We start from the raw sequence: 1,153,433 nt of genomic DNA, 5'->3' as shown, positions 1-1,153,433 counted from the left end.
TGCTTCTGCTACCACCCCTGGCAGCATGTTCACCGACCATAGCAACACGTATGCTGCCCGACCTGCTGAGTTCCTCCAGCTTGTTGTACATGTTGCTTTGACCCCAGCATCTGCAGTGTACTTTGTGTTTATGTTCACCTACCACTGTGTAACAAAAACTTGCCCATAGGATCATAAGACCATAAGATATAGCAGCAGAATTACGCTATTTGGCTATCGAGTCTGCTCCGCCCACCATTTCATCTTAGCTGATCCAAATTTACTCTCAGCCCCAATCTCCTGCTTTTTCCTCGTATCCCTGACCAATCAAGAATCTATCAACCTCTGTCTTAAATATACATGAAGACTTGGCCTCCACAGCTGCCTGTGGCAAAGAAGTCCACAGATTCACCACCCTCTGGTTAAAGAAATTCCTCCTCACCTCCATTCTAAAAAGACACCCTTCTATTCTACAGGTTGTATCCTCTAGTCTTAGACTCTCCCTCCATAGAAAACATGCTCTCCACATCCACATCTTTGTTCTAAAAGAACGTCCTTCTATTCTGAGGCTGTACCATCTGGTCCTGGACTCACCACTATAGGAAACATCCTCTTCACATCCATTCTGTCTGCCCTTTTATATATTTGATAGGTTTTCAATGAGAGTCCCAGATCCATCTAAAGCTCCTCATATCTTAACCTTTTCATTCTTGGAATAATTCTTGTGAAACTCCTCTGGACCCTTTCCAATCCCAGCACATCTTTTCTAGGCAAGGTGCTCAAAACTGTTCACAGTATTCTAAGTGTGGTCTGACCAATGCCTTATAAATCCTCAGTATCCCATCTATATATCCCATGTATATTCTAGTCCTCTCATTGCTACCATTACTTTTGCTTTCCTTACCATTGACTCAACCTGCTATTTAACCTTTAGGGGATCCTTCATAAGGACTCCCAAGTCTCTTTGCACCTCTGATTTTTGAATTTTCTCCCCACTTAGAAAATATTAGAAAATTTTATTCCTTATACTAAAATGCATGACCATATATTTCTCTACCCTATATTCCATCTGTCACCTCTTTGTCCATTCACCACATCTGTCCAAGTCTTTCTGCAGACTCCCTGCTACCTGCCACTCCACTTATCTTTGTATCGTTGACAAACTTAGCCACAAAGCCATCAATTCCATCATCCAAACATTGATATATAATGTCAAAAGATGCAGTCCCAATACCGAACCTAGCTGTGCAACACTTGTCCCCAATAGCCAACCAGATTAGGCTTTGTTCCAAATCTGCCACCTGCTAGTCAGCCAATCTTCTATCCATGTAATATCTGTCTTGCAATATCATGGGTTCTTATCTTGTTAAGCAGCCTCAGGTATGAAATCTTGTCAAAAGTCTTCTGAAAATCCAAGCAAGCAACATCCACTGACTCTCCTTTGTCTATCCTGCCTGTTGTTTCCTCAAAGAATTCCAACAGATTAGTCAAGCAAGATTTCCTCTTAAGGAAACAGTGCTGACCTTGCCCAACTTTATCAAGCACCTCCAAGTATCTATAAACCTCATCCTTATTAATGGACTCCTATGCCTTTCCAACAAGTGAAGTCAGGCTAACTGGCCTAAAATGTTCTTTCTTCTGCCTCCCTCTCTTCTTAAAGACTGGAGTGATATTTTCAATTTTCCAGTCCTCTGGCACCATTCCAGAATCTAGTGATTCTTGAAAGATCATTACTAATGCCTCCATAATCACTTCAACTACCTCTTTCAGAACCCTGGGGTCTAGACCATCTAGTCCAGGTGACTTATCTATCTTCAGACCTTTCAGCTTTCCAAGCACCTTCTCCTGAGTAATTGCAATAATGCTCACTTCTGCCCCACAACAGTCTTGAATTTCTGGCATACTTCTAGTGTCTTCCATAGTGAAGACTGACACAAAATACTTCTTAAGCTTATCTGCCATTTCTTTGTCCCTCATCACTACTTCTTCAGCATCATTTTTCAGCAAGCTAATAACTACTCTTACCTTTCCCTTACTCTTTATATATCTGAAAAATACTTTTGGTATCCTCTTTGATATTTTTGGCCAGCTTGCTTTCATATTTCATTTTTTCTCTGCTTTGTTTGTTTCCACATTGGTAATGCCCTCACTCTTATGCTATCTTGAACTTCCCCTGTGAGCCACGTTTGCCTCATCCTCCCTTTAGAATACTTAATCATCTTTGGGATGTATCTATCCCGTGACTTTCGTATTTCACCCAGAAAATCCAGCCGTTACTATTCTGTCATCATCCCTGCTATTGTCCCCTTTTAATGAACTTTGGCCAGCTCCTCTCCCATGCCTCTGTAATTCCCTTTATTCCACTGTAATACTGATACATCTGATTTTATCTTCTCCCTTCTCAAACTACAGGGTGAATTCTATCATATTAAGATGACTGCCTCCTTGGGGTTCCTTTATCTTCGGCTCTCCAATTAAATCTAGATCATGGCATAACACCCAATCCAGAATAGCCTTTCCCCCAGTGGGCTCAATCAGAAGCTGCTCTAAAAAGCCATCTTATAGGCATTTTACAAGCTCCCTCTCTTGGGATCCAGCACAAACCTAATTTTCCCAATCTTCTTGAATATTGAAATTCCCCATGGCTATCATAATATTGGCAGTGCTTTAAGCTAATATGGCAGGGGGAGGGGTACGAGTATGAAAGAGCTGAGGATGAGCCAGCAGGTTTACAAGTAGATGGTGGGTGTAACATGAACGTAAGGAAAGACAAGCCAATGATTAGGTACAAATGCAGACAGCAAAGATTTAGTTGTACAACAGAGGCAAAATTCAAAAAGGATGGAGAATGCAGGACTAAAGGTGCTGTATTTAAATGTGCATAGAATTCAGAATAAGGTGGACTGACTCATGGCGCATATAGGGATTGGTTGATATGACGTTGTGGGCATCACTGAGTCGTGGTTGAAAGAAGGCCACAATTTGGAGCTTAACATCAAAGGCATTTTCTATGCATTGAAAGGACAGACAGGAAGGCATAAGCGGGGGGGGGGGGGGTGGAGGGGTGACTGTTGTTAAGAGATGGAATTACATCTTTAGAAAGAGGTGACATAGGGTCAGAGAATGTTGACTCTTTGTGGGTAAGTTAAGAAACTGCAAGGTTAAAAAAAATTATGAGAATCATATATAGTCTTCCAAATCATAGCCAAGATGTGGGGTTGAGATTGCAAAGGGAGCTGGAAAAGGCATGTGATAAGGGTAATGACACAGTTGTAATGGGGACTTCAATATGCAAGTGGATTGGGGAAAATCAGGCTGATGTCAGATCCCAAGAGAGGGAATTTGTTCAATGTCTATGAGGTGGCTTTTTAGAGCAACTTGTGCTTGAGCCTACTTGGGGAGAGATTATTTTAGATTGGGTGTTGTGTAATCACAAAGATCTTATTAAGGATCTTAATGTAAAGTAACACTCAGGAAGCAGTGATCATAATAAGATTAAATCCATATTGCAATTTGCAAGGGAGAAGCATAAGTCACATGTATCAGTATCGCAATGGAATAAAGGGAATTACAGAGGTATGAGGGAGGAGCTTCCCAGGTGGATTGGAGGAGGATACTGGCAGGGATGACGGCAGAGCAGAGATGGTTGAAGCTTCTGGGAAAAGTTCACAAGGTGCAGGATAGATATGTCCCACAGAAGATGAATTTCTCAAATGCATGAGTAAGCAACCGCAGCTGACAAGGGAACTTAAGGATTCCATAAAAGCTAAGGAAAATGTATATAATGTAGCAAAAGTGAGTGGGAAGTTGGATGATTGGGAAGTTTGTAAAATCCAACAAAAGACAACTAAAAAAGCTATTAGAAAGGAAAAGAATAAATATGAGGGCAAACTAGCAAATGATATAAAGCAGGATACGAAAACATTTTCAGTTATATAAAGAATAAAAGGAAAGTGAGAGTTGATATTGGACCACTGGAAAATGATGCCAGTGAGGTAGTAATGGGGGACAAAGAAATATCAGATGAACTTAGTGAACATCTGCCCTCACTGTGGAAGACACTAGCAGTGTGCCAGAGGTCTGTGAGTGTCAGGGAGCAGGAGTGCCATTGCTATTACAAAGGAAAAATACAAGGCAAGCTGAAAGGTCTTCAGGTGGATAAGTCACCTGGACCTGAAGGACTACATCCCAGAGTCCTGAGAGAGGTTGCTGAAGAGATATCAGATGCATTGTTTATGATCTTTCAAGAATCACTTGATCCTGGCATGGTCCCGGAGGACTGGAAGATTGCAAATGTCACTCCACTCTTTAAGAAGGAAGAAAGGAAATTATAGGCCAGTTAGTCTAACCTCAGTGGTTTGGAAAGTGTTGGAGTCTATTATTAAGGATGAGGTTTCGGGGTACTTGGAGACCAATGAATAAAATAATTTAAAGTCAGCATGGTTTCTGTCTTGACTGGCAAATCTGCTAGAGTTCTTCGAGGAAGTCACAAGCAATGGAGAGACAAAGGAGAGTCAGTGGATGTCATTTATTTGGATTTTCAGAAGGCATTTGATAAGGTGCTACACATGAGGCTGTTTAACAAGATAAAATCCTATGGCATTCCAGGAAAGATACTGGCATAGATAGCGGAATGGTTGACAGGCAGGAGGCAGCAAGTGGGAATAAAGGGGGCTTTTTCTGTTTGGCTGTCAGTGACTAGTGGTGTTCCTCAGGCGTCAGTATTGGTCCCTCTACTTTTCACATTGCTCGTCAATGATTTGGATAATGGAATTGATGGCTTTGTGGCAAATTTTGCAGATGGTACGAATATAATTGAAGGGATAGGTACTGCAACTACAGCAGAACTCAGAAAAATTGGAAGAATGGATAAAGAAGTGGCAGATGGAATCCAGTGTTGGGAAACATATGATAATGCATTTTGCTAAAAGGACCAAAAGTGCGGACTGTTATTTAAATGGGGAGAAGGTTCAAACATCAGAAGTGCAGAGGGACTTAGGAGTCCTCGTGCAAGACTCCCAGAAGGGTGATTTACAGGTTGAGTCTGTGGTAAAGAAGACAAATGCAATGTTAGCATTTATTTCAAGGGGAATAGAATATAAAAGCAAGGAGATAATGCTGATGTTATGGTCGGATCCGAAGTCCGTATTTCGGTTCTTAACCGGCCCTCGTTTCACCTTGAACTCAAATAGTCACACCTGAGGATCATCTTAGCTAGGTTGGGTTCAAGGAGGCGCACCTGATGCCTATCGGTTGGCCGTGAATATAAGGGGCTCTGGGATTGAACATAGTTGGGTGTTGTGGTTGCTCTGTAGCCTGCCTGAGTCTTCTGGCTGCAGTGAGTTTTGAAGTCTCCCTGGACTGAGCTCCCTTCCTATCCCTTGCCTTTGTTAGGTAAGCCTGGCTGGATTGCCATTGCCCGGTGGAGATCTCTGCCCCTTCCTATCCCTTGCTTCCATCGGGTAAACCAGGCCAGATTGCTGTTGCCCAGCTGGGGATTCTGCCGCTTCCTATCCCTTGCCTCTGTCGGGTAAGCCAGGCCAGGTTGTTGTTGTCCGGTGGAGGGCTCTGCCCCTTCATATCCCTTACCTCCGTTGGGTAGCCAGGCCCGACTGCTGTTGCCCAGCTGGGGACTCTGCCGCTTCCTATCCCTCGCCTCTGATGGGTTGTGCCCTGTGACCTGCCCAGGCCCCTGTGTCCTGCCTGGGAGGTCTGGGCCTTGCCCAGGAGTTCTGCGGCCTGCCCAGAGGACTCTGCCCCTTCCTATCCCTTGCCTCCGATGGGTTGTGCCCCGCAACCTGCCCAGTCCCCTGTGTTCTGCCTGGGAGGTCCAGGCACTGCCCAGGAGTTCTGCGGCCTGCCGGGGAGCTATCCTCCCAGCATTGCTAGTCCCAAGAACCCATCCTCAGGCCAAGCTTCGAGATCCCTTGGATCTCTGAGCTCCAAGATCCTCTCTGAACGCCATGGTCTCCACACCTTGTCCTATCCTTTAGCTTGTCCCGTCCTGCCCCCAGTACCTCAGTGCCTGCGTCCTGCACTTGAGTCCAGTCTTGCGTCCCCTTATGACAGCTGAGCCTTTATAAGACACTAGTCAGGCTGCACTTGGAGTATTATCAACAGTTTTGGGCCCCATATCTCAGAAACAATGTGTTGTCATTAGAGAGAGTCCAGAGGAGGTTCACAAGGATGATTCCAGGAATGAAGGGGTTAGTATATGAGGAGCAATTGTCAGCATTGAGCCTGTATGCACCGGAATTTAGAAGAATGCATGGGGATCTCATTGAAACCTGCTGAATGTTGAAAGGACTAGATAGGGTGGAAATGGAGAGGATGTTTTCTGTGATGAGGGTGTCCCGAACTAGAAGGCTCAGTCTCAAATTTGAGGAGTGACATTTTAGAATGGAGGTAAGGAGGAATTTTTTTAGCCAGAGTAGTGAATCTGTGAAATGCTCTGCCACAGACTCAGTGGAGGCCAAGTCCGTGCGTATATTTGTTTCCTGATCAGTCAGGGCATCAAAGGATATGGTGAGGAGGCAGGTGTGTGGGGTTGAGTGGGATCTGGGATCAGCCATGATGGAATGGTGTACCAGACTTGATGGGCTGAATGGCCTAATTCTTCTCCTATGTCTTATGGTCTGACATTGCTATTATTATGTGCCTTTTCTATTTCCCACTGAAATTTCTATCTAACATTCCATCTAACTTTTGTTACTGCTGCATGGACCAACTATTGCTCTGAGCAGGAATTTTTTACACTGTCTGAAAATTGCACAACACTTTATATTAACATTACATATAAATTCTAGCAGCATGACAACAGAGGGTATGTTCATGGGAGCATTTCAGTTACTTCAGAGCCACGCACCTGCTCAGCTTTGAGGGAACAGTGTTTACATATATCCCACAGCCTGGCTAATGATTGGTGATGTATATAACTATCATCATGATCTTTTTACCTTTGCAGTTTCTTAAATCTACCCATGAGGATTCTACATCTTCTATGTCATTTCTTTTGAAGGATGTGATTTTATTTTTTACCAACAGAGCCACTCCACCACAACTGCCTCCTCCTCTCCTTTTAATAAAGGTGTATCCTTGGATGTTAAACTCCCAACTATGATCTTTTATCAGCCACCTCTCCATGATGTCCAATACATCATACCTGCCTATCACTAATTGTGATACAAGATCATCTACCTTATTCCATATACTGTATTTTCAAATATAACACCCTTTCAATTTGCTTGTGCAACTTTCCTGACCTCACCTTAAAACTATGCCCTCCAGTATTGACATTTCTACCCTTGAAGTAAGATTCTGAATGTCAACAATATCAATGCCTCTCATAATTTGATAAACTATCAGATAAAGCTTTTGCTGTGTAATTGCATAAGGCAGGTTCTATAGTGTGCTTTTCATATTGTAGAAGCAGAGACAGGCCCTTGAGAAAAACATTCAATAGACTTGCACTCACAGATGGTTTATTGAGTACTTTCCAGATTTCAAAGAATTTTTGGTTCAAAAACTTTAGGAATCACTAGCACTGTTTTTAGAAACTCTTGGTGGGAACGAAGACTCAGCTGAATTGTGTTTTGAGACCGAATATGGAGCCCTGAAATGCCTTACAGCTACAGCAGCTGTGCTTAATAGCTTTCCAACCAATGAATGAAAATGCAGAAGGATCCAGTATGATATAAAACCTGCTCAAGAGTCTTCAAAAATTTTCATTTATTAACATTTTCCATAATCATTTCATTGATAATTTTTAATTGTCAATTTTTGGCTTCTTAATTTGGTGTTATTTCCCTAAATAAAAACCTTGGGTTTAGTGCGCTTGTCATTCTTCATGTTGTATAGTTTTCCATGAATTTGCTGTCCCACAAGACTGAAATAAACTGGCAGAGGCCAACACTTTCAAGGAGAATTTTCAATCTGTGGTTTGTTTGCAGGTAATTATACCCTGCACTTAAGTAGCCCTAATTTAAATTTGGGATGGGCTGACTGATACATGCCAGCCCATCTATCACTTCACTCCTTTCCTGAATGGGAACTCCAGAGGAAAAATTCTATATACTGGGTTCAGGGAATCAGTCTCTGTGATTCTATATGGCATTGGATCAGAGTACCTAGTAAGCTGAATGGGTGGTACTGACAGAAAGAGTATCTGACAGAAAGAAACATCCAAGTTGTTATTTACGTTTAACATATAAATTTATTTTAGTGTTCTAATTGTTTTCCACTGGTGTAATCTATTTTATTGTGACAAATAAAACAGGTTACAAGGGGCCCTGGCAGATATATTTAAAATGTCAGTATCTATGGGTGAGGTGCTGGAGGATTGGAGGATAGCTCATGTTGTTCCATTGTTTTAAAAAGGCTCTAAAAGTAATCTGGGAAATTATAGACCAGTAAGTTTGATGTCGGTAATAGGTAAGTTATTGGAAGGAATACTAAGAGATAGGATCTACAAGTATTTAGATAGACAGGGACTTATTAGGGAGAGTCAACACGGCTTTGTGCGTGTTAAGTCATGCTTAACAAATCTATTAGAGTTTTTCAAGGAGGTTACCAGGAAAGTGGATGAAGGGGAGGCAGAGGATGTTGTCTACGTGGACTTCAGTAAGGCCTTTGACAAGGTCCTGCATGGGATGTTAGTTAGGAAGATTCAGTCGTTAGGTACACATGGTGAGGTGGTAAATTGGATTAGACATTGGCTCAATGGGAGAAGTCAGGGAGTGGTAGTGAAGGATTGCTTCTCTGAGTGGAGGCCTGTGACTAGTGGTGTGCCACAGGGATCAGTGCTGGGTCCATTGTTATTTGTCATCTATATCAATGATATGGATAATAATGTGGTAAACTGGATCAGCAAATTTGCTGATGATACAAATGTTGGAGGTGTAGTGGACAGTGAGGAAGGTTTTCAAAGCTTGCAGAGGGAGCTGGACCAGCTGGAAAAATGGGCTGACAAATGGTAGATGCAGTTTAATACAGACAAGTGTGAGGTATTGCACTTTGGAATGAAAAACCAAGGTAGAACATACAAGGTAAATGGTAGGGCACTGAGGAGTGCAGTAGAACAGAGGGATCTGGGGATACAGACGCAAAATTCCCTAAAAGTGGCGTCGCAGGTAGATAGGGGTGTGAAGAGAGCTTTTGCTATATTGGCCATTATAAATCAAAGTATTGAGTATAAGAGTTGGAATGTTATGGTGAGGCTGTATAAGGCATTGGTGAGACTGAATTTGGAGTATTGTGTGCAGTTTTAGTCACTGAATTACAGGAAGGATATTAATAAGGTTGAAAGAGTGCAGAAAAGCTTTACAAAGATGTTGCCGGGACTTGAGATACTAAGTTACAGAGAAAGGTTGAATAGGTTAGGACTTTATACCCTGGAGCGTAGAAGAATGAGGGGAGATTTGATAGAGATTTATAAAATTATGATGAGTATAGATAGAGTGAATGCAAGCAAACTTTTTCCACTGAGGCTAGGGGAGAGAAAAACCGGAGGACATGGGTTAAGGGTGAAGGGGGAAAAGTTTAAAGGGAACATTGGTGGGGGGGCTTCTTCACACAGAGTGGTGGGAGTGTGGAATTAGCTGCCAGATGAAGTGGTAAATGCCGGCTCACTTTTAACATTTAAGAAAAACTTGGACAGGTACATGGATGAGAGGTGTATGGAGGGATATGGGCCAGGTGCAGGTCAGTGGGACTAGGCAGAAAAATGGTTTGATACAGCCAGGAAGGGCCGAAGGGCCTGTTTTTGTGCTGTAATATTCTATGGTTTCTATTGAATAAGTTCTTCTTGGGCTTCCAGCCGGGTACAGGTATCAATGTTAACTGACATTTCGATGACACTCTGTTCATCGCTGATGAAGATGGCAGAGTTTGTCATCGAAACATTGGTTGTAATCAATACCTGCACCCAGCTGGAAGCCCGAGAAGTTTATTTGTCATATACACCGGGAAAGAACTAGATCCTTTTTCAATTTTATTATGCTTTAACTTGCTCCTTTTTTTAAAAAAATAAAAACCTTTTTAACTATGTAAAGCTATTTTGTTTGTTTTACTTTTTCAGTGCATCAGTGGTAATTAAGAACTCGTTCAAGTCAGCATGGACCATGGTAGGAAGCAAGGCTTCATTTAAGCCTTCAATTCCTGACATACTGGACAGGGTTTTAGTGGTATCTTACATCTGGCCTAAGCAGTGCTGAGGCCTTGCTGTCCAACTCCTGAACTGGAAAGCCAAGGATGATTGGATTTAAACAGCCATGCTGAGCTAGTACAGATTTACAGACTGGGCACAGTGTGGGAAGCAATTCAAGTGTCAAACTGCATTAAGCATGTTTCTGTAACATCTACTGATGAGGAAATTGAGCACAGTTATACTATTTGAGATATGATGGATGATGATAATGAGTTTTTGTGCCAAGGAAAGGTAGTGGCTGGTTGTGACTTTGAACCATTGCATTCTTTGCAATGACTGTGTTTCAACATAGTAGTTATTGTCAAGAATTGCAAAATAGTAAGGAACTTTGCATGATGGCCCTGCCAATACGTTTAAGATGAAATAATGCATAATGTGTAAATTATGCAAGCTTATAACAAATGCAGTACAGTTTTAATGTGGAATTTTAATCAAAAGGATTGAGGTAGGCAAATCTAGCATGTAGTCAATTTCAGCTATGTGTTAGTGATAGTTTTCTGCAACAACATATCCTGGAAGGGAAAAAGAAGAAGCACATTCAAAGGTTCAAAGTAAATTTATTATCAAAGTACATATATATCACCATATATACCCTGAAATTCATTTTCTTGCTGGCATTCACAGTAGAACAAAAAATGCAATAGAATTGCCAATATACAAAGGGGAGCCATGCTAGCATAGTGGTTAATGCAACACTATTACAGCTTGAGGTGTTTAATTCTGCTGCTGTACGTGCTCTATATGGAATGAGTAGGTTTTCTCCGAGTGCTCTGGTTTTCTGTCACAGTCCAAAGACAAACTGGATAGGTTAATTGGTTATTGTAAATTGTCCCAAGATTAGGTTAGGGTTTATCCGGGTTATGGGTTTGCTGGGGCAGTGTGGCTCAAATGGTTGGGAGGGCCTATCATGCATTACTGAATCAATCAATCAATTGATCAATGCAAAACTACACACAAAGACTAGCAAATAACCAATGTGCAAAAGACCACAAATTATGCAAATAAAAAATAAATAGTAAGTAAATAATATTGAGAACCTGAGTTGTAGAGTCCTTGAAAGTGAGTCCATAGGTCGTGGAATCAGTTCAGTGGTGAAGTGAGTGTAATTATCCATACTGGATCAGGAGCGTGATGGTTGAGGGTTCCTGAACCTGGTGATGTGGGACTTGAGGCTCCTGTACCTCCTTTCCAATGGCAGTAGCTAGAAAAACGCATAGCCTGGATAGCAAAGGCCCTTGATGATGGAAGATGCTCTCTGCTGACAGCGTTCATTCTAGATGTGCTCAATCATGGGGAGGGCTTTTCCTGTGATGGACTGGGCTGTATCCACTACTTTTTGTAGGATTTTCCATTCTTGGGCATTGATGTTTCCATACTAAGGAAGATTTTCCCCAAAAGAAAAAAAACAAGCATGTTTTAGAGAAAGACAGCATTGAACATTTTACTTTGGGGGTGGCACAGTGGGAAGGTTTTGGTTACTTGTTTGAGCTTGAATGATTCTTTACATTATAAATGTTCTTTCCTAGAGTTTGGTACTAAAATTTTAATTTGACTCCATTACTATTTTGGACCACAGTTAAATATTTCAAAGGAAGTGTAAGATGATAGCCAAAAGAAAATTGAATATTAAGTACAAGTGCATACTATTCCCATGTCTTTACACTTGATTCAGATATTTTAGCCATGTATCTAGCCAATGGCACAGTAAAAATGGTTTTGGCTTTATCAACATTCAAGATTGTTTATTGTCATTCTTGAGTTGATGAGTGTAAAGGAGAACAAAATGATTGTTATTCTGGATCTGCCACAGCATGAAAAAGCACAATAAGCATAAAAAAGCACAACATATATAAATATAAAAATAATCCTATAAAACACAATGTACAAGTAACTGCTGACTGAGGCTGTATATACATAAGATTAGCTTATATACATAGAAACATTGTATGTACATAAAATGACATAAGATGCCAGAGTATCTGAACATAGGTGACTGACAGGAAATGATAAAATACCTGATACAGATGTAATGGTGGTAGGAGGTGATGAGCTGGGTGGAGGTGTTGATCAATCTGATGGCTTGGGGTAGGCAACTGTTTTTGAGTGTAATGGTCCTGGCGTGGATGCTGCATAGCCTCCTTCCTGATGAGAGTGGGACAAACAGTCCATAAGTAGGGTGGATGGTTTTTTTTGGCCTTTTTTCCAGTACCTTTCTGTGCATATGTCCTTAATAGTGGGTAGGCTGGTGCCGGTGATGTGTTGGGCAGTTTGAAATACCTGTAGAAGAGCCCTTCCCTCTGCTGCAGTGAAGGTTCCATGCTATACAAGGATGCGTCATGTTAGGATGCTGTCAACTACAGAAGCTCATGAGTATTGATGTGCAAGGTCCAGCTCTTCAGCCTCCTCTGAAAGTAAAGGCATTGCTAAACTTTCTTGATTGTGGAGAATGTGTTCTGGGTTGACGATGATAGAGGGAGGATTGGTTGTGTATCCTGACTGTCTGAGGTCTGTTGGTTAGGAAGTCCAACACCCAGTTGCACAGTGATATATTTAGACTGAGGAGTAGGAGTTTATTCACCAAGGTCTGTGGGACAGTAGTGTTGAATGCTGAACTGAAATCCAGAAGCAGCTTTCTGACAGAAGTGGCCCTTATTTTCTAGGTGTGTCAGGGCCAGGGGCATGATAAGCACTATGGCACCTATCATATTGTGGTTCTGTCATTAAGTATATTGGTGAGTGTCCAATGTGGCCAGAATGGAGTTTTTGATATGTGCCATTATCAGCCATTATCACTTCATGTCAGTGTTACTCTGGGGTAGTCATTTAGTTATTTCACAAGAATAATGGTGGGTGATTTGAAACTGATTATAAACCATCTTTCACAACCTTGATATTTTGCTAAGGAACTCATTGTCAATAAAAGATTTCTAAATAGTCTAATCACTGTTGTTATCTCAGTATATGCTAAAGTTCTTATGCACGCAAGATCTTCTAAATGGTTATTGCTGAAAGGACTAGATAGGGATTAGAAATGGTTTACAGTAAAAGCATTGAGCTGAATGAATCAATGCTCTTATCTTCCACAAAAATCAATGGAAAAAAAACTGGCCATATGTAAAACAGATGCATCTGCTTTCACCATTGACAATCTACTTTGACTGAATTTTAAAAGTGGGGCAGACCATGGGGAGAAATCCTCAGGTATTCATTAGAAGTTGTAATAGAAATTATTATTTAAAAGACTAGAGAGGACTACAGCTCAGGGAAACTGTCATTCAAAATATAATGGCCTGGAAAGTCTATGGTACCCCAATGTATTGCAATGTACTTTATGAATAGGAGTTTTGTTGTATTGAAATCACTTTATTCAAACTTTCCAAAAACTTCACTTATACTGTAATGGAGAGGAACTCTGCTATACCACATTTGTGTAAATTAGTGATTTTTAGGGTTATTAATTAACATCAGTCAGTAATCCATGTGGACCAAATCTTTAAAATAAAGATCCATATGTAAATTACATTTTCCACATAATTTCCTATCATGTGGGATGGGTGTTGCAGCAAAACACCTATGTTGATTTTGGTTGCAATGTTTGTGTGTTTCAGTGTGTAGAGGGATGTACTGTGTCCTTGTGCAATCTCTTATGGGATGTGAATCAAGGACTCCCAGCATATTCAATGCCTGCGCCAAGAATGTGTGAGATGGACATAATGCAGGAACCTTATTTTTCTATGCATGATAAAAGGTGAATTAAAATAAAAAAATAAAGCTCTATTACTTTTCCTATTGTGATTTTATTGCACTGGGTCAGTTATATCTTAGGCTACATCCACACTGCAACAGATAATTTCAAAAACGCCGGTTTCGCGTAAAAACGATAGGCGTCCACATTATGCATTTTAAAAAAATATCTCTGCCCACATTGAAACGGATATTTTGGTGAATCTCCTCCTACTGTGCATGCGCAGGACACATCTATCGAAAACAAGTGACATGTTTGGTGTCGACTCTCACTGTGAAAGACGGTGCGTGTTTGTTCAGTTACAGACTAGAAAAACTTAAACGACAGACAGCTGTTGGCTCTCGCGCAGGAGGAGGTAAAAAAACACAAATACTGAAGCATATGGAGGCAGCTGACAAGAAGTTCATGGGCACTAATGACCCATCTGATGACGAACATTGAAAAACTGACTAACTCTGTTGTATTAATAAAGCACCTTGTTAAATGTGTAAAACATGTCTGCATCAGTGTTATCTCATATTTCCATACAATGTTACATTAGGCTGTTACACATCTATTGTCAGAGAAGTACTTGCATAAATAGGTAAACTACCTTCATACAAGCAAGGACAGAAAACAGGGCAGTAAGTTATGGGTCAAAGTATTTGGTGAGTACATTTCTAACTCTTCTGTCTTCAGTCTCTTTGCCGTCTGTTCTGAAATGGTTAGGTTGCATTCAACATAACAATGAAATAGCATGCTGCCGTCTGACAGCGTTTTCAGATATCTCCGGTTACCCTGTCCACACTGACCTGCCCGAGCAGCGTTTTCAAAATGACACACCCTGGAAAGCGTTTCTGAAAAGGTCTGGTTTCAAGGGACGGAAACGCCGTTTCAGTGTGGACAGGGGGTAAAAACAAAGAGAAAAAGCTTTGGTTACGGATTTATCCGCTGTAGTGTGGACGTAGCCTTAAAGTGTAAATTTACACATTTTCATTGGGGTGTGAAGGATTGTGGCTCAACTGCAGTTTGAAATTCTGATCATCTATGATGACCCAGCAATTAAGAACTGCAGGAGGGGGTTAGAAGTACTTCTGGGTCTGAAACTCTGGCTGATGCTATCGGGCAGAACTGGCTTTGTGATAAATAGCTCCCACATCACAACAAAAAAGCCCATATACCCAAAGTCCAAGAAATCTTGGTTCTCCCAGCAAATGATGGTTTCTATTAATTTTTTTAGTTTATCAAGACTGTATGCAGTCAAGCAAGTGGATGGTTGATGAGAAGACACATTCCAATGACCACTGCTTTTCAGTCAATTAAGTAAGATTAAATCCCTAAAGAGTCTTAATTGTCCACAACATTTGTGGACTTAATTACCCTGGTTTATATTAAGTTTGAAGAGTCTTCTTTGAGATATTTCTGAAACATTGAAAATACTTGAAGTGATAAATTTGAAGATATTTCACTAAATAATGCTTTAAAATACCTGATGGGTATTTTAAGAGAAATGCAGGTGAAGTGCTGGCATCACTCAACACCAAACTATCAGTAAAGAGCATGAGATGCTTCACAGTGATGATAAACATAATTTAGATAATAGCCTTTTGGTCAAAGTTCACTTTTTTATGGTAATGAGATATGTTAATAACACAATATATAGTATTGGTTGGAGTGAATATGTTCTTATTCTTCCAAATGATTATTGTGCACAAATAATAATACAGTGTGCATTTATAATCCTTGCTTACCATTATCAGTGCCTCATATGTTTGCACAACATGTTAGGCACTACAAAAATTATAACATTATTAAAGTAAGGATGTGTGTTGAACTACCTTCTACCGTGGCAAACAACATTGTAATACCACTAACAGTCCTTAATCAAGAATATAGAAGTGCCATAATCAATATTTATGGATAGTCCTGTTGTTTGCTTTGAAATTCAAAAGCATTGCAAGCAACTAATATGAGGCTATAACAGCAATTCACCAAGTTGGGAGATGGTTATTTACAAAGAACCACAGTAGTCACAGTCAATCTGACTACTGCAACAGTCAATCTGATCAGTGAATACACTTGTCGGTGATGAGAAATGAGTTGTCAGAACTGTAGCATCCCTCCCATTGTTGTGTTGAGTAAGGGTAGTACAGGATTTGCAGATATGCAATAAGTACCTTGATTTCCAATGCCCTCTTCCAAAATAAAATAAAATAAAATAAATATTAATTAAACCTGCTTATGTTAACCAAATGTACAAAATGCATTCCCAGGAATCAACTTATTTCTTTCAGAATCAGGTTTATAATCACTGTCTTATACAAACTGTTAAATTTGTTGTTTACAGCGGCAGTACCGTACAAAGACAAAACATTGTTGTAAGTTACAAAATGAATAAATAGTGTAAAAAAAGTAATAGGAAAGTAGTGTTCATTGACCATCCAGAAATCTGATGTCAGAGGGAAAGAAGTGTTTCTGAATAGTTGAGTGTGAGTCTTTAGGCTCTCTACACCTGTCAGTGTTTTGTGTTCTTTATGGATATGCTGTACCCAATATTCTATGAAATAAGGCAAGCAAATGTCCACTAGCTTTGAGTCAAGGCAATCACTTCAAGTGATTAGCGGTGAAATTTTGATATGGATAAAATGTGATAGGGATGTGTTGCTGTATTTTTGGCATATAATGTTGAGAGCAGTGGATGGTAAGAACTAAGCATTATGTGACTTTAAGCCTGCTAAACATGACTTCTATGCCCAAGGGAAGGTCAATTTGTCTTTGAGGCAGTTGGTAATTAGACGTTTGCAGCTCATTTTGTCTCATCCACTTTTACCCTATTATACAAAATGAAAATTACTTCTGGGGCCTCAGCACTCACCCATTGAGATCTGTCCCCTTTGCAACTTGTACAAGATGGATGAAAGCAAGTGCTGCCATATTAGGAGTATTGAGATTGGAAAGAGATACATTCTGGTCACAAGATGATACTTCTCCTTTGAGTCAATAATTTCAAAACCAGAGTGATATTAGTTTACTAGTCTAATGCTCTTGAGAATAGATTGCTTACCACTCAAACTGATGGAATTCATATTAAAAAAATTATGTTGATGGTGGAAACCTGAAACAAAAATAAAGTGGTGGAATACTCAGCAGTACAGGCAGTATATGTGGAGGGAGAAAATATAAGGCATGTGACTTTTTAATAGAACACTTCTTCTGATTTCTCTCATAAAATGTTAAAGCTGAAATATTATCTCCTTTTATCTCAACAAATGCTGCCTGTCCCACTGCATATTTCCAGGTAGAATTGGTGTTACATTTTGCCACAAGAGCTACTCTCACTCTTAGATGTTAAGAAACACCAATGTTAAGAAAATCCATTCCAATCTGGGTAGTTGTAATGAGACCATCAGAAGAAATAAAGGTAATGTGGGAATGTTTAATATCACACCTGTAATTTATTGGTTGTGGTGGAAGATTAATTGAAACATGATTTCTGTTATTGTGATGAACATCTCAGATTGTTAAAAAATGACAGGTAATGAATGAGTGATGTCTATAATCCAAACTCAATGCTTCTAATAACATAAGTAAATTCTCAAATTTGCAAAGCAATGCATTATAAGATCTGTTCACATTAACATCTAGGACTGAAATTATGAGATAGAAACAACCACAGAATATGTCTAAAAGTTATTTGGTAAAACTTAATTCATCTTAACTGAAAATACCTGACTGTTTTCCTTAAAAGCAATGTTTTAATTATCAACACAATGAGTATCTAAGAAGATCTGGAGAGTTTAATTAAAAAATTCAATCTTTCTCAACTTTCAGTGAAGCAGTCTCCATTCCTAATCTATATTTATGAGGTCATTTAAATAGGAGAACATTGTCTCTTAATTGTGAGTTTTATCTGACGCTTTCTCTCGGCGGCCTCAAACCAGTGACATGTGCACTCTCCAAATGGGACTCAACAGGAACTTGATCTCAGTGTGCAAAAGCAGTTCATTAAATATTAATGAAGAACAGTGAAATATGTAGATACTTCAACTAAGAAGCTTTCCAGCAATGTTAGGCTCTAATTGGATTTAAGCTACTTTCTTAAATGATGAGATTGAAGTTTGTTGTAAGACAATAAGACATTAGTAACATATACAGGCAAGAGTTTTGCTTCATAATATTGGAATATTTTTATATTTTTGTTTCCTAACAATAGTTGAAAGGCAATTTTAAAATAAATTAATGATGAGTATGGTGAGTTTCCTATAAATTATACTGAATACACAGAAATGTTGTCAGCATTTGCTGTTGACCCATATATAAACATCAAAACTTCACTTTCTTACTTCTCAGATGAAATTAAAAGTGTATTATTTTCCACAATCTTCCACTTCCCCTCCGCCAAGCTGATAACTCATTCTACTTCATTAAAGAATTTATACATTGGACATTCCAAGCACATTTTGATTGTGGACTAAATGCCTTGAATTAAACTATGTTGACTATATTGAGAAAGGAAAGGCTGGGTGTGTGGGTGGTGGGGGGAGCAAAGCCACACAAGTTTAGACTATGTAATTCCAGAATATAAGGAATTATTTGGCCCAGTCACTGGTAATTTTACACATTCAATAAATTACTTATCATTATTCGGTTGTGAAGAGGCATGGACTGCATGTGTATGTGCATCTTCAGGAAAGCAGAGAGAACAATTTTCAACTTAATATGTCCATTTATTCCCAGAAGTATAGACATTTTGGTGGTTGAAAATTGAGGTGAGAGAGATAATTTTTTCACCCCTGTGATGGCCAAAACCAACCTAGTGCATTGCCTGATATATCTGTAAATAGGCAAGCAGGTAAGACTTATGGTTAGAGGTCATTTCGGTTTGGAAGCCTATATAAATTTGAAGTCCAGTTTACTTTGTACCCATTCTGCCCCTTTGTATCAGGTGATTTGGGCAATTATTCAGTGTTAAAGACACTATTATGGATCGTTGGATCAGAACTGAAAAGAATACTTCTGAAGAATGTTTGTGAGACCAGAAGGTAGTGAAAGTGCTCCTCCTACATTCACACAATCACATTGCTGACTCTTCCCAGCTCTATGATCCTGACATAAATCTGTCAAAATGCCTGCTTATCACCAGGAGTTATATGAGCTTTCTAGTCCTTCACCAGATCCTGTATCCAATGTGGCTGTAAAACATCAGATATTCCTAACGCTGAGGTACCAGAACCTACGTCTCCCAGGCTGCAAAAAACTGATCAAGGTCAGTTAGAAAATTGACAAATTTGAATTAAATTGAATTGAGAAATCAGAGCCTGCAAACTGGCAGTGCTGTGAATCATTCAATCAGAGCTGATGATGCTGAGTAGCATGTAACCCTGTGAGTCATTTTACACAACAGACAAGTTTGAGTGATAAACACCATTGGGCCTTATAATGGAAGATTAGTGAATGATAGACAGTTCTGGTATGTCTTGTCTAAAGAAAGTGATTTTGATGGCAGATGTTATTGGCATTTATTCAACTTGCAAGATTAAATGCTTTTTGCCTGCAAGAATGAGATGTAATTTCAATATTTTACCATAACGCAAGGTTAGCTGCTATTGTGTTTGCTGTTCTAAAGGCAACAAATTATTACAGTTGTATGACCAGTGTTCCATGAATTCTCTTGAAGGTGTCTTTGAAAGCAGCAGAGAAAAATCTCCAAGAAGTCTTTAGGTTTGAAAGCAGACCTCACAGCTTTTGACAATCCAAACTAACTAATTCAAACTATCAGGTTTTTATCAGTAGATAATTTAGCCATTAAAATTAGCTAAACTAAAGACTGTAAAGAAGTTCAGCCACAACAACCTCCTCTCGGTCATCATCAGCAAAACCAAAGAAATGATGATAGACTACAGGAGGTAGAAGCCGGAAGTCCAGGAGCCAGTCCCCCTGAGAATAAAGCTGGAGAAAATCAATAGCTTTAAATTTCTTGGCGTTAACATATCAGAGGATATCAAGTGTCATTGCAAAGAAGGAATGACAGTGCCTCTTCTTACTTAAAAGTTGCATAAATTTGGCATGTTACCAAAATCTTTGACAAACTTCTATAGATTCTATAAATATAGAGAGTATTCTAACTGGTTGTATTTTGCGCTGGTATGAAATACCAGTGCCCAAGAATGACAGAGGCTACAGAAGGTAATGCATACACCCCACTATATCACAGACAAATCTCTCCCCTCTGAGTACATTCACATGGGACACTTCCACAAGAAAGCAGCATCCAACATCAAAGACCGCCACCAATCTGGGCCATGCTCTCTTCTCACTACTACCATTAGGCAGGAAGTACAGACGCCTTAGGTCCAACACTAGCAGGTTCAAGAACAGGAATTACCCTACAGTTATCAGACTCCTAAATCAGTGTGGTTGAATCACTGCAACTCTGAACTGACTGTAGAATTAGAATCAGAATCAGATTTATCATCATTGGTGTATGTTGTGAAATCTGTTGTTTTGCAGCAGTGCATAAAAAATTGCTATAAGTTAGTACAAGAAATATAAAAAATTAAGTCATGCAAAAAGAGAGCAAAAAGTGAGGTAGTGTTTGTGGATTCATTGTCCAGTCAGAAATCTGATGGCAGAGGGGAAGAAGTTGTTCCTAAAATTTTAAGTGTGTACCTCCTCCCTGATGATAGTAATGAGAAAGGGCATATCCTGGTTGCTGAGAGTCCTTAATAATGGATGCTCCCTTCTTGTTGCATCACCTGTTGAAGATCTCCTTGATGGTGGCGAGGCTAGTGCCCACGATGGAAATGCCTGATTTTTCAACTCTCTGCAGATTTTTATGATCCTGCGCATAGGCTCCTCCATACCAGACATTGATGCAGCGAGTCAGAGTGCTCTCCACTGTAGAAATTTGCGAGAGTCTTTGGTGGCATAGCAAGCTCCTTGAACTCCTAATGAGATATAGCTGCTAGAGTTCCCTCTTGGTAATTGCATCAGTATCTATGACCTACAGACTCATGTACAAGTATGCTTTACAATTCATGTTCTCAGTATTAATTTTATTTGCAAAGTTCGTCTTCCTTTTGGCTGTTTGTCAGTTTGCTTGTTAATGTTTTTTTTTGGTAAAACTCTTATTTTATTTCCTTTTTACTTGTAAATGCCTGCAAGAAGATGAATCTCAAGGTAGTATATGGCAACATACAGTATATGTGCAGTACTCTGGTAATAAATTTACTTGGACTTTTTGAGCTTTGAAAAGTTAAAGTCATAATAATCCTAAGTAATGATCCCAGACAAGATTAGGTATATTGCTCTGCAGTAAAACAATTCGTATTATGGATTGTCTTGCTCTTTGACAAACTGTATATATGGATATCTTAAACAATATCACAATGCTGTTGCAATGCAATTGGGTGGATTGTGAATTTGTACTTTAATGTAAACTGATGGTAGAAATTCTTCAGGCTATTTTTGTTCCTGTTGACTTCAGAGAAAATTAAAAAAATACAGTAAATTAAGAAGAGAAATGGATGGCCAACTACATTTCGAATGGGAATGGGGGTAGTCAATCCATGGTCTCCTCTTCTACCACAATGAAGCCACTCAGATTGGAGGAACAACACCTCATTTTCCATCTAAATGGCCTCCAACCTGATGGCATGAACATTGATTTCTCTAACCTGGTGATTTTTCCTGCTCCTCTTCCCTTTTCTGGTCTCTTAACTCTTCTTATTTGCACTCCCCCTGGTGCCCCTCCTCCTTCCCCTTCTCCACTCTCCTCTGCTATCAGATTCCTTTTTCAGCCATTTACCTTTTCCACCTGTCACCTCCCAGCTTCTTACTTCAACCCCTCCCCCACACATCAGGCTTCACCTATCACCTTCCGGCTTGCCTTCCTTCCCTTCCTTCACCTTCTTATTCTGGCATCTACCCCCTTCCTTTCCAGTCCTGATGAAGGGTTTTGCCTGAAGCATTGACTGTTCATTAATTTCCATAGATGCTGCCTGACCTGCTGAGCTACTCCAGCATTTTGTGTGTGTTGCTCTAGGTTTCCAGTATCTGCAGAATCTCTTGTGCTTATGAAGTCTTGAAGAAGGATTTCTGTTAGAGTATCTGGACTTTGAGGGTCACCCAAATGCCAATCAAAGAGGATTGGCATTTCAGAATTGGTGGCCAGGATTCCATGGGAAGAGGGGCTATGGCTGATAAGCCAACAGTTGTTACTGCTGGTGTATCTGACATCTAACAGATGAATTGTCAGTAAGGACAGAAATCGGTGGCGAAAGAGGGTTTTGTCAGACAATTAACTCAGATTCAGGGAAAGGAGCATTTTTGATTTGGTATTCTTGGAGAGATAATCATTGGATTAGTCATAGGGTGTAGAGGATTGGGGACAATCAATTTATTTAGTTGTTAGGTGGCAACTTCTTGGAGGTATGATTTACAAATCAGTAGACAGTTAGAAATTGGAGCCAGAGATAGAGTGAAGAGTGCACAATGGAAGGTTTCGTAATGGTTAATTTGTTCATTGTGAGGAACTTATCTGAGGCAAGTTCCCAACTTTGGACCATAGGTTGAGGTCAGCTCAGGAAATCGCCAATCAAAGGTTTCTCAAGAAAGTTGCTTCTCCATCAGTTAAATTCCGTGGTTGAGCATTGTATACTATTCTGCTTTTTTTCAGGCATCTCTCTGCAATTCTGTCGTTGAGCATTGCATTCTATTCTGTTTGTCCAGGAATCTCCATGGACACCTGGAGTACCCCAAAGAAAGAAAATTGAGGACTTTATGCAACTTGAAGTAAATCCACAATTTAACATTATGAATGAGTTTTAATTGATAGTGCATGAGTACTGGTCACTCAAGTTTAAGAACAATATAAAAATCCTAGAAAATGTGCAGTAAATAGACACCAGAATAATTACGAGATGATAGAGGACTAGAGGAGCTGGCAGCATTATCTTTACAACAAGGAAAAGTAAGACGAGATTTGATTGAAGTGGACAAGATCATAAGTGGGTGGAATGCAGCAGACAGAACAAACCTTAGTATACAGCTCCTGGACCAGTTGGGAACAATATAAAAAGTTGGGCAAAGGGTAAAATTGACATATGAGAAATCAGGAATGCATTGTGTTCATGGGTTGTAAAAACAGAATTAATTGATGCTTTCCGAAGGTGGTTGTATTGACAGATGAGAGAGAATAAATTGTAGCACAATGGGCAAAGAGGAGGAGAATGTGCCAGCATTGCATTGATGGGCCAAATGGCATTCTTTACTGTAAGAATTCTACAAGAATTCAAAGGCTGCACTAAATTTTGCAACTGTGTGGCTTTCTATGCACTGCTGGTGGAGGCATTGAGGACTAAGATCCACTCCACACATCACTCTGATGGCCAACTGATAGGCTTCTTCAGTGTTTCCAAGTGTTTCTGTTGATCACTTTGCCATTTAAATGAAGGTGGCTAAGAGGCCCTTGTAAAATAGACTACTTATAATGATGATTAGTGAGGCACAGAGAGATCTATATTTACGGACAAGTACCTTTATTGTTTAAACTAACAAGTACGTGTATTCATATACTAAATACCTTGTGTGCACAGCCACTAAGTATCCCTGACTCTCCTGAATAGTCAAAGAATAGCAAAGGTATTACCTGGGCAAAGGAGTTTACATTGGCCAGGCGTTCCTCGTTGTCCCGATTCACTCACCCTGTGTTTCACACAGGGTTGCTCACGCTTGTATCTACAATGGTCATTCTTCAAATTTACCGCTACCAGCACACATGAAGCATCCACTTTTATATCCATTCCTTATCAATTCAAGTATCGCACTCCAGTGTCATTGGCCACAGGTCATGTGTTTGTCCTTTAACACCTTGTTATTGGCTCTGCTCCAAGCCAACATCCATTTATTACCCCCTTCCCATCAAGTGACAGTCGATAATTTATGACTCTTTGTTCTCAATCAGCAATGAGCTCAAATCATTCCTGGCAAGCACCAACCCCAACATTCACAAACCTGCATATTATATCCAACTAAAGAACATCTCACAAATAACTTCTTATTTGGAAATGATCTCCAGTCCAGCAGATCACCTGAAGAATCATTGTGTCTTCTTTAAAGCATCGATCAAGCCCAGCATTTCAAGCTCACAATATGGAGAATAGAGTGTCTTCACAAAATAGCAACCTCCATTCCCAAGCATGTGGCAAGAACAAAGACAATTATTCTGTCTGCATCCACTGTCCTTGATTCATTTGAATTCACTGACTGTCATTCTTTCTGGCCAACACCCTAGGCTCAGTACTGAGAGGTATAAAGTGCACATAACATTTGTGGGGTGTTGACACTAAAATCTGAAGCTTGTCTATACAAGCATACAAGTGATGCTGAGTGCACCAGCTAAAGAAAATTGTTATGTTCCAGTGACTTAGACATTGACAGAGCAGTTTGAGAAAATGATCAGAATCAAACAGCATCTGAAGCAGATGATTCAGACTGAAGAAAGAAACATAACTGTTCTCAGACGATATTTCATTTTGGGAAATGAACGGGGCATTTAAGGTTACCTGACCTTCAGAGACAACGGGGTAATTGCCTGTAAGCTATAAATTGATTATATAGTCAAACATAGTAACTCGTCACAGCTGGCAGAGAACAGACGCCTCTGCAGGTCTGCTGCACCAGCTGACCAGCTTTGACCTGCAGGATCAAGGGCCATGTGCAGAAGTATGACACTGCCAGTTGTTTGAGAAGGAACCAAGAAGGTGAAGGACTTTCAAACTACTTAAGTCACAGTCTACCCCATGGCAGATGCTGTGTCCGATCTGGATGGAAATATGCATTTGCTGACTGGATTATTTTTTTGGGAGATGACTGGGAGATTGGCTATTTAAAGAAGACTCATTCATCCTTGGTCATTCACAAGCTCAAAGGAGAGCTCTCCAGATGGCATACCTGCATTTCTGATCACAAATAATGGTCCACATTCACAGCAGAGGTTCTCGGAGGATGGGCAGTTCAAACATCACACATCAATTCACTTTCCACAGAATAATGGAAAGGTTGGGAATGTTGTGAAGATGGAGTTGTTAGGCAAACTTGATCATCAAAGTCAGACCTCTTATTTGAATATCCTAGCCTTCAGGTAAAGCTCAAACAAGGTAAAATGAGTGGTACCGTGCAGAGGTTTATGAACCAGAATTTTAATTGCAACAATAGAAAAGCTGTTGGGACCTAAAATGCAGACAATTTAGCAATAATTCTATAAAAAGACAGGTTTACTAATTCGTCACAGGTATCTAAGATCTGTCATGTTTGGAGTTGGAGACACTGTGACAGTGAAGCCTATCAGGCTGAAATCAGAAAGTATGTGGCATCCCATGAAGTGTCATTGTGTGCCATTGCAGGAAGATTGCTGAAAGGATACAAACAGATATGGAGATAGGAGAGGATACACTGTTAACCCTGCAGAGTGAGGTCACCACAGCTTACCAACAGGCCTTAGTACAACGGTAAATATTAGCACTAGTTCACTGATCAAAGGAGAAATTTGTATCAAAATAAAGATACAGAGACTCAACAGTTGTTTTGGATCTTTGTTTCCTCATTACCTTTTCATTATTCAAAGAGACAGACATTTGAGTCATGTATTATTGGTTTGTACCACTTTAAGAATCTAACTTCTTTTTGTGTCATTACATTATTTCATGTGGAGCTTGCTAACGAGCAGCTCTCCTTCATTATCTTATGAAAACTCAATCTGGAATTGATGCTCAGGTCCTGAATAATGTTTGCACTACAATGTCTTGACCTAGGGGTGAAAGTTCTATTGATGAGCTGCTTGATGCTAATGTAAGATGAAATTTAATTGTTAGGTTGAATTACCATTTTCCGATGCCTTAAGGAGAGAAAGAGAGAGGTAATGAAACATTAGTTTCTGGACTATCATGCCTTAAATGTTTCACGACACAGTACCTGAAGAGCAGTCATTATTTGTTATCTATGGAAACACATCTGGTTATCTGTGTACACCAAGGCTATCATAATAACAATGAAATAAATGATCAAATGCATGTTCCTGTTTATGATGGCCAGGTCGGGGGGGGGGGGGTGGGGTATAGTTCATATTCTTTGAATAGTGATGTATATTACCACTGAACAATCTGAAGCTTTGACAAAGGGCATTCCTTAAGAATAAAAACTCAATCTGGATTGGGTAATCAAGTCTTTGTAGTAGTCTTTATACCATGTTCTGACCAAGAGTGAGTGTTCTACTGAGGAGCTTCCTGATTCAAAAGAAGACAGAAAGAAATCATGGAAGTATTCTTTAAAACAAGATTGTACTTACAGAGAATTCTACTAAGATTGTGATTTGTAATCAAACAATTACACCCAGTCTCTATAAAAAAGAGGTACCACCTAGCAGAGTGGTCATTGTGGGAGTGGCTGTTGTCAGCGTAGTCAGAGTCAAGGTAGTAAGGCTTTGGCTTAACAGGTCTTCAGTGAGAACAGGAGAAGGAAAAGTAAGTAGATAAGTTCATTCCTTATTTTGTATTTCTTTTTTTTCTGAATTCACTGAGAATAGGAGCCATTGTTCTGTTCTGGGTGTCAGATGTGGGATGTCCAGGAGACTTCCAGCCTCCCCGATGGCCACATCTGCACCAGGTGCATCGAACTGCAGCTCCTTAGAGACCGTGTTAGGGAACTGAAGCTGCAGCTCGATGACTTTCAGCTTGTTAGGGAAAGTGAAAACGTGATAGACAGGAGCTACAGGGAGGTAGTCATCCCAAGGCTACAGGAGGCAGATAAAGAAGTGACTGTCAGTAGAGGGAAGGGCGAATGTCAGATATTTGAGAGCACCCCCTACCCCATTAGAGTACGGTTGGGGGGGGGGGGGGGTCCTACCTGGGGGAAGCAACAGTGACCATGCCTCTAGCACTGAGTCAGGCGCTGTGGCTCAGAAGGGTAGGGAACTGAAGTGGATGGCAGTAGTATTAGGGGACTCTATAGTTAGGGGGACAGATAGGCGATTCTGTAGACATGAAAAAGAAACACCGATGGTAGTTTGTCTTCCAGTTGCCAGGGTTGTGATGTTACTGAACGTGTCCACAATATCCTGAAAAGGGCAGTGAGCAGCCAGAAGTTGTGGTATATATTAGTTCCAATGACATAGGTAGTAAAAAAGAGGAGGTGCTGAAAACAGACAGCAGGGAGCTGAGAAGCAGGACCTCAAGTGTAGTAATCTCAGGATTAACTGCCTGTGCTACGCGACAGTGAATATAGGAATAGAATATGGTGGCAAATAAATGAATAGCTGATGAATTGGAGCAGGGGCAGGGATTCAGATTTCTGAATAATTGGGACCTCTTCTGGGGCAGGTGGGACCTGTAGAAAAAGGACAGGATGCACTTGAATCTGAGGGGGACCAATATTCTTATGGCAGGTTTACTAGAGCTTTTGGGAGTGGTTTAAACTAATACGTCAGGGGGATGGAAGTCAGTATGATGGAGCTGAGGATGAGGCAGCAGGTTTACAAGTAGATGATGGGTGTAATATGAATGTAAGGAAGGACAAGCCAATTCTGCTCCTATGTTTTATGGTCTTGCGGTCTTATCATTTGAACAGAATAGTGAAACAATAGACAAGCCAATTAAGATAACTTAAACGGAATTGTAAATTTATTATCAAAGCACATATATGTCACCATATATAATGCTAAGATTCATTTTCTTGTGGGCATGCTCAATAAATCCAAAAACCATAATAGAATCAAAGAAACACCTTACCAACTGAGCATACAGCCAGTGTGCAAAAGACAACAAACTGTTCAAATACAAAAAGAACAAAATAATACTATAATAATAATAATATTACAGTTAAGGCAATCCATAATAACCATCCCATATATAATATTACAGGATAAGCAATCAAGAACCTTACTTAATAGATATAGCCATTCCAAATGCATATAACATAAATAAATCAATAAGTGAAAAATGTCAGAAATATGCTAAACTAAAAGAGAAAATTGAAAGTCTCCAAAACATGAACAGGGTATGCACTGTTCCGATAGTAATGCCTACAACTGGTGTCATTCCAAAGTCACTACAGAATTGTATTAAACAATTAGGGCTACACACCAATATCTACAATTGTTTGTATGTAAATCTTCGGAAATCCACAATCCTAAACATCATGGAATAGTCTGAAAGTTCCGAGCAATTGAGAAATGAGTGTGCTTGGCTATGCACACACCTCAGGCTTTACCAGCTTGAGCTGAGAAAAAATAAACAATAATAATAAGAACTGACATGACAAATTTCAGAAAACATTATGTGCATTCAAATACACTTAGATTAACACTACCTTGGACACAATGGGGGAAGAGGAATAACAGACATTAGAAATCTACACAACAGCCAGATAACATTTCTGAGGATATGCTTTCATCAGCAAAAATAGGATTCAGCACTCCATACGAGTGTATACAAGTCTGATAAGAAGTATACACCACTAAACGTAAATGACAGTACAACCCAGAAAACTGAAGAAATTATCACTATTGATGAAAAAGTTAAACCAAAGGAAGATTATGACCCTCCATGGAAGGACGCACCCATGATCTAAGCAGACAAGATGTTGATAAGGAAGCTTCAAATCCAACTCATTACAGGATCCTGCGTCAGTTCAGCACAATCTGATTATTTCCTCAAGCACAAATCAAGTGGAAAACATCATTCACCAAAATCTTGCTTTAAAATACAGAGTCATATCAAACTATAAAAACAAGCCTAATCCAGTTTTAGAGTCAGAGTCCCACAAATTATATTATGACCGATCTGTTATTACAGAATGGAGAATCCATAATAATCATCCAAATATAATAATACAGGATAAGTAAACCAAGAACAACTTACTTAACAGATGTAGCCATTCCAAATACACATAACATACAGAAATCAATAAGTGAATAATTCCAGAAATATGTTAAATTACTGTATAAGAGGAAATTGAAAGACTATGGAACATGAACAGGGTTTACATTGTCCCAATAGTAACATCTACAACTGGTGTAGTTCCAAAGTCACTACACAATAGCATTAAACAATTCGCCCTACACAGTAATATCTATGTAAATCTTCAGAAAGCCACAAAACTGAACACCACTAATAGTTGAAAAGTTCCTAGCAATTGGGAAATGAGTGTGCTTGGCTATGCCCATACCTCAGGTTTTACCAGCTTGAGCTGAGAAAAAAAATAATAATAATAATATTTCTCAGACTGGCTGAAAAAATCTATAATAATAATAAGTAAGCAATAAGGATTGATATCATGAGAAGAAGTGAGTTAAAGTGAGTTCAGATGTTGTGGAAACATTTCAGTGATGGGGCAAACGGTTGAGTGAAGTTATCCCCTTTGGTTCAAGAGCCTCTTGGTTTTGAGGGTAATAACTGTTCCTTAAATTTGTGGTGTGTATCCCAAGGCTCCTGTACCTTCTTCCTGATGGCAGCAGAGAGAAGAGAGCATGGCCAGGGTAGTATGTGTTCGCTGCTGATGGATGTTGCTTTTCTGTGACAATGCTCCATATAGATGAGCTCAATAGTGTGGAGGACTTTACCCATGATGGACTAGGTCATATCCACTATGTTTTGTAGGATATTCTGTTCAAGGGCATTGGTGTTTCTATACCAGGTTGTGATGGGTCCTCTATGTTTTGATTGTCAAAGTGAGCATAAAAGGCATTAAGCTAATCTCAAAGCGAAGCCCTGTTGTCGCCTATGTTGCTTGATATACTCAATATACTCTCCATCACACACCTATAGAAATTTTGCAAAGTCCTAGATGTCATGCCAAATTTTCACAAACTCTTAAGGAAGTAGAAGCGCTGCCATGCTTTTTTCGTAATTGCAGTGATAACACAGAGGAATTTAAAGTGCTGTCCCTCTCCACCTCTGATACCCCAATGAGGACTGGCTCATGGACCTCTGGTTTACTCCTCCTGAAGTCAACAATCATCTACTTGGTCTTACTGAAATTGAGTAAGAGGTTGTTGTTGCAGCACCATTCTGCCAGATTTTCAATCTCCCTCTATATGCTGATTCGTTACCACCTTTGATTCATCCAACAGCAGAGGTGAGCATCAGCAAATTTAAATATGGCATTGGATCTGTGCTTAGCCTCGCAGTCATAACTGTAAAGTAAATGGAACAGGAGGCTAAGCACACAAACTTGTGGTGCACCTGTTCTGATGGAGATTGTGGAGGAAATGTTGTTGTCAATCTGAACTGACTGATCTGCAATTGAGGAAATTGGGAATCCAATTCACAAGGAGGTATTGAGACCAGGGTCTTTAAGTTTATTGATTAGTTTTGAGAGGACGATAGTATCGAATGCTGAGCTATAGTCAATGATCAGCATCATGATGTATGCATCTTTGTTGAATTTTTGATAGCACTCACATCTACAGTGATGAAATGCTTTGAGAGTTTGGCTGTGGCTAGAATCATCTTCTGAATCAGGAAGAACCTGGACCCATTGCAATTTGCCTGTTGCCACAATAGGTCTAAGGCAAGCACAATCTCAATGGCTCTTCACAGGGCCTTGGACCATCTGGACAATACAAACACCTATGTCCAGATGCTGTTCATTGACTATAGCCCAGTGTTTAACATCATCATTCCTACAGACCTGATTGATAAGCTAGAGAACCTGGGCCTCCGTACCTCCATCTGCAATTGAATCCTTGACCTCCAAACCAAAAGAGCACAATCTGTGTAGATTGGTAATAATATCTCCTCCTCACTGACAATCAACACTGAGGCACCTCAGGGGTGTGTGCTTAGCCCACTGCTCTACTCTCTATATACCCATGATTGTGTGGCTAGGCATACAGTAAGTCAAATGCCATCTATAAAGTTGCTAATGGTACAGCCATTGTTGGCAGAATCTCAGATGGAGACGAGAGGGCATACAGGAGCGAGATATACCAGCTGGCTGAGTAGTATAGGAGCAACAACCTTGCAGTGAATATCAGTAAGACAAATGTGCTGATTGTGGACTTCAGGAAGAGTAACACGATGGAACATGAACCAATCCTCATAGAGCACTGAGTAGTGGAGAGGGTGAGCAGTTTTAAGTTCCTGGGTGTCAAGATCTCTGAGGATCTAACCTGGTCCCAACATATTAATGCAGCTATAAAGAAGGCAAGACAGCAGCTACGTTTCATTAGGAGCTTGAAGAGATTTAGTTTGTCACCTAAAACACTCAAAAACTTCTACAGATGTACCATGGAGAGCATTCTGACAGGCTGCATCACTGTCTGGGGTTGGGGGGGGGGGTGGTGTCTACTGCACAGCTTCAAGGGGAGCTACAGAATGTTGTGAAATTAGTCAGTTCCATCCTGAGTATTAGCCTCTGTAGTATCCAAGATATCTTCAAGGAGCGATGTCTCAGAAAGGCGGCATCCATCTTTAAGGACCCCCAGCAACCACAGCATGCCCTCTTCTCATTGTTACTGTCAGAAAGGAAGTAGAGAAGCCTAAAGGCATGCTCTCAGTGATTCAGGAACAGCTTCTACCACTCTGCCATTCAATTCCTAAATGGGCATTGAAGCCATGGACACTATCTCACTTTTATTATTTCTGGTTTTGCACTATTTTAAATGTACATATATACTTACTGTAACTGGTTTTCTTTTTTTTCTCTATATTATCATTCATTGTATTGTACTACTGCCACTAAGTTAACAAATTTCAGGACATATGCCAGTGATATTAAACCTGAATCTGATTCTGAAATTACCATGGCATATGAGAGAAATTTTCACCACCCCTAATCTAATGTAAGGTATTGTGTGTATGTGTGAGACAAGTGAAATCCTGCTGGTTTCCTTGGCTGTGTAAATCTAAGGAATACACACTCTGGCCCCACCAAACCCATGAGATTGACACGGTTCTCCCACCCCAAACCCTGCTTTGTGTGGGTGCCGTGAAATGCCATGAACACTACCTCACTTTTAAAATACGGTATATATTATTTCTGTTTTGGCACAATTTTTAATCTATTGAATATACGTGTAATTTATTTATTTATTATTTTATTATTTTCTTCTTCTTCTAGATTATGTATTGCATTAAACAGCTGCTGCTAAGTTAACAAATTTCACGACACATGCCAGTGATAATAAACCTGATTCTCATTCTGATTTGCTGCTGTTGCAACTCAGTGCCAAGAAATAACAGACGGCATGCTGCATACAACTAAAGGAATTATATTTATAAATCTTAATTAAACTAAAGGGTTAGTAAAGAAAAAAGAAAAAAAAGGGCCCATTATAATTATATAGTCAAATGTGCACATTGGAGCTTAACTCCTCCAAAAGTAATATTCACCAATCCTCAGTTGACTGAGGCACCTTGCTTCATCGAATCACGGTCCTCCACTGGGTTGAATCCTATACCGGTTCTCTCCAGCATCTTCCCTCTTCATCTCCTGCTGAACAAAGGACCCAGCTCACATTCCAAAGCACCTGTTATCTCTAACCACAACCCAAACACTACTTCTACAGAAAGACTATTACGTTGGCAGTGAAACCTTTCCCAGGGTGTTACCCCAGGGTCTCTATTTCCTGAGGAGACTGAGGTCCTTTAACATCTGCCGGAAGATGCTGAGGATGTTCTACGAGGCTGTGGTGACCAGTGCTATCATGTTTGCTGTTGTGTGCTGGGGCAGCAGGCTGAGGGTCCAGACATCAACAGAATCAACAAACTCACTTGTAAGGCCAGTGATGTTGTGGGGGTGGAACTGGACTCTCTGATGGTGGTGTCTGAAAAGAGGATGCTGTCCAAGTTGCATGCCATCTTGGACAATGACTCCCATCCACTCCATAATGTACTGATTAGGCACAGGAGTACATTCAGCCAGAGACTCATTCCACTGAGATGTAACACTGAGCATCATAGGAAGTCATTCCTACCAGTGGCCATCAAACTTTACAACTCCTCCCTCGGAGTGTCAGACACCCTGAACCAATAGGCTGGTCCTGGACTTATTTCCACTTGGCATGATTAACTTATTATTATTTAATTATTTATGGTTTTATATTGCTATATTTCTTCACTATTCTTGGTTGGTGTGGCTGCAATGAAACCCAATTTCCCCTCGGGATCAATAAAGTATGTCTGCCTGTCTGTCTGTACACATGATTAATTCTTAATACCAATTTTGGCCACCATATTTTGTTTTCACAATTTGTATTGTTGTGAAGATGTGCTCTAGTGACATGGAAGGACATTAAATTAGTACTACGGACTTGTAAGCCAAAGTTGAGTTTATTGTCATATGCATATGCACATGTATTCACAGGCGCAATTAAAACTTGCAGCAGCATCACAGGCACGTAGAACTAACCAAGCAAATCCAATGCAGTATGTTGCTGTAAGTCGTTCATTATGCCTGACTGCTTTGCTGATGCTGGCTGGAGATTTGTTGGAAGAAATGATGATCAGAAATTCCTGTAGTGCGAGACAGATGTCGCACTGCGACACTTATAAGATTGGGGATGCATTGAGGGGTAGAGAAACAAGTATTGGTGGACAGCAGAGATGAGTGATTTTGCTGGGTTACGTGCATGTATTGTTTTGAGGGTAAGGAGAGGCATCAGGAGCTTGTGCAGATGGATGGATTTCAGTGGACTGAGGTTAACGTGAAAGAAAGATGATGGGCAAAAGTTGCATCATAGCCCAATGATGATGAGGGAATGAAAAACATTGGAGGCCAAATAGGATGGTTGTTGTGGGTGAAGAAAGGGCCAGGAGGTACTGGAGAATGCTGAAATTGTTGTGAAGGAGAAGTGTCATCAAGGACTGTAAAGTGACAATTGAGTGGGAGTTAGGGGGACAGAACCCAGTACTGGTTGGAGATAAGGTGACACAAAAAGCCATGAGAGGTTAATGGTGATGAAATCATGATGAAAGGCATGTTGAAAGACAGGAGAAACAACAGAATCTGGTAGTGAATTATATTGATGGATGAGCAAGATATTGGGGGCCTGTGATGAATGGTAATTGTTCCTGGGTCTCAGGGATTCAAAAGAAATGTTATTTAGATGAATGAAGAATAATCTGATTGCAGTTGGAAGTGTTAGGCAAAGATCAATGGAGCTGCACTAATGTCAGTTTTTCAATGATGATCACTCCCAGATTTGCATGGTGTTTTATAGCATCCTCTGCGGAAATTCTGGCAATGCGTTATGAAGGGATATGTGCCCAGAAGCACTTGCTTTAATTTTAGGACAGATAGGGAAAAAAACTAGAAAAAATGATTATTGTTTCAAGTGGAGAGAAAAAAAATCAATTTTCAATTACATAACACTGAAAAAAAGAAACATTCTGTGATTGATTTTTGAGGCAAGCTTTTAGTAAAGTTGTCTCTTGCAGATCCTTCCAAGCTTCTAGCAGAGACAATTAACTGAATTTCTGCATGTGGGAAACTCTAACTGTAGGACTTCATCACAATTTATGAATTGTTTGGAAATTAATTTACTCAGATTTAATTTCTTCTATGAGACATTAAGGAAGATCTACGCTTCTGAGATTTTGACAATTCATTTTGAAGGCTAATGTGTAGGTTAGGTAACCCAATGAAGAACCTACTGTATTTAATTTTGCCTTTGACAAATTCAAGTAGCAGGTTTGCAAGGAAGTTCCCATTGAAAGGTAAAATAATGTATTGGATCTTATACAACATTTATAGTCAATTTGAAGTATAGACACCACTGTATATGTAGAGAACAAGGCAATCAATTTGAACTCAGCAGGTGCTCTAAATGGCAATGTGATAATAACCGTATATTTAGTGTTAGTGACAGCAGCTGAGGGACAAATATTGGCCAGGTTCTCCTTATAAAATATTCTGTGTCTTTTGAAATCCACCTTTAAGGTTAACTGAGATCTTAATTGAAGATTTTATTTGAATGATGACATCTCCAACAGTGCAGGATAAGAATCTCAGCCTGGATTAGTCTCTGGAGTAGGACTGTGAATCACACCTCTGTTCTGAAGGTGAAACTACTAGCTTTAAACTAAGGTAGATGTTCATGAATATCATGAAAATTTCTTTGAAATATATGCCCTCTTAGTTCCCTTAGAATAGTATTATTTCTTAGAGTGAGTAATAGCAGGTTTTGGTTCTTTCCAGAGAGCTGATTCGATTTCCTGATAGAAACATAGAAACATAGAAAACCTACAGCACAATACAGGCCCTTTGGCCCACAAAGCTGTGCCAAACATGTCCCTACCTTAGAAATTACTAGACTTACCTATAGCCCTCTATTTTACTAAGCTCTATATACCTATCTAAAAGCTTCTTAAAAGACCGTATTGTATCCGGCTCCACCACTGTTGTCGGCAGTCCATTCCATGCACTCACCACTCTCTGAGTAAAAAACTTACCCCTGACATCTCCTCTGTACCTACTCCCCAGCACCTTAAACCTGTGTCCTCTTGTGGCAACCATTTCAGCCCTGGGAAAAAGCCTTTGACTATCTATACAATCAATGCCTCTCATCATCTTGTACACCTCTATCAGGTCACCTCTCATCCTCCTTCACTCTGAGGAGAAAAGGCCGAGTTCATTCAACCTATTCTCATAAGGTATGCTATCCAATCCAGGCAACATCCTTGTAAATCTCCTCTGCACCCTTTCTATGGCTTCCACATCCTTCCTGTAGTGAGGCGACCAGAACTGAGTAAAGTACTCCAAGTGGGGTCTGACCAGGGTCCTATACTGCTGCAACATTACCTCTCAGCTCCTAAATTCAATTCCATGATTGATGAAGGCCAATACACCATATGCCTTCTTAACCACAGAGTCAACTTGCACAGCTGCTTTGAGCATCCTATGGACTTGGACCCCAAGATCCCTTTGATGCTCCACACTGCCAACTCCACTAATCTTGGTATCATCCGCAAACTTACTAACTCACCCATCTACATTTTCATCCAGGTCATTTATATACATCACAAACAGCAAAGGTCACAGCAGATCCCAACAGGATACCACTAATTATAGACCTCTAGGTTGAATAAGTCCCATTTCTATTTTCTCACTACTATAAGACACAGTTTGGGATAATTCTATTTGATTGAATTTACTTCCGCATAAAACCACTTTCAGGGAAACACTGCACCATCTCATCCATCCATCAAGCAATAAAGAAAAGGCTCTCTGTCATTCACTATGTAGTTGGATGAGATACCAAACAGAATTGTTCAATGCTTTCTAAAGAACCAGACAGTTGTTGACATTTGATGAATTGTTAAGGTAATTAGAAGCCGAATGTCATATAGCAATAAAGCTTAGAGCTCTAGACTGCAGTGATGATGTCAAATTATAATACAGTACTACCCTCTACACACTACAGCTGCAGCTTGTGATGCAGCTCAGTAAATAAGCTTAAATTTCTCCTGAGAGATGCTTGCTTAACTTGTATTCTTAAAAAAAATTATGCTTATTATTCATTCACATGGAAAAGGTGAATTCACTCTTTTCTTGCATTCCATCTGCTGACTGCAGATGAAGTTATCAGCTTAGTAAAGTGCTCCCTCAAGTGTTGCTTCTGAATCAGTGTGTAAAAAGTATTAAACACTCAGAGAAAACATCTTATAACTATGTTGATATTTGTGGATCTGACCTTGCAATGCATATAATCCAGGTAACAGCCATCTCAGAGCTATAGAATTGTAACCAGTAAGTAAAGAACTATAAATAAATTATTATGGATGCATTTGATGACCAGCCATCCAAAAAGGACAGCACACCTTTGTCTTCCACTGCAACTAATACAATGTCCTTCCTGTTTATGTTTATGTTCCTCCTCTCTTCTTCCCTAATGACATGACATGCAACATCCCACTGTTTAAAGACAACCTCATTCCTAATACAACCAGATTACAGACCATTATTCCCTGCCAATCAATCCCCATCCTGTGCAAGGATAGTGTGTTTTACTTCTGTGAATGTGTTTTTGCTTTTTCATTGCTTTAACTTATTTGGCAAGAAATGGGGTTTGGTGGTGTCTTTTTTGGGTGCAGGTTGACTCATTGGGGATCCAAAATGACTTCCACAGTATGACTGCTGTTAACATCAAGTCAGAGGTAATCAGACAATTCAAGTAATCAGTCAATCAGCATGAAGTACTGATTGGATTGCAATTACAGTATGTCAATAGGTGCTCTACTTTAACCTCATGCAGGTAAGCAGCAAGAGGGACCCCATTCCTTCACCAAAAAAAACACACCTCTGACCTCTCGCACTCTCATTAATTACAGAGATCATCAACATATTACGGGTTGGTTTCAGGATAAGTTTATTGGGCTATTTCAGAAATTGTATGGGTCTTTATACTTCCCACAGTTTATTCAATTTTCTATAGTGTGCTAAAGAAATGGTGTGGCAGGTGTTCAAGTATTTAGTGTTAATGTTAACTGTTTACTGTTAGGGAACTTGTTTCCAGTCATAGGTGAACTAGATGAGTGTAATCCTGGAAATAAGTGGGACTGTCAGGATGGGCAATAGCCATGAGGAGAGTGATAAGCTGTTAGGAGGCAGGGGAGATAGGAGGTGGATGCTTAAGTGCAGTGAGTGAAAGGTTATATCCTTTCAGGAAATGCTGGAGGAACTCAACAAGCCAGGCAGCATCTATGGAAGGGAATAAGCAGTCAACGTTTCAGGTGAGGGGTCTAGGCCCAAAATGAGAACTGTTTATTTCCCTCCACAGATGCTGTCTGGCTTGCTCAGTTCCTCCAGAATCTTGTGTGTGTGTTAACTCAGGATTTCTAGCATCTACAGAATCTCTTGTGTTTCTCCTCATTCAGAGTGTGCAAGGAGCTTTTAACTAGCTTGAACTCAGTATGTGACAATATCTTAAATGTCATCACTTAATTCTGCAATCTGTTGCAGCCGTAACTCCATAAACGATAAAGATCAAGAATCACAATGTTTGTGGCCATAAAGGGGACTGTGACTAATGTGTATTTTTATATCTGGCTCCTTTCTTGGCTGATCATGAATATTATTACCACAGCACTATCTGTCACTCATTGTTGCATAAAGGACATCACTGAGGCTCTTAATTCAGTGGGATAATTCTCTTCTCAGAGACAGGTTAATGAAATAAGTTCAAGATGTGGAAGACACCTGGTCTGGCTATGGTGTAAGATGCCAACAGCAGATGCAAGATGCAGTTACAGTACATTGTTTTGTGTACTGTTGTGAATGGAATCAAAAGTGATTTATTCCTAATACGTCTGCTGCATCAGAAATCTGTAACAACTGAAGAAACATCGAAGATGGTGTGATAGATGTTTTTTGTTAGAGGGGGTTGGGAGGGAATGGTGGGTGATGGTCAGTGGATGAGTGTCCTTAGAGCCTAGAAATGCTTGAGGAGAAGAGGCACTGGGGGACCTGGAAATATAAAGCACAGAAACAGGCTATTTGACCAAGTCAGTCCAAACCAACATTTATGCTCCATTTGAGCTACTGTCCCCTTTCCTCATTTGTGTGTTATGTGATCTAATTTTTATTGTGTAATATGAAATGCTACCAAAAACTGGGGGTATCAAGCAAGTTATAGAATCTACTGGCTAGCATATAATAGGGAGTTTTACGTGGGATGCCTATTGGTCTTTTCTGCAGAAACAAGTTTCCAGAGCACTAGTAAAGACAGGTTCTATCTGAGCAGGTTCAGGACTGAGGTAGGAAGTTTGGAATATTCTCTGATCATAACTTTTTGCAGTATACCTTCAACCTACCCCAGTCTCTTTCCTTCATTGTGGCAGCCCCAGTGCTACTTTCTGCCTATTCCCCTACCAGACTACCCCTCCCTCATCATATGGCTCTCTGAATCTGACCCAATTAATTTTATCTCCACTGTCACCAACACCCACTGATACCACTCTACTGATTATTGTTCTCCTGATTATGCAACCCCCTTCCCCAGTAGATGATCACAGTTGCAGCCCACAAAATCCTTTGATTTTCTTGTTAATGCTTGAAGAGCTCACAAAGAAAATACAAACAACATGTAGGAAGTTCTCAGCAGGTCAGGCAGCATCCCTGGAAAGAGAAACAGAGTTGTTATTTCAAGTTGCAGACCCTTCAGAACATTTCAATGAAAGATTTCCAACCCTGAATCGTTGGCTCCATTACACTTACCACACATGCTGCATGTTTTCAGCATTTTGTTTTTTTATCTGAAATTTTCAGCATTTTCTTTTTTTATACAAAGGAAAAGCCTTGGGTCTTGTGAATTTCCAGCTTTTAGGTGCACAAACACACCATTTGGTGGTCCACATTTCTATAAATGTTTAACATATTTTTTATGCAGATTCCATACCCCAATAAAGATATTGCAGAATGGAGGAAATAATTAATTTGACTGTCTTTGTGCTTTTGCAAACACTCTGTTGATGCACTGAAGAAAGAACAAATAAACTACTTACAACCAGCATAAACATTGGATTTTCAATTTCAGGTAACATACATCCCTATATTCCTTTTCCAATCCCACCAGTCCAGGCAGGTGCTTGCTCTCTGTTCACCTTTCTATCCTTCACCTAGGTTTCAAAACACCTAGGTTTCTTCTTTCTTCTCTCTTGGTTCACCGTTCCTATCCCCTCTCCTACCTGGCTCCATCTACTTATCATTCGTTAAACTGCAAACTCCCCCCCCCCCCCATCTGTTCCACCTATCACCTTCTAGCCTCTGTCTCAGTCCTCTGTTTCACTTATATATAATGAACATCTTCCCTTTATGCTCTCAGTCCTGATGCAGAGTCAAAAATCCAAAACATTGATCATCTTTTTGTCTCCACAGATGCTGCTTGACCTGCTATGCTCTTCAGAAAGTTTTTATCCCAGATTCCAGCACCTGCCGTCCTTTGTGTCTCGAATAAAATACTTCCCCTTTGTCAAGATAGTCGCTAGGCTTGATATGAAGTGGTCATTTTATTTGCTGCTTGTCTTAATTCTTCCCAATGTTTTTTTCCTCACTGATGCAAACTCTCAGTGATCCCTGATGTCAGGACAACCCAGACTGAGACAGTTTCACACAGACTTTAAACTACTGTTATCTATACAGACAGCCAGAAATCTGCAAAGATAGTAATAACCATCCCATGGTCATCATTAGAGATTCTTTAATTTCTAACCCATAGTTCAGGAAACAAACCAAAGTGGGGAAAGACTGGTTATTTTGCAAATAATGGACCTTCTAATTATTTGATCAAAGGAAGGGTAAAATATTAATTTCTATTTAGAAGGGTTGGAAGATTGAATTAAAAGAGAATCAAAGGAACTATATGCACAGGATGAAAATGTCATTAGTACTTAATAGGTACTTGAAAAATCAAAGAATGTTTTCAGTACTCAACGGGTAAGGCAGCATCTGTGGAAAGAGAAGCAGCGTTTCTCTTTCCACAGATTGATGACCTTTCATCAGACCTTTATTAACTCATCAAACTTAAGCATTCATTCTCACTCTCATTCCTACAGATGGTGCCTAAGCTGCTGACTATTTCCTTTGTTTTTGGTTTCTCATTCGAAATCAGGCAGAAATGGATCCCTATCATAACAAAAAGTTGAAATAGAAAATAAAAGAGAAAAAGCCTTACTCAGAATCTTACTCAGAATTTGAGAAGGGAATGTATGGAATCAGAATGGAAAAAATTTACTATTTACTATTTACAGCACAATACAGGCCCTTCAGCCCACAAAGACAGCTTCAGCACCAAGGTGTTTCATGGAGATTACATGGCTGTTGCATTGCAATGAAATACAGCAAAATAGCTTTTAGCATGGTAGTAGTATGATCACTCGAGTCGTGTATATGTTCTCCAAAGGGACTGTCAGTTGGTGGGTTCTTAGCTGGCTGTAGAGGCTGATCTGGGATCTGCATAATCGGGATGTTAAGTTGGATTCCCTTAATGGAGAATGCCTGTGCATGACTTTTTGAAGGTGGGGAGGCTGATGCATGGGCAGCTATGGCACAATCCTTGACAGGGCACAAAGTCCAGTGGAATGGAATGGAAGATGACTGGAGATCCTTCACTGCCGCAACCTTCTTCCATCTACACTGCCATTACGATGTGACATTACCTTCCACCATTTGGCTTGGTTGGCTTGTTCTTTGTCTGGAAACTCCTTAGCCAGTAGCTAAGAGCCAGATGACTAAACTCCAGACCACATTACTCTTGGGAACTCAGGACCTTACAAGCCTCTCCGCTGCAACAATGTGATGATACTTGGAGAAGCATGGTATATGAAGTTCTGAGATTGTTTTTGATAATCAAGAGAACAGCATCTAGGTAGGTGGGAATAAGCAGACTTCCAAGGTGTGGGCTGAAGGCAACTGAAGAGGTCTGCCACTGTACTTAAAGCAAAATATAGCAGGAAAGCAGAAATGGTCAATATCAAGTTCTTTGAAGCTGTGTCTAGATATATATCTTAGACCTTCCCTGAATGCATTTCTGAAAAGCAGGTTTGGAAGAGTTGATTAGTGTTTTCAGTCAGACACTTCCAATGCCCAATTCATTTTGAATTTTGTTGTTCTTCATAACCCAGCAGTGATTTCCAGCAAACACTTCTACTTTAGTGATCATTCCAGTTCAATTCATAGCTCACATCTACAGGCAATTGTTAATTTGTAGTGAATATTAGCAAGTCCCAACAGGAGCCCATTTTCCAGTCCATACTGCAGGAATTAGATTTACACAATGTATGCTAAAAGTACACTCTCAAATTAAACATGACAGACTGCAGGTTACCTGGAGATTAGCAAAAGGCTTTCAAACTGTATCTCGACATAAGAGGTGGTTTATTTTAGTAATGGTGTTTCCATGTACTCTGCATTTAATTATAATTCAGATTTATTCATTTACAGAAGCAATGTTAGCCAAACTCAAAGTAAACACAACCAAAAGATAAAGTTAATTTGCTGGTTTATTCCAACAAATTAAGAGGGATCCGGTGGTCAAATTTACTCCTTAGCATTTTTGACAGTTTTAAATTGTGAGATACCTTTAATTTGTTCTGTATATGGCAATGCCTGCAAGTTTTGTACCAAGTAATCAAATCTAGTTAAACAGAAAAATGCATCCTTAAATAGCTGTTGTTTTTAAGATGGTGCTCCTATGAAGCTGTCATATAAGATATTTCAGACTGTGAGCTCAGTACTGATGAAAGAATTGCAATGAACTTTAAAGTCGAACTGGATATGTCAAGGGGGAGCTCCTGGATTTTAGTATTTCCAATGCGATTATAGGTCTGTATTTCAGTGGTAGAGGAAGGTGTAGTGTAGTGAGTTGCTGTAGTACATTCTGCAGAAAATTAACTGCAATCAAAGTATTCTAATAAAAGATGGACAATATGGGAACAATGTTTATGCTACTGCACAGGATTAAAAGAAGCTACAGATTGACTAGTTGTAAAATTAGCTTCATCTTGGTAGTATCCAAGACATCTTCTAGGAGTAGTGCCTCAGAAAGGTGGCATCCATTATTAAGGACTCCCTTCACCCAGGACATGCCCTCTTCTCATTGCTACCATCAGGAAATGGGTACAGAAGCCTAAAGGCACACACTCAGCAATTCTGGTTCAGCTTCTTCTCCTCTGCCATCTGATTTTTAAATAGACATTGAACCCATAAAAACGACCTCACTTTTTAGATTATTTCTGTTTTGCAATATTTTAGTCTAATATGTATACTTACTGTAATTGATTTATTTATTTATTTTTTTCTTCTATACTATGATGTATTGCATTGTACCGCTGCTGCTAAGTTAACAAGTTTTACAACACATGCCAGTGATAATTCCTGGGGTAGCTGGAGAACTTGAATTGAATTCAATAAATCAGAAATAAAAATCTAGTACCTGTAATAATGCCCATGAAACTTCCAGATTGTTGCAACAAGCCACATGGTTCATTGATGTTCCTTGGAAAAGAAAGTCTGCTGTCTGTTCATGACAGAAAGCACTATTAGGGCCTATACTTTGAGTTCTACTGGAAATTGGAGCTTGGTGTTCTAGGCTGATTGATTGAGGTTGTGCTGCTGAGATCTTTAAGAATCTTTGGACCAGCTTGTTGTAGTAAAAATAAATAATTTGTTGAGGGACTATAGGGCAACCTCTGTAGCAGAACTCTTATGAAGTGAGGAGAAATGTGCAAATTTGTAATTATGGCGTACATCGTCCAGCAACAGTTGTGGGTAAACCTGCATGCCTAAAAGTGGATTGTGCTTGTATATCAATGCAGAGGATACAATGCCAGTAGTGAATTTGCCTCATTACTGTAGATTGTTGTCAATTATGGCAACAAGATTAAATAGATAGAATGTTAGACGAGGATCTAATGTGAGGCTAGGATAAGACAATGGCTGGATGGGGGTGGAGGGGAGGATGGCTGATTGGAGATGTAGGTTGGGATGACTAGAATTGTCCAGGAATGAGGCTGGTTAGGGATCTGCAGATTTAACATGGAGTCAGGAAGAGGGCACCTGTTTCTGCTGGATTTCCATTTTTTTAAACATATCCATTCTTTGTTAATCTGTATTGGTCTGCTTTAAGGATTGCTTGTAATCTCAGTTGTTTGTCTGACAATCCTAAATATAGCAAACTCAAAATATATTGCATGCAGGGCAAATCTATTTTCTGTCTCGAACTTAAAGCACTTGTCAGATCTTTTTTAGTATATGGTAGTGGCCGAATGCATGACATGTTTTCATTGGGACTGTCTAGCTAACACCAGGTTGAAGCCTTATTGTTGAGAAGGAAGGTCATCACTATGAGGCCCTTCTTGCAGACACTTTGAACATCAGTGTTACTGAAAGCTACCGATAAAGCTGTGGTGTGAATGAGACCATTATTCATGTCCTTTTTGTGAAAGTGGTAAACAGAAGCATATTGCTGTCTTCCTGGTCTAATCTCAACATCTCCTTAATCTGGATCTCTATGCTCTGAAGGTTATTTACTGGGATGCTCATCTAGGCTGGCATTAATTATTGCTGGGAAATGACTGGTTTACCTGTGTTGCCTGTTCAAACCCTATTGGTTTTCCAGTGCCAGGAACTATTCACAAATGAGTTTTTCCAATGAACACACTCCAACAGAAGGTCATTTTTGCAGAAGTACTCAAACAGGTTTGACCTTTACAGAGAACCTGCTGAAGGAAGCTACTGTGTCACACCACCCTCTCCAAACCTCTTTTGCAGACAATTTACCAGAGATCAGGTTGTTTGCTTTTGAAAATGGAGAATGTAGTAGTGGAATTTAAAATACTAACAATGGATCTTCGTGTTAGCTGTGTGTCCATACTAACTTCTTGTGGATTTTTATATGAAATAATTTATTTAAACTTGCAAAAAGATATATATTAAAAAGGCCTAATGCCACTTGTTAGTGATGCTTGGTTTATTTTCACATTGTCCTAATCAATAAAGACCCTGTTGGTACTTTTGACCTACTTTCAGCATGGAGAGTACTTGCAATGTCATCCATTCGCAGCCCATAGAACCTTTCATGGAGATGGAATAAATAGATACTCAGAACTTCTCTCATAATCTCCATCATCCCTATAATCTTCCAACTCAAGCTCTCAAGCTGCCTTTGTTCTTCTCACTCCAATTGTTCCTCAGTCCTTTTTGCTTGATATAACGTACAGGCAGCAGGCCATGAAAAAAAAATTGTTTTCTGTTTCATGTTTTTTTTGCTGCAAAATATTCCAGAGCAAGTAAAAGAGAGTAAAAAATCATGGAGTTGACACTTCAGTGAAAAATAAGCTGCAGATCATGTTCAAGAATTGCATAATCTGCAGTTGAAGTGTGGTTGGAACAGAATATTCTCTCAAAGAGTACTGACACTTTAATTATATTTACTTCATATTCATCCTTTCCTTCTTGGTTAAGGCATTAGTTTGAAGCCATGCTCTCTATGCAGTGAATTGGATTTAATGATATTTGAGGCAGCAGCTGAATCTGCCAAAACCTCTTGCAAGTAATTGACATTTACATTAATGAGTCATATGCAAGCAAAGCTGGAGAGGATCTTCTTCAGTTGATGTCTAAAAATCAGGATAAATTTGGATTTGAAGTTCAGTTTCAGAATCCTTTTCAATCTGACAGCTGTATTTGGTTTATTTTCCAATCATTTTTAGTTGATATGCTTTTAACCAGCTGATAACCAGCACATAATCTCTGAGCCTTGGTGTAGTGGTATAACATAATGACCAGGAAAAGGCATTTGCATGAGTGCTTTGCTCAGTCATGAGTGTGTTAATAAAGAAACTTTAAATGGCCTGCAGATGACAGGCATCAGCACACCATGATCCCACCAAGTGACAAGGGTTAGAGGCAGCTTCAGACTCACAAATTTTGTACAGCTAGGCACAAATAAAAATCTAAATTCAGGCGAAAATGACCTTTCAGTTAATCTCTTCGAATATGACAGAGCTGTCTTTTTATTTATGAGTTCTTTGTGTTGGCGAACACCCCAAAGCTTCCCTTGACAGCAATCTTTCATCCAGATTAAATGCTGCAGTGAATGATTGAAGAGTCAACCATTAAAAGAAGGAATTTATATAGCATATTATCTACTGTTTTCAAAGAGCCTCGGGATGCCCCAGAACACTTTGCAGCCAATAAAATACACCTGAAATTTAGTCACTCTTTTATCAAGAAAACTTGGCAGTCAATATTCAACTGCCACTAATGTGATAATCAACAGCTAATTTGTTTTTATGATTTTTGGGAGTGAAATATTGTTCATAAAATCTACAAGATGTCCTGGAAAATATCTCTCCACTGATATCAATCTTCTTTGTAGTGTTTTCACGGCATTTATGCAGTATATCCAGTTGAAAGTGCAGTCGAGGGCATGACATTTTGTCTCACCCAAGCAATGGAACCTCTTGACGAGCAGAACTCCCTCAATATTGTGTTGGAGTGGGACCTAGTTTCTAAGATGATGTTTCTGACATGACATATGAACCTACTGATACAGAAATGAGATTGCAACCTTCTGAGCAATAAATCCCTCAGAGAGTATCAGGAACTAGGTATTTTTGTGGCTTTATTATATTGATCCACCTGTAGAAAAGAAAATTGACAGTATCAACCACAATAAACTTTTTAAGTTATTATATCAATTGTTTGAAAAGAGCAAGGTTAGCAAATTTTTAAGTTGTATATGTAATTATAAAATAAGTCATCCTAATAAGAGCTCTTGTCCACCGCAACATCAGCCTCAATATTCTCTCATGAACAAGTGTGCGTGCGCACGCACGCACGCACGCACACACACACACACACACACACACACCATGTCATTCTTCACACCCACCTTTATGGTGTGTCTTCAGTATTACTGAATTATTACTGTATGTTTCTCTGTTATGTGGTGCATTAATATAACCATATAACTAAAGCTTATGATTTCTAATTTGTCAAAGTACTTTGACTTTTGAAGAGTGTGTACTTTAGGGCTGTACATACACTGTCAGGTACTTAAAACATTAGTGAAGGGACAATTGTTAGTCCCCTGACAGCAATTCCACTCATATTGTTTACAGAGTTCTCATTTCTTTAGGGGTATGAACTCAGGTTAAAAAAATTAGGGGATAGTGCAAATATGAGGACATAATGCTATCTAATAGCTAATTTTCAGAACCGTTGTATTTCTGAACAGAAACACTGATTAGTCTCTTTAATAATACCTTGGGGGACTTCAACCCATTTAGTTGCACAACATTCTTAAGCAACACTTGAAATAACAAATTGGTTTAGATCGGCATAATTTTGTTTAAAAGAGTTTTCTGGTTGTTCTAGGGTAATTGACACCACCTTGATTTGAAACTAATAGATTAAAATAGAATCATTATCATCATCCTTAAGCTTGGGTTTTGATCAGACCATTTATCTGCATACGTACATTACATTACATTGTTCATCAGTCACTGAAGGTGAATGAGCAATTGCAGCAGGCAGTGAAGAAGGCTAATGGAATGTTGTCCTTTATTACAAAGGGAATTGAGTACAAGAGCAAGGAAATCCTCTTGCATTTGTACAGGGCCCTGGTGAGACCACACCTGGAGTATTGTGTACAGTTTTGGTCTCCAGGGTTAAGGAAGGACATCCTGGCTGTAGAGGAAATGCAGCATAGATTCACAAGGTTAATTCCTGGGATGTCTAGATTGTCTTATGCAGAGAGGTTAGAGAGACTGGGCTGGTACACGCTGGAATTAAGGGGATTGAGAGGGGATCTGATTGCAACATATAAGATTATTAAGAGATAGGACAAGATAAGGACAGAGGCAGGAAATATGTTCCAGATGCTGGGAGAGTCCAGTACTAGAGGGCATGGTTTGAGAATAAGGGGTAGGTCATTTAGGACAGAGTTAAGGAAAAACTTCTTCTCCCAGAGAGTTGTGGGGGTCTGGAATGCACTGCCTCGGAAGGCAGTGGAGGCCAATTCTCTGGATGCTTTCAAGAAGGAGCTAGATAGGTATCTTATGGATAGGGGAATCAAGGAATATGGAGACAAGGCAGGAACCGGGTATTGATAGTAGATGATCAGCCATGATCTCAAAATGGCGGTGCAGGCTCGAAGGGCCAAATGGTCTACTTCTGCAGCTATTGTCTATTGTCTATTACTAACATCATTATTGCAAAATACTTTATCCCTGAACTCCACAGTACAATAAATCTCTCCATTACACAAGCCTGATAATGCATTTGCTGTTAATAACTGCCATTTCTCTACAATATGCTTATTATTTCCAAGGTCATTGTAAGAGGAGCCCATCATCAGCTCTTCTTTTGGCTACCCAATGATCCCCTTTGATCAGAGACCAAATTTTGATTTGTGCTTTTAATTCTTTTTTAGAACTTATTTACCTAGCAGGCATTCATCATAAACCTTTCTTCTGTTTCAGATCTTCTTTTAACTCTGCAATTTCATCTGCTACTTATGCACAATTAGTATATTTGTGTTAGTAAGGCAATTGCCTTGATTTAAATTCAAGACAGACATGTATTTTTAAAAATATATGTTTATATGGATTGGACATTGCTGACAAGAATAGTGCTTATTGCCACTGCCTTACTGGTGCTGAGAATGAACCAACGAGCTGCTTTCTTGAAGCACGGTAATAATTCTGGTAAATGTGATCCCACACTGTTATTAGGTAGGGGGTTCTAAGATTTTGACACAGCAAGGATAAATGAATGATGGTATATTTCTGAGTCAGGATTGTGTGAAACTTGGAGAAGATCTTGTAAGTGATGGTGTTCTCAGATTCAGATTCAGATTCAGTTTATTGTCATTTATAAACCACAAATACAATGCAGTTAAAAAATGAGACAACGCTCTCCGGAATGATATCACAAAAAAACACAAAACAAACCATAGAAGAAAAACCACATAGCGTTTGGTAATCCCCAATCCAGAGTCCAGAGAGGCTGCCGCGTATCGATATCGCGCTACCGTCTTAGCACGTTCCCCGGAAAGGAAATACAAACCCATCAGACAAACCTAAAGCTACAAGACCTACACAAAACCACATAATTACATATAGTTATAGTTAACATATAGTTTCAACAGTGCTGACAATACCATAATTGATAAAAGACTAACTGACAAAGACCACATAATTATAACACATAGTTTCAACAATGCAAAGCAATACCGTAATCTGATAAAGAGCAGTCCATGGCACGGTTTAAAAGAAAGTCTCAAAGTCCCGACTGCCCATCATCTCACACAGACGGTAGAAGGAAGAAAAACTCTTCCTGCCATGAACCTCCAGCGCCGCATAGCACTTTGCTGATACAGCATCCTGGGAACCGCGACCACAGCCAACTCAGAGTCCGTCCGAAAACTTCGAGCCTCCGATCAGCCCTCCAACACTGAGCACTGAGCCCAACTCTGCCGAGCGCTTCGACCCTGGCACCGGGGTCGATACTTGGAGTACTGAGATACTTGGAGTATTCCCCATGCCCTTCTCAGTGTTGGAAATTTGGGAAGCACTGTGCACTCCATGCAAGTGGAGTGTATTCCATTACAATCTTAACTTTCAAACCTCTTGAAAGATGGAAAAGAATAATGGTGTCAAGAGGTGAAGCACTCACTTCAAGAAACCCACATTTGACCTGGTGTTGTACCACAGTATATACAAAAGTGGTACATGTAGGCCTCAGTGATGATAATACAATTGAAGATCAAGGACAGTTGGTTGCACTCTTTCTTATAGGAGATAGTCATTATCTTCCCCAGCATGTATTTTACTTGCTACTTATTAGCTCATGACAGAATATTGTTCAGATTTTGCTGAATGCAGGCTATTCACTCCTGAATGTACACTATGTGCTATTGCTTTTGAATAGGGTGCACCCAAAAATGCTGATGGTGGGATATAGGATTTTGGCTGAGTGGTACAACAGTAACAGGCTGCTGTTTGACTAGTTCTGCAACTTCACTAATTTTTGATATAGATTCCCGGTTAGTACTGAAGAGAACTCTGTAGGCTTGTGAAAATGAAAGTAGAATGGAAATTAGCAGCATAACAAATGAAGATGTTTGTAATCATAAGAATGCAGAAAGCATCACTGGTAGAGTCATTAGTATAAGGTTGATCGAGATGATCTGAATAGGACTAAAACACAGAAATCCAATGTATCTAACAGTGAGAAGGGCACAGCATGGGCCCATGTGAGTTCCCACGATTATTGGAGCATTTGAATCTAGACTCGCTGGAATGACAATCCAAGCTGTGTTGCATTAGAATCTGACACATACCCTCGAGATGTTATACTTAACAGTCAAGTTCCAAAATAAAGTCATGAGATGACTGTGACATCTTCCAATATTTCTTTCAGGTGGAAGATTCTTGATAAATAATGTTATAGCTCCCTTTATCTGAGTTGTTTTCTCCGCTTCAAGCATCCATCAGTTTCCTGCTAGATAGTTACTCAGCTTGCAATTTCCTCCTAAGCATATTCTTCTTCATTACATATCCTAAATACTTCTTTAATTTCCTGTTCCAAAATATTGACTTTCTACAGAAGCATACTTTATCATCGCCAGCTTGTACTCCTTCCCCTCCCCCACCTTTTTATGCTGGTTCTCCCCCCTTCCTTTCCAGTGCTGATGAAACTGTTCCATAGATGCTATCTGACTTGTTGATTTTCTCCAGCATTTTGTGTGTATTGTAACCACTAAAAGGGCATACTTTGAAAAAAAGACAATTTCAGAATTTATTGAGTGAAATGAATTCTGTATACCTGTACACAGCACTGTGTATGTACAACAATTTCATTGGCTTAGAAGCTTTGTCCTTAACTAGATTATTGAGTGTTTGGATGAAATTCGACTGTTTTTGACGAATGAAAGATTTTCTTGTCAAGAATTATATGACATTGTAAGGATTTGTAGATTGATTTTTTTTTTCAGATTTCTCCTCTCATTTAAAAGATTTGAACACTAAATTACTGGAATCTGGCAGAACCCTTGATGTTATATTTGTTAGTAAAAAGCCTTTGAAATCAAACTGGAAGTATTAAAGCAACACAACAAAATGCTGGAGGATCTCAGCAGGTCAGGAAGTATATATGGAAATGAACAGTTGACGTTTCAGACCGAGCTGACCTGCTGAGTTCCTTCAGCATTTTGTGCATCTTACATTGGATTTCCAGCATCTGCAGAATTTCTTTTGTTTAGTATTTGTTTAACCGTGGTGTTTAAAATATTTTCCAAACCTAAAAAAGCACATGGCAGATATTGAAATTCCAGAAAAGACTGTCATTCAGTCTTCCAATGTACCCTCTGAGCATTATTGAGTCAACCACTGAACAATTGTCTTTATGATTCACTAAGTTCAAGTAATTTGAAGAAACTTCAAAATTCATAAAGTATGCAGGCAGGGTCGCATTAGACAAAACTGAATTTGGAAATGTTGCAGTAGATTGATTTGGATAATTTTGAAATGTAATGGTTTGATTTACAATGCAGCTCAACTGGGAAGCAAAAATTCATTGATCAAAGATTTTCTTAAGGAAAGGACAATTCAAGTAAGAATAGGCGGAACAAGCTCCAAGTCAGTTAAAATAGATAATGGTACCCCTCAAGGAAGCGCCATTAGTCCAGTTCTTTTTAATGTCATGATATACGATATCTTTGAGCAGATAGGGATGGGATTTGGCAAATCGTTGTTTGCAGATGATGGTGCAATCTGAAAAAGAGGAAGAAACATCAAGTATATATTAAAGCAGGTACAAAAGGCTTGAAGATCAGTTGAAAACCGGGCAAATAAATGGGGTTTCAGGATTTCTGCTTCTAAGTCCAAATATATGATTTTTGGCTTTAGAAGAAAGATTCCTGATTGTGAATTGTGTCTATATGATTCTCCATTAGAGTCAAGGTATTCAAGTTTTTAGGTGTCTGATTTGATGAAAGACTTACTTGGAGGGTTCATATGGATAAAACAATTGGGAAGTGTGAGAAAGTTTTAAATGTTATGAGAAGTATTGCTGGATGTGACTTGGGAGCAGGGCAGGAAACTGTACTTAATATATCTAGCTATGATTAGATCATTAATTGATTATGGTTGTATTGCTTATGGTTCCGCTGCCACGGCAGTGCTTGGAAAATTCGACACTGTGCAGTCCAAAGCACTTAGACTCTGCTGTGGAGCTTTCAGAACAACACCAGTCTCTGCATTATGTGTGGAGATGGGAGAAGCACCTCTACATTTAAGATGAGTTAAGTTGGGCCTGCAGTATTGGGTAAAACAAAATGGCTTCAATCACAGCTGTCCATCAAAATGTCTTTTCCAGGAGACGTCGGAGCACCATTTTTAGATTTGGTTAATATCTGGGCTGTGAAATTGAAACTGATTGAGGAAGACATAACTGACCAAATTTGCTTGCCACCCGTTAATTTTTGGCATTTGCCAGAACCAGAAGTAGACCTATTCCTCCTTTTTCAGCTTCAAGGAAGCACAGCAATTTCAACAGCATTGATTGTAAATGAATATTTAAATAATAAATGGGGATCTTATCTGAAGATTTTCACTGATGGCTCAGTGGACTCAGAGAGCAGTACGGCAGGATTTGAGATGTACGTGTCTCAACTTGGAGTTGAGATTGGTCACTGGGTTTCAGATGGTGTTTCTGTCTTTGCAACAGAATGATTAGCAATCCTCTGGGCCTTATGGTGAATAGGAGACTGTCGACCATGCAGGGTTATCATCTGTTCGGATTCTGCTGCTGCCTTAGAGGCTATAAAAGGGAATAAATCAAAAGCTCGTCCTGACATAGTTATTGAGATTCTCTTAGTTTTGTTTAGAGTAGGGAAGATGGGTTGTGAAGTCAGATTTACATGGATATCTGGGCAAGCTGGGGTGGAGGGAAATGAAATTGTGGATGGCATTGCAAAGTCTTCCTTACAGAGCTGACAAGTAGGAATTAGAATACCCCTATGCAGAGCAGAATTGAGAAGTAGGATAAAAAAAGGCATAGAGAAGAACTGGCAAGAGGATTTGGAAAATGAATTAAAGGGAAGGCATTTCTTTTCTAGTCACCCTCTAGTTAAAAAGGTCTCAGACTGTTAATCTTTAAATCATAGAGATATGGTGAAATTAACAAGACTTAGGCTGAGGCATTGTGGGCTAAACTATTACTTAAAGATAATAGGAAAACATCCAACTGGATTACGTGACTGTGGTAATCCAGAGACAGTTTTGTTGAGTTTTGCTGAGTTGTAATCAATATAAAATTGAAAGAAGAATATTGTTCAAGAGGCTGTCTGACTTAAATGTACAAAGTTTGTATGTTGTTTTTCTATTAAATCTTTGTTTTCCATCATCTGATTGAAAAGTTTATTATTCTGTTTCTACGTGCGACTAGTTTATATTTGAGAATTTGAGTTTCTTGAAATTCTGTAATTAATTGTACATCCTGCGGAGAGCAGTAATACGCTTAGATGTGTCTAAACTGCCGGAAATAGAAGCAGAACAAGAAGACCTATCAGCTGAACTAGAAAATATTGATGGAGATCAATTTGTGACTGGATGAAAGCACATAAATCCATACAATGAAGTTCAGAAACTCTAGAATTCCAGTCCTGAAGCTTTAGCTGTCTGAAAAATTTTATAATAGGACCATAAGACCTAGGAGCAAAATTAGGCCATTTGGCCCATTGAGTCTGTGCCGCCATTTCCTCATGGCTGATTTATTATCCCTCTCAACCTCATTTTCCTGTCTTCTCTCCGCAAAAACCTATTAACCTCCACTTTAACTATACCCAATGACTTGGCCCGCACACCAGTCTGTGACAAAGAATTTCACAGATGCACCACCCTCTGGCCAAAGAAATGTTTCCTCATCTCTGTGCGAAATGGACATCTCTCAATTCTGAGGCTGTGGCCTCTAGTTGTAGACTACCCCACTATAGAAAACATCTTCTGCACATCCACTCTATTTAGGCTGTCTCACTTCTTCTTAGTGAGTTTCAACCATTTATACCTGGAAGACATATTATATCCCAGAAACCACAAGTAACTAGAAGAACACATTAATTTTAACTTGTGAATTGAAGCCATGAAATCACACCCTACATTCTCTCCTCAAAGTGCCTCAAGTGACCCCTCAGGTTCAAGTTCAAGACTGTGAACAGGAACCTGAGCCTTGAGAGAAAATTAATCAGCATGGACCTGTCATAGTGGGGGTATCCCAAAGGCGTTTTGGAATATATTAACAAAGCCGCTCACTAGTAAAGTTTTTGACCTGGTCTTAACATTAAGGGATTTGCAGATATTATCCCTTATAATGCTTACAGTATAAAAATAATTCTTTTGACTTGAATGGCATTTATTTTAATCACTGTTTAGTGGAGGGATTGAGAGGTGAATATCATGATCAGTAAGAGCAGGCTAGAACAAGGTAGTGGAACAAGTGGGATGGGCTTATTGAAGAGTGTGTATTTTAATGCTTGGAGTACTATGGATCAGGTGATGAACTTAGATCATGGATCAGAATATGAAGGCTTCATAGACGGGATTTTTAATGAAGTGGTCAAACCAAAGTTGCAGGCTGCACATAGTTGGGTGACCACCAGGAAGCATATGAGAAGACCTATTAGGGCACAGAAGCAGCCAGGTTAGTGGTGCTGTGACCAGCTTTGAGGCTCAACGGGGAAGGGTAAAGTCAGGCTTGATAGTTAAGTGGACAGACAGGAGATTCTGTGGTTGTTAAAGAGACACCAAGATGGTGTGTGCCTCCCAGGTACTAGGGCCGAGGATGTCTCAGAGTGGCTTTATTGGAGACAAGCCAATATCCTGACTGGAAGGTTTGCTAATGGGAGGATTTAAACTAGTTTGGCTTTGGCAGTGGGATGGGAACAAGAGCACCAGGTCAGAGAGTAGAGGGATTGAGAGGAAATTAGATGCCATGACCAGCAAGAACAGGCAGATGCAAGGTAATAGGCACAATGGAATAGATGGGTGGAAGTGTGTGTGTTTTAATGCTAGGAGTATACTTTGCATCATTATTTACCAAGGAGAAGGATATGGAGGATAGGGAGTTCAGTGTAAAGCATATTAATGTTGTGACCCGGGGAAAAGTACACACTCAGGACAACAACTACTTTTTCGGGTTTTAATTCCTTTATCTGTTTTAGATGATTAAGTGCCAGAAGAAGGTCTTAAAACAAAATGAACAACTTTACAATCAGGTCCTGCTGTTACATCTCCATTTAACTTTCGATCCACGCACTTGTGTCTCGACCAATTGCGTATGCAGTATAAAAATACAAAGAAAACCGCACAAAACTGATACAGATTCTGAAGAAACACAATACATAGCAGTTGAGAACATTAGAATCCCCCCAACCCTGTATCTTATATATCGCTGCAAAAAATGTAAGCAAATACATCTCATCTAAGACGTCTACTACTCTATAGTACACACATGCTGAACCCCCGAACAGAGACTAAACATTCACATTACGCTGTTACATGCACAATCAGTCATGATACAATAAAGTTAGACAAAAGGTACACTTTGGCACAACTTTCACACGATATTGCCTGGTAGTTAAATTACAGGAAGACTGACCTACTTGGTTGGTGAGGAACTTTGCAAGCCACGCAAATTCACATGGATATTGTAAATTAATGCTCACCTTTCCTCACCATGTCTGACATCCCTGGGAGGAATTCAATCCCAAAGCCCCACCAGCTCCGGCAAAAGAAAACAAAATGGTCTCCCCACTATCCCACGTGTGCGTAATGATGTCACCATCTCCACTTAAAGGTACAGACAACTATTCTAACATTACCCAGATGAATGCCTGAGCACACTTTTAATGATACTGAATAGCATTCGATGGTCACCCGGTTACATTAATTTTCTAGGTCATTTCATGATAAACAAGGAGGTAGTATTAGGTCTCTTAAAGAGCATTAAGGTGGATAAGTCCCTAGGGCCTGATATGATATACCCCAGATTATTGAGAGCGGCAATAGAGGAGGTTGCTGGGTCTTTGACCAATATCTTTGTGTCTTCTCTTGGCAGAAGCAAGGTCCCAGAGACCTGATGAGTAGATAATATTGTTCTGTTTTTCAAGAAGGAAAATAAATATGGATAATGCTGGAAACTACTGAAGTGAGTCTCACTTCAGTGGTACAGAAATTACTGAAGAGGATTCTTAGGGATAGGATTTATGAGCATTTAGAAATTATGGACAGTCAGCAAGGCTTTGGGTGGGGCAAGTCATTCCTTACTCTCAAGTTTTTTGAGGAGGTGATAAAGGCAATTAATGAAGATAGAGCCATGCATTTTGTCTATATGGATTTTTGTAAAGTATTTGACAAGGTTCATCATGGGAGGTTCATTCAGAAAATTAAGATGTATAGGATCCATGGTCCATTGGCTATTTGGATTCAGAACTGGCTTGCCCATAGAAGGCAGAGGGTTCTGCTCGATGGGAATTATTCTGGATGAAGTTCTGTTACTAGTGGTGTTCTGAAGGGATCCATACTGGAACCTTTCCTGTTTGTGTCATATATATTTAAGATGAGAGGGGTTAAGTTCAAAGGGGATGGGGTGGATGCCTGGAATGCACTGCCTAGTGTGGTGATGAGGGCAAATACAATACAGGCATTCAAGAGATAGGTATATGAATGTGCAGGAAAAGGAAGGATATGGACATTGTGTAGGCTTAAGAAATCAGTTTGTGAGGGAATAGTTTGGTTTGCCGATTGCAAAGTTCCAAACTCAAATAAAGACTTTAAGCCCTATTAGATATAAATAGTCTTCAGCACTCCCAATAAACAAATTATGCTGCAATTATCCAATCTTCAAAGACTAGTTCACTTACCTGTTTATCCTCCATAGTGAGTTTAGCTGCCAATACCCACTATTTGAGTGGTGGGTCCCACTCCCTACCAAGGAGGAGATACTTACTGCTAACAAAGTAGTTTAAACACAGTTCATTTATTTTCCTCTAGACATGTTTCTCCAAACAACACACAATCCAAACAACACTCTCAAAACACATTTAAAACTCATAGAGGATTTCTACCTTAAGCATTTCCAAATTACAAACCATTTCTAAAGCATAAAGCACAAAGCATTCAGGATTTCCAAAACACAGATACAATTCCTATAAACTAAAAAGACGTACCCTTGAGTTGCTGACAAACATGTCGTCTGTCATAGAAACTGAAGTCTTGTTCATCCTGTGGTTCTTTCATATTTCTTCTTGATATTCTTTACCCCATTCCTAATATGCCTGAACTGCTCTCTACATTTATACCCTCTTTTTCCACTTGGGTGACTTCACATACACACCATTTCCTCAGATATCCTTTTAGCACAAATGGTCTAAAAACATTTTTGGAGACATGGGCCTCAGCTTGATATTCACAGTTCACAATTAATGCTGTAAAGTTAACTTCCTTGAAAACATAAAACCTTATTATCCATCTGTTCTGCAAGCTTCTTTGAACTAAGCAAGTTAAGAGTCAGCTTGTCTGCTTGAATCCAAATTAAACAACACCTTCTTCTATACTTGAGCAATAATAAAGCAGGTTCAGTGACTCTTTAAAGACAGAGCATCTTCAAAACACAAAGTTTATTTGCAAAGCTGTGTTGTTTTTTACTTGAACTGATTACTGCTTTCTATTTACATTTTAAGAACTGAAGACTGACTTCCCTTTATGACCAGAAACCAAACAAGTCATTTGTTAGAAATTTACTTACATCTGTATTTGATCTTAGAAGTGGCAACTGCTATTTAGACAGCCAGCTTAGCAAACATGAGAAACAAGCCAATATCCAGAATATCTATCACAAGTTTAGTTGGGCATTTGATTACTAATTTAATTAATTTAACACAATATTGTGGGCCGAAGGGGCTGTTCCTGTGCTGCACTGTTCTATGTTTTGTATTTGTTGTTAAAGACAGGAATTCATCCTTAGCGTTTTCAGTTTTGTGCTAGCTATGCTGAGTTTCAGACTGAACTGATGAGCAATGTTTGTAACTGAAAAACACTATCAAGCAAATCAAATCCAAGTGACTTATTAACTAGATAGATACAACTTTGCAAAATTAATTAAACTTCACAGCCATCATGTTTCTGAATGAAGTCTTAAATTGTGGGATAAATCAAAGTTAGCATCTTGTGTATCTTGCCTGCAGCTAAGAACATAGACAACAGAATGTACAGTTAGATTCCTGCTTCATTCAGTTCACAAGCCTATATTCTGAGCCTTGGCAAATGTCTTGATAATATGTCAGGTCCTAGCAGCTGGTATGGTAACATTCCAGGTCCTAACAGCTGCTATTGAAGAGGTAAATTTATGGCCACTAATAATACCACGTGCAGCTGTTGTACAATATGTCTTTTCAGCTGAAATACTACTAAATATGCTTGTGAAACAAACTTGGATATGTATAGTTTTTACAACAACTTGTACACAAACTGTATGCAGAAAGCTGTGTTTGTGTACTGTTATCACGCAGAATTGCGAAAACAGGTCCCCCATCCATGGAGTCAACCATATTAATCTGTTAACTTATTCAATAACTGAACATTCACAATGTTCAGTATTTAACAGTAATGGCCATGTTTGAGCAATCCTCTCAGCTCCTAATGCAGCAGTCAGATGTTGGAGCCCTGTGTCTGTGTTGCAATGAATGCAGAGATATTGGCCACCAGATAATGCATGATTGTTAATTCAATAGTGTGATGGTATTGGCTTTGCTAACTACAATGTTCTCAACTCAAGTGAAGACCTTAAGCCTATTGCATATAAATAGCCAGAAGTACTCTCACTGAAAAGAGACAATACAGCAACTACCCAATCTTCAAAGATGAGTTCACTTCTCTTTTTTTACTCCATAGTGGGTTTTAGCTGCCAATACCCACTATTTGAGCGGTGGGTTCCCTCTCCCTACCAATGAGAAGACACTTCTAGCTAACAGTTTTTAACATAGTTCACTTATTTTCAGCGATACACGTTTAAATCCAAACAACATTCTTAAACACATTTAAATCTCACAGAGGATTTCTATCTTATAAAACATTTCTGAATCACACACTATTGCTAGAAAAAAAGCATTTCCAAAACATAGGTACAATTCTTATGAACTAAAAACACATACCAATAATACAGACAAATGAATCGTCTGCCAGAGAAACTGAAGCCAAAGGATTGGGATCACATCAACCCATATTCTTATCATTCATTTTGATGTTCTTCAACCATTCCTAATAAGCCTGAACTGCTGTCTATGCTTATACCCTTGTTCTACCGCTTGGGTTGTTTCACATTTATGTGATATTTCCTCAGATATCCTTTCAACACAAATGGTCTAAAACCATTTTGGAGACATAGATCTCAGCTTAATTTTCACAGTGCACAATTAATGCTGTAAAGCTAACTTCCTTGAGTACATAAACCTTTCAACAATAAAGACATCTGTTATTTAATATATACCGAGAGTGCAGGGTTTTGTGCTTAACTGAGACCCGGTTACACAGGCATTGGACCATTGTGCTACTATACCTGGCTTCAAGACTTTCGGAGCAGACAAATGTTACACTGAGCGGAAAGAAGGGAGGAGGGATTGCAGTGTTTGTGAATGAAAGGTGGTGTAATCACGGACATGTCACTGTAAAGGAATGTTTATGTAGCCTGGGCATCGAGTTCTTAGCCATTGGGACACAACCATATTATTTGGCTCAGGAATTCTCAACTGCCGTTTTAATTGTTGCGTACATTCAACTATCGGCTGATGTGAATGTTGTGTGTGATGCTATTCATTTGACCATCGCTAGAATACAAACTCAATATCCCGATGCTTTTGTGGCTATTACTGGGGATTTTAAACATGTTTCTCTCGAGGTAACAATGCCAACTTTTTATCAATATGTCAGCTGCCCTATGATAGAACACTGGGCCTTCTGTATGCAAATGTAAAGGAAGCAAACTATGTCTCTGCTCTTCCCCACTTGGCAGATCTGATCACAGCCCATCCTGCTAACACCCAGGTACAGTACGTGCCTCTTGTCCAGTGGCAGCCTGTGTTAACATGGACTGTGAGGAGGTGGACTCAGAGATTAATGAGGCTCTGCAGGAATGCTTTGAGAGGTTGGACTGGGATGTGTTAGGTGAACCACACAGGGAGGACATGAACAAACTGACTGATTGTATCACCAACTTTATCAAATTCTGTGAGAAGATCATCATACCAGCCAGGATTGTATGCTGTTTCCCCAACAAGCCCTGGATCACCAGTGAAATGGAAGAACTTCTGAATATGGAGAAGAAAGCCTTCAGGTCTGGAGTAAGGAAAGTACTGAGGTGAGTACAGAGTGAACTGAGGGTAAGGCTGAGGGAGTGCAAAGAACCCTACAAGACGAAACTCCAGCAGACTAGCATAAGGGACATGTGGTTGGGCATGAAGCAGATCACTGGCTTCAAGGTTAAGGAAGAAGATCGAGGGCTGCCTGGATAGGGCCAATGAATTGAATTTGTTTTTCAACAGGTTCGGCATGAAATCTCCTGCTGTTCCCTCCCCCACTTGCCAAAACCACACACCCTCCTTGCCCTGAAGCCCTCTCCCTCCACCCCTCCCTCCTCCCTCCCCTCTGGTTAGTGTTTGCGTTCCAACCCCACCCCCCCACCGACTTTATAGTATCTGGCCTTGATGGGGATGACCACCCTCCCCCACCTGACTGTGCCTGAAGATCAGGTTGGAGACAGCTGGAGAGACTACATCAAGGCAAGGCTGCTGGACCGGGTGGTATCAGCCCCAGGGTACTGAAGGCCTGTGTGAGCCAGCTGTCTGGTATTTTGCAGCACCTTTACAACCTGAGTCTGAGTCAGGAAAAGATTCCGGTGCTGGGGAAGACTTCCTGCTTGGTTCCTGTACCCAGGAAGGCGACTCCATCTGAACTTAATGACTGCAGACCAATTGCCCTCACATCTCATGTGATGGGAGAGGCTGGTCCTGACCACAGGCGAGACCTTCATTGGACCCTCTACAGTTTGCTACTGACCTCATGCAGGAGTGGATGATGCCATCGTCTACCCGTTGCAGAGAGCTCTCTCCCACCGGGATGATGCTGGTGGCATTGTGAGAATCACATTTTTTGATGTCTATAGTGTCTTCAATACAATCCAGCCACTTCTGAGTGAGAAGCTGCAAAGGATGGGTGTAGACAAATCCACCATCTCCTGGATCACTGACAGACAGACCCCAGTTTGTACAGCTGGGTAGTTCTCTGTCTGAGATGGTGGAGAGTGGCAGTGGAGTGCCATGAGGGACTGTCCTGTCTCCGTTTCTGTTCACTCTGTACACCTCAGCCTTTCAGTACAAATCTGAGACTGGTGGACAAGTTTGTGAAGTGGTGCAGGAGGCATCACCTGCTCCTGAGTGTGGCCAAAACCAGGGAGGTGGTGATTGATTTTAGGAGGAAGAGGACTGTGATGAGTCCCGTATACATTCCCGGAGAAGACGTTGTGGCAGTGGAGGAGTACAAATACTTGGGTGTTCACCTCGACAACGGACTTGACTGGAAAACCCACACCAAGGCTGTTTACAAGAAGGGGATGAGCAGACTCTGTTTTCCAAAGAAGCTGAGATCCTTCAATGTGTGCAACAGGATATTGGAGATCTTTTACCGGTCTGTCATAGCGAGTGCAGTCTTCTTTGCTGCTCTATGTTGGGGGAGCAGCACCGGTGCTGGTGATGCAAAAAGTCTAAATAAACTCATCAAAAAGGATGGATCCGTCCTTGGCTCCAACCCGTTCTCGTTTGATTTATTGGTGGAGAAGAGGTCACTAAACAAACTATTAGCCATTATGGACAATCAGACAATCCTCTCCATGACCTACCAAATAAGCAGCAGAGCCCCGTTTTGAACAGACTCATTCATCTCCGCTGTCACAAGGACAATTACAGAAAATCTTCCCCACCAAATGTAATAACCATATACAACAGTTCATCTCTGTGCAAGAGGAGAACACACATTATAGTATAATAGTCACAGTTTTATTATTTTGTGCATTATTCTTGCACATTGGTGAATTATTATTGTGTATATTATTATTCTGTACTTCATTATTAGTTAAGTCTGCACACTGCTAAGTGTATTTTTAAATGTTGTGTTGCAATGAGCGGTGACTGGAAGCAGATCCAAGTGCAGGACACAGACATGTAAGTAGCATTAACAGAAGTGTATTTATTAATAGTTCCCAGGAAAACCAGGGAGTGAGGATAGATGCTTATGCGGATGTGAATGTAGGGCTTCAGACACAGAAACTGGACTTGGACTTGACTGGAACACAAAGAGACAGAATACCCAACTCTGAGTAGCAGCAAATAGCCGGACCTACTCAGCTGGAAACGAGATGACAAAACCACACAACGGCAGATAATACGTATCTTGACATGGAGAAGCTCATGAAGATGGTCCTTTGTTCTTGGCAGCTCGGAAGATGCATTACCGCACCAACTACAGTGACGGACCAGCCCTGAGTAGTTGTAAGCCAGAGTTTTTATCCTGCCGGTTCGGATGAAGATCAGGTGTCCTAATCAAGGAGCCCAGTGGAACACAGGGAAAAGGAAATTAACAGAAATAAGGAGTCAACAATAAGGACCATGATATGTTGCTGCTGTAATGAAAGAATTTCCCCTCAGGATCAAGAACCTATTTATTATTATTATTATTATTATTATTATTATTATTATTATTATTATTATTATTATTATTATTATTATTATATGATATTATGCATCTGATTCTGCAAACTTCCTTGAACTAAATAACTTAGAGTCAGCTTGTCTGTTTGAAACAAACCAAATAAAACAATGTATTGTCTTATGCTGCATCTCAAGCAGCAATAAACCAGCTGTAGTGAGCTAAATCTTAGTTCTCATAGCCAAAACACCTACTATCTACAAAATCAAAAAACACAGGCCTTTGGGTGGTGAGCACTTGCTCAAGACAGCCTTGATGTTGGGAGTGGCACAGGGTTAACACGCAGCGGTTTTCAAGTAGGCACCCTCCGTCCTCAATGTTTCATCTCCTGAGGGCTCAACAATGACTCCTGGCATACCAGAGTCACCCCTCATAGTGTCCTCCCACTCTCTTGATGTTATCTTGGAGCCCAGGAGAGGTTTTCTTGCTCGATCCAAAGCCTCTTTCTGCTACCTCTGATGGTGTCTGATGGTTTATTGTATAGTCTGACCATGGATCCCTAGCTCCTTCAGCAAGTTGATGGTGAGTGTGGCTATAAATCCCCTACAACCCACTTCCATAAGACAAACTTTGGTCCTCCAGTGCCACTGCTGAGCTTCAGCTGCTAGATCTGCATAACATAGCCTCTTGTGCTGATTGCTTCAGTCATTGAATCCTCCTATGGGACTGTGGGTTCCACAAAGTAGACGTTCTGTAATGAATTGGATCAGAGAACAAGCCTGGCCTGAGGTTGGTGGTAGCAATTTCTGGTGGAAAGGTGAGTTGTTTATTGACATCCACCAGCATTTTCCAGTCACGGGCCATGTTCATCTGTCCTGTTTCTGGCTTCAGAGGGATTGGTTGGTCTTTTCCTTCCCTCCCAAGTGAATGTTGCTGATGTCAGATCGCTAGTCATTCTAGGGGGCAAGGAGTTGATTGCTAACCTCTTGGTCTGCCAGAGCTGCTTTGCAAAGCTGTTCTATAGACAGTACTTGTTTTAATTTCAAGCTAATTATAGCTTGCAATTTACATGTAAGAACAGAAGACTGACTTTCATTTATGACCAGAAATCAAGCAGCTTTTGGATGGAAGCTTACTTACAATATTTTGTAACCTTACACATGGCAGCTTTTGTGTTTAGAAAGCAAGACTAGCAAACAACCCTGAGGCCTACTGGCCAGGAGTGAATGTCCATCACAGTAGGTGCTGGAATAGAGCTGGTCACCATATCCATTTTGGAAAGGATATTCGCCTGACTCTATGAAGGTCTTGTGCAAGTTTGGAACTGATACCCTATTTGTCCCTTGAGTTTCTAACAGGCCACTCAATGCCCTATGTATCATTATGTATGTACAGCAGCTGCCTTCATTATTCAACCCGCATCATTGTTGTCTCCTCAGTCTTCTGTTCAGAGCCAGTGTGCACCATCTGGGACTCTGGCACCAATGCCACGTCACATATGTATTGCGTTTGCTGTTGTTTCTGAGATTTGAATATTTTAATATTTGGATTACACAAAGAAGATTATTTAAAAGTGATTTCTTCTATTCAATCAATTTTCTTCTTTTTTCAGTATGTTCCTACACTGCCATCTTCTGTACAATTGTTTTATTGATGAGTCTTGTCAATAATAACATTCTGTTATCAGGATAAAAGGATGCCAGCATAATATTCATGTTATTTTGCATTGTCTTCCTGTCTTCTTTCTTTACTTTCTCCCCTCTCTGATTCGAATTGGACTTGGAATGGACAGCTCTGAGACTGCCTTTTTCAGTCACAACTAATCAGAAAACTGATGCTACTCATGTAACATGGTCATGATCATGTGCTGTGGAATTTGAACAAAATTATATGTCTATTTGTGTATACGTCTTAATCCCTTAACCTTGCTGTCACCTTTACAAATATACCTAAAACCAATCAATTCACTTTGATTGATGCAGTGCCTGCATATTTCATGGCCTAGGGCAGGGGTCGGCAACGTTTACCACTGAAAGAGCCAATATGGACCCATTTCCCACAGAAAAGAAAACACTGGGAGCCACAAAACCCGTTTGACATTTAAAATGAAATAACACTGCATACAACGGTTTTTTTTGCCTTTATGCTATGTATAAACAAACTATAATGTGTTGCATTTATGAAATTGATGAACTCCTGCAGAGAAAACGAAATTACATTTCTGCATGCAACAAAAACATTTTGAACTCCGAAAAAAAGACGTTGGGTTGGGTTGAAGGTTACTCCATAGTTAGCCTACCTTGGATCGAAGTATTAAAAGAAAGCGCGCACTGGCGGGTGTCAGGCATTGGCAGTGGTGACGTATATTAATAGCGATAAAAAACACGTTGTAGCTTTGTGCTACACGCAGCGCTAAAATAAAGACACTGCAGTCAAAGGTAACTTTATTCGAACTAAACAGCCTTGCTTTAAAGCCTCCCTCAACCCGTCCCCATGGGCGCGAATGCTCTAAAAGACACGTACTCACAAACCCCCTGTAGGCTATCTCCCTTAGCCGGAACGGTGGCTATTTGTGAGCCGGTTCGGATGTGCCAGGAAATGGGGTCTCCACCAAGTTTTTAGATTGTACAAGATCACCATAATCTTCAAATTTCGAATTACATTTCAAAAGCTAACAAACCACGGGGAGCCGCATCACAGAGATGAAAGAGCCGCATGTGGCTCCAGAGCCGTAGGTTGCCGACCTCTGGCCTAGGGTCATGCAAGTATATTAGTTCATTGTTATATGGAGCCTAATGTCATGCAAATAGTCGATAATTTGTATTTTTGTGATCTGCACAATACTATTCAGATTCAGATAGGTTTCTGCTTAACATATAAGATAAAATAAAACCTTGAGTATGTCCCTTGGCTAAATGGCACCTGTGATTTTTGATTTACCATAATAATTCTCCCATAAACAAATTGTATTTAATTACTTTTTTTAATTGTAACAACACCTTTTTCCTATATATATATGTATATCTATAGCACAATGCATTAAGTGTGTTATCTCTAATTTCTTCTTACAGAATGTGTTTGTTTTGTTAATTAGTATCTGCTAATTAAATAATCATGACCCTTCTACAGACTCCTTTAAGCTTTTACGTATTTAAGGGAATGCTGGCCTATTCTTGTGTTACTTTTTAACTTCATTATCTTATTTTATGGTGGAGATAAAACTTCAGAAATGATAGCATAGATCCAAGCCCTCTATATCTTCTTGAAGTACTTGGATCAAGCAACATCTCTGGAGAGAGAAAGAGAGTTAATGGCCTTGAACCATGAGACAGACAATGATTCTGTGATCAGCCAGCCGTTGGGTGGTAGAAGTGAGAGCCAGACTTGTGTATCTGCACAATGTAAGTTGCTGGCTCAAATGCTTAGTACACTGGGTGCTTTCTAACCTCTTAAATTTATCCAACATAACTAATGCCGCTCTATTCATTTGAAAGACATTACTAACCTTCAATTAAGAGGCACACAGTTTCTTTCTTCTTTATTTCATTGTGCATTTATGTTTTCAAACTAATGTCTCCTTTATTTAATTATTCTGATGCTTCTCAAAGTCATTGCTCATCAGTGAAAAGGCCAAAAGTCTATCATAATGGGATCGACTTGCATTATTTCTATATGAATTCCAAAGGGATTCCAATGGTGGTCAGAGGACCAGTCTGTAAAGAGCATAGGCTTTTTAAGAATGAAATCAAGATGCAAATCTATATAAATGATCTAGAGTGCATTATTGTTTGGAATCTACACACTCTAGGTTCAGTTCACTTTATTTTTTTTACTTAGAGACATAGCACAATAACAGGCCCTTCTGAATCAATGAACCCAATTACACCCATGTAACTAATTAACCTACTAACCAATACGTCTTTGGACTGTGGGAGGAAACTGCAGCACTCAAAGGAAACCTATGCAGTCACAGGAGAACATGCAAACTCCTTACACACCGTGGCAGAATTGAACCCAGGTCGCTTGTGCTGTAATAGCGTTCTGCTAACTGTTACACTACCATTCAGCCCAATAATGTAGCTTAGGAAGCAATGATATCAAAGAGAATTGCCAAAGGTAAATCTTGAACACCTTTGTAAGGGTACTCCGCTGCCACTCTGGGATATGCATTCTTCATAACATGATACCTCCTCAAGTTGCTTTTAGACCCCAACTTGACAAGCTGCATTGATTTTTTGTTACTGCCAAGTCTAAAAGGGCTGGGACCACTGTATATTTTGGGCCACTTTGCTACAAGAATGAGCCCAGGGATCGATCTTATCCACTGATAGGTAATTAAGAATTTCTGACTACATCAATACAAATTATAATCTTAGTTAATTATTTATTTTATAATATACGAAAAACACAGGCAAAATTGAATTATTGCACTGTTTATTACTTTTATTACTGTGCCAGGCATTGGGACCTTGCTGACATTAAATGAATGACAGCCCACTTAGTTCAAAGGAACATCTTGGCTTGGAACATCATTCACCTATTTCACAAGGTCACCTGTAGACTCAGATAACAATGGTCTTTCATGACCAAAATGATATTATGGATTTATGTCATGAGGTCATATGTTGTGGAATATGTAAACAACAACAGGTAGGCATGAGTGAAAAATGCAGCAGTGAAACATTACAAGGAAGATTCTGTGTGTACATTTCTTCAAATTCGTTTGATGGTTTACATTACTTCAAGAGGATTTGGTATTCATTAGGCTTTTGATCCTGTTATGAACGATCAGCATTTTGGCATTCTCCTGTTATTTAGATTTTATATCAGATAGTTTAATCCCTGTAACAGTGTTTAATTTCATTCTTAATATGATGGTACTCTGTGAAGGACTGGGCTTATAACCCTGCATTTATAGAAAATATCAACATACATTTATATAACACATATATATAATCTGTGGAGATTCTAAGTCATTGGTCATTGAATTACTAAGAAGCTTGTGCATACAGAAATGCGAAAATGATCAAAAAATATATTAATAGTATAACATTGATGCAGTGATAGGTATTAGCCAAAGTAATCCCTAACAAGAGAAAATCTGCAGATGCTGGAAATCCGAGCAACACACACACGAAATGCTGGAGGAGCTCAGCTGGCCAGGAAGCATCAATGGAAAAGAGTACAGTCAACGTTACGGGCCAAAACCCTTCAGCAGGACTGGAGAAAGAAAGATGAGGAGAAAATGGGAGGAGAGGGGAGGAAGAACCACAAGTTGATAGTGAAACCAGGAGGGGGGAAGTGGTGAGAGGGAAATGGGAATGGGGAATGGTGAAGTGGGGGCATTACCAGAAGTTTGAGAAATCAATGTTCATGCCATCAGGTTGGAGGCTACCCAGATGGAATATAAGCTATTGTTCCTCCAGCCTGAGTGTGGTCTCATCACAACAGTGGACGAGGCCATGGCTGGACATATCAGAATAGGAATGGGAAGTGGAATTAAAATGGGTGGCCACTGGGAGATCCCACTTTTCCTGGTAGACAGTGCATAGATGCTCGGCAAAGCAGTCTCCCAATCTGTGTCAGGTCTCAACGATATACAGGAGGCCATATTGGGAGCACCGGACACAGTGTATGACCCCAACAGATTCACAGGTGAAGTGTCACCTCACCTGAAAGGACCATTTGTGGCACTGAATGGTAGTGAGGGAGAAGGTGTAGGGGCAGGTGTAGCACTTTTTCTGCTTGAAAGGATAAGTGCCAGGAGGGAGATCAGTGGGGAGGATTGCATGGACAAGGGGGTTGTTTAGGGAGCGATCCCTGCGGAAAGCAGAATGTGGAGGGAGGGAAAGATGTGCTTTGTGATGGGATTCCTTTAGACATGGCGGAAGTTACAGAGAATTATGCGTTAGATGCGGGGGCTGGTGAGGTGGTAGGTGAGTACAAGAGGAACCATTTTCTGGTGGGGTGGCAAAATGGAAGAATTGCATTCCCTCACCCCACGTCTCCTGTTTTTACCTCCTACCCAAGATCCATAAACCTGCTTGTCCAGGTAAACCCATTGTTTCAGCTTGTTCCTGCCCCTCTGAGCTTATATCTGCATACTTCAACTCTGTTTTATCCCCCCTAATTCAGCCCCTTCCTACCTACATCCTATACAGACACTTCACACACTCTGGATCTTTTCAATGATTTCAGGTTCCCTGGCCCCCATCTTATTTTCACTATGGATGTCCAGTCCCTGTACACCTCATCCCCCATCAGGAAGGCCTCAAAGTTCTCCATTTCTTTCTGGACACCAGACCTAACCAGTTCCCCTCCACCACCACTCTCCGCCTAGCAGAACTTGTCCTCTCTCTAAATAATTTCTCCTTCGGGTCCTCCCACTCCCTTCAAACAAAAGGGGTAGCGATAGACACTCGCATGCGTCCCAGGTACGTCTGCCTATTTGTCGGTCACGTGGAACAGTCTATGTTCCAAGCCTAACTGGTGTCTGTCCCCCACTTTTCCTATGTTACATTGACGACTGCATTGGTGCTGCTTCTTGCACCCATGCAGAGCTAATCAACTTCATCAATTTTGCCTCAAACTTGCAGCCTGCCCTCAGGTTTACCAGGTCCATTTCCGACACCTCCCACCCCTTTCTCGATCTCTCTGACTCTATCTCTGGAGACAGCTTACTGACTGATGTCTATTATAAACCCATGGTCTCTCACAGCTCCCTGCTCCCCTCCTCTTCCCACCCAGTTACTTGTAGAAACACCATCCCCTTCTCTCAATTCCTCCATCTCTGCCACATTTGCTTTCAGGGTGAGGCTTTTCATTCCAGAACAAAGGAGATATCTTCCTTCTTCAAAGAAAGGGGCTTCCCTTCCTCCACCATCAATGCTGCCCTCAACTGCATCTCTTACATTTCGCACATGTCTGCTCTTACCCCATCCTCCCACCACCCTGCCATGGATAGGGTTCCTCTTGGCCTCACCTACCACCCCACCAACCTCCATGTCCTATCCCTCTGCACCATTCCCCATTCCATTTTCCCTCTCTAACCTTATCTTCTTGCCTGCCCATCACCTCCCTCTGGTGCTCCTCCCACCTTTCCTTGCTTCCATGGTCTTCTGCTTTCTCCTATCAGATTCCCCCTTCTCCAGCCCTGTATCTTTCACCAATTAACTTCTTTACTTAACCCCCATACTCCCAGTTTCACCCATCTCCTGGTGGTTCATCCTTCCTTCCCCTCACTTTCTTACTCTGACTTCTTATCTTTTTGTTCCAGTTCTGATGAAGGGTCTCGGCCTGAAACATCAATTGTACTCTTTTCCATAGATGCTACCTGGCTTGCTGAGTAACTGCAGCTTTTTGTGTGTGTTGCATGGAGGAAAACACTGATATTTCACCAAAAGCAAGAAGCGCAGTTACTGGAAATTTGAAATAAAATACAAAATGGTAGACATGTTAGCAGGTTAGTCTCCTATGGACAGAGTTATTGCTTCAGGTCACTGGTATTGAAACGTATGAGAAATGAATCATTTTTAACTTGTAGAAAAGGGGAGGAGGTGAGACAATAAAAAAGAGTGTTTGCAATATGGTAGAGCCCAAGAAAGTGAATTACACAAGCTGGAGAGTGGTGCAGATTATTCACAAATGATCAATCTCAGGGAGATGTAAACAGAAGGATATTAATGGAACAAGAGATAAACAAAATAGTTTGGTTGCTGGTGATTGTAGTGAAGACTTGCATCAGACTGAAAAGCTTGAGCATGTAGATATTAAGAAAGAGGATGTGCTAGTGCTTTTGGAAAGCATCAAGTTGGATAAGTCGCCGGGACTGGATGAGATGTACCCCAGGCTACTGTGGGAGGCAAAGGAGGACATTGCTGAGCCTCTGGCGATGATCTTTGCATCATCAATGGGGATGGGAGAGGTTCCAGAGGATTGGAGTGATGCAGCTGTTGTTCCTTTATTCAAGAAAGGGAGTAGAGATAGCCCAGGAAACTATAGACCAGTGAGTCTTACCTCAGTGGTTGGTAAGTGGATGGAGAGGATCCTGAGAGGCAGGATTTATGAACATTTTGGAGAGGTATAATATGATTAGGAATAGTCAGCATGGCTTTGTCAAGGGCAGGTCCTGCCTTACGAGCCTGATTGAATTTTTTGAGGATGTGAATAAACACATTGATGAAGGAAGAGCAGTAGATGTAGTGTATATGGATTATACACTACATTAGTGTATATAGTGCAAGGCATTTGATAAGGTACCCCATGCAAGGCTTATTGAGAAAGTAAAGAGGCATAGGATCCAGGGGACATTACTTTGTGGATCCAGAACTGGCTTACCCACAGAAGGCAAAGAATGGTTGTAGACGGGTTATATTCTGCATGGAGGTCAGTCACCAGTGGAGTGCCTCAGGGATCTGTTCTGGGACCCTTACTCTTCGTGATTTTTATAAATAACCTGGATGAGGAAATGGAGAGATAGTTTAGTAAGTTTGTTGATGACACAAAGGTTGGAGGTGTTGTGGGTAGTGTGGAGGGTTGTCAGAATGGAAACTGGGCTGAGAAGTGGCAGATGAAGTTAAACCCAGTAAAGTGTGAAGTGGTTCATTTTGGTAGGTCACATATGATGGCAGAATATAGTATTAATAGTAAGACTCTTGGCAGTGTGGAGGATCAGAGAGATCTTGGAGTCCGAGTCCATAGGACACTCAAAGCTGCTGCACAGGTTGACCCTGTGGTTAAGAAGGCGCACGGTGTATTGGCCTTCATCAATTGTGGAATTGAATTTAGGAGCCGAGAGGTAATGTTGCAGCTATATAGGATCCTGGTCAGACTCCACTTGGAGTACTGTGCTCAGTTTTGGTCACCTCACTACAGGAAGAATGTGGAAACCATAGAAAGGGTGCAGAGGAAATTTACAAGGATTTTGCCTGCACTGGGGAGCATGCTTTATGAGAGTAGGTTGAATGAACTTGGTCTTTTCTCCTTGGAGTGACAGAGGATGAGAGGTGACCTGATAGAGGTGTATAAGATGATGAGAGGCATTGATTGTGTGGATAGTCAGAGGCTTTTTCCCAGGGCTGAAATGGTTGCCACAGGAGGACACAGGTTTAAGGTGCAGGGGAGTAGGTACTGAGATTTCAGGGTAAGTTTTTTATGCAGGAAGTGATGTGTGTGTAGAATGGGCTGCCAGCAACGATGGTGGAGGTGGATACAATAGGGTCTTTTAAAAGACTTTTGGATAGGTACATGGAGTTTAGTAAAATAGAGGGCTATGGGTAACCCTAGTAATTTCTAAGGTAGCGACATGTTTGGCACAACTTTGTGAGCCAAAGGGCCTGTATTGTGCTGTAGGTTTTCTATGTTTCTGAATTAAAAATTAAAAATGCTGGAAATAGTAGGTCTGGCACATTTGTGTGAGAGAGAACAGAGTTAGTATTTCAGATTTATAACCTATTATTTGAACTGACCAGTTAAACTCTGAGGGAGCTAATGTGCCACAGTAGATGGTAAAATCTTGTTCTTGGATGCTTAATGTTGTTACTTTAAACTGTATCAGAAGCCAAAAACAGAGAGGCCATGAGATAGAGAATTAAAGTAACAGGCAACTAGAACCATAGGGTGGTGTGCTGTGAAGCACGGGCCACACTTTGAGCACTAAGTATAGTGTGGTCATTTTGAAGTGTAACTTGGAAGGTGTGTTTGGTTCCTTGGATGGTGGAAAAAGAAGAGGTCAAAGTGTACAGTAAATTACGGTTAAACAGTGCTTTTGCACTGGTTTAAGATTCTCTACACCTGGATGAGTCTCCTTTCACAAAAATAATTCAGGATCCTTATCAATCTTTTGTTATTCCATTAATTTGCCTTGGTTCAAGAGGATTCTTCAAACTCTGCATTGCACATTTTAAATAACCATTCATATGGTTAAAGTATTTAATTTACTAACTAGCTGGCTGGTCACTATAATGAAAGTAGTAAATGATTAATTGTAAATTTTTAAAGCTATTTTCAGTGATTTCAAATAAGGCACTTGACAGGAGGAGGTCCAAATAAAATAAAATTCTTATTTTTTTACTGAAAAGCGTATCTTCAACTCTGTTATTAAAACTGCACAGATCTCCCACCCTTAAATAAATCAAGAATAACTTTTTTAATGCAAAGAGAAACATTTCTATTAAGTTTTATGATTTTGCAGGTTCACAGCTCTTTTTAATTTTTATGATTATGGAACTCAAATTAACAGAATCATTGAAATGTAACCAAAACACTTTTAAGCACAAGTTAACAATAATTTCCTGATTCTTTATTTATTCAAGGGATGCGGGCTTTGCAGGCTGAGACAGAATTTAATTGCCCACTCCTAATAGCCATTGAGAAGATGGTGATGAGCTGCCTTCTTGAATCATTGTAATCCTTGGGGTGTTGGTGTACTCTCAATGATACTAGAGAAGGAATTCTTGGAATTCTTGGAGGGTAAAGAAACAGTAACATATTTCTAAGTCAGTATGTTATGTGCCTTGGACACCAACTTGGTGGTAGTGTTCCAATGCTTTTGCTGCCCTTGTCCTTGCTAATAGAGGTTGTGTGTCTTGGTGAGTTACTGCAGCGCCCCCCCCCCCCCCCCCGGAGGATATTGATAGTTCATTCAGTGATGGCGGTGACATTAGATGTCAAGGGATGATAGCTGGATTTTCTCTTGTTCAGTATCATCCTATGCAAAGTGTAAATCTAGTAACTTTACTCATGTAATAAAAAGTTCATTCCTGACCTCAGCAGAATGAGATGCCCTTTTTTGACAAAAGGCTGCCTCTGCTCTTTGACAGCAGTAGAAGTTACATGTTACTGAAAAAGCTGGTTAAAGGAGCACCGTGAAGGGACCTGCACTGCTTTTCATGCCTCTTGGCAGTGAAATTCCTTTTTAAAGTTGTAGAGGTAGTGAAGAAAATTATTTGGGATACAAACAATGATTACAGGTCTTGCGGAGATAGCGTGAAGTTTGAGGAGGTAGAGGTGTTGGAGGAAATGTAGTAAGAGGATCAGGCTGCACTAGAATTAGAGACATGTCTCACTAAGAAAAGCGTTCAGAGGCTGGGATCAAATTCAGGCTTTGACATGGGCTTTCAAATTCATTTCAGTCTTGAGTTTGCAATTTATTTGTGGATGTTGAGCCGGGCCCAAGGATAGAAGGGAACACTGCTCAGAGCTGGTCAGGAGGTCTTGAGGATACCCTGCAGGCATCAACTCAAATGTTGTAGAAGGGCTAGAAAACATTTTCTAAAAATTTAATATGGTACCAATTCCATATTAATTCCACATTTGATAGCTCTTTGGACCTCCTTGCATTTGAAAAGATGTTGTTGGGTCCACTATAGTGTTCTATGAAGATGTTTTTTAGTGTGAGTGGCCCATGAGCTCCACAATAATTTTGCACAATTTGTCAAGTTGTGAGTTACACATTATTTGATATCACTAAGTTGACTTGACTGTCTTGGAAAAAATGTGTTACCTGCACAGTAAGTCTTCTCAGGCTTTTGATAAAAATCTAATCATATATCACACTGTTACATGTTGGAAATACCATTTACATTCCTTTACTTTTGACTAAGTTAATACAATTATTGCTAGGAGCGGCATGTCAAAGTGCACACAGTGAAGAAAATAACATTTAATGATAGTAATAAAGTAACTTCTTAATATGATGAATTAGCAAAAAGACATTTTATTTTGCTGGGAAGTCCGATATAATCTTTATAAAAATACTGATCCTGGAGAGATCAGCTGAGAAGCATATTATAACAGTTAAAATTGAGCAAAGCCAATATTTCAAAAGGTACATTTAATATCAGAGAAATGTATACACTATACAACCTGAAATTCTTTTACTTTACAAACATCCACAAAAACAGAGGAGTGCCCCAAAGAATGAATGACAGTTAAATGTTAGAATCCCAAAGCTCTTCCACAGAAAGGCAGTATCTGTGGAGAGAGAAGCAAAATTAATATTTCATATTGATAGGCAGGATTGCATAATCATAATCATAATCATAATATTGTGGCCATCACCAACACCAGTCTCTTGGCTAAACTAAACTAGTTCTTGGTGTCACTGCTGTGGCCTTTCTGTGTGATGTAGTGGGATCCAAGGTGGGGGATTTGGGTGGCATGGAGGGTGAGTGAAGCAACAGATCCAATCTTGGTTTGGTGGCTAGAAGTAAAGGATAATAGTTTATAGGCACTTTTGAAAGGCTGGAATAGGAATACTGCTACCAATTTAGTTCCACATGGTTCAATACTCATATAAAAGTGTGAAGTGACAAAGAACCCTGGAGTCCGCAGGTGAATAAGACGATCGAGAAGGGATGTGAATGCTTTGCTCTACTAATTGAGGTATAGAATATAAGTGCAAAAAGCAAAACTTGTATTCCATGTTTTGTGAAGTCACAGTTTGAATGGTATGTACAGTACATGTTCCAGGCAATTTGAGTAGATGCAAGAGAGATTTACAAGGATGTGTCAGAATAGAAAACCTAAGCTCTGGAAAAGGAGAGGAGTTACATTGCTTTCTTGGAGATTGAAAAGCTGAAGGATAAAATTATGAGCAGCCTAGATAGAGTACAAAGGAAGGATCTAACTAGTTCAGAGCTTAAAAGCCTGAGGTCATAGATTCAATGAATCTATGAATCAAATACTCCAGGTAGGTTGAGCTTTGGTGTTGGCACCATGGGTCAAATGGCTATCTTCTGTATTATACATTTTATGATTCTAATGAGCTGAAGAACAATACACATTGTGTCTTTTTTCACAAAGCACGCATGCGTTTTTCATCATGAGGCAGACAATGCTGTCAGAGTCAGCTATCTGTAAAACCTCAGGAGGGCTCACGCCACATTGAAGAGACATGTGAGTGTGTAGGGACACTTCTCTTATCTCTGCCCCCTTAGGAAAGTGATCTTCTCACAAGTAGCATCTCTGTATTCACAGAGAGCATCAGGCTTTATCCTGGTGAAATTTGCTCTTCATTTAGGCTTTCAAGCTGCTCTTATGTGGCAGATAGCAGATATGAGACTGAGCAGAAATTTTGTGGCCTCTATCTTCACCTCCACAGCAGCTGTTACTTGGACCAGTAGGTGCAACATGTCTTTTCCTTGAGGGTCCCCTGAAGAGGGAGCCTATCCTAATAATCAGCAGCCCCTGCTTCTTTATAAATCTCCCATAGGAGGATGGAGGTGGATTCCCTCCAGTTTGTAGAAATTTATGCTGGCTTCTTATCGATGCAAACAGCTTCCATCCCATTTCTATATACTAGACTGATGGGAGAGATTAAAGTCATTGAATAAGCTTTTGCTTATCCTGTCGTTGGAAGCTTGACCCCTGTGTCAGATTGGAATAGGTAGAATACCAATGGGGGATGAGGGTAAAAGTGTAGTAAAAAAGGGTGTGTCAGTGTGTGGGAGGTATGGTTCTGTGTGTGTGTAGATATATCTGTATAAGACAGCAGTATTTGTAATGTGCACAGTTCACCCCTACACATATTTTGCAAGATCCTTTGGCCTTCCGCCTCATCCTCCCTTATCCCCAGCCCTCTATTCTTTTGCTGAATTTAGCATTTGCAGCAAGCACAACTAATTATTAGCATATCAGTAAGGTCCAATCCAATTTCTAGTCAATTGTCTGTGACCAGAGAAAATCTTTGACCATGACCTTTTATTGTTTCTTCCCTGTAGACAATTATGTTAGTGTGGAGTTTAAAAGGATATAATAAAATTATCCTCTGACATTCTAGGGCTATTACTAATGAGAAAAGTAAATGTTAGGAGCCACAGAGACAATTTGAGGCTGTGTGAGCATTGTAAGTTATTTACCTTGATTACCCATTACAGAACTAATTGCTTTAGAATTTATTGGCATCCACGCTCATCTCTGACCTGCAGTGAGCACAATCTTACCTTTTGCTGATACAGTATGTTCAGTTGTAGTCCCAAATCCTTAACGTTGAGGCTTTTCTGCTTTGTGATGCGAGGAGAGCAGATCATTCCTCAGCCTTGAAACATATGAGAATGTTGACAGGCAGTTAAGCTTAGCCAGCTGCCAAACCTATCATAAACAACATTTCTAAATTTAAAAATAATTAAACTATAAAGTTAATTAACCCTAAAACTCATAAAATACAAAATATTTTTATTTCATCCCATGTTACTTCACTCTTTTAATGTGAGTCCTAAGCAGATCTCCCCTGATACAAGTTCAGAAGGTGGACTCCACTTTAGATTTACTGTGGATATGCTGCAATTTATGCTCTGCTGCTGCTGAACTCTATGAGGTGTGTTCAATGCTGAAGCACAGTCAGGAAATTAACAGCCGAGAACAGGAAGCTTGTGCACTTATGTAAAAATCCCAACTCAGGTACATTATTCAACAAAGAAAACTGACCTTGTCTGCAAGGTCCAATCAATAATGTTTTCCCTGTAGTGTGGGGTTGAGAAAGATTCACAATTAGGTTGCTTATTTACTGCTAATGAAAAAAGATATTTATGAGAGATTGATGGTTTGTGTAGTTATAAGGTATGACTTCACAGATTTTACCAGCAGTGGTGCATTAATCCTTTATATTTGAGCAATTGCGATATTCTTGGTTATTAAATGTAAGAGTTTACCAACTGTTTTAAACATTTATTACTTTTACTTAAAATCTGATCATTCTGTGACCTATTTCTAAAAGCCATGAGACTCCATCGGTTCATTTTCAATAGCCATTTTATCTGCATCATCGTTCATAGTTCATAGTTCCCAGCTTAAAAGTTTTTAGTGAGGAAGGGTACTAAAAGCTCTGACATAGAAATGAAAGTATACCTCTTTCCTTTAGCCTGTGGCTATTTTGACTTTTCTCTTTTATTGTGGACTACCCCCAACACATCCTTGTTAGGCAAATGATGCATTTCACTGTATGTTTCAATCAGAAAATTATATTGAGAGATTGGTCAAAAAATAGGCAACTTCATTTCCAACAATAAGAAACTTTTGAAGATAAAATTAAGATAAAAGATAAGACACTACTTTCTCACTCAAACATTTATGACCATGTCCCTGTCACAGAAGTTATTTTCCAATTATGATACTGGCCAATTCCAAAATTATAAATGCAAACTTCTGAATATAACAATGAATGCTCCCCTATGATACCATTTATTGGATTTGAGAACAGCAGGAAGTAGACTTTTGCTAGAAATCACATTGATTAGCCAATAATGTCAGAGGGACGTCTCCTACTAATGTTCAGGAAGCTACAATTGAGTAATTAAATGAATGCTGGTAAAATGTCACTGTCAGTCATTTTCAGTTGTAAGGAGTGATGATGGAAATGGGAACATTTGACATGTGGGAAGTCCAGAATGTGATGCATTCACATTATTATGAAATGCCTCCTGATCTCATGTATATTATTACATTTTAACTTGCATAGGTTCATAATGCTCCTGAATAAAAAATTTAAAGAAAGATACTGCAGATGTTGGAAAACTGAAATATTATGAAAAAATCCTGGAAATACTTTTAAGGCCAGACAGTGTCTGTGGAAAGAGAATCAGAAGAGTCTTAGACCTGAGACATGAATTCTGTTTCTTTTTTCACTGACGCTGGATGATCTGCTCAGTATCTCCAGCATTTTCACTTCTGATTTGATGATGCCCATCATAATGTCCCGGGGAAAATGGCAGCAGAACCGCAACTGGTTTTTAAATCCACTCATGGTAATAATGGTAATAAACAAATAATTGTTATTTCTCTCATTATAAGAGGTTTAAGCCATGCCTCAGTGAATATTTAGGTGATTCAGTAAACCAATTAGAGGGGTACATTTCATTGTAAGGATGACAATTGAAGTTCCTCTTCTAAGATTAGACTTTTTGTGATGAATATAGCTGTTCCCTGATTTATATAGTGTTTTAATGTGTTTTTATCCATGTGTTCATTATGTCAACATTTAATTTATTGTAATTTGAGTTCATACTCTCTTAACTATTCCTCTGGCTAATGACACTTTGTTTCTGCATTGAATAAAGTGGCCTGTTTTCGAGTAAACTGTTGGGTAAAACAGCATGTCCAAGCTTGGATAAATCGTATCAATGCTAATACAACTTGTTTCAGAAAGAACAAATACATTGGTTTTACGATTGTCCCTGTGAAATTAGTAGATTTTGAAGAAAGTGATGAAAATTGGGTGGTTTAATTATCTAAGGAACTGCTGAATGCCTGGGATTTTCACACACAACAGTCATTAGAGTTCACGAAGAATTGTACAATAATCAAAACAAAAATCCAGTGGGCACCAGTTCTATGGGAAAATGAAAGAGGTACAATTCATAGAAGCTAAAAAGACACACCCACAAGCCACAGATGAACCAATCACCCATTGCAGGAATTAAAGACAGAGGAATGGATTCTAATACATTAATGTCAAAGAAATAGTAAAAATACAGAAAGTAGTTCAGGCTTTTTAGTCCTGGAACAGCAAGAAGAATGACAGAAAAAGCCTGAACTACTTTCTGTATTTTTAATATTTCTTTGACATTGGAGGACTTCATACACATGTGGTATTTTTTTCTCTGGAGAGAGATCCCAGGTACCCATAATTAATACTTTGAAGCTGACTCTTTTGAGCATATTGGATGCATTACAGATATTTACTATATCTGTAAAGAATATTGGATGTAATTTTAATTTACTTAAAAACAACACTTTGATCTTTAGGAGTGTCAGCTGCTTGTGCTTAGGAAGCTGAACTTGGCTGTAAAAAGAAACAAGAAGAGCCCTGGACACAGCATCTCAAGCTGACAAAAGGGAGAAGGCACTGTAGTTGGAGTGCTGCAATTTATGCAGCTTTGATGCTGCTTTGGGAATGCTTGGTAGGGAAATAATAACCCAGTGGGTCATAACAGTGTGTGATTTGGAGGCAATGGTGTTTTCAGCTGCTGTCCTTATTGGTATGCAGTCACCATTGATGTAATTTTGATTTGTAGCAACATGGCAACTTACAGATTGCACACATCTCACCTCAATATCTCATTTATGATGGGTTTACATATAGGGAAACTCATCACAGACAAATCCATCGTCGACAAACTCTATTCTGAATTATACTAAGTGCTCCTGTTGCTGCACTCAGCTAGGCTGGTGGTAAGTATTTCTTTATTCTTCTGACTTGAATAATATGAGGTCATTGTATTATTGGTCTTAGTGATTTTCCTGAATGGTAGGTGTTGTGCTTGGGGGTGGTGAGGGGCCAGTATTTCATGATGCTAGCAAGGCACACAGATTAGAGACTGTGCCTTCTCCCTTTTGTCAGCTTGAGATGCTGTGTCCAGGGCTCTTCTTGTTTCTTTTTACAGCCAAGTTCAGCTTCCTAAGCACAAGCAGCTGACACTCCTAAAGATCAAAGTGTTGATTTTAAGTAAATTAAAATTACATCCAATATTCTTTATAATATCTGTAATGCATCCAATATGCTCAAAAGAGTCCTAGTGCAACCAGTTCTATCTACTGATTCATATGTATATGTACAAATACATCCAAGAAAGCATTCTCCTTTTTTTCCCAATAATTTTGAAACCTGTACAGATATAAGTATCTGTTTTACTCCTTTGACAACATTAAAATGATTACCAATAAATGGAACAATCTGCAAAATACAATTATATGCTGATATTTACATAAAGCAATTTTAATATCCATGTGTTTTTACTCCAACATGTTGTTTTGTATATACAGTATATCTGTATTCAAAGACAACACGAGTGAATCTGCAGATGCTGGAAATAAATAAAAACACAAAATGCTGGCAGAACTCAGCAGGCCAGACAGCATCTATGGGAGGAGGTAGTGACGACGTTTCGGGCCAAAACCATTCATCAGGAGTGAAGTAACATGGGATGGTGGAATCTCCCCACTTCTCATCCCCTCTCCACCATCCCATGTTACTTCACTCCTGATGAAGGGTTTCGGCCCGAAACATCGTCTCTACCTCCTCCCATAGATGCTGTCTGGCCTGCTGAGTTCTGCCAGCATTTTATGTTTTTATCTGCTACTATTCATGCTAGTGACTCACGACTGCACTGCCAAATCTAGCTCAAACCATATCAAGTTCACTGATGGTACTACAGTAGTTAGCCCCATTAGCAGCAATGAAAGTCAGCATACAGAGAGGAGGTAGAGAGGCTTGTCAACTGGTGTGAGGGCAACAACCTGAGTCTCAATGTGGACAAGACAGAAGAGACGATTGTGGACTTCAGGAAGGCACAAGTCAACCCCTCTACATTGCTCATCAATGGCTCTGCTGTGGAGAGAGTGAAGAGCACAAAGTTCCTTGGTGTGCACATAACGAATGGTCTAACCTGGACCCACAACATCACCTCATCAGTAGTCAAGAAGGCACAGCAGCGTCTAGTCTACACTGTCTGAGGAGATTGAGGTGTGCAAGGCTCCCCGCCCCCATTCTCACAGCTCTCTACAGGAGCACCATCGAGAGTGTCCTCTCTGTCTGCAACATTGTGTGGTACGAAATCTGCAAGGCAATGGGCAGCAAGTCCCTACAGAGGATAATGAAAACCACCAAGAGGATCCCCAGAGTCCCCCCCCCACCCCATTTGTAACATTTGCCTGGAGCATTGTATACAAAGGACCCAAAGTGTTGTCGAGGATCGCTAACATTCATCCCACAATCTCTCTGACCTAGTACTGTCAGGAAGGAGATATGGAAGCATCAGGAATAGGACTGCCAGGCTGGGTAACAGCTTCTTCCCTCAGGCTGTGAGACTAATGAATACCCTGCCACCACCGAGTTCTCATCACTAGGACACCGAACTGCTGCTATTTACCTGTGCTGCGCTTTACTAAATGCATTCTGAATTATATTTTACTGTCTTTTTTATTGTGACATTTAATGTATGTGCTGTGTATGATATATGTTTTATAGGTGCACCATTGTTTCATTTGGTTGTATATATGCACAGTCAGATGATAATAAACTTGAGCTTGAACTTGAATATGACCATAAGATATAGGAGCAGAATTAGGGCATTTCCCATTGAGTATGCTCTATCATTTCATCATGACTGATTCGCTTTCCCTCTCAACCCCTTTTTCCTACCTTATCCATGTAACCTTTCACTTTCTGACTAATTAAGAACCTAGCAACCTCCGCCTTAAATACACTCAATGACTTGGCCTCCAAAGCTGCCTGTAGCAATGAATTCCACAGATTCACCGCCCTCTGGCTAAAGAAATTCCTCCTCATCTACATTCCAAATAGACATCCCTATATTCTGAATCTGTGCCTTCTGGTCCTAGAATCCTCCACGATAGGAAACATCCTTTCCACCTTCACTCTATCTAGGGCTTTCAACATTCATTAGAATTTAATGAGATTCCCCCTTATTCTTCTAAATTCCAGCAAGTACAGGCCCAGAGCCATCAAACGCTCCTCGTAAGATAAACCTTTTGATCCCAGAATTATATTCAGTGAATAAATCAAATATTACAAAAAAGTTATTAAAACATAATTCAAAATGCATTTAGTAAAGCACAATGCAGGTAAATAATAATAGTTCACTGTTCTAATAATGAGACCTTGGTGGTGACAGTGTGTTCATTAGTCTCACAGCCTAATGTTACGGGAAGAAGCTGTTACCCAGTTTGGTAGTCCTAGTCCTGATGCTTCTGTAGTGGATCAGAGAGATAGTAGGGATAGTGGTAGGGATAGTGGTAGGGATCCTCAACAACTCCTTTGAACCAACGTTAGAACATCCTTTTTTAAATAAGGGGCCAGAAATTGAGGCTTCATCAGTGCCTTATAAAGCCTTAGCATTACATCCTTGCTTTTATATTCTAGACCTCTTAAAATGAATGCTAACATTGCATTTGCCTTCCTCACCACTGACTCAACCTGCAAGTCAACCTTTAGGGAATCCTACACGAGGACTCCTAATTTTCTGCCTGTTTAAAAAGTATATTTGACCAAGTAAGAGCACAGTAATAAAAAACACAAAATGCTGGCAGAACTCAGGAGGCCAGACAGCATCTATGGGAGGAGGTAGATACAACGTTTCAGGCCGAAACCCTTCATCAGGAGTGAAGTAACATGGGATGGTCGAGGGGGGATAAGAAGTGGGGGGAGGGATGAAGTAGAGAGCTGGGAAGTGATAGGCTGGAGGGAAATGTCTAGGGGGAAGGTGGAGAATTATGGGAAATAAAAGAGAAAAAAAGGTAGGGCTAGGGGGAGATTATAGTGAGGGGGGAAAAGGAGAGAGAAAGAGAACCAGACTAAAATTATAGATAGGGATGGGGTAAGTGGGGGAGGGCAGGGGTATCAACGGAGGTCTGTGAGCAGAATGTTCATGCCAGCAGGTAGGAGGCTACCTAGGTGGGAGATAAGGTATTGCTCCATCGACCTGCGTGTGGCCTCATCTGCTGTCTGGCCATCTGGCCGTCACCTTTCTACTTCATCTCTCTAATTCATCCCTCCCCCCACTTCTTATCCTCCCTCGACCATCCCATGTTACTTCACTCCTGATGAAGGGTTTCGGCCCGAAACATCGTCTCTACCTCCTCCCATAGATGCTGTCTGGCCTGCTGAGTTCTGCCAGCATTTTATGTTTTTATCTGCTACTATTCATGCTAGTGACTCACGACTGCACTGCCAAATCTAGCTCAAACCATATCAAGTTCACTGATGGTACTACAGTAGTTAGCCCCATTAGCAGCAATGAAAGTCAGCATACAGAGAGGAGGTAGAGAGGCTTGTCAACTGGTGTGAGGGCAACAACCTGAGTCTCAATGTGGACAAGACAGAAGAGACGATTGTGGACTTCAGGAAGGCACAAGTCAACCCCTCTACATTGCTCATCAATGGCTCTGCTGTGGAGAGAGTGAAGAGCACAAAGTTCCTTGGTGTGCACATAACGAATGGTCTAACCTGGACCCACAACATCACCTCATCAGTAGTCAAGAAGGCACAGCAGCGTCTAGTCTACACTGTCTGAGGAGATTGAGGTGTGCAAGGCTCCCCGCCCCCATTCTCACAGCTCTCTACAGGAGCACCATCGAGAGTGTCCTCTCTGTCTGCAACATTGTGTGGTACGAAATCTGCAAGGCAATGGGCAGCAAGTCCCTACAGAGGATAATGAAAACCACCAAGAGGATCCCCAGAGTCCCCCCCCCACCCCATTTGTAACATTTGCCTGGAGCATTGTATACAAAGGACCCAAAGTGTTGTCGAGGATCGCTAACATTCATCCCACAATCTCTCTGACCTAGTACTGTCAGGAAGGAGATATGGAAGCATCAGGAATAGGACTGCCAGGCTGGGTAACAGCTTCTTCCCTCAGGCTGTGAGACTAATGAATACCCTGCCACCACCGAGTTCTCATCACTAGGACACCGAACTGCTGCTATTTACCTGTGCTGCGCTTTACTAAATGCATTCTGAATTATATTTTACTGTCTTTTTTATTGTGACATTTAATGTATGTGCTGTGTATGATATATGTTTTATAGGTGCACCATTGTTTCATTTGGTTGTATATATGCACAGTCAGATGATAATAAACTTGAGCTTGAACTTGAATATGACCATAAGATATAGGAGCAGAATTAGGGCATTTCCCATTGAGTATGCTCTATCATTTCATCATGACTGATTCGCTTTCCCTCTCAACCCCTTTTTCCTACCTTATCCATGTAACCTTTCACTTTCTGACTAATTAAGAACCTAGCAACCTCCGCCTTAAATACACTCAATGACTTGGCCTCCAAAGCTGCCTGTAGCAATGAATTCCACAGATTCACCGCCCTCTGGCTAAAGAAATTCCTCCTCATCTACATTCCAAATAGACATCCCTATATTCTGAATCTGTGCCTTCTGGTCCTAGAATCCTCCACGATAGGAAACATCCTTTCCACCTTCACTCTATCTAGGGCTTTCAACATTCATTAGAATTTAATGAGATTCCCCCTTATTCTTCTAAATTCCAGCAAGTACAGGCCCAGAGCCATCAAACGCTCCTCGTAAGATAAACCTTTTGATCCCAGAATTATATTCAGTGAATAAATCAAATATTACAAAAAAGTTATTAAAACATAATTCAAAATGCATTTAGTAAAGCACAATGCAGGTAAATAATAATAGTTCACTGTTCTAATAATGAGACCTTGGTGGTGACAGTGTGTTCATTAGTCTCACAGCCTAATGTTACGGGAAGAAGCTGTTACCCAGTTTGGTAGTCCTAGTCCTGATGCTTCTGTAGTGGATCAGAGAGATAGTAGGGATAGTGGTAGGGATAGTGGTAGGGATCCTCAACAACTCCTTTGAACCAACGTTAGAACATCCTTTTTTAAATAAGGGGCCAGAAATTGAGGCTTCATCAGTGCCTTATAAAGCCTTAGCATTACATCCTTGCTTTTATATTCTAGACCTCTTAAAATGAATGCTAACATTGCATTTGCCTTCCTCACCACTGACTCAACCTGCAAGTCAACCTTTAGGGAATCCTACACGAGGACTCCTAATTTTCTGCCTGTTTAAAAAGTATATTTGACCAAGTAAGAGCACAGTAATAAAAAACACAAAATGCTGGCAGAACTCAGGAGGCCAGACAGCATCTATGGGAGGAGGTAGATACAACGTTTCAGGCCGAAACCCTTCATCAGGAGTGAAGTAACATGGGATGGTCGAGGGGGGATAAGAAGTGGGGGGAGGGATGAAGTAGAGAGCTGGGAAGTGATAGGCTGGAGGGAAATGTCTAGGGGGAAGGTGGAGAATTATGGGAAATAAAAGAGAAAAAAAGGTAGGGCTAGGGGGAGATTATAGTGAGGGGGGAAAAGGAGAGAGAAAGAGAACCAGACTAAAATTATAGATAGGGATGGGGTAAGTGGGGGAGGGCAGGGGTATCAACGGAGGTCTGTGAGCTGAATGTTCATGCCAGCAGGTAGGAGGCTACCTAGGTGGGAGATAAGGTATTGCTCCATCGACCTGCGTGTGGCCTCATCTGCTGTCTGGCCATCTGGCCGTCACCTTTCTACTTCATCTCTCTAATTCATCCCTCCCCCCACTTCTTATCCCCCCTCGACCATCCCATGTTACTTCACTCCTGATGAAGGGTTTCGGCCCGAAACATCGTCTCTACCTCCTCCCATAGATGCTGTCTGGTCTGCTGAGTTCTGCCAGCATTTTGTGTTTTATCTATCTGTATTATTTATTTTTACATTACTTAAGATATTCATTATTTGTTTTGACCATAAGATGTAGGAGCAATCTCTGCTTTAAATATAACCAATGCCTTGGCCTCCATGGCTATCTCTGGCAATGAATTTCATAGATTCACTACCCTCTGGCTAAAGAAATTATAGACAATAGACAATAGACAATAGGTGCAGAAGTAGACCATTCGGCCCCTCGAGTCTGCACCACCATTCTGAGATCATGGCTGATCATTCACTATCAATACCCAGTCCCTGCCTTTTCCCCATATCCCTTGATTCCCCTATCCATCAGATATCTATCCAGCTCCTTCTTGAAAGCATCCAGAGAATTGGCCTCCACCATCTTCCGAGGCAGTGCATTCCACACCTTCACAACTCTCTGGGAGAAGAAGTTTTTCCTCAACTCTGTTTTAAATAACTGACCTCTTATTCTCAATCCTTGCCCTCTTGTACTGGACTCTCCCAACATCTGGAACATATTTCCTGCCTCAATCCTATCAAATCCTTTAATTATCTTAAACGTTTCAATCAGATCCCCCCTCAATCTCCTCAATTCCAGCGTGTACAAGCCCAATCTCTCCAATCTCTCTGCGTAAGACAGCCCTGCCATCCCAGGAATCAACCTAGTGAATCTACGCTGCACTTCCTCAATTGCCAGAATGTCCTTCCTTAAACCTGGAGACCAAAACTGTACACAATATTCCAGGTGTGGTCTCACCAGGGCCCTGTACAAATGCAAAAGGACATCCTTGCTCTTGTACTCAATTCCCCTTGTAATAAAGGCCAACATTCCATTTGCCCTCTTCACTGCCTGTTGCACTTGCTCATTTACCTTCATTGACTGATGAACTAGGACTCCTAGGTCTCTTTGCATTTCTCCCTTACCTAACTCTACACCGTTCAGACAATACTCTGTCCTCTTGTTCCTGCTTCCAAAGTGGATAACTTCACATTTATTCACATTGAATGACATCTGCCAAGTATCTTCCCACTCACCCAGCCTACCCAAGTCTCCCTGTATTCTCCTAACGTCCTCTTCGCATGTCACACTGCCACCCAGTTTAGTATCGTCAGCAAACTTGCTGATCTAGTTTTCAATGCCCTCATCTAAATCGTTGACATAAATCGTAAAGAGCTGTGGTCCCAATACAGAGCCCTGTGGTACCCCACTAGTCACCTCCAGCCAGTCCGAGAAACACCCATTCACTGCTACCCTTTGCTTTCTATCTGCCAACCAGTTTTCTATCCATGTTGAAACCCTGCCCCCAATGCCATGAGCTCTGATTTTACTCACCAATCTCCTATGTGGCACCTTATCGAATGCCTTCTGAAAATCTAGGTACACTACATCCACTGGCTTACCCTCGTCTAACATCCTTGTTACACCCTCAAAAAACTCCAACAGATTAGTCAAGCATGATTTGCCCTTGGTAAATCCATGCTGGCTCGGCCTAATCCTATTACTGCCATCAAGATATGCCACTATTTCGTCCTTAATAATGGACTCAAGCATCTTCCCCACGACTGACGTTAGGCTAACAGGGCGATAGTTCTCCGTTTTCTCCTTCCCTCCCTTCTTGAAAAGTGGGATAACATTAGCCACTCTCCAATCTTCAGGAACTGATCCTGAATCTAAGGAACATTGGAAAATGATTACCAATGCATCTGCAATTTCCTGAGCCACCTCTTTTAGAACCCTCGGATGCAGACCATCTGGACCCAGAGATTTATTAGCCTTCAGTCCTATCAGTCTACTCATCACAGTTTCTTTCCTAATGTCAATCTGTTTCAATTCCTCTGATATCTTATGACCCTGGCCCATCCATACATCTGGGAGATTGCTTGTGTCCTCCCTGGTGAAGACAGATCTAAAGTATGCATTAAATTCTGTTGCCATTTCCCTGTTTCCCATAACAATTTCTCCCAATTCATTCTTCAAGGGGCCAACATTGTTCTTAACTATCTTCTTTCTCTTCACATAGCTAAAAAAGCTTTTGCTATCCCCTTTTATATTCCAAAAAACTCCAACAGATTAGTCAAAATTCTTCCTCATCTATGTCCTAAATGGACATTTCTCTGTTCTGAGGCTGTGCCCTCTGGTCTTAGACTCCCCCACTATAGGAAACTTCTTCTCCACATCCACTCTATCTCGCTCTTTCAATATTTGATAGATTTCTATGAAATTCCCCCTCACTTTCCAAACTCCAACAGTAAAGGTCCAAAGCCTTCATATGGTAACCCTTTCCTTCCTGGAGTCATTCTCCTGAACCTCATCTGGTCCCTCTCCAATGTCAGCCCATCTTTTCTTACATAAGGGGCCCAAAGCTGTTCACAGTACTCTAAGTATGAACAAACCAATATATTATAAAGCCTCAGCATCAAATCTTTGCTTTTATATTCTAGTCCTCTCGAAATGAACACTAACATTGCATTTGCTTTCCTTACCACCAACTCAGCCTGCAAGCTATCCTTTAGGGAACACTGCACAAAAATGTCCAGGTCCCTTTGCATCTCTGATAAACATTTTTCTCCCTGCTTAGAAATTATTCTACATCTTTATTCATTCTACCAATGTGCGTTACCATACACTTCCCTACACTACAGCTCATCACTTCTTTGCCAAAACTGTCTAAGCCCTACTGCAAACTCCCTGCTTCCTCAACACAACCCGCCCCTCCACCTATCTTCATATCGTTTGCAAATTTTGCCACATAGGCATTAATTCTGTCATCCAATTCATTAGCATATAACGTGAAAAGAAGTGATCCCAATACTGACCCTGTGGACCACCACAAATCACTGGCAGCTGATCAGAAAAGGCCCCCTTTATTCCCACTCTCTTCCCCTTCCAGTCAGCCATGTTCTGTCCATGTTCATATCTTTCCTGTAATACCATGGGCTCTTATCTTGTTAGCAGCCTCACATGCAGCACCTTTTCAAAAGCCTTGTGTTCCCCAGTATTCAAAGCTATTCTTTATTCTCCATTTGGTTCTCTCCTTACCTTTCCATTCATACTTGCCATACTAGAGACTGAGATAAATTCACCTGTTTTCAATGGCATCCTCCTATAGAATTGCGTTTTCATGCATGTAATGCTCTGCTTCTTGAATGTACACATCACAGAAGCATACATAGCACGGAAGAATGTTTCTGCTTTTATTTTAGAATACAGTCCCTATAGTCCCAATCCCTCATTTTTTCCTCATAAGAACTGATTTGTTCGTCTTTCATCCAATTGTTTTTTTTGAAAGCTATGATTGATATTGAATTAAGTAACGTCTCAGATACCCTATCCAAAGATTAACAACTCGATAAATTAAAAAATATCTTGACGTTATTTGGTTCCTTTGCCAAAATCAATACATCTGTTTGCTTTGTTACGAAACCCCGTAACTGGGTCACTTACCAGCAAAGATAGAGAGGTCCGTTGAAGTCTGATGGTACTATTTTTAAAAGTATTTATTGATAAAGGGGCACAAAAATAAGATTAATGCAAACATACAGATAATATACGTCGTCAATACTAAATCTAAAGTGCGGGTATAATAATAACCAATAAGAAATAGCTCTATCGTTGTCTAGGGGATAATGTATTGTCCGATGGAAATATAACAGTCACTGTTAGTTCGTCCACGCTGCAGCATTTTGGGTTTAAGAGAGAGGTGGTTTAAACTTGCCCAGGTCTTTTATGATGCCAATTCATTGAGCCAGGGGAGTGGGTTTCCCTGTTGTTAGCTAAAAGCTGTTTTCTGTGGTTCCAGCCACCAGTTCCAGCAATGGAACTGAATGCACGTGGCCTCCTTCAGATGACTTCCTGCTGTTACGTGGTCGCTTAACGTTTCTTCTGGTGTGTCTGAGGTGCTGTTCCTACAGACCCTCTTTTATTCTGACTCGCAGGGTCATAGATTTCAATCAAGTTGGGGGTGATACAATCTCTCCCTCACCCAGCCGACTTTGCCTGAGGGCATTCACGTAGCATAGTATCTCAATCCACAAATTTGTCTCCAAGAGACAATGGCCATGTCCCGTAGCTTTACATCACCGGGGAAATGAGACATTCTGCACTTCTCTTCTCTCATTTCCTGGGCCCCTTGACCCCACCCAACAATGATCTTGCGATTCTCACAAAGGAGGGGGCTACGAACATAACAGCTTTAATTGATTAATAGAAATAGTTTCTATTTATTTGTTCTACCTAAATACTTTGGTTGGGGAATTATGGAAGAAATGTTGACAAAGAGTTAGGCTAAGGATTTTAAAGGCTTAGTACCAATAAGGTGTTAAGTGATGTGGCAGGAAAATAACTTAAATGTCATAATTCTATTCAGCTAACAATAACCACCCCCCACCCCCCATCCTTGAAATCATTCCAGTTAACCTTTTCCAAAAGACTTGATAAAGAAAAACTATTTTTTTTTCTGGATGTTTTTAACTTCCTACTTTTAGTCAGTCTAACTGATGTTTAGAACCCTTCTCAGGGACTGGTTGATGAAATCCGGCAGTTGTTGTAGTGTCTTATTTGTTGTTCTCCAGGTTTCAGAACCATATAGGAGCATTGTTTTAACATTTGAGTTGAAGGTTCTGATTTTGGTTTTCCTTGATATTTCTATGGATGTCCACATTTTCTTCAAGATATTGAAAACTACACTGTCCTTGGTGATCCTGGCTTTGACATCCTCATCCATTCCACCATGTATGCTCACAAAGTTTCCAAGATAGACAAAGGAAGTCACTTCTTCTAGGGTTGTATCTCTCATCACTGTGGGTATGGTGTAGTTTATCTTCATCACTTTAGTTTCATTCACATTTGGTCTTAGACCCAGCATGGTGGAGTTAGCAGTCAGGAGTGTTGATTTCTTTAGCATCTTTTGGTTAGAGTTAGACAGTAGGGTGATGCCATCTGGAAACTCTAGGTCATCAATTTACCACCACATAGTCTGCTGGAATCCATTTCATTTTTCACTTGTTGTCTGTTTCATAATCCAGTCTATTGTCAACAGGAGCAGGGAAAGAGCCATCAAACATATCTGCTTCACCCTAGTGTTGACATTGAAGCTTTCTGACAGTTTTCCCACACATATGTCTTTGCAAGACACATTGCTGTAGGAGTTCCTGATAATATTGCTAAGTTTCTGTGGAAATGGGGAATACCATCATAAGTTTCCATGGGGTCTTTCTGTCTAAGCTATCAAAGGTTTTCTCATAATTGATGAAGTTGATGTAGAGAGAAGTATTCCATTTGATTTGACTGTTCTGTAATTATTCTTAAGCTAGCTATCTGGTCTGTGCAGGACCAATCTTTCCTAAAGCCTTTTTGCTGATCCCTTAAAGTTGTGTCAACAGTTTGTTGAAGGTGTTGCACAATAATTCTTTTCAGCACCTTTCTGACCACAGGCATTAAGGATGTACAGTACCTCTGTAGTTTTTATATCGTCCCATACATCACCTTTCATTGGAAGCTTGATTATGTGACTTTCCTTCTACTCTTGTGGCATACCTTCTTTGTCCCAGAAGGTGCAGAACAAAATGTAGAGGATAACTGCTGGAAGTTTAGGGTCTGCCTTCAACACCTCTGGTGGTACGCTGTCCTGACGTTACCCTATTGATTGCCTGGGATGTTTTCCTTTTTTGATAGCTTGGCACAGTTGACATCCAAATCTGATGATGCTTCTGGAATTAAAGGGGATTCTGAAGGAAGTGGTCTGTTCAGAAGCTCATTGAAGTACTGTATCCAACATTGGAGCTGTTTGTCTTTCTTAGGTAGGACATTTCCATCTTTATATTTCACATGGGTGCTGATCTGGTTGAATTGCTACCTAGTTTTTTGGTAATATTGTATAGTTCATTCATATTCACATTGTTGAGGCTTCTTCTGTTTGGGACACAACAGCGTTGATGTACTCTTTCCTGTCCCTCTTAATGTTTCTCCTTACTTCCTTGTGTACTCTCATATTCCCACTGTGCCTTCCCTTTCTCATTTCTAGTTCTGCTTCTATTGCACTTTTCTGTTAGTGTTCTCTTGTTAATTGTTTCCAGCATTCCTTGTCTAATCTATTCCTTACGTTTAAATGTCCTTTTTCCCAGCACTTCCTCAAAAGTTTCATTTATTGTCTCTTAATCAGCTGTCCATTTGTCTTCGATATCAAGGATCGCAGGCCTCTGGGAATCTGTTGGAAAGTGTGAGGGCAAATCTCTAAACTGTTACTTTATCTTTCAGGGAACTCACATTGTACTTCAGACGCTGATCTGGAGATGTGTAGCTTCTTTTTAGCTTCATCTATACTTCGGTGATCAGAAGATGGTGGTCTGATCCTGCATCTGCACCATGTTTCACGCTTCAAAACATCTCTGAGATGGTTGATCTGGTTCTCTGTTACCTTGTTTGTTAACATCCGTGCTGCTCTGTGTATTTGCTTGTGTGGGAATAAGCTTCCTCCAATAACTAGCTTGAAGCTAACACAAGTTTCAACAAGTTGTTCCCCATTTTTGTTCATTTCTCCTAGACCATGTTTCCCCACCTCCTGTTCATATCCTGCATTATCCCTGCCTATTTTGGCATTAAAGTCTCCCATAACAACAGTCAGGCCTTTTCCCTTCCTTCTGCTGATGACCCCACTGAGTACAATGTAGAACTCATCTTTGTCTTCTTCATTAGTGTCAATTGTTAGTTTGTAACATTTGATAATTCGAGCTGTAATTTTCTTGTGCTTGGTTTTAAAGCTAGAAGTGATGGTTTCCCATGCAATCATGGTTCTACATGTTTCTGGTGCCAACATGAAGGTTACACCCTCTGTATGTGGTGCATCATTACACTGATGGCCAAAGTAGATATACTTATCCCATCTGTTGGTTGAATCTCTCCAGATAATGTCCATCTTGTCTCACTCAGTTCAAGAATGGACAGCTTGTACCTTTTCATCTCATTTGTTATGATGGTGGATTTTCCTGCCTGGTACATGGTTCTTATATTCTGGGTATCTAAGGTAGATATGGACTTTGGTGACAAAAGAATTGTTGGCTGTTCAGGATCCTGATGTCTTTCCCTGTACTATGTCATGTGGTCACTTGATGATGAGCCTTTTCTCACAAATACGATGGTATGGTTAGATTTCATCAATGTTTCTGAAATCCATAGTACCCACTGTGCAGACGATTGGCCTATACAGCTTCACCAGCACCTCTGTTAGCTGGTCTTACCCTTCCACCTCACACAACGGGTATGTAGGGTTAAACTTTGAGAGGCGGATAAGTCATACCAGTCCACAAAAACTTATTGGATTTATTTAGGGAAACATTTGCCATCATTGAACCTATGTATGTAATTTGGCTTTCTGGTTTCCACTATCAAGTTTGGCTATCTTACCCCTGGTTCACAGTTTTTCACTTTTCCAGCACAGAGCAAAACAAGAAGTGTCTTGTTGTGTGTGTGTGTGTGTGTGTGTGTGTATTAGTACATGAAATGTTATTTCTACTGAAGATAGTCATGTTATTGTCATATTGTATTGGCTAATGTCACTGGACAACAAATTTTTTCAAAAGTGTTGCTTCCTCAGATTGCTTTTGTTTATGATAGACCACTTGAAATTGAATGCAAATGTAATTTCAGATTACTTGTATCATGTAGGAATTTGGAGAATCAAGAAATTAACTTTTATTGAATATAATGTATTTAATTGCATAACAATATTGATGCTTTGCAATAGTAAAACTAAGCTAAAATGCTTTATTGATGATTTTCATTTGTACTCACAGTCTGAGGCAGGGATAAAGCCTACCTGAAATGCAGAAAATAAATCTTTAGTAATGTGTTGCACTTTTTGGTTTCGTAAGCTTGAAGCATGTTATCAACAAGCTGCACATAGTTTGCTGCTCTGTAGTTGCCAAGAAAATTTTCAACAACAGCCTCGAATGGCTTCCATGCAATTTTTTTCTGCTCCTATTAGAAATTCTTTGAATTCTTTGAATTACCTGTATGATTTGTGGACCAACAAAAGTGCCTTCCTTAATCTTGGCAACAATGTGTCTGACTTGAATTATGAATTGAAATAACAAACATAGGCAATTTCAGGAAAATAATGTGCGATTGGGAAATTGCATTGTGATTTTCATGATCAGCAACCCAAGATCCATAAGGTAAACCCAAAAGCATCCAGGAAGCGCAATCTTTGTTGTCCTGTTTATTTGGAGCTAGACATTCTGTGATTTATGATTTTTTAAAAAGTTGTATTTGAGTTGATATTTCAACTTAGATTATCCTTGTTGTTGATGTTTAATGGTGAGACCATTTATCTTTATAATGTTTTAACACAAGGTTTAGGACCAGTAGGTGGTAGGTAGACTGAGGAGGGGTGAGGAAAGATGGGCAGGTAGGGCAGGAGAAAGTTAGATTTGAGAGACAGAAGCTAAGGGCAATAGGTGGAAGCAGACCATTTAACCATCTTGCTGTGAGACTGTGGTTTCATTTGACCAAGCCCCTGATAAAGGTGGTAGGTTTACTTAATTGAAAGACACTTTGCTGCTGTCATGTAGTAGTCAATTCAATCATCCATCAAATAGTGAAATATAGCAATCAACAATCTTGAGAGAGTAAAATTTGTATGTATTAATATGGCACTGGCACTGTGGATGTTACTGAACTAGCAATACAGGAACATGAATTAATGATCCACAGATCTAAGTTCAAACTCCTCTACTGTATCTGTAGAATTAAAATTCTGTTAATAATCTGAAACTTTTTCAAAAGTAGCAAAATTTAGTAATCACTATATTGCTGGATAAGCCCATTTGGTTCACAATTGTCCTTCAGTAATGCCTAAATGTGATTATTAAATATCTCCTGAAATGGACCAGTGAGCACCATATTCAGGGAGAATTAAGGGATGGCAATAAATGCTGGTCTTATCCTCATCATGAAAAATGAGTAAATAAACAAAGAAGATCTATGTAAAAAGTCAGGTTCATTGTTTGAAATATTATTTGCCACATTGCTATCCCTTTCATATCATGAACACCAATGGGCTGTACAGGGAGCCATCTGCTGGATGTAATTGTAATCCAGTCTTTTCCAAGATAAACGTATTTTGTGTGAAACATGTTTACTGGGTCATTTCACTGTAGTCCAAAAACTCAAGTCCCCTATTAAAAAAATGTGGAATTTCATCAGGGGACTGCAAAAATCATTTTTGATGTTCTTGCAGAGCTTTGAACATAAGATGTGTTTATTATTGGACAACGTAGCACATCCTGGGGGCCCAGATAAAAGATAGATGATTAAATTCAAATGTGGTGAGAGGGGTTGAAAGTTAAGAGACTAACTTCTCTGGTTTTAGAATTAGAGCAAAGGGCATAGTTACTGTAAAAGCACATGGCTATGTTGAAGTGAGATGAGGATGAATTTCTTTCCTCCAAGGGCTGCAAGTCTTCAGATTTCTTTACCCCACAGGGCTCTGAATGATCTGTGTTCAGGAAAAAATCCATAATAGGGTAGTCAATAAGTGTGTTATAACATCAGCCAAGATCTTATTAAATTGTGATGCAGATTCAATGTGTCTCTGGTCTCACTCCTGGTTCTATTTCTTATGTTCTTAGTTATTTAGTACAATTGTGTGGTGAGGATATAGCAATGTATTTCATATACACTGATTTTTTAAAATTCCAATATTAATCTCACAGTATTTTTGGGACAATGACTGCTCCTTAAGTACGGTGGAAATTATATTCATGCACATGCACATTTGAGTTGCTTACATCAAAAGAAACTGCCTCCATCAAGAATTATATGTTGGAAGAAATACTTCAAAATGAAAATTTGTTGTCTGTTACTGTATATTGTAGGGAGAAGGACTAGGAACCAAATCTCTTTGTATTATGACAATAGACTTTTTAAATATAAAGAGGATGTCTTTGAATTACTAAGAAAAGATGCTTAATGTGACATCTGCCTTGTGTAATGTTTGTGTGAGCAAATACTGTAAATGATGGTAATTATAAAAGCTGTGAATTATTAAATGCTGTTCCAGAGCCTGAGTTAATTAACATTGCCTGAGATATGATTTTGCTATATAATGGAAATACCTTTTATCATAAAACCTGTTCTTCAAAGAGAGTGAGTAGTTATGTCGGAAATTCTTGTTTATCAGTAGTTGCTTTGGAACTGTAAGTGCTTACAGTAAGAGACTTCAAAGATTTGGGAATTAATATGTCATGAGATCTCTCTACAAGTTGCAACTTTGATGTAGGCAAAATATGATATAAAAACAGAGATTAGATCTTTGGAGCACTTGAAAACTGAACCTCAAAAGCTGCTGTCTGGCCTCATCCTGGGTATCAGTGAACTTGGTATACTAAACAGACTATCATGTATTTGCTTGTAGTCTGTTGTTCTGAACTAGAAATGGAAGGACTTTTGACTATAAACATCTGCCTCGCAGGATTTATTCTGTTGAAATGAATAAGTCTACTTCTACCACTCTTTAGCACATAGACTTAAGATCTCTTGCCTGTACTTTGGAGTGGTTTCCCTGAGTAATCAGCTTGAATTAAACAGCAGGTCTGGAACTCAGACCTATGATTGATAGCTGGAAGAGCCCAGAGACCATACAGTTGTTCAGCCTGAACTTGGATTTCAGTGAAACGTCAACATTGACTTATAGATTACCTGCTGTTAGAATCTACCTTTCTTCCTGTAATCGGGTAAATGTTTTTATAAGGTAAGCGTGAAAAGTAGGCTTAGCATCTTCAACACATATAAATTAGAAGAGCAACACACACAGAATGCTGGAGGAACTCAGCAGGCCAGGCAGCATCTATTGAAAAGAATACAGTCGACGTTTTGGGCCGAAACCCTTCATCAGAACTCAATCAGTTGCATAGTAATATAGGAATACTACTTATCTTGCTTTCTGCAGCATCAGTCTAAGTCTAGCTGTTGACTCTTTGCTATGAATAGAAAATTCACAATGGAATAAAATGCAATCAACAACACTTATTGCATGAGATTGAGCTAGTTAACCCTCTGAAGCTTATATGCTTGAAAACCTTGTAGTTGCATGCTCTTCTCATTCTTTCATGGTTTAACAAATTTCATACCCTACATTCAAATTAGGATCACGCATTGGAGGGAAGCACATTTGTGATTGAATGTATGCCCTTATGTTAGATTGCAGGGATATGTGCATATCATTACCATTAGCAGCCATCTAGCCTGCACTATCTCTTTGAAAAGGCTATATGAATAGATACATCTCCCTGCTTCTTCCTCATTGTTCTGACATTTTCTTTTTCAATCAAAGTCAAAGTAAGTTTATTATCAAAGTACATATATGTCACCATATACAACCCTGAGATTAATTTTCTTGTGGGTGTAATCAAATAAATCCATAATAGAATAATACCCATAACGGAATCATTGTGGTCTTTACCCATTTTTGTTTGGGGAAAACAGGAAGATGATTTGTCAAAATGTATTAATATGGTGACCTCAAAATTTTAGCATAAAATCTGCTCCTTATTGCACTTAATATGAAGTAACCCTTTACTTAATAAGAGAAGAAAATTGGAGATGTGTCAGTACATAGTTATTCCCATATATCAGGGACTCAGTTCAGTGATGCAAGGTGGCTCGAAAGCCATTGGATGGATCAAGAAAGAGTAACAATTTGCTGCCAAAATACTGGTGAGGTTAATGGCAGGTTAATGGTTAATGGCTGACAGGAGTTAACATGTATGGTTTTATTAAAAGAGAGTTTGATTTGAAAGTAACAGATTCTCCATGTCAAGTTTGCTTTGTACCCACTAAACAAGCACAGGGATAAGATCCAGATGGCAGGGTGTCAAACAGAGGAACAGTAGGTTTCCAAGAGCTGTTTGGAGTTCTTAGAGCACCCTATGGATGTGCTAAGTGGATGTAGCATTGGAGTAACAATGAACATTTTGGTCATAGCCCCACTACTACAAAATCAATTTACACTTAAAACAGCCACTCCTCTGTTTGAAAGCCAGTCCAAGCTGGTTGACAATCAAAGCTCAGGGAGAAGACTGAGACACCAGTCAAACAGAAGTGGTGGATGTTAGTTTATGACACCCATAACATTTGAACTGCAATTGTGGTTGTGAATTGTGTTACCTAAAATGATTTGAATGGTGATGAGGGTATAAGTGTGCTCTGACAAAGTTTTGGCGATGGAGTTGAGGAGGGGAATTGATGGAGATTAACTGTACTGTTACTTTGGACTTCAAATTTGAAAATATTGAACTTACCCTATCAAATTTGTGCTTCCTTTTGCTTTAGCGAACATTTTCTTCTCAGACTTTGATTTCAATTTTTAATTTATTCAACAAGTATCTTTCGTTGGGTCACTATTTATTGCTAATCATTAATTGTCCTTGAATCACTTAAAAGGACAGTTAAATACCAACCAACATGGTGAGTCTGAGTCTCTTTTAGGCTAGATGGTGTCAGAATGGTAATTTCCTTTTTATAGGCAAACCCTACATTACTGTGATGGTGTTGGTGGTTGTATTTCTAGAAAATAGTGCACAATGTGACCTTTCATAATGTAAAGCTGTGTTATCTGTTCTTAGAATCAGAAAAGTACAACACGGAAACAAGCCCATTGGACCATCTAGTCCATGCCAAACCATTTAAACTGCCTAGTTCCATTGACTTGTACCCAGACGACAGCCCTCCATACCACTCCCATCCATGTACCTATCTAAACTTTTCTTAAATGTTGAAATCAATATTGCATCCACCACTTGTGCCGCCAGCTCATTCCACAGCCTTTGAGTACAATCCTAGAAAGGATTCAAATCCTACAAAGGGTTCCCGTCATGTTCCCTTTAACCATCGCACTACAGGAAGGATGTGGAAGCCATAGAAAGGGTGCAGAGGAGATTTACAAGGATGTTGCCTGGATTGGGGAGCATGCCTTATGAGAATAGATTGAGTGAACTTGGCCTTTTCTCCTTGGAGTGAAGGAGGATGAGAGGTGACCTGAGAGAGGTGTATAAGATGATGAGGGGCATTGATTGTGTGGATAGTCAGAGGCTTTTTCCCCAGGGCTGAAATGGTTGCCACAAGAAGACATAGGTTTAAGGTGCTGGGGAGTAGGTACAGAGGAGATGTCAGGGGTAAGTTTTTTATTCAGAGAGTGGTGAGTGCGTGGAATGAGCTGCCGGCAACCGTGGTGGAGGTGGATACGATAGGGTCTTTTAAGAGACTTTTAGATAGGTACATGGAGCTTAGTAAAATAGAGGGTTATAGGTAAGCCTAGTAATTTTTAAGGTAAGGGATATGTTTGGCACAACTTTGTGGGCCGAAGGGTCTGTATTGTGCTGCAGGTTTTCTATGTTTCTATGTTTTACCCTTAACCCATGACACTAGTTGTAGTCTCACCCAACCTCAGCAGAAAAAGCCTGCTTGCATTTACCATACCTCTTAATTTTGTATATCTCTACCAAATCTTCCCTCAATCTTCTCCATTCAAGGGAATTATGTTCTGATCTATTCAATCTATCCTTATGGCCCATGTCCTCCAGTCCCAGCAACATCCTTGTAAATTTTCTCTGTACTCTTTCAATCTTATTTATATCTTTCCCGGTGGTAGTTGACCAAGACGGTCCACAATACTCCAAATTAAGCCTTACCACATCTTATACAACTTTATTCTAACATCTCATCTCCTGTACTCACTATTTTAATTTATAAAGGTTAATGTGCCAAAAGCTTTCTTTATGACCCTATCTATGACACCACATATATCAAATTATAGACCTGTATTCCCAGATCCTGCCATTCACTGTGTAAGACCTACACTGGTTTGTCCTCCCAAAGTGCAACACCTCACACTTGTCTGCATTCAATTCCACCTGCCATTTTTCCAGTTGGTCCAGATCCTTGGTGTCATCTACAAATTTGCTGATCCAGTTAACCAGATTATCAGCCAGATTGTTGATATAGATGACAAACAACAACAGAGCCAGAACTGATCCCTGCAGCACTCCACTAGTCACAGGTTTCTAGTCAGAGAGGCAACATTCCACTACCACTCTCTGGCTTTTCCCACAAAGCCAATGTCTAATCCAATTTACTACCTCATTTTGAGAGCCAAGTGACTGAGCCTTCTTGATCAACCTCCCTTTCAGGGCCTTGTCAAAGGCCTTGCTCAAGTCCATGTAGCCAATATCCACTGCCTTGCCTTCATCAACATTTTGGATAACATCTTCGAAAAACACTGTAAGATTGGTTAGACATGACCTACTACACACAAGTCCATGCTGACTATCCCTAATCAGTCCTGTCTACCTAAATACTTATATATCTTGTCTCTTAGAATTCCTTCTAATATCTTTCCCACAACTGATGTCAGAGTCACTGGCCTATAAATTCCTGGTTTATTCTGAGAGCCTTTCTTAAACAACAGGACTGTTATGTTTGTTCTTCAACAAAGATAAACTTGCATGGATAAAAACTCTAGAACTATTTAATTTACAGATTTACAGAATGGATTCAGCTTGACAAAATTTTACTTGAGACCTTCAGCTCATCGAGAGTGCGTGTGACCAGTTCACCAACATCACTTCTAGTTCCAGGTGAACTGCCTGCATTGCACAGTGGGAGCTGAAGTTCTTTATTATGTACAGACATAATAACACAAGAACAACATTAGTTATCCTCCAGTACCTTACCTATCACTAAAGATAATTTAAATACGTCTGCTCGGGCCCCTGCAATTTCTACACTTGCCTCCACAGGGTCTGAGGGAACACCTTGTCAGGCCCTGGGGATTTGTCCACCCTGACTTACCTCAAGGAAGTAAACACCTCCTCCTCTGTGATCTATATAAGGTCCATGACCTCAGTGCTACTTTGCCTTACTTCTGTAGACTTTTTGTCTGTCTCTCAAGTAAATACAGGTGCAAAAAATCAAATCAAGGTCTCCCCTATCTCTTTTGGCTCCATGCTTAGATTACCATTCTGATCTTCCAAAGGACTAATTTTGTCTCTTGCAATCTTTTTGCTCTTATCATATCTGTAGAAGGCCTTGGGGTTCCCCTTTACCTTGTCTGCTTGAGCAAACTCATACCTTATTTTAACCCTCCTGATTTCTTTCTCTTGCATAAGAAGTGCAAGTTCTCCTGCTTTTCTTATACTCCTCAAGTACCTCATATGTTCCTACCTGCCTATACCTGTTATCCACCTCCTATTTTTCTTAACCAGGGCCTCAATCTCTCTCAATGACATACACATGCATCACAAAATATTGTTCATATTTATTCACTTTTTCTTTCACAGAATTTCCACATGAGTGAAATTTATTCTGCATCTCAATTTTTTGGGTACTGATTTGTGAATTCTGTAAAGTCAATTTTCTGTAACCTGAACAGCTGTAACAGAGGTGTATTGGACATTCATGAAGCAGATTGTTTAAGCAACAATTCAGAAATGTAATGCTCAGCATCACTGATATTTCAGATTTGTTTAGCCAACTGAAGTTAGATTCCTTCGCTGCTTCAGTAGAGCTTGAACTCAAGTCTTCAGATTCTTAGTCTATGCTTCTGGAATGTTAGTCCTCTGATTTAACCACTATGCTACCTCAGTTGGTTGAGCAGTTCTGTGCCTGTTCACTTATATCATGATTGCTCACTATGGTTTTATTGCAATGCTATCAGTCTGTCACATAAGTAACATGTCGCACAACAATATAAAACCCAGAATTTGCAGCTACTGGCACAAGTCATTTGGTGCTCTGCTACAGCAATCTTTACCCATTAGGGTAGAAATTCATTCTTTCTATGAATTGCAATATAGTCATTAGAGCCAGATTTCAGAAGTGAATTACAAGGCACTACTGCTGCATTGTTAAAATGTGCACTGTGACGGAGTTAGCGGGATGAAACTCTGTTTGTTTTTGTCATTGTAACTCAATAAGATTAATTTGTGACCAAGGCCAAAGGTTCTCTGCATGTCATCATGCTCAAAAATACACAGCCTATGCCTCCTCTACCAAAGAGCAAAGTCAAGATATTGGCCCCATGGCTGGGCATGAAGGGGCTAGGTCTTCAATCCCGCTGTTCGTCTTTCAATAGTGTGGACTCCATACAACATGGTACTTGTTATCAGGCTGAGGAAATCTCCAATGCAGGAGATTAGGAAATTGAGAATTTACATGTGGATTTGAGGGATCAGACATGCACCTAAGGTTGAGAGAGGATGGAAACAGTGCTTCACATGACCAGGGGAAGTGGATCAGATTATGTATTCTTGGGTATCAGGAGACAGTGGGTAGAGAGGGGGTGTGAGTTGTGGCTGTAGATCAGAGGTCAAGACCTAGAGTGTTAGGGGCTGAGGTGGCCCAAAGTATTCAGTTTACATTTAAGAATTACCAGCTTAGCACTGCAGGATTAAGACAGTTATCCCAAGACTGCTCCACAATGGACATCCCTGGATAAGATTGTCCTTGTTCTTCTACAATGCTGCAAAAGAAGTGTTGCACAGAAAATGATGTCACCCCATGCATCCTTACATAGAGTCATAAGATGAGTCTAAAAGGGGAGTAAGTAATTGACTCAATCTCACAGTTGCTATTGTTCTTGACCTTAAGTGATTGGCAACTTGATTTACTCTGGTTAATTCAATTCTCATTTACATTGTACTGGGAAAAAACTAGTGCTACAGGATGTAATTTCTAATTCTATCTTCTTAATTAAAACCAATGTCAACTGAAGAAATCATTGTGCATAGTATCATACAGACTTAAAAATGCACATGGTTAAAAACATGCCTTTAGATACAATAGAAGCAGTTTGACCAGTTTGATATTTTTGCAACAACAGTGAAGTAATGTAACTCAATTATAAACCTTTGAATAATTTTAATTATGTACCTCTTGCTCTCATGTGGCCTGCTCTTTGAGTTTAAGTAATGCAAGCACTGGTATCCTCACCATGATGTTAATAGGGGCACTTGGCCCAGTGTGCTTGTGTCTCAATGATTAGAAAAAGCTGTAAGACCTGTAGCCTAACAAATTTTTATAGCACTATACATTTCATTTTCAGTTGTATTCAAATAAACATCATTGGTAATTTTATTTCCATATAAGTACTGCAAGAGCCGATCAAAAGGGGAGAAGGTTTCTGACACAGGAATTGGATGTCATCTTCAGTCATCGGAGGAACAACATGGCAACAATGAGTGAGTCAGAATAGTCCACAATCTAGTGCCCTGCAGCCTTTTCTAATTGAAAACCTACCATTATCAGGCATCGGCTATCCACGTTGACTTTGTGTGTGTTTTCTGTCTTCAACCCAGACACACCTTGTGAGAGATGAAATATATTTCTGCACTGCATCATTGCACAGAGACACCTGTTCCTGAAAGTGACAACTGGAGTCTCTTCCTACCTGCTCATTCTGTCTCCTGGCCTGCTTGGCACATTGATCTGGACTTTCTTGAACTTTTAAAATTGAATGAGGCACCAGTGGGGTGCCTCGGGGATCTGTTCTGGGACCCTTACTCTTCGTGATTTTTATAAATGACCTGGATGAGGAAGTGGAGGGATGGGTTAGTAAGTTTGCTGATGACACAAAGGTTGGAGGTGTTGTGGATAGTGTGGAGGGCTGTCAGAGGTTACAGCAGGACATTGATAGGATGCAAAACTGGGCTGAGAAGTGGCAGATGGAGTTCAACCCAGATAAGTGTGAAGTTGTTAATTTTGATAGGTCAAATATGATGACAGAATATAGTATTAATGGTAAGACGCTTGGCAGTGTGGAGGATCAGAGGGATCTTGGGGTCCGAGTCCATAGGACGCTCAAAGCAGCTGTGCAGATTGACTCTGTGGTTAAGAAGGCGCACGGTGTATTAGCCTTCATCAATCGTGGAACTGAATTTAGGAGCCGGGAGGTAATGTTGCAACTATTTAGGACCTTGCTCAGACCCCACTTGGAGTACTGTGCTCAGTTCTGGTCACCTCACGACGGGAAGGATGTGGAAACCATAGAAAGGGTGCAGAGGAGATTTACAAGGATATTGCCTGGATTGGGGAGCAGGCCTTATGAGAATAGATTGAGTGAACTCAGCCTTTTCTCCTTGGAGTGACGGAGGATGAGAGGTGACATGATAGAGGTGTATAAGATGATGAGAGGCATTGATCATGTGGATAGTCAGAGGCTTTTTCCCAGGGCTGAAATGGTTGCCACAAAAGGACACAGGTTTAAGGTGCTGGGGAGTAAGCATAGAGGAGATGTCAGGGTTAATTTTTTTACTCAGAGAGTGGTGAGTGCATGGAATAAGCTGCCAGCAACAGTGGTTGAGGTGGATACGATAGGGTCTTTTAAGAGGCTTTTAGATAGGTACATGAGCTTAGTGAAATAGAGGACTATAGGTAATGCTAGTAATTTCTAAGGTAAGGACATGTTCAGCACAACTTTGTGGGCCGAAGGGCCTGTATTTGCCGTAGATTTTCTATGTTTCTATAAATCAGGGTTCTCTCCATTCTCTGCAGTCACACTCTCTTCCAGGACAGCTAAAGAGTGTGTTGTTGTTTCCTGGCTAACATGAGGAGTGTACCTTTAAGAGCTGGTACCCTTTTGAGATTGCTACATGATGATGTTGCACGCATTTGAGCCTGGCCCTGTTTGGAATCACATTGGTCCTATTTGGTACTTCATTCTGGACACAGACCATTCTAACTTTGATTCAATTTCACAAATGCTTTTGTGCATCAATAGCAGGTGAAATTTAATTCTTTGATTTACTTTTTAAATGTAAATATGAATACTCATGTAAGTATTGCATGTTTAGTAAAATAATAACTTGTTGACCACATTTTTTCAAAAATCATCAATAAGAGCAATATCCTAATGCTGGATAAAATCTGTGCTCTGACGGTTCCACATAGATGGACAGATTGAAAAATGCGAAGGTCATCAAGGCCTTAATAAAACTATGAACAAATGTAAGCATAATTGTTTGGACCAACAGGAACCTGATTCTGTCAATTCTTTTGTATTGTGAGCGTTGATAATGCAACTGAAGTAATGTGATAATTACATCTCTCTTGCCTTCTAAACTACTCCATTGTGTGAAAATGTCAAGCCCATCTCCAAGCAATGAGTTTATCAAATAAAAGTAAGCTGAATGTGTTTGATATCACTGAAACCTTTGTACATTAATACTAAGTTAAGTCCATTAAAACCTTTTAAGAACTTATATGTTATAAGTGGAAGAGAGCAATACAAAACCAAATTTTACCAATCTGTATCCATTCTGGGTACCACACCTTAGATACTACAAAAGTAGATGATTTATTGGAATGTAATTGGCCTAAAGGACTTCAATAATAAAGAGGGAATAGATAAATTTACATTGCTGTCCTTATAGCAAAGTAGATTAAGGAATGATTAAAAAAGAGATGTAAATTACAAAAGGCTTTAATATAAGATAAAGTCTCCCCATGATAGAAGACCAGAATGACAGATAATTGTATAAGGAATTATATGAAGCAATATGAGACAAAATAATTGAATCCTACTGATAGCAATTTTTATTCAGGTTTCTTTGATAAATTCAGTTAGATCATTCTCGAAGTGTGCTTATCAGGAACAAACTTTAATTTTTAACCCTGGCCTACATGAATAAGTGCTCCAGTTTTGTTCTAGACTGCAGAAGGTTGGGAATATGGAAAATGGAATTTCAGTGTTCATTTGTACCTTGTGAGTCTTATCAGCCAGGCAGGGGGTTATTCTTCTGCTATCTAGTGTTAGCTTACATCTAGTTGCCTTTTGTTTACCATCAATGTTAACATTAGGTTTCATCAAGAAACTGTTTTTGTTTTTGCAAGAGCTCCTAAAGTCCACGTGCAGCTTGAGGTCTATAAAAAGAAGCACTCTGGAATTTTGGCTTACACGGGTCTCAACTAAAGAACTTGTGCTCCTCTTCTGCCCTCTATTTTTCATCATTTTCTATGTCATGCCTGGGTACTAACCAATATAACTATGAAAATTCTTTATTTATTCACATTGTAAGATTGCTGGCAAGGTCAATACTTATGGTCCATTCTTCAACTAAATAGCTTTCCAGATCATTGTCAACACATTGATGGCTCTGGAGGTTTGTATGCATATTATCCGGAACAAACTTCAAGTTTTAACCCTGGCCTACATGAATAAGTGCTCCAGTTTTGGACAGAATGCTTTCATTTCATGAAGGACATTAGTGGACCAGATGCACTCTTTAGACAATCCAATAACTTCATTGTGCCTATTTATGATATTAACATGTATTTATATTCTCCAAGTGATATTTGGAAGATTTGAATTTGTGATTCTGGATTGGTATTTTGAGTATTTGTATTTTGGTTTATTAATTTCACATGTAACAAAGTGCAGTCACAAACTTGTCTTGTACACTGTCCATAAAGATCAATTTATTATAATAGTGCAATGAGATAGTACATGATAAAACAATAGCAGAATGCAGAATAAAATGTTACTGTACAGAGAAAGTGTAGGTTGACAATAAGGTGCAAGGTCACAATGAGATTGATTCAAGAGTCCAAGTCCATTTTATCCATAGAACCATAGAACACGACAGCACAGTACAGGCCCTTCAGCCTTCCATGTTGTACCGACCCATATAATCCTTAAAAAAAAACTAAACCCACACTACCCCATAACCCTCCATTTTTCTTTCATCCATGTGCCTGTCCAAGAGGCTCTTAAATACCCCTAATGTTTTAGCCTCCACCACCATCCCTGGCAAGTCATTCCAGGCACTCGCAACCCTGTGTAAAAAACTTACCCCTGATGTCTCCCCTAAACTTCCCTCCCTTAATTTTGTACATATGCCCTCTGGAGTTTGCTATTGGTGCCCTGGGAAACAGGTACTGACTATCCACCCTATCTATGCCTCTCATAATCTTGTAGACCTCTATCAAGTCCCCTCTCATTCTTCTACGCTCCAAAGAGAAAAGTCCCAGTTCTGCTAACCTTGTTTCATATGTAACTTGTTCTCCAAACCAGGCAACATCCTGGTAAATCTCCTCTGCACCCTCTCCATAGCTTCCACATCCTTCCTATAATGAGGTGACCAGAATTGAACACAATACTCTAAGTGTGGTCTCACCAGAGATTTGTAGAGTTGCAACATGACCTCTCTACTCTTGAACTCAATACCCCTGCTAATGAAGCCTAGCATCCCATAAACCTTATTAACTACCCTATCAACCCACGCAGCGACCTTGAGGGATGTATGGATTTGAACCCTGAGGTCCCTTTGTTCATCCACACTCTTAAGTAACTGACCATTAATTCTATACTGTCTTCTGGTTTGTCCTTCCAAAATGTATCACCTCACACTTGTCCAGATTGAACTCCACCTACCATTTTTCTGTCCAACTCTGCAGCCTGTCTACATGCTCTTGTAACCTTCGACAACCTACAGCTCCATCCACAACTCCTCCAATCTTTGTGTCATCCGCAAACTTACTCACCCATCCTTCCACCTCTACATCCAGGTCATTTATAAAAATCACAAATAGCAGAGGTCCCAGGACAGAAGCCTGTGGTACTCCACTAGTCACCAGACCTCCAGACTTCAACAACTACCCTCTGCTTTCTTCCTTTAAGCCAATTTTTTATCGTACAAAGGAAACATGCTTATAACAGTGAAATAGAAGCAGCCATCGAGTCAGGTAGTACATGCTTTCAGGCTTTTGTATCTTCTGCCCAATGAGAGGAAAAAGAAGAAAGAGTGTCTAGGTTGAGTGGGATAATTGATATGCGGGCTACTTTATCAAGGTAGCAAGAAGTGTAGACAGACCCATAGAGGAGATGCTGGTTTCTATGATGAGCTGAGTTAGGTCCACAACCTTCTGCAGTTTCTTTTGGTCTTGGGAAGAGCATTAACCATACCAAGCTGTAATGCATTCAGATACTGTAGAATGTTTTCTATGGTTAATCAATAAAAATTGGTGAAGGGGAAAGGAGCTGAGCCAAATTTCTTCAGCTTCCTGAAGTAGTTGAGCTTTCTTGGCTGTGGCATCAATGTGGTTGGACCAGGTCAGGCGATTACCATTGCTTACTCCTGGAAACTTGAAATTCTCAACTCTCTTGACCTGGCATCATCAATGTAAACAGGAGAACATTTACGAAGCTCTTTTGTTTGCTGACACTGAAGCAAAAGTTGTTGTCATAATAACATGTCATGAGGTTTTCAGAAAATTAACCATTATACCACCATTTTGAAAAGAATTATTATTATTCTGTCATAAATACCTCTATTTATGTCATTATAGGCAAATAAAATTAAACATCTTTAATAGTTCAAAGAATAGTATATTTGCTGAGAAAGATAGATTGCAACTACCATTAAAGCTTTGTACTGGTTTCAAAATTTCATTTTTAGAACCAAAATAATAAGCTTCCAGGCTTTTAATTAAATCAAATCTTTTCAAAGGTGAGTGAGTGAAGATCAGAGGGATTGGTCACAGAAAAAATACATATTTTCAAAGAATTCAACATTGTCACTTGTTTTTAAACCAATCCTTTACAGATCATTATCTTGCTAAAACTCACAACTTTTCTCAAACTTTACTTTATTGGATTATGCATCAGTCGGATTTTTGGAATGTCTTTTGTCTTTCAGAATGTTATCTAATGAGCATTGATGCTACTGAATGTTGTAATACTATTGTGCTTTGGAATTGCCCGAGATTTTCAAGAGTCATACAATCGTTACAGGATGGACAGAGGACATTTGCACTATTAAGCCTGTGCTAGTTCTCAGCAAAAGTAATCCAGATGATTGCATTCCTTAGCCTTTTGAGTACCTGTCAATGTACTTTGGCCTACCACAGAAAGAAATGCAAGTGAACATCACAACGTGTAGCTGAAATCAAAAGGGATCATAATAGTTCAAGAAAAGGCAAAAGAAATGCCTCCAATTCCTTCTGAAAGTAACTTTAGTATTATTGACTAGAGATTTAATTTAAGGCAATTGCCTTTGCTTCATCTAAAATGAATGACTTAACACTATTAATTTTCAATTTCCACCTGGTCATTTCATGGACATATCTATATCCTCCTGCAACCAGCATTAACTGCTTCCCTAGCTGGTATCACTCTTTTAAGTAGTCTGAGTCTCTTGCATCTATTAGTGTTTTTACCACGCAATAGCTCATTTCATATTGCAAAACTCAGGGGTGTGTTGTTTATAACTGGTCAACCCCTATAAGAGATGACCTCCCCCCCCCCATTTTTGCATTTTGCCAAGTCTTTGTTTCTCTCCTCTATTTCTGATGAAGGGTCTCTGACCTGAAGCATTATTTCTGCTTCTGTCTCCAGATGCTGTCTGACCCGCCTACTGAGTTTTTCCAGCATTGGCTATTTTTATTTTAGATTTCTAGTATCTTTAATTTTGCTTTTGATTTTCATGCAATAGTAGGATCCTGTCACCTTGCTATTTGAAAGGACACCCTGCTTAAGCAGCTTCAGAACATGTTACTAGCTGTTCAGTCACTTTCCAAAGTCCACAAAGTGTGCTTGATCTAGCAAAGTCTAACACCTGTGTAGCGCTGGTCTTACCTTGTGTAAATGTTTACAAATTTCTCAACTCTAGGAAGGTTCATCTACAATGTCAAGTCTTGGTCTAAGGTAATAAACCTTACCCTTTTCAGAGTCAATTGGATTTTTTCCTCTTCAACCAACTGCTCATTCTTACTACTCCTGCAAATTGTGTACTTGTGAACAGGGACAGGAGAAAATTGTTCATTGTCTTCAGGAGGAAGAAATCCACAAGGGAGCATAGATCCCTATGTAACTTTTGTATGGACCCAGACTGGTTCTCAGGACATATCTTGTAGACTGGCAGATCACCAGTTTGACTCACCATTACATAGACTGTTTTTTTCCATTCATAGGTGCACATTCCTTACTAGCACTCAATTGCCTACTTTCAACTCTGAAGCTGTTACATTTGTGATATCTGGTCTTGTTTTGGTCTGCCATTTTCTGTGTGCTCCCTATAGCTTGAAGCTTTTTTCAATATGAGATTTCAAATTTTGTACGTACTGAGAGTGTGATTAACCAGGTTTGTCTTTCAAGGGAAGCCTGAAAGCTAAGTCAACTGGAAGCCTGGGTTGTCATCCAAGCATCAATTCATATGGAGTAAAGCCAGTCTTCCCATTCCTAGTACAATTATAAGCATACACCAGTGGTTTCACAAATTCTCGCCAGCGTCTTTTATCTTTTGTCTCCAGGGTTCCCAACATATTTAAGAGGGTCCTGTTAAACTTCTCGACAGGGTTTCCTCTGGGATGATATGGCGTAGTTCTGACTTTTTGAATTCCAGCTATCTCTCACAATTCTTTAATCAAGTGGGATTCAAACCCTGGCCCTCTGTCACTGTGTAGACACATGGGATAACCATAATGTGAGACAAAATGCTCCCGTAGGCACTTCGCAATCAATTTGGCTTTTTGGTTAGATGTTGGAATAGCCATAGCATATTTAGTGAAATGATCAGTTATTACTAACACATCTTTTGTGCTACTTTGGTTCTAATGTAAGAAGGTCCATGCAGATGAGTTGCAAGGGTTGCGTTGTCACAATATTCACTAACGGAGCAGCTTTCTCAGGCAAGGTCTTCCTTCTTGCGCATCGACTGCATGTTTTAATCTTGTGTTCTACATCAGCAGCCATCTTGGGCCAATAGAATCGGCTTCTGACTAAATCCAGGGTACAATCAATACCCATGTGACCAAAGTCAACATGAAGACTTTTAGGTACTTCAGATTGAAACTTCTCAGGTAAAATAAACTGGCATGTTTTTTTTTTTATCTCCAGTTAATCTTTTCCTGTAGAGAATTCCATCTTTTAGCTTCAGACTATCCCATTCTCTGAGAAGGTAGGGTAGTCTGGGAATTACATTTCTCACTGAGTTCCATCTGCTTCATAACTTCCCTAATACAAGGATCTGCCAACTGGGAGACTGTAATCTCAGCATCAGAGAGATGAGAAGTGACTGATAATCCCCCACACTGATCATCTTGTGCATAACTGTCAGGAATAGCACTTGAATGCATCATTAAGGATCGAACATATACAATGGCAACATCTGTGGCAGGTTCTGTTTCTTGGATAAGACCACTCTTACACAACGTCACCTGCATCACCCAAGTTCACCAGATGACTCTCATATGTTCCAACTCTTTCTGGGACTTTGTTTCACCAAGCAAGATCTTGGAACTTTGTCAACATCAGTCCCAGTTTGTCCCACACAGGAACTGCTTCCAGTTTAAAATGAGGCTTAGGAATACCATGACGTGATTCCCACTCACTCACCTCTTTGCAAGCTGTCTTCCAATTTCTGCTACCAATTCTGGGTTGGGTTCATAGCAGCAAGAGCTGGCAGTGTGCCCATCTTTGCCACATTTAAAACAGTACCAAGGTTTCGGTTTGACACTTGGCTGTTTGTTAGTGGTTGTGGACTCTTGTTTATCCTTTGTGACAGCCTTTCCTTTTAGCGGTGTTTCACTTGCTGTCTTAGAGCTTGCTTTTGCCTTCTGCTATTTCGTAGCTTGTAGAGTAGCTAGTTGACTTTGAAGCTCAGCGATTTGTTTAGTCAGTTGAGAAGTAACTGAAATTAGCTGTGGTACATCTGTACAATGTCCTGTGTATGTTACTCAAAATGGCTTCTTTGTTTTGTTAAGAGTAGGAATGCTTCTTTGTATGATAAGTGTTTCTCTCGCAGTTGTTTAGCTTTAGACTTGCTGATGTGAGGATTGTATTCATTTGGTAACCAATGGGGAATGTTATTTTGTCTTGTGAGGCTGGGAGCTTGGGGAGTTTTTGCGGGTTTTCAGGAGAGTCGGGAAGGAGACGCCGAGGAAGGTGGACATGCGCTGCACTGCTCAGTCGACCAACGGAGTGGTCCCAGGTGCGAGGACGTGGAGGTCGAAGGAAAGTGACGAGGGGTCGAATAGTTCGATGGTTGAGCTCCAACGATGTGCACTAAACTGACTGAACTTTGATAAGTTGGCGCCTTTTGCTTTTTTCTTTTCTTTCATACTGTTTTAGTTTAGTAAAATCTTTAAAGTGTATTTCATAACGGTATCTGGTGTAAATTTGATATTGTGTGTGTGCACAAGGCATAAACTTGATTCCCACAGCACCTGCGTGTACAGGAGGTGGGGGTGGTGTGTGTCTGGATCTCCTTCTCCCCGAGACATATACCAGCCTGTTGGGTGAGTGTTACATTTGTGGGGGCTCGTCCCTCTCCTGTTCCCCTGGCTCCTGACATGACAAAGCATCCACATCGACATTCTTGCTTCCTGGGCGGTACCTCAGGCTGAACAAGGTACCTCAGGCTGAACAAGGCCGCCAGCCACCGATGTCCTGTGGTATCCAGCTTAGCCGAAGTCAAAATATAAGTGAGAGGGTTGTTATCCGTTCTCACCTCAAACTTGGCTCCGTACAGGTAATCGCCCAGCTTGTCCACCACAGCCCACTTCAGCACCAGGAACTCCAACTTGTGAGTGGGATAGTTTCTCTCAGAGGGCGACAAGCTACGGCTGACAAATGCTACCGGTCTCAATGCTATGCCATGCTCCTGGTACAGGACAGCCCCTAGACCCTCTCGGCTGGCATCCATGTGCAGCACATACGGCTTCTGGGGATTGGCAAAAGCCAACACCGGGGCCTGGGTCAGTGCCCTCTTCAAAGATCAGAATGCCTCTTCACATCGATCATCCCATCTCGAGCCAAAAGGTTCTGCTGGGTTCCAGTATCCTCCAACATCTTGCCTCCGGTCCCCCTTCCTTTTCTTTCCCAGTGGGGGATATCCACACAACAGCTGAGTCAATGGGTGACACATTCTGGCATATCCTTTCACGAATCGGCGGTAATACCCACAGAACCCCAAAAATGAGCGCAGAGCGCTCACTTTCTGGGGTCTCGGCCAGGTGGTCACGGCCTCTATCTTGGTTGGATCAGTAGCCACTCCCTCTTGCGAAATTGATATGGCCAATGGAGCTAACCGATGACCTGCAGAACTGGTATTTGTCCAGGAAAAGCTTCAGCCCTACTTCATTTAGCCGACTTAACACCTTCAACAGCCCCTCCTCATGTTCCTCCAAAGTTGATCCAAACACTATCAAATCGTCCAGGTACACCAGCACCTCCAACAGATTCATATCCCCCACAGTCCTCTCCATGAGCCTCTGGAAGGTGGCTAGGGCCCCCAATATGCCTTGGGACATTCGTTCGAACTGAAAGAACCCCAGCAGGCAGATAAAGGCAGTCTTCTCTTTATCGCCCTCACTCATCGGGATCTGGTGATACCCACTTCTTAAGTCCAGCACACTGAACCATTTCGCTCCACTCAGGCATACTGCACTGGTACATCTCCCAACTCGCACCAGCTAACAATCTTATCTCTGTCCATCTCCGCTCTGCTGCCTGTGCAATTCCACAGCCCCTGACAATCCAATCCCAGACGAGCTCCCACAAATGCAACACTCACCCAACAGGCTGGTATATGTCTAGGGGGAAAAGGATATCCAGCCGCACACCAACCCCACCTCCCGTACACGCAGGTGCTGTGAGAATCAAGTTTATGCCTCGCGCACATACACAATATCAAACTCACACCAGATACCGTTATGGAATACACTTTAAAGATTTTACTGAATTAAAAGAGTATTAGGCAATACAATATATATGAAAGAAAACAAAAAAGCAAAAGGTGCCAACTTATCAAAGTTCAGTCAGTTTAGTGCACATCGTTGGAGCTCAACCATCGAACCATTCGACCCCTCGTCACTTTCCTCCGACCTCCACGTCCTCGCACCTAGGACCACCCCTGGTGGTCAACCAAGCAGTGCGGCGCACGTCCACCTTCCTCGGTGTCTCCTTCTCGACTCTCCTGAAAACCCACGAAAACCCCCCAAGCTCCCAGCCTCACCAGACAAAATAACATTCCCCATTGGTTAACAAATGAATACAATCCTCACATCAGCAAGTCTAAAGCTAAGCAACTGCGAGAGAAACACTTATCAGACAAAAAAGCATTCCTACTCTTAACAAACCAAAGAAGCCATTTTGAGTAACATACACAGGACAATGTACACACCTTCTTTACAGGCACCTGCGGTCTGAGATTGTATAACGACACGTTTTGTTTTTTCTATTCCAGTTGCGGCTCTAACATTGGGGAGTGGTCCTACCATCCCCAACAAAACTACCTTAAGAGATTCTTGTTAACTTCAGTTTCGACAACTCTGACTTGCTTTACCGTCAGTGTCAACACTATCTGCAGCCACTGTAGGTAGGCAGATGGTTTTTCACCTGTGTTCTGTACCATGTTCATGAGTTTGGCAAATAATTCATCACCATCTATGTAAATAGTGGGTGAAGCTCCAGGGCTTATTGGCTTGATGTCAGAAGCTGGTGGAAGAATACTTTCACATACTTTCCACATTCGATGAAGATCAGACACACTTGGGTGTTGCAAGAGCAGTTCAACACTAGCACGCCAAGTCTCATAATCCACCTCATTAGGTGGACGAGGGGTTCTACCAGAAAAATTTCAGAGATTTGCTGGTGGATTGCAATGAGCCAGCAAGTCATTACCACACACAATGAGCTCCACTATGTCTCTTTGAATATCTGGAGAAATTAAAATCGCTAGGCGAGGGATGGGTTCACTGCAACTCCATCAGTTTGTATTACACGGATTGAGTTATTCTGCATAGTGGCTTGAGCTGTTTCTCGCTGGTTAGTATCTGAATTGAAGAATTCTGGTCTTAATATGTACATCTTCAGCAGTTTCAACAGTGACTGGAGTAAGGGATTCACTGATCCGGATTAACAGCTCTCAGGATTTTATCATAATCTTTCCCACTGCACTTTACTAAGGTTTTCTACTCACCAAAGTAAGCTTGAGTGGTGTCTTTTCCAACTTTCTGAGTGTAAACACTGGCTAAAATAACTACATGGTAGGAAAGATTTTGGCTTGTTGATTGTATGGTAGCAAGGGCTGGAGATCTTTCACTGCAGAGCCTAAATTGTACTCTACTATGAGGGACTTGGGACATTCTGCACTGGGGTCAGTTAGAGAAATAACTCTGGCAACTGAGCCATATTCTTTTAGAAAGTCTAGTATTTCCTCATCTTTCTCTGTTCCTGTTATTACCACTGACTAAAACAACATTTGGGATTTTGATATCTTCTTCCTCCGTGACTTCCATTTTCTTTCACTTAGGTCTTAACTGAACAAGTGAGTTTGAACAATAAGATTCTTTTAGTGCTTTGTATACCAATCAGTGTGTTACTGGTTATCTAATAGATTACCTCCTGGCTGGCTGGCCAAGTTTTATGTGACACCTGTGTAGCATTTGTCTTATCTCATGTTACTGCACTCTTTTTGAGAAAATCAAATTACATTGTACTTCAATATGGCTAGTAGGCCATCAGGAGCACTAGGCATTGGAAGGAGGCAGTAGTCAGAAAACGCACACTTCTGGAGGTAAGTTTTGTTTATTTAAAAAAGCAATATACAAAATATTTACATGAATAAGACCAATTCAAAATTCCAAACAACACACACAAAATGCTGGTGGAACGCAACAGGCCAGGCAGCATCGACAGGGAGAAGCGCTGTCGACGTTTTGGGCCAAGACCCTTAAATTTTCTGTTTAGGTTCCAAATCTCAGATATCAAACAAAAACCAAATTCCTTTTTAGTTAGAATCTGTGAGATTCATTAGAGTAACCTTTATTGCTCCAATTTATCTAACTGATTAACTATTGTTATTCCCTATTTAAAAGTTTACAGACTAGTCTTTCCTTTTTATTTACTTTTTAGTTAGAAAACTAATTGAATTCCTATTCTTAAGTACTATTGTTAACTTCAGTTTCACTTCCAGTCAGAATGTCTACAAATTCAAATTCAATTTCAAAAATTATATATATATACACACAGCTTAAGTGCTTTCACGACAATTCTCCAACATCACAAGTTTTAAACAAAGCAAATCTCATTCTGTAACTTATCAAAGTCTTTGCAAAGATAATCAGTTTTTTCATAAAATCAAATTCAGATTTTTTGAATGAAAATGAACTCGTACATCCAACCATATTAAATCTTTACATCATTAAACATTTCGGTCCCACGCTGGTTCTTCGATCTTGGGTAGCTCACCATCTTGTTTCTTAGTTCACTGGATGAAATAGTTGATCATTTATGGAAAGTCAATTCACAATACTAACTCAAAAAAAACCTGACCTGTTTTCAACAGGAGTACGATCCGTAAGTTTTTATACACATTCTATTTTCTATTTCAAAATAACCAATGTCACATTGTCACTTCCAAACATTTCTCAGTTACAATATTACTGAATTCATTTCACACACAAATTATACACTTGGAACAGTAAAAGTGTTTTAACTCACCAAGTCCCTTGGTGTGATTTAACAGAACTAATTCCCAGTTACACAGAGATCTTGGACACTCATCTCTGCCGATATTGTCTTGTTACAGCTGCTGCTTGTTATAGTTGTAGCTTCAATGGATCTTTTATCGCTATCGTCTATCCTCCAGGGGGCTCACCCTGAGGTTTTCAAGTAAGTAGGGTAGAGATACTCACGACTAATTCCACTTTTAACAGTTTATATAACTAGTTTCTCATAGTTTGCTGTGTTTCTCTCATTTTTCCCACATAGCTTTGCCCCCAATTTCTCTCTTTTTTCTAGATATTCAGTAAACCTCGTCTTCTTCTCTGCACAGGTGGAGCTTTCTAACATTATATCACTGAGTTTAATTAGCCTGGGTTACAAGAGTGTTTTCACTAGCAGTGAATTGTTGAGAAACTCACTTTGAGTGCCACTGTACTGATACTGCTGATAGCACCTTATAACTGTAGGTGTCATTATAGAGTCATAGAGCAATACAGCAGGCCCTTTGACTCAATGAATGGATATGAACCATAGTGCCCACCCAGCAAGTCTCAATTTTCTATCTTCAGCCAATATCACTAAACCCCGCCCCTTCATGTATCTATCCTAGTACTTCTTAAATGATACTGCTATACCTGCTTCAACCACTTCTTCTGGCACTTCATTCTGAACCATGTCAAAGGCCAAGTAGACAACATCCACTACCCTACCCCCATCTATTTTTGTTGTTTACTTCTTCAAAGATCCTTAAAAGGGTTGTCAAGTGTAACTTTCTGCACACAAAGCCATGCTAGCTCCTCCTAATTAGACATTGTTTATCCACTTTGTTAGACTTTATCCCTCAGAATTCCCTCTTGTAATTTCCCCACTTGTGATATCAGGCTGGCAAGTCTGCAGTTCCCTGGCTTGTCCTTCCTATCCATCTTCAACAATGGAAGAACATTTGCCATCTTCCAGTCTTTGGGAACTTCACTAGTGATGAATGATGAAGCAAATATTTTCACAAGGGTCTCCACAATTTCATCTCTAGCCTCCCACAAAATTTGAGGATGCACTCAGTCAGGCCCTAGGGATTTATCCATCTTAATGTGATGTAAGGCTGCAAATACCTCCTTCCTGGTAATATGAATGTCCTCCAAAACATCTCCACTTGTTTCCCTTATCTTCTGAGCAACCAAGTAAACATCAAGAAGAAACAATCATTAAAAATTCCATCCATCTACTATGGCTCAAGATGTTGGCAGCCCTGCTGCTCTCTAAGGGGACTTACTCTCTCCCTCACCAACCTTTTACTCTAATATATCTACAGAACGTCTTGGGATTTTCCTTAACCTTAACTGCCAGATCCATCTTATACACTTTCTTTTTCTTCCTGATTTCCCTCAAGAGTATTCTCCATCCCTTCATAATCTTCAAGGGAACTACTCATCTCCAACTTCCTATGCTTCATTTTATTTCTTAACCAAAGTCTCAATCTCTCTCATCAGTCAAAGTTCCCTAAGCTTGCCAGGTTTACCCTTCACACGAACAGGAACATGTCTCTCCTGGACATGTGCTAACACACTCTTAAAAGCCTCTCACTTCCTATTTATTCCTTTCTTTTCAAACAGGCTCACCCAATCAACCTCTACCAGATCCTGCCTATTTCCCTGAAAACTAGATCTGTTTCACTTTAGGACCCTGAAAATTTGCCCTATCCTTTTCCATCACTATCTTAAAACTAATAGAATTGTGGTCACTAGGGAGGAACTGAACTGCCAATTCAGTTCATTGCCCTATCTTGTCCTTTAAGGGGAGGTCCAATATTGCACCCACCTGAGTAGGCCCTCTATATATTGACTCTGAAAACATCCTTGGACACATTTCACAAATTTCAGCATATAGTCCCTTAAAACTCTGGGTGGTCTAGTCAATACCAGGGAAATTATCATCTCCCACATGTTAAAGCCAGTTATTCTTACAACTATGAGCAATTTGACTTCACATCCATTCCTCAACTTCCCAGTGACTACTTGTGAATCTATATCACAGACCCATGAAAATGATCCTCTACTTCTTGTTTCTAAACCAATGATTTCACTGGATGATCCCCCAAGAATGTCATTTTTAAGTGCTGATAATTTTCCCTTATTGAAAAAGCTACTCTTCCTCCTGCTCACCTACCCGTATCTCTAATAAATGCAGCAACTATACCCGGGGATACCGAGCTGCAGTCTCTCAGCTATGTTCTGTTATTGCTATAAAATCCCAGCCCTCGAGCCAATTCATGATCTGAGTTTGTCTATCTTATCTGTTAAGTCTAGAGCATTGAAATAAATGTAGTTCAACAGAGTACTCCTTTCACTGCCTTTACTGTGCCCCAGTTATCCTGATAACTAGACTTGCTCTCATAGAAACATAGAAAACCTACAGCACAATACAGGCCCTTCGGCCCACAAAGTTGTGCTGAACATGTCTCTAACTTCGAAATTACTAGGCTTACCTGTAGTCCTCTGTTTTTCTAAGCTCCATGTACCTATCTAAAAACCTCTTAAGAGACCCTTCACCTTCACCACTGTTGCCGGCAGCCCGTTCTGCGCACTCACTACTCTCTGCATAAAAAACTTACCCCTGACATCTCCTCTGTACCTACTCCCCAACACCTTAAACCTGTGTCCTCTTGTGGCAATCGTTTCAGCCCTGGGAAAAAACCTCTGACTATCCACATGATCAATGCCTCTCATTGGCTACTGCTGTACCCTATGACTTGCTCCTGCTCAGAGTTCCAGCCTGCTGCTACTCTAGTATGGGTATGGCTGGCCAAAGGAAAGGACATGAGGCAATGATGTATCCTTCAAAAAAGAGCCTAATCCCAGAGGGTCTTCAGAGACACGACTTCATTTGCACACTTAATGTATCTTTAATGTAATTGCACACTTGGTTTTCCAAGGCCATGATCTTGTGCCTGGATTATTCTCACCATGTCAGTCCTGGTCACATTGAATGGCATTTCTTGTCATAGGACCCTTCCCAGTGGCTATGGTAGAACTCTGCCATGATTTGCTGCTCATTGCATCCAGCATGAAAGAATGGTTTCATTTAATTTGTTTTAACTGAGGAATAAATGACATCATGGGCACTGAGATTTGCCAATATGAGTGCAGGCCGCTGATCTTGACCATGAGACTCCTGTTAAATATTCTGAACTTCTCACAAATGTGTCCACTTTATCAATATGCAGCTTTATGTGAATCACAAGAAATGTGTCTTAGACCATAAAACCATAGGAAATAGGAGCAGAGAAAGGCCATTTGGCCCATTGAGTTTGCTCCACCATGGCTGATCCCTTTTTTCTCAGCCCATAAGACAAGGTCTTCACATTGAATATCATGTTTCTGAGAAGCTCACATGACTTCAACTTGAAGGACACTGCACTGTTGGCCATTTTCAGCAGGTAGTATTGGCCCTAAAAAAAGTTCTTGGAAGCTCTCTACTTTCTTGAGCTTTCACTTTTGCCTTTAATGATGTGAAGTGTAGATCCTCAATAGAAAGCCTTTCCTAGCAACACCTTCAAGAGAAGGTACAGACATTGCCAACTCTAAGAAGGAAGCTGCTTCCTGATATCACAGCACTGTTATCATAACAAAACTAGGAAGCTTCTCTGCCTCTTCCACAACATTTTTCTTTTGTGGGATCTTAAAAGACCTATTCCTGCATTCAATAATAAAATTGCCAACCAAGCAAAGCTCTTTCAAAGCTTGGTCAAAACCAAGATAGAGCTTATAGCTGGATGCTAGATACCAAAATATGTCCTTACTACTGATGGTAACAATTACGATCTTTTCCATTTCAAGTACATTGTTATTGACAAAGAAAAGTTGAGCCTTTAACCATTATAAGATGTAAAGATACAAAGATATTTAAAGATTTTTTTAAAAAGCAGCAACAGTGGATATTGGACAGCTGGAAAATTATGCTGGAAAGGTAGAAATGGAGGACAAAGATGGCAGACAAACTTAAGTATTTTGCATCAGTCTTCACTGTGGAAGACACTAGCAGTATGTCAGAAATTGAGTGTAGTTGCCATTACAAAGGAGAGTAACATCTGCAGGGTCTGAAGGTAAATAAATCACCTGGACCAGATGGACTACACCCCAGGGGCCTGAAAGTGGTGGCTGAAGAGATAGTGGAGGCATTAATAATGATCTTTCAAGAATCTATAGATTTCAACGTGGTTCAGGAGGACTGGAAAATTGAAAATGTCACTCCACACTTCAAGAAGAGAGGGAGGCAGAAGGAAGCAAATTATAGGTCAGTTAGCCTGACTTCAGTGCTTGGGAAGATATTGGAGTCCGTTATTAAGGATGAGGTTTCAAGGTTTCAAGATGCATGATAAAGTAGGCCAAAGTCAGCATGGTTTCCTTAAAGGGAAAGCTTGCCCAAGAAATCTTTGAGAAATAACAGACAGGATAAACAAAGGAAAATCAGTGGATGTTATGCACTTGGATTTTCAGAAGGCTGCTGAACAAGTTACGAGCCCATGGTATTACAGGAAAGGTACCATCATGGATAGAAGATTGGCTGACTGGCAGGAGGTAAAGAATGGGAATAAAGGGGCCTGTTCTGGTTGGCTGCCAGTGATTAGTGGTGTTCTGCAGGGTTCAGTATTGGGACTGTTTCTTTTCACGTTATATGTTAACAATTTGTACGACAAAATTGTTGGCTTTGTGGCTATATTTGCAGACGATACAAAGATAGGTGGAGGGGCAGGTAGTGTTGAGGAACCAAGGAGTCTATTGAAGGACTTGGACAGATTGGGAGAATAGGCAAAAAAGTGACAGATGGAATATAGTATAGGAAATTGTATGGCCGTGCACTTTGGTAGAAGGAATAAAGGTGTAGACTATTTTCTAAATGGGGAGAAAATTTTAAAAAATCAGAGATGGAAAGGGACTTGAGAGTCCTTGTACAGGATTCTCTAAAGGTTAACTCGCAGGTTGAGTCAGTAGTAAGGAAGACAAATGCAATGTTGGCATTCATTTTGAGAGGAATAGAAAATATGAGCAAGGATGTATTGCTTGATGGCTCTGTGCCTGCACTCACTAGAGTTTAAAAGAACGCAGAGGGATTTCATGGAATCCTACTGATTATTGAAAGGACTAGATAGCATGGATGTGGAGAGGATGTTTCCTCTTGTGGGTGAGTCTAAGACTAGAGGGCACAGCCTCAGAATAGAGGAGTGCCATTTTGAACAGAGATGAGGAGGAATTTCTTTAGCCAGAGGGTGGTGAATCTGTGGAATTCATTGCCACAGACATCCGTGGAGACCATGTCATTGAGTATGTTTAAAGTGGAGATGGATAGGTTCTTAACTAGTCAGGGCATCAAAAGTTGCAAGGATAATAAATCAGCTATGATAGAATAACTGAGCAGACGCAATGGGCAGAGTGGCCTAATTCCACTTCTATGTCTTATGGTCTAAATAGTAACTTACATTCCATGTGAAAGAGGTATTTATCAAGGACAAACTGAACCAAGTGAAAGCATCCTATAAGCAACTAAACAGACAAAATCCACAGTATTGATCAAATTCTTAGAGATTATCAGTGTTCAAACAAGAGACATTTCAATTTGTATGCAGCAAAATAATAAATAGCACCTGTTGCAGTCCAGTTTCACCCTTAGCACTTAAATTGTCTCATCACATAGTACTCGGTTGCAGCTGCAAGGTAGAGAATAAATTGAATGTTGAAGTGGATGATTTTGTGGATATTATGATTGAAGTGCAGGGAGGTTCACGGAATTCCCCCTATATTATAAAACAAGCTCTTGGAACATAAAGCACCACGGTCTATGGGATACCAAGTTTCTAGATATAAATCTGACACAAAGTAGACTAATTTTAACAGAGGGATACACTAATTTATGCAGTTGCTGGCACCATTTAAAAAGTAAAATAAATATAAGTTTGGATTTGATTTTAAAAAAAGAAAAATGAGATCAAATTGATTAGTAAGAAGAAAGCAAGTAGAAAATTAACATCTAGAAAGGTCTTCAATAGTGCCTTTACATCCTGAAGGAATAAAATGCATGCTTTTAATTATTCACTTTATGGGCAAAAGGAAGATTGATAGGCAGACATGAACAATTTTCACATTGTTAAAGGGGTACTTAAATTGTTAATTTAAGATTTAACATTTTCTGGTTGGTTTAATTGTAATGTGAAAATGTAGTAAGTTGGGTAGATGATGTTTCCACTGAACTGAATGCAGTGCAACTGAAATTGGTCCCCATTTGTGCTTATTTTGTGACTCAAAGTGCTTTCTTTGCCTTACCTCTTACCTGCATGCTATCCAGCCTCCACAAATAGTAGACAATCGTTATTTAGGCAAAAATTTATCTTCAGCAAATTCTGGGCATTTATTTTGCTCACAGTAAAAAGCCAATGCAGGAAACTTTGTTACTTAGTAGAGGTGGAAGTTTCAGGAATTCAATGCTGAGTTTATTGGAACTGGAAAAGATGTTTATATGGATGAAGCAAACTAGACATTGCATCTTTCCCCCATTTCTTTTTCATTATTTTTGAACTATATTAGCATATAGTTTCACAAAAAAGTTATAGTTTTCTGAAATGGGACTAAGTCAGAGCAAACTTATTGCAGTCACAACTGGGGATTCAGTCAGGACGGAATCACAGGAGTCAGGAAAGTATCGCTGTTAGGGATACTGCAAGCAGGACAGGGCCTACAACCAGTGTAACTGAGTCAAGACCGAGGCTACAGTAATAGTCACTGCAGTCAGAAGTGGTGTTACAGTCAGGACAGTGTTACTCCAGACAATCACAGATTTACTGTGTCAGGAAGGGTGACCATGTCATTCACTAGTCATAGGACCTTTCAGCTAGGGACTAGTCAAAGAAGTAAACTGGTGTTGTGTCTCTTTGGATTCATGGTGATGATGAGTATACAGAGTTTAGTGAAAAGTCAAGAGGAAGGGCAAAATAACCTACTGTTAACTGTCATATTAAGACTACTGTAAGCTCTCAACCTCAAGTAAGGGTATATCACTATAGAGTAAGTAGTTCTGGTTTGTTACAATCAAGGTCCTGAGTGAGGACTTCACAGCTGGAGTAATTCGCATTACCGGCCCCTTATAAAGGGAAAGATTTCTTTCCTAGAGCCCTATCAAGTAAAGATGGTAATGTTCTTCTCTGTATTTCATTAGTGAACTGGATGAGCGTTTCTAACGATCCAGATTATTTCAAACATTTGACTTTGAATTCCTCAGCTGCCGTGATAAAATTAAAATTCATTTCTCCTGATCAATAGCCCTAGTCTCAAGATACTAGTAACCTGATTTCCATACATTTAGCTTTTTGAATCCATTCTTGCCATTCAATTAAATTAAAACTGATTTGCCTCTCACTTCCACTTTCCTGTTCCTATTCTGCAATACCTTTGCTTAATGAAGTGGCAACTATTTCAAATTGGAATTTGTTTTAAATTCATTCCTCCTTTTGTGGGAAACTAACTACATCTGCTTTGAGTGTTACGTATTCAGGCAACAATAAATATATGAGTTTCAGCAAGGGTTTTTTATAACAAACAACACGTTTATTAAACACAGAAAACAAACCCCCCAAATGTAAACAAACACCAATGCAACCGGAAACAGCTGCGGTGCGGCAGATCAAACAGTTTTTAAAGCGATTTTGCAAAAACAGTTCTTTAAAGTGGTATTGCCAAAAGTTCGATATGCTCACAGTCCATTTAAAAGGAGAGACTTTATAAGACGATTTAAATTCTCTTTCACGTCGCTTTGCTTCGATCCCCGGCGTCGAACTTCCCACGAAGAATTTACGAAATGAAACGGCTTAAAGGCACTGACCTTTCCTTCCTCACTATCCTCAATCCTTTCTGGTAAACCCAGGGATTAACGCAAAGATAGTCAACGAAATCCTTCCAAATAAGGATCAAACAAAGGTCAAAACCTGTTTCACCGTAGAAAGCGATTCTCCTCGATCTTTAACTCCCGAACTTCAATCTTCACTCTCCACTGATTCCTCGAACTAGCAGAATCGTAAAGAACCTGCTGGCAATGACCTTTTAAACTTTAGGCATTAGATAAAACTTTATCTTTCAACTAAACTGCATCATCACTTAAATCACGCAGTGGCATGAAGTCAACTTGGCAAATCCAGCCACGAACTGCCCCTCCTCACAGGGTGGGGTCTTCCTTTTATAACCTGTAAAAAAAACCTGTCACATGATCTCTACTGGTGGGAAAATGACGTCACTCCATCATCACAAGACCATTACCTCAAGTCCAGTAAAGCTTCAACCCCAGTCACGTGACAAGGGCACCACTGTCATGTGTCACGAGTACGTAACACCTCCCTCCAAAAAAACATTTTTGGTCTGACAAGAACAAAAATTTTTAACAATTGCTTACAGGAAAAACAAAGGTATAAATTTTATAACATACACAATATACAATACCATCATATAACAGCTTATAACTCACACTACAGTAGGAGTGTTACAATTGAAAAAAAACCATTCCATAAAAAAAGTTGCATTGTACTTTCAACATCGAGATAGACAATCAGCAACCACATTATCTTTACCTTTAATATGAGTTATCACAATATTGTACTCTTGTAACATCAAACTCCAATTTAATAATCTTCTGTTTTTGTTTTTCATCTTACTCAGAAAAACTAACGGATTATGATCAGTGTAAACAATAAGTGGTTTTTGAGTTGTACCAACATATACCTCAAAATATTCCAAAGCTAAAACAAGAGATAACAAATCTTTCTCTATTGTCGAATAGTTTCTTTGATGCTTATTAAATTTCTTAGAAAAGTAAGCTACTGGATGATCAACCTCATCACCCTCATTCCTTTGCATTAATACTGCTCCTGCAGCCTCATCACTAGCATCCACAGCCAATGAAAAAGGTTTTTCAAAGTCAGGTGCCTTAAGCATATCATTGTTTTCAATTTTTCAAATGCTTCTTGACAAGGCACTGTCCACACAAACTTCTCATTCTTCTGCAGAAGGTTAGTTAATGGAAGGGCAACATTAGCAAAATTCTTACAAAATTTCCGATAATATCCTACCATTCCCAAAAATCTTCTGAGAGTCTTTTTCCCCGTTGGAGTGGGAATCTCTAAAATTGCCTGAACTTTTGCCTGAACAGGAGCTACCTTACCTTGACCCACAACATAACCAGGGTAAGTCACAGTGGCATGTCCAAATTCACTCTTAGCTAAATTAATAGTTAAGTTAGCTTTTGAAAGCCTTTCAAACAATTTCTCCATCGCAATAATGTGTGCTTCCCAAGTATCATTTCCTGTCACTAAATCATCAATATAAGCATCAGTATCTTTCAATCCCTGAATCACAGAGTTAATCATCCTCTGGAAAGTACCTGGGGCTTTCTTCATCCCAAATGGAAGAACGTTATACTCATATAACCCAGATGGAGTTACAAATGCAGAAATCTCTCTACCTCTGTCCGTTAATGGAACACACCAATACCCTTTCAATAAATCAATCTTTGTAAGGAACTTTGCTTTTCCAACTTTATTTACACAATCATCTACTCTCAGAATTGGATATGCATCTGTTTTCGTTACAGCATTCACCTTCCTATAATCCGTACAAATACTACCATCTGGTTTTGGCACCATAACACATGGCGAACTCCAATTCGAGTTAGAATGTCTAATGATATTATTCTCTAACATATATTCAATTTCTTTCTCAGCAAGTTCACATTTTTCTATGTTCATCCTATATGGATGTTGTTTAATAGGTTTGGCATCCCCAACATCTACATCATGTGAAGCTATAGTAGTCCTTCTCGGAACATCTGGAAACAACTCCTTATATTTAAAAATTAACTCCTTCATCTGTTGTTTCTGCTCTAGTGGTAAATGTGCTAATTTCTCATCAATATTTTCCAGAATGGTTGAATTTGGTAACCTAACAGAAAGAATGTTGGATTTAGAATGAAAGTCAGATGAATCATCTATCATGTTCCTAGTTAAATCAAACTCATTCTCACTAACCACAACCGTCACAGTATCAGATTGTTTCTCAAAATATGGTTTTATCATATTTATATGGCAAAGTTGTGTTGACCTTCTTCGATCTGGAGTTTTTATCACGTAATCCACATCATTGATTTTAGACACAATTTCATAAGGACCATGAAACTTAGCTTGTAAAGGATTTGTCTGCACTGGGAAAAGAACCAACACCTTATCTCCAGGCTTAAACATCCTCATCCTAGCTTCTTTATCATACCAAGTCTTCATTTTCTCCTGAGCCAACTTTAAATTTTCCTTAGCTAAGCTACAAGCTTTATGTAACCTGTCCTTAAATTTCAAAACATAGTCCAACAAATTAGTGTGTACTTCCTTACTAATCCACTGTTCTTTCAATAAAGCTAAAGGTCCTCTAACTCTATGCCCAAACACAAGTTCAAATGGACTAAAACCTAAAGATTCCTGTACCGATTCCCTTACTGCAAATAAAAGTAAGTTTATACCCTCATTCCAGTCACTTACATTTTCCACACAAAATGTCCTAATCATATTCTTGAGGGTAGAATGAAACCTCTCCAAGGCACCCTGCGATTCTGGATGGTATGCAGAAGAAGTGATTTGCTTAGCTCCCAATTTATAAACTATCTATTGAAACAATCCAGACATAAAATTACTGCCTTGATCAGTTTGTATCTCCTTAGGTAATCCAAAATAAGTAAAAAATTTTATAAGGGCCTTTGTCACAGTTTTAGCTTTTATATTCCTAAGTGGTACTGCCTCTGGAAACCTAGACAAAGTACACATGATAGTCAACAAATACTGATAACCAGTTTTTGTCTTTGGTAATGGACCAACACAATCTACAATAATTTTAGAAAATGGTTCACCAAATGCTGGGACAGGTTGTAATGGAGCTACTGGTGTAACCTAATTTGGTTTACCCACAATTTGACAAGTATGGCACGTTTCACAAAACATCGGCACATCTTTTCTTAGACCAGGCCAGTAAAAATGTTTTAAAATCTTGTCCACAGTTTTCTTTATCCCTTGATGTCCACCTAAAGGCACACTATGAGCTAAAGTCAAAATCTCATTTCGATAAACTTTCGGGACAACTACCTGGTAAACAACATTCCAATCCTTACTTGCAGGAATCGTAGGCGATCTCCACTTCCTCATCAACACTCCTTTTTCCAAGTAATATCCTACTGGCACCTTCTTAATTTCACTATCTAGTAAAGCCTGCTCTCTTAATTTTATAATCTCAGAGTCTCTATTTTGCTCTGCTATCATCTCCTTCCGAGACAGAGATAAATCTTCATAGTCAGTCTTACTCCAAGAACCTTGTTCAAACAACGAAGATAAGAAAGTTTCTGACACATCCTCAAAACTCGAATCCTGAGTTGAACAGTCCTGAGTAACAACCTCATTCTGTGCATCAATCTTTTTAGCCATATCTCTAGTCACAACACAGGAAGAATCTGTGTTAGAATTCAACTCTGGTTCCTCTGACTCCATTGTCAAATGCACTTCAGGAAAAACTTGTCCACCTGCCAAGTCATTACCTAACAATAAAGAAATACTCTTCACAGGTAAGCTATGCTGTAATCCTACTTTAACAAATCCAGTAACTAACCCTGACTTTAAATTTACTTTATGTAAATGTACAGGCATAAAATCACTCCCAACACCTCTTATGTAATTTACCTCACCAGTATCAGACTCTTCATTAAACTTCAACACACTGTCTAACATCAGTGATTGAGAAGCACCAGTATCCCTAAGGATTCTTATTGGCACCAGAGTAGATCCTTCTTTCAAGGATACAAACCCTTCAGTTATAAAATGATCATATCCCTTTCTAACTTGGTCAGACTCTAACAAAGCCTCATTTGTGTTTATCAAATGCTGTAACTTTACAGGTGCTTCAGTATGTTGCACACAAGCATCTGGAACTGCTTCCTTCTCTTTCTTTTTCAATCTGAAACAGTTAGCTATTACATGGCCAGGCTTCCTACAATAGTTACAAATAAGACCAAACTGTCTTTCCTTCACAGACTTTCCTTTCTCATTAACCTCTGATTTAATTTCTGATTTACCTCGAGTCTCCATGTTATTTTTCCTCTTAAAATTTCTGCCCTGAGGATATTTATTCTTATGGATTAAAACATACTCATCAGCTAATCTAGCACAGTCCTGCAATTTATTAGTATCCCTCTCATTTAAGTAGGTCCTTTCTTCAACAGGAATGCTTCTTTTAAATTCCTCCATTAAAATCAGCTCTCTCAATGTATCATAGTCCCCATTTACATTTTTAGAAGAAATCCATCTCTCAAAACACATAGCTTTATCATCGGCAAATTCCACATAAGTTTTTTCCACGGACTTTTTCCAACTTCTGAATCTTTCCCTATAAGCTTCTGGGACTAATTTGTATGTGTTTAAGATATGCATCTTCACAATATCATAATCAAGTGCTTGCGCAGCTGTTAAAGCTGTGTAAACTTGTCATGCTTTACCTTTAATTACACTCTGTAACAACACTGACCATTTATCTGACATCCGAGCAATAGTTTCAAAATGTTGAAAATATCTTTCCACTTCTGTTTCACTAAATGGAGGGACCAATTTAATTTCTTGACTAGCAACAAACGGTTTTCTTGAACCAGAAGACTGATCTCCAGACCTTAATTCCTCCATTGCATAGTCAAATTCTCTCTTCTTTTGATCCGCCTCCTATTTACACCTCTCCAAATCAGTTTTACTTTGCTCCAATCTTATTTGTTCGATTTGCAACTGCATCTCTAGATTACTTATTGGAAACGACTCTAAAACCGAATCATCAAAAACACCCGAATCCACATAGTGTGACGTAGTTTTTCTCTGTATAACAGCCTTAGATGTGGTCTGGAAAATACCTTTAAGTTGCAATCTACTAGCTATCTCAGACACCTCAGTTTTTTTTGACTTCGCTAATAACTCCGCATCTGGCGAAGCCAGAAACTCATCAATATTCATTGTTGCCGAATACCACTCACAAGCCAATCAAACAAAAGAATCGAGTATTCCCCTTTTCCAAAACACCAATTTAAAAGTAAGCAAGCATTTAAACTCAAACGATCCAATCCCGGACGAGCCCCCATATTTATGTTACGTATTCAGGCAACAATAAATATATGAGTTTCGGCAAGGGTTTTTTATAACAAACAACACGTTTATTAAACACAGAAAACAAACCCCCCAAATGTAAACAAACACCAACGCAACCGGAAACAATTGCGGTGCGGCAGATCAAACAGTTCTTAAAGCGATATTGCAAAAACAGTTCTTTAAAGTGGCATTGCCAAAAGTTCGATATGCTCACAGTCCATTTAAAAGGAGAGACTTTAGAAGACGATTTAAATTCTCTTTCACGTCGCTTTGCTTCGATCCCCGGCGTCGAACTTCCCACGAAGAATTTACGAAACAAAACGGCTTAAAGGCACTGACCTTTCCTTCCTCTCTATCCTCAATCATTTCTGGTAAACCCAGGGATTAACACGAAGATAGTCAATGAAATCCTTCCAAATAAGGATCAAACAAAGGTCGAAACCCGTTTCACCGTAGAAAGCGAATCTCCTCAATCTTTAACTCCTGAACTTCAATCTTCACTCTCCACTGATTCCTCGAACTAGCAGAATCGTAAAAAACCCACTGGCAATGACCTTTTAAACTTTAGGCATTAGATAAAACTTCATCTTTTAACTAAACTGCGTCATCACTTAAATCACGCAGTGGCATGAAGTCAACTTGGCAAATCCAGCCATGAACTGCCCCTCCTCACAGGGTGGGGTCTACCTTTTATAACCTGTAAAAAAAACCTGTCACATGATCTCTACTGGTGGGAAAATGACGTCACTCCACCATCACAAGACCATTACCTCAAGTCCAGTAAAGCTTCAACCCCAGTCACGTGACAAGGGCACCACTGTCATGTGTCACCAGTACATAACATGAGTTATCAGCTAACTTTGCAAAATTGCAGTTGCCTGTTAATTATTGCCATTACTTCACCAATATTCCTTCAGAAAGATTTAAAATTGAGGAGTCCCAGTATGTGACAACCTCTGATTTCAGTTCTATTAATTATACTGAAAGTGACAATCGTTCAACTATGATGTGGTTATTGTATGAATTCAAGAAAATTTGTATTGGAGTTGTTTACTCACGTGTTTCTGTTTTGAATCTTAAATATTTTTAACATTATTCACTCCTATTGGATCAATTCTTAATACAATACTTCTAAACTGTGCTAGTGCACCTTATATTAGAGATGCTGTGGCAAGAAATGGCTGTGATGCAATATCTCATCCTTACTAACTCATCTTTATGCACTTTATCTTTCAACTTTTTTTGTCTATCAACCACTGGATGTGAAATCTGATAACAAGGAAGAAAGGTTATGGAGGCCTGTGAGACTTCAATGAACTTTGGAGCAAACAATGGGAGAAAAATTCATTTTTGAACATCAGCACTGAAAGGTGTGCATGTATTGGTAACAGGCATTATTCACCTTCTACAAAGTTAGTTCCAATAAAGTTAGTGGAATTAAATGAAGGAATTAAACTGGTGGCTGATGCATTCACATGTATTTTCTTACAATTGCTAAAAATTTAGTTCTCTCCCATTGTAGCTCTGGAAATGTTTGTGATTTTAAAGGAATAAGAAAGAGTGAATTCAGGTACAGGGAAAGCAATAGAGTGAGAATAAAAAAAAAGATTAAGAGTCTGAGACAAAAAATACATATATTCAATTTAAATAATAAACGTTGAACTTTTTGAACCAGTCCTTGTGATTGTTGGCATGTTGGAAATCAATGACAATTATTTTTAAGGATTTGTTTGCTACTGAGCATCTCATTTTTATGGAGAATTAAGCATTCAGAGGAGGTCCAGTGCAGTGTGCTATTTGCACAAAGCAGCTTAAAACACCCATCATGAATTTGCTCCTCAAAATGCTGGTCAACGTTCTTATAGACCCGTTTGTGTCATTTCGATGCCATTAGGCTTTTAACAAAATCTGGGCTATTCTCCATCAATAGGTGACATTAACTGGGGTTTCTGGGAGCAATTTGGAAGGCACAGGATAGATACATCCCAAAGAAGTATTCTAAAGGCAGGATGACACAACTGTGGCTGACAAGGGAATTCAAAGCCAACATAAAAGCCAAAGAGAGAGTATATAATAGAGCAAAATTTAGAGGGAAGTTAGAAGATCGGGAATCTTTTAAAAACCAACAGAAGGCAACTAAAACAGAAGGAAAAGATGGATTATGAAGTTAAGCTAGCCAAAACTACTAAGGAGCATACCAAAAGTTTCTTCAGATACATGAAGTGTAAAAGAGAGGCAAGAGTAGATATTGGACTGCCGGAAAATGGGGGAGAAGGCATGTATAATGGCCGGAAAATGGCAGACAAACTGAATAAGTATTTTGCATTAGTCTTCAGTGTGGAAGACAGTAGCAGTATGCTGGAATTTTGAGAGAATTTTGAGAGAAGTAATGGCAACTTCACTCACTTGGGAAAAGGTTCTTGGGAAACTGAAAGATCTGAAGGGAGATAAGTCACCTGAACCAGGTGGTGTACACGCCAGGGTTCTTAAAGAGGTATCTGAAGAGATTGTGGAGGTATTAGTCCTGATCTTTCAAGAATCAATAGATTCGGGCATGGTTCCAGAGGATTGGAAAATTGCAAATGCCATTCCACTCTTCCAGAAGGGAGAGAGAGAGTGAGAGAGAGAGAGAGAGAGAGAGAGAGAGACAGAAGAAAGGAAATTATAGGCTGGTTAGTCTGACCTCATTGCTTGGGAAGATGATGGAATCAAGTGTTAAAGATGTTGTTTTGGGGTACTTGTAGGCACATGATAAAATAGGCTGTCAGTATGGTTTCCTCAATGGAAAATCTTCCCTTGCAAATCTGTTGGCATCCTTTGAAGAAATGGAATTACAGGAAAGACACTAGCATGAATAGAGGATTGGCTGATTGACAGGAGGCAAAGAGAAGGAATAATGGGAGCCTTTTCAAATCGGCTGCTAGTGACTAGTGCTGTTCTTTTTACATTATATGCTAATGATTTGAATGACAGAATTCATGTCTTTGTCATCAAATTTGCAGAGGATACAAAGATAGGAGGAGGGGCAGGTAGTTTAGAGGAAGCAAAGAGACTATAGAAGGACCTATATAGATTAGCAGAATGGGCAAAGAAGTGGCAGATGGAATATAGTGTCAGGAAGTGTATGGTCATGAACTTTGGTAGAAGAAATTAAAGTGTAGACTATTTCCTAAATGGAGAGAAAATTCAAAAATCTGTGAAGCAAAGAGATGGGAGTCCTTGTGCTGGATTCCTTAAAGGTTCATTTGCAGGTTGGGTCGGTGGTGAGGAAGGCAAATGCAATGTTAGCATACATTTTGAGAGGACTAGAATATAAAAACAAGGATGTGATGCTGAGGCTTTACAAGACACTGGTGAGTCTCAGTTGGAGTATTGTGAACAGTTTTGGGCTTCTTATCTAAGAAAGGATGTCCTGATATTGGAGAGGGTTCAAAAGAAGTTCACAAAAATGATACTTGGATTGGAAAGCTTATACGTGTGTTTGATGGTGCTAGATCTGTACTCACTGGAATTCAGAAGAATGAGGGGAATCTCACTGAAAACTATTGCGTGTTGAAAGGCCTCGATAGAGTGGATGTGGAGGTGGTGGTTCCTGTGGTGGGGGTGTCTAAGACCAGAGGACACAGCCTTAGAATAGAGAGATGTCTATTTAGAATAGAGATCGGGAGGAATTTCTTCAGCCAGAGTGTGGTGAATCTGTGGAATTTGTTGCCACAGGTGCCTGTGGAGGCCAAGTAGTTGGATATATTTAAGGCAGAGGTTGATAGACAGAGCATGAAGGGATATGGGGGGAAGATAAGAGGTTGCAGCTGAGAGGGAAATGGACCAGCCATGATGAAATGTTGGTGCAGACTCAATGGGCCAAATGCACTAATTCTGCTCCTATGGCTTATGGTCTAATATGTAGACCAGTACTGATTTTCTATCAATAAAATTTACAGATATTATTTTGTGTTGGTGTGTCAGAGGTCAGCTTCCTACTTCCCTCTGAAATATGCATGTGTTACCAGCTTGGTCCACTAGATGGTAGGTGATGTCAATAAAAACACTGCTTTGCAGAAATAGCTTAGTAACCTCATCAATTTATGACAGATGCTTCTCAGCTTTATGTTTTCCTGTGAGATACCAGGTTAATTTGTTTCTGTTTGTTCTCAATGGGTATCATTAGCTTGGGAACATTAATCGCCCCTCACCTTGCTGCTGAACTGAATGGTTTTGTACACCCTTTCAGAGGGCAGAAATAACTCACAAAGATATTTGTGGATCTGGATCGGACTAGATAAGGATAGCATTTTCCTTCTGTGAAAGGCATTTTTTAAAATTATGAAAATGTGATCATTTTGTGGTTAACAGAAACCGTTTTTTTAAAAAAACTGTCCTGACGAAGGGTCTCGGCCCAAAACGTCGACAGTGGTTCTCCCTATAGATGCTGCCTGGCCTGCTGTGTTCCACCAGCATTTTGTGTGTGTTGCTTTTTTTTTAAACTCTAGTTTTCTTTATTATTTGTGTACCTCAATTTATGTCTCTGAATAAATAATTCTGGCATCTAAACATTGGTCCAGTAACTTCATGACAGTGCTACTTTACCTTAAATGGTTCAGTCCAGAGACTGCTGACTGTAAATGTGTTGAATAGCTATTTGCTTCATAAAAAGCTGAAAATCACAACTTGCTGTATTCAGCCTCTCGCATCATAGACTGGTAGTGCAGTATTATTTAATAGCTTAAAAGTGGAGGAGTTTCTGAGAGTGCAGCAGAACGATATATAATATAAACACAAAGCAGACAGTGAAAGTACTTCAATTCAGCTCAATGACCCTAATTCTAACTTTAATGCAAACAGAGCAGATCAATCATGTATGGAATTAGACTCGGGTGGCAACATTGAACATGGAACAGTACAACACAAGAAAAGGCCCCTCAGCCCACAACATCTGTGCTGAACAAGATGCCAAATTAAACTAAATCCCTTCTGCTTTCATCCCTTATCCATAATCCCTCTATTCTCTGCATATTAATGTGACTATCTATAAACCTCTTAAACACCACTATTGGTGAGCAGCCAGGGACATGCTCCCAGAGCATTAACAGCTAATGCAAGCAGGCATACTTTTAAGATGAAAGGAAGAAAGTATAGGGACTGATTTTCAGAGGTAGGTGTTCTACACAGTAGTGGGTGTGTGGAATGCATTGCTAGGTAGGGGTGGTGGGTAGAAGCAGATACATTAAAGACAACTAAGGGACTCTTTGATAGAAAGATGGATGAAAACAAAATGGGAGGGAGGGAATAGCTAGATTAATAATAGAGTAGGTTAAAATGTTGTTACAACATCATGGGCCAAAGGACCTGTACTGTGCTGTAATGTTCGATGTTCCAATATACCATTCTACAGTATGTAAGCAGATTATCTGAATTTTTATTCACACTTTAGCTTGTGAAAAAAGGCATAATAACAGCCTTGCTCTTTAAAACCCTTTTGCAATGATTTATTGTAAACAATGTGACAAGTGAATCAAAGGGCAGGAAAAATAAGAACTGATGCATCAAGACAGTCTAATTGCATAAACAAACAAATAGTAGGTTGGGTAGGTGTTCATGAAATAAGGGAAAGTGAACATCCTGTCATAGCAGGCATGGTCCATTAAGGAAGAGCAAAGAAAATATCTATACAGTTTCTCTGAAAGTGATGGTGTTGTGTGAATTTTCATTGTGAATGAATAAAGTGTCACAAACAGGTCAAATGACCAGGTTATTTCAATTTTACTTGTGTATTTCAGCAAAGCTCTGACAGATTTTTAATGCTGTCACTTATGTATGGTTTGGTGAAATTATTGTGTAGGATATATAATCATTTGTATCCAACATTAGTGCATTTTTAATCAACGTGAAGCTCTTTTTCAAAATATAACTGGTTTTGTGATGGGTTACAATATGTTAAGAATTCTGTTTTTTTTTATTACTCTCATCAGTCAAAGGTGACAGCTTGATTAAATTACTCCTCTCACACTAACTCAGTGAGTGGAACTCTATTATAATGAAGTGGGAACAGTTCTGAAAGACTTGTAATCATATTCACAAACAGACCCTGAAGGGATGCACTACCATCTAGGATGTAGATCATATAATGCATACAGTCTAATCATTCTGCTCAAAACATGCAAGGTTCTGGGTCTTAATTTTCTTGTTTAATGATCTCAGGGCACATCCTGTTTATTAGGCTTTTCCCCCCATCCGCCATTCAGTTCAAATATTCGCTACCTCACAATAATTTTATTATGTGGCAAAGGAAATTAGGCCACCTGACAGGAATGATTGGTGTACCACCTAAACCAATGAGCTTTAAAGACTGAAAAGTGGAAGGCTGCAAAGGAGGTGAATTGGAACAAAATCAGGTACAGTATGAGAAAGAATGAAATAAAACAGAAAAGTAGAAATTTATTTTAAATTTAGGATCAGAAGCAGAACAGAGTTATTATCACTGACTAATGTGAAATTTGTTAATTTGTGGAAGCAGTACAGTGCAAAGACATAACAATCTATATCTTACAGAAATAAACTTAAAAAGTGCAAATAAAAGAAATAAAGTAGTAACATTATAAACACGAGATTCTGCAGATGCTGCAAATCCTGAACAACACACAAAATACTGGAGGAATTCAGCAAGTCAGGCAGAATCTATGGGTAGCTGGGAGATCCTGCCTTTCTCCTTCGTCTGCCTATCCACTACAAAAGGCAGGATCTCTGGTAGCTACCCATAGATTCTGCCTGACTTACCATTTCTAATGCCCATCTCTGTCCATAGCCTCCTCTACTGCCATGATAAGACTCAGGTTAGAGCAGCAACACCTTATATTCCATCTGCGTAGCTTCCAACCTGATGGCACAGACATCAGTTTCTCTAACATTGGTAAATTCTACTCCTCCCTCTATCTCTTTTTCCTTTCCCATTCTGGTTACCCTCTCAGCCCTTCTCCTCACCTGCCATCACCTTCTGCTGGTTCTCCACCTCCCTCTCATTCTTCCTTGGTCCACTGTCCTCTCCTATTTTATTACTTATTAAGCCCTTTACCACTTGCAACTATTTCCTTTTCCGCTTCTTACTTCATCCACCCTCCCCCCACCTCCCTGATTTCCCCTCACCTGGGGTCACTTGCCAACTTGCACTCCTTCCCCACCTTATTTTTCTGGCTTCTACGTTTCCAGTCCTGATGAAGGATCTTGGCCTGAAACATCAACTGTTTATTCCCCTCCATAGACGCTGCCTAACTTGAGTTTCTCCAGCATTGTGTGTTGAATGAGGTTGTGTTCATGGGTTCATAAACTGTTCAGAAATTTGATGGCAGGGGGGAAGATATTGTTCCTAAGTTGTTGAGTGTGGGTCTTCAGGCTCCTGTACCTTCTCCCTCATGGTTTTAATAATAAGAGGGCATGTCCTGGATGGTTAAGGTCCTAATGATGGATGCTGCCTTCTTGAGGCACCAGCTCTTGATGTCCTTGATGGTAGAGGGACAGCTGACTGAGTCTACAACACTCTGCAGCCTCTCACAATCTTGTGCATTGGAAGCTCCATATCAGCCTGTCAGAATGCTCTCAACAATACATCTGTAGATAATTGTTAAAGTTTTTGATGACATGAGGTATTTAAAATTATGAGGGGAATAGATGGAGTTGATGTTGATAGGCTTTTTCCATTGAGAGTAGGGGACATTCAAACAAGAGGACAGGAGTTGAGAGTTAGGGGGCAAAAGTTTAAGGGTAACACGAGGGGGAACTTCTTTACTCAGAGAGTGGTAGCTGTGTGAAACAAGCTTCCAGTAGAAGTGGTAGAGGCAGGTTCAATATTGTCATTTAAAGTAAAATTGGATCGGTATATGGACAGGAAAGGAATGGAGGGTTATGGGCTGAGTGCAGATAGGTGGGACTAGGTGAGAGCAAGCATTCAGCGCAGACTAGAAGGGCCAGGATGGCCTGTTTCCATGCTGTAATTGTTATATCCCACATTTCCACAAGCTCCTACTGAAGAGCTGCTGGCATGCCTTCTTCATGTTTGAACTAACGTGTTGCACCCAGGATCAATCCTCTGATTTTTCAATGTTCAGGAACCTAAAGCTGTTAATGTCATAAGGTGGTCATTGGCAGCAGGCCCAAATGCAAGACACACACTGAAGTCCTAGGAACTGGACTGGACTAGAGTTAGGGACAGGACATGACACAGACTAGGAACTGGAACAGGAACACAGACTTGGGCTAGGAAAGCAGGACCAGGACAAGGATATGACATAGCTACAGGACTGGGCAAGGCTTGTGTTCTTCCGGTCTCAAGAGAGACCGGAACACAGGGCCCCTCCTTAGGAACAGGACTTGTGGCCAGGGTTCTACGCAGAGTCAGGACCCCTCCTAGGGAGCAGGAAATAGGGCCAGGGCTCATACACAGAACACCGAGAGACAGTTCCCAACACAAGGTAGCAGCAAACAGCCAGACCTACCTAGCAACGGTATGGACACAGCAAGGCTCCAGTCTTGCTCCAACAGTAGAACTTGCCAGCAATACAGACAAGACTTCAGAGGGAAAGAAGGGAACCATCCAGCAAATGAAGTTGAACCCAGGAGCTATTTGTGTAGCCAGCCCAAAATGAGAATCAGGTTCCTCAATTAGAGTACCCAACAGAACAAGGGAAACTGGAAAACCTGAAATAAAGAACAATGGACTGGACCATGAACCGGAATGCAAACAACGACTGGACCATGCCAGTTAATCCTTTCCACCCAGACCCCTCAATGATGACTGGTGTGTGTTCCCCAACTTCCCCATCCTGAAGCCCACAATCAATTCCTTATTCCTTTGTCTTGCTGAGTGTGAGGTTGTTGCTCACCAGCCAATCTATCTCACTCCTTTATGCCTTCTCTTCATTGCCAAATTAGGCCATTTAATTAAAAAAATCCCTTACCAACAAACTTCAAAGGAATAATCATAGAGGCAGACAACATAGCAATTCTGCTAATATGCATGATTTTCACTGCTGGCATGACATTCTGAGAAGTGTGATTTACTGGGATACATTGAGGTACATTGGCTTGAACTGTGTTTTAGATGTGAGTTTTGTGCAGTAGCTGTAGTTGTAAGGTTAAGAATTTGAGGGGTATGTATGGCAGAATGTCCTACAAAGGTGTACAACTTTCCTTACAACTCTTCTGTAAGGTTATCATTCTTAGCTTGACTGTATGACTTAACCTCGTGATATCAAGGCCAATAAGAGGAGGTCAACATTTTAGTGGAGCAAAACACTGCAGATACCAGAGGTCTGAAATAAGAAATCTGTAATGGTTGGTGATTCTGATGAAGGGCCATTGAGTTAAAAAAAAAACACTCTATTGATCTCCACAGAGATGCTCCCTAACTTGCATTTAAACATTTCCACCATTTTTTTCTTATTATTTTAACTTTTGTTAGAGAACTGAGAATAAAGGGATGATGGGTGATGGGGCAGTAAGGGTAGTTATGATCATGATGGAGAGGAAGAAACAAACATGTGTGAAAAAGACTGCAATTATAGTGAAGAGAATTAAGTGAAGGAGTGGGAGTCCTGTGGTGTTTGAAGGGGTTGCTCATGAAGGCTTTGGTGGTCTCTGATGATAAATGGAGAAAACTACAACAATGCTGAATTTCTCACATGTTAAGACAGAAACAGACAACAGCCTCAGAACATTTACATCTGCAACAATCATCTACTTTTAACCCTGATACCCATTTTCTTGTGAATCCCTCACCAGGATAATGGCCACCAGGGGAAATAAGGGATGTTTAGTATGTTTAGTAGCATGAGAGATTAAAGAGTTGTGAAGAGGCTCATATATAAGGTTAATACTGGTTTGCACAATGGCCAGTTTTTATCTCTCACCAGCTCCAACGTATATTTATAACAAATTCTGCCTTTTTTGTTTCCTTCATTTATCCTAATCAAATTAATTTCTGTAGAGTGGCATGTAATAATTCCAGCACAATGCAAAAGCCATGTCAATTGGAGTAATGTAATTTTACAGATACCCAAAGTGGGATCAGGATAAGTGGGTTGATTTCTGGTTGCAAACTGTAACTAGAAGGATATCACAGTGATCCGTGCTGAGCCCTTTCTAATAATGAGGAACTCAATGTACTGTAGTGAAATTTGCTGATGATACAAAAGCAGGTTGGAAAGCAAATTATGAAGGAGTTAACAAAGGGATGAAGATAAGATAAATGTGCAGGCCAAATGTATTAAATGAAGTCTAATTTTTGGAGGTGAGACTCTCCACTTGGGCATGAAGAACAGAAGAGCAGAGTAGCATTTAAACAGAGAGAGATTGCAGAATGCCATGTTGCAGGGTGATCTGGGTTTCATGTTCGGAATTAGAATTGGTTTATTCTTGCCGCACATACTGACATACAGTAAAGCTTTGTTAGCATAGCATCCAGGCAGATCATTCCATGAATGCTATGGACAGACCTGGTTTTAGTTTTTAAGAGCAGCACTTGAATTGAAGGAAGTTCTGGGAAGGTTCAATGGATTGGTTCCTGAGATGAAGGTTTTTGAGGAAAGGCTTGGTAGTTGGGTCAATTCTCATTATGTAGAGGAATGAGAGGAGATCTGAGTGAAGTGTTAGATTCTGACAAGGAGGATGCTGAAAGAATGTTTTTTCTCACGGGAAACCTGAACTAGGGGATGTAGTTTTGGATTGAAAAAATCAATTAGGAAAGAGAGGAGAAGGAATTTCTTCCTTCAGAACCTTTAAAGTCCTCCACCTGCAAGAGATAAAGAATCTGAATTATTGAACACATTCAGCACTGAGATGATATATTCTATTTCTTTTTGAAATTAAGATTTTGCTAAACAGGCAGGAAAGTGAAGTTGGGACCAAGATCAGAGAAGCCATCATCTTAATGCTCAAGGGACAGTATGGCCAACTTTCACTCCTATATTTGTTATTCTTGTGTTTCTATGTTCTTATAAAGACTGGCAATTACAACTTGATTTTGATGCCTTCTGATGCAGTCAAAAGAAGCATTGCTCATTTGTATTCAAGACAGTAGAGATAAATATCAAACATTTTTTCATTCCCCAATTTCAGGGCTTCTTTCACCATCTGCAATCTTTTCTCCATTCCTATGAAACTCAATTATTGAGTTGACACTGGTTAAGTACTTAAAATATGGCAGAACAAACTTCCTAAGGCCATAAACTTTACTGTTTACTGCTGGTAGTTAAAGCCAATTTCAAGCCAATTCCAGCTGCTCATATGAAGTTCTAAACCATTTTATTGATACTGTATTTTTAATTGGATTTGTATTTTTATCATTGAGATAAACTGCATTCATGTCCTTGTTGATCAAACAAAAATGACTCAATTAAAATAACTGCATTTGGATTATACAATCAAGAGAGCAATGATACAACAAATGTACACCATAAATGTGTCAATAAAGCAGTCTCCTTTTACACTGATTTCTAAAATACACCCTGTTTTCTGAGTGAAAATTTGCCAATTTGCTTTTAATCTAGCAAAACAGACCCGGTTATGTTTTTATAGCAATTTGTATAATGTGGATGAACACAATACAATCCCAATTTATACCAGAACTGCACATAAATCCAACAATGTACTATTGTTTAAAAGAGGGTACTTTGTAAAGGAAAGAAAAATTTAATAGACAAACCATTTTCAATAGGCATCTGTACTCACAAAAAGCTCAAATTATTCCCCAACACATATTCTGTTGACCTACAGTATGTGTAGTCTGAATCAGAAATCATAACATCAAAATCACTTTCTCACTGCTATCTTTTGATTCAAGATTCTAGCAGCATTTTGCTACTTTTGCTATTTCTACTTCTTTTTTTATCAGCTGTAGATTTGCCTCCAGTCTATTTAAAAAAATATCCTTCACCAAGGACCCTGAACTTTTCAGATTATTCTGGTAGTCATGAACCTTAATAAATTTCTTTAACAGAGTTTCTCTTTTATAAAAATTATAATGGCCTTGTTGACTCAGTTATAATTTAACAAATGTCTACTGTTCCGTACTCGTGACACATGACAGTGGAGCCCTTGTCATGTGACTGGGGTTGAAGCTGTACTGGACTTGAGGTGATGGTCTTGTGATGGTGGTGACGTCATTTTCCCGCCAGTAGAGATCATGTGACGGTTTTTTTTTTACAGGTTATAAAAGGTAGACCCCACCCTGTGAGGAGGGGCAGTTCGTGGCTGGATTTGCCAGGTTGACTTCATGCCACTGCGTGTTTGAAGTGATGACGCAGTTTAGCTGAAGGATGAAGTTTTTATTTAATGCTGAAGTTTAAAAGGTCATTACCAGCAGGTTCTTTATGATTCTGTTAGTTCGAAATTAGTGGAGAGTGAAGATTGGAAGTTGGAAGTTAAAGATCGAGGAGAATCGCTTTCTACGGTGAAACGGGGGCGACCTTTGTTTGATCCTTATTTGGAAGGATTCCGTTGACTACCTTCGTGTTAATCCCTAGGTTTAACTAGAAGGGATTGAAGGTAGTGGAGAAGGAAAGGTCAGTGCCTTTAAGCCGTTCTGTTTCGTGAATTCTTCGTGGGAAGTTCGACGTCGGGGATCGAAGCAAGCAACGTGAAAGAGAACCTAAATCGTCCTATAAAGTCTCTCCTTTTAAATGGACTGTGAGCATATCGAACTTTTGGCAATACCACTTTTAAGAACTGTTTTTGCAATATCACTTTACGAACTGTTTGGACTGCCGCTCAGCAGCTGTTTCCGGTTACGGTAGTGTTTGTTTACTTTTGGGGGGTTTGTTTTCTGTGTTTAATAAACATGTTGTTTGTTATAAGAAACCCTTGCCGAACTCATATATTTATTGTTGCCTGAATACGTAACATTAATTATGGGGGCTGCGTCTGGATTGAATCATTTGAGTTTAAATGCTTGCTGACTTTTAAATCGGTGTTTTGGAAAGGGGGATTACTTGGTTCTTTTGTTTGGCTTGTTGTGGTATTCGGCAACAATGAATATTGATGAGTTTCTGGCTTCGCCAGCTGCGGAGGTGTTGGCGAAGGCGAAAAAAACTGAGGTGTTTGAGATAGCTAGTAGATTGCAACTTAAAGGTATTTTGCAGACTACTCCTAAGGCTGTAATACAGAGAAAAATCGCATCACACTATGTGGTCTCGGGTGTTTTTGATGAATCGATTTTAGAGTCGTTTCAAATAAGTAATCTGGAGATGCAGTTGCAAATCGAACAAATGAAATTGGAACAAAGTAAAGCTGATTTGGAGAGGTGTAAATTGGAGGCGGAACAAAAGAAGAGAGAATTTGCATATGCAATAGAGGGATTAAGGTCTGGAAATCAGTCTTCTGGTTCTAAAAAAACATTTGTTGCTAGTCAAGAAATTAAATTGGTCCCTCCATTTAGTGAAACAAAAGTGAAAAGGTATTTTCAACATTTTGAAACTATTGCTCGGATGTCAGAGTGGGCGAAAGATAAATGGTCAGTGTTGTTACAGAGTGTAATTAAAGGCAAAGCACAACAAGTTTACACAGCTTTAACAGCTGCGCAAGCACTTGATTATGATATTGTAAAGAGGCATATCTTAAACGCATATGAGTTAGTCCCAGAAGCATATAGGGAAAGATTCAGAAGTTTGAAAAAGTCTGTGGAAAAAACTTATGTGGAATTTGCCTATGATAAAGCTATGTGTTTTGAGAGATGGATTTCTTCTAAAAATGTAAATGGGGACTATGATACATTGAGAGAGCTGATTTTAATGGAGGAATTTAAAAGAAGCATTCCTGTTGAAGTAAGGACCTACTTAAATGAGAAGGATGCTCATAAATTGCAGGACTGTGCTAGATTAGCTGATGAGTATGTTTTGATCCATAAGAATAAATTTCCTCAGGGCAGAAATTTTAAGAGGAAAAATAACATGGAGACTCCAGGTAAATCTGAAATTAAATCAGAGGTTAATGAGAAAGTTGATGAGAAAGGAAAGCCTGTGAAGGAAAGACAGTTTGGTCTTACTTGTAACTATTGTAAGAAGCCTGGCCATGTAATAGCTAACTGTTTCAAATTGAAAAGGAAAGAGAAGGAAGCAGTTCCAGATGCTTGTGTGCAACATATTGAAGCACCTGTAAAGTTACAGGGTTTGATAAACACAAATGAGGCTTTGTTAGAGTCTGACCAAGTTAGAAAGGGATATGATCATTTTATAACTGAAGGGTTTGTATCCTTGAAGGAAGGATCTACTCTGGTGCCAATAAAAATCCTTAGGGATACTGGTGCTTCTCAATCATTGATGTTAGACAGTGTGTTGAAGTTTAATGAAGAGTCTGATACTGGTGAGGTAAATTACATAAGAGGTGTTGGAAGTGATTTTATACCTGTACATTTACATAAAGTAAATTTAAAGTCAGGGTTAGTTACAGGATTTGTTAAAGTAGGATTACAGCATAGCTTACCTGTGAAGGGTATTTCTTTATTGTTAGGTAATGACTTGGCAGGTGGACAAGTTTTTCCTGAAGTGCATTTGACAATGGAGTTAGAGGAACCAGAGATGAATTCTAACACAGATTCTTCCTGTGTTGTGATTAGAGCTATGGCTAAAAAGATTGATGCGCAGAATGAGGTTGTTATTCAGGACTGTTCAACTCAGGATTCGAGTTTTGAGGATGTGTCAGAGACTTTCTTATCTTCGTTGTTTGAACAAGATTCTGGGAGTAAGTCTGACTATAAAGATTTATCTTTGTCTCGGAAGGAGATGATAGCAGAGCAGAATAGAAACTCTGAGATTATAAAATTAAGAGAGCAGGTTTTACTAGATAGTGAAATTGATAAGGTGCCAGTAGGATATTACTTGGAAAAAGGAGTGTTGATGAGGAAGTGGAGATCGCCTACAATTCCTGCAAGTGAGGATTGGAATGTTGTTTACCAGGTAGTTGTTCCAAAAGTTTATCGAAATGAGATTTTGACTTTAGCTCATAGTGTGCCTTTAGGTGGACATCAAGGGGTAAGGAAAACTGTGGACAAGATTTTAAAACATTTTTACTGGCCTGGTTTAAGAAAAGATGTGGCGATGTTTTGTAAAACGTGCCAAACTTGTCAAATTGTGGGTAAACCAAATCAGGTTACACCAGTAGCTCCATTACAACCTATCCCAGCATTTGGTGAACCATTTTCTAAAGTTATTGTAGATTGTGTTGGTCCATTACCAAAGACAAAAACTGGTTATCAGTATTTGTTGACTATCATGTGTACTTCGTCTAGGTTTCCAGAGGCAGTACCACTTAGGAATATAAAAGCTAAGACTGTGACAAAGGCCCTTATAAATTTTTTTACTTATTTTGGATTACCTAAGGAGATACAAACTGATCAAGGCAGTAATTTTATGTCTGGATTGTTTCAACAGATAGTTTATAAATTGGGAGCTAAGCAAATCACTTCGTCTGCATACCATCCAGAATCGCAGGGTGCCTTGGAGAGGTTTCATTCTACCCTCAAGAATATGATTAGGACATTTTGTGTGGAAAATGAAAGTGACTGGAATGAGGGTATAAACTTACTTTTATTTGCAGTAAGGGAAGCGGTACAGGAATCTTTAGGTTTTAGTCCATTTGAACTTGTGTTTGGGCATAGAGTTAGAGGACCTTTAGCTTTATTGAAAGAACAGTGGATTAATAAGGAAGTACACACTAATTTGTTGGACTATGTGTTGAAATTTAAGGACAGGTTACATAAAGCTTGTAGCTTAGCTAAGGAAAATTTAAAGTTGGCTCAGGAGAAAATGAAGACGGTACGATAAAGAAGCTAGGATGAGGATGTTTAAGCCTGGAGATAAGGTGTTGGTTCTTTTCCCAGTGCAGACAAATCCTTTACAAGCTAGATTTCATGGTCCTTATGAAATTGTGTCTAAAATCAATGATGTGGATTACGTGGTAAAAACTCCAGATCGTAGAAGGTCAACACAACTTTGCCATATAAATATGTTGAAACCATATTTTGAGAAACAATCTGATACTGTGACTGTTGTGGTTAGTGAGAATGAGTTTGATTTAACTAGGAACATGATAGATGATTCATCTGACTTTCATTCTAAATCCAACATTGTTTCTGTTAGGTTACCAAATTCAACCATTCTGGAAAATATTGATGAAAAATTAGCACATTTACAGTTAGAGCAGAGACAACAGATGAAGGAGTTGATTTTTAAATATAGGGAGTTGTTTCCAGATGTTCCGAGAAGGACTACTATAGCTTCACATGATGTAGATGTTGGGGATGCCAAACCTATTAAACAACATTCATATAGGATGAACATGGAAAAATGTGAACTTGCTGAGAAAGAAATTGAATATATGCTAGAGAATAATATCATTAGACATTCTAACTCGAATTGGAGTTCGCCATGTGTTATGGTGCCAAAGCCAGATGGTAGTATTAGGTTTTGTACGGATTATAGGAAGGTGAATGCTGTAACGAAAACAGATGCATATCCAATTCTGAGAGTAGATGATTGTGTAGATAAAGTTGGAAAAGCAAAGTTCCTTACAAAGATTGATTTATTGAAAGGGTATTGGTGTGTTCCATTAACGGACAGAGGTAGAGAGATTTCTGCATTTGTAACTCCATCTGGGTTATATGAGTATAATGTTCTTCCATTTGGGATGAAGAATGCCCCAGGTACTTTCCAGAGGATGATTAACTTTGTGATTCAGGGATCGAAAGATACTGATGCTTATATTGATGATTTAGTGACAGGAAATGATACTTGGGAAGCACACATTATTGCGATGGAGAAATTGTTTGAAAGGTTTTCAAAAGCTAACTTAACTATTAATTTAGCTAAGAGTGAATTTGGACATGCCACTGTGACTTACCTTGGTTATGTTGTGGGTCAAGGTAAGGTAGCTCCTGTTCAGGCAAAAGTTCAGGCAATTTTAGAGATTCCCACTCCAACGGGGAAAAAGACTCTCAGAAGGTTTTTGGGAATGGTAGGATATTATCGGAAATTTTGTAAGAATTTTGCTAATGTTGCCCTTCCATTAACTAACCTTCTGTGGAAGAATGAGAAGTTTGTATGGACGGTGCCTTGTCAAGAAGCATTTGAAAAATTGAAAACAATGATATGTCAGCAACCTGTGCTTAAGGCACCTGACTTTGGAAAACCTTTTTCATTGGCTGTGGATGCTAGTGATGAGGCTGCAGGAGCAGTATTAATGCAAAGGAATGAGGGTGATGAGGTTGATCATCCAGTAGCTTACTTTTCTAAGAAATTTAATAAGCATCAAAGAAATTATATGACAATAGAGAAAGAATTGTTATCTCTTGTTTTAGCTTTGGAATATTTTGAGGTATATGTTAGTACAACTCAAAAACCACTTATTGTTTACACTGATCATAATCCATTAGTTTTCCTGAGTAAGATGAAAAACAAAAACAGAAGATTATTAAATTGGAGTTTGATGTTACAAGAGTACAATATTGTGATGACTCATATTAAAGGTAAAGATAATGTGGTTGCTGATTGTCTATCTCAATGTTGAATGTACACTGTAATTTTTTTTATGGAGTGGTTTTTTTTCAATTGTAACACTCCTACTGTATTGTGAGTTATAAGCTGTTATATGATGGTGTTGTGTATTGTATATGTTATAAAATTTATACCTTTGTTTTTCTTGTAAGCAATTGTTAAAAATTTTTGTTCTTGTCTGACCAAAAATGTTTTTTTGGAGGGAGGTGTTATGTACTCGTGACACATGACTGTGGAGCCCTTGTCATGTGACTGTGGTTGAAGCTGTACTGGACTTGAGGTAATGGTCTTGTGATGGTGGTGACGTCATTTTCCCGCCAGTAGAGATCATGTGACAGGTTTTTTTTACAGGTTATAAAAGGTAGACCCCACCCTGTGAGGAGGGGCAGTTCGTGGCTGGATTTGCCAGGTTGACTTCATGCCACTGCATGTTTGAAGTGATGACGCAGTTTAGCTGAAGGATGAAGTTTTTATTTAATGCTGAAGTTTAAAAGGCCATTGCCAGCAGGTTCTTTATGATTCTGTTAGTTCGAAATTAGTGGAGAGTGAAGATTGGAAGTTGGAAGTTAAAGATCGAGGAGAATCGCTTTCTACGGTGAAACGGGGGCGACCTTTGTTTGATCCTTATTTGGAAGGATTCCGTTGACTATCTTCGTGTTAATCCCTAGGTTTAACTAGAAGGGATTGAAGGTAGTGGAGAAGGAAAGGTCAGTGCCTTTAAGCCATTCTGTTTCGTGAATTCTTCGTGGGAAGTTCGACGTCGGGGATCGAAGCAAGCAACGTGAAAGAGAACCTAAATCGTCCTATAAAGTCTCTCCTTTTAAATGGACTGTGAGCATATCGAACTTTTGGCAATACCACTTTTAAGAACTGTTTTTGCAATATCACTTTAAGAACTGTTTGGACTGCCGCTCAGCAGCTGTTTCTGGTTACGGTAGTGTTTGTTTACTTTTGGGGGGTTTGTTTTCTGTGTTTAATAAACGTGTTGTTTGTTATAAGAAACCCTTGCCGAACTCATATATTTATTGTTGCCTGAATACGTAACACTACTGCTACTTCTTTAATAATTAACTCCAACAGAGCAGTAGTGTCCTGCCTTCTGTGGTTATCTTGAATAGCACAATACACTTGCAATCTTTTAGTTCTTTGAAACTTTTCTAGAATATAGAGAATTATTTTAAATGACTGTGTATCTAGGCATAACTCAAATACCATCTATAAATTTGCTGATGATATAACCATTGTTGGCAAAACCTCAGATGAAGACGAGAGGTCATACAGGAATGAGATATACCAGTTAGTTGAGTGGTGTCGCAGCAACAAACTTACACTCAGTGTCAGTAAAATCAAAGAGTTGATTGTGGACTTCAGAAAGGGGAGGACAAGGGAACACGAACCAATCCTCATAGAGGGATCAAAAGAGGAGAGAGTGAGCAATTGCAAGTTCCTGGTTGTCAAGATGTCTGAGGATCTAACCTGGTCCCAACATATCAATGCAGTTATAAAGAAGGCAAGACAGTAGCTATACTTCATTAGGAGTTTGAGGAAATTTGGTTTGTCACTTAAAACACTCAAAAACGTCTTTAGAAGGACCATGGAGAGCATTCCGACAGGCTACAACACCGCCTGGTATTTAGTGCCTCTGCATAGAATCAAAAGAAGCAACTCAGAGTTGTAAAATTTGTCAGCTCCATCTTGGGTATTAGCCTTCGTAGTATCCAAGACATCTTCAAGGAATGGTGCCTTAGGAAAGCAGCTTACATAATCAAGGACATGCCCCTTTCTCACTGTTACCATCAGGTAAGAGATACAGGAGCCTGAAGGCACACCCTCAGCGATTCGGGAACAGCTTCTTCCCCTCTGCCATCTGATTTCTAAAGACATTGAACCCATGAATACTGGATCACTTTTTTATATTATTTTTGTTTTTGCACTATCTTTAATTTAACTATTCAATGTATACATATATACAGTATATACTTACTGTAATTCTGTGCTTTTGTTTAGTTATCATGTATTGCATTGTACTGCTGCCACAAAGTTAAAACATTTCACAACGTATGCTGGTGACATTAAACCTGATTTTGGTACTGATTCTGAGATCACAAATAATGCATCTTCTCTCCCTACAGATTTTTTATTTGAAACTTCAGAAAAGCACAAAAATTGCCTTTGTTCAAAATCTGAAATAACGATGTTGAAAAATTATCAATGTGAAATATTTACTCTATTTCTCGCTTTTCAAATGTGAATTGATTCGCTAAGTAATTCCAGCATTCTCTGCTTTTGTTCTCAAACGTTAAAGCTATCAATTTATCTTTTGCCTTTGCTTAAGTTGAAACTAAAATAACGCAGCTGCTGGAAAGTTTGAAATAAAATGTAGTCATGAAGAAGGGTCTTGGCCCAAAACGTCATATTTTGCGTGTGTTGCTCTGGATTTCCAACATCTGCAGAATCTCTTATGTTTATAAAAATCAGAAATTCTGGACATGCTCAGAAGGTCAGCTTGAATCTGTAGTGAGATAAACAGAGTTCATATTTTAGGTCGATAACCTTTCATGAAAAGTGTCAAATGTTATGTGAGGTTCAAAGTTCAAAAGTTCAAAGTAAATTTATTATCAAAGTACACATATGTCATCATATACTACCCTGACATTCATTTTCTTGCAGGCATTCTGTGTGATAATGTAGATTTATTTATATGAGTGCAAATTAAAATTTTCATCTGAAAAAAAGAACTGTTTCCACCTGATTTCTTCTGAAAGAATAATGGTCCAGAGATCTCCAAGTCAGCAATGCACTAGTGAAAGATGAATGAAGGACATAGTGCTCAGCTAAGCTGAATGAGCACTCTTACCAGTTAGGGAGTTGAGAATTTGTTTGTCTTTCTTCAATTGATTAAGCCCTCTCACTTTCCCACCTACCCAAAATTGACTTTCTGTTCATCAAAACCCACTTTCCATTCATCAAAATCCATTGTTTTTCTTCCTTCAATTCATTAGCTCACACTGGCTAAATCTGATCTAATTAAATACCAGACTTTCCTTATGAGTTTTGTCTTCAGTTTCTTAGCCAGACTGTAAATCTGGCAGGATGCCCGATATAAAATTTGAGATAAAAGTTATAGTGGGGTCCTGCCATGAAATTTTATTCAGACCACATGCCAGGTGCTACATGAGCTGTAGTGTTAATGTTGCCTTGAATATCAGGAATATTTTAAAAGATTTTTTTCATGTGTCCATATCTGAGATTTGCAATTGATACAACTCCTGGCACTTCAAATTATTTTTAATGGGAAGAAATTAATCTAAAGTATGTTCTTTCAGATAAATATTCAAGAAAATAAATAATGAAATTGCTGCTTTAGGATAGAAGTATTCCTTCAATAACTTTGCAATGAGATCAAGGATAAACTCATCTCTCAGAACACCCTGAGAATTGTTTGTTAATTTTATAATCCAATTACCTAAGCAGTCTTAAAGTTGTCAAAATGATTATTAATGGAAATAGGAAGTAAACCATAACAATTGAATGTTTTCATTACATTTTAATAAAACTCCATTAAATGCAATAGCATGATATTTCTATTCACTGCACCTCTGATTGCCAAATTAGGAACACTAATGAGCCAGTTATTATACTGTGTGTAGGTGTCCTGCTGTGAAAAGTTAAGATGGCCCTGATTCAGATCATTGTCAGATCATATATTGTCAGAGTCTAAAGCAATCCATGCTTGCCCCCTAGTTGCACCAACAGAATAAATACTTTATTCATACTGACATCTGTCTTTCTCAATCAACAACTCACTTTCATCTTTTCATTTTCCAAATATGCTCCAACAATCATCTGAGTTTCCTTTTCTTGTACTGTGAAGCTTGCCAAGAATAGTAAAATTTGAACCCTCAGTGAACACTCGGTAGCTGAAACTGGCATATGAATTTTTGTCCCCTTTGAAAACCTCTCTAGATCCCCTTACACTTCACCTTTCTGACAAAATGTTCAGCAGATTTGGAAAAATTAGTCAATGGTGGAATTTGGTCAATGTTACTGAAAACAGAATCATGCTGCTAAAAATTGACTGAGGTGTGAAAACATGGTTGTTGTAATTGAACATCTGCCATATACCTGAAAAATTGATTCTGCAGCTTAAAGTTGGCTAGTACAATTAAATGTTAGCTTGGAGAATAAACAGATAAGTTAGGAGAAATCAAATTGAAATCAAAGTTACGTTTCTTTCAAAGTTTTGGCAAGATCTAGGAATCACCATACAATACAAAGACATTACGGACCTATCTTTGCTATTTTTCTGAAGTTTCCTCCTGTGTCTGATGGGATGACGAGAGAGGATAACACAACTTATATAATCTCATATTTCTTACAATATAGAAGGAAGCCATTCAGCCCATCATGTCTATGTGAGCTCATAGAATAATTTTCTCAATCCATAACCTCATTTGTATCCCTGCAACATACCTCAATGACTATTACCTCCCCTTGTGCTACCCACCTGCATTAAGGGTAGCTTATAGTAGTCAGCTTTGTAATGTGGAAGGAAACCAGAGCACCTGGAAGCAAAATTCGTAAATGGTGGTGACTTGGCCAATATTGCTGAAAAAAAGATTAGCACTGCATTCAGAGAGTGAAGATACCACCTCCATGTAGATAATACTGGAGAACATGCAACCAAGATGCCCTTATAAGGTAGTCCCATTTGCCCATGTTTGAATGATATCTCTCTAAACATTTCTTGACTAACCTGACCTCAATTAAGCAACCTGACCTCAATTTTGAAATGTGAGTGAATGGATTTAGATTTTTCAAGGCTATGTATGTGGATGGTCAATCATATTAGAGAATACATGGTTCAGAAATTAGAGATGGAAAGATGAGTTTTAGTTCACAGGGCCCAGTCACAAGTACTAGAGAAAGAGGGAGTTATTTGTTGAAACGGCTTCACTTGAATTTGGTTGGGGGCACCATCATGGCAAAACAAATAACCAGCGCAGTTGATAGGACTTTAATCTAAGTAATAGATGTTGGTAGGAGGAGGGGGAGGAAGATCTAAATGAGGGGAAATTGAGAAATGACAATAGTGCAAAGGAGTGATATGGATCATGACAGATTATTTAAATGTAGGTGTGCAGCTGCAACTAAGATCAAAGTAAGGGAAATGAAGTAGGAACCAATAACTAAAGACCATCCATCTGAATAAACACAATATACAGATGAATTGATGGCAGAATGGAGATTAGAAGGTATACTTTAGCAGTAATTATAGAGATGCGGTTATGAGAAAGCAAAGTCAGGGGCTAGAATATTGACATGTCATAAAGATAGATAAAATGTGAACTTCAAATAATAAGGGATGAGATTTGTATAGTTGTGAGAACACAACTTGGCTCTGAAGTGGTAATGTAGAATCAATTTGGTGGAGACAAGAAGTGGGAAGGAAACAATGGCACATTGTGCATAGTCACCATGTCCCCCAATAGAACATATACTGTTAGATAAGGTATAACTCAGGAGGTTAATTGGGGCTTTCATGAAAGGGATTCAATAATGATGGATAACTTTAATTTTTAGATTGATTGACATTATATAAACAAAGGTTCATGGACAGTTTTGCAGAATAATACTTTGCTGAACCAATCGGGGACAGGATATTTTAGATCTCATGCAATGAGATGGAGTTAACTAGTGATCTCATTGTAAAGAACCTTCCAGGGAAGAGTGATCAAAACATAATAGAATATCATATCGAGTTTCAGAGTGAAAATCAGGTCCTAAGCTAATGTTTTAAGCTTAGATAAAGGGAGCTGCAAATTATGAAGGTTTAGTTGCCTGAAGTGGATGGGAAAATAGCTTAAAAGACAGGATGGTTGATAAACAGTGGCTGAGATTTAAGAGAATAGTTCATAATTCTTAAGGAAGTTTACTTCCATTGCAGAAGAAACAGTCTAATAAAATTACATATTTGTGGTTAACTAAATAGGTTAAGGATATCACCTCGATGAAATAAAAGGCTTCTAATATTACAAAGATTGGTGGTAAGCTTTATGATTGGCTACAATTTAGAAATATGAAAACAAGATTAAAGAAATGGAAGTGGAAGTAAAATAACCCATCAGAATTCAGTGTCAAACACTTTAAAACAGGCAATAACAACTTTGACATGTATCTGAAAAGGATACGAGTAAAGAATAAGCACTGGTTCCTCAAAGAGTGAGACTGAGGAATTAACAATGGAAAATAGCAGAAATTTCAAGCACAGTTTTTATCTGTGCTAGTGGTAAAATAATAATTGAATGAATAATAATAATAAATAATCAGGAGAACCTAAAGAAAGATGGAATTAAGACAATCACTCTAGCTGGAGAAAAAAATAATAGGCAAATTAATAAGATTAAATGCTAATTTGTCCCCTGAAAATGACGGATGGATCCTGGAGTACTAAAAGATATGGCAATGGAGAAAGTAGATGAATCATTTGTTAACTTCTGTCAGATTTAACAATAGCAAATGAAGTACACTTAACCTAGCATGCAGGGAGAGAGAAAGAAAGCTATGGGCCCAGTGAATCTAATATCTGTCTGGAATCTATTATTACGGAAGCAGTATATTTAGAAATCCAAATGTATTAGAAATCAACAATTGGAAATCAAACAGAGTCAACATATGTTTATGAAAGAGAAATTGTGTTTGTCAAATTTACTTATGGTCCCTTAACTTTGTATTCAACAGTCTGAATAAATCAGAACCTGTACATCTGTTGTATACGGACTTCCAAAACTCATTCAATAAGATACAACATAAGATGTTACTACAAAAGTAAGAGTTTATGATACTGGAGATAATATCCTGGTTTGGACAGAGGATTAACAGAAATTAACAGAAATCAAAAAGATGGATAACTTGTTGGAAATTTGCTGCTCCAATTAGCACAGTATCTTGGTATATCAGTTTGGTTTTTGTTTCTCCTCCATCTCTAACTACTGTTATTCAAAGTAATTGTTACCTCAATAACTCTGCAATGCTTCCTATCACAGAAATCCCTTCTGTTCTCTCTACCTATCCTTACCTGCAACTTAAAATACACATCCTCTTCTCACTTTTCCAGTTCAAATAAGTGCTGCCGACCTGAAACGTAAGTTCCATTTCTTCCCACCACACCCTGCCAAGTAATACTACATGATTTTTAGTCCATTTTTTGTCTTTCTTTTGTTTCAGATTTCCAACATCTACAGTTTTGTCTCCAATACTTATTTTGAAGGCTTCCTATGACAGTCTCTGTACAAAACTACCCTCGGATGCAGTCTTTTGAACTGTTAACTGTTCAACATTGGGACTTGTCCAAGACATCATGTTGTTAGTGTCCATTTAAACTAGCTCAGGGCCTTATATAATTGTGTACATAATAGTTTATTTTATGTGATGTGTTTGTATGCAGGCACAGTATACTAATCCTTTCCAAAGCACATAAACCTACTGATTTACTTTCATTGAGAATGCAAATTCAATAAAGTTGTGGTGGTGTACATCATGCTTCCACTTTCTTCAGTGTCCTGACTCAATGAAGAATAGAAAGACCAATGCGTGCTTTGGGATAGAAGTATAAGGAATGAAATTGAGTGAATTTATTTATATCAGCAGATGTTCTGATATTTCCCCCAATAAAAGTGATTACATTATCTTGAAGATATATTGTATACTTCCCCATATACCGTTATAAACATAACTGATTCTCAATATATATAATTTTCCCAGGTCATTTTATGTTGAAAGGATTTGACTCTGGCTCTATTATTGTCTCAGTGGAAGGTCTGCAAATATTTAGCCAATCACACTGTGTCACCATGCTACGCTTTTTTTGGAAAATGAGACTGAGTTGCAGAGAGGTGACTTGTAGAGTCTCAGAAATGATCTCTGTTCCAGAACTGACATATTCTGATGAATGAGTATCGGAAGGGAGGAAGAAACAAATAATCCAGGAAACGGGGATATGGAACGCAATACTGGATACATGCTTGGATTTGGCACAATACTAAATAAGGCAGGACCACAGGTTGATGTGGCTGTGAATCCTATCTGTACACTGTCCAATTAATAGACTCAACTCAAACCATTGAGATCTTTAGAAATATCTTTGCAGCTTTGTTAAAGTAGATCATATAAATTCTTCATCATATGGAAAGAGGTGTTCGTGTAATTATTCCCCTCCAAATCTATTCATACACTCTACATAATGCATCTGATTTAACTGTCTTCCCTTAGGCAGCCATAGTAGCATTGTGATTTGCATGATGCTATTATAGCTCAGGGCGTGGGAGTTCAAAGTTCATTTTCAGCATCCTCTGTAAGAAAATTTGAATGTTCTTGGATGCACATGGATTTCTTCCTGGTGCTCCAGTTTCCTCCCACAGTGCAAAAAATTGTGATCATGTTGGGTTTGCTGACCGCAAAGTTCTAAACTCAAACAAAGACATTAAGCCCTATCGGATATAAATAGCCACAAGTACTCTCACGAAAGGGAGATTACACTGTAATTATCCAATCTTCAAAGACTAGTTCATCCTATGTTAATTCTCCATGACAAGTTTAGCTACTAATACCTACTAGCAAATTTGACCCGTTTTGACATTTGACAGCAGTAAAAACACCCTAAATGTCATGTTTATAGCCGAAATTTGATGACTTCTCCTAAAGTGACCCAAAATGTGCAAAAATGAAAATATTTAAAAATTTCATACTTTTGTACAGGTGCTACAAACTTTTGTACATTGAGGCTGTTCTGGGTCAAATTTGAGCCGTATCTATTGAAATAGATTTTAGATCTCTAAAACATTAATTAAAGATTAATCACCCATTTATTAATGTCAGATAGGATATATTCTAAATAGATCTGTGGTTCAAAATTTGGTATAGACACTTGTTATGAGAGAATTCTTGGGCCGGGTCAAAATTGACCTGGACCATACTGTGAATGTATATAATATGAACAGGTTGCCTCGGTTAAAACATCATGCTGGTTACTTTTTATTTGTTACTTAGTTACAACCAAACCCGCCTTCCTTACTGTCATAAGGTCCATCTTGACAGCTTGTTTTACTTGTTTATTACCTAGTTTATTATCATAGCTGCTAAGTCTGCAATATGTCCCAGGATGTATAACACCTGTGCTAATGGTCTAGTCAGTAATAATTCATAAATATTCTTCCACGTGGGCAAACGTAGAAGCAGGTTACCTCTGTGTTTTCTCCATCCATTAGTTGGCCAGAAGGGAAGATCTCTTTCTACCACATTCCTAAAATAATTAGAGTCAATACATATCAAGGCTGATTCTGTTGTCTTTACTTGTTTTAGATATAAATCTGGGGCTTTAGGCTCTGCAAATTGAGCTGTACAATCCCCAAAAGGATGTGTTTGCAACTCATGTGATTCAAATTCAGTTTCTGATAAAAATTTGCCTTTAATAATCCCTGCTCATGCCTGTAATTGAGTGGATCCACCTCTCTGGATTTTCATCACTGATCCACCTCAGTACCATAGATGAGGATAGTGGTCTGAAGGATGCTGCACTACATTAGGTTGTAGAGGAGATGGTCCTGCATCTTCCATGACAAGTAAACGATTATAAGTCATAGCTCTCAGACATGTATTCCCACTTTAAGGAGACATCTTGTAAAAGTGTTTGCATTCTGCATATCTAGTTATGGTAGCTCTCTGTTCATTTGTTGGTAATTTCCTATAATTTTTCAAAGCCACAATTTCTGTTTGCATTACTGGTTTGTCCCCTTGCAGTGGTCTTACTGCAGTAAGCTTCTGAAATACCATAATAAGACATCATTCTAAAACAGTAATTTCTGTTCTGTTGGTGTGAAATTATATGAGGCATAGTGTATGGGGGCCTGTGTTTCTTCTCCCTCATTATAGCAGATGGCTAAAAATGATTTTGGAGAAGCTCAAGTTCACAGAACAAGAGATTTTATAATCTCTTGTCCAGAGGTCTAATACTTGCTAAACTGCATTTATGAATTTCTCTAGTGCCTCATAATCTTTTGAGGTAAAAGCAACAGGCTTTCATTTTTACGATTACATCTGTCATATGATTTTAACAAATGAGCGTAGTCAGCTGTGAAAGCTTTAGCATAATTCAATCAGTCTAAGGTTCATTCTAAGGCTTTTATGGTCTTTGGATATCCTACTCGAGTGACTTATTGTTTAAATTCAGGACTTAAACCATGTCCCAGATTGATAATTCTCATGCTGAGGAATGTTTCTTTTGTACAACAGAGCGAAGATTTTTTAATGTTAATTACATAGCCTTTCTGTCACTTTTAAGAAGTGTGTGTGTAACAAGAAGACATTGGCCAGATTGATGCAAGATTAATACATCTTTATGAGTCAATCCTTGCATTTGTTGTACTGTCTGTTGCTGTATCAAAATGGCAGGGTTGAATTTTGTCTAAAATGCAGGTTTTGGTATATGGAAAGGTTAGATTTATCCTATTCATCGGATGGAGCACTTTGATTAGAATTATTGCTGAAATTCTCCTATTATGCTTTTATTACATTAATGTTAGCCTTCCATTTATTTCCATGTTGTTTCCCTGAGCTCCAGGGGAGGGAGTGGACATTTGGGATGGACCCTGTCCCTTTGTATATTTAGAGGGTGAGGGATGAGGCCAGCCTTGTGGTGTGTGCTTAGTTTCATAATCTTCTCCATAATATCAAAGAGGCCTCTGAATGTTCCCTCTGTCCCGGAAGGAGTACCTCGGTCTAAAACTTCCTTCTGCAAAGAAAGAGGGTGCAGCTAAAGGCTGTGCCCTATACTTAATGTCTAGTCATCTAGTTTGTGGGTGAATATCTCTTCCTGAGGCAAGCAGTCTCCAGGGAACTTGTTTGGTTTGTTCATTATGTCTTCCCTGCAGAAAGACTGGTGTCGGCAAAAGCTGCAAATGTGGTCCATCAGAGGGATGAGGCTGGTTTGATGACTGGAGGGAAAAACGGAAGGACCCTGTGCCAGCATCTCATTGCCCTTGTGTGGGGTTGAGCGCTAATCCGGCTACCACCATGTGGGTGTGCAAGTCCTCTTGAACAACCCGAAATTGTCCATGTAACAGGTGCTGGTTATTCTGCACATGGTGTGGGCGTTTTCACTGGGATAAAGGGTAACATGATAGAATGAACTCAGTCCTAGCCTGCCCTTTGTCATTTGTTCTCCGATCTGATAAACCGTTATTAAAGCCCTGGCTTTTGACTATTTTACTCAGTACATTACCAGTTCCTCTGCGTACATCTCCACCATTAACTTGTTTATAAATACACACAAATACCTGAAATGGATTTCCACACTCGGGTGGAGCTGTTACCAAGACTAAGGGAAATAACAGTAATAAGAACCGCTGAGAATGGCTGGCCCAGAAAGCCTGTAACCTCCCAGCATTCTGAAGTAGCCACTTCAGAATTCCTTCAACACCAGCTGGAGGTGAGGCACATAATGCCTGCAAACTCCAAAAAGTCAAAGGTCCAAAAGTATAATGGGAAGCTTCAGCAGCTCCCTGTACAGGAATCTGTCCCTGTATTGTTCTTTTACTGTCTGTGGTCAATCTTTTAAGTAGTTCCAGTGTATATTCCCAAACATCTGTCCCAGGCTTCATTTGTACCTCTAGGGTTGACTGGTGTGGGTGTGCCTTATAGGAATAGCTGAAGATACAATTCAATCAGATCAATATGTGGTCCCCACCCGGGTGCTTGGTTTCTATCTAAAAGGAGCCCAATTTGTTGTCAACACACACCAATTGTTGCTACATTGTTGGGATCTGTTACAAATTGTGATTGTCTGAGTCCAGCAGGTCATACTGCAGGGTTTGGTCTGTCTAATCTGCATCCTACTCTACATTCTATCCCTTCATCATTCCAGTCTCTGGCTTGAAGAATAAATTATTGACTGTGTTCAATTTGAGGAGCAGTAGGAGAATTATTCCATATTTCTGCTATATTATTAAGATATTCATAATATCAACCAGGATGTTGACCATTTTACAGTATTAAGTGGAGTGCCGTAGCACTTGTCGGGAGCTCTCTGAGTTGGACTACCACTAAATAATAACACTATCTAAAATAACGTGACCATATCAACCACCAACAGTGATGATATTGGGTTTGTTGACCATGAAATTCTAAACTCAAATGAAGACTTTATGCCCTGAGTACTCTCACTAAAGAGAGAATATACTGTATATACTGAATCTTGGAAGATTAGTTCACTTCCCTGTTTATTCTCCATTGTGTGTTTAGCTGCCAATACTTTCTATTCAAATGGTGGGTCCCCTCTCCCTACCAAGGAGAAGATACATCCTGCTAACATAGTAGTTTGAAACACAATTCATTTATTTTCAGAGGTACAAGTTTATATCCAAACAACACTCTTAAAACACATTTAAAACTCACAGAAGATTTCTATCTTAAACATTTCCAATTTATAAACCATTTCTAAAACACGAGACACTTCTTAAGCAAAAAGCATTTCTTTAACATAAAGAATAAAGCAGAAATCACTAAGGATTTATTAAATGCTCAGGTTTTCTAAAACACAGGTACAGTTCCTATAAATTGAAAATACATACCAACTAGTTGTGGACAAACAATTTGTTCATCACAGGATCTGAAGCTGGAGGAATGGACTCTCGGTTCCCTCATATCTCTTCCATGATACTTAATGTTCCTTACTCCATTCCTGTAAACTGGTCTTATACACTTACACCTTTTTCCTCCACTTGGGTGACTTCAGATGTATATTAGATTTCCTCAGATATCCTTTTAACACAAATGATTTAAAGTCATTTTGGAGACATGATCTGAGTTTATAATTAATGCTGTAAATGCAATGAAGCTAGCTTTCTTGAGCATATAACACCTTCCAACTATAAACATATCAGTTATTGATATGCTAAATGTTATTACCAATCTCTTCTGCAGGCTTCCTTAAACTTGGCAAATTAAGAGCCAGCAAGTCTGTTTGTATTGAGGAAATATCTGCTTTTCTGCACTTTTGGTAGAGGCCATTGAATCTTCAGGCGGTTTCATGAGCACAGCAAGAGATTTTATAGTTGTATCAGATGTAAATGCTCCCACACAGTCAAGGGCAGGAGGTCCCAATTCTCAGTGCTGATTTCAGTGACATTAAGATGGTTGGGGAAAAAATTGCATTTTTTTATCACTGTTCTCATACCTTTCAGAATGATTCTAAAAAATTTTTGAGTTAATTAATTTGCAGAGTCATTGTAATGGAGAAAACAATGCCCTGGATTTTCCATTTTCTTTATGTTGACATAATGAAAATAACATTGAAATTAGGTTGTTTAACTTGGTTCTGCTCCATGTATTAGAAATTGTGTCAGAAAACATATTTTTGTCCTACAAAAAATTTTATTTAATTGATAAATACTAGTATGGAACAATCTCTGAATAAAACATAATACATATACTGTAATCTTACCACAGTGTATGTTAAGAACATGACTTTTCAGTGTTAAATCATCTCTGTTATTAATGCACATTTAAATTTATATTGATTTCTCTGCTGATACATTGTGGGGAGAGAGATCAAACAAAATAGTATTTAAAGAAATATGGTGTTGTAGCGGTGTGCTACACGCAGCGCTGCAATAACGACATGGAGTCAGTGAGCTGCAGTTGCAAAAGAGATTTATTCAAACTTCGCAGCCTCGCTTTAAAGCCTTCCTGATCCTGCCCTCCCTGAGCGGGAATGCCGTAGGGGGCGTGTATTCACAGTCCCGTCCCGCATGCGGGCTTTTCCCCTTGCTGGTGAAGCAGGCTTGGCGCCCTCTTTGGGATCTGTCTCAATGCCAGTTCGAGTGCACTGGGAAGCAGGTTGCCACGGTGTCACATTTATTTAAAAGATAAAGTTTAGTTTTTTTGTCACATGTACATTGAAAGATTGAAACATACAGTGAAATGCATCATTTGCATCAACAACCATATATTTATTTAGCAACCTTCACACAGCACCTTATAGCCAATGAAATCCATTGGATGTGTCTTTGACATCATTGTAGCATTGAAAGTGTTTAAGCCACTATCCTTGGAGTATATGATGCACCATCAATAACTCACTCTGAGACGTAAAAGCAAGGTATCGGCTTTTATTGACTGGAAGAAGGAACAAGCAGTGATTGATCACTATACTACATCCTGGAGACAGAGAGGCCGGGCTCAGGCTTCCATTACCTTTATACAGGGGTCTGTGGGAGGAGCCACAGGAGCAGTCAGCAGGGGGTGTGTCCAGACAGGTATATGTAGTTCACCACAGTATACAGGGTTGACTTTTTATGGTCTTTGTAAATATGAGAGGACACAATGAATTTACTGAATTTACTTTCAAGATTCAGTTGAATTTACTTGCAGTTTCAGATTTACTTGAGAAAAGCATTGGTGAGTTCATCTTAATTCAGGAGAACATTTGTGATTTAGTTCCCCAAGCAGTAACAAAACAGATGAACTTATGAAGTATTGATTAATAGATAACATTGGTCAGGGTATTGAGAGAACTCTCACTGTTTTTTTTGTATACCTTCACAAAGGGTAGATACAATCTCAATTTAACTTCATTTGGCAGATGACATCTCCAGAAAAGCTTTGGACAATCAGCTTGGTTATAAATGCCACAACATTAATGAGAAATGAGTTGTTGTTAGGTTGAAGATCTGGAAGAGCCATACATTATATTCCTTAACAGCATCACCTATAAGTGGAACAAAACGAACACTTCTTATGGTAATTTGACTTCATACTCTAGGGGGCTCGAAGTATAAAGGAAGTACTGAAGGATACTTTGGAGGAACTTACAAGGAATCCACAGGAAATTATTTGCTACATGTCTACATCAATGTTTCAGCTCTGGACTTTAGATACAGGACTAAAATTGGTAGGCTCTAGACACAGGAGTAAAATTGGTAGACTCTAAGGAGAGCAGAAGGATTAATAAAACACTCTTCTTCCATCATTTAGTTCTCCTGCGAACTCCACTCCTCTTACAAGCTTAATAGGACTTTATCGCTGTGTACTTGGGTTAGCACCAAGTAATCATGGTGCTAACAATTAAAGCTTTACAATTAATCTTGATATTGAAAAATTCCCACAGGGACATCATAGATTGCACTTTGTTGCCTACAAATTCATTCCTAATGGGTAATGTTAAACAGGCTTTATAAAAGTGTTAGGAGAATACTCCAGTAGTTACAACACTGGCAGCTACCCAAAAAAGTGGCACTCCAGGTAATTTCTACTCAATCAGTGTTCTCGCATTCATCAGAAGAATGAAGAAATCCATCATTGATGGCACTTACCCACCAACAGCATATTCACTGATGCCCAATTTGTCACTTTGCAAGGACTACTCGGCTTTAAATCTCATTAAAGCAAAGAGATGATTTTGAAGAGGCAGTTGCAGGCATTCGCACCCTAGTTAAACTATTGACATTGAAGGGACAATAGTCCAGTGGCTGGAGTTATGCCCTGTGCAAAGGACAATCATTATCGCCTTCATAAGTAAATTGTCTTTGCCCCAGGGAATTGCTACAGGAATGTTCAGTGCAGTGTCCCAGACCCAACCGTCTCCAGTTGCATCATCCATTACCTTTCTTCTATGAAAGGTTAAAAGTAGGAGTGTTTGCTGATAATTGAATAATGTTCAGTTCCAAATACAGCTCCTCAGCAAATGAAAGAGCTTATGCCTGCAAGGTGCAACACCTGAAGAATATCCAGGCAAAGGCTTATCGATTGCAATTAACATTAGTGTAAAAATCCTAGGCAAAAATCATGTCCCACAAGACTGCATAATCACCTCCTCAGATATTGAATGACATTCTGTCCTTTCCATCTATATCCTGGGATCCACATTGACAGAAACCTAACTGGATTAGTCATATAAATATTGTGGCTACAAGAACAGGTCAGAAGCCAATAATCCTGGAACAAGTAAAACCCCCTGGACTTCCATCTACAAAGCACAAGTCAGGAACATGATAGAATACTTAGCACCTACCTAGATAAGTGGAATGCTATCAGTACTTCAGGAGCTCACTGCCAACCAGGATAAAGCAAATTGTGTGATTGGTACCCAATCAAACACTCTAAAGCTTAATTCCCAGTACCATTGGCACAGACTGGCTGCAATATCTGACAACACCAAATTGTACTGCAGTTACCTAACAAGGCTACTCAATGGCACATGCAAATTCATGACCTTTACCATCAAGCAGAACAAGGTCTGCAGGTACATGGGGACACCACCACCTACAATTACCCTCCACGTTATACTGTACCAAATTGGAAATTTGTTGCTTGTCCTCATGTTTGCTGGGTCCATATCCTAGAATTCTTTATCGATCAGTATTGTGTGAGTACCTTCACCAGAACAATTGCAATGGTTAAAGAAGGTAACTCAGATTGACCTTTACGAGGACAATTGAGGAAGGGTAATAAACACTGTCATGATCAGTAGTGCCCGAATAATAAATAAACACTGCTTTCAAAATCTATATAATGAATTTTGGAGGCAGATTACACTTATTATTACTGCCTTCAGCAAAGAACAAGCATACTTTGTTAAAACGTACTTTATAAAATCAGTCGTGGATAAGTGTGTCCCCACAAAATCATTCAGAGTCTTCCCCAACCAGCCCTATATGAACCATGAGATCTGCAATCTGCTGAGGGTCAGATCAGAGGCATTCAAGTCAGATACCAGAAGACCAGGTACAATCTCCAGAAAGCCATCTTACTGGGAAAGTGGAAAATCTGGACCAAACTTGAATCAATGAAGGATGCTCGACAGCTGTGGCAGGATCTGAAGTCTATTATTTCTTACATAGTGAAATCAAGCGACACAGGTGACGAGAAGGCTTTGCTTCCAGGTGAACTCAAAACCTTCTATGCTTGCTCCGACTATCAAAACATGGAGGGACCTACACAAACTTCTACAGTCCCTGTTGACCCTGTGATTTCAATTTGCAAATTTCTGCAAATTCTGGAAGTATCTAAATTTATCCAATTCAGACAGTTTTAATCCAGATTCCAGAAATTCAGAATAATATTTGTACATCCCTTTAGATTTGAAACAAAATTAAAATTGGTGCTGCCCCTTTCAGTATTCTGTTAGGTATATAACAAAAACTAGGTGTTTGATAAACTTGTAGTTTCCACACTGCAAGTTCAATATTTCATTTATATTGATTAATTTTGCTCTGGAGAAACATTAATTTTTTTTAGGAAGCAACAAAATATCAACATTATTACTTCCTTTCCCCCTAATAAATTTTAAGGTTATATTTGGAGACTACATTAGCAACGAGGAGTCAGTCTCTTTGCCAAAATTAACTCAGCATCAATTGATTTGCCCTGAAAGAAAAGTCTGTTAATGAAAACTAAAATCAGCTTTAATTAGTCAGTCTAATAAATAAGATTGCATTGATTTCCTGATTAACAAAATAAGATTATGAGAGATTTGCAGAGTGTCTAACGTGGCAGGAATCCAAAAAGGATTTTGTGCACTTAAGTTAGAAGAAGTGTGAGCCTTTTTCAACCTCACCAGCAAAGGCTGTCTTATTTACTGCAAATGCATGGTGTTTAAGACATAAGTAATAGAAAAGGTCCATTTGTTTAACTTGTCAATTGTTTGCAGGTGAAAGGATATTATACTTTAAGATGCTAGTGTCACTGGCAAGGCAAGTGACTATTATCCACCCCTAATTGCCCTGGAGACTGTGGCATTAAGTTCCCTGCTTGATTCTGTTCTGGTGAAGTTATTGCCTGAGTCCTATAATTTGGGGAATTGTAGTCTAGGGAACTCCACTAAATGCTTTCTCCCATTTCATTCCATTTCAACATCAATGTGTTGAATTATGATGGTACTGGGTTTGCTGACCATGAAGTTCTAAACTCAAGCAAAGTCCTTAAGGCCTTATTGGTTATAAATAGTCATGAGTACTCGTAAAAGCAAAAGAGAGGGCATACGTGGAAGCCAAAGCTAGTGGGAGGATAAAGGATTGAGAAGCTTTTAAAAACTTGCAGAAAGAAACTAAGAAGGTCATTGGGAAGGAAAAGATGAATTATGAAAGGAAGCTGGCGACTAATATCAAAGAAGATACTAAAAGCTCTTTTAAGTATATAAAGGGTAAAAGAGAGATTTAGGACCAATAGAAAATGACACTGGAGTATTGTAATGAGAGACGCAGAGATGGCAGAGGAACTGAATGCATACTTTGTATCAATCTTCACAGTGGAAAACATCTGCAGTATATTGGACATTTAAGAGTGTCAGGGAAGTGAAGTATGTGCAGTGAAAATTACGACTGAGAAGGTGTTCAGGAAGCTTAATGGTCTGAGGGTGGACAAATCTCCTGGACATGGTGGAATGCATCCTTGGGTTCTGAAGGAAGTAGCTGGAGAGATTGTGGAGGCATGAACAATGATCTTTCAAGAATCGATAGATTCTGGCATTGTACTGGATGACTGGAAAATTGCGGAGGTTACTCCGCTATTTAAGAAGGGTAGGAGGCAGCAGAAAGGAAACTATAGACCTGTTAGCCTGACATCGGTGGTTGGAAAGTTGTTGGAATAGATTATTAGGGATGAGATTACAGAGTATCTGAAGGCACATGACAAAATAGGCCAAACCTAGCATGGTTTCCTGAAAGGAAAATCCTGCCTGACAAACCTACAGTAATTTTTTGAGGAAATTACAAGCAGGGCAGACAAAGGAGATGCAGTAGATGTTGTGTAGTTGGATTTCCAGAAGGCGTATGACAAGGTGCCGCACATGAGGCTGCTTAGCAAGATAGAGCCCATGGAATTACAGGGGAGTTACTGCCATGGATGGAGCATTGACTGGTTGGCAGAAAACAGAGAGTGGGAATAAAGGGATCCTATTCTGGCTGGTTGCTGGTTACCAGTGGAGTTCCACAGGGTTTGGTGTTGGGACCGCTGCTTTTTATGATGTATGTCAATGATTTGGACTATGGGATTAATGGATTTGTGGCTAAATTTGCCAATGATACAAAGATAGATGGAGAAGCGGGTAGTGTTGAGGAAACAGAGAGCCTGCAGAGAAACTTAAATAGTTTAGGGGAATGGGCAAAGACATGGCAAATGAAATACAATGTTGGAAAGTGTATGGTCATGCACTTTGGAAGAAATAAACGGGCAGACTATTATTTAGATGGGGAGAGTATTCAAAATGCAGAGATACAAAGGAACTTGAGAGTACTTGTGCAGGATACCCTAAAGGCTAACGTCCAGGTTGAGTCAGTGGTGATGAATTTGAATGCAATGCTGGCATTAATTTCTAGAGGTCTGGAGTATAAGAGCAAGGATGTGATGTTGAGGCTCTATAAGGAACTTGTAAGACCACACTTGGGGTATTGTGTGCAGTTTTGAGCCCCTTATTTTAGAAAGGATATACTGACATTGAAGATGGTTCTGAAAAGATTCACGAGAATGATTCCAGGAATGAAAGGGTTACCATATGAAGAACGTCTGGTAGCTCTTGGGCTGTATTCCCTGGAGTTCAGGAGAATGAGGAGGGATCTCATAGAAACATTCCAAATGTTAAAAGGCTGAACAGATTAGATGTGGCAGTGGTCCCCTATCACTGGTCTGCAAAGCATGTGCTACCGGGCCATGAGGAAACAATATGATTTGGCGATATGAAATGATATGAGTCAGCTGCACCTTTCCTCATTCCCTGTCACCCCCACTGTTGAACTTGAACGCACGCGAGGTCATCAGTCGCCTAAACACAGTGATACCCTCGCGCCAAGGATCACTGGTTGGCCTCGGGTAACCGGCTGCCTCGTGCGGCCAGTGGGAAGTGCTGTTACTACTGGCCTGGAGCGCAGACAGATGGGCACCGCCTCTAAACCTGTTTAGCACACCGAATGATGTGGGAAACCCGGTGCTAAGATATTCGCAGATGACCTAATTCGGGCTCAGGGTTTCGTAAGTAGCAGAGCAGCTACCTCGCTGTGATCTACTGAAAGTCATCCCTCGAGCCAAACTTTTGTCGGCCGATAGATCCTACCTACCTACGGGGGGGGGCACGTGCCCTGTCGCACTCCTCGCTCGGTCGGTTGCTCTCTCTGGACTGTGACTGCTGCAGCCCCGGCACGGGGACCTCTGGCCCTTACCTTGTCCTCTCACTGGTGTGTTGCAATGATTTTATATGTTCATATGAGGAAAATATGCACTGTGTGTTTAATATCCAAATGTTACTTAAAATGTTATGATGCTATTGACTTATAAGTGAGTTATAATTGAACTATCACTATGTTCATGCGAGGAAAATATGTGCTGTGTGTTTAATATTAAATTCATTAGATAAACCCTTTTAGAAACGAAATTGAGTGTATTAGTCATTTATAAGTGACTTATAGTTGACTTATCATCTATATTCCGGTCGTGATTAACACACACACTCCCCGTCGACTGGTTTGCAAGAATATTGTCAATATTAAACTGATCCGTGGTGCAAAACAGGTTGTTGACCCCTGAGATATGGCAAAGTTATTTCCCATGGTAGAGAAGTTTAGGACAAGAGGGCATGACTTTAGGATTGAAGGTGTTGCAAAGACAAGGCTGAGGATGAACCCAGGTGCAGGACACAGATGCGGAGGCAGAGTCGTGAGGCATTAGCACTATTGCGAACGGGTAACCGATATCCAGGAGAGTCTTTACACGGAGACAAGGTTTAAGTTGCGTATCCAGGAAATGATGTGGAGCTTAGAACTGACAGTCCTAAGGAAACGGGAAACGAGGTTTACTCACACTGGAGTCGACCAATGAACTGGCAAAGCGTGGCTGTGAAGCCCAAGCTATATCTTATGTTCGCTAATGGGAACTGTAATTAGGTGTAATTAGTGGAACTGGGAATGATTGGAAATCAGACGAAGGGATTAATGCCCAATTAAGGAAGTAACAGCAAGATGGAGAATTGCCAGACAGGACCATGACCGTACCTTCTCGCCTCACTCAACAGGAGCCTCCAGGCAATCCTCCAGTCTTGTCCGGATGGTCCCGATGGAAGTTTTAGATGAGGGAGGGGTCCAGAATTAAGGAGCGAGGAACCCAGGAACGCTCCACTGGGCTGTACCCCTTCCCAGTCCACCAGGTATTGGCGGCCCCTGCCCCAGTGGCGCACATCTAGTAGCTGCCGGACAGTGTCAATGATCTGGGCGGGTGGAAGGGTTTCGGTCGGAGGACACAAGGGGCTGATGGAAAGTGGTTTTAATTGGGAAACAGGAAAAGTAGGTGGATGTGCATAGATCTTGGTAGTTTAAGTCGGACTGTTGTGGGGTTGATGATACTTTTGACTTTGAAAGGTCCCAGGAAGTGAGGGGTGAGTTTCTTAGGCTCGTTTTTGAGAGCAATGTCTTTGGATGAAAGCCACACCATCTTCCCAGGTCGATACTCCGGCGCAGGAATCTGGTGTCGATCGGCAATCCTCCTAGAGCAGGGCCGTGTGTGTGTCCCCCCAAACCTTGCAACACCGATCGCTATGGGCCTGAACAGACGGCAACGCAATCTCCTCTTCTTGCGCAGGGTTTGATACCCAAGGGAGCGCTTGAAGGAAGACCTTCCTATGGCAGTGCTAACCAGAGAGTTGTGGGCCATACTCAACTTATGTGAGGTGGTCACTCCAGGTAGACAGATTGTTATACAATGTAGCTTCGCCTCCAAATCCTGGTTGACCTGTTCCCTTTGCCCGTTCGTCTGGGGGTGGAAGCTGGATGACAGGCTGAACGAGGCACCTAAGGCTTGACAGAAGGCCTTCCATACCTCCGAGATGAATTGGGGACCTCGATCGGAGACAACGTCTGTGGGGATTCTGTGGAGGCGGATGAGAAGGTCTGCGGTTTCCTGAGCAGAAGGGAGTTTAGGGAGGGCTACAAAGTGCACCATCTTGGAGAACCGGTCTACCACGGTGGTGCTTCCGTGTGAAGGGGGTAGACCAGTGATGAAATCTAGGGCGATGTGTGACCAAGGAGGACCAGGGACAGGTCGGGGACGAAGTAATCCTGCAGATGGCCGATGGGAGGCTTTTCCCCGGGCACAGACGGAACTTGCAGAGACATAGGGGTGGGTATCTGCCTCCATGGAAGGCCACCAGTAGTGTCTTTTCAGGAGAGCCAGGGTCCGATCACTCCCGGGGTGGCAGGCAAACCGAGATGTGTGCCCCCACCGGAGAACCTGAGATCTGACGGAATCGGGCACATACAGGAGATGGGCGGGTCCATTGCCAGGGTCAGGGTCATCCCGTTGGGTTTCCTTTACTATAGAGTCAATCTCCCAAGTGAGGGTTGCCACCACACAGGATGATGGGAGGATAGTCTCTGGGCTGGAAGTGTCCTCCTTGGAGTTGTATTGGTGGGAGAGTGCGTCCGGCTTCCCGTTCTTGGACCCTGGACGGTATGTAAGGGAAAACTTGAACCATCCAAAAAATAATGCCCCAACAGGCATGGCGGGAGTTCAAATGTTTGGCGGTCTGAATATATCCCAGGTTCTTATGATCAGTCCACACAACAAATGGGTGATCCGCCCCCTCCAGCCAGTGCCTCCACTCTTCCAATGCTAGTTTAACCGCCAGTAGTTCCCGATTCCCCACCTCGTAATTCCGCTCGGCGGGGGACAGTCAGCGAGAAAAGAAGGCACAGGATTGAAGCTTCTCATCTGAACTTGACAGGTTGGGACAGGAATGCTCCTATCCCAGAGTCGGAGGCATACACCTCGACAATGAATTGATGGGAGGGGTCCAGTTGGACCATGTTGTGAATCACCTCTTCAGGTCAGTGAATGCCGTATCAGCCTCGGAGTCCCAACAAAAAGGTGTTGTTTTTCTCTGCCTTCATAGGTAACTTGTTCTCCCACCGTCTCTGGAAGACTAGACGGACATGGTGAATGTGTTCCTGGGGACTGCTAGAAAATATTAAAATATCACCTAGGTAGACGAACATGAAGTGATTAATAAAGACCCTCAGCACATCATTGATTAGGGCTTGAAAAACGGCAGGGGCATTGGTGAGGCCAAACGGCATGACCAAGTATTCGAAGTGGCCCAAAGGTGTATTAAAGGCCGTCTTACACTCATCTCCCTCCCTCATCCTGACTAGATGGTAGGCGCTACAAAGGTCCAACTTTGAGGAGATGGTGGCTCCATGAAGTGGTTCAAATACCAAGTTAATGATGAGTAATGGGTACTAATTTTTTTATCTCTTATATTGTTTAGGCCACGGTAATCAATGCAGGGATGAAACGACCCATCCTTCTTCTCTACAAAGAAGAAATCGGCAATGTGGCTGTTGCTCAAAGACCAAAGAGCATTGTAATAAGAAGGCCCGGCACTTCCCTAGGTCCCCAGCGTAGAGTTCCGGTTCGGGTAGGTATGGCTCTCAAGGGGATTGTGTTGCCAATCCCTGGGTGTAGCCATCCCAGGCCGTGAGGTTTGGGCAGTCAAGGTTCTTAGAAGGGATGGAGTAATGGAAGCAGTTACATGGTCAACCTGCTCACTGACTTCCCTCACATTCATGGACAGCACATGAAGGTTTTCCGTGACCTCTCTGAGCAGTTGGTCGTGGGCACCCAGTAGGTTGCCCTGGATGACAAGGGCCTGTTGCACAGGGTCCGTGTCCACTGGGTTCATTCTTGGCCAGTTCGCTCTGTTACAAGAACGAGGCTGAGGACGAACCCAAGTGCAGGACACAGGCACAGAGGCAGAGTCGTGAGGCGTTAGCATCATCGCGAATGGGGAACCGGTATCCAGGAGAGTCTTTACACGGAGACAAGGTTTACATTGCGTATCCAGGAAATGATGCGGAGCTTAGAACTGACAGTCCTAAGGAATCAGGAAACGAGGATTACTTACACTAGAGTTGACCAATGAACTGGCAAAGCATGGCTGTGATGCCCAAGTTTTATCCTATGTTCGCTAATGGGAACCAGGTGTGCTGTAATTAGTGGAACTGGGAACAATTGGAAATCAGATGAGGGGATTAAGGCCCAATTAAGGAGGTAATAGCAAGATGGGGAATTGTCAGACTGGACCATGACAGAAGGATGTCCACTTAGAACAGAGATATGGAGAAATTACTTTCGTCAGAGGGTAGTAAATCTGTGGAATTTGTTGCCACGAGCGGCTGTAGAGGCCAAGTTATTGGGTGCATTTAAGGCAGAGATAGATAGGTTCTTGATTAGCCAGGGCATCAAAGGGTATGGGAAGAATGCAGGGGATTAGGGATGACTGGAAGAATTGGATCAGCCCATGATCGAATGGCGGAGCAGACTCGATGGGCTGAATGGCCTACTTCTGCTCCTATATCTTATGGTCTTATATTAATACTCTTCCTACTTGCTAGGTTCCAAGTAAAGCCAATCATATCAAAAATATAGCTAAATGTAAAAGACTAATCCTGAATTAAACCAATGTCTGATGTTCCCTGAATAGATGTTCCTATACCAACTCAAAAAGTTCAGTGCCATGCAGGACATACACAGTTTTTTTGTCAATACCCTTTCACTGGACGATGCACCTCCACTTCCATCTCCTGGGTATTTCGACTGTTGTTTGGCCTTACTACAGAATTCACTGCCAATATTCACTCAGCCTACTTCAGGAAAACCTGAAAGCAGCAGGCAGAATCATTTCCAACAGATGCTATTCCACCTGGAATCATGTCACCATTTCATTATTGCTCACTACCATGGAAGCAAAGGTATAGTGAGCACATAAGACACAGACATCCCTTCATTTGCTCAGGGGAAGACAATAAATATGGTCTTGCCACAGTTGCTCATGAGAGCAAATCCAGTAAATTATGTCTTCCATATCTTGAACTTCCTGCTGTGCGAATCAACTAAGTCAATGTCACTGTGTTGTACAGCTTGAAATTCCTGCTAATGTGTGCACCATGACAACTGTAGCACGTCAAGCAGAGAGTTATTCAGGCTTCTGCTGCAGACTTTAGTGGCAACAAAATACACCCAGTGGCCACTTTATTAGATACACCTGTACATCTGCTCATTAATGCAAATATCTAATCAGCCAATCAAGTGGCAGCAATTCAATGCATAAAAGCATGCAGACATGGTCAAGAGGTTCAGTTGTTGTTCAGACCAAATATCAATATGGGGAAAATGTAATTTAAGGACTTTGACAGTGGAATAATTGTTAGTGCCAGGCATGGTGATTTGGGTATCTCAGAAATCTCCTGATACTTTCTCTAGAATTTACACAGAATGGTGCAAAAAACAAAAAAGACACCCATTAAGTGGCAGATCTGTGATAGAAGTCAGAGGAGAATGTCCAGATTGGTTCAAGCTGACAGGAAGGTGACAGTAACTTAAATAACAATGCATTGCAACAGTGGTATGCATAAGAACACCTCTGAATTTATAACATGTCAGACCTTGAAGCGGATGAGCTGATACCTCTAGTTAAGCAGACGCATTCCTGTTGCAGCACTTGTATCTACTGAATAATGTGCAAAGTTGCTCAGGCAAGTCCTGTTGACAAAAAAAAAGGCAGGATAAATCTCATCTGGCCAATTACAGCACAATCAGTCTCATTCATCATCAAAATGATGGAAGACGACATTGAGTACAAGGCACATAACATCTAATGTCATTCCTTGTGCAGTTCTCCATTTTGAGCTAACGAATCGTAGCTCTCCAATTGTTCGTGGATGCTGATTTTAAGTGTCACAGGACCAGGTACTTCCAGACCTCTTTACAGCCTTAATTCAACCAAAGAGTTGAAATCCAGGAGAATGCTTGCTTCAGGAGTCCCAATAATACTGAAATGAATGGAGATGAAGAAGAAGACACTGTAATGGCGTGAGATGTACGTTGTACAGTCAAAGATGGTTCTGGTTATTAGAGGTCAATGACCTAAGCCCCAGGGCACTAAGCAAATGCCCTTCAGAACAGTGTCTATGGCCCAACCATCTTCAACTTTTTCAACAATGAACTTCTTTCTATCATAAGTTTAGAAATGGAGATGGCTGCAAATTTGCACAATGTTCAACTCTGTTCATAGATCCTGGGTGGTAAAGAATTTCTCAAGTTCAGTTCAAGTTTATTCTCATTCAACTGTATACATACATATTACCAAACAAGATAATGTTCCTCCGGACCAAGGTGCACAGCACAGTAAATTTAACTCGCACACAACACATAAAGTAATATTAACACAAATAAATTAACTAATAATAAAATATATTCCAGAAGATTGACTTTTAGCATAAGGTGCATTTAGGACACAAGTCAAAAAGTAAACAATGTAATGCTACTGGAGCTTCATAAGTTATGAGACCTGGGTGGTGGCAGGGAGTTCAGTAGTCACATGGTCTAGGGGAAGAAGCTGTTTCCCATCCAAACAGTCCTTGTCCTAATGCTATGGTACCTCCTGCCTGATTGTAGAGGGGTCAAAGAGATTGTGGAATAGATAGGAGAGATCCTTGACAATGCTGAGAGCTCTGTTCATAGCAGTCCTGATAAATATCTTTAATGGGTGGAAGAGAAACCCCGATGATCCTCTCAGCAGTCCTCTCAATCCTTTGTAGAGACTTTTGGTCAGATTCCTTGCAATTCCCATACCAGACGGTGATGCAGCTGGTCAGGACACTCTCAGTGGTGCTCCTGTAAAAGTTGGTTAGAATGGGAGGATGGAGCCTCGCTCGCCTCAATCTCCTCAGGAAGTGGAGATACTGCTGTGCTTTCTTGACTGAAGAGGTGGTGCTAAGGGACCAGATGAGATCATCTGTTATGTGCACTCCAGAGGGAGTCTTGTTGCTCATAACTCTCTCCACAGAGGAGCCGTTTATGTTTACTGAGGAGTGGTCTCCCATGCCTTCCAAAAGTCTACAATAATCTCTTTAGTCTTGTTGACATTCAGACTCAAGATGTTGAGCACGCACCATTCTACAAGCTGCTCTTCCTCCTCTCTGTATGTCAACTTGTCATCGTTGTTGATGAGGCCAACCACTATTGTGCCATCAGCAGATCTGATGATCCCGTTTCAGCCGGATCTATCAATACAGTCATGTAGCAGCAATATGAACAGCAGCGGGCTGAGCACACAGCCCTGGAGTGGGTGGCGGGGAGGTGGAGAAAGGTACCAGTGCTCAGCGTGATGGAGATAGAGATGTTAGAGACATTGCTGCTGACACAGACCAACTGTGGTCTTTGTGACAAGAAGTCAATGATCCAGTTATAGAGAGAAATGTTGGGACCCAGTGAGGACAGTTTACCCTGCAGCTAATGGCTCAGCTAATTGCTAATGGTATTCTTAGCTCATGGACTTGAAGAAGTTTCCACAACAATTATACAGCTTTCTTATTAAGTCTTCTATTTTGACTTTGATCGCTTTATATTATTCCCTTTGATTCTGTACTTTGTTCCTCTGGGGGAAACTGTGTGCTGCCTTATATCCTGAAAATCCCTGTTGTTTATTTTAATTGAAAGCAATCTTCATGGCAACCTTTGTTTGATTGTGTTTTTTTAAAAAAGCATACCCAGTTGGAAGATCATTATGAAGATTCAGAAAGTACTTGGGAAAAAAAATTATTTATTGCATCCCTCAGCATGTCATTCTTCTTAATGGCTGATTTGGAGCTATTCATCCCCTGGGCTTTAATTCCACTGCCAGCTGTTGAACTTATTGAAGTTAAATATCAGCATCTTAATTGCCAGCTGTAACCCATGAGGTAGTCCTCTTGCCACTGAGTCACAAGATTGTGAGTCCGTGTTCCAGAACAGAGATTTAAATACAAAACTCTAGTGCAGGGGCAATGCTGCACTGTTTAGTGTGCTGTCTCTCAACTGAACTGTTAAACTAGGGCTTCTGTCCGACACCTCAGGTATATGCCTGTGACCTCTTGTCACTACAGTGACATTTTTGGCCATCCAGAAATTCTACTGGTTCAACATTTTGCTCATCAGGTAAAGTTTGCTGAGTTCCCCACATATTTGCCAGAGCCCCAGTTTAAAACCCCTTCCCCCCACACACCACCCCACTCACTGGGGCCCCAGATACTGTGCAGTCACATCCACTCATCGTTTTCTTTGCTCCCTGCCCACTTGCCTGGAAAATTTATGATTTTACTGTGTTGTTATGAAACAACATCCATCCAATAGTCCAGCCATCTGCCAGAGCACCATTAACACTGTAAGTGGATTAATAAAGTCTTACTATATTTTGAGAAAGAGTAGAGGGTAAAAAGACTCATAATGTTCCGATCAATATTGATCCTTCAACAAGCATCAGTAAAATTAGAAATATGATGGTGTAATTCTGTTTATTTTGATGCTGTTAGACTGGAAATTAACTTTCCATGAGTGAGTTGAAGTAACAACTGTTTCTAGTTTGCTGAAATTTGATCAGTCATACAAATATTGTATCTCTGTGAATATATTTAAATGATTTCTGTGGTAGAAAATTTCACAGGTTCACCATCTTCTGGACAATACTTGTGACCCCAGTTCTAACTGACATACCTTACATCCCATATCACCTTATCATATAGAATGAGGCCTTTTTGGCCTACCTGTGTCAGCACACAGAACAATGTACTTTCCAGTTATTTTTTTATCACCTATCCAGGCCCTGTCACTCACCTACACACTAGAGGCAATTTACATTGATTGATTAACCAGAAGTGAACATATCTTTGGGATATAGAAGGAAATGAGCACTTAAGGAATATGCATATGAACCCAAGGAGAACATGCAAACTCCAGCTAATACCCGTGGTCAGTATTGAATCCAGGTCACTGGGGTTGTGCAGCAGGACTACTTACTGTCCCATCCATATCCATATTCTAAGGCAGAGAGTCTTAGTTCTGGATTATCCAGTAATCAGGAACATCATCTCTGTATCTGGTCTGTGTGGTCCGGTCAAAGTCTCGATGAGATCCCTTTCCATTCGTGAAATGTTCTTAATGAATGTTAGGCCTACTGTCTCAATAAACTTTTGTCATACCCTTCCATAAAAAGAACATTCAATAAGGAGGTGGAACTGTGGTCAGCAAGAAATCTATGCTCCTGTTTTCAAATTTTCTTGCAGTGAAGGCCAGCTTCCACCTGGGAAAACGTCTCATTGCACTTTACCACTTGGTAAAATTTCACCATTCAGGTAATAACCTGTCCTTCATATCATTTTGGAAGAGGACAGATTTGAGATTCATCTGTTAGCCAGTTATCCATGTTATTACTGCACTAACTATCAACTTGTTGCCTCTTAAAGCCTCTTTGCATCCTCCCTACAGCATACATTTCAAGAATCCAGCAATGGCTTTTTGTTGGCTGCAAACTTGGAAACATTCCATTTCATTTCTCTCATTCAAATCCTTGCTACATGCCTTGAATGTCTGTTGCAAGAGCATTGATAGTTTTGGTACCAGACTAGTCCACTGCCCAATTCACAGAAAATGTCATTTTTATTCTTATGCTCTGCTTTCTGTTAGCCAGTTCTCAGTACTTGTCAATATATTACCACCCATGCTACGTGCTTTAATTTTACACAATAGCCTCTTATTTGGGACCATATCAAAGGCTTTCTGAAAGTGTAAGTCCATTATATTTATTTGTTCTCCCTTACCTATTGTACAGTGACACCCCCAAAAGCCCCAATAGATTTGTTAAGCATGACTTTCCTTTCATAAACCCATGCCAATATTGCCCATTCTTGTTAATGCTCAGTTTTAACATTTTTATAATAGACCACAGAACTTCATCACAACTGGTGTTTGGCTAACTGTTCTGCAAATCCCAGATTTTTCCTCTTTTTTAAATAGTGCTGTTATATTTGCCACCTTCCAATCTGTGGGAACTGATTGAGAGTTGTAGAGATTTGGAAGGTGACCACTAATATATTCACTATTTCTGGGATTTTGGGGCTTTGGTGATTTGTAAGTCTTTAGCCCCTTGAATTTACTTCAGTTACTCCCTGTCACTCAACTCGGCTTTCAACCTCAACTGGAAAGTTATTTATTTTCTCTGTTGTGAATGCGGCATCAGAGTATGTGTTTCATTGTATTGCTCGTTCTTTGTTCCTAATTATAATAATCTTTTGCATTTCTTATTGTGGTCTTCACTTATCCTTTTCCCTTCAAAAACTAGTATAATCAGTTTTTCTGTTCCCTGCAAAATTAATCTCATGCTCCATCTTCCCCATCTTAATCTCCAGAATTCCTTTGTTGAATTCTAAACTGCTTCAGGCCTTGTTGCTTTCTTAAAAACTAATATGTGTCTTCCTTGGATCTAATACCATCCAAAATTCCCTCTGTAATCTATGGCTGAACCATTTTTGGACTTATATTTGTGCCAGACAGGAATGAATAACTAATATACTTATTGTAATTCATGGTTTTGTTCCTTAAACTATCCACCAACTATCTACCATTATTGTTCAGATTCAGGATTTGGATTCAACTAATTCACACTCCATCTTGTTGCTAATCTTGATCAGCTTCTTCTGTATGTGCTCTTTCTGGATGGTCCCACTTAAGTTCTGCTTGCCAATCTGATCTGATTCCCATATTAATTGCGCAACAAATTGTTCTTGATATAAGAGTTAGCCCAGTAATACAATAGTTGTAAGTAACAAGCATTTTTGTGTCAAGAGGTACTTTCAAGGTAGAGGATATATTGCAGGCCAAAGCAGCCTTGTAGACCAAGAACCCATTGGGTAATGTAGCAGTGTTAAATTTTAGCACCACATTTTAGATAGGGTAAAACAAACCAACACTTTCTGGACTATATGTCTTCCCACTTGAAATTAGAACCCAGAGAATATGATAAAGAAAAGTTTGAAGAAGAATAGCTACTGAGGACAGCATGATGCAGCATCATATTGGAAAACCCTTTGAGCATGTTCCATAGGGTTGAAGTATGACTTTGCTTGAAACACTGACATACTCCAGAGAATTACTAACAAATCATTACAAAAGAAAGGGACTGATTTGTGATTTTCTGTTTGAAAGGATCATGACAACAGTGTGACCAGATACCACAGTAGCACAGTGGTTAGCATGGCACTATTACAGCTTGGGGCATTGGAGTTCAGAGTTCAATTCTGACATCGTCTGTAAGGAGTCTGTACCTCAACCCTGTGGGATATGTGGGTTTCCTCCGGATGCTCTAGTTTCCTCCCACAGTCCAGAGACATACAGGTTAGTAGGTTAATTAGTCCTTGTAAATTGTCCTGGAATTAGGCTAGGGTTAAATTGGGGGATTGCTGGGCTGCGTGGCTCAAAGGGCAGGAAGGGCAAATTCCACACTGTATCTCAATAAATAAAAACAAATAAATAACTCTATTGAGGAAACATAAGGGAGATGAACAGCTGATTGACTGGAAATGCCAGAATGTGGTTGAATGATTGAAAATATAAATGGATTTAAACTTTGTGGTTCACTAATCATCTGTGAAAATGTGGCTGTTCCAGGAATGACCAATTCCCTGAACAATTTGAAATAGGAAATAGTAAAGATCAAAGAGTGTGTTACATGAAAAATGACATCATTTGATGTGTACATGATACTCAGTTTGTTACTCATTCCAAGTAATAGTGCTCAAATTTGCAGAATTAAGACAAGTGGTCCAGAAAGTGTTGTTTTGTTTTATCTTAATATGTGGTGCTGAAACTTAACAATGCTATATTACCCAATTTCTAGCCCATTGTAATCTCGATTATCCCTAATTTCTACACTTTAATATGTCTCCAGTTTGACTCTTTCTTTGCAAACAAAGAAGAAATTTCCTCTAAAAGCAATCTCAATTTATTTTCGTTATATGATTTACTGTCAAGCTGCAGCATTATTCATATTTAGTTTAATATTTCTCTGCATCACATAAGGAAAAGTAAATGGGACTTACAAAGTGGGGCCAAGTCCTGAAGTAATGTTTATTCAAAATAAGGTCAGTGGTTCTGGGAATGAATAGTGATAGGAGCTCCTTGAAACAGCATGTGGGCTTGCCTTTGCAAGAGATACTATCCTTTTGGCATGATTTTATCTGGAAATGGTTATAATTGCATTACAGTCTGAATATGAGTAATATTCAGTACCACAGGAACCAGCTTTATAGTTTTCCTGTTGTTATGCTCCCATTTCTTGCAAGGGACCAGTACATTTATTTCTGGCCTCTGGCATTTTATATATTGCACAATTCTCAAGTTGCTCAAAATTCTCAAAGCAATTGGAAGGCCAAATAATGAGGAATAATGGAAGGAGGAAAAGAAGAAGCTAACTACTTTTGTTTATTAAGTTGTAGGCCACAGATCGAGGATAGTATTGATGAAGGTTGAGGATTAAATGAGAGAATAAGCAACTTGAAGTTAAGTTAATGAACAGAAAATTGTGAGGATTTTTAATGAATAGAGAGTTTGATACATAGCTTGTTAGCTTAGATCATTTAGCTGAAAGTAAGTTGAATTTGAAAATGACGCTCAGCTACTGTTAAATAGAACAGTTGCATACCTTACTGATAGAGGAATAAATCTAGTGTAGAAGTCTTTTGAATAAAATATTAAATCTTTAGCCCTGTATTTGCAGTGGCACAGAAAGAGTTTGGAATCATTACATGGATTATCTTAGACACCTTACAGCCAGATAAAAACAGCAAATAAATATTCTTTACTGGGTGAAAGGAGTTTAATTTCAATTGAAAATCTAGACCATGCAAACTTTCCAGTCTGTTACCATGATTTCTTTGTTAACATGCAGAGGCTGCTGCTATCACAGCACAATAACTTGTCTGTTTCTTTGTCTTGCTTTAAAATGCACTTACATTTAATTACCCTAATTATATCCATCATTACTACCAACTCAAACTTTTATTTTGCAGTACAAAGGCCTGGTTGACAGGTTAAAGATGTGCCTGCACTGCAAGGAGCGGTAAATACTGTTAGTTTGTTGTACAATTAATTTTCCAACCATTTACTGCCATCAAATAGAATATAGTTCTTGTATTTCTGCTTAAAAAATGGTTTGACAGATGAGATGTTTTTAATCAAAAGATCTTGAAGTTGCAATTATCCTATGTTAAAGTTCCAATTTTACAACTATATTGTTATTGCAACAAGATCACAATATTGAAAAAGCTCAACATGAGACAAAGACTGACAGATATCAATAGTTTTAGTACTGATGTGGTTTGAAGAGGCAGACTCTTTCCTATTCCTTTAGTGAACTAAATCCATTGTTTGTCTTTTTTGGTACAATATTTGAGGCCGAGAATGGAGAATATTATGTAACTTTATTGCAACACCACACTCTGATGACACTAGATTAAAAAAAATAATTTTGTGGAAACCAATAATTGGTTTCTTCAAGACCCTATGAATTTTGTGGTTGTTAAAATTTCCAGAAACATATCGAAGTAGTTCAAAGCAATTAATGAATAAACAACATGGCAAGATAAATTTACATAACTAGAATTTAATATTGATATTTATTACTGACAAGAAGACCTGAAATATTCCAAATGAAAAAACTTTAACATAAAAAAGCCAAGCCACCATACAGGCGAATGCATACTAGATTTATCCGAGAACCTGCATCATGAGGAATTGTGCTCTATATCACTTTTTTTTGTAGAGACCTAAAATGGCATCTGAGATGTATGTTCAGGGGTGAATTATGTTGGGCACCGAAAAGGTGAGGATATTAACATTCTTTCAGTGATTTCTTACAGCCTGATCACAATATCAAGAAATATTCAATGCTGATTTGAAGCCACTGCTGCCATTTTGGAACTCAATGATTTAAACTGACACCATCTGTTAACCTTGCATGGCTCAGCTGACATTCAGCAACAGGGAGAACTCCACATGATATAAGAAAGTCACCAATTACACATAGGCTAGCTATGTATTAATTTCTTAGTTGGTGCATTTCCCCATCTGTTTTGTGATTACTTCTGTTACTTTAAGTATCAAAAGTTAACAGAAGTTAGCAGTTAATACTGTGGCAAGTTCTGAAGAACTTTTTACTTACCATTGTTCTCAGGTCTGTACATTAATTTGGATTTCCCCTTCGATTAGAGCCATTCTGAAAGAATGAGTAGAGTCCACACAAAACAGGGCAAGTTACTCAAAGAAGGAGGAGAAGGTAAGGACTCATAACTGAACTCGACAACAGCCTTTGGTATTGAGAGAAATTTCCTCCTCAACAATACGTGTAGCAGCTGCACTGGAATTTTACACCTCACCACCTGAGCAGTGACTGTCAAAAGTCACAACCTGGAAGCAGGTCCCTCAGCCCAATTCTTTCATGCCAACCATGATACCAATCTAAGTTCGTCCTTACATCTGGCCTATATCCTTCTAAACCTTTCCTGTCCAAATATATTTTAAATGTTGTTATTGTACCTGCCTTAACTGATTTCTTGTTCAGCTCATTCCATGTATGCAATACCCTCTGCATAAAGCAGTTGCCCCTCAAGTCCTTTTAAATCTTGCCCTCTTACCTTAAACCTATGCCCTCTTGTTTGATTCCCTTTCCCTGGGAAAAATACTGTATGTATTTCCCCTATCTATTAGGCATCTGGGTGTAGGTGTATGACCGCGTAGAGGGTGTGTCTCATCTGATGTTTGACAGAGTTGTTCTTTCTTGCTGGCGACTGTTCTTCTTATATCAGGGGGAGCGATACCACCAGGATATATAGGCTGTTGGTGTTCGTTGGTTTTAAATAACCTGTGATAAGTCGGCCAACTTATCTTCATTGGTTATCATATAATATACCATGTTCAAGAAATGCTTCCTTATGACAAAGGACCATTTTGACCCATTTAGGTTTGTACTGCCTCACAGAACATCAGACATCACTAATTTCCCCTAAAACCTATTGTAACCACATTCTGATCAACTCCCCTTAGATTCTACCACTCACGTAACTTTACCTGCAAGAGTAAAAGGATGTTGATGGCAATTATATACAGGCTTGTCAACAGTGGCTGGGAGGTGGACCACAGGTTACAACAGGAAATAAAAAGCGCAAGTCAAAAGGGCAATGTTATGGTAGTCTTGGGAGATTTTAACATGCAGGTCAATTGGGAAAATCAGGTTGATGATGGATCTCAAGAGATTGAGTTTGTTGAATGCTTAAGAGATAGCTTTTTAGAGCAGTTTGTCGTTGAGCCTACTAGGGGATCAGCTATACTGGATTGGGTGTTACATAATGAACTGGAGGTGAATAGGGAGCTTAAGGTAAAAGAACCCTTAGGAACCAATGATCACAGTGTGATTGTGTTCAACTTGAAATTTGATAGATAGAAAGTAGAGACTGATGTAGCAGGAATTCAGTGAAGTAAGGGAAATTACAGGGGTATGAGAGAGGGGTTGGGCAAAGTAAATTGAAAGGAGCTGCTGGCAGGGATGTCAGCAAAGCAGCATTGGTGTGCGTTTCTGGGAAAAATGAGGAAGGTGCAGGACATGTGTATTGTAAAAATGAAGAAATACTCAAATGGTAAAATAGTACAACTGTGGCTGACAAGGGAGGTCAAAGCTATTGTAAAAGCAAAGGAAAGGGCATATAACAAAGCAAAAATTAGTGGGAAGATAGAGGATTGGGAAATTTTTAAAAAACTGACAGAGAGCAACTAAAAAAAATCATTAGAAGGGAAAAGATGAAATATGAGGGCAAATAATATCAAAGTCAATAGTAAAAGTTTTTTCAAGTGTGTTAAAAATGAAAGAGAAATGAGTGTGGATATAGGACCACTAGAAATGAGGGAGGAGAAATAATAGTGAGGGACAAGGAGATGGCTGATCAACTAAATGAGTAATTTGCAGCAGTCTTCACAGTGGAAGACACTAGTAGTATGCCTGATGTTGTAGTGTGAAGGAAGAGAAGTGTGTGCCATTACTATTACAAAAGAGAAGATGCTCGAAAAGCTGAAAGACCTAAAGCTACATAAGTCACCCGAACCAGATGAACTGCACCCTAGGGTTCTGAAAGAGGTAGCGATAGAGATTGTGATAGCATTAGAAATGATCTTTCATATATCATTGGACTCTGGCATGGTGCCGGAGGACTGGATAATTACAAATGTTGCTCCACACTTTAAGGGATGAGAAAGGCAGCAGAAAGGAGGTTATAGACCAGTGGTTAGGAAGATGTTAGAGTCAATTGTTAAGGATGGATGTGATGGAGTACTTGGTGACACAGGACAAGATAGTACAAAGTCAGCTTGGTTTCCTTCAGGAAAATCCTGCCTGTTGGAATCCTTTGAAGAGATTACAAGTAGGATAGATAAAGGGGATGCAGTGAATGTTGTATATTTGGCATTTCTAAAGGCCTTTGACAAGGTGCCACACAGGAGGTTGCTTACCAAGTTAAGAGCCCGTGGTGTTACAGCAAAGTTACTAACATGGTTAGAGCTTTGGCTGATTGGTAGGAGGCAGTGAGTGGGAATAAAAGGATCCTTTTGGTTGGCTTCCAATGATTAGTGGTGTTCTACAGGGGTCAGTATTGTGACTGCTTCTTTTTATGCTGTATATAAATGATTTAGATGATGAAATAGATGGCTTTGTTGTCAAGTTTGCAGATGATATGAAGATTGGTGGAGGTGCAGCTAAATGTTGAGGAAACAGTAGGATGCAGAAGGATTTAGACAGGTTAGGAGAAATGGGCAAGAAAGTGGCAAATGAAATACAATGATGGAAAATGCATGGACATGCACTTTGGTAGAAAAAATAAATGTGCAGACTATTTTCTAAACAGGGAGAAAATCCAGGAATCTGAGATGCAGACGGACTTGAGAGTCCTTGTGCAGAATACCTTGTAAGTTAACTTGCAGGTTGAGTCAGTGGTGAGGAAGAATAATGTAATGTTAGCATTCATTTCAAGGGGTCGAGAAAACAAGAGCAAGGATATGACACTGAGGCTTCACAAGGCACTGGTGAGGCCTCACCTTGAGTATTGTGAACAGTTTTGGGCCCTTTATCTGAGAATAGATGTGCTGGTATTGGAGAGGGTCCAGAGGAGGTTCATAAGGATGATTCCAGGAATGAAGGGGTTATCATGCAAGGAACGTTTGATAGCTCTGTGCCTGTACTCACTAGAATTCAGAAGGATGAGGGGAAATCTCATTAAAACTTTTCGAATGTTGAAAGGCCTACACAGAGTAGATGTGGAAAGGATGTTTCCCATGGTGGGAGAGTCACAGACAAGAGGGCACAGCCTCAGAATAGAGGGGCATACATTCAAAACAGAGATGTGGAGAAATTTCTTTAGCTAAAGGGTGGTGAATTTGTGGAATTTGTTGCCACGTGCTGCTATGGAGGCCTGGCTGTTGGGTGTATTTAAGGCAGAGGTTCTTGATAGGCTCTTGATTGGACATGGCATCAAAGGTTACGGGGAGAAGGCTGGGAACTGGAGTTGAGAAGAAGATTTAAAAAAGAGGATCAGCCATGATTGAATGGCGGAGCAGGGTTGATGGGCCAGATGGCCTAATTCTGCTCTTGTGTCTTATGGTCTAAATACAAGGGGAAACGTACATTGGCTATTAAGTCTATCAAACAGCACTTTTTTTGATTGTGGGGAGAAACTGGAGCATTTGGGGGAAATTCATACAATCACGGGGAGAATATGCAGACTCCACAAATGACAGCACTAAAAATCAGGAGTGAAGCTCAATCACTGAAGCTGTGAGGGAATAACCTCATAACTTACTCCATTGTGCAGATTTGATTTCAAAAAAGAATCATTTGGTTACTTATGACCATAAAGTAGTGACTTCAATCGAAATTTATATATTTTCTGCCTCTTTGATAAAAAAAAAGACCAAGGGACTAAATCAAAGTAAAAATATTTGTGCAGACAAAATAGTAGTCACTGTGGTGCTGTCAATGAGTGCTCGAATTATTTAGTTTATTAATTTCCTAGTAGTTTAATTCAACAAGTACAGTGTTTATTTTTAACAAAGAGGAATATTTTTGTTTTAACTGCTTCTCTGCAGTTGATTGATCTATATGAACATAACGTGAGCTGTACCAGAAAACCCTATATTCATCCTGTCACAACTATCAAGAAAATTTAAGGTGCTGCCTGCCCTTTACAGACACAAAGTCATTCATTATTACTGTGTTGGAGGTCATGCTCAACTACACCCACTTACAGATATTGTCATGTTGTAATTATAATGAGGGGAAAACAGTGAGAGAAATTGATGGACTTTACTTTGCCCCTTACATCTAATTGCTCTTTAGGTGAGACCTCTGTCTGTTCTATGCAGCTTGTAACTTACAACATCAGGAACGTACTCTGGACTCTCACCATCAAAAAGCATGGAAAATGCCAATGGGAAAAAGAGCACAGTAAGTCTTAAGTGAAACACACTGAAATAGTGGAGAAACATCCAGTAGTAAAAAATGTGTAATTGGTCTCCAGAGGAGATAACTACTTTCTGAATGGATGTCACCTCTGTTAGCTATTGAAATTGTAACAAGTTATTACCAATGGCTCCATGCATACTAGTGATGTGGAGTGCATGTTATTTTGGAACTTAATGCAACAATGCAACATTTTCCTGGAACATATTTCAGTGGGCTCTCCTTTATATAACCTACCACGTATGGAATATGTTACTTGCTATTCTTAGCTCTTCCATTCCTTTGTTCCCAATTCATTTTTAAATTTGTGAATGTTTCTAAAACTAAAACTCTTTGTATCAGAAATGAATAATTATCAGAAATGTATGATGTTTTGAAAAGATATAATGGGTGGTACTGAAGGTAGTGTCTAGTATAGTCCTTACAGTGCCAACAGTTTGGGTTCAATTCCCACAGCTGTCTGTAAGGAGTGTGCATGTTCTCCCCGTGACTAACTGGGCTTCCTCTGGTTGCTGTGGTTTCCTTCCACATTCCAAAGACAGTGGATTAGTAAAGCTTAGCAAATTGTGGACATACTACAATGGTTCTGGAAGCATGGTGAGTAGCACATCCTCGTGACAGTGGTGTGTACATTTTTTCTACGCATGTTGTAAGCACATTTGTTTGTAGCTTTCAAAGTTAAATTGAAAGTCCATTTGACAGGGTAAATTGAATCAGTATCTCGATATGGTGTTGATCGAAAAGAAAAAAAAAACAGAATAAGCTTTCCTATTTAACAACACACACAAAATGCTGGAGGAACTAAACAGGCCAGGCAGCATCTATGGAAAAAAAGTGAACAGTCAACGTTTTGGGCCTGCTGAAGGATCTCAGCCTGAAACATTGACTGTACTCTTTTCCTATAGATCCTGCCTGGCCCGTTTAGTTCCTCCAGCAGTTTGTGTGTGTTGCTTGGTATCCAGCATCTGTAGATTTTCTCTTGTTTGTGATAAGCTTTCCTACTTGCCTGTTACTCAATCATCTGCAAAGATAGATTCTGCAGGAACTGTGTCCCCTTCTTCTGCTGATAGACATAAGGAACAATGGTTCTGGGATTACAAGCAGAGGTGGGCATATAATTTTAGGAATAATTCTTTCCTAGTCATTCCAGTTCGTTCCAGAAACCATTACAATATCTCATGATGCCTTTGGCTGCAGGGAAAATTGCAGTCTTTACTCATCTGATGGAATCAGGCTGTGAGCTACCCATGTGTTTCCTATAGTCTCACCTATGGGCAAATTGAAAAAGGTCAATATTTTGATGTTAGTCAATTTCAGAAGCTTCCATTTTCACTCTGGTTAATAAACAAATTGCAGTTTTTAAACCAAAATCAGCCTCCCTGACAATTGGAGCTGTGTGTCTGCAAAGATGGGCTGTCCCTTGGTCATACATGGCCTATTGTATCAAATGCTGCACTTTGAGGAGAAAGCTACAGCAGATGCACTGCCAATTCTGCTATATGAGACTAATTTGGAAAAAGATACTTTTCAACCAGAGGTTGATGATAATTTGCTTGCCAAAGCAGAAGGGACTGGCAGGGCCACCCATATCAATGATATGAGCGCCACAGTAGCATTGCGGTTAGTGCGATGCTATTACAACACAGAGCATTCTGAAGTCTGGAGTTCAATTCCAGCACTGTCCACCACATCCTCCCTGTGGAAAGTGTGGGTTTCCTCTGGGTACCTCAGCTTCCTCCTACAGTCCAAAGACATATTTGGTCATTGTAAATTGTCCCATGATAAGGTTAGGATTAATCGGGTTTGTCAAGGGTTGCTGGGGCTTGAAGGGCTGGTAGAGCCTACTCTGTGCTGTATCACTAACTAACGAGCAAACTAACTAACTAATTAAATAAATAAATAAATAAATAATCCTATCTGAAGGAAGTATATGAAATTACCTTTGTGGGATTTAATGAAACAGAAGTGGAAGGAGTTCAGATCGTTTGGAAAAAGGCAACATGATAGCCTATGAGTCAAGACTGACTGGCGATTACACAGACACTAAATGATGCCCACACTCCACATATGGGAACCACACAAGACTATTTGCTTGGATTCCAGCATCTGCAGATTTTCTCTTGTCTATGATTGTCCTCCCACTTCCTTCAACCAAAAGGTATAGCCATGGATAATCACATTGGTCCTGCTATGCCTGCCTCTTTGTCAGCCACGTGGAACAGTCTATGTTCTAATCCTACACTGGTGTCTGTCCCCCACTTTTCCTATGCTACATTGACAACTGCATTGGTGCTGCTTCCTGCACCCATACAGAGCTCATCGACTTCATCAACTTTGCCCCCAACTTCCACCCCTGCCCTCAAAGTTACTGGGTCTATTTCTGCCTCCACTTGCTCGATCTCACTGTCTATCTCTGGAGACAGCTTATCTACCATTGTCTATTATAAACCAACAGATTCTCACAGCTAACTTGACTATACCTCTTCTCACCCTATTACTTGTATAAATGCTACTTCCTTCTCTCAGTTCCTCTGTCCCTGCCATGTCTGCTCTCAGGGTGAGGCTTTTCATTCCAGAACAAAGGAGATGTCCTCCCTTTTCAATGAGAGGGGCTTCCCTTCCTCCACCATCAATGTTGCCCTCAACCACATCTCTTCCGTTTCACACATATGTGCTCTTACCCCATCTTCCCCCAACCTCTTAAGGATAGAGTTCCTCATGTCCTCACCTACCACCCCACCAAGCTCCATGTCCAGCACATAATTCTACAGAACTTCCGCCACCTCCAATGGGATCCCACCGCCAAGCACATCTTTCCCTCCCCCCCCAACTTTCTGCTTTTTGCAGTTATCGCTCCCTACACGACTCCCTTATCCATTCACCCCTCCCCACTGATCTCCCTCCTGGCACTTATCCTTGCAAGTGGAACAAATGCTACACCTGCCCCTACACCTACTCCCTCACTACCATCCAGGACTCCAAAAGACAGTCCTTCCAGGGGAGGCGACACTTCACCTGTGAGTCAACTGGGCTCATATACTGTGTTCTGTGCTCCATATGTGGCTCCTGTATATCAGTGAGACCTGATGTAGATTGGGAGAGCGCTTCGCTGAGCACCTACGTTCCGTCTGCCAGAACACGCATGATCTCGCAGTGGTCACCCATTTTTATTCTGCTTCCCATTCCCATTCTGATATGTCTATCCATGTCCTCCTCTACTGTCACGATGAGGCCACACTCAGGTTGGAGGAATAACATCTTATATTCTCTGTGTAGCCTCCAAATCGATTTCTCAAACTTCCAGTAATGTCCCCCCTTCACCATTCCCCATCCCATTTTCCCTCTCTCATCTTATCTCCTAGCCCGGTGGCACTTCTCTCCCCTTTTCTTTCTTCTATCCCTTCTGTCCACTCCTATTAGATTCCTCCTTCTCCAGCCTTGTATCTCTTTCACCAATCAACTTTGCAGGTCTTTACCCCCTCCAAGTTTCACCCATCACATTGTGTTTCTCTCTCCCCTCTTCCCAACTTTTAAAAACTCTTCAGCTTTTTTTCTCCAGTCCTGCCAAAGCCCTAAATGTCAACTGTACTTTTTCCCATAGATGCTGCCTGGCCTGCTGAATTCCTCCAACTTTCTGTGTGTGTGTTGCTTGGATTTCCAGCATCTGTAGATTTCCTCTTGTTTGTGATAAGACTATTTCCTCCATCTGTTTGGTAACTATCAATGTGGATGAATGCTTGATAATCAGGCTTGTGTGATTCCAAAAAATGCATCCCAGAGGCTCTGAGGTGAACTTTTGAGGCAATGAAGAAGTTTTTTTTGATAATGCTGCACCGTTGAGGTTGGCATAGATCATTGCATTTCTTTGCTCTGATGGAAATCCAATAATGTTTAATGCCTATAAGCCATTCAATACTTCGTGAGATACCCTATGGCCAGGCATTAAAAGGGTCAGGAAGCATAGGTAGTTCAAAAGCAAGCAAGGGACAGATAGTGGTAAATTTGTGGAATTCATTGCCAAAGACAGCTGTGGAGGCCAAGTCATTGGGTATATTTAAGGTAAAGGATGATTGTTTTGTTAATTAGTCAGGGCATCAAAGGTTAAGGAGAGAAGGCAGGAGAATGGGGTTGAGAAGGATAATAAATTGGTCATGATAGGTTGGCAGAGCAGACTCAATGAGCCGAATGACCTCATTCTCTACCTATATCTTATGGTCTTATAGTCTTAATCCACAGAAGAAGGTGAACTGAAGGTATTCAAAGTCAATGAAAATGGAACCTTTACAAATAAAGAGATTGCAATTATTCAGAAAAAAACAGTACATTGATTTGAATTTATAATTGAGTTAATAGATCTGTATCTGTAAATAATTAGATAATTGACTATGAATGTAAATAATCAACTGTTTATAGACTTTATACATTTATAAGAGGAATCAGAATAGTAAATAATGTTGAATTGTGATGTTTTAATCCAAGGTTCTTCAGAAGTCAGAAAATAGGTACAAAACTTTTTGCTTCACGATCATTTTATTATGCATTAATAGAACAAAGAGAAATAGAAAGCATCTCTATCCCTATAGAGATTTAATTCCATTCAAATTTGCAGATTACAGTCAACCAATGAAAAAGTACTGATTTAAATAATACAGCACCAAGAGAAGCTTCTAGAACAGGGGTTCCCAACCTGTGGTCCACACACCACTTGCCTAATGGTATTGGGCAATGGCATAAAAAAAAAGATGGGAACCCCTGTTCTAGAATCATACATATATGTATGTATGTACTGAGGAACAGTAAGGGCAAAAGGACCCAAATGGGTGTTGTCTACAGGCCACCAAACAGTAGCATGGATATTGGGTGCAAGTTGAATAGGGAGTTAACATTGGCATGTGGCAAAGGTAATGTCACAGTAGTTATGGGGGATTTCAACATGCAGGTGAACTGGGAGAATCAGGTTGGTGCTGGACCCCAGGTTAGGGAGTTTGTGGAGTACCTACAGGATGCATTCTTGGAACAGCTTGTACAAGAGCCGACCAGGGACAAGGCTATTCTGGATTTAGTGTTATGTAATGAACAGGATTTGATAAGCGATCTTGCAGTAAAGGAGCCATTATGAGGTAGTGATCATAATATGTTAAGTTTTTATCTGCAATTTAAAAAGGATAAGTGCAGCTCGGAGGTGTCAGTGTTGCAGTTCAACAGGGGAAACTATGGAGCCATGAGGGAGGAGCTGGCCAAAGTTGACTGGACGAATAGGCTAGCAGAAAAGACAGTGGACCAGCAATGGCAGGTATTCTTGGGATTAATGCACAAGGTGCAAAATCAGTTCATCCCCGAGAAGGAAGGATTCAAAGGGGGGAAAGGGGCCACAGTGGTTGACAAAGGAAGTCAGAGATTGCATAGCATTAAAAAAAAGGAAGTATGACAGAGCTAAGGTGAGTGGGAGGACAGATGATTGGGAAGTTTTTAAGGAACAACAGAACTTAACTAAAAAGGCAATCCGGGGAGAAAAAATGAGGTACGAACGCAAGCTAGCCAGGAATATAAAGGAAGATAGCAAAAGCTTTTTTAGGTATGTGAAGAGAAAGAAGATAGTTAAGAACAATGTTGGGCCCTTGAAAAATTAATTGGGTGAAATTGTTATGGGAAACAGAGAAATGGCAGAAGAATTTAATGAGTACTTTAGATCTGTTTTCACTAAGGAAGACACAAGCAATCTCCCAGATGTATGGATGGGCCAAGGACATAGGGTAACAGAGGAAATGAAACAGAATGACATTAGGAAGGAAACGGTAATGAGAAGACAGATGGGACTGAAGGCTGACAAATCCCCAGGTCCAGATGGTCTGCATCCTAGAGTACTAAAGGAGGTGGCCCTGGAAATTGCTGATGCATTGGTAATCATTTTCCAATGTTCCTTAGATTCAGGATCAGTTCCTGAGGATTGGAGAATGGCTAATGTTATCCCACTTTTTAAGAAAGGAGGGAGGGAGAAAACAGAGAACTATCGACCTGTCAGCCTGACATCAGTGGTGGGGAAAATGCTAGAGTCCATTATTAAGGATGAAATAGTGGCATATCTAGATAGCAGTGATAGGATTGGGCCGAGCCAGAATGGATTTACCAAGGGTAAATCATGCTTGACTAAGCTGTTGGAGTTTTTTGAGGATGTAACCAGGAAGTTAGACGGGGGAGATCCAGTGGATGTTATGTACCTCGATTTTCAGAAGGTATTTGATAAGGTCCCACATAGGAGATTGGTGGGTAAAATCAAAGCTCAGGGCATCAGGGGGAAGACATTGACATGGATAGAAAACTGGTTGGCAGATAGAAAGCAAAGGGTAGCGGTGAATGGGTGTTTCTCGAAATGGCAGGTGGTGACTAGTGGGGTGCCACAGGGCTCGGTATTGGGGCCACAGCTGTTTACAATTTACGTCAACAATTTAGATGAAGGCATTGAGAATAGCATCAGCAAATTTGCTGATGATACTAAGCTGGGTGGCAGTGTGACATGTGATGAAGATGTTAGGAGAATTCAGGGTGACTTGGATAGGCTGGGTGAGTGGGCAGATACTTGGCAGATGACGTTTAATGTGAATAAGTGTGAGGTTATCCACTTTGGGAGTAAGAACAGGAAGGCAGATTATTATCTGAATGGTGTAGAGTTAGGTAAGAGAGAAATACAAAGAGATCTAGGAGTCCTTGTTCATCAGTCACTGAAGGTGAATGAGCAAGTGCAGCAGGCAGTGAAGAAGGCTAATGGAATGTTGGTCTTTATTACAAAGGAAATTGAGTACAAGAGCAAGGAAATCCTCTTGCATTTGTACAGAGCCCTGGTGAGACCACACCTGGAGTATTGTGTCCAGTTTTGGTCTCCAGGGTTAAGAAAGGACATCCTGGCTGTAGAGGAAGTGCAGCGTAGATTCATGAGGTTAATTCCTGGGATGTCTGGACTGTCTTACGCAGAGAGGTTAGAAAGACTGGGCTTGTACACGCTGGAATTAAGGAGATTGAGAGGGGATCTGATTGAAACATATAAGATTATTAGGGGATTGGACAAGATAGAGGCAGGAAATATGTTCCAGATGCTGGGAGAGTCCAGTACCAGAGGGCATGGTTTGGGAGTAAGGGGTAGGTCATTTAGGACAGAGTTAAGGAAAAACTTCTTCTCCCAGAGAGTTGTGGGGGTCTGGAATGCACTGCCTCAGAAGATAGTGGAGGCCAATTCTCTGGATGCTTTCAAGAAGGAGCTAGATAGGTATCTTATGGATAGGGGAATCAAGGGATATGGGGACAAGGCAGGAACCGGGTATTGATAGTAGATGATCAGCCATGATCTCAAAATGGCGGTGCAGGCTCGAAGGGCCAAATGGTCTACTTCTGCACCTATTAAAAAAAATATATCACCACTAGGGGACAGACTGAACAACTGTATATACACTCTGAGACTACTAGAAAGCATACTTGGCAGTTACTGGTATATAAGTAATTATATAAAATACAAGCAGACAATTAATAGTTAAACTGCAAAGAAAGTAGCAAACAGTCAGATCCAACAATAACATAAAGAAGTGTTACTATAATATATAGGAATAACGTAACTTTTAAAATCTGACTGAACCATCAAATATGACTTTTACATATGGTTGCACAATCTATTGCTGTTAGCTTTGAATTGGCAACATCAATATTTTGTTGTGTTTATCTCTGTGATTTGCATTATTAAAGAGCACTACCAAATAGACACCACCACATCAACATTCCATATAACTACAGTAAGACTTATTGTGTAGAAATGTATCATCTGTTACCTGTGTTATTTTACTGTTCTTGAGAAATTTATTTCCACTAAAGTCAATAGTGCAAAATTTAGATGCAGTGCTAGAGCATGTAGATATTTAGTTAAATCAATCAAGGATTGCTTTCTACTCTTCAACTGCTGTAAACTACTTACATCATCTGACTCCTTCCAGGGGGAATACAGGATTGTGGAATTTATCCTTGCATGATGGGTCTAAATGTGAGCTGTTCTAATTTATATGGAAGCAGTTTAAACCCTTGCAAATGAAACTTTAAAAAAAAAGATTTAAAAAGTAAACAACCTTGCCTATTCTAAATGCATGAAGTGGGACAATATCAAGATGATATACTATTCAGTAACATCTAATCTAATGTCAGAGAATGCTGCAGATAGTTCTCTGGAGGTGGTATATCATTACTCAGTCCTTTGAGTCTATTATGGCAACTTGAGTAATAAATAATCTCCAGATTTTTAATTAAAATTTTATATTTATATCATAAAGTTTACCATGTTGTTTGTTCTGACATACTCCATGTTAAATTAATTATGATCTGTGTGCTTCCTCAACAAATAGTTGAGATACTTATTCTCTTTTTCACTATAATCAATGTCAGCTTGTTGCACATGGAACTTAATAGTTTAATTTTTTCCAAACAAGCCCACTGCTTTCATAAGTGAACACAGGAGGTAATTGCTGTTGATGATGAATGTAATGTTGGTGGATATGAATGTGATTTTTGGTGAAATAAGTGAAAAAAAAACAAGACAAAAATCCTCATGGATTTATGTCAAATAGAGGTATTTATTCTTGACCGAGGTAAGTATCACTTGTGACTGGAACCCTCTGAAAGGCTTCTCTGGGAGGGGGATTGTTGCTCACTGCTGCTTACGTGCTGGGGGGGGGGGAGCTGGTGGGGGAGTTACTTTGGGGTTCTAACATTTAGATTCTCCCACTGCAAATCCAAACACAAACAAGAGAAAACCTGCAGATGCTGGAAATCCAAGCAACACACACACAATGCTTGAGGAACTCAGCAGGTCAGGCAGCATCTATGGAAAGGAGTGTAGTCAATGTTTTGGGCCGAGACTTGTCATCAGGATTCAGCCAGGAAAGTGAAAGGAAAGTGGGAGGAGCACCAGTGAAAGGAGATAGGTAGGTAAGGAGATAAGGTGAGAGAGGAAAATAGAAATGGGGAATGGTTAAAGAGAGTGAGCATGACCAGAAGTTCGAGAAATTGATGTTCATGCCATCAGATTGGAGGCTCCCCAAATGGAACGTATAAAGTGTTTCTCCTCCAACTTGAGTGTGTGACAGTAGAGGATCATCGCTAAAGTGGGATCTCCCAATGGCCACCCATTTTAATTCCACTTCGCTTTCCCATTCCAACATGTCAATCCATGGCCTCCTCTACTGTTGCAATGAGACCACACTCAGGTTGGAGGAGCAACATCTTATATTCTGTCAAAACACAAAAATACAACTGCAGATGCTGTGGATCAAAGAATACATACACAACGCTGGAAGAACTCAGCAGGTCAGGCAGCATCCGTGAGAAAAGGGTAGCCAATGTTTCGGGGTGAGACCCTTCATCAGGAATGGGGGGAAAGAGAGGGCCGAAGCCCAGTAATAGAGATAGGGGAGGGGATAGGGCCTAGAGGCGCCAGGTGGAAAACCAATCGGAGGAAAGATAAAGGGTGGAGGGGGAAGGGATAAACATGAAAGAACTTTAGAGATAAAGAAGCAGAAAGTTGAAAGGGGAGAGAGGCAGAGAGGGACCTAGGATAGGGGAAGGGGGAGGGAATTACCGGAAATTGGAGAATTCAATGTTCATACCACCAGGCTGGAGGCTACCCAGACGGTAGATGAGGTGTTGATCCTCCAACCTGAGTTTGGCCTCATCATGGCAGTAGAGGAGGCCATATATGGACATATCTAGATGGGAATGAGAGGCAGAGTTGAAGTGGGTGGCAACCGGGAGGTCCTGTCTATTGTGACGGATGGAGCGTAGGTGCTCGACGAAATGGTTCCCCAATCTGCATTGGGTAATCTGCGTCTCTGCAAGCGCAAATGCTACACCTGTCCCCACACCTCCACCCTTACCACCATTCCGGGCCCCAGACAGTCCTTCCAGGTGAGGCAACACTTCACCTGTGAGTCTGCTGGAGTTGTCTATTGCATCCGGTGCTCTCGGTGCGGCCTCCTCTACATCGTCGAGACACAACGCAGATTGGGGGACCGCTTCGTCGAGCACCTACGCTCCAGATACATGGCCTCCTCTACTGCCATGATGAGGCCAAACTCAGGTTGGAGAAGCAACACCTCATCTACCGTCTGGGTAGCCTCCAGCCTGGTGGTATGAACATTGAATTCTCCAGTTTCCGGTAATTCCCTCCCCCTCCCCCCTCCCCTATCCCAGGTCCCTCTCTGCCTCTCTCCCCTTTCAACTTTTTGCTTCTTTATCTCTAAAGTTCTTTCATGCTTATCCCTTCCCCCTCCCCCTCCCCCCTTTATGTTTCCTCTGATTGGTTTTCCACCTGGCACCTCTAGGCCCTACCCCCTCCCCATCTCTATTACTGGGCTTCGGCCCTCTCTTCCCCCCCCCCCATTCCTGATGAAGGGTCTCGGCCCAAAACGTTGGCTACTCTTTTCTCACGGATGCTGCCTGACCTGCTGAGTTCTTCCAGCGTTGTGTACGTAATCTTATATTCTGTGTAGCCTCCAACCTGATGGCATGAAATATCAATTTTACAAGCTTCCAGCAATGCATCCTCTCTTTCAACTTTCCCCATTCACCTCTCTCACCTTCTCTCCTTACCTGATCATCACCTGCCTCTGATGCTCCTGCCCCCACCCTCTTTCCTTTCTGCAATGGCCTTCTGTCATCTCCTATCAGACTCTCCCTTCTCCAGCTCTGTATTTCTTTCACCAATCAACTTCCCAACTCTTTACTTTTCTCCTCCCCCTCCCAGTTTCACCTATCACCTTGTGGTTTTTCCTCCCCTCCTGCACTTTCTTACTCTGACTCCTCATTTTTTCTCTTCCAGTCCTGATGAAGGGTCTTGGTCCGAAACATTAACTGTACTCTTTTCCATAGATGCTGCACTCCTCCAGCATTTTGATTGTATTGCTTGGATTTCCAGCATCTGTCAGCTTTTCTTCTCTTGTTTAGATCAACTTTATTGTCACTGTGCCGAGTACAGATACAAAGCCAAATGAAATGCAGTTAGCATCTAACCAGAATTGCAAAGAATAGTGTTATTTACAAAATAACTGCAAATAAAAAGTAAATGCTACAGCACACAAATATAAAGGTACTGAGTCAGTACAATATGGGTGCAATACTGCTTAGCGCTGTGATGTGAGGTTCAGCAGGGTCACAGCCTCAGGGAAGAATCTCTTCCTGTGCCTGCTGGTCCAGGAGTGGAGGCTCCTGTAGCGCCTACCGGATGGGAGGAGAGTAAAAAGTCCATGGTTAGGGTGAGATGCATCCTTGATAATGCTTTTCGCCCTACCCAGGCAGTGTTTATGGTAAATATTCTCAATGGTGGGCAAATGGGTGCTGATAATCCGCTGGGCAGTTTTCACCACACGCTGGAGTGCTTTGCTGTCCGATACGTGACAATTGCCATACCACACAGATGCAGTTGGTGAGTACGCTCTCAATAGTACAGCGGTAAAAGTCCGTCAGTATCCTGGGACAGAGGTGAGCTTTCATGATACTCCGCAGGAAATAAAGGCATGTTGCACCTATTTGGTCATGATAGGTCAGGTACCAAGTAAAATCCTCAGAAATGTGGACACCAAGGAATTAGAATTGAGCATTGTCAACATGCATTAGGTAAGCAGTAAAATAAAAGGATGCTGTACAAGGTCAGAGGAGTTCAGGACATTGGTGGAATATTGGTGGCAGTTCCCTGAGAACAGAGGAACTTCAAAGTACTAGTATATGGCAAGAGAATGGAGTCAAGAGGGATAATAAATCAGCCATGATGGAATGGTGGAGCACACTCAATGGGCCGAATGGCCTAATTCTTCTCCGATGTTTGATAGTCTTATGGTTCCATGAAAGTGGATTCACAGGAAGACAGGGTGGTGCATCCTAGGTTCGCAGACAAGCTATATTAGCGCCAGAAGATGTGTCAACAATAGCGGGCTGCACCCCCCAACTTCCTTGAGTGTGTTGGTTTTTAGTGCTAAAAACACATATTTCAAGGTATATGTGATCTACAAACCTGAATCTGGTGACAAAGTCTTTTGGCATGCTGGCCTTCATCAGTCAGGGCATAAAAGTTGGGATGTCATGGGTGTAATTGTACAGGACATTGGCAAGGCCAAACGGAGTATGATGTTCAGTTTTGGTTGTCCTGCTACAGCGAAGATGTTATTATATTTGAGAGAATTCATAGAGTCATAGTAAAGTACAGCACAGAAGCAGGCTCTTCATCCCAACTAACACATTCTGAAACCATTTAAACTGCCTACTCCCATTAACCTGCACCCTCCACACCCCTGCTATTCATTTACCTGTCCAAACTTCTCTTAAACATTGAAGTCGAGCCTGTGTGGACCACTTGCGCTGGCCGCTCATTTCACACTCTCACAATAATCTGAGTGAAGAAGTTTCCCCTCATGTTCCCCTTGAACCTCTTACCTTTCACCCTTAACCCATGACCTCTGGTTGTTGTCCCACCCAACCTCAGTGAAAAAAGCTTGCTTGTATTTACCCTATCTATACCCCTCATATTTTGTATACTTCTATCAAATCTCCCCTCAATCTTCTACTTTTTAAAGAACACAGTCCTAACCTATTCAATCTTTCTTTATAACTGAGGTCCTGCAGACCTGGCAACGTACTTGTAAATTTTCTCTGTACTCTTTCATCCTTGTTTTTATCTTTCCTGTAGGTTGGTGACCAAAACTGCCTACAATACTCCAAATTAGGCTTCACCAACGTCTTATACAACTTCAACATAACATCCCATCTCCTGAACTCAATACTTTGATTTGCAGAAATTATTTGCAAGAATATTGTCAGGACTTTCATGATGGAGATATAATGAGAAGTTGTATTGACAGCACTTTATTTTCTATGGTGTGGGAGACTGGTGATCTTATTAGATTAGATTAGATTCAACTTTATTGTCATTGTGCCGAGTACAGATACAAAGCCAATGAAATGCAGTTAGCATCTAACCAGAAGTGCAAAAGAATAGTGTTATTTACAAAATAACTGCAAATAAAAAGTAAGTGCTACAGCATGCAGATATAAAAGTATTGAGACAGTACAATATGGGTGCAATACTGCTTAGCACTGTGATGTGAGGTTCAGTAGGGTCACAGCCTCAGGGAAGAAGCTCTTCCTGTGCCTGCTGGTGCGGGAGTGGAGGCTCCTGTAGCACCTACTGGATGGGAGGAGAGTAAAAAGTCCATGGATAGGGTGAGATGAATCCTTGATAATGCTTTTCGCCCTACCCAGGCAGTGTTTATGGTAGATGTTCTCAGTGGTGGGCAATTGGGTGCCAATAATCCACCGGGCAGTTTCCACCACACGCTGGAGTGCTTTGCGGTCCAATACGGGACAATTGCCGTACCACACTGAGATGCAGTTGGTGAGTATGCTCTCAATAGTACAGCAGTAAAAGTCAGTCAGTATCCTGGGACAGAGGTGAGCTTTCTTGATGCTCCGCAGGAAATAAAGGTGCTGTTGTGCCTTTTTGATCAGAATGGGGGAGTTCAGGGACCAGGTGAGATCCTCGGAAATGTGGACACCAAGGAATTTGAAGCTTGATACACGCTCCACAGCAGCTCCGTTGATGTAGATGGGGACATGAGTGTGGCTCCTAACATGTCTGAAGTCCTTGGTCTTCTGGGTGTTAAGGGCCAGGTTGTTGTCGGCGCACCATGCGGCCAGGTGCTGGACCTTGTCCCTGTAGGCCGTCTCGTCATCCCCTCTGATCAGGCCAACCGCCGCGGTGTCATCTGAGAACTTGATTATGGAGTTAGAACCACGTACAGGAATGCAGTCACAGGTGAAAAGGGAGTACAGAAGAGGGCTGAGCACACAGCCTTGAGACATGCCAGTGTTCAGGGTGAGAGTGGAGGAGGAGAGGTTGTCTAACTTAACAGATTGGGGTCTGTTAGTCAGAAAGCTGCTTTATTAATTCAACATATTATAGTTATCAAAATATGAACTATAAAAATATCATAGATCTTCTGTGATAGAAAAAGTTTTATGACTATTACTGAAAAATACACAAAACACAGCAAAAACTCCTATAACCATTTTTGGAGAACTCTGATAGCTTATGATACACAGGCTATTATCCAAGAATTGAAGCTAATGATCCTTTGGAACAATTAGGAGGAACAGAACATGGCAGGTTTAAACCAAACAGATTTTGCTATCAAAATTGTTAGTGATAGATAATTTTGAAATAGGAAATTTCAAGTTATCAGTTTATTATAAGCAAAGCCATTAATTTTCTTTCTGAAAAAAAAACAAGAAATGAGTCACCAGTTTCTTGGGGGGGGGTGTGAGTGAGAGAGTGAGAGAGTGAGAGAGTGAGAGAGTGAGAGAGTGAGAGAGTGAGAGAGTGAGAGAGTGAGAGAGTGAGAGAGTGAGAGAGTGAGAGAGTGAGAGAGTGAGAGAGTGAGAGAGTGAGAGAGTGAGAGAGTGAGAGAGTGAGAGAGTGAGAGAGTGACAAATGTCGAGCAAGATTTCAAATGCTCAAGAACTGGGTTGGGTATGAAATCCAAAGGCTAGTGGAATGCAGATTGTGGGATATGGTGGCGTTCCAGAGATTGTAGATGGGTGGTATTTGCAGGGGTCAGTTTAGCTGGGGAAACAATATAAGACCATTAACCATAGGAGCAGAATTAGGCCATCTGGCCCATCAAGCCTGCTCCACCATTCAATCAGGGCTGATCCTTTTTTCTATCTCCTTCTCAACCCCAGTTCCTGGCCTTCTCCCCATACCCTTTGATGCCATGTCCAATCAAGAACTTATCAATCTCTGCCTTAAGTACACCCAATGACCTGGCCTTCATAAATTCACGTGGCAACAAATTCCACAAATACACCACCCTCAGGCTAAAGAAATTTCTCCATAACCCTGATTTAAAAGGGAGCCCATCTATCCTGAGTCTGATGTCATAAGGGGGGCACTGGCAGTGGACCCAAAAGCAAGACAGACACTGAAATACCAGGAACAGGACTAGGTGTGAGAAGGAAGTAGGGGAAGAGAGGAAGAAAGGACACTGGACACAACACAGACCCCAGATGAGACAAGGACTCCGGGCCTGGGTTAGGACTTGACTAGGACAGTGGAACCAGGACATGGAACTGGGAACTAGGAGCCTGGGCTTTGACTCCGAGCCAGAGACTGGACAAGGACCCAGAACATGGGTCTTGACTCCAGCTCGGACTCCAGAACCAGGCAAGGACAAAACATGGCTACAGGACGAGGAGAGGCACAGAACTGGACATGAAACTCCTGGACAGGACAAGGGAACCTCGGCATAGGATGAGGGAATCTCAGCACCAGGCTGGGCAAGGTACTCCTGTGTTGGGTGAGGCACATGGACATGACAGGAACACAGAGCCTTGGTCGAGGAAGGACAGGAACATGGAACACCAAGCCTGGACCCCTCCTTGGGTACAGGACATAAGGCTAGGACTCATTACACAGAACACCAACCACAACAAGACGGTTCCCAACACTAGGTAGCAGCAAAACAACAGGACCTACTTAGCAAAGGCATGGACACAGACAGACAATTCCAAACAGGGCTAGGTTCCAGGCAGAAAGGTGAAAGGAAGGGATACAGACAGGAACAATCCAGCATCCAGAGGCTGAGTCCTGAAGCTATTTATGAAGCCAGCCCAAACGAGAATCAGCTGCCTCAACCGAAACTGGGAAACCCGGAAAACCTGGAATAAGGAACATGGACCGGACCGTGAACCGGAATGCGGATTTCATGGACCAGACCATGACATGTGACCTCTTGTCCTAGACACCCCCACCATGGGAAACATCCTTTCCACATCTACTCGGTCTAGGCCTTTCAACATGTGAAAGGTTTCAATGAGGTCCCCACCTCATCCTTCTGAATTCCAGCAAGTAAAGACCCAGAGCCTTCAAACATTCATTGTATGATAACCCTTTCATTCCTGGATCATCACTGTGAACCTCTCTGGGCCCTCTCCAATGCCAGCACATCTTTTCTAAGACGAGAGGCCCAAAACTGCACACAATACTGAAGGTAAGGCTTCATCAATGCCTTATAAAACCTCAGCATCACATCCTTGCTCTTGTATTCTTGACCTCTTGAAATGAATGCTAACAATGCATTATTCTTCCTCACCACCAACTCAAACTGCAAGTTAACTTACAGGATGCTCTGCACAAGGACTCCCAAGTCACTCTGCATCTCAGATTCCTGGATTTTATTGCTGTTTAGAAAATAGTCCACACATTTACTTCTACTACCAAAGTGCATGACCATGCATTGTATTTCATTTGCCGCTTTCTTGCCCATTCTCCTAATCTGTCTAAGTCCATCTGCATCCTACCTGTTTCCACAACACTACCTGCAGCTCCACCAATCTTCCTATCATCTGCAAACTTGGCAACAAAGCTATCTATTCCATCATCTAAATCATTGATATACAGCATAAAAAGACGTGGTCCCAACACCGAGCCCTGCTGAACTCCATTAATTAATGGCAGCCAACCAGAAAAGGATCCTTTTATTCCCATTCGCTGCCTCCTACCAATCAGCCAATACTCTAGCCATGCCAGTAAATTTCCTGTAATACCATGAGCTCCTAACTTGGTAAGAAGCCTCATGTGTGGCACCTTGTGAAAGGCCTTCTGAAAGTCCAAATATACAACATCCACTACATCCCCTTTATCTATCCTACTTGTAATCTCTTCAAAGAAATCCAACAAGTTCATTAGGCAGGATTTTTCCTGAAGGAAGCTATGCTGACTTTGTACTATCTTGTCCTCCAAGTGCTCCATCACCTCATCCTTAACAAATGACTCCAACATCTTCCCAACCATTGAGGTCAGGCTAACTGGTCTATAATTTCCTTTCTGCTGCCTTCCTCTTTCTTAAAGAGTGGACTGATGTTTGTAATTTTCCAGTCCTCTGGCACCATGCCAGAGTCTAATGATTTTTAAAAGATCATTTCTAATGCTATCACAATCTCTATTGCTACCTCTTTCAGAACCCTAGGGTGCAGTTCATCTGGTTCGGGTGACTTATGTAGCTTTAGGTCTTTCAGCTTTTCGAGCATCTTCTCTTTTGTAATAGTAATGGCACACACTTCTCTTCCTTCACACTACAGCATCAGGCATACTACTAGTGTCTTCCACAGTGAAGACTGCTGCAAATTACTCATTTAATTCACCAGACATCTCCTTATCCCTGTTATTATTTATCCTGCCTCATTTTCTAGTGGTCCTATATCCACCCTCATTTCTCTTTCATTTTTAGCATACTTGAAAAAACTTTCACTATTGACTTTGATATTATTTGTCAACTTGTTTTCATATTTCATCTTTTCCCTTCTAATGATTTCTTTTTAGTTGCTCTCTGTCAGTTTTTAAAAATTTCCCAATCCTCTATCTTCCCACTAAATTTTGCTTTGTTGTATGCCCTTTCCTTTGCTTTTACAATAGCTTTGACCTCCCTTGTCAGCCACAGTTGTACTATTTTACCATTTGAGTATTTCTTCATTTTTGCAATACACATGTCCTGCACCTTCCTCATTTTTCCCAGAAACACACACTATCGCTGCTCTGCTGACATCCCTGCCAGCAGCTCCTTCCAATTTACTTTGCCCAACCCCTCTCTCATACCACTGTAATTTCCCTTACTCCACTGAATTCCTGCTACATCAGTCTTTACTTTCTCTCTATCAAATTTCAAGTTGAACACAATTATATTGTGATCATTGGTTCCTAAGGGTTCTTTTACCTTAAGCTCCCTAATCAGCTCTACTTCATTACATAACACCCAATCCAGTATAGCTGATCCCCTAAAAGGCCCAACGACAAACTGCTCTGAAAAGCCATCTCGTAGGCATCTCACTCTCTTGAGATCCATTATCAACCTGATTTTCTCAATCAACCTGCATATTAAAATCTCTCATGACTACCGTAACATTGCCTTTTTGACTTGCCTTTTCTATTTCCTGTGGTCTAACTCTAGCCTGTATGTAACTGCCATCAGGGTCCTTTTACCTTTGCAGTGTCTTAACTCAGCCCACAAGGATTCAACATCTTCTGATCCTCTGTCACATCTTTGTACTGATTTGATGACATTCTTTATCAGCAGAGCCACACCACCCCCTCCGCCTACCTTCCTATCCCTCTGATATAACGCATAACCTTGGACATTCAGTATCTAGATTACCTGCAGAGCTCCAGATCAGTCCTATAATGATAAAATCTTGTACCTTTTAGACTGTACAACAACCACCATCTCAGGGACAGCATTAGTTGTTATTCAATTTCAGAAATAAACTTTATTCATAAAAATATGTACCACGGATACAAATTCAATGCATGTTTTTTTTTGATAATCATAGTATTGTTCAGTCGATAGAACCATAGTGTTCTGTGTTCTAAAGATTTGTATTGTAAGCATGTTCTGTATAGAGAGCACCATTGCTATTCATGTGGCTTCCTTTGGTTGATACAAAACTTCTAGTGTTGGATTTGCTTTTACACTGGGCTCATCCCCTCACTGTTTAGTGACTGCAGTCCTTTGCCACAAAAACATTGCATTGGTTGAACAAAGCTGGAGTGCATGCCTCAACACATACTTCTGTAACCTAGAATATGCCAGTCGACAGCATTCCCATATGGGTATGTTGTTGCATTGGAAGTCTAGCAAGTGTGCCTTTTACTGAGTAGGTGATCTTCCAGCAGCACTTGATATTTGTCTTGGTATATATTCTTGGGATCAGAGCTACATTGTGCAGTTGCTCAGGATGAACCTCAACAAAGACCCTTGCATTCCTTTGCAAATACACAGTCTATGAAGAGGTTGGTTGTCACTTCATTGTCGTTGTAGCTGAACCAATGGCAGTGTGGTTTGGAAATAAGCTTCCGATCATGCAGGAAAGATCTGACAGGGAGGGCCCCTCTCACTTCCGGCCACCTGAGAACATTGTCCACATCCCTTTGCAGTGCCTGAAAAGAAGCATTGAACAGGGAAATCATATTAAGGTGGCAATGGTTATACACACCAGGAAATTGTAAGTGCCTTAATCTGAAGTATACTTCTTTCTTCGAAAATACTAGCTGACCTGCTGAGTATTCAAGTAATTTCTCTTTTTATTCTACAGCAAGACAATCATACTGATGGATTTACGAACCTAATAATGGCTGAGAAAGTCAAATCATTACTGGGCATACATGGAATAGCTATTCTCTTGGTGAGAAATTCATTTTCAACCTTTTGACCAAATCCATCATCAACATAACCTTCCTTCCTACATAGACAAAACCCGCCATGTTTCTTTTATCCATGTGTCTAAGTGTCTGTTAAATGTCCTGAATGTGTCAGCCACTAACACCAGCCCCAGCAATTTATCAGGAATTTCTCAGAAATTCTGAGACTTCCTTCCAGTTGCCAGACCCTCTGATCTCTAATACAGCTATAACAGTATAACTCTGAATGCATCAGCACACACACAACTTTCCTGATACCTGCTTCTTATTTCCTAGTCAAGTCAAGTCACTTTTTATTGTCACTTCAACCATAACTGCTGGTACAGTACACAGTAAAAACGAGACAACGTTTTTCAGGACCATGGTGTTACATGACACAGTACAAAAACTACACTGAACTATGTAAAAAAACAACACAGAAAAAAAACTACACTAGACTACAGACCTACCCAGGACTGCATAAAGTGCACAAAACAGTGCAGGCATTACAATAAATAATAAACAAGACAATAGGGCAGTAAGGTGTCAGTCCAGGCTCTGGGTATTGAGGAGTCTGATAGCTTGGGGGAAGAAACTGTTACATAGTCTGGTCGTGAGAACCCAAATGCTTCGGAGCCTTTTCCCAGACGGCAGGAGGGAGAAGAGTTTGTATGCGGGATGCATGGGGTCCTTCATAATGCTGTTTGCTTTGCAGATACAGTGTGTAGTGTAAATGTCCGTAATGTCGGGAAGAGAGACCCCGATGATCTTCTCGGCTGACCTCACTATCCGCTGCAGGGTCTTGTGATCCGAATGGTGCAATTTCCAATGCAGCTGCTCAGGATGCTCTCAATACAACCCCTGTAGAATGTAATGAGGATGGGGGGGAGAGGTGGGAGATGGACTTTCCTCAGCCTTCGCAGAAAGTAGAGACACTGCTGGGTTTTCTTTGCAATGGAGCTGGTGTTGAGGGATCAGGTGAGATTCTCCACCAGGTGAAAACCAAGAAATTTGGTGCTCTTTACGATCTCTACCGAGGAGTTGTCAATGTTCAGCGGGGAGTGGTTGTTCCGTGCTCTCCTGAAGTCAACAACCATCTCGTTTGTTTTGTTCACATTAAGAGACAGGTTGTTGGCTCTGCACCAGTCCGTTAGCCACTGCACCTCCTTTCTGTAAGCTGACTCATCGTTCTTGCTGATGAGACCCACCATAGTCGTATCATTGGCGAACTTGATGATGTGGTTCGAGCTGTGTGTTGCAGCACAGTTGTGGGTCAGCAGAGTGAACAGCAATGGACTGAGCACACAGCCCTGGGGAGCCCCCGTGCTCAGTGTGATGGTGTTGGAGATGCTGCTCCTGATCCGGACTGACTGAGGTCTCCCAGTCAGGAAGTCTAGGATCCAGTTGCAGAGGGAGGTGTTCAGGTCCAGTAGGCTCAGCTTTCCAATCAGTTTCTGAGGGATGATTGTGTTGAATGCTGAACTGAAGTCTATGAACAGCATTCAAACGTACGTGTCTTTTTTCCTATCAAGTATTGTCCTATTGACACCTTATTACCCTGCCTACCAGCTCTGTTCTCAAGAGATGCCTCAAAATAAACATTTGATTTGTTTTACTTCATTCATCACTGATGCTTTGATATTGGACCAAGATATTCAGTCTCATTCCATGTTTGTCTGATAATGATTTGAGTTTCTAGGCCACTGAGTTTTATCTACATTTGGAAACTGTTCATTAAACTGACCCCTGACCCCCAGCACTATTCAACCTGCTGGGTTAAGATGTCAGCTTCAGATCTTGTTAAGAGATGATTGATGGAAAAATGGCTATTTTTGTTAAATGATGCCAGCAATGAGAATGACATAACAGATTCTTGATGGGAATATTTTGTGACAGCATGCCTTGAGTATTCAAATTAAATAACTCTGTGGTTTCCAAGGACAAATGTTGAACAATTAAATATTTAGAGACATGAACAGAGAGGTCATGGCTTTATTTCAAAGCCTTTTCTGAATCTTTAATGTGTTCCAGTAACAGCTCAGTTTTAATTAAATATTATTCCACCTGAGACTACAGAAATAGCTTGCAGAATGATTGGCATTGCAAATTAGAAATTTTCATAGATCAACCAGTCCATTCAGCATTTGAATAATAACTTAGAGACAAACATATTCAAAGATTGTTTAAAATAATAATATTTTAATACATTAGTATATCAATATCTCCCACAGGAAAGTTATCTGGTTGATACGTGAATCTTAACAGTAATTCCCAAACCCCCATTATTAATCATATAACTTGAAAACGTTTATACTATTTTCGTCTTGAGTATTTTCTGATGAATTTTCTCGTTTCTGTCATATCTTCTGACTGCCCATTTCTGTTTGTATGCCTTGGTAAAGGGATGCATGATTGTGACTCAAACAGTTCTCAGACACGTGAAAGATGAGGATCAGAAAGACTGATATCAATGGCTTCCTGCAGTAGTTGTTCTTACTACACATTCTGGAGGTTGCTTCTGGTCGTGACAGAGGAAGGAGAGGGTTAGGAACTGTTGTTTCACAATTGGGAAGCTGGTGGGGACAGACATTTAGGTTGCTAATATGATAAAAAGGCAAGGCTTGGGATTGTTTATTTCCTCATCCTTTTCTGCACTTCCCTTAGCTTTTTCTCTTCCCTTAAAATGGCTCCTCTGCTAATTTTTGAGGGCCTTTGGTGAGTAACCAGTTAAAATAGAATTGGGGATTTGATGATATTTGAGATTCTAATTAACTTATAACACTGAGTGTCCCATGATTGAGGTGTCCATAACACAAAAGAGCTCGGTTAAAATTGCAATTACCTGAAATTATAACCAGCATTACTTTAATTTTAACAATGTACTTACCCTATTCCCATCAGATATAGTGAGTTAGGCGTACTTCTTTGTAATGTAAATTTGAGTTTCCTCAGAAGTTGTTGTGAAGCTTTATTTGCTTCAATCCAAGTTTCTTTTTCCTCTACCTCATTGTGGATGTAAGTATATTCAATAATAAGACAATATATATAGATAGATAGATATAGATTAATACAGTATAGAATATATAATTTATAATACACACACACACACATATATATATATATATAATACATACACACTTTTACCCAGATGTTTGACTTAAATATGTTTGTAAGTGCAAAAACTCAGCATGAACTGATCAAAATTTGTCAAATAATTTTCAGAATCTTAGAAAGTTTGGCATTTGTTTCACAACACATATGCATTTGATTGTGGGTTAGTTTTTCAATTCATGTGAATTGACAAAAATAGTGAAGTGAATAGCTGTAAGTCCAATATTACCAAATAGCATGACTCAGTTGTATATTCTAAAAAAACCTTAAAAGTATATGTTTGATTAATGCTGACTGGAATCACATTCTTACTCTTATTAACATTTGTCATGGGTCCCACCCTCCTTTGAGATACGAATGAACAGTGAAAAGTGTCTATTTGCCAGTTCATAAGAGCACTTCATAAATTATGATACTGGTGCAGTTATAAACCTGAATGAGAAAACTCACATTAATAAGCACAGGCTGTCCAATAATCTCTGTATCTATGTTGGAGTCAGATGCTGCAATGGTATGTAAATAAGCAGATTTTGAGGATTTGTATCAATGATAGAGAAAGAACATCTTAGCAGTATAAGATTGCAAAATAGTATATTTATCAATGTATAATAAAGTGCAGAAAAGGTTTAATCAAATAATTAATAAACTAACAAGGCACTAAGAATATTAATAAAGCAATGAGCCTCACTCCCTTCTATCTGTTAGGGACTCCACAGAAATAATTGATGGCTAATTTGGAGAATATGGAAGCACCATTCAAGATCCCAGGTCAAAGGAGAAGTCCAATGTACTCGCAAGCAGGTTATACTTATATATATAAAAGCCTGTGCTTCTGTCCTAATCTAACAAACAATTGGTGGTAATTGTCAAACCAGCCAGCCTCATTAACCAAAGATAGACTTAATTGTCCCATAAAATGGCTAAGCTAGTCCTACTATGTCTTCCAAACTACAGGCTGTGAGGAAGCCCCCATAACGTCTTTACAGCTACAAGGTCCTCATGGGCAACAGGGCCTCGTGATTTACTTGACTTCTAAATAGGCCTGCTTGTACAACCTGGGCACTTTTAGCAGACAAGTCCATTTTGCTTGCAGACATGATTTTACCCTATACACTGCAGTGGTGTACTGGACGTTGGTTTAACCACCCATAACTGAATTCTAGAGAACTAATTTTTGTACAGTATATATCTATTTACATCCTGCCTACACTACACATTTGTGATGCCTTGATTGTGCACCATGCTACCCTCAGTGTGTTCTCATTTGGAGCCAGGTTGTACCAGAAATGCTTTGGCACTCAGAACTGTGCTGTATGAGCAGTTACAATGAGACAACAACACCTTTTCTCAAGGCCTGCAGACACAGAATTCTATGTTGCATTAGCCACAAGATAATATGCTACAAAATCAATTGTACACCATTAGCCCACTAAAAGGCCTTTTGTACAGAATTGCTAGTGTGAAACATGTGCAGGGAACTGGTAAATCATAGGTCACATTAAGGTAGAGTTGATGAGGCTTCAGAGATGGGGAGGGGAGAATCTCGAGTTGAGGTGTTACCAGGTCCTTGACCTGATGCTTTTGGCTGTTGGGAAGGGTCTGGGTCATGATCAAGTTGATGCATAGTCAACCTCATCCAGTATTGTGTGCATGCATGTGTGTCTGTGTGTAGAGTGGTGATTATTATATATTGGTGTGTTGGAATGGAAGCTTAGGCATCACAAGTGTTTTTTTACTTAAACTGGTTTGGCAGCAAGTTAGACTTTCTAAACTGCAAGTCCTCTTGAGCTGAAGATTTCTTGCATTGTGAAGACTTACTTCTGCATCAGTGATTTGTACATTTTGCAGACTGAGCATAAATGCATGAACTTCATGAATATGCCATTCAGGCTTGTGTTGTAAGGCAGATTGAGTTGGTGCGTGGCCAGGTGGTTAAGGCGTTTGTCTAGTGATCTGAAGATTGCTAGTTCGAGCCTTGGCTGAGGCTGCGTGTGTGTCCTTGAGCAAGGCACTTAACCACACATTGCTCTGCGACGACACCAGTGCCAAGCTGTATGGGTCCTAATGCCCTTCCCTTGGGCGACATTGGTGGCATGGAGAGGAGCGACTTGCAGCATAGGTAACTGCCGGTCTTCCATACAACCTTGCTCAGGCTTGCGCCCTGGAAACTTTTGAAGGCGCAAATCAATGGTCTATCGAGACTAGCGGAGGCCTGCACACTACACTGTAAGGCAGCAGGTACTATCAGGTTGGTCTGATGGTTTCTAGTTATTGGTGCATTTGACAAACGTAAGACTTGGAGCTTCAAGGAAAATTTTGTAAAGCGCCAAAGTTGGGTTGCATGGTTCATGCAAATATTGTGCAATGTGATCTCATTTCTGCGTGTGGATCTTAGAAGATGCAGTATGTGCTTGATGGTTGGGATGGTCAATGCAGGTTACTGGGGTGAAGGGCGTGTTTCTGTGCTGTGACTGAAATGTCTAAAAATGTTGCCCAGTGAAAGGAAAGAAGAGGTATGCAGGAGAACAACAGAGTAAATAACTTCAGTTCATAGTGAGTTAGAACAAAAGGAAAGAGTTGATAAAAAATATTTTAAAATTATAGAGTTAATGGAGTGTTAATGTTCTTTGGTATGGAATCTTTCTTTTCTAATTTTATTCTATGTATTAATGACATCATTGTATGATTTTGTACCTAACTTTGCAATGGTAGGTTTGCTTTGTTATTTTAGTATCAATGAAGTTGCTAAAAATTTATTAAGCAACTGTAACAAATTCTTCCACCTGTATTTTTAATCTCCCATGTTGTACTTTAGTTACTGTTGCAATGATGAACTGTTTGTTCTACTGTTTTACAGCTTTCAGGTCTTTGATTCTCTATGACTCAAATGCATCCTCACAAGAAGATCACTAATAGGTCCAATAAGTCATGGACAATGACCAGCTTTTATGTCCAAGTCCTGTCCTTAGTACATTATTTGACATTAATGCATATAAAACCATTCTTGAGTTGCACAGGTACACAAACTCATTGCAGTGGTCATTTTCACAAAGCATTATGGAATTATCTGAGTAAAACAGTTGTGACAATTTCTAGTTATCCGGCTTTTTAACTAAGACTGTAGGTTTCCTAGTTTCAAATGGGAACCACTCAATCCTGTGATTTCTGAATAGTGAAATACATTCAAAGCTGTCAAGAACCCTCTGCAAGTCATTTGTTACAAATGTTGCCCTTCAGCCTAGTGATTCTGTTTGTGTGCTGATGTCTGTGGCTATTCTGCTAAGAATGGTAATGCTGACAGATGAGATAACATCTTCTGAGGTGGAAGCTGACAGCATGAATTTTGCAACTATTAGAGACATGATTTAATGTTGGTTCAATATAATATGATGCTTACTGAGTAAGGGAAAACAGTAGAAAGTGTGGAAAATCTTTGCAATGCATGCAAAGCATCTCTGAAATACCATGACTGAAATTTTAAGTAATACGATCTTATTATTGCTTAGCTCCAATTTCAAAGATTAAAATCAAGCTTGCAGCAAATTCCATTTCAAAAAGAGACCAGTAATCCCAGTTCATCTTCACCCTCTGTAAACTTCCGTTAAGTAGATACCATCAAATTAGTCAAGTGAAAGCTTGCTTACACAGAAGTCTTGACTGAAATGGTGATCAAAGAAATGCTTCTGATTTAAACGGACATTTCAAGTGCAGTTAGTAAAATCTTTCTTAAGAGACTGTTAGCTCCAGTTGAAGTTTGTCAAATTGAAGTAAGATTATTGAAGGTTATTCACAGATCTTATATTAAAAGAATATTGTGCTGTTGAAAATCTTGTAAACCTGGAGTAGAGTATTTTTGTGTACATTTCTGGGTATCTTGTGCCCATTGGTATGATTTTCATTTCCTCCTGCAATTTTTTCAGTTTAGAATTTCCCCAAATAGAAATAATAGCAATGCTCCAGACAAAATCCATTTTCAGCCCCACTAGTCTGTAGAACGTCAGTTCTTATTTATTCACAGGGCAATCAAGTTTCACAAACCTTTTTTTCACTGAAACCATGCTGTTTAAAGGACTAACAATCAAGCTACATTCTCTGTACTTACTGTGATCTCTAATCCCCTAGATTTCAAATAAACCTGTGGAGATCAGGGTCACTAACAACTTCCTCAAGGGCATTTCAAGCGGCTGCTGTTTATCTCTGCAGCTTCTCACAGTTTGTTGTTCAAGTGCCACAGCAGGGAAGTCATCCAAACTCTCGGCTTAAAATGGAGAGAACTCATCTAATTTTTCTTCAGCCTACAAGAGTCAGCAGCATTTGCTCTGGCAATTATTAGTGGTGTGGGCATTCCAAAAATACAGATCTTCATAGATTTAATTCATCTCGTTACATATATCTTTTGGTAAATGCATTCCCTGGAGAATTCTGCACATAAAAACTGATTCATCCAAGCACTTTTCTTCAACAGTAACCAATCCCTGGTAGCACTCTCCTACCCCTTCCAATTTGTTATAGTATCACTTCATTGTATCACTCTTAATCCCTTAAGAACTGACAGCAAAAATTGCATTAGCAGTGCAAAGTGCTGAGAAATGCACAAACTTGCAATGCATCAATAGTCAACAGTGTGCTGATGCCAACAATGACAGTTTATGTACATGGGAAGACACAGCTGCACTGTCCTGTGAACCTTGTTATTGAAATCTTCACCCTATGTGTGATTTTCACAAGCAGCAATATCAAATGAAACACAATGCTGCCTTAACACAACAGTGGAGAATGTTTTACAAAATTCACAGGAGGTGGAATTAGATTAACTGTAATTGGCAGCATGTAACTAAGATCTGTGCTGAGGTTACAACTACTCACTATAATTATTAACAACTTGGATGATGAGATAGTAAAAGACACATCCAAGTTTGACACTGGCACTAAAATAGACAACCATGTATAAGTAGTCTAGATGGAAACATAATAATAGAAGTTTAATAAAAGATGTATTAGTGTTACAAATGCAGTACTTATTACTAAGTTAGAAGAGTGGATGCAACTATAGAATCAAAGAGATTTACTCATTCATTATAATCAAAATAGAGAATAAGAGAGGATAGAATAAATAAACTTCTCTGAAAATGGACATGACGATGACATTAAGAAACCTCTGGATTAATAGCTATACTATGGTAAGTGGATTACAATAAAAGAAAAGGTGAAGCCCCCCACTTTGGACTGAACAAAATGACAGAACATGACTTCTGAAACGCTGAAGTCTCGAACCAGTTGAGATCCAAAACAAAAAAATAATATGAGTTCACACATTTAGTTTGTTAAAATGTCATTGGTGCAAACAGGAAACAATCTGGAAGGCTAACAGAGTTCTATCTTTTAAAGGATAACTTCTGATTCCAGATTATTAATTCCAGATTATTAATCATTTTATTGTTGGATATGGGACAAAAGCAATCACATGGACAGATCACAGATCAGTTTTCATCTAACTGAATCTCCAAACAGTCTTGAGGATTGAGTTCTTGTTCTAATCAAGTTCATTATCATTCAACCATATATGTATACACTGCCAAATGAAACAACATTCCTCTGCACAACACAATTCATATAAATCACACACAACACATAAAGTAATATTACCACAAATAAATTTAACAAAATAAAGTGCATATATGATGCAAATTAAAAAGTAAACAGTATAATGCTACTCGTGCTTCATACATGATGAGAACTGGGTGGTGTCAGGGAGTTCAGTAGTCACATGACCAGTGAAAAGAAGCATTTCCTGTCTTAAGAGTCTTTGTCCTAATGCTACAGTACCTCCTGCCTGATAGTAGAGGGTTCAAAGAGATTGTTGGAGGGATGGGAGGGATCAAAGCTAAGGGCCCTGCATACACAACACTCTTGATAAGTATCTCTGATGGGTGGATGAGAGACCCCAATAATCCTCTCAGCGGTCCTTGCAATCCTTCGTAGGGTCTTGTGGTCAGATGTCTTGCAATTCCTGTACCAGATGGTGATGCAGCTGGTCAGGACACTCTCAATAGTGCTGTGTAGAGGATGCCATGCTTTATTGATGTAAGTGGTGGTGTTGAGGGACCAGCTGAGATTGCTTGTTATGTGCACACCCAGAAACTTGGTGTTCCTAACTCTCACCACGGAGCAGCTGTTTATGAGTGGTCAGGAGTGGTCACTCTGCACATTCCTGAAGTCCACAATCATCCCTTTAGTCTTGTCCATGCTGAGACTCAAGTTGTTGTGCTTGCACCATTCTGTACACCATCTTGTCATTGGTGATGAGTCCAAACACTCTTGTGTCATCAGCAAACCTGATGATTTAGTTTGAGCTGAACGTAATGGTGCAGTCATACATCAGCACCGGGGTGAGCACACATCCCTGTGGGGAGGGAGAGTGCCAGTGCTCTGCGTGATGGAGCTAGAGATGTTGCTGTCAATACAGACTAATTGTGGTCTTTCTGTCAAGAAGTCCAAGATCCAGTTACAAAGAAAGATGCTGAGGCTCAACAAGGACAGTTTACCCACCAATTAACAAAGTTGTTATATTATCTGGCAAAATTGAGACTGAGTCACACTGGAAGACATCACGACAAATACTTACAAGCTTGTTTGAAGAGATAACTTTAGTAACAATTTAAAGGAAGAAAAACATGGAGTGTCATTTATGTGAAATGAACTTTGGATGAACTAAAAACTTGGCAATAAGAAAAGAAACAGAAATTTAACATTTTGGTTACTATTTAAATAATGGCATTTCATTATCAAAATATTTGGTCAGGGGAAGTGAGGAGGTGATAGAGAGGAGCTATACGCAAGCAGTCACACCAGCGTCTTGGAATACAGATATTTGGGTAACAGACGGGAGAGGGAAGGGCAAGAGTCAGATACTAGAGAGTTCCCTTTTGTTGTCCCCCTTAACAAAAAGTGCTCCTGTTTGGGGGGGACAGCCTACCCGGGGGAAGCAACAGTGGCCTTGCCTCTGGCACAGAATCTAGCACTGTGGCTCAGAAGGGTAGCGGAAGGTAGAGGAAGGCAGCAGTGATAGGGGGCTCTATATTAAGGGGGTCAGACAGGCGATTCTGTGGATGCAGGAAAGAAACACGGATGGTAGTTTGCCTCCCAGGTGCCAGGGTCTGGGATGTTTATGATCACGTCCACGATATCCTGAAGTGGGAAGCAGAACAGCCAGAAGTCGTGGTACATATTGGTACCAACAACATAGGTAGGAAAAGGGAGGAGGTCCTGAAAGCAGACTACAGGGAGTTAGGAAGGAAGGAAGCAGGACCTCAAAGGTAGTAATCTTGGGATTACGGCCCGTGCCACACAATAGTGAGTTTAGGAATAGAATGAGGTGCAGGATGAATGTGTGGCTGATGGATTGGAACAGGGGGCAGGGATTCAGATTTCTGGATCATTAGGACCTCTTTTGGGACGGTGTGACCTGTACAAAAAAGACGGGTTGCACAAATCCCAGTGGGAACCAATATCCTGGCAGGGAGGTTTGCTAAGGCTATTGGGGAGAGTTTAAACTAGAATTGCTGGGGGTGGGAACTGAACTGAAGAGACGGAGGAAGGGGTGGTTGGCTCACAAATAGAGAAAGCTTGGAGACAGTGCGAGAGGGAGGATAGGCAGGTGATAGAGAAGGGATACGCTGGTTTGAGATGTGTCTGTTTTAACGCAAGAAGCATCATGAACAAAGCAGTGAGCTTAGAGCGTGGATCAGCACTTGGAGCTATGATGTTGTGGCCATTACAGAGACTTGGATGGCTCAGGGACAGGAATGGTTACTTCAAGTGCCAGGCTTTAGATGTTTCAGAAAGGACAGGGAGAGATGCAAAAGAGGTGGGGGTGTGGCACTGTTGATCAGAGATAGTGTCACAGCTGCAGAAAAGGAGGAAGTCATGGAGGGATTGTCTACGGAGTCTCTGTGGGTGGAAGTTAGGAACAGGAAGGGGTCAATAACTCTACTGGGTGTTTTTATAGACAACCCAATAGAAACAGGGACATCAAGGAGCAGATAGGGAGACAGATCAAGGAAAGGTGTAATAATAACAGGGTTGTCATTGTGGGAGATTTTAATTTTTCAAATATTGATTGGCATCTCCTTAAAATGAGGGGTTTAGATGGGGTGGAGTTTGTTAGGTGTGTTCAGGAAGGTTTGTTGACACAATATACAGATAAGCCTACAAGAGGAGAGGCTGTACTTGATCTGGTATTGGGAAATGAACCTGGTCAGGTGTCAGGTCTTTCAGTGGGAGAGGATCCAAGAGGCATAGGATCCAAGGGGACATTGCTTTGCGGATCCAGAACTGGCTTGCCGACAGAAGGCAAAGAGTGGTTGTTGACGGGTCATATTCTGCATGGAGATCGGTGACCAGTGGTGTGCCTCAGGAATCTGTTCTGGGATCCCTCCTCTTTGTGATTTTTATAAATGACCTGGATGAGGAAGTGGAGGGATGGGTTAGTAAGTTTGCTGATGACACAAAGGTTGGGGGTGTTGTGGATAGTATGGAGGGCTGTCAGAGGTTACAGCGGGACATTGATAGGATGCAAAACCGGGCTGAGAAGTGGCAGATGGAGTTCAACCCAGATAAGTGTGAGGTGGTTCATTTTGGTACGTCACGTATGATGGCAGAATATAGTATTAATGGTAAGATTCTTGGTGGTGGGGAGCATCAGAGGGATCTTGGAATCTGGGTCTATAGGACACTCAAAGCTGCTGCACAGGTTGACTGTGTGGTTAAGAAGGGATATGGTGCATTGGCCTTCATCAACCGTGGGACTGAGTGTAAGAGCCAAGGAGTAATGTTATAGCTATGTAGGACCCTGGTGAGACCCCACTTGGAGTACTGTGCTCAGTTCTGGTCACCTCACTACAGGAAGGATGTGGTAACCATAGAAAGGGTGCAGAGGAGATTTACAAAGATGTTGACTGGACTGGGGAGCATGCTTTAAGAGAATATGTCGAGTGAACTCGGCCTTCTTTTCTTGGAGTGACAGAGGATGAGAGGTGCCCTGATAGAGATGTATAAGATGATGAGAGGCATTGATCATGTGGATAATCAGAGGCTTTTTCCCAGGGCTGAAATGGCTAACATGAGAGGACACAGTTTTAAGGTGCTTGGAAGTAAGTACAGAGGAGATGTCAGGGATAAGTTTTTTACGCAGAGAATGGTGAGTGCATGGAATGGGCTGCTGGCAATGGTGATGGAGGCAGATACAATAGGGTCTTTAAGAGACTCCTGGATAGGTATACGGAGCTTAGAAAAATGGAGGGATATGGGTAACTCTAGTAATTTCTAAAGTAAGGACATGTTCGGCACAGCATTGTGGGCCAGAGGGCCTGTATTGTGCTGTATGTTTTCTGTGTTTCTATATTTTTCCTTTAACTGGATGTCCCAAGAAATGGATGATGCCTCATATTTTGGCTAAGAAATGAAGTGCAGGAGACATAGCCAACCATTTTTGCTACTGTCCCTCAGTCTGTAATGCTGCTACCTCTGGTTCAGTTCATCTTTGCCGGTCTCCAGCTTATCACATATATTCCTTTTCATTTTTTTTTCCACTGGCTGTAATTGAAGCCTCATTGAAAACTTTCTTCTGCAACTTAAAACCCTTTTTATCTGAAACATTTCCCAGTCCTGAATATTTCTCAGATTTGCTCTTTACAGACAAAAGGTATTACATGCAATTTCAGTTTTTATTACAGAATACAGGCAAACTCCGTATTACATGGGGATTGTGTTCCATAGAAAATGGTCATGTTGCAATTTTCCATAATGCAAAACTATGGCATCTAGACCTGTGTCAAGAAATGTAAGTTGAAAAAATATAGTTGATTTATTTACTTCTTTTACTTTTAAGTTATTTGAGAGAATAGTTTATTCCATACCTTGGGTAGTGATTTGTGAATTCTGTATGTGCAGTTTTAGAAACATAGAAAACCTACAGCACAATACAGGCCCTTCAGCCAGACAGCCAGACAGACATACTTTATTGATCCCAAGGGAAATTGGGTTTCATTACAGTCGCACCAACCACAAATAGTGTAGAAATATAGCAATATAAAACCATAAATAATTAAATAATAATAGGTACATTATGCCAAGTGGAAATAAGCCCAGGACCAGCCTATTGGCTCAGGGCTTCTGACACTCCGAGGGAGGAGTTGTAAAGTTTGATGGCCACAAGCAGGAATGACTTCCTATGACTCTCAGTGCCCACAACGCTATGCTGAACATGTCCTTACCTCAGAACTTACCTCGGGTTACCCATAGCCCTCTATTTTTTCTGTTACCTAATCAGCAATAACACAGGGGTCACCTATATTGTGGTTTCTGCTTTTGAAATAAAATAAGTAAAATTCAGTTTCCACAAAAAAACATGATCTTCTTCAAAGATATTTTCTTGACATTTGCCAGAAGTTAACAAAATGCAATAGTCTGAATTTGCATTAATAAACATGGACTTTATTAAAACAGTTCCTAATGTTATTGTACATATCCACATTAAATTGTAATTATTGGAACACGAAAAGTTTGTTTTATGGAAGGTAAAAAGACTTTTAGTTAGAAATAATGGCTTCAAACAAATCACAAGTCATATTCTATTGCATTGCAAAATGCAGAGAAGATTTTTTATGAAACATGAATGTGGTGTTTGCATTGAAATAGTAACATAAACTCTTTATTCTGTTAATGATTTTAAGTCATTTCAATACATTTAAGTAGTAGTGTGCTTTTGCTTAATCTCTGTTTGCATCAAAAGAGAAAAGCCAAGTAAATGCTGCCTTTGTGCTTTTGATAGCTCCTGTCTGTCTCATCTGAATTATGCAGCTTCAGAGACAGCAATATGGAGTTCCTAGTGGGCCAAAGAGTAGGTTATCAGTATTCTGGCTATCCATGACTTTCTCCCCCAACCTGCAGCAATTCTACATGTGTGTTGCAACCATAGTTATTAAATTGCATTGCTCCTCAGCTAACAGTAAATGGCTAGAAGAGTGAAAATCTATGTTTGTGAGTTTAATATTCCATGCTGACTGTCTACAATATTAATGGGCAAACAGTCAACAGGTTAATCTGTATATCTCAAAGTCCAAAAATTGTCAGTCTGAGATGAGTGAGTGTGGACATGGACCTGGAGATTAATAAGTTAGGACATGGATGTAGATTGCTATTCAAAGGTTGTTAACCCAGGTAGCCATAACCACAAATTCTAGTTAGATTGGCTGTCAGCTGGAGTCAATAAATTTGACAGAAATGTATTGTCAAAATTTAATCTATAAGAATGAAAATGGGCCTATAACATCCTTTCATAGTGACCAGTATTGTCAATTTTTTTCAATCTTTCTCAACTTAATGCTGCGCCTCACCTCTAACAAACTTACCATTTGAGTGGAGCTGAGCTAGGATATGGTTGTAAAGATTAGCTCACGCTACATAGTTCACCCTACAAGAGCTACTATTCAGAACCAAGGTCAAACTAATCTCAGTATCTGACCTGCAACATAGGAGCAGAATTAGACCATTCAGCCCATCGACTCAGCTGCACCATTCTATCCTAGTTGATTCTATTCTGGCTGAGCCCTCACAACCCCATTCACCTGCCTTCTCTTCATAACATTTGACACCCTTACTAATAAAAAGGCCTTCAATCTCTGCTTTAAATGTACCCAGTGACTTGGCCTCCAAAACCATCTGTGGCAATGAATTCCACAGATTCACCACCTCTGGCTAAATAACTTTCTCTTCTCTGTTCTAAAGGGACGTCCCTCTATTCTGGGGCTGTGCACTCTGGTCCTAGACTCCCCCACTACAGGAAACATTCACTCCATTTAGACCTTTCAATATCCAGTAGCTTTCAATAAAATCCCCCCTCATGCAGATAACTCTTGCATTTGGACATTTTCAGAAGTCAAGCTCCAAGCTATAGTCAGCTCATTTGCTGAAGGAAGGACCAACATACCTGACGGCAGGTTTGCTAGAGTTGTTGAGGATAGTTTAAAGTAATTTGACAGGGGAATGGGAACCAGAGTGATAGGGCTGAAGATGAGGCAGTTGGTATACAAGTAGATGCAGTGTATAGTGAGACTATTGGGAAAGTCAGGCAGATCATTCACTAGCTTTAGGTTGCATCTGGAATTTCCAGTTGGTGGACTATTTCCCTCCACGCTGCTCTGAAGCATTGGGAAATCATGTATTCGGCAAGTTACAGTAGTGGTTTTTTTTTGCCTTCTGCCGGGCGAGTTTAAAGAGATCACCATCTCTTGCAGTGGATGACCAGGACGTCTACGTGTCTTGTCGTGCTCTTAGCGCTCCACCAACGCCTGCTGGCTTGCCTTCTTGACTGTTGGACCATTAATCGGTCTCCTTCGCTTAATCTGCCATTGCTAGACTGGGATAGGCAAATCCCCTACTTCACTGAGGGTCGAAGGGTTGGCTACCCTCACCTGGTTTGTCCCATCTGCCGAGACAGTTTACCAGGGTGTGGCCACTGTGCATGCTACAGCTACTTGGAACCACAGGTGAGAGCTGAGCACCAGGTGGGGCTCAAAGGTGGACAAGCTGCCCTGAAAAAGGGCATGGCAGGCCCGCCACCAGAGAGTGTGATGAATACGGAGGGGGGTAGGGTGGAGATACATCTCTACCAAAGGAGGTGTAAGAATAAGGTCACGTGAAGCCTTGGGAGCAGGGGATGGATGGTTGTATGAGCAACTGGTGCATATCACAACTCCTGCTTATATGACCACTGACACCAGGCAGCCAATCACTGAAGTGTATTGATAATGACTGGAGTCCCCCGTCTTGTAAAGACACTGCAGAGAAGATGACAATGGCGAGCTACTTTTGTAGAAAAATTTGCCAAGACCAATCATGGTCATAGAAAGACCATATTGCCCATGCAATATTACATGGCACAAAACAAACAAATGATGAATACATCACTGAAGGTGCAATAATTAAAAGTATGCACTATATGGAATAAAGTAGATGATCTTGTAGAGCAGTTGGTGATTAGCAGGTATGACATTACAGGCATCACTGAGTCATGGCTGTAAGAAGATTATAGCTTGGAGGTTAGCGTCCAAGAATACATAGAACCATAGAACCATAGAACATTACAGCACAGAAACAGGCCTTTTGGCCCTTCTTGGCTGTGCTGAACCATTTTTCTGCCTAGTCCCACTGACCTGCACCTGGACCATATTCCTCCATACACCTCTCATCCATGTACCTGTACAAGTTTCTCTTAAATGTTAAAAGTGAGCCCGCATTCACCACTTCATCTGGCAGCTCATTCCACACTCCCACCACTCTCTGTGTGAAGAAGCCCCCCCACTAATGTTCCCATTAAACTTTTCCCCCTTCACCTTAACCCATGCCCTCTGGTTTTTTTCTCCCCTAGTCTCAGTGGAAAAAGCCTGCTTGCATTTACTCTAACTATATGTTTCAACTTGATCATGGCCTTGGTTATAATTTTATATACCTCTATCAAATCTCCCCTCATTCTTCTACACTCCAGGGAATAAAGTCCTAACCTATTCAACCTTTCTCTGTAACTCAGTTTCGCAAGTCCCAGCAACATCTTTGTAAACCTTCTCTGCACTCTTTCATCCTTATTAATATCCTTCCTGTAATACGGTGACCAAAACTGCACACAATACTCCACAGTCAGCCTCACCAATGCATTATATAACATCACCATAACATTTCAACTCTTATACTCAATACTTTGATTTATAAAGGCCAATGTACCAAAAGCTCTCTTTACTACCTATCTACCTGTGATGTCACTTTTAGGAAATTTTGTAACTGTATTTCCAGATCCCTCTATTCTACTGCACTCCTCAGTGCTCTACCATTTACCTTGTATGTTCTACCTTGGTTTGTCCTTCCAAAGTGCAATACCTCACACTTGTCTGTATTAAACTGCATCTACCATTTTTCAGCCCATTTTTCCAGCTGGTCCAAATCCCTCTGCAAGCTTTGAAAACCTTCCTCACTGTCCATTAAAACTCCAATCTTTGTATCATCAGCAAATTTGCTGATCCAGTTTACCACATTATCATCCAGATCATTGATATAGATGACAAATAACAATTGGCCCAGCACTGATCCCTGTGGCACACCACTAGTCACAGGTCTCCACTCAGAGTAGCAATCCTCCACTACCACTCTCTGACTTCACCCATTGAGCCAATGTCTAATCCAATTTACGACCTCACCATGTATACCTAGTGACTGAATCTTCCTGACTAACCTCCCATGCAGGACCTTGTCAAAGGCCTTACTGAAGTCCATGTAGACAACATTTACTGACTTCCATTCATCCACTTTCCTTGTAACTTCCTCGAAAAACTCTAGTAGATTTGTTAAACATGACCTACCATACACAAAGTCATTTTGACTCTCCGTAATAAGTCCCTGTCTATCTAAATACTTGTAGATCCTATCTCTTCATACTCCTTCCAATAATTTACCTACTACCTACGTCAAACGTACCGGCCTATAATTTCCCAGATTACTTTTAGAGCCTTTTTTAAACAACAGACCAATATGAGCTATCCTCCAATCCTCCGGCACCTCACCTGTAGATACTGACATTTTAAATATATCTGCCAGGGCCCCTGCAATTTCAGCACTAGTCTCCTTCAAGGTCCGAGGGAATACCCTGTCAGGTCCTGGGGATTTATCTACTCTGATTTGCCTTCAGATAGCAAGCACCTCCTCCTCTTCAATCTGAATAGGTTCCATGACCTCACTACCTGTTTGCCTTATTTCCATTGACTCCATGCCAGTTTCCTTAGTAAATACAGAAGCAAAAAACCCATTTAAGATCTCCCTCATTTCTTTTGGTTTCATACATAGCCGACAACTCTGATCTTCAAGAGGACCAATTTTATCCCTCACTATCCTTTTGCTCTTAATATACCTGTAGAAGCTGTTAGGGTTATCCTTCACCTTGACTGCCAAAGCAACCTCATGGCTTCTTTTCGCACTCCTGATTTCTTTATTAAGTATTTTCTTGCACTTTTTATACTCCTCAAGCACCTTATTTGCTCCCTGTTGCCTATTTACCTATACATGTTTTTATTTTTTAATCTCTCTCTCTCTCTCTCTCTCTCTCTCTCTCTCTCTCTCTCTCTCTCTCTCTCTCTCTCTTTCCCCCCCCCTCCCCTCTCTCCCCCCCCCCACCCCCAGGTCCTGACTCAGCCTGGTCCTGATTCTACACTCGCTACGGAGATTTTGCCTCCTGATCCTGCTTCCGCATCGGAGTCCTGCACTTGGGTTCGTTTTCCTGCCACGTCCATGTCACAGTATATTGATTTTGAAAACTTTCCTGGGCACATTTTACAAACTCTAACCCCTCTAGACCTTTAACAGTATGGGAGTCCCAATCAATACGTGGAGAATTAAAATCCCCTACTATCACAACTTTATGTCTCCTGCAGTTGTCTTCTATCTCTCTGCAGATTTGCTCCTCCAATTCTCACTGACTATTGGGTGATCTATAATACAACCCCATTAATGTGGTCATACCTTTCCCGTTTCTCAGCTCCACTCATATGGCCTCGGTAGACAAGCCTTCTAATCTGTCCTGCTGAAGCACTGCTGTAACATTTTCCCTGACTAGCAAAGCCACCCCACCCCCCCACCCTTCATCCCTCTGCCTCTATCACGTCTGAAATGTCGGAACCCTGGAACATTGAGCTGCCAGTCCGGCCCCTCCTGTAGCCAAGTTTCAGTAATGGCTACAATGTCATAATTCCACGTGTCAATCCAGGCTCATCTGCCTTTCCCACAATACTCCTCGCATTGAAATAGACACACCTCAGAAGATTATTACCACCACACACAACCTTACTATTTGTGACTTTGCATGAACTACTAACATCATTTATTTTCACCCCCATTCCACTATGTGTTCTGTCACTCTAGTTCCTATCCCCCTGCAAATCTGGTTTAACTCCCCCCCCACCCCAATAGCACTAACAAACCTCCCTGCAGTGAGAGGGAGAACAGCCTGAGGTTGTGGTACATATTGGTACCAATGATATAGGTAGGAAAAGGGAAGAGGTCCTGAAAACAGACCACAGAGAGTTAGGAATAAAGTTGAGAAGCAGGACCTCAAAGGTAGTAATCTCGGGATTACTGCCTGTGACATGTGACAGTGAGAATAGGACTAGAGTGAGGTGGAGGATAAATGCATGGCTGATGGATTGGAGCAGGGGGCAGGGATTCAGATTTCTGGATCACTGGGACCTCTTTTGGGGCAGGTGTGACCTGTACAAAAAGGACGGGTTGCACTTGAACTCCAGGGGTACCAATATCCTGGGAGAGAGGTTTGCTAAGGCTATTGGGGAGAATTTAAGCAAGAATTGTTGGGGAATGGGAACCAAACTGAAGAGACGGAGGAATGGGTGGTTGGCTCACAAATAGAGAAAGCTTGTAGACAGTGTGAGAGGGAGGATAGGCAGGTAATAGAGAAGGGACACGCTCAGACTGATGGTTTGAGATGTGTCTATTTTAATGTAAGAAGCATCTTGAACAAAGCAGATGAGCTTAGAGCGTGGCTCAGTACTTGGAGCTATGATGTTGTGGCCATTACAGAGACTTGGATGGCTCAGGGGCAAGAATGGTTACTTAGAGTTCCAGGCTTTAGATGTTTCAGAAAGGACAGGGAGGGAGGCAAAAGAGGTGGGGGTGTGACACTGCTGATCAGAGATAGTGTCACAGCTGCAGAAATGGAGGAAGTCATGGAGGGATTGTCTACTGAGTCTCTGTGGGTGGAAGTTAGAAACAGGAAGGTGTCAATAACTCTACTGGGTGTTTTTTATCGACCACCCAATAGTAACAGGGACATCGAGGAACAGATAGAGAGACAGATTTTGGAAAGGTTTAATAATAACAGGGTTGTCATGGTGGGAGATTTTAATTTCCCAAATATTGGTTGGCATCTCCCTAGAGCAAGGGGTTTAGATGAGGTGGTGTTTGTTAGGTGTGTTCCAGAAGGCTTCCTGACACAGTATGTAGATAAGCCTACAAGAGGAGAGGCTGTACTTGATCTGGCATTGGGAAATGAACCTGGTCCGTGTCAGATCTCTCAGTGGGAGAGCATTTTGGAGATAGTGATCATAATTCTATACCATAGTATCAGAGAGGGATAGGAACAGACAAGTTAGGAAAGCGTTTAATTGGAGTAAGGGGAAATATGAAGTTAGCAGGCAGGAACTTGGAAGCGTAAATTGGGAACAGATGTTCTCAGGGAAATGTACGGAAGAAATGTGGCAAATGTTCAGGGTATATTTGCGTGGAGTTCTGCATAGGTAAGTTCCAATGAGACAGCAAGGATGGGAGGGTACAGGAAATATGATGTACAAAGGCTGTTGAAAATCTAGTCACGAAGAAAATAAAAGCTCACAAAAGGTTCAAAAAACTAGGTAATGACAGAAATCTAGAAAATTATAAGGCCAGCGGGAAGGAGCTTAAGAATGAAATTAGGGCAGCCAAAAGGCGCCATGAGAAGGCCTTGGCAGGCAGAATTAAGCAAAATCCCAAGGCATTCTACAAGTATATGAAGAACAAGAGGATAACACATGAGAGAATAGGACCAATCAAGTATGACAGTGGAAAAGTGTGTTTGGAACCAGAGGAGATAGTGGAGGTACTTAATGAATACTTTGCTTCGGTATTCACTACGGAAAAGGACCTTGGTGATTGTAGTGATGACTTGCTGTGGACTGAAAAGCTTGAGCATGTAGATATTAAGAAAGAGGATGTGCTGGAGCTTTTGGAAAGCATCAAGTTGGATAAGTCTCCAGAACTGGATGAGATGTACCCCAGGCTACTGTGGGAGGTGAGGGAGGAGATTGCTGAGCCTCTGGCGATGATCTTTGCATTATCAATGGGGATGGGAGAGGTTCTGGAGGATTGGAGGGTTGTGGATGTTGTTCCCTTATTCAAGAAAGTGAGTAGAGATAGACCAAGAAATTATAGATCAGTGAGTCTCACTTCAGTGGTTGGTAAGTTGATGGAAAAGATCCTGAGAGGCAGGATTTATGAACATTTGGAGAGGCATAATATAATTAGGAGTAGTCAGCATGGCTTTGTCAAAGGCAGATCATGCCTTACGAGCCTGATTGAATTTTTTGAGGATGTGACTAAACACATTGATGAAGATAGATCAGTAGATGTGGTGTATATGGAATTCAGCAAGGCATTTGATAAGATACCCCGTGCAGGGCTTATTGAGAAAGTAAGGAGGCATGGGATCCAAGGGGACCTTGCTTTGTGGATCCAGAACTGGCTTGCCCACAGAAGGCAAAGAGTAGTTGTAGATGGGTCATAATCTGCATGGAGGTCAGTCACCAGTGGTGTGCCTCAGGGATCTGTTCCGAGACCCCTTCTCTTCATGATTTTTATAAATGACCTGGATGAGGAAGTGGAGGGATGGGTTAGTAAGTTTGCTGACGACACAAATGTTGGAGGTGTCGTGGATAGTGTGGAGGGCTGTCAATAGGATGCAAAACTGGGCTGAGAAGTGGCAGATGGAGCTCAACACAGATAAGTGTGAGGTGGTTCATTTTGGTAGGTCAAATATGATGGCAGAATATAGTATTAATGGTAAGACTCTTGGCAGTGTAGAGGATCAGAGGGATCTTGGGGTCCGAGTCCATAGGACTCAAATCTGCTGTGCAGGTTGAGTCTGTGGTTAAGAAGGCGTACGGTGTATTGCCCTTCATCAACCGTGGGATTGAGTTCAAGAGCTGAGAGGTACTGTTGCAGCTATATAGGAACCTGGTCTGACCCCACTTGGAGGACTATGCTCAGTTCTGGTCTCCTCACTACAGGAAGGATGTTGAAAATATAGAAAGGGTACAGAGGAGATTTGCAAGGATGTTGCCTGGACTGGGGAGCATGCCTTATGAGAATAGGTTGAGTGAACTCGGCCTTTTCTACTTGGTGCGACGGAGGATGAGAGGTGACCTGATAGAGGTTTATAAGATGATGAGAGGCGTTGATCGTGTGGATAGTCAGAGGTTTTTTTCCCAGGGCTGAAATGGCTAACATGAGAGGGCATAGTTTTAAGGTGCTTGGAAGTAGGTACAGAGGAGATGTCAGGGGTAAGTTTTTTTATGCAGAGAGTGGTGAGTGCATGGAATAGGCTGCTGGCAATGGTGGTGGAGGTGGATACGACAGGGTCATTTAAGACACTCCTGGATAGGTACATGGAGCTTCAAAAAATAGAGGGCTATGGGTAACCCTAGGTAATTTCTGAAGTAAGTACATGTTCAGCATAGCATTGTGGGTCAAAGGGCCTGTATTGTGCTGTAAGTTTTCTATGTTTCTTGGGGAAATTTTAAAGGAGATGTGTGGGACAGGTTTTTTACATAGAGATTAGTAGGTGGTGGAAGCAGAGATGCTGTTTAACACATGAATCTGCAGGGAATGGAGGGATATGGATTATGTATATGCAGAGAAGATATACAGTGGCTATAAAAATATTCACCCTCAGCTCTTGGAAGTATTCAAGTTTTGTTTTACAACATTGAATTACTGTGGATTTAATTTGGTTTTTCTTGAGACTCATCAACAGAAAAAGACTCTTTCATGTCGAAGTGAAACAGATCTCCAGAAAGCATCTAAATTAATAGAACCATAGAACCATAGAACATTACAGCACAGAAACAGGCCTTTTGGCTCTTCTTGGCTGTGCCAAACCGTTTTTCTGCCTAGTCCCACTGACCTGCACCTGGACCATATCCCTCCATACCCCTCTCATCCATGTACCTGTCCAAGTTTTTCTTAAATGTCAAAAGTGAATCCGTATTCACCACTTCATCTGGCAGCTCATTCCACGCTCCCACCACTCTCTGCGTGAAGAAGCCCCCCAATGTTCCCTTTAAACTTTTCCCCCTTCACCCTTAACCCATGACCTCTTTAATCTGTATAAGTTCCATGACCTCCCTACTTGTTTGCCTTGTTTCCATAGACTCCATTCCAGTTTACTTAGTAAATTCAGATGCAAAAAACCCATTTAATACCTCTCCCATTTCTTTTGGTTCCATACATAGCCAACCACTCTGATCTTCAAGAGGACCAATTTTATCCCTTATTATCCTTTTGCTCTTAACAAGAAGCTCTTAGGATTATCTTTCACCCTGATTGCCAAAGCAACCTCATGTCTTCTTTTAGCCCTCCTGATTTCTTTCTTAAGTATTTTCTTACTCTTTTTATACTCCTCAAGCATCTTATTTCCTCTCTGTTGCCTATACATGTTATACATCTCTCTCTTCTTCTTTATCAGAGTTCCAATATCCCTGGAGAACCAAGTTTCCTTATTCTTATTCACTTTTCCTTTAACCCTGACAGGAACATACAAGCTCTGCACTCTCAAAATTTCTCCTTTGAAGGCCTCCCACTTACAATCACATCCTTGGCAGAGAACAACCTGCCCCAATCCACACTTCTTAAATCCTTTTCCATTTCTTCAAATTTGGCCTTTTTCCAGTTTAGAACTTCAACCTGAGGACCAGATCTATCTTTATCCATGATCATATTGAAACTAATGGTCTTGGTAGACAAGCCCTCTAATCTGTCCTACCTGAGCACTGCTGTAACATTTTCCCTGACTAGCAATGCCACCCCGCCACCCTCCCCCCCCACCCCTTCATCCCTCTGCCTCTATCACGTCTGAAACATCGGAACCCTGGAACATTAAGCTGCCAGTCCTGCCCCTCCTGTAGCTAAGTTTCACTAATGGCTATAATGTCATAATTCCACATGTCAATCCATGCCCTCAGCTCATCAGCCTTCCCCACAATACTCCTCACATTGAAATAGACACACCTCAGAAGATTATTACCACCACACACAACCCTTCAACATCATTTATTTTCACCCCCGCTCCACTATCTACTCTGGCACTCATGTTCCTATCCCCCTGCAAATCTAGTTTAAACCTCCCTCCCCCCAATTGCACTAACAAACCTCCCTGCAAGGATACTGGTCCCCCTGTAGTTCGGGTGTAACTCATCTCTTTTGTACAGGTCCCACCTGCCCCTGAAGAGGTCCCAATGATCCTGAAATCTGAAACCCTGCCCAGTACACCAGTTCCTCGGCCACGTGTTCATCCTCCAGAACATCCTATTCTTACCCTCACTGGCACGTGGCATAGGTAGCAATCCTGAGATCACCACCCTTGAGGTCCTGCTTTTTAACTTCCTACCAAGCTCTCTGTACTCACTCTTCAGGACCTCCTGACTCTTTCTTCCTACATCATTGGTACCGATGTGTACCGTGACATCTGGCTGCTCACCCTCCCACCTCAGAATGCTGTGCATGCGATCAGAGACATCCCTGACCCTGGCACCTGGGAGGCAACAAACCATCCGGGAGTCTCTGTCATGACCACAGTACCTCCTATCTGTACATCTAACTATGGAATCCCCTATCACTACCGCTCTCCTCTTCTTCCCCCCTTCCTTCTGCAGGGCAGAACCAGACTCAGTGCCAGAGATCCGGCTTCCGCAGCTTGTCCCAGGTAAGTCATCCCCCCCAACAGTATCCAAATCGGTGTACTTGTTTTGTTGAGGGGAATGGCCACAGGGGAGCCCTGCTCTGCCTGCCCTTTCCCCTTCCCTTGCCTGACGGTAACCCAATTACCTGTGCGCTGCTCCTTTGGTGTAACTACCTCCCTGTAGCTACTATCTATAAACTCCTGTCTGTACCTCAACTATCGAGTCGTCTAACAAGAGCTCTCCTCTTTTTCCTCCCTTCCTTCTGCAGGGCAGAACCAGACTCAGTGCCGGAGATCTGGCTTCCGCAGCTTGTCCCAGGTAAGTCATCCCCCCCAACAGTATCCAAATCGGTATACTTGTTGTTGAGGGGAATGGCCACAGGGGAGCCCTGCTCTGCCTGCCCTTTCCCCCTCCCTTGCCTGACGGTAACCCAATTATCTGTGTGCTGCTCCTTTGGTGTAACTGCCTCCCTGTAGCTACTATCTATAAACTCCTCATTCTCCTGAATGATCCGGAGGTCATCTAGCTCCTGCTCCAGTTCCCTATCATGGTTTGTTAGGAGCTGCAGCTGGTTGCACTTCTTGCAGGTGTCGTTGTCAGGGACACCAGAGGTCTCCCTGACTTCCCACATCCTGCAAGAGGAGCATTCCTACATCCTGCCTGCCATTCTCTCTACTCTAACTAAACAAAACAAAACTTACCGGAACCTACCCTCACCTCTGCCTGTTCACGCTGAAGCCTGTTGAGCCAAAGCTGTCCCACTCTGACTCAGTCCACTCTGATGATGGCCGCTTTGATGATGGCCACTGTATATAGCAATCTTTTTTTAAACCTTTGGCACAATCTAGCCTCTTTTCCCCCATCAGTTAAAAAAAATGGCTTCTCTCCAAGATGTCTTTAGTGCTTCACTCTCTGCCTCTTGCTTCGATTTAAAAGACAGTTGAAAAATTGCTCTCCTTTTTAAAACTTTGGCATGCTACATCATGCACCTGTGCAGTCTAGCCTCTTTTCCCCAATCAGTAAAAAAAATGTATCAAAACGACAGACAGGTAGGCACAGAGGTTGGGGTGGCTCTGTTGGTAAAGAAATGACATCAGATCCTTAGAAAGAGGTGACATCAGATTGGAAAATGTAAAATACTTGTAGAATACAGTTATTAAGAATGAGGTTTTGGGATCTTTGGAGTGACATACTAAAATAGGCCAAAGTCAGCATAGTTTCCTTAAGGAAAAATCGTGCTTGACGAATCTGTTGGAATTAATTGAAGAAATTACAGGTAGGATAGATAAATGAGAGTCAGTGGATTTTGATTACTTGGATTTTAAGAAGGCCTTTGACAAGGTGTCACAAATAATGGTGCTTATCAAGATAAGAGCACATGGTATTACAGGAAAGATATTATTGTGAATAGAAGATTGGCTGACTGCCAAGATGCAAAGAGTAGGAATAAAGAGGGCCTTAACTAGTTGGCTGCAGGTTACTCATGTTGTTCCACAGGGTTCAGTGTTGGGACTGCTTCTTTTCACATTATATAACAGAAATTATGGCTTTATGACTAAGTTTGCCAATGATATGAAGGTAAGTGGAAAGGAAGGCAGTGTTGAGGATGCAGGGAGTCTGTAGAAAGACAGATTAGGAGATTGGGCAAAAAAGTGGATATTGGAATATAGTGTAGGGAACTGTATGGTCATACACTTTTGTAGAAAGGGAGAGATCTTAAAATGAATTTTTTAGACCAAATGTCCATAAGATATGGGAGCAGAATTAGGCCGTTCATCCCATCAAGTCTGCTCTGCCATTCCATCATGGCTAATATATTATTCCTCTTAACCCCATTCTCCTGTCTTCTCCCTGTAACCTTTGAGGCCCTTACTAATTAGGAACCTTTCAACCTTTGTTTTAAGGTTGTAATTTGTGGCAATAAATTCCAAAGATTCACCTCCCTCTGGTGAAGAAAAATTCCTCATCTTTTCTCTAAATGGATGTTCTTCTATTCTGAGGGTGTGTCCTCTGGTGACTCCCCCACTATAGGAAACATGCTCTCCACATCCACTCTAGGCCTTTCAGTATTCAATAAGTTTCAATGAGAACCCCCCTCATTCTCCTAAACTCCAGTGAATACAGGCCCAAAAACAATTGCATGTGTAAGCACAGCTATGAAATCGCAGCAAGAGATGGAGAGGGAAGAGGTAAAAGAAGCTCGGAGAGAAGCTGGGTTTTTTTAACTGATCAGGGTAAAGAGGCTAGACTGCGCAGGCATGTGACGTAGCGCACAAAAGGTTTAAAAGAAAGACTGCCATATACAGCGGCCATCATTGTAGTGGACTGAGGCAGAGTGGGATGGCTTTGGCTCAATCAGGCTTCGGTGAGAACAGGCAGAGGCGAGGCTGAACGGGGCACGACTGCGCAAGCGCGTGAAAGTCAGCCCGTGAGGCAGCAGGAGAATTTAAAAAGCGAGTAGAGACTGAGTACGAGCTTCACTCCAGGAGAGGTATGGCCGGGTAAGTTCCTTTAATTAATCTAATTAGATTAGGAGTAGGTAATGGAGGCAGCAGTTAGGGCAGTTGAGTGCTCCATTTGCAGTATGTGGGAAGTCAGGGTGAGCACTGTTGTCCCTGATGACTACACCTTCAAAAGGTGCATCCAGCTGCAGCTCCTGACAAACCATGTTAGGGAAGTGGAGCTGGAGCTGGATGAACTTTGGATCATTTGGGAGGCAGAGGCAGAAATAGACAGGAATTTCAGGGAGATAGTCACCCCTAGGAGTCAGGAGGCAGGTAGCTGGGTGACTGTCAGGAGAGGGAAGGGGAATAGACAGAATGAGCACTTGTCCCTGTGGCCGTTCCCATCAACAATAAGTATACTGTTTTGGATACTGTTGGTGGGGACGATCTACCAGGGACAAGTTGCAGTGGTTGTGTCTCTGGCACCGAGACTGGACCCTCAGCTCAGACGGGAAGGAGGGAAAAGAGGAGTGCAGTAGTGACAGGGGATTTGATAGTTAGGGGGACAGATAGGAGGTTCTGTGGAAGAGATCGAGAATCTCAGATGGTCTGTTGCTACCCTGATGCCAAGGTCCGTGATATCTCGGATCCAGTTCTCAGTATTCTCAAGAGGGAGGGTGAGCAGCCGGATGTTGTGGTCCATGTAGGGACCAATGACTTGGGTAGGAAGAGTGAGGAGGTCCTGAAAGGTGAGTTTAGGGAGTTAGGTGCCAAGTTAAAGGACAGGACCTCCAGCATAGCAATCTCAGGATTGCTACCAGTGCCATGTGCAGGTGGGTTTAGAAATGGTAAGATAGTGCAGATCAACACGTGGCTGAAGACATGGTGCAGGAGGGAGGGCTTCAGATTTATAGATAATTGGGCAGTTTTCCAGGGAAGGTGGGACCTGTTCCGGCGGGATGGTTTACATCTGAACTGGAGGGGGCAAATATTCTTGCAAGTAGGTTTGCTAGAGAGGTTCCAGTGGATTTAAACTAGATAGGAGGGGGAGGGGAACCAGAGTGTAGGAACAGATGTATGGGAGAAGGAAGAAAAAGAAGACAATAAAGGGGCAGTGTTGGATCTCCTGTTAAGGAATGAAATAGGTCAGGTGACGGAGGTATGTGTTGGGAAGCACTTCGGGTCCAGCGATCACAATGCTATTAGTTTCAATATAATTATGGAGAAGGATAGGACTGGACCCAGGGTTGAGAATATTGATTGGAGAAAGGCTAACTTTGAGGCGATGCGAAAGGATTTAGAAGGAGTGGATTGGGACAATTTGTTTTATGGGAAGGATCTAATAGAGAAATGGCGGTCATTTAAAGGTGAAATTTTGAGGGTACAGAATCTTTATGTTCCTGTTAGGTTGAAAGGAAAGTTTAAAAGTTTGAGAGAGCCATGGTTTTCAAGGGATATTGGAAACTTGGTTAGGAAAAAGAGAGATATCTACAATAAATCTAGGCAGCATGGAGTAAATGAGGTGCTCGAGGAATATAAAGAACATAAGAAGAATCTTAAGAAAGAAATTAGAAAAGCTAAAAGAAGATATGAGGTTGCTTTGGCAAGTGAGGTGAAAATAAATCCAAAGAGTTTCTACAGTTATATTAATAGCAAAAGGATAGTGAGGGATAAAATTGGTCCCTTAGAGAATCAGAGTGGACAGCTATGTGTGGAGCCGAAAGAGATGGGGGAGATTTTGACAATTTCTTTTCTTTGGTGTAAGATAATTGTGTAAGGTAAGGGAAACAAGTAGGGAAGTTATGAAAACTATGACGATTAAAGAGAAGGAAGTGCTGGCTCTTTTAAGGAATATAAAAGTGGATAAATCTCCAGGTCCTGACAAGATATTCCCTAGGACCTTGAGGGAGGTTAGTGTAGAAATAGCAGGGGCTCTGACAGAAATATTTCAAATTTCATTAGAAACAGGGATGGTGCTGGAGGATTGGCGTATTTCTCATGTGGTTCCATTGTTTAAAAATGGTTCTAAGAATAAACCTAGCAATTATAGGCCTGTCAGTTTGACGTCAGTGGTGGGTAAATTAATGGAAAGTATTCTTAGAGATGGTATATATAACTATCTGGATAGACAGGGTCTGATTGGGAACAGTCCACATGGATTTGTGCATGGAAGGTCATGTTTGACAAATCGTATTGAATTTTTTGAAGAGGTTACAAGGAAAGTTGAGGAGGGTAAAGCAGTGGATGTTGTCTATATGGACTTCAGTAAGGCCTTCGACAAGGTTCCACACGGAAGGTTAGTTAGGAAGGTTCAGTCGTTAGGTATTAATATTGAAGTAGTAAAATGGATTCAACAGTGGCTGGATGGGAGATGCCAGAGAGTAATGGTGGATAACTGTTTGTCAGGTTGGAGGCCGGTGACTAGTGGTGGGCCTCAGGAATCTGTACTGGGTCCAATGTTGGTTGTCATATACATTAATGATCTGGATAATGGACAGGTAAATTGGATTAGAAAGTATGCAGATGATACTAAGGTAAGTGGTGTTGTGGATAATGAAGTAGGTTTTCAAAGTTTGCAGAGAGATTTAGGCCAGTTAGAAGAGTGGGCTGAATGATGGCAGATGGAGTTTAATGCTGATAAGTGTGAGGTGCTACATTTTGGTAGGACTAATCAAAACAGGACATACATGGTAATTGGTAGGGCATTGAAGAATGCAATAGAACCGAGTGATCTAGGAATAATGATGCATAGTTCCCTGAAAGTGGAATCTCATATGGATAGGGTGGTGAAGAAAGCTTTTGGTATGCTGGTCTTTATAAATCAGAGCATTGAGTATAGGAGTTGGGATGCAATGTTAAAATTGTACAAGGCATTGGTGAGGCTAAATTTGGAGTACTGTGTACAGTTTTGGTCACCGAATTATAGGAAAGATGTCAACAAAATAGAGAGAGTACAGAGAAGAGTTACTAGAATGTTACCTGGGTTTCAGCACCCAAGTTACAGGGAAAGGTTGAACAAGTTAGGTCTTTATTCTTTGGAATGTAGAAGGCTGAAGGGTCTTGATAGAGGTATTTAAAATTATGAGGGGGATAGATAGAGTTGATGTGGAAAGGCATTTTCCATTGAGAGTAGGGGAGATTCAAACAAGAGGACATGAGTTGAGAGTTAGGGGGCAAAAGTTTAAGGGTAACATGAGGGGGAATTTCTTTACTCAGAGAGTGGTAGCTGTGTGGAATGAGCTTCCAGTAGAAGTGGTAGAGGTAGGTTCGGTATTGTCATTTAAAGCAAAATTGGATAGGTATATGGACAGAAAAGGAATGGAGGGTTATGGGCTGAGTGCGGGTCAGTGGGACTATGCGTTCGGCATGGACTAGAAGGGCCGAGATGTCCTGTTTCTGTGCTGTAATTGTTATATCGTTATATGGTTAAACACAAAGTACACTGCAGATGCTGTGGTCAAATCAACACGTACAAACAAGCTAGATGAACTCAGCAGGTCGGGCAGCATCCGTTGAAATGAGCAGTCAACATTTCGAGCCGAGACCTTTCATCAGGACACATTGCATGTGTATTTTCTCGGGAGAGAAACACTGTAGTACTGAGCCAAAACAGTAGTGAGGTTCTGGACCATACACAGGTTACAAGAGCAAGGACTTGCTGTCTTAAGGCAATTTGGGGTAGATTAATCCCCAGGGCTTGACAAGGTGTCCATTTGGATCTTGTGGGTGAGTAATGCAGAAATTACAGGGGTCCTGGTAGAGATATTTGAAATTTCCTTAACCACTACTGAAGTGTTGGAAGACTGGAGGACAGATAATGTTGCTCCATTGTTCAAGAAAGTCTCTAATAATAAGCTAGGAAATTGTAGGCTGTAAGCCTGATATCAGTTGGAAGGTATTCTAGAATACCTGAAATATAAGTATTTAAATAGCCAGGGTCTGATTGGGGATAGTCAACGTGGCTTTGTGCAGTTTGGTTGATTTTAACCAAACTTTTCATGTATTTTGAGTAAGTTACCAGGAAAGTTGAATAAGATGGACAGTGGAAATTGCCTACATAGACTTTAGTAAGGCTTTTGACAAAGTTCTACATGGGAAGCTAGTCAAGAAGGCTCAGTTGCTTGGTATTTAAGATGAATTGGATTGGTAAATTGGATTCAACATTAGCTTACCAAGAAGAGCCAGAGAGTAGTTGTAGATGGTTGCCTCTCTGACTGGAGGCCTGTGCTGAGTGCTGTGCTGCAGGGATCAGTGCTGGGTCCATTGTTGTTTACCATCTATATCTACAATCTGGATGATAATGTGATTAACCGGATCAGCAAATTTGCGAATGACACCAATATCGGGGGTGTAGTGGAGAGCGAGGAAGACTATTATGGGTTGCAGAGGGATCAGTATCACCTGCAAAAGTTGGCTGATAAAATGCAGATGGAATTTTATGCAGGCAAGTGCGAGATTTTGCACTTTGAGAGTACCAACCAAGGTCAATCTTGCACAGTGAGTGGCAAGGCACCGAGGAGTGCAGTAGAACAGAAGGATCTGGGAATACAGGTCCATAATTCCTTAGAAGTGGTGTCACGGGTAGATAGGGTCCTAAAGAGAGCTTTGGGCATATTAGCCTTCATAAATCAGAGCACTAAGTACAGGAGGTGGGATGGTATGTTGAAATTGTACAAGACATTGGTGAGGCCTGATTTAGAGTATTGAGAGCAGGTCTGGTCATCTACCGACAGGAATGATATCAATAAGATTGAAAAAGTTCAGAGATTTATGAGGACGTTGCCAGGATGTAAGGAACTGAGTTATAACGAAAGATTGAATAGGTTAGGATTTTATTCCCCAGAGCAAAGGAGAATAAGGGGAGATTTGATAGAGGTATACAAAATTATGAGGGGTATAGATTGGGTAAATGCAGGCAGGCGTTTTCCACTGAGGTTGAGTGAGACTAGAACTAGAGGTCATAGGTTAAAGATGAAAGCTGAAATATTTAAGGAGAACTTGAGGGGGGAGCTTTGTCTCTCAGAGGGTGGTGCAAATGTGGAACGAATTTGGGTTCGATGGCAACACTTAAGAGAAGTTTTGATATGGTGTATGGATGGGTGGGGTATACAAGGTATTTTCCAGGAGCAGGTACTTAGGTCTAGGCAGAATTATAGTTTGCTGTGGACTAGATTGGCCAAATGGCCTGTTTCTGTGTTGTAGTGGTCTATGACTCTATGATTCTACTTATAGGAACCAGAAATGATACCACAAAGCTGTCTCTGAAAAGTCGTCTGAATTCAGAGGAAGGGTAAGTAAACCAATGTCAGTATCATTCCCCTGGCCGATGCCCCAACATTGTGATCTTAGTTCTGCTCATTCTGCTTCATTAAACCAATTTACCTGACCATCTAGAGAACAAACATTTAGGATGTTGAGGCCATGCATTTGGAGTGGTCAAAAATCCTGCATAAATGCCAGAAAGTGCACACAATCTCAAACCACCTTACCAGGAACTTCCTGCTCTATTTGTGGAATTGTCTATGGAAGAGTCTGTGGTTCCTACACTGGGCTCATCAATCACCTTAGTCTCCACAGAATTAGATGGAAACAAATTATCTTCAATCTTGAGGGAATGCAGAAGGAGAAGAACATTGCACCTCAGTGGCATAAGTGAGCAATTCATTCTGCATAACACAGACAATATTTGTTATTCCACACAACTGTGAGTGGGCTGTTATTATTTGGACATTCCAGGAAGAGCAGGGTGAGCTGCCTTAACAGCTATCATCCAGTGGCACTCACATCTGCGGTGATGAAGTGCTTTGAGAGGTTGGTTATGGCTAGAATCATCTCCTGCCTAAGCAAGGACCTGGACCCATTGCAATTTGGTTATCGCCACAATAGGTCTACAGCAGATGCGATCTTATGGCTCTTCATGCAACCTTGGATCACCCGGACAATATTAGTATAGTTAATATATATATATATATAAAATATAGTTAATGTATATTAATATATATATATAGTCAGGCTGCTGTTCATTGACTACGGCTCAGCATTTAACACAATCATTCCTACAGTTCTGATTGAAAAACCCCAAAACTTGAGCCTCTGTACCTCTCTGCAACCGGATCCACAACTTTCTCACCAAAAAACCACAAATACAATCTACAGGTTTGCTGGCAACGTAACTATTGTTGGCAGAATTTCAGATGTTGATGAGAAAGCATACCAGGAGTGAAATATATCAACTAGTTACGTGGTGTCACAAGAACAACCTTTCACTTAACATCAGTAAAACCAAAGAATTGATTGTGGACTTCAGAAAGGGTAAGACAAGGGCACACACACCAGTCCATATCAAGGGATCTGTAGTGGAAAGGGTGAGAAATTTAAAGTTCCTGGGGGTCAGCATCTCTGAGGATCCATCCTGGGCCCAGCAATTCGATGTAGTTACAAAGAAGGCATGATAGTGGCTAAATTTCATTGGGAGTTTGAGGAGATTTGGCATATCACCAGGAACACCTGCAAATTTTTATAGATGTATCGTGGAGAGCATTCCAACTGACTGTATCGCCATCAAGTATGGTGGGGGGGGGGGGAATGTCATTACACAGGATTGAAATAAGTTGCAGAAAGTTGTAAACTCAATCTGCTTCATCATGGGCACTAGACTCCCCAGCATCTAGGACATCTTCAAGGAGCAATGCCTCAAAAAGGCAGCATCCATCAGTAAGGACCCCCATCACCTAAACAGGGGTCAGCAACCTTTACCACTGAAAGAGCCACTTGGACCCGTTTCCCACAGAAAAGAAAACACTGGGAGCCGCAAAACCCGTTTGACATTTAAAATGAAATAACACTGCATACAACGTTTTTTTTGCCTTTATGCTATGTATAAACAAACTATAATGTGTTGCATTTATGAAATTGATGAACTCCTGCAGAGAAAACGAAATTACATTTCTGCATGCAACAAAAACATTTTGAACTCCGAAAAAAAGACGTTGGGTTGAAAGTTACTTTTAAGTAAAATATTCAATGTCTATTTGAGTCCTTCTTGTATTTATGAAAAACGCCGAACTTAAATTTTCCGCCAGCAACAAGCCAAAAATAACGTCAGCCAGCTGTCATCCTGAAAAATGAAAGGACTATTTCACTGAACAATGAAAAAATATGAATATGAGTAAAATAATAGGCAATTAAAATATTTATCATACTTGGTTAATGGGATTTCTGCTCCTGGACCTCAGCGCACAGCGTCTGCACATCAGGGCTGTATGATGTCACCTTCATCTTTACACAGGATCGCAAGCTGTCATCTGTGAGGTTTTCAATATCACTCCATTTGTGTTTCTGAGCAAGAACGGCCTTCTGACGGGCAACATCTTCAAGGTCTGCTGTCAAGCGTCTAAACTTGGACACCCATATGTCTTTGTCGGCTATGTCGGCCAGTTCCATCTCAAGATCAGGTTGACTCACACCTGCCAATGCAGTCGTATTCAGTAGGGAAGGATCGATGCTTAAGGGAGTGACCGGGAAGGATAATGTGTTTTTTTCCTCTCTGAACTCACAGAAGCGTTTCCCAAACGATGTTTGCATTGCGATGATTGCAGAATGTAAATACTCCGAAATTATCATGTCGTGACCTTGTTTGAACTCTCTCAAATTGGGGAAGTGAGACAAAGTGCCTTTCTGTAAATCTCTGGCAAGCACTGTCAACTTGCGCTCGAATGCCAAAACATCCTCCAACATGTGCAGGGCTGTACGTCCTTTCCCCTGAAGAGCTGTGTTCAGCGTGTTCAGGTGCACTGTCATGTCTACCATGAAGTGTAGCTTTTCCAGCCACTCTGGCTGTTCCAGCTCAGGAAAGGTGAGCCCTTTGCTGCCCAGGAAAGTTTTCACTTCTTCCAGACACGCGACAAAGCGTTTCAGCACCTTCCGTCTGGACAGCCAGCGATAAAAACACGTTGTAGCGGTGTCAGTAAACTGCAGTCAAAGATAGCTTTATTCGAACTAAACAGCCTTGCTTTTCAGCTTCCCTCAACCCAGCCCCCATGGACGCAGATGCTGCAAAAGACGCGTACTCACAAACCCCCGTAGGCTATCTCCCTTAGCCGGAATGCTGGCTAATTGTGAGCCGTTTTATGATGTGGCAGGAAATGTGTCGCTACACTTAGGTTGTACAAGATCACCATAATTACATTTCAAAAGCTAACAAACTAACATAAAATACATTTTAATTAAATACTGACCAATTATTTCCCAAAGCCACAGGGAGCCGCAGCACAGAGGTGAAAGAGCCACAAATGGCTCGGGAGCCGCAGGTTGCCGACCCCCGACCTAGTACATGCCCTCTGCTCATTGCTACCATCAGGGAGGAGGTACAGGAGCCTGAAGACACACACTCAGTGATTCAGGAACAGCTTCTTCCCATCCAGTTTCTGATTGGATCAGATTTCTGAATGGACATTAAACCCATCAACTCTACCTCTCTATTTTTTTCTAGTTTTGCACTATTTATTTAATTTAAATTAAAAATATATATACACTTACTGTAATTTACATGTTTTTATTATTATGTATTGCAAAGTACTGCTGCCATATAACAACAAATTTCACGATATATGTCAATGATATTAAACCTGATTCTGATTCTGACTCTGGACAAGTCACAAATATTTCTCTTGGATTATATGAATATGGAAGTATATTCCTACAGTGATACTAAAGGGCAATTACAAATTTTGTGAGTAAACAATATTCAATGCCTCTGTTTTCATTTATTATTTAGCTATCTTTATCTACTGTATTGTTATGAACTTCCATCTGATCTCTAGCTTTCTTTGCTTGAGTGAGCAGGAAGATTTTCCAGAGCATTTTCCTTTCATACTGGCCCTAATTTTTTGTGCATTTTTCATCTGTCAAGAGACTACATGAATATGCAGGGAGAATGTACTTGGGAAACATGCAAGAGTGGAAGTGTTTAGTCAGGTAAAGCTCTGATCAATGTAGTGTGCAAAGGCTTGAAAGAGTAACCAATTTTTTTCGGCCAGTTAAATTTATAGGTTTTAATAAACCTAAAGTAATAGGTTTTGTACTGAATTTTGAACAATATTGGTTTTGTTTATATAATTTCCCCCTTTAAATACTATATCAGTTATTTATTGTTCATTTTTCATTTTGGTTAAAGTGCATCATAGGGTTGGTTTCCAGGGAAATGTTAATATTTCAGGAGAAGCACCTGACAGTGCTTAATACATTAAAGGTTTGATATAAATACAAACTGTTTGTATGAGTATATAACATTTTAATCAATAGAATTTGTTTCTGTGATTTTTAATAAAATCTGCTGTCTCTGTATCCAAGCGTGAAATCTGTAAAACATTAAACACACAAAATATGTTTTAGTAAATATTAAAAGCATTGCCTTAATAATGGTTTGGGAGAATGAGGATCTAATTATGCTGAACATTTGTTCTCTGGTGTTTCTCTGCCAATAGAAATCTCAATATACATGTTTAAGTAGCAGTGTTAGAACTGATTTTGAAAGACAGATAAATACAGACCACCAGCACTTTGCAAAGTAAATACATTGTTTTAAATTCTCACCATCATTCTTAATCTTTTCTCAGTTTTGATGCTCCCTATGGCATAACCATCTCCATTGCTACAACATTCAATTATCTTTAACCCTTTCTGTGTTTAAATTTTTACATATTTGTGATTTTTTTCATTACTCACAATTGCCTGAACTCCCTTAGGGAAGAAATTGCCTTCCTAAATCTCTCAACGTTCTACCCTCTGAATTTCTCTTTTGATAACAACTTTGTCATTTGTTCTAATACCTCCTTTTGTGATTCAGTGTCAAATTTATATTTCATTATAATTGAAGGTCATATAAATGCAAATTGTTGTTGCTCAGAGAAATATTCTGCACCTGCTGCAGATGTTCAGCTAATGAATCAAAAGATCAGCATGGGTTCTTTTGCCAGCTCACTTATAGCTGGCAGTCACCATTTCAGTTGAAAACTTTCAGACCTTCCAATACTTCATTGATGCTGAATCTCTAAAATATTTTAAGTATAAAAAAACTTTAATAATTCCATATATTCCAGGTCTTTTAGCTGGTTTGAGCTAATGGAGCACAAAGGATTAATCTTCTACTTGTGAAGCTAATATCTAAGCTTTGTTTGTAGCTAACTCTCATCAATAAATTATACAGACATGCCTCTGGACGCCTTGTCTATATGGATGGCAATTAAGGAATATTCCTGCAGAATTTTCTGATTATGCACTCCTGGTGGCGAAGTTTTCATGCTGGGAGCATAGAAACTGAGATTTTCCATTTAAAATACTTCCTTTTTCAGAGTCTTTTTATTTAAAAAATTCAATCAGTAATATTACGACAAATAATTTTAAGATTTCTCTGAAAAAAATGTAAAGAAACAATTGGAAACTAATCTGAGCTGTCAATGGACATGGCTTCAAAATATAATTGTTAATGTTTCACAGACTTCATGTTAAGAGTGTATTACTATTAAATCAACCATTAAAGCCCTTAAGCATGCACTGCATGTCAATGAATGGATCACTGACATTAAAACCAGCCTAACTAATCTCAGAAATAACCAGCACCTCTGAGAACTTCTCATACAATATAATGTCATGAACTATGTCTTTGTTAAGTCTATCAACCATACTGTAAATCACATTTGACTTCAGGGCAACTGTTTCCATGGTGGTCTCTAAAGACTGAAGTCAGACATTTGAATAGATTCAAATGTACAAAACATGGCTTTTCAATGCTTAGGATTGCAAGGTGGTAGCTCATTTTGAGTGTCAGATTGCAATGAATCAGAGTAGGTTTAATACTTCAATTTTTTATGATCGTAAACAAATTATTCTAGATTTTAAGAAAGACCAACTGTTTGCTTTGAATCTGATTTGATGGTAAAATCATAAATCAGATAATTTCATCCTAATTACAAGCAGAGCTACAAATTCTATAAGCCACTTAATTTTTTCACAAATATAGATTAAAGGTTAGCTTAATCTTAAAGATTTGCTTAGTCACATGGACATGGAAACATCAAAATATGCAGTGAAATTTGTCATTTGCATAGACAACCAACACAGTTCCAGGATTATGCTGCAGGCACCCTGCGAGTGTCACCACACTTCTGGTGGCCAAAGTAGCATGCCCACGACTCACAACCCTAACCCATATGTCTTTGGAACGTGTTTGGGGGGGTGGAGGGAAACTGGAGCACCTGAAGGAAACTCACACTGTTATGGGGAGAATGTAAAAGGTCTTACAGACATTTGCTAGATGTTAGAGGTGGTGTGGATAGTGTGGAGGATTGTCAGAGGTTACAGCAGGACATTGATAGGATGCAAAACTGGACTGAGAAGTGGCAGATGGAGTCCAACCCAGATAAGTGTGAGATGGTTCATTCTGGTAGGTCAAATATGATGGCAGAATATAGTATTAATGGTAAGACTCTTGGCAGTGTGATCAGAGGGATCTTGGGGTCGGAGTCCATAGGACACACAAAGCTGCTGCACAGGTTGACTCTGTGGTTAAGAAGGCATATGGTGTCTTGGTCTTCATCAACCGTGGGATTGAGTTTAAGAGCCAAGAGGTAATGTTGCAGCTATATAGGACCCTAGTCAGACCCCACTTGGAGTACTGTGCTCAATTCTAGTCGCCTCACTACAGGAAGGATGTGGAAGCCATAGAAAGGGTGCAGAGGAGATTTACAAGGATGTTGCCTGGATTATGAGGATAGGTTGAGTGAACTCGGCCTTTTCTCCTTGGAGTGAAAGAAGATGAGAGGTGACCTAATAGAGGTATATAAGATGATGAGAGGCATTGATCGTGTGGATAGTCAGAGGCTTTTTCCCAGGGCTGAAATGGCTAACACAAGAGGGCACGGTTTTTTGGTGCTTGGAAGTAGGTACAGAGGAGATGTCAGAGGTAAGCTTTTTACGCGGAGGGTGGTGAGTGCATGGAATGGGCTGCCAGCGACGGTAGTGGAGGTGGATATGATAGGGTCTTTTAAGAGATACGTGGAGCTTAGAAAAATAGAGGGCTATGGGTAACCCTGGGTACATGCTTGGCAGAGCATTGTGGGCCAAAGGGCCTGTATTGTGCTGTGTAGGAATTGAATCCTGATCTTACAGCTGGCACTATAAATCTTTTTGCTGACATGCTACTATGCCACCCCCACTTAATTTTTACAGTAAAGTCTTGATCAGCTTGGTGAGATAAATAGTTTTATTTATTGGTTGCAATGACCTCTTTACAATATCAAAAGATTTGAATCTTCTTGTTTTCATTGTGAAAGCTTAAAGACTTCAGCTTTCAAGTAGAGATGCTTACATAGGAATCATTTTAAGTTTAAAACTAGAAATGATGCAACAAAGAGATTCTATTCTCCATTCAAAAGTAATTTCCCATCTAATTTATAAATTCCTCAAATTATCATTGTTTATGTAGTCTAATAGAGGTGGAATTAATGTTCAGTTGATGAAATCATATCCTTGATTTTTCTTTAGAAGCCACAGTATTTTGATATTATTTTTGCACGCTTTTTATGTTGGGTTCCAAATCCTGGTATCCAGGAGGGCTGCAGCGTGGAACTGTTTTTTCCAGAGGATAAGTCACCAGCCCTCAACATGAATATTGGATCCTCAGTGGAGACAAAATCTGAGTATGATAGCAAGGACCATCGGCAAGTCAGACCAATATACTTCCAGAGAAACAGTTAATAAACAAAATATGGCTGCCACTAAGAATGTAACCATACAAATCCATAAGCTTGAATCACTGATTTTTATATGTTAATATGTTTTGAATTGCTATTTGACTTACTTCTTTCCTCTTTTCTGTGTTTTTGTTTCCATTTCTTCATTACTTTATTCCTTTTCCTTAATCTTTTCAATGTACAACTTGTCAGTGGACCTGATGCATTTCCTGGAGGTAGTGTCAACATGCCAGTTATGTGAAAACTGTACTGTAAACAAGATAAACCAAAGGCAACAAAAATGGGCTTTCAATCATCTTTTCAAAAATAATCACAATCCATTATATCCCTATCCTTGTTGACTGAGTGTACAGCATCCCTTTGAGCGATTAATTTTCTGTTATGGCAATCAAAATCTTATTTTTTTTCGACTGGAGATTCTTTAGAAGTTGTTTCGGCATTTTTCTCCAACTGCATTGCCATTATTAAATTTTAAAAGCATCAGACAAGTTTATCTTTGGCAAAAAGAATTGCACTTCTCCCTGCTTGTTGAATTTCTTCTCATGTGCAAGTGTTATTGCAGAAGACTCCACGTATTTTAAGATGCATGTGCAGCAGTTTTGAATGTTGTTGTGGGATAAATTAGTTCAGTTAGGGTTGACAATATGCCTTCAACATCTCAGCAATGTGTGCATTTTAATTTCCTAACCTTTTTAAATCTTCTCTCTCTAATTTCCCGAGGATATTAATCAATGCTAGATTACTGATATGCATGGGTTACACTATTTTTATCAAGTGGTCAATCTTCATATGCAACTCAGGAGAGTGGGTGCCACCAGATTAAAAAGTTCCAGGAATAGTTTTTCCTGGGTTCCTCGTTCTTCAATACTTTCTGGAATGCTGCTTGTATCTTCCTCAGTGAAGACTGATGCAAAGTAGCTGTATAACTCATTTGTCATATTATTATTTTCCATTAATAATTTCCTTGACCCTCTTTTGATAGGTTCAATGCTCATTTGGTTAATGTATTTCCAACTTAGTGTTTGTGTATTTCTTGGCTGATCCTGCATTTTAATTTTCCTTCCTTATTTTGTTTTCTGTCATTCTTTACCTTGTTTAATATTCTGTCCAATCTTCTGACCTGTCACTTGGCTTCTTTGTGATTGTATACTTTTTCTTTTAAGTTAAAGGAGGTTGGTTCCTTTAATGGTTTTTTCTCAAAAGAATGTATGCCCTTAAATATCTGCAATGTATCCTGAGCATCTGATCCCTTAACCTAATTTGCCAGTTCACTTTCCGCTTTCATGCAGTCATAATTGCATTTACTTAACTTTAAAATTCTTATCTTAGATTCATTCTTCTCCCCCTCAAAATGAATGTAAGATCCAATCATATTGTGTGGCTACTACTAAGGGCTCTTTAAATTATGAGATCATTAATTAATTCTATCTCATTGCTTAACATTGGTCTAGTTATAGCTGGCTCTCTGATTAGTTGCAGAACATGCTGATTTAAAAAACTTAGCCTGAAATTACTCTGAACCCCATATCTAGGCTTCCTTTGTCCATCTGATTTTCTAGACTGCATGTAGATTAAAATCCTTCAGTGATTATTATTCTACCACTTCTTAGTGCAGTTTGATTTTTAGAATAAATGGCTTAGAAATTTGATGCCATTGCATAATTTATTAGAGGCCAATGTAATTAAAATGCACCTTCGTTGGAGTGAGACAAAGGTAAGAAAGGACATGATATATCAGATAAAATGTGGAAAGATGTGACATCATCCACCTCAGCAGCAAAATAGAAAGGTTGAGTAATGTTTAAAAGGGTGTTTGCATTCATTGTAACGTGGGTGTCTTTATCAAAGTCAACATGTAGTTACAAAAAGCAATTAGGAAGGCAGCAGTATGTTGGCCTTTATTACTAGTGAATTTGAGTGTAAGAAAAGATATCTATTGATGTCCTGGTGAGACCTCTTCAGGAATATTGTGGCTATGTTTATCATAAGAGGTATACAACATGGAAACAAGCTCTTCGGCCCACCAAGAGCAGAGTCGAAGTCATACTATGCTGACTATAAACCACTCCTTTATAGTAATCCTATTTTATTCTCCCCATATTCCCATCAATTCTGCCTCAGATTCAGCCACTCACCTACACACATGGGACAATATACAATTGTCATTTAGTCGACTAATCTTGGTGTCTATTCAATGAAAGAGAAAACTGGAGAACACCTGGAGGACTCAGGGACAAATTTCAAACTCCATGCAGGCAACATTGGCAGTTTGGCTTAAAACCTTCAGGCCAGAATCAAACTCCTGTCACCAGACTTATAAGGCAATATATGTACCACGGAGTACCTCCTGAATCCAAGAGAAAGTCGACTAGATTGATTCATGGTCTAGTGGATTTGTTGCAAGTGGAGTGACAAAGCAGACTGGATCTGAAATAACTTGAGTTTAGAACATGAGGTGATTTGCCGAAGTGTAGAAAATTCTTATAGATACAGAATTGTTTCCCCTGTTTATAGTTTCTAGAACCAAAGGTCACATCTCAGTATAAGGTGTAGATCATTTGGGACAGAGATGAAAACAAATTTCTTCATTCAGAGGTTAGTGAATCTGAAATTCCTTACCCCAGAAGCCCGTGGAGGTTCAGATGTTAAGTATATTTAGGACAGATAGCCAAAGAATTTTTAGATACTTGTAGATATATGATTCACTGAGATGAGACTCTCATTGAGTGGCAGAGCAGAAATGGGAGGCTGCAAATCTTCCTCTTGCTTCTGTTTCTTCTGTCAACAGGCTATCCATTTGGTTAGCTTATTAATTGTCATTGCATTGTGGCAATTAACTGTGCTGAACATCAAACATATGGCACACGGAAGGCAAATATGGATGTTTCAACTGCAGCTCCTTCTCCCAACAATGTTTATTTATGGACAAAAGCCATGTTCACTGATGAAATAGTGGAGGAACTGTAAAGCACAAACTACTATAATATTAATCTGATAATAGTTGTGGAAAGAAACTATATCCATCATTATTTTCATTTTTCATATTGAAAATACTATTAGACCATAAGGCCATAAGACATGGGAGCAGAATTAGGCCATTCAGCCCATAGAGTCTGTTCCGCCATTCCGTCATGGCTGATCCCACTCAACCCCATACACCTGCCTTGTTGCCATATCCTTTGATGTACTGACCAAACAGGAAACTTTCAATTTTCCCTTTAAGTATACCCACGGACTTGGCTTTCACCACGATGGCTGTCCAAATTCAGTGTTGGCAACATACAATATCCTGGGAAATAAAATGGATTGGGGGAATTAGCTGTTAAAGGAACTAAAAGAAGAGATTGTAGAGAATTTGGCCAATCCCCACCACCCATACATAGCTACAGGCATGGTGCCCAATACTTGAAGTATTGGACATAATGGACTACATAGTTACATAGAAATATAGAAAACCTACAGCACAATACAGGTCCTTTGGCTCACAAGGCTGTGCCAAATGTGTCCTTATCTTAGAAATTACCTAGGGTTACCCACAGCCCTCTATTTTTCCTAGCTCCATATATCTGTCCAGGAGTCTCTTAAAAGACCCTATCGTATTCATCTCCATCACTGTCGCCAGAAGCCCATTCCACACACTCACCACTCTCTGCATAAAAAACTTACCCCTGATATCTTCTCTGTACCTGTTTTAAAAGGGAGGAAGAAATAAATAGAGTAAGGATAGGCCATTTCACTTAACTGATGTAGTGGGTAAATTATTGGAATCAATCTGAAGAGCAGTAGTAAATTATTATTTAAATTTTTTGAAAGACACAGGTTAATCAAGGAGAGTCAACAATAGGTTAAGTTAAGGATATGTCTTACTGAATTTTTTGAAGAGTTAATTCGAAGTTCAAAGTTCAAAGTAAAATTTATTATCAGAGTACATACATGTCACCACAAACAACCCTGAGATTCTTTTTCTGTGGGCATACTGAGCAAATCTATAGAACAATAGCAATAAACAAGACCTGTAAACTGTAAGCAAAATGCAAATCAGATAATAAATAAATAGCAATAAATGATGAGCATGAAATACCAAGATAAGAGAGTCCTTAAATGAGTGTAGTTATTTCCTTTTGTTCAGCAGCTTAATAGTTGAGGGGTAGTAAATGTTCTTGCACCTGGAGGTGTGAGTCCTGAGGCACCTGTATCTTCTACCTGATGGCAGCAGTGAGAAAAGAGATGCAGGCAGTGGGTTTGATATAGTGTGGATCTTAGTAATTTTACGAACAAAGCTTCACATGGCAGGCTATTCAGAAAAATAATTCTATGGGATCCAACAACAAGTGACAGATTAGATCCCAGGTGGTTCAGCTGCAGGAACCAAAGGTGATTTTGTGAAGGGAAGGTTGTCTCCTGTGGATTTGACAGGACTCAGCACACAGACACTTGCTGTTTTTTTAAGCATATATTAATGAGTTTGAACTAAATGTAGAGGATATAATAAAGACGTTTATAAGTGATACAGTAATCTCCTGTGTTGATAGTATGCTGATAGTTTTGAGGAAGAAGGGGAGAATGCAACAAGAAATAACAAATAGGAAGCATGGTAATCCAATCACAAATGATGGAGAATCTGCCAATGCTGGAAATCCAAGCAACACACACAAATTGCTGGAGGAACTCAGCAGGGCAGGCAGCATCTATGGAAAAGAGTTCATTCGATGTTTCGGGCCAAGACCCTTCAGCAGGACTGGAGAAAAAAAGTTGAGGAGTGAAAAGGTAGGGGGAGGGGAGAGAGAAAAACACAAGGTGATAGATGAAACTAGGAGGGGGAGGGTGAAGTAAAGAGCTGGGAAGTTGATTGGTGAAAGAGATACAGGGCTGGAGAAAGGGGAATCTAATAGGAAAGGACAGAAGGCCATGGAAGAAAGAAAAAGGGGACAGAAGCACCAGAGGAAAGCAATGGGCAGATTAGGAGAGAATGTGACAGAGGCAAATGAGAATGGGAAGTGGTGAAGGAGAGGGGGCATTAGTCCATGGCATTAAAAACCTGATTAGTAAGATTAGAGAGGAAATGTGGTGGAATGACTACACTTCCATTCTGATATCGTTATTACTGAATTCCATCTGAACCTGTCTGCATGAGATGAGAATGATCAAGATTCACAAAATAGTACAGCTCAAAATTCCTTCAATCATTCATTGGACTTGCATTGCTAAACAAATATGAAGCACATATTCTCTTCAACACAATCTTTCCTTTTATTTTTTAATATACTCACTTATACCTTTCTCTGTAACTGTGGAAGATTTTTGAACACATCCTGCTGATCACTACAGGAACCTTTTCCTGTCTGTACAGATGAACACTCTTGTCTGCATTTACCTTGCTAGTGTTACGTACCCGTGCGTATCTTGTACTTGTCACATGACAGTGGTGTTGAAGCTATACTGGACTTAAGGTAGTGGTCTTGTGATGGTGGAGTGACGTCATTTTCCCACCAGTAGATGTCATGTGACAGGTTTTTTTAACAGGGTATAAAAGGAGGACCCCTCCCTGTGAGGAGGGGCAGTTCATGGCTGGATTTGCCATTTTGACTCCATGCCACTGCGTGGTCCAATATTATGATGCAGTTTGGTTGAAAGGTGGAGTTTTATTCAATGCCTAAAGTTTAAAAGGTCATTGCCGGCAGTTTCTTTATAATACTGCCAGTTAAAAATCAGTGGAGAGTGAAGATCGGAGTTTGGGAGCTAAAAGATCGAGGAAAGTCGATTTCGACGGTGAAACAGGTTTGACCTTGTTTGATCCTCATTCGGAAGGAATTTGTTGGCTGTCCCCGTGGTAATCCCTGCGAATAATAGCAGAAAGAGTTGGGTACAGTTTTGTAAATGAAAAGTCAGTGCCTTTAAGCAATTTCATTTTCATCTTCGTAAATTCTCCGGGAAAAGTATAGTTCGACTGGGAACTGAGAATTTAAATCATCTAAAAAGTCTCTCCTTTAATGGACTGTAAGCATTTTGAACTTTTGCAGTACTACTTTGAAGAACTGTTTTTGCAACATCGCTTTAAGAACTGTTTTCGCTTTATTCCTTTAAGAACTGTTTAAGCTGCCGCACAGCAGCTGATTTCCGGTTACGTTCGTGGTTTGTTTACTTTTGGGGGTTTGCTTTTCAGTGTTTAATAAATGCTTTATTTGTTATAAAAACCCCTGTCTCACTTATATATTTATTGTTGCTGGATCCGTAACACTAGTTACTAAATGTTCCTTCAGCATTCTTTATCGTACAAAAACCGTATCATCATTCTTTGATTGAATCAGTGTTTCTGACTTTAATTGCCTCTTATATATTTGCTGCAAATCTGTGAAACAATTGTGCTACTGAATTAGTCTGTTACACTCTCAGGGGAATGTCACCTTGTTCGAAATGTTTATCATTATCATGCAAAAGTGTTTTGATAGGAAAAGATCTGGGTTACCAGCATTTTGAAAGACAAATGAATGGATTTCATTCATAGTCACAGAGTTAAACAACACAGAAACTGGTTCTTCAGCTTGTCCATCCCAACCAAAGTGCCCAACTAAATTTATTCCATTTACTTGCATTTGGCCCATATCGCTCAAAAATTTTCCTATCCATGTACCTGTCCAAATATCTTTCAAATGTTGTTAATTTACCCACATCAACCACTTTATCGGGCAGCTTATTGCATACTCACAACATCCTCTGTGTGAAGAAGTTGCCCTCAGACCCCTTTTAAAACACTCCCCTCTCATTTTAAACCCATGTCTTCTTATATTTAATTCCCTTTCTTTGTGATCCAAGAGCTTTCGGGGCTGAATACAGAACCAAATTTTTCAGAGAAAGCGGGCTAATAGATCTAAACATAATTTTGTATTGTCTGAATGTGAGTTATTTTTATCTGATCCTGGGATAGTGTGAAGTCCATCTGGTTTGTCTCTGTATAGATAGATCACCCAACATTTACTTCAGCTGAGAGCCTATTTTGTGATGGTATTGGGTTGGCTGCTCACAAAGATTCTAACTGCAAACTAAGATCTTAAACCCTATTGGATATAAATAGCCAGGATTACCCTTACTAAAGAGAGATTATACTGTAAATACCCAGTCTTCAAAGACTAATTTACCTCCCTGTTTATTCTCCATGGCAAGTTTAGCAAAATACCTACAATTTGAATGGTGGGTCCCTCCTCCCTTTCAAGGAGATGATACTTCCAGCTAAAAAATAGCTTCAAACACAGTTCATTACAGTGACACACATTTAAATCATCATGTTCTTAATACACATTTAAAATTCAGAGAATTTCTATCTTAAACATTTATTTCCCAATTACAAACTGTTTCTAAAACACAATGTCAAGTTTCCGAATGAACAGCAGCAGGCATCCAAGTTTTGTCATTCCAATTCCCTGGTGTATGGTTGTTGCCACTGTCCTTTTAAGGCTCAGACTGCCAGTGATTGTCTGTCACTGCCACATTCCTTCATGGAGGGTCTGTTAAAGGCCTCATGCTGAGCACTCAGTGTTCAGTGGTAGCAGTTCCATTTCTAGTACTATTGTTTGTGATTTCTCCTTTGATTTAGCTCTCTCATTACAGCACAACTGAGTCATCATTGGTCTGTTCAAAATCCTGTGACGTGTCAAACCAGTTACCTATCATCTCCACTTGGGTGAAGTCACATGTGTATGATATTTCCTCAGGTGTCCTTTCAACACAAACAGTCTAACAGCATTTTGGAGACATAGTTCTTCAACTACCTGTCATTAATTCTGTAAAGCTGCAAAGCTAACTTCCTTGAGCACATAAAACCTTCTGACCGTAAGCATATCATAGTTATTGATATGCTATTGATACACATTATCCATCTGTTCTGCAAGCTTCCGTGAACTAAGCAGCTTAAGAGTCAGCTTGACTGTTTGAAGCAACCTGAATTAAGCAACCTGTTGTCTTATACTGCATCTTGAGCAGTAATAAAGCAGGTGCAGTGACTTAAACAAAATGTCTACTATACACAAAGCTTATTTGCAATGCTGTTCTTTAGATAATACTTGTTTTAACCTCAAAGTGATTAGTGCAATTTACATTTCAAGAACTGAAGACTGACTTCTCTTTACGGCCAGAAGTTAAACAGCTGTTAGTTGAAAGTTTACTTACAGCTGTTTGTGATCTTACAAGTGGCAGATGCTGTGTTTAGAAAGCAGGATTAGCAAACAACCAAGAAAGAGGAAGAGGCCTACTGGCCAAGAAGTGAACATCCATCACAATTTTCAAAATCCATTCAAAAAGCTCCTTAATTCCTCATGGTAAATTGTATTATCCATTAAATTATATGCATGATGGTCATATGACAACCTTTACAGTATAGACATCTAATTCCTCCAAAGTGGGTTTACTTTAGTTGAATGTGTCCTTGCTCGAGGTCTGGCTATAGAGATGAAGAAAGATCTACTCAGCCAAAGAATGATAGGATTCTGTAAATCACAGCCTAGAATGGCAGTACCTAGATGTGTGGTTGATAACTGTGACTTAGACAATAGACAATAGGTGCAGAAGTAGACCATTCGGCCCCTCGAGTCTGCACCGTCATTCTGAGATCATGGCTGATCATTCACTATCCATACCCAGTCCCTGCCTTGTCCCCATATCCCTTGATTCCCCTATCCATCAGATATCTATCTAGCTCCTTCTTGAAAGCATCCAGAGAATTGGCCTCCACCGTCTTCCGAGGCAGTGCATTCCACACCTCCACAACTCTCTGGGAGAAGAAGTTTTTCCTCAACTCTGTTTTAAATAACTGACCTCTTATTCTTAATCCATGCCTTCTGGTACTGGACTCTCCCAACATCTGGAACATATTTCCTGCCTCAATCCTATCAAATCCTTTAATTATATTAAACGTTTCAACCAGATCCCCTCTCAATCTCCTCAATTCCAGTGTGTACAAGCCCAATCTCTCCAATCTCTCTGCGTAAGACAGCCCTGCCATCCCAGGAATCAACCTAGTGAATCTACGCTGCACTTCCTCAATTGCCAGAATGTCCTTTCTTAAACCTGGAGACCAAAACTGTACACAATATTCCAGGTGTGGTCTCACCAGGGCCCTGTACAAATGCAAAAGGACATCCTTGCTCTTGTACTCAATTCCCCTTGTAATAAAGGCCAACATTCCATTTGACCTCTTCACTGCCTGTTGCACTTGCTCATTCACCTTCATTGACTGATGAACTAGGACTCCTAGGTCTCTTTGCATTTCTCCCTTACCTAACTCTACACCGTTCAGACAATACTCTGCCCTCTTGTTCCTGCTTCCAAAGTGGATAACTTCACATTTATTCACATTGAATGACATCTGCCAAGTATCTGCCCACTCACCCAGCCTACCCAAGTCTCCCTGTATTCTCCTAACGTCCTCTTCGCGTGTTACACTGCCACCCAGTTTAGTATCGTCAGCAAACTTGCTGATATAGTTTTCAATGCCCTCACCTAAATCGTAAAGAGCTGTGGTCCCAATACAGAGCCCTGTGGTACCCCACTAGTCACCTCCAGCCAGTCCGAGAAACACCCATTCACTGCTACCCTTTGCTTTCTATCTGCCAACCAGTTTTCTATCCATGTTGAAACCCTGCCCCCAATGCCATGAGCTCTGATTTTACTCACCAATCTCCTATGTGGCACCTTATCGAATGCCTTCTGAAAATCTAGGTACACTGCATCCACTGGCTTACCCTCGTCTAACATCCTTGTTACACCCTCAAAAAACTCCAACAGATTAGTCAAGCAGGCTTTGCCCTTGGTAAATCCATGCTGGCTCGGCCTAATCCTATTACTGCCATCAAGATATGCCACTATTTTGTCCTTAATAATGGACTCAAGCATCTTCCCCACGACTGACGTTAGGCTAACAGGGCGATAGTTCTCCATTTTCTCCTTCCCTCCCTTCTTGAAAAGTGGGATAACATTAGCCACTCTCCAAACTTCAGGAACTGATCCTGAATCTAAGGAACTTTGGAAAATGATTACCAATGCATCCGCAATTTCCTGAGCCACCTCTTTTAGAGCCCTCGGATGCAGACCATCTGGACCCGGGGATTTATTAGCCTTCAGTCCTATCAGTCTACTCATCACAGTTTCTTTCCTAATGTCAATCTGTTTCAATTCCTCTGATATCTTATGACCCTGGCCCATCCATACATCTGGGAGATTGCTTGTGTCCTCCCTGGTGAAGACAGATCTAAAGTATGCATTAAATTCTGTTGCCATTTCCCTGTTTCCCATAACAATTTCTCCCAATTCATTCTTCAAGGGGCCAACATTGTTCTTAACTATCTTCTTTCTCTTCACATAGCTAAAAAAGCTTTTGCTATCCCCTTTTATATTCCTGGCTAGACTGAGCTCATGCCTGATTTTTTCTCTCCGTATTGCTTTTTTAGTTAAGATCTGCTGTTCCTTAAAACTTTCCCAATCATCTGTATTCCCACTCATCTTAGCCCTGTCATACTTCTTTTTCTTTAATGCTATACAATCTCTAACTGCCTTTGTCAACCACTGTGACCCCTTCCCCCTCTTTGAATCCTTCCTTCTCATTGGAATGAACTGCTTTTGCATCTTTTGTATTATCCCCAAGAATATCTGCCACTGCTGATCCACTGTCTTTCCTGCCAGGGCATCCGCCCATTTAACTTTGGCCAGCTCTTCCCTCATGGCTCCGTAGTCTCCTTTATTTAATTGCAACACTGACACCTCTGATCTGCCCTTATCCCTCTCAAATTGTAGATAAAAACTTATCATGTTATGATCACTACTTCCTAATGGCTCCTTTACTTCAAGATCACTTATCAATTCCTGTTCATTACACATCACCAAGTCCAAAATAGCCTCGTTCCTGGTTGGCTCAAGCACAAGCTGTTCCAAAAATACATCCCTTAGACACTCCACAAACTCCCTATCCTGGGGTCCAGCACCTACCTGATTCTCCCAGTCCACCTGCATGTTGAAATCTCCCATAACGACTGCATTACCTTTAGCACATGCCAATGTTAACTCCCTAATCAACTTGTACCCAATATCCACGCTACTGTTTGGGGGCCTGTACACAACACCCATTATGGTCTTTTTACCCTTACTGTTCCTCAGCTCAATCCACACAGACTCTACTTCCCCTGTTCCTAAGTCACCCCTTGCTAAGGACTGAATCTCATTCCTCACCAACAGGGCCACCCCACCCCCTCTTCCCATATTTCTGTCTCTACGATAGCACGTATACCCTGGTACACTCAATTCCCAGGCCTGATCCCCTTGCAGCCATGTCTCCGTTATCCCAACAATATCGTAATTCCCCATTTTCATCTGAGCTTCAAGCTCATCTGTCTTATTTCTGACACTACACACATTCAAGTATAGAATTCTTAGCCCATTCCTCCTCTCTTTGCTTAAAACACTGTCTGTTGTACCTAACCCAGCTCCTTGAACTTCCATCGGGCTAATTGCACCTTGAATTTTGATGACCTTCTCAAGATCACCCAAACCTTCTACACATTTAACCCCATGCTCCTTCTGACCAACCCTCTGTACATGTAACTTTTCCAACACATGTTCTGTCTCACCTTTCTCCTTTACACAATTATTATTTGGGAAACATGTATTCCCCACCTGTCCCTTATCCTTCATCATATCATCTTCTCTCGTATTCTGGATCCCTGCCCCCTGCACATTTAGTTTAACCCCCCCCCCCCCCCCGAGCAGCACTGGCAAACATTCCTGCAAGAATGTTAGTACCCCTCCAGTTCAGATGTAGACTGTCCCTTCGAAACAGATCCCAACGTCCCTGGAACAAAGACCAATTATCCAAAAACCTGAACCCTTCCTTCCTGCACCATGCTCTCAGCCTTGTATTAATGTGCATAATCATTCTATTCTTGCAGGGATATGAACCTAGCAATAGAAGTGGGATTAGTCTGGGTAATTGTTTTACAACTAGCACATACATGATGAATGAAATGGTCTCTTTTTGTGTCATAAACTGCCTTGTTTCGAAGCCTTGATTGAATGGGACCTTTCAATCAAAGTTTAAAAGCAGATACATTTATGACACAGAAAAGTATATTAGGAAGTGAACATGACTATCTTTGTACACAACAATTTATAACAAGCCTTCATATAAGATAAACCTCTCATCTGTAAAATGCAGTTGGTGCTTTGAACCTCTGCCGCTGTATGACAAATCCACTCTTCTAGGTGTTTTCATTATATCTGTGCTGTATTCATTTTCCAGAGACCTGTAATTTGTCATGATCATAGCCAAATGGGCAGAATGAACCTGTTGAGTCCTTTCAAACAGGCAATATTGTTCACATTCTCCAGAGCAAGCACAGAACTCGGACTGTATATAAGCTCTCTTGTACAATGAAGTCACTGCTCTAAAGCATTTGTTACATCTAGAATGTTTATCAATTCTAGTATTTGTAAATGTACATACTTTCTAAGAGTGCTAAAACCCAGTGCTGTCAAGGCAAGTGAAATCATTGTATCAGTATTATTATCATGGATGAGTATTACAGGACAAGATGGTCCAGGCGTTGCAATGTCAATAGAGGAACAAGCTGCGGTAACCAGACACTCCTGGGCCAGGCAGGGTTCAGTGCAGGTCATGACTCTGTTGCAACACTCAGATACTGAGACCTCATTACGGCTGCCTGTAAACAGAGACTGGCTGTCCAAACACATTTGCCTGCCTGTGGCTTTGCAAAACGCACTGCAGTTCTAACATTGCACTGCACTGAATTGGCTGTGATGATGAATGGTGTTCTGAATTCCAGTCTGCCACAGAGCATGTGGTAACTCTGCTAGCTTCCGAAACCTTCAATTACACACATCAGAGGTGCAGTAGGAACATCTCTAATGAGAGGCTGTACAGCAAGAATTTATGAATCCCCCTCCTCTTAAGATTTGCATTCAGATAGGTCAGTGGATGTACCAACAGAGAGTTTAGTACACTGCAAAGAACAAAGCAGTTACTTGCCAACATATTGGTTTATCAAAGAATTTAAAAGTGACAATTCTTCATCTCCAATTCCTTATGAGCAAAGTTATTTTGCCTCTCAGCAATGGCAGATTGGAATGGAAAACCAGGTACACAGAATGGCCTAAAAATGTGATCGATGTAATGCTGTTTTAGAGTTATATAATTAACTAGTGATTTTACCAAAATTAAATATTAATAATTATTTGTGAGACATTTGATGTAATTCTAGAAATCTGACTGGGCACTTCCCAGATTGAATCATCCTTGCACTTGTCCATTAAATATCTATTTTTCTGCCAAGACTATTGGTAACACAATGTACAGGGAAGAGCTATTACCTCACAGCTCTGGCGATTTGGCTTCAGTCCTGATCAGTGTATGGAATTTTCTTGTTTTCCACTTGTGTTCTTCTTGGGTGCCCTAGTTTCTACCCACATCCCAAAGGGTTGGTACTATAGTTGGCTTCAGTGTGTAAACAAATAGTAAAATCTGAAAGGAAATTGCTGGGGCTGAAGGAAAAATAAATGGTGATTCATGTTGGATTTGTGTAAATGATGCTAGATAGACAGCATAGACTCACAAGAACACGAAACACAATGATATGGGAGTGGAAGTAGGCCACCATGCCCCTCACACCTATGCTGTTGCTCAGTTGATCATGGTTGATCTATGCTGGCCTCTATACCTCTTCTGTGCCAGTACCCAATTCCTTAAACTAACAAGTCAAATCAAGTCAGGTTTATTGTCATTTAATTCTATACTTTATATAACCATACAATGTATATAGAAACAAGACGTTTATCCAAACTAGGATGTAAAGCACAGTAGCACAAATAGCACACATAATACATGATAACTTGTGAAGGTAAGGATAAAATTTACAGATGAATGACACATAAATAACAAATTAAACTGCATTAATATTAAATATTGTAAGGTACATATCAGATTAACCAATGACACTTCAAATATAATGGGGCAGGGAGTTCAGGGAGTTCATTTTGGGGAAAGAAACTTTCTCATCCTGACTGTTCTTGTTTTTATGTATTGTAGTTTCCTGCCTGATGATAGAAAGTCAAAGAGCATGGTGGATGGATGGGTGGGATCCTTAATAATACTCAGGGACCTGTATATGCAGCATTCCTGCTAAATGTCCCCAGTGGATGGTAGGGAGACCCCTATGATCCTCTCAGCTGTTCTCACAGTCCTTTGCAGGGACTTCCAGCCTGATGCCTGGCTGCTCCCACACCAGATGGAGATGCAACTTGCCAGGGCACCCTCAATGGTGCTCCTGTAAAACAAATTTAAGATGAATATTTAAAAATCTCTCAGTGGGAGAGCATTTTGGAGATATTGATCATAATTCTATCTCCTTTACCATATCATTGGAGAGAGATAGGAACAGACAAGTTAGAAAAGCATTTAATTGGAGTAATGGGAATTATGAGGCTATCAGGCAGGAAATTGGAGGCTTAAATTGGAAACAGATGTTCTCAAGGAAAACTACAGAAGAAATGTGGCAAATATTCAGAGGATATTTGTATAGAGCTCTCATTACGTTCCAATAAGACAGGGAAGTTATGATAGGGTACAGGAACCATGGTGTACAAAGGCTGTAATAAATCTAGTCAAGAAGAAAAGAAAAGCTTACAAAAGGTTACAAAATGTTAGAGATCTAGAAGATTATAAGGCTACTAGGAAGGAGCTTAAGAAGGAAATTAGGAGAGCCAGAAGGGGCCATGAGAAGGCCTTGGGCAAGATTGAGGAAAACCCCAAGGCATTCTACAACTATGTGAAGAGCAAGCAGATAAGATATGAAAAAATAGGACCTATCAAGTGTGACAGTGGGGAAGTGTGACTGGAACCGGAGGAAATAGCAGAGGTACTTAATGAATACTTTACTTCAGAATTCACTATGGAAAAGGATCTTAGTGATTGTAGTGATGACTTTCAGCTGACTGAAAAGCTTGAGCATGTAGATATTAAGAAAGAGGATGTGTTGGAGCTTTTGGAAAGCGTCAAGTTGGATAAGTCGCCGGGACTGGATGGGATGTACCCCAGGCTACTGTGGGAGGCGAGGGAGGAGATTGCTGAGCCTCTGGCGATAACCTTTGCATCATCACTGAGGACAGGAGAGGTTTAGGAGGGTTGCAGATGTTGTTCCCTTATTCAAGAAAGGGAGTAGAGATAGTCCAGGAATTATAGACCAGTGAGTCTTACCTCAGTGGTTGGTAAGGTGATGGAGAAGATCCTGAGAGGCAGGATTTATGAACATTTGGAGAGGTATAATATGATTAGTAGTAGTCAGCATGGCTTTGTCAAGGGCAGGTTGTGCCTTACGTGCCTGATTGAATTTTTGAGGATGTGACTAAACACATTGATGAAGGTAGAGCAGTAGATGTAGTGTATATGGATTTCAGCAAGGCATTTGATAAGGCATCCCATGCAAGGCTTATTGAGGAAGTAAGGCATGGGATTCAAGGGGACATTGCTTTGTGGATCCAGAACTGGCTTGCCCACAGAAGGCAAAGAATGGTTGTAGACGGGTCATATTCTGCATAGAGGTCGGTCACCAGTGGAGTGCCTCAGGGATCTGTTCTGGGCCACCTACTCTTCGTGATTTTTATAAATGACCTGGATGAGGAGGTGGAGAGATGGGTTAGTAAGTTTGCTGATGACACAAAGGTTGGAGGTGTTGTTGATAGTGTGGAGGGCTGTCAGAGGTTACAGCAGGACATTGATAGGATGCAAAACTGGACTGAGAAGTGGCAGATGGAGTTCAACCTAGATAAGTGTGAAGTGGTTCATTTTGGTAGGTCACATATGATGGCAGAATATAGTATTAATGGTAAGACGCTTGGCAGTGTGGAGAATTAGAGGGATCTTGGGGTCCGAGTCCATAGGACACTCAAAGCAGCTGTGCAAGTTGACTCTGTGGTTAAGAAGGCATATGGTGTATTGACCTTCATCAATTGGGGACTTGAATTTAGTAGCAGAGAGGGAATGTTGTAGCTATATAGGAACCTCGTCGGACCCTACTTGGAGGACTATGCTCAGTTCTGGTCACCTCAATACAGGTAGGATGTGGAAGCCATAGAAAGAGTGCAGAGAAGATTTACAAGGATGTTGCCTGGATTGGGGAGCATGCCTTATGAGAATAGATTGAGTGAACTTGGCCTTTTCTCCTTGGAGCGAAGGAGGATGAGAGGTGACCTGATAGAGGTGTACAAGATGATGAGAGGAATTAATTGTGTGGATAGTCAGAGGCTTTTTCCCAGGGCTGAGATGGTTGCCACAAGATGACACAGGTTTAAGGTGCTGGGGAGTAGGTACAGAGGAGATGTCAGGGGTAAGTTTTTTTACTCAGAGTGTGGTGAGTGTGTGGAATGGGCTGCCAGCAACGGTGGTAGAGGCGAATACGATAGGGTGTTTTCAGAGGCTTTTAGTTAGGTACATGCAACTTAGTAAAATAGAGGGCTATAGGTAAGCCTAGTAATTTCTAAGGTAGGGACATGTTTGGCACATGTGGGCCGAAGGGCCTGTATTGTGCTGTAGGTTTTCTATGTTTCTATGTTTCTATCGCCACCTTAACCACATCTAACTTTCTGTCCTCCACAACCTTCATGGGCAGAGAATTCCAGAGATTCACTGCCCTCGAGTGAAGCAATTTTAATGCATATTTATTTCAAAAGTCTGGCTCATTATTTTGTACCATGTCCCCCTGATCAATTGGCTGAAGAATTTGTCACCATGCTATGTGACTATAACTCTGGGAGAAGGTATAATTAGAATACATATTGTTGCCATTGCTACAGCATGTCTACTCGGAACAGTGACATGCCAACACAAAGCAAATGTTGCGTGGTATGCACGTTCTGTGTTCTAATGAGTTATAAATTACTGGTGCTGCAGTAATTTCCAGCTTTGACAATTTATCTGGATGAGGCTGTATTTTTAGCAGTGGTATGTAAGAAACTTTGGAGAAAGACTGTATGTTTTGGAAGAGATATAAATTTTAAATGAATTTTTTACAAACAATTCTAAGGGAAGAATAACATCGAACTATATTCTCCCAGTACAAAATTTGTTGCAGAGATAATATTGAAAATGTGTATAGAAGCTACTTTTTGATTACTGAAAATGAATTTAAAATATTGGCATAAATTGGAAGCAATGTGATTATCTAGCCTGGAAATGTTTAAGATAAATTATTATGGGCTGACCAAGTAGGCAGAAATTAGTATAAATTCACATTTTAGATAAGAAACTTGACTTAATAACTTTTTGATAGTTATAACATTACATGACTTCTACCCTGCCTTCCAATTAAAGTTGAATGAGCAAGACAGAAACGTAAGGCTTATAGCTTTCATTTGCTCAGGCACTCTCTAATCCCAGTGCTATTTCTGATTTATATTGCAATCAATGTAAATGCCCACATTGTGACGATAATTGATTGAATTTACATTGACCCGAATAACATAAAATAATGTTCAAGTGATAGTTCAGAGGCCAACAACAGGTTCCCCTGAGAAATATATGATTTATTATTCTTTGCCTAAATGCTTCTCACCACAGCCAAGTTTACACTACTAAATAATTTGCATTAAAATCATCAAAATGAGGAGATCTGTTGTCAGTTTATATATGTACATTAAAATAGATTTGGTTATGAATCTACAAGCATCCTATTGAAGCAATGAAGTGACAGGAGAAATCGCAGTTATGTTATTACAGACCACTTGACCTTATCATTAATTATAAATTTGGGTGAAGTATCAGGAGATCATAGAGTAGCTTGATTAATAGTTGATGGTACTTGCACCATAAAGTCAGAGCACAGGACTCAATTGTTTAATGCTTCCAGGAAATTCCAGGGTCATGATTTAATGACAATTTTCTCCAAAGGACCATTGGAGTTAGAATTTGTCCTAGTTGGATCTAGACTGGATAAATCTAAAACGTTGTTTTAGAGGAACTAAGAAGGCCAAGTAAGGACAAATGAATAACACACACAAACTGCTGGAGGAATAAAGATTCGATGTTTTAGGGCAGGCTGAGACCCTTCATCAGGAGGGTTCTTCACGAGTCCTGATGAAGGATCTCAGCCTGAAATATTGACTCTTTATTCCTTTCCATGGATGCTGCCTGACCTGCTGAGTTCCTCCAGCATTTTGTGTGTGTTACTCATGATCTCCAGCACCTGCAGAGTCTTTTGAGTCAAGTATATATTCACTTGCCTTCACACAACTTAATTTTTCAGAACACAACAGTACAGGATTCTGTGACACTGGTGCTAAATGAAGTAAACAATGAATTGTAAATAGTTTTGAAATGCAGCCAGTTAGAAAATCAAAACTGTTTCAGATTCCAGACAATGATTGTAAATGAATATGATGAATTAATAATGGTGCATCAAGTGTGAATGCTCCCTTGAGCTCTGCATTTTGCAACCACGATTCACAGTCTTTGTTTTTAAACATGGATAGATGCAGATATCAGCATCCCACAATGGAGATGGTGTAAAGCTTTAGAAAGGATGCATAAGAAGTTTTATTAAAATAATTCCAGGGATGAGGGACTTTGCTTACGTGGATAGAATGGGACCCTTGCCAGTTCTCTTGTCGGCCAAATTGTTCCACTGATGATGGTGCAAAGCCTCTGCACTCCACTCCATCCTCTCTCACCTGGAAATTGGCGTTTCATGTGCCAGGACATTTCTATTGACTTTGGTTCAGCACTTAATATGATCTTTCCTCTGAAGCTGGTGGGCATACCATCCTCGTTGGTCTCAACAAATACGAATACGGATACGAATGGACAATTAACTGGACTGGTCAAAGAACACTGAGGCTGTCTACAAGAAGGGTCTGAGCCATCTTTATTTCCTGTGGAGACTGAGGTCTTTTAACATCTGCCGGACGATGCTGAGGATGTTCTATGAGGCTGTGGTGGCCAGTGCTATCATGTTTGCTGTTGTGTGCTGGGGCAGCAGGCTGAGGGTAGCAGACACCAACAGAATCAAGAAACTCATTCGTAAGGCCAGTGATGTTGTGGGGGTGGAACTGGACTCTCTGATGGTGGTGTCTGAAAAGAGGATGCTGTCCAAGTTGCATGCCATCTTGGACAATGACTCCCATCCACTCCATAATGTACTGGTTAGGCACAGGAGTATATTCAGCCAGGGACTCATTCCACTGAGATATAACATTGAGCATCATAGGAAGTCATTCCTGCCTGTGGCCATCAAGTTTTACAACTCCTCCCTCAGAGTGTCAGACACCCTGAGCCAATAGACTGGTCCTGGACTTATTTCCACTTGGCACGATTAACTTATTATTATTTAATTATTTGTGGGTTTATATTGCTATATTTCTTCACTATTCTTGGTTGGTGCGGCTGTAACAAAGCCCAATTTCCCTCGGGAGCAATAAAGTATGTCTGTCTGTCTGTCAAACACCTCTCTCTGTAACTGGATCTTGGACTTCTTGACAGAAAGGCCATAGTCAGTCCATGTTGGCAGAGTCATCAGTAGCTCCATCACACTGTGTGCTGGTACATGACTGCATGGCTGGATCCAGTTCAAATTGAATCAGGTTCACTGATGACACAACAGAGATTGGCCTCATCAACAAAGATGATGAGACTGCATACAGAGAGGAGGTAGAGCGCTGGTAGAATGATGCAAGCACAACAATTTGAGACTCAACGTGGACAAGACCAAAGAGATGACTGAGGACTATAGGAAGGTGCAGGCTGACCACTCCTCACAGTATATACACGGCTCCTCTGTGGGGAGGGTTAGGAGCATTAAGTCTCTGGGAGTGCACATAGTGGTTGATCTCACCTGGTCCCTCAACACCACCTTTTTGGTCAAGAAAGCACAGCAGCTTTTCCACTTCCTTAAGTGACTGAGGTGAGTGAGGCTCTTCCCCCCATTCTAAACAATTTTTACAGGAGCACCATCGAGCGTGTCCTGACCAGCTACATGACTGTCTGGTACAGGAATTGCAAGGCATCTGACTACAAAACCCTACAAAGGATTGTGAAGACTATTGAGTGGATCATCAGGGTCTCTTTTCCACCCATCAGAACTATTTATCAGGACCTTAAGCATTGTCAATGATCTCTCCCATCTGTCCAACAATATCCGTGACCCCCTACCATCAGGTAAGATGTACCATATCACTAGAAAAAGAGCTGTCAGGATGAGAAACAGCTTCTTGCTACAGGCCATAAGATTACTGCCACCACCCAGGTCTCATGATGTACAGTATGAAGCCAGTAGTGTTATTTGATTTTTTTAAACTTGTGTCATGAATGTACCTTATTATTTGTTAATTTATTTCTAGTAATATTAATATATGTGTTATGTGTGTGAGTTTTATGTACTATATTGTGCATCCTGTTTCGAAGGAACGTTGCTTCGTTTGTACACATGAAGTTGAGTGCCAATAAACGCAACCTGAACTTGAACTTGAAAAGCTGAGTTGTTCTCCTTAGATCAGATAGAACTGATGGAGGTAATTAAAGCCATTAAGGTATGAGACAGATGAAATAGGGAGAAGCTATTCCTATTGGCAGAGGGGTCAAGAACCAGGGAACACATAATGAAGGAGAATGACAAAAGAACCAGCAGTGTGATGATGATAAGCATTTTATACAGTAACTGGTTAATTGGTCAAACACACCGCTGAATAATGGTAGCAGATTCAAAATAGCATTGAAAAAGAGCATTATGCATATCTGGAAGGAAAGAGTTTTCATGGTTGTAAGGAGGAGGTTGGGAAGTGAAGCAGCTGAATTTCACTTGCATAGTGACTAGACATAGAGGAAGGACAAGTAGAAGATCAGACCAAATGGCAGTGGGATGACATGAAGTGTAACATAGGGGCAAAATCTAAAAGGGTGATGAATGCAGGACTGAAGGTGTGATATTTGAAAGTACACAGTACACAGAATAAGGTAGATGATCTTGCAGGGCAATTAGAGATTTGCAGGTATTATGTTGTTGGCATCACTGAGTTGCGACTGAAAGAAAATCATAGTTGGGAGTTGAACATCCAAGGATACCCATTGAATCAAAAGGACAGGAAGGTGGGCAGAGGGGGTGGGGTGGCTCTGTACTTAAAAAAATTAAATCAAATCCTCAGAAAGAGGTAACATAGGATCCAAAGATGTAGAATCATTGTCAGTAGAGTTAAGAAATTGCAAAGACAAAAAGTCCCTGATGGAATTTATATACAGGCCTACGAATAGTAGCCAGGATGTGGGATATAAATTATATGAGAGACAAAAAGGGCATGCAAAAAAGGGCAATGTTATATTTGTCATGGGAGATTTCAATATGCAGGTAGATTGGGAAAATAAGGCTAGTGCTGGATCACAAGATAGGAAATTTGTCGAATGCATATGAGATGCTTTTTAGAGTAGCTAGCAGATGAGCCCACAAGGAAAAAGACAACTCTGAATAGGGTGCTGATTAAGGAGCTTAAGATAAAAGAACCCATTGGAGACAGTGATTATAAAATGATAGAATTCCCCCGTAGTTTTAGAGGGAGAAGATAAAGTCATACATATTGGAATTTCAGTGAAGTAAAGGGAATTACAGTGGCAAAAAAAAGAGCTATCCAAAGCTGATTAGAAGGGGACACTAGCAGAGCAGCAATGGATAGATTCTCTGAGGACAAGTCAGAAGGCCCAAGATAGGTACATCCCAAAGAAGAAGAAATATTCTAAAGGGGGGATGACACAACTGTGGCTGACAAGAGAAGTCAAAGAAAGCATAAAAAGAAAAAAGAGGGCATATAATATCGTAAAAATTAGAGGGGTGTTAGAGGATTGGGAAGCTTTTAAAAACAACACAAGCCAACTAAGAAAGCTATAAAGAGAGAGAAGATGAAGAATGAAGGTAAGCTAGCCAATAATATAAAAGAGGATACCAAAGGTTATTCAGATATATAAAGAGTTAAACAGGGTAGACTGGATATCGGACTGCTGGAAAATGATGCTGGAGAGGTACTAATGTGGGACAAGGAAATGGCAGACAAACTTATTGAGTATTTTGCATCAGTTATCACTGTGGAAGATACTAGCAGTATGCCAGAAATTTGAGAGTGTTAGGGGGCAGGAATGAGTGTACTTGCTATTCCTGAGGAGAAGGTGCTTGGGAAGCTGAAAGTTCTGAAGTTGGATAGGCCACCTTGGACCAGATGGACTACACCACAGAGTTCTGAATAACGTAGCTGAAGAGATTGTGGAGGCATTAGTAATGATCTTTCAAGAAACATTAAAATTAGGATTGGTTCCGGAGGACTGGAAAATTACAAATGTCACTCCACTTTTTAAGAAGGGAGGGAGGTGAAAGAAAGGAAATTATAGGCCACTTAGCCTGACTTCAGTGGTTGGCTGTCATGGTAGTGCAACACTATTACAACTCAGGGAATTCCAGAGTTCAGAGTTCAATTCCAGTGCAGTCTGTAAAGAGTCTGTATGTCCTCCCTGTGGAATGCATGAGCTTTCCTTGGGTTCTCTAGTTTCCTCCATGATGCACCATCAATAACTCTCGGAGACGTGAGGCGAGGTATAGGCTTTTATTGGCTGGAAGAAAGAACAAGCAGCAAGTGACCACCACACTACATCCTGGAGACTGAGGAAGGGGCTGTGTCTCCAATCGCCTTTATACCGAGGGTCCGTGGGAGGAGCCATAGGAGCAGTCAGTTGGGGGGCGCGTCCAGACAGGTATATGTAGTTCACCACACTTCCATAGTCCAACGATGTACAAGGTAGGTTAAATGGTCATTGTTAATTCTCCTCTAATTAGGTTTATCGAGGTGGCATGGCTTGAAGTGCCGGAAAGGCCTACTCTGAGCGGTAATGCTGACTAAATAAAATGTTCAATTTCATTATTAAGAATGAAATTTCAGGGTACTTGAGGCACATGATAAAATAATCTGCATGGTTTTCTTAAGGCAGGGGTCACCAACCTTTTTTGCACCACGGACCGGTTTAATATTGACAATATTCTTGCGGACCGGCCGACGGGGGTGGGGGGGAGCGGGGGATGTTAATCAAGACCGGAATATAGGTGATAAGTCAACTATGAGTCACTTATAAGTCAATAGCATCATAACATTTTAAGTAACATTTGGATATTAAACACACAGTGCATATTTTCCTCGTATGAACATATAAAATCATTGCAACACACCAGTGAGAGGACAAGGTAAGGGCCAGAGGTCCCCGTGCCGGGCTGCAGCAGTCACAGTCCGGAGAGAGCAACCGACCGAGTGAGGAGTGCGACAGGGCGCGTGCCTAACCCCCTTGTAGGTAGGTAGGATCTATCGGCCAACAAAAGTTTGGCTCAAGGGATGACTTTCAGTAGATCGCAGCGAGGTAGCTGCTCTGCTACTTACGAAACCCTGAGCCCGAATTAGGTCATCTGTGAATATTTTAGCACCGGGTTTCCCACATCATTCGGTGTGCTAAACAGGTTTAGAGGCAGTGCCCATCTGTCCGCGCTCCCGGCCAGTAGCAACGGCTCTTCTCGGCGGCCACGCAAGGCGGCCGGTTGCCCGAGGCCAACCAGTGATCCTTGGCGCGAGGGTATCACTGTGTTTAAGCAACTGATGACCTCGCGTGGATAGTGATTTTGTGTGCGTTCAGTTCAACAGTGGGGGTGCAGCTGACTCATATCATTTCATATCGCCAAATCATATTGTTTCCTCGCAGCCTGGTAGCACATACTTTGCGGCCCAGTGGTTGGGGACCACTGCCGTAAGGGGAAATCTGGCCTAACAAATTTGGCGGCACTCTTTGAGGAAATAACAAGCAGAATAAACAAAGGAGAGTCAGTGGGTGTTTTTATTCGGATTTTCAGAAAGGCTTTGGCAAGGTGCTATACATGGGGCTGCTTAACAAGATCCCATGGTATTACAAGAAAGATACTAAAGATACAAGCATGAATAGAAGATTAGCTGACTAGCAAGAGGCAAAGAGTGGGAATAAAGTGGGCTCGAAACATCGTCACTACCTCCTCCCATAGATGCTGTCTGACCTGCTGAGTTCTGCCAGCATTTTGTATTTTTATTGGGCTTATTCTGTTTGGTTGCCGGTACTAGGTAGGTATTATGATCGCTTCTTTTTATATTAAATGCCAGTGATTTGGAAGATGGAATTAATGGTTATGTGGCCAAGTTTGTGAACAATATGAAGACAGTTTGAGGGTCAAGTAGTATTGCAGAAGCAGGGACTCTGCAGAAAGATTTAGACAGATTTGGAGAATTGGCAAAGAAGTGACAGATGGAATATAGAACATGGTCATGTACTTTGGTAGACTATTTTTGAAACGAGGAGAAAGTTCAAAAATTAGAGATGCAAAGAGACTTGGGAGTCCCTTGTGCAGGATTCCCTGGAGATTAACTTGCAGGCTGAGTCCATGGTAAGGATAGCAAATAGGATGTAATGCTGAGGTTTTATAAGGCACTGGTCAGACCGGACTTGGAGTATTTTGAACAGTTTTGACCCCCTTTTCTAAGAAAAGATATGCTGGCGTTGGACAAGTCCAGAGGAGGTTCATGAGAATGATTCAGGGATTGAAAGGGTTAATGTATGAGAGCGTTTGATGGCTTTGGGCCTGTACTCACTCGGAGTTCAGACAAATGACGGGAAATCTGATTGAAACCTATCAAATATTGAAAGGCCAAGATAGAGTGGAAGTGAAGAGGATATTTTCTATGGTAGGGAAAGACAAGACCAGAGGGCACAGCCTCAGAATAGAGGGGCATCAATTTAGAACAGAGATGAGGAGGAATTTCTTTAGCCAGAGAGTGTTGAATCTGTGGAATTCAATTGCCATGGATGGCTGTGGAGGCAAAATCATTAGGTATATTTAAATTGGAGGTTGATAGGTTCTTATTTCATCAGAGTGTCAAAGGTTATGGAGAGAAGGCAGGAGAATGGTTTGAGAGGGATAATAAATCAGCAATAATCGAATGGCAAAGCAGACTCGATGAGCCAAATGGCCTTATTCTGTTTCTATGTCTTATGTTCCTATAGTGCTGGTACAAATATGATGGGTTGAATAGTCTCCAGTAACCGTAGAGTGATTCTGTGAATTACAGTATCCTATGAATCTCAGTTTGCTACATGAAACCATGTGTAAATAAGACCAGCCTCTAAATGATTTTGGGTCTCAGTGAGGTCACAATAGGCCTGATAATGATGTTAGGGAAGCAATTGTCATGTCTCAGGAGTGGAATCTGCCCATACTATTTGTGGTCACGGTTGAGGTTACAGTTACTCACATGGTCAAATTCCCCAATCACTGCGTAGAATCAACTGTTACATGAAGAATTGAGCTATATAAACTGGTTTCTTGCTTTAATGCAAAATAGAAAGATTTGCATTTATATAATGCCTTTCACAACCTTAGGGCATTCTGCAGAGTTTTGCTATTAATTAGGTACTTCTGATGTTTGGCCACTTATGTATTGTAAGAATGAGTAAAGAACATTGCAGTGTTAAAAAAATAAGAACAATCAGTGAAACTGATAGCTTATCCTGAAGAAAGACTTCAGAAATTGAAAGCTGTAAAGAGGTGAATGCTTGCCCAAGGTGTTAAACAGCATATCACATTATTGGCTGTCTATTGCCACAGAATATTGCGCTTGTAATAATTTACAATTTGAATGAATCCCTCTAAAGGCACTGGGATCTGTGCCAGCATTTAGTGAAAAGTGCATTGTTTTGCTGCCTGTCTATTAATTACATTGATTTCAACAGATTAATGCCCCAGGGTCCATTAAATATGGTGGTGTTCATAGACACAATATTTAGAATTTGCCAAATAAAATAAAAATTAAGTAAATAAAAGGACCTCAATTGTTTTTTTAAAATTATCACAATAAATTAATACTCTTTGGCCTCCTGGATTTAACATTTATTAGATTCCAAAAAAAAGTATAATATATTTATACATCAATTTTCACATCAGGAATTGAGTGAATGTGCTTTCACTGTTTGTCAATACCTTTCCATAATGCATTTGAAATATATATTAATAGTTAACAAGTCTCCGTTCTGGAGGGTATCATATAATCTTGAGGCCTAATAAGGCTATCTGCCTGTCAATGAAATGAGCAAATTTCAACAGCCACAAAATCTACATTCTAGGTACATGGAATGTTGCCACAGCCATTTTTTGTTAATGGGACTGTTAGGAAATCAGCCATTCGTGGCAAAACCTGAAATAATTCTGCTTTCACACATCTCAAGCAGCTAACATGCCACTAATGAATACAAATGAAGAAAATGTCATTCCCTCAGCTGTGAATTATGTGACATTTTTCAGTGCAGACTGTGCCGAATTCTTATAGACTGCATGTCATGGATTAACAATTAAGAAATCGGAGAACTTTAGTTGCACTTAAATAGTTTATCACAGTGACATTTTTTAATTGGAAGGATGATGAGTACTGAGTGTGGTGCTAACTATCCTGAAGGGACAACCAATCCAATCCCTGAAATAATGTAGTGCAATTTTTTTGAAAAGCATGTTCATATAATAGTTTGATATGAAGTTTTAAATCAAACAATAGATGATGGGCTTATCAACGCACACAAAATGCTGGAGGAACTTAGCAAACCAATCAGCAGCATCATTGGAAAAAAGTACAGTCGACGTTTCAGGCCAAAACCCTTCAGCAGGACTGGAGAAAAAAAACTGAGGAGAAGATTTAAAAGGTGGAGGAAGGGGAGAGAGAACACCATGTGATTGGTAAAACCAGGAGGGGGAGGGATAAAGTAAAAATCTGGGAAGTTGATTGGTGAAAGAGACAGAAAGCCATGGGAGAAAGTAAAAGGGGGAAGGAGAACCAGAGGGAGGCGATGGGCGAGCAAAGAAGTAAGGTGAGAGAGGGATTAGCGGATGGGAAATTGTGAAGGTGGGGGTTGGGAGGCATTACCAGAAGGTTTGAGATGTGTCTATTTTAATGTGAACAAAGCGGATGTGCTTAGAGTGTGGATCAGTACTTGGAGATATGATGTGGTGGCCATTACAGAGACTTGGATGGCTCAGGGACAGGAATGGTTACTTCAGGTGCCGGGTTTTAGATGTTCAGAAAGGACAGGGAGGGAGGCAAAAGAGGTGGGGACGTGGCACTGTTGATCAGAGATAGTGTCACGGCTGCAGAAAAGGTGGACGCCATGGAGGGATAGTCTACGGAGTCTCTGTGGGTGAAGGTTAGGAGCAGGAAGGAGTCAATAACTTTACTGGGTGTTTTTTATAGGCTGCCCAATAATAACAGTGACATCGAGGAGCAGATAGGGAAACAGATCCTGGAAAGGTGTAATAGTAACAGAGTTGTCATGTTGGGAGATGTTAATTTTTTAAATATTGATTGGCATCTCCCTAGAGCAAGGGGTTTAGATGGGGTGGAGATTGTTAGGTGTGTTCAGGAAGGTTTCTTGACACAGTACTGGGAAATGAACCTGGTCAGGTGTCAGATCTCTCAGTGGGAGAGCATTTTGGAGATAGTGATCATAATTCTATCTCCTTTACCATAGCATTGGAGAGAGACAGGAACAGACAAGTTAGAAAAGCGTTTAATTGGAGTAAGGGGAATTATGAGGCTATCAGGCAGGAAATTGGAGGCTTAAATTGGAAACAGATGTTCTCAGGGAAAAGTATGGAAGAAATGTCGCAAATATTCAGGAAATATTTGTGTAGAGTTCTATATAGGTACGTTCTAATGAGACAGGGAAGTTATGATAGGGTACAGGAACTGTGGTGTACAAAGGCTGTAATAAATCTGGTCAAGAAGAAAAGAAAAGTTTACAAAAGGTTCAGAGAGCTAGGTAATGTTAGAGATCTAGAAGATTATAAGGCTACTAGGAAGGAGCTTAAGAAGTAAATTAGGAGAGCCAGAAGGGGCCATGAGAAGGCCTTGGCAGGCAGAATTAAGGAAAACCCCAAGGCATTCTACAACTATGTGAAGAGCAAGAGGATAAGACATGAAAGAGTAGGACCTATCAAGTGTGACAGTGGGAAAGTGTATATGGAACCGGAGGAGATAGCAGAGGTACTCAATGAATACTTTACTTCAGTATTCACTATGGAAAAGGATCTTAGTGATTGTAGTGATGACTTGCAGCAGACTGAAAAGCTTGAGCATGTAGATATTAAGAAAAAGGATGTGCTGGAGCTTTTGAAAATCATCAAGTTGGATAAGTCGGCGGTACCGGATGAAATTTACCCCAGTCTTCTGTGGGAGGTGAGGGAGGAGATTGCTGAGCCTCTGGTGATGATCTTTGCATCATCAATAGGGACCGGAGAGGTTCCGGAGGATTGGAGAGTTGCGGGCGTTGTTCCTTAATTCAAGAGAGGGAGTAGTGATAGTCCAGGAAATTATAGACCAGTGAGTCTTACCTCAGTGGTTGGTAAGTTGATGGAGAAGATCCTGAGAGTCAGGATTTATGAACATTTGGAGAGGTATAATATGATTAGGAGTAGTCAGCATGGCTTTGTAAAGGGCAGGTCATGCGTTACAAGTCTGACTGAATTTTCTGAGGATGTGACTAAACACATTGATGAAGGTAGAGCAGTAGATGTAGTGTATATGGAGTTCAGCAAGGCATTTGATAAGGTACCCCATGCAAGGCTTATTGAGAAAGTAAGGAGGCATGGGATCTAAGGCTTTGTGATTCTAGAACTGGCTTGCCCACAGCAGGCAAAGATTGGTTGTAGACGAGTCATATTCTGCATGGAGGTCAGTCACCAGTGGAGTGTCTCAGGGATCTGTTCTGGATCCCTTACTCTTCGTGATTTTTATAAATGACCTGGATGAGGAAGTGGAGGGATGGGTTAGTAAGTTTACTGATGACATAAAGGTTGGAGGTGTTGTGGATAGTGTGGAGGGCTGTCCGAGGCTACAACGGGACATTGATAGGATGCAAAACTGGACTGAGAAATTGTTGATGGAGTTTAACCCAGATAAGTGTGAAGTGGTTCATTTTGGTAGGTCAAATATGATGGCAGAATGTAGTATTAATGGTAAGACTCTTGGCAGCGTGGAGGATCAGAGGGATCTTGGGGTCCGAGTCCATAGGACACTCAAAGCTGCTGTGCAGGTTGACTCTGTGGTTAAGAAGGCGTGCGGTATATTGGCCTTCATCAATCATGGAATTGAATTTAGGAGCTGAGATGTAATGTTACAGCTTTATAGGACGCTGGTCAGACGACAGAGGATGAGAGGTGACCTGATAGAGGTGTACAAGATGATGAGAGGCATTGATCGTGTGGATGGTCAGAGGCTTTTTCCCAGGGCTGAAACGGTTGTCACAAGAGGACACAGGTTTAAGGTGCTGGGGAGTAGATACAGAGGAGAATTCAGGGGTGAGTTTTTTTACTCAGAGTGTGGTGAGTGCGTGGAATGGGCTGCTGGCAATGGTGATGGAGGTGGATACAATAGGGTCTTTTAAGAGACTTTTAGATAGGTACATGGAGTTTAGTAAAATAGAGCCTAGTAATTTCTGAGGTAGGGACAGGTTTGGCACAACTTTGTGGGCCGAAGGGCCTGCATTGTGCTGTTCTATGACATATCGGAAAGGGAATAGGAAGTGGAATTAAAATCGGTGGCCACTGGGAGATCCTGCTTGCTCAGCAGAGCTATCTCCCAATCTATGTCAGGTCTCACCGATACACAGAAGGCCACACTCGGAGCACCGGATACAGTAGATGACCCCAACAGATTCACAGGTGAAGTGTTGTCTCACCTGGAAGTACTGCTTGGGGCCCTGAATGGTAGTGAGGGAGGAGGTGTAGGGGCAGGTGTTGCACTTGTTCCATAAGTGCCAGGAGGGAGATCAGTGGGAGGGTCAGGTGGACAAGGGAGGCGTGTAGGGAGCGATCCCTGAGGAAAGCAGAAAGTAGGGGGGTGTTCTTCTCCGGTCCTGCAGAGGTGTCTCAGCCCAAAATATCGACGGTACTCTTCCTGGCCTGCTAAGTTCCAGCACCATTTTGTGTGTGCTGCTCGGACTTCCAGCATCTGTAGATTTTTTCCTGTTGGTGGGCTGATCAATCTAAGTTTTTCTCAATCCAAAATCTCAAAGCATTAGTGGATTTCTCTTGCAAACAGAAATCCATCAGCTGGCTGAGATTTGGGATGAATGGAAGACCACTAGCTCCATTGTTTCTAAAAGGTTCAAAGTTTCAAAGTTCAAAATAAATATATCATCAAAGTACGTAGATGTTACTATATACTACCTTGAGATTCATTTTCGTGCAGATATTCACAGTAGAACAGTAAAATCAATGAAAAGCTACACATAAAGACTCACAAATAATTAACATGCAAACTACAACAAACTGCAAATAAACAAACAAACAAATAAATAAATAATACTGAGAGCTCAAGTTGTAGAATCCTTGAAAGTGGGTGCATAGGTTGTGGAATCAGGTCAGTGTTGAAGTTAGTGAAGTTATACACACCCATTCAGGACCCTAAGGTGTGGGGCTTAAGGTCCTGTGCCTCCTTCCCGATAGCAACAGTGAGAGGAGAGCATGACCTGGATGGTAAGTGTCCTTGATGACGGATGCTGTTTTCTTGTGGCCATGCTCCTTGTCGATGTGCTCAATGATGGAAAGGGGTTTTCCTGTGATGGAATGAGCTGCATCAACCACTTTTTGTAGGCTCTTCCATTCTTGAGCATTGGTGTTTCCATACCAGGCCATGATGCAACCAGTCAGGATATTCTCCACTGTGTATCTGTAGAAGTTTGTCAAACTTTTAGCTAAATCTGCACAACCTTCTAAGAAATAAAGGCACTGCCAAGCCTTCTTTGTAATGGTACTTATATGCTGGCCCGAGGAAATGATAAAGCCAAGGAATTAAAAATTACTGACACTCTTCATTTCTGATCCCCTAATGAGGACTGTCTCATGGACCCCCGGTTTCTTCCTCCTGTAGTCAACTGTCACTAGTGTGTGTACACTATATGTGTAGTCACTGTTGAGATGGAGACTGTTCAACTTTTGTCATTGCTTGAAACAATTAATTGCAGTAATCTCATGAAAGTACATACAACATGGTGATAGAATGGAACATTACAACATGAGAAAGTTTTTGACAAGGGCAGACCATTTGGCCCAACAAAGCTTGCCAAATTCCTATTCACATAGTATGTTGAAATAACTATTGAGTTTAGATTTGAAAGTCTCTAAGGCACTACTCTCAATTACTCAACTAGGTAGTTTGTTCCATGTGTCCACAACTCACTGTGTAAAGAAATGCTTTCTGATGTTAGTCTGAAATCTCCCCTTAACCAGCCTCTACTTATAGCCCTGGGTCCTCATTGATGGATTAATTTTGAAGTACCAGCTGACATCCACTTTACTTATACCTTTAATGATTTTGAACACCTCTATCATGTCCTCTCTTGTTCTACATCTACTTAGACTAAAAGATTTAATTCTTGCAATCTTTCTTTACATCTCATACCCTGCAGACCTGGAATGAGTCTAGTCACCCTTCTCTGAACTTTCCAGTGCTTTCACATCCCTCATACAATGTGGAGATCAAAACTGTACACAGTATTCAAGTGTGGCCTCACAAGCGCATTAAACAGCTTAAAGAGAACGTCTCTAGACTTGAACTCCACTGAAAATGTTAAATAGCCCAACATTCTATTAGCCTTCCTAATTGCTTCTGTTCTTGTATCAGAGTTGATGAGCTTTAGTTTTAGTCTTATGTTACTTATTTACAGTCTGCTATGCCACTGGCACTTAAGGTTGCTGTCTCCATCCAATTCTATTTTACCAGTTAGGGTTGTTAGCCCTGAGCTGAATCCCTGAACTTGGAAGACCGGGGAACCACTCTTGGTCTGGCCTCTACCCTTTGACCTGTTTGGCATGAGTGACCCTACCAAGAGCCAAAGCATAAAGCAATATCTAACACTAAATTATATCAATCATACATTTATCACCTCTTTCATTTAATAAAGGCTTATTACTCGTCCATGATGGAAACTTGTATTTCTGCTTGGCAGATCTGTTGCAAATATTGTATTTAATAAGAGAACTACATCATATTCCTGACGAAGGGTCTCGGCCCGAAACATCGACATCGCTTCTTCCTATAGATGCTGCCTAGCCTGCTGTGTTCTACCAGCATTTTGTGTGTGTTGCGTCACATTATGTTTATTTGCCTTGAGATCCAGTATCCAAACTTCTGTTACTTAATAATTCCATGATTCATGAAATTTTCTTTGATATCTCTAATGAAGTTACATAAATATAATAAAAATAGTTTCAAAGACCTTAAAGGAGGGGACATTCAATGTTTTTTGTCAATAGTATCAGCAGAGTTGTTAGCCTGAAGTTATCAAATACAAAAGACCTCTTGCTGCCAAATCAAATCTCTCTTTATAAATTTCAACTTTCTTAAGCATATTTAAAATTCTGAATTAATATTCAATTGTAATGTTGGCAAAATTTCACCATCTAAAGTTCAAGAGAATTCTTTCTAAATTATTATAATACTTAATTGCAATTATTTGCGAGTACATTAGCGTAAAATTGGCAAGATTTCTCATGTGGGTGGATCTGAAAACAAAGGATCTCTCTTTTAAATATCATAAAATCTGACACATAATATACTTCCAAGGGTTTTGAAACTTAAATTGGCTATCATCTATACACCAGGAGTAACTGTTAGTTTCTATTTAGTCTTTGTTTTCTATCGTCAATTCCATTTTATTTGGTTTGGTTTTTGGTATGTTTATTTTACTTATTGACCCTTGCATAAGAGGGTCATTACAGTTAGTGAGTTGTAAGTTAACATGTGGAATCAGTATCCATAGTCCATGAAGAATTAATCAGTATAATGTAGCAAAATACGAGGGGTGATTGATAAGCATGGCCTAAGGTAGAAGGAGTCCATTTTAGAAAACCTAGCACATTTATTTTTCAACATGGTCCCCTCCTACATTTACACACAGTCCAGCAGTTGTGGAGTGTACGGATGCATTTTTGTATAAGTCGGAGTCTTGGACCTCCAGAAAGTGTCCACAGCAGGGATGATTGATAAGTTTGTGGCCTAAGGTAGAAGGAGATGAGTTGTACAGCTCTCGTTACATGCACTCACAGTTCACCTCTTTGAGTGATTATGCAGTTTGAAGTTAATAACTCATCTCCTTCTACTTTAGGCTACAAACTTATCAATCACCCCTGCTGTGGATCACTTCTGGAGGTCCAAGACGCTGACTTCTACAAAAGTGGATCCATATGCTCCACGACCGCTGGACTAAGTGTGTAAATGTAGGAGGGGACTATGTTGAAAAATAAATGTTCTAGGTTTTCTAAAGTTGACTCCTTCTACCTTAGGCCACAAACTCATCAATCACCCCTCGCAATTTTTGTGACCAATTTATATTTACGTATATCCTCTTTTTATATTTACTGCCCATTTGACATCAAATGGAAAATAATCCTTTCTATGTTTAGAGTACCTCACCTCTGCTTTATTGTAATTTCAGATGATTCACTGCAGACTAAAATTTTAATCGTAATTATTGTCTCTGAATTTAAAATCTTAATACAAAGTATATACCTTGACCTTAGTAATTTTCTGATATTTGAAATTCAAATTTACCTATCCAATGATTCCACATTCATACCATCCTTTAGCAATGCAAAGTGCTTATGCCCAGATGTGACATATTTCCCTCACTGTGGCAATTCTCCCTGGGAAACTGGAACACAACTAAGAAGTATAGACACAGATGAATCGTAAAAAAACTTATCAGAATAGCATTGTATAAGGTTGCAAGTTAAACAAAGTGGTACTTTCAAGATGCCTCAGTGATTTCCACTGTTGTCTCACAGCTGTGACAATCAAAATGTAGCTATTCTTGTTCCCTCTCCTGGCTCCTGGCACTTGACAGAGTGCTGAGAGGTTAATTAATTTATCTATGAGGCCAAACAGCTGGCCACACAGGAGGCATTTTATGTTGTCAAAGCAGGGCATCACAAAGTGTGAAGTGTGATGAGCTGTATCTGCAGGAAGAAGTGCCACCAGTCAACTTTGTGCTTTTTTGCCTTTATGAACTTTATGAAACTACTTTTTTTTTTAACTTGGAAGTTGAATGAATTCTTTTCCTTCAAGATTTTTATTTAGAATCTTCAATGTATATTCCACTATCCATTTATTACATCAAATTGGTAGAGCTTCATCGTAAGTGAGATTGATAGATTTTTGTTCAAGTAATTCAAAAGCTTGCACTGAAGAAAGTAAGTAAACCTTTTTTTTCACTGGATGGGGAAACATAACTGAGCATATTTTCTTATTGTGATTACTTTCGTCAAATAGATTTTTGCTGTTGTTGTATCTACGTCTGCAAGACAATGTCTGATAAGAAATTTGGGTTTGTTCGCATTCATGCAGACTAGGTTTCCTGAAATTTAAAGACTAATATAACCTTCTATGATTTTGCACATATTAAAATAACTTTTAATTAACAACATACTCCCTTTCTGTAAAATAACACATTGGTGAAGAACCCAAATAAAGAGCACATGAAGTTTATCTTTTCTTTGAGAAAGGTCTGAATCAATGGATATTGAAAAATGCCAAGTAGAAAATGATTAAAGGAAACCTTAGCAACACACACAAAATTCTGGAGGAACTCAGCAGGCCAGGCAGCATCTATGGATAAAAGTACAGTCGACGTTTTTGGCTGAAATCTTTCAGCAAGATTGGAAATATTCGCATGTTATTGTCTGTTCATAGAACTATGTGTATAAGGAATAAAATTCAATTATTGGGGTCACTGTCATTTGTACTATTTTGAAGTTTTACAGCAGCTTACAAAAGATTGAAAATGAGGCTAAGGTTAGGCTCTGCAATTTAATTTGAATCTATGAAGTGTTAGTTGACAGGTTTAGTTTCATCCTGATATGAATATCATCCTTCATAAATGTCATCAGACAGAACACCTTTTAAAAAGCAGTGGTTGTCAGCAACATCCATGTATTGTACACTTGAATCCAGGATCTTTCTTTCTTTCTTTTTTTTAAACTTTTTTTTATTGTATTTCAAGTAGTTACAAAATAAAAGAATCCAGGATCTTTCTAAGTTCTCTTTTTCTTCAATTTTGTATACAGGTAGATCCCACCAACATGATTTGAGCAGGTCTGTTAGACATGTTAAAAAAAGGGTGAAAATTCATTCCAAGATAGTCTTCTATCCTATCATTTCACTTTTAGACTTAAGAATCTACTCAATGCAAGGCATCCAGGGTGATACAGGCCTCATTTGATAGCTGCTACATGAAGTATATGCAGCTGGTCACAAATGGGGCTTTAGCTGGTAGTTTGTTTGCTTTTATTTTTTTTGATAGAATGTGCCTCCAAGGTTTGCAACAGAATGTCAAGTAAATACAGGAGGTGAGCAAATACAAGCTGAGCACACTGGTGTCCTGATAGCACTTCTCTTGACGAGCAGTTTGCGAGCTGGGAAAGTCATGGAATATATGCAACGTGTCTCTTGATTTGAACTGATAAATTTTGTTGATGGCTTTACTTTCAAGCAAGACAATATTTAAAAACATCACGTGGGGAAAGTTGGTTCTGTCATTAGTGTATATGTTTTAATTTGCAGTTCAGTAGAACAAGTGTTCTGTTTCAGCAGCTTGGCTGAAGTGAACAAATGCATCAAGCTGTTTTAAGATGTTGAAAAAATCCATACTATATTGAGTACATTTTGAAGAAATTATTTAAGTTGGCAGGTATCTATCTACTAAATGATATAATTTCCTGTATGCAACCTGCTGTTTTATAGAATGCACAAACCAACTGAAACACCCTTGATTTGTTTTTGAGCAACAAGAGAAATGGATCTCATTCTGTTTCTTTAAATACAAGATGTGCATGTTCCTGACAATGCCACCATTTTTTTGTCCTCCCAAAATTGGTTTGGTCAACAATCTTAGTGATATTGTGGTTACATAGATTGGGGAACTGTGCTTCATGGGAAAAGTAACAGATCTCCAAGAAAATGAAGACCAAAATCCAGCAGAAACCCTGAAGCTTAAAGAACAGATAGACAGGTGGAAACATTGCAGGGGGTTCAGTGATTCAACAACAACCATAACATTGGTGGGTTCTTCAGCAGTTTCAAGATGACTTGTGGCCCAAGCACCCAGAATTCCACCTCACTGAGGGTCAGGAGCAGAGACCTCCCCAAGGCAGTGTATTTGTCTGGAGGATCTGGAATAGTCCCTGTTGGCATTTAAGCTGAACAGTTGCAGAAGACAGGATTCTCTGCTCCACAGGCTGTTCCCAGGGGCACACTGACACAGACAAGAACTTCCTCTGCAAAGTCATTAACTCGTGATGATATTTGATCAGTCCAAAACCTGCTGACCTCCCAGTGAAAGGAGATGTTCACGGGAGAACAATGCCAAGTAGCATATTTCAAGGTGCAGGGGTAATTACTGAAGGATACATTGATGCTTAGTGCAACTACTGTAAATCCTCTGTGGGGAACGAGCACAGTTTGGGTGCTGCCATCACTGGTTGCTGAGAGGCCTGGGTACTCTGTAACATCGTCTCAGACAATTCACAGTAGCATTGTTTAATTGCTTAATTTAGTTGGGGAAAGATTGACATTGTATGAGTAAGAACCATATGGAATTCCTTCAATATATTGAAGGTTCAATCCCTCGAGTTCCAGGATGAGCAGTAAATTGGATTCAGCATTGGCTTTATGGGAGAAGCCAGAGAGTGGTAGTAGATCCTAGATACTCACATTCAACTTTCTGCTTCTTCTGCTGGTTCTCCCATCACATTCTACATGCCACACTTTCTGCCATGAGGAAGTACCTGGTGTCCCAATGCCAGTCATTTCCACAACTCCGGGATTCTCCCTCTACCATCTGTAATTGACCTGCACGCTTCTTTCTGCTCTGCTGGATCCACAATTTCAATCGCTGGTTCTTTGACTTCCTCACATCCTGCAAGGATCGGAAGATCACAAGTCTACAGACCACAGAACCTGTGAGTTCAACACCAGCAGGCCCGAATGTCTCCAGGCCACAATCCCTGCTGCTGACCTCAAATGCTCCAATGATCCAGAGCAGGCTCACAACGCAGAATACCCCACCACTAATGTGGGTTCCAACGACCTCGGACACCTCCAAGTGCCGATTGCGTAACCTTCGACTCCTACTCCAGCCTTGACCTCCAGGCCAGGTCATCACACACTGCCGCTGGAACACCTGTCTCCCCTTCTCCCACTGTTACTCTGTAATCCCGTCTCTCTAAGGTCCCACCACCAGCTCTTGGGTTCTCGGAGACTCCATCTTCCTCTCACCCCACCATCCCTGAAAACCCCAAACCTCAGAGACTACTAAACCCCTTCCCCCCTTCTGTCAGAACGTTCTGTCCTCAGTAAGGGCCTCACTTTTGTTCTGTGAGTTCTGCGCCCGCCACAACGCTGAGCTCTTCTTCCACCGCCTCCATTTCCAAGCCAATTTCTTTGGCAAGGACTCTCTAGCCCACACCGATGACCCCTTCTCACGTCTTCAACCCTCCTCCTCTTCCTGAACACCCTGCCCTGGTCTTCAGCCTGGTCTCAGACCTTTTCATTGCCAACTGCCGATGGGACATTAACTGTCTAGACTTTAACACTGCTCTCTCCAATTCTAACCTCACTCCATCTGAACACACTGCTCTTCACTTGCTCTGCACTAATCGTAACCTCACCATCAAACCGGCAGATAAGGAGAGTGCTGAAGTAGTCAGGTGGACTGACCTCTAGCTTGCTGAGGCCCAGTGCCAACTCTCAGACACATTCTGTTACTTACCCCTCGATCATGTCCCCACTAAGGAGCACCAGGCCATTGTCTCCCACACCATCACGAACCTTATTGACTCTGGGGGTCTCCCATCCACCACCACCAACTTCATAGTTCCCTCACCCTACACCTCCTGTTTCTACCTACAAGGTCCACAAACTCACTTGTCCAGGTAGACCCATTGTTTCAGCTTATTCCTGCCCCACTGAACTCATATCTACATAGCTCGACCCTCTTTTATACCCCCAATTCAGACCCTTCCTACCTCCATCCATGGCATTTCACACACTCTGGATCTTTTCAATGACTTCAGGTTCCCTGGCCCCAATCATCTTATTTTTACTATGGATGTCTAGTCCCTATACACCTCCATCCCCCACAGAGAAGGCTTCAAAGCTCTCCATTTCTTTCTGGACACTAGGCCCAACCAGTTCCCCTCCATCTTGTCCTCACTCTAAATAATTTCTCTTTTGGCTCCTCACACTTCCTTCAAACAAAAGGGGTAGTCATGGGTACTCACATGGGTCCCAGCTATATCTGCCTGTTTGTCAGCAACGTGGAATCGTCTATGTTCCAAGCCTGCACTGGTGTCCATCCTGCATTTTACCTACACTATATCGATGACTGCATTGGCGCTGCTTCCTGCACCCGCGCTGAACACGTCAATTTCATCCACTTTGCCTCCAACTTCCACCCTGCCCTCAAATTTACCTGGTCCATTTCTGACACCTCCCTCCCCATTCTCAATCTCACTGTCTCTGTCTCTGGAGACAGCTTATCCACCAATGTCTATTATAAACCAATGGACTCTCACAGTTTCCTGGACTATATTTCATCCCACTATGCAACTTGTAAAAACACCACCCCCTTCTCTCAATTCCTCCGTCTCCACCGCATCTGCTCTCAGGATGAGGCTTTTCATTCTAGAACAAAGGAGGTGTCCTCATTTTTCAAAGAAAGGGGCATCCCTTCCTCCACCATCAATACTGTCCTCAACCACATTTCTTCCATTTCATACATGTCTGCCCTCACCCTATCCTCCCACCACCCTACCAGGGATAGGGTTCCTCTTGGCCTCACCTACCACCCCACCAGCCTCCGCATCTAGCACATAATTGTCCATAGCTTCTGCCACCTCTAACGAGATCCCACCACCAAACACATCTTTCCCTCCCTCCCACATTTTGCTTTCCGCAGGGATTGCTCCCTACGTGACTCACTTGTCCATTCATCCCTCCTCACTGATCTCCCTCCTGGCACTTACCCTTGCAAGTGGAACAAGTGCTACACCTGCCCCTACACCTCCTCCCTCACTACCATTCAGGTCCCTAAACAGTCCTTCCAGGTGAGGCAACATTTCACCTATGAATCTGTTGGGGTCATCTACTGTGTCCGATGCTCCCAGTGTGGCTTCCTGCATATCGGTGAATCTCGATGTAGATTGGTAGACAGCTTCACCGAGCATGTACACACTGTCTGCCTGAACAAGCGGGATCTCCCAGTTGTTACCCATTTTAATTCCACTTCCCATTTCCATTCTGACATGTCCATCCATGGCCTCCTCCTCTGTCATGATAAGACCACACTCAGGTTGGAGGAACAATATCTTGTATTCTATTTGGGTTGCTTCCAACCTGATGACATGAACATCGATTTCTCAAACTTCCAGTGATGCCTCCCCACTCTTCACCATTTCCCATCCCCCTTGTCCCTCTCTCACCTTATCTCCTTGCCCGCCCATCACCTCCCTCTGGTCCTCCTTTCCACCTCCCCCCCCCCCTTTTTTCTTTCTTCTGCGCCTTCTGTCTCTTTCACCAATCTACCTCCTAGCTATTTGCTTCATCCCTCTCCCTCCAAGTCTTATCTATCGCCTGGTGTTTCTCTCTTCCCTCCCCCCACCTTTCAAATCTATTCCTCAGCTTTTTTTCTCCAGTCCTGCCAAAGGGTTTCAGCCTGAAACATCAACTGTGCTTTTTTCCATAGATGCTGAGTTCCTGCAGCATTTTGAATGCGTTGCTCAGACTTCTGCAGATTTTTCTCTTGTTAGTGATAGTAGATGGTTGTCTCTCTGACTTGAGGCCTGTGCCGACTGCAGTGTTGCAGTTATCAGAGCTGGGTTTGTTGTTGCTTGTCATCTATATCAACAATCTGGATGATAATGTGGTTAATTGGATCAGCAAATTTGCAGATGACACCAAGATTGGGGGTGTAGTGGAGAGTGGGGAATCACTTGCAGCAGGATCTGGACCAGCTGGAAAAATGGACTGAGAAATGCCAGATGGAATTTGATGCCGACAAGTCGCAAGGTGTTGCACTTCGGTAGGGTGATGATTTACACAGTGAACAATCGGGTACTGAGGGATGTGGTAGAACAGAGGAATTTGGAAATACAGATCCATAATTCCTTGAAAGTGGCATCACAGATAAATCGGGTCATAAAGACAGTTTTTGGTATTGAGTACAGGAGTTTGAGGTGTTATGTTGAAGTTATATATGATGTTGTTGAGGCCCAATTCAGAGTACTGTGTGCAATTCTAGTCACCTACCTACAGGAAAGATAACACTAAGATTGAAAGAGTGCTGAGAAACTTACAAAGACGTTGCTGGGACTTGTGGACTTCAGTTATAGGGAAAAATTGAATAGGTTAGGACTTTAATCACTGGAGCATAGGAGAATGAGGGGATATTTGATAGAGGTACACAAAATTATGAGGGGCAGAGATAGGGTAAATGCAAGCAGGCTTTTTCCACTGAGGCTCAGTGAGACTAGAGGTCAAAGGTTAAGGGTGTAATCAGGGAGAGCACCTTCACTCAGAGGGTGGTATGAGTGTGGAATGAGCTGCCAGCAGAAGTTGTGGATATGGGTTTGATTACAACATTTAAGATCAGATAAGTACATGGATGAGAGGGGTATGGAGAGCTATGGTTCAAGTGTGGGTTGATGGGAAGAGGCAGAATAATAGAACCATAGAATCATGGAACACTACAGCACAGTACAGGTCTTTCAGCTCTCCATGTTGTGCCGACCTATATAATCCTTAAAAAAAGTACTAAACCCACACTACCCCATAACCCTCCATTTTTCTTTCATCCATGTGCCTGTCCAAGAGGCTCTTAAATACCCCTAATGCTTTAGCCTCCACCACGATCCCTGGCAAGTCATTCCAGGCACTCGCAACCCTCTGTGTAAAAAACTTACCCCTGATATCTGCCCTAAACTTCCCTCCCTTAATTTTGTACATATGCCCTCTGGTGTTTGCTATTGGTGCCCTGGGAAATGGGTACTGACTATCCACCCTATCTATGCCTCTCATAATCTTGTAGACTGTTATCAAATCCCCTCTCATTCTTCTATGCTCCAAAGAGAAAAGTCCCAGCTCTGCTAACCTTGCTTCATATGACTTGTTCTCCAAACCAGGCAACATCCTGGTAAATCTCCTCTGCACCCTCTCCATAGCTTCCTATAATGAGATGACCTGAACTGAACATAATACTCTGTGTGGTCTCACCAGAGATTTGTAGAGTTGCAACATGACCTCTCTACTCTTGAACTCAATCCCCCTATTAATGAAGCCCAGCATCTCATAGGTCTTCTTAAATACCCTTTCAACCTGTGCAGCGACCTTGAGGGATGTATGGATTTAAACCCCAAGGTCCCTTTGTTCATCCACACTCTTAAGTAACTGACCATTAATCCTGTACTCAGTCTTCTGGTTTGTCCTTCCAAAATGCATCACCTCACACTTGTCCGGATTGAACTCCATCTGCCATTTTTCTGCCCAACTCTGCAGCTTGTCTATATCCTCTTGTAACCTTTGACAACCTACAGCTCCATTCACAACTCTGCCAATCTTCGTGTCATCTGCAAACTTACTCACCCATCCTTCCACCTCTGCATCCAGGTCATTTATAAAAATCACAAATAGCAGGGGTCCCAGGACAGATCCCTGCGGCATTCCACTAGTCACTGACCTCTAGGCAGAATACTTTCCTCTGCTTCCTTCCTTTCCACAACTACCCTCTGCTTTCTTCCTTTAAGCCAATTTTTTTATCCAAACAGCCAAGGTTCCACTTATCCCATGCCTCATGACTTTCTGGGTGAGTCTCTCATGAGGGACCTTGTCAAATGCTTTGCTAAAGTTCATGTAGACCACATCCACTGCCCTACCCTCATCAATTTCTTTTGTTACCTCTTCAAAAAACTCAATCAGGCTCGTGGGACATGATCTTCCCTTCACAAAGCCATGTTGACTATTCATGAGTAGAATGTACTTCTCCAAATGCTCGTAGATCCTATCCTTAAGAATCCTTTCCAATAGACTGCAGACCAACAACATAAGACTCACTGGTCTATAGTTCCCAGGTCTCTCCCTATTACCTTTTTTTAAACAAGGGAACTACATTTGCCATTCTCCAGTCCTGCAGCACTTCCCCTGTAGCCAAAGAGGATTCAAAGGTCATAGCTAATGCTCCTGCAATCTCTCCTCTCAATTCCCACAACAACCTAGGGTGTATCATATCCGGCCCTGGGGATTTATCAATCTTAATGTTTTTTAAGAAGATCCAGCACTTCTTCCTTAATCTCCACATTGTCCAGCATACAGGCCCACTCTACTTCGACCTCATCCTGATCAAGATCCTTTTCACTTGTGAATACTGAAGCAAAGTATTCATCTAGGACCTCCCCAACCTCCTCCACCTCCAGGCACATGTTGTCCTCTTTATCCTTTAGTGGCCCCACCTTCGTTCTCGTCATCCTCCTGTTCTTCACATACGCATAGAACGCCTTGGGGTTCTCCTTAATCCTACATGCCATGGCCTTCTCATACCCCCTTCGAGCTCTCCTAAGTCCTTTCTTTAGCTCCTTCCTGGCTACCCTATATTTCTCATGAGCCTCTCCTACTTTCTGCTTCTTATATCTAACATATGCTTCCTTTTTCCTCTTGACAAGTTGCCTCATGTGATTCATCAACCACGGTTCCCTTCTCCTACCATTTTTTCCTTGCCTCAGTGGGACAAACCTATCCTGAACCCAGCTCAAGTGGCCCCTAAACTTCTCCCACATTACTTCTGTGCTTTCCCCTTTGAACATCTGTTTCCAATTTACTCTCACTAGTTCCTGCCTCATCCCTTTAAAGTTAGCCCTTCCCTAGTTAAGCACTTTACCATTTTGTCTGATTTTATCCATTTCCATAGCTATGCTGAAGCTAAGGGAGTTGTGGTAATAGTTTGGCATGGGCTGGATGAGCCAAGGAGCCTGTTTCTGTGTTGTAGTGTTCTATGAATTGACGGTACAATGGTTTTCAGAAAGACATGCCCTGATGTGAATAAAGTATATTTTTGGTGAAAAAAGAATGCTTCAACTCACAAACTATGAAAATTAAAATGTGAAATAAAATCAGAAAATGCTTAAAACACTCAGTGGGCCAAGTAGCAGCTTTGAAGAATGAAGCAATTAATTTTCAGGTGGTCTAGGACTCACTACTGATGAAGGCTCCTGGACCTGAAAGCTTTGCTTTGATTCTACTTCAACAGATGCTGCCTGACCTGATGAATGTTTTCAGCATTTTCTGTTTTAATCTTACAAACTACTTGCCTGCCTGTCCTATCAGGCAACTCCTGCCTCATCTTTGGTAGACACTATGATCCGCACATTGGCTTCATCAGCCACCTCAGAATTACAAAACCATAATGGATCCAAATGACCCTTGATTCTGAAGAAGTAAAAAAGCAAGAGTAGGTAAGGATAGCAGAATTACTTCCTTGAGTGATATTAATGAATCAGATAGTCTTTTACAATAATCTGCTAGCTGTACAATTGCTGTTATTTTTTTCATGATCCAGATTTATTTAGTTACTTGAATTCAAGTTCACTAGCTGCTGTGGTGGAGTTTAAACTCATGACTTTGGTTCAGTGGTCGAGAACACTGCCAGCTTGTCTTTCTGTTTAAATTGTGTAGTGATTCTCAGCACTGAGACCATAAATACTGTAGTGTCATATTGTTTGACAAAGGAGCTATTGCCTGTAAGGTACACATGTGGCAGACAAAGCAGATTTAACATTAAAACAAAAAAATGCTAGAAGCACTCAAAAGATTAAATGTCATCTATGGAGAAAGAATCAGATGTAATGTTTCAGTCGAATGCTGGCACTGCCAATTTAAAAGGAACATTGAGATTGCAAGGGGGTACAGAATATTGTGGAAAGAGAGTCTGCTAGGCGGAGGACAAAGATCAGGGTGTTAGGTTAGGACATCAAAGAAGGAACCTCTCTTGAATTAAGAGCGTGTATTGCAGAATGTAGTGTCTATTGGGATTGGGATCTGGGATCGTGGGTGGACTATGGAGTTTTCAGAAAGGACAGGAACTGTATTTACAGGTAATTTTCAGGTGGTGATGTGTGTACTCTGAGGCATCTGTCAGAGATACAAGACATGGACCTTTAGATAACCAGGAAGGAGATCAGTTGGTGAAAGATGAGTGGATATGGTGTCTGAATTTTGAAGGATTAGAATGTCGGTAGTTCAGGACAAATGTAGAAGCATAGAAATTGAGACCAAATTTGCTGGGGTGGTTTGGTGTGGTGCAGAGTTAGAAGGTGTCAAAAAGTTCAAAGCAAATAAGGAACTAACCTCAGATGGATCCCAATCCAACTCTACAGAATTTAAAGATTATTGCCACAGGAGGAAAGTTGTGATTGGCAGAAATGCAGCAGATCAGGCAGCATCGATGAAGAGGAATAAACAGTCAACATTTCGGACCAAGATCCTTCATCAGGATGGGAGAAGAAGCCAAAATAAGAAGATGGTGGGAGGGGAAGGAGTACAAGCTGGCAATAGGTGGGTGAAACCAGGTGAGGGGGAAGGTACTGTAGATGGGTGTGGTGGGGGGAGAATGAAGTGAGAAGCTGGGAGGATATTGGTGAGCATGGTAAAAGGCTAAAGAAGAAGAAATCTAAAAGGAGAGGACTGTGAATCATGGGAGAAAGGGAAGAAGGAGGGGCCCCAGAGAGAGATGATGTGCATGAGAAGAAAAGAGAAGATGTAAGAGGGGAAACGATGGGGCATGGAAAATGAGAGAAGAGGAAGGGAAAGAGATTACTGGAATGATGTTCATCCCATCAGGTTGGAGGCTACCTGGACAGAATATGAGGTGTTGCTCTTCCAACTTAAGTGTGGTCTCATCATGGTAATAGAGGAGGCCATGGACCAACATATCAGAATGGGAATGGGAAGTCAAATTGAAATGGAGGGTCACCAGGAAATCTCAACTTTTGTTCTGAATGACATGGAGCTTCTTGAGAGATGTTGGAATCACACTTACCCAGGCAAGTACTAAGACTGTTCAAGTCCTCCTGACTTCTGCATTGTAGATTGTCAAAAGGTTTTTGGTGTAGGAGGTAAGTCATTCACTGCAGGATAACCAGTTTCTGACTTGCTCTTGTAGTATGGTATTTATGTGGCTGGTCAAGTTGTGCTTCCATTTGATGGTGATGCATATGAGACTTCTGTGAGGAAATACCAGCTGAATTTCTGCAATGACAAAAATGACCCAGAAATGGTCATTAGTACATTTCAGTCTAATGAAAATCAATTTTCAATTGCACTACACTGGGAAAGTAAAATATTATGAGATTCTTTTCATTCTTTAACTTCCCACAAATCCTACTTCTTTTAGTGGAAAGCAAAGTCAATGGCCATATTGCCTGTGACTAGTGCATCATCTACTCAGAATAAATTACAGGGAGCGCTTGTGACGGTCAACCATTGAACCTCTCTCAGCATTTTGCCTACGCCAGCTCAATGGCTGTCCAACCCAGAAAATAATCCCACTGTCATAATCTCTCCCCACAGCCTCACCCTTCATTAAGTGTAGTACTTAAAAGGGATTTACTTCAATAATTGAAATAGAAATTGATTTCCCATGGCAATCCAAATTGAGCAATATGAACAGAAAAACATGGGAGCTATCATCAGCTTTTAATTACTGCGAAGCAACAAAAAATGGTGTGATACACATTGGACATTTTGATTTGTTATGATGCAGGAACCAATGTGAAATGTTATGAACTGAAAATAGTATTAAAAGTATAGCGATTCTTTTCTGATTATTGAATTTATCTGAAGATTGACATTCCCTAAGCAAGTTCTATATTATCAATGCCTACTCTCATAATTGAGGCTTCTAACCTTAATGAGATGTTATTGTTGGATATTTAATGTCACCAAGGCAGCAAGATGTTCTAAAAGAATATATAACAATAACAAGACCTGATAGAAAGAAGGAGTTTGGAATCTAGTAAACTACTTGTGTGCACAATGAAATCCCTCTTGCAATTTTCAACTGGCTATCTTTCTTTATATTAATGTATAATTTGAAACTTCAGTTGCTGACAGGGTCCCGTGGTATATTATAATAATATTTTCTGAAATCCATTTCAAGTTTCTGAAAACAGATTATTTTATATATTTGTCAAAAATCCAATAAAAGAAAAATATGTCTTTAATAAACTTGTATGTTGCACTGTTGCAATGAGATTTATGTGTAAACAAATTATTTAACAGTGAGGCCAAGCTCCCAGATGGTCAAAAGTAAATTAATTTCTTGGGGTTGTACAGAGTGGGGCTAGCCATCTTTTGGGAACTTTTACACTCAGGAAATCATTAACTTATTTCAGACAATACTGACAATATACAAAGCATTATCTTATTTCCAGGAATACAGTATATTCATAAAACACCTTACCAAATCAAATTGTCCTGACCCTGCTCTCCAGCCAGGCACTCACACCACCTTGGATATATTGTAGGAAGCAACCACTTGGACCAAATAGAAGTTGTAGCATTCCACAATTGTTATACCATAGTAAGAATGTCCACACGATCCAACAGGAAATCAGTCAAAAGAGTAGGATAGATACAAAGTAGGCTGCAACTGAATTTAGTAAAGATTCATCAAGAATTCAAATATAACATTGCACCACATTAAACTGTATCAGTAGCTTCATTCACTACTTGCAGAACACACTACTCCATAAATCTGCTGTGGTCTTTCTGATAAGTCTTCATAAATAAGAAGTAAATAGACTACAGAATAACCTGTAAAAGTTTAAGTTCTCTGACTATGCATTAAAAAACCTGCTTATTATTATTAATGATATCTCTATTATATGCTGTTGCATTCTACACTACTACTTGGCTGGCATTATGATCAGGGAATTTCTAAAGCAGTTGTCAAATCACACAAGGAGGCAGTTCATCAAATCCTTCACCTGATCTACAAATGCTGGATTATCGACTTTATGCTTATAAGGCAATCAATAGACTGCACATTCTGTACAGTACTTAGAAAATCCCAGTACTTAGTACATACAGTACTTAGAAAATCCCAGGGAATTTAATGGACAGCAAGTAAAAAAGTATGTTATTTTGCCTCTGAGAGCTTTATTCTAACTAAGAAAAATGTTTCTTGTTTCTGCAAGTCTGTTTATGCCCTATTTTAATGATCCGGATAATCTCAAAATATCTCATGGCTTAATTCTCTAATTTTTTTGTTTATTGACAATGTCATTCAGAAATGTCAGTGAGGAAAATTGGAAGATAATTTTAATGGTTGTGAGAATTCTAATCCATTGTTCTCTGATACCTACTACAGTCAGCATTAAAGATTAGCTTTATTTGTCACATGTACTCGAAATATTGAAACATGCAGTGTAACCAACAGCGTCTGAAGATAGTGCTGGGGCCACCCTGCTTCTGGCACCACATAGCAAGCCCACAACTTTCCAAGATTCAACACTTGGATTGGAGCATTTTAGTTATAAGGAGAGATTAGATAAACTGGATTAATTTCCCTTGGAGCAGAGGAGTCTGATGGGTGGCCAGACCGAGGTTTATAAGATTATGATTGAGATAATCTTATAAAGCTTAAAATATAAGAATATGTAAGGATAGATAATGAAATTTTTTTTCCCATGGTGGGTGTTAAACAAAACAGCATAGGTTTGAACTGAGAGGTAGGAGGTTTAGAGAAGTTATGAGGGCACCCTTAGAGTATGGTTGGAGTCTGGATTAAGCTGCTGAAGAGCTGTGGGAGGCTGATATACTCATCTTAAATAAACATCCAGATGAGTACTTAAATCTCCAGGGTATAGAAGGCTATAGGTAAATCAGAGTAGTATAGATGAATATAAAGAGCAGCAGGGACATAACAGGGTGTAAAGCCTGTTCTTTTGCTGTCTGACTCAGTATGATCACTAAGCTTGATTAGTAGCAGGATTACCCAGTCATCTACACTTTGAAATGCATGTGAATTATCATTGCTTTCTTCTTCCATTTCCCTCAAGCAGGACTTGATAGGCAGTTCTGCTGCTGAATGGAAATGTTCAAAAAGCCCAGGAACTTTGTGAGATGATCCTGATAATTAAGAATAATCAGTGACTGGTTGAGTAGGGTGGGTAGGAATTTGAAGCAATATAGTGCCACTTGAATGAAGGTCAGAGCTCAGTAATTGGGAATATTAGAGTTTAGAGATAGCGAGAGAGAGAGAAGTTGTGATTGGCAGAAGTGAGGCCAGAAATTTCATTGAGGAGCTGAGGAAGCACCCTTCACTTCTCCTGACCACAAAGAGTGATCTAGGGAGCACAGAACCAATTAAACCATCATTTAGCATTTTATTTCATATCTAATCAAGCTCCAAGCATACTACGGAAGTCTGAAATATTAGCATAAAAAAAGATTCCTGTTTCTCAATTAGGACACATGGGCAAATGGAACTCAATATAGAAATGGTGGAAGGTCTATACTAATTGATGAGGAGTGGGATGGTGAGGAAAGTGGAGTAAGTTCCATTATTCCCATTCCAGAAGTATAATATATAATTGAGTTATTTTTCTAATGTTCTTTACAAAAATATGTATGAAAGAGAATCAAAAGATTGGAACTTGAAGATCCTGGTTCCATTTTCCATCAATTGATGATATATTGTGTTACCAGGTCAGGTTTTGTTCCACACTCTATAGTTATTCCTGTCATCAGAATCATTAGTGGTATAAAATACTTTAGCTGTGGACAACTACAGGAAGGATTCTTTCTGTTCACTATTTGTGTCAATATCCGTATACAATCCTTTTATTAGAAGTCATAAATAAATTTTAATACTGAACAGATGAATACTTCACTGCATTCCAAGTATCCTCCTTGGTTATTTACAGCTGAAACAAAATAATGGGAAGTTGTATAAAATTCACATTTCTAGGAATATAAGGCAAGTTGTTATAACCAAAAATTGTAGGAATTTCACCCTACTGATAACCAAATGACAACTAGGATAAGTAATTAGTAATGGCTTTAGTGACATTATTTGAGGAATAAGTAGTTGCTGGTATGCTAAGAGAAGTTGAGAAAGGCATGAGATCTTTTATATATAACTACAGGGAGATCTTAAGATGGGTTAACACTTTTTGTCACAATACTTTGCAGAAATTTGGCATGATATCTAAAACTTAGACAAAACTCTATAGATGTATGGTGGAGAGTATATTGACTACTTGAATCACAGCCTGATATGGAAACACCAATACCTTTGAATGGAAAATCCAACAAAAGGTAGTGGATATGGCCCAGTCCATCATGGATAAAGCCCTCTCCACTATTGAACACATCTACACAGAACGTTGTCGCAGGAAAGCAGTATCCATTATCAAGGACCCCAAGTGCATGGGGTGCATGGGATGGGAACAAGTACAGAGAGACAGAGGGGTGTAAAATGAGAGTAGAAGCAAAAAGTAGTAAGGTGAAAAGTAAAAGTGGCAGGCAGGCAAATCCAGGGCAAAAAGCAAAAAGGGCCACTTTTCAACATAATTGTATAAGGGCTAAGAGTGTTGTAAAAACAAGCCTGAAGGCTTTGTGTGTCAATGGAAGGAGCATTCGTAACAAGGTGGATGAATTGAATGTGCAGATAGTTATTAATGAATATGATATAGTTGGGATCACAGAGACATGGCTCCAGGGTGACCAAGGATGGGAGCTCAACATCCAGTGATATTCAATATTCAGGAGGGATAGACAGGAAAGAAAAGGAGGTGGGGTAGCATTGCTGGTTAGAGAGGAGATTAACGCAATAGAAAGGAAGGACATTAGCCTGGAGGATGTGGAATCAATATGGGTAGAACTGCATAACGCTAAGGGGCAGAAAACGCTGGTGGGAGTTGTGTACAGGCCACCTAACAGTAGTAGTGAGGTTGGGGATGGCATTAAACAGGAAATTAGAAATGCATGCAAAAAGGGAACAGTAGTTATAATGGGTGTCTTCAATCTACATATAGATTGGGTGAACCAAATTGGTAAGGGTGCTGAGGAAGAGGATTTCTTCGAATGTATGTGGGATGGTTTTCTGAACCAACATGCCGAGGAACCAACTAGAGAGCAGGCCATTCTAGATTGGGTATTGAGCAATGAGGAAGAGTTAGTTAGCAATCTTGTCGTGCGAGGCCCCTTGGGTAAGAGTGACCATAATATGATGGAATTCTTCATTAAGATGGAGAGTGACATAGTTAATTCAGAAACAAAGGTTCTGAACTTAAAGAAGGTATGAGACATGAATTAGCTAAGATAGACTGGCAAATGATACTTAAAGGGTTGACAGTGGACATGCAATGGCAAGCATTTAAAGATTGCATGGATGAACTACACCAATTGTTCATCCCAGTTTGGCAAAAGAATAAACCAGGGAAGGTAGTGCACCTGAGGCTGACAAGGGAAATCAGGGATAGTATCAAGTCCAAAGAAGAAACATATAAATTAGCAAAAAAAAGCAGCACACCTGAGGACTGGGAGAAATTCAGAGACCAGCAGAGGAGGACAAAGGGCTTAGTTAGGAAAGGGAAAAAAGATTATGAGAGAAAGCTGGCAGGGAACATAAAAACTGACTGCAAAAGCTTTTATAGATACGTGAAAAGAAAAAGATTGGTCAAGACAAATGTAGGTCCTTTACAGTCAAAAACAGGTGAATTGATCATAGGGAACAAAGACATGGCAGACCAATTGAATAACTACTTTGATTCTGTCTTCACTAAGGAGGACATAAATAATCTTCTGGAAATAGTAAGGAACCGAGGGTCTAGTGAGATGGAGGAACTGAGGGAAATACATGTTAGTAGGGAAGTGGTGTTAGGTAAATTGAAGGGATTAAAGGCAAATAAATCCCCAGGGCCAGATGGTCTGCATCCTAGAGTGCTTAAGGAAGTAGCCCAAGAAATAATGGATGCATTAGTGATAATTTTTCAAAACTCCTTAGATTCTGGATTAGTTCCTGAGGATTGGAGGGTGGCTAATGTAACCCCACTTTTTAAAAAAGGAGGGAGAGAGAAACCGGGGAATTATAAACCGGTTAGTCTGACATCGGTGGTGGGGAAAATGCTAGAGTCGGTTATCAAAGATGTGATAATAGCACATTTGGAAAGAGGTGAAATCATCGGACAAAGTCAGCATGGATTTGTGAAAGGAAAATCATGTCTGACAAATCTTATAGAATTTTTTGAAGATGTAACTAGTAGAGTGGATAGGGGAGAGCCAGTGGATGTGGTTTATTTAGATTTTCAAAAGACTTTTGACAAGGTCCCACACAGGAGATTAGTGTGCAAGCTTAAAGCACACGGTATTGAGGGTATGGTATTGATGTGGATAGAGAATTGGTTGGCAGACAGGAAGCAAAGAGTGGGAGTAAACAGGACCTTTTCAGAATGGCAGGCAGTACTGCAAGGCTCAGTGCTGGGACCCCAGTTGTTTACAATATATATTAATGATTTAGACGAGGGAATTAAATGCAACATCTCCAAGTTTGCAGATGACACGAAGCTGGGTGGCGGTGTTAGCTGTGAGGAGGATGCTAAGAGGATGCAGGGTGACTTGGATAGGTTAGGTGAGTGGGCAAATTCATGGCAGATGCAATTTAATGTGGATAAATGTGAGGTTATCCACTTTGGTTGCAAGAATAGGTAAACAGATTATTATCTGAATGGTGGCCAATTAGGAAAAGGGGAGATGCAACGAGACCTGGGTGTCATTGTACACCAGTCATTGAAGGTGGGCATGCAGGTACAGCAGGCGGTGAAAAAGGCAAATGGTATGTTGGCATTCATAGCAAAAGGATTTGAGTACAGGAGCAGGGAGGTTCTACTGCAGTTGTACAAGGCCTTGGTGAGACCATACCTTGAATATTGTGTGCAGTTTTGGTCCCCTAATCTGAGGAAAGACATTCTTGCCATAGAGGGAGTACAAAGAAGGTTCACCAGATTGATTCCTGGGATGGCAGGACTTTCATATGAAGAACGACTGGATCGACTAGGCTTATACTCGCTGGAATTTAGAAGATTGAGGGGGGATCTTTTTGAAATGTATAACATTCTAAAGGGATTGGACAGGCTAGATGCAGGAAGATTGCTTCCGATGTTGGGGAAGTCCAGAATGAGGGGTCACAGTTTAAGGATAAAGGGGAAGCCTTTTAGGACCGAGATGAGGAAAAACTTCTTCACACAGAGAGTGGTGAATCTGTGGAATTCTCTGCTACAGGAAACAGTTGAGGCCAGTTCATTGGCTATATTTAAGAGGAAGTTAGATATGGCCCTTGTGGCTAAAGGGATCAGGGGGTATGGAGAGAAAGCAGGCACAGGGTTTTGAGTTGGATGATCAGCCATGATCATACTGAATGGTGGTGCAGGCTCGAAAGGCCAAATGGCCTACTCCTGCACCTATTTTCTATGTTTCTATGTTTCTTGCTGCTGCCATCAGGAAGAAGGTACAGAAGCCCCAGGACCCTCACCTCCAGGTTCAGGAAAGTTGATGCATGTAAGTGTCACTTATAGTCATTACCGCTAAACCATCAAGCTCTTAAATTCAGAGGGAATATCTTCATTCAGCTTCTTTCACCCCATCACTGAACTGTTCCCACGAACTATGGACTCACTTTCAAGGACTCTTCATCTCATACTCTTGATGTTTATTGCTTATTTATTTATTATTATTATTTTCTCTTTTATATTTGCACAGTTTTTTGTCTCCTGTACATTGTTTATTTGTCTGGCCTGTTGGGTGTGGTCTTTCCTTAATTCTATTGTGTTTTTTGGATTTACTGTGTATGCCTGCAAGGAAACAAATCTGAGGGTTGTATATGGTGACATATATGTACTATGATATTAAATTTACTTTAAACTTCAAATTCTTTCTCTGGCAACATGACTGCCTCGATACTGCGCTAGGGATTCAACCTGAAAATTGTGCTCAAGTCCCTGGAGAAGCACTTGAAAGGTTATAGTTCAAATAGAACTCACTTGGCCTACTGAACCACTGCAGCCTCTGGCCAAGAGCAATCTGGCAGGCCCTAAATTCCCTCACTCTCTGCCAATGGCCCAGTAATATATTCTTCTATTTAAGTACTTATCATTCCTTTTATAATGACACATTTGAATCACCTTCCACTAGCTCCCCTCTCTTCTAGCCCTAGCCTTATCAGTTTCCAGATTTTAACCACTTGGTGTGTAAAAAAAAGTTTTTCCTCATTTTTGTTTTGATTCTTTGACCAATCACTTCTTTATCTTTTTTTAAAATTTTGCCCCCTTCCAACAATGGAAACTGTTTCTCTCAATCTACTCTGTCTAACTCCTTCATAAATTTAAATACCATCATCAGATCCCTTCTGAATCTCCTTTGTTCTTCATTCTTCTTAACCCTGTTAAAGTGTAGTGCCCAGAGTTGAATGCATTCAAAAGAAAAAGAAAAAGAAAATATAGTGGAGTTCTGATAACTTTTTATAAGTATTCCTTTGTATATAAAAACAAGATAATACCAAAGAGACAAATATTTTTCATGTTTTCTTGCTGTCACTTGCATACCAACATTGTTCTACAAAGTGTTTGAATGTGGCATCTGCAACATACCAAATCTGAAATCTCAAAGCCAACAGCAAACATTGTGCAAAAGAAATCCAACTGTGCCAACAACAACAAGGTTTATGCTTGAACTTGCTGGTAAAATTTATCAATTACGTGGTGGTCTGCCAATACTTTCCTTGTTAAGGAATTTTAGAATTCCCATCTGAAAGTGTGTGGGATCAGATCTGGAGCATAATCAGCATGAAGCAAATTAGCATGATTAACTTGGCCATGAAGGAGAGTTGAAAAGGGGAAATGAAAGAAATTAGATTTAAAAAAAATTCAACAACCAAGGTCTTTCTTTGAGAATTTTGCCCAAATACTGATATCTTCCACTAAACAATTGCAGTGCAAAACAACTTCCCAAGCCACAGCTGAAATCACATGTCTGGCAATTATTTAATTTTGAGAATGCATCTAATCTGTGAACAGTAAAGGCCACTCTATCATGAATGATGAAAACTAATTAGCCGCAAACATTGAAAAGAGTGTTAGTGAAGCATGACTGGCTTTGCACAAGGAGAAAGCCATGGACCTTTAATGCAGTTATTTGATACTTTGTAATATTTGTGAATGGCATTAATAACATCTTAAAAAAGTAGCATTTCTTCCACAATTCATCCTTTCTTATGCAATAATAGCACACCGCATGATTTAATTCTGATGTAATTGCTTGATTTTAATTGTGCTCTTAGGATGTGCTTCTGGAACTCCATGTGAATGCCTACTAAAATAAATCTTTTCAAATATGATGCCATTTACAAATATTTCATGGCATCAAAGAACAGTTTCAAATATGAATATCCTTCAGAATTTCTCTTGTGAAAAATCAATCAAAATTCAGTATTGCTCTGAGTTATGTGACTTGTTAGGGATTACAACTTATAGCGGAATCATATTTAATGCTGATCAGAGATTAGATCCACTCTCAATATTGAATAATTGCTTGTCCTATTAGTTGAGTCCCTAAGTTTTATTTCATTGTTAAAACATCACTAACAAATAGCAAAAACAAATAGGGGTTGTGCACTGAAATGCATAAGATGGTTGATGGGTAGACAGTAATTGGAATGAACTGCATATTGGAATCTTAATTTACATAACCAAAGGATAGCATTTATCTCAAAAAAGACTGTACTCCATTGCAAATAGGCAATACGTTGTGTCATAATTGAACCTATTGCCTGCCTTGTCACAAAATATCAAATTTAATGAGCCACTGATCATAATATAAATTTAATATTTAAGAGTTTTTATAAAGGAGGATAAACTTAATGAATATATCTCCAGCATTAAGACTCTGTTACTAGCCATTAGGCATGGGAACTGTAGTGTGTACTTCATTCTACACATTGAAAAGTCTGTCAGAAATCAGTCTGATAATAATTGTTTATCACCACTAGAAATCTTTGATCCTAGAGAAACAGCTGTAATTCCTCAGCTGAAAGGAACTTTGATTAATCAGTTTGTCAGTTTTTCTCTTCACAGTCATTGAATGTCCAAAGCCCAACTCATAATAGACTGAGACAATGGCAAATCAGCATATTTCTAATTTATTAGAATAGAGCCTCAAGTGTTAAAATCTCTTTGATTTAAATTTGTTTTCATGAATGAAAGAGAGAGATTCAAGGGAGAGGCAGTACTGAGATTAGATAAACAATTATATTTATTGCAGGCTGCTATATTCAAAATATGAAATTTGTATTTCAAGCAAGGGCAGCATGGTAGTGTGGCTATTACAGCAACAGTGTCCTGGGTTCAATTCCACCTCTGTCTGTAAGGAGCTTGTATGTTCTCCCTGTGACCCTGTGTGTTTCCTTTGGTTTCTCCAATTTACTCCTGTATTCCAAAGATACATGGTTAGTTGGTTAATTGGTCATGTGAGTGCAATTAAGCTTGGTGGGCTAGAAGGGCCTGTTACCACGCCCTATCCCTAAATCCTTTTGTGGCAATGAAATTTCATAATGAAATCCTGGGACACCTGAATCAGGTCTAGACTAGGGGCAGCACAATACAGTGAAGGTAATTTGTGATGTATGGTCCACAGGAAAGCAGAGAAAATCCTTCAAGGACATTTTCAAAGTTCCCTTAAAAATTTTAACTCTCCTCCTGTGACTGCTCAAAGCAGTATCTGGGAAGATACTGAGTACTTTCAGTTTCTTCAATATGTGTATGCTAAACCAAGCGTGAACAGTAGAAGAAGTTGATAACATCCCAAACAACACAGCCATCTTCACTGTCATGTATCACCTGCTCCAACTAAGATAGAAGCTATAGACCTCCACGGGGATTCTTAACTCCCCTGGCAGAGAACTGGAGTGGAAGCAGGTTGTCCTTAACCCAAAGGGACTTCTGAAGATGAGGAAGAAATTCTTGATGAAAGCAACTGATGCTGTTAATGAACACTGATTTCTAAAAAAAATATCTGGTTAGGGCTAAGAATAAGTAAGGGAGAACACTTTAAATAGCAGAAACTTTCTTAGCAACCTATTGCCAAAATCCAGCAATTCCACAGAGACATTGGTTTTGAAATCATCTAAATTAAATTGTCAAATGTGATATTTCTTTCCTATTCATATGTTTGAATCAGTATTTCAGAGAGCATGATGTATCATTGAATATTAGGATTAACTCCTTCAGTTCAAACCTCAGCATAACTTTATAGACACCACTGACAAAAAGTTTTATGCAACTCCATTGATTTGTTCTGCATTTCTTCCTTCCAGTAAGACAGCAGTGCATTTGAATACAACGTCTCTCAGGGGCCAACCAATAGACAATAGACAATAGACAATAGGTGCAGAAGTAGACCATTCGGCCCCTCGAGTCTGCACCGCCATTCTGAGATCATGGCTGATCATTCACTATCAATACCCAGTCCCTGCCTTGTCCCCATATCCCTTGATTCCCCTATCCATCAGATATCTATCCAGCTCCTTCTTGAAAGCATCCAGAGAATTGGCCTCCACCGTCTTCCGAGGCAGTGCATTCCACACCTCCACAACTCTCTGGGAGAAGAAGCTCTTCCTCAACTCTGTTTTAAATAACTGACCTCTTATTCTCAATCCATGCCCTCTGGTACTGGACTCTCCCAACATCTGGAACATATTTCCTGCCTCAATCCTATCAAATCCTTTAATTATCTTAAACGTTTCAATCAGATCCCCTCTCAATCTCCTCAATTCCAGCGTGTACAAGCCCAATCTCTCCAATCTCTCTGCGTAAGACAGCCCTGCCATCCCAGGAATCAACCTAGTGAATCTACGCTGCACTTCCTCAATTGCCAGAATGTCCTTCCTTAAACCTGGAGACCAAAACTGTACACAATATTCCAGGTGTGGTCTCACCAGGGCCCTGTACAAATGCAAAAGAACATCCTTGCTCTTGTATTCAATTCCCCTTGTAACAAAGGCCAACATTCCATTTGCCCTCTTCACTGCCTGTTGCACTTGCTCATTCACCTTCATTGACTGGTGAACTAGGACTCCTAGGTCTCTTTGCATTTCTCCCTTACCTAACTCGACACCGTTCAGACAATACTCTGCCCTCTTGTTCCTGCTTCCAAAGTGGATAACTTCACATTTATTCACATTGAATGACATCTGCCAAGTATCTGCCCACTCACTCAGCCTATCCAAGTCTCCCTGTATTCTCCTAACGTCCTCTTCACATGTCACACTGCCACCCAGTTTAGTATCGTCAGCAAACTTGCTGATATAGTTTTCAATGCCCTCATGTAAATCATTGACATAAATCGTAAAGAGCTGTGGTCCCAATACAGAGCCCTGTGGTACCCCACTAGTCACCTCCAGCCAGTCTGAGAAACACCCATTCACTGCTACCCTTTGCTTTCTATCTGCCAACCAGTTTTCTATCCATGTTGAAACCCTGCCCCCAATGCCATGAGCTCTGATTTTACTCACCAATCTCCTATGTGGCACCTTATCGAATGCCTTCTGAAAATCTCGGTACACAACATCTACTGGCTTACCCTCATCTAACATCCTTGTTACACCCTCAAAAAACTCCAACAGATTAGTCAAGCATGATTTGCCCTTGGTAAATCCATGCTGGCTCGGCCTAATCCTATTTCTGCCATCTGGATGTGCCACTATTTCGTCCTTAATAATGGACTCAAGCATCTTCCCCACGACTGATGTTAGGCTAACGTTTTCTCCTTCCCTCCCTTCTTGAAAAGTGGGACAACATTAGCCACTCTCCAATCTTCAGGAACTGATCCTGAATCTAAGGAACATTGGAAAATGATTACCAATGCATCCGCAATTTCCTGAGCCACCTCTTTTAGAGCCCTCGGATGCAGACCAGCTGGACCCGGGGATTTATTAGCCTTCAGTCCTATCAGTCTACTCATCACAGTTTCTTTCCTAATGTCAATCTGTCTCAATTCCTCTGATATCTTATGACCCTGGCCCATCCATACATCTGGGAGATTGCTTGTGTCCTCCCTGGTGAAGACAGATCTAAAGTATGCATTAAATTCTGTTGCCATTTCCCTGTTTCCCATAACAATTTCTCCCAATTCATTCTTCAAGGGGCCAACATTGTTCTTAACTATCTTCTTTCTCTTCACATAGCTAAAAAAGCTTTTGCTATCCCCTTTTATATTCCTGGCTAGACTGAGCTCATACCTGATTTTTTCTCTCCGTATTGCTTTTTTAGTTAAGATCTGCTGTTCCTTAAAACTTTCCCAATCATCTGTATTCCCACTCATCTTAGCCCTGTCATACTTCTTTTTCTTTAATGCTGTACAATCTCTGACTTCCTTTGTCAACCACTGTGGCCCCTTCCCCCTCTTTGAATCCTTCCTTCTCATTGGAATGAACTGCATTTGCATCTTTTGTATTATGCCCAAGAATATCTGCCACTGCTGATCCACTGTCTTTCCTGCCAGGGCATCCGCCCATTTAACTTTGGCCAGCTCATCCCTCATGGCTCCGTAGTCCCCTTTATTTAATTGCAACACTGACACCTCTGATCTGACCCTATCCCTCTCAAATTGTAGATAAAAACTTATCATGTTATGATCACTACTTCCTAATGGCTCCTTTACTTCAAGATCACTTATCAATTCCTGTTCATTACACATCACCAAGTCCAAAATAGCCTCGTTCCTGGTTGGCTCAAGCACAAGCTGTTCCAAAAATACATCCCCACTCCACAAACACCCTATCCTGGGGTCCAGCACCTACCTGATTCTCCCAGTCCACCTGCATGTTGAAATCTCCCATAATGACTGCATTACCTTTAGCACATGCCAATGTTAACTCCCTAATCAACTTGTACCCAATATCCACGCTATTGTTTGGGGGCCTGTACACAACACCCATTAAGGTCTTTTTACCCTTACTGTTCCTCAGCTCAATCCACACAGACTCTACTTCCCCTGTTCCCAAGTCACCTCTTGCTAAGGACTGAATCTCATTCCTCACCAACAGGGCCACCCCACCCCCTCTTCCCATATTTCTGTCTCTACGATAGCACGTATACCCTGGTACACTCAATTCCCAGGCCTGATCCCCTTGCAGCCATGTCTCCGTTATCCCAACAATATCGTAGTTCCCCATTTTCATCTGAGCTTCAAGCTCATCTGTCTTATTTCTGACACTACGCGCATTCAAGTATAGAATTCTTAGCCCATTCCTCCTCTCTTTGCTTAAAACACTGTCTACTGTACCTAACCCAGCTCCTTGAACTTCCATCGGGCAAATTGCACCCTGAATTTTGATGACCTTCTCAAGATCACCCAAACCTTCTACACATTTAACCCCATGCACCTTCTGGATCTGGATCCCTGCCCCCTGCACATCTAGTTTAAACCCCCCCGAGCAGCACTGGCAAATACTCCTGCAAGAATGTTAGTACCCCTCCGGTTCAGATGTAGACCATCCCTTCGAAACAGATCCCAATGTCCCTGGAACAAAGACCAATTATCCAAAAACCTGAACCCTTCCTTCCTGCACCATGCTCTCAGCCTCGTATTAATGTGCATAATCATTCTATTCTTCGCCTGACTCGCACGTGGCACAGGTAGCAATCCCGAGATTGCACCAAAGGTGCACTTTGCTTTTTAAAATGTGTTTTTTATGATTGTAAGACAATACTGGACTCCAAGAACTTGAGGACAACAGGTCTAATGCATCAGTGATCTGCTTGTTGTTTGGAGCAGCCAACCAGTGTGTTGAAGGAACTAGTGGATAGGTTGGAGAAAGAGAAGCCGGTGGTCAAGTTGGAGAGGAGAAGCCAGTGGTTGGGTTGGAGAAGGAGGAGCTGACAGTCAGGCGCAGGTGCAGAAGGTGGACAGGCTGGATAAGACGAAGCCAGCAGATGTGCCAGAGAAGGTTTGGAGAAGCTGACTGTGCTGCTGCCTCCTACTCGAAGACATCAGAGTTGGTGCGTTAAAATAGTGTGCAGTGTAACCGTGAGTGTCTGTCTTAGACATTCCTCTTGCAATCACAAGACCCTGTTGGACACTGATAATGTAAGATGATGCAGGCCTGTTTCCCTTGCTTGGTGGCGAGACTGGCGACGAGGCAGCAGCGTGGCCTTGGTTGTAGCAAGGACAAGGCCTCAAGCTGTGGGCTTGCCTGCTGATGCAGTTCAAGTGAGAATACATTGGAGGCAGTGTGGGATGGAGTTTGTGCTCGGCTGGGATCTGGTTTCCCCTGTCAGTGGTGTCAGTGTTCAATTGGTGGAATGACTGGCTGGATTGCCAAGAGCTGTATATCAATTTGCATGCCACTCAGGGACTTGGACTATACTGTATATGTGTTTTCTTGCATAATGATGTGTTTTTTTCTCTGTCTCTCACTATTTTGAATGTATGTTATGCACTTTGGCCCCAGAGGAACACTGTCTCATTTGACTGTATCCATGTACGGTTTGAATTGATAATTAAACTTGATTTTGATTTGAACTCACCTGTCAAAATGCATCTAAATTATCCAGCTTCTATAAAGTACTGTTGAGGTTTATTTGGAGGGAGATAAATAGAAATTCAACCATATCACATTTTATATCTATTATATACTTCATCATTTATATATAATTTCATCATAATCACTGACTGGCATAATGATAGGCTTCTTGTTTAACTTGTAAGGATAATCATGAGGTTCCATGCACGTCCAACAAACCTGTAGTATTCATTAGTGATTCTCGTATCTACGCAAAGTTCATTTGGCAAACATATTGATGCATTCGCGAAGAAGGTACATCAGTGGATATACTACTTTAGAAGTTTGAGGAGATTCGGTACGTCATCAAGGACTCTAGCAAATTTTTACAGACATACTGTGAAGAACATTCTAACTGCTTGCATCACCGCCTAGTATGGGGCTCCAACGCACAGGATGGGAAAAGCTGCAGAGGGTTGTAGGTTCAGTCAGCTCCATCCTGGACACTAACCTCCCCTCTGTCGAGGACATCTTCAAAAGGTGATGTCTCAAGAAAGCGGCATCCATCATTAAAATTCTTGACCATCCATTTTCTTATTACTGACATCAGAGAAGAGGTGAAAGAGCCTGAGGATGCGCACACAATGTTTTAAGAATAGCCTCTTCCCTCTGCCATCAGATTTCTAAATGGTCCGTGATTCCATGAACACTTCCTTACTATTTTGCTCTCTTTTTGCAATATTTATTTAGTTTTTTTATATTATCTTATTATAGCTTATCATAAATTTAAATTATTACACTGTACTGCTGCCACAAAGGAACAAATTTCATGACATATGCCAGTGACAATAAACATGATTCTGATTCTGATGTACCAAGGCACAGCGAAAAACTTTGTTTGCATGCAGCGCAAAGAGATGATGGATGTCAGAGCCACCATTTTTCTTTGGCATCAGGATGATTTGATGGCTGTCTGTCAAATTGCTCCATAGGTGTGCAAGAGACAATAACTTAAGGCTATTCACAGATATCACCTCTAACAGTAGGAAGAAGTCTCATTCCTATGTTATATCAAGGGTTCCTTGATCTAGTTTTCAGTTCATGCCTAGGTGCGGACTATGCCAACAAGACCAACTTTTCCTAATTACTCATCAACTAAGTGGCATTCTGCATTATTCAGAGGGTAGCCATTCACATTGGTCAGGAGTCACAGACCAGCTGAAGATAGACATTGCGTAATTGCTTGGTGGCCATTATTGAAACTAGCATTTTCATTTCCTGGTGTTTATTTATTAAACTGCTATGGTGGAATATACTCATGTCTCCATTTCATCACTCTCATGCTTTGGTTATGTTTATTAGGATTCATCAGAAAGGGAAGAGGAGAGTCACTGAAGGAAGAGCGAATGACTGTCCCTGGCCATGAGATGCTATCCTTTGGCAGCAATGTTCTTACCTCCACATGTAGAAACAATATGTCCAATGATTTTTAAAAGGTTGTAATGAGTGAGATCTATAACGTAAATGCAGCACTCCAGCTGGGTCATGCTGTTGATGGATGTGAAGATCACGGTGACCCAACACATCTTAGCCTCCAGGCACATTTCTTCTTGGTGGCTGCAGCTGATATTTGCACATCTCAAAACATTCAGCACAGCTTACTCCAATGGCAGGAGGTGGGGAATAAATAATTTCATAACTCATATACAGCACAAGCATAACACTTTGATGAGATTGTGGTCCTCCTGAAGATCAGCCTTTTGGACACAATATTTGAACTATTTGTCAGAAGAAAAGGTAGCACAACATGATTATACAAATACCATGCAACCATTATCAAAACATCTTCATCATCAATCTGCATCCAGTGATTCAATTGACACTTCCTTTCAGAAACAGTCCACAGTGTCAAACATATTTTAGCAGTCTAGGTGGATCTAATCTTCTTGAGGTTAAACTGTGAACCTTGATACTTTGAATGAATACTAACACAGAGAATCTGCCCATGGATGAATACAGCAAAAGTTTCTGAACTGCTGGAATGAAGGATAATAAGGTAGCAAGTTACATCGTGCCACAGTAATACTTGGCAATGGCCATATTCATGAACAAGAAAGTTCAACATTTTCCCTTCACAATGAATCATCACCCATCACGCACAGCCTGATGATCCCTATTTACCAAAAGTGATTAAGGCTACATATGCTTCAGTCTAAAGCCGCATAGTGTGATACAAGAGAAACTTGATGTACCCCCATAGACATTGAAGAAAGCTCCCTGTAGATGCACCTGAAAAGACTTAGAAGCTTGAATTCATTCATGACACAACAGCACCATTGAAAGCCAATCCCGTCAATTGCAACCATCTTTTTTGGTGTCATTGAGTCAATGATGTCTGTGCTTGCAAACTACCAAAGGGAATCATAGAAATATTGTGCATTTATGTTTTATCCGTACAAGTACATAGGAGAAATATTTAGGTTATTTGTACCTTTTAGCTTTCAAACAAGTGCATTGCAACATTTCAGGTGTTCATTTGGGACCTTTAAACTATGGTGAATATTACTGCCTCTATTATTCTTTAAGACAGCAAGTTCCAGACTCTCATTACTCTTTGAGTATTTTTGTTTGCTCAATTGCCTTCTAATCCTACTTCCAATTAATTTATATCTATTCCCTGGTTACCAGTTTCTCCAGAATTCACTTTTCCTGGACACAAGAGATTCTGCAGATGCTGGAAATCCAGAGCAACACACTAAAAATCTTGGAGGAGCTCAACAGGTCAGGCAGGGCTGATGAAGGGTCTCGGCCGAAAACATCGACTGTTTATTCTCCTCCATAGACGCTGGCTGACTTGTTGAGTTCCTCCAGCATAACATGTACATACGTTTGTATGTTTCACTTTTCCTGAAATGTGTAACAAATATAGACGTATGAGTTATGGCTGTTGCTTTGTGGAAAGAAAAAACCTCTTGTCAATTTCTGTTGTATTGAACACTGAAAGCAGGGATGGGTTTACATTTGGCGAATGTGGATTGGTTTGTTCTGATGCAGAAAAAAAACATATCACAAAAATCCCTGTCAAAATATCATAAGTGCTCACTTATCATTTCAGATCTGTCAGAACTTGACAATTCTGCTGTGATTTTCACCTGAGAATGTTTAAAAAATGCTTTAATATAATCACACGTGACAAAGATCAACCTTGACCTTTTCTAATCACCTGCAAATGCCAAGAGTTGCCAGAATTTTTGCGATCAAATAAACACTGTCTGATCATACTATCCAGAAATAAAGCATTCTTGTAAATACTTGTTTGTACATTCTTGTTTGGCTGACTGAACAAAAATCTTGATCAAACCTATATACTGAAGAGATTAGATAAATTTTATTCTTGCATTCCTAAAAAGTCATCTGTAGTATAGATTGTACAGCGAAGAGCCAGAGGCTAACAATAACTAGTCATGAGTTAGAAAACATAATAACAAAATTAATTTTAAAAGATGTAAATATGTCACTGAACTGAGCAGGAACCATGGCTGAGTTTATATCAACTGCTAGAAAATGAGAACAGAAAAATAATAACAGGGGATAAAGAAATGGCAGATAAACTAACTGAATATTTTGCATCAGTCTTCACTGTGGAAGACATAGCAGTGTGCCAGATGCTGAAAGGTGTGAGGGAAGAGAAGTGAGTGCAGTTACAATTACAAGGGAGAAGGTGCTCAAAAAGCTGAAAGACCTAAATGTACATAAATCACCTGAGCCAGATGAACTGCACCCTAGGGTTCTGAAAGAGGTAGCGGTAGAGATAGTGAAGGCATTAGTAATGACCTTTCAAAAATCATTTGACCCTGGCATAGTGCCAAAGGACTAGAAAATTGCAAATGTCACTCCACTCTTTAAGAAAGGAGGGCAGCAGCAGAAAGGACATTATAGACCAGAAATTAGCCTGACCTCAGTGGTTGGAAAGATGTTGAAGTCAATTGTAAAGGATGAGGTGATGGAGTCCTTGGTCACACAGGAGAAGATAGGATAAAGTCAGCATGGTTTCAAGGGAAAATCCTGCCTGACGAGCCTGTTGGAATTCTTTGAGGAGATTACAAGTTGGATAGATAAAGGAGATGCAGTGGATGTTGTGTATTTGGACTTTCAAAAGGCCTTTGACAGGGTGCCACATAGGAGGCTGCTTACCGAGTTAAGAGGCCAGGGTATTACAGGAAAGTTACTGGCATGGTTAGAGCATTGGCTGATTGGTAGGAGGCAGTGAGTGGGAATAAAAGGATTCTTGTCTGGTTGGCTGCCAGTGACCAGTGGTGTTCAGCAGGGGTCGATGTTGGGACTGCGTCTTTTTATGCTGTATATCAATGATTTAGATGATGGAATAGATAGCTTTGTTGCCAAGTTTGCAGTTGATACAAAGATTGGTGGAGCGGCAGGTTGTGTTGAAGAAACAGGTAGGCTTCAGAAGGACTTAGACTGTTAAGGAGAATGGGCAATAGAGTGGCAAATGAAATACAATGTTAGAAAATGCATGGTCATGCACTTTGGTAGTAGAATTAAATGTGCGGACTATTTTCTAAACAGGGAGAAAATCCAAAAATCTGAGAGGCAAAAGGACTTGGGAGTCCTTGTGCAGAAAGACCATAAAGGTTAATTTGCATGTAGAGTCGGTGGTGAGGAGGGAAAATGCAATGTTAGCACAAGGTTTCATTTCAAGTGGTCTAGAGTACCAGAGCAGGGATGTGATGCTATGGCTACATTGTGGTGCCAATGTACCTTCATATGAACTAAGTCTCCAGAGCACGAACCACCGTGAATTTGAATGTGGATATATAATCGAGCTGGAGTAGATTTCCATGGCCTGATTCCATCAATGTGGAATGAAGAATGTGTCCAATGGAATCAAGCCAAAGCTTGACCAATTTCCACATTTGAAACTCATTTTCTAATTCTGATAGTCTGGTTGCAGGGCTTTATAAGCCACTGGTGAGGCTTATATCTAACAGTTTTGGGCTTCTTATCTAAGAAAAGATGTGCTGGCATTGGGGGGTGTTAAGAGTAGGTTCACAAGGATAGTTCCAGGAAGGAAAGGGTTATCACACTAGGAACGTTTGATGGCTCTGGGTCTGTACATGCTGGAATTTAGAAGGATGTGCGGGTATCCCATTGAATGTTGAAAGGCCTAGACAGATGTGGAAAGGATGTTTCCCATGGTGGGGCAGCCTAGGACAAGAGAGCACAGCCTCAGGATAGAGGTGTCCATTTAAAATAGAGATGTGAAGGAATTTCTTTAGCTGGAGGGTGGTGAATTTGTGGAACTTGTTACCACAGGCAACTGTGGAGGTTCGGTTGTTGGGTGTATTTAAGGCAGAGCTTGACAGCTTCTTGTTTCAACACGGCATCAAATGTTACAAGGAGAAGGTTGGAGAGTGGGGCTGAGGAGGGGAAAAATGGATCAGCCATGATTTAATGGTGGAGCAGATTCAATGAGCCAAATAGCCTAGTTCTGCTCCTACGTCTTATGTTCTATGGTCTTGAACCTGCCTGCCGGAGGTGTTCATTGCACAAATCTAGCCCATAACTTGTCTAACTAAGGGCATCCATTTCATAAAGAACAAGAGGTATAATTATTGTAAAAACTAGTGATGCTTTGGCAAAGAAAAATTCATCAATCCTTAAAATATATTTCGTAACTTTAAGTCAGGAAGGATTCCTTTATTTTGCAGTTTCAATTTTCATCTTGATTTATTTCTTCTCAAGATAAAGAACATTAATTTTGAAGGCTTTCTTGATAGTATGCTGATAGAACAATTTATTCAAGAAGGATGACAGAGTGACTGCAACTATAATTCATATAATTAAGCTCACTCATCAGGTAAAATAAGTTTTTCCATGAAATGCCACTTCCTGAAAGAGACACATAACATATCTCAAACTGAAAAAGATCCAAGATGCAAATAATATTTCTGCATTTCAAATATTTTTGTGTTTTTGGGCAAATTCCTGCTGGTGTGATTTCATGCAGTCTTTTAAAATCTAGATTGTGCCACATTTTATTTAGTAACAGAAAAGGACTGAGGTATTGGCTGTCAGCTATCTGCTCAGTTCAGAATTGTGAGGGATGGACAATATATTGCCAGCAATGCTCACATCCCAGAAAAATATAAATAAAATAAATGATTTTAACTGATCCGCCTTTTATGCAACCATGTCAAATCTTCCCATTGTATCCTGTACTTGTTTGATATATGGAATATAGTAAACCTATCTCTAGCCTGTAAATAATATATCTTGTTGTGTGCTGATATTGCCCCATTTAACATAAATGATGAAACTTGTCAAGACATTTTCATAAATGTCAATTATGAGTTTCTATCAGCACAACAACTTATACACTAAAGAACAAACATATATCTGTTGATGAAAGTGGAATGGCATGCAGAAACCAACCTATTGTTTACATTTAGATAAAAGTTTCTTTGTAATTAATAGGTTTGATGCCTTGAGAAACCTATAGTACATGTCAATATACGTTGTAATGCATTATGTAGGCATGAAACTTAAATAGCACAGAAGCAGCAGTGATAAGCACACCAGTCTTGAAGATCCAGAGTTTGTGTAGGAAAGAATACCAAAGAACAAAATTATGTAACCACATAGCATTTCCACTCCTTTCAAAAGATTATAAACACCACATCAGTATACTATCCTATTGAGGTTAATTCTGCTGAATGTGTTTACTTGAGAGATAAAAAAAAACAGTAGAACAAATAATTATTTGATGCAAGTAATTAGTAAGTAATCCAAGATAAATCAGCCCCTGGGAGATTAAAATTTACAATAGTTGATCTCAAGAATTTGCAACATATATTGGTATTCTAACAGATCATTATGTCCCTCATGTCCTTGATATGATTCACTCAGGTCATTACCAGTCTGCACCTCAGCATCATTTACCACCTTTGATCCATATCCTTTGACTCCGTTAACCAGCAAAAAACAAGGGGTGATTGATAAGTTCATGGCCTAAGGTAGAAGGAGTCGATTTTAGAAAACCTAGCACATTTATTTTTCATCACACTTCGTCCAGCGGTCTTGGAGCATACGAATCTTGGACCTCCAGAAAGTGTCCACAGATGGGTGATTGATAAGTTTGTGGCCTAAGGTAGAAGGAGATGAGTTATACAGCTCTCGTTACATGCACATGCAGGTCAACTCTTTGAGTGATTATGCAGTAAGCTTGAAGTTGTGCACAATAAAGTTTCTAAATAAGACAAGGAAGGATGCTGAATTGAGTGTAAAATAGAAGACAGATTAGCCTTGGAATTAAGGAGATTGATACTATTAGCAGCTGAGGTAGCATTGGGTGAGGATGGGTGAGATCAGAAGGTGGAAGAATATGGATTGGTAGAAGGGATTTACAAAGGGATAAAACTTAATCTGAATTCAGACACCAGATCAGACCAGGTTTCAAGAATGTCTTGTAAAAGTAGGCAGAAATAGATATATTCAGCATAAGTGGATGTGGAGCATGGTACAAGTAGGAATGAATACCAAGGATCTCGCTTAAGACCATAAGACATAGGAGCAGAATTAGGCCATTTGGCCCATTCAGTCCACTCTGTTATTCCATCATGACTGGTTTATTATCCCTCTCAACACCATTCTCCTGCATTCTCCCCGAAACCTTTGACACCATTACTATTCAAGAAACTTTCAACCTCTGTTTTAAATATGTCTATGACTTGGCCTCCACAGCCGTCTGTGACAATGAATTCCACAGATTCATCACCCTCTGGCTAAAGAAATTTCTCATCTTGTTCTAAAGGACGTCCTTCCATTCTGAGGTTGTCCCTACTGGTCCTAAACTCACCCTCTATAGGAAACATTCTCTCCACATCCATTCTATCTAGGCCATTCAGCATTCAATAGGTTGTTAAATCCCTCTTCATTCTTCTGAACTCCAGTGAGTACAAGCCAAGAGCCATCAAATGGTCCTCAGGTGTTAACCTTTTCATTCCCAGGATCATTCTTGTGATCCTGTCTGGTCCTCTCCAATGGCAGTATATCTTTTCCTAGACAAGGGGCTCAAAAGTGGTCTGATCAATGTTTTATAAAGCCTCAGCGTTACATCCTTGTTTTTATATTCTAGTCCTCTCAAAATGAATGCCAACATTGCACTTTGCCTTCCTTATCACCAACTGAGCCTGTAAATTAGCCTTTTGGGAATCCTGCACATGGACTCCCAAGTCTCTTTGCACCACTGTTTTCTGAATTTGCTCCCCATTTAGAAAATAGTCCACGCCTTTATTCCTTCTGCCAAAGTGAATAATCATGCACTTCCCTGCATTGCATTGCATCCTAAAGAGAGACCTAACTGAGTCGCCAAATGCCTCAGTTGCCACGGTTGCAGACCAGATTAGATTGGTTCCCTTTAATTAACAATGAAACAGGTTTCATCTCTACAGTTAAGGCCTACATCTGTGTAAATGACCCTGGCCATTTGAAAGACTTGAATTTTGAAAATTATTTTGAGCACAAGATATCAATTAATGCATTGCTCGCTAGTTAATATGAACACTCAGTCCTGCAGGCCTTTACGCGAATGATGTGTGGAAGTATCAGATTCAAATGACAGTGTAAACTACATGTGCACAAGAGACTGTATTGTTTAGATGAAGTTGATTTACATTACACACAAAAACATTGTAGTTAAAAAGAATTTCTACCCAACTTCCTTGAATATTTCCCAGTATGATGTGCAAATATTATTGCAAAGACAGGTCATACAAGGGGATTAGAGAAGGTGGAATCTTATGCATAGTTTAGTCAATAATTTAGACAGGCATTTGTCCACATCAAATAATTTAATTATGGAAATACCCATTACAGCATTGCTGAATGTCTTAATTCATGCCTACAGCGTCAAGGAACTCTTTATCTCAATTGCTGAACACAGCAGAAAATGTGATAAAATGTTGCTCAGCTATCATTTTTTTATGGCACGGTTTCCAACAGAACGCCTTTATCAGATCTATTTTAATATGGATCGAATTTAGTTCAGCTTTGCTCATTTAAAGGTATTATGACAACCCACCTACATGAGTGGACAGTACATTGTCAATGAAAGATTTTCAATGAAAAAAACTGTTTACAGAACCATTAGCAGAATCAGTCATGTGATATTCTGTGGTGATATGGATGTTATATACAGACTTGTAGAGTGATGTAGAGATCCTGCCAGTTTCAGCTCTCGGATACAGAGAATGCATCAATGTTAACAGTGCAGTCAATGAGGCCAGTAATACCATTTATCTGTGTGTGATCAGATAGTGTGCTCCTGAGTATAAGTCTGGACCAAGGGTCATTACAGTAATGAAGCAATAACACTAGTAGTAAGTTAATTGGTCATGTGAATTGTCCCTAGTATCTCCACACAGACCACAGCAGAAATCATGATTTCTGTTGTTGAGCTAACAGCTTGACTAGCTCTGACACTGTGCCAACTGTAAATAAAGGTTCAAAGTTCAAAGTGAATTTATTATCAAAGTACATATATGTCACCATTTACAACCCTGAGATTAATTTTCTTAAGGACAAACTCTATAAATCTATAAAATAATAACCATAACAGAATCAGTGAAAGACTGCCAAACTTGGACATACATCCAGTGTGTAAAATACAACAAACCATGCAAATACATGAAAAGCCCTGGTTCCCTTGTCTAGGGAAAACACTTTCCGGTCTGGGACCCGCCAAACTCGTGAGACTGAGACAACTCTTCTGCCCCAAACTCTGGTTTGTGTGGATGCTGTGTAATTTGCTACCCTGTTATGAATTAGTACCATAAAATGACAGATAATACACTGCATACAACAAAAGGAATTATATTTGTGAATCTTAACTGAAGGGTTGGTAAAGAATAACAAAAGTTTTTTCCAAGTATGTTCACATGAAATAATAAAATATATTTAAAAAAATAACAATAAGAAGAGGGCCCATTCTAATTAAACAATCAAATGTGCACAAGTTGGAGCTCATCTTGAATTTCTCTGTCACTCATGCACTGGGCCCTCAGTCAGCTTGAAGGCACACTCAAAAGTCACTCGCAATTCATCTTGAACAAATGGGTCTCCCACTGGGTTGTATGCCACATTATCCCTTATCTTCAACAGTAACCCAAACAGGCTGACAGCAGAATAGACTGCTCTTACAGAACTGCTAAATGCATGAAGTAAAAATATGAACCAGAGCATTACAACAAAAAGCAAGAAATAATAATAATAAAAATAAATAAGCAATAAATATCGAGACAATGAGATAAAGAATCCTAGAAAGTGAGTCAATTGGTTGTGGGAACATTCCAATGATGGGGCAAGTGAAGATAAGTGATAACTTCACTACCCTTTGGTTCAACAGCCTGATGACTAAGGGGTAATAACTTCCCAAACCTGGTACTGTGAGTCCTGAGGCTCTTGCACCTTCTTTCTGATGGTAGCAGCAAGCAGAGATGGGGGTCCCTGATGATGGATGCTGCTTTCCTGCAACAACATTTCATGGAAATATACTCAACGGTGGGAAAGCTTTACCATCTTATCGGACTACAGTATGTAACCAATAAACACAATTTTACTTGGCACATGAGGTTCATGGTGGGCACAAATTATTTCACTGAGCCAAATCATCAACCTCCTCCCAATCAAATTCCATATCTGAGTCTCTGCATCCAAACTTGTCCTCTAGGCAATATATTACGCCTTGCTCCACTATGTACTTGTCACCAGGTGAAGATACCACCTCTAAGCCGACTTCTGGAAGACATGAAATACTATAATTTAAATTGATAGCTGTAAGTGTAGAATGGAGTGATAGTGTACTTTCTTTACCACTCTTCCTGTTACTTCATTGTCTGTCTTGGCTATCTGAACTGATAAAAATACATCCATCCTTGTAATTCTCCTCATGATCTTATATGTCTCAATATAATTATTTCTCATTCATCAGTTCTCCACTAAGCATATACTCAATTTTACATCTCTTCAAGTAATCAACCAAGGAACCTCTGCGCCATTTCTGGAGTCAATTTCAGAAACACACAACCCTTTGCATAAAGGAGGTATCTCCAATGTCCCTTTTTAATCTCTCACTTCTGATCTTAAACCAATGCCCTCATGTTTTTAGCACCCCTTCTTTGGGGGAAAGACTATGTGCTTTCATCCAGTTTTTGCTTCTCATAATCTTGTGATATACCAGTAATCTCTATCAGGTAACCATTCAATATCCTATATTCTAGGGAATAAAGTACTAGTTTGTGGAACACCTCTTAATTCAGACCCCCAAATCCAGGCAACATCCTGGTAAAGCCTTTCTGAATTTTTTCTTGTTTAATACAGTTTTTCCTATAACATGGTGACCAAAACTGTACAGAATACTCTTAAGTCGAGTATAGACCAAAGTCTAGTATAACCGCAACATAGCTTTCCATCTTCATTGTCTCAGAGCTCTAACCAATGAAGGCCAGTGCGCCAAGCACCTTCCTCACCACCTATCTAATTGTAACACTACTTTTAGTGAATTATGCACTTTGTACTCCCCGTCCCTCTATTCCATAACACTTCCCAGGGCCCTACTATACACTGTATGCCCCACCTTGGTTTGATCTCCCAAGATGCAGTACCTCACATCTTTCTGAATTGAAAATCACTTGCCAATCCTCAGCCCACATACCCAGCTGATCAAGATTTACCCTTTATTTTTCATAATCTTCTACACTATTTACAACAACATCTATTTTAGTATCATCTGCAAACTTACTAAACATGCCTTGAACATTGGTTTCTTATACATTAAACAACACACACAAAATACTGTGTTCCACCAGCATTTTGTTTGTGTTGTTTGAATTTCCAGCATCTGCAGATTTCCTTGTGTTTGTTCTTATACATTAGTCCTATTTCTTATTTTCTTAACCACGCAAAGGGTGCTACGTTACCTTTCAAAGTGACATAAAATGTTTGAGTGGTTTATTGATATTTCCAAGTTTCCATGATGTCAGAGGATTTTTAGGGTGTCCATGTCCATTACAGCTTTACAGTGTTTTACAGTGCTGAAATATGCTGGCAGCAAGATTAGCCAGAGGACAGGCAACTTGACACATGAGACTTATTCATGACCAGTACTGTGACGTAGAAGGTATGTCAGGTGAATCTGATGGAACAGTTATGTTACAGTTAACACTGATATAGAGTGTCTCTTGGAGTAATATGGATAGATGGATTGCCTATAAATATGATATATGACATGCTATGTGTGTAAAGCAGTGAAGGCCATTCAAAGGGGCTTCATTGACTACAGAGCACTTTGGGACATTTTGAACTCATGAAAATGTCTGTGTAAATGGTAGTTCCTCCTTCATGGTGCTTTTCAAGGCAGTATTTCAGGATAGTTACATGATATAAAAGGATAAAAGGCGGTGTTATATCTGATCTTATTTATGAAACTAATAGTGATAAAAAAAACTTCTGGGGAAGGGTCACTATGCTAATTACCAGTTATTGCTCTTTCAATTATATTGCAAACCAGTGGTGAGCAGTTATTATTTTTGTGTCATGTATCTTTTAAATATCTGGGGCTCTCCCAAAGGGACTCAGATGTCACGGACAGGTGCCCATTTGGCCGTTGGGGTCGTATGTAATTCAAAGCATTATCAATCATTTAGATTGGTGTCAATTGCAGTTTGACGGTACTTCACTGAACAATCTTGGGGCCTTTCTTCTAAGAGTGCTGTATGACTACAACTCGTTGTTGTGAATCAAAGTCAGGCATATGATGCACTTCTGATGTACTTTCTAACACACTACTCAGTGGCATATTCAAAGCAAGATAGTTCTGACTGACATAGTTTATTTATCATACCTCCAGCCTAAGGAATACTTTATGAAAGACAGAGGAATGATATGAAGGGAATGAGGCTCATATTAGTGTAAGGTAGAGAGTATATCAAAACCGCAACAGCAAATGCAATGTGACATGGAAGATACCTCAGGAATTCTGACAGATAGGTCAGAACCAATACTGTCTTAGAACAGAATTTAGAGGCAGTGCATTACCCTGCTTCACAGGGCATTCCAGGGTGTTAAACATAGAGTATATAATCCAGCAATTTGGCTCCATGATTCAAAGCTCTGTTCAACTCGTTTGAGGTCACCTTGTGGGCAATGTCAAGCTTTTTTGCAAAGGACCATTGTTGAATTGCACATTTAGATTAAATGTGAACCTGAAATAGATTTGTTCCCAAAATTCTTTGTAAGCTGCTTAAACAAATGCAATACAAACACTTCCAGAGAAATTACTACTGTTTGAAATTCAGTTGTTTTATTTGAAGGAATTACAGTATCTTGGGATTTCTTTCAAATAAATTGTTATACATTCTAGAAGATCTCTCATGGCATTGTTTGCAATCAGTCCAGGCTCTCATAAATGGACTCTCCTGCAGTTTGCTACAATGGTTCCCCAAGATCATGCTGCATTCATTTTACTGAAGAAACTAATCTTACAAGCTGAAGGGTATGTACAAGAGTAGAAGTGAATAGTGAAGTGGAACTAATTTTCAGTTCACGATGAGAAGCTAATGAAATCAGACTGGCTGTCCATTTGAAAACCTGTCCAGTTTTACTTTCATTTAAACTCAGTGTGCCACCTCTCTAATTGCATTAGTCTCCTTTGGAAAATTTTGTTAAAATTATCCTCATTGATATCACTGATAGGAATGCTTATAATATTTTCTCATAATTTTGGTTAAGATGTACCCGTTTATCTGAGACACTCTAGTCTTAGTTATTTACACTACACTGTACTTATTTTTCCCTATTTAAATGTTTCAGATACAAATAAGTCTTCTGCCAATTTCTATAATCTTATATTAACTTTATTATACAATTGCACAGTTATTACAAAATGTTTTTATTTTCATACTTCCACTTGGTGAGTTTATTGTTCTGTTTCACTGCACAGGCTTTTCTCAGTATCAGGTTTCATTACACCAGAAACTTGAATGGACATTTACTCATCAGATTCAAAGCCTTATGGTGCCAGAAGCTGGGCAGAGATCCAAGCTCAGCATTAAAGTGTCTTATAAGTATGCAAGTACAAATATTAGTCCCTCTCTGTGAAATAAAATGAAAGGGAGAATTAATCATTCATTGCTCAAGGGTAGCATTAATGAGATCAGCAATTTTACCTGCAAATCATTACTCAAACTATTTATGTGATTTTTTATTGTAAAATTCTTGTTATGCAGATTATGACTCATACAACGCAGATTAAAATCTCAAGTGTCAATAATGCATCTCTTTTGCATGGTAAAGATTTATGTAGGGGAGCAGAAATTATTAAATGCCTCTTACTTATTTTTCAGCTGAGAAGTTAAACAGAACCCAAGCCCTGAAAATAAGCAGAACTAGTTTTCAGGAAGCAACAGATATTAACGCTTCACTCTTCCATAATTTCCTGAGACCTTTTCTGGAGCTTTTCAATGTAACACATTTTATGACTATTATAGAAACATGATTGACCAATATGAATAAAGCAGGTAACCAGTGAAAAGAGTAATTTCTTGTCATTTCTTTTGCTTTTTGATTGTTTCAGACTGCTTGGCTTTAAAAGAGCAACAATACACAAGATACTGCAGATGCTGAAAATCAGAAAAAAATTTAAATCGTAGAAATATGCAGCAGGTTAGGCAGATTTGTGAAGAGTGAAACAGGGTGAACATTTCTTGAGAGTGATGATATTGATGTAGTCTTTATTTGTTCAATGATTATAAGGTGGTGTTCTACTGATTCCACAAATTTCAGAAAGTACAAGTGCTGTAAATCAAGAAGTTTCAAGACCCTGTCTCTCTCTTTGCCCTGAATACAAAATAAAACGTCAAAAGCAGAAAATGCTCAAAATCACACAGCTTTTGAAGAGAAAAGATAGGTCACTGTTTGCAATCAGAACAGGGCATGGTGTATTCATCTAAATCATTATCCTGTCAGAATTTGACAGTAAAGGAGTCACTAAACCTGGTAAATACATTTAAGCTACACATTTATGAAGTATTGATCCTAAATTTCCATAACAAAATTAGGCAAGAATAAGACACTGAATTTCCATGCGGATCTTTAAAAAAATAGAGGAAAAGGCCATTCTCTGGGATGTTCTTCTGCGTACTTGATGCACCATCAATAACTCTCTGAAACGTGAGGCGAGATATCGACTTTTATTGACTGGAAGAAAGAACAGGCAGCAATTGACCAACATGCTACATCCTGGAGACTGAGAGGCCGGGCTCAGGCCCCAATCGCCTTTATACCGGGGTCTGTTGGAGGAGCCACAGGAGCAGTCAGTGGGGTGGTGGGGGGGGGGCGAGTCCAGACAGGTATATGTAGTTCACCACAATACTATAGGAATAGCTGGAAAGTTTGATGGAACACTAATGGACTTTGACTATAAATAGCCTATTGTGTTGGGTAGTTCCATACCTGACTAATTGAGTTGAATTTATCACTTGCATGAAGAATAAGGAGAGGAGTACCTATGGTTATTACTTTTAAAAAAATTGCAGGAGGCATTTTTAAACAGACCTACTACAAAGTGAATCTTAGGAAAAATGATATGCAGAGAATTGGAAGTAATCTTGTAACTTGGGTTGGCAATTGGTTAGATTTTTTAAAATGTGCAAAAACAGAAATACTGTATATTAAAAAAAGTGAGGCAGTGTCCAAAACTTCAGTGTCCATTCAGGAATCGGACGGCAGAGGGGAAGAAGCTATTCCTGAATCGCTAAGTGTGTGTCTTCAGGCTTCTGTATCTCCTTCCTGATGATAACAGTGAGAAAAGGGCACTGGCAACCAAACAGAAAAGGCCCCCTTTATTCCCACTCGTTGTCTCTTGCCTGTCAGCCATTCCTCTCTCCGTGCCAGTATCTTTCCTGTAACACCATAGGATTTTATCTTGTTAAGCAGTGCATGTGTGGCACCTTATCAAATGTCTTCAGAAAATCCACATAAATGACATCCACTTTGCCACCCTTTCTTTCCTTTGCCACCCTGCTTGTTACTTCCTCGAAGAACTCTAGCAGATTTATCAGGCAAGATTTCCCTTTACAGAAACCATGCTGACTTTGACTTATTTTATCATTAGTCTCCAAGTATCTCGAAACCTCAACCTTAATAATAGACTCCAACACTTTCCCAACCACTGAGGTTAGACTAACTGGTCTATAATTTCCTTTCTTTTGCTTTCCTCCCTTCGTAAAGAGTGGAGTGACATTTGCAATTTTCCAGTCCTCTGGGATCATGCCAGGATCAAGTGATTCTTGACAGATCATGACCAATAAATCCATTATCTCTTCAGCAACCTCTCTCAGGACTCTGGGATGTAGTCCACCTGGCCCAGGTGACCTTTCAGTTTGCCTAGTACTTTTTCCTTTGTAATAGCCATGGCACTCACTCCTGCTCCCTGACACTCATGGATCTCAGGTACACTGCTGGTGTCTTCCACAGAGAAGACTGATGCGAAGTACCCATTAAGTTCATCTGCCATTTCTTTGTCCCCCATTACTACCTCACCAGCATCTTTTTCCAGTGGTCCAATATCAACTCTCATCTCCATTTTACTCTTTATATAACTGAAAAATAACTTTTAGTATCCTGCTTTATATTATCAGCTAGTTTGCATCTTTTAACTTCTTATAGCTTTTTAGCTTCCCTATCATCCAACTTCCCACTCACTTTTGCTACCTTATATGCCCTTTCCTTGGCTTTTATGCAGTCCTTAACTTCCCTTGTCAGCCATGGTTGCCTAGCTCTGCCATTTGAAAACTTAGTTTGTGGGACATATCTATCTTGAGCCTTGTGAACTATTCGCAGAAACTTCAGCCATCTCTACTCTGTCGTCATCCCCACCAGTATCCCCCTCCAATCCACCTGGGAAAGCTCCTCTCTCATGCCTCTGTAATTCCCTTTATTCCATTGAGATACTGACACTTGTGACTTATGTTTCTCTCTCTCTAGTGCAGTATGAATGCAATCATATTATGATCACTGCCTCCTAAGGGTTCTTCTACATTAAGCTCCTCAATAAGATCTGAATTATTACACAACACCCAATCTAAGATGGCCTTTACCTGAGTAGGCTCAGGCACAAGCTGCTCTAAAAAGCCATCTCATAGTCATTCAACAAATTCCCTCTCTTGGGATCCGACACCACCCTGATTTTCCCCAATCGCCTTGCATATTGAAGCATCCCATTACAATTGTGTCATTACCTTTGTTACATGCCTTTTCCAGCTCCCTTTGCAATCTCAACCCCATGTCTTGGCTGCTATTTGGAGGCCTATATATGATTCCCATAATGATTTTTCTACCCTTGCAGTTTCTTAACTCCACCTACAATGATTCAACATTTTCTGACCCTATGTCACCTCTTTCCAAAGATCTAATTCCATCTCTTAACAAAAGAGCTACACCATCACCTATAGTTTCCTATCTGTCCTGTTGATACAAAGTATATCTTTTGATGCTAAGCTCCCAACTATGGCCACCTTTCAGCCACAACTCAGTGATGCCCACAATGTCAAACCAACCAATCTCTAATTGAGCCGCGAGTGCGTCCATCTAATTCCGAATGTTACATGCATTTAAATACAGCACCTTCAGTACTACATTCTTCACCCTTACAAATTTTGCTCTGTGATTCAGTCCTCTGTGGAGCATCGAGGTCTCCTTCCCCACTATTTGCGACATTTACCAGGAGTGCTGTAGACGAAGGGCACAAAGCGTTGCTGAGGAACCCTAACACACATTCCACAATCAGTTTCAAAAGGTTCACAGGTTCTTTTTTTTTTATTCTGCTTCTCCAGATAGCCATGAAACCAAGAAAGAAAAGAACAGCAGCATGATCATCATCCCCCAAATTTCTCATCCCTGCAAAAAAAAAACAAACAAAAACAGAACCCCCCCCAACCCCTCCCTCCACACACAAAAAAAGAGAAAGATAGGGTGAAAAACACAGAATATTAAAAAAACCTATGTTATCCCCTCACCTGGGATCGTATGCAAACCTGGTTCAGTAGCCTGCTCTGCTAACAGCCACGAGATTCTGTGGTGAGAAGGCCACCTTTCATAAACAATATACATCTAGGGTCGGTATGATTTGGGGTCAGCCAAACAAGAACATTGATGTTCTGAATAAAGAAACCTCAATTTGAACTAATGCTGTGTAAATACTACCCATACAGAATTGTCAGTCAGCATGCAATAACAGATCATACACCACATAAAATTATAAAGTATACTTTCAAATTTCAGCTTTATCGAACAGTTAGTAGGAAAAAGAAAAAAAAGTCCCATTACAGTTAACCCAGTCCAAATGTGCACATAAAGTTGGAGCTCATCTTGAAGTTGTCTTTTTACTCACGCACTGGACACAAGGTCTGCGTGAAAGCACACATCATATTCTGAACTTCACCCGAAATCCATCTCAAACAAATGGGCTCTCTCTCAGGAGTACTGGCCCTTCCTCAGAGAATCAGTTTGTGCAACAAGGACACTGCTTCCCATACCATTCTCAGCAATCTTCCCTCCTGTCCTCTCCGCAGCTCCCACCGAAAAACACCACAGTCAGTCACAAATCTCTCGCTGATCAACTTTCTCCCAATTCCACCATCCTGATTAGCTCACACAACATTCCTAAGTTGAACATCATTGCCCCTTTTCTTTAACCAAAACCAAAATAGTCTACTGGCAGGACACATTGATCTTGCAGAAGTTGCTAAAATGAAATACTACAGCGTAAAAGTAGAAATCTTAACCAGGGCATTACAACAATGAGACAGAAGAAAAGACTATAGTGCAAATCCATATCCAAAATGCAGGAAACCTGGGTAACATTCTCCAGCCACCGTCCAGGCCTTTCCTTCTGTGGTGGCAGTGCAATCCCACCAAGAATCGAAAGGTAGTCTCCCCTCTCTAGTAGCAGAGTGATCTCACCAGCGACCAAAAGGCAGGCAACTGCTGCTCACCTTCCACGTACACCTCAATGTTTCAATCTCTCTTGGTCACTTCAATTGGTGAACAATGAAAACTTTAATTGGTGAAATGGTGTCAAACATCAACTCGCGCCCCACAGCTGTCCCATAGACTCCTCGCCACGAGGATCACGCATGCTATCTCTGCCCCCTGAAATTCTCTCAGAAACTGCAGAACACTGAAATAACCAAACATTCTCCAAACTGCAAATCCAACGGTTCCAGAATAATGTTCAAGATGAAAAACAAATGTAAAAAACATAAAAGAAGTGAACTATATGGTTACCTGATCTATCCAGAAGATATTAACTGAAGGAGCATTGTACACAGGTGCTATCTTGATCAGAAGAGCTTGACCCACCACCATCAGGAAGGAGGTACAGGAGCATCAGGACTAGGACTGCCAGACTGGGTAACAGCTTCCTCCCCCAGGCTGTGAGACTAATGAATACCCTGCCACCTGTAATGGTCATCACTAGGACAGCGAGCTGTTTACTGTTTACCTATGCTGTGCACTACATGCATTTTGAATTAGTTATGGTAGTATTTGTTTTATGTGCTGTGTGTAATATATGTTTTCTGGGTGCACCATGGTCCGATGGAAGTGAAGAGAACTGTACATCCATCTTTGCAAAGAATCTTAGTTAGAATATACAACAAGCAAGATATACACAAGATGGACTGAAAACTGGCAAAACTATAGCAGGCACCAGACGATCCACTCCAGATCTGAAAACAAAAAAAGGGAATATTTTCTTAATGGTGGGGGTTATCCAACTCTGCAGACAATCAGCATGCAAGATAATAATCTATGCTTGTTCTAGGCTTCTGAAATGATGGTCTTAATGGTGCCAAATTTCAGAAGTAGAGGACAATTCACAAAAGTTGGAGGTCACATAATTAGTGCTTCCCATAAATTTTAAACTCCATCCCCCACAACTGTGAAGGTGCACAGAGATTTGGACACTCATGTATACAAATCACAAAAAGCTCATGCATAAGAAATAAAAGTAATCAAAAAAGCCATTGGCAAGGTGCCCTTTCTCTCAGGAGGGTTGGTATTCAAAACCAGAAAATACATGCTTCCACACTGACTCCACTATTTTTTGGGCATGAAATCTCACTGAAGAGTTGAATTAACTGAGATTTCTGAAATGATGATAAGATTCAGACAGAGAACATTAGTATTTTGATTCCCACCGTACATGGATGCTTGCAGAGTACTTAAACTGTTGCAGCTGTGTGGCTCCTAAGGCCTGCTGGCCTCTCTGCTCCAGCCACTTTGGAAGGATAAGCAGGTTTAGAGGGATGATTTAACCATGGTGCCAGAAGCTAAGGCTCGGTCTTTAGACAATCCTGATGAGCTTCTGATGCTCTCATTACCCTTACCCTTATGATCAGTTAAATAGTGGAAAATTAACAATTTCAATGAACTTTGAGCCACATTTATGTAATTTAATTAAACATAGCATAAATTGCAAGAAAATTAAACAAAACATTTAGCTTCTGTTTTAGTGAAGAGCAGGATCAGTAAACCACCCAGAATCAGATTTCTTATCACTGAATTAGTTATTTTGTGGCTGGTAATTGCAGGTTGTTTCTCAGAATGGAGGGCAGTGTTGGGACCTTCTTAGAGATGACTCGGATACAAACCCACGAGGCTTGATCAGTAAGTCTGTGGATGACACAATTAGATGCCATTGGTGATAGTGAAGAACGTTATTGTGGATTATAGGAAGATCTTGATCAGTTAGTGAAGTGAGCTGAGAAGTGGCAAATGTATTTTAATACAGATAAGAAGTGCATTTTGGAAAGTCAAAGCAGTGTGGTACTTATACTATGAATGGTAGGGCATGAGGAAGTGTAACAGAACAGAGGGACCTAGGGGTATCAATGCATAGTTATTGAAAGCGGTATCGCAGATAGACAGGATGGTGTAAAAGGTATTTACCATGCTGGCCTTCATCAGTTAGAGGACTGAGTACAGGAGTTTAACATTATTTTGTTTTTGTATAAGTCAGTGGTTAGACAGCAATTGGAACACTGTGTACAACTTACAAACAAAAAAAAAACTCTGCAAAAGCTGGAAATCTGAACAACACACACAAAATGCTGGAGGAACTCAGCAGGCCAGGCAGCATCTATGGAAAAGAGTACAGTCGACGTTTCAGACCAAGACCCCTCATCCTGCCAAGGGGTTTCGGCCCAAAACATTGACTGTACTTTTTTCCATAGATCCTGCTTGACCTGCTGAATTCCTCCAGTATTTTGTGTGTGTTACTGTGTACAATTTGATCACCCTGTTGTAGAAAAGATGTGGTTAAACTGGAGTGGGTACAAAAAAGATTTTCAAGGTGATGCCTGGACTTGAGGGCCTGAGTTATCAGGAGAACTTGGCCAGGATAAGTCTTTATTCCCTGAAATGTCAAAGGTGACCTTATAGAAATGTTTAAAGTCATGAGAAGCAATGATGAAGTGGTTGGTAACAGTCCTTTCCCCAGGGTAGAGGAGTTCAGAATTATGGGACATAAATTTAGGGTGAAAAGGGAAAAATTTTAAAGGGACATGAGGGGGAACATTTTCATTCAGAAGGTGATGAGTATATGGAACGAGTTGCCAAAAGAAGTTGTTAATGCAGATACAATGGCATCATTTAAGAATTACTTGGATAGGTACATGGAGGGGAGGGGCTTAGAGGTATATAGGCCAAATGCAGGAAGTTGGGACTAGCTGGGTGGGTGCCATCTGCAGCTGGACTTATTGAGCCAAAGGGCCTGTATCTGTGCTGTATTGCTCTATGACTCTATAACTCTACAGTGTGTAGTGGTGAAATCTATTAATCAAGAAATTTAGAATTTTCACTGAAGATAACTGTGGGTGCTGAGATAATTAAAATTTGTAAAACCGAGATCAATAGATATTTCAAAACACAATATTGGAGTGCGGAGGAAAACTTCAAAGTCAGCATACTTTGCCCTGATGCAAGGATCGAGTCAAAATGTCGACAATTCCTTTCCTCACACAGATGCTGCTTCTTCTTTTGAGTTCAACCAGCAGATTTCTTGTTGATCGATAGATATTTGTTAGGTTAGGGGAAAAGAACAAAGACAAATTAAGTGAAGTTGCAGTACAGAGCTGTTATGATCACACTCAATTTTGAAACAGGCTCAAGGGATTGAATTTCCTCCTCGTATCCCAATGTGCTCTAAGCACCTTGCAGCCACATTGGGCAACAGTACATCTCATTTTTATATTCTGCTGAAAGAAAAACTCAGTAAAACTAGTATGGGATGGCAATATTCAGTGTTTTCCACACTAAAATCAACAAGCTGAGATCAGGAACTAAGTTTAACTATTGAACCTTGTTTTGTGTTGCAAATACATGTTTTCAATGTTACTTCTCGCATGCTAAGCACAAAAGGCCTGAAGCCAAACCTTGAAGTCTCTGAACTATGAAGTCATGTAAACCTGTGTGCACAATATTTACACAATGGTATTGCCAAGGGTTGAAGAGAAGATGCAGCAGACTCTGATTAATTGGGAAACATTGAGATCAGTACATTTTGGCCCAATTAAGCAGCTGTCCCAATTAGCCAATGTTCCATGGAAATAGTTAAAAGATATAAAAAAGACAAATGACCATTTAACAGAGTAATATATTATGTATTTAAATGAAATACAGAACAAATTAGAACACCACCTTTGATCAGCAACCAATCCGGACATCGGAAGTTTGATTTCAATCAGGTCCACTGGCTGAATAGAAAAAGGGAACAGCGGGTCTCGGCAGCGTAATAGAGCTTTGACCGGTGACTAATCCTCATTTGAGATGGATTAGTAGGAGCAAATTAAAGGAAAGTGGGGAAAGCCATGGTCACAGTGGCCATCGCTTGAGTAGACAGAGTCAGAGTGGTGATGTTGAGGCTTTAGGTCTTTGAGGCTTCAGTAAAGAGAGATTTTAGTCAGAGAAAGAAAATTAAGAAAAGCTATAGGTTTTTTTTCCCCTCCCTTCCTTACATTTGCTCAGCTAGAACAGCAGAGATGTCAGGCAGGATGTTGGAATGCTCCTCTTGTAGGATGTGGGAAGTCAGGGAGACCTCCAGTGTCCCTGACAACTACAACTGTGAGAAGTGCATCCAGCTGCAGTTTCTAACACTCTACATGAAGGAATTGGAGCTGGAACTGGATGAATTCTGGATCTTTTGGGAGGCTGAGGGGGGTGATAGATAGGATATATTGAGAGGTAGTTACACCCAAGGTGCAGGACACAGGAAACTGGGTGACAGTCAGGAAAGGGAAAAGGGTTAAGGAGCCAGTGTAGAGTGACTCTTCCCCTCAACAACAGGTATATTACTTTGGATACTGTTAGTGGGGGGGTGACCTAACAGAGGAAAGTCACAGTGGTCAGAACTGAAGAGGCACACTGTGGTGATAGAAGATTCATTAGTTAGGGGAACAGACAGGAGATTCTCTGGGCAAGAATGAGATTCCCATATGGCACATTGTCTCCTAGGTGCCAGGGTCTGGGACATCTTGGATTGAGTCCTCAGCATTCTGACGTGGGAAAATGAACAGCCAGAGGTCGTGGTCCATGTAGGAACCAATGACATGGGTAGGACGGGTGACGAGGTCTGCAAAGGGAGTTCAGGGAGTCAGGTACGAAGTTAAAGGGCAGGACCTCCAGTGTTGTGATCTCAGGGTTAATACCCTTGCCACATGCTAGTGAGGATAGAAATAGAAAGATTATACAGTTTAACATATGGCTAAGGAGTTGGTGTAGGAGGGAGGGCATAAGATATTTATATCATTGGGCTCTCTTTCGGGGAATATGGGCACTGTACAGAAGTGACAGCTCGTACCTGAACAGGAGTGGGACTAATATCCTAGTGGGAAAGTTTGTTAATGCTGCATGGTGGGGTTTAAACTAGAGTTGCAGGGGGCAGGGAACCAGAATTCCAGAACAATTAGTGGAGAGGTTGTGGAGGCAGATGTCAGTAGGACCTCAGACAAAGTATCATGGAAAAGGCAGATAACCTCAGGGCATGGATCAACACCTGGAATTATGATGTTGTAACCATTAGTGAGACCTCTTGCAGGAGGGACAGGACTGGCAGCTTAATATAATGGGGTTCCATTGCTTTACGTTTAAAGGAAGAGTGGTGGATTAAAGGAGGAGCCAGGCTTAATGTCACAGCAGTGCTCAGTCAGGACAGACTGGAGAACTTGGCTAGTGGGGTATTATGGGTATGACCACATTAATGGGGCTATATTATAGAACATCTAAAAGTCCTTGTGATCACAGACTGTTGCAAGAAACACAAAGTTGTTATAGTAGTTGATCTTAATTTTCCACATAGTGATTGGGACTCCCATACTGTCCAAAGACTAGATGGGATAGAGATTGTCAAATGTGTTCAGCAACGGTTCCTTCATCAGTTCATAGAAGTCCCAATGAGACAGCATGTAATACTGGATCTGCTATTCGGGAATGAGACAGTGCAGGTGACAGAAATTTGTGTAGAGGAACACTTTGCATCCAGTGACCACAATGAAATTAGTTTGAAAGTGATAAGTCTGGTCTGTGAGTTAAGATTCTAAACTGGAGAAAGGCCAGTTTTGATGGTATCAGAAATGATCTGACAAGTGTGGATTGGGACAGGCTGTTTTCTGGCAAGGGTGTACTTGGAAAGTGGGAGGCCTTCAAAAGTGAAAATTTGAGAATACAAAGCTTGTATGTGCCTGTCAGAATAAAAGGTAGAGAAAACAAGTGTAGTGAACCTTGGTTTTCAAGATACTTGAGGCCCTGGTAAACAGAAAAAAAAGAGGAGACACATAGCAGGTATAGGCAAGTAAGGTGGCTAGGGAGTACAAAAATGCAAGACAACACTTAAGAAAGAAATCAGGAGGGCTAAAAGAAGGCATGGAGTTGCTCTGGTAGACCAGATGAAGGCGAATCCTAAGGGATTCTAAAGATATGTTAAGAGCAAAAGGACTGCAAGGGACAACTTTGGTGCTCTGGAAGACCAGAATGGTAATTCGTGTGCGGAGCCAAAATGGTGGAAATCTAAAAGAATTGTTTGCATCTGTATTTACTCAGGAGATGGATACAGAGTCTATAGAAGTGAGGCAAAACAGCATCAACTTCATGGACCCTGTACAGATTACAGAGGAGGAGGTGTTTGCTACCCTGAAGCAAATCAGGGTGGATAAATCCCCAGGGCCTGACAAGGTGTTGCCTTGGATCCTCAGACAGGAGGCAAGTACAGAAATTACTGGGGCCCAAGCAGAGATAATTAAATTATCCTTAGCAACAGGGAAGGATAACCAATGTTATTCCACTGTTTAAAAGAGCCTCTAAACATAAACCAGGAAATTATAGATCAGTGATTCTGACATCGGTTCTTCTAAGGGACTGGATATACAAGTGTTTGGATAGACAGGGACTGATTAAGGATAGTCAGCATGACTTTGCGTGTGATAGGTCATGTCTAACCAATCTTATAGAGTTTTTCAAGGAAGTTATCAAGACAGTGGAGGAAGCCAAAGCAGTGGATGTTATCATTGACTATAGTAAGGCAATTGACAAGGAGGCAGGTTAAGCAAGTTCAATCACTCAGCATTCAAGATGAGGTGGTAAATCAGATTAGACATTGGCTTTGTGGGAGAAGCCAGAGAGTGGAAGTAGAGGATTGCCCCTCTGACTGGAGGCCTGTGACTAGTGGTGTGCTGCAGGGATCAGTGCTGGGTCCTTTGTTGTTTGTCATCTATATTAATGATCTGGATGATAATGTGTTTAACTGGATCAGCAAATTTGTGGATGACTCCATGATTGGGTGTGTAGTGGACAGTGAGGAAGGCTATCATGTTTTTCAAAGGATCTGCATCAGCTGGAAAAATGGGCTGTGAAAAGGCAGATAGAATTTAATGCAGACAAATGTGAGGCATTACATTTCGGTACGACCAACCAAGGTCGGTCTTACACAGTGAGTGGTAGGGCACTGAGGAGTGTGGTAGGACAAAGGGATCTGGGAATACAGGTACATAATTCATTGAAAGTGGTGTCATGGTTAATAGGGTTGTGAGGTAGAGGGGCAGATTGGCCTTCATAAATCAAAGTATTGAGTACAGGAGATGGGATGTTATGTTGAAGTTGTATAAGACATTGGTGAAGCCTAATGTGGAGTATCGTGTGCAGTTTTGGTTACTTACCTACATGAAAGATGTAAACAAGGTTGAGAGAGTGCAGAGAAAGTTTACAAGGATGTGCTGGGTCTGGGGGGCTTGAGTTGTAAGGAAAGATAGAATAGATTAGCACTGTATTCTTTAGCACATAAAAGCTTGAGATGAGATTTGAAAGATGTATACAAAATTATGAGGAGTATTGATAGGGTAAATCCAGACAGGCTTTTTCCATTAAAGTTGGGTGGGACCACAACCAGAGGTCATGGCTAAAGGGTGAAAGGTGAAAAGGTTAAGGGGAACATGAGCAGAAAATTCTTCACTCAGAGGGTTGAGAGAGTGCGGAATGAGCTGCCAGCACAAGTGGTCCATGCAAGTTAAATTTCAGCATTTAAAAGAAGTTTGGACAGGTACATAGATAGTAGGGATATGGAGTACTATACTCCAGGTGCAGGTCATTGGGAGTAGGCAGTTTAAATGGTTTTGGCATGGACTAGATGGGCCAAAGGGCTGTGCTATACTTCTATGAATCTATGACCACCAATACTATTACAGTACTATAAATATGTGCATTAGTACCTAATACTTAATGACAGAGCAATTCAGCTAGTGTAGTCTGCCGCATTCTTTTTATTGACTGTAAATGAACAAAATCTTTGCAGACACCTCATGCAGATAATGAACTGACTTCATACAATGTTATCAATGATTTCATCCTTGAAGTCTTCATTTTCATTTTAACATTCAAGATAATTGTTGATGCCTTCAAATTTTTCATAGTTCCTAACTTGTTGAAGTAGTAAGGTCGTTTCTTTTTCACTTCTGGCCGCTTCTGGCATATCCAAGTCTAAATGCTTGAAACCGCAGTGAGAAGAACAGTTCTAAATTGTCTTACTGCTTATTTCTCACCAACTATCAGTGACAAAACTCACTGCTTTTTGAACATTAATACATGCAACTGACACTGACACTTGAATGATGGCATCATGTCGAACAGCCGCACAAGTTCACATGACAGACGCTAGTTAGAAACTGTTCAGCAACAGTTTCTGGTCCCAATTAAGCAGCACAGTGTCCCTGGCTATTATCGATTAGTTTCTGTTCTTTAAAGTCGTCCGAATACGTGGTTGCCCTGATTAACCAATGGCTGAATTAACCGGAATCCATTATATTTATTACTGTAATTTAATCTCTGGACATGCTCTTGTTCTCAGACAGTGGAAAAGTAAAACTGACAGTGTCAAAGATCAATAAACAAAATAAAACACAGGAAATGAATTCAGATATCCCTACATTTCTCTAAATAGTATAAACAATAAACTAGTAGGTATAGCAGATGCAGCTGAGAAATTTAAAGAGGTTATGGATAGGGTGGTGAGGAAAGGTTGCAAAAATGCAAGTACGATCAAGAGTTCACATACCTAACATTATAAAGGTCTGTTTCTGCATAAGAGACTTGTGCGCAAAAATGATTTAAACAGGTGATATACAGATTTGCATTCAATGCATGTACTCAATAGTCTTTGTATAATAGCATGCCATAGAGTAAGAGGACCCAAGAACAAATCAGTATCTTCCCCAAATCTGCAGAATACGCCTAATCCCATTTAATGATTAGATTTCAATGAAATTCTGTTGCATAGTGCACAAAATTGATGCAGTGATCTGTAGGCCTATCAGAAAAACATTTAGTTGAATAGTGCACTTTTCTGAACTAATGGTCTGTGCTCAGTGCTGACCTGTAAAAAAACAGTGCACTTACCTTTTTTTAGTAAGCATAGTTCCATTTAAATAATGCTGCAGCTGGTTTTAACACTTCAGTAAAAGCCTCCTTCAGTGAGATTGACGGGTACCATCACAAGCTTAATCATAATACAGTGTTTTTAAACCAGTAAAATCAAGGGATATTTACACACTGCTTCTCAAGCAATTGAACTTTATATTAAATAAAATTCATTGCACCCCTGAAAAAACACTAAAACATTTCCAAGCTATGCCCTGTCATAAAGATAGGTATTATCTTGACAGGGTACAAGTGAAATCCCTCTATCTAGGCATCTCTGGAAATGTGTCTTTCTAGCCACTTGCTAACAACCACCGGATTCTGCAGTTATAAACCCACCTTTCTCCAGCTTCATATGTCTAGGATGTATACGACTTTGGTCTCACCAAATCCATGAGGTTGGAATGTCTCGTCCACCCAAGCCCCGGTTTGAGTGAACGCTGTGTGATTTACTGGCCCTTGCAATCGCCTGTTGGCATGAAATAACAGATCGGACACTGCACAAAGAAGCATATTTGTGAATGTTAACTTAGCCAAAGAGTTAGTAAGAAACAGAAAGCATACAGCATAATACAGGTCACACACAAAATGCTGGTGGAATGCAGCAGGCCAGGCAGCATCTATAGGAAGAAGTGCAGTTGAAGTTTCAGGCTGAGACCCTTCATCAGGACTAACTGAAAGGAAAGATAGTAAGAGATTTGAAAGTAGGAGGGGGAGGGGGAGATCCAAAATGATAGGAGAAGACAGGAGGGGGAGGAGGGAAACTAAGAGTTGGAAAGTTGATTGGCAAAAGGGATACACAGCTGGAGAAGGGAAAGAATCATGGGACGGGAGGCCTAGGGAGAAAGAAAGGGGAGGGGGGCACCAGAGGGAGATGGAAAGCAGGCAAGGAGTGATTGTGAGAGCGGCAAAGAGAAAAAAAAGGGAAAAATAATAAATGAGGGGAGATATTATCATTCAAATAATAAGGGATGGGATAAGAAGGTGAGGGGAGCATTAATGGAAGTTAAGAAATCAGTGTTCATATCATCAGGTTGGGGGCTACCCAGACGGAATATAAGGTGTTGCCTGTCCTCTATCTCCCTCTGGTGCTCCCTTCCACCTTTCTTTCTCCCTAGGCCTCCCGTCCCATGATCCTTTCCCTTCTCCAGCTGTGTATCCCTTTTGCCAACCAACTTTCCAGCTCTTAGTTTCATCCCTCCCTATCCGGTCTTCTCCTATCATTTTGGATCTTCCCCCCCCACCCAACTTTCAAATCTCTTACTATCTCTTCTTTCAGTTAGTCCTGACAAAGGGTCTCAGCTCAAAATGTCAGCTGTACTTCTTATAGATGCTGCCTGGCCTGCTGTGTTCCACCAGCATTTTGTGTGTGTTGTTTGAATTTCCAGCATCTGCAGATTTCCTCGTGTTTGCACGATACAGGCCCTTCAGCCCACAAAGCTGTGTCGAACATGTCCCTACCTTAGAACTACCTAGGCTTTACCCATAGCCGTCTATTCTTCTAAGCTCCATGTAGCCATCCAGGAGTCTCCTTAAAGACCCCATTGTTTCTGCCTCCACCGCTGCCGCGGGCAGCCCATTCCACACACTCACTACTCTCTGCGTAAAAAACCTATCCCTGACTCCGCTGTACCTACTTCCAAGCACCTTAAAACTATGTCCTCTCATGCTAACCATTTCAGCCCTGGGGAAGAGCCTCTGACTATCCACGCGATCAATGCCTCTCATTATATTGTCCACCTCTATCAGGTCACCTCTCATCCTCTGTCGCTCCAAGGAGAAAAGGCCGAGTTCATTCAACCTATTCTCATAAAGCATGCTCCCCAATCCAGGCAACATCCTTGTAAATCTCCTCTGCACCCTTTCTATGGTTTCCACATCCTTCCTGTAGTGAGGTGACCAGAACTGAGCACAGTACTCCAAGTGGGGTCTGACCAGGGTCCTATATAGCTGCAACAGTACCTCTCGGTTCTTAAACTCAATCGCACAATTGATGGCCAATACACCATACGCCTTCTTAGCCACAGAGTCAACCTGCACAGCAGCTTTGAGTGTCCTATGGACTCGGACCCGAAGATCCCTCTGATCCTCCACACTGCCAAGAGTCTTACCATTAATACTATATTCTGCCATCATATTTGACCTACCAAAATGAACCACTTCACACTTATCTGGGTTGAACTCCATTTTCCACTTCTCAGCCCAGTTTTATATTCTATCGATGCCCCATTGTAACCTCTGACAACCCTCCACACTATCCACAACACCCCCAACCTTTGTGTCATCAACAAACTTACTAACCCATCCCTCCACTTCCTCATCCAGGTCATTTAAAAAAATCACAAAGGGTAAGGGTCCCAGAACCGATCTCCGAGGCACACCACTGGTGACTGACCTCCATGCAGAATATGACCCGTCTACAACCACTCTTTGCCTTCTGTGGGCAAGCCAGTTCTGGATCCACAAAGCAATGTTCCCTTGGATCCTAAGTCTCCTTACTTTCTCAAGTCAAGTCAAGTCACTTTTTTATTGTCATTGCGACCATAATTGCTGGTATAGTACATAGTAAAAATGAGACAACATTTTTCAGGACCATGGTGCGACATGACACAGTGCAAAAACTAGACTGAACGACATAAAAAACACAGAAAAAAACTACACTAGGACTGCATAAAGTGCACAAAACAGTGCAAGCATTACAATAAATAATAAACAAGACAAATGGGCAGTAAGGTGTCAGTCCAGGCTCTGGGTATTGAGGAGTCTGATAGCTTGGGGGAAGAAACTGTTACATAGTCTGATCGTGAGAGCCCAAGTGCTTTGGTACCTTTTCCCAGATGGCAGGAGGGAGAAGAGTTTGTACAAGGGGTGCATGGGGTCCTTCATAATGCTGTTTGCTTTGCGGATGCAGCGTGTAGTGTAAATGTCCGTAATGGCGGGAAGAGAGACCCCGATGATCTTCTCAGCTGACCTCACTATCCGCTGCAGGGTCTTGCAATCCAAGATGGTGCAATTTCTGAACAAGGCAGTGATGCAGCTGCTCAGGATGCTCTCAATACAACCCTTGTAGAATGTGATGAAGATGTGGGGTGGGAGATGGACTCTCCTCAGCCTTCACAGAAAGTAGAGACGCTGCTGGGCTTTGTTTGCTATGGAGCTGGTGTTGAGGGACCAGGTGAGTTTCTCCATCAGGTGAACACCAAGAAATCTGGTGCTCTTAACTATCTCTACCAAGGAGCCATTGATGCTCAGCGGAGAGTAGTCACTCCATGCCCTCCTGAAGTCAAAAAGCCTTGCAGGGGGTACTTTGTCAAATGCCTTGCTGAAATCCATATACACTACATCTACTGCTCTTCCTTCATCAAGGTGCTTAGTCATATCCTCAAAAAGAAAAGTTAAAAAAAAACAAAAGGGCCCATTATAATTAATCAGTGAAGTGTGCTCAGGTTGGAACTCAAATCTTCCAAAAGCCATATTCGCCGATCCTCAGCAGACCCCCGCACCTGGGCTCCATTGAATCGCATATCCCCACTGGGTGAATCCTATGACTGATCTTCTCCAGTGTCTTCTCCCTTCATCTGCCACTGAACAAAGGCAAAGACCCACACCGATGTCAGTCACAAAACTGCACCCCCAGTCTTTTCCAGAACCTTCTTCCCATTCCACTCTCCTGATTGGATGGCTCACATTCCTAAGCATCCTTATCTCCAACAGTAACCCAATACTGCTTCTGCAGAAAGACCATTACATGAACTACCTGTCAGGGCGCTGAAGCAGCGACCCAATCATAGATCAGGTACTGTGATATTTACTGAGTAGCAAATCCAGAGGGGCAACAAAGTCAGCATCAAAGTTCAGGCAGAGATCAAAAATTCCAGAGAAATCCAAAACCCAGAATCAGGAAAAAGGCAGAGTCAATATTCAGATAAAAATGCTGGAAAGGCTCAGGAAAACTCATTGGCACAATTTGGCAACAATCTGGTGAAAACACAGGACTGAAATACACAGAGCAATAAACAGAGAGACAGATGATAGGTGGAGCACAGTGAGACACAGGAGGCAGCAAAACAGGTAATAATGAGAAACAGACGAGAGACGGAGTACTCAGTGATACAGGGGCCGGAGTAGAGCAGGATCGGGGACAGGAGCACATGGGGCATGAAAACAAACAAGAGCACATGGCAATACAAAACCACAGACTGACAGCTAGGGGGAAACACACAAAAAGAGAGTTCAACTGGAGGTATTGACAATACCCTACAACATTAACAGTAAAACCTTTACCTGGACATTACATAGGATTGGTTGAGAGTAAAGGCATTTCCTTGTATGTATCCTCATTTGCTATGCTGTAAAAACATTCTGCATATTTATGATCACTAACTTTACTAAATATATTTCTCAAAATCACATAGACAATTTCCAAAAAGTTACCATAGAAACAATTTCTCAAGCACTTTGTGATTTTTTTTTCCCAAGTAATTTATAATCTTTAGAAATGTGGCCCTGTGCACAACAGCAACGCATTTTGATTCAAAGTTTAAAAGGATGCAGAATTTGCTGCATTTAGAGAACCTCAGTACAGTGAGTAAACTATATTGAAAACCTCATCACTCAGTCAGCCTTCAAGCATCATAGTTTTCTAAAAGAGGTCATTAGCTATCTCCTTACCTGTTGTGAAGAATAAAACGCTGGCCTCTGAATTGCATTATGCCAGTTGCAGTGATGAATTTCACTCCAGTTTTTATCATTGCATTATTCATTTGCAACAGAAAAATTCCAAACAAATTTTCATGAAGGATTATGACCTTTCATTACTAGTGTTGCGATTGAGACAAAATAAATTAGCAAGCCATACCGTGTAATGTTATTCTGGTGTTTCTTTATCAATGGTCCATTTTATTTAAATTCAAATTAAAATGGAGTTAGTAAACATTATGTACTAATAACTTACAAAAAATTACCCAGCCAAATATCCATGGAGTAGTATTTCCAAAGGAAGAAACAAAATATCAGTGAGTGATATAACTTTTCTAGTAAGGCAATTGCAGATAAGGCAGCTGATCTACCAGACCTACAGTTGAAGTCAGAAGTTTACATCCACTTTGGTTGAAGTCATTAAAACTCATTGTTTAACCACTCCACAGATTTCATATTAGCAAACTATAGTTTTGGCAAGACATTGAGGACATCTACTTTAGGCATGACACGAGTAATTTTCCCAACAATTGTTTACAGACAGATGATTTCACTTTTAATTGACTATATCACAACTCCAGTGGGTCAGAAGCTTACAAACAAAATCAAAAGAAATCAGCCAAAACCTCAAAAAAAATATTGTGGACCTCCACAAGTCTGGTTCATCCTTGGGAGCAATTTCCAAATGCCTGAAGGTACCACGTTTAACTGTACAAACAATAGTACGCAAGTATAAACACTATGGGACCACGCAGCCGTCATACTGCTCAAGAAGGAGATGCGTTCTGTCTCCTAGAGATGAACATACTTTGGTGCGAAAAGCACAAATCAATCCCAGAACAACAGCAAAGGACCTTGTGAAGATGCTGGAGGAAACAGGTAGACAAGTATCTATATCCACAGTAAAACAAGTCCTATATCGACATAACCTGAAAGGCTGCTCAGCAAGGAAGAAGCCACTGCTCCAAAACACCATAAAAAAGCCAGACTACAGTTTGCAAGTGCACATGGGGACAAAGATCTTACAAAAGGGTGAGGCTTGCAAGCCGAAGAACACCATCACAACCGTGAAGCATGGGGGTGGCAGCATCATGTTGTGGGACTGCTGTGCTGCAGGAGGGACTGATGCACTTCACAAAATAGATGGCATCATGAGGAAGGAAAATTATGTGGATATATTGAAGCACCATCTCAAGACATCAGCCAGGAAGTTAAAGCCCGGTTACAAATTGGTCTTCCAACTGGACGATGACCCCAAGCATACCTCCAAAGTTGTGGCAAAATTGCTTAAGGACAACAAAGTCAAGGTATTGGAGTGACCATCACAAACCCCTTCCCTCAATCCGATAGAAAATTTGTGGGCAGAACTGAAAAAGCGTGTGTGAGCAAGGAGGCCTACAAACCTGACTCAGTTACACCAGTTCTGTCTGGAAGAATGGAACAAAATTCCAGCAATTTATTGTGAGAAACTTGTGGAAGGCTACCCAAAATGTTTGACCCAAGTTAAACAATCTAAAGGCAATGCTACCAAATACTAACAAAGTGTATGTAAACATCTGACCCACTGGGAATGTGATGAAAAAAATAAAAGCTGAAATAAATCATTCTCTCTACTATTATTCTAACATGTCACATCCTTAAAATAAAGTAGTGATCCTAACTAACCTAAGACAGGGAATGTTTTCTAGGATTAAATGTCAGGAATTGTGAAAAACTGAGTTTAAATGTATTCGGCTAAGGTGTATGTAAACTTTTGACTTCAACTGTATATTGTGATAACCCCAGGATGCTTGAATCCTGTGTAATTCACTGTCCTGACACTAATGTGCATTTATATCAAAAATAACACCACCTAAAGTGCAGAAGGTTTTTCAAAGATGATGATGATGATTATGATGGTAACAATAATAATGACGATAATAATAATAATGATATGAGCAGGCTAGATGCCAACAATGAAGCGTTGAACTCCTGGTTCAGAGTTGGAGACCTCCTCCCAGAAACAGAAGGGTTCTTTGTGGCAATACAGCACCATGTGGTTATTACAAAAAAATCATCAAAAATACATAATAAAAGACCAACAAATTCAAGATGATAAATGCAGAAAATGCCAAGCGAAAGCTGAAACAATCCAACACATTACAGGATCCTGTAGTAGTTTAACTAAATCTGATTACTTATACAGGCAGAGTCAAGTGGCTGATATTATTCACCAAAATCTTGCTTTAAAATACAAACTCATAAAAGAATTTCCAAACCCAGCACAGATATACCTTAGTATGTCACTGATCTTTCACAACTAATTGTGGAAGACTGTGGCCAAGAAAAATACATGGATTAATATAACTTCCAAATACAATTGGGGTGCTATTGTTGAGGGCATAATGATTGTTACTCTTGTACTTTCTCGCACTAAGCCCTGCACACTGCAGTTGATGTAAAAGCAGGCACAATTCACACAGTATGATCTTCTAAGCATTTCCATCAGATTTGACTGACATTTTGCACCTTTTACATGTACATATCCCATTATCCCTCTTTCCCAATTCTGATGAAGAATCTTTAACATGAAGAATCAACTCTGATCTGTTGAGTCTTTCCAGAAATCTCTGTTTCCTTTTATTTGGTGGCTCAGGCGAGAGAAGTGAGTGTTGGAAGTTGAGAGAGAGAGGATAAAAGAAGCAAATTTGGGCAAGGCCAAACTTTCTGAGCAGCTCGGGTATGGAAAGTGTCAGTATCTGAGGCCTAACCTCAACTGCAAATAAAATAAGCTGAGGCAAAGTGGAGCAACTATTGCTGGAACGGCCATTGTCAGAGTGTGCCAATAATAGAGTGTGAAGGCTTTGGCTTAATAGACTTTGGCGTGAACAGGTTGAGGCATAGTTAAGAAGCAGCAAGTCTTTTCGGTTTTTGGTGTAGAGTAGTCAGGATGGAATGCTCCTCCTGTCAAATGTGGGAATTTGGGGTAACTGACAGTTTCCCTGATGACTAGATCTGCGGGAAGCATATCCAATTTCAGTGCCTGACTGATCAGGTCAAGGAGTTGGAGCTGGAGTTGGATGTACTGAGGATCATTCGGGAGGCTGAGGATATTATAGAGAAGACTTTTGAACAGTAGATGGTGACCACCAGGAAAGGTAAGGGAATTAAGAAATCAGTGCAGAAATCAGGGCAATTCCTCTCAACAACAAGTATACTCCTTTGAATACTGCTGGGGGCAGGAGTTGACCCATCAGATCATGGCAGCAGCAGCCAGGCTAGTGGCACTGTAAGGCTTGAAAGGAGATTGTAAAGTCAGGTGGTAGTTACATGGCGACTCAATAGTTAGGGGACAGAAAAGAGATTCTGTGGCCACAAAAGAGAGACCAGGATGGTATGTTGTCTCCCAGGTGCTAGAGTCCAGGATGTATCAGAATGGCTGCAGAATATTCTCAGGGGGGATCGGCCAGAGGTCGTAGTGTGCATATTGGTACGAATGGCATAGGCAGAAAAGACAAAGAGGTCTTTATAGAATTAGGAAAGAGGCTGAAGAGAAGGAACTCCAAGGTTGTAATCTTTGGATTACTCCCAATACCATGGACTGGTGTAAGTATGAATGGGATGATAGCATGGATGAATGAGTGGCTGAGGGGTTTGTGCATGGGACAGAGTTTCAAGTTCTTGGATCATTGGAACTTTTTCTGGGGAAGGGGTGACCTGTGCAAGAGGGACGATCTGCACCTGAACTGGAGGGGAACTGATATCCTGGCCACGAGGTTAGGCTGATGCTACTCTGGAGAGTTTAAACTAGTTTTGCAGGGGGCTGGGAACTGGAGCCCCAGGTCAGTAAGGGAAGGATTTGACCAGAAGGTAGATGTCAAGGTAAGTATTGAAAGGCAATATTGAAATAACAGATAGGATAGGTCAGATAGCTTGAAGTGTGTTTGTTTTTTAATGCTAGTATTATAGGTAAAGGTAAACTTAGAACAAGGATCAGTACATGGAACTATGATGTTGTAGCCATCACTGAAACTTGATTGCGAGAGGGGCAAGAATGGGTGATTAATGTACCAGGTTTTTGGAGCTTTAGAAAAGATAAAGGAAGAGGTAAAAGAGGCGGGTGGGAAAAATGGAATTGCACTTCTAATCAGGGACAATATCACAGCTGCACACAGAGGAGTTAGACACTGAGTCTGTTTGGGCAGAACTCAGGAATAGGAAGGGTGCAATCACTCTGAAGGGATTGTACTACAAACCCACCCAAAAGCCACTGGGACATTGAGGAACAGAGATGGAATCATATTAAGGAAATGTGTAAAAATAATAAGGTTGTTGCATGGTGGATTTCAATTTCCTTTATATAAACTGGGACCTTCTTAGTACAAGGGGTTTAGATGGGGCAGAATGTGTTAAGTATATCCAGGAAGGTTTCTTAAATCAATATATAGATGGTCCAACGAGAGAAGGGGCCATGCTGGACCTGCAGTTGGATAATAAGTCTGGCCAGGCGACTGAACTTAGTGGGTGAAGAGTTAGGGAACAGTGACCACAACTCGTTAACTTTCACGATAGCTAAAGATAAGGATAGGTATGGTCCTTGTGGGAGAGCTTTAAATTGGAGTAGGGCAAATTACAAGGGCATTAGGCAGGAACTAAGACACATTAATTGGGACCACCTTTTCTCTGGCAAGTCCACAATTGTGCAGAATACAGAAAAGGTTGGAAGGAAGGATGAGGATGGGAAGTAAGAGACCCTTGGATGTCCAGAAAGTTTATGAATTTAGTCAAGAAGAAAGAGTATGTAAAGCTTCAGAAGTCAGGATCAAACAAAGCACATGAGGAGTATAAAGAAGCCAGAAAAGAAGTAAATAAGGGAATTAGGAAAGCCGAGAGGGGCTTGGAAAGACCTTGGCAAGTAGGATTAAGGTGGACCCCAAGGGATTCTATACATACATCAAGAGCAGGAGGGTAACTAGTGAAAGGGAGGGGCCACTCAAGGGAACATTTACTTGGATGTAGAGAATGTGAATGAGGTATTTATGAGTACTTTGCTTCAGTATTTACAAAGGAGAAGGTTATGAAGGACCAGGATATCAGTGCTGAATGTGTAAATACATTAGGGCATTTAGAGGTCAAGGAGAAGGAAGTGTTGTGTCTTCTCTAGCCACAGGCAAGGTCCTGGAGGACTGGTGAGTGGCTAATGTTGTACCTCTATTTAAGAAGGGAACAAGGGAAAATGCTGGGAACTGTAGACCAATGAGTCTCACATCAGCTGTAGGGAAATTGCTGGAGAATCATCTTAGGGATAAGATATATGAGCATTTGGAAACCCATGGCCTAATTAACCAGCATGGCTTTGTGCAGGGCAAGTCGTGTCTTACCAATTTGATAGCATGTTTTGGCAAGATGATGAGAGAAACTGATAAGAGTAGAGCAGTGAATATTGTCTGCATGGAGTTTAGTAAGGCGATTGACAAACTCCCTCATGGGAGGCTAATCCAGAAGATTAAGATGCATGGGATCTGCAGCAAATTGGCTGCTTGGATTCAGAACTGCTTTGTGCCTGAAAGACAGAGGGTACTGTTTGAAGAGACCTATTTGAGCAATATTTGTAATTAGTGGAGTTCTGCAGGGATCATTACTGGGACTTCTGCTGTTCGTAATGTACATAAATGACCTGGACAAAAATGTGGATGGGTGGGTTAGTAAATTTGCAGATGATAGCAAGATTGGTGGAATTGTGGATAATGTAGAAGACTGGCAAAGAATACAATGTGATATAGAACAGTTTCAAATATGGGCTGAGAAATGGCAGATGGCGTTTAACCCAGATAGATGTGAAGTGATGCACCTTGGTAGGGCAAAAGCGAGGAGACAGCACACCGTTAAAGGCAAGACCCTTAATAGTGTTGCTGAACAGAGAGATCTTGGGATCCAAGTTCGTAGCTCCTTGAAAGTGGCTACACAGGTCGATAAGGTGGTTAAGGAGGCTTATGGAATAGTAAACACAAAGTACACTGCAGATGCTGTGGTCAAATCAACACGTACAAACAAGCTAGATGAACTCAGCAGGTTGGGCAACATCTGTTAAAAGGAGCAGTGAACGTTTCGGGCCGAAACCCTTCGTCAGGACTGAAGAAGGAGGGGACAGAGGCTCTATAAAGAAGGTGGGGGAGGGTGGTAGGTGCCATGTGAAAAACCAATCAGAGGAAAGATCAAGGTGTGGCGGATGGGAAGCAGGGAGGGGATGGGCCGGAGAGGTGAAGAAGGAATGTAAGGGGAAAGCACTATGGGTAGTAGAAGAAGGCAGAATCATGAGAGAGGTGATAGGCAGCTGGAAGAGAAGACAGAGTGAAGGTGGGATGGGGGAAGGGAGAGGGAGGGAATTACTGGAATTTGGAGAATTCGATGTTCATGCCAAGGGGCTGGAGACTACCCAGACGGTATATGAGGTGTTGCTCCTCCAACCTGAGTTTGGCCTCATCATGGCAGTAGAGGAGGCCACGTATGGACATATCCGAATGGGAATGTGAAGCAGAGTTGAAGTGAGTGGCAACTGGGAGATTCTGTCTGCTGTGGCAGACCGAGTGGAGGTGCTCGACGAAGCGGTCCCCCAATCTGCATCGGGTCTCGCCGATGTAGAGGAGGCCACACCGGGAGCACCGGATGCAATAGATTACCCCAACAGACTCACAAGTGAAGTGTTGCCTCTCCTGGAAGGACTGTCTGGGGCCCTGAATGGTGGTAAGAGAGGAGGTGTAGGGACAGGTGTAGCACTTACAGTAGTCTCCAGCCCTTGGTATGAACATCAAATTCTCCAACTTCCAGTAATTCCTTCCCTCTCCCTTCCACCATCCCACTTTCACTCTGCCTCCTCTTCTAGCTGCCTATCACCTCTCTCATGATTCTGCTTTCTTCTACTACCCATAATGCTTTCCCTTTACATTCCTTTTCACCTCTCCGGCCCATCCCCTCCCTGCTTCCCCTCCCCCACCCCTTGATCTTTCCTCTGATTGGTTTTTCACATGGCACCTATCACCCTCTCCCCACCTTCTTTATAGAGCCCCTGCCCCCTCCTTCTTCAGTCTTGACGAAGGGTCTCGGCCCGAAAAGTTGACTGTTCCTTTCAATGGATGCTGCCCGACTTGCTGAGTTCATCCAGCTTGTTTGTACGTGTTGGCTTATGCAATACGTGTTTTTATTAGTTGAGGTACTGAGTTCTAAAGTCAGGAGATTATGTTGCAACTTTATAAGACTCTGGTTAGGCCTCATCTGGAGTATTGGTCATTGGGAAAGGTGGGACAGTTGCAGTGAAGGGAGGTCCAGGAGTGTTGTGGCTGAGATAGCAGACTGGAAAGCAGAAAGGTAGAGATTGGCCCATATTGTGGTCAAAAGTTAGAATGTACATCAACCAGTGACAGCAGTGGAAGATGCTGGGCATTGGTAAGCAGGGATGAAGAAAGATTAATCGATCTATGACTAGATTAAATGTGGGATTGGTGGTGAAAACAGTAACTTGGGTGAGGGGTGCAAGAGTTGTGAGCATGGGGAGGGAGCCTAAGCAAAAGACATGTAAGTATGGGATTTAAAGGGAACCTCCCTAATGTCAGTTGCCAGCATTAGATTCCAATAGCTGGGGTCACTTCAGACAGATCACCTTCAAATAACAGTGACATAGCAAAGGCCTATTGCTGAATATGTGGCTTGTAGGCAAAGTTCTGTAGGTCACACTCTGCATATCCAAGGTCTGCATTACAGCATCAAAACCAGGAAAATAATACATATTATGCAACTTGGAGCAATTCAAAGTTGTTTTTAACATTTTTAAAAAATATGAATTAAAGCACATAACAAACAAAAACAACTTTGACCCATTTCCTTTTCCAGCCAAACATGTTTTGATTCACGAATGCAGAGGAAGAATAATTAATTCATTTGACAAGTTACTGTGAAATTCTTACAGTAAGATGACAGGGAAGGACAAACATTACATAAAATCCTTGTAGAGTACTTTAAGGTTGAGTTTTTCAGAACTGAAGTTTCATCTTCAATGTATTCAAAATCATTCCTTTTGCTGAGTAATTGCTTATATATGGCCCATTGATCTCCATGGTTCACAGATGAATTATCCACAAAGATAAAAGGCTGGAACTACTCTGAACTAACACTCTCAACACTTTGTCATCATCTTATTAGACAAAAGTAAAGGCTATATTTTTCTTCCATGCCTGTATCACTGAACAGAACAAAGAGCGCATATTATGTTGCAATTATAATGCCATGCAATCACAATTATTAATATTTTGCTGTAGATATTCAGCATGGTACAGCTGTATCAGTAAAACCTAATAATGAGTCATGAGGCATTAAATACATTTATATAGCTTCCCTGGTGTTAACAAATTTGTGCAGGTTCTTGTGCTCCTCCATTACTACTCACCTTGGGCTTCATAGAAACATAGAAAATAGGTGCAGGACCATTTGGCCCTTCAAGCCTGCACCACCATTCAGTATGATCATGGCTGATCACCCAACTCAGAACCCTGTACCTGCTTTCTCTCCATACCCCCGATCCCTTTAGCCACAAGGGCCATATCTAACTTCCTCTTAAATTTAGCCAATGAACCGGCCTCAACTGTTTCCTGTGGCAGAGAAGTCCACAGATTCACCACTCTCTGTGTGAAGAAGTTTCTCCTCATCTCGATCCTAAAAGGCTTCCCCTTTATCCTTAAACTGTGACCCTCTCGTTCTTGACTTCCCCAACATCGGGAACAATCTTCCTGCATCTAGCCTGTCCAACCCCTTTAGAATTTTATACGTTTCAATACGATGCCCCCTCAATCTTCTAAATTCCAGCGAGTTGAAGCCCAGTCGATCCAGTCTTTCTTCATATGAAAGTCCTGCCATCCCAGGAATCAATCTGGTGAACCTTCTTTGTACTCCCTCTATGGCAAGAATGTCTTTCCTCAGATTAGGGGACCAAAACTGCACACAATACTCCAGGTGCGGTCTCACCAAGGCCTTGTACAACTGCAGTAGAACCTCCCTGCTCCTGTACTTGAATCCTCTTGCTATGAATGCCAACATACCATTTGCCTTTTTCACCGCCTGCTGTACCTGCATGCCCACCTTCAATGACTGGTGTACAATGACACCCAGGTCTCGTTGCACCTCCCCTTTTCCTAATCGGCCACTGTTCAGATAATAATCTGTTTTCCTGTTCTTGCCACCAAAGTGGATAACCTCACATTTATCCACATTAAATTGCATCTGCCATGAATTTGCCCACTCATCTAACCTATCCAAGTCACCCTGCATCCTCCTCACAGCTAACACTGCCACCCAGCTTCGTGTCATCCGCAAACTTGGAGATGCTGCATTTAATTCCCTCGTCTAAATCATTAATATATATTGTAAACAACTGGGGTCCCAGCACTGAGCCTTGTGGTACCCCACTAGTCACTGCCTGCCATTCTGAAAAGGTCCCATTTATTCCCACTCTTTGCTTCCTGTCTGCCAACCAATTCTCTATCCACATCAATACCGTACTCCCAATACCATGTGCTTTAAGTTTGCACACTAATCTCCTGTGTGGGACCTTGTCAAAAGCCTTTTGAAAATCCAAATATACCACATCCACTGGTTCTCCCCATCCACTCTATTAGTTACATCTTCAAAAAATTCTATAAGATTCGTCAGACATGATTTTCCTTTCACAAATCCATGCTGACTTTGTCCGATGATTTCACCTCTTTCTAAATGTGCGATTACCACATCTTTGATAACCCACTCTAGCACTTTCACTGCACTTCACTGCACATCAGCATTCTGCTGACCACCAAGCCTTACTTGTAAAGACTTTCATGTAAAACACAAATAAGTACTTATTAAGCCATCAGTGTATGCTGTCATAAGTAGATTTAAATTTAATTTTTTGGTAGGCTTAAGAGAGAGTTGTTTAATGTATTTCCATATGGACACTGATTCATTATGAAGTGTAATGCATGTGGCTGACTTATATTTCTTCTACTATATAAAGGAAATATTACTATTATTTGAGCCAGAGTTCACTGGAGAAGAGTTATTGAGAGCTAAAAAGCAAGGAAATCATAAGTGCAGGCTCTGAAAATTTGAAATAGAACTGAAAAATGCTGGAACCACACAATTGCTCTCTGACTTGTTGAGACTTTACAGCACTCAATTTCAATTTTAGGTCTTAATGGAGAAAAGAAGGTGGATTAAGAATGTACACGAGTGAATCTGCAGATGCTGGAAATGAATAAAAACTCAAAATGCTGGCAGAACTCAGCAGGCCAGACAGCATCTACGGGAGGAGGTAGTGACGATGTTTCGGGCTGAAACCCTTCATCAGGAGTGAAGTATCATGGGATGGTCAAGGAGGGATAAGAAGTGGGGGGAGGGATGAAGTAGAGAGCTGGGAAGTGATAGGCTGGAGGGAAATGGGCTAGGGGGAAGGTGGAGAATTATGGGAAATAAAAGAGAAAGAAAGGCAGGGTTGATTATAGCGAGGGGAGAAAAAAGAGAGAGAAAGAGAACCAGACTAAAATAATAGATAGGGATGGGGGTGAGGGGGGCAGGGTTATCAACGGAGGTCTGTGAGTTGAATGTTCATGCCGGCAGGCAGGAGGCTACCTAGGTGGGAGATAAGGTATTGCTTCATCGACCTGCGTGTGGCTTCATCTTGACAGTAGAGGAGGCCATGGATAGACATGTCGGAGTGGGAGTGGTCTGTGGAATTGAAGTGTGTGGCCACAGGGAGATCCTGTCACTGCTGGAGGACTGAGCGCCGGTGTTTGGCGAAACAGTCTCCCAGTCTGCGACAGGTCTCCCCAATGTATAAATGGCTACATCGGGAACATCCGGTGCTCACAAACACGCTGCCTAGCTGAGGCTCGAACCAGTGACCTTCAGGTTACTAGTCTGATGCCTTGCCCACTAGGCCACACTAGTCCACTAGGCCTCACTAGGCCAACACAGAATATGCACTAGATTTACTAGATTTCCCTCTTTGAAAGAAATCCACTTCCATTATAGGTATTTAAACATTTCTTTTCAGCATAGAAAATATAAGGTATGCAACGACAATTATATATATTCTTCAACATATCAATGAAGATATTTTAATCATTATATTTTGTCTGTGTGATGGCAGAAGTATTTGAAGATTCATTCACCATGTGTTGATGCATTCACATTTGAATGAGTGCCTGAGGCAGCTTAGAACAGGTAGCAGTCCAGAGGAAGAGTTAAATATTTCAAAAGCAAAATGCATGACATAATTAAACAATAATGTGGACAGAACAGCATTTAAGTTGCTGCTCTGTGCATTATTTTGATAGAGTCAATTATCCATTGGAATGAAATGTTTGAAGGACTGTATTGAAGAAGAGAAGATGAAAGGTTACTAACAGTAAAAGTTTCATGTGGAGAGAGGGGGCTCTGGAAACTCAAAGATCTCTTCAGTTGCAGAAAATTACTGCCATTAGATTTGGTGACTGGAAAATGAATCAATTCTATATTCTTGTGGTGAGTAAGCATCAGATTTAAACAGCGTGTGGGGCCTGTCGGGCTTACTGCAGAGCTTGAGATCATTTGGCTTATTAGGCTCTTGGCCAGGGTCAATAAAAATAAGTTAGGATTTAGCAGACTGGCCACCATTGTGGGAGCTACATTTACGAAAAGTGCATCTGGGTGCAGCCCCTTATAGACCATGTTATGGAACTGGAGCCAGAGTTGGATGGCATATGGATCCATTCAGGAGAATGAGGAGTTCATTAATAGGATCTAGAGGAAGGAAGCTGCAGGAGGCTGGCAGCTGGGTGCCTGTCAGGAGAGGGAAAGGGAACAGGCAGGCAGTGCAGAGTACCCTTGTGGTAGTTTCCTTGAATAAAAGTATACTGCTTTGGAGCTACTCTTGGAGGAAGGCATCAGTGATCAGGTCTCTGGCACTGAGTCTATCTCTGATACAGAAATTAAGGGGGAAGAAGGAGAGAGTGGTGGTGTTAGGGAATCAATAGTTATGAAATAGACAGAAGTTTCTGTTGACTTTAAAGAGAGTCCTAGTATGTTGTCTCCCAGGTGCCAGGGTCAGGAACATCTCAGCTCAGGTCCTCAGCACTTTTAAGGGGGAGGTTGAGCAGTCAAAAGCTGTGGTACATATTGGTACCAAAGACATGGAAAAGATGAGGTCCTGAAGAGTGAATTTAGGGAGTTAGGTAGAAAACTAAAAAGCAGAACCTCGAGGGTAGTAATCTTGCGATTGCTGCCTCTGTTTAAAAATAGTGAGGGTAAGAGTAGGATGAGTTGTTAGATGTTTGTGTGGTTGAAGAATTTGTTCAGGGGCAAGTTTTCAGATTTATGGATCATTCGAATCTCGACTGGAGAAAGAATGGCCTGTACAAATGGATTGGTTACACCTGAACTTGGGGGGTGGGGGGAGGGGAATGGAATATAATTGTGTAGGCAGGATTTAAATTAGTTTGGCAGGGGGATGATGAGCAGAGTAATAAGTCAGAGGATGGAACAGTTGGTTTAATGGTAGATGCAACATGTAGAGAAACTGAGAGGAAGGATAGGCTATGGGTAGGGTATAGTTGCTCTCAGTTGGATGGGTTGAAAAATGTCTACTTTAACGTGAAGGAGGATGAGAGGTGATTTGATGTGATAAGAGGCTTTCATAAAGTAGACAGCCAGCACCTTTTTTTTTTTCTCATGGTGGTAGAAGAAAATATGAGAGAGCATAATTTTAAGATGACTGGAAGGACGTATAGAGGGGGATGTCAGAGCTGTGTTTTGTTACACAGAGGGCAGTTGGTGCATAGAACACTCTGCTGGGGTGGTGGTAGAGGCTAATACATTAGAGAGATTTAAGAAACTCTTATGGATAAAAGAGAAATGGAGGGGTATGTGGGAGGGAAGCTTCAGATTGATTTTGGAGTAGGTAAAAAAGTTGGCACAAAATCATGGCGGAAGAGCCTGTACTGTTTGATGTTCTATGGTCTGTGCTCTATAAATCCCAATTTCATCAGGTGATTGTCTGGAACTTGAAAATGTCTTAGGTAGGTCATGGAACAGTATGGGCATTTTGGCCTATGATGTTGTGTTGATCTATTTAACCTACTCTACAATCAATCTAACCCAGGCATGGGCAAACTACGGCCTGTGGGCCATATGCGGCCCGTTAAGCTTTTTAATCCAGCCCGCAGAACTTGATAAAATTATATTAATAAGCCTTGTTAACGTTTTAACGTTTTTTCCCCGCAATTCTGGCGTTTTCCCAATAGATGACGCACTCTATATACATTGACCTGTGTTGAGGTGCAGCGTATTACTCCACATTTGCGCTTTACTCTTTGTTCGGCTCGACCTATTTGTGTGAACAGGCGTTCAGTATCATGAACATCAACAAAGCCATCCACAGATCCAAGTTAACTGACCAACACCTCAGATCCATCCTGAGAATCGCCACAACAAAACTAAATCCAGACTTTGATGCGCTGGCTAAAAAGGGAGACCAACAACACTGTTCCCACTGAAATTAAAAATAAGTTTCTTCGTTGTGTTATGAAAAAAATGCATTTGAAAATATTTTTTTCAATAAGCCTTACATGTTACATGTCATTTCTGTTAAGTGATGGACATATGTAGTGCGCAGGTGCACGTACGTTCTCAAAATAAAAAAATGCGCTCCAGATCAAATAACGCGCTCCGCATACTGGCGCTGTCACTGTTCTGTCTTTGTGCTGGTCGTTGTTGAGTTTTGTCACAGGGGACAATTGAATAAGAAGGAGCAGAACAAGTAGACCTGCATCTCCTACCGTTTTTGAAATAAAGACCGTCAGGAGGAGAGTGACGATGATAATATCTTGAAGGATAACAGAATTTTCAGTGCGTTAAAATAATAACTGTTACTATTAAAAAAAGCTGTATTTTATTCATTTAATTTTCAGTGTTTTAAAAGTCATTTCAATAAATAGCTAAACACCATGGGACTTCAAAGACAGATATTTTGTTGTAATGCATTTGTTCATTTTCAATTGAAATTAAAGCACATGTTTTCTACATATCCCATGATATTTTATTTTCTCTTATGAGGTGTATTACCAAAACACTCCGTCCATCTGCTCCTGGTCCTTTCAAATTTTAGAACCCTTTGTGGCCCACAAGTCAAAAAGTTTGCCCACCCCTGATCTAACCCTTCCCTCCTACACAACCCTCAATTTTTCTTATATCCATGTGCCTATCTAAGAGACTCTTAAATGCCCCTATTCTATAACCTTTTACTACCAATCCCAGTAGTGTGTTCCAGGCAGTCTAACCAGAGGTTTATAGAACTGCAACATTATTTCTGGTCCTTGTACTCAAACCCCTTCCTAACCTCATCAACTTGAGCAACAAATTTGAGGGATCGGATGGACTGGACCCAAGATCCCTTTGTGCCTTTGCACTGCTAATAATCCTTCCATTAATCTTGTATTCCACTCTTAAGTTTTATTTTCCAAAACTTTACACTTTTCAAGATTGAAATCTATCTGTAACTTCTACACCCAAATTTGCATTCAGCTTATATCCTTTACAACCTACAACCACAATGCAATCAACCTTCCAATCATCTGGAAACTTACTAATCCAACCGTCCGCTTCCTCATTCAAGTCATTTATAAAAATCACAAATATCTTGTGTACCAGAAAAGATGCTTGAGCAGCACCACTAGTCATCAATCTCCAGACAGAATACCATGCATCTGCTACCACATTTTGCCTTCTGTGGCCAAGCCAATTCTGAATCCATGCAGCTAAGTTTCCCTGGATCCCATGCCTAATGATTCCTTGGATGAGCCTACTATAGGGAACCTTCTCAATTGCCTTACTAAAATCTATATACACCACATCCACTCCTTTATCTTATATGGGCACTTTCATTTTCAGAATAGCAACCCATCAATATATCTTCATCATGATATAAATGCTGCTTGAAAGGGAAATGAGGTGGGAATGTATTGCATGGCAGGTTGTTTTCTTTTAGAACTACCTGGTGAGTTACAATGTGAATATTGAGTGGACTTGTGATGGATATTCACTATCCTGGGGCAGGAGCTCTCAAGTTTACTAACCTTGTTTTCTAAACACAAGCAGCTGCTACTTATAAGATCAAAAGCAGATGTAGATAAACTACCAACTAACAATGTGTTTAGTTTCTGTTTGTGCTGTCTTTACGACAGTTATTTAGTTTATAATATTTTTGCTTAGTAATTCATTCGATAGTATTTTCTAGTTAGAATTAGAAGTGTTTAAAGTATATTCATTGCATGTAAAATATATCGGCATGCGATGACGTCACATCCGGTTTCGCCGCGTCTTGTGGGAACGTACCGGTTTGAAATTAGCGCGAGGGTGGGGGCTCACCACGAGGCACACCTGAGCAGAAGTTGTTTTGCAGGCATGAGAAATCACAGTGAGAGCAACGCTGTAAGTTAACAGATAATCGATATATTGAACTAAGATGTTAATGCCGATCCTGTTAGAGGTAACGACGGTCGATAATGTTTATGCTTTCGTTAGTTAAAGAGTTGCGGATAGTTTGCATGGAAGTGTATTTAAAGTAGTCAATGGAGCAGGTAAACTCTCCCTGTATACTGCACCTTAGTGTAATGTAGTTATAGTCACCTTTGCAAGTATTTACAATTGAAATGTGATATTAATGAAGGAACAAATACTGTATCAATCTTGTATTGTTTTATCAACAGTTTTCACCATATGTTAATGTGAAGAGTGAACAGTAAATGGTTAATCTTACTGCGATCTGGTTCGTATTGACTGTGGTTTATCTCGACGTTTAATTCGGCGTTTCGTTACACACGAAGGAGAACGTTACAGTGAAAAAGCGACATTATCAGGTGTTTCAAATGCTGCAATGTCAGCACAATCCAGCATCAAGTCGACGCCGCCCAGCAACAAGGGCGGTAAACCGACATCAAGTAAGTCCACCCAGGCAAGAGCCAAGGCAGAAGCCGCCAAGGTGCGACTGCGTTACACCAGACAAGGAGCAGTTTTGAAAATGAAACAGGCCACCAGAGAAGCCGAAATCCAGAAAGAAAGGGACGCCAGAGAAGCCGAAAAGGCCGCCAGACAAAGAGAAGAGACCGCCAGAGAAGCCGAAACCCAGTTGGAAATGGCAAAAATATCGACAGAGTTGCAAGTGCTGCAGCTAGAAAGAGAAGAAAAAGCTGCCATGGCGGAAGCAGGGTACATAGAAGAAGCTGAAGGGTCGCGTGATCTGACCGAAGCAAGATCTACTTTAGAAAGGACCAGACTGGAACGCACAAGTGACTATGTACAATATCAAATAGACAGGCAGGCTCGTCTCCCCTCTCCATACGTATTCGATAACTTCCCCAGCTACGAGGAACCTCAGAGAGTCACGATTGCATCACATCCATACGAGGAAGGAAATTTACCCTCACTGCTCCGTGATGAAGTCAAGAATGAAAGAACCGACAACGCTCCTTCACCCCCACAACAGGACGGCGGGGAGGGAAAGGTTCACTCCAGGACAACAATTGTCAGCTCGAACTGTACAGAAGTTTGCGGTCAAACTCAGTCAAGCCGTTCTTGTTCCAAGATCTGCCTCACTAAGGTGTACCCTAAAGAAGCACAACAAGACATTACCAAGCGTAAAGTAACCAACGAGACGCTAGGTCAGTCAGTTTTCGTTCGAACCGAGCACGGAAACAAACTTGCACAATCAGCTCAAGATACCATTTCTTTAAAAACCAAAGACACCAAGGTCTTCAGAGATGAAGCAAATAATGGGGTTGCCCCATTGCTTTTCAGAGAACCACACCAGCGCTCACCAGATAACAAAGAGCAGGCAGTCAAACGGTTCACGTCTTTACGGAAAACCCGGAAAAGGAAACCTGAGATGCAGCAACGCACCCGATTGGCCCACGAGGTACTGTGCACCCTAATGGCAGAGGTCACAGCCATTATAAACGCATAATCACTCCTACCTGTGTCTTCTGACCTAGAAAACCCCTTCATACTTTTGCCATCAATGCTCCCTACACAGAAGGCAGCTACACCTCCTCCACCAGGAGACTTCTCAGACAAGGATTTGTACACAAAGCAATGGAGACAAGTCCAGGCTCTGGCAAATCAGTTCTGGCCTCGCTGGAGACAAAAATATCTACCTTTGTTGCAACAGAGACAAAAGTGGACAGAACCCCGAAGGAATCTTCAAGTTGGAGACTTAGTCCTGCTCAGGGACAAGCAAATCGCCCGCAACAGCTGGCCAACGGCCAGAATCACTGCTACATTCCCTAGTGGGGATGGACATGTCAGGAAGATCGAATTGAAGACTACCGACCAAGGCGATGTGAAAATTTACCAAAGGCCAGTTACAGAAGTTATTCTACTTCTACCCAATGACTGATTAAGAGACTAAGTTTTGTACTCTGCTCATTGTGACCTTACGAAGGTCAAGCGGGGAGTGTGCTGTCTTTATGACAGTTATTTAGTTTATAATATTTTTGCTTAGTAATTCATTCGATAGTATTTTCTAGTTAGAATTAGAAGTGTTTAAAGTATATTCATTGCATGTAAAATATATTGGCATGCGATGACATCACATCCGGTTTCGCCGCGTCTTGTGGGAAAGTACCGGTTTGAAATTAGCGCGAGGGTGGGGGCTTACCACGAGGCACACCTGAGCAGAAGTTGTTTTGCAGGCATGAGAAATCACAGTGAGAGCAACGCTGTAAGTTAACAGATAATCGATATATTGAACTAAGATGTTAATGCCGATCCTGTTAGAGGTAACGACGGTCGATAATGTTTATGCTTTCGTTAGTTAAAGAGTTGCGGATAGTTTGCATGGAAGTGTATTTAAAGTAGTCAATGGAGCAGGTAAACTCTCCCTGTAGACTGCACCTTAGTGTAATGTAGTTATAGTCACCTTTGCAAGTATTTACAATTGAAATGTGATATTAAGGAAGGAACAAATACTGTATCAATCTTGTATTGTTTTATCAACAGTTTTCACCATATGTTAATGTGAAGAGTGAACAGTAAATGGTTAATCTTACTGCGATCTGGTTTGTATTGACTGTGGTTTATCTCAACGTTTAATTCAGCATTTCGTTACACGCGAAGGAGAACGTTACACTGTTTGTAAAAGGAAGTCAGTCTACAGTTCTTAAAGTGCAAATGGAAAGCAGTAATCAGCTTGAAGTTCAAAAAGTACTCCTTATAGAATGGTTTTGCAAACAAGCTCTGTATTTTGCAGACACCCTGTGCAGAGACAGATGCTAGTCACTGCATCTGCTTTATTTTTGCTCAAGATGTAATATAAGATGATGGGTTGTTTAATTAGGGTTGCTTCAAACAGTCAAGCTGATTCTTAGCTCGCTTAGTTCGAGGAAGATTGCAGAACAGATAGATATCATTTAGCATATCAATAATGGATATGTTTATAGTTAGAAGGCTTTATATGCTCAAGGATGTTAGCCTCACAGCATTAGTTGTGAACTGTCAACATTAATTTGAGATATGTGTCTCCAAAAATGCTTTTAAACTGTTAGTGTTGAAATAATAACTGAGGAAATATTGTATGTGTGTAAAGTCACTCTAGTGGGAAAGGAGGGTATAAATGTAGAGAGCAGTTCAGGCTTATTAGGAATGGGGTAAAGAGCATCAAGAAGAAACAAGGAAGAAACTAGAATCCAGTCCTCTAGCTTGGTTTTGGTGATGGATAACTTGTTTGTCTGCATAGTTGATATGTCTTTTTAGTTTATAGAAATTGTACCTGTGTTTTGGAATTCCTTTGCTTGTATTGGAAATACTTTGTGTTTTGGAAATCTTTCATTCTTTGTGCTTGGCGTTTTAGGAAATCTTTTGTGTTTTACATATCAAAGTTCAAAGTTCAAAGGTCAATGCTTTGTAATTGGGAAATTTTCAAGATAGAAATCTTTTGTGAGTTATAAATGTGTTTTAAGAATGTGTGGATTTAAACATGTATCACTGAAAAGAAATGAACTGTGTTTTAAACTACTTAGTTAGCTGGAAGCATCTTCTCCTTGGCAGGGAGAGGGGACCCACTACTCGAAGATGGGAATTGGCAGCTAAACTCATCGTGGAGAATAAAAAGGGAGGTGAATTATTCTTTGAAGATACTGTAGTTACAATATAATCTCCCTTTAGTGAGAGTACTCATAGCTTTTTATAACCAACAGGCTTAAGGTCTTCATTTGAGTTTAGAACGTTGCCATCAGCAAACCCAATACCATCACAATTGGTCTGCACTATATAAGTAGCGTTACACAAGTGTAACCCATCCCACTACTCTGTTAATCTCTCAAATTAAATGTTTGCTATTTGTGTAGTGTACAAATGCAAGAGGGACGGAGTAGGCATATTCATTTTTTACAAGAGCTGCGTTGGCTGAATTAATTCAAGCATGAAATTAATTAGATGGCAAAGATGTGTCATCCAGTTACCATTTCTATATAAAGAAGCTTTCTTGTTTTAATGCAGAAAAATCAGGAAAGAATAAACTGTTATATATATTCTGTTGCTTCAACATGATTCTGAGGAACTGAATGAAACAAAGTGTTTGAAATTAATTATTTGCACTGACGTCATCTTTGTGATGGCTTCCAAGACTTATTCCATTGGAGCTGGGCAGGCTATGAAAAGGCACATTTTACTGAAGAAATGAAGAAGTGCTCTTTTGCCATCTACTTGCTCCATGCCAGAAGAAATTCAGCCAACTACTGAGAGGAAGGAGTAATGTTGAAGCTACCCAGCTTCCCTACCAAAGAAGCAGTCCTGAACAATTCTATAAAAACAATATTTTCTTTGGGTTTCCAAGCTAACTCATGATTGTTAAGAGGCTGTTCCAACTTTACTGTCATGGAATAACAATCACCTCTTTAATTCATGGAAATTACATCAGGACAGGAACTCCAATGCTATCATGCTTCTAACAAAGCAACCAGGAATCTCTTCTCAGTCTATTTGGGGAATATTTGCCCTCAAACCAAAATTATGGTTGTAGACAAGAAGAACCTCCCCGTATTCTTACAAGGGGTAATTTATTTGCTGTTACACTAGACCTGAAGGCTGGCAGATGAACATATCCAATCTGATCAGACATTCCTGTGAGCACATTCTCTCTCTTGCTCTCTTTATCTCTCTCTGTCTATCCGTCAAATTTGACATTTTTCACTCTATACATCTCCCCTTCTCTGCTTCCCATTTCTGCACTAGCAATACATCAACAAACAATTGTTCTCTGCTAATTATGATAGAAACCAATTGCTTACTGACTATAAAGCAAGTGACTGTACCAGTTACTTTTAAGCATGCTGCTTGAGAACAGCAGGATTCCAATTCAACTAAACTTTCAGATGCAGGCATTGATGATTTTCATCAATGTGACCAAAGTCCATTAATTTTAGAGAACTTTGAAACCAAGAACCATGGAAAAATCTATTAAAATGTTTGAATTAGTTCATGAGCTTCCCACATTTTATCTTCTGCACTTCAATTTAGCTTTGCCTAAGATTATTAGGCAAATACATTTGGAAGACAGGAAGGTTTTGTTGGAATGTACTGTAAAAGCTAGAATAATAAAACTATTCATCAAGATTTAAAGACTGTAGTTGCTGGAATCAAGTCATCAACTCAAGTAACTTTTTATTCTCATTTCAACCATAACTGCCAGTACAGTACACAGTAAAAACAAGACAATATTTTTTAGGACAATGGTGCTACATGAAACAATACAAAAGCTACACTAAACTACGTAAAACAACACAAAAAAAACTACACTATACTACAGACCTACCCAGGACTGCATAAAATGCACAAAACTGTGCAGGCATTACAATAACTAATAAACAAGACAATAGGCACAGTAGAAGGCAGTAAGTTGGCGTCAGTCCAGACTCTGGGCACTTAGCAACACATTGCTCTGTGACGTCACCAGTGCCAAGCTGTGGTCCTAGTGCCCGTCCCTTGGACAACATCGGTGGCGTGGAGAGGGGAAGGTCTGCAGCTTGGACAACTGCCGGTCTCCCATACAACCCTGCCCAGGCCTGCGCCCTGGAAACTCCAGGCGCAGATCCATGGTCTCTCGAGACCAACGGATACCATCACAGTGCATATTCTAAAAGACTCATAAAAGTGATCCCTGCTCTCCTACATGCTTCTGAAGACTGGGCTCCTTCCAAACAAGCACCTCAAGTAACTGGAACCAAAATCAGTGTCCACAATCCAATAGTGTCCAACCAGGCCAAAATTCCCTGCCTAAGAACCTTCCTCAATTGACAGACCCAAAACAAACTTTCCATTCTGATCCCTGTTACAGAATAATATTATCAGGTTGACAGAGGAAAAGATTTGAGGATGTGCTCAATGTCCCCTTGAAAGAATGCTAACTGACTCTTGGGAATCCTTGACCCATGACCACACAAGACTCAGCAGAAGCAATGAAGATGATATTGAAAACCTTTGTGTATTGGAAACACACAGAACACTTTGCAGAAGCAGTAGAAGGAACACACCACTGCACTACCCACCTAACTGCCTTATCTATCACCTCCTGCCACATCTTTGGGAGTACTTGTTTCCACTTTGGCTTCATCTGTCACCTTAGAACACACAGAACTGGAGTAGAAGTAAATAATCATCAATCCGGAGGGATGCCAGAGAAGAGAAAGAAGTAGCTCATCAAAAATAAAGACAAAGGGATTTGCAATGTAACCCAGGATTTCAACAAAAAAAATCTTTTTTGTTTGTGTGTCTTTCACATTGTGTTATGTAGGAGATTGGGCCTATTGAAAAAAAAACAGAAATTCTGCTTGTGAAAATCATGAAATAATATCTGCAGAGAGTTTTACTTGCTATACTTGCTGTACCCATAGTCAGGAAACTGAACTTAATATAAATGGAAATGTAATCATTTGTTTAGTTTAAATTGTTCCATTTTGTATGTTAAAGATGGATTCACAATTCCCAAGTTAATTTGAGCAATACCACAGCACTCCACACATAAAGCAACAAAGCCTAATACAGTTAATGGATTTGTCAAGCATCTATTTCAGTTGAAGCAGCATGTCTTACTGAAAATGAGCAATGCCTTGTAAAATCACAGCTCTTTGATTTGAAAAGCTAAAGATACATGTTGTGCTTAAAGCTTAAAGATTCAATATTGTAGGGTATTTTACATTCCTTTAATTGTAATGGGATCATTGGGACCTTCTGATTTTCAGTAAAGATTTCTGTTGAGATCCACTTTGATTCATTCTCGCAACAAAGTCACTTTCTGCAAAGTCTCATGATTGCATGCCCAGCAATCAGCACCCAATGCATATTGAGCCCTAGCCAGAGTCTTTATGTCTAAATATCACCATAAGCTCAAAATTATGTGCTTTGTCCTAATTTTCCACCTCTGTTTAATTCAGCCTATCATTCGCCTGCAACTGCCTCTCAACTCCACCCTCTCCCCTCCCTTACTTAACACAACCTGTCATCTTCCAGCCCTCCTCTGTCCCCCAATTTCCTTAGACTCTTGTCCCACCACACCCCACACCCATTTTTCAATCTCAATCATGATGCAGTATCTCAACCCAAAACACTGACACTCACTTCCCTCCCACAGATGCTGCTTCACCAACTGAGTTCCTCCAGCAGATTGTTAGTAGGTTAAAAAGTGCTGCCTGCTAATTGTGTTCATGACAATACAGAACCAGAAGATGACTGGAACGTGAGAAACTAGGGAAAGGCAGTAAGCTTGGTCACTGAACTTGCTACTGAACTTGCCCCTTGTAGTCCACACATGACCCTAGTCATGGGTAGATACCATCAAAGAAGCTTGTGATCAGACCAGGTATTTTGGAAATAAGGGAAAAATTGCTTTCAGCTGTCCTTGCAGATCTTTCAATTTAAGTGTTTGATTGCAGCTCTGCATCTTAACCGACTGTATATAGAGATTTGAGAAAGTTGGCTATATAAATATGAAAAATAATGTAAGTAATCTCTTTGTACTCAATTTATTGGATTCCTAAAGACAGTAATGCACCTTGGCATTATAAATAACATACAAAGACACAAGGATTGCTTTGCAACCCAAAAATTGGTTGCTTTGGAGAGGTGAGATGGATGACATAACACATTAACAAAACACATGAGATAAGGAAACCAATATATCTTGAAGTATAATTACTGATCATTTCTTTTCATTCCATCTCCAACAACTGACTTCTTATCAGCAGCACCCCCACCTTCTCCAATCTCCAACAGCTTCACTCACCACCCCCATTCGCCATGGCAATCTTCTGCCTCCACAATCTACAAATTCTCTAATAATCTCGAACTGCTTTTCCCATGAACAATAGTGGTCATCTCCCCACTCCAGAAACATGACCTACTGGACTTCCTTGAATGCAGAAAACACCAAGCAAAGCTGATCCTGGACTTTATCCCTTTCCAGAGATTTTCCTCACCAGACAATTAGTTTGTAGGTCTGGTCCAAGGTAAGGCGTCTGGTTAAATAAATATCTGCATGGCATAGAGTAGGGATCTGGTGGCACTCAGAGATAATACATTTCTGGCTTTTTTGACCATAACAATTGAGCACTGCTTCCAACCCTGCATCAATGTGTATCTTAGCTAAAATGATTTTATTATATTACATGAAGAGGCTAGTGTAAAACATTTGACTCTGGCAACTAATTGCAATATGAATACAATGAATATCTGAATATCTTCACTCACAGCCATTATTAAGGTATGTTGTTGAGAAAAATAGCTCTTAAAAAGGGACCTGCAACACAACCCTAACAACTTAAAACGAGAAACAGGAACACAATAAAAATGTTTAAGGTCAGAGTGGAAATATTTCATCTGCGAAAACAATGGTGTTCTATAGGAAAGCAAAAAGTTTGCTACAATAGATGTTCCATTTTTGACATTATTCTGCCCATCTTACTTCTTGGTTTCCAACTTTTAAATAAGTTTTTAAATTCTTCTCAACTTTTACAGATGCCCATGGTAGTAGTGATAAGATCAGGATAATGAACTGAAATTTCTCTTTGGAATGAGCTTCTGAAATTATCCAGTGTCTCCATGGACTCTTTTATTTTACAGTATGCTGTAGAACTTTATAAACTTCAGGCATTGTTTAAAGCTTAAATTATTAAGTGAATTTATTTATCAAAACTATAAATCTAAATAACAATGTTCTAGGAACAATGTAAAAGTAACAATGGAAATCCTACTACCTAGTTCCCAGATGATGATGAAGTCACTAAATAAATTAATAAAAAGAAAACAAACACTCAGGCAGCATCGATGTATGGATAGCTTCATCCCTCCCCAACACGAGTGAATCTGCAGATGCTGGAAATAAATAAAAACACACAATGCTGGCAGAACTCAGCAGGCCAGACAGCATCTATGGGAGGAGGTAGTGACGACAATAGTGACCTCCTCCCATAGATGCTATCTGGCCTGCTGAGTTCTGCCAGCTTTTTGTGATTTTATCCCTCCCCAATGTGTTTTCTGCAATATGTTATCTTTTCTCTCTTCCCCAGATTAGATGAAGGGTATTCAACTTGAAATGTTAGCCCTGTTTCTCATTCAGTCAATGCTGCCTGGTCTGCTGAGTGCTTCCAACATCTTCTGGTTAAGTAATTGTCTTTCAAAAAATATTTATAACAGTCCTATCTTTACTTACCTTGCTAGTTGTAAAAAAGTGAGTTGTGCGGTTGTAACTGATTTTTTGAATTTGGAAATAATACCTTTTTAAGTAATAGTCTGCACTTTTGTTCCTTTTACCAAGATGCATTATCCCAACACTTTATTTCATCTGAAACTTTTTGCCCACTTTTCCAATTTCTCTAAGTCCTGCTGCAATCGCATTGCTTCCTCAGCACTACCTATCCCTCCACCTATCTTTGTGTCACCCGCAAACTTTGCCACAAAGCCATCAATTCCATTATCTAAATCACTGACAAACAATGTGAAAAGTAGCCATCCCGATACTGACCCCTGAGGAACACCACTAGTCTCTGGCCCCCAACCAGAAAAGGCCCTCTTTATTCCCACTTGCTGCCTCCTTCCTGTCAGACATTCCTCTATCCATGCCAGTATCTTTCCTGTAACGCCATGGGATTTTATCTTTTTATGCAGCCCCATGTGTGGTACCTAATCAAATGCCCTCTGAAAATCCAAGTAAATGACATCCACTGCCTCTCCTTTGTCCTTTGCCCACCCTGCTTGTTACTTCCTGGAAGAGCTCTAACAGATCTGTCAGGCAAGATTTACAGAAACCATTCCAACTTTGACTTATTTTATCATTAGTCTCCAAGTATCCTAAAAGCTTATCCTTAATAATAGACTCCAACACTTCCCCAATCACTGGGTTTAGGCTAACTGGATTATAATTTCCGTTCTTTTGTCTTCCTCTTTTCTTAAAGAGTGGAGTGACATTTGCAATTTTCCAGTCCTCTGGGATCATGCCAGAATCAAGTGATTTTTAAAAGACCATAAACAATGCATTCATTATCTCTTCTGCAACCTCTCTCAGGACCCTGGGATGTAGTCCATCTGGCCCAGGTGACTTATCCACCATAAGACCTTTGAGTTTGCCTAGCACTTTTTCCTTTGTAATAGCAATGGCACTCACTCCTGCTCTCTGGCACTCACAGAACTCAGGCACACTGCTAGTGTCTTCCACAGTGAAGACTAATGCAAAGTGCCCATTATGATCATCTGCCATTTCTTTATTCCCCATTGCTACCTCACCAGCATCATTTTCCAGTGGTCCAATATCAACTCCCACCTCCCTTTTACTCTTTATGTAACTGAAAAACTTCTAGTATTCTGCTTTATATTATTGGCTAGTTTGCCCTATACTCCACATGCACGCCACAATATTTCATGGGTCAGTCTACATGGTTAAATGCAGAGTAAATACAATTGTTTTACAATCTGTAAAATTGTTTGTAATGCACTCCTGATAAGCTCAAAACTGTAAAATATAAAAGAAATACTTTCATTCCATTCCAACAAAATAAATATGCTCTATGTGAGAAACATAAACCAAAAAGATACAAATTTATTTCCTATCCATGCTCCATGACATTGGTACCAGAGAAAACTGATTGAAAGAGAAGGGTTCAATTACTCTAAATAGATTTTAGAATTCAGATGTAAAATTTGTGGTTTCCATTAACATTAACAGTTAAAGCCTGGATTGCGATAGCTTAAAGCTGATTGATTATTTTAACATGATAAAATATAGCAACTTTGATCACCCAGTTCTTATTATATAAGCAGTTGTATAGCTATCCTATTCTGCTTTGCTTTTAAATAATCAATAGTCAGTTGTACAACATACAACATCTCAAAGAAAATTGCCTGGAGACAGTTACATATAATGAGCATCGAATCCGGAGTTGTTAATACAGAGAAGGTCAGAGACAGCACATTTCTCAAATATTATGCAATATTAGCATCTTTAGATTATGTTTATTATTTGTCACTAAACAAGGTTTCTTTTTTTCTCATTCAATTCTGCCAACATTTATCCCTTAATCATCACAACAAATAAGTTAGTCCACCTAAGTCAGTTTCTCTTCAATAATAAACATGTCAAGGCTTGTTACAAAGAAATATTAACTATTTATATTTATTCAGATCAATAAATATACATATTGCTTTATTTATTTTCACAAAGGCACAGTTTTCTGTAGCAATGTAAACAATCAAACCTACTCTTGTCCATGTGACTGCATGGCTTCCTCCCACATTAGTAAGGGGTAGTAAGTGGTGAGCATACTATGGTAATGTCAGAAGAATGACAACACTTGCGGGCTACCCACGGTTCATCCTTGGATTATGCTAGTTGGTAATGCAAAATGATGCATTTCACTGCATGCTTCGGCGTACATGTGACAAATAAAGCTGATCTCTTATGAGTTCATTCACCAGTGCTGTTTATTTCACAGGAAATGGACTTCTTTGCACTTCCTATTTAACTCATGGTTGCTTGTAGGACATCACTATCTGCATTATGTTGAATGGCTGCTTTATTAGTTGATGCTACAACTATTCAAAGGTACTTCATTAGGATGAAATATCTTGGGACTTCGGAGACTGTGAAATATAACTGTAAGTTCTTTCTATATTGAAGAAGATCATCGTCTTAAGTCCACTTTTCTGCTGGGATTTGATTCCTTGATAATGCAAAGTTTTATCTATCTCAGTTTTGAATTTACTTCATGTCCCAGCATCTAATCTCAGTGAGGAAGAAAATTCCAAAGATTCAGCAAATCAGTGGAGGAATTCAAGGTGACCTTTGCTGTTTACTCATGGTAATATCAGGGATCATAGCCCAGAGCAAGTCAGAGTGAAACTAATCTGCTCTTTCACAGTGGGGTCCTATACATAACATCTCCCAATAGGTGCAAATGGATTGCAAGCAGCCAAAGGAAAAATCAATGCATTTGTGAAAACTAGAACATGTGGAACCTTTGAAAGCTGGAACATTCTTATCCATACTACTGCACAATGTTAGATGTTTTCCCTGGGTCACAGAATTTATTAAGAATTAATGACCCTACATCAGCAATAGCAAAAACACCTACTGTATGTTGAAAATGTAAATGTGGACCATTCTCTTACTTAATATTGTAGGTTACAAAAATGCAATTGCAAATGCATTGTCAAGGTCAGTTTATGCAAATTTAGAAATAGGGAGTTAAACAAAAGCAGCAGGAGATAATTTTCAGGGAACAACACTGAAGGTAACTGAGAAGACATAAAAATAAAAAGTGAATAAACAAATCCACTTTCAAAGGATACGTTTCTAGAGGAAATTTGGCTTAAATAAATACAAAGTCATCATATGAAGAATACTAAGAAGATAGTGTTTGATGAGCATTACACTGAACATTTTAGTAAGCAAGTAAGAAATTTTCTTTGTTGGCCTGGGTTGGCTAAAGACCTTGAAGAATTAGCCTTCAAGTATCAAGATCTTAGTGCCAAGTCAACGTTATGTATCATTACAGATCTGAACGTGGCCAATGCAACCTTTTGAAATGGTACACATTGATTATTGTGAGAAGGAGATTAGTAATGTTTTCAAAATAGATTGATTGCCTACAGCAGAGCACGTCATCAAAAAGCTGAGATACATTTTCTCTTGTTATGGCTTACCAGAAGACAGATTCAAATGATGGTTCTCAGCTTCAGTCATTTACTTCTCAATGCTTTAACCGTATCAGAGTGTTAAACGTGTGGCAGTGAGAATTGTCAAAGTGTGGCGACCCATTTCCTGGCACATCCGAACCGGCTCACAATTAGCCAGCTTTCCGGCTAAGGGAGATAGCCTACGGGGGTTTGCGAGCACAGAGCTTTGGAGCCTCTGCGCCACGGGGGGCAGGTTGAGGGAGGCTTAAAAGTGAGGCTGAGGATTTCGAATAAAGTTTTTCCTTCGACTGCAGTTACCGACTCCGTGTCGTAATTTTAGCGCTGCATGTAGCACACCGCTACAAAAGAAACATTAAAGAAACAAACATTTCAAATGTACTTGTATTTGACAAGGAGATGTTGATTAGCAATTTTATTTTGCTAGCCAATAGAATGATGACACATTCCATATTTGGTTATTCATCTGCTGGGTTATTAATGCAAAGAAGAACCGAGACTCTGTTGAGCTTAATTTAGACAGAACTTGACAGAGACTAGAAGAGATGCAGTTGTGACAGAAGCAAAGATAAAGAGAGGAATAATTCAAAAAATACCAGAGAGTTTGTGTATGGACACCATTTAACATATCTGATGCTTGGAAAGAAACGTTGGAGTGATAGGTGAAGTATGCTGTACAAGAAAATATGTTATAAAAATAAGAAATAAATTCACAAGCAAACTTTTAATCCTTACAAGAGAATGTTGGAGATTTGGATGATCATGAATGTATTTCAGAAGCTGATTTGGTGGATAATGTGAAGTCAAGAAGTAACATTTTCCTCATGAAGGAGTGGATAAAACACCAACAGCACATTCTTTTGAAGAAATCAAACAAGTACACTGAATCTGCTGAGCAATTAAATCTGTGAATAATATGACAATGGGAGTCCCTCGTTTCAAATAGGGAAATCAATGTAGTATGTTTGACATAGCATGGGAACAGTCCCTTTGATCCAACGTATCCATTCCAACCAGCGTGCTCATTCAATTGCCTGCATACAGCCGATATCACTCTGATTTTATACACCTCTATAATGTCACCCCCTCAGTCTCCTATGCTCGAAGGAACAAAGTGTTAGTCTTCCGAAACTCTCCCTATAACTCAAGCCCTCAAGTCCTGGCGACATTCTTCAAGTCCTGGCTCATCATACTTTTTCCAGCTTTATGACATCTTTACTTTAACAGCACAACGGCTCACCAATATCTTGTGCAGCTCCAACACAGTGTCTCAGCTCCTTTTCTTCATGCCCTAACTTCCCAAGAACCTTCTTCACAGCCTTGTCCACCTGTGATACCTCTTTAAGGAAACTATTTACTTGAACTCTTAAGTGTCTCTGTTCTACATGATTTGAAGTTTAAAGTTCAAAGTAAATTTATTATCAAAGTACCTATATGTCATCATATACAGTAACCACAATCTTCAAATGTCTCTTCTCTACATTCAAACTGTTTTGTATTCTCAATTTTTATTGTTTAGAACACAGAACATACTGTACTCTTTGGTCTACAATATCTATGCCAACCAAGATGCCAGTTGAAACTAATCCCATCTGCCGATATGTGGTCTATGTCCCTTCATTCCTGCTTGTCCAAATGCCTATTAAATATTGCTATCATATCTACTTCCAGACACCTATCATCTGTATGTAAAAACTTGATATAAATGCCCTTTAAACTTTTTCCCTCTCACCTTAAAGGATTGCCCCCAAATATTTGATATTTCCATCCTAGAAACTGTATCACATGACTACTCTCTCTATTTCTCTCATAAATGTATATACTTCAAATAGGTCACCCCTCAGCCTCTGATGCTCCATAGAAAGCAATCCAAATATGTCCAATCTCTCCTTATGTCTAATAGTCTTTAATCCAGGCAACATCCTGGTGAACTTCTTCTGCACCCTTTCCAAGCCTCAACATCCTTTCTGTGAGCAGCAACTAGAGCTATGCACAAAGCTCCAAAATAGGTCTGAACAAAGCTTTATTGAAGCTGATTCATGAATTCTTGACTTTTATGCTCACCTAGATTAATGAAAGCAAGTATGTAGTATACTTTCGTTACTACCCTATTATCCTACAATGCCACTTTCACGATGCTATGGACTTACACCCCAAGATCTCTCTTTACATCGGTGCTCCTATGGGTCCCCTTATATTTGACCTCCCAAAGGGCAATACATCACACTTGTATTGATTAAATTTCATCTACCATTTCTTTGCTCACATTTTGTCTGGTCTATATCCTGCTGAATTCTCTTACAGCCCTCCTCAATATCTAGTATGCCTTCAGTCTGTGTATCATCTGCAAACTTATGAACCAGCCACCTAAATTTTGGTCTAAATTATTTATATATACACTCAGTGGCCACTTTATTAGGTACACCTGTGCAGCTGCTCATTAATGTAACTATCAAATTTTCAAATTGTCCAATTGCATCTCAGATCAGAGTTCTGAGAGGCGGGACTGCGCAGGTGCGTGAAGGAGGCTGGGAAGGAGGGAAGATATAAAAAGGAGAGACTGAGTGAGGTAGTTCTCTTTTGGAAGAAGACAGCGAGGCTTTGAAAGGAAGTGCGGCGGTGGCCATTTTCAAATTGTCCAATTGCTTCTCAGTTCGGAGTTCTGAGAGGTGGGACTGCGCAGGCGCATGAAGGAGGCCCGGGAAGGAGGGAAGATATATAAAGAACGCCGCCTTAAGAAGCGGGCAGCAGAGTGCGCCGGGAGCAGAGTGTAGGGCTTGGGCTCAGGGGGCTTAGGCGGAAAAGGGCACAGTAGGCTTATCTTTTAGTTCTTGTATTTTTAGTTATTTGGGAGGTATGAGTGTGAGGGCAGCTTGTTGTTCTCGGTGTCGGATGTGGGAGGTCCTGGAGTCGCCGAGCCTCCCGGACGTCCACATCTGCGCCAGGTGTGCTGAACTGCAGCTCCTGAGGGACCGGGTTTGGGAACTGGAGCTGCAGCTCGATGACCTTCGCCTGGTCAGGGAGAGTGAGGAGGTGATAGGGAGGAGTTACAGGCAGGTGGTCACTCCGGGGCCACGGGAGGCAGATAGGTGGGTCACGATCAGGAAGGGGAAGAGGCAGGTACTAGAGAGTACTCCAGCGGCTGTACCCCTTGACAATAAGTACTCATGTTTGAGTACTGTTGGGGGGGACAGCCTACCTGGTGGAAGTGACAGTGGCCGGGCCTCCGGCACAGATGACGGCCCTGTAGCTCAGAAGGGTAGGGATAGAAGAAAGAGGACCATAGTAATAGGGGATTCGATAGTCAGGGGTTCAGACAGGCGGTTCTGTGGAGGTGATCAGGAGTCCCAGATGGTGGTTTGCCTCCCTGGTGCCAGGGTTCGGGACGTTTCTGATCGTGTCCAAGATATCCTGAAGTGGGAGGGTGAGGAGCCAGAGGTCGTGGTACATGTAGGTACCAATGACATAGGTAGGAAAGGGGAAGAGGTCCTGAAACGAGAGTATAGGGAGTTAGGAAGGCAGTTAAGAAGAATGACCGCAAAGGTAGTAATCTCAGGATTACTGCCTGCGCCACGCGACAGTGAGAGTAGGAATGGAATTAGGTGGAGGATGAATGCGTGGCTGTGGGATTGGAGCAGGGGGCAGGGATTCAAGTTTCTGGATCATTGGGACCTCTTCTGGGGCAGGCGTGACCTGTTCAAGAAGGACGGGTTACACCTGAATCGTGGGGGGACCAATATCCTAGTGGGGAGGTTTGCTAGGGCTACAGGGCAGAATTTAAACTAGTAAGATGGGGGTGGGGGCTGGAATCAATTTGAGGAAACTATGGGAGAGGAGGTTAGTTCACCAGTAGAGCAAGTAAATAGACAGTATGTGAGGGAGGAAAGGCAGGTGATAGAGAAGGGATGCGCTCAGCCCGAAGATGTAGGGGAGAAGAAAGAAAAGGATAATAAATTTAAATGCATTCTTAGGGATTAAAAGAGAGGAGGAGGTGGAGAGTTTCTTAAATGTATCTATTTTAATGCTAGGAGCATTGTAAGAAAGGTGGATGAGCTTAAAGTGTGGATTGATACCTGGAATTATGATGTTGTAGCTATTAGTGAAACATGGTTGCAGGAAGGGTGTGATTGGCAACTAAATATTCCTGGATTTAGTTGCTTCAGGTGTGATAGAGTAGGAGGGGCCAGAGGAGGAGGTGTTGCATTGCTTGTCCGAGAAAATCTTATGGCGGTGCTTTGGAAGGATAGATTAGGGAGCTCCTCTAGGGAGGCTATTTGGGTGGAATTGAGGAATGGGAAAGGTGTAGTGACACTGATAGGAGTGTTTTATAGGCCACCTAATGGGGAGCGTGAGTTGGAAGAGCAAATGTGTAAGGAGATAGCAGATATTTGTAGTAAACACAAGGTGGTGATTGTGGGAGATTTTAATTTTCCACACGTAGACTGGGAAGCTCATTCTGTAAAAAGGCTGGATGGTTTAGAGTTTGTGAAATGTGTGCAGAATAGTTTTTTGCAACAATACATAGAAATACCGACTAGAGATGGGGCAGTGTTGGATCTCCTGTTAGGGAATGCGATAGGTCAGCTGACAGATGTTTGTGTTGGGGAGCACTTCGGGTCCAGTGATCACAATAGCATTAGCTTCAATATAATTATGGAGAAGGACAGGACAGGACCTAGAGTTGAGATTTTTGATTGGAGAAGGGCTAACTTTGAGGAGATGCGAAGGGATTTAGAGAGAGTGGATTGGGTCAAGTTGTTTTATGGGAAGGATGTAATAGAGAAATGGAGGTCATTTAAGGGTGAAATTATGAGGGTACAGAATCTTTATGTTCCTGTTAGGTTGAAAGGAAAGGTTAAAGGTTTGAAAGCACCCTGGTTTTCAAGGGATATTAGAAATTTGGTTCAGAAAAAGAGGGATGTCTACAATAGATATAGGCAGCATGGAGTAAAGGAATTGCTCGAGGAATATAAAGAATGTAAAAGGAATCTTAAGAAAGAGATTAGAAAAGCTAAAAGAAGATAAGAGGTTGGTTTGGCAAATAAGGTGAAAGTAAATCCGAAAGGTTTCTACAGTTATATTAAAAGCAAGAGGATAGTGAGGGATAAAATTGGCCCCTTAGAGAATCAGAGTGGTCAGCTATGTGTGGAGCCAAGGGAGATGGGAGAGATTTTAAACGATTTCTTCTCTTCGGTATTCACTAAGGAGAAGGATATTGAATTGTCTAAGGTGTGGGAAACAAGTAAGGAAGTTATGGAACCTATGACAATTAAAGAGGTGGAAGTACTGGCGCTTTTAAGAAATTTAACAGTGGATAAATCTCCAGGACCTGACAGGATATTCCCCAGGACCTTGAGAGAAGTTTGTGTAGAAATAGCAGGAGCTCTGACGGAGATCTTTCAGATGTCATTAGAAATGGGGATTGTGCCGGAGGATTGGCGTATTGGTCATGTGGTTCCATTGTTTAAAAAGGGTTCTAGAAGTAAGCCTAGCAATTATAGACCTGTCAGTTTGACATCAGTGGTGGGTAAATTAATGGAAAGTATTCTTAGAGATAGTATTTATAATTATCTGGATAGACAGGATCTGATTAGGAGTAGCCAGCATGGATTTGTGCGTGGAAGGTCATGTTTGACAATCCTTACTGAATTTTTTGAAGAAGTTACGAGGAATGTTGATGAGGGTAAGGCAGTGGATGTAGTCTATATGGACTTCAGCAAAGCCTTTGACAAAGTTCCACATGGAAGGTTAGTTAAGAAGGTTCAGTCGTTAGGTATTAATGCTGGAGTAATAAAATGGATTCAACAGTGGCTAGATGGGAGATGCCAGAGAGTAGTGGTGGATAATTGTTTATCGGGATGGAGGCCGGTGATTAGCAGGGTGCCTCAGGGATCTGTTTTGGGCCCAATGTTGTTTGTAATATACATAAATGATCTGGATGATGCGGTGGTAAATTGGATTAGTAAGTATGCCGATGATACTAAGGTAGGAGGTGTTGTGGATAATGAGGTGGGTTTTCAAAGCTTGCAGGGAGATTTATGCCGGTTAGAAGAATGGGCTGAACATTGGCAGATGGAGTTTAATGCTGAGAAGTGTGAGGTTCTACATTTTGGCAAGAATAATCCAAATAGAACATACAGGGTAAATGGTAGGGCATTGAGGAATGCAGAGGAACAGAGAGATCTAGGAATAACAGTGCATAGTTCCCTGAAGGTGGAGTCTCATGTAGATAGGGTGGTGAAGAAGGCTTTTGGAACGCTGGCCTTTATAAATCAAAGCATTGAGTACAGAAGTTGGGATGTAATGTTAAAATTGTACAAGGCATTGGTAAGGCCAAATTTGGAATATTGTGTGCAGTTCTGGTCACCGAATCATAGGAAAGATATCAATAAATTAGAGAGAGTGCAGAGACGGTTTACTAGGATGTTACCTGGGTTTCAGCACTTAAGTTACAGAGAAAGGTTGAACAAGTTAGGTCTCTATTCATTGGAACGTAGAAGGTTGAGGGGGGATTTGATCGAGGTATTTAAAATTTTGAGAGGGATAGATAGAGTTGACGTGAATAGGCTGTTTCCATTGAGAGTAGGGGAGATTCAAACAAGAGGACATGATTTGAGAGTTAGGGGGCAGAAGTTTAAGGGAAACACGAGGGGGTATTTCTTTACTCAGAGAGTGATAGCTGTGTGGAATGAACTTGAAGTAGTAGAGGCCAGTTCAGTTGTGTCATTTAAGGTAAAATTGGATAGGTATATGGACAGGAAAGGAGTGGAGGGTTATGGGCTGAGTGCGGGTAGGTGGGACTCGGTGAGATTAAATGTTCGGCACGGACTAGGAGGGCCAAGATGGCCTGTTTCCGTGCTGTGATTGTTATATGGTTATATGGTTATATCTAATCAGCCAATCATGTGACAGTAACTCAATGCATAAAATCATGCAGGCATTTACAAGAGGTTCAGTTGTTGTTCAGCCCAAACATCAGAATGGGGAAGAAATGTGATCTATGTGACTTTGACTGTTGAACGATTGTTAATGCCAGACAGGGCGATTTGAGTATCTCAGAAACTGCTGGTCTCCTGGGATTGTCACGTACACAACAGTCTGCAGAGTTTACAGAGAATTGTGTGAAACACAAAGAAACATCCAGTGAGCAGCAGTTTTGTGGGTGAAAGTGCCTTATTAATAAGAGAGGTCAGAGGAGAAGTTCAAAGTTCAAAGTACATTTATTAACAAAGTATGCATGCTGTAAAAAACACTGAGATTCTTCTTCCTTCACACAACTATTGAACAAAGAAACACAATGGAACCCATTCAAAGAAAACACCAAGCACCTTACATGCAAAAAAAATAGAGAAAATAATGTAAACAGAAAAAGATGAGCGAATAACACACAGACTATTAAATATCAAACCACGGAGTCCTTCAAATAGTCTAGGAATGTTCAGTTTAGATCAGTTCTGTTCAATTTAGCACTGTGTCATTTGTTCATTACAGGACACAGAGCCACTCCACCCCAATCAAAATCACACAAATAACGATTTTAAAAAAGGAGTAACCAGAAAGCAGAAACACATATAACATGAACTGCAGAGTCCACTAACAACGAGCCATGAGCCATGCTACTCAAGCCTTGCCCAAGACCCAAGACTTCTGCAGCTTCCTCTAGCAGCAGTGAGTGAGAGAAGAGGGCGATCAGTGAAACGCAAGCAGATGGTGCTGAAAACCTGCTCGCCTTCCAATTTCATCCTCATTGATTTCAATCTTGCTTGACGCTTTCGTCGACAAATTGGTCAGGAATTGGAACTGATCATAGATTTGTGCTCTGCCATTAGGCTGCACATTCTGTTCCCAACCTTGCTCTCATCACGCTGAATTTCCTCAGAGACACCAAAAGTGCCAGATCATTCAATCCACCCAAGAACTACATACTACATTATCGTGAAGAGCATTTTCATTGAAATTGTCACACCATATCATAAAGTATTTAAAGCTTCCTGAAATGTTCTTGTAAAGATCTGACATAGAATTTGTATTTTATTTGTCAGGTTTTAATTTTTGATGTCAGATTTTATATTGAAACAAATAATACTCTATTGCTAGTTAATGAACAATAAGTCTATAAACTACTGTTGAGATTTTATTTATCCATCTGCTGTTTTAACAGTGTTAATTAATTTTAAATAAACAAGCCAATTCTTCCATTAAATAATATATAAACATCTCAAACAGACTTTAAGCAGTGATAAATGTTTGCTTCCTGGTCCTTGGTTGTTTGCTAAACTTGCTTTCTAAACACAGCTGTCACTTGTAAAATTAAAAAAAAAGATGTAAGTAAACTTCCAACTAACAGTTTATTTAGTTTCTGCTCATAAATGGAAGTCAGTCTTCCATTCTTAAAGCGTAAATGGAAAGCAGTAATCAGCTTCAAGTTAAAAAGTACTCTCTGTTGAACAGCTTTTCAAGTAAGCTCTGTATTTTACCTACACTGTCTGTGTAGAAGCAGATGCTAGTCACTGCACCTGCTTAATTACTGCTCAAGGCAGAGTATAAGACAATGGGTTGTTTAATTTGGATTGTTTCAAACAGAAAAGCTGACTCTTAATTTGCTTAGTTCAAGGATCTTGCAGAATAGATAGCTAATATCATTTGGTATGTCAATAACTGATGTGTTTGTACTTAAAAGTTTTATGTACTCAGAAATTAGCTTTGCAGCATTAGTTGTGACCTGTGAGCATTAAGTTGAGATCTATGGCTCCAAAAGACTTTAGACTGTTTGTTTTAAAAGGATATCTGAGGAAATAATAAATATGTGAAATTTCTCAAAAGGGAGGAGAAGAATATAAACACAAGGAACAATTCAGGCTTATTAGGAATGGTGTAAGGGATGGCAAGTAATATGGTTGAAATATGGGGTGAACAAGAATCCATTCTTCCAGCTTCAGTTTTGGCGACAGATGACTTGTTTGTCTACACCTTTGTTACGTATTTTTAATATATAGGAATTGTACCTGTGGTTTGGAAACCTTTAATGCTTAATCCTTTGAGGTTAAGAAATGCTTTGTGCTTTGGAAATAGTTTGTGTTTTAGAAATGGTCTGTGATTTGGAAATGTTTAAGATAGAAATCCTCTGTGTGTTTTAAATCTCTTTTAAGAATGTTGTTTGGATTTAAATGTGTGTCACTGAAAATAAATTAATTGTGTTTTAAACTACTTTATTAGCTGGCAGTATCTTCTCCTTGGTAGGGAGAGGGGGCTCATCACTTGAATAGTGGGTATTGGCAGCTAAAATCCCCATGGAGAATAAACAGAGAAGGAAGCTCATCTTTGAAGATTGGGTTTTTATAGTATAATCTCCTTCTGGTGAGAGTACTCATAGCTGTTTATGTCCGATAGGGCTTAAAATCTTCAGTTGAGTTTAGAACTTTGCCGTCAGCAATCCCAATACATTATTAGCATTAATCATATGATATTCTTAACAGTAATTTCTACTCATCGTAATTTATTTAATTTTTACATTTCAGTAATTGCAATAAAGCAAATGAAGTTTCAGGTTTTTGTATGTAAGATTCAATATTGTATGTGTGTGTGCATATATGTAAAATAGAGAACGAGAGAAACAGCCTTCTGCTACTGTAACAGATTATAAACGAGTTCACAACTAGTTGAAAATGGCTGGTGATACAAATAAGAATTAGACCTAGTCCCTAATCTCCCTCCTGTGATATTACTCTTCATTCAATTCATAGTTAGGCAAATGTATGGGTATGGACGCATAATCATTCTCTGCCTGCCATGGCTGTTGAGTCTCAATGATTTTTTTATAGGATTAATTATGCTGTACTGTCTGATTAAATATTATATCTTTAGGTGAAGTAGATCTGTGTTGAAATATAAAGTATCAACATTGTATCATTTTGAAGAAAGCAGTGTTTTGATGATTGAAATAATGCTTGAATTTCTGAATCTATTTAATGAGGTAACATGAAGTTATCCAGTTTCCCAGACCCAATGACTTAAATAAAGCTCTTGTCCTGATTATCCTCAGCAAATCCTCTGACACTGAGTCTGACCCTGTGGTGCAGAAGGATGGGAGGGAAAAGAGGAGTGCTGTCATCATTAGGGACTCTATAGTCAGGGGAGTAGACAGGAGATTTTGTGGACGTGAGAAGGAAACCCGTATGGTTTGTTGCCTCCTGAGTGCCAGGGTCCGGGATGTCTCTGACCGGGTGCACGACATCCTGGTACGAGAGGGAAAGCAACCAGAAGTTGTGATACATGTTGGTACCAACGGTGTAGGCAGGAAGAGGGATGAGGTCCTGAAGTGTGAGTTTCAGGAACTAGGCAGAAGGCTGAAGACCAGGACCTCAAGGGTGGCGTTCTCAGAGTTGCTGCCAGTACTACGTGATAGTGATGGTAAGAATTGGAGGAGATGGCAGTTGAATGCATGGCTGAGGAGTTGGTGCAGGGGACAGGGTTTTAGATTTTTGGATTATTGGGATCTCTTCTGGGGAAGGTGGGACCTGTACAGATTGGATGGGTTGCACCTGAACTCAAGGGGGAGCAATATCCTTGCAGGTAGGTTTGCTAGCATGGTTCTGGAGGGTTTAAACTAATTTGCAAGGGGGATGGGACCCGGAGCGATAGAGCAGTGAAGGAAATGCATGGAGTAAAGCCAGATCTAACATATAGAGAGGCTTTGAAGAAAGAGCAGCAGATTAAAAGGTATAGAGGTAGTAAGGTAGAAGGGCTAAAGTGTGTGTACTTCAATGCAAGAAGCATCAGGAACAAAGGTGATGAACTGAGAGCTTGGATACATACATGGAATTATGATGTAGTGACCATTACAGAGACTTGGCTGGCACCAGGGCAGGAATGGATTCTCAATATTCCTGGATTTCAGAGCTTTAAAAGGGATAGAGAGGGGGAAAAGGGGAGAAGGGGTGGCATTACTGTTCAGGGATACTATTACAGCTGCAGAAAGAGTGGGTAATGAAGCAGGATTCTCTTTTGAGTCAGTATGGGTGGAAGTCAGGAACAGGAAAGGAGCAGTTACTTTACTGGGGGTATTCTGTAGACCCCCGGTAGCAGCAGAGATACCGAGGAGTAGATTGGGAGGCAGATTTTGGAAAGGTGCAAAAATAACAGGGTTGTTATCATGGGTGACTTTAACTTCACTAATATTGATTGGCACTTGATTAGTTCCAAGGGTTTAGATGGGGCAGAGTTTGTTAAGTGTGTCCAGGATGGATTCCTGTCACAGTATGTTGACAGGCCGACTAGAGGGAAATGCCATACTAGATCTAGTATTAGGTAACAAACTGGGTCAGGTCACAGATCTGTCAGTGGGTGAGCATCTGGGGGACAGTGATCACCGCTCCCTGGCCTTTAGCATTATCATGGAAAAGGATAGAATCAGAGAGGACAGGAAAATTTTGAATTGGGGAAGGGCAAATTATGAGGCTATAAGGCTAGAACTTGCGGGTGTGAACTGGGATGATGTTTTTTCAGGGAAATGTACTATGGACATGTGGTCGATGTTTAGTGATCTCTTGCATTGTCCTTACTGTCCTTGCATTAGGGATAAATTTGTCCCGGTGAGGAAGATAAAGAATGGTAGGGTGAAGGAACCATGGGTGACAAGTGAGGTGGAAAATCTAGGCAGATGGAAGAAGGCAGCATACATGAGGTTTAGGAAGCAAGGATCAGATGGGTCTGTTGAGGAATATAGGGTAGCAAGAAAGGAGCTTAAGAAGGGGCTGAGAAGAGCAAGAAGGGGACATGAGAAGGCCTTGGTGTGTAGGGTAAAGGAAAACCCCAAGGCATTCTTCAATTATGTGAAGAACAAAAGGATGACAGGAGTGAAGGTAGGACCGATTAGCAATAAAAGTGGGAAGATGTTCCTGGAGGCTGTGGAAGTGAGCGAGGTCCTCAATGAATACTTCTCTTCAGTATTCACCACTGAGAAGGAACTTGATGATGGTGAGGACAATATGAGTGAGGTTGATGTTCTGGAGCATTTTGATATTAAGGGAGAGGAGGTGTTGGAGTTGTTAAAAAACATTAGGATGGATAAGTCCCCAGGGCCTGACGGAATATTCCCCAGGCTGCTCCACAAGGCGAGGGAAGAGATTGCTGAACCTCTGGCTAGGATCTTTTTGTCCTCGTTGCCCACGGGAATGGTACCGGGGGATTGGAGGGAGGCGAATGTTGTCCCCTTGTTCAAAAAAGGTAGTAGGGATAGTCCAGGTAATTACAGACCAGTGAGCCTTACATCTGTGGTGGGAAAGCTGTTGGAAAAGATTCCTAGAGATAGGATCTATGGGCATTTAGAGAATCATGGTCTGATCAGGGACAGTCAGCATGGCTTTGTGAAGGGCAGATCGTGCCTAACAAGCCTGATAGAGTTCTTTGAGAAGGTGACCAGGCATATAGATGAGAGTATGCAGTGGATGTGATCCACATGGATTTTAGTAAGGCATTTGATAAAGTTCCACATGGTAGGCTTATTCAGAAAGTTAGAAGGCATGGGATCCAGGGAAGTTTGACCAGGTGGATTCAGAATTGGCTTGCCTGCAGAAAGCAGTATATTCAGATTGGAGGGTTGTGACTAGTGGTGTCCCACAAGAATCGGTTCTGGGACCTCTACATTTTGTGATTTTAATTAATGAGCTGGATGGCGGGGTAGAAGGGTGAGTTGGCATCTTTGCAGTTGACACAAAGGTTGATGGTCTGGTGGATAGTGTAGAGGATTGTTGAAGATTGCAGAGAGACATTGATAGGATGCAGAAGTGGGCTGAGAAGTGGCAGATGGAGTTCAACCCGGAGAAGTGTGAGGTGGTACACTTCGGAAGGACAAACTCCAAGGCAGAGTACAAAGTAAATGGCAGGATACTTGGTAGCGTGGAGGAGCAGAGAGATCTGGGGGTACATGTCCACAGATCCCTGAAATTTGCCTCACAGGTAGATAGGATAGTTAAGAAAGCTTATGGGGTGTTAGCTTTCATAAGTCGAGGGATAGAGTTTAAGAGACGCGATGTAATGATGCAGCTCTATAAAACTCTAGTTCGGCCACACTTGGAGTACTATGTCCAGTTCTGATCGACTCACTATAGGAAGGATGTGGAAGCATTGGAAAGGGTACAGAGGAGATTTACCAGGATGCTGCCTGGTTTAGAAAGTATGCATTATGATCAGAGATTAAGGGAGCTAGGGCTTTACTCTCTGAAGAGAAGGGGGATGAGAGGAGACATGCTAGAGGTATACAAGATATTAAGAGGAATAGATAGAGTGGACAGCCAGCGCCTCTTCCCCAGGGCACCACTGCTCAGTACAAGAGGACATGGCTTTAAGGTAAGGGGTGGGAAGTTCAAGGGGGATATTAGAGGAAGGTTTTTTACTCAGAGAGAGGTTGGTGCATGGAATGCACTGCCTGAGTCAGTGATGGAGGCAGATACACTAGTGAAGTTTAAGAGACTACTAGACAGGTATATGGAGGAATTTAAGGTGGGGGGTTATATGGGAGGCAGGGTTTGAGGGTCTGCACAACATTGTGGGCCGAAGGGCCTGTAATGTGCTGTACTATTCTATGTTCTATGTTCTATATCTTTATTCCCATATTCATTAAAAATAAAGGCAATTAAGTTACCAGGCCTTGGCATTCCTTGTATGTACTAGCCACATGTCCTTCTATGCATCAAGATGAGGTCAGCACAGCATGGGATTGATCAAAGGGAGGGGCTGTTAAAACCTTACCGGAGTTCTGCAAAAAGATAGACCAAGCAGCACTATTTAGAGTGCTTGTTGTTGAAACTTATGGCACATTACAAAATAAGTGTTTCTGAGAAAATGGTGAATTTAAGTTACTTTTTTAAAATTGCGTTTATCCATCACTACTTTTGATTCTCATATTTGACTGATGCTCATTTTTACATTAATCCTGAAATGATCTTGCTGTCTTCTTTTAAGAAGATAAGAACAATTGAGACATAAATCATAAATCTTAAATTTCTTACTTCAAAGACCCACCATTAAATATACTATGAAATATTTTGTATGAAGTTAGAAGTGTTCAGGACCGTCAACATTTTAAAGGAATTGTGGATAACATTTCATGATTTACAACATCTCTTCTAATATCTCCCTAAGATCAGGCAACTAAGGGATACCACACTTTCTCCAAAGTATATCTTAATCCTTTGCTATGGTATTGCTGCCCTTACCTAGCTATGTCTAGATAGCTCTGAGTTCTTGAGAGAGGGCAATTTCACTGCTGAGGACCACTCTCTCCCTTTTTTAGCATGTTCATACTTCATGCTTGCTGAGATTAAAACAGTACGAGCTAAACTTTGGATGCTCCTAATCTGTTTTCAGTGTTTTATTATTACCCTTCGCACATCAGGTCATTGGACGCGCATTCTAGCTATTTGCAAATCTCACCTGTGTATACAGCTGCAGGAAGAGTATTTAATCCTGAAAGCTAGCTTCCTCAACATCCAGCAGAAATTACTTACCAAAAAAAATCTGTACCAGGAAACCTAGATAATTGTCCTTCTTTTAATTTGGATTGAGATGGGCTAACACAGCATAAGTACTATATTTTCAATCAAAGATCAGTGCATTTGGGATAGGCATCCATTTAGAGCATGCTGCCATTGCCTTTTTAAGTGATGAGGTTTACAGCTAAGGGTATCATCATAGTTCACTGAACTATTCCAACTGAAGGTGTTGTTGCTATATATTTTACAAGTGTGATGATTCCAAATTGTTCTAGCTTAAGAACTTTTCAGGTACAGAAGCTGATCCATCTTTTATCCAAAATATACCATTTTCAGTGCATTTTTTAAAAAATCAACAGGGCTTTGGATATCCTTGGCAAGCTCCAGTGATTACAAACAGAATATTTATTAACACAAACTATTAGCTGCCTTATTTGTCTTAAGATAACTGAGATTAAAAGTCATACTGTGTGTGGTGTAAATGTCAAATTGAGTCAAATCAAATCAAATCAAAAATGAGCGTTGATCATAAATATGATGAATTTACTTCAGGAATATCTTAGGGTGATAAAGTATCGTCCAAGTAGAAAACGCTTCATCGAAACAAAACAGTTAAGTAATTTTTCAGCTATGGCATGTATATTTCTGCCTGCTTCATACTCCTTTGGACTTGTGCATCCAATTTGATTGATTTGATAATACATAATCAAAGCATATGCTTCACTATCTGTGCTTCTCTTGAAAGATGTAATTATTTATCTCTTAATGAAAGTGAGAATATATGACAGCTATAGCAATCTGTACTAGTATAAATCTGTGCTAACTCTAGAAACTATCTAGCTAACTCTAAGGTCATGGTAACTCTTGAGTTAGTGCAGATGGAAAGCTCAGATCAAATGAAAAATACAAAAGTGTTTCTGTTTCAATACCAATACCTCATGATGATCAACTGCTGAATACAAAGTAGTTGGGAAAGCAACAATAAATGGAGAATATTGCTCAGTTCTGATGCAGTTTTTTAAATCTAATTTACAATAATTCTATAACTACATTATATGATTTGTTTAAAGAGTAAAGGCTTATTATTGGTGTCTTTTGAGTGAGTCTTTGAGGAAGGAAAGTGGGTGGAAATTAGGTTACCTTTGATAGAAGCATAAGCATGATCATGAGATGTACAGTGTAGAAATGCAAAGATATCTAACAGAAATGTACAATGACACAAGGATACAAGGGATATATAGAAGAGATGTCAGAATTGTGTCCAATATTAGGGGGAACAGAGATATTGGTATCTATTATCAGATTTGACAGCAGTGGAAGAGGTTAAGGTCAGAAAGGGAAGGAACTTTGACTGCAAAAAGTTAGAAATCAATTTAGAAAGATGACAATGTATACTAGAATAAAAGTTGAAGGCTGTGGGTTGCATGTGTCCTATTAAAGCTGTTCAATGTAAATGCCTTACTTAGAAAAAGTACAGTGAGTTACCGAAATATCTATTGAGCATAGTATTGTAGGAAAGGAAGGTGTGTGGGAATTAGGTTACCTTTGGTAGAAGCAGAAGCATGATCATGAGATGTACAGCGTAGAATAGAAGGTTTTACATGGGACCAAAAAAGAATAAGAACATGTGTTGAACATGGACTAGAAATTGTGGAATCTGATGTGCCTTGAGGAATTTTGAAATTATATGCACATTTCTAGAATAGAGAGCTGCAATCCAGGAATATCATGTTCTGAAGTTCACAATATCTTGTGCAGCTTGAAATGTATATGTATGACAAGGGAATAGAAAATAATGGAGCAGAGTCAAAAGACAAATACTTCTGGTCTTAAAGTCGTTCCAGTTTGTCATATTTCATTTTGGTTCAATGTAGGCTATTTACAAACCTAATGTTAAGAAATGCCATTGGGAACAAGTAGTATTCCTACAAGCCCAAGACTGCAGAGCTGTAAATAAGTTGTAACTAAATTATTTGAGTTAAATCAGTGTGATCCATTCTTTTCCAAAAGGCAGAAAGCCAACATTTGTTTGGATCTCACATTTATATTACAGTGTAGCTATGAATTCTGAGAATTCACTGTAAAGTGGAAGTTCCAAATTTATGAAAAATTCATCTGGCAATATTTCCTGCCTGTCTGTCTATTTAATATTGGCCAAATTTGTCAGGTGTTGTATATATTTGTTATAGAAAAAACTTTCATTATGTAACATTCTTGCCAAAACAGTCTTTATTAGATGTTAACATAGCTAATATGTGGCCAGCAGGTTTTTCATCAAGAATAAAGTCACAGTGTCTAAATTAATTATTGTTTAAATGAGTTTAGTTGAGAGATAAGTTTGGCTTCAGATCATAGTGGATCTTATTCATCTAAGTGATTAAGGTGGGGCCTTAGGTTAAAATCTTGTCTGAAAAATGGCACCTCTGACAGTGTGGTACCAAGTTATTGGACCAGTTTTTGTGCTAGTGTCTGTAAAGTGGGAATTTAGCTTACAGCTTCCTTACTCAAAGGTGGAAGTTCTCCCACATAAAGCAGCCATGCCAAGATCAAATTCAGATAATGGACATGCTAAGATTATTTTGTTACTTTGTTCTACTCTGCAGCTGGCAACTTGCCCAGTGAACAAGGAGAACTCAGGTTATGTGCTGCTTATTGGGGTCAGACAGTCAATATGGAAGATCTATACATAAATGAGTTCAGAAAACGGTATCAGTTAGCTGTTACTATTTTAAAACATAATTTCTTCCTTAACTTCTTTGGATTAAGAAATTGATGCTACTTGGCATTTCTTCAGTTACACAAAAACTATTAGCATAAAATCAACAGTCTTACATGTATTCTGTAAGTCAAGCAATACGACCATAAGACATAGGAGCAGAATTAGACCATTTGGTTCATCAAGTCTGCTCCACCATTTCAATCATGGCTGATCCTTTCTTTTTCCTCCTCAGCCCCACTCCCCGGCCTTCTGCCCATAATCTTTGATGATGTGTCCAATAAAGAACCTATCAAGCTCTGTCTTAAATACACCCTACAACCCATACTCCACAGCTGCCTATGGTAATAAGTTTCACAAATTCACCACCCGCTGGTTAAAGAAAATTTTCCACATCTCTGTCTTAAATATGCACCGTTCTATCCTGAGGCTGTGACCTCTTGTTCAAGACTCCCACAACATGGGAAACATCCTTTCCACATCTACTCTGTCTAGGCCTTTCAACATTCAAAAGGTTTCAATGAGATCCCCGCCTCATCCTTCTAAATTCCTGCGAATACAGATCCAAAGCTATCAAACATTCTCATATGATAACTCTTTCATTTTCTGAATCATCCTTGTGAACCTCCTCTGAACCCTCACCAATGCCAGCACATCTTTTCTTACATGAGCCCAAAACTGTTCACAATACTCAAGGTGAGGCCTCACCAGTGCCTTATAAACCCTCAGCATCACATCCCTGCTCTTGTATTCTAGACCCCCTGAAATGAATCCTTGTGCTAACATTGCATTTGCCTTCCTCACCAGCAACTCTACCTATAAGTTAACCTTTACAGTGTTCTGCACAAGGAATCCCAAGTCCCTTTGCATCTCAGAGTTTGGGATTTTCTCCCCATTTAGAAAATAGTCTGCACATTCACTTTTTCTACCAAAGTTCATGACAATGCATTTTCCAACATTGTATATCATTTGCCACTTTCTTGCTCATTCTCCTAATCTGTCTAAGACTTTCTGCAGCCTACCTGTTTCCTCAACATTACCTGCCCCTCCACCAATCTTTGCATCCCTTGCAAACTTGGCAACAAAGCCATGTATTCCATCATCTAAATCATTGACATACAGCATAAAAAGATACAGTCCCAATACTGACCCCTGTGGAACTGGCAGTCAACCAGAAAAGGCTCCTTTTATTCCCACTCGCTGCCTCCTACCAATGAGCCAATGCTCCAACCATGCCAGTGACTTTCCTGTAATACCATGGGCTCTTAGCTTGGTAAGCAGCCTCAGGTGTAATACCTTGTCAAAGGCCTTCACAAAGTCCAAATATACAACATCCAATGTATCCCCTTTATTTATTTACTTGTAATCTCCTCAAAGAATTCCAACATATTCATCAGGCAAGATTTTCCCTTAAGGAAACCATGCTGACTTTGTCTTATCTTGTCCAATGCATCAATTAAACTTCAGAACTCAATAGCTTTGAAGTTTCTTCCTGCTGTATATAAAGAGAACAATTGACAAATGGTCATATCGTGTATTATATTGAAGGTTAAGCTGATATATTTTAATTGTTATGAATATATCCTTTTTGGATCAATAGATCCAATAGATTTTATGTTCTCTATAGATATATCAAATTGAATCAAATGGTTGTTTTACAGCACTGTTTTCTCATGACAATCTACAAAATAATTTGATCACTATAAGTGTAACACGCTGTGATGGCTTCTCTGTAATTTTCACTGTTGAGGCAACGGTTTCTCTGTAGCAGCAATGTTTGGGTTATGGCTGGAAACAATAGGACTGTAGAATGCATGTTAGCCAATCAGGATTTTGTTGGCCTGTCTTGTGAATCTGGAAGGAGCTTTTTTGTGGTCTCATGCCGGGGAGAGATGAGGGGAAAAGATGCAAATGGAGAGATTTGGTGGACCACCAGACGGGGTGGACGCGGAGCGATGGTCCAAAGGGGAGTGACGATCGGAGGAGGTTGATGGTGAACGGTCAGCTTATCTGTGAGCTCCAACTTTGCGCAACAGACTGTTTAATAAGATTGGGCCCTTTTTTTTATTTTATTTTGTTTCTCTGCTAACCGTATAGTCAAAGTAAGAATTATAAAGCTTAATCATTTAATCGCATATTGTGTACTGTTTGTTATTTCGGGGTACTAACTTGTAACAGGGGACACATCACGCAGCATCCACCCAAACAAGATTTCTTAAGTTTGGCCGGCCAAGGGGGTTATAGTAAGCCACTAGCTGAAGCAAGAGTTACATAAGCTTATTGATCATAGCTGATGGTGGTAAATGTAACTATTTCAGAGCCACTTTTACATTTTGCTCTCTGCTTTGTTAACAATCTACTTTATCATTGCTGGTGAAACAGACCAGTGCAGTTTTTCACTGGAACTCAAGATTACTTCTTTTATTTTAATAATATGGATATGATTTTACAATTTGAATTTGATTGTGGTCACATTGTTAATCCCTGTACTTTTGGGAACTTTACATTGTCTATTAACTACAAAAAAAAAACACAACTCTATCCCCAAGCCAGTAAATGGATTTCCTATGAGAAGCACAAAAGATGATCAAATATCTGTCAATCAGCTATCTTTCTTGCTCACTCTGAATTAGAATATGCGGAGTACAAGAAGAAAAGGTTCTTCACTGTCTGTCAGACATTTGTCAACATGATTAAGAGTGAGATGCCTTCTTTCTAGTAAGGTTAGTATAACATTCTTATTCCATCAAATGAAGCAGAGCTGAACAAACAAAATTTTGCTGACGTTTCCTTCTCTTCAGGGACACAGAACTGTGAAGTACATTCAGTATTATGCTGGAATGCTGTATATCCATTGATGTAGTTGTTGACATATTCTTCAGTTTTTGTTTTCACAACTTGCGGTAATAAAAAGTTTATATCAATCTTTCTATCAAATTTACAACATTTCTTTTTAATATTACTACCACACCATGGCTATTATAATTATTACAGCTTGAGGCATTCCGCAGTTTGGAGCTCAATTCTGGCCCCATCTAAAAGGAGTTTGTAGGTTCTCCCTGTGAGCCGCGTGTGTTTTCTCCAGGTGCTCTGATTTCTCCCACGTTCCAAAGATGTACCAGATAGTAGCTTAATTGGTCATTGTAAATTGTCCCGTGATTAGTCTGGGGTTAAATTGGAGGATTGCCAGGCAGCATGGCTCGAAGGGCCAGAAGGGCACATTCCACGCTGTATGTCAATAAATAAATGTTTGGAACTGAACTTTTTTGTCTAATATGCTTCATTAAATAGATTTTCTGCATTTTAAGAGGTATATTTGAAATTACTCTGTTTTTTATGATATGTATTTAATGAAGCTCTCCATCTTTCCTTCTAACCCCACATATGTGGGTCATCTCAGAAAATGAAACAAGACTGCCTTTAAGTATTTTTGATCTAATAATATGACTTCAGTGAAACAAACATTTTCAGTTCTGTCCTACTACAAAAGCAAAAGATTAAACTTCCTCCCTAATTATTTCCCTAATGATAAAACTAATTTTTATTTCACTCAAATTGTATTAACTGTGTGATGCACCATCAATAACTCACACTGAGACGTAAGGCGAGATATCGGCTTTTATTGACTGGAAGAAGGAACCAGGAGTGAGTGTCTATCATACAAGGTCTTGGAGACTGAGGCCGAGCGTCAGGCCGCAGATCTCCTTTATACAGGGGCCTGTGGGAGGAGCCACAGGAGCAGTCAGCAGGGGCGTGTCCCGACAGGCACATAGTTCACCACACTGTGATGGACTAAATATTTGCTATTCATTCTTACTGTGGAAAACTCTAAAGGGGAAAAATAAACAAGAGAAAACCTGCAGATGCTGGAACACCAAGTTTCACACACAAAATGCTGGATGAACTCAGCAGACCAGGTGGCATCTAAGGAAAAGAGTACAGTCGACATTTCAAATCGAGACCCTTCAGCAGGACTGGAGAAAAAAAGATGAAAAGTCAGAGTAAGAAGGTCGAGGGGAGGGGAGGAAGAAATACAAGGTGACAGGCTAAACCACTTTTTCTGGCATTCAGAGCATAGGTGCTCAGTGAAGCAGTCTTCTAATCTATGTCAGGTCTCAACGATATACAGGAGGTCACACCAGGAGCACTGGATACAGTAAATGCCCCCAGCAGACTCACAAGTGAAGTGTCATCTCACCTGGAAGGACTGTTTGGGGCCTGAATGGTAGTGAGGGAGGAGGTGTAGGGGCAGGTGTAGCACTTGTTCCACTTGCAAGGGTAAGTGCCAGGAGAGAGATGAGTGAGGAGAGACGAATGGACAAGGGAGTCACATAGGAAGCAATCCCTGCGGAAAGCAGAATGTGGGGGGAGGGGGGGAGCGGGCGAGGGAAATATGTGCTTGGTGGTGGGATCCTGATGGAAATGGCGGACATTATGGAGAATTATTTGCTGGATGCGGAGGCTGGTGGGGTGATAGGTGAGAACAGGAGGAACCCTATCCTTGGTGGGGCGAGGGCAGACATGTGTGAAATGGAAGAGATGCGGTTGAGCGCAGTATTGATGGTGGAGGAAGGGAAGCCCCTTTCATTAAAGAAGAAGGACATCTTCTTAGTTCTGGAATGAAAAGCCTCATCCTTAGAGCAGATGCAGTGACGATGAAGAATTGAGAGAAGGGGATGGCATTTTTACAAGTAACAGGGTGGGATGGGATATAGTCCAGGTCTCTGTGAGAGTTAGTGGGTTTGTAATAGACATCAATGGATAAGCTGTCTCCAGAGATAGAGACAGAAGGATCGAGAAAAGGGATGGTGGTGTCAGAAATGGACCAGGTAAATTTGAGGACAGGGTGGAAGTTAGAGGCAACGTTGATGAAGTTGACAAGCTCCACATGGGTCCAGAAAGTGGCATCAATGCAGTCGTTGATGTAGTGTAGGAAAAGTGGGTGAGTGATACCAGTGTAGGCTTAGAACATAGATTTCTCCACATAGCCGACAAAAAGGCAGGCATAGCTGGGGCACAATCGAGTGTCCAAGGCTACACGTTTTGTTTAAGAGGAAAAAGACCTTGTATTCTCTTCTGTCCAGACAAAAAGTGCTTGCAAATATAATGGCTGCTTCTGTTGCTTATTTTCCCATGTTCTAACAAACTAGAAAGTGTGCACATCTTTTATCGTGGTCTCAAAATGAATGACAGTTGAAAAAAACTAACAATTCAAAATTGAATCTTAATACTGAATTCAAATAATTGTACCAAAATGTGTGCTTACAGTTTAGGCAACAGATAATGGGTATTATTTTTTCTTCTGTTGCTAAAATAACTACAAATAACATGCAAATCTGAAGAAGACGCAAATATTGAGGAAATAAGACTTATTTTCTAGTGCAGTGGCAACCATTTTGGAAATTTCAATTTGAGCTTTTATAAAATATACAATGAATAATACCAAATTTATAAGAAAATAAAGTACAAGGATTACTTGTTCAGTTTTGCTAAATACTGCACCTACTTTGGAATTCAAATTTTTGAAATCTTATTGAAATAAACTCCTCCCAGTTCAGTGGTTAATCATTACAAGGGGAAAATGCATTCATTAAGAAAAAGATTTACAGTACACATGGTGTTTAAAACTAGCTTCACAAGCAACATAATAATTCCAACCAGAACTATCGGTATCAAACTTAGAACATTGCATTAAAAATTCTTGCTGAACTTCCAGTGCGGAAATATTGAACACAGTAAAGTGTGTTCATGCAGAACATTAGTTGTACTGAACTCACATGTTATAGGGTAACGTCTGCTACTTGTTTTGCCATCACAAGAGTAGCAAAAGCCCAGAAATTTGTATTTCTCAGTTATTGGATGATAGGTTCTTGGTAAGGTAGGTAGATACTCTTTCAAATCAAGATGGATACAAATGGACATGCCAATTAATTAAGTTTCAGAATCAAGGCAGCATTCTAAAGCAGACTTAGTGATCAATCCTGTACAACAGGTGACAATTGATTGTGACCCAGATCAATCACTGGTCCTCCAGGGCACTGTTGATGGCTGACCAACCCTTACTTTGACTGAGCATTCTAAGTTTAGTTAAATGAGGTATCACTACAAAGGAAGGATTTTATTGCTCCACAGCTAAAGCGATTTCTCAAGGACTAGAAATTAATAAGACTAATATTCTCAAGACTTTTAAAAATATGGGTTTATTGTTTTTTCCACAAGAACAAAAATGTAATCTCTTTGAAATCAGTTTTATAGTGAAAGCATTATTCAGATCTCAATATGAGTATTATCATAATGTTGTTATTATGAGAGTGAAATAATAGAAAAAACTTGGGGCAGAACAATGAACCTGGGAATTATCATCAGTAACATGCAAGTTCCTGTAATTAAAAACAAACTACTGTACTGCCTGTAATCCAGTCCAAACCATGCCCTTGTTGAAAGTGAAAATGACTCCACTAGAGGTCACACTGCACTATTGGCATGCACAGAATTATGTCCCAATTTTCTTCACAAATGATTGAAGCCTGAGCATGTGAGCCTGTAGAAAAGCCAAACTCCTGCTGTCACAGTAAGCATGGTCCCACTTGTAAATCACTACACAAAAGAATTTAAATTAATACTGTGTTTGTATGAAAAAAGGAGTAAGAGATATGATATTTTTCCTGAAGGGAAAGAAGAATTCTTTGCAAAGAATTTATCTTTTAAAGCATTTCTTTAATGTTTGTTTCAAAATCTTCCACTGGGAAAATGTGAATAGATGCCTGCACTGTGACAAGAATATTTGAGTTGATTTGGAATTATAAATTGGCTGCTGCATAAGTTTTTAACAGGCTTGATCATTGTAAAAGCCACTTTGTAACAATTTAATGGTTGAACTAACTAAAGTTTTGATCTAGTCACTTAAATCCTTCACTTCACCAGTGACAGAAATTCAACTAAATTAGATATTCCATCTATGGAAAGTTTTGTGGAGATTCTCTCTGATTCATACCTCGGGAATGGAGAGAGAACTTTACGGCAATGTTTTTTCAAGGTTGCCTTGTTTATGCCCTGGGAAGATTGTGGTGGATTCAGGCAATGACTGAAGACAGTGGCTTCCGTAAGTGGTGGAAACTAAAGGATTAGAATTGTAGTCAGACCTTCAGTGTTTTGCTGCATCTTTCTAGGACTATGAGGAATGGTAGAATGAGACAGGGGAAGTCATTCTTTCAACAGTAACCTCATGTAAAATTGAAGGAATTTTACCTTCAGTCCTGATGAAGGGTCTCGGCCCAAAACGTTGACTGCTCCTTTCAATGGATGCTGCACAACCTGCTGAGTTCATCCAGCTTGTTTGTACGTGTAAATTTTGGATGTAGTTTGCCAGCTTGCCCCAGGTACCTTTCACCTCTTTATACTAGCTGTTTTAACTCTATGCTTTCAGTCCTGATGCGGAATCTTAACACAAAATGTTGACCATCTCTTTGATCTCGTTATTACTGCTTGACTCACTGAGATTCTCCTGCATTTTGATTTTCATTTAAAATATAAGGAGTTATGGTCTCTCTCTCTCCAAAGAGATCCCCTATTGACACTCCGTCTACTTGACCAGCTACAGTCCCCAAAATAAAATCCAGAAATATTCCTCCCCTCATTAAGGTAGGGGGTTATATGTGAGGCAGGGTTTGAGGGTCAGCACAACATTGTGGGCCGAAGGGTCTGTAACGTGCTGTACTATTCTATGTTCTATGTTCTATTAGTCTATCTACATTCTGCGTCGAAAGCTTTCCAGGAGCCACCTCAAAAGTTTTTCTCCCTCTGAGTCATTAACACTAAAGCAATCTCAATTAATAATTTGGACACTGAAATCCCCAGGCCTTGTTCATGCTTCAAATTCTAAACATTTTTCATGGTGCTAGATAGACAGATCAGACTCCACTAGTACCCATTGCAAGTCATATCATTGTGTATTTTGAAAAGGACAGAACATAATAAACTAGCAATGGCACACTTCAGAAGGAAGCACTATGATTACCTCTCTATGATGACTGCTAGAAAGAAAATCAAAATGGGAGACAAAAGCTAATGATTAGTAGGAGCACACCAAACCAGAATTCCCATTCACGCCTAGAAGAAGTAAATCAAAGATGTTTGCTTCTACTGGGCCAAAAAGCAGCATTGCTAGTCATCCCTTTATTTGCAGGTGTTTTATCATTTGTTGATTTTTGATACTTATTTTATAATTTGGCAGGTCAGTCTATGCATTTGTAAAATAGTATGTGCTCAATCAAAAATTTTGTTTTATTTGTTTACTGGGCATAGAAACCTGAGGCAATATATTGCTAATCCTGAACTGCTGAAGAGGCATTTAAAAGCTGATTGCATTGCTGAGTGTGAATTCAGATAGGCTAGATAGAGAAGGGAAATTTCCTTCCGTGATGGACATCAGTAAGCTGAAAGGTTTTTGCAACAAATGTGTAGTGTTATGGTTATTAAAACTAATTTGTTCTGTATTTCCAGATTTTTAGTTAATGATAATTTAGTTAATAATGTGTGGTGGGACAGTACTATTACAGCGCCACCAACCCGTGTTCAATTCCCGCTGCTGCCTGTAAGGAGTTTGCATGCTCTCCCAGTCCCTATGTGGGTTTCCTCCAAGTGCTTCGGTCTCCTCTCACAAAGGCATTACAGGTTAGTAAGTTAATTGCTAACATGCGTGTAAATGGGCAATGCGGGCTCATTGATCTAGAAGGGTCTGTTACCGTGCTGTATCTCAAAATAAAATAAAATAAAATCTGAATTTAAGTATCCCAGCTGGCAAGATTGAATTCACACTCTGTCTCTGGAACAATGGCCCTAACTTTGATCTGCTTATCCGGTAACATCTGCAGGCAGAAGAATGTCTTGTTGATGGCTGTAAACACTTCCATTCTGTTTCTATTGAAATGGTTGAATACAAGCCCCTTGCAAGATCTGAGATGCAAGCGTATCATTTGTGCACCACACAGTTTCTCCTTCTGTGTCTAAGGTACACATCAAGAGAGAGGGTTTCAGATCTACACCCCTGCCAGCTATGGATGCTAAGTTCCAGAGACAAGATGACATTCTGGCCCTGTAACTGAGCATTGTTACTTACTCAGCACGATTTCCTGAGAGTCTGTGATGGATCAAATAAATGTAAGGACAATTATGCAGCTTAGAGGATGAGGATGGGGAAAATGCCATATTGTTTCACTGTCCTATTCTTATTGGACTGTCTCGCCACCAGTCAATGGGCTGAGATATCTGAATTTTAATGGAAATTGTTGAATATTAGATTTTTTGGTTTATCTTCTCTGGTGCAGCTAACACCTGTTTGGCCTCAGGCTGATGGCCTCTGCCTTCAATATCTTCCTGAACCACCCATTAAATCTGCTCATGGATCTCTCCCAGAAAGCGTCAATTCACAATCTGAGTATTACTGATGTATTTAGAGATGTACTGAGACATCCAGAGTCATCTAGACAAAAGAAATATTGTTTCAGCAATCATTTTCCTGAACTGGTTGCACATAATATGGAGCCATATGTTTCATTAATACAATTTCCATTTTGCACACATTTATGATCAGGATATCAATGCTGCAAATCTTTTCAATCCAGGCAAAATTAAAATAATGGCAACGCTCCAAGCTGGTATGGAATAGATATATCTTGGCTACTCTTAGATGACCTGATAACCACTACACAATGTATTGGCATGGTTGCATTGAACCTAGATTTTTATGTTGATATCCAACAGGTTATTATTACTGGATCTCTTTTAAAAACATGCCTTGCATATTTCCTTCAACCATAAAGCTTAAAATCCCTGGAAAGAACACACTTTAATGATCTCCTCATATCCCCTGTTAACTCTTTGAAATTTACTGTAAGTGGATAGGTCCACTGAAAAACAATGAAAGTCCGCTCTTGCTACTGCTTATGTTAAAGTTATGCTAGGACCTCAATGTATGGACTATTGTGTTGAAAGCTGGCAGATCAGTATATAAAAAAATCAAGACAATTCTCACAAATTGAAAAATGCATCATAAGCATGCAGGGCTCTGCACCCAGGGGGTCCTGCTAATCAGGTGCCTGAGGAATATGATATAACTATCTGAGAAGCTGCCAGGAGTGTGACTTGATGGCTCAATGAGAACTCCCAACAGCCCTGTGAAGTCCAAGGAGGCAATTTACTGATATCATTGTATATCACTGGAGCACCTGTATGTTGTTGCATTGATATAGCATTAGGGTTTATGACCAATCGGTACGAGTCTCTCTCTACGTACTGTAAAATCACTTACAATTCTGGTTGATGTATCTGTGCTAGTAAAATACAAATGTACAAGTATGTAAACAAATAAAAGAGAGTGGATATAGGGCCACCAGAAAATGAGGCTGGAGAAACAATAACAGGGGTCAAGGAGATGACAGATGAACTAAATGAATATTTTGTATCAGGCTTCACTGTGGAAGACACTGGCAGTGTGCCAGACGTTGAAGGATGTGAGGGAAGAGAAGTGAGTGCAGTCAAAAAGCAGAAAGACCTAAGGGTACATAAGTCACCTGAACCAGATGAATTGCACTCCAGGGTTCTGAAAGAGGTAGCAGTAGAGATTGTGGAGGCATTAGTAATGACTTCCAAAAACCATTGAACTCTGGCATGGTGCCAGAGGATTGGAAAATTGTAAATGTCACTCCACTCTTTATGAAAGGAGGGAGACAGCATAAAGGAAATTATAGACCATTTTGCCTGACCTCAGTGGTTGGGAAGATGTTAGAGTCAATTGTTAAGGATGAAGTGATGGAGTAGGTGGTGACATGGGACAAGATAGGACAAAGTCAGCATGGTTTCCTTAAGGGAAAATCTGTTGAAACTGTCGAACCTGTTGGAACTCTTTGAGGAGATTACATGTAGGATTGATAAAGGGGATGCAGTGGATGTTGTAAATTTGGACTTTCAGAAGGCTTTTGACAAGGTGCTACACATGAGGCTGCTTACCAAGTTAAGAGCCCAGGGTATTACAGGAAATTTACTGGAATAGTTAGAGCATTGGCTGATTTAGGAGGAGGCAGTGAGTGGGAATAAAAGGATCCTTTTCTGGTTGGCTGCCAGTGATTAGTGGAGTTCAGCAGGGGTCGGTGTTGGGACTATGTCTTTTTATGCTGTATATCAATGATTTAGATGATGGAATAGACGGCTTTATTGCCAAGTTTGCAGATGATACAAACATTGATGGAGGGGCAGGTAGTGTTGAGGAAACAGGTAGGACGCAGAAGGACTTAGACGGATTAGGACAATGGGCAAGTAAGTGACAAATGAAATACAATGTTGGAAAATGCATGGTCATGCACTTTGGTAGTAGAAATAAATGCGCGGACTATTTTCTAAATGGGGAGAAAATCCAAAAATCAGTGATGCAAAGGGATTTGGGAGTCCTTGTGCAGAACACCCTGAAGGTTACCTTGCAGGTTGAGTTGGCAAACTTGAAGGCAAATGCAATGTTAGCACTCATTTCAGGACATCTAGATGCTGAGGCTTTATAAGGCACTGATGAGGCCTCACTTTGAATATTGTCAACAGTTTTGGGCTACTCATCAAAGAAAATATGTGCTGGCATTGGAGAGCGTTCAGAGGAGATTCACAATGATGATTCTGGAAATGAAAGGGTTATCATTTGAGGAACGATTGATAGCCCTAGGTCTGTACTCGCTGGAACTTAGAAGATGAGGAGGATCTCATTAAAACCTTTCGAATGTTGAAAGGTCTAGACAGAGTAGATGTGGAACAGATGTTTCCCATGGTGGAGAAGTTTAGGACAAGAGGGCACAGCCTCTGGATAGACTAGCGTTCATTTAAAACAGAGAGGTGGAGAAATTTCTTTAGCCACATGGTGGTAAATTTGTGGAATTTATTATCAGAGGTAGCTGTGGAAAAGGAGGGGGAAAAGAAAAGGATCAGGCATGATTGAATGGTGCAGCAGAATGGACCAAATGGCCTAATTCTGCTCCTATGTCTTATGGTCTTATGGTCTATAGTCTACAATATTTATGAGTACAGCTCTTCTATTATATAGGGTACAGTACTGATGAGTCTGCATTGTGCAAAGGTAGGGCATAGTACTGGCGGGTACGTCGGTCACTGCAAAACCTAAGAACAGTACCGATGGAGGAGGAAGCAAGTAGAGTTCAATTATTACATAACATGGGTGAAGGTCTGTCATTGGGTTTACTGTAGTTTCAACACAGACACAGCCCATCATCATTACACTAAAATAATGTACCTGTGAGCAAGGTTCAGAGGTATAGTAAATGATCAACACGGTATATCATTGGATACAGTTCTAGTGCTCCATCACTATATAATACCTGATACAGAACTGGGTGGGGGTAGTGGTTGTGGAAAGCATACTTTACATCAGTGTTAGTGGTATATGTGGCATTGACAACACTTCTTCAAGAGCACACCAGCATACTCCTTGCATCACCCAAACTAACCATTGTCTCCTTCCCATCTCTGAGTCTTGTTCGATACAGACATGTTAACATAAATTGAATGGATTCCAGAATAAACAGGATGGCATAAAGTACAATGGCTATTGATGGTGGACTGGGAAGAAGGTATGTAAAGGCTCCTGATTTAGGAAAGCAGGGAATGTTTGTCCTCTGAGAGAAAGTTGTTAAGAGCTAGTTTTTTTTTCAAACAGATTATTTTCTGAATGACTTGCAATATTACACGTAACACTTACATCTGAATGCAATGGAATGTACTAAGGATTTCAGTGCCCACAATAGATGGCCAAATTTTAGGGACAGGAAACTGGCAGATGCTCCTGTATATTTTCTTTTGCCTTTCTTATTTTCTTCATATCATTTCATAAAATGCCCATGATTACAGGGCTTATTTACACTAACTTGCTCCATGGATCATGCCTTGTTATGAAGCTTTCTATGGGCTTACGCACAAAAGTTCCAATACAAATTTTGACTACAATAAACTCCACCTATCACGAGGAGTAGCAGAGGTCTCAAACCCTCCCTTTATCTAAAGCTTATTCATTTGCTGGCTCTAACATGCACTACAAAAGAGGTAACTGTCTTTAGAATAGGAGACATTAGAATATTAGAATAGGGAACATGAAAAACAATAGAAAATCAGCTCTTTCCTTATTGTCTATGTAACTGTCAACAATTTCAAATATTGTATTAACTATTTAAATTTCAAGATATACAGTGCTTATAATGTTTTACAACATTGAATCACAGTGGATTTAACTTGGCTTTTTTTGATACTGATCAACAGAAAAAGACTCTTTTATGTCAAAGTGAAAACAGTTCTGTAATTAAAAACACACAATGCTGGCAGAACTCAGCAGGCCAGACAGCATCTATGGGAGGAGGTAGTGACGACGTTTCGGGACGAAACCCTTCATCAGGAGTTCTCTACAAGGTGATCTAAATTAATTGCAAATATAAAACACAAAATAATTGATTGCATAATTACTCACCCCACCTCCCTTTAATATCACTCATAGGGTCATTATTAGTGTTGTCAATTGGTTTCAAAATTACATAATTTGTTAAATGGAGATCTCCTTTTGGAGACCTTGTGTGCAGTCAAGGTGTTTCAATTGATGCTGCAAAAATACACCTGTATCTGGAAGGTCCAACTGTTGGTGAGTCAGTATCCTGGCAAAAACTACACCATGAAGACAAAAGAACACTCCAAGCAACTCTATGAAAAGACTATGGAAAAGCACGAGTCAGGAGATGGATACAAGTAAATTTCCAAGTCACAGAATAACCGTTGGAGTACAGTTAAGTCAATAATGGAGAAATGGAAAGAATATGGCACAGCTGTAAATCTGCCTAGAGCTCAAAAACTGAGTGACCATGCAAGAAGGGAACTAGTGACGGAGGCCACTAAGAGACCTATGACAACTCTGGAGGAGTCACAAACTTCAGTGGCTGAGATGGGAGAGACTGCGCATCTAACAACTGTTGCCCAGGTGCTTCACCAGTTGCAGCTTTATGGGGGAGTGGCAAAGGGAAAGCCACTGTTGAAAAAAACTCACATGAGCTCTCAGCTAGAGTTTGCTAGAAGGCATGTTGGAGACTCTGAAGTCAGCTGGAAGAAGGTTCTATGATCTGATGAAATCAAAATTCAGCTTTTTGGCCATCAGACTAAATGTTACGTTTGGTGTAAGCCAAACACCACACGTAAAAAAACACACCATCCCTACAGTAAAGCAGCAGGCCCTGGAAAGCTTGTGAAGGTAGATTGTAAAATGAATGCAGCAAAATACAGAGAAATCCTGGAGGAAAACCAAATGTAGTTTGCAGGGGAACTGCAACTTGGGAGAAGGTTTGTTTTCCAGCAAGACAATGACCCCAAGCATAAAGCCAAAGCTACACAGGAATGGCTTATAAACAACAAAGTTAATGTCCTGGAGTGGCCAAGACAGAGTCCAGACCTCAATCCAATTGAGAATTTGTGGCTGGACTTTAAAATGGCTGTTCACTCACAATCCCCATGCAATCTGACCGAGCTTGACCGGCTTTGTAAAGAAGAATGGGGAAAAATTGCAGTGTCCAGATGTGCATAGCTGATAGAGACCTATCCACACAGACTCAATTCTGTAATTGCTGCCAAAGGTGCATCTACTAAATACTGACTTGAAGGGGATGAATACTTATGCAATCAATTATTTTGTGTTTTATATTTGTAAATAATTTGGATCACTTGGTAGAAATCTGTTTTCACTTTGACAAGAAAGAGTCTTCTGTTGATCAGTGTCAAAAAAGCCACATTAAATCCATTGTGATTCATTGTCATAAGACAATAAAACATGAAAACTTCTGGGGAGGGGGTTGAATACAGTTTATAGGCATTGTATGCTCAAGCTTTAGGAATCAGCAAGCATAAAATATAATGCCACTGAAATCACTATAACACCAGCTATACTTAACATTGGAAAAAAAACTGTAACTAAATAATAATTCTCTTATTATCATAAAATGTTAGCAATGCTCAGTATAAAAAGTACTTGGACAAAACCTGAGCAATAATAAGGAGCTTTTTAAAAATATGAATTAGTTAATTCTAGGAACATCATCATCTGATAAAATTATTTTTGAATTGAACGCTCACAGAATTCATAAGTAAAAGGGTGTGGTAGGAGTTGTCATTCAAAGGGATCATATATTAAACAGAGATAAACTTCAGCCACACTGACACCACCCAGCTTTCTCTGTCAGTTAGCCTTGAGATCTCAAGAGATGTTGGAATGGCTATATATAGAATAATGTTAGTTCCACTGCGAGCAGTGAATCGACTGCTAATCCTACTTATTCCACCAAATGGATGCAGGAAGTATGTTGTTTCACTGGGAACATTGATAAATCAGGTTATACTGTACACTTTACAAGATCTTTAGATCCAGTATAGACTAGATACATGATAAAGGTGGTGAATTGGTCCTGGTTATTTGAAGGGTCATGTTATTTCATAATAGACAATAGACAATAAGTGTAGGAGTAGGCCATTCGGCCCTTCAAGCCAGCACCACCATTCAATGTGATCATGGCTGATCATCCACAATCAGTACCCCGTTCCTGCCTTCTCCCTATATCCCTTGACTCCACTATCTTTAAGAGTCTATCTAACTCTTTCTTGAAAGCATCCAGAGAATTGTCCTCCACTGCCTTCTGAGGCAGAGCATTCCATCGATCCACAACTCTCTGGGGGAAAAAGTTTTTCCTGAACTCCGTTCTAAATGGCCGACCCCTTATTCTTAAACTGGGGCCTCTGGTTCTGGGCTCCCCCAACATCAGGAACATGTTTCCTGTCTCTAGCATGACCAATCCCTCAATAATCTTATATGTTTCAATCAGATCCCCTCTCATCCTTCTAAATTCCAGTGTATACAAGACCAGTCGCTCCAATCATTCAAGATATGACAGTCACGCCATCCCGGGAATTAACCTTGTGAACCTACGCTGCACTCCCTCAATAGCAAGAATGTCCTTAAATTTGGAGACCAAAACTGAACACAATACTCCAGGTGTGGTCTCACCAGGGCCCTGTGCAACTGCAGAAGGACCTCTTTGCTCCTATACTCAACTCCCCTTGTTATGAAGGCCAACATACCATTAGCTTTCTTCACTGCCTGCTGTACTGATCAGTGACTGATGTACAAGAACACCTAGATCTCGTTGTACTTGCCCTTTTCCTAAACTTGGCACCATTCAGATAGTAATTTGCCTTCCTGTTCTTGCCACCAAGGTGGATAACCTCACATATATCCACATTAAACTGCATCTGCCATGCATCTGCCCACTCACCCAACCTGTCCAAGTCACTCTGCATTCTCCTAACATCTTCCTCCTATTTCACACAGCGACCCAGCTTTGTGACGTCTGCAAATTTGTTAATGTTACTTTTAATCCATTCATCTAAATCATTAATGTATATTGTAAATAGCTGCGGTCCCAGCAGCGAGCCTTGCGGTACCCCAGTAGTCACTGCCCCAGTAGACCCATTAATCCCTACTCTTTGTAAGTTTTGCTCTCTTGAAGAACAATGGCAAAGGTATGATCACCCAAATAACAGTGCGATGAATGGTGGATATCTTGTATCTGGGAACCTGACTTCTCTCTCATGTTAAGCATTACTTTATGACCAATTTTCTGCTCCTCTTTTAAATGCTGTCTTTTAAAGTCTGTACAGTCTTTTGTCCATTCTTCTATTGTACCAAAAACTTCTGGGCACCATAATATTTAAATTATGCTGCTTTGTCTTGAAGAATCCATTGTTATAGTGAACCCATAATGGTGAACCTACAGTGGTAAACTCACAATGTAACACTCAGAGGTGTGCTATTGCTATACCACAGTGGTGAACTCACTACTGTGATTCTCAGTGGTGTACTCTGATTGCTGTACTTCATAACAGAGAGCTCACTCATTTATCTGTCTCCATTGCACATACAGAATCTTAAACTAGGTGGGTATGGCTATACTTTTTCTGATTCACTGATTAGTAGACACAGTCCTTAGGTTTCTAGACTAGCTGTACACTATGCACACTTGACTGCTGTAATGAAACCCTGGAAGTCACTGCAGTAAAGATAATTTTAAGAAACATACTTATTTATGCTTGTTCACTTTACTTTTCCAATGTGGAAAACTGGCAGTCATGTCTTCTCTGGCATTCAGGTTCAACTACAAAAAAACTCTTTAATGTGCCTAGGGCTGACTGCTTCTTCTCTTCAGTTGACATTACAAACAAAGAATGCATATTTTAATTCTTGTCCTTGCTTTGGCACATTGACAGTTAAACTTAAATCAATAAGAAAGGAAGATCATTCTTGGCACTGACATTCTGGAAAATGATCAGCAATAAAATAAATTGATGCAAACAGCCACAGGATTATATGTTGCATCAGCCCTTACAAATACTGCACCCTCTTTACAATGAAATTCGGCAGCTTGCTCCACAAACTGAGCAGCTGCTGCCATCAGCTGTTCTGTTTGCAGAACCCTCAGGGTGCTTAGGCAGAGGATGGTGCTAGTAAATCCATATTCAGATAATCAGTGGGAAAAATTCAACTTTGCATTAAGAAGTTGAAGATTTTCTTCAATAGTCTACATTTTAAACCATTGAAAACAAATTCTCCTTAATCAGTACCTATCAGTTATGTTTTAATAAATCCGACTCATGTCAATGGTAGTTGAAATATAATTAAATATCATCTGCTTATTTGCTTATCTGCTTAGCACTATTTCTTGTAATTATTACACTTTCAATAGCAAGTGTCACTTTGTTATTAGCATCTTATTGCTATAAAGCAGCATATACTATGATTCACTTTATGTAACACTAGAGAAATTAAAATACATATTAAAAATTGCATGCTCTGCAAGCTTTTTCAGTGAAATAGCTCACCTTTTTATCAATATTTTTCAACAAATGTTTTCTGTTATACTTTAGCCCAATTAGTTTTTTTTTCTTTTCGTTATTTTTGGCCCATATGAACTTATAATATTATGTGGTTGATTATGTGATGTAAATGAATGCTGAAAGATTTATGTCTTTCTGAACAACATTCATAGTTCTAAACAAAGTAATATAATCAAATGATTCAGGAAAGCAATTCTCAAGATTATTATATGTCCAATATCTAAGATAAGAAATGAAGGAAAACAATATCACTTGAAGTATTTCACAAAACAAAGTCACAGATAGCATTGCTATTATGTCTTAGAATAAATTAATTAATGTTTTTAAGTTGTTTTGGAATACCATTTGAATAATTTCTTTCTGATCAACTTTAATGAATGTTCAATATAGCCTGGAAAGCCATTCAGTACCACTATAATTTGTGGTGGTTCTATGATCTCCACAGCCCAAAAACAATTTTTTAAAAAGTAAAACAAAGCTTAAGGCAGCTGCAGCTAAAGTCTGTGTAATCTGTACTAGCAGATTGCTGAATGTCGTAGCATACAATAGTTGGAAAAGGATGTTGTGAGAATTTTTATGAGTTTCTTTGTTTATCAAAAGATTGGTGATTGATTGGGAGTGAAATCTTTCAAGCTTGAGAGGTGACCTGATAGAGGTGTATAAGATGATGAGAGGCATTGATCATGTGGATAATCAGAAGCTTATTCCCAGGGCTGATATGACTAACACGAGAGGGCACAGTTTTAAGGTGCTTGGAAGCAGGTGCCGAGGGGTTGTCAGAGGTACATTTTTCACACAGAGAGTGGTGGGTGCATGGAATGCACTACTGGCAACGGTGGTGGAGGTGGATACAATAGGGTCTTTAAAGAGGCTCTTAGATAGGTACATGGAGCTTAGAAAATAGATGGCTATACAGTAGGGTAATTCTAGGCCGTTTATAGTATAGGTTTAATAGTTGGCACAACATTATGGGCTGAAGGGTTTGTAATGTGCTGTAGGTTTCTATGTTTCTTAATTTCTGTTAATCCCAATGTAGGGAAAAAAAATCAGTCTCCACTATGCTGCATATGTTATCCTAGAATATACACCTACAAGAAACAAACTACTTAGGGAATGTAAAGAGTCCTCATGCAGGGTCTCAATCCAAAATATTGTTTGACCCTTTCCATTCGTAGATGCTGTCTGACCCACAGAGTTCCTCTAGCAGTTTGTTTTTATTCCCACTCTAGGTTAAAGCATTTGCACTTTCGTGTGTGGCAGAATATAGTACATTGAAATCTGCTTTGGAAATTCAGAACTGGGATTCAGAAACAGGGTCCAATGTACATGTTATTGCATTGCATATTAAGTATATACAACCAAGTATATAAGGCAAAAGAAAATGCATTTATTTTTGTCAGTTTAAATGATCAGTAATTTCAATTTATTTTGATTTACTTTAGAAGATGTTTGAAATATTGGATTTCTCCTTGTTGACTGCTCTCCATAGAGGTATGCAACTATTCTATTCAGTTTCAGACAACATTTGATTCACAATTTTCTCTTTGGAAACATAAACATGTATAGACTGTGTCTAGTCACTTACAGCAAACATGATTTAACCTGATAATTAGGATATTGAAAGGTAACTAAAGCTTGCCCTTTTGGACAACAGCCTTTAAAAGCATAACTCCTGAAGTTTGGCACCATTCCTGGGGTTAGTTACTGTAAATTCAGCAATGGAACATTCCAGAAATCCCCATGTTTGAGAAGAATTGTTGTGGAAATTATTTTTAAGTAATTAAATTCTGCCAAAATTCCTGCTGCTTATGCCCACCAACTCCATCCTAGATGAGCATAGCTGATGGGATGGTCCCATTCATCAAAAGCCTATGAGTTCTATTGCCATTGTATGGAAACAAAAAGCTCTGAAATTGGTCCAGTAATGCAAAAACTGGCAAAATATTGACCGGTCATCCCTGTATTTGACAGAGGATCAGGGCATTGCATGATATAGGCATAATTTTTGCAGTAATGCAGACTGCAATTATATTTTATGGTCATACTTTTAATGAAACTTTATAAGCAATTAAGCATATAGGCTTTAAATTTTAAACATTTTGTGGAAATCAATGTTCAGTAAATATTACATGTATTAGCAAGTACTCTTTTACTGTATATGTACTTTAAAGAAACTCAAAAAACAGCATTCACTTGACAACTGGGAGCACAGTGGATCATTACTGAAGACAGGTATAGAGGAATGACTGACAGGATGATAGTGAAACGTTGCTGCTTGTTGATCATAAAGGAACCAAAGGTGTCAGGTTTATCCCTACTCATAAACCCGAAGAGTGCTGGAACACAGAACATTCCCTCAGAAATACTAGATCCCAGCTCTCCTTCAGAATTGTGTGACTGTGTTTACTTGAAAATGCAATCCAGGAATTCTCTTCACAATTCCACTAGAACTGGGCTTCTTGCTTTTTACTTCCTGTTGCTCAGGACGGACTTTATAGGAGTTTAATATTTGAAAAGATCCCTTTTTTGTATTATTTGACTGTAGAATACTATCCTGGACCTAAAATCAGAGTTAAAGTGGTGTGAAATCCCTTCATCAGATTTTATATCAGGAGCTGTATTCTTCATAGGATAGGACATGTATCCATCTGTTCTTTCATTTGGATTTTGGTTAATATCTATTTCAAATTTATATACTCACCTTAGTTCCACATCCTTGAAATTCTTTTGATTCAGTCCCCTAAATTCTTGAAGCATTCTGGTGAATCTGCTCTGCAGCCCCTTCAAGGGCTCAACTATGATGTGTAAATTGAATGCAGGACTCCAGATGTCTGATTAACTGTGCAAATGAAAAATAACTTCCCTTCTTTAGTAAGCTAGTCCTCTCAGGATGAAGGCCAATAGTGCTTGAACTTGTTTGATTCATTTTGTTCATGTCTTTGATTTGAATTGATCTGTCTATTTGCTCCTTTAGAGTTCTGGGTTTTTCACTCTGCTGGAAACACTCTGATTTATCTTTCTTATGTTTGGTGTATGACCTCAATATGAAAATGGAGTTTAATTTTCAATAGCTTTTCACACACACTTAATCAATGTTCCTTTCAAATTTCTTCCTCAGATTTCTCAACTTACTGCCTCTTATAAAAAGCAGAAAATACGATATACAATTTTCTATTCCATCACCTGAGTCATTAATAACACATTAGTGTTGCAACTTCCAGATCTCTTGGAAGTATCGTTTGTTACATTCTGCTTCATTTATTCTAGTGTGTATGTGCAAAAAATGCCATATCTAACTGCAGCAGTTATTTTGAGCTGAATTTACAGGTACTAGCTTGGAAAATTCATTGAATGTACCCCCAACAAAACTGGTCAGAAACAATTTAGCAATTAACCTAACCAGAATTTGTAAGATAAAGTGGAACTACTAATTTGAAAGAGACATAGCACCACAGCAGGATTTTCATTAACCTGTAGAATCAGAAAATCCAGTCTATTGCTTAGACTACACCCAGACTACCATCACTTAATCCCAGTCCTATGCAAGGGAATCAAACTCTATCTTCTTCTAATTATCAGAGCATTCTTTAGGGCAGCAAGTTCCTTACCTGCTCTAAGAAATTAAAATGTGGTTCAATCTCTCTGGAAATCAGTGCACTCCACTAAACGTATTAACCTGTAATACTGTACCATATCCTGATAAAACTAGGTACCTAATTTTCATTGGCTCCACCCCCAGTTATATTTGACTTTTAAGAATCAAGCTGAAATCCTAGTGAAACTACTTCTCTAGCTAGGCTGGAGTGCTGCTTAAGAAATGATGGTAGCCGCAGAGATTTGGGACACAATACGTCTTAGGATATGAATTATGTGAAATAATAATCAGAAATGTATGTCAATTTATTAGTAAATGTATATAAACTTTAATAAGTAGATTGAATATTTGTTAAAAACAAATATAATAAAATAGAACTAATAATGAAAGCTGGAATTATTAATAACATTACACTGAAGGCATTAAAATACTGTAACCTAAATGATCATGATTGCCATCAGATATCCAGTGCAGAGCTAAGGCAAATACACAAATTATAAAACACTTAGAGGTGCTGTAGAGAACTATAACTGAAGGATCAGAACACAATTTCTGTAACTTGGGGTAGAATGGCTAATGTATAACAAGATCCTTTCCATTGGAATTATTGAATAATGAATAAGAATCAAAAAATTGTAACTAAACTTTCACTTTTTGTTATTCTAGGAAGAGTGCTTTATATGAAGGATATATTTCTAATTCAGTAGATAAAGCTTAGGAAACTGATTAGAATTTTATTTATTTATTTAGAGATAAAGTTCAAAGCAAAATGTATTATCAGAGTACATGCATGTCACCACATACAACCCTGAGGTTATTGTTCCTACAGGCATAAAGTGCGGTATAGGCACTTCTAGGCTAACAAGCTCATGCCACCCAGTTATACTCATCTGACCAATTAACCTACTAACCAGTACATCTTTAGAATGTGGGAGGAAACACACATAGTGTACAGGGAGAAAGTGCAAACTCCTTAAAGACAGCGGTGGAATTGAAGCTGGGTTGCTGGCACTGTAATTGTGTTGTGCTATTTACTGAGTTTGTGCTATTTTATGTAGATAACCATTATATTACCATGCCGCTGTCTGTACTTTGGAAATGCTTTTCAGAAGTTTTGATATGGTGAACAGATGGAGCCAAATATTTATGACTATATGTGGTGCCAAGTAACTGAATTTAAACAGTCTGAGATGAAACATTTCACACGTGACACAACTGCACGTTTAAAACAATGCAGGTGTCAAGAACAAAAATGTTTGACAGGAAGCCCAGAAAACAAATGCATTCCTACAGAAACATGGCAAGAGGTAAATTAGTGTCTTACATTCTGACCAATGTGTGTGTTATAAGTGCAGTTCAAAAATAATATTCCTGCCAAGTACAGGTCAAAGCAACAGCTGTATCCTGCAGAGATGGGTGGACAAGATGGTGAGTGTTCATGAACATTTACAGAGTCAAAGGTTCAAAAGTCATCATTCCAAAAGATGTTTGTAGCATTGAGTTCTCCAGGATCTATTCAAATAATCAAAAGTGAATCAACAGCTATTTAATGGCTGGTGTGGCCCAGTGACTGCCACAGGAAGAAAAGTCATTTAGAACAATATGCAATGCTACAGACAATTCACTTTTCCTTCACATCTGACAAATTCCTGTGTGCCTTACTTAATGCTACATGGTACAAAGCTCCATTAATGACAACCAGATTAAAAATCACTATTCGTCCTAATGTGTCTGTGCCCACTCTTTGAAAGAGCTATTCAATTAGTCTATCATTTGTTCTATCCTCATAGATGTTCCAGCATTTTTTTTTCTTTAACTCTAAGGCAGTTTGGAACTAGGCTGTGAAAACCACTACACAAATATAAGTCTTCGTTCTCATTCTTTTCAACTACACATCCAATTTTATTTCAAAATATTTAATTGAATCTGCTTCCAGGGCATTTCCATAGCTTACCATTGCAACAATCAGAGTATTACCCCAGATATACAATGTATTATGCATGGTACATTTTTTGTTTGTTCTTTTTTTGGTAACCTTGTATAACAATACGATATATCAGGAAAGTGGAATGGCATTCAGAACACAAGGGAGATTTCATGCCGGCAGATTTACATCCTTATGGTCCAGACCTTGTCTTTTCCAAAGCACAACTGTGCATAGAATAAAGACAGTAGACTTGATTTAGAGATGCAGACATGTCTGCCTAGCCATAAAATCACCATTCACTTACCCACTTTGCTATATTTAGTGCAGAAACCTAGAATGTAACATTAACTAGGAGAAATACAATTTCTATGTGGCATTGAAAACCTTTCAACACTAGCAGACTTTACAAATGTTATTGAAACAATGAATTATTGATACTAAATCCTTAATTAGTGGAAGACTGTTTATTTTGAGGCAACAACTGCATTTTGTCAAACACTCTAAATAACTGCTTTTGAGTGTGGACGAATTTGATCGCATCACAACGATTTTTGTTGATCTCATACTTTCATTGATTTTGTGATAGTGATGAGAGTTCAACGCAGAAAAGTTTTAGCCAAAAATACTGAATGCTTGAAAACTGAAATAAAAACAGAAAATGCTGGGCAGCAGGTCAGACAGCGTCAGCGGAGATAGTGTTAGCTTTTTTGGTCTACAAACTTTTACCGGAATATTAGTCTGCATTTTGAATTAAGTATCTGGTGTAGTCCATGAGAGTACATTTATTGAACCGATCAGCCGAGGTCTAACAGCAGATTGGCGTCAGGACGACAGGAGATTGATCGCTGATGTGAAACAGCCTTTATAGATTTCAGGAGAAGCCCATCAATTTTTCTCAGCACAGTTCTGTAGGAAAGCAGTGGGTGAACGTCTACAAAAGTAAACAGCTCAAGGCTGGGTTTTGGATGATTTATCGCTGTATCAGAATTAGAGAGAAGGAAAAAACAAGTGATGCTTACACCACCCCGAGTCCCTCAGTATTACTACTTTGGTGACCAGTTATAAAAATAAAACAGTTAATCGGGAGCAACGAGCCGGGACCCAGCGTGGAATGGGACCCGGACTCGTTCAGTTCTCCGTGGTTTTGAGAAACGCATTTACCATAAAAAAAACAAATCATTCCGAAATCACTGAGTGCGGGTTTCTGCAGTTGGAGGGAATTTAGACACTGGAGCGCGCAGGGATTTGGGGGCGCTGACGTTTTAACCCTAGTTCCTGCCTGCTCGATTCACATCGGAGTCCAGGTCTCCCGTCCGAAAGGCTCGGGATCCAAGCAAAGTCAGTGGGGACGGGTTACAGCACGGTGAGAATGCTGTGAATTGTTCCCTTTGTTATTTCAAAAGATATAATTATACGTGGTGATAAAGTAAAGAATGAAGTTAAGGATGATATTAAGCAGCGAAAGGGTTAATGGCCGGGCCGTTGCATGGCGAAGCATCGCCTGGCTATGAATTAATCATTCCCAACTTCCAGCCTATTGGCGAGTGAGCTCCCTGCCCTTTCTCACAATTGGCTGCTGCCCTCGTTACTCATTTGGCTGGCACCTGGGAGCTTCGTTAGAATGAAATCTTCAAAGTGAGGGAGGCTTCTAGCGGTTCTGCGCTTCGGGGACTGGAAGGATGTTGTATTGGCATGGAAACGGGTGAAGCTAGTCGCTAGCCGCACGCACGTCAAAATCGAGAATTCAACTGGATACGATCCAGTTCGGTCCTGAAGGGAGGCATCAAGTTCCACCCGCGACCACCCCCGCTTCGCACAGTGCATGAAGAGGGGATGCAAAGCATGGGTTTCGATGCAACGTGCAACGAAGGAGAGTGATAAAACGAAGCAGATCTTAAACGACAGAGACGATGGGTTTGCCTTCTAGTGATGAACACTTTCATTGCCAAGGAAGTCAGCTACATGAGTCCGTGTGAGTACATATACTCTTGTCACGTGTGTGTGTGTGTGTGTGTGTGTGAGAGAGAGAGAGAGAGAGAGAGAGAGAGAGAGAGCGACAGACAGACAGACACACAGAGATGGCTAAAACGCTTCTCCGCGCTCATTTATTAAAGTTGATGGAATACAAAGGGATTTTCGATTTTCTTTTATTGTCCCTAGATGGAGTTCAGAAGGTTTAAAATGAAGACTGGCTAACCGGTTTGTGGGGTCAGAAAAAGTTATGGAGAATCAAAGGGTGGTCGACGTTTTGTTGAGAGCTGCCTAAACTTGGGTTTCGATCCTGTGGCCGTTCCCTGGAGCCGGCGGACTGAATGTGGGCAAGCAGATTTCAGTTTTGCTTCGAGGACGTTGCAGCTGTCGGAGTGACACCCTGGGGAGTCATGGCCCCGGAGGGTCCCCAAGAACCGAGAGGTACCCACACCAACCCGGAGAAGGTCACGGCAGAGAGGAAGGGCCGGCCTCGGAGCATCAAAGATATAACTCATACATTTGTGAAGCAAGCAAAAATACACGGGATTAAGTACATCTGCTCACAGCACTATTCACTGCACCGCAGAGTCGTTTGGTTTTTGGCCTTTTGCACCTCGTTGGGATTCCTAATCTCTTGGTCCTCCAACCGGTTCCTCTATCTTCTTTCTTTCCCGTCCCACACCCGATTTCACATGGACTGGACCAAGGAGCTCAACTTCCCTGCTCTCACCATATGCAACAACAACCCAATCCGTTTCTACCAGTTGACCAAAAGTGACCTGTACTACGCGGGCCAGTGGCTGGGGCTTCTCACCGAGAACCGCACAGCCCGGCCTTTGGTCATCGAGCTCATTAAGGAAGACAGGCGGCAGTGGTTTCAGAAACTCTCCGATTTTCGCCTCTTTTTGCCGCCTCGTAGTTTTGAAGGAATCAGCCTGAATTTCATGGATCGCTTGGGCCACCAGTTGGATGACATGCTTCTATCTTGCAGATACCGAGGGGACATGTGTGGGCCACAGAATTTTACCTCAGTGAGTTTTGCCATTTCTATTTTTAACCTACTTTTGGAAATGTTCTACTCTTTTGAGCTGACAAAGAAATTTGTATTGAAGTATTCTGTGCTCATGTTATTTTCCATATCGTGCTTCCTAATGAATTGAAAAGCATTTACCATATCACAATGAAATCACTGCAAACCAGCTGTGACTCGAGATGTTATTCCACACCATGCAACTGTATCAAATGTCACTGAACAGTAAACACAAAACAGTACTCATGTTATTACTATGTTTGCGCGCAGGGTTTTGTTACTGTAAATGAAATATTATGGGGTGCATTTTTTAAGGATAGGCAATCGGGATTCTTAATAACGAAGGTATTATTCAGCTCTTGTTTGTCTTCAAGGCTGTCATTTCAGGCAACTGAGTTATTGTATGACTTACCCAAACTCCTTCATTCCACTTTACTAATGTCAAAGTAACTGGTGGAACAAATGAATTTTTACAGGAATAGAAGTAGGAGAGGGTGCTCTTCTTGAGGTGAGATCACACTTAGAAAAACATTTGGATTATTTGGTCTTTTGAGTGCACTCAGAGTTTCAAAGCGGCATTCCTGATATGTGTTCCTTCTAATAGGGCAAGCCATGTTATATTGTTTGATGTTGGCAGTGCATGTCCACTGAAAGTACACATAATAAGCTCCAATATTAATCGGCAATCATCTCTAGCATGACATCAATTCTGCCGTTGTAGGACTTGGTGCTCCAGTCTCTGCCCTTTCTTAATGTTGCAAAACTGAACGTGTTCAAGAAGAGGAAGGGCAACTAATCAGCAATATTGAAAGGAAACATCTACTGTCTAATAAAGTTGCTAGTTGACTTTTGAGTGTTGCAATGATTTGTTGATGCTTTCTGCCATTGAATCAACCCTTTCATGTTCCCATAAGCCTTTTATGTGCCTTTGCCTATCCTAGAATTCAATGTAGCTAGTCAGAAGTGGATGTTCTGTTATGGAAATTAAAGTCATTAGTAGCTGTAGGCAAAGAAGTTCTACTTCAGTCTTCACCATCTTTATATTACTGTTAGCAGACCAGATGGATGGCTGAAGGACAATGGCAAAAGCTCTGTTGAAATGACATTTGTGAAATCTGTGCCCTTATTAATAGAGCACTAACCACAGCACTGATGTGAATTAATTAATTAATCAGTTCCACTGACAGCACTCATGCAGTGGGTGGCTCCTGATTGGTCAGATTACTGAAGTTGTAGTACAATCATGTACACTTCCTGAAGTGCTTGACTGAAATGGTACGTTCCATCTGGGCTCTGCCCAGTGTCTTACACCATTGACACTGGGCTCCTCTGTGCCTCTTAAAGATGAATAGAAGATTCCTGAGGGATTCCTACATGGTTAACTCTCATTGTCTTTATTTATATGTTTCTCAACATTTGCATCTGAATCTGGTACATTGGAACTTGTCTCGGAATCTAGTCTCCAGCAAACTAGTAAATGTTTGATATTCATTCTCTATGCTGGCTGCAGACTGCTGTTGTCCTGTGTCTTAAATATCACAATCCTATCCTCCCCAATAATGAAGTATGAAATAGATTGATGCTGTGTCTTCACTATCACTATCTTCCTGTGGTTCCTCCACCAACACACCGTGCCATTGAGTGTCTAAAATGGAAGATGGAGGAGGATCTACTGTAATTGTGGGGTGGCAAAAAGCAAAAATAAGCAGTACCTGTACATGTATATGCCATCTGTGATGTGCAAATCAGTAATGTGCCTGGGCTAAATGGAAGATAGGATATGAGGATCATAGTGGAGGGTGCTGTAATCTTTGATAGTTTCGGCCAGACTGCTTCAAGCTACAGTGCTTGCTAATAGTATCTCCTGCTTTGAGTTGTGCAGGGTCACCTGTACTCCTTCAATTAATTTCTTCAACCTTCAGTAGTGTGTAACCTTTTGCTGCAAAGGGTTTGAGTTTGCACACATAAATATAATGAACATGCAGCGCTTATCAAACTTGTCATTGGTTAAAGATAAGGGGAAGTATAGTGGTGGAAGCTAGTCTCTACAGCATTGAATAACTGGTGAACTGGACAAGCAACATATATTAACTCAGGCATTTTACTTTAATCACCCAGAAACCATATTCAATCATGAATTTGCACCCATCAGAAACAAAAGAACAATAAGAGAGGTGTTTGAAAATTTGTATTTTCAGTTATAAGCTAAATTTAATGTTATAGTTATCCAGGTCTGTGATATTCATATTTTGAAATTGAATGGAAAATCTAGTAGTTAATCCCCACTGAAGAGCTTTGACTGTTTAATTGCTTATTACAAGTTTCAGTAAAATTTTAGTCAGACCACAGTTGGAGTTTTGTGTATTATTCTTGGTACCCTATTACAGGAAGATTGTGGAGATTATGGAAAAGATGCCAAAAAAGGTTTACCAGGATGTTGATTGGATGAAAGAGTATGTGCTATAAAGAAAGTTTGGATAAACTTGGGTTGTTCTCCTTAAAGAATCAGAGACTGAGAGAAGACTTGATAAAGTTTTTTTTAAGATTGAGACATGGATAGGGTCAGGATTTTTTTTCCCAAAGCTAGAAATGTCAAACACCAGAGGACATTCTTTTAAGGTTAAAGGTGGAAAATTTAAAGACAGCATAAGGGGCAAGGTTTGTTTGTTTTCGCACAGAGTGGTAGGTTCCTAGAATGGGTTCCCAAGCAGTCTAGTGGAGTTTAATGCTTTTAGACAGACATATGAATATGGAGGAATAAGATGGTAGAATGATAAAGACATTTAATATAAATTAGCATCAAGATCATGGACCAAATGGCTTGTGCAGTGCTGTACAGTTATATATTCTATCTCTGCAAACCTTGGAGCATTCCATAATGCACCCTGAGCGTTAGCACATTTGCAACAGTCTGCTAGGACATACTCTTACCTAAAATAAGCTGACAGAATGTTGTATTATTCCTTGTCATACTTCTGCTCATCATTGAAGGACGTGGTAAATCAGAGTTTTTTTTTGAACATGTGTATTTATATTCGGAATGTGGATGGGTGCCTGCAAGACAACACATTCATGACTCATCCTTAGCAGCCCTGAAACATTAATGGGTCTTCTCTTTCAACCACTAAAGCCCTTGTGCTTATGCTGTTATAATGTTAAACAAGTAAATCCATGGTAATGACAAAACAATATTAATGAACTAGCAATATTATAGCCAGTTTACTGTTGAAGTATAATAGCAGGTGATGGTTTGGTCACGAAACAACTTGCATTGGTGGGGATACAATGAAAAGGAATGCCTCTGATAATAGCAAACCTGAGGAAATCTGCAGATGCTGGAAATTCAAACAGCAACACACACAAAATGCTGGTAGAACACAGCAGGCTAGGCAGCATCTATAGGGAGAAGCAATGTCAGGACGAAGGGTCTCGGCCCGAAACGTTGATATCGCTTCCCCCTATAGATGCTGCCTAGCCTGCTGTGTTCTACCAGCATTTTGTGTGTGTTGCCTCTGATAATATTTCATGAGTCACTCATGTAAATCCTGTGGAGTTTATTGGATATTGTTTCTAATGGTACAAAAACCTCTTTATCTTCCTGATGTGAGCTTTTTGAATGCTGGTGAAACTATAATCACACCATGTTCTGAATTTGAGCATGTAAATGATAGAATTTAGAACAGTACAGCATAATACAAACCCTTCAGCCCACAAGATTGTGCCAGCCTATATAAATCTGCTCCACAATCAGTCTAACCTGCCCTGTGACTCATAACCTTCAATTTTTGTTACATTAATCTATGAGTCACTTAAACGGCTCTATAGTATCAGCCTCTACCACCAACCCCCAGCAGTACATTCCAGTTACCCACCATTTTGTTTTTTTTAAGCCCTACCTCTGACATCTTCCAAAACTGTCCTTTACTCACCTTATTGGATATCTTCTAGTATTGGCCATTACTGCCCTGGGGGAAAGGCATTGGCTGTCCACTCTATGCTTCTTGCATACCTCTCATCTTAATTCTTTTCAAAGGGGAAAGCCCTAGCTCACTCAAATTTTCCCCATAAGACATGTTCTCTGATGCAGGCAACATCCTGGTAAATCTCTGCATACTCAATAAAGCTTCCACATCCTTCCCATAATGAGGCAACTGGAACTGAACACAATACTCCATGCATGGTTTAACTAGAGTTTTAAGGAGCTGCAACAGTACCTCACGGCTCTTGAACTCAATTCCCCCAATTAATGAAAGCTAACATAAAGTGTATCATTACACAGATTAAACACCATTTGCCACTTCTCTACCCAACTCTGCATCCTGTCCAAATCTACACTGTATAGTACACAATGCTGCCAACCTTCATGTAGTCTGCAAATTTACTAACCCATCCTCCACTTACAACAAGTCATTTAATGTAAATCACAGAGTAGGAGTCCCAGAAAAGATCTCTGTGGAGCACTGCTATGCAGAATATGCTCATGGGCCTCTGGTTTCCTCCGCCTATGCTCCATCTACAAATACCCTCCCCCCTCCCCCTTCCGTTGGCAAGCTAGTTCTGAATCCATGCAGCCTGCAAGTAAGGAAATAGAAGATCCAATTGCATAATGAAGTATTGAGACCAAGGTCTTGAAGCTTTTTGATTAGTTTTGAGGAGATGATGGTATTGAGTGCTGAGCTGTAGTCGATAAAGACCATCCTGATGTGTGTATCTTTGCTGTCCAGATGTTTCAGGATTGAGTGAAGAGCCAATGAGAAGGCACCTGCTGTGGTTCTGTTGCTCCGGTAGGCAAATTGGAATGGATCCAAGTCACTTCTCAGGCAGTAATTGATAGGTTTCATTACCAACCTCTCAAAACACTTCATCACTGTCGATGTAAGTGTTACTAGATGATAGTTATTGAGGCAGACTGCCCTGTTCTTGTTGGGAACTGGTATAATTGAAGCCTGCTTGAAGCAGCTGGGAACTCAGACTGCTGAAGCAAGAGGTTAAAGATCTCAGTGAACACGCCAGGCAGTTGATCAACACAGGCCCTTCATACTTGGCCAGGTACCCCAGCTGGGCCGGATGCTTTTCGTGGGTTCACCCTCCCGAAGGCTGTCCACACGTCAGCCTCAGACTGAGATCACAGGATCATCGGTGGCTGTGTGAGTTTGTGATGGTTCCTCCGTGTTTTGATGATTAAAGTGAGCATAGAAGGCATTAAGCTTATCTGGAAGTGAAGCCCTGTTGCTTGATTTAACTTTATAAGAGATGATAGTATTCAAGCCTTGCCACAACTGTCGAGCATCCTCTGTTGATTCGGGTTTAGACTGTAATTGCCACTTGGCCTGTGAGATGGCATTCTGGAGATCGTACCTGAGCCTCTTGTAACCTTTTTGGTCACCAGACTTGAATGCCTCTGATCTGGACCTCAGCAGATCGCAGATCTCATCATTCATCCAGGGCTTCTGGTTGGGGAAGATGCTGAATGATTTTGTGGGGACACGCTTGTCCTCAATTGTTTTAATAAAGTCTGTGATAACCGTGGTGTATTCATTCGGATCACAGACGAATCCTAGAATGCAGCCCAGTCCATTGACTCAAAGTAATCCTGCAGCTGCTCATCTGCCTCCTGTGACCACCTCTTTGTTGTACTAATCTCTGGAGCCTTGCTCTTTAGCTTCTGCCTGTACTCAGGTAGGAGAAGGACAGCCAAGTAATCAGATTTACCAAAATGCCTTTTGAGCATGGAATGGTAGGCATTCCATACCGTATAACAGTGTGACCTCTAGTGCTACAGCTTATATACTGATGGTAATTGGGCAGGACTTTTTGATAGTCCTTGACTATGATTGAAATGCATTGGGGTGGACTGTTTCTTGTTTGGAGACAGCATCATGCAGTATCTCAAGTGCTTGTTTATAGTCGGTCACTGATAGTATGCGGTCAGGATTATGGAAGAGAACTCCCTAGGTAAATAGAATGGATGGCATTTGACTATTAGGTGTGCGAGTTCAGGGGAACAGGAGTTTGACAAAACTGCCGTATTGGAGCACTACCGACAGTATATCATGAAACACACAGCTCCACCTTTTGCCTTTTTCAAATCAGCAGTTCGTTCCATTCTGTGAATCGAGAAGCTTTCGGGCCTGACCACTGTATCTGGCATGTTGGTAGTGAGCCACATCTTGTTCAAACATAGAACACGAAAATCTCTCACTTCCCTTCAATACAGCAATCATGCCCTTGGGTCCTCAATTTTATTCTCCAGTGACTGCACATTTGCTACAAAAGGTTCTGGGTAGAAAGGGGAGGCCTCATCCTTCTGCATTTCAGCCTGGCTTGGAGTCCTCCTTTCCTGTCTCATTTCTGACCATGGCAATGAACCTTAGTCAGCTTAAAGGTGCCGTACCTGCTTGCTTAAGAGATAAGTCTGCCAAGCCCTTCATAAGATTGTGAAATCTGTAGATCATTAACAAATGAGAGAATCTGCAGATGCTGGAAATCCAAGCAACACACATGAAATATTGAAGGAACTCAGCAGGCCAGGCAGCATCTATAGGGGAAAAAAAATACAGTTGACATTTCTGGCTGAGACCCTTTAGCAGGACACTCACTGTGGAAGGGTCTCAGCCCAAAATGTCGACTGTACTTTTTCCCATAGATGCTGCCCGGGATAATGAGTTCCTCCAGCAGTGTGCTGCTGTAGATTGTTAAGTTGATTTAAAAGTACATTGCTTAAAGGGAAGTTACATGCTGCAGATTCATACTAAAATCCATCTTCAGCACAACCATCACTCTACCTTCATCAATTTGTTTTTTCACCTCCTCAAAGAACACAGTCAGGCTCATGAGACTCAGCCTACCTCTCACAAAGCAATGCTGTTTATTCCTAATAGCCCATGCTTCTCTAAATGCTTGTAAATCCTGTCCCTAAGAATCCTCTTCATTAGTTTGCTCACCATGGATTTAAAACTCACTGGTCTCCAATTCCCAGGATTATCCCTATTACCTTTTAATGAACACTGAACAATATTTGCCATCCTCCAATCCTCTCGTAGTACTCTGGCCAGGAAGAACACAAGGAATATCATCAACCTCAATCTCTTCCCTTGCCTCCCATCATCAACCATCCCATCTTGCCTCAGGGACTTGACTATCCTAATGTTTATCAGAAGCTTCAGCACTACCTCCTTCTTTACCTCAAAGTGCTCCAGTAGCCTGTTGTATACTAAACTCACATTTGTCAAAGTCCCTCTTGCTGGTGACCACAAAAGCAAAGTATTCATTAATGACCTCTACTTTCTCCACCTTCAGGCATATTTCCCCCTTTATCCATTAGCAGTCCTACCCTCACTCTAGTCATCCTTCTAAACTTCCCATAAGTGTAGAATGCCTTGGAGTTTTCCTTAATCCTACTTGCCAAAGCTTTCTCATGTCCCTTCTTAATATCATTCAAGATTCCTGGTTACATTATAACTCTCAAGAGCCTTGTTCAATTTTTTGCTTCTTAAGCTTTAAGATGCTTCTTTCTGCCTCTTGACTAACTTCCTGTTGCCAACACTAGTTCCTACACCCTACCTAAATAACCTTAACATTTCTGCTGTGAAAATCTGTTCTCAATTTGCGCTCCAAAATTTCTGCCTAATGCCATTGTAATTAGCTTTCTCCCAATTTAAAATCACTCCCATTATTGTCTGCTCCTTTCCATGACTATGCTAAAAGTTAGGGAGTTTTAGTTACTATCCTTGAAATCCTTATCCACAGATAGCTCTGCTACCTGAGCAGGTTCATTGCCCAGTACTGGATCCTGAATGGCTTGATCTCTAGTTGGCCTGGACGCACATAACAAATTTTGCCCCATCTAAACCTTTTGCACTTATGAGGTCAGTATAGGCAAGTTGAAGTCACCCATGACAATAACTGGTTATGTTTGCACCTTTCCAAAATCTGCCAACTCATCTACTCCTCAGTGCCCTGTTGCTATTGAGTGGTGGGGTGGTGGGCGAGAGAATACACTATTGCTGTCTTATTGCTCTCTTCCTGTTTCTCTCCACTGTGTCTTTCTTTTCTGCAGCTGTGATACTATACCTGATGAGCAATTCCACCACCATTTTACTTCCCTCCCTCTCAGTGACAACAATCTTACCAATGAGAGCGAATAACAGGCCATTTCAAAGCAGAAAGTTGCAAATGAAACATCATAGATGGCAGATGGTCTTGTCTACCAGTCTTTATGGTAAGAAAATAAACATAATTGGAAGAATCATTAAATAAAGCTAAATAAGTGCTTAAGTACTTCATGTGTTTGAACATTTTATTTGAACTCTGCACCGTTTTATTGGTAGGCGTTCAGATAAATAGAGCAGGTAATGATTTTGAGCCATTACCAACAAGTCATTGGAAGAATTGGGTTTAACATCATGAAATTCGTTGTTTTGCAGCAGCAGTACACCGCAATACATAATAAAAGCTATATATTACTAAAAGTAAATATTAATAAAATTAAATAAGAGGGGTAAAAATACCGAGGAAGTGTTCATTGGTTCATTGTCCATTCAGAAATCTGATCTGTTTAGAAATTGGAGGGGAAGAAGCTATTCCTGAGATGTTGAATGTGGTATTCAGGCTTCTGCATCCCTTCCTTGATGGTAGCAATGAGAAGGAGGCATGTCCTAGATGATGGGGGTCCTTCATGATGGATACCTTCTTGAGGCATCACCTGTTGAAGGTGTCTTCAACGCTGGGGAGGTGAGTGCCCATGGTGGAGCTGACTCAGTTTATAACTTTCTGCAGCCTTTTCGATCCCTTCATACTAGATAATGATGCAACCAGTTCGAGTGCTCTCCACAGTACACCTGTAGGTTTGTGAGTGCCTTTGGTGACATACCAGTTCTCAAACTCCTTATGAAGTATAGTTGCTGTTGTGCCATCATTGTAATTGCATCAATATGTTAGGTCCAGGACACATCTTCAGAGAAGATGACACCCAGGAACTTGAAACTGCTTGCCCTTTCCACTTCTGACTCCTAGCGTGTGTTTTCCCATGACTTTCCCTTCCTGAAGTCCACAATCAATTCCTTGGTCTTACTGACGTTGAGTGCAAAGTCGTTGCAGAATGATTTCAGAAGTAGTTCTTAGTCATTGGTTTTGAACTTGTATTTGAGTCCTAGACAGGCTTCAACTACAAGAGTAATTCACAATAGAAGTGAAATTTGGAATGAATCTTAGTCATCCCCTTTGGCCAGGAGAGAGGGTCTGTGCATTGTCTGCCATTAATTGTCCAAATGGGATTATTTATTTAGAGATACGATTTGGATGGAATGACTTTTACAAGCATAAAGCAGAAGTCCATAGTTTTGCCGGCAAAACCACAATAATTTGATGGCTAAAAATAGTCTCTGGTAGAATAAGATATAATCGTTGTTGAACACTCAATATTTTGTAGAGAAAAGCTGTTAAAATCCAATGCTACTGTTTAGAGTTTCTGAATTTAGACTCAGCAATAATGAAGAAATGGTAATATGTTTCCAGATCAGGATATGTGTCACTTAATAGGTACTCTGCCATTGGCAGTGTTCCCATGTGCCTGCCTTCCTTGTTTTTTGTGGTACATGTTATTCCTTGGAGAAGTGTCAGAGTAACTACAGTGCATTTTGTATTTTGTACAGTGCATTTTGTAATTACAGTGCATAAGGTATACATACCTTGGCTAGGATCCACTTGTGACAGAGGGTAACTAGGTATAGGATTATGGATGGAGTGTCATTCCAACAAGGTGGACATTGCTGTGTGCTGTGGAGTTATTCTGTTCATTTGGAATGGCCAGCAAAGAGGAGAGTACCCCATTGTACTCATGACCTATATCTTGGAAATGGTGAAAAAGGCTTTAGGGTGATGGGAGATGAGCCCTATGCCACAGAATACCCAGCCTGTAACTAGATTTTATAATCTCAGTATTTATTTTTCGAGACCATTTGTGCCTCTTGTTCTAGTTATCTCTAGAAATTGATGCTTTAGAATCAGAATTGGATTTAATATCACCCGTATATGTTGTGAAATTTGTTATGTGGCAGCAGTACAATGTAATACATAAACACTGTAAATTACTGTAAGAAGTATATTTGTTAAAAAAAAAGTTAAATTAAATAAGTACTACAAAAAGAGAAATAAATAGTAGTGAGGTTGTGTTCATAGGTTCAGTGTCCATTCAGAAATCTGATGGCCAAGGGGTAGAAGCTGTTGCTGAATCGGAGTGTGTAACTTCAGGATTCTGTATCTCCTTCCTGATAGGAGCAATGAAGAAAGGGCATGTCCTGGGTGATGGAGGTCCTTGATAATGGACGCCATCTTTTTGAGGCATCACTCCTCAAAGGAATCCTGGATGCTTGTACCCATGATGGAACTGATCATGTTTCTAACCTTTTGTATCTTATTTTGATTCTGTGGAGTGACCCCACCCCTCTCCATACCAGATGGCAACACAGTCATTTGGAATGTTCTCCACGGTACATCTGTAGATATTGGAGGATATCTTTGGTGACATACCAAATCTCCTCAAACCTCTATTGAAATATAGCTGCTGTTGTGTCTTCTTTGTAAATGCATCAATATGTTGGGCCCGGTGTAGATCCTCAGAGATGTTAACACCCAGGAATTTGAAATTGCTCATCCTTACCATTTTTGATCCCTCGATGCAGACTGGTGTGTGTGCCCTCGTCTTACCCTTTCTGAAGTCCACAATCAGTTCTTTGTTTTTAGTGACATTGAGTGCGAGGTTGTTGCTGTGACACCAATGAACCAGCTGATTTATCTCGCTTCTGTATGCTTACAGAAGAAAGCAAATGACTCTGAAGATTTCCGGTGGTGTGGAAATTCAGTGTTACGAATGAGGAGAGAATCTGATGGACAGAAGGGTCCAGAATCGCCAATGCCTGCTCCCCCCTTTTTGAGAATCGCAAGATCGCTATTATTTCGGGTCTGAGACCCAGGAAATGAGAGAGATACACATCATCTCAGTAATGAGAGAGAGAGAGAGATGCAGGAATACACAAAAAGTGGAATGTCTCCTAACAAAAAGCGGAACGGAACCACTGATTACAGCTATTGTCTCTTGGAGATGGAATTGTGTATTGAGTACTGTACTATTCATTGAAACCCCTCAGGGGACAACCAGAGTGGTCTGGTTGAGGGATTGCATCATCCCAACCTGATTGACATCTGAGACCCCGTGAGTAAGGATAAAAGAGGGTCTGGGGAACACCCCTCAGACACACCAGGAGAAACGCTAGAAATCCAGTGATAGCATTTTATAGCGAAAGCCGGTGAGAGCTCGTGTGTGTCCTCCCTTGCCTGGGTGGCGGGCTCACCACAGAAGAACGGTTTAGCTGAAGGAGAGGTCACACTTGAATGGCCACGACAACGAGACACCGACAGATCGAAATCATAAAGGAAGGTTGGCAAAAACAATAGCGGTAACTGTTCCCATTCTTCTATCTCTCTCTCTCTCTCTCTCCAACAATTGCAACACAGCGACAAAGAAACACCGCAGTCTGTGTGAACTGAAACGTAATTTATATTTCCATCGGGCAATTCATTATCCCCTAGACAACAATAGAGCTTATTTCTTATTGATTATTATTATACCCGCACTTTTAGGTTTAGTATTGACGACGTATATTATCTGTATATTTGCATTGATATTATTTTTGTGTATTTTTACTAATAAATACTGTTAAAATAGTATCATCAGATTTCAACGGCTACTCCTATCTTTGCTGGTAAGACACCCAGTTACGGGGTTCGTAACATCACTAACTCCCCATGTATAGTAGTCAGTTGAAGTTCAACTTCAAGTTTATTGTTATTCAACCAAACATGTATACAGCTAAATAAACATTGTTCCTCTGACTCAATGATTGAGTTAAGACTCAATTTTCTTTGTTCATTGATTTATTCAGGCATATGCAAAAATTACCTAATTAGCTCTGAGATGATTTCAGAACCATTACTGATATAGACTTACATCCTAGGCATAATTATTTGTGACTTTTATTCATTTTTGAAGTTACACTATATATGAGTATTTTCTTGATTAATGTGTAGACATTTAGTTATATTTTTTAACCAACCTGTGATGAAATCCCTGCCTCTGGACAGCATCTGATCATAACAAAGCATCCTTTCAATTCAACCACATTTCTCAAAGTCGTTTATACTCAACAGGTCTGTAATTAGTAGTCACATTACCTTTGGCAACCACCTGTGTTTACAGAATCATTTTCCTTGCATGCATTTCTGCAGAGGTTAACAAATTTATGGTTCCTTTATTCTCTTCCATCCTGTGGTTTTTCTGTCTGGAGACATAATACAATTGGAGATGTATCCTACATTTCTCCATCAATATTGTCTTGCTTGATGTGTCCTTTTGTTGGCCCATAGCTCTAATTCTCATGGACATTTCTACAAAGCCTGCTATGATTCTGTGATCTCATTATTTTCAAGAGAATATTCCAGAGGGCTGTTTGTTATTATTTCTATTTCTGCCAGGTCTTTTATTCATGCAAAAAAGCCTTTTTGATTGTTTAAATTCCAATCATGTTGAGTTTTGTTCTTTTTTTTTTGTCTTATTCAAAATTTTACTCCTTGATATGCAACAGAATGCTGTAACCCACTTTGCTTTATTTTAAACTGTAGAAAAGGTTTCATCATTCCCTAAGACTTGGTAAGATTTGTCTTTGAATATCTTGTTTCAGAAATACAAAGCAACCTTAAACACATTATGCCCATGTACATCCTCACCTACTCGGAATGAAAAGAATCAAATCTATTTAGTGCTGCCTAAGAGTTGAAGATGCTACTGTCAGAGTTATGAATATAATTAAACATTTTGTGATCATCACTGACCCCCCCATGGTCATTGAAGGTCATTGATAATGCAATTGCCTTGGTTGTAGAATGCTGTCCTTTGAAACTCCTGTAGTGATGTCCTGCTGCTGTAATCATTAACTGACAACAACCATAAAGCAACCTCTGACCTGTTTCTGTAGCCACAGGAGGAAAAGGTCAGAGGTTGCTCTAACTTCATCTCTACTCAAATGTGATGATGAAGATTGATAGCGATTCTGATGCTATTAAATGTCAACAACAGGTGATTACTCTGTTCATAACACACTTTAAAACATGGAACGCAAAACACTACAGCATAAGACAGGACCTTCAGCCCGCAAATGTTTTTCTGATCTTTTAACTTAGTCTAAAATCAATCTAACACTTCCCTCCCACATAGCCCCCTCCATTTTTCTGTAATTCAAGTCTCTTAAATGTCCCTAAGGTATCTGCTTCCACCACACCATGTTCCCCCACCCCTACACACCATGTTTTCCCCTACCCCACACTGCTCTCTGTAACAAGAGGTGGTGAGGATGGGCTCCCTCACCTCTGCCCCTCTGACTCTCAACACAGGTACCCTCCAATGTTGTGTCCTGAGTCCCCTCCTCTACTCCTTTACACCCATGACTGAGCTGCCACACACAGCTCCAATCTGCTGATCAAATTTGCAGAAAACATGACTTTGATCGGCCTTATTTCTAGCAGTGACGAGACAGCCTACAGAGGAGAGGTTAACACTCTGACAGTGGTGCCAAGATAACCATCTCTCCACCAATGTCCAAAGGACCAAAGAGCTGATTGTGGATTATAGGAGGAACGGAGACAGGCTTGCCCTGATCAACATCAATGAGATTGTAGTTGAGAGGTTGAGTAATTTCAAGTTCCTCGGTATACACATCACTGAAGATCTCACCTGGACTGTACTCACCGGCTATGTGGCAAAAAAGCACAACAGCATCTCTTCCACCTCAGGGGACTGAAGAAGTTCAGCATGATCCCCAAATCCTCAAGACCTTCTATGGGGGCACCATTGAGAGCATCCTGACTGGCTGTTTCACTGTCTGGTATAGGAACTGCATCAACTTTCATTGCTGGGCACTGCAGAGAGTGGTACGGATAGACCAGCACATCTGTGGATGTAAACTTCCCTCCATTGAGGACATTTACAGAAGGCCTGGAAGATCATCGGGGACACAAGTCACCCTGACCATAAACTGTTTCAGCTGCTTCTATCTGGCAAATGGTACTGCTGCAGGATTGAAGCCAGGACCAATGGGCTATGGGACAGCTTCTTCCTGCAAGCCATTAGACTTCTAAATTCACATGTTTACATTGCAGAACACAAGTCATAGCACAAATATTTTTAATCCCTTACATTGTGGAATGGAAGTAAGATTTAAATAAATTCAATTCTTTGATAACTTATGGTGACTAGATTAAAAATAAATTGCAATTTTCTATTGAATGAAAATTAATTCAATGACCACTTTAATGACTACAGAGAAATTATGTTATTTTGTTATTCCATTAATTAGCATTGTTTGCAGAAACAGAAGTAAATAGAAACTGTGAAACATAACTAAATGAGAAATATTGAAGCAAAGCAAAGTATAATTTTGGAAAAAAATGGAATTTAGGAATGTATCTTAAGTTGCTTAATACAATTTTGAGCAGGTGGTAAACGGAAGTAAACTAGGAGTGTTGTATTGCTGGCTGAGTGGCGAAACACCAACAATGCAATTTAAATGCCAGTTTTAGAAGATTTTAAAAATAATCTGGCATGATAAACAGCAAGTAGAGCTGATGGTTTGCAGCTTCAATGACCCACGTTCACTCAGTGCTGTTTATGTGGATTTTCCATATTCTCCCTATGGTGCAGAGGTTTCCCCCCACATCCAAAGACCTGAGGATTCATGAGGTAATTGCCCCATGTTTAGGTGAGTGGCAGAATTGATGGGGTTGTGTGGAAACATTACAATGAAAATTAGTGGGGGGAGTGGGATTGTTCTATGAGTCCACATGGACTTGGAGTCATAGAGCACTACAGCACAGAAACAGGCCCTTTGGCCCATCTAGTTCATGCCGAACTATTATGCTGCCCAGTCTCACCAACCAAAGCCCTCCATACGCTTCCCATCAGTGTACCTCTCTAAATTTCTCTTAATTGGTGAAATTGAACCCACCTCCACCACTTACACTGGCAACTTGTTCCATTCTTTCACCACGCTCTGGGTAAAGAAGTTCCCCCCCATGTTCCCCTTAAAGATTTCACCTTTCACCTTTAACCCATGACCTCTAGTTCTAGTCTCGCCTAATCTCAGTGGAAAAAGCCTGTTTGCATTATCTGTCTATATTATTATCGACTTATACCCCTCATAATTTTGTATAACTCTATCAAATCTCCCCTCATTCTCCTATACTGTAGTGAATAAAGTTCTAACCCATTCAACCCTTCCCTGTAACTCAGGTCCTCAAATCCCAGCAACATTTTTGTAAATTATCTCTGTACTCTTTCAATCTTATTGATATCTTTCCTGTGGGTAGGTAACCAGAACTGTGCACAATACTCTAAATTAGGCCTCACTAATGTCTTGTACAACTTCAACATAATATCTAGGCCAATGTGCCAAAAGCTGTCTTTACGACCCTGTGATGCCACTTTCAAGGAATTATAGATCTGCATTCCCAAATCCCTCTGTTCTACCACACTCCTCAGTGCCCTACCACTCAGCATGCAAGTGGTTTGTCCTACACTGGTTTGTCCTTCCAGTGTGCACACCTCACTTGTCTGCATTAAATTCATCTGCCATTTTTTCATCTAGTCCAGATCCCAACTTGATGGGCTAAATGACCCATGGGGAAATATGAAGAAAGTATAAAATCTTTAACTAGAGTCATAAGAGTAATGCAACATGGAAACAAGCCCTTCAGCCTAACTGGTTCATGCCAACCACAGCATCCTCCCTGCTACTCCCATGTTCAGCCCTTAATACTCTAAGCCTCTTCCTCTCCATGCACTTAACCAAATGGTGCAAATTGTACCTGCCTACTGCATAATGTAGCTGTAATTGTGTTCAATTCATATGTAGTTAATCCAGATGGGATAAGCCTTGCTGGACCTTGTATTGGGAAATGAACTTGACTAGGTGATTGGAAATCATTTTGGGAACTGGGATTACAACTACATTCTCAGATAGATGAAGATAAGACCGGACGTCAGGAGGGGAGGGGGGAAGAAGGTGTTAAATTGGGGGAAGGTTAATTGCAGGGGTATTGAGTAGTTGGGGAGAGTAGATTTTGAGCAGTTGTTATTAGGCAAGACCACATCCAATATGGGAGCCTTTTAAAAGCCAACTGGTGTGAATTCAGGACCAACATGTTCCTGGCAGGGGACAGAAAAATATTCTTGGATTGGACTGTATAATTGTTATTTTCCTTGTTCGGTATGTTTTTTTAGTGGTTGTAGTTTTTTTGTGCTTTTGCAGAAGCCTCTTGGTTTATAGTTGCGGGTATTGCATTACTTGAATGGGGGCTATCTTATTGGTTAATTCAAGCAATGGAATTTGAATGGAATGTGTTGCTATCAGCAAACTGGTATAAAAAGACTAGACCACGTTAGATTGGTTTCTTTTGTCTTCGCCCTTCCCTCACTACTAGTCTTCACTTTTACTATTTCCCTTTATTTCTCCCAGCAACACACACATAATGCTGGAAGAACTCGGCAGACCTGGCAAGGTCTATGGAAAAGAGTACAGTCAATGTTCCAGGCTGAGACCCTTCAGCAGGACTGGAGAAAAAAAGATGAGGAGTCAGAGTAAGAAGGCAGGGGGAGGGGAGGAAGAACCACAAGGTGACAGGTGAAACCAGAAGGGGGTATATAAAGAACGCCGCCTTAAGAAGCGGGCAGCTTCGTTTGCGGGCAGCGGAGTGAGCGGGGCGCAGAGTGTAGGGCTTGGGCTCAGAGGGCTTAGGCGGAAGAGGGCACAGTAGGCTTATCTTTTAGTTCTTGTATTTTCAGTTATTTGGGAGGTATGAGTGTGAGGGCAGCTTGTTGTTCTCGGTGTCGGATGTGGGAGATCCTGGAGTCTCCGAGCCTCCCGGACGTCCACATCTGCGCCAGGTGTGCTGAACTGCAGCTCCTGAGGGACCGGGTTTGGGAACTGGAGCTGCAGCTCGATGACCTTCGCCTGGTCAGGGAGAGTGAGGAGGTGATAGAGAGGAGTTACAGGCAGGTGGTCACTCCGGGACCACGGGAGGCAGATAGGTGGGTTACAGTCAGGAAGGGGAAGAGGCAGGTACTAGAGAGTACCCCAGTGGCTGTACCCCTTGACAATAAGTACTCATGTTTGAGTACTGTTGGGGGGGACAGCCTACCTGGTGGGAGTGACAGTGGCTGAGCCTCCGGCACAGAGGACGGCCCTGTAGCTCAGAAAGGTAGGGTTAGAAGAAAGAGGTCCATAGTAATAGGGGACTCAATAGTCAGGGGTTCAGACAGGCGTTTCTGTGGAGGTGACCGGGAGTCCCGGATGGTAATTTGCCTCCCTGTTGCCAGGGTTTGGGACGTTTCTGATCGCGTCCAAGATATCCTGAAGTGGGAGGGTGAAGAGCCAGAGGTCGTGGTACATGTAGGTACCAATGACGTAGGAAGGAAAGGGGAAGAGGTCCTGAAACGAGAGTATAGGGAGTTAGGAAGGCAGTTAAGAAGAAGGACCGCAAAGGTAGTAATCTCGGGATTACTGCCTGTGCCACGCGACAGTGAGAGTAGGAATAGAATTAGGTGGAGGATGAATGCGCGGCTGTGGGATTGGAGCAGGGGGCAGGGCAGGGATCATTGGGACCTCTCCTGGGGCAGGAGTGACCTGTTCAAGAAGGACGGGTTACACTTGAATCGTGGGGGGACCAATATCCTAGCGGGGAGGTTTGCTAGGGCTACAGGGCGGACTTTAAACTAGTAAGATGGGGGGGCGGGAGACTATTTGAGGAGTCTATGGGAGAGGAGGTTAGTTCACCAGTGGAGCAAGTAAATAGACAATGTGTGAGGGAGGAAAGGCAGGTGATGGAGAAGGGATGCGCTCAGCCCGAAGATGTAGGGGAGAAGAAAGAAAAGGATAATAAATTTGAATGCATTGTTAGGGATGGAAAGAGAGGAGGAGATGGAGAGTATCTTAAATGTATCTATTTTAATGCTAGGAGCATTGCAAGAAAGGTGGATGAGCTTAAAGCATGGATTGATACCTGGAATTATGATGTTGTAGCTATTAGTGAAACATGGTTGCAGGAAGGGTGTGATTGGCAACTAAATATTCCTGGATTTAGTTGCTTCAGGTGTGATAGAGTAGGAGGGGCCAGAGGAGGAGGTGTTGCATTGCTTGTCCGAGAAAATCTTATGGCGGTGCTTTGGAAGGATAGACTAGAGAGCTCCTCTAGGGAGGCCATTTGGGTGGAATTGAAGAATGGGAAAGGTGCAGTAACACTGATAGGAGTGTATTATAGGCCACCTAATGGGGCGCGTGAGTTGGAAGAGCAAATGTGTAAGGAGATAGCAGATATTTGTAGTAAACACAAGGTGGTGATTGTGGGAGATTTTAATTTTCCACACGTAGACTGGGAAGCTCATTCTGTAAAAGAGCTGGATGGTTTAGAGTTTGTGAAATGTATGCAGGATAGTTTTTTGCAACAATACATAGAAGTACCGACTAGAGATGGGGCAGTGTTGGATCTCCTGTTAGGGAATGCGATAGGTCAGCTGACAGATGTATGTGTTGGGGAGCACTTCGGGTCCAGTGATCACAATAGCATTAGCTTCAATATAATTATGGAGAAGGACAGGACTGGACCTAGAGTTGAGATTTTTGATTGGAGAAAGGCTAACTTTGAGGGGATGCGAAGGGATTTAGAGAGAGTGGATTGGGTCAAGTTGTTTTATGGGAAGGATGTAATAGAGAAATGGAGGTCATTTAAGGGTGAAATTATGAGGGTACAGAATCTTTATGTTCCTGTTAGGGTGAAAGGAAAGGTTAAAGGTTTGAGAGCACCATGATTTTCAAGGGATATTAGAAATTTGGTTCAGAAAAAGAGGGGTGTCTACAATAGATATAGGTAGCATGGAGTAAAGGAATTGCTCGAGGAGTATAAAGAATGTAAAAGGAATCTTAAGAAAGAGATTAGAAAAGCTAAAAGAAGATACGAGGTTGGTTTGGCAAATAAGGTGAAAGTAAATCCGAAAGGTTTCTACAGTTATATTAAAAACAAGAGGATAGTGAGGGATAAAATTGGCCCCTTAGAGAATCAGTGGTCAGCTATGTGTGGAACCGAAGGAGATGGGAGAGATTTTGAATGATTTCTTCTCTTCGGTATTCACTAAGGAGAAGGATATTGAATTGTCTAAGGTGTGGAAAACAAGTAAGGAAGTTATGGAACCTATGACAATTAAAGAGGTGGAGGTACTGGTGCTTTTAAGAAATTTAAAAGTGGATAAATCTCCAGGTCCTGACAGGATATTCCCCAGGACCTTGAGGGAAGTTTGTGTAGAAATAACAGGAGCTCTGACAGAGATCTTTAATATGTCATTAGAAACGGGGATTGTGCCGGAGGATTGGCGTATTGCTCATGTGGTTCCATTGTTTAAAAAGGGTTCTAGAAGGAAGCCTAGCAATTATAGACCTGTCAGTTTGACATCAGTGGTGGGTAAATTAATGGAAAGTATTCTTAGAGATAGTATTTATAATTATCTGGATAGACGGGATCTGATTAGAAGTAGCCAGCATGGATTTGTGCGTGGAAGGTCATGTTTGACAAACCTTATTGAATTTTTTGAAGAAGTTATGAGGAATGTTGACGGGAGGGTAAGGCAGTGGATGTAGTCTATATGGAATTCAGCAAAGCCTTTGACAAAGTTCCACATGGAAGGTTAGTTAAGAAGGTTCAGTCGTTAGGTATTAATGCTGGAGTAATAAAATGGATTCAACAGTGGCTAGATGGGAGATGCCAGAGAGTAGTGGTGGATAATTGTTTATCGGGATGGAGGCCGGTGACTAGCGGGGTGCCTCAGGGATCTGTTTTGGGCCCAATGTTGTTTGTAATATACATAAATGATCTGGATGATGGGGTGGTAAATTGGATTAGTAAGTATGCTGATGATACTAAGGTAGGAGGTGTTGTGGATAATGAGGTGGATTTTCAAAGCTTGCAGGGAGATTTATGCCGGTTAGAAGAATGGGCTGAACATTGGCAGATGGAGTTTAATGCTGAGAAGTGTGAGGTTCTACATTTTGGCAGGAATAATCCAAATAGAACATACAGAGTAAATGGTAGGGCATTGAGGAATGCAGAGGAACAGAGAGATCTAGGAATAACTGTGCATAGTTCCCTGAAAGTGGAGTCTCATGTAGATAGGGTGGTGAACAGGGCTTTTGGAACGCTGGCCTTTATAAATCAAAGCATTGAGTACAGAAGTTGGGATGTAATGCTAAAGTTGTACAAGGCATTGGTAAGGCCAAATTTGGAATATTGTGTGCAGTTCTGGTCACCGAATTATAGGAAAGATATCAATAAATTAGAGAGAGTGCAGAGACGATTTACTAGGATGTTACCTGGGTTTCAGCAATTAAGTTACAGAGAAAGGTTGAACAAGTTAGGTCTCTATTCATTGGAGCGTAGAAGGTTGAGGGGGGATTTGATTGAGGTATTTAAAATTTTGAGAGGGATAGATAGAGTTGACGTGAACAGGCTGTTTCCATTGAGAGTAGGGGAGATTCAAACTAGAGGACATGATTTGAGAGTTAGGGGGCAGAAGTTTAAGGGAAACACGAGGAGGTATTTCTTTACTCAAAGAGTGATAGCTGTGTGGAATGAGCTTCCTGTAGAAGTAGTTCAGTTGTGTCATTTAAGGTAAAATTGGATAGGTATATGGACAGGAAAGGAGTGGAGGGTTATGGGCTGAGTGCGGGTAGGTGGGACTAGGTGAGATTAAGGGTTCGGCACGGACTAGGAGGGCCAAGATGGCCTGTTTCCGTGCTGTGATTGTGATTGTGACTGTGATTGTTATTGTTATATAGAGTTGGGAAGTTGATTGGTGAATGAGATAAAGGGCTAGAGAAGGGGGAATCTAATAGGAGAGGACAGAAGGCCATGGAAGAAAGAAAAGGAAGAGGAGCACCAGAGGGAGGTGATGGGCAGGTAAGGAGATAAGGTGAGAGAGGGAATTGGGAATGGTGAAGGACAGGGGGCATTTCTGGAAGTTTGAGAAATTGATGTTCATGCCATCAGGTTGGAGGCTACCCAGACAGAATATAAAGTATTGTTCCTCCAACCTGAGTGTGGCCTCATCACAGTAGTAGAAGATGGCATAGACTGACATATCAGAATGGGAAGTGGAATTAAAATGGATCGCCAGACATGTCGGTTATCCCTTTGTTCTTTCAGTGCTTAATAAAAGTAGCCATAAACAACAAGTTTTATGCATTATCCTTGACTTCTGAAGAACCTCTGATCAAAAACAATCAGGATCCAATAATATGTGGGAGATTCCCGAGTTCGAATCCAAGTTGGGTTGAGCATCGAGCTAGCAACTCGGCCTCGTAAAAACAAGAATAGCTTGCTACGGAAACACCGTCCTGACGGTGCCCCGATAAATCCACTGCCGAGTTAAGGGCTATTCTTCTTCTATGTGGGAGAGGGGGGAGTGGTTTAAAATAGACCTGAAAGGTAACTTCTTTACATAGAGGGTAGTGAGTAGATGAAGCTTTGTTATAGCTTTCATCAATTTACCATTCTATATAAAAAGGGCCAAGCTCCGATGGTTCAGCCTGTTGATTATTTTTATTTCTCTGATGTGAAGCTCATCGCATAAGCAGGTCAATTTCCTGTGATCATTCCTGTGATCATTCCTCCAGACAAGGTGTTTGTAGGGAAAGCACTGGCATTGCCCTAAACTACAAATTGGATATTTTCATACTCTAGCCTTAACAAAATCCAGAGTCAGTTGCGAAAAGTTTTTTTCATAGGATGAAAATAGTTGTAGGAAAGAATGAAAGCTTAAAGATCTAAGGAAATACCATGTAGACACCAGAGAATGCAGATACTGAAATCTGAAACAACAAGCAATCTGCTGGAGGAACTCAGCAGGTTGAGCATCGTCTGTTTGGGATGGGGGGGGGGGGTTGGTTGAGATTGACAACATTTTGGGTTGAAACTCCTGCATCACACTATTATGATGAATTGAACTTTTATGTGATAAAGGAAGTCAATGTTATTATTGGACAATGAAATAGAAATTGGAGTTGGGCTGTGAGATACTTCTCAGCACTTGGATACTAAAAATACTCAAATGCAGAAGTTGACCTGGCTGCTATTCAAAACATTATTGTCCGTTGAAGCTCATTGGAAAGAGAAAGAGAACTTTCTGGGCAGAGATTGTGTTAGTAATTGTTAAAGTTGCAATACAATAAACAATTATAGAACAAATAATTAAGTAATTAAGAAAACTGCTGATGTTCAACATGTATATTTCTTAAAGGTGAGTGTGCAAAAATTGGGCCAATGTGAGTTCAGGGTTCCTTGAGTGCCCACAGCAAATTAAACTCCATTTATGTCACTTAAAGGGCATCTAATTTGAGTTACTGAAGTTTTTAAATACTTCAACAATATATTAAATAATCTGTGAGTTATTTTGTCTCTTTGCCTCTTTATAGAACTTGAGAATAAATTTTCCTAGTGATTATGACCTGAATCTTTAATACATATTGTTGTCATTCAAAATGAAACAAAATGATAATTAATCTTAGACTGAATCTATGCAAAACTTGGTATTATGCATGTAGGGCATTTTGCAAAAGTATAACAAAACTTTAAAAATGAGAAAATCTGCAGATGCTGGAAATCCAAACAACACACACAAAATACTGGAGGAACTCAGCAAGCAAGGCAGCATCTATGAAAAAGAGTACAGTCGACGTTTCAGGCTGAGACCCTTTAGCAGGACTGAAGTGTCCTGCTGAATGGTTTCAGTCCAAAACATTGACTGTACTCTTCCATAACAACTTAAGTGTGTTTGTAAAATGCAATTATCCTGTAATAGGGTTACGTTGAATCCTTTTCCTCACCATCGAACTTCTTCATGTGCAACAGGAACTGAGATAAGCTATTCTCTTGGTCCTGGAAGAGGATTGACTATGAACCATGCACTGAGCCTCTGGCCCTGGCAGAGGGTCTGACAGTGTAGTAAGTACTAGGCCTGGGAGTGAGACTCTCAGTGAGCCAGGCACAAGGTCTTTGGCATAAGACCTTGGCACCAAGCCACTGGCATAAGACGAGGAATTGATGGTGAGTTGCGTACCTGGTCTTGGGACCTGATTGTAGGTTTGACAATGAATTAGGCATTAGGCCCCTAACCTGTAAAGTGGGGCTGATGGTGAGGCAGGCAATGGGATTTTCAGCTGATTTTGTTGGGCAGGATTAAGAATATCAAGTCCAAGATATGACCTCTATATTGGAAAAATAACAATAAGAAATGCTGGCTTTTTTTTTGTTCTTTTGAGAAGGCAATCTTTCCACTTGTTTAAAGAATAGTATAATATCTCTTGTTCCATGTAGTCACTATTTTGATATTCCTTGGTTAAGGGGAAATTGTTATGTCATGTGCAAGGATGTGGTTTCTGTTAATAGTTGTCTGGGATTGCCAATGGATACTTCCTATTTGCTGATGAGCATTGATAGAAATCCTAAATCAGAAAATGCACCCTTGGGTGCCTTTGTCCATAGTTTCACATGGAAATATGGAAATGGCTGGCCATTTATACTGCTTTTTGCTAGATTTCCATGTAGTGGTACCTTACCAATGATGGCAGCTCTAAAATCCATACCAGGATGAAAAGTTAACTTGAAATCAAAATGGCAAATGCTGGAAACACTTAGTATCTTAGACAACATCCATGGAAAGATAAAGTATTAATATTTTGGTCCAGGACTCTTTGTCAGAAGTTATTATATTTGCCCCTGGGTTAGTCACTAAGCAAGGTGGTGAAAGTTGCAGGTCCAAGTGAAATTTCAGTTGCACAAGTCACAATTATTGTTCAAAAATCTCTCTGGAATTGAAATATGTATTTTGTATAGTCATGGTCTTATTTCTTTAGTGCTGGAGAATTCATGCAAACAAAATAAAAGATGAAATGAAGACGTTTTAAGTCTCCGACACTAAAGAACTATACTTCCTGGATGAGATTCTTTAAGGGTTCAGTGAGTGATCTTTAATGCAGATCCCCCTTAATGCAGAGCCCACCACATAAGAGAAAATTAACTGTAAACAGACATTTAAAAGCTCCTAAAAATTCCATGAGCTGCAATCAGTGTAATAAATTGTGAGGGCATTTTTCAGTGGAGTCCAATCATCTTAAATCTAATTTTGTGGCAATTTTCATTACTGATTTACAGGAAATAATACGTGCCAATTAGGTACAGCATAATAAAGATAATTATAATCATTGATTCTTGAAAAGATTTGATTGTTTTGACAGATTATGTAAAATTATGCTCAAGTTATACAACACCTGAATCATGATAAATCACAACTTTGTTTAATGTGAAGCATTCATAAAATCTCATAAATATGCTGTCATTTTACTTCATTGGCCAAATCTTCACTAAAGACCCTCACCATCCAGGTAATGACATCTTCTTGTCATTACCACTGGGGAAGGAGATGTAGGAGCCTGAAGATCCACACTCAACCATTCAGAAATAGCTTCATCCCCTCTGCCATCAGATTATTGAATGGTCCATGAGCACTATCTTGTTATTCCTTTTTTTTTTTGCACTATTAATTTATTTTATAACTTAAGTAATTTTATGTCTTTGCATTTTACAGCTGCCACAAACCAACAAATTTTACATCATGCAAGACAGTGGTAATAAACCTGATTCTTATTAATAACCAATTCACTCCCTTGATATTATCATAACAGCGAATCAAATTTAACAGAACGCAAGGATACTCTTTTGTCCAAGTCTGAACATGTTTAATAATTGTTGATGCTTTGAATTGTAAAGTGTTTTATCAATGAAACAATAATCCTACACATCTGTAGGTTTAATGTAAACATATTCTAATAAATGGAAAATGCCGTGAAACAGCTATGTAAAGTGCTAATGGATTCCTTAACAGGAAATTGTTCTAAAAATAAAAATAGTTGAAAACCTAACTCAATTTAAGATCCCTTAAATCTTAAATTTTGTAACTATTGGAACTTCTGGTAGCCGCAATATTTAAGTGAACTATTCCAAAATTCCTTTTCCTAGTACCTAGCCAAGTTCATGGTATAACATTGCCTTTCATATGCTACATACAGATATATTTGAATTGATAAATCTCATTGGCAAAACTGATGTTTTTGAATTAACACACAAAATGTTGGAAGGATCATGAAGGATCAGGTCGAGACCCTTCATTAGGACTGAAACGTTACCTGTCCATTTTCCTCCAGTCTGACCTGCTGAGTTGCTCAAGTATTTGTGTTGCTTCAGATCTCCAGCATCCGCACTGTCTCATGTCTCTGTTTCTGATTTGATGCTTTGCTCTTTTTTTGGGTGTGTATCTCAGAAAAAGAATGTGAATAAATGAAAGAAAAATACATTTCAGGTTGTCCAAGTGTGCCTTACAGTACTTAATTGTAGTTGGGGTTACTTTGTAGAATTTCACAACTTTGGCATCATGTTTGATCCTAACTGTAAATCATCATGGCCATCCTCCTTTAACATTTCCTTTCTGCTGCTGGGACCTCTGTCTGTGCCATTGATAGTCCTGGACCAGCTGGTAAAACCCTAAACTCAAGTGTTTAGCAATGTTATGATCGCTTTGATCATTTTGCACAATATGGACTTTTTTTGTTTGAATTGTTCTTTCTTGTAAAAATAATGTGGGTAATTTATTTTCTTGTGAATGAGAATACAGTGATGCTGCTGTAAGCAAGATTTTCATTGTAGCTCTGCATACATGTAATTGTGCATGTGACAATAAACTCAACTTTGACATTATTATTTTATTCTTTTCCTAGCTATCATTTCATCTAACATCCTCCAAAAACTTGAATTGGCCTGAAACGTTGTTACTCATATCCTAATTTACACTAAGTACCAGTCACCTATCACCAGGTCCTTGTAAATCAATTTTGAAGTTCTTTTTGGTTTTACCTTTTCCTGTTTTAATGCCTGCCTGCACCCTACAAACCTTCGAGTTCACTGCACTTTTCAATTGTGCCTTGCAGCAAAATCCTAATTTTTGTTGCTCCACCTCAGGTCATTAAGGCTTCAAAGTTCAAAGTACATGTATATCAGCATATACAACCCTGAGATTAATTTCTTGCGAGCATACTCAATAAATCCATAATTGAATAGTAACCGTAACAGAATCAATGAAATACTGCATCAGCTTGGACATTCAACTAGTGTGCAAAAGATAACAAGCTGTGCAAAGACAAAAAGAAATAATAGTAATAAATAATCAATAAATATTGAGAGCATGAGATTCAATAATGGGGCAAGTGAAATTATCTCCTCTGCTTCAGAAGCCTGATCGTCGAGGGGTAAACACTGTTCCCAAACCTGGTGGTGTGAGTCCTGAGATTCCTGTACCACTTTCCTGACAGCAGCAGTGAGAATGGAGTATGTCCTGGATCGTGGGGGTCGCTGATGATGGATCTTCCTTCCATTTTGTGTAGATTTAACCATATAACAATTACAGCATGGAAACAGGCCATCTTGACCATTCTAGTTCATGCCAATGCTTACACTCCCCTAGTCCCACTGACCTGCACTCAGCCCATAACCTTCCATTCCTTTCCTATCCATATACCTATCCAATTTTACTTTAAATGACAATACCGAATCTGCCTCTACCGCTTCTACTGGAAGCTCATTCCACACAGCTACCACTCTCTGAGTAAAGAAATTCCCCCTCATGTTACCCTTAAATTTTTGCCCCCTAACTCTCAAATCATGTCCTCTTGTTTGAATCTCCCCTACTCTCAATGGAAAAAGCCTATCCACGTCAACTCGATCTATCCCCCTCATTATTTTAAATACCTGTATCAAGTCCCCCCTCAACCTTCTACGTTCCAAAGAATAAAGACCTAACTTGTTCAACCTTTCCCTGTAACTTAGGTGCTGAAATCCAGGTAACATTCTATGTGCTTAACAGTGGGCAGCCCTTTACCCATGACGCACTGGGCCATATCCACTACTTTTTGTAGGATTTTCCATTCAAGGGTATTGGTGTTTCCATACCAGGCTGTGATGCAACCAGTCAATACATTCTCCACCACACATCAATAGAAGTTTGTCAAAGTTTTAGATGTCATGCTGAAGCTTTGCAAACTCCTAAGGAAATAGAGGTGCTGCTGTGCTTTCTTCATAATTGCACATCCATGCTGGGTACAGGATAGGTCCTTTAAAACAATAATTTAAAGTTGCTGACCCTCTCCAGCTCTGATCCACCAATGAAGTCAATAATCATCTCCTTGGTCATGCTGACATTGAGTAAAAGGCTGTTGTGGCACCACTCAGCCAGTTTTTCAGTCTCCCGCCTATATGCTGTTTCATCGCCACCTTTGATTTGGCTTACGACAAAGGTGTCATCAGCAAAATTGAATATGGTATTGGAGCTGTGCTTAGCCACACAGTCTTAAGTGTAAAGTGAGTAGAGCAGGGAGCTAAGCACACAGCCTTGTAGTGGACTTGTGCTGATGGAGATCATGGAGGAGATGTTGTTGCCAATCCAAACTGACTGGGTTCTGCAAGTGAGGAAGTCAGTTGAAGTGTTGCCATTTCTCTGCTATATAATGATGCTTTGTTAAACCTTCCAATTAAACTAAGCTTTTGGACATATGTTCTAGTATCTCTCTATATACTAGGTATTAATTTTATTTGGCATTGCATTTTTGAGACACCTTAAGAGTGTTTCAATGTTAAAAGCAGTGGGTAACTGTGAATTTCTGTTCTTTCCTTCACTGTAGAAGGAAATGAAAAAAATAGAGCTGACATTTTGCCTTCTGCTTATTTCAGTTTGACCCCACTGGCACTGACTTCAAAGTGATTCCAAATATCTATTTCTTTTAATGTCCGATTTGGGTTTCCCTTTTAACTGACATTCCTAAGATATTCTGTGGAATGAAAAAATAATTGCTTTGATAACTCAGTTGCAGGATATCATTATACAGATGCTGAGAGTAATTTTCCAGTCATTTCTAGTTGTTATTGTTCTGATACATCCTGTTGCTTCACGTGTCAGACAGTTAAATTCACGTTAGAAATAAATGGGTTTCTGACATTTGAATGAGCAAAATTGTTTATTTAATTGTGCACTGTAGGAGAGACATAGTAATGTTTAAAGGATACCTTTTTTTTGAGGAAAAATAATTTTCGGGTTAGGTATCGCAAAGAATTCTCTTTAAAATCTGCACTGTACAATATTAATTTGTTTAATGAATATTAAGTTATTAAATCTAATTCTGCTCGCTGTCTCACTTGATGAAAATAATTCTTCCAAAACATCAATCACCTTAGTTGCTGCAAATGTGCAATGTATCAATCACTGATGTTACATTGCATCTGCCTCTGGATAGAACAGTCTGTAAAATATAAATGGAAACAAAATGGTGATCTAATTGGTAAAGTCCTGACTTGATCAATTGATTCATTTGTCAACATTGTGATCTTGATCGTGGACTTGTCTTGGTTATTGAGAAATTGTCTATTTAACTGACTTTCAGGCAGTGTTCCAATCAGGTACTGCTAATCGTTCCATTTTAATCTCTAATTAATGTGCAGCTTCTGCAGAAACTTGGCTTCTTGCATGTTGCAATCCTGTTTGTAATTAACCAGATTTTAAAATCAGTGTTCCGACCTGCAGTTGTCTCGCTTAACAAATTTTAATGTTCAGCTCTTCATTGAAAAGTATCCTACCCATTTCCCTAGGATTTCCATTCGCTATGAGCATCAAGTCCTGTCTCTTTTAATTTGTGGTTCTTAAATAAGATAGCAAAGAAAGCCCAAATTTAACATTGTATATATAACCTTCAAGTGTCTTAGATGTCTAAAAACATTAATGTTACTGAATATTTGGGCATCATATTTAAAGACCTAGAAATATCAAAGAACATGGAGAAATGCCTTATGCGCTTTAGTTTTGTATGTATCCAGGTGAAGAAAATGACCCAGTAGCAATCTAGTGAATGTGAGAAAACAGATTTCATCTCAGATTGTTTGAAATGCTTGATGGTTAATGAAGTACCTTTTGAAGTGTATGTTCGTAATTGTATTTAGTATTTTAAACTTTAAAAAGATTAATAATTTTGATAGTGTTATTTTTTGATGGCTTTTGAATGTCCTAAGTATTCAAAGCCAGTTAATCTAGCGTCATGATTAAACTGGCTGTCAATGAAATTCTGTATCTTTTCTGGCCTTGCAATATGATATCAGTTCTAGCCAGCAAGTCCTGTAAGTCCTTGCTGAAGAAATGAAAGGGAACAAATTCTCCAACAAAGTTGGCATTTGAGAATGTACATAAAGAAGCTATGTAGCAGGTGGGTGAGTATTTGATGAATGAAAACAAAGTGACACAATGTGGGAATTCTGGACATTCGTGCACAGATGTTTGGAATTGGTTTGAGAGCACAGTCTTCTGGTTGTGAGAGGATGTTACTCTCTATGGAGTGCTTGGGGTGTCTGAAGGCCTAACTCCACACTTTGTCTAGCCTGTCAAAAATCAAGTGATTGGTGCACTTTGAAACACGTGTTGCTTTCTCAAAGTTGTGCTTAGGTTTTATACTGAAGCAGACAATCAGTTTCTTGCATCTGCTGCAAAGACAATTCCAAGTATTCCTGAACTTTTATCTTGTGATGAACTTTCCATTTCATTATAGATTCATTTGCGTGTCAGATATATGGATGAGAAGAAGTGATTGCCCTTCAAGAAGTTTTAATATTTAAGAAATTTTCTCATTTGCCATCTTCAAAATGTCTCAGAAATTTAGCAAAACTTATCAACAGTTGATGTGCATTTACATAGTGCAATGCATTATGTGAATAAAGTCACTGAAGAAAAGTACTGGTAGTTATGAAGCAGTTTCTTTATTTGACAAAACAAGATACAGTGGTATCATATAGAGATGCTTTTGGTCTTAAGGTCTCATTGGCCTCATGTGGGGCTCGATGTTTTATGTGCTAAACATCAAAGGACAATTCCATATTTACAATGATTTCTTCATACTTCTCACCTCCTGATTTGCACCCACACCACAGACATCTAAATGAATTTTAATCAGCATTGTCTGGTCTGTGATTCACAGCTTTTAAGAACCTATTGTTTATTTAAATTAAATCTATATTTTACATTTAGATTTGAAGATTGGTGGCTGAGAAGTCAATAAATTCGCTAAATCCAAAAATTGCTCTTAGACTGTATACAAAATGGATATCTGTTTCAACAGCTTGATAAACAGACAAAACTTTAGCACAAAATCCTGGTTTAAACTTTTTTCATAACAATTTCTGTTGCAACTTTCAGCTAGTCAGTTGCCATCTACCTGCAGACTGCAAATTGCAAAGTCCAAATTGGTTTGCTCCAGTAGTTCAGCATTCTCTATTGTCAGAATTGTCCATTAGACTTTGTGTTGTAAATGGCAGTAGCTTTTCTTTTAAGTTAAATTTTGCCTAGAACACAAATGGAGAAATGGAGGGTGATAAGATTCATCCATTACATGCGAAAACTCAAAAGAATATTTTAAATACAAATATTTTGCTGAAATTCGGTGCAGTACAGTACAACAAAACAAAGAAAATCTCTTCCATGGCTCAGCTACAGCCCTTGAGTTTTACCCACTTTTTTTTGAATGGAGATATTGTTTTTTTGTTTGCTGGCAAAGTGTACATGACTATGGCCAAACTTTTATCCAGTTCTTTACCACCCTCGTACTGCACTAGAATCCCAGCAGTTTACTCACGGGCAGAAGTCATACAGGTCCTTGTAAACAAGGAAGAAAAGTGATTTGCAAGTGTTTCTTGGTAATGGTCAGGAGTGTTTACGTAGTAATTCAAGCATGAACTAATTGTAAGTGTTTTAAATTTCAATGTATGTAATAAAAATCATTTTACAAATTTTCCACCTTATTCTCAGAAACAGACTGTAACAATGGCACCATGATTTCTTGACATTGTATGCAATGGGGAACTCAAAACTCCCCTCAAAACTAATTAATAATTCTCAAGATCTTGGCGTCAATACCTCCTTGTGCAACTGGATTCTCCATTTCCTCACTTGCAGGTCCCAGTTAGTTCAGACTGGCAGCAATATCTCCACAATCACTATCAGCAGAGATGCACCACAAGGCTTGTGCTGAGCCCTCTGCTATACTCACTGGCCCAGTGCCACACTTGTTTGCTGATGACACCACTCGTTTGCTGAGTGATAGGTGGTGATGAATCAGCATTTAGGAGGGAGATTAAAAAATTGGCTGAGTGGTGCCACAGCAACAACCTCTCCCTCAACAACCTCTCCAAGACCAAGGAGATGATTATTGACTTCAGGAGGAAGAAACTGGAGGACCGTGAGCCAGTTTGCATCGGGGGATCAGAAGTGGAGAGGCTTTGCAATTTTAATTTCCTTGGTGTTATCATTTCAGAGGATCATTCCTGGGTCTCGCATGTAGGGGCCATTATGAAGAAAGCATGGCAGCGCCTTTACTTTCTTAGAAGTCTGCGAAGATTTGTCATGTCATTTAAAACTTTGATGAACTTCTGTAGATGTGTAGTGGAGAGTATATTGACTGGTTGCATCCCAAACTGGTATGGGAACATCAATGCCCTTGAACAGAAAATCCTACAAAAAGTGGATCCACGGGTAAAGTTCTTCCCACCACTGAGCACATCTACATGGAGTGCTGTCGCAGAAAAGCAGCATCCATCATCAAGGACCCCCACCATCCAAGCCATGCTGTCTTCTCACTGTTGCCATCACAAACAGTTATTACTTCTCAACTATCAATCTCTTGAACTAGAGGAGATAACAGAGCTGCAGAAATTTGTAAACTCAGCTAGCTGCATCATGGACACTTACCACCCCAGCATTGAGGACACCTTCAAAAGGTGATGACTCAAAAAATGCAGCATCCGTCATTAAGAACTCACATCATCCAGGACATGCCTTCTTCTCAACGCTACCATCAAAGAGGAGGTACGGGACTCTGAGGACACACGCTGAACATTCCAGGAACAGCTCCTTCCCCTACATCATCAGATTTCTGAATGGATACTAGCTCAGTATTTTTCCTCTCTTTTTGCACTACATATTTAATTTAATATATATAGTAATTTATAGTTTTTATTATTATATTTTGCAATGTACTACTGCTGCAAAACAACAAATTTCATGATATTTGCCAGTGATGTTAAACCTGATTCTGAATCTGACACCATTAGGTACTGCTTAGCTTTATCCATGATTTGTGCTTTTGGAGATGCTTATTATTATCTAAGCTGCATTCTTTTGTAGGAAAAGTATTGGGAAAACCTATTCTGACTTAGTGATTTAATGACCAGAACTTGAGGATGTGCTCTTTCTTTATTGTTAAGTGTTGAGAGTATTATTGCTAGATAATGTTTTTACTCATCCTACCTGTGATTTTAGATAATCAAAAATTTAATTCAGGTATTAAAAAACATTAAAATTGTACTTCTGCCTACCAATTTGCTAATAAACAAAGAAGGTAAAGGCCTGAGGTGTTTTTCAAACACTAGTCAACAAATCAAGCTTTGAGTAATTAGAACAGCCCATTGAAATTGCAGCTATACTAACCTTACTGTGTGCTTATCAAAGTAATGTTTTCTTGAGTGGCTGTAATTTATAGGTCACCCAAATCTTATTCACACAGCTATAAAAATGTAATCCAGAGGTGAAATTCAGTAGATGAGTAACTAACTGGGGGAAGAATTTGGTTTAAAACAAAATGTTAAAGCATCCAGAAGGTTCGGCAGAAACTAGGGAATGTCCTTCAGACTAAAATACTTTATCATTGGTGATTTTTTTTGTGCTGTTCGGATCTGGAGTAACAATTATTTTGATCCCCTTACACTTGTGTACAGGAAATTATGTTAAACAATCTTGAGTCTTTAATAGATGCTGCCTGGCCTGCTGACTACAGAATTTTCTATTTTTATTTCAGATTTCCAGCATGTTTTTACTTTTGAGATTTTTTGTTTCAAAAATATACTTACAATAAATACAGCAAGGGAATGTCTTTCTCTACATTTATTGTGCCATCAATTTATTCTGTTAGAATGAGTCAACACAGTCAATTTTACTACTTAAACAATGCAGTTATCAAATGTTGCAGAAGTTCTTGCACATGCCCATCCATGTCCAGTGGCGGCAGGACCTCGTAATGTGGTCCTTTCCCATAAAGCCTCTTCTAAAGTGTTTTCACTCAGCATCGGTGTGTCTTACGGCATGTGCTCCTATATCCATTTTAGAAATTACTTAATTTACTAATGCAAGCATTAGGATTACAACACACAACTATCTTAAACCTACATTCATTAAGAAGTTCATATCCCATTTAATTCATAGTTTCTCCTGTTTTGCATGTTTGTTGCTATCAAAGTGTGGACCAATGTTTTCAAACATTTTATTGGGTGTCATGATGGAAGACATGTATAGGTTGGAATATATCTGCAGAGGACTAGAAACCTTCAAAACAGATGCTCAGAGGTTATTGGATAAAGTGTAAGCAAAGGTCAATGGCACAGTGTTCGGTCCAGAAACATTTTGCAGTGTAGGAACAAGTTTAGCCATCTCCAACAAATTACCATGGAGAGTAGAATCTTCAAATGGAATATCCTCACTAGAAAGGGTGCAGAGGTACTGCCTGGATTAGATAACATGACTTATGAGGAAAGGTTGAACGAGCTTGGGTGTTTTTCTTTGAAGTGAAGGAGAATGAGAGGTGATTTGACAGAGGTGCATGAGATTTATGAGAGGCATAGGTAGACTCAACAGCCAGCCCCTTTCTCCTAGGGCAGCAATAGCCAACACCAGAGAACATTGGTTTAAGGCAAGTGGAGGAAATGTTCAGGGGAATGTCAGAGGTATGTTTTTTTTTTCACACCGTGTTAAGTGCCTGGACTGCACTGCTGTGGGTGGTGGAAGAGAGTGAACGACAGGAACTTTTATAGATTCTTAGGCACATGGATATTTAAAAAAAAAATTCAAAGGTCGTGGGTTGTGTAAGAAGGAAGGGTTAGATCGATTATGGAGTAGGTTTCTATAGGTCTGGACAACATCAAGGACCAAAGTGCTTGTATTGTTCCATGTTCTATCCTCTAAATCAAATTGTCTTACTGTTGAATTCTCTATGTTCCTGTTTACCAAAGGTTTCCTGCAGTGCACAAACTTGATATTACTATGTTATGCTCTCCTTCACACATCTATAGTAGAATAGACACATCACCCAACGATCATCATTCACACATTGTTCCTCAGTGAAAAAGAGTGAAACGGAGATGAAATGGAATACATTGGAAAGACTTTGAATTGAATTGACTTTAGTACTTACATCCTTTATATACATGTCGAGATGCTGTCTGGACTAGAGGGCCCGAGTTATAGGGAGAGGTTGGCAATGCTGGATCTTTTTTCTCTGGAGTTCAGAATGAGGGGGGCAGCTTGCAGATGTTTGTAAAATCATGAGGGGATTGTTAAGATGATGATGGTCTTGTCCCCAGGGCTGGGGAGTCCAAAACTAGAGGTTGCATATGCAAGATAAGAGTGGAGAAATTTAAGAGACCCAAGAGATAAGTTTTTTTTTCCAGGTACTCACTATCTTCTGTGTAATGAGCTGCCAGAGGAAGGGAGTTCTGTTGCAAAATTGAACTGCACTATTTCGGACCAGGATGCAGCAGTCATCATTACCGTTAAGGCCACAGGGAAGGCACTGAAGAAGTGCTTAGGATGGGAGAATTTCTCGCATTCTGGAGGCAGTAAGTAGGTTTGTGCTTATGTGACCACTATTACTGTCCTGTCACTGTGCCTCAGCAAACTAGTGAATATTATAGAGGAAAAAAATGATGGACTCTTGTAATACCATGGAACTCCTTTAGATAATAATATCCAAGGCAAGAACAGCAGAAGTCTGACTTTACCATGGCTTTCAAATATTTCATGGAAATGATTTGTATAGCAAAGGAAGCCACCATTGTTGGAATGGAAACAAGTAGTCATCAGACTCCTTGTAGGTTCTGATGGAGATTTTGCAGAGTTTTGTCAAATCCAGCTTTGCAGATGGAGTTAACCATCCATTGCAAATTCTAAAGGAATGGCTTGAATTGTTTATTGTCATGCTTTAGTTACTTTACTGTAGTATGTTATTTGATGTTTGAAAGTAGAAGGTCATTCTCAGTTACTGGGATTTTATGGTGTTGTTATTGACATTTGTTCTTAATTATTTCTTGATCTGTCGCTCAAGTAGAAAGACCATGTGAATAATATATATTTGGTTGCACTTTATTCTCATACTGGTAGAACTCTGCTTCTTTCTCGATAGCTGGTGCCAGTTTCTACATCATGGGCATACTACCACAAACATTTGATATCCACTCAGCAGAGTATTGCAAAATTCATACAGAATTATCCAAGCAGTGGAAATATTGCTTGAGGATAGTGCCTAGTGCTGTGTAATGTTCTCTGGGAATACATGACCTGTTGTTTGAATGAATGCCATTGAGGAGTTGTGAGGTCATGTTATCAGTTGATAATTCTTATTGCCCCACAGTGGATCAAAGGCAGCCCCAAAAAAGAACTGACAAGGGCTAAAGCAAGCACGATTACTGTCAGAGCAATGAGCATCTGTACCATCTGAAACATGTTGAGAGAGTGAAATTTCCTTCACTTGATAAATATGCATGAGCTATCATGAAGCAAGGCAGGTCAGATGGGAGAAAGCTCTGAGGAGCTTGACAGAGTTGCAACATTTAACTGTTTCTCTCAAAGTGTATGTAATGCAGCTACCAAACTTCCATTAAAAGAACTGAGTGTACGCTCTAATGCATCAGTGTTCTGCAAAATGCAGGATCTTGCATATCTGGAAAAGCAGCATGAAAGGAACTAGAAAGACACAGATTGAGTTACTCTCATCTCTACAGTTATATGCAATGTTGTCCTTGCCCTTTTTTGAATTTCCACTTACGTTCCAGCTGTTGGTAGATTTCAGTCACAACCTCCACAATACAGGCCATTCCTGGACTTATGGACACCCAAACAAATATGAATGTACTACTATAATTCTGCGAAATTCAGAAGTTCAATGTATGAAGTAAATTTATCATCAAAGTACAACCCTGAGATTTGTTTACTTGCGGGCATACCCAGTAAATGCAAGAAACATAATGGAATCAATGAAAGACTGCAACCAACAGGACAAACAAACAATTTGCAAAAGTCAAACTGTGCAAGTACAAAAAGGAAAAAAAAACAAACAAAATAATAATAAATACTGAGAACATGAGATAAAGAGTCCTTAAGTGAGTTTATAGGTTGTGGGAACAGTTCAGTGATGGGGCAAGTGGAGTGAAGTTATCCTCTCTGGTTCAAGAGCCTGATGGCTGAGGGGTAATAACGGTTTCTGAACATGGTGGTGTGGGCCCTGAGGCTCTGATATCGGCTTCCTGATGGTAGCAGCGAAACATTGCCAGCAATATTAAACTCTTATGTTAACCATGTCACTTCAGATGTTTTAACCTTGCTTTTCACGCTTTCTGCATTTATGTTTGTGTTAACTAATCTTCCTTGCTGCCAAGGTACTCAGCTTTAACTTTCTATGCAGAATAGTTAACTGATTCTACATTGTTTTCTTTCTGACCAATTTTGGATAGTTTCCAAAATTTACGCCTTAATGTCATAATGCCACCCTTCTCTCCTTACTTACTTTTTCTCAATCATTTACTTTCGGGCCACAACACAATTAATTAACATCCCACCAGTTTGGTTGGTGTATAACTCTTTCATTGAGCAGTTTATGGGAGTGACAAAAGCGAGCATTTGGGTTGTGGTGTGTAGAATCTTTGAGCAAGTTTAATCTGTTGGCGAGTTGAGTATTTTTATACAGTAACACAATATGATTGAATTCACTTTGGAATTTAATTTCTCCTTTTCAAATTTCAATGTGTCGGTGTTTCATTGGAATAAAGGAAATTACAATGGCATGAGAGGGGAACTGGCTAAAGTTGACTAGAGAGGGACTCTAGCAGGAAGGGCGAACAGACCTCCATCAGTGGCTGGAGTGCAAGACATGAAGGAAGTGCAAGACAGATATATTCCAAATAAGAAATTTTCGAATGGAAGAAGGATACCACTGTGGCTGACAGGTCAAGTCAGAGCCAAAGTAAAAGCAAAAGAGAGGGCATACAAGGAAGCCAAAGCTAGTAGGAAGATAGAGGATTGGGAAGCTTTTAAAAACTTGCAGAAGGAAACTAAGAAGGTCATTAGGAAGGAAAAGATGAATTATGCAAGGAAGCTGGCAACTAATATTAAAGAAGATATTAAAAGCTTCTTAAAGTATATAATGGTTAAAGGAGAGTAGAGGGTAGATATAAGATCAATAGAAAATAAAGCTGGGGATATTGTAATGAGAGACGCAGAGAGACGCAGAGATGGCAGAGGAACTGAATGCGTAGTTTGCATCAGTCTTCACAGTGGAAGACATTTGCAGTATACCAGACATTCAAGAGTCTCAGGGAAGTGAAGCATGTGCAGTGAAAATTATGACTGAGAAGGTGTTCAGGAAGCTTAATGGTCTGAGGGTGGATAAATCTCCTGGACTTGGTGGAATGCACCCTCAGGTTCTGAAGGAAGTAGCTGGAGAGATTGCAGTGTCATTAACAATGATCTTTCAAGAATAAATAGATTCTGGCATTGTACCAGATGACTGGAAAATTGCAAATGTTACTCCGCTATTTAAGAAGGGTGGGAGGCAGCAAAAAGGAAACTATAGACCTGTTAGCCTGACATCAGTGGTTGGGAAGTTGTTGGAATCGATTGTTAGGGATGAGGTTATGGAGTTCTTGGAGGCACGTGGCAAGCTAGGCCAAAGCCAGCATGAAAGGAAAATCCTGCCTGACTAACCTAATGCAATTTTTTGAGGAAGTTACAAGCAGGGTAGACAAAGGAGATGTAGTAGATGTGGTGTACTTAGATTTTTAGAAGGCCTTTAACAAAGTGCTGCTCATGAGGCTGCTTAGCATGATAAGAGACCATGGAATTACAGGCTAGTCTGGCTGATCGGCAGAATACAAAGTGGGAATAAAGAGATCCTATTCTGGCTGGCTGTCGGTTACCAGTGGAGTTCCACAGGGGTCAGTATTTTTACATAGAAACATAAAGTATTTTTACATATAAGCATGGTGCAGGAAGGAAGGGTTCAGGTTTTTGGATAATTGGTCTTTGTTCCAGGGATGTTGGGATCTGTTTCGAAGGGACGGTCTACATCTGAACTGGAGGGGTACTAACATTCTTGCAGGAATGTTTGCCAGTGCTGCTCGGGGGGGGTTTAAACTAGATGTGCAGGGGGCAGGGATCCAGAATACGAGAGAAGATGATATGATGAAGGATAAGGGACAGGTGGGGAATACACGTTTCCCAAATATTAATTGTGTAAAGGAAAAAGGTGAGACAGAACATGTGTTGGAAAAGTTACATGTACAGAGGGTTGGTCAGAAGGAGCATGGGGTTAAATGTGTAGAAGGTATGGGTGATCTTGAGAAGGTCATCAAAATTCAAGGTGCAATTAGCCCGATGGAAGTTCAAGGAGCTGGGTTAGGTACAATAGACAGTGTTTTAAGCAAAGAGAGGAGGAATGGGCTAAGAATTCTATACTTGAATGCACGTAGTGTCAGAAATAAGACAGATGAGCTTGAAGCTCAGATGAAAATGGGGAACTACGATATTGTTGGGATAACAGAGACATGGCTGCAAGGGGATCAGGCCTGGGAATTGAGTGTACCAGGGTATACGTGCTATCGTATATACGGAGAGAAATATGGGAAGAGGGGGTGGGGTGGCCCTGTTGGTGAGGAATGAGATTCAGTCCTTAGCAAGGGGTGACTTAGGAACAGGGGAAGTAGAGTCTGTGTGGATTGAGCTGAGGAACAGTAAGGGTAAAAAGACCCTAATGGGTGTTGTTTACAGGCCCCCAAACAGTAGCGTGGATATTGGGTACAAGTTGATTAGGGAGTTAACATTGGCATGTGCTAAAGGTAATGCAGTCGTTATGGGAGATTTCAACATGCAGGTGAACTGGGAGAATCAGGTAGGTGCTGGACCCCAGGATAGGGAGTTTGTGGAGTGTCTAAGGGATGTATTTTTGGAACAGCTTGTGCTTGAGCCAACCAGGAACGAGGCTATTTTGGACTTGGTGATGTGTAATGAACAGGAATTGATAAGTGATCTTGAAGTAAAGGAGCCATTAGGAAGTAGTGATCATAACATGATAAGTTTTTATCTACAATTTGAGAGGGATAAGGGCAGATCAGAGGTGTCAGTGTTGCAATTAAATAAAGGAGACTATGGAGCCATGAGGGATGAGCTGGCCAAAGTTAAATGGGCGGATGCCCTGGTAGGAAAGACAGTGGATCAGCAGTGGCAGATATTCTTGGGGATAATACAAAAGATGCAAAAGCAGTTCATTCCAATGAGAAGGAAGGATTCAAAGAGGGGGAAGGGGCCACAGTGGTTGACAAAGGAAGTCAGAGATTGTATAGCATTAAAGAAAAAGAAGTATGACAGGGCTAAGATGAGTGGGAATACAGATGATTGGGAAAGTTTTAAGGAACAGCAGATCTTAACTAAAAAAGCAATACGGAGAGAAAAAATCAAGTATGAGCTCAGTCTAGCCAGGAATATAAAAGGGGATAACAAAAGCGTTTTTAGCTATGTGAAGAGAAAGAAGATAGTTAAGAACAATGTTGGCCCCTTGAAGAATGAATTGGGAGAAATTGTTATGGAAAACAGGGAAATGGCAACAGAATTTAATGCGTACTTTAGATCTGTCTTCACCAGGGAGGACACAAGCAATCTCCCAGATGTATGGATGGGCCAGGGTCATAAGATATCAGAGGAATTGAAACAGATTGAGATTAGGAAAGAAACTGTGATGAGTAGACTGATAGGACTGAAGGCTAATAAATCCCCGGGTCCAGATGGTCTGCATCCGAGGGTTCTAAAAGAGGTGGCTCAGGAAATTGCGGATGCATTGGTAATCATTTTCCAATGTTCCTTAGATTCAGGATCAGTTCCTGATGATTAGAGAGTGGCTAATGTTATCCCACTTTTCAAGAAGGGAGGGAAGGAGAAAACGGAGAACTGTCGCCCTGTTAGCCTAACGTCAGTCGTGGGGAAGATGCTTGAGTCCATTATTAAGGACGAAATAGTGGCATATCTTGATGGCAGTAATAGGATTAGGCCGAGCCAGCATGGATTTACCAAGGGCAAATCATGCTTGACTAATCTGTTGGAGTTTTTTGAGGGTGTAACAAGGATGTTAGACGAGGGTAAGCCAGTGGATGTAGTGTACCTAGATTTTCAGAAGGCATTCGATAAGGTGCCACATAGGAGATTGGTGAGTAAAATCAGAGCTCATGGCATTGGGGGCAGGGTTTCAACATGGATAGAAAACTGGTTGGCAGATAGAAAGCAAAGGGTAGCAGTGAATGGGTGTTTCTCGGACTGGCTGGAGGTGACTAGTGGGGTACCACAGGGCTCTGTATTGGGACCACAGCTCTTTACGATTTATGTCAACGATTTAGATGAGGGCATTGAAAACTATATCAGCAAGTTTTCTGACGATACTAAACTGGGTGGCAGTGTGACATGCGAAGAGGATGTTAGGAGAATACAGGGAGACTTGGGTAGGCTGGGTGAGTGGGCAGATACTTGGCAGATGTCATTCAATGTGAATAAATGTGAAGTTATCCACTTTGGAAGCAGGAACAAGAGGGCAGAGTATTGTCTGAATGGTGTAGAGTTAGGTAAGGGAGAAATGCAAAGAGACCTAGGAGTCCTAGTTCATCAGTCAATGAAGGTGATTGAGCAAGTGCAACAGGCAGTGAAGAGGGCAAATGGAATGTTGGCCTTTATTACAAGGGGAATTGAGTACAAGAGCAAGGATGTCCTTTTGCATTTGTACAGGGCCCTGGTGAGACCACATCTGGAATATTGTGTACAGTTTTGGTCTCCAGGTTTAAGGAAGGATATTCTGGCAATTGAGGAAGTACAGCGTAGATTCACTAGGTTGATTCCTGGGATGGCAGGGCTGTCTTACGCAGAGAGATTGGAGAGATTGGGCTTGTACACACTGGAATTGAGGAGATTGAGAGGGGATCTGATTGAAACGTTTAAGATAATTAAAGGATTTGATAGGATTGAGGCAGGAAATATGTTCCAGATGTTGGGAGAGTCCAGTACCAGAGGGCATGGATTGAGAATAAGAGGTCAGTTATTTAAAACAGAGTTGAGGAAAAACTTCTTCTCTCAGAGAGTTGTGGAGCTGTGGAATGCACTGCCTCGGAAGATGGTGGAGGCCAATTCTCTGGATGCTTTCAAGAAGGAGCTAGATAGATATCTGATGGATAGGGGAATCAAGGGATATGGGGACAAGACAGGGACTGAGTATTGATAGTGAATGATCAGCCATGATCTCAGAATGGCGGTGCAGACTCGAGGGGCCGAATGGTCTACTTCTGCACCTATTGTCTATTGTCTATATAAAACCTACAGCACAATACAGACACTCTGACCCACAGAGTTGTGCCGAACGTGTCCCTACCTTAGAAATTACTAGGGTTACCCATAGCCCTCTATTTTTCTAAGCTCCATGTACCTATCCAAAAGTCTCTTAAAAGACCCTATCGTATCTGCCTCCACCACCATTGCCGGCAGCCCATTCCACGCACTCACCACTCTCTGAGTAAAAAACTTACCCCTGACTTCTCCTCTGTACCTAATCCCCAGCACCTTAAACCTGTGTCCTCTTGTGGCAACCATTTCAGCCCTGGGGAAAAAGCCTCTGACTATCCACACGATCAACGCCTCTCATCATCTTATACACCTCTGTCAGGTCACCTCTCATCCTCCGTCGCTCCAAGGAGAAAAGGCTGAGTTCATTCAACCTGTTTTATTGACGATGTATGTCAATGATTTGGACGATGGAATTAATAGATTTGTGGCTAAATTTGCCAATGATACAAAGATAGGTGGAGGAGTGGGTAGTGTTGAGGAAACTGAGAGCCTGCAGAGAGACTTAGATAGTTTAGGGGAATGAGCAAAAAAGTGGCAAATGAAATACAATGTTGGAAAGTGTGTGGTCATGCACTTTGGTGGAAGAAATAAATGGGCAGACTATTGTTTAGATGGGCAGAGAATTCAAAATGCAGAGATGCAAAGGGACTTGGGAGTCCTTGTGCAGGATACCCTAGAAGAAGGCAGATACAATGTTGGCATTGATTTCTAGAGGTATAGAATATAAGAGCAGGGATGTGATGTTCAGGCTCTATAAGGCACTCTGAGACCACACTTGGAGTATTGTGTGCAGTTTTGGGCTCCTTATTTTAGGAAGGATATACTGACATTGGAGAGGGTTCAGAGGAACGTCTGGCAGCTCTTGGGCTGTATTTCCCTGGGGTTCAGGAGAATGAGGGGGGATCTCATAGAAACATTCCGAATGTTAAAAGGCCTGGACAGATTAGATATGGCAAAGTTATTTCCCATGGTAAGGAAGTCTAGGACAAGAGGGCATGCCTTCAGGATTGAAGGATGTCCATTTAGAACAGAGATGCGGAGAAATTACTTTAGTCAGAGGGTGGTATTTTTGTGGAATTTGTTGCCACGAGTGGCTGTGGAGGCCAAGTCATTGGGTGTACTGTATTTAAGGCAGAGATGGATAGGTTCTTGATTAATCAGGGCATCAAAGGGTATGGGGTGAATCAGGGGAGTGGGGATGACTGGAAGAATTGGATCAGCCCATGATTGAATGGTGGAGCAGACTCTGGACCAAATGGCCTACTTCTGCTCCTCTATCTTACGGTCTTAAGGGAGCGTGGCCTGGATGGTGGTGGTGGGGGGGGGGGGGGGGAAGGTGAAGTCCTGGATGATGGATGCTGCTTTCCTGTGACAGCACTCTATGCAGATATTTTCAAATGGGAGGGCTTTACCTGTGATGGACTGAGCCGTATCCACTACTACTTGTAGGATTTTCCATTCAAGTGCATTGGTGTTTCCATATCAGGCCATGATGCAACCAATAATTACACTGTAGCACACATCTGTAGTAGTTTGGTTATGTTTTAGATGTCATGATGAATCTTTGCAAACGTCTAAAGAAGCAGAGTCACTGTTGTGCTTTCTTCATAATGCACTTGTGAGCTGGGCCCAGGACAAATCCTCTGAAATGTTAACACCGAGGAATTTAAAGTTGCTGACCCGCTCCACCTCTGAACCCCTGATGAGGACTGTCTCAAAGACCTTTTTTTCCCTCTTCTTGAAGTTAGTCATCAGTTCCTTGGTCTTGCTGACATTGATTGTTGCTATGGCACCACTCAGCCAGATTTTCAATCTCTCTCCTATATGCTGATTCATCACCACCTTTGATTTAGCTTACAACAGTGGTGCCGTCAGCAAGCTTAAATATGTTATTGGAACTTTGCTTAGTTATAAGTGTAAGGTGAGTAGAGCAGGGGGCTAAGCACACAGCCTTGTGGTGCACCTGTGCTGATGGAGATTGTGGAGGAGATGTTGTTGCCAATCCAAACTGACTGGAGTTGGCAAATGAGGAAATTGAAGATCCAATTGCACAAACAAGTATTAACACCAGGGCTTACAAATGACTGGCATTAAATCAGCATTGTGCCATGCTTGACTTAATCATTTGAATAAAAGCAACACAAACAAAATGCTGGAGGAACTCAGCAGGCCAGGCAGCATCTATGGAAAAAAGTACAGTCGATGTTTCAGGCCAAAACCCTTCTTCAGTCTTGCTGGAGGGTCCTGGCGTGAAACGTCGACTGTTTACTCTTTTCCATAGATACTGCCTGGCCTGCTGAGTTCCTCCAGCAGTTTGCGTGTGTTGCTTGGATTTCCAGCATCTACAAATTTTCTCTCGTTTGTAATTATTTGAATGATGTACATGCATCATGTACAGTCTGTACAGTGTGATGTTCAGTACACACATATATACCTTCCTATAAATTGCAGAGCTAAGGTTCTTCCTTCTCTCCACTTTTAATTTCCTTCTTATCTGTCTTGTGTGCTTTTGATGTCATTCATTAAAATACTGGAGGTGACTTTGAACATTTTCTGACTTGCAGACGAATAAACCACGAGGATGGCCTAGAAAGTGTAAACACTTAAAGCATTGCTTTTTGGTGGTTAAATTAAGAAAATTATTACATCCAGAATCTGAGTGGAAATGTTCTTCAATGAATGGCCTTTGTTCTTCCTTGATCAGTTCAATTTCAAGGGGAGTCATTGCTACGCTATCTGTGCAACTTGTTCCAATCCAAACCTTTCTGCATGAAGCGGGCTATTGAAGATGCTCTGTAGTCCTCTGAGAGTTATAGCCAATTATAAGACCACTCCAACATGCATGTACCAGAAGCAAAGAAGTATTCCAGCAAGTAAGCTGCAAGCAGTTCATAATCCCTTTTTTTGTGGTATTTGTTTTGGGCATCAATAATACTATTTAGTCCACTTTAGCATGGCATTTTAAAATGGCTGACTTTAATCAGTAATGTGCATTGTAGGCTTTGGTTGTTAGGGATGCCCCTGAAGAACCCTTTACCAAAACAGTCTGGTGCATTTACTAATTTACTATTGGAGTTTGGTGGGCACAGCTGGAACAAATCTCTGACTGTTATTTGGTTTGTGTGTGTGTATGTGTGTGTAAAAAAAAAGGTGCTACTTTTTGTCAATAGTTCCCTTGTCATTGTTTCCAGGGCTTGCTCTGAACAGGACATCTGTGATTAGCTTGAATCAATATAAACTAGATCATCCATTCTTTATTCTGCATGTTTTTAGAAGGAACCTCTTTTTCCTAGCCTGTGCTCTCTACACTTTTGAGCTCTGTGTTTGTTCTAGACTCCACTGTTCTTCTTTATATCTGTATATTTGTGAAATTATTTTACATCCTCCCATGTTGTTCTTTGTTGTCAGACTTTCCTTGTTGTACATTATCAGCACGGCACAACAAAGCTGCGTAACACCGACAGCGGTTCGATTCATGCCTGTGTGGAGTTTGCATAACTGTGTAGCTTTCAGGGAAATAACTGTGGAGATTCCAGGGAAATAACTGAAGGAATATGATTGGGAATGGTACAGAATTGGCAAGCAAAATGATGTCTTATCTCATACAAACATATAACATTCTACTGTATTAGCTTTTAAGAGAATTGCTTATTCCTAAACCCTTTACATCATCTGTGGATTGTGAATTACAAATTGATCCCGATTCTCCACAGTATATTCTGTTTCAACTCAATTTAAACAGCCTTTGGTGATAAATTTTACTTTTTTTTCAAATGGCAATTACAAGTAGGTAGTAGGAAAAAATGTAAACAATTCACTTACAATACAAACTGGAAGTCAGGGTTTGCCTTGCTAAATATCTGACTGGGACAGGAGTGTGTGGCTAATACTTTCTCGCAATGCCATTTGGACATTTCTGCCACCTTTGGCCCACCTGAAAACTTGAAAACCTGAAAACACCTGAAAACTTCATTTTGCTATTCTGCCTCAGGTTCCTACTTCCTGACAGGTGTCCTGGATATTCTATCACTGTCTCCTCGTGCTCATCAGTATCACAGACTAACCCTCATGATAGCACTATTACCCATGTACATATTTGCAAAGGCATCCCACTCCCCTATTAGGGAAAAACATTATGTAGATTAGAGCTAGAGAAGGACAGTGGAAAATTGGGGACACGTTGATGCCCATAGTTTTGGTAGACTCTCCTGGCTTACTTTCCCCTGCAGACCCTGGAGTAATGGTGGTTCTGTGATGAACCATGTCATCTAGCTGGCCTTCTGCTCAATACTTGCAGCATAGTTGGACAGAAACACTGCTGGGATCTGATAGCATTGCCCAATGATGTTGTGTTTGCAAACTGAGTTGTAATCAATAAACAGCAGTCTGAGCATGGGTATTGCTAATTGTCCAGATGATCCAAGGCCGAGTGGAGAGCCAGTGAGATTGCATCCACTGTAGACCTATTGTAGCAATAGGCAAATTTCAGTGGGCCCAGGTCCTTGCTTGGGCAGGAGTTGATTCATTGATTCTGGATTGAATAGTGCCCATCAGCAAATTGACTAATCACTTCTTTGTGTCTTTCACCTCGTTGAGGTTCAGGGTCAATCATGTATTTAATAACATCATCACCTGTGTAAGAGCCTATCGATGAACTTCATTTACCGACACAAAGGTTTAAGTGAACTCAGCAATTCAGAGACAGGAATTAAGGGGTCTTCAGTGTGATATCAATGTTTTGTTCCCAGCTTCTACCAAATCTATTTCTTATTGCTTGGAAGAAGCATCAATGTGCATTTCCTAGATGGTCATAGTGCTCCTATGTCATGCACCTTTGTGCAAGGTATCTGTAGCACAGAACTTAGTCAAGGCATTGGAACACTTGAGAGGTGGTCCCAGACTCTAGAAGTAATTAAGAGGTAGTTATTTTTATTTCCACCCTTCCCCCCCCCCCCCCCACACTTGGGTTTTCCCTTGCCTCCAAGGGAATTATCTGTGGTGGAGAGGCACATTCTGTTGCCATTTAAAATCAGCACACGATAAAACATACCAGTAAGTAACTTTGCCACACAACTATTCTGACTGATTCATACAACTCAAAGATTCACTACGCTGTGTAAAAAAGAACCTCATTACCTCTAGTTTGACAATGCATTTAGTTAAACAGCATGTAATTTCCTTTCACAAATTCCCAAGCTCACTACTTACTGTATATTAAGATATTACTCAATCTTGATGAATTTGGCTGGGGTTCGATCTTTGTGAATTCTTTCAGACTCTGACTTGGAGTTCTTCTTCCGTAGTTAATCTCCAGAGTCATTGCTACTGGTCATCACATAAAGTAGCTTTTTATACAGTTCCTTGCAAACCTTTAAAACATTGTTTAGTCCTTTATTGTCCTTTACACAACTGGAATTACAGTGCTTATCCACATGAGCATATGTTTAACCTATTCAAATCCCTGCTGGTGTCATCTTCCTGTTATTGTAATTATTTGTTACTAAGAATAATTATTTGTGTTTTTTTCTCATTTATCAAATATCACTTTTCAAAAGATGCCAGGTCCCAGACACCCCCATCTGCTTGTTATGGCCTCCAGCTATCTCACATTGGGATGTTGACAATGGGATAGTCTATAAAGCTGGCTCACCAACTTCCTCATTTGAGACTGATCAAGTGTCAATTACATGACCGTCTTTCACTGTATCTCTTGATTCTATGATTTTTACCATCTCTAAGAGACAGCAGAGTCTCCTCCAAAATCCTGATGGGATACTTGACATTGCTTTGGTTGCTATAATTCATTAATGTTTTCCCAGAGATCACTTGCAATGAGAGGACAGTTGTGACCTCTGCATGCATCTGCCCACAACACAGACAAAGCTTCAATACAAGAATGAATAAAAACTATCTTAACAGTTTACTTGTCTGCTTGGCCAATTTTATCACTTCTCACCGGTCACTCAATTAGATATTAATATTATTACAGAATGCCTATATATAACATTATATAAGGATGAAGTCCAGTTCCTAGGCAAATATTGTGTAGACCTCCCACCTATCCCGCATTCTTTATTTCTAAAAGTTATTACCCAAGTGCTGTAAAGAAGATGTATCAAAGCTTCCAATCTCTACAGATTAATTGGGAAATTGCAAAAAAAATGTCAGTAACTACAGGAAATGTTCGACAGCTACTGAGTAACTTGTCAGAATCGAAAACCTGAATAAAGATTTTCTGTGTCATTCATCTCTCCAGACATGAGCTTCGCAATCTTACCACTTGGCAAGGGATGGACCATTTTGTACTCTTCAAATACAGAAGCAGGTGTTCAAGTCTACATCTGAGTGAGCCAACACAGAATAATAAAATAGACAGTTTAATTCTGGTCACACACTTAATTCATTTTCTAGTAGACTACAGCTAAGCAATGTACAAACTCTCTGTGCTTATGAAAGCACTTTGGGTTTGAATAACAATATGAAGTATTTGCATTCTAAATTAACAACAAAATTGCTATACAATACAGTAACTTTCCATTATTTCAGTTCAGAGCATTGGAGTAAAAAGAACTAGAGAATCCATAATAAAACAGTAAATAAGTGCAGATGTCACGATTGCTTAACATTTCCCTGTATTGCCAGATTTTATGCACTGGGTTTCCAGCTCTCGAATTGTTTTGCAAATTAAAAGTATTTTGAGAAATATAAATTTTAACCAGAACACTATTTAAATGCAAAATGGAAATGGGAGGAAAATTTGGGCAGTGGAAACTGTAAATGAAGCTTTTTCTGTGCTCATATAAGGCACCATAGACTAAAAAATCTCAGCAATACCTTATTTTGCTCAACTGGAGTACATTTAGGCTTTGGTCATTTGTAAAATGAGTGGAACATTCAGCACCCATTGAAGCATTTATGAACCCAACTGAGCATAAACCAGGGAAAGTATTTGAGACCTTTCTATTTCAACTTGACAACCGGTCATGCAGTTTTCAAATAGAGAATACAAATTAAGAATACAAATGCTAAGAGGTATTTGAAAAAGAATCTGATAGACTAAAAATATATACTGACAATGCTTGACTGCATTACAATGACAGTGTAGATCAAAATGTACAATGGAGAAACAAAGCGATGGATTTCAGCTTCATCTTCTGTGTAGGAGTAGGAGAAAGTCAAAGAAATGAAAGCAGTTGAAGGGTAAATTGTATCAATAACACTCTACATATGTTTGAGCAGCTCTGTGTGATTGTGTGTCTACACTGGGACATATGGCAGCATCCAGAATGAAGAGAGATTACACAGAACAGGGAATTATTTGGAATCAAGAAACCCAAGAAGACAAACTATAGTAATACCATAATGTGGATTGGTGGGATCAATTTTGTAATACACTGAAGATTTTAATTTTGGATATTTGCCACAGGTTCCTCTAAGGCTGAGAATTATCTACGTTCCTGGATTTAGTTCTTTTCCCCAAGGCACTTTAATGGGTAAACTCAATTTCTAAGCCATTTACATTCAAACCATGTTACATGTGCATCCTACAGTGAATGCCATATCTCATGCAGGTTTGGCCATCTGTGTATCTTGCCATGTGGTTACAGGGGCTGTTCGATCTCAGCTTGAAGCTTCTCCCTCTGTAGGACATTACTTTTAATAAGTTCCCAACATGCACTATGCAAGATATTTTCCCCATTCTTGCGATAATGTAGTATGTTAAATAACAAAATCAAAACCAGATAAATATTTAGTTGGATAGAATAAAGTCCATTGGTTGGCTTGCTTTTATGTATAGTTTTTTTTAGAAATTCTATTTTATTTCTTTATTTTTCCTGTAAATGTCGGCAAGAAAGTGAATCTGAAGGTAATATATAGTAACATACACGTACATTGAAAATAAATTTACTTTGAAGTGCAGTTCTTATACCCTACTGAACAACCAAACACAATTCCAAGCAATATTTATCAAACTATGGAGAGCTGAAGTTACTGTATGTTTTCTGCATCACAAGTACAATGTTCAATCTGTTCACAGGAAAACTAACATCTGAGCTTCCACAGGGAAAGACCCCTTTAGTTTCAGAGGAAACAGCTGTGGAGAAAGGTTGCAGAAACCCTGAGGTAAATTTCTTAGTTCCTTTTTCTCATGGAAAGAATAGGGTATTGGTGGCAGTAAATTCATTTGATGACCTTTGATACCATTATAAGAACACAAGAAATAAATAAGTTAGCCCATATAGCTCTTTTAGTCTACTCTACCTGTAATCCAATTATAAGTGGTTCAGAACTCAACTCCACTTGCCCACCTGATCCTCATTTTCCTCAGTCCCATCCTTGGTATGTGACAAATGTATCAACATTTACTTTAAATACAATCAACGACTGACTACTCATAGCCCTCCGAGGTAGTGAGTTCCAATGTCTCAATCTTCTGAGTAGCAGTGTTTTCCTCATTTTCCTCATTGTTCTCAGTTCTCTCCTCAATTTACTTCTCACCTATCCCTCTGTCTTGTGGCCAAGAGATACTAAATTAAATTTTATAATTATCCTTGAGCACTTCTTTAGTAAACCAAGAGGGCATAGATACAAAGTGGTTGGTCATTTCAATTTTTTTCTGATTAATATCTAGAAAGGTTTTCCAGGTATTTTGAGAGAATTAATAGATATAGTAGGTCAGAATGGACGGGAGGAACAGTTTACCTTGCCAGTTTCACATTGGGAAGATTCATAGCCTTATTATCACTTACATACAAAGTTTATAGTACAGTATTTATTAAATTGTTCCTTGTTCTAGATAAAATAATCAGTAGGCTGGATTGTGTCGTAGATCTGGAGGACAGATTTAATGGCTATTGAATTCTACTGAAATTATTGAGTGGATTATTATGAAGTTAATGAGACTTGTTCTGTTCCTTTCCAAGCTAGCATAATGTCATGTGAAAAAAATATATTTTTCTGGGTCAAGGGAATGAAATTATTGTTCTGTTTGTCATTGCAGACCTAAAGGGGATGATATTAGAGGAAAGTGAACTCTAACCCAATTCCTCCACTGTCAAAATAGTGATAGAGAGTTTTAATATAAAAATCCAATTAATGTTGGTATCAATAGTAGTGCAAGTAGTGCGATCACTCGAGTTGAGTAAGATGTTCTCCTAAGGGGCTGTCTATTGGTGGATTCTCAGGTGGCTGTAGAGACCGATCCACGGCCCACATATTCTGGACTCAATTAAGTGGTGGCTGTGGTTAGTGGTTGGGTCTTTTGGTTGTTCAGTCCCTCTTTTTGCAGCTGCCATTTGTTCTCTGCAGCACAGTGAAGGTCATTTTGAACAGATTTCCTCCATGTCTATCTGTTCAGTGCAATGCCTTCCCAAATTTTAGACGTAATATATTTGTTGAATTTCTTCAGGCTGATTTTGATGTTATCTTTGAAGCATCCTTTGCCCACCAAGGCCATTGGTATTAATATATGAGCAAGTGCCTTTTTCCTCGATTGAGGTGAATGTGTGAAAATATGAATTAGGAGCAGGAGTAGGCCATTCAGCCTGTCAAGTCTGTTCCACTATTGCTAAGATAATGCTGTTCTGATTATAAACTTAACTCTTTATTCCTGGCCACACATGGTAACCTTTCATCCCTTGCTTATCAAGAACCTATCTACCTCTGCCTTGAAGATACTTAAAGACTCTGCTTCCACTGCCCTTTGTGAAAGTTTGTTCCAGATTTGTGACTTTCCAAAGGTAGTCATAAATTCATAAAGTACTACAGCCACTTGTCCATTCCAAAGAGTGGCCATTGTTGGAGTGGGGCAGTGTTAGAGTGGGGTGAGTTTTGGCTTTGGCTCAACAGGCTTGGGTAATAACAGGTGTGTGATGTAAGTATCTGGTAAGCTTTTCTTTGCTCATTCTTCATCTGTTAGTGTATAGTTAGTGCAGTGGGATTGGCTCCGGGGCTGTGTTTTGTTCTTTGTGTGAGATGTAGGAATTCTGGGAGACTTCCAGCCTCCAGGTTAACCATGTTTGCATCAAGTACACCAAGCTGCAGCTTCTCAAAGGACGCGTTAAAGAACGGGAACTGCAACTCATTGACCTTTGGCTCAAAAGGGAAACTGAGGAGATGATGGATAAGAGCTACAGGAAGCTAGTCATCTCTGGGTTGCGGGAGGGAGGTGAATGGGTGACTGTCAGGTGAGGGTAGGGAAATAGGAAGCCAGTACAGAGTACTCCTGTATCTGTTCCCCTCAATAACAAGTAAACCATTTTGGATACTGATGGGGTAGCGCAATGTCTGGGTTTCTGGCACCAAGTCTGGAGCTGTGGCCCAGAAGGAAGGGTGCTGAGGAGGAAAGCAGTGGTGATCGGAGATTCCAGAGTTGGAGGAGTAGATTGGAGAGTCTGTGGACATGATAGGGAGATCCAGATGGTAGGTTGCCTCTCACGTGCCAGGTTCAGGAACATCTCGAATCATGTACTTGGCATTCTAAAGGGGGAGAAGGAGCAGTCAGATGTTCTGATACATATTGGTACTGATGGTCGAAGGGAAAAGAGTGGAGGTCCTTTAGAGAACAAGTTAGAAAGCTGAAAAACAGGACTTCCAGGGTAGTAATCTCTGGATCACTGCCTGTGCCATGTGCTAGTGAGGGTAAGAATAGGATGATTTGGCAGGTGATGCATGGCTGAGGAACTGGTGCAAGGGGACAGGGTTTCAGATTTCTGGACCATTGGGATCTCTTCTGGGGAAGGTATGACCTGTACAAAAGGGACAAGTTACACTTGAACGCGAGGGGGACCAATATCCTTGCAGGCAGACATGCTAGAGCTCTTGGGGAGGGTTTAAGCTAATTTGGCAGAGGGAAAAGAACCAGAGTGATAGGGCTATGGTTAGGGATATTGGTTTACAAGCAGAAGTTGTATATAGTGAGACTGTCAGGAAGGATAAGCAGATGATAGGACAAAATTGCAGTCACAGGGTAAGTGTAAAAGAAAAAAAAGGGAAAGAAGACCCTCTTGGGAGTTATTCAAAGCCTCTGAACAGTAGCCAGTATATGATCTACAAATTACAGTGGGAGATTAAAAAAACATGTTAAAAGGGCAATATTATGTTGGTCATGGGGGATTTCAATATGCAGAAAGATTAGAAAATCATGTTGATGTTGGATCCCAAAAGAGAAAATTTATGGAATGCCTCTGAGATAACTTTTTGGAGCAGCTTTCGACCGACGCCACTAGGGGAAAGACAATTCCGGATTGGGTGTTGTGTAATGAACTGGTTATGATTAGGGAGCTTAAGATAAAGGAACCCTTAGGAAATAGTAATCATAATATGATAGAATTCACCCTGCAATTTGAGAGGGCGAAGCTAAAGTCAGATGTATCAGTATTACACTGGAGTAAAGGGAATTACAGAGGCATGAGAGAGGAACTGGTCAGTGTAGATTGGAAAGGGACACTAGCAGGGATGATGACAGGGCAGCAATGGCTAGAGTTTCTGGGAGCAATTCAGAAAGCACGGGATAGATGCATCCCAAAGTAGAGGAAGAATTCTAAAGGAAGGATGGCACATCTGAGCTGACAATGGAAGTCAAAGCCAACATAAAAGCAAAAGACTGGTATATAGTAGAGCAAAAATTTGTGGAAAGTTCAAGGATTGGGAAATATTTAAAAACCAACAGAAGGCAACTTAAAATGCATTAAAGAAGGAAAAGATGAAATATGAAGGTGAGCTAGCTAATAATATCAAAAATGATACTGAAAGTTTTTTCAGATATCAAAAGAGTAAAAGAGAGGTGAGAGTAGATATTGGACCACTGGAAAATGACACTTGTAGAGATAGTAATGGGGGATGGGGAAATGACAGATGAACCAAATAAGTACTTTGCATAAACACTCATAGTATGCCAGAAGTTTGAGAGTGTCAAGGGCAGAAATGAGTGCAGTTGCTATTACTAGGAAGATGGTGCTTAGGAAACTGAAAGATCTGAAGGTAGATGTCAGCTAGACCTGATGGACTAAACCCAGGGTTCTAAAAGAGGAAGCTGAAGAAATTGTGGAGGCATTAGTAATACTCTTTCTAGAATTGATAGATACTGGCATGGTTCCGGAGGACTGGAAAATTGTAGATGTCACTCCACTCTTCAAGAAGTGAGGGAGGCAGAAGAAAGGAAATTATAGGCCTGACCTCAGTGGTTGGGCAGATGTTGGAGTTGATTGTTCAGGATGTGGTTTCTGGGTACTTGAAGGCACATGATAAAATAGGTCAAAGTCAGCTTGGTCTCCTTGCCTGACATATCTGTTGGAATTCTTTGAAGAAATAACAAACAGGATAGACAAAGGAGAATAGGTGGATGTTGGATACTTGGATTTTCAGAAAACCTTTGACAAGGTGCCACATATGAGATTACCAAACAAGATTGTCCAGGGTATTACAGGAAAGATATGAGCATGGATAGAAGATTGGCTGATTGGCAGAAGGCAAAGAGTGGTAATAAAGGAAGCCTTTTCTGATTGGTTGCTGGTGACTGGTGGTTTTCTACAGGGGTTTGTGTGGGGACAGCTTCTGCTTATGTTGTGTATCAATGATTTGGATGATGAAATTGATGGCTTTGTGGCCAAGCTTGCAGATGATGTGAAGCTAGGTGGATGGCTGGGCAGTGTTGACAAAGAAGAGAAACTGCTGAAGGACTTAGACATATTAGGAGAATGGACAAAGTGGTGGGAGATCGAATATAGTGTTGGAAGTGTATGATTATGCACTTTGGTAGAAGGAATAAAAGCTTAAACTATTTTCTAAACAGGAGAAAATTAAATAAGTCTGAGGTGGAAACTGATTCAAGAGTCCTCGTACAGGATTTCCAATAGGTTAATTTGCAGGTTGGGTATGTGGTGGGGAAGGTAAATATGATGTTAGCATTAATTTCAAGAAGACTAGAATATAAAAGCAAGGATTTAATGGTGAGGCTGTGTAAGGCACCGGTGAGGCCTTACTTGGATTATTGTGAGCAGTTTTGGGTCCCTTATGTAGGAAATGATGTGCTGACATTGGAGAGGGTTCAGAGCAAGTTCACAAGAATGATTCCAGGAATATATGGGTCATCAGATAACCAACAATTGCTATCTCTGGGCCCATACTCACTAGAATTTAGAAGAATGAAGGGGGATCTTGTTGAAACCTGTTGACTGTTAAAAGGCCTGGATAGAGTGGATGTGAAGAGGATGTTTCCTTTGGTGGGGGAATCTAGGACCAGAGGGCACAGCCTCAAAACAGCCGGACATCCATTTAGAACAGATGATGAGGAAATTCTTTAGCTAAAGGGTGGTGAATCTGTAGAATTTGTTGCCACCTGCGGCTGTGGAGGCCAGGTCTCTGGGTGTATTTAAGGTGGAGGTTGATAGGGTCTTGATTAGTCAGGGTGTGAAAGGATATGGTGAAGGCAGGAGAAATGGATCAGCCTTGATGAAGCAGACTCAATTGGCCAAATAGCTTAATTCTGCTGCTGTGTCTTAGTGTCTTGTGCTCTTTCAGTTGAGGTAGTAAATTGGATTAAACATTGCTTTGCGGGAGAAGCCAGAGAGTGTTAGTAGATGATTGCCTCTCTGACTGGAGGCCTGTGGCTAGTGGTGTGCTGCAGGGAGCGGTGATTGATCCATTATTGTTTGTCATCTATATCAATGATCTGGATGATAATGTGGTTCATGGGATCAGCAAATTTGTGGATGACACCAAGATTGGAGGTGTAGTTGACAGTGAGGAAGGCTGTTATGACTTTCAGAGGATCTGGACCAGCTGGAAGAATGGGCTGAAAATATCAGATGGAAGTTAATGCAGATACGTGCAAGGTTTTGCACTTTGGTAGGACCAACCAGTGAGGGTCTTGCACAGTCAGCAGTAGGGCACTGAGGCGTGTGATTGAACAAAAGGATTTGGAAATACAGGTCCATAATTTATTCGAAGTAGTGTCACGGGTAGATAGTGTCATAAAGAAAGCTTTTAGCATATTGGCCTTCATAAATCAATGTATTGAGTACAGGAGATGGGATGTTATGTTGAAGTTGTATACAACGTTGGTGAGGCCTAATTAGGGGTATTGTGTGCAGTTTTAGTCACCTACCTACAGGAAAGACGTAAGTAAGGTTGAAAGAGTACAGAGAATATTTACAAGGGTGTTGCTGGGACTGGAGGATGCAAGCAGGCTTTTTTCCACTGAGGTGGGGTGGGGCCAGAGGTCATGACTTAAGGGTGAAAGGTGAAAAGTAAGGGGAACATGACAGGAAACATCTCCACTCAGATGATAGAGAGAGAGTAGAAAGAGCTGCTAACACAAGTGGTGCATTCAAGCTCAATTTCAATGTTTAAGAGAAGTTTGGATAGACACATGGATGGTAAGGGTATGGAGGTCTATGGTCCCAGTGCAAGTTAATGAGAGTAGGCAGTTTAAATAGTTTTGGCATGGGCTAGATGCAAGGGCTTGTTTCTTTGCTGTACTTCTCTATGACTCTATGGAAACAAGCCATTTGGTCCATCTGGTCCATACAGATTTGATCTTTGCCTGTGTCCATCTAGCTGCACCCAGATCTTCAAAACCCCTCTCATCCAAGTACCTATCCAAATATTTCTTAAGTGTTACAATGGAATCCGCATCTACCATCTTCAGCTCCACATTCTCTGTCAAAAGGAAACATACTCTGCACATAAATCCTGTCAAGACCCTTCTGGAACCCTCTCACACTTCTGAACTCCAGCAGATGCAAACCTTGTCTGTTCAACCTTCACTCATAAGAATAACCTGCCCATTCAGGTGTTATTTTAGTGCTCCACAATACATTGACATCTTTCTTTAAATGGGGAGACCAATGTTGTACACAGTACTTCAGATGTGACTTCACTGATGCCCTACAAAAGTGTAGCATTACCTCCTTACTTTGGGACTTAATTCCACTGGTAAGCAGCAATAACACGCTGTTAGCTGTTTTAATTAGTTGCTGTATGTGCATAATAGCACGTACAACAGGTCATGCAAAGATATGCCCTGAGCACCTCATAACTGTGTAATCCTTTACCATTTAGATAATATGATTTATTTTTTCCCTTTATTTTCTCTGCCAAAATGGGCAATTTCACATTGTTTCCCCGATACTTGCCCAATTACTTATCCATAATCCTTTATGCAGCATTATCATTCTTTTTCTATAAGGCTAGACAACGGAAGTCCGCAGGGAATTTTCAACTACCTGTAGCCACCTGTAGAATAAAGCCTAAATTATACCTATTGGCAGTAATGTGACAGAGTTGTGCAAATGTCAGCCTACATAGATAGGTGAACACCAAATTAAATATTTGAAGTTGAGAGTTAAGCCCCATTTTCACAATGATTGTAAGTATTGTATTAATTTGTTTCAAAGGGATTTGCATGTGGATGAAGAGAAGTTGTTTTTTTTCTCTCTCATTGTAGCTTTGGACTTTGGCCCTTTTAATTAAAAAAATCATCCTCATTGGTTAGCTCCAAGGAGAAGACGGAGACATGAAAATACATGTGTGTCTCACTCTGCAGTGTGCATTTGTTTGAGTCCATTGTTCAAAAGCTGGTAACTCTGGAGGCCCAAGCTGTTGGCCAGTAATGAACCAGCCTGCTTGAGGGGAAGGTATTTCATTACTGAACACAAAAGAGACAATGATTAGTGTGTGCCAGCTGGGCTCTGAAGCTAGTGGTCAAGGAGGGTGGGGATGGCAGGATTCAGAAAGAGGCTTAGATCAAGGGTCAGCTATTACGTACACGACGCTGGAAGAACTCAGCAGGTCAGGCAGCATCCGTGAGAAAAGAGTAGCCAACATTTTGGGCCAAGATCCTTCATCAGGAATGGGGGGGGGGGTGGGGAGAGAGGGCCGAAGCCCAGTAATAGAGATAGGGGAGGGGGAAGGGCTAGAGGTGCCAGGTGGAAAACCTATCAGAGGAAGGATAAAGGGGGTGAGGGGATAAGCATGAAAGAACTGTAGAGGTAAAGAAGCAGAAAGTTGAAAGGGGAGAGAGGCAGAGAGGGACCTAGGATAGGGGGAGGGGAACGGAATTACCGAAAATTGGAGAATTCAATGTTCATGCCACCAGGCTGGAGGCTACCCAGACGGTAGATGAGGTGTTGCTCCTCCAACCTGAGTTTGGCCTCATCATGGCAGTAGAGGAGGCCATGTATGGACATATCTAGATGGGAATGAGAGGCAGAGTTGAAGTGGGTGGCAACCGGGAGGTCCTGTCTATTGTGACGGACAATATTGTGTATTGTGTATTGTCTATAATACTGTCTATTGTGTAGGTGCTTGACGAAGCGGTTCCCCCAATCTGCATCGGGTCTCGCCGATGTAGAGGAGGCCGCACCGGGAGCACCGGATGCAATAGACAACTCCAGCAGACTCGCAGGTGACGTGTTGCCTCACCTGGAAGGACTACCTGGGGCCTGGAATGGTGGTAAGAGGGGAGGTGTGGGGACAGGTGTAGCATTTGCACTTACAGGGTTAAGTGCCGGGTGGGAGTTCTGTGGGGAGGGACATGTGGACCAGGTAGTCGCGGAGGGAACGATCCCTGTGAAAAGCTGAGAGGGGTAGGGAGGGAAAGATGTGCTGGGTGGTGGGGTCCTGTTGAAGCTGGCGGAAGTTGCGGAGGACAATGTGTTGGATCCGGAAGCTGGTGGGGTGGTAGGTGAGGACAAGGGGAACCCTGTCCCTGTTGTGGTGACGGGAGGATGGGTTAAGGGCTGAAGTGTGGGTGGTGGAGGAGATGCGGGTGAGGGCATCTTTGATGACGCCAGAAAGGAAACCAAGATCCTGAACGAAAGAGGACATTTGAGAAGTCCTGGAATGGAAAGCCTCATCCTGGGAGCAGATGTGGTTGAGACGGAGGAACTGGGAATAGGGAATGACATTTTTGCATTGGGCAGGGTGGGAAGAGGTATAGTCAAGATAGTTATGGGAGTCAGTGGGTTTGTAGAAGATGTCGGTGGATAGTCTGTCTCCGAAGATGGAGACTGAAAGATCAAGGAAGGGGAGAGAAGTGTCCGAGATGGACCAAGTGAATTTAAGGGCTGAGTGAAAGTTAGAAGCAAAGTTGATGAAATTGACGAGTTCAGCATGGGTACAGGAAGCAGCACCAATGTAGTCGTCAATGTAGCAGAGGAAAAGTTGGGGAATGGTGCCAGGATAGATTTGGAGCATAGACTGTTCCACATAACCCACAAAGAGGCAGGCATAGCTGGGGCCCATGTGAGTGCCCATGGCTATGCCCTTGATCTGGAGAAAGTGGGAAGAACCAAAGGAGAAGTTATTGAGAGTTAGAACAAGCTCCGCCAACCGGAGAAGTGTGGTGTTGCTGGGGAACTGGTGGGGTCTGTTATCTACTCTTTTCTCACGGTTGCTGCCTGACCTGCTGAGTTCTTCCAGCGTTGTGTACGTATTCTTTGATCCACGGCATCTGCAGTTGTATTTTTGTGTTTTGAAGGGTCAGCTATTGGTATTAGTTCTGACAGGAGCTGAGATATAATGTTGCAGTTTTATAAGTTGTTAATGCAGTTGCAGTTAGAGTACTGTGCACAGTTTTGTTGACCTCTTTATAGAAAATACATGATTAAACTGGAAACTTCATAGAAGATTACAAGGATGTTACTAGGAAGAAGGTCTGAGTTATAGGGAGGGGTTGGTCAGGCTTGACCTTTACTCCTTGGAACGTAGAAGAATGAGGGGCAATCTTACAGAAATGTTTAAAATTTGGAGGGGAGGCTTAGGTTTGGGGTGAGAGGGAGGGAATTTAAAATGGACTTCAGGGGTAACTTTTTCACATGGAGGGTGGTGAGTATGTGGAATGAGCTGCAAGAGAAAGTGGTTGAGGCAGGTACAATAGTATCATTGAGGAAGCATTTGGATAGGTACATGAAGGGGTGTGGCTTGGAGGGATATGTGCCAAATGCTGGAAATAGCCATCAGCTATGTGGGCACCTCTTCACCAAAGATGGTTGGGCCAAAGGGCCTATGAATAGCAATTGTATTGCTCTGTGATTCTGTAACAGTCTGCTTGAGTGATGATCTAGATTTTGGAATTGAATAAAAACACTGGAATAGCTTCAGATATAATTCAGACACTCATTACTAGTTATCGCTACATAATACATTCACACAACAGTGGCCTTGCTTATATTTTGAAAGTTCATTGTTAGACTATTTTGATTTCTACTTATTAGAACTCTGCTCTTGTGTTAATTATGTCATGCACAGATATGATGGAAAAATAATTGTATTTGTTAAATTGGACTTGTTTGTTACTGAGTAATAAACAGCCTGGTTAGAAGAGAGCTCTTGACCCTTCAGTATGAGCTGCTAAACTACACGTTGCAGTTAAGTCATGTAAACAGAAGTCTTCCATAACATTTAGAACGAGATCAATGGTCTTCTTCATTCCAGGACTAATTTGGATTCCACAGGATTTTCTAAATCTTGAGTGTACTGAACCAAACAACTTAATTTTCCCTTCTGGCAGGGAAGGTGTGTGAATGGCAGGAAGCACAATATCCTATAACACCTAGATGCAGTGGGTTTCTGTTGTTCTTCTCTAGGTCTGAATGTGCTTGAACTTTCTTGTGTCAAAGTACCTGAGAGGGATTTATAATTCTGATTCTCTTGTGCCTTTTCTGATTCAGTCTGCAACATTGATTTTGTGTCATTTTTTTCTGAAGTGTTTATAATAGGGAAATTCATTCATGAATCACAAATTCTACATCTTCTCTTCCTAATGCATATTATTCATTAAGCCAGTCTGGTGAATTTCCCATGTGAATTCATATCAATGAAGTCTGATAGATGATTAACCTAAATGACTTCGAATAACACACACAAAATGCTGGAGGAACTCAGCAGGTCAGGCAGAATCTGCGGAGAGAAATAAAGAGTCGTGCTTCGGGCTGAGACCCTTCATCAGGACTGGAAAGGAAGGGGAAAGATGACAGAAGGGGAAGAAGTAATGGCAGAGAGAAAAGGTATATGCATGCAGTTTTAAGTGGAGGCTTCAGTGGGAATCTGCCTCTATTAGCAATGTTTATACCCTCTGGAATGGCTGCCTATAGAAGTATGCACACAGGTATTAAATACTGGTGGAATTTATGTATTTGTTTATATGTTTTCATGTTCATCCAGCAAAATCAAGGATGCTTCATTTGGTGGGCAGGTTAGCAGGATAAGCAGTCAGAAGGTTAGGGCTATAATGGACCAGGCAGCTGTGGTAGGTAGATACTGTTGAACCAAGTGAGCAATTGTGATGGTTTCATCACTGAAAGTAAGACACAGCGGTGGTAAATGTGTTGGCACTCGCAAGCCTTCCACCTTTGCTTCGATTGATCTGGTCTAACAGCCAAGTGAACCCACAGGCAGAAATGTCAAGCTGGGAATGTAAGTTTGGCTCATTATTGTTGGCAAAATCATCTCGCAATTCAAACAGAACACCAGCAATCAGAACTGATGGATCACCTCACAGTCAACATACAGTGCACTGCCCCTAATACAGCTGAGGACATTCTGTAAGATAGAATGTGGCACAAATAACAGAAATAAAGGCTCCACCTGCAGATTCCTTGTCAGCTCTCCAAGAACTTGTGGAAACAAATATTAATTGTAAATGATAAATATTACCTAAAATAAATATTACTAAATATGTAGTTAATAGATATAAGAAACTACTGGCATTTGCTTAGCTTTTGAATGAAAATTGGCAATTCCATTCAAAATGAGTGGGATAGATGTCTCAGGCAGGTGAGGGATTAGATACAAGCTTTGTTAGAGAAGTGTTCAGAGATGGAGCAAGAGGTTTGATGTACTAATATCTAATCTTCGACTACTCCACTAAATTCACACTTGTTGAAGTCTGAATGCCACAAAGTACAACTAGCCTAATTAGAAATCAAAGTAAACAAACCGATATGCATTATTGCATATGAAGCACATAGGAAAGGATTCTACTCAGTAGATATTAACATTTTCTGTTGTTTTGATATATTTATTTCCCCTTTGCACACAAGAAGTCTTGTTTGTAGCTCATTTTTGAAGCTTTCACTATAATGTTAATCAGATTTTGAAATGGAAAAATCTTCCTTACTACATCAACCACAGAGTATTTCTCCATTGCTGGCACATACTGTGTACAGTGAAAATTATATGATATTCAGTAAATTTAGCATCTGGAGCTTCATTGTGTGAAGCAAGAGAAATCAGTCCTTGATTCCTCATGACAAAGAGTGAGTGAGTTGTACTCAGTCTCTGCTAACCAGGTCTGCTGAATTCAATAGATCGGAATGACAGGAGGCGAGTACATCTGGCATCCTTGCATCCATTTTTAAAATTTCTGATCAAGAGCAAAGTTTGTTCTTTATTTTCAAGTTAGTTGTAACCAAGCTATTTTTGTAACAATTTCTAGTTAGCTATAGATTATAATTTTTGCACATAGGTAATTTAAGATTCACTTAAAGTGTCATAATTTTCATATTTTATTGAGTTGTACATTTCTAAGCTAGGTGGTGCTATTGTCTTGATCAAACAGCCCCCTAATTTGTTGCTTGGATCATGTAATCAAGTTTATTTGTGGTCAGTCCATTTCTTTCCTGACACAATTCTCAACTTCATTCTACAGTATATCTTTAACTGACCACCAGAAACAATGAATAGTGCTTCATCAATATAGTGCTTTCCCTGGAGTAAATCATCCCAAGAAGTTCACAGGAACATCCAGGTTGATGAGGAGATAGGACAGATGGTTAAAAATTGGTCTAAGAAATAGCTTCTGAGAAGTGTCTTCAAACAAGAACAAGAAGAGTGAAGGTTTAAGAAGGCAGTTCCAAAGCTTAGAGCAGACAAAGTTAATTAAACTTGGGGGTGTGGAAGATTCCAGGATTGAAGGAACATAGATATTTTGGAGGCTTGTAGTGGTGGAGGAGGTTAGATATTAAGTTTGTTCTCTTTGCTTTCTAATGCACCTTTTTTTTTATTCTGGCTGTCCACTGAGATCCACACTTTGCATTTACTTATTTTTAAGTCCCCAATTCCCTATCATGTGTTTCCTTGTGCCACAAGCTGCTGTGTTTCTTCTCAACTTGTAGAGCCTGCTGTTTTCTTTCACTTTCTTCTAACCTTACTGCTTGGACCACTACCCAATCTTAGTCCAACAACTTCATTCAAATTCTGCTTCTGCGAACTTTCTCGTTCCTTGAAGCTTAAGTTAGTGGTCCTGTTTTCTCCTTCTCCTGTGAAGTGCAAGCATTCTCTCTAGACCTCACTGTAGGATCAAAGATGGAGAACACAAGCTAAAACTAAATGTGAAAAGTAAAGTAATAGAAAGAGACAGAGGAAAAATGGATGACAGAAGGAGCTAGGATTTGTAAGAGAGCATAACATTGCGTGGCTAGAATGTGAAAGTTTGAAAAAAGGAACCAAGTGTAAAGGAAATAAAAATACAGAGTGTGAAAGCTAGTGGAATACTATGATCCATTTAAATCTGGTCCAAACTACACTGCCCAATGCATGGTAGGATTATGCTTTCTTGCCATATGACCAGACCTGTTCCCATTGATCAACATGTTCCCACAGCTGTTAATTCATATCTCTCAGGACACGAGCCATCAAGTAATGCCTTGGCTATTTCATCACAAGATCCTCAGAAAGAAGTCCATATATATATAATTAAGATTGTTGCTTATTTATTTATTGTTATTTTTTCTTTCTTTTTGTATTTGCACAGTTTGTTGTCTTTTGCACACTGGTTGTTTGCCCTATTGTTAAGATCTTTTATTGATTCTACTATGGTTATTGGACATTAAATATACCTGCAAGAAAATGAATCTCAGGGTTGTATATGGTGACATACATGTACCTTGATAATAAATGTACTTAAAACTTTTGAAAGTTCAAAAGAAAAAATGAAAACAAACTAAGCCATGTATTAAAGAATCAGAACTTAACAGTATGTATATTTCATGTAACAGGTATAAGTAAGACATAAACATAATCCCCCTGTTCTATTCATCCAGCAAGGTCATATCTTTTTCCATTGATGGGTGCAATGCAAAGCATGCAAGCTGGGCTTAGTCCATTCTTAGAACATGCGCAGGCTGATCTCAAGATGTTGCATCATATGCCTCTTATAAAGACATGAGATCTCCATTTTTGTAAGGTAGTTCCTTTTCACTATAATAGTTATCTTGGTTATGGAGATGGATTAAGGTCTTTCAGAAAGTTAATGTGTTTTTCCCCTAGCTTAGTCACCCTTATGTCCTTGCTTTCTCTGCTGATGAGGTCTCCCAGTTTGCTGTGGTGGTTTATGTTGGCTTTCTCTGTTTCATGAGTAAGCTCCTGCTGGATTTTTGGTTATTTTTCTGAAACAGTATGACCATGTGGAGGATGTCCTACATTCTCCATTTTCCATTTCTCCTTTGCTTCTCACAGCTCTGGTATGGTAGTGTTATGCCAGTGAAGATCTGCAAGTTGTTCACATTTGTTGGCCTAAGGCAGCCATAGATGGTTCTGTCATTCAACTGGTCAATATTTTCATTGCATGGTTGGACAATTCCAATAATAGCTTACTGTGTTTGGTGCCAGAGTAACATAGCGAAGAAGTCACAATTATGAACTTGCAAACTTCAAGATGTTATTTTGGACACAGATTATTATCTTCTCATTCCAGCTCTAGTGTTTGAAAGATTACTGAGGTCAGCTGGTTTTGTGCTGTCACTGATATGTCTACACCATGTTCAAGATTGTATATTTGCCCATGTTTGTGCAGGTGGAAAAGAATCTTGTTTAGACTTGATATAGAGAAATGAAGTCATCCAGCCATACACACAGATCGTTCAACCCACCAAATCTGTAGTGATCACTCAGAATCTATTCACACGAATCCCCCGCGAGATTCTGCCACTCACCTGCACACCTGAGGCAATTAACCCAACAACCCACATATGTTTGGGATGCAGGAGGAAGCTGAGCAGCTGCAGATGACCTCTGCAGTCACAGAGAAGTACAAACTCCACACAGACAGCACTGGAGATCAGGGCTGAACGCAGTTGCTGGAGCTATGAGGCCACAGCTCTGCTATCCTGCCGACAGGTCTTGGCCCGAAACATCGACTGTACTCTTTTCCACAGCTCTGAGTTCCTTCAGCATTTTGTGTGTGTTGCTCTGCTACCTATATTGTTCCTAGTTAGCAGCACAGTGGACAGTCGCCCTTGCTTCAGTTATTGTGTACTTGATCTGACAAAAGTCCCCTGTTTGTACAGCTGTTGCCTGATGAATAGCACCAATAAAGCTACTATTTTTTGATGGAGTGTTGGTTGTGTGTGTAACAGGATAGAGCCATTTGCCAATACTCCTCAGGTTAGGCCATTGTGTTGAGAATGTCAGCAGGTTTGTTTTCATTTGTGTTTGGTGATTTCCATAAATGTTTGGATCATACAAACCAGCACATCATCCTACAAATAATATACTGTAATATGTATGATTGAAATTAATTAGGGACTTTCTGTGTAGATAGTACAGTTTTTTTCTGCAGGGTTCTTTGTGCATCTGACATGCTGATGTTATTGAGGGGCCTGGATGTGCTCTGTGGTGTTCAACAACATGCAATGTAAGTCTGAATAGCAATTCTATGGCCTGCAGGCAGTGTGGGATTCTTATGAGACAGATTCATTGTGAATTGCAAGAGATGTATCCAGTTTAAAGAACTTGTACTGGGAACAATTTCAATCGTTCCATTCAATATCAGGGAATGTATGAAGTATAGAACCAAAACTCTTGCTCTTTGCAGATATCCACAAAACAGAAGAAAACCCAAAAGAATGGATGACAGAAAAACATTAGAGCCCCAAAACACCCCCACCTCCTCCCACGCACCAACAGCAGCAACACACCATCAAACAGGAAGCATCACCATCCACCAAGAGAGACCATGATCTGCAACCCAACAAAAGCTATTGTTCACCTGATAATTCAACATGCCACTCTGTGTGTGTGTGTGTGTGTGTGTGTTTGTTGTGTCACTCACTCACACAGTGTCACCCTTTCAACAGCGAGAGGAAGACCAACAGATTGCTGTTTAAATGTTGCAATCTGAAGTGACGCTTATTTGAGTCACCCGAGTTGAAAGTTGCCAGACCCTTTCCCACACTGAGGGGGGGAGAGAGAGCGATTGCCTGAGTGCAGAGGCCTCTGACAACTGTTATAATGTTCCATTTTCTGTGAAGTTGGTGACACCAGCAAGGAATTGACTCTCCAACAGGGTCTGCCCAAGGACTACAGCCTGAAGGCCTCTAGGCTGTTCCTGGAGGTTGGTGAGCTCAGGAAGTGGGAATTCACTGCCGTACAGAACCATAACACCACAAAACATAGGAGCAAAATTAGGCCATTCAGCCCATTGAGTCTGTTCCACCATTCCATCATGGATGATCCCGGATGCAACCGAATACACCTGCTTCCTTGTCATATCCTTTGATGCTCTGACTGAGCAGGAAACTATCAACTTCCACCTTAAATATGTGCACGGACTGGCCTCCACCATGGTCTGTGGCAGAGGATTCCACAGATTCACTACTCTTTGGTTAAAAAAAAATCCTCCTTACATCTGTACTAAAAGGTCACCCTTCAATTTTGGGGCTGTTCCATCCAGTTCTGGATACCCCCACCATAGGAAAGATCCTCTCCACATCCACCTTTCATCATTCGGTAGGGTTCAATGAGATCCCCCCACGTTCTTCTAAATTCCAGTGATTACAGGCCCAAAACTGCCAAATACTCCAAGTATGTTAACCCCTTCATTCTTGAAATCATTCTTGTGAACCTCGTCTGGACTCTCTCCAATGACAACACATCCTTCTGAGATACGGGGCCCAAAACTGTTGACAATACTCTTAAGTGCGGCTTGACTAGTGTCTTATAAAGCCTCAGCATTATCTCCTTGCATTTGTATTCTGTTCTCCTTGAAATAAACGACAACATTGCATTTGCCTTCTTTACAACAAACTCAACCTGTAAATTAACCCCGCGGGAATTTTGCACAAGGACTCGTAGGTGACTCTGCACCTCTGATGTTTGAACCTTCTTCCTATTTCGATAATAGTTTCCACTATTGTTCCTTTTACCAAAATGTATTATCATACATTTCCCAACACTGGATTAAATTTTCCACTATTTTGCCCATTCTTCCAATTTGTCTAAGTCCTGCTGCAATTGCATTGCTTCCTCAGCACTACCTACCCCTCCACCTATCTTTGTATCATCTGCAAATTTTGCTACTGTCACGTGCCCCGTGACGGGTTAAAGAACCAGCAGAAATGGAAAACGCATTGGAGTCTGGTAGTGCTATTAACTAATTGTGTGTGTGTGTGTGTGTGTGTGTGTGTGTGTATATGTATATGTATATATATATATACACACACAAGTGTGGAGATAGGAACAAAACTAGGCTCTTTCAAACCTAGGGGTGAATGATGGATATGTTCTTACGATGATGAAGAGAGTTCAGTTCGAGGTAGTTAGTTGAGTAACGTTGGAGAGAGAGAGAGGTGGGAGGTGAGCTGATGCCGTCGATCTTCCCGTTGTCTTCCGAAATCATGTTGTGGTCACCGACTATGTCCATAACACATGTGACCATTCTTCAGTGCTGGAATTATCACCCAGGCGAGGGTGGACACACAAATAGTTCCCCACCAGTCGCACCTTTTCACACTGCTAGAGCCACTGATCAATTTCCCCGAATTGATCCTCCAAAAATCCCACCTTCCTGTGGGTACAACAAAGATCGTCCAATGTCCAAAACCATGTGTCTGTCTGTGTATCAGTGGACCTGGTATTTATCCCCACATGTTGGACACCAGTTGTCCATCAACCTGCTCTGCCCTCCTCTCTCTGTAAAACTTTTACAAGCAGGCAAGTGTTCTTGTGGAAAGGGAAACAAGCTTGTAGAGAAACCTTAACATCAATCTTTCGAGCAGTCTCTCTCTCTCCCCCTCTCCCTCTCCCAAAATCTCTGCATTGGACACCTCCCTCTCTCTCAAAGTCTCTGCGTTGGACACCTTCCTCTCTCTCTCTGTAACAGCTCAAACAGTGTCCAAAAGTCAGTCTCATTCGCCTGACATTTTAAAGTGATTGTCTACAGAAAATATGAACCCTAGGGGTATATAACACTACAAAGCCATCAATTTCATTACCTAAATCATTGAAAAACAGTGTGAAAAGCAGCGATCCCAATCCTGACCTCTGAAGAGCTCCACTAGCCAATCAGAAAAGGCCCCTTTTATACCCACTCGCAGCCTCCTGCCAGACAGTATTCTTCTATCCATACCAGTATCTTTCCTGTAACGCCATAGGATTTTATCTTGTTAAGCAGCCTCATGTGGCACCTTGTGGTGAACTACATATACCTGTCTGGACACGCCCCCTGCTGACTGCTCCTGTGGCTCCTCCCACAGACCCCTGTATAAAGGCGATTGAGGCCTGAGCCCGGCCCTCATTCTCCAGGATGTAGTATGGTGGTCACTCACTGCTTGTTCCTTCTTCCAGTCAATAAAAGCCAATATCTCGACTTTACGTCTCAGAGTGAGTTATTGATGGTGCATCACACCTTATCAAATGTCTTCAGAAAATCCAAGTAATGACATCGACTACCTCTCCCTTGTCCTCCCTGCTTGTTACTTTCTCGAAGAACTCCAACAGATTTGTCAGGCAAGATTTCCCTTCACAGAAACCATATTGACTTCGACTTATTTTTTCATTAGTCTCCAAGTACCCCAAAACCTCATCCTTAATAATAGACTCCCAACACTTCCCCAACCACTGAGGTTTGGCAAACTGATCTATAATTTCCTTTATTTTGCCTTCCTCCCTTCTCAAAGAGTGGAGTGACAGTTGCAATCTTCCAGTCCTCCGGGACCATGCCAAATCAAGTGCTTCTTGAAAGATCACGATCAATGCATCTGTTATCTCTCCAGCAACCTCTCTCAGGACTCTGGGATGTAGTCCATTCGGTCCAGGTGACTTACCCACCTTAAGACCTTTGAGTTTGCCCAGCACTGTTCCCTTTGTAATAGCAATGGCACACACTCTTGCCCCCTGACACTCAAAGACCTCTGGCACACTGCTAGTGTCTTCTGTAGAGAAGACTGACACAAAGTACTTATTAAGTTCATCTGCCATTTCTTTGTCCCCTAAAACTACCACACCAGCTTAATTTTCCAGTGGTCCAATATCAACTCTCACCTCCCTCTTACTCTTTAAATAACTGGAAAACTTTTAGATTCCTGCTTTATACTACTAGCAAGTTTGCCCTCACATTTCATCTTTTTCCTTCTTACAGCTTTTTTAGTTGCATTTTGTTGGATTTTAAAAGCGTCCTAATCATCCAACTTCTCACTCACTTTTGCTACCTTATGTGCCCTTTCCTCATCTTTAACACAGTCCTTCCCCCTGACAGTCATGGACCTCTGGTTGTTAGTGACTTCCACAGTGAAGACAGATGCAGAGAGCCTATTAAGTTCATCTGCCATTTCCTTGAGCTCCATCACTACCTCACCAACATTATTTTTCAGTGTCCAAAATCAACTCTTTTTTACTCTTTTATGTAACTGAAAAAACTTTTAGTACCCTGCTTTGTATTATTGGCTAATCTGCCCTCATATTTCATCTTTTCCCTTCTAGCTTTTTAGTTGCCTTTTGTTGGATTTTAAAAGCTTCCCAATCCTCCAACTTCCCACTCACTTTTGGTACATTATATGCCCTTTCCTTGGTTTTTATGCTGTGCTTAAGTTCCCTGGCCAGCCACGGTTGCCTAACCCTGCCATTTGAGAACTTATTCCTCTGTGGGACATATCTATCCTGTACCTTGTGAACTATTCCCAGAAACTTCAGCCACCTCTGCTCTGCTGTCATCCCAGCCAGTATTCTCTTCCAATTCACAGTTTAAGTGTAGCTTTAGATCACGGGCTCTGACAGGACCTTAGTCACATTGAAAAGGAAAGAAAAGACATTAAGTAGAAGAATTTAAGCTGTGTTGAGATGAGCTTGAAGTTACCCTCTGGTGCTATCTTAGCTCCTCCCCTTTCAGTAGATCTACTTTAATATAAAAAACTTGTCCCTTCTAGCACATTTCATTTATGCCCATTTGTCACCCCTAACCCCAGACAAAACCCCAACCTATTCACTACTAGCAGCTAAATGTGTCCCCAAACCCTCCTGAAACAGGAGATCAGAGCCTTATTCTCCCACTACCACCACTAATCTAGCTTTAACTCCCCAATTTTACTGCAATTGGTAATCCAACCCCCAATCAACTACAGGACCTTTGAACTCAGACTTCTCTTCCGCTTACCATAGAATTTTGATCCTCAAGCAAATATTAGAGCATAAGACATAGGAGCAGAATTAGGCCATTCAGCCCATCAATTCTGCTCCTCTATTCTATCATGGTTGATTTATTCCTCTCAGCCACATTTTCCTGCCTTCTCCCCATAACCTTTGATGCCCTGACTAATCAACAACTTATCAACCTTCGCATTAAATATACTCAATGACTTGGCCTCCTCAGCCATCCGTGGCAACGAATTCCACAGATTTACTACCCTCTGGCTAACAAAATACCTCCTCATCTCTGTTCCTATTGGATGTCCCTCTATTCTGAGGCTGTGTCCTCTAGTCTGACACTCAAGCACAATATGAAACATCCTTTCCACATCCAATCTATCTAGGCCTTTCAATATTTGACAGGTTTCAATGAGATTCTCCCGTTGTTCTTCTAAACTCCAATGAGTACAGGCCCAGAGCTATCAAATGATCCTCGTATGTTAAAACTTTCATTCTTATGAACCTCCTCTGGGCCCTCGCAAATGCCAGCACATCTGTTCTCAGATAAGGAACCCAAAGCTGTTTACAATACTCTAAATGTAGTCTGACCAATGCCTTAAAAAGCCTCAGCATGAAAATGAATGGTAATGTTACATTTACCTTTTGTACCACTGACTTAACCTACAAGTTAACCCTTAGTGAATCCTGACCAAAGACTCCCAAGTCTCGTTGCACCTCTGATTTTTGAATTTTCTCCTCATTTGGAAAATTGTCAACACCATCATTCCTTCTACCGAAGTGCATGACCATATATTTCCCTGCACCATGATCCATCTACTACTTCTTTTCCCATTCTCCCAATCTTTCCAAGACCTTCTGCAGACTCCCTGCTTCCTTAAAACTATCTGCCCTTCTTACTGCGTTCATATCATTTACAAAGTTGGCAACAAAGCCATCAGTTCCATCATCTAAATATTGCTGGGTTGTTCCTTCACACCCATTTAACATGCCTTTTCAGGCAATTTTTTTTTTTGCATAGTTGTTTTCTACATTAAACTACTTGAGAGAAACCAAGTTAAATATTTCAAATTAAAGCTTATGGTGTCGGAGGTAACATGTTGATGTGAATTCAAGATTTTCTGGGTAACAAGACATAGATAATTAAGTGTAAATGGTTCTTTCTCTGGTTGGTAAGATGTAATAAGTGGTTGTCGCAGTGGCCTAGCAATTTCACAAATTATATTAGTGACTTGATGAACCAACGAAAAGTATGGTAGTTCAATTTGCGAAGACACGAAGATTGATATCAGAATTGGGTTTAATATCAATGGTATATTTGTATGTTGTGAAATTTGTTGTTTTGCAGCAGTGCATTGCAATACACAATAAAAATTACAATACTATGTGTGTGTATACACACGCGCACGCACATACACGTATGCATGCACATCCACATGCGCCTGCATGTACATACACAAATACATATTTTTATTTATATACAATATATATTATACATATATCAAAAGAGAGGAAAGAATATGGAGGAAGTGCTTATGGGTTCATTGTCCATTCAGAAGTTTTATTTGAATTTTATTTGATCGTGGTGGGGAAGAAGCAGTACTTGAAGATTTGCGAGTGTGTCTTTAGGCTCCTGTAGCTCCTTCTCAATGGTCACAATGAAAAGAGGATATGTCCGGGTGATGGGTGTTTTTAATGATGGTTGTCAGCTTTCTGAGGCATCACCTTTTGAAGGTATCCTCGATGTTGGGGAGGCGAGTGCCCATAATAGGGTTGGCTGGGTTTACAATTTTCTGCAGCTTTTTCTGATCCTGCGTAGTGGCCCTTCCATAGCATATGATGATGCAACCTGTTCTCCATGGTACATCTGTAGAAATTTCTGAGTATCTTTGGTGATGTACGAATTCTCCTGAAACTTGTAATGAAATAAAGCCACTGCCATGCTTTCTTTGTAATTGCATCAATATGTTAGGCGAAGGATAAATCCTTAGAAATGTTGCAACCCAAGAACTTGAAACTGTTCATCCTTTCCACTTCTGATCCATTGATGAGAACTGGAGTGTGTTCCCTCAGCTTCCTCTTCCTGATGTCCACAGTCAATTCCTTGGTCTTACTGATGTTGAGTGCAAGATTGTTGCTGCGACACCACTCAACCAGCTGATCTTTCTCACTGCTATACACCTCCTTGTCACCATCTTAAATTTTGCTAACAATAGTTGTGCTGTCAGTAAATTTGTAGATATCGTAAACACAAACTACTCTGCAGATGCTGGGGTCAAAGCAACACACACAACACACTGGAGGAACTCAGCAGGTCAAGCAGCATCCATGGAAACGGACAGTCAATGTTTCAGGCTGAGACCCTTCATCAGGACTGAAGGAGGAGGGGGCAGGGGCCCTTTAAAGAAGGTGGGGGGAGGGTGGGAAGGAGAAGGCTGGTAGGTGCCAGGTGAAAAATCAGTAAGGGGAAAGATCAAAGGGTGAGGGAGGGGATAGGCAGGAAAGATGAAGAAGGAATGTAAGGGGAACGCACTGTAGGTAGTAGAAGAAGGCGGAACCATGAGGGAGGTGATAGGCAGTTGGAGGAGGGGGCAGAGTGAAAGTGGGATGGGGGAAGGGAGGGGGAGGGAATTACCAGAAGTTGGAGAATTCAATGTTCTTGCCAAGGGACTGGAGATTACCTAGATGGTATATGAGGTGTTGCTCCTCCAACCTGAGTTTGGCCTCATCATGGCAGTAGAAGAGGCCATGTATGGACATATCCGAATGGGAATGTGAAGCAGAGTTGAAGTGGGTGGCAACCGGGAGATCCTGTCTGTTGTGGCGGACGGAGCGGAGGTGCTCGATGAAGCGGTCCCCCAATCTGCGTCGGGTCTCGCCGATGTAGAGGAGGCCGCACCGGGAACACCGGATGCAATAGATTACCCCAACAGACTCACAAGTGAAGTGTTGCCTCACCCGGAAGGATTGTTTGGGGCCCAGAATGGTGGTAAGAGAGGAGGTGTAGGGACAGGTGTAGCACTCACGCTTGCAGGGATAAGTACCAGGTGGGAGATCTGTGGGGAGGGATGTATGGACCGAGGAGTCATGGAGGGAACGATCCCTGCGGAAAGCGGAGAGGGATAGAGAGGGAAAGATGTGCTTAGTGGTGGGGTCCTGTTGAAGGTGGCGGAAGTTGCGGAGGATAATGTGCTGGTGGGGTGGTAGGTAAGGACGAGGGGAATACGGTCCCTGTTGTGGTGACAGGAGGATGGGGTGAGGGCTGAAGTGCAGGAAATGGAGGAGATGCGGGTGAGGGCATCATTGATGACAGCAGAAGGGAAACCACGATCCTTAAAGAGGACATTTGAGATGTCCTGGAATGGAAAGCCTCATCTTGAGAGCAAATGCGGTGGAGACAGAGGAACTGGGAATAGGGAATAACATTTTTCCATGTGGCAGGGTGGGAATTTGTAGATGTCGTTTGAGCTATACATAGCAACACCATCATGGGTATAGAGAGAGTTAAGCAGTGGGCTAAGCACATATCCTTGAGATGCTTCAGTATTGATTGTCAGTGTGGAGGAGATGTTTCCAATCCCCACAGACTGTGGTCCCCTGGCGAGGATGTCAAGGATCCAGCTGTAGAAGGAGGTACAGGGGCCCAGATTATTATTGTCCAGATGATCCAAGACTCAGTGGAGAGCCAGTTTAGACCTATTGTGGCGATAAGCAAATTGCAGTGGGTCCAGGTCCTTGCTTGGGCAGGATTTGATTCAAACCATAACCGAACTCTCAAAGCACCTCATCACGGTAGATGTGAGTTCAACTGGGCGATAGTCCTTGAAGCAGTTCACTCTGTCCTTCTTGTGTACTGTCATGATTGTTGCTCTTTTGAAGCAGGTGCGAACCTGCAACTGCAGCAATGAGAGATTGAAGGTGTTCTTGAACACTCCCACTGTAGGAAAGCAAGTTATGAAGAGGCCATAAGGAGATTAAATCTGGAAAATATTACAATGTTTGAAAATCTGAAATTGTCCATTTTGGGAAGAAGAATGATAAATATGTTATATGAGTCGTGAAATATTGAGATGAAGAGGGATCTGGATGTCCTTGTGAATGGTTTACAGAAAGTTAAAAGTTCAGAAAGGTAACAGAATGTTTTTGATAGTTGCAAAACAAGCTGAATACACAATTTGGAAGGTTGTGCTTCAATTATATAGCTCTCTGATGAGACTCATCTGGAATATAGTATTTGTCTGCATATGTAATCCAGATTCCAGAAACCTGTATTATTTAGAAATATATAGAATCTACAACACAGAAACATTCTTTGCTAGGACTTAACTTCCATTAGAGTCTTCAGTAATCCTGGTTGCATCTACCGGTGCTGCTCTCTGTGGTGAACTATGTGCCTGTCGGGACACGCCCCTGCTGACTGCTCCTGTGGCTCCTCCCACAGGCCCCTGTATAAAGGAGACCTGCGGCCTGAAGATCGGCCTCAGTCTCCAGGACCTTGTATGATAGACACTCACTCCTGGTTCCTTCTTCCAGTCAATAAAAGCCGATATCTCGCCTACGTCTCAGTGTGAGTTATTGATGGTGCATCAATTTTATTGACTGGAAGTTTTAAAACATGGAACCCGTTTTGCGTCCGGACCGGTTGGATTTGGACCCTCAAGACCCTGACGCAGCTCTCGCTTTTGAACACTGGCTTGCATGCTTCCAATCGTACTTGGCGGAGCTTCGTGCGACTGAACCCGCCGTTATGCACAGAATCCTACTCTCGAGGGTCTCCTCCAAAGTTTACTCCTTTATCCGGGACCTGCCGACCTACGAAGGGGCACTGGACGCCCTCAAACGACAGTACCTGCGGCCGGTGAACACCGTCTACGCAAGACATCGCTTAGCTACCCGGCAACAGCGGCCTGGCGAATCGTGCGCTGAGTTTCTCCGAGCACTACAGACACTCGTCCGAGCTTGTGACTGCAAGATGCTCACGGCAGAACAGCATGCGGAGCTGCTGGTGCGAGACGCCTTTGTGACGGGACTGAGGTCAGTGTACATGCGCCAGCGGCTGCTGGAGAACTCGGATCTTACCTTAAGCTCGGCGATAGAGAAGGCCAACGCTCTAGAAGCTGCGCGGCATAACGCCGACGCTGTCCAGTCGCGCGATTCCCCGCCGGTTTCGTGGACGCCTCAGACCCCGCCACCGCCGGCTCCCGGGAGCGAATTCGCCAACGCCGCCGCCAGTCGCCATTCCACGAGCTCCCCGACCCAGACCACGGCTGTGGCCCGTAAGAAACTCGTGCCTTGTTATTTCTGTGGCCAAAAGAAACATCCTCGACAACGCTGTCCAGCGCGAGAAGCGACCTGCTCCAGCTGCGGTAAGCGGGGCCACTTCGCCAAGGTCTGTAAGTCTCAACCTCGAGCGGAGTGCAGCGCTGCGGGTGAAACGTGGGGGCCGCCATCTTGCATGCCGGGATGTGGGCGGCCATCTTTGTCGACGTCAGCACGCCCCGCCCCCGATCCTCGGATGCTGACCGGGTACCCCGGATGTGAGCGGCCATCTTTGTCGGCGTCAGCATGCCCCGCCCCCGACCCTCCGATGCTGACCGGGTACCCCGACGGCGATCCAACTCTGGCCACTGTGACTCTCGACCAAAGCGCCCCACACCAGCTTGCAAGATCCATGATGGACATCCAGGTGGAGGGGCATTGGACTGGATGCCTGTTTGACACGGGCAGCACTGGGAGTTTTATTCACCCGGACACAGTGCAACGCTGCGGACTTGCAACGCGGCCGGTCAGTCGGAGGTTCCATTTGGCCTCTGGGTCGCAGTCCGCAGACATCCGGGCGGGTTGTGTAGCGACTTTGGTGGTGCAAGGCACAGTATATCGGGACTTTGAACTGCTGGTCATGCCTAATCTGTGTGCACCTGTGCTATTGGGGCTGGACTTCCAGAGCCATCTCGAAAGTGTGACTATGGTATACGACGGGCCCCTCCCACCACTCACTGTCAAGAATCCTCAGTTTTGTGGGACTTCTTCACATACCCCGCTACTGACCACACACACACACGGACACACACATCCCATCCAGAACCAGGCCAACAGCTGCGCTACCGACACTTGCAGCCTCTCCACTCTCAAGATCCCTCCCCCACCGCTGTTCGCCAACCTGACCCCCGACTGTAAACCTGTGGCAACCAAAAGCAGGAGGTACAGCGCGGGGGACCGGGCCTTCATTCGGTCGGAGGTGCAGCGGCTGCTCAGGGAGGGGATCATTGAGCCGAGCACAAGCCCTTGGAGGGCCCAGGTGGTTGTTGTTCGGACTGGGCAGAAAAATAGGATGGTGGTGGACTATAGTCAAACCATCAATAGGTTTACGCAGCTTGACGCATACCCCCTACCCCGCATCGCGGATATGGTCAACCAGATTGCTCAGTATAAGGTGTACTCGACAATAGATCTGAAATCCGCTTATCACCAGCTCCCCATCTGCCCAGAGGACCGCCCCTACACCGCCTTCGAGGCGGGCGGCCGGCTCTATCACTTCTTGCGCGTCCCTTTCGGTGTCACGAATGGTGTCTCTGTCTTCCAGAGGGAAATGGACCGGATGGTGGACCAGTACCAACTGCAGGCCACATTTCCCTATCTGGATAACATCACCATCTGTGGTCATGACAGGCCAGATCACGACGCCAACCTCCAACGGTTTCTCCAAGTGGCCGCAGCTCTGAACCTTACTTATAACAGGGACAAGTGTGTTTTTGGTACCACCCGCCTTGCTATACTTGGGTATGTCGTGGAAAACGGGGTTATTGGGCCTGATCCCGAACGTATGCGCCCCCTGTTAGAGCTCCCTCTTCCCACCACTCTCAAGGCCCTCAGACGGTGCCTGGGGTTTTTTTCCTATTACGCCCAATGGGTCCCCCATTACGCAGACAAGGCTCGCCCCCTGGTCAAGTCTACCTCGTTTCCCCTCTCTGCTGAGGCCTGCGCGGCCTTCAACTGCATTAAAGCGGACATTGCCAAAGCTACGATGCATGCAGTGGACGAGACCGCTCCCTTCCAAGTGGAGTGTGATGCCTCCGATTTCGCTCTGGCTGCTACCCTTAATCAGGAAGGCAGACCAGTAGCATTCTTTTCTCGCACCCTCCAAGGCTCTGAAATTCGGCACTCCGCGGTGGAGAAAGAAGCCCAGGCCATAGTGGAGGCTGTTAGGCACTGGAGGCACTATCTTGCTGGCAAAAGATTCACTGTGCTGACCGACCAGCGCTCGGTTGCGTTCCTGTTCAGCAACCAACAGCGGGGCAAGATCAAAAATGATAAGATTTTGCGGTGGAGGATAGAACTCTCCACCTACACCTATGATATCCTGTACCGGCCTGGCAGACTCAATGAGCCCCCTGATGCCCTATCCCGGGGAACATGTGCTAGCACACAGCTCGACCAGCTGTACGCCCTTCATGCACAACTTTGCCATCCGGGGGTCACCCGATTTTACCATTTTGTGAAAGCTCGGAACCTGCCGTACTCCCTGGAGGACATCAGGACGATGACCAGGGACTGCCAAATTTGTGCCGAGTGCAAACCGCACTTCTACTGTCCTGACACGGCACAACTTGTCAAGGCCACCCGCCCTTTTGAACGCCTGAGTGTTGACTTTTCTTTTCTTTTCTTTTTCAATCTTTTTATTAACTTTCATATATAAAAAAAATAACACAAAATAATGAATAGATTACAGATTCAATAGACTTGAGATTACATTAGTAATAGGATAATAATATCCTATTAAAACATCCATCAACAAAAGGTACATAAATCAATCAAGTCTATATAAATATATATGAAAAACAAAAATAATCGTCGAAAAAAGAAAAAAAAATTGAAATTATATATGAGAAAAAATATATAATGAAAAAAAAATACTAAACTAAAACTAACATGGGCAATAATAGCACTTTATAAATATATAAAGGTGTCAAGAAAAACTCCAGAACTCCATACCTGAACAAGTATAAGTAGAGAAAAGGATCTGAAATAAGCCAAATTAATTCATATGAAAGTGTCGAATAAATGGTCCCCAGGTTTCTTCAAATTTAATTGAAGAATCAAAGATAGTGCTTCTGATTTTTTCCAAACTCAGATAAGAAATAGTTTGGGAGAACCACTGAAATGTAGTAGGAGGATTTACTTCTTTCCAGTTTTGTAATATAGACCTTCTGGCAATTAATGTTACAAAAGCAATCATTCGTCTGATTGAAGGGGAAAGCTGATTGCCATCTTCATTTGGTATACCGAAAATTGCAGTAATAAAATGGGGTTGTAAATCGATATTCCATACTGAGGAAATGACATCAAAGATGTCCTTCCAATAGTTATGTAGAGTGGGACATGTCCAAAACATGTGAGTCAATGAAGCCACTTCTAAGTGACATCTGTCACATTGAGGATTAATATGCGAATAAAATCGGGCAAGTTTATCTTTAGACATATAAGCTCTATGTACAATTTTAAATTGTATTAAAGCATGTTTAGCACAAATAGAGGAGGAATTAACCATTTGTAAAATTTTTTCCCATTTATCTGTTGATATATTACATCGAAGTTCTTTTTCCCATTCTTGTCTAATTCTATCCGATATTTCTGGCTGTATCTTCATAATCATGTTATAAATAAAAGCTACTAATCCCTTCTGACAAGGATTAAAAGTAAAAATCAAATCTGAAAAATCCGATGGAGTTGAATTAGGAAAAGATGGAAGAATTTTATGTAAGAAATTTCTAATTTGTAAGTATCTAAAAAAATTAGATTTAGGTAATTCAAATTTGTTGGATAGTTGATCAAAAGACATCAAAGTACCTTCAAAAAAAAGATCACGAAAACATTTTATACCTTTCCTTTTCCATATACTAAAAGCTTGATCTGTCAATGAAGGTTTGAAAAAAAAATTACATAAAATAGGGCTGTCCAGAGCAAAGTTTTTCAGATTAAAGAATTTGCGAAATTGAAACCAAATTCGTAGTGTATGTTTAACAACAGGGTTAGATATCTGTTTATTGAATTTGGCTAAATCAATAGGAAGAAAAGAACCAAGAACGGAAAATATAGAATATCCCTTAACCTCACTACATTCCAAATTTACCCACTGTGGGCACACAGGTGGATCCAAATCTAGTTTCCAGTACATTAGGTTACGAATATTATTCGCCCAATAATAAAATCTAAAGTTAGGTAAAGCTAGACCACCATCTTTTTTAGACTTTTGTAATTGCCTTTTGCTTAACCTAGGATTTTTATTTTGCCAAACAAATGAGGAAATCTTTGAATCAATATTATCAAAAAAAGATTTAGGAATAAAAATTGGTAAAGCTTGGAATAAATATAAAAATTTCGGTAAAATCATCATTTTAATAGCATTAATCCGACCAACTAATGATAAAAATAAGGGAGACCATCTAGTAGTAAGTTGCTGAATTTGATGAAGCATAGGTAAAAAATTCAGTCCAAATAAATCTTTATATTTCTTGGTGATTTTTATACCTAAATAGATAAAGTTATCAGTAACAACTTTAAATGGCATCCTATTACTCAATAAAGTTTGCGCGTTTAAAGGGAATAACTCACTCTTATCTAAGTTTAACTTATAACCAGAAAAACTACCAAATTGAGCCAACAAGGATAAAATAGCAGGAATAGACCTACTAGGATTAGAAATATATAACAACAAATCATCAGCATAAAGCGATAATTTGTATAACTTCTCATTACGGGTAATACCAAAAATATTAGGAGACTCACGAATAGCAATAGCTAAAGGTTCTAATGCAATATTAAATAATAAAGGACTTAAAGGACAACCTTGTCTCGTACCACGAGATAATTGAAAAAAAGAGGATCTATAATTATTTGTAAGAACAGAAGCAACAGGTTTATAATATATTAATTTAATCCATGATATAAAATTAGGACTAAAATTAAAGTTTCTCAATGCATTAAATAAATATGTCCATTCAACTCTATCAAAGGCTTTTTCAGCATCTAATGAGATAACACATTCTGGGGTTGTAGGTGATGAAGTATAAATTATGTTAATCAATTTTCTAATATTAAAAAAGGAATATCGATTCCTAATAAAACCAGTTTGATCTTCTGAAATAATCTGTGGTAATACCTTTTCTAATCTAATGGCTAAAATTTTTGTAAGAATCTTAGAGTCTACATTTAATAATGATCTAGGGCGATAAGATGCACATAAGGTAGGATCTTTATCTTTTTTAAGAATTAAAGAGATAGTAGCTTCATAAAACGATTGAGGTAATCTCTTCTTAACAAACGCATCATTAAAGATTTCACATAGCCAAGGAGAAAGCAATAAAGAAAAAGTTTTAAAAAATTCTACAATAAAACCATCAGGACCAGGAGCTTTCCCTGAATTCATTGATGAGATAGCCTCTCTTATTTCATCCATAGAAATAGGAGCATCAAGCAAGCTACAATCTTCATCTATCAGTTTAGAAATATTCAAATTATTAAAAAAATTATCCATCGTAAACCGGTCACCGTCAAATTCTGATTGATATAAAGATTTATAAAAATCTTGAAAAGTGTTATTAATTTCTTTATAATCAGTAGTTAAATTACCGTCTTGTTTACGAATTTTAATAATTTGTCGCTTAGTCGAAATAGCTTTAATTGATTAGCTAACAATTTACCAGTTCGATCACTATGAATATAAAATTGAGCCCTAGTCTTAATTAATTGATTCTCAATTGAAGAAGATAATAATAAACTATGTTCCATTTGAAGCTCAACTCTCTTCTTATAAAGTTCTTTGGTAGGAGTAACGGAATAAATCTTATCAATTTCTTTAATTTTATCCACCAATAAAGCTATATCTGAATATCTTTGTTTTCTTTTACCAGCGGAATATGAAATAATTTGTCCACGAATAAAAGCCTTGAAAGAGTCCCAAAGTATTCCTTTATCAATCTCTTCATTATAGTTTGTTGAAAAAAATAAGTCAATTTGTTGTTTTATGAAGGTAATAAATTCTGGATCTTGAAGTAAAGTAGCATTAAGTCTCCAAGATCTAGTATTGATAGAAGAATCCGAAATCTTGATAGATAACTTCAAAGGCGCATGATCCGAAATAGCAATAGAATCGTATTTACAATCAATAACATCTGTTAATAAACGATGATCAATAAGAAAGTAATCAATTCTAGAATAACTATGATATACATGTGAAAAAAATGAAAATTCTTTACCTTTAGGATTCAAAAACCGCCATATTTCAGTAATTCCAGAATCAACCATAAAAGAATTAATAAGTAAAGCTGATCTATTCGGAAGAGTTCGAATAGGTTTAGATCTATCCATCGAAGGATTCAAACAACAATTAAAGTCTCCACCCATAATCAACATATATTCATTCAAATTAGGAAGAGAAGTAAATAAACGTTTAAAAAATTCAGGACAATCAAAGTTTGGAGCATAAATATTAACTAAAACAACTTTCCGATTAAAAAGTGAACCAGTTATCAACAAAAATCTACCCTGTGGATCAGAAATAATTTCATAATGTGTAAACGAAATTGAGGCGTCTATAAAAATAGACACACCCCTAATTTTAGCGGTACAATTTGAGTGAAATTGTTGACCTTTCCAGAACCTAAAAAAACGTTGATTATCCTCCCTCCTAATGTGGGTCTCCTGTGCAAAAATAATATTAGCGTTCAATCTATGGAATACTTTAAATATTTTTTTACGTTTAATCGGATGATTTAAACCATTAGTATTCCACGAGATAAAGTTAATAGATTTATCCATCATACCAATATTAATTGTGTGTATCATAAAAGGTTAAAAAGACACATAACCCACAATTTAGGAAGAAGGAAAATTGATTCAGGAGCAACCGGAGATCCTGACACCTCAACAATATTAACAATTTAAAGTCAGCCCATAAACTAAAAGCAAAAAAATAAAAAGCAAAAGCATGAAAAAAGATCCCTCCCCCCTCCCCCCACCCTTTGAAAAAAAGCCAAGCGGCAGGCGCATAAACTAATACTAATATTACCCCCATTTCAAGATGGCAGCTCCATAAGAAAATTTTTTAAGAAAAAACTATATAACACCCCAATTAAAATATAGAGTTGCAAAAAAAAAATATATATATATATATATACCTACATATACATATATATATATATATATACACATACACATACACACCCATATCAGACAAATCAAAAAAAAAACTAAAATAGTAAAACCAGAAAGATCATTAATAAAAAAAATGCACATTAAAGTTTAAAAATGTGATACACCTTTAAAAAAGAAATTCCATATTCAGATACAAAGATGACGTTTCACAAGCCAAGACTTATGGGAAGAAGAAACGACATTTTAAGAAAGCCATATTACAAAATATGAATATAAATTCAGCAATCTAATAAGAAAATATAGTAAAAAAGTTATCAAAATAGAATATTTTTATAAAAAAAAGATTTAATAGACACTACAACATATTTAAAAAAAAAACTAAAGAAAAAGAATTCAAAACCTTTGTTCCATTTCTAAATACAGGCAAGCAAATAAACGCTTATAAAAAGTAAAGACTTATGGGAAGAAGAAACGACATTTTGAAAAAAAATAATTCATTATTACAAAATACAAACGTATATAAAAAAAGGATATTATAAAAATTAAAACAGCATCTATAAGCAATAATAATAGTAGTAAAAAAAAAGACCCAGACCCATAGTTCAAAATAAGAAGTTATAACCCAACTTCCAGGGTTAAAACTTAAAATGAAATAACATCCTCTCTCCAAAAAAAAAAATCTTCAATGTAACTCATAGTTCAAGTTGCACTAGAGGATCGATATTCTTCAACAAATTTCTTCGCTTCTTCAGGAGTGATAAAAAAGTGTAGACTGTTGTCGGGCAGCACCATTCTAAGTTTCGCTGGATACATTAAAGCTTGTTTAAAACCAAACGAATGAATCTCTGCCATCACTGGTTTAAAAGCGATCCTGGCTTTCATAACTTCATACGAATAGTCTTCAACTATTCGAAATGAATAATTTCTGTAGGAGATCATACCTTTTTTACGAGCTAATCGAATTAGAAGCTCTTTCTCACGAGGATAATGAAGGCGAACAATCACCGCTCGTGGTTTATCAGACACAGACGAAAGCCTCGCAACTCTATGAGCGCGGTCAATAACAGGTTCATTTTTCAAACCTTCACCACCGAAAATTTCCCACAGTAATTTAGAGAAAAATTCAGTTAAATCACCGGACTCAACTTTTTCGGGAATTCCGATGATGCGCAAATTCTGTCTGCGAGAACGATTTTCAAGATCAGTAATTTTAAACTTGTACTGATCTAAAGTTTTAGCAGTCGACTCTATCTTCTTCTCTAACACTTCAATTGTACGTGCTTTTTCACAAATTAATTGTTCAAGAGTCGTGATCTTATTTCCATGCTGTTGAACCAATAACGCCTGCGACTGAAACTTAGTTTCAAGCGATTTAACAACTCCTTCAAGATCGGATATTTTCGAAGTAATCCTCCTTTCAAAACTTAACAGTTTACTGTCCAATTTACCTTCTAGTCTGCCTTCCAGAGCCGCAAATTTAGCATCCAGTTTATTGTCCAATTTACTTTCCATAGCCGCAAATTTAACATCCAGTTTAGTGTCCAAAAGACCAACAATTGCGTCGATGGATACAGGATCCTTAGCCGATTTCTTACTTGTAGCCATTTTAGGTTTGACAAGATTAGATCAACTATTATTTTAGGAAAAAAGGGTCAATCAAAGGTAGCAACTCATATGATTAAGTTCGAAAAGGTCTAATTAAAGGGTGATTATAGTTAAAAAAATAAAGAGCGCCTAAAAGGCAGATGCTTACGCCGCCATCTTGAAACTCCACCCCCGAGTGTTGACTTTAAGGGCCCCCTTCCCTCCACTGACCGCAATGTCTATTTTCTCAGTGTTATTGACGAGTTCTCACGGTTCCCCTTTGCCATCCCCTGCCCCGACACCACTGCCACGTCCGTCATAAAAGCCCTGCGCCAGCTCTTCACTCTGTTCGGGTATCCCTGCTATATCCACAGTGATAGAGGGTCCTCCTTTATGAGTGAAGAGCTGCGCCAGTACTTGCTAGCTAGGGGCATTGCTACCAGTCGGACCACGAGTTATAATCCCCGGGGTAATGGCCAGGTAGAGCGGGAGAATGCCACAGTGTGGAAAGCCACACTTTTAGCCCTCAAGTCCAAAGGGTTGCCGGTCTCTCGATGGCAGGAGGTCCTCCCTGAGGCACTGCACTCTATCCGCTCTCTGTTATGTACGTCCACCAATGCCACCCCTCACGAACGCCTATTCTCTTTTCCCAGGAAGTCTGTCACTGGGACCACCCTACCAGTTTGGCTGACGTCCCCGGGGCCAGTGCTGCTCCGGAAACATGTGTGGAGCAATAAATACTCCCCGCTGGTGGAGAGGGTTCACCTTCTCCATGCGAACCCCCAGTATGCTTACGTGGTCTTACCTGATGGGCGGGAGGACACGGTCTCCATCCGCGACCTGGCACCCGCAGGTGCAGCAGACCACTACCCTGAAGGCTCTCCGGTAACTGTGAACCCTGCACCAGAGGTGACACCGTACTCACCAGGCCCTACACAGACTCCTCACGACACTTGTATACCGGGCGTTTCGTACGCATTTATACCAGGCGCCTCGCACATGCATGAGGGATCACCGGCGCCTAGTGGGCAAGAACACGCGCAACCCCCGTCCCCTGTGCAATCGCCAATGTTGCCGGCACCTATGCGGTCACAGCCGGTGCTACGTAGATCGCAGCGACAGATTCGACCGCCTGATCGGCTTGACTTGTAAGAACCTTCGCTACATGAGGACTTTTTCAAACGAAGGGGGGGTGAAGGTGGTGAACTATGTGCCTGTCGGGACACGCCCCTGCTGACTGCTCCTGTGGCTCCTCCCACAGGCCCCTGTATAAAGGAGACCTGCGGCCTGAAGATCGGCCTCAGTCTCCAGGACCTTGTATGATAGACACTCACTCCTGGTTCCTTCTTCCAGTCAATAAAAGCCGATATCTCGCCTACGTCTCAGTGTGAGTTATTGATGGTGCATCACTCTCATATTCCTTTGTTTCTTATTTCTTTATATAAGCGCCAGCTTTCCTTAAAATGTGTCAAATCTATATGTTTCCCTTGGCTTCCTCTGTTCCAAACAAAACAACTCTGGCTTGTTTCATTCTTTCTTTGTACCACTTTCTAGTCCCAGTCCCTGTTGTTTTTTCAATAATTGCACCCTCAGAATTTTGGTGACAGTTGAAAATCTTCCCTCTACTACTTAATCTGTTTTATGTCACGTGGAATCCTGAAATGTAGACATACCTCAAAGTGTGGTCCATAAATTTAGTATTAAATTTGCTGATGTCATGTTTTTGTTAATGATTTGTAGTTCTATTACATCTCCCTGTTATACAAGTGTAAAATGAAGCTCAGGATATTTAATGAAATTGAAATTTATTGCTTGGGGCCATTTTGAAGAATTTATGGTCAACAGATCAAATCAGAATATATTGGACTGATTCAATTGGACGAAGCACACAGTGGCTTTAATAGTAGCTTCCATTAAGTTGTGAAGTAAACAGAAAGTCAAACCAACCTAAGCTCAATTACTATGTGAAAATATACTGATTGTGGAGCAATTACAGTTAAATCTTCTTATCAGGCTACTTACTGCCATGTGTGATATATAGGAACATTTAAATCAGGAACAGAAGCAGGCCACTTGGCCCTCAAGCCACTTTGACCATTTAATAAGATCCTGGCTGACTTGATTGAAAACTCCACTTTGCTTTTCCCTCTACTGAAATTCAGCTTCTACATCTGTAATTTTCCACAATAAATTAGCATTAAATACTGTACAAGAAGGAGTGATTTGAAGGCTAGCAGATGGGCACTGCAATCTTGCCTCAAGCCCAGTCCTTTCAAAGGAATCATCTCTGGTATCTTATTAATTTGGTAGGTGATGGGAGGGAGAAGCAAGTTGGGGTGTGGAGGTGCAGGACTTGCTTGTGAGCCTTGTTGAAGCACTCCATAATAACTTATAAAATGTGATTAAAAGTGCATAGCTGAGCCCATCTCTTCCTCTCTGCTGACTGAAACTACATTTGCATTTGAGCTTGATCTCGTGCATGTCTCATTGTTCTGTTTTGCTGTATTAGTGCCATAATTAAGCCATGTCACAGATGTGTAGATCCCAGAGGGTTTTAATTTGTCACTGCTATATGCATTAACAGCTTAATGGAAGCTACTATTAATACCTTTCCAGATGTTTGGAACAAATTGCAGTTACTTGTGTCAATTCAACTCCTGTTTCAGAGCTCGTTATGACTTTACATGAGATTCCTTAGACAAGATAACATTGTTTTGCTTTCAGATCTGGTTTGATCTTACAAACCTAACATTAAAAACCTAAATTTTTAATCTTGTACTCTGAAAGCACAATCTTATTTGTTCCTGCATCCAATGAGTAAGAGCTCTGCAGTTTTACTGTTTTGTATGCAATATTATTGTCAGTCCACACGTCCTTCCCTTCACTTAAAGGCTGGGTTATATGACTGCCCATCTTAATTTATAGCATAGATTTCTCACATTCAAAACAAACTGGTATATTTTCACATTGAGACTAGAGTCTTCTACCTGCAACAGCAACTGGGCTATTCTCACACAAAAAGTCATGATGTTTTTAAAATGACTGCCTGCCGTACCCCATCCTCCAGAGACAGATTGAGTAAGCTTTGGAGAGCTTTAATGATAAACATTTGTGACAGGCAGCATCTCATTCCAAAACATTTCAATCAGACAGCAGCTGAAAATACTGACAGCAACTTTATCACTTTCTTTGGTATTTATGAGTTGAAAACATTAGGTAGCAGTGTGCTTTGATTATTTAGGTCTTTTCATAGTCCAATTTCCATGCATTTTCATGGATCAAGGGCTTCAGCACCTGGTCTTAAAATTGGTTGGAAGAATTGGAAATATACAACCTGGTTGCTTCTGGTGGAAAGGCAGCTTTATTGGGATCTCTACTCTGGTATAATTTTGCCACAGGAATTATGGACTATTAAAAGTGGGCTCAATGGCTTGACATCATTAGTTTGCAGTAGATCCAGCAACCAGTTGTCAGGAAGTGCAGAGGAGGCTTGACTCAAACGTAGGGCAGCGGAAATGCAGATTAGCGGTGAGTGATCACTTTAATAATAAACTGCACGAGGGGCCACAAAACAAGGGAAAACGGACACTTAACACTGCAAGGCAACAAGGCAAGGAGCAATTGGTTGAGGCTGGCTGGTTTGTATGAGGGAACTAGGTCAGTGGATGAGAGCTGGGTTTAAATAAGCTGCAGATGATAAATTGGAAATGAATGGCAGGTGATTCCTGTTAGCTTGGTGGAGATGGTATAATGCCTGCTTATGCAAGACTGACAAGGTACCACCCCACTTCTACTGCTGGTGCCCAATGGGTCCGATGGAACTTCTTGATGAGCGATGAATCCAGTATGAAACTGAACCAAGACCTCTCCTCCTGGCTGTACCCTTCCCAGTTGACCAGGTACTAACTCACCCCATCCAAAATTATGTGAATCCATCAACTGGCGAACTGTGTAAACTGGACCATCTTCTACCATCTCCTAGGTTCCAGAGGTGCAGGCTCAGGTTGGCTGGACAATGATCTTGAGGCAGTACATGTGAAGGAAGGTTGTTGTGATCCTGAGGGACAGTGACAGTTGGAGATAGTAAGTAAGTTGATTGATATAATGGATAATTTTGAAGGGATTGATGAAACAGGGTGAGAACTTGGGGAGTTGGTGCACAGGGTTGATCTTGGGTGGACAGCCAGACATGGTCCCCAGGCTGGAGTAGTCTGGCTAGGCCCCACTGGTGGTAGGCCTGGCAGCAGTAGGCAAATTTGCAGACTAGGATGGCTCTCTGTGTCCTCTTCTAAGCATTCCAGCAGCAGTGAACCAGGGTCCTGATGGATGGTGCCTCCACCGTTGGCTCCTTTGCAGGGAACAATGGGGGTTGGTAGCCATGAAACACTTCAAAGGGTGACAGACCCATGACAGAGGGAGTGTGTAGATTGTGGGACAGCTCAGCCCAGAGCAGATACTTCTTCCATGTGGAAGGGTTGTAGATGGCAATGCATTGCAGAAACTTCTCCACTTGCTGATTGGCTCTTTCATTGTCCATTGATCTGCAGATGATAGCCAAAAGACAAACTCACTGAGGTGAGGAGGGGGGAGTAGAAGGTTCACCAGAAATGGGACATGAATTGTGGGACCTGGTCGGACACAATGTCATGGAGGCAAGCTACATGTTGGAGAACCAGATCTGCTGTCAGCTAATGGAATTTTGTGGAGGGCAATGAGGTGGGCCACCTTGGAGAACTGGTCTACAACTGTCATGATTATTGGCCCCATTGGAAATTGGCAAACCCATGTTGAAATTCATAGTGATGCAGGACCATGGGTGTCAAGAGACGGCAGGGGTCACAGGAGCCCATGCTGCCACTGTTTGGAAGAATTGAACTAGGCACATTAAGTCAGGCACTGATATACATCTGTGTTCATAGTGGTCCTTTGTGTGCCTGGATGGTTGGACAGGGGTGAGGAGTGGGACCACTGGAGTGCCTCAGAGCACATGACCGCTTGTACCTACGTGAAGTTGTCACATGTGTTGGCTGGAGCAATCTCATGCTATAGGGCCTGGTGGATCTAGTTCTCAAGGTCCCAAACTATTGAAGTAAGGATATGGGAGAATGAAATGATGGGCTGAGGGTCAGTCTTAGTTGAACTGTCATGAGAGGGTGTCTGCCTTAATGTTCTTGGATCCTGGTCAAAGATGAGGGCTCAGAGAGTCTGAGGTGGGTTGAGTTGGTGGGTCTGTTGAATGAATACGAGTTTCTCATGGCTGGACTAGATCAGGAAGGACTCGGTGTTTCCCTCCATCTCTCTAAGGCCCATTTGAAGGCAAGTAGCTCCTGTCTCCTTTCCATAATGGCACTATGTAGAGTTGAACTTGCATGAGAAGAAAGCACAATGGTGTGCATTCCCATCTAGTTCTTGCTGGGAGAGGATGGCCCCAGTGCCCACCTCAGATGTGCCCAACTCTACCAAAAAAGGCCCGGAGGGGTTTGAATGACAGACAATGAAAGTGCTGTTGGAGTGTCTCTTGAGCTGCTTGAAGGCGTGGTCCACGGCAGCATACCAAGTTATTTTGAGGTAGGTGTTTTGATGAGGGAAGTGAGAGGAGCGGTGATTTGGCTGTAGTTTCAGATGAGCTAGCGGTAGAAGTTGGAAAAGCCCAAGAAGCGCTGTAGCTATTTGAGGGAGCACAGTCAGGGCCTTTCAACAATGGCGCATACTTTCGCTGGGTCCATGGTTATGCTTTGGGGTGAGAGGATGTAACCCAGGAAGGAAGTGACTGGGCTGTGAAACTGGCATTTTTCCAACTTGCAGTACAATTGGTTCTTGAGGAGATGCTGAAGAACTGATCAGACATGACAGACATTGTTTTGAAGGTCCTTAGAGAAAATGAGGATGATGTTGAGCTAGACAAACACAAAACTGTAGCATGTCTCCGAGAGCAAACACAAGGAAATCTGCAGATGCTGGAAATTCAAACAACAACAACAACACATAAAATGCTGGTGGAACACAGCAGGCCAGGCAGCATCTATAAGGAGAAGCACTGTCGATGTTTAAACTTCTCACGCTTTGAATTTTTTCAATGATTTTAAGTTCCCTGGCCCCCACCACCTTATTTTCACCATGGACGTCCAGTCCCTATATACCTCCATCCCCCCACCAGGATGGTCTCAAAGCTCTTTGCTTCTTTTTGGATTCCAGACCTAACCAATTCCCCTCTACCACCACTCTCCTCCGTCTAGTGGAATTAGTTCTCACTCTCAATAATTTCTCCTTTGGCTCCTCCCACTTCCTCCAAACCAAGGGTGTAGCCATGGGCACCCGCATGGGTCCCAGTTATGCCTGCCTTTTTGTTGGCTTTGTGGAATAATCCATGTTCCAAGTCTATACGGGTATCCGTCCCCCTCTTTTCCTTCGCTACATCGACGACTGCATTCGTGCTGCCTCCTGCACGCATGCTGAGCTCATCGACTTTATTAACTTTGCCTCCAACTTTCACCCTGCCCTCAAATTTACCTGATCCATTTCCGACACCTCCCTCCCCTTTCTTGATCTTTCTGTCTCCATCTCTGGAGACAGCTTATCTACTGATATCTACTATAAGCCTACAGACTCTCACAGCTACCTGGACTATTCCTCTTGCCACCCTGTCTCTTGCAAAAATGCCATCACCTTCTCACAATTCCTCCGTCTCCGCCGCATCTGCTCTCAGGGTGAGGCTTTTCATTCCAGGATGAAGGAGATGTCTTCCTTTTTTAAACAAAGGGACTTCCCTTCTTCAACCATCAATTCTGCTCTCAAACGCATCTCTCCCATTTCCCTCACATCTGCTCTCAGCCCATCCGCCTGCCACCCCACTTGGGACAGGGTTCCCCTTGTCCTCACCTACCATCCCACCAGCCTCCAGATCCAACGTATAATTCTCCATAGACTCCACAATATCCAACGGGGTCCCACTACCAAGCCCATCTTTCCCTCCCCCCCCCTCTGCTTTCCGCGGGGATCGCTCCCTACGCGACTCCCTTGTCCACTCGTTCCCCCCCCATCCCTTCCCACCCATCTCCCTCCTGGCACTTATCCTTGTAAGTGGAACAAGTGCTACACCTGCCCTTACACTTCCTCCCTCACCACCATTCAGGGCCCCAGACAGTCCTTCCAGGTGAGGTGACACTTCACCTGTGAGTTGGCTGGTGTGGTATAATGTGTCCGGTGCTCCCAGTGTGGCCTTTTATATATTGGTGAGACCCGATGCAGACTGCGAGACCGTTTCGCTGAACACCTACGCTCAGTCCGCAAGAGAAAGCAGGATCTCCTGCTGGCCACACATTTTAATTCCACGTCCCATTCCCATTCCGATATGTCTATCCATGGCCTCCTCTACTGTCAAAATGAATCCAAACTCAGGTTGGAGGAACAACACCTTATATACCTCCAACCTGATGGCACGAACATTGACTTCTCTAACTTCCATTAATGCCCCTCCTCCCCTTCTTACCCCATCCCTGACATATTTAGTTGTTTGGTTTTTTTCTCTTTCTCTGCCTATCACTCTGCCTGTTCTCCATCTCCCTCTGGTGCTCCCCCCCACCTTTCTTTCTCTCGACCTGAGGCCTCCCGTCCCATGATCCTTTCCCTTCTCCAGCTCTGTATCACTTTTGCCAATCACCTTTCCAGCTCTTAGCCTCATCCCACCCCCTCCGGTCTTCTATCATTTCGCATTTCCCCCTCTCCCCACTACTTTCAAATCTCTTAGTATCTTTCCTTTCAGTTAGTCCTGACGAAGGGTCTCGGCCCAAAACGTCGACAGTGCTTCTCCTCATAGATGCTGCTTGGCCTGCTGTGTTCCACCAGCATTTTGTATCTGTTGCCTGTCTCAGAGAACCTTGTTGATGAAGTCTTGGAAAATGACTGGACTGTTGGAAAGTCTGAAAGGCATCACCATGTATTCATAAGTGAGTGTTATAAACGCTGTCTTTCACTCAGTCCCTTGGTGGTTGTAGATCAAGATGTATGCACTCCACAGATTCAGCTTGGTGAAAATGTTGGCCCTGAGGAGTGTTTAGAAAGTGTTGCCTGTCAAAGGAAGAGGGTAGAAGTTCTTAGTGGTGATTTTGTTAAGTCCACAGTAGTCACTGCAGGGATGAAGATCCCACCTTTCTGTTTGACAAAGAAGAATCCTGCTCCAGCTGGGGTCTGAGAATGAAGCTGTGTACCTTGGCAATGTAATCATTCATGGCTTGGGTCTCATGAAGAGGGAGGGAAAACAGACAACCAAAAGAAAGAAAGGGTAGTTCCAGGAAGGAAGTGGATTGCGCTGTCATCTGGTCTGTGAGGAGGCAGGGTGCTGGCTTCCCCTTTACTGAAGGCAATGGCTAAGTCATGATATTCCTGTGGGACGTTGGTAAGGTTAAGTGTTTCCTCTGTCTCCAGAGATTTATGGGGTAAATTCACCTGAGGATGCAAACAGGTGAGTCCCCAACTCAACAGTGATTCAAAAGACAAGGCGAAGTGAAGGCTGTGAGTGGAGAACCAGGGGTAACCCAATATGAGGGGAGTGTTGGGTGAGACAATCAGGAGGAATTGAGTGGACTTGTGGTGCTCCTCCTCCATTGATCCAGTACCAAGAGTGAGGGTCCTGAATTCCACAGTGAAATCCAATAACGAGTATGAGGGTCTTGAATTCCACAGTATAATAAAGTATCGAGTGTGAGGTGCATCAATTCCACAGTGTAATCCAGCACCAAGTGTGAGTGTCCTGAATTCAACAGTGTAATCCAGTACTGAGTATGAGGATCCTTAGTCCCACAAAATAATCCAGCACCGAGTGTGCGGGTGCTGAATCCAACAGTGTAATCCATTATCCAGTCCTGAATTCCTCAGTGTAAACCAGTATAGAGTGAAAAGGTCCTGAATCCCACAGTGTTATCCAGTACCAAGTGTGAGGGACACGAATTCCACAGTATAATCCAGTACTGAGTGTGAGGGACACGAATTCCACAGTGCAATCCAGTACTGAGTGTGAGGGACACGAATTCCACAGTGCAATCCAGTAACGAGTGTGAGGGTCATGATTCCACATTGTTGTCCAGTACAGAGTTTGAGGGTTCTGAATTCCACAGTGTAATCCAGTACCGAGTGTGAGTGTCCTGAATTGCACTGTGTAATCCAGTACCGAGTGTGAGTATACTTATTCCCACAGATTAATCCAGCACCGACTGTGAGGGTCCTTAATCCCACAGGGTAATCCACTACCGAGTGTGAGGGTCCTGATTTGCACAGTGTAATACAGTACTGAGCGTGAGGATCCTTAGTCCCACAGAGTAATCCAGTACCGAGTGTGCAGTTCCTGAATCCAACAGTGTAATCCAGTACCCAGTATTATAGCCCTGAATTCCTCAGTGTAATCCAGTATAGAGTGAAAATGTCCTGAATCCCACAGTGTAGTCCAGTACCGAGTGTCAGGGTCCTGAATTCCACAGTGAAATCCAGTACCGAGTGTCAGGGTCCTGAATTCGACAGAGCACTCCACTACCGAGTGTGAGGGTCCTGAATGCCTCAGAATAATCCAGTACCGTGTGTAAGGGTGCTGAATTCCACAGTGGAATCCTCGACTGACATTGTGGGTCCTGAATCCCACAGATAATCCACTACCGAATGTGATCTTCCTTAATCCCACAGAGTAATCCAGTACCAAGTGTGAGGCTCCTGAATCCCACAGTGTAATCCACTACCGAGGTAAGTTTACTTAAAACCACAGTGTAATCCAGTACTGAGTGTGAGGGTCCTGAATTCCACAGTGCAATCCAGTACTGTGTTTGAAGTCCTGAATTCTACAGTGTAATCCACTACTGAGACGAGGGATCTTGAATCCCACAGGGTATTCCTGTAACGAGTGTGAGGGTCATGAATTCAACAGTGTAATCCAGTACACTGCCTCGGAATGCAGTGGAGGCTAATTCTCTGGATGCTTTCAAGAAGGAGCTGGATAGGTATCTTATGGATAGGGGAATCAAGGGATATGGGGACAAAGCAGGAACCGGGTATTGATAGTAGATGATCAGCCATGATCTCAGAATGGCGGTGCAGGCTCGAAGGGCCGAATGGTCTACTTCTGCACCTATTGTCTATTGACTACTGACTCCGAGGGCCCTGAATCCCACAGAGTAAAACAGTACCGAGCGTGTGGGTTATGAATTAAACATTATAATCCAGTACCGAGCGTGATGGTCATGAATTCCACAGTGTAATCCAGTACCGAGTGTGAGGAGTCCTGAATTCTACAGTGTAATCCAGCACTGAATGTGAGGGTCATTAATTCCACAGTGTAATCCACTGCAGAGTGTGAGTGTCCTGAATCCCCCAGATTAATCCAGTACCAAGCGTGAGTGTCATGAATTCAACAGTGTAATCCAGTACCCGGTGTTATATTGCTGAATTCTTCAGTGTAATCCAGTATTGAGTGAGAAGGTCCCAATTCCCACAGTGTAATCCAGTACCAAGTGTGAGGGACATGAATACCACAGTGTAACCCACTACAGAGCGTTAGGGTCCGGAATCCCACAGTGTAATCCAGACCCAAGTCTAAGGGTCATAACTCCCACAGTGTAATCCAGTACTGAGTGTGAGGGTCATGGTTCCACAGTGTTATCCAATACAGAGTGTGAGGGTTATGGATCCCATAGAGTAATCAAGTACCGCATGTGAGTTTCACAGCGTAATCCAGCACGTTGTGTGAGGGTCCAGAATTCCACAGTGTAATCCACTACCATGTGTGAGGGTCACGAAATCCACAGTGTAATCCAGTCCCGAGTTTGAGGATCATGATTCCACAGTGTTATCCAGTACCAAGTGTGAGGATCCTGAATTCCACAGTGTAATCCTGCACCGAGTGTGACGGTCATGAATTCCACAGTGTAATCCAGTACCAGGTGTGAGAGACCTGAATCCCATCAAGTACTCCACTACTGGGTTTGAGGGTCATGAATTCCACAGTGTAATCCAGTACCCAGTATTATAGCCCTGAATTCCTCAGTGTAATCCAGTACCAAGTGTGAGGGATATGAATTCCACAGTGTAATCCAGTTCCGAGTGTGAGGGTCCTGAATTCCACAGTGCAATCCAGTACCGAGTGTGAGGGTCCTGAATCCCACAGAGTAGTACAGTATTGCGTGTGAGGTTCCTGAATTTCTGAGTGAAATCCAGTACCGTGTTTTAGGGCCCTGAATCCCACAGAGTAGTACAGTATTGCGTGTGAGGTTCCTGAATTTCTGAGTGAAATCCAGTACCGTGTTTTAGGGCCCTGAATCCCACAGTGTAATCCACTACCAGCTGTGAGGGTCCAGAATCCCGCAGAGTAATCTAGTACTGAGTGTGAGGGTCCTGAATCCCATAGTGTTATACAGTCCCAAGTGTAAGGGTCATGAATTCCACAGTGAAATCCAGTACCAAGTTTGAGGGTCATGAATTCCACAGTGCAATCTAGTAGCAAGTGTCAGGTTTCTGAATCCCAAGTGTAATCCTCTACCGTGTGTGATTGTCCAGAATTCCACTGTGTAATCCATCAACGAGTATGATAGTTATGAATTCCACAGTGTAATCCACTACTGACTGAATCCTGAATCCCAACATGTAATCCACTACCGAGTGTGATGGTCCTGAATCCCATAGTGTTATACAGTCCTGAGTATAAGGCTCATGAATTCCACAGTGTAATCCAGTATACCGAACTTGAGGGTCCAAAATTCCACAGTCTAATCCAGTACCGTGTGTGAGGGTCATGAATTCCATAGTGAAATCCAGTTCCGAGTGTGAGGGTCATGAATTCCACAGTGAAATCCAATAACAAGTTTGAGGGTCATGAATTCCGCAGTGCAATCCAGCACCGAGTGTGATGGTCATGCATTCCACAGTGCAAACTAGTAGCTAGTGTGAGGGTTCTGAATCCCACAGTGTAATCCTCTACCGAGTGTGATTGTCTGAAATTCCACTGTGTAATCCATCAACGAGTATGATAGTTATGAATACCACAGTGTAATCCACTACTGACCAACTCCTGAATCCCCGCATGCAATCCAGTACCGAGTGTGGGGGTCCTGAATCCCACAGAGAACTCCAGTATCAAGATTGTGGTTCATGAATTCCACAGTGTAAGAAGTTCCAAGTGTGAGGGTCCTGAATCTCACGTGTAACCCAGTATCGAGTGGGAGGTTCCTTAATTCCACAGTGCAATCAACTACTGTGTGTGAGGGACCTGAATCTCACGTGTAACCCAGTATCGAGTGGGAGTTTCCTTAATTCCACAGTGTAATCTAGTACCGAGTATGAGGGTACTGAATTACGCAGTGTAACCCAATCTCGAGTGTGAGGGTACTGAATTACTCAGGGTAATCCAGTATAGAGTGTGAGGGTCCTGAATTACTCAGGGTAATCCAGTACTGAATGTGAGGGTCCTGAATTCTACTGGATAATCCAGTACCGAGTTTGAGGATACTGAAACCCACATAGTAACCCAGAAACTAGTGTGAGGGTCCCGAATTCCACGTGTAATCCACAACCGAGTGTGAGGGTCCTGAATCCCACAGTGTAACCCAGTATCGAGTGTGAGGGTCCTTAATTCCACAGTGTAATCCACAACCGAGTATGAGGGTACTGAATTACACAATGTAACCCCGTATCGAGTGTGAGGGTCCTGAATTACTCAGGGTAATCCAGTATCGAGTGTGAGGGTCCTGAATCTCACGTGTAGCCCAGTATCGAGTGTGAGGGTCCTTAATTCCACAGTGTAATCCACAACCGAGTGTGAGGGTACTGAATTACACAGTGTAACCCCATATCGAGTGTGGGGGTCCTGAATTACTCAGGGTAATCCAGTGCAGAGTGTGAGGGTCCTGAATTCCACTGGGTAATCCAGTATCAAGATTGTGGTTCATGAATTCCACAGTGTAAGAAGTTCCAAGTGTGAGTGTCCTGCATTCCACAGTGTAATCCACTACCGATTGTGAGGGTCCTGAATCTCACGTGTAACCCAGTATCGAGTGGGAGGTTCCTTAATTCCACAGTGTAATCCAGTACCGAGTATGAGGGTACTGAATTACACAGTTTAATCCAGTACCGAGTGTGAGGGTCCTGAATTACTCAGGGTAATCCAGTACAGAGTGTGAGGGTCCTGAATTACTCAGGGTAATCCAGTACAGAGTGTGAGGGTCCTGAATTACTCAGGGTAATCCAGTACCGAGTGTGAGGGTCCTGAATCTCACAGTGTAACCCACTTCCGAGTGTGAGGGTCCTGAATTCCACTGGGTAATCCAGTACCGAGTGTGAGGGTCCTAAATCCCACAGTGTAACCCACTTCCGAGTGTGAGGGTCCTGAATTCCACAGTGTAATCCAGTACCAAGTGTGAGGGTCCAGAATTCCACAGTGTAATTCAGTACCAAGTGTGATGGTCCTGATTCCCACAATGTAATCCAGTACCGAGTGTGAGGGCCCTGAATCCCACAGTGTAATCCCCTACCAGCTGTGAGGGTCCAGAATCCCGCAGAGTAATCTAGTACCAAGTTTGAGGGTCCTGAATTAACAGTGTAATCCACGACCGAGTGTGAAGTTCCTGATTTCCACAGTATAATCTAGTTCCGAGTGTGAGTGTCACGAATTCAGCATTGATAACCAGTTCCAACTGTGAGGGTCATGAATTCCACAGTGTAATGTAGTACCGAGAGTGAGGGTCATGGATTCCACAGTGTAATCCAGTACCGAGTGTGAAGGTCCTGTATCCCAGAGAGTGATCCAGTCCTGAGTGTGAGTGTCCTGAATCCAACAGTGTAATCTAGTACTGACTCTGAGGGTCCTGAATCTACCGAGTACTCCACTAGTAGGTTTGAAGGTCATGAATTCCACAGTGTAATCCAGTACCATGTGTGAGAGTCCTAAATCCCATAAAGTTCTCCACTACTGGGTTTGGGGGCCCTGAATCCCACAGTGTAATCCACTACCAGCTGTGAGGGTCCAGAATCCCGCAGAGTAATCTAGTACCGAGTGTGAGGGTCCTGAATCCCATAGTGTTATACAGTCCCAAGTGTAAGGGTCATGAATTCCACAGTGTAATCCTGTACCGAGTGTGAGGTTCCTGAATTCAACAGTGGAATCCAGTACCGACTCTGAGGGTCCTGAATCGTACAGAGTATTCCACTACCAGGTTTGAGGGTCATGAAATCCACAGTGTAATCCAGCACCGAGTGTGAGGGTCCTTAATCCCACAGAGTAGTCCAGTACCGAGAGTGAGGGTCCTGAATCCCACAGTGTAATCCAGTACCAAGCATGAGGGCATGAATTCAACAGTGGAATCCAGGACCGACTCTGAGAGTCCTGAATCCCACAGTGTTATCCAGTTCCGAGTGTGAGGGTCATGAATTCAACAGTGTAATCTAGTACCGACTGTGAGGGGTCCTTAATCCCACTGTGTTATCCACTACTGAGTGTGAGTGTCCTGAATTCCACAGTGTAATCCAGCACCAATGGTGAGGTTCCTGAATTCCTGAATGTAATCCAGTAACAAGTTTCAGGGCCCTGAATTTCACAGTGTTAATCCAGTACTGAGTGTGAGTGTCATAAATTCCACAGTGTAATCCACGAATGAGTGTGATGGTCCTTAATCCCACAGAGTAATTCAGTACCGAGTGTGAGGGTCATGAAATCAACAGTGTAATCCAGTACCGAGTGTGAGGGTCCTGAATCCCACAGAGCACTCCACTTCCGAGTGAGGGTCCTGAATCCCACAGAGCACTCCACTACAGAGTGTGAGGGTCGTGAAGCCCACAGTATAATCCAGTAGCAAGTGTGCAGGTCATGAATCCCACAGAGAAATCCACTACTGAGCGTGAGGTCCTAAATCCCACAGAGTAACCCAGTACCGAGTGTGAGGGTCCGGAATCCCACAGTGTAATCCAGACCCAAGTCTAAGGGTCATAACTCCCACAGTGTAATCCAGTACTGAGTGTGAGGGTCATGGTTCCACAGTGTTACCCAATACAGAGTGTGAGGGTCATGGATCCCATAGAGTAATCAAGTACCGCATGTGAGTTTCACAGCGTAATCCAGCACGTTGTGTGAGGGTCAGAATTCCACAGTGTAATCCACTACCATGTGTGAGGGTCACAAAATCCACAGTGTAATCCAGTCCCGAGTTTGAGGGTCATGATTCCACAGTGTTATCCAGTACCAAGTGTGAGGATCCTGAATTCCACAGTGTAATCCTGCACCGAGTGTGACGGTCATGAATTCCACAGTGTAATCCAGTACCAGGTGTGAGAGACCTGAATCCCATCAAGTACTCCAGTACTGGGTTTGAGGGTCATGAATTCCACAGTGTAATCCAGTACCCAGTATTATAGCCCTGAATTCCACAGTGTAATCCAGCACCAAGTGTGAGGGTCCTGAATTCCACAGTGTAATCCAGTACCGAGTGTGAGGGTCATGAATTCAACAGTGTAATCCTGTACCGAGTGTGAGGTCATGAATTCAACAGTGGAATCCAGTACCGACTCTGAGGGACCTGAATGCCACAGAGTAATCTAGTACTGAGTGTGAGGGCCCTGAATTCCACTGGGTAATCTAGTACCAAGTGTGAGGGCCCTGAATCCCACTGTGTAATTCAGTACCTTCTGTGAGGGTTTTGAATTACACAGTGTTATCCACTAACGACTGTGAGGGTCATAAACTCCACAGTGCAATCCAGTATCGAGTGTGAGGGTCAAGAATTCTACAGGGGAATGCAGTACTGACTTTGAGGGACCTGAATGCCATGGAGTAATCCAGTGCCGAGTGTGAGGGTCCAGAGTTCCACAGAGTAATCCAGCATTGAGCGTGATGTTCCTGTATCCCAGAGAGTGATCCAGTACTGAGTGTGAGTGTCCTGAATCCAACAGTGTAATCTAGTACCGACTGTGAGGCTCCTGAATCCCACTGTGTTATCCGCTACTGAGTTTGAGGGTCCTGAATTCCACAGTGTAATCCAGCACCGAGTGTGAGGTTCCTGAATTTCTGAGTGTAATCCAGTAACAAGTTTCAGGGCCCTGAATTCCACAGTGTAATCTACTACCAGCTGTGAGGGTCCTGAATTCCAAGTGCCAAGTGTGCGTGACATGAATTCCACAGTACCAAGTGTGAGTCCCGAAACCCACAGTGTAATCCGCTACTGAGTGTGAGGGTCCAGAATTCCACAGTGAAATCCACTACCAAGTGTGAGGGTCCAGAATTCCACAGTGTATTCCATCAGTGAGTGTGATAGTTACGAATTCCACAGTGTAATCCACTACTGACTGTGAGGCTCCTGAATCCCACTGTGTAATCCACTACTGAGTGTGAGTGTCCTGAATTCCACAGTGTAATCCAGCACCGATGGTGAGGTTCCTGAATTCCTGAATGTAATCCAATACTGAGTTTTAGGGCCCTGAATTTCACAGTGTAATCCAGTACTGAGTGTGAGTGTCATAAATTCCACAGTGTAATCCACGAATGAGTGTGATGGTCCTTAATCCCACAGAGTAATTCAGTACCGAGTGTGAGGGTCATGAAATCAACAGTGTAATCCAGTACCGAGTGTGAGGGTCCTGAATCCCACAGAGCACTCCACTTCCGAGTGAGGGTCCTGAATCCCACAGAGCACTCCACTACCGAGTGTGAGGGTCGTGAAGCCCACAGTATAATCAAGTAGCAAGTGTGCACGTCATGAATCCCACAGAGAAATCCACTACTGAGCGTGAGGTCCTAAATCCCACAGAGTAACCCAGTACCGAGTGTGAGGGTCCGGAATCCCACAGTGTAATCCAGACCCAAGTCTAAGGGTCATAACTCCCACAGTGTAATCCAGTACTGAGTGTGAGGGTCATGGTTCCACAGTGTTATCCAATACAGAGTGTGAGGGTCATGGATCCCATAGAGTAATCAAGTACCGCATGTGAGTTTCACAGCGTAATCCAGCACGTTGTGTGAGGGTCAGAATTCCACAGTGTAATCCACTACCATGTGTGAGGGTCACGAAATCCACAGTGTAAACCAGTCCCGAGTTTGAGGGTCATGATTCCACAGTGTTATCCAGTACCAAGTGTGAGGATCCTGAATTCCACAGTGTAATCCTGCACCGAGTGTGACGGTCATGAATTCCACAGTGTAATCCAGTACCAGGTGTGAGAGACCTGAATCCCATCAAGTACTCCACTACTGGCTTTGAGGGTCATGAATTCCACAGTGTAATCCAGTACCCAGTATTATAGCCCTGAATTCCACAGTGTAATCCAGCACCAAGTGTGAGGGTCCTGAATTCCACAGTGTAATCCAGTACCGAGTGTGAGGGTCATGAATTCAACAGTGTAATCCTGTACCGAGTGTGAGGTCATGAATTCAACAGTGGAATCCAGTACCGACTCTGAGGGACCTGAATGCCACAGAGTAATCTAGTACTGAGTGTGAGGGCCCTGAATTCCACTGGGTAATCTAGTACCAAGTGTGAGGGCCCTGAATCCCACTGTGTAATTCAGTACCTTCTGTGAGGGTTTTGAATTACACAGTGTTATCCACTAACGACTGTGAGGGTCATAAACTCCACAGTGCAATCCAGTATCGAGTGTGAGGGTCAAGAATTCTACAGGGGAATGCAGTACTGACTTTAGGGACCTGAATGCCATGGAGTAATCCAGTGCCGAGTGTGAGGGTCCAGAGTTCCACAGAGTAATCCAGCATTGAGCGTGATGTTCCTGTATCCCAGAGAGTGATCCAGTACTGAGTGTGAGTGTCCTGAATCCAACAGTGTAATCTAGTACCGACTGTGAGGCTCCTGAATCCCACTGTGTTATCCGCTACTGAGTTTGAGGGTCCTGAATTCCACAGTGTAATCCAGCACCGAGTGTGAGGTTCCTGAATTTCTGAGTGTAATCCAGTAACAAGTTTCAGGGCCCTGAATTCCACAGTGTAATCTACTACCAGCTGTGAGGGTCCTGAATTCCAAGTGCCAAGTGTGCGTGACATGAATTCCACAGTACCAAGTGTGAGTCCCGAAACCCACAGTGTAATCCGCTACTGAGTGTGAGGGTCCAGAATTCCACAGTGAAATCCACTACCAAGTGTGAGGGTCCAGAATTCCACAGTGTATTCCATCAGTGAGTGTGATAGTTACGAATTCCACAGTGTAATCCACTACTGACTGTGAGGCTCCTGAATCCCACTGTGTAATCCACTACTGAGTGTGAGTGTCCTGAATTCCACAGTGTAATCCAGCACCGATGGTGAGGTTCCTGAATTCCTGAATGTAATCCAATACTGAGTTTTAGGGCCCTGAATTTCACAGTGTAATCCAGTACTGAGTGTGAGTGTCATAAATTCCACAGTGTAATCCACGAATGAGTGTGATGGTCCTTAATCCCACAGAGTAATTCAGTACCGAGTGTGAGAGTCATGAAATCAACAGTGTAATCCAGTACCGAGTGTGAGGGTCCTGAATCCCACAGAGCACTCCACTTCCGAGTGAGGGTCCTGAATCCCACAGAGCACTCCACTACCGAGTGTGAGGGTCGTGAAGCCCACAGTATAATCAAGTAGCAAGTGTGCACGTCATGAATCCCACAGAGAAATCCACTACTGAGCGTGAGGTCCTAAATCCCACAGAGTAACCCAGTACCGAGTGTGAGGGTCCGGAATCCCACAGTGTAATCCAGACCCAAGTCTAAGGGTCATAACTCCCACAGTGTAATCCAGTACTGAGTGTGAGGGTCATGGTTCCACAGTGTTACCCAATACAGAGTGTGAGGGTTATGGATCCCATAGAGTAATCAAGTACCGCATGTGAGTTTCACAGCGTAATCCAGCACGTTGTGTGAGGGTCAGAATTCCACAGTGTAATCCACTACCATGTGTGAGAGACCTGAATCCCATCAAGTACTCCACTACTGGGTTTGAGGGTCATGAATTCCACAGTGTAATCCAGTACCCAGTATTATAGCCCTGAATTCCACAGTGTAATCCAGTACCAAGTGTGAGGGTCCTGAATTCCACATTGTAATCCAGTACCGAGTGTGAGGGTCCTGAATCCTACAGAGTACTCCACTGCCACGTTTGAGGGTCATGAAATCCACAGTGAAATCCAGAACCGAGTGTGAGGGTCCTGAATTCCACAGAGTAGTCCAGTATTGCGTGTGAGGTTCCTGAATTTCTGAGTGAAATCCAGTACCGTCTTTTAGGGCCCTGAATCCCACAGTGTAATCCACTACTGACTGTGTAATCCAGTGTAATCTAGTACCGACTCTGAGGGTCCTGAATCGTACAGAGTATTCCACTACCAGGTTTGAGGGTCATGAAATCCACAGTGTAATCCAGCACAGAGTGTGAGGGTCCTTAATCCCACAGAGTAATCCAGTACCGAGTGTGAGGGTCCTGAATTCCACAGTATAATCCAGCACCAAGCATGAGGGCATGAATTCAACAGTGGAATCCAGTACCGACTCTGAGAGTCCTGAATCCCACAGTGTAATCCAGTTCCGAATGTGAGGGTCATGAATTCAACAGTGTAATCTAGTACCGACTGTGAGGGGTCCTTAATCCCACAGTGTTATCCACTACTGAGTTTGAGGGTCCTGAATTCCACAGTGTAATCCAGCACCGAGTGTGAGGTTCCTGAATTTCTGAGTGTAATCCGGTAACAAGTTTCAGGGCCCTGAATTCCACAGTGTAATCTACTACCAGCTGTGAGGGTCCTGAATTCCAAGTGCCAAGTGTGCGTGACATGAATTCCACAGTACCAAGTGTGAGTCCCGAAACCCACAGTGTAATCCGCTACTGAGTGTGAGGGTCCTGAATCCCACTGTGTAACCCACTACCAAGTGTGAGGGTCTTAAATCCCCTAGTGTAATCCAGTACCAAGTGTGCTGGTCATGAATCCCACAGAGCACTCCACTACCGAGTGTGAGGGTTCTGAATCCCACAGAGTAACCCACTACCAAGTGTGAGGGTCCTGAATCCCACAGATTAATCCAGTACCGAGTGTGAGGGTCTTGAGTTCAACAGTGTAATCCAGTACCCGGTGTTATAATGCTGAATTCTTCAGTGTAATCCAGTATTGAGTGAGAAGGTCCCGATTCCCACAGAGAAATCCACTACTGAGCGTGAGGTCCTAAATCCCACAGAGTAACCCAGTACCGAGTGTGAGGGTCCGGAATCCCACAGTGTAATCCAGACCCAAGTCTAAGGGTCATAACTCCCACAGTGTAATCCAGTACTGAGTGTGAGGGTCATGGTTCCACAGTGTTACCCAATACAGAGTGTGAGGGTCATGGATCCCATAGAGTAATCAAGTACCGCATGTGAGTTTCACAGCGTAATCCAGCACGTTGTGTGAGGGTCCAGAATTCCACAGTGTAATCCACTACCATGTGTGAGGGTCACAAAATCCACAGTGTAATCCAGTCCCGAGTTTGAGGGTCATGATTCCACAGTGTTATCCAGTACCAAGTGTGAGGATCCTGAATTTCACAGTGTAATCCTGCACCGAGTGTGACGGTCATGAATTCCACAGTGTAATCCAGTACCAGGTGTGAGAGACCTGAATCCCATCAAGTACTCCACTACTGGGTTTGAGGGTCATGAATTCCACAGTGTAATCCAGTACCCAGTATTATAGCCCTGAATTCCTCAGTGTAATCCAGTACCAAGTGTGAGGGATATGAATTCCACAGTGTAATCCAGTTCCGAGTGTGAGGGTCCAGAATCCCGCAGAGTAATCTAGTACCGAGTGTGAGAGTCCTGTATACCATAGTGTTATACAGTCCCAAGTGTAAGGGTCATGAATTCCACAGTGTAATCCTGTACCGAGTGTGAGGGTCATGAATTCCACAGTGTAATCCTGTACTGAGTGTGAGGTCATGAATTCAACAGTGGAATCCAGTACCGACTCTGAGGGACCTGAATGCCACAGAGTAATGCAGCATTGAGCGTGATGTTCCTGTATCCCAGAGAGTGATCCAGTACTGAGTGTGAGTGTCCTGAATCCAACAGTGTAATCTAGTACCGACTCTGAGGGTCCTGAATTGTACAGAGTATTCCACTACCAGGTTTGAGGGTCATGAAATCCACAGTGTAATCCAGCACCGAGTGTGAGGGTCCTTAATCCCACAGAGTAATCCAGTACCGAGTGTGAGGGTCCTGAATTCCACAGTGTAATCCAGCACCAAGCATGAGGGCATGAATTCAACAGTGGAATGCAGTACCGACTCTGAGAGTCCTGAATCCCACAGTGTAATCCAGTTCCGAGTGTGAGGGTCATGAATTCAACAGTGTAATCTAGTACCGACTGTGAGGGGTCCTTAATCCCACAGTGTAATCCACTACTGAGTGTGAGTGTCCTGAATTCCACAGTGTAATCCAGCACCAATGGTGAGGTTCCTGAATTCCAATGACTAATCCAGTACCGAGTGCAAGGGACCTGAATTGCATAGTGCAATCCATTATCTAGTGTGAGGGTCCCTAATTACACAGAGTAATCCAGTACCGAGTCTGAGGTTCCTTAATTCCAATGTGTAATCCAGTACCGAGTGTAAGGGACCTGAATTCCACAGTGCAAGCCATTATCTAATGTGAGGGTCCTTAATTACACAGAGTAATCCCGTACCGAAAATGAGGGCCCTGAATTCCAGAATGTAATCCACTACTGACTGTGAGGCTCCTGAATCCCACTGTGTAATCCACTACTGAGTGTGAGTGTCCTGAATCCCACAGTGTAATCCAGTTCCGAGTGTGAGGGTCATGAATTCAACAGTGTAATCTAGTACCGACTGTGAGGGGTCCTTAATCCCACAGTGTTATCCACTACTGAGTTTGAGGGTCCTGAATTCCACAGTGTAATCCAGCACCGAGTGTGAGGTTCCTGAATTTCTGAGTGTAATCCGGTAACAAGTTTCAGGGCCCTGAATTCCACAGTGTAATCTACTACCAGCTGTGAGGGTCCTGAATTCCAAGTGCCAAGTGTGCGTGACATGAATTCCACAGTACCAAGTGTGAGTCCCGAAACCCACAGTGTAATCCGCTACTGAGTGTGAGGGTCCTGAATCCCACTGTGTAACCCACTACCAAGTGTGAGGGTCTTAAATCCCCTAGTGTAATCCAGTACCAAGTGTGCTGGTCATGAATCCCACAGAGCACTCCACTACCGAGTGTGAGGGTTCTGAATCCCACAGTGTAACCCACTACCAAGTGTGAGGGTCCTGAATCCCACAGATTAATCCAGTACCGAGTGTGAGGGTCTTGAGTTCAACAGTGTAATCCAGTACCCGGTGTTATAATGCTGAATTCTTCAGTGTAATCCAGTATTGAATGAGAAGGTCCCGATTCCCACAGAGAAATCCACTACTGAGCGTGAGGTCCTAAATCCCACAGAGTAACCCAGTACCGAGTGTGAGGGTCCGGAATCCCACAGTGTAATCCAGACCCAAGTCTAAGGGTCATAACTCCCACAGTGTAATCCAGTACTGAGTGTGAGGGTCATGGTTCCACAGTGTTACCCAATACAGAGTGTGAGGGTCATGGATCCCATAGAGTAATCAAGTACCGCATGTGAGTTTCACAGCGTAATCCAGCACGTTGTGTGAGGGTCCAGAATTCCACAGTGTAATCCACTACCATGTGTGAGGGTCACGAAATCCACAGTGTAATCCAGTCCCGAGTTTGAGGGTCATGATTCCACAGTGTTATCCAGTACCAAGTGTGAGGATCCTGAATTCCACAGTGTAATCTTGCACCGAGTGTGACGGTCATGAATTCCACAGTGTAATCCAGTACCAGGTGTGAGAGACCTGAATCCCATCAAGTACTCCACTACTGGGTTTGAGGGTCATGAATTCCACAGTGTAATCCAGTACCAAGTGTGAGGGTCCTGAATTCCACAGTGTATTCCATCAGTGAGTGTGATAGTTACGAATTGCACAGTGTAATCCACTACTGACTGTGAGGCTCCTGAATCCCACTGTGTAATGCACTACTGAGTGTGAGTGTCCTGAATTCCACAGTGTAATCCAGCACCGATGGTGAGGTTCCTGAATTCCTGAATGTAATCCAGTACTGAGTTTTAGGGCCCTGAATTTCACAGTGTAATCCAGTACTGAGTGTGAGTGTCATGAATTCCACAGTGTAATCCACGAATGAGTGTGATGGTCCTTAATCCCACAGAGTAATTCAGTACCGAGTGTAAGGGTCATGAAATCAACTGTGTAATCCAGTAACGAGTGTGAGGGTCCTGAATCCCACAGAGCACTCCACTTCCGAGTGAGGGTCCTGAATCCCACAGAGCACTCCACTACTGAGTGTGAGGGTCGTGAAGCCCACAGTATAATCCAGTAGCAAGTGTGCACGTCATGAATCCCACAGAGAAATCCACTACTGAGCGTGAGGTCCTAAATCCCACAGAGTAACCCAGTACCGAGTGTGAGGGTCCGGAATCCCACAGTGTAATCCAGACCCAAGTCTAAGGGTCATAACTCCCACAGTGTAATCCAGTACTGAGTGTGAGGGTCATGGTTCCACAGTGTTATCCAATACAGAGTGTGAGGGTCATGGATCCCATAGAGTAATCAAGTACCGCATGTGAGTTTCACAGCGTAATCCAGCACATTGTGTGAGGGTCCAGAATTCCACAGTGTAATCCACTACCATGTGTGAGGGTCACAAAATCCACAGTGTAATCCAGTCCCGAGTTTGAGGGTCATGATTCCACAGTGTTATCCAGTACCAAGTGTGAGGATCCTGAATTCCACAGTGTAATCCTGCACCGAGTGTGACGGTCATGAATTCCACAGTGTAATCCAGTATCAGGTGTGAGAGACCTGAATCCCATCAAGTTCTCCACTACTGGGTTTGAGGGTCATGAATTCCACAGTGTAATCCAGTACCCAGTATTATAGCCCTGAATTCCACAGTGTAATCCAATACCAAGTGTGAGGGTCCTGAATTCCACATTGTAATCCAGTACCGAGTGTGAGGGTCTTGAATCCTACAGAGTACTCCATTGCCACGTTTGAGGGTCATGAAATCCACAGTGAAATCCAGAACCGAGTGTGAGGGTCCTGAATTCCACAGAGTAGTCCAGTATTGCGTGTGAGGTTCCTGAATTTCTGAGTGAAATCCAGTACCGTCTTTTAGGGCCCTGAATCCCACAGTGTAATCCACTACTGACTGTGTAATCCAGTGTAATCTAGTACCGACTCTGAGGGTCCTGAATCGTACAGAGTATTCCACTACCAGGTTTGAGGGTCATGAAATCCACAGTGTAATCCAGCACCGAGAGTGAGGGTCCTTAATCCCACAGTATAATCCAGCACCAAGCATGAGGGCATGAATTCAACAGTGGAATGCAGTACCGACTCTGAGAGTCCTGAATCCCACAGTGTAATCCAGTTCCGAGTGTGAGGGATATGAATTCAACAGTGTAATCTAGTACCGACTGTGTGGGGTCCTTAATCCCACAGTGTTATCCACTTCTGAGTTTGAGGGTCCTGAATTCCACAGTGTAATCCAGCACCGAGTGTGAGGTTCCTGAATTTCTGAGTGTAATCCGGTAACAAGTTTCAGGGCCCTGAATTCCACAGTGTAATCTACTACCAGCTGTGAGGGTCCTGAATTCCAAGTGCCAAGTGTGCGTGACATGAATTCCACAGTACCAAGTGTGAGTCCCGAAACCCACAGTGTAATCCGCTACTGAGTGTGAGGGTCCTGAATCCCACTGTGTAACCCACTACCAAGTGTGAGTGTCTTAAATCCCCTAGTGTAATCCAGTACCAAGTGTGCTGGTCATGAATCCCACAGAGCACCCCACTACCAAGTGTGGGGGTTCTGAATCCCACAGTGAGGGTCTTAAAGGCACTGACCTTTCTTTGACAAAATTTTGCATCCAACTCACTGCTCTTCCAGCAAAGCAGATGTTAATATGGACACTGTTCACTATTTCCTCATGCAAAGATTAAGCAAAGGTCGAATCTGTTTCACCGTCGACATTAACGCTCTTCGATCTTTCAGCTTCCCGAACTTCGACGAATCTTTACTCTCCAGCTTGACTTTACTGGCAGTATTCTAGCAAAACTGCCGGCAATAACCTTTGAGACTTAAGGCAGTATATAAAACTGCATTTTTAAATAAAACTGTGTCATAACCTGAATATGCAGCAGCATGGGATCAGTACCAAATTCTACCCTGGACTGCCCACGTCACAGGGTGGTGTTCTCTTTTTATACCCGGTTGAAAAAACTATCACATGACCTCTCCCTGGCGGGAAAATGATGTCACTCCCCCATCACAAGACCATTACCTCATCTCCAGCATAGCTTCAATTACATCACGGTCACAAGACAGGTACAAGATACCCACGGGTACGTAACACCTCCCTCCAAAAAAAAATTTTGATCTGTCAAGAACAAAATTTTAATAATTAACTATTTACAAAAAATACAAACATGCAAAATTTACAATGTCCACAGTATACATAGTATCGTCATACAGTATCTTACAACTTTTTATACAGTAGGAGTGTAACAAATGTTAAAATATCATTCCATATAAAAAATTACATTGTACATTCAACATCGAGATAGACAATCAGCAATTACATTATCTTTACCTTTAATATGAGTTATCAAAATATTGTTCTCTTGTAACATTAAATCCTTCGTTACTAAATTGGAATTTAATGCATTTCCTTAACCATTGTCATTAACCAGGCCTGGACGTACAACAGAACTAAGGTAAGTCACAGTGGCATTTCGAAATTCACTTTTAACCAAGTAAATAGTTAAGTTAGCTTTGGAAAGCCTTTCAAACAATTTCTCCACCGCATTAATGTGTGCTTTCCAAATATCATTTCCTGTCACTAAATCATCAATATAAGCATCCGGATCCTTTAATCCCTGACTGACAGAGTTAATCAGCCCCTGGAAAGTACCTGGGGCATTCTTCATCCCAAATGGAAGAACATTATATTCATATAACCCAGATGTAGTTACAAATGCAGAAATCTCTCTACCTCTATCCGTTAATGGAGCACACCAAAACCCTTTCAATAAATCAGTCTTTGTAAGGAACTTTGCTTTTCCCACTTTATCTACACAATCATCTACTCTGGGAATTGGATATGCATCTGTTTTCGTTACAGCATTCATCTTCCTATAGTCCGTACAAAACCTAATACTACCATCTGGTTTTGGCACCATAACACATCGAATAATATTATTCTCTAGCATATGTTTAATTTCTTTCTCAGCAAGTTCACATTTTTCCATGTTCCTCCTATATGGATGTTGTTTAATGGGTTTGTTATCTCCAACATCTACATCATGTGAATCTACAGTGGTCCTTCTAGGAACGTCTGGAAATAAATCCTTATATTTAAAAATTAATTGTTTCATTTGCTGCTTCTGCTCTGGCTGTAAATGTGCTAATTTCTCATCAATATTTTCCAGAATGGTTGAGTTTGGTAATCTGCCAGAAACAACGTTGGTTTAGAATGAGTTTCAGATGAATTATCCATTATGTTCCTAGTGAGATCAGACTCATTATTATTGACCACAACAGTCATAGTAGCAGACTGTTTCTCATAATATGGTTTTATCATATTCATATGGCAAAGTTGAGTTGGCCTTCTACGATCTGGAGTTTTTGTCACGTAATCCACCTCATTGATTTTAGACACAATTTCATAAGGACAATGAAATCTAGCATGTAAGGGATTCGTTTGCACCAGGAAAAGAAACAGCACCTTATCTCCAGGTTTAAACTTCCTTATCCGAGCTTCTTTATCGTACCAGGTTTTCATTTTCTACTGAGCCAATTTTAAATTTTCCCTAGCTAAGCTACAAGCTTTATGTAAACTGTCCTTAAATTTCAAAACATAGTCTAACAAATGAATGTGTACCTTGTGGTGACCCACTTCCCAGTGCACTCGAACCGGCTCACAAAATGGCGCGCGCCGGCATTGAGGCCGGTCCCAAAGAGGGCGCCAAGTCTGCTTCACCAGCAAGGGGAAAAGCCTGCACGCGGGACGGGACTGTGAATACGCGCCCCCTACAGCATTCCCACCTGGGGAGGGCGGGAACAGGAAGGCTTTAATGCAAGGCCGCGAAGTTTGAATAAACCTCTTTCGCAACTGCAGCTCACCAACTCTGTGTTGTTATTGCAGCGCTGCGTGTAGCACACCGCTACAATTGGTGACCCCAATGGCCCAAACGATATTTGGACCTGAGATGACCGACGCCGCGTCTATTCATGCAGTTTCAATAAAACTGCCACGCTTCTGGACGTTGCAACCTCACCTATGGTTCCAACAAGCACTAGCCCAATTCCACATTTGGCAGATAACCTCGGATGCCACACGTTACTACTACGTGGTGAGCTCCCTCGACCAGGAGACGGCCGCCAAGGTTGAGGAGTTCATACAGTCTCCTCCAGCGGATGGTAAATACACAGAATTCAAAGCCCTGCTCATAAAGACTTTTGGACTCTCACAGCACGAGCGAGCTGCCCGCTTACTGCACCTGAATGGTTTGGGAGACAGGCCACCATCGGCTTTGATGAACGAGATGCTGGCCCTGGCTGGAGGACACAAGCCCTGCCTCATGTTTGAGCAGGCGTTCCTGGAGCAGCTGCTGAGGACATACGCCTGCTGCTGTCCGACGCGGATTTCAGCGATCCCCAGAAGGTGGCGGCCTGGGCAGAATTGCTGTGGAAAGCCAAGAAGGAGAGTGGGGCGTCCGTAGCACAGATCACCAGGCCACACTCCCAGCAGCAGACCGGACCTGGCCCGGCCGCAGAGCCCACTAACCCCAGAGGCAGGGGTGAGGAGACCAATGAACGATGGTGCTTCTACCACCAGCGGTGGGGCGCAGAAGCCCACCACTGTAGCCCGCCCTGCAAGTTCCCGGGAAATGCCAGGGCCAGCCGCTGCTGATGGCTATGGCAGCTGGCCATCAGGATAGCCTCCTGTATGTCTGGGACACGCAGTCGGGACACCATTTTTTGGTCGACACCGGAGCCGAGATCAGCGTCTTACCTCCGATGAGTTACGACACCCACAAGAGAGAACTGGGTCCCATCCTGCGGGCCGTGGACGGCAGCACAGTAAGGACCTATGGCACTCGTACGGTGCGGCTACAGTTCGGCTCCAGCCGGTTCATGTGGGACTTCACACTGGCCGCCTGGGAGTGGATTTTTTGCAGGGTCACAGACTACTGGTCGACCTGCAAGGGAAGAGACTGGTACACGCCGAGACCTTTCAGACGTTCTCCCTGGGTGCAGCCCAGTTGCCAGCCCCACACCTAGACTCCATCACGCTGTCCGACAACGACTTCACCAGGGTCCTGGTGGATTTCCCATCGGTTCTGGTGCCGCAGTTCACGGCAGCCATGCCCAGACATGGCGTACTGCACCACATCCCGACCCAGGGTCCACCCCTCCACGCCCGTGCTCGAAGGCTTCCCCCGGACAAGCTTCGACTGGCGAAGGAGGAGTTCAAGAGGATGGAGGAATTGGGGATCATACGGCGGTCCAACAGCCCATGGGCCTCCCCCCTGCACATGGTGCCCAAAGCGACAGGGAGCTGGAGACCGTGCAGCGACTACCGCAGACTGAATGAGGCTACAACACCGGACCGCTACCCTGTGCCGCACATTCAGGACTTTGCAGCAAACCTGCACGGCGCATGGATCTTCTCCAAGGTAGACCTCGTCCGGGGATACCATCAAATCCCGATGCATCCGAATGACGTCCCCAAAACGGCTCTCATCACCCCGTTTGGCCTTTTCGAGTTCCTCCGTGCAAAGGGGGTTTCTTCTTTTTCTTTGTTACTGCGTATGTTAATCAAAATGGCTTCTTTATTTTGTTAAAAGTAGGAATGCTTCTTTGTTGCGAGAGAGTGCTGGAAGCTTGTTTGGGTTAAAATTTATTGATAACGAGAATTGTATTCCTTTGTAAACCAATTGGGATTAATGTTGTTCTTTCTTCTGAGTCTGTGAGATATTGTTGGCGGGCTTTTGGGAGACCGGCGTGAGGGGGTGAGAGAGAGAGGATGTGATGCTGCAAACTGGGCGAGGAATGGATCTCAAGCGGGGGTCTGAAGCTAGGAGGTACGCCGAGGAGGGGGGATGAAGCTAGATGTGCTTGGTTGACCACTTCGGGTGGTCCTGAGCTGCGAGTTGAGGAGTTCGGAGGGGATCGAATGGTGGCCAGAAGACTTCAGTAATTGAGCTCCAACGGTTGTGCATGAAGTGGTTTGGACTTTGATAAGTTTGGCGCCTTTTCTTTATTTTTTTCTTCATATATACTGTATCGTTATTAATCACTTAGTTATAGTAACCTTTATAAATTGTACTCATTTAATCGCTTATGGTGTACTGTCTGTTTTTGGGCGAGGCGGGGACATCACACAGCATCCACACCAGCTGATTTCCCAGTTTGGCGGGGCCGAAGGCTGCTCCCCCTAGACGAGAACGAGCTGAGTGAGCCTGAGGCGACCCAGGGGTTACATCCGCATGCCGTTCGGCCTAAAGAATGTCACACAGACGTTTCGGCGGTTAATGGACGCGGTGGGACGTGACCTGGACTTCGCTTTCATCTATTTGGATGACATCCTCATAGCCAGCAGAAGTCATCAGGAGCATCTGTCCCATCTCCGTCAACTCTACGCCCGACTGAGTGAATACTGCCTAACAATCAACCCGGCCAAATGCCAGTTCGGGTTTGACACCATCGACTTCCTGGGCCACAGGATTACTAAAGACGGGGCAACCCCTCTGCCCGCCAAGGTAGACGCGGTCCGCCATTTCCCCCGACCCAACACAATCAAAGGCCTTCAGGAATTCATGGGTATGGTGAATTTCTAACACCGTTTCCTCCCCTCAGCAGCCCGAATCATGCTGTTCACCCTGATGTCGGGTAAGGGTAAAGGCAAGGACATTACCTGGGACGAGGAGTCCGCCGCAGCTTTCATTAAAACCAAAGAAGCCTTAGCAAACGCCGCGATGCTAGTGCACCTCAGAACGGACGTCCCTACCGCCCTCACAGTGGACGCATCCAACACGGCAGTCGGTGGGGTACTGGAACAACTTATCGAGGGTCGCTGGCAACCCCTGGCATTCTTCAGCAAACACCTACGATGACCCGAGCTCAAATACAGTGTTTTTGACTGGGAACTGTTGGTGCTAAACCCGGCAATCCGGTATTTCAGGTACTTCTTAGAAGGTAGGCCCTTCACCACGTTCACGGACGACAAACCTCATACCTTTGCGTTCACGAAGGCGTCCGATTCCTGGTCGTCCCGCCAGCAGCGACATCTGTCCTACATCTCTGAATACATGACGGATGTCCGGCATGTCTCGGGAAAGGACAATGTCATGGTGGACGCCCTCTCCCGCCCTAACATCCTAGCCCTGTCCCAGTGGGTAGACTATGAAGCACTGGTGGAGGCACCGCAGGCAGACGAGCAGATCCCTAGTTACAGAACCGCAGTCTCCGGTTTGCAGCTCTAGGACCTCCCTGTAGGCCCGGGTGAGAGGACCATGCTCTGTGACGTCACCACTGGCCAACCCCGCCCCGTCGTCCCGGCAGACTGGCGGCGGCGCATTTTCAACTCCATTTATAACTTAGCGCACCCCCCCCATCAGGTCAGCTGTCTGGATCGAAGCCAACAGGTTTGTTTGGCACAGACTCCGCAAGCAGGTCAGTGAATGGGCCAAAACGTGCATGCACTGTCAAGGTACTGCGGCACACCAAAGCTCTGCCGCAGCAGTTCCACCCCACCCACCGGCGTTTCAACCACATTCATGTGGATATCGTGGGCCCCCTGCCAGTGTCGTGTGGAGCGCGGCACCTCCTGACTATCATGGACCGGTTCACAAGATGGCCAGAGGCGATCCCGCTCACCAACACCACCTCCGAATCTTGCTCCCGGGCACTGATCGCCACCTGGGTATCTCGCTTTGGTGTACCAGTCCACATTACCTCCGACAGAGGCGCCCAGTTCACCTCCAGCCTGTGGTCAGCTATGGTCAGCCTTTTGGGGACACAGCTGCACCACCCACAGTTGAACGGGCTAGTGGAGCGTTTCCACCGTTACCTGAAGTCGGCTCTCATGGCCCGCCTCAAAGGGCCTAACTGGGTGGACAAGCTTCCCTGGGTCCTGCTTGGAATCCGCACAGCGCCCAAAGAGGATCTGCACACCTCGTCAGCTGAGTTGGTGTATGGTGCACCCCTGGTCATCCCAGGAGAGTTCATACCAGCCCCAAGGGGGCAAGAGGAAGAACCCGCAGCAGTCCTGGGCAGACTACGTGAGAGGCTCGGTAACCTGGCCCCCATACCCACTTCACAGCATAGGCAGAACCCGACCTGCGCACCAAAGACCTGCAAAACTGTAAGTTTGTTTTTGTACGACGGGGCAGACATCGGGCACCGCTACAGCGGCCCTACGAGGGGCCATTTACGGTGATCAGAAACAACAGGTCCACATTCGTGCTGGACATTGGGGGGAGAGAGGAGGTTTTCACAGTGGACCGACTCAAAACGGCCCATGTGGACGGCGCAGCTGGTCGAGATTCAGGCACCGCGGCGCAGAGGCCGACCTCCCAAACAGAGTCTGACCCAGACTGTGGACATTGGGGGGTGTATCGCCGGTTCTGGGGGGGGGGGGTTATGTGGCGACCCATTTCCCAGCGCACTCGAACTGGCTCACAAAGCGGCGCACACCGGCATTGAAGCCGGTCCCAAAGAGGGCGCCAAGCCTGCTACACCAGCATGGGGAAAAGCCCGCGTGCAGGACGGGACTGTGAAGACGCAGTATTCAGTATTCTCGCCTGGGGAGGGTGGGAACAGGAAGGCTTTAAAGCGAGGCCGCGAAGTTTGCAACTGCAGCTCAACGACTACATGTCGTTATTTCAGAGCTGTGTGTAGCACACCACCACAACCTCTTTATTAATCCATTGTTCTTTTAATAATGTATTCCAGTACCGTGTGTGAGGTTACTGAATCCTACAGTGTAATCCAGCACTGAGTGTGATGGTCCTGAATTCAACACTGGAATCCAGTACTGACTGTGAAGGTCCTGAATCCCCTAGTGTAATCCACTACTGAGTGTGAGGGTCCTAAGTTCCACAGTGTAATCCAGTACCGACTGTGAGGGTCCTGAATTCCACAGTGTAACCCAGTACCGAGTGTGAGGGTCCTGAATCCCACAGTGTAATCCAGCACCAAGTGTGAGGGTCCTGAATTCCACAGTGTAATCCAGTACCGAGTGTGAGGGTCCTGAATCCCACAGTGTAATCCTGTACCGAGTGTGAGGTTCCTGAATTCCACAGTGTAATCCAGTACCGAGTGTGAGGGTCCTGAATTCCACAGTGTAACCCAGCATGGTGTGTGAGCCTTGACCCAAGCACCGTATTCAATCCTGTCCCTTCCTCATGCTTCCCAACTAGTTGAAAACCCAGCAAATCTCAGGGTGATTTCCTCATATTTATTGCAGATGGCAATTTTATTGTTCCAGTTAGTGGAGGCCCAGGTGAGAGCTTGCACAGTCAGGAGTGTGATGATGAAGGCAATCTTGCCTCGGTTTGTAGAATACAGAGTTGGCTGCATTGGGACAGGAAGTTGTAGCATCAGGCTGGGGATTTGTCAAAGTGTTTGGGTACTGAATCCAGGCCTTCAGTGGCATGGGTTGCTGTAACGAGATGGGATTTGCTTGAGAGTGATGACCTGATGGTCAATGGTCTCTTGCTGCTTCTGGATCGTCTACTCGTTAAGGCAAATGACTTCCTTTACGCAAGAAAAAAAATGCTGCGTTAATTAGAGTTTCACCCATCCTGTCTGGAAATGTGGAGGAGGGTTGGCCCATACACAGAATAGTGGGGATGATTTACTGCTGAGCGATCACTTCAATAATAAACTGCAAAATGACAAGCCATGAGGGGCCACAAAGAGAACATGGATCCTTAACATAACAAGACAACAAGGTAACTGAAGCAACACACACAAAATGCTGGAGGAGCTCAGCAAGACTCCAGGTAACTGGAAACTAGGAGCAACTGGTTGAGGCTGGCTGATCCGATCTGAATGAGCTAGGACTGTGGATGAGAGCTGGGTTTATATAGGCTGCAGGTGATGAATTGGTAATGAGTGGCTGGTGATTCCTGATAGTTGGATGGAGGCTGGGATGTCCCTGCATATGGCTCAGAAGAGATGTTCCATGAATTTAATTTCTCCACAGCTGCTGCAGTAGTACCAGTAAAAGCAAAGAACTGCATTCTTGCTGTGAGTTGTCCCAGTGCAGTTCATTCTGTGCCATGACGTTGGTGAATGTAGTCTGATAATGTGAACTAATCTCACTGGCACTATTTAGTCTGATTAATCTATGTCATAAGAAACATTAATGATGTGACATGTGTTGCTGTCATGATCTTCAACTTTGGATGATTAACAATTAAATGGCAATCTTTCACTTCTGCAGATAGTAAATTGTACTCATTATATATTCCAAAATCTGAAACACTTCCGGCCCTAAGCTTTTGGGATAAGGGGTACTTGGCCTGTATTACTTTCAGTAAAATATCCAAAATGCAGGAGGAACACAGCAAGTTAGGTACCATCTATTGAAATGAACAAACAGTTAACGTTTCGCTGCGAGATTGGAAACGAAGGGGAAAGACACCAGAATAAAAATGTGTGTGGAGGGGAAGAAGGATAGTTGGAAGGTGATAGGTGAAGCCAGGCGGTTGGGAAAGGTGAAGGGTTGGAGAGGAAGGAATCTGATGGGAGATGAGAGTGGCCCATAGGAGAAAGGGAGTGAGGAGGAGATCCATGGGGAGGTGATAGGCAGATGAGAAGAAGTAAGATGCCAAATTGAAGAATAGAAAAAGAGGGGAAAATACAGGAAGGAGAAATCAATATTCATGCCATCAAGTTGGAGGCTAACCAGAAGGAATATAGTGTTGCTTCTCCACCCTGAGGATGGCCTCATCTTGGCACAAAAGGAGGCTGTGGACCAGCTGACATGTCAGAACAATAATGGTAATCAGAATTAAAATATTCAGCCACCGGGAAGCTCTACTTCTGGCGAATGGAGTGAAGGTGCTTGACAAAGTACTCCCCCAATTTATGACGGGTCTCGCCAATATAGAGGAGAAGACAGCAGGAGCACTGGATACAATAGACAACTCCAGCAGACTCCCAGGTGAAATGCTGTCTCACCTAGAAGCACTGCTGCCTGGGGCCCTGAATGGAGGTGAGGGAGGAGGAGAATGGGCAGATGTAGCACTTAGGCTGCTTGCTGGGATAAGTGACGAGGGAGGTTAATGGGAAGAGGTGAATAGAGAAGAGAATCATGGAGGGAGCAATCACTGCAGAAAGTGGAGAGGGAGTGGGGTTGATATGTTTGGTGGTAGAATCCCTTTGGAGATGCTGGAAGTTACAGAGAATGATGTGTTGGATGCAAAGACTGACAGGGTGGTAGGTAAGGCCATGACGAACTCCATCAATGTTAAGATGGCAGGAAGGTGGGATAAGAGTGCATGTTTGGGAAAGGTTTAAAAAGGAGAGGAATTTTTCAACAGTCTTTTAAATTGAAGCAAGAGGCAGAGAGTGAAGAAATAAAGGCATCTCGGAGAGAAGCCATTTTTTGAAACTATTCAGGGAAAAGAGGCTAGACTACGCAGGCGCATGACGTAGTGCACCAAAGGTTTAAAAAAAAGACCGCCATATACAGCAGCCATCGTCGGAGTGGACTGAGTCAGAGTGGGATGGCTTTGGCTCAAGGGGAATGGGAACCAGAGTGCCAGAGTAGATAGTGGAGCAGGGGTAAAAATAAATTATGTTAGTAGTTCATGCAAAGTCACAAATAGTAAGGTTGTGTGTGGTGGTAATAATCTTCTGAGGTGTGTCTATTTCAATGCGAGGAGTATTGTGGGAAAGGCTGATGAGCCTGGATTGACACGTGGAATTATGACATTGTAGCCATAAGTGAAACTTGGCTACAGGAGGGGCCGGACTGGCAGCTCAATGTTCCAGGGTTCTGATGTTTCAGACGTGATAGAGGCAGAGGGATGAAGGGTGGTGGGGGGGGGGGGCGGGGTGGCATTGCTAGTCAGGGAAAATGTTACAGCAGTGCTCAGGCAGGATAGATTAGAGGGCTTGTCTACCGAGGCCATATGGGTGGAGCTGAGAAACAGGAAAGGTATGACCACGTTAATGGGGTTGTATTATAGACCACTGAGAATTCTCAGCGAGAATTGGAGGAGCAAATCTGCAGAGAGATAGCAGACAATTGCAGGAAACATGAAGTTGTGATAGTAGGGGACTTTAATTTTCCACGTATTGATTGGGACTCCCATACTGTTAAAGGTCTAGACGGGTTAGAGTTTGTAAAATGTGTTCAGGAAAGTTTTCTAAATCAATATATAGAGGTATTGACTAGAGAGGATGCAATATTAGATCTCCTATTAGGAAATGAGTTAGGACAGGTGACGGAAGTGTGTGTAGGGGAACACTTTGGTTCCAGTGATCATAACGTCATTAGTTTCAACTTGATCATGGATAAAGATAGATTTGGTCCTCAGGTTGAGGTTCTAAACTGGGAAAAGGCCAAATCTAAAGAAATGAGAAACGATCTGAAAAGTGTGGATTGGGGCAGGTTGTTCTCTAACAAGGATGTTGTTGGTAAGTGAGAGGCCTTCAAAGGAGATATTTTGAGAGTGCAGAGTTTGTATGTTCCTGTCAGGATTAAAGGCAAAGTGAATAAGAATAAGGAACCTTGGTTCTTGAGGGATATTGGAACTCTGATAAAGGAGAAGAGAGATGTATGACGCAAACATGAGGAAATCTGCAGATGCTGGAAATTCAAGCAACACACACAAAATGCTGCCTGACCTGCTGCATTCCACCAGCATTTTGTGTGTGTTGAGAGATATATGACATGTATAGGAAACAGGGAACAATTAAGGTACTTGAGGAGTATAAAAAGTGCAAAAAAAAAGCTTAAGAAAGAAATCAGGAAGGCTAAAAGAAGACATGAGGTAGCTTTGCCAGTCAAGGTGTAGGATAATCCAAAGAGCTTCTACAGGTATATTAAGAGCAAAAGGATAGTAAGGGATAAAATTGGTCCTCTTGAAGATCAGGGTGGTCGGCTATGTATGGAATCAAAAGAAATGGGGGAGATCTTAAATGGGTTTTTTGCATCTGTATTTACTAAGGAAACTGGCATGGAGTCAATGGAAATAAGGCAAACAAGTAGTGAGGTCATGGAATCTATACAGATTGAAGAGGAGGAGGTGCTTGCTATCTTGAGGCAACTCAGAATAGATAAATCCCCAGGACCTGACAGGGTAGTCCCTCGGACCTTGAAGGAGACTAGTGTTGAAATTGCAGGGGCCCTGGGACATTTTAATATTTAAAATGTTGGTATCTATGGGTGAGGTGTCGGAGGATTGGAGGATAGCTCATGTTGTTCTGTTGTTTAAAAAAGGCTGTAAAAGTTATCAGGGAAATATAGGCCGGTAAGTTTGATGTTGGTAGTAGGTAAATTATTGGAAGGAGTACTAAGAGATAGGATCTACAAGTATTTGGATAGACAGGGACTTATCAGGGAGAGTCAACACGGCTTTGTGCATGGTAGGTCATGTTTAGCAAATCTATTAGAGTTTTTCGAAGAGGTTACAAGGAAAGTGGATGAAGAGAAGGCAGTGGATGTTGTCTACATGGACTTCAGTAAGGCCTTTGACAAGGTCCCGCATGGGAGGTTAGTTAGGAAGATTCATTCGCTAGGTATACATGGTGATGTGGTAAATTGGATTAGACATTGGCTCAGAGAGTGGTAGTGGAGGATTGCTTCTCTGAGTGGAGGCCTGTGACTAGTGGTATGCCACAGGGATCAGTGCTGGGTCCATTGTTATTTGTCATCTATATCAATGATCTGGATGATAATGTGGTAAATTGGATCAGCAAATTTGCTGATGATACAAAGATTGGAGGTGTAGTGGACAGTGAGGAAGGTTTTCAAAGCTTGCAGAGGGAGCTGGACCAGCTGGAAAAATGGGCTGAAAAATGGCAGATGGAGTTTAATACAGACATGTACAAGGTATTGCATTTTGGAAGGAAAACTGAAGGTAAAACATACAGGGTAAATGGTAGGGCATTGGGCAGTGTAGTAGAACCGAGGGATCCAGGAATACAGATACAAAATTCCCTAAAAGTGGCATCACAGGTAGGTAGGGTAGCAACATTGGTACATTGACCTTTATAAATCAAAGTATTGAGTATAAGAGTTGGAATGTAATGGTGAAGTTTTATAAGACACTGGTGAGGCCAAATTTGGAGTATTGTGTGCAGTTTTGGTCACCGAATTACAAGAAGGATATTAATAAGGTTGAAAGAGTGCAGAGAAGGTTTACAAGGATGTTGCTGGGACTTGAGGAATTGAGTTAAGGAGAAAGGTTGAATAGGTTAGGACTTTATTCCCTGGAGCGTAGAAGAATGAGGGGAGACTTGATAGGGGTATATAAAATTATGATGGGTTTCGACAGAGTGAATGCAAGCAGACTTTTTCCACTGAGGCTAGGGGAGAAAAAAAAACAGAGGACATGGGTTAAGGGTGAAGGGGGAAAAGTTTAAAGGGAGTATTAGGGTGGGCTTCTTCACACACAGAGAGTGTGGAATGAGCTGCCAGATGAAGTGGTAAATGTGGGCTCACTTTTAACATTTAAGAAAAACTTGGACAGGTACATGGATGAGAGGTGTATGGAGCAATATGGGCCAGGTGCACGTCAGTGGGACTAGGCAGAAAAATGGTTTGGCACAGCCAAGAAAGGCCAAAAGGCCTGTTTCTGTGCTGTAATGTTCTATGGTTCTATATCAGAGGAGATGCAGGTGAAGGCAGCATTACTAGTGGAGGAAGGGAAATCCCCATCCTGTGAAGAAGGAAGACATCACTGATATCCTGGAACAGAAAGGCTCATCCTGGGAACAGATGCAGTGGAGATGAAGGAACTGAGAAAATGGAATACATTTTTATAGGAGACTGGGTGGGAAGTGGTATAGTGAAGATAGCTGTGGGGATCAGCAGGCTTGTAAAACAGAGATGGAGACAGAGAAATTGAGGAAGTGGATGGAAGCATTAAAAATGGACCAAATGAATTTGAGGGCAGGGTGGAAGTTGGAGGCAAGCTGGTATTACTCTCATCAAAATCATCTTCTTCAAATGGAGGGTAATAATTTTCAGCATGGAAAGCTGTTTTACCAATTAGAATGGAAAACCAGGCAGAATTGAGTAAGTGTTGTGCACTTGGGTGGAAAAAGATGACACTGCAGTTAGTTCCCAAAATTAAACCCACAGTGGGTTTTCCTCACTCCATTCCAGGATCTGTTGCAGATTAATGATGACATGGACATGTATTTAATCATAGAAATGGAAGATTTAACAAAACATTCTTCAATAGCAAATTATATTTCAAGCTTTTCATTACAAGTCATGAGCAAGATGAAAATCACAAACCTGAGAAAGACTGCAGATACTGGAAATCCAAAGCAACACATACAAAATGCTAGAGGAACTCAGCAGGCCAGGCAGTATCCATGGAAAAAAGTAAACAGTCAATATTTCAGGCAAAGTCCCTTCTTCAGGACTGAGAGGGACTGACAAAATCGAGTCTTGTCTTTTTGTTCCAGCAGTCCCTATTTTCCATAGTGCTCATGTTGGTCAACTATGTCAAAAGCTGGGTATAAAACATATCTTTTACTATATTGTACTTGTGGTGGAGCTGAATATAGTAAAGGTCTGCCTTGCTTTTGGTTATATGAAATGTTTTATCAAGTCAGTAAATGGTGTACAAGATGCCCCTTTGCTTTTAAAAATTGATTCAGAAACAATGGATTTTCTCATATTTCATTCAGTATTTAAGTTCTGTAGAACTGGCTAGTGTGTTACTGTACTGGGGCATCTGTTCCCTTTTGAAAAAAAAATGCCTGTTAATGAGGGATTGTTTATAAACATTTGAAAATTCTGTCTGATATTGTCACAATGTGCACTAGCAATATCAGAACCCAAGTGCAGAGGTAAGGCACTCTCTGGTGTACCCACGACAACCAGAGTTTATTTATAATAATTCAAAAAGAATATTGATGGCTCAGCCAAGCAACATCTCAAGAAGTAACATTCTCAAAATGAGGATCCTGTGATTAGCACTAATTGTGCATCTGCTTAAATAATACAAGTAATACAGAATCCCTGAACCTATGGAAGTAAACTTAATCAGCTTAAACAGAAAGCACCTGGAGACCTCGTTACAAAAAGCGAGTCACTTGAGTTAAACACAAGGAACTCTAGACAATTAATGTCTCTTATTATACAACAATTAACCAATTCAGGTGCTCTGAATTCCTCTGAGCCCAATACTCTCTCGTGCCCCTCACAAGCCGGAAGAGCTTATTACAAATATAGAGACCTGGAAATACAGTTTTCAAGAGCTATCGATTTCAGTGTTATAAAGTGGAAAATTAATTTTGTTTACAAATGAAATGTGATACCAACCATTCGTTGATGTTATGTTCATCTGGAAACTTGACTGGGCACTACCTGTTGTGACCCATCCAATGTGATTTCTGTCTCAGGGCACAGTGCAGTTGGAAGATTGCAGAAAGTGGGACTACCCAGTGAACTTCTAACTCCTAAACTCCAGTCACTTTCTTCTTCGCCTCTGCCACACTATAATGGCAAGATTGATGGTGCACTGAATATGAGGTTTTGAAGTCGCTGTCTCCAGGCAATCTGTTGAATTGAGCTTGTGACTGAACCCTTGAGTCCCTCCTCAGGAGAGAACCTGGCAGCATAATTCCATGCTGAAAAATAAATTTGATGCATTGGTTAATGCGCACTGGCCCATCATACCTACTCCATTCAAGCACACCCTAATGTGGAGCATAAAATAGTTCACACAGCAATTACAGCAAATTTAAACAGTGGCTCGGTGGTACCTAGCTCTGCGTCTGAAGAATGTGATGTCAGTATAAGCACAAAATCTTAGCATGATATCAGGATCAGGTTTATTATCACTGGAATGTGTCATGAAATTTGTTAACTTAGCAGCAGCAATTCAATGCAGTACATAATGTAGAATTTTAAAAAACAAAATAAAATAATAATATTAAATAAATAGATCAATTATAATATATGTATATTGAATAGATTAAAGATTATCCAAAAATCTGCAAAGAAAAATAATTTCTGGATAAAGTATATATTTCTCTGACATTAAATGTATCTTTGAAAGCTTTGAAAAACAGAAATAATCTATATTAAAAAGTGAGGGTTCATGGGTTCAATGTCCATTTAGGAATCGGATGGCAGAGGAGAAAAAGCTGTCCCTGAATCGCTGAGGGTGTGCCTTCAGGATTCTTTACCTCCTCAAACACGAGGAAATCTGCAGATACTGGAAATTCAAACAACACACACAAAATGCTGGTGGAACACAGCAGGCCAGGCAGCATCTATAGGAAGAAGTACAGTTGACATTTCGGGCTGAGACCCCTTCCTATAGATGCTGTCTGGCCTGCTGCGTTCCACCAGCATTTTGTGTGTGTTGCTTGAATACTTCCTACCTGATGGTAACAGTGAGAAAAGGACATGCCCTGCGTGTTGGAGGTCCTTAATGATGGAAGCTGCCTTCCTGAGACACCTCTCCTTGAAAATGTCCTGGATACTTTGTAGGCTCATGCCAAAGATGGAACTGACTAGATTTACAACCTTCTGCAGCTTCTTTCGGTCCTGTGCAATAGACCCCCTCCCCCATACCAGACAGTGATGCAGCCTGTCAGAATGCTCTCCACAATATAGTCGGCCCTCCTTATCCACAAGGGATTGGTTCCGGGACCCCTTGCGGATACCAAAACACGCGGATGCTCAAGTCCCTTATTCAGCCTGTCCCAATATGGTGGATCTTAGGACCCAGCGGAACCCCAGACCTTATTTAACCTGTCTCAGTGTGGTGGACATTAGGACCTGGTGGCGCATCTCTGAATCCGCAGTACTTCTGTTCATGAAAATAATCATAGTCATGATTGAAAATAAAGTGGAAATAATAAAGCCATCGGAAAGAGGTGAAACCCCATCGGTCATTGGAAAAGTGTTAGGCTACAGTCGGTCAACGATCTGAACAATTTTAAAGGATAAAGTGAGAAAGGCCCTGCCCCAATGAAAGCTACAGTTATTACTAAACAACGCAGTGGTTTACTTATTGGCTTTTGGGTTTTTGATCCTCCACATCAACCAGGCACAGATGGAGAGCGCGCTCCAGAGCAATCTGTCTCTGGATTGAACTTGGGAACTTCTGTTCCCAAGCCCGGCGCTGAAACATACGTTGTTAAGTTTTTTATATGCATAGAAAGGTAAAATATATACTATATACTAAGACAAAAGTTTGACCAACTGACGCAAAATAATACCAGATGTACCATTTCCAACTTAATAAGAGAACTTCCAATTTTTTTTCAATCCCGATCCACAATAACCCACGCACATCCTCCTGTATACTTTAAATCATCTCTAGATTACTTATAATACCTAATACAATGTAAATGCTATGTAAAATAGTTGTTATACTGCATTGTTTAGGGAATAATGACAAGAAAAAAAGTCTGTACATGCTCGAACAACAAATACTGGAAGAGCACTTCCGGGTTTTCTCAATTCGCGGTTGGTTAAATTCGCACATGGGGAACTCACGGATAAGGAAGGCTTCTGTACATCAATGGAAGTTTAGGTTCTCTGACATCTTGACACCCAGGTATTCTGCAACCAAAAAAAATGGGTCCTATAAACTTTAGATGGACATTAGATATATAATTGCATTAGGTAAAGAAATGCAGGGGATTTTCACAGCAGCAGTTATCTCTCAATACATAAAACAGATTATTTGCTCGTTTATCTCACCAGGTTCAGTTAAGAGAGTGCTGAGAGCTTGCTGTGTATAAATGGGCTGCTTTGTTCCTTACATAGCACATGCAAATACACTTCATGAGCACTTGCCTGCTTGAAAGCACTTTGGGACATCATGAGGTGTTATATAAATGTCAGACTCTAAATTGTGCAGTTTCAGGTAAAATAATCAGACTTCCTTAGAAGCACAGTGGGATTTTGAAATGATGAGCTTTTTTACCTGAAAGCAAACAGAAAAATGTACATTAATGTGAAATTCTGCACGCCTTCATAAATCAAGGAACATCTTTCCAAAGCACTGCCTCCTGTCAGAGGAATAGTACCTGGACTCAGCTTTTAAAAAGGTACTAAGGTAAATGACTTAGGACTATAAACTAACAACACCCAGAACTCCGTTTAATCATTTAAGCATTAAAATAAAAGTGTCATTTTCCACCTCCAAGGTTTCACCACTGACCCACCAAAATTGTATGGGTCAGTCAGTTGATTGGCAATTGTAAGTTGTTACTGGTGTAGAATCTGGTGGGAATTGATGGGCATGTGGGAGAACAAAGTGGGTTAGGATAGGATTCGTGTCCAAACAGATGTTTTATGGTCTGCATACACTCAGTTATGCAGTTCTCAATCCCTACACTGCTTCATTAAAAGAAAATGCAAGCAAGTGAAAGAGAATTGGATGAATGAACAGTGCGAAGAAATCGAGCAGGATGAACAAAGTCATGATTATAGAGGCCTTCACCAAAAGCTAAAGGATGTGAGGAAATTAAGGAGGACCATGCCATCAGCTGGATGTATCGAAGACGGTAGTGGTAATCCATGCTATGAAAAAGAAGAGATCATGGACAGATGGGTTGAGTACATCTAGGAATTATTTGAAGATAGCAGGATTGAAGGTTTACCAGAATTAAATCAAATAACTAATCAATGCTAAAATATTGATGCCAGAGTTGGGAAGTGTGATTTGGAGTCAGAAAGGCGGCTGGTGAAGATAAGATTTTCACTGAAATTCTGAAATCACTTGGTACGAAGGGAAAAACGGACCTTTTAGTGATATTAAACATCATTTATATGACAGGAAATCTTCCGGAGGACTTTCTCAAATTGGTATTTATCGCCTTACCAAAAAAGCCAAAGACGATAAAATGTTACAAACACAGGTCTATAAGCATAATGTCTCACTGTGTCAAGCTACTGTTGAAAATAGTGTTCGGCAGAATGAAAGGTAAATCAGCGATGAAATTGGAGAAACACAGTTTGGTTTTTTTAAAGGGAACAAGGGAAGGAATAGTTGCAATGAGAAACATCATGGAGAGATGCATTGATGCACAAAAGGCCAGCTACTTATGCTTTATTATGAAAAGGCTTTTGATAAAGTAAGACACAAGAAAGTAATAAAGGTGCTGAACATGTATGATCTGGGATGGGAGAATGTGCAGATAATAAGGAACTTGTATTGGAATCAGAAAGCAGCGGTCAGGGTAGAAAATGAGCTATCACCATGGGTCCGTTGATACCTCTGCCCCCCCCCCCTTACCCCATCCCTATCTATAATTTTAGTCTGGTTCTCTTTCTCTCTCTTTTCTCCCCTCACTATAATCTCCCACCAACCCTACTTTTCTTTCTCGTTTATTTCCCATAACGCTCCACCTTCCACCTAGCCCATTTCCCTTCAGCCTATCACTTCTCAGCTCTCTACTTTGTCCCTCCCCCCACTTCTTATCCCCCCTCGACCGTCCCATGTTACTTCACTCCTGATGAAGGGTTTTGGCCCGAAACGTCGTCACTACCTCCTCCCATAGATGCTGTCTGGCCTGCTGAGTTCTGCCAGCATTTTGTGTTTTTATTTATTTCCAGCATCTGCAGATTCACTCGTATCACCATGGGCATGTATTAAAAAAGGTGTAAGGCAAGGCTTGTTGGCTCGCCGGTCTTCTTCAACCTCAAATGGAGGATGGAGAATGGATTTTTCAGGAATGTGACCATCAGGAGACAGGTATTCCAATCGGAGGCCAGAAGGTGGATAACATCAGGTATGCGAATGACACTGCGTTGTTAGCGGACAGTGAAAGTGAACTGCAAATTATGCTGAATAAAGTGAATGAGAAAAGCCTTGACTACAGACTAACAGTCAACCATAAGAAAACAAAATCGATGGTGGTAAGCAAAACAAACACTAAAGACTCATTCATGATAGTATTGTTACAAGTGAATGGACAAGACATTGAACAGGTGCGAAAGTTTGAATATCATGGCAGTTGTCTGACAGATGACAGGCGAGGTGAAGTTGAGATCAGAAGGAGAATAGATATGGCTAAGACCCAGTTCACGAAGCTAAAAGATCTACTATGCAATCGGAAGGTAGACATCCAAAGTAGAATCCGCTTCCTCGAGTGTTAAGTATGGTCAGTGCTCAGGTATGGATCAGAAACATGGACCCTGAAGGAGGATAACATGAAACGAATTAATGCTTTTGAAATGTGGTGCTATTGACGATCGTTGAAGATGAGCTGGGGAGAGAAAGTTTTAAATGAGAGGGTCTTGTCCAAAGTTGATAGACCACGAACATTGCTAAAGAAGATTATGAAGTTAAAAGTTGCTTATTGTGGACACAATACGCAGAGAGATGACATCTTGTCGGACTTGCCATATGGAAAGAAAGAGGGAAAGAAAGGAAGAGGAAGGCAAAGAACAACTTGGCTGGATAACATCAAGGATTGGACGAAGCTAGACAAGACTAGGGATATTGTGGACAAGTGTTGGGACAGAGCAGCGTGACGGGAAATCATCCGCCAACTGGAAATTCCAAATGTGACCTAATGACAATACACTAAGTGAGCTGAAGAGCATGTTTTTGTGTTGTATCTCTCTTTGACTCTGGTTCCATGACATTAGATTTGTATCTAATGCCTGTACATCAGTGTTTAATTACTTCTGAATTTCAAATAAATTATTATCAACACAAACACAAGAGTTTTTGCAGATGCTGGAATTCTTGAGTAATGCACACAAAGTGCTAGAAGAATTCAGCAAATCAAGCAGAATCTGTGGAGGGGAATGAACAGTCAACATTTTGTGCCAAGACCCCTCATCAGGTCCTTGGCCGAAATTGTGGAGTGTTTATTCCCCTCCGTGGATGCAACCTGATTTGCTGATTTCTTCCAGCATTTTGTGTCTGTTGCTTAGTTATTATTAGTTTCTTTCTATCTAAAAGTTCTTACAATACTATTTGCCCTTTTTTTCTATTGTTCGTTATTGCCTTTAGATGGTAGGACAGGAAATTAGGGGATTTGCTGCTGGTAACATCCACTCCTATGTCAGTGCAATTTCTCTTGGAACTCGCATGCCTCTTTCTCTATTAATTAGCTCCCAATATCAGAATAAAGTTTAGGTTTAGGATTAATTTTGGAGGAACAGATAGTCACAGAGTCATACAACACAGAAACAGGCCTTTTAGCAAACCAAGTCTATGCTGAACATCAAAAGCTTATTTACAGTATCCCTACACTAATCCCATTTTATCCTCCCCTATTCTCATCCACTACCCTCACCTACCAACATGGATGGGCAATTAACCTACCAACCTGTTGTCTTTAAGATTTAGGAGGAAACCCAGTGGTCACGAGGATAACATGCAAACTCCACCAGAAGTCAGGATTGAACCCGAATGACTGGAACTGTGAGGCAGTAGATCTACTAACTGCATGAATGTTCCATCTGCCAAGTTCAAATCTACGTGAGAACTTGTAATGTGGTGCGGCAGGTAATATTTGGTGTAGATGGAAATTGCAGACGATGGGTGGTTGTTGTTGAAATGAGCAGAGATACAGGTTTTATAAAATTTGTTTAAGTTTAACATGTTTGAGTTTGTCACAAAATAAGTTCAGTCAGAAACTTGGGTATATTGGATTGTAGTTCATCTTGTGATCAGGAGATCCCGAAAGAGAGTTCTCCCCTGCGATTATTGGCTATATAGACTTTTTTCCTCCTTTATGTTTCACATTATCTTTTAAATAAAGATAAAGGGTAAGACCTATGGGTGAAGGTAAAGAATTTGATAATGTCTTTGGAGAAGCAGTAAATTGTCAAGGAAGGAGTCACAGAATTATACACCTCATAAGCAGGCACTCTGGCCCATCATATCCACACTGACAATCAAGTACACTCCATATTAATACCATTTACCATCACTTAGCCCAGAAACTTCAATGCTTTGGAGATTCAGATTTTCATTTAAGTATTTCTTGTATGCTGTAAATCTCTATCTCCATCTTCTTGGGCTGTGTATTCTGCATCTCATTCACCCTTAAATCCCTTATAAGCTTCCTATCCAAGTGGAAAAGAAAGAAAAAACATGGCCAATGGGTAAATGACTGACAGGTGAAATATGAGGAAGTGTGTGGAAAGAGCAGGAGGGTTGCTGCATGAAGCAGGTAGACAATAAAAGTGGTGTGATGGGAGGAGTCTTACAAAGGCAAGATGAGGAATATCCATATGTATATACATAAATGTACAATTGTATTCACTTTCCTGATCTTTTTAGGTCATTAAAGAGCTTTGTGTACTGAAGGCAAAAGTGTGCCATTAGCTTGACTGTCTGAACTCTAGTTGTCACCATTTTTATAACAGCATCAAACTTCCTTTTGGCTGTTGCTGGGGAATTGTGTTGCTCTTCAACTTTTTACTGATCCTAGAAATATACCTGGGAAGATATCTTCAAAGAAAGCAATAGTCTCTGACCCTCTGAAGTCTATTTCCTGTAATTGCTTTTGCTCTACCAAACCTTGAACATCTTCTGACTTCCAAATGTGGATTGGTCTTTTAATTATTCACTGCAAGTGCAGTCAGTGATACTGCACATCATCTCTGCTTCCATGAAATGTACATCAAAACCAGAAGTAAAAATACTAATAGCATACAGTGCCTGCTAAGTACCACAATCAAGAATGCAAAAATTAATCCTAGGTCTCCAAACCTAGACTATTTGATGCAATAATGTATCTAAAAATGTAATGACAGGGTCTAAATACCAATGGGCATACTTCACATCTGTTATATTATTTGTTTATTCAGGCTTTTTTAGTACCTAGTTATTTCAATCTATTCATTTGCTCTGTCTTCTTGCTGGCTAGAACTCCAATCTTCTTCCTGTTATTTGCCTGTTTCAATCTCTTTGGATCATTTTGGTCCAACCTATTCTTCTTGACTCTACTCATTATATTCTATCAGGCTGATGTTGGCATGGAGTTTGTCACAGGCTGCATACAGAAGCAGCTGTGAGTGAATTGTTACAAAAAGTGTACAGTATACCAGATTGGGGGAGACATTCTGTCGATACATTAAACTTCTGAGCAAAAGGCTTTTCAGATCATGCATGAATCACTACAGTTATATAAGAACAGCTTACCATGAGGTCTCAGTGAACCTCATTAATGTAATAATTTCCATTTGCAAGGTTATTATTTTCAGAACCTAATTTATACTAAGCCTGCAGTGAAATAGATTTCTACTTCCAGTGTAATGTATGTGCTCAGATTAGTTCAGATTGTTTAGCACCTTGGGCCCTGGGTTATTTTGATGTATTAAAGACAGCTCAGTGCCTTTGGCTTCAGCACACTATTTTGTTAAGTTTCTGGGATATTGGATTGCCTGAAATATTAGCAAATCTTGCTTTAATGGTACAGAGTGCTCTGTGTTCAGGATCCTGATTTGCTCTGATCTATTAAAGTATGTTTATTTATATTCATTGGGAAAAGAATATTTAAGCTTGTGCTGTATTTGAAACTGGACTGCTTGTTTTGGCTCCCTGCATAATGCAATAATCCTTCACTTTCTTGGGAATGAGGGTGCAGATTCTCAATGCACAAATGCCACTCAAAGCTCAGCTCTCTTACAATGCCGATAATGGATAGTAAAAGTACTGGGTTTCAAAATATAAAACAAAAGCAACAATGTAAGGATTTAATTTATTTGGGGTTCATTAATATGATGAATAATAGTAAACATTTTCTCAACAAAGTAGACTCTATAGTCTCCATGTGTCAAACTTGAATTGTTCACTTCAGTTCTAGATCAGAAGTACCCGAATACATCTGAAGTGAGAATCAGAAGAACTGCAAAAATCCAGCAACTTATTTGTATTCATCTGCTCAGAAACCTTCTGAAATATAAGAAAATTGGTCAACAGTGAACACATCATATTTTGATAATCAGTTATTGTTTATTCATTTAAACAATGCAGATCTCAGTTGTGAGACAAACTGTCTAGAAGAGATTTGCGGAGTGACTACCTAAAGGGGTTGAGTATTGTGGAGATGCACAGCAGAAGGATTGTTTGGCTGCTGTGTGCTGAGTGATATTTAAGTCTGTGTGAGCAGTAGCTTGGTTGGTAGCACACTTCTCTGTGAATCAGAAGATTGTGAGGATATTCGACCACAAAAATCTAGATGGACCTATCAGTCTAGTTTTGAGGGAGTGCTACACTGTTGGATATGATGTATTAATTTGTTCTCCTAAGTTAATGTAAACAAAATTCCATTTTGCAACTTTGAGCTAGGTGTATTAAACCAAGAAGCCTGTACTTATTTCTAAATCAGTGACAACATTTTAGAAATACTTATGAACTGTGAAACACCTTGAGGATAACCTCAGGCTGTGAGAATATCTGAATGTGGTTTTAAACATTTTTTGACAGCATTCTATTTGCCACTACTCATCCAGATTCCCTAAAGATTGAAAGGTTAAAAGATTAGCTTTATTTACCAAATGTACATCAAAACATCCAGTGAAATGCATTGTTTGCCTCAAGATTAACACAGTCTGAGGCTGTGCTGGAGGGGTCCAGCCTATATGTTGTTAATATGTTTCTGGGCCCAACACAGCACACCCACAGCTTACTAGCCTTCATGTCCTTGGAATGTGGAATGAAACTGGAGCACTTTGATCAAACCCACACAGTCACAGGAAGAGCGTACAAACTCCTTATAGACAGCAGTGGGAACTGAACTCTAATCACTGCTGCTTTAAAGCGTAACACTAGCCGCTACACTCCTATACCACCCCTAGAATGATAAGATAGTCTCTTAACCTCACAATCTACCTCATTATGATCTTGTGCCGTATTGTTTACCTGCACTACATTTTCTCAGCAGACTCTGCACTTTATGATGCCTCTGTTATCGTTTTACCTTGTGCTGCCTCAGTGCACTGTGTAATGAATAGATCTGTATGAGCAGCCAGCAAGATAAGCTTTTCACTGTATCTTGGTTATGTAACAATAATAAACAAATCTTAAATCCTTTGTCATTTTCAGTATCTCTTCCCAGATAGTATGAAACTTAATTCAGTCCTCTCATATCTTGACTATTACAGTCTTAAATGTTGCCTATCAGTTGACCATGCTGATGTGCCATCCTGCCAGACTAGGCAAATCATTCAGGACAGCTTTCTGCATCAATTGACTTATAGCTAAAACTGTTAAACCCGTTGTCTAATTTGGCTATTGATTCCAAACATTACCCAAATTTAGTGACAGTGGGATAAATGATCACTTCTGGGCTAGGAAGAGAAGAACCTTGGAGCATTACAAATCAGAGCAGAATGCCCCTATTCAGCCTTTCATGCCTGATCTTATACCTCAAAGGTATTTTGTCAATTCTTCACATCCATTGATTCCTCTAATACCCAAAAGCTACTGACATCAGTTTTGAATTAAACTATCGACCAAATCTTCACAGCATCTTGATGTAGAGACTTGCAAAGTTTCAACACCCTCTGAGTAAAGAAATTTTGCCATATTTCAAACCTACCCTGTAACTTGAGACATTGAGTGTATGTATTCCCCTAAGGTGTGTGGATGAAAAAAAAATTGATACAGAGCTCTTGCAATAGAACCAACCTAACATATATACTTCAAATGATCTGAGGAGAATTGCACATTCATTTGTTCCCATGTGATACTCTGTGTCTGTCTATCTGGCCCAGAGCCAATAAGTTGACAACTTGGTACCAACATCATTTATAGCACTGAGGCTCTAGTTTTCAACACTGACCCAGCTTCCTGCTAATATTTTCAAGGTCCAACTGAATGGTTAAAATCTCAGGATCGGAATCTGAACCTGCTCCATATTGTACAATAAAGTTACCATAATGAAACTTTGCCATAATGAAAGCAATCTGTTGTGTTACTGTTATGAACAATATAATAAAATCTGATGCCTGGCAAGAAAATGTAATTCCCCAATGTAGTCCTCAGAAACCACAAGCAAAGCACAAAAAGAATACTTGAATTATTAAACACAAATGCTACTTTTTCCACAATATACTTATTTTGAAACATAAAACTTTCTACCTTTGATAAATAATTTAAGTTATTTCCATTAAATATAGTGGTAAATGGGAAGACACTTTTTATCTATGTAATATCAGTAATACATTCTGAAACAATATGCAAATCTCATGATATTAATCCAATTGCAGAGGAAGAATATTTAGTTTATATGCATAAAATAAAGCCCTATAATTTCTGTTTTTCACTTCTTACATTGATCTGCTGATGCAAGGTTGAAATGAAACTGTATCTCATTTTCAGATGGTGTACTTGTATATGACAAAGTCAAGTACAAATGGCAAACAATGAATGTGATAGTAATTAATACATTTAGAAGTTAATAACTGAGTTCAAAACATACAGAACAAAACAACAAAGAAAATGGTCATGTGCTAAGTCCCTGAAGTTCAACACTGCAAACCTCAGGAAACAGGATTATGGTGAAAAAGAAAACTGAATATACTGTGTCAATTGGAGCTGTGGCAATTCAAGCTGAAATTCAGAAGTGGTGTGCATTGCTGATACCCCATTACACATTTAAGCACAAGCCACTAAAGATGAATTTTGACTTCCTGGAATCTAGCAGCACAAGATCCATTGTTTCTTTGTGTATCTACCAGATATACAAAGAGTTTTCCAATTATTTCTCCATATCCCCGAAAACTCTGCCTTTTACATATAAAGTCCTAGAATCAGACTGAAAGAGTAGGCTAGTCAGTCTGTTATGCCTGTGCACAAATCTTTTGCAGCTATCTAGTTAATTTTCCTTCCAGAGTTTATTTAGTTCTTCTTTACAGCAGATTGAACCTGTTTCTATCATCCTTTCAGGCATTCCAGATCCCAATAACTCAGCATGATAAATAAAACATGATAGCTCCTGTGGTCTCTCATTCTTTTGCTGATCATCTGAAATTGGTGTTCTCTGGTTACCAAGTGTTTTGCTATTGAAAGTGGTTTCTCCTTATTTATTTTGTCAAAACTGTTCCTAATCTTGAACAACTCAATCAAATGTCTTTTTTGTCTTCATATTGCTGAGGACAACAATCCCTGTTTCACCAGGCTGATTTCACCCCTGAGGAGCTTCCTTAATAGCAACATTCTAATCTTTTTCTCTCCATCCTGTCCTAAAGAGCATTGTTCAGAATTGGCCATAATATTCCAGCTGAAGCCTATGTTCTGTAATTTTTTTGAGTAAATTCCTTACCTTTGTCAGCTTCCTTTATAATTAAACCACAAATCCCATATTTTTAAAATCACCAGTTTATCTTACCACTTCATTTAGATTGGCACCATTTACTTAGTATACACTTTCTTCATTCTTCCTTTTAAAATGTATGATTTTGGTGCTTTAACAACAGTTTATGCAGAGCCTCTGACAGAGAGAAAAAAATTTGACAATGAAAAACAGAGGAAGATGACAATGGCTGATCTAGCCTGTTTGCTGTCTGTGCTCACCACCACCAGTCATATCCCCTTGTCTTTGCCCTCCCCACACATACAAACTTCCTCTGTGGCTACCCTTACCTTTCGCTAGTCTGCCTTTTAAAAACATAGAAACATAGAAAATGTACAGCACAATACAGGTCCTTCGGCCCACAATGCTGTGCTGAACATGTACTTACTTCAGAAATTACCTCGGGTTACCCATAGCCCTCTATTTTTCTGAGCTCCGTGTACCTGTCCAGAAGACTCTTAAAAGACCCTATTGTATCCGCCTCTACCACCTTCGCCAGCCATCCATTCCACACTCTCACCACTCTCTGCGTAAAAAAAACTTACCCCTAACATCTCCTCTGTACCTACTTCCAAGCACCTTAAAACTGTGCCCTCTCATGGCAGCCTTTTCAGCCCTGGGAAAAAGCCTATGACTATCCACACGATCAATGCCTCTCATCATCTTATAAACCTCTATCAGGTCACCATTCATCCTCCGTCGTTCCAAGGAGAAAAGGCTGAGTTCACTCAATCTATTCTCATAAGGCATGCTCCCTATTCCAGACAACATCCTTGTAAATCTCCTCTGTACCCTTTCTATAGTTTCTACATCCTTCCTGTAGTGAGGCAGCCAGAACTGAGCTCAGTTCTCCAAGTGGGTCTGACCAGGGTCCTATATAGCTGCAACATTACCTCTTGGCTCCTAAACTCAATCCTACGGTTGATGAAGGCCAATGTACCATATGCCTTCTTAACCACAGAGTCAACCTGCGCAGCAGCTTTGAGTGTTCAATGGACTCGGACCCCAAGATCCCTCTGATCCTCCACTTTGCGAAGAGTCTTACCATTAATACTATATTCTGTCATCATATTTGACCTACCAAAATGAACCACGTCACGCTTATCTGGGTTGAACTCCAGCTGCCACTTCTCAGCCCAGTTTTGCATCCTATCAATGTCCCGCTGTAACCTCTGACAGCCCTCCACACTATCCCAACATTTGTGTCATCAGCAACCTGGCTAACCATCCCTCCACTTCCTCATCCAGGTCATTTATAAAAATCACGAAGAGTAAGGGTCCCAGAACAGATCCCTGAGGCACACCACTGGTCACCGACCTCCATGCAGAATGTGACCTGCCTACAACCACTCTTTGCCTTCTGTGGGCAAGTCAATTCTGGATCTACAAAGCAATGTTCCCTTGGATCCTATGCTTCCTTACTTTCTCAATAAGCCTTGCATGAGTACCTTATCAAATGCTTTGCTGAAATCCATTTACACTACATTTACTGCTCTACCTTCATCAATGTGTTTGATCACATTCTCAAAAAATTCAATCAGGCTTGTAAGACACAACATGCCTTTGAAAAAGCCATGCTGAATATTCCTAATCATATTATGCCTCTCCAAATGCTCATAAAACCTGCCTCTCAGGATCTTTTCCATCAACTTATCAACCACTGAAGTAAGACTCATTGGTCCCTAAGAACATCTGTTCCCGATTTATGCTCCCAAGTTCCTGCCTGATAGCCTCATATTTCCCCTTACTACAATTAAACGCTTTCCTAACTTGTCTGTTCCTCTCCCATTATGCCATTATGCCATTTTTATGCCATTCAGCTCTTCGAGTCTGCTCTGCAATTAGATCATGGCTGATTTATTATCTCTCTCAATCCTATTTTACTGCCTTCTTCCTGTAACTATTGATGCTCTGACTAATCAAGGACCTTCCAACCTCTGCTTTAAGTATACTCAATGACTTGGCCTCCACAGTTGTTTGTGGCAATGAATTCCACATATTCACCACCCTCTGGCTAAAGAAATACTACCTGATCTCTGTTCTAAATGGAAGTCCCTCTTTTCTGAGGCTGTTCTCTCTTAGATTCACTCACTATAGGAAACATCCTTTCCATATGCACTCCATTTAGGTATTCAATCGTCATGAAGATGATGAAGTCTTTCAGATTAATTGAGGCGGAGCAGAATCAAATGATGTATTGGAGGTCTAAGCAATGTCTTAGTAATGCAGTCCTACCTGTTTTTCTTGATAGCTTCTGGGCCCATTAAACTTTTTCAGCTAATTAACTGTTAATACTACCGATGCATAGTTAACTGAATCTGTTAGTGGAATTTGGAACAATCTGCACTTTGCTTAGCACTTGGCTGTTCTCTGGGAATCTAGTACAGTATGCTGGAAGTAAGCCTAGTCAACGGGATGCTGATGATTGAGCACAATGCTCAGCTCATGAGAAGATGGTATACTAGGCAAGCCCAGCCAATGAGAAGATGGTTTGCTGGCAGGGTGGGGGACACAAGTCCAGCCAATGGGAAGATGCCTTCCTCAGATATTTCTGCCCAAGCCAGTAGAAAACTGATTCATGAATGTCCAATATTTGTCATCTTATCAGGTTATTGATGCTCAGAGCACAATGTGCACGTTGCATTAACAAGTAGAAAGACAGATTGGGATTTCATGGTGTGTTTGACAAAAGTGTGGAGTTGATTTAAGCAGAGTAGATCTGATAAATGGTCCAGAACTGAATTTTTGTTAAAAATATGATGCCAGGAATGTGCGCAATCTGGTACAGTTTATGTCAGTTTTCCTCAGCTGACACTGATCAGTTGGAAGATTCCAACAGGTCTGACGTGCACCTCACATTCAACCAGAGTCTCATTGTTGTTTTATCTCTCACTAACTGCCCTTATTAATTGATTACAAGCCAGTTTCATCAACTGATCATCACCGTGGCAACCCAGGCCTCACCCTTTCAGAGGTCTTTCCGATCAAGATGTCTTGGTTCAGATTTAGTTTTGAAGTTCATAGGGATGGTTTTATTAGCAGAAACGGAAGTTAGGGGGTCATGTTGGGGTTTAGGGACAGGGATGTGGGGAAGTTAGAGGTGTGAGTCTAGACCTCTGTTCCACGTTCGAAGGCCAGCAATGAGGATGAGTGTCAAAGGACATCCTGAATCTAGGCCTCTATTCTGCGATTGAAGGCCAGTGATGTGGACATGGATGTTGAGCTGTCTCAGGTCAGTGGGTTCAATGATGGGATGTCCCTTTATGTCAGCGAGCCCAGATTTCAGGGTCTGGTGTTCAGGTAGCCATCATTGGTTAGTCTGGGGATTGATATTGAAGATCAAAGACCGATTGTCAATCAGAAGTCTGGAAGCCAAAGCCCAATATCCAAAGCTGGGAGACTGGAGGTCCAAAGGCTTGTCTTGGGGTTGGAGGACTGCCCATGTGTGTGGGTGGGTGGGAGGGAGGAATGGAGCTTGTTTTTGCTGTTGTTTAGTTGTTTGTTGTGTTCTGTACTGTTCTGTGAGCATTGTGGGTATGCAATGTTGGCGCCAAATTGTATGATGTCTCTTGTGGGCTGCCCCTAGCATATCCTTAGATTCTATTGGTTGTTAACACAAATGACACTTTACACAGTTGGTTCAAAGTTCAAAGTAAATTTATTATCAAAGGACATATATGTCATCATATACAACCCTGAGATTCATTTTCTTGTCAGCATACTCAATAAATTCATAATAGAATAGTAACCATAACAGAATCAATGAAAGGCCAATTGTGGACAAAAGAGAACAAAATGTGAACACACAAAAATAAATAAATAATAAATTAATTAATAAACAAACAAACAAGCAAGCAATAAGCATTGAGAACATGAAATGAAGAATCCTTGAAAGTGAGTCCAGAGGTTGTAAGAGTATTTCAAAGGTGGGGCAAGTTAAGTATCCTCTTTAGGTCAAGAACCTGATGGTTGAGGGATAATAACTGTTCCTGAACCTGGTGGTGAGAGTCCTGAGGCTCCTGTTCCTCATTCCTGATGGCAGCAGTGAGAAGAGAGCATGTGCTAAGTGATGGTGGAGGTGGGGGTGGGTCCCTGATGATGAAAGCTGCTTTCCTGCGACAACGCTTCGTGCGGATATGCTCAGTGGTGGGGAGGGCTTTACCCATGATGGACTGGGCCATATCCATTCCCTTTTGGAGGACTTTCCATTCAACAGCATTGGTGTCTCCATACCAAGCTGTGATGCAGCTAGTCAATATACTCTCTAATACTTTGTCAAAGTTTTAGATGACATGCCAAATCTTCATAAACTTCTAAGGAAGCAGAGATGCTGCCGTGCTTTCTTCATAATTGTACTTAGATTCTGGACCCAGAAAAGGTCCTCCAGAATAATAACATTGAGGAATTTAAACTTGCAGACCTTCCCCATGTCTGATCCTCTGAAGAGAACTGACTCATGGACCTCTGGTTTCCTTCTCCTAAAGTCAATAATCATCTCCTTGGTCTTGCTGACACTGAGTGAGAGGTTGTTGTTGTGGAACCACTCAGCCAGTTTTTCAATCTCCCTCCTATAGGCTGATTCTTCACCACCTTTGACCTCGGCTACAACAGTGATGTCATCAAGAAACTTGAATATGCCATTGGAACTGTGCTTAGCCACACAGTCAAAGGTATAAAGGAATTGAATTGAATTAACTTTATTTCTTACACCCTTCACATACATGAGGAGTACAAATCTTTACATTGTGTGTCCATCTGAATGTGCAATGTGCAATTTATAGTAATTTGTAATAAATAGTTTGTACAACAGGACAGTCAATATAACATAGAAATACAGTTATATCAGTCTGATGGCCTGGTGGAAGAAGCTGTCCCAGAGCCTACTGGCCCTGGCTTTTATGCTGCGGTACCGTTTCCCGATGGTAGCTGCTGGAACAGTTTGTGGTTGAGGTGACTCAGGTCCTTAATAATCTTTCGGGCCCTTTTTACACACCTGTCTTTGTAAAGGCCCTGAATAGTGGGAAGTTCTCACTACAGATGTGCTGGGCTGTCCACACCACTCTCTGCAGAGTCCTGCAATTGAGGGAAGTACAGTTCCCATACCAGGTAGTGATGCAGCCAGTCAGGATGCTCTCAATTGTGCCCTGTAGAAAGTCTTTAGGATTTGGAGACTCATGCCAAACTTCTTCATTGTCTGAGATGAAAGAGGCGCTGTTGTGCCACTTTCACCACACAGCCGGTGTGTACAGACTATGTGAGGTCCTCAGTGATGTGGATACCGAGGAACTTAAAGCTGTTCATCCTCTCAACCCCAGATCCATTGATGTCAATGGGGTTCACCTGTCTCCATTCCACCCTGTAGTCCACAACCAGCTCCTTTGTTTATTCAATGTTGAGGGAGAGGTTGTTTTCCTGACACCACTGTGTCAGGGTGATGACTTCCCTGTAGGCTGCCTCGTTATTATTTGAGATTAGGCCAATCAATGTAATATCATATGCAAATTTAATTAGCAGATTGGAGCAGTGGGTATACAGTCATGGGTATACAGAGAGTAAAGAAGGGGGCTTAGGACACAGCCCTGGGGGCCTCCTGCGTTGAGGGGCAGAGGGGCAGAGGTGAGGGAGCCCACTCTTACCACCTGTTGCCGATCTGACAGGAAGTCCAGGATCCAGCTGCACAAGGCAGGCTGAAGACCGAGGTCTCTGAGCTTCTTGTCAAGCCTGGATGTAACTATGGTGTTGAATGCTGAACTGTAGTCCAAGAACAGCATTCTCACATTAGCATCCCTCTTCTCCAGGTGTGCAAGGACAATGTGTAGAGCTGTAGCTATTGCACCATCTATCAATCAATTGTGTCGGTAGGTGAATTGTAGGGGTCCGGTGTGGTTGGCAGCATGTTGCAGATGTAGTCCTCGACCAGCCTCTCAAAATATTTCAGATTCAGATTCAGAATCAGTTTATTGTCATTTAAAAACCACAAATGCAATGCAGTTAAAAAATGAGACAATGTTCCCCCAGAATGATATCAACAAAGCACATGACAAAACAGACTACACCAGAAAATCCATGTAACGTTTGGCAGTCCCCAATCCAGAGTCCGGAGAGGCTGCTGCGTATTAATATCGCACTACCATCTTAGCGCATTCCCCGGAAAGGAGCTCCAATCCCACCAGGCAAAAACAAGACCAAAAACTAAAGCTACAAGACCTGCACAAAACCACATAGTTACAACAGTGCAAACAATACCATAATTTGATAAAAAAAAAACAGACCATGGGCACGGTAAAAATAGTCCAAAGATGTTAAAAGACTACAAGTTCGAAAGAAACCACCACACAGTTTCCACAAATTCTCAGGGTCCCGATAGACTCGTCATCCTACACCGGCATCAGAAGGGAATACCCCCGCTATGGACTTCCAAGGTGCCGCCCGACTCATCCTCGCAGACGCAGCACACAGTGAAAGCTCCGTCGAACTCAGCCTCGCAGACACAACACACACTGAAAGTGACCTGACCGCAGCGGACTCCGAGTCCGTCGAACCTCCAAGCCTCCGCCCATCCCCTCCGGCACAGCTTCTCTGAGCACCATCCTCTGCCGAGCGTATTAAGTTGCCCCCGCCAACGGCCATCGGCAACGCGACCCCGAGGACTGTGGGCCTGTTCTTCCCAGCAGAGACCCGGACCTCACAGCAGCAGCAGCAACGAAGAATGTTTTCCTGGAGATTTCCAGATGTTCCTCCGTGCTCAGTGCTCCCACGTCCGTTTTTCATTAGATTAGGATTGCACACGGCACCTCTGCTTAACAAATAATGTATCAGCTCCGGAGTGGCCACTGCAAGCTGTGTCGTGCCGCCATCTTGTCTATATTTTTATATTTTATATTTTCTTATTATTGAGGTGAGTATGATAGGACGCCAGTCATTCAGACATGTTACCTTGGTCTTTTTAAGTACAGGGACAATGGTGGAAGTTTTGAAGCAGGAGGGCACTCTACACTGGGAGAGGGAGAGATTAAAAATGTCTGTAAACACACCAGCCAGTTGTGCTGTCCTGTCCCACAACTTTGCGGCTGTGCACTTGTTGGAAGCATCTGTGTACTTCAGCCTCAGAGATGACCAAGGTGCAGGTCACTTTGACGGCTCTCCTTGGGAACTCAGTGTTGGTGACATCAAACCGTACGTAAAAAAGATTTAGCTCATCAGGGAGAGAGGCAGCGATGGTGATGGTCTGTGATCGTGTGCAGACCTTGCCATAAGCAGTGTGTGTTGTTGGTGGAGAGTTATGTCTGGATCTCATCCCTGTATTGTTGTCATGCTGTCTGAATTACTTTGCATAGATCATAGCTTCTTGAGTTCCTGGTGGTTACCGGTGGCGACAGCTCTGTCTCGGCGCTGGTAACCACCAGGGTTTCTGGTTTGGATAGACCCTGACTAATTTTTGGGGGACAACATCCTTGATGCTCTTCCAGATGAAGCTCGTGACCCCTTCTGTGAACTTGGAGACATCCTTATCATGAAAGACATTCCAGTCGATGTCATCACAGCAGTTTTGTAGCATGGAGGCCGATTGGTGGATGGCTTTAACTATGGCCACCTCTTGTTTCAGCTTCTACTTGTACATGGGCCGAAGAAAAATGGAGGAGTGCCCCGACTTCCAAAAAGGTGGACAGAGGAGTGGTTTGTAAATGTTGCAGAAGGGAGAGTATCAGTAGTCGAGTATGCTCTCTCCCTGTGAGCTGACCTGGATGTGTTATCAGAACTTCGGAGAAACTTTAGACAGTGATGCTTGATTAAAATCTCCAGCGATTAGAGCAGGGGGCTAAGGACACAACCTGTGCTAATGGAAATCATGGAGGAGATGTTGTTGACAATCAAAATCTGGGGTCTGGGTTCTGCAAGTGAGAAAGTCAAGGATCAAATTGCACAAGAGATATTGAAACCAAGGTCTTGGAGCTTAAAAGTGGATGAATGGAAAGATCCAAAGAGATAAATCCAGTGCTTAGGGCTTTGTCAGCTGGAAGTATGGCTACCAATTGTGGTGTGATTACATTGGGGATGACAGGAGTTGATGGTATCTTCTGGTTGAGATTGCCAAATGATCATACTTATGAATCTGTCCTGTGTCTTTATACTCATCCAAACACAGAAGCATAAGTTTGAGAAACAATTTGCAGGATTGACCATTATTAAGCAAAACATACCCTTTCAGCCCTGGCTTTCCTGCTGCATTTTGAAGAACTCATGCATTACTCTTATTACCTGGAACTCTAATTCACAGTAATATTTGTAATTTTTAATCCACTTCGTTTAACTCTTTTACTACCAGTGTTTAATATAACTTGAATGGAAGAGTTGCAAGTAACTTACTACAATACAAAATATCAATTTTAAATTTAGCTTTCATGGACTTCTGAAATAATAAGTATTAATGAAGTTTAATTTCAATGTAGATTATGCATTTTACCTTTTATGCAGATACGGTATATTCTTTTAAATAATGTGTATTTGTTAATTGTTTTATCAATGAAATAACATCAATGATTATTTTATTTTCTGTAGAACAAGGAAAACAATTCTATGTGGCTTTACTTTTGTTTGATATATATTAGAAATATATTTATTTAATAAATAAGTTATTTGATAAGGGTAATTTTATTGAACCACAAAGTAGACGTGAAAATATTTACAATTTAAAAGCCATGGATGCAATTTATTATTTAACATGTAATGCATTTATTTCAGTCATTCTGAATGCATGCAGCAATACTATATGTTGTAATATTGGAACAATTTCTATCAGTGTTTAAGTTTATTGCATATATCTGGTATATATAGCATTTTTGCGAGCAGTATTAGCAGGCAATGCCTCTCAAATATTCTTCAATAGATTGATTTATGAAAGAAGCTAAATGCTGTAAATTGTTTCTTATGCTTTTGTTCCGGATGAGTGTAATTCAGATTCAAACAGCCTAGTGTGATTCAATATAAAATTTAATCCTGCCATTGTAATCTATTTTCCAAGATAACTTTTCTTGCAGTTCAAGGATCCCACTGCCATGAAACATTAGTAGTAAGTCATCACATTTTTTGCCCCTGATTAAGAGTTATTAAACAATGATGAAATGCATTATTGAGGTAGAGATTGATTGACAAGTGGTTTGTGTTAAGCTGCCTAGGGAACAAATGCTGGCATTTCCCAGTTGTGGGGTGGGGACATCGTCAGAAAAATGCATTTTATTTTGCCACCACATTAAGTTACTGAACTTTGGGGTACTGGTATTTTGATAGGAAGTTCCATAACCTCTGCCATTGAATTTGGTCTGATGTAGATAAAGTTCTCATGCAGCTGGCTTCAGAACCCTCTATGGTTTGGGAATGCAGTCAGCCATCTTCTAATGTTACTGGACACAAATGACTTGCAAACAAAAAACATCGTTGAAACCCTTCTGTCACAACTGCAAATCAAGCGAACATTGCTCTGAACTAATCCATTCCTCTGGATAGTGTACAAAGTAAATGTAGAAGTGGAAGGCCCTTTTGCATGTTTCTTACATAGTTGCTCTCCTCTCCATCAAGCATTACCCCAGAGATACATACCTAAGAGACATTAGAAAGTGATTCACAAGGAAGCACACAGACTGATCCACGTAGTGTGGACAAGTGAAAGGTGAGGAAATATGCTCTGACTGGATAGTCTGGAGGCTTCAAGCTTGAAGGACTAGTATACAGAACTCATGGGATGCCAATTACAAAATAAGATAAGCTCTTGAAAACTGGACTCAACCCCTCATGCCAGTCGTCAAGAATATCAGCAGAAATCATCGTAATATAGATGAAAACGACCACATTTGTGAAACCATGATATTGCACAGTGCTTTATTTAAATCTGCCCTGGCACAGTTTCTGTGCAGGCCAGTTAGGCTGTTATTTCCACCTAGATATTTCAAACAGTGCACTTGTAATCATTTTTGCCTTGCTGTTTTCAATAGGTTTCTTCCCTCTGTTCAGAAAAACGAAACACAGCTAAACACAGCTAAACACAGCATAGATCTTAGAGATTCATTTGGTATTTTTATAATGTTTTGAAAATTGATGAGTAGATGAAAGAAAGTAAGATTAAAAGAATGATTTTAAGAACGACAAATCACATCTAAAGGAGAAACAACCTCCATGAAATTGCAAAATCAATCTCGACCTAGTTGCCTGAAGTCCAATATTATAAAGCCAATAATGTATTTGAGAGTGATTAATTGAAATTAAAAGCTTTGATTCTTTCTGCTCCCTGTGGATATAGGCATTTGCACCATTAGCTAAAATTCTTTTAAAAATTTCACTCAGCAAATTGAAAGAGGTGAGCATTAATGCTGGTGAATGGGAGATGGGGATGTTGAATGCTGAAAGAGGGAATAAAAAAGGGAATGTGAAAAAAATGAGAATGGGAGAAAAACATAAATTCCATTGAAACCAATGTGTTGCGAGCCAGTGGAGGTAATGGAGACTGAGTCAAGGGATAAAAATTAGTTTGGTACAGGGAATGGAATTTTTGATGACTTGCCATGTTAAGTTTGAGAAAGCTGGAAGTACAACTCTGAAGTAGCAGTTACTAAAGGGATTGAATCAGATTAGATTCAACATTAATAACAATTTTGATATTAGGTCTAGGGTACAGGTATAAGATTTGAAACTCAGGTCATGATTAAATAATATGTCAAGAATACACATCATAAAGGTTAGCTTGAGTGAACGACCAGAGGTGGAAGTGAAATCAAAGACAAGGGTAAAGAAGATTGGATGAATGATTCATCTTACAAGAGACCAGAGGGAATAAAAAAAGCTTTGTACCGTTGCATTGATTCTTTTGACCCAGCAGAGATTTGCATGACAGAGTCCATAGAAGTTTCTGTGAGCCTTCTTACTAATGTGAGGAAACAGAGAACCCCAGAGTATATTAGAAACAAGTGAATTCAAAATTTGATGAAGAATGATCATTAAATTGGGTAAAAACAGTAGGATTATTAATATGGAAAAGATTCTTCTTGGAGCTGACATGTTGTTCCTGCAGTAATTAAAGGAAATACAGTATTTCATCACTCTTACTAGGATATACTGTACATTTGTGCCTCCAGATGGAGTTTAAAAGGGTTTATGAAACCAGCTACTATAGTGTTTCTCATTTCCAGTTTTTTCTATGTACAATCTCTATCAATCCTATATTATCTTCATTTCTACCGTGACATAACCTAAAATGTTTAATAGGACCGTCAGAACTATAGCTGGGTCACCAAATAAAATTCAAAGATTACATCTTGATATCCCACAGGAAAAAAGTGGAAAAAGCTCATTGGAATGAAAATGAAATTTTGCAGAACAAATTAAAGGCTGATCACATAGGCTAAGACAGGTGCTGCAGCAGAGACCAAGTACGTACTCCTTTAACCTCAGCATACTCCAAAGCAGGGCACTTAATGAAATTCTTCATAAGTCCATTACTGAAGACATTAGCAAGTGCGAAGAGACGGTATTTAATATAATTTAATAACCATTTAGATTATAAGGCATGTCAATGGAATGCACTTTGAGAAGGTTCCGGATCATTCAGGAGCCTTTGTTAGCCATTGATTTGCTTTGCCATCTAATCATGGTTGTTTTATAGGAAGTATAGCTGTTAATTTGACCATAGCAATGTCTCTGAAATGGCACTCAAATAAAGAACTCACTGATATATTTTAGGAAGCGTAGACGGAGAGATGTTTTGGCACAGACACCGGAACTTATTTGCTTTTTGTCAAGAAAGCTGTAGACCTCACCAGGACAGACAGATGGAGTCCCAGTTTAATGATTTATCTGAATGACAGCAGAGAGGATATTCAATCACAGAACAATCCAACTCATCCTATCCAAAGACCAACGTGTCTGGAGGCAAGGTTTTTATAGCAGATGGTCACTCAGATCTGCCAGCTTTTGCAGGTTGGATTCCAGCCACATATATGAACTGGAACCTTCAGATATTTGAGTTGAAGGTCACAGGAGTCTTCAACTGCTGAGAGCACAGATTACCCAGGTGGTGGCTGAAATATGCCACACCTTGTAGTTTGTAGTTTATCTTGCCATTCACAAAATAATGAAGTAGTGTACTTGAGCAGAGATAAGATTATCTACTCCTTGTGTTGAAAGCATTTGGGTTCCTCTTCTTTCTGGTGTGCAAAATCTTCCTTGAGGAACTACCTCATAAGTGCGACTGTCCTTGTTGCAGGCCACAAGTGCTCACCAACAGAGCAACTGAAGATCTCCAGACCCTAACCCTCCTTTCTATGTGGAGTGGTGTGTCCGAGCCTGGTGGCAGTGGCAGTCAAGTGCAGTTTCTGCTGATACACTGTAATTGCTGGGGCCTGTGCAAGTGGGATTGTGAATTGAGTTAGCTCAAAAGGTATGGTCATGGTAATGAGAATTTCCATATAGGAGCTGCATGATTAAACCATCTGATGCTAGAAGTGAACATAGAATGAAGGGTAGGAGGGATGCAGAACAAAGGAAGAAATTTGACCATACCATTTTCTTGCACAGTCTCCAAATCCCAATCCTGTGATCAGTAGCGCCCTTTTGAATATGATGTCCTGTGGGCATGCCTGGCTCCCTGACAACCAACTGATCTTCTGGGTTCTTTACTAGCTGCACCGTCATTTTGAGCAGTGTTTAATGGCAGTGAGCACTTCTCTTAAGAGTGAGGCTTCAAACATCATGGGTAACATTCAGCTGGTACTTGGAAATCCCAAAATTGCTCCTTTTATATTGTATGCTATTGCAAATGGAATGCTAATGATTAGCTTGAACACACAAATTATTGCATGAGATAAGTGCATAAATTTCATACATAAGCATCTCTGCAAAAAAGTGGAATGAGTTCCCCCATACCTTACATTTCAGTACATAATTTCCTGCACTATTAAATCTATAAGCCAATATCACTAATAGCACAGTACTCTTGCAGTATTTCAATGCTGTGTCAGCCAAATGCCAAAGCTCTGGAGAGGGGATTGAACCTGTGACTCTGTAACTCAAAAGCAAGTGATTGTAGCTAAGCTTTTATCAAAAATGACAGCTGGAGCAGTTCTTCACTTTTGGTGAGTTTGGATATGAAAGAGGAAAGCAATAAATAGCCTCGAATAACAAGGAAAGCAATGATAAATGAATAGGGCAGCATTAGCTGTAACGAGTGGGAACAGCATTCCAGATCTGATTTCACCTGAAGGATTGTTTGCCTCCAATAGCAAGGATGACCTGTAATTGAGGATCATGATTTATTTGAATGATTGTTTCTATTCAGAGATACCACTGGATTAAGTAAAGCTGGTAAGTCAGTTCTAAACTCTCAGTATTTAAAGTCTAAACCCTCCCACAATGTCTCATTCCCAGCACTGATCCATTTTATATCATTTCATGTAAAGATCAATAAAGATGTTTCAAAGTGGCTGCATTCCCCTCATTGACAATCCCCATCGATCGCAATGGAGAGCTTTGTGGAAGCCTTTGTCACTGGCGTTGTCTATTTTTACAGCAAATTGCATTTATGTCCATCTCGATACCTACAATTTTCAAAAGAAAAGACAGGATTGTTGGCAATATCTCTTGCCGTGTTAGGGAGAAAGGAAGCAAAAAAAGCAAATTTGACTAGGGTGAGTACAGCTCAGTGCCAGGAAATAGTTTTTTTATTATTTCAGGATAATTTTGTTATCAGAAAATAAGAGCTACTTTCTTTGTGTAACATGCATTATTGGAGAGAAAGAAAATTAATGCCTATTAAATCTTCAGTTTGAGCTTAGGAGACAGAAGTGCTCTTATTGATTAATGTTTTTTTCTTAAATAATGAAGAGTAGTCAGTCTGAAATTGACTTATTATTCAGATAATCTATTCATAATGAATTATTTTGTATTTAATTTTGTGGAGTGTTGGAATACTTACATTTGTTACTTCAAACAGTCCTTCTTCCTGTAAGAAGGCACCTGGGCCCCAAAATGAATGCAGTAAAACTCTAACTATCCCCCATCCAATTATTTGGAATTTCTGATGGTGATGTTTGCTATGGTCCCTTTCCACTTGCCGGGGCCCCAGTTCCTCAACTGGACCTCGTGGCTATGCTTGCTTGAAGCATAGCTGGTTCTGTTCTCCAAGGTCCCTTTAAAGTTATTGGTTTTATTGAAGAAAAAATATTATCCTACTATGCAACTGTTAAAGAAAAAAACAAATGAGATATGTATTGAAGCTTTATTGGAGAAACATCAAATTCTCTGGAACTTTTGCTGGTCTGATGCCACCGAAGTGTCAAGGGTGTTAGATTGACAGAGTTTTATTGTAGGTAGAAGTTTAAATGGCCATCCAATATATTTTATATTACAGAATGTTGGAACATCATTGCACAATACAAATAGTCATTGCAGTTATTATTCACTAAAAGGAAGATCAAGAATGGAAACTAGATAGAAATAGAAGTGATTCTATAGAACTGATGTTCTATAGAAATAGAACTGATGTTGGGTGTTGTATAATAAGGAAATCGAGAACCAGTTGCACAAGGAGGTATCGAGGTCTAGATCTTGGAGCTTATTGATAATGATAAGTTATAGCTCTGAACTGACAGACCTATCCTTTCAGCTTCTTCCTAACCAACAGAACATTTTTCTTCCTATTTTATCTCTATTCCTACTCTCCTTTCTCAAATTCTTCCCACCGATGCCCATGATAAACATAGTTTCCAGAAGGAAGTTTTCAAAAGTCTTCTTTTTTTTTCTTAATCATGGTCTTCCCTTCTCTGTAGTTGACAGGATACTTAATCATGTCTGTTCTATTGGGTTCTTTAGCCTCTCTTTCAGCCCAGAGAATGGATAGGGATCCCATGTTCTAACTCTATTCCACCAAGCTCCATATTCCACTGATCATCCTCTTACAGTTTCACCATGATTTGAGGATGAACCTAGGGTATAATGTTAACTCTGTTTGGAGCACTCATTTTTCTTTCAAGTTTTCTGCAACTATAATGTTTTGTATTTCCTAATTTCAGCACGTATTGTAAAAATACAAATTTTTTTATTGATTTTAGTGCTCAATGAATCACCCTGAGTAAAGTAGATCATCATAGAAAAATCTCCCATGAGAGATATGACTATTAGTTATTAGTCAAGGATTCCATGACCATTGTCTTACTTCCTATGTTATGTTCAACTGGGCAGACAAGTGCCCAGGAGTTATAATTATTGGAATTTAATTAATGTGATAGGGACCATGTTTTAATTAAAAGTTCTATTTCTTTCCACTGTTTTGAAATTAACTCATAATAACACATCCTTTCTGATTGCAAGATTTGTCATGTTTTACACCAACCAATTTCTTGCACGTCGATGAACTGCAGCACAATGATTAGTTTATTGTACTTCAGCTTTCAGAAGTCAAGTTCGGATTCTAGTTAAAACTTAATTAATTCTTAATTTGAAACCTGCTATCAGAGTGTTTGAATCCTTTGATTTTGCATTCACTTTCCCCGAATGGGAAGATTTCCTTGGAGTTTTTTTTTGGAATAATTGTCTTTTCCAGATTGTTATTTTTTTTTTGTAGTGTGATGAAGCTAATAGTTGAATTAAAAACATACTGCATATGGCCTGCACTTTGATAATTTGTTCAGTATTTCTACTGGATAACATTTTTAAATACATTCCAGCAGGCTCCATTGTGCACTGGTCACCTGATTACAGTCCAGCCAGCACATTAGTTCACCCACAACTTGCCCTTAATTTCTGAACCACATCTACTTGAAAATCAAAATTTGATAGAAACTAATCAAATCTGTCAAATCTCTAATCTGTCAGAATCAAAACCAGGTTTATAATCACTGACATGTTGTGAAATTTGTTGTTTTGTGACAGCAGTACAACTTGTGACAGGAGGACCCTGATGGGTAGTAAAGAGAAGAGGCCATGGCCTGGATGGTGAGAGTCCTTAATGATGGATGCTGGCTTCCTGAGCTGCCGTACCTCTTCTTGAAGATGTCCTCAATGACGGGTCAATTTGTGCATGTGATGGAACTGGCTGGGTCTACAACCCTCTGCAGCCCCTTGTGATCTGCCTTGGAGGCTCCTGACCACACTGTAACGCAACCAGTCAGAATGCTTTCCATCATACATCACTAGAAATGTTGCAAGAGTTCATGGTGACAGATTTATTATCACTGACATATGTCATTAGATTTATTGTTTTGTGGCAGCAATGCAGTGCAATACATAAAATATATGACAAATTACAGTAAGAGAAAAAAATCATATATAGTGCAAAGAAGAGAGCAAAAATAAGGAGGTTCATGGACCACTTAGAAATCTGATGGCGGAGGGGAAGAAGCTGTTCCTAAAGCATTGAGTGTGTGGCTTCAGGCTCCTGCACCTCCTCCCTGATGGTAGAGCATCCCTGGTCTGATGGATGCCACCTTTTTGAGGCATCATCTTCTGAAGATGTCCTCGATGCTGGGGATGCCAGTGTCTGTGTTGGAGTTAGCTGAGTTTACAACTCTGCAACTTTTTCAGATCCTGTGCATTAGGGCCTCTCTACCAAATGGCGATGCATCCAGTTAGAATGAAGTAGAGCTGTTGGCATGCCTTCTTTGTGATTGCATCAATGTGTTGGGCCCAGAATAGATCCTCTGAGCTGTTAATGCCCTGGAATTTGAAGCTGCTTACCTTTTCTACCCTGACCCCTCAATGAGGACTGGTGTGTGCTCCCCTTACTTCCCCTTCCTGAAGTCCACTATCAGTTCCTTGATCTTTCTGATCTTGAGTGCATAGAGAACACTTTGAACTGATATGGAGGATTTACACATCTGTTTGTGCTCACTTGCTGCATACTAAGATAGGGATCCTGGATTGCATGATACTGCTATCCTTATATTAAGCCAACAGAAGTCATTGTCTTTCCAGAATTGCAAGTCATCTTGAACATAACTGTTGCTGTCCTTCCACATTCAAATTACGAAATAATTTTGTGATGGTAATGGTTTTATTTCTAATCATTGGGTAACCCACTAATTAAGCCATTCATGCATCTCCAAATACTTCCTGGACATGACAGAATTTTTTGCTGCGATGCATAAATTGCATTGTTTGCATCAGCAATTCATGTCTGATAATATTCAGCACCATTACTGCTCCCATTTCATACTTTCATAAAGGAATAGAAAATAAGAAGTAGCAAATAAAACCATTGATGCCTAAGGGAATATTTATGCAATGAGCACATTAGGCAATTTCAAAAACTTTTTTGGCACTAGAGGTCACTTCTTTTGAAGTTATTATCTGCTTATTAGTTTCGGAAGCTAGTGTCACTTACATGGAAGAATAGTATGACATAAAAGTAAGGGTGATATAAGTTCTAGTCGACTTGCTGTATATATATGTTACGTTCAGATTCAGTTTGTAAGCATAGTGACCTTTGTGGATGAAGTTCATCTCTATTTTACTGAATATAAATCAGGATGGTAATTTCTAATATTATTTTTCTGTTGAACTGATGCAGAAGAATGAGAAGGCTGCTGGCCTGAATCATGCAGCAGCATAATTTTGCAGTTGATTCCATCAGAAAATAGAAGCGTGCAATGCAATTTTTGCAGAAAGTGTGGGAGGCTAATTAACAGAATAAATTTCATGTAAATTTATTAAAATAGGTGTCATATAATAATCCACACACAATTAGTGTTCAGAGCATTGTGAACATGTCTAAAATGGCATTTGGAAATGTTTTGAAATGCAAGCGAAACTATCAAATTATTTGAAAATGAGGCAGTAAATTAGTAACTAATTTATTTCTGCATTTTCAAATGATTTTTTTTGTATTTTAGATATATTTTTAATATCTCTCCAAGTCCTATTTGATGGTTATAATCTTTGATAGTTTTACCCCTGAGGATCAGAATTACTTCTGCTATTTCACTTGAATTCAATGATTTCAATGGAAGTTAAAATTCGAAGTTCGAAGTAAAGTACATTTATGTCACCATATACAACTCTGAGATTTATTTTCTTGTGGGCATACATAGTAAATCCAAGAAACACAATAGAATCGATGAAAGACTGCACCCAACAGGATGAGCGAAGAGCCAGGACAAACTGGACAATAGAACAAGAGTGATACACAACTATACCCATCATTGCCTGAAGGATATAAAGTTGGATCTCATTACTCTATTTTATACTTGTTATTACAATATATGCTGTTTGAGAGCTCAATAAATGGGAAGTTTTTTAAAGGGTTAATTACCATCCTGGACTAAATCAAATAATACAAGAAACAGCATCTTTGCAGCTATCCTAGTGAAACAAGAACAAGCCAGGGCATACAGGATCAAAAAAGGCAATGGTGATGCACGACTCACAGCACCTATTGCCAAGGTAGCATATTATACTACAATAATCTAATGGATCTGAACATGACGGGAGCAACACATGCAGAGGCAGCTGTTTCACAGGGAAGTTTTAAGTAAAGATATGTTCCATAGTCCATACTATAATTGTGGGGCTGCTATCCTTTGTACTAGATCATTTGTACTACAAAGGCAAACCTACAAGATATTATATTGCAGGTATCAAGTTGATTTGTTTTTCATTAGGGGTTTTCTACTGCACAATGAAGGAAGTGGCATGTTTTGCCTGTATATTTGTGGCTTTTTGTGAAGCAAGGTACAGAAGGATAGTAATCTTTTCCTGTGTTTAGTGAATTCCTTCATGTAAACTACTGCTAAATGCTTCAGTGGTGAAGGATTAGTATTGCTGACTATTTGTGTATTGAATAAAGTACAAAGGGGCCATAATCTGTTCCTTTTTCTGTGACTACTTTGGCAGTAGAAGTCACTTCTGTTGAAGTTATTGTCTGCTTATAAGTTTCCAGGAGTAAGTGTAACTTATGTGGGACAATAAGATGGTGCAATACTCTGGGGGATTTGATTTCCTACCAACTGGTCCTTCATTGTAAACAAGAGGACAGTTTTTCACAGTGCCACTAGTCTGTCTCAGTGTAAAGGATTTATGATTAATGGGTCCAAATTTGTTCATTTTCATTGCCTATTTGTCACTTAGACTTCATGACCAAAAGCTTCTATATCATCTCTGTATAGTCATAAAAAGTGCTAATGGTTTAATTAAGTAATGATTCCAGTCCATGTATCAATGATATGACAATGTATCCAATAACGTTGCAACGCAAACTATAATAGTCCCTCTTAGTACAGGATTTGACTCAGTAACCTATGGAGATTAAAACAGTAGCCTATGGAGATTGAAGCAGCCCTCATCAAAGGCCCAGATAATTTTGATGCTATTGGTAATGACCATCTCAGATAGTAACTACCTCTGTTGTCGATCCACAATGCTTCATTTGTTGGAGATATCTAGTGTCCTTTTTTATCTCTGACTAGTCATGTGAAGAACAAGCTGCCTATATTAGCATTGGCATGTAAAGCAGCATTAGCCCCAGCATTTTAAGAATCCATTCAGATCATGTTTTAAGGTTCATTCTTGTCATGTACAGTAACTTTACAAATGATGTGCATCACTGTGCATAATCGTATAGTGGTCAAAGATTCACGACACCTAGCTGAAAAATGTAATGCATGCTGCATACATGTGAATTGATACACTGACTCAGCACTAAAACAGCACAGTCAGTGTAAAATTTCAGCACACAATTTCAATGTGCACTTGGTAGCCCATACTTACTGTGAAAATTGATAATTTCTTCACATTTCTTACTTTGTATTTTATGCATTAAAGGTTATGTCACTTCTGAACTGCAAGAGAAGAATGAAATAATAAATTATTAAAGGGGATTGCCTCTTTTATTTCAGCTAATTGAGGAACAGTATGTTTTACAAATGTAGATGTTACTATTTGCTATGAGGTCACAATAAGCAGCAAATTATTTTAACAACAGTAAACAAATACACCCTAAAGACAAGGTGGTGGCTGACAGGAGGTCAAACAAGCTACAGAGGTAATTATCCCTCTTGTAATCTCTGGAAGCAGGCATTCGTTACATCTGTGCTAACAAAGCTAAATGCTGGGACGTTAATAATAATGCCTGAAACTAAACAGCCTTCAAGAGAAATAGATGAAGTGAAGGAAAATATTTCCTAAATACATACAAAGATCAGTTTATAAGCTGATGTATCACTCCAGATAAACTGTTGATTTTCCTTTTCTCAGCTAATGTGTTCCATCTTTCTTTCCCTCCCATTTTTCTGTGACCTTTTTGCCTCTTTTATTTTCTTCTACACTATAGCAATATAATGGTCATCCAATATTGAATTGTTGATAAAGGAATTATGTGATATATGGGAAGTATAACATTTTCAAGCAAGTCAGCTTATGGTAAGTGTTCTGGTTGCAGCTGGTCCAGCCTTGTTGGTGCCCTAGCCCTTTACACCCATGTGCTCCTATTGCACCTAATGCATTGGTCATCCATGAGGTATCATGGTGAGAGAATGGTGCTGAGGCTGTCGGTAGGCTAGACATTGCTCCCAGGGACTTTGTTACTGAGACCCTGATAGGCCCTACTACTGACAGCTCATGCTGTCCAAGAGCCTGTCCCTAGAAACATTCAAGGTATTATTTTAAAAAGTTATTTAAGCATTTAAAAGTGAAAAAAAGTTGTCCAGCAAATTTGGTTTACCTGAAACTCATTTTTATGGTTACCTCCAAGTTAGAGATTTTCTGCGTTCTCAATTGGTTACCTTTCCTTCAAGTACAGATAAGAATCTCTTAGATGATATTTTAAATCTGAAACCTTTTTTGATGGATCAATCTCTAATATATATAATAAACTGTTTATGTTTAAGCAGCTTTCTTTACACAATAATAGGCAAACTTGGGAGCATGATCTGAGTATGCAAATCTCTTATGAAAATTGGAATGCCATTTTGAAATTAGTGAGTAAGTCACCTTTTTGCGCTCGTCATTCTTTGGTACAATTTAAAGTGGTACATAGAGCCTATTTGTTTAAAGAGAAATTATCCCGTTTTTATTCTGATATTTCTCCAACTTGTGACAAATGTAATTCAGCCAATGCTTCATTAATTCATATGTTTTGGTGATATCCCAGTTTAGAAAAATTTTGGAAAGATGTATTTTCTACTTTTTCTCAACTTTTTAACACTAACTTTGAACCTAATCCTCTTACTGCTCTCTTTGGTATTCTCGGAACTCAAGATATAACTTTAACTCCCTCAGACTTGTATGTTCTAGCTTTTATCTCACTTATGGCGAGAAGTCGGATTTTGCTTAAATGGAAAGAAGCAGTCTCTCCTACTCATATGCAGTGGTTAGAAGACATTAAGACGCATCTTAGTTTGGAGAAGATTCGGTGTTCTATTTCTAATTCAGTACAGTACTTTTATACGACATGGGGTCCTTTTAAGAACTACTACTCTAGCTTGTGAAAGGTTTATTTTCTATGTAGATGTTATTAATTATGTTATTCTTTGTTAACAACTTAGCGATACTTTTTTAAAAAATATTGGCTTTCTTGGTAGGGGCTAGATTAAAAAAATATATTAAAAAAAGTGAAAAATAAATTTCAACTGATGTTAGTTAATCGGAAATAATACAAGTTATCAATATATGTGAATAAGAAAGAAGGGCAACCCATTTATCTTCACATACCTTTCTAGCAGTTGCTAATGAAGAATGTGTGCTGCAGCTCTAGAAACAGCTTGTGGGGGGGGGGGTGCTAGTTATAAATCCATGGGTTGAATGGATGGACATGTGTTTTGTATTTTGGCACTGCATTGTTCAGGAGTGGAAGCCCGGGACATACTGGTCCATACAAAGCAGTTACCTATGGAATCCGAGTCTAAAAGGCAGCAACTTCATTAAAAGATCAGGTGCAGAATAATTACATAGAGGACATAGGTGCTCAGTTATATGATTTGTTATCCTACCAGCTACCGATACCTTGGAAATGTTATTGACATCAAAGCTGTGCTTTGCCTCTTGGTGTCCTTCATGTGTACTAAAGCATTCCATTCCCTGTGAACAGGCTAGATGAGGTAACAGCACACCACACAGTGTCTCTACAATCTGTATTGGGGAGAGCTGGTAAGAGCGCAGTATCATTCTGCAAAGGAATGGGGGTTGGAATGTAGAAACAATTGTGGGGATGAAGAATAAGTTTGGTTAAAAGATTTTGGCTTAACTGTGGGCTTCTCTATGAGATTGGTTGGGTAGCCCAGTCAATAATTTCACCAATTGTGAAGGGATTTGGGAACCCGGGGTTGCTTCCTCTTGTTTACCTCTAAATAAACAACTTATTAAAAGGGAAGTTATGATTTCCCACCCTGTGAAAAAATACAGAACGGAAATTGATATTTTAGAGAAAATTTAAAACCCAAAGGATGTTTCTTGATGAAGCAGCCATTTCTCAATTGAAAGAGCAGCAACACTGACTTGATCTTTTTCTGAACAAAAACGTTGCTCCTAACATTCAGACACAGAATACAGATGCTGGGAATCTGTAGTGAAAAAATAATCTGCTGGAGCAACTCAACGGGTTAAACAGCATAAGGCCATAAAACATAGGAGCAGGATTGGGCCATTCAGCCCATCGAGTCTGCTCCACCATGCTCCATCATGGCTGATTTATTATCCCTCTCAACCCCATTTTCTGGCCTGCTCCCCATAACCTTTGATGTCCTGACTGATCAAGAACATATCAACCTACGTTTTAAATGTACTCAATGACTTGGACTCCACAGCTGTCTGTGGCAATGAATTCACCAGATTCATCAGCCTCTGGCTAAAGAAATTCTTCCTCCTCTGTTCAAAATGAACATCCCTCTATTCTGAGGCTGTGTCCGCTGGTCCTAGACTCTCCCACAATAAAAAACTAATGCCTTATACAGTCTCAGCATTACATCCTTACTTTTATATTCTAGTCCTCATGAAATGAATTCTAACATCACAGTTGTCTTTGTCACCACAGGCTCAACCTGCAAGTTAACCTTTAGAGAATCCTGCACAAGGACTCCAAAGTCACTTTGCACCTCCGATTTTTGAATTTTCTCCCCATTTAGAAAATAGTCCATGCCTTTATTCCTTCTACTAACGTGCATGACCGTACACTCCTCTATACCATATTCCATCTGATGCTTCTTTTCACATTCTCCCAATCTGTCAAATTCCATCAGCAGACTCCCTGCTTCCTCAAAGCTACTTGACCTTCCACCTATCTTTACATGGTTTGTAAACTTGGCCACAAAACTATCAACTCCATCAGCCAAATCATTGACGTATAACATGAAAAAAGTGGTTGCAACATTGACCCCCGTGGAACACCACTAGCCCCTGGCAGCCAACCAGAAAAGACCCCCTTTATTTCCACTCTTTGCCTCCTGCCAGTCAGCCAATCTTCTATCCTTGACAGTGCTTTTTCTGTAATGCCAAGGGCTCTTATCTTGTTAAACAGCCACATGTGCGGCACCTTGTGAAAGGCTTCTGAAAATCTAAGTAAACAACACCCACTGACTCTCCTTTGTCTATCCTGCCTGTTATTTCCTCAAAGAATTCTCACAGATTTGTCAAACAAGATTTCCCTTTAAGAAAACCATGCTGACGCTGGCCAATTTTATCATGTGTCTCCAAGTACCCTGAAATTTCATCCTTAAAAATCGACTCCAACATCTTCTCAACCACTGAAGGCAGCCTAAAAGTTTCCTTTCTTTTGCCTCCCTCACTTAAAGAATTGAATGACATCTGTAATTTTCCAGTCCTTTGGAACTACTCCAGAATCCAATGACTCTTGAAAGATCATCACTAATGCCTCCACAATCCTTCAGAACCCTGGGGTGTAGTCCATCTGGTTTAGATGACTTATCCACCTTCAGAACTTTCAATTTCCCAAGCACCTTCCCCTTAGTAATAGCAACTACACTCACTTCTACTCCCTGACACTCTTGAACTTCTGGTATCTTCCATAGCAAAGTCTGGTGCAAAATACTTACTATAATCATTCGCCATTTCTTTGTTCCCTATTTCTACCTCTCCAGCGTCATTTTCCAGTGGTCCAATATCTGCATTCACCCCTATTTTACTTTTTATATATAGTATGGAAAAAATGTGTATCCTCCTTGATATTATTGGCTAGTTTACCTTCATATTTCATCTTTTCTCATGGCCTATTTAGTTGCCTTCTGTTGGTTTTTAAAAGCATCAAAATCTGCAAATTCCCACTAATTTTTGCTATATGTCCTCACTTGTATTTTTATGCTCTCTTTGGCTTCCCTTGTCAGCCATAGTTGCTTCATGCTCCTTTTAGAATATTTCTTTTTTCTTGGTGATGTATCCATCCTGCGCCTTCTGAATTGCCCTCAGAAACTCCAGCCTTTGCTGTTCTGCTGACATCTTTGCTATTGTACCCTTCCAGTTAGCTTTGGCTAGCTCCTCTCTCATACCTCTGTAATTCCCTTTGCTCCACTGGAATACTGATATATCTGATCTAAGCTTTGCCCTTTCATATTGTGGGGTGAAATCTATCATATTTTGTTGATTTTTGTGCATACAAATATAACACCTTCAGTTCTGCTTTCATCACCTGTTTTATATTTTGCCTCAATGTTATACTTCAACATATCCCACTGACTGCAATTTTGCCCTCACAGTCTCTCCACACACTGCATCTACTTGTATGCCAACTGCCCATTTTCAGCCCTAACATTTTAGTCCCATCCCTCAGCCAATTAAGTTTAAACCCTCCCCAACAGCTCTAACAAACCTACCTGCAAGGATATTGGTGCCCCTCGAGTTCAGGTATAATCAATCCCTTTTGTACAGGTCATACATTCCCCAGTAGAGATCCCAATGATCCAGAAATCTGAAACCCTGCTCCCTGTACCAATTCCTCAGCAACACATTCACTGCCAAATCATCCTATTCATACCATCACTAGTGTGTGGCAGAAGCAATAATCCAGAGATTGTTACCCTTGAGGTCCTGCTTTTCAGCTTTCAACCCCTTACATTTTCTTCTCCGGACCTTATCCCTTTCCCACCTATGTTGTTGGTACCAATATGTACCATGACTTCCAGCTGTTTAACCTACCCCTTTAGAATATTCTGGACCTGATCTGAGACATCCCTGACCCTGACACTTGGGAGATGACATACATCCACGTGTCTCTTTCACATCCAAAGACTCTCCTGCCTGCTCCTCTAACTATGGAATCTCCTATCACTACGGTACTCCTTCCACTTCTGAACCACAAAGCCAGATTCAGTGCCAGAGACCCGGTCGCTGAGGTTTCCCTTTAGTTGGTTGCCACCCTCCAAACAGTATCCAAAGCATTATACTTATAATTGAGGGGAACAGCCTCCTGTAACTTAGGGGTAACTACCTCTTTGTTGCTCCTATCTATCACCTCCTCATACTTTCAGATGTGCCAAAGGTCATCAGATGCAGTTCTAGTTTCTCAACACAGACTCTAAGTAGCTGCAATTCAACACTCTTAGTGTAGATGTAATTTTCAAGGAGTCAGGAAGTCTCCCAGTGTTCCCATATCTCCCACATACCACTAACCCTGGATCCATTCTCAAAACACTAGCTATGTACTAATAGACAATGAAATTGAAAAAAAAAATTTACTAGAAATTTACTTAGAACCCCTGTCAGTTTTCGCTGAAGCCTGTTCTGGAGCCAATGCCTCCCACTCTAACCCTGGTCCACTCCAACAATGGTCACTCTGCTTACAGCTCACTTCTTTTTATTGGTCCTTGCTAAGTTACTAATAATAAAAGCAATCACCCGCTTGGCAGACAAGTCCTATCAGGCCCTACTCGCTTTCTAAAACTAGCATGTAAATTCCACAAGGAACTGTGGAATTTACATGCCACGTAAAGCATCTGTGGGAAGAAAGGAATTGCTGATATTTCAAGTTGAAAAGCTCAATCAAGAGATTGTTTATTGACCCTAAAATGCACGTGGTGTGAAGCGGCAAGTCTGAGCTGAGCTGATCTTGAACACTCATAGTCAAGTTACGTTGATAGGCTCCTTCAGGATCAATGATCAGAAAGATGTCAGGAAATGCAGAGCTATTCAAGTGGTGAAACGGAATTAGTGTTAGCATCTCTACACTAAATACTCCCACAGCTATTTGAGTGCTAAACCTATTAAAATTTTCCATTTTGGTCTTTCTAATTTAAGTGATAAGTTGGGATTTTATTCAAACTCAATAGTTCATTAGACAAACTCCAGTGCCAAAAGTGATCTGAGACCTTGTTTCCAAGGTAACAAGTTACCTTGTTTACTTGTCTGTTGTTATGGTCTAACATTATGCGTATGTTGCATGTAAACATGTTTTGCTCTGAAAGCAAATAAACTTGTGAGTTCACTGACAAAGCTGGTTAGGAAGTCATGGTTCTTAATTCCATAGTTCATGGTGGTTTAACTATAATGGAACCCATCAACAAAATAATGATTCAAGCACATGGCCTATGCCATTAAACACTGCTCAAGAACTCACACCATTTACAAGATCGATTAACAGAGAAAAACTGCCTCCATTACCACATGACACAGTGACAGGAGATAAAGATTCAAAGTAATATATAGAAGATAAAGGTATGATGTGAGGATAAATATTTTTATGAACCAGAATTCTTTACCTGTAAGGATGATCAAAACAATTGACGTTTTCATAAGGGAATTAGCATTGTGCTTGAGGGAAAACAATTTGTAGGGCTATGGAGGAAGACTGAGGGAGGGAATAGGACTGACTAAATTGCTGTTCAAAGAGCTAGCATGAGCCAGACTTTTCCTTTGATTTTGTAGATCCAGACAATGTTTTGGGTGTCATGGTTGTTTATTACTTGGTTTGTTCTGCTTAAAAAAGTAACAAAGAAATATTTTCCCAGCACGGAACAGTACCCCAGTCAAATCACGTTACAAGCAAAAGAAGTGGATGCCTAGAAGGATGTCAAAAATATTGTCAAAGTATGGAAAGGAGAGGAAAGACAGAGTAGTTAGGCCAAAGTTTTGGTGTGACTACAAAAATAAGTCTCAAAGATCCATTGGTGGCTGTATTTGGGCCTGGATGTGCCAAAAAGGAATTGAGTTCCATCAGCTTTAGAGAATAAATGGTGGAGATGATGAGGCAACCGATAATGTGATAATTCCAGTCAACGGAGGTATGGAGAAGTCTAATAGTAGAGATAATGTAATGAGTAAAAGTGGGGCATGTTGACTGGCTGAAAATGATGGTAGCAATGGCTTGAATATGAATTTGAATAGATGCCAATTATTGTGTATCATAAGTTGTCAACCAAACCATAATGTGCAAACCAAAACCCAACAGAATGTCTTTGGTGTTGCATTGGAGGTTTGACGGACTCGGAGTCCGCTGCGGTCGGAGTGCTTTCAGTGTTTGCTGTGTCTGTGAGGCTGGGTTGGACGGAGCTTTCATTGTGTGCTGCGTCTGCGAGGCTGAGTCGGGCGGTACCATGGAAGTCCATAACAGGGGTATTCCCTTCTGACACATGCTTGGGATGGCGAGTCTGTTGGGACCCTGGGGACTTGTGGAAACTGTGTGGAGGTTTCTTTTGAACTTATGGTCTTTTAACATCTTTGGACTATTTTTACTGTGCCCATGGTCTGTTTTTTTAAATCAATTATGCTATTGTTTGCACTGTTGTAACTATTTGTTGTAACTATGTGGTTTTGTGCAGGTCTTGTAGCTTTAGTTTTTGGTCTTGTTTTGTCTGGTGGGATTGGAGCTCCTTTCCGGGAAATGCGCTAAGATGGTAGTGCGATGTTAATACACAGCAGCCTCTCCAGACTCTGGATTGGGGATTGCCAAACGTTATGTGGATTTTCTGGTGTAGTCTGTTTTGTCATGTGCTTTTGTGATATCATTCTGGAGGAACATTGTCTCATTTTTTAACTGCATTGCATTTGTGGTTTCTCAATGACAATAAACTGAATCTGAATCTGAATCTGAATGATGAGCTGGAGGAAGGGTTAATGCTGATTGGGTGTTTAGATTCTACAGTGTGAACCTTGGAAATAAAAATGAATCACGTGTTGTCAAGAAATATATGCATGAGTGCAATTTAGAGAATTTTTTTCTAGGAACTAAGTCCTGAAGTCAAGGATCCCCTTGCTAACATTGAAGTAAAAATGCTGATACGTGACTCATATTATTACAAGTTCAATGCTCTTTCAGCTTATGAGACAGTTCTTAATGATGAACAGTGGAAAGTAAAAAATTGATAGTAGTTGGCAAATGCACTTGGGCCTTGGAACAGATGTGGAACTGTTCTCTGTCCAAATTTAACAGCACAAGTATTAGACTTCCTTATATTGTTTTTACCTTGCAATCCTATCTCATGCCTAAAGCTTTGGATATTACTCATGTGTTTACAGCCTATTATTTCTGTTGAAGTCTCATTGATACATTCATGTAAACCAAACAATTGGCAAAGATTATATCACTTCAGAGGTGGCTTGTTTTCTAAGCTCATTACTGCTACAGTACTGCTTGTTTTCCACCGAGATTTGACACGAACCCATACAATGCAATAACAATGATTTAAATTTGCATATGCGAAGCAAAGAAGTGCTTGAACATATTAAAGATAAAACTAAAGGACCCATTTGGTGGGTACAATAGCTTGTAATATCTTTTTCCAACATTATATTACCAAACTAAATTGTTCCAAATTGCAGAGAAAAGACAAAGCAATTTAAAATGTATGTTGGAAATTTTCTCTATAATAAGCTTTGATTTGTACTTAGTACATAATGTTAGGATAATTTTCATGCACAACAGTTCAGTAAATTTCTAACTCTGCAGACAAACCTCTGACTTTTGTGTTCAGCCTCTGATTATTAATTTAATTGGTGGTCTCCCTGAAAGCAAAAATTTCACCAAGGACCTGGAGCTTGTAGTTGGGCCAGAAGATTAATATTTTTCTTCTTTAATTAGTTTTGCAATGGAGAAGGATAAATAAGATTGTTACCTTGGTAACCTAGACTAGTACTGCAGTGAAACATTGACTGTAAGCTTGTGCAAGTTTGGAAAATGTGCTGTCTGGGACTGAAGCTGGGACAGGGTGATCTATTGGAAGATGTTGGAGGTGGGAGGAATGCCTGGCAAAGGTTCTTTGAGGGAGGTGCTGAGGCAGATTTGCGGCGACGAGCAGGTGAAGTGCAATAAAGATGGTCATTTTAGTGTCCTGAAGGGTGAGATCCTGTGGTCAGACTGGAGAGAGTCTGTAAATATCAAGGGCAGGTAACAAGAATGAGAAAGAATTAGGATCTGGGTTGTGGGGAAAATAAGAGGATCCTGGAAGAATCAGGGCCTGTGGAAGTGGAGTGGCAGAGTTCATAAGTATCATGGCCTGTGGCTGGGATGGAGAGGGAGATTTGGGTTTTTTTTTGATGGAGGAATTTGAGGACCACGATTGTTCAGGGAACTCCATATCCTGGTGGGATCCAGAACAATGACTGGAGGGCATTGGGGTGGGCATGCTGCTTTCTTCCATTAGTTCTGTTTTTCTAACTGAGGTCCACACTGATTGGGATTTCCTTTTCTGTGTTTCATTACTACAATAATGTTGAACATGTGAAACACATTGATTTGGCATTACTGTTCAAATTCAAATTTAACTGACATTCAACCATACATATGAATACTGCCAAATGAAACAGCATTCCTCCAAGGCCAAGCTGCAAAACACAGTACCAAGAGTCAGATATAGCACATAGCACATATAGTTCCAATAGCAGAAAAACATAGTCTTAAATTTTATATATATAAATAGCCCAAGTTCCTGAGTGTCATGGCCTGTAGATTGATGGTGTAGCAGTCCTCATCCAGTGCTAGTGCAGTCACATATGGGTACAATCCAACTCGTCTTCCACCAAGTGAATACTGGAGGTTAGCACTGACAGGAGGGGCCAGAGTTTAGAATGATACCTTCAGTCTTACTGGCAGTTAAGGAAATAAGTGGCAAATTTCACAATGATGTCTCCAAGTTAGTATGTAGAAATGGGCATACTGAAATCACACATAAAACTCAGGCCCAGTTGTTGGTGGGAAGTGAATCCATTACTGAAGATTGGTTGCATTCAAACAGATAAGTGTGGAACCAAGCAAGTGTAGAACTGAACAATAGTATGTTACTGAACATATTATCAATGAAGATAATATGTTTGACAGTCTGAAGGACGCCTAATGGATGAAAGTGAAAAAGCAGGAATGATAGATCATGATTATCATAGAGGATGTGGATCATTTCTTTGGCTCCGGCCATAAATAGAGATATTGGCAATGAAGTGACAACATTTTGGGAACTTTAAAGAAGAAAAGATGAGTGGGTAACCTTTGGTCAGTCATGTTTTCAGGGTCTGGTTGCTTATAAAAAGGAGAAGCATGACCCTCTGGAAAGAGGCTTAGAAGAAACAACTCAGTATCTAAAGCAGTGGGGCATCCCAACAAGAAGTATGTGTCACAGCTTACCAAGTGTTGGGTGCTGTGTATTCTAGCACAGAAGTTCATTCTGCAGAGAAGGTAGCTGCGCACACTGAGACAAATGAATTCTGTGTACTGAATGTAGAACAATGTTAACACATATTTATAAAATGACCCTGTTTTTAAACTTCCTATATTCAACAAATCATGGATTTCATAATGTTTTCCTTAAAGTTTCAATTAACTATGCATCAAGGTTGTTCTTTGGCCATTCCTAGACAATACATGATAGAGAACCATGTTCAATGAACACCTTGAACATAAATTGATTTTTTTAAACTGCATGAGCTGCATTAATTTATGCAGTTCATACTTTAACTGTCCTTACTGAAAAATTACACATTTTATTGTTAATTTATTTCCTGTTTAAGCTTATCAAAACACATTGACAGAGAATTATTCCTTCATAAATGCTGCTTTTGAAGCTGATTACTAAAAATTTGTACTCTGTATTTTTAAATATTGTGTGCATATCTAGTACTATTCTATGATTGAATTTCACAGTGTTATTTAGTGTGATTTGCTTGTCTGGTACTGAAGCCAACTGAAAGTTTAATTGTACATTAAGTATAAAACATTAATTTATTTACTGAATAAAAATGTTATGGTAGGACTGTTCAATATTCTGAGATTTGTGTGTTTATTGGACGGTATTTTATATTGGTCTCCTTCGGTTTTTGGAGTTTTCTTTCTTGCGGCCAATTTGTGGGTGGGTGATCTGTTAGCTTTGTGTGTGTGTGTGGGAGGGGGTGTGGTTTGGGCCTTTGATGCTACTGTTGATGTTCTTTTTTATGAGTGAGATGGGGTCAGGGATTGTTCTTGTTGCTGTTTTTTCTGCAGTGGAGAGGGGTTGGGGACATGTTACTATTGGCACTGGTTTTTCCTGTGGGGGGGGGAGTGGTGGATTTGATACTTTTATCGCTGTCTTTTTTTCTGCAGGGAAGGGGATGGGGGATTCTGGGGTTTGTGAGTCTTCTTTTTCTTTTTTGTGCCAGGTTGGGGGTAGTTGGTGTCTTTTCTTTCAACAACCCCCATGGTCTCTCTGTATTTTGTGGCTATCTGCAGAAAACAATTATCAGAGTTGTATTGTACATGCATTCTTTGACAATAAAATAAACCTTTGCCAATAGCCAACATATAACAGCATTACGAACTCTATCAATTAGACCTATTAAATGAATTTCAAACAACACACACAAAATGCTGGTGGAACACAGCAGGCCAGGCAGCATCTATAAGGAGAAGCACTGTTGACGTTTTGGGCCGAGACCCTTTGTCAGCAATTGAAAAGGAGCAACAGCAACATTTGTACTATAATCTCTTTACCTGGTGTTCCTCCTCAGTGAATTTGGACAGACATCTTTTACTCACATTCTCACTTTCTCATATTTTGACTCCTTACAGCTACTAGCATAGAATCAGGATGTAAAATGCTGATTAAATGGTATAGGGTTTCACCAGAAGCAGCAGAATGCACCAAATGTGTAAATGACATAATTTATTGATGTTAGTTCAACATAAATGTGCTAACTCATTACTTTTATAAGAACCACCTGCAATACTAAAAGATGGCCATCAAATATATACTATTATAACTGATTTATGGTGGAAGAATCAGAAAATAATTAAAAATAATACGTAGTAAGGTATCTAGTCCCTTGAAAATAGTCCATCATTCATTGAGGTGAAGGTAAATCCTATAGCAACATCCAAAGTGCTGGCGGAATTCAGTGGGTCAGGCAGCATCTATAGAAGGAAATGGATAGTCAATGTTTCAAGTCATGACCATTCATCAGGACGTGTTCTGTGTCTACTTATCAGTCCAATTACATATTATCTAGTTCCTTTAAAGAAGGCCAGCAAGCTCACCTTCTAAGGAAGGTAATTCCAAAATTTACAACACTTTACATAAAGGAGTTTCTTTTCTTCCTTCCATACAGTATTAAACCCTTTATCCTGAAGCAAAACAAGTGAATCTTGTAATCTTACAGAATTCAGTGGACTGGTCAAATTAAGACCAGTAAAATGGCTTTTGTAAAGGACATTTAAGAAAAAGCTAAGTCCGATATAAAATTAGACAGTGTTGGATCCCAGTTTGAAAATAGTTCGCAGATGGAAGGCAACTTATTTGAGTCCAAGGTCAATGGGATGGGGTGGAATTATGGAATAATTTTCTATTCAAAGATTTTGCCATTTAAGCATTATTAAAATTAATAATGATGGTTTCTAGCTAAAATAAACACAGTTAGGGAGCATGGATTGTTGAGCAAATGTGATACTACAAATTAACTGTTCAAATAAGGTGTAAAAGAAAACTGCATTTTGTCGTGGTTCTGTGCGAACCGTTTCTGCCAGAGGAACTGGTTTGGCTGACTTGTTGCAGCATTCAAAATGTACCTTTGGCTAACACGACCAAAGAATGTTCAAAGAGTTAAACTTAAAATAATGAGATAGTAATGACATTATTATTGATTCAGGTTTACTTTCATGGAAACTGTGTAGACTGGACTGTGTGGAAGAACACAGCTAAGATGTAACAGCTGGTTTTATAAATACTTGTGATAACTCTCCGGGCTTTAAACATTCAACTGCCTCCTGGGAAAAGCTCCTTGCCTGAAGACTATATTTAAATTCACTAAGCATGAAGAATGATTTTAATATTTCTGTGATTATTAAACTAGGGGATGTTAGATCAGATTCTTGCAGTTAGAAAGGAAAACCAGGCAAATAATGCTACATTATTCATTTTTAACTGTTGTCAAATTTAAACACTTACATAGAGTTCTGCACATGTAGAAGCTGAGCATTTCCTTGTGTTGCAGGGCCTTCCTGTTTACAATGGAGGCAATCTGCTATATTATGTCACAATGAATGCTACAAGTTGCTCATAACAGCAGACAGATTTTGAGTTACGTCAAACTGTTCAACCATAGTAGCACCACACAAAATGCTGGAAGAACTCAGCAAGTCACACAACATCTGTGGAAGTGAATAAACAGTCAATGTTTTGGGCTGAGACACTTCATCAGGGCTGTAAAGGAATTGGGAAGAAGGTGGGAGGAGAAGAAGGAGGACAAGCTAGAAGGTGATAGGTGAAGCCAAGTGGGTCGGGGAGGGGGTTGTGATGAAGTAAGAAGCTGGGAGGTGATAAATGGAAAATATTGGAGAAGAAGGAATCTGATGGGAGAGTAGAGTGGATCAGGGGAGAAAGAAAGAGGAGGGGCACAGGGGAAAGTTGATAGGCAGGTGAAATGAAGAGGTAAAAAGCCAGAGAGGGGAAAACTGCCTCAAGAAATTACCATCAAGAAAATGATGTTGTAGGCTTGATGTTGCCATCAAGTTGTAGGCTACCTAGATGAAATATGAAGTGTTGCTTCTCCAACTTGAGAGTGGTTTCATCATAGCAGAAGAGAAAGCCATGGATTGACACTTCAGAATGGGAATGGGGACAGGAATTGAAATGGTTGGCCATCAGAAAAATTCGCTCTTTGTGGATGGAGCTGAGATGCTCGACAAAGTTGTCCCCACTCTGTGTTGGCTCTCACCACTGTAGAGGAGGTTGCATCAGGAGCATTGGATACAATAGACAACCCAACAGATGCACAGCTGAAGTGTTACCTCACCTAGATGTACTGTTTGGTACTCTGAATGGAGGTGAGGGAGGAGGTGGATGGGCAGGCGTAGCACTTCTGTCACTTGCAGGCATACATGCCAGGAGGAAGATTATTGAGGAGGGAGGAATACACAAGGAAATCATGGAGGGAGCAATCACTGTAGAAAGCAGACAGTGAGGGGAGGTAAAGATGATTTTGGTGGTAGGGTCCCGTTAAAGTTGGTGGAAGTTGGATAGAGTGATGTTTTTGATGTGCAGGGTCATGGGGTAGTAGGTGAGGACAAGAAGAATGCTATCCCTGTTAAGTTGGCAGAAAGATGGGGTGAGCCTGGATGCCTGAGAAATGGAGATGTGAGTGAAGGCAGCCTCAATTGGGGAGGAAGGGAAACCCCATTATTTGAAGAAGGAGGAGATCTCTAATGTCCTGGAAAGGAAACCCTCATTCTGGGAACAGTTGTGGCAGAGGTGTTTTTTCAGGAGATGATGGGATGAAGTATAGTCTAGATAACAGTGGGAATCAGTAGGTTTATTAAAGATATCGGTAGACAGTTTGTCTGCAGAGATGGAGACAGAGATCAAGAAAGCAGAGAGAGATGTCAGAAATGGACAAAGGAATTTGAGGGTGGGTGGAAATTGAAGGCAAAATTGATGAAATTGATGATCTCAGCATGGGTGCATGAAGCAGCAGTGTAGTGCAGAAAGACTTTGGGAGAATTACCAGGGAAGGCTTGGACCATGGACTGTTCTACAAAACCAACAAAAAGGCAAGCATAGCTGGGGCCCATGTAGGTACCCATGTCTACACCTTGCATTTGGAGAAAGTGGGAGGAGCCGAAAGAGAAATTGTTAAGAGTGAGGACCAGTTCCACCAGACAGAGGAGGGTGGTGGTGGGGGGAACTGGTTGGCTCTATTGTCAAGAAAATAGCAGAAAGCTTTAAGACCTCCTTGATGTGGAAAGAGGTGTATTGGGATGACGTCCATGGTGAAAATGAGGTGATCGGGGCCAGGGAATTGAAAGTTGTTGAGGAAATCAAGAGCATTGATATAGGTGGAAAGGGACTAAACCAAGGGGGATAAAATGGAATCGATTTCAGTGGGCAGGAGAAATAGTGGGCTACTTGGACTGTTAGGTTTGTAGATCTTGGATAGAATGTAGAAGCAAGTAGTGCAGGAACTGCAGGAGCAACCTATCTTTGATTCACATGTCTAGCTCATGGTTGGACAGCATTTATTTCCCCGATAAACATTTTATCCCATTTGAAATGAACACTTCATTAATTCTGAGTCTTGCTGGCTAGTCAGGATTGCTTTGTAATACATAATTCAATGATTTGAAATGGGAAAATATGCTTTTTCAGTTTTGCTCAATTGCTCATAATAAGTAACCTTTCAGTTACGTGCAAAAAATGCACAGAATAGCACGATGGTGAGTACATATGGTGAGTTTTGGCACAATGTGAGACTGCTTCAGACCAGTATGAGATGTGTTGCTGCAATCAGCTGAGTTAGAAGGGTACCAGAGGAAAGAATGAAATTAAACAAAGGTGAATGTAACCTCCTTCACTATCAGAATGCCTCAGGTCCCTTAGTTGTAATAACATCTGCTGTGAGTGGCTTTTTAGTACTCTGAGTTTTGCAAGGATGGCAAATATATAATTACCCAGTATTTTTAATGTCATTTGAAAGACAAGGAAGAAAACATTCAGCAATCACGGGTTCGGCACGGACTAGGAGGGCCAAGATGGCCTGTTTCCGTGCTGTGATTGTTATATGGTTATATGGTTAATCACACCAAAGCATACAAATGTAACTTACATTTTGTTCTGTTTTATAATCTCATAAGTGTAAAACCAAGAATTTTTAAAACACACAGGGGATATTAAACCTACCCCTGTTGGTCTTATGTCTGAAAGATGGGTGACAGGGGGCCAGGAAGTTCTGGCTGTGAAGTCATTTGCTTGGAGGGGCAGTGATAATATCATGGACTTCCGAAGTGGAGTGTATGGATCTATTTCTTTTAGCACAATGACTCCCCTTAGCACTAATTATTGACTGATAACTTACCCACGCACATTGATTTTTACAAATTAACTTCACCTCCAGATGTGTGCCTTTATTTATTTGGTATATATTTGTACAGTCACAATACTAGGCCCGTCCATATTTAGCCAGGTTTATATCAGGTGTGATATAAACACTACAGTTAGAGGCCCTATATCAATTGTAGCTAAGTCTAGATTTGAATAACATTAGTGAAACTAATCAACAATGGATACCAAATGTGTTGTCTCCTACATGTGAATATAGTTGTACTGCATTTAAAACTTGCTAAAAGAATGTTTGTGACTCTAAGGCTGTCATTTTGATAGGCTCCATGACATTTGGTCAATTGCAGTCTGGGTTACAGCAGTTGTTTCTCGGGGCCTGCTGAACCAGACAGGAATAAAGTATTTGGAATAAAGGATCCTGCTGAGCTAAGTTGCTGAGCCTTTTCAAATTCTCATCCACACTTTTACACAATAATCTGGATATTACAACACCAGACCATCAGGCACGGGTACCAACATTTTCCCCACACTAGGTCTTTCTATTTTCCCTCCAGACATTCTCGCATGATGTTGATACCAGATGGAATTGTCAAGACATTGCTTGAAGGTGGTTATTTGTTAGATGAGACTTGAAAAATAAGGGAGAGGAGGGTTAGATTGATCTTAGAATAAGTTATAAAGTTGTTCTAGGTTCTATGTTGTATATACAGCTTCGTTCTTGCAAAGCCTTCTGCCAAATATGGCTGGGATTTCAGGCAAATAGTGATTGGTCAGCTCTGGAAACAATTGTTCTGTAGATTTGCTACCCATTTTGTGGACATCCAGTGTTATCCATCATATTGATATTGATATTGGTTTATGGACCAAATTACAATGAAAAGCTTGTCTTGCATTCTGTTCACACAGATCAAATCATCACACAATGCATTGAGTTCAAACAAGGTAAACCAATAACAATGCAGAATAAAGTTTAGAGGCTACAGAGGAAGTGCAGTGAGGGAAACAATAAAGTGCAAGATCATAATGAGGTAGATCCTGAGGTCTGCTTACGATATCACAAGACATTTGTCAAACAATTGCACAGGTGTGCTACAGTAAATTTTGTTTGAAAGGAAATCATCAGGTGACTGATTCACACCTGATCTATTCTAGAATGTCAGTTCACACAATTGTTAATCCTGGCCTTTTTACTTATGCTTATTTTTCCACTTATGGAACATTGCTTAATGCCCGATTATTCAGCTTTTTAAACTCATTTGCTCTCAATGCCCTCTTTTATGCCTTTAGCATAGATTGTTTCAACCACCCTTCCTTGTTTTCTTCTAATTAAGCTTGAGGTCATTCAAAACTTTACATACTTACACAAGATCCTGTCCATGAAATACCTTGTGCTTGTTAATATATATTGGCTTCAGATTACGCAATCAACTGATTTCAGAATTGCTGCCTTGTTTTCAAATCCTTTTGAGGTCTTATTCCTCTTCTGTCTAATCTCCCAAATCTCTGCCCTCCTCAGATTCTGAGCTCTGAATCATCTCCACATATAGATGTTCCACCAACTTTAGTCATACATTCAGCTACCAAAGCTGTAGATGCTGGAGATCTGAAATAAAAACAAAAAATGTTGTTAACACCAAGTAGGTAAGGGAGCATGTGTAGAAAGAGAAAAAGTTAATTATCAGTTTGAAAATAGAATGTTATCAGACCTTCTTGAACTGGAATGTAGTTTCCAACATTTGTTGTTTTTATTTAATATGCATTGATTTGTAACTTTGTCCACTCAAATCTTCTGCCATTCATTACAGAGCCTATAGAAGTCTCCTAATGTTCTGTAGTATTCGATCCAGTATAGCAGCTTGAAGTTATGTGAGATTTCTTGACATTGCTGGCATATTTCTTAAGCTTTTCAAAATACTTTTTATCAAACCTGCCCCATGGCTAACTGATGTTAGTATTCACTGCATTTAGACTTACACTTCTGTATCTTGCCTTTTTCACCTATTCAGAACTAGGCCTCCTAAGTGAGCATATATTCTGTTCTAAAACTAATGGAAGAGAAGCAAGGGGTTGAGAGTGACATAACATTCTAGTAGGCAACAGCCCAGATACTATTTATTGTATCAGTGGGATGGATTTCCAGTCAATTAATGCAAGGTTTCCATTGTACCATTAGACCTTTAGTTAAGCTGTCAAGGTTGTTGCAGATTTTATTATGGTTTCTATGTAATATAATGCAGGAAAGTCCAGGGTCTGATAAACTACTCTGAAGACCATTTAACTTGATCCAGTGCCAGGAGTGGCAAGGACATATTGTCCCACAAATAAAAGGGAAGCCATCTTGGCCTCATCAATTCTTATCCATTAAAGGTTGAAGATACCTAATAAATAAGAACATACTGGATAAGTATGGAATTTCATGTACCCGGTAGGGGGATATTTGGTGGGTGAGTTGGGTCAGTGACTTGATGCTTTCTTTTAGTAGCTTGCTGCTCACATTTCTATTGAGCATTGTCTTACACTAGTAGGATAAAACATGCTGCATTGGCCTTTGTAGCTTATCCCTTTTTGCTCAAAATAATGTGTATAGTGTTTGAAAAATTATTATTGATTTGAAAGTTCAACTATTTAATATTTAATTTTTCCTTGGAGCATAGAAGAATGAGGGGATATTTTATTGAGTTGTACAAAATTATGAGGATATAGATAAAGTAAACACAAGCAGGCATTTTCCCTGAGGTAGGGTGAGATGAGAACTAGAGGTTATAGGTATAGGGTGAAAGGTGAAATATTTATAGGGAACCTGAGGGGGAACTTCTTCACTCAGAGGATGGTGTGAATGCGGAATGAGCTGTCAGTGGAAATGGTAAATGCAAGCTCAATTGCATTTTTTAGTTCAACGAAGTTTGGATAGGTATACGGATAGGAGGGGTGTGGAAGGCTATGATCCAGGTGCAGGTAGATGGGATTAGGCAGTGAAACAGGTTGGCATGGATTAGATGGGCCAAAAGGCCTGTTACTGTGCTGTACTGCTCTATGACTCCAAATGTAACCATTTTAGACCACTTTTAATCAGTAGTTTATTCTTCTTTGACATGAGAACATCTTAATAGAATCACTTGCTATTCATTAAGCCATCATTAAGCACAGAACAGGTCCTCTGGCCCACTAATTCCATGCTGTCTATCAAGCACCAATCATAAACTAATCCCATTTTATTCTCCCCACATTCCCATCAACTTTCCCTGGATCCTATCACTCACTCACATACGTTGGGAGTTTGTAGTGGCTGAGTAGGTGACCTACCCATACATCTCTGGGATGTGTGAGGAAACTGTAGTATCCAGAGGAATTCTCGGTGATCACAGGAGAACGTGACTCTGTCTGTGGCAGTGCCAACATAGAGGATTGAATCCAGGACACTGGAGCAGTGAGGCAGCTCTTTTGCCATCTGCATCACTGTGTCACCTGAAGAAATTCTGAAACTCCAAGGGAAAATGCACTCCAAGGACAGAAAGCTGATACTGCGTGGGGCAGTGCTGTTTTTGGGTATGTTTGGTTCTTATGGCTCTGGGCTAAGATATGAGCAACACCTAGAGCAGAGGAGGAAGAAATTTACTCAAAAGAAATTGGGGCTAAAATTTTGATTAATTTGATATTAAGCAGATGAACCTCTTTGAAAACTTGGTATCCCTGGCTTTTTGCTATTTTAACAGTCTGTTCTGTTTTTCTGTCAAGTCATATATTGGTGTTTGCTTTGCGTGCAGCATCAAGTGTGGCAAGAACAGGCAAAGTTTAAAGGTAATTGCCAAAAATGCCAAAGGCAACATGAGGAAATATAATTTTATGTTATGACCTTCATTGCAATGCCTAAAAGAATGGTAGTAGCAGAATACTTTAAAAAATGAAATAAAGAAAAAGGTATATTTATATGGGAATGAGAAATGAGGAGACGACAGGTTTAATTGTATTGGTGTTGCAAAGAGTTGTCATAGACATGAGCAACTCAATGACCTGTTCTTCTGCTGGGTTATTCCCTAGTACTATTATTTGGAGATCATGAATGGTTAATCCTAGTAACTACAAACTGGAAACAGTCTTCATCCTTCCAGTGGCAGTGTCAAGTAAAGCAGAATAATGGCAAGCTATTTAATAGCACTTCCAAAACTGCTGTTCTGATTTTCCAAGGAATGTACCTTAAGAAAAGCAAAAATCAGCTGCAGAACTACAGTATATAAAACTTAGCAACATGTTCTTTTGTATTACTTATAATTGTGAAGTTATCTGCAAAGGCATGGTGAATAGACCATCCTAAACAGAAATGGGCAGTGATGTATGCAAATGAATGCATGCCAGTTAACAATTTCATCTAGCACATGACTGACATAAATGTTAGATTGCACTACTGCTGGAGAAAGAAGATGGACATCACTTCAAAGGTGATTAACATCCTCATTCATTATGGAACATGAGATTCACCCATTCTGCAAGCTTCATATTCTGTTCAAAAATGCGCAGATTATGCTTTATAATTGTAGAAATTCAGGCCACTTACTCTCAATTATGCTATTCAAGATTGGTTCATTACTATTCTTTACCTCTTGTCTGAAGATCTTAATCCAGTTCTGATGGTAATATGTCTATCAAAATGTAAGAATAAGCAATTGTTATTGAAGTGCCTGTAATGTTCATGAATACTGAGACTGCTATTACTAGAAGTAAATAGTATATATGGAAATCAGAAAAATAAATCTCCAATCATTGCAAGTCCATCATTCGTTTTTAATCATGGACAAATGGAGAGCATATCATGTTTCTTCAGTAACACTCTGAAAATGATATCACAAATAGCTTGATCATTCTTCCTCTAATCTTACTCCCTAATCAAGTGGCAATTTAAAAATACATGAAATGTTGTACTGTGTTGTGTGCTGCTATTTGTTTCGCATATGTGAATACTTTAATATTTATGTAAAATCTTCCATTTATCAATGAGATTCTTTCCAAAATGACATTTACAATTTTCACCTTGTTTAGACTTCATATTTCTTTCTGTGCACTTTTTAATCATCATGCAAGTGGAAAAATACAAAATAAAGTGGAATTTCCATTTCCAGTTAAGCAGTCTGTAGGTCTGCACTGTTGGTGGTGAAGGTATGGTCATTATGTTGCTGCAGGAAATAACCATCTCTGGGAAGACAGTTCTCTTTCAATGGGCTCCTGAACGAAAGGGTAAACTAGGTTATGTGCATAAGTAGCTGCAAAGGGATTAAAGCTCAAAACTCTGTGACTCAGAACTGAGTAATTCTGAACTGAGCTAATTATTCCTTAACATTTAAGCCTTTCTGGAGGTAGAACCAACTAAAAAGCAATATTGTATCAAAACTCTTGCACATCATAAAATTACACATGAGTGATGACGTGTAAGCTCAGACCAGTCAGGGCAGTGTATATCCTACTTGTGCAGTAATCCTAATCATATCTACCCTGTTCACACATCCTCCTATTCATCTCTCCCTCAATCAGCAGCTCTGAATCTTTCTTTGTACCACTCAGTGGCTCATTTATTTATGGTAGGCTATTGAAAGAGTCAAACAACTAAAGGATTATTTTCTGCAATTCCCTATCTTTGATGTGCTGCTCTTAGAGGAATTTTAAAATGTCTTCAATTTGAAGAGATGGAGAAAGACTGATGGAAAGCTGTAACATAATTTAGACTATTGATAAAAAAAAATGAAGTAAAGCACCATGCTTTGTAGCTTGTTATTGGCTGCAATGTTACAGCTTGACAGAATGCTTTATGGTGTGCTCATAGCTGAAATAGGCTAACAACAAGCAGGCTCTGTGGATAGCTATGATGGATAGGGCATATTAAGAGTAGCTTGCAGCATGCTGTGCTTTGGTGATGAAACAGTATCCTAGGATCAGTTACAAATAGGTGCAGATACCTACTGTGAATATAAAAGTGTTTGAAAGTTTCCCTCTGGATCAAAGTGAAATCTATTTTAGATTTCTGCATGAGTGATGTACAACATTGTGGATGTGCCAGTGCAATACAATGTGGTGGTGAAATTAGGTGTGCAGAATAGGTGATAAGAACTTTACCAGCCTGAACTACAGGTTGTCCAGATTTTCTTTTCATGAATGGAGCATACTGCCAAATTGTTACTACCTAATTTGCAATATTCCCAAAGCTTTAGGTTCAGATCTTTATAGATTACAGCACATCAATTTCTATCACGGTAGTCAGTTCCAACCATAACTAACTTGCACTATTGTTGAATTATTTGGCTTGTCCTTCAGAATTGTTTCCAGTGATTTGCCAGTCATCACATTTGGATAGATGATGGACCTGTAATTACCCAGTCTACCCACTTCTCTTCCTTAATAAATGTAGGTACCTTGTTAGCAACATTTTAAACCTCTGTCATGATTTCTTTAACTAGAGAAGATTGAAGTACAATGGCCAGAACCTCCATTGTTTTCTCCAATGCTTCTCTGGAATTTATTTGTATCGGTCTTGTAATTAAAAAATTAAAACATCAAAGCTCTTTAATATTCCTGTATTTTCATTATAACTAATATTTCAAACTTAACTACAGGATTTGTGTCTTTTACCCCTTTTGTGACAACATACTGATGATACTCATGTACACATATCTATGTCTATTGTCTTCACACATATGTTTTAGGATTCCAGTGGGATTTGCAAGTCGTTGGTCTTTTTATTCTTTATGTACTTCTGGGTTTATCTTGGTTTTATTTATCAATATTTTTCATGTGCTGCCTTTGCCTTTTTAATTTCTTTTCACTTAATTTCTCTCCTATACTTTCTATTTTCTTCTATCTTTCTATAATTTTGCACTCTTCGTATTACGTAAGTTATATAGCACAGAAATATCCCCATTAAATCTGACAAATCCATGTTTTTGTGCTCCACTTGAGCCACTTGGTACGTTATGTGAACCTTTTAGTGTAACCATTTATTCTCTTCCCCATTAGAGGTTACCTAACCTTCCATTAAATGGTAGTGATGTGCACATTTTCACATGTTTCGTCTGAATTTTCTGAACTTACTTTCTTACTCTTGTAACAATGACAGAAGTCATTACGACCCAAAAGTAGTGACCTTCTCTCTGACTGCACCCTACCAAAATACTTCATTCTATTAGCCTTTGCTTAAGAAGTTAATTCTTTGAACCTTGTATTGTTCATTCTTTTCTGACACGCATCCAAGTCTGTATCCTTTCTTATCATCTATATCCTGGTGATGATCAGAACTATACACACTGATGTAACTAATTCTAATCAAGCTTTGAATCAAACTTAGTGTACCTTTACAGCATTTCAATTCTAACCATCTGAAACTGAACCTTAAACACAAGAGATTATTCAGATGGTAGTAATCACTCAGAAGGTCAGGCAGTATCAACGGTGGGGAATAAACAGTCTGCTCTTTGGGGCTGAAACTTTTCATCAGAATTAAACACTTATTCTTGGTTTGCTTTTATTAATGATTTGCTAAAAAGTGGCATCATTATTAGTAACTTGTTGAATTTCAAGCCTCTTTTGTTCTTCTACTCTGCGAAAACAAGTACTGCATTGCCTATTGTTCCCACCAAAATATGCAACTTCATATTTAAGTGGTGAATTTAGTTTGCAAAATTATTTGCTTGTTCATTGAGCATGCTAATGTCTTCCTGTTTATTTGTTCATTTAGAGATACAGTGTGGAACAGGCCATTCTGGCCTAATGAGCTGCACCACCCAGCAGCCCGTCTATTTAACCCTAGCCTAATCAGAGAACAATTTTCAATGACAATTAATCTACTGACTGGTATGTCTTTTGTCTTTGAGGGGAAACTGGAGCACTCGGAGGAGATCCACAGATGGTGCCAGATTTGAACCCTGGAATGCTCTAAGCTGTAATAGTGTCATGCTAACCATTATGCTACTGTGGTGCCCTAATCAAATGGAGCCCTTCCAGATGTTGACCACTTCCCAAATTTGGCATCATTCAAACTTTAAAAATAGTATTTTTCAATTTCAGAGTCTAATGTATATTGACAAGGGCTTTGCATTATCATTCATCCTAATGGACCACAAGTGTTCATCTCATTCCACTGTAAAATGTTATCCTCTGCTTTTTGCCTTCAAATTAGTTCTTCTGCTCCTAGGCCATTGACTGCGCATTCACCTACTGTATTCGTTAGTTTAAGACTACCTTATCAAAGGTATTTTGAAAATCTAAATAAATTGCATTTATTGCACTGACACTGCTCTTGCTGTTAATCTATTATGTTCATCAAGCAAATTTTTCCCCTTTGAAATTCATGTTGATGATTCAATATGTTTTTCTTATCTCTCACCTTTTGTTTTGTTTCTGTTATTTTTCCTACCATTAGTTAAACTAGCTGGAATGTTCTTCTACTTAATGGAAGGCATTCCATAGAAACATAGAAAACCTACAGCACAATACAGGCCCTTCAGCCCACAAAGTTGTGCCGAACAAGTCCCTACCTTAGAAATTACTAGGCTTACCTATAGTCTTCTACTTTTCTAAGCTCCATGTACCTATCTAAAAGTCTCTTAAATGACCCCATCGTATCTGCCTCCACCACCATTGCCGGCAGCCCATTCCACTCTCTGAGTAAAAAACTTACCCCTGACATCTCCTCTGTACCTACTCCCCAGCATCTTAAACGTGTGCTCTCTTGAGGCAGCCATTTCAGCCCTGGGAAAAAGCCTCTGACTATCCACACGATCAATGCCTCTCATCGTCTTATACACCTCTAGCAGGTCACCTCTCATCCTTCATCACTCCAAGGAGAAAAGGCCGGGTTCACTCAACCTATTCTCATAAGGCATGCTTCCCAATCCAGGCAACATCCTTGTAAATCTTCTCTGCACCCTTTCTATAGTTTCCACATCCTTCCTGCAGTGAGGTGACCAAAACTGATCACAGTACTCCAAGTGGGTCTGACCAGGTTCCTATATAGCTAACACGGGGAAATCTGCAGATGCTGGAAATTCAAGCAACACACACAAAATGCTAGTGGTACGCAGCAGGTCAGGCAACATCTATAGGGAGAAGCGCTGTTGACATTTCTGGCCGAGATCCTTCCTATATAGCTACAACATTACCTCTTGGCTCCTAAATTCAATTCCACAATTGATGAAGGCCAATACACCATATGCCTTCTTATCCACAGAGTCAACCTGCGCAGCAGCTTTGAACGTCCTATGGACTCGGACCCCATGATCCCTCTGATCCTCCACACTGCCAAGAGTCTTACCATTAATACTATATTCTGCCATCATATTTGACCTACCAAAATGAACCACTTCACACTTATCTGGGTTGAACTCCATCTGCCACTTCTCAGCCCAGTTTTGCATCCTATCAATGTCCAGCTGTAACCTCTGACAGCCCTCCACACTATCGACAACAGCCCCAACCTTTGTGTCATCAGCAAACATACTAATCCATCCCTCCACTTCCTCATCCAGGTTATTTATAAAAATCACGAAGAGTAGGGGTCCCAGAACAGATCCCTGAGACACTCCACTGGTGACCGACCTCCATGCAGAATATGACCCATCTACAACCACTCTTTGCCTTCTGTGGGCAAGCCAGTTCTGGATCCACAAAGCAATGTCCCCTTGGATCCCATGCCTCCTTACTTTCTCAATAAGCCTTGCATGGGAAACCTTATCAAATGCCTTGCTGAAATCCATATACACTACATCTACTGCTCTTCCTTCATCAATGCCCTTTACAAAGCCATGCTGACTACTCCTAATCATATTATACCTCTCCAAATGTTCATAAATCCTGACTCTCAGGATCTTCTCCATCAACTTACCAACCACTGAGGTAAGACTCACTGGTCTATAATTTCCTGGACTATCACTACTCCCTCTCTTGAATTAAGGAACAACGCCCGCAACTCTCCAATCCTCCGGAACCTCTCCGGTCCCTATTGATGATGCAAAGATCATCACCAGAGGCTCAGCAATCTCCTCCCTCACCTCCCACAGAAGACTGGGGTAAATTTCATCCGGTACCGCCGACTTATCCAACTTGATGCTTTCCAAAGGCTCCAGCACATCCTCTTTCTTAATATCTACATGCTCAATCTTTTCAGTTTGCTGCAAGTCATCACTACAATTACCAAGATCCTTTTCCATAGTGAATACTGAAGTAAAATATTCATTGAGTACCTGTTATTTCCTAAAATTCCCATACACACTTTCCCACTGTCACAGTTGGTAGGTTCTATTCTTTCATGTCTTATCCTCTTGCTCTTCACATACTTGCAGAATGCCTTGGGGTTTTCCTGAATCCTGCCCACCAAGGCCTTCTCATGGCCCCTTCTGGGTCTCCTAATTTCCTTCCTAAACTCCTTCCTAGTAGCCTTATAATCTTCTAGATCTCTAACATTACCCAGCTCTCTGAACCTTTTGTAAGCTTTTCTTTTCTTCTTGACTAGATATACTACAGCCTTTGTACACCACAGTTCCTGTACCCTACCATAACTTCCCTGTCTCATTGGAACGCACCTTCCAATTACATTATATTAGCTAGTGACCAGCCCTTTGACACACCACAACTTTTGTGTGTGTCAATACCTCTGTTATTTTTTCCTTCAGAGATGTATGGATGTAATCCACAGAGGAGAGGAATTTTATCTTCATTGAATTTGATTAGCTTATTTATATTCTGTATATTTTTTCTGTTCTAAAATGCATTCTTTTCATTTCTCCTCTCATCATCCTGTGTAATAACCTCAGTACCTCAATCATGGAGAATATAAGATAGGATAAGGTGAAATAAGGAAAGCTCAAAACATGGCTGTCTCACATTTTTTTTCTTGGAGCTGAATCCCACTAATTCAGGTTATTATCACGGACACATGTTGTGACATTTGTTGTTTTGTGACAGCAGTACAGTAAAGACAAAAAGTACTCTCAGTTACAAAAATAAATAAGCAGTGCAAAAGAGGAATGATGAGGTGGTGTTCATGGGCTCATGGACTGTTCAGAAATCTGATGCTGGTAGGGAAGAAGCTGTTCCTAAAGCAGATTTCAGGCCCGGTACCTCTTTCCTAATGATAGTAACAACGGTGAGGGTTTTTATGATGGATGCAGGTTGTGTCCATGATGAAGCTGGCTGAGTCTACAATCTTTTGCAGTCTCTCTTGATTCCTGCACATCACAGAATCTATACCAGGTGGGAATGCAACCAGTCAGAATGCTGTTAACTATACATCTAGAAATTTGCAAGTGCTTTTGGTGACATACCAAATCTTCTGAAACTCCTAATGAAGTGTCTTTAATTAGGAATATTGAGCTTCAACTTTCTAGCCTTTCTGAAGCCATGTTTCAATAATATTTAAAATATGCTGCTATCATAACTCTTCTGACACTTATTGCTGTTTACTCACCCTAAAACACTGAAATATATACTGCTTATTACTCCAAACTTATCGTGTTTTTAAACCAATCTTTATTCCTTAAGTCATTTAAGACTGTTTAGAAATCCCCAGTTTTGCATTAGCATCTTTTCTTTATTCCTTCTGAAACTAATCCCAAATTTCCAGCCCACAGAACGATATATTAAACCAACCCTGAGCGACACACACAAAATGCTGGATGAACTCAGAAATTCAGGCAGTATCAGGAGGGGAATAAACACTCGATGTTTTGGACCAATGGTCTTAGCCTAAAACATCGACAGTTTATACACCTCCATATACGCTGCTTGACTTATTGAGTTCCTCCAGTATTTTGTGTGTATTGCTCAAGATTTCCAGCATCTGCAGAAACTCTAAAAATACCAGCAAGCATACTGTGATATTCGTTGAGGAGCAGCCCAATAGGGTGTACAGTCCCACCTTCCCTAAAACCCATCCCATTGATCCAGCAATCTAAAGTCTTCCTCCTCTATCATTTCTTCAGTCATAAGCTTGCAGTAATCTTTTATTGTTGTATTCACTAGCAGGTTGATTATCCAGAGATTTGAGGGACTACTTTTAAATCTCTTTCCTTCCACTTTATAATCTCCCTGCAGGACCATATTGGGTGGCGGGCTGGAAATGCATCTGTACCAAAGGAGGTATAAGGCGCTTCTTCCCTCCAGGTCAGCCCTGGGCAAGGTGTAGCACCTGCTTAGCCCCCCCCCCCACCCCACCGCTCAGGGTCACGTGAAGCCATGGGAGTAGGTGGATGGTCGTATGAGCAGCCGATGCAGATCACAAGTCTTGGTTATGTGACCACTGAAGCCAGGCAGCCAATATATGAAGAGTATTGATAATGTCTGGGGTCATCCATCTTGTAAAGACACTGCCCAGAAGAAGGCAATGGCAAGCCACTTTCTGTGGAAAAATTTTTGAAGAACGATCATGGTCGTGGAAAGATCATGATTGTCCATATTATATGACAAATGATGGTGATAATGCAGGACCATATGCCACCATCTGAAAATGCTTTTGATGTCAATATGGATCACAGCTTCTAGTTGTTCACCACCACCATCTACCCATCACCCCCCATCCTCCCTTCAGCCACTGAGCCAATCCTTGATATCAGAGGATCTATCATGAGACCAACACATCAGTACCTTCATAAAGAATGCACAACAGCATCTCTACTTTCTTAGAATTCTGTGCAGATTTAGGGTGCCACCAAAAACTTCGACAAACATCTATAGATGCCCAATGGAGAGTATCCTAGCTGATTGCATCACAGTCTGGTATGGAAACACCAATGTCCAGGAATGGAAAAGGCTACAGAAAGTGGTAGATACAGCCCAGTCCAACACTAGGCAGAGTCTTCACTGCCATTGAGTACATTTACATGGAGTGTTGCCACAAGAGTACAGAATCCATCGTCAAAGACCCCTCCATCCAGGCCATGCTCTCTTCTTTTTACTTACCACCAGGCGGAAGGTACTGAAACCTTAGGTGCTACACCATTAGGTTCAGGAACAGTTATTATCCTTCAACCATCAGGCTCTTGACCCAGTACGGATAACACCAATACTCTGAAATGATTCTACGACCTACAGACTCACTTTCTAAGGACTCATTACAATTCTTGTTCTTGGTATTACATTTTTTATTATCACAGTTTATCTTCTTTTGCACATTGACTACTTGCCAGTCTTTGTTTATATATAGGTTTCTTGTGAAATTCTATTGCATTTCTTTCTTTCCTGTAAATGCCTGCAAGAAAATGAATCACAAAGCAGTATATGGTGACATATCTGTATATGTACTCCGATAATAAATTTACTTAAAACTTCGAGCCAGTTTCCATGTTCCCATGATGGGTCTGCCTATCACAAGGACTCTTGATTATCTTTACCTTTTTTGAAATAATTTCTTTTCTCTTTATGAAATTACATCAGAAGCATCTTAAATATGCAACTCCTATTATTTTCCACTTATCCTTAAATCAATGTAAGATTGGAATGTTACCAACGTTGTGCTGTTTCTGGCTTTTTTTAGGTGAACCTATTTTTACAGAGCAAAGTGATCCAATAAAGGCACACTTCATTGAACATGACAACTAATTTAATGATAAAATTGGGTTCCTTCTTTTGAAGTTTCATTTCATCCCTTTTTCATGAATTTGACCATGATCTGTTGGGCAGTGTTATATATCACTGGCTGTTGAAACAGTAACTTCCAAACATCACCTTGAAACAACACACACAAAATTCTGGGGGAACTCAGCAGGCCAGGCAGCATCTATGGGAAAGAGAATAGTCAATTTTTTGGGCTGAGACCCTTCAGCAGGAAGTAGAGAGTTAATTCATTTTCAGAAACTTTCTCTTGAAAGTATTATGTTATCTAATTCCAAGATCTTCCCTGGTATCATAAATTATCACTGAATTACACTTTGTATAGCAAAAATCTCTCAAGACTATTCTTATATCCCAATTATATTTGATTTAAAAATTTATACTTTTGCCACAGACAATATGCTTCCACCAGTTTTGTAGATCTGCTTCAAAACCATCAACCTTTAGATTTTGATTCCTGAAGAAGTGTCTCAGCCCAAAACATTGACTGTTTATTCATTTCTATAGATGCTACCTGACTTGCTGACGTCCTCCAGCATTTTGTGTGCGAGAGATAACATAATAGTATTTTTTAAATCATTTTTCCTCTACCTGGCAACATTTTCAAATTTGTTTTCTCCTATTAGCACTTCCTTCAGATATTTTGTTTCTTATTCAGTAAGTGCCTCAAGCAACCTCTTCAATGAATCCACTGTTTTTTTTGTCACTTAACCTGCCCTGCCTTCCAGCCAGTCACTGCCATTCCTTTGGTTTTCTCCATCCCTCCCATCTTCATTGTGTCTGATTTTTTTTACTCTGATTACCCAGCTCAAGGGTAAGTTTGAGGAAAGATCACTACACTGAAATGTTAACATTTTTCTCTCTCCCAGACACCAGTTTAATGGAAAATTTAGTGTCTTGCATCAAAGTCCTCTTTCATGTTTATTTATAGGACTTTCATTCAATGGCAGTACAGATTTAACAATATATGATTATATTACATGCTGTTTGGCTGTAATGCTACATGGATGATAGGGGCACAGATCTTGTTGGTTAAATAATGGTCAGTAAACTTTGGCATTTTTCATGTATAAACAGGTGCAAATCATCATAAATTCAAGGGTGATTTATGATACACTTATCTTGCTAAAGTGGAAATTCCCACTGAATCTTCCTGTGACCTTCATGAACTTACATTTGCCATAAAAGGTTAGACTGTCATTAAGGTTTTTTACTGAAGAGACTTATCTGTCTGTTACTTTTCTTAACTACCATCCAGGAAGCAGTAGTTTTAGACAGTGAAGTCTCATTCATTCTGAGAATAAATCAATTTTTCTAGTTGCTACTTTTTTTGCTTTATGCCATTTGATGCTTTCTTTCTCTTTTTTTCTTTTTAAAATTTTGTTTGTTCCTGTTTTGTTCATATTTATTTCTGTTTTCCTAAAGGTCCTATGTACGGAAATCTACTGATGGCCTTGCCATTCAACAATGATCCAAATGTTCTGTGACCAGCTCTCACTTCCTCTTATTGCCAGGGTAAAATATTTTGAAATAAACAATGATGGGAAAATGTCAGACCAATGATGAATGAAGCCACAGCAACAACAAAATGCATCATTATAATATGTTTAATACAATATATGAATTGTATGTGTGCAACTACCACCGTGCTAAATGGGATAGACTTTGAACAGATCTAGCAGCCCAAGACTGGTCATCTATGAGGTGTTGTGGGCCATCAGCCGCAGCAGAATTGTACTCAACTACAATCTGTAACCTCATGACCCAGCGTATCCCTCACTCTAACATTAGCACTAGGGCAGGTGGATCAATGAAGAGTGCAGGAGGGCATGCCGAGAGCAACACCAGGCATACCTCAATATGAGGCGTCACCCTGGTGAGGCCACAAGACAGGACTACTTGAATGCCAAACACCATAAGCAGCAAGTAATAGACAGAGCTAAGTGGTCCCACAACCAGTGGATCAGATCTAAGCTCTGTAGTCCTGTCACATCCAGCCATGAATGGTGGTGGACAATCAAACAACTCACTGGAGGAGGAGGCTCCACAAATATCTCCATCCTCAATGAGAGAGGAGCCCAGCACACCTGTGCAAAAGATGAGGCTGAGGTATTTGCAACAACCTTCAGTCAGAAGTGCCGAGTAGATGATCCAGCTTGGCCTCCTCCAGAAATCCCCAGCATCCCAGATATCAGTCTGCAGACAATCCGACTCACTCCACATGATGTCAAGAAAAAGCTGAAAGCACTGGATTCTGCGAAGGCTATGGGCCCAGGCAAAATCCTGGCAATAGTCCTGAAGACTCGTGCTCCAGAACCTGCCGCGCCACTAGCCAAGCTGTTCCAGTACAGCTACAAATTGCCCAGTATGTCCTGTGCACAAGAAACAGGACAAGTCAAACCCAGCCGATTCCCGCCCTATCAGCCTGCTCTCAATCATCAGCAAAGCAATGCAAGGGGTCACCAACAGTGCTATCATGTAGCACCTACTCGGCAATAACCTGCTTACAGATGACCAGTTTGGGCTCCGCCAAGGCCACTCACCTCCTGACTTCATCACCTCCTTGGTCCAAACATGGACCAATGAGCTACATACCAGAGGTGAGGTGAGAATGATAGCCCTCGACATCAAGGCATCGTAAAATTTGAGCCATGCCAGTGCCAGGCAATAACCATCTCCAACAAGAGAGGCTCTAACCATCATCCTTTGAGATTCAGTGGCATCACCATCCCTGAAATCCCTACTATCAATATCCTGGGGGTTACCATTGACAGGAAACTGAACTGGTCTAGCCATATAAACACGAGGAAATCTGCAGATGCTGGAAATTCAAACAAAACATGCAAAATGCTGGTGGAACACAGCAGGCCAGGCAGCATCTATAGTGAGAAGCGCTGTCAACGTTTCGGGCCAAGACCCTTCGTCAGGAATAGCTGAAAGGAAAGATAGTAAGAGATTTGAAAGTAGTGGGGGGAGGGGGAAATGCGAAATGATAGGAGAAGACCGGAGGGGGTGGGATGAAGCTAAGAGCTGGAAAGGTGATTGGCGAAAGTGATACAGAGCTGGAGAAGGGAAAGGATCATGGGACGGGAGGCCTCGGGAAAAAGAAAGGGGGGGGGAACACCCGAGGGAGATGGAGAACAGGCAAACAACTAAATATGTCATGGATGGGGTAAGAAGGGGAGGGGCATTAACGGAAGTTAGAGAAGTCAATGTTCATGCCATCAGGTTGGAGGCTACCCAGCCGGTGTATAAGGTGTCGTTCCTCCAACCTGAATTTGGATTCATTTTGACAGTAGAGGAGGCCATGGACAGACATATCAGAATGGGAATGGGACGTGGAATTAAAATGTGTGGCCACTGGAAGATCCTGCGTTCTCTGGCAGACCGAGCGTAGGTGTTCAGCGAAACGGTCTCCCAGTCTGCGTCGGGTCTCACCAATATATAAAAGTCCACACTGGGAGCACTATTCCCATTCCATTCCCATTCTGATATGTCTATCCATGGCCTCCTCTATTGTCAAAATGCATCCAAACTCAGGTTGGAGGAACAACACCTTATATACCGGCTGGGTAGCCTCCAACCTGATGGAATGAATATTGACTTCTCTAACTTCCGTTAATGCCCCTCCCCTTCTTACCCCATCCATGACATATTTAGTTGTTTGCCTGTTCTCCATCTCCCTCTGGTGCTTTCCCCCCTCCCCTTTCTTTCTCCTGAGGCCTCCCGTCCCATGATCCTTTCCCTTCTCCAGCTCTGTATCACTTTCGCCAATCACCTTTCCAGCTCTTAGCTTCACCCCACCCCCTCCGGTCTTCTCCTATCATTTCGCATTTCCCCCTCCCCCCACTACTTTCAAATCTCTTACTATCTTTCCTTTCAGTTAGTCCTGACGAAGGGTCTCGGCCCAAAACGTCGACAGTGCTTCTCTCTATAGATGCTGCCTGGCCTGCTGTGTTCCATCAGCATTTTGTGTGTGTTGTTGTTAGCCATATAAACACCGTGGCTACTAAAGCAGGTTAAAGGCTGGGAATCCCATGGCGTGTAATTCACCTCCTGACTCCTCAAAACCTGTCCACCATCTACAAGGCTCAGGTCAGGAGTGTAATGGAACACTCACCACTCGCCTGGATGAGTGCAGCTCCATCATCACTCAAGAAGTTTGACACCATCCAGTACAAGGCAACCCACTTGATTGGTACCCCTTCCACAAGCATCCAATCCCTCCACCATCGATGGACAGTTGCAGCAGTGTGTACTGTCTACAGGATGCACTGCAACAACACACCAAAATTCCTAAGGCAGCACCTTCCAGACCCACAACCACTACCATCTAGAAGGACGAGAACAGCAGACACCTGGGAACACCACCACTTGGAAATCCCCCTCCAAGTCGCTCACCATCCTGACCTGGAATCATATTGCCATTCCTTCATCGTCACTGGGTCAACATCATGGAACTGCCTCCCTAACAGCACTGTGGGTGTACCTACACCTCAGGGACTTCAGTGGTTCAAGAAGGCAGCACATCACCACCTTCTCAAGGGCAACTAGGGATGGGCAATAAATGCTGGCTCAGCTGGCAACACGCACATCCCATAAATGAATAAATAATAATAAAAAATAAATGAACTGCTCCAGATGTGTACCAGGTATGGATACCTGGATAAGACTCAGTAGGTAGCACACTTTCCTCTGAATCAGATTATGGATTAAAATCCTACTCTAGATGTTAATGAAAAAGTCTAGGATGACACTGCAATTCTCAACTGAGAGTACTGTGCTCCCTTTTGGATGATACATTAAATCAAGGAACTATCAAATGAACAAGATAAAAAAAAAACTTACTACACTATTTTAAAGAAAAGAAGAGCATTATACCTTCACATTTAACCAATACTTATCCCTGAGTCTATATCCCTTAATATACGAGGGGTGATTGATAAGTTCATGGTCTAAAGTAGAAGGAGTCAATTTTAGAAAACCTAGCACATTTATTTTTCAACATAGTCCCCTCCTACATTTACACACTTAGTCTAGCGGTCATCAGAGGTGATTGATAAATGTGTGGCCTAAGGTAGAAGGAGATGAGTTTTTAACTTCAAACTTTCTGCATAATCACTCAAAGAGTTGAACTGCATGTGCATGTAACGAGAGCTGTATAACTCATCTCCTTCTACCATAGGCCAAGAACTTATCAATCACCCCTGTTGTGGACCCTTTCTGGAGGTCCAAGATCCGTATGCTCCACGACCGCTGGACTAAGCGTGTAAATGTAGGAGGGGACTATGTTGAAAAATAAATGTGCTAGGTTTTCTAAAATTGACTCCTTCCTACCTTAGGCTACGAGCTTATCAATCACCCCTCGTATATTAAAATATATTTCTGTTTATCATCATAGTGAAGTTTGTGGGAGTAGGCTGTGCAGATATGTTTGCTGCACTCTTGTGCATTATGACTACACTTTAAAAGATTTTTTATAAAGCTCTCAAAATATCCAGAAAGCACGAAAGACATTGCACATAAAGGTGTTTCAAGTCTAAGCCATTGTGTTACTCATTTGGTTGCATATAGTGATGCAAATCCCAGTGAGAGTGGGACTAATTACAGTTTATGGGTTCCCAACCTGGGATCGACAGACCTCTTGCTTAATGCTATTGGTCCAAAGCCTAAGAAGATTGGTAACCCCTGGAATACATTGTGAGTCAAAGTTGATGACATATTGTTATAGGTAGCTGAGAATACTTTTAGGCCTATGCCAATATCTATGTAACTATGCTCCACTATGCTATTTATTAGCAAAATTTTACTGTGCGATTGTGATAACAGACTGGACTTGTATCCACTAGAGTTTATTCGAGAGTGGTAACGTTGAAATATTGACGATGTTGACAAGTTTTTGACATGGGCTTAGTTTTTTTCTTGTAGAGAAATAGACCTTGGGTCACTGTTTACAAATAAGGGGCTGTCTAGTTCTGAGATTGAGTCAAAATGTTTTCTTTCAGGCGATGTGTGTAGAACATTGAAAAGTAGAAGCAGAGTCTTTGAATGTTGTTAAATTCTGTAGGAACTTGATAAATAAGAAGGTAAAGATTACAGCAAGTGTATCAAAACTTGGGATTGAAGTTGCAGTCAGATTTATTTCATGTTTTTAAATGGCGGAATAAGCTGGAGAGGTTGAGTATGCTATTCCTGCTCCTAATTTGTATGCATGTTCACACGTTTCAGTTCTATTCTTTTACTGCTTTTGCTGTTTCCTGACCCAGTTGACTTCGATTACTGTTCTGTCAACCTGTGTGATGCAGTGGCACCTCTAAACACCAGGTTTGTATCCCAAAACTATGGGGACAACTGATTGTCCAGTACAACAGTTTGACAATTGCAATGTGCCCTGGCCAGTAAAACAAGTTGTTCTAATTTGGCGATCAACTGTTAATAAAAAATGCTCTCCATATACTGTTGCTTGATGAATAACCATTCTCCCAATTTTTACAGACCAATTGTCTTATTATCCTCATGAAAAAATATGTAGAGGGATCATTTTTTTCAAAAGCAGAATCATTGGCTATCCTTCTCTCATTTTGATAATATAATTTCTTTAAAATAAAATTAGCTACTTGAAAATTAACACAAATTTAATATTGGTTCTTACAAAACACTGTGGTAATTTTAACCCCAGTGTATAAAATTCCAGTAACCTGTCACACTTGAGATTTTGGTCATATCAAACTGGCAGAATTTTCATAATATTGAATGTTATTTCTATTAATAATTTATTGCGCATCTTATTCACTTTTAAGTGCTGCACAGTATTAGAGTACATCTTCTAGAAAAACAAGGTAACTGTAATGAGAGTCCCAGAATCTGGAACCTCAGTGAGCAGAAAAGGAGTGTGGCAAACATCACCTGGTGAGTCAGATGCTGAACCATTGCGATTTCCAAAATGTTAGATAGCAGATAATCGAATTTTACTTAATTGGCTGGAATATCATGTTTACATTTCTCAGAATATTATCACCTATTGGAAAGAAAAGTTGGTACATTATAAATCCAGGGTTACATCTGATCCTAAGAATTTCTCAAAGTGTGGTTAAGTTAAAATTGACATTGTTACCCTGAGGGAAAATTATAATTGGGCAAAGATGCATGAAGTGAATGGAAACTGATCAAAAAATAAATTAAATGGCTTATTATCAAACTACAAAACACATTCACAGTCAAACATTATATCTGGCAACAAGCCACTACTTTGCACTTAAATTGTTTTTGGCTTCAATTGATGTCTTTTGATCGGTCTCCTCTACACGTGTAAAAAGGAGAAAGATTATATTTCAGAAGAACAGAAGCTGAATATGTGCCATAAGTTCTGACTGACATGTTTAAAATGTAATTTCAACTTTTCGTTCCAAATAATATCAACTATTCTCCAGGACTTAATCAGCTCTTTTTTATACTTTCAAGATTGATTATGACATTGTTGTCAGCCTAGTTCAGAATCAATTATTAGGAGTTGTGGATCATACATCCTAATGTAGTATACGCAAACTGCATTTGTTTATCCAAAGTGCTCTATAAGCCTTTATCAAACAGCTTTACTGATGCTGAAGATTAGGTTGAACGCATCCAAACATTTTTTTGACTGAGCTCATTAAATAGATGTCAGGTATCTTCATTTGGGAAACTCCTATGATAAGCCATGGTTCAATTCCATAAAACAATGCATGATGGAAGTTGATTTTCTTCTGCTGCTCTCTAACATGGGTGAACTTGATAAACTTTGCACTGTACTATTGCTGCTCAGGGGAACACATAATAACTACAACCACATGGTGTTCAGTAAACAGAATTATATTATGCTTAATATGTGGAAATATTAAACTATTATTACCTGTGCTATTCATTATGGTCAACCTGCCTCCTGAGTACCAGACTAGATTTTCCAGTTGTAAGGGCAGCCCAGACCCACTGATTTTGACTAGATTTTCAGCAGGATTATTGTTTGCTATCCCACAGTTGGTTAGATTTTCAGTCAAAATGTGTAATTATATATTTGTTTTACTATCAATTAAGACAAGTGGTTTGATCCAGTTCTAAACTGTGCCTGGTGATCACATCAGTAAGGGAAGCACTCAATAAGAATTGCCATACAACGAAATATTGGTCAGAACATCTAACTTCAGCTTATGTCATTTTATGATCACCTGCCACTGCTTACAGATAATTATACAGAGAGAGAAGTCCAATAACAGTACAAAAAACAGATGCTTGAAAAACTAAGCACGTTAAGCAGCATCTGTGGAGACAAAAGGTGTAAGCTGATGTTTCAGGTCGAGACCTTGCATGGAGTGAGCAGGAACAGGAAAGATTACCAGTACATAGCACACAAAGGAACGAGAGTGTAACCAGGTGGGGAGGGGATGATGGCAGATTAAACCAGGTGGGGAGGGGTGAACAGGGGAGAAGGAAACCAGATAGACAGGTGAGCATGTGTGGAAAGAGAGCATTGGCTGTGTGGATTTTCTGAAAATGGAAAATTCAATGTTCATGTCATTGGGTTGTGATGGTCATCTGTTTTCCACTTCTTTGGTTCATCTGCTCCCCTTCCTCATCACTTATCTTCAGGTACTCCAGTTTCATTACCAGACACCTGACTCTTATGAACAGGTTATGTTTGTTATGACAAGTTGATCTTCATAGATTTAACATGGGGTTTAAAAAAACATACCTTCTGTATATGTTCCAGATGCTAACCGCAGAAGCCTTAAGCAAACAATTCCAAATGCTGCCTGTTAGGAGATTGTACGTTCTCCCCATGACCGCATGAGGTCATAGCAGTGATGCAGCCAGTCAGGATGCTCTCAATTGTGCCCTGTAGAAAGTCCTTAGGATTTGGGGATGTATGCTAAACTTCTTCAACCATCTGAGGTGAAAGAGGCACTGTTGTGTCTTTTTCACCACACAGCTAGTATGTACAGACCATGTGAAGTCCTTGGTGATGTGTTTTCCAAGGAACTTAAAGACATTCACCCTCTCAATCCCAGATACATTGACGTCAATAAGAGTGAGCCTGCCTCCTTTCCTCCTGTAGTCCACAACCAGCTCCTTTGTTTTTGCGACATTGAAGGGGAGGTTGTTTTCATGACACCCTTGTGCCAGGGTGATGACTTCTTCTCTGTATGCTGCCCTCATTATTATTTGAGATGAGGCCAATCAGTGTAGTGTTGTCAGCAAATTTAATTAGCAGATTGGAGCTGTGGGTGGTGACACTGTCATGGGTATACAGAGAGTAAAGGAGGGGGCTTAGGACACAGCCCTGGGGGGGCTCCTTTTTTGATGGTCAGAAGGGTAGAGGTGAGGAAGCCCACTCTTACCACCTGCTGGCAATCTGAAGTCCAGGATCCAGCTACACAAGGTAGGGTCAAGACCAAAGTCTCTGAGCTTCCTGTCGAGCCTAGAGGGAATTGTGGTGTTGAATGCTGAACTGCAGTTTAAGAACAGTATTCTCACATAAGCATCTCTCTTCTTCAGATGTGTAAGGACAGTGTGTAGAGCTGTGGCTGTTGCGACGTCTGTTGATCGGTTGTGTCAGTAGGTGAATTGTAGGGGTTCAGTGTGGATGGTAGCATGTTGCAGATGTCGTCGTTGACCAGCCTCTCAAAGTATTTGCTTGTCATTGAGATGAGTGTGACAGGATGCCAGTTGTTCAGACATGTCACCTTGGTGTTTTTTGGTACAGGGTCAATGGTGAATGTTTTGAAGCAGGAGGGCACTCTGCACTGTGAGAGGGAGAGATTGAAAATATCTTGAAACACACCTGCCAGTTGTGCTGCGCACATTCTGAGTACCCGCCCTGTGATGTCGTCCGGTCCTGCAGACCATCATAATGAAATACAGTGGGTTCCGGTTAATTGGGCCATTGGTTAATCAGGACAGCCACTTATTGGGGACAACACTTTATTTATTTGGGATACTATGCTGCTTAATTAGGACAGGAGATGGTCAGTCACGTGCACTTGTATGGCAGTTAGACACTACACCGTACTTAGAGCAAAGAGTTGCGTCAGATGCATGTGCTTGTGTTATGTTATCCATTTGGGCTGATCGACACCGATTCAAAAATGAGTGATTCTTGATAAGTTCATTTTTAAAAAAAATTTGGGACCCTTGCCACAAAAAGATTTGACGCTAGCTGAAAAAATTACCATTCTGGACCAAATTGAAAGCCATCCACCAAACACCACTCATCGTCAGCTGCAGAAGTAAATCTATAATATACACTTGATAGATCAGCAAGATAAACTGCAAGAAGAATGGGCATTACATGAAGAGCAACAGGAAACATTCCAAAAATGAAAGTGTGAAGGTAAGGATCCAGATGTTAAAGAGGCCCTCAGTCAATGGTTTTCCATTATAACTTTGTGTATGTTGGTGGACCAATGTTAGAAAAGAAGTCAGAGGAGCTAGCTCAGAAGCTGGGTCATGAAGATTTTAAAGCAATGAAAATGTAGGAATTCAAAAAGCATACAGCAAAAAAAAAGGTAGTGCTGAAAGTAAGTGAACAGGGATATCTACCAGACTTGCTTCAAAGATTTTGTGCAGATGATATCTACAGTGCGGATGAAACAGGCCTTTTTTATCATGTCATGCTGAATGGTTCCCTTTGCTACAAACACAGAACACTATCAGGTTCAAAGAAAGCAATGGTCTCAGCCCAAAATGTTGACTGTACTCTTTTCCATAGATGCTGCCTGGCCTGCTGAGTTCCTCCAGCATTTTGTTTGTGTTGCTCAGATTTCCAACATCTGCAGATTTTCTCTTGTTTGTGATCACATACCTGTGTTGTGTTGTTCAAATATGATAGGAACTGATGAAAAAGAAATTGTTGGTTACTGAGAAAAGCATTAAACTTTGATGCTTTAAGAATGGTTAGATTACCATTCGAGTGCTAATGCTGGATGAGTATGCTGGAGTACACTGGATGAATTCCTCCGTCGGTAACCATTACGAACTAATACACAGTTTTATAGTACTGTAGTAGTGTTCTTATTTATTGAGTATTACATTTAAACACATAATGTGTTACTCAGTTAAATGGTAGTTGGTATTTTTTATAAATTTTTAACTATTTTCACAAAACTTTGGATAATTGAGGAGCTGCTTAATTGGGCCAAAATGTACTCAGCCCAATGTGTCCTAATTAACCGGCATCCACTATATTTATTTCTTTTGTTCTCTGCCGCTTATAGATTATTCTATTTCCTAGTCCCCTTGACTTTAGATTTTTTAAAAAGCTGCAAATGCAAGAAAAAAATAAAAACAGAAAATGCTGTGTATATTCAGGCATGTCAGGTAGCATCAAAGGGATTATCTGCCTGAAATATTACACTATTTCTCTCTCTCTGATGACCATCCCAAGGATTTGATTTTTTTTATTTATGGCCTTTATATCTTGGATCTGGTGCCCCATCATCTATGGTCTACACTCACCATCCTATTAGTCTGATGGGCTGATCTGTAGATTCTGTCATTAAGTGGTTCATGATGTTGGATCACCAGGATGCTGAATCAATGTGATACTACCAATGTTAATTTATTAGAACAGAATGTAAGCACCAAGCCACAGCAATTAAGATGGAAATGGACAGGGGTTCTTTCTTGAAGCCTGTCCCTGCCTTCTTTCTTATTTGGATTGCTCGTTACATGCAGCTGAGTTGTGATCAACACAAAATTAATTTGTCACAAAATGTGACACTTCAAATTTACTGCAACTACAGATAAGTTTAACCAATTTATAATCGTTCCCAAAACCAATTTATTCATTTATTCATTCATTAATCACAAGAAAAAACAAACTCAAGACAAACTTCCATAGAATAATGATCCTGAATATATAGTAGTGTGGCGACCCATTTCCTGGCACATCCGAACCGGCTCCCAATTAGCCAGCTTTCCGGCTAAGGGAGATAGACTGCAGCGGTTTGCGAGCACAGAGTTTTGGAGCCTCTGCGCCACGGGGGGCAGGTTGAGGGAGGCTTAAAAGCAAGGCTGGGTATTTCGAATAAAGTTTTTCTTCGACTGCAGTTACCGACTCTGTGTCGTAATTTTAGCGCTGCATGTAGCACACCGCTACAATTGGTGACCCCGACGGTCCAAACGATTTTTGGACCAGAAATGACCGACACCGCATCTGTTCATGCGGTTTCGTTGAAACTGCCAGGTTTCTGGACACAGCGACCAAACCTATGGTTCCCGCAAGCTGAAGCCCAATTCCACGTTCGGCAGTTCACCTCAGATGACACCCGCTACTACTACGTGGTGAGCTCCCTCGACCAAGACACAGCGGCCCAGGTCGCGGAGTTCATACAGTCGCCCCCGGCAGACGGCAAGTACACGGAATTCAAAGCCCTGCTCCTGAGGACTTTCGGACTCTCACGGCGCGAGCGGGCTGCCCGTTTACTGCACCTGGATGGCTTGGGAGACAGACCTCCATCAGCTTTAATGAATGAGATGTTGTCTGTAGCCGACGGATGCAAACCCTGCCTCATGTTTGAGCAGGCATTCCTGGAGCAGCTGCCCAAGGACATACGCCTGCTGCTGTCTGACGCGGATTTCAGTGGCCCCCGGAAGGTGGCAGCCCGGGTGGACTTACTGTGGAACGCCAAAAAGGTGAGCGGGGCGTCCATCGCACGGATCACCAGGCCACGCTCCCAGCAGCAAAACAGTCCAGGCCCGGACGCAGAGCCCACCAACCCCAGGGGCAGGGGTGCTTCTACCACCAGCGGTGGGGTGCAGAAGCCTGCCGTTGTCGCCTGCCCTGCAAGTTCCCGGGAAACGCCAGCGCCAGCCGCCGCTGATGGCTACGGCGGCTGGCCATCGGGATAGCCTCCTGTATGTGTGGGACAGAAGGTCGGGACGCCGGTTTTTGGTCGACACCGGTGCTGAGATCAGCGGTTTACCTCTGACGAGTTACGACACCCGCAGCAGGGCACCGGGTCCCCCCCTGAGGGCTGTGAATGGCAGCACAGTAAGGACCTATAGCACCCGTCAGGTGCAGCTACAGTTCGGCTCCAGCCAGTTCACGTGGGACTTCACATTGGCCGCCGTAGCCCAACCGTTTCTGGGTGCGAATTTTTTGCGGGCTCACAGCCTACTGGTCGACCTGCCCAGGAAGAGACTGGTCCACGCCGAGACCTTTCAGACGTTCTCCCTGGGTGCAGCCCAGTTGCCAGCCCCCCACCTCGGCTCCATCACGCTGTCCGACAACGACTTCACCAGGGTCCTGGCGGATTTCCCATTGGTTCTGGCACCGCAGTTCACAGCAGCCATGCCCCGACACAGCGTACAGCACCACATCCCGACCCAGGGACCACCCCTCCACGCCCGCGCTCGGCGGCTTCCCCCAGACAAGCTCCGACTGGCAAAGGAGGAGTTCAAGAGGATGGAGGAATTGGGGATCGTCCGGCGGTCCGACAGCCCATGGGCCTCCCCCCTGCACATAGTGCCCAAAGCGACGGGGGGCTGGAGACCGTGCGGCAACTACTGCAGGCTGAACGAGGCTACCACACCGGACCGCTACCCTGTGCCGCACATTCAGGACTTTGCAGCAAACCTGCACGGCGCACGGATCTTCTCCAAGGTAGACCTCGTCCGAGGGTATCATCAAATCCTGATGCATCCGGACGACGTCCCCAGAACGGCTCTCATCACCCCGTTTGGCCTTTTCAAGTTCCTCCGCATGCCGTTCGGCCTGAAGAATGACGCACAGACGTTCCAGCGGTTAATGGACGCAGTGGGACGGGACCTGGACTTCGCGTTCACCTACTTGGACGACATCCTCATAGCCAGCAGCAGTCGTCAGGAGCATCTGTCCCACCTCCGTCAACTCTGCGCCCGACTGAGTGAGTACGGTCTTACAATCAACCTCGCCAAATGCCAGTTCGGACTCGATACCATTGACTTCCTGGGCCACAGGATTACTAAAGACGGGGCAACCCCTCTGCCCGCTAAGGTAGATGCGGTCCACCACTTCCCCCGACCCACCACGATCAAAGGCCTTCAGGAATTCGTAGGTATGGTCAATTTCTACCACCGTTTCCTCCCTTCAGCTGCCCGGATCATGTGCCCCCTGTTCGCCCTGCTGTCCAGTCTGGGCAAGGACGTTACCTGGGACGAGGAGTCCGCCACTGCTTTCGTTCAAATGAAGGAAGCTTTGGCGAACGCCGCGATGCTAGTACATCCCAGAATGGACGCCCCTACCGCCCTCACAGTGGATGCATCTAACACGGCAGTCGGTGGGGTGCTGGAGCAACTCATCGCAGGTCGCTGGCAACCCCTGGTGTTTTTCAGCAAACACCTGCGGCCACCCGAGCTCAAGTACAGTGCTTTCGACCGGGAACTGTTGGCGCTCTACCTGGCAATCCGGCATTTCAGGTACTTCCTAGAAGGTCGGCACTTCACCGCGTTCACGGACCACAAACCGCTTACCTTTGCGTTTACGAAAGCATCCGACCCCTGGTCGTCCCGCCAGCAACGCCACCTGTCCTACATCACTGAATACACGACGGATGTCCGGCACGTCTCGGGTAAGGACAATGTCGTGGCGGATGCGCTCTCTCGCCCTACCGTTCATGCCCTTTCCCAAGGGGTAGACTTTGAGGCACTGGCAGAGGCACAGCAGGCAGATGAGGAGATTCCGAGTTACAGAACTGCAGTCTCCGGTCTGCAGCTCCAGGACCTCCCCGTGGGCCCAGGTGAGAGGACCCTACTCTGTGACGTCGCCACCGGCCAGCCCCGTCCGGTCGTCCCGACAGCATGGCGGCACCGCGTTTTCGACTCCATTCATAACTTGGCGCATCCCTCCATCCGGACAACTGTCCGGATGGTTTCCAGCAGGTTCATTTGGCACGGACTCCGCAAACAGGTCAGTGAATGGGCCAAAACGTGCATGCACTGCCAGACGGCCAAGGTGCAGCGGCACACCAAAGCCCTGCTGCAGCAGTTCCACCCCACCCACTGGCGTTTCGACCACATTCATGTGGATATTGTGGGCCCCCTGCCAGTGTCGCGAGGAGCGCGTTACCTCCTGACTATCGTGGACCGGTTCACAAGATGGCCGGAGGCGATCCCGCTCACCAACACCACCTCCGAATCTTGCGCCCGGGCACTGATCGCCACCTGGATATCTCGCTTTGGTGTACCTGCCCACATTACCTCCGACAGAGGCGCCCAGTTCACCTCCAGCCTGTGGTCAGCTATTGCCAGCCTTTTGGGGACTCAGCTGCACCACACCACTGCCTACCACCCACAGTCGAACGGGCTAGTGGAGCGTTTCCACCACCACCTGAAGTCAACCCTCATGGCCCGCCTGCGAGGAGCTAACTGGGTGGACGAGCTTCCCTGGGTCCTACTCGGCATCCGCACAGCGCCCAAGGACGACCTGCACGCCTCATCGGCCGAGTTGGTGTACGGCGCGCCCCTGGTCGTCCCCGGGGAGTTCCTACCAGCCCCACGGGGGCAAGAGGAAGATCCCGCAGCAGTCCTGGGCAGACTACACGAGAAGCTCGGTAACCTGGCCCCCATACCCACTTCACAGCATGGGCAGAACCCGACCTGCGTACCCAAAGACCTACATAACTGTAAGTTTGTGTTTGTACGAAGGGGCGGGCATCGGCCACCGCTACATCGGCCCTACGAGGGGCCGTTTACAGTGCTCTGGAACAAAGGGTCCACGTTCGTGCTGGACGTTGGGGGGAGAGAGGAGGTTTTCACGGTGGACCGACTCAAACCGGCCCATGTGGACCTGGCGCAACCGGTCGAGTTTCCGGCACCGCGGCGCAGAGGCCGACCTCCCAAACAGGTTCTGGCCCAGACTGTGGACATTGGGGGGTGTATCGCCGGTTCTGGGGGGGAGGGGGGGGGGTTATGTGGCCACCCATTTCCTGGCACATCCGAACCGGCTCACAATTAGCCAGCTTTCCGGCTAAGGGAGATAGCCTACGGGGGTTTGCGAGCACAGAGCTTTGGAGCCTCTGCGCCACGGGGGGCAGGTTGAGGGAGGCTTAAAAGCAAGGCTGGGTATTTCGAATAAAGTTTTTCTTCGACTGCAGTTACCGACTCCGTGTCGTAATTTTAGCGCTGCGTGTAGCACACTGCTACAGTAGAACCATAAAATCACACACCACAGAAACAGGCCTTCAACCCAAGTTTGCAGGGAGCCATTTATACGAAACCTGTTTTATGACCTTCAGTCATAATACACATAGAATGTACCATGCCTCTTACTAAATGATCCAAGGTGATGAGGTATAATGGAGCCAAGGAAACAGTGCAATAAAGTATGACTGAAGCAATAGGTTGATATTCTGAAGGCACCTTGCCAGTCACACTCACACACCCTCTCCAGCCAAGCACCTAGTTTATTGGCAATGCTCTATACAGTGCAAATTGACTGGTTGCATTACTGCCTGTTATTGAGGATCCAATGCAGAAGATTGAAGGAAGCTGCAGAGGGTAGTAGACACAGCTAGCTCCATCTTCAATAGGTTTCAATAGGTACATTTAATGTCAGAGAAATGTATACAATATACATCCTGAATTTTTTTTTCTTCGCAACCATCCATGAAAACAGAGGAGTGCCCCAAAGAATGAATGACAGTTAAACATTAGAATGCCAAAGCCCCCCCAGTTCTCTCTCCCACGCACAAGCAGTAGCAAAGCAACGATCCCACTCCCCCACCAGCGAAAAAGCATCAGCACCCACCACTGAGCACTCAAGCAAGCAGCAAAGCCTCAATAAAGATACAGTCTTGCAGTATTACTTGTTCACCCGGTATTCGACATACCACAGGCTCTCCCTCTCTCCCTAATAAGGGAAAAAGAGGTATCCCCATTTCACAGTGAGAGGGGAGACATAACAAGCAACTTGCTGATTTATGATGTTAAAGGTCTATTGCATCGCTTTTTCCGAGCTTTGTGCCCAAAGAACTCAGGTCTCTGGGCACACAGCCAACAGCCAGCTCACTGCTTTCGATCTTCCGTCTCCCATGATGCATCAGGTGGTGGCACCGGCCTCAAGTCCGTCTACCTCCAGAAACATGAAAGGCTCACTTGCCTTCCAGGCATATCGAAAAGTGGCCAGTCGTGAGGTCCCAGGACCGGGTCCTGTTTTCGCAAAGAACCAAAGTCAGCGTGTAACTCCAAGTCAGGGTCTTCAAAAGAACCTTGAAAATGAAAAAGAGAGATATCAAAGATAGAAACAGAGCTGCTCCTGAAGATGCAAGCAAAGGACTCACTGTCAGGCGCCATCGTCCACCTATGAGGACATCTTCAAAAGGTGGTGCTCAAGAAGGCAGCATCCATCATTAAGGATTTGCACCACCCAGGACATGCTCTCTTCTGATTACTACCATCAGGGAGGAAGTATAGGAGCCTGAAGAAGCACACCTTATGTTTTTAGAAACAGATTCTTCCCCACCCCATCAGATTGCTGAACAGTCCATGAACCCTACCTCACTATTTTGCTCTCTTTTTGCACAATTTCTTTATTTTTTATACATTTCTTAATGTAAGATAGTAATTTTTATGTATTTCATTGTACTACTGCCACAACACACCAAATTTCAGAGCATCCACAAAATGCTGGTGGAACCCAGCAGGCCAGGCAGCATCTATAAGGAGAAGCACTGTAGACGTTTCGGGCCGAGACCCTTCGTCAGGACTAACTGAAAGGAAAGATAGTAAGAGATTTGAAAGTAGTTGGGGGAGGGGGAAATGCAAAATGATAGGAGAAGATCGGAGGGGGTGGGAAGAAGCTAAGAGCTGGAAAGGTGATTGGCGAAAGTGGTATAGAGCTGGAGAAGGGAAAGGATCATGGGACGGGAGGCCTCGGGAGAAAGAAAGGAGGGGGGGAACACCCGAGGGAGATGGAGAACAGGCAGGGTGACGGGCAGAGAGAGAAAAAAAAACAAGCAACTAAATATGTCAGGGATGAGGTAAGAAGGGGAAGAGGGGCATTAAACAGAAGTTAAAGAAGTCAATGTTCAAGCCCCTCCCCACCCCCTCCGGTCTTCTCCTATCAATTCGCATTTCCCCCTCCCCCCACTACTTTCAAATCTTTTAGTATTTCTCCTTTCAGTTAGTCCTGACGAAGGGTCTCGGCCCAAAATGTCGACAGTGCTTTTCCTTATAGATGCTGCCTGGTCTGCTGTGTTCCAACAACATTTTGTGTGTGTTGTGTGAATTTCCAGCATCTGCAGATTTCCTCGTGTTTGAAATTTCAGAGCAGACTGCATGTCAGTGATAAGTCTGATACTGATTCTGACAGCGTAGTGCATTGTTAATTCTCCCTCAACTGCTGGCAATGACCCACCCCAACCATTAAGAGCAGCATGATAGAGAAAAAGCTGGTATTCAATGGGTGAAAATTGCTTGATGATTAATTTTAATCACCATGATCAAAATAAAATGAACCGTATAGGGATCCCTTTTTAGCTGGTAAATTTTGCATGAGAGAGCTGAGTGACCATGTGGAACTAAAGTTAATATGTATTAGTATTAAAATTTGAGCATCAGCGAAAGGAAATGAATTACATTTTATCAAGGCAACATTTCATCAAGTATAGCACCAGTAAAGTTGAAGCTGACAGAAATTAGGGAGAAACTCAACTGGCTCGTGCCCTATCTAGGTACAAAGGTTATTGTTGTTGGTCATGAGGGAGGCACTTTTAAGACATTGCTGCAGGAGTTTCTCAAGGCCCAACCATCTTCAACAGGTTCCCCAGTAATCTTTCCTCCATGATAACATCAGAGGTTGGGTGTTTACAACTCCACAGATAATGATGCTGTGTAACTGCAGCAGCACTTGAACAATACAAGTTTCCCACGCTATCCAAAGGTAGAGCATTCCTATGAAATGGTTCGTAAGCCGAAATGACGTAAAGCGAAGAAGCAATTACCATTAATTTATATGGGAAAAACTTATCAAATCATACCAAATAGCACATAAAACCTAAAATAACACTAACATGTAGTAAAAGCAGGAATTATATGATAATTACACAGATATATAAAGTAGAAATAATGTATGTACAGTGTAGTTTCACTTACCAGAATCGGGAAGATTGAGCCAAAACCGACTTGTAGAATAAAATCGGCATGTACACGCATGCGCGCACACCTACCCGCACAAGGCTTTACGGTCATGGGAGAGCTGAAGATGAGAGAATCTGATAGAAGACAGTGAACCATAGAAGCAAGGGAACGAGGAGACATACCAGAGGGAAGTGAGGCTCAGATGAGAAGAGAAAGGTTTAGAGGGAAACCAGAATTGGGAATGGAGAAAGAGAGAAGGGAGAAAGTGGAGAAATTACCAGAATTAAGAGAAACATGTTTATGCTATCAGGTTGGAGGCTACCCAGACAGAATATGAGGAGTCACTCCTCCAACCTGAGTGTGGCCTCGTTGTGGCAGTAGAAGAGGCCATGGACCAACATTTTTTGCCATGGCTGGAAGACAGGAAGGATGGGAGGACTCTTAAGGCAGACTAAAATGGTGGGGTATCTTAGTATCTTGTTAGCAAATGTATAGTCACTGGAGAACAAGATAGAGGACTGAATGCAAGACTGCTGTATTAGCAATTCTGGACAAAACTGCAATCACAGAAGGATACTCGACAGTTGTGGCAGGGCTCAAATGTTCTCACCTCCTGTGAAGTAAAAACCAAGTGACAACTGTGACAACAAGACTTCGCTCCCAGATGAGGTCAGTGTTTTTTATGCTCTTTTTGACTGACAAAACATGGAGGTACTTTCTAAACACAACAGCCTCCGGTGACCCTACGACTTCAGACTCTGAGGCCAATGTGAGAGCATCCTTCTAAAGGGTGTACCCTTGACACAACATCTGGCCCAGACAGGATACCTGGCTGAGTACTGAAGACCTGTGCTAATCAAATGGTAGGAGTATTCACTGAGATCTTTAACCTCTCGCTTCAGCAGTTTGAGGTACCCATCTGCTTCAAGCAGGCATCAATTATACTGGTGCCAAAGAACAACAGGGTAATCTGCCTCCTAAATCTAGACAGTGAAGATGTATAATCGTGATACTCTTCATTGACTACAGCTCTGCATTTAATTGTATTATCCCCTCAAACTAATCTATTAAGCTCCAAGACCTAGGGCTCAATACTTCCTTGGCCTACTCTACTCACTGTGAGACTAAGCACAGCTCCAATGCCATATTTAAGTTTGTTGAAGACACCACTGTAATAGGCCAAATCAAAGGTGGCGATGAATCAGCATGAGGGAAGGAGATTCAAAATCTGGCTGATTGGTGCCACAACAACAATCTCTCACTCAATGTCAGCAAGATCAAGGAACAGACTATTGTCTCCAGGAGAAGGAAACCAGATATCCACGAGCCAGTCCTCATCAGGGGATCAGAGGTGGAGACTGTCAGCAACTTTAAATTCCTTGCCATTAACATTTCTGAGGATCTGTCATTGGTCCTGTAGAATCAGCACCTGTACTTTCTTAGAAGTTGATGAAGTTTCAGCAAGTCATCTAGAATTGTGACAAATTTCTATAGATGTAAAGCTGAGAGTTTACTGGCTGGTTGCATCACAGCCTGATACAGAAACACCTAGAAAAAGTAGTGGATACGGCCCAGTCCATGACGGATAAAGCCCTCCCTATCAATGAGCACATCTACAATCCTGTCTTTTGTGATAGACGGAGTGAAGGTGCCCAATGATGTGTTTTCTCAAACTATGTCGGGTCTCACTGATGTAGAGGAGGTTGTACTGGTCAGAGATGAAGTGTTACCTCACCTGGAAGAACTGTTTGGGGTCCTGAATAGTGCTAAGGGAGGAGGTGTAGGGGCAGGAATAAGGGTCAAGAGGGAGATCAGTGGGGAGGGATGAATGGACAAAGGAATCCCATACAGTGATCAGTATGAAATGGAGATAATGTAGGGGAGGGAAAGATAAGCTTTCTTGCAGAATAGATCTGTTTGGAAAGTACTTAACACCAGTGTATGAAAAGTGTTTGATCTGTTGTAAATGAGAAGGGGTTTGGTGATGTGATAAGAATGACTGGGAAGATGAACATACATTGGTACCACATTGGACTGGCCATTTGACACACAATATGCTAATCTTAATGTCAATTTATGCTAAATATCCTCCTAGTATAAATGATCTAGATCCATCTATTGCTGTATATTCATGTGTTTATCTATAAGTCTCTTAAATTCCATGACTACCACAATTAACCTATTTCAGGCACCTTCTGCTCTTTACTTAAAACTATGCCCCTTATGTTGCCTTTAAACTTTCCCCCACTCTAACCTTAGAAACATGTCCTCTGGTATTTGACATTTCTACCTTGAGGAAAAGATTCTGAATGTCTACTCTACTTATGCCTCTTATAATGTTTAAATCTCTATCAGGCCTCCCCTGTAGGGAAACAACCCAAGTTTGTGCAACCTTCCCTTATTGCTCATACCACCTAATCCAATCAGCATCCTGGTGAACCTCTTCTGTGCCATTTCCACAGTCTCCACATCCTTTCAACCAGAACTGCACACTGTAACCCAACAGTGGCCTAATCAAATGTTTCTATCGCTGCAGCATTGACTTACTTACTTTTATATTCAGCCTTACCTATGAAGGCAAGCATGCCATGCACTTCTTTACCACCTTATCAACTTGCATAGCCCCTTCAGTGAACCGTGGACTTTAAAATCCCTCAGTATTTCAATACTATTTTGGTGCCCACCATGAACTATATACTTGCTCCTTTCATTTCAGCTCCAAAAGTGCAACACCTCACACTTGCCCAAATTAAACTCCATCTGCCCAGATCTGTAACTGATCTTTATTCCACTGTATCCTTTGATAGTGTTTACGCTGCCCACCAATCTTGGTGTCATCTACAAACTTGCTAATCCTCCCATCTACATCTTTATCCAAATCAAGGGATTTTGTATAACAGAACTGAATAGGAAATGGTCTGATTTTTTCATATTCTACATTAGTAACAGGTTGCATGTTGTCACTTTATCTTTACCAATGATACAATCAAGAGAATATTTATTTCTCAAGTATTTGATGTTAATGCAACATTATCCTCTATGTTTGCCTTTGAATTTGTGAACTCTGCCTTGCCTCATAAACTCTAGAAGTACTCGGGTTTATTGCTTAATTAACCAATCGTTCAGTAATATTAAGTTTAGTTTCCTTAATGGTGACCTTAAGGCTACATAAATTTCAAAGAATCATCAAGGACTATGTTTTATTCAAAAAGCAAAACAAGGCAATCAGTGGTTCCAGGATTAAGAGCACAAATAGGCACCGCAGACGTTACATTATTCAAGTTTTGCAGTATTGGACAAGCATAACTTTAGAAGTTAAAGATATATAATACAAGCTAATTCTGTTTAACATGATGCTTCTCCAGATAAATGTACGTTCTATCACAGTCATAGAAAATCTTCTTAGACAACATGAACTTTATTAATGGGTTTTCTCTTCCATATTTCCTCTGCTTAACTCTATGCCTATGAAATGTGAATCCTTGGTGGCCAGCTTGTTTCTATGATGATGATGATGATGGTGGTGGCTGGTTGTTGTTACTATTAAGTTGGTCATTGTACTTCTTGCGCGGGGCACCACGATCTCTCTTGCCCTGAGAGAGTTCTCCGTAGTTGTTCATGCGAGACAGATCGGCGGAGCTACCTGAGCAGCAGTGTGGCTTCAGTGCTTTGAGGTTGAGCCTTCTCCAGAACCTCGTTGTGGAGAAACGATCCTGCCAACTCATACCCATGATGGAGCAGAGGCAGCGCTGATGGAAGTACTCGAGCAACCGGATTTGCTTGCAGTACAAGACCCAGGCTTCAGAGCCGTACAGCAGTGTTCTAATAATGGCAGCCCTGTAACCTGGATTTATGTGGACAGGCACAACTGGTAGTTCTTCCACACACGATTCTGGAGGTGCCTGAAGGCACTGCTGCCTCTGGCGAGTCGATTGTCAACGTCCCTCACTACCATAGCGTCGTTGGAGATGATGCTGCCCAGGTAGGTGAACCGTGGTGAGAGGATGGTCGTCAATGGTGATCTGAGGTGCGTTGCAAATGCCACGAGGAGACTTCTGATGGATGATTATTATTTTCTTCAGACTGACCATTAACCTGTGTTAACAGGACACAGATGTCTGCATATATATTAACTTGAGAATGGGCTCTTGCATGGTTTTTTGTTCGGGCAAGACGGCGGCGGAAGTTGAAGATATTTTCCATCAGTGCGGAACCAAATGTAAGTGTTTTTCAAGGTGGTCTCTTTCGTTTCCCATAGCATCATGCTGAAAAAGATGGCAAAGAGGGTCGGTGCCAAAACACAGCCTTGTTTCATGCTGGTACTGATGGGGAATGTGTCATGACCGCTTTGGCCTTCATGGAGCTGCTGCAGGATAGTGAGGAAATTCGGGGGATAACTGAACTTCGACAGAATCTTGCAGAGACTATCGTGGCTGACTGTATCAAAGACCTGGTTAGGTACAGTCCCATGTTCTGTTCACAACATTTCTGCATCTGGAACAGACAGAAAGTCATGTCAGATGTACCTCTGTTTGCTCTGAATCCACAGAGTCTTTGTGAGGTTGCCTTTGCCAATGGTAGGGATGATTCTGTCCAAGAGAATTCAAGCTAGGATCTTCCCGGTGGTGGTCAGCAAGGTAAGCCCTCTGTAGTTTGTTCTTGTACAGGGAGATAATTACAGCATTGGTAGTTCATTTTGAACTGAACTTTTTTCCCAACAGAGTAGGAACAGGTTTGTGAGGAGAATGTCTCTGCCCATCTTTTATCCTTCTGCTGGGATTCCATCAAATTGTTGCTATAGAGCAGTGACCTTGGCAAACAGTGAATATAGTTGATACATTGATGAGCTGCAAGAGACCTAGCCTAGTTGTCCTGCTATAGAGTAAGTGGGAATTATTCCTGAGAATGAATGGTAAGAGAGAACAGGGAAGACACTGAACACAGAAAAGTGGTAATGTGTGAGATGGGAAAGGCAATACTATTTTTGGTGATAAGGCCAGAGGCATGAGAGACAGTGATTTCACAAGGACAACAAAGCTGCAGATGAAATTTCTATTCAGGACATAATGAAAATCTTGAAGAGATACTTTAATTCAATGCCATTAGAGATTTTCAAGAGATTAGGGAGAAGAGTAACTGGTGAATAAATATATGACCACATTGTAGGGGTGTTTAGTATGGAGAATGAATAATGAGAAGCAAAGTGCTCAACAAAACATGTTGAGAGGTAATATTGTTACGAATTCCCGTAACTGGATCACTTACCAGCAAAGATAGAGAGGTCCATTGAAGTCAAATGGTACTATTTTTAAAAGTATTTATTGATAAAGGGCTCAAAAATAAGATTAATGCAAACATACAGATAATATACATTGTCAATACTAAATCTAAAGCGCGGGTATAATAATAACCAATAAGAAATAGCTCTATCGTTGTCTAGGGGATAATGTATTGTCCGATGGAAAGATAACAGTCACTATCAGTTCGTTCAAGCTGCAGCGTTGTTGGGTTTAAAAACGATGTGGTTTAACTTGCCCCATTTCTTTTATGATGCCAATCCGTTGAGTCAGGGGAGTGGGCTTCCCCGTTGTTAGCTAAAAACTGTTTTCCGTTGGTTCCAGCCACCAATTCCAGCCACGGAATCGAACGCATGTGGCTTTCTTCAGATGACTTCCTGCTGTTACGTGGTTGCTTAATGTTTCTTCTGGTGCATCTGAAGGGGTTGTTCCCCAGACCCTCTTTTATACTTCCTCACAGGGTCTCCGATGTCAATGAGGTTGGGATGATGTAATCCCTCAACCAACCCACTCTGGTCATCCCCTGAGGGGCTTCAATGAATAGTACAGTACTCAATACACAACTTGGTCTTCCGGAGACAATGGCCATGTCCCGTAGCTTTACATCGCCGGGGAAACGAGCCAGCCTGCACATCTCATTTCCCCTTTCCTGGGCCCCTTTACCCAACCCAACAGTGATCTTGCGATTCTCACAAAGGAGGGAGCTACGGACATAACAATATCGACTGAGTCTACATGCACAATACTGATAAAAGATATTTTATATCAGGGGTTCCAGAACTCTGGCTCTATATCTAAAAAGTTCTAATTTCTTCCAGAATCACTAAATGGCCTGAATTAAGCACAGATGGAGAATTTCTTTATGAGAGGATGTCATTGAAAGATGGTGGTAATTCAGAAACACTGTACCTGTGAGGGTGTCACAGCAGATAAGGACTTGCCAGTGTCAGCCCAATGCAATGTAGCTGATGTGCAGCAAAGATCAAAGTACAGTAAATTTATTATCAAAGTTCAAAGTTAAATTTATTATCACCCTGAGATTCATTTTCTTACCGGCATTCAAGTAGAATAAAGAAGTACAAAAGGATCAATGAAAAACAATACATGAAGACTGAAAAACAACCAATGTCCAAAATAAGACAAACTGCAAATAGAACAAGAAACAAATAATTTTAAAAAACAAGTAAATAAATAATACTGATAACATGAGTTATAGAGTCCTTGAAAGTGAGTTCATAGTTTGTGGTGTGAAGTTTGTGTGTGGTGAGTGAAGTTATCCACATTGGGTAAAGCCCTGGAGACAGCCCAGAAAAAGAAAGTTAGAGGAATAACTTTATGAATTAAAAGGGGACATCAAATAAAAGAAAGGATTATACATCTCCAGTGAGTCAGAGTGGGTGCCAAGTTTGAGCAAATGTTTTATTTTCCCACTTAACAAGTTAAGTTTACACAATTAGGAAGTTGGAACCAATTTAGGGGTTCATTCAACCAAGGCTTATTTGATGAAATCTGTAACAAATTTAAAGTGTTTATGTAGTTAAGGTGATCTCTACTGGAGAAGAACCAAGTCATAATGTTGAAACACTTGGGCACAATGTTGTTCTGGAGATGGATCCAGTGATAACTTCAGTAAGTGAAGCATTACATCTTTACAGAGTTTGACACTGTAACAGAACTTACCAGGTTTCCAAAACCAGGTTTCAAGTGGAGATAATACCAAAAGGTTCAAAGACATCAGGAGGACTCCAAACACATATTACTCTCAGTATATTAGTTCCAAATTGTTATCAGCAGAGTAATTCATCCATTGTATGCTGCTGTAATTGACTGTAAATGAATAAAATCTAGTGTATATAATGGACTGCCTTCATACAATCATCTTCTCTGTTGTTCCTAACTTGTTAAAGTAGTGAATTTTTTTCATTTTCACTCTTGGCATCTCCAAGCCTGAATGCTTGAAACTGTGGTGAGCAAACAGTTCTAAATTGACTTACTGCTTATTTCTCACCAACTATCAGTGACAAAAATCCTTGCTTTTTGAACACAAACTCATCCAACTGCCATTATTTAAAAACTGTTTGCTCTAAGCACAGTGTTGTGACTAACAGCCACACAAGGGCAGTGACTGACGCTAGTTAAAAACTGTTTGTCAACAGACTTCTGCCCCAGTTAAGTGACATAATGTCCCAAATAAACAAAGGGAATCCCAGCTATTTTTTCAATTAGTTTTTGTTCTTTAAGATTTGTCCCAAATGCAGCTGCCCTGATTAACCAATGGCCCAATTAACCGGAATCCACTGTATCTACTTGTGTTTATATCGTGAACCTACTAGCCAATCACATCATATATTATGCCTACATTTCAAACATCTAACAGAGTTACAGACAATTCAAAATATCAGTTTTGCATGAAACCTTAAATTCACAACATGCTAATAAGGGCATCCTTTTGGATGTACAAAATGTACTTCTAAGTTTTCTGAAGATATTGCAGGCAGAAACATCAGTGCAATCATGCAGCTGTAACAAAAAGAAATAAACTGAATGGACCTCAACAGCATCTTCATTTCTTCATAAAGTAATCTGTTTCCTTTAATAATTGGTCTTGTCCCTGATGGGTTAAAGTCTTCAGTTGTCAAGATTTGAATTTTTCTAGAATCTCTTTCAGCTCCACCTGGTGCCTAGAGGAAGAATTAATTTGATTGAAAACATTAGCTGTGATATACTTGAAATTAGATTCATGGTGATTAAAAACCAATTATAATATTCAACTGATCTTATGTTAGCAATCTACTTCCCACTAATTGATTAAGAATACTACTGTTCCATCTAGTCATGGTAGAAGGAATCAGTTTTAAGGCGAATCTATCAACAGAGGAAGTTTTTAAAATAATCAATAAACTGAAGAGGATGCAAATCTTGGCATAAATAAGTATGAGGGTGGCTACTTAAATGCCACTGCAGAGAGATATGTTTAAATGAGTACTTGTGAGATCAGATCCAAGTTCAGTTGTTGGTGTGTGTAAGGAATATCATTATTTTATTTACCAAGAATTTCTACACTAGAATTGGAGAATATCAATGGCATTTTTATGAAAAAGGTGTTTGAAAATTACGGAATAAATAGATACTAATTAAAATAAAAAGGTAGCAAACTGAAGTTTCAGTGAAGTAAAAAGAGATTAGACATTGAAAATAAAAGGAATGCAAAATGTACCAGATAGTTGAAAACAGGAAGTGTAGGAGATAAACAATGAAACACCTACAGAATGCTGATGAAGGTTCTCATCCTAAGACATTGTTTGTTTCCCTCCATAGATACTGCCTGACATGCCGAGTTTCTCCAGCATTTTCTCTGTGTGTTGCTCAAGATTTCCAGCATCTGTAGGATCTCTTGTATATATGAGACACACAGTGGGTCACATTGAATATGTAGAGAGAAGACCAGCTCACTTCTCAGGTTGTTGGCATGTCTTCAGAATACTTGACTGAAAAATTCATAATCTTATACTGCCAGCTGTGATTCACTCTGCATAGATGCTGTCTGAATTGGCAAGCATATTCAGTATTTTTTATTCTTGTTATAAAGGTGAAGGAAAGGACGCATTAGACATGTAGGCATGATAAATATTATATACTATGATAAATATTAAATATAATATTAATATTATACTGTAGGAGATTAAGCCAGTTAAAGAAAATTAAGGTATTATGAACCTTTCAACAATTTTCAGAACCCTGAGTTATATTGCACGTATTCAAATCATGGACAAATGCTGAAATGGTATCCTATGAAAAGGTGTAAAATTGTAATTAAACCAAAGAAAAGTGAGCAACTGGCAAGGCTGTTTTTTTTTTAAGATTAAATATTAGCATTATTTGTCATATACATGAAAACATATAGGGAAATGCATTGTAGTGCGTCAACAGCGCATTCTATTAACTGTTCTGGGTGCAGCCCGCAAGTGTTGCCCTGCTTCCAGTGCCAACATAGCATGCCTGGATTTAACTAACCCTAACCATATGTCCTTTGAATGTGTGAGACAATCAGAGCACCCAGAGGAAATCTACACTGTCATGGGGAGAACATACAAACTCCTTACAGACAGTGGTGGGAATCAAACCCTGGTTGGTGATTGCTAGCACGATAAAGCTTTTCTGCTAATCACTGCTGTCAAAATCAGTAACATGACCAGGAAGTATTGGAGGTGTTCAGTATGTCAAGAGAGGAACAATTCACAAGTCAATGATTCCTTGGTAACAGGTTCTGAATTTACAGATTTGCAGAAAATAATTTGTCCATGACTCAGAAAATGAACAAAAATTACTCTATGATAACCACAATTCCATAGTATTTTAATGAATGCCATTAAAAGCACATAAGAGTTAAGAAAGAGTAATTACTAAAAGTAGAGTGAAGAGAAAACTAGTTTTGCTGTTTGTAGGCACAAGCATATGTATTGCATATACTGTATGTTGTTGGACTTCTAAGTTAAATAAATTTACGAGAGCTCTGTCATGTGCATGAGTGCCCATAAATCATATGTCCATAACCTGGAGAAGGTCTATTTTAAGTTGCTGGCCTTTCAAACAGAAGTGAAACATACAGAAAAATTAAATTAACTTAAAACATCAAATCTGTTTCTCTCTGCATGGATGTTGTCTGGGCTGTATCACATTTCCAACATTTTTTAATATAATTCTCTCACCAAGCTCATATACAAACTTGGCTCATTACCTAACTCTCCTAACAGCTCTGTGCCACCTTTCATATGCAATATGCATTTAAGGGTCAGTATGATTTGAGGTTCAACCAAACAGGAAAATTAGGATGTTCCGGTTAAGGAATCTTGATTGTAGTAAATGCTGTATAAATACCGCCCCTTACACAATTATTGGCCACCAAACAACAACAGATCATGCACCAGCATAAAATTATAAAGCGAGTATATTTACCAATTTTTCAACTTTATCAAACAGTTAACAGGAAAAGAAAAAGAAAAAGACCCATTACAGTTAAACCAATTCAATGTGCACATAAATGTTGGAGCTGATTTCTGAAGTAGTCGGGATGTTTCGCTTTGATTACTCATGCTGAACCCACATTCTGTGTGAAAGACACCAGCCACAGTTCGAACTTCCCTCGAAGACCATTTTGAATGACTGGCTCTCTCAGGTGTATTGCCACCTCCTCCTTTGAACCATTTATTTGCACAAAGCACATCTTACAATGGGGACTCTCCTTCGAGTAGCATTTTGCATCTTCCCTTGTGCCCCGCTCCGCAGCTCATGCCAAAAGACCCCAAACCAGACTACTGTCCTTCATAAATCTCATCCTTCCCAGCCTTCTCAAATGTTCCATTGGGCAGAAAGTTCGACATGTACCAAGACAACCCTGATTGGCTGACACCACATTCCTAAGTTGGATAACGTGGTTCCTTTTCTTTAGCCGAAGCCAAAACACTCATACGAACAGGACACACTGCTTTTATAGAAAACTGCTAAAGTAAAAATACCTCACAGCATAGCAGTAGAAATCTGACCCAGGGGATTTCATACAGTGCTATGCAAAAGTCTTAGACACATATATATATAGCTAGGGAACTTTTGCACTTTTGTTATAATTTTATTTATTGTACTGTACTGCTGCTGCACAAAAACAAGTTTCATGACATATGTGAGTGATTCTGATGTGGGCTTCTTATGGGCTTATGAGTGGGAAGGGATCAGGGAGAGGTGAATCGTGGTTGGGTAAAGGAGCAGGAAGCACCAGAGAGATGTCATGTGACAATCAATAAACCAATTGTTTGGGATCAAATGACCTTGCCTGATGTATCAGGGTTGGGTGTATCTGCACCCTCGTCCCCACCCTGGCATTCCTTCTCTGCCACTTGTCCCACACCCCTCCAGTGGTACTCCACCCTGATCATTCCCAACATCCTTTTCTCCTGCAAGATTTACAAATTTGCTCTCTGCTCCCCATTGACAAATACAGTACCATGCAAAAGTCTTAGGCACCCTAGCTATATATAGGTGCCTGAGACTTTTGCACAATAATATATAAAACAGGTAAATATAGCAAATCGTTGATTATCCAATACGTTTCTCTCTAGTGCCAGATTGGCAGAATTAGTTGTAATTCATTTTAATATTCCAACACACTTTTTTTGTTTATATATTTATTTATTTATTAATTTTTTAGAAAATTACAAAGAATAAATGTAATGAAAAATTAGTAAGAAAAATAAAAATATATATTAATCCTCCCCCCCTCCCCTTAACCCTTATCTAAAGAAAGAAAAAAAAAGAAAGAAAGAAAGAAGAGAAAGATTGCCTGAATATCGGAGGATCCCCACATGCTCCATGGAGTTCAAAATAATTTTAATATTTATTTTTACTTTCCCCAATTACTTTATAATTTTATCTTCAAAGGACCTATATATTTAATCCCATCTTTTGTATGTATGGGAGCCAAATTTTCAAAAATATATTCATTTCTTAGATTATATGTAATTTTTTCACATGGAATACAACTATATATTTCATTATTCTAACGATCCATAGTTAAATATAAATCAGATTTCCAAGTAACTGCGATAACTTTTTTGGCTACTGCCAATGCAATTTTTATAAATTTTTTCTGATACTTATTCAATTTAAGTTTCGGTATTGTCCCTTCAATATCTCCTAATAAAAATAACATTGGACTATGTGGGAGTTGTACTCCAGTAATTTGTTCCAATAAAAGTCTTAGATTTATCCAAAATGGCTGAATTTTAAAACAAGACCAAGAAGAATGTAAAAAAGTACCAATTTCTTGATTACATCGAAAACATTGGTCAGACATATTTGAATTTAATCTATTTATTTTCTGTGGTGTTATATATAATTGATGTAAAAAATTATATTGTATTAATCTAAGTCGAACATTTATTGTATTTATCATACTATCAGAACATAATCTTGACCAACTTTTTCCATCAATTTTAACATTCAAATCAGATTCCCATTTTTGTCTTGATTTATGAATTCCAGATTCAATTGTCTGTTTTTGAATCAAATTGTACATACAAGATGTAAATGTTTTAATTTTTTCCATTTTGAATTAATATTTCTATTTCACTAGGTTTTGGCATCAACATTGTTTGACCCAGCTTTTCTCGTAAATAAGCCTTTAATTGAAAATAACAGAAAAGAGTATTGTGTGATATTTTATATTTATTTTTTAATTGATCAAACGACGTCAATATACCTCCTTCAAAACAATCACCTATATATTTATAGGTGAGCGTGAGTTGGAAGAGCAAATGTGTAAGGAGGTAGAAGATATTTGTAGTAAACACAAGGTGGCGATTGTGGGAGATTTTAATTTTCCACACGTAGACTGGGAAGCTCATTCTGTAAAAGGGCTGGATGGTTTAGAGTTTGTGAAATGTGTGCAGGATAGTTTTTTGCAACAATACATAGAAGTACCGACTAGAGATGGGGCAGTGTTGGATCTCCTGTTAGGGAATGCGATAGGTCAGCTGACAGATGTATGTGTTGGGGAGCACTTCAGGTCCAGTGATCACAATAGCATTAGCTTCAATATAATTATGGAGAAGGACAGGACAGGACCTAGAGTTGAGATTTTTGATTGGAGAAAGGCTAACTTTGAGGAGATGCGAAGGGATTTAGAGAGTGGATTGGGTCAAGTTGTTTTATGGGAAGGATGTAATAGAGAAATGGAGGTCATTTAAGGGTGAAATTATGAGGGTACAGAATCTTTATGTTCCTGTTAGGTTGAAAGGAAAGGTTAAAGGTTTGAAAGCACCATGGTTTTCAAGGGATATTAGAAATTTGGTTCGGAAAAAGAGGGATGTCTACAATAGATATAGGCAGCATGGAGTAAAGGAATTGCTCGAGGAATATAAAGAATGTAAAAGGAATCTTAAGAAAGAGATTAGAAAAGCTAAAAGAAGATACGAGGTTGGTTTGGCAAATAAGGTGAAAGTAAATCCAAAAGGTTTCTACAGTTATATTAAAAGCAAGAGGATAGTGAGGGATAAAATTGGCCCCTTAGAGAATCAGAGTGGTCAGCTATGTGTGGAGCCAAGGGAGAAGGGAGAGATTTTGAACGACTTCTTCTCTTTGGTATTCACTAAGGCGAAGGATATTGAATTGTATAAGGTGTGGGAAACAAGTAAGGAAGTTATGGAACCTATGACAATTAAAGAGGTGGAAGTACTGGCGCTTTTAAGAAATTTAAAAGTGGATAAATCTCCGGGTCCTGACAGGATATTCCCCAGGACCTTGAGGGAAGTTTGTGTAGAAATATCAGGAGCTCTGTTGGAGATCTTTAAGATGTCATTAGAAACGGGGATTGTGCCGGAGGATTGGCATATTGCTCATGTGGTTCCATTGTTTAAAAAGGGTTCTAGAAGTAAGCCTAGCAATTATAGACTTGTCAGTTTGACATCAGTGGTGGGTAAATTAATGGAAAGTATTCTTAGAGATAGTATTAATAATTATCTGGATAGACAGGATCTGATTAGGAGTAGCCAGCATGGATTTGTGCGTGGAAGGTCATGTTTGACAAACCTTATTGAATTTTTTGAAGAAGTTACGAGGAATGTTGACGAGGGTAAGGCAGTGGATGTAGTCTATATGGACTTCAGCAAAGCCTTTGACAAAGTTCCACATGGAAGGTTAGTTAAGAAGGTTCAGTCGTTAGGTATTAATGCTGGAGTAATAAAATGGATTCAACAGTGGCTAGATGGGAGATGCCAGAGAGTAGTGGTGGATAATTGTTTATCGGGATGGAGGCCGGTGACTAGCAGTGTGCCTCAGGGATCTGTTTTGGGCCCAATGTTGTTTGTAATATACATAAATGATCTGGATGATGGGGTGGTAAATTGGATTAGTAAGTATGCCGATGATACTAAGTTAGGAGGTGTTGTGGATAATGAGGTGGGTTTTCAAAGCTTGCAGGGAGATTTATGCCAGTTAGAAGAATGGGCTGAACGTTGGCAGATGGAGTTTAATGCTGAGAAGTGTGAGGTTCTACATTTTGGCAGGAATAATCCAAATAGAACATACAGGGTAAATGGTAGGGCATTGAGGAATGCAGAGGAACAGAGAGATCTAGGAATAACAGTGCATAGTTCCCTGAAGGTGGAGTCTCATGTAGATAGGGTGGTGAAGAAGGCTTTTGGAACGCTGGCCTTTATAAATCAAAGCATTGAGTACAGAAGTTTAAATAAAAAATCCCATTCCAATCTATCAAATGCTTTTTCTGCATCCAAAGCAACTGCCACACTCATTTCCTCTCTTTTTTGTGCCAAATGAATTATACTAAGTAACCGGGTTGTATTATCCTTTGATTGTCTGTTTTTAATGAAACCTGTTTGATCCATATGTATTAATTTTGGTAAATATTTAGATATTCTATTAGATAAAATTTTTGCTATTATTTTATAATCTGTATTCAACAAAGAAATAGGTCTATATGATGTTGGTTTTAAAGGATCTCTTATCTTTTTTTGGCAATACAGTTATGATTGCTGTTAAAAAAGATTGTGGGAGTTTATGCATTCTTTCCACTTGATATATTAATTCCATAAAAGGAGGAATTAATAAATCTTTAATTTTTTTATAAAATTCAGGAGGAAAACCATCTTCTCCTGGGGATTTATTACTCTGAAGTGATCCTAAAGCTTCTTCAACCTCTTTTAATGTAAAGGGCATATCTAATCCTTTCTGTTCTTCCAAATTTAATTTTGGAAGGGTTATTTGTGATAAAAGTTTATCTATCTCAGCAATATTATTTTGTGATTCTGATTGATATAATTTAGTATAAAATTTTTTAAAAGTTTCATTAATTTCTAATGGTGTATAAGTAACCTTATTTACACTTGATCTAATTGCATTTATTGTTTTAGAAGCCTGTTCTGTTTTCAACTGCCAAGCAAGAATCTTATGTGATCTTTCACCTAATTCATAATATTTCTGTTTAGTTCTCATAATTATTTTTTCTGTACGATATGTCTGGAGTGTATTATATTGTAATTTTTTATTAACAAGTTGTCTTCGTTTTTCTTCTGTCCTATATCTTTGAGATTCTTTGTCTAACTTTATGATATCTTTTTCCAATTGATCTATTTCTGCCATGTATTCCTTCTAAATTTTAGATGTATAACTTATAATCTGACCCCTTAAATATGCTTTCATCGCTTCCCATAATGCAATTTTATCTTCAACTGAATGTAAATTTGTTTCCAAAAAAATGAATCTGTTTTTTCATAAAAGCACAAAACTCTTGACGTTTTAATAAAATTGAATTAAATCTCCATCTATAGATCGATTCCTCCTTATCCATCATTATCATTGTCATTATCAAGGGGGAATGATCTGACAGTATTCTTGCTTTATATTCCACACTTTTCACTCTATCCTGAGTATTTTTTGATAATAAAAAAAAACAATCCTTGAGTAAGTTTTATGTCTATTTGTATAAAATGAATAATCTCTTTCTCTTGGATTAATTTTTCTCCATATATCAATCAGATTTAAATCTTTCATTAATGATAAAGTTGATTTTATTACTTTTGATTTTGTAGCAACTTTAGTTGACCTATCCAAAACTGGATCTAAACAAAAATTAAAATCTCCACCTATTAATATTTTATCATGTGCATCAGCCAAGTTCAAAAAAACTTCTTGTATGAATTTTGCATCATTTTCATTTGGTGCATAAATGTTCATAAAAGTCCATAATTCTGAAAAAATTTGACAATGTATAATCACATATCTCCCCACAGAATCAATAACTACATTTTGTATTTTAATTGATAAAGTTTTATTAACCAAAATTGCAACTCCTCTCGATTTTGAATTAAATGAAGCTACAATGACATCTCCAACCCAATCTCTCTTTAATTTCTTATGTTCTGTTTCTGTTAAATGTATTTCTTGTAAAAAAGCTATATCTCCTTTCATTTCCTTAATATATGTTAAAACTCTTTTTCTTTTCACAGGTCCATTAATTCCATTAACATTAAAACTTAAAAAAATTAAGTAAATTAATCATCCATAATACCTTGGGAACTCTTTGAAATTCTCCATGTTGCTTTGAGTCTCTCCCCAACCATCCAGGCAAAAAAGAAGAAAAATAGTAAAAAGGTAACTAATATATAAGAAAAAAAACAAAATACCCCCCCCACTAATAAAAAGAACACAACATTGCCCCCCCCCCATTTTACAGGTCATGGCAATCTTGTACACGTGAAACTTGCAGCCATCAATCAGGAGCTCTTCCAGCTCCCCCACAAAAAAAAAGAAAGAAAATATATTAGTGAAGTGTTACGGATTCAAGCAACAATAAATATATGAGTTAGGCAGGGGTTTTTATAACAAATAACACGTTTATTAAACACTGAAAACAAACCCCCCAAAAGTAAACAAATCACTAGCGTAACCGGAAATCAGCTGCGATGTGGCAGCTTAAACAGTTCTTAAAGCAATGAAGCTTAAACAGTTCTTAAAGCGATGTTGCAAAAACATTTCTTCAAAATAGTATTGCAAAAGTTCAAAATGCTCACAGTCATTTAAGGGAGAGACTTTTTAAGACGATTTAAATTCTCTTTCACGTCGTGTTGCTTCGGTTCCCAAAATTGAGCTTTTCCCACGAGGAATTTACGTAGATGGACAAATGAAATGGCTTAAAGGCACTGACCTTTCCTTTACAGAACTGTTCCCAATCCTTTCTGCTATTTCTCAGGGATTAACACAAGAACAGTCAATGAATTCCTTCCGAATGAGGATCAAACAAGGTCGAATCTGTTTCACCGTCGAAATTGATTCTCTTAATCGATCTTTTAACTCCCGAACTCCAATCTTCACTCTCCACTGATTCTCAACTAGCAGTGTTATAAAGAAACTGCTGGCAATGACCTTTTAAACTTTAGGCATTAGATAAAACTTCATCTTTCAACTAAACTGCGTCATAACATTAAATCACGCAGTGGCATGAAGTCAACATGGCAAATCCAGCCACAAACTGCCCCTCCTCACAGGGAGGGGTCCTTTTATACCCTGTAAAAAAAAACTGTCACATGACCTCTACTGGCGGGAAAATAACGTCACTTCACCATCACAAGACCATTACCTCAAGTCCAGTATAGCTTCAACCCCAGTCACGTGACAAGGGTACCACTGTCACGTGTCACGGGTACGTAACAGAAGAAAAAAAAGAAAATAATTATTGTCTCTACTCCCAATTAATACTCCTCAACTATTTTTGTTTTCCTTATAAATGTCCATCAAGTCCAACCTTATTTCAGTCTTCATCATTAGTCCACTTCATTTCTATAATTCTTTAATCCTCTTCGTGGACATCAGGTAATTCTTGTACAAATTTCTCCGCTTTCCGGTAGTCAACGAAAAATCTTCTTTCTTCGTTATCCAGGAAAATTATCAATTTTGCTGGGTAGCTCAATAAAAATTTAAAGCCCTTTTCCCATAAAGATTTTTTCACTGGATTAAATTCCTTCCGCCTCTTCAGAAGATCATAACTTATATCTGGATAAAAAAAACTCTTTTCCCTTCTATTATCAATGGCCCATTTCTCTTTTTAGCACCTTGAGTAGCTGCCTTCAAGATCATTTCTTTATCTTGATACCTTAAGCATTTTATCAAAATTGATCTTGGATATTGATCTTGTTGAGGTCTTGTTCTTAAAGCTCTGTGTGCTCTTTCAATTTCAATTACTTGGCTTCCTTCTTTCATTTCCAAAATTTTCGGAATCCATTCTTGAAAGAATTTTTTTGGATTTTCTCCCTCTGTACCTTCCATAAGACCAACAATTTTGATATTATTTCGTCTACTAGAGTTTTCAAGCACATCTATTATTTCCAACATCAGTTTTCTTTCTATTGTCCAGGCAAGATTATTGTCTTCTATCTTATCTATTCTTTCAGTGTTTTCTTCCATTTTTACTTCCATCTCTTTAACTTTATTATCCATCTTCTTCTGTTTTTCCACATTATCGAGTGTAATCTGCATCCTTCTTATATCTGTTCTTATAGCTTTTAATTCATTCATCATATATATCAGGATATCTCTAATGTCTCCTTTAATCTCTTTTTTCTTTTCCTCTTCTTCATCCTCTGTATTTCCCAAAGAGTCTGATTCCACTTCCGATTCACTTCCAGCCGTAGTTGGGATTTGTAGTTTTGTTAATATCTGTTCATGCATACTTGTTTCTTCACGCATGCGTTGTTCTTGCCATTTCTTCGTAGAGACCGTCGACATTGCTGCAACTTCCTGTCCCGCATCATCAGAAGTGCCATGCACTTCTCCAGGAGGAGATCGAACTTGAGTCCGAGGCTTCGCCAATACGGTTAGGCCTTTTTCCCCGCCGATTTGCGCAGTCTTCGAAGTAGAAGCTTTCTTCTGTTTTGGTTTAGGAGCCATATCCAAAAATAATCCTGGGTTACTTATAAATAGTTTCTAGTAGGTATTTATTAATTCTTCTTCATTTATACCCTATTTCATTACTTTTTACGAGGGATCTGGATTCCCAATGTCTCAACCCTACGTCATCACGTGACATCCCCCACACACTTATAATTCACTTCTTTTTAGATTTTAAACAGTAATATGACAAATTTTTGCAGGAAACTAGATAAGTTTAAAGGAAGCGTGGGAAACTCAACCTGGTGGAAACAGGCCACTAGGAAGTTTCAGAGGAGCATACTAGCTGGGGCACCAGTGAACCTAAAATGAGTGTGGTAACCTGGACCCAAATGTGGGGTGGGGGTACAGGGCAACTGTGGCCATCAGGACCTAGTGAACCAGCTGCCAGGCCATCAAGCTATCTGAACAATCAGGTAGCAGATTAGAACATAGAGAGCATAGAACATAGAGCACAATAAAGGTGCTTCTGCCCATAATGTTGTTGCTGTCCATCATACCAAATTAAACAAATCCCACCTGTTTGCACATGTTCTTTATCCATCCGTTTGTTGCTTGTTCATGTGCGTGTGTGAATGCCACTTAAGTGTTGGTATTGTCTCTGCCTCCAGCACCTTCCCTGACGGTGCAACCCAGGCACCTACTATTCTCTGTGGTTAAAACAAATCTTGCCCCACACCTCTCCTGTAGACTACCCCCTCTCTCCTTAAGGCAATAACTTGTATTCTACATTTCCACTCTGGGAATAAGACTCTGATTATCTGCCCTATCTAAGCCTCCTGTAATTTTATATACTTCTATCAAGTTGCCCTTCAGCCTGTGAAACTCCAGAGAAAATAATCCATTTTGTTGAACCTCTCCTCATAGTTAATGCTCTTTAATCTAGGCAACGTCTTGTTGAACATTTTTTGCATCCTCTGAAAGGCCTTCCGATAAGCAGTGACCAGAACTGCGCACAAATGTGGCCCAATCAAAGTTTTATACTGCTGCAACATGACTTCCTAACTTTTGTACTCAACCCCTTGACAAATTAATGCATGTCATATGTCTTCCTTACCACCCAATCCACTTGAGTTGCCATTTTTGGGGAGCTGTGGACTTGCACCCCAAGATTTCTCTGTGCATCAATACTCATAAGAATCCCACCAATCACTGTATGCTTTCCTCTTACATTTGACCTCCCAAAGTGAAACACTTCACACTATCCAGATTCAACTCCATCTGCCATTTCTCCAGTCATATATCCAACTGATCTATATCCTGTTGTATCCTTCCCCACAATCCACAATTTGGCCATTTTTGTACAAATTGCAGACTTGCCATTCAGCCTACCTACATTTTTGTTGGAATTTTACTGTACATTTTAGTGGTTGCATTGTTTGGGATGCATTTTTTCAGTTGAGGTTCAGTGAGTAAGACGGAGTCATAGGCTACTGGGTTCAAGTGCCACTTCAGAGTCAGTATCATAAAATTATGCTGAGTTCCTCAGGGCAAAGGGCGGCAGAACTGTGGGTAAATAAAATAAAAAGTCTTCTGAAAAGCTCAGTGGCTCGATCTCAATGCTGAACTATGAAGGCCAGCTTAGTTATCAGATTAACAGATGCTGTAGAAAGCCTCCAAAACATTGGGGGAGAATTTTAATCCTCTCTAAATGGTTGAAGTTAAAGTTAATAGGATATGAAAATTTGAATCCTGTCCAATCCATCACCTTTGGGAAGCAAGTTATATTTGTAAATATTATCATAACCTGGGGCTTCAGATGCCCTTTTAACCATGGGCAGTGTGTTCTACAACATAGCCAAGTATTTTATAGCACTACTTGTTCCCTGGCAATGAGCACCCTCTGTGATTGGACCAAAGACATTTCTCAGCAAGGATTGGAGTCCACATGCAGCCATGAAACTATCAACTCAGTTGCAAGATGGCAGCTTGGTTCTTTGTGGGGTGATTAAGAATCAGAATCAGGGTTATTAACAGTGGAATTTGTTGTTTTGTGGCAGCAGTGCAGTGCAAATCATAAAATTACTATAAATTACAATAAGAAACCTGTGGTTTGTCAAATGTCAGTTGAAATGTGAAGCCTTTGGGGTAACTTTGGCCAGATGTCTTTGCTATCACTAGGCACATGCTTGGGCTCGGTAGCGGGTGCACTTTTTGTTTTGCCGGTGGGGGGGGAGGGGGGAATCATTGCTCACTACCACTTATGTTTATGCACGGGAGGGAGGAGCTGGGGGGTGCTTTGGGGTTCTCATGTTTAACTGTCATTCATTATTTGGGGCACTTCTCTGCTCTCATGGATGTTTGCAAAGAAAAAGCATTTCAGGATGTATATTGTATACATTTCTCTGACATTAAATTCGACCTTTGATCCTTTGAATATATTAAAAATAAATAAAAAGTGCAGAAAGAGAGAGCAAAATAGTGAGGTAGTGTTCATGTGTTCATAGACTGATCAGAATCTGTTTAATATCACTGGCATGTCATGAAATTTATTGTTTTACAGCAGCAGTACATTGTAATACATACTTTAAGAACTATAAATTACAATAAAAAATATACATATGTGTATATAATTAAATATGTAGGATAAAAGGCAAGCAAAAATAGTGATCATGGGTTCATTGTTTATTCAGAAATCTGATGGTGGGGGGACAGAAACTGTTGCTGAAAGCGTGTGTTATCAGGCTCTTGTAACTCCTCCTTGATGGGAGTAATAAGAATAGGGCATGTTATGGGTGATAGGGGTTCCTAATGGTAGGTACCGCCTTTTTTGAGATATTGCCTGTAGAAGGTGTTCTCAAAGCTTGGGAGGCTAAGCTGACTGAGTTTACAACTTTCTGCAGTTTTTTCCGATCCAGTACAGTGGCCCCTCTATACCAGATGGTGATGCAACTGGTTAGAATGCTCTCTAGGGCACACCTGTAGAAACTTGCAAGAGTCTTTGGTGACATGCCAAATCTCCTTAAAGTCATAATGAAATATAGCTACAGTTGTGCCTTCCTTGTTGGACCCAGGATAGATCTTTGGAGATGTTAACATCCAGGAACTTGAAACTGCCCACCCTTTCCACTGATGATCCCTCGATGAGGACTGGTGTGTATTCCCTTGACTTCTCCTTCTGAAGTCCACAAACAATTCCTTGATCTTACTGACATTGAGTGTGAGGTAGTTGTTGCGACATCACTCAACCAGCTGATCTAGCTCGCTTCTGTACGCTTCCTCGTTACCATTTAAAATTCTTCCAACAATAGTTGTGTCATCAGTAAATTTATAGATGGTATTTCAGCTGTGCCTAGCCACACGAGCTGCTGGTATGCTTTCTTTGTAATTGCATCAATATGTTGGGCTGAGGATAGATCTTCAGAGATTTTGACACCCAGGAACTTGAAGCAGGGTAGACCTGTACTTTCCTGAGTTCAAAAGAATAAAAGATAATTCTTTTGAAATATACATCATTCTAAACAGATATGGAAATGATGCTTTCCTCTGATTAGGGTGTCTGGGACCAGTATAAGGAATTGACCATTCAAGAAGGAGATGGCAAGAATGTTCTTTAACCAGACGGATGTGAATGCCTGGACTTCTCTGTGCAAAAGAGCCTCGAAACCTCTGTTCCTGTGTGTTTCAAGAAAAAGATGAGTAGATATTTAGCTATTAAGGAAATTAAAGGTTATGAGATTAGTACAGGAAAGTGGCACAGAAGTAAAACACCAGCCACAACCTTTTGAATGGCAGAGCAGACATGAGGGACTGAGTAGTCTACTTGTCATAGAAGCATGATAACTATCTAAGCTAATCCTATTTGCCTGCATTTGGCTCATAACCCTATATGCCTGTCCTTTTGAAGTACATGTCCAAACATCTTTTAAATGTTGTAATTTTATCTGCTTCCTCTACCCCCTCTAAGAGCTCATTTCCTTTCTTTGGCACTCTCTGTATGAAAAACATATCCCTCAGATCTTCTTTAAAAGTTTCCCTTTTCACCTTAAACCTGTTCTCTCTAGTTCGATCACAAGCAAACAAAAATCTGCAAATGCTGGAAATCGAAGCAAAGCACACAAAATGCCGGAGAAACTCTGGGTGAATCTATGGAAAAGAGTACAGTCAATGTTTTGGGCCAATGTGTCCTGATGAAGGGTCTCGGCCTGAAACATTGACTATACTCTTTCCCATAGATGCTGACTGGCCTGCTGAATTCCTCCAGCATTTTGTGTGTGTTCCCTCCAGTTCTAGACCACTTATTTTTTTAATATTCTTATAAAAACCCTTCCTGGTCCTGTCTTGTGGCCTCTTGGGAACCAGTGTCTTTATAAACCTCTATAAACTTTTAAAAGTCCCAGTCTATCTACTCTCTCCATATAAGTTAAATCCTCCTATTCCAATAACATCCCATAAATCCTTCCTGCACCCTTTGCAGCTTAATGACATCCTTCCTACAGTCAAATAGCCGGAACTGCACAAAATATTCCAAGTGCGGTCTCTCCACCATCCGGCACAGCTGTAACATGATAACCCAACTCTTGTGCTCGGTGCCCTGACTGATAAAGAAAAATGTGTCATTGAGGGTTGTGTATAAGGGCCATCATCGGGGAATGGGTATGTGTTTGGGTCAGAGTTCCTGAGTGTTTAATTGTCTTTGAAAATGATACACACAGAAAGGATTCATATGCTAGATTCTATGGTTACAGAGAGCTAAGCTTCTTAAGTGCTTAAGGTCACTGAAAATGCAAGACAGCAGCTATATACACTGTGTATCTGGTCAAAGGAGCTCTTCTACTGAAACCTGAGTCAAAATTTCAGCCATGTTCTGGTGAACTCGTTGTAACTGGACATCCTCGTATAGAAAGACTGATTAGAAGAGCATTAATACAGTAAACTGTGGGATTCTGCTGGCTTTTACAATGAAGTAACTGGGCTGTAATATTTGCACAACCTGGCCAAGTTCTGAAGGATATTAGGGTTAAAATCTGTGTTTTACCCTGCAGTTTCCACAAGAAATTACTTTTTTCTTTCTCCACAAACAATGCCTTAAAAGGTTAAATTATTAAATGATAACACATTCCATGTTATTGAGTCCAAAGCTCCTGTATCATATTAAATAATGCATTATTCTTACAGTGTAAAATGTCTGTATGGCTACAAAGCTGAACAACCGGCAATTGGAAAGACCATAGGAGATCTACTGTTATTTTATAACTGCATCCATGTTGTCTTTGTCAAGCTGTTTACAAAGCTGACTACTTGATAACAAAGCCTCAGGCAAGGATTGCAGTGAAGCTATGCCCTTGGAACAAGTGCAGTAGTGCATGAAATCAGATTGAATTTGAAACAAGGAATAATTCAACTGGTGACATACAGGTTGATTGTGGGTGATTGGTCAAAGACATATACATTTTGTTCCCTTTAACATGATAACATTGATACTAAAACCACAACATTTATATCACTCAAGATCCACTCAGGCAGGCATTGATGTGCAGCCAAAGTCAGATATCAGTTCACAGAGGAAATGCGTTCAAAAGTTCAAAGTGTATTTACTATCAAAGTACACATGTGTCACCATATACAACCCTGAGATCCACTTTCTTGCAGACATTCACAGTAAATACAAGAAGCACAATAGAATCAATGAAAGACCCCACCCAACAGGACAGACAGCCAACCAATGTGCAAAAGACAAGCTGTGGAAATAGAAAAAATAAAGAAAAAAATAATAGTAACAATAATAAATAAATAAGCAATAAATATCAAATGCATGAGGTGAAGAATCCTTGAAGGTGAGTCCATAGGTTGTGGGAACAGTCCAGTGATGAGGCAAGTGAAGTTGAGTGGTAAAATTTGGAGGAGGGGTTGATGAGGATCTGAGGAAAATAAAATGGGGTTAATGCAGATGGATGTTTGATGGTTGGCCTGGATTCACTGAGCCTAAAGGCCTTTTCTTCCAACACTGATTCTCCCACCAGTTACCTAGTAACCTACCCAAGGAGTCATTTACAATGGCCAATTAAACTAACTATTCTCCCACCAGTTACCTAGTAACCTACCCAAGGAGTAATTTACAATGGCCAATTAAACTAACTACAAGTATCTCCTTGAAATGAGGGAGGAAACTGGAGCACCCAGGAGAAACCCACACAGATAGAGACATCACCTAAGGTCAGGATCAAACTCAGGTCATTGGACCTGTGATAGTTTCACAAGGTGTAACATCTTCGCACTACCCTTGTGAATTTAATGTGACCCATTGTCTGAAAATGGGAGTAACTATAAACTTGCTGGGGATTTTACTATATTTATGAGGTTAGTCATCCTACAGAGATCCTTTAGATTAAGACAGTCAAAAGCTGAAACTACTGAAGCATTCACAACAAGGTCTGACAACCCTCAGAAGAAGGATTCCATTGACCTGGACTTATGTTCATTGTTTTTGGCAGATATACAGAGTATATGAAGCAAGTTGAAGAAATCCAATTGTTAACTTGAGAAAGCCGCACTGATACAATCCACTATCCACTAATATCCACTTGTCATTTGTTTAAACTTTGTTTAATTGTGAATGGTGAAGCAGCAATAGCATCAAAAGGTTATACGCTTGCTGAATTCTCGTGCAACATCACATCTTTCAGCCTTGCCAATGCCATCACCAGGATTCCACAACCCAAGAGTGTCAATGTATACCATCCCTCTTCTAACATCTTGCAATCATGCCAAAGATTCCAAGAGATTAAAATGAAATGAGGAATTGTGATGTTTTGTAACTCCAAAACATAAAACTAATTTAAAGGAAAAGCTGGAGATACCAAAATAACTTTGTTTTTACTTTAAATGAGGTGCACACGTATCACATGGTGGTGTGATAACTTATGCCATTCATGTGCTTTTACATATAACTCATAATGAAATATTCAAATAAACAAGAATGCTTTATCAAACAATATATTTACAATATTACCAAAATATTACTGAAATATTGAATACACATCACTCTTACCTGCTTAACTATAAACACCAACTTAATATAGAATGTATCTCAACTCAAATGATCTCTTTCAACTGAGAGAGAATTTGTAGAATGTTTACAAGATGGTTTTATCAAGCAGCTTGTGGCTGAGGCCACTTTGGGATCAGCTATTCTGGATTGGGTGTTGTGTAATATACCAGATCTGATTAGAAAGTTTAAGGTAAGGGCACCCTAAGGAAGCACTGGTCATAATATGATAGAATTCACTCTCCAACGTGAGAGGGAGAGCTAAAGCCAGATATATCAGTATTACAGTGGAGTAAAGGGAATTACAGAGGCATGAGAGAGGAGCTGTGCAAAGTTGATTGGAAGGGGACACTAGACAGCAGAGTAGCGATGGCTGGAGTTTCTGGGAGAAATTTGGAAGCCGCAGGATAGATACATCCCAAAGAAGAAGAAACGTTCTAAAGGTAGGATGATACAAACATATCTGACAAGAGAAGTCAAAGCCAATATAAAAGCAAAAGAGAGGGCATATAATATAACAAAAATTAATGGGAAGTTAGAGGATTGGGAAGCTTTTAAAAACCCCCAGAAGGCAAATAAAAAAGCCACAAGGAACAAAAAGATGAAATATGAAGGTAAGCTAGCCAATAATATCAAAGAGGATACAAAATGAGGTGTCAATAGATATTGGACCATGGGAAAATGATGCTCGAGAGGTAGTAATGGGAGACAAGGAAACTGGGGGTGAATTGTAGAAGTATTTTACACAGTATACTATATAATACAACTACTATATGGACACCCACAGCACAGTAAATATTCAATTGTCCCATTCAGGTCTAAAGATTTATTTGCTGTGGAGGATTTCTTACTCTTGTGGGATAACATCTTTCCAAATAAGTGGGGTCACTCTGCCTGGCAAGTGAGACTTGTGGCTGTGAAAACAATTTCAGATTTTAAGACCTCCTCTGACAGCTCTGGATGCCTTTCTTCTCTTTTTCTTGGGTTTTTGTTCTGGACCTACTTCAATACTTGCTTCTCTCCCTGTCACAGCATCTTTCTGGAGGAACTTAGCAGGTCAGATATCATCTATGGAAAAGGGTACAGTCGACATTTCAGGCAGAGACTCCTCATCGGTCTTGCTGAAGAGTCTCTGCCAGAACATCGACTGTACTCTTTTCCATAGGTGATATCTGACCTACTGAGTTCATAGACCATAGAAATATAGAGCACATTACACGCCCTTCAGCCCACAATGTTCTGCCGACCATGTAACCTACCCTAGAAACTGCGTAGAATTTTCCTAGCACATCACCCTCTGTTTTTCTAAGTTCCATGTATCTATCTGAGAGGCTCTTAAAAAACCCTATTGTATCAGCTTCCACCACTACGCACTACGCATTCTACGCACCCACCACTCTCTGTGTGAAAAACTTACCTCTGACATCCCCCTTGTACCTATTTCCAAGCACCTTAAAACTATGCCCCCTCATGTTAGCCATTTCAATCCTGGGGAAAAGCCTCTGACTATCCACACGATCAATGCCTGTCATTGTCTTATACACCTCTAACAGGTTACCTCTCATCCTCCGTTGCTCCAAGGAGAAAAGGCCAAGTTTACTCATTTACTCAACCTATTCTCATAAGGTACGTTCTCCAATCCAGGTAACATGCTTGTAAATCTCCTCTGCACTCTCTCTATAGTATCTACATCTTTCCTGTAGTGAGGTGATCAGAGCTGAACACAGTTCTGTAAGTGAACACAGTATTGTAAGTGGGGTCTGACCAAGGTAACATTAGCTGTAACATTACCTCATGGCTCTTGAATTCAGTCTCACGGTTGATGAATGCCAATATACCATATGCTTTTTTAACAAAGCTGTCAACCTGCACAGCAGCTTTGAGTGTCCTTTGGACATGGACCATAAGATCTCTCAGATCCTCCACACTGCCAAGGATCTTACCATTAATATTATATTCTGTCTTCAAATTTGACTTAGCAAAATGAATCACCTCACACTTATCTGGGTTGAAGTCCATCTGCCGCTTCTCAGTCAGGTTCTACATCCTATTGATGTCTTGCTGTAACCTCTGACAACCCTTCAGACTATCCACAACACCCCCAATCTGTGTGTGTCATCAGCAAACTTACTAACCCACCCTGCTACTTATTCATCCAGTTCCTCCAGCATTGTGTGTGTGTTGCTTGGATTTCTAGCATCTGCAAATTTTATCTTGTTTCTTTCTCTCTGTCTCTTCTGTACTTTTCAACTACTTGTCTGTTTTTTCTCACCTCCCTTTTACTTCTTATAGTTTCTAGTGAGAATCTCTGAATTTGCTAATTTCTTGAGAAACTAGGTCATGTTTATCCTCTTCCATTTCCATAGCACTTATGTCATCCTCCTCTTCCTTTTCCTTCTTTCTAGGATGTGCATCTTAATCTTGGGAAGGTGCATTTAATTCACTGGAGTATTCTCTTATTAATCCTTCTATTGCTCCCTTTGCGATCTCATCTCTTTTCTTGGATTCCTCATCCACAACATCATCTGACAAACATTCTGTTTTCAGATCTTCATTGATTCCTTTATTTTTGACTTAACATTCATTCTGCTGGGCTCTGGTCTTTGCATCTACTTTTACAAGCAGCTTTTTGTCTTCCACTTGAAGTTCATGCAATAACCTTTCTGCACACAGTAGATTCTGGTTCTTTATACTCACAAAAGCCAAATACTTCCAAATTTCCTGAAGCTCCTTGAACTCTCTTCCAGGTTAAAACTAAGCCACATTTCATAAATAACTACCTGATTATGGAAGCTTTCTCAGATATGTCGCCTACAAAAACTTTTGTAGTCCGACCACTGCTTTCGTCATTTTCTAAGCAGCATGGTCCTTCTAGCAATGGTTTATAGTGTACAGTATGGAAGTCACTTTCAGTTGTTCCTATTGCAGGGAAATGTGGCATGCAAATAGTAGATAGATCTCCAATCAAATTGTAAATGTCATTCCCACAGGAGTTAACTTTTCTCCAGTATAAGGTCTTAGTTGGATAGTTGGATAGTTTCAGTATCTTTGAAATGTCATTCAAACTCATTTTGTGGGATTTTGTTGCAATCATGTTGAAATTTTGTTCACACTCACTTTCATCCCTGACTGCAACTCAATTGCATCTCTATCTGTTGTTTCAATTGATACAGCTATTTCAAATGCTCTTTTAAATGTAAGTTGTGCTTCAATTAGGAGCCATTTTTAATGCTTTCTTGTAAGATTCCACAAACTAACTGATCTCTCAGTGTATCTTTAAGTCCATTACCGTTTATGAAACCTGAAGCTTTCTGCAATCAACAATGGCTTCAGTTCTACCTGTTTCTGCATTACTTTCATGATATCAAGAAAGCTTCTTTTGCCTGGTTTGCTTGAAGCAGTTACATTTCTAAGAAAACTATTTGCCTTTAAACCCAGTGCACTCAGCAAAATTGGTATTTGTTTCTCATTGGCTATTTCATTTGCTTTAAAATACTGCTCAACTAGCTCAGTATACATATTCCAGTTATCTCTTGTACAATCAAATGTGTCAAGCTTTCAGATGTAGCCAGCCATTTCTGCTCTTTTTAAAAATGTATTATTATCACCGGTGCTCATTTTTTATTAACCCATGAATATGTCCATCCTCTGCCTTTTTTAACTCAATCGTTTCTGTCTCCTTTTCTGAAGAGTAACATGGTGCACTGCTTTTTTTTTAAGTAGATTGTTTCTCACTGTTCTTTTCTTAACTCAAACATCTTACTGCACTTCAACAGGTAGGTAGTCATCTCGGGTTCATTTGAAACTTCCTTATCACCACTGTTATGTTTTGTAACTCCAAAACGTAAAACTAATTTAACAGAAAAGATGGAGAGTACGAAATGCAAGTCTAACTTAGTTTTTTTCTTTAAGTGAGACGTGCATGTATCATGTTGTGGCGTGATGACGTAAGCCCTTTACGTACTTTAACATATAACCCATAATGAAGTATTTAAATGAACAGAAATGCTTAATCAAGCAACATATTTACAATATTACTCAAATATTACTGAAATATTAAATACACTACAGGATTTGTTCAACTAATCGCTTGAAATTGCAAGATTTAAATCAGGAGAGCAGGCACAGGTGTACCAGGTCAGATAACCAGAATGAGCTTTACTTAATATGAAATATTCATTCAGATCCTTGCTGCTGGAACCTGTGGATTTAATCCAAAAGTTAAGATAGCTGCAAATGTAACTGAAGTGGTAAACCTGAGAGGAAACCACATACCCCTATTAGACAAAGGTCTGCATATGGATTTGTAATCAGAGTCAGATTTATCATCACTGACATGTAGTGTAATTGTTGTTTTGTGATAAGGCATAGAAATACTTTAAGTTCCAAAATAAATAAATAGTGCGAAAGATGAATCAGAATCAGGTTTAATATCACCGGCATATGTTATGAAATTTGTTGTTTTGCGGCAGCAGTACATTGCAATACATAATAATAAAAGTTATAAATTACAATAAAATGTATATATAAAAATAAATTAATTAAGTAGTGCAAAAAGAGAGGGGAAATTAGTGAGGGAGTGTTCATGGGTTCATTGTCCACTCAGAAATCTGATGGCAGAGCAGGAGAAGCTGTTCCTGAAATTTTGAGTGTTGGTTTTCAGGTTTCTGTTCTTCCTTTTCAATGTTAGTAATGTGACAAAGCCATGCCCTGTTTAGTGAGTGTCTTTAATGTTGGACGCTGCCTTCTTGTGGCAGCACCTTCTGAAAATGTCCTCAGTGGTGGGGAGGGTTGAGCCCATGATTGAGAGCTGGCTGGGTCTTCAACCCACTGCAGCTTCTTGTGATCCTGTGCATTGAAGGCTCCATGCCAGGCTGTGATGCAACCAGTCAGAATGCTCTCCACTATACATCTGTAAACATTTGCACCAGTCTTTGGGAATATACTAAATCTCCTCAAATACCTAACTGAATAGAGCTGCTCGCATGCCTTCTTCATAGTTGCATCAATGTGTTGGGCTCATGTCATGTCATGAGTATACATGAAGAAATGGAGAATAAATCGTAAACATAATGAATAAACTCTTCTTGGTTTACCAACTGAGTACAGGTATCGATATTAACTGACATTTCAATGACAAACTCTGCCCCCTTCATCAGGGATGATGCCTATACCAGTGGTATATATACCCCTGTCCTCTGTCTCTCCAAACAATCAGGTTTCCACTGTCCCGCCTTGTTTACAGTAGAATTCCAGTTTTTACTTAGAGTGAGACCTTCATCTTTGTTAGAATTCTTATGCTCTAAATCAAGGATGATGCCGAGGCACGTCTAGTCTGGTGGTAAGTCCAGTGGAAACCTGATTGGTTGAGGACTAGCCAATCAGGAGATGGATGATGGAGGTATATATACCACTGAACTAGACATGCCCAGGTATCATCCCTGATGAAGGTGGCAGAGTTTGTCATCAAAACGTCAGTTAAAATCAATACCGGTACCCAGCTGGAAGCCATAGAAGAGTTTATTCGTCATATATGCTGGGAAAGCACTAGATCCTTTTACATTTGTAATTATAGTTACTGTAATTTCAGTACCATCTTCAGAACAAATTAAGACACAGCACACTTAAAAGTATTCACATGCTGAAACTTTAAATCCCTTTGACAGACTGAATGTCTGTGAAACAGTTACGTTGTTGAAAAGCAAGCAAGCCATATGACTATGCTTTGTAATAGGGTCACAATATAAATACACAGCTATAGAGGGACTGACATGTTCCATAGTTAAAGCAAGAGTGAATTATAAAATTAAGCATAAATACTTAATGAACAAATTTAGCATTAATTTTTGGAGTCTTCCTAATCCCATGTGTGCAAGAATGTTCTGTTTCTTTATCAGCCTTACTTGGATTTGAAACCTTTTCAAGTTTTCACTGTTTTTGACTGAATGGAACAGTGGTTTAACATCCAGATGGCTCATCTCCACCAGAGATCCACATGAACACTTTGGAATCTGTCATCTACCAAACATCTGGTTTCACGACTTACAATGGTTCTAACCTCCCACTATTGGAAGCTTGGCTTGCTTGGTGGGATAAGAATACAAGCATGGTTGTTTTGCTTGATTCATTCTTTATGATGTTTTAGATTCAATTGCTTCTACTGTATCTAACACTGGAAGCCAAATTTAATTGGACAAGGCACAAGCAGGTTGTCACAGTTCCTTAAGTTTATGCACAAAGTAGTGTGTAGAGTTGTACTGTACTGCAGTGAAAAATTAGTCATGTGATATTTTAATGCTGAATTTGAATATTGCTGAAACATATGCTTTATGAGAGCCTGTAGTTGACTGAAGTCTGTTCCATTTGAAACTTGACAATATAAAGGAGCATTTACAAGAGGTGATTGATAAGTTCATGGCCTAAGGTAGAAGGAGTTAATTTTAGAAAACCTAGCACATTTATTTTTCAACGTAGTCCCCTTTTACACGTGATCATGGAACATACGGATCTGGGACCTCCAGAAAGTGACAACAGCAGGGACACTTGCTGTGGCCTGATATGTTTGTGGCCTAAGGTAGAAGGAGATGAGTTGTACAGCTCTTGTTACATGCACATGCAGTTCAACTCTTTGAGTGATTATGCAGAAAGTTTGAAGTTAATAACTCATCAGTTAACAATTCATCGGGGTGATTGATAAGTTTGTGGCCTAGGGTAGAAGGAGATGAGTTACTAACTTCAAACTTTCTGCATAATCACTCAAAGCCATGGATCAAAGAGAAATGTCAGGGGCCGAGATTTAGATTGTCCAAATAGCGTATTGTACCTCGCATTAGGACCTGGGCTTCACTGCAGCAAATTGCTCCAGATTTAGAACATACAGCCTAGCGATACACTTTGGACCTGGATTTTGCCGCCGAAGAAGCTGTTCTGGATCTCTTCAAATCAACTCGGCACTTAGAACAATCCAGTTTTGCATCAGAGTCAGCTGGATGGGCATCGGAACTCCTCTGTTCCATCTTCTCCCCTCCGAATCATTCACTCCAACCAGCACGGCTCCAACCCCAAGTGCGTCGATTTTGCACATCACTTTGCCTTCGCTCGCCTCTTCATTTTTGCAGTGACAGTACACCACAATTTACTTCAAAAAAGTATTATTAATAATGGTGTTAATCAAATCCCTTTACTTTTGAACTACCAGTAAGCTGTCACTTGTCTTCGGTAGCAGCATTGTAAGATGGAAGTTAAACCTAATTGCAGAACTGCCCATCTTTACTTTCTTAATGCTGCCAGGATCGGCATTGCTTTTGGAACTTAGTTTCACCAGTGGCGATCTGTGGCCTGTTATTTAGAGGAAGGATCTACTGATTAAAAGTTGATGGAATTTCTTAATTTTAAACATGATTTCATATGCTTTTTCTCAACTTTTGCGTATTTGGTCTCATTCTTTCTGAGAGTGCAAAAAGCAGAAGCAGTTGTTTTTCCTTCCCCAATAGCAAACACAAGAGGGCATATGTACAAAATTAAGGGAGGGAAGTTTAGGGGAGACATCAGGGGTAAGTTTTTTTTACACAGAGCGTTGTGAGTGCCTGGAATGACTTGCCAGGGATGGTGGTGGAGGCTAAAACATTAGGGGTATTTAAGAGCCTCTTGGACAGGCACATGGATGAAAGAAAAATGGAGGGTTATGGGGTAGTGTGGGTTTAGTACTTTTTTTTTAAGGATTATATGGGTTGGCACAACATGGAGGGCTGAAGGGCCTGTAGTGTGCTGTAGTGGTCTATGGTTCTATGGCTCTATGATCCATCCCGAGGTTTATCACGACACCTGCACCGCTACTTGATGTGTTACGTGTCAGTATCAACTTAATGAACAAGAAGAACATCATCTGCTACTATTTTCTTGCATTCATCAAATTGACTTTACACTTTTTGATTTTGTATTTTTTAACAAGTAAAGCAATGGTATGACCACAGTCAAAAGGTACAAACAGTATGCTATGTAATAATGCATCATGCAGTTCTTTAAGATAGTTATAGTCAGGGTCGGGGTGGGGGGGGGGGGGTGATAAGCTCCCACTGCCTATTAAATGCTCCCAATGGCATGTGTTTCAAATAGCCTCTGGCAACCAAGTCCTATTCCTGGCCTTCACGAGTGGCTTAGGCACTAAGCCCAGTGGAACCCTTTCTACTGACAGGAAAAGCGGCAAAGGCAGGTTACTGCCGCCTTAAAAACAGTTGCTTCAGGCAAATGGAGCTGTCACTCATAGTTGACAATTCATCTGGGAGAAGGAAAGCTCTGATCTCAAACCTCCGCTGTCTTGCGACTGTACCCACTCATGGGGAAGGTTCAGGAGTAAAGCCCAATGAAAAATTCAGAGCTGGAATCCCTAAGGCAGCCCTACGTTGAGTTCAAAGCTGACTGGCATCTCCTGCAATGCCACTGGTGCCAAACTGTATTGGCCTTTGGATTAATCAGCTGCATGGGGGAAGGGGGGAGGGGGTCGGAGACTGCTGCATGGGCAACACATGCTGCAATACATGGGCTCCCTGTATTGTACTTCCCAGGCTTGCATACTGGCTTGTGTATCATGTAGAGAGCTAGGATGCAAAATCCATGGTCAACCTGACCTGACCTACATCCTGACCCTGCATCATCCTCAGGAACAACTTCAGCCCTGCTACAAGCACAGGTTTGGTCCATGAGTAATGGCCTATCTGCATTCCTTCATATGTTGTGGGTTATTGGCATCAAGTTTCAAATCATGCTAGACTGCTTCTCATTGAAAAAATTGAAACTTGAGTTTTGTTTGTCAGCTTCTTGTCTGAGAGTAAAGGCCATAATGCATCCACTTGTCAATCTTGCCGTGCCCCTGACACTAGCTTGTCCTCAGCAACTACTGTGTCAAACTCGTCTTGTTGGTGCCTGCAGGAATCCACGTGACAGGCTGATGATGCCAGCTTAAATGCATCTCCCATCAAAACCAGGTTTTACCACTTCACTGGAACTGCCTGAACCTAAATTCAAGGTGAATGCTAAAATATCAACTGCACATGATGGCATCCTATTCAGAAATCTCGAGTCTGTCTGCTGATTTGCAAGGTGTTTGCAATCAGCTTGCAGGTCACTAACTCCCAAACAACGTGCAGGGTTGAGGTATGAGTAAGGACAGTGGACTAGCATGTGAAGTCAAACCAAGAATTTCAGATACAATTGAAGTGGTTCCATTCCACAGAGCTGTCTGTATAAAATGACTATTGCCAAGTAGCTCATCAGAGAGGAGGTACAGGAGCCTGAAGACACACACTCACCATTTCAGCAACAGCTTTTTCCCCTTCATCATCAGATTTCTGAATGGACAATGAGCCCATGAACATTACCTCATTATTTGTTGCTTGCTTTTTGTACTACTTATGTAATTTATTTTTCTTTTTTATACGTACTTTCACTATAATTTATAGTTTTTATTACAGTGTATTGCAATGTACTGTTGCTACAAAACAACAGATTTCACGGCATATGCCAGTGATATTAAACCTGATTCTGGTCAGTCAGGATGAGGCAAGGACTAAGATCCAAAAGATCTTTGCCACTATGATCCAGTAATTTTGGCTTGTAAGCTGCTCCAACTTCGAACTGTATTTGGTCCCTTAAGTATTCCATACTAATGCCATCAAAGTGAGTTAGGATTGTAAAGGGGGTTTCTTCTTTTTTCCGTCTGGGGGGAGCAGCCTTCGGCCCCGCCAAACTGGGTAATCAGCTGGTGTGGATGCTGTGTGATGTCCCCGCCTCACCCAAAAACAGACAGCACACCATATGCGATTAAATGAGTACAATTTATAAAGGTTACTATAACTAAGTGATTAATAACGATACAGTATATATGAAGAGAAAAAAAATAAAGAAAAGGCGCCAAACTTATCAAAGTCCAAACCACTTCGTGCACAACCGTTGGAGCTCAATTACTGAAGTCTTCTGGCCACCATTCGATCCCTTCCGAACTCCTCGACTTGCAGCTCAGGACCCTCTGAAGTGGTCAACCAAGCACTTCTAGCTTCATCCCCCCTCCTCAGAGTACCTCTGGGCAACGGACCCCCGCTTGGGGTCTGTTCCTCGCCCAGCTTACAGCATTGCGTCCTCTCTCTCTCTCACCCCCTCGCGCCGATCTGCCCAAAAGCCTGTCAACAAAAGCTTACAGACTCAGAAGAAAGAACATTAATCCCCATTTGGTCTACAAAGGAATACCATTCTCGTTATCAGTAAATTTTAACAAACCAGCTTCCAGCACTCTCTCGCAACAAAGAAACATTCCTGCTTTTAGCAAAACAAAGAAACCCTTTCCCAACAGTAACAAAGAAAAAAGAAGAAACCCCCTTTACACTATATTAAAACCAAAGTACATAAATAAAAATATACAAAAGGCTTTTTTATTTTATAAGGTGTTGTAAGGTAGTCATGTTGCTCAATTTCCATCCTGCTGATTTTTGAGCTTCCAGTGCTCTGGCTATATGTAAGGTCTGATGTGATTATAGCCTTACAGCATCAAGGTCATCAAGACCTGCCACATTATTTAAATAAAGAATCTTCAGGTACAGAATTAATCAATAAAAGGACTCCCATAAGAGCACCAGCACACAAACTCTTTTATCAGGTGAGCTAAATGACCTTTTCCTTTTGTTATCTATCATCTAGCTGTCTATCACCCGTCAACCTGCTTGTCTGCTTACATTCTCAACAGCCACCAGACATGGCATACAGCACAACAATAATCCTTGCGTACTCAGGCAGCTCATTTCACTCTAAACTGAAGCGTTTTAGCAGCACTAAATGCTCTGTCAGAGAATGAAGCACACAGAATAGTTATGAATCTCCTGGTATGCATTTTAACTTGCTCCTAAGCCTCACAGTCTTATTAACTAGGAAGATTTGCCTGTTCTGTTTTAAAATAGTAGGAAAAGGTCTTCAAAGAAGTACCTACGCTTTTTATTTTCATTTTTAAAGAAGCTAGTGATTTCAGAGTTATTTAGCACAAGTGGTATGTGTTTTTTTTCACTCAGATTCTGGTGAACAAACTCCTACTCCTTGATCTAAATACACCCCTGTGCATCTGTGTGTTGGACTTCCTAAGCAACAAACCTTACAGTCAGGATGCACGACTGCTCCTCTCTCCCCATCATCCTCAACACAAGTGCCCCCTGGGCTGTGTGTTGAGCCCATTGGCGTACACTCTGCTCACACATGACTACATGGTCAAACACCCAACCAATCACATTGTCAAGTTCACCAATGGTGGGACTCATCACCAATAACAATAAGATGGCCTACAGAAAGGAGGTAGAAGAGCTTGAGTCCTGGTGCCAGACAAATAACCTTTTCCTTAATGTCCTCAAGACAAAGGAGATGGTTATCGACTTCAAAAGAACTCACACCATCCAAATCCCTCTTTACATCAGCGACACAGCTGTGGAAACTGCAAGTAGTTTCAAACTCCTGGGAGTGCACATCTCGCACAACCTCTCATGGTCCCAGAACACATCCTACACAATCAGGAAAGCTCACCAATCCCACTACTTCCTGAGGAGGCTGAAGAGAACTGGACTTTGCACGTAAATACTCACCTCATTCCACACATGCCCAGTAGAGAGCATCCTAAAATGCTGCATCACTGCTTGGTATGGAAACTGCACTACAGCGAACAGGAGGCTCTACAATAGGTCATCAAAACTCTCCAGTGCATCACCGGAGCCAGCTAACCCACCATTAAGGACATATATACAGAAAGGTGCCAAAAAAGGGTCAAGAAAATCATGAAGGGTCCCACCCACCCTGCTCATGGACTCTCTATCCCACTCCCATCAGGGAGGAGGCTATGTAGCATCCACACTAGGACCACCAAACTCCAAAACGTTTACTTTCCCCAAGCAATCAAGCAATAAGGCTAATCAACACCTTCACCCACTAACCCACCCGTTCCCCCCCCCCCATCTCCACTCCACCACTGCTTTATCAGCTTTTGTACAGGTACCCCTGTGCCTAGTGTCACTTCATGGACTTACAAATAAATCTGTATATAAGCCATCTTATGTACTTATATTTACTGTGTGTTTTCATTGTTGTGTTCTTTATCTTACTATGTTTTTTTAGCTGTATTGCATTAGGAGTAACAATGATTTTGTTCCCTTTTACACTGTGTACTGGAAATAATATTAAACAATCTTGAATCTTGAATCTATTAGGCTAGAGCTGGAGGTCTGGAGTGTTCTTCTCAACCCAAATTCAAATCCTGCAGTGACTTCTTTGTCACCCATACTCCAATCCCAAATTCTGCCAATTTCTGTCCAGAAACCAGTGAACATGCTTTCCACCTCTCACTTCATTCCTGTCTTGGTTGTACTATAATTCATGGTCTCCATTGCCCAGCTTCAGTTTCTGTTTGGTGGTGAGCAACCTGGTGTTGTCTGTTGGTATGTGTACTTCGCCTATCTGTTAAGGTGTGGTGATTATGGGTAAGCTTAAAATATATCTGGGCATAGCTAATGAATGGTGTACTTGCCCATCAGTCGTCAAGTCAAGTTTATTGTCATTTAACTACTTATGTACATGTATACTGTCAAACGAGACATGTTTCTCCGAAGCCAGGTGTAAAGCACAGTGGTAAACATAACAAAGTAAGGATAAAATATACAGATGAATTATGCATAAGCAGACAAACTAAAGTAAGGATAAAATATACAGATGAATTATGCATAAGCAGACAAACTAAAGTACAAAAATTAAATATTGTAAGGTATAATGGGATGTGACAAGAAGTTCAGAAGCCTAATGGCCCAAAGGAAGAAACTGTTCCCCATCCTGATTGTTCGTGTTTTTATGCATCAAAGTCTCCTACCTGATGGTAGAAAGTCAAAGATGATGCTGGATGGAGGGTGGGATCCTTAATAATACTATGGGTCCTGCATATGGAGCGCTCCTGATAAATGTCCCGGGTGGATGGTAGGGAGACCCCAATGGTCCTCTCAGCGATTCTCACCATCCTTTGTAGGGACTTTCAGTCTGATGTTCGGCTGCTCCCATATGAGGTGGAGGTGCAACTTTTCAAGACGCTCTTAATGGTGCTCCTATAAAGTGCAGTTAAGATGGGGTAGAGGGAACCTCATTTGCTTCAACCTCCTTAAGAAGTAGAGGTGCTGCTGTGCCTTCTTGCTCAGGGGAGTGATATTAAGGGATCAGGTGAGGTCATCTGTGATGTGAACCCCCTGGAATTTGGAGCACTTAACTCCCTTTATGGAGGAGCCATGTATTCATCTGCACCTCCCTGAAGTCCACAATGATACCTAGGAAGATACGGACCATACGTGTCTGTAGGAAAGAGAAATGGATTAAATTTGAAACCCAAGCAGAAGAATTTGGCAGACCAGAGATAATAAAGCATGCAAATTCCTTAATTATACACCAAAAGGAATAAGGCCAGTGTATTTCAGGTGACTCGGTCAGGCAAGATTCCCCAGTGTGATCTATGTTCAGGCAGCAGATTGGCAGAAGGTACAGTAGTGTTAGAAAGTTAGTGAACCCTGTAGAATTTTCTCTAGTTCTGCATAATATGATCTAAAATATGATCCAATCTTCATGTAAGTCCTAAAACTGGATAAAGAGAATCCAATTAAATAAATAACACATAAACATTATACTTGTTCATTTACTTATTAAGAAAAATGATCCAATATTACATATATTGTTGGAAAAAGTATGTCAACCTTTGTTTTCAGTAACTGATCTGAGCCCTTGTTCAGCAATAACTTCAGCCAAATGTTTCTGGTAACTGTTGATCAGTCCTACACATCGGCATGGAGGAATTTTCGGCCATTCCTCCTTACAAAACTGCTTCAACTCTGGGATATTGGTGAGCTTCCTTGCATGAACTACTTGCTTCAGGTCCTTCCACAACATTTCTATAGGTTTAAGGTCAGGACTTTGAATTAGCCATTTCAAAACATGAATTTTCTTTTTTTTTAAACCATTCTGCTGTTGATTTACTCTTGTCTTTCTGATCATTGTCTTGTTGCATCATCCAATTTCTATTAAGCTTCAGGTGATGGACTGCTACCCTGACATTATTTTGTAAAATGTCTTAATACAATTTTGAATGCTCCTTCCACCATGCTTCACAGTTAGGATGAAGTTTTGGTGCTGGAGTGTAGTGCCATTTTCCCTCCAAACATAGCGATGTGCATTTCTGCCAAAAAGTTCAACTTTTGTCTCATCTGCCAACAGAACATTGTCCTAGAAGTGTTGTAGAATATCCAGGTGGTCTATTGCAAACTTGAGACATGCAGCAATGTCTTTTTTCGGAAAACAGTGGATTCCTCCGTGGTGTCCTTCCACGAACACCATTCCAGTTCAGTGATTTTCTTATAGTGGACGCATAAACAGAGACTTTAGCAAGTTGTAGAGATTTCTCAGGTCTTTTGCTGTTACCACTGGGTTCTTTTTCACCTCCTTCAGCATTGCACATTGTGCTCTTGGTGTGATCTTTGCAGGACGCTCATTCCTAGGGACAGTAGCAACAGTACTGAGTTCCCTCCAATTGCAGACAGCTTCTCTTATTGTGAACTGATGAACGCTCAGGTCTTTAGAAATGCTTTTGCAGCTTTTTCCAGCTTGAACCATCTCTACAATTCTTCTTCTCAGGTCCTCTGAAAGTTGTTTTGATTGAGGCATGGTGCACATAAACAGATCTTTTTTGAGAAGAGCAGACTCCATCAGTAACCTAACATGGTGTGTCATTTTTTTTATATATATAGCAGGGCACCTCTATAACTCACATCCCCAATCTTATCCTGTTGATCGGAACACTTGACTCCAAATAGCTTTTGTAGAAGGCATTACCCCAGAGGTTCACCTATGTTTTCCAACAATATATGTAATATTAGATACAGAAAATTATACAAGGTTCACAAACTTTCTAGCAGCACTGTATATGACTAGAAATAAATTAGCATATTTTTTTTTTTCAATTTTGCCCAAATGAAAATCTCTCAACAACTGTCTGTGAAGGTTAACCTACCTAATACTCACTTCTTTAGATATCATCAAATTAGATGTTTCATTAACCCTTTAATATCAAACTTCCCTGAGATGCCCGAGAAAAACGTTGGGGACCTGTTTCTTTGTATTAATCCATTAGGTAAAGGTTTAATATCTACTACTCATGATAAGTTAGTGATCCTGAGGCGTGCCCCCTTCGATAAAATTAGAACTGCCTGGGAGCATGATTTAAATATTTCTTTATCTGATGCGGTTTGGGATTCAATTCTTAAGTCAGTTAACTCAACCTCTTTATGTGCTCGCCACTGCCTTTTGCAGTTTAAGGTTGTACATAGGGCTCATAAGTCTAGAACTAAATTGTCGTGGTTTTATCCTGTCATTAGTCCTGTTTGTGACAAGTGTAAATGGGGCGAGGCTTCTCCTATTCATATGTACTGAGCTTGTTCTGGTCTAGAGAAATTCTGGAGAGAAGTTTTTTAAACTGTATCCCATATTCTTAATTGCTACTTAGAACCTAACCTCTGATTGCACTTTCTGGCACCATGGGTGAAGTAGACATGCATTTGAGTCTGACTAAATGTCGAACATTAGCTTTTGCCTCTCTTTTGGCTGGACGGTTAGTTCTTCTTTGGTGGTGTTATGAATGTGAAGCAACTCTGAGGGGCCGAAGGGTACAAAGTCGCCCCCCCTCCTTTTTGAGAATCGCAAGATCGCTATTAATTCGGGTCTGGGACCCAGGAAATGAGAGACACGCAGAATACACAAGGTTTGGAATGTGTCCTGACCTCAGCAGAACAGATCCACTGATAACAGCCATAGTCTCTTGGAGACGGAATTGTGTATTGAGTACTGTACTATTCGTTGAAACCCCTCAGGGGATAACTAGAGTGGGCTGGTTGAGGGATTGCATCATCACAACCTGAGTGACATCTGAGACCCCGTGAGTAAGGATAAAAGAGGGTCTGGGGAACAACCCCTTTAGACGCACCAGGAGAAACGCTAGAAATCCTGTGACAGTGTTTAATAGCGAATGCCGGTGAGAGCTCGTGTGCATCCTCCCTTGCCTGGGTGGCGGACTCATCACGGAAGAACGGTTTAGCTAACGGAGAAGCCACAAGTGAAAGGCCATGACAACGAGACTCCTGACGGATCGAAATCATAAAGGAAAGTCGGCAAGTTTTTCTACAAATCTCGCTCTCCCTCCAACCATTGCAACCCAGTGGTCCCAAAGGCTGCAGCCTGCATGAACTGAGTGACTTTTATATTTCCATCGGACAATTCATTATCCCCTAGACAACGATAGAGCTTATTTCTTATTGATTATTATTATACCCGCACTTTTAGATTTAGTATTGACGACATATATTATCTGAATATTTGCATTGATATTATTTTTGTGTATTTTTACTAATAAATACTGTTAAAAATAGTATCATCAGACTTCAACGGACCTCTCTATCTTTGCTGGTAAGTGACCCAGTTACGGGGTTCGTAACAAAGTGGGGCCTCGTCTTGAGATTTGATACCAGATTGGAGGGCCAGTGAATCAGGCTTTGAAGTCCAAACTTGGATCTGGTTGTGCGGTTAACCAGACAGGAAACCAGCAAAGATGGACATTGATAAATTCATAGAAACCCAACTCTGGAGGCGCTAGAGGCTACCACAAAGTAGGACTTGATAAATATTGCAAAAGGACTAAACCTCGCAGAGGTGAGTTTGTCGATGAAAAATCGGGAGGTGCGGAGGGCCATAACTCAGTTATTATATTGTGAAGAATATTGGAAAATATCCCTGACGAGGTACCAGCTGGTGGGACGGCTCAGTTAGAGTTGGAGAAATTGAGGCTAGACGCGGAACAGAGGAAGAGGGAGCATGAGCTCCAGCTAAAGGAGTTAGAGCAGGAAAGAGCTGAGAAGCAGAGGGAGCATGAAATTAAGTTAAAACAGCTGGAAGCAGCTGAAAAAGAGAAGGAAAGGGCCGAAAAGGAGAAGGAGAGAGCTGAGAAGGAGAGGGAGTATGAGGAGAAGGAGAAACAGAGGCAACATGATTTGGATATGGAGAAGTTAAGGCAAGAGCGAAGAGCTCAAGGGTCAGACCGAGAGGAGCGGTTTAATGTTAGTAGGGAGTTTAGGTTAGTACCTCCGTTCGAGGAGACGGATGTTGATAGTTATTTCTTGCATTTTGAAAAGGTGGCAGTGAGTCAGAAGTGGCCCAAAGATCAGTGGGTGGCATTGTTACAAAGTGTGTTAAAAGGGAAGGCACAACGGGCATATGCAGCGTTGTCCATGGAGGAGGAGGAGTCTGAGAATTATGAGAAAGTAAAGGAAGCCATTCTTCGGACCTATGAATTGGTACCTGAGGCCTATAGACAAAAGTTCAGAAATTTAAAGAAAGGGTGGAATCAGATGTATGCAAAGTTTTCTTATGAGAAGGGTGTGCTCTTGGATCGTTGGTGTGCAGCAGAAATAGTAGAAGAAGATTTTTGGCGTCTCAGGGAGTTAATTCTGATTGAGGAATTTAAAGGTTGTGTTTCGGATGATATCCGGATGTATTTGAACGTGAAGCCGAATAAGTCCATATCCGAATTTGCTAGGTTCGCAGATGAATATGCCCTAACCCACAAGACAAAGTTTTCCTCGAATAAAAGTTACCAGAGAGACAGTAGGAACAGTAGAGAAAGCCCGCCGGCTGAGGCAGAGATCCTGCCGGGAGCTAGTGGTAAAATTAAGGAGGAGGAAAGGCAAGACGGCAGGAGAGGGCCTGGCTTGACCTGTTTTAATTGTGGAAAGGTGGGTCATATTGCATCTAAGTGCCTTGCTCAGAAAAAGGAGACAGGAAAATGGAAAGCAGCAATCCCTACAGGATGTATTGTGGTGATCAGTAAATCAACGAGAAAGCCCCAGGTAGACAGATTACGAGAGGGGCCTGAGAAATTTATTTCAGAAGGAACTGTGTCTGTGAAAGAGGGAGACACACCAGTTCCAGTGCGGACCTGGAGAGACACTGGAGCTGAGCTGTCAGTGATTTGCAGTACGGTACTGGATTTTGGTCCCAAGACTGGAGAGGTAACTTTGAGAGGCATAGGAAAAGGGACCAAAGCTGTGCCTTTGCATAGGATCATTATAAATTGTGAGCTGGTATCTGGACCAGTTGAAATAGGGGTGCGATCAGAATTTCCGAGAACTGACGTGGACGTCCTTCTGGGTAACGATTTAGCTGGTGGTGACGTTTGGTCGGCCATGAAGCTGACGAGCCAGCCTGTAAGTGTTGAGGACCCACCCCTAGGTTCCAAGATCTATCCCGCATGCACGATCACTCGTAGCATGTCGAGAAAGGCAGCTGAGAAAGAGGCCAGTATCGATTTGGCCGAGACGTTTTTACTGACCCTGTACCAAGAGGGATTAGAGGGTGGTAAAACGGAGAATAGGGAGGTGAAGGAGAGTAAGGGAGAGGAGGTAGACCTACCCTTAGCCAGGAGGAAATTTATAGAGGCACGGAGTAAAAATGAGAAACAGATAAGGCTGTTAGAAGGTCCAGGCTTGGACATGGATGATCTGTCTGGCTTGACAGAACTGTTTAAAGAAGTTGAAAATTTTAAAGGTGTTCCCGATAATGAAATGAGGGCAGTCCTAGATGAAAAGGATGCCATTACCTTGAAGAAGTCTGCTGGGTTGGCAGATGGGGTTGTTTCAGCCCGCGGGGTTGAATTTACTCCAGAATGGAGTTGCCCAGAGAGTAACTGGGAGGATCAGGGGAACTTAGAATTTGAAAAGGGTACAGGTATCGAAAGCCTGGAAGAGCCAGATGTCCCGTTTGAGTGTGTTCAAGATGTGAATGCACGTGGTACTGAACCTAGTAATGGAACTCAGAAAAAGCCTGAGGTATTTGATTCAGTTGAAAAGGAATGCAGCCCTTGTGGGTCAGATGGACTTGGTTCAGTGAAGAAAGGGTTAAACTTGGTACTAGTGGGAAGTGAGAATTCCCAGTTGTTTGTGTTCAAAGGTGTGTTAAAAGTTAGTGAGGAGATAAAAGGTGGTGAGGTGAATCTTATTATTGAAGGAGAAGGGAAAAGTGTAGTTCCTAAATTGAATGAAGAAAAGTTAAAGTCTGGATTGGTGTCGGAAGCGGTAACCAGGCTGAAGGGACAATGGCTTGGTAACATGGTGCCTTTCGAATCAATTACAGGTTGATTTGGAATGTAAAGGTGCCCCACGCGCTATTGTTATTCAAGGGTGTGCTGTGAAGAGGCAGAATTTGAAATGCTGTTTGGACAAAGAAGGATCACTTGCAGAGTTTAAACTGAAAACCAATAGAATGAAGGGTCCTGAAGATAAAACTAACGCCTTGCTTAAAAATAAAGAATTGTGTGGAGATTCAGCCAATGGGCTACATTTGGAAAACATTGTTGATAAAATAACTCCTATGAAAGGAGCATGCAAAAGCCTATTCCACACTAGTATACAAGTTAACCACATGGGAGTTAACTGGAAAAGGGGTGAGGGTTGACGGGACGTCACTTTAAATAACAGGACCCGGTTTTAAGGGATTTCGACAAAGCATGTAACTAATAAAGACAACCCCATGGAAGATTGACTGTTAAGTTTGAAAGTAAAATAAAGATTAGTATTTGCATGAATTTCTGTAATATACACGTAAGCTAAGATCACAACTCTTTAGTTTTGTTTTGCTGAAGAAAAAAAAATCAGTGGCTATTAAATTGGAGTCTGATGCTACAGGAATTTAAGGTACAAGATATTAAGATATTAAAGGAAGTGACAATGTAATCACTAACTGTTTAGATGCTGAATTGAATGTATAACTGTATTACTCTGTAGTGAAAATAAAACACTCTTTGGTATTGTGTTAGATTCTGAAAAATCCTGCAAGACCCTGTATTAATTAATTTTTACCTGTGGCAAAAATCTTAGAAGGAAGGGGGTGTTACAAATGTGACGCAACTCTGAGGGTACAAAGTCGCCCCCTCCTTTTTGAGAATCGCAAGATCGCTATTAATTCGGGTCTGGGACCCAGGAAATGAGAGAGAGAGACACGCAGAATCCACAAGGTTTGGAATGTGTCCTGACCTCAGCGAAACGGAACCACTGATAACAGCTATTGTCTCTTGGAGACGGAATTTTGTATTGAGTACTGTACTATTCATTGAAAACCCTCGGGACAACCAGAGTGGTCTGGTTGAGAGATTGCATCATCCCAACCTGATTGACATCTGAGACCCCATGAGTAAGGATAAAAGAGGGGTCTGGGGAACAACTCCTTTAGACGCATCAGGAGAAACGCTAGAAATCCCGTGACAGTGTTTAATAGCGAACGCCGGTGGGGGCTCATGTGCGTCCTCCCTTGCCTGGGTGGCGGGCTCATCACGGAAGAACGGTTTAGCTAAAGGAGAGGCCACAAGTGAAAGGCCACGACAACGAGACTCCTAATGGATCGAAATCATAAAAGGAAAGTCGGCAAGTTTTTCTACAAATCTCTCTCTCTCTCTCCAACCATTGCAACACAGCGGTCCCCAACGGCTGCAGCCTGCATGAACTGAGTGACTTTTATATTTCCATCGGCCAATGCATTATCCCCTAGACAACGATAGAGCTTATTTCTTATTGATTATTATTATACCAGCACTTTTAGATTTTGTATTGATGACGTATATTATCTGTATATTTGCATGGATATTATTTTTGTGTATTTTTACTAATAAATACTGTTAAAAATAGTATCATCAGACTTCAACGGATGTCTCCATCTTTGCTGGTAAGTGACCCAGTTATGGGGTTCGTAACAGTGGAGAGATGTTGCCCCAACCACTCATGCTCAATGGCTTAGTGATATTACGTCCTGCTTAGACCTTGAAAAGATTCATTATTCATTTCTTAATTCGGACATCAAGTTTCATAAGGTCTGGGGACATTTACTTGAATACTTTCATAACTCCTCTTTAGATTAAGTTTATCTTTTTTTGTACTATAATCCCTTACTTTCAGCTTTTTTTATGTAAGTTTTACAGGTTTTTTTAAATGTGAATTACATTATAGTTTTGGTAGTAGGCATTATGTTCTCTTTTATATATATATATTTATTTACAACTCTGTGGGGTCAAACGCTCTAATTAATTTTTCTTTTACACATTGAAATGGTTGGCCTGGAGTGGGAGGGTGGGGAGGACACTAACCTTATATGATTTTATTTCAGGTGCTTTTTCCTTATTGTTTTGAATTACATATTAGACATGTTTGTTTTGCATTGTATAAATCTCCATTTTGTTGATGGTTTTTTTGTTGTTGTATTGTAGAAACTCATAAAAATGTTAATTAAAAAAATCTCTTGCCTGATACAATGACAGTCTTTCCTGGTGGGTTTCTCACCACTTTCCCAGGTGCTTCCAACAGTGAGTCACCCTTGTACCCTGACATGACTTTCACATTTGGACTCCACCAGATGATGTTAATCCCCATGCAATATTTTTTCAGGAATATTGCAGAGGAACTCATTATCTGTTGCCTAGGAATGAAGTTTGTAGAGCTCTGGAGGCAGTCTAGTCTTCTTATCTAACACACACAAATGTTGCACGAACTCAGCAGCTCATGCAGTATATAGAGAGGTGAAATAGCAGTTGACATTTCGGGCCAGGACACTTCATCAAGATTTATGAGTTTACTCATTTCATTACTAGACTGGGACACCTGATTAAGGCTATACTGATCCTGACCTCTGAACAAAGTTAAAGGCAGTACATTTTCTGTGCCAAAAATGTGCAATATCCAATCAATTGTGCGTTTGAAATTTAAATGGGGGTCTGGTGACTGAAAAGATTGTTTGAGCCCAGTGCTGATCCTATTCCAAACACCAAACGGTAACGTATGACCTTTACTGTCATTCCAACAGCTTCAGTCATCTTGATTGACAAGCACATTTTCTGTAACTACAAGATGCATTCTCATATAACTTTACCTAATAGCAGATTTAGGTTGAATCTGAGCTGAAGCACAATCCACTTTCTGTTACATTGTTTATGTTGACCTCTGGGCCTGCTGTAGTTGGTGAGCTTATTAAGTCTCTCTGGGAATATTGCTACTGTTGAATTCAAATCCCATTTATTTTAAGGAGTGACTCAGTTGTTCAAATCAAATTCAACTGGTTGAGCTGCTGATTCTGCGTATCAGCTTTGTGTGTAAGTATTTTCATCAACTCTTTAACATTGTTCTTGAGAAACTCTTGAGATTAACTACAATTCTGGGTCTTTTCTGCAGCTGAAATAAAAGTAAGTTGGATCTAGCCTAACCCAGTGTATCTGTAAGAAAGTGGCCTACTCTATGTCCATGATACAAATGTTCTAGTAATAAATTTACATGACTGCACTGGTAAGAAATGTAAGTTTCTTTGACCCCTGTATATTAAAAACTCAATTTTCTAGTGTATGAATAACTCTGAACTCTGTACCATACAGAGTTTAATATGGGAATAATCCATTGTGTGTTATATGTTAACTGCAGATACATTTAACATCTGCCATTTCTGCACATCTCTGCATCAGGGAGAGTACATTAACAATAAAAGGCCAGGTTTACTCCTGGATGATAATCTTTCTGTTGAACTCATAGATTTATTACGTAGGATAGAAAATATACATGGTTTGAATCTGAAAGATGGCTTTTTATCTGAATAGAGATGAACAGCAAATGTTTTGTCTTTGGGTTGGGCCCCTAACTTCCTGATTCTCTGATACTTTATTTTACAGTGGAATTAGATCATATAACATACTGAAATATGGCACCATCTGATACCATTTTGAGGCAACAGGTTGACTGTCAAAATTCAACATGAGACCAAGACAATATTTTGTATCCTAGACTATCATAAAAAAAAATCAGGATTATGTCCAGCTTTTGTTGCACTACAGGGAGGAAGAAGGGCAGAGTAGATTTTAATAACTTACAGGTGTTAATGGATTTTATCATGAAACTGCTTGCCCTTTGGAAGAAAGAGACTGAAATGTGACCATACAAACAGCACACACAAAACACTGCTCATTATTCAAACATTTTAAACAAGGGAATAAATGGGCAGATTTTGTTCTGCAAACTTCTCTATCTCACTTTGACAAACGTTACTAAATTTTAGATGTCAAAACTCCAGGTGTAAGAGCACGTACTGTGCCTTAGTTACTCTTGTCACTTTCTTCCACAGCCATCCTAATGGTTACTAAAATCTCATTTGACAACTCAGTGCCAAATTTTGCCAAATTATGTGTGTGTGGTTTTAAGATTCAACTCTGAGCAGCATCATGATTGAAACCTTAGGAACTCACTGTATGCGTGTTCTTTATAACAAGCAAAAAAGAGCATATTTTTCAGCTCATAATCTTGGACTTGATCTGATGGTTGATCCCAGAAGTGCCAGGAACACACCTCGTAGATTTCCAAATACAGCTTGAAGGCAAACACCTAGGATCCATAACCAATGCCCTCAACTTAAGTGAGAGAAATTACAAAAGTATGTAGGTACACTTGTCTAGAGTGAACTGATTGGATAGGCTTAGCGATAAGCCAGTGGAGAAACAGTGGCATATTTAAACAGTGAAACCTCAGTGCCCAGCAGAAGTTTATCCCACATGGAAAGAGGGATCCCAATGAGAAGTGAACCATCCTTGGTTAACAAAGGTCAAGGAAAATATTAAATTAAAGATTAGATGATACATGTGGCAATATCTGGTCACAGACCATAATTTTACAAGAACCATCAGTAGAGGACATAAAGATAATAAGGAAGGGGAACATTGATTATCAGAGTAAACTGGCAAGCAATAAAAAAACAGCAAGAGCTTCAATGAATACATAAAAGGAAAATAAGGTAGCTAGGGTAAGAATGATACTGTGGAATTAATGAGAGGAAACAAGAGAATGGCAGATAAATCAAATAGATGTTTAGCATAGTTTTCACAATGGAGGACACTGCAGACTTCCCAAAGATTTCTAATAGACTAATTTCAAACAGTGTGGAAGAACTTGAAACAATCACAATCACTCAGAAAAAGGTATCAGAAAAACTAATGGAGCAGAAAACAGAAAAATCACCAGGCCCTGTTATCCTGAACCCAAGCATTTTACAGGAAGCAGCTGCAGAGTTAGTGGACCCATCGGCTGACATCCATCAAAAACTCCGAGTTCCAGGGAAGTACTGGCAGAATGTGACTTTCTTCCTTTCTGAATGATTTTCAGTTATGGCAGGATGATGGAGTCTATAATCAAGGAAGAAATAGTTATTTAGAGAAACTTAATGTAATCAAAGTCAACATAATTTTATGAAAGGTAAATTATATTTGACAAATTTGCTTGAATTCTTCGAGGATATAAATGGAAGGGAACCTATAGATCGAATGTTTTAGGATTTTCAGAATCTGTATGAAGGTGCCACACAAAAGGTAAGATCTCATGGTGTTAAAAGAAATATGTTAGTATGGTTGGAAGATATAAACACAGAAGACAATAATTAATTGATTCTTTCTCAGGCTGGAAGGATGTAACTAATAGAGTAACTGAAGAATCAGTTCTTGGCTCTCAAGTATTTGATACAGTGTTGTGCAACCAAATTTGCTATGAAACAAAATTAGGTTATGATGAAGATGTTTGGATTCTGTAGCTAGATACAGATAGGTTGAAAGAGTGGTCAAATGGAGTTTGATGTGGGAAAGTGTAATTGGACGTCCATGTACTACGTGGATTGTAAAGGTAAATTGTCATCTAAATAGAGAAAGATTACAGATAACAGCATTACAAAGAGGTCTATCTGCTTTTCTGCACAAGTTGTACAATGTTAGCAAGCAGTGTGGCATATTGGATTTTGTAAACAATGAATGAATGTCTGTTAGGTCAATGACCACTTAACTTTCTGATCTTGTAGCATGTGGGGTCTGTTAATATCTGTAGGATGTTTGTTGATAGCTGGATTCTTCCTTCGGGCTTATTGCTTACATATAAACATTAATGTGACTTGTAAGGCCAATAAATGGTGTGTGCTGTGAGATAATGAGTGACCATTAAAATATCTAATTGATTTATGAAGATATGTTGAACACTGTGTTAATGGATACATGTGATGTTTGATCACAATAAACCAGGCTGTGTTAATGGATGGGAACGAAAAGTTTGTTAGTCTCATGGTTGTTCTGCACTTGTAGATATACTGCGCTGTTCTTTGAATTTTCTTTTGACTTTACCCAGACCAGGGTTGCGACTGGTGCCTGGGGCCCAGGGGTGGTTTCACAAGTTGGAAATCAGAGTTCCCCCGACTGCAGCAATCATGTGGTGACTAGGAATCATGAGCCCAGAAATCTTTGTGACTTGCTATGTAGTATTTTGTGTGTTTTATTTGTGCTTACCACTTAATACTAATAAATTAGGCTTAAGTAACTTTGCTGTGCTTGCACATTTATTAGCATAGCACCTGGACACTTGAATTTTGGGTCTGATCAGCATATCCCATTACAGGCAGGTGCAGCAAATAACATAGAAAGCAAATGGCACGTGGCTTTTAATACATTAGGGTTAGAGTTTACAAATGGAGAAAGATTGTTGCAATAGTACAGTGAGGAGTACTGTGTACAGTTTAAGTCATTTTAGTTATCAAAGAATATACTAGCATTGGTGGCAGTCCAAATGAATTTCACTACAGCTAACTCCTGGGATGAGAGGGTGGGCTATATAATTAGGAGGATTTGGCAGATGAATGCATGGTTGAGAAATTGGTGCAGTGGGCAGAGTTTCAAATTTCTGGATTATTGGGATTGTCGTAAGGGGACAGGAGGCTGGACTCAAGTGCAGTACGCAGGCACTGAAGTACTAGGGTCAGGACGGGAACAACTAAACGAGAGACAAGACGTGGAGACCATGGTGTGCATGCGGGACATGACGTTCAAGGTGACGCTGGGGTTCCGAGAGAGTCTTACAGTTCAGGCAGGCAGGAAAATCCCAGAGTTCAGGCAGGCAAGGAGGATCCCAGAGTTCAGGCAAGGCAGGATCCTAGAGTTCACTGGGCAGGCCACAGAACTCCTGGGCAGGGCCCAGACCTCCCAGGCAGGAACACGGGGGCCTGGGCAGGTCACAGGGCACCTGGGTAGGTAGCAAGGCACAACTCGTCGACAACGAGAGACAGGTAGGGGCAGAGACCTCTGGGCGGGCCGCATAACTCCTAGGCAGGGCCCAGACCTCCCAGAGAGGAACATGGGGGCCTGAGCAGGTCACGGGGCACAACCCATCAGCAGCAAGGGATGGAAAGGGGCAGAGTCCCCTACCAGGCAACAGCAGTCCAGCCAGGCTTGCCCCACGGAGGCAAGGGATAGGAAGGGAACAAGGTCCAGGGTGACTACCAGACTTCCTCAAAGAACTCATCTTTAACAAGGGGAACTCCAAGCCAGGGCAACCAGAGGAACAGGATAAGCAGGACAAGGGAAAAGCTTGCCTGACCAATCTGTTAGAATCCTTTAAGGAAATTACAAGCAGGATAGACAAGGGAGAGTCAGTGGATGTTGTGTACTTGGATCTTCAGAAGGCCTTTGACAAGGTGCCACACATGAAGCTGCTTAACGGCACAGTAGCATAGTGGTTAGCACAGTGCTTTACAGTACCAGCAATCTGGGTTCAATTCCAGCCTATCTCTGTAAGGAGTTTGTACATTCTCAACATGACCACATGGGTTTCCTCTGGGTGCTCCCACAGTCCAAAGACGTACCAGTTGGTCGGTTAGTTGGTTTTCATAAATTGCCCTTTGATTAGGCTCAGATTAAATCGGGAGACTGCTGGGCTGTGTGGCTCGAAGGGCAGGAAAGGCTATTCTGCACTACATCTCAACAAATAAATAAATAAGAGTCCATGGTATTGCAGGAGAGAAACTATCATGGATAGTGCATTGGCAGGAGGCAAAGAGTGGTAATAAAGGGAACTTTTTCAGATTGGCTGCTGGTGATTAGTGGTGTTCCGCAGCGGTCAGTGTTGGGACCAATTCTTTGTACGTTGCATGTCACTGATTTGGATGATGGAATTTATGGCTTTGTGGCCAAGTTTGCGAATAATATGAAGGTAGGTGTAGATGCAGTTAATATTCAGAAAGCAGGGAGGCTGCAGAAGGACAGATTAGAAGAATGGGCAAAGAAGTTAAAGTTCAAAGTACATTTATTATCAAACTATATATATATATATATATACACACACACACACATATATATATATATATATATATATAGATATAAAAAATATACAGCCTTGAGTTTCCTCTCCCAACAGGCAGCCATGAAAAAAAGAAACCCAGAAAAAACAAAAAAAAGACCATCAAACATGCAGAGAGAATAAAAACAAATCATGCAAACAGTAAACAAAAGGAAATAATGTTCACAACTGAAGTCCACAGAGAGCCCATCCACAGACTCCTTCAGCAGTTGTACAGGGCCCTGTTGAGACCCCACCTGGAGTATTGTGTGCAGTTTTGGTCTCCAAATTTGAGGAAGGACATTCTTGTGAGCGTAGGTTCACAAGGTCAATTCCTGGGATGGCGGGACTGTCATATGTTAAAAGATTGGAGAGACTGCTCTTTTATACACTGGAATTTAGAAGGATGAGAGGGGATCTGATTGAAACATATAAAATTATTGAGGAATCTGACATGCTAGAGGCAGGAAACATGTTCCCGATGTTGGGGGAAGTCCAGAACCAGAGGCCCCAGTTTAAGAATAAGGGGTAGGCCATTTAGAACGGAGTTGAGGAAAAACTTTTTCACCCAGAGAGTTGTGGATAGATGAAATGCTCTGCCTCAGAAGGTAGTGGAGGCCAAGTCTCTGGATGCTTTCAAGAAAGAGTTAGATAGACTCTTAAAGATAGTGGAGTCAAGGGATATGGGGAGAAGGCAGGAATGGGATACTGATTGTGTATGATCAGCCATGATCACAGTGAATAGCGGTGCTGGCTTGAAGGGCCGAATGGCCTACTCCTGCACCTATTGTCTATTGACTATTAGTTCAGCGCAGAGCAGAGCAGCGAGCTGAACTGGCTTGACACACACCTTGGGCCCCAACACCCTGTCCTTTTCAATCTGGCCCCGTGCCTATATCATCATCCAAACATCGGGTTCAGCTGCTTCAATATGCTCTGGGGCCTGGACTCCACCGCCTTGGTTTGGTCTGTACCCAACACCTCTGACTTGGCCCTGTACTTGAATCATTGTCCAAATAGGTTACAGTTTCAGGAAGTGTATGGTCATGGACTTTAGTAGAAGGAATAAAAGCACGAACTATTTTCTAAATGGGGAGTAAATTCAAAAATCCAATTGTATAGGGATTCCCTAAGGGTTAATTTGCAGGTTGAATAAGTGGTGAGGAAGACAATGCAATGCTAGCATTTATTTTGAGAAGACTAGAATTTAAAAGCAAGGACGTAGTGTTGAGGCTTTATAAAGCACTGGTGAGGTCTCACTTAGGGTATTGTGAGCACTTTTGGGCCACTTATTTAAAAAAGGATGTGCTCACAATGAGGAGGATTCAGAAGAGGTTCTCTAGAATGATTCTGGGAATGAAGGGCTTATCGTATGAGGAGCAATTGATGGCTCTGAGCCTTTACTCACCTTACTGCGGAGGTTGATAGGTTCTTGATTAGTGAGGGCATGAAAGGTTACAGGGAGAATACAGGAGAATACAGAGAAAAATGATAAAATAGTAGAGCAGACTTGAATCAGCCAAATGGCCTAGTTCTGCTCCTTATGGTCTATTGAATTTTATGGTCTTAAGGTCTATTACAAATGAGTGAAGAAATTAGATCTTTGAAGGTTAGAAGATTGAGGGATGATTACACTGAAACGTATAAGATCCTGAGGGGACATCATAGTGTGTATTCAATATATTTCTGCTAGTGTGAGAATCCCAAATGAGGCGACATCCTTACAAGATTAAGGGGATTTTTAAAAATTGCTGTGTGTAGGAACTTTTCACAGAGAATGGTGAATTCTCTAGTTGAGAGGTTGCGGTGGTTAGATCATTGGGAGTATTCAAAATGGTTGTACTTCCCAGTCTCCACCCAAATAACAGGAATCACCTGCCAGTTGTTTCCAACTCATCACCTGCAGCCTAAACTGAATGTTACGAGATGCTCCCAACCGCACTTCCGGGATTTAGACGCTCTAACTCCCCAGAGTACGGCTAGCTGGCGCGGCCTCTTTAAGGTTTTGGGATGGTCCCACTAATTGGTAATCATGTTTTGGGTGCAGAGAATCAAGAATTTAAGGAACATCTGAGCTACGGGTCAGTGCTCAATCGTAAGCCTGCTAGTGATATCATCTAGAGTTTGTTTTGTGCTCAGATCAAGTTTGATACCGTGTCTTGAACCTTCTTCAGATACCCCAGTATTTGGGTCCAAATCATCCTCGTCAAGGACTCTCATCACAGTCCTTGATCCCCCATTAAACCAGCCAGCCCCAACCAGTTGCTCCAAGTCTTCAGTTACCTTGTTGTCTGTCGTGTTTAGTATCTGTTCTCTCTTGTTTTGTGGTCTCTTGTGGCTTGTTATTTTGCAGTCTATTATTAGAGTTATTATTTGTCATGGAATATTCTCTGCTACTCTGCGTTTGGGTCAAGCCTCCTCTACATTTCCTGACAATGGCAATAGTAAATTGTTGAAAGATCAGGAATTGAGGGCTATGGGGAAATGGCACAGAAAAGGAGTTGGGCAGTCTTAATCATACTGAATGACAAGGCAGGTTTCAAGGGCCAAGCAGCCTAGTCCTGTTTTATTTTTTTGTGTTCTTAACCAACAATTGGTCTTTTGTGCCAGCCACACTTTTGTCACAGCTTTCTTTATTCACATCATCACCAAAATAACATTTCCCAAGTTATTAAGATGGCCAAGAAATTAGAAACCATTTCATCTTCAGAGAATTTTGATTTTCATATCATGCCTCTGTGCCTTTTATCTTTGTTTCTTAATTTTTTAAATCTTAGCTCTGATAACATAAAAAGTGATCTTCACTTTGTATCAGTTAATTAAATTTAATAAGGTTCTTCAAAGGAACATTGAAGACGTGAAAGACTAGGACCTATCAAGTCTGACAGTGGGAAAGAGTGTATGGAACCAGAGGAAATAGCAGAGGTACTTAATGAATACTTTACTTCAGTATTCACTATGGAAAAGGATCTTGGTGATTGTAGTGATGACTTTCAGCAGACTGAAAAGCTTGAGCATGTAGATATTAAGAAAGAGGATGTGCTGGAGCTTTTGGAAAGCGTCAAGTTAGATAAGTTGCCGGGACCAGATGAGATGTACACCAGGCTACTGTGGGAGGCAGAGGAGGAAATTGCTGAGGCTCTGGCGATGATCTTTGCATCATCAATGGGGATGGGAGAGGTTCCAGAGGATTGGAGGGTTGTGGATGTTGTTCCTTTATTCAAGAAAGGGAGTAGAGATAGCCCAGGAAATTATAGACCATTGGAGTCTTACATCAGTGGTTGCTAAGTTGATGGAGAAGATCCTGAGAGGCACAATTTATGAACATTTGGAGAGGTATAATATGATTAGGAATAGTTAGCATGGCTTTGTCAAGGCCAGGTCGTGCCTTACGAGTCTGATTGAATTTTTTGACGATGTGACGAAACACGTTGATGAAGGAAGATCAGTAGATGTAGTGTATATGGATTTCAGCAAGGCATTTGATAAGGTACCCCATGCAAGGTTTATTGAGAAAGTAAGGGGGCATGGGATCCAAAGGGACATTGCTTTGTGAATCCAGAACTGGCTTGCCCACAGAAGGCAAAGAGTGGTTGTAGACAGGTCATAATCTGCATGGAGGTTGGTGACCAGTGGTGTGCCTCAGGGATCTGTTCTGGGACCCTTACTCTTCGTGATTTTTATAAATGACCTGGATGACGAAGTGGAGGGATGGTTAGCCAGTTTGCTGATGACACAAAAGTTGGAGGTTTTGTGGATAGTGTGGAGGGCTGTCAGAGGTTACAGCGGGTCATTGATAAGATGCAAAACTGACAGATAGAGTTCAACCCAGATAAGTGTGAAGTGGTTTATTTTGTAAGGTCAAATATAATGGCAGAATATAGTATTAATAGTAAGACTCTTGGCAGTGTGGAACATCAGAGGGATCTTGGGGTCCGAGTCCATAGGACACTCAAAGCTGCTACGCAGGTTGACTCTGTGGTTAAGAAGGTGTATGGTGTATTGGCCTTCATCAATCATGGAATTGAATTTAGGAGCCAGAAGAAATGTTGCAGCTATATAGGACCCTGGTCAGACCCCACTTGGAGTACTGTGCTCAATTCTGGTCACCTCACAACAGGACAGATATGGAAGCCATAGAAAGGGTGCAGAGGAGATTTACAAGGATGTTGCTTGGATTGGGGAGCATGCCTTATGAAATCAGGTTGAGTGAATTTGGCCTTTTCTCCTTGGAGCGATGGAGGATGAGAGGTGACCTGATAGAGGTGTATAAGATGATGAGAAGCATTGATCGTTTGGGTAGTCAGAGGCTTTTTCCCCAGGGCTGAAATGGTTGCCACAAGAGGACACAGGTTTAAGGTGCTGGGGAGTAGGTACAGAGGAGATGTCAGGGGTAAGTTTTTTACTCAGAGAGTGGTGAGTGCGTGGAATGGGCTGCTGGCAACAATGGTGGAGGCAAATATGATAGGGTTATTTAAGAGACTTTTGGATAGATACATGGAGCTTAGAAAATTAGAGGGCTATAGGTAAGCCTGGTAATTTCTAAGGTAGGGACATGTTCGGCACAACTTTGCGGGCTGAAGGGCCTGTATTATGCTGTAGGTTTTCTATGTTTCTATAATATACAGCCACCATCATTTTACACAAGTTTCATACAAAGGATTTTTCAAGAACTTTTTATATAGTTATGTACTTGTGCAGTTGAGAGTTCAAAAAGAGGACAAAATGTACTCTTTATGTCCATTATGTTTGAATTAAAAGTACGACTTCTAATTAAGCTACTTCAACAAAGGTAAGTGGAACTCATTTTAAAAGGGTATAACTGATAGAAAACTAAATGGTAAAACAAATAAAACATAACATTAATAATATAACCTGTGTCACACTCCACACATTTCCTGAAGAGCCTAATTAGTTGGAGGACACTGTCTCAAAAGGTCATTTGATGTGAGGAAAAGCCAGTTGTAAAGTACCTAATGCACAAAGGACAAAAGCAGAATGTGAAATATTTATCATGTATTAAGTCAGGGCAAATCGTGCCAACTTAGCAGAGAATTAGACTACACTCTGGTCAATGCGTAATGAAATTGGTTTCAAAATTAAGGGCTCAATATTTGAGGAGCAGATTCAGAGACAGATTTTGGAAAGGTCCAAAAATAACTTTTGTCATGGATAACTGTCTTCATGGATGCTTCAACTTCCCTAATATTGATTGGCAGTTCCTTTGTGCAAGAGATTAAGATGGGGCAAAATTTGTTGTGTCCTAGAAGGATTCCTGACACAATATGTGCAGAGGCTGACTAGAGGAGAAGCTGGATACTGGATCTAGTACTAGATAATGAACCTGGTCAGGTGACATATCTCTCAGTATCCAGGACAGCTTCTTCCACCAGGCCATCTGACTGATGAACTCGCACTGATTTGAGAGTACTCTATATTACATTGACTGTTCTATTTATTATAAATTATTATAAATTACTATGATTGCACATTGCACATTTAGATGGAGATGTAATGTAAAGATTTGTACTCTTCATGTATGTGAAGGATGTAAGAAATAAAGTCAATTCAATTCAATTTGAAAGGTTGAACTGGAAGGCTAAGTACAGGGTTAATGGCAGGACTCTTAGCTATGTTGAGAAACAGAGGGATCTTGGAGTACACATCCAGAGATCCCTCTAAGTTGCCTTGCAAGTTGATATGGTGGTTAAGTTGGTGTGTTTATTAGTTGGGGGATTGAATTCGAGAGCCATGAGTTAATGTTGCAGCTCTATGAACCTCTGATTAGATGATACTTGGGAGTATTGTATTCTGTTCTGATTGCCTTATTATAAAAAAGATGTAGAAGCTTTAGAGGAGGTTTACTAAGATTGCCTGGATTATAGAGCATGCCTTATAAGGAAAGATGGAACAAACTAGAGTTTCTCTCTATATGGAGAAGAGGATGAGAGGTGTCTTGATAGAGGTATACAAGATAGAGCCATAGACAGAGTGGACAGCCACTTCCTCTTCCCCAGGGTGGCAATGGGTAATATAAGAGGGTATTAATTTTAAGATGCTTAAATAAAAATATAGCTGAGATGTCAGAGATAGGTTTTTTTTTTACACAGAGAGTGGTAAGTGCATGGAAAACACTGTGAGGGTGGTGGTGGAGACAGATACATTGAGGACATTTGAGAGACTCTTAGGCACATGGATGAAAGGAAAATGGAGGGCTATATGGGAGGGTAGGGTTAGATTGTTCTTGCAGTAGGTCAAAATTCCAGCACAATATCATGGGCCCAAGTGTCTGTACTGTGCTGTACTCTTCTATGATTTATGGTCTATTTGGTAAAGGACCACATAGTTGCCAATGCTGACAATATTCACTGGTGCAGCCTTGCTCAGATTTTTCTCTTAATGACAAGCATTACTTTTTATTCTGTGGGATGAGTAAACTATTCTGTACAAATGGTGATTGCTGATCTCCCTGCCTCTCTCCCCCTTTCTTTATAGCCCATTCGGACATCACCCCTCTCATGACAGTGAGGCTGTCAAACTGGCTTCGACTTCCTTGTGCTAGTGTCATTCCTGTGGAGAAGTGAAGTTCTCTGCTGATAAGGCCCATCAATCATTTGGGCCTTTTAGTATAGTCTAAGCCATGTGCTAAGTATTCACATTGGTCTTTAATTTGATCATTGATGAACATTCAGAACAAATATGGATTCACACTACTAATGTCTGAGTCACCAGTCTATAACTTCCTGGTTTCTGTTTAGAGCCTTTTTTAAACAGCGGAACAATATTAGCTATGCTTATTATGATGCTGCTAAGGATAATTTAATTACCTCTGCTAGCACGTCTGCAATTTCTGCACGTCTCTTCTACAGGTTCCGAGGGAACACCCTCAAGACAGCAAACACCTCCTCCCCTGTAAATTGTATAGGATCCACAACATTGATACTGCTTTGTCTCACTTCTATCTCTCAAGTAAATACAGATGCAAAAAAAAAATCCATTTAAGATCTCCTCCATTTCTTTTGGCTCCATGCATAGGTTACCACTCTGAACTTTCAGAGGATCAATTTTGTCCCTTGCAGTCCTTTGTTCTTAATATATCTGTAGACACCCTTAGGATTCTCCTTCACCTTGTTGGTGATAATAAACTTGATAGTGATTCTGAGGCTTAAGGAAGAGTTAACATTGCATGGCAAAACCTGGAGCAGCCCTATAAGGAAAGTCATGAAACATTTGTAATAGCAAATTCTTCAAGACTCAGTTCTTCTTCCCACTATATTTTGAGCAGGTGTCCAAGACTTGCTCAGAAGAGTAAGTTAAAATTAGAAAATATGAGCTAAATGTTGAGAGACAGCAGGTGAGTCAACCAAGCATTTTTTAACTGACTAATAGTTGGTAAAGCCACTACCTCTTGGCTTCAGCATGTTCACTCATGATGCTCAGTGCTGCCTGTGTGGAGTTTGTATAGCTGTGGTCCAGCTTTCTATCACATCCCAAGGTTCATGTGTTGATTGGTTAAATGGCTATTTTAACTCACCCTGTTGTATAGATGAGGGCGGGAGGTGTTGTGTGGTGGTGGTGGTCTAGTGTGTTGATGGGAATATGCAAATATATAGAGAATAGTTCACTGAGAGAGAAAAAAATAGTTGGGGAATGGCATTGCTGTGTTAGCTGGCTCAGACTCGATGAGCAGTAATGATACTCTTGAGAAAGGGAATCAAAATATGGAAAACCAATCTGTCTTAATCTAGTAAGCAAAATGGAAAATTACCCCTTGACAGGGATGGAGAGACAGAAAGACTAACAGACCGACCTCAGAGGATAAAATTCAACACTCTAAAATAGGTGCCTAGGATCAAGTCAAATGCCAAAATTGAATAATATAATCCCTGATATCTGAACTCAGCTCACCTCCAATTCCCAGTTCCAGGTTATTGAAGGTGCATCAAGGGATGGGCACTAACCCACTGGTATTGGAATTTGAATATGCTACCAAGGTTGTAACCTGCTTTAACTAAGTATTACAGTCCTTACGAAAGCAACTTTGGAGAAATGTTGAGCACCTTCATAACATTGCTTCTGTGTCAGGCAGAACAGGGTAGGTGAGCTTTCCCCTGTATGATACAACGTACCCATTAGCAGTGTTGCCATGGCCTCTGTCTCTACTTACCAATTCCCAAGTAGAAAGACGTGGAGAGCCTACAAAAATAGTCATGGGGAGACATAGAAAAGGAAAGACATGTAAAAATGTCACAATATGAATTACCTGAGAGAACCTCCAGTTAAGGGAATTCCAGTCTTTTCTGCCATGGAAGCAGGATTAAGATTTTTTCTTCTGTAGTCAACCTTTCTTGAGATGTAGGGAAAAACACGTGAAGGATCTGAAGATTAAAGCAGCAATATGCTATTCTAGGAACTGACCAATCAGAATTGCTATTTTAAGGCAGCAACAGCTTTTAGAAATTACATTGGATTCCAGTTAATTAGGCCATCAATTAATTAGGGTAGCCTCAGTTGCGTGTGTTTGTGTTTAAAAAGCAGCTACTTTTACCACTGATAGTTGGTGAGAAATAAGTAGTAAGAAAATTCAGAATTGTTTTGCTCACTGCAGTCTTAAGCATTCAGGCTTCAAGATGCCAGAAACAGCTGCGGATGAAAATGAAACAATTTCACTACTTCACCAAGTTAGGAACTACAAAGAATTTGAAAATATTGACAATCATCTTGAATGTTACAATGAAAGTGAAGATTTGGAGGATACAATTGTGAAAAGCACTTTATGAAGGCAGTCCATTATCTACACTAGGTGTGCGCTGATTTTGTTCATTTACAGTCAAAAGAATGTGGCAGTGTACGCTGGATAAGTTCCTCCTTTGATAACTATTGGGGAATAATACACAGTTTTATAGTGCTGTTGTACTATTGTTAAATTTGTTCTGTATTTCATTTAAGTACTTAATTTGTTACTCAGTTAAATGGTAGTTTGCCCTTTTTTATAGCTTTTTAACTATTTCCATGAAACATCGGCTAATTGGGACAACCACTTAATTGTGCCAAAATGTACTGGTCCCGACGTGAACCAATTAACCAGAATCCACTGTATTCCTCGTTAAGTGCTTCCTTAAGGTTATAGCAAAGCAATTGAGCATTATATAAAGACCTAAAGAGGTGCCAATTAATTTCATTATCAGAAAACATGTCTATTTTATCCAATGGCAATAACAAAAGTGCAAAGTCAATCACTTAGTGTCCAACCATGCATATCTTTCCTAAATTCAGTGAAAGAAAATGAAACACTGGGAGAAGGTGGCCAATGTGTAGACAACCTTAAGAAAAAGAAAACTGATGCGCAGCAGGTGCAGAGGATTGCAGAAGGCAGATCCCAAACTACAGTTCTGAAGCCTATGTTATTTTCTATGATAAGTTAATTATGCTCATTTTTATATCTTTTGGATTCTGAGATCTGAAGTTAAGATATTTGGAAAAGCACAATGCAGACAGAATACTAACCAAGTTAGAAAAGGGTGCTGCTAATCAAATGAACAGGAAATACATTTAAATAGTTGACAAATAATTTATTACCAGAAATTCATTCTGACTAGTGACACGAACTGTGCCACATGATACTGATATTGCATGTACCTGGCTTCTGAAATTCATCTCCATTATTTTGAGTTGAATTTCTCATGTTTTGGTAACTAGAGTCTCTACTACATTTTGAAGGATTTTCTGTTCAAGAGCATTGGTGTTTCAATACCAGGCTGTGATACCACCAATCAATATACTCTTCACTGCACATCTATAGAAGTTTGTCAAAGTTTTAGATGTTATGCTGAAACTTTGCAAAACTTTTAAGGAAGTAGAGGCAGTGCCGTGCTTTCTTCATTATTGTACACATGTGCTGGGCCCATGACAGATCCTCTAAAATGATAACTGAGGAATTTAAGGTTGCTGACCCTCCACCTCTAATCCTCTGATGTGGACTGGCTCAAGAACTTCTGGTTTATTTCTCCTGAAGTCAATAATCAGCTCCTTGGTCTTACTGATATTGAGTGAGAGGTTGTCTTTGTGGCATCACTCAGCCAGATTTTCAGTCTCCCTCTTATATGCTGATTCATGACCACCCTTGATTCGGCCAATGACAGTGGTGTTGTTAGCAAATTTAAAAATGGAATTGGAGCTATGCTTAGCCTCAAAGTCAGAAGTATAAAGCAAGTAGATCAGTGGGATAAGCACTCAGCCTTGTGGTGCACCTGTGCTGATGGAAACTGTAGAGGAGATGTTGCCCATCCTAACAGACAGGGGTCTGGAGGTGTGAGGAAATGGAGGATCCAATTGCAAAAGGAGGTATTGACACCAAGTTCTTGAAGTTTATTGATTAGTTTTGAGGGGATGGTGGTATTGAATGCTGAGCTGTAGTTGATAAAGAGCATCCTGATGTATGTATCTTTGCTAAACAGATGTTCCAGGGTTGAGTTAAGAGCCAATGTGATGGCAACTGTTGTGCCAGTAGGCAAATTGGAGTGGATCCAAGTTGCTTCTCAGGCAGGAGTTGTTATGTTTCATCACCAACCTGTCTAAAAGATTACCAAGTTCTTCTAAGGCAGTGGTATAATTGAAGCCTGCTTGAAGCAGCTGGGTACCTTAGACTGCCAAAGTGACAAGTTAAAGATATCAGTGAATGCTCCAGCCAGTTGATCAGCACAGGCCTTTAGTACTCAGCGAGATAACCCGTCTGGGTCAGATGGTTTCCTTGGGTTCACCCTCCTGAAGAATGCTCGGCCTCAGAGACTGAAATCACAGGGTCATTGGGGGCTGTGGGACTTTGTGAAGGTTCTTCCATGTTTTGATATTCAAAGCAAGCATTGAGCTAATCTGGGAATGAAGCCTTATTGTCACCTATTCACTTGGTTTACCAGGTAAGAGGTGTTAGCATTCAAGCCCTGTCACAGCTGTCAAGCATCCTTCAGTGATTCAAGTTTGGTCCGAGATGTTGACAGTTATAAATACTTGACACACAACATTGACCTCTGTCAAATGCCAAATTCACCACCAAAAGACTGAGGTTAGAGGCTATTAAGGTTGCAAGTTTTCCATCACTGACTCTGTCCCTTTCTTTTGTTTTCATGGACTTCACAAAAACATCAAATGTCAATGAGCATACATAACCATAATCTCACTGGAAACAGTGTCTCTCTAAGGCTGTGTTGTCATTGGACATGCTGTGATGGTGTTGAAGTTGCCGTGTGTACAGATGGAAAAACGTCACGGTTGCTTGTCTAGATTTTTAACTTTAACTAGTAGTTCCTAAGTCATCAAATTTCACCACACTGAAGTAGGTATACTTGCTAAGCTGTAAGAACACAAGCTGTTGTTGCCATTGAATGATACAAATTAATACAGAGCATAGGTCCGAGGTAAACATAGGTACACAGGTAAAGCTGTCCCCATGATTGAGCACAACTGCATGGAGCGCTGTCGCAGGAAAGCAGCATCCATCATCAAGGACACCCTCACAACCCATGAACAAGATGTGGTGAACAAGTAAGTAGTGGGAGAAGGAGAAGGATCCAGAAACTTCCCTATCTTCAGTGAATTTGGAGTCCAACATATTCATTCTGAAATGCCTAGTTGAAGAGCTAATTTGCCTTCCTCTTGTGAGCCCCAATTTTACAGAAACTAGTCTTCAGTGAAATCAATTCACTCCATGTGATATTAAATACACTAAGAGCAATGCACACAGCAAAGACTCCTACGTCATGAAAAATGAATAAATTAAAATGTTTTTTCATACATAAAAAGATGGTGAAATGCATATCAGAAGCTACAGCATATTTTATATCAAGCAATGACAGTAATCTTCTGCAAATGAATCACCTTGCAAGCTGTGACTATGACTGTTGATTTTAAGATTGCCTGCCAATTTGGACAAGCACTTCTCACATTATAACTTCTTGTTTCTGTAGCTGTCAGAAAGCATTTTGATGTTGAAGCTGGCCAGGTTTTGTGCAATCTGCTAATTCAATCTGCTAATTAGATTTCTGTGCCATTTTAATTTTCTCCTGTACAACTCATAGCAATTTATTTTTAAAATCTTATTGACTCTTGCTGATGCACATGAGTGCAATTTGTGTCTCAGCAGGTACCTATTTCTGATGCTTGAATGGTGCAATATAATCTGGAAGCTATCATAACCATGTCCCATGCTAGGAAGAACCCCTTTTCATACACAAGATGCTGAACATGAAAATCAAAAACAACAAATGTTGGAAGTTGACAGAAAAAAGCAGAAAATTCTGAAAATGCTCAATGGGCCAGTCAGCATCTATGAGAAGAGGAAGAGTTCAAGTTTCCCTCACTTCTGACAGAAGTCTACGGTCTGAAACATGACCTGTTCGTTTTTGCTTGGATGTTGCTTTCCAATACAGAGCAAGAAAAGCTAAGCAGTCAAGTTCAGACAAAGCTGTTCGTCTCATTGTTATTCTGTAATTTTTGTTTTCTTTACATCACCCAACATTTAAGTCTCATGTCTAACTGCTAACAGATGCACAAGAGTACATTAAACTGAGTCTCCATTGTATTTGCCTGACCAAGTTTTGTCTCCTTCTAATGCTGATACTGTAGGTCACAAGTTGCCAGGCCATGCTATATGATAGGGTAATAGTGCACCATATCCCTGATCTAAACAATATTTGAGGATTTGTTTTTCCCCAAGCTTAAAATAAGTGGCTGCTGAATTGATCTCTGCACTCCTATGAGATGTTAGGATTTTCATCCTACAATGTGAGCAGAGATGATCTGCCTGAGTGACGTCACAGACTGAAATACAGTGATCAAGAATGCTCTTTGAACATAAATTAAAAGACTACGGCCTACTTTTTTCCATGTCTGTTATCTCTTTTATCCTAAGGAAGAAGGACAGATTAAGCTAGATTCTTTTGAAAAGTATTTTCTTTCATGTGGCCTTTCATCTTGCATTTGGTCATGTCAAGGGATTTCCACTGATTTCTTTTTTTTCAATCTAAGTGATTTATTTAGTCTGAAAACTTTTTTTTACCAATGTCATTGAATATCCCAGTGGTAGGTACTTGATAACCTGTGGCATGGTCAGTTTCCTCACACAGTCCAAAATCACACTGGGTAGGTTATTGTAAATTGTCCGGTGATTAGGTAAGAGTTAAATCGGGGTTGTCAGGAGTTGCTCACAGTATAGCTCGAAGGGCCAAAAAGGTCTATTCATGCTGTATCTCCAAATAAATAAATAATGATACGACCATTTTGAAGCAGAGGTAGTCTTTCATTAATATAAAGCTATACATTCAGCGGCCACAGTACTAGATACTTCCTGTATCTAATTAAGTGGCCACTGAATATATGTTCATGGTTTTCTGCTGCTGTAGCTCATCCACTTCAGGATTTGATGTGTTGTGCATTTAGGTGCTGTTCTTCACACCACTGCTGTAATGTATGGTTATTTGAGTTACTGTTGCCTTCTGGTCAGCTTGACCCAGTCTGGCCATTCTCCTCTGACCTCTCGCATTAACAAGGCATTTTCACTCACAGAACTGCTGCTCTCTGGATTTTTTTTTTGTTTTTGCACCATTCTCTGTAAAATTTAGAGAATGTTGTATGTGAAAATCCCAGGAGAGCTGCATTTTCTGAGATACTCAAACCACCCCGTCTGGCACCAAAGATCCTTCCACAGTCAAAGACACTTAGATCACATTTCTTCCCAATTTGGATGTTTGGGCTGATCAACAACTGAACCTCTTGACCATACTTTTCTGTATTGAGTTGCCAGCACATAAAGTGGCCACTGAGTACAAGTCAAAACATGTTTCTTTTACTATCACTCAGGTTTGTTTAGACTGAGGAGTTGCATTGCTCTGTAAACTAAAACCAGATCAATAACTTCTATCATAACTAACAAATTTTGGAAAATATCTACAGTTTCACAGCAAGGAGCTCATAGAGCCCCTGGTTTTGCCAGAGATTGCTGGGCAATTTTGATCTTCAAGGTCTCACAGGAATTATTCAACCATTGGTGATTGGCAGAAAACAATAAGAAGATTGAGCTTAGACCATTGGATAGAGTTGTAGATAAGAATAACATTTTTTCTTGTTTTCCATTAGGGAAGCAGCTAAACTGATAAGCATTATGGCCTGGAGCTGAAAGTTCCAGTTGGGAGAACATAAGGGAGATGTCAAAAGATCTAGGTCTGTATGTTTGCAGGTCCATTTTCATGGTGATGGCAGACAGTGTTGGAGAGGCAGTGTTTGTCAAGAATGTTGAGATACAATGGTAGTTAGGGTGAAGAGTGGAGGTTGATAGTTAGAGATGGTGGTCAGGATACATACTGTACTCAAGTTGGACAGATCACAAGGATGAGAAGAGTGTGGAAGTCAGGAGCAGTGGATGGAAATCATCTTGAAGTATTCTAGACTTGGGAGAAATGTATGAGGAGAAATGATCTCCTGTCCCACGTAGTTGCTTTAACAATGTGATCATTCTTGCCTCATTTACTTTCCTGTTTTCTCAAGGCCTGGAAGACTCAACAAATACAGGTTAAGAATAAAAAAGCATACAGTCTTCATAAACACACCTACTGACAAACCTGTCTCTTGAGAAAGATTGATTTGCCTGACCAAACACTTTACTCCACCTGACAACTCCAAGATCTGCTTTGGTTTAAAACCTTACATGGAGGTAGATTGCAAACATGAGATAATCTGCAGATACTGGAAATCCAAAGTAACACACACAAAATGCTGGAGGAACTCAGCAGGCCAGGCAGCAACTATGGAAAAGAGTAAACAGTCAGTGTTGCAAACGGAGACCCTTCACCAGGACTGGGAAGGAAGGGGAGAAGTCAGAATAAGAAAGTGGGGGAGGAGAAGAAGTACAAGGTGGCAGGTGATAGGTGAAACCAGGAGAGAGAGAGGGGGTGAAGTAAATAGCTGTGGTTGATGGGTGAAAGAGATAAAGGGTTGGAGAAGACAGAAGACCATGGAAGAAAGGGAAGGGGAGGAGCACCAGAGGGAGGTGATGAGCAGGATAGGAGATTAGGTAAGAGGGGGAAATGGGAATGCCTAACGGTGAAGATGTGGTGGGGGTCAATTACCATCTCTGGAGACCATCTATCTAATGATATAATTTATAAACACACTGACTCTCACAGCTACCTGGACTATACCTCTTCCCACCCTGTTACTAGTAAAAATGCCATCCCCCTTCTCTCAGTTCCTCCATCTCCGCCGCAACTGCTCTCAGGATGAGGCTTTTCATTCCAGAAAGAAGGAGATGTCTTCCTTATTTAAAGAAAAAAGGTTTCCCTTCCTCCACCATCAACACTGCCCTCAACTGCTTCTCTTCCATTTTGAGAATATCTGCCCTCACCCCTTCCTCCCGCCGCCACACCAGGGATAGGGTTCCTGTTGTCCTCACTTGCCACTCCACTAGCCTCTGCATCCAGCACATAATTCTCTGTAACTTCTGCCGTCTCCAACAGGATCCCACTACCAAGCACATCTCCCCCCCAACTTTCCACTTTTCACAGGGATCACTCCCTACATGACTCCCTTATCCATTCACCCCTTCCCACTGATCTCCCTCCCGGCACTTATCCTCGCAAGCAGAACTAGTGCTACATCTGCTCCTACATCTCCTCCCTCACCACCATTCAAGGCTCACCTTCTAGGTGAGGCAACACTTTGCCTGTGAGTCTGTTGGGGTCATCTATTGGATCTGGTGTTCCCAGTGTGGCCTCCTGTGTATTGGTGAGACTCGATGTAGATTGCGAGACCACTTCACCAAGGACCTATGCTCTGTCCACTAGAAAAAGTGGGATCTACTGGTGGCCACCCACTTTAATTCCACTTCCCATTCCCATTCTGACATGTTAATCCATGGCATTCTCTACTGCCATGATGAGGCCACATTCAGGTTGGAGGAGCAACACCTTATATTCCATCTGGGTAGGCTCCAACCAGATAGCATGAACATTGATTTCTCAAGTTTTCTGGTGATTACCCCACCTTGTCTCCTTTACCATTCCCCATATCCCTTTCCCTCTCTCACCCTATCTCCTTATCTGCCGATCACCACCCTCTGGCACGCCTCCCCCTTTCCTTTCTTTCATGGCCTTCTGTTCTCTCCTATTAGATTCCCCCCTTCTCCAGTCTTGTATTTCTTTCACCAATCAACTCCCCAGCTCTTTACTTCACTCCTCCCCCTCTCCTGGTTCCACCTATCACCTACAACCTTGAACTTGTTCCTTCCCTCCACCTACCTTATTGCTCTGATATCTTCCCTTCCTTACAAGTCCTGATGAAAGGTCTCAGTCTGAAACAAAGACTGGTTACTTTTTTCCATAGATGCTGCCTGGCCAGCTGGGTTCTTCCAGCATTTTGTGGTGGTAGATTAAGTTTGGGGTATGGAACTCAATCAGGATATTCTTGAGGTTTAAAATACCCTTGAGTGTTGGGGAATTGATTTTAAAGAAAATAAAAGAAAAAAATAATCTGTTTTGTTTTGAAAGGAGCCAACTGAGTATTCAAATAGTGTTCACAAGATAGTTCTTTGATGGTATCAAAAGATTAATCTGAAGCATTGTTTCATGTACAGCCTCAACAAAGCAATAGGGACACATGGAGCAAGCCAGGTAAAAGACAAATAATGTGTTGATTAAATACATAGTTTTATAAGGCAAATAATAATCATCATTGCAAGAACTGTTAGATTTTCAAGTTATGTATTTCTTTTAGGTTCAGCTACGTGCTAATTCTAAAAGTGAAGCCTTACTAACTGCAAATCAAGTCTGACCTTACGTGGTTAATGTGGTTCCAAGTTTATGGATTTTATACGGACAATAGTGACAAAGAAGGTAAACCAACCACAAGTTGTACTACTCATTCCTTGGCAGTTACATTATTATCTAGCAGGAAATAGTCAAATTAATGAGAGGTGCATTATGATTTTGAGCCAAACTGGGCAAATAGTCCTCCTGATCTAAGAACATAGTGATATTAGTCCTGTCAAATAAACATGAGCTCCATACAATGAATAAACCTTATCTTGAATTAACTGATGATCTAACTAGTCATTTAGTTTCTAACACTAGCATGATTGAGCAAGTAAGAAAGCAATATAATTAACACTATAAATGATTTTTGAATTTAAATCTCCAGCTGCAAGGTTGGAGACCTTGCATTTATATACCGAGTGCCCTGTCGTCATTTTACTTCAATTTTATTTTTTTTATGAGTTAACTAAGAAGACAGATGAAGGCATGGTGGTAGATGTTGTCAATATGGACTTTAGTAAGATTTTTGACAAGGTCCCACTTGGTAGGCTGGTCCAGAAAGTTAAGGCACATGGGAAAGCTGACAACTTGAATTCAAAATTACCATGGTGATAGCAGACACAGGGTAATGATGGAAGAATGCTCTTCTGATTGAATCAATGACAATTGGTGTACCACAGGGATCAGTACTGGGCCCTTGTTATTTGTGGTATAAACAACATGAGAATGAACATATGATTAATAAGTTTGCAGAAGACATGGAAGTTGGTGGTATTGTGAATAGGAAAGAAGGTTATCTGTGGATACGGCAGGATATAGATTAGATGGAAAATTGAATAGGAAATTGGCAGATCAAGCTTAATCTTGACAAGTACAAGCTGATGCATTTTGGCAAATCACATAGGGTTAGGACACTTACACTAATTGGTAGAGCACTAAGGAATTTTGGAGTTCAAGTGCAGAGTTCCCTGACATACAGATGTCAAAGAAGACTTACTGTATAACATGCTTGACTTCATTGGTCAGGGCACAGAATTAATACTTGTGTAATTATGTTGCAAATTTACAAGACATTGATTAGATCACAGTATTAATCGACCTTCTGGTCACTACATTATAAGAAGAGAAAGGATATGGTTGCACTGTAGAAGAAATTCACCAAGATATTGCCTGGATTGGAGGATTTGTTGGGAGAGACTGAATAAGCTGCTTTTGTTTTCCTTGAAGCAAAGGAAACTAAGTGGGATCTGATGGGAAAAAAGATTGGCATGGACATGATGGCTGAAGGGCTTGTTTCTGTCCTGTACATCTCTCTCACTCTATGATTCTAAAATTTACTCCCACACTGTCCTGTCCACAGTCAAAGGTCAAAGTTAAATAACCTAATATAAGGAAGGATTTAGAGTGGTATATTCCTGTATTAATGCAAACAGAGGAAAATCATATGCATTGGATACTAGAGGTATTCAATTTGTCATTGTTAGACATTGAATGGGTATTTGAAGCTGCATCAATTTACAAGACTTAAGGATGCGTTATTCAGTCCAATGCTCTCATTTCCCTAGATTACTGTCTCAAGGATATTACTAGCTCCAAACAGTAAATGAAACAATTTCAGATTGGTAACAGAGTTGATACCCAAATACTGCAGTCATGCAGAAAAATCTTCATACAATAGTTCAATGTGGATGTGACACAGTAGCATAGCAGTTAGCGTAACACATTGTAGTGCCAGCGATTTGGTTTCAATTCTTGCTGCTGTCTGTAAGGAGTTTGTGTACTCTTCCTTTGACAGTGTTGGTTTCCTCTGGTACATTTCAAAGCTACATGGGTTTGTAAGGATTTGTAAGTTGTGGGCATGCTATGTTGGTGCCATTTGCATGATGACACTTGCAGGCTTTCATTAGCATGTTCTTGGATTCTGTTGGTTGTTGATGTAAACAAAACATTTCTCTATACATTTCCATGTTTTGATGTACATATGGCAAAAAAAGCTAATTTTAATCTCTAAATTGATGGAATTTTGAATGGGAGAAAACGAGAACATTTGAAAGTTACATTCCTCAAGTCAACTTTCAAATAAGGTAATTAAAGGTGGAGGTTACACAAACTTTTCTGCTGAGACAGACCAGCAGTAATTAGGTTACTGTTTCCTCATCCCTGGCAGCATTTCTTCTTCATATTAATGACACTTTCTGTAATTTCAGAGCTGAGTTGTTAGTCACCACAGTGTGTAATTGCAGCAAACATCTTCACTAGTCACAAGTATCTTGTTCATAAGGTTAAGTCAAATGTGATGCTGACTCTGGCAGGAATTAGATGACTAGAATTACAACTTTTATTCCACTATGTAATACAAACACTTTAACTGTGTGTTAACTGTTGAATAGGGATCTTATAATGCCATCTGATATTTATTAAATGCTGTTTCCCATTAGAAGTTATAATCCTTTGCCTTACTCAACAACTTCAGTGTATATTTGCCTGGAACTGCTTTGGCGCTGATGAGCATGCAATACGTTTGATGGGTGGTTGGCAGGCAACTACTTCAATCATGGGCTCAAGGCTGCAGTCTTCAAGAATGTTAGAAGCACTTTTTAAGGAATGAAAAACCCAGGACTAATGCAGAGTCTTGGGTTCAAGGAGGGAAGTCAGAGGTTAGAGTGTTTGGTATAGTAGAGGGAGTGTGGACAGAGCGCACTGAACTTTGAAGATCTAAATAACCTGGAAATACTCAATGATAATTGAGTGTAAAAAATCTGCCCTGTCTTTCTTAACTGAAGACCTGCAATTTAGGGAAAGCATGTTTGAAGAAAGTACAGATGAGTTCTACACAAGTTCTTCCAGGGATAAAAGATTAGCATTTTATGGATAGATTGGAAAAGATGAAGTTAGACTTCTTCAGGCATAGAAGGATAAGAGGAGATTTGATGGAGGTCATGAAGGATTTAGACAGGATGAATGAAATAAAATTGCTTAAAATAGTGAGTATCGACAACCAGATATATCTGTGATTCACCCTACGATTCAATGTACTTGAGGTATAATACGATCAACAAAACAGAACACAATGTGTGATTAGAATTTCAAATATTGTGCCTCACTGGATGATGGATAAAAATACAATGGTAGCCATTAAAAGGGAACTCAATACATATTTGAAAGAGAAAAATGCAAGGATAGCTAGGGCACAAAATAGCCAACAGGATTGCACTTTGAAAGAATGGGCACAGAAACAGAAAGGTATTTTCTATGTTACACCATTCAATATTTCTACAATCTATTCTTCCATAAGTAGCCAGTATTTAGGAAGCCACACTTCTTTTATCTCCTTTTATTTTGTCTTCTTGCCATTAAAATATGGTGAAAATGTACTTCTGCAATAGTTTAGGTGTCACTGAATAATTAATATGTTATGCAGATAATCCCCTCTTCCCATCTATAGTACTCAGACTCATTTGTCTACATCATGGGCACACTGCACAGCAAGGTGAGAGAAGTAAGTACAAAACACAACAACCCCTTTTAGTAATATAATTCCTTTATATCCAAAACTAAAGAAAAAATACTCCTACATGTGAATTAGAAGGCTGCGGATTCAAGATCCAGTTCAGATATACTGTACATTGCATGTTATTCAGGCTAACCCTTTAGCTTCTTGGCTACCAGTCACGTAAATAGTGTGTAATATAACTGAAACTTAGATGATCTATTAGATAACATCTAAATAGTTGCAAAAGACTTTATAAAGAAATCATCAGAAGCAATTATAATTTTAAAATATTCAGAATATTAAATAGTAAATACTTTGCCAGATATTTCTATCAACCTTTGCTTGTTCATCATGTAAAACTAAAGATCATTTAGTTCATTGTGTCATTGGACATACCTTTTTGTAAGGATAAAGCTAATCAGATTTGAAGTACGAGTTTCCTAAATTACCTTGTATGTAAAAAGGTGACTTAAAAGCAATTGAGTTTGAATTAATTATGTTCATTGATAATAACATATATAGTGAATATTTCTATCAATGTTCAGATTAAATATTTAAATCAAGTTCATGTTCTTTCAAGTAAACTTGCACAATTTCTTAATTACATTTAATATCAGTAATAGAACTTCTGTCTTTACACCTATAATTAGACTCGCTCAGGATCACAAAATGGTACATTATAATGATGTTTCTAAACCATTAATACTAATGGTCTCAATTATATAGACAGTATTGTTTGGTATATGTTCAAGGTTTGCGATATAAATTCACTTGGTGAAGAAAATGGTAACATTACTACAGTGAATTTGAATGCAACTTGAGCATATTTGCATGTCTTGCTTGTACTTTTGTTGCAGTGCTACATGGCATCAAAAGAAAGATGAACAGCTAAGGATGTTAGAGTGACCATTCCACTCTTGGGAGGAGGCCCAGGGTGAAAGACAGATGACCCATCTGCCATCAGGCATGTTAAATGACACATTTTCAGACAGAAAGTGGGGCAGGGGCAAATAACCAATCTATTGTCAGCATAGTTGAGCACAGGTAACTATTTCTTGCTCAGTAGATAGGTTTCAGGGTGTTATGACAAATCTACCTATAGTAGGTGGGTCGGTTCCTAAAATATTTTAAAGTATTTGTGTATCCTTCAATTTAGTTAATGTTTTATTTGTAGCAGCTCAAGGCTGGGATTCTTCTGCCCCATAAATACAGGCAGATGATGGGAGATGAAAAGTCTGGTCCTTGATAAAGTGTCTTTATTACTCTGCTTGTGGGTCAGGGGAGCATTCCTTAGCACATCAAGCTTACTTTGTAAACATACAGTGGGGATGCCAGTGATGTGCTGAATAAACTCATCCCCAATATTTCATTTCATCACTGATTATAAGGTAATTGATCACTATAAATGAAGTGGAGGTGAGAATCGGGCTTGTTAATGGGCACCTAGGAAATAACATGTCACAAGGAAGAATATAGGGAAATGGCATTGCTCTGAGTCCAAGCATGGAGTTCGTAGTTGAATAGCCTCTGATGTCATAAGGAATATCAATATAAACTATTTCACCCTTCATCGCTATCCTCTTTCCCTGCACCATTTATCTGCAACATTTTGTTTTCCTTCTCCTGTGATGAAGAACTTAAGGCAAACACCTAATTGTATAGTTTCATTGGTTAAATGCATCCTTGATAAAGGTTTATGCAGTCAGTACAATTATGGTACACCCACACTCCTACACTTTCCGAGACCAATAAGACCATAAGATACAGGCATGGAATTAGGCCATTCGAATCTACTCCACCATTCCATCATGGCTGATTTAGTATCCCTTTCAACCTCATTAATTTAATGCCTTCCCCAGTGTTTCACACCCTTACTAATCAAGAACCTATCAACTTCCACTTTAAAAATACCCAATGATTTGGCTGTCACAGCTGTCTGTGGTAATGAATTCCACAGATTTTCTACCTTCTGGCTAAAGAGAGTCCTTCTCATCTCTGTTCTAAAAGGACATCCCTCTATTCTGAGACTTTTAGGTCTTAGATTCTATAAGAAACATCTACTTCACCACTTCAATATTTGATAGGTTTCAATGAGATCCCCCTTCTTAGCTCCAGTGAATGAAAACCCTGAGCCATCAAATGCTCCTCATACGATAACACTTATATTCCCTGAATCATTCTCGTGATCCTTCTCTGGACCCTCTCCAATGCTAGCACATCTTTAATGAGATAAGGATCCAAGACTGCTCACAATACTCCAAGTGCAGTCTGACTAGTACCTTATAATGCCTCAGCATCACATCCCTGCTTTTATAATTCTAGTTCTTTCAAAATAAATGCTAGCATTATATTTACCTTCCTTACACCAACTCATCAGGCAAGTTAAACTTTAGGAAATCCTGGACAAGGACTCCCAAGGCCTTAAGCAGCTCTGATTTACACGTCACAACACTATATTCCATCTGCCATTCTCCTAATCTGCCCACGTCCTGCAGACTCCCTGTTTCCGCAACACTACCTGCCCTCTACCTATCTTAATATCGTCACAAATCTGTTCACAAAGACATCAATTCTGTCATCCAAATTATTGACATATAACATGATAAGTTGTGGTTCCAATATTGACCCCTGTGGAATACCACTAGTTTCTGGCAGCCAACCAGAAAAGGGCCCCTTTATTCTCACTCTTTGCCTCCTGCCAATCAGCCAATCTTTTATCCATACTGGTATCTTTCCTGTAATACCATGGGTTCTTATCTTGTTAAGCAGCTTCATGTGTGGCACTTTGTCAAAGGTCTTCTGAAAATCCAAGCAAGCAACATCCACTGACTCTCCTTTGTCAATCCTGCTTGTTATTTCCTCAAAGAATTCCAACAAATTTGTCAGGCAAGATTTTCCCTTAAGGAGACCATGCTGACTTTGGCTTATTTTATCATGTGCCTTCAAGTACTTGAAAACTTCATCTTTAATAATGGACTTCAACATCTTCCCAACCACTGATGTCAGGCTAAATAGCCCATAATTACCTTTCTTTTGCCTCCCTCCCTTCTTAAAGAGTGGGGTGGCATTTGCAATTGTTCAGTTCTTCAGAGAAGTCCAAGAATCTAGTGCTTCTTGGAAGATCTCTACTATTGCCTCAACAATCTCTTGAGCTACCTGTTTCAGAATGCTGGGGTGTAGTTAATCTAGTCCAGGTGACTAATCTACATTCAAACATTTCAGCTTCTCAAGCATCTTCTCCTTAGTAATAGCAGCTACATTCACTTCTGCCCCCTGACATGCTCAAATTTCTGGCATATTGCTCATGTCTTCCATGGTGAAGACTGACGCCAAATATTTATTAAGTTTGTCTGAAATTTCTTTGTCCCCAATTACTACCTTCCTAGTGTCGTTTTCTAGCAGTTTGATTTTGCTCCTTATATATCTGAATTTTTTTTGGTGTCCTTCTTTATATTATTGGTAAGCTTGCCTTCATATTTCATCCTTTCCCTACTTATTGGATTTTAGTTGCCTTAAGGGTCAGTGGCCAATAGAAAAAGCAGCACGCTGGATGAGATATAAACAAATCTATGTTAAATAAAACATTACATTCTTAATTTTAAATTCTGACCCCATTCAGATAAAGATCAATATCTCTGTCCATTTTGATTGCCTTTTGCTATGGTGCTGTAGTTTTTAGTGATTTTATTGGATGGCTGAACAAATTCCTAGGTTCCTCCTTTCAGATTGTCCCAAGGTTCTATTGTGTACGTGATGTTTGATTGTAGGTATTGAAGGTGCTCAAAGCAGTTGCTGATCTTGAAATAGGAAACAGAAAAGTGCTTTCTCTCTCTGTTCACAAGTTCCCTGGTTTTGCAGGCACATTGATCAACTTACTGGTTGTCTTCTAGCATCTTAGACATTGACTGTTTCGGAGTAGTAAGCCATTGTCAGTTAATACGGGAACCATAGCTTTCTAACTGCTTCAGATGTTGCCATTAATTTACAGTAAAATAAAGCTTATTCATACAAATCTAAGAAAGCAACAAAACAATACATGGCTCTCTTAAACACAAGAAATTCTGCAGATGCTGGAAATACTGAGGAATACACGCAAAATGCAGAAGGAACTCAACAGGTCAGGCAGCATCTATGGAAAAGAATCAGCAGTGAATCTTTCAGGCTGAAACCTTTCATCAGGGTCTTATTCCTCTCCATAGGTTCTACAGGCTCCCTTTACGTTTGTGTTGTTGTCCAGTGTATACATTCATAATATTGTCAAGTTACTACATTCAGAGTCAGCTGGTTAATACTTTCTATGTACAAAGCACCAATGTCACTCCTGAGGTTCCTCAGAACAAAATACACTTCAAATGTTTGAGAGCTTTTGCACAGGAGCCAGCCCTTTAGTGTTCAGTCACAGTAGAATCTAAGATCGCAGTACTTTCCCACAGAACTATTGTGTGGGCTGCATCAAGCTTCAGTGTGTCTCTAGGAACATATTCGTGCAGCCCATAATGTGCAAGGTTGCAGCATTCCCTTATGGATAGCTTGTTGTAATGTTTAGAATCCATTTCTGAAAGGGAAAATCTTAAAACAAAAACAAGAAATCCTTCAGAAATGAACAAAGAAGCAAGTTTTTACAAAAGGCTAGAAGCAATCTGAAATGTTGCCCTCTGTAAGCAGTAGATTCTAATTATATTAATACATTCATTGCTGAGATTAATATATTTTGTGAGGTTGTGGAAGAATATTTTCAACAATGCTGACATATTGTGATGACGTATCGAGCAAATATATTCTAATTCTGTTGTGAAAAATGCTCACAGAACTGAATGGCCTTTTAATGTTCCTTTGCACATACTCTGTAGCTAGGTTCGAGTCCAGGATCTCTGCAAAAGTATGAGGCTTAGTTGCCACCAAGTTCAATTTATTAATTAGAGGGCTTTGTGGTTAATTTGTGTTGCAAAGCACAAGTGTTACACCAAATCCTCTGGCAAAGCCACATCTTTAACTGACCGCTACAGCTAATTGTTTTTCCACTGAAGATTTGAAATGATCTTTTGATGTCATGTCAAGCCCAGTTGAAGACAATGGCATCACCTCCATATCGGATCCCTTCAATCACACTTCGGGGTAGATTTTCAGCCAAGATCCTCCCAAATCTTTTGGTAGATAAGATAGCACAAGCTGGAAAATTTGCCCAATCAACCCTGTGCCCGTTTTAGTCTGGTGCAAGTATAATCCCACTGAACTGAATGGGAAGCATCATGTCCTAGGAGAAAGATTACTAGTGTTTTAATTTAATTGTTAGTTTAAAAGTTTTAATTGTTTAAATTATGATAATGATAATATGCACACGTGCAAGTATGTGTGTGTATGTACACATTTGAGTCTCAATTTTTAATAATAAGCTCCTTTAGTCATTTTTAGTTATAAGTAATACCATTTGACAGGTCCTGAGTAACTGAATACTCTAAATGTTAACAATCCTGACAAGCATACAGTAGCAGTGACAGTTTTGCTGCCCAATCAGCTGGAGCAGTGAACGGCCTTCTCTCCAGGCTGTGCTGGAAGCATGGTCCTGGAAATGGGAGGTCAGGTATCTTGGGGCTGGGGAAGACTATCCATGACTGACCAGCTAAAGACAAGCAATAAAAATGTTAATTGTTTTCCTGAGCTGAAAATGGTATCCTTGCAACTGCCAAGTTATTTTTCTGCTCCCCATTCTCTTTAGGTCTAACACTGGCCTCTGCCTTCTAGTCACTGCCTCTGCCTGATGACAATTTTAAAGTACCCTAATATGAAAACAAAACATGTCATTAGGTGTAAGAGGTCATCCATTTTAATCCTATTCTCACTTGTCTGTCCTCAGCAAATGCCTTCAGTAGTTCATAAAAGTTGAACAAAAACTTGTCCTGCAGAAGAGCTCATCACTTGCAAAATTTCTTTGTTAACATGAGGACATTGAATTAAAATAATTGGTAGGAGGATTAAAAAAGAATTAATGAGATATGTTTCACCCCAGAGGTGGTGGGAACTGGAATTCACTGTCTAAAGGGCTGGTGGATGTATGTACTATACAGTACCTTCATAGATGTTTGAGCAAAATCATAAAAAAAGCTTTGCACATGGAATGGTTGATAGCTCAATCTATGTTGTCTTCTTGATATGCAGTCATGAGGCTGAATCAACAACACTGCATTGTGATGATTGGAGGAGAATGAAGCTCTGGGAAGTTGCTGGGCACTAAAATAGGTCGTGTCATAGACAGTGAAGATGGTTATCAAGTTTTACAAAGGGATAAGTAGGCCAAGGAATGACAAATGAAACTTAATTTGGTTAAATGCAAGATGTTGGGAAGACAAATGACAGTAGGACTATCACAATGAATGGTAGGGCCCTGGAGTGTGCTTTCGACCAGAGGCACTTAGGAGTACATGGAAACAGTTTCCTGAAAATTGTGTCATAGGTAGACAGCATTGGGATGAAGGCTTTTGGCACCAGCCTTCATCAGTCAGGACATTGAGTACAAAGGTTGGGATGTTATGTTGCAGTTGTATAACCACATTTGGAATTTTGACACCCTACTATAAGAGAGATGCCATTAAGTTGGAAAGACTGTAGAGAAGATTTACGAAGATGCTGCCAAGACCTGAGGAACTGAGTTATGGAATAACAGTTTGGGACTTTATTAATTGGAGAACAGGAGGATGATTAGTGACCATAAAAGTGTATAAAATCATGAGAGGCATAGGTAGGTTCAGTAGGCACAGTATCTTCCTAGGGATGGAGAATCAAGTACAGCAGGGAAAAGATTTAAAGTGAGATGAAAAAGATTTAATAGAAACCTAACATTTTCACCCAGATATAGTCAATATATAGAATAAACTGCTAGAGGAAGAGGTTGAGGTAGGTACATGAACTTTTTAAAAAGTTCAAATTGAAGATTAATTGTCATTCAGCCATACATTTCATATACGGTTAAATGAAACATCATTCCTATGGGGTCAAGGTGCAAAACACAGTACATACACACAGCACAGAGTACTTATAGTTATGTTACCACATAGTCACAAAATAATATTAGCCCAGGTCCCTGTGTGGCATGGCCTGTAAGTTGATGGTGCATGGGGTGTTGTCCTGAAGCCATGTCTCTGCAAGAACAAGCATGCAGCAGTTCTTCATCTCGTGCTGGGTAAACCACAGAAAAAGGCAATCCAGCTTGACTTGCAGGGAGCTAATACTAGAGAGCAGCACCAATGATAGAACCAGCCTGCAGGGGTAAGCTCCCAACCCAGCACTGATTCCTGCACATTTCTGTTCTCTTCCACACTGCTTCCAGCACCCTCTCCTCAGGGTGATGACAATAGGTGATGCTGCAGCATGAGGGCCTGCTCTACACAACTACCAAAGTCTCTGTCAATAGACACCGAACCTTGCAGTACCCCACTGATCACATCCTGCCATTCCGAAAGGGACCCATTAATCACAACTCTTTGTTTCCTGTCAGCCAGCCAATTTTCAATCCATGTCAGTACTCTGCCCCCAATACTATGTGCCCCGATTTTGCCCACTAATCTCCTATGTGGGACTTTATCAAAAGCTTTCTGGAAGTCCAGGTACACTATATCCACTGGATCTCCCTTGTCCATTTTCATAGTTAGATCCTCAAAAAAACTCCAGAAGATTAGTCAAGCATGATTTTCCCTTCAAATCTATGCTGACTCAGACTGATCCTTCTACTGCTATCCAAATGTGTTGTAATTTCCTCTTTTATAATTGACTCCTGCATCTTTCCCATCACTGACGTCAGGCTAACCGGTCTATAATTCCCTGTTTTCTCTCTCCCTCCTTTCTTGAAAAGTGGGACAACATTAGCCACCCTCCAATCAGCAGGAACTGTTCCTGAACCTATAGAACATTGGAAAATGATTGCCAATGTGTCCCGGATTTCTAGAGCCACCTCTTTAAGTACCCTGGGATGCAGACCATCAGGTCCCGGGGACTTATCAGCCTTCAGACTCAACAGTCTATCCAACACCATTTCTTGCCTAATATAAATTTCCTTCAATTCATCCTTTACCTTAGTTCCTTTGGCCACTATTACATCTGGGAGATTGGTTGTGTCTTCCCTAGTGAAGACAGATCCAAAGTACCTGTTCAACTCATCTGCCATTGTCTTGTTCCCCATAATAAATTCACCTGTTTCTGTCTTCAATGGCCCAATTTTGCTCTTAACTATTTTTTTGCTATTCACATACCTAAAGAAGCTTTTACTATCCTCCTTTATATTCTTGGCTAGTTTACCTTCGTACCTCATTTTTTCTTGGCGTATTGCCTTTTTTGTTATCTTCTGTTGCTCTTTAAAAGCTTCCCAGTCCTCCGGTTTCCTGCTCATCTTTACTATGTTATACTTCTTCTCTTTCATTTTTATACTGCCCTTTACTTCTCTCTTTAGTCACGGCCGTCCCTTACTCCCCTAGGATCTTTCTTCCTCTTCGGAATGAACCGATCCTGCACCTTCTGCATTATTCCCAGAAATACCTGCCATTGTTGTTCCACTGTCTTCCCTGCTAGGGTATTGTTCCATTGAACTTTGGCCAGCTCCTCCCTCATAGCTCCATAGTTCCCTTTGTTCAACTGTAATACTGACACATCTGATTTTCCCTTCTCCTTCTCAAATTGTAGGTTAAAACATCATATTATGTTCACTACCTCCTAATGGTTCCTTTACCTCAAGATCCCTGATCAAATCCGGTTCATTGCACAACACTAAATCTAGAATTGCCTTCTCCCTGGTAGGCTCCAGTACAAGCTGTTCTAAGAATCCATCTCAGAGGCACTCCACAAACTCCCTTTCTTGGGGTCCAGTACCATTCTGATTCTCCCAGTCTACCTGCATGTTGAAATCCCCCATGACAACTGTATCATTACCTTTGCGACATGCCAATTTTAATTCTTCATTCAACTTACACCCTACATCCAGACTGCTGTTTGGGGCCTGTAGATAACTCCCATTTGGGTCTTTCTACCCTTAGAATTTCTCAGTTCTATCCATACTGACTCTACATCCCCAGATTCTATGTCCCCCCTCACAAGGGACTGAATATTATTCCTCACCAACAGAGCCATCCCACCCCCTCTGCCAGTCAGTCTGTCATTTCGATAAGATGTATATCCTTGAATATTCATTTCCCAGGCCCTGTCCGCTTGAAGCCATGTCTCAGTTATTCCCACAACATCGTACTTGCCAATTTCCAACTGAGCCTCAAGCTCATCTACTTTATTCCTTATACTTCGTGCATTCTTATATAATACTTTTAATTCGGTACATATCAATTCCTATTTCACTTGGCCATACTAAATGATCTCTTCTTGAGCTTTCTACTCCATTGATTCTGTTGTCCTTTTTAACTTTTCTTATTTTCACTTTCCCTTTAACTCCATCCTTATATTTCCAGTTCATCCCCTCCCCCTCCCCCACTACTTAGTTTAAACACATCCATGTTGCAGTGGCAAACCTGTCTGCCAGAATGCTGGTCCCCCGTCTATTAAGGTGCAACCTGTCCCTTTTGTACAATTCATCGCTATGCCAAAACAGATCCCAGTGGTCCAAGAATGTAAATCCTTGCTTCCTGCACCAGTTCCTCATCCACACATTCAGATCCATTATCTCCCCGTTCCTGCCCTCTCCAGCACAAGGAACTGGAAGCAAACCGGAGATAACCACCCTGGAAGTCCAGCTTTTCAGCCTTCTTCCGAGTTCTCTGAAGTCCCGCTGCAGAATGTCCTCCCTCTTCTTCCCGATGTCATTTGTGCCGACATGCACTACCACTTCCGGCTGTTCACCTTCACCCTTGAGGATTCCCTGCAATCGGTCCGTGACGTCCTGGATCCTAGCACCAGGGAGGCAACACACTATCCTTAAATCTCGCCTGTTGCCGCAGAAACCCCTTTCCGTACCTCTTACTATGGAGTCCCCTACTACCACGGCTCTTCCTGATGTCTGACTCCTCAGCTCTGCTTCACCAATTTTCGGCTCGCAGACCTGTCCGCCTCTCAGACTGGCAGTATCTTCTGTCCTGACAGCTTCCAAGAAGGTGAACCTGTTTACGAGAGGTACATCCCCTGGGGTCTCCCTGTACTTCAAGCATCCTTTCCTTCCTCATCATCGCCCCCTTTCTCTCTTCCAGTATCCTCAGTGTAATGACCTCACTGTAGATCTTGTCCAGAAAACTCTAGTTTTCGCGAATAAACCTGAGGGCATCCAGTTCTTTCTTCAGTGCTGCAACATACTCCTTCAAAAGCTGAATCTGGACACACTTTCCACAGCTGTAGCAGCTGGGGCACCATCAGTGTCCCTGCCCTCCCACATCATGCACATAGCACACTGAATCAGCTTAGCGGTCATGTCTGCACCCTCTGCAATTGTGCCTGGCGTAGTCTCCTCGTTGAAGACACTCAAGCCAAAGACTAGCACTTTTCACACCAGGCACTTCCCTCGACCAGGCCGCTTCCTGTCCTCACCAATCAACCAATGAACTGGACTTGCAGTATTTTGTATTACCAGTGGTCTTGTGATCACAAGAAAAATGTTTAAGGCAAACACTTACACCATCTGTTGGACCCAGAGGGCACTGAACCAAATGTACCACTATCTTAACAAAGGGCACATCATCAGGTACATGGATAAGAAAGGAAATACTGAAAGGGATGTGTGTCAAATGCAGGTAAATGGGACTGGCTTAAATGGGAATCTTTCTCAGCATGGCATAGGCCAGTTGGGCTAAGGGACTTGTTTTGTTCTGTATGAAACTATGAGTCTGTGGTTCTACAGGGATATAGTACAGCTACTTTGGTTCACTGAGTGTGCTGACCCACTACCCATTTACGCTATCCATACATTAAATCCACATTTTAATTGTCATCAACTCCCCAGGGTTCTACCACACAACAATACCTAGGGCCAATTAAACTACCAATTTGTACATTTTTGGGGCGTGGGTGGAAACTGGAGCACCCAAAGAAAACCCATGTGGTCACAGGGCAAAAGTGCAAACTCCACAGAGATAGTGCCCAAAATCAGGATTGAACCTGGGGGTCTGTTGGTGTGGGTCAGTGGCGCCACTGTACCTGCAAACACCACTGAAGTAAAGAGCAGCAATAGAACATTCAAAGCAGCAGCATGGAAAGCAAACATTTCAAAGGGAGCAATAGATTTTGCCATTATTATAAAGAAATATAATATTGTTTAATGAACAGGGTCAGATAATTAAATGCTGTTATTTGTTCCTTGTAGTAACCTCTGAACCCAAAATTAATACATCTCTTTTCACACAGTTTTCTGCTGAAGTGCATTTGATTTAATAGCTACATTTTGACTTAGTAGGAGATTTGCAGAGGTTAAAAGGATAAAGCTTGATCTGCTGTCTGGAGTCTTCCTGCAATCCATTTTTCTTCTCCAGCAGGAGAAATGAGAAGTAGGAGAGCAATTAATGACATCATCATGCAGAGCCAAGCAAACCACTCAGTTCAATTCAGTTGATCTGTATTTACACACGTGCTTTTTCTTCATTTTTCTCTGGTTCTTCCTAATAAGCCTTGATTAAACAGCTTACTCCATCTGTTATAGTTGTGTGCCAGCCTTCTGGCACCTTGGTATGCAGACAAACAGACTTCCAGAACATAATTTATCTACCTCTGCCAGGGTCTTTCTTAGCTTTCCTTTGGCATGGTTCTTCTTGTAATTCAACCCATCTGGCCTTGGTTTTATTTTATGGAACTGATCTGTGCCTTTATTGGCTCAGGGGAAGAAAAGGAAAATGATTATCTGAGGTCCACTCTTTAAACAATGCATCTTTCTCATTTATGTCACTGTGTAAAAAGCACAATAATAATTGTTTAATGTTATTCAATTAGCTACTGATACTAAATGATGAAAAATTCATTAATCTATACCAGCCTGCTGTTTTGCAAGAGCATTTGGAAAGAGAGACTGTTGTACTGTTCAGGAGTCTTGACGAAGAGCACTAGCATATTTTTGTGGGGAAAGAAAACAACCGCCAAGTTATTAAAAGATTAACAGTGTATCAGTGAATTGGAGAACCTATCAGGAGATTGAAGAGAAGGTTCTTGACTTTAAGAAGAGCACCATATATTAAGTCCGTAAGATAGGGTGCAAATTAGGCCATTTGGCCCATCAAGTCTGCTCCACCATTTTATCATGGCTGATCCAATTTTCATCTCAGCCCAATCTCCTGCCTTCCCCCCATATCCCTTCATGCCCTGACCAGTCAAGAATCTGTCAACCTCTGCCTTAAATATGCATTAAGACTTGGCCTCCACAGCCGCCTGTGGCAAAGTGTATTGTGATGCTACAGACAAGTAAAAATATGAGTGTCCAGAATTTGGATCTCAGCTGTAATTTTTTAAATCTAGTTTTACATGATTTAAAATTGGAGTTACTGTAAGCTGCTTAAACTCTATGATTTTTCTTCTGGCTCCTCCATTATTTATGGTACTTTGACATAGGGCACACCAGTGCTGCATGGGTGGTTGCTCATCTGGAATTTTTGTTCATTCATGTGTGACTGGGGTTTGGCAGGTGCATTGCATGCAAAAATAGGCCTTCTCAGCCTGACATAAAGGGGACCTGTCTGAGGAAGACCCAGCCTAGGGATGGCTCTCATTCCTTTTATTTACTGTTCTTACTTATCAGAATTAGAATCAGCTTTATTATCATTGAGATATGTTGTGAATTTTGTTGTTTTGCAGCAGCAGTATAGCGCCATACATTTAAAAAGTATATAACTTACAATAAAATATATATATTTAAAAAAAACTACAAAAAGAGAGCAAAGCAATGACATCATATTCATAAGTTTATGGACCATTTAGAACTCTGATGGCAGAGGGGAAGAAGCTGTTCCTAAAACCTTGAATGTTGGTCTTTAGGCTCCTGTACCTCCTCCCTGATAGTAGTAATGAGTAGAGGGAATTTTCTGGATGGCGAGGGTGCTTAATGATAAATGCCACTTTCTAGAGGCACCTCCTTTTGAAGATGACCTCAATAATGGGAAGACTAGTACTCATGATGAAGCTGGCTGAGTTTACAACCCTCTGAAGCTTTATTCAATCCTTTGTAGTGGCTTCTCCATACCAGATGGTGATGCAATCAGCCAGAATGCTCTCCACAGAACATCTGTAAAAAATTGCTGGAGCCTTTGGTGCTCCTTTGAGCAGTCTTCAACCTCTTTCAATCCAAGCTCCTGGCTCTTGCCCGATTCCCCCTTAAGCACAGACACAAGCCCTCCTCCTTCCCTCCTGATAACTGATCCCCAATTCTCATCAGCAAACTGTACAGTGGCTTTGGAAGAGCGAACCTCTCCAAAGTAATCAGCTCTGATCACCACTAACCAGAATTCATGCTGTGTTGGCAATGAACATTGTGTTGTAGAGTGGGTAGCATGACAAGGGAGTGCAACACTTGGGAAACTGAATGCTAAATGTGGCTCTGGGCTGGCAGTGACTTTAAGGCCATCAGCACTGTTATGTCCAGTCTGCTTGTCTTTAACAAAAGGCCGACCTGCCATATCTGAATGCTTGGTGACTGTTCACAATGGGAGCAGGTCATTCCAAATAACCACAGCAGCTGCATGATGACTAGTGACTGTGGCTGAGGCACTCTGGGTTGCTCCTAAACTTTTGGAATGTGGAGGTGGCTTCTTTGCCACAAAAAGGCAGATGATTCACAACCTGGTGCCAGATCTAAGACTGACCTAGAGTTTGCCAGGAAACATTTTAACTGTTTCTCCTTACTTCATAATTTTACAGTTGGCATCGTAGAACAGGCCAAATGGTCAGTCAAAGGTTAGCTCTAGGAAAGCAAAGTGAGCAAATGCTACCACACTGACCAGCAATAAGGGTGCAATCGCTTTTTAGTTGAAGTGATTGTTTTGATCGTCAGTTTGCCCATTTCATCTTCAGTCTCCCCAAAGGAAAGACTGATGTGCTGTCTATGGCAATTTGAATACCCAGAACAGATGGAACCCCCCCCCCCCATCCCTGTGTACTTAAAATATTATAATCTACAAAGTGTGCTTGAAAAACACTGCCCTCTTAAGCATCATGTACCTCACTCCCACCTGCAGACAACACTGACAAACAAATGGCTTATACTGATGTTGAGGAGGAAGCACAGGTTTATATAATGAAAAATTGAAATGTTATGTAGGTGGTTGGTGATGCACCAGATAATTTAGGGCAAAAGTTCATTACATTAAATGTATTAAACTATTTTAGGCATATATTTCTATAGAACTACTTCCCAGTGGAGGCACAGAAGTCTTTGTGGTCATGCCTTCATAAATGGCCTTGTGAGATAGTACAAGGGTAGATGCAGAGCAGATAAAATTCTTCATTGATTCTACCTGGCCTGCTGAGTTCCTCCAGCATTTTGTGTGTGTTTGCTTGAACATGACAGGGCTTATTAACAAGGATCTTAGATACTCATATATGATGATGTTAAGAAAGAGACGATAAAATGTCAGAAAACTTTTGTAAACTTATAAATCACTGGTCAGGTCTTAACAATAACAATATTATGTTTTATTCCTGCCACGCACTTTTAAAAATATGTCAAGGACTAGGAGTGGGTGTTGAGGAGATTTGCTGTAATGGAAAGCTGTTCAATTATATCGTGACTCTGGAAAAGCTCATATTGTTCTCGATCATATAGAAAAGAATCAGAGAGACGTAAAACTGGGCTTCAAAAGTTATGAAGGGATTTGACAGAGCAGATAGTATTGAGCATTTCTAAGAACAGACTGATTAATCATCAAAGTTCAGATCACAGAGGAATTATACAGAAAGAATTTTACATTTCAAATTGTTATGTAACTTTTGAAATGGAATTTGGAGGAAGAGGGGACTATTATTACATGTTTAGCTCTTTTGAGAAGGTATAGAAATAATGGATCAAATAGCCACCTCCTTCTGTGCTCTAAGATCCTATGATGCACACTATTTATTTCATACTAATATTTTAAAGCAGTCTGTTTTGCAAGTCTGAGTTCTGGAATGGTTATACAGCCCAAAGTATTTAAAGTGTATTCTTAAACCATGAGGACATTCTCTAGTTATCAGCATGCTTCAAAAGATTGTAACAATATTCTCATGGGCACTGGTGAGAGTTCTAATCACTAGGCTTACATGGCATCTACACCAAAAGCAACTTCAAAGTTCAAAAGTTCAAAGTTTAAAATAAATTTATTATCAAATACATATATGTCACCATATAGAACACTGAGATTCATATTCTAGCAGGCATACTCAATAAATTCATAATAGCATAATAGCCATAGTAGAATCAACAAAAGACCACACAAACTGGGCATTCAACTAGTGTGCAAAAGACAACAAACTGTGCAAATACAAAAGGAAAGAAATAATAGTAAATAAATAAATAAACAAACAATAACTATCGAGAATATGAGGTGAAGAGTCCTTGAAAATAAGTCCCTAGGTTGTGGGAACATTTCATTGATGGGGCAAATGAAGTTATCCCCTTTGGTTCAAGAGTCTGATGGTTGAGGGGTAATAACTCTTACTGAACCTGGTGATGTGGGTCCTGAGGCTTCTATATCTTTTTCCTGATGGCCACAACAAGAAGAGAGCATGCCCTGTGTGATGGGGTCCTTGATGATAGATGCTGCTTTCCTGTAACAATGCTTCATGTAGCTGTGCTCAATGGTGGGGAAGGCTTTATCTATGATGGACTGGGCCACATCCACTACTTATTTATTGTAGGATTTTTCATTCAAGAGCATTGGTATTTCCATAGCAGGCTGTGATGGACCAGTCAATATACTCTCCACCACACGTTTATAGAAGTTTGTCAAAGTTTTAGATGTCATGCCAAATCTTCACAAACTCCTAAGGAAGTAGAGACACTGCCGTGCTTTCTTCATGAATGGAATCTAAGTTAATGGTGTTAGTATTAAAGAAAACAAAGTTAAGGAATCTAAATAAAATTGAAGTTTTAATTCGGCACAAACTACCAAAAGGCAGTGCAATCATGTTCAATTTTTACTGGAAATGGACTGTGTAGCATGCAAAAATTTGGTACTCTGCAATTCCATTTCTTGGCAATTTATTTTTACTTTGTTCCAAATGAACCAAATAATCCTGGGAACACTCAGCTGTGAAGATTGGGTAAATGTTAAAAATTCAGACATAGCCATTCATCAGAACTAATTTTGTTTCAGATTTCCCTATTGATTGGATATTTTTAAATTGAGGTCACATTATGGCTTTTTGCATGGGTACAGCTGTGTAATAATTCTGATTCTCTCATTGCAATGGGTTCATTCAGTTTTTTACTCCATTACATTTATTTTTGGTTGTGTTGCTTTTCAACATGCTAAGAGACTTCCCTCCCTCTGCATCCACATTCATTGCTGTTTCCCATTGAAGTGGCCGAGTGAACTGCAGGTTGTACTGTACTGAATTGCATCTTCTTAAGACATTACTTGATGCTTCATTGTGGCAGCTTGTCTCTTACACCAGCAAAAGTCACTAACAGAATGCCAGAAATGCAAAAGTGTCAGGAGGCAGAAGTGAGTGCAGTTGCTATTACTAAGGAGGAGGAGTTTGGGAAGCTGAAAGGTCTGAAGGTAGATAAGTAACTTGGACCCCAGGGTGCTAAAAGAGGTTGCTGAAGAAATTGTGGAGGCATTACTAATGATCTTTCAAGAATCAATAAACTCTGGAATGGTTCCAGAGGATTGAAAAATTGCAAATGTCAGTGCATTCTTTAAGAAGGGAGAGAGGCTGAAGAAAGGAAATTACAGGCCAGTTAGTCTGACTTCAGTGGTTGGGGAGATGTTTAAGTCCATCGTTAAGGATGAGCTTTTAGGGTACTTGCAGGCACGTGATAAAATAGGCCAAGTCACCATGGTTTCCTTAAGGTGAAATCTTGCCTGACAAATCTGTTGCAATTCTTTGAGGAAATAACAAGCAGGTAGACAAAGGAAAGTCAGTGGATGTTGTGTACTTGGATTTTCAAAAGGGCTTTGACAAGGTGTTGCACATGATGCTGCTAAACAAGATAAGAGCTCGTGGTATTACAGGAAAGATATGAGCTTAGATAAAAGATTGACTGACTGGCAGGAGACAAAGTATGGGAATAAAAGGGGACTTTTCTGGTTGGCTAGTGGTGTTCCACAGGGGTTGGTTTTGGGACTGCTTCTATTCACATTATATGTCAATGATTTGGATGAAGGAATTGATGTCTTTTTGGCCAGTTTTGCAGACGATACAAAGGTAGGTAGTGCTGAAGAATCAGGGTGTTAGCAGAAGAACTTAGACATAGAAACATAGAAAATAGGTGCAGGAGTAGGCCATTCGGCCCTTTGAGCCTGCACCACCATTCAGTATGATCATGGCTGATCATCCAACTCAGAACCCTGTACCTGCTTTCTCTCCATACCCCCCTGATCCCTTTAGCCACAAGGGCCATATCTAACTTCCTCTTAAATATAGCCAATGAACCTGCCTTAACTGTTTCCTGTGGCAGAGAATTCCACAGATTCACCACTCTCTGTGTGAAGAAGTTTTTCCTCATCTCGGTCCTAAAAGGCTTCTCCTTTATCCTTAAACTGTGACCCCTCGTTCTGGACTTCCCCAACATCGGAAACAATCTTCCTGCATCTAGCCTGTCCAATCCTTTAGAATTTTATATGTTTCAATAAGATACCCCCTCAATCTTCTAAATTCTAGTGAGTATAAGCCTAGTTGATCCAGTCTTTCTTCATATGTAAGTCCTGCCATCCCAGGAATCAACCTGGTGAACCTTCTCTGTACTCCCTCCATGGCAAGAATGTCTTTCCTCAGATTAGGGGACCAAAACTGCACACAATATTCTAGGTGTGGTCTCACCAAGGTCTCAACTACAGTAGAACCTCCCTGCTCCTGTACTCAAATCCTTTTGCTCTGAATACCAACTTACCATTTGCCTTTTTCACTGTCTGCTGTACCTGCATGCCCACCTTCAATGACTGGTGTACAATGACACCCAGGTATCGTTGCATCTTCCCTTTTCCTAATCGGCCACCGTTCAGATAATAATCTGTTTTCCTGTTCTTGCAACCAAAGTGGATAACCTCACATTTATCCACATTAAATTGCATCTGCCATGAATTTGCCCACTCACCTAACCTATCTAAGTCACCCTGCATTCTCTGAGCATCCTCCTCACAGCTAACACTGCCACCCAGCTTCATGTCATCTGCAAACTTGGAGATGCTGCAATTAATTCCCTCGTCTAAATCATTAATATATATTGTAAACATCTGGGGTCCCAGCACTGAGCCTTGCGGTACCCCACTAGTCACTGCCTTCCATTTTGAAAAGGTCCCATTTACTCCCACTCTTTGCTTCCCGTCTGCCAACCAATTCTCTATCCACATCAATACCATACCCCCAATACCGTGTGCTTTAAGTTTGCACACTAATCTCCTGTGTGGGACCTTGTCAAAAGCCTTTTGAAAATCTAAATATACCACATCCACTGGCTCTCCCCTATCCACTCTACTAGTTACATATTCAAAAAATTCTATAAGATTCGTCAGACATGATTTTCCTTTCACAAATCCATGCTGACTTTGTCCGATGATTTCACCTCTTTCCAAATGTGCTGTTATCACATCTTTGATAACCAACTCTAGCATTTTCCCCACCACCGATGTCAGACTAACCGGTCTATAATTCCCCGGTTTCTCTCTCCCTCCTTTTTTAAAAAGTGGGTTACATTAGCCACCCTCCAATCCTCAGGAACTAATCCAGAATCTAAGGAGTTTTGAAAAATTATCACTAATGCATCCACTATTTCTTGGGCTACTTCCTTAAGCACCCTGGGATGCAGACCATCTGGCCCTGGGGATTTATTTGCCTTTAAACCCTTCAATTTACCTAAAACCACTTCACTACTAACATTAATTTCCCTCAGTTCCTCCATCTCACTAGACCCTCGGTCCCTTATTATTTCCGGAAGTTTATTTATGTCCTCCTTAGTGAAGACAGAACCAAGTAGTTATTCATTTGTTCTGCCATGTCTTTGTTCCCTATGATCAATTCACCTGTTTCTGACTGTAAAGGACCTACATTTGTCTTGACCAATCTTTTTCTTTTCATGTATCTATAAAAGCTTTTACAGTCAGTTTTTATGTTCCCTACCAGCTTTTTCTCATAATCTTTTTTCCCTTTCCTAATTAAGCCCTTTGTCCTCCTCTGCTGGTCTCTGAATTTCTCCCAGTCCTCAGGTGTGCCGCTTTTTTTTGCTGATTTATATGTTTCTTCTTTGGACTTGATACTATCCCTAATTTCCCTTGTCATCCATGGGTGCACTACCTTCCCTGGTTTATTCTTTTGCCAAACTAGAATGAACAATTGTTGTAGTTCATCCATGCGATCTTTAAATGCTTGCCATTGCATGTCCACCGTCAACCCTTTAAGTATAATTTGCCAGATTGGGAGAATGGGCAAAGAAAGGAGAATTGACAGATGGGGGAATTGGGAGAATGACAGATTGGGAGAATGGGCAAAGAAGTGGCAGATGGAATACGGTGGAGCAAAGTGCGTGGTTATGTCAGTCCATGGCCGCCTCTACTGTTGCAATGAGGCCACACTCAGACTGGAGGAACAACACCTTATATTCTGTTTGGGTAGCCTCCAACCTGATGGCATGAACATTGATTTCTCATACTTCCGATAATGCCCCCTTCCCTCCCGCCCCCCTGTCCTTCACCATTCTCTCACCTTATCTCCTTGCCTGCCCATCGCCTCCCTCTGGTGCTCCTTCCCCCCCCCCTTATCTTTCTTCCATGACTTCTGTCCTCTCCTATCAGACTCCCCTTTCTCCAGCCCTGTATCTCTTTCACCAAACAACTTCCCAGCTCTTTGTTTCATCCCTCTCCTTCCTGGTTACACCTATCACCTTGTGTTTCTCTCTTCCCTCCCTCCAACTGTTAAATATACTTCTCGTCTTATTTTTTCTAGCCCTGTTGAAGAGTCTCAGCCTGAAACGTCGACTGTACTCTTTTCCATAGATGCTGCCTGGCCTGCTGAGTTCCTCCAGCATTTCGGGTTTGTTGCTTGGATTTCCAGCATCTGCAGATTTTCTCTTTTTTGTGCTTAGAGTACTATCAGCAGTTTTGCGCCCCATATTTAAGAAAAGATGGGCTGATATTGGAGGGGGTCTGGAATGATCCTGGGAATGAAAATGTTAATGTATGAGGAGTGTTTCATGGCTCTCGTCCTGCACTTGCTGGAGTTTCGAAGAATGAAGGGGGATCTCATTGAAAATATTGAAAGGACGAGATGGAGTGGATGTGGAGAGGATGTTTCCTATAGTGGGAAACATCCACTATATAGTGGGAAAATCTAGGAGGGAGATCCATTTAGAACTGAGATGAGGGAACATTTATTTAGCCAGAGGGTGATGAATCTGTGGAATTCATTGCCACAGATGGCTGTACAGACCAAGTCATTGGGTATATTTAAGGCCGGGGTTGATAGGTTCTTCATTAGTCAGGGTGTCAAAGGTTATGTAGAGAAGGCAGGAAAATGAGGTTGAAAGGGATAATAAATCAGCATGATGGAATGGTGGAGCTATCTCATTGGGCCGAATGGTCTAATTCTGCTCTGATGTCTTATGGTCTTTCTATCTCAACCAGCTGCATGGCTGCAGTGAGTTTGCCTGTTTAGCTGACTCTAACTGGCACTTTTACACCAGAAGTGTTGAACACTGCAGTGCTTTTATTGATTCCATTCCAAACAGAATGGGTTACAGTAGATTTGAATAATGCAAAACAAAAAATTTGTTGACATTAACCCTCTCTAGCTGGCTTTTGTTTGTTGCATCCCCTGGAATAGTTTTGCCAATTGACAATTGCTTGGAAAGAATGAATAATATGTTATTTTATATGAATACTTAATTATTGTTACCTATATTGGAACTGTAGCTGATTGAGGTTAATCTGTCCAGCTATTGTGTAATCCAGATCCCAGAGCCTGTTTAATTGTGGTTTGACCATCTGGAAGACTTGCGTGATTGACATCCAGATTAACAGGATGGTGAGAGTAGTCAGTGTTGTCTAATAACTGACTAATACAAAATATCATAAAATATATATTTTATATGGAGAGATGGATTAGTAAGTTTGCTGATGACACAAAGGTTGGAGGTGTTGTGGATAGCGTGGAGGACTGTCAGAGGTTACAATGGGACATTGATAGGATGCAAAACTGGGCTGAGAAGTGGCAGATGGAGTTCAACCCAGATAAGTGTGAAGTGGTTCATTTTGGTAGGTCAAATACGATGGCAGAATATAGTATTAATGGTAAGACTTGGCAGTGTGGATGATCAGAGGGTCCTTGGGGTCCGAGTCCAGAGGACACTCAAAGCTGCTGCGCAGGTTGACTCTGTGGTTAAGAAAGCATAAGGTGTATTGGTCTTCATCAACCGTGGTATTGTGTTCAAGAGCCAAGAGGTAATGTTACAGCTATGTAGGACCCTGGTCAGACCCCACTTGGAGTACTGTGCTTAGTTCTGGTCACTTTGCTACAGGAAGGATGTAGAAACTATAGAAAGGGTGCAGAGGAGATTTACCAGGATGTTGCCTGGATTGGGGAGCATGCCTTATGAGAATAGGTTGAGTGAATTCAGCCTTTCCTCCTTGGAGTGACAGAGAATGAGAGGTGACCTGACAGATGTGTATAAGATGATGAGAGGTATTGGGTATTGATCGTGTGGATAGTCAGCAGCTTTTTCCCAAGGCTGAAATGGCTAACACAAGAGGGCACAGTTTTAAGGTGTTTGGAAGTAGGTACAGAGGAGATGTTAGGGTAAGTTTTTTACACAGAGAGTGCTGAGTGCGTGGAATGGGTTGCCAGCAACAGTGGTGGAGGCGGACAAGACACAAAATTTTAAGGGATTCCTGGATAGGTACGTGGAGCTTAAAAAAATAGAGGGCTATGGGTAACCCTGGGTAATTTCTAAAGTAAGTACATGTTTGGCACAGTATTGTGGGCCAAAGGGCCTGTATTGTGCTGTAGGTTTTCTATGTTTCTATATATATCTGCCAGCAAGTATGCATGAATGGTGATGGTGAATAAGGCACAGTGTGAGCAAATAAATGCCTAATTGTTAAATTTTACCAATTATTAATATTACCAATAAATATAAAGAACATTTTGCAATATTTGATTTGCCAGTGGATTTTGGCATGATATATCTAGCTGGATATGCCAACCTCTATAGTTTCATATTGCAGCCATTTGCTCACTGACTGCTTGACAGGTAAGAGGAGAATGGATTTGTGGAATTTATATCAATCATTTTGCCGTTTGTGGCTCAGGAAGAAAGCCTTGGGAAATGTTCGAGCCTCATGCTGACAATTGAAATTGGATATTAATAGCTGTAAAGTAGTCCTGCTTTGAAAATTTAATTGTCAATGCTCAAACTGTTAGTGCATCCTTCAACATTGACATTATGTTATTTTTATATAATCCCTAACATGTGTTTTGACAAATTCCTGGGCAGTGCTTCATAGTGTAACGGTTAGGCCACGAAATTAGAGCTCAGGGCATCGGAGCTCAGAGTTCAGTTCCGCGTTCTCAATAAGGAGTTTATATGTCTTCCCAGTGGATCGAGTGTTTTCTCCAGGTGCTCTGGTTTCCTTCTACAGTCCTAAGATATACTGGTCGGTAGGTTAATTGGTCATTTTAAATGGTCCTGTGATTAGGCTAGAGTTAAATCGTGGGCTGCTGGGAGGCATGGCTTGAAGAGCAGGAAGGACCTAATCTTCATTGCATCTCTAAATAAATTTTTAAAAATTACATATATTACTTCACTACTGGTGTAAGATCATAAGTAACAGAAGCAGGGATAAGTTATTCAATCCATCGTGTCTTTTCTGCCATTTGATAAGATCATTGCTGATCTTTTACCTCAGCGTCATTTTCATGCACTAACTCAACATCATTGATTCTGTTTTTATCAAAGGCTTCTTTATTTATTTAGCTCTTTGAGATGCAACACCTATTCAACAACATTACCTCTTTGGTCAAAAAAGCACAGTAGTGTCTCCACTTCCTGAGGAGATTGAGAGTGAGGCTCCATCCTCCCATTCTAACCAATTTTGTACAGGAGCACCACTGAGAATATCCTGACTAGCTGCATCACTGTCTGGTACAGAAATTGCAAGGTATCTAACTACATGTTCTCACAAAGGATTGTGAAGACTGCTGACAGGATCATCGGGGTTTCTCTTCCACTCATCAGAGATATTTATTCAGGGCCCTTAGCATTGTTAGTGATTTCTCTCATCCATTCTACAATCTCTTTGAAACCCTAACATCAAGCAGGAGGTATCATAGCATTAGGACAAGAACTGTTAGGTGGAAAACAGCTTCTTCCACCAGGCTGCAAGTCTACTGAACTCCCTGCCACCACCCAGGTTTCATTGTTTAGGAAGAGATATGGAAAAAATGTTTAAGCAGAGTACAGTGATTCTGTGGAATTCATTGCTACAGACGGCTGTGGAAGCCAAATCATTGGGTATGTTTAAAGTGGAGGTTGATAAATTCTTGAGTAGTGAAGGAGTCAAAAGTTACGGGCAGAAGGCAGGAGAATGGGGTTGAGAGGGATAGCAAATCAGCCTTGGTGGAATGGCAGAGGAGACTCAATGGGCTAAATGGCCTAATTCTGCTCCTGTGTCTTATGGTCTTATAGTCTAAGCGACAGTAGCATTATACTGTTTATTTTAACTTGTATCATATGTGTATCTTATTATTTTCTTATTAGTTTATGGTAATACATGTTATGTGTGTGAGTTGTATGTACTGTGTTGTGCACCTTGATCTGGAAGAATGTTGTCTCATTTGGCGGTATACATGTGTATGGTTGAATGACAATAAACTTGAATTTGATCTTGAACTGTAAAAAAAATCCTGAAACTTGGTATGGCATATCCAATTAAATGGCAAATTCTGTGTACAGATAGAATAAGGTTAATGGTTAATTGTTCACTTTGGAAGGAAAGTTATGATTATGACACTTTTTTTAAAACGTTGCACTTGAGAAATGAATCTAACAAAACTGAGGTTTGAAAGAAGTTAGTTTTAAATCATATTTTTCAGACAAGTTATCTGAACACCAAAGGACCCAAAGCATTCCAAAGGAGTAAATGCATGTATCTTCTGGGTAATTATTGAACTGCACTGGATTGTCTCAGTATTTGATAGATATTTGAGCAGATGATAATTCTGGGCCAATGCTTCTGCACAGTGATTGTCACCTTAAATCCAGTACACACGATGTCTTGATAGCTTGACTATCAAGACATAAAATTTAAAAAAATAATTTTTGAATTGTCATTGAGGCCAGGACATAGAACAATTCAATATTTGTGCACTCAATGTCAACGAGCAATATTCACATATCAAGTGAAATATAGATTGGATGCAGAGCCCTCATGAGGGTGGCACAGTGGTTAGCATAACACTTCACACCGCCAGTGACCCAAGTTCAATTCCCGCTGCTGTTCGTAAGGAGTTTGTACTTTCTCCCCATGACCACATGGGTTTCCTCCCACGTTCTTAAAATGCATGGGTTAAGGTTAGTAAGTTCTGGGCAAGCTATGTTTGCACGAAAGCATGGCGACGCTTCTGGGCTGCCCTCAACATAGCCTTGGACTGTGTTGATCATTGATGCAAATGATGCATTTCACTGCATGTTTTGATGTTTCAATGTACATGTGACAAACACAACTTATTTTGGAAGAGTTATTGCTTATTGCTCGCCTCAATCTCACCAACAAAGGAGCATTTCAACTGATGAGTATGACACATTTAATTAAGAATGCTGTATTAAGCTGTAATATTTATTTATATGTGTGTGTGTGTGTGTGTGTGTGTGTGTGTGTGTGTGTGTGTATAAATAATTTACAGCTTTTAAGTTATGTATTGCAAGGTACAGCAACAAATTTCACAACATATGCCAGCGATCTTAAACCTGATTCTGATTTTTAAACTGGTCCCAGTCAGGATTCTTCCTTCAGTAGAAAACATTACAAGATGAATCATGCAAACATGCAGAGCCAAGAAACCCATCTTGTGCAGTTTATTTATATTCTTGACTATTCCATCCAAAATAACTGTGCCTTAGTCTTTCTCTGTGGCAAGACAGATGCACGTCCCAGTGATGTGTGACAATTGTATCTTATCAATCTTCTATTAACCAAAGATTTTTTTCCGTTATCATTCCATCAAAGCCATCTGTGATTTTAATCATCTCTATTAACTCTTTTTTGTTTTCTTTGCTTCAGTTCAAACAATCCTAATATCCTGAACCCTTCCTCAATGATGGTGGCTCATCCATAGTGGCATACTGACCAATCCAGGACTTTTAACATGCTTTCTTTAGTGGATGTCCAAAAAAGCTGGAGCTAGCCTGTGCTTTCTCCAAATTTATTATTCAGCATCTGTGAAACAAAATCACTTATAAAAACATTGCATGTTGGAAATTAAATTTAACTTTATGTTATGAGATATTCTAGTGTTGATGATTTGCCAATGATATTCTGGAACCGAGTCATTCTGTGGTTTGGATTTTAAGATTTCTTCTTTTATTATTTGTGCTGTGCTAAGCAGGTACCCAGGGTATTTATTTCCTAAAAAAATATTTGTTGATGTGGGAGTGCTGTAAAATAACTGGTGAATATTATGATCATCTACATGTTGTTTGATCTTTTTAAGGTTGGGTCATTAAGTTTTGCTGGAGTTTGATTAAAAGGACAATAATGGATTATTTTTGTAATAAAAAACAACCTTGAGAAGTCTCTGTGGATCACTATGTGCCCATGTTGTAAATTTCAGTTTTAGAATGCCCTCTTTATATCTAGAGTTTCCACTTGCACGAAGAGGAAGCAAGATATAAATTGTAGTACAAGTGTTTGTGCTTCCTTAATTCCTTTTTGCTGTTAAAATATTTATCAAGTGACCTGGTTCATTAGATAAACACTCTTAAATATTTTCTGTGACATTAGCTCTTGAAAGTGAAATACTCTGCATGCAAGAGCAGGGGGCAGATGGACATCCCTTTAAATACGCATTGCTATGTGTGACACAATAACAGGTAACATAATTGCTCTGTGTTCTCATCAGGGGTCACATCTGTTTGAATAATTATCTAAAGTCTATTTGTTTTGCAGTATAGTCTTTAATTGTAGCCCAAATACGCTTTATTCTCTTATCTTCACAGTTGATGGTCTTTGAGTAGGTTTGTGCTTTAAATGCTGAGGATCATCAGGTTAAAAGCAGTGACTCTTATCATCTTGAGTTGTTTTTGATCTTGGTTTATTTGGAATGAAATAGTCACATGAACAAAGCTAGTAATGTTTGTGTTTTAAAATTATAAACCTTTAAGGAAAAAACACAAAGTATAGATTGATAATAAGTAGGAAAAGGAATGGACTACAATTCTTTGATCTGCCATGCAAGTCAGTAAGATCATAAATGACATTTGACTTCAGTTCCACCATTACCTGATCCCAATGGCCTTAAGTACCCCAGTAGACCAAATATCTAACAACCTCATAAAAGGCTGCAGTTTCTTTCCATGCTGTATTATTCAGTGATTCTATTATTTCCTCTTCAATACTTGATAATTATGAAGCAAGTAGCCTAGAAAGCTGGGCATGTGGCACTCTTTTATTCAGTGGCCACTTCTTCCTAATGGCTCAATGTGATGACAACAACATTTGAGTTAAGTTAAACTACCCAGGATATTTGATAAAGTGCTTCTTAATGGTTTTGCACATGTCACACACAGGATTAACAATCTCCCTGCTCCTCATCCCACCCACATCCTGTCCTGGACTCACCATATTTTTATTTACAGGCCCAATAGTGTTGTGCCGTAAAGGGCACAGATGTGTTTCTAGTCTAATGTATTATTATTATTAAGGAAATTCATAGAAAATTCTTAAGTGTGTGAGTTAGCTGTATAATTTGTGCTAATATGTTGTTGTGCATCAAATATAACATAAAATCTGAGGTCTTAACCATAGCTGAGAGTGGCATTTCCATTCATTTAATTGGGTCAGTGATTCATGGGTTTCATTGACTAAATCTCTCCACATGATATATAATGCCCCACATACAGTACATTCTGATGCTCATATCCTCCATCATCATTTCTTAAATAAAACTCTAACTTTGAAAATAAAAGCTCAAGATATTCTGAAGTACATTCTATGAAATGTATTACAATTTAAGTGCAATCAATTGCTCTGTTGTAGGCAAGCACTTAGTCAGATTTGCGTGCAGCAATATCCACAGATAGCAATGAGATGTAAAATCTATTATCTGGGTTCAGAGGGACAAATGCTACACAGAATACCAGGAATCCACCTTCTATGTCACAGCCAGATGAGGTGTTATTAATTCAATTTAATCTAAAAATACATCACCTGTAACATTGCTGCCTTCCCTCAGCATTCACCAGAAATCCAAAGGGTCACACTAGATTATGTTGTTAAAATCCAAGAACGATATTGTCAAAATAAAATTCAAAGCATAATCTATTGTACTCCATTTTTTGCATCACTCCCTCTTTAAAATCAGCAGTCTTATCCATAAATTAATATGTGTTTTCATGACTGCATTCTGATCATGGACTCATTGGTGATATTAGCTGTGTTTAAACCAAGGCAAACTCTTAACTTCATGTGGAACAAAATGCCCTACATATATAAATTTATCATATTCAATTAACTGTACTATGACTAATATTGCACTTTTGCAAAACAGTGTAGAAAACTGTAAGATAAACTAAATGAATAAAATAAAATGGGATTATTATAGGATTAATGTAAAGTGGGTGCTTAGTTATGGTGTGGACTCACTGGACTGAAGGAGACTCTCTCAATGAGCAAACTTATTAAGGAACTTACATGATTTACAAATAGTGAAAATGTTACTCCTGTTAACTTGTACAGTTTGACTTAATAAAGGTCCCATTGTGTAACCAGACAATTATTAAGTATAACACTGTAAGTCCATCTAATATAGCAAAGGTTTAGTCATTAACCTCTAGTGAACTAAATTCTGCTGAGGGCACGTAATGACCTCCACATTCTACAGCACTTAATCAATTGGGAGAAAGTAATTCAGTCATTTAGGTTACATATTTCCTTAATTCTATGAACTAAAGCTAAACTTTGTCCCTTACAGATATGTTCCCATATTTTCTTTTTTTTCTTTTTCAATCTTTTTATTGAATTTCATATATATAAAAAAACATAACATAATAATGAATAAGTTATAAATGCATAAGACTTGAAATTGAATTAATAGTAGGATAACAATATCCTGTTAAAATATCAACAGAAAAACATAGTACATTATCAATCAAGTCTATAATAATTATATGAAAAAATAAAAATAATCGTAAAAAGAAAAAGAAAAAATTATAAAAATACAAGCAAAAAATATATATTAAGAAAAAAAAATACTAAACTAAACTAACATGGGCAATAATAACAGTTTATTTGTATATGATAGTGCCAAAAACTCCGGAACTCCATACCAGAACAAGAATAGACAGAGAGAAGGTCTGGGAGAGGTCAAATTAATTCATATGAAAATGTCGAATGAACGGTCCCCAAGTTTCTTCAAATTTAACTGTTGAGTCAAAAATAGTGCTTCTAATTTTTTCCAAGCTCAGATAAGAAATAGTTTGAGAGAGCCACTGAAATGTGGTAGGAGGATTTACTTCTTTCCAATTTTGCAATATAGACCTTCTGGCCATTAATGTTACAAAAGCAATCATTCGTCTAATTGAAGGGGAAAACTGATTACCATCCTCATTTGGTATACCGAAAATTGCAGTAATAAAATGAGGTTGTAAATCGATATTCCAAATTGAGGAAATGGTAGCAAATATGTCCTTCCAATAATTATATAAGGTGGGACATGACCAAAACATATGGGTCAATGAAGCCACATCTGAATGACATCTGTCACATTGAGGGTTAATATGAGAGTAGAATCGAGCAAGTTTATCTTTAGACATATGAGCTCTATGTACAATTTTAAATTGTATTAAAGCATGTTTAGCACATATAGAAGAAGAATTAACCATTTGTAAATTTTTTTTCCCATTTTTCTATTGATATATTATATTGAAGTTCTTTTTCACATTCTTGTTTAATTCTACCTGATATTTCTGGTTGTATCTTCATAATCATATTATAAATAAAAGCCACTAATCCCTTCTGATAGGGATTTAAGGTAAAAATCATACCTAAAAAGTCCATTGAAGTTGAATTGGGGAAGGATGGTAGAATTTTATGTAAAAAATTTCTAATTTGTAGATATCTAAAAAAGTTAGATTTAGGTAACTCAAATTTGTTGGAAAGTTGGTCGAAAGACATCAAACTACCTTCAAAGAAGAGATCACAAAAGCATTTTATACCTTTCCTTTTCCATATGCTAAAAGCTTGATCTGTCAAAGAAGGTTTGAAAAAAAAATTAACTAAAATAGGGCTATCAAGAACAAAGTTTTTCAGAGTAAAAAATTTACGAAATTTATAATCACCCTTTAATTAGATCTTTTCGAACTTAATCATATGAGTTGCTACCTTTGATTGACCCTTTTTTCTTAAAATAATAGTTGATCTAATCTTGTCAAACCTAAAATGGCTACAAGTAAGAAATCGGCTAAGGATCCTGTATCCATCGACGCAATTTCTGGTCTTTTGGACATTAAACTGGATGTTAAATTTGCGGGTATGGAAGGTAAATTGGACAATAAACTGGATGCTAAATTTGCGGGTCTGGAAGGCAGACTAGAAGGTAAATTGGACAGTAAACTGTTAAGTTTGGAAAGGAGGATTACTACGAAAATATCCGATTTTGAAGGAGTTGTTAAATCGCTTGAAACTAAGTTTCAGTCGCAGGCGTTAGTGGTTCAGCAGCTTGGAAATAAGATCACGACTCTTGAACAATCAATTTGTGAAAAAGCACGTACAATTGAAGTGTTAGAGAAGAAGATAGAGTCGACTGCTAAAACTTTAGATCAGTATAAGTTTAAAATTACTGATCTTGAAAATCGTTCTCGCAGACAAAATTTGCGCATCATCGGAATTCCCGAAAAAGTTGAGTCCGGTGATTTAACTGAATTTTTCTCTAAATTACTTTGGGAAATTTTCGGTGGTGAAGGTTTGAAAAATGAACCTGTTATCGACCGCGCTCACAGAGTTGCGAGGCTTTCGTCTGTGTCTGATAAACCACGAGCGGTGATTGTTCGCCTTCATTATCCTCGTGAGAAAGAGCTTCTAATTCGGTTAGCTCGTAAAAAAGGTATGATCTCCTTCAAAAATTACTCATTTCGAATTGTTGAGGACTATTCGTATGAAGTAATGAAAGCCAGGATCGCTTTTAAACCAGTGATGGCAGAGATTCATTCGATTGGATTTAAACAAGCTTTAATGTATCCAGCGAAGCTTAGAATGGTGCTGCCCGACAACAGTCTACACTTTTTTAACACTCCTGAAGAAGCGAAGAAATTTGTTGAAGAATATCGATCCTCTAGTGCAACTTGAACTATGAGTTACATTGAAGATTTTTTTTTTGGAGAGAGGATGCCATTTCATTTTAAGTTTTAACCCTGGAAGTTGGGTTATAACTTTTTATTTTGAACTATGGGTCTGGGTCTTTTTTTTTACTACTATTATTATTGCTTATAGATGCTGTTTTAATTTTTATAATATCCTTCTTTATACACGTTTGTATTTTGTAATAATGAATTATTTTTTCAAAATGTCGTTTCTTCTTCCCATAAGTCTACTTTTTATAAGCGTTTATTTGCTTGCCTGTATTTAGAAATGGAACAAAGGTTTTGAATTCTTTTTTTTAGTCTTTTCTTTTATATATGTTGTAGTGTCTATTAAATCCTTTTTTTTTTTAAAAAAAATTCTATTTTGATAACTTTTTTTTACTAAATTTTCTTATTAGATTGCTGAATTTATATTCATATTTTGTAATATGGCTTTCTCAAAATGTCGTTTCTTCTTCCCATAAGTCTTGGCTTGTGAAACGTCATCTTTGTATCTGAATATGGAATTTCTTTTTTAAAGGTGTATCACATTTTTAAACTTTAATGGTCATTTTTTTTATTATTAATGATTTTTCTGGTTTTACTATTTTAGTTTTTTTTTGACTTGTCTGATATGTGTGTGTATGTGTATGTATATATATATATATATGTAGGTATATATATATTTTGCAACTCTATATTTTAATTAGGGTGTTATATAGTTTTTTCTTAAAAAATTTTCTTATGGAGCTGCCATCTTGAAATGGGGGTAATATTAGTATTAGTTTATGCGCCTGCCGCTTGGCTTTCTTTCAAAGGGTGGGGGGAGGGGGGAGGGATCTTTTTTCATGCTTTTGCTTTTTATTTTTTTGCTTTTAGTTTATGGGCTGACTTTAAATTGTTAATATTGTTGAGGTGTCAGGATCTCCGGTTGCTCCTGAATCAATTTTCCTTCTTCCTAAATTGTGGGTTATGTGTCTTTTTAACCTTTTATGATACACACAATTAATATTGGTATGATGGATAAATCTATTAACTTTATCTCGTGGAATACTAATGGTTTAAATCATCCGATTAAACGTAAAAAAATATTTAAAGTATTCCATAGATTGAACGCTAATATTATTTTTGCACAGGAGACCCATATTAGGAGGGAGGATAATCAACGTTTTTTTAGGTTCTGGAAAGGACAACAATTTCACTCAAATTGTACCGCTAAAATTAGGGGTGTGTCTATTTTTATAGACGCCTCAATTTCGTTTACACATTATGAAATTATTTCTGATCCACAGGGTAGATTTTTGTTGATAACTGGTTCACTTTTTAATCGGAAAGTTGTTTTAGTTAATATTTATGCTCCAAACTTTGATTGTCCTGAATTTTTTAAACGTTTATTTACTTCTCTTCCTAATTTGAATGAATATATGTTGATTATGGGTGGAGACTTTAATTGTTGTTTGAATCCTTCGATGGATAGATCTAAACCTATTCGAACTCTTCCGAATAGATCAGCTTTACTTATTAATTCTTTTATGGTTGATTCTGGAATTACTGAAATATGGCGGTTTTTGAACCCTAAAGATAAAGAATTTTCATTTTTCTCACATGTATATCATAGTTATTCTAGAATTGATTATTTCCTTATTGATCATCGTTTATTAACAGATGTTATTGATTGTAAATACGATTCTATTGCTATTTCGGATCATGCGCCTTTGAAGTTATCTATTAAGATTCCGGACTCTTCTATCAATACTAGATCTTGGAGACTTAATGCTACTTTGCTTCAAGATCCAGAATTTATTACCTTCATAAAACAACAAATTGACTTATTTTTTTCAACAAACTATAATGAAGAGATTGACAAAGGAATTCTTTGGGACTCTTTCAAGGCTTTTATTCGTGGACAAATTATTTCATATTCCGCTGGTAAAAGAAAACAAAGATATTCAGATATAGCTTTATTGGTGGATAAAATTAAAGAAATTGATAAGATTTATTCCGTTACTCCTACCAAAGAACTTTATAAGAAGAGAGTTGAGCGTCAAATGGAACATAGTTTATTATTATCTTCTTCAATTGAGAATCAATTAATTAAGACTAGGGCTCAATTTTATATTCATAGTGATCGAACTGGTAAATTGTTAGCTAATCAATTAAAAGCTATTTCGACTAAGCGACAAATTATTAAAATTCGTAAACAAGACGGTAATTTAACTACTGATTATAAAGAAATCAATAACACTTTTCAAGATTTTTATAAATCTTTATATCAATCAGAATTTGACGGTGACCGGTTTACGATGGATAATTTTTTTAATAACTTGAATATTCCTAAACTGATAGATGAAGATTGTAGCTTGCTTGATGCTCCTATTTCTATGGATGAAATAAGAGAGGCTATCTCATCAATGAATTCAGGGAAAGCTCCTGGTCCTGATGGTTTTATTGTAGAATTTTTTAAAACTTTTTCTTTATTGCTTTCTCCTTGGCTATGTGAAATCTTTAATGATGCGTTTGTTAAGAAGAGATTACCTCAGTCTTTTTACGAAGCTACTATCTCTCTAATTCTTAAAAAAGATAAGGATCCCACTTTATGTGCATCTTATCGCCCTATATCACTATTAAATGTAGACTCTAAGATTCTTACAAAAATTTTAGCTATTAGGTTAGAAAAGGTACTATCACAGATTATTTCAGAAGACCAAACCGGTTTTATTAGGAATCGGTATTCCTTTTTTAATATTAGAAAATTGATTAACATAATTTATACTTCATCACCTACAACCCCAGAATGTGTTATCTCATTAGATGCTGAAAAAGCCTTTGATAGAGTTGAATGGACATATTTATTTAATGCATTGAGAAACTTTAATTTTAGTCCTAATTTTATATCATGGATTAAATTAATATATTATAAACCTGTTGCTTCTGTTCTTACAAATAATTATAGATCCTCTTTTTTTCAATTATCTCGTGGTACGAGACAAGGTTGTCCTTTAAGTCCTTTATTATTTAATATTGCATTAGAACCTTTAGCTATTGCTATTCGTGAGTCTCCTAATATTTTTGGTATTACCCGTAATGAGAAGTTATACAAATTATCGCTTTATGCTGATGATTTGTCGTTATATATTTCTAATCCTAGTAGATCTATTCCTGCTATTTTATCCTTGTTGGCTCAATTTGGTAGCTTTTCTGGTTATAAGTTAAACTTAGATAAGAGTGAGTTATTCCCTTTAAACGCGCAAACTTTATTGAGTGATAGGATGCCATTTAAAGTTGTTACTGATAACTTTATCTATTTAGGTATAAAAATTACCAAGAAATATAAAGATTTATTTGGACTGAATTTTTTACCTATGCTTCATCAAATTCAGCAACTTACTACAAGATGGTCTCCCTTATTTTTATCATTAGTTGGTCGGATTAATGCTATTAAAATGATGATTTTACCGAAATTTTTATATTTATTCCAAGCTTTACCAATTTTTATTCCTAAATCTTTTTTTGATAATATTGATTCAAAAATTTCCTCATTTGTGTGGCAAAATAAAAATCCTAGGTTAAGCAAAAGGCAATTACAAAAGTCTAAAAAAGATGGTGGTCTAGCTTTACCTAACTTTAGATTTTATTATTGGGCGAATAATATTCGTAATCTAATGTACTGGAAACTAGATTTGGATTCACCTGTGTGCCCACAGTGGGTAAATTTGGAATGTAGTGAGGTTAAGGGATATTCTATATTTTCCGTTCTTGGTTCTTTTCTTCCTATTGATTTAGCCAAATTCAATAAACAGATATCTAACCCTGTTGTTAAACATACACTACGAATTTGGTTTCAATTTCGCAAATTTTTTAATCTGAAAAACTTTGCTCTGGACAGCCCTATTTTATGTAATTTTTTTTTTAAACCTTCATTGACAGATCAAGCTTTTAGTATATGGAAAAGGAAAGGTATAAAATGTTTTCATGATCTTTTTTTTGAAGGAAATTTGATGTCTTTTGATCAACTATCCAACAAATTTGAATTACCTAAATGTAATTTTTTTAGATACTTACAAATTAGAAATTTCTTACATAAAATTCTTCCATCTTTTCCTAATTCAACTCCATCGGATTTTTCAGATTTGATTTTTACTTTTAATCCTTGTCAGAAGGGATTAGTAGCTTTTATTTATAACATGATTATGAAGATACAGCCAGAAATATCGGATAGAATTAGACAAGAATGGGAAAAAGAACTTCGATGTAATATATCAACAGATAAATGGGAAAAAATTTTACAAATGGTTAATTCCTCCTCTATTTGTGCTAAACATGCTTTAATACAATTTAAAATTGTACATAGAGCTTATATGTCTAAAGATAAGCTTGCCCGATTTTATTCGCATATTAATCCTCAATGTGACAGATGTCACTTAGAAGTGGCTTCATTGACTCACATGTTTTGGACATGTCCCACTTTACATAACTATTGGAAGGACATTTTTGATGTCATTTCCTCAGTATGGAATATCGATTTACAACCCCATTTTATTACTGCAATTTTCGGTATACCAAATGAAGATGGCAATCAGCTTTCCCCTTCAATCAGACGAATGATTGCCTTTGTAACATTAATGGCCAGAAGGTCTATATTACAAAACTGGAAAGAAGTAAATCCTCCTACTATATTTCAGTGGTTCTCCCAAACTATTTCTTATTTGAGTTTGGAAAAAATCAGAAGCACTATCTTTGATTCTTCAATTAAATTTGAAGAAACCTGGGGACCATTTATTTGACACTTTCATATGAATTAATTTGGCCTATTTCAGATCCTTTTCTCTACTTATCCTTGTTCAGGTATGGAGTTCCGGAGTTCTTTTCTTGACACCTTCATATATTTATAAAGTACTATTATTGCCCATGTTAGTTATAGTTTAGTATTTTTTTTAATATATATTTTTTCTCATATATAATCTCAATTTTTTTTTCTTTTTTTGATGATTATTTTTGTTTTTTTTCATATATATTTATATAGACTTGATTGATTTATGTACCTTTTGTTGATGGATGTTTTAATAGGATATTATTATCCTATTACTAATGTAATCTCAAGTTTATTGAATCTGTAATCTATTCATTATTATGTGTTGTTTTTTTTATATATGAAATTTAATAAAAAGATTGAAAAAGAAAAAATTTACGAAATTGAAACCAAATTTGTAATGTATGTTTGACAACAGGGTTGGATATCTGTTTATTGAATTTAACTAAATCGGCAGAAAGAGAAGAACCCAGAACGGAGAATAGAGAATATCCCTATGCCTCATTGCATTCTAAATTTACCCACTGTGGGCACAATGGTGAATCCAAATCTGATTTCCAATAAATTAAGTTACGAATATTATTCGCCCAATAGTAAAATCTAAGGTTAGGTAGAGCTAAACCACCATCTTTTTTAGATTTTTGTAATTGCCTTTTACTTAACCTAGGATTTTTATTTTGCCACACAAATGAAGAAATTTTTGAGTCAATGTTATCAAAAAAAGATTTAGGAATAAAAATTGGTAAAGCTTGAAATAAATATAAAAATTTCGGTAGAATCATCATTTTAATAGCATTAATCCGACCAACTAATGATAAGGATAAGGGAGACCATCTTGTAGTAAGTTGTTGAATTTGATAAAGCATAGGTAAAAAATTCAATGTAAATAAATCTTTATATTTCTTGGTAATTTTTATACCTAAATAGATAAAGTTATCATCAACAACTTTAAATGGTATCCTTTCATTCAATAAAGTTTGCGCGTTTAAAGGGAATAAATCACTCTTATCCAAGTTTAGTTTATAACCAGAAAAACTACCAAATTGAGCCAACAAGGATAAAATAGCGGGAATAGACCTGTCAGGATCAGAAATATATAACAACAAGTCATCAGCATAAAGTGATAACTTGTATAATTTCTCATTGCGGGTAATACCAAAAATATTAGGAGATTCACGAATAGCAATGGCCAAAGGTTCTAATGCAATATTAAACAATAAAGGGACAACCTTGTCTCGTACCACGAGATAATTGAAAAAAAGAAGATCTGTAATTATTTGTAAGAACAGAAGCAACAGGTTTATGATATATTAGTTTGATCCATGATATAAATTTAGGACTAAAATTAAAATATCTCAAAGTGTTAAATAAGTATACCCATTCAACTCTATCAAAAGCTTTTTCAGCATCTAGTGAAATAACATATTCTGGAATTGTGGGTGATGAAGTATAAATTATATTAATCAATTTTCTAATATTAAAAAAGGAATACCGATTCCTAATAAAACCGGTTTGGTCTTCTGAAATAATCTGTGATAGTACCTTTTCTAACCTAATAGCTAAAATTTTTGTAAGAATCTTAGAGTCTACATTTAATAGTGATATAGGGCGATAAGATGCACATAAAGTGGGATCCTTATCTTTTTTAAGAATTAGAGAGATAGTAGCTTCGTAAAAAGACTGAGGTAATCTCTTCTTAACAAGTGCATCATTAAAAATTTCACATAACCGGGGGAAAGCAAAGAAGAAAAAGTTTTAAAAAATTCTATAATATAACCATCAGGACCAGGAGCTTTCCCTGAATTCATTGATGAGATGGCCTCTCCTATTTCGGCCATAGAGATAGGAGCATCGAACAAGCTACGATCTTCATCTGTCAGTTTGGGAATATTCAAATTGTTAAAAAAGTTATCCATCATGGACAGATCGCCATCAAATTCTGATTGATATAAAGATTTATAAAAATCTTGAAAAGTGTTATTGATTTCTTTATGATCAGTAGTCAGATTGCCGTCTTGTTTACGAATTTTAATAATTTGTCGCTTAGTCGAGATAGCTTTTAATTGGTTAGCTAACAATTTGCCAGTTCGATCACTATGGATATAAAATTGAGCCCTGGTCCTAATTAATTGATTCTCAATTGAAGAAGATAATAATAAGCTATGCTCCATTTGAAGCTCAACTCTCTTCTTATAAAGTTCTTTGGTAGGAGTCACGGAGTAAATCTTATCAATTTCTTTAATTTTATCAACTAATAAAGCAATATCTAAATATCTTTGTTTTCTTTTACCGACGGAATATGAGATAATTTGTCCACGGATAAAAGCCTTAAAAGAGTCCCAATGTATTCCTCTGTCAATCTCTTCTGTATAGTTTGTTGAGAAAAACAAGTCAATTTGCTGTTTTATGTAGGTGATGAATTCTGGATCTTGAAGCAAAGTAGCGTTAAGTCTCCAAGACCTAGTATTATTGGAAAAGTCCGAAATCTTGATAGATAACTTCAAAGGTGCATGATCCGAAATAGCAATAGAATCATATTTACAATCAATAACATCTGTTAATAAACGATGATCAATAAGGAAATAATCAATTCTAGAATAACTGTGATATACATGTGAAAAAAACAAAAAATTTTTATCTTTAGGGTTCAAAAACCGCCATATTTCAGTAATTCCCGAATCAACCATAAAAGAATTAATAAGTAAGGCTGATCTATTCGGAAGAATTCGAATAGGTTTAGATCTATCCATTGAAGGATTCAAACAACAATTGAAATCTCCACCCAATGTTCCCATATTTTCTGTAACACTTTCTTTAGTTCCAATAGCAAGGCAAATAAAATTGACACAATACTCCAAATACAGTCTCACCATTGACCTGTACAACCGCAACAACATATTATCCTGCTACACACAATTATCGATATATGTCTGGAATCTTTTTGTAGTGGACTAATTGGGCATTGCTATCACCCATTTAGGTGAGTTATAGAAAAAAAAAAGTCACAAATTTGTTGAAAATCCCAGAAGAGAAGGCATTAAGTTTGTTAAAATGTTAACAATTTTTAAAATGCTGCTTAAGCATTTCTCACCACTGCCAAGATCTCAAAGTCAGTGCTAGGAACTGGGTCAAGTCCTAAAAGCACACTGTCCATGTTATCCATAGCAAGGCCAGCACTCATTCCCCACTCCTTAATTGCTCTTGACAAGATGGTTATGAGCCATCTATTTTAACTGCAACAGTCCTTTGGGTGAAGATACTCAATGCTTTTTGGTGAGGGATTTCTTGGACATAGACCCAACAGTGATAAAGGGCAGATGATAACCTTCCAAGTCAGGATGGTGCATGGTGTGGAGAGAAACTTGTTCCCATATACAAAGTGCCCGTGTCTTTCTTGATAAGATCATAAGACTTAGGATCAGAATTAGGCCATTTGGCCTATTGACTTTGCTCTACCATTGCATCATGATTGATATGTTATCCCTCTCAACCCCATTCTCCTGCCTTCTCCCCATAACTTTTATGCACTGACTAATCGTATACTTATCAACCTCCATTTTACATATACCCAATGACTTGGTCTCTTCGGCCATACGTGGCAATGAATTCCAGATTCACCATCATCTGAATAAAGAAACTTCTTATCTCTGTTCTAACAGAAGTCCTTCTATTCTGATGCTGTGCACTCTGTTTCTAGACTCACCTGGTATAAGAAATACCCTCTCTACATCCACTCTATCAATATTCAATAGGTTTCAATAAAATCCCCTTCTCATTCTTGCAAACTCCAGCGAGTACAGGGCCAGAGCTGTCATACTCTTTTCATATGTTAACCCTTTCATTCTGGAAATAATTCTCATGAACCTCCTCTGGACCCTCCCCAATGCCAGCATACCTTTTCTTAGATAAGGGGCCTATAACTGCACACAATACTCTAAGTGTGGTCTGACCAATGTCTTATAAAGCCTCAGCATTGCATCCTTGCTCTTATATTCTAGTCCTCTCGAAATGAAAGCTAACATTGCATTTGTCTTCCTCACCACTGACTCAACCTGCAAAATAACCTTTCAGGATTGTCATAGATATTGTCATTTAAAGTAAAATTGGATAGGTATTGTTACGTATAACTCACCAGCAAAGATAGAGAGGTCCGTTGGAGTCTGATGGCACTATTTTCAAATGTTTTTATTCATGGAGGGGGGGCACAAAAGTAAGGTTGATACAAACATTCAGAACATATACATCGGCAAAACTCAATCTAAAGCGCGGGTATAGCAATAATCATCATTAAGAAATCATCTCGACTGTTGTCTAGGGGATAATATATTGTCTGTTGGAAATATAAAAGTCACTCAGAGGTCTGCAGGCTTCAGTCTTTTTGGGGAATCGCTGGGTTTCACGTGTTTCAGAGAGAGTGAGGAGAAACGACAAAACTTGCCCGGGTCTTTGACGAAGCAACTCCGTTGAATCAGGGGAGCGTTGTTTTCCTGTTATTAGTTCGAAGTCCTTCTCGGTATCATCAGCCACCCGCTCCCCAGGCAGAGAAGTTACGGAGCGCACGTGGCTTTTGACTGGCTTCCAGCTATCACGGGAGCGTTGAGCGATCGAGTCCTTCTGGTGCGTCTCTCTGCGGTGCCGCCTTCTGCAGTCCCCTTTTATCTTGACTTGCAGAGTTGTAGATGTCCATCAAAGTAGGTTGATGCAATCCCCACCCCCATATTGCCCGAGGGTGTCCATATCCGTGGTAGCTGTCACGTAGCAGGGTCATGCACTTCGCACAGGTGTCTCTAAGAGCCCTGGCCAAAACCGTTACATTGTCTCTCATTTGCCTGGGTCCGAGACCCGAATTAATAGCGATCTTGCGATTCTCCGGAAGGAGGGGGCAGCTCCCGCCCCTTCGGCCCCTCAGAGCTGTGGTACATTCATAACACCTCCCCTCTAAAAAAAAAGGTTTTTTACCAGTGGTTAAAAATGGAGTTGTACAGAGTCTTACAGGATTTTTAATCTAACACAATACCCAAGCTTTTTCTTTTAATTACAGAGCCATACAGTTATACACTTAGTTCAGCATCGAGATAAACAATCCGCTAGCACATTATCACTCCCCTTAATGTGCTGTATCTTAATATCGAATTCCTGCAGCATCAGGCTCCAGCTCAATAGCCTCCTGTTTTTATTTTTCATATTGGCCAGGAATACCAACGGGTTGTTATCGGTATAGACCACTAGGGGTTTTTGCGCGGGACAAATGTATACTTCGAAATGTTGTATCGCCAACACAAGTGCCAACAATTCCTTTTCTACGGTAGAGTAATTCCTCTGGTGTACATTGAACTTCTGAGAGAAATATGCTTCCGGGTGCTCCACTCCATCCCCTGCTTGCTGTAAGAGGATCGCTCCTGCAGCCTCATCACTGGCGTCCGTTGCCAAGGAGAAGGGTGCTAACAAATTGGGTGCTTTTAACACTGGGTGATGGCACAATACGGCTTTTAACTTTTCTTTCTTTTCTTTTTCAATCTTTTTATTGATTTTCACATATACACAAAAAAAATAACATAGTAATAAGTAAATTATAAATACAATAGACTTGAAATCACATTGATAATAAGATAATAATATCCTACTAAACATCAACAAAAGAAAATACCTTAATCAAGTCCACATGATTATATGAAAAAAAAACAAATAACCATTAAAAAAGAAAAAAAAATATTAAAAAATATGTGAGAAAAAAAAATATATTAAAAAAAAATAAAACACTAAACTAAACTAACATAGGCAATAATAACAGTTTACAAGTATAAGATAGTGTCAAAGAACTCCGGAACTCCATACCTGAACATGAATAAGCAGAAAGGTCTGGAAAAGGCCAAATTAATTCATATGAAAATGTCGAATAAACGGTCTCCAAGTTTCTTCAAATTTAATTGATGAGTCAAAAATAGTGCTTCTAATTTTTTCCAAACTCAGACAAGAAATAGTTTGAGAAAGCCATTGAAATGTAGTAGGAGGATTTACTTCTTTCCAATTTTGTAGTATAGACCTTCTGGCCATTAATGTTACAAAAGCAATCATTCGTCTGATTGAGGGGGAAAACTGATTGCCATCTTCATTTGGTATGCCAAAAATTGCAGTAATAAAATGAGGTTGTAAATCTATATTCCAAATTGAGGAAATAGTAGTAAATATATCCTTCCAATAATTATGTAAAGTGGGACATGACCAAAACATATGGGTCAATGAGGCCACTGCTAAATGACATCTGTCACATAGAGGGTTAATATGAGAGTAGAATCGAGCAAGTTTATCTTTAGACATATGAGCTCTATGTACAATTTTAAATTGTATTAAAGCATGTTTAGCACATATAGAAGAAGAATTAACCATTTGCAAAATTTTTTCCCATTTATCTGTAGATATGTTGTATTGAAGTTCTTTTTCCCATTCTTGTTTAATTCTAACTGATATTTCTGGTTGTATCTTCATAATCATATTATAAATAAAAGCTACTAATCCCTTCTGACAAGGATTTAAGATAAAGATCAAATCTGTAGTGTCCATCAAAGTTGAATTGGGAAAAGATGGTAAAACTTTATGTAAAAAATTTCTAATTTGTAGATATCTGAAAAAATTAGATTTAGGTAATTCAAATTTATTAGAAAGTTGATCAAATGACATCAAAGTATCTTCAAAAAAGAGATCACGAAAACATTTTATACCTTTCCTTTTCCATATGTTAAAAGCTTGATCTGTCCAGGAGGGTTTGAAAAAGAAATTAAATAAGATAGGGCTATCAAGAACAAAGTTTTTCAAAATAAAAAACTTACGAAATTGAAACCAAATTCGTAATGTATGTTTAATAACAGGATTAAGTATTTGTTTATTAAATTTAACTAAATCCGCAGGAAGACAAGAACCAAGAACAGAGAATAGAGAATATCCCTTTACCTCATTACATTCCAAATTTACCCACTGTGGGCACAGTGGTGAATCCAAATCTAATTTCCAGTACAATAAATTACGAATATTATTTGCCCAATAATAAAATCTAAAATTAGGTAAAGCTAAACCACCATCTTTTTTTGATTTTTGCAATTGCTTTTTACTTAACCTAGGGTTTTTATTTTGCCACACAAATGAAGAAATTTTTGAATCAATGTTATCAAAAAAAGATTTAGGAATAAAAACTGGTAGGGCTTGGAATAAATTTAAAAATTTCGGTAAAATCATCATTTTGACAGCATTAATCCGACCAATTAATGATAAAAACAAGGGAGACCATCTTGTAGTAAGTTGATGAATTTGATGAAGCATAGGTAAAAAATTCATTCTAAATAAATCTTTATATTTCTTGGTAATTTTTATACCTAGATAAGTGAAGTTATCAGTAACAACTTTAAATGGTGTCCTATCAGTCAATAAAGTTTGTGCATTTAAAGGAAATAATTCACTCTTATCTAAATTTAGTTTATAACCAGAAAAAGTACCAAATTGAACCAACAAGGATAAAATAGCAGGAATAGACCTATCAGGGTCAGAAATATATGGCTTTTAACTTTTCAAAAGCACTCTGACAAGAGGGACCCCACTCAAATCGTTCCTCCTTCCGCAGGAGTTTTGTAAGGGGGAGCGCAATGTCCGCGAAATTTTTACAGAATTTCCGATAGTATCCCACCATGCCCAAAAACCTCCTCAGGGCCCTTTTATTGTAGGGTACAGGAACCTCAGAAATAGCCTGTATCTTCGTCTGCACAGGAGCCAACTGTTCCTCTCCCACCACATACCCCAAATAGGTGATCGTGGCATGACCAAATTCACTCTTGGCAAGGTTTACTGTAAGGTGGGCTGCCGACATTCGGGTAAACAGACTTTCTACAGCCTCCAGGTGCTCCCCCCAGGTGTCACTCCAAACTATCACGTCGTCAAGGTAAGCCTTGGTGTGGGTTAACTCTTTTATCACAGCGTCTATCATCCGCTGAAATGTCCCTGGTGCATTTTTCATCCCAAACGGCATAACGTTGTACTCGTACAACCCAGATGGGGTGACAAGGCGGAAATCTCTCAAGCCCTGTCCGTTAAAGGAACGCACCAGTACCCCTTTAATAAGTCAACTTTTGTGATGTACCTCGCCTTCCCCACTTGGTCAATGCAATCATCCATCCGGGGAATAGGGTAAGCATCTGTCTGGGTGACCGCGTTGACCTTCTGGTAATCGGTACAGAATCTTATGGTACCGTCCGGTTTTGGGACAACCACACAAGGAGAAGCCCAGGCTGAAGAGGATTCGTGGACTATCCCAGCAGCTAGCATATGTTCAATCTCCTTTCCTACTAGCTGGCTCTTTTCTGAATTAATACGATAAGGTGCCTGTTTTATGGGCTGGGTTGAGGTAACTATCACATCATGTTGCGTCCCACTACACCTTCGGGGAACATCTGGGCACAAGTCTGCATGCCGGTTAATGAGCTGTATTATCTGCTCCCTCTGTTCAGGCTTTAAGTGTCTAACTTTATCCACAAGGCTTGCCAATACCATAGAGTTCTCCAATCTGGTGGGGACTATACCTATCTTTTCAAACCGCTCTGGTCCCTCCTGACCATCCCCCCCACCTCATTGGTTTTCATGGCCGCACCAACCACCAACCTTTTCATCATGTTCACGTGAACTAACTGGGTCGGCTTTCGCCGATCGGGGGTTTCAATCACGTAATTCAGCGAGTCTATTTTCTTACACACTGTATATGGTCCTTGAAACCTCGCCTGAAGGGAATGGGTGACTACCAGAAATAGGACCAAAACCTTGTCGCCTACATAAAACTCTCGTTCTCTCGCTCTTGGGTTATACCACTGACTCATTTTTTCCTGGGATTCTTTAAGGTTTTCCTTTGCCAAGGCGCGTATTTTATGCAGCCTCTCCTGGAATTTCAGAACATAGTCGATCACACTGACTTGAATGGTTGGGCTAGACCACTTTTCTCTCAGGAGGGTTAGAGGGCCTCTGGGCCTGTGACCGAAAATGAGCTCAAACGGACTGAACCCCAGTGAGCACTGGACTGTATCCCTGACGGCAAATAACAGAAGGGGTAAAGCCTCATCCCAGTCTCGAACGTTCTCATAAGTTTTAAGCATGGTCTTTAGTGTAGCGTGGAACCTTTCCAACGCCCCTTGGGATTCCGGGTGGTACGCGGAGGCTAGAATTTGTTTGACCCCTAACTGGGTCATCATCTGCCGAAATGCATTAGATGTGAAGGTACTCCCCTGATCCGATTGTATCTCCTTAGGCAGCCCCACTGTGGTAAAGAATTTGATGAGGGCCCTCAACACTACAGCGGTCCTAATATTACCCAGAGGCACAGCCTCTGGAAATCGTGTAGCGGCACACATCATGGTCATGATATACTGCAGCCCCCTCGCAGTTTTAGGTAGGGGTCCCAGAAAATCCACAATGATTCGGGAGAAAGGCTCCTCGCATGCGGGGATGGGTCGGACGGGTGCCTTAGGGATAACTTGGTTCGGCTTACCCACCATTTGGCAGATATGACACCTTTTACAATATTCAGTAATCTCTTTTCTCAGGTTTGGCCAATAGAACTCTTTGAACCCGATCCACTGTCTTCGTTATTCCCAAATGCCCACCTAATGGTCCCTTATGAGCTAAGTTCAAAATTTCGCCCCGATACGCTTTCGAGACTACTATCTGATGTACCACCACCCAGTCCTCATCGACTGACACCTTGGGGGGCCTCCACTTCCTCATCAACACACCCTCCTTCAGGTAGTAACCTTCGGGCTCGGTTTCAACCTCGGTCTCCGAAAGAACCAACTCTCTCAAGGCTATCAGCTCCTCGTCCCTTTCCTGTTCCCATACAAACTCTCGTCTGGCTAAGGGCAGGTCTACCTCCCCCTGTTTAATCTCTCCCCCCTCCTTACTCTCCGGTTTACCTTCCTCGAACCCTCACTGGTACAGAGTCGGTAAAAACGTGTCGGCCAAATCAAAACCGGCCAGATTTAAACTGCTCTCTCTCTCAGCTGTCTTTTTCGACATGCTGCGAGTGACCGTGCAGGCGGGGTATATCTTCAGATCTGAGGGAGGGGCCTCAATCCTCGCAGGCTGGGTTGTCAGCTTCACAGCTGCTCCCATTTTCCCTCCCGCTAGGTCATTCCCCAGAAGGACATCCACGCCTTCCCCCGGCAACTCCGGCAGGACCCCCAGCTCCACTGGTCCCGACACCAACTCACAATCTAGAAGGACCCTATGCAAAGGTACCACTTCGGTCCATTTTCCTATGCCTCTCAGGGCTACCTCTCCCGTCGGAGGTCCGAACTCTAGCACTTTACGGCTAATCAATTATAGCTCAGCTCCACTGTCTCTCCAGATCCGTACTGGAATTTGTGGGCCTCCCTCCTCCAGGGACACGGTTCCTTCAGAACTAAATGTCTGTACTCCATCTACCGGGGGCCCTCTCGCCGATTTTCCTATCGACGCGATACATCCTATAGGGATAGCTGCTTTCCCTTTTTCTGGCTCCTTCCTCAGAGCGGGGCACTTAGATGCAATATGTCCCACCTTTCCACAATTAAAACAGGTCAAACCAGGAAATCTCCAGGTTTCTGGCCTGGTATCCTCACTTTTCCGGCTAGCTCCCGGCTGAGTTTCTACCTTAGCCGGCGGGCTTTCCCTACCATTCCCACGGTCTCTCGGGTAACTTTATGTCGAGGAAAACTTTGTCTTGTGAGTTAGGGCATATTCATCTGTGAACCTAGCAAATTCTGCGACGGACCTAGTTGGCCTCTCTTTCAAATACATCCGGATCTCCTCCGGAACACAACTTTTAAATTCCTCAATCAACAGTAACTCTCTGAGACGCCCATAATCCTCGTCCACCCTTTCCGCGGTGCACCAACGGTCCAAGAGCACCCCCTTCTCATGGGCTAGCTCGGTATACGTTTGATTCCACCCTTTCCTTAAATTTTTAAACTTTTGTCTATAGGCCTCCAATTCGTAAGTCCAGAGAATGGCCTCCTTTACTTCAGCATAATTCTCCACGTCTCCCTCCTCCAGGGACAGCAATATGCTCGTTGGGCCTTCCCCTTTAACACACTTTGTAACAACGCCACCCACTGCTCTTTTGGCCACTTCTGATTTACTGCCACCTTTTCAAAAAGCAAGAAATAACTATCGACATCTGTCTCCTCGAACGGGGGCACCAATCTCAACTCCCTACTAACATAAAACCGCTCCGCTCGGTCTAACCCTTGATCTCTTCGCTTGTTCCTCATCTTCTCAATTTCCCAGTCATGTTGCCTCTGTTCCCTCTCTTCCTCAGCCCATTCTTTCTCTTTCTCGACTGCTTCTAGCTCCTTTAGCTGAATTTCATGCCGTCTTTGCCTCTCAGCCGCTTCCAGCTCTTTTAACTTAATTTCATGTTCCAACCTTCATTTCTCCACCTCTAACTGAACCGTCCCACTTGATGGTACCTTTTCAGGGATATCTCCCTATACCTCAGCTTCAAACACATTCTTCCCAATGTAATACTGAGTTATGGCCCTTCGCACCTCCCGCTTTTTCATGGACGACATCACTTCTGCGATTTTCAACCCCTTCGCTAAATTTAACAAGTCTGATTTTGTGGCCGCCTCTAGCGCCCCCACAATCGGGTTTTTCATAAATTCACCCACGTCCATCTTTGCTGGTTTCCCGTCTGGCTACCCGTGTAACCAGATTCAAGTTTTGGACTTACAAGCACGATTCACTGGCCTCCCAATTTGGTGTCAAATCCCGGACGAGCCCTCAAGTTGTTACGTATCCCGTAACTGGTTAACTCACCAGCAAAGATAGAGAGGTCCGTTGGAGTCTGATGGCACTATTTTCAAATGTTTTTATTCATGGAGGGGGGGCACAAAAGTAAGGTTAATACAACCATTCAGAACATATACATCGGCAAAACTCAATCTAAAGCGCGGGTATAGCAATAATCATCATTAAGAAATCATCTCGACTGTTGTCTAGGGGATAATATATTGTCTGTTGGAAATCTAAAAGTCACTCAGAAGTCTGCAGGCTTCAGTCTTTTTGGGGAATCGCTGGGTTCACATGTTTCAGAGAGAGTGAGGAGAAACAACAAAACTTGCCCGGGTCTTTGACGAAGCAACTCCGTTGAATCAGGGGAGCGTTGTTTTCCTGTTATTAGTTCGAAGTCCTTCTCGGTATCATCAGCCACCCGCTCCCCAGGCAGAGAGGTTACGGAGCGCACGTGGCTTTTGACTGGCTTCCAGCTATCACGGGAGCGTTGAGCGATCGAGTCCTTCTGGTGCATTTCTCTCTCTGGGGTACCGCCTTCTGCAGTCCCCTTTTATCTTGACTTGCAGAGTTGTAGATGTCCATCAAAGTAGGGTGATGCAATCCCCACCCCAACATTGCCCGAGGGTGTCCATATCCATGGTAGTTGTCACGTAGCAGGGTCATGCACTTAGCACAGGTGTCTCTAAGAGCCCTGGCCAAAACCGTTACATTGTCACTCATTTTCCTGGGTCTGAGACCCAAATTAATAGTGCTCTTGCGATTCTCTGGAAGGAGGGGGCTGCTCCCGCCCCTTCGGCCCCTCAGAGCTGTGGTACATTCATAACAGTATATGGACAGGAAAGGAATGGAGGGTTATGGGCTGAGTGCAGTTCGGTGGGAGTAGGTGAGAGTAAGCATTCGGCATGGACTAGAAGGGTCAAGATGGCCTGTTTCCATGCTGTAATTGTTATATGGTTATGTGGGAATCCTGCACAAGGACTTCCAAGTCCTTTTGCACCTTCAATTTTTGAATTTTCTCTGTTTAGAAAATAGTCTGTGCCTTTATTCCTTCTACCAAAGCGAATGACCATACACTTCCCTACTCTATATTCCATCTGCCACTTCTTTGCCAATTCTAAGCTGTCTAAGTCATTCTCTAACCTCTCTGCTTCCTCAAAACTAACAGCCCCTCCACCTATCTGCATTGTCTGCAAACTTGGCCACAAAGCCATCACTTCCATCATCCAAATTATTGATATAGAATGTGAAAAGAAGTGGTCCCAATACTGTCCCTGGCTGACCACTAGTCACTGGCAGCCAACCAAAGTAGGCCCCCTTTATTCCCACTTTTTCCTCCCGCCAATCAGCTAATGCTCAATCTATGCTAGTATTTTTCCTGTAATACAGCAGGCTCTTATCTTGACAGGCAGCATCATGTGCAGCACGTTGTCAAAACCTTAAGCAACATCCAGTGACTCTCCATCTGTCTATCCAGCCTGTTATTTCCTCAAAGAATTTCAACAGATTTGTCAGACAAGATTTCCCGTCGAGGAGTCCATGCTGACTTTGACCTACTTTATCATGCACCTCCAAGTATCCAGAAATCCTGTCCTTAATAATAGACTCCAACATCTTCCCAACCACTGAAGTTAGACCTGTAATTTCCTTTCTTCTGTCTCTTCCCATTCTTGAAGAGTGGAGTGACATTTACAATTTTCTTCCGGAACAATCAAAATCTAGTGATTCTTGCTGATAAAGGTTACAGGTTAGGTGTTATTAGACTCAATTATTAGACTCTGGCTCAATAACTGCAGAACATCTGAAATGATAACTCCGAGGAATTTAAAGTTGTTGACCCTCTTTTTGTAGATGGTACACACTGTGTGCTGGAGTACAGCTTATTGATCTATGTTTGCTCCAATATCTATTAGTACTTTGAGACTGAAACATTATGGCTAAGTAAAAACATACTACCGTCCTGTTAAACACATCCATTTTTTTTTGTTTCAATGAGATTATACATACTGTTTACTTCATCCTCTCCTCATAGTACATCCCACAATCCCTGGAATCAATACAGTCAATAGAAATAAGGCAGGAAAAAGGCTTGGCATGCCAGGGTAATGGCTGGATTAGTATTATAATATTAGTCGAATAACTGTAGAATCAGAGAAGAACTTATAAATTTCTTCTTAAATGCCATTGTTTAATTACTTCATTTTTGTTTGGGTCCACTTTTGAGTGAACCTTACTATTAGTAATCTTTGTGAAAGATTTGAAATTTACTGGTTGAGAGTATGGTTTCAGAATCTCCTTTTACCACCATCAATCCTTCTAGCATTTGGTCTTTTGAATAATATCATAGACAACAGGACTGGAGCTTGCAACTAGAGCTGTTGGATTCCTATTATAGAAATCTATTATGATTTGATGGGCCAGTGAATCATTTCAACTGACAAGCTAAATGCTTCATTAAGTATTTACCTTATATATATACATACAGTACTTCTGGTTTATAGGACAATAAGGGTACATGATTTGAATGTGTCAAAGCAAAAATTGAACTTTATACAATGATTTTTATGCCATATTTTGTCACACTGCTGTAAGTATGCAGTAGGGAATATATTGTGTTCATGTGATAGTTTATATACAGTGCATCATTTGACTGGTATTACAATGGTTCCTTAAGATTGTTATAGCGGGAGGGAAGGGTGGTGAGGAGGGAATAGTTAGGATAAGCTCCTACTATGCATTAACTGCTTCCAATGGTGTATGTCTCAAATAGCCTCTGACAACCCAAGTCCAGCTCCTGACCTATCCATATGGCTTAGTTACTAAGCCCAGCAGAACCATTTCTACTGACAGGAGAAGGGGCAAAAGTGAGTTACCGTCCCTTTAAAACCAGTCACTTCAGGCAGATGGGGCTCAGCGGCCATAGTTGGCAACTCATTTAGGAGAAGGAAAACTCTGATCTCAAACCTCCGCTGTCTTGTGGCTATACCCACTCATGGCAAGGGTTTTGGGTGTAAACCCTGAGGAAAAACCTGGAACTAGAGTCCCTCAGGCAGTTTTACATTGACTTCAATGCTGACTGGCAACTCCTGCAATACTGCTGGCGCCAAACTGTATCGGTCTCTGCCGTTTCTTTGGATTCATCAGCTGCCTGGAGGGGGAGCCTGCTGTATGGGCAGCACAGCTTGCTCTCCATATCATACTGCCCTGGCTTGTGTACTGGCTGGCATATCACATAGACAGCTAGGACACAACATCCATAGTCAACCTCATCCAACAGAGGGCCTCCAAGATGATGATTTTGGATAAATATATTGATTATATGTCTGTTTAAATCAACTATTATTTGGTTATATACGTTGAAACGGATCTGCAATATCCACAGAGTGGATAATACAAAAATATCTTCATAATACAAAATAAACAAGTGTCATATTGTGATGTAGCTGACATCTTCTGTAATTTTGTGTACAGTTTTGGAGAAACATTGAAAGAGTGCAAAAAGGATTTGAAAGTTTTGTCAGGACCTGAGGGCCTGAGTGGAAAAGAGCAGTTGGATAGGCAGGACTTTATTTCTTGGAGTATAGCAGATTGAGAGGTGACCTTATAGAGGTATACAAAATCCATGAAGGACATAGATAGTGTGAATGCACAGTCTTTTTCTGAGGGAAAGGGAATCAAAAACCAGTGGGCACAGTTTGAAGGTGACAGAGGAAAGATTTAAAAGGGATGCGAGGAGCAACTTCGTCATGCAGAGGGCGGTGTGTATATAGGTCTGTATTGTGCAGCCGTTTGCGGCCCTCAGGGTGGGCCCTGGCTTCCTGTTGCGGGTGTCGTACCCCGTCGGGGGCAAGACGCTGATCTCCGCTCCGGTGTCGACCAAGAAGCAGCGTCCCAACTGTTTGTCCCAGACGTACAAGAGGCTGTCCTGGTGGCCAGCCGCCATAGTCATTAGTGGCAGCTGGCCCTGGCCCTGGCCCTGGCCCTTGCAGAGCGGGCGACAACGGCGGGCTTTTGTGCCCCACCGCTGGTAGTAGAAACACCACTGTTCATTGGCCTCCTCACTCCTGCCTCTGTGTTGTGTGCGCCCCCCTGCCGGGCCTGGTCTGGTCAGCTATTGGGTGCGTGGCCTGGTAATCTGATCAACGGACGCCATGCTCTCCCTCTTGGCTTTCCATAGCACGTCTGCCCGGGCCGCCACCTTCCAGGGGTCGCTGAAATCTGTGTCGGCCAGCAGCAGATGTATGTCCTCGGGCAGTCACTCTAGTAACGCTTGCTCGCACATGAGGCAGGGATTGTGACTGTCAGCCAGGGCCAACATCTCGTTCATCAATGCTGACGGCAGCCTGTCTCCCAAACCGTCCAGGTGAAGCAGGCGGGCACCCCGCTCACACCGTGACAGGCCAAAGGTCCCAATGAGCAGCACTTTGAATGCTTCATATTTGCCTTCTTCCGGGGGCGACTGTATGAAATCCGCAACCTGGGCGGCCGTCTCCTGGTCAATGGTGCTCACCACGTGGTAGTAACGCGTGGAATCAGAGAATATCTGCCGAATCTGGAACTGGGCTTCTGCTTGGCTAAACTACACGCGTGGTCGCAGCGTCCAGAAAGTAGGCAGTTTTAGCGAAACTGTGTGAACAGATGAAGAGTCGGTCATCTTTGGTCCAAATCCCGTTTGGACTGTTGGGGTCACCTATGTAGCGATGTGCTACACACAGCGCTGAAATAATGACACGCAGTCGGTAAGTCATTTTGAGACTAGTTTATTCAAACTTCGCGGCGCTGGCATTTAAATCCCTAGTGACCGCCCTCTCCGGGCGGAAATGACATCAGAGGTGCATTACCAAAGTCTCCTCCCACGCGCTGGCTATTTGTGAGTCGGTTCGCCTGCGCAGAAAGTGGGTCGCCACAATATATACATATAACATTGTAATTTGTAGTTGGTCATTATTATGCATTGTCCTGTACTGCTGCCACAAAACAAATTTCACATTTGCCAGTGCTGTTAAATAATGAGCTGGTATTCAGGTGTACCTAATAAGTGACCATCCCTTTATTGTTACAGGCTATAAATCCTGGGAATCCCTTCCCATCTACATTGCAGAAGAAATACAACAATTCGCCAAGGGCAATTAGGAATGCGCAATAAATGCTGGCCTTGCCAATGATGTCCAGATCCTAAAAAAAAATCAATAAAAACAAAATTTACAAGGGCTTTGTTGGGTTTAAACCAGTAACATCAATCTTACAGTTTCATTACCCTATTCAAGACAATGTGAAACTGCAATCGCCTTAGAATATTGCAAGAAGATGCATCACTAAATACATTATGTATGCAGCCATATTTTAGATATAGAAAATATTGAAAATAAATGATTGACTAACTTGGGCTGAAAACTTTCACTCTGGAAATGTTGTTGTTGAAAATTAGTTTCATTTGGAGTAAAGTAGTATGTTACATATCCCCATGTCCCGTAGCTCTGGATGGCAAATTTTAGCTGGAGTTTCATTCATCTGAGCACTGTTTTTTTCCGGCATGATATTCCCTGAAATTTCATCTGCAGTAAAATTTTCAGCCTTTTTGGGCTAATAAGCATTTGCTTTAATTTACTTACAGAACTTTCCTGTTGCCTCTAAATCTGTGTTTAATCAAAGGAATAATACTTAAACTGCAATTTTTGCCTTCACTGTAAATTCAAATGCAAACTCACAAGTCCGTCTTGAATCCTTTGTATTGAATGTCAAGGGCATTTCATTTTTAGTTTCTTAGCCTAGGATTATTCCAAACTGCTACTGCTTATCCCAGTTTGCTGCTCATTCTTGTAAAAGTGAGATTACCAATTCCATGTTCAAAATGAGAAGTCTTTATTTACAAACACGAGGAAATCTGCAGATGCTGGAAATTCAAACAGCACACACAAAATGCTGGTGGAACACAGCAGGCCAGGCAGCATCTATAGAGAGAAGCACTGTCGACGTTTTGGGCTGAGACCCTTCGTCAGGACTTTATTTATTTGCTAGTTTTTCAGCTCAAGGTGTGTTCAAAGTGTGGCCATTCATGGACTGCAGTCATCTTCTTACCAAGACCGCTGTGTGAGCTATTTTTAAAATTTGTCTTTTCTGATTCAGCAACAAAAGATTTCAACAAATTGTCATGGTCCGGTTCAGAGCCCGCATTCCGGGTCTTAATCCGGTCCGCAGACTCCGGACTCCGGGTCTTGTAGCCATCCCTCCTTTCACCCTTGAGCCCAATCAGTCACACCTGTGGATCATCGTGGCTTGTTGGGGCTCAAGGAGGTGCACCTGATGCCCATTGGCTGGCGGTGTACATAGGGGGCTCTGGGAATGAGTGGCATTGGGGTGTGGGTGCTTGTGCTCTCTGATTTCCCTGGCTTGGAGTTCCCTTAGTTAAAGATGAGTTCTTTGAGTAAGTCTGGCAGTCACCCTGGACCTAGTTCCCTTTCTATCCCTTGTCTCTGTTAGGCAAGCCTGGCTGGACTGCCATTGCCTGGTGGGGGACTCTGCCCCTTTCCATCCTTTGCTGCTGATGGGTTGTGCCCTGCAACCTACCCAGGTGCCCCACAACCTGCTCAGGCCCCCATGTTCCTGCCTGGGAGGTCTGGGCCCTGCATAGGAGTTACGTGACCCGCCCAGAGGTCTCTGCCCCTACCTGTCTCTTGTGGTCGATGGGTGTGCCCCACTACCTACCCAGGTGTACCATGACTGGCCCAGGCTCCTATGTTCCTGCCTGGGAGGTCCGGGCCCTGCCCATGAGTTATGCGGCCTGCCCAATGAACTCCTAGACCCTGCCGGAACTCCGGGGTCCTGCCTCGCCCGAACTCTAAGACTCTCCCGGAACCCCAGAATCACCTTGAACGTCACGTCCCTCACGCACACCATGGTCACCAAATCTTGTCTATTGTTTAGTTGTTCCTGTCCTGCTCCTAGTACTTCAGTGCCTGTGTCCTGCACTTGGATCCAGCCTCCTGTCCCTGTATGACACATGAGGCACTGTACATACATTCAACATGAGATTACTTTATTAGAGTAATAAAGAATACAATACAAAAGAAGGAAAATGGTTAATGAAGTAGTAAAAGAAACAAAATAATTATCAATCAATCACTAAGCCATGCTATAAAGTGCACTGTGGAGGGAACAAGTGTCCAACAGTTTTCCAGTCTCTCCCTCTCCCCCTCCCTTTCTCTCAATCTCTGTCAATGTTCCCATCTCTTTTAATATGACTTGCAACCCAGCCTAAAAGAAAATTCCCCCTTTTATTTATATACCTTTCTGAGCCTATTACCCTAATATTTTTCCAAAGGACAAAACCAGGTGGCACTTGCAAAACCATCTTCCCATACAAATATGTTTTTAACTGTTATCTACTCTGTGCTGTAGACTAGTGCTCATGCTAGTTCAAATCATTTGCAGTAGACTAGTTCACTTGTACTTTCTCAAAGTGTTCCCACATTCCAGGCTAACACCATTTTGTGTTACACATTTTAGCACAGGAGGAATCAAATTTAGCACTTTCCTTACATCAGCAGCCTTCTTCCAGGACTACATGGAATGAAGGAAAAAAAATGTTTGCAAAGCCACTCAAAGAATTGTCTTTTCTTGTAAATGGAATGCTATTAAAACATACCACTCAAAATCACCAGAGAGATACATCAACCGCAGTTGAGTTCCCCTGCCAATTCAGCAGGATTATTCAGTAAACCCCTAAATTATTTACACTGATTTAAAATTCAGACCTTCGAGTTGAGTTTGAATCTAAATCCAGCTAAGTCAAATAAGAGTGGGTTGAGTTTACACAGTTTTCTCAGCCAAGTGGATCGAGATCCATTCACAAAGTGATAATTCTCCAAGCATCGTTTAGGCCATGAAGCAGCCTGGTCATAATGTGAACCAATCTTTATTGTAAGCAAAGCCCTCTTGCATTAGTTTCTTATCTGCTTCAGGAATATTTCTGCAAATTTGTAGAAAAGCAGTGCCAAATGATAATCCAAATTTAAGATATGACAATTACTATGTTTGCAATGGACTCAAAGTATCACATTAAATACTGATGGCAGTTGGAGAATTGATACTAGAAGCTTGAACCTTGATAGATTCACCAAATACATTAAAGTGAATAACAGAATTATTATTCTGCTTGAAGACAGCACCTTCACAGCGTTTGCTCTGCTTAGCAGAGAGGGTTAACAGAAAACTTCCACTGAAGCTAAAATTTACATGGAGATTTTGATTTGAATATCTTATTGATCAAGGGCCAACTTAGCCACTGTACTTCTTGACTTTTAAGTGCAATTGTATCTGAAATTGCCAAGAGGATCTGCAAAGTCTAGTTAACTGGAGACATAAGAGCCTGCAGATGTTGGAATCTGGAGCAACAAACAATTTGCTGGAGGAACTCAGCAGGTTGAGCAGTATTTGTGGGAGGAAAGGAATTGTCAACATTTTGGGTCAAAATCTGAAACAAATTAGCCCAAATGAAAGGGGTTTCATTTCCTCCACCAATCATAATGCTGTCCAGCATGACATTTGACTTTCAGTTTTTTTGGCTTTTATTGTTCATTTGAGAACATGACAAGCCTGTTCGTGAGTGCCTGACAACTAATGAGCCCTTCCAGTGCTTCCAGGTGTCAGGCAATGCAATTCTGTTATTAATCTTCAATAATATCTAAGTCTGGTTTTGTGCAAGTAGTGTAACCATAAAATCGATGAAGATGACAGAAAATAATGCTCAAGGAAATAAAACTAAAAATGTGACTAATTTATGAATATATCAACAGTTTATTCTCAGCAATGGCTGTTTGGGCTGTAATTCCCACATTTATAATTGTCCTTAGTTTTAATTCATTGAATTAAATCTGAAGGAGGATTGATTGACTTGAGTAAAAAGTCCTTATGACTGGAAAGTTTTGGAATTAACTTATAACCATGTGACTAATGCAAGTAAAACTAATGATTGCAAGTGTAAGAATGGTTTTACTTAAAATGTTTACACCTAAGCTATAAAAATGGCATCTTTATTGAACTTAATAAAACATAGCAAAAGTGGGAAGCTTTAGATGTGACTGTCATACTCAGCAACAATGTGTGCATTCCAGAAAATTGATTTCAACACACATTATAGGCGGTACTTTAAAGCAGTTTTATTGATTGGCATTGGAGAAACAACGTGATATGAATGAAGTGTAAGAGGTCTGTGGAACCATAAGTATGGTAAATAAGTAAAAGGTCAAAGTTAGGTAATTAAATATCAAACAGCTAAAGCAATATTTGAGGATAACTTTTTCCCTGATGTGACACAAACGAAAATTAAATCAGCCATAAAGAATAATGAAACAATTTTGATTTATCTTAGAGTAGATTAAAAGGACAGCATAACATTGGGGATTGAAGGGCATGTATTATGCTTCCTTGTTCTATGTTCTATAATTTTACATAGCCTTTTCCCCCAGGGCAGAAATGCCTATTATTAGAGAGCACAATTTTAAGGTGATTGGAGGAAAGTATGGGGGGAGGGGAAGATGTCAGAGGTAGTTTTTTTTACATAAAGTATGGTAAGTGCTTGGAACACAGTCATGGGTGGTGGTAAAGGCAAATACATTAAGGAGATACAACAGACTCAGATAGGCACATGTATTTGTGGGAGGCAAGCATCAGATTGATCTTGGAGTAGGTTAAAAGGTCAACACAACATCGTGGTCTGAAGGGCCTGTACTGTACTGTGCTCACTTTCCACTCAATTTCTCTATTCATTGAGTATTCCCCAACCCCAGATAGACATGCTGTATTGGATGACTACCTCCAATTTGGCAGCTGAAGCATTTCTGGAAAAGATTAGATATAAAAAGTTACAAAACAAATGCTCCAACAATTTTTATAGATATATTAATGCAGTCCTGTTTCTGGAAGTTTTAGATATTTTTGACTTAGTAGAATTAGAAAAATATGGACATGCTCTTAGTGGAGAAAGACAATATTTCAGGTCAATTATTGAGTCATAGTTTCATACAGAGTGGAAGTAGGCCCTTCAGCACACCAAATCCACTAGAAATAAAGTACCCATTTCAACCAATCCTATACATTTTATTTACCCCATGTTCCAACCCTGCACTCTGATCTTGGATTCTACTGCTCTCTTACACTAGCAGTGGTTTACAGTTGTCAATTACCTACCAATGCAAGTGCCTTTGAAATGTGGGATGAAATCCAAAAACATAAAAGCAGCCCACTTGATCACAGGAAAAACATGCAATCTCCACACAGACAGGTTATTGGGGCAATGAGGAAGCAGTGTTACTAGATGTGTCACTTTTCTATCCCAGTTACATTGTATTGCAATGATGGGTTAGCTTTCATCTATTGAGAGACCTTTTATTCAGAAAATATCATCCATGATACCAAGTACTATTGGATTCTGGGAGGACCCATGGCTTCCAAGTAGGTTGATCATGAGATCTGCGGTATTCAGGATAATCTAGATCCCTGCCAAAATAGCCTTAGTGGCAGGATAAAAGAAAATAAGACATCTTAAGATCAACTATACTACTTTCAGTGATGGAAAGTATAAGTACAGGATCTTAGGAATGAACAGTTGACATTTCAGGCAGAGATCCTTCATCAGCACCTTCATTAGTGGAACTCTTGGATAAAAGCAGAGCTCCTTAAGGCACAATTTCTGCTGGTTAATGGAATGGATGTTATAAATGAAACAATACAACTATACTTTTCTGCTTTCCCACACATGCAGTAACTATTAGATTCTGCATCTGGAGAGTTATTCTCCCATTGCAAGGTCAAGGCAATTCATTATGTTTGAAGTGAAAAAAAAATCTCAGGATTTGAATTAGATTTATAGTGTATGTAATAAGGGAGAATCATCATAAGAGAAAAAAAATATGAGCTTCATCACATCTTGTAATTGTTAATCTGGATGAAGTAATTACAGTGTAATAGCATTCTGGGCACCCAGTTGTTGGTTATACATATGGAGATATTCTGTGTCAGAAACACACTGAGTCTCAGCAATTTGCAGAACGGTAAACTTTATTTTTCGAGTCTGCAGAGTCGGACCCAACCAGCTCCTGCTAGATTGAGTGCCGAATTACACTTTGCACAGTTTTTTATACCCTACTTGTTTACGACTTTGTGAGTTGCACCCATGTGAGGTGCAGACATTCTTCCTTAATCTCATTACAAAATTACAAATGTGATTACCCCTTTGGCCCACTTATCAGCCTCAGCGCATTAACACCGTTATTGTTCAACCGTTAAGCATGTCTTCCCGTTACCCGTATCGCTTCTTTAATCAGCAAGCTATTGTTTCATCCTGATTTTGCAAATTGGTTTATACGTTGCCCTGCAAGTTGCTTTGCACGTTCTTTCTGTGTCAGCACATTCTAAATGGACTCCTTAAGAATCATTTCTCTCAATCCACCCTTTTTCTTTTTAGAATGTGCTATCAGTTGGGCTTTTGCCACGGGTTTACATAGGCTTCTTCCTCTAGCTCTATTTCCCTTTGTAGGAGTACCTGAACAGGATCAGCTGGGGCCCCTGGTTGCATGACTTGTCTTGCCACCCGAGCTACTAGCTCCAGCAAGCAGGGGATCAGACATGGTAGCAGAAGGAGGACCATCAATCCCCCTCCTATAACCCCTAAAGCGGATCGCCACCAGCCTCCTTTCAACCATCCGTCCAGCCAGTCCCAATACCCCAGCAGCTTCCAGGTCTGTACCGGCACGTGGGCCAGTTTCCTTATTTTATCTGATATTTTTTGAACCACCTTTCCGTTGTCATCTATCTTTAAGGAGCAGTTGGTTAGATTAAACTTTCCACATACTCCTCCTTTTTGTTGTAGTCATAGCATTTCTCGTTTACATGCGAGTGTGATACAAAGGACCCTGGAAAAACCGTCATGCCCACCCTTACCGTCGTCCTGCACTTATCACATCCCCCTTCAGCGCTTCTCAACAATAGCAGTATATACATTACAGTCCCAAAGTTCATTCTGTCCGTCTTTTGAGCTTTAGCACCATCGGGTCTTCTCCCTGGACGCAAATCCATTCTGCACCTTCTTCGGGCTTTAGGGTCCCTTGATTCTCGCGGCGTGGGTCCACCCTTTTTCTTTTGTCCTTACTGCGGCTTCGGTGGGCAGTAGCACCTGGAATGGGCCTTCCCACTGCGGCTGTAACTTCTCTGGCTTCCAAGTCTTAATCAGGACCCAGTCACCGGGCTGAGTTCGGTGGAGTGCGAAGTCCAGAGGTGGGGTTTGTGCGAGTAACCCCTTCCTGCGCAATTCTGCAAAAGAACGAGACAGTGCCTGTAAATAGTCCCTTACAAAGACATCTCCCCCTTGCAGGGAAGGATAGCCCTCCACCTTGTTCCAATATGGAAGGCCAAACAACATTTCATAAGGGGATACTCCTATATCTTTTCGAGGAGCCGTGCGGATTCTTAGTAGGGCCAGGGGTAGACACTTGGTCCAGGGTAGCTTGGTTTCCATCATTAGTTTTGTCAATTGCGTCTTCAAAGTACTGTTCATCCTCTCAACTCTTCCTGAGCTCTGAGGGTGCCGGGGGTGTGCAGCTTCCACTGGATTCCTAAGGCATTACAGATTAGCTGGTGTGTTTTTGAGGCAAAGTGTGTTCCCCTATCTGAATCAATAGACCCCATTATTCCATATCTCGGGACTATATTTTCTAATAGGATCCGTGCCACTGTAGGGGCGTCCGCTTTAGTGGTTGGGAATGCTTCCACCCACCGAGTGAAGTGATCCACAATTACTAACAGGTACTTCCATCTCTGAACTTGTGGTAGTTCCGTAAAGTCTATTTGGATCCGATGGAACGGTCGGACGGCTAGTGTTTGTCCCCCCTTATGGGTGGCACGCATCATTTTCTTGTTTACCTTTTGGCAGGTGTAACAGCCCCACACCTCCTGTTGAGCTAGTGTGAATATCCCTTTACAAACATAGCCCCTTAGGATAGTGTCGCACATAGCTTGCACTCCCCAATGGCTTTGTTGGTGTAGTTGTTGCAGTATATGACGAGTTACTTCCTTATTCAGTACTTGCCGTCCGTCGGGGGTCTTCCACTCGCCTTCTGATGTTTGTCGGGCTCCCAGCTGGCTCATAGCGTCTATTTCTACTTGGGTGAAGACTGGTGGTTTGTTAAGCCCTTCCCTTATTGGTATCAGGGTTAGAAGTCGGACCGTTTTTTTCATTGCTGCCCGTTTGGCTTCTTCATTTGCGAGCCGGTTTCCTATTGCTTCTGGGGCTGTTCCTCGTTGATGTCCTGGAACGTGAACCACTGCAATTTCTTGAGGTAATGTTAGGGCTTCCAGAGTCATGCTTATCATTTGTTCGTGAGCTAATTCCCTTCCCCTGGCTGTTATCAACCCCCGTTCTTTCCAAATCTTTCCGAAGGTGTGTACCACTCCATAGGCATACTTAGAATCGGTGTATATAGTGCCTATTTTGTTTCTTAACAGTTGCAGTCCCCTCTGCAAGGCATATAGTTCACAAGACTGGGCTGACCAATTACCCGGGAGCCGGCCGGACTCCACCGTCTCCCTAGTCCTCCCGTTTATAATAGCATATCCACTGTGTCGTACCCCATTGATGCATCTGGAGGAGCCGTCGATATATAGTTCCTCACCTTCAATTAGGGGAACTTCTTGTAGATCTTCCCTACTTTTTGTCTGAAGGTCTGTTAGCTCCACGCAGTTATGCTCGGTTTCCTCCCCTGTTGATTCCCCGTATAAGAACTGTGCCGGGTTACAACTATTGTTCTTTTCAAAGCTTAAATCATCCCCGACCATCAGAATGGTTTCGTATTTCAGTATGCGAGAGTCCGTCAACCACCGCTGAGCTTTTTGGGCTAAGAGGGTGCTAACGGAGTGCGGGGTATACACCGTCATTCTTCCCCCAAAGGTTAATTTCCGTGCTTCTTCTACTAGTACGGCTGCTGCCGCTATGGCTAGTATGCACGTCGGCCATCCCCGGGATACCGGGTCTAACATTTTTGATAAAAAGGCCACAGGTTGCCGCTTTCCTCCTTTTTCTTGGGTTAGTACTCCTAACGCAGTTCCTTCATTGTTTGTTGCATACAGCTGAAAGGGCTTTTCCAGTGCTGGCAGTGTTAATACCGGGGCCCGAATTAGTTGCCCTTTTATTTTCCTGAACTTCTGTTCTTCTTCTTCGGTCCAGCTGATTATTCCCCGGTCTTCCTTTGCCAATTTGTCGTACATAAACTTCACCAGGGAGGTATAATTCTCTATCCAAATCCGGCAATAGCCCACTAAGCCCAGAAATTGTCTTATTTCCTTCTTTGTCCTGGGAAGCGGTATTTTAGTTATTCCCGCTATTCTTTCTGGGGTTATTTGGCGGTGACTCTGTGTCCGAGATATGTTATTTCCTTCTCGACAAATTGCTGTTTCTTCTTGGGCACCCGCAATCCTTTTTCTCCTAGGTAATTCAGGAGTCTTATAGTATCGTCTCGCACTACCTCCTCTGCTGGTCCCGATAGTAGTAGGTCATCGACATACTGTAATAGTTGGTTCTTTTCGGTACAATGGAATCCAGCCAATACTTGCTCCAGTACCTGTTCGAATAGGTTTGGGGACTCCGTGAACCCTTGGGGCAAGACGGTCCACCGGAGTTGCTTCTTCCGCCCAGTGAAGGGATTTTCCCATTCAAATGCGAACATATCTCGGCTACCTTCCTCCAATGGGCAACTCCAAAAGGCATCTTTTAGATCTATCACACTGAACCATTCATGTTCAGGAGGTATTTTGCTCATTAATGTATAGGGGTTAGGCCGGGGGTCGGCAACCCGCGGCTCCGGAGCCACATGTGGCTCTTTTACGTCTGTGCTGCGGCTCCCTGTTGCTTTGGGAAATAATTGGTTGTGGCGACCCTTTTCCTGGCACATCCGAACCGACTCACAATAAGATAGCCTACGGGGGTTTGCGAGCACAGAGCTTTGGAGCCTCTGCGCCATGGGGGGGGGGGGGCAGGTTGAGGGAGGCTTAAAAGTGAGGCTGAAGATTTCGAATAAAGTTTTTTTCCTTCGACTGCAGTTACCGACTCCGTGTCGTAATTTTAGCGCTGCGTGTAGCACACCGCTACATGGTCAGTATTTAATTAATATGTATTTTATGTTAGTTTGTTAGTTTTTGAAATGTAAATCTAAATTTGAAGATTATGGTGATCTTGTACAATCTAAATAAGACGTTGTGGTGACCCATTTCCTGACACATCCGAACCGGCTCACAATTAGCCAGCGTTCAGGCTAAGGGAGATAGCCTACGGGGGTTTGTGAGTACGTGTCTTTTGCAGCATCCGCGCCCATGGGGGGCGGGTTGAGGGAGGCTTAAAAGCAAGGCTGTTTAGTTCGAATAAAGCTATCTTTGACTGCAGTTTACTGACTGCGTGTAGCAACCGCTACAACGTGTTTTTATCGCTGGCTGTCCAGAGGGGAGGTGCTGAAACGCTTTGTCGCGCGTCTGGAAGAAGTGAAAACTTTTCTGGGCAGCAAAGGGCTCAACTTTCCTGAGCTGGAACAGCCAGAGTGGCTGGAAAAGCTACACTTCATGGTAGACATGACAGCGCACCTGAACACGCTGAACACAGCTCTTCAACGGGGTAAGGACGTACAGCCCTGCACATGTTGGAGGATGTTTTGCATTCGAGCGCAAGTTGACGTTGCTTGCCAGAGATTTACAGAAAGGCACATTGTCTCACTTCCCCAATTTGAGAGAGTTCAAACAATGTCACGACATGATAAATTCGGAGTATTTACATTCTGCAATCATCGCAATGCAAACATCGTTTGGGAAACGCTTCTGTGAGTTCAGAGAGGAAAAAAACACATTATCCTTCCCGGTCACTCCCCTAAGCATCGATCCATCCCTACTGAATACGACTGCATTGTCAGGTGTGAGTCAACCTGAAGAAGTATGATAAATATTTTAATTGCGTATTATTTTACGTATATTCATATGTTTTCATTGTTCAGTGAAATAGTCCTTTTATTTTTCAGGTTGACAGCTGGCTGACGTTATTTTTGGTTTGCTGCTGGCGGCAAATTTAAGTTTGGCGTTTTTCATAAATACAAGAAGGACTCAAATAGACGTTGAGTATTTTACTTAAAAGTAACCTTCAACCCAACGTCTTTTTTTCGGAGTTCAAAATGTTTTTGTTGCATGCAGAAATGTAATTTCGTTTTCTCTGCAGGAGTTCATCAATTTCATAAATGCAACACATTATAGTTTATTTATACATAGCATAAAGGCAAAACAAAACGTTGTATGCAGTGTTATTTCATTTTAAATGTCAAACGGGTTTTGCGGCTCCCAGTGTTTTCTTTTCTGTGGGAAACGGGTCCAAGTGGCTCTTTCAGTGGTAAAGGTTGCTGACCCCTGGGTTAGGCACTACCGGGTATCGTGTTTGGACTACCGCATTTAAGCATCTCAGATCTTGAACCATTCGATACGTGCCGTCGGGCTTTCGGACCGGTAGGATGGGGGTATTAAAGGGTGACATACATTCTTCCAGGAGTCCATCTGATACTAATGTCTCAATTACAGATTGTAATCCCCTCCTCCCTTCCATGGCAATGGGATATTGCCGTCTTCTCTCTTCTGCTTGTTTGTCCCACTGTGGGTCGTTTACTGGAAATTTCCGGTCCCCCGGTAACTCATTCGGCTGTTCCCTTCCCCAAATTGATATTGCAGCTTGTCGTATCATTTGCCTCTCTTGTGCAGAAAATAGCGTTCCCATAATCGCATGCATTTCTTCCCAAGTGTAAACATTAGGTCCTAAGAATTGATCCAACTGTTCTGCCAGTCCCATTGGATCTTCTAATAAAGTTTTCATATCTTTCTTAAATCCTCGTACTTCGGTACTTGTCAGAGGGACGTTTACAAATCCTGTTCCTCCCCGTTCTCCTCCCATTGGAACCTCTCGAAGGGGACACAGCTGTACCTCTTCCTTTTTTAATTCGTCTTTCTTTTTCTTATCTGCTCCTGTCACACTCCTTGTTTCGATCCTTGCTTTTGCTTTTTCCCTAACATCCCTCTCTTCCCTCTCCGGGTCTATTTCTTCTGTTTTTTCACTTTCTTCACATCCTCCCTCTGCTCCCGCAAGGGGCGCAGAAGGCTGGACATAGGGAGGGGGTAAATGATCGAGTGGGTCCCACTTCCGCTCCCTTTTAATGCCCAATTTAAAACTCTTTGTTGTTACTCCTGGCCAGGGAGCCCAACAAAAAGCATAAGCAATTACTTCCGGTTTTACATTTGGTTTTGAATTAACGTAAATGTTTAAGGCTTGTCGTACCCAATCCTCCTCAGACCCAAGCCGCGGCCATCAGACCGCACGTTTTTCTATCGGCTGTTTCGACCAAATTAAACAGTACTGTATCATTTTTTTCTTTTGTTTCCCTTTTAGTCTTCCACATCCCCAATTCTCAAACATTCTACCGAGGGGGCTATCAGGAGGAACCCCCGGGTATGGTCCCAGTCTTTCCGTTTCCTCTCTCTTTTTAGAGCCACCCCCTCCCATCTTATTCCGCTCTTACTTAATCCCGCACCCTTCTACTGCAACAGTAGGCACTTTACCCGGTGCGTCCCAAGGACTTTTATCAGGAGGACCCCCGGGTAGCGATCCCGGTCTTCTCCGTCCTTACTTATTCCCGCACCCTTCTACTATAATAGTAGGCACTTACCCGGTGCGTCCTGGGGACTTCCAGTACCAGGTACTGTCCCCTTCTCCCCGTTTACCGCTCTGCGCTGTCCGGATATCACTCGCTCAAGCCGCGCTGGAGCGACGAGCAAGGAGTCAGGGACCGCCAAACTCAGCGGGGTGCACCGTCTCCGATGTCCTTCCTCGTGTCCACCGCAGCCGGAGTGTGGATCCCGGACGAGCCCCCACGTTGTCAGAAACACACTGAGTCTCAGCAATTTGCAGAACGGTAAACTTTATTTTTCGAGTCTGCAGAGTCGGACCCAACCAGCTCCTGCTAGATTGAGTGCCGAATTACACTTTGCACAGTTTTTTATACCCTACTTGTTTACGACTTTGTGAGTTGCACCCATGTGAGGTGCAGACATTCTTCCTTAATCTCATTACAAAATTACAAATGTGATTACCCCTTTGGCCCACTTATCAGCCTCAGCGCATTAACACCGTTATTGTTCAACCGTTAAGCATGTCTTCCCGTTACCCGTATCGCTTCTTTAATCAGCAAGCTATTGTTTCATCCTGATTTTGCAAATTGGTTTATACGTTGCCCTGCAAGTTGCTTTGCACGTTCTTTCTGTGTCAGCACATTCTAAATGGACTCCTTAAGAATCATTTCTCTCATTCTGCTTAAAGAAATAAAGAGATTTCAATTCCGCATTTAGTTATTATTGAAATTACCAATAGCTAACACATCTGTGCCAGCAGTGATTAAGTCTCATTCAAAGCTTCAGCATGTGGTTTTTTAAACCACAGAACATGGGTTTTGTTGAGAGCGCCCCAAATTCCTAGCATTCCAGATTGCTCTTGACTAAATGTGGTGAGTTTTGGATTAGAACTCCTGTTCATGTGGTCAGTATACTCCCACAATTAAGATTGGTAATAAATTGCAGGAATTTACCTGTAACTGATGAATGAGCATCAGTTTATTTTCCACAGAGATGTTACGTGACTGAGAAGTAGTTATGTTCGTATTTACCCCATGTCTGTTGTCTCAATGTGGCACTGAGAACAGGTTTGTGAAATGCAGTCAAAGAAACCTAGTTATTATGGTCAGGTTTAGGTAGTGGAGCGCATGTGAATATATAAGTGGGTAACTGGAGTGTAAACCGAGCAGACTGATTTTTGTTGGATGGTGTTGAGCTCCTACATTTTTTTATCCAAAAATGCAGAGAATATTAGTAACTGATTTATTATTGTCACACATGCTGAGGTACAATGAAAAGCTTTGCTGGCATGTCATTCATACAGATTATTCCATACACAAGTACACCAAGGTTTTACAAAATGAAAATAATAATGCAGAACAGTGTTACTGTTATAAGGGAAAGAACAGTGCAGGTAGACAAATGAGGTGCACGTGCGATGGCAAGGTATATTGGAAGATCAAGACTTCACCTTTATCATATAAGAGATCTGTTTAAGAATCTTATCACAATGGAATAGTAGCTGTCCTTGAGTCTGGTGGCATGTATTAGCAAACTTTATCTTCCTCCTGAAGGAAGAAAAGGGAATGACCAGGGTAGAAATAGTCTTTGCTTATGCCACCTGCATTCTTGAGGCAGCAGGAAGTATAAATAAAGAAAATGAAGGAGAAATGGGTTTTCAAGATAGACTGAGCTGTGTTCACAGCTCTCTACAACATTTGTTGGCTTGGGCAGAACAGTTGCCATATCAAGCTGTGATGTATTTGGATAAGTTGCTTTCTATGTTGCATCTGCAAAAATTGTTGATGGTCATAGTCGGTCAAATTCCTGATTATTCTGTGGAGTTCTGGTCATTGTGCTATAGGAAGGATAACTTTAAGCTGAAAAGAGTGCAAGAAAAATTAATGAGAATGATACCAGGACTGGAGAACTGAAGTTATAAGGAGTACATAGGCTCTGAGGCTCCCCCCCGCCCCCATTGCCCCAAGAGTGTAGGTGGCTGAAGGGTGATCTTGCAGACATATATAAAGTCTGAGGGGGCATCGATAAAGTGAAGATTCACAGATATTTTCCCAGAATAGGGGATCCTAAAACTTGATTTAAGATAAGACGGAAAGATTTAAATGTGACCTGAAGAGCAACTTGTTCCATATAGAGGGTGATTGGTTATGTGGATAGAGCTGCCAATGGAGTGGAAGACAGATATAATTACTATATTTGAAAGACACTTAGTCAGGTGTATGGGTAGGAAATGGTTGGAGAGATATGGCAATTTGTTCAGCATGGATGAATTAGGCTGAAGAGCCCATTTCTGTGCTTTGTTATTCGAGGATTCTAGTGTATGTACTTCATGGTAATGGCAATCAAATTATACCACATAAATGGTAGTTTAATTTTCTGTCACTATTCTGAGGGGTTTCTCCAGGTTTAGGAGAAAACAATTAATGAACTCACTGCTTGAAAATGCCAAAATTCTATTAAGCTGCAAATGTTGTTTCAGCATTTTCTCGCTCACATTCCCTTTCAACATTTTGTCAGTGGTAACTGATAACAAAATGCATATATTCAACTATTTGTATTTCTTCTTTTAATTAAAAATACAGAAAAATGAATTCCTTACTGATATGTAACAGAATTTTTCAAATCAATATTCGCTCAAATTTGCTTCAGTTCAAAATGTTGTTTTCAAGGCCTGTTGGTGTCCATGTCGCACTCTAGCCTAACACGCCAAAAGGATGATTTATCTGTGCCTTTTCTTCATCTTCTCACTACCATCATTAGAAGGCAGTTTCAGCTATGTTGATTCACTCTGTGGCTGAGCCTGATGTACACAGCAAAGGTAATGGGTCCTAACAATATCCCTGCTTCAAAGCTGAGGATATGTGCTCCTGCACCAGTCTTGCCTTGTAGCCAAGCCTTTAAAGCGCAATACATCAATGATATCCATTGGGTAAAATGAAGATTTCCCAGATGCAGTCATTTCAATCTGGCCAGTTATTGTGCCAACATCCAACACCCAATTATCAGTGTAGTTGTTGAAAGTGCTGGCAAGTCATATTCATTTGCTAATGACATGCTCACTGACCCTCACTTAAGATTCGGTGTTGATTCCGGATCTTATTACAGCCTTGCAACAAATGTGGACAAGAGACAAATTTTCATTAGCTGAAGTCATGTCTCACAAAGAGAAGATGGCTGTGATTGTTAGAGGTCAATCATTTCAGTCCCTGTACTTTGTTACTGAAATTTTGTTGCAGCTTCTTTGCCCCAGATGTCTTTATTTGCTTCATCCTTTAAATCAGAAGTTCAGAAATAAGGATGTACAGTGCTTACTTTTTGGAGTTTTGAAATCCTCAGGAAGTGCTGCAAATCCTCATACAATGATGTAGCCTGTATCATCATGAACGAGACCAAGACAACGTCCAGATATGGACTGATTTGGTGTGAATTTCACACCAGCCTTGTGTTAGGTAATGCTTGGTTTACTCCAGTAAGATATTATATATTAGTCATGATTGAGTTAATATCTATGTAGTCAACTTTTACAAAAACTTGACCAAAATACTTAGCTAGCATTTATGTTACTGGTCTAGTTTATGTAGATAAGAGGCTGGCACTCTGACACATCAGGAGTATGATAGAATACTAGTCAGTTATTTGAACCAGTACAAAGTTCCAAGAGTTTAAAACAATTCTGAACAAAGCCATCCACAACCTAAATCACTCAGTTTGTCCAGCATTAAGGTGATACAATAGCACAGTGTATCACAAGATGCATTGCAAAAACTGGACAAACTTGCTACAACTGCACCTGTTAAACTTGCGACTCTGTCACCGAGAAGGTCAATAAGCATGCAAAAGTGCAGTCATATATCATCTTGACACCTCTACTTCTCTGCTTCATTTTCTCATGGTTGAATCCCAGAACCATATACATAGTCACACTATGGTAGTACTTTCAAACCATAGAAAGCAGTATTAAAGAAGTCAGTTCACCACTATATGCTTAAAGACAATTAAGGATGAGGAAGAAATTCTAGCCTTACCAGCAATGGTTACATGCTATTGATTAAAAATGTATTTAAAAATGTATTTTTGGCATTATTACTGTTTTATTCATTGATTCATCAATCATCTTGTATCATTTGGCTGAAAAATTTATGTTTTCAACTAAGAAGGAGACATTCGGGTGTTTTTGTGTTGATGATTTTCCACTATGTTTTATCATATTTTGGCAATAAACTCCATTCTCTCATACCAGGTTGAGATGGTATGTTTCTGTTTTGCAAGTTTCATCTTGAGTGCATAGATACTTGTAGGTTATTTAGCTTCAATAAATTAGAAAAAGTAAAGAATACGTTAACATTAATCAAAATATGTTTAAAATAATTAGCTAGAAAATTGCAGGGCAAGCCTGGAATCTCCTGATGCCCACGTCATTCAAGTGATTAGTTCATGGTCCCACACACTTACATTCAGTGCTTGGCACTTCAAAACACTGATTAATATTTTATTATTAGAAGGTGGCTTATTAAAATCAAAGGCAGAGATAATGGAAGATAAACAGAATATGATAGTAATAAATACAGAAAATGTTTAAAATTCAAAAACAGCATGAAGAGAAAAAGTTACAGATTTAAGTTTCCTCTTGATTTCAGATTTTCACATGTACTGGCTTTCTTCACTTTCAGAATATGAGAGCATGTGAGGTTCCTGGTACATTGTGAAAATAAACACTTTATAAATACACACACATCATAATGCACAGTATTTCTTGATGTAGTTAGTTATCCCTTTAGTATAATGTGCAGAACAATCATTTATGCATACTGTTTAGGCTTCACTATTTAGTCTCCCTGTCACAAGGATGACACACTAGCATTGTTGAAGTTCACCCTGTGTAGTCACATAACAGGACTTTGTGCTTCCTGGGCCATTCCTAGAGATACACACGGAGACAAACATCAACTGCTGATTGAAAATCACTTATTTGTGAAATACACACCTTTGTCTGGCTGAAACTTGTCGGTCTTTCAGTACAAGGAGACGTCCATAAGAGAATGCTGCTGATTGGTACATTCTGATGGCCAGGAGTACATGCTGAAGCATAGTGAATTCATTCAAGGGCCCTGTGGGAAAATACTACAGTCTAGAGTCCTGTTACCACCAGACAATGAGATGTGTAAGACCCTCAGGTACACTGAGAATTGTTATGGCATCTCTCGAATTAATGGTACAATGAACAGACAAAAAAACATTCCTATTATTTTTACTGTATATATTATGAATCAAGTTTATTTTTTGGAAAAGGTTGTGTACTGGCTGACAGGATCCCTGATCTCCATCAGAAAATCAGTCACACCAAACCTGGGTTGTATTTCTGGTGCAGTAAAGCTGAATGAGTTCTGCAGCAGTTAGTGGACAAGCCAGAATATTCCCAACTATTTTCCTTACTAGCTGTAAGAAACCAAAATCAGATTAATTTTTCCTGAATGAAACTCCATTGACATGTGAGTCCTCATGTTTGGTTTAAGCTGCTATTAGAATTTCCCACCCACCCAACCTGCGATATTTACCTGCTTTGGTAATCTTGTCTATGCTCTTCAAGCAGATCCTAATCAAGCCTGAAGTGGAAAAGCCTAAAGGCCAGAACATCAACCATACTGATGGTCCTTAACAGGTCTAAATTTCTGGCTTAAAGCCAAATAGCAAGAAACAAAGTGGCTGCAAGCTCTTGCTCACTACAATATGGACTCAGAAGTTGGTCCTGTGGCAGATCTGGAGGACAGATGCACCAGATTTGACCTTCAGTCCCTAGCAGAGCGTAGCGGTGGAAATCAAAGATGTGCTGGCATCAGATGATGGAACAGCCCAATTGTGATTTAACTCATGAATTCTGAATACCTTGCAGAATACTCCATTGTTCAAACTGGTCCAATTTTGAAATGGGAATTGGTAAATTGATCTCTCATTGTCAGATATACTGAGGTATTGTAAAAAAAAACTTCATTTGGTATGCTATCCATATGGATCATTTCATCGGGGTTGGATGTAACGACATGTACAGTGCCTACAAAAAGTATCCAACCCCATGGAAGTTTTCATGTTTTATTGTTTTACAACATTGACTCTGAGTGGATTTAATTTGGCTTTTTTGACACTGATCAACAGAAAAAGACTTTCATGTTAAAGTGAAAACATCTCTACAAAGTGATCTAAATTAATTACAAATATAAAACACAAAATAATTGATTGCATAATTATTCATCCCCTTTAATATGACACATCAAATCACTGGTACAGCCAATTGGTTTTAGAAGTCACATAATTAGTTAAATGGAGATCACCCTGTGCAGTCAAGGTGTTTCAATTGATTGTACTAAAAATACACCTGTATTTGGGAGGTTGAACTGCTGGTGAGCCAGTATCTGGTAAAAACTACACCATGAAGACAAAAGAACACTCTAAGTAACTCCATGAAACGGTTATTGAAAAGCACAAGTCAGGAGATGGATACAAGAAAACTCCCAAGTCTCTGAATATCCATTGAAATACAGTTAAATCAGTCATCAAGAAATGGAAAGAATATGGCACAGTTGTAAATCTGCCGAGAGCACGCCATCCTCAAAAACTGAGTGACTGTGCAAGTAGGGGACTAGTGAGGGAAGCCACCAAGAGACCCATGACAACTCTGGATGAGTTACAAGCTTCCGAGGCTGAGAAGGGAGAAACTGTGCAAAGTACAACTGTTGCTGGGGTACTTCACCACTTGCAGCTTTATAGGAAAGTGGCAAAGAGAAAGCCACTGTTGAAAAACTACTCACATGAAATCTCGGCTAGATTTTGCCAGAAGGCATGTGGGAGAATTAAGTCAGTTGGAAGAAGGTTTTATGGTCTGATGAAACCAAAATTGAGCTTTTTGTCATCAGACTAAACACTATGTTTGGCGTAAGCCAAACTCTGCATATAAAAAATACAATACCCAATGTGAAGCATGCTGTGGGGATGCTTCACTGCAGCAGGCCCTGCAAGGCTTGTGAAGGTAGAGGGTATAATAAATGCAGCAAAATACAGGGAAATCCTGGAGGAAAACTGGATGCAGTCTGCAAGAGAACTGCAACTTGGAAGATTTGTTTTCTAGCAAAAGAATGACCCCAAGCATAAAGCCAAAGCTACACAGGAATGACCTAAAAAAAACAAAATTAATGCCCTGGAGTGGCCAAGTCAAGTCCAGACCTCAATCCAATTGAGTTTTTGTGGCTGGACTTGTAAAGGACTGTTCACTCATGATCCCCATGCAATCTGACAGAGCTTGAGCAGTTTTGTAAAGAAGAATGGGAAATAATCACAGTGTCCAGATGTGCAAAGCTGATAGGGACCTATCCATGCAGACTCAAACCTGTAATTGCTGTAAAAGGTGCACCTACTAAATATTGACTTGATGTGGGTGAATACTTATAAATCACAAACTAATTGGTTGCACATTTTATAATTTAGATCACTTTGTAGGGATCTATTTTCACTTTGACACGAAAGATTCTTTCTGTTGATTAGTGTCAAAAAAAGCCAAATTAAATCCACTGTGGCTCAATGTTGTAAAACAATGAAACATGAAAACTTCTGGTGGAGGTGAGTATTTTTATAGGCACTGTATGTACTGATAATAAAATTGACTTTGAACTTTAGTGCAAAATAGTACAAAGGAAAAGCATTTAGATTGCCAAATATAGTGATGTTGTTACGTATCCCGTAACTGGAGAACTTACCAGCAAAGACAGAGAGGTCCGTTGAAGTCTGATGTCACTATTTTCAAATGTTTTTATTTATAAAGGGGCACAAAAGTAAGGTTAATGAAAACATTCAGATAATGCACATCACCAATACGCAATCTAAAGCGCGGGTATAGTCATAATCATCATTAAGAAGTAATTCTTGGCTGTTGTCTAGGGGATAATATTTTTGTCCATTGGAAATATAAAAAGTCATTCAGAAGTCTTTCGAGGAATCGTTGGGTTTCACGTGTTTAAGAGGGATCGGTGAAAACGAAAAGAAAACTTCCCCTTGTCTTAATGACCACTCGGTTAAAATCAGGGGAGCGTTAGTTTCCCCGTTGTTAATTCGAAGTCCTTCTCGGTATTATCAGCCACCCGCTCCCCAGGCAAAGGAGTTAGGAGCACACGTGGCGTTGAGTGGCTTCCAGCTCTCCCGGGAGCGTTGAGCGAGCAAGTTCTTCTGGTGCATCGCTAGGGTACTGCCTCCTGCAGTCCACTTTTATCTTTACTTGCAGAGTTGTAGCTGCCCATCAAAGTAGGGGGATGCAATCTCCACCCCCACATGGCCCGAGGGTGTTCATGTCCATGGTAGTTGTCACGTAGTCGGGACTTGCACGTGACACAGGTGCCTCTAAGAACAAATGGTCAGAACCGTTGCATTGTCTCTCACTTCCGAGTCCTGAATTAATAGCGATCTTGCGATTCTCCGGAAGGAGGGGGCTGCTCCCGCTCCTTCAGCCCCTCAGAGCTGTGGTACCTTCATAACAGTACAATAACAGAAAAAGTGCAGTGCAAGCAGACAAATAAGTTGCAAGGCTCTGACAAACTAGATTGTGTGGTCAGGAGTCCATCTTATTGTACAAGAGTTCCATTCAATTTTCTTACAACAGTGGGATAGAAGCAGTCCTTGAGCCTGTAGATCCATGCTTTCAGACTTTTGTATCTTCAGCTGATTGGAGGCAGAAGAAGAGAGAATGTCTGGAGTGGGAGTGTACTTTGATTATATTGGCTACTTTACAGAGGCAGCAAGAAGTGTAGAAGGGGAAGTAGTTTTTTGTGATGTTGAGCTGTATCCACAACCCTTTACGGTTTCTTGTGGTCTTGGGTGGAGCCTTATCAAGCCGTGATGCAACTGGATAGGATGCTTTCTATGGTAAATTGATAAAAATTGGTGAGGATCAATGGGAGCGTGTTGAATTTCTTCAGCCTTCTAAGGAAATAGAAGCACTGCTGCACTTTCTTGCCATGGCACCCATGGTACCCATGCACTTGTATATAATGTATGGAACGTATACATTTTTATGCGTGGTGGCAGATAATGCCAGTGCACTTGCCTTCTACACAGTTAAGGAAGAGAAGGCATGGCAGAAGACATTTCATGGTCTTCCACTTAAAATCCACCAGATAACTGAATGATCCGTTGAAAACCTGGCAGGGAGTGTACAAAAAGCCTTAGCTCATATTTACTGCCAGTTTAATGTGTTTTGCGTCAATGCATGTGGTTTCAGCTCTGACTGTCTCATTCCTTAATTAGTCATAATTAGTTGAGTTTGAACTAATTTCTGCCATTCTTGTCAGTACACATCATAAGAAGAATGAGAAGACTACTTGGTGGTTTAAATTTATTCCTTTAGCTCATTCAGCTGACAATGCAGCTGCATTTTGAACACCCTTCATAATTTTACTCCCAATGTGGCTAGTTACTTCAAAGAACACACATTGTAATATGTCAGCACAAATTTATTTTTTTAACCAATTTATGTCCCCTGATGCAGCTAGATTGAAACACATTGAATTACTTTTCAGGGCACACTTTATTTAATGCTGCTACATAGATGAGTTCCATGCTTTATTCTCTCTCTAGAGAAGTAGAAGTTAACCTTGTCTAAGATTGCCTCCCCTAAAGTGTTTGGAATCACTCTAGTTGTGCATTTCTCCACCCTGAACATATATAAGCCATTTTGAAATGTCATGAGCAAAGCTAAAACAGGTTTTCTAGGTGACAGGGATATGTCTCAGGTCTGTTCCACTCTTACAGACACAAGTCCTCAAAATGCAGGGCATATCGTTGTAAGAATGGAACTATGTATATATAGATAGATATAGTCTTAAAGTTTGAAAGGGAACTATATATATTAAATTTAAATTTAATATGTATTTAAATTTAATTTCTCATATCTGATTGATCGAAATACAAATGATTCAAATCTTGGTTCAATGTAATATCACATTCAATCAGGTCGTTCCGCAAGTTGAAGATATGCTTTGGAAAATCAGCCATGCATTTCAGGCTTATGGTGCTGCTTAGAATTTGTAGTTACTGGCAATGGAATGCTGCTGTATACTGACTACGAGGAAAGCTGCATTAAAAACATTGAATCATGTGGAGCTGTTTTCCCCATTCCGGTATTGGCTGCCGGGGAATCTTAGTTGTCCAGTAATTCTCTGTCATAGTCAAGGTGGCTAAGAAACCAATCACAATCAAGCAAATGAGAAGTAGCAATGCCTCAAATGGGGCCCGTTTAGGTGGGTCTGTGCTGGGATGTAGCAAGGCAATGGGCACCATCCCCTTCCTCCACCTTCACCAACAGCTGCAATAGTTAGTAGTGCACAAGATTGTAAAATCAGTAGTATGCAAGGCACTGTGAGTTTTCTGTCACTGAATACATTCATTCATCGACAGTGAAAAGCAGTAAGTCTGTATGTTTTGTTGTTTCAAAGACTCAGGGATGGGGTTGGAAAGGACAAGTTAAGGATCAAGAGGATGTCGGCAGATTGGAATGCTGATGGGGTGGGAGGAGAAAGCTACTTAGAGAGAGTTATAGGCTAGAAGCATGACAACACTTGTGGGCTGCCCTCAGCACAGTCCTCAGACTGTGTTGGTTGTTGATGCAAAATGACGCATTTCACTATATGTTTTGATGTTTCAATATATGTGTGACAAATAATGCTAATCTCTTTAGGCTGCAGGAATGCTAGGAGATATCTAACCAATTAACAGTGTGTTTGAGAGTCAGAGCAGTACAGCATGGACACAAGCCCTTCAGCCCAATGAGGCTGTGCTGACCAGGGTGCCCACCCAGCTAGCCCCAATTTCCTACATTCAGCCTATATCCTTAAGCCCTGCCCCTTACCCAAGTGCTTGTGAAATAATACTATTGTACCTGCCAGAATTCCATACACTGACCCTCAGGTCCCTTTGAAATCTTTCCCCTTTCACCCTATATCTATGTCCCCTTGTTTTAGATTGCCCTACCCTGTGGAAAAGACTTGCTGTCCACCTTATCTATGTTGCTCATAATCTTAAACATTTCTAAAAGGTCACCCGTCATTCTTCAATGTTCCAAGAAATTAAGACCTAGTCTGACCAACCTCTCCCTATAACTTGGACCTTCTAATCTTGTCAACAACCTCAAATCCTTTCTGCCTTCTTTCCTATTTAACCACATCTTTCCTATAACAAGGTAACCAGAATCTGTACAAAGTACTCCAAGCGAAGCCTCATCAACAGTTTATACAAATGCAACATAATGTCTCAACTCCAATGACTGAAGCCTGAGTGATGAAGGTCAGCATGGTAAATGCCCTTTTCACCATCCTGTCTATACATGATGCTGCTTTCAATAAACTATGCACTTGTACTCCTAAATCCTTCTTCCTTTACACTCCCCAGTGCTCTATCATTTATATTATAATTTCTTCACTAGTTTGACTTTCCAAAATGCATCTCCTTACACTATCTGATTTGAAATCTATTTGCTGTTCCTTGATCTATTTCACTAACTGACAAAGATCTCTTTGTAATATATAATAGCCTTCTTCACCATCAACGAGACCTAATTTTGTATCCTTCACACACTTTCTGATCACACCTTGTGCATTCCATCCAATTCATTTATACAAGAAATGAATAACAAGGGTCCTAACACTGACCTCTGCAGTACAACACTAATCATTGGAATCCATTCTGAGAAACAATCTTCAATCTTCAACCACCACCCTCTGCTTCCTATCTCCGAGCAAACTTTGAAACCCTGGATTACATAACCTTCCAGACCAGACTACCTTACAGAACCTTGAAAGTCAAACAGTCAATACTCACCTGCGCTAAACTCATCTACTTTTTGATTACTTCTTCAAAAATCTCTAAAACGATCATTAGGCATGATTTTGCATGCACAAAGCTATGCAGATTCCTCCTAATCACACTTTTAATCCAAATGCTGAGAGATCCTGTCCCTCAAAATACCCTCCAGTAACTTGCCCACCACTGATGTCAGGCTGATCACCCCTGCAGTTCTCTGGGATGCCCTTGTTATCCTTCTTAAACAATGTCTGCACTTACCACCAAGCATACATTTACATTAATCTTACCCAAACCCATTTTCCCTCATTATTCTATCAACTTGCAACATCTTTGGGAGGAATGTGTATCATCTGGAGAAAACTAATGAAACCATAGAGAAAATGTGCAAGTCCACACAGACAGATGTCCTTAAAATGCAGGGCATATGGTTGTAAGAATGGAACTATGCAGATGTATGTATAGATATAGTCTGACAGTTTGAAAGGAAACTGTAGATATTCTTACTATATATAACCAAAGGTTTGCATTGAACAGAGATCCTTGGATCTGTGAGTAGTGACCCTACTAACTGCATCACCAAGTATTGTTGGTTGTTTTATTTAGAAATTGGCAATTACTGCAACAGGGATATTTGGAATTCTCTCGTCCCTGCTGAACTCAGATTCTTTAGTTTTCCACACTTATTCTGGTGAATGACATGATGTATGAGTGAGGGAACCTAGTAGTGAGGAATTGACAGAGAGGGAATTATGATATGCTGTGTTTTTTTCCCTCAGGACAGATGGCAAAAGTTAGGAGTGAATTAAACCTCAATGAATTCACTAAGAAAGTGTAGGAGGGTAAAATGAGGGAGATTACATAAATTTCAGGGAAACAGTCATACACCCTGATGGATGCTTAATCTCTGATTAAGCTTTTGTATATGGGGGGACGTCACGTGATGACGTAGGGTCGAGACGTTGGGAATCCTGCTCCCTCATAAAAAGTAGTGAAATAGGGTTTAAAGGAAGAAGAATTAATAAATACCTACTAGAAACTATTTATAAGTAACCCAGGATTGTTTTTGGATATGGCTCCTAAACCGAAACAGAAGAAAGCTACTACTTTGAAGACTGCCAAATCGGCGGGGAAAAAGGCCTAACTGTCTCGGCGAAGCCTCGGACTCAAGTTGGATCTCCTCCCGGCGAAGTGCATGGCACTTCCGATGATGCAGGACAGGAAGTTGCAGCAATGTCGACGGTCTCTAAGAAGAAACGGCAAGAACAACGCATGCGCGAAGAAACAAGTATGCATGAACAGATATTAATAAAACTACAAATCCCAACTACGGTTGGAAGTGAATCGGAAGTGGAATCAGACTCTTTGGAAAATACAGAGGATGAAGAAGAGGAAAAGAAGAAAGAGATTAAAGGAGACATAAGAGATATCCTGATATATATGATGAATGAATTAAAAGCTATAAGAACAGATATAAGAAGGATGCAGAATACACTCGATAATGTGGAAAAACAAAAGAAGATGGATAATAAAGTTAAAGAGATGGAAATAAAAATGGAAGAAAACACTGAAAGAATAGATAAGATAGAAGACAATAATCTTGCCTGGACAATAGAAAGAAAACGGATGTTGGAAAAAATAGATGCACTTGAAAACTCTAGTAGACGAAATAATATTAAAATTATTGGTCTTATGGAAGGTACAGAGGGAGAAAATCCAAAAAAATTCTTTCAAGAATGGATTCCGAAAATTTTGGAAATGAAAGAAGGAAGTCAAGTAATTGAAATTGAAAGTTAACACAGAGCTTTAAGACCAAGACCTCAACAAGATCAAAATCCAAGATCAATTTTGATAAAATGCTTAAGGTATCAAGATAAAGAAATGATCTTGAAGGCAGCTACTCAAGTGCTAAAAAGAGAAATGGGCCATTGATAATAGAAGGGAAAAGAGTTTTTTTTTATCCAGACATAAGTTATGATCTTCTGAAGAGGCGGAAGGAATTTAATCCAGTGAAAAAATCTTTATGGGAAAAGGGCTTTAAATTTTTATTGAGCTACCCAGCAAAATTGATAATTTTCCTGGATAACAAAGAAAGAAGATCTTTCGTTGATTATCGGAAAGCGGAGAAATTTGTACAAGAATTATTTGATGTCCACGAAGAGGACTAAAGACTTATAGAAATGAAGTGGACTAATGATGAAGACTGAAATAAGGTTGGACTTGATGGACATTTATAAGGAAAACAAAAATAGTTGAGGAATATTAATTGGGAGTAGAGACAATAATTATTTTCTTTTTTTTTCACTAATATATTTTCTTCCTCTTTTTTTTTGCGGGGAAGCTGGAGGAGCTCCTGAATTATGGCTGCGAGTTTCCCGTGTACAATCATGGCGATTGCCATGACCCATAAAATTGGGGGGGGGGTAATTTTGTGTTCTTTTTATTCGCAACATTAGTGGGGGGGGGGTATTTTGTATTTTTTTTTATAGATTAGTTACCTTTTTTCCATTTTTCTTCTTTTTTGCCTGGATGTTTGGGGAGAGACTCATAGCAACATAGAGAATTTCAAAGAGTTCCCAAGGTATTATGAATGATTAATTTACTTAATTTTTTGTTTTAATGTTAATGGACTTAATGGACCTGTGAAAAGAAAAAGAGTTTTAACATATATTAAGAAAATGAAAGGAGATATAGCTTTTTTTACAAGAAACACATTTAACAGAAACAGAACATAAGAAATTAAAGAGAGATTGGGTTGGAGATGTCATTGCAGCTTCATTTAATTCAAAATCGAGAGGAGTTGCAATTTTGGTTAATAAAACTTTACCAATTAAAATACAAAATGTAGTAATTGATTCTGGGGGGAGATATGTGATTATACATTGTCAAATTTTTTCAGAATTATGGACTTTTATGAACATTTATGCACCAAATGAAAATGATGCAAAATTCATACAAGAAGTTTTTTGTAATTTGGCTGATGCACATGATAAAATATTAATAGGTGGAGAGTTTAATTTTTGTTTAGATCCAGTTTTGGATAGGTCAACTAAGGTTGCTACAAAATCAAAAGTAATAAAACTAACTTTATCATTAATGAAAGATTTAAACCTGATTGATATATGGAGAAAAATTAATCCAAGAGAAAGAGATTATTCATTTTATTCATATAGACATAAAACTTACTCAAGAATTGGTTGTTTTTATTATCAAAAATATTCAGGATAGAGTGAAAAATGTGGAATATAAAGCAAGAATACTGTCATATCATTCCCCCTTGATAATGACAATGATAATGATGGATAAGGAGGAATCGATCGAGAGATGGAGATTTAATTCAATTTTATTAAAATGTCAAGAGTTTTGTGATTTTATGAAAAAACAGATTCAATTTTTTTTGGATACAAATTTACATTCAGTTGAAGATAAAATTGTATTATGGGAAGCGATGAAAGCATATTTAAGGGATCAGATTATAAGTTATACATCTAAAATTTAGAAGAATACATGGCAGAAATAGATCAATTGGAAAAAGGTATCATAAAGTTAGAAAAAGAATCTCAAAGATATATGACAGAAGAAAAACGAAGACAACTTGTTAATAAAAAATTACAATATAATACACTCCAGACATATCGTACAGAAAAAGTAATTATGAGAACTAAACAGAAATATTATGAATTAGGTGAAAGATCACGTAAGATTCTTGCTTGGCAGTTGAAAAAAGAACAGGCTTCTAAAACAATAAATGCAATTAGAACAAGTGTAAATAAGGTTACTTATAAACCTTTAGAAATTAATGAATCATAAAAAATTTTATACTGAACTATATCAATCAGAATCACAAAATAAGATTGCTGAGGTAGATAAATTTTTATCACAAATAACCCTTCCAAAATTAAATTTGGAAGAACAGAAAGGATTAGATATGCCCTTTACATTAAAAGAGGTTGAAGAAGCTTTAGGATCACTTCAGAGTAATAAATCCCCAGGAGAAGATGGTTTTCCTCCTGAATTTTATAAAAAAATTAAAGATTTATTAGTTCCTCCTTTTATGGAATTAATATATCAAGTGGAAAGAATGCATAAACTCCCACAATCTTTTTTAACAGCGATCATAACTGTATTGCCAAAAAAAATAGAGATCCTTTAAAACCAACATCATATAGGCCTATTTCTTTGTTGAATACAGATTATAAAATAATAGCAAAAATTTTATCTAATAGAATATCTAAATATTTACCAAAATTAATACATATGGATCAAACAGGTTTTATTAAAAACAGACAATCAATGGATAATATAACCCAGTTACTTAGTATAATTCATTTGGCACAAAAAAGAGAGGAAATGAGTGTGGCAGTTGCTTTGGATGCAGAAAAAGCATTTGATAGATTGGAATGGGATTTTTTATTTAAGGTATTGGAAAACTATGAGTTAGGAAAATCTTTTATACAATGGATTAAAACCTTAAATACTAATCCTCAAGCTAAAGTAGTTACAAATGGTCAGATTTCAACACCATTTTGCTTAACGAGGACAAGGCTGCCCATTATCACCTGCTTTATTTGTATTGGCAATAGAACCACTCGCTGAATTAATTGGAACAGATTCAGGTGTTGGGGGCTTTAGAGTTAATCAAGAAGAATATAAGATTAATTTATTTCCTGATGATGTTTTGATTTATTTAACAAACCCATTGCAATCTTTGCAAAGATTATCTTTTAGATTGGAAGAATATGGGAAAGTATCAGGGTATAAATTAAATTGGGATAAAAGTGAAATTTTACCACTTACCAAAGGAAATTATAATCAATGTCGATTAGTAACTCAATTTCGACGGTTAATAAATGGGATAAAATATTTAGGTATTAAGAGTTGATAATGATGTAAAAAATTTATATAAACAAAATTATTTGCCATTATTAAAAAAAAGAGAATCTTGATAAATGGATGATGTTGCCAATAACATTAATAGGTAGAGTTAATGCTGTAAAAATGAATATATTTCCTAGATTGCAATATTGATTCCAAACTTTACCAATACAATTACCTCAGAAGTTTTTTCAAGAACTGAATAAATATGTAAGGAAATTTCTTTGGAAAGGAAAGATGTCAAGAATATGATTGGAAAAATTGACGTGTAGATTTGATTTAGGAGGGTTACAACTTTCAAATCTTAAGAATTATTATAAAGCAAATCAACTTAGATTTATTGTGTCTTTTTTTGATGGAAAAAACCCAGCATGGATTAGAATAGAATTAGATAAGATAGGAGAAAACATACCAGAAGATTTTATATATAAATGGGAATCCAAATGGATATGGGAAAAAAAAGAATCTCCTATATTAAGACACTTGATTGATTTATGGAATAAGGTAAATATGGATGATGAGATAAAGAAAGCTTTATTAGCAAAAAGAACTTTAATTCAAAATAGGTTTATTCCTTTTACAATGGATAATAAACTTTTACATAATTGGTTCCAAAAGGGGATTAAATATATAGGTGATTGTTTTGAAAGAGGTATATTGATGTCGTTTGATCAATTAAAAAATAAATATAAAATATCAAACAATACTCTTTTCTGTTATTTTCAATTAAAGGCTTATTTACGAGAAAAGCTGGGTCAAACAATGTTGATGCCAAAACCTAGTGAAATAGAAATATTAATTCAAAAAGGAAAAATTAAAAAATGTACATCTTGTATGTACAATTTGATTCAAAAACAGACAATTTAATCTGGAATTCATAAATCAAGACAAAAATGAGAATCTGATTTGAATGTTAAAATTGATGGAAAATGTTGGTCAAGATTATGTTCTGATAGTATGATAAATACAATAAATGTTCGACTTAGATTAATACAATATAATTTTTACATCAATTATATATAACACCACAGAAAATAAATAGATTAAATTCAAATATGTCTGACGAATGTTTTCGATGTAATCAAGAAATTGGTACTTTTTTACATTCTACTTGGTCTTGTTTTAAAATTCAACCATTTTGGATAAATTTAAGACTTTTATTGGAACAAATTACTGGAGTACAACTCCCACATAGTCCAATGTTATTTTTATTAGGAGACATTGAAGGGACAATACCGAAACTTAAATTGAATAAGTATCAGAAAAAATTTATAAAAATTGCATTGGCAGTAGCTAAAAAAGTTATTGCAGTTACTTGGAAATCTGATTTATATTTAACTATGGATCGTTGGAATAATGAAATACATAGTTGTATTCCACTTGAAAAAATTACATATAATCTAAGAAATGAATATGATATATTTTTGAAAATTTTCCTCCCATACCTACAAAAGATGGGATTAAATATATAGGTCCTTTGAAGAAAAAATTATAAAGTAATTGGGGAAAGGAAAAATAAATATTAAAATTATTTTGAACTCCATGGAGCATGTGGGGATCCTCCGATATCCAGGCAATCTTTCTCTTCTTTCTTTCTTTAGATAAGGGTTAAGAGGGGGAGTGTTAAGTGGAGGGGGAGGACCAATATTATTTTTCATTTTTTATTACATTTATTCTTTGTAATTTTCTAAAAATTAAATAAATAAATAAATAAATAAATAGAAATTTTTAAAAGCTGTTGTATTTTCAGTAAAGGACAGTTAGTGTGTACCACTGGCTCACTAACTATTCTACTAAGAGCTCTCCAACCTGAAACATCAATGTGGTTCCTCCCAGAAAGCTGTGAACTTTTGGAGGAATTCAAGTTACATCCTGCAATGCTTCTGGCTATTTGATAGCCTAGAGCCCTTGTGGTGGGATGAGGCTATTCAGGAAGGAGTCAGCTACCTGAAAGGACCTTGTCAATAAGCTGGGAGGCAGACCCCAATGAAAGCATGCAATTGTGAATACACTGGAAGTCACAGCATACTTGGCGGTTTACCAATCCTAGGAAGATTTAATCAGTCAAGTTTTGATAACCTTATGTTATGAATGTACCACAGCTCTGAGGGGCCGAAGGGGCGGGAGCAGCCCCCTCCTTCCGGAGAATTGCAAGAGCACTATTAATTCGGGTCTCGGACCCAGGAAAATGAGAGACAATGTAACGGTTTTGGCCATTGCTCTTAGAGACACCTGTGCAAAGTGCATGACCCTGCTACGGATATGGACACCCTTGGGCAATGTGGGGGTGGGGATTGCATCACCCTACTTTGACGGACATCTCCAACTCTGCAAGTCAAGATAAAAGGGGACTGCAGGAGGCGGTACCCCAGAGAGACGCACCAGAAGTAGTCAATCGCTCAACGCTCCCGTGATAGCTGGAAGCCAGTCAAAAGCAACGTGTGTTCCGTAACTCCTTTGCCTGGGGAGCGGGTGGCTGATGATACCGAGAAGGACTTCGAACTAATAACAGGGAAACAACGCTCCCCTGATTCAACGGAGTTACTTCATCAAAGACCCTGGCAAGTTTTGTCATTTCTCCTCACTCTCTCTGAAACACGTGAAACCCAGCGATTCCCCAAAAAGACTGAAGCCTGCAGGCTTCTGAGTGACTTTTATATTTCCAACGGACAATATATTATCCCCTAGACAACAGTCGACATTATTTCTTAATGATGATTATTGCTATACCCGCGCTTTAGATTGAGTTTTGCCGATGTATATGTTCTGAATGGTTGTATTAACCTTACTTTTGTGCCCCCCCTCCATGAATAAAACCTTTTGAAAATAGTGCCATCAGACTCCAACGGACCTCTCTATCTTTGCTGGTGAGTTATCCAGTTACGGGATACGTAACACTTAAAAATTGTCAAGTGATTTTAATAAGACGAATTCCTCAAGACCACCAAAATTCAATGTACTGCCAGACTTAAAAAAAAAGTTGAAATGACAGAAACATCCAACAGATCATTAAAGACACTATGCAGAACAATCTAATGAAGGGATTTTGACCTCTGGTATTAACTGTTTTTCTTTCTACAGCTATGACCTGACCAGCTGAACATTCCAAGTATTTTACTGTTTTTATTCCAATTTCCAGCATTTGCCTTTTTTAAAAAAAAATCATTCACTGCCAGATGTGGTGGCTAAGAATTCTTTCACAAAGCAGAAAGTTTATTGATGCTACACTTAAGAATTTTACCAGGAGACTGATGGTGATACTTATTGTATCATTCTTGAAGTTTGCAAAATTGCTTCTGGCTCTTCCATTCATTTGGTGCACAAACATTTGGAGGCACTGAAACATAAAATTGAATTTTGCATATAAAATTCACAGATACAATGGTCCATTCATGCAAGGCATGGCTCCCACATTCTATTAATGGCTTGCTTCAGAGACACTTAAAGTGGACTGAGTCCAAACTGGTAGATTCTGTCAGTTGAAACCACTGCTCTATTAATGCAAGTAATTGCCTTTTTGCTGTCGGCCTCCCTCACCTCCTCCCTAAAATCTTATGATCACCACAGCAAAACTACTACCCACACCTTAGTACTAACATTGCTTAACTTGAATCTTTTCCCAAACTGATGACAGTCATGAGTGCCCACTCAGCAGGTAGTTGCATCTGATCCAACCTATCCCACAATCACATACACCATGCTGACCCACTGACTCGAGTTTAACGAATGGCCCATCCCCTCTCACCATCTAATTAGACCCCCTCCTACTCCTGTAATGAGGATTGTAGAGTACAAATGCAGTGCTCCTGTTCAAGGGAAATAGGGACAAACAAGGTAATTAGAAGTCAGTGATTCTCATGTCAGTGGTAGAGAAGGTATTAGAGGGGACACTAAGGCATTGTATTTATGCATGGCTTTATGGAGGGCAGATCATGTCTTACAATCCTGATTGAGTTTTTTTTTGAAGAGGTGATGAAGGCATTTGATGTGGGTAAGGCAGTAGATGTTATCTATATGGTGCAGAAGACACTTACCATGATGCCGGTTGGATTAGTACAGGGGTCACCAACCTTTTTTGCACCACCGACCAGATTAATATTGACAATATTCTTGCGGACCGGCTGACGGGGGTGGGGGGGGTAGGGGTGTTAATCATGTCCGGAATGTAAGTGATAAGTCAACTACGAGTCACTTATAAGTGGCCAATACTCTCAATCTTGTTTCTAAAAGGGTTTATCTAACAAATTTAATATTAAACACACAGCGTATATTTTCCTTGCATGAATATAGTGATAAGTCAATTATAAGTCACTTATAAGTCAATAGCATCATAACATTTTAAGTAACGTTTGGATATTAAACACACAGCGTCTATTTTCCTAGCATGAACATATAAAATCATTGCAACACACCAATATCGCTGAATCAGCGGGAGCCTGCAACAAGACAATCCCATCAAGGGGTGATGGGAGACAGTGATACTCGAAGGGGGTTCCTTAAGTCCAGTCTATTCCACAATTTAGTTTTCGTGGTTCTCAGCACTTGCTTCTGTCCTCCTGCTCACATTTTTTCTGCTCAAAAAACTCAACGGGTTTGTCTTTAAGTGCAGGGTGCTTGGACTCAAGGTACCGAAGCAGTTTTGAGGGCCTCATTGCCTCATTAGACAACCTCCGGGCCCGAACTTCAGCTTTCCACCTGCCCGCTGCCTTGGCCATGTGCGGCTGGTCGTGGGTAGGGTGAGAGGACAAGGTAAGGGCCGAAGGTCCCTGTGCCGGGGCTGCGGTGTTCGCAGTCCAGAGAGCGAGGAGGAGTGCGACAGGGAGCGCGCCCACCCCCCCCCCCCCCTGTAGGTAGGTAGGATCTATCGGCCAACAAAATTTTGGCTCGCAGTGAGGTAGCTGCTCTGCTACTTATGAAACCCTGAGCCAGAATTAGATCGTCTGCGAATATTTTAGCACCGGGTTCCCCACGAACATTCAGTGTGCTAAACAGGTTTAGAGGCGGCACCCATCTGTCCACGCTCCAAGCCAGTCGCAATGGCACTTCTCGCTGGCCACATGAGGTGGCCAGTTACCCGAGGCCAACCAGTGATCCCTGGCGCGAGGGTATCACTGTGTTTAGGCGACTAATGACCTCGCATGCGTTCAAGTTCAACAGTGGGGGTGACAGGGAATGAGGAAAGGTGCAGCTGACTCATATCGGTTCCTCGCAGCCCGGTAGCAGATGCTTTGCGGCCCGGTGGTTGGGGACCACTGAATTAGAGGGTATGAGCAATAAGGAAAGCTGAGATAAACTTGGGCTGTTCTCCCCAGCATGTTGGAGGCTACGTTGAGACCTGACACAGGCTTCTTCAATTATGAGAGCCATGTATAGGATAGACAGGCAGAAACTTTAGTCCAGGTTAGAAATGTCACCAGAGGTCATGCTTTTAAGGATGGGGATGGGGAGGGGGATTAGTATTAAAGGTGACATGGGGACAGTTTTTTTCAATGTAGAGAGTGGTAGATGCCTGGAATGAGTTACCAGGGATTGTAGTAGAAGTACTGGAAGCAAGCAGTTTGGTGGTGTTTAAGATGTTTCCAAATGGACATGAATATCGGCATCAGGGTTATTATCACTAACTTGAAGTGAAATGTGTTTTTTTGTGGTAGCAGTACAGTGCAAAGACAAAAATTACTATAAATCACAAAACAAATAGTGCAATAAATTGGAATAACAAGATAGACTGTTCAGAAATCTGATGGCAGAGGGGGTAGGAGCTATCATTCATTTATTCTTCAAGCTTCTGTACCTGTTCCCTGTTCCCCAATGAGAATACGGCGTATCTTTGATGGTGAAGGAACCATAAGACCATAAGAGACAGGAGCAGAATTAGGCATTACAGTCCGTCGAGCCTACACCCCCATTCCATCATGGCTGATTTATTATCCTCTCAACCCTGTTCTCCTGCATTCTCCCTGTAACCTTTGACACCCTTGACTAACCGAGAACCTCCACTTTAAATATACTCAATGACTTGGCTTGCACAGCCATCTGTGGCTATGAATTCTACAGATTTGTCACCCTCTGGCACAAGAAATTCTTCCTTATCTCTGTTCTAAATGGATGTGCCTCTATTCTGAGATTGTACCCTCTGATCATAGACTCACCCGTAGCTGAAATGTCCTCTCCACATCCACTCTATCTAGTCCTTTCAGAATCAGAATCAGGTTTAGTATTACCAGCTTGTGTTATGAAATTTGTTAACTTAGCAGCAGCAGTTCAATGCAATACATAATCTAGCAGAGAGAGAGAAAAAATAAATAAAATAAAACATAATAATAAATAAACAAGTAAATCAATTACATGTATTGAATAGATTTTCAAAAATGCTGTATATTAAGAAAACTTGAGGTAGTGTCCAAAGCTTCAATGTCCATTTAGAAATCGGTTGGCAGAGGGGAAGAAGCTGTTCCTGAATCACTGAGTGTGTGTCTTCAGGCTCCTGTACCTCCTCCCTGATGGCGGAGGGGAAGAAGCTGTTCCTGAATCACTGAGTGTGTGTCTTCAGGCTCCTGTACCTCCTCCCTGATGGCAGAGGGGAAGAAGCTGTTCCTGAATCACTGAGTGTGTGTCTTCAGGTTCCTGTACCTCCTCCCTGATGGCAGAGGGGAAGAAGCTGTTCCTGAATCACTGAGTGTGTGTCTTCAGGCTCCTGTACCTCCTCCCTGATGGCAGATGGGAAGAAGCTGTTCCTGAATCACTGAATGTGTGTCTTCAGGCTTCTGTACCTCCTCCCTGATGGCAGAGGGGAAGAAGCTGTTCCTGAATCACTGAGTGTGTGTCTTCAGGCTTCTGTACCTCCTCCCTGATGACAGAGGGGAAGAAGCTGTTCCTGAATCACTGAGTGTGTGTCTTCAGGCTTCTGTACCTCCTCCCTGATGACAGAGGGGAAGAAGCTGTTCCTGAATCACTGAGTGTGTGTCTTCAGGCTTCTGTACCTCCTCCCTGATGGTAACAGCGAGAAAAGGGCATGCCCGGGGTGCCAGAGGTCCTTAATAATGGACGCTGCTTTTCTGAGACACTGTTCCCTGAAGATGTCCTGGGTACTTTCTAAACAAGTAAACAACATCCACTGACTCTTCTTTGTCTATCCTGCCTGTTATTTCCTCAAAGAATTACAATAAACTTGTCACGCATGATTTCCCCTTGAGAAAACCATGCTGACTTTGGCCTTCTTTACCTGGACAATGCAAACACCCATGTCAGGAAGCTGTTTATTGACTACACAGTATGTAACACAATCATTCTTACAGCTCTGATCAAAATTCTCTAGAGCCTAGGCCTCTGTACATCTCTCTGCACTGGATCCTTGACTTCCTAAACAGAAGACCTCAATTTGTGTGGATCAGAAATAGTATCTCCACCTTGCTGACAATCAATACTGGTGCACCTCAGGAATGTGTGCTTAGCGAACTGCTCTACTCTCTCTACACCCACAACTGTGTGGCTAGGCACAGCTCAAATGCCATCTGTAAGTATAACTATTGTTGGCAGAATTTCAGAGGGTGACAAGAAGGCAAACAGGAGCGAGATTTATCAGCTGGTTGAGTGGTGTTGCAGCAACAACCTTGCACTCAATGTCAGTAAGACCAAAGAACTGATTGTGGACTTTAGAAAAGGTAAGACAAGGGAACACACCAAGCTTCAGAGGGATCAGAAGTGGAAAGAAAGAGTGAGCAACTTTAAGTTCCTGGGTGTCAATATCTACCCTGGGCCCAACATATCGATGCAGCTACAAAGACATGATAGCAGCTCTATTTCATCAGGAGTTTGAGGAGATTTGGGTGTCACCAATTACGCTCACAAATTTCGACAGCTGTACCCTGAATAGCATTTTAACTGGTGGCATCACCATCTGATTTGGGGGAGAGAGGGTATCTACTGCACAGGATTAAAATAGGCTGCATAGAGTTGTAAACTCAGCCAGCTCCATCATGGGCTCTAGCCTCTGTAGTATCTAGGACATCTTCAAGTAGGGATGCCTCAGAAAAGCAGCATCCACCATTAAGGATCCCCATCACCCAGATCATGCATTGTTCTCATTGCTACCATTAGGAAGGAAGTACAGAAGCCTGAAAGACATTGAACCCATGAAAACTACTTCATTGCTTTATTTCTATTTTTGCACCTTATTTAATTTAAATATTTTGATATATATATATTGTAATTCACGGTTTTTTTCTTCTGTTATTATGTATTGCATTGTACTGCTGCACAACATATGCTGGTGATATTAAACCTGATTCTATTGTGCCTCCAAGTACCCGAAACCTTATCCTTAATAATGGTCTCCAATATCTTCCCAACCACTGAAGTCAGGCTTGCTGGTCTATAGTTTCCCTTTCTTCTGCCTCTCTCCCTTCTTAAAGAGTGGAGTGACATTTGCAGTTTTCCAGTGTTCTGGAACCATTCCAGATCATTACTCATGCCTCCACCATCTCTTCAGCTACCTCTTTTAGAACTATGAGATGTAGTCCGTCTGGTCTAGGAAACTTATCTACCTTAAGACCTTTCAGCTTCCTAAGCACCTTCTCCTTCGTAATAGCAACTTCTGTCTCCTGACACTCTAGTTTTTGGCATACTGCTAATGTCTTTCACAGTAAAGACTGATGCAAAATATTAATTTTGTTTGTCTGCCATTTCTTTATCTGAAAAGCTTTCGGGATCCTCTTATATTAGTGGCTATCTTTCTTTCATATTTTATCTTTTCTCTTATGATTATTTTTCATTGCCTTCTGTTTTTTTTTAAAGTTTCCCAATCCTCTAGCTCCCACTATTTGTTGCTGTATTATATGCTCTTTTTTATGCTGTCATCAGTAGTGGAGAGGGTTGTGCCCGTGATGGAGCTGGCCGACTCTACAAAGTTCTGTAGACTTGTGATCCTGTGCATTGAAACCTCCATACTAGGCTGTGATGTAACTAGTTAGAATACTCTCCACCATATAGCTGTAGCAATTTACAAGTCTTGGTAACATACCTCTTCAAATCCTAATGAAGTAGAGTCACTTGTGACTGCTTCATTGTAAGTATGAAGGAAATGTATGATACATAGAGGAGGAGTATAAATTGGCATCAAGATTGCCACAACATTGTGGTCCGAATGGCCTGTCTCATGCTGTAGTGTTCTACAGAACGTTGCAGTCCTGCTTCAAAAGGACAACAGTTATACCACTGTGAGCTGCCTCAATGACTATCGTTTAGTAGCACTCACATCTAAGGTGATGAAATACTTTAAGAGGTTGGTCATGGCTAGAATCAATCCTTTCTTTTGCACTTAACCCCTCTCACTTTAAATATATGACCTCTGGTATCAGATATTCAACCTTGGGAAAAAGATACCATCTATCTAATCTATGTCTCGCATAATCTTATAAACACGAACCTAGCCCTTATTGATCTTGCCTCCAAAGAACAAGTCCGCTCAAGAACCCGTCCATATTGAAACCTGCTCTCTCTTAAAATGAGCCATGGCAGTGCCTGCCCATTGTAGAAAAGGGTCTGCTGTAGAATCTACCTGCTATATTACCTGCTTTCCATAGTACCTTGCTCCTTAGAAGCAGCCTGCTATAAAACCTACCCAGAATGGTTTATGATTCAACCAACTCTCCATGCCATTGTTACATCACTCACTATACTCATTACAATACCAGCCCATTAGATAGCCATCTATAGAATCTCTATGGAACTGTTAATTTATTCACTATTTCTTATAGAATCAGCCTATTACACTACTGAAGTAAAATAACATGAAAATGCTGGAAACACTAGCAGGTTAGGCAGTATTAGTGGACAGTGAAACAGAGTTAATGTTTGTGTTCAATGCCTTTCAGTAGAACATTAGCAATTTTCATTCCTGTATCCATTATATAACCTACTTTGCTCAATGTACGATTTCCACAATTGCAAACCTTCCCTTTATAGAAATGGCTCAGTGATAAATCCTCGCTGCTGTAGAACATACTTATCACAGAAGCTACTCGGTTACTTTATAGAATTAAAATCACACTGATTTAATATGATGCCTGCAAGTGAAAGGCAAAATGTTCTCCGGTGTGATTGGAGATCATATTTTATTAAATAGAAAATAACATCTCACCTCATGTTAACTTGCAAATAGAAACTTATCTTATTTTTTTGGTGGGTGTTTTATGCCAATATAGCACTGAAATATATTTACATTGCTTATAACTTAAATTATAAATTACTGCATGCTGTATTTTCCCATTTAGGTTTCAGTAAGGAGAGCAATCTCTTTTAGCAAGGAGAGCAATCTTGCTTAAATGGAAGGAGTCTACCCCTCCTACACATCTTCAATGGCTACGTGATATTATGTCTTATTTAAATTTAGAAAAGATCTGCTGCTCAGTCTTAAATTCGAAACAATCTTTTTATGATATCTGGGGGCCTTTCCTAAATTACTTTTCCAATTTATAAAGTTTCACAGTGCACAGACTTTTATGTATATTTTTATCTTCCCTTCTTAAGCGAATATGTTTTTTTTCTAATTATCCTTTATCATCCATCAGCTTTTTTCTTTGGTAGTTGGTAGGGGGTTGACTTTTTTTATATAAAAAGTTTCTTTTATGATGTATGACCTACCTTTAAATTTTTGATTACAGAGTGGTATACCTTTATGTGTTACGTTATAACATTTTGATCAATTTTATTACAATATATAAATGTACACAAGTTATGTTGAGATGTATCTATGTGGCGCACTCTGCAAATCTTGTTTTTTTCTTCTGAATAAAAATATTGTAAAAAGAAAAGAAAAAGGATCAAAAAAAGAAAAAGGTTTCAGTACTGACCTGACAGAAGGAAAAATTACAGTGGATTCAAACATTTTAATAGAGTAAATCTGTACTGTAAACATAACATTATTTGGCATAATTTAAGAAAATAAAATACAATTATGATGTTGAGGGTAGCTTACATTTTTGAAATTTTATTCTATTCATGCTTTCTCTTTAATCCATTTTCCTTAATCTTTCATTAAATTATCTATTTAGAACTAGTTCTACAAGGGTTCAGGATTGGGCTTTGTTTTCTTTCAGCATTACTTTTTCCAAGCCCTGAGTATGCTATTAAAACTGACTTAGTTTTTTATTATTATTAGTGGTATTTTTCCATCTCTCTATCCTAAAAATAATGTTTTTTCATAAATTTAAATTAAAAGTATTCACAGTTCCAAATGTAATTGTTGGTAAAGTTTCTGTCTATTAACTGTGAGAGCATCAATTTCTCAATATTATTTAAGAAAACTATGCTTATTCTGCAATGCAATACCTCTATATAGCTGTTTCTGATTGTTTAAGATAAATATATGGTAGGGTTGCATTTACTTCCACATAGCACTGTATTGACTACAATGTAACTAATGTTGGGAGGTGATTACACCCAGTGTCACATACAAAAACCAATATTTCCCCCTAGTTCATGATAATGTAAAACATGTAAATAGTTTAATTTCTTTCTCTACAGCTATTAAATTTGTGATGAAGTCAAGGGAAGTGTCATATGAGTTGGTTCTGTAATACTTCCTTTCTCTTGTTGCACCAGTGATATGGAAAAATTCTGATTGCCACAGAAACTCATGTCAGGTCTGACTTGGAATAAAGTATTAATTTCAGTTGCTAGGAAGAACTATAAAAATGATTATTTTTGCTACTAGCAAGCATGAGTTATATTCTTGGTTTCTGCATTCATTAACCAACTTGGTAAACCAGCTGTTAGCACTTTCCAACAACCCACACTGATTATTAAAAGTTAATATTATCAAGAATTTTGGTCTTAGTAGCCAGTTAAGAAATAATCCTTCAGACAACATTTGGAAGACATCCAAGACAAATAGATTTTAAGGGGTTATGAAGTGATGTAATTTGCAGAATCATGTCTTTGAGAGGTGCAGACTTGCCACAAGGGTTCTTCCAACATCCACTCAAATTTGACAAACGACCCAGGGGAAATCAAGGGTGATGGTCAACTAGCAATAACACAATATCTGAGAATCTTCTGTTGATGTCAAAGAACTAGAATGGAAATAATTTGCAAGGGTTTGAGATTATAAGCTACACAAAGGGAGAGGAGTGCTTCTCATTGAAAAAGCAATGCACATACCACTGAGACATGGAAGGCTATGAAACAATTGGTGGTTAAAAAAAATAGGTATAGCTGGTGGCATGGGCATGGTGAGCCATAGAACTTGTTTCTGTGCTATATTGTCCATCAGCCTATTCAACAAGAAGAAGAAGAAGAAGAATAGCCCTTAATTCGGCAGTGGAGTTATTGGGACACCGTCTTTTGACGGTGTTTCTGTAGCAAGCTATTCTTGTTTTTACGAGGCCGAGTTACTAGCTCGATGCTCAACCCGACTTGGATTTGAACTTGGGAACCTTCACTCCGGAGTCCGGCACTGTTATTATTGTGCCACTAAACAGGATCAGCCTATTCAAGTTCAATTTTAATTATCATTCAACCACACATGAATGAGTGAAATGAAACATTTTTCCAGGGCCAAGGTGCAAACACATAGCACATAGGATTACAATAGCAGAAAAACAGTCACCAAAAAAAGCCCAAGTCCCTGAGCGGCATGGCCAGTAGATCGATGGTACATGGGATGTTGTACTGGTCTAGCTTGTTCTTCCTCTGAGCAAATGCCAGAGGACAGCACTGAGCAAACACTGGAGAGCAGCACCAATGGGAAGGGCCAGCTTTCCATCCAGTACGGATTCCAGCATAGCCATAGAGCCCTCTATTCTCTACCATACTGCCTCTGGTGTTTCCTCCCCTGGGTGGCTGTATCAGCTGACCCCATGACACGTTGCCTAGTCTGTGCCGCAACTGAGACGATGGACCTCCCCCAGTCTTTCCAATGAACCAGAGTTGCAGTATTCTACATTACCAATGACCAAAAGGATCTTGCAATCACAGAAAAAATATCCAAGACAATTACCCCATTGGGCTACACACCACCTCAGCAAACAAAAGTATGTAATAAGTCCAGCTGCATTGCTATTGAGCAACTCATTGATGGGGTAGATCTGCAGTACTTGATGTTCTTAGTATCGAGCAGTGTCTTGCAATTGTAAAAGTTACATAAAGGATGAACAATTACATCTTTGGTTGGACCCGGAGTAGCCACTGCATCTGAATGTGCCACCATCTTACTGGTATGATGCAATGACAATACCATTACAGGCTCTTTCAACTAATTATACACACTTAATGATTTGGTGTGAAATTGAGTCTGGAAAATGGATAGCAAGATCTTTTGAATTCTAAACCAATTACATTATTAATACTGATTAATAATATAGAGTGGCATTTATATCAATTCTAATGTTAAATTAATTTTTATGTGCCTTTCACTAAGTAGCTGTTCAATAAATCAAGTTCAGTGCCCACTGGTTAAACTCAAAATTGATCACTTTCATTTCTAAGTCTCCTTTTAACCCCATGAGTGACACCTTTCTGCCTAAGAGTGTGTAAAGATTTTTGAGGGTGAGTTGGCTGGAAAGTGCGCATGCATGGGAGGTGGGAAACTGTCTTAGGTTTCAGGTGAAATACAAAAGGAAAGCAAAGATGTTTGTGATAAAGTGATTTTTGTGGACCAGGTTAGCTATTGAATTGCAAGAAAAGAATATGCCCAGAGCACTTTACTTACAGTGTTCCCATTTGCAACATATACCTTGACCTTTGTTGGAGTGGACTGTGTTAGAGTGAAGATTTTGAAGCTTTAGCACTACGAGGCTTCAGCAGGGTGAGGCTTCAGTGAGAGATGGTGAAAAGCAATTGGTAAACTTTTCCCCCAATTTATTTATTGTTTTCCTTATTTATATCTGCACAGTTAGAACTGTAGGGATGCCAGACAGGATAGTTGAATCACAAACACAAATAAAATCTGTAGATGCTGGAAATCCAGAGCAACACACACAATGCTAGAGGAACTCAGCAGGCTAGGCAGCATCTGTGGAAAAGAGTAAACAGTCAGTGTTTCGGGCTGAGACCCTTCATCAGGACTGGAAAGGAAGGGGGGGGATATCAAGTAGGAAATGGGGGTGAGGAGGAAGAAGTACAAGGTGGCAGGTGATAGAGGAAACCCCCTCCTCCTCCTTGTACTTCTTCCTCCCTTAACTCAACTTCTTACTCTGACTCCTCCCCTTCAGTTCCAGTCATAATGAAGGGTCTCAGCCTGTAACAATGACTGTTTACTCTTTCCCAGAGATGCTGCCTGGCCTGCTGAGTTCCTCCAGGATCATTGAATGCTCGTCTTGCAGGATGTCGGAAGGCAGGAAGACCTCTAGTATCCCTGACATCTACAACAACGAGAAGCGCATCCAGCTGCAGCTTCTAACACTCCGCATTAAGGAGTTATAGCTGGAACTGGAAGAAGTCCACATCAATCAGGAGGCTGAATCGTTGATAGAGAGGTACTTACACTTGAGATGCAGGACACAGGAAGCAGGCTGACAGTAAGGAAAGGAAAGACCCCTGTGGCACTCCCCCTCATCAACAGGTAAGTCACTTTGGATTCTGTCGGGACTCGGGGGGGAGGGTTTGACCAAACAGGAAAGTCACAGCAGTCAGATCTCCAGCACTGCGTGTGGCTCTGTGACTCAGAAGGGAAGGGCAGGGGAAGAGGTGAGCTGTGGTGATAGGGTATTTGTTAGTTCAAGGAACAGAAAGTAGTTTCTGTGGACAGATGGTATGTTGACTCCCAGTTGCCAAGGTCTGAGGTATCTCAAATTGAGTGCTCTGCATTCTTAAGTGGGAGGGTGAACAGCTGGAGGTCAAGGTCCATGTAGGTAACAATGACCTGTCTAGGAATTGTGGCGAGGTTCTGCATAGGAACTTCAGGGAGTTTGATGCTAAGTTAAAGGACAGGACCCCCAAGGTTGTGATCTCAGGATTGCTACCCATGCCACGTGCTAGTGAGGTCAGAACTAGGAAGATTATAAAATTTAATGTGTGGCTAAGGAGTTGGTGTAGGAGGGAGGACACAAGATTTTGAGCTCTCTTCCAGGGAGGGTGGGAACTGTTCAGAAGAGACAGTTTGCACCTGAACTGGAGGGGGACTAATATCCTAGCAGGAAGGTTCGTTAATCCTGCACAGTGGGATTTAAACTAGAGTTACACAGGGATGGGAAGCAGAATGCCAGAACAGCTAGTGGAGAGGTTGTGGAGAAAGATGCTCTTAAAACCTCAGACGAAGTTAGGACTCAAAAGGGTGAACATAGTGTGACTAGTGTTCTGAGCTGCAGAAATTTCAATGCAAGAATTATTGCAGGAAAGACAGATCTCAAGGCATGAATCAACACCTGGAACTATGATATTGTAGCCAACAGTGAGACTTGGTTGCAGGAGGGACAGGGCTGGCAGCTCAGTATCCTGGGGTTCTTTTGTTTTAGACGTTATAGAACAGGAGGAACTAAAGGGGGAGGGGTGGAATTACTAGTCAGGAAAAAATGTCACATCACTGCTCAGTCAGGATAGACTGGAAAATTCGTCCAGTGTGGTTTTATGGGTTGAAATGAGAAATAAGAAAAGTATGAATATGTTAATGGGGTTATATTACAAACCACCCAACAGTCTACAGGATTTAGAGGAACAAATTTGTAAAGAGATCACAGACTGGTGCAAGAAACACCAAGTTTCTAAAGTAGGTGATTTTAACTTTCCACATTGACTGGAAATCCCATATTGTAAAAGGACGAGATGGGATAGAGTTTGTCAAATGTGTTCAGGTAAGTTTCTTTCATCAGTACTTAGAAGTCCCAATGAGAGAAAGTGCATTACTGGATCTCCTATTAAGGAATGAAACAGGGAAGGTGACAGAAGTTTGTGTAGGGGAACACTTTGCATCTAGTGATCATAATGTCATTAGGTTCAAATATGGAAAAGAATAGGTCTGGTCCACGGGTTGAGATTATAAATTGGTGAAAGGCCAATTTTGATGGTATCATAAAGGATCTGGCAAGTGTGGATTGGGACAGGCTGTTAGCTGGCAAACACTAGGTAAGTGGGAGGCCTTCAAAAGTGAAATTTTGAGAGTACAAAGCTTTGTGTGTCTGGCAGAATAAAAGGTAAAGGTAACAGGTTTAGGGAACCTTGATTTTCAAAGTGATATTGAGGCCCTGGTTAAGCAACAAAGCAGGTGCATAGCAGGTATAGACAGGTAAGAACAAATGAGGTGCTTATGGAGTACAAGAAATGCAAGAGTACACTTAAGAAGGAAATCAGGAGGGCTAAAAGAAGACATGAGATTGCCCTTGCAGACGAAGTGAAGGAGAATAAGGGATTCTACAGATACTGTACCTTAAGAGCAAAAGGATTGCAAGGGACGAAATTGGTCCTCTGAAAGACCAGAATGGTAACCATGAGTGGAGTCAAAACAAATGGGGGAGACCTTAGATGCATTGTTTCTATCTGTATTTACTTGGGAGATGGATACAGAGTCTATGGAAGATGAGACAAAGCAGCAGGGAGGTCATGGACCCTATACACATTACAGCAAAGGAGCTGTTTACTGTTTTAAGACAAATTAAGTTGATCAACCCCTAGGGCCTGATAAGGTGTCCCCTTGGACCCTATGCGAGGCAAATGTAAAAGCAGCAGGGGCCCTAGCAGAGATACTTAAATCATCCATAGCAACAGGTGCGTACTGGAGGAATGGAGGATAGCCAATGTTCTTCTTTATCCCAGAGGACTGTGAATGCTCAGCTATTAAGTTTATACAAATGGAGAAAGATGGATTTTTGCAGTCAAAGAAAATCAAGTGATAAATGGTAATTTGAGTTGATGCAGAAGATTGGTCATCACAAAGAATGGCCAATTGCACCCGGAGGACTATTTAGCCTATTCCTGTCCTTATCTCCTAAGCTCCAAGAACACATTATCAAGATGTATTAATTATACATTGAATGTTATAATTAGAATCCACATAGAATACATTAACATTATCAATTGTAATTGTGTATAATGTCATCAGCATCTACTTGTAGAATAAGATGTTCACAATAGTTTTATTGACATACAGTATGAAGACTCTTTCTTTTAGAACCTGGCTATAATGTGCCTATTTTATTTGATGTACCTGCTCAGCCTGATTACTAAGTAGCTATTGATTGGCCTGATTTTTGTCATTAGTTTAATTAATTATCCAAGACATGTGAACCTCCAGAAACAGTTTCTGAGAATCAAAAATTACAGTCAAAGCCCCCTGGTGTCTGATCACATCTGTGAGAAACAATAATTCTTGTTTTGAACAATGATGTACAAATCAGTCATGATTTAATTGAATGTTGGACAGGCTTAATGGATTAAATGATGTTCTCCAAGCCCCTGTCTCGAGGACCAACAGGCTCTCCCTCTCTCAAACGAGAGAGAGGGATCGCTTGAGTACAGGTAATTAGCAAACACACTGTTTACTTCAGTCTCAGTGTTTCAGTCTCCCACGATGCTTCAGTTGGCAAAATTGGTGAGGAACAGGGTCATTTACAGGGCTGCTCCCCGAGGGTGCACATCTTTCAGGCTGTTCCTGGAGATAGCGAAGCACGAGGCCATACAGCCAATCCAAAACCCGCCACTTGTGAAGAACCGTAGTTTGAACTGCAGATCATAGACTCCTACAGAACCCCAACTACCCTGAAAAGAAGAAAAGCTGTTTCACAGGTGAACTGGAAGAAGTCGCCTGGTACTGCAAAAACTGCTGGCACCATCTTTCTACTCTCCTCCTACCTGTGACGCCACTTTTAATGAATTATGGACCTGTATTCCCAGATCTCTGTTCTACCGCACTCCTCAGTACCCTACTGTTTACTGTGTAGGACCTACCCTGGTTTGTCCTACCGAGGTACAACATTCACACTTGTATGTATTAAAATCTGTCATTGATAATCTTCCTCACTGTCTTCTACACCCCCAATCTTGGTGTCATCCACAAATTTGTTGATCCAGTTAACCACATTATCACCCAGATTGTTGATGTAGATGACAAACAACAACAGACCCCTGTTTCACACCACTAGTGACTGGCCTCCAGTCAGAGAGGCAACCATCTCCCACCAATCTGACTTCTCCCACAAAGCCAATGTCTAATCCAATTTACTGCCTCATCTTGAATGCCAAGCAACCTTCATCACCAACCTCCTATGCAGGACTTTGTCAAATGCTTTGCCAAAATCCATGTAGACAACATCCACTGCCTTCCCTTCAAATTTCCTGATAACTTGCTTGAAAAAAATCTATAATATTTGTCAGACACAACCTACATTGACTATCACTAATCAGTCCCTGTCTATCCAAGTACCTATATATCCGGTACCTTAGAATACCTTCCAATAACTTTCCCACTACTGATGTCACACTTCATGGCCTATAATTTCTTGGCTTATTCTTAGAGCCTTTCTTAAACAACGGAACAGCATTAGCAATCCTCTGGCGCCTCACCTGTGGCTAAGGATATTTTAAATACATCTGCCAGGGCCCCTGCAATTTCGGCACAGCCTCCCACAGGGTCCGAGGGAACAACTTGTCAGGCCTCGGGAATTTATCTACCCAATTTGAATGAAGGCAACAAACACCTCCTCCTCTAATCTGTATGTGGTTCATGACCTCACTGCTGATTTGCCCACCTTTACAGACTCAGTCAGTTTCCTGAGTATATACATATGCAAAAAAATTAATACCTTCCTCCATCTCTTTTGGCTCCATGCATAGAATACCATTTCAATCTTCCAGAGGACCAATTTTGTCCCTTGCTATCCTTTTGCTCTTAACATATCTGGAGAAGCCCTTGGGATTCTCCTTCACCTTGTGTGCTGGAGCAGCTCAGTCCTTCTTTTAGCCCTCCTGATTCCTCCCTTAAGTTTTCTCTTGCATTTCTTACACTCAGTACCTTTTGTTAATTTAATTTTATCAATTTAATTCATTCTTTGGCCTCAGGTTCTATTAAGTATTAAGGAGAATTTGAAAGTCCTATTGCTGCTCGGATATGGGTAAGAAAGGTTTCAGTAATTTTGTTCATTAATCAGACAATGTAATTTAGTTTATATTGTCATCTGCAAGGTTGCAGAAGTATGAATTTTCAGATCTATAAAACTGGTGGCACTGGAAAATTAACACCAACACTGTCTCCAAAATCCTTTTAAGTCCATTGGAAGAATAAGTAAAGCACTCTTGGTGTCACCTCCCAGCCCAGCATCCCCAGTTTTGAAGCCCTAGTGTCTCAGTGAAGCAGACATGTCATTCTTATGCTGATGGCACACTCAACACAGCACTGTCATCTGAAGGGATAACTAGACAAGGCAGGATGCATCAAGGATGTTTACAAATCTCTGAAGAAATGCAACATCTCTTTGATTCCTAGAAATCTCTGGCCCATGATCAAATTAAACCAAGCTGCTCCTCTATGAAGGTATGGAAGGAGCAGTTGAGGTAGCATTGAGACTTCAAGGCCAATCATTGAAAACCCACAGAAGTACTGAGTAAAGAACTGAAGGAACTCACCACCCTACAGACTACCAACCTGCCCACCATTTCAGGTATTTACTACCAAATCTACGAAAGGATCTACATTTCCAAATTGTCCTCTTTAGCCACCTTGGAACCCATAAGACCATAGTGAAAATGTGTCATCCTCGATCTTGAGGAACTGCCTACAATGAAAATAGAATGGCAAGTTACTTCAAGAAGACCACAAATATTTTGCAGCTGGCTGAAAATTCAGCGATTTATATCCTAGACTGAATATTTTTAGCAAAGATTTATGGAATATGTTTCTACAGTTTTTTAAAGTACAGATTGTTATTATCTGCAGTATTGAAACAAAAGCAGAAAACACTAGAGAAAGTCAGCAGGTCAGTTTCATCAAGAAAGTCCTGCATGTTAGGTCAATGAGCTTTCACCAGGAGTGTTTGATGTCTCTGGGTCCTTGCTCCCTGGAGATTACATTGAAATCTATCAAATATTGAAAGGCATAGATAGGGGATATTTCCTGTAGTGGGGGAGTCTTGGGCCAGAGGGCACAGCCTCAGAATACAAAGATATTGCTTATAACAGATGAAGAATTTCTTGAGCCAGATGGCGATCAATCTGTGGAATTCATTGTCACGTACAGCTGTGGAGCACAAGTCATTGGGTAAAATTAAAGCATGGGTTGATAGGTTCTTGCTTAGCAAGAGCATCAAAAGTTATGATGAGAAGGCGAAGAATAGGGATAATCAGCCATGATGAAATGACAGAGCAAACTCAATTGGAGGAATGGCCTAATTTGTCAGGCAGGCACCTCCCAGTCTCCATCCAGCTAAAACAAATCACCTGCACTAATTTCCAATGCATAGCCTGAAGCCTATTTAAACTCAGCTCTCATCCACAGCCTTTGTTTACTCATCAAACCAGCCAGCCTGAACCAGTTGCTCCTGGCTTTCAGTTATCTTGTAGCCTGTGGTGGTTTAGTACCTGCTCTCTCTTGTTCTGTGGCCCCACATGGGTTATTATTTTGCAGTATATTAAAGTTATTGCTCACCGCTAAAATTGTCTCTGCTGTTCTGCTTTGGGATCAAGCTCTTCGAGATTTCCCAACATCATTCTGTTCTTAGGTCTCATTGTCATCCAGCAGTAAAATTCAAGTTTTTTCAGATGTAATTCGAGAATCAGAGAAAAGGTGGATTGAAAAAATTAAAGTAAAGGAAAAGCTGGTATTAGTTTGGAGGGGAGGAAAGAGTCAATGGCAAAAAAAAGTTTGAATGTGGAAGGACAAACCTTGGCATTAATGTGACAAAGTTCAAAGAACATGTATGTCACCATATTCAACCCTGAGATTCATTTTCTTTTGGGCAGTCAATAATTGAATAATCGTCACAACACACAAAAAATGATGGTGGAATGCAGCAGGCCAGGCAACATCTATAGGAAGAAGCACTGTCGACGTTTCGGGCCGAGACCCTTCGTCAGGACAGTCCTGACAGTCCTGACAGTCTTGCTAACAGTGAGTAAGAAGTTGTTGTGGCACCATTCAGCCAGGTTTTCTTTCCATGTGCCATTGCCGTGATTCTTATGATCAAAGGCAACTGAGGCATTTAAGAAATGGATACCCTTCTCATTGACTTGTGTTTCTAAGTTTCATTGGATTCCTTAGAGACCTGACAGTGCAACAATGCTGGAAAATACCGATGTCTGAGATGCCACTTTCTCCCCAATGAAATCAGTTCTTTGAACCTTCTGATACTACATACTAAAATGAAATGTGGCAGATATCTGTAATGGGAGTAAGGGGGAAATTGAGAATTAATATGAACTTCACCTTCACAGAGAACAAGTATAAGGACATAGGCAGAGATAGCTCATGGATTTTCATATTACTTTCCTGTGACAGCCTTGTAAAGACATTGCTCATTAGAAAAATCCATGTACTGTGTGGTGTCTCCAAAGATTTGTGCTTCGTGTCTTTGCTTGAAGTTTATATTATATTTGTGCCTCCTTCCCATTCTATTCCACGGCTGTCATTATGTTCTCTCCCAAACTCTGGTTTCTGCCTCCATGGGTGAAAAAATGCATTGAATGATGGTAAACATCATTAGGTGAACAGGTGAAACATCGAAAGTACTGATGAAGGCAGTAAACAGAATTGTGTAATACGATCTCACTGGTGTAATACCTCCACAAAATGGAATTCCAGGCAAAATTATTTGGATAAAATAGTTCCATCTTTGCTTGTTAAAATGAACACCAGTTACCTATTACCATTTGTGAAGTGCATTTGAATAACAGTAATGGACTGTAAGTGGTATATAGTTCAATCTGTTAATAATAAATTTGGCACGAATGCGTACTCTTTGAAGAGTTTTATTAAAGTTATAGGTGGAGCAGGTTAGAGTATAATCACCTCAAGTAATACATCAAAGTTCTAAATAAATAAGAGCAAATTGATCAAAGTAAGGTCAATATAAATGTAAAGTATTGTGAAATTAAAGCACATGGTTCTATTATGTAAATGTATTTTATTTTTCCTTTAGGTTTTTACCAGATATGGAAAGTGCTACATGTTTAACTCAGGAAGTGATGATAAGCCTCTACTGACCACTGTGCAAGGCGGGACTGGCAATGGCCTTGAGATTATGTTAGACATTCAGCAGGATGACTACTTGCCAGTGTGGGGTGAAGCTGGTATGATGATTTCCTCCTATTTAAACAATTGTAAAGCTATAACAATGTAACTACCTTTTATAATGTAAGGAAATTATTTTTGAGTATATGCATCTTATACATTTTTTCATTATTATTACAATACTTGGAAATAGGCCAGCATTTTGTTTGAAGTGAACAGTGATTGTTCCACATCTGAGAAATTCACCGAGGTACCTCAACTTTTATTGTTTTCATCCATAATTCAAATCAGGATAATGTTAAATGTTTTTAGCTTCCAAGTCAGAAAAATGCCTAGATAAAATGTGGATATACAGTACTGTGTATATGTCTTGGGCACATGTTAAAAAAAACTGTGAAGCAAAGATGCTTTCAAAATAATGAAATGAAAAGCTTCTAAATATCAAAAAATTACTTTAAAGAGCAGCAAACTGTAGAAAACTAAATCAAATCAATATTTGGTGTAACCACTCTTCGCTCTTTAAACTGCATCAATTCTCTTAGGTACAGTATTGTGCAGTTTTATTAGAAAATCAGCTGGTAGGTTGTTCGAAGCATCTTGGAGAACTTGTCACAGTTCTTCTACAGACTTTGCTGTCTCTCCAGGTAATCCCAGACAGCCTCGATGATGTTGAGATCAGGGATCTGTGGAGGCCACACCATCTGAAATCATTAATAATCTAGAGTACCTAAGACCTTTTCACAATACTGTAACAAATGCAATAATATTATTCTCCTTGTGAAAACATTTGTAAGTCTTATAAAGCCAGGAACATTATTTTCCATTATTAGATTTAATCAGTTTTGTTTATAATTAGGTGCTGATTCTTTCCCCAATAACATAGTGTATATTGCTGGAATTAGCATGAGCTAATGACAACATCACAAACAATGAAGTTCTGCTGCAGACAAGCTGACAGTACCATTCCTTACAAAGAGGATCTAAATGTCAAATGGCAATTGCATTCAGTTTTTGTGTTCAGTAACAAACATATTTAACATTGCCATGATAGCTTTCTTTCAAAGCTGATGAATGCCTTTTGTTCTGCACCAAACAAGAAATGCAGTTGTCAGGTATTTTATTTCATTCCCAGGAAGTCATCGACAAGTCCCTTGGTCACAGTTTAGGAACTTGCTGGCTTTTGGCAGGTATTTCTTGGATCCCCTGGGTAATTACCCAGAAACTTCATGGGCTCCAAGACTTCCTCCCACAGGATTATATTCACTATTACTTATTACAATGCAGAAGAAGGCCATTTGATCCATCAGATCTGTACCAGCTCTAGATAGATTAATCTCACCAATCCAATGCTCCTTCTTACTTCCCTGTAGCCTAGAACTTATTTGGTCCCACGTGTCAAATTCCCCCTTCTTATGACCTTCTTTGCTAAGCTAATTTAAGTAACAAATAACCATAAGATAGGCCATTAAGCCCATCAAGTCTGCTCCACCATTTCATCATGGCTGATCTAATTTTCCTCTCAGCCCCACTCTCCTGCCTTCTCCCCATATTCCTTCATGCCCTGAGCAATCAAGAATCTATCAGCCTCTGCCTTGAACATACATAAGACTTGGCTTCTACAGCTTCCACAGATTCACCACTCTCTGTCCAGAGAGATTCTGCCTCATCTCTGCTCTAAAATGATATCCCTCTATTCTAAGGCTGTGTGCTCTGGTGTTAGACTCTCCCATCATAGGAAACGGCTTCTCTAGATCCACTCTATCTAAGCCTTCCACTACTCGATAGGCTTCAATGAGGTCTCCCCTCATTCTTTTGAATTTGAGTGAATACAGGCCCAGAGCCATCAAACACTCTTCATATGACAAGCAAGTTCAGTTTCAGTTCTGTGAACCCCCTATAAACCCTCTCCAGTTTCAGCAAATCCTTTCTAAGATAAGGGGCCCAAAACTGCTCACAATACTCCAAGTGAGGCCTCACTAATGCTTTATAAAGTCAACATTACATCCTTGCTTTTATATTCCAGTCCTCTTAGAATGAATACTAACATTGCATTTGCCTTCCTCACCACCAACTCAACCTTAAAATTAACCTTTAAGGAATCCTGCACAAGGACTCCCAAGTCTCTTTGTACTTCAGGATTTTGTATTTTCTCTCCATTTCAAAACAGTCAGCTCTTTCATTTCTTCTACCAAAGTACATGACCATACACTTCCTGACACTGTATTCCATCTGCCACTTCTTTCTCCATTCTCCTGATCTAAGTCATTCTGTAGCCTCTCCACTTCCTCAAAATTACTTGCCCTTCTACCTATTGTCATATCATCTGCAAACTTTGCAACAAAGCCATCAATTCCATCATCCAAATCAATGACATACAATGTAAAAAGAATTGGTCCCAACATAGACCCCTGTGGAACATCACTAATCACCAGCAGCCAACCAGAAAAGGCTCCCGTTATTCCACGTTTTGCCTCCTACCAGTCAGCCACAACTTTATCCATGATAGAATCTTGCCTGTAATACCATGGACTCATAACTTGTTAAGCAGCCTCATGTGTGGCACCTTGTCAAAGGCCTTCTGAAAATCCAAGTGCACAACATCAACTGATTCTCCTTTCTCTATCCTGCTTGTTATTTCTTCAAAGAATTCCAACAGATTTGTTAGGCAACATTTTCCCTTAAGGAAACCATGCTGACTATGGCTTATTTTATCATGTGCCTTGAGACCTTATCCTGAATAACCAACTCCAACTTCTTCCTAACTCCTGAGGTCAGATTAACTGGCCTATAATTTCCTTTCTTCTGCCTCTCTCCCTTCTTGAAGAGTGGAGTGACATTTACAATTTTCCAGTCTTCTGGAAACATTCCAGGATCTTGTGATTCTTGAAAGATCATAACTACTGCCTCCACAATCTCTTCAGCCACCTCTTTCATAATCCTAGGGTATCCACCATCTGGTCCAAATAACTTATCTATCTTCAGACTTTTCCCTTTCTGAAGAACGTTCTACCTGATAATGGCAAATTCACACACTTCTGAACCCTAACACACTCAATCGTAGCATACTGCTCATGACTTCCACAGTGAAGACTGATGCACCTTTCCAGCAGTGTCTCAGTGTCCCGATATCCACTTTCAAACATTACTTTATACCTAGTCAGGGATTCCAGTTATACTTGAAGCCTGTGATAGAAATTCAATGACTCCCTGTATAGTGCTTTAAAGATAGTTTTAGAAGGGAGGAGATGAGCACAATAAGCCATTTGAGGGTCTACTATGAGATCCTGGCAGTAACTATAAGAATGGGATCCTGGCAGTGACATTAGCAGACTGGGTCCCAGCTGTGGCTGTGCTTTGAGGCAGTTTTGTCCATGCCTATTGCTTCATGGGCCTGGAGTTTGAACTACTGAGAGAATATCACACTATTGGTGGCAGTAGCTCTCCCATTAACTTTCTAAGGTTTGGGAAATATTTGGCAATTCAAACTTAAATGAGCAAGGTCTGCAGATATTTGCAGCAAAGCTTTCTTCCAAACATGCTACCTTTGTAACTTTGGTTCCTGGGCACTATTGGAAGAGTTAAGTAAAATTAGTCAGGTAAAAAAATCCTTAAAGTTCTGAAAGCAGTTAAGGAATAATTTTTCACATGCTGATTTCAAATGTGACACATATTGCATTGTGGGCACTAGGGTCGGGAATTATGGTCATTCCTGACCCTAGTGTCCACAACGCAGGGGTCATTCACCTCGTCTTCGAGGTGGATGACCTTAGGATACCCTGGTTGATTGAAGGACCATGACTATGGTCACATCAGGGAACTTGGGTCAATTAAATATAGATCCTGTCAATAGCACTAATGATAATTTTATCCACCACTGAATGAAATCCGGCAGATGCTATAAACCTGAAATAAAAAATGGAAAATGCTTGAAATAGTCAGCAGGTCAGGGTTCATCTGTGGTGAGAGAATTAAAGTTAATGTTTAAGGTTGATAGGCTTCCATCACAATTGAAAGAATTTAAAAGCCAAACAGAAAGGAGATGCTGGAAATAAAAAGCAGAAACTGCTGAAAACACTCAGCAGGTCAGGCAGCATCTGTGGAAAGAGAAAAGGAGTTAATGTTTTGGGTGGAAGACCCTTCACCAGAAATGTTAACTCTGCTTCTCTTTCTATGCTTGCTGCTTAACTTGCTGACAGTTTGCAGCATATCCTGTATACCCCAAGGGAAGTATTAAAGTTAAAGCCAAATTTATTGTCATATGCCAAGTACATATACTGTATGCACAGGTGCAATGAAGAACTTTCTTGCAGCAGCAACACCAGCAACTTGCAACATTAAGCAGGCTTCACAAAAAAAAAATAAAGAAATTATATACAACTTGTACAAGAAAAAACACAAATAGAACAAAGGAACAAAGACCATTTTAATACAAAGGAAGCAGAGTGGTCTTAGTGTCAAACTGTAGCAGTGATTCGAGTTTGTCAGTTAGTTCAAGAACCAGATGGTTGAATGGAAGTAGCTGTTTTTGAACCTGGTGGTTTGGGGCTTCAGGCTTCTGTATCTCCTGCCTGATGGTAGCTGCTAAAAGTTAGCAGGACAAGAGAAAATGAGGAAACCTATTAAGACCGAGCAGGAGTAACTTACTGACACAAGAAAATTACAGGAATTACCACATTCTGTTAGATTTCATATTATCTGGATGAATCTGCAATCATTTCACACAAGAAAATAAAACCATAAAATTAATTTGAATGGTAACAAAGTAAGACTTAATTTTCCCCTTAATATAAAATTTCTTGGCACTGAATGAGTAGTAGATTCATTAGTAGCAGAATCTTTATTGAGATTCATTTGAATATTTAATTATAAATTTGATATGGACAGTACATTTTAATAGTAGTATTCCCTCATGCCAATATAGAAATAAGAGTAAGCTTTAATAAAATGGGTGTTTTAATGATATTGAAGCTTTTGAAAGTAGTAATAGGGTCTAAGAAGCTTAACATGAAGATGAAAGATGTACCAATAATTGAAAATATTTTATTGTCCTTTCAAAGGCAGAGTTCAGCAAAACTGATAGACTGGGACTGTTTACCCTGGAGCGAAAGAAGCGGAAGGGTGACCTTATGAAGGTTTATAAAATCCAGGAGCATAGACAAAATAGACAGTTACAGCCTTTTTGCCAGCGTAGAGGAGTCTAAAACTGGAGGGTACTGACTGTATATGTTAAAGCTGAAAAGGAAAGGATTTAAAGTGGACCTGAAGGGCAAGTTTGTGACCAAATCATCTTAATCAGTATGGCCAAAGAGCTTGTTTCTGCACTGTATCACTCTACTACTCTATAATAGAAACAATAAATCCCTGACACCTCTGATTCTCGGTCATCTTATTTGAACGTTTATATTTTCCCTCTGTATTTTGTCACCTTACAGCCTTTGGAAACAATGCAATAAATTTATCTATTATTTTTAAGAACTGTCAAAATATGAGATCTACACTACCTGAGATGTGCTGTGCTATAGTTGCCTCCAGAACACCATCACTCATTGTGTTCTCTCTCCCTGCTTTGCTGGCCTTTCCCTCCTACCCCTGGTCATTCCACCCTCAAAACATCTCTCCTGCCCTTTCTGATGATTCAAGCTGAACCCACCTTCTGGCTCCTCAAGATCTCAACTCTTCCTATTGCCTGCCTTCCAAGTACACCCCATTACCAAAGTATGCCATCTGAACACTGCACTCTCCAAAACATTTGGCCCTGCAGGCAATGGACCTTGGTCTTCCAACCCCCAGTCTGATTTCCATGAATTAAAGTGGAGTTTGACTGTGGATCTTATTCTTGCACTGCTCTGAATTGCTTCTAAATGTACTGATTAGATTCCAATAATAGAAAATGAATGGAATCCATTAAGGTAAGTTATGTTTATGAACTATTGCTGGGAGTGTATAACCATGCAGAACAGTCCTTTTTGCTTAGGATTTTTCTACCTCTATTGGCCCCAGCCCCCACTAATTCCATTCTCCCTTTTTCATCTCCTTACCTTAATACTGGCGATCTGTTTATCTGATGGAGGTATATCACAGATGTCTGTCCTTGGCCTCCTCCATTACCAGGGTGAGGGTAAATGTAAACTTCATATTCTGCTGATAAGTGGAAGAACTCTGCTCTTTTAGGTAACCTTTCCCTTTCTCCCCTTGTCTGCCAAATTCATCCTACACGCATCCATCTGCACCCTCCCCATCATTTAGTTTCTTTGCCCTCCACCTAATCCTTCAACAAAATGTCTATGGATGTTGTTTGACCTGCTGAGTTCCTCCAGCAGTTTGTTTTTGCACTTCAGACTTCTGAATACCTGGCAACATTAATTAAAACTGAGTGGGACTTTAATAACACCCCAGCATAACTTTCATGTCAGCTTCTTACCAGTCACTGTAATGTTTTTTGTACAGTCAAAGGGAAGACAAATAGCGGAGACAGATCAGATTTTTTTTTAAATGATGTGAGGCAGCTTTAGAAGAAAATGACACAGATCAACTTCAGCAGAAAGAAATGGTATAGAGCAAAGACATCACAACAAAATGGAAACAATGAACCAAAAGCAGAGCTAACCACGAACACCAGTGAAAATGACTTTGATCAATAAGACATATGGCAGGTGTAAGGAAATGCACTGGTGATTTCTTTCTGTTTACGATAAGCAAATCTGAGGGTCTAATGATAATAGAAATTAATATTTTCAGATAGTGCACTCTTTCTATAAAGTACTCACTTCCTATTTAGGCATCACAAGAACACCTTGAAAGATCTGATACTGCACACTTAAAATCCTTTGTGGTGTATCCGCAATCTCATCCTTATCTTAGAGAACACCAAATTCTTCAAAATCTTCAAATTACATTATACTTTTCTTGTAAACTCTTCTCCGGACTATATAATTTTACCAATTTAGATTTCTAGAAAAAACATTAATGAAACTGCATCACATCTCATAGCTAACAACACCATAAGATGATTGTAATATATCTTTAAGTTTTTTTCATGGGTCATGTGGTGCTTCTTAGATAATGTGAGCTGAAAGTCTGCAGCAAGTTTCAATGGTCAAGCCACAAATAGTCTTTTGGAAACATGAATAAATCTATTCCTCTTTAGATATGTGTACTGTGTCTCAATGCATTCATGAATATATTTCAATGCTAAAACAATGGCTCTGATAATATAAACAAAATGATGAGAATACTCAAGTAACATCAGCAGAGGCAGGGAAACTCTTTTAGGTCAATGACTAGTTATTAAAATGTCTGATCAACCCATTGCTTTTTTTCATTATTCCCTCTAGTATGATGTAATCGCAGGTGTTCTTTCCAGTTCTGCACTAGCAGTTCATCACACTCACACCGACAGAACCAGTCTTACATTCTTTTCCAAAAGGATATGTAAATGTGAGGAGAAAAATCATATTTCCAAATTCTAAACTGCAGTGTACATCTTTCAGTGACATTCATCCTTTCAGGTATTATTTATCTGGTTGAATTATTCAGCATACACTGTAACTCGAGAAATTGGCGTTGTGCTACTTAGTGTTTTGGGGACTGAGTGCTACTTTGAGTCAGAATCATGTTTAATATTCAGGTGAAATGCTTTGCAACAGTACATTGCAATACATAATAAAAAAACAAAAATTATAATAAGAAATATATAATTAAATTAAATAATTGGTGCAAAAAGACAGCAAAAAAAAGAGAAGTCAGGTAGTGTACATGGATTCATTGTATGAAACTTTGTGTCTACAGGCTACAGTACCTCCTTCTTGATGGTAGCAATGAGAAGAGGGCATGTCCTGGGTAATAGGGGCCCTTATTGACAGATGCCACCTTTTTGAAGCATCACCTTTTGAAGGTGCCCTCAATGCTGGGGAAGCTAGTACCCATGGCGGAAGCTGGCGGACTTGGCAACTTTCTGAAGCTTTTTCCAATCCTGTGCAGTGGCACCTCCATGCCAGATGGTGATACAATCTTTTAGAATGATCTCCACGGTATATCTGTAGAAATTTTGAAGAGTCTTTGGTGACGTACCAAGTCTTTTCAAACTCCTAATGAAGTATAGCCACTGTTGTGCCTTCTTTGTAATTGCATCAAAACGTTGATCCCAGGGTAGATCTTCAGAGATGTTGACACAATTTGAAACTGCTCACTCTTTCCTCTGCTGATCCATTGATGAGAACTGATATGTGTTCCCTTGATTTTCCCCTTCCTGAAGTCCACAATCAATTCCTTGGTCCTATTGACGCTAAGTACAAGATTGTTGTTTTGACACCACTCAACCAGCTGATCTATCTCACTTCTGTACATTTCCTCGTCATCATTTGCTGTGCCAGTGTTGATTGTCAATGATGAGGATCCACACTAACTGTGGTCTCCCAGCAAGGATGTCAAGGATCCAGTTGCAGAGGGAGGTACACAGGCTCAGGTTTTGGAGCTTGTTGATTAGAATTGGGGGTGTGAGGCTGTTGAATGCTGAGCTGTAGTTAATATACAGCAGCCTGACGTACAGTTGAAGTCAGAAGTTTACATACACCTTAGCCAAATACATTTAAACTCAGTTTTTCACAATTCCTGACATTTAATCCTAGAAAACATTACCTGTCTTAGGTCAGGTAGGATCACTACTTTATTTTATGAATGTAAAATGTCAGAATAATAGTAGAGAGAATGATTTATTTCAGCTTTTTTATTTCTTTCATCACATTCCCAGTAGGTCAGATGTTTACTTACACTTTGTTAGTATTTGGTAGCATTGCCTTTAAATTGTTTAACTTGGGTCAAACATTTTGGGTAGCCTTCCACAAGCTTCTCACAATAAATTGCTGGAATTTTGTTCCATTCCTCCAGACAGAACTGGTGTAACTGAGTCAGGTTTGTAGGCCTCCTTGCTCACACACGCTTTTTCAGTTCTGCCCACAAATTTTCTATCGGATTGAGGGAAGGGCTTTGTGATGGTCACTCCAATACCTTGACTTTGTTGTCCTTAAGCAATTTTGCCACAACTTTGGAGATATGCTTGGGGTCATTGTCCATTTGGAAGACCCATTTGCGACCGAGCTTTAACTTCCTGGCTGACATCTTGAGATGGTGCTTCAATATATCTACATAATTTTCTTTCCTCATGATGCCATCTATTTTGTGAAGTGTACCAGTCCCTCCTGCAGCACAGCAGTCTCACAACATGATGCTGCCACCCCCATGCTTCATGGTTGCGATGGTGTTCTTTGGCTTGCAAGCCTCACCCTTTTTTCCTCCAAACATAACGATGGTCATTATGGCCAAACAGTTCAATTTTTGTTTCATCAGACCAGAGGACATTTCTCCAAAAAGTAAGATCTTTGACCCCATGTGCACCTGCAAACTGTAGTCTGGCTTTTTTATGGTGTTTCGGAGCAGTGGCTTCTTCCTTGCTGAGCAGCCTTTCAGGTTATGTCGATATAGGACTCGTTTTACTGTGGATATAGATACTTGTCTACCTGTTTCCTCCAGCATCTTCACAAGGTCCTTTGCTGTTGTTCTGGGATTGAGTTGCACTTTTCGCGCCAAAGTACATTTATCTCTAGGAGACAGAACGCATCTCCTTCCTGAGCAGTATGATGGCTGCGTGGTCCCATGGTGTTTATACTTGCGTACTATTAATTGTACAAATGAATGTGGTACCTTCAGGTGTTTGGAAATTGCTCCCAAGGATGAACCAGACTTGACATCATTTTCTGACCTCAATCCAATAGAAATTTTGTGGGCAGAACTGAAAAAGCGTGTGCGAGCAAGGAGGCCTACAAACCTGACTCAGTTACACCAGTCTTGTCTGGAGGAATGGAACAAAATTCCAGCAACTTACTGCGAGAAGCTTGTGGAAGGCTACCCAAACCATTTGACCCAAGTTAAACAATCTAAAGGCAATGGTACCAAATACTAACAAAGTGTATGTAAACCTCTGACCCACTGGGAAAGTGATGAAAGAAATAAATGCTGAAATAAATCATTCTCTCTACTATTATTCTGACATTTCACATTCATAAAATAAAGTAGTGATCCTAACTAACCTAAGACAGGGAATGTTTTCTAGGATTAAATGTCAGGAATTGTGAAAAACTGAGTTTAAATGTATTTGGCTAAGGTGTATGTAAACTTCTGACTTCAACTATAGATATTGCTCGTGTCCAGGTGATCAAGGCTAAGTGGAGAGCCAGTGAGATTGCATCCGCTGTTGACCTATTGTGGTGATAGACAAATTACAGCAAGTCCAGGCCCTTACTTAGGCAGGAGCTGATTCTGGCCATGACCAACCTCTCAAAGCACTTCATCACAGTAGATGTGAGTGCAACTGGGCAATTGTCGTTGAAGCAGCTCACCCTGCTCTAGAGCACTGGTATGATTGTTGCCCTTTTGAAGCAGGTGAGTGCTTCCATTTTTAGCAGTGTGAGATTGCAAAACACACCCACCAGTTGCTTGGCACAGGTTTTCAGTGACCTACCAGGTACACCATCAGGGCCTGATGCCTTGTGAGGGTTCACCCTCGTGAAAGATGTTCTGACATCTCCCTCAGAGACAGAGATTACAAGGTCACCAGATCTTACAGCGATTCACACAGGTGTAGTTCTATCCTCCTTTTCAAAGTATGCGTAAAAGGTATTGAGCTCCTCTGGGAGTGAAGCATCACAATCATTCCTAATGTTAGGTTTTGCCTTGTAGGAATAATGGTCTGCAAACTCTGCTAGAAATAGCCTTCTGTAGGTCGTACCTGGACTTGTATAATTTTGCATCACCGGTCTTGAGTGCCACAGATCTAGCCCTTAGCAGACTATTGGTTCACAGCTTTTGGTTTAGGTATGCCTGGTATGTTCACATAGGCACACACTCATCTGCACAGGTCTTGATGAAGTTGTGGACAGCTGTGGCATATTCATTCAGAAATGAAGATGAGTACCTGAATACTTTCCAGTCCACTGACTCAAAGCAATCCTATTTGTGCTGTTCTGCCTCCCCTGACCATACCTTCTTGGTCCTCACCACTGGTACTGCAGTCCTCAGTCCAGGATCAGAATTTCCAATGTGCAGGCTAAGCATTCCAGATGGTGGTATAACAGTGATCAAGTATGTTGGCTTCCGTGGTTCCACAGGGATATGTTGGTGATAGTTGTTCAGAGACTTTAAGCTTCCCTGGTTGAAATCCCCCAAGGTAATAGAGAAGGCATCAGGCTCCGCTGTTTCATGACTGCTGATCATAGTGCTCAGCTCCTCCATTGTCTGTCTGACGTTGGCCTGAGGTGGAATGCACACCCTTACTGGAATGGTGGTGGAAAACTCCCTCAGCAGATAAACTGAATGAAACCTGGCTGCTAGATGTTTCAGATCAGGTGTCCAGGAGTGAGACAGAACCGTCACGACTGTGCACTATGATGAGTTAATCCTGAAGCACATTCCCTCCCCTCTACCCTTTAAAAACTCAATGGGCCTGTCTTTGCAGAGAATGGTGAAGTCATCCAGCTGCAGTACTGTGTCCAATATGGCGGAGGCGAGCCATGTTTCCATGAAGCAAAGGAAACAGTAGTCCCTGATGTCCCTCTGGTATTGCAATCTAGCTCAGATCTCCAATCTTATCTTCCAGAATCACATTTTATTCATCTAAGCCCACCCACCATATTGCTAAAGGCAATGGCACATCAGATGCTCTTGCAGGTAAGAAGAATGGATTGAGGACAGATTATGACATTGATCAATGCACAATGCTGCTTTCAGAACAGTAATGTGCACTAGCATCACATGATAAACAGAATTTTTAGCAGCAATGTAAGCACATTAAAACCATTAAATACTGCAAGTTTATTAGTGATTGTTTTGTAGAAATGGATACAGGAAACTCCTGTTTGGTATCTACTTAACACATCAAGTTTCTGTAGTCTCCAGGGAACACTGAGGTAAAAGTATGAATTGTAGCCTGATTTCTAAACCTTGGCCATTCATCATTGTTACCAGATATGGAGGCTTTAGTTGTTTTCTCTTTTTGTCTTCAACATAATAGAGTATTCAGCAAGGCCTTCTGATCAGGGCTGGGAGAGGAAGATAGGAATGAAGTAAAGGGAAATTGGTGCACAGAAGGGGCCCCTATCCCAAGCTCTGTCGTGTCCTGAAGACCTTAAATGCCTTTGAAGTCACAGGACTTCAAATGTTGCAGTCCATTATTTACCTGTTTACTGGAGTGGTCAAAATTGAAAACTATTGGCTCTTAGGGGGAAATTTTTAATCCTTTGTACTTACTCTGCTCAGTGAAAAGAAACGTTGGCCAGCAACCATTCAGCATTTGGGATTGATTAGCAATGACAAATTAAAGGAAAGCAGGGACAAGTGCAGCACCCATTGTCACAGCAGCCATTGTCTGAGTGGACAAAATCAGAGTGATGATCTTGAGGCTTTAGCTCTTCAAGGCTTCCACCAAGGGAAGCTTTAGTCAGAGAAAGCAAAGGAAAGAAAAGCTCTAGGTTAAGATTCTTTTTCTTCCCTTCTTGATAATCTGCTCAGCTCGCACAGAAGAGGTACCAGGCAGGATAACTGAATGCTCCTCTTTTGGAATGTGAGAAGGCAGGGAGACCTCCTGTGTCCCTGAGGTCTACAACTACAACTGCGGGAAGTGCATCAAATTGCAGTTCTAACAATCTGTGTTAAGGTAGATACATTATTGATTCCAAAGGAAATTACAGTGTCACAGTAGCATTACAAGGGCACAGATGTACAAATATTAGAAGAAAAGTATAAAGAGTAAAAAATAAGTTATCTCAAGCAGTCTAACGGGAGGGGGTCATCACTTCCCTGGCTATAGGTTGGTTCATTATAGAGCCTAATGGCTGAGGGTAAGAACCACCTATTACAGGGCTCTTTGGAGCAGCACAGTTGTCTTCGTCTATTACTAAAAGTGACCCTCTGTTCATCCAAGGCGGCATTGGGATGGTGAGAAATATTTTCCAGAATTGCCAGGATTTTCCATAGGGTCCTTTGTTCTACCACAGTCTCCAGTGTGTCCAGTTTGACTCCTATAACAGAGCCAGCCTTTCTAATCAGTTTATTGAGCCGTTTGGCATCATCCATGTTGATGCCACTGCCTCAGCACAGCACTGCATAGAAGATTGTACTGGTGACAACAGACTGGTAGAACATGTGAAGGAGAGGCCTGCAAACTCCACAGGACCTCAGTCTCCTCAGGAAGTAGAGGCAACTCCGGTCCTGCTTGTACACAGCCTCTGTGTTGGTGCTCCACTCAAGACTGTTATCCAGGTGCACCCCACATCCACATCCTCACCATCAATAGTAACAGGGAGCAGTGTTATTAGTCTTCCTAAAGTCCATCACCATCTCCTTTGTCTTACTGATGTTGAGCTGCAGATGATTCAGCTTGCAGCATTTGACAAAGTCCTCCATCAGGACACTGTATTCATCCTCCCTTTATACACCCAACTATTGCTGAGTCATCAGAGAATTTCTGCAGATGACATGACTCAATGTTGTATCTAAAGACCGAGGTATACAGGGTAAACAGGAAGGGAGCCAATACTGTTCCCTGTGGCGCCCAGTGCTGTTTATAGCCATGTCTGACACACACTCTGAAGTAGCACAAACTGTGGTCTGCTAGTCAGGTAGTCCATTATCCAGAATACAATAGATGTGCCATTGAACAAAGCTTTTCCCCCAGCAATGAGGGCTGAATGGTATTGAAGGCACTTGCGAAATCATAAAACATGATCCTCACAGTGCTGCCCTGCTTATCCAGATGGGAGTAGGCTCTGTTCAGCAGGTCGATGACAGCATCATCAACTCCAATGTGCTCCTGGTGGGCAAACTGCAGGGGATCAAGGAGTTGGAGTTGGAACTAGCTGAACTCTGGATCGTTCTGGAGGTTCAGGGCATGATAGACAGGACATATAGAGAGGGAGATACACCCAAGGTGCAAGACACAGGAAACTGGGCAACAGTCAGGAAGAGGAAAGGGATTAAGGAGCCAGTGTAAGGAGCCAGAGGAGAGTACCCCTGTGGCCAACCCTTCAACAAAAGGTATACCACTTTGGATACTGTTGGGAGGGAGGAACTAAACAGTAAAGTCACAGTGGTTGGGTCTCTGGCATTGAATCTGCCTCTGTGACTCGGAAAGGTGGAAGAAGAGGCACGCTGTGGTGATAGAGGATTTGTTCATTAGGGAAACAGACAGGAGGTTTCGTGGGAAAGAGCAAGATTCCCAGGTAGTACGCTGCCTCCCAGATGCCAGGGTCGAGGATATCTCAGATCAAGTCCTCAGCATTCTTAAGTGGGAGGGTGAACAGCCAGAAGTCATGGTCCACATACGTTCCAATGACATGGGTAGGACAAGTGATGAGGTTCTGCAAAGGAGTTAGGTGCAAAGTTAATGGACAGGAACTCCAGGGTTGTGACCTAAGGATTGCTACCCATGCCATTTGCGAGTGAGGCCAGAACTAGGAAGGTTATACAGTTTAATACATAGCTAAGGAGTTGGTGTAGAAGGGAGGGCATCAGATTTTTGGATCATTGGGCTCTCTTCCAGGGAAGGTTGGACTTGTACAGAAGGGACGGTTTGCACCTGAACTAGAGAGGGACTAATATCCCAGTGGGAAGGTTTGTTAATGCTGCATGGTGGGATTTAAACTAGTTGTAGAGGGATGGGAAGCAGAGTGCCAGAACAGTTAGCGGAGAGGTTATGGAGACAGATGTTGGTAAGACCTCGGACAAAGTTGGAAATCAAAAGGCTGATCATGGTGCAACCAGTATCCTGAGCTGTGTATATTTCAATGCAAGGAATATCGTAGGAAAGGCTGATGATAGTGCTGAAGATGATGTAGCTGGTTTACAAACAGACTCAATGTGTAGTGAGGAAACGATGTTGATAGGGTAAAACAGCAGTCAACAGAATGAGTTGCAAAGTAAAAGCAGACAAATTCGTAAAGGGTGAATGCGGGACTGAAGGTATTGTATTTGAATGCACACAGTATACAGAATAAGATACTTATTGAATTTCCAGCATCTGCAGATTTCCTCGTGTTTACAGAATAAGGTAGATGAACTTGCGGCAGAGTTACTGATTAGCATGTTTGATATTGTAGGTATCACTGAATCATGGCTAAAAGAAGGTTATAGCTAAGCGCTTAATGTCCAAGGATACACGTTGTATGGAAAGGACAGGCAGGAAGGTGGTGTTGCTCTGTTGTAAAAAATGAAATCAAGTTATTAGAAGGAGGTGACATAGGGTTGGAAGGTTTTAAATCATTGTTGAAAGATCTAAGGAACTGCAAGTGAGAAAAGACCTTGATGGGAGCTGGATACATGCCCATAAACAAAATGACACAACTGTGGCTAAGGAGAGAAATCAAAGCCAAAAATGAAAGCAAAAGAGAGGGCATATAATAGAGCAAAAATTAGAGGGAAGTTAGAGAATTGGGAAGCTTTTAAAAACCAATAGAAGGCAACTAAAAGGGTCATTAAGAAAGTAAAGATGGAATATGAAAGTAAGCTAGCCAATAATATTAGAGAATACGACAAGTTTCTTCAGATATATAAAGAGTAAAAGAGAGGCAAGAGTGGATATCGGACTGCTGGAAAATGATGCTGGAGAGGTAGTAATGGGGGGCAAGGAAATGGTGGATGTACTGATTAATGTACTGATGTGTGGAAGACATGAACGGTATGGTAGAAGTTGTGGTGCCAGAGGTCATGAAGTGGATGAAGATACCATTACTAGGGAGAAGTTTCTTGGGAAAACTGAAAGGTCTGAAGATAGATAAGTCACCCGGACCAGATGGTCTACACCCTAGGGTCTGAGATAGCTGTGCAGACATTTGTAGTGATCTTTCAAGAATCACTAGATTCTGGAATGGTTCTGGAAGACTAGAAATTGGAAACGTCACACCACTATTCAAGAAAAGAGAGGAAACCATGGAAGAAAGGAAACCATAGACCAGTTAGTCTGACCTCAGTGGTTGGGAAGATGTTCAGGATAAGGTCTTGGGATACTTGGAGGTCCATGATAAAATAGGCCATAGTCAGCATGGTTTCCTCAAGGGAAATTCTTGCCTGACAAATCTGTCGGAGTTCTTTGAAGAAATAACAAGCAGGATAGACAATGCAGAATTGGTGGATGTTGTGTACTTGGATTTTCAGAAGGCCTTTGACAAGGTGCCGCACATAAGGCTGCTTAACAAGCCACAAGCCCATGGTATTACATGAAAGATTCTAGCATGGATAAAGTAGTGGCTGATTGGCAGGAGGTAAAGAGTGGGAATAAACAATGTCTTTCCTGACAACGCTGCCAGTGACTAGTGGTGTTTCACAGGGGTCTGTGTTGGGACCAATTCTTATGTTGCATGTCAGTGATTTGGATGATGGAATTGATGGCTTTGTTGCAAAGTTTGCAGATAATAGGTGGAGGGGCAGTTGGCTTTGAGGAAGTAGAGAGGCTACAGAAGGACAGACAGGTTAGGGGAATGGGCAAAGAACTGGCAGATGGAATACGGTGTTGGGAAATGTATAGTCATGCATTTTGGTAGAAGAAATGAAAGGATTGACTATTTTCTAAATGGAGAGAAAATATAAGAGGATGAAATATAAAAGCAAGGATGTAATAAGACTTTATAAAGCACTGGTGAGGTTTCACTTGGAGTATTGTGAGCAGGTTGGGGCTCCTTATCTTAGAAAGGGTGTGCTGTAACTGGAGAGGGCTCAAAGGAGGTTCATAAAAACGATTCCAAATTTGAATGGCTTGCCATATGAAGAGCACTTGATTGCTCTGGGACTGTATACACTGGAATTCAGAGGAATCATCTCATTGAAACCTATCAAATGGTGAAAGGCCTTGATAGAGTAGATATGGAGAAGATGTTTCCCATAGTGTGAGAGTCAAAGACCATAGATCACAGGTTCAGATTAGAAGGGCATCCTTTTAGAATGGAGATGAGGAATTTCTTTAGCCTGAGAGTGGTGAATCTGTGGAATTCTTTGCCAGAAGCAGCTGTGGAGGCCAAGTGTTTATGTATATTTAAGGCAGAGGATGATAGATTCTTGATTGCTCAGGGCATGAAGGGATCGGGGGAGAAAGCAGGAAATTGAGGCATGATGAAATAGTGGAGCAGACTCGATGGGCCACATGATAATTCTGCTCCTATATCTTATAGTCTTCTGCTCACTAGCTATCCTACAATCACATTCTAAAGCACAAAGACATTTGAAGGCCTTCCTACAAAGCCACAGTACCCCACTTTTAGGTTGGGGATGTGTTGAGTGTATAAGGAGCAAAAGCCCACTGGATCAAATTTTCCACTTATTTTAGTCCAGCCATGATTTCTTCTCTCTTCACCAAATGAATCTTCTGCCTCACTTTCCTCAGCAGTTACTTATTGACTTCCCAAATGCAATTCAAACTAGTCTTAACTAAATGTTGTAAATTAAAAGATATATTAAGCTATTTTAATCTATTTTACAATAAAATATTTGTGAAGTTAATTTGTTCATTGTTCTTCTTAGTAAATGTTTGCTGATCAATTAATTTCAGGGAATTGTGAATTAGCTCACCCATTTCCTTCATCTTCAGCTTTGACACAAGTGCTATTCAGGTCCCATTGAGCTGCTATTTGCCATTATGATCATCCCTTGGTTGCCCAGACAATATCCCTGCTGAAATTCTAAATCATGGTGGAGAGGAACCTCCGTCACAAATTCCATACCTCATCTCCCACTTCTGGATACCATGATCTAACCATTCATGAATAAAGAAAAACAATATTGTAACCATGTAGGGTGTATCTGCTGTCTGTTATAGAGAAAGCCGATCTCTATTTAATAACCTGCATCTTGAAGAAATGTGAGATGTATTCTTAGAGTCATCAAAAGTGTCATGGAGTTATACAACATGAAAGCAGACTCTTCAGTTCAGTTATTTTGAGCCTCTTCTTAGCAGATAATGTCTCCACAACAGGTCCAAAACTAACATCAAGCAAGCCTTCATCATTATCCCAATTTCTCAGCTGTTCCACCACTGTGCTGTACCTCCATCTCCAGCAATCATGCTCCTGGAGTAACAGCTATCTGAGGGACAAATGGGGAAACTGCACGACTTGTATAGCCATCTCTGCAAAACCAAGGTCACCTCAATTCTTCACTTATCCCTACTCATTTCACAGGTAATGTATTCATATATGCACATTTGGAGCCAAATTATTTTCAATTCATTCACTGAAGCATACAAGAGAATAGCTGTATTCTTAACACCTGTATTATAAGGATCATCTACCATTCTGACCTCAATATTGTTTCTCCAGTTTTAAGTAATTTGCTTTCTCTATATCAGAATTGGCAAATTCTACCATAGGTCATCCATCTGGGAGATTGGCTTAGATTTTCTCTCTATTAGTATAACCTGAACTGGTATCCCTTTGCCTGGCATTTGGCAACATATAACATCAACAAAGTGTAATTCTCCTCCTAATTGCCCCCTTTAATCTTTCTTAACCCAATAACTAATCCTTCCAGGAACCTTAGATTCTCCTTATCATGGATATTTCCAGGTGCAGCCAGACCCTCTCTGAGGTCCTTTCATTTCTGTTTTTTATTTCAAAGGTCCTTTGCCATTCTATCTCCACTGCTTTCTACATTGCATCCCAACAACAAAGGTCCAACATAAAGTCCTAAAAAAGTTGAAAACTTTCCGTACCTTGGGAGCCATCTCTCAACACAGGCAGACTCTAGTGAAAATGAAAGTTGAAAGTCAGTCTAGTTTATTGTCATATGCACATGGACCTGTATGACAAGTACAATGGAAAACAGGACCACAAGCATAAAGCATCAGGCACATAAAATTCACAAGAAAAATATAAATTAAGCGTAAATTATACAGTGACTTATAAATCTCTATTGCTTTCTGCCTGAGGAAAAGTGTATGAAGATCAAAACCACAAGTCCAACAGAAGGTTCGCGGTTGACCAGGCAGCAATGAGCCCTGCTCTCCTGTGTAGTTCTGAGCCATTTTCTACCTAAGGCAGTTGCAGTAAAGATGTCGGAGAGGTACAGTGCTGTTACCACAAAATCTTACAAATCCACTGACAGGATAAGTAAACCATTGTCAATGTCATCACCCAAGCCGACATCTGCAACGTTAGAGCCCTAATCACACTCAGTCTGCTGTCGTAGCAGGCTGCATCATTTGAATACATAGTTCCAAAACAGATACTCTAAACTGAGGTCTGTTACAGCGGTAGAATTCTCTCTTGGCGCTGGAACAACTTAATAATTTTCCCATAGTCCCCTTGAAGAAATGTTACATTCCCACTGAGCGTTGGGGATCTCCGGCCTATGAGCACTGAAAGGTATTTGAGTGACACTGACAAACACAAGCTGCTGCATCAGGAAAGCGTTTATGAAGCCCAGCACATGCGTATTAAGGAGTGCACCATCTACTTCAACAAATGCCTACAGCCCCATCCATGGCAGAATCTGGCAATCATAATTGCCTCGTAAACTACATCATTAATAGAAGCAAGTCACCCTGAACCCCAAGAGACTGCCCAAGGACACAACATATCTTATTGATATAAAAACTTTTATGAAATTATGATTTGTCTCAGGAACAACATTAATAGCAGGAGGTGCCAAATCAAATCCTTGCATTCTATATATTTTAGCTTGTTTCTACTGATAGATTGTTTTCAATGTAGTTTGCTACATCTTTTTACTTGATTCTGCATAAATTTTCTAAAAAGCCTCATCTATGGAATTGACCCACTAGATTGCACTCTTTATTGACATGAATTCCTAAAGAGAGAATCCCGACAGATGCACTGGCAGATTGATGTCCATCCTTTCCCACTCTGAGCTCAACAGAGTTGCTAATTTGAAAGTTCTCTGCTTCGTTTCTGACTATTTTCTTGTTTTGTATGTGTGATGATGAACAATTACAATACAAGTAAGGAGCTGTATAAAGCAGCTTTTTACTGTGCTTTTATTTAAAAAAACATCCAATAGTCTGGGTGGCTTACAAATTACTTTGAACATTGTTTTACAGAACAGGTTCCATTTGTCCTGTGTGTTTGCTTTCCTGTAAGTGATTGAAAGGATTCCAAATCATTTAAACAGCACTGTGTCAGAGAAATGGGTGAGATTATTATACTGTATCTTCCTGCCGGACCATAAAATGCAGACTTTAGATAAATCAACTTTCACACACTTGCAGAAAGACTTGACTGTGACAGAAAAGATGGTGCACTGATACAGCTGGTAAAGCTGCTGTCCCACTGCTTCAGTGATCTGTGTTCAATCCTGGCTTCTAATGCTGTCTGTGCGGAGTTCTTCCTGTTTCCAGGTACTCTGGCTTCCTTCTGTAATGCTTACGCGATCAGCTGGTTTATGTCTAGGGGAAAGTTCGTCCACCCGCCAAACCGTGACTCCCGTATACGTGGATGCTGTGAAATGCACACTGGCACACTGGTACAAACTCGCACACACAATATCAAACCGCACACCATGTACGTTTACAGAATACACTTTATAAATCTTACTAGAACTAAGTGATTAATAGCGATACAATATATATGAAAGAAAAGAAAGGAAAGAAAAGGTGCCAAAACTTATCAGGGTTCAGTCAATTAGTGCACAATCGTTGGAGCTCAATCATCAAAGTCTTTGGCCACTATTCGATCTTCTCTGACCTCCACAACCCGCTGCCTGGAACCAACCTCGGTGGGCGACCAGAGCGCATCCAGCACCGTCCGCCTTCCTCGCAATCTCCTCTCCAATTCTCCAAAAGCCCGCACAACAACAGCTTACAGACCCACAAGAAGGAATAACATCTATCCCAACTGGTTAACAAATGAATACAGTTCTTGTTATCAGTAACTATAACCCAAACAAGCTGCAAGAGAAAGCACTCTCCCACCCGTTACCATAACAAAGAAGCATTCTTACTTTTAACTTAATAAGGAAGCCATTTTGATTAACATATGCAGTAACATAAAGAAGAAACCCCTTACACTTCCATATCCAAATAATATGCAGATTCTGACATTAATTGATCACTGTGATTTTATTTTCAAAAATCCAATCACAGATAGAATACAATAGATGAAAATGTGGTGAAAATAAAAAAATTGGGAGCAAAAATTAGTGCAAATAGGAGTTCAAAGATGGTAGGTGAACTCAGGTAAAATTATTGATGAAGGCCATAAGACAGACTGAGTGACACAAGGAGTGAAATGTATGGCCATTCAAGAGAAATCTGTCTTCTCCAGTAATCTGCATTTCTGTCAGGGGCATGATGGTGATGCAAATATCTACAATAATTAATTGAAGGTGAGTGTTTTGTTTTATCCGGCAGAAAGGGGTAATCATTACCTACCATTAAACAACCCATTGTCTGGGATGAATTGTGTTGGAAGGTGAGATTGGGAAAATAGTCCTGGACAGAGCAGGAAAGGCAGTTCAGATTGTTGCTTGGCAGGAGGCATTGAGTTCTGAATGTCTTTGTGACCTATTTTGATTTAAATGATTTGTTATTTTTATCTTAGTACTATACTTTTAAGCCACTTATTTTGTACCTTTTATCTAACTGTTCTGTCCTGAAAGTATATGATCTATGGCTCTATTGTAGCTTGCTTGCCTCTTGTTCTGAGGGTTCAAGTCCCTTTCTGGAGACTCACAGACAGATTTCTGGGGTGTATTACTGAAAGGATGCTACACTGTCTAAATTGCAAGATTTTGGATGAGGCATTAAACTAGTACCTCTCAAGTAGATGTAAAATATCTCCTGGTGAAGGTAGGAAAGAGAATTATCCCCAGTGTTTTGACTAAGTGTATCCTCTTCTAACACCATGAAAACAGATTTGTTAGGTATTATCACATTACGGTTTGTGAGGGGGCGTTGTGTGCAGATTACAGGAATGTAAACCAGTAGCTTTGGTACATCAGTTCTGGAGAGGGGAGAGCTGTTCTGTTGAGACTGGCCTCATCCCATAGTTTATAAAACATGGGGCACAAATGGTACAGTTTAAATTGGTGTTTCCCAAACTTTTTTTAAGTTACCATACCCCTGACTCCAAGACCACATCTGGCTTTTACATAAAAACAATAAAAAATTTTGACTTACGATTCATAGTGAAAGAAAATAGGAACTGCAAATTCAAAGAAGTGACAGATAATTGTAAAAATCATTCAACTCTTTTTAAAGATACAAGTAAAATTATTTATTTAATTACAGTAAGAACAGATTTCATCAACAATTTTGGAGCATACATTAGTCGTCCAACTATTCATTGCTTTTTCACCTTTAATTGAGATGGATAAGTTTGGTGCAGTGATATCAGCTTCTCAACATCAGGCTGAATGTCACTCAGGAGTCTCAGATCCCCGTGTTCAGTAATTTGCAGTCTGTTTCAGTTGCTTTGAATGAAGTTGGCCAACTGCACTAAAGCCACACTCCACTAAGTATGATGTTGGAGAAGCAATAAAAAAACATCTTGACCTTTTTCCGCAGTGCAGGATAGCATTCAGAGATTCCTTCCTGCAACCAAAAGTTTGGATGAATTTTTTGAACCTTGAGTTCAGCTCAGTCATTGAGAAGCAAGATCAGTTCTTCCTCTATCCTTCCTGTTAATTCCTCATTAAACGTGTTCAGGAATGAATTTATTATCCAATCTGGAATATGGATCGAGAGAAGATCCTGAAATTTCTGGCATATCTTTATGCAGCTCATCCAGGTGGACACAGTATACTTGAAGATTATCATCTGATAGACTTCCCTCCTCTTCCAGCTCAGAGGCTTGGAAATTGCAAAAGGTCACAACAGCTGGTGTTGACCGAAATGGGGAGATGACTGATTTGACTTTGATAAGGTTCATATCACTTCCTTGCAATTGAAGATTGATTTACTTAAACTTTGTGGATATTTCTGACAAGTAAGCAATATCATGCCAAATATTCTTGAGTTGATTACTGAATGAATGAAGCATTTGAGTCTTAACAGAATTTTATCAGTGTCAAAAAGCACGTAAAAGCATCTCATGCAGTTTCCTTTTGAGAGCCATCTGACTGTTGTGTGCAACAGTATGCGTTCAAACTGTTCACCATTCTCAAAGCAAAACTTGCAAAATAGCTGAGAATTGAGAACATGGGACTTGATTTCATTTACACCTGTGATAACAAAATGTAATGATTTATACAACCAATCTCTTAGGTTTTTGCACCAAATTGCTGTTCATGAATTACACAGTGAATGGTAAATACATTAGGAACAGCTTTTTTCAAGAAAGTAAGGACCTCATGATGGTATCCTGTTATTGATGGTGCCCCATCTTTTGCACAAGCAAGATTGGTGGTGAGTGGGATGTCCTTTACTTTGAAAAATTGCTTAACAACTCAAAATATTGACTTACCCTTTTGTATCTGTTTCTCGTCCCTTTGCTAATAAAAACTCTTGAACATAGAACATAGAACAGTACAGCACAGTACAGGCCCTTTGGCCCACAATGTTATGCCAACCCTTAAACCTTCCCTCCCATATAACCCCCCACCTTAAATTCCTCCATATACCTGTCTAGTAGTCTCTTAAACTTCACTAGTGTATCTGGCTCCACCACTGACTCAGGCAGTGCATTCCACGCACCAACCACTCTCTGAGTGAAAAACCTTCCTCTAATATCCCCCTTGAACTTCCCACCCCTTACCTTAAAGCCATGTCCTCTTGTACTGAGCAGTGGTGCCCTGGGGAAGAGGTGCTGACTGTCCACTCTGTCTATTCCTCTTAATATCTTGTACACCTCTATCATGTCTTCTCTCATCCTCCTTCTCTCCAAATAGTAAAGCCCTAGCTCCCTTAATCTCTGATCATAATGCATACTCTCTAAACCAGGCAGCATCCTGGTAAATCTCCTCTGTACCCTTTCCAATGCTTCCACATCCTTCCTATAGTGAGGCGACCAGAACTGGACACAGTACTCCAAGTGTGGCCTAACCAGAGTTTTATAGAGCTGCATCATTACCCCGCAACTCTTAAACTCTATCCCTCGACTTATGAAAGCTAATACCCCATAAACTTTCTTAACTACCCTATCTACCTGTGAGGCAACTTTCAGGGATCTGTGGACATGTACCCCCAGATCCCTCTGCTCCTCCACACTACCAAGTATCCTGCCATTTACTTTGTACTCTGCCTTGGAGTTTGTCCTTCCAAAGTGTACCACCTCACACTTCTCCGGGTTGAACTCCATCTGCCACTTCTCAACTCACTTCTGCATCCTATCAATGACTCTCTGCAATCTTTGACAATCCTCTACACTATCCACAACACCACCAACCTTTGTGTCATCTGCAAACTTGCCAACCCACCCTTCTAACCCCACATCCAGTTCATTAATAAAGATCATGAAAAGTAGAGGTCCCAGAACCGATCCTTGTGGGACACCACTAGTCACAACCCTCCAATCCGAATGTACTCCCTCCACCACAACCCTCTGCTTTCTGCAGGCAAGCCAATTCTGAATCCACCTGGCCAAACTTCCCTGGATCCCATGCCTTCTGACTTTCTGAATAAGCCTACTGTGTGGTACCTTGTCAAATGCCTTACTAAACTCCATGTAGATCACATCCACTGCACTACCCTCATCTGTATGCCTGGTCACCTCCTCAAAGAACTCTATTAGGCTTGTTAAACATGATCAGCTCTTCACAAAACCATGCTGACTGTCCCTGATCAGACCATGATTCTCTAAATGCCCATAGATCCAATCTCTAAGAATCTTTTCCAACAGCTTTCCCACCACAGACATAAGGCTCACTGGTCTATAATTACCTGGACTATCCCTACTACCTTTTTTGAACAAGGGGACAACATTCGCCTCCCGCCAATCCTCCGGTACCATTCCCATGGACAATGAGGACATAAAGATCCTAGCCAGAGGCTCAGCAATCTCTTCCCTACTCTTGTGGAGCAGCCTGGGGAATATTCTGTCAGGTCCCGGGAACTTATCCGTCTGAATGTATTTTAACAACTCCAACACCTCCTCTCCCTTAATATCAACATGCTCCAGAACATCAACCTCACTCATATTGTCCTCACTGTCATCAAGTTCCCTCTCATTGATGAATACTGAAGAGAAATGTTTATTGAGGACCTCGCTCACTTCCACAGCCTCCAGGCACATTTTCTCACCTTTATCTCTAATTGGTCCTACCTTCACTCCTGTCATCCTTTTGTTCTTCACATAATTGAAGAATTCCTTGGGGTTTTCCTTTACCCTACTCGCCAAGGCCTTCGATGCCCCCTTCTTGCTCTTCTCAGCTGCTTCTTAAGCTCCTTTCTTGCTACACTATATTCCTCAATGGACTCATCTGATCCTTGCTTCCTAAACCTCACGTATTCTGCCTTCTTCCACCTGACTAGATTCTCCACCCCACTTGTCACCCATGGTTCCTTTACCCAACCATTCTTTATCTTCCTCACCGGGACAAATTTATCCCTAACATCCTGCAAGAGATCCCTAAACATCAACCACATGTCCATAGTACATTTCCCTGCAAATACATCACCCCAGTTTACACCCGCAAGTTCTCGCCTTATAGCCTCATAATTTGCCCTTCCCCAATTAAAAATTTTCCTGTCCTCCCTGATTCTATCCTTTTCCATGATAATGCTAAAGGCCAGGGAGCAGTGATCACTGTCCCCCAGATGCTCACCCACTGAGAGATCTGTGACCTGACCCGGTTCGTTACCTAATACTAGATCTAGTATGGCATTCCCCCTAGTCGGCCTGTCAACATACTGTGACAGGAATCCATCCTGGACACACTTAACAAACTCTGCCCATTCTAAACCATTGGAACTAATCAGGTGCCAATCAATATGAACGAAGTTAAAGTCACCCATGATAACAGTCCTGTTATTTTTCCAAAATCTGCCTCCCAATCTGCTCCTCAGTATCTCGGCTGCTACCAGGGGGCCTATAGAATACTCCCAATAGAGTAACCGCTCCCTTCCTGTTCCTGATTTCCACCCATAATGACTCAAAAAAGGATCCTGCTACCCACTCTTTCTGTAGCTGTAATAGTATCCCTGACCAGTAATGCCACCCTCCTCCCCTTCCCCCCCCCCCCATCCCTTTTAAAACACTGAAATCCAGGAATATTGAGAATCCATTCCTGCCCTGGTGCCAGACAAGTCTCTGTAATGGTCACTACATCATAATTCCATGTATGTATCCAAGCTCTCAGTTTGTTCCTGATGCTTCTTGCATTGAAGTACACACACTTTAGCCCTTCTACCTTACTACCTTTACACCCTTTATTCTGTTTCTCTTTCCTCAAAGCCTCTTTATATGTTGGATCTGGCTTTACTCCATGCACAGTACTTGCAGCTCTCGCATGACCTTTATCCTCCTCCACCTCACTATCTGCTCTAACACTCTAGTTCCCCTCCCCCTGCAAATCTAGTTTAAACCCCCCAGAGCAGCACTAGCAAACCTTTCCGCAAGCACGTTAGTCCCCCTCCAGTTCAGGTGCAACCCATCCTATCAGAAAAGATCCCACCTTCCCTGGAACAAGGCCCATTTGTCCAGAAACATGAAGCCCTCCCTCCTGCACCAACTCCTTAGCCACGTATTTAGCTGCATTATCTTCCTATTTCTAGCCTCACTAGCAAGTGGCACTGGTAGCAATCCTGAGCTTGCAACTCTGGAGATCCTGTCCTTCAACTTTGCACCTAACTCCCTAAAGTCTCTTTGCAGGACCTCTTCCTCCTTCCTATTCATGTCATTGGTCCCTACATGGACCATGACATCTGGCTGCTCACCCACCCTTGAGAATACTGAGAACTCGATCCGAGATATCACGGACCCTGGCACCAGGGAGGCAACAGACCATCCGAGATTCTCGATCTGTTCCACAGAACCTCTTAACTGTTCCCTTAACTATCGAATCCCCTATCACTACTATCACTACTGCTCTCCTCTTTTCCCTCCTTCCCTTCTGAGCAGAGGGTTCGGTCTCGGTGCCAGAGATGCAACCACTGCAACTTGTCCCTGGTTGGTCATCACCATCATCAGTATCCAAAACAATACACTTATTGTTGATGGGAACAGCCACAGGGGTGCTCTGCTCTTTCTGTCTGTTCCACTTCCCTCTCCTGACAAACCCAGTTACCTGTCTCCTGACTTTTAGCGGTGACTATCTCCCTGAAACTCCTGTCTATTTCTGCCTCTGCCTCACGAATGATCTGATGTTCATCCAGCTCCAGCTCCAGTTCCCTAGCTCGGTTTGTCAGGAGCTGCAGCTGGATGCACCTTTTACAGGTGTAGTCATCAGGGACAATTGTGCTCGCCCTGACTTCCCACATACTGCAAACGGAGCACTCAACTGCCCTAACTGCTGCTTCCATTACCTACCTCTAAGTTAATTAGATTAATTTAAAGGAGTTTACCAGGCCTTACCTCACATGAGAACAAGCACGTCCTCAGCCTCTTGAGCCAAAGCCTTCCTACCCTGTAGGCTTCAAAGCCTTCCTACTCCATTGCCCACTCCTACGACACCCGCTCCATTAATCTGCTCGCTTTTTAAACTCTCCCGCTGTTCTCACAGGCCGAGCTTCACACACTTGCGCAGTTGTGTCCTGTTCAAACTGCCGAAGAAATAACCTTCCCCCTCTCAATCTGCTCGCTTTTTAAACCCTCCAGCTGTTCTCACAGGCCAACCTTCATACGCTTGGTGCTAGTTGAACAATGCTTTCATTTTTTATAACGCAAACATAACCAAGAAACAAAGATTTTTTGCCTGACAAAATTGACTCATTCAACTGTGGAGCAAATTCTGTTGTCCTATGTATATTGCTCAGCATGTCTTCCACGTTCTCAGACATTTCATCTATTCATCTTTGAACAGAGTTGTTGCTGAGTGAAATTGCTTTAATTATTTGATCTGGTGACTCATGCAAAACCATACTCAGAACCTGCCTTTCTTCTCACAGAATCAGTTCTTCTTCCATTGTAGTGTTTTCCAGATTTATCAATGAGAAGTGAAATCTTTGAAGCCCGCAAGCCATCACTATTTTTTTGTGAAGTGTTGGCAAACATGTTTTGTAGTTGTTCCATTCCTAAGTTTTCACAAAATGACTGAAAACAAGTTTAGTTTTTTGTTTGCTTTATCAGAGTGTATTTTCTTCAAAAATTCAAGGAGCCTGGATGGTTTAATTGCCTCATTTGGGAAAAAAAAAATCACACAACAGACGTGGCTGCTGTTGGTTGCTTGGTGCTGGTATAAATCCATATTCCATATACCCCACAATATATTGTCTACACTTCATTTTTGTTTGGTCTGTTGCTGCCATTTTCATTATGGATTAACAACCAAGGTCAATCTATTATTGTTTAAGTCTGACTTCAAGCACTGTAATTGATAAAGGGGAAAGTTATGATGTTGTCACAGCTGAGGCAAAGCCTGACTCTCTGCCTGAAGGTACATTAAGTGGGGCAGTGATATCTCTATTGGGCTATGGGCTAGAGAAATTTGGTCAAGATTATCCAAAAGGGCAGATTCACAGAAACTGCATGGCTGCATCATTCAAGTATGGGAATTATACTAGATAACACTGTACTGTAAAAATGAACAGCAATAATGTGCGGGTCAGGCTTGGAAAAACACAGTTTATTCAATCCAGGTTTCTCATGATATGCCAAATATGGAAGTGTCACGTTGCTTTTCAACAGCTATAACACACTTCGACCTAAGTCTAAAAGAACAGTGCTAACATTAGCAAGGAATGAGGTGATTGGGCATAGTGGTTAGTGTGACGCTATCACAGCAGAGTTCAATTCTGGCGTCACTGTACATCCTCCCTGTGGAAAGTGTGAATTTTCTCCAGTTGCTCTGATTTCAAAGACGTGAGGGTTAGTAGGTTAATTGGTCATTGTAAATTGTCCCGTGATTAGGCTGAGGTTGAATCAGGGGTTGCTTGCAGGTGCAGCTTAAAGGGCTGGGAGGGCCTATTCCACACTGTATCTCAATAAACAAGTAAGTTACATGATCATTCTAATCAATTATGAGCCATTGAGGATCCATACTTATAATAAGTAATTCATTTCTTAAATTAAGCCGGTAATCCCTCAGCTTCCCCCTTGCTACCAAGCGCCCCCCCCACACTGTCTACTTTTATCTTTATCTTTATCTTTATCTTAGACCCTCCCACCACCCCTGGGGGTGGGGAATGATATTACCCACTTTTGGAACCCCTGATTTAGATGGACATTTTTCTATTGGGGCTGACTTGTCTGCATTTTGCATTCAATACCAAAACATTCAAATATTTGCTAACTTACGAACCCAAAGATAATGCACCTCTATTGATAGATACAGTATTTAAAATACACATTTACTTTCTGGGACTCTGGTAAGGAAAGCAGCCTTTCGGCTATTATGCTTATATGTGTGGTGTAAAAAGAGACTAATTTGTATGCAGCAATGCCATATCCATGCTGCTGGTGAGGGAGCTTATCCCATCAGCAATCTGTTTCATACTGTATATTTGAGTACACTTAGTATTCTAACAGTTAAAATGATGACCAGAAGATCATATGCAGTTTATATCCTGATATATTCATGATAAGTAAGGTTCCTTATTGCAGATTCCTGAAATTGTCCCAAGAGTGTCAGAATATAGATAGATAGATAGATAGATAGATAGATAGATACTTTATTCATCATTTTTCCAGTGTCCCATACACTTATTGTAGCAAAACTAATTACATAAGTATTTAACTCAATATAAATATGATATGCATACATAATACTCTGCTCATCCATTACTTCAAGGAGGAGCATATACCTATGTTCAAAGTGAAACAATTTTGTTTGCTTCATATCCAGAATTAAATGTGATGCTGTTTCTCACATACATTAAGCATTATGCTAAAGCATTGGCTTGAAGTGCAAGTCTTCCTAATCTCTGGTTGAGACTAACAGAGTTCATGAAAGACATATGAGAGAGCAGTCAATGGAGTCGAATGCATTACTGTGAGTTCAGCTGGTGAGGCAGTTGATTTTCTTATTTTTAGTACTGGCAACTGGAGATGAATTTCTCCCTCAACATGTTTTATTTGTCTGCTAATATTTTTAGCACTATTGAAAATTAGTAATTGTCAAGTTTTTCTTGCTGTGAATCTGACAGAACTATTTTGAGTGGACATTAGAAGAGTAAACATTCAGCCTGATTTATGCAATTAAAAATGATTTTAAAATTACAACTGAGAAATTATCCTGACCTGGTAATTCCAAAACCTTTAAAGTTGCATTGGCATCTGTCTGATCTGTTGGTTCCATCAAGCTGTCTGTTAGGAACTGATACATAGACCATTTTTATCTTGATAACAGAGATGTTCGGATGAGACACGCAATGACATGAATGCCAGCCTGGTTCAGGGTATATTCCCTGAAGACATATGAAATGAGCCAGAGGCAAAGTATGTAAATGAAGCATTGTCATTACCATTTGTATACGTCTCTGCAGTAGCTGGCTCTGGGTAATATCAACAGCATGTTAATGAGTAACTTTAGGTAGCATATTCTCTGTTGTTGCTGTCTCAAAATTGTATCATCTGTGTAAAAGAGATTGAAGGTTTTTTTTTCTAATTTTTATGTTGGATATGGATGTGACTGCTAAGGCTAGCATTTACTGCCCATCTCCAATTGTCTTTAAGCTGAATTGATAGATCATGTCAGAGCATGGTTAAGATTTAGCTATTTACTGCTGTGGTCTGTACTCAGAAGAAGGTCAGAGCATTGGAGGCTAGCTTCAAGGACCAAACAGCTTTTAGTGGTATTCTGGTGCTCTCTTGATCTCTGTTAATGATACCAAATTTTCAGTTAATTTAACTGCATTTTAACCCCTTAGCTCTTCTGGTGGGTTTTCAAATTAAAACTCTGGATGTTTATAATTCATAAATCTATCATTTTCTAACTCTGCTCAACTAATTACTTGCATCATTTTTGTTCCTTTCCCACCTTTATTCTTTGCAGTGACATCCAATTTAGCATTTAATCTCCTCTGCCCCTTCCAATTTGTTCTCTCCTTCCTACTAGCTTTCCCTGTATCTTAAAACTTAATTGCCTTGAACGATTACCAGTTCAAATGAAAGATTGCCATCCTGAACCATTAACTCTGATCTTCTCTCTTGACAGTTGCTTCTTGACCAAATGAGTAGTTTTCAAATTTTCTGTTTTCATTCTAGATTCATGCCATTTATTGTATTTTGGTTTTGTAAGTGTTTGTTTTTCATATGCAGATAATGTGTCCTGGAAAGATGTTTCAGGGGGAGGCTTAGTACAGAACTTTTGACCTAATGCAGGGTCAACAATTCCTTCCCCCAGTACCCCCCCCCCCCTCCACTAATGCTGCTTTACCTTCCAAGTTCCTCCAGCAGTTTTTGTGCTCCATATTCCAGCATTTGCACCCTTCTGTCTCCATTTCTGAGGCGCGGGGAGTGGGGTTTGAGCCAGTCTTGCAGTCTTGTGTTCAAATGACACATGAATTTCCAGCAGTGTTGACTGGATAGTGACTAGATCTGCAAACTGGACTGCATTTTGTTGCTCATGGAGACCAGGTAAGTTATTGTGCAACAGTTGAGATAGGGAAGCCAAGCATGCATGTTAGTTAAACCGAAGACCTTATCAATGTTGGTGCTGTATATGGGAAGGACAGTTCATGAAATGTTGCTGCAGCTGGTTCATACAATTAATGCTAAATTTATTTCTGCACAGAATTTGATTACCAGTAAATAGATGTAACCCTAATCAACATTGACAAGGTTATGTTCCTGCTGACAAATTTTATGAACTGATGGGCCCTGGTTAAGTTGGATTTAATGCATATTTTATTTACATAATAGTAATACAAATTGTACAGCATTGTAATGAAAGTATTTTGTGGATGTGGTACCTGCATTAAAACTATGTTTATTAACTGCAGTTCTAAATACACTAATTTTTTTGTGATGAACTGATTAATTTATGCTGAAAAATTCTGTGTAATCGCATCACTTGAAAAAAAAGATTTGGAAATGATTACATTAACTTTTTCAAGATTATTAAGAAACTTGATAAAATAGATCCAAATTGCACTTCATGGTGAAGTGCCCAAACAAACATTGATACAAGTTACCATAATTAGGAACATACTTTGAATAAACATGCAAGACTTTATATTGCAGCTTCCAAAATATAGTTTTATTTACAGTGTAACACTCGCTTTACCTAGTGGCTTAATATAGGGGGTGATAACCCCCTGCCTGGTCAAACTTAAGAAATCTTGTTTGGGTGAATGCTGCACGATTTGTCCCGTTACAAATCAGTACACTGAAATAACAAACAGTACACAATATGTGATTAAACAATTAAACTTTATAACTCTTATTTTGACTATACGGTTAGTAGAGAAAGAAAATATAAAAGAAAAAGGGCCCAAATCTTATTAAACAGTCTGTGCACACTAAGTTGGAGCTCACGCAGTTCAGTAGTCCTTCTTCCACCATCGGACTCCTCCAAACGTTGCCGACTTTCGGACCTCCACTCCAATTCCACCCTGTCCAGCGATCTACCAAATCTCTCAAATCACGTCTTCTCTCTCCCTCTCCAAAAGCCCGCAAAATCAACTGCTTCCAGAATCACAAGATAGGGCAACAAACTCCTGATTGGCTAACCCCTGCATTCCAAAGCCTCGTTATCTCCAGCTGTAACCCAAACATTCCAGAGAAGCCATTACATTCTCCCCTCACCAAATTTAGTCATGTCCTCATGATGTTGAGTTAATTCGCCAACCCTTCCTACAAAACACAAAACCCAATCCAGGTGCAAAAGGCAGTGACATAGCTCCCCAAAACAGTAGAGATCACACCCTGTTCCCCAGGTGCTACATAGGCAAACCTATCTGGTGGTCTCCTAATTCTCTGAGATCTCCGTACCTCCTCACCTAACTCTTCAGGCTCAGACGCTACTGGGGAAACTTTCTGTCTGCTTGGCAAATCGTCCCTCGATCTACCACTCATGCCCCCCTGTATCTCAGAGCCCCGTGTCCCGTGTCCAGGCCCTGCTTCCTCTCCTTCCGGGTCCTGCTGTAACCCAGGCTGTCCACAGATAGCACCCCCACTTCACCTGACTCAGTGAGAGAAGAGCCAGGAGTCTCTTCCTCAATCGGTGGGGAGTTAGCGAAAGGCAGCTTGTACCACACATCCAGGTCCTCATCCTCCGAATCAGTATCCCTCTCATGTGTGGGGCCTGGCCCAGCCTCTCCCGCTGGGGGCCCCGCAGTCGCCCTGCGTTTTTGCAGAGTCCTCTTACTAGGCGTAGGCTCCAATTCGGGCTCTGGGTCTACCTGCACCTCTTGTCCCAGGGGCAACAGGTGGTTCCAAAGGAGAATCTTGACAGGCCTATTCCCCTCCTCTGGTTTCACCCTGAAAACTAGTATGTTTGGCATCTGACTCTCCACCACATAGGGAGTGGCAACCCAGCGGTCAGCCAACTTGTGCTTTCCAGGTAGCCCCAGATTCCTTATGAGGATCCGGTCTCCCGGCAGGAGTTGGAAGAACCTCACTTTCTGATCATACCTCCTCTTATTTCCTCAATTCTACTTGGTGGCCAGGACCCCAGCCAATTCAAAAGCCCTTTTCAGCTCTCTCCTCATATTAGACACATACTTCAGATAAGGCTTTGGTGGTAAGTCACCCTCATCTGTCCCAAAACAAAGGTCAATGGGCAACCTCGCCTCGTGCCCAAACATTAAATAGTATGGTGAGTACCCGGTACCTTCATTTTGGGTACAGCTGGAACAGTGGACCAGATGTCCAAAATGTTGACTCCACCAGCTCTTCTTGCTGATCTCCAGGGTCCTGAGCATATCTAGCAAGGTCCGATTAAACTTCTCAGGCTGGGGATCACCCTGTGGGTGATAGGGCGTGGTCCTTGACTTCTCAACTCCAAGCAGCCCAGTAACTCATGGATGAGTCTGCCCTCGAAATCCCGTCCCTGATCAATATGTATCTGCCTGGGAAGGCCATAATAAACAAAAAGTAGAATGTTGTCAATATTAAACCAGTCCACGGTGCAAAGAAGGTTGGTGACCCCTGGTTTATTCTGCTGATATTGCTCACTGTGCATTCTTTAGAATCTGGACAAATTTTTCCACCAACACGAGTGAATCTGCAGATGCTGGAAATAAATTTAAAAAACACGAAATGTTGGCAGAACTCAGCAGGCCAGACAGCATCTATGGGAGGAGGTAATAATGACGTTTCAGGCCGAAACCTTTCATCAGGAGGGTTCCACCATGCCATTTGTAGCTGGATGGTATGGTGCAGGTGTAATATGTCTTATTCCATTCATTTTCAGAAATGATTGAAACTGTTCCACAACAAACTGGTCCATTGCCACTGACTAACTGTTTTAAAATACCAGTCCTTGAGAAGAGACACACATCAACAGTGTGTCGGGCTGTAGTGGAGGCTATCACAAACACTTCTGGACACTTTGTATCTGCATCCACTACTACCAAGAAACTTGAGCCCATGAATGATCTGGCAAAATCACATGAATCCTCTGCCAAGGCAATGCAGGCCATTCCAAGGGATGGAGAGGTGCTACTCTTGGCATCTTTTGACATCCTAAACAGTGCATGGCAAGCTGCTCAATCTGCCATGAGACAAAGCTTCAAGCCAAAGCTTTCATTTCAACCATGCTTAGATGACTGGCATGTAGCTCCTCCAACACTTCAGCTCTCAGCTTGGATGGTACAACTCACTTGTGTCTCAGGTTGCTGTTTCCATTGATACAGATATTTCAACTGCACTTTTAGATGTGAGTTGTGCTTCATTAAGGCCATCACTGTACTTGCATGCTCAGACAATTTCTTCAATTCAGCCATGTAAGGTGAAATGGACACCCCCCCCCCTTCCTTTTAATTCCACTTAAAACCGAAAGTATTCTTCAGTCAATAATGGTTCCTGCATTACTTTAATGATATCAGCAAAGCACCTTAAAGTTGGTTTAGTTGGAACAGGTAAGCTTCTAAGCAAACTGTATGTCTTTCCACTTATGGCACTCAGCATCACTCGCACTCATTGTTGATCGGTTATTTAATTTGTTCAGTATACATCAGCTGCTTTTCAAAAGCTGATTACTATCAGCCAGTACTCACTGTTCATGAACCCGTAGCTGTGCAAATTGCTTGTTAATTTTGTTCCATTTTTGCCAGTTTTTTAAAACTCAGATCTCTTTCTTCCCTTCTGAAGAAAAATGTGCTTTGCTTCTTTTTAACTTGAACATCTCTTTTATTTCCCCTTCCAAAGAAAAGTGTGATGCACTTCAACAGGTAGGTAGTCATCACAGGCTCATTTTAAAACTTCCTTGTTACCATTGTTAATGTTTTGTAACTCCAGAAACTAATCAAAACCAAAACACAGAAGCTGGGATAATGGACTACTTGGTTTTTCTTTGGTGAGTCGCTCACATATGTCATGGTGGCATAATGACGTTTGCCATTTACATACTTTTTAGATATAACCCATAATAAATTGTGAAAACCAAGAATGCTTAATCAAACAATATATTTACAATATGACTCAAATATTACTGAAGTATTAAATAGACTACAGTGCTCTGGCTTCGAAATCAATAGGTTTTGTTCAAGTCCCATTTGAGCCTTGTGCACAAAGATCCAGGCTGGCATTCGAGTGCAGGACTGAAAGATTGCTGCACTGTTAGAAATGTTATCAGGATAAAGCAGGTTTCTTTTCCTAAGGATACTGTGGCGACCCATTTCCTGGCGCATCCGAACCGACTCACAATTAGATAGCCTACGGGGGTTTGCGAGCACAGAGCTTTGGAGCCTCTGCACCATGGGGGGCCGATGGAGGGAGGCTTAAAAGTGAGGCTGAAGTTTTCGAATGAAGTTTTTTCCTTCGACTGCAGTTACCGACTCCGTGTCGTAATTTTAGCGCTGCGTGTAGCACACCGCTACAATTGGTGGACCGCCTCAAACCGGCCCATGTGGTCCTGGCGCAACCGGCCGAGTTTCCGGTGCCTCGGCGCAGAGGCCGACCCCCCAAGCAGGTTCTGGCCCAGACTGTGGACATTGGGGGGTGTATCGCCGGTTCTGGGGGGGGGGGTTATGTGGCGACCCATTTCCTGGCGCATCCGAACCGACTCACAATTAGATAGCCTACGGGGGTTTGCGAGCACAGAGCTTTGGAGCCTCTGCGCCATGGGGGGCCGGTGGAGGGAGGCTTAAAAGTGAGGCTGAAGTTTTCGAATAAAGTTTTTTCCTTCGACTGCAGTTACCGACTCCGTGTCGTAATTTTAGAGCTGCGTGTAGCACACCGCTACAATACTAGTGAATCAAGTGGGCTTTTGCAATAATCCAATAAGTTCTCAATCATCTTTACGTATGCTCACTTTTAAATACCAGATTTATTCCATTATTTTTAAATGGGTTAGATGAAGTCAAAGTCAAAAACTCCATTAGATAGGTCAACCATAGTTTTCCTTTCATGAATCTGCTCTGGCTCTGCTCATTCCTGTTAATGCATTTCATTGTGTTCTGATATTGCATTCTTCATTAGTCAAGTCAAAGTCCAGTTTATTGTCATATGCACAAGTACATGTATACATAATACAAAAGTTCCTTTCAGCAGCGTCAAAGATCCATAACATTAGAGACACAATATTCACAAGAAAACCATATACTAAACATAACTATACAAAATATGCAAGAAAGAATACAATATAAATAAGTTCAACCTTTATGTCCAACTCTTATATCTGTGGTATCAAACGTCAAATGAGTCATAAAGCAGCTGGTGACCTTAGCAGGTGTAGTGGACCAATTGTGCCCCCTCTGATTTGGTCAATTCTTTTCCTAAAAGCTGCATCATTCTGGTCCCATCTCTCAATAGCAAAGAGCTACTGAAATGAAATCTCATTAAAATCTGCTTAATTCATGCTCAACAAAGATCTATAGATCTTTACCTGGAAAATAAACACTTGAGCTAACTCTTGATAGAAAAGAGGCCAAATGTATTTCATCACTGAAGCTGCACTATGAGCAAGGAAGTTTGAATGCTAAACAACTGAAGTAGTTCAGCTATAATCATTACCATTAGGTTGCCACTGAACATATCAAATGGAGATGCATTAGTCTGCAATAAATATTCACCTTGAAATGAGCTTATGAGTAAAACTTTTATGCAGCTGAAATATATTAATATTAAAGCAGAAAATTCATCTGGAAAGGAATGAACAATATATATTCATTTTTGTTAGGGTTTGACAGATGTGCAAAGAATTAAATTTTTATTACTGGCTGCTCTTTTCTGTGGCAATGAATGTGCTTTACACTTTTATAGACTTTGTGGATAGGTTTCTTTTCATTTTTGCTTTGATCTGTGTCAGCAGGCTCTTACATTCAATGTCGCAATGCAATCACAGTGCACTTCATTGTGCCCTGGTCAGGGTATCCAAAACAAGTAACTTTGAACATGTTAAGATAGAAACTAATGCAAGATTTTACCTCTCTTCCAAAGATCATGCATTACCCAAAATGATAAAGGATACGGTGATTTTACTGATTCAGATAAAATAGCATTATGTTAATTGTTAGTGTGACAATAAAGTAGAAAAAATGATCCATTACAGTTTCGGCATTTCCCTCCCAATAGTTTGGTAAACCATATTCATTGAGATGTCTCAGGCTCAACCAAAGGCAACAATGGTTTCTTCTGCCTGATCTTCTTAATCAAAGTGTTAAGCCAAATCATGCCAAGGGTAGCATGAATAATCTGTCTAGAGGAGCTGTCAGTTAGCTGTGTTTTTTACTTTCTGAAAAACTTAAATGACCTATGTCAAAGGGTTAGAAACATAGAAAACCTACAGCACTATACAGGCTCTTCGGCCCACAAAGTTGTGCTGAACATGTCCCTACCTTAGAAATTACTAGGCTTACCTCTTAAAAGACCCTATCGTATCCGCCTCCACCATCACTGCCGGCGGCCCATTCCATGCACTCACCACTCTCTGAGTAAAAAACTTACCCCTGACATCTCCTCTGTACCTACTTCCCAGTACCTTAAACCTGTGTCTTCTTGTGGCAACCATTTCAGTCCTGGGAAAAAGCCTCTGACTATCCACATGATCAATGCCTCTCATCATCTTATATACCTCTATCAGGTCACCTCTCATCCTCCATCGCTCCAAGGAAAAAAGGCCGAGTTCACTCAACCTATTCTCATAAGGTATGCTCCCCAATCCAGGCAACATCCTTGTAAATTTTCTCTGCATCTTTTCTATGCCTTCCACATCCTTCCTGTACTGAGGTGACCAGAACTGAGCACAGTACTCCAAGTGGGGTCTGACCAGGGCCTATATAGCTGCATCATTACCTCTCAGCTCCTAAATTCAATTCCACGATTGATAAAGGCCAATAAACTGTACGCCTTCTTAACCACAGAGTCAACCTGCGTAGCAGCTTTGAGCGTCCAATGGACTCAGACCCCAAGAGCCCTCTGATTCTCCACACTGCCAAGAATCTTACCATTAAGACTATATTCTGACATCATATTTGACTACCAAAATGAACCACTTCACTCTTATCTGGGTTGAACTCCATCTCCCAGTTCTCAGCCCAGTTTTGCATCCTATCAACGTCCCGCTGTAACCTCTGACAGCCCTCCACACTATCCACAACACCTCCAACCTTTGTGTCATCAGCAAACTTACTAACTCATTCCTCCACTTCCTCATCTAGGTTATTTATAAAAATCACAAAGAATAGGGGTCCCAGAACAGATCCCTGAGGCACCCCACTGGTGACAGACCTCCATGCAGAATATGACCTGTCTACAACCACTCTTTGCCTTCTGTGGGCAAACCAGTTCTCAATCCACAAAGCAATATCCCCTTGGATCCCATGCTTCTTTACTTTCTCAGTAAGCCTTGCATGGGGAACCTTATCAAATGCCTTGCTGAAATCCATATACACCACATCTACTGCTCTTCCTTCATCAATGTGTTCAGTCACATCCTCAAAAAATTCAATCAGGCTCATAAGGCACGACCTGCCCTTCACAAAACTGCGCTGACTACTCCTAATCATATTATACCTCTCCAAATATTCATAAATCCTGTCTTTCAGGATCTTCTCCATCACCTTACCAACTACTGAGTTAAGACTCACTGGTCTATAATTTCCTGGGCTAACTCTACTCCCTTTCCTGAATAAAGGAACAACATCCGTAACCCTCCAATCCTCCCCAACCTCTCCCGTCCCCATTGTTGATGCAAAGATCATCACCAGAAGCTCAGCAATCTCCTCCCTCGCCTCCCACAGTAGCCTGGGGTACATCTCATCCGGTCCTGGAAACTTATCCAACTTGATGCTTTCCAAAAGCTCCAGCACATCCTCTTTCTTAATGCTCAAGATTTTCAGTCCACTGAAAGTCATCACTACAATCACCAAGATCCATTTCCATAGAGAATACTGAAGTAAAGTATTCATTAAGTACCTCTGCTATTTCCCCCAGTTCCATACACACTTTCCCACTGTCACACCTGATAGGTTCTATTCTTTCACGTCTTATCCTCTTGCTCTTCACATACTTGTAGAATGCCTTGGGGTTTTCCTGAATCCTGCCCACCAAGGCCTTCTCATGGCCCCTTCTGGGTCTCCTAATTTCCTTCTTAAGCTCCTTCCTATAAGCCTTATAATCTTCTGGATCTCTAACATTACCTAGATATATATTTTCACACACTAATGATCATTACAAAAGCCAAGCCATCTTCAAATCCAGTGGAAGAATCTCCACCATCCAAGAAAGGTTGAATATTACACTCAAAATATGTCCATTAAAGGTATATACATTTATAATCTTGTGTAATGTTATTTTGTAACATGTGATTATGCATTAACATTTATTTTGTGGTTGTGTGGATACCTGGGAGAGAACCTAGTTGTAACTGTGTTTTAGTTATCTACAGGAAGACTAAGAGCCGTGGGGTAATGTTACATCCATATAAGACCTTGGCCAGACCCATTTGGAGTACTGTGTTCAGTTCTGGTCACCTCACTACAAGAAGGATGTGGATACTACAGAAAGGGTGCAGAGGGGATTTACAAGGATGTTGCCTGGATTGGACTGCATGCCTTATGAGAATAGGTTGAGTGAACTTAGCTTTTCTTCCTTGGAGCGATGGAGGATGAGAGGTGACCTGATAGAGGTGTATAAGGTGATGAGAGGCATTGATCGTGTGGATAGTCAGAGGCTTTTTCCCAGGATTGAAATGGCTAACATGAGGGGGCATAGTTTTAAAGTGCTTGGAAATAGCTATAGAGGGGATGTCAGAGGTAAGTTTTTCACACAGAGAGTGGTGGGTATTTGGAATGCACTGCCAGCAACAGTGGTGGAGACTCTTAGATAGATACATGGAGCTTAGAAAAATGGAGGGCTATACGGTAGGGAAATTCTAGGCAGTTTTTACAGTAGTTGGCATATGGTTGATGCAACATTGTGAGCCAAAGGGCTGTAATGTGCTGTAGATTTCTATGTTCTATGTCTCTATTCCTCATGGGTCATGACTAATGCGTGCAAAAAAATCTTTGTACTAGGAATTTCTTGTGCTAAAAGTGATGGCAAGTGGAGACAGAAAGATGTATATTTATTGAATATACTTTAAGATATTCCAGTCCTTCGGGCACTTATATTGCAGTGTCACTATCATGATGCAGGAAACAGAGCAACCAATTAACTAGCAAAAAGGTCCCTTGAGCAACAATGTAATAAGCAAATTATGTTGTCCCTTTCTGTTGCCTGAATAAAGATTGCCGCATTTCCAGCAGTCATAGTAACGATTAGTCCTGAACTTCGTGCCAAACAAAAAACACTGGTATAACTAGACTAAAACATATGATAAGTTTGTTTTATGGTTGGTTTATAAAAAATTTCACTTTAACAGCTCCCTCTGTTCTTGTTCATTCCTTATAGTTTAAGGCAAAGTACTTTAATGAGAATGGCTTCGGGGCAGTGTTTTGTACTTGTGTGGGATGTAGGAAGCCTGGGAGACCTCCAGTCTCCCAGATAAATACATTTGCATCAGGTGCACTTAACTGCAGCTCCTGAGAGAACATATTAAGGAACTGGAGCTGCAGCATGATGACTCATATGGGAGAATGTGGAGGTGAAGGACAAGAGCTACACTACAGGAAGGTGGTCTTCCTAGATTTCAGGAGACAGGTAACTGAGTGACTGTCAGAAGGCAAGTAAATGTACAGCCAGTGCAGAGTACACCTGTGTCCATTCCCCTCAATAATAAGTCTACAACTTTGAGAAGGATTGCCTACAGTACCAGGGAGGAGCCACAGTGACCGGGTCTCTGGCACTGAGTCTGGTGATGTGGCTCAGAAGAGCAGAGAGTTGAAGAGAACTGGAGTGTTGATAGGAGATTCCCATGTCAGAGGAACAGATATTTATCTGTCAGAGGAACATGATAGAGATATCCAGATGGTATGTTGCCTTCCTGGTGTCAGGATCAGAGATATCTCAGATCTGGTCCATGGCATTCTCAAAGGGGAGGGTGAGCAGCCAGAAGTCTTGGTACATATTGGCACCAATGACATAGGTAGACAAGGTGAGAGAGATCATGAAGAGAGATTTTAGGGAGCTAGTAGAAAGCTGAAAAACAGGACCTCCAGGGTAGTAATCTCTGGATTACTGCCTGTGCAACATGCCAGTGGGGGTAAGAATAGGATGATTTGGCAGGTGAATGCATGCCGAAGGAACTGGTGCAGGGGGCAGGGGTTCAGATTTATGGATCATTAAGATCTCTTCTGGGAAAAGTATGACCTGTACAAAAGGGATGGGTTAAACCTGAACCCGAGGAGGTCTAATATCATTGCAGCATGTTGGCTAGAGTTGTTCAGATGGTTTTAAACTAATTTGGCAGGGGGAATGGGAACCGGAGTGATAGTGCAGTAGATAACGTAGCTGGTATACAAACAGGCAATGTGTAGTGAGGGGCGGCTGTTGATAGGGGAAAATTGCAGTCAACAGGATGAGTTGCAACATAAAAGGCAGACAAAATTGAAAAGGGTGAATATTGGAATGAGGCTGTTATATTTGAATGTGTGCAGTATATGGAATAAGGTGGATGAACTTGTAGCACAGTTACAGATTGGCAGGTATAATGTTGTAGGTATCACTGAATTGTGGCTGAAAGATTATAGATGGGAGCTTAATGTCCAAAGATACAGATTGTATCAAAAGGACAGGCAGGAAGGCAGAGGGAGTGGCATTGCTCTGTTGGTAAAAAATGAAATCAAATCATTAGAAAGAGGTGACATAGGGTCAGAAGGGTTGAATCACTGTGGATAAAGCTAAGGAACTGCACGGGTAAAAAGATCCTGATAGGCGTTGTATAAAGACCACCCCCCCCCCCCCCCCTCAAACAGTAGTAAGGATATGGTATATCAATTACAACAGGAGAAAGAAAATGCATGCCAAAAGGGCAATGTTACAATAGACATGGGGAATTTCAACATGCAGGTAGGTTGGAAAATTCAATTTGGTGCTGGATTCCAAGAGGGGAAATTTCTAGAATGCTTATGAATTGTTTTTTTTTAGAGCAGCTTGCGGTTCAGCCCACTAAAGGATCAGCTATTCTGGATTGGGTGTTGCGCAATGAACCAGAATTGATTAGGGAGCTGAAGGTCAAAGAACCCGAAGGAGCAAGTGATCATAATACAATCAAATTCACCCTGAAATTTCAGAAGAAACTAAAGTCAGATGTATCAGTATTACAGTGGAGTGAAGGGAATTACAGAGGCATGAGAGAGGAGTTGGCCAGAATTGTTTGGAAAAGAACACTGGCAGGGATGATGGCAGAGCAGCAACAGCTGACATTTCTGGAAGCAATTTGGAAGGTACAGGATATATACATCCCAAAGAGGATGTAGTATTCTAAAGGCAAGATGACACAACCATGGCTAATGAGAAGTCAAAGCCAGCATAAAAGCCAAAGAGAGGGCGTATAGTAGAGCAAAAAATAGTGGGAAGTTAGAGGATCGGGAAGCTTTCAAAAACCAACAGAAGGCAACTAAAAGAAGGAAAAGATGGAATGTGAAAGTTAGACAGCCAATAATATTAAAGAGGATACCAAACATTTCTTCAGATACATAAAGTATAAAAGAGAGGGGAGAGTAGATATCATACCACTGGAAAACGATGCTGGAGAGGTAGTAATGGGAAACAAGGAAATGCCAGATGAACTGAATAAGTATTTTGCATCAGTCTTCACTGTGGAAAAGACTGGCAGAATGGTGGAAGCTCCAGGTGTCAGGGGTCATGAAGTGTGTGAAGTTACCATTACTAGAGAGAAGGATCTTGGGAAAATGAAAGGACTGAAGGTAGATAAGTCACCTGGACCAGATGGTGTACACCCCAGGGTTCTGAAAGAGGTGGCTGAAGAGATTGTGGAGGCATTAGTAATGATCTTTCAAAAATTACTTGATTCTGGAATGGTTCCAGAAGACTAGAAAATTTCAAATGTCACTCCAAGAAGAGAGGGAGGCAGAAGAAAGGAAATTATAGGACAGTTAATCCAACGTCAGTGGTTGGGAAGATGTTGGAATCAATTATTGAGGATGAGGTCTCAGGGTACTTGGAGGCACATGATAAAATAGGCCGTAGTCAGCATGATATCCTTAAGGGAAAAACTTGCCTGACAAATCTGTTGGAATTCTTTGAAGAAATGACAAGCAGGATAGACAAAAGAGAATCTGTTGATGTTGTGTACTTGGATTTTCAGAAGGCCTTTGACAAGGTGCCACACATGAGGCTGCTTAACAAGCTACAAGCCCATGGTATTATAGGGAAGATTCTAGCATATGATAAAGCAATAGCTGATTGGCAGGAGGCAAAGAGGCGAAGAGTGGGAATAAAGGGAACCTTTTCTGGTTGGCTGCCTGTAACTAGTGGTGTTCCACAGGGGTCTGTATTGGGACCAATTCTTTTTGCGTTATGTCAATGATTTGGATAATGAAATTGATGGCTTTGTTGCAAATTTTTCATACCATATGAGGACAGGTGGAGATCTTAATATAGATGTTAGGAGATCTTATAGAAACATATAAAATGGTGATCTTATAGAAATATATAAAAGTATGAAAGGGGTAGATAAGATAGAGGCAGGAAAGTTGTTTCCACTGGTAGTTGAGACTAGAACTAGGGGACATAGCCTCAAAATTCGGGGAGTAGATTTAGGATGGAGATGAGGAGGAACTGCTTTTCCCAGAGAGTGGTGAATCTGTGGAATTCTCTGCCCAGTGAAGCAGTGGAGGCTACCTCAGTAAATATATTTAAGACGAGGTTAGATTGACTTCTGCATAGTAGGGGAATTAAAGGTTATGGGAAAGGCAGGTAGGTGGAGATGAGTCCATGGATCTTATTGAATGGCGGAGCAGGCTCAATAGGCCTACTACTGCTCCTATTCCTTATGTTCTTATTGAAGGGCAGGGGTTGTTTTGTGGAGGTAGAGAGGCTACAGAAGGACTTGGACAGATTACAAGAATGGGCAAAGAAGTGGCTGATGGAATACAGTGTCGGAAAGTGTATGGTTATGCACTTTCGTAGAAGGAATGAAAGCTTTGACTGTTTTCTAAATGAAGAGAAAATACAAAAAAAAAACGGAGGCACAAGGGGGTTGGGAGTCCTTGTGCAGGATTCCCTAAAGGTTAATTTGCAGGTTGAGTCTGTGATAAGGAAGACAAATGCTATGTTAGCATTCATTTCAAGAGGACTAGAATATAAAAGCAAGGACGTAATGTTGAGACTGTATAAAGCACTGGTAAGGCCTCACATGGAGTATTGTGAGCAGTTTTGGGCCCCTTATCTTGGAATGTACTGAAACTGGAGAGAGTTCAAAGGAGGTTCACAAAAATGATTCCTGGATTGAATGGCTTGTATGAAGAGTATGTGATGGCTCTGGGCATCTATTCACTAGAATTCAGAAGAATGAGGGATGACCTCATTGAAACCTATCGAATAGTGAAAGGCCTTGATAGAGTGGATGTGGAGAGGACGTTTGCTATGGCGCGAGAGTCTAAGTACAGAGGACACAACCTCAGAATAGAGGGGTGTCCTTTTAGAATGGAGATGAAGAGGAATTTCTTTGTACATTCATTGTATGCTGTATTTTTTCCAAAGAATGTGAATATTTGCTATAAAATACAGAATTATTCTTTTTCATTATGTTACACGGAGAAACAAAGTTATAATTTATTGCTTCCTTCGATAATACTCAATGCCTATTCCATCATAAAATTTTATTACCAATAGTCTCAGGAGTATAATAACATAGTGGGAATGTCAATGAACTAACCTAAGGTTTGGATTAATACTGCTGAGGCATGAATTAAAATCCCACCTGGAAAGCTGAGGAATTAAAATCTAATTATTCTAAAATCTAATAATTCTTGAATTTTAAGAAAAAATAGTTTACAGTGACATTAAATTACTGGATTGTCTTTTAAAAGAAATATCTGTTTTGCAAATGTTCTTTGGGAGACAATCTGTCAGTCTATTTCATTCTGACCTATACGTATCTTTACGACTGCTACAGGGATGTAGTAAAATGAGTTTAAAGTTCTAGAATATACGTACACAAAGCAAAATGCATGTCTAGATATTTGAATGCATAAGCTGCTTACTTCTGTGCTTGATTGAAAATACAATTTGGAAAGAGTGAAACATTATCTGGGTTACTGGGTGGCACTTAGAAAATCTGTCATGGAGTGCTTGGAGCCTCCTAGATAACCATGACCCACTGCAATTTGCTTCCTGCTGAAACAGGTCTATGGCAGATGACATTTCATTGGACTTGCACTCATCTCTGTAGTATCTGGACAGTAAAGACATCTATTTTAGACTGTTTACTGACTAATGCTCTGCCTTCAATACTATAATTCAAAGCATACTCATCACCAAACTCTGAGACACTGGAGACAACATCTCCCTCTGCAACTGGATCGTTGACTTCCTGACCAATAGATTGCAGTCAGCATGGATAGGCAGCAACATCCCTACTAAGTTTATTCTTAGCTGCCTAATCTACTTCCTGGACACTCATGGTTGTGTGGCCAGATTCTGTTCTAGTACAATCAGATGTTATCCTCATAATTTACGTAATGATCGGCACCTTATTGTCCAGCTGAATTGCACTTACTTTTACTACATCAATGCACTGTGGAATAATTTGATCTGTATAAAAAGTACAGCTTTTCACTGTACCTCAGAACCAATTCAATTTGTCAGTTCTCAAAATGAATGTCACTTGCATGCCTTATGATTTTGAGCCCCATGAATACACAAACCATAGATATACATAATTGGTCTTTATTCAGTACAAGCAAACACACAGATTTGTGAGAAGAATCGCTATGAACTAAAAATACCTGATTTTTTTATTTTTTTAAGTGCAAAATAGCAATACATGATTAAGTACAACTTGAATACTTAGAATTATGTAATTCTTGATTTTGGGTCTGGATAAGTTATTCCATAAATATATACATTTACAATAGGAGTATTTTGTAAATGATAAGAACAACTTTGAATAGTTAAGCAACACACACAAAATGCTGGAGGAACTCAACAGACAGCATCTGTGGAAAAGAGGAGGTTTGGGCTGAGCCCCTTCATCTGGACTGAGAAGGAAAGGGGAAGATGCTAAAATGTAAAGGTGGAGGGAGGGGAAGGAGGCTAGCTGGAAGGTAATCGATGCAGCCAAGTAGGTGGGAAAGGTCAAGGGCTGGAGAAGGAATCTGATAGAAAAGGAGAGTGGACCATAGGAGAAATTGAAGGAGGAAGGAACTAGGGGGACATGATGCAGTTATATCATACAGTCATGTATTTGGATGATACTCATATGATCTCATAGTCACAATAGTTTTTCAAACATACTGTATTAAGTGCCTCTCACTATGACTATGTAATTTGGTCTCTTCACTTCAACAAATCATGCAGCTGTCCTTGTAATTTTAAAACCAATTTCTACTTGGAAGTTACATTTGAAAACACTTTGAGAGCTCGTTCTTATTTGCACTAATGGCTGCGACACAATATCCTCTGATTATTGTTGCTACTTCTTAACACCTTCAATTTCCTATTCCCCTGAGGCCCCAATCATCCGAAGCCTCAAGGCTACAATCTCTGATAGCCGGAATACCTCTGGATGAAGGTCTAAATAAACCACTCCCACACACCCTTCCTATTATCAAACGACCTTTCATAATATGCTGCATAAATTGATATTAGGGTAGATTACCTAAAATGTTAGTTTCAAGAATGAGCTTTAAAGGAGGAAAGAGGGAGACTGACAGAGATATAGAGAGGGGACTGGGGAGCTTGGGCATCATCATAGCTGAAGCTACAGTTACAAAAGGCAAATCAGGTAACATTGGAGATGCCTAATAAGTGAGAATTTGAGGGGTGGGGTGGAGATCTTTGAAAGTTACTGGGATGGAGGAGGTAAAAGATCTGGTAGGGAAATACATGGTGGTTTTAAAGACAAAAGTAAAATTTCTTGCACTGAGGCAATGAATGGAGGTCAGAAAATACCAGGGTGGATGGGGTCCTCTGGGTGTTAGGACTTGGCCAATATATTCCTTCATGATGTCATATTTCAGAGGAATTGAAAGAATAAAGGAGGTCAGGAAAGAGTGTGAAGTTGTTAATTTTGGAGATAGCAGGAGCAGATGTAGGTGGTTCTGGGTACAGCATATTTACATGGCCTGAAACTTATCTTTGCATAAAATACAACACCAGAATGGCTTTGGTTGGGGGGGGGTTGAGTTTCAAGTAGGGGGATTGGGTCTTCCCAAAATTTAGTTGGAGGAAACTTACTAATTCTTTACTGGATGTCAGGTGAACAGCCCAATAGAAAAGTCAAGGAAGTTGGTAGTGTGAGATCAAGCAAAATAATATATACAAGGACTCTGCTGCATTTTCAGACTATTTAATAAATGGCTACCATGTGTACTGGAATGCAAGGGAGCATTCTAACGGTCCTTAAGAGACTAGAAATAATGGTATGGGAGCTAAAGAAGTCATTACTGGTGATTTTCAGGCTATCATGGGTAAAATACAAATACACTAAAAGATGCAATGCAGACACACACTAAAACATGCAAGTGCATGCAATTACAACTTGTAAGAAATATGTAAGAAACAAGTGTAAGGTAGAAAAGCTAATGGCCGTTTTATCAGCATTTTGAGTAGATTGAATGTTATCAGGGATACTTGAAATATGTGCGTTAATCAAGAAACAGATGCTATTGAAGGCTGAGGCAGCCAAGAAAAGGTCAGTGTGTGCATATATAAAACAGGTGAAGATGCCAGCAACTGAGATATCGTGAAACTAAGTGTCTGTATGCCAAATATAATTAAAATTGTATAGAAAATCTCATTAATGTCAAAAATTCTGAAGAATGACAATAGCGAACAAAAAGGTTATGTCTTGATTTCTTTCAGTTGTCATGTTGCAGCGTCTCAAGCAGAAGCAATTAAAAACACAAAAAAAGTCCAATACTGTTTGGAAGATTTCCTAATTGGCCTGTGATTTGCCTGTAATTTATAAGTTAGTTGCCTTATGATCATTAACTTGTTCATTAACTTGTCCAAAGGAGATAGATGTTTGGTATCCTTGCATTCAACTGAGTTGTTGTAAAGTTAAAGTTGATTTTCTAATCTTAAAATAACCATGAGAAGATTTTGGACAGAGTTGCAAGACTAAAAGTACAACTAAGCATTAAAAAAAATTCTGCAACTGGAAGGCAATGATGTTGAGTCATATTTCAAATCAACATACACAAAATGCAGGAGGAACTCAGCAGGTCAGGCAGCATCTATGGAAATGAATAAACAGTTGATGTTTCAGGCCGAGACCCTTCTTTGTCTTAGCAAGCTGGGCAGAGTGCATGATTGATAGTTATGTAAAGAATGAGGACATTCTTTTCTCCTAAGCAGTAACTTTGCTCTAGACAGCTCTTGACTCTTTGTTTGGGAATCATGGGCTAGGCATTATATCTCTGCCACTGTGGCATTGAAAGCTTTGTGCAGAGGGGCCTAAGTATCCTCAGTAAACATCATCAACCATTCATCAGAATCAAATTACTGTATACATACATTCCGGAGGAACATTATTGGTAGATATTAAATCCAGTATAATGGCACTTACTGGCAAGATCAAATAATAGGTTTGTCAAGGAGAAAGGTGGCAGTCAACATTTGACTGGTTATCAGGAAACAATGATAAGGTTTTCCTTGTTGTCATCATTGGCCTAACAAATCTTCCATTTGGAAAACAGACACTAAATAGAATGTATATAACAACTGAACCTGCCTTGAGCCACTTAATCAATGAAAAAGAATTGTTTTGCATTTGTCAGGAGAGAGCAAATGGGACACGATCTGACAGACACAGTTAAGGACATTATATTCAAAAGCTGCAGTGAAGGTAAACAATTTTCATTTGATTGAGATATTTTTGGGAACACGAACAGGAGTGAATTTTGCCAACATATTTGCCTGGGATAATGGAAAACATTGTACTTTACAAAATACAGAGCAGCACCCTTACTGTTCTCTAATTTGCCCTGTACAGGACACACTGCTACAGGATCTGACACACAAAAGTGACACTCCTGCAGCTCAAATTATTTAAGAGCTATTTGAAAACCAAAAATTTTTGATTGTTGTTTTTCTGTCCTACTCTGTCACACAGCTACAAGGGCTCAAATTGGGAAAAGAGTTACTGCTGACAGTTCTCTTCAATTATTTATTAGAAAAAAATCAGTTTTGAATAAGATGAAGTATTTCAGAATCCAACATATTCTTCATATTCCACTGAAACTTAATTCTCTTAAAACTGTGCTATTGTATTACATACAGTTCCCAAGATAACCATGACATAAGCAATTAGTGTGGCCTTACCACACTAAAGTGGAAGCATGAATCATTAATTTATTTTGGATATGAGAAAAAGCTCATGTGACTGTACATGAGCTAGACAATTACTGTGTAAATGGAAACTGTGCACTTTGCTACTATCCCTTCATTAAGAGAAAAGGTCATTTCTTGTCTCATCACTGAGGAACAACGCAGCTCTAGCAATCAGCTTGAGCCTCATCTCGTTACATACCAGACATGCAAAATGTTATGCATAGGGAGAGAGGTTCTGCAGTAACTGTCTGTCTCTATCTGTCTGTCTGTCTGTCTGTCTCTAAGGGACATGATGGTTTTGACCTCAGCTTGGTCCACAGTTTAAAAAGCTTGCCCTAATTCCTTAAATAACTAATCTTCATCCTAGTAATTCTGAACACAATAATTATAATTAGTACCTGAGCTACCCTGAAATGTGTAAAGTGTTTAGTTTACAATAGGTTGGTAATTGAATTGTCACCAGATATACAACCATACTGACTAGGGATAGAATAAACAATAAGAGACCAGCATTCCTTATTCTGTAATGAAATACCTTTAATGATGCTTAAGAAATTACAGTAACCTTAGTGTAATAGCTGACTCTATGATACACTTCCCTTTCTCTTTATTCCTCTATTTAATGCACTGAGTCTCACAACTCACAATGTTAAGACATCAAACATGTGGCTAGACTTAACAGATACCTGCCCATCGCTTGTACATTTGTTGAGCCCTAGTTCTCTCATAGCATGTTCAAATGTTAATTCTGGTTCATTTCTGGACACCATAAGCTGCTTTAGTTTACAGTTCAGTGTATTATGAGAAGCAGTTTTGGGCCTCTTATCTAAGAAAGGATATGCCGACATTGGAGAGGGATCAGAGGACTTTCGTGAGATGATCCCAAGAATGAAAGGGTTAATATATAAGGAGTATTTCGTGTCTCTGGGCCATACTTGCTGGAGTTTAGAAGAATGAGGGGGAATCTCATTGAAACCTATCAAATAGTGAAAGCCTTAGATTCAGTGGAAATGGAGAGGATGTTTCCAATAGTGTAAGAGTCTAGGACCAGAGGGCACAGCTTTAGAATAAGAGAGTATCCCTTTAGAGCAGAGATGATGAGTAATTTCTTCTGCCAGATGAATGTGGAGGCCAAGTCATTGGGTATATTTAAAGCGGAGGTGATAGGTTCTTGATTAGTAAGACCATCAAAGGTCATAGAGCAATGGCAGGAGAATGGAGTTGAGAGGGATAATAAATCTGCCATGAAGGAATGGTGAATAGACTCAATGGGCCGAATGCCCTAATTCTACTCCTATGTCTTACAGTATGCCAAAGAGATTGATCTTTTAAATTGTATAAATATAATGCTTTGCATGACCAACCTGCATTATACATCAAAAGTCTCAAGTTTACTATGACATAGGAAGTGAATGCAACTTTTTAATTGCAGCATTTGGTATTCAATTAAACTGCTAGAATGATACAACATTGTTGCAAGAAATAAGCATGTGAAACTGGCTTGCCCACACGAAGTGGTCGTAGAGGGGTCATATCCTACATGGAGGTCGGTGACCAATGATGTGCCTCGGGGACCCCTACTCTTCATAACTTTGATAAATGACCTGGATGAGGAAGTGGAGAGTTGGGTTAGTAAATTTGCTGATGACACAAAGGTTGGAGGTGTTGTGGATAGTGTGGAGGGCTGTCTGAGGTTACAGCAGGACATTGACAGGATGCAAAACTGGGCTGAGAAGTGTCAGGTGGAGTTCAACCCAGATAAGTGTGAAGTGGTTCACTTTGGTAGGTCAAATATGATGACAGAATGGTAAGTCTCTTGACAGTGTGGAAGATCAGAGGGATCTTGGTGTCCAAGTCCATAGGACACTCAAAGCCGCTGTGCAGGTTTTACTCTGTGGTTAGGAAGGCATACGGTGCATTGAACTTCATCCGTGGGATTGAGTGTAAGAGCCAAGAGTCTCACTTACTCCATCATCAATGCACAGGACCAGCAGTTTATACTATCTGCAGGATGCACTGCAGTGACTCACCAAGGCTCATTGGACAGCATCTTCTAAACTCGTAACCTTTTCCAGCTAGGTCAAAGGCAGCAAAAGAAGATTAACCATATAACCATACAACCATATAACAATTACAGCACAGAAACAGGCCATCTCAGCCCTTCTAGCCCATTCTGAACGCTTACTCTCACCTAGTCCCACCGACACGCACTCAGCCCATAAACCTCCATTCCTTTCCTGTCCATATACCTATCCAATTTTACTTTAAATGACAATACTGAACCTGCCTCTACCACTTCTACTGGAAGCTCATTCCACACAGCTACCACTCTCTGAGTAAAGAAGTTCCCCCTCGTGTTACCCCTAAACTTTTGCCCCAACTCTCAACTCATGTCCTCTTGTTTGAATCTCCCCTACTCTCAATGGAAAATGCCTTCCCACATCAACTCTATCTATCCCCCTCATAATTTTAAATACCTCTATCAAGTCCTCCCTCAACCTTCTATGCTTCTAAGAATAAAGACCTAATTTGTTTAACCTTTCCCTGTAACTTAGGTGCTGAAACCCAGGTAACATTCTAGTAAATCTTCTCTGTACTCTCTCTATTTTGTTGACATCTTTCTTATATTTCGGTGACCAGAACTGTACACAATACTCCAAATTCGATCTTACCAATGCCTTGTACAATTTTAACATTACATCCCAACTCGTATACTCAATGCTCTGATTTATAAGGGCCAGCATACCAAAAGCTTCCTTCACCACCGTATCCACATGAGATTCCACCTTCAGGGAACTATACGCCATTATTCCTAGATCACTCTGTTCTACTGCATTCTTCAATGCCCTACCATTTACCATGTATGTCCTATTTGGATTATTCCTACCAAAATGTAGCACCTCACACTTATCAGCATTAAACTCCATCTGCCATCTTTCAGCCCACTCTTCTAACTGGCCTAAATCTCTCTGCAAGCTTTGAAAACCTACTTCATTATCCACAACGCCACCTACCTTAGTATCATCTGCATACTTACTAATCCAGTTTACCACCCCATCATCCAGATCATTAATGTATATGACAAGCAACATTGGACCCAGTACAGATCCCTGAGACACACCACTAGTCACCAGCCTCCAACCTGACAAACAGTTATCCACCATCACTCTCTGGCATCTCACATCCAGCCACTGTTGAATCCATTTTACTACTTTAATATTAATAACTAACGATTGAACCTTCCTAACTAACCTTCCGTGCGGAACCTTGTCAAAGGCCTTACTGAAGTCCATATAGACAACATCCATTGCTTTACCCTCATCAAATTTCCTCGTAACCTCTTCAAAAAATTCAATAAGATTTGTCAAACATGACCTTCCATGCACAAATCCATATTGACTGTTCCTAATCAGACCCTGTCTATCCAGATAATTATATATACCATCTCTAAGAATACTTTCCATTAATTTACTCACCACTGACGTCGAACTGACAGGCCTATAATTGCTAGGTTTACTCTTTGAACCCTTTTTAAACAATGGAACCACATGAGCAATACACCAATCCTCCAGCACCATCCCCTTTTCTAATGACATTTGAAATATTTCTGCCAGAGCCCCTGCTATTTCCACACTAACTTCCCTCAAGGTCCTAGGGAATATCCTATCAGGATCCAGAGATTTATCCACTCTTATATTCATTAAAAGCACCAGTACTTCCTCCTCTTTAATCATCATAGCTTCCATAACTTCCCTACTTGTTTCCCTTACCTTACACAATTCAATATCCTTCTCCTTTGTGAATACCGAAGAAAAGAAATTGTTCAAAATCTCCCCCATCTCTTTCGACTCCACACATAGCTGTCAACTCTGATTCTCTAAGGGGCCAATTTTATCCCTCGCTATCCTTTTACTATTTTTATAACTATCAAAGCCCTTTGGATTTATTTTCACCTTATTTGACAAAGCAACCTCGTATCTTCTTTTAGCTTTTCTAATTTCTTTCTTAAGATTCTTCTTACATTCTTTATATTCCTCAAGCACCTCATTTACTCCATGCTGCCTATATTTATTGTAGAAAGCTCTCTTTTTCCTAACCAAGTTTCCAATATCCCTTGAAAACCACGGCTCTCTCAAACTTTTAACCTTTCCTTTCAACCTAACAGGAACATAAAGATTCTGTACCCTCAAAATTTCACCTTTAAATGACCTCCATTTCTCTATTACATCCTTCCCATAAAACAAATTGTCCCAATCCACTGCTTCTAAATCCTTTCGCGTCTCCTCAAAGTTAGCCTTTCTCCAATCAAAAATCTCAACCCTGGGTCCAGTCCTGTCCTTCTCCATAATTATATTGAAACTAATGGTATTGTGATCACTGGACCCGAAGTGCTCCCCAACACATACCTCCGTCACCCGACCTATCTCATTCCCTAACAGAAGATCCAACACTGCCCCTTCTCTAGTTGGTACCTTTATATATTGCTGCAAAAAACTATCCTGCGCACATTTTACAAACTCCAAACCATCTAGCCCTTTTACAGAATGGGCTTCCCAGTCTATGTGTGGAAAATTAAAATCTCCCACAATCACAACCCTGTGCTTACTACAAATATCTGCTATCTCCTTGCAGATTTGCTCCTCCAATTCTCGTTCCCCATTAGGTGATCTACAATACACCACTATAAGTGTTACTACACCCTTCCCATTACTCAATTCCACCCAAACAGCCTTCCTAGATGAGCCCTCTAATCTATTCTGCCAGAGCACTGCTGTAATATTTTCTCTGACAAGCAACACAATACCTCCCCCTCCTGTCCCTCCGATTCTATCACACCTGAAGCAATGAAATCCAGGAATATTTGGTTGCCAATCACACCCCTCTTGCAACCATGTTTCACTAATAGCTACAACGTCATATTTCCAGGTATCAATCCATGCTTTAAGCACATCCACCTTTCTTACAATGCTCCTAGCATTAAAATAAATGCATTTAAGAAATTCTCCACCTCTTCCTCTCTGGTTATCTTTAACAGTACAAAGAACTTCACTGTCTTCTTTTTCTTCCTTCTCCCATACATCTATTCCTACACTCGGGTTCCCCTCCCTCCTCATATCTAGTTTAAATCCATTGGAGCCTCTCTAGCAAACCTAGCTGCAAGAATATTTGGCCCCCTCCAGTTCAGATGTAAACCGTCCCACCGGAACAGGTCCCACATTCCCTGGAAAACTACCCAATTATCTATAAATCTGAAGCCCTCCCTCCTGCACCACGTCTTCAGCCACATGTTGATCTGCACTATCTTACCATTTCTAAACCCACCTGCACGTGGCACTGGTAGAAATCCTGAGATTGCTATCCTGGACGTCCTGTCCTTTAACTTGGCACCTATCTCCCTAAACTCTCCTTTCAGGACTTCCTCACTCTTCCTACCCACGTTATTGGTCCCTACATGAACAACGACATCCGGCTGCTCACCCTCCGTCTTGAGAATACTGAGAACTCGATCCGAGATATCACGGACCCTGTCACCAAGGAGGCAACAGACCATCCAGGATTCTCAATCTCTACCACAGAACCTCCTATCTGTCCCCCTAACTATCAAATCCCCTATCACTACTGCTCTCCTCTTTCCCCTCCTTCCCTTCTGAACTGAGGGTCCAGTCTCGGTGCCAGAGACACAACCACTGCAACTTATCCGTCCTAATGTATTTTAACAACTCCAACACCTCCTCTCCCTTAATATCAACATGCTCCAGAACATCAACCTCACTTATATTGTCCTCACCGTCATCAAGTTCCCTCTCATTGATGAATACTGAAGAGAAATGTTTATTGAGGACCTTGCTCACTTCCACAGCCTCTAGGCACATTTTATCTCTAATTGGTCCTACCTTCACTCCTGTCATCCTTTTGTTCTTCACATAATTGAAGAATTCCTTGGGGTTTTCCTTTACCCTACTCGCCAAGGCCTTCGATGCCCCCTTCTTGCCCTTCTCAGCCCCTTCTTAAGCTCCTTTCTTGCTACACTATATTCCTCAATGGACTCATCTGATCCTTGCTTCCTAAACCTCACGTATTCTGCCTTCTTCCACCTGACTAGATTCTCCACCCCACTTGTCACCCAAGGTTCCTTTGCCCTACCATTCTTTATCTTCCTCACCGGGACAAATTTATCGCTAACATCCTGCATGAGATCCCTAAACATCAACCACATGTCCATAGTACATTTCCCTGCAAGAACATCATCCCAATTCACACCCGCAAGTTCTCGCCTTATAGCCTCATAATTTGCCCTTCCCCAATTAAAAATTTTCCTGTCCTCTCTGATTCTACCTTTTCCATGATAATGCTAAAGGCCAGGGAGCGGTGATCACTGTTCCCCAGATGCTCACCCACTGAGAGATCTGTGACCTGACCCGGTTCGTTACCTAATACTAGATCTAGTATGGCATTCCCCCTAGTCGGCCTGTCAACATACTGTGACAGGAATCCATCCTGGACACACTTAACAAACTCTGCCCCATCTAAACCCTTGGAACTAATCAGGTGCCAATCAATATTAAATTAAAGTCACCCATGATAACAACCCTGTTAGTTTTGCACCTTTCCAAAATCTGCCTCCCAATCTGCTCCTCAGTATCTCCGCTGCTACCAGGGGGCCTATAGAATACTCCCAATAGAGTAACCGCTCCCTTCCTGTTCCTGACTTCCACCCATACTGACTCAAAAAAGGATCCTGCTACCCACTCTTTCTGTAGCTGTAATAGTATCCCTGACCAGTAATGCCATCCTCCTCCCCTTCCCCCCACCCTCTCTATCCCTTTTAAAACACTGAAATCCAGGAATATTGAGAATCCATTCCTGCCCTGGTGCCAGACAAGTCTCTGTAATGGTCACTACATCATAATTCCATGTATGTATCCAAGCTCTCAGTTCATCACCTTTGTTCCTGATGCTTCTTGCATTGAAGTACACACACTTTAGCCCTTCTACCTTACTACCTCTATACCTTTTAATCTGCTGCTCTTTCTTCAAAGCCTCTCTATATGTTAGATCTGGCTTTACTCCATGCATTTCCTTCACTGCTCTATCGCTCCAGGTCCCATCCCCCTTGCAAATTAGTTTAAACCCTGTCCTTCAACTTTGCACCTAACTCCCTAAAGTCTCTTTGCAGGACCTCTTCCTCCTTCCTATCCATGTCATTGGTCCCTACATGGACCATGGCATCTGGCTGCTCACCCACCCTTGAGAATACTGAGAACTCGATCCGAGATATCATGGACCCTGGCACGAGGGAGGCAACAGACCATCCGAGATTCTCGATCTCTGCCACAGAACCTCTTAACTGTTCCCTTAACTATCGAATCCCCTATCACTACTATCACTACTGCTCTCCTCTTTTCCCTCCTTCCCTTCTGAGCAGAGGGTCCAGTCTCGGTGCCAGAGACACAACCACTGCAACTTCTCCCTGGTAAGTCCAAAACAGTATACTTATTGTTGATGGGAATGGCCACAGGGGTGCTCTGCTCTTCCTGTTTATTCCCCTTCCCTCTCCTGACAGTCACCCAACTACCTGTCTCCTGACCCCTAGGGGTGACTATCTCCCTGAATCTCCTGTCTATTTCTGCCTCTGCCTCCCGAATGATCTAAAGTTCATCCAACTCTAGCTCCAGTTCTCAAACACGGTTTGTCAGGAGCTGCAGCTGGATGCACCTTTTGCAGGTGTGACAATTGTGCTCGCCCTGACTTCCCACATACTGCAAACGCAGCACTCAACTGCCCTAACTGCGGCCTCCATTACCTACTCCTAAGCTAATTAGATTAATTAAAGGAGCTTACCCGGCCATACCTCACCTGGAGTGAAGCTCGTACTCACCCTCTGCTCGCTTTTTAAATTCCCCCGCTGATCTCAAAGGTCTACTTTCACGTGCTTGTGCAGTTGTGCCCCGTTCAAACCTCACCTCTGCCTGTTCTCACCAAAGCCTGATTGAGCCAAAGCCGTCCCACTCAGCCTCAGTCCACTCCAACAATGGCTGCTACGCCGATCAAAAACAGATTCTCATCTTTTCTAATCATGTAACCCTACTTTCTGTTTTCCTGTTGCCTCACCTGGTCTGATGAGGCAGACACAACTGGTGACACCATTAGTTACCCTGTAGCTTTCCTGCTTCCATTTGCATCTTTGCAACAATCTGGTCCATTAACATACTCATTGCACTCTGTGGCGCCAACAAATTTCCAAGCAAATCATTACAGGATTGCTGGTTGCGGTTGGTTGAGAAAATGTATCACCTATTGGGAGTATTCAGATAAGTGCAGAGTATTCTATCACACTCCTGAGCTGAGCCTTGTAGGTGGTGGACAGATTTTGGTGAATTAGGAGATGAGTTACTCACCACAGGACTCTTAGCCTCTGACCTGTTGTGTATATAGTCTCTCCAATTCAGGATTTAGTTAGTGGTAATCCTAAGGACACTTACAGTGGAAAATTTCATGATAGTAATGCCATGGAATGTCAAGGGGATATAAGAAGATTTTGCCTTGTTGGATACTATCATTGTCTGGCAGTTGTGTGGAGTGAATGTTACTTGCAGCTTCTCAGTCCGGGCCTGGATATTGTCCAGATCTTGCTGCATTAAGGTTGTGAACATGGTCTGCTTTATTATCTGATGAATTGCAAATGGTGTTGAGCATTGAAGATTCATCAGCAAATGTCCCTACTTCTGAATTTACAGCTGAAGGAAGGTCATTGCTGAAGTAGCTGAAGATGGTTGGGCCTAGGACATTGTCCTAAGGACTCCTGCAAAGATGCCCTGTGGCTGAGATGATTGACCTACAACCACCACAACCATCTCTCTTTGTGCTGGTTGTAACTCCAACCCAGAGGTTTGGCCTTCTGATTCTGATGACCTCCAATTTAACCTGGGCTCATTGATGTTATACTTGATCAAAAGCTTTGATGTCAAGGTATTTTCCCTTCACCTTTGGAGTTCAGTTCATTTTTCCATGTTTGGACCAAGGCCATAATGTCAGGAGCTAAGTGACTTTGGCAGAGCACAAACTGAATTTTGGTGGACAAGTTGTTGTTAAGTAGATTCTGCTTGATAGCACGATCAATAATCCCTTCTATCACTTTGCTGATGTTCGAGAATAGATTAATGCAATGATAAATGGCCAGGTGGTTTCGGCCTGCTGCTTTTGGTAGATGCCAGTGTTGTAGTTGCAATGGAACAGCTTGGCCAAGAGTGTGGCAAGTAATAGAACAAGAGTCTCTTCAGTACTATTGTAGAATGTTGTCTGGGCCTCTGCTGCATCCAATGCCTTTACTATGATGATATGTGGATGAGTCAAATTGGCTGAAGACTGACATCTGTCATGCTGGCAATCATGGGAAGAGGCTGAGATAGATCATAGATCATCCACTCGGCACTTCTGACTGGAAATGTTTCATTTTCTCTTTAGCACTGATGTACTGGGCTCCTCCATCATTGACCAAGGGGTTATTTATGGAGCCTCCTCCTCCAGTGAGTAGTATAATTATCCACTTCTATTCACTATTGGATGTGGTATGACTGCAGAGCTTAGTTCTGATCCATTGGTTGTGGGATTGTATGCTGTTTATATCATTTGGTACACAAGTAGTCCTGTCTTGTAGCTTCAACAGGTTGATACTCCATTTTGTGATCTGCCTGATGCTGTTCATGGCATGCCCTCCTGCACCACTGAACCAGGGTTAATCCTTTGGTTTGATAGTGAGGGGAGTGCAGTGGATATGCTGGGCCATGAGGTTGCAGATTGTCATTAAGGGTCATCTGCTGCCACTGGTGGCCTGCAATGCCTCCTGGATGTCCAGTCCTGAGTTACTAGATCTGCTCACAGGCTGCCCCATCTAGCATGGTGGTAGTGCCACATGAAAGGATGAATTGTGAAGGTGGGACTTCATCCTGAATGAATGTGCAGTGATAATCTTGCTATTATCTCAAAAAAGTTTTATAATAAATGCATTATATCATATCTAATTTTACACCTTTATATCAAATGAAATGTATTAAAAAAATCAATAGGCTGAGTGAATAATATTTGCAACAATATTTTATAATTAATCTTGTTTCTAATTATAGTAGAAAATACTAATAATTTGTTTATATTCTAAATTTTGTTATAATCTGGTATAAATCATTCTATTTTTGGAGCTTCCATACAGACTCCATCGGAAAATGTAGGTATATTCTGGATTCATAAATGGTAGGCAGCCAAATTACTTAAAATTACTGACAAATAGTTCATAGTTTTACATTAAACAGTTGCTACCATTCAAACAGACTGCATAATTGGTGAAATCTCATAAAATACATCTCTTCAATTCATTGTCCCCTTCTCTAACCGTATATTTTCAAGGAAAACAAAAGATTCTTGCATGCTGGAAACTCACTTCTGAGCAAATGTTAATTTTTAAATCTGAGACACCCTAACTATATTATCGAAACCATCACCAAACTAAAATTAGGCAAACGTTCTTCATTTTGTCAATGAAGAAAAATTGCTTGATGATTAAGATGTAAAATTAGATACAATATAATGCAATTTCCTCTAGTTTTTTTTCCAATTTCCTATAAGGAAATCAAAACACCATAGAAATTTTTTAAAAATTGAAGTTCACAAACACAGGGATGATGACAAAGAATAAATGAACCATTTGTTTCATCCAGCCTATTTGACACAATTGTGATACCTCATTCATTCACAGTGTATTACAGAGGCAGAGTACAACATGCTGATGCTATGATTAGTGCTACTGAATAGGTTTTAATTTTAGACTACCTTGCATTAAAGCTTTGGTGAATTTTATATAAAGCTGAATTGCCAGGTCATTTTAACTAATGAACTGATGGCATAGCTCAGTAATTCCTTGATTCTTAAAAGTGATGTCTTCCTTGCAAACATTTGAATGAATTGAAAAGGGTGGACACAATGAATTAAGGGCATTTAAGTACAACATATTCCTATGCAGTGAGAGCAGTAATAGCAAAAGATAATTTAGCAAACTGAAGAAACTGAACTGAAAACGGACGTGGGAGCACGGAGGAACATCCGGAGATCTCCAGGAAGACCTTCTTTCGTTGCTGCTGCTGCTGTGAGGTCCGGGTCTCTGCTGAGTAGAACAGGCCCCCAGTCCTTGGGGTCGCGTTGCCGATGGCTGTTGGCGGGGGCGTCTTAATACACTCGGCAGAGGATGGTGCTCGGAGAAGCTGTGCCGGAGGGGATGGTCGGAGGCTCGGAGGTTTGACGAACTCGGAGTCCACTGCAGTTGGAGCGCTTTCATTGTGTGCTGCGTCTGCGAGGCTGAGTCGGGCAACACCGTGGAAGTCTATAGCGGGGGTATTCCCTTCTGCCGCCTGCGTGGGATGACGAGTCTATTGGGACCCTGAGGACTTGTGGAAACTGTGTGGTGGTTTCTTTTGAACTTATAGTCTTTTAACATCTTTGGTCTATTTTTACTGTGCCCATGGTCTGTTTTTTTTATCAATTATGCTATTGTTTGCACTGTTGTAACTATGTGGTTTTGTGCAGGTCTTGTAGCTTTAGTTTTTGGTCTTGTTTTGTCTGGTGAATTTGGAGCTCCTTTCCGGGGAACGTGCTAGATGGTAGCACGATATTAATACACAGCAGCCTCTCCGGACTCTGGATTGGGGATTGCCAAACGTTATGTGGATTTTCTGGTGTAGTCTGTTTTGTCATGTGCTTTTGTGATATCATTCTGGAGGAACATTGTCTCATTTTTAACCGCATTACATTTATAGTTTCTAAATGACAATAAATTGAATCTGAATCTGAAATGATTTAATGGTGTCTTAGTAAAAATTTGTAAGTTGCTAATAAATTGGTAAGTTATCTTATTACTGATTAAACATCATAAAACATTAAGGTTGCTACGTGTTTCAAATTGGAGATCAATGGATTAAAAGTGTTAGAAATAAGTAACACTGTTAATAGTCATCCAAAGAAAGTTTCATAAGGGGAGAGTTATTTTAACCTTACTGTTGTGCAAATCATTGATATTATTCTGCTGCTTTTGAACACTGATAAATTATTAAACCTATCATTTCCAGCAACAATGGTTGGAATGCAGCATGTTATAACACATTGACAACAGATTATTACCTGAGCTTCACTAACATTTCCTTGGTGACAACAAGGCATCATTTGCAAAGTTTTTATACTGAAATTCTTCTAGCATTTGGCATAACCGGTCAGAGCTGAAGGTTTTGACAGGAATGTCACTGAGGAGAGACGATGATCACCCAGCACCATGATACTTCTCTTCTAATTATAAAGATAAATAAGGCTGTCACATTGTTTTGAAACTCGCACATCAGTAGCAGATCATTCTCAGTCATATGGGATTATGATAAAGAGGGTTAGCAAGCCCTTCACATATTGTTTTCCAATATTTGCTGTCATGTAATTTGTATATTTTGCACAAATCCCAAGATAATTGTGGGAATGGTGTAAACTGAAAGTCCCTTTTGCCTCCTGTGTCAGTTATTCAATCCAAGCAATCAAAATACTGATGAAAACTCATTGCAATAACAACAATTCTTATCTTTTGGAAAACCTTTACCTTAAGATGTGTATATGATGTGATTTTTAAGAATAATATCTAACATTTATCAAATTAAACAGTTGGCAGAACATCAATACAGCACAATGCAGTATATTTTTATACCAGGCAGCTCAGTTTAGAAGTTTTGTATCATTTCTAGTGCGGCCAGTGAATATTTGAAATGTATATTGTATGCTTGAACAAGTAGATTGATTGAACATTATTCTCTCCATGCTTATCACTTCAACAATGCCGCTCTCAGTCTAGGCATTAATTTTAATTATACATCCCTGTATAGCTTTTGGATTAATGATCCCCAATTTAATTTGCACATACATGGTCTCTGCATCAGCTGATTTGTAATTAAGGGTTGTTCTGCATTTTGACCAGCACTGTCTAAAATTCCATGAGCTGCACAAATGGATAATGTGCATCATTGCACCATAATAAAATCACAAAGATGATACATGGGTTTTACCAAATAGCTCAAGGACCCAAAAGTAAAGTCTAAATTCATTGCCCTTATATTTGCATATATCTTCAACTAACATCTGTTAACAAATTCATATTCATCTTCTCCAAAGCTTTTAGTTTGATTCCTTCTGTTTCCAATACAGTGCTGTAAAAATTCTGATCAAGATATTCTGTGTCTTCTTGGTTAGATGCTGCAATTCCTTGAAGAGATAACATACCGTTTTATAAAGTATATTTTATCCCTTCTACAATATTTTTTTAAATCAAAATGGAAACATTAATCATCCAAAATAATTATATTTTCTCTGTGCACTTCAAAGGAAGGGGTTTCTTCCTTTGACATGGGACACCCTCCTCCATCATGACCTTACTTGATCTGGTCACCACTACTTTCTGCAACTCCTGATGTCATTATGTCTCCAATTCTTGGTGGCATCAGGTCAATCTGATAGAGGTGTCACCTTCATTTTTTGGTGGTACAAGTCATTGACACTTTTAGACTCTTATGGCTTCCCTGTACCGTGATGAGCATCTACATATCCATCTCTCAGTTGCACAGATGAAGTGATTTCTTACTTGAAACCATCTTCAGGATCCTCATATTATAGAATCAGCCAGCATGGAAACCCACTTTGCAGCTTAACAAATCTACACTACTAACACTAATACCATTCTTATAAGGATGCACAGTTGCATGACAGTTAGCATAATGCTATTACAGTGCTAGAGACCTGGTTCAATTCCCACTGTTGTCTGTAAGGAGCTTGTATGTTCTTTCCTCTGGATGCTCTGGTTTCTTGTCACATCACCAAGACCTACAGGTCATGAGGTTAATGGGTGTAATTGGACAGCCTGGGCTTGCTGGGCTGGAAAGAGCCTGTCACTGTGCTATATCTCTAAATCACTTACAGTCCTAGCAGTTCCCTCAGATTCCATTACCCACTTAGGGGCAGTTGCTGATAATCTCCATGCCTTAGGAATGTGAGAGGCAACAAGAGCGAAACACACATAATCACAAGGAGAAATGCAAACGTCACAGAGACATCACCAACAGTCAGGATTGAACCTGGCTCACTGGAGCTCTGAGGCAGCAGCACCTTTGTCAGCACCATCTGCTGTGTTGTACTTCTCAGTATGAGACATTGTTCAGGTCCATCATGATGATATCCATATCACCTTTCTCTTGAATCACTGAGTTTGCCACCTTCAGAAAGCATCTCCCAGTGAACTAATTGAAGTCTTGTACCTTCACCACATAATTGTTTGGTTTTGTCTACACGACCTCAGGTGATGACTTGCTTCAAGAGATTGCTCAGAAGCCAAGATGAAATCTTGCCGTTTGCCCTTACACCTTACTGGTGTAAGTGCATCCAATGGGCATTCCTGCACAGAATTCACCTTGTTTGGTAGCAGGTGCATCATGCTCCAACTAGTTCTCTGAATCTAAACATGTCTGTATCTCCATACAGTGTATTTTATCCACCTTATGCACTATTCGTAAAAATTAATTTCCAATTCAAACCATGTACACCTTTTGCTCTTGTTGCCATTGACAGTACAGGCTATCTCCAGGTTAAAACCCCCAAATTACTGGCACCCCAAATATTTACAAACTGGGGTGCCAATTAAATTGAAAAATCTGGCAAACATCCTGTGACTACAGAATTAATTTCTTTTTTCCCTTTCTCTTACTCTCTCAACTTTTAGTAATCATTCCTTCTTATCAGAATCAAGTTTAATATCACTGGCATATATTGTGAAAATTGTTAATTTAGCGGTAGCAGTACAATACAACACATGATAATGTAGAAAAGAATAAGTAAATCAATTACAGTAAGTATATATTTGTATATTAAATATAAATAGTTGAATTAAAAAAGAGTGCCAAAACAGATATAAAAATTTAAAAACGTAGTGAGGTAGTGTTCACAGGTTCAATGTCAATTTAGAAATCAGATGGCAGAAAGGAGGAAGCTGTTCCTGAATTTCTGAATGTGTGCCTTTAGGATTCTGTACCTCCTTCCTGATAGTAACAATGAGAAGAGGGCATGTCCTGGCTGATTGGGGTACTTATGGATTTCTAAGGCACCGTTCCTTAAAGATATCTTAGGTACTACGGAGGCTAGTACCCAAGTTGAAACTGATTAATTTTACAGCTTTCTGTAGCTTCTTTTGATCCTGTGCAGTAGCCACCCCCCCCAACACCAGACAGTGATGCAGCCTGTTAGAATGATCTCCACAGTACATCTGTAGAAGTTTTCAAGTGTTTTAGATGATAAATGGAATCTCCTCAAACAATGAAATATAGCCGCTGTCTTGCCTTCTTTGTAGCTGCATTGATATTTTAGGACCAGGTTAGACCCTCAGCAATCTTGACATCCAGGAACTTGAAATTGCTCAGTCTCTCCAATTCTGATCCCTCTGAAGATTGGTTCGTGTTCCCTCATCCTCCCCTTTCTGAAGTCCACAATCAGCTCTTTTATCTTATTGACACTGAGTGGAAGGTTCTTGCTGCAATACCACTCAACTAACTAGTATATCTCACTGCTGTACGCCCTCTCATCTCCATCTGAGATTCTACCAACAATGGCTGTATCATCAGCAAATTTATAGATGGTATTTGAACTATACCTAACCAAACAATCATGGGTATAGAGAGAGTGGATCAGTGGGCTAAGCACACGCCTGTGAGGTGCACCAGTGTTGATCATCAGCAAGGAGGAGATTTTATTACCAATCTGCACAGATTGTGGTCTTCTAGTTAGGAAGTTGAGGGTCCAATTGCAGAGGGAGGTACAAAGGCCCAGGGTCTCTAGGTTATTGACCAGGACTGTGGGAATGATAAATACTGCACTATGGTCAACTAACAGCATCCGGACATGGGTGTTTGTATTGTCCAGGAGATCTTAAGCTGTGTGAAGAGCCATTGAGATTGCGTCTGCTGTTGACGTACTGTGGCGATAGGCAAATTGCAGTGGGTCCAAGTCCTTGCTGAAGCAGGAGATCATTCTAGCCATGACCAACCTCTCAAAGCATTTCATCACAGTGGATGTGAGTGTTACTAGCTGATAGTCATTAAAGCAGCTTACCCTGCTCTTCTTGGACACTGGTATAATTGCTGCCCTTTTGAAGCAAGTGGTAACTTCCACCTGTAGCAGTGAGAGGTTGAAAATGTCCTTGAATACTCCCACTAGTTGGTTGGCACAGGCTTTCAGACCCTTACCAGGTCCTCCATCGGGACCTTCTACCTTGCAAGGGTTCACTGTCTTTAAAGACAGCCTAACATCGGCCTCTGAGACAGAGATCACAGGGTCATCAGGTGCAGCAGGGATCTTCACAGCTGTAGTTATATTCTCCATTTCAATGCAGGCATAGAAGTTGTTGAGCTCATCTGGTAGGAAGTAATGTCCTGCAAACCCTGCCAGAATTATCATGCATCCAATGTTGCCTCTAATCTTGCTCAGAATTGTCTCTTTGCCCTTAAAATAGCCCTCCACAAATCATACCTGGTTTTCTGGTACAGGCCTGGGTCACCAGACTTGAATGCCACAGATCTAGCCTTCAGCAGACAATGAACCTCCTGGTTTGTCCATGGCTTTTGGTTTGGGAATGTACAGCAAGTTTTCATAGGCACTCACTCATCCACACAGGTTTTAATGAAGTCAGTAACAACTGCAGCACTCTCATCCAAATTTGAAGATGAATCCCTGAATACAGTCCAGTCCACTGATTCATAACAGCCCTGTAAGCGCTCCTGTGTCTCCCTTGTCTACACCTTCTTGGTCCAGACTTTTGGTGCTGCAGTCTTCAGTCTCTGCCTATACTCGGAGTAGAATTACAAACGAGGGAACACCTGCTGGAAATCTGAGCAACACACAAAAATGTTGGAGGGACTCAGGAGGCCAGGCAGCATCTATGGAAAAGAGTACAATCAACGTTTCAGGCCTATACCCTTCTTCAGCACAGGAGGGAAAAAAAAGGCTGAGCAGTAGATCGGGTCCCACCAATACACAGGAGGCCACACCGGGAGCACAAAGCACAGTAAATGACCCCAACAGATTCGCATGTGAAGTATTGCCTCACTCGGAAGGACTGTTTGGGGCCATGAATGGTAGTGAGGGAGGAGGTGTAGGGGCAGGTGTAGCACTTGTTCTGCTTGCAAGGATAAGTGCCAGGAAGGAGATCAGTGGGGAGGGATGAATAGACAAGAGGGTCATGTAGGGATCAATCCCTGTGGAAAGCAGAAAGTGTGGGAGGAGGGAAGATGTGCTTGGTGGTGGGATCTCGTTGGAGGTGGCGGAAGTTCTGAAGGTTTATGTGCTGGACGCGGAGGCTAGTGGGGTGGTAGGTGAGAACAAGAGGAACCCTATCCCTGATAGGGTGGTGGGAGCATTGGGTAAAAGCAGATGTGAATGAAATGGAAGACATGCGGTAGAGGGCAGCATTGTTGGTGGAGGAAGGGAACCCCCTTTCTTTGAAAAAGGAGGACATCTCCTTCATTCTAGAATGAAAAGCCTCATCTTGAGAGTAGCCGCAGCAGAGACGGAACAATTGAGAGAAGGGAATGGCATTTTTACAAGTAGCAGGTGGGGGATGAGTTGCAGTCCAGGTAGCTGTAAGATTCCCTGGGGTTGTAATAGACATTGGTGGATAAGCTGTCTCCTGAAATAGAGACAGTGAGATCGAGAAAGGAATGTGCCCTCCTGGCACTTACCCTTGCAACTGGAACAAGTGCTTCACCTCCTCCCTCACTACTATTCAGGGCCCTAAAGTGAGGCAACACTTCATCTTTGAGTCTATTGGGATCATTTACTCTGTTTGGTACTCCTGGTGTGGCCTCCTGTATGTCGATGAGACCCAACATAGATTGGAAGACTGCTTTGCCGAACATCTACGCTCCATCCGCCAGAACAAGTGGGATCTCCCAGTGGCTACACATTTTAATTCCACTTCCCATTCCCATTCTGATATGTTCATCCTCCTCCACTGTTGTGATTAGAATACACTTAGTTTGGAGGAACAACACCTTACAGACAATAGACAATAGGTGCAGAAGTAGACCATTCGGCCCTTCGAGTCTGCACCGTCATTCTGAGATCATGGCTGATCAATCACTATCAATACCCTGTTCCTGCCTTGTCCCCATATCCCTTGATTCCCCTATCCATAAGATACCTATCTAGCTCCTTCTTGAAAGCATCCAAATAATTGGCCTCCACTACCTTCCGAGGCAGTGCATTCCAGACCCCCACAACTCTCTGGGAGAAGAAGTTTCTCCTTATTTCTGTCCTAAATGACCCACCCCTTACTCTAAAACCATGCCCTCTGGTACTGGACTCTCCCAGCATCCGGAACATATTTCCTGCCTCTATCTTGTCCAATCCCTTAATAATCTTATATGTTTCAATCAGGTTATATTCTTTTTGGGTAGCATCCAACCTGATGGCATGAACATCAGTTTCTTAAACTTCCGGTAATGCCCCTCACCTCACCCCCTTCACCATTTCCCATCCCCTTTTCCCTCTTCTCATCTTATCTCTTGCCTGCCCATCGCCTCCCTCTAGTGCACCCCCATTTTACTTTCTTCCATGGCCTTCTGTCTCTTTCATTAATCAACTTTCCAGCTCCTTACTTCATCCCTCCCCCTCCAGGTTTCACCTATCACCTGGCGGTTCTCTCTCCCTTCTCTCCACTTTTCAAATCTACTCCTCAGCTTTTTTTCTCCAGTCCTGCTGAAGGGTTTTGGCCCAAACCACCAACTGTACTTTTTTCATAGATGGTGCTTGTCCTGCTGAGTTCCTCCAGCATTTTGTGTGAGTAGAAGTACAGCCAGGTGATCAGACTTTCCGAAGTTTGGGTGTGGAATAGTACGATAAGCATTCTTGATCTTAGTGTAACAGTGTGGTTTCCTCTGGGATTTCAAGTGATTTGTTGATGATAATTATTTAGTGACTTTTTCAAGCTGGCCTAGTTAAAGTTTCCTAAAATGATGTGAAGGTGTCATGGTATGCTGTTTTGTACATGTTGATCACATTGTTCAGATCATCTAGAACCTGATTGACATTGACCTGAGGTGGAATGTATACTGCTACCAAAATGATCACTGAAATCTCCCACAGTAGGTAAAATGGATGGCACATAATTGCAAGATATTCCATGTCTGGTGTGCAAAATTGGAACATCACTGATACATTTATGCACCAGGAGGAGTTGATCATGAGGCATACACCACCACCTCTGTTTTTGACAGACGCGACAATCCTGCCCTGATGGTCTATAATGAATCCATCAATCTGAATTGCTGTGTCCAGCACAGAAGGAGTTAAGCAGGATTCCATGAAGCAGAGGACACACACTGTTCTAATGTCCCTCTGATACAGCCCCCTAGCTCTGAGATCCTCAATTTTATTTACTAGAGACTGTACATTTGCCAGCAATATAGTCGGTATTGGGAGTTAAACGTCTCATTTTTTTTAAACATACTTGTAACCCCAAGCAATGGCCACATTTCCTAGAGAAGTACAGCCAGAATCAACATTATTTTCATCAGTTTTAAGCAGCAATAAATTTAATCACAATAAAACATCTTTATTAAGTGTATAGACCTTGGACGCAGTTGTGATACTCAGCTGTAGCAGGCTGAAACCGGAATATTTAATTGTATCTGTCAATCTGCTCCACAATATATTCACCCTGAAGGCAACCTGGAAGTTGGCAGTCAGTCTTATGTGCTTTTAATACTACTTATTACAATACTGGAAGTATGTTTATCATTTCAAACAAAATCAACATATGGACATCTGTAAATCCAGAGCCCACTTGCTACTAGGATGAGTTCTGCACTTGCAATGTTTAAGCCTCTTGACTGTACAACTTCTGTTTTTTGTTCTGTTTTGTGCTTCGCCTCTTCTGTTGGGCGTTCAAGAGTTCTATCCTGGCTTTGGGTGGTGGGGGTCGCCGATGATGGATGCTGCTTTCCTGCTCTCTTGTGATAATATTTCATGTAGATATGCTCAGTCGTGGGGAGGACTTTACTTGTGGTGGACTTATCTCAGCGTAACTATGGTCTAGTGCGTTGGGACCTTTGGTGCTACAGGTTATACGTACAGGTCATTGGTCTGGGTTTTCTTCAAGCAAGCCTGATTGAAGTCCCTGACTATGATTTGAAATGTATAATAGTTAACAAGTAAATATCGAATCAGTAACAGCTGACCATTTCATCCGAGGTGGTTTGCCTTGGCATGCATCTAATACATTCTCTATGTTCTCCTTGAACGACTTTGCAATTCTCTGTCCTTGTGTTTTATCTGCTGTCACCAAATCAATAACTCAACTTTACCCTTCTTTAAGCAACTTACACCTGGAAATAAGCAGTTGGATGACTTTATTTTCTCCTGCATATATTATCACACATCTGTCTCTCAGTGTATTGCCTTATGTTATTTCAGGTTGGAGGATCCCTGTCTGATTTTTGCTATTCAAGTTATGATACAGAGTATAATTTTGTTTCTTTCATTAACCACCCATTCTGCTATCAGTATCTCTACATAAGATATCAGAAAATATGTAATGATTCAAGCAAGGATACTTTTTAAGCAAATATGTCAAAGTTGAATTTATTGCCATATGCACAAGTTTGTGTACCTGCCTACAGATGCATCGCAGGTAGACAGGAAAAAACAAATTTTTTGTACTAAGGAAGTATTATGTAATACATTAGATTCCGGCTAATTGGGAAGCATCGGGATCTATACATTTTGGCCCAATTAGCCGAAGTTTCATGGAAATAGTTAAAAAGGTATAAAAAAGACAAACTGCTGTTTAACTGAGTAACAAATTATAGACAATAGACAATAGACAATAGGTGCAGAAGTAGACCATTCGGCCCCTCGAGTTTGCACCGCCATTCTGAGATCATGGCTGATCATTCACTATCAATACCCAGTCCCTGCCTTGTTCCCATATCCCTTGATTCCCCTATCCATCAGATATCTATCTAGCTCCTTCTTGAAAGCATCCAGAGAATTGGCCCCCACCGTCTTCCGAGGCAGTGCATTCCTCACCTCCACAACTCTCTGGGAGAAGAAGTTTTTCCTCAACTCTGTTTTAAATAACTGACCTCTTATTCTCAATCCATGCCCTCTAGTACTGGACTCTCCCAACATCTGGAACATATTTCCTGCCTCAATCCTATCAAATCCTTTAATTATCTTAAACATTTCAATCAGATCCTTGTTACACCCTCAAAAAACTCCAACAGATTAGTCAAGCATGATTTGCCCTTGGTAAATCCATGTTGACTCAGCCTAATCCTATTACTGCCATCAAGATATGCCACTATTTCGTCCTTAATAATGGACTCAAGCATCTTCCCCACGACTGACGTTAGGCTAACAGAGTGATAGTTCTCCGTTTTCTCCTTCCCTCCCTTCTTGAAAAGTGGGATAACATTAGCCACCCTCCAATCTTCAGGAACTGATCCTGAATCTAAGGAACATTGGAAAATGATTACCAATGTATCCGCAATTTCCTGAGCCACCTCTTTTAGAACCCTCGGATGCAGACCATCTGGACCCGGGGATTTATTAGCCTTCAGTCCTATCAGTCTACTCATCACAGTTTCTTTCCTAATGTCAATCTGTTTCAATTCCTCTGATATCTTATGACCCTGGCCCATCCATACATCTGGGAGATTGCTTGTGTCCTCCCTGGTGAAGACAGATCTAAAGTACGCATTAAATTCTTTTGCCATTTCCCTGTTTCCCATAACAATTTCTCCCAATTCATTCTTCAAGGGGCCAACATTGTTCTTAACTATCTTCTTTCTCTTCACATAGCTAAAAAAGCTTTTGCTATCCCCTTTTATATTCCTGGCTAGACTGAGCTCATACCTAATTTTTTCTCTCCGTATTGCTTTTTTAGTTAAGATCTGCTGTTCCTTAAAACTTTCCCAATCATCTGTATTCCCACTCATCTTAGCCCTGTCATACTTCTTTTTCTTTAATGCTATACAATCTCTGACTTCCTTTGTCAACCACTGTGGCCCCTTCCCCCTCTTTGAATCCTTCCTTCTCATTGGAATGAACTGCTTTTCCATCTTTTGTATTATCCCCAAGAATATCTGCCACTGCTGATCCACTGTCTTTCCTGCCAGGGCATCCGCCCATTTTACTTTGGCCAGCACTTCCCTCATGGCTCCGTAGTCTCCTTTATTTAATTGCAACACTGACACCTCTGATCTGCCCTTATCCCTCTCAAATTGTAGATAAAAAATTATCATATTATGATCACTACCCCCTAATGGCTCCTTTACTTCAAGATCACTTATCAATTCCTGTATTTATGTATTTAAGTGAAATATGGAACAAATTAGAGCATTACCAAAACAACTACAGTACCATAAAACTATGTATTAGTTCCTAATAGTCATCAGTGGAGAAATTCATTACAGTGTACGCTGCTGTGTTCTTTTGATTGACTGTAAATGAACAAAATCAGCACAGACACCCAGTGTAGTTAACAAACTGCCTTCAAACTAATGCTTTCGGTGATTGCATCCTCCAAATCTTCATTTTCATTGTACCATTCAAGATTATTGTTTATACTTTCAAATTCTACATAGTTCTTAACGTTTTGAAGTAGTAAAATTGTTTTATTTTCACTCCTGGTCATTTCTGAAATGTCCAAGCCTGAATGCTTGAAATCACAGTTCTGAATTGTCTTATCAACTACTATCAATTTCTCACCAACTATCAGTGACAAGAATCACTGCTTTTTGAACACAAACACATGCAAGCAATGTTATCTAAAAACTGTGCACTGTAAGCTTGATGTACAGCCACACGACACGCTCGCAACTAACACTAGTTAGAAACTGTTCAGCAACAGTTTCTTGTCCCATTTAAGCAGAATAGTGTCTCAAAAAAACAAATAGTTACTTTCTTGATTTGATTATGCTGTTTGAGTTGTCCCGAATAAATGCCTGCCCTGATTAAATGATTAAATAATGGGAATCCATTGTATTACTTATCTCCCAACTGTGGTTTACTTTCAGAGAGTAAGACTAATTCTGCACATAGAAGGCACTTGGTCTAATGCTTCAATTTATAAGCCTCATGTATAAGCAGCATTCTCAGATATAGACCATATTTAGCCCCGCTTCATCTTTCAAGAGAGCCAATACCTGAGGTTAACCTTCCCACCTGATTCCATATTTCCTGGTTCCCAAAAATATCCAAATATCTATTGATTTTACAGTTTTTTTATCTGATTCTAGTCCTGGATTAATAGGAATTTTCTCTAAGTAAAGATTTATTTGTCACTGCAATTCCCCATGACAGTTCTTGCACTCAGGTTCCAATCCTGTAACAGAACAACACACTCAGTGCTCCTCATACACTCCAACTCATTGATATCCAACAGGTCAACACTGATCACCATGAAGAGCCCTTGCCCTGACTAATGATAAGCCCAATACATTGATTCCAACCCCATCTAATCTCCCTAATTGACAATAATAGGTCTTACTATCACTGCATAATGGAAATTGGCCCCTGTTCTAATCTGTGTTCTCATCCCTGACCTTTTCTGCCTCTTCCTATGACCATTGGACTCAGCTGATGTACTGGACTTACTTGTTTACCCTTGCATTTATATAACACTATTCCAAACCGCAAAATGTCAGAACTTCATTCACATCTTTTTAAATGCAGTCACATTTATAACACAAGTAAGTGTAGTAACCAATCTGTCTATAGCAAGACCTCACAGATGAACAACTCCATGTATAAATCCATCAGACACATGGAGTCCTCAAAGCAAACTTTCTACAAGGACTGTGCAGTAAGTCATGATCAGATTTTTGTTTGAATTCCTTCAATTAGTGCACAAAGAATTTCTAGCCCTTTGCTCTTTAAAATGTCCCTGCTGGAACAGACCTAACCAATGATGTTGGCATCTCATCTTCCCCATGAAAGGATATTGAGTGGAAGGAACAGATGGGGAAGAATGAATTCAAGACATGTATGTGGTCCCTTGTTGATTGGGGGCTGCTGTGCAATTCCTGTATCAGTGATGCAGTTGAAAATTATGTAAGTGTACATTAAATAAACAGAGCTCAGCTCTGCTCAAGCCCTGTTACTAGTTTGCCCAGTGGTGAGAATACAAAATACCAAATTAAATATTTAGACCAGCTAATTAAAAGCTGTAAAGAACCATTTACCATTTATTATGTAAGTTCTGCAATTCAGTACATCTAATTTGCGTAGAGTATTCTGCAGACACTTACTCTGGGTTCCATTCTTAACTGGAAATTATTATTTGTTTCACTGCATCTACATGTGTAACTGTGACACCAATATACCTCCTGCTTAAGACAGCAGTCCTGGAGGACTTTTCACTGACCCTCATAATGGTGGACATAATATACTGTGCACCTACTTCTTCAGAACTCAACCAGTGATTTGTATTTAATGATTTAAATAACTTTAATACTTAGCAGAGCATCAATAACATGGAGATTTGGAAAATTGAATAACTCTTGGTATAAATTTCTGCCTCTGTCCAACATACAGTAATGATCAAATAGCTTAACAACTCAGGTTGAAAAGATGTTTCAATCCATGTCAGCATGATGCTGGATGCCATTTATTTAATTGCATAGTGAGTCATATATGAGCCAGCTCGGAGCTACAGGTGTGAAACGTTCTGAGTGCACTTTGATTCTAGTACTTAAGAGGAGGCTGTTTCACTCAGGCCCTGATGACTTAATTAGGACCTTGAAATTTGTCTACTCCATTTCTCAGCTGTTAAAATATCATTACACGTCATTGAAGACAAGTTTTCTCACTTGTGTAGCACTTATGCTTCAGAAACACTGGACATTTGCTGAAAATCTCCATTCTGTTTTCTCACAACTTCCAGCTGGAGTTCATCAGTCAGATCATAAAAGTACAAGTTTTGCAACAGCACCAGCTCCCTTTTATCAGGAGATATTGTGCACTTCATCAAAGTGATCCCTGAGGGTGTTCCTGGGTTCCGTGAAGGGAATCATAGATGTCATCAATCACAGGAGGAAAATTCTCAAAAGATGGCCTCAGGAGACCCTTCAGGGCCATAGCCACACACTGCAGCAGGAAGCTGCCAATGAGACCTCTGTAAGGATATATGCAGTCTGAGTTTGTATGACAACACTGCCTGCAGATGTGGGCTGATGGAGAAGTGACTGGAAGTCGAGCCTTGAGGAGCAGAGTGTGATGAATGACTTCACTAATATTATGGAGATAAGTAAACAATGATACATGATATTTGTCAGCAGCTGCAGCCAAGTTTACACTCACATTTAGCTTCCTGAGATTAGGAAAATAAGTGTGAGTGTAAACTTGACCTCCACATTGAGATCATTGTAGGTTTGGCTAGAAATCTATTGTTAATGTTTACTTAGATTTCAAATACGAATGAAGGCTATTTTGTAGAATTGCAGCTTACATTGTACTCCTGCAATGATAAATAAGACCATAAGACATAGGCCATCTGTGCATTGAATCTGTTCTGCCATTCTATCATGGCTAATTTATTATCCCTCTCAATCTTATTGCCCTGCCTTCTGCCCATAAACTTTGATGCCCTTACTAATTAAGAACCTATTAACCTCTGCTTTAAATATACCCATTGACGACTTGTGCAATGAATTCCACAAGTTTACCACCCTCTGGCTAAAGAAATTCTTTGGCACCTCTGTTCTAAATGCAGATCCCTCTATTCTTAGGCTGTGCCCTCTGGTCCTAGACTTCCCTTCAATAGGAAACATCCTCTCCACATCCACTCTATCTGAGCCTTTCAATATACAATAGGTTTTACTGCGCTTCCTCGCTCCCACCCATTCTTCTAAACTCTAGCAAGTACAAGCACAGAGCCATCAAATGCTCTTCATATGTTAACCTTTCATTCCCAGGATCATTCTCATGAACCTCCTCTGGACCCTGTCCAATGCCAGCACATCCTTTCTTGGGGCCCAAAACTGCTTTCAATACTCTACTAAGATACATGTCCTCACGTGAAACCTGGATGGATAATGTTTGGGATGCTGCACTGCTATATGCTTCCTATGATGGGGTTCCTGTAACCTTTTAGGTTTTTGTATTTTCTGCCCAGTGGGAAGGAGGAGAAGAGAGAATATCCAGGTGGGTGAGTCTTTGTTTACACTGGCTGCTGTACAGAGGCTGGTTTCCGTCATGTGCTGAGCTGTGTCCACAACTCTGCAGTTTCTTGCGATAAGGGTCAGATCAGTTGCTAAGCCAAGCCATAGTGCATTGGGATAGGGCGTTTTCTATTGTGTACAGATACATTTTGTGAGAGTAAAAGTTACATGTCAAATTTCTTTAGACTCCTAAAGAAGCAAAGGTGTTAGTGCACTTTCTTAGCTGTGGTTGAACTAGGGCAGGCTGTTGGTGAAGTTCACTCCTAGGAACTTGAAGCTTTCAAACAGGAGTGTTTGCACTGCAACCCTCTTCCTGACGTCAATCGCCAACTTTTTCGTTTTGCTGATATTGAGGGAAAGGTTGTTGTTCTGCCACCATGCCTCTCACTTGATAATTATTCTACATCAATTGCCTTGATACCACTGGTAATTATTTTTAACTGAAATAGTCAATTTGGAAACAAAGAGTAAAGAAAGTAACAACAACAGCAATTGCTGGAAATAGAAAATAAAAAGAAACAAGATAATTAGTATTACTGTTCAAACAATGAATAAAGGATAAGTTGATGCTGAAATCTGTGAAAATCTTTTTCCTGTTGAAAATTTATGTACATGTTCCTGACTGTGATGTTGAGGACTGAGAAGCCCAATTTTCACCATTAATAAGGTCCATCACTGGATGCCAGTAGTTTGTAATGCTAAGTGGACTTTATGATGAAAAGAATTAGTCAAGGTCCTGTGTGAAACTTTGTGCTGCAAAGTGTGAGAACTATCAACAGGACTTTCACATGTGGGTGTGCCACATAAAGTCACCTTCTGTTCAAACGCTTGTTACCATCACAAATTGAGACAGTTGTTCTTTTTCCATTTACCAGCATATTTTGTAACTCAGCACATGCTTATAGATCAGACTTACACTCCTTTATCTGAGCCTTCACTGATTAGTGATGCGCATTCAGGGCCTCGAAACAAGGGCTGTGATTCACAGTTTTTCCTTATTTTATGTACAGCTTTCTGTTATTCTGGCTGCTTATAACTCTTCCTTGTGAATGGAATTAAAGGCATTTCCATTACTTTGGTACCGGGGTATTATCATTACATGAGGTGGTTTCCACAATGTCGATGAAACATTAAGCACGATGCATTATGCAGTGCATTGAATATCTCTGAATTCTTAGATATTGAACAAATCACAAGGCAATGGATGAACTTGACAATATTGATAATCCCTTGGAGGCTTTTTCAGAATATCAGCTGGTGTAATTGCTATAAACATTATCTGATGCCTGTTTGCTATTAGAAGCAATGACATGAACCTCCACAACCTCTGAAAGGTCATTTATAATAGAGGATATTCAACAAATTTTTATTCATCAATTATAACTTAATTTTATATGAATGGTAAACCTAAATTCTAATATATGTAGGACAATTTAAGGTAATCAATATGAAAAGACATTTTCACTTTAATTGCAAATTTGATTTGCATATTTTGTACATGTTTATTTGTATGTGAGTATACACATCTCCAAGTGTGTAGTGCACATTATGTTTAGTACATGTGTAGGTGAAATATGTGTGCAATTAGGTGTGTGTTTTTAATTCATTGTGCTAATTATAAATATGTGTCTGCTTTTATGTATATTTGAAGTTTCTATGAATTGCATAGATATATGTGTTATGTGCTTCCGTGGTGCATGTGCAATGGTACGTGTGCGCGAGTGCATGTATGCATGTGTGTGTGTGTATATATATATATATATAAATGTGGAACAAGATAGGAATTTGCTTAGATATGACATTACAACCTGACCTGAACTCAATCTGGCCATGGCCACTGCAAACCAGACCTGAGCCCAAAGGCTTTTGGATTTTTGATACCCATCTGGATCCAGAAGTTTGCAGTTGAGTCACATCAGCCACAGGATGGGTAGCCAGGCTTTATTGTGGGGTGTAAGGAGTGCATATTCTAAATAATTACATGAGGATGTGGGTGTTGTTAACATTCTTTGCCCATTTCTGATAACCTTTGAGAAAACGGTGGTAGGCTGTTTGCTTAAATTATTTGCAGTCAATGCTAGAAATTTTAAATGTGCGGAAATTTCTGGAAATTCCTCAGGTTAGAGAGACTCTGTAGAGAGATAGGCAAAAGTAATGTTTCAAGTAGTTAATTTACTACTTGATGTCTTCAGTAGGTGATTTAGTTAATGGTCCTGATGCTGAAAGTCAAGAGAAGGTGAGGAAGTAGTCGTCATAGTTTAGAGTTCAAAGTACATTTATTATTGAAGTATGTATACTATATACAACTCTGAGATTCATCTGCTTACAGGCAGCCACAAAACAAAGGAACCCAATGGATCCCAGTAAAAAGAGAGCCCATTAAACTCCTAATGCGAGGAAGAAAAAAAATTGCAAACAATAAAAGTAAGAAAATAACATTCCGAACTGAAGTTTGCGAAAGGTAGTCCACAGACATGAAGCCAGTCATCACTGCAGCCGATTCAGGAGCCCATTATTTGCAGACCACAGCCTCAGTTCAGTGCAAAGATGAGTAAACTTTGTGGAGAAATGAGCCCGTCCTTGCCTCCAGTCCTGACACCCTAACCTTTTCAGTTTGGCCCAGCAGTTAAATCAGCAAACCTTGGGTCATTCCTCTGACCAGGATCTATAATTTAATTACTTCTGTAACACAAAAATTATTTGCTGCTATTTAGCTCAAGGACAGAAATTATCCTGCTATTTCAATGTGCATTTGGAATAGGCAAAAGGATGGGCAAAAAGGATCAGTATTGTCAAGGTGGGTAAAAGGGCTTTCTGACTATGACTCATTTCCTGAGTATATACAAAATGAATAGTGAACACACTGCATCATTTCACGATAGAGAGAAACTGGCTGTTCTAATGGTTGTACATAGGATACTACCCTGAGGAATATCTGCCTGGGGATATAATAATTGCCTGCATTACGTACGATTGTATTGCTTTATGCGAAGAATGATTCTATCAGTGGAACACTTCTCATCAATATGATTTAGTGTGTTTCTTGGTCAAGTATTATCTTGCTGCAGAGGATGTCAATCTCACTTCACCTCTGGAATTCTTATCTTTATTGGACCCAAACATAGCACACCCGGTGGTCCATGCAGAATCTGAAATGAGGATTGATGAAAAGATTTGTGATGAATGAATAAGAGCTACTTGAGTTTACTGTTGACTGCATCTACTAATGTTAAAGGAAGAAAGAAGAAAGAAAGATTAGCTGTATTTGTCACATGTACATTGTTGTTGTTTGTGTTAATATGTGTGCTGGGGGCAGCCTTCAAGTGTCTCCATGCTTCTGTTGCTAACATCTCATACCCACAACTTACTAACCCTTACTAACCCATACATCTTTAAAATGTGGAAGAACATACAAACTTCCCATTCCACTGTGATCTTTGGCACTGTAAAGCATTATCCTAGCCACTTTGCTACCGTGGGCATTAAGATCAGGGAGATGTGGAGTAATTGCAGGTTTGAGTTTTTCTTGCTTTGTGTGGCAGGAAGCACCCAGGGAGTTTCCCACCTTGTCAGACAGATTGGATGGGTTATGCTGGAACATTGCACCGAGATGCTTTCAGAACTCAAGCATTGCTTGCATTTCATGTGTTACTGGTTGTTTGATACAATGTCTGAAGGCTCATGTCTAAAGGTTGACGTTTATGATGGTACAGGCCCAGAAGAAATCCAAGGCGGACCTTTTTTGTTAACATTTCTGCCTGGAGATAGTTACAAATGTCGTGACTTTTACACTTTCTTACAGGATTTCACTTTGTTACACATTGGTTGCTGGTGCCCCCATATTTCTAAAAAGTTGACACACACTCAGCATTTTAGGAACAGCTTCTTCCCCCCCGCCATCAGATGTATGAATGAACAATGAACTCATGAACACTTCCTCAGTGTTTTGCTCTCTGTTTACACTAATTTATTTTTTTCTAATATGTATCTTATTGTATTTTATGTATTGCACAGCACTGCTGCTGCAAAACAACAAATTTCACAACATACATCAGTCATAATAAACCTGATTCTGATTCTTATTCTTACTGGTTACCTAATTGCCAATCAGTATTCAGGATATGATTGTGTGTTTACTACAGGCATATTTTGATCTTTGTGGCAAGAAGCATGTTATTTAACGTTGGCCTCTTCGTTCTGCAGCTTTTTTGATCTAACTTGTTTCCTGCCAAGCAAAAATCTTTCCAGAAATTGCAATTAATTCACCAAGCTGCTGTAAGACTGTGTTCCTTCCTTGTTTCCTGTCTCTTGCAGAAGACACAACGTTTGAAGCAGGGATAAGAGTACAGCTCCACACTCAGTCCGAGCCACCATTTGTACATGAGCTGGGATTTGGAGTTGCACCAGGATTCCAGACATTTGTTTCCACTCAAGAGCAACGGGTACAGTGCTTCTGATGTTCTCCTTAACCTTTCCATTAAAGCTGTGTGTATCATCTGCACCAGTACATAAAATCCCTAAAATACTTCTTCAAAGGGCCATGCTTTCTGTTATTCCTTTATCTCATCCCTCTACGGCACTTAAGTGTAATGATGTATAGAAACATAAGAACAATGAAAAATAGGAGCTGGAGTAGGCCATTCAGCCTTTGGAGCCCGCAGCACCGATTTATTTAAACATTAGTGAATACAGGTCTAGTTAAACTCCACCTTTTAATACGGCAGTCAAACCATCCAAAGAATTAGTCTGCTGAATATTTGTAAAATTTCTTTAAAATAAGTGTATGGTTTCTGAGATAAAACTACACATAGTGTTCCAGTCCTGCTCTGTGCTGACTATCAGAGGTTTAAAAGCATAGCCAGGGTTACCCTCTTAATCTTGAGGCTGTAAATGAGAAAATACCTGATGTTTGTACAGGTTGTACCAATTAATATTTGTTGTGTCTGAATTATTGCTATAATAAGTTCTCCACTGTATATATTGCTATGTAATTGCTAACAAGATTGTCTGCTACATTGAAGCAGCCAAGCCAAACAGATTTTATGAGAATTATAAATCTCAGTCTATAACAGCTATTACCACTTATAGAGGAAGGAACCACATTCAAGATGCAGTATCTATTAAAGTAATGAATTAATAATTGGACTGTTAATTAAAGTTGCCTAACCATTTAAAGAATGAATCCAGTTTTTAACAATTGTGGATTAATAGCAAAGTTTTTTGCAACAGAAGAAAGTGCAAGAAATACACTGATCATCATTTCCCAAATCATCTAGATTCTATCATCAGTTTAAAGCTATAAGCCCAAAATTGGCTGTGACTTTCAGATAGGCTCCAAGAATATGTGGAAAGAAAAGACACTTAAGTTTTCAACCTGACCTATTATCTTTCCTATTTAAGGCAGATTGCATGTTATTTTATTGTCATTAAGATTGGTTCTGTGCACTACATTTTCTAATAATTATTTGAAAACCCAGATGAGATTCCTCAGTGAAAGTTTAGTAAATTTATGAGACAGAAAGAATTTATATTACCTTCAGATTTTTGAAGCAGGCAAATCTATCCTTTTCCTCTGCATTAGCAGCTGCTGTAATCATTCTGTTGTGACCTTAAATGAGTAACACGGAGACTAAATGTGAATGGTCTTATTGCAGCACCAGCAAGCATTCTGGAAAAATATCTTGTAAACAGTTCTCTGCATTCCAAGTACACTGAGGTTTTATTTTCATTAAGCACAAAGATAACTGTAGATTATTAAATACAGTTTCAATACTACAATTGGATAGTTTATTTCAACATTTTCAGTGTAAGAAATTAACTCAGTACAATGATATATTCACAATGGGAGCACACCTCAACTAAAAGAATTATCTCTGCATATTCAAACACTTGTTAGAAATCAAGATTAACAAAGCTTCTTCTTTCACCATTTTATTGAGAGATGGCTCTCTTTGCAAACAATGATGTTTATCCATGGCTTTGAATGAGTCACATGGAGAGTTGAGCTGCAGATATAAAAGGTCTTTATTCAGTACAATAAGCAAGCACTCCAGAAGAATCTCTTGAGAATCTCCATGAACTCAAAATACACCTGAGGTTTTATACTCTTTTTAGTGCATAGATAACAGCAGGATATTAAATACAAGTTTAATAGAAGTGGTTTGGTAGAATTATATATTTTCAATGGAAGCACATCTCAAATGACAAGAACACCTCTGTATACTTCAAACATCTTTTAGGGGAATCCAGATGCACAAAACATTCTTCTTTTAATACTATATTAAGATGTGGCTTTCTCTCCAGACAATAGCTCTTGTTTCTGCAGCTTTCCTTGCCTGGGTTGAAGAACAGTTCTCAGTTCTGTCAGCTGACTGCTACCCACATAACTTAAGATTAAAATTAACATTCATCCCCTAACAATTCAAGCATGAGCTTCTGTAATCTTCATTTATAATATGACCACTATCTATTTCATTGTCCTTGACCACTTTTCTTTTCCAACATAGTACTTTTTGTGGTGATTTGACATGTTTTGCAAGGTTCCTTGAATACTCCCTGTCTGTTGTCCTTGTTTTGTTACCTATAGGGACTAGTCTGGAAATATCTGTTCTTAGATGCTGGGCTGATCCAGGTCCATTTTCTGGTCAAACGGGAAATTGCTAGGGAATAGTCAACTCAGGAAATTTGCCCTATATTTCACATTTTATCTATCGATTCAGAAGGAGGCCATTTGGTCCATTGAGTTTGTTCACTTCTTAAAGTATTTACATCAGTTCTGATGCATATTTCACTCAGTTAGCATCCGTCACTTGGAACCCAGGTTATTGGAACTCTGTAGGAAGGGAAGTGAATTCCACAAGGGCATTCTGTGCTAGAATCACAAAAGGCACAAAGCATGTTGTTGCTTCTAAGGTACTCCAAAAGATACAACAACTTTGGGGTTCAGTTTGACTTTACCTGATTTTTTTTTCTATTTTTTATGTTCCTTTTATCTCATTTAGACAATTAAGCATGAATTTATTTGGATTTTTTCTTTTGAACATTTGTACCTGTTATTTGTTTATTCATCTCATCTGGTATTTATTGGCACTTGCCCCTTAGAGATATAAGCTGGCCCTATACCTAAGTAAATTCCTGTTTTTACACATCCTGTTGGTATACTGTAGTATTATCCATTGGCAGAGATTATCAGTTTACCACAATCCATTTCATCTCAACACAAAAGTTAATCATTCTATTATATATTTTATGATAATGTTTTTAATATCTCTTAAAGATTGTTTAATTTTATTTTGCTTTTTAAGTACATGTTGAACAGTTATTTGTGACTGCTGTTAGTGAAAAGATCTTGAACCATTAGGATATTAATAAAATCTATTTCATTACTTATGACTATTTCTCCAGAAAGTTGCTTTCTTTTAGACTTGAAGAGATTTGCTCATCTCAATCCGACTGAAAACTAAAATAAACATTGAGTCCATCCTGATTTAGCTACGTGCAAATTTATCTTTTGCAACAATGCAAATCTCACTTCATCAAGTGACCTCTGCAGAGCTTTCCTAGGTTTATCTCTTTCTTAACTTTAATCTTTTAAGCATTGACTTTTCTATTGTTAGGTCTTGTAATATCCTTCCTCACTATTATTTCTGCCTTTATCATTTTCTCCAACTTCTCTGTAGCACTCATAAATTATTGCTGTCTTGCCATATGACACCTGCCAAGTGTAAACTCTGCACCATCAATTCACGTTTAACACACCCTTCTAACTTTAATCCTATACAATTACCTATTTTTCTTCTGGTTTGGTTACCTCTATCCTTTTCTTTCTTTTCTTTACCTGTGGTCTTTAAAACACAATTTCTGTCTGTTGGTCTACCCACAGCACCTGTATTTGTTTTGGAACTACTTTTTCCCATTGAGCTCCCTTTTTCACCCACTTGCTAATTTTGTCCTTGCAATCACCTTATTTATTCTATCTCTGTTGCATATCTAGTTCTTGTACAGTTGCTTCCCTTCTTGGAGAGTCTTATAAGATAGAATCACTCTTGCATCTTCCTTTCAGCCATGTGTTCACTTCCTTATTACATCATTTTGCACATGGCTCAAAAATAATCAAAAATTTATAAAGCTTGAACCCCAATTCTTTAAGTGAACACCAATCATATCATGCTTACCAAACAACTTAGCTTGCCTGTATTTTCCTAGTTTGTTGCTCCCAATGGAATACAACCATTAGGTCTCTCTCCCACTCTTCCCCCCTCCTCCCCTTTTATTTTATTTCTCTTTTGAGTCAACATTGTTTGCGAAAATTGCATAAGGTGTGAAAAAATCAGCTGTGAGGGTCACACGTATCTTATCATGCTTCTCAGTATACCACCATGTTGAAACGTTCAGTGTGTAGTCAAGAGGTGCAATCTTTGTAGCCAGCACTTAATAGGTCTTGCATCAATAAAAATTGAGATTGTTGCTACTCAATGTAAGAATTTTTCAGTGATGGCAAAGAAATAGAAGAGTTCTTCCAAAATGGGCAGGGGGGATTGGAAGAGTTCAAGGAGAAAAGTACAACAGTTTGCCAAGAAGGTTACTGTAGTATACACTTATTGGCCACCTTACTAGGTACAGGAGTGGCCACTGAGTGTATGTTTGTGGTTTTCTGCTGCTGTAGCCCATCCACTTCATGATTCAACGTGTTGTGCATTCAGAGATGCTCTTCTGCACACCACTGTTGTAATGCAAGGTTATTTGAGTTGCTGTTGTCGTCCTGTTAGCTTGAACCAGTCTGGCCATTCTCTTCTGACCTCCCTCATTAGCAAGGCATTTTCGCCCACAGAACTGTCACTCACTGGATGTTTTTTTGTTTTGGTTTTTCACACCATTCTCAATAAACTCTAGAGACTGTAGTGTATGAAGATCCTAGGAGATCAGTTTCTGAGGTACTCAAACCACCCATCTGGCACCAACAATCTTTGCACAGTCAAGGTAACTTAGATCACATTTCCTCCCCATTCTGAAGTTTGGTCTGAAAAACTGAACAGACTATGTCTGCATTCAGTTGGTGCCACCTGACTGGCTGAGTAGATATTTGCATTAACTGGCAGGTGCACAGACAAACCTAATGAAGTGGCCACTGAGTGTATCTATGTAGTCTATGAATGAAGGAAGACTCCAATTGTGGCAAAAGCCAGTTCTATCAGCCTAACGGATTGAAGAAAAGGAGATCTTGGTTCAGAAAACCGTGAGAGGTGACATGGACTAGCGGCAGCAGACTGGAATAATCCCGAGATTAGGGAGCTGAGAGTGATTCTGATTCTGATTCTGATGTCCCAGAGCAAATCAGTGAAAGCATGAGCATGAAGTTCCATTCGAGGTCATAGAGGTTTGAGATCACACTGAAGACAAAAAATATGTTAGCTCTTTAAACTGCACCTTTTGGGTCACCCTGTAATAGGAAGGACATAGTTAAACTGCAAAGAGTGCGGACAAGATTTATAAGGATGTTGCCCTGACTAGAGGGCCTGTGGTATAGGAAGAAGTTGGCCAGGCTACATCTTTATTCCTTGAAATATAGGAAAATGAGGGGCAACCTTATAGAAATGTTTAAAATTATGAGAGGCACAGTTAAGGTGGACAGTAATAGTCTTTTCCTCAGGGTAAGGCAAACCAAAACTAGCGGGCATACATTTTTGGTTTCAATTTTTGATTTATTAATGTCACGTGTATCAAAATAGAGTGAAAATCTTGTCTAATATAAGGGGAAAAAAAGAGACCTGAGGACAACATTTTCATGCAGGGGGTGTGAGTATATGGAATGAGCTGCCAGAGGGAGTGGTTGAGGTAAGTACAATAGTCTCATTTAGGAAAGATTTGAGTATGTTTATGGAGGGGTGGGGCTTAGGGGATTATGGGCTGAATGCAGAAAATTGGGACTGGCTTGATGAGCATTGTGGTTAGCATGGACTTGTTGGGCTGAATGGCCTGCATCCATGTTGCATCCATCTGTGACCCTAAGTGTGATCAGTAACATTGTGACTGCATACGAGTTGCCTTTCGTTTCTGGCCACATTAGAAAATTTCACTGCAGATGAATTTAATACCTCACAATACTGTTAACTTGACTAATTTGCAATAACACTAAAACACAGATCAATAGTTTTTAAAATGTGTGGCTGAAGTTAATATGAACTACTACAAGTAATGGAAATAGTAGTACATTTCCTTTACTACCCATAGCAGACATCCATTCTGATCAGAGTTTTTTAACTTTACCTTCCACTTAATAAACACTCCATTTAAAAACCTTTCCCCATGAGGTAAGAGTTCATCAATCTACAGTATACAAAATAAAAACTGCTGAAAAAGGGAGAAAAGTATATCTGCTGTCCAGATAGTTCATGTACCACAGTATATGTCTTTATTAGATTTAATTTTTGTCTGCACTCCTTTGTCTTTGGAATCTTCATCAGTTTGGCTTAATATCTTTTAGTTCAAAATAACATTACCCGAACCTCTTCCAGGGATTTGAAAATGTAATTTGGCAAACACTCAATTGTGGACCAATATTTAATTTTAAATAATAATTTCTTTTTGATTGCTTACTGCTGAGGCCTCCAGAGGTGCAGCTCAGTTGTTATGAACATCATTTCCTGTACATAAGCTTTTTTTTATATAATTTCCTGTGCGGTTAGTTTTGATTCTGTTTGAAGAGCATGGTGGAAAGACACACATCTCCATCCATTCTTTATTTGCCCTTGAAACAGCAGTATCTGTGAGTCTTAAGTTTTTATTAATATTGGTAAACATTTAGTAGATATATTTTGAAGGAAGTATTATGTCTAAGTTTATCGTTGCACTACAACTTTGCTCTTGTTTGCACCGGTTGTTAGAATAATCGACAATATTAGTATATTCAGGTGGGTAACAATTCTGTATTGAATTTAATATGTATTTTACTTAACTCTCTACAGTTTCACAGTAAAGAGATCTCATTAAACACCCTGAAGAAAGCTTCCGTCTCAGGTGATTTTTGAGAAGTTGTTTAGCTCACTGCATAGCTGTGTACATATGCACAGTGAGGGCAGTAGAGTGAAAAGATAGCTCGTCTTCAGAGGCATCGCCCAGGGATTGGAGACACATCTGAATGTCGTAGATGATAATGTCAGCTTCCGACCCAAGCAACATTGATCGCCAAGGCCTGGAGGTAAGATCAGAATGTGGCTCATCTGTTGCGTCTTTGCAACGCTCAAACAAAATCACAATTAGCATAGCTGCAGCATGAGCTCGCGCCAAAGCTGAAGCGGCAAGAAAGAGAGCAGCATACGCTAAGCGCGAAGCTGAGATGCAAGTGGAGAAAGCTCGTATAGACATGGAGAGAGCACGCATAGAGACTACATTAAGTATGTTCAAAGAAGAGTGTGAAGCTGAGGCTGTCTCAGCAGAGGCAAAGGTGTATGAAGCAGCAGCTGACTTAGACAGTGGTATGTCTACAACCAGAATCAGTCGTGTTTTGCTGTCACAACAGCCAATACAACTTACTAAAGAATATTTCCAAACACATTTTGGCTATAAAAATGCTCTACAAGGAGAAGCTGTCCTCGTCAATCAGCCAGTATATCTTTCTCATGGTCCAGGTATTAACAGTCAAGGTCTACAGCAGCAAAGACCCAAACTACCTCCTGTAGTTTTACCACTGGAAAAACCTCAGTTAAGAGTTTCTGCTGATGCCAATCCCATCTGCACAGACATAGACAGACTGCACTTCTATCCATCCCAGGACACGTATTTGGCAAACTGGTCTGCACCATGCCTTCATTCAGGAGCTGCAGGTGCAGTAGATTTGGATTGGTATCTGGCTCATCGAGACCTGGTCACGGCGAGACTAAAAGTGTTCAACAACCAGTTTTCCAGATATTTGTCCTGGAAGTCAAGTTTTCACAATGCCGTGGAAGGACTAAGTCTCAAACCTAGTGAAGAGCTGGACCTTCTCTGTAAATGGCTTGGTGGATGTCACTGCAACATGGAAGAAGGGTTAGAGCAGTTCACATTAGTAATCCCAGGGGTTTGCAAATGATGTGGCAGAGACTAGACAAAATCCATGGCTCTCCAGAGGCAGTGGAAGAATCTCTCTTCAATAGACTTGACAATTTTCCAAAGTGCTCACACAATGAACCACAAAAGTTACAGGAGCTTGCGGATCTGTTTTCAGAACTATAATCTGAAAAAACTGATGGTTACCTACTAGAACTGAGACGATTGGACCTATAGTGGAGCAACTACTGAACAACATCCAAGAACTGTGTATATCTAAAGGGTTTAAGTATAAAGTGAAGCATCAAGTCCACTACTTATCATTGTCATTTTTTGTGGAATTTGTGCGCCGATGTGCAGAAATGCAAAATGACTCTGGTTTTATGCTCTCAACTTCTGGTAACACATCATTCAAAGAGAGATCTTCAGCAAAAGCATGGAAAATCAGAACCCCTATCACAGTCAACAAAACTGAAGTAGAAAACACTATCACAAACCCCAATAGACAGTGCTCTGTCCAGAAAAATCCTCACTCCTTAAGGACTTGCAGAGGATTCAGAGCAAAACTACTTGCAGACCGGAGAAGCTTTCTAAAAGTGCACTCAATATGTTTCAAATGTTGTGCTTCAACAGCACACCAAGCAAAAGACTGTGAAACTATCCTATACTACACAGAGTGTAAAAGTGAGCAGCACATACCAGCACTTCATTCAGGGCCAGCACCTTGGACTGCTACCGGTTCCAGCAGAGCAGGGCGGGGAACCAGCTGGGCATCCATCAGATCTAGCTACTTCCTCATACACAAGGGTATGCAGCAAATTCTGCTCTAATTTTTGACTAGTCAACATCTACCCAAAAGGACATCCTCAGCAAAAAAAAAGGAGGCATATGTGATAATTGGATGATCAGAGCAATATGTCATTGTCAAAATTAACATCTTTTGACATACTGTGTATTCAAAGTTCCATTTCCCCAATTCACTCTAAAGACATGTTCTGAAACATCATTTCTTGTCGGAAGAAGAGCCGGTGGTTTTGTTATGGAGCCAATAGGAAGGGAGGTCTGCTAACCCTTGACAACTCTCATTGACTGTGACCATATTTCCAACAACAGGGATGAAATCCCAACTCCTGAAGTGGCACCTGGTCGTTTACATCTTCAGGCTATAGCTCATGTGATTCCCTCACTTGACTCTTCTGAGATTTTCCCATTGCTTTGTAGGGGAGGGGAAGGTGTCTGCATAGCTTGCCAACCCTCATTGAGTGCGACCATATTCCCAACAACAGGAATTAAATCCCAAATCCAGAAGCTGCATGTGGTCACTTTCCATCAAACATGTCTTCCTTTGAATCATGAGAAAAGAGTTTAGCAAAGATGAATCAAAGAGTTGGGTAGCTCCCTTTCCTTTCCGGTCTCCACAATAACTCCTACCAAACACAGCGAGCAAGCCCTTAGTTGACTCGTATCCCTCAGTCGCACATTGAGAAGGAAACCAGAAATGAAAGATCATTATGTGGAGTTCATGGAGAGATTCTTCAGAAACAATCATGCTGAGCCAACTCCTTCTTCAGATCCCAACAAAGGAAACTGGAATTGCCCAACTTCGGTGTTTACCACCACTATAAACCTGCACAAATACGAGTTGTCTTTGATTCAAGTGTCCAGTTAAACATAGAAAACCTATAGCACAATACAGGCCCTTCGGCCCACAAAGCTGTGCCGAACATGTCCTTACCTGAGAAATAAACTAAAGTTAACCATAGCCCTCTATTTTTCTGAGCTCCATATACGTATCCAGGAGTCTCTTAAAGGACCCTACCATATCCACCTCCACCAGCATCGCCGGCAGCCCATTCCACTCTCTGCATAAAAAACTTACCCCTGATATCTCCTCTGTATCTAAGCTCAAAGGCATATCACTGAACATATGCTGTTACTTGGTCCAGACCTCAATAACAGTCTGTTCAGGATCCTCATGTGCTTCAGAACAGAATCCGTCGCAGTGATGACAGACATCGAACAAATGTTCCATAGCTTCTCTTTAAGAGAGGACCACTGAGACTACCTCAGGTTCTAGTGGTTTCATGACCAACAACGGGATAATGAGATTCTGGAGTACCACATGAGAGTTCATGTATTGCCCCTCGCAAGCTGTGTCAATCTACAGCCTTAAGAGGACAGTTACTGGGGAAGAGAAGGAATTCGGGACTGAAGCAAAAGGTATGTAGAGAGACAGTTCTATGTTGATGATGGTCTTAAATCATTTTCTAGTGCAGAAGAAGCTGTCAGCGTGTTGAAAGCAGCACAAGACATGTTGGTACAGTCTAACCTTAGACTGTATAAAATTGCATCGAACAGTGCTGAGGTCATGCAACGTTTCCATCTGAAGATGTGACCAAAGATCTATAGAATCTTGATCCTGGGCAGGACCTCCCGACTCTGCAGCACAGTCTGGGTCTTGGATGGGACCTCATTATCGACACCCTTACATTCTAGGTTGCTGATACCGAGACCCTTTATATGTGGTGGCACATTATTGACTGTCAGCAATCTATTTGACCCTCTTGGATTTTCTGCTCCAGTCAGTATTCAGGAACACTTCATGTTAAGAGAGCTGACCTCAGACACTTGTGGATGGGATGACCCACTCCCTAAAGAGAAGCACAAGCAGTGACAGCAGTGGTGTTCTTCCCTTCAGGATCTTTCAGGCTTAAACATTCCAAGAACCTACACAATTCCACTATATCCAGCCTAAAAGAAAGAGTTCAGCATTTTCTGTAATGCTTCAACTAAAGCTATTGCTGCTGTTGCATACCTGAAGGTCACAGATGCTGTTGAACTATTCCGGGCAAAGCAAAGCTTGCTCCCAAATCAAATCTCAGTCTATCAAGGCATGATCTTGGTTTTCTGTTCTAGCAGCTGAGATGGCAGAGTTGATAACTGAAGAGATGGACACAGAACTAGAAGGTATCAAGTTCTTTACCAACAGCAAAGTTGTGCTCAGTTATATGTTTAAAGAAACAAGATTCTATGCTTATGTACATAATAGGATCCAACGTGTCAGGCGATGAAGATCCTGAAGAGCCAATAGAACCCAGCTGATCATGCCACAGGAGGGCTCCAAGTAATCAGCTCACTCTCTCATGGTCAACTGGCCCAGCATTTCCTGCTGATCCTTAACAGGAACATAGTCAGCAGGAAACCTTTGACTTAGCTGATCCTGAGGCAGATGATGAAATGCGTGAAGTGTCGATCAATATTATTCATTTATCACTGCTCCAACTTGGCAGTGCATGCTTTGAGCATTTTTTCAAGCTGGAAGTCACTTACCTGGCTCTCACATATTACTCATTCCTTTACAGGAGTAGTCAAACACAGCCTTTGCAATGGCTTGCATGTTTGTAAGCAACTCTTCAGTGCAGAGCAACTGAATTGGGCAGAGGTTAGAATTCCTCTTGTTGTTCAAATACAGGTTTGTGCAGTGCATCACAAAGCAAGAATCTCTTCCAAAGCAACATTCCCTTAGTAAACTCTGTTCTTTTCTTGACTCTGATGGGCTACTGCGAGTGGAAGGATGTATTAAGAAGACACAACTCATTTCAGAGGTAACTCACTCAATTGTTGTTCTGTGTAAGCTCCATGTCACCTCTCTGCTTTTAGACATTACCACGAGCAACTATGTCATCAACTCTGGCATTTTCAAAGTGAGAACAGTTAAAGACTGGGTAGTAAGACTGTTTTCAAGAACAGTCTCTGAGACTATCCTTCTTTTTCCAAAGACTTAATGACACGATCCCTTGGCTTTTGGTTTCAGTAGTCAAGTTTGACATCCTTTGGATGCCAGGCAGGGAGTGTTCTGGCCTCTAGAGGCATAGCTCAGTTTGTATGAACATCACTTCCTGTAAATAAGCTTTTTTTTATATCCTTTCCTGTATTGGTTAGTTTTGATTCTATTTGACCCACATGGTGGAAAGGCACACATGTCCATCCATTCTTTATTTGCCCTTGAGACAATATTGGTAAACATTTTGTAGATATATTTTGAAGGAAGTATTATATTTAAATTTATTATTGCACCACAAGTTTGCTCGTAAACACTGATAGTTATGAAGTGTTGCATATGTGTATTATCTTGGTTAACACTGGTTGTGAGAATAATTGGCAGTATATTCAGGTGCACAACAATTCTATATGTATTTAATATGTATTCTATTTAACTCATTAAACACCCTGAAGAAAGTTTTGTCTCGAGTCATTTTTGAGAAGTTGTCTAGGTCATTACATAGCTGTGTACATGCACACTGTGTGCCCTTTTTTTCCCTAAAAGCATTTACTAAAATTAAGAGCTGGCTGAGAATATACAGTGTCTGCTCATCAAGCGGGCATAGAAGAGCCTTGCATATTGATCAATCATATAAACTAGTTAGTGCTATTAAAATCATCTTTCAGGGTGATTTCTACAAGCTGAACTCAATTTTAAAGGGAATGCAAACTGAAGAGCAGGTACTAAATATATGTATACAGCAGTATAAATATATTAATTCAGAAAATGATTGGCTTAAATTTCCATTGATTGAGCAGTTTAGAAACCTTATTTGTACATTCAGACTGATGAGGCTCCAAAGGTTAATGAATAATGAAGTATTCAAGCTGAAAAATTGATAGATTAGTATTTACAAGGATTTATAAAATAGAAAACAGAGGTAGTGTAATCTGATCTAAGTGTGCTTAAAGTGTTTTGACTGTAATTAAACCTTTTAATGTCATTTAAGCAGATGGTCAAGAAACCTATTTCCCATTATAATAAATGAGTTACAGTAGATCAGTGTACTTTTCTCAGTTAAGTATTTAAACATACACCCAAAAATACAGTGGATTCTGGTTAATTGGGGCAGTCATTTATTTTGGAAAACTCTTAATGAACAAAAACTAATCAAGAAAATAGCTGGGATCCCTTTCATTTATTGGGGGAAACTATGACACTTCATTGGGACAGTAGACTGCTACCAAACTATTTCTAACTAACATCAGTCGTGTGCACTTGTATGGCCATTTGACACTACACCGAGCTCAAAGAACACCTATTAAATGGCATCAGGTGTGTATGTTCCTCTTCAAAAAGCAGTGATTTTTGTTATTGATAGTTGGTGAGAAATAAGCAATGAGATAATTCAGAACAGTTTTGCTTGCTGCGGATTCAAGCATTGAGACTTTGAGATACCAGAAATGGCCAGGAGTGAAAATGAAACTATTTCACTAGTTCGAGTTAGGAACTATGAAGAATTTGAAGCTAACGACAATAATCTTGAAGGTTACTATGAAAATGAAGATTTGGAAGATGCAATCATCGAAAGCTTTCTATAAAGGTAGTCCCTAAGTATCTGCACAAGTTGTCTGCGCTGATTTTGTTGATTTACAGTCAATCAAAAGAACACAACAGCGTACACTGGATGAATTCCTCTGTTGATAACTATTAGGAACTAATACACAGTTTTATAGTACTTTTGCAGTTTTGATAGTGTTTTAATTGTTCTGTGTTTCACTTAAATACATAATTTTTTACTCAGTGCAATGGTAGTTTGACTTTTTAATATCTTTTTAACTATTTCCATGAAATTTTGGCTAATTGTGGTATCCAGTTAATTCGGCCAAATTATACTGATCCTGATGTGTCCCAATTAACCAGAATCCATTGTATTTGGATGAAACAATTATCAAAACAGAGAATGACAAATTTGAATAAAAGCAAGGTCCGCAAAATAATCTTTCATTTGTACTTAGGAGCTAAAGGCAATTAATAGAAAAAGAAAGAAGTACTGTAGGTACTCAGCTAGTCAGGCAGCATCTCTGGAGATAGAAACAGTTATTGTTTTAAGTTATAGAGCTTGCATCAGTTCTGAAAAATCTTTGATAACTGTTAAAGGCATTTCTCCTGGCCTGCTCTAATATCAAAACTGATATGTTTTAAAAACATGTTAAAAGTTATTAAAAACCTATATATAAACCAGAATTAACAATGGGGTAGTAAATAGAGCTGCTTTCACACAGACCCAGTGACCTGTGCACAGAGTTTGCATGTTTCCCCTTTGACAGTGTATGCTTTTCTTGAATGCTCTAGTTTCTTTTTGCATCCAAAAGATATATTGATGGCTTAATTGGCTCTGTAAATTGTCCCTAGTGTAGTTGGAGGCAGTAGTCAGAATCAGATTTCATGATCTTTGTTCTTTTGTGGCAGCAGTAGAGTGCAATACATAAAATTATTATAAATTGCAATAAGAATTATGAAAATAAATAGCACAAAAAGGAAGCAAAGTAATGTTCATGAGTTCATGGACCGATCAGAAATCTGATGATAAAGGGAAAAAAACCTGTTTGTTAAAGATGTGTGTGACTTCAAGCCTTTGTACCTCATCCCTGATATCATAATTTGAAGAGGGCATGTCTAGATAGTGAAGGACCTTAATGATGGATGCCGCCGCCTTGAGGCACTGCCTTTTGCAGACATTCTCAATGGAGGGAGGCTACTGCCCATTACGGAGCTGGCTGAGTCCACAGTCCTCTGCAGTATTTTTCAATCCTGTGCGATGGAGCCTCCATACCAGACAATGATGCAACCAGTCATAATTCCCTCCATAGTACATTTGTAGAAATTTTCAGGTGTCTTTGGTAACATAACAAATCGCCTCAAACTCCTAAGTATAGCCACTGATGTGCCTTCTTTGTAATGGTATCAATGTGTTGGGCCTAGGATTGATCTCCTGAAACACTGATACCCAGGAGCTTGAAGCTGCTCACCCTCTCCACCTTTGACCACTTGATGAAGACTGATGAGTATTCCCCCAACTTCCCCTCCCTAAAGTCCACAATCCCTAGGCCTTACTGATGTTGAATGCAAGGCTCGTGTTACAACAGAACTCAACCAGCTGATCTATCTCACTCCTGTATGCCTCCTCATCACCGTATGCAACTCTACCAACAACATTTGAGTCGTCAGTGAATTTATAGATAGCATTTGAGCTTTGCCTAGCCATACGGTCATAAGTGTAGAGAGAGTAGAGCACTGGGCTAAGCATATATCCGTGAAGTTCACCAGTTTCGATTGTCCGCGAGAAGGAGATGTTATTTCCAAACTGAACTGACTGTGGTCTCCCGATGAGGAAGTCCAGGATCCAGTTAACAAGGGAGGTACAAAGGCCAAGGATTTGAAGCTCGTTGATTAGTACTGGGGTGATGATGATGTTGAACATGGAGCTGTAATCAACAAACGACAGCTTGATGTAGGTATTGCTGTTGTCTAAGTGGTCCAAGACCAAGTAAAGATCCAGTGAGATTGCATCTGCTGTTGTGGCAGTTGGCAAATTGCAGCAGTTCCAGGTCCTTGATAGGAACTAATTCTAGCCGTGACCAGCCTCCCAAAGCACTTCATCGCAGTAGATGTGAGTTCGCCGAGCAATACTTGTTGAGGCAGTTCAGCCTGCTCTTCTTGGACAACGGAGAATTGAGAGGAATTGATGGATATGTGATCGAGAATAAGTGAGGCAATGAGGTTGATGGGATTGCTCTGAGAGCTGGCATTCTCTCAGTGGGCTGAATAGTCTTCTATGTTGTAATAAAATATGAAACTATAAAATTGTATGAGAACAACTAAGGATAAAAACAATTCAACTAATTATTTTTAAATGTGTAGTGACAAGAACTTGTTTCTTTCCTGTCTTTTCTCTCCATTAAAATAGATGCAAATATTCAGTTTTTTTTAGTAGAAAGCTGGCAAAGAATGGTCAGCTAATTCAGAATGTATGCACATGTCCCTTAACCAGACTATTACTAGGAGAACTAATTAGTTGATCCAGCAAGATAATAAAGGGCAAATAAAGTGATCAGGTTTCCTAACAATTCTGTTTCCAACACTGGACAGGCCCAGCTGTGCTGCTGTAACTTGCACTGGACTATTACATATTCCAAATTGCACCATATTATCCTGTTATTGCATCAGCATCTTACAGTGTCTGGAGTCTGCTGACTATCTGTATATTTACATCTGTGGTCAGGCTCTTAGAGGAAAAAAAACTAATGAAAGCAGAATTATGTCTGTGCAGCAGGTGGTTAGTTGAAATTAGTCCTTCGATTCAAAATGTCTTCCATTTACACAACATAATATAGAAATTCATCTTTTCCTATATGTGCTCTGAATTGCACCCACCACATTACACAATCTAATGGAATCAGTGAATGAACCAATGAGGTGATGACATTTCAAGAAATCCTACTATGCTCAGTTTCCATCAAGACTTTCAACAAGTAAACATTCTGTTTAACAGGAATGTGTTGAGGGATGCTCTAGTATCCAATTAACCACAGAATCGCATTCAGTGAAGTATTCACATTGAATTTTAAATTGTAGTTGGCATTTTACCACACAAAAATAAAAATTGTATTAAAGTAATTAAATGTTGCTTCATTTTAAAATTGCACATGAAAGCTATAGGGAACAAGATCTTATCACTTAATTTTGTCATTGAATAGGAAGCAAGTCAATAAAAGTAGCTTCAGATAAATTGATGCAAGATGGAACAAAAAACTTTTTTCACAAGCATGAGTCCTTTAAAGAAATATTGAAACTTAATATTTGCTTTTAGCTATTCAAATAAATTTTTAACACACAGAAAACTGCTGATCTTTGACTGCTTCTTTACACCATTTTAATCCTTCATTTAAAACAGTGACCCACAGGCATAATATTGTCCACATCTTCTTTCAGCTGTTCTGGGAATGGTTTCATGTTTCCTCAGCACATTGGAGGCCATTCAGCCCATTTGCTGTAAACAATTTACCGACTAACCAGCAAGTCTTTTGGATGTGGGAGAAAATTGGAGCAGCTGGGGATAGCAATGCAGTCACAGGGAGAAAATGCAAACTTCACACTGATATCACCAGGGGTCAGATTGAAACTGTGAGGCAACAGCACTAGCTTATGGTGGTGTTGATCAGTGCTTTGAAACATGAACATAGATTATAAATACCCAGTCCATCACACGAACCTAACTCCCCCCTCGTGACTCCGTCCACACTCCAGCTACAGTGGGGAAAGCAGCTAATTTCTTCTCCCCCCTCCTCTCAGGCCGAAAATATAAAACCTAAAGAGCACACCAGACTCGAGGACAGCTTCTGTCCCACTGTTATTGGACTCTTGAACATACCTCTTGTATGCTAATAGATAAACTCTTGAGCTCCATCTCCCAAGCTACTTTATTGAGGCTCTTATATTTTATTTGTTTGTCTGTACTGCACTTTCTCTGTAGTTGCATGACTATATTCTGCATTCTGTTTTCTTTTTATTGCCTCAGTATAATTATGTATAGCACAGTTTGTTTGGATGGCAGACAAACAAAATCATTTCACTGTATCTCAGTAAATGTGACTATAATAAGTCAGCCATCGAACAGAGAAATCAGCAACAAGAAGCAAATGCAACATAGCAACAAGGCAACATGGTTGCAACACTGAAGAAACCTCAGTTTGAAAGCCTTTGCTTTCTTATCTGCAACCCTCAATCCCCATCACAGTAAAAAAAAAGCAAGACCACATATTCCAAGTCAAACGCAGAATGGCTTGAGAAATCTCAGCAAGATTAATTGTTCTGCATAAGTCATTTTGGGACATCCACATTTGGCTGTACATGCAGGACCTGGGGTCTTGGCTCCATTTAAATAGTAAATATTGATATTTAATTCAAAGTGCTGGCATTTATGATGAACTCATAGTCAGTATGCAATAGAACTAGCCAATTTGAGAGGCTAGTGATGAATAATCACAAGATGATCCCAATGAGAACAACCACACGTGGAAGATTAACAACATGAACAAACATTTCTTGAAATGCTGTACATGTATAAAGATTTTTAACCAATATTCCACAGGTGAAAAGACTAAAATAGGTGTATTTGTATGTTACCCTCAGAGCATCTCAGCGTTGTAGTCTTGGCAGAGCCAGTAGTCAATTAACACAAGCATCTCACAGATATAGAAAAAGGGAAAAATTAGCAGAGATTCTTCATTTAGTAATGTTGTTTGAGAGTAAATGTTGAGAGGGTTCCCTTTGTACTTTAATGAGTGCCATGGGATCTCTTAGATATACCTAATCAGGCAGATGGAGATACAGTTTGATTACTGTAATTTTTGCCAGTGTGCCATTCTTATGGTACTTCATTGGAGTATCATCCAAGGTATGTGATCACTTCTCTTGAGACTATCTTGAATCTTCAGTGTTCTGATTCAGAGTGATGACAGACAATTTTGGAACCTAGTAAGGTAATTTCAATGGAACAATGTTTCTTGGGAAATATTGTTCAAGTTAAATAACTTGACCAACTAAAGGTTTGAATGTACCTAAGAGAAACATCATTCTGACCAAAATGACTTTTTAAAGCAATGAAACCACTCCATTTGCAAAGGGTTAGGTGTGATTCATTCAGTTCCGTTCTAACCTTTAATTTGGAAGATAACTATAAGTTTCAATCAAGAGGTCTAAGCATAAATATTCAATTACCAAGCACAACTAACAGAACCTTGCATGCTGTTTCAGATGGGATGTTAAATTGAGACACTCTGAAGTAAATGTGAAAAATGCCATGGCTCTGTTTTAAGAAGAGAAAAGGAAAATGGAAAATGTTTATCCATTACTAAGGATCAGTAAAAACAAATTATTTCACCATTACCATATTGTTTGTGGGGGCTTATTGTGTGAGAAAACGATTGCCATGTTTCCTACATTACTAGACTTCAAAATTACCTCATTAACTAATATGTTTTGGGGCTTTTATAAAGTAGGTAAGTAAATGCAAGTCTTTCTTTTCAGTAAAACTCACATGACATATAGTGGAAAAAGAAGTGAATATCAATTTTTTCACTTGGTTAAAAGAGCCTTTACTTTGTAACATCAGTGTTGGGGGTGATAAAAGTTTCACTTCCCTGATACTTGCATTTTGAGAGATCACAGGAATTACACTACCTGAGAGAATTCCTTCAAATTGACCAGGATTTAAAAGATTATTAAAGGCTTTAAAGCAAAATTAACATAGTTTTTTTAGTGCATTCTACTCTGTCACTCCATTCATTGTATATAACAGCAGAGTAAAATATAAAGAATACTAAGACAAGCAACCAGGTACGCTACAATTGTTAATTCTGTTCCTTAAGTATCACAAGACTATGTCTTGTGTATTTTTTTTAATGCCACAGTTAATATCAATAAGCCACTGGAATGCTCTATATATTAGATTTAGATATTATATTAGATATTATATATTAGATTTTACCAGATTGACTTACTGTGTTGCAGCACATGTGCTGAATTTAGCTAGGCTCGCAGTGTCCTTTCCAAAATTCAATTATTTATGCCAGGTGCCATGACACCGTGCTGTACCTTAGGACCTCAGGCTGAAATGACTATGATCTAACAAATCTTGAACACTTTGATTGGATTATATATGGCAGGCTACAATGCTGGACTTGGAAAATGGCCAGGGGAGCTCCAAAGAATCTGTCCCAGATATGGTCATTTGTTTAGTGTGAGCATCATTACATTTATTTTCATATAAAATGGATCTGGGGGATGTGAACATAAGCCAGAATGAAGGCAAATAGAATAGTTTAGTCTTTATTGATCCAGTCTGCTGATTAATTTTATGACAGGCCAATCTCAGTCCATTTTGGGTACATAATATTGAAGGTTGCCAAATCCAGAAATGAAATTCATTGACACATTGTTAACACAGAAACTATAACTTTGTAGCATGAGCTTTATATTCCATATAAATATAATAATTCAATCTAAACTATGTAAAGAATTCCATCCTGAGAGATATTCTAGCATCTTAACTATAGATGTCAGACAGGTTCATGCCTGTGTGAATTGGCATGAGTATTGGAGTATTTGTGGAAATCTAGACAACAATGTCTGTACAAATATTGGAATGAGAATTTGAGAGTTGAATGGAGCTCAGTGCAGCATCATGTCCTGTTACTATCTCAGTAAGGTTTGCTGAACGAAGCTCAGACATTATTCCAAGTGTGGTTGTGCCTGTTCGGTGCAGGAACCTAGAGCAAAACGAAAGTCTATATGGCTGCTTAATCATGAGTAATACTCCAGATTGTGAAAAGGGATTTATAGTTGTGGCATGTGTTTGGAACAGTGTGCCAGACTTTATTCCACTCAGCACAGAGCCCACTCTCTACAGCAACACAACAATATAGTTTTTGTATTCCTGACTTTTTACTGTTGCTCAACATACAAACATACACAAGCAATGGACAGGGGAAGACCAAAAGGCCTGTTCCATACTCATGGTGATTGGATCTCCAATGCTACATATTTTCCAATATTTTCCAAAGTCATATATTCTTATGGAATTACAAAAAACACAAGGAATGGAACCAAGTTTAAGAGGCAAATAGTATTCAGGAAATTCCTTTCCAAGTCACTCGGACAATTTAAACCAATTAAGGGAATCACTCTGGTCTTTCTTAAATGTTAATGCACCTATGCTTCATATAATAGAATCACTAGCCGGCTGGTGATGTGATGGCATCAGTGCCGGACTTCGAGGTGAAGGGTCTTGAGTTTGAATCCAGCTAGCTCCTGGCACGCTTTCAATCTGTGCTAGGTTGAGCGTCAAACTAGCAACTCAGCCTCATAAAAAAAAAGTTACATGCTATGGAAATGGCAAAAAAAAAATCGCTCAATGCGATACAAGACATGAAAAGGAACAACAACAATACAATCACTGCTCCTGCACTGTTCAAATACAGCAAATAATTTTGCACGTCATCCAGGCAGATTATGCCATACATATGTTGACATTGTAAAAATGTAAAAAAACGCAGAATATAATGTAACAGAGAAAGTGCAGCACAAGTAGACAAATAAAGGGCAAGGACCATATTGTGATAGATTCATCTGTAGTGGATGAGAGGCCCATTCAAGAAGCTGATAAAAGTGTGACAGCAGCTGTCCTTGAGTCTGCTGGTACTTGCTTTTGTGGTTATCTATTTACTGCCAAACAGGAGAGGGTGAAGTGGTAATCACCAGAGTAGGAGGGTTCTTTGTTTTTATTGAGTGCTTTACTGAGGCAATGGGAAGTGTAGGCAGAGTCGCTAGAGGGAGGCTGCTTTGCATGATGGTCTGGGCTGCATTCATAACTCTGCAATTTTTGAACATCTAGTTAGTTTTTAAGTAAAGGCAGTGCAGTTTGTAGGTCTGTAAAATTGTGCAATTCAATGAGCCAAATGGCCTAATTCAGCTCCTATGTCTTATGGTTTTATAGCTTCCTGGTGGTTGTCCTGATGTATTCTTCGAGTAGCTCTCTACACTCATTCTCTTCTACCCAATTCATTAGCTTGATACTTGGTGTTTACTTCAATGTATTTGTTGTAGTTCTCTATGATGTGGTTATATTTGCTGGTGGTTATCCAGCAGTCTAGTTGAAAGCTGATATTCCAGGCATTCTGCAGGATGGTATTATTTCAAATGGGTTTCTACGATTTGGGAACACCTAGGCCCATATTTTATATGAATATGATTTAATTTTAGAGTCATATCTTGGGTGTTCCTATGAAGTATATTTAACCAAAGATTATGTCTCATTTTGACAGGTAACATTTAAGTTTTCAAGCTCCAGCTTCATTGACATCTTTTGAAAAATTAATTGACATGGAAAATAAACCGTTGTAATATGAAATCTGAATTTAATATAAATAGCATAAAAGCCAACCTGAGAAAAATGTGGACATCCTTACTTTGGTTGTCTGAAATCTTCATGCATCAGTATGAATTGACATGTAATAAGTGGGCGAAGTCAAATCTTCTGATTATAATGTGGAAATATTAGAATTTCTACTTAGCACAGAATCCTATATAAAAATAAAACCTGATGCAAAATAAAATGTGTCAGCATTTTTCGGACCACAGCATCAATGACAAGAGGAGCACAATCTGCTACAGGAACACAGCGGGTCAAGCAGCATCAATGGGGGGTGGGGGTTGGAGAAAATAATATTGTCAATGTTTCATTTCAAAACTCTGCAACCATCTATCATATCTCCTAACTCCACCCCTCTTCCTTTCCTATCTGGCTTGATCTGCCTGTCATTTTTCAGCACAACTCCACTCACTGTCCACCGATCATGCCTCTGTTCACCATTCCCTTCTCCTGCAATCACAATAGTTTCCAGGCTTAAATCAAAGGCTGGGAAATAACATAAGATGTAGGAGCAAGAGTAGACCAACCAGCTCTTTGTACCTGCTCATGGTCATGATCATGAACATGCCTGATCTTCTATCTTATTTAAATTTTCCTGCGCTATCCCCATAACCCCTGCTTCCCTTCATATCCAGGTCTCTCTGACTGTTTCTAGTGAACTCAATGATTGAGGCTTTAGGGTAGAGAATTCCAAAGATTCACCATCCTCACTGTGAAGAAATTTCCTCTCATTGAACTCCTAAATGACGTGGTCCTTTATCTGAGACTCTGATTCCTTGTTTAAGACTCCTCCATGAGGAGAATCCTCCTCCCTCCATTCAGCCTGGAGATGAAAAGAATAACTGATGTTAACAGTTAATTTCTTTAGCTGAATTTCAAACCCTACTCTAAGCATTCTCTCTTATTTCCTGCTCCAGGTTAAAACAATTTACAACTTTGTTGAATTTTACAGAAAATAAATAAGTATCAAAGTGGAGCTGAGGATAAAACTGTGGTCTATTGTATTATTAAAAAGGTTTTGAATAAAATTTAATGTGCTGTTTGATGTCTGCATTATTGCTTCTTTCAGCTGATATACCTGCCACCACCCTGGGGAGACTGCCAATCATCAGCTGTTAACACAGACTTTTTCTCAAGTTACAGTATCACAGCCTGCAGGATTGATTGTGAAACCAGGTACCTGGTGGAGAACTGCAACTGTCGAATGGTGCACATGCCAGGTAAGCAGGGAACCCCATGCAATCTCCATATCTGTGACAGGCAGGAGGGAAATTGCAACAGATGTTTAAATTAAATCGTTCAAACAATAAGACAAAGATTGGTGAACTTGTGTATAGTGACGATTGTCGTAAAAGAATAAAGCAAGATATCAACCAGTTGGAAATAAGAGAGGAGAAATACCAGATAGGAATAAATCTGAACAGGTGTGAGGCATTAAACTTTGAAAGGCCAATTATTTGGGGAAAATATACAGTAAATGGCAGGATCCTTTGGAGCATTGATGTACAGAGGGATCCTGGGGTGCAAGTTCATAGCTCCCTGAAAACAGAAACTCAAGTAGCTAAGTGGAACAAAGGTATAGAGCTACTAAATATAAAAGTCGGGAAATCATGTACCAGCTTTATAAAACTTTAGTTAGACCACATCTGGAGTATTGTGTGCATTTCTGGTTGTTGCATTACAGGAAGGGTGTGGAGTCTTTGGAGAGGGTGCAGAAGAGGTTTACCAGAATGTTGTCTGGATTAGTGAGGATTAGTTATAAGGAGAGATTGGACAAATTTGGATTGTTTTCTCTGAAGTGTCAGAGGCTAAGAGGAGACCTGATAGATGTACAGTATATACAATTATGAGAGGTAAATAGAATATTTTTCCCAGAATGGAAATGTCATATTAGAGGACATAAGTTTATAGTGAGAGGAGGTACGTTTAAGAGAGATATATGAGGCAAGACTTTTACACAGAGAAGGATAGGGGCCTGGATCACATAGCACACACCATGTGTGGGCAGGTGGAATTAATTTAATCTGCCATGATGTTTGGTAGAGACATCATGGACTGAAGGCCCTGTCCTTATGCTGTATTGTTCTGTTCCATGTTCTAGTCTAGATTTGCTGGCTGGTTTGGAAAGATGGGAGGATTCTTCTCCACAGGTACAAATTCCAAGGGTCAGCCATCTGTTTTTCTCAAAACTTAAAAAAACTCTCAGAATGTCATGTCCTTCTCTTGAGTGAATATAAATGAAAACTATTAATTTAATAACTCCTTTGGCGCATGCCATTAAGTCCTTTGGCGCATGCCATTTTGCTATTTTGTTCCCTAATGGGTTCCTTTTCCTGGTTTTCCCTTGCCTTCAATGTACTTATAGAATGCTTTGGATTTTCCTTAGTGTTGTACAGTGATGATATTGGGTTCCCTGTCTACAAAGCCCTAAACTTAATTGAAGACTTTAAGCTCTATCTGATGTGGATATCTACAGATAATCCCATATAAGGGTAATTATAATGTATCCACCTACTCTTCAAGGACTAGTTTACCTCCCTGTCCAGTCTCTGTGGTAAGGTCTCACTGAAAATACTCACCATTTGAGTGGTGGATTCTCTCCCCCCCCCACCCCCCCCCCGCCTGCCCATCAAGGAGGAGATACTTCCAGCTAAAGAAGTAATTTAAACATATCTTGTTTTGTTTTTAATGATACACATTCAAACTTAGACAAATAGTTCTTAACACATTTTTAACAGTCACAGTAGATTTTTGATTTATAAAATATTTCCAAATTGCAAAAGATTTAAAAAACTACAAAGGATTTCCAAACACAGATACAATTCCTACAAATTAAAAAAACATACCAACAAATTGCAGAGGAACGAGTTGTCTGTTGCAGAAACCAAAGGCTGAAGACTGAATTTGAGTTTTTTCTGTCATTCTCCATGCCATTTCTAACAATCCTCAGAGCTTCCTAATATTTATATTGTTTGTGCTGCTTGATGACATCATATGCATGTAATGTTTTCCAGATATCTTTGCTGGCACAAAATAATTTATACAGATGGTCAAAAAGCTTCTCAGCACAATAGTTGCAATTGCCTGGTTTAATATAGACCAGTAGTTGTTTGGCAAGTGCAGACAAGAAGTCACATGGTCATTTGACTTTGCAAAGCACATCTCTTAGTAGCCATTCCAAGTGCCCTTTTAACTTCAAACAGATTACTGATGGAATTTACATTAAGAACTGAAGACTGATTCGTGCTTACAACAAGAAGTTGAACAAGTTAATTTGTTAAAATTGTTAATTTGTTAATTTGTTAAAAGTTTAATTTTGTCACAAGTAACTTTGGCCCTTGGGAAAGGACATGCAGCTGTATTCGAAAGCTGGGGTTAGTAATAAGCCTGTTGGGCTGTGGAAAGTACAAGAGAACCATTTTGTGCCCCTCTTTTGCTCTGTTAATTTATTTCTTTAAGTTCCCCTGCCCCATACATTTTCTTTAAACCTGAAGAGTTTGAAACAAAAAACAATGCTGAAGGAACAATGTAATACCATAGACCATAATGCATAGGAGCAGACTGTGACCATTCGACCCATTGAGTCTGCTCTGCCATTCCCTAATGACTGATTTATTATCCCTCTCAATCGCATTCTCATTCATTCTCCCATAACCTTTGGCTCCCTGATGAATCAAGAACCTATCAACCTCCACTTTAAATAATGACTTTGCCTCCACAGCCATCTGTGCAGCAGGGAATTCCACAATTTCACTACCCTCTGACTAAAGAAATTCCTCCTAATTTCTGTTCTAAAGGGACATGCCTCTATTCTGAGGTGGTGTGCTCTGGTCCTCAACTCACCTAATATGGGATGTCCATATCCACTCTTAACTATGCCTTTCAATATTCAAAATGTTTCAATGAGATCCCCACCTCATTCTCCACCTCATAAACTCCAGCAAGTACAGGCCCAGAGCCATAAAATGCTCCTCATACATTAACCCTTTCATTCCCAGAGCCATTCTTGTGATCCTCCTCTGGACACTTTACAATGCAAGCACATTTTTTCTTAGACAAGGGGCCTAAAACTGCTCACAGCACTCCAAGAACAGTCTGAATAATGCCTTATAAAGCCTCCACATCACATCCTTGTTCTTATATTCTAGTCCTCTTAAAATAAATGCTAATATTGCATTTGCCTTCCTTACCATTGACTCAACCTGCAAGTTAACCTTTAGGGAATCCTGTACAAGCTCTCCCAAGACTCTTTGCACCTCTGATTTTTAATTTTATCCCCATTTAAAAAATACTCTTCACTCTTTTTACCAAAATGTATGACCATACACTTCCCTACATTATATTTCCATCTACCACTTCTTTGGCCAATCTGTCTAAATCCTTCTGTAGACTCCCTGCTTCCTCAACACTACCTGCCCCTCCACCTATCATTGTATTGTCCACAAACTTGGCCACAAAGCTATCAATTTTATCATCCAAATTATTGGCATATAGTATGAAAAGAAGCCTTCCCAACACTGCCCCCTGAGGAACCCCACTAGTCATTGGCAGCCAAGCAAAAGAAGTCCCCTTTTTTTCCCGCTCTTTGCTTTCTGCCAGTCAGTCAAATTTCTATCCATGCTAGTATCTTTCCTGTAACACCATAGGCTCTTATCTTGTTAAGCAGCCGCATGTGCAACACCTTGTCAAAGATTTTCTGAGAACTCAAGTGAACAACATCCATAGACTCTCTTTTTCTATCCTGCCTGTATTTCCTTAAAGCATTCCAACAGATTTGTTAGGTAAGATTTCCCCTTAAGGGAACCATGCTGTCTTTGGCCTATTTTATCATGTGCCTCCAAGTACTCTGAAACCTCATCCTTAGTAATGGGCTCCAACATCTTCCTAACCACTGAAGTCAGGCTACCTGGCATATAATATCCTTTCTTTTGCCTCCCTCCCTTCTTAGAGGGTGGAATGAAATTTACAATTCTCCACTGGAACTATTTCAAATTGTAGTGATTCTTGAAAGATCATTAATAATGCCTCTACAATATATTCAGCCACCTCTTTTAGAACTCTGGGATGTACACCATCTGGTTCAATTGATTTAACTACCTTCACACTTTCAGCTTCCCAGGTATCTTCTTCTTAGTAATAGCAACTGCACTCATTTCTGCCATACCCTTAGTGTCTTTCACAGTGAAGACTAATGCAAAATACTTATTATGCTTGTCTGCCATTTCTTTGTTCCCCATCACTACCTCACCAATGTCATTTTATAGCAGTCCGATATCCCCCCTTTGCCTCATATTTGGAAAAAAATTTGGCATCCTTTTATATTATTGGCTAGCTTACCTTCATATTTCATCTTTTCTCTCCTTATAGCTTATTAGTTGTCTTCTGTTTCTTAAAGCTTCTGAGTCCTCTAAATACCACTAATTTTTGCTATATTATATGCCCTCTCTTTTCTTTTTATGCTGTTTTTGACTTCCTTTGTCAGCCTCGTCCTCATTTTAGGATCTTTTTTCATCTTTGGGATGCACTTACCCTGCGCCTTCTGAATTGCTCCCAGAAACTCCAGTCATTGTTGTTTTGCTAGTGTCCCTTTCCAATCATCTTTGGCCAGCTCCTCTCTCATGTTTCTGTAATTCCCTTTACTGCTCTGTATTATTGATATATCTAACTTTGATCTTCTTCCTTTGAAACTGCAGGGTGAATTCTATTGTGTAATGATCACTGTCTCCTAAGGGTGCCTTTACCTTAATCTCCATATTCAAATCTGGTTCATTACACAACACCTAATCCTGCATTTCCACAAGCTGCTCTAAAAAGACATCTCATAGCCATTCTACAAATTCCCTCTCTTGGGATCCAGCACCAACCTGATTTTCTCAATCTACGTATATATTAAAATGTATGTCTATTGTAATATTGTTCTTTTTGAGAGAGAGAGAGGTGAGAGAGGGAAACAGGAATAGGGAATGGTGAAAGAAGGGGGGCATTTACCAGCTGTTCGAGAAATCGATGTTCGCATCATCAGGTTGGAGGCTACCCAGACAGAATACAGGGTGTTGCTCCTCCAACCTGAGTGTGGCCTCATCATGACAGTAGAGGAGGCCAGTCATGCTGCCTAGCCTGCTGAGATCCTCCAGCACCTTGTGTGTGTTGGTTTGGATTTCCAGCATCTGCAGATTTTCTTGTGTTTGTGAGAATACAGCTGCACTGATTTTATCCGCAGCTTCGAAGCAATCACTTGCTCCACCCCTTCATATCAACTTTTTGTGATGGCTATTTCTACTCTTTCCCAAGTCTAGCCAAAGGGTCTTGACCCAAAATGGTGATATCCATTTCTCTCCGTAGATGTTTGCCTGACCCACTAAGTCCCTCTTATGTTTTGTATGCTGCTCTAGGTTCATCTGCCTCACTCATCTTTGTATCTGTGCATTTTAGTGACCTAGATACAAAGACATTTTGAATCTCTTACCATTGAAAAAGTAGTACAATAGAAACTATTACTCATTTACTCAGATCATTGCTGATCTGCTGCCTTAAATCTCTTTTCCTGCCTATTCCACTTACCCTTCAACATCCTATGTGTTTAAAAATCTATTATTTGGTGTCGAATAAACTCAATTGTATATTCAACACCGGGGTAGAGAATCCCAAACATATACAGTCCTCTCAATGTAGAGATTTTCCTTCATCTCAGTCCAAGTTCTCTGAAAAACATATTTTTATGATATTCTTTCACTCCTCTAGTGAGTACAGGCTCTCCTAAACTCCTGTGTATACATACTCTCCCCCTCCTGATACGACTAGCCTGCCTCCCTAGCAATTAGGAAAGTTTGTATTTTTCGGCCTCCAAGGCAAGTAAATTATTTGGGTTGAAAATATCTGACGTTAAGTTGAGTTCTTTAATAACTCTGCCTATTTTCCTTCAAAATAAATATAATTGAACTTAAACCAGACTGAAGTGATTCAAGATTGTTTAATCTCTCTGAACAGTGAGACTATAGGGGGGTTCTGACCATGTGGTTTACAGTGTATGGCTGTCCAGCTAGCTCCACAGGGATTTGAACCTTAAAATGAAGTTAAAATGCTGATTTCCAGAGCTCGACAAACAGTATGGGTAAGCTTTGAAGCCAGGTCTATTGTACTGTTAAAGAGAAAATGATAAATATTGAAACCGGCTAGGGCTATGAGGAGACCAAGATCATAGGACTTGTTCTGTTTTGATCCAAATGCAGCCAAAGCAGGCACAATCATTCTAATTGGACTCTGTGCTTTGGGTATCTTCAATTCAAGCTCCTTGTTCATTCATAAAGAAACTACTGAGGATAATGTTGGTTATATTGCCCCTATTCCAAAGTGAAATGCTTGGAGACTCTGAGGAAGACTCTATAATGACCTTCCACTAACCTGCATTACAGGTGATGCTCACTACTGCACCCCTGAGCAATACAAGGAGTGTGTAGAGCCAACCTTAGGTGAGTTATCTCTATTTCTCAATTTACTGGGCAAGAATAATTTGCACTTTTCACCTGCATGAGAGGTTTCATGTGCTCACTAGTGGAAATCTATGCAGGTATCGTAGATAGGCTAATACTACTTACACCACCAGCATTTGATACCTTTATTTAAAGTTGTTTTTCCATCAAAACAATGCAATTACTAACTGAGTTTAATATATCCTCATTGCAGCATTTCCTTTATTTAAGTATTTGAGTGCTTGCTTTACTATTTAATTCTAGGAAATTGCAATTATTTTGAATAAGGATACATTGAATTTTGATGAAAGATATTACAGTTGGCCATCCATAGAGCCATCCAATGTTCATATGCCTCGTAACTGAATCTTGAGAGGGCCTTGGGGATTATATACAGCTTAAAAATATATCATCAGAAATGATTCACGAATCACATAGAGATGCTAAATGAATGTAAGTTGTTAGAAAGTTAGAAAAAATTTAAACCCATAAGAAGCATCTGTTTGAAAATATAAGGTGCAAGGAAGTGAATGATTTGACAATGACACAGTAAGTGTTCATTTAACAGTAATTCCTGGTCTTACTTGTCAACTCACAATGAATTGTTAATATGCTTTATCCTAAAATCAGCAATGTGTAAGGATTATTGTGAGCTTCTTCACTCTACTGTTGGCAATAATTCTAAATCACTGCTCATTTGGGGTTAGATTTTTTTTGTCAGCATTAAACATGTCCAAGAATATCCATCTCCACTTCTGTTCAATTCCTGTCCAGTTAATTCAATTGGATCAGTAAACAAAGGGAAATATTATTTTCTTTGTAAATTCCTGTGAAAGTGGCACAGGTAGTTTTACAGAAACAATTTTAACACCAAATTAAAATATGGTGCTGAGCAACTTCAGACAACAGAAGACAAAGCTTGGCATACATGTGGTTCACTTCTGACAGCACAGATAGCAACATATGTTCAAAGTTCAAAGTAAAATTATTACCGAAGTACATATACGTCACCATATATGTACAACCATGAGATTCATTTTCATGAATGCATAATCAATAAGTCCAATAACCATAATAGAATCAGTGAAAGACCATACCAACAAGATGGACAACCAGTGTGTAAAAAGCAACAAACTGTGCAAATACAAAGAACGCAAAAGAAATGAAATAATAAACAAATAACCAAACAAGCAAGCAAGCAAGCAATAAGTAAAGAGAACATCAGATGAAGAATTCTTAAAAGTGAGTCCATTGGTTTGTGGGAACAGTTCGGTGATGGGGCAAATGCAGTTGAGTAGTCAGCCCCTTGGGTTTAGGAGCCTGATGGTTGAGGGGTAATAATTGTTCCTGAACCTGGTGGTGTGAGTCCTGAGGCTCCTGTACCACCTTCTTGATTGCAGCAGCGAGAAGGGAGCATGACCTTGGTGGTGGGGGTCCCTGATGATGGATGCTGCTTTCCTGAAACAACACTCCATGTAAATGTACTTAATGGTGGGAAGGCTTTACCCTTAATGGACTGGGCTCATATCCACTACCTTTTGCTGGATTTTCTATTCAAGGGCATTGTTGTTTCCATACCCAGCTATGATGCAGTCAGTCAATATACTATTCACTATACATCTATTGAAGTTAGTCTAAGGTTTAGACGTCATGCTGAATATTCACAAACTCCTAGGGAAGTAGAGGCATGATCGTGCTTTCTTCATAATTGTACATTCATGCTGAGCCCAGGACAGGACCTCTGAAATAATAAAAGTAATAAATACTTCATTGATCCTGAGTGGGAAATTCTTTCATTACAGCAGCACGTCGCATGGAGATGAACTGTTGTACATGCTTATTGCATTTGGTAGGAAGGATTTTCTGTAACGATCCTTGTGACAGTGGAGCTGAATGAGTCTGTTTGAAAGGGGTTGGGGGGGCTCTGCTGCTTATTCAGAGGGTCATGGAGAGGATTGTCTCATTGTCCATCATGTAAAACAGTTTGTTTAGTGACCTCCTCTCCACCACTAAATCAAACAAGTCCAGGTTGTAGCCAAGGACAGGTCCAGCCTTTTTGATGAGTTTATTTAGACTATTTGCATCACCAGCTCTGATGCTGCTCCCCCAACATAAAGCAGCAAAGAAGACTGCACTCGCTACAACAGACTGGTAAAAGGTCTCCAACATCCCACTACACACATTGAAGGGTCTCGGTTTCCTTAGAAAACAGAGTCTGCTCATCCCCTTCTTGTAAACAGCCTTGGTGTTAATTTTCCAGTCAAGTCTGTTGTCGAGGCTAACACCCAAGTATTTGTACTCCTCCACTGCCACAAATACTTCTCCCAGAATGTATACAGGATTCATCACAGTCCTCTTCCTCCTAAAATCAATCACCACCTCCCTGATTTTGGCCACACTCAGGAACTGGTCATTCCTCCCACACCACTTCACAAACATGTCCACCAGTCTTCTGATAAAACCAAGGAATATAAATTTGCTGACCTTCTTCACCTCTGATACCCCGACCAGGACTGACTCATGGATCTCTGGTTTCCCTCTCCTGAAGTTACTCATCAGCTCCTTGGTCTTGCTGACATTGAGTAAGGGGTTGTTATTATGGCATCACTCAGTCACATTTTCAATCTCCCTTTTATAAACTGATTCATTGCCACCTTTGTTTCAGTCTCTGACAGTGGTGTCATCAGCAAACTTAAACATGGCATTGAAGCTGTGCTCAGCCACACAGTCATAAGTATGTGTAAGTCATGAGTATATGAACTAATAGTTTTTATGGAGCCTTGCACTCAGTTCCAGATTATGTGATGTTCCTAAAAGAAATGGCCAAAATGGAGAGGAGCAGGGCAGCATTGTTAATCAAGGAAGTTTTCAGAGCACTGCTCAGTCATGATATAAAGGAAATAAAAAATAATGTAGAATCAATTTAGATTGAGATCATGAATAGCAAGGAAAAGAAAGCTGTCTATCGGTCCCCGATGTGACCTCTCATTAGGATGAAACATAATAGGAAATTCTCTAGGGCATGTTTGAAGGGAATTGCATTTGTCATGGGATATGTTAATTCACACTTTGATTGGGCAAACTAAACTGGCAACCATAATGTAGAAGATGAATATGTGATGTGTGTCAGGGATGACTTCTTAGAACAATATCCTACGGAAGCTGCCCAGGAGCAAGCTGTTTCAGATTTGGTTCCGAATTGGAAGAAGGGATTAATAAGAGATCCTGCGGTTAAAATTCCTCTTGCAGTGACCACAACATGATAGAATTTCAGAACACCACAGGACCAAAGCCAGTGTCATAATTAAATAAGGGCTATTATAATGGTATGAAGTTGTCTAAAGTTTGCTGGAAAAACAAACTAAGAGACAGGTCATTAGATAAACAGTAACAGATATTCAATCAACTGATCCAATGCACTCAACATGAATTTATACCAATTAGAAGGAAGGATTCCATGCTTAAGAGGCACATCTGTGATTAACAAAGAGGTCAAGTATCATTTTAATTAGAAAAGCAGAGCATACAGCATGGCAAAGACTAGTCATTGGAAACTTTTTAAGTACCAACAGCAAAAGATTAAAAAACTCATAAGGGAGAAAATTGATTTTCAGAGAAAACATGTGTAATTCAAAAAAAACAGTAAATATTTCTATGGATATATATATAGAAAGAAGGTGATAAGGTCAGTGTGGGACCTCTGTAGAAGGAGGCTAGTGAATTAATAACAGGAAACAGAAATAGTATTAAATAAATTTTTGCATCATTCTTCACCACAGAGAACAGTGCAAGTATCTCTAGACAGAGAAGTTCTCGAAGAAATAGAAGGAATCACAGAAGAGTAGCAGAATAGAGGGTTGAAATCTCCAGTGCTGGAAACATCTTAAGAAGTACACACTATACAGAACATACCTGTATACATAAAATGAAGCAAAATTACAACTTGATTATGACTAAGAACCAAGAAAGCAGCTTCTGGATGACAGCTAACATTTAGTTCCTTTCCCATTTTATAGCCATGCTGGCAGAGACAGACAACAACTGTCTTTGCAAAACACCATGTTATCTAACACGGTACAACAAGGAGCTGTCCATGGTGAAGATTCCTAGTCGAACCTCTGCAAAATACCTTGAAAAGAAATTTAACAAGACAGAAAAGTACATTTCGTAAGTATTTATTGGATACTGCAATCATTATCCCTAAGATTCTGAGACTACAATGTCCTGTCCTGTTCAGAATTTTGATTAGGATCACCTGTTTCCATCAACCCTCCAATCAATGTCTTTGTAAGTGTTGGAAAGAAAGGCAGGGCATAAATCATTTGCTGACATCATTCACAAAATATCCAGTGTCTCTACTGCTCCTGTAGTTGCAATATTTCTGTTTCTAAACCTGCAGAGTTCCTGGTGAAATTTTCCTCCTACCCCCACAGCCTCCAATTGTCTCAGATCTCTGTCCATCCCACCAAAAATATTCGTGGTTGGAAGTTCAACAATGCTGATATCAAGAGGAACTGGTTAGACTCTGTCTTCTTGGCCATTACACATTATTCCTCAAGTATAAGGCAAACTTTGTCTGTAACTCATGAAGTTTCTGAACCCATTGTTTTAACAATGACTACACACTAAAAGAAAGAATAGAAAATGGAACATTTCTTTCTATTATCCTCATTTGGAATGACCAACACTGATCTGTTCTGGTTGAAGCTCTCATTGCTCATTTTCTTGCAGATACATCTGAGATGTTTGATGATGACTTATTCGCTCTACACTGAAAAAGGTGCATACCTATCAAAGCTTGCAATGCAATAAACCTTTTAAATTGGTTAATGCTGTATTCATAGGATATCAGAATTTTATTGGCATTATATCTCATCCTCTCTCTTTGCTCAGTTGCTCAGTTGCCATTCCATAAAGCTCAGCAACTAAAACTGGATCATTAAAGCAGGGTTTCAAGCATTTCATACACACCTGATGGGCATTCATTTTCATTCTGATTATAATTTCCATAAGGCTACCATGCTCAAAGAATGGCTCTGTATGATGGACCAGAAATTGCTGAGAGCAATGAGCTACCCATGTTCACTGCACAATTACTATATAGTGTAAATAAAACCATGTACCTCATGATAAAATTTCTCAGCCCATGATGGACACAGTCACTACACTTAGTCAAGGTTCAATTAGTGGACTTTACTAACACAGGACTACAGGAAAGTGAAAAGGGATAGAAATATTTGTGAGATATATACTGGGGGCAATAGAATTTAATTTGCTATTTGAAGCTGTCCTCTGTATTTTTACGTTTACAACTATATGACAAATGGCAAAAGTAGCTATCTGCTCCCACAATAAATGAAAAGTACTGAAATTGCTTACCTATGGAAGAGGTTCTACAATCAACTAATGGTAAATTCATGAGTAATTTTTTTGTGGAATGTATAGTTCTTGAGTTTCATTATTAAACCTTAAATAAACTTCCTTAATTAGAATGGGGTCTTCTGCAGTTACAATTTGAGCCATAGAGTTATGGAGTCCAAGTGTCATGCAGCACAAAAACAGACCCTTTGGACCACCAAGTCCATGCTGCCTGTTGTATCCATCAACACTAATCTCTTTTACTTACAGTACATTAGGTCTGTAGCTTCCTATGGCTTAGAAATTCAATCACTAAGGAATAAATGTTGTGAGAGTTACTGCCTTCATCACTTTTTCAGGCTGCACATTCCAGACTTCAACCATTCTCAATATGAAATAAAAATCCCTCTCAGATCCCATGTAAACCGTAAATCCATGTCCCCTTGTCTTAGATATCCATACCATAGGAACATGATTTTTATTATCTACTCTAAATATTCCTTTCATATGCTTTATACCTCTAGCAAGTCACTCCTCTGCTCATGGAGAACAAACCCAACCTATGCTGATACACAAGAGGGGACAGATGTAGTGTCTCACCTCACAATGTCAATAACTCCTTTCCTTCCACAGCTGCTGCTCAACTTGCTGAGTTCTTCCAGCAGTTTGCTTTCTCCCCCAAGAACCCTATCTAGTCTCTCCTTTTAAGAGGTAAGCTCCATTGATTAATATGTACTTTGATGACCAAGATTATTGCTTACATTGTCAAATTCTGCTTGTAACACCTGTGTAGCACTTGTCTTACCTTGTGTGACTGGTCGCCACACTCCTTATGGGAAAATCAATATTACACCAGGTGCTAGTGGGCCATCAGAAGCTCTAGATATCAGAAGGAGGCAATGAATAGAAAACACACACTTCTGGAGGTAAGTTTGTTAATAAAAAAAAACAGCAATATATACAAAATATTTATATGAGCAAGAACAATTCAAAATTCCAACAAATGTCTTAGTTCCAAATCTCAGATATCAAACGAAAATTAAATTTCTTTTTAATTAGAATCAGTGAGATTCATTAGAATAACCTTTATTACTCCAATTTCCCTAACAAATTAGATCTAGTAAATCTCATTCAGTAACTTATCAAATCTTTGCGAAAACAATCAGATCTGAATGAAAAATTAACTTATACATCCAACCGTATTAAATCCTCTATGTCTGGAAACATTTTGTACCCGCGCTGGTTCTTCGATCTTGGGTGACTCGTAACCTTGTTCCTTAGATCACTGGATGAAATAGTTGATCATCCACGGAACGTCGATTCACAATATTTGCACAAAATATCCTGACCTATAGACAACAGGGTTACTAATCTGTAAGGTCTGATATGCATTCTATTTTTTACTTCAAAACAATTCAACATCATATTTCCAAACATTTTTCAGTTACAACACTACCAAACATATTTCACACACAGCTTATACACTTGGAAAAATAAAAGTGTTTTAACTCCCCAAAACCCTTGGTATGATTTAACAGAACTACTTCCAGGTTACATGGTAGAGATCCTGGACACTATTCTCTGCTGATATCATCTCGCTATAGCAGATGCTTGTTATAGCTCTATCTTCAATAATTCTTTCATCTTTATCGTCTTCCTCCAGGTGTTTCACCTAGAGGTTTTCCGGTAAGTAGGGTAGAGATACTAATTACTAATTCCACTTTTAACAGTTTTTATCTTTAGTTAGTTTGCTGCGTTACTGTTGTTTGATCATCAGCCTCATCAGCCACACCTTGTCTTCACATAGCCTTTTTTCTCAAGTTCTCTTTTTTTTAAGTATGGTAAACCTCATTTTCATCCCTCCGCAGGTGGAGCTTTCTAACATTTCATCTTTGAGTTTAATTAATCTGGGTTACATGCATTTATTGTGAAACTGCAGAATAATTTTTTAGTGGACTTTAGAAATTTTGATTAAATCGAGTTTGATGACAGGACAGTTGCAAACAATGAGAATGAATGTGAAGGTATTTAATTGTGGCATTGGTGCAGACAGATAATGCCTTTTATAGATTTGGCAATAAGGTAAACTCAGCAAGAAATTTACCAATCTAATTTACTGATTGCGAGAACCAATATATCTCGACTTCTATTATATCTTTTTACACCCTGGAAAGAGTAGATACCATTGGACGAATACAATGCCAGACTAAAATATTTTCCTGTTCATATGAAGAAGTATTTGCTATTATCCCCATACAGTGCATTGCCCATTCTGATTGAAGTTTCTGAAAGATGTTTGAATGAAAGTTAAAGAATTATATAACAACCAACAAAGACACTTCATAACATGATTCTTAAATGTAGAACATATGTTACTTTGATTAACTCTGAATTAGTGATGCACATCAACACAATACATAAAAATGACTTAAATACATGATAGTGTAAATATACTGGAAAGCTGAAATAAAAAACAAAAAAATTCTAGAAAAACTCAGCTGGTCAAGAGCATCTATGGAAAGAGAAACGGTAAATGTTTCAGGTCTGACACCTGAACTGCGAAGGAGAGAAACAGGAGAAATTTAGCTTCTCTCTGATCTCGATACAGTTTTCCAAAGTAGGAATCACTTTATTTTCAAGCATGGACCTGCATTTTCACACCAACTAAGTATTCATGTCAATAGACAGCTCTGTTCATATATTTACATAAAGTATACTTTCTCCTACTGACACAGACCCTTTCCAACAGTACTTTCATTTGCTTTTTACATTTTTTTTTGTTGCAGGGAGAATATTTTAGTGTTGGACGTTTTCTTTGAAGCCCTGAACTATGAAACTATTGAACAGAAGAAAGCATACGAAGTTGCAGGCTTACTCGGTGAGTGGTTGGAGTTAAGGAACTGCACTAAATTATCATCCTGTGGATGCTGTGTGATTGAGATGTTAAAGGATGAGATAAAACTTGTGAGCAAAGTGGGAATCATGCAGGAAGGTGGAGCTGAGGCCAAAGATCTCATTGAATGATGGTACAGATTTACCTTCTCTTACTCCTGTTTCTTATGTTCTAATTAGCCCTAACTTGGTCTTTTCTAGCGGCAGTATGTCATCCTCTAATTCTTTAGCGACAGAATGTCTTTCTTTTTGGGTGTGGTAATAATGCAACTAAAGCCACCAAATGATAAACAATCACAGAAGAGAAACAAAAGTCAGATTAAGCCCTTCACCATGAAAAAAATAGGTTAATGTATTTTTCTTTCCAGCTCAGCAGAAACAGTTTATTATTGTATCTCAGTATGCTTAAAGCATTATGGATGAAGACACCTATGACTGTCAATTTCTTCATCATTGAGATCATAGAATAGTATGGGCTCTTTAGCTCACAATTTTGTCCTGACCATAGTCAACCTCACCCTTTCCTCCTACACAGCCTCCATTTTTCTTACATCTATGTGACTCTTAAATGTCCCTAATGTATCAGCCACTACCACCATGCCCAGCAATAATTTTCTGCAGCATATTGCAAGTTCTGTCTTGAAAATGCTTCTCTTTGAGTTGTGTAATAACTTTTGATTTTTTTTCCCATTATCCTTCCCCACAAAACTAGTTCACATGCATCACAGTGAAGTATTTTGGTATATTTGCTGAGACACAACTATACTCCTGATAGATTAGATGAAGGTGCATTAAAAAGAAAATGAAAGAGCTGAATTTACATTGCAACTTTCACACTTATTGAATTGTTCCCTCTACTATTATGACAGAATGACAGCCTCTAATCTGAACACAGCTGTCTCTGAAGAATTGTAAAGAAGTATTGGCCAGGCTAAGTCCTTAGTCTCTTCAAAATATGACTCTAGATGAAAGACCCTTCCTACCCTAGTCAGACTTTTTTTGCCTCCCTTCTATCATGCAGTTGATACAAAAGCCTGAACACACACACTAGCAAGCTCAAGGACAGCTTCTATGCCACAGTGATAAGACTCTTGAATGGACCTCTTGATCTCTCAGTCTATCTTGTCATGGCCTTTGCTCCTTATTTATTCACATACACTGCACTTTCTCTGTAATTGTAAAGTTATATTCTGCATTCTATTATTCTTTTCCTTCTGTACTACCTCAATGTATTTATGTTTCTATTTATGTATTTCTGTTTCTCCTTACTCTTCCTCCTCTTCCTTCTCCTGTATCTTCTCCTTTCCTTAGGGGTCAAGGGTTTGCTCTCCTTTTGTGCAGTCTGAGATGGCTCTTGAGGCCATTATGGGAAATGCAGGCTCTTCCATTGATAAATCAGGAAATTCCACATGTGTAGCTTGTGAGGTGTTGTACTCCTTCTATGACTTATGCAAGGCTTTTGTGTAGTCTTGATTCATGGACCTGTAGTTTTCTATACCAGGCCAAAAGCTTTTCTTCCTCTTTTTGAGTGGTCGGGGACCATAGATACCCAGGAGTCAGTGAAGATGTTGTGTCTTCTTAGGAAAATTTGACCATATCCTTGAATCCTTTCATCTTCCTGATAATTTTTCCCATTATAGAATCAAGTGCCTGTCTTATAGTGCAACACACACAAAATGCTGGAGGACCTCCACTGGTGATGCAGCATCTATAGAGGGGGTTTTGACTTGACACGTTTACTGTTTATTCCCCTCCATAGATGCTGCTTGATCTGCTGGACTCCTCCAACATTTTGTGTGTTTTGTTCATGGTTTTCAGATCTGCAGAATCTCTTGTGCCTATTAGTATAGTGCAGTATTGGCCAGTGAATGACATGGCCTGAACAATATATCTGATTGAATATAACTAGGGGTTCAGTGCTGGGAATGTTGGCCTGGGAGAGGACACTATTATTGCTTCACTCATCATTTCAGTAAACTATGAATATTTTATGGAATACATATTAGTGCTGATTTTTCAAATGGCTTGAAATACCCACTGTAAATAGTCCAGGTCTAATGAAGGAGGACAGGGTTCATTCCTGCCCAGTAGACCATGAGTTTTGTGGCAGGTCTGAGATCTTCATCTTCAACTGCTCTTCTTCTCAATCATTGAAAGGATGTGTGGGTGCATTGTAGACGGTGGTACGTCATCAATGCCTTCACCAAGAGGTGATGCTCAAGATTTAGGAAGATGTCCATGTTTTTCATGCAGGTGGCTATGCACAGTGGAGATAGAATGATAGTGGATTTTAATCTTATGAAAATTGAGTGTAAAGTCTATCCTCTAGCATGCTTCAGTGAATCAATTGATCAGAACTTGGCTGCAAAGCCTGCACACATACAAATTTTGGCTGCACGCTACAACTCAACTTCTAAAGTTTGGGTGACTTTAGTTCTGGAGTGTGTGTTGACGTAGCTTGAAGGGTTTCAATACATTCTGAAGATTAGCTCAACTGCATCAGGAAGTTTTAGAAAGTGAGATGCAACATTGCAACAAGAAAGATTGAGAAGAATGCTAAGGTAATGATGCAGCCTTGCTTGCCACTAGAATTTACTGATTAGTTAGACAATTTAGTCTGCATCACAGCTTGCTTGCCATCATAGAACAAATATAAGCTAGCCACAAATTACAAATATAAGATGGCCACAGTCTTTTTAACCACAGCACAATCTTCAACTCCATCAATTGGTAGGGAATTCCACATTCCTTTCCAATTGATGGAGTTGAAGTCTGCAATAAGGTTTTTAAAAAGGCATGTAAGTTGTCATTATGATAACGAACAGCCCACTGTGCCTCCATGTGGATGAAACCACTCTGCACCTCGGGGAGAAAGAGTTGGTGGGTACCCTAGTGCTAACTTTCCCTGTGGGAGCTGACTACAAAACCTTTTTCCATTACTGCAGCTGGACACGTCTCCTTTCTTGAGAGAGTTACAATAATTATATATCTAAGATTCTCTGGTACACTCTCCACCTCCCAGATGTGGACAATGAGATTGCACATTTGTGATACAACTTCTTCACCACTGAGTTCTTTTTTATCTGTGATATGACCTATTTTATTTTTTTCATCATGCGTGGCAGCAGGACTGGCCTGCATAAGTTACCATGGGATAGAATCAAGGGCACTTGTGTCAAGAGCAGAGTCATTGTTGAGGAGGTCTTCATAGTGCTCCTTCCAGCAGGTGTTGACTGTCCCTCTATCTTCAATGAGTTTACCTCCATGTGTGGCTGTCATTGAGGTGGGCTCCATGCTGAAGAGCCTGCTCATGCCATTGATGGGATGGAGCTTCCTGTGATCCTCCATCATGACTGTTCTTTCAGTCATGGAATTTTCTTTTTTTAATAACTAAAACATACTTTATTCTTAAAGGTAGACACAAGAAATGCAGACAGCACGTGTCTCTCTTTACATCAATCATACCATCAAATCAATACATTCTGCCTAAAATGCATCAATGGCACTCGGTTTCTCTTCAAGTAAAATAGTCACAAACAGCACTGTGACAGGTTACAACTCCAGAGTAAAACCAGAGAGGCCACCAAGACCATATCATTCCTATCTTTTCAAACATGAAGATAAACATACTGACATCCTCCACAATGGAAAAACAAAATGGACCTTTGGAACCCTTCCTTCTTTCTTGATTCTTTAGAGGGGTTTCTTTTACTTTATGAAATGGTCAAACATCCACTGCAGAATTGCCTTACGTGTATGGTCAATTAGCTCCTCAAATTGCTGGCAATGCTAATCAAACCAGTTATGTCACTTCCTAACAGAGAAGCAAAGAATCTCTTCACAGGTGCAAATTCAAGGCAGCCCATATGGCTTGGAGTTTAAATGCTGTCTGAAGCACTGTCTGCCTGATGATGTACTGGAGGAACAACGTATAATGGAGAGAGGAAATTTGAGAGGCTCTTAATGTAAAAAGGATCATAGCACGGAAACCTTGTGATGAGATGTTGCACTTCAATTGGTACCACCTGACTACATTAAATATTCCCTGTCATGATTTGAAGGAATCTTGGAAATTTTTTCAGTGCTTTTACCACCAACAGGTAGTTCCAAAGTGGATAAACTCTTCTTTTATCTCATATACTATTTGTGAGGGTTTGATAGTGAATACACTTTAAAATACAGTACTTAAATCAATTCTGAATCACTTTGAAACACCCTGAGGACATAAGAATTCCTGCATAAGTGAGTGATTGCTCTCCATCTAATAGTTAGGGACCGCACTGAGATTACACTGCATTTCTTTGAGAGAAGTACTACTAGATTGCTTAGCAAACTATCAAATGCTTTTAGGTCAAGTATCAAAATTAATTCCATTAATCCTTTTGTGTCCATCTGAAGTCAAACAGTATACTCAAGAAAATTCTAAAGGATTTCCTCAAACCCCAAGATATCAAAGAACTCACATAAATAATTTGGTGTTTTATCCCAAAGCTTGATGTAATTTTACTTGGAGAACTGTTTTTCCTGATATCATTGCTATGGAGTTAAATATTTCACATGCCATGAATTATCCCTGCTTAAAAGCTGTTTAATGTTTTAAAGCTTTAAGTAGCTTTAAGTAGCTGTCATTTGGAAGGCTCAGAACAAAGGATGTTTGCCTCTGGTATCTGTGGCTTGAAATTTCCTCCAGGATGTACTAATCACTCTGCAGTAAATGAGAAGATATTTTATTTTGCATTTTGCAGAATTCCATGTAACTGGCAGAAGGAGTATTTTTCTGCTACATTTTAACCTGTCTAGTATCTGCCACTCACACTGCTGTCATATCCAGCTCCAGGTTTTCATTACTTCAGATGAACAGACACAAAACCTTAAAGACAATGAAATTTCTCCTCTCCATATAACTGGGCTAGCTAGATGTGCAGGGAAGAGTTTGCACAGAAGCTACTACCTGGAGCTGATATTAGTGGGGAGAAAAGTCTCACATGGCAGCAGTTAAAAGGCCGTAGCTAGTCTTTAAAGGCAAGTTGTGATGTGAGTAGAAGGGCAGGATAATGGATGGAGATATACAAGCCATAATGCAATCAAAGAGGAGGATGTCCTGCAGTAGGAAATGCATCTGAGGAATCTACCCCACCCCAGACATTCTCTCTTCTTCCACCTTCTATCGAGCAGAAGATATGAAAGCATAAAATAGAACTATTGAATAGTCCCCTAATGTGATAAGATAGACTCTTGACACACAGCCTACCTTGTTATGACCTTACTGCTTACTGACTGCCTGCACTGCGCTGTCTCTGTTATTGTTTTCCCTTGTACTATTTCATGCACTGTGGTAATGAAATGACCATTTGGTATGGATGGCATGCACAACAGGCTTTTTTTTACAGTAGCTTAGTTCAAGTGACAATAATAAACCAGTTCCAATTCCAAAGTTGAAGACAATTTATAAGTAAGAATGAAAAATTACTTGGCTTTGCACAGCACTTTTTAGAACCTTTTGCCATCTCAAAACAATCTATAGCTAGCCAGTACCTGTTAAGGTAGTTACCAGTGATGTAACATCAGAAAGCAGCTGCCAATTACACACATTAAATTGCCACAACCAGCATTGTGATAATATGTGTTGTCATGTTAATTTAATGGTAGGATTTGTCTTAGGTACCAGGGATAATTGTGCAATCCAATGTTTTATTTCTATCTGACATAATGGTTGAAACTGCAAACATTTTTGAATGAGAATGCCAACCTGAAGCCTTCCAACATTGTAATTCAACATTTGCTTGAAAATGATGAAGGCATGTGGTGAACTACATATACCTGTCTGGACACGCCCCCCCTGCTGACTGCTCCTGTGACTCCTCCCATGGACCCTGGTATAAAGGCAATTGGAGACACCGCCCCGGTCTCAGTCTCCAGGATGTAGTGAGGTGGTCAATTGCTGCTTGTTCTTTCTTCCAGCCAATAAAAGCTGATATCTCACCTCACGTCTCCAAGAGTTATTGATGGTGCATCAAGGCACTTATTAATATTTGGTATTTTCGATTGTATTGCATGCAGTTCTTATGAGGCCTATCAAAAATGGAACAAAATTAGTATTGAAAGGGATATTAAAGATGTTGCCAGCTTGCATGCGGATATTGGGCAGCAAACGTCTGAAGTCCTTTAATGGTATTAGCAATGCTTCCTTGATACTGATAGGATCAGGAAAATATCATACTTCGGGAGTTATATAATAGGGCATTTCTTTCCATAAGTTATTTCTATTTGCTTTTGGAGAAGTGTTTGTTTTAAACAGCAGTCTTTTATTTAGTTGTTGAAAACCGTCCCATGCACTATGTCTCAGTCATGCAGAAGTCATCAGGTGTCACGCTGTTCATTCGTGTGAATAATTGTGGACATAATTTTATCTAGCTCAGAAATCACTTTATTCAATATTGGCTTCATGTTACTATGCACAGTGAGTTCCTCTCAAATGAAATTGATCATCTTGGTGCTAGACTGAAAGCTTAATCAAACATATCTGAAGGCCCTGATCTGAATTTAATTGCTTTGATACCCATTGTCTTGTTCTTTTAACAGGAAAATAACAAACATATTTTGCCAAAAATTATTATATTTTTCAAGTGGCTAGATGGGAGATTCAACAGTGGCTAGATGGGAGATGCCAGAGAGTAGTGGTGGATAATTGTTTATCGGGCTGGAGGCCGGTGACTAGCGGGGTGCCTCAGGGATCTGTTTTGGGCCCAATGTTGTTTGTAATATACATAAATGATCTGGATTATGGGGTGGTAAATTGGATTAGTAAGTATGCCGATGATACTAAGGTAGGAGGTGTTGTGGATAATGAGGTGGATTTTCAAAGCTTGCAGGGAGATTTATGCCAGTTAGAAGAATGGGCTGAACGTTGGCAGATGGAGTTTAATGCTGAGAAGTGTGAGGTTCTACATTTTGGCAGGAATAATCCAAATAGAACATACAGAGTAAATGGTAGGGCATTGAGGAATGCAGAGGAACAGAGAGATCTAGGAATAACTGTGCATAGTTCCCTGAAGGTGGAGTCTCATGTAGATAGGGTGGTGAAGAGGGCTTTTGGAACACTGGCCTTTATAAATCAAAGCATTGAGTACAGAAGTTGGGATGTAATGCTAAAGTTGTACAAGGCATTGGTAAGGCCAAATTTGGAATATTGTGTGCAGTTCTGGTCACCGAATTATAGGAAAGATATCAATAAATTAGAGAGAGTGCAGAGACGATTTACTAGGATGTTACCTGGGTTTCAGCAATTAAGTTACAGAGAAAGTTTGAACAAGTTATGTCTCTATTCATTGGAGCGTAGAAGGTTGAGGGGGGATTTGATTGAGGTATTTAAAATTTTGAGAGGGATAGATAGAGTTGACGTGAACAGGCTGTTTCCATTGAGAGTAGGGGAGATTCAAACTAGAGGACATGATTTGAGAGTTAGGGGGCAGAAGTTTAAGGGAAACACGAGGGGGTATTTCTTTACTCAAAGAGTGATAGCTATGTGGAATGAGCTTCCTGTAGAAGTAGTAGAGGCCAGTTCAGTTGTGTCATTTAAGGTAAAATTGGATAGGTATATGGACAGGAAAGGAGTGGAGGGTTATGGGCTGAGTGCGGGTAGGTGGGACTAGGTGAGATTAAGGGTTCGGCACGGACTAGGAGGGCCAAGATGGCCTGTTTCCGTGCTGTGATTGTTATATGGTTATATGTTAAGTTTTAAAAATATAAGAGAGGGGCACTAAGATAAGCCAGTATTTTTAGTGTTTTGCTTAGCTTTGTAACAATTCACTTGGTAACCATGCTCAACCTTTTAACTTTACCAGTTTCATTATCTACAGATTTCCATGTTAATCCATTATGGTATAATTATTGAAATTAGTAATCTATGCTTCTTATCATGATTATTATTAATATTAGCAGAACATCACAATATAATGGGCCTAATTTTTCAGTTGAAAGTCTCTTTCCCAATCACCATAAGTCCCTTGCAACTGGAGTGTAGAGAATGCCACAGCTGAGTTTAATGCAATACCTACTTGATATTTGCATACCCTTGGGCAGAAAGGGTCTCTTAGCACTACTTGGCCTGGTTCATCTTTTTTGTTAATGATCCAGGAAAAGTGAAGTCTCCAATCAGACAAGGAAAAAATGTCGATACTACAGAGGTGCTAGAAAGTTTGTGAACCCTTTAGAATTTTCTCTATTTCTGCATAAATATGATGTAAATCCTAAAACTAGATAAAGAAAGTCCAATTAAATAACACAAAAACATTATATTTGTTCACTTATTTATTGAGAAAAGTGACCCAATATTACATGTATTTGTTGGAAAAAGAATGTGAAGCTCCAGGATTATCAGTTCATTTCAAGGGGAAAATAGAGTCAGGTGTTTCAATCAATGGGATGACAATCAGGTGTGAGTGTAGGAAGCCCTGCCCTGTTAAAAAAAAATATAAAGCAGGAACTTCACTACACAGATTTTTTGGAAGTGTGCCATGCCTTGATCAAAGAAGATTTCTGAGTACCTTAGAATAAAAGTTGTTGATGCTCACCAGGCTAGAAAAGGATGCAAAACCATTTCTAAAGAGTTTAGGCTCCACCAGGTCCACAGCCAGGTAGATGGTGTACAGATGGACTAAATTCAACACCGTTGTTACTCTCCTCAGGAGTGGCTGACCAACAAAAATCACTCCAAGTACAAGGCATGAAGGAGGTCATGAAGAACCCCAGGGTAACATCTAAGGAGCTACAGACTTCCCTTACATTGGCTAGTGTCAGTGTTCATGAGTCAACCATCAGGCAAACACTGAACAACAAGCTACTGCTCTCCAAGAACACTGCTGTCTGTCTATAGTTTGCTGAAGGCCACATGAATAACCAGAAGCTACTGGAAGAATGTCCTGTGGATGGATGAGTCCAAAATAGAACTTTTTGGCTTAAATGAGAAGCATTATGTTTGGCGAAAAGCAAACACTGCATTTCATCATGGTGAAACACGATGGTGGGAGTGTCATGGTTTGAGTCCTGCTTTGCTCTTCAGGACCAGGATGACTTGCCATCATTGATGGAACTATGAATTTTGAATTGTACCAACAAGTTCTACAAGAAAATATCAAGGTATCCATCTGTAAACTAAAGCTCAAGAGAAAGTGGGTCATGCAACAAGACAACAACCCTAAACACACAAGTCAGTCTACCAAAGAATCGTTAAAGCAGAAGAACTTTCACGTTTTGGAATGCCTGAGTCAAAGTCCTGACCTTAATCCTATGGAAATGCTGTGGAAGGACCTGAAGCAAGCAGTTCATACAAGGAAGCCCACCGACATCTCAGAGCTGAAGCAGTTCTGTAAGGAGGAATGGCCTAGAATTCATCCAAGCCAATGTGTAGGACTGATCAACAGCTACCAGAAATGTTTAGTTGAAATTATTGCTGTACAAAAGGGTCATACCAGTTACTGAAAGCAAAGGTTCACATACTTTTCTCAATAAATAAATGAACAAGTGTATTGTGTTTGTTTAATTGGGTTCTCTGATCTAGTTTTAGGACTTGCATGAGGGTCTGTTCACATTATTTCTGTATAAATATGACCTAAAGAGAAAATTCTAAAGGGTTCCCAAACTTTCTAGCATCACTGTACCTGTTTTTGAGTGTTTCAGAACTTACTAAGGAAAGCAAGCCATTAATACAATTGTGGTGAGTTGGATCAAAGTTATTTTTGGCCACTTCTTTTCACTTTGAAACTTTGATTTCTTTTCTGCAGCTGTTTTATTTTTGATGACAATAGCTTCTGTTTTGCAGGTGACATCGGTGGACAGATGGGGCTGTTTATTGGTGCCAGCATTTTAACAATACTAGAGCTGTTTGATTACTTGTATGAGGTAAGATTCCCTTGAAGGTAATATGCTTTGGTAGTGTTTATGATCAAATCATGTCAGGCAAAATGAACTTGTATAATTGTTGCTCACTTTCTATTCTGCCATCAGATTTCACATGTTAGCTTTGGGTGTGCTACAATGTGTTCTATCCCTTTTTGAGATTTTGTGTATTTCTAATGAATCGCTAAAATTGATAAGTACATAGCCTGCAATTTTGTTGCAAATACGAAGCAGAAGAAATCCACTTTCTTTGTAGAAGTTATTGAAAGTACCATTATATAGATTAGGTGCTGTGGGAATTAATCTAGTAATTCAATTTATTAATGCATAGATGTTTATCACATTTGAATGAGATCAATTTACCACTAAACCACTGAAATGCATTAGCATGAACAGTGCATAGCTTAATTTCTGAGGATAGTTAGTTGGAACTTGATAATAAAGTGGGAAGATCCCCCAAAACCCTTTTACAAAAAAAACTCTCACACTGTCTCACTCAGAACCTCTTTCAGGAACTATTCCATTGGTCAATAGTGCTGGAATAAAAAAGCAGGACATGAAAAGGAAGAAAATAATAATCCAAATTATGTATATGGAATTGAATAGAATCTACAGAACAGAAATAATGGATTTGACCCAATGGCTTGTGGTAATATGTGTATTTTATTCAACTCACCAACCAGATCCCTTCTTCTCACACAATTGCTATTGCTTTCCTTCTCAGATTTTTATCCTGCATCCTCTTGGGTCTCTCCCTATTTAATTAACATCAGCTACTCCTCTGTTAAAGCTTCCCCGGTTTTCCTTTTGGATTTGTGACAACCATGCACTCATAACTCTCAAAAGAAGTTGATATAGGAAAATGCTATACAAACAGAGTGAGTTAACAATCTATAATGGATCCCATTGTTCAGGGAAAGAAATTGTGATAAGGTCTGATATAGAACCATAGAACATTACAGCACAGAAACAGGCCTTTTGGCCCTTCTTGGCTGTGCCAAACCATTTTTCTGTCTAATCCCACTGACCTGCACCTGGGCCATATCCCTCCAAACCCCTCTCATCCATATACCTGTCCAAGTTTTTCTTAAATGTCAAAAGTGAGCCCGCATTCACCACTTCATCTGGCAGCTCATTCCACACTCCCACCACTCTCTGCGTGAAGAAGCCCCCCCCCCCCAATGTTCCCTTTAAACTTTTCCCCCTTCACCCTTAACCCATGACCTCTAGTTTTTTTCTCCCCTGGCCTCAGTGGAAAAAGCCTGCTTGCATTCACTCTATCTATACCCATCATAATTTTATATACATCTATCAAATCACCCCTCATTCTCCTACGCTCCAAGGAATAAAGTCCTAACCTATTCAACCTTTCTCTGTAACTCATTCTCAAGTCCCGGCAACACCGCTTTAAACCTGCTCTGCACCCTATCAACCTTATTAATATCCTTCCTGTAATTAGGTGACCAAAGCTGCACACAATACTCCAAATCCAGTCTTACCAATATCTTGTACAACCTCACCATTACATTCCAACTCTTATAGTCCATACTTTGATTTATAAAGGCCAATATACCAAAAGCTTTCTTTACAACCCTATCTACTTGTGAAGCCACTTTTAGGGAATTATGTATCTGTATTCCCAGATCCCTCTGTTCTACTGCACTTCTCAGTGTCCTACCATTTACCTGGTATGTTCTACCTTGGTTTAACCTTCTGAAGTGCAATACCTCACACTTGTCTGCATTAAACTCCATCTGCCATTTTTCAGCCCATTCCTCCAACTGGTCCAAATCCCTCTGCAAGCTTTGAAAACCTCCCTGACTGTCCACTACACCTCCAATCTTTGTATCATCAGCAAATTTGCTGATCGAATTTGCCACATTATCATCCAGATCATTGACATAGATGACAAATAACAATAGACCCAGCACTGATCCCTGTGGCACACCACTAGTCACAGGCCTCCACTCAGAGAAGCAATCCTCCACTACCACTCTCTGACCTCTCCCATTGAGCCAATGTCTAATCCAATTTACTACCTCACCATGTATACCTAGCGACTGAATCTTCCTAACTAACCTCCCATGTGGGACCTTGTCCAAGGCCTTACTGAAGTCCATGTAGACAACATCCACTGCCTTCCCTTCATTCACTTTCCTGGTAACTTCCTTGAAAAACTCTAATAGATGGTTAAACATGACCTACCACGCACAAAGCCATGCTGACTTTTTCTAATAAATCCCTGGCTATCCAAATACTTGTAGATCCTATCTCTTAGGATAATTTACCTTCCAATAATTTACCTACTACCGATGTCAAACTTACCGGCCTATAATTTCCCAGCTTACTTTTTGAGCCTTTTTTAAACAATGGAACTACATGAGCTATCCTCCAATCCTCTGGCACCTGACCCGTGGATATCGACATTTTAAATATTTCTGCCAGGGCCCCTGCAATTTCAACACTAGTCTCCTTCAAGGTCTGAGGGAATACCCTGTCAGGTCCTGGGGATTTATCTACTCTGATTTGCCTCAAAAGCACCTCCTCCTCTTTAATCTGTATAAGTTCTGTGACCTCCCTACTTGTTTGCCTTGTTTCCATAGACTCCATTCCAGTTTCCTTAGTAAATTCAGATGCAAAAAAAAACCATTTAATATCTCTCCTATTTCTTTTGGTTCCATATATAGTCAACTGCTTCTTGGTCTTGGTTACTATCTTGGTCATTTATATCACAAACCCTTTGATAATGTTAAAAAGGCTAAATTAGGTCACATTTTAGCCTTTTAGAGAAATAAAGGTCCTATTCAATCTTTTTTGAAAGATATAACCTGTCATTTATAAAGTAAGTCATAGAGTTATGCAGCATAGAAACAGATCCCTCAGCCCACCGCACGCCTGTCTTCACTAATCCCACTTGCCTGCATTAATTCCAAATCCATCAATGCCTCAAGGATTACCATTGAAAACCTGTTTCTAGGAAATCTACCTTGTGAAGTTTCATCCAAAGACTTGTGGTCTGCTGAGAGAGAATTGTATTATACATTGTATTGTATCATGGAAATCTGTCCACTGATTTTATATTCTTAGAATGAATTGAAGAGCAGAGCTTCTCATACCATTTTAACTATGTTTCAACCAATTATCTACACATTTAATACCTTTTCGTATTTTATTAAAACAATACATTTCCTTAAGACCGAACTATCTTTTGTTATTTTAATAACCTGCATAATTAAACTTGTGACTCATATATCTATATCACTAGATCCTTTGGTCCAACCATTCCTTTTTACATTCCAATTTTCAAAAAGAGTATGTACTTTTCTAATTCTTCCTAACAAAATACAGTACCTCATACTTATTTATATCAAACTTAATTTACCAGACACATTCTTATTATACAAGATTAGTTGTGATTTTGTTAAAAACTTACATCATCAATGGGGATGGGAGAGGTTCTGGAGGATTGGAGGGTTGTGAATGTTGTTCCTTTATTCAAGAAAGGGAGTAGAGATAGCCCAGGAAATTATAGACCAGTGAGTCTTACCTCAGTGGCTGGTAAATTACTGGTAATGGAGAAGATCCTCAGAGGCAGGATTTATGAACATTTGGAGAGGTATAATATGATTAGGAGTAGTCAGCATGGCTTTGTCAAGGGCAGGTCGTGCCTTACGAGCCTGATTGAATTTACTGAGGAGGTGACTAAACACATTGATGAAGGTAGAGCAGTAGATGTAGTGTATATGGATTTAAGCAAGGCATTTGATAAGGTACCCCATGCAAGGCTTATTGAGAAAGTAAAGAGGCATGGGATCCAAGGGGACATTGCTTTGTGAATCCAGAACTGGCTTGCCCACAGAAGGCAAAGAGTGGTTGTAGACAGGTCATATTCTGCATGGAGGTCAGTCACCAGTGGGGTGCCTCAGGGATCTGTTCTGGGACCCTTACTCTGTGTGATTTTTACAAATAACCTGGATGAGGAAATGGAGGGATGGGTTAATAAGTTTGCTGATGACACAAAGGTTGGAGGTGTTGTGGATAGTGTGGAGGGCTGTTGGAGGTTACAATGGGACATTGATAGGATGCAAAGCTGGGCTGAGAAGTGGCAGATAGAGTTCAACCCAGATAAGTGTGAAGTGGTTCATTTTGGTAGGTCAAATATGATGGCAGAATATAGCATTAATGGTAAGACTCTTGGCAGTGTAGAGGATCAGAGAGATCTTGAGGTCCAAGTCAATAAGATGCTCAAAGGAGCTGCACAGGTTGACTCTGTGGATAAGAAGGCATATGGTGTATTGGCCTTCATCAATCGTGGTATTGAATTTAAGAGCCAAGAGGTAATGTTGCAGCTATATAGGACCCAGGTCAGACCCCACTTGGAGTACTGTGCTCAGTTCTGGTCGCCTCACTATAGGAAGGATGTGGAAACTATAGAAAGGGTGCAGAGGAGATCTACAAGGATGTTGCCTGGATTGGGGAGCATGTCTTATGAGAATAGGTTGAGTAAACTCAGCCTTTTCTTCTTGGAGCGACGGAGGATGAGAAGTGACCTGATAAAGGTATATAAGCTGATTAGAGGCATTGATCTTGTCGATAGTCAGAGGCTTTTTCCCAGTGCTGAAATGGTTGCCACAAGAGGACACAGGTTTAAGGTGCTGGGGAGTAGGTACAGAGGAGATGTCAGGGGTAAGTTTTTTACTCAGAGAGTGGTGAGTGCGTGGAATGGGCTGCCAGCAACACTGTTGGAGGTGGATACGATAGGGGCTTTTAAGAGGCTTTGGATAGGTACATGGAACTTAGTAAAATAGAGGTAAGCCTAGTAATTTCTAAGGTAGGGACATGTTCAACACAACTTTATGGGCTGAACAGCCTGTATTGTGCTGTAGGTTTTCTATGTTTCTATGCTTAAGGTGCCGCCATCTTCCTCAATGTAAATTCAGTCCTTGAATCTGATGTCATTTACAGATTTTGAAAATGACTCCAGTAATTCTGATTCCAAAGTCTAAACAGCCAAAGTCTACAGAGTACTATTTTGTGAAAGAATCCTGTTAGTGATTCTGCAATGAATATAATATTAATAGCTATCAAATACTTTGTTTGAAACTATGGAACAAATACTCTGAAAATTCAATGGGTGCCACGGAAGCTTAGCAGTTAGTATGAAACCAATCCAGCTTGAGGCACCGGAGTTTGGAGTTCAGTCCTGGTATCTTCTGTAAGGAGTGGAATGCATAGGTTTTCCCTGGATGTTTTGGTTTCCTCCCATAGTCCATAGATATACCGGTAGGTTAACTGATCATTGTAAATTGTCCCATGATTAGGTTAGGGTTAAATCAAAGTTATTGGGGGTTGCAGAGCAGCGTGACTTGAAGGGTCAGAAGGACCTATTCTGCATTGTATCTCTAAATAATAAAATATATATACAAAATTTGCATTTGGATTCCTGTTCATGATATTTATCAAACAATTAAGAAATATGTCCGATGGCAGCACAATGTGGAGTTCAAATGGGCCAATCTGCATATTAATAGAGGTTAATTAGTTAAAGATTATTTCCCTTTACTGAATAATTGCAGTCATGATAATCACTGCAAAGTTCACACGGACTGACTTATCTTTACGATGTTAACGCATGAGCCTTTTCTATCAAAATATTTAATTTTCATGTTTAAAAACAGATATGAAACCACAGAAATGGTATTTATTCTTGGATATTAAAGAAGCTGATGCAAAACCTGGGTTGCTGACCTTAATGTTTTAAGGAAAATCATTTAAAAATTAAAAGTAAGAATTTTAGTAGTTCTGCATTTTCATGCATTAATTTGTATGATAAATTATCAAAATATATGTGAATAAATTATTGAAATTAAACATCACCAACTTCAATATTATACAATTAACAATTGGATATGGTGAAGTTGCGACATATTTGAAAATCCCCTTTATATTGATTCTAGACATTTATTACATAAAGCGCTCAGTCACGTGCCATAATGGTATTATTGAACGTTAGCAAAATAACAACGTCTGTCACCAGGCCCCAAATGCATTTTGAACCTTGCAGCACCTTGCCAGAACTTAACTCAATATTTAACAAGAAGCCCGGAGGCAGTAAACAGCAGATTTGCTTTTTACAAGACAAAAATTGGTAAGTTTGTGCTGAAGATTCTCCCTTGGTCTGAGTGTCTATTTTCTCTTGCATTTACAGTCACTTGTTGCAAACTGCAGGCCTTCTATGAATGCGAATATGAATAATGATAAAATGAAGATGACATTTTACTTGATTTTGCCTGTTCACTGGGTCCTCAAGGTGATAAGGAGGTTGAACAGATGCCTTAGCAGTTGCAATGTGCAAAGGCACCAAGCTCATCAAATCAAGTCACTTTTTTCTCCACATTTTATATTCCCTTTAAACTACATTGATACATCCAATTCACTTCATCACTTGAAATTCTACAAAGTTTTTCCCTGAAAGTTTTCACCAGAAGAAAGTAGCAAATAGATTTCCAGAGCACTGTGAGATGTAATATTCCTTGTCATTCATCCTAAGTTATTTTTCAAAATATATTTTTGATGTATTGGGATTTCTGGAACCATCTTCTCACAAAATTTTAGTAATATTTTTAAAAGAATCACTTTAACATTTGGATCTATTTATTAACAAAATGTTCATTTATAACATGATCATGCAAACATATGAATTAAGAACCCCTCAAGACCATTCTGCCTGTGATTTGACTTTAATATTTCAGCCCTTGTTTATCATGTATTGTCCTTTGCCTTCATTGCTTTCACTAGCCTTTCAGTAAGCCAGGTACAAGGACTTCAGAATCAGGTTTATTATCACCGGCATGTGACGTGAAATTTGTTAACTTAGCAGCAGCAGTTCAATGCAATACATAATCTAGCAGAGGAAAAAAAATAAAATTAAAAAATGATAATAATGAATAAACAAGTAAATCAATTACATATATTGAATAGATTTTTTAAAAAACATGCAAAAACAGAAATACTGTATTTTTTTTTAAAAAGTGAGGCAGTGTCTAAAGATTCAATGTCCATTTAAGAATCAGATGGCAGAGGGGAAGAAGCTGTTCCTGAATCGCTGAGTGTGTGCCTTCAGGCTTCTGTACCTCCTACATGATAGTAACAGTGAGAAAAGGGCATGCCCTGGGTACTGGAGGTCCTTAATAATGGATGCTGCCTTTCTGAGACACCACTCCCTGAAGATGTCCTGGGTACTTTGTACGCTAGTGCCCAAGATGGAGCTGACTAGATTTTCAACCTTCTGCAGCTTCATCCAGTCCTATGCAGTAGCCCCTCCATACCAGACAGTGATGCAGCCTGTCAGAATGCTCTCCACGGTACAACTATAGAAGTTTCTGAGTGTATTGACATACCAAATTTCTTCAAACTCCTAATAAAGTATAGCCACTGTCTTGCCTTCTTTATAACTGCATTGATATGTTGGGACCAGGTTAGATCCACAGAGATCTTGACACCCAGGAACTTGAAGCTGCTCACTCCACTTCTGATCCCTCTACGAGGGTTGGTAGGTGTTCCTTCGTCTTACCCTTCCTGAAGTCCACAATCAGCTCCTTCATCTTACTGACGTTGAGTGCCAGGTTGTTGCTGCAGCCCCACTCCACTAGTTGGCCTATCTCACTCCTGTATGCCCTCTCATCACCACCTGGATCCTCTGAGAGAAAAAAATATGACTTTACTATGGCAAAACCTTAGCATTAAATATAAGAGGAAGCTTATACCAAGTTACATCCCCTCAGGATCTTACATTTCAGTCAAGTCCCTCTTCTGCATTCCAGCAGATACAAGTCTTGGCTGTCCAAGCTTTCTTCATATAGCAAGCTCTTCATTGCAGATATTATCTTACCAAACCTTTTCGAAACTGCTTCTAATTAATTTATATCCTTCATTAAATAAATAGACCGGTACCCAGAGATATTCTCATCAATGTCTTATACAACTGAGGCATAATCTTCCTAAGTTTGTATTCCATTTCCACAGCAATAAATGGTATCATTCAGTTCACTCAACCAGCGTAGCTAGCCTTTTACAAATTACATACAAAGCTCCTGTATCTCAGAGCTTTGTAAGCCCTCACCATTTAGAGTATGTGCTGCTTTTTATTTTTCCTGCCAAAATAAACTATTTTACATGTTCCCACATTAATTTCCATTATAAAAAGGACACAAGGAGCCTGTAATGCAGTTTCCCAATTATCTTGGTGTCATCAGCAAATTAATCAGCCATAGCTTTAATGCCTTCATCCATGTCAGTGATATAATTTATAATCATCGAACACCAACCCCCCCAAGTGTGCGTGCACACACACACACATACACACATACACACGTTGCAGTGGCTTAACACGCTTTACATCTTGTAATCTAGAAAAAGAAAAAGATGCATTTATGCTTCCTCTCTGTTTACTGATAGCCTGCTATTCTGTTATCCATATCGACAGTTCTGTTTCCTACGTTACACGACATTACCCAGCAAGCCAACTAACAAAGCTACCTCTTAATTATTTATAAACAGGCACTGGCCATCACAAAGCCAGCATTAATGCCCGTGCATAGTTGTTCTTGAGAAGGGAACTGCTGCAATTCTTGTAGTGAAGTTTGAGTTATAAGTTCTGTTAGTTAGACCCAGTAATGATGAAATACCTGGAATAAGGAAGTGGTCAAGCTAGGTATGTGGCACTTGGATTAGTACATGGAGGAGAGGGGCTTGGAGGGTTATGGGCTAAACACAGGCAATTGGAGGGAGGGATCCCTCCACTAGTAGGGAGGATGCTGTGGTCAACATGGACTAGCTGGGCCAAAGGACCTGTTTTAATGCAATATCTAGTGTTAAAAATTGGAGGTGTTAACATTAACGATATAAGATATGCAGACGATACCAAGTGCTGCAGAAGACCTACAAATCCTCCTGGACAAAGTGTACAAACAAGTGCAGATTTTGGTCTAACCATCAACTGTAAAAAAACCAAATATATGGTAATATCAAAACAGCAGGATACTCCCAAATGCCAATTGTACATCGATAACCAAGAGATTGAACAAAAGACCAGCTTTAATTAACTTGGTAGCTTTATGTCACAAGATGCTAGAAGTAAAGTAGAAATAAAAAGAAGAATTGCCATTGCCAAAGCCAACTTCCAAAAAATGAAACCCATTTTTACCAACAGACATGTTTCTATGACAACAAACAAGTTACAGAGAAAGGTTGAATAGGTTAGGACTTTATTCCCTGGAGCGTAGGAGAATGAGTGGTGACTTGATAGAGATATATAAAATTATGATGGGTATAGATAGAGTGAATGCAAGCAGGCTTTTTCCACTGAGGCTAGGGGAGAAAAAAACTAGAGGACATGGGTTAAGGGTGAAGCGGGAAAAGTTTAAAGTGAACATTAGGGCGGGCTTCTTCACGCAGAGGGTGGTGGGAGTGTGAAATGAGCTGCCAGATGAAGTGGTGAATGCGGGCTCACTTTTAACATTTAAGAAAAACTTGGACAGGTACATGGATGAGAAGGGTTTGGAGGGATACGGTCCAGGTGCGGGTCAGTGGGACTAGGCAGAAAAATGGTTCAGCACAGCCAAGAAGGGCAAAAAGGCCTTTTTCTGTGCTGTAATGTTCTATGGTTCTAACAAGGCTTAGGCTACTAAAATGTTACATCTGGTCAATCTTGCTGTATGCTTCTGAAACATGGACTATAACACTAGAACTCCAAAGAAACTTAGAAACAACAGAAATGTGTTTTTTTAGAAGAATGCTGAAATTATCATATAGAGATAGGGTAACTAATGAGATAGTACTCCAACGTGTCCATACAAAAAGATCTTTAATGAGAACATTAAATGAGAGGAAACTTAATTTATTGGGCCATGTCATCAGAAAGGGAGAAATAGAACGCCTGACATTAAAAGGCCGTATGCCTGGGAAGTGCGGAAGAGGAAGGCAAAGAAGAAAATATATGGACACTGTGAAAGAACTAATAAATCTAAATGTGTGAGATATCATTGATGCTGCGAGGGATCGTTCAATGTGGAGAGCCATGATCTCCCAAGTGTGTAACGAGCAAGGCACATGAAGAAGAACTAGTGATGGCTGGTAATCCTAAATTACCATACTGCAGCACAGAAAGAAGCCAATTGATCTGTAGTCTTTGCCAAATCAGTCCCAACCTTCTCTCCTTATCTTCCTCCGGCCTTCTCTCTTCCACAAGCCCCCAACTCCTCTTTGATTCTTTTTGCTACTTGCCTCTACAAGGGACAATGTACAAAAGACAATTAACCCAGCAGTATACAACTTTGGAATATGGGAGGAAACCAGGGCATCTGGCATAATTAAGGAAAATGTGCAAATTCCACACAAAGAAAGCACGTAAGATTAGGATCATACCCAGGTCCCTGGAGCTGCATTAATAGCTGTATCATTAAACCACCAATAATGAATATTTTTCTGAGTTCAATTTTACATTACTGTGAGGCATCTGGTGACCTTCCAAGGGATGGCGGGCTTTGGACCTGGGATATGTTGCTAAAGAAATCTTGTTAAACCATCATTTCTAGATAGCTCATAATGTAACTGTGCTGATGGTGGAGGGAGCACCATTGAATTAATTAGTTTAGAATTAAGAAGACAAAAGAGACTGTTCTGGTAAAAATAAAACAAAGGGAATGCTGGAATAACTCAGACTCAATGGTTCAAGCACCATTTGTGGAGGGAAAAGAACAAGTCAGCACTTTAGGTCTTTTAGGACAAGGTCTTGCATCAGGACCAAGTGGAAGCAGGACGTTCTATATAGCAGTGTGTAAGTGAGCTGGCGGGGGAAGAAGGCTAGTAGGAGACAGGTGGAACCAGCTGGAGAGAAAATAACACTGGACAATAAAGTTCTTTAAAGTGTGGCTTCATCAGAAGTCATTTGTGGTTCTGATAGACCATTGGAAGCTGAATACAAATATAATTTCAAACTACTTGTATCACGTAGGAATTTGGAGGAAAAAGAAATTAACATTTATTGAATATAATGTGTTTAATTGCATAATAGTGCTGACACTTTGCAATAGCTCAATTAAGCTAAAAGTGTTTTGTTGATGATTTTCATTTGTACTCAGTGTCTAAGGCTTCTTGTTTAAGTGTCCAACAATAATCAACCAGCATTGATGGATTACAGATGCCCTAATACCGTTTCTCCATGACCGCAATGTCCTGGTGAAACCCTTCACCATGCTTGCCAGTGCCAAGATTTAATATAGGAGCAAAATTAGGCCATTTTGCCTATCAGGTCTGCTCTGCTATCTTGGCTGATCCAGTTTTCCTATCAGCCCCAAAATCCTGCCCTCTCCCGTATCCCTTCAGGTCCTGACCAATCAAGAATCTATCAACCTTTGGCAAAGAATTCTACAGATTTATCATTCTCTGGCAAAAGAATTTCCTCCTAATCTCCATTCTAAAATGACACCCTTTATTCTGAGGCTGGGTCCTCTGGTCTTAGACTCTCCCACCAGAGGAAACATCTTCTCCACATCCACTCTACCAAGGCCTTTCACCATTCAATAGGTTGCAATGAGTCACCCCTCATTCTTCTGAATTCTATTGAATACAGGCTGAGAGCCATCAAATGCTCTTCATATGACAAGTCATTCAATCCTGGAATCATTTTTGTGAACCTCCTTTGACCCCTCTCCAGTTTCAGCAAATCCTTTCTAAGATAAGTGGCCCAAACCTGCTTACAATACTCCAAGTGAGGCCTCACCAGTGCTTTATAAAGTCTAAACACTTCATCCTTGCTTTTATATTCCAGTCCTCTTGAAATGAATGCATTTGCCTTTCTCACCACAAACTCAACCTACGAATTAACCTTTAGTGAATCCTGCACAAGGACTCACAAGTCCCTTTGTATCTCAGTTTTTTATATTTTCTGTCCATTTAGAAAATAGTCAACCCTTTCATTTCTTCTACCAAAGTGCATGACCATACACTTCTCGACTCTGTATTCTGTCTGCCATTTCTTTGCCCATTCTCCTAATCTGTCTAAATTCTTCTGTAGCCTCTTTACTTTCTCAAAACTACCTGCTCCTCCACCTATCTTCATATCATTTGCAAACTTTGCACAAAGCCATCAATTCCATCATCCAAATCACTGACAAATAACATAAAAAAATTGGCCCCAACACAGACCCCTGTGGAACACCACTAGTCACCAGCAGCCAACCAGAAAAGACTCCCTTTATTCCCACTCTTTGCTTCCTGCCAATCAGCCACTACTTTATCTATGCTAGAATCTTTCCTGTAATACCATGGGCTTGTAGCTTGTTAAGCAGCCTCATGTGTGTCACCTTGTCAAAGGCCTTCTGAAAATCCAAGTACACACCATCAACCAATTCTCCTGCCTATCCTACTTGTTATTTCTTTAAAGAATTCTAACAGATTTGTCATGCAAGCTTTTCCCTTGAGGAAACCATGCTGACTAAGGCCTATTGACTCATGTGTCTCCAAGTACCCAGAGACCTCATCCTCAATAATCAACTCCAACAACTTCCCAAACACTGAGGTCAGACTAACTGGCCTATAGTTTGCTTTCTCCTTCCTCTCTCCCTTCTTGGAGGAGTGACATTTGAAATTTTCCAGTCTTGCAGAAGCATTCCATAATCCAGTGATTCTTGAAAGATTATTAATAATGCCTCCACAACCTCTTCAGCTACCTCTTTCAGAACTCTGGGGTGTACAACATCTGGTCCAGGTTCCTTTAGACCTTTCCGTTTCCCTATTTTGCAGGGAAGAAGTCTAAGTGGAAATACAGAAAATGAAGCTTTAGTGACATGTTGCACTTCATGGTTTTGTACACTTGAAGCATGTTGTCAACCAGCTGCACGTAGTTTGATGCTTTGTAGTTGTCAAGAAAATTTTCAACAATGCCCTTGAGTGCTTTCATGTGATTTTCACTGGTCCCACTAAAAGTTCTTTGAATTGCCTGTCATTGATGATGGACCAACAAAAATGCCTTCCTTAATCTTGGCATGAATTATTCTGGGAAACACCTGTCTCAAGTATTGAAATCCTTTGTGGAAATTTATGTGCCCGGTGACAGCAGAGTTCATCCTTGCAATCTTGAACCCAGTAATTCTGCTTTTGCCTTCAATAAGCTCAAGTCTCTGACCAGGTCATTTAACTCAGATTAAGTTATCAGATGAGGCTCACTCGACATAAAGGGTTCAAAATCTGTATCAGTATCAGTGTTGTTTTCCATCCCTGGTTCATGCATCATGGCATCTCTGTCTGCTTCCTTGAGACTCCATGTCTCTGGTGGCTTCGGTACTGGAAGATTATTGTCATACAGAACAGTTCTCATGACGGAAGGGAGATTGGGGTATTCAATGGGTTTCTTGTTTTTAGCAGAGAAACCAGGCGCCCAGGTCAGACAGAGGTAGCAGTCTGTCACGTGATCCTTCTGCTCTCGCCATATCATCGGGACAGTGAATGGAAATGACTTCTGAGTACCTTTGAGCCAAGCTCTAAGATCAACAGTGTATGTTGTGCAACAAATGTGAGGAGCCCAGGCTTTGTCTTGGTCACTAATTTTACACCCAAAGTAGAGCTCATAGGCTTTCTTAATAAGCGGAGTCCTTCTCCGTCTTTGAGATTTAAGCATATACTCGCCCTAAGTATAACAAATTGGTGAAACACGTTGCCATCACAAATACTCCTTGAACCTACAATCACTATTACAATGAGTACAGACAATATGCTATGCATGTAAAGCGTGCGCATCAGTGTGATCACAGATTGATACAGATGTAAATGCAATGCAAAGAACAGTGTGTGCATGATGCTTTTATAGCCTGCCATGCAGCATCTGCCCTGCCTAAGTATGCTCAGGAATACCTGGAAAATATAGAAAACTTTTCAGCTTGCATTGTGGGGAACATTTTAATTGACTTGGATTATGAATTGAACTAACAAATATAGGTGATTTCAAAGAAATGGTGTGTGATAGAGAAATTTCATTGTGATTTTCATGAGCAGCAGCCCAAAATCCATAAGGTATATCCAAAAGTATTCAGGAAGCAAAATCTTTGTTGTCCAGTGGAATAGGCAATTAGAACAAGGTGGAAGGAGGGCTTGAGAGAGATGACCATAGGGAGCTAAAAACCCTATAGACTGATGAGTATGTTTGGAAGCAGCACACTGGGGAGAGAGGTGTTTGAGGTATGGAGGCGTGGCTGAGGTTTCAGTTAAGCCAGGTGAATATATTACTAGAAGGAGATGCCCAGCATCTCTACATGAGATAGTTGCCCAGCATTGAAATCCACAAACTAAATCAGGTCCCCTTGAAATTGATTTTTTTTTTGTCTGTCTCCATCTATCAAACACTTGCCTCTATCTTCCAGTTCCACCTCACCCCCTTCCCCACCTGGCTCAATCTGCCTGCCATCCATCACCCCCTGTCCCTCCAGCACACACTGATCACATCATGTTCCTGTCTCACCAATCCCTCTCTCCTCTTCAATTTTCTACCTTTCCTCTCCATTCTTGGTGCTGATGTAGGATTTGGACCTGAAATGTGACAATTCCTTTCCCACCTAACCTCCCCCCTAAAACTCCCACAGATGCTGCTTGACCCACTGAGTTCCTCCAGTGGATCGTTTGTTATTCCAGATTCCAACATCTGCTGTTTTTGTGCCCCCTTTAAATGATGATGAAGTTGTTTCTGTGTGATTGGCCTGTGCCAATGCTGTACATGTGTGCACAGATTAAAATCCCATAAGTGCTGTCCAGCTGTACAGTGTGCACCATTGGGCATCACAGCATATCTGGTCTTGTTCTGTTTCAGTCAGATGTGTGGTGGACATGGAAGCTGAATCACAGACTACATTCAACTCACATTTGATTTATCATTGATTGAGTAATGGATGCCACAAAGATGTTGTGCTGTATGATCCAGTTTGTCAATAGTTATTTCCAATCGAACAGAAATTGATTTAAGTATGATCATAATGTAAGTACATAGTAAGGTATCAATTAAAGCACAGGAAGCCAATAATAAATCTTAATAGGTTTGGTTTGAGGTTCCCATTTATATAGGAATAAGTTGTTTGATTAATCCATTCATGTGGTTTCTTTCCTTTCTTCTGGAATCTTTTAGTGCATCACCTTTCTTCATTGCAAGTGGCATCTCAGTCTGCTTCAACTGTGTATTTTCCCACAGCAATGCAATGTGTTGACACACAATTCATGACTCATACTTTCCTTAGAGATTCTGTATTAAATAGGAAAGTGGTTTGTACATTTATAGAGTAGACTCCATACAATTCATTTCTGGTGGTTAAAAACAAGACATACTATAAGTATCAACATTTCCATTCTTACGATCCTTTAATTTATAAAAATGCCTTGGAGTGGATTTTCAGGTCCTAAATAGCATTGGAGGTTTTAATTTTCTAATATCTAGTTCAATGAAAAGTTGGAATTCCTTGCAAAAGGTTTTCAATTGGAAACTTTGGATGACAATTTCTTGAAAGATTTGAAGAGACTGAAATAGCTTCATGAATTAACTCAATTGGAGACAGAAATCCAGTTTTTATATTTGCTTTCAACCTATTGAGATGTAGGAGTCACACAGTCCATTGTGACTGCTCTAGATTGCTGGAAGAACTGTCCAGTGAGCTTTATTCCCATATTGTTATGCTATTGCTTTGTTAAGATCTCCTTTATAGGTATATGACCATTTCCCTCCTGCAAGGTACCATTCTACATTCTTCACGATTATAACATTTCACTGAATAAAAGTCACATCTCTAGAATGGCTTTGTTTGGCAGTTATCTTAAAACTGGATCTGCTGGTTGTCAATGCCCGTATATATAAAATTGTTCCTCATTAAACACACAAGTTGTTTTCTCAAATAACCAACTCCAACCATTAGCTCTCCAGCTGAGAAACTAATAATCTTATAACTTTGTTCATTCTCATGCAATTGGTCCAACTGAGTGTAAGCAGCCACTTATTTTGTATTTTCAGAATATCATTATTAACTATTTAGATTTTTCCGGTAGTAAGTGGTGTGGCTCAGAAAACCTTTATCTCTCAGTGTTTTGCTCGGTAGCCACGCGCAAGGAGTTCACTCAGCTGTATTCTCTATTAACAAACCAATGCAAATAAACTGTTTCTTTTAACTTGTGTATCACTCAAAATTCAAAGAGAAATTCCTGAATCATTTGTATTTCCACATCTCCACCAGATTAATGAAACAATGCTTTGGTTCTTATGAGATTACTTAATCTTGTCATGAAACTCCGCAGCAAGGGATTAATCTTGTTGAGTATTTAAAATGAAATTAAAATTATACGGGATCACAGTCCGCCTTTGCTAATCAAAGCTCCTTCAATTTTCACTGAATATACAAACAGTGAAATGGCTAGCTCATCCCTTAAAAGTGCACCCACATGGTGGACATTTCAAAAGTCCTATTCTTTATCAATATATACACACACACACACACACACACACATACATAGGCATATATTTATACATACACATGTATGTTATCTGTTTCAAACAATTGTTCACATACACATGTGGATGTGTATACACATTCACATGTTCTTAGGAAAGAACATACACATACACATGTATGTTAACTGTTTCAAACAATTGTTCACATTGCTTGTGATAAAGTAAAGAGGCCTAAGAGTCATTGAAGTAGGACTATGTTAATGGGGAGGGTTGTTAATCCTTCCAGATTAATGTCCATCACAAATTCAGTTCTTCATTACACTAAGCAAACTTGACTGATACAATCCTTTTGTAATTTCATTAATAACGACTATCTAAACAAACAGAAAAGAAAGCAAAAAGACAAACTAATCATCAATTGATTTTGGTTTACTTTTTCTTGCAATGTTTTAAGAATCCCTTTAAGAAAAATATTTTCACTATTTTAAAATTCAAATGAGATGACAAATTCAGATGCAGTTAATCTAGGAACTAAATATTGATCATTTCAACAAATTTCCTGATATTGGGGCTTATGAAGTGTACCTTTCTCTGCAGAGATTGGCGGGGGTAAAGTAGAAGTCATTCTTCACAGTTGGGTAATTTTGCTACAAGAGTCTTGTGACTATGGAGAATTAGCTGAAGTTTTGTTTCCCTGAGAAGGAAGGTGCATCATCTCTCCATAGAATGGATATGTATGCTTTCTTGAAAAGCAGCAGAAATGTTAGGAAAATGTAGAAAGCATACGTAAAGAATTTCTCCTACACTGTTCCTGTTTAGCTGCCTAAAACCCTGTGATTTCAGTCTCTGAGGCCGACGTGAGAGCATCCTTCAGGAGGGTGAACCCACAGAAAGCATCTGACCTGGCTGAGTACTAAAGACCTGCTCTGATTAACTGGTTGGAGTGTTCACCAATATCTTTAAACTCTCGCTTTGGCAGACTCAGGTACCCACCTACTTCAAGCAGGCTTCAATGCTGGTGTCGACCTGCCTCAATGACTTTCGTCCAGTAGCACATACACCTACTGTGAAGTGTTTTGAGAGGTTGGTGATGAAATATATCAACACCTGCCTGAAAAGCAACTTGAATCCGTTCCAGTTTGCCTACAGTTCAACAGTAGATGCCATTTCATTGGCTCTTCATTCAATCCTGAAACATCTGGACATTGAAGATACATACACCAGGATGCTCTTCATTGACTACAGCTAGGCATTCAATACTATTATCCCCTCAAAACGAATCAATAAGTTTCAAGACTTAGGCCTCAATACCTCCTTGTGCAACTGGATCCTGGATTTCCACACTTGTAAGCCCCAGTCAGTTCAGATTGGTAACAATATCTCCTCCACAATCTCCATTAGCACAGGTGCACCACAAGCTGTGTGCTTAACCTCCTGCTCTACTTACTTTATACTTACAACTGTGTGGCTAAGCACAGCTCCAATACCATATTTAAGTTTGATGACAACACCACTGTTATAGGCCAAATCAACGGTGGTGATGAATCAGCATACAGGAGGGAGATTGAAAATCTGGCTGAGTGGTACCAGAACAACAACCTCTCACTCAATGTCAGCAAGACCAAAGAGCTGATTACTGACTTCAGGAGGAGGAAACCGGAGGTGGAGAGGGTCAGCAACTTTAAATCCCTCGGTGTTATCATTTCAGAGGACCTGTCCTTTGCCCAGCATGTAAATGCAATTCAAAGAAAAAGCTTAGCAGCACATCTACTTCCTTAAAAGTTTGTGAAGATTCACATGTCATCTAAAACTTCATCAAACCGCTATAGCTGTATGGTGGAGAGTATATTGACTGGCTGCATCAAAGCCTAGTATAGAAACACCAATGCCCTTGAACAGAAAATCCTACAAAAAGCAATGGATACTGCCCAATCATCATGGGAAAGCACTCCCCACCATTCAGCGCAGCTAGACAAAACATTGTTGCAGGAAAGCAGCATCTGCTATCAGGGACTCCAACCACCCAGATCCTGCTGTGTTCATCAGGAAGAATGTACAAGAGCCAGAGGGCTCACAATACCAGGTTCAGGAACAGTTATCATCCCTCAACCATCAGGCTCCTGAATCAGAGGGGAAAACTCCATTCAACTTCAATTGCCCCATCAGAGAACTGTTCCCAAAAACCTATGGACTCTTCATCTCATGTTCTTGATATTTATTGCTTATTTATTGTCCCTTTCCTTCCAAAGATGCTGAGACTCTGAGTTGCCCGTTTCAGCTATCAAGCTTTCTTTCTTTCTCCTAACCTCAAGGCACTAAATAAAGTCTGTATTGTTGACCTAGTCTTAGCTACCTGCTCTAATACAGCTCAGTATCAAACTCTATCATGATGAAAGTTGGGACATTTTACCATGCATAAAATAAATTATAAATACAACACACCACAGAGAGCCTTTATATCAAGAGGCTTAGGAAAGAACAGTTGATTAGCAATGTTCAGTTGCAGTCATTAATATCCATTATCATGAGCAGAACCTAGACAGGCAGTGTCTTATATTGCTCTTATTTGGTGAGGAAAATGCTTTATTGATAAAAGCATAACAATTAGGCACTTCAAACAGATTTACAACTTTTAGATCCATTGTACCATTATCAAAATGTGGGACTATGCATAAGTGCACTTTTATCCACTAGAAGAGAAAAAGATGAATAGTTTTATCCTTTATCCTTGATCATAAAATGACAATTGAATGGAGTGAATAAAGGACTGTTGAGTGGAACAAAGGCATGCAAATAAGTCAATTAAAATGGACAAAAAGTACTGGCTGGGCTCCTACAATGTTTGACTTCTGGCCAATTATCAAAAAGGGGAATACGTGCCCAAAGGCTCTTATCTTGCAGCCAGTTGCTGTTTCAGCAGCTGCACTTGTGCACTTTGTGACACTCTACCTTTCAAGGAATGTCCTGAATTTACTCATCCTCTGCATTCTCCCAAATTAAACAGTTCACAGCAACTTCACCTTCCTGCCACCTACATTATTTAAGCATGAGTCTGGGTAATTCTCAGACCCTCCTATTAGACCATAAGGTATAGGAGCAGAATTAGGCCATTGGGCCCATCAAATCTGCTCTGCCATTTCATCGTGGCTCATCCATTTTCCCTCTCAGCCCTAATCTCTTGCCTTCTCCCTGCATCTCTTCATGCACTGATTAATCAAGAATCTATCAGCCTCTGCCTTAAATATTCACAATGAGTTGGCCCCCACAGCTGCCTGTGGCATAAATTCTACAGATTCACTACTCACTAGTTAAAGAAATTCCTCCTCATCTCCATTCTAAAGGGACTCTATTCTGAGGCTATGTCCTCTGGTCTTAGGCTCTACCACCATAGGAAGTATCCTCTCCACATCCACTCTATCAAGGTCTTTCACCATTCAATAGGTTTCAATGAGGTCATCCCTCATTCTTCTGAATTCCATGAGTAGACACCCAGAGCCATCAATTGCTACTCATACAACAGGCCTTTCAATCTCTGAATCACTTTTGTAAACTTTCTTTGAACCCTCTCCAATGTCAGCACATTCTTTCTTAGATAAGGAGCCCAAAACTGCTCACAATAATCCGTGAGACTTCACAGTGCTTTGTAAAGCCTCAGCATTATATCTTTGCTTTTATATTCTAATCCTCTTGAAATGAATGCTTGCATTTACCTTCCTCACCATAGACTCACCCTGCAAATTAACCTCTAGGGTATTCTGTACAAGGACACCCAAGTCCCTTTGCACCTCAGACTTTTGAATTTTCTCTCCATTTTTAAAATAGTCTGCGCTTTTATTTCTTCTACCAAAGTTCATGAAAATACACTCTCAACACTGTATTCCATCTGCCTCTCCTACTCTGTCTATGTCCTTCTGTGTAGTCTTCCTGCTTCCTCGACACGACCTGCCCCTCACCTATCTGCAAACTTGACCACAAAGCCATCAATTCTGTCATTCAGATCATTGGCATAAAAAGAATTAGTCTCAACAAGACACCTGTGGAACACCACTAATCACCGGCAGCCAACCAGAAAAGGTTCCCTTTATTCCCACTCTTTGCCTCCTGCCAATCAGCCAATGCTCTATCAATGCTAGTATCTTTCCTGTAATGCCATGGGCTCTTATCTTGCTAAGCAGCTTCACGTGTGGCACCTTCTCAAAGGCCTTCGGAAAATCAAAGTACACAACATCTACTGATCAAGTCAAGTCAAGTCAAGTCACTTTTTATTGTCATTTCAACCATAACGGCTGGTACAGTACATAGTAAAAATGAGACAACGTTTTTTCAGGACCATGGTGTTGCATGACACAGTACAAAAACTAGACTGAACTACTTAAAAACAACATAGAAAAAAACTACACTAGACTACAGACCTACCCAGAACTTCATAAAGTGCACAAAAACAGTGCAAGCATTACAATAAATAATAAACAAGACAATAGGGCAGTAAGGTGTCAGTCCAGGCTTCGGGTATTGAGGAGTCTGACAGCTTGGGGTAAGAAACTGTTACACAGTCTGGCCGTGAGAGCCCGAATGCTTTGGTGCCTTTTCCCAGACAGCAGGAGGGAGAAGAGATTGTATGAGGGGTGCGTGTGGTCCTTCATAATGCTGTTTGCTTTGCAGATGCAGCGTGTAGTGTAAATGTCCGTAATGGCGAAAAGAGAGACCCCAATGATCTTCTCAGCTGACCTCACTATCCGCTGCAGGGTCTTGCGATCCGAGATGGTGCAATTTCCGAACCAGGCAGTGATGCAGCTGCTCAGGATGCTCTCAATACAACCCCTGTAGAATGTGATGAGGATGGGGGTTGGGAGTTGGACTTTCCTCAGCCTTCACAGAAAGTAGAGACGCTGCTGGGCTTTGTTTGCTATGGAGCTGATGTTGAGGGACCAGGTGAGATTCTCCGCCAGGTGAACACCAAGAAATTTGGTGCTCTTAATGATCGCTACCAAGGAATCGTCGATGTTCGGGGGGGGGGGGGGGCGGTCGCTCCGTGCCCTCCTGAAGTCAACAACCATCTCATTTGTTTTGTTCACATTCAGAGACGGGTTGTTGGTTCTGCACCAGTCCGTTAGCTGCTGCACCTCCTCTCTGTAAGCTGACTCGTTGTTCTTGCTGATGAGACCCACCACTGTCGTGTCATCGGCGAACTTGATGATGTGGTTTGAGCTGTGTGTTGCAGCACAGTCGTGGGTCAGCAGAGTGAACAGCAGTGGACTGAGCACACAGCCCTGGGGGCCCCCGTGCTCAGTGTGATGGTGTTGGAGATGTTGCTCCTGATCTGGACTGACTGAGGTCTCCCAGTCAGGAAGTCTAGTATCCAGTTGCAGAGGGAGGTGTTCAGGCCCAATAGGCTCAGCTTTCCAATCAGATTCTGAGGAATGATTGTGTTGAATGCTGAACTGAAATCTATGAACAGCATTCGAACGTATGTGTCTTTTTTGTCCAGGTGAGTTAGGGCCAGGTGGAGGGTGGTGGCAATGGCGTCATCTGTTGAGCGGTTGGGACGGTACGCAAACTGCAGGGGGTCCACTGAGGGGGGAAACAGGGTCTTGATGTGCCTCATGACGAGTCTCTCGAAACACTTCATGATGATGGATGTAAGTGCAACAGGACGGTAGTCATTTAGGCAGGACACTGAAGACTTCTTTGGCACGGGGACGATGGTGGCGGCCTTGAAGCATGTTGGAATGGTGGCACTGCTCAGGGAGATGTTGAAGATGTCAGTGAGAACATCTGCTAGGTGGTCTGCACATCCTCTGAGCACTCTACCAGGGATGTTGTCTGGTCCAGCAGCCTTCCGTGGGTTGACCCTGCACAGGGTTCTTCTCACGTCGGCCACGGTGAGACACAGCACCTGGTCATTTGTAGGAAGGGTGGACTTCCTCACTGCTACGTCATTTTCCACCTCAAAACAGGCATAGAAGTTATTCAGCGCATCTGGGAGGGAGGCATCACCTGCACAGTCAGGTGATGTTGTCTTGTAATTGGTGATGTCCTGGATGCCGTTCCACATGTGCTGCATGTCACCGCTGTCCTGGAAGTAACTGTGGATTAGCTGGGCGTGTGCACGCTTTGCCCCTCTGATGGCCTGGGACAGTTTGGCCCTTGCTGTTGTTAGAGCTGCCTTGTTGCTTGCTCTGAAGGCGGAGTCGCGGGTCCTCAGCAGCGCACGCACCTCCGCTGTCATCCATGGCTTCTGGTTGGCACGTACAGTGATGGTCTTGGACAGAGTAACATCATCGATGCACTTGCTGATGTAGCTGGTCACTGATGCTGTGTACTCCTCTAAGTTGGTAGAGTTGCCATCAGTTGCAGCCTCCCTGAACATGTGCCAGTCAGTGTGCTCAAAGCAGTCTTGAAGAGCAGAGATGGCTCCTGCTGGCCAGGTTTTCACCTGCTTCTGAACTGGTCTGGAGCGCCTGACGAGCGGTCTGTATGCTGGGATTAGCATAACACAGATGTGTTCTAAGTAACCGAGGTGCGGGCGCGGCTCTGCTCGGTACGCACCAGGAATGCTTGAGTAAACCAGGTCCAACTCATTCTCCCCCTTCGTTGCAAAGTCCACATACTGATGGAATTTGGGGAGCACTGACTTAAGGTTCACGTGATTCTCTACTTCAAATTTTTCAGTGATGCTCTAGCAACTGAAGGCAGAAGGGACTGCAGATTCTGGAATTTGTAAGGCATCAACTGTCCATTTCCCTCCGCAGGTGCTATCTGATCCACTGAGTTCCTCGACTTTCTTGTTTGTTAATCCTAATAACCGCAGCTGGAGTTGCTTTAGGATCTCTACCAATGGGCTTGTATAACTTTTGCTACATCAATAATCATGTAAGTGCGGTTTTTACAAGCCTGTTGCAGTTTAAAGTTGAAAGTTCAAAGAAAATTTATTATCAAACTATGTATGTGTCATTATATACAACCCTAAGATTCATTTTCTTGCAAACATTCACAGTAAATGTAAGAAGCACAGTAAAATAAAAGAAAGACTGCATTCTGGACAAATAACCAATGTGCAAAAGACAACAAACAATGCAAATGCAAAAAAATAATAAATAAACAAGCAATAAATATCAACATAAGATGAAGAGCCCATGAAAATGGGTTGTGGGAACAGATGAGTGATTGGGTGAGAAAAATTACCCCCTACTGGTTCAAGAACTTGATGGTTGAAGGGTAATAACTGTTCCCGAGTCTGGTGGCGTGGGTCCTGAGGCTCCTGTACCTTCTACCTGACGGCAGTAGCGAGAAGATATCATGGTCTGGATGGTGGGGGTCCTTGATGATGGATGCTGCTTTCCTATGACAACACTCCATGTAGATGTGCTCAACAGGGAAAGGGGGGTGTTACCTGTGATGGATTGGACCGTATACACTATTTTTTCTAGGCTTTTCTAACCACAGGCATTGGTGTGTCCATACAAGGCCATGATGCAAATAGTCAATATATTCTCCACCACTCATCTATAGAAGTTTGTCAAAGTTTTAGATGTCATGCTGAATCTTTGTAGACATAAGAAAGTAGTGGCACTGCTGTGTTTTGTAATAGAACTTACATGCTGAACCCAGGAAAGATCCTCTGAAATGTTAACACTGAGAAACAAAGTTGCTAACCCTCTCCACCTCTGATCCCCCGATGAGGACTGGCTCATGGACCTCCCATTTCCCTCCTCCTGAAGTCAATCATCACCTCCTTGGTCTTGCTGACATTGGGTGAGAGGTTGTTGCTATGGCATGGCCTACAACAGTCAGCAAATTTAAATATGGCACTGGATCTGTGATTAGACAAGCAGTCATAAGTATAAAATGAGTAGAGCAGTTGTTGCCAATCCAAACTGAGTGTGATCTGTAAATGAGGAAATTGAGAATCCAAGGAAATGTTGAAGACAAGGCTTTGAAGCTTATTTATTATTTTTGAGGGGATGCTAGTATTGAATGAGATGATAGTAGTAAGGGTGTAACTGGAAAATTGAGAGTCAAGAACAAGAGGGACCCAGAATTAAGCAGTCTCATGCATAACTAATATTGATGGATGGAAGGTGAAGTTGCTGTGAACTGTTTAATTTGGCAAAGGAAGAGTAAAGTCCGGAAGATCATTGAAGGGTAAAGTATCACAATGTGCACAGATGAATCTTCTGAAATGGGACTATTAATACAGGAAGTGGGTTGGATTGGCTACAAAGACAGCTATGCCAAAAGATGGAGAGAGATGTATTTCAAAACAGGGGAGTGAAATCCCAGCCAGGATCAAACTGTGAGGAAGATGAAAAAGCAGATGAATACTCCTTACCATAGCAGCTAGCAGCTAGACCAATATTGTTCAAACTGGCACAAGGGCATAGTACAGTTTTGGAAGGAAGAGATATTGTACTATTTCAAATCAGACCCATAATGTAGAGCTGTTGGCAATTGTGTAAAATTAGTTGGCATGTGAGCAATGCTTTTACAACAATTCCATATTCAACAGAGCAGTGCTTTGTTTATCTTCACAGTTATTATTGATTTATAAGCATCAAGAGGAAAGTTGATGTAGAGTCAGACAGAGCAGCTGGAGAGGTGTAATTTTCTGCTTGAAAAGTCTTGCAGTGTTTTAAGTGACACTTAGAGATCAGAATAGACTCTTCAAAAATATCAGAGGACTTTTGATGCAATCAGATTTTCAGCATCATCTATTGTCACTTAGTCTTCTTGTAGATTGAGAGTAATTTTCTCTCTGCTGCTCTCATTTGTTATCAGAATCTACAGGAATCTGGTCTGAGTGAAGTCAGAGTGGGTAATGATGAGTTTTCTTATGCTACTTTTTTTTTCTCCTCTGGATTCCCGGCTCTGACTTTATGTTTGGTTGAGACTGGGATGACCAAACATTATCTTCAGTTTAATATTCAGCCTAACTCCCAGAGTTCATAACCATTCACGCTTAATTGGGTGGTTGAAACAAAACCCAAGAAGTTCTGTGAATTAATGTCAAACAAAACAGCCTGAGGCTAATTTAAGGGCCAATATGCCCTTTAATTTATTGCCTGGCTGTCTGGCCTGTTTCACTGAAGTAAGCTGCAGGCAAATCAATTTTAGAAGTCTGGCAGCTCTCTGGAAGTGCTTTTACAAACAGTGATAGGAAGAAGGAAGATCTTTCTTCCCTGTGTTGCCAGATCAATTTCCAACATACCATTCACTGGGGATTGTGGGATATTTCAGTCAGACTGCACTCCAGGATTGTAAGCCCACAACATGGAGGGAAGTGCAGGATCTCCTCTATGGAAGTAACAAGCAAAGCTCTTCATTTTCCTACTCCCTTCATTTGTTCTTTACCTACTCCCTTCACCCATACACAAGAATAAACCACACTATTTCTGATTGCTTTTCATACATACACACACAAACACAGACGTACACAATTATCATATTAGCTACAGTACCAATTTACCTCCTCTTTGCAATCTTTGCAAATTTTATTTCTGTTTAGGGATTAGTACATAATCTTTTTCAGAATTTGGAGTATTATTATTTGCAAATTGTAAATATTTGCAAATTTCTACAGATTGAAGATCATTCTAACTGGCTGCATCACCATCTGGTATTGGGGTGTGGGGGAGGGGGAGGCTTGCTACGCACAGGATCAAAATAAGCTGCAGAGAGTTGCAAAATTAGTCAGCTCCATCTTGGGTACTAGTCTCTGTTGTATCCAGGACATCTTTCAAGGAGTGATGCCTCAAAAAGGCAGCATCGATTATTAAGGACCTCCAGCACCCAGGGCATGCCCTTTTCTCACTGTTACCATCAGGTAGGAGGCACAGAAGCCTGAAAGTACACTCTCAGTGATTCAGGAACAGCTTCTTCCCCTCAGAATCAGAATCACCGGCATGTGACGTGAAATTTGCAGCAGCAGTTCAATGCAATACATAATCTAACAGAGAGAGAGAAATAATAATAATAATAAATAAAATAAAACATAATAATAAATAAACAAGTAATCAATTATGTATATTGAATAGATTTTTTAAAATGTGCAAAAACAGAAATACTCTATATTAAAAGAAGTGAGGTAGTGTCCAAAGCTTCAATATCCATTTAGGAATCGGATGGCAGAGGGGAAGAAGCTGTTCCTGAATCGCTGAGTGTGTGCCTTCAGGCTTCTGTACCTCCTACCTGATAGTAACAGTGAGAAAAGGGCATTCCCTGGGTGCTGGAGGTCCTTAATAATGGACGCCATCTTTCTGAGACACTGCTCCCGAAAGATGTCTGGGTACTTTGTACACTAGTGCCCAAGATGGAGCCGACTAGATTTACAACCTTCTGCAGTTTCTTTTGGTCCTGTGCAGTAGCCCCTCCATATCAGACAGTGATGCATCCTGTCAGAATGCTCTCCACAATACATCTACAGAAGTTTTTGAATGTATTTGTTGACTTGCCAAATCTCTTCAAACTCCTAATGAGATATAGCCGCTGTCTTGCCTTCTTTATGATGTTACTTTGTTATGTTGGGACCAGGTTAGATCCTTAGAGATCTTGATACCCAGGAACTTGAAACTGCTCACTCTTTCCACTTCTCATCCCTCTATGAGAATTGGTATGTGTTTCTTTGCCTTACTCTTACTGAAGTCCACAATCAGCTCTTTCGTCTTACTGATGTTGAGTGCCAGGTTATTGCTGCGGCACCATTCCACTGGTTGGCATATCTCACTCCTGTACGCCCTTTCGTCACCACCTGAGATTCTACCAACAGTGGTTGTATCGTCAGCAAATTTGTCGATGGTATTTGAGCTGTGCCTAGCCACACAGTCATGGGTATACAGAGAGTAGAGCAGTACTAGAGGTGCACCAGTGTTGATCATCAGTGAGGAGCCATCCGATTCCTTAATAGACATTGAAATCATGAACATTGCCACATTACTTTTTATTCTTATTTTTACACTATTATTAATTTAACTATTATATATATATTTACTGTAATTCAGTTTTTTTCTATTATTATGTGTTGCATTGTACTGCTGCCACAAAGACAATGAATTTCATGACATATGCCAGTGATAGTAAACCTAATTCTGATTCTGATTTTGTATCTGACCATTGCCTTTCACTGGTTGCTTTGTCAAAACGTTGCTGATGAAGAGGGGGCTGAAGGTTTGGCGGTTCTTTTTTGTGTAGAATGGAAGGATAACTGGATGCACCAAACCTCTCTGTTACTAGGCTGAGTAATTTATCAGTTGACTATGAATACATCACTCCCTTCTCTTTCTGGCTACTATGTGTAATACTGTTCTTCATTTCATGTCTCTCCTCCTTCTGAGCTTTCCTGATATTTAAGTTGTTTGGGTTCACTGACTGGCACTTGTTTATATGACTATAAATTTAATTATCCTCTTTGTCTAGGACAGAGTTCAGAGAGCTCCTAGGTAAATAGGATTTTGGCCTATATGACTGGTTTGTTCATTGATTTTCATAGTGATACCATTGTTTGTACTGACTGAAAAAAAATTCATTCATTCATTCATTGTTATTTTTATACCTGTGCTGTTCACTTTATTTAAATGAGCATGTCATTAGCAAAGTATGCAGCAGGTACCTTTCATCTCCAGCAAATGTGATGGATTAATATAGAACTGGAGGGTATCTCAGGATGAAAATATTGTGCCAACTGCCAATGAAACTGTCACAGACTTAAGTGATTCTTTAGTGGCTGATTACAGTGGATATTGATGCAGTGATACTCAATTATCTGAGACAGGTCCTTGCTCTACCCTGGCTGCAGCCAATAATAAACTAGACATAGGAGAAACAAAATACGACACAGACCCTAGAGCTCCCTCATTCTAGTTGCTCAAACCCAAAGTTCAAAGTACATTTATTATCAAAGTATGTATACTGTGCACAACCTTGAGATTCATCTTGGTACAGGCAGCCACAAAACAAAGAAACACAATAGAACCCATTAAAAACTCCACACAACAAATTCTGTTAAACACCCAGTGTGTGAAAAAAGTACAAATCATGCAAACAATAAAGAAGTAAATAAATAACACACAGAACATGAACCGCAGAGTCACCGAAAGTGAGTTCACAGCCAGGGAGCCAGTTTACTGTTGAGGAGACTGAAGCCGGTACAGGAGCCCGATGACTACAGGCCATAGCCAGGGAGCCAGTTCACTGTTGAGGTGAGTGAGGCCGGTCCAGGAACCTGATGACTGCAGGCCATAGCCAGGGAGCCAGTTCACTGCTGAGGTGAATGAGGCCGGTCCAGGAACCTGATGACTACAGGCCATAGCCAGGGAGCCAGTTCACTGTTGAGGTGAGTGAAGCCGGTCCAGGGCCCGATGACTACAGGCCACAGCCACGGAGCCAGTTCACTGTTGAGGTGAGTGAGGCCGGTCCAGGAGTCCGATGACTACAGGCCACAGCCATGGAGCCAGTTCACTGTTGAGGTGAGTGAGGCCGGTCCAGGAGTCCGATGACTACAGGCCACAGTCACGGAGCCAGTTCACTGCTGAGGTGAGTGAGGCCAGTCAAGGAACCTGATGACTACAGGCCACAGTCACGGAGCCAGTTCACTGCTGAGGTGAGTGAAGCCGGTACAGGAACCTGATGACTACAGGCCACAGCTAGGGAGCCAGTTCACTGCTGAGGTGAGGGAGGCCGGTCCAGGAACCCGATGACTACAGGCCACAGTCACGGAACCCGTTCACTGTTGAGGTGAGTGAAGCCGGTCCAGGGCCCGATGACTACAGGACACAGTCACGGAGCCAGTTCACTGTTGAGGTGAGTGAAGCCGGTCCAGGGCCCGATGACTACAGGCCACAGCCACGGAGCCAGTTCACTGCTGAGGTGAGTGAGGCCGGTCCAGGAACCTGATGACTACAGGCCACAGCCAGGCAGCCAGTTCACTGCTGAGGTGAGTGAATCTGGTCCAGGGCCTGATGACTACAGGCCACAGCCAGGGAGCCAGTTCACTGCTGAGGTGAGTGAAGCCGGTCCAGGAACCCGATGACTACAGGCCACAGCCAGGGAGCCAGTTCACTGCTGAGGTGAGTGAAGCCGGTCCAGGAACCTGATGACTACAGGCCACAGCTAGGGAGCCAGTTCACTGCTGAGGTGAGGGAGGCCGGTCCAGGAACCCGATGACTACAGGCCACAGTCACGGAACCCGTTCACTGTTGAGGTGAGTGAAGCCGGTCCAGGGCCCGATGACTACAGGACACAGTCACGGAGCCAGTTCACTGTTGAGGTGAGTGAAGCCGGTCCAGGGCCCGATGACTACAGGCCACAGCCACGGAGCCAGTTCACTGCTGAGGTGAGTGAGGCCGGTCCAGGAACCTGATGACTACAGGCCACAGCCAGGCAGCCAGTTCACTGCTGAGGTGAGTGAATCTGGTCCAGGGCCTGATGACTACAGGCCACAGCCAGGGAGCCAGTTCACTGCTGAGGTGAGTGAAGCCGGTCCAGGAACCCGATGACTACAGGCCACAGCCAGGGAGCCAGTTCACTGCTGAGGTGAGTGAAGCCGGTCCAGGAACCCGATGACTACAGGCCACAACCAGGGAGCCAGTTCACTGCTGTGGTGAGTGAAGCCGGTACAGGGCCCGATGACTACAGGCCACAGCCAGGGAGCCAGTTCACCGCTGCGGTGAGTGAAGCCGGTACAGGAACCTGATGACTACAGGCCACAGCCACGGAGCCAGTTCACTGTTGAGGTGAGTGAGGCCGGTACAGGAACCTGATGACTACAGGCCACAGCCAGGGAGCCAGTTCACTGCTGAGGTGAGTGAGGCCGGTTCAGGAGCCCGATGACTACAGGCCACAGTCACGGAGCCAGTTCACTGCTGAGGTGAGTGAAGCTGGTACTGGGTCCGATGGCTGCAGGCCACAGCCAGGCAGCCAGTTCACTGCTGAGGTGAGTGAATCTGGTCCAGGGCCTGATGACTACAGGCCACAGCCAGGGAGCCAGTTCACTGTTGAGGTGAGTGAAGCCGGTCCAGGGCCCGATGACTACAGGACACAGTCACGGAGCCAGTTCACTGTTGAGGTGAGTGAGGCCGGTCCCGGAGTCCGATGACTACAGGCCACAGTCAGGGAGCCATTTCACTGCTGAGGTGAGTGAAGCCGGTACAGGAGTCCGATGACTTCAGGCCACAGTCAGGGAGCCATTTCACTGCTGAGGTGAGTGAAGCCGGTCCAGGAACCCGATGACTACAGGCCACAGCCAGGGAGCCAGTTCACTGCTGAGGTGAGTGAAGCTGGTCCAGGGCCCGATGACTACAGGCCACAGCCATGGAGCCAGTTCACCGCTGAGGTGAGTGAGGCCGGTCCAGGAACCTGATGACTACAGGCCACAGCCAGGGAGCCAGTTCACTGCTGAGGTGAGTGAGGCCGGTTCAGGAGCCCGATGACTACAGGCCACAGTCACGGAGCCAGTTCACTGCTGAGGTGAGTGAGGCCGGTACAGGAACCTGATGACTACAGGCCACAGCCAGGGAGCCAGTTCACTGCTGAGGTGAGTGAATCTGGTCCAGGGCCTGATGACTACAGGCCACAGCCAGGGAGCCAGTTCACTGTTGAGGTGAGTGAAGCCGGTCCAGGGCCCGATGACTACAGGACACAGTCACGGAGCCAGTTCACTGTTGAGGTGAGTGAGGCCGGTTCAGGAGTCCGATGACCACAGGCCACAGTCAGGGAGCCAGTTCACTGCTGTGGTGAGTGAAGCCGGTCCAGGAACCTGATGACTACAGGCCACAGCCAGGGAGCCAGTTCACTGTTGAGGTGAGTAAAGCCGGTCCAGGGTCCGATGGCTGCAGGCCACAGCCAGGGAGCCAGTTCACTGTTGAGGTGAGTGAAGCCGGTCCAGGAACCTGATGACTACAGGCCACAGCCATGGAGCCAGTTCACTGTTGAGGTGAGTGAGGCCGGTTCAGGAACCTGATGACTACAGGCCACAGCCATGGAGCCAGTTCACTGTTGAGGTGAGTGAGGCCGGTTCAGGAGCCCGATGACTACAGGCCACAGTCACGGAGCCAGTTCACTGCTGAGGTGAGTGAAGCCGGTACAGGAACCTGATGACTACAGGCCACAGCTGGGGAGCCAGTTCACTGCTGAGGTGAGTGAGGCCGGTACGGGAATCCGATGGCTGCAGGCCACAGCTGGGGAGTCAATTCAGCGCTGATTCACATATTCCAGGAATATCTATGAACCTAAGCATTCTTCATTTCCTACTAAGCTGATGAGCTTAAAATATTAATTTGTGATCACTTTTTTATGTTTGAATGTTTCTATCCCATTCCAATTCTTCTTTCATCATCATTATACAACAAAACATCGTGATGGACAGCTGTGGCCGTCATTGAGTATATTTAAATTGGAGTTTGATAGGTTCTTGATTACTCTGAGTGTGAAAGGTTATGGAGATAAGATAGGAAAATGGTGTTGAGAAGGATAATAAATGAGCCATGATAAAATGGCAGAGCAGACTCTGGGCCAAATGACTTAATTCTGCTCCTATGTCTATGGTCTTATAGTCTAAATCTTGCAACTAAATAGGTGATCTTTCATTCTGGAATGCCATATCAACCAAATAGCAGTTACACGAAGGAATGAATATTCAATGTAGGCAAAATAACACAATTCTGAAGTGAACAAACCATTTATGCACTCACATGAACTTTTGGCCACCTTACTTTCAGGAAGAAAATTTGTTCAAGGGGAAAAAATGGTTCACTTCATGTGTAAATGTGTTAATAGAATCAGACAGTGTCTGTTCTCAATCCATGGAATCTTGTAAGGGTGTCAGCCTTCATTCAGTCGAGATCACTCTTGCTTTTGAGTTAGAAGGTCATGGGTTTGAGCTTCATTCCAGAAACTTCATCACATAATCTAGGCTGACACTTTCGGTCAGGCCTGGGGGAGAGCCATTTTTTGTCAAACTGAGGCCCCATCTGTCTTCTCAAACGACTGTAAACTATGTCCAGACACTATTTGAATTAAAAAAAAACATTGGACAATAAAGATTTTGCTTCCTGAATACTTTTGGGTGTACCTTATGGATTTTGGGCTGCTGATTGTGAAAATCACCATTAAATCTCCCTATTATGCACAACTTTTTAAAAAAAATCATCTATATTTGTTATTTCAATTCTTAAATCAAGTCAAGTAAAATGTTGCACACAATGTAAGCTGAAAAGATTTCAATATTCTTCAGGCATGCCTGGCCATGCTCAGGCAGGGCAGATGGTGCATGACAGAACAGGTTTTAGAAAGGCTTTAAAAGGATCACGCACACACCATTCTGTGCATTGCGTTTACATGTACATTGGTTTGTGATCACATTGATGCGCACGCTCTACATGCATAGCATATTTTGTGTACTCATTATCAAAGGTTTAAAGGTTCACTTTATTATCAAAGTATGTATGCAGAATACAACTCTGAAATTTGTCTCTTCTCAGAAAACCATATAAAGAAAGACTTCAATCCGCTTGCACGAAAAGAAAAATAAACAGAAACTGGCAAACCTCAAACACCCCAATCCCTCCCTCGCACAAACACTAACCGATCACCCAAAGCCCCAGACCGCCAATTGGCAACAAGAAAGAATGGGTGAGAACACGGAGGAAAAGCGTAGAACTGAAAGAAGCAAGTATGAACTACAGTTAGTCTGACCTACAGTCCCATCTATAAATCTCAGAATTTCGATAACATCTTTGAGAGCTTTGGGACGCAGTGGCCCCTCCAATAGCAGCGACTGGAACCAGTGGTCTTTTGAAGGGCAGCACCCCTTCCGAGGACAGCGACTCAAACCAGCAGCCTCTCCAAACCGCTTGCTGTCCTCCGCATTTGCCTTGGTGTTTCAATCATGCTCAACACTTTTATCAGTGAAAAGTGTAGTCAATCGTGGCCTCTCATCTCGTCTCTTTGTTTCTCCTTGTGGTAGCTCATGCTCACATTTCTCTTCTGGAGTTTTCTCAGGGACAGCAGAGTACTAGCTCACTTAATTGAACTACAGGCTGTAAGTCTTAGGCTCCAGCAGTTTCAAAAACAATAAGTTAGACAAAAAGAATAAGTAGAACATGTAGACAAATTAAAATGATTGATATCTGGACAATGTCACCCAAGGAATCATTGTTTGCTGGCGTCATCATTATAATAATGTAATTGTATTTTCAGGAGTATTTGTGACTGCAAAATGTCTCACCAGTGTTGCAACAGCCACAATACTTTCTGTTATACAGTGGCATGCAAATATTTGGGTACCCCTGGTGAAAATTTCTGTTACTCTGAGTAGTTAAGTGAGTAGATGATGAACTGATCTCCAAAGTTAAAGATGAAACATACTTTTCAACATTTTAAGCAAGATTAGTGTATTATTTTTGTTTTGTACAATTTTAGAGTGAAAAAAGGAAAGGAGCACCAAACAAAAGTTTGGGCAGAGATCTGAGCTCTCAGATAACTTTTACCAAGGTCTCAGACCTTAATTAGATTGTTAGGGCTATGGCTTGTTCACAATCATTGTTAGGGAAGGCCAGGGGATGCAAATTATAAATACCCTTACTCCTCAAACCTTGTCCCAACAATCAGCTCCTCTAAGCAATGGGCTCCTCTAAGCAGCTGCCTAGCACTGTGAACATTAAAATAAGTGATGCCCACAAAGCAGGAAACGGCTATAAGAAGATAGCAAAGCATTTTCAGGTCGCCGTTTCCTCAGTTCATAATGTAATTAAAAAATGGCAGTTAACAGGAGTAGTGGAGGTCAAGGTGAGGTGTAGAAGACCACTAAAACTTTCCGAGAGAACTGCTCGTAGGATTGCTAGAAAGGCAAATCAAAACCCCAGTTTGACTGCAAAAGACCTTCAGGAAGGTTTAGCAGACTCGGGAGTGGTGGTGCACTGTTCTACTGTGCAGCAACACCTGCACAATGGAAGAGTCATCAGAAGAAAGCCCTTCCTCCATCCTCACCACAAAATTCAGTGTCAGAAGTTTGCAAAGGAACATCTAAACAAGCCTGATGCATTTTGGAAACAAGTCCTGTGGACTGATGAATTTAAAATAGAACTTTTTGCCCACAGTGAGCAAAGGTATGCTTGGAGAAAAAAGGGTGCAGAATTTCATGAAAGAACACCTCTCCAACTGTTAAGCAAAGGGGTGAATTGATCATGATTTGGGCTTGTGTTGCAGCTAGTGATACGGGGAACATTTCACTGGTAGAGGGAAGAATGAATTCAATTAAATACCAGCAAATTCTGGAAGCAAACATCACACCGTCTGTAAAAAAGCTGAAGTTGAAAAGAGGATGGCTTCTACAAAAGGATAAACACACTTCAAAATCCGCAATGGACTACCTCAAGAAGCGCCAGCTGAAGGTTTTGTCATGGCCCACATAGTCCCCTGACCTAAACATCATGGAAAACCTGTGGACAGAACTCAAAAGAGCAGTGCATGCAAGACAACCCAAAGAATCTCACAGAACCAGAAGCCTTTTGCAAGGAAGACTGGGTGAAATTCCCCCCAACAAGAATAGAAAGACTCTTAGCTGGCTACAGAAAGCATTTACAAGCTGTGATACTTGCCAAGGGGGGTGTTACTAAGTACTGACCATGCAGGATGTCCAAATTTTTGCTTCAGGCCCTTTCCCATTTTTGATACTTTGAAACTGTAAAAGATGGAAATAAAAAAGTAATCTTGCTTAAAATATTAAAGAAATAGTCATCTTTAACTTTATGCCTTTTGGAAATCAGATAATCTTTTACTCGCTTAGCTATTCACAGTAACAAAAATTTTGACCAGGGGTGTCCAATCTTTTGCATGTCACTGTATATGTGGAAAGTATACATAGGAACACAGAAAACCTACAGCACAATACAGACCCTTCGGCCCACAAAGCTGTGCCGAACATGTCCTTACCTGAGAAATTACTAGGCTTAAACATAGCCCTCTATTTTTCTAAGTTCCATGTACCTAAACAGGAGTTTCTAACCCTATCATAATCACGTCCACCATCTCCGCCAGCAGCCCATTCCACACACTCACCACTCTCTGCATAAAAAAACTTACCCCTGACATCTCCTGTGTACCTGTTTCCAAGCACCTTAAAACTATGCCCTATCGTGTTAGCCATTTTAGCCCTGAGAAAAAGCCTCTGACTATCCAAACGATCAATGCCTCTCATCATCTTATACACCACTATCGGGTCACCCCTCATCCTCCGTCGCTCCAAGGAGAAAAGGCCAAGTTCACTCAACCTATCCTCATAGGCATGCTCCCCAATCCAGACAACATCCTTGTAAATCTCCTCTGCACCCTTTCTATAGTTTCCACATCCTTCCTGTAGTGAGGTGACCAGAATTGAGCACAGTACTCCAAGTGGGATCTGACCTGGGTCCTATATAGCTGCAACATTACCCCTCTTAAAATCAATTCCACGATTGATGAAGGCCAGTACACCGTACACCTTCTTAACCACAGAGTCAACCTGCGCAGCAGCTTTGAGTGTCCTATGGACTCAAACCCCAAGATCACTCTGATCCTCCACACTGCCAAGAGTCTTACCATTAATACTATATTCTGCCATCATATTTGACCTACAAAATGAACCACTTCACACTTATCTGGGTTGAACTCCATCTGCCACTTCTCAGCCCAGTTTTGCATCCTGTCAATGTCCTGCTGTAACCTCTGACAATCCTCCACACTATCCACACCACCACCAACCTTTGTGTCATCAGCAAACATACTAACCCATCCCTCCACTTCCTCATCCAGGTCATTTACGAAAATCACAAAGAGTAGGGGTCCCAAAACAGATCCCTGAGGCACACCACTGTTGACCGACCTCTATGTAGAATATGACCCGTTTAAATCTCAAAGACGGAGCAGGACTCCTCTTATTAAGAGTGCCCATATGCTCTACTTTGGGTGTAAAATTGGAAACCAAACAAAGCCTGGGCTCCTTACATTTGTTGTGCAACATTCATAGTCGATCTTAGAGCTTGGCTCAGAGGTACTCGGAAGTCCAAGCCATTCGCTGTCCCGAGAGAGCAGAAGGATCACGTGACAAACTGCTACTTCTGTTTGACCACTGTGTCTGGTTTCTCTGCTAAAAACAAGAAACCCATTGAATACCCCAGTCTCCCTTCCGTCATGAGACCACATTACGACAGTCTTCCTGTGCTGAAGCCACCAGTGACATAGAGTCTAGAGGAGGCAGACAGAGATGCCATGATGCAAGAGCTAAGAATGGAAGACTATACTGACACTGATATAGATTTTGAACCCTTTATATCGAGTGAGCCTCATCTGATAGTCTGATCAGAGACTTGGTTTTGTCAAAGGCAAAAGCAGAATAACTGGATTAAAGGCTGCAAGGATGGAATCTGCTGTCACCAGGCACAAAAACTTCTGTGAAGGATTTCAATATTTGAGACATGTTTCCCAGAGTAACTGATGCCAAGATTAAGGAAAGTATCTTTGTTGGTCCACAAATCAAACAGGTCATCAACGACAGGCAATTCAAAGAACTTCTAGTAGGACCAGAAAAGATCACATGGAAGGCAATCAAGGGTGTTGTTGAAAGCTGGTCAACAACATATTTCAAACATACAAAACCATGAAGTGCAACTTGCCACTAAAGATACATTTTCTTCCCTGCAAACCTTACTGCTGTCAGTGAAGAGCGTGGTGAAATGTTTCACCAGGCATTGTGGCCATGGAGAAGTGGTATTAGGGCAACTGATATCAACCAATGCTGGCTAATGATTGCTGGACACTTGACACAAGAAGCCTCAGACACTGAGCACAAACAAAAATTATCAACAAAACATTTTTAGCTTAGTTGAACTATTGCAAAGCATCAGCACAGTTATGCAATTAAACACATTATATTCAATAAAAATTCATTTCTTGCTTCTTCAAATTCCTACTTGATACAAATAGTCAGAAATTATTTTTGTGTTCAGCTTCAAGCAGTCTATCATAATCTCAGGAAATTTCCGAGGAAGCAACACTTTTGAAAAGATTTGCTGTCCAGTGCAATGATTAAGTGATCAGAATCAAGTTTATTATTACCGACATACATTGTGAAATTTGTTGACTTTGTGGCAGCAGTACAATGAAATACATAATAATAGAGAAAAAAATTATTACAGTAAGTATATGTATACTGTATGTTAGGTAGGTAAATAAATAATGCAAAAATGGAAATAAAAAGTAATGAGTTAGCGTGCATGGGTTCAATGTCCACTGACCAATTTGATGGCGGAGTGGAAGAGCCATTCCTGAATTGTTGAGTATGTGCCTTCAGGCTTCTGTACCTGCTACCTGATGGTAGCAATGAGAACAAGGCATGACCTGACCTGGGTGATGGGTGTCCTTAATGATGGACGCCGCCTTCTTGAGGCATCACTCCTTGGAGATTTCCTGGATACTACGGAGGCTTGTGCTCATGATGGGGCTGACTAAGTTTACAACTCCCTGCAGCTTACTTCAATCCTGTGAAGTACCAGGTGGTGATAGATCCAGTTAAGGTGCTCTTAACGGTACATCTGAGGAAACTTGCAAGTATTTTTGATACATTTGTAGAAGTTTGAGTGTTTTAGTTGACAAACCGAATCTCCTCAAGCTTCTAATGAAATATAAACACTGTCTTGTCTTCTTTATAGCTATATTGATATGTTGGGAGATGGTGTGGGAGACAATGGCCTGCTGCTCCTTAGTGGGGTCCTGTTCGAGGAGTAAGTAACAGGATGTGTCTGAGAGTTGGCGCTGGGCCTCAGCAAGGAAGAGGTCAGTAATCCAGATTACTACAGCACCGCCCTTATCTGCGAATTTGATGGTGAGATTTTGATTAATGCAGAGGGAATGGAGAGCAGAACATTCGGAAGGAATGAGATTGGAATTGGAGAGAGGAGTGTTAGTCTAGACAGTTAATGTCCCATCGGCATTTGGCAATGAAAAGGTCTGAGACCAGGCTGAAGACCAGGGCAGGGTGTCTAGGAAGAGGAGGAGGGTTGAAGATGTGAGAAGGGGTCATCGGTGTGGGCTAGAGAGTCCTTGCCAAAGAAATTGGCTTGGAAATGGAGGTGGTGGAAGAAGAGCTCAGCGTTGTGGCGGGCGCAGAACTCACAGAACAAAAGTGAGGCCCTTACTGAGGACAGAACGTTCTGACAGAAGGGGGGAAGGGGTTTAGTAGTCTCTGAGGTTTGGGGTTTTCAGGGATGGTGGGGTGAGAGGAAGATGGAGTCTCCGAGAACCCAAGAGCTGGTGGGGGGACCTTAGAGAGACGGGATTACAGAGTAGCAGTGGAGAAAGGGGAGACAAGTGTTCCAGCAGCAGCGCATGAAGACCCAGCCTGGAGGTCAAGGCCGGAGTTGGAGTTGGATGTTACACAATCAGCACATAGGACGTGCCCGAGGAATTGATGTTCATGTGGAGGCTACCCAAACAGAATATGAGGTGTTGCTCTTCCAGCCTGAAGGTGGCCTCATGACGACAGAAGAGGAGGCCATGAACCGAAGTGTTGGAGTGAGAATGGGGATAGGAATTGAAATGATAGGACATCAGGAAATCCCTCCTTTTGCAAATGGAGCGGAGATGCTTGACAAAGCGGTCCCTAATTTAGGTCAGGTCTCATCAATGTAGAGGAGGCCAAATCAGGGACACAGGATACAGTAGATGGCCCCAACAGATTCGCTGGTGAAGTATTGCCACACCTGGAAGGACTGTTTGGGACTCTGAATGGAAGTGAGAGAGTAGGTGAATGGGCAGCTGTAATATTTCTGTCACTTGCAGGGATATGTGCTCGGAAGGAGAATGGTGGGGAGGGGTGCATGGACAAGGGAATCATGGCAGGTGTACTCCCTGTGGAAAGCAGAGAGTGAGAGGGGTGAAGTAAAGAGATGTTTGTTGGTAAGATCTCATTGAAATTGGCAGAAGTTGTGGAGAATAATGTGTTGAATGCGGAGGCTTGCAGGGTGGTAGGTGAGGAAAAGAGGAAAAGGCGGTGGGAAGATGGGGTGAGCACAGATGTTTGGGAAATAAAGGAAATGCAGTGAAGGAAACCCTGTCCTTTGAAGAAGGAGGACATCTCTGATATCCTGGAAAGCAAAGCCTCATCCTAGTAACAGATACGGCAGAAATGAAAGAACTGAGAAAAGGGAATAGCATTTTTACAGGAGACAAGGTGGGAAAAGGTACAGTCAAGATAACAGTGGGAATTGGTAGATTTATAAAAGATATCGGTAGATGGGTTATGTAGTTAGTTATTGTTTGTGTGGCTTTGTTGCCATGTTTTGCTGAATCAAAACAATGTCTACACTTAACTGGTTGTAACTTACTTTATAATGACCCAAGAGTATCAAATAAACTGGGAATCGGAGATAATTTGGAAGGTAGAGAGAGATTTTATAAGCAGTTGAATGGATACAGTACCATAATATTCAGATACAGTATTAGAGGATGGCCTGCAATTTATGATGTTAAATTTTTAAAATTTAAATTTTCCAATAGAATGGAATGAATATAATATCCCCTAATCATTTCAATGCCCTGCCAAGATGTTTGAAAGGATTGTTCTATCCATTTAGCAACAATGGATTATAGTAAAATTCTTCCATTACATATGTTCACCATTACTCTGGCAATAGTGATGGAAAATGACTTCCTTCATTTGCACTTACTTTGAATTCATTCACTGAAATATATCTGCTGTACTTCCAGTGAGAATACCATTGTATGCAATTGAAGTGGGAGCCATAGTAAGTTTTTCTGAAATCTTGTTTTTTCCCAAAAAAATTGAAAGGGGACAAATGCTGCAATCAAATTTGAAAAGGATAAGAGCTACAAGCTCATTGTGTTAACAGGAGTTGTTTGGGTGGTCTCTTCATCCACTTGCCTTGATAGTTAAGTGATTATTTCTGATATGGATTCTGGAGAACTACCAGAAGGAAAAAATGATGTTCATGCTATCAAGTTGGAGGTTACCTAGATGAGTTGTTGCTCTTCCACCCTGAGAGTGTCCTCATCGTGGCAGAATAGGAGGTTATGAATAGATATGTCAGAACGAGTATGGGGATAGGAATTGAAATGGTTGGCCACTGGGAAAAGTCTCTTTAACCTCTCCCAAGAAGCTAATAATTTCAAATTGAGGAATATTTCTGGTAAAACTCTCTGCAGCCACATGCTCCATGCACAAATGCTCCACATTCTTCCTGTAATGTATCAACCAGAGCTCCACATAATATTCCAAACATGTTAGTATGTTGACAGATAAAGGTAACAAGCTATGAAATATATACTTTGATTTTGTAAAAAATCCTGAGAAGGTTTCTAATAGCAAGTCATTACATTATGTACCTTAGTATATTCAGGGAAATAATGGTTGATTAAGAAGTGGGTCATGGTCTTGCAGAAAGTTGAAACCCAACATGGGAGTCCTATAATCCACAGTACATTATTTTACCATGACCTGATAAGAAATACTTTGTCAGGAGTTTAGTCAAAATCTAAATACAGAATCAACATATTAACTTCTGAAGAATTGGCAAAATAGGAATTTCTTTCCCAGCATCCCTATTATGTTCCACTTATAACCTTTCTATCTTAAGATAGAAATGTTGAGAATCATATAGCACAATGAATTTTATTATGGTCCATGCACAGAGATACAGTGAAAAGCCTTTGTTTGCATGCCATCCAGGCAGATCATACCAGACTGAGGTTGTAAAAAGAAAACATAATGCAGAATATTTCATAGCAAATTAAGGCACAGGCGGATGGTTTTCGGTGACAACACAGATTTGCATTAGCATCCTAACCCACAAGTCTGATCAATGTGTAATCAAGGCATGTGCTCACAATTGATAACATTTAACTTTAATAAGTATAGTATAATGAATGTAGTTCAGGTTGTAATGAAACACAGTACTGTGTTAGATTTTGAATTCATGAATGGCAAGGCCTAGTTTTATAATGACCAGATCCTTAGGGATTCACAACCACTATTAGAACATTATAACAGGCAATAAAATGGGTGTTAAAATGGCAAGGCAAATTAATCTATGTGCTAAAGTGGCTTGATATCCTTGTTCAAGAAATTGATTGATGTACTTTTGTAATTTTAACACGCAAAAATCTGTAGACTGGAGTCAAGTGAGATTTTACGATGTTAGAAATCTTAAACCTGCTTTCAATGTATCCATTCCAGAGTGTCATGAATGTAAGACGAGGGACAAACAACCCCCAGGAGGCTGATAGCAGAATTCAAAGCTGATAGCCTCTGAATGAAATTGACCTGGCAGCTGAAGGGAGAAAAGATATTAACATGTTCAGGGAAACTGGATGTACATTTACACCTTTGCTAGCGAGCCAGATTCACCCTCATATTACTATCCCCACCCTCATCTGTCCAGCATCACAAATTTGGATTGGAACCACCTGCCCAGATGGTGATTGAGACAGAAATTCAGAGAAATTGATTCTTGTACCCAACTGTCCAACAGTGCCTGAAATAGGTCTAAAAAAACTTAGGGCCAGGTAGTTTTTCTGGCAATATTGTCAACACTTAAATCTGGTTTCAGACACCGTGCATTTGTTAAGAAGACAAATGTTGGCCATGCCCCTATTCCCCTGATTTGAATGCCACCCGGCAGGCAACATTGTCATAATATTAATAAAAATTTTGATGTTTATTGAGACTGAGTATTTCTCCCATTTCCACAGCAAGTCCAAGAATTGGTATCCTCATGGTCAACTCCCTCTTCTCTTGTGGGAATTGAACTGAAAACCTCACCAGGTACCCAAAATTGTTTGAAATAGGCAAGCTGCCTTCAGAAGTGAGAGACACTGTCATTGGTTCCAAAAGACCAGAAATTGGAGGGGTGCCACTCTATTTTTAGGCTCTAACCACACAAAAAAGGCAACACACACAAAATGCTGGAAAAACTCAACAGGTCAAGCAGCATCTAAAAAAAATATCTATAGAAACAGTTAACATTTTGGGCAGACATTTCATCAGGATAAAATGGATTTCCTTGGAGTAAATTGCATTAGTGATCATATTCTGGTGAAGGTATGAGCATCAGAAAATTGAAACATGTTCTCTTGAGTCAGGACCTACACCATTTCTTCTGATTTCTATGCAGCATCAGACGTGCTTTAAAGAAGTCACAAGAGCACTCTGTTTATTGCCCAACAATTGGAATGGAGCTCCCACGTTGAGTGAATGATTGTTGTTTGACAGTCACAAATAAACCTCATAAGATTACCACGGAAACATAGGCTACATCCACACTAGACCGGATAATTTTGAAAACGCCAGTTTCGCGTAAAAACGATAGGCGTCCAAACTATGCGTTTTTAAAAATATCTCCGTCCACATTGAAACGGAGATTTTGGCAAATCTCCTCCTACTGCGCATGTGCAGGACACAGCTACCGCAAACAAGTGACATGTTTGGTGTTGAATCTCGCCGTGAAAGTGCACGTTTGTCCAGTTACAGACTAGAACAACTTAAACAATGGGCAGGAGGACTTAAAAGTACAAAAAAAAAACAAATACTGGAGCGTATGGAGGGAACTGACAGGGAGTTCATGGACACTAATGACCCGTCTGACGATGAACATTGAAAAACTGCCTAACTCTGTTGCATTAATAAAGCTCCTTGTTAAATGTGTAAAATATGTCTGCATCAGTGTTATCTTGTATTTCCATACAATGTTACATTAGGCTGTTACGCATCTACTGTCAAAGAAGTACTTGCATAAATAGGTAAACCACCTTCATACAAGCAAGGACAGAAAACAGGGCAAAGTGAGTATACTTATTTATTCAGTAAGTTATGGGTCAAAGTATTTGGTGAGTACATTTCTAACTCTTCTGGCTTCAGTCTTGTAGCCGTCTGTTCTGAAATTGTTAGGTTGCATTCAAGAAAACAATGAAATAGCACGCTGCCGTCTGATAGCATTTTCAGATTTCTCCGGTTACCCCGTCCACATTGATCTGCCCAAGCGGTGTTTTCAAAATTACACACTTTGGAGAGTGTTTCTAAAAAGCTCCGGTTTCGGGGGACGAAAACGCTGTTTTAGTGTGGACAGAGGGGAAAAGCGAAGAGAAAAAGCTTCGGTTATGAATTTATCCGGTGTAGTGTGGACATAGCCACAGTTTAAAGGTTCTCCATTCTGACATCAATCTAGTGCAAATGGTGTCAGCCAACAGCATATTGTAATGTAAAGGTCTTTGCAAACTCACTATTGTTTGGACTGTCAATGATTACAGCTTTCTTTACTGTACCTATTGAAACACGCTATGAAATCTGTCCTACACATGGGGAAACTCAATGTACGTGCCTTGATCAGGGCAGGAAATTGAATGGAAGAAGGGTGACCACACATAGGTTATTGTTGAGTAAAATAGTAGAAATGGTCTGATATACCCTGTCACCCATTGCATTGGGATGTTTGGCTCCTAAAGATATCAGTTATTTCAACCGGTGCAAATGCATCCTGAGAAAGAGGTGAGAGAGAATATTGCTAACCCTTCTATTCTCTCCAAGTTATATTCAAAAGGTTGTCTGTATTCTTTTGCACACTGGTAAAAAGGAAGGCTGACTAGTACCTGACTGCACCCTCAGGTTAGAATACCTTGGCATCAAAGAAACTAGTTAAAATGGATAACTGAACACATTCCAATACTTTGTCACCCTAAGAGGCCTTATACCTACTGTTGATTGGTTGGAGGCCAGTGACTTCTGCAGTTGCAAGTTCTCAGGCTAACATCTATAACCCTGTATCCACTTTCCTTGAATCTCACCTCCATTACTCCATTCTCTAGCACAACGTGTTGCTGGGTGTGCTGGCAGGAAGTTAATCACTTCTACAGCAGGTGTAAGTCAATGTTCACAAATACAGTATGGTTTTAGTGTCTGACTTTTGGTTAGAGCACTGCAAGGAAGATGATAATTTGGATCCTAGTATAATTCCTATGGGAAGAAATTCATTCTTGTGATAAACATTAAATCCATGTGCAAGTAGCAATCACCAGCTCTACTGCTGCATATTTTGTTACATTGACTTCAATGGAACCTAATCTGTAGGGCAAGTAAGTATAACAGGGCATGCATAATCAGCATTGCTGATTGCACCACCTGTTATAACCTTAGGATGTTCCAAAAGAGGATTCATGAAATACATTAATCATTATAATGTTATTGTCAATACTTCTTCATCAGAGATTTCAAGAAAAAAAATGCTAATTTTAAGCAGTTCATAATGGGAGTGAGTTAGATCTGATTGGTTTCATTCCCTATCTGATATACTTTATTCTCATCTTCCAACTGAGCATTCAGTGAGCAAAGTAGCTTTCATTGACATATGACTTTCAAGGTTGGAGCTAGCTAGGGAAACTAACAGTAGCCATATACAAGAGCAGTTTCAGATCACATGTCAACTCTAGAGCAGAAATAGTTGCATGTCTCTGTAAATGTTACAAAGACTGTCTTCTCCAGTAGGATGGCAGCCCGCTCAGATGCAGAGGCCTCCCAACCAAGGGTGTGATTGTTTGTCCTTTATGTCTTTTTCATGATCGCAAGTCTTTGCTGGTTATTAAGAACATCAAGTACAGCAGGTCTACCCCAGTAGCAAGTTAATGGATAGCAATGGAGTTGGACTTGTTGCATATCAAGTTGCAGCCTGCTTCAGCTTCTCAGAGAAGAAGGTGTCAGGTGGTGCATGGTCCAGTGATGGTGTGGGTGATTGTCTTGGGCGTTTTTGTTGTGCTCACAAAATCTATTGGACATGGGTAATGTAGAATACTGTGAATCTGATTTACTGGCTCGTTGGTGAGACCAACAGCAGGAGAGCTGCAGTTGCAGCATAGATCAGACCTCATCCATGCCTCAGTGTCGCTGTACCAAAGCTGGCTGTGTGTGCTTGGATTCCACACTGCATTGGAGGCTGGCCTCACCTGTCGGTGCTGCTCTCCAGTGTTTGCTCAGTGGGAAACAAGCAGGATTGCATTCATTGGCAGCTGCACTGTGCAATATGAGGAACTGTTTGGCAGAAACGTGACTCCGGGACAACATCCATGCACATTCAATCTATAGGCCATGGCACTCAAGGACTTGGGTTATTATATATATTTTTTGTAACTATGTTTTTCTGCTATCATCATTATATGTGCTATACAGCATGTGCTGGGTGCTGTGTGTGATTATTGGTTCTGTGTTTTGCATCTTGTCCCCAGAGGAATACTGTTTTGTTCGGCTGTATTCATGTGTATGATTGAATGACATCTAAACTTGAACATTGTTCTCAGCACTAAAGTGTTTTAAACAAAAATTAACTGCTTGATTTAGTTAATTTAAGGATCACAGAAACTAGGACAAAATTTCCTGCATTATTAACATGTAGCTTTTCCAGCTACTGTTAAAAAAAATGGTTCTTTAAAAATTCAAACTGGTTTGACTGGAGGTACCTAAAAATAGGACTTCACTATTTTAAACATGATAAACAGGATCTACATAGAGGTTGGGTGATGCATATGCCCCCACACCACTGTCAGACACAAGCTGGCAAGATCACAGCAGGGAGCGCCGTTGTGTATCGTGTTTCAAGGCTTCAGTGGCAGGCAACCAAGCAATGATGTTTCAAATACACTGAGTGATAAAAATGAAGCTGGCAAATAATATTGATGAAAGAGTGGGAAGTCACATCTCACAGTTGATCTACTGAGGGACTTGATGAAAGTTGTAGGAGGAAGAAAGAAGTTTTAGCAAGGATCAGACAGAGCTCTAGAGAGTTACAAGGTATCCAGGAGGAACTGAAGAATAGATTTAGGAGAGCTAGAAGGGGGTATGAAAAGGCCTTGGCAAGGAGGATTAAGGAAAAACCCTATGTAATCTTCAATTGCGTGAAGAACAAAAGATGACTAGAGTGAGAGACATGCTCAGAGTCGGAGAAGGTAGGGGAGGTCTTCATTGAATACTCTGCTTCAGTATTCACCAGTGAGAAGGACCTTGACATATGCATGGACAGTGTAAAAAAGGCCGATATGCTGGAACATAAGAATGAGGATGTGCTAGAAAATTTGAAAACATTATTTTTTATAAATCCTAGGTCCTGGATGGGATATACCCCAGGTTACTACAGGAAATAAGGGAAGAGATTGCTGTGCCTTTAGTGATGGTCTATGTGAGCTCACTGGCCTCAGGAGGAGGCCAGTGATTGGAAGGCAGTGAATGTTATTCCTTTGTTCAAGAAAGAGAATAGAGTTAACCCTGGGAGTTATAGACCTGTGGCTCCTACTGTATGTCAGTGGTGAGCAGACTATTCAAGATGACTCTTAGAGACATGATTGACAAGCACTTGGAGAACATAATGTGATTAATAATATCACCATGGTTTTGTGAGGGGTAGGTCATGCCTCACAAGCTTGAATGAATTTTTTGAGGATGTGACAAAGCACATTGATGAAAGTAGAACAGTAGGTGTGGTGTATATGGATTTTAGTAAGCCACTTGATGTGGTTCCTCGTGGTGAGTGGCATTCAGAGAGTCAGGAGGCGTGGGATCCAGGGAAACTTGGCTGTGTGAATTCAGAACTGGCTGACCCACAGAAGGAAGAGGGTGATAGTAGATGGAACATATTCTGCCTGGAGGTTGGTGACAAGTGGTGTTCTGCAGAGATTTGTTCTGGGACCTCTGCTCTTTGTGATTCTTATAAATGACTTGAATGAAGAAGTGGAAGGGTAAATTAGTAAACTTGCAAATAACATGAGCAGAGGCCAATCAGCAATCTGAAGTGTGAGAAGAAACAGTTCACTCAGGTTCGCCCACTGGGTACATAAGGCATCGATTTGTGGCCGTTTGGTGTTTTCAGCAGTGACCAATCAGCAATTGCGATTGATTAACAGGAACAAATTAAAGTAAGGCAGGGGCAATTGAAGCAGCCTTTGCTGGAGTGGTCAGCGTTAGAGAGGGAATTTTGAGCTTCTAGCTCTTGGATGCTTCAGTGAGGAGAGGCACCCAATGACCTGGCCTCCACAGCCGGTCACGACAACGAATCCCACAGATTTACCACCCCTGACTAAAGTAATTTCTCTGCATCTCTGTTCTAAATGGATGTTCTTCAATCTTGAAGTTGTGCCCTCTTATCTTAGACTCCCCTACCATGGGAAATAACTTTGCCATATCTAACCTGCTCAGGCCTTTTAACATTTGGAATGTTTCAATGAGATCCCCCCTCATTCTCCTGAACTCCAGGGAACACAGCCCAAGAGCTGCCAGATGTTCTTCATATGGTAACCCTTTCATTCCTGGAATCATTCTTATGAACCTTCTCTGAACCCTCTCCAATGTCAGTATATCCTTTCTAAAATAGTGAGCCCAAAACTGCACACAATACTTCAAGTGCAGTCTCATGAGTGCCTTATAGAGCCTCAACATCACACCCCTGCTCTTATATTCTATACCCCTAGAAATGAATGCCAACATTGCATTCGCCTTCTGCACCACTGACTCAACCTGGAGGTTGATTTTTAGGGTATCCTGCACAAGGACTCCCAAGTCCCTTTGCAATTCTGCATTTTGAATACTCTCCTCATCTAAATAATGGTCTGCCTGTTCATTGCTTCCACCAAAGTGCATGACCATACACTTTCCAACATCATATTTCATTTACCACTTCTTTGCCCATTCCTCTAAACTATCTAAGTCTCTCTGCAGGCTCCCTGTTTCCTCAACACTACCCACTCCTCCGCCTATCTTTGTATCATCGGCAAATTTAGCCACAAATCCAGTAATAGTCCAAATCATTGACATACATCATAAAAAACAGCAGTCCCAACACTGACCCCTGTGGAACTCCACTGGTACTTGGCAGCCAGTCAGAATAGGATCCCTTTATTCCCACTCTCTGTTTTCTGCCGACCAGCCAATGCTCCACCCATGCTAGTAACTTCCCTGTAATTCCATGGGCTCTTATCTTGTTAAGCAGCCTCATGTGCAGCACCTTGTCAAAGGCCTTCTGAAAATCCAAGTACACCACATCTACTGCATTTCCTTTGTCTACCCTGCTTGTAATTTCCTCAAAAAATTGCAGTAGGTTAGTCAGGCAGGATTTTCCTTTCAGGAAACCATGCTGGCTTTGGCCTATCTTGTCATGTGCCTTCAGATACTCTGTAATCTCATCCCTAACAACCCATTCCATAGCTAATATCTATTAGCTAGCATCTCTAAATACTGTAAGTTGATACTATTTAGTCTGAGTGAAAAACAGTGTTAGTTTGACAAATAACCCTTTATTTGTCCTACCTTTGCCCATTGGAATCGTATCTTTGAACTTGCCCAAGTTGCTTGAATCGTTCCTTCTAGCTCTCATGAAGTTTGTCTCCTGTAATCGTTTTCTTCACTGTGTCTCATGTTTGGGCTATGAAGCTATCCAGGTCCTTGGCAACAGTTCCCTAAATCTTACAGTCAGACTTGGCAGACATGTCTTATATTATGACTTTCATTTAATTTTAGATCCTTCTACTCATTCTGACTATCATTACATGTAACAGTCCATCTGTTTGTAATTACAGCTCAACAATTTCTCCTCTTGCTCTCCCTCTCTTATTTCTTCTGCTAATGAATTCAGCCTCAAGCACATTAGGTCCTTCCACCCTCCTGTGGGAAGGTTCTTAGAGCCTAACCATCGAATTCTTTCCACCTTCCCTTATTCAGAGTAGTGGGGCTGAATTACGTCAGTCTTTTACATTATCCTCCATCCCATCCCAATGTATCCTTAAAAAGTGCACAGAAGCTTTGAGGTTACATTATTGCTGGACTAATATCCAGCAACCCAGATAGATTAGTGGGAATTTGAACATGAATAAAGAAATAGAATAAGGAATTTCACAAAAAGTTAACTTAGCAGCAATATTGATGAAACTACTGGATTGTTATAAGATCTATTCCTTTTTATAAGAAAGAAATCTGCTCATCTTACCCAGTCAAGGTTACATGTGAACCCAGACTCACAGCTGTGATTGACTCTTCATTGCCCTTTGTACTGAACTAGCGTGCACTCAGTTCAGAGGTAGGGTCTTGACCTGAAATATCGACTATCCTTTGCCTCTACAGATGCTGTTTGAGCTATCAAGTTCCCCTGTCAGCTTGATTTTTTTTTGCTATGAGCTCTGTCTTGCCAGGCAAGCCATCATTGCCCACATTCCATTGGTGTAAAAATAAAACAATTCTCACGATTGTGTCTGGACCTTCCAGGAGAGGTAGGAGGAACTGGCTGGTAAAAATCACTTTTTATCTCAGCACTGTTGGGCAGTAGTGAAGCATTCATGGAGTTGACCTTTCACTTAAGATGAAATTTGAATATTCTGAAGAGAGAAACAAAATGACCTTTCAAATTTTTAAAGTAAAAGTCAAACAATTTTCTAAACAATAGCTGAGAGATCTGCTGTCTCACAGCTCTTGAGAATGGGGATCAATTCTGACCTCTTGTGTTGCCCGTCAGGAGTATGGTACTCTGATTTCCTCCAACCACCTAAAGACATGTGGGTTCTCAGGTTAATATGCAGCACACACAAAATGCTGGTGGAACACAGCAGGGGCAGGCAGCATCTATAGGGAGAAGCACTGTCGACGTTTCGGGCCAAGACCCTTCGTCAGTAACTGAAAGGAGAGATACTAAGAGACTTGAAAGTAGTGCAGGGAGGGAGAAATGCGAAATGATAGGAGAAGACCGGAGGGGGTGGGGTGAAGCTAAGAGTTGGAAAGGTGATTGGCAAAAGTGATACAGAACTGGAGAAGGGAAAGGATCATGGGACAGGAGGCCTCGGGAGAAAGAAAGGGGGAGGGGGGAGCACCAGAGGGAGATGGAGACCAGGCAGGGTGATGGGCAGAGAGAGAGAAAAAAAAACAAACAACTAAATATGTCAGGGATGGGGTTAGAAGGGGAGGAGGGGCATTAATATGCATCTGCTGTGTAGGTGAGTTTAGTGGTAATGGAAAGAGTTGATGGTAATATAAGGAGAATAAAATGGGATCAGTGCATGATTTTATGCACTGTGTCCTCATAGGTGACACAGACTTGTGGGACTGAAGGGATGTATGAACCCATAACTCTATGACTTTGAGATCAAAAATGTTGCCTCAGTAATACTGATGGCATGTTTATTAAGTTTAGCAAAATCTGTGCCCGACTTCTGTGTTGTTTGTATGTTCTGTTTCTTGTTCAGTCAGGAAAACAACACAAAGCAGATTAATTTCATTTACTGAGAGGTCATGGGTGAAAGGTGAAAAGATTACGGGGAACATGAGTGGGAACTTCTTCACTCAGTAAATGGTGACCGTGTGGAATGAGCTGCTGGTAGAAGTGGTGGATGTGAGTCCAATTTCAACATTTAAGAGAACTTTGGAAGGGAACATGGATGGAAAGGGGCCTATAGTCTGGGTGTAGGTCAATGGGACTAGGCAGATTGATACTTCGATTTGGAATTGATGGGCTGAAGGGTCTGTTTCTGTGCTGTAGTGTTCCATGACTTGATGACTCTAATTTGAATTTCCTTCAATAGGAGTGTTTGAGACAGGTTGGAAGTAAAAATGGCAACAAACCCACGTGCCAGTCTTAATTTTGTTGCAGTGCGGCCAGAATTGATGAGAATCTGTCATTGAACTGATGGATGGATGGATGCACAACGTCTTTTATTTTGTTTTAAGTTTCCTGAGGCTTGTGAATCCTAGCAGGTTTGATGAGTGTGGAGAATGAGCAGATACACAAAATAAATGCTGATATCCAAAGTGATCATAATCTTCCCAATCCTGTTGAAGTAATCATCTTGCACAAGCATCATAATCTCAGAGTTCTCCCAATTCCCCAACTTCTTTACCTGTCCATTTTCTTTCCTCCTCTTCAATGCCTAGTGGCTCATCTGACAAGCAACCCTAATGAACAGGGACTCTACTTTAAAGGGCCTTCCTCTTTTAATTTCCAGAGGTTTGGGAAACATTTCCTTCTGGAAAATCCTCACTTACCACTTCTCTCTCTCTGCAGTACTGATAACTACGCAAAGCCAAGAAGTAAGATTTTTTTATATAACACAGTAGCATAGTGTTTAGCATAACACTATTACAGTGCCCGTGACCTGGGTTGTCTGTAAGGAGTTTGTACATTCTTCCCATGACCACGTGGGCTGCCTCCAGGTGCTCCGGGTTCCTCCCTGTGGTGAACTATGTGCCTGTCGGGACACGCCCCCTGCTGACTGCTCCTGTGGCTCCTCCCACAGGCCCCTGTATAAAGGAGATCTGAGGCCTGACGCTCGGCCTCAGTCTCCAGGACATAGTATGATGGACACTCACTCCTGGTTCCTTCTTCCAGTCAATAAAAGCCGATATCTCGCCTTACGTCTCAGTGTGAGTTATTGATGGTGCATCAATTTTATTGACTGGAAGTTTTAAAACATTGAAACCGTTTTGCGTCCGGACCAGTTGGATTTGGACCCTCAAGACCCTGACGCAGCTCTCGCTTTTGAACACTGGCTTGCATGCTTCCAATCGTACTTGGAGGAGGTTCGTGCAACTGAACCCGCCATTATGCACAGAATTCTCCTCTCGAGGGTCACCCCCAAAGTTTACTCCATTATCCGGGACCTGCCGACCTACGATGGGGCACTGGACGCCCTCAAAAGACAGTACCTGCGGCCGGTGAACCGTCTACGCAAAACATCGTTTAGCTACCCGGCAACAGCGGCCTGGCGAATCGTGCGCTGAGTTTCTCCGAGCACTACAGACACTCGTCCGAGCTTGCGACTGCAAGACGCTCACGGCAGAACAGCATGCGGAGCTGCTGGTGCGAGACGCCTTTGTGACGGGACTGAGGTCAGTGTACATGTGCCAGCGGCTGCTGGAAAACTCAGACCTTACCTTAAGCTCGGCGATGGAGACGGCCAATGCTCTGGAAGCTGCTCTGCATTACGCCGACGCTGTCCAGTCGTGCGATTCCCCGCCGGTTCCGTGGACACCTCAGACCCCGCCACCGCCGGCTCCCGGGAGCGAATTCGCCAACGCCGCTGCCAGTCGCGATTCCACGAGCTCCCCGAACCCAACCACAGCGGCAGCCCGTTGGAAGCCTGTGCTTTGTTCTTTCTGTGGCCATAAAAAACACCCTCGACAACGCTGTCCAGCGCGAGAAGCGACCTGCTCCAGCTGCGGAAAGCGGGGCCATTTCGCCAAGGTCTGTAAGTCTCAACCTCGAGCGGAGTGCAGCGCTGCGGGTGAAATGTGGGGGCCGCCATCTTGCATGCCCGGATGTGGGCGGCCATCTTTGTCGGCGTCAGCACGCCCCGCCCCCGACCCTCGGATGCTTACCGGGTACCCCGGATGTGAGCGGCCATCTTTGTCGACGTCAGCATGCCCCGCCCCCGGCCCTCCGATGCTTACCGGGCACCAAGACGGCGATTCAACTCTGGCCACTGTAACTCTCGACCAAAGCGCCCCACACCAGCTTGCAAGATCCATGATGGACATCCTGGTGGAGGGGCACCGGACTAGCTGCCTGTTTGACACGGGCAGCACTGGGAGTTTTATTCACCTGGACACAGTGCAACGCTGCGGACTTGCAACGCGGCCGGTAAGTCGGAGGTTCCATTTGGCTTCTGGGTCGCAGTCCGCAGACATCCGGGCGGGTTGTGTAGCGACTTTAAATCTGTGCGCACCTGTGCTATTGGGGCTGGACTTCCAGAGCCACCTCAAAAGTGTGACTATGGCATATGACGGGCCCCTCCCACCACTCACTGTCAGGAATCCTCAGTTTTGTGGGACTTCTTCACATACCCCGCTACTGACCACACACACACACGGGCACACACATCCCATCCAGAACCAGGCCGACAGCTGCGCTACCGACACCACTTGCAGCCTCTCCACTCTCAAGGTCCCTCCCCCACCGCTGTTCGCCAACCTGACCCCTGACTGTAAGCCTGTGGCAACTAAAAGCAGGCGGTACAGCGCGGGGGACAGGGCCTTCATTCAGTCGGAGGTGCAGCGGCTGCTCAGAGAGGGGATCATTGAGCCAAGCTCAAGCCCTTGGAGGGCCCAGGTGGTTGTTGTTCGGACCTGGCAGAAAAATTGGATGGTCGTGGACTATAGCCAGACCATCAATAGGTTCACGCAGCTTGACGCGTACCCCCTACCCCGCATCGCGGATATGGTCAACCAGATTGCTCAGTACAAGGTGTACTCGACAATAGATCTGAAATCCGCTTATCACCAGCTCCCCATCTGCCCAGAGGACCGCCCCTACACCGCCTTCGAGGCGGGCGGCAGGCTCTATCACTTCTTGCGCGTCCCTTTCGGTGTCACGAATGGTGTCTCTGTCTTCCAGAGGGAAATGGACCGGATGGTGGACCAGTGCCAACTGAAGGCCACATTTCCCTATCTGGATAACATCACCATCTGTGGTCACGACTGGCCAGATCACAACGCCAACCTCCAACGATTTCTCCAAGTGGCCGCAGCTCTGAACCTTACTTATAACAGGGACAAGTGTGTGTTTGGAACCACCCGCCTTGCTATACTTGGGTATGTCGTGGAAAACGGGGTTATTGGCCCTGATCCCGAACGTATGCGCCCCCTGTTAGAACTCCCTCTTCCCACCACTCTCAAAGCCCTCAGACGGTGCCTGGGTTTTTTTTCCTATTACGTCCAATGGGTCCCCCATTACGCAGACAAGGCCCGCCCCCTGGTCAAGTCTACCACGTTTCCCCTCTCTGCCGAGGCCTGCGCGGCCTTCAGCCGCATTAAAGGGGACATTGCCAAAGCTACGATGCATGCCGTGGACGAGACCATTCCCTTCCAAGTGGAGTGTGACGCCTCCGATTTTGCTCTGGCTGCTACCCTCAATCAGGAAGGCAGACCAGTAGCATTCTTTTCTCGCACCCTCCAAGGCTCCGAAATTCGGCACTCCGCGGTGGAGAAAGAAGCCCAGGCCATAGTGGAGGCTGTTAGGCACTGGAGGCACTATCTTGCTGGCAAAAGGTTCACCTTGCTGACCGACCAACGCTCGGTTGCGTTCCTGTTCAGCAACCAACAGCGGGGCAAAATCAAAAATGATAAGATTTTGCGGTGGAGAATAGAACTCTCCACCTACACCTATGATATCCTGTACCGGCCTGGCAGACTCAATGAGCCCCCTGATGCCCTATCCCGGGGAACATGTGCTAGCACACAGCTCAACCAGCTGTACACCCTTCATGCACAACTTTGCCATCCGGGGGTCACCCGATTTTACCATTTTGTGAAAGCTCGGAACCTGCCATACTCCCTGGAGGACATCAGGACGATGACCAGGGACTGCCAAATTTGCGCTGAGTGCAAACCGCACTTCTACCGTCCTGACACGGCACAACTTGTCAAGGCCACCCGCCCTTTTGAACGACTGAGTGTTGACTTTAAGGGCCCCCTTCCCTCCACTGACCGCAATGTCTATTTTCTCAGTGTTATCGACGAGTACTCACGGTTCCCCTTTGCCATCCCCTAACCCGACACCACTGCCACGTCCGTCATAAAAGCCCTGCGCCAGCTCTTCACTCTGTTCGAATATCCCTGCTATATCCACAGCGATAGAGGGTCCTCCTTTATGAGTGAGGAGCTGCGCCAGTACTTGTTGGCTAGGGGCATTGCTACCAGTCGGACCACGAGTTATAATCCCCGGGGTAATGGCCAGGTGGAGCGGGAGAAGGCCACACTTTTAGCCCTTAAGTCAAAAGGGTTGCCGGTCTCTCGATGGCAGGAGGTCCTCCCTGAGGCATTCCACTCTATCCGCTCTCTGTTATGTACGTCCACCAATGCCACCCTCACGAACGCCTATTCTATTTTCCCAGGAAGTCTGTCACTGGGACCACCCTACCAGTTTGGCTGACGTCCCCGGGGCCAGTGCTGCTCCGGAAACATGTGAGGAGCAATAAATACTCCCCGCTGGTAGAGAGGGTTCACCTTCTACATGCGAACCCCCAGTATGCTTACGTGGTCTTACCTGATGGGCGGGAGGACACAGTCTCCATCCGCAACCTGGCACCCGCAGGTGCAGCAGACCACTACCCTGAAGGCTCTCCGGTAACTATGAACCCTGCACCAGAGGTGACACCGTGCTCACCACGCCCTACACAGACTCCTCACGACACTTGCATACCGGGCGTTTCGTACGCATTTATACCAGGCGCCTCGCATATGCATGAGGGATCACCGGCGCCTAGTGGGCAGGAACAAGCGCACTCCGTCCCCTGTGCAATCACCAATGTCGCCGGCATCCATGCGGTCACAGCCGGTGCTACGTAGATCGCAGCGACAGATTCGACCACCTGATAGACTTGACTTGTAAGAAACTTCGCCACATGGGACTCTTTCAAACAAAGGGGGGGGGGGGTGAATGTGGTGAACTATGTGCCTGTCTGGACATGCCCCCTGCTGAATGCTCCTGTGGCTCCTCCCACAGGCCCCTGTATAAAGGCGATCTGAGGCCTGACGCTCGGCCTCAGTCTCCAGGACATAGTATGATGGACACTCACTCCTGGTTCCTTCTTCCAGTCAATAAAAGCCGATATCTCGCCTTACGTCTCAGTGTGAGTTATTGATGGTGCATCACTCCCACAATTCAAAGATGTACTGGTTAGTAGGTTAATTGGTTACATGTGTGTAATCAGGCTAGAAAGGCCTGTTACCATGCTGTATCTCTAAAAAACATCTCATCAGTTTCACTAAAGCTTTGTTTTCAAATTAAGTAGTTCTAAGTAATTATCGTGGTTTAAATGTTTGAATGATTATGTTTTGACAACTCAGAAGTACTGTGTCTTATAGCACAAAAATTTAATAAACATACCTGTAGTTGATATCAGCTGCTGAAGTAATATCTTTCTGCTCCCTTTTTTATGCTTTAAGCTCTGTAATACTGCTGGACTGACTGTGGTCTTTTCAAGTCATGAGCGTCCTTTTTATTTTGAAATAGAATGTAGAACTGTACAGCAGTAACAGGCTCTTTGGCCCACAATCTTGTGCCAAATTAATTTTGAATTGAAATTCACGATTGTTTAATATCATTCCCTGTACACAAGTGTAAGCAGAGCAAAATAATTGTTAATCCAGATCAAATGCAACACAAAAAAACACAAAAGATAAAGAACTCAATAATCAATTTTAAAAAACCGCAATAAATATAAATACATAAGATAATTTATATAAATAGATTAATTGATGCTAGGTTGTACATATGGTGATTGACAGGAAAAAAGTAGTGGTGGAATTAGTGGGTGGAAGTGTTGGTCAGCCTTACTGCTTGGGGATGGTAACTGTTTGTGAGTCTGGTGGTCCTGGCATGGATGCTACGTAGCCTCCTCCCTGATGGGAGTGGGACAAACAGTCCATAAACAGGGTGGATGGGATCCTTCACAATGTTACTGGCCCTTTTCCAGCAACTTCATGTACATATATTCTTGATGGTGGATCAGCTGGTGCCGGTGATGCATTGGACAGTTTTGACGATCCGTTATAGAGCCTTCCTATCCACCACAGTGCAGTTTCCATATCAAGCACTGATGCAGCTTGTCAGGATGCTCTCTACTGTGCATCCGTGGAATGATGTAAGTATGAACTATATGTGCAAAGTCCAGCTCTCTTCAGCGTCCTCAGAAACTAGGGATGTTGGTGAGCTTTCTTGGCTGTGTACGATGTGTTCTGATTGTGCATGATGTACGTTCCCAGGAGTTTGAAACTACTTGCAGTTTCCACTGCTCTGCTGCCGTTGTAAATGGGGGTGTGCGTGGTGCAAGTTCTTCTGAAGTTAATAACTATCTCCTTTGTCTTGTTGACATTAAGGAAAAGGTTATTTGCTTAGCATCAGGCATCAAACTGTTCCATCTCCTCTCTGTAGGCCGTGTCATGGTTGTTGGTGATGAGCCCCACCACTGTTTGTTCAACTTCTCCTTATAACAATTATCCTCTAATCTAGGAAGCATCCCATCTGCACATCTAATAGTACATTGGAGAAGTTCAATATAATGAGTAATAGTTGGTTAATTTACAATCAAGATGAAACTAGAAATTCACTATTCACTGCTTATTTAAAAAAGGAATGGTGTAGAATTACAAAATAAATGTGTTAATGACATTTTTTGTGTTTTGACAGGTTATGAAGGACAGGTTAATGGACATGATTAGTTTCAAGAAAGGAGAGGAAGAAACGAGTCATGATGATAATGTGGTAACACTCTCCGTTAATCTGGATGAGCCACTAAAGCAGGACACAAGCTCTTCCCAGCTGAACTAAATGTGCCATGAGTCTGCCAGAATCTTTCTAAGAAAACTGTGTTGTTATTACACACATAACAGATTTTGTTGAATGCATAATGAATGCTGTATTGCAAGATAAAGACTTGTAGGATATTCCTCGTAAGATATGCTGTGAAACTTTCCAGGCAAGAAGAGGCTTCCTTTTAGATCCGGAAAGCACAGAAAGAATTCCTTCTTGTCTGGAGGGCATTTTACCTGGTCTGCAGTCTTGATATTTAATCAGGGCATTAGCCAGTCAATGCCTCCTGTGCTCCAAAAATTGAAGCAATTAAATAAGAAAACTGTATGTGTGTTTTTTCAACAACAAAACAAAAACCCCAAATAGATGTGCTTATGATGGAGGTGATTGCTAAGAATGTCACTTCTGAATTTCTTTCCCTAACATGTGAGCTTGTGTCACTTTGTTTAGCTTTATGTATGTGCACCCACAATAGCAGTCCTCTAGATTAGTTATGGTGGTAGCCAACAGCAACAGAATGTAGATCAGCATTGCCCACACAGTGTAAAATCTTGTCCAGCTTCACCATATTTGTTAATCGCTTTATTCTTCACACTGACGCCATTCAGTTTTTCCAGATAATATTCATCGGAGACGGTCACAGGAAATAAGAAGCAGTCACAATTTGGATTGCATTTCAGTAGGCCTATCCCTATATGTGCTATCCTCCTACAGAGAAATATCCATTTTAACAAAATTCACTAATGCAGTAATGCACTATTCACTAAATAATAACACGTTTGTCCCCTGTGCTTGGTGAAGATCATGACACAGCAATGAACCTGTGAAATGGATGGAAGGGTTCTTAATGAGTAAAATCCCTTAGATCTGTAGAGTGACAAAGGAATGCTTTGTCTCCAAATTTGTTCCTATTATCACAGTTCCAGTTTACGCTGTGAAGTGTTTTATCAAACATTAGCAGCACTAAGTGCTGAGATCCCTGATGTAACACCTATAATAGGGCCTGGGAACAGGTTTTCCCAGAATGACCAATGCAGGAATAGAAATTTACTGAAGTAACCCACAGAATAGCAATGGTGCTCACTGTTGTGGTCTCTTCACCCAGCAGAAAATAAGGCAGTGCTCTTTTACTAAAAGATACAACTGTACTTGTCAAATGATAAAGAAGTGTTCTGCTTCTACTCAGATTAATAGTGTTGATTCTTAATTGTTAACTCATTCTCTATAAACCTATGTCCTCCAACAGTAAATTACTATGCCAACTGGCACTGAGGTTTGCTCATAATTTTATTTCTTTGTGTACTTAAAAGAAATGTGGATGTGTGTCTTGAATAAAGAATACATTAAATGGTTGCAGTTCAACAAAGGTTTCAGCCCTGCAAATTGTCCATGTGCTTTACAACGTTTAACCATCCTTGCAAAGGTGCTTCTGGTGCTCATAGCTAGAAAAGCATCTGATAATGCGTGAATACCAATTCATGATATTAATGAATGAGCATAAGACTACTAAACTCAGTTAATTCGCCCACAGTTTCAAATGACGAATTAATTATTTTATTTTATGTGGTAGCAACACCTGCAGTATTTTTTTCCTCCAAGCGTATCTCCCTTCAATAAGCTTGTGCCAGTTTATGGGCATATTATTTAGTACAGAAATACTTACTGTACTCTGAGATTTAACAAAAGTCATGGTGCTTTCAACTTCAGAAGTATGGGTTGTAGTTGATCATTTCCAGTCCATCATTTTCATATGTTCATTTGTAAATATTTGTAATTGTCAGCCAAATAATTAAAGGATTTAAATGAAGTTATGTAGAACTTGTGTATAACTCCAAGAATTTTGGTCTACTACAATGGGCTCGATTTTCAATTATGCTAAAGTTGACTTTGAAGCATATTACTGCTAGTTTCTATTACCTTTTCATTGAATGTTTAAGAAATGAAATAGTTTTCATTTCCTGCAACACAGGAAGACTTTTATCTACTACCCCTTCTCACAGGAAGAAGTACAACAGACCAAAATGTTACCGCAGACTGCAGTAAGATTTAGGCCCTAATTTTTACTGGGCAAGATTCCTAAGCATGGTAGTGGAGGGACTGTAAAGTCTTAACCATTAAAGGGGTTATAGTCTAGGAACAGTTAAGATTGCTGCAGTCCGGGTTAGTGATCAAGATAATGGATGTGATGAGAGCTAGAAGAATCTTGGGGCTGAGGTAGAGGATCTCGAAGGATCAAACTGTGCTTTTGGGTGAAGTATTGGCTAGAGAAAAGCGCTGGAGGAATTCAGCAGTTCAAGGAGCATTTATGGAAAAGAATAAACAATTGGTATTTCAGGCTGAGACCTTTTATCAGTACTGCAAAGGAAGGGGGAAGAAGCCAGAATAAAAGTTGGGAGGAAGAAAAGGAGTACAAGCTGGAAGGTGATAGGTGAGACCAGGTGATGGGAAAGTGGTGGGTGTGTGTGAGAGGGGAATGAAGTGAGAAGCTGGGGGGTGATTGGTAGAAGTAAATTGCTAAAGTGGAAGGAATCTATTAGGAGAGGACAGTGGACCATGAGAGAAAAGGAAAGAGTAGGGGCACCAGAAGGAGGTGAAGAGAAGTAAAGGAGAGACAGAATGGGGAATGGAAAATGAGAGAAGGGGGAGGGAGGAAAAATTGATGGCAGTTAGAGAAATTGATTTTCATGCTATCACGTTGTAGGCTATCCAGATGGAATGTAAGGTGTTGCTCCTCCAACTTGAGTGTGGCCTCATTGTGACAGTAGAGGAGGCCACAAACCAACATGTTGGAATGGGAAGTCAAATCAACATGGGTGGAAATCTGTAAAACCTGATGTTTGCGGCAGACAGAGCAAAGGAACTCAATGAAGAGTTCCCCCATTCTACGTCGGGTCTCACCGATGTAGAGGAGGCCGCATTGGGAGCATCGGATACAGTAGATAACCCCAGAAGACTTACAGGTAAAGTGTTGCCTCATCTGGAAGAGCTGTTTGGAGCCCTGAATGATTGTGAGAGAGAAAGTGTAGAGGCAGGTGTAGCACTTGTCTTGTTTGCAGGGATAAGTGCCAGGAGGGAGATCATTGAGGAGGGACGTGGGCAAGGGAGTCATGTAGAAAGCAATCCCTATGGAAAGTTAAGATTATGGTGGGGGCATTATGCTTGGATTGTAGGGGTATGGTGAAGGAAAGATATAGATAATTGGGTACAAGGAGATGATGGAAATGGACAGTATTTATTTAAGGTCAGCTTAGAGATGTGCAAAGTTTGAAGTAGATATTTGTGGGGTTGAAGGAGGGATGAGGAACCAAGAAGATGTGCAAGTCTGAAGCTTTAAAAGCCAGTATAGTTCCTTAAGTACAGGAATTATTAATGAGCAGGACTTGATGCAGAATAGAAGTCACATGGTTCTATTTATGTTGCAATTTATGAAGTAGGAAGACCAGCCAAAAGAACATTGGGTAAGCTGAATTGTGAATTATCTTTCTTTCTTTTCTTTTTCAATCTTTTTATTAAATTTCATATATAAAAAAAAACAACACAAAATAATGAATAGATTACAGATTCAATAAACTTGAGATTACATTAGTAATAGGATAATAATATCCTATTAAAACATCCATCAACAAAAGGTGCATAAATCAATCAAGTCTATGTAAATATATATGAAAAACAAAAATAATCGTCGAAAAAAGAGAAAAAAAAATTGAAATTATATATGAGAAAAAATATATAATGAAAAAAAATACTAAACTAACACTAACATGGGCAATAATAACACTTTATAAATATATAAAGGTGTCAAGAAAAGAACTCCAGAACTCCATACCTGAACAAGTATAAGTAGAGAAAAGGATCTGAAATAAGCCAAATTAATTCATATGAAAGTGTCGAATAAATGGTCCCCAGGTTTCTTCAAATTTAATTGAAGAATCAAAGATAGTGCTTCTGATTTTTTCCAAACTCAAATAAGAAATAGTTTGGGAGAACCACTGAAATGTAGTAGGAGGGTTTACTTCTTTCCAGTTTTGTAATATAGACCTTCTGGCAATTAATGTTACAAAGGCAATCATTCGTCTGATTGAAGGGGAAAGTTGATTGCCATCTTCATTTGGTATACCGAAAATTGCAGTAATAAAATGGGGTTGTAAATCGATATTCCATACTGAGGAAATGACATCAAAAATGTCCTTCCAATAGTTATGTAAAGTGGGACATGTCCAAAACATGTGAGTCAATGAAGCCACTTCTAAGTGACATCTGTCACATTGAGGATTGATATGCGAATAAAATCGGGCAAGTTTATCTTTAGACATATAAGCTCTATGTACAATTTTAAATTGTATTAAAGCATGTTTAGCACAAATAGAGGAGGAATTAACCATTTGTAAAATTTTTTCCCATTTATCTGTTGATATATTACATCGAAGTTCTTTTTCCCATTCTTGTCTAATTCTATCCGATATTTCTGGCTGTATCTTCATAATCATGTTATAAATAAAAGCTACTAATCCCTTCTGACAAGGATTAAAAGTAAAAATCAAATCTGAAAAATCCGATGGAGTTGAATTAGGAAAAGATGGAAGAATTTTATGTAAAAAATTTCTAATTTGTAAGTATCTAAAAAAATTAGATTTAGGTAATTCAAATTTGTTGGATAGTTGATCAAAGGACATCAAAGTACCTTCAAAAAAAAGATCACGAAAACATTTTATACCTTTCCTTTTCCATATACTAAAAGCTTGATCTGTCAATGAAGGTTTAAAAAAAAAATTACATAAAATAGGGCTGTCCAAAGCAAAGTTTTTCAGATTAAAGAATTTGCGAAATTGAAACCAAATTCGTAGTGTATGTTTAACAACAGGGTTAGATATCTGTTTATTGAATTTGGCTAAATCAATAGGAAGAAAAGAGCCAAGAACGGAAAATATAGAATATCCCTTAACCTCACTACATTCCAAATTTACCCACTGTGGGCACACAGGTGAATCCAAATCTAGTTTCCAGTACATTAGGTTACGAATATTATTCGCCCAATAATAAAATCTAAAGTTAGGTAGAGCTAGACCACCATCTTTTTTAGACTTTTGTAATTGCCTTTTGCTTAACCTAGGATTTTTATTTTGCCAAACAAATGAGGAAATCTTTGAATCAATATTATCAAAAAAAGATTTAGGAATAAAAATTGGTAAAGCTTGGAATAAATATAAAAATTTCGGTAAAATCATCATTTTAATAGCATTAATCCGACCAACTAATGATAAAAATAAGGGAGACCATCTAGTAATAAGTTGCTGAATTTGATGAAGCATAGGTAAAAAATTCAGTCCAAATAAATCTTTATATTTCTTGGTAATTTTTATACCTAAATAGATAAAGTTATCAGTAACAACTTTAAATGGCATCCTATCACTCAATAAAGTTTGCGCGTTTAAAGGGAATAACTCACTCTTATCTAAGTTTAACTTATAACCAGAAAAACTACCAAATTGAGCCAACAAGGATAAAATAGCAGGAATAGACCTACTAGGATTAGAAATATATAACAACAAATCATCAGCATAAAGCGATAATTTGTATAACTTCTCATTACGGGTAATACCAAAAATATTAGGAGACTCACGAATAGCAATAGCTAAAGGTTCTAATGCAATATTAAATAGTAAAGGACTTAAAGGACAACCTTGTCTCGTACCACGAGATAATTGAAAAAAAGAGGATCTATAATTATTTGTAAGAACAGAAGCAACAGGTTTATAATATATTAATTTAATCCATGATATAAAATTAGGACTAAAATTAAAGTTTCTCAATGCGTTAAATAAATATGTCCATTCAACTCTATCAAAGGCTTTTTCAGCATCTAATGAGATAACACATTCTGGGGTTGTAGGTGATGAAGTATAAATTATGTTAATCAATTTTCTAATATTAAAAAAGGAATATCGATTCCTAATAAAACCAGTTTGATCTTCTGAAATAATCTGTGGTAATACCTTTTCTAATCTAATGGCTAAAATTTTTGTAAGAATCTTAGAGTCTACATTTAATAATGATATAGGGCGATAAGATGCACATAAGGTAGGATCTTTATCTTTTTTAAGAATTAGAGAGATAGTAGCTTCATAAAACGATTGAGGTAATCTCTTCTTAACAAACGCATCATTAAAGATTTCACATAGCCAAGGAGAAAGCAATAAAGAAAAAGTTTTAAAAAATTCTACAATAAAACCATCAGGACCAGGAGCTTTCCCTGAATTCATTGATGAGATAGCCTCTCTTATTTCATCCATAGAAATAGGAGCATCAAGCAAGCTACAATCTTCATCTATCAGTTTAGGAATATTCAAATTATTAAAAAAATTATCCCTCATAAACCGGTCACCGTCAAATTCTGATTGATATAAAGATTTATAAAAATCTTGAAAAGTGTTATTGATTTCTTTATAATCAGTAGTTAAATTACCGTCTTGTTTACGAATTTTAATAATTTGTCGCTTAGTCGAAATAGCTTTTAATTGATTAGCTAACAATTTACCAGTTCGATCACTATGAATATAAAATTGAGCCCTAGTCTTAATTAATTGATTCTCAATTGAAGAAGATAATAATAAACTATGTTCCATTTGAAGCTCAACTCTCTTCTTATAAAGTTCTTTGGTAGGAGTAACGGAATAAATCTTATCAATTTCTTTAATTTTATCCACCAATAAAGCTATATCTGAGTATCTTTGTTTTCTTTTACCAGCGGAATATGAAATAATTTGTCCACGAATAAAAGCCTTGAAAGAGTCCCAAAGTATTCCTTTATCAATCTCTTCATTATAGTTTGTTGAAAAAAATAAGTCAATTTGTTGTTTTATGAAGGTAATAAATTCTGGATCTTGAAGTAAAGTAGCATTAAGTCTCCAAGATCTAGTATTGATAGAAGAATCCGAAATCTTGATAGATAACTTCAGAGGCGCATGATCCGAAATAGCAATAGAATCGTATTTACAATCAATAACATCTGTTAATAAACGATGATCAATAAGAAAGTAATCAATTCTAGAATAACTATGATATACATGTGAAAAAAATGAAAATTCTTTACCTTTAGGGTTCAAAAACCGCCATATTTCAGTAATTCCAGAATCAACCATAAAAGAATTAATAAGTAAAGCTGATCTATTCGGAAGAGTTCGAATAGGTTTAGATCTATCCATCGAAGGATTCAAACAACAATTAAAGTCTCCACCCATAATCAACATATATTCATTCAAATTAGGAAGAGAAGTAAATAACCGTTTAAAAAATTCAGGACAATCAAAGTTTGGAGCATAAATATTAACTAAAACAACTTTCCGATTAAAAAGTGAACCAGTTATCAACAAAAATCTACCCTGTGGATCAGAAATAATTTCATAATGTGTAAACGAAATTGAGGCGTCTATAAAAATAGACACACCCCTAATTTTAGCGGTACAATTTGAGTGAAATTGTTGACCTTTCCAGAACCTAAAAAAACGTTGATTATCCTCCCTCCTAATGTGGGTCTCCTGTGCAAAAATAATATTAGCGTTCAATCTATGGAATACTTTAAATATTTTTTTACGTTTAATCGGATGATTTAAACCATTAGTATTCCACGAGATAAAGTTAATAGATTTATCCATCATACCAATATTAATTGTGTGTATCATAAAAGGTTAAAAAAACACATAACCCACAATTTAGGAAGAAGGAAAATTGATTCAGGAGCAACCGGAGATCCTGACACCTCAACAATATTAACAATTTAAAGTCAGCCCATAAACTAAAAGCAAAAAAATAAAAAGCAAAAGCATGAAAAAAGATCCCTCCCCCCTCCCCCCACCCTTTGAAAGAAAGCCAAGCGGCAGGCGCATAAACTAATACTAATATTACCCCCATTTCAAGATGGCAGCTCCATAAGAAAATTTTTTAAGAAAAAACTATATAACACCCCAATTAAAATATAGAGTTGCAAAAAAAAATATATATATATATATACCTACATATATATATATATATATATATATATACATACACATACACATACACACCCATATCAGACAAATCAAAAAAAAACTAAAATAGTAAAACCAGAAAGATCATTAATAAAAAAAAAATGCACATTAAAGTTTAAAAATGTGATACACCTTTAAAAAAGAATTTCCATATTCAGATACAAAGATGACGTTTCACAAGCCAAGACTTATGGGAAGAAGAAACGACATTTTGAGAAAGCCATATTACAAAATATGAATATAAATTCAGCAATCTAATGAGAAAATATAGTAAAAAAAGTTATCAAAATAGAATATTTTTATATAAAAAAAAAGATTTAATAGACACTACAACATATTTAAAAAAAAACTAAAGAAAAAGAATTCAAAACCTTTGTTCCATTTCTAAATACAGGCAAGCAAATAAACGCTTATAAAAAGTAAAGACTTATGGGAAGAAGAAACGACATTTTGAAAAAAATAATTCATTATTACAAAATACAAACGTATATAAAAAAAGGATATTATAAAGATTAAAACAGCATCTATAAGCAATAATAATGGTAAAAAAAAAGACCCAGACCCATAGTTCAAAATAAGAAGTTATAACCCAACTTCCAGGGTTAAAACTTAAAATGAAATAACATCCTCTCTCCAAAAAAAATCTTCAATGTAACTCATAGTTCAAGTTGCACTAGAGGATCGATATTCTTCAACAAATTTCTTCGCTTCTTCAGGAGTGATAAAAAAGTGTAGACTGTTGTCGGGCAGCACCATTCTAAGTTTCGCTGGATACATTAAAGCTTGTTTAAAACCAAACGAATGAATCTCTGCCATCACTGGTTTAAAAGCGATCCTGGCTTTCATAACTTCATACGAATAGTCTTCAACTATTCGAAATGAATAATTTCTGTAGGAGATCATACCTTTTTTACGAGCTAATCGAATTAAAAGCTCTTTCTCACGAGGATAATGAAGGCGAACAATCACCGCTCGTGGTTTATCAGACACAGACGAAAGCCTCGCAACTCTATGAGCGCGGTCAATAACAGGTTCATTTTTCAAACCTTCACCACCGAAAATTTCCCACAGTAATTTAGAGAAAAATTCAGTTAAATCACCGGACTCAACTTTTTCGGGAATTCCGATGATGCGCAAATTCTGTCTGCGAGAGCGATTTTCAAGATCAGTAATTTTAAACTTGTACTGATCTAAAGTTTTAGCAGTCGACTCTATCTTCTTCTCTAACACTTCAATTGTACGTGCTTTTTCACAAATTGATTGTTCAAGAGTCGTGATCTTAATTCCATGCTGTTGAACCTCTAACGCCTGCGACTGAAACTTAGTTTCAAGCGATTTAACAACTCCTTCAAGATCGGATATTCTCGAAGTAATCCTCCTTTCCAAACTTAACAGTTTACTGTCCAATTTACCTTCTAGTCTGCCTTCCAGAGCCGCAAATTTAGCATCCAGTTTATTGTCCAATTTACTTTCCATAGCCGCAAATTTAACATCCAGTTTAGTGTCCAAAAGACCAACAATTGCGTCGATGGATAAAGGATCCTTAGCCGATTTCTTACTTGTAGCCATTTTAGGTTTGACAAGATTAGATCAACTATTATTTTAGGAAAAAAGGGTCAATCAAAGGTAGCAACTCATATGATTAAGTTCGAAAAGGTCTAATTAAAGGGTGATTATAGTTAAAAAAATAAAGAGCGCCTAAAAGGCAGATGCTTACGTCGCCATCTTGAAACTCCACCCCCCGTGAATTATCATGAGTATGGATAAGGGTTTTACTAACTGATAGGGTGAAGGAGAAATGGTGTTTCAGAGCTAGGCAACCACTTTAATAAGCTGGTGCTCTGCACAACCTACAGAAGATAGTGTCAACTAATTGGCATACTTCAGCTAATAATTTACACCTAAAAATTAGTAGCAAATAAACCCTAAATTCATTGTCACATTTATTTGAACAATTACTTATCCAAATAGTGAAACTATACAGGAAATTATTTATTCAAATGCATGTTTTTGTAATCATCAAATATTGGCCAGGGAATTCATGAGTCGTAGGGGCACAATAATTGTTCACTCCATGGAGAGAGGGAGGCAGTGGAAGTAAACGACTGGTTGGTAGAGGGCCAACTGCTGCAGTGCCCAAAGCCCGGGTGGTCTTAACAGACCTTCCACCATGTTTTCTGCCCTTTCAATTGCCAAAGGAATATGTTATATACGTCTTGGCTGGGGCCCAGTTGTGGAAGTTCATGGTGGAAGAGAAGCTTATCAGTTAGGCTTCAGAGACCAGACTGGGGTGTCAATGAAAGTTGAGGCCCAGTCGCAAATCGGTATTGAGAGTTGAGCCAACGTTTGGGAATGAGCCAGGTAGGTGGGGCTAAGATCGATGGGTGGAGAGTTCAGCACTCTGTGGTTTTGTGGGGTTATGGCCAATCAAATGGAGTAAGAAAAAGTACCTAATGTTTACTCAGATAGTTACTGATAACGAATACCTATAAAGCCTCAGCAATGCTGTAATAGATAATGACATGTATACAGTATCTGATGTGGAGCTTGGAGGGTTGGTACAAATGCAATTCATGGCTAGAAGTACCTGTTTGACTTCACAAAGTTTTGCAATTCAACAGTGAAATCATCATATAGTAGTTCACCAAGGGAAAGTAATGTTCATATGCATGAAGCTGCACAATGCATGAATTTCTATACCATAGACAACTAATGTATTCAGTTCCCACCACTCAGACAAAGCTATTAGTGTATTCATTCATGCTATTTTCATCTTTAGAAAAATAAAACAATAACTATTCAAATAACATAGTTTCCTATTATTTCTATTTCCCACTTCACCTAAAAATTAATTAGTTCCACCACAGCAGTTAGGAAAACCACTTCCAATTGCTTATAACTCAATGAAGCTGTCTTTATACTTTTTATGAACACCAAAGATTCTGCAGTTGCCAGAAATCTTGAGCACCACACACAAAATGCTGGAGGAACTCAGTAGGTCAGGTGCCATTAATGGAGAGGAATAAACAGTTGATGTTTTGGGCCAAGGCCCTTCTTCAAGATTGGAAAGGAATGAGGAAGGAGCCAGAATAAGAAGATGTGGATAGGGGAAGGAGTACCAGCTGGCAGGTGATAGGTGAAACGATATGATCCCCCATGCCCCACACATGCACTTTCCTCGTCCCTTGATTTCTTCTATTACCTGCCAGCTTGTACTCCTTCCCATCCCCTGACCTTCTTATTCTGGTTTCTTCCCCCTTCCTTTGCAGTCCTGATAAAGAGATTTTGCCCAACGCGTTGATGGTTTCTTCCCCTCCAGAGATGCTGCCTACCTGCTGGGTTCCTCCACACTTTGTGTCCATTGCTCTATATTTTTCATGACGTTCTTCCACTTGTGCAAATAAACTGTTTTGCTTCATGCATTATGATATACGTACCTTTGTGGTCTCACTTTACAAATAGCCTTGCATAAGAACATGAGAAAGAGGAGCAGGAGCTGCTGTTCAGTAATATTGTGGCTACTTTCATCTTTGCCTCAGCTTTACTTTCCTGCCTGTTCCCCACAAACCTTTAACTCCATGAAAAATCAAAAATCTATTTTGGTCTTGAATATTTTCACTGATTCATCCTGCACACTTCATAAGATTGAGAATTCTGAAGATTATAGAAGCATAGGAAACATACAACACACTACAGGCCCTTCAGCCCACAAAGCTGTGCCAAACATATCCCTACCTCAGAACTACCTAGGCTTTTCCCATAGCCCTTGATTTTTCTAAGCTCCATGTAGCCATCCAAGGTGAAGACCCTATCGCTACTGCCGCTGCCGGCAGCTCATTCCGCACACTCACCAATCTCTGAGTAATATCTTCCCCTGTACCTACTTCCAAGCACCTTAAAACTTTGCCCTCCCGTGCTACCCATGTCAGCCCTGGGGAAAAGCCAGGGCTTTTCACTATTCACACTATCAATGCCTCTCATTATCATGTATATCTCTATCAAGTCAACTCTCATCCTCTGTTGCCCCAAGGAGAAAAGGCCGAGTTCACTCAACGTATTCTCATAAGGCATTTTCCCCAATCCAGGAAACATCCTTGTAAATCTCCTCTGTACCCTTTCTATGCACCCTTTCCACATCCTTCCTGTAGTGAGGCAACCAGAGTTGAGCTCAGTACTCCATGTGGGGTCTAACCAGGGTCCTATATAAGCTGCAACATTACTTCTTGGTTCTTAAACTCAATCCCATGATTGATTAAGGCCAATGCATCATATTCCTTCTTAACCACACATTCAACCTGCGCAGCAGCTTTGAGTGTCCTATGGACTCGGACCCCAAGATTCTTCTGATCCTCTACACTGCCAAGAGACTTACCATTCATACTATATTCTGCCATCATATTTGACCTACCAAAATGAACCACTTCACACTTATCTGGACTGAGCTCCATCTGCCACTTCTCAGCCCAGTTTTGCATCCTATCAATGTCCCATTGTAACCTCTGACAGCCGTCCACACTATCTACAACACCTCCAACCTTTGTGTCATCAGCAAATTTACTAACCCATCCCTTCACTTCCTCATGCAGGTCATGTATAAAAATCACAAAGAATAGGGGTCCCAGAACAGATCCCTGAGGCACTCCACTGGTCACCGACCTCCATGCAGAATATGACCCGTATACAACCACTCTTCGTTTGCCTTCTGTGGGCAAGCCAGTTCTGGATCCACAAAGCAATGTCCCCTTGGATCCCATGCCTCCTTACTTTCTCAATAAGCCTTGCATGGGCAAACTTATCAAATGCCTTGCTGAAATCCATATACACTACATCTACGGCTCTACCTTCGTCATTGTACTTAGTCACATCTTCAAGAAGTTCAATCAGGCTCATAAGGCATGGCCTGCCTTTGACAAAGCCATGCTGACTCTGCCTAATCATATTATAACTCTCCAAATGTTCATAAATCCTGCCTCTTAGGATCCTCTCCATCAACTTACCAACCATTGAATTAAGACTCGCTGACAGGCCTATAATTTCCTACTCCCTTTCTTGAATAAAGGAACAACATCCGCAATCCTCCAATCCTCAGGAACCTCTCCCGTCCTCATTGATGATGCAAAGATCATCGCTAGAGTCTCAGCAATCTCCTCCCTCACCTCCCACAGTAGTCTGGGGTACATCCCGTCCAGTCCCAGTGACTTATCTAACTTGATGCTTTCCAAAAGCTCCAGCACATCCTCTTTCTTCATATCTACATTCTGAAGCGTTTCAGTCCACTGCAAGTCATCCCTACAATCGCCAAGGTCCTTGCCCATAGTGAATACTGAACGAAAGTATTCATTAAGTACCTCTGCTATTTCCTCCAGTTCCAGTCACACTTTTCCGCTGTCACACTTGATAGGTCCTATTCTCTCCTGTCTTATCCTCTTGCTCTTCACATACTTGTAGAATGCCTTATGGGTTTTCCTTAATCCTGTCAGCCAAGGCCTTCTCATGGCCCGTTCTGGTTCTCCTAATTTCAATTCTTAAGCTCCTTCTTGCTAGCCTTATAATCATCTAGATTTATATCATGACTTAGTTTTTTGAACCTTTCATAAGGTCTTCTTTTCTTCTTGACTAGACTTAACACAGCCTTTGTATACATCGGATCTTGTACTGTACCCTGTCTCATTGGAACGTACCTATGCAGAACTCCACGCAAATATCCCCTGAACATTTGCCACATTTCTTTGGTACGTTTCCCTAAGAACATCTGTTTCCAATTTATGCTTCCAAGTTCCTGCCTGATAGCCTCATAGTTCCCCTTACTCCAATTAAATGTTTCCCTAACTTTTCTGTTCCTATCCCTCTCCAATGCTATGGTAAAGGAGATAGAATTGCGATCACTATCCCCAAAATGCTCTCTCACTGAGAGACCTGACACCTGACCAGGTTCATTTCCCAATACCAGATCAAGTACAGCCTCCCCTCTTGTAGGCTTATCTACATATTGTGTCAAGAAACCTTCCTGAGAACACCTAACAAACTCCACCCCATCTATACCCCTCACTCTAGGGAGATGCTAATCAATATTTGGGAAATTAAAATCTCCCACAACAATCCTGTTATCATTACTCCTTTCCAGAATCTGTCTCCCTACCTGCTCCTCGATGTCCCTGTTACTATTGGGTGGTCTATAAAAACACCCAGTAGAGTTATTGACCCTTCCTATTCCTAACTTCTACCCACGGAGACTCTGTAGACAACTCCTCCATGGCTTCCTCCTTTTCTGCAGCCGTGACAACAGCGCCACGCCCCCACCTCTTTTGCCTCCCTCCCTATCCATTCTGAAACATAGAAAGCCTGGCACTTGAAGTAGCCATTCCTGCCCCTGAGCCATCCAAGTCTCTGTAATGGCCACAACATCATAGCTCCAAGTGCTGATCTACGCTCTAAGCTCATCCGCTTTATTCATGATACTCCTCACATTAAAATATCCTCACATCTCAAACCATCAGACTGAGCGCGTCCCTTCTCTATCACCTGTCTATCCTCCCTTTCTCTATTTGTGAGCCATCCTCCCGTGCCTCCATCACTTCAGTTCGGTTCCTACCCCCCAGCAATTCTAGTTTAAACTCTCCCTAATAGCCTTAGCAAACCTTCCTGTCAGGATATTAGTACCTCTTGGATTCAAGTGCAACCCCTCCTTTTTGTACAGGTCACATCTGCCCCAGAAGAGGTTCCAATGATCCAGAAATCTGAATCCCTGCCCTCTGCTCCAATCCCTCATCCACGCATTTATCCTCCACCTCACTCTATTCCTATACTCACTGTCACTGTCGTGTGGCACAGGCAGTAATCCCGAGATTACTACTTTTGAGGTCCTGCTTCTCAACTCCTTTCCTAACTCCCTGTAGTCTGTTTTCAGGACCTCCTCCCTTTTCCTACCTATGTCATTGGTACCAATATGTACCACAACCTCTGGCTGTTCTCCTTCCTATTTCAGGATATCATGGCTGTGATCAGAAACATCCTGGACCCTGGCACCTGGGAGGCAAACTACCATCCGCGTTTCTTTCCTGCGTCCACAGGATCGCTTATCTGACCCCCTAACTACAGAGTCCCCTTTCACTGCTGCCATCCTCTTCCTTTCCCTGCCCTTCTGAGCCACAAGGCCTCCCCCAGGTAGGTCGTCTCCCCCAACTGTATTCAAACAGGAGCACTTATTGTCAAGGGGGACAGCCACTGGGGTATTCTCTAGCACCTACTCCTTGCCCTTCCCTCTCCTGACTGTTATCCACTTATCTGTCTCCCCAGGCCCCGGTGTGACTATCTGCTTATAGCTCCTCTCTATCAACTCCTCACTCTCCCTAACCAGACGAAGGTCATCGAGCTGCAGCTCCAGTTCCCAAACCCGGTCTCTAAGGAGCTGCAGCTCGACACACCAGGTGCAGATGTGGCCGTCCAGGAGGCCAGGAGTCTCTGAGTCTAGGACCTCCCACATCTGACACCGAGCACAGAAAACCAGCCTCACACACATACTGTCTGTCTTTATTTTAAACAGATAACCTACCTGGTCTCGACCCTTTTTCACCGAAGCCCCGTTGAGCCAAAGCCTTCTTACTCTGTCTCCCTCTACTCCATCACCTGCTCCTTTGACACCCGCTCTGTAAATCTGTCTTCCTTTTAAACTCCTCCCTCAGTTCTCACTGGCCGACCTCCATGCGCTTGCGCGGTCGTGTCCCCTTCAAACTGCTGAAGAAATAACACTTCCAAGAAACACTTGCGTATATCACAAACACTTCCAAGAAAAATACCCTGATTCTTAAATAGGAAACCTTTTATTCTGCAACTATATGCTGACTTCTCACAAGGATATTCCCTCAGTACCATGGAGGGAATTGCAATCATGTTATTTTCAATTAGATCACTTCCCCCGACATGCTAAAATTTTCCCCATAGGATAACTCCTTCATCCCAGACAGAATATAAGATGCTACTCCAACTTGACTGTGGCCTCCTCGTGGCAGTAGAGGAGGCTATGGAATGGGAATGGGAAGTAGAATTGAAATAGGTGACCACCAGGAGATGTCTTTTTTTGTGGCGGTCGGAGAGAAGGTGCACGGTGAAGTGGTCTCCCAATCTACGTCAGGTCTCACCAATATACAGGAGACCATACTGGGAGCACCGAGTACAGTAGATGACCCCAACAGGCTCACAGGTGAAGTGTTACCTCACCTGGAAGGACTGTTTGGGGCCCTGAATGGCAGTGAGGTAGGAGGTGTAGGGGCAGGTGTTGCACTTGCTCTGTTTGCAAGGATAAGTGTGGAAGGGAGATTAGTGGGGATGGAAATAAGATAAAAAAAATAAAATGTTCATATAATCTTCTAACAAGTAGTTTTCAGAGCAAAGCATCAGAATCAAACTGGAACTGGTATGATTGTAGGGTGACTGGAACAATTTTAGTCCCAGTGGATAGAAATGGAGTTAATTTATGAATTAAATTTGATTGGAATTATGTCCAAATTCACGAAGCAAGATATTTTTCCATTCCTAGGGTATTAAAGAACAAGAAGGCTATGCTAGTAGACAACACTAGTTTGAACACAGCTTGAGTACTGCATGCAGTTCTGATCACATTACACAAAATATATGACTGCACTTCAAATAGTAAATGGAGATTTACAAAGTATTTGTCAGAAATGGAAAACTGAAGGGTTGGAAAAGAAACATTGTTTTCTTTGGAATAGAAAAGGCTGAGGGGAGTCTTATTGGAGGTATAAAAAATTGTGAGGGGCCTAGAAAAAATGAACAAGAAGGACATCACCTAACCAACCGCATAAACAAGGTAGAATATAGGATTGGGTTTAATTTTGATCAGTACAGACTTAATGAGCCAAATGGGTTCCTTTGCGGTTAAAAGACTCTTAGATAGGCACATGGATATTAGAAAAGTGGAGGATTATTGGTTGTGTAGGAGGGAAGGGTTAGATTGATCATGGAGTAAGTTGGTACAACATTGTGGGACCAAAAGCCTGTACGATTCTAAGAGTCTTTTAAATGTCCCTATTGTATCAGTCTCTACCACCAGCCCCAGAAGTGCACCCACCACCCTCTGTTCATCTTAAATGGTATTGGTCATTGCTGCCATAGGAAAAGGTACTGGCTGTCAATTCTAACTTAATCTTATACACATCTATCAAATCACATCTCATCCTGTTGCCCCCAAAGAGAAATACACAAACTTTCCTCATAAGAAGTTGTCTAATTCAGGCACCATCCTGGTAAACCTCCTCTGCACTTCCTCCCAAATTTCCATTGCCTTCCTATAATGAGGTGACCGAAACTGAACACAATACTCTAAGTGTGGTGTAATCTGAGTTTTATAGAACTGAAATCACCTGACTAATGAAGCTTTAGTCATTGGATTGAGATTAAGAGCCATGAGTCACTCGTAGAATTGTAGAAAGTGGCGAAGATTCTTAAACAAGCCACATTCCAGGATGTGTAGTAATGTTTTTCAGCTTTTCTTCATAGCTGCCAGTAGCAGGGTTGTTCTGCTGAATCCATAATCTTCTAGTAAACAACCCTTCACTGCTCCAAACATTATACCCCCATCTACTGCGAACGAATATGTTAGGCCAACTTTCTTCAAGTATGTGAACTGAATGCAAAGATGTGACAAAGGGTTTCAGTTCATCCACATTAATCTTAATTAAACCAATAGTCTAACTTCAGGCTGACTTCAGGTACCCTGACAAATAATTCCAGACATAAAACTCTAGCCTTGCTTCAGAAAACAATATTTCACAGTCCAATTTGTTAACACCAAGTTCATATTCTGAAAAAATAATTGTGTGAGTTTTGTTATACTTGAATTGCATGACTGTTAAAATTGTATGCTTAGAGAAAGAAAATAATATTGGTCCTTAATTGTTAGAACAATGATGAGATTGTGATAATTTTTGATTCTCATTCTATATGATATTGAAATATCATTTCTATATTATTAGGAACAGAATCTAGATCTTTTCACAAATGTTGAATTCAATCTGAAAGGTACTTGAAAATTTAATTTGAGGAAACAATAGTTTTGGACCCTACTAATTGTGTAACTACATGTTGTAGCAGAAGCCATACATTGCCAAGTGTTAAGTACCAAATTGGACATACTTGGAAAATTGGCATTGGGAATAACAATTAACCCAGCTTGTTTGAGTGGGTTCAGCATAAACACATTGTTACATACCCGTAATGGTTTAAATGAACCAGCAGCAATAGACCACGCCTGGAGTCTGGTTTTGATGTTAAAAGCATTATCTTTATTAGTATCTACTTAATATAGCAACTTAAACAAGAATAAACAAAAGTTAACAGTGTTATGAGTATACATATGTGTAAATATAACTCCCAAACCATTGAGCTTGGGGGGGGGGGGGGGGCGGGGAAGGGTGGGACCAGGCTTAAAATCTTGAGATGGCAAGGTATGAAAGTTCAGTTCATCCACAGATTAAGTGATGTGAGAGAGATATTTGTCATCCAAAGTGAATGTCAAGAGAAGGTATTTATGTCATATTCCACAGGTTCCATGGTGGTAAAACAGGATAACAATCACCATAGGTTTTATTCCAAATCTACTTACGCACTATCACCAATAGTAGCTTATCACAGGGGTACCGTTTTCAACCCAGGCAAGGGTTACCAAATAGGTAGATTTTTCATGGTTGACCCAATCACACAACGTGATAGCCACTTATTGATGTGCTGGGTCAATGCTCAACCCACCCTTGTGGGCACTCGAAAGTTCCAACCAGTGACCCCTTAGTCATTGGCTTCCTTCCATTGTCCGACTCCAACTGCGACTGACTGTGTGTGAGTGAGTGTCCTTGCTTAAATCAAAACCAAACTGCAGAGTCAAATAGTTCCTCTCTCTCTCTCTTAGTTAGAATTAAACAGGAGCTGAGAAAACCGGTGGCTGACGTCAAAAATGACAGTTCATGGCAAGATAAACCTAGGGGTTCATCACAATATGTGCTGTGATTTCAACAAGTTGAATTCAGTGAGCAACCAGGACTGATCATGACACTAATTACCATAGAATTTTGTGACCACTTCAGCTAATGAACACTGATTAAAATGAGCTTTTGTTTCTCAAAGGAAAATGCCTTATGACTGATTGTAATGTTGGAAGTCATTGCACTGACAGTAACAGCTTGCTAGAAGACGTGACCGTGTATAGCCAAAGGCAATCTCCTGTGGTTTTGGATGTGGTACTGAAGGCTACAGTAGATGAACAAGATGGAGGTCCTCAGCATACAGTGGCTCAGGAAGCCCTCCAGGTACATTATAAAACTGTAGCAGGAGAAGGCAGCAATTCAAGTGGCATCAACACCAGAAGCTGGTGTAACACGACAAGAAGTTTTACCATATCAGTTAAGATATTATCAAATCCCACCTCTCAACAAATGCACCATTAGCTTCATGTACAACTCTAGCACTCAAAACAATCTGTACCTTATATTAATAGGCTCCCATTATACTCTCATACAGTTATAACTAACCACCTTAGTCCTCAGGCCTGATCCTTGCTGCCAGTCATTGAACCACTCAATGTACTGTACCACCCACACACTTTGTGTGGCGCTTTCATGTCTCTCACAGGAAAGGGAGGCAGACATTTGTTACCAGCAGCAGAAAAAGGGAATGTGCAACTCAATAGTTTATTTCACCGTAAAGATGAGTATTGTTCATTATATTAATCTTCTTCCTCTCATTCCAATTCCCTCCCCTCACATGATGTGGCTCATGCATCTACTAACAACCCGGGCAGAGTGTTCCACACACTTACCACTCTCTGTGTAAAAACCTACCTCTGACTTGCCCCCACTATACTTTCTCCAATCACCTTAAGATTATGCACCCTTGTATTAGCCATTTCCATCCTGGCTATCTACTTTTATAATCTTGTACACGTCTATCAAGTCACCTCCCAGCCGACTTGATTCTAAAGACAAAAACCCTAGCTCACTCAACCTGTCATCATAAGACATGCCTTCTAGTCCAGGCAGCATACTGGTAAATCCTCTCGGCACCTTTCCACATCCTTCCTATAATGAGGTGAGCAGAACTGAACACAATACTCCAAGTGTGGTCTAACCAAAGTTTTATAGAACTGCAACATTATCCCACAGCTCTTGAACTCAATCCCCCGACCAATGAAAGCTAACACACCATGCACTTTCTTAACAACCCTATGAACTTTGAGAGATCCATGTGCATCTACGTAATATCATACACATAGATATTTCATGGATGTTTCTGCTGTTCCTTGTTAGCTTTTAGAAAACAATATAGAAAATAATTTAGGATGCTGCCTGTTTTATTATTGCCCAAGCAAGGGGTGGATTAAAAAATAACAACAAAGTAAGTAGTGAGAAGGCCAATGTTGTAACTAATTGAGGATGAAAGCTTGAATGAAAAATATAATGTTAGAACCTACAAGATTACATTTAGTGCACAGAAAAACGGAGATGCTACCATCTGGCCATAATCCACAATTACCCGTGTCCACCATGACCTAGAAATACTTAATAAGAATTGCACCTGAAGCAAATATTTCATTATGTATTGTGTTTTCAAAGTGTGTTTATTTCTTATTTTTTTGCTGACCCATTCCAATTACTCCAAAATATATTACAAGTTTCCTATAAAAACAAGCTTCACATTCCACAAATCAATTTTTTTCAATTTGTAGTGACATCTCCCTGCCTTGCATTCTTATTTCCTGAAGGTATTTGGGAACTGTTGTGACCCTGAATTTTCAAGTCTCCTCCATTTTCTGTTATACGATGAGATGTTTGACAATCTCTTGGACAGGTATAAATGTAACAAATACCATTAGTAAAGTAAATCTTTGAACCTAGATCCCTTCGTTACTTTCACTGAACATATCTTCTAATTATGGCTAAGTAGCTGCTCAGAACAGGGAGCTGGAGATCACGGGTAAGTTAGCCAAGCTGACCTTAGACTACTGTAATATCCAAATCCACAAACGAGCTGAGCCACACATTTAGTCTGATAGCGCAGGTAGTGATACCAGAATAGGTGCTAATGACAACAACAAAGGTCAACGAGTGACTAATTAATAAATATTCATATTTGTCCTGGAAAAGAGGAACAGTACAGAGATAGACTGAAAGGAACCTATGTTTCCCATCTCTTTCTCATTTGAGGGGTTGCATTCAAAGTTTCCCATAAACTCATTATCCTTCCATGTGACCAGTTTTGCCATCCATTGGACAAGCTGAGAGCAGGTTACAGAAGGGGTATAATTACCCACCTCCCACCACCAGAAATCCAGAGCAATGATAACTCTGCCTTGTAGTCAGTGTTGAATAACTTTAACAATATGCAGTGATGACCATAACCAGTGAAAGATTACTTTAATGACTCTAACTAATCAGGGGAGTGAAAATGGCACCGGTACTACCCAAAGCAGAAGACCAACCTTCATGAAGAGCTGAGAAGCTTGGCCTCTGAGAGCAAAGCAAAAACACCTGTGACTGGCCCCAAGCATCACAGATAGTTTTTGAGATACTATTAGATAGTTTGAACCTAAGTTAAGTATTACATTATTAACCAGATGTGTGCTTGGATAAATAAAGCTGCAATGGCAACAAGATCCAAATTTGCATTCTTTGTTTCCCTTGAAAGTATAAGTGCCTGGTCCAAGAACACACAAAGGGGTATTGGTCAAAATTCTCAGAAAACCTAAGAGCAACACAATACACATCCAAAGAAGGCAACATCGGATATCAAGGCAACATATACACAAAATGCTGAAGGAACTCTACAAGTCAGGCAGCATCTATAGATGGGAATAAACATTCAACATTTCAGACCGATACCATTCAATGGGATCTCGGCCCGAAATGTTGAATCCTTATTCCCCTGCATAGCTGCTGCCTGACTTGCTGAGCTCCTCCAGCATTTTACATGTTTTGCGCAAGATTTCCAACATCTGCAGAATCTCTTCTGCCCATCATCAAAGATCCCCACCAATGCAATTTTCTCACAGCTACTATTGGGCAGGAGGTTCAGAAGTTTGAAGTCCCGCATCACCAGGTTCAAGAATGGCTACTTCCCTTTAACCATTCAGTTCTTGAACCAACCAGAAAAACCCACATCACTGCAGTTTAGCAACACTATAACCAACTTTGCTATGTGCCTGTGCTTCTGCTGCAGGGAAGTTTTTTTGTTACACCTGTGCATGCATGTACTTGTGCATATGACAATAAACTTGACTTTGACTTTGATGGTTCGTAAAATAGAAATATTTTGATGCAAACTTTTCAAAGAAAAACTAACAAAGATTCAGAGCAATCCAGAATCCATGCTACAATTAAATCATGAATGAATTGCCTTATGTTGATAAACACATTGGGCAGTGTTACCTACATAGTGTTACCTGGCTGATGTGCAGTATTAGATTTACAGCACATGTACCTCTAGAAAAAAGCATATCCTTGCCTATAAAGACTTTGTAAAATGTCGCTTAGAAGATACTGCAAAAATGGAGAAGAAAGTCTTGTGGTCAGATGAGACTAAAGTGGAACATTTTGGCCACAACACTAAGTGGTACATGTGGCATAAAACTAATACTGCACATCAGCAAGATAACACCATCCCTACTGTACAGTATGGTGGATGTAGCATCATGCTTTGGGGATACTTTTCAGCAGCAGGGACTGGAAATCTGTTCAGGATTGATGGGAGGATGAATGCTACTAAATATAGAGAGATCCTGGATAAAAGAAAAACACCTGCTGGCCTTTGACAGAAAGCTTAAACTGGTGGGGGGGGGGAAGTTTCTTCTCAGTGGAACAACAGCTCAAAGTACACTGCCAGAGCAAGCATGCATGAAAATAGAGCTTGAGTGGCCCAGTCAAAGTCCTGACCTTCACCCGCTTGAACATCTCAGCAAGGCCTCAAGATTGCTGTCCATTGCCCCTCCCAACTAACCTGGCACAGCTTGAGCAATTTTGAGCAATTTTGCAAGGAGGAATGGGCAAATCTTATTCCATCACATTGTGCAATGCTAATAGAGACTTATCCAAAAAGATTACAGGCTGTAATAGCTGTGAGAGGTGGTTCAACTAAGTACTGAGCAAAGGGAGATGAATACTTCTGAACTGCTGACATTTCAGTTTTTGAATTTTTAGTTTTCTCGTGCTTTACAACTTTCCCTGTTTTGGGTGCTCTCCTGTGAAAAAAGGAGCATGTGATTCACAAATAAAAATTCTCAATTAAATTGATCAAAGTCCCTAGTTGCAATACTCATTTACATAAACAATGAATTAGGGGGCTGAATACTTTTTCAACACAATGTAAATGCATAATGTACACTAACGTGCACTAACATTTCAGTACAGTGCTGCTGCAAAGCTGCATTGATGAAGTTGCAATGTCTATTTAAAGAAGATCTATTGTCTTCTGGCCAGTGCATCCCAGTGCTAAATCAAACAAATAGCACATGTTAATCACACATGTATTTATAATTCTTTTTAAAGCGAGGTTCAAAGATTTATTTAATATCAGAGTATGTATTCAGTATACAACCTGAAATTCATAGTCTTCACAGATATTCATGAAATAAGAAACCTCTAGAACAAATGTTAGAAACATCAAAGCCCGGAAGCCTCACACCACCCCCCCCCCTCCCTTTGCACAAGCAGTAGCAAAATCATCAACAACCCTCTCACTCCCCACTCCCAACCACCAAACTCCCCCACCCCCTACCATGCAAGCAACAGCAAAAGCCCCAAGTAGTCCTTGATCCAGAGTCCATCAAAACTACAGTCCACAAACCAGCACTTCAGTATCTCAGACAGGCTTTCTCTTTCTGCGAGGGAGAGCAAGATATCACTCCTGCAACAATGAGAGCGGAGACCTGCAACTCGGTGTTCTGCATCACTTCTCTAAGCCCCCACCCGTCTTGAGGACCAACAGGCTCTCACTCTCCATCAAAAGAGAACAGGGGCCTTTCTCTGACAGCAGCTGGCAATTAGCAGACACACCGCCTACAGTCTCAGTGTTCCAGTCTCAAATTTGAAGTCTCCCATGATGCTTCATTTGGAGACATTGGCAAAAAACTGGGTCATCCATGGGGCTGCTCCCCAACATCTGACCTCCCAACCCAAGGGCACAAATTTCCAGGCCATTCCTGCAGATAGCAAAGTGCATGGCCGCACAGTTGGTCTGAAAACTCATCGCCTGTGAAAAACCATAGCTTGAACTGTAGATCATGGACTCCAACAGAACCCCAACTACGTTGAAATGAAAAGAAAGACATAAGAGAAGAGAAATAAGCTGTTTCATGAATGAACTGGAAAAAGTTACCTGGGTCTGCAGAATCTGCTGATGCCACCTTTCCTCTCTCCTCCTATGGTGAGCTATTTTTCCACTAAGGTAAGCAAGTGCACACGTGCACACATACCTTTTCATGCACAAAGGAATTTAAACTGAGCACAAAAGATTGTTGCCCTCTACTTCATTGACATATTAAGTATATTTCACAATCTTTTTTATTGAAGGAATTATTGATTCACTATTTTGAATTCCAAAGAAATGAAGGGCATGAAGCACAAAAGAACTGCTAGCTCATTTAAAGTGGAATGTCTTAACTAAAGAGTAGAAACTGCTACTCTTCAGCTACAAGAAATATTTAAATACAATACAGAAACTGTGAGTATTGCCATGATGCAAAGATTGCTGGAGAATTTGCAAGTGGGAAGAAGTGGGGTGATATTTGGACATTTGATTTTTAAAAGCATCATTTAGCAAGCAAATCACATATGAAAGGTGTGCAAAAGTTTCAGCAAAAATATCTCATTACCTGCTACAGGCCTGCTACGTATGTTTTGTGAGAGTGCAGATGAATGTGAGCAAAAATGATCAAACCCAGAAGAGATCAAAGTTCTTATTGACAGTGTTTTTCTAGCTGTTGAAATGAATACCTCTATATATATATATAAAATTCAGTGCACACACGTTGTTGTCACTGGACAACAAATGGCACGGCACAAGAGTTTTGTGCACACTGGTCCTTACAAATTAGAGGGAAAATTGATGGTGAATGCCATATTGATTTAAATAATAGTGACTTCCCTGTGGAGCATTTTTTTAGATGTGATATACTCCAAGATGTTCTGCTGATTGCTAAATGAATACAAGTATTTTCTTTAATATAGACAGTTGTTCACTTCTATTGTATTTGCTCTGTAACAAAAGGAATGTTGCTATTGAGATTTTAACTTCCTTTTTCAATATTTTTATTGATTTCTTACATAAAGGAATACAGAATACAGTAGGATATATAACATATGTTGATTACAATATATTGGAATAACAAAAAGGTCTTATTATCCCATATCCATATAAATTAAATTTAAACATAATACTGAAAAAAGATAATTTTATTATACAAAGAAAATCTAAACCCACTACCAGAAAAAAACAGCTGTTTGGTTAAAAAAAAGAAAAGGAAAAAACTCCTTATCATATAGTAAAACATATTATTAGCCAACATCTGTGCTTAGTAGCAAATCAAAGATTTTGAAAATAATTCAAAAAAAGGTCCCCACAATTTAAAAAAATCTTGTCTAGGTTCAGAAATTGAACAGTGAATCTTCTCTAAATTTAAACATGACATAACATCATTTAACTAATGAGAATGAGTAGGCGGAGTGGCATCCTTCCACTTCAGCAACAATGCCCTCCTGGCTGTAAGAGAAATAAAAGCCAAAATGTGCAAGTCAAGTCCAAAATAATATCATTTCCTCCAACAATACCAAATAAGGCAGTCAAAGGATTAGGTTTAAAATTTACTTTAAAAAGCACCAAAAAAGTTTGGAATACTTCCTTCCAATATTTTTCAAGACTCAGACAGTCCAAAACATATGAATTAGTGAAGCTTCTCCATTGTTACATCTATCACAATAGGGAGATGTATCAGAATAAAAATGAGACAGTCTTAGTCATGTGGGCCCTATGAACCACTGTAAATTGTAAAAGGGAATGATGGGTACAAAACGATGAGGTACTAACCAATTTAAAAATTTCATTCCAAGTATCCTCAGAAACTGGAATCTGTAAATCTTGTTCCCAGAGATTTTTAATTTTGCCTAAAGGAATATTTCTCATTCCCAACGACATACCATAAATATTAGATACAGATCCATTATGGAAGGGTTTCAAATTAAAAATTGTATCAAGTAAATTCTTATCTGGACTTTTAGGAAATGTATGTACTTGAGAACGCAAGAAGTCTCTAATTTGTAAATATCAAAAAAAGTGGGTTTTGGGTATACTTAGTTGAAAAAAGTAGGCTATACTTAGCTGACAGTTGTTCAAATGAAGAGAAACTATCTCCAACAAACAAGTCCTGAAAACATTTAATACTCAATCTATTCCACTCTTTAAAAACTACATCAGTCACAATTTTTTTAAATTTGGCTTTTAACTATAAAGGTCTTTAATTGATTAGCCAATAGTTTACCCATTTTGTCTATGAACATAAAACTGACTTTTATCTTTTAAAAGTCGAGTTTCAATTGGATAAGTTGAAAGCAGATCATATTTAGTTTTAATTTCAACACATCTTTTATATAAAACAGAATCTGGAGCCAAAGCATATTTTTGGTCTAATTGTTTCAACTGATTGCCTAATTCAATTCTTTTCTTATTAGCTTTTTTCTTAACACTTACAATAAAAGAAATAATTCATCCTCTAATATAAGCCTTAAGAGCATCCAATAAAATAAGACTAGAAGTTTCTTCTAACGTATTCTCCTCAAAAAAAAGAGTAATTTGTCTCTCCAAAAATTTTTAAAAACCTTATCAGATAACAGAGTTGAAGTAAAATGCCAAAATCTGTTTATTTTGGAGACACCCGGAAGATTTAAAGATAAAAACACAGGAACATGATCTGAACCAGCAATTTCTTTATATTCACAAAATCGAACCAATGAAATTAATTGACTATCAACAAAAAAATAATCAATCCTGGAACACATATAATGAACATGAGTAAAATATGCTCTTTATCTGTTGGATGGAAAAAGTGCCAAACATCAACAATATCACATTTCATTAATAAAGATTGGATAAAGCAGGTAGATCTATATGTCAATCGTTTAAAGGATGAGTGATCTAAAACAGGATCTAAACAACAGTTGAAGTCTCTTCCTAAAACCAGAGAATACAGACAAATCTGGTAAAAGCGAAAAAAAAGTATTCAAAAAATAAACCTAGATCATCTATATTTGGGGTATACAAATTAGCAAAAACCATTAATTTGTTATCTAATTTCCCTGAGACTATAACAAAATGCCCATTGGTGTCAGACACTACATGAAACTGAACAAAAGAAACTGAATTGTGTATAAGAATCGAAACTCCTCGGGCCTTAGCCTGAAAGGAGGAATGAAACGATAAGCCCTTCCAACTGCTAAAAAGACGTAAATTATCACATTTATGAACATGTGTTCCTTGTAAAAAAAAATTGAGACATTCAATTTCTTAATATAATTAAATATCTTATTATGTTTCACAGGGTAGTTTAATCCTTTCACATTAAAACTAAGTAAATTAATAGCGATCCATATTAAATATTACTTAAAAGAGAAGTTAGAATAAAAACCGCAGAAATATATATGTTAAATCCAAATGATGAGCTTTAAGATACAGTAACCAAGCAATGAATGAAGCTAAGAGAACCAAACAACTGATAGGAAAGAAGAAATCCACCCCCACCCCCCACCCAAAGAGAGAAAGTCAACCAAAGGGCAATCGACAGCTGAATCTACCCATATCATCCTCCCAAAATGATCTACTGGCTGAGCTCCAAAAAAGTTTCAAGGATGACTGCATTCCAACAAGACACAACAAAAGACAGAGTAAAATTAAACTTATTAAAAAAACCTCATGAAAAAATATAGTATAAAATATTAAAAAGAACTAAGAGACTTCAGAATATATTAACTTGAAAAGTATTAACTGAATGAAAACTTCCTATTGTTAAATGCTTAATTTTCTAAGCAAAGAAATAAAAGTACAAAAAATTAGTTATGAATGTATACCAAAAGTAAAAAAAAACAATTATTCATAAAAGAAAGCAATGAACAGTTAGACTGCTGATTCTAAAAACAGGATCCATCAGGCAGACGCAACATAGAGTTATGTAGGGAATTATTGAACAGCTAAACTTCTGATATAGATTCAGAAATTAAAAAATCCTGCACCACTTGAGTCAAATGGAACCATTTCTGAGATCCATCTTTCAAAATGATTCTACGATGAGCAGGGTAATGAAGAGAGGGTTTAAAAACTTTTAAAACTTGGAGCATTTATTCACCACCTCAGGTGAAAAATCCTCCACAATTCTGATCTTCTGGCCTTCATAATCAATCATACCTTTCCGACGAGATTCACGAATTAAAAGTTCCTTTGTTTGAAAGTCGTTAAGACAGTTTATCACTGAACAGGGTCATTCTTCTGGAGAAGGTCTCTGTACTGGCGGTCTGGGAGCTCGGTCTATTTTAGGTGGAGATTTAAAAATATTCAGAAATAAATTAGCCAGCATGGAGTTACCAAGGGTAAATCATACTTGACTAATCTGTTGGAGTTTTTCGAGGATGTAACCAGGAAGTTAGACGGGGGAGATCCAGTGGATGTAGTGTACCTCGATTTTCAGAAGGCATTTGATAAGGTCCCACATAGAAGATTGGTGGGTAAAATCAAAGCTCAGGGCATCGGGGGGAAGACATTGACATGGATAGAAAACTGGTTGGCTGATAGAAAGCAAAGGGTAGCGGTGAATGGGTGTTTCTCGGAATGGCAGGTGGTGACTAGTGGGGTGTCACAGGGCTCGGTATTGGGACCACAGCTCTTTACAATTTACATCAACGATTTAGATGAAGGCATTGAGAATAACATCAGCAAGTTTGCTGATGATACTAAGCTGGGTGGCAGTGTGACATGTGATGAGGATGTTAGGAGAATTCAGGGTGACTTGGATAGGCTGGGTGAGTGGGCAGATACTTGGCAGATGACGTTTAATGTGAATAAGTGCGAGGTTATCCACTTTGGGAGTAAGAACAGGAAGGCAGATTATTATCTGAACGGTGTAGAGTTAGGTAAGGGAGAAATACAAAGAGATCTAGGAGTCCTTGTTCATCAGTCACTGAAGGTGAATGAGCAAGTGCAGCAGGCAGGGAAGGAAGCTAATGGAATGTTGGCCTTTATTACAAAGGGAATTGAGTACAAGAGCAAGGAAATCCTCTTGCATTTGTACAGAGCCCTGGTGAGACCACACCTGGAGTATTGTGTACAGTTTTGGTCTCCAGGGTGAAGGAAGGACATCCTGGCTGTCGAGGAAGTGCAGTGTAGATTCACGAGGTTAACTCCTGGGATGTCTGGACTGTCTTACGCAGAGAAGTTAGAGAGACTGGGCTTGTACACGCTGGAATTAAGGAGATTGAGAGGGGATCTGATTGAAACATATAAGATTATTAAGGGATTGGACAAGATAGAGGCAGGAAATATGTTCCAGATGCTGGGAGAGTCCAGTACCACAGGGCATGGTTTGAGAATAAGGGGTAGGTCATTTAGGACAGAGTTAAGGAAAAATTTCTTATCCCAGAGAGTTGTGGGGGTCTGGAATACACTGCCTCAGAAGGCAGTGGAGGCCAATTCTCTGGATGCTTTCAAGAAGGAGCTAGATAGGTATCTTATGGATAGGGGAATCAAGGGATATGGGGACAAGGCAGGAACCGGGTATTGATTGTGGATGATCAGCCATGATCTCAAAATGGCGGTGCAGGCTCGAAGGGCCAAATGGTCTACTTCTGCCCCTATTGTCTATTGTCTAATATTCTTAAATTTTGTTGTCAATTTCCAATATAATTCTGTTTAACCAGAGCAGCAATGGTACTACTGAAGGCAGCAGCTTGAAAGGAACCTTAAGCTCAGCAGCAATGCATTTTCATCTCATTTTAAAAATGTAGTTGACTGTAGCTTAACAACTGATCTAAATATTGTCTTCAATTCATTTTTAATATGAGCAAGGTCTCACTGCTTAAAAAAATCATGCAGAAGAAAGAACGAATTAACATTGTTTTTCTTTCTTTCAGCCATGCTCTCTTTCCATCACTCACTTGAAGGTGTTGATTTGCTACTGGGCTGCGGTTTATTAGGCAACAGTAACTTTTGGGACAGTGCTCAACTGCAAAAACAACACATTGCAGATTCTGGGAATGAACACAGAAAATGATGGGAATACTCAACAGGCCATCAGTGTCCGTGAAACAAGTTAGTATTCCAAGTAACCTGACACCTCGATACAAGAAGGTACTCCCTGTAGTCAAAAAAGGCTGCAGATTCTGGAATCTGGATCAACACACAAAAAGCTGCAAGAACTCAAGTAGTCAGACAATGTCTATGGAGGGAAATGGATATATAACATTTCAGGTCAAGATCCTTCATCTGAACTGATCAGTCCAGTCCAGTCTGGATGAAGAATCTCAAGATGAAATATCAAGTGCCCATTTCCCACCGCTGATGCTCCCTGACATGCTGAGTTCCTTCAACTTTATGTGTGTTGCTCTAGGTATTGCCTATAGGCAGATCTGCCATTCTTGGATCAGGCTCTCCACTCTTCTGATCTGATACCCATGATTGATTTGTCCAACATACATGAGCTGCAGAAAACTCTATTCTCCCATAGACATCTTCCTTAATGCATTATTAGCATTTGTCAATAACTTTAATGGCCTTACAACTGCATCCAACATTTCCACTGAATAGCAGATTGAAGATTTGTTGCACTTCCACACCTTAACACGGGAGGGGATGACTAAAATCAGTTTGATGTGAATACTATTATCCTGTGGGTTGCTTAATCTGCCCTGCAAGGCACATTTGAGCTTAGTTTTATTCCTCCAACAAGACAAATCACTGAAGTGAAATTACTATTTCAGCAAAGTCTCTCACATTGTATTAAATCACCAGGGAAGATTTAATATATTTGCTTACTAACACAATATGAGGCTGGAAATATAATTTCGCCGTCACCTCTGCTTTATCTGTTGCTGATCTTGCGGGATCAGTAACAAACATCCGGTAAGATGGCAGTGTGTTCAATTACAACGGCTTCTACGGCAGCAACAAAAAGTGTTATTGTCCTCTTTAAGCATTTTTTTTATGATCACAAGACCTTGCTGGACATTAAGAAATTAAAATACTGCAGGTCTACCCCATTAGCAAGTTGCTTGTTGGCAGAGAAACCGAAGGAGATGGACTTGAGCTGATCGTGCTGCTCTCTGCATCATACACAGAGGTGGTGTGCAGTCTAACAGCAAGTGATTATCTTAATCACTTTTCCTGTGATCATAAGACCCTGTTAGACATTGTTAATATTGAATGTTATTGATTAATGTCGAATTCACTGATTTATTGCCAGATGGCAAGGGAGCTGCGTGGTCTCGGTCATAGGAAGGACTAGGCCTCAAGCTGTAGTGTATCCTGTTTACAGCCACCCAGAAGAGTGGCGTTGGAGTCAATATGGTCCGCTGAAGCCAGTGAGGCATGGCATCCAAGCTAGAGTTGATGCTGCTCCCCAGTTTTCGCTTGGCAGAAGACAATCTGTATTGTATTTGATTGCAGACCACCACAACATTCACGGACCCAAGGTCTTGGACTATATTTTTTGGGTATGTCTGCATTTTACTATTGTCTTATATGTTTTGTTCGTATGACTGTTGTATGACTGCTGCTATTGTGTTTTGCACCTTGGGCCTGGAGTAACATGATTCCATTTGGCTGTAGTCATGTGTATTCATGTATGGCTGAATGACAATTAAACTTCAACTTGACATCTAAAGCATCAGATGACATTTCTCATTACACCTAGTCCATCCATGTTTGGATAGTAAATGATGGACTGCTCAGAGAAAGCTAACAGCATTGCTAGTTGAAGACTGCGAGAAGAAATTGTCACTTAACTGAATTACTTGCCTAGACTAGTTTTCCAAGAGAACTCACATAGAAATATCTGCACTGTCAGTTAAGCCACAAATCATTAAAAGTTGCCTCACTGTCTATGAAATGAAATGCAAGCGAAGCATTTGTGATACTTTCTAGAGGAAATGAACCAAAAAGAAGACAAGTTATGTTAAACTTATACAGAACCCATAAAGTATTGTGTACAGTTATGGTCTCCAAATTATGAAAATAACAGAAACATTGGAGAAAATGCAAATAATTTTTGCAGGAACTATACCAGAGCTGAGAGTTTGTTCACAATCAATGCCTCTCATCATCTTATACACCTCTATCAGGTCACCTCTCATCCTCCGTCACTCCAACGAGAAAAGGCAAAGTTCACTTAACTATTCTCATGAGGCATGCACCCAAATCCAGGTAACATCCTTGTAAATCTCCTTAGCACCCTTTCTATAGTTTCCATATCCTTCCTGTAGTGAGGCAACCAGACTGAACACAGTACTCCAAGTGGGGTCTGACCAGGGCCCTATAAATCTGTAACAATACCTCTTGGCCCTTAAACTCAGTCCCACGGTTGATGAAGGCCAATGCACCATATGCCTTCTTAACCACACATTCAACCTGCGCACAGCTTTGAGTGTCCTATGGACTCAGACCCCAAGATCCCTCTGATTCTCCACACTGCCAAGAGTCTTACCCTTAATGCTAAATTCTGCCATCATATTTGACCTACCAAAATGAACCACTTCACACTTATCTGGGTTGAACTCCATCTGCCACTTCACAGCCCAGTTTTGCATCCTATCAATGTCCCTCTGTACCTCTGACAGCCCTCCACACTATCCACAACACCTCCAACCTTTGTGTCATCAGCAAACTCACTAACCCATCCCTGCACTGTCTCATCCAGCTCTTTATAAATATCACATAGGGAAGGGGTCCCAGAACTGATTCCTGAGGCACCCCACTGGTCACCGAACTCCATGCAGAATATGTCTACAACGACTCTTTGCCTTCTGTGGGCAAGCCAATTCTGGATCCACAAAGCAATGTCCCCTTGGATCCCATGCCTCCTTACTTTCTCATTAAGCCTTGCCCACATGGGGTACCTTATCAAATGCTTTGCTGAAATCCATATACACTACATCTACTGCTCTACCTTTATCAGTTAGATGGGAAAATTATAGTAAAGGTTTTTGTGTATAGTTAAGGTTTTAAGATCACAGCTCAGATTATACAAATGTCCAAAAAAGAATTGAGGGAAAGCTTCTTGGAGAAGTTTGAAAGTTGAACTCACTTTATTCAATATGGAGTTAAGATAATTAGTATAAATGCATTTAAAAGAATTTAGGAGAAAAGAATAAAAATGCTGACTTATGATGTGAATCAGAGGTGAAGAAAGGCCACATAGAGTGTAATCATTGAAACAAATCAGTGTCAGGTGATTGGTTTCTGACAATAAAATATATGGGATAGAATTCACACCAGAGGCTCCTTTCACTAAGTATATGATATTGTGCACAGTATTCCTTTTCTGCAATTCTGTTCTATTGACTTAAATGGAACTTAATTTCAGAAGCAAACACAATTTCCAACGATGATTGCACATTGTGTTTAACACAAGCAACTGAATGTGAATTTTTTTACCTCTAGAAATTCAAAGTCATGCTATAACTACAAACCCAGCTTCATTTCATGCTGGGTTAGTGCATTCTTCTCAACTGTATTGATTTAAGACTGAAAAAAACAGCCATGAGATACAAGGTTCCTTCTCTATAACACATGGTTTTGCAGAAATCTCCATTCTCTCACAGACTTTGTCCTCAAATTCCATGTGGAAAATGCGGAATAAATGTATTACTGAATCCTCTGCCACAATACACAAGAATGCCTGATGCACCATCAATAACTCTTGGAGACGTGAGTTAAGGTAGTCTTTTATTGGCTGGAAGAAAGCACAAGCAGCAAGCGACCAACACGTAACATCCTGGAGACTGAGGAAGGAGCTGTGCCTCCAATCGCCTTTATACCGGGGTCTGTGGGAGGAGCCACGGTCAGTGGGAGGAGCCACAGGAGCAGTCAGTGGGGGGGGGGGGGCGTGTCTAGACAGGTATATGTAGCTCACCACAATGCCTTATTGTTAAACAATCCTGTGAACGCCTCTTCAGCAAGAGTAAATGTCAAGAAGGTTGGTTCTTGATGAAGATTTATACTTCCAGTTTCTGGCCCATTTTTCTCAGAAATTAACCTTAGAACATAGAATAGTATAGCATATTACAGGCCCTTTGGCCCACAATGTTATGCCAACCCTCAAACCCTGCCTCCCATATAACCCCCCACCTTAAATTCCTCCATATATCTGTCTGGTAGCCTCTTAAACTTCACTAGTGTATCTGCCTCCACCACTGACACAGGCAGTGCTTTCCACGCACCAATCACTCTCTGAGTGAAAAACCTTCCTCTAATATCCCCTTTGAACTTCCCAGTCCTTACCTTAAAGCCATGTCCTTTAGTACTGAGCAGTGGTGCCCTGGGGAAGAGGTGCTGGCTGTCTACTCTGTCTATTCCTCTTAATATCTTGTACACCTCTATCACGTCTCCTCTAATCCTTCTCTCCAAAAAGTAAAACCCTAGCTCCCTTAATCTCTGATCATAATCCATACTCTCTAAACCAGTCAGCATCCTAGTAAGTCTCCTCTGTACCCTTTCCAATGCTTCCACATCCTTCCTATAGTGAGGCGACCAGAACTGGACACAGTACTCCAAGTGTGGCCTAACTAGAGTTTTATAGAGCTGCGTCATTACATTGTGCCTCTTAAACTCTATCCCTCAACTTATGAAAGCTAACACCCCATAAGCTTTAACTACTCTATCTATCTGTGAGGCAACTTTGAGGGATCTGTGGACATGTACCCCCAGATCCCTCTGCTCCTCCACACTACAAAGTATTCTGCCATTTACTTTGTACTCTGCCTTGGAGTTTGTCCTTCCAAAGTGTACTACCTCACACTTCTCTGGGTTGAACTCCATCTGCCACTTCTCAGCCCACTTCTGCATCCTATCAATGTCTCTCTGCAATCTTCGACAATCCTCTACACTATCTACAACACCACCAACCTTTGTGTTGTCTGCAAACTTGCCAACCTACCCTTCTACCCCCTCATCCAGGTCATTAATAAAAATCACGAAAAGTAGAGGTCCCAGAACAGATCCTTGTGGGACACCACTAGTCACAACCCTCCAATCTGAATGTACTCCCGCCACCATGACCCTCTGCCTTATGCAGGCAAACCAATTCTGAATCCACCTGGCCAAACTTCCCTGGATCCTATGCCTTCTGACTTTTTGAATAAGCCTACCATGTGGAACCTTGGCAAATGCCTCACTAAAATCCCTGTAGATCACATCCACTGCACTACCCTCATCTATATGCCTGGTCACTTCCTCAAAGAACTCTATCAGGCTTGTTAGACACTATCTGCTCTTCACAAAGCCATGCTGACTGTCCCTGATCAGACTATGATTCTCTAAATGCCCATAGATCCTATCTCTAAGAATCTTTTCCAACAGCTTTCCCACCACAGACATAAGGCTCACTGGTCTGTAATTACCTAGACTATCCCTACAACCTTTTTTGAACAAGGGGACACATCCATCTCCCTCCAATCCTCCGGTAGCATTCCCGTGGACAACGAGGACATAAAGATCCTAGCGAGAGGCTCAGCAATCTCTTCCCTCGCCTCGTGGAGCAGCCTGGGGAATATTCCATCAGGCCTTGGGGACTTATTCATCCTAATGTATTTTAACAACTCCAACACCTCCTCTCCCTTAATATCAACAGGCTCCAGAACATCAACCTCACTCGTATTAGTACATACTTCTTGAGGCCTTTTCCTTAGTCCATTGACTTACATTGACTTAATGCCCTATGTCTCAAGCTCCATTCAGCAAGCCTCTAAAATAGGGCTGAGTTTCCATTGTATTTATAATTGATAAGAAATGCCATCTGTTATTGACTCTACTAGGTTCAAATGCAGAATTGGAAGAAGCCAATTACACTTAGCTGTGTAATGTGCTGTTATAGAAAACATATAGCACAATACAGGCCCTTCGGCCCACAAAGCTGTGTCGAACATGTCCCTACCTTAGAACTACCTAAGCTTTACCCATAGCCCTCTATTTTTCTAAGCTCCATGTAGCCATCCAGGAGTCTCTTAAAAGACCCCATCGTTTCTGCCTCCACCACTGCCGCCAGCAGCCTATTCCACACACTCACTACTCTCTGCGTAAAAAACCTATCCCTGACTCCGCTGTACCTACTTCCAAGCACCTTAAAACTATGTCCTCTCATGCTAACCATTTCAGCCCTGGGAAAATGACTATCCACACGTTTAATGCCTCTCATTATCTTGTACACCTCTATCAAGTCACCTCTCATCCTCCGTCGCTCCAAGGAGAAAAGACTACGTTCAATCACCCTATTCTCATAAGGCATGTTCCCCAATCCGGTAACATCCTTGTAAATCTCCTCTGCACCCTTTCTATGGTTTCCACATCCTTCCTATAGTGAGGCGACCAGAATTGAGCACAGTACTCCAAGTGGGGTCTGATCAGGGTCTTATATAGCTGCAACATTACCTCTTGGCTCTTAAACTCAATCCCAGGATTGATGAAGGCCAATGCACTGTATGTTAATGAAAGATGAGAAAAGATGACAGGCAAAAATATATAATTATAGATAATATACTTTTCTTGTCTCTATCAGAACTGGCTTACAACGCTGCTTCAAAGTTGCACCATAGTTTTGGTTTTCAATAATCTCTCAGAAATCTATGACTTCAATAGTTCCACCATGATAACTTGTACCATTGCTTTCAAAGACAGAGGCTGTGACATTCAAGTTGTTGCATGAGTTAATCAATTCTTCAAATGTCTTAATTTTGCTGGAGCATGAAGGTTATTATTAACTTGTGTACTTTTGCATCCGCAGCTGAGATCAAATTGGATTTCTTAGCTCTGCAAAGTCACTTACAGCAGAAAAGTTAAACAATTGATTGAATCTAAAAAACTGGTTGTGATCACTTTGACCATGCCATGATGATAGCACAAAGGACCCAGTAAATAAAATTCAACTTGGTCTCATCAGAACTTGTTGCTCCACAGCTCCAAAAGAGGAACATCACAATCGCTGCACAGAGGGTAACAAAGCATACACCAAAAAACTTACAGATATCTTTGACTATGATCACTGCCAGTTACCATAATGGTACTATTTTTTCTTTTCTTTCTTTTACAATATTTTTATTCAGAAGAAAAAACAAGAATTACATATTCTCAACATAACTTGTGTACATTCATATATTGTAATAAAATTGATAAAAATGTTATAGCATATCACATAAAGGTAAACCACTCTGTAATCAAAAATTTAAAGGTAGGTCATACATCATAAAAGAAATTTTTTATATAAAAAAGTCAACCCCCTACCAAATACCAAAGAAAAAAGCTGATGGACGTACCATTTAATGTATTCAAGCCAAATAAAATGATATAAAACAGTTTAATATGTGGAGTTCAAGTTTTTTTTTACTTTGTCATCTACGAAAATACTCTTATAACAATGGAAATGCAATACAATGGTTCTCACAGATACTTCATATGTCCCCAAAACTCAAGTTATCACAGTTACACAAATCAAAATGACCAAATGAGAAATTAGGCGTAGTAGAAGATGACTTTCTGGTTTCAACCATGAAGGTAGAGAAGAGGTTACAACAAGATATCATGTTCATGTGTTACATAAATGAACTATTAAAAATGGACTATGTTAGACACGAGTCCTTGAACACAATATTGCACTATAATTGATGATATGAGATGTTGATGGAGCCAGGTTATATAAAATAGAGATATACTGTAGAGATACCATACAAAGAATATTGAGAAGACAAATTTTGGAAGAGCTTAAGTGTCAGAAGTATTTTTTTTATGAATCTGTATTGAATAAAGATCTTAAACAGCTGGAAGACAATTATACTGTCAACATTGCAGAGCCAGGGCAAGTACTCAGGATGTGCACAGCACAACTGGCAGACATTTTTAATCTCCCCCTTTCCCAGTATAGAGTGCCCTCCTATTTCAAAATATCTGCCATTGTCCCTGTACCTAAATAGACCAAGGTAACATGTCTGAACTACTGGAGTCCTGTCGCACTCACCTCAATAATAAGCAAATGCTTTGAGGGGCTGGTCAAGGACTATATTTGCAGCTTGCTACCACCCACACTGGACCCCCGACAATTCACCTACTGACACAACCAATCAATAGATGATGCAATAGCCACTGCTCTACATACCGTCCTTACATATCTGGAGAAGAGGGATGCTTATGTGAGAATGCTGTTCTTGAACTACAGTTCAGCATTCAACACCACAATTCTCTCCAGACTCGACATGAAGCTTAGAGACCTCGGCCTTCACCCTGCCTTGTGCAGCTGGATCCTGGACTTCCTGTCAGATTGTCAGCAGGTGGTAAGAATGGGCTCCCTCACCTCTGCCCCTCTGACCCTCAACACAGGTGCCCCTCAGGGCTGTGTACTAAGTCCCCTCCACTACTCTCTGTACACCCATGACTGTGTCACCATCCACAGCTCTAATCTGCTAATTAAGTTTGCGGACAACACTACACTGATTGGCCTTATCTCAAATAATGAGGCAGCCTACAGACAGGAAGTCATCACCCTCTTTCACCTGAGGTGACAGCACCTCTTTCACCTCAGCCAGTTGAAGAAGTTTGGTATGCTCCTGCCCCCATCCCCCGCCAAATTCTAAGAACTTTCTATAAGGGCATGATTGAGAGCATCATGGCTGGCTCATCACTGCCTGGTATGGGAACAGTACTTCCCATAATCTGCAGAGAGTGGTGCAGACAGCCCAGCGCATCAGATGTGAACTTCCCACTATTCAGAACCTTTATAAAGACAGGTGTGTAAAAAGGGCCTGAAGGATCATTGGGGACCCGAGTCATCCCAACCACAAACTGTTCCAGCTGTTACTATCCAGGAAAATGGGTGTTTCTCGGAATGGCAGGTGGTGACTAGTGGGGTGCCACAGGGCTCGGTATTGGGACCACAGCTGTTTACCATTTACATAAACGATTTAGATGAAGGCATTGAGAATAACATCAGCAAGTTTGCTGATGATACTAAGCTGAGTGGCAGTGTGCCATGTGATGAGGATGTTAGGAGAATTCAGGGTGACTTGGATAGGCTGGGTGAGTGGGCAGATACTTGGCAGATGACGTTTAATGTGAATAAGTGTGAGGTTATCCACTTTGGGAGAAAGAACAGGAAGGCAGATTATTATCTGAACGGTGTAGATTTAGGTAAGGGAGAAATACAAAGAGATCTAGGAGTCCTTGTTCATCAGTCACTGAAGGTGAATGAGCAAGTGCAGCAGGCAGGGAAGAAGGCTAATGGAATGGTGGCCTTTATTACAAAGGGAATTGAGTACAAGAGCAAGGAAATCCTCTTGCATTTGTACAGGAAATATGTTCCAGATGCTGGGCGAGTCCAGTACCAGAGGGCATGGTTTGAGAATAAGCGGTAGGTCATTTAGGACAGAGTTAAGGAAAAACTTCTTCTCCCAGAGAGTTGTGGGGGTCTGGAATACACTGCCTTGGAAGGTAGTGGAGGCCAATTCTCTGGATGCTTTCAAGAAGGAGCTAGATAGGTATCTGATGGATAGGGGAATCAAGGGATATGGGGACAAGGCAGGAACCGGGTATTGATTGTGGATGATCAGCTATGATCTCAGAATGGCGGTGCAGACTTGAAGGGCCATTCTTGCACCTATTGTCTATTGTCTATTTTCTAAGATGGTACCACAGCATTAAAGCCAGGACCAATAGGCTCCAGGACAGCTTCTTCCACCAGGCCATCAGACTGATTCATTCATGCTGATGCAACTGTATTTCAATGTCATATTGACTATCCCGTTGTACATAATATTTATTATAAATTACTATAATTGCACATTTGAATGGAGGCGTAATGTAAAGATTTTTACTCCTCATGTATATGAAGGATGTAAATAATAAAGACAATTCAATTCAAAGTCAGTGAGGGCAGATTGTTGAACACAGCCAGTGAAAACTTTCTAAAGTCTACACATTCTTCCCCTCTGCTATCAGATTTCCGAATGATTTATTTATCAGATTTCTGTTATTCCTTATTTTAAACTATTTATTTATTTTGTAATTTAAAGTGATTTTTAAATCTTTGTACTGTACTGCTGCAGTAAAACAACAGGTTTCATATCATATAATCCAAGATGGCTGCACGACGCAGCTTGCAGCGGCCACTCCAGAACTGATTATCTGTTATTTGTGAAGTGGGGTGCCGTGCGCAATCATAATCGATTGAAAACGGATGTGGGAGCACGGAGGAACATCGGGAAATCTCCAGGAAGACCTTCTTCATTGCTGCTGCTGCTGTGGGGTTCGGGACTCTGCTGGGAAGAACAGGCCCCCAGTCCTCGGGGTCGCGTTGCCGATGGCCATTGGCGGGGCCGTCTTAATATGCTCAGCAGAGGACGGTGCTCAGAGAAGCTGTGCCGGAGGGGATGGTCGTTGGCTCGGAAGTTCGATGGACTCAGAGTCCGCTGCAGTCAGGTCGCTTTCAGAGTGTGCTGAGTCTGCGAGGCTGAGTCGGGCAGTGCCGTGGAAGTCCATAGAGGGGGTATTCCCTTCTGCCGTGGGATGACGAGTCTGTCGGGACCCTGGGGACTTGTGGAAACTGTGTGGTGATTTCTTTTGAACTTATAGTTCTTTAGCATCTTTGGACTATTTTTACTGTGCCCGTAGTCTGTTTTTTTTATTAATTATGCTATTGTTTGCACTGTTGTAACTATGTGTTGTAATTATGTGGTTTGTGCAGGTCTTGTAGCTTTAGTTTTTGGTCTTGTTTTGTCTGGTGCGTTTGGAGCTCTTTTCCGGGGAACGTGCTAAGATGGTAGCACGATATTAATACGCAGCAGCCTCCCCAGACTCTGGATTGGGGATTGCCAAACGTTATGTGGATTTTCTGGTGTAGTGGGTTTTGTCATATGCTTCTGTGATATCATCTGGGGGAATGTTGTCTCATTTTTTAACTGCATTGCATTTGTGGTTTCTAAATGACAATAAACTGAATCTGAATATAGTAAATAATAAACCTGATTCTGAGTAATCAATTAGCAAAGGTTTTGCTAAATTACAGAACAGCAGTGCATTCCACAACAGTTTAACTTTTGCTGACCTACTAAAGTACAGAAGACTCAAAGTCTCCTTTAGACTTAGTTCTCTGGAGCTTAGTTCTGTCAAACTTGGAGGAGGTAGTGGAAGTTCCTTTGAAAACATCAGAGAGATTCTAAAAGCCTGCAGAGAGATTAAAACTGTATGTACTCTGACATATGATTTCATGCTGAAACTCGTTAAGAGTGTTGGAGGGAATGGAATAAAAGAAATGCAAATATTTTAGGAGTACTCCAGGTTTCTTATCAATATATTATGTTTTTTCTAGGATTGAATTCAAGGAGAATCAGACCCTACACATCCACTACAGGAATCTTGAAATCTGAACCTGCAGAATAGCTGGAGGTTTATTATCACTGACCTATGTTGTGAAATTTGTTTTCTTGTGGTAGCAGTACCATGCAATACCTAAAATATATTATGTTGGAATAAGAAATATAAACAACAAACAAACAAATAAATAAGAAGTGCAAAATAGTGAGATAGAGTTCATGGGTTTATGAACAATTCAGAAATCCGATAGAGGAGGGGAAGAAGCTATTCTTAAAACATTAAGTGTATATCTTTATGCTCCTTTACCTCCTCTTGGATGGTAGTAATGAGAAGAGACCATGCATGATCATTGTTGGGAGCTTAGCATTCAAGGATACACTTTGTATCAAAATGTTCAGAACTTGTGCAGAGAATACCTACTTTTATATATCATATATATCATATACTTTTATATCATATATACCTACTTTTATTATGAAAGAGATTTGACAGCAATTTCTAGTATTTGCACATAGCACAACAGAGTAAGGAAATCCAGTTGTTGTAATCAGTAATTAAAAAATTCTAGAGCAGTAGAGTGTACTGATACTATCATAAAAGTCAGTGAATAAATACAAACTTCAGTGTTACATCTTGACAAATGAGGATCTTTTAATAGAATATAGGACTACATTCACAGCATGGCCTTCTGATCTAAATTATCCAGCTTTATATATACAGATTGTCATTTCTTTTGATAATTACTTCCAAATCTCATTTCTTAAATAATAAAAATAACTGCTTATATTTTGATAGTGTTTTTCATATTCCAAATTTAGTTTACATAGATTTCACTTTACTTTAAGCTTAAAATACTAAAAATTGGCTTTAAAATAGTATTTTTTACTTCCTACTTCCCTGTCGCTGGACATTTTGTAATATTATTAACTGCTCAGGCAGCTGTTGACACCAGAGTTCATGGGCATCATAAATCCTTCTTTGCTGATTCCTGATAGCAGCCAATATTGGTATATGGCGCTATATCACAGAGATTGTTGTGAGAAATCCTTGCTTTGTGACTGACCATGTATTATAAACAAGTGAACAGAGCCACAGTGAGGTGAGCTTTTTCCACACAATTCCAAAGACCTGGTTCAATGCTGACCTTTGCTGTTGCCTGTGTGGAGCTTACACATTCTCCTGAGAACTGAATGTGGTTTCCCCACCATCAAGTCAAGTTTATTGTAAACACAAGAAAGTCTGCAGATACTGGAAGTCCAAAGCAACACACACAAAATGCTGGAGGGTCTCAGAAGATCAGGCAGCATCTAAGGAAATGAATAAATAGTCGACATTTCAGACTGAGGCCCTTCTTCGGAACTAAGGGCGAGAGACGACGCCAGAATAAAAAGGTGGAGGGAGGGGAAGGAGGATAGCTGCAAGGTAATATGTGAAGTCAGGTGGATGGGAAGGGTAAAGGGCTGGAGAAGAAAGGATCTGATAAGAGAGAACAATGGACCATAGGAGAAGGGGATCCAGGGGGATGTGATTGACAGGTGAGAAGTGGTAAAAGGCCAGAGTGAGGAATAGAGAAAGAGTGGAGGGAGAGGGAAATATATTCCCAGAAGGAATATAAGGTATTGCTCCTCCACCCTGAGGTGACCTCATTTTGTCACAAGAGGAGGCCATGGAACGACATATTGGAATGGGAATTAGAATTAAAATGTTTGGCCACCAGGAAGTTCCACTTTTGGCAGTTGGAGTGGAGGTGCTCGACATAGCGGTCCCCCAATTTATGATGGGCCTCACCAATGTAGAGGAGGCCACATCAGGACAACTCCAGCAGGTCCGTAGGTGAAGTGTTGCCTCACCTGGCAGGACTGTTTGGGGTCCTGAATGGAGGTGAGGGAGGAGTTGTAGCAAATAGGCCGCTTGAAGGGGTAAGTGCTGAGAGGGTTGAATGGACAAGGGAATCTTGGAGGGAAAGATCCATGGAGAAAATGGGGTTGGGAGGAGGTAAAGATATGTGTAGCCCCCTCACCGGGCTCATATGGAAACTTGGCTCATTGCCAGCCCTGCTAACGGCCATGGGGCCCAGGTGTGAGAAGGCCACCTTTCATAAACAATAGGCATCTAGGGACGGTACGATTTGGGGTTCAACCAAGTAGGAATGCCGTGATGTTCCCATTAAAGAAACTTCGTTTTGAGCAAATGGTGCGTAAATACCTCCCATACATAACTATCAGTCAGCAAGATATAGTAAATCGTACACTGCATAAAATTATAAAGGAGGTATATTTTCAAATTTCAGTTTTTTTGAACTATTAGTAGGAAAAAGAAAATAGAAAGAAAATAAGAGGGCCCACTACAGCTAAATCAATCCAAATTTGCACATAAAGTTGGAGGTCATCTTGAAGTTTTCTTCTTACTCACACGCTGGATACAAGGTCTGCGTGAAAGCGCATACCACCTTCTGAACTCTGCTCAAAATATTACACATCTCAAACAAATGGGTTCTCTCTTGGGTGTATCGGCACTTCCTCCTTGGGGCATCTACACAAAGCACCTTGTGCAACAGGGATGCACACGACTTCCTCAGCCATCTTCCCTCCTGTCCTCTCCGCAGCTCCTGCGAACCACACTGTCTATCGCAAATCTCTCGCTGCCCCGCTCTCTCAAACTTTCTTCCAATTCTGCCATCCTGATTGGCTGACACAACACTCCTAAGTTGAGCATCATAGCCCCTTGTCTTTTAGCCGAAACCAAGACATCCTACAAGCAGAACACACTACTTTTATAGAACTGCTAAAATGAAATAACTACAGCATAGTAGTAAAAATCTTAACCAGGACATTACATATGTTTAGTAGTAGGATCCCTTTGGAGATGGTAGAAGTTACGGAGGATGATATGTTGGATGTGGAAGCTCATGGGGTGGTAGATAAGGGCAAGAGGAACTCTTTCACTCTTAAGGTGGAGGGAAGATTGGGTGAGTGTGGGTGTCCAGGAAATGGAAGAGATTCAGATGAGGGCAGATAGTGGAGGGAGGGAAACCACATTCTTTTAAGAAGGAGGGCATCTCTGATCTCCTGGAATGAAAAGCCACATCCTGGGAACAGATGCAGTAGAGGCAAAGGAACTGAGAAAAGGGAATTGCATTATTAGAAGAGATAGAGTAGGAAGAGGTATAGTCAGATAACCGTGGAAATCAGTAGGTTTATAAAGGATGTTGATTGACAATTTGCTTCCAGAGATGAAGATAGAAAGAACAAGAAAGGGGATGGAGGTGTCAGAGGTAGGCAACAGGTACAATGAAAACCTTGCTTGCTATAGCATCACAGCCATAAGTTGCACTTTAGTATGTTACCTGCCACCGTAAATTGGTCCAAGTATATACATATGTGGTAAAACATGGGAGAGTATATGGATTCTGGAGAGAATAAAATGGGAATAGTGCATGAATAGTGCACAAATAGTGTAAAGGGTAGTTAATTATTAGCATAGACTCAGTAAGGCCGAAGAGCCTGTTTAGTGCTGAATGAAGTCATGATCTGAACTATACAAAATAGGAGTGAATAAAGGCCACTCAGCCTCTTGAGCCCGCTCTACCATCCAAGATTTGACTGTCAACACATTCCTAACTATCCACAGTAACCTTTGATCTTCTTGCTAATTATACGCACTTCAGTGACCACTTATTAAGTACCTCCTATACCTAATAAAGTGACCATTGAGTGTACGTTCATGTCCTTCTGCAGCAGTAGCCCATCCACTTCAATGTTCCACGTGTTGCGCTCTTTTGCATCGAGGGTGAGAGCAATCATTCGAATGCAAGCATCTTCCTCCGTGAGCTGTGACCACCACACACAGACACTTTCTCCAGCAGCAGCAAGCGAGGCTGGTGAACACTCGCTCGCCCTTCACACACGCCATAATTTTCCTTAGTGCTTTAATCAGTGAGATCGTCAAGAGATGTAGTCGATCGTGGTTTCGCGCCTCATCTCCTGGCTTCCTGGCTTCCATGCTGCAGCCTTGTGGAACACTCTTGGAGAAAGCAATGCACCAGATCACCCGATTGGCCCAAAATCCCACAGCCAGAATGTAGATAACAGGCTCTAACAGTAGCAGAGCCATATCTGAAATAAAAAGATGCAAAAGAGATGAAAAAGAATTACTTTGTGAACTGTCTGATTAGGTATTTGCATTAACAAACAGGTGTACCTAATAAAGTGGCCACTGAGTGTATTTTCATATTGCCGGACGCTGGTAACAAGTTTAAGTAGTGATTATTGCTGGCTAAGTTCTAAATTCAGAGAAAACATCCATATTCTACATATGTGAATGAAGGTGTAAATATTTCATCACTGGTTATTAGTCCCATGATAGAACTCAGTTGGGTGCTTCCTGAGTTCATTATAAAGTTTGCAATTTGAGTTTGTAGGGAATGTAAAGTTCAAAGTAAATTCATTATCAAAGTACATACGCACATGTCACTATATACAACCCCGAGATTCATTTCCTTGTGGGCATACTCAATAAATCTAATCACCTGAGTGGGATCAGTGAAAGGCCGCACCAATTTGGTGTGTGCAGATGAGGTGTACAGGTGTACCTAATAAAATGGCCACTAAGTCCAGAGACAATGGTTAATGTACTAATTCTCCTTGCTCTTTATATTCCAGCCAGATAAACAATATATTGGGCATGGTGTTTCTCTTATGTATTGTGGCAGAATTTGGAGAAGTGGACAACAGAAGAAAATGAGGCAGTAAGATGAATTATCTTGAACCATCAACTGCCCATTTCCCTCCACAAATGCTGGCTGATCCTTTGAATTCGTCTGTCATCTTTTTTTGTTGCTCCAGGAAGGTCTCGAACTAATAAATAAGGAAAAAAAAAGCAGATTCTGAATTCTTAAATAAAACCAGCAGATTGTAGAGTTGGACAATCACACCAGAGGTGCATAAAAAGAGCTACCTTTTATTCAGGATGGCAAACAAGATCTTAAAGGAGAGTTTTGCAGCAAGTACTCTGAGTTGCGAAGGAACCAATCAGGCACAGGCAGTGCATAAAAAGAGCTACCATTCAGTCAGGTCCGCATTCAAGATTTAAAAAGCAGAGCTTCATAACAGTTTCTCTCAGTTGCACAATCCAAGTTAGGGGTGCATAAAAGGAGCTACTTTAAATCAGGGCAACAGTTGAGATTTTAAAGGCAGAGTTTCGCAGCAGTTTCTCTGGAAGACTGGATGCTTGCAAATATCACTCTACTCTTCAAGAACGGAGAGAGACAGAAGAAAGGAAACTATAGGCCAGTTAGTCTGACCTCAATGGTTGGGAAGATGTTGGAGTCAATTGTTAGACATGTGGCTTTGGGGTACATGAAGTCACATGATAAAATAGGCCATAGTCAGCATGGTTTCTTCAAGGGAAAATTTTGCCAGACAAATCTGTTTGAGGCTGCTTAACAAGCTGTGAGTCCATGGTATTACAGGGAAGATTCTAGCATGGATAAAGTGGTGGCTGATTGGCAGAAGGCAAAGAGTGGGGATAACGGGAGCCTTTGCTGGTTGGCTGCTGGTGATTAGTGGTGTTCCACAGGGATCTGTGTTGGGACTGATTCTTTTTACATTATATGTCAATGATTTGGATGGATGATGGAATTAATGGCTTTTTTGCAAAGTTTGCAGGCAATATGAAGATAGGTGGAGAGGCAGGTAGATGTGAGGGAGTAGAGAGGCTACAGGAGGACTTGGACAGATGAGGAAAATGGGCAAAGAAATGGCAGATGGAAGACAGTGTCGGGAAGTGTACTTTGGTAGAAGAAATGAAAGGGTTGACTATTTTTTCTAAAAGGAGAGAAAATACAAAAATCTGGGGCACAAAGGGACTTGGGAGTCTTTGTGCAGGATTCCATAAAGGTTAATTTGCAGGATGAGTCTGTGGTGAGGAAGGCAAGTGTAATGTTAGCATTCATTTTAAGATAACCAGAATGTAAAAGCAAGGATGTAATGTTGAGACTTTATAAAGCACTGGTGTGCAGTTTAGTCCCCTTAGCTTAGAAAGGATGTGCTGAAACTGGAGAGGGGTCAAAGGAAGTTCACAAAAATGATTCCAGGATTGAACAGGTTGTCATATGAAGAGCGTTTTTTGGCTCTGGGCCTGTATTCACTGGAATTCAGAAGAATGAGGGGTGACCTCATTGAAACCTATAAAATGGTGGAAGTCCTTGATAGAGTGGATGTGGTGAGGATGCTTCCTATGGTGGGAGAGTCTAAGACCAGAGGACGCAACCATATAGAAGAGGAGCATCCATATAGAAAAAAGATGAGGAGGAATTTCTTTAGTTAGAGAGTGGTGCATCTGTGGAATTCTTTGTCACATGTGGCTATGGAGTCCAAGAGGTTGATAGATTCTTGATTGGTCATGGCATGTAGGGATACGGGGAATAGGCAGGGGATTGGAACTGAGAGGAATAATGGATCAGCCATGATGAAATGGCAAAGTAGACTCAATGGGCCAAATGGCCTAATTCTGCTCCTATATTTTATGGTCTTAGCAGTCACTATTTCAGGAAATGGTTTTCGATCACCACAGATACTGCCAAAGTATGGAGTCTCTCTAGCATTATCTGCTTCTAAGAAAAAAATCTGTCACCAACTTTATGACTTCTAAAATTGCATCAATGGCTTAGATATAAGGGAAAAGCAATAGCAAGGGTGACAGAAATGCAGGGTTGCAAGACACTAACTTCTGTTATCTGGCAACGTAATTCTACTTTATTAAATATTTATCTGGTTTTTATAATCTTTAACAACTATACACTGATAACACACACACAATGGAACTGATTTCTCCAGCATCAGTTGACTCGACAGTCCACTTTCTCAGGCAAGGCCGAATTCAAGCAGACAGTGTAATGTTTTCAAAAAGCACTACAACAAAAAGGATGGACTTAAATATGGCCATAGTAATTAGCTGATACATGCATATTCACGAGCACAATTGCCAAATCTGTTGTACAGCCCACCTACAGGGGTGCATAGATTCTTTAGCAGAGACCATGGTTGTGACAGGGCCCCCTCCCTAGGCACAGCCTCTGAGGTGCCATGGACGCTTGCCCATAGGAAGTCCCACATGAGAGACGTCCAAGATGTCCTTCACCTTCTTGGATCCTAACAATGTTCTTCAGGACTATACCCTTCCCAATCCACAAGGAAGGTATCTTACCCCTACCCAATGAGATACCAGGAGGCACCGCCATACCTCCTCTCCCAGTTTGAAAGGCCTCACTTGTCGGCCGCGCCAATCAGCCTGCCAGGCATGTTGTTTCTGGGCACGCAGCACAGACGCCTTGGCTCATCTCCAGGGAGTGCTGGATCAGCTGTTTCGCAGCAGCCACTCCTACATCAATCTCCTGGTCAGGGAAGAGCAGTGGTTGGAAACTTTTCTGACATTCAAAGGGGAACATACACATGGTGGACGACTGAAGGTTATCATGGGCAATCCCTGCCCAAACCAATTGAGAGCTCCAGGACATGGGGTTGGAAGAGGCAAAGGGCTGCCTCCAACTCCTGATTCACACACCCAGTCTGGCCACTGAATTGGGGGTGGAAACCAGATGAGAAGCGGGCCATGGCTCCTACAAGGGAGCAGAAAGCCTTCCAAAAGTGGGAAGTGAATTGTGGTTCATGATCCAACATTACCAGTGCCTATAAAAAAGTATTTCTGCGCCCCCCCCCACCCCAGAAGTTTTCATGGTTTATTATTTTACAACACTGAGTTACAATGAATTTAATTTGGCTTTTTTGACACTGAACAACACAAGAAGCCTCATGTCAAAGTGAAAACAGATCTCTATGAATTGATCTAAATGAATTATAAATATAAAACACAAAATAATTGATAGCATAAGTATTTACCCCCTGAACATGACACACCAAATAATCTCTGGTGCAGCCAATTGGTTTTAGAAATCTCATAATTAGTTAAATGAGGTCTGCTTTTGGAGACCTGTTGGCAATCAAGGTGTTTCAATTGATTATAGTAAAAATTCACGTGTATCTGGAAGGTCCAATGGTTGGTGAGTCAGTATCGTGGCAAAAACTACACCATGAAGACACAAAAACACTCCAAGCAACTCCACAAAAAGGTTATTGAAAAGCACAAGTCAGGAGATGGAAATGGGATTATTTATTTTTAAGGGACAAGAAAACAATAAATGCCAGGCCAAACAGGGCCATTAACTAAAACTCTCAAACACAAAACTAGATGCCACCACTATGGCTGAAAGGGCTATCAAAACATAAAATGAATACCACTGGTCTTCAGAGTCAGTCCACTTACTCAGGCAAGGCCAAATGCAAGCAGGTAGCGTAATGTTGCTGTGCTTTGCTCAAGTCTCGCCAAGTGCTACAACAAAAAGAAGGGAGTTAAATACCACCATAATGAAATAATAATTAGCTGACACATGCATATTGATGAGCACAATTGCATAATCTGCTGGGCAGCCCACCTGTGGGGACACGGAGACTCTTCAGCGGAGTCTGTGGTTGTGACACAAGCACTTACCACCACTGATATTGGGAAACAGATGAAGTAATTTCATTTTTTTCTTCCCACTCTATCCAATATCAGGTTTATTTTCTAAAGATGAATTTAACATCTATATTTCCAGATGTCTCTGGCCATTAGTTTCTACTGCCTGTGAACTAGTCACTTCTCCTGCAGTGCTGCACCATGAAGAAGGGCTGTGACAACAATAATGCCTGCTCACTGGGAACCATGCAAACACAATCTTTTAATTTATTTAGATAGAATGGCTGATGAACGCAAGACATTTGAAAGGATCATCACTATTTTGATGCATTATTAAACCCAGTTTAGAATGGGACAGTCAAATTCCGAAGAAAAGTTCTACACATACATCTAATGTTTTACTATGTCTCTACTTTCATGTAACCAGGTGACTGTTGAATATTATTTTTTTATTGTTAAAGTGCCCTTATGTATTCATCCTGGTAATTCTAAAATAGCTGCCTGTATTCTTAAGAAAGAATGGTGATGTCATTATGCACGTGCAGAGTAGAAAGAAGAGTTACAACGTTTTAGAACAAACATCAAGTACTGGGAACTGCTTTTCCCAGGTTTGGTGTGGAAAGTTGAATAATATTTGATCATATCCATATAAATTTGTTTATACTTGTTTTTCATGTAGATGATTTACATTTTTGTGATTAAAGCATCAGCACTGGATAGCATGGTTGTGCAAAGTTCCTTATGTTGCAACGAACAAGGTGAACCCAAGTGGAGGATACAGGCACGGAGGTTGCGTTAGGATGTAGGCATGGGCGTGAGTGTTGAATGGTAAACAGGAGAGAGTGCAGGAAAACTGAAGACAGGCAGAACTGATCTTGACACGGAGCGTAGAAAGCGAAGTGGCAGACAAAACTTTTCTTAGCACGGAGAGACAGAGTTACACAGGTAAACCTCGGTGCTGAAGTAAAACTTAGAACACACAGTCCTAAGTGGCCGGGAAACATTAATTACCACACAGGCAAAACCAACGATCTGGCAACTAGTGGTTGCAAACCCAGGGTTCTTATGCTGCAGGTCTTGATGGAAACCAGGTGTGCCTTCATCAAAGAGAATTAGGAGAAAATGGGGAATTAACGGTCAGAACTGTGGCACAATCAAAGGGAATTAGGAAAATATGGGGAATTAATGGTCGAAACTGTGGTACAATCAAAGGGAATTAGGAGAAAATTGGGAACCGTGACAGCTTGTCGGCCTAGTAAGTTAGTCTTTCTAGTAACTTAACTATAAGGCAATATATTGTAAAAGTTCTTGTAAAGGTTTATTTTTGTCTTACTTTATTTTTTCATGACCGAGTGTAAATGTAATAGAGTAATATGAATCTCTATTTACATAGCATCAGTGAGGACAACTCATTTCAGGATCCAGTCTATATGTGTTTGCAAGTTAAGCAGGTGTGTACCAAAGTGTACCTCTTAGTAAAGATGATATGTATTTATTTATATTTTGATGTTGTGTATAAGGCTATGTCCACACTACACCAGAGAAATCCGTAACCGAAGATTTTCTCTTCGTTTTTACCCTCCGTCCACACCAAAATGGTGTTTTTGTCCCCCGAAACCGGAGCTTTTCAGAAACGCTTTCCAGGGTGTGTAATTTTGAAAACACCGCTCGGGCGGGTCAGTGTGGACGGGGTAACCGGAGAAATCTGAAAATGCTGTCAGACGGCAGCGCGCTATTTCATTGTTTTCTTGAACACAACCTAACAATTTTAGAATAGACAGCAACAAGACTGAAGCCAGAAATAGAAATGTACTCACCAAATACTTTGACCCATAACTTACTGAATAAATAAGTATACTCACTTTGCCCTGTTTTCTGTCCTTGCTTGTATGAAGGCGGTTTACCTATTTATGTAAGTACTTCTCTGACAATAGATGTGTAACAGCCTAATGTAACGTTGTATGGAAGTACAAGATAACACTGATGCAGACATGTTTTATACATTTAACAAGGTGCTTTATTAATGCAACAGAGTTAGTCAGTTTTCCAACGTTCGTCGTCAGCCGGGTCAATCTGTCTGTGAACTCCCTGTCGGTTGCCTCTGTACACTCCAGTATTTTTTTTTAGTTTCAAGTTCTCCTGCGAGAGAGCCAACAGCTGTCCATCGTTTTTTAAGTTTTTCTAGTCTGTAACTACACAAACGCGCACTTTCACGGTGAGATTTGACACCAAACATGTTGCTTGTTTTCAGTAGATGTGTCCTGCGCATGCACAGGAGGAGGAGCTTCACTGAAATCTCAGTTTCAATGTGGACAGAGATATTTTTAAAAACACGTAGTGTGGACGCCTATCATTTTTACGCAAAACTGGCGTTTTCAAAATTATCCGGTCTAGTGTGGATGTAGCCTAAGGTACAGGGTTGGTGGGATTCTAATGTTGTTTGCATTGTTTTCTTTTAGAATCATCGCTACAGAATTGGCTCTGTATGTTTAGTTCTACTTATTTTCATACTGCTTACGTAACGTGTGTGGACCAAAATTAAGCTGAATTGTAACAGCGGGAACTGTGCTTTTTTTCATGTTGTTGTTTTTATTTTAATACTCACTTTCTGCATTAAAACATCTAAAAGTGATAAAGGAATTAAAGACCTGAAAAAGTATTTGTGGTCCTGAGTGTGTATTTTTCCCAGGCTACAAACTTCATTACAGTCCAGACTGTAATTGCCCAGAAATTGGGTTTTACAGCAGCCTTTGTAAAATTGTAATATGTCACATGCTGCATGATTTGACTGTGATTATTCTTGCAGGCTGACACATTGCTGGTTTCCCAATGTCTGGATGCTATTTCCATCTTTTGTGCCACACAAGCGTTGGTTTGTCGACAGCATGGGCTGTCAGATGCTCTCATGAGACATGGTTTATCATTGCTCAACAATTCCTTCAAATCCCAGTCTGCCAAAATTAGCTGTGGGAACCTGCCCCAGGGAGGCATTCAACATTATGTGAAGCAGTACAGACTCTTTTATTTCAAATTCCCAGTGACTTCCTGTCTCTCACCATTCCAACTTTCTGTGTTATTTCTCTGTCTTCTTTTTGCATTCAGGTTCTACAGAAATGTAGCTCATGGAGCTGCTGCCTAACAGCTCCAGCACCCTGAATCATGACTTAACTGTGTGGAGTTTGCACGTTCTCCCTGTAACTACCTGGTCTCCTCTAGGAGCTCCCATATTCAGGTCAGTAGACTGACTCAATATTGTGTATCAATGAATGGCAGAACCTGCAGGGAGTTGAATCAAATGCAGGGGAATAGGTTATGGGTTAATAGTCGGTGAATGAGAACAAGACTAGTCTCATACAGATGGGGGAGGTGACCATCACACGCCTCGGTTACAGTTAGGATGACCCACAAAAACACAAGTGAATAATCGTATAATCCTATCGTTAGTGTCTCCCCGTCCTCCCCCCAAGCGTCATGCTGCCCCCACCTAAGGGGTCAGCTGTCTCTAGAAACCTCTGGAATCCATAACGTCTGTCTTTGGAGTCCATAACAAATACACAAGTCCCGGTGGTGGCTGCGCAGCCTGGGTGCTGGGAATTTCTGGAGCCGCAACCCCCCGGGATGGCAGTTTGGTGAGGCATAAGGCAGGGCACCCGGAGTATCACTTTCTTCACTCAGCCTCACTGGGTCAATAGACAATAGACAATAGGTGCAGAAGTAGACTATTCGGCCCCTCGAGCCTGCACCGCCATTTTGAGATCATGGCTGATCAATTACGATCAATACCCGGTTCCTGCCTTGTCCCTATATCCCTTGATTCCCCTATCCATAAGATACCTATCTAGCTCCATCTTGAAAGCATCCAGAGAATTGGCCTCCACTACCTTCTGAGGCAGTGCATTCCACACCCCCACAACTCTCTGGAAAGTTTTTCCTTAACTCTGTCCTAAATGACCTACCCCTTATTCTCAAACCATGCCTTCTGGTACTGGACTCTCCCAGCATCTGGAACATATTTCCTGCCTCTATCTTGTCCAATCCCTTAATAATCTTATATGTGTAACCCCCTGGGTCGCCTCTGGCTCGCTCAGCTTGTTCCTGTCTAGGGGGAGCAGCCTTCGGCCCCGCCAAACTGGGTAATCAGCTGGTGTGGATGCTGTGAGATGTCCCCACCTCGCCCAAAACCAGACAGTACACCATATGCGATTAAATGAGTACAATTTATAAAGGTTACTATAACTAAATGATTAATAATGATACAGTATATATGAAGAAAAAAAATAAAGAAAAGGCGCCAAACTTATCAAAGTCCAAACCACTTCATGCACAACCATTGGAGCTCAATTACTGAAGTCCTCTGGCCACCATTCGATCCCCTCCGAACTCCTCGACTCGCAGCTTAGGACCCTCCGAACTCCTCGACTCTCCAAACAGCTCAGGACCCTCCGAGTGGTCAACCAAGCACATCTAGCTTCATCTCCTCTCCTCGGAGTACCTCCTGGCCTCGGACCCCCGCTTGGGGTCCATTCCTCACCCTGTTTACAGCATCGCGTCCTCTCTCTCTCACCACCTCACGCCAATCTCCCCAAAAGCCTGCCAACAATAGCTCACAGACTCAGAAGAAAGAACAACATTAATCCCAATTGGTTTACAAAGGAATACAATTCTCGTTACCAATAAACTTTAACCCAAACAAGCTTCCAGCACTCTCTCGCAACAAAGAAGCATTCCTACTTTTAACAAAACAAAGAAGCCATTTTCAATTACATACACAGTAACAAAGAAAAAGAAGAAATCCCCTTTACATGTGTTTCAATTAGATCCCCTCTCAATCTCCTTAATTCCAGCGTGTACAAGCCCAGTCTCTCTAACCTCTCTGCGTAAGACAGTCCAGACATCCCAGGAATTAACCTCGTGAATCTACGCTGCACTTCCTCCACAGCCAGGATGTCCTTCCTTAACCCTGGAGACCAAAACTGTACACAATATTCCAGGTGTGGTCTCACCAGGGCTCTGTACAAATGCAAGAGGATTTCCTTGCTCTTGTACTCAATTCCCTTTGTAATAAAGGCCAACATTCCATTAGCCTTCTTCACTGCCTGCTGCACTTGCTCATTCACCTTCAGTGACTGATGAACAAGGACTCCTAGATCTCTTTGTATTTCTCCCTTACCTAACTCTACACCGTTCAGATAATAATCTGCCTTCCTGTTCTTACTCCCAAAGTGGATAACCTCACACTTATTCACATTAAATGCCATCTGCCAAGTATCTGCCCACTCACCCAGCCAATCCAAGTCACTCTGAATTCTCCTAACATCCTCATCACATGTCACACTGCCACCCAGCTTAGTATCATCAGCAAATTTGCTGATGTTATTTTTTATGCCTTCATCCAAATTATTAACATAAATGGTAAACAGCTGTGGTCCCAGTACTGCGCCCTGTGGCACCCCACTAGTCACCACCTGCCATTCCGAGAAACACCCATTCAATGCTACCCTTTGCTTTCTATCAGCCAACCAGTTTTCTATCCATGTCAATGTCTTCCCCCCAATGCCCTGAGCTTTGATTTTACCCACCAATCTTCTATGTGGGACCTTATCAAATGCCTTCTGAAAATCGAGGTACACTACATCCACTGGATCTCCCCCGTCTAACTTCCTGGTTACATCCTCGAAAAACTCCAACAGATTAGTCAAGCATGATTTACCCTTGGTAAATCCATGCTGGCTCAGCCCAATCCTATCACTGCTATCTAAATATGCCACTATTTTATCCTTAATAATGGACTCTAGCATCTTTCCCACTACCGATGTCAGGCTGACAGGTTGATAGTTCTCTGTTTTCTCCCTCCCTCCTTTTTTAAAAAGTGGGATAACATTAGCCATTCTCCAATCCTCAGGAACTGATCCTGAATCTAAAGAACATTGGAAAATGATTACTAATGCATCCGCAATTTCCAGGGCCACTTCCTTTAGTACCCTAGGGTGCAGACCATCTGGACCTGGGGATTTGTCAGCCTTCAGTCCCATCAGTCTTCTCATCACCATTTCCTTCCGAATGTCAATCTGTTTCATTTCCTCTGTTACCCTATGTCCTTGGCCCATCCATACATCTGGGAGATTGCTTGTGTCTTCCTTAGTGAAAACAGATCTAAAGTACTCATTAAATTCTTCTGCCATTTCTCTGTTTCCCATAACAATTTCACCCAATTCATTCTTCAAGGGCCCAACATTGTCCTTAACTATCTTCTTTCTCTTCACAGACCTAAAAAAGCTTTTGCTATCTTCCTTTATATTCCTGGCTAGCTTGCATTCATACCTCATTTTTTCTCCCCGTATTGTCATTTTAGTTAAGTTCTGTTGTTCCTTAAAAACTTCCCAATCATCTGCCCTCCCACTCACCTTAGCTCTGTCATACTTCCTTTTTTTTAATGCTATGCAATCTCTGACTTCCTTTGTCAACCACTGTGGCCCCTTTCCCCCCCTTTGAATCCTTCCTTCTCGGGGGGTTGGTGGTGGCCAAGGGCCGATATTGTGGCAACCGGTCCCGGTGTAACACAACTGCCTTCAGCCACTCAGGCAACCACACTCGATATACCACACCGGAGATGCGATCGAGCACCTCTCCCAGCCCCTTCCAGTGGGTTCCCAGCTTGGGGGCCAGTCTCTTCTTCTGGGAGAGGCAGAAGACCCATACTGGGGCCCCGACCAGGTGCTGCTGCACTGGCACCCTATACATGCAAGCGTCGCAGTGCACGCATGGCTCCTCGTCCGGCCTGTACCCAGGCCAGTAGAAGCGTTCGCACAGCTTGTCCAACATCTTTGCAACTCCAAAACGGCACCGTGGCTCGGAGCCCCTGGGTCCAGCAACCCACACTCAGCCATTCCTTTACCCGGGCCAACATGGGTCACTCACCTGTTCGTGGTCCATAGTGGAGAGGTCGCCTGAAGCACCACCACCGCCGCTTGCCTCCGGTTGCGTTGGACTGCTGTGAGGTGGGCTACACTGCTGTGAAACCGGTGGTGATTTCACCAGTGTACCCACCCAGTCTGCGTCCTGGAGCTGCCCAGCCGGAGAGCCACAGCTTCAGCACGTCCACACGGGCCCCCCAGCAGGACAGCAGGTCCAGGCCAACAATGCAGGACTCGCAGATGTCACTAAACTGCACCTCAGGCTCCACTGTGTTTTTCCTCATTGCAAGTCATAGCCACCTCTTCCCTCTCATCGCTACACAGTCACCAGGGACCATCGCCAGTTGTACTGCCATTGTGGTCCACCCAGGTGGGGATGCTGGTCCGTGTCGGGGAGAACATTGGGACGAATGGTAGTGATGGTTGACCCCGTGATGCACCATCAATTACTCTCTCTGAGACATAAAGGCGAGATATCGGTTTTTTTTGACTGAAAGAAGGAACAAGCAGTGATTGACCATCATACTACATCCTGGAGACTGAGAGGCCGGGCTCAGGCCTCAATCGCCTTTATACAGGGGTCTGTATAGACAGACAGGTATATGTAGTTCACCACACCCCGTGTCCACCAACGCATGGCATCTGATGCCCTCCACCATGCCGAGGAGATCAGCTGCTAATGCCCTCCCATGCAGTTCTTCCTTCATTGCGTCCACCAAAGGCTTCTGCTCGAAATGCCGCTCCAATGCCACTATGAGGCCCTGTAGTCACGCTACTCCCTCAAGTGTCAGGGCAAGGTAGGTTCCACCCGTTGCACCATGCAGCAAGTTTGACTTGTGTCAGGTAAGGCACCAGATGGCTGGTACTGTTGTATCTGCAGAGCTTCAGGGTGGGTCTTGTGGCACTAATCGTTAAGACCCGTTGGTCTTCCTCTTGCTCCAGCAGCATCAGTGGTGCCAGTCATGTTGCCCGTTCTCCCATGGCCACGGCATCTTGGGCTCCACAGTGCAGGTCACAATGGAGGCAAGTCCCCGGGTTGTGGAGCCTGGGTACGCTCCAGGTCTCGTCTTCATGAGCCCTGCCCGTGGGTGCAGTCAGCGTGACCCACAAATACACAAACAAATAACTGTATAACTCAATCTAAAATGTAACAATAAATGAACTGGAACTTCCCACCCTAATCCCACAAAAGCATTTTAACACAAGAACGATAAACAGCGTTGGTCATTAGAAATGCTGGGCTGGGCTGTTGACTACATACCCTCCCCTCTGCACACCCCCTCCCCACCCAGCGTCACAATATATAACCCTGAGATTCATTTTCTTGCAGGCATACTCAATAATAATTTAATAGTTACCATAACAGAATCAATGAAAGACCACACTAACTTGGGCATTCAACTAGTGTGCAAAAGACAACAAAATGTGCAAATGCATTAAGAAAGAAATAATAGATAAGCAGTAAGTATCAAGAAAATGAGATGAAGAGTCTATTGGTCGTGGGAACATTTCAATGATGGGGCATGACAAGTGAAGTTATCCCGTTTGTTTCAAAACCTGATGGTTGAGAGGTACTATCTGTCCCTGAATCTGCTGGTGCAAGTCCTGAGGCTCATTTACCTTCTTCCTGATGACAGCAGCAACAAGAGAACTTGTCCTGGGTGCTGGGGTCCCTGATGATGGATGTTGCTCTCCTGTGACAGCTTTTCATGTAGATGTTCTCAATGGTGGTGAGGGATTTACTTGTGATGGACTGGGCGATATCCGTTACTCTTTGTAGGGTTTTCTGTTCAAGGTGTCGCCCTACCAGGCTGCGATACAGCCAGTCAATATATTCTCCACTGCACATCTATCAAAATTTATCAAAGTTTTAGATGTCGTTCTGAATCTCTGCAAACTCTGAAGGAAGTAGAAGCTTGCTCTGCTTTCTTCATAATTGCATTTATGTGCTGGTCCTAGGACAGATCCTCTGAAATAATAATATTGACAAATTTATACTTGCTGACCCTCTCCACCTGTGACCCTCCAATGAGCACTAGCTCATGGACTTCTTGTTTCCTTCTCCTGTAGTCTATAAGGTCACCTTGGAGCGACAGAGGATGCGAGGTGATCCAATAGAGGTGTATAAGATGATGAGAGCCATTGATCATGTGGATAGTCACAGGCTTTTTCCCAGGGCTGAAATGACTAACACGAGGGGGAATAGTTTCAAGGTGCTTGGAAGTAGGTACAGAGGAGATGTCAGGGATAAGAATGCTGAGCTGTACAGAGGGGTAAAGAGCATCTTAATGTATGCATCTTTGCTGTCCAGATGTTTCAGCGTTGAGCGAAGAGCCAGTGAGATGGCTTCTGCTGTGGATCTATTGCTCTGGTAGGCAAATTGGGGCGGATCTAAGTTGCTTCTCAGGCAGGATTTGATATGTTTCATCACCAACCTCTCAAAGCACTTCATCACCATGAATATAAGTGCTATTGAATGATAGTTATTGAGGCAGGTTATCACATTCTTCTTAGGCACCGATATAATTGAAGCATGCTGATCAGCACAGTTCTTCAGTACTTGGATGATACCCTGTCCGGACTAGATGCTTTTCATCAGTTCACCCTCCTGAAGGCTGCTTGCATGTCAGTCTCAGAGACAAAAATCACAGGATCATCAGGGGATGTGGGAGATCATGAGGGTTCCTCCATGTTTTAATGGTCAAAGTGAGCATAGCAGGTACTGATCTAATCTGGAAACAAAGCCCTTCTGTCACTTGATTTCACTTTAAGAGGTGATAGTGCTCAAACCCTGCTACAACTGTCGAGCAATCTTCGTTAATTCAAATTTAGTTCAGAATTTCTACTTTGCCCGTGAGATGGCTTTCTGGAGATCTCTTGTAACCAAACTTGAATGCGGACTTCAACAGATTGCGGGTCTCATGGTTCATCCAGGGCTTCTGGTTGGGGAAGACACTGAATGACTTTGTGGGTCACATTCATCTACAACTGTTTTAATAAAGTTTGTGATAACCATGGTGTATTCATTTGGATCCACAGACGAGTCCTTGAATATGGCCCAGTCCACCGACTCAAAGCAATCCCATAGCCACTCCTCTACCTCTACTGCTAGTTGCCCTTTGTTGTCCTAATCTCTGGAGTTCTGCTCTGTTTGTATGCAGTTAGGAGAAAGATAGCCAAGTGGTCCAATTTACAGAAATGTATTCTGGGTATGGAATGGTAGGCATTCCTTTTCGTAGTATAACAGAGGTCTTGCTTGTTGGGACCTCTGGTGCTACAAGTTATATGCAGATGGTAATTAGAGAGGAATTACTTCAAACAAGAATGGTTGAAGGTCCCAACTATGAATGAACTGCATTGGGATTACAGTATCATGCACTTGATGCTGGTGGTATGTAGACTGTGGTCAGGATCATGGAGAACTCCGTAGGTATGTAGAATGGACAGCATTTGACCATTGGATTTTCAAGGTAGAGGGAACAAGAGTTCAACAAAACCAACATATTGGAACACCACTGAGAGTTTATCATGAAACACACACCGGAACATCTAATAAACAAACATTCACTTTTCCCCTTCAGTTGACACCAACGGGGGATAAGGCTTTTGCTGATCTGTCTGGCCTCCAGTTCCAGTTGCTTTTCTGTCCTCCTCCTCTTGCTCCTGCACAGGGGCAGTGTTTCCACTGATGTGGCCTTACCTGCTAAGTGTTTCCTGCATTTTCTGTGTTAGGTTTGGATTTCCAGTGTCCTCCAATTTTTTAATTTTCAAATTCTTGGGTTTTGAATGTGATGATGAAAAGTCCATGGGGAAAGGAGATGGATTGAGTGATGGAGAATGAAATGGTGGGAGCATGGATTGAGTATGCTAGTCAATTCTGAACATTTCATCTAGCCTCACATTGTGCTACTGTGAAGTTGCCTGCAGAACATGTACATTTAATCCAGCATCTTGTACAGTGGACTAATCAGTTGACTATGCAATGTATTATCAGTACATCTAAGAAGAGATCTCTAAGGTATTGTTTAGATTTCAATTGTTAATTCATATCACTGCCTGAGCATCTTGAAAGATCTTATGTAGCAGTCTGAACATATTATTTGGGACTGAAAATTGAAAAAATGCATATGTTGGAAATATGAAATAAAGACAAACAGTCAGGGTTACACAGCAGGTCAGGTAGTATCTGTGTTATAGAAACAAGTGTTTACATTACAGGTCAATGAGTCTTAATGAAGTGTCTGATATGGAAGATAAACTGTGTTCGTCCCCCATACATAATGCTACCTGAACTATTTAGTACTTCCAGGACTTTAGTTTTTAGAATCATTTGATATCCAACTAATAAAGGGCTCTCTAGTCTTGGATAATTAGGATACATTCCATTCTAAAAAAGACATTTCTGAAAATGTTGTAAATGTGGTGATTTTTTGCATTTCTGTCAAAGTTGAGTTTATTGTGATATGTACATGCATGTGTACACAGATGCAAAGAAAAGTTTGCATGCAGCAGCATCACAGGCATATAGCAACATTCACAATAAACAAACATAAATTAAGCATATTAAAAAAAGAATATTATTAGAACAAAAAAACAAAGTCCATTTGACTGTCAAATGGTCAAAGTAGTCCTAGTCTTGATAACCTGTAGCGGTGATTAGAGCTTTGCCAGTTAGTTCAAGAACCGAATGGTTGAAGGCACGTAGCTGTTCTTGAACCTGCTAGTACTCAACTTTAGGCTTCTGTGCCTCCTGTCTGAGGGTAGCTGTGAAAAGATGGATTGCTTGGATGGTGACACCAACAAAATGCTGGAGGAACTTAGCGGACCAGGCAGCATCTATGGAAAAGAGTACAGTTAACGTTTCAGGCCGAGACCCTTCATCAAGAGTATAGATGAAGGGCCTCGGCCCGAAACGTTGACTGTACTTTAACCCCTAACCCTTATCTAAAGAAAGAAAAAAAGAGAGAAAGATTGCCTGGATATCGGAGGATCCCCACAGGCTCCATGGAGTTCAAAATAATTTTAATATTTATTTTTACTTTCCCCAATTACTTTATAATTTTATCTTCAAAGGACCTATGTATTTAATCCTATCTTTTGTAAGTATGAGAGCAAAATTTTCAAAAACATATCAAATTCATTTCTTAGATTGTATGTAATTTTTTCAAGTGGAATACAACTATGTATTTCATTATTCCAACGATCCATAGTTAAATATAAATCAGATTTCCAAGTAACTGCAATAACTTTTTTGGCTACTGCCAATGCAATTTTTATAAATTTTTTCTGATACTTACTCAATTTAAGTTTCGGTATTGTCCCTTCAATGTCTCCTAATAAAAATAATAGTGGACTATGTGGGAGTTGTACTCCAGTAATTTGTTCCAATAAAAGTTGTGCTGTCTTTACGACAGTTATTTAGTTTATAATATTTTCACTTAGTAATTCATTCGATAGTATTTTCTAGTTAGAATTAGAAGTGTTTAAAGTATATTCATTGCATGTAAAATATATCGGCATGCGATGACATCACATCCGGTTTCGCCGCGTCTTATGGGAAAGTACCGGTTTGAAATTAACACGAGGGTGGGGGCTCACCACGAGGCACACCTGAGCAGGAGTTGTTTTGCAGGCATGAGAAATCACAGTGAGAGCAACGCTGTAAGTTAATAGATAATCGATATATTGAACTAAGATGGTAATGCCGATCCTGTTAGAAGTAACGACGGTCGATAATGTTTATGCTTTCGTTAGTTAAAGAGTTGCGGATAGTTTGCATTGAAGTGTATTTAAAGTAGTCAATGGAGCAGGTAAACTCTGCCTGTATACTGCACCTTAGTGTAATGTAGTTATAGTCACCTTTGTAAGTATTTACAATTGAAATGTGATATTAAGGAAGGAACAAATACTGTATCAATCTTGTATTGTTTTATCAACAGTTGTCACCATATGTTAATGTGAAGAGTGAACAGTAAATGGTTATTCTTACTGCGATCTGGTCTCATTGACTGGTTTATCTCGACGTTGAATTCGGCGTTATTAGTACACGCGAAGGAGAACGTTACAGTGAAAAAGCGGCATTATCAGGTGTTTCAAGTGCTGCAATGTCAGCTTGATCCAGCATCAAGTCGACGCCGCCCAGCAACAAGGGCGGTAAACCGACATCAAGTAAGCCCACCCAGGCGTTATCAGGTGTTCCAAGTGCTGCAATGTCAGCTCGATCCGGGATCAAGTCGATGGCGCCCAGCGACAAGGGCAGTAGAGCGACATCAAGTAAGTCCACCCAGGCAAGAGCCAAGGCAGAAGCCGCCAAGGTGCGACTGCATTACGCCAGACAAGAAGCAGTTTTGAAAATGAAACAGGCCACCAGAGAAGCCGAAATCCAGAAAGAAAAGGCTGCCAGAGAAGCCGAAAGGACCGCCAGACAAAGAGAAGAGGCCGCCAGAGAAGCCGAAAGGGCCGCCAGACAAAGAGAAGAGGCCGCCAGAGAAGCCGAAACCCAGAAGGAATGGGCCGCCAGAGAAGCCGAAACCCAGTTGGAATGGGCCACCCGAGAAGCCGAAACCCAGTTGGAAATGGCAAAAATATCGACAGAGTTGCAAGTGCTGCAGCTAGAAAGAGAAGAAGCTGCTGCCATGGCAGAAGCAGAGTACATAGAAGAACCTGAAGGGTCGCGTGATCTGACTGAAGTAAGATCTACTTTAGAAAGGACCAGACTGGAACGCACAAGCGACTATGTACAATATCAAACAGACTGGCAGGCTCGTCTCCCCTCTCCATACCTATTCGATAACTTCCCCAGCTACGAGGAACCTCAGAGAGTCACGATTGCATCACATCCATACGAGGAAGAAAATTTACCCTCGCGGCTCCGTGATGAAGTCAAGAATGAAAGAGCTGACAACCGATACTTCTTGACACCAAACTTACAAAGTTCGATGCGAAGAGACGCAGAGGTCGAATCCAGGATGGCAAATTCCATGAGAAACGTGCGCTCTCAGTCATATAGGCGCCAACGTACTTCTCCAGCCCGCATGCCGCTTACAGCCGATCCCACGATGCAGTATTTAGCACGACGGGATCTCGTCACTTTGGGACTGTACCAGTTTGACGATAAACCTGAAAATTACCGTGCATGGTACTCCACATTCACCAACGCGATTGACAGTCCAGCTCAGTGCAACCCAAAGGTTGGACCTTATGGCGAAATGGCTGGGGAAAGAATCACGCGACCAGGTGAGACGCATACGTTCAGTGTACATCAACAAACCCGAACTAGCCTTAAGCAAAGCGTGGGAGAGAATTCGGGAGGACTATGGGTCCCCCGAAGCTATTGAAGCGGCACTATATCGACGTCTGGGAAACTTTCCTGAGGTGTCAGCCAAAGATCACATTAAGTTAAGAGAATTCGGAGATTTACTCATGGAGATCCAAGGCGCCAAAGAAGATGGCTACTCAGCTTGTCTAGTATACCTAGATACTCCATTCGGGATTAGACAAGTCGTGGACAAACTTCCTTTTGGGCTGCAGGACAGGTGGCTGTCCATTGCTTTAGATTACAAGGAAGAGCACGATGATCAACCACCTCCCTTTGAGCTGCTCGCTAGGTTTGTGTGCAGGGAGGCGAAGAAGCGAAACGACCCTAGCCTCGCGGGTCCAAGAAGCAGTATGATTTACACCAAGCCAAGTAGATCCTCTTCGAATGTTTTCAACATTGATAAACCCGTCTCAGTGCTCAAGACTGAAGCCCTTACAACTAGCAACGACCCTAGCAAGTATTGTCCATTGCATAACAAACCTCACCCCCTCAAAGGATGCAGAATGTTTAGGGAAAAATCCCTTGAAGAGAGGACAGCCCTTCTCAAGGAGAAAAGAATATGTTTTAGATGCTGTTCCTCAACCTCTCACCTCGCCAGAGAGTGTACGATCGCCGTGAAGTGTCCGGAATGTGATAGCCCAGATCACGTCGGGGCCATGCATCCTGACCTGTCACCGCAAACCGATAACGCAACTTCACCCCCACAACAGGACGGCGGGGAGGGAGAGGCTCACTCTAGGTCAACAGTTGTCAGCACGAACTGTACAGAAGTTTGCAGTCAAGCTCAGTCAAGCCGTTCTTGTTCCAAGATCTGCCTCACTAAGGTGTACCCTGAAGGAGCCAAAGACAAGGCCATCAAAGCCTATGTGATTCTGGACGATCAGAGCAATCGCTCACTAGTCAGTCCAGAGTTCTTTAAATTGTTCAACATTGAGAGTGAGCGGTTCCCATACTACCTCAAAACTTGCTCAGGCAACATGGAAACCCAAGGAAGGAAGGCAGAAGGCATCCAGATCGAGTCCCTGGATGGTAAAGTCGTCATCTGTCTCCCTCCGCTCTTAGAGTGCGATGAAATCATGAATAACCGCACTGGGATCCCAACACCAAGTGCGGTGCTACACCAGCCACACCTCCACCACATCGCCAAACACATCCCAGAACTGGATCCAAAAGCGGAAATACTCCTGCTATTAGGAAGAGATGTTATCCAGGTACACAAGGTTAGGCAGCAGGTCAATGGACCACTCGACGCCCCCTTCGCGCAACGTCTGGATCTGGGCTGGGTGGTGATAGGAGAGGTGTGTCTTGGCAATGTACACAAACCGATGGTTAACACACTCAAGACCAATGTGCTAGAGAGTGGCCGCCATTCAATCTTTCAACCCTGCCCGAGTGCCCCATGCATTAAGGAAGCACAACAAGACATTACCAAGCGTAAAGTAACCGACGAGATGCTAGGTCAGTCAGTTTTCGTTCAAACCGAGCATGGAAACAAACTTGCACAATCAGCTCAAGATACCATTTCTTTAAAAACCAAAGACACCAAGGTCTTCAGAGATGAAGCAAATAATGGGGTTGCCCCATTGCCTTTCAGAGAACCACGCCAGCGCTCACCAGATAACAAAGAGCAGGCAGTCAAACGGTTCACGTCCTTACGGAAAACCCGGAAAAGGAAACCTGAGATGCAGCAACGCACCTGATTGGCCCACGAGGTACTGTGCACCCTAATGGCAGAGGGCACAGCCATTATAAACGCACAATCACTCCTACCTGTGTCTTCTGACCCAGAAAACCCCTTCATACTTTCGCCATCAATGCTCCTTACACAGAAGGTAGGAACACCTCCTCCACCAGGAGACTTCTCAGACAAGGATTTGTACACAAAGCAATGGAGACAAGTTCAGGCTCTGGCAAATCAGCTCTGGTCTCGCTGGAGACAAAAATATCTACCTTTGTTGCAACAGAGACAAAAGTGGACAGAACCCCGCAGGAATCTTCAAGTTGGAGACTTAGTCCTGCTCAGGGACAAGCAAGCCACCCGCAACAGCTGGCCAATGGCCAGAATCACTGCTACATTCCCTAGCGGGGATGGACATGTCAGGAAGATCGAATTGAAGACTACCGACCAAGGCGATGTGAAAATTTACCAAGGGCCAGTTACAGAAGTTATTCTACTTCTACCCAATGACTGATTAAGAGACTAAGTTTTGTACTCTGCTCATTGTGACCTTACGAAGGTCAAGCGGGGAGTGTGCTGTCTTTACGACAGTTATTTAGTTTATAATATTTTCGCTTAGTAATTCATTCGATAGTATTTTCTAGTTAGAATTAGAAGTGTTTAAAGTATATTCATTGCATGTAAAATATATCGGCATGCGATGACATCACATCCGGTTTCGCCGCGTCTTGTGGGAAAGTACCGGTTTGAAATTAACACGAGGGTGGGGGCTCACCACGAGGCACACCTGAGCAGGAGTTGTTTTGCAGGCATGAGAAATCACAGTGAGAGCAACGCTGTAAGTTAATAGATAATCGATATATTGAACTAAGATGTTAATGCCGATCCTGTTAGAAGTAACGACGGTCGATAATGTTTATGCTTTCGTTAGTTAAAGAGTTGCGGATAGTTTGCTTTGAAGTGTATTTAAAGTAGTCAATGGAGCAGGTAAACTCTGCCTGTATACTGCACCTTAGTGTAATGTAGTTATAGTCACCTTTGCAAGTATTTACAATTGAAATGTGATATTAAGGAAGGAACAAATACTGTATCAATCTTGTATTGTTTTATCAACAGTTTTCACCATATGTTAATGTGAAGAGTGAACAGTAAATGGTTATTCTTACTGCGATCTGGTCTCATTGACTGGTTTATCTTGACGTTGAATTCGGCGTTATTAGTACACGCGAAGGAGAACGTTACAAAAGTCTTAGATTTATCCAAAATGGTTGAATTTTAAAACAAGGCCAAGTAGAATGTAAAAAGGTACCAATTTCTTGATTACATCGAAAACATTGGTCAGACATATTTGAATTTAATCTATTTTCTGTGGTGTTATATATAATTGATGTAAAAAATTATATTGTATTAATCTAAGTCAAACATTTATTGTATTTCTCATACTACCAGAACATAATCTTGACCAGTTTTTTCCATCAATTTTAACATTCAAATCAGATTCCCATTTTTGTCTTGATTTATGAATTCCTAATTTAATTGTCTGTTTTTGAATCAAATTATACATACAAGATGTAATTTTTTTAATTTTTCCTTTTTGAATTAATATTTCTATTTCACTAGGTTTTGGCATCAACATTGTTTTTTTCTCGTAAATAAGCCTTTAATTGAAAATAACAGAAAAGATTGTTATTTGATATTTTATATTTATTTTTTAATTGATCAAATGACATCAATATACCTCCTTCAAAACAATCACCTATATATTTAATCCCCTTTTGGAACCAATTATGTAAAAGTTTATTATCCATTGTAAAAGGAATAAGCCTATTTTGAATTAAAGTTCTTTTTGCTAATAAAGATTTCTTTATCTTATCGTCCATATTTACCTTATTCCATGGATCAATCAAGTGTCTTAATATAGGAGATTCTTTTTTTCCCCTTATCCATTTGGATTCCCATTTATATATAAAATCTTCTGGTATGTTTTCTCCTATCTTATCTAATTCTATTCTAATCCATGCTGGTTTTTCTTCATCAAAAAAAGATGCAATAAATCTAAGTTGATTTGCTTTATAATAATTCTTAAAATTTTTAAGTTGTAACCCTCCTAAATCAAATTTATATGTCAATTTTTCCAATGATATTCTTGACATCTTTCCTTTCCAAAGAAATTTCCTTACATATTTATTCAGTTCTTGAAAAAACTTCTGAGGTAATTGTATTGGTAAAGTTTGGAATAAATATTGCAATCTAGGAAATATATTCATTTTTACAGCATTAACTCTACCTATTAATGTTATTGGTAACATCATCCATTTATCAAGATCCTCTTTTATTTTTTTTAATAATGGCAAATAATTTTGTTGATATAAATTTTTTACGTCATTATCAACTCTAATACCTGAATATTTTATCCCATTTATTGACCATCAAAATTGAGTTACTAATCGACATTGATTATAATTTCCTTTGGTAAGTGGTAAAATTTAACTTTTATCCCAATTTACTTTATACCCTGATAATTTCCCATATTCTTCCAATCTAAAAGATAATCTTTGCAAAGATTGCAATGGGTTTGTTAAATAAATCAAAACATCATCAGCAAATAAATTAATCTTATATCCTTCTTGATTAAAGCCCCCAATGTCTGAATCTGTTCTAATTAATTCAGCTAATGGTTCTATTGCCAATAAAAATAAAGCAAGTGCTAATGGACAGCCTTGTCTATTTGACCTCGTTAAGCAAAATGGTGTTGAAATCTGACCATTTGTAACTACTTTAGCTTGAGGATTAGTATTTAAGGTTTTAATCCATTGTATAAAAGATTTTCCTAACTCATATTTTTCCAATACCTTAAATAAAAAATCCCATTCCAATCTATCAAATGCTTTTTCTGCATCCAAAGCAACTGCCACACTCATTTCCTCTCTTTTTTGTGCCAAATGAATTATACTAAGTAACCGAGTTGTATTATCCATTAATTGTCTGTTTTTAATAAAACCTGTTTGATCCATATGTATTAATTTTAGTAAATATTTAGATATTCTATTAGATAAAATTTTTGCTATTATTTTATAATCTGTATTCAACAAAGAAATAGGTCTATATGATGTTGGTTTTAAAGGATCTCTTATCTTTTTTTGGCAATACAGTTATGATTGCTGTTAAAAAAGATTGTGGGAGTTTATGCATTCTTTCCACTTGCTATATCAATTCCATAAAAGGAGGAATTAATAAATCTTTAAATTTTTTATAAAATTCAGGAGGAAAACCATCTTCTCCTGGGGATTCATTACTCTGAAGTGATCCTAAAGCTTCTTCAACCTCTTTTAATGTAAAGGGCATATCTAATCGTTTCTGATTGATATAGTTCAGTATAAAATTTTTTTAAAGTTTCATTAATTTCTAAAGGTTTATAAGTAACCTTATTTACACTTGTACTAATTGCATTTATTGTTTTAGAAGCCTGTTCTGTTTTCAACTGCCAAGCAAGAATTTTATGTGATCTTTCACCTAATTCGTAATATTTCTGTTTAGTTCTCATAATTACTTTTTCTATACGATATGTCTGGAGTGTATTATATTGTAGTTTTTTATTAACAAGTTGTCTTCATTTTTCTTCTGTCATATATCTTTGGGATTCTTTTTCTAACTTTATGATATCTTTTTCCAATCTTTTTCAAATTTTCCAATTTTTCCAATTTCTGCCATGTATCCCTTCTTAATTTTAGATGTATAATTTATAATCTGACCCCTTAAATATGCTTTCATCGCTTCCCATAATACACTTTTATCCTCAACTGAATGCAAATTTGTATCCAAAAAAATTGAATCTATTTTTTCATAAAATCACAAAAATCTTGACGTTTCAATAAAATTGAATTAAATCTCCATCTATAAATCGATTCCTCCTTATCCATCATTATCATTGTCATTATCAAGGGGGAATGATCTGACAGTATTCTTGCTTTATATTCCACACTTTTCATTCTATCTTGAATATTTTTTGATAATAAAAAAAAATCAATCCTTGAGTAAGTTTTATGTCTATTTGAATAAAATGAATAATTTCTTTCTCTTGGATTAATTTTTCTCCATATATCAATCAGGTTTAGATCTTTCATTAATGATAAAGTTAGTTTTATTATTTTTGATTTTGTAGCAATTTTAGTTGACCTATCCAAAACTGGATCTAAACAAAAATTAAAATCTCTACCTATTAATATTTTATCATGTACATCAGCCAAGTTCAAAAAACTTCTTGTATGAATTTTGCATCATTTTCATTTGGTGTATAAATGTTCATAAAAGTCCATAATTCTGAAAAAAATTGACAATGTATGATCACATATCTCCCCCCAGAATCAATTATTACATTTTGTATTTTAATTGGTAAAGATTTATTAACCAAAATTGCAACTCCTCTGGATTTTGAATTAAATGAAGCTGCAATGACATTTCCAACCCAATCCCTCTTTAATTTCTTATGTTCTGTTTCTGTTAAATATGTTTCTTGTAAATAAGCTATATCTCCTTTCATTTTCTTAATATATGTTAAAACTCTTTTTCTTTTCACAGGTCCATTAATTGCATTAACATTAAAACTTTAAAAATTAAGTAAATTAATCATTCATAATACCTTGGGAACTCTTTAAAATTCTCCATGTTGCTATGAGTTTCTCCCCAACCATCCAGGCAAAAAAGAAGAAAAATAGAAGAAAGATAACTAATATATAAGAAAAAAAACAAAATACCCCCCCCCCCACTAATGTTGCAAATAAAAAGAACACAACATTACCTCCCCCCCCCCCTATTTTACGCAACCATCGATCAGGAGCTCTTCCAGCTCCCCCGCAAAAAAAAAGAAAATATATTAGTGAAGAAAAAAAAAGAAAATAATTAATCTCCCTACTCCCAATTAATACTCCTCAACTATTTTTTTATAAATGTCCGTCAAGTCCAGCCTTGTTTCAGTCTTCATCATTAGTCCATTTCATTTCTATAATTCTTTGCTCCTCTTCGTGAACATCAGGTAATTCTTGTACAAATTTCTCCGCTTTCTGGTAGTCAATGAAAAATCTTCTTTCTTCGTTATCCAGGAAAATTATCAATTTTGCTGAGTAGCTCAATAAAAATTTAAAGCCCTTTTCCCATAAAGATTTTTTCACTGGATTAAATTCCTTCCGCCTCTTCAGAAGATCATAACTTATATCTGGATAAAAAAAACTCTTTTCCCTTCTATTATCAATGGCCCATTTCTCTTTTTAGCACCTTGAGTAGCTGCCTTCATTTCTTTATCTTGGTACCTTAAGCATTTTATGTTGCAAAAAGAACAGAGAGGGAGGCAAAAGACATGGCGGCATGGCATTGCTAATTAGGAATAATGTTACAGCTGCAGAAAAGGAGGAAGTCATGGAGGGATGGTCTGAGTCAGGGTGGGTGGAAGTCAGAAACAGGAAAGGGGCAATAACTCTACTAGGTGTTTTTTTTTTATTATTATTATAGACTCCCTAATAGTAACAGGGATATCAAGAAGCAGATAGGGAGGCAGATTCTGGAATGGTGTAATAATAATACGGTTGTTGCGATGGGAGATTTTAACTTTCTTAATATTGATTGGCATCTTCTTAATGCAAGGGGTTTAGATGGGTGGAGTTTCTTAGGTGTGTTCAGAAAAGGTCCCTTGACATAATATGTAGATAAGCAAACTAGAGGAGAGCTGTACTTGATCTGTTATTGGGAAATGAACCTGGTCAGGTGTCAGATCTCTCAGTGGGAGAGCATTTTGGAGGTAGTGACCACAACTCTATCTCCTTCACCATAGTGCTGGAGCGGACAACTTGGGAAAACATTTAATTGGGGTAGGGGGAAATATGATGCTATTAGGTAGGAACTTGGAACCAGATGTTCCCAGGGAAATGCTTGACAGAAATGGGGCAAATGTTCAGGGAATATTTGCATGGAGTTCTCCATAGTCATGTTCGATTGAGGCAGGGAAAAGATGGTAGGGTAAGAGAACCATGGTGTACAAAAGATGTAGAAAATCGAGTTATGAAGAAAAGAAAAGCTTATGAAAGGTTCAAGAGACAAGGACCTGTTAGAGCTCTAGAAAATTACAAGGTTGCTAGGAAGGAGCTTAAGAATGGGATTAAGAGAACCAGAAGGGGCCATGAGAAGGCCTTGGTGAGCAAGATTAAGGAAAACCCCAAGGCATTCTACAAGTATGTGAAGAGCAAGAGGATGAGCCGTGTGAGAATACGACCAATCAGGTGCAATAGTGGAAACGTGTGCATGGAGTTGGAGGTAGCAGAGATACTTAATGAATACTTTGCTTCAGTATTCACCAGGGAAAAAGACCTTGGCAATTGTGGGGATGACTTACAGCAGACTGAAACGCTTCAAAATGTAGACATTAAGAAAGAGGATGTGCTGGAGATTTTGAAAAGCATCAAGTTAGATAAGTCACTGGGACCAGATGAGATTTACCCCAGGCTACTGTGGGAAGTGAGGGAGGAGATTGCTGAGCCTCTTGCGATGACCTTTGCATCATCAAAAGGGACGGAAGGATTACTGGAGGGTTGCAAGTGTTGTTCCTTTGTTCAAGAAAGGGAGTAAAGATAACCCAGGAAATGATAGACCAGTGGATCTGACTTCTGTGGTAGGCAAGTTGTTGGAGAAGATCCTGAGAGGTGGGATTTATGAGCATTTGTAGAGACATAATCTGATTAGAGATAGTCAGCATGGCTTTATCAAGGGTACGTCATGCCTTACGACCTGATTACATTCTTTGAGGATGTAATGAAGGTAGAGCAGTGGATATAGTGTATATGGATTTCAGTAAGGCAATAAGGCATTCAGTAAGGCCGACTTCAGTACCTGGTGGATCAGGAGGGTTATGATCCAGAGGAAAAGTCATGGGTTCCCTCCCATGACATCCTGGACCAGGATCTGATCAGAGACTTCCACTGCCACCCCTCAGAGCATCCTGGGCCATCAGGTGCACACTGAGGGAAGGGACCCTTGGATACAATAGGGTCTTTCAAAGGGACTCCTGGATAGGTAAATGGATCTTAGAAAACTAGAGGGCTATAGGCAACCCTAGCTAATCTCTGAAGTACGTATATGTTCGGCACACCATTGTGGACCAGAGGGCCTGTATTGTACTGTAGGCTTTCTATGTTTCTATAGTTCCTATCATGCCTCATTTTGACCACCTGGGGGCACCAGAATCCTCCAAGCTCAGACACTCCTCCTCACCTGACTATTAGTTGATTATTTTCACCTATATCTTGGTTGAGTTATTAGTGCACCTGTTGTCTATCTAAGTTCCCTATGTTTTGCTCTTCTTTGGTCAGTCTTGAATTTTCCTGCTTTATGTGTAGTCCTAGCCTGTATTCTATACTAACCAATCTGCAAATAAAGATTCTTTCATTTCATCCTCATCTCTGGTTTCCTCTGCATTTGGGTCTACCTGGTCCAAGTTTCTCCTAGTAGTCCACTGGTTAAAGATACAGAATTTTACCAGAACAACCTTGGTTCAAACCCAGCTTGGCAACCACCCCAATTACAGGAGCATCAGCCTAGATTTGAGAATCTTGATGCCACAGCACTAATAACCCTCAGAATATCTACAAGAGTCAGCACAAGAGCCAGTCTACTGCGTGGATAGAGTATCTGTAAAGTGAATGTCCTGACCACAGATAATATAATGCCAACAAAACTTACAGAGGAAAGAGATGAAAATGACTTCATAATACTAGGAGGACTTAAAATTGCAGAGGAATATTCCCTGTGGTTTTATTAATATGACATGCCATTCATTTTGTAAAATTGTAGCCCTTCTTTCACATTGCAAATGAGGCTTAGTTCTTCTTGGCCATCACGGTCCCATAACTCACCTAGCTTCTTAAATGATACATATTGTGCAAAGGCATTTGGCAAAAAAGAACTCGCTACTCACAGCCAGTGGCTGCTTTGAAGATTAAAATTAGAATAGTGGCAGCTCTTTGACAATGCTGCAATTTTCTAAATTTGCTCAAATTTCTCACTGCAAATCTGTTCAAGCTGATCTTTGGTAAAACCTAGCCACTTTGGAGAGATTGTAATGTTGCTATGCACCTTCTTTTGCATCAGGCTAATCCATCTGTGACTATGTCTTGTTAGTTTCATGGATATTGGATCATGTGTGGTGACAACAAGGTTCAAATTCTGATTAATTAATGCATTTAACCATGAAAAATTGCTCACATCCTTTAAAAAAATTAACCTCTTCTCAATTTTTCCATTAAAGGTGTCACACTGTGTGACAAGATTAAGCATATCAGTGTCATTGAGGCAATCAGATTGGGTAGTAATACATGACTGATGGAGGATCTAATCCACAATCACTATTCATCACAGATCCATCCTGATTCCACTGTCTATAACACCTTCAATCACAAACAAAATTATGTACCAGTTTAACATAAAGTATTCTTAAAAATTGAAAATACTCCTTCACTTCATGGCTCTGAGCAACCAGCCCCTTCAAAAGTAGTTAATATAGAGAACCATGACATGTCTATGTCAAACATGCTCCGCAATTTTTACAGAATAGGCAGCATAATTTTTGGAATCTTCTTAATCCCATTCTGATTGTCAGCTATTCACTTAAATGAATAACTTACCAAACTTACATTTGATCACCCATACATTGATCTGTACAATTCTGCTTATCAGATTGTTCCAAATCTCCACAAACCTCCACAATAATCATCATGACAGTTGCACCACAAGGCTGTGAGCTTAACCCCTTCTCTACTCGCTATACACTTATGATTCTGTCTAAGCACAGCTCCAATACCATACTTAAGCTTGCTGATAATACCACTGTCATCAGGAAGGTGATAACAAATCTGCATACAAGAGGGAGATTGAAAATCTGGCTGAGTGGTGCCATAACAACAACCTCTCACTCAATGTCAGCAAGACCAAGGAGATGATTATTGATTTCAAGGAGAGAAAACCAGAGGTCCATGAACCAGTACTCATTGAGAGATTCAGAGGTGGACAGGGTCAGCAACTTTAAAATTCCTCTGTGTTGTCATTTCAGAGGGTCTGTCCTGAGTCCAGCATGCAAGTGCCATTACAAAAACGACATGGTACTTTACTACATGTGTTATAATAGTGATCAGTTAGACACAGGAGAAAATCTGTATTTACTGACAATTACCTGTTGACCAGCAAAAACTACAGTATGCAATTAGTGGCTTTGACAAATCGAAGACAGTGAAAGCAGACACACCAATTGTCTTTGTTACCAACCATTTTGGGGACTGATTCGTGCTCTGGGATAACCTAATCAGAGTAATTGAATGTGGACACAGGAATTTCAGGTAATGACCTGCGAAATCTCAGACCATTTTTAGATGAATAGTTACTTATTATGTGAAATGCCAGACCTACCAAAGCAGCATTCTGTAATCTTGTTAGACTCAGTCTGGGTCACCTCATTTAACTGGTTTGGACCAGTTAGATTTGAAAGACAACTACTGGGCTGGGCTGGCCGGGGGACCATGAAATAATGTTGGCTGTAGCCCTGGACAAGAACCAGTAAAAAGGTGACCTAGGTAGGTCAGGTGACTTTGAGCCGATGGGATGGAGATCCACCAGTTCAATTGATGTGGAACACTAAGAGCTTGGAGCTCCAAATACTTAGGGACGATAACTTCCCAGCAACCAGAGACCAACCATCGTAGATAAGGAGAACCCCATGGACACGTGGAGATCGGGACCACAAGGAGTGCCTGGCCAGCGTAGACTCCTTTCCCAGATAATATCTTTTTCTCTTCATTGACCGTTTATGGAGGGTCAGGGAGTTAGTTTGTGAACCCACTTGCTTTTGAGTTGAGACAATAGAAGTTACTTATCGGTAAATACTGATTCTCTGTGCCTCACTGATCATTATTACAAGGGATGATTCTTGTAACAGAATTGGCGCCCGACATGGGGCTCGAGTGTAAATTTCTTCACTCAGAGTGAGACGGAGTCAGACCACGTGGGTGAGGTGCAGAGAGATCTGGGGCTGGGTTGTTAACTCAGGATAAAGAATTAAGGAAATTGTTTTGATTGGAGGGGATACCTCCAGAAATGTGTTGGAGAGTTTGTCAGTCACCCTGGCTGTGAAGGGAAAACCGTGTGGAAACTTGCCCAAGGGAAGCTGTCGAACAGGAAGCTTTAACAATTAAAGAAAACACAGTAGCAGTTGGCTGTTTAATTGAGGATTTGATAGAATTAAGACAGAATGCCAAGGCAGAACGACTCAGATTAGAAACGGAAAACTAATATCAGCAAAAAGCTGAAGCCTAACGAGATAGGTTACAACAGGAAATCCTAGAAAATCGGTATGAAGCAGAAGCCGAGCGAGATAGGTTAGAAGAATACAAAATGCTCCAAAAGGAGGTAGAAACCTTTAGAGAAAGGGTTACAGGTTCAGAGAGGTATGGATGATGCACATGAACCAGTTGAAGTTGAAGTGTGAGAATTACCTAGAGAAAAAAGTAAACTAAAGGAAGCAGCCGAACTAGCCAAGGATGAAGCAGAAGGATTAAGGAAACAGCACGGTGACTTAAAGATGGCTATGAATGTGATTCAGAAATCAGCACAGCAAAGGAATATTAACACTAGCGATCATGCAAAGTGTTTAAAGCAGATTCTAAAGCTGCAGGGCCAACTTGCGGTACAGCGAAGAATAATATGTGCTTTTGGATCTGAAAAAAGGGAGGAAGGTGAATACAGAGACATTGATTGGCATTAACTTAGCAGATGAAACTACTAGATATGGTTACAGTACTATAATTACAAAGCACCATTTCCCGAGGAACTCCCACTGACACCCTACCAACGAGAGCCCGTGCTACCATCTGCACGATTGACACCCCTAGTTACTATCAAAGAGGAGATGCGGGGGAGCAAATCAAAATCAGAATATAACATACACTACACCGTTCAGGGTACAACAGCTTAGAGATATTGCTCAGGACATGGGATACAGTATGTGTGCTCGGAGCTGATCCTCGAGAGCTTTTCCAAGCAACTAGTAATCAGAATAATACATGGCATAGATGACTCCGAGGAAAAGAAATTGATTATAATGTGGTTACGTCCAAATACACACTCAGCTTTTCCAGGTATACAACACAGTAAAAGAACAAATGAGGAACTGAAAATGCAATAATGACTGTTATGGGTATTAACAGAGGGGACCCTGTAGACACGCCAGCATTTGCATCCCGTTTATGACCTGTGTTCCAAGGGGTTTATGGAACAGCATTAGAGCAGGACCATTTAGGACCAGTGGTCTCAAATGGATGGTTGAGGACACTGGTATCTCACCGTGCCGATGAATCTAAAAACGGCACTGGAAATGTTTGATACTTCTGAACCCACACACACTGAGGCACGGATACTGAGGAAATTGAGTAGAGCATGGGGAAAGGAGGTGCAAAGACCAAATGGGAAGGTGATGCCTATTAAAAATCAGGCAACTGTCTGGAGAAACGAGGGTAGGGGACCCACACTGAGGGTTTTCCTGCCACACTGTCAAGGGGCAAAGAAAGACAGAGGATATGGAACAGGGCCAGGAACAGGGAGAACTGAAGGTGGAGTAATTAAATTCTGTAACTGGTCAAGAGGGGCACATTAAGAGAGAATGTCCAAATTGAGCCGAGAAAGAGCAATGAGGTTTGCCCTTGGAGGGCCTGGAAGACCAAGCCCGCAAAATAACATGCAACACACAAAATGCTGGAGAAACTCAGTAGGCCAAGCAAAATAACATGGTGGAGACACCACCATCAAGGAATTGTACCCCGAGGCTCATTGGTTGTGTCAGGTCATATCAACATGAGTGTGTGACACAAGGTAAGATGAAACCAGAAGACTTCTAGAGAGTGGTAGGGTTGGAGGCCACCCTGATACCTTTTAAGGGACGTTGGATAATCCTGCACTACTGTCAATACCACCAATGTAAATAATGCAAATTGGGAGATACAAGGTAAAATTATCTTAAGTGGATTCACAGGACATTCACAAGTGGGACATATGAGTGTACTATTGGAAGTTAGAATAGGAGGCATAGCACTGAAACATTCAATAGCATTGATGAAATTACTCAGGGAGCAGGAACATATACTGCGAGTGATTATATGGCCAAAGCAGGGCTTTATTTTGACCTAGTTAATTGAACAATTGGGCAGATGCCATGAATAACATACACCACATCCCAGCAGGAGAATATCAGGCTAGAATATGCACAATGGGTGAAATGTGGATACAACCGGAGGAGTGAGCAGTGATCAGAAGGTGCAGCAAACTATTGCACAGAACTCACAGGCATTTGCAAGGCACGAGCATGACTGCAGAAAGATGGCAGGCAGTGTGTGATGCCAAGGTCCAGACCCCTAACTGCAGAAGCAATATGGGTTTCCCAAAAAAAGCAGAGAAAGATGTCGGTAAAGTAATACAAAGATTGGTACAACAAGGGGTACTGAGACCAGAAGCCTCCACTAACAACTCACCCATATGGCCAGTGAGGAAACTAGATTGTAGTTGTAGGTTGACAATAGATTATCAAGAACTGAATGAAGTAACCCCGTTACCAGCCTCAAACCTGTAGCAACAAACCTGGAGACAGTGGTCAAACAGAATGAAAGAGCGCACTGGTTCACAGTTTTGGACATAAATAATGGATTTTGGTCTGTCCCACTAGAAAGAGTGTCAATACAAATTTGCATTTACATTTCAGGGACTGCCCTACAATGGGGGTTTCATAATTCCCCATCTTTATTTCACCAGCATTTAGGGGAAGGGTTAAAACGGTTCTCAAAGCCCAAGTACTTGGTCACCAAATTACAATTGTGTGCAATTTTGGTCACCGAATTACAGGAAGGATATTAGTAAGTTTGAAAGAGTGCAGAGAAGGTTTACAAGGATGTTGCCAGGACTTGAGAAACTGAGTTACAGAGAAAGGTTGAATAGGTTAGGACTTTATTCCCTGGAGCGTAGAAGAATGAGGGGAGACTTTATAGAGGTATATAAAATTATGATGGGTATAGATAGAATAAATGCAAGCAGACTTTTTCCACTGAGGCCAGGGGAGAAAAATACCATTAACCCATGTCCTCTGGTTAAGGGGGAAAAGTTTAAAGGGAACATTGGGGGAGGCTTCTTCACAGAGAGTGGTGGGAGTGTGGAATGAGCAGCCAGATGAAGTGGAAAATGCGGGCTCACTTTTAACATTTAAGAAAAGTTTGGACAGATACATGGATGAGAGGTGTATGGGGGGATATGGTCCAGGTGCAGATCAGTGGGACTAGGCAGGAAAATAGTTCGGCACAGCCAAGAAGGGCCAAAAGGCCTGTTTCTGTGCTGTAATGTTCTATGGTGTAAGATGTAGATGATCTAATTCTGTATACTAAAACTAAGCAGGAACATTATCAGCTATTGACAGATCTGCTGCAATTATTACCTGCATTGGAACTATGGGTAAATCCTAAAAAAGCACAGGTGATAAAACAAGTTAGTTATTTGGAAATGATCTTGACACTGGGAAAAAGAAATTGATAAGCAAAGAGTAGTTAGTTATGAAACTGCCTATTCCCCAAGACCCGAAGGGGCTGTGGTCTTTTCTGGGGCTGGTAGGCTACTGTAGGAATTACATTGATGTATTTTCCATGAAGGCTGCTCCTTTAATGGAATTACTGAGAAAAGAATGTGGTATGGGAATGGAAATCAGAACACACCCAGGCCATCACAGCTCTGAAGCAAGCGTTGGCCCTGTGCCTGCTTTAAAAACCCCAAATCTGAATAAGCCATTCTCATTGGAGGTGGCCACAACTGACACCACCCTCTCAGCAGTGCTGTTACAGGAGACACATGAGAAGTTAAGACCAGTAGTGTATGCATCACACATGCTCACACCAGTAGAACAGGGGTATATTGTTTGTGAAAAACCCTTGTTAGCGGCTTTCTGGGCAGTACAACATTTTGCCTACAAAGTGGGACTTTATCCACTTACAATACTGACAGAATATACCCACATACAATTACTGTTAGATGGAAGGATTAAAGATGGTTCAGTAAGCCAGAACACAATTGTTGGATGGACATTGCTGCTGCAAGGGATAAATATTAGTGTAAAGTGGGTAAACACTACCTCAATGTCAGCCTGATGTTCCAAGGAAGTGAACATAGTGTCAAATTATGACAGCAAATTATCCAAAGTGCCCACTTGTATCAAAACAAAAAGGAGGGGGTGGAAGCAGATCAGATGAAGTAATGACTGAGAATAAAGACACCATGGAAAAAAAGAAAAACCCTATTTTAATTTTTTTTGTAGATGACTCCTCATCAGTACAGAATGAGGGGTGGAGAACTGGGTGTGGCATACATGTAGAGGATGAACATGCCCAGGAAAGGTATAGTATAGCTTTAAAGTTACCCAAAACCATGAGTGCACAGGCAGCAAAACTGGCAACTGTAGCATATGCAGTTACCCACCTAGAATGTTTTCTGCCAGGGTCAGTCATACACTAATAGTATGCTTGCTTGTAACAGCCTTACTGAAAATGTGCCTCTGGGGGAAGCCAGAGGGTTTATTTCAGCTGAAAGGATACCCCTCCCATCTGCTGCTTTATTGCAATAGATATTTGAAGAGGCAAAGGGAAAAGATTTGGAGCCATAAAGATGAAAGCCCACTCTAAATTATCTCCAGAGGAAAATAGAAAAGCTTGACAAATTTCCAAAGCAAGGCGCTTTATTTGGGCAGGAACGACAGCCACAGATTGGGGAGATTGGGAGGCAGAAAGAACAACAAATTAAAGTTATGGATTTAACAGAGGAGCAGAAGAAAGATAAAGAATTTAAAAAATTGATAGGAGGTGCAGGGTCTGAAATATACAAAGAGCACAAAGAGCACAAAGAGCACAAAGGATTGTCAAAGATGGTGCTGTCCTTCATGAAGGAAAGTTTGTGGTTCCAGAGGGAGGAAGAACCCAGATGATCCATTGGTACCATGATCTCTGGGGACACCAGGGGTGTGAAAGCACCCTGGAAAAGATCAAAGAAGTGGGCTGGTGGCCTAAGATGAAGACTGATGTGAGGCATTATGTCAAAGATTGCTTGATTTATGTACAATATAATTCTGATAGAAATGTAAAGGAGCCCTTCGACACACCCACCCAGTGGAAGGGTCTTGGACTAATTTGCAGATAGATTATGTTGGTCCCTGACCGCCCACTCCAGGAGGGTACAAATATATTCTGGTAGTAATACATACCTTTATGAAGTGGGTGACAGCCTTCCTGGCTAAGACTAACACAGCTGTGTTGGTCGCAGACCCAGTACTGTGCACACAGTGATATTAATTGAGTAACAAAACCCAAGGTGCAATTAAAGTCAGTGTCAAAGTTCAGGCAGGGATCAAAACATTCACAAGCTGCTAGAGGCCACGGCCCCGGCGGCGAACGTCCAGCAGTTGTTGCACTATGAAGTCTTCTGACCCATCACTGAGCCATGGGGTGAGGGGGCATTTGGAGACAGGACACAGAGGGTGGCTCATGAAAGGCTTGATGCAGGACACATGGAAGGGGGGATGAATGCGACAGAGAACGGAGGGGAGCTTGAGACAGATGGCAGCAATGGGAAAAGGGCCAATGAAATAGAGAGGGGTAGCTTGCAGGAATCCACCTTGAGGGGTAGGTCTCGGGTTGAATGCCACACATGCTGTCCCTGGCCTTGGAGCAATGGCTGTCAGCTTGACGTTTGATCCTAGCAGAGGCAAGGAGAGGGCAGAGCAAGTGCACCTCCACGTCCGCTGACAATGGCGGATGAATGTCTCGGCAGATGGAATGCCGACCTCCTCCTCCTGGGCAGGAAACAGTGGAGGGTGGTAGCCAAGGCAGCACTCAAAGGGGGACAGACCAGTGGATGAGGACGGATGAGAGTTTGTGGTGTACTCGGCCCAGGGTAGCTGCTGACTTCACGGGGAGGAGGGGTTCTGGGAGACCAGACACCACAATACAGTCTTTAGCTGTTGGTTGGCCCGCTTGGTCTGGCCATTGGTCTGTGGGTGGAATCCTGAAGACAGACTCACAGAGGTACCCAGCAGATTACAGATTGCCCTCCAGAAGTTGGATGTGAATTGAGAGCCCCTGTCTGACACAACATCTACAGGTAAACCACGTAATTTAAAAACATGCAGTACTAGTAATTTTGCTGTTTCTTTGACAGAAGGGAGTTTCTAAGTAAAGGAATGAAGTGTACAGACTTGGAGAAACGATCAACTACTGTGAGAATGGTGGTATTACCATCTGATGGGGGAAGGCTGGTGACAAAATCCAGGGCAATGTGGGACCAGGGTCTCTTGGAGATAGACAGGGGTTGTAACAGACCAACCGGTGACCGGTTAGAGTTCTTGCCTTGAGCACAGTCTGAGCAGGCTGAGACAAAGTTGTGGATGTCATCTCCCCTGGAGGGCCACCAGAACCGCTGACTGATGAAGGCCTGAGTATGCTTGGTTCCAGGGTGACAGGATAACCGGGAAGAATGACCCCACTGCAATACCTGTGAACAGACAGAGCTGGGAACATAGTGGGGCATTGGTGAGACCGAATGGCATGACCAGATACTCATATTGGCCTGAGGTAGTGTTGAAGGCCATCTTCCACTCGTCCTTTTTGTGGATGCAGACAAGATGGTAGGCGTTGCCGGATAAACAGATTCACCGGGGCCGTGACATGGGTGATGTTAGCCAGTCCCTGACCGTTCAAGGCATTGGCCATTAATGGTGACTGGAGAGCAGACGTGGATAATCCCCACTGGGCAGCCAAACCAGAATCAATATAACACCCCTCCGCACCAGAATCGACCAAGAAGGAGCCTGCTCACCATTGGACACCCCACTCCAGAGAAGCAGGTATGAGAGTGCGTGGCGTTGAGGAGGGCCGGACAGGGGTCACACTCACCAGTACTCCTCACCTACTGGTGAGCACTTGGCTTTTACTGGGCAGGTGGAGATGAAGTGGTCTGGTTGGCCACGGTACAGACAGGAACGGGTGCTGATTCTCCTTTGTCTTTCAGTCGGCGTCAGGCAGGTACGGTCAACATGCACAGCCACGGGCTCGGGAGCGGGAATTGTAGATGGGGGCAAACGGCAGGGCAACATAGACTGAGGAGGAGCTTGGAACCCACCCAGTGCCCTGAGGGACCCTCTGGAACCCCTCCCTCTGCAGCACTGCTGAAAGCAGACATCAATACGGATGGCCAAATCCACCAGGACTTCAAAGGTGGCAGGAAGGTCCTGGGTGACCAGTTTATCTTTGATGTTTTCAGAGAGGCCATTCAGGAAGGTGTCGTACTGTGCTTCCGAGTTCCAGCGCTGGAGGTGGCGAGGGTCTGGAACTCTATGGCATAATCTGGCACAGATCTGTGCCCCGGTGCATGTGCAGGATTTCACAGGCAGCTTCTCTGCATTGTTTGAAGCGATCAAACACTTTTCTTATCGCCTCAGAAAATAACTGAAAACTGATGCAGAAAGGGGAGCCTGCCTCCCTGACGACTGTTCCCCATTCTCTCGCCTGACCGGACAGTTCGGTGATGGCGTAGGCCACCTTGGCTTGATCATTCAGAAATGTTGTTAGCTGCAATTCAAAAATGAGGGTGCACTGGGAAAGACTAGCAGGTACCACGCTCACCTGAGTACTTTTTTAGAGGAGGCAGATGGGGCTCTTGGACAGGAGGAGCATGCGAGGACGTGGAGGGCAGGGCAGAAGATGCAGTCGCAGAATGTTGATGGGTGCTCTGGGATAGCTGGAGTGACTGATTCTGGGCCACGTTTGGCTACATTGGCAAAAAACAATTCCACTGCCCTGAACACAGAGTCCAGCTGGGTCTGTTGTCTCCCCAGCATCACTCCCTGTTGTTCCAGGGCAGCTCTCAGATGATCAGGGTCTGCAGGATCCATTCTGGCCAGATTGTACTGTCAGGGACACTGGAGCAGGGATCCAATCACAGACCCAATACTGTGTACACACGGATATTAATTGAGTAACAAATCCTAAGGTGCAAATAAAGTCAGCGTCAAAGTTCAGGCAGAGATCAAAACATCTAGAGAAATCCAAAAACCAGAATCAGGAAACAGGCAGAGTCAATATTCAGACAGGGTACAGTTACGAATGCTGGAAAGGCTGAAGAAAATTCACTGACACAATCTGACAACAAACAGGTGAAAACACAGGACTAAAATACACTGAGCAATAAACAGAGAGGCAGATGATAGGTGGAGCACAATGAGACACAGGTGGCAGCAACACAGGTAATAATGAGAAACAGATGAGAGACAGAGTACTCAGTGATACAGGGGCTGGAGTAGAGCAGGAACGGGGACAAGAACACATGGGGCATGAAAAAAAAACAGGAGCACATGGCAATACAAAACCACAGACTGACGGCTAGGAGGAAACACACAAAAAGACAGAGTTTATCTGGAGGTACTGATTTTGCAAAGGCTATTGCAAAATCTTATTGGAAAGGATATTCACTCACTGGAGTATTGAATCAGGTATGGCACACATTTCACAGCCCAGATAACACAAGATGTCATGGCCCTTTTAGGGATCAAGCAGAGATTTCATATACCCTATATGCCACTGTCTAGTGGAATTGTGGAAGGGATGAATTGAACACTAAAAATATGATTGCAAAAACGATGCAACAACATGGAACAACAGGGCAGGTAGTTTTGTCTTATGCATTGATGATATCAAGGAATACAGTGACATCTTCTACAGGTTACCTCCCTTGTAAACTCATGACTGGAAGGACATGAGAGGATTAGAGGAATTGTTAGGGTTAGATTTGTCAGAACCCAAAACTGATGAGATTGTGTCAGAAAAGTGGATAGAGGCAGTGAAAGAGGCCTATTATGTGGCAGCCCACCAAATAGGAAAGAAGAAGCAACAGAGTAAAGCTGACTTTGACTCATAGAATTAAGCTTTGGACAGAGTTATGATTAGTATGTACCAACCCACCCCATTTTTAAATCCAAGGTTTGCAGGGCACTATGAAATTATAGACAAAGCAAGTCCTTCAGTGTACAAAGTACTGCCTTCTCCAGGTAAAAGTGGGTGGTACCATATCAACCAGCTGAAGCTGGTGGGGGAGAAACAGGAATGTTATCACCATTGGCACATAACAATTGATGTACATGATGGGCCTGATTTGGGAGAGTTAAGGATGGAACAACTATTCCAAGAAGATGGGACAGGTCCTATCAAAAGGGTGATTATCAGTTCCCTCATCCTGAGATCCAGGGGAGTTTTGTCAAAATGTCAAGGGAAAAGGAAAATGTGCTTGTCCCTCTTATCCTGAAACAAAATTGGGTCATGAAAATGAACAAACTGAATCCAAAGGCAATTAGGAGTCTGGATTGGATGGTCTAGAAAAACAAATAGAAAGCATGGACTTAAAATAATTTAAGATTTAAACTGGAAATAAGAACAGAATTTAGCTTGTGTGTTTCAGATTTAATTCAACATGTAGAGAATAATGTATATTGTTGCGATGGAATTAACCATGACTTGGGCCATGGTCTGTCTTGTTCCAGAGCCCTTACTGCAGACAAATGTGTCAACAGAAAGGTTGCTGCTCAATGAACAAAAACAAGTCTTCTCAATGGACACAGATAATGCGGGCTAAACTATGTTGTTGGTGACTTGCCACCAATTCCTCACTTGACTTCAGACTGGACACATGTTGTGATGGAGACAATGGAGATAATCCATCAATGGACTAAACACAGTGAAGTTATTAAAACTCACGCTGCTAAGGCAAATGAAGTATTGAGCGACTCAGGCTTTTGCAATAAGTTTTGGATTTGGGGGACAAATGTTCAAATACTTCTGTGGGTGAGAATAGTATCACAAGGGGGACGTCACGTGATGACGTAGGATCGAGACGCTGAAACCCAGCTCTCCCATAAAAAAATCAGTAAATTAATGTTTAAGTGAAGAAAAGTTAGTTAATACTTTCTAAAAGTTACTTATAAACTACTCCGGATTGTTTCAAGTTATGTCTTATAAACAGAAGATGAAGAAACCTACTACCGTGAAGACAACGCAAGTTGGAACAGAATCAAGGCCCACCTCTGCCAAAGAACCATGGGCTCAGGTACATTATACCACCAGCGATACAGAACAGGAAACTGCGGCCACATCGACCATTTCTAAAGAAAAAGACCAATGAGAACTGCGCAAACAAGAACAACCTGAACTACAAAGCCCAGTTACGACTGAAACCGAAAGTGAAAGTGAATCTGAGGGAGAGTCAGATTCTCTGGAAAAATCAGACGAAGATGGAGGTAAAAGTTCTTCTGGAAATATAGAAAAGACTTTGATGCAAATAATGCGTAAATTAGGCGCATTAAAATAATCAAAAATAAAGATAAATGTGGAGATTATGTTTGATAAAATGACAAAAAGACAGGAAAAAATGGAAAAGAGAATTATAGATGTGGACACTACAATGGAAGACTTGGTTGAAAGAATGAATAAAATGGAAGATGATATTACTGCCTGGACATCAGAAAGAAAACAAATGTTGGAAAAAGTTGATAAGCTTGAAAAATTTAGTAGACAAAATAATATTAAAATTGTTGGACTTAAAGAAGATATAGATGGAGAAGATCCAATAAATTTTTTTTCAAAAATGGATTCCTGAAAAATTGGAAATGGAAGGAGAAACTCTAATTGAAATTGAAAGGGCTCATGGAGCCTTAAGGACAAGACCTCAAGCTGATCAAAATCCACGATCAATTTTGATAAAATGCTTAAGATACCAAGACAAAGAAAAGATCCTGAAGGCGGCTGCCCAATGTGCCAAAAAGAGAAACAGGCCATTGATGATAGCAGGGAAGGCAGTTCTTTTCTATCCTGATATAAGTTATAACCTTTTGAAGAGAAAGAAGGAATTTAACCCAGCAAAAAGAGTTTTATGGAAAAAGGGTTATAAATTTATAATGTGTCACCCAGCAACACTGATAATTTTTTTGGAGGAGGGAAAAAGAAGATTTTTTACCGATTATTGAGAAGCGGAGGAGTTCGCACAAAAACTTCCAAATACTTTCTAGTTACACATAGAGATCTCCAAGTATAATGGATTAAAGATGAAGACAGAGACAGTGAATGGAAGTGATGGACATTTAAGGATGACATAGGGCAGAAAAGGAAAATTTCAGAAATACTAATTGAGAATAGTATTTTTTTTCTTCTTATATATATACTTTTTTATGTTGCGGGGGGGGGGGGCTGGGGAGCTTTGGATCGATTACTACAGGATTCACATGAGTAATCATGGCGATCGCCATGACCCGTACAATAGAGAGGGGTAATGTTGTGTTCTTTTTTTTCACAACATTAGTAGGGGAGTATTTTGTTTTTTTTCTTTACACTCTATTTTTCTTCTATCTTTCTGCCTGGATGATCGGTGGGGACACACATAGCAACATGGAGAATTTTAGAAAGATTTCCCAAGATACCATGAAAGTTGAAAGATTAGGTATTATTATAGATTGGAGTAACATAATTGAAAATAATGACTAATTTACTGAATTTTTAAAGTTTTAATGTTAATGGGCTTAATGGACCGGTGAAAAGAAAAAGAATTTTAACATACACACAAAAAAAAATGAAAATAGATATAGCGTTTTTACAAGAAACACACTTAACGGAGATAGAACATCAGAAATTAAAAAGAGACTGGGTTGGAAATGTTATTGCAGCTTCATTTAATTCAAAGGTGAGAGGAGTTCCAGTTTTGGTTAATAAAAATTTACCAATTAAAATACAAAACATATTAATTGATTCGGCAGGGAGATATGTAATTATACATTGTCAAAGTTTTTTCAGAATTATGGACTCTTATGAATACTTATGCACCAAATGAAAATGATGTAAAATTTATACAAGAGGTCTTTTTGAATTTGGCTAACGCACATGACAAAATATTAACAGGTGGAGATTTTAACTTTTGTTTAGATCCAGTTTTAGAGAGATCAACAAAGGTTGTCACAAAATTAAAAGTAGCAAAATTAACTCTATCATTGATGAAAGACTTAAATTTGATTGATATATGGAGAAGAATTAACCCAAAAGAAAGAGATTATTCATTTTATTCAAATAGACATAAAACATACTCAAGGATAGATTTTTTCTTATTATCAACGAATATGCAAGATAGAGTGAAAAACATGGAAAGTAAAGCGAGAATATTGTCAGATCATTCTCCTTTGATAATGACAATGATAATGATAGATAAAGAGGAATCAATTTATAGATGGAGATTTTATTCAATATTATTAAAACATCAAGATTTTTGTGATTTTATGAAAAAGCAGATTCAGTTTTTTTTAGATACAAATTCACATTCAGTTGATGATAAATTTATATTGTGGGAAGCAATGAAGGCATATTTGAGAGGTCAGATAATAAGTTATATTTCTAAAATTAAGAAAGAATATATGATAGAAATAGATCAATTGGAAAAAGAGATTACAAAATTAGAAAAAGAATCTCAAAGATATATGACAGAAGAAAAATGAAGACAACTTATCAATAAGAAGTTACAATATAATACACTTCAGACATATCAAACAGAAAAAGCAATTATGAGAACTAAACAGAGATATTATGAACTAGGTGAAAGATCACATAAGGTCCTTGCATGGCAGTTAAAAACAGACCAGACTTCTAAAACAATAAATGCAATTCGAACAAGAGTAAATAAAATTACTTATAAACCTTTAGAAATTAATGAAACTTTCAAGAATTTTTATTCTGAATTGTATAAATCAGAATCACAAAATGATAATGTCAAGATAAAAAGGTTTTTATCACAAATAACTCTTCCAAAATTAAATACAGAAGAACAGAAGAGATTAGATATGCCTTTTACATTAAAAGAGGTTGAAGAAGCTTTAGGATCATTTCAAAGTAATAAATCTCCAGGAGAAGATGGTTTTCTGCCTGAATTTTATAAAAAGTTTAAAGATTTATTAATTCCCCCTTTTATGGAGTTAATACATCAAGCAGAAAGAATGCATAAACTTCCAGAATCTTTTTCGACAGCTATTTTAATAGTATTGCCAAATAAAGATAGAGGTCTTTTAAAGCCAGCATCATATAGACCTATTTCTTTGTTAAATACTGATTATAAAATAATAGCAAAAATCTTATCTAACAGACTATCTAAATACTTACCAAAATTAATACATATGGATCAAACAGAATTTATTAAAAATAGACAATCGGCAGATAATGTAACTCGGTTATTTAGTATAATTAATTTGGCTCAAAAGAGGGAGGAAATGAGTGTGGTAGTTGCTTTAGATGCAGAAAAAGCATTTGATAGATTGGAATGGGATTTTTTATTTAAGGTATTGGAAAAATATGGATTAGGGGTATCTTTTATAAAATGGATCAAAACCTTAAATATTAATCCCAAAGCTAAAGTAGTGACAAATGGTCAAATTTCAACACCATTTCAGTTAACAAGGTCAACTAGGCAAGGTTGTCCATTATCACCTGCTTTATTTGTGTTGGCGATAGAACCATTAGCTGAATTAATTAGAATGGACCCAGATATTAAGGGTTTCAAAGTTAATCAGGAAGAATACAAGATTAACTTATTTGCTGATGATGTTCTGCTTTATTTAACAAACCCATTGCACTCGTTGCATAAATTATCCTATAGATTAGAAGAATATGGGAAAATATCAGGTTACAAAATAAATTGGGATAAAAGTGAAATTTTACCTCTTACTAAAGGAGATTATAGTCAATGTTGATTAATAACCCAATTTAGATGGCCGGCAAATGGTATAAAATATTTAGGTATAAGAGTCGATAATGATATAAAGAACTTATACAAATTAAATTACTTACCATTATTGAAAAAAATTCTTGATAAATGGATGATATTACCAATAACATTAGTAGGTAGAGTAAATACCGTAAAAATGAATATATTCCCTAGACTACAATACTTATTTGAATCACTACCAATACAATTACCCCAGAAGTTTTTTCAAGAGTTAAATTATTATGTGAGGAAGTTTCTTTGGAAAGGTAAGAAGTCAAGAATATCGTTGGAAAAATTGACATGGAAATTTGACCTCAGAGGGTTACAACTTCCAAACTTTAAAAATTATTATAAAGCAAATCAACTTAGATTTATTGCATCTTTTTTGATGAAGATAAACTGGCATGGATTAGAATAGAACTAGATAAAATAGGAGAAAATATACCAGAAGATTTTATATATAAGTGGGAATCTAAATGGATATGGGAAAAGAAAGAATCTCCAATATTAAAACATTTGATTGATTTATGGAATAAGATAAATATTGATGATGAGATAAAGAAATCTTTATTAGCAAAGAGATCTTTATTTCAAAATAAATTTATTCCTTTTACAATGGATAACCAACTTTTATACAACTGGTTTCAAAAAGGGATTAGATATATAGGAGATTGTTTTGAAGGAGGTATATTAATGTCATTTGATCAATTAAAGAATAAATATAAAGTATCAAACAACACTCTTTTTTGTTACTTCCAATTAAGGGCTTATTTACGAGAAAAATTAGGTCAAACAATGTTATTGCCGAAATCTAGTGAAATAGAAACTTTAATTCAAAAAGGAAAAACTAAAAAATTTATTTCTTGTATGTATAGCTTGATTCAAAAACAGCAACTAAACAAGGAGTCCATAAGTCAAGACAAAAATGGGAAAGTGACTTGAATATTAAAATTGAAGAATCAAATTGATCAAGACTATGTCTTGATAGTATGACAAATACAATAAATGTCTGGTTAAGATTAGTGCAATATAATTTTTACATCAATTATATACTACACCACAAGAAATAAATAAATTAAATCCAAATTTATCTGATCAATGTTTCCGATGTAACCAAGAAATTGGTACTTTTTTTACATTCTACTTGGTCTTGTTCTAAAATTCAACCTTTTTGGACACATTTAAGAGTTTTATTGGAACAAATTATTGGAATACAACTTCCACATAATCCAATATTATTTTTATTAGGCGAAATTGAAGGGATAATATCGAAACCCAAATTGAATAAATATCAGAAAGAATTTATAAAAATTGCACTGGCAGTAGCCAAAAAGACTATTGCAATTACTTGGAAATCAGATGCATATTTAAGTATAGATCATTGGAAGAATAAAATTTCCAGCTGTATTCCACTTGAAAAAATTACTTATAATTTAAGAGATAAATACGAAACATTTTTGAAAATTTGGCGCCCTTATTTACAAAAGTCAGGATTAAATATATAGGTGCTCTGAAGATAAAATAATTGGTTATTTGGGGAAAGAAAGAAATATATATACCAAAGTTATTACGAACTCCGTGGAGCATGTGGGGATCTTCTGATATCCAGGCATTCTTTCTTTCTTTCCTTCTTTCTTGCTTTTTTTCTATAGGGATGTTGGGGGGAGGGGCTAAGGGGAGGGGGAAGGGTATTATTTTTTTTCTTTCTGTAATCATCTGAAAGCTTAATAATAAAATGTTTAAAAAAATAGTATCACATGCTGCTGTAATACTAATTTTATGTACCTTGATAATTGTATTGCTCAATGCATATCAACTGAGAAGATAGAAGGTTGAAATAATGGGAAAAATCGAGGATAATGCTTTCATGAAACAGCAGAGATGTTTCTCTGTATAAAGTGGGTGAATTTAATAAGTAAATATTAATATTATTTATACAATGTAAGTGTTGCACACCTACTGGGGTTTCATGGGAGTCCTATGGGCAGTTAACTGAATGAGAGGAGGATAATGATCCTAAGATAAATATCTTTAGGTTCAAGAGGAAAATGTTGACCAGAAGAACCTACAGTATGTAGTTAGTGGATTTGATGAATCAGGGACAGGGGAAGCAGACAAATGAATTGTCTTTGTTTTTCCCCTATTCTGTGGACTCTGAACTGATTCTTGCTCTGGGATAATCTAATCAGAGCAATTGAATACGGACACAAGAAGCTTCAGGTAAGACCTGCTAAACCTGAGACCATTCTAAGACAGGTAACTATTTGTTATGTGAAGTGCTGGAACTCTGAACTGGTTCGTGCTCTGGGATAATCTAAGCAGAGCAATTAAATGTGGACACAATGAATTTCAGGTAATGACCTGCTAAACCTGAGACCATATTTAGATGAGTAGTTACTTACTATGTAAAATGCCAGACCTACCGTAGAAGCATTCTGTAATCTCATTAGACTCGGTCTGGGTTGCCTCACTTAACTGGTTTGAACCAGTCAGAGTTGAAAGACACAACTACACAAGACTGGGGTGAAGCAATGTTAGGCGATGTCCACACTGGACCGGATAATTTTGAAAACACTGGTTTCGCGTAAAAACGATAAGGCGTCCACACTATGCGTTTTTGAAAATATCTTTATCCACATTGAAACAGAGATTTTGGCAAATCTCCTCCTGCTGTGCATGCGCAGGACACATCTACTGAAAACAAGTGACATGTTTGGTGTCGAATCTCGCCGTAAAAGTGCACGTTTGTGTAGTTACAGACTAGAAAATCTTAAAAAATGACAGACAGCTGTAGGCTTTCGTGCAAGAGAACTTAAAACTAAAAAAAAACAAATACTGGAGCGTACGGAGGCAACTGACAGGGAGTTCACAGACAGATTGACCCGGCTGACGACAAACATTGAAAAACTGACTAACTCTGTTGCATTAATAAAGCACCTTGTTAAATGTATAAAACATGTCTGCATCATGTCTACTTATTTACTTATTCAGTAAGTTATGGGTCAAAGTATTTGGTGAGTATATTTCTAACTCTTCTGGCATCAGTTTCATTGCCGTCTGTTCTGAAATTGTTAGGTTGCGTTCAAGAAAACAATGAAATAGCACGCTGCCGTCTGACAGCGTTTTCAGATTTCTCCGGTTACCCTGTCCACACTGATCTGGCCAATCCGGCATTTTCAAAAATACCCACCCTGGAAAGCGTTTCTGAAAAGCTCCAGTTTTGGGGGACGAAACGCCGTTTTAGTGTGGATGAAGGGTAAAAATGAAGAGAAAAAGCTTCGGTTATGGATTTATCCGGTGTAGTGTGGATGTAGCCTTAGTTATAACCCTGTACAAGAGCCAATAAGAAGGTGACTCAGGTAGGTCAGGTGACTTTTGAGTCAATGGGATGGAGATCCACCAGTTCAATTGATGAGGAACATTATTCAAGAGTCAGAAGCTCCAAATACTCAGGGGCAATAACTCTCCGCCAACCAGAGACCAACTATCGTGGATAAGGAGTACCACATGACACATGGACATCGGGATCATGAGGAAACCCTGGCCATTCTTGGGTAATACCTTTTCTTTTCATTGACTGCTCATGGAGGGTCAGGGATTTTAGTAGAGTGAACACAGGTAGTTACTTTGTGAATCCACTTGCTTTTGAGTTCAGACAATAAAACTTACTTGGCAGTAAATGGGATGATCCTTGTAACATACCTCTATTGCCTCAAGTAACAAGCATGTGAATTCACAATCTGATTTGCTGTGTGCACCGCTGCTAGTTTTCCCAGACCCTCTGTGAAGAGTCAAAGAATAGAAAAGGTAATACCCAGGCAAAAGAGTCTTCATGGTGCCAATGTGATCTCCACAATTCTGACATGGTGTCCTCCACATCTGCGATGGTTCGTCTCTGGAGTTGTCACTGCTTTGCATTCAAAGTTCCTTATTATTAGACACTTCTTATCAGTTCAGGTGTTGTGTTTCAACCTTGATGGCTTGAAGACATCTGTGCCATCTTCTTTTCGGCTGTTGTCCATGACTGGCACATGGGTAATTTCTGATAAATGATTATTCTCCCTGGGATACTTGATATTGTCACCTCTAGAATTTTATTGCCTAAATTTGGTAACTTTTTACCTTCTGGAATACTTAAGTTTTTGTTCATGCAAGTCAAACTATCTACCCCAGCATATTACCTCCCTTATTGGCCCATATTACCCATGAACATTGAGAAAAATTGTCTTTGATCACTGAGTGTTCTCTAAATAACAACCTCACTGTTGTAATGTTTGCCCACTGTAATAGTTCTGGAGCAAGACTGACCATGGCCCCAGTCAGGGTTAATTCCATTGCAACAAGATACATTATTCTCTTCATGTCAAATTAAACCTGCAACACACAAGTATTTTCTGCTCTTATTTCCAATAACAATTTTAAATTATTTTAAGTCCTTATTTTCCATCTGTTTTTCTAGACTATCCAGTCTAGGCTCCCATTTGTCTTTGGACTCAAGCCATCCATTTTTCTTCAAGCAATTTCGTTTCAGGGGAGGAGAGGCATGCACTGACATATTTTTCCTTTTCTTTATTTTCTTGACAAAACTCCCCTGATTCTCAGGGTGAAGGAATGGAAATGCACCTTTTTGATCAGATCAGTCCCCATCTTCTTGGAACAGCTGTTCCTACTTCATAATCTCCCAAATCAGGACCGTCATGTACACTGCAGATGCTGGGGTCAAAGCAACATGTACAACATGCTGGAAGAACTCAGCAGGTCGGGCAGCATCCGTGGAAATGAGCAGTCAACGTTTTGGGCCAAGACCCTTCGTCAGGACTGAAGGAGGAGGGGGCAGGAGCCCTATAAAGATGGTGGGGGAAGGGTGGTAGGTGCCAGGTGAAAAACCAATCAGAGGAAAGATCAAGGGGTGAGGGAGGGGATAGGCAGGAAAGGTGAAGAAGGAATGTAAGGGGAAAGCACTATGGGTAGTAGAAGAAGGCAGAATCATGAGAGAGGTGATAGGCAGCTGGAAGAAAAGGCAGAGTGAAGGTGGGATGGGGGAAGGGTGGGGGAGGGAATTACCGGAAGTTGGAGAATTCGATGTTCATACCAAGACTATCCAGACGGTATATGAGGTATTGCTCCTCCAATCTGAGTTAACTTCCTCCGCAACTTCCGCCACCTTCAACAGGACTCCACCACTAAACACATCTTTCCCTCTCTACCCCTCTCTGCTTTCCACAGGGATCGTTCCCTCCACAACTGCCTGGTCCACACGTCCCTCCCCACAGATCTCCCACCCGGCACTTATCCCTACAAGTATAAGTGCTTCACCTGTCCCTACACCTCCTCTCTTAACGCCATTCAGGGTCCCAAACAGTCCTTCCAGCTGAGGCAGCACTTCACCAATGAGTTTATTGGGGTCATCTATTGCATCTGGTGCTCCCGGTGCGGCCTCCTCTGCATCAGCGAGACCAGATGCAGATTCGAGGAATGCTTGCTTCGTCGAGCACCTCCACTCCGTCTGCCACAACAGACAGGATCTCCTGGTTGCCATCCACTTCAACTCTGCTTCACATTCCCATTCAGATATGTCCATACATGGCCTCCTCTACTGCCATGATGAGGCCAAACTCAGGTTGGTGGAGCAACACCTCATATACCGTCTGGGAAGTCTCCAGCCCCTTGGTATGAACATTGAATTCTCCAACTTCCAGTAATTCCCTCCCTCTCCCTTCCCCCATCCCACCTTCACTCTGTCTCCTCTTCCAACTGCCTATCTCCTCTCTCATGATCTGCCTTCTTCTACTACCCAGAGTGTTTTCCCCTTATATTCCTTCTTCACCTCTCTGGCCCATCCCCTCCCTGTTTCCCCTCCCCCACCCCTCGATCTTTCCTCCGATTGGTTTTCCACCTGGTACCTACCAGCCTTCTCCTTTCTTCTTTATGGGGCCCCTGCCCCCTCCCTCTTCAGTCCTGATGAAGGGTCTCCACCCAAAACATTGACTGCTTGTTTCCACGGATGCTGCCCGACCTGCTGAGTTCCATCATGTACATTGATTGTCCAATCTCCCAAAATGGGATCATCAAGTGCATCAATCGTTATGTGCCGATGGTAATAACATTCCTGTTTCTCCTCCACCAATTTCAACTGGGTGATGTGGTATCATTGACTTATCTGAAGAAATCACTACCATGTACACTGATGGACTTGCTTTGTCTATAATTTCAGTGGGCCCTGCAAACCTTGGACTTAAAGATGATGTGCGTTGGTGTATTCTACGACTGACTTTTGAGTCAAAGTATGCTTTACTCTGTTGCTTTTTCTTTTCCAATTGGTAAGCTGCCACATAACTGGCCTCCTTCCCCATCTATTTCGGATTCTGATGAATCTAATCCTAATAACTTCTCTGAAACTTCAGAAACAGCTTTATTTCTATCTTTGATATCTCTGTTTTTATTCTATTTCACGGTTCTTTTGAAGACCCTGATCTGGAGTTACACTCTGATTTTGTTTCTTTGTGGGAATGGGACCCGTTCTCAGGGCCTCACGACCGGCCACTTTTGATATTCCCAAGGACATAGAAGACTAGTGTGCCTTCAGGGTGTCTGATTTTAGTGGCTCTGGAGGCAGGCAGATTCAAGGCTGGTGCCGTCACTGCCGACTGATGCATCACGGGAGAGCAAGGAAGATCAGAAGCAGCAAGCTGACTGTTGGCAGTGCCCAAAGGCACAGAGCTAGGAAAAAGCAATGCAACAGACTTCTAACACCATAGATCAGTGAGTTGTTTTGTTATGTCTCCCCTCTCGTTGTGAAACAGGGACACCCCTTTTTCCCGTATTAGGAAGAGAAAGATGTTTCTCTGTCATTAAATGTACCTATTGAACCTATTGAAATCTCTGCCTGATCCCGAAAAGTGCCATGACATCTTGCAGTATCTGGGCTGTATCCAATTCTATACTCTGGGCTAATCCCCATCGAGTAAATACCCTTTCCAAAAAGATTTTTGCAGTGGCCATAGCCATGTTTGTCTTAGTTGGGAAAGCTTCCACCCACTCGGCAAAAGTATCTACCATGACAACTTGTACCCTCCTGGGGTGGGTAGCAAGGGTCCAACATAATCTATCTGCAGATTAGTCCAAGGCTCTGCTACTGGTCTGGTATGTTGAAGGGCTGCTTTCTTTACATATTATCAGGATTATATTGTGCATGATCAAGCAATTCTTGACATAGTGCTCCATGGCATCCTTCATCCTAGGCCAGCAGCACACTTCCTTTATATTTTCCTGTGTGTTTTGGCTCCCAGATGTTTCCAAATATCATGATACCAGTTGATCATTTGCTTTCGCCCTCCTTCTGAAACCACAAACTTTTCTTCACATTGGACCACTTGATACTTAACAAACACTCCCCTGTGCTCTTTGTACATTCTGACTCTGCTCCTTCTACCTTAATTTGTTGTTCCTTCTGCTTTCCCATGTTCACAATCTACAGCTGTCATTCCTACCCATTTAAAGCACCTTGCTTCGCTAATTTGTTAGCTGCCTTATAACCCTTAGGGGTAATTTAGAGCGGGCTTTCACCTTTATGACTCATATTCTTTCCCCTTTACTGCTTCAAATATATACCTCAATAAAGCAAGGGCTCCCCGTCAGCTGAAACGCACACTCTGGCTTACCACAGAGGAAAATGCTCTGTAAGGCTGTTACAAACATGCATACTATCAGAGTGTATGACTGACCCTGGTGGAAAACATTCTGGGTGACTAACCACACATGGCACAGGTGTCAATTCTGCTCCCTGTGTACTCATGGCCTTGGGTAACTTTAAAGCTACACTATACCTTTCCTGGCCACTTCATCCTCTACATATATGCCACACAAAGTTCTCCTCTCACCATCCTGTACTGATGAGGAGCCATCTATAAAAATTTTTAAATGGGTTTCTTCCTTTTCCTTTTGTTCTTTGTGCTCAGGCATTATCTGATCTACTTCTACCCCTTCCTTTTGTTTTTGATGCAAGTGGTCCCTTGGGATCATTTGCTATCGTAACCTGACAGTCATGTTCACCTTGGTACACTAGGCTGTCAACTAACATCATGGTGGTATTTACTTGTGTTACTGTTATATTTCTCCCTTGCAACAATGTCCATATCCCACTATTCAGAACATTTACAACGACAAGTGCGTAAAAAGGGCCCAAAGGATCATTGAAGACGTGAGTCACCCCAACCACAAACTGTTCCAGCTGCTACCATCTGGGAAACGGTACCACAGCATAAAAGCCAGGACCAACAGCTTCTTCCACCAGGTCATCAGACTGATTAGTTCACGCTGACACAACTGTATTTCTATGTTGTATTGATTGTCCTGTTGTACATACTATTTAGTATAAATTACTATAAATTGCACATAACAAAGATTTTTACTCCATTTATATGAAGGATGCAAATAATGAAGTCAGCTCAATTTGGTGTTGTCTTATCAACCCATCTTTAATCCTTCTCTAGCAGTAATTGTATGGAGGTCAATATTGTAAATTGATTAAGTCCCACTATGTAGATGAAGCATTGTACTGTCCTTGTACCAACTCTGTATTACCTTACCTACATCTTCCTCTCCTTTGTTTGGGAACCGATATTGCTTCTGTGGTTTGAGGTCTGGACCTGGTATGCACATTCTGCCAGCCATCTTTCTGCAGTCATGCTTATGCTGTGTGAATAGTCTGGATCGAGAGCAGCATCTCCAACACCATCACACTGATCATGGGGGCCCCCCAGGGCTGTGTGCTCAGTCCACTGCTGTTCCCTCTGCTGACCCACGACTGTGCTGCAACACACAGCTTGAATGACATCATCAAGTTCACCAATGACACGACCGTGGTGGGTTGTGGTGAACTACATATACCTGTCTGGACACGCGCCCCCCCCCACCCCCCCGCTGACTGCTCCTGTGGCTCCTCCCACAGACCCCGGTATAAAGGCGGTTGGAGACACAGCCCCGGCCTCAGTCTCCAGGATGTAGTGTGGTGGTCATTTGCTGCTTGTTCTTTCTTCCAGCCAATAAAAGCCCATATCTCGCCTCACGTCTCCGAGAGTTATTGATGGTGCATCATGGGTCTCATCAGCAAGAGTCAGCTTACAGAGAGGAGGTGCAGCGGCTAACGGACTGGTGCAGAGCCAACAACCTGTCTCTGAATGTGAACAAAACAAAAGAGATGGTTGTTGACTTCAGGAGGGCACGGAGCGACCACTCCCAGCTGAACATCGACGGCTCCTCGGTAGAGATCGTTAAGAGCACCAAATTTCTTGGTGTTCACCTGACGGAGAATCTCACCTGGTCCCTCAACACCAGCTCCATAGCAAAGAAAGCCCAGCAGCGTCTCTACTTTCTGTGAAGGCTGAGGAGAGTCCATCTCCCACCCCCCAACCTCATCACATTCTACAGGCTCCTGAGCAGCTGTATCCGAAATTGCACCATTCGGATCGCAAAACCCTGCAGCGGATAGTGAGGTCAGCTGAGATGATCATTGGGGTCTCTCTTCCTGCCATTATGGACATTTACAGTACACACTGCATCCGCAAAGCAAACAGCATTATGAAGGACCCCACGCACCCCTCATACAAACTCTTCTCCCTCCTGCCATCTGGGAAAAGGCTCCGAAGCATTCGGGCTCTCACGACCAGACTATGTAACAGTTTCTTCCCCCAAGCTATCAGACTCCTCAATATCCAGAGCCTGGACTGACACCAACTTACTGCCCTCTACTGTGCCTATTGTCTTGTTTATTATTTATTGTCATGCCTGCACTGTATGGTGCACTTTATTCAGTCCTGGGTAGGTCTGTAGTCTAGTGTAGTTTTCTCTGTGTTGTTTTACGTAGTTCAGTGTAGTTTTTGTACTGTTTCATGTAGCACCATCATCCTGAGAAACGTTGTCTTGTTTTTACTATGTACTTACTATATCAGCAATTATGGTCGAAGTGACAATAAAAGTGACTTAGAAACATAGAAAATAGGTGTAGGAGTAGGCCATTCAGCCCTTTAAGCCTGCACCGCCATTCAGTATGATCATGGCTGATCATCCAACTCAGAACCCTGTACCTGCTTTCTCTCCATACCCCCTGATCCCTTTAGCCACAAGGGCCATATCTAACTTGACTTGACTTGACTATACTTGAATGTCCCTGAGTTCAGAGCAGTGATTTTCTGCATCTTCTGATCATTGCTCATCTCCTCTGGTTTTATCCACATTTCACCCATTGTTCATATTCTATCCAGATATTCAACTGCCGGGATCTGAATATGGTGCATGTTGTTCATGCCAGTTGGGATCTGACAAATCATACAATTAACAGGGTCAGAACAAAACCCTGCTTTGACCATTTAATCACTCTCCAGTATATGTTCCTGCTTCCTGGGTAATTCCACAACACTATTGCATGTTCCAGAACTATGTCTCCTATTCTTACTTCCAATGTTACAGTCACAAGTCACAGTTGTGAATGTCTTGTGAATCCATTTCAGGTAATTTTACCTTATATCTCTCAGTTTGCTTTATTTACATTAGTGGTGTTGACAATGGTTCTGACACTACCATTCACTAAAGGTCTTCTTGCATCACAGACCCATATTGGTAAGGCCTGACACGTCACTGAAGCTCGGGGTACAACTCCTTGGATGGTGGTGTCTCCCCCATGTTATTTTTGTGGGCTTGGTCTATCTGGCCCCTCCAAGGGCAAACCTCCATGCTCTGCTTGCTCTCTTCACAGGTTCTCAATATTCTCTCTCAATATGTCCCTCTTGAAAACAGTTATAGTAATTAAATAATCCACCTTCACTTTTTCCCATTCCCGCTACTGTTCCCATGCTCTACTCATTTCCCTCAGTGCCCATGCCTCGGTATTTGTAGGGTTGGTGGGATGAAACATTTCCAATACCTTTTTAGATTTATCAGTACCGAGAGACACTAGTGTCCTTAACCATCTATTTGTGGACTCAGGTCCTAAATGGTTTTGACCTAATGTTGCTCCATATACTCCTTGGAACACCATCCATAAATAGGATGCAAATGCAGTGCAGGTGTTCTGTTTTCCTCTGGTAACATTTGGATAGTGGGTCTACCGGGTCCCCTCTGTTAACACCCATAACAGTCAATATTACAGTCTGTTAACTCATTTGTTCCCCACCTTGTTGTATTTCTGGCCAAGCTGAGTATATATTAAGATGCAAACAGTTTCTTTTCCTTGGCCACATCCAGACCACGTATTACTCTCTAAAGATTAGTTGCCTGGAACAGCTCCCAAGGATTGTCTCCGAACCTATATGTCCCGATATACTTAGCAATATCTCTCAGCTACTGTACCCCAAACAGGGTAGCATATGTTATTGTTACACTGTGCGCTGGCAATGTCGGAACCCAAGTGCAGAGGAAAGACATATTCCGTTAGAGTCTATAAAGTTTTTTCATAAGAATTTAAACAGAATATTGGTGGCTTGGCTAAGTGACACTGTGAGATGTACCATTCTCAAAACTAGGAGCCTGCAATTAGTGCTAATTAGGTGTCCATTTAAATAATACAAGTAACGCAGAATCCCCGAGACTATCAAGATATAGTTTAAGCAGAAAGCACCAGGAGACCTCATTACAAAGTGGGAGTTGCTCAAGAGAAACATAATTATTATTATTAGCTACTCTTGTTAAACAACAATTAGGGAACATGAGGGCAAACTTCTTCACTCAGGGTGGTGAGAGCTACCAGCACAAGTGGTCCACGTGGGCTTGATTTCAACGTTTAAGAGAAGTTTGGATAGGTGCATGGATAGTAGGGATAAGAGGGGCTATGGTCCCAGTTCAGGTCGTTAAGAGTTTCAATATGGACTAGATGGGCTGAAGGGCCTGTTCCTGTGCTGTACTTCTCTATGACTCTATAATTAACCAACTCAAGTGCTCTAAAATCTTTGGAGCCCAATGTTCTCTGACTTCCTGCACAGGCCCAAAGAGCTCATTATAGCAATATTTTGGTTTTGATTTCACATAACTGGGGAGATTACTAATGCTGTTGGCATCATTGGCTCCTTAGAATTGTATGCTGTTGGGAGATCCTTGGAAGTAGGCTCTTTGTCATTATCACAATTATATCTGGCTGCATCATCTGCTAAAGTGCTCCAATCTATATCTCCATATTCACTCTCTTCTTCAGATCCAAAGGCACATACTCTTCCTCTCTGTGCAGCAAGTTGGCTGCCCCTGCAGCTTTTGTATCTGATTTAAACACTTTGTATAATCTCCAGTGTTATGTTTCTTTCCATGTACTAGTTTCATTATTGTATTCATTGCCAACTTTTCATCACTGCACTGTTTCCTCAGCCACTTCACTTTGGTCTTAGCAATTTGGGCTTCTTCCTCTTGTTTACTGTTTACTTGAACCAGTTTCTCACACTTTAGCTGAAACTGGTTCTTATGTATCAAATGTATATTTCTCTGTCCCTGTAAATTAGTAACTTTTTCTTAAGGTTAACTACCTCCTTGAGAAGCATTTTGATTCCTTCCCTCTTCTAATCGGTCTTTCTCTACTTTAGCTCCCTGCTGACAATCTATCAAATCCTCAATTGAACAGCCAACAGTCATTGGCTTTTGTAATCTAGGTCCCAATGAGGGGTCTCGGCCCGAAAGGTTGACTGTTTATTCTTTTCCATTGATGCTGCCTGGCCTGCTGAGCTCCTCCAACATTGTGTTGCTTTCCAGCATCTGCAGATTTTCTTGTGATTGAGATTTATCCTTGAGCTCACCCAGGGAAGCCAATTCTGTTACAAGGATTACTCTTTAGTAATAACGATCAGTTAGGCACAGAGAAAACCTGTATTTACTGACAGCTTTTACAGAGGTACCAGTACCATGGGGAGCATTCTGACTGGCTGCATCAGTGTCTGGTATGGGGGGTGGGGCTGCTACACAGGATCGTAGTAAGTGGCATAGAGTTATAACATTAGTCAGCTCCATCATGAGTACGAGGCTCCATAGTATCCAAGACAGCTTCATGGAGCAGTGCCTCAGAAAAGCAGCTTCCATCATCAAGGACCCCCACCACCCAGGACCTGCCCTTTTCTCACTGTTACCATCAGGTAGGAGGTACAGAAGCCTGAAGACACACACTCAGTAATTCAGGAACAGCTTCTTCCCCTCTGTCATCCTATTATTGAATGGACATTGAGCCCATGAACACGACCTCACCACTTTTTTTTTATTTCTGTTTTTTCAAGGTTTCAAAGGTACATTTAATGTTAGAGAAGTGTATACAATATATATCCTGAAATGCTTTTATTTCACAACCGTCCACAAAAACAGAGGAGTGCCCCCAAAGAATGAATGACAGTTAAATGTTAGAACCCCACAGCAACCCCTAGCTCACCTCCCTCCCACACGTAGGCAGCAGCAAAGCAACAATCCACACTCCCCCACCAGCAAAGAAAAAGCATCGGCACCCACCACTGAGCACTCAAGCGTGCAGCAAGGCAACAGCAAAGACACAGACTTGCAGTACTCCAAAGACTACTCATTCACCCGGTATTTGACATACCACAGGCTCTCTCTCTCCCAATAAGGGAGAAAGAGGTGTCTCTGTTTCAGTGAGAGGGGAAACATATCAAACATCTTGCTGATTTACGATCTTAAAAGTCCATTGCATCATTTTTTCTGAGCTCTGTGCCCAAAGATTTCGGGTCTTTGGGCACACAGCCAGCGATCTTCCATCTTGCACGACAACTGATTTCCTGCCAGGACACCGACCTTCGGTCTGCCCGTCTCTGGAGCTACAAGATCCCGGAACTCTGAAGGCGAGCTAATCTCTTAGGTTGCATCCTTGGCATGTTAGATAACAGCCAGTTGTGACACCCTGAGAGCGGGTCCATTCCCGCAAAGTCAGCTTGTAACTCCAGGCCAGGGTCTTCAAAAGAAACCTGAAAGGGAAAAATAGATATATTAAAGATTGAAATGGTGCTGTTTCCGAAGATGCAAGCAAAGGAGATACTGTTAGGTGCCGTTGACTCTTCCTAAGCATTACTTATCTTAATTTAACTATTTAATATACATATATACTTGCTGTAATTCAGTTGTTTTGTTTATTTATCATGTGTTGTATTGTACTGCTGCCACAAAGTTAACAATTTCATGACATATACTTGATTCTGATTCTGAAATTCCTTTATTGCCTCAACTAACAAGCACATGAATGCCCAAATTGATTAACTGAGTGCAGGGTTTCTCTGACCCTCTGTGAACAGCCAAAGAATAGAAAAGGTAATACTCGGGCAAAAGAGTCTACACTGGCAAGACATTCTTCATGGTGCCAATGCGACATCCACATATCATACATGGAATCCTCCACATCTGTGATATTTGCTCTCTGGAGCAGTTGCTGCTTTACATTTGAAGCTCATTACTTATAAACACTTTTTATCAGTTCAAATGTTGTGTTTCAATCTCGTTGGCTCAGGGTCTAACTGACCTGTGTTATTTTCTTATTGGCAGTGGTCCAAGTCAGCATTGATTTATTGCCATCTTCAGCGAGTGACCTCTTGTTCCAAAACAGAGCAGACACAGACCAGACTATTCATAAAACTGCATGTTCTATCATAGCAAAGCACACCTCGCAAATATCCTCATTTGGAAATGATAGCACCAGAGGGTGACTTCTCCCAGCTCATCAGTGAAATGATTAAATTCTTCCTATTCTAATATGTCTGTTTTCCTTTTCTGGGCAGCTGGAATGATCTTTGATGTACAGCAACACTCAAAAACTCAAGTCCCGCACAACGGGTCAACCCTGTTCTTGGAGCTCGCCAATCGTCTGCGTTTTAGTATGTCTAGGGGTGGCTGGAAGGTGGGTGACTATGGGGCCTTGTGTGGCCCAGTGGGTTTGAATTCTGGATGGTGTTGCAAACTGAAGTGTTGCAGGAGCCAGAACATCGAAGATATGTTGGAGGGCTCTGCACTCAGGACTGATCATGTTCTCTCTCTCTCAATGGTGAGGGGGAATTTATTGCCAATTTATCAAGTCAGGGAACTGAAAATAAATAGCAATGCTTCAGAGTGACTGTAACATCAAAATAGCGACTGTTGTCTCATCTCTTGCTGTGGAAGGAGCGATACCTGTCTCTTCCTTGTTAGTGAAAGAGGGAGCCTGTGGGATGTCAAAAGTGTTGGAGTGAACAGTTAGTTTTTGATGGACTGTAGACCATGGACTCTCTTTGGGGGTTTTGCTGTTGCTTACATGGTGGGTGGTGGGAATGCTGATGATTTATGGTAGAATAAGTAGGGGGTGAGGAGAAGGGAGAGTTGATATTTTTGCTACTTCCGTTGTCTTTGACTCATTCGAATTCAGTGATTAGTCTTTCTGGCCAACAGAAGTTTGCACAGATTTGCCATGTTATCTAAAACTTTGACAAACTTCTACAGACGCTCGGTGGAGAATATTCTTTCTAGTTGCACCACAGACTGATATGGGGACACCAATGACCTTGAAAGAAAGGGACTACAAAGAGGAGTAGATTTAGTCCAGTCTATCAAAGGTAAAGCACATTTACAAGAAACACAGCATCCGTCATCGAGGACCTCCACCATCCAGGTCATGCTCTTCTCACTGCTGCCATCAGGAAGGAGGTACAGAAGCCTCAAGTCCCACACCATGAAGTTTAGGAAGAGTTATTACCTCTTATCCAGCAGCCTCTTGAATAGAGGGGAATAACTTCACTCACCCCAACACAGAACTGATTCTACAACCTATGGAAAAGCTCTGGACTCACTCTTAAAGACTCTAAAGCTCATGTTCTTGATATATGTTGCTTATTTATTATTTCCTCAGATGAAGCTAGTAAAACCTGAGATAAGGGCACAGTCAAGCAGATTTATTTCTCAATTGTTAGGAACTTCTGGACTATTCTAATGATGTTTAGTATTGTAGCTTACTGGAGATTGACATAAATAAGGCTGTGCAGGCCTAGTTGTTCAATGCTATTTAGTGACTTTCTAATGATACCATTGGGACAGCCATTGTTGTTCTGCAGTCATCCCTGCTAGTGTCACCTTTTAGTTAACCTTGGCCAACTCCTGTCTCATGCCTCTGTAATACAGATGTGCAGCGCCTATAAAAGGTATTCACCCCCTTGGAATTTATCATGTTTTATTGTTTTACAACACTGAATTACAGTGGATTTAATTTGGTGTTTTTGACACTGATCAACAAAAAAGTCTTGTGTCAAAGTGAAAACAAATTTCTACAAATTAGTTTAAATTTATTACAGTTATTAAACAAAATAATTGATTGCATAACTACTCACCCCCTTCAAGTCAGTATTTAGCAGATGCACCTTTGGCAGCAATTACAGCCTTGAGTCTGTGTGGATAGGTCTCTGTCAGCTTTGCACATCTGGACACTGCAATTTTTCCCCATTCTTCTTTACAAAACTATTCAAACTCTGTCAGATTGCATGGGGATTGTAAGTGAACAGCCCCTTTTCAAGTCCAGCCACAAATTCTCAATTGGATTGAGCTCTGGACTCTGACTTGGCCACTCCAGGACATTAACTTTGTTGTTTTTAAGCCGTTCCTGTGTAGCTTTGGTTTTATGCTTGCGGTCACTGTCTTCCTGGAAAACAAATCTCCCAAGTTGCAGTTCTCTTGCAGACTGCATTAAGTTTTCCTCCAGGATTTCCCTGTATTTTGCTGCATTCATTTTACCCTCTACCTTCACAAGCTTTCCAGGGCCTGCTGCAGTGAAGCATCCCCACAGCATGATGCAGCCACCAACATGTTTCACGTTAGGATGGAGTGTTTTTGATGATGTGTGGTGTTTGGCTTACGCTAAACACAACATTTATTCTGATGACCTAAAAGTTCAACTTTCATTTCATCAGACCATAGAACCATCTTCCAGCTGACTTCAGACCCTCCAACAGGCCTTATGGCAAACTCTAGCCAAGAATTCATGTGAGGTTTTTTTTTCAACAGTGGCTTTTTCTTTGCCACTCTCCCATAAAGCTGCAACTGGTGATGCACCTGGGCAACTGTTGTTGTATGCGCAGTCCCTCCCATCTCACTCACTGAAGCTTGTAGCTCCTCCAGAGTTATCATAGATCTCTTGGTGGCCTCCGTCACTAGTCCCCTTCTTGCACAGTTATTCAGTTTTTGAGGACAGCCTACTCTAGGCTGTGCCATATTCTTTCCATTTCTTGAGGATTGATTTAACTGTACTCCAAAAGATATTCAGTGACTTGGAAATTTTCTTGTATCCATCTCCTGACTTGTGCTTTTCAATAACCTTTTCACAGAGTTGTTTGGAGTGTTCTTTTGTCTTTGTGATGTAGTTTTTGCCTGCAGTTATACCTTCCAGATGCAGGTGTCTTTTTACTACAAAATCAATTGAAACACCTTGACCATGCACAGGTCTCCAAAAACAGATCTCCATTGAACTAATTAAATGACTTCTAAAGCCAATTGGCTTCACCAGTGATGATTTGGTGTATCATATTAAAGGGGGTGAATACTTACACAATCAATTATTTTGTGTTTTATATTTGTAGTTAATTTAGATCACTTTGTAGAGATCTATTTTCACTTTGACACGAAAGAGTCTTTTTCTGTTGATCAGTGCAAAACATTAGAACATGAAAACTTCCGGGGGGGGGGGGGGTGGTGAATACTTTTTATAGGAACTGTATCTGACTCCATCTTCTCTCTCTCAAACTGCAGGGTAAATTCTATCATATGATCACCAACTCCCAAGGATTCCTTTACCTTAAGCTCCCTAATCACAACATCCAGTCTAGAATTGCCTTTTCCTGATTGGACTCAACCACAAGCTGCTCAAAAAAGCTATCTTTCAGGCATACTACTAATTCCCTCAAGATGTACAAACAAGCTGGATAAACTCAGTAGGTCGGCCCGAAACATTGACTGCTCATTTCAACGGATGCTGCCCGACCTGCTGAGTTCATCCAGCTTGTTTGTACCTCTTAATTTGACCACAGCATCAGCAGTATACTTTGTATTTACAAATTCCCTCTCCTGAGATTCAGCTCCAACCTGATTTTCCCAATCTACCTGTATACTGAAATCCCCCTTGACTGTCATAACATTGCCCTTATTACAAGCCTTTTCTATTCCCCATTAAAATTTATATCCCACATCCTGGCTACTGTTCAGGGACCTGTATATAATTCCCATTAGAGACTTTTTACCCTTATGATTTCTTAACCCTACCCATAAGGATTTTACATCTTCTGTTCCTATGACACCTCTTCCAGAAGGCATTCGATAAGGTGCCACATAGGAGATTGGTGAGTAAAATCAGAGCTCATGGCATTGGGGCAGGGTTTCAACATGGATAGAAAACTGGTTGGCAGATAGAAAGCAAAAGGTAGCAGTGAATGGGTGTTTCTCAGACTGGCTGGAGGTGACTAGTGGGGTACCACAGGGCTCTGTATTGGGACCACAGCTCTTTACGATTTATGTCAATGATTTAGATGAGGGCATTGAAAACTATATCAGCAAGTTTGCTGATGATACTAAACTGGGTGGCAGTGTGACATGCGAAGAGGACGTTAGGAGAATACAGGGAGACTTGGATAGGCTGAGTGAGTGGGCAGATACTTGGCAGATGTCATTCAATGTGAATAAATGTGAAGTTATCCACTATGGAAGCAGGAACAAGAGGGCAGAGTATTGTCTGAACGGTGTAGAGTTAGGTAAGGGAGAAATGCAAAGAGACCTAGGAGTCCTAGTTCATCAGTCAATGAAGGTGAATGAGCAAGTGCAACAGGCAGTGAAGAGGGCAAATGGAATGTTGGCCTTTATTACAAGGGGAATTGAGTACAAGAGCAAGGATGTCCTTTTGCATTTGTACAGGGCCCTGGTGAGACCACACCTGGAATATTGTGTACAGTTTTGGTCTCCAGGTTTAAGGAAGGACATTCTGGCAATTGAGGAAGTGCAGCGTAGATTCACTAGGTTGATTCCTGGGATGGCAGGGCTGTCTTACGCAGAGAGATTGGAGAGATTGGGCTTGTACATGCTGGAATTGAGGAGATTGAGAGGGGAGCTGATTGAAACATTTAAGATAATTAAAGGATTTGAAAGGATTGAGGCGGGAAATATGTTCCAGATGTTGGGAGAGTCCATTACCAGAGGGCATGGATTGAGAATAAGAGGTCAGTTATTTAAAACAGTTGAGGAAGAGCTTCTTCTCCCAGAGAGTTGTGGAGGTGTGGAATGCACTGCCTCGGAAGACGGTGGAGGCCAATTCTCTGGATGCTTTCAAGAAGGAGCTAGATAGATATCTGATGGATAGGGGAATCAAGGGATATGGGGACAAGGCAGGGACTGGGTATTGATAGTGAATGATCAGCCATGATCTCAGAATGGCGGTGCAGACTCGAGGGGCCGAATGGTCTACTTCTGCACCTATTGTCTATTTTTTACCAACAGAGTATCCCCACACCCTCTGCTTATCTGCCTTTCCTTTCAGTACAAAGTGAATCCTTGGATATTAAACTCCCAACTGTGACCTTCTTTCAGCAATGTCTCACTGATTCTCGCAATATCATACCTGCTAATCTCTAACTGTGTTATAAGACCATCTACCTTGTTCTGTATAGTGCAGGCATTCAAATATGACACCAGTCCACCAGGTTCAGAAACAGTTATTTCAGAAACCCAATTTCCCTCAGGATCAATAAAGTATGTCTGTCTGTCTGTCTTATTACCCCTCAACCATCAGGCTGTTGAACCAGAGGGTGTAACTTCACTCAACTTCACTTGCTCCATTACTGAACTGTTTCCACAACTTATGGACTCACTTTCAAGGACTCTTTATCACATGTTCTCAATATTTATTGTTTATTATTATTATTATTATTATTATTATTTATTTATTTATTTTCTTTTGTATTTGCACAGTTTGTTGTCTTGTATATTGGTTGTTTGCCTGTCCTGTTGGGGTGTGGTCTTTCATTGATACTATTATGTTTTCTGAATTTACCGTGTATGACTGCAAGAAAACAAATTTCAGGTATGTGTATGGTAACATATGTACTTGGATAATGTATTTACTTTGAACTTTAAACTGGTTAACAGTATCAACATCATCAAATTCTAGACACTGAAAAGGAAGGATTTAACAATTTAACAGAAAATTTACTTTTATCTGAATGAGGATTGAAGTGGTGGTCTAGTGGGGGTGGAGAGGGAGCTGTTTATTCCATTACAATAAGGAATATCACAATTCTAAAATGTTTCAATGGGTCCAATATACAGAAATACATCTGTTCTTTCTTTTCTTTCTAAATCTTTTTATTAATATTAATAATATGGACAGAATACAGATGATATATTGATAAAGAAATTACCAACATACACATTCCATTACATATGAAAAAAAAAACATACATAATAGTTACAATATAAATGAGTTTACCAAGACATAAGCCATAAGATATATGTATGGACATAGTAAATCTAAATATTTCATAATGTATAATATAAAAAAAACAGAAAAAAGAAAGAAAAAAAAACAAAAAAAAATTTATATAATGCAGAACTAATCTAATCTAATAACTATAGCTAATAAGTAATATAAAAGAAAAAAAAACAAACAAAAGAGAAGGAAAAAAAAAAGTGGGCTGTTTATAATATCTCACAAAAATAAGTATTCATCAATGCCGTCACTTCCGGTCCTCTCAAAATACATAAGCTAAAAGCTGGGAAATCAAATGTACTTGGCAAAGGGTCATATTACATCATATGAAAATGTTGAATAAATGGTCTCCATAACTTTTCAAATTTAATAGAAGTCTCAAAAGTACCACTTCTAATTTTTTCTAAATTTAAACATAACATAGTTTGAGAGAACCAATTAAATACAGTGGGAGGATCAATTTCTTTCCAATTCAACAATATAGATCTTCTAGTCATCAAAGTTAGAAATGCAATCATTCGACGGGCTGAAGAAGATAAATGCTGTGAATCTAACATTGGTAAACCAAAAATTGCGGTAATAGGATGAGGTTGTAAATCAATATTCAAAACCGCAGATATAATATCAAAAATATCTTTCCAATATTTCTCCAAAAATGAACACGACCAAAACATGTGAGTTAAAGACGCAATTTCAGAATGACATCTATCACAAATAGGACTTATATGAGAATAAAAATGAGCTAATTTATCCTTGGACATATGGGCCCTATGTACAACCTTAAATTGTATTAGTGAATGTTTGGCACATAACGATGATGTATTAACTAATTGAAGAATTCTATCCCAATTCTCACTAGAAATACTAAAACTAAGCTCTCTTTCCCAATCCTGTTTAGTCTTATAAAGGGGCTCTGAACGTATCTTCATAATTATATTATAAAGTTTTGAAATAAGCCCTTTTTGAAAAGGGTCTAATTCAAATAAACTCTCCAAAGTATCTGAAGGCACAAAATTTGGAAACATAGAGAGTACAGAACTTAAAAAATGTCTAATCTGTAAATATCTAAAAAAATGAAATCTCAGCAAGTTATATCTGTTGGATAATTGTTCAAAAGACATGAAACAATTATCAAAAAATAAATCAGAAAATCTTAGTAATCCCTTAGTTTTCCAAGCTGAATAAGCTTGATCTATAATGGAAGGGTGAAAAAAACAATTAGATACAATAGGACTATTTAAAACGAATTGAGTCAACCCAAAAAATCTCCGACATTGAAACCATATACGCAATGTATGTTTAACTATCGGGTTGTCGATTCGTTTCGGCAATTTAGAAAGAGCAAAAGGGAGAGAAGTCCCTAAAATAGAACCCAAAGCATAAGCTGATACCAATTTAGTTTCTAAACTCACCCAACAAGGGCCCAAAAGATCCACCCCCATCTTTCAACCAGCATAACAAATATCTAATGTTAGCTGCCCAATAGTAAAATCTGAAATTAGGTAATGCTAACCCGCCTTCCTTTTTTGTCTTCTGTAAATATGTTTTACCTAACCTGGGATTTTTATACTGCCATATATATGAAGAAATTTTAGAGTCAACATTAGTAAAAAAAGATTTCGGGATAAAAATTGGTATCGCTTGAAAAATATATAAAAACTTAGGTAAAATAACCATCTTAATAGCATTAATCCTGCCTATTAGAGATAGAGACAAAGGTGACCACCTAGTAAACAAACCTTTAATCTGATCAATTAAGGGTAAAAAATTAAATCCAAACAAATCTTTATGGTTCTTTGTGATTTTGATCCCTAAATAAGTAAAAGAGTCATTAACTAATTTAAAGGGTAAATTTCCATAAATTGGGACCCGTTTATTTAATGGAAACAATTCACTTTTATTAAGATTTAACTTATACCCAGAAAACTCACTAAATTGAGCCAATAATGATAAAACTGCTGGAATGGATTTCTCCGGGTTAGAAATGAATAGTAATAAATCATCTGCATACAAAGATAACTTATGAATATCTGTCCCACGATTAATACCCAAAATATCCTGTGATTGTCTGATGGCAATTGCCAAAGGTTCTAAGGCAATGTTAAATAGTAATGGACTAAGAGGACATCCCTGTCTAGTGCCCCGAAATAGGCGAAAAAAGGGAGATCTTTGATTATTGGTAACCACTGAGGCTACTGGAGTATGATAAATCAATTTAATCCATGATATAAATATCGGACTAAAATTAAACTTCTCCAACACATTAAATAAGTAAGGCCATTCAACTCTGTCAAATGCTTTCTCCGCATCTAATGAAATCACGCATTCTGAAGTATCATGTGAGGGAGTATAAACAATATTCAACAATCTCCTAATGTTAAAAAAAGAATAACGATTTTTAATAAAGCCAGTTTGATCATCTGAAATAATTTTGGGTAATACCTTCTCCAATCTAGATGCCAGTAACTTAGAAAAAATCTTGGAGTCTACATTCAATAAAGATATAGGTCTATAAGAAGCACAATTAGTAGGGTCTTTATCTTTCTTCAATATTAGAGAAATGGAAGCTCTATAAAAAGATTGTGGCAAATTCCCTAATCTAATGGCCTCCTCAAAAACCTTACCTAACCAAGGGGAAAGAGTAGCGGAAAAAAATTTAAAAAATTCAACTGTATAACCATCTGGACCCGGTGCTTTCCCAGAATTCATTGAGGAAATAGCCCCTTTAATTTCTACATCCGTAATAGGAGTATCCAGTATCAAAAGATCATCAGATGATAACCTTGGAAAATTTAATTTCCCCAGAAAATCAGACATGGTATTATAATCTTGAGGAAATTCAGATTGATACAGGGAGGTATAGAAATCTTGAAATGCCTTATTTATCTCATCATGATTAACTGTCAGATTCCCATTCTGCTGACCAATCTTAGTGATTTGACGTTTAACCAGAGCATTCTTCAATTGACTAGCTAACAGTTTACCAGATTTATCACTATGTATATAAAAATCAGATTTAGTTTTCATTAATTGATTTTCAATTGAGGATGTAAGTAATAAACTATGTTCCATTTGAAGTTCAACCCTTTGTTTGTAAAGCTCCTTACTAGGAGCAATCGAATATTTCTTATCAATCTCTTTAATTTTATCAACCAATAAAAGAGTTTCCATCTTGATACGTTTCCTCAAACCAACAGAATAAGAAATAATCTGTCCACGTATATAAGCTTTAAAAGTGTCCCAAAGTGTTCCGTAGGAAATATCATCCATAGAATTAGTTGAGAAGAAGAAGTCGATCTGCTCCTCCATAAATTTAATAAAGTCAGAGTCTTGCAACAAGGTAGAGTCAAATCGCCATTGTCTAGCATTAAAAGCTGTATCCGTAAATTTCATAGAAAGTAATAACGGAGCGTGATCAGAGATAGCTATAATATCATAGTTACAACCGATTACCAATGGAATAAAACAAGAGTCTACAAAAAAATAATCAATTCTTGAATAAGAGTGATGAACATGTGAGAAAAAAGAAAACTCTTTGTCATTAGAATGCCGAAATCTCCAAACATCAAAAACTCCATTGTCAGTCAAAAAGGAGTTAATACAAGTGGCCGACTTATTAGGTAAAGTCTGAATAGATAAAGATTTATCCATCAGAGGATTTAAACAACAATTAAAGTCACCACCCATTATTAACTTATATTCGTTTAGATTGGGTAAAGAAGTAAATAAAGACTTAAAAAAGTCAGGACAATCCACATTTGGAGCATAAACATTAACCAAAGCAACCTTTTTATTACAAAGTAAACCCGTAATTAACAAAAATCTGTCATTCGGATCCAAAAAAATATCATGTTGAACAAATGAAATAGAGGAGTCAATAAAAATTGAAACTCCTTTTACTTTAGCATTCGAATTTGCATGATACTGTTGACCCCGCCAAAATCTAAAAAAACGAAATTTGTCCTCCCTCCTCACATGAGTTTCTTGTACAAAAATGATATGAGCAGAAATACATCTGTGCTGATACTTCCTTTCCTATTACTCCTTGTTCCTGATGTGAAATCAATTAACTGTTCTGTATCATAAGTTAGAAGATTACTTTCAAACTTAACCAGCAAGTACAGCACTGACACCATTTCATATCTTAATGAAAGGGCTTTCTTGTTCATTAAAATTAGATGGAAAGAAGGCCAACATATTTATTTATGCATGAATGAAATAGAGTATATCGAGAAACAATCAACAATAACAGCAACACTTCTGCCCTTCTAGATTTGTTTATTTTCACCTATTTTCCTGTTTGTTCTTTTCCTCGTGAATGAGAGGAACTGCAATGCCATGTTTCTTCATCTTGGTTCATTACCATCATGCCTCCACCCCACACTGGATCTGTGATTAATTTCTAAGCATTTAAAATTGTTGATCACTTACTCTGTACTCTTCAAGTGCACAATACTGTGCTATTTGTTGAAACAGAAAAATCAGTTTACCCCACTCACCTTCCTACAGGTGTTGACCAAGCATTATTTGCAGTTTAGTAAAAAAGTAAAGCTGAAAGCCTCTGCCATTTCTTTGGATACTTCAGCTGCATAGAGAGGGGGAGCCTGCTGCATGGGCAACAGCTTGCTCTCATACTGTACTGCCCTGGCTTGCATACCAGCTTGGTCAATCCCACCCAACAGAGGACCTATGGAAAACAGAATGTAATAAACAGCACTCTGAAATATAATCAGCATTTCTGTTTCATATGCAATGGAAAGACATGCATATGCAACAGTGGCTCATGTGATGCTGTCTGTCTGAGTGGAGTTTGCATGTTATCCCTGTGACTACAAGGGCATGAGCCCTGGGTGTACCCACACTCTTCCACACTACAATGATGTACAGGTTGGTAGATTATTTGAACATTTTGAATTGACCCCAGTGTAAAGTAAGTGGCAAAATGTTGGGGGATGATGAGAATGAACTAGATTCATGTCAGATTAGTGTAGGTGGGTGCCTGATAGTTGGCATAGACTTAGTGGGCTAAATAACTTGTTTATATGATAGCAATAATGTTCTTGTACATGAACCTTGGCAGGAATAGCAACCTTGCTTATTTCAGTGGTTTCAAGCCTTACCCTGGAAGATTACCCATCAATGTATGGAATGCTATGGACAGTACTGGTAAATTTTTTAGTATAAATAGGTATTTGGTGGACCAAAGAACCCCTTTCTGTGTTGTATGACTGAAATGACTCCACCATTCAAAAATCTGGGTTGTATCCTAATACCTAGCCTATTAGTATATGTACCATTAGAAAATGTAATCTAACCCATTTTTATTCACAATTGAAGGTTAACTGCTAGAACCATTTTATATTCAATATAGAGTATTGGAGATTAACTCATTCATTACCTGCAGCTTGCTGATAGACATGTATAGAAACCATAGAACATTACAGCACAGAAACAGGCCTTTTGGCCCTTCTTGGCTGTGCTGAACCATTTTTCTGCCTAGTCTCACTGACCTGCACCTGGACCATATCCCTCCATACACCTCTCATCCATGTACCTGTCCAAGTTTTTCTTAAATGTTAAGTGAGCCTGTATTTACCACTTCAACTGGCAGCTCATTCCACACTCCCACCACTGTGTAAAGAAGCCCCCCCCCCAAATGTTCCCTTTAAACTTTTCCCCTTTCACCCTTAACCCATGTCCTATGCTTTTTTTCCTCCCCTAGCCTCAGTGGAAAAAGCCTGCTTGCATTCACTCTATCTATACCCATCATAATTTTATATACCTCTATCAAGTCTCCCCTCATTCTTCTACGCTCCAGGGAATAAAGTCCTAACCTAATCAACCTTTCTTGGTAACTCAGTTTCTCAAGTCCCGGCAACATCCTTATAAACCTTCTCTGCATTCTTTCAACCTTATTAATATCCTTCCTGTAATTCAGTGACCAAAACTGCACACAATACTCCAAATTCAGCCTCACCAATGCCTTATACAACCTCACCATAACATTCCAACTCGTATATTCAATACTTTGATTTTGTCAGGAACGGGGGCCGGATGGACCCAAACACAGGACGCAGACACTAAAGTACTAGGGGGAGGACAGGATGGGGATGCCATGGGATTTAAGGGTTAATGCAGGCAGGCCAGAGGATCCCAGAGCTCAGACGAGGCAGGCAGGCAAATTCCTCATGGCGGGCCGCAGGGATCCCGGGCAGGGCTGCCTCCCAGGTGGGAACACAGTGGCCTGAGCTAGTCACAGACACTTGGGCAGGTGCGGGGCACAACCCTTAGAGTAATAAGTGGAAAAGGTAGAACCCCCACCAGGCAGCAGCAGTCCAGCAGAGGCATCAAGTAGGAAGGGGCAGAAACCCCTCCAGGCAGCAGCAGTCCAGCCAGACCCACCCAACAGAGGCAACGAGTAGGAAGGGGCAGAACCCCCACCAGGCAGCGGCAGTCTGGCCAGACCCACCCGACAGAGGCAACAAGTAAGAAGTTGGGTCCAGGGTGACCAGCAGAACTACAGTGATCCACCAGGTACATTGGTAAAGGCAACCAAAAGTGCAGGCAAGACGAATAAAATGGGACAGCAGGATCAGCGCACCCAAGAGGAGCAGGAAAACCATGACAAACTGGGTAAAACAGGTACAGAGTGGGTTGCAGAGCAGAATAGAGAGCCAGTTGCAGAACAGGCAAAAGGCAGGATACAGAGCAGGATTCAGAGCACACAAACCAAGTATGGAGCTGGTTAAACCAACTTCAGAGCTAACAGGATGCAGAACAAAACAACCACCCACCTGGTCTCCGGCCTACCGCCCCTTATAAACACCTGCAGCCGAATTGGCCACAGGTGTGCCTCCTTGATCCAGGATGATCTTAACGGGCTCAAAGGGGCCGGGAGGGACAGCTGCAGGACCCGGAGTCCTGAGCCTTCAGACCGGATCTGGACCCGGAACACGGATTACGGACCGGACTGGCCCGGCCCGGCCCCCGACAGATTTATAAAGGCCAATGTACCAAAAGCTCTCTTTACTACCTGTGACACCACTTTTAGGGAATTTTGTATCTGTACTCCCAGATCCCTCTGTTCTACTGCACTCCTCAGTGCCCTACCATTTACCTTGTATGTTCTACCTTGGTTTGTCCTTCCAACGTGCAATACCTCACACTTGTCTATATTAAACTTCATCTGCCATTTTTCAGCCCATTTTTCCAGCTGGTCCAAATCCCTCTGCAAGCTTTGAAAACCAACCTCACTGTCCACTACATCTCCAATCTTTGTATCATCAGCAAATTTGCTGATCCAATTTACCACATTATCATCCAGATCATTGATATAGATGACAAATAACGATGGACCCAGCACTGATCCCTGTGGCACACCACTAGTCACAGGCCTCCACTCAGAGAAGCAATCCTCCACTACCACTCCCTGACTTCTCCCATTAAGCCAATGTCTAATCCAATTTACTACCTCTCCATGTATACCTAGCAACTGAATCTTCCTAACTAACCTCCCATGTGAGATCTTGTCAAAGCCCTTACTGAAGTCCATGTAGACAACATCCATTGTCTTCCCTTCATCCACTTTCCTTGTAACCTCCTCGAAAAACTCTAAGGTCCGAGAGAATACCCAGTCAGGTCCTGGGGATTTATCTACTCTGAATTGCCTCAAGATAGCAAGTACCTCCTCCTCTTCAATCTGAATAGGTTCCATGACCTCACTACTTGTTTGCCTTATTTCCATTGACTCCATGCCAGTTTCCTTAGTAAATAGAGACGTAAAAAACCCATTTAAGATCTCCCTCATTTCTTTTGGTTCCATACATAGCCGACAACTCTGATCTTCAAGAGGACCAATTTTATCCCTTACTATCCTTTTGTTCTTAATATACCTGTAGAAGCTCTTTGGATTATCCTTCACCTTGACTGCCAAAGCTACCTCATGTCTTCTTTTAGCCCTCCTGATTTCTTTCTTAAGTATTTTTTGCACTTTTTATACTCCTCAAGTACCTTATTTGCTCCCTGTTTCCTATACATGTCATACATCTCTCTCTTCTTCTTTATCAGAGTTCCAATATCCCTAGAGAACCAAGGTTCCTTATCCTTATTCAGTTTGCCTTTAATCCTGACAGGAACGTACAAATTCTGCACTCTCAAAATATCTCCTTTGAAGGCCTCCCACTAACCAATCACATCCTTGCCAGAGAACAACCTGTCCCAATCCATGCTTTTTAGATCCTTTCTCATTTCTTCAAATTTGGCCTTTTCCCTGTTTAGAACCTCAACCCGAGGACCAGATCTATCTTTATCCATGATCAAGTTGTAACTAATGGTGTTATGATCACTGGAACCAAAGTGTTCCCCTACACACACTTCCATCACCTGTCCTAACTCGTTTCCTAATAGGAGATCTAATATTGCATCCTCTCTAGTCAGTACCTCTATAGATTGATTTAGAAAACTTTCTGGGACACATTTTACAAACTCTAACCCAGCTAGACCTTTAACAGTATGGGAGTCCCAATCAATGTGTGGAAAATTAAAATCCCCTACAATCACAACTTTCTGTCTCCTGCAGTTGTCTGCTATCTCTCTGCAGATTTGCTCCTCCAACTCTCACTGACTATTGGGTGATCTATAATACAACCCCATTAATGTGGTCATACCTTTCCCGTTTCTCAGCTCCACCCATATGGCCTCAGTAGACAAGCCCTCTAATCTGTCCTGCCTGAGCACTGCTGTAACATTTTTCCCTGATTAGCAATGCCACCCTCCCCACCACCCTTCATCCCTCTGCCTCTATCACGTCTGAAACATCGGAACCCTGGAACATTGAGCTGCCAGTCCGGCCCCTCCTGTAGCCAAGTATCAGTAATGGCTACAATGTCATAATTCCACATGTCAATCCATGCCCTCAGCTCGTCAGCCTTCCCCACAATACTCCTCGATATACTCCACAATATATATGGTGGTAAAATTTTAGACAATGCTTGAAACACATAGCTGAGTTCATACTTCTCCTTCTACGGATGTTGCCTGACTTGCTGATCTGTTATTAATTTAGACTTCCAGCATCTGCAGTTTTCTTTACATTTACTAAATAAGACCCCACCATGGGTATAGTTCACATCTGCAAATTCTTACCTCCTGTAGCGGTGTGCGACATGCAGCGCTAAAATTATGTCACAGAGTCGGTAACTGCAGTCGAAGAAAAAACTTTATTCGAAATCCCCAGCCTCACTTTTAAGCCTCCCTCAACCTGCCCCTCGTGGCGCAGAGGCTCCAAAGCTCTGTGCTCGCAAAACCCCGTAGGCTATCTCCCTTAGCCGGAATGCTGGCTAATTGTGAGCCGGTTCGGATGTGCCAGGAAATGGGTCGCCACTTAACCCCCACCCCCCCCAGAACCAGCGATACACCCCCCAATGTCCACAGTCTGGGCCGGACCCTGTTTGGGAGGTCGGCCTCTGCGCCGTTGTTCCGGAGCACCGTAAACGGCCCCTCGTAGGGCCGCTGTAGCGGTGGCTGATGCCCGCCCCTTCATACAAACACAAACTTACAGTTCTGCAGGTCTTTGGGAACGCAGGTCGGGTTCTGCCCATGCTGCGAAGTGGGTATGGGGGCCAGGTTACCGAGCTTCTCGTGTAGTCTGCCCAGGACTGCTGCGGGTTCTTCCTCGTGCCCCCTTGGGGCAGGTATGAACTCCCCGGGGACGACCAGGGGCGCGCCGTACACCAACTCGGCCGACGAGGCGTGCAGATCGTCTTTGGGCGCCGTGCGGATGCCGAGTAGGACCCAGGGAAGCTCGTCCACCCAGTTGGCTCCTCGCAGGCGGGCCATGAGAGCCGACTTCAGGTGACGGTGGAAACGCTCCACTAGCCCGTTCGACTGTGGGTGGTAGGCAGTTGTGTGGTGCAGCTGAGTCCCCAAAAGGCTGGCCATAGCTGACCACAGGCTGGAGGTGAACTGGGCGCCTCTGTCGGAGGTAATGTGGGCCGGTACACCAAAGCGAGATATCCAGGTGGCGATCAGGGCTCGGGCGCAAGATTCGGAGGTGGTGTCGGTGAGCGGGATCGCCTCCGGCCATCTTGTGAACCAGTCCACGATAGTCAGGAGGTGCTGCGCTCCTCGTGACACTGGCAGGAGGCCCACGATATCCACATGAATGTGGTCGAAACGCTGGTGGGTGGGGTGGAACTGCTGCGGGGGGGCTTTGGTGTGCCGCTGCACCTTGGCCGTCTGGCAGTTCATACACGTTTTGGCCCATTCACTGACCTGCTTGTGGAGTCCGTGCCAAACGAACCTGCTGGAAACCATCCAGGCAGTTGTCCGGATGGAGGGATGCGCCAAGTTATGAATGGAGTCGAAAACACGGCGCCGCCAGGCTGTCGGGACGACGGGACGGGGTTGGCCGGTGGCGACGTCACAGAGTAGGGTCCTCTCACCTGGGCCTACGGGGAGGTCCTGGAGCTGCAAACCGGAGACTGTGGTTCTGTAACTCGGAATCTCCTCGTCTTCCAGTGCCTTCCTCTGCCAGTGCCTCAAAGTCTACTCCTTGGGAAAGGGCATGAACGGTAGGGCGAGAGAGCGCATCCGCCACGACATTGTCCTTACCCGAGACGTGCCGGACATCCGTCGTGTATCCAGAGATGTAGGACAGATAGCGTTGCTGGCGGGACGACCAGGGGTCGGACGCTTTCGTAAACGCAAAGGTAAGCGGTTTGTGGTCCGTGAACGCGGTGAAGGGCCGACCTTCTAGGAAGTAACTGAAATGCCGGATTGCCAGGTAGAGCGCCAACAGTTCCTGGTCGAAAGCACTGTACTTGAGCTCGGGTGGCCGCAGGTGTTTGCTGAAAAACACCAGGGGTTGCCAGCGACCTGCGATGAGCTGCTCCAGCACCCCACCGACTGCCGTGTTAGATGCATCCACTGTGAGGGCGGTAGGGATGTCCATTCTGGGATGTACTAGCATTGCGGCGTCCGCCAAAGCTTCCTTCGTTTGAACGAAAGTGGCGGCGGACTCCTCGTCCCAGGTAATGTCCTTGCCTGGACCGGACAGCAGGGCGAACAGGGGGCGCATGATCCGGGCAGCTGAAGGGAGGAAATGGTGGTAGAAATTGACCATACCTGCGAATTCCTGAAGGCCTTTGATCGTGGTGGGTCGGGGCAAGTGGCGGACCGCATCTACCTTAGCGGGCAGAGGGGTTGCCCCGTCTTTAGTAATCCTGTGGCCCAGGAAGTCAATGGTATCGAGTCCGAACTGGCATTTGGCGGGGTTGATTGTTAGACCGTACTCACTCAGTCGGGCGCAGAGTTGACGGAGGTGGGACAGATGCTCCTGACGACTGCTGCTGGCTATGAGGATGTCGTCCAAATAGATGAACGCGAAGTCCAGGTCCCGTCCCACCGAGTCCATTAACCTCTGGAACGTCTGTGCGGCATTCTTCAGGCCGAATGGCATGCGGAGGAACTCGAAAAGGCCGAAAGGGGTGATGAGAGCCGTTTTGGGGACGTCGTCAGGATGCATCGGGATTTGATGGTACCCTCGGACAAGGTCTACCTTGGAGAAGATCCGTGCGCCGTGCAGGTTTGTGCAAAGTCCTGAATGTGTGGCACAGGGTAGCGGTCCGGTGTGGTAGCCTCATTCAGCCTGTGGTAGTCGCCGCATGGTCTCCAGCCCCCTGTCGCTTTGGGCACCATGTGCAGGGGGGAGGTCCATGGGCTGTCGGACCGCCGGATGATCCCCAATTCCTCCATCCTCTGGAACTCCTCCTTCGCCAGTCGGAGCTTGTCCGGGGGAAGCCACCGAGCGCGGGCGTGGAGGGGTGGTCCCTGGGTCGGGATGTGGTGCTGTACGCCGTGTCTGGGCATGGCTGCTGTGAACTGCGGTGCCAGAACCGATGGGAAATCCGCCAGGACTCCGGTGAAGTCGTTGTCGGACAGCGTGATGGAGCCGAGGTGAGGGGATGGCAACTGGGCTGCACCCAGGGAGAACGTCTGAAAGGTCTCGGCGTGTACCAGTCTCTTCCTGGGCAGGTCGACCAGTAGGCTGTGAGCCCACAAAAAATCCGCACCCAGAAGCGGTTGGGCTACGGCGGCCAGTATAAAGTCCCACGTGAACTGGCTGGAGCCGAACTGTAGCTGCACCTGACGGGTGCCATAGGTCCTTACTGTGCTGCCATTCACGGCCCTCAGGGGGGGACCCGGTGCCCTGCTGCGGGTGTCGTAACTCGTCGGAGGTAAAACGCTGATCTCAGCACCGGTGTCGACCAAAAACCGGCGTCCCGACCTTCCGTCCCACACATACAGGAGGCTATCCCGATGGCCAGCCGCCGTAGCCATCAGCGGCGGCTGGCCCTGGCGTTTCCCAGGAACTTGCAGGGCAGGCAACAACGGCGGGCTTCTGTGCCCCACCGCTGGTGGTAGAAGCACCAGTGGTCGTTGGGCCCCACACCCCTGCCCCTGGGGTTGGCGGGCTCTGCGGCCGGGCCTGGACTGGTTTGCTGCTGGGAGCGTGGCTGGGTGATCTGTGCGATGGACACCCCGCTCACCTTTTTGGCGTTCCACAGCAAGTCCGCCCGGGCTGCCACTTTCCAGGGGTCGCTGAAATCCGCGTCGGACAGCAGCAGGCATATGTCCTCGGGCAGCTGCTCTAGGAATGCCTGCTCAGACATGAGGCAGGGTGTGTGTCCGTCGGCTAGAGACAACATCTCATTCATTAAAGCCGATGGAGGTCTGTCGCCCAAGCCATCCAGGTGCGGTAAACGGGCAGCCCGCTCGCGCCGTGAGAGTCTGAAAGTCCTGAGGAGCAGAGCTTTGAATTCCGTGTACTTGCCGTCTGCCGGAGGCGACTGTACGAACTCCGTGACCTGGGCCGCTGTGTCCTGGTCGAGGGAGCTCACCACGTAGTAATAGCGGGTGGCTTCTGAGGTGATCTGGCGAACGTGGAATTGGGCTTCGGCTTGCTGGAACCATAGGTTCGGTCGCTGTGTCCAGAAACCCGGCAGTTTCAACGAAACTGCATGAACAGAGGCGGCATCGGTCATTTCTGGTCCAAAAATCGTTTGGACCGTCGGGGTCACCAATTGTAGCGGTGTGCTACATGCAGCGCTAAAATTACGACACAGAGTCGGTAACTGCAGTCGAAGAAAAAACTTTATTCAAAATACCCAGCCTTGCTTTTAAGCCTCCCTCAACCTGCCCCCCGTGGCGCAGAGGCTCCAAAGCTCTGTGCTCGCAAACCCCCGTAGGCTATCTCCCTTAGCCGGAACGCTGGCTAATTGTGAGCTGGTTCGGATGTGCCAGGAAATGGGTCGCCACACTCCTATGTTTTTCAAACCGTTCTGTGAAAAGGAATGTCATGCATAAGTTGTTTCATCTGCTGGAAGTGATAAAGAAATCTCACTAAGTTTGTGAACCTCAAGAAAAATTGGAATCAGAATCTCAAGAAATGGGCCTTCAGATCACATCACTGATGATAGATTATGATTGATACAATGAAACAATAATGAAGATAATGGAACACAGGCTGGTACTGCGAAGGCAGGCTTACACCTAAAGAAAAGGAACTAAGCATTGGTGCTTTGAGCAAAGATAAACATGACGGGTGATCCCAGAGCAAGCTGTGAATTTAAAAGTATAACTATGTAAACAATCATTGCCATCTGCTATGGCTGATGAGCCCCATCTGCCCAAAGGGCCTGGATTGAAGGTATTACTAGCCCACCTTTCCTGTTTCTGTCTGTGGAAACGATTCTGCTAAGCCACACGAGAAGGCCAGGAGCTGGACTTGGTTGTCAGAGGCTATTTGAGGTGCACACCTTTGGGAGTACTTAATAGGTAGTGGGAGCTTGTTCCCATTACCACCCCTGGCTATAACAGCCTTAAGAAACCATATAATGAAAGATGTATAACATAATGTAAATCTTGCGATTTAGTGAAAAATTTAGGCAATGGCTGCAAAAGTCACTAATTCACTTGAACAGGACATAGTGTCAGGGTGTCCTTTGAAAGCACAGGTAAATCTTTAAAAATGGAGCCCACTTGCCATACTAACCTATGAAATCACACATACATCTTCATAGTTTGGTAGCTATAGTCAAGTCCTAATTTCCCACAAAGATTTGGCAAAAGAAGCATCCCATTCTTGCTTTGCTTCAAGAAGACATTTCTATCTCTACCCTTCTATGATTTTTCAAATAGTGACATTATAATGAGAGACATTTCTCAAGCAGAATGGCATGACCTTCTGATGTTTGGCAGTTGTCACTGCAGTTGCTAATTTCCACCTTTCCAATGCTATCTCAACTCACAAGCCACTGGCTCTTCCCATTCATCATGAACTGCATTCTTCATGGTGTCACTGCTAAATTTCTGAGGAAACTTTGTCTCTGTCGTAAATCACCATTATAAGCCTCTGAATCGTTTATTCACTATGGTTTATATAAAAGCATCATGCAGTACAGAAGACTAACAACAGGTGGCAACAGTGGTTGCTCTCTAAGCCAAATTCCATGAAGTAAATTGGGTAACTTCATGTGCCTTGATGACTTGGCAACCTCAACCACCTTCTCCTTTAACTAATCATATCAGGCTTATACTAGGAATGGACAATGATAACAGAAGCAAAGGGCTTAGCAGCACATACAATGGTGGAACACACACAAGATATTGAATTTCCAGCATCTGCATATTTTCTCATGTTTATCATACAAAGGTGTGCTAATCATTTCAGCTTTCAAATGTTTTTATCTTGTTCTTTAAAGACACGGCTGCACAATCAATCCAGATGCAATGGCTAAGTAACCTTGCTTAACTCAGCATTAGATCTGATGAGTAAATGGAGTGAACAGATGTGCAGTCAAGTAAAATTAAATGGCTTCACTTAACATGGGCTGCATAACTGAATCAATAATATTAATCAAACAAAATAGTTAATTGCTGAAAAAATTTACATCTATTCCCTAAATGCTTCTTTATCTCTGTGTAGGTTTGGAATCTCCACAACAGTGCTGTGTGCTTCCCTTCTGCCTGCGGGGAGGCTGGCTTAGCCTTGGTCTTGAGATATGGGTGTACATTTAGCATGATCAGAATAGGCTTGTGCTCTTAATTGACTGTCTCCAGTGTGTCAGGGGTTCCTGTTAGTTGAGAGAAGCAAGGTTGAGTGCATTGCTAAAAAATAAACCTAAGAAGCAGCTGCTGCAGAATAAAGCTGATACCCTGACAGAGGAGTCCACACATGGTAGTGGAAAGATTGTGGTTTGTACTGTTAACAATCTTATGTTGCACAACCTTTGATTTAGCTTTTAGAAATCTGCCAATGCTGGCATATAAACTCTTATAAAGACCATTGTAGAGGCCGTTATAGAGACCATGGTAAATAATCCCCATAGAGACCTCTACAAAGCTTTATTTTATCTATTATCTTTAATGCTTTAAGAGTAATGCTATGCAGTATTAAATGACACCATGAAAAAAGAAGGGATGTTTGTTCACGAAGCCTTCAGGTGACGTGTCAGTATTTGGGGATGAGTTCGTAATGAAACAAGCATAATCATGTTTAGTCCTACGTTAACCAGTTTGTTGGCTATTCTTGCTTGTAATCTATCCTAGAGCTACATACCTTTGTACATTCCCATCACTTTGACTCCATAAATCTAAATATTGGTGTTATGTAGAAGTTACAGTCTCTTGGGGCTCTGGTCTAGGTGTGGGTCGATGGGACCAGGCAGATTAATGTATTGGCACAGATTAGATGGGCTGAAGGGCCTGTTTCTGTGCTGTAATATTCTATGACTCTAATACTCTATGAGTCATCAAACAAAAACTGTAGATGTTGGAACCTACAACCTCACCTGCTGTATAAGGATCACAACCCTGCTATGAACAAGATAAAACACAGTCAAAGAAGCATAACATACAAAATGGCCATAAGATATAGGAATAGAATTAAGCCATTTGGCCCATCAAGTCTGCTCTGCAATTTCATCATGGCTGATTTATTATCCCTCTCAACTCCAACCTCCTGCTTTCTCCCCATAACCTTTGACACTTTGACTAACCAAAAACCTATCAATTTCAGCTTTAAGTATACTCAATAATGGCCTCCACAGCCATCTGTGGCAACAAATTCCACAGTTTTATCATCATCTGGCTAAAGAAATTCCTTCTGATCTCTGTTCTAAATGGACGTCCCCCTATTCTGAAGCTGTACCCTCTGGTCCTAGGCTCACCCACTGTAGGAAATGTCCTCTCCACATCCACTCTGCCTAGGCATTTCAATATTCGATAGATTTCAATGAGATCCCCCCTTCATTCTTCTAAACTCCAATGAGTATAGGTCTAGAGCTATGCTTCTCATACATTAATCCTTTCATTCCAGGTATCATTCTCATGAATATCCTTTGAAATTTCCCCAATGCTAGCTCCCAACCTCTCAAAACTGCTCACAATACTCCCATTTCAGCCTTACCAATGTCTTATAAAGCCTCAGCATCTCATCCTTCCTTTTATATTCTAGTCCGCTTGAAACGAATGCAAACATTCCATTTGCTATCCTTACCAGTGACTCAACCTGCAAGTTAACCTTTAGGGAATCCAGCACAGGGACTCCCAAGTCCCTTTGAATCTCTGATTATTGAATTTTCTTCTCACTTAGAAAATAACCTACACCTTTATTCCTTCTACCAGAGTGCATGACCATACACTTCCCTCCACCACATGCTATCTGCCACTTCCGGCCATTTTTGGTGTCCATGTAGACCTGAGACAGTGTGGGGTCTTTTCTGGTTTCACTTTGGATTATCTCTGCTTTAATAGGAAGACATTTGATTTGCGTTAGGGAAATTACATCAAGAGGAATGTCCTCTTTTGTAAATTTTTCAGGTTTTCCTTTTGCAAGGGTAAATGGGACAATCCTTCAGCATTTCCATGATTAGTTGTTCACTTAAATTCAATGTTGTAATTGCGCCCTCCAAGAAACAGAGCCCATCTATGTATTCATGCTGCTGCTGTGGGTGGAACACCCTACTGTAGAACTGAAAATGGAAGCCAGTGGTTGATGATCAGCAATGAGAGTAAACTCTCTCCCATACACAAACTGATTAAATCATTTTACACCCCAAACCAGATTCAAGGCCTCTCTATCAATCTGTGCATAATTTTTCTCTGCAGCAGAAAGGGGATGTGATGCAAGGGGTGTTCACTTCCATCATTCATAACATGTGACATGACTGCATCTATATCATAAGGAAAACCACCACAGGCAAGCTTTACTGGACAATATGGTTAATAATGTGTGAGTACAGTGTCTGATGTCACCATTTCCTTTACTTTTTAGAAAGCCACCTTACACTGCTTTGTCCATTGCCATTTCTTCTCGATCTGCAGTAATGAGTTCATGTGATGGTACACAGTGGACATGTATGGGAGGAACCTATTATAGTAACTGATAAATCTTAAAAAGGACCAGAATTTTGACAGGTCCTTTGCATTGGGGCATCCACCACTGCTTGAATTTTCTCAGCACACTTGTGTTATCCTTGTGCATAAATGGTAAGCGATGCTTGGTTTAAAGAATTCACACTTGCTGCATCGTGCTCTGAGCCTGTAATCTTCAAATCTTTTTAACACTGTCTTGCGATTTGCAGCACCTGGTCCATAGCGTTCTGCCACAGTGCTGAAGTGATTCCCTCCAGAGATGTTGGCAGATGGTTGAAAGTATTTTTTTATATCAGAGTACCTACATATCACCAGAGATTAATTTTCAGTGGGCATGCTTAGCAGATCTATAGACCAGTAACTGTGAACTGTACATGTTAGGAACTGTTACCTGTAAACAAACTGTGCAAATACAGATATAAATAAATAACAATAAACAAGTATGAAATAATAATATAACAGAGTCCTTAGATGAAGTGTAATTATCCTACAGAACCATAGAACATTACAGCAGAGAAACAGGCCTTTTGGCCCTTCTTTGCTGTGCTGAACCATTTTTCTGCCTAGTCCCACTGATCTGCATCTGGACCATATCCCCCCATACACCTCTCATCCATGTACCTGTCCAAGCTTTTCTTAAATGTTAAAAGTGAGCCCGTATTTACCACTTCATCTGGCAGCTCATTCCACACTCCCACCACTCTCTGTGTGAAGAAGCCCCACCTAATGTTCCCTTTAAACTTTTCCCCCTTCACCCTTAACCTATGTCCTCTGCTTTTTTTTCTCCCCTAGCCTCAGTGGAAAAAGCCTGCTTGCATTCACTCTATCTATACCCATCATAATTTTATATACCTCTATCAACTCTCCCCTCATTCTTCTACGCTCCAGGGAATAAAGTCCTAACCTAATCAACCTTTCTTGGTAACTCAGTTTCTCAAATCCCAGTAACATCCTTGTAAACCTTCTCTGCACTCTTTCCACCTTATTAATATCCTTCCTGTAATTCAATGACCAAAACTGCGCACGATTCTCCAAGTTTGGCCTCACCAATTGTGGTGAACTACATATACCTGTCTGGACACGCCCCCTGCTGACTGCTCCTGTGGCTCCTCCCACAGACCCTGGTATAAAGGCGATTGAGGCCTGAGCCCGGCCCGGAGTCTCCAGGATGTAGTATCGTGGTCAACTACTGCTTGTTCTTTCTTCCAGTTGATAAAAGCCGATATCTCGCCTTCACGTCTCAGAGAGAGTTATTGATGGTGCATCAACAATGCCTTATACAACCTCACCATAACATTCCAACTCTTATACTCAATACTTTGATTTATAAAGGCCAATGTACCAAAAGCTCTCTTTACTACCCTATCTACCTGTAACACCTCTTTTAGGGAATTTTGTTTCTGTATTCCTAGATCCCTCTGTTCTACTGCACTCTTCAGTGCCCTACCATTTACCTTGTATGTTCTACCTTGGTTTGTCCTTCCAAAATGCAATACCTCGTACATGTCTGTATTAAACTCCATCTGCCATTTTTCAGCCCATTTTTTCAGCTGGTCCAGATCCCTCTGCAGGCTTTGAAAACCTTCCTCACTGTCCACTACATCTCCAATCTTTGTATCATCAGCAAATTTGCTGATCCAATTTACCACATTATCATCCAGATCATTGATATAGATGACAAATAACAATGGACCCAGCACTGATCCCTGTGGCACACCACTAGTCACAGGTCTCCACTCAGAGTAGCAATCCTCCACTACCACTCTCTGGCTTCTCCCATTGAGCCAATGTCTAATCCAATTTACTACCTCACCATGTATACCTAGTGACTAAATCTTCCTAACTAACCTCCCATGTGGGACCTTGTCAAAGGCCTTACTGAAGTCCATGTAGACAACATCCACTGCCTTCCCTTCATCCACTTTCCTTGTAACCTCCTCGAAAAACTCTAATAGATTTGTTAAACATGACCTACCACACACAAAGCCGTGTTGACTCTCCCTGATAAGTCCCTGTCTATCCAAATACTTGGAGATCCTATCCCTTAGTACTCCTTCCAATAATTTACCTACTACCGACATCAAACTTACTGGCCTATAATTTCCCAGATTACTTTTAGAGCCTTTTTAAATAACAGAACAATGTGAGCTATCTTCTGTCCAAGAGCCTGATGGTTGAGGGGTAGTAACTGTTCTTGAACCTAGTGGTGCAAGTCCTGAGGCATTCGTACCTTCTACCTGATGGTAGCAGCGAAATAAGAGCCTGGCCTAGGTGGTGAGAATCTTTGAGGATGGATGCTGCTTTTATACGGCAACACTTCATGTAGATGTGCTCAATGTGCGTATGATGTTGAAGCTGTACTTAGTCACACACTCATAGGTGTAAAGCGAGTAGAGCAGGGAGCTAAGTACACATCCCTGCAGTGCTCCTGTGCTGATGGAGATTGTGGAGGGGATGTTTTTGCCAATCCAAACTGACTAGAGTCTACAAGTGAGGAAATCTGAGGTTCAATTGCACAAGGGGGTTTTGAGGCCAAGTTCTTGGAGTTCACTGTTTAGTTTTGAGGGTATTGATTTACTTTTGGTGCTGGGTGGATGGTGACCTTAAAATCATCACGGATCCTGACAGATCCAATCTTCTTGGCTACTGGGACCACTGGCATTGCCCTTGGGCTCCACTCAGCCTTAGAAAGTTAATTCCTTCAGCTTCCATGTGATCTAACTCACTGGCTACTTTATCATGGATGGTCTCAGGAACAAGACAGGCTTTGTAAAACATGGGTGCAGCATTTTAATTTAACATTATTTTATCCCTGATATGTTTGAGTTTTCCAGTGCCACTACTGTAGCATCATCCAGTGCTTCTCTTAATTCGCTTTCAGTCGACTCTATTGCAGGAGATGTGGCATGCAAATAGTGGATAGATCTCCAATCAAGTTGTAGTTGTCTCAGCCAGTCGCAGTTTCACAATGCTGATCCTCCTATTTTTATGATGTACAAGCTTAATGTCATTCCCACAGGAGTTATCTTTTCACCGATATAAGTTCACAGATATCTGCAGCCTTCAGTACAATATCTTTGAAATGCCATTCAAACTTATTTTGCAGAATGACTGAAACAGCCGGTTCAGTGTCCAATTCCATTTAAATTAATTTTCCATTCACTTCTGGTGTAAGGAACATCGCTTATCTCCTGTTAATTTTCACACTGTAAATCTTAAGGCTACTTAGTTCTGTGTCACTCTTACCATTATCAGATTTTTCATCAACAGCATGCAGATTTGTGCTCTTTTTGAAAATGCAATTTGACTTTTTTATCTTTTTCTCTTCCCTGTGTAATCCATTTATTTTTGTCTGCACAACATGCTCCTTCCTTGTAAGCATTTATAGCATTTTATACTTTATAGCATTTTCTGCAAGTTTCTCCTTTTTTCTCATTTCTGCATTGGTCTGGTATATGTGAGCCCCTGCTGCAACAGTAACAAGTTTGTTTGGCCAGACATTGCAATTTTGTTCACGCTCACTTTCATTTTTGACTGCAACTTAATCACATCTCTGTCTGCTGTTTCCACTGATACAGCTGCTCTTTTAAATGTAAGTTGTACTTCAGTTAGGAGCCATTTTTTGAATGCTTTCTTGTAAGATTCGACAAACTATAAGGTCTCTATAAATTTATAAGATTATAAGATTCGACAAACTATAAGTGCATTATTAAACCCATTACCAAACTGACTATCTCTTCAATTCAGCCACATTTGCTGAAATTGTCATAAGGGGACAGGAGGCTGGACCCAAGTGCAGGACGCAGGCACTGAAGTACTGGGGAAGGATGGGAACAACTAAACGAGAGACAAGACATGGAGACTGTGGTGTGCGAGAGGGACAAGGTGATTCTGGGGTTCTGAGAGTGTCTTAGAGTTTAGGCAGGTGGGGAGGATCCCGGAGTTCAGGCAGGCAAGGCAAGGTCCCAGAGTTCAGGCAGGCAAGGCAGGGTCCCAGAGATCAGGCAGGGTCTAGGACAGGGGTTGGCAACCCACGGCTCCGGAGCCACATGTGGCTCTTTCATCTCTGTGCTGCGGCTCCCTGAGGCTTTGGAAAATAAATGATGAGTATTTAATTAAAATGTATTTTATGTTAGTTTGTTAGTTTTTGAAATGTAATTCTAAATTTGAAGATTATGGTGATCTTGTACTATCTAAATAAAACGTGTTTTTTGTCGCTATTAATATACGTCACCACTGCCAATGCCTGACACCCGCCAGTGCGCGATTTCTTTAATTTTTCGATCCAAGGTAGGCTAACTATGGAGAATTCTAAAAACAGAAAAGTGACTGAAGAAAACAAAACGTTTAATGATACATGGGCAGATTCATTTGCTTTCACTGCTGATGAGACTGGTTTACCGGTATGCTTAATATGCAATGAGAAACTAGCAAACAACAAAAAGTCAAATGTCGCAAGACATTTCCAGAATAAACATGCAGCCTTTGCTCAAAAATATCCGGATGGAGATGAGAGAAAAAAAGCCGTTTCGGAACAGATGCAGAAGGTTGATCTGAGCAAAAATCACTTCAAGAAGTGGATGAAGTCTGGAAAATCAACAACATATGCTAGTTTTGTTGCCGCTCAGGAAATAGTCAGGCACGGGAAGCAGTTTACAGATGGTGAATATATAAAATAATCTTTCATTAAGATTTCAGAACATCTATTCACAGACTTTAAAAACAAGAGTGAAATTGTGCAGAAAATCAGGGATAGGCCCCTCTCTGCAAAGACTGTCAAAGACAGAACCATAAAAATGGAAGAAGACATCACAAGACAGCAAATTAAAGACATCAATTCAGCTGTGGCCTACTCAATTGCCTGTGACGAGTCTAAAGACAAAGATGATATTGAACAAATAGCGCTGTTCTGCCGGTATGTAAACTCTGCCGGGCCACAGGAAGAAATGATTGAGTTGATACCTCTAAAAGGCCAAACACGGGGGGAGGACATCTGTGAGGCTGTCTTGAATTATTTAAGAGCCAAAGGAATAAGGACCACCCACCTGGTGTCAGTAGCTACTGATGTGGCACCAAGTATGACAGGAGCGCACAAGGGATTTGTGGCTTTACTGCAGAAGTCGCTGGACAGAAAGCTGCTGACTTTTCACTGCATCTTGCACCAAGAGGCACTGTGCGCTCAAACATTTCCTCTGGAATGCACAGAAGTACTGGATGTTGTCATTCAGATTGTCAATAAAATAATGGCAAAAAATTTAAATCACCGTCAATTCCGTTTGTTACTGGACGAGCTGGGAAGCACATATTCTGATCTCCTGCTGCACAACAAAGTCCGGTGGCTGTGCAGAGGGGAGGTGCTGAAACGCTTTGTCGCGTGTCTGGAAGAAGTGAAAACTTTCCTGGGCAGCAAAGGGCTCACCTTTCCTAAGCTGGAACAGCCAGAGTGGCTGGAAAAGCTACACTTCATGGTAGACATGACAGTGCACCCTGAACACACTGAACACAGCTCTTCAGGGGAAAGGACGCACAGCCCTGCACATGTTGGAGGATGTTTTGGCATTCGAGCGCAAGTTGACAGTGCTTGCCAGAGATTTACAGAAAGGCACATTGTCTCACTTCCCCAATTTGAGAGAGTTCAAACAAGCTCACGACATGATAAATTCGGAGTATTTACATTCTGCAATCATCGCAATGCAAACATCATTTGGGAAACGCTTCTGTGAGTTCAGAGAGGAAAAAAAAAACACATTATCCTTCCCGGTCACTCCCCTAAGCATTGATCCATCCCTACTGAATACAACTGCATTGGCAGGTGTGAGTCAACCTGATCTTGAGATGGAACTGGCCGACATAGCCGACAAAGACATATGGGTGTCCAAGTTTAGACACTTGACAGTAGACCTTGAAGATGTTGCCCATCAGAAGGCCGTTCTTGCTCAGAATCACAAATGGAGTGATATTGAAAACCTCCCCAAACTGGAAAAACTTGTGTTCGAAACATGGAATGCTATCCCTGACATTTATGTAAACATTAAAAAGTATGCGCTTGGAGTCCTGTCGATCTTTGGATCCACATATGTATGTGAGCAGGTGTTCTTCAACATGAACTTTATTAAAAACAAACATCGCGCACGCCTCACAGATGACAGCTTGCGATCCTGTGTAAAGATGAAGGTGACGTCATACAGCCCTGATGTGCGGACACTGTGCGTTGAGGTCCAGGAGCAGAAATCCCATTAACCAAGTATGATAAATATTTTAATTGCCTATTATTTTACATATATTCATATTTTTTCATTGTTCAGTGAAATAGTCCTTTTATTTTTCAGGTTGACAGCTGGCTGACGTTATTTTTGGTTTGCTGCTGGCGGACAATTTAAGTTCGGCGTTTTTCATAAATACAAGAAGGACTCAAATAGACATTGAGTATTTTACTTAAAAGTAACCTTCAACCCAACGTCTTTTTTTCGGAGTTAAAAATGTTTTTTTTTGCATGCAGAAATGTAATTTCGTTTTCTCTGCAGGAGTTCATCGATTTCATAAATTCAGCACATTATAGTTTGTTTATACATAGCATAAAGGCAAAAAAAACGTTGTATGCAGTGTTATTTCATTTTAAATGTCAAACGGATTTTGTGGCTCCCAGTGTTTTCTTTTCTGTGGGAGACGGGCCCAAATGGCTCTTTCAGTGGTAAAGGTTGCCGACCCCTGGTCTAGGAGTTCACTGGGCAGGCCACATAACTCCTGGGCAGGGCCCAGACCTCCCAGGCAGGAACACAGGGGCCTGGGCAGGTCACGGGACACCTGGGTATGTAGCGGGGCACAACCTGTCAACAACGAGAGACAGGTAGGGCAGAGACCTCTGGGCGGGCCGCAGAACTCCTAGGCAGGGCCCAGACCTCCCAGAGAGGAACATGGGAGCCTGAGCAGGTCGCAGGGCACCTGGGTAGATTGTTGGGCACAACCCATTGGCAGCGAGGGATGGAAAGGGGCAGAGTCCCCCTCTGGGCAACAGCAGTCCAGCCAGGCTTGCCCAACAGAGGCAAGGGATAGGAAGGGAACTAGGTCCAGGGTGACTGCCAGACTTACTCAAAGAACTCATCTTTAACTAGGGGAACTCCAAGCCAGATGAGCAGGACAATCCCCCAACCCCACTCAGTCCCAGAGCCCCCTACATACACCGCCAGCTGATGGGCATCAGGTGCGCCTCCTTGAGCCCCAACAAGCCACGATGATCCACAGGTGTGACTGATTGGGCTGAAGGGCGAAAGGAGGGACGGCTACAAGACCCGGAGTCTGGAGCCTGCGGACCGGATCAAGACCCAGAATGCGGGCTCCAGACCAGACCATAACAGAAATGGACATCCTTCCTTTTGATTCCGCTTAAGAAACCTAAAGCACTCTGCAATCAACAATGGTTTTGATTCTAAATGTTCCTACATTACATTCATGATATCAGCAAAGTTCATCTTGGCTGGTTTGGTTGGAGCAGTTAAACTTCTGAGCAAACTGTCTGCCTTTCCACCCAATGCACTCAGCAAAACTGGCATTTTCTTTTCATTGGCTATTTCATTTGCTTTAAAATACTGCTCATTTCACTCAGTATACAATATCCAGTTATTTTTTGTGTAATCGAATGTGCCTATCTTTCAGATGTGGCCAGCCATTTCTGCTTTTTTTAATTTATGATTATTATCACCCTGTACTCACTGTTTATGAACCCATGAATTTCATCCACTTTCTGCTCGTTTTTAACTGGATCATCTTGCTGTGCTTCAAAAGGTAGATAGCTGTCATGTGCTCATTTAAAACTTTCTCATCGCCACTGTTATGTTTTGTAACTCTAAAACATAAAACCAATTGAAACAAAAGCATGGAGCTGGGAAGAATGTGTCTAATTCATTCTTTATTTCTAGTGAGTTGTACATGTATCATGTGGTAACAAGCGTAATAGATGTAATACCATTCATGTACTTCATACATATAACCCATAAGAAATTATGTAAACAAAAAAGAATGCTTAAGCAAACAATACATATGCAATATTATTCAAATATTACTGAAATATTAAATACACAACACCCCCTCACCCTGCCTTCTTATTCAGGCTTTTTCCCCCTTCTTTTCTAGTCCTGATGAAGGCTCTTGGCCCAGAATGTCAATTGTTTATTCATTTCCATAAAATCCACCATTGTGCCTGTACCTGAAAAGAACATGTCTGAATAACTGGTGTCCTGTCGCACTCATCTCAATAATAAGCAAATGCTTTGAGAGGCTGGTCAAGGACTATATCTGCAGCATGCTAGCACCCACACTGGACCCCCGACAATTTGCCTACCGACACAACCGATCGACAGACAACTCAATAGCCACTGCTCTACACATTGTCCTTGCACACCTGGAGAAGAAGGATGCTAATGTGAGAATACTGTTCTTGGACGACAGTTCAGCATTCAACACCATAGTTCCATCCAGGCTCAACAAGAAGCTCAGAGACCTCGGCCTTGACCCTGCCTTGTGCAGCTGGATCCTGGACTTCCTGTCAAATCACAGGCATGTGGTAAGAGTGGGCTCCCTCACCTCTACCCTCTGACCCTCAGCCCCCTAGGGGAATGTCCTAAGTCCCCTCCTTTACTCTCTGTATACTCGTGACTGTGTCGTCACCCACTGCTCCAATCTGCTAATTAAATTTGCTGACGATACTACACTGATTGGCCTTATCTCAAACAATCATGAAGCAGCCTACAGAGAAGAGGTCATCACCCTGACACAGTGGTGTTGAGAAAACAACCTCTCACTCAATTTTTCAAAAATAAAGGAGCTGGTAGTAGACTACAGGAGGAATGGAGACAGGCTAACCCCTATTGACATCAATGGATCTGGGGTGGAGAAGGTGAACGGGTTTAAGTTCCTCGACATAAACATCACTGAGGATCTCACACGGTCTGTACATAAAGGCTGTGTGGTGAAAAAAGCGTCTCTCTCACCTCAGACAATGAAGAAGATTGGTATGGGCCTCCAAATCCTAAGAACTTTCTACAGGGGCACAATTGAGAGCATCCTGACTGGCTGTATCACTGTCTGGTATGGGAATTATACTAACCTCAATTGCAGGACTCTGCAGAGAGTGGTGCGGACAGCCCAGTGCATCAGATGTGGACTTCCCACTATGCAGGACATTTACAAAGACAGGTGTGTAAAAAGGGCCCAAAGGATCACGGGAGATCCGAGTCACCCCAACCACAAACTGTTCCAGCTGCTACCATCCAGGAAATAGTACCGCAGCATAAAAGCCAGGACCAACAGGCTCCGGAACAGCTTCTTCACCCAGGCCATCAGACTGATGAACTCACACTGATACAATTGTATTTCTATGTTATATTGACTGTCCTGTTGTACACACTATTTATTATAAATTACAATGTTTGTACATTGCACATTTAGAAGGAGACGTAACGTAAAGATTTTTACTTCTCATGTATGTGAGGTATGTAAGTAATAAAGTCAATTCAATTCAATTAATTACAGGGCCTCGTGTTTTTACAAGGAAGCATAATCTGCATCTAACAGACCCACCTAGCCATTTGACCTCATGTCATTTTATCTTTTTGTCCTGTCAATGGCTTTCTGAATTAGTTATCTTTTTAAAAAATTTCTTTCTCAGATCTGAAGATGGGTCGCAGACCTGAAATATTCTCTGTTTCATTTTCTACAGCTGCTGTCTAACTGCTAAGAGGTTCCAGCACTTTCTATTTTTTTTTTCCCCAATTGTTTTTTTTGTGTGCAGAACAGTAGCTATGAGCTCTGGCTTTACACTAACAAATGATAATGTGTTCTTGAACTCATTGCTTTTGGCTACATTATGTTGATTGTTCTTCCAATTAAATGCACTTGTTATTAAATGTTCTGAATAACATTGCATAAAATTTCTGCTGGAAATAAATCAGAAGCAAGTTTATTACTTGATGATAAGAGAGGCTCAAGAAATCGCTTCTACCTTCAGAAAGATGAATAGGGAGGAAGAGCCCTCAGGGTATCTTAGGTTGCAGAAAACATGCCCTTTCTAATAAATATTCAATATACTCCAGGGTCAATAGCCAAAGTGTTTGAAATATATTGAATAGCAGAAATCCAAACTTGCAAGATGTCAATATTTATCTAAATATTGTGTAAATGATATTTTGTGGCCGAATCCAAACCATAGTAAAGAGAAAAACTGAGCCAGTATCTAGTGCAATCATTATTGTTTACATTTGTGATTTGTTTGCAGATCCCAATTGTCATGAATTGTTGACTTTTTATGCAGCTCTTTGTGAGATATTAAATAGCGGGAAATAAAGAAGCCAGAGAAATTTAAAAGGTTGTTAGATCTTCTGCCACTATGTAAGAAAGAAGAGAGTAACAAATTCTAATGTAGATCCTCAGAGATACGAGGAATTATCAGGGGAAATAAATAAAGGGATAAAACATTAAACAAATGTTTTAAGTTTATCTTCACTGCAGTAGACACAGTAATTGTAGAAAATATGGAGGAGAGCCAAGGACTTTGTGAAAGTAAGGAATCTAAAGTAATTCATGTCACTAAAGAGAAAGCAGTAGACGAAATAAGATAGAGTTAAATTGTTTTTTCCTGTTCTAATAGTTCATTTCCAAGGTTGTAAAAGGAGGGACTGAAAGGATTCTGGAAATATTACTCATGATCCCCAAAATTGTATGGATGCTGGAGCAATCCCAACAAATAGGAAGATAGGAAAGTAACAATGCTATTTAAGAAAGGAGGGAGAAGAGAGAAAAAAGAAACTGTTGTCTGTTAAACAGTGGATTCATCAATGGGGACAATATAAAAGAGCATAATTTGGTTGGACAAAAACAATGTAATGTTATGAAGTTCAACTCTATTAGAAGTTTATTGAGGATCTAACAAAGGGTTCCTTATGGTTGTTATAGCTGGGGAAGGTAGTGGGGGTAAGCTCCCACTACCTATTAAATGCTCCCAATGGCGTACATCTCAAATAGGCTGTGACAACCAAATCCAGCACCTGGTCTTCATGTGTGCTTTACTATGAAGCTGAAAGGAGAATGAGCAAAGCTGGGTTACTGGTGCCTTAAAAGCAGTTGCTTCAGGCAGGTGGGGCTCATCAGCAGCGACTGGCAGCTCACCTGGGAGAAGGAAAGCTCTGATCTCAAACCTTGAGGCTATATCCATTTATGGAGAAGGCTTCCCTGAGGAAAACCCTGAGAATAACGCTGAGGAAAAATCCAGAGCTGGAGTCCCTGCATTGAGTTCAATGCTGATTGGCAACTCCTGTGACGCTACTGGTTTCTGCTGTTCCTTTGGATTCATTAGCTGTGTGGAAATGGGGAGCCTGCGACATGAGCAATAGCATATCGTACTGCCCATTCATGCTTGAATAAGGTCTCCGGAGAAAAGTACTGTTACATTTGAAGCAGTCCCTTTATTTGACAAAACAAGATACAGCTGGAATCATATGGGGATACTTTCGGTGGAAAGGTCTGACTACGCCCAGCACTACACCAATTTTATGTGCTAAAGATCAAAGGAAATTCAGGACAATTCAAACAAATCCATATTTACAATCTTCTCACCATCACACCCAAAACAAATGTTAATCACCGTCACATCTACGCAATGGGTTTGGGTTGGACTCATGCATATGCAGGAAATCAGCTAAGTGCCTGTTTCCTGGTCTGCCTAGTCTGTGAACCTACTCTTCAGAGCTGCATGAAAATCAAATCCACAATCCATATTTGGATCTGAAGACTGGTGGCCAAAGTTATCTGCTAAATGTGATAAACCCAGAAATCATTCCAACATTGCCCTGGCTTGCATATTGGCTTGCGTATCACAACTGGGACATAACATCTGTGGTTGCCCCAACCAACGGAAGACCTCTAACAAAGGGAGAAACTGATACTTGCGGTTTATTAATTTTTTATAATATTATTTGTTAAGAAAGCAGGTGAAAGTTTACAAAATAAAATCTCAATGCTTAGGAATAACATATTAGTATGAATACAGAACTGATTAAACCAGAGGAAAATGGTAAATTGAAATATATGAGTTATTTTCAGCATAGTAAACAGTTATTGTTTGGACAACACAGAAATCAGTTTTGGCCTCCAGCTGTTCTCATGAACGGACCAAATGCATTATAGTTCAATTTGCTGGTGATGCTGGAAATTGAACTGTGAAGAAGATACAAAGGACTTAGACTGATTATGTAAGTGGGCAAGAAGATAGCTGATGGAATACAGTATAGGAAGAAAATAAAGTTATAGAGTTTGGTAAGAAGAAAAGAACAGAAGAATATATTTTAAGCAGAGAGAAGCACATTGAAAAGACATCAGAGGAGATGAAAAAAGGCAAGGACATAAATGCCATAGTATTCAGTAGTGCAGATGAACAAAAGGAACAAAAGCTGTACATTCAGAGACTCTTAAACTCACCAGGCCAATAAGAACGTTAAGCAGATAACCACCACCCTCCACCCCAGTTTCCTTGGCTGTGTAAACCTAGGGAAATTAATCTCCATTCCCACCAATCTCGTGAGATTGAGACGGCTCGTCCCACCCCAAACCCGGTTTGTGTGGATGCTGTGTCATTTGCTACCCTGTTACAACTCAGTGTCACGAAATAACAGACAGCACACTGCATATGATTAAAGGAATTATATTTATGAATCTTAATTTAACTGAAGGGCTAGTAAAGAAAAACAAAAAGAAAATGGCCCATTTTAATTAAACAGTCAAATGTACACAAGATCTCAGCCCCTGTCTTCATCGAATCACGGTCCGGCTCTGTTCTCTCCAGCATCTTCTCTCTTCATCTCCCACTGAAGGAAAGCCCAACCTTAGAGCCTCTCACCAGAAAAACCTCCCCTTAGTTCGACCATCCTAATTGGATGGCACACGTTCCTCATCATCCCTTATCTTCAACAATAACCCAAATTGGCTGAAAACAGAACAGACTGCTCTTACAGAACTGGTAAATGAAATACATACAGCCTAACAGTAAAAATGTGAACCAGGGTATTACACAGCCAAATGAGGTAAGAGCAGAAACATACCAACATTGTATATAGCAATAATTAGTTTATAGCTTGAGCACAGTCGACAACTCTGTTCAAAAAAGATGTGTGGCACAGGAGTAGGAGTAGGGGAGCTTCAGAATATCCCCCGGTCTGAGAAGTTGTATTAATGAGAAAGGATCAAAGAAGTTACAGTTGTTTTCTTTAGAACAGACAAGGGTGAGAGGAAACTTAAATGATGTATATAAAATTAGGAGAGACTTGGAAATAGTAAAAGGAAGAGCCATCTTCTCCTAGCAGAGAAGATTTAAAATTAATGGCCAAGGGAATGGATGAGATATGAAAACAATTCTTTCACTCAAAGGGTGATGAGGGTCTAGAATTCACTTTTTGGAAGGGTGGTGAATGCAGAAGTCCTTGTCACATTTAAAACATTATTAGATGAGCTCTCAAAGCCCAATAACCTGCAAGGCCACAGACCTGGTGCTTGAAGATGGGACTTGGCTGGGAAGCTCTTCTTCAAATGCAGTAAACAAAGTAGATAGAATGATTTCCTTCTCGGCTATAGATTTTCTGCAACTTTTATGAAGAAGTCCAATGAAGAGTGTTTGAGGAACATTGACCAAATCTGCTGGAGCTTAGAAGTAAGAGAGACAATCTGATTGAGACTTTTTGGATTCTAATGGGGGAATTGATAGGATAGGACATAAAAAACTCCCCTCAGGCTGGAGAGTGTAGCACTGGGTGAGCATGGAGCATTATTTCAATATAAAAGATCTGACATTCAGGACTGAGATTTTCTTTACACAGAGAGTTGCAAATCTTTATGACTCTGGTTGATCAATCATTGGATATGTTCAAAACTGATTTCTTTAGGTTTTTAGGCAACAAAGGAATCAAGAGATATCGGATTAGTCAGGATAGTGTAAGCACTGGATCGGGGCTATATTACTGAATACTGTTTCTAATTCTCAAGCAGAGGCTGTATACCTTAAGTATTCAAATCCCTTTAAATGTACAGTACGAGATAATTGGCTGATGCGTGGATTACAGCTGGAAAAGATAAGGTTAATTAAACAGAAGATTCTGCTCCCAGAAGCAGGACACTCAATAATTATTGAAATGCGGTCACTCAAATCAAGTTGCTTATTTCATTTTTCAAATTTGGATAACATTGGCAATTCTGAAGTAGTTGAAGGTAGCTACAATATTTCCTCAGTGTTAGAGCATTCATTCCCTCAACAGATTTGTTATATGTAGAAGGAATGGCAAAATGGAAAAAAAAGACTGGTGCACTTAAGTTGTAACAGGTGTAACGTTCTCCTTCGGGTGTAACGAACGCCGAATTTAACGTCGAGATAAACCAGTTAATAAGAACCAGATCGCAGTAAGATTAACCATTTACTGTTCACTCTTCACATTAACATATGGTGAAAACTGTTGATAAAACAATACAAGATTGATACAGTATTTGTTCCTTCCTTAATGTCACATTTCAAGTGTAAATACTTGCAAAGGTGACTATAACTACATTACACTAAGGTGCAGTATACAGGGAGAGTTTACCTGCTCCATTGACTACTTTAAATACACTTCCATGCAAACTATCCGCGACTCTTTAACTAACGAAAGCATAAACATTATCTACCGTCGTTACTTCTAACAGGATCGGCATTAACATCTTAGTTCAATATATCGATTATCTATTAACTTACAGCGTTGCTCTCACTGTGATTTCTCATGCCTGCAAAACTGCTTCTGCTCAGGTGAGCCTCGTGGTAAGCCCCCACCCTCGCGCTAATTTTGAACCGGTGTTTTCCCACAAGACGCGGCGAAACCGGATGTGACGTCATCGCATGCCGATATATTTTACATGCAATGAATATACTTTAAACACTCCTAATTCTAACTAGAAAATACTATTGAATGAATTACTAAGCGAAAATATTATAAACTAAATAACTGTCGTAAAGACAGCACACTCCCCGCTTGACCTTCGTAAGGTCACAATGAGCAGAGTACAAAACTTAGTCTCTTAATCAGTCATTGGGTAGAAGTAGAATAACTTCTGTAACTGGCCCTTGGTAAATTTTCACATCGCCTTGGTCGGTAGTCTTCAATTCGATCTTCCTGACATGTCCATCCCCGCTAGGGAATGTAGCAGTGATTCTGGCCGTTGGCCAGCTGTTGCGGGTGGCTTGCTTGTCCCTGAGCAGGACTAAGTCTTCAACTTGAAGATTCCTGTGGGGTTCTGTCCACTTTTGTCTCTGTTGCAACAAAGGTAGATATTTTTGTCTCCAGCGAGGCCAGAACTGATTTGCCAAAGCCTGGACTTGTCTCCATTGCTTTGTGTACAAATCCTTGTCTGAGAAGTCTCCTGGTGGAGGGGGAGCTCCTGCCTTCTGCGTAAGGAGCGTTGATGGCGAAAGTATAAAGGGGTTTTCTGGGTCAGAAGACACAGGTAGGAATGATTGTGCGTTTATAATGGCTGTGACCTCTGCCATTAGGGTGCACAGTACCTCGTGGGCCAATCGGGTGCGTTGCTGCATCTCAGGTTTCCTTTTCCGGGTTTTCCGTAAAGACGTGAACCGTTTGACTGCCTGCTCTTTGTTATCTGGTGAGCGCTGGCGTGGTTCTCTGAAAGGCAATGGGGCAACCCCATTATTTGCTTCATCTCTGAAGACCTTGGTGTCTTTGGGTTTTAAAGAAATGGTATCTTGAGCTGATTGTGCAAGTTTGTTTCCGCCCTGGGTTTGAACAAAAACTGACTGACCTAGCGTCTCGTCGGTTACTTTACGCTTGGTAATGTCTTGTTGTGCTTCTTTAGGGTACACCTCAGTGAGGCAGATCTCGGAACAAGAACGGCTTGACTGAGTTTGACCGCAAACTTCTGTACAGTTCGAGCTGACAATTGTTGTCCTGGAGTGAACCTCTCCCTCCCCGCCGTCCTGTTGTGGGGGTGAAGGAGCGTTGACGGTTCTTTCATTCTTGACTTCATCACGGAGCCGTGAGGGTAAATTTCCTTCCTCGTATGGATGTGATGCAATCGTGACTCTCTGAGGTTCCTCGTAGCTGGGGAAGTTATCGAATACGTATGGAGAGGGGAGACGAGCCTGCCTGTCTATTTGAGATTGTACATAGTCGCTTGTGCGCTCCAGTCTGGTCCTTTCTAAAGTAGATCTTGCTTCGGTCAGATCACGCGACCCTTCAGCTTCTTTTATGTACTTTGCTTCCGCCATGGCAGCTTCTTCTTCTCTTTCTAGCTGCAGCATTTGCAACTCTGTCGATATTTTTACCATTTCCAACTGGGTTTCGGCTTCTCTGGCAGCCTCTTCTCTTTGTCTGGCAGCCTCTTCGGCTTCTCTGGCGGCCCTTTCTTTCTGGACTTCGGCTTCTCTGGCAGCCTCTTTTCTTTGTCTGGCGGCCCTTTCTTTCTGGATTTCGACTTCTCTGGTGGCCTGTTTCATTTTCAAAACTGCTTCTTGTTTGGCGTAATGCAGTCGCACCTTGGCGGCTTCTGCCTTGGCTCTTGCCTGTGTGGACTTACTTGATGTCGGTTTACTGCCCTTGTCGCTGGGCGGCGTCGACTTGATGCTGGATTGAGCTGACATTGCAGCACTTGAAACACCTGATAATGCCGCTTTTTCACTGTAACGTTCTCCTTCGGGTGTAACGAACGCCGAATTTAACGTCGAGATAAACCAGTTAATAAGAACCAGGTCGCAGTAAGATTAACCATTTACTGTTCACTCTTCACATTAACATATGGTGAAAACTGTTGATAAAACAATACAAGATTGATACAGTATTTGTTCCTTCCTTAATGTCACATTTCAAGTGTAAATACTTGCAAAGGTGATTATAACTACATTACACTAAGGTGCAGTATACAGGGAGAGTTTACCTGCTCCATTGACTACTTTAAATACACTTCCATGCAAACTATCCGCGACTCTTTAACTAACGAAAGCATAAACATTATCTACCGTCGTTACTTCTAACAGGATCGGCATTAACATCTTAGTTCAATATATCGATTATCTATTAACTTACAGCGTTGCTCTCACTGTGATTTCTCATGCCTGCAAAACTGCTTCTGCTCAGGTGAGCCTCGTGGTAAGCCCCCACCCTCGCGCTAATTTCGAACCGGTGTTTTCCCACAAGACGCGGCGAAACCGGATGTGACGTCATCGCATGCCGATATATTTTACATGCAATGAATATACTTTAAACACTCCTAATTCTAACTAGAAAATACTATTGAATGAATTACTAAGCGAAAATATTATAAACTAAATAACTGTCGTAAAGACAGCACAACAGGAAAAACAAGAAGTTCAATTGTTCCTCTCCACAGGTGAAAGAATAATTTTTCAACAGGCTGGTAAAACCATTGTAAATAAGCACCCTAATTTTGCATTTTGCGCTTCTTTGTAAACTAAGTCAATTGTGCTTATTAGTCATCAAAGATCCTGATGGAAGCTAACATCATAAATGTGCTTCAAGACCAAACTTAGGGGTAAAGACCATCTCGATCTTCCTAGTCCAGATTCCAAAGGTTCAAAAGTTCATTTAGTATTAAAGTATACAACTCTGAAATTCTTCTTCTCCGGGTAGCCGTGAACCAAGAAAGAAAAGGGAAAAAAGGCAGCATGATCATCAACCCCCAAATCTCCCCTCCTCGCTGAATTTTCACTATAGATTTGGTTTAGACCTGAATGAATATTAACCAGATTAAGATGAACTCAAGGGGGAATTTGCTCCCAAATTTCTTGTGTGATTTCATTGGTCTGGAACATTCTGAAAGCTCGAGGTGAGTCCATTGCCTAATTGTAGTACATATGGCAGCTTGTTTCAGATTTGGCCTCTACACACTGTAACATACTGTACGTGGGAACCACATTGAAGGTCAGAAATGTGTACATCTGATATCTTGCTCTTCTCCTTGTTGCCAAGTGCTTCTGAGCTGATAGTTGGATATATTTTGTACTTGCTCCACCAGGTTTACCACAACAATAGTTGGCACATTAAGCATGGCCCCATTCACCATTCTTCATTTAGTAGGTAATGTTTCATATCTCCCCACTTTGTATTACATTTGCCATTCATATTGTCTATATGCCATTGCTGCCTCTTTACATGCAACCAAGCATTAAAATTCATTTATACTAGAAAATCTGCAGACGCTGGAGATCTAAAGCAAGACATACAAAATGCTGGGGGATCTCAGTAGGCCAGGTAGCATCTTTGAAACAGAGTAAACAGTTGATGTTTTGGGCTGAGACTCAAAATTCATTTACTTCAATAGTTCAATAGTTCCATTTAATTTCAGAGAAATGTATACAATATACATCCTGAAATTCGTTCCTCACAGATATCCACGAAAACAGAAGAGTGCATCAAAGAATGAGTGACAGTAAAACATTAGAACCCTAAAAAACCCCCCAACTCCCGACTCCCATGCACAGGCAGCAGGAAAGCAACAACCCCCCCCCCCCTCACTCACTGCTGCAAAAAAGGGTGGAACCCTCCACCCACCAGACAAGCAATAACAAAGCCCTCAAGAAAGATCATGATCTGCAGTCCAACAAAAACTATCATTCACCCACCAATTCGACATACCTCAGGCCCTCTCTCTCCTCAATAAAGGGGCAGAGAGGTGTTACCCTTTCACAGCGAAGTGGGAGACATAACATAATAACTCTTTGATTTGCGATGATAAAGTCTACTGTGTGGATTTTTTTTCCCAAGTTCTCCAACTCAAGAATCGGCAACAAACTCTCCCACACCAAAGAAAGAGCAAGGGAGAGCTCACAATTCACTGAGTACAGAGCCTCCAACAGCTGATCCACTGTTCCTGGTACTCTATTTTCTCCCACGGTGCTTCAGTTGGCGACACTGGCTTAGAATCAGACTGTCCACAGGGCTGCAATACCTCAGAACCCGTCTTCTAGGCTGTGTCTTTGGGATATCCCACCACTGCAAAGAACCAAAGTCTGAGTGTAACTCCAGGTCAGGGTCTCCAACAGACCCCATCATCTTGCAAAGGAAAAGGAGAAACATCAAAGGTAGAAATTAAGCTATTTCCATTGATCAGCTTAAAGGAGTCACTGTTGTTAAGTACCCCGTAACAGGTTAAAAGGACCAGCAGAAATGGAACATACCTGGAGTCTAAGTCTTCTGGTAACAAACCCTATTTTATTAGAAACTACAAAATAAAGTAATATAAAACAAGATGAAGCAAACAGGTTAGCAGAGTTTATGCATATATAAGTGTGTAAATATAAAACCCCAAACTTCTTCAAGCTCGGGTGGTAAATGATGCAGTCTTATGATGGTATGTGAGAAAGTTCAGTTCAATGCACAAGGTTGCTGATGTTGGTAAGAGAGAGAGATTTGTAATACAAAGGCTTATGGTGTGAGAAGGCAATTACGTTGATATTCCACAGATTCCAGGACAGCAATACAAGATAACAATGGCAGTAGGTTTTATCTCCGAAGTTGTTCCACTCCACACATGAATAGCACCGACAGTGATCCCCAACAAATATCCTTTCAACACAAGTGGTACCACACCCGAATTCAGCTATGGGACATCCCAAAGTGGTGACCACAGGATACCCAAACAGAATCCACGTATGGATTATCACCAACAGTATCTTGTCACAAAAAAAAGGGACCATCTTCAAGGGAACCATCACCCAGGCAAGGGTCGACACACCAGTAGATTCCACAAGGTTACCTCAATCACACACAATGTGATAAACACTTATCCAGTTCCACGACATACGAAATAACTCCAACAGTGATTTGCCACAGGGGTGCCTTTCTTCAGTGAACTACCACTCCCTGTCAAAGGGTAAACACTCACGTGGTACTCACAAAGGTTTTCCCCTCACCAGAGAACCCACTCCTGTGGATTAATTAAGCGACAATCACACTTCGTAGTTGAATGGAAACAAACTCACCCTCACAGGCTACTTAGAGAGAGAATCCAAACAGTGATCTCTTTGTCACTAGATTTCTTCTGTTCCAAACCTTCCTCTCCTCTCTTCTCTTCCTGCAAATTTGTTCTAGTTGCAGGAAACTTATGAGAGTCATTTATCAATACTCCAGCCCGATCTTAACTCACCCCTTTTGGGCTACTGAAAGTTTAAACCAGTGACCGGCTCACTGGTGTCTTCCATTGACCGAATCCATCTTGACTCTAACTGTGTGTGTCTATGTGTCCTTGTATATTCAAAACAAGCTGCAGGAAAAATGTAAACAAGCTGCAGAGAAACCATAACATCGATTGTCCATCAAATAACTCCACCTCTCTTTGCCATAGCAACTCAGAAGCAGGCAGTGTCCTTGCCTAAGTCCAAACACACTGTAGTCAGTAGAAATTCAATACAGCAAAAGTCAGTCTCAATTCTTTCAGTGTTTTAAAGTGACAGTCCACAGAAAAAAAAACCAGGAGTACATAACACTGTTAAGCACAATCGTAATTCCGTCCCTCTCCTAGAGTTCAAAATAGCACTGGTAGTTACATTTCTAAAGCCTATGTATAACCTACGCTCACTTTTAAAAAGTGTTTTATTGTTTATGGGATTATTGGAGGATTACTAATCCACAATCGTTGCTTAGATTTGTGTAAATATTTCAATTCGTTAGTTGAATATTGCTCAACAAGTGCTTTCTTTCAATGATATTGCAATGCTAATCTTGTGTCTCTGTTCAAAAGCTTACACTGGAAAATGTTTAAAATTCAGTAAAATTTTTGCTTTTGAATATTGGTTTGCCGTCTGTAAAATTTCCAGAGTGATAGGATGCTTAACAAGTGTGATAACACCACTACTGCTGGATGGCAGGGATCCCTTTGAACTGATGCCTGAGAAATTGTTTAGACTTTATGCAGATTTCATCAAGCTCACCGCCAAGCAACAGTGCTCCACCACTAACCTAAATCTAGGCTTTTGTTTTACTTTTGGTTTCCTTTGTTTTTACTTTAGCTGAACAATGGTCATGATGTTAAAAAGAGTAGACTTGCATTTATGCAGCATCTTTCTTGACCTGAGTATGTTGCAAAGCATTTTGGAGCCATCTAAATCCTTCGGAGAGGTTCAAATGCCTTTTCCTGTATTCACTGTGGGAATTGAGATGGTTAATTTTGGCACAGCAGAGTCCTAAAAACAGCAATTAGAAAATGATCAGAGAACCTGGTTTAATGATACTTTATAGTACAATAATATTGTATTTTAATAAATTTAACACTGATTGGACAGAGATCCGTGCTACAAATCAGATGAAAGTACTTAGATAATTTAACACTGATATAGGCAATAGACGAATGACTAAATTATGTTAATAGACAATTTGGTATTTTTTTTACTAATTTTTATTGCAACACCAACAAATTACATTCATACAATCAGTTGCCAATTACATTTTGACTGTTTAACCCAGCTACCCCCCAACCCTCATCCCCACTCCCCTCTCCACCCCGCTCTCTCGCCCCCACCAACCAACTGAATAGTTGTGCATACATTGACAGAGCATTCCTATTTTAACAGAAGTTCTTTTAAGTTAGATATCAAATTTGTCCACATTAAGATTGTGTTCGGTCGTGCATCATTTACTCTTGCTGATGATAATTCCAGGTAAGAAATGTCCAAAAAGCCCCAAAGCCAATGAGTACTTGAAATACCATGAAGATGTTTTCAACGTTAGACTACAATCTTCTTAGCTGCAGTCAGACCTGCCAGCCAGATTTTGCATGTCTTTTCCTTAAGGGAAAGGTGGGAGTCATCATTTAGAAGATGTACATTGGTAATTGTACCTCTGTTAGTTCTGTAAGAGGACTGATAACCTTCCCCCAAAAACCAAAAACCCCATGACATTCCCATACAACATGTATAAAAGAGCCAACGGTTCCGTGGGGGCAAAATGAGCAATATGGGTCAGGAACCAGTCCCATTTGATGACTAATTCTCGATGACAATTTGGTGTTTTTTAATTGACCATAAGACATTTAGACATAGGAGCAGAATTAGGTCATTTGGCCCATTGAGTCTACTCTGCCATTCAATCATGGCTGATCCTTTCTTCCCCTCTTCAGCCTTACTCCCTGGCTTCTCCCCATAACCTTTGATGCTATGGCCAGTCAAGAACCTATCAATATCTGCCTTAAATACACCCAATGAGTTGGCCGCCACAGCTGTCTGTGGTAACAAATTCCACAAATTCACCACCCTCTGGCTAAATAAATTTCTCCACACCTCTGTTTTAACTGGACACCCCTTCTACTTTGACGCTGTGCCCTCTTGTTTTAGGCTCCCCCACCATGGAAAACACCCTTTCCACATCTAAACTGTTTAGGCCTTTCAACATTCAAGAGGTTTCAATGAGATCCCCCCACATCCTTCTAAACTCTAGAGAGTACAGACCCAGAGCTTTCGAACATTCCTCATATAATAACCCTTTCATTCCCGGAATCATCCTTGCGAACCTTATCTAAATTCTCTCCAATGCCAGCACATCTTTTCTTAGATGAGAAGCCTAAAACTGTTTGCTATACTCAAAGTGAGGCCTCACCAGTGCCTTATAAAGCCTCAGCATCACATCTTTGCTCTTGTATTCTAGACCTCTTGAAATGAATGCCAACATTGCATTTGTCCTTCTCACCAGCAACTCTACCTGCAAGTTGACCTTTAAGTTGTTCTGCACAGGGACTCCAAGTCCCCTTGTATCTCAAATTTTTGGATTTTTTTCTCTATTTAGAAAATCATCTGAATATTTATTTCCTCTACCAAAGTGCATGCTGGCTGATGGCATAGTGGCATCAGCGCTGGACTTTGGGGCGAGAGGTCCCGAGTTTGAATCCAGCCGGCTCTCTCCTGTTAAGAGCTGGTGATCTCTTTAAAAAAACTCACCCGACAGAAGGCAATGGCAAACCACTGCTGTATCTTGCCTAGTACGCAATTTCCTAATACATCAGAATGATGTAGAAGGAAATTGTCCGCTACCTGGAAATAATTCCGGATGCGACATACCTACCTATTACCAAAGTGCATGACCATGCATTTTCCAACATCGTATTTCATTTGCCGCTTCCTTGCCTATTCTCCTAATCTGTCTAGGTCCTTCTGCAACCTTCCTGTTTCCTCAACACTACCTGCCCCTCCACCAATTTTCGTATCATCTGCAAACTTGGCAAAAAAAGCCATTTATTCCATCATCTAAATCATTGATATACAGCATAAAAAGACGTGATCCCAACACTGACCCCTGTGGCAGCCAACCAGAAAAGGATCATTTTATTCCCACTCACTGCTACCAATCAGCTAATGCACTAACCATGCTAGTAACTTCCCTGTAATACTATGTGCTTTTAACTTCGTAAGCAGCCTCGTGTGTGGCACCTTGTCAAATGCCTTCTGAAAATCCAAATATACAACATCCACTACATCCCCTTTATCCATCCTACTTGTAATCATCTCAAAGAATTCCAACAGTTTGGCCAAGTAAGATTTTCCCTTAAGGAAACCTACTTTATCATATGCCTCTTAGGGCCCCGAAGCATCATTCTTAATATAGACTCCAACATCTTCTCAACCATTGAAGTCAGGCTAACTGGCCTATAATTTATTTTCTTCTGCCTCTCTCCTTTCTTAAAGAGTGGAGTGACATTTGCAATTTTCCAGTCCACCGGAACCAGGCCAGAGTCCAATAACTTTCGGAAGATCATTACTAATGCCTCCACAATCTCTAACATTACCTTTTTCAGAACCCTAGGGTGCAGTTCATCCAGTCCAGGTGACTTATGTACATTTAGGTCTTTCAGCTTTTTGAGCACCTTCTCCCTTCTAATAGTAACTGCACTCACTTCTCTTCCCTCACACCCTTCAACACCTGGCATACTAATAGTGTCTTCCACAGTGAAGACTGATTCCAAATACTCATTTAGTTCATCTGTCATCTCCTTGTCCCCTGTTATTATTTCTCCGGCCTTATTTTCTAGTGGTCCTATATCCACTCTCAGCTCTTTTATTTTTTATACATTTGGAAAAAGCTTTTTCTATTCACCTTGATATTGTTTACTAGCTTGCTTTCATATTTCATCTTTTCCCTCCTAATGGTTCTTTTAGTTGCTCTCTGTAGGTTTCTAAAAGCTTCCCAATCCTCTATCTTCCCACTAATTTTTGCTTTGTTGTAATTGTTATTTTTGCTCTTTTGCTTTTACATTTGCCTTGACTTCCCTTGTCATCCACGTTTGTACTATTTTGCCATTTGACTATTTCTTTGCTTTTGGAATACGTCTAGCCTGCACCTTCCTCATTTTTTCCCAGAAGCTCAAGCCATTGGTTTGGTTTGAAGACTGTATAAGAAGAAAGGACAATGAAAGCAAAAAAAGAACAATTGATTTATTTAAATCCATGTCTTGGCAATGAGAATAGGCTTGCTATCTATCCACAGACAGGTGAACAACCTACATCATCTGGAAGAAAATAGGCTCTGCATCTGAGTATAATCAATTTAAAATTCATTTCATAACCAGAAATTATTCAACGTGTGTCTGACTCATAATTTTAATCAGGAGAGTCAATAATTCATATCTGTTAGGGTCCGGTCCAGAGCCTGCCTTCCGGGTCTTGCTCCAGTCCGCGGACTCTGGACTCCGAGCCTTGCAGGCAGCCCTCCTGTCACCTGGAGCCATTGGATCATCTTGGCTTAAGGATGTACACCTGTTGCCTATTAGGGAGCAGGTGTTTATAAGGGGGGTCAGGGAGTGAGCCTAGTTGTGGGGTTCTTCTATTCCAAAGCTGGCTCTGAGTTCTGCTCTGTGCTTAGTCTGCCTTGTTTTCCTGCTTCTTGTGTGTGTGTGCTGGTCCTGCTGTTCTGCTGTATTTGTCTCACCCATGCTGTCACGCTGTCTGCTTCTCCCTATTTACTGGTGTATCCTGGTAGTCCTGCTGCTCACCCTGGACCCAGCTCCCTTCTGTTCCCTTGCCTCTGTCAGGTAAGCCAGGCTGTTGCTGTTACCCCTTGGGTGGTTCTATCCCTTGCCCCTGCTGGGTAAGCCAGGCAGTTGCTGTTACCCTATGAGTGGTTCTGTCCCTTCCTACCCCTCACCTCTGATGGGTTGTGCCCTGCACCTGCCCAGGTGTCCATGCCTTGCCCAGGCCTCTGTTTCTGCCTGGGAGATGGCCCTGCCCAGGATCCATGTGGCCTGCCCTGAGGACTCTGACCCTTCTCACCCCTTACTCCCTATGGGTTGTGCCCACACCTGCCCAGGTGTTCTGTGTCTTGCCCAGGCCTCTGTGTTCCTGCATGGGAGGTGGCCCTGCCCAGGAGTTATGCACCTGCCTGACCTCTGGGATCCAGCCCTGCCTGTATTACCCCTTGCATGCCATGGCATCCCCATCCTGTCCTACCCCAAGTACTTCAGTGCCTGTGTCCTGCACTTGGGTCCATTTCATGTCCGCTCCTGTTAATGTCCTAATACCTTTTCTATAGTCTAATAGAGCAATGCAACTTTTATGCACAATACTATTGCTTTCTGTATGGTGATGTTACATCATACTTCCCTAAAGATGTTTTAATACATTAAACATTTCTCAAAGCTAAAGCACTAATGATATGTAACTAAATTGTCACATCAATGGTGTAAAGAGCCAAATGACAATCATACTCGCTACAACACACACACAAAATGCTAGCAGAACTCAACAAGCAAGGCAGCATCTGTGGAAATGAGTAAACAGTCAACACTTTGGACCAAGACTCTTCATAAGAACACATTTCCATAGCTACTGCCTGACCTGCTGAGCTCTGCCAAAACTGTGTGTGTTCTTCTGGATTTCCAGCATCTGCATCCCTTGTGGTCATATTGGCTGCCCAGTTCTCTCATAAATATCTTGCAGTCATCAGATAAACAAACAAGACTGAAAGAAAGATTTAAAAAAAAGAAAAGTAAGAATGAAGGGAAGAAAAGAAATAAAGAAAGATTAGCTTTATTTGTTGCAAGTACAAATGTTTGTACATCAAAATATTGATATAGTGAAATACATTGATCGCATCAAGGACATGCTGGGTGGGGCAGCCTGCAACACATGCCACATGTGCTATGCTCACAACTTACTAACCCTAATTCGTGCATCTTTTGAATCTGGGAGGACACAGGACCACCCTGATTAAAACCCACATGATCACACGGAGAACATACAAACAGCTTACAGACAGCATCAGGAATCACATCCTGATCTGTGATCACGCATCATAAAGTGATTGTGCTAATTTTTAAGGGCAGATTAGAAATATGATTTTCCAAGGGAAGGAGTGTTGATAGAAGGTGAAGTGGCTAGAAACTGGGTGCTATTTCTAAAGCCACAGTAAATAGCAACATACACTTGCTTGTCCACCACCACTAGGAAGGTAGTTTTGCAAAAATCTCAAGCAATTATAGAAATTACTGGGTTGGCATCAGTCAAAGGTTAGACACATGAGGAAGGTGATCAACAGCTGGGCTGTTCCAGGGTGTGAACAGCAGGTGACTGAGCAGCATTGGGTAGATAGATGATGAGATGTGTGGCTGGTGGTCAACGATCATTGCAGTGAAGTGGTCACATGGCAAACTGTGATCACAGGTGAGGACTGGAGTCACTGGAGAGGGTAGATGGCTGGGGCAGTTTAATAACTAAAGTGACGGTGGTCTGGAGTAATGATGGCAGATCAGTCATATGCTGTTGCCTAGTTGGGTCAATTAATCAGACTGCAGATGCTGGAAATTTAAAATAAAAACAGAATATATTGGAAATACTCAGCAGGTCAGGAGGCATTTGGTGGAAGAGAAACAGAGACTCTCTGTCAAGAACTCTAGTAGATTTATTAAGCATGATTTACATTTCATTCAACACTGGCACACCTCAGGAGTGTGTGCTTAGCCAACTGCTACACCCACGACTGTGTGGCAAGGCGCAGCTCAAGTGCCATCTATAAATTTGTTGATGACACAGCTACTGTTGGCAGAATTCAATTGGTGACAAAAGGGCATACAGGAGCAAGGTATATCAGTTAGTTGAGTGGTGGCGCAGCAACAACCTTGCACACAACATTATTAAGACTAAAGAGCTGATTATGGACTTCAGAAAGGGTAAAATGAAGGGTCACAGACCAGTCCTCATAGAAGGATCAGAAGTGGAGTCAGTAGCAATGTCAAGTTTCTGGGTGTCAGCATCTCTGAGGACCTAACCTGCACACAACATATTGATGTAGCCATAAAGAAGCTATACTTCATTCAAAATTTGAGGAGATTTGGTTTGTCACCTAAAACACTCGAAAACTTCCACAAATGTACTGTGGAGAGCATTCTGACTGGCTTCATCACTATCTAGCATTGGTGGGGGGGTGGGGGGGGAAGAGCTACTGCACAAGATCGAAGTAAGTTTGCAGAAACTTGTCAAATTAGTCACCTCCATCTTGGGTTCTAGACTTCGTAGTATCCAAGACATCTTCAAGGAGTAGTGTCTTTGGAAGGGTGTGTCCATCATTAAGGATCCCCACTACCCAGGACATGCCCTCTTCTGACTGTTACCATTGGGAAGGAGGCACAGAAGCCTGAAGGCACACACTCAGCAATTGAGGAACAGTTTCTTCCCCTGTGCCATCTGATTTCTACATGAATATTGAACCCATGAACACTACCTCATTACTTTATTTTTATTTCAGCTTTTTTGTTGCACTACTTATTTTAACTTAACTGTTTAATAGACATACTCTATATACACTTAATGTAATTCGTTTTTTTTCTCTATACATCATTACCATTTATTTATCATGTATTTCATTGTACTGCTGCAGTAGCATTAACACATTTCATGACAAATGCTGGTGGTATTAAACATGATTCTGATTCATAAACCTTTTGTCCAATCTTATTAATGTATTTCAAGTATTCTGTTATTAAATATTTGAGAGCAGATTTTAACAAATACCCCAGCACCAGAATCAGGTTTAACATCACCAGCATATATCGTGAAATTTGTTGCTTTGTGGCAGCAGTACACTGCAATACATAGTAGTAAACATGGTAAGTTATAATAAGTATATATTAAAAATAAAATAAATAAGTAGCACAAAAAGAGAGGAAACATGCTACCAATGTTAAGCTAACTGGCTTATGTCAGACCTGCGCCTCCCGTTCTCCAGCCAGCTAATAGGAGTCACCTGCCATTCATCTCTAACTCATTGCATGCAGACTACTGTATTTGACCTCAGCTCTCAACCTGACTCCTTGTTTACTCAGCGAACCAGCTGGATTTAACCAGTTGGTTATTTATTTAGTGATACAGTGTGGAGTAGGTCCTTCTGGCCCTTCAAGTCATGCTACCCCAGTAGTCCCTGATTCAACACTAGTCTAATCATGGGACAATTTACAATGACCAATTAACCTACCAACTGGTACGTCTTCAGAATGTGGGAAGACACCGGAGCACCTGGAAAAATCCCATGCGTTCCACGTGGAGGACATACTGACTCCTTACATATGACATTGGAATTGCTCTGTGCACTCTGACGTATCATGCCAAATGCTACCTTGGCACCCATGGAAGGCTGGTTGTTCCCAGTCTTCAGTTACCTTGTTACCTGGTGTGTTTAATATCTGTTTTCTCGTGTTTTGTGCCCCATGGCTTGTTACTTTGCAGTCTATTATTAAATTTATCGCTCACTGCTAAATCATCTCAGCTGTTCTGCTTTTGGGTCAACCTCTACATTTCTTGACAGAATGAGTAACCCATCGATTGCCCCAGCAGAGCATGCTCACCTAAAGCAACAAGAAACCACTGACCATCTGCTCACCACTTTCAACCAACTCTCCTTCTTGATACAGCAACCTCATGCCAATCAACCTCCTCCCTCGGATCCCAGGATTCCAGGACCCGAAAGCTTTGACGGATTCCCCAATCCAACACTGCAACTTCCTGTCCCAGTGAACTTTGAGCTCCAGCCATCTCTGTATGTTATGGACCAAGCCAAGACTGCCTTCATCATCTGTCTCTTCACTGAGCTGGGCTACTGCTAACTGAGATAATAAAACCACCATCTGCAGTAAATATGAGGATCCTCACCCTGAGATGTGCCAGGTTTTCATTCATCCCGAATGTGGGATGGAGGCAGTGGATCAGCTACTTTGCCTGTGTCAAGTCTCTGTGCTGGGATTCAGGACCCTCACGGCGGTGAAGTGTGGCTAGAATGCAGAAGCACTGATAGTCCGTTACCATCACGGCCTCTTGGAGTACTTGAAGGATGAGCTGGGTGATGTGATCAGCCACAACCCTAGTTCTGTTGTTAAAACTATTTCTAGCTGCAGGGCCTTCATCACTAACACCTCCAGAACCCAGGCTGTTAGTGAGAGCACTCTTAACTCCCCAAGAGCATAAGTGTCAGTGGAGAAATAACTTGGGTGTTTACTGTGGAGCAGCCGATCACTAACGAATTGAATGGCCACTGTGTCCAGGAAACACCATCACCAATGGCCTTCTATCTGGTAAGCCTCCCCCCACCTCTTGTTCCAGCACCATAATACAACTTACTCTGTCCTCCTCCACAATCTGACGGCTCTACACACACAGGAGGCTCTGATGGATTCCAGTGCAGCAGGCAACTTTCTGGACTGGACTCTGTGTATGCAACTTGGACTCCCTACTGAGCTTACCTTTCACCCCTTCTGCATCATGGCCATTGACACATGTCCCTTAGGGACTGGGATGTTCAGCGCATGCACATGGCATATGCAAGTGAGCATCGGAGAGCACTACAAGTCCATCCAACTCCTCCTGATCGACTCACTCAACACTCTTCTCATCTTGGGTTACCTCTGGCTTTCCATTCTTGACCCTCACTTTACCTGGTTATCCAGATCTCTGTTGAGTGGGATCACCTGCCTGCAACCCCAGCTGACTTCACACCAGATATCCATGGAGATGGAGGAAGCACTCGAACTTACCAAACTCCCACAGGAATGCCATGACTTAGTCATTGACTTTATTAAAAGGGGAGTCAGCACTCTGTTGCCTCGCAAACTACTTGACTCCACGATCAACTTCCTCCTGAACCCTTCTGGACCTTTTGTGGTAGAAGTGGACATTTGATGTGGGTACCGGGAACATCTTCTCCCAGAGAGGACTGGACAAGAAGACACACCCTTGTATTGACTTGCACAAGTTTGACTCTACACATCGTTGCTATGGAGAAGGAGACAGGGAGCTACTCGCTATTAAACGGGCTTTAGAGGAATGGAGACATTGGCTGATGGGAAACACCGAGCCCTTCCTGATCTGGACTGACCACCAGAACCTCATATCCATTCAACAGACTCACCACCTCAACCCACATCAGGTTCGTAGGGCTCTCTTCTTCGAGCAATTCTACTTCCCCATTTCGTACCAACCTGGCTCCAAGAACACTAAGGCGCACGCCCTGTCATTATGGTTTGACCCAGATGAAATGGAGACCGACCCTCAGCCCATCATTCCATCCTTGCAAATCCTTGCACCAATCATCTGGTACCTTGAGAGTCAGATCCGCCAGGCCCCACAGTATGAACCTGCCCTGGCTAGCACACCTGACAACCACATTATGTGCCGGTGACTGTGCACTCTGAGGCATTCCAGTGGGCCCACTTCTCACCCCTCTCCGGCGATCTAGCTGTATGACGGACTTTGGATTTTCTGCAACATCAGTGCGCAAAAGAAATGATTCACTTTAGTTGGTTGTCCATCATATCCGACAATAACAGGAGGCCTGTGTGGGAGAGTTTTTAAAGTGGAAATACCACTGCACTGGGACAGTTCCACACTCTTGAACTCAGAACTCCAGGGTCCAGTGGAACAAGTGGTTGGCACAAACTGCAGTCTTCCTTGGTTGTAGTGGTTAAACATGACTTCTTCTGTGCCTTATCATGTCCTTCGCTCTCCATGAAGCATTGCAGAACTGCTTCTTGGCTGTTGGTTCTCAATGTTAATCTCATCCACCCAGTCCACCGGAGCTGACTCCACATGCTGGGACAGACATGTCCCTTTCTCACCAGGGTATATGAGGCCACCGGCTACCCTCACCTGGCTTAGCCCGCCTGTCGAAGCAGTATACTGGGTTATGGCTGCTGTCACATTTTAACAGCTACCTGGAGCCACAGGTGAGAGCTGAGTGTCTGGCAGACATCAAAGGTGAGTGAGCTACCCCAAACTGAACATGACAAGCCCCTCCACCATTCCCTGGACATTCATTTTAATGTATTATAAAAAAACAAAGTAATTCAGATGTTGGAAATCTGAATTAAAAGCAGAAGATTCTTGGGGGTGGGGGGCAAGTTTCAAGAGGCAAAAAGGGCTTTGAGAGCAAAAAGGAAAATCAAACTAGACTCTTGAGAATACAGATACAGCTGGGGTGGTCATTACTGGCAGTGGCCGCTGTATCAAGGCCTAATGGTGGAAGAGAAACCTGTGGTCATTTCTGTTACTCTGCAATGATTAAAGTGATGAGAAAGATTAAAATTCTCAAGTATGAGAGCAGAAAACAAATTGGTGTTTAGTGCATTTGACCACTCTCCCTCTCTTCTCCCTACCACCATTGGGCAAGAGGTGCAGGAGCACCTGATCCCATGCTGCCAGGTTTGGAAGCAGTTGTTGCCCTGCAGCCATCGGGCTCATGGACAGGGTTCACTCACCTCAGTGCTGAAAGGGCCTTGCAGTTGTGGACACACTTTCAGGGACTCTACAGTTCACATTCCATGTGTTGTTTGTTTACTTTTTTTAAAACTATGTGCTTGATTAGATCAAGGCGCTTCAGCACTGAGCTGACTCAGCAGCAGTGACCTGTAATCATCAGCACTCACCTCAGCAGTGAACTGGCTCCCTGGTTATGGCCTGTAGTCATCGGGCCCTGGACCAGCCTCACTCACCTCAACAGTAAACTGGCTCCGCGACTGTGGCCTGAAGTCATCGGACTCCTGTACCGGCTTCACTCACCTCAGCAGTGAACTGGCTCCCTGGCTGTGGCCTGTAGTCATCAGGTTCCTGTACTGGCTTCACTCACCTCAACAGTGAACTGGCTCCCTGGCTGTGGCCTGTAGTCATCAGGCTCCTGGACCGGCCTCACTCACCTCAGCAGTGAACTGGCTCCCTGGCTGTGGCCTGTAGTCATCGGGCCCTGGACCGGCTTCACTCACCTCAGCAGTAAACTGGCTCCCTGGCTGTGGCCTGTAGTCATCGGGCTCCTGGACCGGCTTCACTCACCTGGGCAGTGAACTGGCTCCGTGACTGTGGCCTGTAGTCATCGGGCTCCTGTACCAGCCTCACTCACCTCAGCAGTGAAATGGCTCCGTGACTGTGGCCTGTAGTCATCGGGCCCTGGACCGGCTTCACTCACCTCAGCAGTAAACTGGCTCCCTGGCTGTGGCCTGTAGTCATCGGGCTCCTGGACCGGCTTCACTCACCTGGGCAGTGAACTGGCTCCGTGACTGTGGCCTGTAGTCATCGGGCTCCTGTACCAGCTTCACTCACCTCAGCAGTGAAATGGCTCCGTGACTGTGGACTCACTTTCGGTGTCTCTACGGTTCATGTTCTGTGTATTATTTATTTACTTTTTTATTGTTTGCATGATCTGTACTTTTTTCACACACTGGGTATTTGACAGAATTTGTTTTGTGTTTTTTTTAATGGGTTTTATTGTATTTCTTTGTTTTGTGGCTGCCTGTACCAAGATGAATCTCAAGGTTGTGCACAGTATACATACTTTGATAATAAATGTACTTTGAAAATCAGTGGCAGGAAGGAAAGCAGAGAGATTAAACATCAAATATTGCAATTTAGCAAAAGTCAAGAAGAATTTCCATCTTTCATTGTACGTTTTACAAGAGAAGATGAGAATATACTTGCCTATTAGCCACCACACTACTTTGAAATGTTGATATGAAATAGTATGGAGTCAAGCATCTGAGAAGAAACCCATTGGCCCAGACATTCAAATTTGTGGTGAAGGAACAACTTCCTTGCTGTCCTCAAAGAAATTTCAGCTGCCTTTGCACTGTTCCCTCCAAGCACGGCCACACAGTAACTGAAATGCTCACACGCACATAGCCTTTGTTACCGCACAGCTGGAATTTTCTTTTATATAATGTTGAATTTATGCTAATATAATTTTGAAATCTATGTTAATATAATTGTGAAATACCCTGTAATTATGTGTTAATAAATATAATCCATAACTTTTTGAAATAATACATGTACTACAACCTTTACTTTGAAGCATTTTAGAACTTCAACATACTTACATTGTCAGTGTTTCGAGTTACAACACTGTTACATATTTTAACAATAAACACAGAATGGAAGTCAGCAGCTCATTGATAATAAACCTTCAACCTGCTGAATGATGACATTGTCAATTCAATATTCATAGCATATGTATTACAAAAAAAGATTTAAAGTGCCACACAGTTAATCGGGCCATGTAAAAATCTCCTGCTCTGAACAATGGTTAGGCAACATTGAGATTCTGTGATGTGGACCTCCCTGTTTGTGATGTACTGATTGCCACGACAAAGAATGCAACAGTGTACCATGTTGAGAGAGAAGTGTCTAATACAGCAACTTCCAACAGTAGCAACAACAATTTCTGCCACTTTCAGTATCATTGTAACTGCAAAAATTAGCAGTCAGTACTTTAACAATCAAAGTTTATGCACATGTGAAAATTTAATGGAAAATGTTATAATAGCTTAATATAGTCTTGGTTGTAATAAGACACTTAAGGAAGATTTCACCTAAATATCAATTCAAAATTAGATAAAGTAGTGAAGCAGGCATATTAAAACCAAGCGATAAAGAGTAACATGTAATCATTGGAAAAGTTACTAGGAGCAGAAATAATAAGGATAATGTCTTAATATTTAGATAAAATATATGAATATGATGAATATTTATTCCATTATTTTTGACTGGGGCCAGTGATAATTTTAATGAAGGTGGGTTTTTTTCTTTTCCTTTTGCTCTTTCTCCAGGATACACAAGCCACTAATGGTATCCTAGTAACAGCTAGTACTCACTGCTGGTGAGAGTGAATTCAAAGCTATTTAAAAGTAAATGTGACTGCTGATGGCCAATGCAAAAATAGTTTTGAATAGGCTATGATCTTTAGTGTATGTTCCAAACATGAGTAATGTTTGTGAGGAATTTTTATTGGGGCTATCTGCATTGTGTAAACATTTGAATGAATAAACTCTTCTTGGGCTTCAGCCAGGTACAAGTATCGATTCTAATCGACATTTTGATGACAAACTCTGCCACCTTCATCAGGGACGATGCCTAGGCATGTCTAGGCAGGTGGTATTTATACCTGTTGTCCATCCCTCTTGATTGATTAATCCTCACCCAATCAGATTTCTGCTGTCTACCCTTGTTTGCAATTGAATTTGTTCTTACTTAAAGTGAGACCATCATCTTTGTTAAAAATCTTTTCCTCTAGTTTTCTTTAAATGGCTTCCTTCACCAGGCGATCCCAAAAGCCATTGGCGTAGTACAATAGTTTTGTGTCATCAAAGTCAATCTTATGGTAATTGCAAATGCAGTGTTCTGCTTTCATCTAAAAATACCACCCACAAACTCATAAGGAAGCTCATATTTCAGCTTATGTGGGTCTAAGATGACTTGGGACTCAGGGCGGCTGACATTTACAGGATTCCTTGTGAATATGGAGCAGCATTTATCAGCTAGATGGGGCACATGGTGGAAACCTGCATCAAGGAGCACAGGAGGTGAATCCGTTTGGGTTATCCAAGAGCTTGGCAGGAGCAGGACATTGCATTCTCAATGGCCCTAGGATTGATTTTGATGGCACAAAATTACTGTGCTGTGCCAGTGTCTTTTGGGACCACATGGTAAAGGAAGCCATTCAAATAAAACTAGAGGAAGTTTTTTTTAACAAAGACGAAGATCTCACTCTAAGAACTGGAATTCGATTGTAAACAAAATAAGGACAATGTAAACCTGATTTGATGAGGACTAACCAATAAGGAGGGATGGACAATAGAAGTACAAATACCACTAGACTAGACAGGCCCAGGTATCATCCCTGTCATTGAAACATTGGTTAAAATCAATACCTGTACCCAGTTGGATGCACAAGAAGAGTTTATTCATCATATACGCCAGGAAAGTATTAGATCCTTTTTCATTTGTATTTATGTTTGCAATAATTGTACTTTGAGATATAAGTATATTTATCAGCCACTTAGTAAGGGAAAAGGCCGCAGAACTCCTAGGCAGTGCCTGGACCTCCCAGGCAGGACACAGGTACCTGGGCAGGTCACGGGGCACAACCTATCAGAGGCAAGGGATAGGAAGTGGCAGAGTCCTCCGCCGGGCAACGGCAATCTGACCTGGGTTACCTGACAGAGGCAGGGGGTAGGTAGGGAGCTTGGTCCAGGGTGACTTCAAGACTGACTGCGGCCGGAAGACTCGGGCGGGCTACGGAGCAGCCCAGTGCATAACTTATTCACAGAACTCATCATTAACAGTGGTACTCCAAGCTGGGACAGACAGGATGACCCCCCAACTATACTCACTCCCAGAGCTCTTTATATTCACAGCCAACCGATAGGCATCAGGTGCACCTCATTGAGCCCAACCAAGCCAAGATGATCCTCAGGTGTGACTATTTGAGTTCAAGGCGAAAGGAGGGGCGGTCGAAGGACCCAGAGTCCGCGGACCAGATCAAGACCTGGAATGCGGACTTCAGACCTGACCATAACATCCTGGCTTGACAGAGCTGTCTTAAAATTGCTCATATTCTCCAGAGTTTATAAGAATTAGAGGATGTCTCATTGAAGCTTACAAAATTACTAAAGCTAGGTTGTTTTCATCAGCTGAGGCATCTACAATAAGGGTCACAATCAGAATAAGGGGCAGGCCATTTAGAACACAGAGAAAAATCTCCTTCCCTCAAATGGTGTATTTTTGGAATTTACTTTTGCAGAGGCCTCCAGAGTTTCAGTTACTGAGTTTATTCAAAACAGTTATCAATAGATACCTAGACATTTAGGAACTCAAAGGATAACATGGAACCATAGTTGGATGGCCAACTCCTGATTCTAGTTCTTAAGTGCTTATGCTCTCATTGGTCAAGGCCCAGCATGTTTGAAAAATATGACTACAGCAAATAATGAAAAAGGCAAATAGCATATGGCATTTTATTGCAAATGAGGTTGAGTTCGAACTAGAGAAGAACTGTCACAGTTTTACAGGGCTTGGGTAGGGTCACACCTGGAATACTGTGCACAATTTTGGTTCCATTTTTTAAGGAAGTAAATACCAGCAGTCTAGAATAATATTGTTGTCCTTATAAGAATAGGAAGGTCCTCTACAGAGGTAACAGCAAAACTCATTTCTGCCCAATAAGCTGGAAGGTACACAGTAGACACCAAACCATAAACACTATAGGAAAGACCTAGAAGCTAGTGAGGGTGCAGAAATGATTCGCAATGGTGGTTTTGAACATACTCGGTAGGCTGGATGTGTTTACCCTGGAGTGAAAAAGGCTGAGAGGTGGCATGATAGAGGTTTATAAAATTATGAGAGGCGTAGCTAAGTTAGATAGTCTGTGTCTATTTCCTATGTCTATAACTAGAGGACACTTGTTTAATGTAAGAGTGAGAAGGATGTTTAAAGGGAATCTGAGGGTAAATTTTTCACACAAGAGTAGTGGGTATCCGGATGAGCTAGAATAGGTGGTACAGGCAGGAACAGTAACAATACTTAGAAGCATCTGGGCAGGTACTTGAATGAGCAGGGCATGGAGGGATATGGAATTAAAGCAGGCAAGTGTGTGTAATACAGATAGGCATGGTGGTTGGCATAGACACTGTGAGCCAGAGGGCCTGATTCGTTGCTGTGTCTGTCTATGATTCAATATCACCCGGAACATGACTGATTAAGGCTACAGAAATCTTAAGTTTGACCGGATCAGCACTAGAAAATCTAATTAGTAAAAAAAATAGTAAGAAACACTCAAGTGGCCCATGATCCACTTGAACAGGTATTCTGTATATAGTAACAGATAAACATTTGGAGAGGTAGTTTCAGAAAGCTGATGATAAATAAAAAGAAATCTCATGGAAGGTTTAAGTAACATCAATGAAAAATGAGAAGTTACACCATATGGTTTTACTTCAAGAAATAGAACATGCAGCAAATATTTAAGTCCAAACATTAATAATTTTTACATTACCTTGGGCAAAATTGCAGACTGTGCTGATATGTACATCATGTGTAGAAAGCTCTGTTGTCTGAGGAACTGATATCACATGGGAGGGCAGGGGGGAAACGAAAGGTTAAAGGAACATACAACTTGTTCAAAGGAAGCATTTGTAGTTAATGGCTTCGGAGGAGAGTGGCCTGAGCTGAATGTCTCTTTATCAAGATCTGAGAATAAAAAAATTCAGGAAACTGAATTGTAAACAGGTAGACAATGCTTTAAAGAAGTGTGAAGTGTTTGACTTTAACTAAATGCAGATAAACTGTGCCAGTCAAAGAAGCTTTCTGTTCCATTAGAGAAGACATTCTTATTATGGAGTTACAATAATTTGCCTGAGCATGAATAACCTGATAAAAGAAGAGGATAGAAACACAAAAAACTGGAGCTGATGGAATGTGGAGCAAAAAACTGCTGGCTTAAATACCATAGTAAATTCACAAATATTGATTGGCATCTCCCTAGAGCAAGGGGTTTAGATGGGGTGGAGTTTGTTAGGAGTGTTCAGGAAGGTTTCTTGACACAATATGTAGATAACCCTACAAGAGGAGAGGCTGTACTTGATTTGGTATTGGGAAATGACCTAGTCAGGTGTCAGATCTCTCAGTGGGAGAGCATCTTGGAGATGGTGATCATAATTCAGTCTCCTTTACAATAGAATTGGAGAGAGATAGGAGCAGACAAATTCGAAAAGTGTTTAATTGGATTAAAGGGAATTATGAGGCTATCAGGCAGGAAATTGGAGGCTTAGATTGGAAACAGATGTTCTCAGGGAAAAGTACAGAAGAAATGTGGCAAATATTCAGGGGATATTTGTGTGGAGTTCTGTATAGGTACGTTCCAATGAGACAAGGAAGTTATGGTAGGGTACAGGAACCATGTTGTACAAAGGCTGTAATAAATCTAGTCAAGAAAGAAAAGAAAAGCTTACAAAAGGTTTAGAGAGCTAGGAAATGTGAGAGATCTAGAAGATTACAAGGCTAGCAGGAAGGAGCTTAAGAAGGAAATTAGGAGAGCCAGAAGGGGCCATGAGAAGGCCTTGGTGAGCAGGATTAAGGAAAAACCAAAGGCATTCTACAAGTATGTGAAGAGCAAGAGGATAAGACGTGAAAGAATAGGACCTATCAAGTGTGACAGTGGGAAAGTGTGCATGGAACTGGAGGAAATAGCAGAGGTACTTAATGAATACTTTACTTCAGTATTCACTATGGAAAAGGATCTTAGTGATTGTAGTGACGACTTGCAGCAGACTGAAAAGCTTGAGCATGTAGGTATAAGAAAGAAGATGTGCTGGAGCTTTTGGAAAGCATCAAGTTGGATAAGTCACCGGTACCGGATGAGATGTACCCCATGCTACTGTGGGAGGTGAGGGAGGAGATTGCTGAGCCTCTGGCGATGATCTTTGCATCATCAATGGGGATGGGAGAAGTTCCAGAGGATTGGAGGGTTGCAGATGTTGTTCCCTTATTCAAGAAAGTGAGTAGAGATAGCCCAGGAAATTATAGACCAGTGAGTCTTACCTCAGTGGTTGGTAAGTTAATGGAGAAGATCCTGAGAGGCAGGATTTATGAACATTTGGAGAGGTATAATATGATTAGGAGTAGTCAACATGGCTTTGTCAAGGGCAGGTCATGCCTTATGAACCTGATTGAATTTTTTGAGGACTAAACACGTTGATGAAGGAAGAGTAGTAGATGTAGTGTATATGGATTTTAGCAAGACATTTGATAAGGTACCCCATGCAAGGCTTATTGAGAAAGTAAGGAGGCATGGGATCCAAGGGGATATTGCTTTGTGGATCCAGAACTGGCTTGCCCACAGAAGGCTGTTATGTACCCCTAGGGTTCATATTTTCTGTGGACTGTCACTTTAAAATGCCAGGAGAATTGAGACTGACTTTTGCTGTATTGAATTTCTACTGACTACAGTGTATTTGGACTTATGCAAGGACACTGCCTGCTTCTGAGTTGCTATGGCGAAGAGAGGTGGAGTTATTTAATGGACAATCAATGTTATGGTTTCTCTGTGGCTTGTTTTGAATATACAAGGACTCATAGCTCATCGTCAAGATGGATTCGGTCAATGGAAGACACCAGTGAGTCGGTCGCTGGTTTAAACTTTCAGTAGCCCAAAAGGGGTGAGTTGAGATTGATCCTGAGTATTGATACGTGACTCTCAAGTGTTCTGCAACTAGAACAAATTTGCAGGAAGAGAAGAGAGGAGAGGAAGGTTTGGAAGAAATCTAGTGACAAAGAGATCACTGTTTGGATTCTCGCTCTAAGTAGCCCGTTAGGGTGAGTTTGTTTCCATTCAACTACGAAGTGTGATTGTCGCTTAATTAATCCACAGGAGTGGGTTCTCTGGTGAGGGGAAAACCTTTGTGAGTACCACGTGAGTGTTTACCCTTTGACAGGGAGTGGTAGTTCACTGAAGAAAGGCACCCCTGTGGCAAATCACTGTTGGAGTTATTTCGTATGTCGTGGAACTGGATAAGTGTTTATCACATTGTGTGTGATTGGGGTAACCTTTTGGAATCTACCAGTGTGTCGACCCTTGCCTGGGTGGTAGTTCCCTTGAAGATGGTCCCCTTTGTGACAAGATACTGTTGGTGATAATCCATACGTGGATTCTGTTTGGGTATCCTGTGGTCACCACTTTGGGATGTCCCATAGCTGAATTCGGGTGTGGTACCACTTGTGTTGAAAGGATATTTGTTGGGGATCACTGTCGGTGCTATTCATGTGTGGAGTGGAACAACTTCGGAGATAAAACCTACTGCCATTGTTATCTTGTATTGCTGTCCTGGAATCTGTGGAATATCAACGTAATTGCCTTCTCACACCATAAGCCTTTGTATTACAAATCTCTCTCTCTTACCAACATCAGCAACCTTGTGCATTGAACTGAACTTTCTCACATACCATCATAAGACTGCATCATTTACCACCCGAGCTTGAATGAGGTTGGGAAACATATACTCACACCTATATATGCTTATATATGCCTAACACTGTTAATCCTTGGTTTATCTGGTTTTAGTGGCAGATGGGGTTCAACCCAGGTAAGTGTGAAGTGGTTCAATATGGTAGGTCAAATATGATGGTAGAATATAGTATTAATGGTAAGACTCTTGGCAGCGTAGAGGATCAGGGGGATCTTGGGGACCGAGTCCATAGGACGCTCTAAGAAGCTGCACAGGTTGACTCTGTGGTTAACAATGTGTACAGTGTATTGGCCTTCATCAATTGTGGTATTAAATATAGGAGCTGAGAGGTACTGTTGCAGCTATATAGGAACCTGGTCAGATCCCACTTGGAGTACTGTGCTCAGTTTTGTTCACCTCACTACAGGAAGGATGTGGAAGCCATAGAAAGGGTGCAGAGGAGATTTACAAGGATGTTGCCTGGATTGGGGAGCATGTCTTTATGAGAAAAGGATGAGTGAACTTGGCCTTTTCTCCTTGTAGTGACGGAGGATGCATGGTGACCTGATAGAGGTGTATATGATGATGAGAGGCATTGATCGTGTGGATAGTCAGAGGCTTTTTCCCAGTTGCCACAAGGGGACACAGGTTTAAGACGCTGGGGAGTAGGAACAGAGGAGATGTCAGGGTTAAGTTTTTTACTCAGAGAGTGGTGAATGTGTGGAATGGGCTACCGGCAACGGTGGTGGAGGCAGATATGATAGGGTCTTTTAAGAGACTTTTAGATAGGTACATGGAGCTTAGAAAAATAGAGGGCTATAGGTAAGCCTAGTAATTTCTAAGGTAGGGACATGTTCGGCCCAACTTTGTGCGCCAAAGGGCCTGTATTGTGCTGCAGGTTTTCTATGTTTCTATGTAATCATTAACTTTAGAGAAGAACTGAACAAAATGAGCTGTCAGTGAAACTCAACAGGTCAGGCAGCATCTTTGGAGGGAGATGGATTGTCAACGTTTTAGGTCAAACACTTACATGAAGGGTTAAGTGAAGGTCTCAAACCAAAACATTGGCCGTCCATTTCCCTTCACAAATGATACCTGATCAACTGAGTTCCTCCTGCAATTGGTTTTTGCATCAAAGAAAAATAACTGGTTGATTTTAAGAGACCATGACAGCTTAACTAGTCCCATCAGTGAGATTCCAAATGCACTATATCAATACTATTTCTGATGTAACTGCAATCACAATAAGTATAATGAAAAATTCTGAGTTTAGGAAGGGCTCACTCATATCAACACCAGTGTTGGTATACAGCTATGTAGAGTTATTATCTCTGTGTCAGGAGATGGAGAATGATTAGAAAATGATGCTCACAGACAAAACACATGATGATGCAAAAGCTACAGAGTACCTTGCATTATAGTTCCTGAATTCAGTCACAGGACAAATTTGGGAGATACTCCAATGATCTTGTTTGTACTCTTAATATGCTCTGCATTCTGTGGACTTTATTCTTCATTTACAGTAATTTACATTAGCTCAGCATTCCAAGGATATGCTAGCTTCTATATTAGCTGTTTTACATTTGAGGTTCTTACTCATTCAAAACACAGACATGAAAATACCAGAAGCTAAACCAAGAGCTTTCACCAATCTTATGTCTCCCGCTGTCCCAGTTGTGAAATCCTTTAATGTCTGTACTGATTTTGATTTCCCAGAATGTGTATGCAATAGAACCTTGTAAACACTTTGTTATAGTTGCTTTTAACATTAAATAGATTTTTAAGACAATCTTTGCCACCAGAGTTCCTAACAATCAGGTGCAGAAAGTTGATAGTCAATTGATGTTTATGTGAATACAGCTCTGCCCTAAGGCAGAAAGAAGAGAATGAAACAACTGTTCTGCCTTTTATCATCATTAGGAGACAAGATTTTAACAAGTAATGAAGTCAAAAACCAAATAAAACAGCAGGTGACAGAAACTGGAACTGCCAGATGCAGGTAGGATGTGTTTTTCTGGCATTGCTTGCAAGATAGGAGAAGGAGAAGTCCTTCCTATCCCCATCTCTCCGAAAGTCAACATGTTAACTTGCTGTGATCTGTCATCCTCCTTTGAATCAGACAATTCATATTGGAGTTTGATATATCACTGTTCTCCTTTCCCACCCTGAACTCTCCTCCTTGACTTCTTCCACATCAGCTTGTCAGGGAGATTTAGATCGAAGACTAGCTAATTGTTGCATGACGTCCTTAGTTGCACTCTTCAAGCAGCCAACTAGTCTTCAATCTAAAGCAGAAAATGAACATTCAAGAGGTAATATTGCAGCTATATAGGATCCTGGTCAGACCCCACTCGAGAGGTACTGTTGCAGCTCTATAGGACCCTGGTCAGACCCCACTTGGAGTACTGTGCTCAGTTCTGGTCGCCTCACTACAGGAAGGATGTGGAAACCATAGAAAGGGTGCAGAGGAGATTTACAAGAATGTTGCCTGGATTGGGGATTATGTCTTATGAGAAAAGGTTGAGTGAACTCGGCCTTTTCTCCTTGGAGTGACGGAGGATGAGAGGTGACCTGATAGAGGTGTATAAGATGATGAGAGGCATTGATCGTGTGGATAGTCATAGGCTTTTTCCCAGGGCTGAAATGGTTAGCACGAGAGGACACAGGTTTAAGGTGCTTGGAAGTAGGTACAGAGGAGATGTCAAGGGTAAGTTTATTATGCAGAGCATGGTGAGTGCATGGAATGGGCTGCCGGCGATGGTGGTGGAAGCAGATACGATAGGGTATTTTAAGGGACTCCTAGACAGGTACACGAAGCTTAAAAAAATAGAGGGCTAAGGGTAACCCTAGGTAATTTCTAAGGTAAGGACATGTTCAGCACAGCTTTGTGGGCTGAAGGGCCTGTATTGTGCTGTAGGTTTTCTATGTTTCTACGTTTCTATCTATTTGAAAGTTCACTGAGATCTACACCTGCCCATATGTTTGGGTTATTCTCTCATGACACTTGCTTTTAGTTCCTTCCTGCTCCCTTTATAAACCTTGAAGCCAAAATATAGAAGTAACTCTCTATGATCTCATATTTTAGCTCTTCAACCAATCAATAGTAATCACTGGTCCTTCTGCAAAAGAGTTCAGAGAGTTCAGTGTTGTAGTGCAAACACTACAAAAGGTAGTGTTTGCATCCACCTTGGAAAATTAGAATGAGACAGTTGTATTTTTTAAAATTGCATTTATTAGAGTATGTTTTATTTATGACATTACACATAACTTACATATGATCACTAAACTGCAAAGTTTCAGTTTAAACCACAACAAGTATTTTTGATATTCATTCTTGGTTAATGGAACAAATTACTTGCATGTTTCTATATTTTTGACACCAGTAAGCTAAAGTCGGAGTTACCTTCAAGTCTTTTTAGTTTGATTTTCTTTCCCTGTTCCTACAGTGAAAACAAGATTAATAGAAAGGTTTGATCTTCTTAAAAATATGGTATTGTGATAAAGTGCACTCTCAATGAGCTGAACCAAAGTGGGATGATTATTGATTTTCATGTTGAGATTCCAAATGTAAACAAAATGTTGGCTGTGAAGTTACACTATGAATATGATGTTTTACTTCATCTTTCAGATTATGTTGTTTTTGTGCTGAAAGTTGTTCAGCTAAAAATTGATAACAGAATGCATGGTCATTGGGGAATGGCCTATATACTTAATCAATTAAATGCAAGGACAAAAGAAGAATACCTGTCGAGGGAATGATGGTAATGGTATAAGGATTAAGATAAATCAGAGTCAGATTAGATATGGAAAGGGAAATTAAAACAGGCTTAGAAGAGAGTTAAAAGAAAGATTTATTTTGAACTTTATACAATTAGCAAGTTGCAATTTGAGACTGCAGTTTTAATTGGTTTTGCTCGGGGCTTCTAAGATTAGGTTTCATATTAGGAGTATACTGAAATACCATCAGTAATTATGTTGGGATTTTCATGTTTTCCTCAGAAATTCAGTAATTTCTCAACATACAAGAGGATCCCACTTTAGTCAAAATGGAGCTGCATCAGGTTATCATTTAATTAGACGAAGTGCATGACATTTTATACATTAACAATGGTGGTTGCCTTGAGCTCATCATTATTATTCTTATTATTTCACAACCATTGCACTCATGAATAAACTGAAGATCTCTGTAAATAAAATCTCCAACAAAGAAAACATTTTTGACATTATCCCAACTTGTTTAATAGCTTTAGACTTCTTTCGCCACTTGGCTCCATTGTGACTTATTGAGATTCCCTCTTGCCTTGAAACAATTGTTCTTGTCTAGAAAATAAAAATGGGGAAGAAGTCGAAGAGTCAACTAGAAAAAGCAGAAAAACTTAAGAGGCACTTTGGTTTCTAAGACTGCCTTGGTTTCCTGTAAATAATATTTGAGATTCCAAACATTGCAGTTCACTTTGATTGTGATTCACAAATTATACCTTGGTATTTGAAACTAAATACTGCAGTAATTATACGACTTGACATTAATTAGCATTAATGGCAGACTTCTTTAATGTCTCTAGAGAAAATGTGAAATTGATTTTAGGAAACCTTTCTCCAACCTCCACTGGTGACAATTTCTTGTTGAAACAAAATGGACTTGCAGCCATAACTTGGTTCACTGTGCTTATGGGAAATATTCCATGCGAGTTTCATTGACCAAAGTTGATTGGTTAATGACAATCCAATGGGCAAGTTCATTATTGTTGGTAAGAAGTAATCAGATATTTTTAAAAGTCTCAAGGAGATGAGATCATACCAATTGTGTTCATCAAACTGAGTGAAAACTCACTTCCCTTCTAAACATATGTAATGTCTCTTTACAGTCTGTAACTTGTAAATCCAAAATAAACATTTTAAGAATGGCAAAACTGAGTTGTAAAGTGTAAACTATTCAAAAACAAATGACTGGGAATTCTAACACACTGGAAATGGCTCACTTAGATTAAAAAGTGAGGATCTATGCCAGCTTTGTGTGACAGGCTCAGGACTGAAAATCTTGGAGTAAGTGTGATCTAAGGGATTCAAGATCTGTTCAAAGGCAATGTTAGCATAGGAAGTTGTAATGAAAGGGTTAAAACAGTTCTTTTTACTTGGAATGGAGTTGTCCTTTCATAGCATTCATAAATAACAAGCCTGTTAGAAAGATAAGTACAGCAGAAGGTCTTGATTCATAAGGTCCATGAAGCCTTGTGTTATACAGATGTAAGCCATTGTGGGAATGTGATAACTTGGTTTCTTCCTCAAGGATGAGCACTTCAGTTTGCAAAGTCTTAACCAATAAGATTTTTGGAACTAATTCAGTGGGAAATTGAATCCTCACTAAACATCTATGATTAAGAAATAAATAATTTTAGAATTGCAGCTGACTGGTTTGCATAGATTAGAAGTGTGGGCATTCCTGATTGTATAAGTGTGAACAGTGAGCAAGCTCATCGAATTTCTATCCTTGGACCACATTTGCAAGGATATCAAAGAGTCTGCAGACCAGTCATTATAATTCAGAATTCTCGATGAATAAAGGATGTGAGACTTGCTACAGTGTTCATTGTTCAGACTTTGTTTTCGGCTTCTTGTTTTGTTAATCCTTTGCATCACTTAGTAGGAGGTGTGAGACTTGATCTTCTATCAATTATTCTACTCCTTGTTTTTGACTTAGTGTTTTATGTATCTTTCCTCATCACTTATTACACTCTAATAAAATGCCCTGCAGCAACTTTGGAGTGTTCCTTCTCCCTCATTGGTCCAAATCCTTGAAACCTGTTAACATGCTTCTACAGAAATCAGGTAGGATATGAAATATGATGATGGGAGTAGAAAGAGGACTGGCTCAGGGGAAATTTGGGTCTGACACCGGACAGTGCTACATTTTCTTGCATTCTTCTTTTCATATTTATTTGTGTTCAGTTTTTAAAATTCAATGCAATGGAGAATCCTCTCTCATGCCCCAATGAACCCAAATAAATTTCAATGTATTACTGTCCATTCAATTTAAACTACTTCTTAAATATCAATACAAGTTTCCAATCCCATAATTACTCCAGCACAAAGTCTACAAGGTATTCCAATTGGCATCCCTGGTGTATATGGGTAGCCAGGCTGCTGTTCATTTTGGAGCAACTGAACCCTAGTTTCTTTTTAAGTTGTTCCAATTGCTCACACACATCACTGAATTGGGGTTGGATTCTGCTCAAATAGCTGACAAATCCTAGGAAACATTAGAATCCAACATCTGTCAGACTTGGCTTTCAGATTAGCTGGATCTGTATTCATCCCACTGTGGTGATCACATAACCTGTGAATAAAACCTTCCTTAGTCTGAATTTTGGTTTCTTCATGTTGCACTAGAAATCCTTCTCTCTGCTTCCATTCATCAAGGCTCTTGTCTTTGCTCATAGTCTGTTTTTGCCTCTTCAAAAGTACCCCTCCAAAGGCAAGGATAACATCTGCTATAGTTTTTATGCCAGCATATCCAAGCAAGCCTTCAGTGTGATACATCAAATGGGCTGCTCCTCCTAAACACCAGTCCCAGCCAATGAGCTCTCACTAATGTTACATTGAAGGCTATTAGAAGCAAATTCAAGGTGAACTCAACATGCCAAAAAACAATCTGAGCATCCAACAATGAAAAGATATTTGCCTTGCTGAGATCTCAAAGGATATTTTCAATAGTTTTCTTCAAATGAGGGTTCCTTTTTTCACGCCTACTTCAGATCATATGGATCCTAGCAGATTTACGACTTACGTGGTTTGCCTGGCTTTCAGCAGTCTTTTAAGTGCTACTTTTAGTTTCCCTTTCACAGCCTTGGCAGCCCATCATTGAAGCTGTACAGCTCATTGCTAACCCTCAGCCACTTCTGCACCATAGATCTTCTCTCCAGCATTCAAGCTCTTTCAAAAAAGATCTGGAGTATCAGTCGCTAATTTGCATTAAGTGCAATCTCATTAAGTGCAACAAGCAAAATGCTGAGGAAATTAGAGTGTCAAGCAGTATCTGTGGAGGGACATAGACAGATACAGTATCTCAACCTCCTAAAGTGAGGTTATACTGTAAATATTCAATCTTCAAAGACTAGTTCACTTCACAGCTTATTTTCCATGGCGAGTTTACCTGGCATCACCCACTACCTGAGCAGTGGGCACCCCTTCCTACTGAGGAGAAGATACTTTCAGCTAATACAGTTGCTTAAAATGCAGTTCATTTATCTTCAGTGATACACGTTTAAGTCCAAACAATATTCTTAAAACATATTTAAAACACATAGAGGATTTCTATCTTATAAAACATTTCTAAATTTCAAACCATTTCTAAACCACAAAGGATTTCCAAATCACAGGTACAATGCCTATAAACTAAAAAGACATAACAATCATGCAGACAAATGAATCATCTGTTGCAGAAATTGAACGTAGAGCAATGGCCTTCAGTTCACCCTGTGTTTCTTTCATTCTCTTTGATGTTGCTTACCACATTCCTAATAAGCCTGAACTGCTCTCTACGTTTATGCATTTTCTTTGCTACTTGGTGACTTCACATGTATATGATATTTCCTCAGCTACCCATTTTTTGTACAAATGATATAAAAGCTTCTTGGAAACATGAATCCCAGCTACCCACAACAAATGTTGTAAAGCTAACTTCCCTGAGTACATAAAACTCCCAACTTATTAATAGATCAGTTATTGATATGCTAAATGATTGTCTCCATCTGATCTGCAAGCTTTCTTTAACTAAACAACTTAGTTAGTGTTGTCTATTTTGAAACAAGTTAAATTAAATAACCCCATGCCATATAATGCACCTTTTGAGCAGTAAGATTGGTGTTGTGAGCTTGCAGTCTGCTCCATAGACAGAGCTTGTTTGCAAACCCACGTTTTCAAACTTCAAACTGATTATTGCGTTCTATTTACATTTTAAAAACTGAAGACAGGCTTCCATTTACAACCAGAAGCTAAACAAACATCTTTCTGGAATTTTAACTTGCACTATTTGGTCTTTACAAGTGGCATCTGCTGTGTTTAGAAAGCTAAGCTTTGCAAAAACAAAAGGCCCACTGGCCCAGCAAATGAATATCCATCACACCTCCCTCTTGCTAAGTGAAGATTTCTAACCCAACTTTTTCCTATGGATATCAGGCTCTAGATCAAGACTCCTCTTAGGAACAGATTATCACTCCACCACCATTCCACTAGAAAAGCTCTCTTTGATCCAATACTCAAAGAACTCACTGAGTACTTACCAATGTAAGGGTTTCTGTGTGATTTTCTTGCTAGAGTATTCATTTCCCTAATCTCAACTGCATACATTTCTCAAACTTCTAAGGATTGTCACCATTATAATTTTCCATAAACACGTGACAATGATACATCAATGTCCATATTTTGTTCAGATTAGTGCATCTTTAAAATATTCCCCACAAACAGTTCTTGCCATTTCTTCGATGCAAGTTCAAATCACGATCTCTAGTTCATTAGGTCAGCTGGCAATGTCTCTCAATGAGCTGAAGATGGGTTATGTCTTTCACAGGGATGTTTGCATTGCTCTCAATGCAGTGCATGAGCTTACTCAGGTTTCCTGAAAATGAGTCTTGTAATCAAGTTACTGATTGTGCATTGCTGTCTTGCCTAAGGTCTAGCAATCTCACATTTTAGTTATATCTCTCAGCTACATGATTTCACGATATAATAACATCCATGAAAGGTGAAACGGTTACCTTCTCCTGTTAAAAAGTACAGTTCTCCTATTGACAATTCTGCCTATGACTTTAATTCTAAGTTCCCAGATTAAAAGGTGTCAGAACATAGGGGATGATTATGTCCATCCTGTGGGAGTATGCTGCAACTTAACATTCTGACACCAACCATCCCATCTGCACCAACAATCCCATTATTGTGATTCTGGACCCTGGATATCATTGTTCAGGTCTTCCCCACTTACTTTGTTAAGGACTGGGCCTAACTGAGAAGAACTGACACATCTTCTCAAATTTTAG

General features: G+C 40.7%; 1 protein-coding gene across 1 annotated transcript; it reads left to right on the top strand.

Annotated features, from left to right (window-relative positions):
* Nucleotides 1-408,769: 408,769 nt before the first annotated feature.
* On the top strand, nt 408,770-976,331 carry asic2 (acid-sensing (proton-gated) ion channel 2). Its single transcript, XM_059955656.1, has 9 exons — nt 408,770-409,459; nt 790,673-790,823; nt 871,448-871,575; nt 893,984-894,134; nt 900,327-900,383; nt 904,400-904,550; nt 908,528-908,619; nt 918,454-918,533; nt 976,191-976,331. The coding sequence occupies exons 1-9, from the start codon at nt 408,770-408,772 to the stop codon at nt 976,329-976,331; spliced, it is 1,641 nt and encodes a 546-aa protein (XP_059811639.1).
* The last annotated feature ends 177,102 nt before the right edge of the window (nt 976,332-1,153,433 follow it).

The sequence above is a fragment of the Hypanus sabinus genome, chromosome X1, assembly GCF_030144855.1.
Source record: "Hypanus sabinus isolate sHypSab1 chromosome X1, sHypSab1.hap1, whole genome shotgun sequence".
Lineage (NCBI taxonomy): Eukaryota > Metazoa > Chordata > Chondrichthyes > Myliobatiformes > Dasyatidae > Hypanus > Hypanus sabinus.
This window is presented reverse-complemented; position numbering and strand designations above follow the sequence as displayed.

Bases quoted from the DNA above. Each gene is read 5' to 3' on its own strand.
- asic2 (XM_059955656.1), top strand. From the start codon at position 408,770: ATGTGGGCAAGCAGATTTCAGTTTTGCTTCGAGGACGTTGCAGCTGTC. The intron at 894,135-900,326 runs GTAAGCAGGGAA...CCTGCATTACAG, and splicing joins TCGAATGGTGCACATGCCAG to GTGATGCTCACTACTGCACC. The intron at 908,620-918,453 runs GTGAGTGGTTGG...TCTGTTTTGCAG, and splicing joins CGAAGTTGCAGGCTTACTCG to GTGACATCGGTGGACAGATG.